Raw genomic sequence first — 1,088,530 nt, forward strand, 5'->3', positions numbered from 1 at the left:
CATTTCTATAAAGCCGGCATTAAATATGTATATACCTGGCTGTGCCAGGCCTTAGCTGCAGTGTTCAATATCCTCAGTTGCACCATTTGGGGATAAGGGGAAATGGATCAATGAAGGAAAATTCTCATATGCTCTAGATAGGAGTGTAAACTGTTCTAGTATAGATATAGTTTTAACTTACATGTAAGTTTATATATAACTTTAGGTACAAAATCTCTTTGTTCTAGGAATTGCATGTCTAGGAATTCACCCTTAGCAAATAATCTTAGTAAATAATCCGACATGTACACCAAGAGGAGTGAATGAGAATTTTATCTCAGAGTTATTTATAACAGAAAAAGATTGGGAACAACCTAAAGGCCCAGCAATAGTTACATAAACTGTGAAACATACATAGCATAGGATGTGGTATACCTTTATGTAATGATACAGACATGTACTTACATCATTACATAAAGAATAGATGACAGAACAATATAATCTTATTTACAGAAGAAAGTATAGGTATTCACTTAAAAGTCTGAGAAGACAGATACCAACCATTATCAAGGACATTTCTGCCAGAACTGTCACTTGCTCTGAATTACAAAATTTTAATATATATAATTTAGCATCAGAAAATCCAAGATGGGGTTGGGGGGAGACAGTGTGGGTATGTGTTGATTTTTTTTTTTTTTTAATAAGACCCTTGGCTGAGGCAAGGAATTCTAAAATTGAAAATTGTAGATTTGCAGAATGTGGCAAAACTGGTTCCATCAGTTCAGAAACCACTCAGTCCCAGGTCTGGGGTTAGCAACTGTGGTGAATTCTGCTTTGCATATAAATGATGGGGATTCTAAGGGACTCTAGAAAAGGAGACAGATGCAAAACTTTCCTTAATAATAATAAACATGAGAGCCTTTTTAAGTGCTTCATACTTTGCATGGCCAATCTATTTGATCCAGAGAGCAGTCCCATGAGACAGGCAGGGCAGGAGTTATCATGAAGAGATGGAGTTCTTGAGTGTGAAGTGGTGCCAGAGTCAGAACAGAGACAAGGGGACTTCCCTGGTGGTCCAGTGGTTAAGAATCTGCCTTCCAATGCAGGGGACATGGGTTTGATCCCTGGTTGGGGAACTAAGATCCGGCAAGCTGTGGGGCAACTAAACCTGTGTGCCACAACTAGAGATGCTGTGCCTTACAATGGAGATCCAGCACAACCACAAAAGAACAGGGACAGGAAGTTGGGGCTGGACTCCTGGCCCTCCCAGTTGCTCAGCTGGAACAGAGTGAAATTTGCACACTCCCAGCCCATGCCCGGCACATAACTGGTCTTTAGGGAAACTGGTACTGCCTCCTCTAATTGGCTCCCTGGTTAGTGGGCTACACTCCATGGGTGCAGATGATCACACCATCTACACGCATCTCATGCCTGTGCTTCTGCAAGTGTTCTTTGCTACAGACAAACTCATTGTTTCCCTTCTTGGTGGCCCTACCCACCTTCATCACATTGTTCCCCCAACTTACAATGTTATCTGCCTCTTCCAACCTTACCACTTCTCTAAACATCCAAATTCTTTCAAGACCTGTATTAAAGGCCACTTGCTATGCAAAACTGCACCAGCTAGCTGGACCCCATTGCTTCCTCCCCAGATCTGTGTGTCTCAGGACACATTCCATCCTGCTTGCATGAGGATTCTCTGCAGGTGTGTTTTGTCGCTGGACCAGACTGGAAGCTCTTTGGGGAAGGGGGCATGTCTCACTGTTTCCTCAGTGCTGGCCCCACGCTGAGGTACCCGACGCACTCTGGTCAATGAATGCGGGGGTGACTGAGTAAAGGAGGGATGCTGGGAGCATGGATGGAGGGAGGACATGGATGGATGGATAGAGGAGGGCTGGGCAGAGATGGATCACCACTCAAACCCTGCAGCAGAGCCATCCCTAGCCTTGCCAATGGCAATGGGATTTCAGCCAGCAAGTCCCCAGGTGAATAACCTCAGGGTTTTTGCTCCTCCACGTCCTGCCCACATCATAAAATTGCAAGCGCTTCCTCTTCAGGGGTGGGAAGGAGAAGTGGGGTGACTTTGGGGCTGAGCCTCAGCATCCAGGAGGGTTTATAAGCTGAGGCACCAGGCCCCTCAGCACCACAGCCCTTCCTTCTCATCCTCTGCTCCTGAGGCTCCAGCTCTTCGGCAGCATGGCCTTCACCGGCAAGTATGAGATTGAGAGCGAGAAGAACTACGATGATTTCATGAAGCGCCTGGGTGAGTGAGCTCCTGAGAGCACCTTCCTGGGGCTGGGCTGTCACAGCCAGCTCTGCACAGGGAACCCAAAATCCATGAGACTCAGAGAAGCTGAGTGACTAGTGTAAGGTCACAAAGCTAGTAATGGGTGAGATGCAGAGTGGATTGGTTTATTCATTCAAACATCAGTTGAATGCTTGCTATATGCACGGGCCAACCTAATGTTACTGATGGAGCATTTCAGCAAGACCTGCCCAAGGTCACACATCAGTGCCAGAGGTCATGAGACACCCCAGGAGCCAAGGATGAGATGACGAGTGATGTCACCACATCCTGCCTGGGGAGAGGTGACAAAGGGGTGGGAACATAGACACCAGGGTTGACAAGCTACTCGTTCACTCCATCGTTCAGCAAACAAGGGCCTCTTACAGTGATAGGCACCGTGGGTGGAGATCAAACACCCCACTCTTCTGACTGCTCGATTTGTAACACTGGTTGAGAGGAACCAGAGACAGTGGACTTGACGATCCTGCAGAAATCTTGGTGTGTTAGCCAAGTGTGAGGCAGTGCAGCTGTCTATATTCAGAGGATCATAGGGGACCAGGGCCCGACCTGGGCCAGGTAGGAAAGGGGCCCCAAGAGTAGGGGCCTGGGGCCATGGGGAGGAAAGAGCCCTTCTGAGTCAAGCACTGGGACTGGCCCTGAAGGAACAGTGACCTAGCTTCACCTACAACAGTCTAGTTGCGGGAATCATATCTGCAAAACAGGAGCATTAGAAGATAGTCTTGCAGGTCTCATTCATTTTAGGACTTTGTGAACTTGGGAAATTTTGAGCATACTATTTTCTACTATACTACTTTCTAGTAGTATAGTAGTAAATTTCTAGTATAGTATAGAAGAGCAGCTATTATTGTCAACTCCATGCCAGGAATTTTACCAGACACAATCACTGTCATTTAATCCCTGTAACAGTCCTGTGAAATGGGCCTTATTATCCCCAGTTTGCAGATGAAAACACTGAGCCTTGGAGAGAGAGTAACTTGCCCAAACCACATGGCCCATCCAGAACTGGGGCTTGTGCTCTTGACTGTCAAACTAACCTGCCCTGGGTGAAGCAAGCGAGTGCCCAAAGCCACAGGTTGTAGGCAGCTCTTACACCGCCTCTCTGCTTGTTCCCGGGCCCAGGGCTCTCCAGCGACACGATTGAAAAGGGCCGCAATTTCAAGGTCGTCTCGGAGATACAGCAGGACGGGCAGAACTTCACCTGGTCCCAGCACTACCCCGGGGGCCACTCCATTTCCAACAGTTTCACCGTTGGCAAGGAGACCGAGATGGAGACCGTGGGAAACAAGAAGTTCAAGGTGAGAGCCTGCTAGCTACCCCTCCCTCCGTCCCCAGGCCTCTGGCTGACTTCTTGGTCCCCACCATGTCCCCTGGGGCTGCTCCCCGAGCTGGGGCTTCTTCTCAAGTCTGTGTTTGTGTGCTAAGTTGCTTCAGTCGCATCCAACTATTTTGTGAGCCCATGGACTATAGCCTGCCAGGCTCCTCTGTCCACGGGAGTCTCCAGGCAAGAACACTGGAGTGGGTTGCAATGCCCTCCTCCAGGGGATCTTCCTGACCCAGGGATCAAATCCAGGTCTCCTGTGTCTCCTACATTGGCAGGTGGGTTCTTTACCACTAGTGCCACGGGGGATGCCCTTCTTCTCAAGTCTAGCCTACAGTGTTAAGAGCTTGAGTTACTTGGCAATTTAGCCACTCTTGGTTTTTAATGATACATCAATGATGGACACAATAATGATAAAAATTGTTTCCATCTGCCGAATCCTTCACACATATATCCCAGACACTAGCTGGATCTGTCACACGTCTTAATGCAGGTTAGCCCATGAGGTCGCTATAACTACCGCCCCACTTTACAGATGGGGGAGTTGGGCTGAGTCATGTGATTAAATAGCTGCCTGGATCCCACAGCAAGGCTGGGCCTGCACACCCAGGCAGTCTGGCTTCTGAGAGCATAACCACATTTTTATGCTGCCTATAGTGTGACCTAGAGATTAATCTTGCCCAGGCCCTAGAACCAGACTCATCTGGGTTTGAAACTGCAATCATGGGTAGCAAAGAAGTGAAAGTTGGCTGTTTATCCCCTTCCTACCCAGAATGGCCCCTCAGGTCTTTCACCCATCCCAGGTCCCCTCTGTAGCCCCCAACCCTGACCAAGAAAGTACTCTGCTCCTCAGATTGCCGGGGGGGTCGAGGGGAGGATAAGCAGTCATAATATTGATATTCTGCCACTTGGGTATTTTAAAAATTTAACAACTTCTCACAGTATCTTTCAGTGTCAGCACATACTGACTTGCCTTATTCTTTTCTTAATGGTGGTATAGTGTCCAACAGTATAGAAATGCTAGTCACCATTCCCTCATTAATAGATATTTAGGTTATTTACCAGCAGATAACGTAAATCGAATATTTAGGTCGTTCACTGTTACAATGCTGCAATCAACACCCTCAGATGACATCAGCATCGCTTAATAACGATGATCACAACAGATTCTGTAGCTAACAAGGAGTGCTCAACGGGGAGCCAGGCACTGCTCTAAGCACACATATCATGTGTGACTGCTCAGTCACGCCTGACTCTTGTAGGGAATCTGCCCTAGAAGGATCGAACCCTCACCTTCTGTATTGGCAGGCAGGTTCTTTGCTTCTTCACTGAACCACCTGGGAAGCCCACATATATGATACTAAATCATTTAAACTTCACAGTAACCCCATGGAGTAGGTACAAGTACTATCCCCATTACAGAGATGAGAAAACACAGCACAGGAAGGTCCAGTGACTTGCACAGATTAGCTGTATCTTTGGATGTATGTAATCATATGTCTCTGTTGTTGTGGTTCAGTTGCTCAGTCGTGTCCAACTCTTTGCGATCCCATGGATGGCAGCATCACGTGTCTATAGGACAAATTAATTCCTAGAGGGGGACTTCTGGGCCTGGAGGCAGGTCCGTTCATCCCCGAGAGCTGGCCTGCATTTGTGGGGGCTCCGCAACTCAGGCTGCCTTTTGCTTCTCTTTCAGGTCTCCGTGAAGATGGAGGGTGGGAAGGTGGTTGTGGACTCCCCCCACTACCACCACACTGCAGAGATTGTGGATGGCAAGCTGGTGGAGGTAAGTGTCCTGCTGGTTCCCACATAATATACAGAATGTTCTGCCCTGAGAGGCGGGCCTCTGGGAAGCAGGTTTTACAGGTATGCCCTGTGGGCTGGGCTCTGTGCTGATCACTGGATGCACACGACTTCATCTGACCTTCACAATCCCCCTGTTAGATAAGGATTTTTATTCCCATCTTGCAGGTGAGGAGACTGAGGTATGAGGAGACAGGGTGACTAAGAGATTGGCCAGAGGGCACAGAGGTTTTTTGACAGAGCAGGAATTTGGTGTTAGGTGCCAGACTCCAGTGCCCGCACTCAGCCACCTCAGGGGCACAAGTCTGGACTTCCCTGAGTATAGATGAAGCAGGGAGTCCTGGAGGGCCCTGCAAGCAGTTGCCACCCCCTCGCTTCCATGAGGGACTTCAGGCCCTTACTGCTGTATCTTCTGGTGTGTCAAGAGAAGCTGAATATTGGCACTTTTAAGTGAAATTTTCAGACTAGCCAATATTGGCAACTAATCAAAAGATTTTTTAAAAATGTTGGTGGGGCCAATTCACCCACCTATGGACCGAGCCATCCCCCAGGCCATTTCCTCCTCCAGGGGATCACCCTGACCCAGGGATTGAACCCTTGTCTCTGCATCTCCTGCATTGGCAGGCGGGTTCTCAGTAAACACAGGTTGGGGGTGTTCCCTCTCCCAGCCAGCTCTTCCCCCGGGGGCTCCAGAGTTTCCCTGGGTGAAGGAAATGGATGTGAGGGGAAGAGAAAAAAGGAAGATGCTTCTACATGTCAGTCATTTCCCCCTCGTGAGCCTACGTCTTGGGCTAGAGTCCCCCCCAAGGAGGGGTCTGGTCTGTCCTCCCCAAGCATCTCCAGGAAGAAGTGTTGAGGGAGGCAGGGTTTGCCACCCTTATTCCTATCTTGCAATCTCTTCCCTGTTTCCTTGTTTCCCTCACCCAAGTCCAGTCTAGAGAAAAGCAGCACATGGCTCAGGAGGCTCAATGCCCTCACATTACTCCCATTTTACAGAGAAGCCATGAAAGCTCAGAGACATAGGCAACTTGCCCAAGGCCACACAGCTAGTCTGTGGGGGAGGCAGATGAAATTGGCTGATTTCTAAACTGCCTGCTCTTCCCAGGCCATGGGTCTTCTTTCCCTCCCTTCATTTTAGTTTAAAAAAAATCTATAGTGTATTAAAATAGGTCTGTGTACATGTATGTATACCCACATATACATACATATATATGGCATAGGCTTCCCCAAAGGCTCAGCAGTAAAGAATCCTCCTGCCAGCGTAGCAGATGAGTGTTAGATCCCTGGGTTGGGAAGATCCCCTGGAGAAGGAAATGGCAAGCCACTCCAGTATTCTTGCCTGGAGAATCCCATGGACAGAGGAGCCTCACGGGCTACAGTCCACGGAGTTGCAAAGAGTCAGACACGACTGAGCCTCTAAGCACAAGCATGAGCATTTTTTTCTGGATGGAAACTGACCTCTTGGAGAATCCGATGAAAGCTGAGGACACTGACTCCCAGAGGCAAAGCACCCCAGCCTGTGAGGGGGGCAGGGAGAACCCAGGGCGGAATGAAGCACATTTGTGCCCGACAGGAGAACTCATCTTCCCAAAAGAAACAAATCTGTTTCCTAATTCCTGGGGGCACCTGACCATGAAGCCTGTACAGTGTGAGCAGTGCCCAGAGTTCATGGCCATTACACGCACACACATGCACACAGGCACAGGAATGCACACACACGTGCATATGCACAGACTAGGTATCAGAGAGAAGCTGTCTTGGTTGCATATTTCCTCCCATCTCTGGAGGCCCAGAATCATTCTAGACATCTTCCTCCTTCTCCACCCACAGGGATGCATTTTTTGAGCATCCCTCTTCCCACTTCCACCCACCACCAGCACCCCTTCTCTCATCACTTCTCCTCTAGACAGAGCCCTGGCCTCCTCCTCCACTCCATCCTCCATCCACCCCATATGCAAATCACACATCACTTTACTGCTGCCCTTAGACAAAACTGCTTCCACAAAATTCCATTTGCCACCTGTCCCCTCCCACAAGAAAGCAGCTCTCCTCTGCTGGGCATCAGGACCAACTGGTAGTACATGTATACCCCATGACAGCATGCCTTGGTCTTGAGCCCAGGGTACTGCACACAGCGGGTCTCTGCTGAACACCATCCTCTTTTCAGCCTCTTCCACAAAACCTTCCACTTCCCAAGGGCAGAGATTGTATCTCCCCATCACTGAGCACAGGGACCCCTTAAATGCTCAATGGTGTAGAGCGTGAACATGGCTTTCCTCCTTAGGGGGGTGACTGACTTCTCTAACCTTTAGTTTTCTCATCTGCACAATGGGGCAAGCTCACTGTTGGGGGAAATGTAACTGGCATGGGTGAAATGAAATGGATAGACGAGTGGAAGGTTATCCCAAGGAAAGTCACATCATGACAACATGTGAGCACTTGGGCCACGTAAAAGTGAACAGAGTGAGCCTTGCAACAAACTAGGAACCAGAGGCCCAGAGAAGCGTTGCCACAGGCTCACTCCCATCAGGGCGGGGACTAGAGGCCAGTCTACCTTCCCTGGGCCCCATGGTCACCTTGGCATCCTTGCACTGACTCCCTCTGTTCCCGCTGTTTCTTCCAGGTCTCCACCTTTGGAGGTGTGATCTATGAGCGCGTGAGCAAGAAGGTGGCCTAAGCTGGCCTGAGCTGGCGGGTAGGGCTCCTTGGGGGCCGTAAAGCCGTATCAATAAAGCTGATGTAACAAGACTATCTGCTCGTTCCAGAACCTCTCTTTGTTCTCTAGTGTCTTGGGGCAGTTCTGGCTGGTGGAGACAGGAAAGCCCTGAGGATGGCTGTGCAGGCCACACCTTGGCCCTGAGGTCCCTGTGGGCCCCATGTCACCACAGAGACTTGGGGTGTGGACAGGTATGGACGTAAGACCCCTGGCCCCAGAGAGAGGGCACAGGCAGTGCTCAAGGGGCCTGGTGGGCAGATCTCCGTGGTCCCTGCCCCTACCTGCCACCCACACTCAGGGTGGAGGGATCATTCTTTCAAGAGACAAATGTCCCCTGGGAGGGGTGACACTGACTCTCAGATGGGCCACAGGAAAGCATATCAGAAGCAGGGGCAGGACTGGTGATTCCCTGGAAGGACTCGCCGCTGCTGGGCGCCGAGGCTGCACAGACACTGGGATGGACGTACCAGCCAGGGGCAGCGCTTCAGCGTGACTGGGGCTCTCTGCCAATTCACTGTGGAGCCCTTCCTTTGGGCCTCAGTTTACCCACTGGTACCAGAGAGGGCCAGGAGGGCCAATGAGGGACTGAGGAGAAATGGGAGTCTATGAGATGACAAAGGGGTTATGGGTGTGCCAGGCAGGAACTGAAATGTCATGGATTACACTAGCAGGGCTTGGATGGGGGGCCGGGGAGAAACTTGGAGAGGCTGCAGTGGGATGGGAAAGGGGATCAGAAAGGTCACTCTGACCCTCGGGTAGGTGTCTGGACCCCTGCATTACGGAAGATTCCAGGGCCGCACCTGGACTGAGCAAATGTCCCTGCCTGATCCCGGTGTCTGTTTGGGGCATGGGAGAGGAGGAGGGAGGTCTGCCTGTTCCCTGGATAGATCATCCCTAACCTTGAATGGGATTTTTTCATTCTCTTCTCTCCTCGGTACCACCCTGAGTTCTTCTCTCTTTTGTTTTTTTTTTCTCTCTCTTTTTTTTTTTTAATTGGCTATGCCACACTGCACACAGGATCTTTAGCTCCAGGGGACAAACACGTGCCCCCTGCAGTGGAAGTGCGGAGTCTTAACCAGTGGACCACCAGAAAAGTGCCCATCCTGACTCCTTTTTACCCCATATTTTTCTCCAGGACAATTAATTTGTTTTTACTCCAAAGGAAACATTGTATCACTTTCATACATGGAAAGCCAACAGCATTTGCCATAAATAGATGAAAACTATTTTAAAAAGTCAAAGCTGAACAATATTGACTTTGAGTTGGATTCTGCCCCCACAGCTCTGAGCCTTAGGCCCCTCTTTGTCAAAAGGGAAAGAGCCATACAACAGCCAATGGCACCAAACACGAAACTCTCCTTCCCTCATCACCTGCAGGACTGCATGACAAGAGAATTCTTTAAAAATTGAATTATCTAGGTGTCCATCAGTGGATGAATGGATAAAGATGTTTAAAACACACACACACACACACACACACACACACACACACAGAGGAATACTATTCAGCCATAAAAAGAATTAAATCCTGCTGTTTGCAACAACATGATGGAGCCTGAAGTGAAGTGAAAGTCTCTCAGTTGTGTCCGACTCTTTGAGACCCCATGGACTATACAGTCCATGGAATTCTCCAAGCCAGAACACTGGAGTGGGTAGCCTTTCCCTTCTCCAGGGGATCCTCCCAATCCAGGTCTCCCGCATTGCAGGCAGATTCTTTACTAGCTGAGCCACAAGGGAAGCCCCAAAGCCTGAAGGTATTATATTAAATAAGTCAGATGGAGAAAGACTTTCCTGGTGGTCCATATGATTTCAAAATAAAACAAACTCATAGATACAGAAGCAGATTAGTGGTTACTAGAGAGTCTGGCATACAATAGGTGCTTAACAAGTGCTATGCTACCTGACCTCAGGTACTTGCAGCCTGTGTAATCTACAGGCTTTCACTCTCAGGAGCCGGCCTCAGCCTGGACAGATGGCACAGCCCGGCTCACTGGCAGCTCAGTCCTTGCCTCCTCCCACATTGTGCCCTGAAACATGTTTCTTTCCAAGAACAGCACTCAGCCTCCCCTACCCACCCACCAAGCCAGGACCCTGTGAATTCCAGCACTTTGCCAAGACTTATTGCTAATTAAGTGAACTAGATAAGCATTAAATTAAACTAGCAGTGTTCCTGTTTTCCATCCAGACTGAATAATTACTCATAATGAACTTGGACAATAAGTCTCTAAATAACAGAGAGTTAAATACAACTAGGTGGAAAGCTAAGAGAGAGAGAAGGGATGAGAGAAAGAGTAGAAAAGAAAGTAAGAGCTGCGAGGAGAGTGTTTTTGCTTTGGAAACCGACTCAAGAACAAATTCAAACACTGCAGCCAGTGTTAGAGTCACAGACTCAGAGAACAGAACCTCAGAGCCCAACTAGTTTAAATTCTGTACTTCAGATATGGAAACCAAGGCTCAGAGAGGTGATGAGATTTATCTAAGGTCACATAGCTGAGCAAGACTCTTGAGAGAAATGTGGGGCTGGGCATCACTGGCTGATGGAGGCTTCAGTTTCTCATTCCAGTTTATGGGAGTAAGTGGAGGAAGGTGAGATGCAGTGAGGTGTCCATTTTACCAGCATCTTGGAAAAGAAGTTTCCTCAACCAGAAGAATGGACAGAGGTTAAGAGCTCTGACTCTGGAGTCACATTGCCAGGGTTCAAATCTCTCTTCTGCCTCCTAGAAGCTGTGTCACCTTGGGGTAAGTTCATCCATTTCTCTGAGCCTCAGATTTCTCACCTATCAGTGGGGATAAAAACAGCACTTACCTAATAAGAGTTGTCATGCTATGAATTAACTAGCCACTGTGACCATGACCACCATCACCTCCACCATCAGCACCATCATTCTCAAGCCAACGTGATGAAAGTGTTAGGAGTGCCTCCTCCACTCACATGTTAAGACATGTGGGCATGCTGCAGTGTTTCTCAGTGTCTTGTCCATGTGTAAAACAGGCTAATAAGGCCTTCCCTTCTTGAGTTGTAGAGGCGTTTCAAGGGTAAAAAACCATGCCGTGGCCTCTGGAAAGTTAGATGTGCATCACCATTCTGCTGCATGGTCCAAGATGCCCCTTTACCCTGACCCTTGGGAATCATCGCTATCCCATTTCCCTCCCACCAAGCTCACTTGGTGTTAACAGGAGCTTCTCAAAGTGCCCTTAAAGACCACCACTAGGTGGCGCTCCACCATGCACCCGTGGTCCCAGGGGCCCCTGGGTGTGCATGTATGCTGGGGGCGGGACAGGTGGTGGACCAGTGAAATCCTGAGTAATTGGGCCTTGGGGTGGGTGTGCATGTGTCCTCTGGGGGGTTGGCGGGCAATTCAGAGGCCACGTGGCTCCTCAGTCCTGCATATCTAAGTGTGAAACAGTTCACCATTGCCCGTGGTGAGAACTTGGGCCTCTCTGAACCTCAGTATCATCTGGAAAATTGTGATAGTAAATAATGCTAGGTCATGGATGTTGAGAGGACAAAAGAGGAGCGGGGGGTAAGAGAGCATGAGGAAAGTGTCATGTACAGGGCCTGGAACACAGTAAATGCTCACTGAACAGGATCCTTATGGGTGGTTTGACTGGTGGAATGGGCATACAGTGGGTCAGAGATTCTAGAGCAAGAAGACCAAACCCAGATAAGCATACACATTTCCTGGGGGCATATTAAAAGGGCAGCCCAGGCCCAAATGCAGACCTACAGAATGGGACACTTCAGGTATGAAGACCAGGGAGTTGTAATTCTTCCAAAGTGCTGTCCAGCTAGGTGTTACCTTGCAGACCATTCCAGTCCCAATACTCCCATTTTGCAGATGAAAAAACTGAGATCCAGAAAAGGGGACTGACCTGCCTATGTCTTCACAGCCAGGGGGGAGCAGAAGGTCTGACTTCTAGTATATGGTGTCTGCTGTGGCTCTGGCAAGGGCAGAACCTGAAACACTTATTGGAGATGGGCTAGCAGAAGGCTGACTACTTAAGTACCTCTCCCTTAAAAATTAAAGCTGGGCTAGAGGGAGATGAAGCTCTGGGGCTCATCTGAGCACCACCCCCTAAAAAGGAGTGGTCCACTTTTTGCGTCCTCAAAGGATGCACTGTTGGATAATGATTCCATATATTCCATGCTTTCTTATCATAAATCTAAAATGCAGCCCAACCTGACAACCTTCCCACCTTTATAGATGAGACAGAAGTTCAGAGGGGAGAGGAAGCTCTTCTCAAGATCACCTAGCTAAAGGCAGGCAAACTCAGATCTTCCACCTCTTAGGTCAATGCTCTTGTCTACACACCAGAAGAATCTCCCTAACCTACAATATGTTTCATTGGTCTTCTATTACATTACAATTTTTTAGGTAGTTTTTAAAATTACAAATAATTAGATTTCCTAGAAAGTGTAGACTTCCAGATTCTCTGAAAATCTGAAGTTGTGGCAACATACAGCTTATATCCCTGAAAGGCTATAGTTAGTCAGCGCTGAACAGAAGCCAACCATATCCCTTACACGGGAACACAGGCTTCATTAGTCTCCACCATCTCACACTGTCTCAGTCATCCAGCTGATCCACTCACTATGTTACCTGTCTGGTCCTGATGGGCCGTTGGATTTGGCACTCCTGCTAAAGGCTGTGGCCTTTCTACTGAAATTTGTCCCAAGGGGCTTCCCTGAGGAACAGAGAATGAGATTAATGAGGTTGCTAAGATTCTTTCGCTGGAACTCAAAAAGAGCCAGATATTGCCAGAGCCAGCCCAGAGGCAGGGTCCCTCCCAGGGGATGCCCCAAGCAGGGTCTCAGATCTTTACCTTCACAGACGAGGCTGGGGGATCCCCTCCCAGGTCAGAGCCTGTTGGAGGCAGGCAGATGGAGCTGTAAATTGTATTAGCCTGCGGCAGTTGTGCAAAACCATTTCTGTCTGCTACTGAGCATGCTCCAAGAACCCCCTGGGACCCTGTTAATCAGAAGCACAAATGCCTGGCAACCCTGTTACAAACCCGTATCCATTACTCTGCCGTGACTTCTCCAGCAGGTGAGCGGGATGGCCAGCGGGAGCCCTGCACTCACCCAAAACCCCTGAGGCACCTCAGGGTGGCAGGGCAGCTCCGGGCTGCCTGAGTTTGAATTATGGCTCCTTCCTTCACCTGACCTTAGGCGAAGAACTCCTCTGTGCCTGTTTTCTGGTCTGTAAGATAACAGCTGATAGTAGTTCCTACTTTGGAGGCTTATTAGGACGATTATAGGAAATAATATGAACGAATTCCTTAGCATAGTGCTTTACACAGCAAATAATAAATGCCAGTTGGGTGATGAGCACTACCATCTACAAGTATCTATATATTCTATTGGCTGGAGGTGGTTTAGGGCACAGCCATCAAACTCAGTAAGCTAATAAGATGATTCCAGATGATTTAACAGCTATGATGAAAATGAAAGGGGTAATGAAAGGGACCTGGGGGACGATGGAGACCTCATCGGAAGGTGTTCTGTGGGCTGAGGTTTTTCAACCATGGCACTGTTGTCATTTTGGGCCAGTCCGTTTTTCACTGTGGGGACTGTCCTGTGCATTGCAGGATGTTTAGCAGCATCCTGGATTCTACCTGCTAAACGCCAACCATGCTCCTCTCCCAATTGTGACCACCAAAAATATCTCCAGACGTTGCCAAAGTCCCCTGGAGGGCAAAAATGAGCCCTGCTGAGAATCACTGTTTAAGGGGTTAATAGAGAGGAGTGTTCAGATGACAGAACAGATGGCTTTGGAGAGATGGATTTTGAACCTAGAGGGCATGAGGAAGTGGAACCTTAGCTCTGATCCTAATGCAGGCATTTGCAATGTTTGGCCAATTCCCTTAGAATAAATCACTCTCACTACATATACAATGGGCTCTGTTTTCCTGGAGCACCCTACCTGATTCGGTGGTGGTGCTGGGCTGACTCTTGCAGCCCAGCCCAGGTCCCAGGTAGGCATAGCTCCAGCTCAGAGGGCAGGAGCTCATCTTGCTGTCACCCACTCCTCCCTGACAACCTTGGGGTACCAGTGTGGATCCCTGGGGCTGACGAGGAAGAGAAAGGGAGGAGTGGCTGAGAGAAGGCCAGGACGAGAACGCAAAGAGGCCACAAGCAGGTGATGTATTTATTGCAGGTCCACTTTTTCTCAGGGATGGGTTGGTTGTGAGGCTCTATTTGGGGGGAGACCCTCACAAATGCCCAGACTCAGAAAAGACAGACACAGTAACTCGGAATCCAAACCAGCTGCACATAAATAGAAGGAGGCTGGCAAGGAAAAAGAGAAAACAAACGAACGTGCACTTTCCTATGCTAGTGTGACAACGTGACCCCTCCGGGCCGGTGTCCCAGCTCTTCTTTCACTCAGCTTCCGTGCTGAGGCTCCCATCAGCTCTGAAAACCACCTTCGGATCTGACTTCTGGCAGTCCCTTTGCCAGTCTCCTAGACTGGCAGCCAAGTCAAGAAAACCAAAATGGGTTCTTCTTTAAGAAACAAACCAAAATACGCTTCCATGGTTCTTTGCACCTCCCAGTCCCAGGGGAGGAACAATTTGACCACTGACCCCAAACCAACCAAGGAATAAAATATGCGAGCACAAGCCGTGAGTCAGAATAAAAACATATTGCACATGGTTCCAAGAGTCTTCCTGAGAGCCCTCTCACTGTAGAGACCCAAATACTGGCTTTTGATCCAAGCCATTGCTGGCTGTCAGTGGTGTCACAGACCCCACACGCCCCCAAATCCAGCTGGCGTCAGGCATACATTCCACATTATGATCCTTTGCTCTGAGCCAAATGCAAGGCCGAGGCTGGATTTAACCTCATGCACTAGAAGCATGCGGTGGAGGGAGGGAGGTGGGGGTTGCTGGTGTTAAATTTTTGTCTACTTTTCAACAGTCCTTTTTCTCTGGGTGGTTATCGACATTCTACATATGAACAGAGCATCCAAGATGTGGAATCTTCTGGAACCGAGAGCCTGGAAAGTGGTTCTCCCCAACCACACACTTTTGCAAAAGGGAGCTCTGTGGTTAACCAGGGGTCCATCCCAAGCTGGGTTAAAACCTACAGCCCACTCATGGGACAGGCAGTGTAGCAGTCACCAACGTTTTTCTCCTAAGGAATTTTCAAGTATCACAAAATCCCTGATATAGCATGTAAACAAGACATCTTAATGAACAGAAAGCTAGGTCACTTGGGGAAGCAGCAACACGTGAAACATGTAAAAGGCTGAAGAAGGTTTTAGGTTCCACAACAAATCAAGACAGCTGTCACTGTGTCTCGGGAGGCAGACGCACAACCAGGCCCCTGTGGATGGAGCCAGACGGCATCTACTGGGGTTCCTGAGAGCACGTCAGGCCACCCCCTTTTCAACTGTGTAGCTGCCATCAGCAAAGAATAAAGGCGTCTTCGATGCTAAAACCTGGAGCTGCTCGTGGACTGCAGGCCTGCATCCAGTCTCCGGCCTCCTGGCCTCTTCCCAAGTCTTCCTGGACCCACTGGGCCCCTCTCCAGAAGGTGGCCACTGAGCCACCCTCCTGGACCCTAGCCACAAGTGGAAGACATTTTTCCAGAGGAATGCTCTCGGGAGAGGTATGTCATTGCCTGTTTTGCTCCGGGTCAGTTTTATTTAAAAAGACCACAGACCCGCTCTGTTCACGGGCCCTGAGGCTCTCTGTGGGGGTGGCCTCTCCCAGGTGCCTCCCTGGGCTGGGCTCCCCTGGTCTGCATCCTCTTCCTCTGCCCGGGTCTCCAAGGCCTCCCTGTGTGGCTAAAGGTGCCCTATCTATCAAAACAGCCTGCGGGGAACGCATGAGCCCCACTGAAGTAGCTGCTCCCATAGGTGGTGGCGAGGCAGTGCCGGGGCTCGGCTGCGATGGCCATCTGCATGCTGAAGGACGCGGGCAGCGGCACAGAACACACGTCCAGGGGCTGGAGGGCGGGGTACAGGGCGTGGAGGGACGGGCTGGTGCCCCCTGAGAGCAAGGTCCCCGAGCGGTGGGCTTGCAGCGAGTCCCGATAGGCCAAGCACAGGTCCTGCACGGGGGTCTGGAATTGGGCCAGCGCCGTCGCTGTCGGCTGGCTGAGGCCCGGGTAGGCAGGTGGCTGGAACAGCACCTGGGTGGGTGAGCCGGGCACCATTGCCAAGGCCTGGCTCTTGACAGCAACGGCATCCTTGAGGACGTTGTCGTAAGCTCTGAAAGGAAAGGACTGGGTGAGATTTGGGAGGCCAGAGGCTGCAGCGCCAGTCACCTGCCTTGCTGACTGGGACGCGAGGAGACCCATGTCCTGCAGGCCTCTCCTGTCTGTGCTCACTGCCTCAGCTGATCTCTGACTAAACCCAGGCTCCAGATCTTAGCTTGGATCTGCTTCCCACAAAAGCCCGGCAACCCTCAAGACTAACCCAGCTGTTCATGTAGACCCTCTGCACTGCCCCCACTTGGCGGTCAACACTGCAGACGATAACTTCTGGGTCACTGCGTGGCCCCGGGTGTGGAGCTGAAGCTTCGAGAGGGAGGGCCCGTCTGCTTTTGCTCATCACCGCATCCCCACACAGGGCACAGGAACTGTCCCCTGCTGCTTAGGTGAGCAGCCCTTCTACCTTCGAGACACTTTTGGTCAGCTTCATCCCTAGCTGGGATGGAGTTATGAGACTTAGCAGATTTCAAACAGGTTGCCCCCAGGGGCCTGTCTCCATCTGAAAAGCAGGATAGAACAGGTTTTTTTCCATCTCAAAAAAAAAAAAAAAAAGCTTCCCATAATAAATTCGTTTTGAGGAAACAATTAGAGGCTTTGGTAAGAAAGAGGCAAGTGAAGCTGTAGCAGGTCTGAGCAAAGGGCTACCCCAGAGCCTTGGGGAAGAGGCAGAGCTCGTGGCTAAGTATCTGGGGCACTTGTCCTCATTCAGGCCAGACCATATTCTCCAGCTTTCAAAAGGGAGAGATTTTAAAATCAGGGCTAGGGAGCATGACTGATTTCAGAGGATTGAGACTAAGGCAGCTGTACCAGGAGGGTGAGAGATGGCTCTTCAGAGCCATGGCCCCGAAGTGAGTGGGACCAGCACGCAGGAGATGCTGTCAGCTGTTGGATGCAAGAGAGAAAAAGTGCAGCCAGGTGAGAGCTTTCTGTCCTCTCTGTCCTCCTCCCTGCAGTCACTACTCTTTGGCCTCCAATATCAGTTTTAGGTGCTGTGTCTTTAAGCATCCTCTCTGAAACCCTGAACATTTCTTCCCCAAGATTCCTAGGCTATGGTCTCTTCAGCAAAGTCACTCTGGGCTGAGCAGGCTAAGAGTTCACTTTGTGACCATGTCTGAGTAAAGCAACTCATAATGAGGGTCTCTCCATGTGATCACCCAGAAGACTGACTGATACACTGGGTCAAAGAGCCCAGACACTCAGAAAAATGTGCAGTGAGACCCTCTTCTCCTGCACTCTTGACCTGACAATTGCAAAGCCAAAGACACCTAAAATAGGAAGGACTAACTCCCCAAATCTGTGTTCTATCAGGAGTCATGGTGGTTCACTTTCTGTGAGCCACCAGGACACCATAAGCTTCAAACTGCAGGAAATCACCTGAGGTGGGCCTTACGAGCAAGTGGAACTTGGCTATTTCAGAAACACGAAAGGATCAGGAGAGGAACTTACACCAGCAGGATTTCGATGCATGTGCTGAGATGTTCCAGGGAGTAGTTTGAGATCCTCTGCAGGTCTCTGGTCCAATAGGGAGAAAGCTGAAGGCAAATCCTAGAGGCCCCAACGCAGGCTGCAGCCACCACGGAAGGCTGGAATTTGTAGAAAATATGATCTGAAAGAGAATCACAGAGAGAGAGTCACCATCAGAAGCCTGGCCTTGAAGCTCTGCCTTGTGCTCCCTGGGAACTGGGAGACAAATGATTAGGTCCAAGGTTGTTCACCATACATGCAGTGCAGAGGGTCTACATGAAAAATTAAAATAGCATGAATTTTCATTCTTAAAACACCTCAGCTCTTGGGCTGGGATTTCTGATGTCAGCCTAGAGCAGCGATTGTCAAAATACATCCCTGGCTTTCAGGGGATGCAATGGACTTGCTGATGCTACAAGGAGAAACACTAAACATCTGTCCTTCCTTTGAAAGACAGTGGTAAACACACACCATTTCAAAGACTTCTGTTTGGGGTGCTGACTGAAGGCTATTTAGTAATGAAGCCTGGCCCAAAGCAGGAAATCACTAAAAATCTGCTGAAGAACGAACAAATAAATGAATGTCTGTAAGTATTTGATATTCAAAAATTTACTGGGTAATCTTCCCCTCACCCACCCCAGATTTATTGACAAACAACTGAAAAATACTATATATTTATGATGTATAGTGTGATGTTTGGGTACAAGTAAACACTGTGAAATAATATAAGAAATCTTCATGTCCTACTAAGGTATCCAGCAACGTGGCAAAGCTGGTACTAATATGTGCAAAGGCAAACTGCTCAAATTCCCACAATTCTCATGAAGAACAGCTGGTTATCCGCACATTACTTTGCTGTCTTAAACTGTTCATGACTTTCAATGATTTCAACATTGGCCCCTTAAAGTATGAATTAGGCAGGGTGGTATGGTTATAAGCACAGTCAGAGTCAGACTCCCCAGGTTCAAATCCTAGCAATGACCTTAGGATAAGTTACTTCGCAACTTGAGTATCAATTAGGGAAACTGATTTGTAAAATGAGGATAGCAGAAATGATCTTCATGTGAAGTTGCTGTAAGGTTCAAATTAAACAATACATGCAGAGCACTAAAATAAGATGCCTCGTGTACAGTAAGTGCTCACTTACTGCTTAATATCACAACTGTTGATATTGTTACTCATAACCATTTTGGCTTGGAGTGGGTTATCAGGTGGTTAAATCAACAGTGTTTCTGACCTAGTGTTGTACCTAATACTTAAATCTTAATACCCAGATCTTAAGACACTTTAAGTAAAAGTCTCCAAATGGTAAGAAGTGTATTGCTAAAGCAGATGGAAACAAAATCCTCTCTCCCATCCTACCTGTACGAAACTCTTTCTACTTTTTCAAGGCAGATACCTACCTTGACTCTGTGCTACTTAGATCATTTGCAGTGTTCCAAGTGAGTTAAAAACTACCAGGTAGGTGATCAGTAAATAGACAGACTACAGGTTGCCTGCATACAAGCTATTCCTCCATTACACATTATTGCTAACTCATTCCATCTCTGCTTACCCCTGCAAATCTGTCTCTGCCTATCCCTGCGAAGTGGGGTGATCTGGTGACGTGGGTGCATTGGCCCCCAACCCTGGCCCCGATGTGGGTGGGGAAGGGTGGGCAGGCCTTGACATTGGCCCCACCTTGCAGGGTGACCTCCAGGAAGTAGTGGGCGTACTCCTTGAGGCACTCTTTGGTCTTGCGGGGGCAGGTGGTGGGCCAGCTGTGGCAGTGATGGTCCTTCTGGCTGACGGAAGCTAAGAGGTAGTAGTCGAGGAAGTGGGCAGGCGTAGGCAGGCAGAGGTTCCAGCCAAAGGCCTCCAGCAGCAGCAGCTCCGTACTCAGCAGCTCCTTCCTGGTGAGGGAGAAGTTTTGGCTGCTCAGGATCCTGGTGCTGTTTATCTGCTCCAGCTTGGGGACGTGGTCTTCCCGATCCTCGAATTTACCTAAGGGAGAAGCAGAGATTACGTGAGACAGCCAGCACTTGCTGTAAAGGCCCTCTTTATGGTACTCAGATGGTGCTGGCAAGAAGAAGAGCAAGCCCAAAGGCACATATTACAGATCTATCACATTTGAGCTCGAATCCCTACACCATCACTTCCAGTTGTGTGATCATGGAAACATATCTCACCCTCTCTGTGCCTCAGTTCTCTCCTATATACAATGGAACTTCTACCTCTTAAAGCTTTTGTTAGATTCAATGAGATAACACACACCAAATGTATAGACCAGCGTGTGGATCACAGAAGATGCTCAACAGCAGTTAGCAATAGCAGCAAGGGCCTGGGCCCTCCTGTCTGGTCTATACTAATTCAACATCAGGACTGGTCAGGGGGCCATAGTCATGGTAACCTTGTAAACCTGGCCTGTCCTTGCAGATGTGGAAGAGCCCTTCAGTGGCTCCCTAGTACCTTCAATACTGAGCTTAAACTCTGTCAAAAGTTTCTGAGTTTGGATTCCCTTAGAAACAGTTTTCTTGGGAGGTGAGCCGAGGGAAGATCTATAAGTAGTAGAGAGGGACGAAAGCCAATGGGGCATTTTATCTTGAAGAGGTATCTGCACCCCATGTTCACTGCAGCATTATTCACAAGAGCCAAGAAAGCCTAAGTGTCCAACTGACAGATGAATGAATAAAGAAGCTAGTTATTTATATACAATGGGTCCCATCATTTCACAGCAAGTAGAAAGGGGAAAAGTGGAAATAGTGACAGACTTTATTTTCTTGGGCTCCAAAATTACTATGGATGGTGCCTGCAGCCATGAATTTAAAAGACACCTGCTCCCTGGAAGGAAAGCTATGAAAAACCTAGACAGCATATTGAAAAGGAGAGACATTACTTTGCCCACAAAGGTCTGTATAGTCACAAGCTATGGTTTTTCCAGCAGTCATGTACGGATGTGAGAGTTGGATCATAAAGATGGCTGAGAGCCTAAGAATTGATGCTTTCAAACTATTGTGCTGAAGACACTTGAGAGTCCCTTGGACTGCAAGGAGATCAAACCAGTCAACTCTAAGAGAAATCAACCCTGAGTACTCACTGGAAGGACTGATGTTGAAGATCAAACTCCAATATTCGGCTGCTTGATGCGAAGAGCCAACTCACTGGAAAAGACCCTGATGCTGAGAAAGATTGAAGGCAGGAGGAGAAGAGAGGGTAACAGAGGATGGTTGGATGGCATCATCAACTCAATGGACATGAATTTGAGCAAGCTCTGGGAGATGGTGATGGACAGGGAGGCCTGGCGTGCTGCAGTCTGTGGGGTCACAAAGAGTCGGATATGACTGAGCACCTGAACAACATATTTGTTGTTGCCATGTCTGACTCTTTGCAACCCCATGGACTGCAGCATGCCAGGCTGCTCTGTCCTTCACTATCTCCTCCTGGAGCTTAATGGGATATTATTCAGCCATAAAAAGAAGAAAATCCTGCCATTTGGGACAACATGGATGGACCTTGAGGACATTAAGTGAGTAATGAGACAGACAGACAACTACTATATGATATTGTTACCAAAGATCACCAAGTCTGTGTGCCCGATACATAGTAAAGCCAAACAATACTAAAACACTGGAATTTGGAACAGAGAAAGTTTTATTATAGGGACATGAAAGGAGATGAGTGATTCATACCTTAAGAACCCCAAAGTTACTGAAAGCTTTCGGCAAAGCCATCTTAAAAGTAAAAAATGAGGGAGGGGCATGGTTACTTGTTGTGTCAGATGTTTTGTTCCTGAGGTCAGGTAACGATGTTCCTGTAAAGCTCCACCAAATGAATGTTATTCCCTGTTCTGACAAGAAAGGGCCAGGTCCCAGGTACAACCTTCACCCTCCAAGGTCCAGGTTCTGGCTGAGAGGAGGCAGCGCTCAGCTGGCAGCTCCCTCAGGGCCACATCCCAATACCCTGTCCAGCTCATCACTGAGGGAGCCAGGCACCCAGGACCCAAGTGGCCCTCACACTCCTCAAGCCACCGGTCCAGCAGGGGCAGGTCCTGAAAAGTGTGAGCCAGGCAGAGAGCCACTGCTGTTAGGTCGCAGACAGGGACTGAGGAGAGGCTCACAGCTGCCTTAGTGCCTGGGCCAAGGTGAGTGAGTGGCCTTGGCAAGGGCTCTGGTGCCCTGCAGGACACAGTCCCCAGATCACCCGCTGGCCCAGGGCTGGGTGAGTTGGGGGGCCTCGGGGAGAAGGCCGCAATCTGCCTCTTAGCTCACTCTGCACCTCACGACCACCACTTTAGTTGTCTGAATCCCCTCACTAACTGTCGTTGCTTGTGGGCGGGGCCCACTGCCGTGCTGTCCAATGGCAGAGAAGGGTCACTAACGGTTCCTCTTTGACAGTTGGTTACCAGTGGGCGGGGCCCGCTGAAGCACCGACCAATGACTGAGCAGGACCCACTGCCTGGTAACAGTGTGCAGAGTAATGATGCACAGCAAAGGCTACTATGCTAAGGGCTGAGCTCCGGGCACTGTGTTACAGTATTTTTTACATGTAGAATCTTAAAAAAATTGAACCCAGATACAGGTAACAGATTGGTGGTTGCCAGAGGTGGGGTGGGGGATGGGATCAGAAGGTACAAACTAGTTATAAATTAGTCCTGGGGATGTAACATAGGGTATAGTGACTAGTTAACCATATTGTATATTTGAAAGTTGCTAAGAGAGTAGATCTTAAAAGTTCTCATCTTAAAAGAAAAAAATTCTATGTGAGATTATGGATGTTAACTAATTGTAATTTCACAATATATGCATACATCAAACCATTATGTTGTACACCTTAAATCAATACATTATGCCAAATGCATCTCAATGAAACTGGAAAACATGGTATCATGTAACTTTCAAGACAATGCTTTAAGAGGCCTTACAACTTTAAAAAAAAATTAATATTTTATTTTGGCTGCGTTGAGTCTTAGTTGTGGCACATGGGATCTTCACTGTACCATGGCAGACCTTTCATTGCTGCACATGGACTCTCTAGTTGTGGCTTGCAGTCTTTGTTGCTCCAAAGTATGTGGGATCTTAGTTCCCCAACCAGGGATTGAACCGGTGTACCCTGCCTTGCAAGGCGGATTCTTAACTACTTGACTATCAGGAATGTCGAGAGAGGCCTTACAGATCCAAACTTGGCCCTACCTGGAGTGTCATTCCCAGACCTCCATGTAAGGAAGCACATTTAGCCTCCCGGAGTCAAAGAAGCCACAAGAATGGGAGCAGACGTGCCCAGGCAACATCCAGCACTGATTCTCACACATGTGAATGAGGCCACTCTGGACCTTCCAGGCCAATGGATCCTCCAGCAACTGTATGAATGAGCTCAAGTGAAACCAGCACAGAACCACCATGCAGTGCACACTGCTGTTGTTTTAAATCACTAAGTGTTGGGGTGATTTGTTTTGCAGGAACAGATAACTGGAATATACTCACATCATTGCACAGTGACAAAAAGATGTGAAATCCCACAGACAGACCTGTCACATAGCCTGGGAAGTACTCAAGAATCAATGACTACACGGACTTCCCTGGTGGTTCAGTGGTTAAGAATCTGCCTGCCAGTACAGAGGACCCGGGTTTGATCCCTGGTCCAGGAACTAAGATGCTCAGAGGCAACTAAGCCCATACACCACAATACTGAAGCCTAACCATCCTAGAGCCCAGGCTTTGCAACAAGAGAAGCCACCACAGTGAGAAGCCCTTGCATCACAACTAGAGAAAGCTCTCATGCAGCAATGAAGATGCAGCACAGTCATAAATAAAGCTAAATAATTAAATTTTTTTTAAAAAAAGAAGTAATAACTGAGTCCAGAGATGAACAGGCTCCAGGTTAGACATTGACAACTGGCGTGGTATTGCATTTCTTGGGGCAGGAAGAAGTAGGCTTCAGATTGGACACTTCTAACCAGTCTACTGCTTGCATTTCCTGAGGTAAGAGATAGGTGGGCTCCAGTTAAGGCATTTACAGTCAGCCTCCTATTTGCCCTCCAATATGGAAGTAACAACAGAAACAGGGTAAACAGCCAGCCTCTGCCTCTCGTAAACACCTTAAGGTAATAGTCATGGCAACAGTCAAGGTAATAGTCATGGCAAGGACAATGAGGGGCAAAACCCTGCTTGAGTAAAGGATAAAGGAATTTCGGCTCCCCACTTTTGGGTAAAGAGACACTACACATGTGCAGAAAGGCTCCTTGGGGGCCCAAAGTCAGAGAATAATGCCAGACCATAATGACTCTTGATCCTCCCAGAAGACTTCACTTGAAATCTATCTTGGTTGAGGGGTGTGCGCACATCCAAGGGAGGGTCCTAGGGTAGGTCAGGTGTGGAAAAAGAAACCAGATAATTGGCTAAAGGTAAACAAAGACCTGTAAGAACTGACCTATATAAATGACTTAACCGCCTCTTTACTGCATTCCTCCTAAGAAGACACCCACAACCTTTCTCTCTGGGTGCGCATCTCTGCCTTGCTTCTGTCTTAACAAACTGCTTCTCTGGGTGCCTTCCCACTTGTTATGCGGTCTCCAATGATAAACTCTGTACCTGCATTTACAGTTCTAGTCTCCATGATAAATGCATTTTTCACTGGGGGCAAAGATCCCCCCAGGGAAAAATAGCTTCTAGCCTGTAACCCTGGTTGATCTGGTGGCTGGGATTCCTGATTTTCATCCAGGCTACCCAGGTTCAATTCCTGATCCCACCTCATGCCACTGCTCACTGCTGCCTCACTGAGATCATGATTACATACTGGAAGATCCTGGAAATAAACTGCATGAAATACATCCAAATGGAGCTAGATACAAACAAAAATAAAACACAAACCTTGGGTTATTCTGCTCAGGATCAAGGGAATGGAGGATTTCCCTGGGCAGTCATCCATGGTGGGAGCCCCACAGGCAGCCTGCGCTGGAGGCTGCTCTATAGGGGAAACTTCTGGGGACTCCGAGCCTTCATGCCAATGCTCAGGGAAACCACTCACACCAATCTGTGGCCTTGGCCACTGAAGTTTTCTGAAGGCACTGTGCCCGCCTTGCTGACGAGCCTTGGTTAGCACAGCCCCTCTGCCCGAAGCACCCTTTCCCATCGTCCTGTCATTCCACAAAGCTCACCCTGTCCTCCACCTCAAAGCCACTCCCCTTTGGAAGCCTTCCCTGACCACAGTCTCCACAAGCTGCCTGACACCCACATCAGACAGTGCACCCCAAAGCCTGACCTCGGTCCCATCATGTTGGCCTCCAAGTCCAACCTCGCTGTGTGCAGAACAGCAGAACACAGCTGCACACAGGTGTCAGAAAAGGCAATGGGCGACCTAGCTGAGCTTGGAGCACACATCTGTCCCGACAGAGGGAACAGCCAACAAAGCATCCACACACCTGTGCACAACTGCCAGCGCCCTGTGACCCAGTTCTCAGCCGACGCTCTCTCTCGCCGAGAGATAAGGAAGTAACCACTTCAGGCAGGCAGCCCTGCAGCAGAGACAACACATTCCTCACCAAGGCCTCAGAAGATGTCACTCAGAAATGAAACACTGACTCCGGGAGGGCTGCATCTTTCTTCTCAGGGAGCCAGGCAACAGCCAGCCCACCGGATGGGCAGAGTCGATGACATGCAGTTCTCATCTTTGCCTTGGAGGAAGGAAGGAGATGATGCTGACCAGTCCCAAAGTGGCTTACTGCAACCCAGACTCATCTCCTTCCCAGGCTGCCAGGCACAGCCCTGCATCCAGAGCACACACCTTCCCTTGTACCAGGAAAACTCAGGCAGGAAAAGGTGAGGACAGCGATGCCCCTTCCTCAGGTGGAAGAGGCCTTTGTAAGATGAAATCCTGGGTGGGGGCGTTGGGGGGGGGGCACTGCCTGCTGACCAGGCCTTGCCGCCTTCCACAGCTTCGGGGTCCCACACCCTCCCCAAACACTGGATTCAACCACACCTGAAACGTGACCGCTCCTTCAGCGGGGTGTGCTCATGCCCTCACCCACCTTATCACATGTCCTCCAGAGCTTTGATCAGAGGCCACTGGGTGTCACCAAGGCACTTCTCACACTCAAGATTTTTAAATTTCAAATATTACTGTCAGTGGTCATCACCTGATCATTAATAGGTCACTAACAAGTATGAGAAGAAAGCTGAGCACCGAAAAATTGCTGCTTTTGAACTATGGTGTTGGAGAAGACTCTTGAGAGTCCCTTGGACTGCAAGGAGATCCAACCAGTCCATCCTAAAGGAGATCAGTGTGGGTGTTCATTGGAAGGACTGATGATGAAGCTGAAACTCCAATACTTTGGCCACCTCAGGTGAAGAGTTGACTCATTGGAAAAGACCCTGACGCTGGGAGGGATTGGGGTCAGGAGGAGAAGGGGATGACAGAGGATGAGATGGCTGGATGGCATCACCGACTCGATGGGCATGAGTTTGACTAAACTCCGGGAGTATGTGATGGACAGGGAGGCCTGGTGTGCTGCAATTCATGGGGTCACAAAGAGTCGGACACGACTGAGTGACTGAACTGAACTGAGCAAGTATGAGAGCTTCCCTGGTGGCTCAGTGGTAAAGAATCCACCTGTCCATGCAGGTGACGTGGGTTCGATCCCTGGGTTGGGAAAATCCCCTGGAGAAGGAAATGGCAGCCCACTCCAGTATTCTTGCCTGGAGAATACCATGGACAGAGAAGCCTGGAAGGCTACAGTCTGTGAGGTCACAAAAGTGTCAGACACAACTTAGCAACCAAACCATCAACAAGTGTGAGCCCCAGAAGAACAGGAACCACGTCCCACACGTTCTCAGCGGTGCCCGAGGTCCCAGCACAGTCCCCGGCACACAGTAGATGTCCCACGTCTATTTGTTGAGAGAATGAAGGGTTCTCTCTGGATAGTTGAACTGTGCATGTTGCTTCAGTCATCCAACTCTGGGACCCTGAGGGCTGTAGCCCACCAGGCTCCTCTGGCCATGGGATTCTCCAGGCAACAATATTTAAGTGGGTTGCCATACCCTCCTCCAGGAGATCTTCCCCACCCCACCCAGGGATCAAACCCACATCTCCTGGGTCTCCGCCTTGCAGGCACATTCTTTACCGTCTGAGCCACCGGTGAAGCCCTAGTTGAATTGCAGGCCGTTTGAAGTGTTCTCTGATGCTCTCTGATTATCTGTACTCCCTAAGTTTTTTCTCCAACAATTCATGTATTCTTTCAGCAACTTAAGAAAAAAAATTTCTTTTGCCGACTTATTAAGGTTCCCCTGAACCTTGGGCTCACTTGAGTCGATGCTGTTCGCAGGCACTCAATAGCTAGGGCTCTTTTCTTCCCAGAAGAGAAGGTGAAGGTGAAGGTCACAGCTCTGGCAGAAGTATGAATCCTGCCGGTAGTGGCACCGAGACCCTTCCACGGCTCTGCTAGCAGACAGCAATCTATCCCAACAGGCAGATGTACTCAATCAGACTAGGTCCTCCCTGCCCTGGGTGCTTTCAAACTTTTCAGAGTTGTGCCTTTCCCACAGCTACCAGGACTCAAAGAATCACCCTGAGATGGAAGGGCCAACGATCACTGAGGGATCTGATTCACTGGCTCCCTCTGCTCCCCACACTGGGGAAGCATCCTGGGGACTCACTGCACTGCAGGCCAGAGCAGGGCAGAGCTGGGTCTGAATCGTCAAGTTGACTCTGGACCTAAAAGCACTGAAATCCACAAGCTGTTCATTTTCTCTCTATGAATATGCCCCATATGGAGAAAGCATGGCTGTGCAGTATGCAAAGTCCTATAAGATATACCCAGCAGAGAAAGGGATGGAGCCCCATGCTGGGCTGGGCACCAGGCTTTGTGCTGGACACACGCTGGATGCCCCCAGGTAGGTTCTGTTCAGAGCCCCAGAGACTCAGAGGAAAAGGTCCAGCCGGCACTCAGGTCCACACCTAGGAGTGACCTCACAGCCCATGCTCTTAGAACAACACACTTCACAGCCAGCAAAGATTTTACGAGTTTCCTGGCACTGCATGTGCCTGGCATCCTTCTTCCCAGCCTGCCAGCACCAAGCAGCGCCACCCAGATGCTTGCTCCTGACTGACAAAGGGCACAGACAACAAATGCCAGGAGTCTTCAGGCAGTTTCCCTGGAGGAGTGGGAGACAGGAGTCTGAGTCTTTCCAAGTCAGGCAAGAGCCGCAATTTGCCTTCAACTTGTTTGATGTACTTTTTATTAGGAAAATTTTCAAATCCACAGGAGAGATGAAAGAACAGAACAATGAACCCAGATGACCCCTCCCCAGAATCACATAATTGCTGGGTGTGTGCATGTGTGTAGTATATAAATATTGGTTTCGCTGGACTATTTTAATTAAGTTGCAGACATGACATGCCACCTCTCGTTACTTCAGCATCCACCCCTGAGGTCATTTTCCTATATTATCATAATGCCGTTAACAATTCCAAGTACATCAACATTGATGCAGTAACATTTTCTAACATTCAATCCATATCTGGCTTTCCCCAAGGGTCCCGAAAATGCCTTTATAACTTTTGCTTTTTGGATCCAGATCCAACAAGGCTACACATGGTGTCTATTACATCTCTTTGGTCCCACTCTTTGTTTTTCATGACACCAACTCTGGATGAACCTGGGCCAGTTGTCTGGTACAACATCGCATATCCTGGACTTCCCTGATTGTTTCCTCATGATCACACAGTTTGGTCAAGAAGATTACAGAGGTGACGCTTTGTTCCTACTGGATCTTCTCAGGAATTATACAAGATCAGTTTGTCCCAGCAACAGCGATGCTACGTTTGATCACTTGGTTAAGGAGCTAAAACCAGATCTCTCTATTTTAAAGGTACCATTCTCCTGCGAAATTAGTAAGTCATCTGTTAGGTGACACCTCAAGATGAAGTGAGTACCCCGTTTCCCAACAACCTTAACGGTTTAGCATCCTTTCCTGAATAAATTGTTATACAGGGGTTGAAAAAAAAAAGAATTTCATCTGCATTTCATCTACATTTCATCTATCATTTCATGTAAATTTTTCTTTTCACATTGTTCCAAATTTGAACAGTGGGAGCACTATCAACATACTAAGGTTAAAAAAAAATCCTAAGCTTCCCTGGTGGCTCAGAGGTAAAGAATCCACCTGCCAACGCAAGAGACATGGGTTCAATTCCTGGTCCAGCAAGATCCCACATGCCGAGGAGCAAATAAGCCCATGTGCCACAACTATTGAGCCTGTGCTCTAGAGCCGGAGAGCTGCAACAACTAAGTCCATGCACCCTACAGCCCCTGCTTCACAACAAGAGAAGGTACCACAATGAGAAGCCCATGTGCCGCAGCTAAAGAGTAGCCCCCTACTTGACAAAACCACAGAAAAGCCCTCAAAACAAGGAAGACCCTGCACAGCCAAAAATAAATAAATAAAATTATAAAAAGAAATCCTAAGACTAGAGATCTCTTCAAGAAAATTAGAGATACCAAGGGAACATTTCATGCAAAGATGGGCTCAATAAAGGACAGAAATGGTAGGGACCTAACAGAAGCAGAAGATATTAAGAAAAGGTGGCAAGAATACACAGAAGAACTGTACAAAAAAGATCTCCACAACCCAGATAATCACAATGGTGTGATCACTCACCTAGAGCCAGACATCCTGGAATGTGAAATAAAGTGGGCCTTAGGAAGCATCACTACGAACAAAGCTAGTAGCAGTGATGGAATTCCAGTTGAGCTATTTCAAATCCTGAGAGATGATGCTGCGAAAGTGCTACACTCAATATGCCAGCAAATTTGGAAAACTCAGCAGTGGCCACAGGACTGGAAAAGGTCAGTTTTCACTCCAATGCCAAAGAAAGGCAATCCCCAAGAATGCTCAAACTACCGCACAATTGTACACACACTAGTAAAGTAATGCTTAAAATTCTCCAAGCCAGGCTTCAGCAATACGTGAACCATGAACTTCCAGATGTTCTCCTGGTTTCAGAAAAGGTAGAGGAACCAGAGATCAAAGTGCCAACATCTGCTAGATCATCGAAAAAGCAAGAGAGTTCCAGAAAAACATCTATTTCTGCTTTATTGACTATGCCAAAGCCTTTGACTGTGTGGATCACAATAAATTGTGGAAAATTCTGAAAGAGATGGAAATACCAGACCATCTGACCTGCCTCTTGAGAAACCTGTGTGCAGGTCAGGAAGCAACAGTTAGAACTGGACATGGAACAACAGAGTGGTTCCAAATAGGAAAAGGAGTATGTCAAGGTTGTATATTGTCACCCTACTTATTTAACTTCTATGCAGAGAACATCATGAGGAATGCTGGGCTGGAGGAAGCACAAGCTGGAATCAAGATTGCTGGGAGAAATATCAATAACCTCAGATATGCAGATGACACCACCCTTATGGCAGAGAGTGAAGAGGAACTAAAAACCCTCTTGATGAAAGTAAAAGAGGAGAGTGAAAAAGCTGGCTTAAAGCTCAACATTCAGAAAACTAAGATCACGGCATCTGGTCCCATCACTTCATGGCAGATAGATAGGGAAACAGCGGAAACAGTGGCTGACTTTATTTTTCTGGGCTCCAAAATCAGTTCAGAAAAATAAGATCATGGCATCTGGTTCCATCACTTCATGGCAGATAGATGGGGAAACAGTGGAAACAGTGGCTGACTTTATTTTTCTGGGCTCCAAAATCACTCCAGGTGGTGATTGTAGCCATGAAATTAAAAGATGCTTACTCCTTGGAAGGAATGTTATGACCAACCTACACAGCATATTGAAAAGCAGAGACATTACTTTGTCAACAAAGGTCCATCTAGTCAAGGTTATGGTTTTTCCAGTGGTCATGTATGGATGTGAGAGTTGGACTATAAAGAAAGCTGGGTGCAGAAGAATTGATGTTTTTGTACTATGGTGTTGGAGAACTCTTGAGAGTCCCTTGGACTCCAAGAAGATCCAACCAGTCCATCCTAAAGGAGATCAGTCCTGGGTGTTCATTGGAAGGACTTATGTTGAAGCTGAAACTCCAATACTTTGGCCACCTGATGCGAAGAGCTGACTCATTGGAAAAGACTCTGATGCTGGAAAAGATTGAGGGCAAGAGGAGAAGAGGATGACAGAAGATGAGATGGCTGGATGGCATCACCGACTCAATGGACATGGGTTTGGGTGGACTCCGGGAGTATGTGATGGACAGGGAGGCCTGGCGTGCTGCAGTTCATGGGGTCACAAAGAGTCGGACATGACTGAGCGACTGAACTGAACTGAAGCCTAACAAAGCACCCACCCTGAATCTGGGAGGCCAGTTGCATGCACATGAGCCCAATGTTAGTGGTGATGGTGAAACATGCAAACAACATCTTTGAGGTTGCTCTGTGCATCAGCTGACCGACTGCTCCCACACTCCCAGGGGCTGGTTCAAAGAGAGCCTGAACCACTCTTGGAAGGTCACAGTTAGTAGATTGATGACATGTGTCCACCAAGTGGCCTAAACCACAGTCTCCACCACAGTTGGCAGACACTGCAAGCCAGCAAGCCTCAGAAGGGATACCCACACAATAGGTTTTCCTTTTTAAAAAAACGGTATTTTTAAAAATTGTAGTAAAATGCACATAACATAAAATGTACCATTTTAACCCTCTTAATTGTATTGATCAGTGACATTAAGCACATTCACACTGTTGTATAATCAATCTCCGGAACTCTTTCCATTTTGCAAAAACTGAAACTCTGTACCCACTTAACAACTCTCTGTTCCCCTCTCCCAACCCCTGATAACCGCCTTTCTACTTTCTATCTCTCAGAACTGACTAAAGATTAGCTCTTTCTTATTCTACCTACTGTCCTGACAATCAAGCCTTAAGGCATATCAAATAGAATACTGACTTTTCTAAAGTAGAACCAAGAGAAGCAATATTTTTAACTGCTTAAAAAACCCCTCAAACTATTAATTTCAGAAAATTTTAAATATACAAAAAAAAAAAACCTACAGAGAAAATGTTATAATGAAACCCCATGAATGCATTATGAAGCTTTAACGACCATCCACATTTACACTGTCTTTAGAAAAAGTCTTGCAACATCCCTGGCGGGTCAATGATAAGACTCTGTGCTTCTACTTCCCTGGTTGGAAAACTAAGATCCTGCATGCCACACAGCCAAAAGAGGGAGAAAAAAAAAGAAAAGAAAAATCCTTAAACAAAAAAGTAAACAAGCAGAGAATGGGAGTTTTTCTTAAAAAAAAAAAAACAACAAACTAGCTTTTTAATAAAAAGTTGCCTGTTTCTCATGCCTGGGCTCAGCGCTGCCCACTCTCTAATAGACAGATTCTAGTTAATTCCTACAAGAATCCTACATCCCTGGCAAGACACATTTAAGAGATTCATTTAGGATTACCTGCTGCTCATTCAGGAGCTAAACCTAGGCTCAGATATGAGGCCAAGGCTTCCTGGCTAAAGAGACCAGGTTTTAATGCAACAGCTACGAAAACAATTCTTCTCTGCTAAAGAAGTGCAATGCCTTTTAGAACAGGCAAAGCTGCTCTTTCTCAAGAAAGGCCACTCTCCTATTTTAAAGTCTCCCCCCACACCCACCACCCCCGCTTTTCATCTGAGAACGAGAAACAAAATGTTCTCGATCAGGGATTGAGACCCCATGGCTACGCCTCCTTCTTCCAGCAGCCCTCTGCCCTACTGTGTGTGCATTCGATGACAAAGGGGCAGGTCGGAGGGTAAAAAGCCACCCTGGTGACTGCCGGGCCCTCCAGGTGAACCTAACCTCTTCTGACATGACTGTAGAAAGTGCTGGGTGGTAGAGGAGGTGAGGACCCAAGAGGAAAGAGAAAGCCCTGATGGAAAGGGCTTTTCCCCAATAGCTGGGAGAGAAAGTACTGGGCCCTTTAGTTCCCAGGTTGGGCCAGGCAGAATGGAGACCTTTCTGATGCGAATTCTTCCTCAGATTCTTCTTTTAAGGGAGGGGAAAGAAGTGGCCTTCAGGAGGAGCAAGAATTCTTTTTTTTGTTTGTTTGTTTTTTGAGCAAGATATTTATTGAGGGCTGAGCATCTGCTACCAGGGGAAGCCCAGATTCTGGGGGAGGGGTCCTTAATGGAAACAGACAAGAAGGCCTCCTCTCGCACCCTCACCCCCACCCCCACCAAGGATTTCAGGTTCAGGCTTAGGTGCTAGTTCTCCATCCTCACTGCTGTTATGATTCGCATGATTCTGGAAACCTACACCCCAAAGGATGGTTGGGAGGGCTCAAGGAGACAGAAGGTAATATGACTGGCAAAGGACCCAGGATAAAGCAAGCGCTCCACAAATGGTAGCAGCTGCTGCTGTTATTTCCTGAACATGGTGTTTATTCTTTGCACCCTGGACCTGGGATCTTCTAAAGTCCCGTTAGTTGTGTAGAGATGAATTAGCATTGGCAGTCAATACTACAAACATTTTCTTAACGGGCTCTGAAAAAGGGGTGAAAGTAAGTCCAACCAAAGGCTCCCTCAGCCCTCTGATCCCACCGGCCAGGCAGTACCAGACCCCCAGAGAGGATGCCAGAGTGCCTCTAGCCTCCCTGCCCTAGACTGTGACCTTGAATTCCACCCTCCTGCTGGTGATTTCAAGGTTCACAGGGCCTGGGAAGTCAAGGGCAGTGTGGGGTCCAAGGCCTTTCCCGGATGGGTCCTCCTCACAGGGGAGGGACTTTCCTAGTCTCCTAGCTGGTTGGCAAGAGGCAGAGAATCCACACACCAGGATGTGAGCCCCAGAGGGCACGGGGCTCACTCTGGGCTCCCCTCTGCCTCCCAGGCCCCAGCACTGCACAGCAGGCATCAGACAATGCAGGCGCCCCCAGGGAGGCGCGCCTCAGGAACTGACAAGCAAACTCAGTTCATTCTGGGAACAACCCCAGAGGTCGGGAGTGTTTTCCACATGGAATTAGAAGCTCTGAAAGGTTAAGTGAGTTGCCCAATCACCCAGTTGTGAAGGGCAAGAGCAAAATGAAAAGCCTGGCCAGCTCCTTATTCCATGAGGGTGGGAACACATCTGTCTTTGTAACATTGTAGATGCCCTTCATTTAGCACAGCAGCCAGCACAAATTTAATACTTAAGTAGTTCTTTTTAAAATGAATATATAAGCGGCTCCAAAGTCCAGAGTTTTCTATTCCACAAGCAAGAAATCTTAGATACAGTCACAAAGATCCTTGCAGTCCCAGAAAGTCTCCATGAGTATATTTATCTGGGCACAGGAATTCCCATGAACATGGGTGTCAGGCCAGCTGCAACCTCCCCATCTACACCCTGTTGTCCACAAATACTCATCTCTGTCAATCCTCCTCTTTACGCCATTAAGTAATTTAATCCCAGAGCCTTTCCACTAAAGAGGTGTATGATCAAAGAGACTTAGTTTTTTCTTCCAAAGCAAACTTTCTGCAATAAAGAATAGCCTCCCCTAGAGGATGTGGAAAAAAGAGAAACCTCCTACACTGTTGGTGGGAATGTTAAGTTGGTGCAGCCACTGTGGAAAAAACAGTGTAGAGATTCCTCAGAAAATTAAAAATAGAATCATCATATGATCCAGCAACCCCATTCCTGGGCATATATCCAGGCAAAACCATAATTCAAAAAGATATATGCACCCTTATATTCACATCGCATTATTCACAGCTAAGACATGGAAACAATCCAAATGTTCATCAACAGATGAACAAGATGTACATGTATACTACGGAATACTACTCAGGCACAAAAAAGATTGAAACAACGCCATTTGCAGCAACGCGGATGAACCTAGAGATTAGCTACTAAGTAAGTCAGAAAGAGAAAAACAAATATCATATGGTATCACTTATATGTGGAATCTAAAGTATGACACAAATGAACCTATCTATGAAACAAACAGCATCAGGGACACAGAGAACAGCCTGGTGATTGCCAAGGAGGAGGGCGATAGGGGAGGGATACAGTGGGAGGTCGAGGTGAACAGATAGAAGCTTTTATATATAAAATGGATAAATAACATCCTACTGTATAGCACAGGGAACTATATTCAACATTCTATGATAAACCATAATGGAAAAGGATATATTAAGAAAAGAATGTGTATATATATATGTGTGTGTGTAGGTATAAGTGAATCACTGCTGTAAAGCTGTAATTAACAAAACATTGTAAGTTAACTATACTTCAGTAAAAAGAAATTTTTTAAAAAGGACAGATTCCTCTCCACCCAAACCAGCTTTTCATTTAAAAAAAAAAAAAAATTTTTTTTTTTTTTTAAGTTATTAAGGCCAGAAGTTTGCTTCCTATTCATCCCCAAACGAGCACTGCTCATATGCAGCAGACAAGTGTCTTTCCAAGGAACCAGGGGAGACAGATTCTGAGCAATCTGATGGAGAAGGCAGAGCCAGCACAGTGCGCAGGGTCACCCAGGTTCTCTGGAGGCTCGGTCAATCACCGGCTGTGTGGCTAGGGGCGAGTCCCAACCTCAGGGCATGAGCAATAGGAGAGACAGAAGGAGACAAAATGCTGGTGAGGATGACACAGGGCTCAGCATGCTCAGAAGGGTGCCCAGAGCTCAACAAACACTGGAATGTGCACTGCTTTATAAATATCTGCTCGCTGCAAAGTCAACCGTGCAGTCAGCCACAGGTGCAGTGACAGCTTCACCTGAGGACGAGATTTGAGATGGGAGAGAGAAAGCCAGGGACAGAGCAAGAAAACCCTCCCGCTGAAAGACAGTACTTTGGGGACTTCCCTGTGGTCCAGTGGCTAAGACTCTGCACTCCCCATGTACGGGGCCTGGGTTTGATCCCTATTCATGTTAGACTCCACATGCCGCAACTAAAGATTCCGCATGCCACAACTAATACCCGGCATGGCCAAATAAATATATATATATTTTTTAATTAGATCTTTAAAGAAAAAAAAGACAGTGCTTCAGTGGCAGTCTTCAGTGACGGGAAGAAGCTATAAAGACCATCTAGGGTGGGAAGTGGGAAGCATTCCACGCCCCCAGTGTGTCCTTGAAGACCTACTCCAGACGCACCGCATCCAAGAACCCCAGCCCCTCCAGGGGTCTGGAGGTTAGGAAATGTCTTACAGAAACAAGCCTGTGATCCCAGCCAAACTGGGGCAGCTGGGAGACCCAGCGGGAAGGTAAAGTGGGATTCTTCCCTGGTTGAGCTCCCTGCCTTCCTCAGGACACAAAGGCCCTTAAGGAATGTCCATGATCCCTGCAATTGAAGACTCCTTTGACACAACACACACCTACTACGTGCTGAGCCTGGGAGATGGTGGGGCCCGAAACAATCAGGTCCCGGGCTCAGCCTGCCTTTCAGAGCCTCCCCGTCTCCCTCCTCACAGCAAGCTGCATCTTCAGGGTCCAGCACAGAGCAGTGTTCAGTAAATAATGAATGAATGACGGAAAGCACATTTCTGACAGGCTGGCTGAATTCCGGAGTTCACTTCTGGGCTGAAGCTGAGGCTGCGGGTAGTTGTTTTCTCCAGGAGGAAATTGTAAAAATGCCTCTGAGTCAGAGGTGGCATGCGGCCAGCTGGGTCACACACCGGCGTCCCTTCTGGCCGTGAGGGCTTCCCTGTCTCAGGATTGAGCAACTGGCGCGACGACCTCACACGCTGACCCCAGCAAAGCCTGGTCTCCTTTGTGCTCCTCTTTAAAAGGGACTCGAATAATCCCACTGAGGGTAAAAGCAGGGGCGTGCAACGTGGCCCCCTCTCGTGTACACGGCCGGTTTCTGGGGCCAGGGTCAAGCAGTGCTTTGTGCGGAGGAAGGGAGTTCTCCCCTGTAACGAAGGTCACTGCTTTGCAGAATGCCCCTGTCAGCTGACCCGGGCAGCCCCGGACCAGGCCTGACTGGGCTGCCGGCTGCAGAAAAGCTGACAACAAGTCCTCTTCTGAGCTGAAGGCACGGATTTCAGGAGTTCTGGATCCTTTGTTATTCCAACTTCTCTGCTTGGAGAAGGGAGGAGGGGGAGGGGGAGGAAGATGAGGAGGAAGAGGAGGAGGTGGCGGGAGGAGGAGCAAGGCAGCAACCTTGACCGCCTCTCTCAAGGTCAGAAGGGGAGCCACTTCCAATCATGAGGCCTGGTCCCTGGGGCTGAAGCTTCCATCCAGGTCAGTTGAAACGCGGCTCAGCAGACTCAGAAAGCAGAGGAGCCAGGCATCTCCCGGCAACCTCTCCGGTTGCTGGTTTGACTCTTCCTGCTACAGCCAAGGAGGAGAGTGACCTGCTGGGTGACAAAGGCTGCTGTTGTGTAGTGGCTGAAAGCAAGGACTCGGGGCCTCCTGGGTCCTCATCCAGGCCTCTGACCCAATGGGCAAGTTACCCAACCACTAGGTCTCTGTCAACCGGAGGAAATAACAGTGCTTACTTCACAGGATGGTTTTGAGGATTAAATGAGCAAATCCACACAAAGAGTTCCAAACACCACCTGGCCTATAAACAATAAATCTTAATCATCCCATGATCATTGAGGACAGGATCTGCCCTCCACCCCCAAATTCTGATTGTAGGGGAAAACGCAGTGGGTTTGCAAGTAGCTTATATTTTATGCTTTCTACTTTTTTCTATTTTCTAATTTTCTACAAGGAACAAATATCATTCTGCCATTGAGGAAAAACAGTTTCAACTTCTCAGAAATCAAGATGCCATTGCTGGGACCCTAGAAGCCAGAACCAGCAAAGTAAGTGCCAGAGAACGTTCCTAAATGTGGATCTGCCCTCATTCAAGACAAGGATGTAGGGAGACGCGAGGCATGCTCCTTGAAGACCATCTTGAAAATCTAGGCAAACACAAATAATACAATCTTATCTTGGGGGAATTTCCTGGCAGTCCACTGACTAGGATTCCAAGTTTTCACTTCTGAGGGCCCAGGTTCAATCCTCGGACTGGGAACTAAGATCTGCCAAAAAAAGAAAAAGATTAATCTCATCTGACCTCTCAGGAAAGGCTAGGCTGGCACATTTCCTTTGGGTCTGAAAGGAGTTTTAAAACAAACCTCCTCTCTCGCCTCGTTTCCAAGATCACCAAGAAGGAACAATGATCCTATAGAAAAAAAGCCATGGTCACGTGCAGCCTGTCCACCACACCAACTATGCCCAATGCATGCCCAAGGATAAGGCCATTAAGAAGTTTGTCATTCAGACTTCCCTCGAGGTCCAGTGGTTAAGAATCCGCCTCCCAATGCAAGTGACATTGGTCCCTGCCACCCCGTGGTCCAGGAAGATCCCACATGCCTCGGGGTAACTAAGCCCACGTGCCACAGCTACTGAAGACCATGCCCTAGAGCCCGGGGTCCGCAACAGGAGAAGCCACCGCAAAGAGGAGCTTGTGCACAACTAGACAGCTGTCCCTACTTGCCACAACTAGAGAAAGCCCATGCGTAGCAACAAAGACTCAGTGCAGCCAAAAATAAACATTTTTTCTTTTTAAAAAAATCTGTCATTCGGAACATCCTAGAGGCCGCAGCCATCAGGGATGACAACTCTGAAGCAAGTGTTTTCGACGCCTCTGTGCTTCCCAAGCTGTATGTGAAACAACAGTATTGTGTGAACGGTACCATTCACAGCAAAGCAGCCAACCAGGCATCATTCTCAGAAAGCGCCGAAGGCCAGAACAGCGCCACCCTGATTTAGACCTGCAGGTGCTGCTCCATGGCCTCCACTGAAGCCCAGGAAAGGAGATGAGTCCTTAAAGACTGAAGAAATACTGTTCTCTGAAAAGACAATAAAACGGCAATCATACTTTTCTTTTTTAAAAATAATCCTATTTTTTTCTTCGGCTGTGCTGGGCCTTTGCTGCCTTGAGGGCCACTCTCCACTTGCAGGGTGCAGGCTTCTCACTGAGGTGCCTCTCGTTGCAGAGCATAGGCCCTAGGGTGCGCGGGGGCTCAGCATCTGCAGGCTGTGGGCTCAGAAGCTGTGTGGCATGGGCTTGGCTGCTCCGTGGCATTTTTCCAGACTAGGGTTCAAACCCGTATCTCCTGCATGGGCAGGTGGATTCTTTACCACTGAGGCACCAGGGAAGCCCAGAAATTATACTGAAGAGAAAAAAAAAGAAAAGAACTGAAAGCTGCCTTGCTGGTCCTACTGTAACCAATGCAGACAACTGGTGGGTGCCTCATGGAGGGCAGAATGCTGCGACCAGAGGTGTGAACACCCCACCACGCAGAGCCCAAGTCTCCTTGGCAAGGCAGGGAGGGGTTCTAACCTGGAGGACAGACTCTGGGTGTGGGGAACTGGTGGTCCGATGATGAAGGACTCTGAACTCTGCCCTCTAAGCCTTCAGCATTAGCAGGAGGATGCTTATAATGCAATCCTGGCTGTGAGAGCGGAGAAAGCACTGTCAGACACCAAGCATTCACTGCTCGGTGGGTTCAAGGTGACTGTAAATAAGAAGATAAAGATGCCGAGATCCCAGCAGCCAAACCGCAAATAGCATGAGGAGCAGAGAGGGAACCCAATGTCAATATCCCAGTCATGGTGTGAGCCGAAATGTTCTCCTAACAGTAAGGACACTTGGATCTTCTCAGCAGGGTGACTGGCTTGTTCTTGGCATGTGCCCAGGACTTGCTGGTCATGCTTGACTTGAAGCCTATTTTCTTAGGATGCGGGCTTGATCTGCTCTGTGCCCTGCGATGTGCCGCTGAGTCTTCCAGGTGAACTCCTGCTGTTCACCCCATCTCCCTGAGGTTGACTGCCGCGTCTGGCATACAGCAAAGATGGAATACAGGTTTTTGTTTTGTTCTTTTCTTTTTACTATTTTACCCATGTGGGGTCAAGGGCTCTTGAACACCGCATGATAAATCAACTCATGCAGCTCAAGATTCCCCCTCCCCTCAAAAAAATCTCTGAGACCAGAACAGGAGGCCTTGACCAAACAAGTCTGGGCACTAGACTTGCTAGGGCAAATGGTGCAGTTTCTCAGTTTCCAGCCCAGTCAGCTGTCTGACAGCCACTTCACACAAAATCCCTCCCCTCAAATAGTTCTAAGCCTGCCAGTCTGCAGAAACAGGAACAGGAAATGGAAAATCACCATGTCCTCGCTCACTGTACAGTAACACTGGAGCTGCTCGGCGTGGCCCGCACATGACTGACCCCTGTTTCTAGCCCGCCTTGTGCTATGTGGCCACCGCTGAAATACTATGGATTAGAATACACACCACTGACACTGCAGCTTTCTGGAGGAAGTAACACATAACGGTCATATCAAGTGCACGCATCAAAGGTAAGACCCATCCTGACTTCTGAAATGTGAAACCATAGCAGGAAGGAAGCACAGGGCCGACCACTCTTGCATGAGAGGCAGGGAGCGCTAAATTATTTCCTGAACAGCCAAGTTTCCTTGCAGATTTGAGCCTAATCCTATAAATAAGTCTCGCACTTTTTTGACGTACACCCCTGAACAAGGCTACCTGGAAAAATTGCCTCCACTTGCATCTGCTGAGACACAGGAGATGCAGGTTCAATCCCTGGGCTGGGAAGATCCCCTGGAGGAAGAAATGGCAACCCACTCCAGTATTCTTGCCTGGAAAACCCCATAGACAGAGAAGTTTTGAGGGCTACAGTCCAAAGGGTTACGAAAGGTTGCTCTGACATGACTGAGCATACAGGCGCATGAACAGCCTGTGACTGGTGCCCCAGTGGGGTCCCAAGCATCCCTAGCTTCAGGGGGAGCTGGGGCGTCTTCCTTCATCCCTGTCCAGGAGGGACATCGGGAGGGATTAGGGCTGCTTTCAAGTTTCCAAAATCTCAAAATCTCAGAGGGAGCGATTCCATCCCCCGACTCCACTGGCAAAGAAGCTGTTTCTCAGCTGATAAGTAATGAAAGCAGGGGAAGGGGAGGGGAAGGACACAGGGGTGAGAGAGATGGAGGGAGACCGTTTACTGAGAAAAAGACAGGCCTCTTCTAGAATCTACGGAGGCCCAGAGGCACTGCTTCTTTTGGTATCTTCACTAAGAGATGAGTCTACTGATGTTGGGCTTAAGAAGCCTTAAAGGCACTTGTTGTGGGAACTCATTTCTTACCTGGGCATCCTGGACAGGACAAGGCAGAAAGGCAGGATGCAAATGCACTCCCCGCTGGGAAGCCCTAGTGGACAGTGATGAGGGGCCAGGATAGGGGAGGGACATGGCTCTCCTGACGGTGGAGAAGCGTGGCTCCAAAGGCTCCCGCCTGCTAAGTTCAACTGAAGAAAAAAAGGATGTCCTCAGCTGCTGGACTCAGTGCAACCTACCAAAATCTTAAATGCACACACCTCTGACCAAAGCCATCCCATCTGTGGGAATTTATTTCACAGACATACTTCAGTGTGCAAAGATGCAAGGGAAAGGACAGTTGTTGTCACATTGTGTAAAGCATTAAAAAAAAAAAGATGACAGTGTAAATATACATTGACAGAGAAATCACTCTATAGCTTTCGGTGTTTATAACACGAACTCTGCACTCAGTATAAAGAGTAAGGTACATCCACAAAGGCTGATGGGAAAGATGTTCCCTAACGTACCACAAAGAAAGCACCTTTGGTGTTAACCCATTTGTGCAGATCTAACTGATTCTGATTATTCACGGTGCACATAGAACCATGCTCCTAGAGGGAAAATACAGGGTTAGGTTCCTGTGAGTCTGATCACAATCAATCAACACATAAGCTTTCTTGGACTTCTCCGGTGGTCCTATAACCACAGAATCAATCCCTGGTCCAAGAAGATTCTACATGCCACAGAGCAGCTATGTCCATGTGCCACAACTACTGAGCCCATGTGCCTGGAGCCCGTGCTCCAAAAGAGAAGCCACGGCAAAGCTAGAGAAAGCCTACGCGAAGCAACAAAGACCCAGCAGAGCAAGAAAACCCCCACGTAACCTTTTCTACGTATTTTTGTTTAATATGTCATTGATTCATGATCACTGAACTCACAGCTAACAGCACGATACCTTTTGCCTAAACAAAGCTGACCTAACACACAAATATTCTCCGAAGGAACACACAGCACAGCCTTCCCAAACGCAACAGAACAGAACACCATAGTTCAACATGATGGTGGGGGCTCAATTCACACAGCAAAGTCTCCAACAAGCAGAAAAATAAGAAAACATAGCACTAAACAGAGCAAAAAAGGCCCCCTGATATTTGTTATTAATATGAGAGCTGAAATGAGAAAGCACAGAGTTGCCCCCCAAAGTTCCAGAAGCATTGGTTTTGGAGTCACAAATAAATCCCAGTGAGCAGGTGAATCTGCAAGTACAGAATCTTGGCTCATGAAAGCTGACTGTATGTTTGTATACACATGGAATATTCCTAGAAAATACATTCAATCAGTTTTGGGCAAAGATATAAGAAACTGTTCCCATAAGTTGTCTCTGGAGAGTAGGATGGGCAACAGATTTTTTATTTTATTCTTTGAATCTCATTACAAGTGAGTGTACCACTGCTAATTTTAAAACTCTACCAGAGGGAGATGGGCCTACTACAGGTAACCACAGAATAGCAGGACTGACTTAGGTCCGGCTAAGGGAGCCTGCCCTGCAGGAGGACCCAAGGACAGAGAGGGGTCCTTTCCTTTAAGAGCCCATGGGATCATCCTCCTGCTTGATGCCTCCCTCTCCTGGGGAGAAGGACGAGGGCTGAGATGAAGGCCAGCACTGGACTCAGGCTCAGCTACAAAAAAATGGAAGTCAGAATTTTATCCCAAGAAACACATGGACTCATCTCCCTGAGCTCCCACAGCTTCTCACAAATCAGAAGTCAGGGGCAGGATGTAGCTCACCGACAATTCAGCACTCAGAAACCTTGTTCTCCTAGGGAGTGGGTGGGGGTCTGAAAGTCACAATGAAAGAAAGCAGAATCTTGCAAAGAGAAAGTATAATGGAATTGGGGTTAGCTGGAAAGAAAGAATGAAAAAAAGAATGATAAAAGGAGGAAGGGAGGGCAATATTGTTTACTGGGCAGTTTATACAGCTGTTAACCTATGAGAAATGAAAATAGGTTTACTTTCTCAATTATGAAAATACATAAGTACATCTAGATCTGGAACGATACACCCCAAACTTTGGGAATGGGACTATGCATTCGGGGAGAAACTAATTTTTTTACACTAGGTGCTTCTGTTCCTTTTGGAATCTTTTAAACAATAAAAATATACAGTAAAAAAACCATAAATATATATATGTATATACATAAAAAAAAAATATATATATATATATATATGTATGTATAAAGCCTCCTACATATGAACCTTCAAGTTTCGAACATTCAAAGATGCAAATGTTTGTTCCGTCAATGTCAGGAGTAAGTGAAACTGCAGCTTGCTCTCTGTCTCCTATTGCTACTGATCCTTCAGCTCTGCCGTCTCCCCTCTCCTCTCCCTCCTGCAGTGAGTAACACTGCTTACCTGTTCAATCGATACCAGCCCCTGTATGCCAGTGTTGTACTGTACTACTGTACTTTTCAAGGTACTGTACTGCAAGATTAAAAATGTTTTATTTTTTGCTTTTGTTTTTATGTGTTGTTTGTATGAAAAGTATTACAAACTTATTATAGTAGAGTACTGCATAGCAGATTGTGTTAGTCAGGTACCCAGGCTAACTTTGTTGGACTTACGAACAAGTTGGACTTATGAATGCACTCTCAAAATGGAACTCATTCATATGTCGGAGACTTACTGCATCTCATACTTTTTATATCATCATTGTAAGATCTTATACTACATTTAAGGCCTTGCCATCCCAGCAAAATGCCACTGGTCATGCCTCCTGCCTTTCTGGTTTTCTTTCCCTCCCTCTCTCCTTTCTCTCCTTCCCTGGTCCATATCCTGGGGATAAGGGCTCAGCACATATTCATCTCTGAATGGCAATAACCAGGCAAAGGCAAAACTCCAAGCTTCCTTCAAAAAGTTCAACACAGAATAACCACATATGGGCAGCAATTCCACTCTGACGTTGATACCCAAAAGAATTGAAAATAAATGTTCAAACAAAATTGGTGCTCAAATGTTCACAGCAGCACTAATCCTAGCAGCCAAAAGGTGCAAACCACCCAAATGTCCATCAATATGTGAATGGATAAACAAATTGTGGTCCATCCATACAAGGCTGTATGTATCCATACAGCCATAACAAGGAATGAGGTACTGAAGTACTGCTACATGCTACAACATGGATGAATCTTAAAAACTTAAAGTAAAAGAAATTAGACATAAAAAGGTCACATAGTGTATGATTCCTTTCCATAGGCAATATCCAGAATAGGCCAACTCTAGACAGACACAAAACGGACTGGTGGTTCCCAGGGGCTGGGGATGGGAAGGAATGGGAACTGACTGCTTCACGGGGTACATGGGCACCTTTCTGGATGATGGACATGTTCTGGAACCAGAGAGAGCTGATGGCTGTGCAACAGCAGTATGTGAACTAAATGCCACAGAACTGGACACTTTACAGCGGTTAAAACGGTAGATTCTATGTTGTGATATGAATTTGACCTCAATTTAAAAAAATAAAGCAAAATTCCAAACTGTGTGACTTTGGGCCTCTCTGAACCTACAGAATGGGCAGATGACAGCATGACTACACGGGCTGGTTGCGAAGCTTCCAAGTGATGTGTGTATGAAGAGGCTGGCATAGGGCTGGGCGTGGAGAAAGGGACCAGTAAACAATGTAGCCACCCCATTAGGACGATGATTATGTGGCACCGTCAAAGCCAACTCACCTGCAGGTGGTGGGGTTTCTGTGTTGTCAATTAAACAACAACAACAACCAAAGGACAGCTGGGGAGGGGTGCTATATAAGATGGAAGACTACAGAAGACAGTGGCTCTATTCAATCTGTGGTACACTTATACCTAGATGATACTTCCAGAAGGAGTCTCTCCAGGCTATCCTGGTGGCTCAGTGGTAAAGAATCTGCCTGCCAAGGCAGGAGACATGAGTTTGATCCCTGCGTCAGGAAGATCCCCTGAAGGAGGAAATGGCATCCCACTCCAGTATGCTTGCCTGGGAAACCCCATGGACAAAGGAGACTGGTGGCCTAGTCTATGGGGTCACAAACGAGTTGGACACGACTTAGCAACTGAACAACAACAGGAGTCTCTCCTCTGTTAAGGAAGGAAGTGAAGTTAACTTGGTCATACAGGGACTTCCCTGGTGGTCCAGTGGTTAAGAATCTACTTAGCAATACAGGGGATGAAAAATAAATAAATAACACTTGATCACAGAGAGGCAAAGGGCGGCTCTGCCACTGGTCCGCCATGGAACAGCCCACAAACTCTTGCTTTTCTTCCTCCTTCCACAGTCTGGAGACATGGCTCCTTGACCAGCTCCTGTTTTATGGGAGCAGAGAAACTGCGTGTGGGTGAGAAGGTTTCATCTATGCAAGACCCTTACCTGGAAGCAGCTGCAAAAACCCAAGAACTGTCACCTTCTTATCTGGGAATTAATTATTTGCTAGCAAATTAGCAGAACTCAGAACCTCCTGAGCAAGGTGACCTCCCTTGTGGCTGACAGTTGGCCTGGGGAGAGGCGAAGGAGGAATGAATAGGATTTCAGGCTGTCATGGAAACTTTTCTTTCCTGGGGCCTCTGAGCATATGGCAGGTGTCCTGAAAAATCCGTTCCTGCCACTCGAGGCTGGCTGCCGCCCTCAGACATGTGGGTGTGGGGGGGGGTCCGCCTCTCTGTCTGAAAGGCCCCCTCCCTCTGCCATGGCAGCCACAGCACAAAGAAGTCCCCAGTGCACACCTCCCACCCCAGCTCCCCAGACAGACGCCGGAGCCTCGGTGGCCCCATGGAAATCCAAGTTCCCCACCCCAGGGGCCTCGAAGCAGCCCACAGATCACAGACAGCAGCAAGCCAGAGGCCACGGCACAGACTCCCCGAGGGTCCCCCGAAATGCGACGCCCTTCCTGCCTTCTGCTAACAGGGACGTCTCGCCAGCCCCACAGCTCCTCCCAAGACCAAAGAGAGCTGCGAGCTGATGTTTGAAGTTAGCAAGCAGGACTTTGATGTTAGCAAGCAGGCCAGTCTCCCAGCAAACCGGGCTCCCCTATATCACAGGGGAAAGCCAGCTGGCCCAAGGTAAAGAAAATTACAAATCAGAAGGCTGTAAAACCAAAGCTGGCAAAGGGATTATAGATAACAGCAGGTGGCAGGTGCCAGGGTGGAAAACAAGGCAGAATGTTAAAAACTCTAATGCCATGTGTTTGGAACTGGGTGATGGTGATGAAGGGTTCATAGCAGTGTGCCAGGGATAGACAAAGCCACTGGAGAAAATGGGCATGATCTTCTTGAAGCATCAGTGGGAAGCAAAAAGATTGGGCAAGGGCCCCCCGTAATAAAATAAGACAATAACATAATGTAGCGACAAAGGCAATATCTGATTAGATATCAAGGAAATGTGACTGCAGCTGGTCACTTTGGGGTATCCACTCCTCTGCATTAAGGGCAACTTGGAGAAGTGCAGACGCCCCACTCTATAGGAACCCTTGGCTCCATTCATTTCCTTTAGCCCACAAATACTATATCCTGAGGCCTCACTATGTGCTCCTTTTCCCTCTGAAACTCACTGCTTAGGGGCAAGTGCTGCTCAGTCACTCAGTCCTGTCCGACTCTTGGACTGTAGCCTGCAGGCTGGACTTCTACCTTATGGACTGTAGGCTGCAGGTCCCTCTGTCCATGGGATTCTCCAGGCAAGAATACTGCAGTAGGTAGCCATTCCCTTCTCCAAGGGACCTTCCCAACCCAGGAACTGAATCAGCATCTCCGGAATCTCCTGCGTCTCCTGCACCGCAGGTGGATTCTTTGCAGTTGAGCCGTCAGGGAAGCCTGCTTAGTGGGGGAGGTGGGTTTTAATTAAAAATCCACGACGCTATGGAACTGTACATCAGAGACACTTTACATATGCCCCACTCACTCTGCAGGCAGTGGTGGAGGCTTTCTTGGGGATGCAAGCGTGGGACCTGAGTGCTGTCTAACCAAGACCAGATGGGCAGGGGAAGAGAATGGGAAGCGCTCTGGGCAAGGGGAACAGCATATGCAAAGCTCTGTGACAGGGAAGCAGGGGAACTGGCTGGAACCCAGGGATGAAAGGGGAGAAGGGCATGAGGTCAGAGAGGCAAGACCCTGATGGCTGGTGCTTTTAAGACTGTCGGTAAACCAGGGGGTGATTTTAAAGTGGCAGCATGGTATGGCAGACTGTGTTTGAACCAGACCAGGAGCATGTTCATTTCCTATCTAGGCAGACAGACAGATGGTCAAAGCCACACTGTGTTTTAGTGAGGCCTCATTGAAAGAGGCCTGTACCCAGGCCTGGCAAATATATGAAGGGTCCTGCTTGGGCCCCACACAAGCAGTCACATTTCTAAACGCGTCTAAGGGCAGTGGTTGCTAGAGTTCCCCACCCACCCACCTAGCACATTCAGAGGCCCTATGTCAGAAAGGAGGTAACATGGGGTTAAGACACCAGATGGGGTTAAGATGCCAGAATCGTGCATTTCTGGGCTCAAATCCTATCTGCTATAGACCCAAGGCAAATTTCTTAACCTCTCTGTGCCTCTGTGTAATGCAGGTACTCAAACATCTGTCTTCTAGAGTCATTATGTGGATTCTTTTAAGATCAAGTTGCTAAAATCCTTATGCCTTATAGCCTGGTACATTTTAAATGCTTCCCTGGTGGCTGAGACAGTAAAGAGTCTGCCTGTAGTGCGGGAGACCCAGGTTTGATTCCTAGGCCAGGAAGATCTCCTGGAGAAGGAAATGGCAACCCACTCCGTATTCTTGCCTGGGAAATCCCATGGATGGAGGAGGGGTCGCAAAGAGCTGGACACGACTGAGCAGCTTCACTTCTTCGCATTCAGCTAAAGATGAATACAGAAGATGCATAAAGACCACGGAAATGTAGAACAATTTGGGAGCACGTGGGCTCATGGAGCGGGAGGGCACCGCACAGGGGAGGAAGCGGGTTCCACGTACTTGCAAGCAGGAGGCAGGAGACCGCCACGGTGTAGAGCTGCTTGGAGGTGGTGATGTCATAGCGATCCAGGAAGTGGTCCAGCAGGTAGACAGCTAGGTGCCGGGCAGCGGGGCAGAGCTGGCAGTGGCTGCTCAACAGGGTCAAGATGTCGACGAAGAACCGGCGGCTCTTCAGGAGCGGGGAGTGGGCTCGGAAGGCGGGCAGCTTCAGCTCCTGGAACAGGTAGGGCAGAAGGGGGGGTCAGGGCTGCCTCCCGGGAGCCTCAGGGCCCACCTGCTGGCTGGTGAGGGAGCATCAGTTCCCTCCATTCCCTCTTCACTTTCCTTCAAGTCCCACATGGCAGTCGCTCTGTTCTAGAAACTCTTGGGCCATCTCCCTCCCATCCTCGCTGAGCACAGGCTCGTGAAGCGTCAAGAACGTGAAGACAGAGGCAAGGGTAATAGCCTGGTCATTCCCAGCAAAAGGTTGACTGCCTGAGATGCACAGGCCATAAAACCCATAGGAGGACTTAAGTTGGGAGTCTCAAATCCAAATTCGGGTTTTTCCACTCAAGCAGGTTATATGACCTTGGTCAGCCCACCTTCACCTTGGCTTCCTTTCCAACAGCTGAGGATAAAATGAAAAATGGATGTAAAGCCCCAAGTACCCAGCAGTCTCTCAGGGTCCTCGGCTTAATTTCCTCTATGGGTGGGATTGTGAGCAACACTGTTTTGAAGAAAATTCAGTGTAAGAAAAATTGTTAATTTTGAGCACAAGGACTTCCCTGGTGGTCCAGTGGTTAAGACTCCACGCTCCCAATGCAGGGGGGCCAGGTTCAATCCCTGGTCAGGGAACTAGATCCCACACGCCACAACTAAGACTTCACACGCCACAACTAAGAGTTCATAGGCCACAACTAAAGATCTCATAGGCCACAACTACAACATCCTGCATGACACAATGAAGATCAGAGACCCTGAGTGCCACAACTCAGACCTGGCCCAGCCTAATAAAATAAAAACCAGAGTACAGAGAACTCCAAATAGCCTTCACCCAGATTCATTAGTTGTTATCTTACCTTTTCTTTCTCTATATACACACTTTTTCTAAAAGTAAGTTCTAGCCGTCATATGTCCCCTGAGGAGGTGACTCTTCCTTCGTGATTTATACACTACTGTGTCATCTGAATTTATCAGTCTAACACAAGTAAATGCAACAAGAGAATTATCTCACTCAAGATTTTGATGAATGAAAAAATTTTCTTATACCTCTACCATACATTTAAGCAAGCAGACCAGACACAGTTTACTCAGGAAACATCTTAGCAACATTTTGTCAAAAGGGGGAACAAAAAAGAAGCAAAAATCCAGGAAAAACAGAAAGAAGAAAACTGCAGAAAAGGAACTGTGAGCACTCACTAAGGGCAGGTTAACTGGGGGATGAGATTAAAACAGACCAGTGACCCTCCCCTGTCTAACACCCTCTTTTAACCCTGGGGCTGTGAATAGCTTTGGGACAAGATATCTGTTCATTCACTCATTTAAGACATACCAATTCATTCATTTCACTCAATAAGTATCAAGTAACTTCTATATATCAGGCATTATTCTAGGCAGAGGGGGTATAATCAGTAATGAGATAGACACAGACATGAATGTAAGATTAAAACTATGAAACTCTTAAAAAAAAACAAACAGGAGCAAATCTTTATGATTAGGTCAGGCAGTGGTTTCTTTGATACGACATACAAAACCGAAGGAACCAAAAAAAAAGAAAAAACTGCATAAGTTAGACTTCAAAATCTAAAACTTTCAAAAGACACCATCAAGAAGATGAAAAGGTAACCCACAGGATGGGAGAAAATATTTGGAAATCATAGATCAGTAAGAGACTCTAATTCAGAATATACAAAGAACTCTTACAACTCATCAATAAAAAGACCAACAACCCAATTTAAAAAAGGGCAAATGATTGAACAGATATTTCTTCAAAGAAGGTATAGAAATTGTCAATAAGCACACAAAAAGATGCTCAACATTACTAATCTTGAGGAAAATGCAAAGCAAAACCACAATCAGATACCACTTTACATCTATCAGAATGGCTATTATAAAAACAAAAATGGAAAATAAACACATGTTGGTGAGAATGTGAACAAACGGGAACCCTCATACACTGCTGATGGGAAAGAAAAATGGTGCAGCCACTGTGGAAAATGATTTGGCAGCTCCTCAAAATGTAAAAGAGTTACCGCATGACCTAGCAATTCCAATCCTTGGTGTATACTCAACAGAAATGGAAACAGATGACCACACAGAAACTGGTACTGGAACGTTCATAGCAGCGTTATTCATAATAGCCCCAAAATGAAAACAACCCAAGTGTCCACCAACTGATGAATGGAAATATATGGTATATCCATCCCATGGAATATTATTATTCAACAAAAAGGAATGAAATACTGATACGTGTTACAACTTGGATGAACCTTGAGAACTTTATGTTAAGTGAAAAAAAATCGAGTCATAAAAGGCCACATATCATAAGACTCCCTTTGTATGGAATGCGCAGCACAGGGAAATATTAGGGAACTGTAGACCAAAACTGTCTGCCCTGGTCAGGCATGGTAATAACCACTTGCATGAGTCGTCTCACAACAGGAAGGTCCCCATAAGGAAGACAGGGCTGCCACTGAAAACTAACCAGGAAAATTTGGGAGGGGCCGAAAGGAGAAAGGAGTCACCAAGCCATAATATGTTCTGCTAACCTCCCAGAAACCCTCCCTTGCAGAGAGATCCTGGCACCACCAGGAAGGACCCTAGTCAGAACAAAAGTGGGCATGAGCAAGATGACTGACCACAGACAACCTGGTAAGCTAATGCCATGACCACAATAACTGAGACTGTGAGCCATGTGGTTGAGGAATCCTCTGCCCAGGAGGACGGAACCCCCTCCTGGGTCCCCTCATCCCACTGTTCTCTGCCTGGGCGCCCCTTCCCAATAAAGTCTCTTGCTTTGTAAGGACATGTGTCTCCTCAGACAATTTGCTCCCAAGTGTTAGACAAGAGCCCACTGTTGGGCCCTGGAAGGGGTCCCCTTTCTGGTAACAAATCTGTACAAACAGAAAGTAGATTAGTGATTGCAGGAAGCTGGGGGCACGTGGGAAGGTTAACGGCAGAGGGAAGCTACTAATGGATATGAGGGTTCTTTTAGGAATAATGAAAATGTTCTTAAATTAGATAGTGTCAATGGTTGCACAACTCTGTGAATACACTAAAAGCAACTGAACATGTACTTCAAAAGGGTGAATGTTATGGTATGTGAATGATATCTCAATAAAGTTGTGATAAAAAAAATTAGATGGGCACATCACCCACTCTAATGGAGTTTATGGCCCTGCTGGAAAGAGATGACCATCAAAGAGTAAGGCAACTGCAGAATTCCAAATATGCAGCACTGCAGAGGAAAGCTGTGGACCCTAGTAAAGCTGCTCGTCTTCCCTGAGGGAGGGGAGGTCTGCCCTCTGAATGCAAACCCTGTAGAGATTTCAAGCTAGGATGTCTTCTCTGATTTATTCCCCCAGAACCTGAGGCCACAGCACCACTCTCTCAGTAGCCCTAAAGCTGTGATCATGGAAGCTGCCCAATGCCTGATCAATTATTTCCTGTCCCTAACATTACACATGAAGAAACTGAATGTGACAAAGTCCTAAAACCCCAGGGCTTAACTAACAAGAAATATTAGATCTGAGACTAGAAGAATTTTAATGTATCCTTTTCCTCAATCTTTTATTATTTTTTAAAATCATGAAGAAAATCTTTTCTAATAAACAATTTTAAATTGAAGTATAGTTGATTCACAATATTTTGTTAATTTCAGGTTACAGCAAAGTAATTCAGCTAACATACATATTTTTTCAGATGCTTTTCCACTATAGGTTATTACAAAATATTGAATACAGTTCCCTGTGCTATATAGTAAATCTTTATTCTTTAAATATTTTATATGCATTTGTTAATCCCATATTCCTAATTTATCCACTGCTCCCTTCCCCTTTTGTAACAAAGTTTGTTTTTCATGTCTGTGAGTCTGTTTCTGTTTTATAAATAAATTCATCTGCATTATTTTTAGATTCCACATATAAGTGATACCACATATTTGTCTTTCTCTACCTTACTTACTTCATTTAGTAAGTCACATGATAATGCTGCTGCAAATGGCATTATTTCATTTTTTTTTTAATGGCTGAATAATAATCTGCTGTATATATGTACCACATCTTCTTTATCCATTCATCTGTTAATGTACATTTAGGTTGCTCCCAAGTCTTGGCTATTGTGCTGCTATGAACACTGGTGTGCATGTATCTTTTAGAGAGAGAACTTTCATCTTTTCTGGATATATGCCCAAGATTGGGGTTGCTGGATGATATGGCAACTCTATTTTTTTAGTTTTTTAGGGAACGTCCATACTGTTTTCCACAGTGGCTGCACCAATTTACATTCCATTCCCTAGTGGTTCAGTGGTCAAGAATCCACCTGCAATGCAGGAGACGTGGGTTCTATCCTTGGGTCAGGAAGATACCCCTGGAGAAGGAAATGTCAACCCACTCCAGTTTTCTTGCCTGGGAACTCCCACGGACAGAGGAGCCTGGTGGGCTACAGTTCACAGAGTCACAAAGACTTAGCGACTAAACAACAAAACAGTGTAGAAGGGTTCCCTTCTCTCCACATCCTCGCCAGCATTTATTATGTGTAGACTTTTAAAATCATGGACAAAATCTTCACTTCTTTAAGGAATGGATTTGACTTCCATCTTCATTGTTTGATGGATTCATGCTACCACCACGGGACTTCGAGCTCCTTGAGGGTGCGAGTCTGGGTCTGCTCTTACTCCTCCTTGTTTTGCCACTGCCCTGGTGTGACAAGAACATGGTCAGATGCCTGGAATTCAATGGCGAAGGAGTGAAGGAAGGGGGGGCGGAGAAGAAGGGAGGGACTGCAGTGGTGAGTACTGACTGCCCAGGGCGCAGAGGACGGTGTGGCCACATGTGTAGAGTAGCAAGTCAGTGGGAACCTCAGACCTGTCTGGTCAAATTCTAGGAGGACGTCTAGGAACTAACCTGCTGAAGATGAAGGGGAAAAGGAAGTTCAGCTGGAGACACAGCACCTGCAAGGCCACACTGGTGTCCCATCTGGGGAAGCTGGGGCCCTTGGACAAGCCAGAGAGCTTGAACAAAGCAGGTTGCGAGGGTGGACAGGGTCTCAGTCTATGTGTCCTGCTAAGATGGTAAAGAACCCACCTGCCAATGCAGGAGACATAAGAGACACAGGTTCAATCCCCAGGTCAGGAAGATCCCTTGGGGAAGGGCACGGCAACCCACTCCAGTATTCTTGCCTAGAAAATCCTATGGATGGAGGAACCTGGCAGGCTACAGTCCATGGGGTTGCAAAACAGTTGGACACGACTGAAGGGACTTAACATGTAAGATATTCCGCCTGTCCTGTGGGCAATGGGAGCCAGCGAAGGGTTTGGAGCAGGGCAATGACAGTGAAGGGTTGAGAGCAGAGTGGCCTTGAGGGGAAGATCTCTCAGTCAGCCTCGCCCTGGCTTATAGCCAGACAGCTGGTAGCAGCAGCCAATTTGCGGCTGCAGCCCTCTTATCACCAGGACCCCCTCCCCACCCTCCGGCATCCCCCACAAGCTTGCAGCCTACTTGGGTATTTCCTTTAAGCAGAGGGTTCTAAGGCTCTTGACAAGAAGCAACAACAATCTCAGATTCTTAGTGTTCCATAGGCAACAGCTGCCGGAAATTAGCGAAGTGACCTTTGGCCCGGGTTGCACTGCCCTCATCCAGGCGGTTCAAAGGCTCCAAACACAAGAAGTCAGATATGCAATGTCCTGACTTCTCTCTGGTTTTAGCTCAGCCCAACAGAGCTTCACTCCCATCCTCTGCACTTTTCCTTGTGTAGGAGAAACTCAAAGCAAGATGCTATATGTCTTTCCTCTGCACACCCTCCCGCAGAAAGAGCCCACTGGCTTGAGCAGATTCTCTGAGGAAGCCATCGGTACATAAAACAGCTATGGACCTTTGGAGCAGGCAATAACAGCTCAGGAAGGAGTCAGCAGGTAGGGCTTCATGGAAAAGGCTGTTCTCAAGGGTGTGCAGGCTTCTAGGAGGGAGAACAGCTGTCCGTGATGCTCCCCAGCTCCCTTTCTGCTCGTCCCTCAGACACAGGTTTAATCATCACTTCCAAACAGAGGCTTTCTCTGACCCCTCATCATTCTAAATCAGGTGCCCCTTGTAAGCATGCAGTTCTTTAAGGCCAGATATTTACTTATTTACGTGTCTCTTCCTGCTAAACTCTAGCTGCAAAGAGCAGGAGTCACATCCACCCTGCCAATACCAACTGCCCAGAGCTTGGCACAGGGGCAGGCGTTAAAAAAAAAAGATCTCTGCCTAAGTTAAAAAAAGGAATGAACATCCATCAGAAGGCAAGGAGGAAATGTACGTGCATGTTACTAAGTGAAAGAAGGCAATCTGAAAAGCTGACATACTATGATTCCAACTATATGACAATCTGGACTAGGAAAAACTACAGAGAAAGTGAAGAAAAAGATCAGTGGTTGCCAGAGGTTGGGTGGGAGAGAGACGAACGGGGAGGACAGAGGACTTTCAGGGCAGTTAAACTACTCAGTACGGTCTATAACGGTGGAGACATGTCACTCCACATTTGCCCAAACTCACAGAACGTACACCACCAAGAGTGAACCCCAGTGTAAACTGTGGTCTTGGGGTGATGCGTTTATGTAGGTTCACTACAGGAGCACTTCCCGAGCTGCCCCTCACTGGCTGCTCTTTTGTTTCTGGAATTCAAGTGACGATTTGTAGGTTCACTGTTAACAAATGGACCCTTCTGGTGGGGGCTGTTGATAGTGGAGGAGGCTGTGGATGCGGAGGGGAGGCGGGGTACAGGGGGCATCTCTGTACCTTCTGTTCAATACGCTGTGAACCTAAAACTGCCTGAGAACACAAAGTCAGTTAAGAAATAAGAATGAACACAAGGATATCCCTCCCTGTTCCAAACACACTCCTCCACATTTAAGGGGACAGCCTGGCACGGATTGTAACATTAGGCAGTTCTGGGGTGGAATCTCACCTCCACTATTTACTAACCCTGGACATGTGAATTCTGAACCCCAGTGTCCTCACCCGAAAAGGAGGTCACACTGTCATAATGTAAAGCGTGTGGCACTTAACAGCACCTAGGCCTGCCTTTCCCTCAAACTGGGAAACCAACCTTCAGATAAGTTGGGCTTATCTGCCTCTGTCGGGCTCTCAAAGGAACCTGATTTGTACTGCTGAAGGAGACGTTCTACCTGAGGGTTTACGCTGGGCTAGAGTGGGGAGACGGGGGTGGTGGTGCAGAGAAAACAGCCTGCCTCCACGTGCTATGCAGAGACCGAGAGCCAAAGGAAATTAGGACTTGAGCCTTCGCTTCTTCTCAGCACCTCAGAGCAGGGTGATTCTTTGAGAAAGGAACAACAAACCAGGATGCCAGCATGCCTACCCTGTTTAGTTGAGAGTCTGGCCAATTATTCCCCTAGCCCAATTGAAAGGTGGGGGGTGCCGGGGGTGGGGGGGAAGGCATCCATTACAAGGGCTTTGCTCTAAGGATCGCATTCCTCCTGGAGCACTCTTGACCTGAGGCAGCTCGAAGCAGCTGGGTGCACGAAGCCAGCCCCTCTGCAGAGCCGCCTGAATTCCAGAAACAAAAGAGCAGCCAGCAAGGGGCGGCTCAGGAAGCGCTCCTGGATTAGGCAGGCACTTGGCAGGCAGGCAGGCAGGCAGGCAGCTGCGGCGAGGGCGGAAAGGGGGCAGGAACCGGCCAGGCAGGGTGACCCTGCTCGTGGTGGGGCCAGGGGCAGCATCAGCGTGGCCGGCACAAAAGCCACATGGAGAAGGGGCGGGGCGGAGGGGCAGGCAGAGGCTTCCTGAAACTCTCCCTCCCTAGACCTTTATCACCTGAGCCAGATGGGGAGAGCTTTCCTCTGCCCTTCCAGAAGGTTGATTGCCCAGTTTGAGCAGGTGGGGCCACAAAGACAGATGGTTGTGATGGGGTTGGGGAGGGCAGGTAGGTGGGAATCCACCTTAAAAAAAACACCAGAAACCTGCTTTTGCTATCTCAATTGTTATTGTTTAGTTGCTAAGTCGCGTCTGATTCCTTTGCGACCACATGGACTGTAGCCCACCAGGCTCCTCTGTCTGTGGGATTTTTGGGCAAGAATAGTGGAGTGGTTGCCATGCCCTCCTCCAGGGGATCTTCCCAAGCCAGGGATTGATCTGGTACAGTTAAGGGCAAATGAACATCTGCTGAATGAGGGAATGAATGTATTGATGAATGAATGGAGTGTTCTGTGATGAACACAGGTACAACCCAAGCAACACCAATTGAGGGAACTTTCCTCCACCTGGCGCCGTCTCTGCCCTTCTCCCCCAGGTCTCCTTTACCTGGTCCTGCACTCTTCTCTGGGGGTGACCAACATAGTTGGGGGACAGTCCTGGGGTGAGAAACCCCAGAGGAGCCATCCTGGAGGAGAGGAAGGTGCTGGGTGTCAAGACAGGCTGGAGTCCTTTAGAAACACTCTCCTGCCTGCCCAAGAGCTCTTCCAGAGGCTTCCAAAGCAGAAAGAGGACTGCCTGACAGGGGCAGGGCCCCGAGAAAGACCAGGGCCAAGTGATTCATGACCAACGTGAAGCCCCAAACCAAGTTACACACAGAGGCGGCAGGGCCGCCCGGAGCCCAGGCATCCAGACCCCACCTCATCCCCGGCACTGAGGCACTCAGAGGTGGCAAACCCTGCCCACCTGTGCTCGGCTCGGATGTGTCTGGGGACAGGAGTGAGGCCGGCTCCAAGGGCAGGCTGACAGACCCAGAGCCCACAGCCAGGAGAGCTGGGCGGGGACCCCCGCCTGTCGCTGCTGCAGGACAGATGGGCAGGAAATTCAGAGCGTGCTCCTCACACTCAGGCTCTGCTCACACTTTGAGGCTAACCTCAGAGGGCTCTGAAGGTCACATGCACTGTGAAAGTTCAGCCAGTCACCCCTGGTTTCTCACGATGGGAGGAAAGGAAATCTTCATTTGACCCCGTGGTGTCTTGCACTGTGTTACTTTCTAATTGCCTATTAACCCACTCTTCCTGCCGATCTCAACTTAAAAGTCACTTCTGAAGAGAGTGTCCCCAGGGCATGCCGCTGCCAGAACTCAGGGGCATCCAGGACTTTCTATCCATTCCTCCATCCATCAACCCACTGTCCTTCTTCACCCGACTGCAGACATCATGAGGGCAGGGACTGGGTTCGTCTTGTTCAGCTCTGGGACACCAATGCCTGACACTAAAGAGATACTCAGTTCTTATAATCTCCAAATTTGGGGAATGGTAAACACTTGAAATGAAAAGGCAGGAAAAAAACGAGTTACTCCTGATCTCATGTTGAATAAAACTATCCATCTAGCAGGGCAATTCGAACTACTCAAAGCCTGATGGTGTGGGGGTAAGGGTGTGGGTGATGCGATCCTAACCACTCAAAGCCTGGCAGTGTAGGGCTAGGGGTTGGGGGTGACGCTGAATTCCAGGGGAAAGAGAAAGCTGTCCTTGCCTTGCGGTGGCCTGTGCCTCAGTCTACCCAGCAGCAACATAGGGTAACCAAGGAGGAAGCAGGTCAGTGTTCACAGAGGACTGGAAGCTTTAAGAATCTAAATCATACCCTCCATACTTGGTCATTCCAAAAACACTGCTTCCTGACATGTGTCCCATGACACCCCAGCCCCTGAAGAAGAGGATTCTGTGGGCCATTAGTTTGGGAAACACTGCATACCACATTGTGTGTGCATGCTCAGTCACTCAGCTGTGTCCAGCTCTTTGTGATCCCACGTACTGTTGCCCACCAGGCTCCTCTTTCTATGGGATTCTTCACGCAAGAATACTGGAGTGGGTTGCCATTTCCTACACCAGGGGATCTTCCTGACCCAGAGAACAAAGTGGCGTCTTCCTGCAGGTCTCCTGCACTGCAGGCAGATTCTTACCTCTGAGCCACCAGAGAAGCCCACTATTACATCGCTCCTTCCTAAAAAGCATCATATATTAGCCCATTAGGGGACCAGAAACATTTGTTCAGACAAAACTCACAGTTCTGAGAAATTCTGGGTTAAATTTATCCACTGACCACTATCACCCCCACCCACCTTTTTCGGTGCTTTATGGTGCTGGCAGCTGGGACCCCAGCCCATCTGCAAGGCAAGACTCGTGAAAATCCCTGGCACACTGCCTAGTAATCTGATAACTCTAAACTTAGAGACTAACTGAAAAGTTTGCTGAGATGGAAACCACAGCCTCCACCTGCAGAATGGCCCCTGGTAATAACCTCCACGTGGCAGTGGTATTAAGGAGCCTAGGAAGGGCACAGGAGGTCAAAGACGCCAGCCGCAGAAGTCCCAGGCAGCCGGGTGCTGGGTGCCCTGCCCTGAGGGGCCTGGGGACTGGGCCCCAGATTAACCCCGCCTGCCCCGTTCCATCTCACGCATGTGCCGTGAATGCGTGCTCAGCCACATCAGTCGTGTCCGACTCTTTGCAACCCTGGGAACCGTAGACTGCCAGGCTCCACTGTCTATGGGCGGGATTCTCCAGGCAAGAATACTGGAGTGGGTTGCCATGCCCTCCTCCAGGGGGTCTTCCCAACCCAGGGATAGAACCCGTGTCTCCAGTAACTCCTTCATTGCAGGCAGATTCTTTACTGCTAAGCCACCAGGGAAGCCCATCTCACACAAATACATATATAACTTTGGCAGCATCCTGTCCTCCATAAACACAGACCTGGGTTCCTCCTTGATAACCTCTGTTGTTACTAGATAGACTGAGGTACATACTACCCCAAGGCAAGGGCAGAGCTTTCTCTTTCTCCTGGATTATACCTCTCCTCTGGTCTTCATAAGAATCTGGATTTGCTCATTATGACGAATAGTTTTATATAACCTCCCATTTCATATATATGTATCATATACATAATTTGAAAGCTTATATGTCATTAGCCAGACACTATGTCTCATGCATTTTGTCCTCTCATCCTTCAACAGGCCCACGAGATGGGGATCATTGGCGTCCTGGTGCTCCAGACCAGGATGGCTCAGAGAAGCTAAGTAACCTGCTGAAGGCCATCCAGTTAATAAAGGACATATCTGAATCTGGGCTTTCTGACTCTGTGCTCTTAACACTATGTTTTGGGGCCTCCATGGGATAATTTAGGCTTGTGTTTTCCTTCCAAAATAATGTTATATGAAACCATCTATAAAATAAAGGCCATGGCAGCCCACTCCAGTACTCTTGCCTGGAAAACCCCAGGGATGGGGGAGCCTGGTGGGCTGCTGTCTATGGGGTCGCACAGCGTCGGACACGACTGAGGCGACTTAGCAGCAGCACCACCACCACTATAGAAATTTTAGAAAATACGATGAGTACTAAGAACATTAAATCACCAGTAATCCCACACTGGGAGATGACTGTGAGTCCATACAAGTCTCGTTACGTGCCCTTCTGACATTGCTTCTCTACACAGAGATGCCCCCCAACAACTGAACCCAGGCAGGGGAACTGCCACTAACACTCGCAGAACCCAGGAGACTGAGGCTCAGAAGTGCAATGGCCCAGGCCACACTGCAGGTCAGTGGCAAATCCTGGCGTGGACATCAGAGGAGCTGGCCAGGCCTGGGGTGGGACACGGCTCTGAGTGTGACAACTGCTGCATAAACAGGCCAAGGTGCAGAGCAGGGAGGAGCTGCCCTCCCACACCAGCCACGGAAAGAAACCCACTCGGGGTCTCCTCCCAGTGCCTCCCACCAAGCTCCTCCTCCCTGCTGCCAACTGCTGCCTCCCTAGGGAGGCTGGGCCTCCAGGCACCGGGCCAGCTGCTTGGGAAACAGCTCTGCCTGAGAACAAAGAGCAGCAAGACGGTGAAGAAACACCGTGGGTAACCAAGGTGACCAGCAGGAAGTGGAGACTTGCAAATGGGAAGGGAGAGAGAAACGGGAGGGGTGGGCTGATTCTTCAGAGGCCTCAGGAGGACAGGCCGGAGACCTGGGAGGCCCTGCAAAGCCGGAGGATCACCCAACCCCTCCCTCCCCCTTGTGAACCGATTGCTTCATAGAGCCCAAGGAGGCATTTTCCGTAAAGAATCAACTTCTCTGCGGGAACATTATTTCAACATCCTCAAGAGGGTGGCCTGCGGTACATGAAGCCAGCAAGGCTGGTCACATCCTCTCCTGCTGATGTCTGGCCTGCAGCTTCCTTCCAGCAGAGAGAGGTCACCCCGAGCCACCCCACCTCTCATGAGGCCCCCCGAAGTCTGCAAATTATAGGAGGGCTAGCTCCAAACACACTTCCTCATTCCCAGGAGACAGAGCCACTGCCCTGCAGGGCACAAAGGCAAGTCTGAGCAACCCCCTCCCCCCACTCCCAGGGTGACACCCTTACACCCCCCCCCATAAAATGCCATCACCCCCCTGAAGTCTTCCTTAACAGCTTCCTGATACGACCCTGTCCCACACCTTCTGAACTGGAGGTGTCCCTCATTCTTCCACACCCTCTGTCACCTAGGGGCAGGGGTCATGGTGTGCCCCCTTCCATGCTGGTTCTTTGCAATAGGTTCAACCCTCACAACTCTTCGCCTTATCCCCTGGGTCACCATTCCAAAGCTGTGGCTTTCATGCCACACTTTCAGCTACCTGCCCTAATTTCCAGATTCCTTTTGATGCATTCTCCTGGGCATCCTGACCCTACTGTGCAGCCAGAAACAGGTCGGTGGTAGTAACCACCACCACTAAGCCCCAGCTGCTCCAGCTGGGATTCCAGTCCCCTGCTGATCTGGGCTCTCGCACCTGTGGCGTTGATCACAGGCGCTGGAATCTCCTGGGGATCTACTGAAACATGGAGGCTGTCCCCGCCACCAACCCCATACTGAGTTGGATAGCATCTCCGCCAGATTCACGTCCACCCAGAACCCTAGAAGTGACCTTATTTGGAAATAGTGTCTTTACAGAGGCAATCAAGATAAAATGAGGTCACACCTGATTAGAGTGGGCCCTAATCCAATGACTGGTGTCCTTATAGGAAGAGAAAACAGAGACACACAGACGCACAGAGGGAAGACCAGGCAAAGACAAACACAGGAAGAGGGCCGGGTGAGGATGGAGGCAGAGAACAGACTGATGAAGCTACACGCCAGGGAATGTCAGGCACGGCCAGCAACCACCATATGCTGGAAGAAGCAAGGAAGGATCCTCCCTGCAAGCCTCTGAAGGGAGCACCATGCTGCAAACACTTTGATTTCAGACTTCTGGCCTCAGAACTACAAGGGAATACACTTCTGCTATTGTAAGTCACCCAGTTTGAGGGAGCCTTAGGAATCTACTATAGTCCCCATTTGCTGTCTTGCTGACCCAGTCCTCCTGCGATGGACCTGGGCATATCTCTGCGCTTTACAAGCACTTCACGTGAGCCTGATGCTTGGCTGTAAGCTCCATGAAGGTGGAGAATTTTGTTTTGCTCACCACTTATATCCCCAGTGGCTAGCAGTGCATGGCACATGATCAGCTGCTAAAAAATGTGCTGAGTGAAAGAATGAAGGTGGAACAGCATGCAAGAACTAACTCCGCCTTGGTCAGGACATTTTAGTTCTGGTTTAGTCCCTCAGTTGTGTCTGACTCTTAGCGACCTCTTGGACTGCAGCACACCAGGCTTCACTATCCATCAACAACTCTCAGAGGTTACTCAAACTCATGTCCATCAAGTCAGTGATGCCATTCAACCATCTCATCCTCTGTTGCCCCCTTCTCCACCTGCCTTCAATCTTTCCCAGCATCAGGGTCTTTTCAAATGATTCAGTTCTTCACATCAGGTGGCCAAAGTGAGTTTCAGCTTCGGCATCAGTCCTTCCAATGAATGAAAGTGAAAGTGAAGTCGCTCAGTCGTGTCCGACTCTTTGCAACCCAGTGGACTGTAGCCAGGCTCCCCTATCCATAGGATTCTCTAGGCAAGAACACTGGAGCGGGTTGCCATTTCCTTCTCCAAGGGATCTTCCCAACCCAGGGATCGAACCAGGGTCTCCCACATTGGAGACAGACACTTTAACCTCTGAGCCACCAGGGAAGCCTTCCAATGAATATTCAGGGTTAATTTCCTTTAGGATTGACTGGTTGGATCTCCTTGCAGTCCAAGGGACTCTCAAGAGTCTTCAACACCACAGTTCAAAAGCATCAATTCTTTGGTGCTCAGCTTTCTTTTAGTCCAACTCTCACATCCATACATGACCACTGGAAAAACCATAGCTTTGACTAGCTAGATGGACCTTTGTTGGCAAAGTAATGTCTCTGCTTTTTAATATGTGTCTAGGCTGGTCATAGCTTTTCTTCCAAGGAGCAAGTGTCTTTTAATTTCATGGCTGCAGTCACCATGTGCAGTGATTTTGGAGCCCCCAAAAGTAAAGTCTGTCACTGTTTCCATTCTTTTCCTATCTATTTGCCATGAAGTGATGGGACTGGATGTCATGATCTTAGTTTTCTGAATGCTGTTTTAAGCCAGCTTTTTCACTCTCTTCTTTCACTTTCATCAAGAGGCTCTTTAGTTCTTCACTTTCTGCCATGAGGGTGGTGTTATCTGCATATCTGAGATTACCGATATTTCTCCAGGCAGTCTTGATTCCAGCTTGTGCTTCATCCAGCCCAGCATTTAGCATGATGTACACTGCCTCGGAGTTAAATAAGCAGGGTGACAATATACAGCCTTGATGTACTCCTTTCCCAAATTAAGCAACTTTAACAATCAAATGAGATAACGTGCACCAAACATTCAACAATGTCTGGCATGTGGTACCCGATAAACGCCTACTCTCTTAATTTAGAGGGCAGTGGGAGCCTTGAAAAATTACACAGAAACTAGCAATTGCTGGAAGGAGTATTCCAACAACAATCTTCACCATGAAAAAAGCCAATCCCTCAGCAATGGAAAATCACTTTCTTCCCAACAAGTAAGAAACATTAAATCTTTCACTCTGTTAACTGGTTCCTATGATCCTATTGCCTAATAGTCTCAAGTCTTCCCACTTCCTGCCCTGGTTTAGAGGCCATCTCTTTGGAACACTGCCAACACCCAGGTCTTCAAGGCCAAGGATATTTTCCAGTAATCCAGTCCCCACTCCTCAGAGTTCTCTATGTCTCAGGATAAGTGTAAACGTCTACTGAGACCCACATCCCAGAGCCGATACTCCTGGTTCACCTGCCCGCTCGCTACTCACCAGACTGCCCTAGGCAGACTACCAATGCATGACCACCATATGCTGCATCCCTGGGCCCTAGTAGATGAAATTCCTCTATGGCTCACCTTCTTTTGGAAGCTTTTCGTATTTTCCCAGGCAATGGGATGTCATCATGGGTTTAATGGTTAAGAGTGTGCACTTTGGAGCCAGTCTGCCTGGGTTCAAATCTTGGCTCTTTCATCTACCTGTTGCATGACCTTGGGTAAGTTATTTAACTCTGTAAACTTTAGCATCTGTCTCATCTGTAAAGTGGGGGTAAAATGAAGATAATTTAGTACCTACTAGAGGACTTAGAGGATTCCCACATGGCACTAGCAGTAAAGAATCTGCCTGCCAATGCAGGAGACTTCAGAGACGCAGGTACTATCCCTGGTTCGGGAAGATCTCCTGGAGGGGGGCATGGCAACCCACTCCAGTATTCTTGCCTGGAGAATCCCATGGACAGAGGAGCCTGGCGGAATACAATCCATGGGGTCACAAGAACTGGACACGACTGAAGCAACTCAGCAGCAACAGCAGCAGAGGATTTAGATAATGAAAGGTAACGTAAGTCAGGCACACAGCAAGCACCCATTAATGGGGCAGAGCTATGCTAACTTTCACTGGCTATTACGACCATTGACAAATACAATGGCCAGGAGTGGTCTGAGATGATTATCCTCAGTTGTACTAAGAATAACCCCCCAGGAGCGAGGCTAGGGGCTGTGATATCTTCTGTACAGCTTCTCGGTGTCTGTGGGTGACACACAAAGTTTTGCAACCCCATGGACTGCAGCACGCCAGGCTTCCCCGTCCATCACCATCTCCCAGAGCTTGCTCAAATTCATGTCCACTGAGTCGGTGATGCCATCCAACCATCTCACCCTCTGTTGTCCCCTTCTCCCTCTGCCTTCAATCTTTCCCAGCATCAGGGTCTTTTCCAGTGAGTCAGTTCTTCACATCAGGCGGCCAAAGTATTGGAGTTTAAGCTTCAGCATCACTCCTTCCAATGAATATTCAGGGTTGATTTCCTTTAGGATTGACTGGTTTGATTTCCTTGCAGTCCAAGGGACTCTCAAGAGTCTTCTCCAACACCACAGTTCAAAAGCATCAATTCCTCAGTGCTCAGCCTTCTTTATGGTCCAAGTCTCACATCCATATATGACTACTGGAAAAACCATAGCACTGCCTGGTAAAGAAGTGGTCGGCCAACAAGGCATGGGACAGTACAAAGAAATGAGCCAGAATTTGCCTTCCCAGACTCAGAGCCAGGCCACCCTTCCTCCTGATCCGACTGCTGTATCCCCTTCACCCAAAACAGACTTCCAGAGAGGATTCCTAGCTGGGAAGGTGCTGCTAGTGATTTGACCAAAATTCCCCCAGAATTATGGCCCATCTTAAAAGAAACCATGTAGGGACTTCCATGGTGGTCCAATGGCTAAGACTCTGAGCTCCTAATGCTGAGAGCCCAGGTTTGATCCCTGATCAGGGAACTAGATCCCACATGCTACAATTAAAGATCCTGCAGGGTGAAATTATGACCCAGTGCAGCCAAATAAATTAGAAAAAAAAAAAAAAAAAGTAACCATGCAAAAGAAACCCTGAAATGTTAAGGGCATTGCATCTGCATCTTGGTCTGCATCTTGATCCAAGAGGGGGAAAAAACGCCTAAAGAAAGAAAAAAGGTGATGATAAGGCAAATGTGTTAAAGTGTTTACAACTGTGTACTGGGCTGGCAACTCTGGTAAGTTTGAAATTATTTCAAACAGAAAGTTAACAACAAGAGACCCATGAGAGATTTCCACTCAGAGCCAACAGCTCTGTACCACTCGCCCCCGCATTCTCACCTCCCTGTGTGGGTGCCCGGGTGTTGCCCCGCCGCCAGGCGAAGTTCCTGTTACACATCACTGCCTTCAAGACTGCGTGCAACTCTGCTTGCTGAAAGGCAGATTCCGGATGGCAGATCGCGAGGTTTTAAGGTCCCAGCTCTCCCACTTAATGGCCAAGTGCTGAAGTCCTTGCAGGCTGTTTCTCTCCCAGCAGATGGAGTTACTGGCAGCCAGGCTACCTACCCCACCAGACAGTGAGGCCCAGGAAGGTGAGGTGCGGACTGTGAGGCACAGACCCCAGACCAGCCGTCCGTGATGAGCACGTACCCATGCGGGGGTGCGCTCATATGCAGCAGCTGTTCTGCTCAGAACTGGGGAGACACAGTCCCAGCCTGTCCTAACAAACCGGCCCTCCAGGGAGATACAAACAGAGTGACTCCACTAATAAGTATACAATTACAAACTGCGCTCAGTGCTGAAGGAATAATCAAGGGTTGCCTAAGAACACAGCAGGGGCCCACACTGACCTTGTGTGGGAGCCAGGGAAGGTTCTTCTGAGGAAGTGATGTTTGACTGACAGCTAGAGAACAAGAAGGTTACAGAATGTTCTAGTCCCACAGAGTAGGGAATTATACAGGTCACACTTAATAGTGAAGTTAAGGACACCATGAGGAAGTAATAGGTCAAATCAAGAATATGGGGTGTCCTTCAGGACATATGACCTGGTTTAGCCAAAATTCAATGGCATGAAAAATAATTTAAGGCAATGGGAGGCAGGGAGACCATTCTAGAATGAAAGACTTAAGAATAATTTTTTAAAACCTACTGAATAGAAGTTATTTGCAATGATATGCCTGATACAATTCAACATCAAAAAACAAACTACTGGATTTTAAAGAGTGTAGAACTAAACAGACTTTTTATTTTTTTTAATTTTTTTAAAATTTATTTTTATTAGTTGGAGGCTAATTACTTTACAGTATTGTAGTGGGTTTTGTCATACATTGACATGAATCAGCCATGGTAAACAGACTTTTTAAAAAAGGAAATGCAGATGGCCAACAGGCACATGAAAAGATGCTCAACATCAATAATCATCAGGGAAATGCAAATGAAAACCACAAGACATCACCTGACATCTATAGAATGGCCATCAACAAAAAGAACTCAAGTAATGGACTTCCCTGGTGGTATAGTGTATAAGAATCCACCTGCCAATGCAGGAGACACAGGTTTGATCCCTGGTCTGGGAAGACTATCCACGTGCCACAGAGCAACTAAGCCAGCGTTCCACAATTACTGAGCCCCTGCTCTAAAGCCCTGGGAACCACAACTAACAAAACCATGTGCTGCAACTACTGAAGCCTGTGAGCCTTAGTACCTGACTGCCCTAAAGCCGGTGCTTCGAAACAAGAGAAGCCACTACAAGAAGCCCATGCATGGCAACAAAGAAGAGCACCCCCATTTGCCGCAACTAGAGAAAGCCCATTCACAGGAACAAAGGCCCAGCAAAAGGAAAAGGGGGAAAAAAACAACCAAAAGAAAAAAAAATACAAATAACAAATGTTGGCGAGGATGTGGAGAAAAAAAGAGATCCCTCCTACACTGCTTGTGGGAATGCAAACTTGTACAGCCCTGTGGAAAACAGTATAAAGATTTTTCAAAATATTAAAACAGAACTACCATATGACCAAGCAATTCCACTCCTGGGCAGATAGCCGAAAAAACCAGAGACACAAATTCAAAAGATACACGTAATCCAACTTTCAAAGCTACATTATTTACAGCTACCAAAGTATGGAAGCAACCTAACTGTCCTTCAACAGCTAAATGGATAAGGAAGATGTGGTGTATACATATATGTAACGGAACACTACTCAGCCCTAAAAAGAAGGAAATTTTGCCACTTGCAGCAACATAGATGGATGCTAAGTGAAATAAGTCAGAGAAAGACAAATATTGTATGGCATCACTTATATATGGAACGTAAAAAATGTAACCAGTGAATATAACCAAAAAGAATCAGACTCACAGATATAAACAACAAATTACTGGTTACCAGTGGGGAGGGGAAAAGAGGAGGGACAATATAGGCGAAGGGGGATTTTTAAAAAGTGTTATTACAGGATTATATTAAATCATGTATGTGAAACTTCTGAAAATTTTATAGCACTATAGAATTTAAAGAACCTGTCATTCAATTAAGAAAATGTAATGCATGGACCTTATCTGGATCATAATTGGAACAAAACAACTATAAAAGCCATTTATGAGACAGCTGGGAGAACGGAACATGAACTGAGCCATAGAAGACTATTAATGAATGATAGTGAGTTTCGTAAGAATGGCATAGGTGTTGTGTTGTTTTAAAACGGCCTTTATCTCTTAGTAGATATTTATGGGTGAAATGACATGCTGTCCGGGGAAGATGAAGCAGGTACTGAAGCTAGGTGGAGAGTACACGGGGATTTACTCCATTATTCTCTCTACTTTTGTGTATCTTTTTAAATTTTTATAATAAAAAATTAAGGACAAGTTCATTCCAAAGAGTCAGAAGTATTAAGTCATTTGACCACTTTTACAATGATCAGAAAAATCAATTGTCATTAATATAAAGTTATATACCTCGTCACATCTAATAATTCCACCTATTTTAGTGAGTGGATGAACCACACTGAAACCAATTCCTCTCCAATGGGCACTGTGGGTTTTCTACTTTTCCTTACAATAATTCTATCAATCCAACTCCTGATGCTTCTTGCTGTTCTTATGATCCTCCTTACCCTTCCCTGTCACCCCAGCCCATCCACTCAAGTCACTAGATGACCATTTTTCGACTCAGTAAGTAAGGAGCTGGTGCTACCAGCAAGGATGTCCCTACCAAGAGAACAACAGGCTCTGGTACCATCTGCTCCAGTGACCTGCAAGGGAGCCAGTGCCTCAGGACAATTCAAATTCAGCCTCAGGATTCAGTTTCCAAGTAACTGCCATGCGAGGATAGAGGGAAGCACACGCTGCAGTGGAGGGGCTCAGGGGGAGCTTGGAGAGTTCTGTGGCCAGAGCCCAAGGTGAGCAGGCCTCCTCCAGCATCACACGAGTCTCAGGATGGTTCTCTGCTGCAGATGGGCCTCCCTGGATCCTGGAAAGTGTTCAGAGTTCTCTATCCCTTCCTTTGCATCTTTTAGTACTTTTCCTATTCCGAGTTCCTGATTCTTTTAAAACACAGACAAGAGACACCATTTTGGCCTATTAAAACGGAACAGACTTTATCTTTTTTAACCATTTATTTTATTTGTCTTAGTTGCAGCATGTGGGATCCTCGTTGCAGTGCATGCACTTTCTAGTTTTGATTCGCAGGCTCAGTAGCTCTGGTGTGTGGGTTTAGTTACTCCAGGTATGTAGGATCTTAATTCCCCAACCAGGGATTGAACCCCCGTCCCCTGCATTGCAAGGCAGATTCTTAACTACTGGACCACCAGGAAAGTCCCTGAACTTTTAGAAAAGGCTAATACCAGGGTTGGCAAAGTTACTGGGAAGCAGACACCCTCCACCACTACTGGTTCGAGTGAAAGCTGGTGCAACTTTTGAGAATTTATTAACTAGGGAAATACAAAGTTCTTAAAATCAAACCCTGTGACAAGCAATTCCATTCTAGGCATTTATTCTCATGAGCACACTCATAAACAGCAGAGTAGGATCACCACTGCAGTGTTGTATAAAATCAAATGGCACAAGAGAAATGACCCAAAAGGCCATCAAGAGGGGGATGGACAAAGTATCTAATATACATACAGTGGAATATTACTCAGCAATAAAAAAGAAATAAACTCCTAATAGATACAACACAGGGGAATCTCAAAAGTGTTTAAAGAACTACGTTTAAAAAGACAGAGAGAAAACAGCATGTACATGTAACTCCATTTCCACTCTGGAAAAGACAAACTAATCCACACAGACAAAAAACAGCTCAGCGATTGCCTGGGGTTGGGAGCAAGATGGGGTGAATGACTGAGAAAAGGTACCTGGGAACTTTCTAGGTTGATGGCAATATTTTATCTCTTGACTATGGTGGTTGCTACATGTATATACATTTGTCAAAACTTGCTGTATACTCAAAACTGCATAACCACTTAAGATCTGTGTGTTGTATCATATATAAATTAACTTCAGCTTAGAAAAATGAAGAAGCAGCTCCATTTAAGTATCCAACAAAGAAATGAGTTAATTCAATCATGCTATATCCATACAATAAAACATTACGCATGATACCTGTAGACCAACAGTTAACTTAGAAAGTTATTTAGTATATACAGTTAACAAAAAATTGTTATGAAGCTATAATATACTGTAATACACTATGACAACATTTATATAAAATAAAATGTATACATTTAGATAAAAAATGGCCAAAAAGAAACATTTCATTCATTCATTCAACACAAATATATTGAGTATCTACACTATACCTTTATTGTTACAGTGAGCAGAAAAGACCAAAAAAATTCCCTTCTGGTCATGGAGCTTCTGTTGGTGGTTTCATAAAAATATATAAATTATTAAAATGTAAACATTTAAAAAATCAAATGGTACAGGGAAGTGTATAAATTCTACTACCACTTGGGTCAGAACACACACACATGGTTTGTTCATACACAGGATAATGCTGGAAAGATTCGGGAGAAATTGGAGTCAGTGGTACCTTTCAGGGAGGGAACTAAAGCCTCTTCACCATCCAGCCTTTCATGTGTGTTTTTTTCCTCTTATCATGTTCTTATATTGTCTATTCTAAATAAACACAATGAATTGTTGCAAATTTTTTGCAATAATCAGGATTGGGAGAAGAAGAATGATATGGAAATGTGAGCATGATATATTATGAAATCAATAGTGTTTTAAGAAAAGATATTTTCTATCTTCACTAAATAAAAGCTCTATAAAAATGTGATCTCACACACACACACACACACACACACACACACACACAAACAGAAGAACCTACACTAAAATGTCAACAGATCACTCCAAGCAGCGGGATCGTGGGGGGAATATTACTTTCTTCTGTTTGCTTGTATTTATTTTCGTAGTTTCCTAGAGAACAAAAAACGTACTTTATGTGTTTAATAACTTTTTTTAAAAAATGAAGGGAAATCCCTGGCCATTCAGTGGTTAGGAGTTGGTGCTTCCACTGCAGGAACATGGGTTCGATCTCTGGTTAGGGAACTAAGCTCCTGCAAGGTGCGTAGCGTGGCCAAAAGAAAAAAGAAAGAAACAGCAGACCAACAATGTCACCTTTTTCTGCCAGGTTCTCTGAGAGAATTGCTGGCTACACTCCCTTTACCCAAGGGGCTGTGTGGTTTAGGAAGACAAAGAACAAGTCAAGGGCAAGGGCACAGAGCCAACCCAAAGTCTTAACTGTCCTCCCTTCACTTAGGGAGCACAGACTTCCCCAGCCAACTAGGATGCCTGCCAAGACCCTTCCCCACTCCACAATCCAGAGGCCCAGGAGATGGAAGGAGGATACCCAGACCCATTTTCTCCCAGGATACCTGGAAGGCAGAGAGCAGGAATCACTCTCCTGGTTTATAGATGAAAGGGAGCCTTCGAGATAATCTGCTTCTTTCACAGATAACGGATAACGTGCAAAGATCTAGTCTCAGCTGAGTGTTGAGGGCACACTGGGGGCTTCCACAATCTAAGGCTGCTAGGACTCGAGAGAAAATGCGTTCTGGTTCAGTTTTGTCCCCAGCTTCCTAGAGAAAACAGGTAAGGCAGAGAAGTCAGGGAGTCTGCAAGCCAGATGCCACTTTGAAGGCCATCTCCTCCTGTCTCTAAGCCCCATTTCTCAATTGACCTTCCATCCTCTCTCTGCACACACCTCCAGGGCAGCCTGCATCAGCTCTGGAGGACGCACGCCAGAAACTTCTGCTTACGCTAAAAGCTTCACCCTTACCTCTGGGCTGGCTGTCTTCCCACTTGAAGGCCATCACCACAAGGCGCCCCGGTCAGTACCCAAGGGCTTGTCCGAGCCAGCATTTGGGTTTGAAAGGCCTGGGTGACACGTTCCTGGAACTCAGCTGGGCAGACACATCCCAGTATGTGCAACATTTTCTCATGGGTGGACCTGGGTGTGCCTCATGGTTTAGGAAGAACTGCTCCCTGGGGATGCAGACACCCAAAAATGAGGGGAAGGGAACAGAAAAACCAAGTAAGAGGTAACCTGGGTCAACACCTTCTACGAGGAGACAGATGTTCAGCTCTGCAGTGGGGACATTCAAGGAATGTAAGGGGAGGAGTGAGTGAGAAGGGGGAATATTGATGTTGGAAAAGAAAAATAAAAGAATGTACGTGCTTTAGGGGTCACTAGAAGACAGTGTGGTTTTAATCCAGGTGCAGGACAGAGCTGGGGTGAGATCCTACCACACGCTGCTGTCAGAGTTCCAGGAAGAGGAAGGTCCCGAGGCATCTCACCCTTTCCCGGGCCAGGAGAAACAGGAGCAGCCCCTCGCCTCCTCGGGTGCACCCCGGGGGCATGCAACAGCGGAGGCCAGATCACTTCAAGGTGAGAAGCACCATGGACAGGTGGGGCACGGGGACCCACCAGGACCAGATAAGGGAGGCCCTGCCCTCTCCGTCAGCAACCCCAACGCCCAGGTTTCTCAGGGTGGTTTAGGGAGAACCCAGCCCTTGGAGAGCCATTGGACCACAAACTGAGATAGAGAGCTTACAGTGTCACAGAGGGCAGAGCCTTGATTGTTCCTGGCGTTGTACTTCCATTCTTGGTTAAAATGGGTGGTTTTCTCCCAAACAAATTTATGTTCAGGCTCTGATACAAGCAGGGATTTGATCTCACGACAGTTACTGACACACTCTGTCTTAGAGTTTCCATCTACAGGGTCAGTCCCAGAACCAGGGCAGATATGAGGTGTAAGTGAGATAATACACTGGGGTGTGCCTGGCATACTGCCTGAAAGATAGGAAGTGCTCAAAAAACAGTAGCCACTAACATTATCATCACTAAACATCATTTCTGTTGGTGTTTCAGAAGTTCTCTGCGTAAATTTAGTCACAGATCAGTAAAAATGTCCTTTAACACTTCACTGGTTCAAAAAACACAGTCTCACACAGTTAAAGGCCTTTAAGTATACAAGAAAGCCAGCTTCAGGAAAACTGGCTGGGAAGAGAAAACTGGATGTTTTAGGGAATATACATTCCCTGGTTGCTTGCCCTGAAGATCTCAAATCTGGGGTGATGGAAAAGACCCCCAAGGTACCATGTGACTCCAATCCTGGGAGAAGGTGGATGCTTGATGGAGGCAGAGGGGGCTGGAGGAGGGGGAGGCCTCTGGCACACTCCTGGAAGAGAAAGCTACCAGCGCCGTCAACGGGGCTTCGGGAGGGGGGGGTACTTCTTTTCCAAGTACTCCCCTCAAATCCCCATATTCAGAAAGTCTTCCACATATCCAAGAAGCCTTAAATCACAGTGATGAGAGCTATTAAACATTCTGTTTTACTAACATAAGCACTTCCTCCTAACTGGAATGATGATTATGTGTAAAATGGACATAAGTCAAAAGGAGACCAGAGCGAGTTCTATCTACTGTACTGCTCGTCCAAAGATAAAATTCAGGAAGGAAAATGAAACCTCCCAGCAGGAGTGTGGGAGGAATGGTTTAGGTTTCTTTTATTTGGGCTAAACCTGTAGTTCTTTTCCTACGATCCCAAGGCAGGACTTTGGTCCAGGTCAGTAGATCTGTCTTTGTGGGGAATTCTTTTCCTAGTCCCTCCTCGTTTCTCTCCCCACCCCCACATTATCCAAGAAGAGAATGAGACTATCTACTAAGTCTATGGGAGGCCAGGAGGCAGCCTTCGCCTGATCCTGTCCGGGACACCAGAGCCAGCACTGCAGACGCCCACATGGACTGCCCCCACCAGGCCAGGGCGGCCTCCTGGGACATGCTCGAGGCCAGCAGAGGGGCCCTGGGGAGCACTCCTGCACCAGCATCTGAGCCTGGTCCTTCTCCCCTGTGCTCCCCCAAGGGCTGTGCCCGCAGTGGGTGAGGCAGTGGACACCCCTTGTCTTCCCTCCACACCACACACCGGTCTGGGAGCGCTGAGATATCACAAAACATACTTCATGCCTGTGAGAGGCTCACAGCCTGGCGAGTAGGACACAGGTAACAGGACCACGAGGGAAGCCGGAGGCTGGGGCCAGGACCCCTGGGGGAGGGGAGAGAGGCTCGGAGGCCCAGGAAGCCGGGCCTCAAGCTGAGAGCCATCCCCTGCCCTAATTCCATCATGCGTATCCAGAACCTGCCCATGCCTCTTTTGGCAAAAAAAAAAAAGAAAGAAAAAAGAAAGTGGGAGTCAGTCTACTCTGGACACTCCTTGGGCCATATGCCTGAAAAACATCACCAACAGCCTCACTGTCACCACCAGCCTGGTGGGGATGATCTGCTCCTCTCTCATGTTCAGTGAAGAAGTTCAAGGGCACAGGAGTGATGGGGAAGAATCCTGACTCCCCTGTACTGGCTGGCACCCCCAGGCCCCACCAGAAAAGTAGTTAAATGAGGAGGAGCTCTAAGTCTGCTTCAACAGAAGCAGTAGGGCCAGGTAGGATGCTCAAAGGAGTACTTTAATATTTGCAAATGAGGTGACCTACAGGGCTCAATTTCCAAAATATACAAACAGCTCATACAACTCAATAACAAAAAAACAAACAACCCAATCAAAAATTGGGCAGAAGACCTAAACAGACATTTCTCCAAAGACAGACAGATGACCATTAGTTACATGAAAAAACGCTCAACATCACTGATTTTTAGAGAAACCAAAGTCAAAACTACAATGAGGTATCACTTCATACTGCTCAGAATGGCCATCATTAAAATGTCTACAAACAATAAAAATACTGGAAAGAGTGTAGAGAAGAGGGAATCCTCCTTAACAGTTAGTGTGAATGTAAATTGGTGCAGCCACTATGGAAAACAGTATGGAAATTCCTCAAAAAGAAAACAAAAATTGAGGTGCCATATGATCCAGCAATCCCACTCCTGGGTTTATACCCAGAGAAAACACAAATTTGAAATGCCATTCACAACCCAATGTTCATAGCAGCACTATTTACAATAGCCAAAACATAGAAACAACCTAAATGTCCATCAACAAATGAATGAAGATGTGATATATATACACAATGGAATACTACTCAGCCATAAAAAGAATCAAATAATGCCATTTGCAGCAACATGGATGAACCTAGAGATTACCACACTAAGTGAAGTTAAGTCAGAAAGAAAAAGACAAATACCATATGATATCACTTACATGTGGAATCCAAAATATGATACAAATGAATTTACTTACAAAACAGAAACAGACTCACAAACATTGAAAACAAAGTTATGGTTACTGAAGGGGGGAGAGGAGAGGGGAGGGATAAACTAAGAGTTTGGGATTAGCAGATGCAAACTATTATATAGAGAATGAATAAACAGTAAGGTTCCACTGTACAGCACAGGGAACTATATTTAATATCTTGTAATGGAAAAGAATATGAAACAATATGTATATATATGCATAGCTGAATCCGTTTGCTGTACACCAGAAACTGACACATTATAAATCACCTATATTTCAACTAATAAGACCAGTTTCAAGTCACAGGTGACTATCAGCATTAACTCAAGTGAGTTTTCAATCACTAACACGTAAGACCTAGACAAACCCATCCTCCCTCAAGGTGGGCAGCCCAACAGTGAACTAATATGACATGGTGAGGAACAATTAATGGGCAACTGCCTGCCCTGCTCCTTTGAGTGGCTGAAGGAGAGATTAGAACATTCTTATTTACACACAAAAGGTCGAGGATTCTCAGGTAACTGAGCTGGTTGAGTTTACACTGCTCTCAGAAATCCTCCCTGCCAGAAAAGAACCAATGAGGTCAAAGCCATTCCCCTAAGCTACAAGCAGAACTGACAACCACTGGCACCTGCAAAGAACAAAGAAGCCGAATTTTTACTGCTGCTGCTGCTAAGTCGCTTCAGTCGTGTCTGACTCTGTGTGACCCCACAGACGGCAGCCCACCAGGCTCCCCCGTCCCTGGGATTCTCCAGGCAAGAGTACTGGAGTGGGTTGCCATTTCCTTCTCCAATGCGTGAAAGTGAAAAGTGAATGTGAAGTCGCTTAGTCGTGTCTGACTCCTAGCGACCCCATGGACTGCAGCCTACCAGGCTCCTCCGTCCATGGGATTTTCCAGCCAAGAGTACTGGAGTGGGGTGCCGTTGCCTTCTCCGAGTTTTTACAGCAGGCCTCACTAATTCATTTAGCCACCACCTTCAGAAAAGGACTAAGACCCTTATTACCTGGTCTACCACTCCTACTCCTTGCATGTTAACTGAACCACCAAGATCTGGATTTCTTTTCCAGATACCTTGATATGCTTGCACCTTGGGCCATACTGTTCTGGGGAGAAAACTAAGGGAAGCAGAGGAAAGCCACAGCCCTGATAAGCAATGCAAAACAGAGATGGACTAGTAGGTACAGGAAAAAAGATAAGATAATTGGACTGGAATACAGCTACCCCCTCATGAGGAAAAAACTGAATAGCTAACGACTTTTTAAGCGGAACTCCACAGACATTGGGTACAAATGCACTCGATGTGAGACCTGTCAGTGCACGGACCCAGGGGCTCCACTAAGGAGACTCCCCTCCCTCTACAGGGTTGGATAGTGTCTCCCCAAAATTCATGTCTACCTAGAACCTCAGAATGGCTTTATTTGGAAATAGGGTCTTTTCTGATGTAATTAGTTAAATTAAGATGAGGTCATGCTGGATTAAAGCAGCCCCCATTCCAACGACTGGTGTCCTTATAAGGCGAGAAAACAGAGGCACAGACAGACATACCGATAGAACACCATCTGCCCACAGAGGCAGAGAGACAGAGTGATGCATCCACCGGCCAAGGAAAGCCAAGGAGTAACATGGCCCTGCTAACACCTTAATTTCGGACTTCCAGCCTCCAGATTGTGAGAGTGCACATTTTTATCATGTCCCCAGGTTTGTGGTACCTTGTCCAACAGCCCTAGGAAACCAATACACACCTTTTATTTCACACCTGTTCCCCAAAACACCCTTCCCAGTTTCAGCCCAGGGGCAAGAGACAAGACACACAGGCCATACTTCTAACCCACCTGGACTCCACCACCTTCCAGAGCCCATCAGCACTTCTCCCCTTAAGGAGAGGGGGAGAGCAGAGATCATATTTCAGCTGTCCCCACCTTCTGCCTGCGGAGGCACACGGGCAGGGGAGTGCTGGCTTTCTCCCCACAGGTTTTTTTTTTTTTTTTTTTTTAGTTGGAGGCTAATTACTTTACAATATTGTATTGGTTGCCATACATTGACATGAAATCAGCCATGGATGTACATGTGTTCCCCATCCTGAACCCCCATCTCATCCCTCTGGGTCGTCCCAGTGCACCAGCCCTTCTCCCCACATTTTCCTAGTGTTGCAGCCTCTCCTTTAGATCAGTGTTTTTAAAATCTTATTCAGTCCCATCCTAGATATATTTGGGGTGTGGCATTACTACATATGCCTTCGTCTAGCATTAACCTAACTGTCCTTTATATCATGTCACTACTTTTACTTAAACAAACTTATATTTAAAGGAACTGCTATATCGTTACAATAAATGGAAAATCAGCACCACTTATTTTACGTAGAGCTTGCTAGATACATGTTTTTAAATTGCACATTAAATACACGATAACTTTTTTTTTTAAGTCCGTTCATGTATCCTTTAAAATAATGTCGGGTGACAATACTATGGGAAATACCACCTTAAGGAGTAGAGTTTAGTTGTCTAAGAACTCCGGGCTCCTATGCAGAGAAATCAATTTAAGCTCCGCAGTCCCGTTTCTCATTCCCCTTCTCCCCGCGACGGTCCCAGAAGGAGGCTAAGAGCAGAAGGAAAGAAAGGCACCGGGAGTTCCTAGTTCCGACGCAGTGCGACCTGAGGATATGGAGTCAAGAGCGAAAGGGACTTTAAATACTCAGTCCTGCGAGTGACAAGGGCGGGGAGGGACTGACCTTCTCGCGCAGGGTGCAGTGGACGTCCGAGGCGACGCGCCCTTCCCACCACGGCTCATCCATCATCTCGTCTGCAGCGCCGCTCTCCGAGGCTACCGGGCTCTGAGGGCGCACCCTGAGTGGACACAGGTAACTTCAGAGCCCGCAGCGCGCCCCCCAGCTCCTACCCCGGCATCCCCATCCTCTCTTGTCCTCGGCCAGGGGCTCTGCCGGGCGCCCCCTTCTGCCCCACTCAGCGGAGGGCGGTCGCCTCCCATCCCAAGAAGGTTGCAGCGTCCCCTCCCCTTTACTCGCGGAACCTGAGGCGACCTGGAGCTCTGCAACAACTTGCAGAATATTTATCTTCCTTTTTGCAAAAGTTGCACAGAAAGTTGCAGACTCCGCTAGCTCTCCAGAGGCCCGGGCTCCGACAGCGGCCACCGGCTGGCCGTCCCCAACTCCTCCCCCGCCGCCCAGCCTTTGTCCTGCTCCCACATCCTGCCCTCCAGCAGGGGCGAAACTCACGCATCCCTCTCCGGAGGTGGGGGGCTGCGGACGTCGGGCCCTTCTCCGGGCCGAGCCGGCTGTGCCCTCGGGTCCCTGCAAGCGAAGGGGCCCCTGGCGCGGGGCTCTCCAAGCTCTCGACGGCCGCCTCCGTAGCCCTGCTCGCCCCTGCTACCGCCGCGCCCCTGTGTGCGCTCGGGTCCCGCCGCGGCTCGCAGCCTCCCGGCCGCCGGGGGCCTCCCTCCTTCGCTGGGGGAATTGGGGGCCGGGCCTCGCGCATGCGCCGCCGGCCCCCGCACCCCGCGGGGCGGGGGGCTGGGAATTGGAGTCTTTCTTTCGCCCGAGCTGGCTGCTTTTCCTGTCCGCACTCCACCCCCGCCCGGGCGGAAAGCTTCCTCTCACCTTCGCGGGGGCTCCCGGTGGTCGCGGGGACTCCCGGTGGTCTCCTGGACACCCGATGTGCTCACGCGGGCAGCGCTGGGACCGCGGCGCCACCTGCGCGCGCCACTCGTGAAAGGCGCGGGCAGGATGCCCCCAGAAAGTTCAGTCTCTCGCGTGCGCTGTTCTAGCCTACCTTTAGTCGGTTCCACCTGTTTTTTCTTTTTAACTAGCTCTGCAATGCGGAGGTGGATGTCTAAAGGTAAAATTCCCACGGAAGCTCCCCAAACCCGCTCTTGATTATCCACGAGTCCCTGTTTCTAAAGGAGGCTCAGTAAATCAACGGATTTTGTTTTTGTGCTCCTGCAAAGTATAGATCTACTCGTTACTTTGGGAGAAAACCAGTGTTTCTGGAGGGTCAGGTGGATGGAAAGCATTGTCTTTTTAACTTAGTTTTACTTTGTTTTCGGAAAGACACTCCCTTGAATCAGCCCCTCTGATGGAACAACATGTTGATTGCTTTTTGTGATACTTTTGGAGATTCACAGACTCGTTTCAAATCCAGCTACCGACTGGATGACTTTGCCATGTTCCTTCGACTGTCTAAGCCTGGGAACCCTCGTGTGAAAATTGGGAATAAAAATTGCACCAATCTGCTGGAGATACTGCATCACTAAATAAGATAATTCGTATAAAGGGATAATCCCCATGACAAGTATAAAACACTCAATAACTAGCTGCTACTAAGGAGGCTTTGGTTTCTGACTAGTTTCCTACAGGCAGGTACCCACCTGGAAAGAAAATTTTAAATCAGCTTTGATAAGCTTCAATAGGTGCTTAAAGAGAAGTTCTGGTGTTAAAAAAAAATAACCACCTTGTAAAAGTGAAAAATATCAAGGAATAAGCATTAATAAATACAGGCTCTTAATAAAGACATTATAAAGGTTGATCAGAATAAGAAAAGTTTGAGGAAATAGAAAAAGGTGAAAATACCAACTGTACACAAATTAACTCTTTTAATAAAATTCTAACGATTGTGTGTAGATGGCGGGTAGGGGAGGGATGACAACACTTCTTTTTCTAACACTTAAAAGGAAGAATATTAATGAGTAAAGCTAAGATTTTTGTCTTTTAAAAATGAGGGATAGAGCTATATATTGCCAAATCTTAAAACATATCGCAGATCTATGATTCAAACAGTATGGTGTTGACACAAGAATGGGTGGATAAGTATCAGTGGAATAATCGAAAATTTAGAAATATATCCCACATACTTAGAAACTAACTATGATAAATGTGGCATTCACTTTTAAGGGGAAAAGGATAAATTCTTCAATAAACTGGCTAGGGGAAATAAGTTAATTTGAGGGAAAAAAAGTAAAATTAGGGATTTATTTAAACCATCATCAAAATAAATGTAAGAACCTGTCAACTAACAAAACTAAAACAATTTAGTGATGGTTTGATGTTATTTATTTAAGGGAAAATAATTCATGGATTGGGAGAGTACAGTGTCTTACAAACAGTGGAACATTCTGCCCAAGTGAATTTTATATGCATAATAATGGAATCTAGAAAGTTAGTACTGATGGTCCTCCTTGCAGGCCAGCAAAGGAGACACAGACATAAAGGACAGACTTTGGACACAGTGGGGAAGGAGAGGACCAGATGGGATAATTTGAGAGAATAGCCTTGAAACATATATATTACCACATGTAAAGTAGATAGCCCATCAGAGTTTGGTGTCTGACTCAAACACCTTGAGGTGATTGGCAGGGAACCCAAAGCTCTCTGCTCTGTGATAACCTAGAGGGGAGGGATGGGGAAGGAGGTGGGAGGGGACTTCAAGAGGGAGGGGACATATGTACAGGCATGGCCGATTCATGTTGACATATACCAAAAACCATCACAATATTGTAAAGTAAGTATCCTCTAACTAGAAATTTTAAAAGAGAGATAGTTTTATAGAGTGTTAGAAGGAGGAGGAAACAGGGCATGATTGACAAGGAGGTCATGTTTTTTAGGGTAGGGTGAGCCAGTTTTAGCTCACTTGGAGGACTCTGATTGCTGTACTTACGTTCCCTAGACAGTGAGATGTTTCCAGTCAGTGTGGGCTGACTTAGGTTTAGATATGTGATGTAGGCCAGACCACTGGAGTGGCCTCTACATAACGAATTAACTTTATCAAACCCAAAGAACTACAAACAAATAACAACCTCCCCCATTTAAAAAAAAAAAACACAAGATAATTAAAAGTAAACATAGGTGAATTATTTCAGATGAGAAGGTCTAGAGGTTAAGGCACAGGAAGAAACAAAAGGCCAGGATGAGTATATATAGATTTGAATAAATAAACCCAGAGAATCCCATGGACAGAGGAGCCTGCGTCCATGGGATCGTATAGCCAGACACAACTGAAGTGACTTAGCACTCAGCACTCAGCCATCAAATATCACCAAAAAGGCAAATGATAAACTGGAGAGAATGTTGTTAACAAATGTGACAATGGTTGATCTTACCATATAGACCTCTTGTAAATCACTATGGAAAACACTAACACTGAAATGCAGGAATGGATGAACAGGCATGCATGAAAGAGGAAATTCAAGGGGACAATTACCATTTTTAAATAAGCTTTTTTTAAATGCTCATTCTCACTAGCCAAGACATCAAACATGTTTTAGAAACAGGATGTATCTCTGACAAGAATTTTTTAAAGCACAATATACAGGATTGACAAATACAGTGTTGGTGGGAATGAAAATAAACACCATCTTCTGATAGACAATATAATTGTATTCAGGCACAGTTCTAAGCTGACTGGGAAGCAGACGACACAGCCTGAGGTTCCTGGGCCCTGCGTGACCCACAAAACTGACCCACATTCTCCCCTGCGCCAGGGCTTCCTCCACTTCATAATGAGCTGAGCGTGCATCTTATTCCTGGAAGGTGCCCGGCCCTCGGTTAGGTGCCTGGCCCTCAATTCTTCATCAGAGACAAAGATCGCTGTTTGCAACACTCAGCTAAAACCATTTACAGCCTTTCTGCACATAGATTATAGTCACTTTTCTCTCCAAAACCTTAGGCTTTTGCGTTTTTGTCTTTTTTTTACTTTCACTGATACACTTGATTATTGTCTTTTATATTGAGATGCTGGAAAAGCAGGAGATAGTTGTGCCTCATCTATTATTCTAAAAATGTAACAATGAACTACCTCAAACTAAAAAAAAAAACCTTAAAAATGTATCACTGGATCAAACTATTCCACTTCTGGAAATTCAGTCTAAAAAATAAGCATATGAGTACAAAGATTTCGTTACAGGGGGTTTCATCACAAAGCTTTTCCATTATAGTGAACAGGGACTGGTTAAATATTAATTTGGCTCAAAGTTTTTTAAGAGAATAGATAATTATTTGAGAAAGTGTTCACAAGATATTAAGTGAAAAAGGAGATTAGATTATGACCCCAATTATACATTATGCTCACATACACACACTCAAAAGAAAAAAAAGTCCATAAAAACATTCAGTCAGTTCAGTTTAGTCTCTCAGTCATGTCCGACTCTTTGTGACCCCATGTACTATAGCACGCCAGGCTTCCCTGTCCATCACCAACTCTAGGAGCTTACTCAAACTCATGTCTATCGAGTCGGTGATGCCATCCAACCATCTCATCCTCTGTTGTCCCCTTCTCCTGCCTTCAATCTTTCCCAACATCAGGGTCTTTTCCAATGAGTCAGTTCTTTACACCAGATGGCAGAAGTATTAGAGTTTCAGCTTCAGTATCAGTCCTTCCAATGAATGTTCAGGGTTGATTTCTTTAGGATTGACAGGTTGGATCTCCTTGCAGTCCAAGGGACTCTCAAGAGTCTTCTCCAACACCACAGTTCAAAAGCATCAATTCTTTGGTGCTCAGCTTTCTTATAGTCCAACTCTCACATCCATACATGACCACTGGAAAAACCATAGCTTGACTAGACTGACCTTTGTTGGCAAAGTAATGTCTCTGCTCTTTAATATGCTGCCTAGGTTGGTCATAGCTTTTCTTCCAAGGAGCAAGCATCTTTTAAAACATGACCCAGTGTAATCAGAGTGGTAGTATTATGGGAAATTTTAATTTGGTTTTTATTCTAGTATATCTGTATTTTCTAAATTTTCTTTAAGAAACATGTATTACTTTCACAACCAGAAAAAAAGAATGAATGCTGTTTTTAAAAAATCGTTTGGTATATTTACAGAGTGGCCTTCCATTGAATAACAATTCACAATGTTGTTTTATTTCTGTTTTGGTTTTATCTTTTTCATAGCAATATTATTTCTTTCTTAGTGTACACCAAAGGAGGTCAGGTCTTTACTGTTCATTGATTTGGAGTTCTCTCTTCCTAACTTCAGGTTCTCAGTTATCCAGAGTCCCAGTAGGTGAGCGAGACGCAGAGACTTTGGTCTTTTCTCCCAGGGCTATTTTAAGAGGATACTAAACATTATTCATATTCTTCAGTCTTTTGTGTATCATTCTCAGGAGTCTCTCATTTTCCCTGTGTCTCTGAAAGATAAAAACATGTTGCACTGATTGTTTTGGTAGTGAGTCCTGTCCACAGGTAGAAATGATGTTGGTGGCCTCAGCAGAAGAGTCTTCCTATGGTAGATGACAGAGGAAAAATACAACGGGAGTTACTCCTCCCACTCATTGCATTATGAGAGGTAAATAAGCCAAGAAGTATTCATTCATTCATTCAAAAACTACAATTTTATCAAATATGAACTATGAACCAATTACTGCCTCCCCACTTCCAATCTCTGAAACTCACAGGATGGGAACCAAAGATTTAGAGCAAGACCATCCTACCTATCTAAAACTTTCCCAGGTATAAAATGAGAAAATAATTTTTTTTCTCTGATCTTTCCAATCTTCCTCAGAGGACAAATCAATCTAATATTGTCAACTGCTCACTTTTTTTTTTTCAATTGGTCACTTTAACCTTCCTTTGTCTTTTTTCCCCTCATAGGATACAAGCTCTCACATTATAAATACATATTTATGGTGAAAAGAATGTGTTCTCATCCTGTTCCCAGGCTTTGATTTCCTCCCCAAGGATAAGCAGCGCCTGATGTTTTCTTCCAGAAGTGATCCACACACTTACCAACGTGAATACCCATGCCTTTCCCCCTTTCCACGAATGGCAGCGTATGGAACACATCCTTCTGCATCTTGTTTATCCCTCTTGGTTGTCCCATGGCAGTGCCCGAAGAGCTGCAAAGTTACCCGTGTGTGTATGTGCTCAGTAGATCAGTCATGTCTGGCTCTTTGTGACCCTTTGTACTGTACCAGGCTCCTCTGTCCATGGAATTCTTCAGGCAAGAATACTGGAGTGGGTTGTCATTTCCTTCTCCAGGGGATCTTTCCAACCCTGGGATCAAACCTCCATCTCTTGCATTGCAGGAGAATTCTTCACCACTGAGCCATCGGGGAAACTCCACAATCACCCCATAGTTGCATAGGATAGACCCATCCATCATGATATATGGACCCAGTCTTCTTTGCTGGACATTTACATTGTCTCCAGTCTTTTGCTGCCATAACCACACTACAGTAAATATCCTGGGTGGCAGGGTGGGTCCATGATACAAATTCTTCAGGCACTCAGCTTTGCAGGTCCTAAGCTGAGGCTAGACTTTGAGTAGTGTTTCCTTAGAGTCTTTGTTTGTTTTAAAATTTTTATTGGAGTATAGTTGATTTACAATGCTGTGTTAGTTTCAGGCATATACCAAAGTGAATTAGTTATACATACACATTCTTTTTTTAGATTCTTTTCTCATATAGGCCATTACAGAGTAGTAGTAGAGTTGCCTGTGCTTTACAGTAAGTTCTTATTAGTTATCTATTTTATACATAGTAATGTGTATATGTAAACCCCAATCTCCAAGTTTATCCCTCTCCCTCCACCCCTTATTTCCTTAGTGTCTTAATGGTTTGCATCGCTCCATTTAGGACCAAAAGCACGAAGCCTGGCTCAGTTTATAGGGACAGAAGGAAGACATCTGGGCTATAAACTTTGAGACATAAGCCTTGTTTACCATTTTGGTCTTTAACCAAAAACCAGTCCAACCCCTTTAAACTCTTTCTAGCTCTGTGCTCTACAGAGTCAAAAGAACATTGACCAAATCCTTTATGATCCTTGATTAGAAATTCTTGACTTATAACTCTACAGATTAGGCCTGAGACCCCAGCAGGACAAATTTTTAAAAGCAGCATTTTGCAAACAAAACTTGAAACCTAGGATATTTATAAAGCAGGCCCATACTACATTTTTTCAATTAAAAAGGTAGTATGGAATCTAGAAGGCACAAAAGAAATAAGAAAAAGTGAATTTCCATCTCACTGGGTCAGTTCCTGGGTGTGTGACTTATGCAGTTGTACAGGCTGAAGCTCAGAAGGGCCTTGTGCTTTTTATGTTCTACTGTTACCGCCTTGAAATTCTTAAAGAGTTTTATCTTTGGACCTGTGTTTTGTAAATGAAGTCCGGACTGAGGAGCGTGTATGTAAACAAAGGAACTTTGTGCCATAGGTGTCTGCTATTCCTTGCTGCCGTGGGAGCACGGAATTCCAGTGGACCTACAAGGCATAGGAGTTCAGTGAAATCCAAAGAAGTAGAAGTTAAGTGTGTTACACCTATAACTGCAGGTCACAGGGCAGGAAGACCTAATAACCCTGAGACACTCTACTTTCCACTTGAAATAGACTTGCTCTGAATGCAAAAAGGTGTGATAGTTTCCCACAGGCTGCTATTAACAAAATACCATAAACCGTGTGGCTTAAAACAACAGACCTGTACTCTCTCACAATTCTGGGGCCTAGAAGTCTCCATGGTGTTGCCAAGAGTCTGACACAACTGAGCAACTGAACAACAGAAGTCTGAAATCAAGGTGTCAGTGGGGCTATGCTCCGTTGGAGGCTCTGGGTAGAATACTTCCTTGCCTCTTCCAGTTTCTGGTGGTGGCTGTCAACCCATGATGACTTGGCTTGCAGCTGCATCTGCCTCATCTGCCTTCATCTTCATAGCATTCTTATAGGACACTAGTCAGTCATCTAAGATTAAGGGCTCACCCCACTACTGTGATCTCATCTTAACTAACTATAACTAGAACAACCCTATGCCCAAATAAAATATTAGCATACCTTGGTGGGGGCACAATTCAGCCCATAACAGAAGGCAGTAGTGCTCTGAGAAATATGAACAACCACGGAAGCCTATCGCAGTCTTTCTTACTGGTGTTGCTTACTTGTATTAAGCAACCACATATTATGACAAAGAAGGAAAGGAAAAGATGGGGCAACCTGTCATTCCTTTTCCTTTCCTCTCTTCACTCCTCATGAGTGAGCCAGAGGTACAGAGTATTGATAAGATGTGCACGTCTCAAGAAGTTCACTGCAGCAGTATTCACAACAACCAAGACATGGAAACACACTAAGTGCCCATTGATGGATGAATGGATAAAGAAGTTGTAGTATATTTACACAATGGAATATTATTCAACCATAAAAATGAAGGGAATTTTGTCATGTTTAACAGTATGGGTGAACCTGGAAGGCATTATGCTAAGTGAAATAAGCCAAACACAGAAAGACAAGTACTGTATCACTTACACGTGGAAGCTAAAAACATTGAATTCATAGAAGCAATAGAACAGTGGTTACCAGGAGTGGGAGCTAAGGAAAATGGGAAGCTATTGTTCAAAGGGTACAAAGTTACAGTTCTGTAATATGGATAAGTTATGAGGATCTAATGTACAGCACAGTTGCTATAGTCAATAAAATTACATTGTAGGAATTTCCCAGGTGGTCCAGTAGATCAGAATCCATCCTTCCAAAGCAGGGGGTATGGGTTCCATCCCTCATCGGGGAACTAGGATCCCACATAAGGCATATCCAAAAACAAACAAACAAACAAAAACCGCATTGTATACTGGAAATTTGCCAAGAGAGGGGATCTCAGGTGCTCTCACCACCAAAACAAACAAAAACAAAACCTTAGGTGCCGGGAGCCAACACATGAGACCCCACCCATGACAAGGTCATGAGGGAGAAAACCTGACGGGCAAGGCAGATCAGGTTTTCAGGGATTCTGAAAAGCTGCCCCCAGCGCTCACCTTAAAGATGATATCTGTCTTTCTGATGCCTGCCTCAATGGACTACTCCCTAATTTCTGTGACACAGGCAGAAGGCCTTCCCCAATCTCTTCCCAAATAAGAATCAATTTAGAACTTTAATCAATAAGTTTCCCAGATGGTATTTTATGAGATTATCCAGGGTGAAAGGAGTGTTTTAATTTAAACTCCTTTGCTGGTAGTTTGTTGGCCAAATGCATTTATGCCCTTGGTACTAATATGCATGATTGCTTATAATATCCTAATCATAAAATAGCATGAAGAACCTGATTATATAAAGACCCTAATAGACATAGAACCCTTTGGGGAGTGAGGAAGCTCTATTAAGAAAACATAAGAAAAATTATTCTAAAAGTGGTTATTGGGTTAACGTTTGCTTGCTGTGTTTTGCTTGCTATGTTTTTGCTTTTAATGTGCTAAGGTTGTGTTATAGAAACCATTGTTAATATAGTTAAAGATCTAGAGAAATAATAACTTAGCCCTAGTGTGGTAACAATGAGATGGTTGCTAATTGTCATCCAGGAGTGCTAGGCAGAGGCTGCCTCACTGAAGCCGCAGAGTCTGTGTGGGGTAAACTTCTTAGAAAAATGCAACTGACAACTTCTGCAGAAGGATTAATTTTTGTGTTAACAAGGTTATTCTTCTACTCTGTACTGTTGCCCTATGAGACTGCTACCTTTCAGTTAAGGTCACCAGAGAAACAGAAAATAGGTTTACATTCACCTGACCTGCATGAAATGTTAATAGGCCCCAAGGCCAGAAGATAATGTACAAGACCCTCATAAACAAAGAAGTATGCAGAAAACACCCTGGTTTTGTGAAGGACAAGCTGACCTAATGTTAAACTATCTTCCCTTTAGAAATGTACTAACTTAGGGTATAAAAGCTATGGTAAAAAATAAAGGATTGCCAGACTCTGCCAGAGTCTGCTGCATCCCCCCGTCTGGTCACTCTCTCTCTCTCTCTCTCTCTCTCTCTCCGACGCCATTCATCCTGAGGGTAACCCCTGGATCCTGCCGAGGCTGGACCCCGGCACTTAGGTAACTATATACCCTGGTGGGGGTGATGGATATGTTAATTAGCTCAGTTGTAGTAATCATTTCACTGTGTATAGGTAAGGCTTCCCTGGTAGCTCAGAGGGTAAGGAATCTGCCTGCAACATATGAGACCTAGGTTCGATGTATATGTGTATCAAAACACATGTTGTACACTTTAAATTATATAGTTTTTATTGAAAAACAGAAACAAAAGTCCCTCACTCACCGATTCCTTACCTCCAGGCAGCCCTGTGTTGGGGTGAGGGTGGTAGGAAACAAAGTGGGTCCAGAGGAGGGGCAGCAGGGGAGGGTGGGCAACCGGGATGGAGCAGAAGGGGAACAAGACTTGACCCCCTGAGACTGGTACTAGATAGAGCTCCTTGGTGTCCACTGGTCCCCGGCTCAGGAGGGGACAAGGCTCTGCCTCCACGAGGGCCCGCCGGCCCTCAGGAGGGGATTCGACATGTGGCCAGCAGCCACAGTCTTGGCCACACAGGTGCCCTCAGGCCCAGGATGTTCCTCCCAGCAGCAACCCTGGAATCATCTGGAGTGGCTCTAGATCCCTCTGCCTTGGGGCTCTCAGCTGGGTCTGGCTGTCTGGAGGGGGCTGCTCAACGAGTTTGAGCTCCCCCAACCCCTGCCCTGCACAGAAGACTAGCGGCTGATGAGCTGGAACTAATATTTATTTTAGGCAAACCTCGTGCCCACTGTCGAAGGTTTGGGTCAGCCTTGCCCGCTACACTCTTGTTGGCCTGCTGGTGGTTCTCTTTGTAGGGGAAGGGCCTGGTGCTGGGTGCTGCCTGTGGCTCCCCGACTTTTGGGGTGGTGGTTGGTAACCCTACTCTGCCTCACACGCTGACCTCACCCTGGCTCTTGCATAAGAGTGAGCGCCCTCAGCTGGCCCCGCACTGCTTCACCTGCCCTCAGAGGCAGGGCATGGAGTGCTCTGAGCTCACTTGTTCCCTTTGTTCCTCCTCTGACTCTGGGTGGCCTGAGTCCCCACCTCCATAAGCTCCCCTAGAGCTGTCTCCTCTCTCTGTCCTTCCCGGGTCACCCCACACGTGCAGACCTGCACCGTTGGAGGGCTGGGTCCGTAAATGCCAGAAAGTGAATCCGAGAACAACTCTGCCCTAAACTGAGGACTACAGGCAGAGGGTTGGGCTCCAAGATGAAGATTAGCCTTCCTCATGTAAGGAACCTGGGTTGACATCCATTTTGCAGCAGATATTTTAATCTCACTGGTGGCCTTCTTGGGCAGAGGACAAAAGCAATTTCTACTCTGTGAAAACGCTGACTAGAGCTGCGGATGGGGGCCACAGGCTTTTCCCGCACACAGGCAGCTCCTGCCCTATTATGACAGAGCTACGTTCACCCTGATAGCTGGGGGCCCGGGAGAAACAGAAAGTCAAATCCATGGAGAAGACAACTTCTCATCCAGAAAGTGGGGACATCTAAGTTGCAGACAAAAATAGCTTTTTATATGCATCAGTAATTTTTGTTCATTAAAACTGGTAGATTATTGAAACAAAAACCAACAAAAAAGAAGTGAAGTAAAAAGTTGGTGTTATGGAGTTGGAAATGGCAACCCACTCCAGTACTGCTGCCTGGAAAAGTCTATGGACAAAGGAGTGTGGCAGACTACAGTCCATGGGGTCTCGAAGAATCGGACACAACTGAGCAACTGAGGACAGACAAGGGCCCACCTTAATCCAGGTTGATCTCATCTCAAAATCCACAATTACATGTACAAAGATTGCTTTTCCAAATAAAGTCATCTTTGCAGGTTCTGGGGGTTACAACTGGGGAGTACCTTTGGGGGCCACTATTAAACCTGTTGCAATCTTGTAAAAAAAAAGCTGGTACAGCATTTCCATGGCTGTTATGTAAACTAAATACAAATGTACATACAAACTGTGAAATGTGAATTGTGTCATTTCAGGGACCCTGCATATGAGTTAAATTCTCATTTTTGCAGTGAAAATTGACAGTGCACAATATAAAGATGAATGATAAAACTCACAGTGATATTTAAATTAAAAAAATTTTTTTTTTCTTTTTAAAAGTTTTGTCTACCAGGTAGTGTTCGGGGATCTTAGTTCCCCAACCTGGGAATGAACCTGGGACTGTGGCTTTGGCAGCCAGAGTGTTGCAGGGAAAAGCCAATTCTGACTCCATGTTGGAACTATTTCTTTGACGTGCTTTTCACTGCTTTTGTTCTTATAATCAAACATAATGGCCTGCCTCAGAGAATACTGCCCCTCTGCCTCACTGTTAAACTGAAGTGCCTTTGTTCAGAACCCTGTCCACCTGTAGATGGCAGGAAGGAAGAATCAACACATACCCTGCCTGAGGCTTGCCATTCTAATGGATTAATGGCCTTTTTACTTTGCTTCCTCACCTCTCTCCATCTCTGAACTATAGAAGAACCTGGCATCCAGACCCTTACATCATTAGCTGGTTATCTTGAGACATGTATCTGCCATCTTCTCAGTCAATCAGCTCTCTGAATAATATTCCTCACCTCAATACCTCATCTCCGATTCACTGGCCTGTCATACTGGACTCATAACAAAAGCTTGGACTCCTAACCACTGGACTGCCAGGGAATTCCCAATTTTTCTTAACTGAGAACATTAAATAGCAAATAAAACCACGACAAGCTGAGAGATGGCAGATGAAGTGGAAAAAACTGTATTTTAATAACTTTAAGAGGACTTTCCCATGTGTTTTGAACAAGGGGCCGTGTGTTTTCATTTTGCCATGAGGCCCTGCAGAGGACCAGAGCTAGCCTAGCTCCCCACTCTGGTCCTCTGACCTCTGCCTAAGGGGAAACCCACTGCAATGGTCTGAATGTTTGTGTCTGCCCCTCCCCCCACCTCCCAAATTCATATGTTGAAACCCTAACATTCCAAGGTGGTGCTGTTAGGAGCTGGGTCCGCCCGGATACAATTAGGCCTTGAGGGTAGTGCCTTATGAAAGAGATCACGGAGAGATCCATGGCCCCTTCATCCATGTGGAAGACAACGAGAGAGCGCTGGCAGTGAACCAGGAGGAGGGCTTTCACCAGATCACGACCATGCTGGCATTCGATCTTTGTGTTCCTAGCCTCCTGAACTTCTGAGAAATAAATTCCTGTTGTTTATTTGCTTGTTCGACTGCACTGGGTCTTAGTTGCTGCACACAGAATCTTTGATCTTTGTTGCGGCATGCAGGATATTTAGTTGCACAGTGTGGGACTAAATTCCCTGACCAGGGATGGAACCCGGGGCCCCTGCAGTGGGAGCGCAGAGTCTCAGCCACTGGACCACCAGGGGAGCCCTCCTGTGGCTTATAAGTGACCCAGTCTGTGGTATTTTGTCATAGTAGCCTGACAGGAGTAAGACACCCATTTACGTTCCTTCCAAAGATAGTCTTATACCTTATAATGCTTAATCTGAACTCACCCATCCCCCTCCATGGGCAACCATTGGGGCAAAAATTTCCCCTTCTCCTCACCCTCAGTATTTACCCTCACACCACTTAGGCTCCTGGAGGAAAATCACAGTGCCTTATGTAAAGGAGGTGGTCAATACAGGTTACCTGAATTAATAGATAAATGAGGGACATGTAGCTAGCAGAGCTAATAGGGTCTGAAGGAATCACCTGGCTCAGACTTTGGCTTGGTGAGGCATTTCCCCCAGTTTTTAAATGAGACTCAGAAAGTTGTGTGACTCCGGACACTTCTGCTCTTTGGTTTTAAAAAGGAGGAACTTTGTTTCCTTAAAAGACTGTTGTGATGATGAAAAGTAGCAGGATGAGGAACTCCCCTGGTGGTCCAATGGCTAAGACTCCACCCTCCCAATTCAGGGGTTCCAGGTTCAATCCCTGGTCAGGGAAATAGTCCTCACATGCAGCAAATAAGAGTTTGGATGCCATAACCAGGAGTTTGAATGCTGCAACTAAAGATCTTGCATGCTGCAACTAAGACCCGGCATAGTCAAAAGAATGAATTTTTAAAGACAATTAAAAAAAAAAAAAGAAAGGTGAGTGGAAGTACAAAGTGCTCTCTAATAGCGTCACTCATAACAAAACATGCCAGAGCCTTCCTAGGACATTGCACTTTAGAGCCTGAAGCAAGCGCTGTGCAAACTCACCATAGGGACTTGACAAGCAGCACTTCTTCCACAGGCCTGTTTCTCCTTCTGTCAAAGGAGGGAATCAAAGGAGAGGATGGGATTAGATCCTGGCAGGGGCTAGGGGGGCATAAACCCAAGGGGATCAGCGTGAGAGGATCTTGCTGGGTGGAAGAAAGCTCTCAGCCCCCCTGTGTAACTCCTCACTCTGAAAGAGACAGAGGGATAGAGACGCATTCTTCTCTGTGAGGAAAACAACAGCCCAAGTCTGATGGTCAACAGCCATGCCACCAAGGTGCTGGGGGCGGGGGGTGGGGGCGGGGGGGGGGCGGGGGGGAGTGACGGGGGGGTGGGCAACGAGGGTGCTGAGGCCTGAGGTGACTCACGGCACATCCAGAGTGAGGCCCCTCTGTGCTCCTCTGATTGCTCCAGCTCCATTATCACCAGTGGTTGGATTTTTCAAAGAAGAAACCAAGACATCTTCTGACTTTTAAAATACTGGCTTTTTTCCTTTCCTTTCCTGTTTTTTAGATTATTAAAGTATGATAACACATTTACAGGGGACTTGGGGAATACAGAACTACATGTAGTTCCACTATAGATTACAATTATTTTTTTAGGTAGATAAATTAAGATTTGTAGTTGGAGTTTCAATATCAAACACTCAAAAATTAATAGAATGAATATACAGAGAAGTAGAAGGATACAGTAGGCCTGAAAAGCACTTTGAATCAATTCAGCATAATTAAGATTTATACAATTTTCACACAACAGTAGGATACAAATTCTATTCAAGTTACCATAGACTATAAACTAGGAGACACTGGAACATATCCAGGGACATAAAACAAGGTGCAAAAATTTCATGGTCTAAAATTATTGAAATCATATAGAGTCCATGCTCTTATCACTGTGGAATTATGTTAGAAATCAATATCAAAAGATATCTAAAAATAACCCAAATATATTTTCAAGTGCAACGTGACATTTACCAAGAGAAATCTTCAACTTAGCCATCGAAATCCTCAATAAAGTTAGATTTAAGAAAAAAAAACACAAGAGGGCGATTGCAGAGAAGAAAGCACTTAAGTGAGAAATTAATATTTAAGACACTTTAAACAAATTCCCATGTATTTTGAACTTAAACATCCATTTTTAAATGATGTGTGTATCTACTTTTTTTTTTCTCTAATGCTTGCAGCCACACTCACAATCAGCCCCAGTTTGTGGACTCTGGACTAGGTGTGTGATAAGGAGCATTCCAGCCTGACTAGGAGTCTGCGGGGAACAATGGAGCAAGAGCCTAAGAACTGCCCAGACTCCAGGAGGAAGTAAAAGCCGTCATTAACTTAAAAGCCCCTGAGCCTGCCAGACACCCCTCCTCTGACAGACAATGAACAGGAAGGAAGCTGAGACTGGACAGTAAAAAGCAACCAGACAAGCCTGCTGGGGCCTGCCCATGCCACCCTCAAGCTGAGAGGGTCCTGACCGCAAGCGGCCGGGCACCACTTTCCTCAAGCCACAGGACGCCACGAGGTCTCCTTCCATGAGGGGCTTCCAAAGCTTGCAAGTGCTCAGAGACCCAGGCTCGAAGAGCCAGGAATTAGGGCAGCAGTTGCTCATCTGGGGACCCTGAGGCCAAGGGTGGGGGAAGGTGCTGGGCAATCTATTTTGACATTTTTAAGTTACACAGGTATCACTCTGCTTGAAGCATTATTAAAGCATGTTTGAAATATGTTTAAGATCCTGAACAACCCCACTGCCCTACTACCACTAGGCAACCATACGGCATCAGTGTGATGGTGTCCTGGGCTGGGAACATAGATGGTGGGGGCAAGAGCGACCAGGTCCGAGGCTCAGGGTGGAGGTGATGGGGGAGGTGAGAAGGAGCCAGAGTCTGAGCGTGTTTGGAAGTTAGAGCTGATAGGATCTGCTGATGGACCAGATGCGGGGTGTGAAAGAGGGGAATGAAGATGAAACCAAGGCTTTAGTTTTGAGTATCTGAAGGTGGAAGTTCTCATTTCCTGAGACCTTAATCCCATCACCCAGGATATTTTTGATGTCTTGCCCTCCCCTACCCTGGCCTCTCTGCCTCCTGCAATCTCCATGGTTCAATCAGAGTCCTGAGACTGCCCAGATGCAATTTTTTAAAAATTAATTATGTTTTAAAATTTTAATTGGAGGATAATTGCTTTACAATGTTGTGTTGGTTTCTGCTGTATAACCATCTGAATCAGCTGTAAATATACATACATATATCCCCTCCCTGTTGAGCCTCCTTCCTACTCCCCCTGCATCCCATCCTCTAAGTCATCGCAGGGCATGGAGCTGAGCTCCCTGTGCTATATAGCAGCTTCCCACTAGCTATTTATTTTACACATGGTAGTGTATATGTTAGTGCTACCGTTCTGACCTTGCTTCTTTCTGGTTGATCTGAGGCATGCTACTTAACCCCAGATTCCTCATTTGTAGAATAGGATAACAAGGAACACCTCCTTTATAGAGTGATATGAAGATCAATTCATGCCTGGTATATAGATGGCACTGTGAGCCAAAATTCGTATATAATCATGAAGTTGTAATCACCTGGATGCAGTTCTGTATCCTGCTGCTTCTAAGCCTCAAATTATCTCATGAGTATTTTTATGAAATATCTTAAAAATATCTTTCAAAATTATTTTCAGGGGCTTCTTTGGTGGCCTAGGGTTTAAGATTTTGAGCTTTCACTGCTGTGGCTCGGGTTCAATCCATTGTTGGGGAACTAAGATTCTGCAAGCTGCCCAGCACAGCCAAAAATAAAATAGTAACAATATTTTTCAATGGCTGCATAATCTAGCATATTGCCAAATGATTTGTTTAATTAGTCTTTTATTTTTGGGTAATTTAAAATATGACTAAGAGTATTGGTAACACAGTGTAGGGGTTGTTTTTTTTCTTGTGTGTGTGTGTGTGTGTGTGCACAATATAAATAAAATCCTAAGACATATTGTCTTTATGCTTCTCCAATTCTATCCTGAAGATTCACTCCTAAAAGTGAGATTGCTGTGATAAAGAGTATGACAGTTTTACGCCTTCTAAAATAGATTATAAATGGGCCTCTAGCAATGTTCTACCAAAACACATTTCTGTCAATACAATGTTAGAAAGGACCTGCTTCCCTGGACCCACCAAGACTAAATTATCATTAAAAAAAATTTTTTTTAAAGAGAAAGTATGTTAAAATTTTCTCCAAACTGATTATGAAATTGAATATATTGTCTCAGTTCACATTTCTTTCCTCTCCAGTGAGACTGGAGTTTTAAAATGTGATTGTGTTTCTTCTACACACTGTTCTTTATCCATCTTTGTGTTGGCATGTTAGAGTTTTGTTAAAGAAGTGCTAGTTATATATTAAAACTAGCAAGACTGTTAAATTTGTGGCGAATGTTTTTCCTGCTGTCTTAAATTTTATGTTAGATTTTTATGTTACGTATAGTTAAACCTCTCATCCCTTCCTGAGAGTATGTGCTTCCAACTACACCTGGAAAGCCAGAGTGCAGGCCCTTCCTGCCCTAACTTGCCGTGCACCTGCAGGCATGTGACATCTCTCAGATCACAGAGTCTCTGCCTGGCAGTGGGGGGCAGATCTGATTAGACCCCGGAGCTTCCTCCCAGCTCTGGCATTCTCTGATTCTAGTTCTAGAACCGGAAATTTGCCTCTGAGCTCACATTTCAAGAAGCTGTCATTGCCAATTACAGTACTCTCTGTCTTACCCCAGGCTGCTATGACAAATTACCATAGCCTGGGTGACTTAGACAACAGACATTTACTTCTCACAGTTTTGGAGTCTGGAAGTCCAGGATCAGGGTGCCAGCATGGTCCAGTTCTTGGGGTGAAGCCTATTTCTTGTTATAGATGGTCAATTTCTTGCTGTATCCTCACATGGCAGGGAGAGAAAGCTCTGGTCCCGTCATGCCCCTACAAGGGCACCAATCCCATCACAGGGGCTCCACCTCTCTGACATTATTCAAACCCCATTACTTTCCAAAGGCCCTACCTACAAACACCATCACATTGGGGATTAGAAATTCAATGTATGAATTGAGGGTAGGGGATACAAACATTCAATCCCATTTGTGACCCCATCACGGTCTGATCTTTTATTCATTCATTTATGACTGTATTGGGTCTTAGCTACGGCATGCGGGCTCTTTCGTTGTGATGGCCTCAGTAGTTGCAGTTCGAGGACTTAGTTGCCCTGTGGCACGTGGTATCTTTGTTCCCCAACCAGGGATTGAACCTACATCCCCTGCATTGCAAAGAGGATTCTTAACCACTGAACCACCAGGGAAGTCCCTTCATGGTGTGGTCTTTAAGTGGCATTGCTATCAACAGGGACCTTCCTAAAGGGAAGCTCTGAACACCCTGCTCAAGGTTCCTTGCCTGACTCCAAGCAAGCCTTTGATCTCCTTTCCTGTTCTCCCAGGCTTATCAACCCCTGCTCTCTGTCAAAATGAGTATTTGTGGTTCCCCAAATATTTCTGTTCATACCATTACCTTTGCCTTTACAGTGCTCCCACACTGTAAATTTTAACGTGGGAAAATATTACCTAATTTGTAACTCCAACTATGTACCGCCTTCTCATAAAGCCTTTTAGTAACTGCTTCCCAGTCCAGAGAGAATTTTCTCTTTGAACGACAGTGTCTTTCACAGGCCACTTGCATTATGGCTATTGATAGTTATGCCTTACTTCCTGAACAGAGAAGTATACTGACCTCTGAGGCAATATGAGAAGCCACTGTATGTGGTGAGTGCAAACTGGCAGTCTATATGATATTTTCAGAACTGGGAAATTTCACATAAAGTCTCAATTTCCATCTTCTGTTGGAAAATCAGAAGATCTGGACTACATTCCTTTAAGGCAGGGGTCAGTAGACTACAGCCCATCACCCATCATCTGTTTTTGTAAAGGATGTTGTTTTATTGGGACACAGCCACACCCATTTGCTTACAAATGCTCAGTGGCTACTTCCATGCTACAAAGCAGAGGTGAGTAGCGGCCACAGAGATTATACGGCTCCCTAAGCCTATTTACTACCAGGCCCTTTGCAAAAAGGTTCACTGACCCCTGCTATTAGACACCAGCTGTGGGCCACCACCGGAGCTTCCTCTAAATGGAGCACGTGCCCTCCAGTTTGCGGCAGATCTTCCCCAGTTGTTCTTATATCAAACCAGGCCAACTCCAAGTATTTATCTTGCTCCAAGGCCTTTGAGTCATTTGCATTTTTTATTCTTATTCATTCTGTAAATCACACCCTAATACCACTTGAAAGCCATTATGCCATAGAAGCAAGACAATCTCTAAAAAGTACCTAAAACCCTTTTACTGCCAAAACTATAATGTGATGACCAAGTCTAATGATCTTTCTCAGTAACTATAGCTGCTGATGAAGGAAGTTCTTGTAGTTCTCAGCTTTGGGGTCTAAAGTCAGAGTGCTTGGCTTGATAATTCCAGCTGCAAGTGCAAGCTAACAAGGCGAGTCTTAATTTTCTCATCAAAACATGAGGATAACAGCAATACACATGGCTGGATTGATGAAGGGATTAAATTCCTCCAACTAGTATTTATTGATACCTGCTATCTGCCAGGCACCATGCTGGACTCTTGGAAAATAGCAGTGAGCAGAAAGAACAGTCTTCTCTCCCTAAAAGTCTGCACTCTGGTGAGGAGACAGGCAGGCAGCAGACACCTGACCTGTAGTGAAGGCTTTCAGCCCTGCTTTGAGTTTAGATAGACCTGTGCTGACTCGTCTCTGGTGGTAGGTGTTAGTTGCTTAGTCATGTCTGACTCGTTGCAACCCTATGGACTGTAGCCCACCAGGCTCCTCTGTCCCTGGGATTCTCTAGGCAAGAATACTGAAGTGGGTTGCCATCCCCTTCATCCAGGGAATCTTCCCGACCCTGGGATCAAACCCAGGTCTCCTACATTGCGGGCAGATTCTTTACCATCTGAGCCACCAGGGAAGCCCAGAGCCTTCTCCAATACAGCTTTGCAGTGGAAACCAGCTTGGCCCAAAGGCAAGCAGAGCCTAGAAGCCAGGGAAGTAAAGCCTCAGAGGCAGCTTTCGGTGAAAGAGCCATCACAACCAGCAGCTGGAGGTGTCGTGTAGTCCATACAAAGAGCAGGACAACCGTGTGAGGCATTCTCTGTGCTTCAAATGGGGCTGAGAAAAGTATCCAACACAGAGGGGTTTTGTGAGCATTAGGTGAGTTAACTTATCTCGGAGGGGGACATGCCTAGCATACAGAAGGCCCTATTTGTCGTTTCCATTCTTTTCTTTCCTTTTTTTTTGGCCACCCTGCTTATGGGACCTTAGTTTCTGACCAGGGGTGGAATTCCCTAGTAGTGAGACTGTAAACATACACAGAACTTGCACCCTCCCTGTCTCACTGTCCCTGCGTTTTCACTGCTGCTTTTTGGCCACATCTTCCAGATAAGCCATCTGCACCCAAATCCTACTCAGTCTCTGTCTCGGGGGGAATGCAGAGTAGAACAGACACAAACAAAGCAGACAGTGTAGTGAGGATCCTCAGAGAACTGAACTTGGCACGAGCGAAATTAGTGAGCAAAGGCCACGTGACCCTGGGGATGTGGAAGGCCTCAGTTAAGACCTCAGGGACAAGAAGAATCTAGCCGTGCACACACTAGGAAAAACAATCACCTGGGCAGAGGACACAGCTGGGCAAAGACCCAACTCAGGAGTGTGCTTGGCATGTTAAGGGAGGGAAAGGTCAGTGATTCTGGGATGTAGTAGGTGAGGAAATGAGGTAGAGAGGAAGACCCGATGGTGAGGGACGTAGTAATCCAGGAATTCATTCTAAATGCCGTGGGGGAGCAGTCAGAGGTAGGTTTCAAGCAGAGGAGTAACACAGATTGATGTGCCGTTTTGAAGTATCACCCTGGCCGCTGTGTGCGAGTGGGTTAGAAACGGGAGTGAAGACAGGACTTCCAGGGCAGTGACGGTATCTTAGACCAGTGTTATCACAACAAGGACGGAGAGAAGGAGGTTTGGGATATGTTTGATGACGAATGGAAAGCACAGGCGAACTCCCTGGCTGTCTAGTGGTTAGGACTCCGTGCTTTCACTGCTGAGGGCCTGGGTTCAATCCCTGGTCAGCAAACTAAGATCCCACAGGCAGTGTTCCCCTGGCCCCCGCCCCTGGCCAAAAAAATAAAAGGAAAGAAAGAAAAGAATGAAAAACACAAATAGGGCCTCCTGTATTCTAGGCAATCTTCTAATCCCCTCCATAATTTAACTCATTTAATGCTCACAAAATCCCTCTGTGTTGGATACTATTATTAGCCCCATTTTACCATTGGGAAAATGGAGGCACAGAGAGATTAATTTCCCAAAAGTCACCCAGAGCAGAGATTTGAACCGAGTTCATCTGACTCCAGAGTCTAGGCTCTGACTGTAGCAGTACCCCCTTATCCATGCAGGATGCATTTCAAGATCCTCAGTGGTGGCCTGAAATCTCGAACAGTGCCAAATCTTATATTTATACCATGTGTTTTCCTATATGTACATACAACTCCAGTATTCTTTTTAAAAAGTATCTATATATTTGGCCTCATTGAGTGGGTCTTAGTTGGAGCCTGCAGGATCTTCAATTTTTGTTGAAGAATGTGGAATCTTTTAGTTGCGGCATGCAGAATCTAGTTCCCTGATCAGGGATTGAATCCAGGCACCCTGCATTGGGAGCACAGAGTCTTAGCCACTGGACCACCAGGGACGTCTCCACTCCTGTATTCTTGTCTGGAGAATTCCATAGACAGAGAAACCTGATGGGCTACAGTCCGTGGGGTCAAAAAGAGTCGGAGGTGACTGAGCAACTGAGTACACACACATGTTTATTCCTACACATACATACCTATGACAAAGTTTAATTTATAAGTTAGGCACAGTGGGAGATTGACAACTAATGATAAAATAGAACAATCATAGCAATATACTGGAATAAAAGTTATATGAATGTAGTCTCCCAAAATTTAATGCCTTGTTACAATTGCAATGCATTTTCCTTCTTAACAAAACACTCATCACACACTGTGGTTGTAATCTTTGCAGTTTGAGGTACAACAGCAAAACTAGCACGAGTATCTTTTTCTTATTCACAAGTTGATGATAGAAAATTCATTCTTACTGCAGATCTTAGCAACCTCAGTGTATGATTTTTTTTCCTTATTAAATCAAGAACTTTCACCTTTCCATTTAAAGGAAGCACTTCCAGTTCCTCTTTGGCAGATCTGAATTACCAGCATCATGGACGGCTCTTGCACCTTGGAGCCATGTGAGTAAAATGAGGGTGACTTGGACACAAGCATGGTGATACCGTGATAGTCCATCTGATGACAGAGACTAGATGATTCAGGGAGCAGGAGGGCAGCGGGTTCCATCACACAACTCAGGACGGCAAGCAATTTAAAACTTATGAATTGCTTATTTCTGGAATTTTCCTTTTAATATTTTCAGACAGAGGGTAACTGAAACTACAGAAAGTGAGCCCTTCCCTTGGATAAGGGGGGGACTCACATTGCTCTGCCTCGCTGGAGTGTGATGTGCTGGGGAATCTGATGGGAAGAAGGCAGCTGGGAGTCAGAGGGAGGCCCAGAGTCCCAGGTGTTCCTTTAGGAAAGGCTTCCCTCAGCCTCCAGGTCCCTGAGTTGGTGAAGTGGGCCACCGCCTTCTCTGTGCTCCAGGCAAGACCCTGACCCTCTGGTTCCCCAACACTCACAGCTTCACCACCACACTATCCACCTCTTCTGCCCAGGTCTCCCAGGCCTCCCATCCCTCCCCCATGCTCACCACCCTCCCTTGTTCTAACCTGTCCCTAAAGTCCACTGTTTTCCCTCTAACCCCACGCCAATCCTGGGCAAAGCCCCCCACATCCTCAAACTCCTCTCTCTGTGTCCGTTTACCTTCTATTGTCATTCCTGGGCTACACATTTAAATCACCTCCAGGACTCAAAAGCACACTGAAGTCCAGGCTCCTCACCAGACTAATTAAATGAAAAGGCCAGATGGTGGGGTCCAGGCACTGACAGAGACCCAGAGTCCCCCTCTGTTGATCGTTTGAGGCTCAGGTGGAGAACCACGGACCCTGGTTCTGCAGGGCGCTCAGCGTCTCAGCCCTCTCTGCAGGTGGAGGTTTGGGCGCTCCTGCGTCTCTGCTCGTGGACCTGGAGGTGGGGGGCTCTCCCTGCTCCCCCTTGTCTCTGCCGGACCTTCCGCCATTGTTGTTCCTGTAAAACCTTCTGGCTTGGAACCACTTGTCACCAGAGTACAGCTCCTGTCACCTTTCCTTATGGCAGTCACCTCCTGACCGCTAGGCCATGACTTCTTTGCTTGAGGATTTTAATGCCTGTCTGGCTCACTGTCACTCTCTCTAACCGACTTCGGTTTTAATTCTTCATATTTTTAATATCCAAGCAGATAGATGTACCTTCCAAGATTCTGGCCTCTTATTCCTTGACTTCCCATCTTCCAATCACCCCATCTTCCTTACCATGGTCTCACCCCTTCCATAAGTTCAATTTCTATCTTTCTCCCTCTAGAACCCAGACCCCAATAATCCTTGAAGTCCTGAATCCTGATACCTCTTCACTGTCTCACCTTGTCCAGATTCAGTTCCAAGGTCAATCAGTTGAGTCACTCTGGTGGGACTAGTGGTAAAAAAAACCCATCTGCCAATGCAGGAGACATAAGAGACCTGGGTTCAATCCCTGGCTTGGGGAGATTCCCTAGAGGGGGGCATGGCAACTATTCCAGTGTTCTTGCCTGGAGAATCCCAAGGACAGAGGAGGCTGGCAGGCTATAGTCCATGGGGTCACAAAGAGTCAGACATGACTGAGCGACTGAGCGTGCATGCACCAAAGATTTCAGCCTGATGATACCGGTGGCTTCCTCTTAGATTTATGTTTCATCTTACAAATTGTCACTGACTTGCTTTCAGTGATGCATTAATGCTGACCCAGAAAGTACCTTTTCATCTGTTACCCATATTTGCCAAGAGGCAAGCTGTGGTTGACTAATTGGAAACACACAAGCAAATGGATTGACTTTATCAGTGTATTCTGTGTACCCAAGGCCATGGCCCATTTCCCATCAAACTTCAATATTATTCAAAGATTTGGCTAAGAAAAACATTGTTTCTGTGTTCATACAGTGTTAATGAGTAGAATGTCACTCACATATATTTTAAAGATTAAAACATATCAGCAAAATTCAGAAGCTGGGCCATGGAGCAAAAAATCAACAGATGGGAATTGTGGTAGGAGGCTCCATCTGCTGAAGTCCTGCTAGTTGAGGATTTAAAAGAATGCTGTGTGTCAGCACTGTGATAGAGGGAACGGCCTGACATGCCTGAGTAAGCATCAAACGTGATGACCTTTATCGCTGCTGTTTAGTTGCTAAGTCGAGGCTGAGTCTTTGTGACCCCACAGACGGAAGCCCGCTGGGCTCCTCTGCCAGCTACTAAATGGGGGACCTCGGAGTAGAACCAAGGGTTATGGGTTCAAGTCTCTGGTTTTACACTTCTAATTGCAGGAGCCTTGATTTCATTTGAAATGGATGACTCCAAATTGCCTCAATTCTGTCATTCACTTTTTCACATTTCTGATACTGACAGCAGGTCTTAAAATTAACCCATTTGAAGGAATAGTGTTTGTTTTTATAAAACAGAAAGTAATTCTATTTCTTGGTGTTGAGTTATAGCAGAGTCCCCTGCTGCAGTACATAAGGCTGTTGAGAGGATTAAGTTAGCAGAAATGAGTTGTTGTAGGTAAGGCATTTAAGGGAGTGCCTGGACCTGGGGGTGGGGAAGAAGGGATGCTGCAGCCCTCTGTGTCGTCCTTCCCAGCCCCGAATGCTGCTAAGATTTCCATGTCGTCTTATCTACACTGTGACCTGGCAGAGCAAGGCAGAAAAAGCAAGAGGAAAACATCCCTACCCTGTTCTGCAGGGTTACTTCTTGTCTATAATTTGTCGTAACGAGGTTAAGGGGCTTGGATTTCTCTGATGCTATTTCCTACCCCACTTCCTTTATTTTGTTGATCACCTTGAATCCTATTTCAGAACCCTGTCAGATCTCACCCACACGTTTAGCACCTCCACAGGGGGACCTGCAGCCTGCATTTACTTCCTGTTTACCTGTGCATCATCTATGCAAAGTCAATGTTCAAACGCTCCAGGGACTCTCCAGGTTCAGTTTAGCCTCTCAGTCTTGTTCGACTCTTTGCTACCTCATGGACTGCAGCATGCCAGGTTTCTCTGTCCATCACCAACTCCCAGAGCTTGCTCAAACTCGTGTCCATTGAGTCAGTGATGCCATCCAACCATCTCATCCTCTGTTGCCCCTCCTCCTCCTGCCTTCAATCTTTCCCAGCATCAGGGTCTTGGAATTTTAGCTTCAGCATCAGTCCTTTCAGTGAATATCTAGGACTGATTTCCTTTAGGATTGACTAGTTTGATCTCCTTGCAGTCCAAGGGACTCTCAAGAGTCTTCTCCAACACCACAATTCAAAAGCATCAATTCTTCAGTGCTCAGCTTTCTTTGTAGTCCAACTCTCACATCCATAAATGACTACTGGAAGACCCATAGTTTGACTAGATGGACCTTTGTTGGCAAAGTAACATCTCTGTTTTTTCTTTTTTTTCTTTCCATTTATTTTTATTAGTTGGAGGCTAATTACTTTACAACATTGCAGTGGTTTTTGTCATACATTGAAATGAATTAGCCATGGATTTACATGTATTCCCCATCCTGGTCCCCCCTCCCATCTCCCTCTCCACCCGATCCCTCTGGGTCTTCCCATTGCACCAGGCCTGAGCACTTGTCTCATGCATCCAACCTGGGCTGGTGATCTGTTTCACCCTAGATAATATACATGTTTCGATGCTGTTCTCTTGAAACATCCCACCCTCGCCTTCTCCCACAGAGTCCACAAGTCTGTTCTATACATCTGAGTCTCTTTTTCTGTTTTGCATATAGGGTTATCATTACCATCTTTCTAAACATCTCTGTTTTTTAATACACTGTTTAGTTTGGACACAGGTTTTTTCCCAAGGAACAAGCATCTTTTAATTTCATGACTGCAGTCTCTCTGTCTGCATGCTAAGCCCATGTCAGGTCAAAGGCCCTTAATGCCATCCCTGATCTCCTGCCATTGGTTCTCTAGCCAAGGTGGCCGGTTGACTGAACACAGGGTGTGAGCTGCCAGTTCAAGCCTTTGAAATGCTCCGCTCCTGTATAGCACCCTCAGATAGTTGCAACTCATCCTTGAAGAGTGAGATGGCTAATGCTCAAGTGCCACCTTTGCAGTAACACCTTGGGTTTCCCTGGTGGTTCAGCTGGTAAAGAATCTGACTGCAATGCAGGAAACCCCACTTCAATTCCTGGGTTGGGAAGATCCCCTGGAGAAGGGATAGGCTACCCACTCCAGTATTCTTGCCTGGAAAATCCCCCTGGACCAAGGAGCCTGGTGGGGTACAGTCCATGGGGTCGCAAAGAGTCAGACAGGACTGAACCACTAAGCACAGCACAGTTCACCTTTTCTGAACACAGTTCACCCTTTCTGTCGTTAAATTCCTTACCCGCGTCTAACAAGATCCCTATGTCCTCTCCTATTTTATTCTCTCTCCATAGTAATTAAGAAGATGCAACATATTATATTACCTTTTTACCTGGTTTATTGCCTCTCTTTACTAGAGTACAAGTTTCATGAAGGCAGGAATCTTCCCCTATTGTGTTTGCTGCTTTATCACCACTGTCCAGAACACAGCTGCACATATAGGTGCGCAGTTAGAACGAGTCTTTAGGTGTCCCAGGTGGCTCAGTGGTAAAGAATCTGCCTGCCAATGCAGGGGACACAGGTTCCATCCCTGGTCCGGGAAGATCCCACATGCCGCAGAGCAAATAAGCTCATACGCTACAACTGCTAAGCCTGTTCTCTCGAGCCTGGAAGGCATACCTACTGAGCCCACTTTGCCCTAGGGCCTGTAGTTCACAATAAGAGAAGCTACTGCAGTGAGAAGCCTGCACACTGCAACTAGAGAGTGGCCCCTGCTCTCTGTAAGGAGAGAAAATCCCACATAGCAATGAAGGCCCGGCACAGTCAAAAATCAATCAGTCAATAAAATTATTTTTAAAAAAAGAAGAACTAGTCTTTATGTGCCTCACATATCCCTTCTTTAAATTGGAACTAAAAGAGGAGGCAAGAGGACTGGGCACAACCTCCAAAATATGATATAATCCTTGAGGATACAACATAAATTGCTTAGACCCAACTAGGTCCAAGACGGGGGAAGATTCAGCTTCCAGGAGATCCTGAAGCTCATTATATGCTCTTTGTAATATATTCACGTGTGCTAAGTCGATTCACTCATGACTGATTCTTTGCGACCCTATGGTCTGTAACCAGCTAGCCTCTGTCCATGGGATTCTTCATGCAAAAATACTGGAGTGGGTTGCCATGTCCTCTTTCAGGGGATCTTCTCGATCCAGGGATCGAACTCAAGTCTCTTACTTTTCCTGCCTTGGCAGGATGGTTCTTTACCACTATTACCACCTGGGAAGCCATTGTAATACATTCAGTTCAGTTCAGTTCAGTCACTCAGTCGTGTCTGACTCTTTGTGACCCCATGAATCACAGCACGCCAAGCCTCCTTGTCCATCACCAACTCCCGGAGTTTACTCAAACTCATATCCATCGAGTCGGTGACACCATCCAGCCATCTCATCCTCTGTCATCCCCTTCTCCTCCTGCCCCCAATCCCTCCCAGCATCAGGGTCTTTTCCAATGAGTCAACTCTTAGCATGAGGTGGCCAAAGTATTGGAGTTTCAGCTTCAGCATCAATCCTTCCAATGCACACCCAGGACTGATCTCCTTTAGGATGGACTGGTTGGATCTCCTTGCAGTCCAAGGGACTCTCAAGAGTCTTCTCCAACGCCATAGCTCAAAAGCATCAGTTCTCTGGTGCTCAGCTTTCTTCACAGTCCAACTCTCACATCCATACATGACCACTGGGAAAACCACAGCCTTGACCAGATGGACCTTTGTTGGCAAAGTAATGTCTCAGCTTTTTAATATGCTATCTAGGTTGGTCATAAATTTCCTTCCAAGGAGTAAGCGTCTTTTAATTTCATGGCTGCAATCACCATCTGCAGTGATTTTGGAGCTCCCAAAAGTAAAGTCTGACACTGTTTCTATTGTTTCCCCATCTATTTCCCATGAAGTGATGGGACCAGATGCCATGATCTTAGTTTTCCGAATGTTGAGATTTAAGCCAACTTCTTCACTCTCCTCTTTCACTTTCATCAAGAGGCTTTTCAGTTCCTCTTCTAAGACATTAGCATAAGCTAAATGATATCCGTGAGTGCCAGGACAGTTCCAAGGCTGACCATAAAAGGCTCAAAAGTGGGCGGTGGCCCAATTCCTTGAAATTTCCACCCCCTCTTCCAAAATAGTGGGATAATCCTCCCACTATTTAGCCTATGAAACTACCCAGCTCATAAAAACTAACCACCCCCATATTTCAGGGTCTCTCACCTGAGATGGCCTCCACTTTGTCTGTGGAATGTGTCTCTCCCAGAGCCCTTCTCGCCTTTTGAGACAGACTACTTGTTGTCTGTGGAATGTGTATCTCTCTAAGTAAACTCACTTCTTACCCATTACTTTTTCTCTCACTGAATTCTTTTTATGGCTTTGCCACATGTGAGATCTTAGTTCCCTGACCAGGGATCAGACAGCTGTTCCTGCAGTCCTGCAGTGGAAGCACAGAGGCCTAACCACTGGGCCACCAGGGAATTTCCCTAAATCTATGATCAATTTTGAGTTACTTTGTGTAATAAAGTGTAAGATTAGGTTGAGATTTTCTTGTTTGTTTGTCTTGTTTTTCCTATGGATGTCTAATTCGGAGCCTGCATTTTAACAGATCTTTGGGAATATCAAGGTCTGAGAAATTTCCGGGAGGGATTGGTAGGATTTAGATGGTGATGTGATGGTAAATGCTTCACAGCCAAATCTTGGTGGGGAAGGATAGCTGATTGCTGATTGCTAGCAACTGATAGGATGCCCCTGAGCACAGAGTTAGGAAGAGATTCATAGGAGCACACCGTTATGTAATACACTCACACTTAACAATAGATGCACATGACCTTAGAAGTATAGAGAATAATAAAAGGTGGTAGGAAGGGATGTGTTTTGAGTATTTATCAACTTTATTTTAAATATAACTTATTCAATTTTAAGTGTATGTCAAAAACTTTGGAGGTTCTAAGATTTGCTGTACTTGTCAACTAACACATTGTCAGTTTCACGGAAGCTGATGGAAGACATGAGATTCCTGGGTCAGAGACAGTGGACTTTATTATTTACAGCAACTGCTGTAACTAAAGTGTCAGCATTGTCTCGTACTGGTTTCCTGAGCCCCAGTTCCCAAATGGTGATGCAGAATGGACCAGCTGGCACTTGCACGTGTAGTGAGTTGTACATAGGAGAGGAATCCTGAGCTTAGGGACCCAAATCTTTTATAATGCTAAATAATCATCTTTTATAATGTTCAGAGCCAGACATTGTCTTTATTATTATGAATGATAAGCAAACCTGCCCTTCTTTTCTTAAGGGAAACGCGATACAAACAAGCTTGAAAAGATAATCCTGAACAAAGACTGTTAGTGCTGCCTCTCACAGGACCGACTGAAACGAGAGAAACTCTTGAAGAATTGGCTCCTAACAGCTTATATAATTTAATTTTTAATAATGGCTGTGTATAACAACCAGCCCACAAATTCCTGAAAATGGAACAATAGGCCCTCGGAAGTCAGTACAAATTGGCTCCAGTATATCAATGTATTTTGAAGGGAAAAAAAAGGAAAGACAAAAAGGAGAGACTTCCTCTGGGTTGATTTCACAAGCTAGGAGCCCAGGAGGCCTCATCCTTAGAGAGAGCTGTTTTAATGGTTTGTTTTCCAGAATGTTTTGTTTTTACTTTTGGCCAGGTCTCCTGGCATATGGGATCTCAGTTCCCTGACTATGGATCGAACCTGTGCCCACTACAGTGGAAGCGCAGAGTCTTAACGACTGGACTGCTAGAAAAGTCCCAGAATGGTTAGTATTACAGTGGAAATTCTACTAAGGGTTATTAAAGTAAAAATAGCAACTGCTCTTTGTTGCCTGTGAGTACAGTGTATTCATTTGGTGGGCTTTTTCTCTTGTTTAATCCTCACAATGATCTATGAACTAAGGAATATTATCATCCTCATTAATAAACGACAAAACCGAGACTACTAAGAGGTCAAGGAAAAAAGCTGAGCTGGGATTGAGTTTGTCAGGCAAACTAATAACATTGGACAGTTGAGAACTCATAGTCTTAAAAGCAAACTTTTCCGTTCACATCAACTGGCATTATGGGGACCCTGCCTGCCTTCTCACTGCCCCTCTCAGAAGCAGAGCTGTGTGGGGTCACACTGGCAAGGGCCAAGGGTGCAGATTTCTGGTCTCTGTTCCCCAGTGAGGTCCATTGTGACTTTGGGCAGATTGTTCATCTCTGTACCTCTATTTCGTCATCTGTCCAGTGGGCTGATGATACTGTTCTGCCAGTCTTGCAGAGTTATCCTGGAAATCAAACGTGAATCGACATCATCTGCAGTTGTAGTTTAGGCCTCATGACCTTGCCTCAGCCATAAAATCTCTGCAACAACCACCCCCCAAAGTTTCTTATTTGCATTATGGGGACAGGTCATATGCAGTCTCCATAAAGCTGTCAGAGTCTGAGTCTATAAGTGAGATAATAGCTCCAGAAGGGTCTGGAAAAGACAGAAAGCAGCCCCCAGATGTGAGGTATTGTTTTTTGCTCTCTGCTGCCCCAACTCTTTCTAAATTCTTGCGGTTGCGTAGTCATGAGTCAGAGAGGATCAAGTAAGCATTTGTGACTTGAGTCTTTGGACTGCAGGAATGATGGGTGTTCGGGGCAGGGTGGGGGCTGGTTTCCCTGGGGGCAGATAAAGACGTATCCCAGATATCAGAGAGGAGGCGGCTGGGAGGGGCAGGAGCCTTGGGTAGAGCCTGCCTCTGGGCCTCTCAACTCAGAGTCCGCTCAGAGCTCTGTCGCAGGCCCACCTGGGCTCCAGACCTGCAGTCGCCAAGTGACGCTGGGGGAAGGCATGCCAAGCCCAGGGACCAGCAATACCAAGGCCTGGAAGGGGGAATGAACTGGGCAGGTCCAAGGGCAGCAGCCCAAGTGGCTGGAGAGGGGAAAAGGAGAGGGTCAAATACCCAGATCCTGTTCCAAGCAGCAGAACCCCCAGGGAGCCAAGCAGGCCCAAGGGGGCAGGTAAGAGCTGCTCCCACTCCTTTCTAATGCTCGCTCCAGAGGCTCTCAGAGGAGCCCATCAGCCTCTGGTAACAGGGCCCACCTGAGGTCAGCTGGCCATTCCTCTCCCTCCTCTCCACTTGTCTGCAGACTGGGTCTGGGCCAAAGGTGAGTGGCTAGCAGGGCTTAGAGATGCAGCCTGGAGGACTTGGCTTTCCCTGCTCAGCCATTAAAGCCAAGCTGATGTCACCAAGATCCCTCAGCTTTCATCTGTCAGTTCCTGAAACCTAGTCACTTTGGGAGAAAGGCTACTGGCAGCAGAACTGGTGAAATCACAGCCAATCTGAGCAGGAAGGGAATTCACAATAGACTCACCTATCTACAAAAGTTCCCAAAGTCCTGGCTGTACTCTGGTTATAATTATATAACCTGGTTATAATTACATCATAACCTCTTCGGGGGAGGATTTGAATATGTACACCCCACTCAGGAGATTCCATTGTGCAACCTGTGTTGAGGACCAAGGCTGTGGCCGCTGGGAGCCTTCAGTGGTTTGGAAGTCAGATGAAATTTGATTTGAACTCCAGCTCTGCAGATTCACCAGTTGAATGAGCTCAACCAATTATCTGAGCCTCTGTGAGCCTTGATCCCCTCATCTGTGAAAAGTGCATCATAGTAATGTAAATACCTTACATGTTGTTTCCAAGGCCAAAGATATTAATCCATGATAAACACATGGCACAGAGGTCTCAAACTTAATAAAACACAATCAGTTCAGTTCAGTCACTCAGTCATGTCTGATTCTTTGCGACCCCATGGACTGCAGCACGCCAGGCTTCCCTGTCCATCACCAACTCCTGGAGCTTAATCAAACTCATGTCCATCAATTTGGGGATGCCATCCGACCATCTCATCCTCTGTTGTCCCCTTCTCCTCCTGCCTTCATTCTCTCCCAGCATCAGGGTCTTTTCTAGTAAGTTAGTTCTTCATATCAGGTGGCCAAAGTATTGGAATTTCAGCTTCAGCATCAGTCCTTCCAATGAATATTCAGGACTGATTTTCTTTAGGATGGCCTGGCTGGATCTCCTTGCAGTCAAAGGGACTCTCAAGAGTCTTCTCCAACACCACAGTTCAACAGCATCAATTCTTCAGTGCTCAGCTTTCTTCACAGTCCAACTCTCGCATCCATACATGACTACTGGAAAAACCATAGCTTTGACGAGATGGACCTTTGTCAGCAAAGTAATGTCTCTGCTTTTCAATATGCTGTCTAGGTTGGTCATAGCTTTTCTTCCAAGGAGTAAGCGTCTTTTAACTTCATGGCTGCAGTCACCCTCTGCAGTGATTTTGGAGCCCCCCCAAAATAAAGTCTCTCACTGTTTTACCATTGTTTCCCCATCTATTTCCCATGAAGTGATGGGACCAGATGCCATGATCTTAGCTTTTCTGAATGTTGAATTTAAGCCTACTTTTTCACTCTCCTCTTTCACTTTCATCAAGAGGCTCTTTAGTTTTTCTTCACTTTCTGCCATAAGGGTGGTGTCATCTGCATATCTGAGGTTATTGATATTTCTCCCGGCAATCTTGATTCTAGTTTGTGCTTCATCCAGCCTGGCATTTCTCATGATGTACTCTGCATATAAGTTAAATAAGCAGGGTGACAATATGCAGCCTTACACACTCCTTTCCCGATTTGGAACCAGTCTGTTGCTCCATGTCTGGTTCTAACTGTTACTTTTTGACCTGCATACAGATTTCTCAGGAGGCAGGTAAGGTGGTCTGGTATTCCCATCTCTTTAAGAATTTTCCACAGTTTGCTGTGATCCACACAGTCAAAGGCTTTGGCATAGTCAATAAAGCAGAAGTAGATGCTTTTCTGGAACTCTCTTGCTTTTTCGATGATCTAGTGGATGTTGGCAATTTGATCTCTGGTTCCTCTGCCTTTTCTAAATCCAGTTTGAACATCTGGAAGTTCATGGTTCATATACTACTGAAGCCTGACTTAGAGAATTTTAAGTATTACTTTGCTAGCATGTGAGATGAGTGCAATTGTGCAGTAGATTGAGCATTCTTTGGCATTGCCTTTCTTTGGGATTGGAATGAACTGACCTTTTCCAATCCCACCACAGGGCCTTTGCATATGATGCTCTCACCCCTCAGATACCTTCCCGCCCTGCTTCAGGACTTCCCTGGTAGCTCAGCTGTAAAGAATCTGCCTGCAATGCAGGAGACCCTGGTTTGACTCCTGGGTCGAGAAATTCCCCTGGAGAAGGGATAGTCTACCCACGTCAGTGTTCTTGGGCTTCCCTGGGGGCTCAGTTGGTAAAGAATCTGCCTACAATGTGGGAGACCTGGGCTCGATCCCCGGGTTGGGAAGATTCCTTGGAGGAGGGCATGGCAACCCACTCTAGTATTCTTGCCTAGAGAATCCCTCTGAACAGAGGAGCCTAGCAGGCTGCAGTCCATGGGGTCGCAAAGAGTTGGACACCACTGAGCGACTAAGCACACACACGCCCTGCTTCTCCAATAATTTACCCTGCAGTTTTCAGCTTGTTCATATCACTCAACCAGTAAAGTTCTCCTACCTTGCCATTCTCATGACCCCATCTGGCAGCTGACATATTACATTTATTACCCTGGTCATTTGTCCAGCCCTTGTTGCCTGTGCTAGACTCAAGGGTGCAGGAAGACAGAGACCATGTTTGCATATTGCTTATCCCAGCATCCCCAGTGCCTAACTCAGGGTTTGGTGCTAAGTTGAGGGTTGTTCAAATATCTGTTGAATAAATGAACTGGCCAAAACTGGTCTCATGATCAAGTCCACCAGTCCAAGTGCAGCTACTCACAGCAGTCAGTGCCCTGGACTCCAGGACTGCCCTACAGGACTGGGCAGGTACCCTGCGGACCCCTCCTCTTCTCTCCATTCCTTACGGAAGGGGGCTCTTCCAGACCTCCGCGTGCTCAGGAGCTTAAGTGTGATTTTATTTTTAATTTTTTTAATTTTTATTTTTTTTTAAGTGTGATTTGTCTGTGCAGGTGAAGGGGCTGCTCAGAAGTGTTTCAGAATTTAATGCCCTCCTTAGCCTTTCACCTCTGAGGCCCTTGTTCTCCATGTAATTAAGCTCATACATTGAATGAGTTTTAGAGAATGGGAAAGCCCCATGTGGAATACCAACTTTTCACACCAGGAGGCCACCTGGGGCAATTGTCAGCCTCAGCTTGAAAAATCACTTGAGGTAGGGATGAAAGTGTGTTGTGAGTTTACAAGGGTGTCGGTGAAAATAAATTCAAGGATGAAGCTGAACTCTTCTTTATTGTTATTTAAAAAAATTTTTTTTTTTCCTATTTCATCTGTGCTCTGTGGCTTGTGGAATCTTAGTTCCCCGAATAGGGATTGAACCCAGGTCCATGGCAGTGAAAGTGCAGAGTCCTAACCACTGACCACCAGGGAAGTTCCTTCCTTCTTATTTTTCATCAGGGTCAATCTGAGGCAAAATGATAAAGCAGGTGATTACTGTCTTTTTTTTTAAAGTGACTTGCCCAGAGCATTTGGGGGTGCATTTTGGGAAATTCTGTTTAGGCTTTCATCTCTGAAGCAGGGAGAGACCCGGAATTTTGCAGGGGTTCTTAGGAGCCAGCAAGTAAGCGCCTGCCCGCCTCATGCCCTTGGCTGCTGCCTGAGGAGCTGGACCTCTCAGGGGAGGTTAGCTTCCATCTCAAGCTCAGAGCGCCGTGGCCAGCGGCCACCAGGGCCTGAGGACGGCTGTGGAAGGGACCCCAGGAAAGGAGAAAATAACGAAAAAGGGACACACGCAGGTTCAGGCCCCATTACAGAGCAGAATCCAAGCCTTTTGTTTGGTAGTTTTCCCCTCAGCCTGGCCCAGGGGTCGGCAAAGTGACTATACTCCACGGTTGGCTTGAGGAGCTTGGTTAACGGGCCAGGCTCCCAAGCCCCGCTGAGGAAGCTGCAGGAGGTGTGGCCGTGTCCACACCCTCCTCTGCCTGGGAGCTTCTGACTCCCCACCTGTCTTAGGGACCGTGGACAAGTCCCCTGGCCTCGCCACACTGAGGCCTTAGGAGGTGTCTGCTGAAAATGAAATCTGTACTCTTTAATAATTTAGACAGAATCCTGTGTTGTGGGAAGGAAGTATTTGGGGCCCAACCCACACCATGCAGGAGTGCTTCTTAATCTGGGCTGTCCTGATTTCTCTGGGCCCACCGAGGGGCCCATTCATGGCCAATAGAATCGCCATTTGGTTCCAGCCTTAGCTATTGGATCTGATCGTGGCGAGGCAGCAGTGAGCGGTGGTGTGAGGTGAGATCTTAATTTCCTACCCAGGAATTAAACCTGGGTGGCTGGATGAAAAGCAGGAATCCTAGCCACCAGACCAACCACGGATATAGGCTAAAGATCCAGGGGAAAAAAGATCCAGGGGCAAATGCCCGTAGTGAAAGATGCATGCAGGTCTAAAGTTTATCACTGGACACATAGCACAACAATTTATTGTGTGCTATGAGAGCAAACAGAGAAATGACTTGTTCAGTTAAGACAGAAGTTAGGTAGAGATGCACACCCAAAGAGAATGGGTGTGAGCGTCCCCCCTAGTGAGGGGGAGAGCAGTGAAGGGGCGGTTAAGTCATTGACATAGGTCGGTTCTTCCAGGCCTTTATTTACCTTTAGCCAATTATCTGGTTTCTTTTTCCACACCTGACCTGCCCTAGGAAACTCCCCTGAGTGTGCATGCACCCCTCAGCCAAGATGGATCTTGAAGTGAAGGCTTCTGGGAGGAACAAGCCTCATGGACTGGTGTTATCCCCTGACTTTTGACCCACAAGGAGACTTTACATATGTGTAGTGTCTTCCTTGTCCCACAGAAAGGTGGTGGTGGTGGGGGCAGCAGTAAGCAGAGATCCCATAATCCTTTACTCAAACAGGGTTTTGTCCTTCTTTGTCCCTGTTGTGACTATTACCTTGACTACTGTCATGACTACTACCTTAAGGTGTTTACAAGAGACAAAGCCTGGCTGTTTACCCTGTTTCTGTTGTTCCTTTCATTTTGGAGGAAAAACAGGAGGCTGACTGTAAAATTGCTCAACTGGAGCCCACCTATCTCTTGTCTCAGGAAGTGCTAAGAGTTGTAAGCATCCAGCCTGAAGCCCACTTCTTTGTGGCCCATGAAAGGCAAATAGGAGGCCAGTTGTAAATGTCTAACCTGGAGACCATCTATCTCCTGCCTCAGATTGACCTTTGGCATTGACCCAAGCTTCTGAGGACTCAACTGTCCCCATCTGTAAAGTGGGAACGGTGGTCATGATAACTGCTCACAGCGGGGTTGAGAACCTGAGAAGAGACGATACACGTAACACCCAGCATGTGGCTAATGTTCACTAGTAGTGAGTTTTCTTGTCTTCCAGCTCAGGAAACCTAATAATAGCAACCGACGATTGTCTTCCGAAGAAGCAGAGGGCCAGATGTGAAAGTTCAGTGCTTTAGAGCATGCTGGCTTGATTCATCCAGCTGCTTTAATTTATGTTTCAGTAATTTCAGGCTCTTTTCTTAGCTCTGCTTTGGAGACTGAAGCACAAATGTTTAGCGCTAAATGGATTCTGAGATCACCTGTTCCATCCTTTGCTTCACAGGTAGTAAAACTGAGGCCATCAGACGTGAAATGGCTTGGCTGAAGCCACACAATGGATGGGAAGACAGAGCTAGGGCTGGAACCCAGATTTCTTGTTTCCTGGACAACTGCTGTATTCCTGCACTCTGCCAGCTGCCTCTGTAATTGTGAATGTGCGCACGGAGAAGCCTGGTGGGTCCACAAGGTCACAGAGCCAGACACGACTGAGTGACTGCACGCACAGTCGCTTTAACTGAAAACGCTAGGAAGATGTGTGGCTCTTGGGTTCTTTTTCTTTTCTCTAGCAGAGGGTCATGGTCGAATAATATCATGGATCAGAATCTTTCTCCCCACCTCCCACTCCCGCCCTTTTATTTCCCTTTGGCTCAGAATCTAGAAACAGCAGAGAGAAGACACCAGGAATGTCTTCCAGCCTCTAAGCAGCGGGACTGGTGAGGTTTGTGTGGTAGACGCTCGCCGCCTCGTGGAAAGAGTGAAGATGACACCCACGGGACTGAAGAGTTTCCACCTCTAGGGCCTGGCTGCCCAGGGAATAGGAGGCATGCTCACATAATGGCCTCCCTTACCTTGCCCGAATGCCGGCACTGTCAGACCCCATCTTTACTTAACATTTTGATATTTTGTTCATCAAAACCTTTTTTTCTATTAATTTTGATTTATTAAAATGTTGCATTAAAATATTATTTCTATTGACTACTTTGGGGGGCACCACTTGAATTCTGTGCCTGAGGTGACTGATTCATTTACCTCCCCTTGATCACAGTCTTAATTCAGAAGGTAGCACTGGAAGACCCTGTGGTACCTGATGTGCTGACCCCCTCGTTGTCAGAGGCACCCTGAGGCCAGGCGAGGGCTGGGCTGGGCTGGCCTGTGAGGGCAGTGTGGGTCTGGGGCTCTCTGCACGTAATAATCAGAGCTGCCGATTCCCCAGGCGTTCTCCAGACGTGAATGGTGACAAAGATGCTTCTCCTTCTCCAGCCAGGCTCCTTCTTTAACTTTACTGGGCCTGTGGATCGTGGCCATAAAGATTTGAACAAACACTAATAAAGCTTTCAACAGCTCAAGGCCACATCCTTCGGATGACCCATCCCCCCACTTAAAGTGTCTGCCTGAAAACACTCAAGGCTGCCAAAAGAATGTACTGATCGTTCCACCCAGCATCTGAAGATAGCACCCTGTTTCCCAGTCTTTGTGGGAGGGTAGGAGCCCCATTTTGATAAAGGCATGTTTTTTTTTTTTGTTCAGTCGCTCAATCGTGTCTGACTCTTTGCGACCCCATGGACTGCAGACACAAGGTTTCCCTGTCCTTCACCATGGGCTTGCTAACAGGCATAAAGGCACATTTGAGATTCACCTGGATCAGCCCCTTCCCCTTCGGTAATTTTCCATTTCCCTGAGTCTACAGAGCTCCTCCCCCCCAGCCCCACCCCCACTCCCTCATCCTTCATTTAAAACACTGCTGCATAAACCAAAGTGAGTCCAGTTCACACTGGACTCTTCCCTACTGCAGTGATACATGACTGATTAAAATCAGCCCTTACCACTTTAACTAGCGATCGATTAGCTTTGTTCCTGTTTGATAACGGCTGCCTTTTGAAGTGTGTCTCATAAGAAAAGACCCTGGGGCCAAGGGAAATTTTATTCCACAAAGATGCACTTAGTTCTTCATGACCCAGATAATCATGATGGGGTGATCACTCACTAGAGCCAGACATCCTGGAATGCGAAGTCAAATGGGCCTTACCAAGCATCACTACAAAGCTAGTGGAGGTGGTGGAATTCCAGTTGAGCTATTTTAAATCCTAAAAGATGATGCTGTGAAAGTGCTGCACTCAATATGCCAGCAAATTTGGAAAACTCAACAGTGGCCAAAGGACTGGAAAGGTCAGTTTTCATTCCAATCTCAAAGAAAGGCAATGCCAAAGAATGCTCAAACTACTGCACAATTGCACTAATCTCACACCCTAGCAAAGTAATGCTTAAAATTCTCCAAGCCAGGCTTCAACATGAACTTCCAGATATTCGAATGGGATTTAGAAAAGGCAAAGGAACCAGAGATCAAATTGCCAACATCCACTGGATCATCGAAAAAGCAAGAGAGTTCCAGAAAAACATCTACTTCTGCTTTATTGACTATGCCAAAGCCTTTGACTGTGTGGATCACAGCAAACTGTGAAAAATTCTTAAAGAGATGGGAATTCCAGACCACCTTACCTGCCTCCTGAGAAATCTGTATGCAGGTAAAGAAGCAACAGTTAGAAGTGGACATGGAACAACAGACTGGTTCCAAATAGGATAAGGAGCATGTCAAGCCTGCATATTGTCACCCTGCTTATTTAACTTATATGCAGAGTACATCATGCGAAATGCCAGGCTGGATGAAGCACAAGCTGGAATCAAGATTGCTAGGAGAAATATCAATAACCTCAGATATGCAGATGACACCACCCTTATGGCAGAAAGTGAAGAGGAACTAAAAAGCCTCTTGATGAAAGTGAAGAAGAGAGTGAAAAAGTAGGCTTAAAACTCAACATTCAGAAAACTAAGAATAGATGGGGAAATAGATGGGGAAACAATGGAAACACTGAGAGACTTTATTTTTGGGGCTTCCAAATCACTGCAGAGGGTGACTTCAGGCATAGAATTAAAAGATGCTTGCTCCTTGGAAGAAAGTTATGAGCAACCTAGACAGCATATTAAAAAGCAGAGGCATTATTTGCCAACAAAGGTCCACCTAGTCAAAACTGTGGTTTTTCTAGTAGTCATGTATGGATGTGAGAGTTGGACAATAAAGAAAGCTGAGCATTGAAGAATTGATGCTGTTGAACTGTGGTGTTGGAGAAGACTCTTGAGAGTCCCTTGGACTGCAAGGAGATCCATCCAGTCCATCCTAAAGGAAATCAGTCCTGAATATTCATTGGAAGGACTGATGCTGAAGCTGAAACTCCAATACTTTGGCCACCTGATGTGAAGAACTAACTCATTGGAAAAGCCCCTGATGCTGGGAAAGATAGAATGCAGGAGGAGAAGGGAATGACAGAGGATGAGATGGTTGGATGGCATCACCAACTCAATGGACATGAGTTTGAGTAAGCTCCAGGAGTTGGTGATGGACAGGGAGGCCTGGCGTGCTGCAATCCATGGGGTCGCAAAGAGTCAGACACGACTGAGTAAGTGAACTTCACTGAGTTCTGGGTCTTCCTCAGTGCCTAAAGCATAAAGGCCTAAAGACAGGTGCTGTTTGCCGAGTCCCACAGGAAGCAGCCAGACTTGGAGGAGGGGCTGGTGCCCCAGGATGTCTGGGAAGGCCACCTCCTTGGAACACCTTCCTCGACTGGGCCTGCATCTTGCATCACCTGCTGGAGGACTCACAGCACCTAGGAGGCAGGCACCCTCAGAAGTGTTAGGGGTACATCAGCCCTCATCCTTGCTATCAGAGACCCCCTCAACTGTGTCACTTGCTTCTGTCCACCTGCCACAAACCCAGCAATCCTATCTCACCCTTTCCAGCAGCCCTGGGCCACATCCAAGGAAGACAAGACCCTGGCCCTTTGGTCCTACAAGGCCTCTGTGTGCCTCTGCCCCACCCCCACAAAGAGCACTGAGTGATCCCCATCATCCCTACCGCCCTTTCTGGGGTTTCCTGGCAGGCTGTTAATGGGACATGGGTTTAGATCAGGCCCAGAAGTGGCAACTATGGGGCCCTGCCCATCTTTATCAGACTGGATTTATTACCCAGGCTTCACACGGTTGCCACCTGCCTTCACATATCTGCAACCCTAGGGGAAGGGAGAGGAAGTGGCTAAAGATGCTCTTTTAAAAAGAGTAAAAGAAAGAAAGAGACAAAACAATTGTTCACAGACAAAGATGCTTCTTGAGCTCAGAAGCTGGCCCTTTCTTTTACAGGGAGCTGGGGAAGGTCCCAACCACATACTAATCTCCTTGGGCCCCAAACCCTCCCCCGCCCCATAGGTTTTATACATCAAAGAAAATGGAATTATTTTAAGCAAATTCCACTTTGTTTATGGATGGGTCCACTTCTTCCAGGACTACTTCAGGCAGTGTTTCCTGTCCCGAGGGTTCCCCTGGTCCCACTTTTCCAGCCATAAGTCAGTCAGACAATCTGCTAGCACTGTGGCTCCATCAGAAAATCCTCTCTAGTAATCGACCTGGGAGGGAAAGGGGCCTTCTCAGCACCAGCCTCTCAGATCCCTGCACACTGGAAATCCCTGGGCCGGGGGCAAGATTCGTCTATAGGCTCCTCACGTCTGCCCGGTGGTTCTCAGGCAGGCTGGCGTACCCCGTGTACCCCACTGAGGGAGAAGTGGGCCTAGGGGTGGTTTGTAACTAATAATGAAGCACTTAAGCGTGATGTTGACTTGACTCATGCCTGAACAGATTCAAGGTCATCCCTATCTGACCATCATGCTTACTCTTGCTTTCTCGAGCAGAATGAACTCTTTGCCATGGCCTGTGAGGTTCTGAATAAACTTCTGGCCTCGCATCGCTTGTCCTCATCTCCTTTCTCACTCACTCATCCCGCTGGCCTTCAGCTGGTTCCTCGGATAGGCCAAGCTCTTTCCCAGATTGGGCTGCTCCTTCTGCCAGGACATCCCTCCCTGCTTTTGTCTTGCTATAGCTCGAGCTTCGGGGCCCAGCTTAAAAATTAACCTCTTTCTGTACTGATGTGGAGGGGACTTCAGATTGCCTTGAGGAGTTGGGGAGCTGGTGATATTCTGTACTTGATCTACACGAAGGTGACAAGGTGGGTGAATACATGAAAATTCACTAGGCTGTCCATTTAAGATTTGTAGACTTCATGTGCATGCTAAGTGGCTTCAGTCATGTCCAACTCTTTGTAACCCCATGGACTGTAGCCCACCAGGCTCCTCTGTCCATGGGATTCTCCAGGCAAGAATACTGGAGTGGGTTGCCATGCTGTCCTCCAGGGGATCTTCCCGACCCAGGGATCGAATCCAGGTACCCTGCTTTGCAGGCAGATTCTTTACTGCCTGAGCCACCAGGGAACCCCAGATTTTATGTAAATAAACCCTAAAAGAAAATATCTAAAAAAAACAATTTCACCTACTTCCCTGTTTCCTGTTCTTCTATGACTCTCCACCATGGCACATGTCTTTCCATCCTGGTACAATAATTACACTATTTGTTGTTTGTAAATTGTTTCTCCCATTAGAATGTAAGGAGAACCTTTCTCTGTCTTGTGCACTGAGGTACCTTCTGGAGTGTAGCACAGTGCCTGTCACATCGTGCCTATTAAGAAAATTAGCAAATGGATAGATGGAAGGATGAATAAAAAAGCTTGGATTTAATGATGGAGGAAAAAGGGGTGGAGGAGGTCAGCCTGAGGTTAGATGCTCCCGACTTCCAGCCCCCAACAGTTTAGGGGTCTTGTGCTGGAAGCCCAAGTCCAGGAGCTGCTGAGAGACCCAGCACTGGCCCGTCTACACCTCACTGGGGCTGTCCTGGTCAGCGTAGATGAGGAAGCCCGTGAAGAGGCTGTCGGTCCAGTATGGGTCGTAGAAGAGCCCGTTCTGCTCAGAGTAGAAGATCTGCAGCCAGACCTCGTCCCCCTGCCTGAGTGCCAGGATGGTGGAGCCTGAGGCCACGTCGTGGTTGCCCGTGTTGGCGTCGAAGGTCCGGATGCGATACTGGCCGTTGTGCACCAGGCCGATGGCCAGGTGCTTGTTGGCCAGCGTGATGTCGTAGGTGAAGTAGTAGATGCCCGGCACGCTGCAGACGAACTTGCCACTGGAAGCATTGTAGTGTCCGCCCTCGTTCATTAGTATCTTGTCGAATTTGATGGGCAGCCGCTCCCGCGGATAGCTCTTGGTCACTGCCACGGAGAAGGCCGACTTGGCGTGGCTGCTGCCGCAGCTGCAGGGCCCTGGGAGGCCCGGCTCCCCCTTCTTGCCCTTCGGCCCCTTCTTGCCAGGCGTGCCGTGCTTGCCCGGGGCACCGCTGACCCCTTTGGGGCCACGCGGGCCGGCCCGCCCGATGGCCCCGGCCTTGCCCTTCGGGCCTGGCTTCCCCCGATTACCTGTCCGGCCAGGTGAACCTGGAAGACAGAACAGCTGGTGTTATGGAGGGGACCTCAGAGAACTAGGCAGAGGGTGGGCTTTGGCTTTCCATCCTTGGAACATAAGGCTTTGGGGAAAGGAAAGAACACAGTCTGTGCACTCACACAGAAATGGATGCAAATCATGATGGTATCACCAGGGGCATTTCTCCCATCTTATCTGGAAAGTGGGAATGGTAATATTCACCTTCCAGCATCATGTGGATTGGGGCAAAGATAACTTGTCACAATTCATGCCCTTCCCTTGTCCTGCCTTTGAAGGAAGAGTCTGGTTTGTCTGCCAGGTCAGCCCTTCCCCAGGCTGTGCTAATAATGGGTTGAGACAATAATTGTAAGAAGCCTCTTGACTTCAAAGCATTGACCTTAGTGAAATCCTTGACCAGTGCCCGAGATCCCTGCCCAGGTGGGAAAGAGTTTTTACAGCAGCATTGCTTACAATAACAAAAACTAGGAACAATTAAATGCCTATCCAAAGGGAGAGGATGAGAAAAATTATGGTCCATCCCTTATATGCAATTCTCTGCAGGAGTTTAAAAAAAAAATGACACAGATTTATACGTACCATATGAAAACTTCTCTAAAATATACTGTTAAGTGGAAAAAGAAGGTGGCAGAAATTCTATTTTGTTCAAAGGAAACCACAGTGCCCATTACTTTGCACATTTGAGTGCCTGGCACCTAGTAAGCATTTGCTAGATATATACATTTGGTGTATCCTACAGAACATTTCCATGGTAATGTGTGCCTGAAGAACACCTTTGGGTTTTTAATTCCCTTGTTCTAATAATGTGCATTTCTCTCAACACAGTATTTTTGGCTGATGATTATATAAAAACATATGTATTTATGTTCCCCAAACTCAATACAACATTTTACATTTTAAACAAAATGTATGGGTAACTGGAGTCATATCCAAACACAATGGTTAATTGAAACAGTTGGCAGGCTGGCAGAGCTCGGGGGGGTGGGCAGATGTTTTGGAAAGCATATTTATGCTTAGTCATGTCCAACTCTTTGTAACCCTTTGGACTATAGCCTGCCAGTTTCCTCTGTCCGTGGGGATTCTCCCGGCAAGAATACTAGAGTGGGTTCCCAGACCCTCCTCCAGGGGATCTTCTGGATCCAGGGGTTGAATCTGGGTCTCCTGTGTCTCCTGCATTGCCAGTATATTACCCGCTGAGCCGCCAGGGAAACATGCTGGATGTCAATTAAGGAGCCTGCCGCTGGAGGTTGCCAGGTGTAAGCAGTGTCTTAGCATCACTGCACACAAAGCAAGTGTCCGTTAACCACCCTATGAACTGGGTGATCAGCAAGTAATGCTGCAGATATTTTATATTCTAACAAGGTGCTTTGCTTCTCATATGTATATATACAGGCCTTTTTTGTGTGTGTGATTTAGAGTTTTGGGTTAATGTGTAATGCATTTAAATTTTTCCTATTTTAAATAATTGGGAAATAAATTCCCAAACAGCATTTTCTCACTGAACATCTAGTTTTCAGGAACAGATTGCTTATGCCAAGTACTTGGCAATGTTTGGTATTAGTATATATATATGTAAATACACAGAAAGAGACCAGAACAGGTATGCATTTAACCAGTTAATAGTGATAACCTTTGGAGGATGACTGGAGGATGCTGAGGTGGAGTGAACAGTTTCCAGTTTGTCTGTTGTCTGCCTGGCACCCCTTCCTTTGGAAAACTTCTGTTCACTACTGAATGTGGTCCTAGTGAGGCTGTCAATCACAGTGATCAACTGCCCTCACCACACACACAACACACACTCACACCCAGGGGTGGGCACTTGACCCAGTCCTGGCGAATGGTGGTACCTCACCTCTATGGTCAAAGTGATTGGTTCAGAATGAATATGTGATCAAGAAGAATCAGTCCTCCTGAGAATTGCTCTGTGGACCAAGTGGGCATTTCATAAATTCCAACCTTTGTGAGAACCAAGCCAGTATACAGAGAAGCAAAGCCTTGACAATATTTGAGCTCCTGGATGCAGTTATTCCTGAAGCTTGACTCTCAGACTTTCTAGTTGTATGAACCAATACATTCCATTTGGGGCAATAAATTGGGTTTCTTTTTAAATTTTTATTTATTTATTTAAATTGGGTTTCTGTCTCTTGCAACCTAGAGAGTTCTGAGTACTATTTCAGGAGACTTGCTTAAGGTCACTGAGCAAATCAACAGTGCAGCTGGGGCAGGAACAGAAAATTTGAGGCTCACTGTTCCTTTCCAGAGAATACACCATTTTTTTTTTTTAATTAAAAAAGTTTTTTTTGGCTGCGCTGTGCAATGTATGGGATCTTAGTTCCCAACCAGGATTGAACTCGTGCCCCCTGAAGTGGAATGTCCTAAATACTGGGCTGTTGGATAATTCCTAGTCTGTTTTTCTTATAAGGAAATAAGATTCATACATATTAGTTTTCATAACTTTGCAAACCCCTTTTGAGTCAGATGTTATCAACAGGCAGAGAAGGCACTGGCAACCCACTCCAGTGTTCTTGCCTGGAGAATCCCATGGACGGAGGAGCCTGGTGGGCTGCCGTCTATGGGGTCGCACAGAATCGGACACGACTGATGCAACATAGCAGCAGCAGCAGCAGTTGTCAACACGTGGGAACAGGAGGGACAGGCCCTGGGCTTCTTACCTTCCTCTCCGCTCTCCCCTCGGTCCCCATCCTGGCCATCCTGGCCATCTTTGCCTGGAAAGCCCATTCTTCCCACCATTCCTGAGGGCCCTGGGGCTCCTGGAGGGCCGGGTGGACCCTGGGGGCCAGGCATGCTGCAGATGAGTTGAGGGGAGCCCTTCTGGAAGTCTCTGCGGGCGAAGGCAGCCAGCAGTGGGTCGGCCGCACAAGGAAGGGCACAGGCCAGCAGCACCCAGGGGATCATGGTGGCCACCTGCGGGAGGGCAGAGAGCTGTGAGTAGGTGTGAGTCTGGCCACGGAGCTGGCTGGAGGTCAGTCGTCCAGAGGAGGAGAGGGCACCTGCTCCTCCCTCTCTCTCACATCACAAGCAAGTAGCCGGACAGTGTTCTCACACCCGGACATCTCTGGATGAGTCGTGTCATGGGCTCAGAATACACTTTAGAGGAGTCCTGGACGGGGGAGGCACTCATCCTCACATCCTCGTGCTCTGGAGTGGCAGGACTGAGCCCAGTGACTGCTGATGGGGACGAACTAGGGATGCAGAGAATTGATCCATGATTTCATTCAAATATGTGGCCTGAGTGGAAAGTTACAAGGGCAGAGATACTTCAGACTGCTGGTGGTGATTTGTAACTATGCTAGAGGATTCGGGGCAGTGCATTAGTGGGTCAGAAGTGAGGCATCAGTTCTGAGTGTCGGTGCCGCAAGCCTGAGCAGCACTGGCAGATGATGGGCACAGCTTTTCTGCCAAGGGCTCCCTGTGTACCAGGCCGGGGCCAGGAGCTTTCCACACGTAACTTAATCTCATAGCATCCTAACCGAATAGATATGAGGAGGAAAGGGAGCTCAGAGACGTTCACAAGGTGACTAAGGCAGGCAATTAGCGTGGCAGGGCTGGGATTTGAATGAGGCCATGAAGAGCCAGAGCACATGTGCTTTGCTCCAGGCTATACTGGGTTTTTTTTTTTTTTTCACTTAAAGAATAATAAAAATAATATACTCACATTGTTATAAAGTCAAATAATAACATAAAGCTTATAATGAAAAACCATGTGTAATCTTCAGCCCCACCCATCTTCAACATCAACCCTCTCCCCTCCCCCAAACTCTTTTGGCTAGTTCTTCAGAAATTTATTGACATTAAAAGATAATATGCTTGCGTAGCTTCTTTTTACCTGTTTTAAAGTTGTTTGTTGTTTTCTTTTCTTTTGTACTGTGCCGTACAACATGCAGGATTCTAGTTCCCTCAACAGGGGTTGAACCTGTGCCCCTTGCAGTGAAAGCTCAGAGTCCCAATCACTGAACCACCAGGCAGGTCCCATCAATTTCAGACATTGCCTTTTGAATTCCTATTATGACAGATGAGGATTCAGCCCTCTTGCACCACTCAAGGACCCTGTTTTCTCCCTCATGCTTTTTAAACATAATTTTTGACTAAACCAAAATTCACTCTTTGAAGTATTATAACTATTATTTACTGCCAAGCTAAGCACCATACTATAATTATACTTCCTTCGTTATATACACGTTTCTTACTGGAGATATTAATAATTTTATTTGCTTAGTTTTCTACATCATTAATTTTTACATTATCAAATATATCAGATATTTTCTCTCTCCCATCTATTTTCCTGAAGACATAAGTCCCAGAGCCTTCCCTCCTCCTGTTCCAACTGTGTACACACTTTACAGCCCAGGATTTTCCTTTATAACCATCATGGTGATTCTCTTTGCTTCTCTCCTGTGTTTTATCTCCTGCTTTACAAACCCATGCCTTCCTTTTATTTTTTTCACTCTCTCATTTTGGTGATACATAGCTTCCTGGATAAGAAGTGTGGGATGTAATTTTGGGGGACACTTTGCAAGTCTCAGTAAGTCTTAATTTCACACCATGTTCTTAAGGCTGGGGCAGTGGCGACATGATCACACTAGAGACCAGAGTGTTACATGACCAGAGATAATCTACCCCAGCCCCTCTCTGGGAAGATGCCAAAGCCAAGGTCCAGAGCAGAAATAAGCCACTTGTTCAAGATCTCTCAACAAACTGACTCAGTCACTTTGCAACCAATAGCCTCTCTCCTAGGAATGAAACCAGGAGGGGGAATATTCTAAGCAAGACTTTCTGCTTCTAGGATTGGCTCTGAAGTAGTAACTGGCTTTGTGAATTTAGGTAAGCCCTTTTTCATCTCTGGGCCTCAGTTTCTACCCCCTGAAACATAAGAGATTGGGGGACCTCCCTGGTGGTTCAGTGGTTAAGAGTCCGCCTGCCAATGCAGGGAACATGGGTTCAATCCTTGGTCTAGGAAGATTGCCATAGGGTAACTAAGCCCATGGGCCACAGCTACTGAGAATGGGCTCTAGAGCTTTCGAGCTGCAACTAGTAAGCCCACGTGCCACAACTACTGAAGCCGGCACGCCCTAGATCCCATGTTCTGAAGCATGATAAGACAGAAAATGCGAAGCCTGTGTACCAAGGAAGTGACCTTCCCAGATACCCTGGGGGACCAGCCCTTCCTCCAAGTCTGGCTGCTTCCTGTGTGACCTGGCAAACAGGCAAACACCGTCTATCTTTAGGCCTTCATGCTTTAGGCACTGAGGAAGACCCAGAACTCAGTGCATCTCTCGGCAATAAAATTGTCCTTGGCCCCAGGGTCTTTTCTCATAACGGACACACTTCAAAAGGCACAACTAGAGAAAGTCCGCACTCAGCAGTGAAGACTCAGCACAGCCAAAAATAAAAATAAAACTTAAAAAAAATCTGCCAAAAATAAGGGGTTGGTTTCCACACTCGAGTGTGCATCAGACTCAATTGGAGGGCTTGTCTAAACCCAGATTTCTGGGCCCAACCCCCAGAGTTTGCAGTTCAGTAGGTCTGCATTGGAGCTGGAGGATTTGAGGTATTTTGAGGAATGCTGAAGCTGGTGGCCCAGGGACCCATTTGTCTGCAACTTGGGTTTCCCAGGTGGCACTAGTGATAAATAACTCACCTGCCAAGGCAGGAGACACCAGAGATGCAGGTTTGATCCCTGGTCAGGACAATTCCCTGGAGGAAGGCATGGCAACCCACTCCAGTATTCCTTCCTGGAGAATCCCTTGGACAGAGGAGTCTGACAGGCTACAGTCCATGGGGGGGTCACAAGAGTTGGACACGACTGCACTTAGCACACACACAGACTAGATGATTTCTAAGGCCCCTTCACCTCTGATGCTGACTGAGACTCTCAGACTCCATTGTGCCCTCTCTTATTAGATGCAAAGCCTTGCTGGCTTCTCTGTTCCCACATAACCTTCGTTCGACCACTTCATCAGAGCCTTCAAGCATGACAGGGCTTCCTGCAGCCGCAGGGCTGGCAGTAAAGCTGAAACACTGCTCAGGTCTCACCCTCCAGGCTCACACTTCCCTCCTGGGCCCTCAGTCTCTCCTCACATCCTGCTTTGCCTGGGGCCTGGGAGCCTGTCCAGACCTCTGCGCTGGCTTTGGAAACAGGTTGACTCTGCCCCCTCCTCCTTGTTCCTCCAAGTCATTAACCCTGGGAACACCTGAGGAGGAGAGACCAGGCCTCCCCTGCCAGGAAGGGGAGTGAGACTTGGGGAGCTGGTCTAGTTCTAACTCCGTGGCTCACCAACCTGGTGACTTTGCACCAGTCACTTTCCTTCTCTGGACCTCAGAGAAGAAATGTCACAGAAGTGTCCCTGGCCAGGAAGAGATGATTTAGTACCAGACACTGCCTTAAATAACATGTAATAACAAAGTTACTATCTTTTCAATTTCTGTAGTCCTAATTAAGGAAAGAAAAAAGGTTCAGTTTGCTGACAGTATATCTTTCATGTCTCCATACCCCTTCCTAATGTCCCTTCTCAATAAAGAACACTGTCGTCTATGGCAGTGCACACCCATTCTTATGAAATTTTGTGCGATTTGGAAACCTTGGAGACCTCCAGACAGGACTACGGTGCCAGACACCCTGGGACAGAGCCTCTGCTGGGGTGCAAGGAAGGTCTGTGGCCCGATGTGAGGAAAGGGACTCAACAAGGGCACAAGTTAGCCCTGGGGATCTAGTCCTTTGGAGAGGATGAAAAGAAAGACCTAGTGGGTGATAGAAAGAGTGTGTTAAAAATCCATATTTTCATCTGGGCACCAGGACATATGAGAGGACATACTGCATGCTCAATCGAGGGGTCAGGCCAAAGTGAAGACCTGACAGAGGAGGACCTTTTTTTCTTGTTTTGTTTTTAAAGTTCTTTTTCTTTCTTTTTATTTATTTACTTATTTTTGGCTGCACTGGGTCTTCACTGCTATGCACAGGCTTACTGCAGTTGCAGCGAGCTGGAACTACTCTCTAGTTGCAGTTCCCAGGCTTCTCACTGTGCTGGCTTCTCTTGTTGCGGAGCAGGCTCAGGAGTTGTGGCTCTAGAGTTCCTGCCCAGTCGCTGCAGTCCAGGAGCTTAGCTGCCCCAGGGCATGAGGGATATCCTGAACCAGGGATCAAACCCATGAACCCTGATTGACAAGCAGATTCTTAACCACTGAACCGCCAGGGAAACCCAAAGGAATGGTTTTGAGAGCTCATTTCATGACTCTGGGCACTCTTGGATTTTAAAAGGCAAACTTTGGGAATTCCCTGGTGGCTAAGATACTGTTCTCCCAATGCAGGGGGCCCAGGTTAGATCTCTGGTCAGGGAACTAGATCTCACATGCTGCAGCTAAGAGTTCACATACTGTAACTAAAGATCCCGCATGCCACCACAAAGACCTGGCTCAACCAAATAAATAAATATATTTAAAAAAAAAATGCCACCCATGAGGCTGGGAGGGGGAGACCTGTGGACATGCATCTGAGGATTGCATGCCAAGTTGGCGGCTAGGAGAGCAGCTGCTTGCCACATGGAAGGAGGAAGAAAGCTCTCTGGGGCACAGGAGGGAGCAGACTGCCTTCTCACCCTCCCTGGTACATGGAAGATACGAGACGTTCTGCAGTAGGAGCCAGCCTGGGCCAGAGGGACCAGGACAGGAAGTGAGGGGCCCAGCAGGGATAATCATGCAGGGTTATCTGAAAATGAGAAGCCTGGATTTGCCTGCAAGATGAAAGTGTGACAGACTGCTTCACCGTTGTTACAGTCAGAGGGCTTAACTTGGGAACACCCAAGGACCCCCACAGAAGGTACCCCCAAGAAAGAGACATCATCGTTTCTGCCGGGTCCAGGGGAGCTTAGCCCTATCTCAGCCATGAAACAGGAACCTCACCCACCCCTGCCATCTGTCCCATTAGTGCTTCTTCTGCTCCTTCCTTCAACCTGGAAAGAGGTGAGCTAAGGTGTACCAGCCAGCATCATGGCTGCACTGCGCGACAGGAGGAAGCCTCACCTTTGAATGATGATTGAAGAGCAGATTACCTGGAAGTAGACTGTCAGGCGGAAGGGGGAGCACCTTTGGAGAGGAAAAGTTAAAATTTTACCTCCTTTGCCTTCTGCCTCTGTAACTCAGCTTGCTCCTTGCAAAGTCTAGATCATGTAAGTCTCAGAAAGTGGGGACTCACAATATTAGGAACTGGAGCTTATCTCACTCACCCTTGTCCTGCTCTTTGCAATTGTCCTAGCCCCTGCAAACCCGAAAACCTGCTTAATCACACCTGTCCATGTATAAAAACTCTGTAACTTTGTTCAGGGCTCAGAGCTTGGAGTGTTAACTCCTCTGGGCCCGCTGGCATAATAGACCTGAGTTCTCCAACTCTCCAAGTGTGGTGCTTGGTTTCTCGAGTACTGGTTTCTGCAACACCTTCACTGGCTAAATTATAAAGGGGCATGTGTGCTGAGTTGCTTCAGTTGTGTCTGACTCTTCGATCCTATGGACTGGAGCCCTTCAGGCTCCTCTCTCCATGGGATTCTCCGGGCAAGAATACTCGAGTGGGATGCCATGCCCTCCTCCAAGGGATATTCCGACCCTGAGATCAAACTCTTATGGCTCCTGGATTGCCAGGCGGGTTCTTTACCACTAGTGCCACCTGGGAAGCCCTATAAAGGAGCGTTATAGTACTCAAGAATACTGGAGTGGGTTGCCATTTCCTTCTCCGGGGGATCTCCCTGACCCAGGGATTAAACCTGGGTGTCCTGCAATGCGGCAGATTCCCTACCATCTGAGCTATAGGGAAATCCCTATTAAAGGAGCAGAGGGAGGCAAAAATTAAGTTGCAGTTTAATTAAGCTGCTGTCTTCTGGTGCCTCCTGTGCTCAACATGGGCCGTGTAGTCAGTGGTAGAGATGGGAGGTAGACTTAGGAAACATGGTGGAAACTTACATGTTTGATATACTTTTGGAAAACTCTGTCCTAGAGTCCCCAGGCTCTAGGAATCTCCATCACCTTCCCTTGTCTGCTTGACAGGAGTCTTGCAAAACTAGTCTTAGTGTTACTTGTGAGCTGGGACACATCTGGGACCCCAGAAGAGAAACCCACTTCTCAAAGCAGATTTGAAATTGGAAAGTTGCAACCTGCAGGTATTTTGGACAAGGGAAGGAGGGAAGGAGGAAGGAAGGAAGGAAGCAAGTGGGAGCAAGTCTTCCAGGCAGATGAGAGAGTCTGCAAGACAGGCAGGAAAGAGAGAAGGTCAGAGGAGAGAGAGAAAGGTGAAAGGGGAACCCTGTGCTTCAGGTTGGCTCCCCTCTTGCTTCTCATCTCTACTCTGGACACACAAGCCCGGCAAGAGGGAGCAGGGTCCGCTCTCCAGCCTCTGCGGACAGCAGGGGATCTGGCTCAGTGAAGCTGGCCCAGGGCAGGCCCCAAGGGCTGGGTGGAGGCATGGGGCTCTGGACGGGAGGAAGGTATTTCTCTGAGCTGGAGCATTTAGGTTCCTGCAGCTCCAGCCAGCAACTGTTTTGGAAATAGAGGCGGGGAGACTAGGTTCTGACTCCAAACCCAGAGGGAGGGAGAGGAGAGTTTCCTTCCCTCTGCGGCTCCTCCAAAACAACCAGCTCCACACAGCCCTGTTCCCAGCCTACTCTCCTCACCACAGTGGTGAAAAAACTAGAAGTGAGTGCGTGGAGAATGGACAAGTGCCTAGGCATCCAGACAAGTGAACTCTTGCTGAGTTTTAAAAATAAAACTTAGGTGCTCGCTTTGGCAGCAAATATACTAAAATTGGAACTATAGAGAGAAGATTAGCATGGCCCCTGCACAAGGATGACATGCAAATCTGTGAAGCGTGCCCTATTTTTAAAAATAGATAGCCAGTGGGAATTTACTATATGACACAGGGAGCTCAAACCAGTGCTCTGTGACAAGCTAGAGGGGAGGGATGGGGTGGGAGTGGGAGGGAGGTTCAAGAGAGAGGGAACATATGTGTACCTATGGCTGATTCATGGTGATGAATGGCAGAAACCAACACAACATTTTAAAGCTATTATCCTCCAATTAAAAATAAATATATTTTAAAAATTTAGAATTAAACTTGAGGAGAGCCTCAGGGGACCATCCAATCCAACCTGATCGGTTACAGAGACGGAGGCAAACTGACTTAACTGGACACCTAAAAAGTTCCTGGCAAAATAAATAAATAAATAAAAAGTTCCTGGCACTGTGCAAAGCTCTTTACTGGAATTATTTTATTTGAAGTTTACAATAAACCCTACAAGGCAGTAAACTTACTGTCTCATTTTTCATTGGAAGAAACAGAGGCTCTGAGAAGTGAAATGATTTACCCCAAATCACACAATTTGAGTTCTGGGGAGACTATTTGAACCCAAGTCTGACGGGCTCTGGACACGACGTGTAATCTACTACACCTTCTTTCCTTCTCTATTCCCCACCCCCCCTCTGATTTATAGAAGAGGAAACTGAACTCAGAGAGGCTAATTTGCTCGTGTTTATACAACTAGTTCGTGGCAGAAGTTATATTTGAATTTGGGTTTGGCTGACCCTAATGCGCAAATGCTTTCCATTATGTCAGCATTTCTTAGATTTTTCTTCCTAAATATCCCAAATCATAGCAGAGACCTTAAAGCATAGGCCAAAGCCACGCACAGCAATAGAGAAGTTTCTTTGATATCTTTTTATTATATCATTTTATACACACAGACACACATGCCAAACATACACACATATATAAAATACATGATTTGGAAAATGTAAAAGTGATGCTTTTTCTCCCTTGGGATATTTGAGATTGACATTTGAGGGAAACTTCTGTCCTCTGAGAGGCCCAAACATGGCTTAGCCAAGGTGATTAGGAGCAGTCTTCTGAGCCCTGACATCCCACCATTGGGATAAGGGCGATGGGGTGTTCCCAGGGGCTGAAACAAAATATGAGGGTGCAGAAAGCACCTCCTCCCAAGCACCATCAGCTCATTCCCTGCTTAGACCTGGCAAGCACCTCCGCCCAGGTCTCTTGCTCCCCTGATGGCCATTGGCCTGCTCAAGCCAGAGGGATTATTTACAAATGCAACTCAGCCACATCACTTTCCGAACAGTCTTACTCCAGTGGCTGCCTGCTGCAAAGAGCAAATATTGGAACCCCTGATGTGGACCTAAAGGAAATGGCCCCTTACCTCCATCCTAACCCAGGCTAGTCCCCTCTCTTCCTGCACTCCCCTCCCCTTCAGGCCAAGCTCTAACCCACCCCTTGGTCTTCAAGCTCCATTCCACCACCTTCTTTTTTACCTCACAGGGCACAGGGCTCCACCCCTCCTCTGGGGAGAGGGCTTGCAGAATATTTTACACATGGCAGGTACTCCATACATATCTGTTCAACTGATAAGAAAAAAAAGTACTGGTCCTTCCTTATATTTTGTTTACTTATTTATTTGGTCACATTGGCTCTTAGTTGCAGCATGCCGGATCTATTTCCCTGATCAGGGATTGAATCCAGGGCCCCTGCAATTTGGAGTGTGGAGCCTTAGCCACTGAACCACCAGGGAAGTCTCGTTCCTCAGCTTTAAAAAAAAAAATCTCTTAGTTCCTAAATTGTCCTTGCTGGTGTGAGTTGAACAGGGAAGGCTGCATGGTAGTTTTCCTGCCGAAGGGAAAACAATATTAGTTGGTTCAACCCCTAAAATGGAATCATGAGGTGCTGAACTTGGATGAAGTTCTTCAGTCTGGTTTTAATTTGCTCAGTCCCTGAGTTCCTAATCTCTCAGTTAAGTAGCTAATGAATCATAAAGCTATATGTTCTAAGAAAACAGGAGGAGCTAAAGGGCCTCGGCCTGAGGTCCACTGTCAGGACCTCCTCCCTGCTCTTGCTCATGGTCCTCAGGGCTTCATTCCCAGGGGCCCTCTATTCACAAAGTGACTGTGAGAAGGACCAGCAGCGGGGACATGGGTCTCTCACTGCCTCCACCTGAATGTGGCTGCCAGTGCAAACTCCAGAGACACTTGTCCGGGCCTTGAGGCTGCTGAGCCGGAGTTTTGCACAATCTTCCTTGGAGACTGGAAGATATAAATTGTGCTCAAATAAATTTGACCTGTTAGCTAGGTTGTGACACGCTGACAGGTAGAGGTGGTGTTTCTCTCAGTGCCAGGAGCTGTAGGAAACACAGTCACTTAGTTTCCTCAACTATCCAACGGGAATAACAGTATACTTGACTCATGGAGTTTGCGCAGGAATAACAGCTAACGTATTCAAAGCTTCTAGTCCCAAGTGTGACCAAGTAAAAGTTCAGCAGCTGAAGAGAACTCTGAACTCTGCCTAACTGCCTTCCCTTGGAAGCCTTCAGAGAGCTGCCTGCCTCATGCTTCAGGTCTCAGGGCTAGTGCCTCCTCAGAGAGGCCCACTCCTGCCTGTTTGCTCAGCCCACCCTGGTCTTCCTTCCAAAGCACTTGGCCCAAGTTGTGATTATATCTTTTTTGTTTCTTGGCTCATTAACTTTCTGCTGTCTTCCCCCTAGAGTGGAAGGTCCAGGAATACAGAGGCCCTGCCTATCTTGCTCTCTGTTATGTCACCAGTGCCCAGAGCTCAGCTCAGCTGTTCAACAGCCTTGAATGAAATGGTCACTAGTATGTAATAAAAGAGCAACAGGAGCAAAAGGATGACAAAGCCACACTTGGCTACTGAGGGAAACCCAAGGAAACCACTGGTCTTGGATTCAGAAGAGGTGGGTCCTGGTCCTAGTTTTGTAACTCATTGGCCATGTGGCTTTGGAAAAGTCATTTCCTCTTAGCTGGGCCTCCACTTCCTCACCTGTAAGATGGAGATCATAACCCTCACCCTGGCTGCCTTACAGGGTTCTTTTGAGAATCTAATAAGATAACCAAAGTTGAAAGCAAAACATTATACAAAAGTCAGAGCCTTGCTTAAAACAATAACTGCCACCAACTGCAGCGGAACCAACAGCCAGCCCTTTCCTGACCTCCCAGCAGAAGCCCCTGGAATGCTTCAGGGGAAGGACACCTGACTCTGAAAATCCCTGTTTGCAGTTTAAAGAAAAGGGCTGGTGGTGGGAATGGGGTGGGGCTTGCTCGTTGAATATTGACTTTGATGGGAGTGAAATTCCATGATGAAAAACATTCCATGCCCTCCCTGAATTCCAGGAAGCAAATTGGAAACAGCTTCTCTGAGAAGCTGAGAGAGGCCCGATGGAAGAGAGGGGCTGGCTGCCGATGCTCCCACAGGCCTCACGGAACCAGTCCCCCCTTTCCTCGTATCAGGAGACGGATGCCCATGTGGAAACACTGCAGCACCGAGTCTAAACACAAAGGATTAAAAGTCATGGGGCCCACTTGCCAGGAGACCTCCGAAAATATCTGATTTGCTGCTTTCTCCTTCTCCCACCCCCTGCCCCTGTTTTTGGCTCAGTCTAGAGAATAAAAAGGGTCCAGCGCCAAAGCTCCTAACCAGGCTTAGGAGCCAGCTCTCGCGAGATTTGCCTCAGCTGGGAACTCGGACGGCACACCGGAAGTCAGCTTGACGGGCACTGCAGTATGCCACCAAGTTTCTGACAGATAGGGCCGATTTCTTACACACCAAAACGCGTGACATGTGGTGGGCGTGCAGCCCGCTCTCTGGGCCCGAGGCTGCTTCACATGGGACCTCAGCTGGGGTCGGAGTCAGGCTCTGAGGCGGCTGAAGCCAAAGCCGCCTTGTTTCAGTGCTGCTGCTGCTAAGTCGCTTCAGTCGTGTCCGACTCGGTGCGACCCCATAGACGCAGCCCACAAGGCTCCCCCGTCCCTGGGGTTCTCCGGGCAAGAACACTGGAATGGGTTGCCATTGCCTTCTCCTGTTTCAGTGCTACCCACAGCTTTCTCTGCCCTGGAGACCAAAGACCCTCGTGAGAGAAGCAGGCAGCTGATGTATAGGGTGTGAGGACCCGCGAGGAGGCCCGAACGTGTTCAGAGCCCTGTGTTCAGCCTTTACTGAGTCCTGCCCTCTAAGTGGCCTTCCAAAGTGCTGCCCAATAGGAGGAGGATATGAGTCACGTGTCTTTTTAATTGGTTTCACCGCCACGTGAGAAAGGTTAAAAGAAGCAGATGAAATTAATTTTCTTGCCATTTAGCCCAATACATCTCAAATTTCATTTCATTTCAACATGTAGTCAGTGTAAGTTGTTGAGACATTTTACATTCTTTAATTAGCACTAAGTCTTTGAAGCCCAGTGTGTATTTCACACTTGCAGTACTGGCCACTAGCTATGGGTCCTTCTACAGGTTACTTATGCTCCCTCCCTCATCCTTATACCCCCTCCAAAATGGGGATGATAATAATGGTACCTAACTCAGAAGGCTTTTGTAAGGATTTAATTTTCCTAGAGTAAGGCCTGGTATAGGGGAAGAGATATAAAAGCATTGCCTATTCTGTCCTTCTGAAAAGCAAACAAGATGATGGATTTTTTTTTTTTTTTTGATGATGGAGTTGAAAGGAAACATGATACAAAAATTCAGACCTTGTTTAAAATTGTCACCGCCAGAAACTGAATCAATGAAAAATTACCCTCACCTCCTCCATAAGTCCTGTGGCATTTCACCTGCAGCCTCTGTATTCTCCTAATAAATTCTCCATTTTCAAGTAAGATAGTTTGTTTTTCTGTCTCTTGCTACCTAAGGAGAGTCCTATGGAGGCTTGGCCTTCACTCCTGCCATTCCATCAAGAGGGAAGAATGGGGGTGTCGGGCTTGGCCCCCTACCCCTGATCCATTTGGCATGTTCAGGCTCCATGGAACAAAGATAGGGGAGTCAGTCAGAGTGTTGATCTCATTAACTGACAGGAGGGCCAAATGGGCTATCATGTATGCAAATACTTGGTACTGTGACTTAGAAAGGATGCCTAATGGTGTGGTTTATTCTTATTGCGTTGGAGCCTAGACATTGGGGATCTGAAGATGAAAAGATGTGGGTGCTGCTCTTATAGGGCACATGATCTGGTTATATTGAGGGTCCCACTGGCATACCTATGCGACCAGGAGAGAAACAAGCCTTGCTCTTCCTTTCTCTTTGATCAAGCATCCAGGACCATTCAGAGGCAGAGGAAGGAAATCTGGGAACTAGATGATCCCTTGGAATGGTATGGAAGGGGCTTTGCTTGAGGATTCAGGAACTAAGGGAGAGGAACAAAGTCTGTACTCTGAGGGGTTGGGGAGAAAAAACTGGTTTCCTTGACTTCCTTGGGCTTGCTGGTTTCCAGGAATTCACTTCCAGTCAGGCCATGATGGGCATTCAGGGTAAGTTTAAAGGTGTGATACGATGCTAGCCTTTGAGAGCACACGGCTGGACTGGTGGTTAAGAAGTGGTTAACAGTCATTTTCTAGCTGTTTGACCTCTGTAATGTTATTTAAGCTCTCAATTTTCTTGTCTGTGAAATAGGAAAAGCCATGTGTATGGTCTTATTTGAAGTATTAAATTGGAAAAAGCATGGTATAAAAGTATTTATTGTTTCACTTTATATGTGAAATTTGTCAAGAACCTTGCAAGGATATTCTAATAGGTAAGCAGAAATTCTAATGGGCAAGCAGAAATACCTGTCATCCTTCAGCAGGTAAGTATTGAGTTACATCAATTTGAATTAATTTGAGGACTTTAGGAATGTCTCCATGAATAATTTGATTGCTCATACCTCATTATAGAGTAATTGTGAATACTAAATAGGATCATTCAGTAAATAGCTCACAGTAAGCCCTCAGTAATATTAATAATGGTATTATTCTAATGATAAAATTTGAAGACAATGAAAGATATAATGGGAGAAGGATAAAGGAGCAGACCTAGGTCTGCTGTGTCCTCATCTGTAAAATGGTGAGAACAGTGACCTTGTGAGAAGTTGAACAGTTGTGAGCTTTGGGATAAACAGCATCGAAGGCAGTTGTAACAGTTGAGGTGATTTTATGGCATGGCATGAATGCAAAGGTGCAGGATTTCTATGGGTATACCCTACTTTAAACAAGGATCTAAAATTGGAATTTAATCATTCAATGATCAGTTTTTTGTTGAGATTGCAATGTGCAAGGACTTCTGGCTGAGAGCTGTGGAAGATGGTCCTGCCACTGATGAAGTTATAATCTAGACAAGAGGTGACCAACTGGTTTATCAATGGCCTTAGGCAAACCACAGACTGCACTGTGCTTTCATTTATTTATTTATTTATTTTTAACTTTGAAATTGTTGCCAATGTAAAATCTGGGAGATTTTATGTTAAAATCAAGATTTCAAAATAAAATACAGAATATAACTAACCAAGGAGGTAAAAGGCTTGTACTTAGAAACTATAAGACTTTGATGAAAGAAATTAAAGATGACAGAAACAGATAGAAAGATATACAGTACTCATGGATGAAATAATTAATATTGTTAAGATGACGATACTACCCAAGGTAATCTACAGGTTCAGTGCAATCTCTATCAAAATACTAATGGCATTTTCCACAGAATTAGAACGAATGATTCTAATATTTGCATGGAAACACAAAAGACCCAAAATAGCCAAAACAATCTTGAAAAAGGAGAACAAAGCTGAAGGTATCATGCTCCCTGATTGCACACAATGCTACAAAGCTACAGTGTGGCTCTGACACAAAAATAGACACTTAGATTAATGGAACAGAATAAAGAGCCCAGAAATAAACCCATACTTGTATGGTCAATTAATCTATGACCAAGGAGGCAAGAACATATAATGAGACAAAGACAGCCTCTTCAAACTTGATGTTGAGAAACTGAACCATTTTCATATACTATATACAAAAATAAACTCAAAATCGATAAAAGACTTAAATGTGGGACTTGCAATCATGACTCCTAGAAGAAAACATAGGTAGTATGCTTTTTGACATCACTCTGAGCAATAATTTTTTTAGTATGTCTCTTCAGCTACAGGCAACAAAAGTAAACAAATGGTACTACATCAAATTAAAAAGCTTCTGCAGAGCAAAGGAAACTATCAACAAAATGAAAAGACAACCAACTGAACAAGAGAAGATATTTGCAAACAATGTATCTGATAAAGGGTTAATATCCACAATATACAAAGAACTCATACAACTCAGCAGCAAAACAAACAAGCAAACAAAAACAAACCTGATGAAAAATGAACAGAGGACCTGAATGGACATTTTACCAACGATGGCCAATAGACACATGAAAAGATGCTCAATGTCACTAATCTTCAAAGAAATGCAAATCTAAACCACAATATCATCTCACAGTTGCTAGAATGGCAGTTATCAAACAGACAACATGTAAATGTTGGACAGAATGGGGAGAAAAGGGAACCCTTGTACATTGTTGGCAGGAATGTAAATTGGTGTGGCCACTGTGGATAACAGTAAGGAAGTTCCTAATAAAATTAAAAGTGGAACTTCCATATGATCCAGAAATTGTACTTCAAGGTATTTATCTGAAGAGAACAAAAACACCACTTTGAAAAGATATGTGTACCCTTATGTTCATTGTAGTACTATTTACAATAGCCAAAATATGGAAGCAACCTAAGTGTCCATTGATAGATAAATGGATAAAGAGGATATAGAATATTATCAGCCATGAAAAAGAATGAAGTCTTGACATTTGTGACAACATAGATAGACCTAGAATGAACACAGAGGATTTTATGTCACAGGAAATAAGCCAGCCAGAGAAGACAAATACCATATGATTTTCACTTACATGTGGAATCTAAAAAATAAAACAAATGAAAAACATAAAAAAACAAACAGAGTCATAGACACAGAGAACAAACAGATGTTTGCCGGGGGGAAGCAGAGGAGACATGGGTGAAATAGGTGAAGGAGAGTAAGAGATAAAAACTTCCAGTTACACAATAAATAAGTCACAAGAAATATAACATGCGGCCTAGGGAATATAGTCAATAACATTGCAATAAACTTGTATAGTAACAGATGATAACTAGACTTATTGTGATTATTTTGTAGTGTGTAAAAATACGGAATCACTGTGTTATACATTTGAAACTAATATCCTAAGTCAGTTGTATTTCAGTTAAAAAAGATTTCCAGGCAACCCTGCAAACAGTGAGCAGCCAGTACGGAGTGTTCAGGCTGTGGTCTGTTCCCTGAGCACCATCTCTGCATTCAACGTGCCCTGCCCACCATGGCCCTGGGGACCCTGCTCTGAATATGGTGTGGAAATTCACAGAAAAACATGAATGGGTAACAACAGAAAATGGTGTTGGAGCAGTGGCAATCAACAGTTTTGTACAGGAAGTTTTGGGAGATGTTTACTGTAATCTGCCTGAATTGGGGACAAAATTGAACAAACCAGGAATTTGGTGCTTTGGAAATTGTGAAAGCTACTAGGGAACTCTTTTCTCCTCTATCAGGAGAAGTAACTGAAATTAATGAAGCTCTAGCAGCAAATCCAGGACTTGTTAACAAAACTTGTTATGAAGATGGTTGGCTGATCAAGATGACACTCCATAACCCTTCAGAAATAGATGAACTAATGAGTGAAGAAGTATATGAGAAATACACAAAATCTATTGAGGACTGAAAATGGAACCCCTAAATAGACTAGTTTGAAACAAAAAAAGATTTCCAGCTGTTTTTCAGGATCTGGAGGACCTGGCAACATTCTGGCAGGGCACCAATTGACTGCCTCTTGGACAAGGTGTTATGGGATGAACTGTGTTTCTCCAAAATTCATGTGTTGAAATCCTAATCCCTGGGACCCCAGAGTGGGACTGTACTTAGAGACAGGATCTTTAAAGAGGTAATTAATGTCAAAGTCATATTGATGAGTCCTAATCCAATATGGCTAATATCTTTATAATAAAAGGAGATTAGGACACAACACCCAGGCCAAGGGATGACCATGTGACGTCACAGTCAAAAGGTAGGCATCTGCCAGCCAAGGAGAGAGGCCTCAGAAGAAATCAAATCTGTGATCACCTTAATCATAGACTTCTAGTTTCCAGAACTGTGAGAAAATACATTTTTGTTGTTTAAGCCCTCCAGTTGTGTTACTTGGCTAAGACAGCCCTAGCAAACTAATACCCAGGACCTATGTTCTTCAGTGTCCAGTCCTCACCACTCCTAAATGCTATGCATCCTGTTCACTTATGTATCATGCATGGTCCCTGTTGGCATATGAGTTTGCAACCCCTGATCTAGAGGAAGAGGGTATTCTCCATATGTGTTCTCCATATAAGTTGTGTGTTTCTGTTTCAGAGCTCTCATGTTCATTTTCTCCTTTCATTTTCCCCAAACTTCTAAGAGGCTGGTTCTGTCATCCCCATCTGGCAGGAGAGAATACAGAGCTTAGAAAAGTGAACTCATTTTTCCCGGGTCAAAGCTGGGACAGAACCCAAGCCTTAACTAACTGGGCAGCTGTGTGTGTGTGTGTGTGTGTGTGTGTGTGTGTGTGTGTGTGTGTGTGTGTGTGTTGTATAAGCCAGTTATAGCAATCCACAAGACCAAAGGAAGATTATTTTCTTGAAAAAATATTTGGCATAGAATTCCCTTCACAAGTGAAACCTAGATTAGAACTTGATGAACAGAAATCTGACTTATGAAGCAGTTTATCTCATGGAGGCAATGCCAGCGTAGCAGGCCTCTGACCTGGAGGAACGAGTAGGGGAAGCTATCAGTAACACAGGGACTGTGCTGCCCATAATGAGCATTTGGGAGTAGAAAGCATCAGCGCCTGGGACTGTGGCAGAGAAGGTCCAGTCATCTATGTCCAGTCTGCAGGTGAAGATGAGAGGAGGAACGGCAAGATGAGAAAGAATGGAGGGATGTGCAGAGAAAGAAGTAACTTCCTGGGGGAACTAGCTGAATATCTCATGGAGGCTGAGTGGCTTTCAAGATGTCCCAGGCTTGTGAAAGAGAATTCGTTTGTGTAATGACGCACTATACACAGGAACAAAGTATATGCAGATACAGAAAGATGAAAAAGCAAGTTGCAGCAGGGAATGTCAAGTATGACTTCTTTGAGTTAAACAAGACAGATACAGATAGAGATGTGTATCTATATTGTGTATATAAAGACAGATTTTATATATATATATGAAATTTCTGCAAGGACACACATCTTGTTAAAGGGGTTACCTCCCAGAATTGGGAAAGGGTGTGTGGGTTTTTACTTTTCACTTTCCACCTTTATATACTGTGTGAATTTCTTAAGGTAAATGTTGTTAGTTTTGTGTCATTTAAAACAAAAGGTAACCCTAAGGCTTGAGGACTGGAAGATAGGCAAGGTTGTGTCCCTGCTAGGGACTGGGGAAAAGTCAGACATCTGGCAGGAAAGGAAGCATGTGGTTGTACTGGATGTATTAGAATGAAGGGCAGTAGTGAGGGTCTGAGAAGTGTGGAGGGGTTGCAGAGGGGCAATTGAAAGTGGGCATAATGGGTATGATTACCAGACAACAGAATGAATCAGAGGAGAGCTGTGTAGGTGGGAGGGCAGAAATGGAGGAACAGAGAGGATTTTGAACAATGCTCACTGAGTATCAGCTTTGGGTTGACAGATACAGGACAGTGTTGTTGCAGTTGCTGCTGGTTCAGTGGGGTCTCTGGGAGATGGCAGGTCTAAGGAGGGGACCCTTGAAGGATTCCACGCAGGAGAGTTTTGCAGTCAAAGAGCAGAGGATTGCACTGCAGTTGTGCAAAGGCCTGACCTGAGCTGCGAGGCTACAGGGGGGCAGTGCAGCTGTTTAGTTGAGAGGAGCAGTCCCAGAAAGGGGCAGTGGCAGTGGGTATGGAGAAATAAGAACAAAGTAAATAAGACAAGGCTTGGAGAGAGGCAGCAGGGAGGGAGAGTGAAGAGCATCGTGAAGAACTGAGTGCAGATCTCAGCTCGCGCAACTGTATGATATATTTAATTAATGTCAAGAGTCAATGAAATAATGCACTTTATAGGTAATTATGATTGTTAGCTCAGGTGTTGGGCTCAGACTTACCAGGGTTCAAATCCTTTTACCACCAAAGTCTAGCTGCGTGACTTGAGCAAGTCATTATTGTCTCTGAACCCGGTGCCCCTTCTGCAGGTGGGGATAACCTGTTGTCATGGAAATGATGCTGGCAGGGCCTGGCACAAAATAAGCGCTCAACAGCCGGTCGAGCTATTACCATTACTATCAAGAAAACCACTGAGCGCAGATCCTGCCACAGGCTCTGTAAGCGCTCAGTAAATGTCAGTTCACGTTGTAATTCATAAGGCAGAGGACGAGAGCCAGGAATCCGCGGGTTGCCCGGCCTGCGATGAGGGGCCGGTGGCGGTTCCCTCCCTCGCTCACTTCCTCCTATCCCCGCAGTCATTGTGTATTATCCCGCTCCCTGCCCGCACTTAATGTCCCTGCCGGAGGGCAGCGGAGGTGCGGGCCGGGAGGACCGCGTGTGGACACTTACCCTCACCGCCGCCGGCCACGTCCAGGGGCGTCTGCAGCCACGAAGCTCTGGGCCGTCCCGCCTCCCGCTGCTGCAGCCCAGCCGGCGCCCGCCCCAGGCATACTTTTCCCATCCCGTCATGGGCGGGAGAGCTTTCCACCCGGTCACGTGGGCTGGCCCGCAGAGCGGCCGCGCACTCTCGGGCTCTGGTTGGAAAAACCTTTCAGCTCCTGTGACAACTTGATTGTGTCGATGGATCGTACTGTGCGTAGAACTTGTCAGTGCATTTGAAGATGTCTGTGCAGGAGAGTGATCCTTATCCAGGCGTTTGCAAGGATGTGGGTATGTGGCATGTGTCTAATGAGGCCTGTGTGTGAGCATGCATCTCGCTGTGAATCTAGGAGTACTGTGGACGTGACAGCTTGTAACAGAGTACCTTTCCATGTGTACTGAATGTAAGGGTGCTCCAGAGAGATCATGAATTATGTGTATGTGTTTAGTTTTATGTGTGTGTGTGCATAAGAGCATGTGTCCAAATATACATCAGAGCTATGTCTGCACATACACATGTATATATCCAAGCTTGCAGCTTGGTGTGCAACAGAAGTGCTCTTCAGTTGCGGTGTGTACACACTAGTGGTTGGATGTCTATGTTGGGTGCACGTTTAAATGTGTGTATGAGCAGGCAATAAATGCTTATCAATGTGTATGTGTATGATACTGTGAGGCACCTGTTTGTGCAGTGTTTATATGTAAATGTACCTTGGTGTGGGTTTTGTCCAGATGTAAATGTGTTCACACACATAATAATGGATGGGGGCCCCTGTGACCTCACCCTCATCTCCCTCCTCCCCAGAGGATGAGGCTTCACTGGCCTCACTAACTCTCTGGCCCAGCCTCAGGTCCTTGAGAGACATGCCCCTGCTGGAGGACCCCGGCCCTCAGATGGGCAGGGTGACCATGTTTAGGTAGCAAGCAGACACCAGAGGAAAGAAAAGTGATTAGAGGCCTGGCTTTTGCTTTTCCCTATTCCTTCCCCTGCTCTCTTTCATTAGCTACCAGCATTTCACTTGGCTGCCAGAGCATCTGATGAACAGATGGTATATGACCCAGGGTTTATTTGAGTGCAGATATGCATTCAAATTCTCATGCTGGTTCCGCCACTGTAGACACATCAGTTACCTCAGGTAATATTTCACTTTCTGAAAAGTAGGGAGAATAATAATTACATTACTTGCTCTGTCTTTCCCCCCGGGGCTGTGACACTCACTCACAGAGAGGTTTGGTAAGCCATCGAGCTATGTAGAGAATTAATATTAAGTAAATATTATTTGAGGATGAAAGTTAGTGGGCTCAGCAAACATTTAGTAAACATCTAGTATGTGTCAGCCCCCATCTAGGTGCTGGGGATCTAGATGCACCTGTACTCAGCTGTATCTGACTCTTTGTGACCCTACAGACTGTAACCTGCCAGGTTCCTCTGTCCATGGTATTCTCCAGGCACGAATGCTAGAGTGGGTAGCCGTTTCCTCCTCCAGGGGATCTTGCTGACCCAGGGATTAAACCCATGTCTCCTGTGTCTCCTGCATTGCAGGCAGATTCTTTACCACTGAGCCACCTGGGGATCTAGAGGTAAACCAAATAGACTTGGTGCCTGGCCTTGAGGAACTTAGAATCTAGTGGGGATGATTCAGGTGGCTTCATGTGAAATGCATTACAGAAGAGGGAGATACTGAATATGAAACTGGGAGGTCAGGGGAAGATCTGGGGCAGCAGCGTTCAGTTGAGCCGGAGGGATGGCGGGGGCTTGTCTAGGTGTAGGGGAGTTGAGAGAGTGAGAGCTCTAAACTCTCATGTGATAACATGTGAAGTGGGAGTTTAGTGTTTCAATTCACAGGTGGTTGGAAAGGGGACCTTGGTCTGCTCCCAGATGTGTCAGGAATAGACAAGGTGAGGGAACCTGGCTAAGGATGCCTGGAGGCCATTCAGAATCTAAAGGGCTTAGGAAAGCCCCTCTCCTAGGGTAGGTAAGACTCTCTCTGTTACCCACGGGGCTCCACTGTGACTCAGGTTGAGATCACGGGTACACCCTTGTTGGCCAGAAAATGGTTAATGAACAGCATAGGGAAAGGCAGCAGTGCCACATTTAGCATCAGGCAAGCATCTAACAAGTGTCTACTGGCCGTGTTAAAGGGAGTGGATGTTTTCCCAATTTTTGGAGGTGCCCTGGAACCCAGGTCCCCTGAAGCCGAGGAGATTCCCGTGGACCTTGTCCTGTGGGTCTTTGCAGTGGTGATGGTTTCACAGAGAAGGAAATCTAAAATATTCATGACATGGCTATTCCCGGAGCTGCTCTAGCTACATGGGGGCTCAGGACTTCTTCTCACTAACTTATTTATGTTTTTTATTCAGTCCACGAACATGTATTACCTCTTATGAACGTGGAGACAGAGAGATGAACTTCTGGTCTATAGGAAAATGAATGTGAGCACAAATTAAGATACAAAATACAATATGTCAGAGGAAAAGTACAATGTGTTATAAAAAATGAGAAGGCTTCCCCTCTGATTCAGTTCAGTTCATTTCACAGTTTCATTCATGTCTGGAGAACATGCTCACCGTTGAATGAGGGAAGATGAATACATTAGGATACTGATGACCACAGAGGGTTTACAGTCTGATAGGGGCAGCCATGTGCCTGCCAGGGTAAATTTGTTTTTCCACATCTGTCCACGCCTCTCATGAGTGTGCCATCCCCTACCGCAGAGGTTCTTGTTGTTCACTCACTCAGTCATGTCTGACTCTTAGCTACCCCATGGACTGCAGCATGCCAGGCTTCCCTGTCCTTCACTATTTCCCTGAGTTTGCTTAAATTCATGTCCATTGAGTTGATGATGCCATGGCTGGAAAACTAAAAACCCATTTGCTAGGCTCCTTGCTGCTGGATTCCTGTTTGAGATTTAGGTTTAGCTAGTCCTGTGTGCTTGTGCAAGACCTGAATTCAAAACTGAGTTAGGAAGAAAAACTGATTGAGTTTGGAGAGGAGGCAATAGCCTGGGAGAAATCCATTTTGCTGGGATCAGCCCAAAAGGCACAGCATGGCTCTGGAGTTCTGGCAGTAGCTCCTGGTCTCCAGATTATACCTAGGATGGTGTGTTCCTGTAGCAAGAGACTAGGCCAGTTCATCCCTGAACTCTAGCTTCCCGATTGGATGTGTGTGTGGGGCAGGGGGGCGTGGGGGTCCAGTACTATGGACGGTGTTCTGGGAATCATTCCTGGATGCCCAGGCAGAACTCACTCTGTACTGATTCTGAACTCACTTGATTTTCTTTGTTAATTCCATGTTTCCTTAAAATAGCTAGAAGGGTTTTATCTCTTCACTTGAACCCTAATTGATATGTCATGCTGTGAAGTACAGGTGCCAGAAAAGTCAGAGAAGGGATATGTGTGCACATAGGAACAAGCAGGGAAGAAATCCAGAGGACTGCAATTCTTTCCTCTTTCAATTTCGCCTCCTACCCTCAGCCCCTCTTCCACCCTATAATCAATCTTCAAATGAATTAATCAATTGAATTGATTGTGTCAAACTACAGTGCACAAGGCACTCTGATGTTGAGTGTCACAGTTGTGAACAGATACACAAGGTCTCCACTTATGCAAAGATGGATGTTCTACCAGGATTCAAATATTTAACACAGAATTCAAAATCATGGTAAGAGTTATGAAGGGAAAGAAGAGAGAACTGTGGGAGAAAATGATCGTGTGGAGTCTGCGAGAGAACTCATTTTGATTGGGAGGTCTGGGAAGATCGTTCAAGTAGGTAACATTTAGGGTGAGCTGCACAGGAATAAAGAAGAGACGACTGTGCCAAGGGCAGCGGAGGTGCAGGAGAGGTGCGGGCAGCAGGAGCAGAGTGTGGAAGACCCAGTGAGCCTTTCTCAACGCCTTCCTGTTGCTCCCTGTGTAATGGCCACAGGACAGTGCCTCAATCCTCAGCCTTTTTGTAGCCTCAGTAACTGAAAGTCCTCTGTGATTTGTCATCCTCCCAGACATTTCTCCTGTTTTTCCCATGTGATGGTGTTCCTCAGTCTTGGCATTAGTGACATCTGGGGCTGGATGAGTCTTCCACTGTGGGGACTCCTGTGCCCTGTTGGATGTTACCGCTGGCCTCTACTCTCTAGGTGATAGTACTTAGGCCTCTGCCCCTAGTTATGACAACCAAAAATAACTCCAGACATTGCCAAACGTCCCGAGAGGGGCAGTGTTGCTTCTCTTTGAAAACTGCCGCCTGCCTGCCTGCTCCCTGCCCCCTTCGCTTTGATCGGGTGGGCTTGCTGGCTCCCAAATGCACCTTTAACCTTGTATGTTTCTGCACCTCCACTTACACAGTTCCCTCTAATTATTACCTGATCTTCTGCCCCTCCACAAAGCCTTACCCATATTTCTACAAGAAATGCATGGCTCTTATCTACCCAGTGCCCCTCTGTCCTTTGGTTGTATTGGATGACTCTCATGTGCTTGAGTGCCTGCCCAGGTGTGTGGACCCGTGACCTTTCCTTCTGTGTCCAGTTAAGAGCCAGAGGCTGGATGTGAACCAGCCAGCCCCCCAAGCTAAGCCAGCCAGGCTTTCCATGGGCTCTCCATGGAAGGACACTCTTCTCTTCTGAACTGTTAATTCTGAGTACAGAGCCCTGGACTGCCACCAGCAGGGAGCCTGCCACTTGGAGAGGGTCTGCTCCAAGCCTGTGACCACATTATTAGAGCCTTTTGTTCAGAGACTTGTGCTAAAGCATTCACATTCTCTGTTCTCTCTCACCCCCCTTAAGCTAGTTGGGATTGTTTCTGTCAGTTATCACAAAAAGTGTCCTAATTCAATTTCCCTCAATGCCTGGTTCAAATCTCTCCCCTTTCATGAAATCCTCTCAACTTAGGACAGTCTGAAGGAAATGTTTGCTTTGAATCCATTGCTGGTGGTTTTCTGGAGCCAGCAGTCAATTCTTTGCCTCTTTTCCCAAGTTTGAGTTTAGACATCAAGCCGCTATTTGAAACCATCATAGAATAATTATACCATGGAAATCAGCAAATACTACAAATTAGGGGTCTCTTTTTCCCACCGCAGCCAGTTTACCAGCATACCATTGTCTAAACCTTCTCAGTTGTACCCCCATTTGAATATTAATCATTCACTACTTTGTGACATCTCTTGCTTTTCTAATATGGTGAAGTTGGGAAGGCAAGTGCCCTCAACACAGGCTGTATCTAAGTCTTCAGAATCTCAAAGGAGGAAAGGTCTTGAGAAATAATTTGGCCCAAGGTCTTCACTTCACACACAAGGACAAAGAGATCCAGAGACCTTCAGTGACTTGGTAGTTAGTTCTGAACTAGTAGTAGTTAGTTGGCAGTTAGTTGGTAGTTAGCCTGAGATCTTTTGACTTACATGCATTATTAAAATACAGGCCTTCTTGGTCTTCCTCTGTGCCTTTTTCAACCTTTCCTTTCTCTGATTTTGGTACAAAAGAGGGTTTTAAAATGATTGTTGAATCACTCCAAATAGCTAATGGCCAAGATCCAAGTTGTCAGTGCTTACATTCAACAAGGGACTTTGAGGTTGTGAAGTCTCCAGAATGAGATCATTCCAGATGGGGTCTTAATAATGAGGCAACACTGGGGAGACAGCTGTTCACAAAGGGGACTTGCTACCTTCCCATGGAAAGATCACAATGCTGGAGTGAAGGTTGGCTGCCCTGGATGTTATAACACTTAGAATGAAACAAGATGATAGTTGAATTGCAAGGAAAGCTTTGCAGATTTCTAAAAATTCAAAATACACTATTTTTTTTAAAAATACAGCTGTTCTATATCCAGTAATTTATCCTGGAAGTATTCATATGGGTATCCATTGCAACCTTGTTTGAACTAATAAAAGACTGGAAACAATCTAAATGTTAAGCAATAGGGGACTAATTAAATAAGGCATTTTATATATATATACACACACAGGCAGAACTCTATGTACTATTATGGAATTTTCTCCAAGACATACTGTTTAGTGATAAAAATAAGGAACAGAATGGTATGTATAGTTTGCTGCCATTCAAATTTAAAAAAGAAGAGGAGAGGCTTCCCTGGTGGCTCAGTGGTACAGAATCTGCCTGCCCATGCAGGAGACATGGGTTCGATCCCTGGTCTGGGAAGATCCCATATGCCACGGAGCTACTGAGCCTGTGCTCTGGAGCCCGAGAACTACAGCTCCCGAAACCTGTGTGCCCTGGAGCCTGTGCTCCACAACAGGAGGAATGCTCGCAGTGAGAAGTCTGTGCACCACAACTAGAAAGTAGCCCCCACCACATCAAGAGGGAAAAAAAAGAGCCCACACGGCAATGAAGATGCAGCACAGCCAAATATAAATAAATAAAAATTTTTTAAAAAGAAGAGGTGAGGAAAACAAGATGCACATGGATGTATGAGCATATTCTATCTCTAGGAGGATATACAAAAACTTGTAACAGCAGAAGTTGTCTCTGAGAGAGGAACTGGGAAATAGCAATAAGAGAGAGTTCTATGTTTTCGCTTATGTCTTTTGGAATAATTTGATTTTTAAAACAATGGAAATCATTACTTAACACTCAGTAAAATAAAAACTAAAGAAATACTGTGTTGTGTTTCTTAGAAATTCTTCTTTTGCTCTGATAGATGAGTTAGATCTGGGGATGTGGCAGAGAGTTTAGGGAGCTAATAATAATACACCACTGACAATTATATACTTACTTTTTGAAAAAAAAAAAAATTCTCAAAGAACAGTCTGTTGCAGTCTTCCACTTTTGGGACAAGTACAGTTGAAGGAACTGGGGTCCAGAAGCAAGGCCATCTTCCCAAGGTCACACAGTGAGAGAGGGGCAACACTGGGATGAGAGCTCAGAACTTGCACAGGCTTAAGTTCCTTCTTATTGGCCATGTTTAGCTGGGCAGAGGGCTACAGCAAGCATAGTTTTCATGGGAAGAAAAAGAAGAACCAGAGAATTCTAAGGGGCTCTTCTGGTCTGAGGTTTCAGGAGAGTTAAAGGCCTGAGCCAGCTACAATGTCCCAGCACAATGTCCCAGCACAATATTAAGTCAGACCAAAATAGACACCACTTATATTCAACGGGAAATGACCCAGAAAAGATCCAACCAGTTTCCAGATGTAATTTGAAAGGCTTCAATTGGAGAGGCTTCATTTTGGAATCTGATGCAAAAACCTCTTGAGATTTAGTTTGTGGATCAAAAAATGAACAGAAGTTTGATTTGAGGGAGATGCTCTGTTAAGAAAGTCTAGAGCCTTCTGGTTTGTAGAATCAAGCTTAGAGAAAGTAGCCTATGAGTATAGGAGGCAAATCTTTGCCATGCTTTGCCAGCGTAATTTTGGGAAGGAATATGTGAAATATAGGGTCTGTTGGCTGAGAGGAAGAGCAGACATCCCAGATTGAGGAAATGAGGCTTGTTGAAACTGCATAAATGAGATTTACCTTGTGGCGAGAAAGAAATGTTTTATTCTGTTAGCCACTGTGATGTGGGAAGAGATTAATTTCTCTAAACCTTGTATTTTAAAAGATTTCTGCAGATTTAAGAAATACTTAGAAGACACTTAATTCTACACATCTCATCCACTTTATTATAGGTATGATAAAAAATTTAAAAAGCACACAGAGTCTGTCTAATGTGCTGCTGATTATGAAGATAAAAGTTTACATGCACACACATTTTTAACCACTCTTTAAAGACATGCAACCTGGTAGCCGTGGCTGCCTCTTGGGAAGAGAACTGTGGGCTGAGATGGGGTGGGAGATACAGTCTCCACTGTACTGTCTCCATTTACCATACGCCTGTTTCACATTTCAAAAATAAAACATGCTCTTAAAAACCTCAAAGGGAAAAACATACCTTTATAATGGAGAGATCTGGTGGCCAATCTGTTAATCGAGTAGGGAAATTCAGCATTACCAAGTGCATGAAACCCAACGTTTACATGATACATCCAGGTTTTAACCTGACTATAATTAAACCTTCACACCTAACCTCTGATTAGCAGAAACCGTAGGGAATAGAGAAACTAGGTGAACACAGGAGAAAACAATCAATTCAGAGAGTGAGGCATTCTTCAAAATGTTAATGTCATATAAATATTAAAAGGAGGTTTAAAAGATTAGGAGTAAAAATTTTGGGGGGCAATTGGAAGAAGTTTGAATATGGTCTGAGTATTAGACAATATTAGGGAATTATTGATAATTTTCTTGTGTGTGAATAGTGGTTTTGTGGTTATATAGGATAAGGTAATTCTTAGTGGATGCATGCTGAAGTATGGAAGCAGGAATCACGATGTTGGGAACTTATTTTTAAATGGTTTAGAAAACACACATGAACACACAGAAACTCACATACACACATGAACAACCCCTCCACTCCACCCCACTCCTGCTACACACGCACACAGAGTTGATTAATATGAAGCTGCAGTCTTAGCTTCAAACTGAGCTATGCGATGCCAGGGCTGGGACTCTGCAAATGACATTTCTCCTCTGCCACTGGACCTTCTGTTAGTCTGCCTGTAGGGGGCTCTAGAAGAGAATTAGTAGTCTAAAGGAGTCGCAAAGAGCTTGCTTGTTTCTGTTTTGCTTCTGTTACTCTCAGCCACACCCAAGCAACAGTCCCTCACCCTGGGAATGACATTTATTTTCTGTAGGAGCAGCTTGTTTAAGTTTACATTTTGTCCACAGTCTCAGAACCAGCCTCATTATGCTTTTTCAGACATACCTGTTGTTGCTGTTCAGTTACCCAGTCGTGGCTGACTCCTTGAGACCCCACAGACTGCAGGATGCCACACTTCCCTGTTCTTCACTATCTCCTGGAATTGCTCAAACTCATGTCCATTGAGTCGGTGATACTATCCAACCATCTCATCCTGTGTCCCTTCTCCTCCTGCCCTCAATCTTTTCCAGCATTAGGGTCTTTTCCAGTGAGTCAGTTCTTCACATCAGGTGGCCAAAGTAATTGGAGCTTCAGCTTCAGCATCAGTCCTTCCAATGAATATTCAGGACTGATTTCCTTAGGGTTGATGGGTTTGAACTCATTGCAGTCCAAGGGACTCTGAAGAGTCTTCTCTAACACCACAGTTCGAAAGCATCAATTCTTCTGTGCTCAGCCTTCTTTATGGTCCAACACTCACATCCACACATTACTATTGGAAAAAACATAGCTTTGACTATACAAACCTTTGTTGGCAAAGTGATGTCTCTGCTTTTGAATATGCTATCAAGGTTTGTCATAGCTTTTCTTCCAAGGCGCAAGCATCTTTTAATTTCATGGCTGCAGTCACCATCTGCAGTGATTTTGCAGGCCAAGAAAATACTTGTATCAGCTGGCTAATGCCTTCTCTGTCCCAGCCCCATGGGGACCCCTAATCCAAGCTTCTAAATTCTATTAATCCTGAGCTCTTCTCCTATTTTCCCAGCCCTAGGGATGGTAGCTGCTTTCTGTGTTTACTACAGTATTCCTTTTACCTTTCCAGTTCTCTAATACCTGGTTGACAGTTCTTTAAATTCTTTCTGCAAAAGTAACTGGTGGCGTTTGTGTCTCCTGACTGAACCTTGACTGATACAGAAATTGGAACAATGGATCTCAGGAAACAGATCCCCTTTTTTTAGGTGTTTGGGTTTGTCTTTAGACTTGAGTGCGATGTTGAACTCCTTGTCATGGAAATGAGATGCTAGTAACTCACGGTATGGAGTGGCCCTGATTAATCAAATTGTTGGCTGTAGATTATTATAATAAGGAACCTCCTGGGAACTTTGCAGGGGGTATAGGTTTAATCCCTTGTTGGGGAACTAAGATCCTGTATGCCACAAGGTGCAGCCAAAAAAAAAAAAAAAGAATCTCCTAAAGCAGGTACTGTAGGAAGTAAGTACAAGAGAGAAAAAGCAGACCCCAAGAAAGGCATGCAAAAGCATTATCAATCTTGCTGACCAGATACGGCAAGACGTATGACTCTTGGATTAAGTCCAGAGGGAACAGAAAAACATCTTGAAAGCAAGATGTGTGCCTGGAGGTGGAAAGCCATCATCAGACTGTTCCATGACCTGGCGTCTCTGAGTCAAATGTTTTTCACATCTGGAGCTTTGTTATTTAGACAGCAACCTAAATCATTAGTTACAAGTAAGTCTCTCTTAGTTAATCCTCATGTCACACTCCTAGCCTATCTTAACAGCCATATGGCTCCATATGCTTCTGAGAGCACGTTCTCCCTTGCATGTACTCCCCTGCCTGAAAACATACAATAAAGCTGACTTGATCAGCTTGGGCACCTTCAGCTTGGAGCGGTGTTGGTCCCCTGACCCTCGATTTCAATTCTCTTGTCTTTCATTCTTTTGCCGTATTGCGCTTTCACGAAACCCTGGCTTGTTAAGCCAGACTTGACAGGTACCTTGGGGGGGGGGGGGACCCAAATGGCTGCTGGGAATAACGATGACTACAAGGACTATGGGGTCAGATGCCTCCTTCTGAGTGCTTTGGAGTGTTTCCAGAAAGAAAACACACTCAGCCCTTTAACATCTCAGCCCAAGTCCCAGTCAGAGAACTAGAGAGAGTCTATGACAGCCCCTAAAGGTATCTCAGATCCATCAGAGTTACTAACTCAGACACAGGATTTCATTGTGAAGGCTGCAGAATTTAATGTAGATTGAGTTCACAGCTGATGTCCCTCAGTGAAAGGATGAGGATTGAGGAAGTGTCCTCAGGACTTGGAATGAGGACGTCCAGGTGCTCAGATGAAACTGAGAATCTTAACTGCTAAGTCACTCTGAGCCTTCCCCTTCTGTGTGTGAGATTAGGCTTCCTTTGCTTGAAGTCCCTGTAATACCTTCACCTGAGACAGGTGACTGAAGGAGATACCTATACTCTTCAAGACCTACCTTACTGCTTTTCGCTGCCATTAGACCCATAACTAGGGTCAGATCCAGCATATTGCAAGGCAACAAGTACAAAGTCTGAACCTGGAGGAAAGGATGTATAATCCAAAAGAACTACAAGATTTTTCTAATTTATATAGGCAGAAACCTGGTGAATAGATGTGGGAATGGGATTCTAGGAGCATTGGACCAAAAATGGCAGGATATAACAGGCCAAATGCACTGATATGGGTATACTTGTCAGGGATTCTGGACTTAATATGTTAGCTTGTATAAGAATTCACTTACTTTGAGAACTTGGACTGAACAGTGACCTACATATAATGAGTTTGAGATCCCAGAACTTCCCTGGCACAAAGTAGAGAAAGGAATTCAGAGACTTGGGGAGACAGAAATGTTGGTAAATTTGTATGTATGACCTTTGAACTTCCCTCACCCACTACCCCCAGTGCTATATGGTTCAAGAGGGCCCAGAGGGCACCCCTTCCCTGAGATACTGAGCAATACATTAGTGAGGAGATCACCGATACCCTCAAAAACCTCTGTGGTGGCTGTTCTCTGTGGGCTGGTAGGATGGTAGAAGGTGCTGCCACTGAGATGAGTTCACGGATTTTGGTGGGGTTGATAGGATCCTGGAGTAGCGAGGGCCACGTGGCAGTGTTCAGTCATGAGGGATAAGGTGGATGCACTTAGAGCACAGCAGAGACAAGATGGAAATCAGAATGTTTTGATCCACAGGGATTGCTGATAGTAGCTGTGGCGGTTAATTTTATGTGTTGACTTGGCTGGGTCACCAGGTGCCCAGATATTTGGTCCAACATTATTTTGGGTGTTTCTGTGAGGATGTTTTTGGATGAGATGAACATTTAGGATGAGGTGGGCTTTCAGTAAAGAAGACTACTGTCCAAAACGTGGGTGGACCTCATCCAGTCAGCTGGAAACCTGAATAGAACAAAAAGACTACCCTCAAGCAAGAGAGTATTCTGTAGACGGCTGTCTTTGGACTGGAACTGCAGCACTGGCTCTCCTGGTCCTGTGGTCTACTGGCTCACCCTGTAGACTTTGGACTTACCAGTCTCCATAACTGTGTGAGACAATTCCTATCATTAATCAGTCAATCCTACTGATTCTGTTTCTCTAGAGAGCCCTGACTAAAACAGCAGCTAAATGGTACGGCACATCTAGGAATGGAATAGATAGACAGTCTACTAAAGGACTGCTTGATCTTTATAACAGAAAAGCACAAGGTCTGGTGCCCAGAAATCTGATTGAAGTCACTACAGAGAGAATCAGAATCTCTCCTCCAGTTTCTAGACCTAAGTCAGTTGTCAGATCCAGAGCCCCTTGATTGAAGGACATGTTGAGTTCCCTTAAGAACTCCACAACAAGGCTTCCCTGGTGGCTCAGTGGTAAAGAATCTGCCAAAGCAGGAGATGCAGGTTTGACACTGATCTGGGAAGATCCCCCATGCTGCAGAACAATTAAGCCTGGAAGCTGCAGCTATTTAAGCTTATGCATCCTAGAGCCTGTGCTTCATAATGAGAAGCCACTCCAGTGAGAAGCCCTCACACTGCAAAAAATAGCCCCCACTCTCAGCAACTAAAGAAAAACCCATGCAGCAATGAAGACCCAGCACAGCCAAAAAAAAAATAAAAAAAAAACAAAAACTCCACAACATTGCCACAAGTATATACTAGAGACTTCCTTCAATACTTCCTCAGAGACCTGTGGTCTTTAATAGGTGACTTAGGATTATGAAAAAAGGAAATCCTCAGGTCTTTTAGGGATTAAACAATAGGCACTGACCCTGAATTAAGGCTAATTCCTGGGGCCAAAATACTACAATGGTCCTCCAGTTCCAGGGAGAACTGGTGGTGGTCAGGTAATGAGTGGAGTATTGGCCCAAGCTAAAATTACAGAGAGCCTAATAGGTCTGTGAACCCAGTGGTTATATCTCTAGTTCATGAATATGTAATTGGAATAGATGTACTCAATTCTGGCAGAATCCCCAGATTCACTCTCTGATCCATGGAGTGAGGGCTATTATGGTAAAAAGGGCCAAGCAGAAGTCCCTGGAAAGTCCCTTCCCTATCAGGGTGTGTGTGTTTAGTCTCTCAGTTGTGTCCGACTCTTTGCCACCCCATGGACTGTAACCTGCCAGGCTCCTCTGTCCATGGGATTCTCCAGGCAAGAATACTGGAGTGGGTTGCCATGCCCTTCTCCAATATATCTTCCTGACCCAGGGATCAAAAAAGAGTCTCCTGCATTGCAGGTGGATTCTTTACCATCTGAGCCACCAGGGAAGCCCCTCCCTACCAGATTAGTAAACCAAAATGTTACCACATTCCTGGAGGGAAGTGCAGAGAATTAATGCTACCATCATAGGCTTAATACGCATTATATCCCCATTTAAATTCAGCTGCTTTTCCTGTGCATAAGGTTGTCGGATCTGGACAATGACTGTGGATTACTGTAAACTGCACAGATGATGACTCCAATTGCACCAACTGTTTCAGATGTGTAACTCTACCAGAGAGAATCAGCATAACCTTTGGCATATACCAGTAGTGATCTGGCAAATGCTTTTGCCCCTCTATATCAACTTAACTCAGATGACCATTATATCTACTACTGTGGGCAAGAATCCCTTAGAAGAAATGGAGTAGCCCTCATAGTCAACAAGAGTCCGAAATGCAGTTGCTGCTGCTAAGTCACTTCAGTCGTGTCCGACTCTGTGCAAACCCATAGATGGCAGCCCATCAGGCTCCGCCATCCCTCGGATTCTCCAGGCAAGAACACTGGAGTGGGTTGTCATTTCCTTCTCCAATGCATGAAAGTGAAAATGAAGTCGCTCAGTCGTGTCCGACTCTTTGTGACCCCATGGACTGCAGCCTACCACGCTCCTCCGTCCATGGGATTTTCCAGGCAAGAGTACTAGAGTGGGGTGCCATTGCCTTCTCCACTGAAATGCAGTACTTGGATGCAATCTCAAAAACGACAGAATGATCTCTGTTCACTCCAAGGCAAACCATTCAATATCACAATAATCCAAGTCTATACACTGACCAGCAATGCTGAAGAAGCTGAAGTTGAATGGTTCTATGAAGACCTACGGACCTTCTAGAACTCACACCCCCAAAAGATGTCCCTTTCATATAGGGGAGTGGAATGCAAAAGTAGGAAGTCAAGCGATACCTGGAGCAACAGGCAAATTTGGCCTTGGAGTATAAAATGAAGCAGGGCAAAGGCTAACAGAGTTTTGCCAGGAGAACGCACTGGTCATAGCAAACACCCTCTTCCAACAACACAAGAGAAGACTCTACACATGGACATCACCAGATGGTCAACACCGAAATCAGATTGCTTATATTCTTTGCAGCTAAAGATGGAGAAGCTCTATACAGTTAGCAGAAACAAGACTGGGAGTTGACTGGGGCTCAGATCATGAACTACTTATGGCCAAATTCAGACTTAAACTGAAGAAAGTTGGGAAAACCACTAGATTATTCAAGTATGACCCAAATCTAATCCCTTACAATTATACAGTGGAAGTGATAAATAGATTCAAAGGATTAGATTTGATAGAGTGCCTGAAGAATATGGATGGAGGTTCGTGACATTGTACAGGAGGCAGCGATCAAGACCATCCCCAAGAAAAAGAAATGCAAAAAGGCAAAATGGTTGTCTGAGGAGCCCTTACAGATAGCTGAGAAAAGAAGAGACGTGAAAGGCAAAGGAGAAAAGGACAGATATACCCATGTGAATGCAGAGTTCCAAAGAATAGCAGGGAGAGATAAGAAAGCCTTCCTCAGTGATCAGTGCAAAGAAATAGAGGAAAACAATAGAATGGGAAAAACTAGAATGGGAAAAAATTCTTGGAAATGCCAAGAAAATTAGAGGTACCAAGGGAACATTTCATGCAAAGAGTGGCACAATAAAGGACAGAAATGGTAGGGACCTAACAGAAGCAGGAGCTATTAAGAAGAAGTGGCAAGAATACACAGAAGAACTATATAAAAAAGATCTTCACAACCCAGATAATCACTATGGTGTGATCACCAACCTAGAGCCAGACATCCTGGAATGCAGAAGTCAAGTGGGCCTTAGGAAGCATCACTATGAACAAAGCTAGTGGAGGTGATGGAATTCCAGTTGAGCTATTTCAAATCCTAAAAAATAATGTGTGAAAGTGATGAACTCAATATGCCAATAAATTTGGAAAACTCAGCAGTGGCCACAGGACTGGAAAAGGTCAGTTTTCATTCCAATCCCAAAGAAAGGCAATGCCAAAGAATTCTCAAACTACTGCACAATTGCACTCATCTTACACGCTAGCAAAATAATGCTCAAGATTCTCCAAGCCAGGATTCAACAGTATGTGAACTGTGAACTTCCAGATGTTCAAGCTGGAATTAGAAAAGGCAGAGGAACCAGAGATCAAATTGCCAATATCCTAAGGATCATTGAAAAAGCAAGAGAGTTCCAAAAAAATATCTACTTCTGATTTATTGACTATGCCAAAGCCTTTTGACTGTGTGGATCACAACACACTATGGAAAATTCTTAAAGAGATGGGATTACCAGACCACCTTACCTGCCTCCTGAGAAATCTGTATGCAGGTCAAGAAGCAACAGTTAGAAGTGGACATGGAACAACAGACTGATTCCGAAGTGGGAAAGGAGTATGTAAAGGCTGTATATTGTCACCCTGCCTATTTAACTTATATGCAGAGTACATCATGCGAAATGCCAGGCTGGATGAAGCACAAGCTGGAATCAAGATTGCCAGGAGAAATATCAATAACCTCAGATATGCAGATGACACCACCCTTATGGCAGAAAGTGAAGAGGAACTAAAGAGCCTTTTGATGAAAGTGAAAGAGGAGAGTGAAAAAGTAGGCTTAAATTCAACGTTCAGAAAACCAAGATCATGGCATCTGGTCCCATCACTTTATAACAAATAGATGAGGAAACAATGGAAACAGTGAGAGACTTTATTTTTGGGGGCTCCAAAAATCACTGCAGATGGTGACTGCAGCCACGAAATTAAAAGATGCTTGCTCCTTGGAAGAAAAGCTATGACCAGTCTAGACAGCATATTAAAAAGCAGCAACATTACTTTGCTGACAAAGGTCCATCTAGTCAAAGCTCTGGTTTTTCCAGTAGTTATGTATGGATGTGAGAGTTGGACTATAAAGAAAGCTGAGCACCGAAGAATCGATGCTTTTGAACTGTGGCATTGGAGAAGACTCTTGAGAGTCCCTTGGACTGCAAGAAGATCCAACCAGTCCATCCTAAAGGAAATCAGTCCTGAATATTCATTGGAAGGACTGATGCTGATGCTGAAACTCCAATACTTTGGTCACCTAATGCAAAGAACTGACTCATTGGAAAAGCCCCTGATGCTGGGAAAGATTGAAGGCAGGAGGAGAAGAGGGCAACAGAGGATGAGATGATTGGATGGTATCACCGACTCAATGGACACGAGTTTGAGCAAGCTCTGGGAGTTGGTGATGGACAGGGAAGCCTGGCGCGATTCAGTTCATGGGCTCGCAAAGAGTCGGACACAACTGAGTGACTGAACTGAAATCAATTTCAATGAATACCACAAGCAAGTTGTTTTCACCTTGCAGAACCAAGAGATCACCTTCACAGTTCTGCCCTAGGGCTACATTGACTTAATGTCTGCGATAAGCTAATCTGCAGAGATTTTGATGATCTTGCCATTTCACAGATCATCAAATTTGTCCCCCTCACTGATGACTGACAGAAGGATCTGATAAGAATGCAGAAGAAACTACTTTAGATGCCTTAGTAAAATGCATATGAGTCAGAGAGTGGGAGATAAACCTCATAAAAATTCAGGGACTCATACACTGTGATGACGTTTCTAATGTGCTAATTAATGGTCTGAAGTATGTGGCAACAGTCTATTCCTTTTTTAAAAAATTATCTTTAAAAAATTAAATAAATAAGCAAAAAGCAAAAAACTGTCTTTTTTAGTTGAAATATATTTTGACATAACATTGTAAATTGGGACTCCCCTGGCAGTCCAGTGGTTAAGACTTTGCCTTCCAATTCGATCAATCCCTGGTGGGGGAGCTAAGATCCAGTATGTCTCCAGGAGGCCAAAAAACCAAAACATGAAACAGAAACAATACTAACAAATTCAATAAAGACTTTTAAAATGTTCTACATTTAAAAAAATCTTAAAAAAAACATTGTAAGTTTAAGGCGTACAACATGTTGATTTGATACATTTAAAAATTATGATTGCCATTGTAGCGATGTTAGCACCGCTGTCCTGTCACATAATTATCATTTCCTTTTGGCGATGGGAATAATTAAAATCGAGTTTCTTAACAAACTGATGACTGTAACACATCGCTGCTGTCTATATTGCACCAGTCCTTTCAAGGTACCTCTCCTGCCACTACAACAGAGGCAGAAGGCTTGATGGGCCTTTCTGGCTTTTGGAGGCACCATACAGCACCTTTAAGCGTCATTCTGACCCGCAACACTGCCAGTGAAGACCAGAGTGCCAAAAGGTTCTGCAGCAAGCCCATGCTGTAGTGCTTGCTACTCTGCCACCTGAGACACAGCAGATCCAGCAACACCTGAACGTGGCAAACATGGATTCTGCGTGGGTTCTTTGGAAAATACCCGTAGGGGAATGGAAGCATAGACCCTTAGGATTCTGGAGCAAGTCCACACCTTCTCTTTTTTTCACACCCTCTTTTGAAGACTGCTATTCTCCTTTTGAGAAATAGCTCTTGGTTTGCTACTAGGCCCTGTCAGAAGTGAACACATGACCATGGGATTGGGTGCTGTGTGGTCCAGCAAGTCAAACTGGAGTGTGCACGGCAGTCATCTCCCGTGAGCTGAAAGTGGTATACGAGGGTTAGAGATCATGCAGGTTGGGAAGGCATAAGCAAGTTGCTTGAAGAGGTAACGCAGCTCCTGTGACAGTTACTCCTCCTGAAAGCCTTCCTTTCCTCTCAGTCTGTAACTCCTGGCTACATGGGGAATTCCTTAGGACTAGCTGACTAGGAGGAAGTAATTTAGGCCTGGTTTACAGTTTTTTTCTGCCCAATATGCTAGAATCAGCTGGTTGCTGAAAAAAATTCTGTAGCATTACCATTCCAATCAGGTATGTCTGTGAAAGATCCTACTGAAGGGAATCTTCTCAGGGAGCAGAATTTTGAACAGTGCATTTGCTTGTCTAAACTGAGCATGATCCAGAAGTATGGATCTAAACTCTAGTATTCAAGGTCAGTTACTCTTTTCTTTTTTTTAAAATATTTATTTATTTGGCTGCACCAGGTCTTAGTTGTGGCACACAGGATCTTTAGTTTTGGCATGTGGAATGTAATTCCCTGACCAGGAATTGACCCCAGGTCCCCTGCATAGGGCTTCCCTGGTGGCTCACAGTAAAGAATCTGCCTGCAATGCAGGAGACCTGGGTTCAATGCCTGAGTCGGGAAGATCCCCTGGAGAAGGAAATGGCAACCCACTCCAGTGTTCTTGCCTGGAAAATCACATGGACAGAGGAGCCTCACAGGCTACAGTCCATGGGATTGCAGAGTTGGACCTGACTGAGTGATGTCACTTCCTTTTTTTTTTTACCCCTGCATTGGAAGCGTGGAGTCTTAGCCACTGGACCACCAGGTAAGTCTCACTCATGGTATGATGGCTGGTGAGGGTCTTGGAAAGAAAAGACTTAAGAAGACAAGTGACAAGAGGGTCTGGGGGTGAGATATATGGAAGGACCTCTCAGTGGGCAGAGTTGAAGGTAATTGTGCTCTGGAAGAATGTTCACCAAAGGACTGTGCAAACATGAGAATGCACTCTGAAGACATACAATTACAGGGAACATGATTAACCAAAGCCCTAGCTGCTGCCCTCTGATGCACACCACTGCACCTGGGCTGGTTCACACTTCCTACAAGCTGTTCCCAGCCAGTGACTGAGAGAGGCAGGGATACTCAGGTCAGTTCAGTTGCTCAGTCGTGTCTGACTCTTTGTGACCCCATGGACTGCAGCACACCAGGCTTCCCTGTCCATCACCAACTCCTGGAGCATACTCAAACTCATGTCCATCACGTCAGTGATGCCATCCAACCATCTCATCCTCTGTCGTCCCCTTCTTCTCCCGCCTTCAATCCTTGCCAGGATTAGGGTCTTTTTTTTTTTTTTTTCCACTTGGTAATGATAACCCTATATGCAGGACAGAAAAAGAGACACAGATGTATAGAACAGACTTTTGGACTCTGTAGGAGAAGGCGAGGGTGGGATGATCTGAGAGAATAGCATTGAAACATGCATATTATGAAGTGTGAAACAGATCACCAGCCCAGGTTGGATTAGGGCCTTTTCCAGTGAGTCGGTTCTTCACATTAGGTGGCCAAAGTATTGGAGTTTCAGCTTCAGCATCAGTCCTTCCAATGAATATTCAGGGTTGATTTCCTTTAGGATGGACTGGTTGGATCTTCTAGCAGTCCAAGGGACTCAAGAGTCTTCTCCAACACCACAGTTCAAAAGTATCAATTCTTCTTCGGTGCTCAGCTTTCTTTGTAGTCCAACTGTCACATCCATACATGACTACTGGAAAAACCAGAGCTTTGACTAGATGGACCTTTGTTGGTAATGTCTCTGCTTTTTAATATGCTGTCTAGTTTGGTCATAGTTTTTCTTCCAAGGAGCAAGCGTCTTTTAATTTCATGGCTGCAGTCACCATGTACAGTGATTTGGGAGCCCCGCAAAATAGTCTCTGTTTCCATTGTTTCCTCATCTATTTGCTATGAAGTGATGGGACTGGATGCCATGATCTTAGTTTTCTGAATGGTGAGTTTTAAGCCAGCTTTTTCACTCTCCTCTTTCACTTTCATCTATGGCAGGCCTGTTCCTGTGACAGTGGCCTTTAGCTTGAGGACTTCCTATTGGCCTTGGTGAACCTACATTAATGAAGAGGAAGCTCTCAATAATCAAGAGGACAAGATGATATACTTGGCAGTGATGAGTCAGCCCTTCTCCGGTCATCCTAATGATTGCCCTGTGGGCCCACATACAGCAATGGCCACATTGGCAAGAACGGCTGCTCAACAACATGCACCTCCCTCCACCAATACTGTCCCACTGAGAGCCTGAGCTGCCAGCCGCAGAGACCAACACTCAGCCCCAGACATGGGCACCTGGTGGTAGATTTATTACATTAGATCCCTTCTATCACGGGAGAAGCAGCTGCTTAGTCTCACTGGAAAAAAGACACACCATCTGGATGCGGCTTCGTCTTCAGGGCCTCTGCCAGCCTTACTGTGTCCTTGTACCCTGCACCACACTGCACCTTGTCAAGCAGCAGCCAAGGAGGGTCTGTTAGTCTGCTTGGGCTGCCAGAAGAAAATGCCACAGACTGAGCGGCTTAACCAACAGAAGCTCCTCAGTTGTGGAGGCCAACAAATCCGAGATCAAGGTGTGGCAAGACAGGTTTCATTCTGACCTCCTTTCTTGGCTTGTAGGAGGCTGCCACCTTTCCGTGTGCTCACATGATCTCTTTGTGCACCAGAGATACAGGGCGAGACTTTCATTAAGGCATTGGGCCATTGGGCCAGGCTTCCACCCTCATGACTTCATCTAAACCTAACTTAACTCCCAAAGGCCACATCTTCAAATATGCATTGGGGTTATGACTCCACCATATGAATTTGGAATTTGGACACAGACATTCATGACAGTGTGGCAACATATTGACAACCTATGGAATTTATTGGTCTTATCATGTACTTGATCACTCTTAAGCACCTAGTCTGTTACAATGACAGAATGACCTACTTGATACTCAGTTACTTGCAATTGGGAAAAACTAATCTAAAAGCTAAAGTTCTTATAGGATGCAATTATGCTTTGTATTGGTCACCAATGAATACACTTTTTTTATCCTCCAAGCCAGAATACATTAATTTGGGAATCAGGGTGGGCACCTAATAATTCACAGAATCTTTGCTTCCCATCACTGAGACTGTGGCTCTATTATGGAAGTCTTGGTTCCCAAGGGGGGAATGCTTTCACCAAGGGACCTAACAGTGTTTTTACTGAATTGGGAGTTGAGACTACTACTGACCATATTTGGCTTGTGCTGTGGGGGTTAATGCCAGTGGGCCTGAAATTGGTCTCTTCAAGGCATGGCACGTCCTGATGGATGGTGTTGTTTTGTAACCATGTATCTGAAGAGTTTTAGGGTGGTTTGTCCCAATTTATTTTAGTGTTTATTTTAACAGTGAGATAGATGATTTATACCTGGAGACTTCTTTTATGCCCACTCAAGCCCACACAAAAAAGTTGGTTGTTGGGGCTAGTTTTTAGGCAACAGAATAAATGGCACTGTTACTAAATGTGAAGAGTTAAGACTTCTGTTTCCTCATTCCGGGGAGAAGGTAAGCATCTTTATTTGTACAGAGGACAGTTACATCTTAAAAGAGCCACAAAGCTATGTTTATTTGTATAGAGATTCAATTATGGATAGAAGGGTGAGTAGCCAAAAAGATGGGCTGTGCTGGTTACTAAGCTATTGTCTTTCGGCTGCAAACCCACCCTCTCTACTTCCTGTCATTCGCTTTGTCATGCTGGGGCTCGGGACCTCACAAAGTACACTTCTTTATCACCCAGCTTTCTGTTAGGCCCTGTAAATAAGGGGTAAACGAGAGACACGGTGGAAATCTAGAGGAAGGACCAGGGATTTGCTCCTTCCTCTTTTGCTTCCGACTGCTGACAATATCATCTGTGCAGCGATTCTTCACCCTGGCAGTGAGAGTTACTTTAGGAGCAGCAGTTGGTTTAGGTTTTCAGTGTTTTCTGGAGCCAGCCTCATTATACATGCTTAGAGACAGCAGCACCAGCAGGCTGGCACCCATTCCCAAGACTTTTGAGCTCATAAGACATTAATACCAGTCAGGGCCTCTTCCTCAGACACCCGAGTCTCATTTCCAAGGGAACCCTCATTCAAGCTTGTGTTAATAATGTCAGCCTCTTGTTTATCTAGCCCTATTGATGCTAGCTGTTTCGTGCATTTATTATCTCTGTGACACCTCAGTATCCCCTTTTGCCTTTCCAGTTCTCTAGTAGCAGGTCAGTGATTATTCATTTGTAGATACTTTTTATTTAAAAGTTTGTACAGTTTCTGTTCATACTGGACCCTGTTGGATACAGGGACACCTATACATTTATATAAACAGATAGCTATAGCAAAATGTTAAGTTTTTGAATTTAGAAAATAACCATATGGGTGCCCACTGTATTATTCATCCAACTTTTTGGTATGTTTGAGACCTTTCATAATACAGCATTAGAGATAAAGGTCTCTTGAGTACTTGGATAAATATCAGTACCAGAATAAAAAAGTAAACATGATAAAGGGTGAAAGTGTCCAAAATTCTAGGTTACGTCTTTTGTTAGTAGAAGGAAATGATACATAGGAACTGTGATTGCTCCAGAAACCAAGCTGAGGCCATTACCAAAAAGAAAAAAAACAACAAAAAGTCTATTTTTCTGTTCATATCTAGGAAAGGGTCTACTATGTCATACCATCAAAATTCAAAACTTAAGCAGATGAAATATGACCTCTGTAGAATAAAATGAAAAGGTTCCCTAGGGAAAACTTGTCCAATTGTTTCATCTTATAGGGGACAAGTAAGAGTTGTCCAAAATTCATAGTAAAATTAATGAAGTCAAAACTTTCCTGTTAGCCATTCATAAAAGACTGGAAACCAAGTATATGAAGTAAGTCTTTCGGTTGCATGTGACTGGAAACTGCAGAAAAGGGAATTAGTTTATAGAACTAAAAAGTTAAAAAAGTATAACGCATTTAGGTGTGGAAGCAATGTCGTAAGGAATCTCTCCTTTTCTTAGCTTTGTCTCTGCTGGCTTCACCCTCTGGCAGGGAAGTTGACAACTGGAAGCTCCAGACTCACCCCCCTTTTCTAAAGATGTTGAAAATCAGATATTTGGGGAAATTGTAATGAGAGTGAGTTTGCTTTTAACCAATCATTCACTAAGAGTGACATCTGCTGGTCTTTATACTTTATACGTCTTGACTTCTTTTTGCAATTATCAATGACCTCATACTGTGAAAATATAAGAAAAGAAATTATTTCTTCCTTGGAAGAAAAAGAAACAACATATAGGACTTAAATCTGCCAATATATACACCACTGTAGATTTTTTAAATTAAAAAAAAAATACAAGTTTTCATTTTAGCGGACACTGCAGTCTCTTTCATTTGATCAGAGGAAAATGAACTGTTCTAGAATTTAAAAAAGAATGAAGAACTTGGTTAGCCATTGCCTTTAAAATGTCCTTTGAATTTTTGTTACAGAGCAGAAATTAATGAATTTAGTCTAAGAGAAAATTCTAGTGGACTAACGGCTGGCTATCACAACTCATTTGCTTTTGGCATTTCATCCTAATTTTGCTATTGTATTGTTAGGTCCCAGGCTTCATTCATGCCTTTGCTCCCATCCCTACTTCTTTTCTATCTCTAGATATGCACACATATTAAACTTCATATAGACTCTTCCAGATTTTTTCCTGTATTAGCTTTGGAAATTTCTCCCACTGCTCTTGATGTTAGATTATACTAGAAAAAATTAGAACTTATATTTTCTAACTAAAATTCTCATAGAAAAGAAGGGGTGTATTTATATTCATTGATAAAGCATTTTGGTGGATAGTGATAAAGTTTAGTTTTGTGCAGGAAATATAAATTTCAATTTGCATACTCAAGTGCCATCTAAATTTGATACACTTCATTCCCCTTCAAGTTAAAAATTTTTTTTTTCAAAAATCCTATGATTACCCACCTTAAAAACTTTGTGGACACCCCTGATTCTTTCCATGTGAGAAATTCCAAGAGGGAAAAAATCCTCAATCAAATGGCTATGAAGAGTCAACAGAGGAAATAAAATTAATACTGCCACGACAAAAAACTGGAAGTAGTAGGAGACGGATGCTTTATAAATTCAGTCCTCACATATTATCTAGAAGAGTCACTTCTGACTATATAAGTCAAAACTGGCATATGTATATTTGGTGTAACATATTACTCAGATATTTTGGGGGGACCATAAATTGTTAAAACAGCAACTGTTAAGGTAACTGGGTAGGAAGGGGACTGTGGCTTTTCACTATATGACTCAATTCTTCTCCAGCCTTGAGCATACAGTACTTGGATAAAACTGTATGATTTTTATTTTTGAAATAAAAATCCTCGTTTCTTCACATTTACAAATAAATCTAGCCAAATTATCATCCAGGAAAGTATATTAACCTAGAGTCCCATGGGGACTTTTTTGGTGGTCCTGAATTACTACGTGACTTCATGTTAATTTCTCTATTATTTATATTTTGATCCATTCAAAAGTTTTGATCTTAGAAAAATACACATAGCATAAGGTATAAAATAAGTGAAGAAACTGGGGCAAAGGAAAACCAAGTGTAGGAAAAATAAGATGAGGTGAGAGGGAAAAGAATCCATTGGAACCATCTGGAAAGCTGGTTGAGAATGAAGCTCCTTGGCCCAGGCCAGTTAAATTAAGAATCTCTTGAACAGAGCTCTGAGTGAGTGGAGCAGCTCAGTCGTGTCCGACTCTTTGTGACCCGGTGGACTGTAGCCTACCAGGCTCCTCCCTCCATGGGATTCTCCAGGCAAGAATACTGGAGTGGGTTGCCAAGATCTCCAGGGGATCTTCCTGACCCAGGGATCGAACCCAGGTCTCCTGCATTGCAGGCAGATGCTTTAACCGCTGAGCCACCAGGGAAGAACAGAGCTCTAGCATCTCCTCTTTAGCTGCCCTGATGACTTGGAGTCTAGATGTAACTTAAAAGAAGACAAGGAGTGACTACCAAGATATCAGGATGTTTATTAGTGTCATAGAATTTAGAGCATAGAACTAGAGGAATGGACATTGAGACTAACTCCAAAGAATACATTTAAAAATAAATCTTATATTAACTAGGATCATCCTTTCTTTCACTATTATATTTCATAATCCTCTTCTGATAACATTACCTCCCTAAAACAACCCTCAAGGACATGGGAGGACTCAGGATGTCATTTCATCCTTTGACTTTTAACGTGAGATGGTATGTTCTGGGATGTCTTCTCCTTTTCTCTTGGCTCTATTCATAGCCTATTATACCAGGTAGCTTGGATATTCCAGGGCTTGGGTGTCTTTTTTATATGTATCACATCAAAAGGCTAAACAGATACCTAGAAGAATCCTATGTATTAATAGCACTTAATCGTTTCCGCTGCTTGTGCTCTTATTCTCAAAACACATTTTCACATCTCACATGAAAATCGAAAGTTAAAAATGCTAAACTTTTAAAACATAGGATTTGGTATATCATAAATTTATAAAAGAGAGAGAATTATAGCTTAATTTTACAATGGACTTGAGAATATGTTAAAAATTATACACAAAAATTTTGTCATTTTACAGTGACTTCTGCTGTAGCTGAAGTTTTTGTTCAATGATATCTGAGAAACGAGGAATTTTTTTTGAAATAGCCACACGGATATCGTCACTCATGTTCAAGCAGCTTCTGGGCTTTGTTTTAAAATGCAAAAGTGATGAAAATGCCAACTCACAAAGGTATGTAGTTGCAAATGGTATAAGGATTTCTAGTGCTGTCTTTGCCAGGCTGGGAAACACTGTGAATTGAGCACACCAGAAATCCTCAAGCTTCATTGTCTCAAATTCCATTAGGATTTGGCCACTAGCTCGTAATTCAGCAAGATCGTTTTTCACTAAATAACCGTCGTCGACAAAGTCCAGGTTAAAAAGAAATGGATCGAGTATCCATTTACGTGCCTCATCAAGATCCCCAACAGAGAAATAGCCGTGGAAGAAGGTGTTCAGCTGTTGCAGGTGCAGTGTTATCTCAGCTGCGATGCATAGAGCTTCGTTATCAGAAACAACAATTTCTTCAAGAAAAGGAAAGTTGGTAAAATTTCTCTTCTCGATCCGCTTTAGCCAAAATGGAAACTTCCTGACAAAGGCAGACAACTTCTCTCTAGCTGATACTGTGTTCATTCCAGTCCTTTGCATAGACGCACTAAGTTCATTTAGGTGTTTGAATAAATCTGCAAGGTATGCGAGGTGAACTTTAAACTCTTTGTTTTCAAAGCCATCAACTAAATTGCTGCTTTGGTGGTGAAGAAACTGATTTATTTCTTCATGCATTTCAAAAATATGAGCAAGTATTTGGCCTCGGGAAAGCCACCTCATTTCAGTATGGAAAAGGAGAACACTATACTCTATTCCAATTTCTTCAAAAAAAGCCTGAAACAGGCGATGGTTTGGCGCTCGCCCTTTGATAAAATTTATTACCCTCACCACAGTAAAAAGAGCATCCCTCAGTTTTGTAGGCAATGTCTTTGTGACAAGTGTATGAGGGTTCAACAAACAATGTGTGATCACGATATGAGGTACCTCTTTTTTCACACAGCAAACAAACTCTGAATTTTCTCCTAGCATAGAAGAGGCACCGTCAGTACAAACAGAGCCGCATACATCGAGTGCTATCTTATGTTTCAAAAAGAAGTCTCTGAACAGGTTAAACACATCTTTTCCCTTCATTGTTAACTGCAGTGGTTCACAGAACAGGAATTCTTCTACAATCTCTCTCTCTCTTATGTACCGCACAAATGCCATCAGCTGACTGCAGTCATCCATGTCTGCTGTCTCCGCAAGCTGAATACCCACTTTAAGAGGACTGGCTTTGATATCTTCTAGAACTTGCTGTAAGATATCCTGGCTCATTTCATCAATTCTAGAATGGATTACATCATCTGATAAGGGTACCTGCTGAAGCTTCTTTTGTGCATCTGGTCCCAAAACTATTTGTGCTATTTCCAGTGCACAAGGTTTCACTAATTTTTCAGCTATTGTATGAGGATTCTTCTCCTTGGCACATAAATATGCAAACTGATATGATGCCTGTAGTAAGGCATCTTCCTGAGATGCAACCCCAAATGTTTTCAGGGTTTCACTCTGATCAGCTGGTGCTGGCACGTGTTTCAGGCTACTGAGATCATGCCCACCTATACCACCATGCTGTCTGTTAAAATGGTCAGACAGTTTTGATGGCCGGAGGTCAGCATTTGAAAACACCGAGTTACACAACACACACTGTGGGCGCTGAGTTCCATCAATCTCTGTCATACAGGTGAACCAGTAACGAACATAGTCATCGTCCCACTTGCGTTTCTTCGACATGGCACCCCAAACTTCTCACGTAGTATTCCACAGATGTTGAAGATTTTTGCTTGGAAGTAAAATATAACCCAGACATTAAAAACCAGTGGCTAACTGAATTAAAACAAAGCCACTTCTCATGCCATCCTGTTACTGTGTACATGTCAAGAAATGTCCTGTAACATGTCAGTTCAAAGTAAGCCATGACAATATGACAACTTAAATTGAGCAAACTCACAGCTAAAGCCCTGGAACAAACACCTTGCCAGCAAGTTATATATGAGAGATTAGGGCTTATGCAAATTGTGAATACCCTGTAAGTTCTCTATTGGTGAGCTGCAGTTATGGCTTACTTTGTTTTCAGTGATGTATATTCCAAACAAATCTGGTACATTTTGTATCCCCAGAAAAGGCATCTCACCTGCCACCCCTTCCTTCCATCCTATGCCAGAGATGCATGCACACCCCCCAGTTATGAACTAGTGAATGGAGAATGAAGTCTTCACTAAATACTCTAAGAAGGGCAGATTTTGACATGGTGGCTAGTTCTTTCTAATATATAAGGATTTAAATCAAATAGTCTATAAAACTCTTTTGATCCTTGAGTGGCTTTGACTCCAACCTAAGCAGAGAATTTCAGACAGGTCTGACTAAGCCACCTTTGACACAGAAGCAGGATACGCACTATCAGTCCATGATTCACACTGTCATATAAAAAAAAGCAAAACAAGAAGCTCAGGAGAAACACAACTATTCTTGTTACTGAAATTTCAGAAAAAGTTCTCTCACAGAAGAAAAGCCTTAATCACTTCTCGGCCTTTTGGCTCAGATCAAGTGTGAAGAAAAGCCTTAATTATAGTAGGAAAGGATGTAGAAGGCAGGCATTCTCTAGTTTAGTAAATAAGTGGAGGAATCAAAAAAAAAAATGGAGGAATCATCTAAGTCTCTTCCTAAAATATATATTCTTGGACCCTACACTCAGATATTCTGATTCCCTAGCTCTGGAGTAGGGGCCACAAGTATGCACTCTAAATAAAGTGTTTTAGATAATTTTTCTGAATAGTACCCAGAACAGGAATTTCCTAATGAGATTGCCTATCACAATCACTTGGAGCACTTCTGAAAGAAAACATGTCCCTGCACCACCTCAGAACTACTACATCATCATTCTCCAGAAGTAGGACAAAACAATCTAAAATAAAGTTGTCCAGGTGATTCTGATACATATCCAAGTACACAGACAGATTTAGAGGAATGAACACATCCCCAGGCCAATTCCTAGCCTTATAGATATTCTAGGTTGCTAAGTAAACACTGAATGCTTTAACACCCATTTACCTTTTCTGAGTTGATGACAACTTCCTATGAAAGCTGAGGGACCTAAAAAGAAAGATATGTTTGTTTGTTTTTTTCCTCTTTCTCCCTCCTGAGCAATGAGTAATGGTATAACCCACATGTAGGCTCAAATATACCTTAGAAAACAATTCTATCTCCCATATAAATGATTCCCAAAGTTCTGTGCCACAGAATGTGGCTGAAATAATATAACAGGGTACACTGAAATCCAAATACCCACTTTAGCCATAAAAAAAATCACAGGAAGCAAGCCCAGAATATTTACTTAAAGCCCTAGCTTGCTAGAGGCTCTGCCAAGAATAACTAGTTGTAAAACATACTTCTATGTAACTAGTAAATTGATTTGCCATATGGTTGCTATCGACCAGTTGAAAATTGAAAGATGTCTGCCAGTCGGTAAAGACAATTTAGAGTTGATCTTAAGCTTTGTCAAGTGAGGAGACCATGGGCAGACTGTTTAGAACCTCTCCTAGCTGATAACAGCATTATGAGATGAACATAGAAAAATGCTTATCTTTCTGTATACTATTATGTATATTTTGGGAGTACAGAGAAAGCGAAGGAGAAAGTTTTATTTCAAATGATTTTCTTTACTTCAGGTTTACTTCTAATGACTTCCAAATGGAAATTATAGAATGAGTTAAGAGTACATTCCTATCCATTCTATGCTACTCACATATATTTTGATTGAAGATTTACCTGTTTGGAACAAGAGAATTTTTAGAAAAATTCTTCTCCCTCCCCCTCAAAAAGGGAGACTAGGTAGCAAGAAGTTTTAAGATCCTCAAAGATGAACTTACCGCCCAAGAGGCTTTCTTGTGTTATAGAATCTCACAATTCTCACTTGTTCCTTTGTGGTATTTAGCAATCACAATACCCTAAAATATGTAAACATTAAAAAAAGCATCAACTTATTAAGGAATTATTATTAACTGAAACAGTGTGATAATGGTATGGTTGTGTTTTTAAAGTCTTCATTATTAGAAACACAGACTTAATTATTTACTGGTGGAATGATGTCTGGGCTCTCTGAAATACTGTACTTCAGCACACACACACAATGGGGGTAGAAATAGAACAGGACTGGCCTTGAGTTGGCTGGGTGATGGGCACACATCATTATACCGCACTCACTCTATGTATGCTGGAAATTTCCCATAATAAACAGTAAAATAAACAAAAAGGCTTACTTACTAAGATAGACATAATTAGTTTTCGAAAGTTTTTTTTTGAGAAATTTTGAAAGCCATCTGAAGATGCAGAATGAAAGAACAGATACAACAGAGCAAAATGTTTTGCAAGTTTATGAAGGGTAAATATCAAACAGAATCACAATTGAGAGAAAAATCAGTCAGTTACAAGTAAACATTAATATAACAGAAATACCCAGGGAAGGCTAAAACATCTATTTCAGCAGTGACAACATGCAAAGTGCAGCAGTAAACTTAAATACCAAACAAAACACAATCAAACTTCTATCTGGCCTCTGCCTATGCCAGTCCATGGTAGGTGCAGGTATCCAGGGAGGCAGAGGGTTGAAAATTCACTATCTTTACGTTATTAAAAGCAAAAGCCAGGAGAGAAGGAAAAGCAATAGCCGAGCAAATGCTCCAGAGGCAAACGCCTGGGATGCTGGCTTTGTCACTTAGAGGCTGGGACCTGTCCAAGCTTCAATCCCTCAACTGGGGATGACAATAGTACCTACCTTATAGGGTTGCTGGGAGGTTTAATTATGAGCGTGCATGTAAACGACATGGGCTCGTAACTGGCAAGGCTTGTTGGTGTATTATAAAGGACGGAGCATTTAGGAGGCTGCCCGGGCGAGCTAAGGACGCCGGTGGCGCGGGAAGAAGACTGCTCGGTCTCCAGCCCAAGGCTCCGAGACATAGGCGCAGGCCCAAGGGATGCTCGGACTTCTTTGGCGCCCGTTTCGGGTTACACTTCCCTCTCCGTTCAGGCTGGGGCTCAGCCTCCGGGCGCTGGAACCAGTCTAGGCGGCGGCTTCTCGGGTGCGACCCCGGAGCAGGAGCCTGCGGGGCTCGGTGTGATAGCTGCGCCCGCAGCGCCCCCGCTCCCGCCGCGCCGGGCTCCATCCGGGTTCTCCTGGAGCCTTCCCGCCCGCAGACAGGGCGAGGCGAATCCCCGCACGCAGGCGCACTGGCAAACGGCTAGGGCCCCCCCACCGCCGCCAGGAGGGAGCACGCGCGCTGGTTCTCTTTTCGGGTTGTGTACGTGGAGCTGGGAATTTTCTGCATGTTGTGTATGCAGAGAAGATGCATCGTAGAATCTCAGGGACGAAAGGCACTGTAAACCCACATAGTTCTACTTTTTAACATTCAGAGCACTAGAAATAAAATTTTATATTGTCAGGCTTTGATCTTGGCGATTATGAAGCTACAATAATTAACCATTTTCTTTGTGGAATCAATGAGGAAGAAGAGAAGGAAGTTCATTCTACTTCAAAATTAAACATCCAGGCAAATGAGACAAGCTGTAAATTCTGTCAAGATAAAACGGGAGAGGATGGTCTTGTGTCCTCTTGCCCATGCTGTTTGCCCTCATCTCCCCATTAATTAGAGCGTGTGGGTGAATTTGCTAAGAATCATCATCCATCTCAGAGAAATGACTTTTAAGATTCTTTTAAACAAGACGTTTAGAGAAATAAACCCATATCAGATTTGAGAGAAAAACTCTAAAGTAGAAACTAGAAAATGTTGAATGAAACAAACCTAAATACAGTCCTCTTTCCTATTTTAAGGGTTTTTAATGAAATCACATTTTATTCATTTTTGTATAGTCAGTCTTGTGAGAAGCATCCTACAAGCCTAGGGGAGAGAGAAGTGTCAAAGAATGTGGGACAGATACCTCATTTTCAGGTATTGAGGGTGAACCTGATAAAAACACCAAGAACCTGCCTATGGTTTCTGTCAATGAGAAATTGCAAAAGACCACCCTTCCTGGTCCAAAATCTGGGCCTTAAATGTTAGAGAAAGGAATAGGCTTTAGAGTCAAAGACTTTGGTTTACATCCTGACCCCAAACTTTTACTGTTAGGACCTGAGCAAGCTACCTGGACTCATTGAGTCCTTATGCTTATTGTGAAATATGGATATCATCCTATTACTCACCCATTTAAGTCTTCTGAGGGGTAACATGTGCAAACTATAGCACACAGTTCCAGCACTCAAGTCATCTATAACTGATATAATAAAATCAAAGCTCATATCTTGAGTAATGTTCTAGATGTTACCGTTTATCCAAAATGAAACAGAAATAAGACATGATTTCAGATATTATAGAATTCTTCTTAAAATCAGCATAAATTAGCTTTCACAAGAGAAAACAGAAGCCCAGAAATGTTAGGTGATACATTTTTTTGAATTAAAGTGTGCTGAAATTTTCTAACTCAAATGTGCAGAAGCTAACTCAGCCTTCCTCCCAGTCCTATAAATTGTTTTTCTGCCAAATATTTGAAATAATGCTGCAAACCACTAACAGTTAAATATTTTCAATTATATATCTTTATTAACAAAAGATAAATAAAATACAAAGTAGACAATAATATCAGATTTTACACTGAACCAGCCTATGTTAAGGTAGGAATATGAAAACATAAATTTTTGACATTCTTAAAGTAGGTAAGAATTAGATTTGTTTGCATCACTGTTTTAATTTCATATTGGTCTGAATTTAGATACAATGTATATCCACAGTACTTGACAGTTTGATTCAGTTAACTTTCCCATCAGCAGTATTTCTGAGATGTTAACTTAATGCAATATTCAAGTGGGATTTGGTAGTTTGGAAAAGCCAGTGAACTGTTAAAAGTCAATGTACTTGTGTCAGGGGTTTTAAACAGATTGTTTTCACCGATCCCACTCTGTCAGTGTTATCTTCCCAATGTTATTAGAAGAAGCTTAAAAATCATGTCATTCTCAGATACTAATAGCCCTACTGGCTCTGCTTGTAATATTCTGAAGAAACCTTCAACCTCAGGTTTCACTTTTTGCAAATTTTATCGAGAGACACCTGCTGGCTATAAAGATTAGGTACAAGAGATACTCTACAATCTTTAAAAAATCTAATATTCTTGACTGTTATATAAAGGCAATCACAATTAAAATAGCAATTAGTATCACAAACCATATCCTCTGTGACAAAGGAGAGGATTTCTGTATCTTAATACTCCTGTCCAGAATGATAAAACACCTAGGACTGATCAGTCAACACTGACTCAGGGTGAAAACCTTTTTTCCCCATTCAAAGGCTAATACATTTAGTTCTGAGTATAAGATACAAGGAAATGTTTTGAAAATCAAAATTTTATAGCCAAGTGGGAAACAGAATTTTTACTACACAGACTTGACATCAGGGATAAAGTTATTCACACGTTCTACAGATTTCCTTCCAGTAACCCAAAGCTCAAGATAGGTTATCAGTTTCAGATCAGAAAAATATGAGAAGGCAAAAAGAAATGATTATTAAATAACTACAGTTATAGTTACTATTAACTAAAAAAAAATGAAGTCCTTGTTTCAAGAAAGAGTAACTAATTGGCCTTCACAATGAGTCCTAACACTAGATAAAGGGCCATAAAAATTGAGGAAATAAAGTTTGAAACTTAATAAATAAATGTTGAGAAGATATTCATGATAGGTGGAGAACTAAGATCTTTTCCCACATCACTAATATAAAATCTGAAATAAAATCTTAATCTGCACTTAATGTACCACTTTATTTCTTCTTCTTTGTTCTTCACTGTGTAAAGGAATGAATTTAATATGAGACTTTTGGATGCTTTATTAGGCAGTCTCCTTGCTTCCTGACTTTAACGAGAATAGATATGGGGTTTTCCATCAATAATCAACAGCAAGAATCTAAAAGAATGCATTAGCAGAGTCTATCTTGGGTCACCGTCAGTGATGAGTTACTACTGTCCGAGGAAGGAGGCCATGGGGTCATCTGGCCTCTGACGTTTCATTCTGTAGGCCTCCATTTCCTCTTCAGTGGGTTCCCGAGTTTCATATATGCTGTTGTAAGGTCGCTTCCTCTCATCGATCTGCATGATCTCCTTGACGTGAAGAAGACGGGCCTCCTCTGCATTCAGTGCCTATAGTGAGAAGAAATACATGAGTACCATGGCTCTGAGTCAGATCCCTTTGGTTCAGAAGTGGCAGAGTACCAAAAGATCCCACTGTCTATGAACTGTTACATCAAAAACCTAGATTGCCTCAGCTTGGGAGTCAGCTCTATTTCTGTCAAGCTACAACTAATCATTATTTGGCTCAAAAATTTTCACAGAGCACAAAACATTCTATGACATTTTCAATGTTAAAGAAATTTTATTTAACAACAAAAACTGAATGAGATTCATTTTACTGACAGAAGCCGGCAACTGACGCTTTTGGTGGGAATACAATTCTGACTTTTCCCAAGACTTGCTGAAACTTATTGCTGAAAATTATAGAGCTAGATGGCAATTCTCTCTGGGGAACAGGTCAATAACTCTAAAATAACAGCTATACCAACCATTTTTCTTCTGTGCATTAGTGATATTCAACAAAAGTTCAAAAGGCAGGCAATACGGAGACATACAAAATCTCCATTTGTATTCTAGACCTGATAGGTGACCCAAGCAAATCACCCAGTCTTAGGGTCTGTTTGCTCATTTTTAAAATGAGCTTGGGAATAAGACAAGATAATTTTCTAAGATTCCTACAAATAAAGACGACTGTGGTCACTTTTACTATTTATTTAGCTTTCACAAAGTACCTTTTTCAACTTCTCGTGTTTCTTTTCCTCCTCATCACTCTCTGAACTGCTCTTCCGATGCTTCCTCTTCTTCTTCTTCTTCTTCTTTTTCTCCTCTTTTAGTTTCTCCTGATGCATCTGAGGATTTACATAGTGTTATTAATGCAAAACCAAAGTTCTAGTGCAAGTTTTAAAGTCTTCCCTTTAAGACTTAAAAACTCAGGACAACTGATCATGGACATACCTCCATGAGGGTTTGAGGTTTTTTCACAGATTCTTCTCCAGTTGCATCATTTATAATACACTCCTCTGAATTCTGTGGAAAAATATATGTAATCTAACTTTAGTGTCTAAGAAAAAGTTAAATTTGAAACATAAAAATATATGTTTCATACAGATTTTTGATCTAAGAGCTTTGGCTGTTTTTACGAACTAGAGGACAATTACTTACAACAATCTCCTTCCCAGCTTCTCCAGTACAATAGGAATACTTGAAAAAAGAGTGACAGCATTTGTATCCCCATCGGCCTTCTTTCCAGTAAGATCCCCAGATATGCTGCAGAGAGAGAGAGAGAGGTTATTTTAAAAGAAGCCTGAAACAGGTTTCTCATATACTGTTTTTCTTTGTAAAAAAATCCTATCTTTAATTAATCATATTATTTTAAAAACCTGAAGTAGAGGTGATTTACCTCTACCTGACTAACACCTGTTAGTTTCAGGTGTACAGCACAGAATATATACATAGATATATTTTATTTTTCCTCTTTCAGATTCTTTTCTCTCATAGATTATTAAAAAATATTGAGTACAGTCCCCTGTGCTATACAGTAGGTCCTTGTTGGGTTAGTCTCACATGCTGGTGATAAAAAGTGAAAATTATGGGGACTCCAGGGTTGGCTTAACAGGCAGAGTGTGTGGTTACAATAACCTTACATTCTATTCTCACTCTCCCCCCGAAAATTAAAAAAATTAGGCTACTTGACTTCTCTTGAAAAATTCAGAAGGACTGGGAAATTCTAGGCACATTCACACTTGTCAGCAACTGCCTGTTGCTGGCCAGTGGATGCTCCTTTTAGACAGGGCTCGTGTTCTCTAGTCTGTAAAATCTGCCTGGCTCATTTCACTCATACGTGATTACTGGCCTGGTTCCTATTTGGTAGCTAGGTTTTTGACTGTTACTTAGAAAGACAAGTGTAGTCTGGGGACTATAAAAGTACAGCAAATTAAATAAGCTTTATCATGTGATACAATATGCAATGTAACATATACTTTGTCATCTATGAAGTGTTTCTGTCAAAATATTTAACTTATATCAAGCCTTTGTATCTGAATTCCTGTTTATAGGAAATACACGGAATAAAGCAACAATATTACAATAAAAATTAATTAAAACACAGATGAATCATAAAGATGTGGTGTACAATGGAATACTACTCAGTCATAAAAAAGAATAAAATTCTACCATTTGCAGCAACATGGATGGAACTGAAGGGGCATTATGCTTAGCGAAATAAGTCAAAGACAAATACTATATGATATCACTTACATGTGGAATCTAAACAAATACAACAAACTAGTGCATACAAAAATAAAACTAGTAAATACAAAAAAAAAGAAGCAGACTCACAGATCAAACTAGTGGTTAACAACGGGGCGGAGCGGAGAGGAGGTACAGGGATTGGAGAGTGGAAGGTACAAACTACTGGGTGTAAGACAGGCTACAAGGATGCACTGTACAATGCAGGGAATATAGCCAATATCTTGTAAAAACTGTAAATGGAATATAACCTTTAAAAATTGTTAAAAATAAGAAAGTTAAAATACAAAAAACCAAAATACAACAATGATTTACTAATGAAAAATATAATGCAGAGCAAAATGCTAACAAGGGCACAATATAATTCTAGTTCAACACATACTGTATGATTGTTGATCTTCACATCTTCTTCATACTTGGAGCAGGCGACAGCCCGCTCCTGTCCTTTGATGACTGTCCCATGTCTGGAGTACTCCACATAGTCTTCAGTCTGAGCTAAAAGCAATTCAGCTGGAGGAGCATCCAAGTGTTCTTGACCACCGTACTAAAAGAACATTGAACATTGTTAAATATATTTTACAAAGATTTGCATTCAAATCTTTACTGAGGGGTTTATTTCCAATCACAAAGATTAGAGGACTAATCTTCACGGGCTTTGTTACATAAAACACAGTGAAAAAAAAAAAGCCATCAAACTTAATAGGCAAATAAAAGATGTCTCAATTGCTATTCATCTGTTGAGTGTGGTGAATTACAAAATGCTCATAAAAAATTCCCCTTATCCTGTGTGCATGCCCACTTGCCACATGATTTTGCTGCTTTATCCCTTGGATCTGGGCCTGGTCATGCTGTTTATTCTGGCCCCTGGAATATTGGCAAATATGATATAAGCAAAGACCTGAAAAACACTTGTGCACCAGGGCACACTTTGTTGCTAATCTCTGGTATCCTGAGATACCAGATGTCATGTAAAGAAGCTGGGCTAGCCTATCAGAGGACAAGAACCCACGCTGGGTAGAGGTGAGGCCTCCATGGGACAGAGGAGGCCTGCTACCTGCTAGAAACCAAAGGGAGGCCATTCTAGATCATCTGGTTTCAGATAGGCAGGCTCAGAACAGGAGACCCAGCTGATGTACAAAACGGTAAGAAATAAGAAATATCTGTTCAAACTATTAGGTTTTGAGGTGGCTTGTTTTGCTATAAAAGCTCACTGATACAGTTATACTGATACTGTATACCAACTGCACCTAATCCCAATGGATTAAAATGGACTGTGTATCGTTTGGTCACAATTACCTTTTCCAGGATGCTTTCTTTCTGCTGTTCTTTGAAGTCTTCTTTCTTGACTTTGAAGGACTTATACAATAACTCTAGTTTTGTAGGATCGGCTTGTAGATGCACTTCAGACCCTTTGTCATAGGCTTCCCAAGCAAACACTAGGGTAATTAAAACCATCGTAATGAGTTGTCAGCTACATTGTTTTCGGGCTTCTTGAAAACAAGCTTTAAAAAAATGCCCCCAAATTTCTTATGAGCTGACATAAAATACCTTGACATAGAGGAAACACTTACATTGTGTCTGGGCCATTGATATGGTATCACCTGTGTATCTAACGAAGTTATCCCCCGCGTAGCTGACTCTATTTAAAAACAACAAAACAAAAACTGTTTCAGAGATTAATTTAAGGAAATTTTTTTCTGACCCAATCACAGATGATACTCATTTTAATTCAGATTGCATTTTATTAATAAAAACTCCCGCCCCTACTCTGAAATCTTTACAGTGAACTTGTTACTTACTCATCTGGATTCTTTCCAGCATTCGCGTAGGGATTCTCTCTCATCGCTCTAGTTTTGGGATCATAGTAAGCAGAATTTGGATCTAAATTCCGCAAATACTAGAAAGAAAAAATGTTTTAAGACTTGTTAATGTTTACTTTCATCAAAGATTTTAGCAGACTAGTAGGAGGAGACAATTAAGTGTGTGTATGTGTGTGCATGTCTGGGGGTACAGCTGAAGAGAAAGAAATCCAGAATGATATACTTTGGAATGACTGAGTATATTACCCATATATTATCCAGATACCATGCAAGTAGACAAAATTTAGGTTGGGAAGACAAATGTTTTCTGAATATGTATGTTAAGTTGGCAAGGCTTACTTTTGCAATATCTTCTCGAATCCTGAGATTCCGGACAGTAATTCGTCTCTTAGAGTCAAAATTCTGTCCAGGCATGTCAATATCATCTGCATATTTATCTTCATCCTCATCTTCACTGTTATGATCTTTTTCCTGAAAGAGGAAGAGAGAAGGGGAAAATTTTTTAAGAAAAAAAAGAGCAGTATTTAGTTCTTATTTTCCCTTTAACCCAACCCTTATTCCTTGTGTTCTTTAAGCCTATTATTATTATCATGAGTTATTACAAACATTAGCCATCAGAAATTTAAACCTTAATGTATACACTGATAGGATCTGTATGTATTACCGTCTGAGAATTCGGTTCCTCTTCTCCCCACTGATGTTTTGGAGAATTCTATGCCACAAAAGAAGAAAATGAAATTGTGATTTTATTATACTGAATCAAATGATTATTTAACGCTTTTAAAAACATAGTTAAAATAATAAATTTAACTGAACAAATTCTCATATTTCTCACCTGTAGTGAGCACATAAGTTTTAAACACAAGTATGTCATTGTGAATAATTTTATCACTGTCTACAAATCCAAAATTTTCAGATGATATAATCTTGATGATTATAATCACAAAAATGTAATAGAAAGATTAAGTTGATCAATATACCTAATAAATATTTATTTCATACATGTGTATCTTCAGACATAACATTTTCATTAAATTTCACTGTTTTTCTATTAAGGCCAAAAAGGAAAGTTCCCAGGATCATGTAATAAATATCTCTAGAGCCAAAACAGCCTTTGTAAAATTTCGGCAATGAAGAAATCTACTCAGGTGACAACATACTGTGATTTAAGGAGGGTGTGAACTCCATGCCTCAAAGATACCCTTTCTTAATTAGCAGTTGGTCAGGATATTCTCTAACCCCGCAAAATGCCTGGAACAAAGTGCTCAGTATTTCATTATGTCCCTTTAAAAGGCTTCACAAGTTAAAAAGAGTATCTTATAGCTCAGTAGGGGGATGTGGAAATATGTATGTATAAATATATATATATATATAGTATATTGGTGGAAGCAAAAATTTAAAGAGTTAAAACGAGTATCTTATAGCTCAGTAGGGGGATGTGGAAATATGTATGTATGTATAAATATATATATATATATATATATATATATATAGTATATTGGTGGAAGCAAAAATTTTAGTATAGCCTTTTAAAATGCTTGCTATAAGTGATAAGTCATCAGATTTTATATATACATATTCAGCGCATCAACAATTGCACTTTTAGGAATTTATTGTAAGGAAATTAGTATGCCTATCATATAAAGACGTATATGTTATGTAAGACGCTAATGTTGTGTACTACTGTACAGATAACTGGGAAAAAAACAAATCAGCAAGAGATGAATGGTTATATAAATTACTGCACTCAATAAACACTGAACAACCATTAAAGTGATCTGTCCAAGGTGCAGAAAAATATTAATATGTATACTTTGGGCTTCCCTAGTGGGTGAGACGGTAAAGAATCTGCCTGTAATGTAGGAGACCCAGGTTCCATAACTGGGTTAGGAAGATCTCCTGGAGAAGGGAATGGCTACCCACTCCAGTATTCTTGTTTGGAGAATTCCATGGACAGAGGAGCCTGGTGGGTTTCAGTCCAATGGGTCACAAACAGTCAGCCACAACTGAGTGACTAACATTTTCACTTTTCTTTTTTACTTTTCATACTTTGCTACCTTTTTTGTTTGGGAAAAAAAAAGAGGGAAAAATGGGAATAAGATTATATATTTGTATTTGTTTGTATTTACACAAGAAACTCTGAAAGGATCTGTAAGAAAAAGAAAAATTATGGGGGGTGAGGTTTAGAGATAGGGTGGACTGAGGCAGGAGTGGGAGACTTTTCAATGCACATCTGTCTTAAATTAATTTTGATTATTGAACCATGTGAATTTATATAAAAATAAATGTTACAGGTCTACATTTAATGATACAAAAAACAAGTCCTCATTGCACTGTATATTATTTAGTTGAAAAAGTAGATGATAAACGAGAATGTAAAGATGAATCCATTTAAAAAACATGTTGTATTATAATCATACACATACATGGATATATGTGAGGGAGTGAACTGGGACACTAAAAGGCCTACTTTAAAATGTAAATGGTTAATATAAGGAATATTTTTCTTCTTTATAATTTTCTATATGTTTTTTCTGAGTATGTGTTACTTTCAAAATTGGAAATTTTTTTAAAGAATTTTTTTGAGTTCTTGCAAGTTGCTAGCTCAACAAAGGATATTTATATTGCTAAATCTTTATAATAGACACAATCCTAATGTATGCAGTTAATCTTCACATCCAAATGGGCAAAACACACCAGTCCCTTACAAACATTTAAATATGCTTACTAGAAAAATAAATTTTCTTTCTCTTCCTTCTTCCAGAGTTGGTAATGATTAACAATCACGACACTAGCTACCAATTACCAAGTGTTTACTGTGTGATATGTATGCTAAGCCTCGTGTGTGTGTGTGTGTATGTGTGTGTGTGTGTGTGTGTGTGTGTGTGTTGGGGTAGGGGTTGGGTAGGTGTCGTTATCTCTGCTTTAGAGATGATGAACTGAGGCTCAGAGAAGCAAATTAATTTTTCCAGGACCATCTTGCTAGCTAGGGGCACAGGTGGATTTTAACATCATCTCTCTGTTAACTTGTGCTTTGAACCTGCCTCTGTGACTGCTCACTTGGTAATTAACTTACCTAGTTCTGTTTGCTTTGTAATTATACTTGCTAAGGGTCCTTTTCTGGAGAAGGAAATGGCAACTCACTCCAGTACTCTTGCCTGGAAAATGCCACGGACAGAGGAGCCTCGTAGGCTACAGTCCATGGGGTTGCAAAGAGTCGGACACGACTGAGAGACTTCACTTATTAAGGGTCCCTTTTAGAAATTTAAACTTGGTAACTCGAAAATGTTTTTTACTTACACCATAAATTTGTTAAAAAGAAACTTTCACAACTCTAATAAGCATAACTTAACTATTAAATTGACTGGGGAAAAAAAATAGGAAAAACATTGCCTGCAATACATCCTTTTTTTTTTTAGTTTGAAAATTCTTTTTGCCTTACATGTTCAAAGTGTAGGAAATGCTAAAATAAGTAAAAAGAAAAATTCACTAATTCTATACTAAATGAGAATTAGTGTTTTAATTTCTATATTAAATGAGAACTAGTGTTCTAGTCGTCTTCCCTGAGGTAATATGATATTTTACATGTGTCATTAAAATATGTGTTATCCGGTGTTGTTACTAAGCTTTGATGAAAGCCATTTTAAGAGCTAAGCAACATTCTCTCATGCAGGGGAAGGATAGCTCACTTCACTAATTCCTTATTAAACTATTTTCAATTTCTTACTGTTGTAAAAAGTGTTGAAGTGAACATTTTTGTGCAGAATGATTTTTCTGAATACTAGAAAATTTTTAGGATGGATGGATCTACTAATTCCAGAAAAGGTATATAAATGTTTTATGGCAATATTCTCTCCAAAATGACTGCATCAATTTATAGTCCCTTGAACCTTTAATGTGTCAGTTTTACTCTTTCCCCTTGATAGCACTTCTCTTCTCTCTCAAATTTCTTCTAACTGGAGAGATATAAAATGAAATTTTGTGTCAATCTTCATTTTTTTGTTTACTAAGAATTTGAAATTTTTTAACGATCATTGTATTACTTACAGCCTGTTCCACTAATTTTCCTGAGGCTAATTCTTCTTGGAGTTTTTGAGCTTTCAGTGTTCGTTTTGCCTAAGGAAAAATAAACATTTGAAATTTACTTTCAATATTCATATGAGCATTTAGTTTTTTTATATATTTATTTTCATTTATTTATTTGGCTGTATTGGGTCTTAGTTGTGGCATGCAAACCCTTAATTGTAGCATGTGGGATCTAGTTCCCTGACCAGGTAATGAACCCCAGCCCCCAGCACTGGGAGTGTGGAGTTCTGGCCAATGGACCACCAGGAAGTCCCATCAAACGAAGATTTAATTTTTATATGAGTTAAATGCGTAAATTTACTGTTTTCAGAAAAGGTCACTGGACAAGGTTGTCTTGTAGCTCTAGACCTCTAGCTCGTGAAGAACACGAGTTATAGGGAATTTCCTTGCAGTAAACTGGTTAGGACTCCGTGCTTTCACTGTCAAGGGCCCAGGTTTGATCCCTGGTTGGGGAACTAAGATTCCACAAGCTACATAGGGCAGCCAAAAAACAAACAAAAAATGCTCTAAACTACTCAACACTATAGTGGCCTAACAAAGGATGTATGTACATATATATGCAACTGATTCACTTAAAGAAGATGTGGTACACATGGAATACTACTTAGCTATAAAAAAGAATGAAATTTTGTCATTTGCAGCAACATGGATGGACTTGGAGGGCATTATACTAAGTGAAATTGGTCAGAAAAAGAAAGTGCTGTGTGGAATCTAAAAACTACAACAAACTACTGAATAAAACAAGAAAGAAACAGATTCATAGATAACAGAGAACAAACTAGTGGCTACCAGTTGGTAGAAGAAAAGGGGAGGGGCAATAGGCAGGCAGGAGATTAATAAAAGGGGGGTTATTATGGGATTATATGAAATCGTGTGTGTGAAACTTTTGAAAATTGTAAAGCACTGTAGAATTTAAAGAATCTTTCATTTAATAAAAAATAAATTAAAAAAAAACCCAAAATGAAAATAAGTCAGATCCAATTGGCCATATTTAAGCAGAAGTTACAAACTCCTGTTTGAGTCAGGCATTAATATAAACTAAGCTAGACAGAACCAGGGATAAACTGCAGACAGTAAGCTGACAAGGAGCCATTTAACTCCAGATGACTGACTCTTCTCAGCTGGCCCAGGATTACTCTTAACACATATTTCATTGTTTGAGAAAAGATAAAATTCAGATTTTATTAAAATGTGAAATCCCATGGTCTTAAATGTTAACTCTACTTAAAAAAAAAGGAACACAAAACTAAAAAACAGCAGTGACTATGTTTTTTAAAAAATGGGAGTGAGTAGGTGAAATCATAACAGAAAAAACTGAGGTTAAATTAAAATAAAATTCAGTTTCCTGAAAGGAGTTATCCTATTCTTCTTTCCCCACCCTCAAATGGTATGTGAGGCAAGGTCCATAGGCAAGATACAGTCTGGGAGCCAAGAGTTTATAACCTCAGGAAGCCAAAAGTTTTGAAGACTAATCTATTCTCATGCTTCCAGTATTTCCTGCAAACTAAATCAGGGAGTAATGGACAATATGAGAATAAAGTAAAAAGAAACTGCTGCCAAATAGGGTTAGTATACTGTTTATTTCACTATTCAATTAGGCTTACTACTACTACAATAAAAATGCGATCATTTTTATACTGCATAAAGACAAAAAACAGAGTTGCGAAGCTAGAGATATACCAAAATATACATTCTTTAAGGACAGCAGGGAAGCAGTGAACTGTGCTCACCAGGTCAACTTTGGCATACTCTTCTACAATTTTCATGTGTTCTTCTGGATTGTAGCCATTCCACCGATCCCTCTTCCCATCGTAGTCAAACATCAGCTGAGGCTGGACATGTTCATCTGGGGCTATATTAGTCCCTGTAAATTTTGCTCCAACTCGCCTAGGTCTCTGGAAAACAGAGTAAGATTAAATTTTTCCCCTAAGTATTTGAAGCCATGGGGAAATTTCATATAACCTTTACAGAGCAGTGTGAACATACCATGGGACTTTATGGTTTATTCAATTATCAGTTAAGTCCTCCTGCAAAAAATTTTGATGTTGCTGAACTAATTTCATTCAAGTTAATGTTTTCATTTAACTTGTACCTAAATATAGGTAATTTAGAAAACAGAATTAAGTTCTCTGACCCAAATAAAGAAAGAGACTCTCTGACAGCAGTTTCCAAAATTCTCAAAGGTTAGCTTACCTCAAAACAGTCTTTCTTTTTGTGTGTCATGGCTCCACAGTTTTCACACGCTCCTTTTCGGTATTTAGTAGTTATGGAATTCTATAAGCGGATATAAAGAAAACCAAAGAAAATTTTTATTTATCTAAATAAGTTAAGAATAACTTTGGCTCTCATTACTGTACTGTCTAATGAAATAACTTGTTAAGAGGAAAACCAGTTATAAATGAGAACGCTTAAAGACTTTAGAAATATCAAATTTATAAAATGTAGAAACTAAAGTAGTAGGTATTGTGAATTTTAATACCAGATAAAAGGTCATGTAATCTGTTTATACTTTATATAGTATTACATTAGATGTTCTTATATTAAGTTCTTAGCAATCTCCATTTCTACACACATATACACAGGCTGCATACCTACCTCTTTTACACCCCTCTTGTACCATTCTCCTGATGAGCTGTACTGCTTTTGTTTCTCTGGCTGTGGTCTCTGGTGCTTTAAAGTAGGCCTTTTTGATGGATCAATATACCATGGCACTGAAGAAATATACTGAGGAATATGAGGATTGATGTCTCTGTAATAAAAAAAATTTTTTTAACAAAGTTGTAGACTGTAAGGATATCTTTACAGAATGTAAGGACAGAGATATTGCAGTGGGAGGGGGAGACAAAATATACTTGTTATCACTATAATAAAAAGAGTTAAAAATAAAGTATATTAGAGTGAAAAAATTTCGAAGAGAAACTAAAAATAGTCATATAACTAAAGATGTAGGAAATGAAGGAAGATAGGGATATATGTTAGTGTGATTAATCTTTTATCAGAAGAAATTAATAATGTTGAGTTGATTATAATAATAGTAGTATAGGTATGTTATTTAGAAATGTGGAGGTATCAACCAGAAAAACTCAAAACAGATTGACAAATTCAGTCCTGCTTGGTATCTGAGAGGGACTGGTTCCAGGACCTGCTTCAGATACCAAAACCTGTGGAAGCTCAGATACCAAAACCTGTGGAGGCTCAAGTTGCACAGTTGGGCCTCTGTATCCATGGTCTGGAACCTGAAGATCCAACCAGTGGCTGATCGTGTGGCACTGCATGTACTTACTGAGAAAAATATGAGTATAAGTGGACCAACACAGTCCAAATCTGTGTTGTTCAATGTCAGCTGTAGTCACTTGTGTACAGTAGGACAGGGAGTGGGAAGAACTAAAAAGGACTATAGTTATCATTACAAGTCCTTTGTTATTATTTATTAAACTTTATACATATGAGTTTGATACAATAAATGAAAACATAAATGATGAAAATGGTAAAGATGGTTTCCGGTCAAAGCAAAGGATGAGAAATAGGTAAACTAAGTAGACATGAATTTGAATTCTGAATGAACAGATCTTGCAAAAAAATTTAAGTACTTACTTTCCTTCTTCATCAACTTCTGCAGGGGCATTACCCAATTTTCGCTGTTCTTCAAGCTCCTTCTTCTTTCTCCAGTCCTCTCTAGTCATCTTCTTTGGTTCCTCCAAACTCATTTCTTTGGACCCCGACAAGGGGGCTGCATTAGCTGCATCCACAGCTGCAGCTGACATGGTTATCTGGCCTCCTGCATGAAAAGGAAGAAATATCTATTAGAATAAACTAGGCCTTCCTGAATTCACCAGAGAAACTATCAAAAGTACACCCTAATAACACATACTGTGGTTTATATAGAATGTATCATATGTTCTTTTTCTTTCATAGCATCTGTAAGGGAAAGGTCTCTTTCTACTCCACTGAAGTCTTTATATACTGTTGCAGTTGTGCTTTCAACTCTATTGGTTAAGTGGAGAGACATGCACATACATTTAAAACTTCATTAGACTCATTCTTTCATGTATAGATTCCTGATTTCCTCTCTACATATGTGTCTCAAACTTTTGTACCACATTAATCCTTAATGAGTACACAGGGTCCTATCTCTGTTCCTCTTAAAAACCGGATGCTTTATGATCACCTATATTCATTATCTCTATTTCCACATTATCTGCTGCCCTTCTCAATCATTCCCCTCCCTGCTTCAAAGATACCTCTAAGTTAGCAATGTGCTAAGTCCTCTGGACATTTTTCAGTTCTGTTCCTCCCCCTTTTCTTTTGATATATTCTTATCCTTTGGCTGATATGACACCATATTGCCCTGGGTTTTTTTGTACCCCTATCACTGCTCCTCCTGTATCCTTTGTAAGTTCTTCCACTTCTGCCCAGTTACTTAATTTTGGATTCCTCAAGGCTCAATTCTAGGCTTCCTTCATCACTCTAAACTCCACCAGAGGACAAGTTCATCTATTTCCAAGGTTTCAATAGCCACGATATACAATTGCTGGCTCTCCAATTTACTTCTCTACTTCAGATCTTTTTTCTGAGCTTCAGATAAACACAGTCCAATTGCTTACTTCAAAGTACCTCCACTTAGATGTCTCAAAGAAATCTGAACTCTAGTCTTAATTCAAAATTCATAATTTTCTCTATGAAATCTAATCTTCTTACACTGTTCCCTCTCTTGATGAAAGATACCACTATCCATTCCTTTTCAGAAGGAAATTCCCATACCAGCTAATTCCCATACCTATTTCATCACGGAAGTACTGTTATTTTCACTTTCTGAATATCACTCGAATTCATCTACTTCTATCAATAACCTGAGTGTATTACTTTTCCCTACTAGTCTCTTCTGATTCCTGCCAATCAGTTCTCCACACTGCAGTGTTATTTTTTTTTCAAACACAGATTTGGTCATATCATGTCCCACTACCCAAGCTGAAAACCCTCAAATGAAACGCTGTCCACGAGAAATATACCACCAGCACTATATGTCATTTTAAATATTCCATAAGCATATTAAAAAAGCAAAAAGAAACAGATAAAATTAGTTTTTTGCAATATTTTGCCTAATTACCAACACATTTTCATTTCAACACAGGAAAAAATAAATCAATTCTTTAAAATCTGATAAGGATTTTACATGTATTCAGACTGGTCAACAATTCAAGTGCTTAAGAACTACAAGCACAGTTCAGCTCCAATAGCACCTTACAATTCTTACTTTAAAAACCACTAAAGACACAGTCCTGGTCTGACTGGGCACAAATACCACTACTGAGGCCTAGGACAGCTGCTTCCTTGGTTCTCGGTCCCCGTTCCCTTCTCAACCTGGCGTTCATCAATCTCGTGAGGATATTCCTAAGACTTAGGAGCCTCTGGCCCTGTTCCCCGAGTTCTCCACTTTCACTCTCCTCCTCGTTCCAAGTTCTCACAAGATTTCCTTACCCGGTCCCAAAGCTGCTGACCCTAGTACAGTTCGACAAGAATGAAGACGATCGCCAATGTTTACTTCCTGACTTCCTCCCTCTCCCGGCAGCCACTGCAGCACTTTCCCGGCGACCCACACATGCGCACTTGGGCCTCAGGGTGGGGGCGGGGGTGCCCAAGCGAAACTGGTCTCGCGAGATCTCGAGCTGTTCCTTTAGCTCTAGGTCAGTAGAATGGGTTAGGTTTGAGGAGGTGCTTTTCTGCTCCGTAGTTTTCAACTCTTAGACTCGACGAGTATTACAACGTAAAATAAAACAAAACAAATTTCATACGGAGAGCAGACAATAGCGTAAGTATCGCTAGAGCGCTACGAGGTGCGTGAAGTTAAAACAGTTAAAATCAGTATTAGTAGCCAGGTAGTGTAACACGCTAGGGACAAGGTAAAAACAAAATTGTCTTCCTCTCCTCGAATTTACATTATATAGAGTGAGAAAGACTGAATTATTTAAGTAATTTACAGTTCTAGAAAGCCGCTATGAAGGGTGTACTAGGTGCTTTGAAGACATAGGGCAATTCAGCAATTGTGACACCTCACCCCTGATGTTGATACTGTATTTTACCATTAGGAAAAAAATACTGTAAAACGATTTCCATTGTGGAAAAACAATGTCATAGATAGCTCAACCTTCCTTTAAAGAAGAATATGAAATAAAATACTGGAAAATAATAATTTTGGAGTACAGTTTCCCTCCTCTCCCCTTTAAATCCTATCTGTTCTAGTAACATTTTATTTTTCAAAACAATATGTGCTCCTTTCAGATGTCAAAATGACATCCTTGCCTCTAAAAGAATCTCATCATACTCTTATTAAGAAATTTTAGTGCATAGAGCATAGGAATGTAAATATTCATTTTGATTTTACAGGGCAAAAGTTGAAGGAATGGCAGTTGTCAGAAAATAGTCTGAAAGTGAGTAGTCTATCAGTCACTCACACTTAATTTTTATCTCTTTAATACAATTCCTGAAATTTGTTTGAAAGTGTTAAGGTTCGTTTAGTTAAAACTACCAGGCACAAGTCAGGGAACACATCTCCCAGTGGAATTATGGAATGTGCTGGACAAGAGGGAAGAACTTTTTGTAAGGTTCAGATTCCCTCCTGCAGTATTCTGAGGAGGGTCTGAGGAAGCAGGGATCAGGCTGTTTGATAAACTGGGATCAATTAGGACCTTGGTGTGGTTGTGAGCTGAGGGTAGTTTAGCAATTGGATATCTCCAGTAACAGTCCACGGCATAGCAAAGTGAGTTTGGGGCATCATTAGTAAGAAAACAGAAGAATTGGTTGTGGCATTTTACAGTTACCTTGGGAAACAGTGCTTCCTGTTGTAGGAGGGGAGACTTAACCTAGGGAGATAGAAACTTTACATCCAAAAACCTCAGGAGGTAAAAAATTCCCACTTGGAAGCTGTAGGTGCTGTTAAAGAGAAAAGCCACAGGCCCAAAATGGCTTCACTTGTGCTAAAGCCCTTGATACAAAATTTATGTTTAATAACTAACCTAATCACAACTTCAAAATACAATCACCAGAAATGTAATCCAATCAACCAGTTGGGAATTTCCTGGTCAGTACTGAAGAAGTAATCTGGCACATGGCCCCTTTTCATTATCTCCTCACCCCCACCCTGCCTTTCAGTGGAAGAAGAGGCAATTAGCTGTGAAAACCTGGCTGTTCCTTCTTTTCTCCCCTCCAAGGAGGTTCTGGCCTATAAATAATCCTTTCTTTTATTTTACTAATAGCTCCCATGCCCCACCCTTTTTCCTCTAAAAACTTCTGTTTGTACAACCCCTTGGAGCACCCTTCTGATTGCTAGGTGGGAGGCTGTCTGATTCTTGAGTCATTTAATAAAACCACTTAGATCTTCAAATTTACTTGACTGAATTTTTTTGACAGTGTTGTCCAGACTTGGTTTCAATATGAATATTTTTGTGTGCTAATGATGTAATTCAGAGCTGAGGCACTTAGAAAGAGATATAGGGAGGAAATAATAGGAGGGTTACAAAGGTCTGTCTAGTCAAAGCTATGGTTTTTCCAGTAGTCATGTATGGATGTGAGAGTTGGACCATAAACAAAGCTGAGTGCTGAAGAACTGATGCTTTTGAACTGTGGTGTTGAGAAACTCTTGAGAGTCCCTTGGACAGCAAGGAGATCAAACCAGTCCATCCTAAAGGAAATCAGTCCTGAATATTCATTGGAAAGACTGATGCTGAAGCTGAAGCTCCAGTATTTGGCCACCTGATTCGAAGAACTGACTCACTGGAAAAGATCCTGATGCTGGGAAAGGTTGAAGGCAGGAGGAGAAGTGTTTGACAGAGATGGTTGGATGGCATCACTGACTCAATGGAGATGAGTCTGAGCAAGCTCTGGGCGTTGGTGATAGACAGGGAAACCTGGCATACTGCAGTCCATGGGGTCGCAAAGGGTTGGACACGACTGAGTGACTGAACTGAACTAATAAACTAGGGATAAAAGACAGAGGATATGGAAAGAGTAAAAAACATATGCACTTTCTCCCCCTCTTTTCTTTTTGATGTCTAGCACAGTGACTAACACTTAATAAATATTTATTGAATGAATGAGTCATTCAATGTTTTGGCCCTGAAATGCCAGGGAAGAAGGGACAATGAACTGGCATATATTTCGAACTATATCTATGCCAGGTAGTGCTAAGGCTTTTGTGAAAGAGTAATGTAGGCTTAACTCCTCCCTCCCAACTTACCTGCTAAGTTAAAAAGTATCTGGTGACCTGTTGGGAGTAGTTTGGATGGCACAGATCATCCTTGGTCTTTTGAATTGATTCCTTTATCTTGTTTAATATATTTCCATTTACCATAGAAGGGCTTCCCTTGTGGCTCAGCTGGTAAAGAGTCCGCCTGCAATGCGGGACACCTGGGCTCAATCCCTGGGTTGGGAAGATCTCCTGGAGAAGGGAAAGGCTACCCACTCCAGTATTCTGGCCTGGAGAATTTCATGGACTATTCATGGAGTTGCAGAGAGTCAGACAGGACTGAAAGACTTTCACTTCACCTCACCATAGAAAGGAAAAGTTCACCAACTTTTTAAAGCAAAATTTCTCCACATGTCTTGGAAATTGGAATTAATTTTGTATGTCTTTATAATTCCTCTGTTGTTTTTCTCTTGTTTACCCTTCTCTCCTTTCCCACCAGCTTTGATGAATATATTGTTGAGATGTTAAAGGTTTAAAGTAAGTATATTGGTACTTGCCTTGCAGTCCAGTGGATAAGACTCTGCTTTTACACTGCAAAGGGCACAGGTTCCATCCCTGGTTGGGGAACTAAGATACTGCATGCTGCGCAGTGCAGCCAAAAACAAAGTCCTTATTAACTGATAGAATTTTAAGTTCAGAATTGTGTACTCATTAGATCGTTTTGTTCCTAGGGTTGCAGAGTCAGACACGACTGAGCAACTGAACAACAGAATCTGTATAATGGAGACAGCATCCTAACCTGAAATACTGATGATAGTCTTGCAATTATGAAAAAATCAGTGCACTTAAAAAAAAATTGAAGTCTAATTGACTTAAAATATTGTATTAGTTTCAGAATCACTCCATTATTAATTACAAGCACAACGGAATGACACAAACTTGCCATTTTATCTATCTGTACTTTCATTTCTTCTTAATTTTCTATTTTGCTCTGCTAATATTCTCTAGATCTGATACGGGTTCTCCAGGCTAGGATACTGGAGTGGGTAGCCTTTCCGTCCTCCAGGGGATCTTCCCAACCCAGGGACGGAACCCAGGTCTCTTGCATTGCAGGCGGATTCTTTACCAGCTGAGCCACAAGGGAAGCCCTTCTATGGTAAATGGAAATATATTAAACAAGATAAAGGAATCAATTCAAAATGAGGGAGATCTTGGTTTCGATCCCTGGTTTGGGAATGTCTCCTGGAGAAGGGAAAGGCTATCCTAGCCTGGAGAATTCCATGGACTGTACTGTCCATGGGGTCGCAAAGAGTCGGACATGACTGAACGACTTTCACTTTGAATTTGGACACACCAAAGTGTCTCAGGAGAAAAAAACCCCAGAAAATTGCAAAAGCCAACTCTGTATCTTGTTATAACATTAATAATAACTTTTTTGGAATTAAAGACCGTATTTATTCTTCTCTATCTCTCTGGTGGGGGGGGGGAAATTAAAAAACAACCATTAATAGACATCCTCGACCAAGTTGTGAGCGGGTTTGATTTTTTTTTCCTCCCGGAGAACAAACGACGAACTTGCGGGGAAAAGTTTTCAGGGCGGAGCCCAGGGAGCGTAGGTTCCTCCCATTGGTTCTTCCGGAGCCTCCGCCCCGCCCCTGTCCCGCCTCCTGGATGGATGAACCAATAGGAACGTAAGTTGTGGTTTAAACGCGGAGTCTGGCGCGGCCGCTGGAGCCGTGTCTTGCGAGAGTTTGGCTGTTACTCCGAACGTGGGTGAACCGAGCGGTACCGAGTGGTTGGGCGGGCACGGTCCAGCGGCGTAGGAAGCGGGAGTAGGCTTTATGTGTGGGGGCTCTGGGGCCTGGGAACCGGGGTCCGGGTGTCTGGGAGCCGGGGCCTGGGGTTTGGGGGCTGGGACTTCCCTGGAACGTCAGACGCGCTCACCCGGCTCGAGCCACGGTCTTGAGCTGCGTGTGCGACCCACGGCAGTTTGGTTTCAATGAGTACCAGGGCCTGTGCTGGTCCCAGACCGCCAGCTTTTCAGGAATTTAGGGCCCCTGACGTAGGCGTCAAGATTTAAGAACTGGATTACATGCTTGTTGGCTCAAGATCCGGCTTCTACCCTTGCTTAGCTCTTGTTTTTGCGTAGACGTCCCCAGGGTAGAAAGTTGGGTCAGTGCTACACTTGAGCTTCTTTCATCTTCCTAACTCCCAAGGTTTAATGAGCGTTTCACACCTCTAGTTGATCCAGAATGGCTACTCTGATCTATGTTGATAAGGAAAATGGAGAACCAGGCATCCATGTGGCTCCTAAGGAAGGGCTGAAGCTGGGGTCTGTACCTTGTAAGTATACAGGCGGCTATCAGGTACACAGGTATTGTGAATCAGTGGTGGGTGTGGCTTGGAGCTGGGGGAGGCCCAAATATACTTTGTGGGCAGTTGGAGTCGTGCGTGTTAAGCCGCTTCAGTCGTCTCCGACTTTTTGCGGCCCTATGGACTATGTAGCCGGCCAGGCTCTTCTGTCCATGGAGTCCTCCAGGCAAGAATACCGGTGTGGGTCGCCATGCCCTTCTCCAGGGAATCTTTATGACCCAGGGATTAAACCGGAGTCTCTTAAATCTCCTGTATTGCCAGGCGGGTTCTTTACCAGGAGCGCCACCTGGGAAGCCCAGTTGGAGTCGAGTTTACCCAATACTCTTACTGCCAAGTACTTATGGGTCTCTTCATGTTCAATATCTTTTTTTTTTTTTAAATTATTTATTTTTGGATGTGCTGGGTCTTTGTTGCTGCCTGGCCTTTTCTCTAGGTGCAATGAGTGGGGGATACTTTCTATTTGTGTTGCCCAGGCTTCTCATTGCCGTAGCTGCATTGTTGCAGAGCATGGGTTCTAGGGGATGCTGACTTCAGCAGTTGAGACACATGGTCTCAGTAGATATGGCTCCAGAGCACAGGCTCAATATTTGTGGCACACGGACTTAGTTGCTTTGTGGCATGTCGGTGTTCCTGGGTCAGGGATCATACCCCTGTCTCCTGTGTTGGCAGGCAGATTCTTTACTACTGAGAAACCAGAGAAGCCCTCATGTTCAGTATCTTAAAGAGATTATTTAAGAGAGTAGTGAACTGAAGTGCTGTTAGGCATAGGACCATGCCACTGTCAAAAATGGGGGTTAAGTTTGGCTGTGAGAATTAGGCCAAGTTTATAGGCACAGTCAGCTTTCAAGTTGCACAGGTGTTTACTGCTGGAATGATCTTACAGTATGACTTTTTCTTTAGCAGTCAAAGCTTTAGATGGGAGATCTCAGGTTTCAACACCACGTGTTGGCAAAATATTTGATGCTCCACCAGCTTTACCAAAAACTGCCAGAAAGGCTTTGGGAACTGTCAACAGAGCTACAGAAAAATCAGTTAAGACAAATGGACCGCTCAAACAGAAACAGACAACTTTCTCGACCAAAAAGGTAAGTGTTGGCTATAATTAAAGACTTCAGCACTTTGACTCTTAAAATGATTACTAGCATCTTACCTGACCTCCTCTGTGAATGGAAGGAAATAGAGACTAGCAAAGTAGATTAACAGAAGAGAATCATCATACAGTCATGGACTTCCTCTGTACCTTGAGATCGCAGGAGCAGCTGTTAATATTTTTGCCTCACCTGTTTTTAACAAGTGTCTTAGACTGAGTACTGTGAGGGACGGTACTTTGCAAGAGGTCTTGATGCTAATATAACAGCTCAGGTGCTGCCATCCTCTTCCCCTCCTTTCAGAGCAAGCACTAGCTTTGTAGGTTATAACTTGGTAGCATGTTGACCTTTGTACATGTGTTTACAAACTCTAGGTCAGTGCATCCCAGACTGAGAGGACTTGGCTGTGAAAGATAACTTTAGCATGTGAATTAGCACTGCCTTTCAGTAATTGTTTGAGTGTGTATTAGGAAAAAAACAACTAGTATATTTGATGTCAAACTGTTACATGTGGTTTTAGGATAAAGGTGTCTTTTTTAAAAAAAAAACTGAGTTGAGTAAGAGAAATGCTAAGTGTAGGTATTGCAAGGATATAGCAAAAATGATGAGAACGTGACAGAACTGAAACGTGGGAAGCCTTGTCCTAGTAATTTCCTCTAGGCATGCACATGTTATGTAATAATAAATCAAGACTCTACAAGCTTCCATCTTGGCCCACCACCATCACGGACTGCCTACCAGTTCCAGACTAGAGAATTATCCACGGCCGACCTCTAAAGTCCTTGACTGTCTTTGACTATCTCTTACTCAGTGTGTGTATTTGAGGAACACAAATTGGTTTTTAATATTAACCCAATAATTTAGGTAACACAGATGGAAAATCACATTTCCAAAAGCCAAAAATGGCTTCCAAGATTAGTTTCTATTCTGGGTGATTTACGCCCTTTTTCTTTTCTATTAGGTTAGTTTGGGCGATTGAGTCAATTAGCTCTGAATTAACTCTACTCTGGGGCTTCCCTGGTGACTCAGTAGTAAAGAATCCGCCTGCAATGCAGGAGACTCAGGTTCGATCTCTGGGTGGAGAAGATCCCTTGGACAAGGAAATGGCAACCCACTCCAGTATTTTTTGCATGGGAAATCTTAACAGACAAAGAAACTTGGTGGGCTACATAGTCCATGGGATTGTAAAAGAGTTGAACACGACTTATCAACTAAAAACAGACTCTGCTCTGCATTTTGATAATTTATGCTAACAGGTGATAATACTTGTATTTCAGCCTTTTGAGCCATGATACTAGAATTGATTGCTGAATTGTATTTGTGTGCGATTTTGAGAACGAGGGATTATGGTTTCTTAGAAATTGAAGACAAATTTAAAATGTGGTGAAGTAATCCCATGTCTTGAAGAATCTCTCCAATCTTTTGTACTAATCAGTTGACAAGGCTTCCACTCTTATTAATGGATGTTTTCTTGGGTTTCTTTTAGATTACTGAGAAGACTGTTAAGGCAAAAAGTTCAGTTCCTGCCTCAGATGACACCTATCCAGAAATAGAAAAATTCTTTCCATTCGATCCATTAGGTAATCTTTTGGTATTGTCCAAATGCTTTAACTTTCAGTTTTTCTTAGTATCCAATTCAACTGTAACTTGATATGGCTCTGAATATGACATGTGATCTAAAACTATAACAAGGCTGTCTGAATCTGGGGTGCTTTGGACAAATAACTTGTGGATTTATTTTTAAGGCATTATCTTAAGTCAGAAGAGGAATCAGAGCAAAGATGGGAGAACATAATTCTTGTCCTCAAAAGCTAAAACCAAGTGGGGGGGATTACTTGTTCAGTGTTAGCAGACAGCCTTCCTAGCATGCCCACTCTTAGAAAGTGAACTTGATGTCAAGTTGAACATTAAAAAACAAGCCTGGAAAATCCACATAGCCAGTGAGAACATGTGCTTTTAGACGTCTTCAACCTCCTACATGTATCTGAAATATTTTCTATTATAGAATCGGCTTTATTCAAGCTTTAATGTACTCACATTGAGGAGAGTAGACTGTATGCCAGGCGCTATTGGCTTAGGATGTAGTGGTTAACAAGGCAGGCCTCACCCTGAGGAAGCCCAAGATTTGGAGGGAAGGTCAGACACTGAACAAATCCTTTCACTTTGAGTGTGAGCCAAGGAGAAAAACAGGGCTTGTTAGTGGGGACTAAACCTAGCCTGGAGGAGCGGGAAGTGTTTCTCAGAAAGTGACACCCAGTGGAGGCTTGAAGGATGTAAGGAGATAGTTGTGTGGAGAAGGGGTAGGGCTGGGCACCCCCACTGTAACAGACAAAAGATGTTGAGGCAGAAAGAAGGACTGGAGAGGTTCTGGAAAACTGAAAAGCAGGGTGAAGGAGGACACTGGTGAAGGGGTTGGTCAAATCACACAGGGTCTTTGAGATTTCTGAGCTGGGCTTTTTGCCTTTTGATCCAAAGAGCATCTACTTATTCCACTAGTATACATCTGGGCTGTTTCTGGCTTTTATATATATTACAAAACAATTCTGCCATTATTGTTGAGAGTGTGTGAGTATACTTAGAGAGTAAATGCCAAGAAGAATTACTGGGTCTCAAAGCTGTGTGATTAAGTTTTGATAAAATGTGGTGCATCTCATCATTACCATTCAGGAAAATGAGGTAGATTTATGCATATTGAGGGCTTCCCAGGTAACTCAAATGGTAAAGAATCTGCCTGCAATGTGGGCAACCTGGGTTCAATCCTGGGTTGGGAAGATTCCCTGGAGAAAGGCATGGAAACCCACTCAGTATTCTTGCCTGAAGAATGCCCGCATGAATGGAGGAACCTGGTAGGCCACAGTCCATGAGGTTGCAAAGAGTTGGACACGACTGAGCGACTAACACTTTCACACTTTAAGCATATTGGCCAGGAAAGAGGACTATGTACAATAGCTGTGTTGGGGGGAAAGAGATATTGCTAAACTACCTTCCAAAATAGCATAAGTTATTGAAACCACTTTCAGTGGATGAGGATGGCTGCTTTCCCCTTGTTCTCTAACTGCAAATGTTTTAAAATTATCAGAACGATAACTGATATTTTATTATTTAAAATTGTGGTATGTGAATGTGCCTGGGCATATTTGACTATTGGTCATTTATAGTTTAAAATTTTCTGTTTGTATCTTTGTTTTCTCTTGATTTTTTGTGACTTTCTTACACTTCGTGTCTGTGTGTGTAAAGAACTCTCTGGATAAAGGTAATTAACCCTGTGTGTTGCAGACTTATTTCCTCTGGGGTCTTTTGCCTTTTTCTTTTTTTTTTTAACAATTCAGTGGTTTAAATTAAGTAGTCACATATACTGTTTCTTAAATTTGTTTTAGGACTTTTACACTCTTAAAAAGTAGTGAAGACCCCAAAGAACTTTTGCGTGTTGTTTATATATCCTATATTTTAAGTTAAAATTGAGAAGTTAAAAAGTGTTAATTTGTTAAAATACAAGAAACCCATTACATTAACGTACATAACAAAATTTAATGAGAAGAGTGGCGTGGTTTTATGTTTTTGAAAATTTGCTTAATCTGGCTTAACATAAAACAGCTAGATTCACATGGGATTGTACATTCCGTCTGTTGGAATCTGTTTTTGGTTGACGTATATGAAGAAAATCTGGCCTTTTGCAGCCATGGTTAGGAAAAGAGAAGCATTTTAAGTCTTTTCAGATAAGTATAGATAGTTTTCTTTGCTATTACACTAAAATTCAACTTGTGGCTGCTTCTGTATGCATAGTTGCAATGTAGAATCTGAAACCATTTCAGTAAGTGTTGTATTATTCTCTGACACTTAAATCCATTGGTCTGTTTTGCACTTTGAATGTATCTTTTATTCTGCATTTATCACCATTGATCATTGAGAAATACTGGTTTGCTGGGAAATGTAGGTCATCCACAAGTTGAAATATTTCTTTATGCATGTCAAAAGCACACTCATTAATGCTCACCACTGACCTCATCAGAAAAGTCTTCAGTACTAGGAAGCTGTCAAGCTAATAATTGCAGATAAATTTTCTGAAATTTTGGGGTTTTTTTTTCCCCTTGAAACTTTGGATTTTATCATTGAAAACAAATACTGCTTCTCTTGAACTGGTAGACTTTCGTTGCTTGGAGAAAATGTGCAACACATATCCAAGTCCGAATTACCAGAGTTTGTTTTTTAGTTCTTTATAGTAAACGGTGTCCAGAAGTAACACCTGTAGTTTAGCTTGCAGATCAAATAATTGCACATATTGTTTTTCTTGGAAAACACCACGGTACTTCAGTATATGATAGAACTGTTGAATGGCATACTTCACAACTTATACAGGATACTAAAAAAAAATGTTTTCAAGGGTTGAGAGCTCATAAAATTAATATTTTTTTATTGCATATGGTAAAGTGATATGTGAAACAGGCATTTTTTTTTAATACCAGTGAAGGGTAGTGAGAAATATACTAAATATAATTTATTGCCACTGCCTTGATTTGTGCTAAGGCACAGAAGTTTTATCCTCCGTTGCTTTTGGACCACCAGATATCAGCACAGTGGGAAAAGGTGTTAGTGTTATTATGAAAACAGTTTGATCTCCTGGGCCCCATGAAAGGGTCTTAGACTGGCAGGGTGCCACTCACCACCCTGAGAACTGCTGCCCTGACAGAGTGCTTTCTGTGGCAGATTTTGAGAGTTTTGACCTGCCTGAGGAGCACCAGATCGCACACCTCCCCTTGACTGGAGTGCCTCTCACGATCCTTGATGAGGAGAGGGAGCTTGAGCAGCTGTTATATGTGGGCCCCCCTTCGCCTCTGAAGATGCCTCCTCCGCTGTGGGAGTCTAGTAAGTGAACAAGTGCCCTTCTAGAAGGGCTGTAAACAATCTGTGTCATAACATTTCCATTACTGTGAGGATAGGGTTGTGCAGAAGGCTAGTAATTTCTATACTTGAGACTGAAGGGATAAGGTTTCAGGATAATGAAAACTATTCTCAACTGGTACTGTTTTTTAGTTGCAAATGCCTAATAAAATTAAGTCATTCTGGAATCTGGACAGTCTTACATACAAGCAAAACAAGGTGAAATTTAGTATATAACTTTTTATATTAAAAATTGATGTAAAATAAACTTGCTTGAAATGAGAGTTCCAAATTAATCCAAAGCTCATGTAGGATAAGACCCACACAATAGCAGGAGGTTTTACGTCTTGGTTCAGACTGGTGGTCAAAAGCCATTATCAGCATGTTTTCTATTATATCTGATGGAATAACTTACACTATTTGCCAGATTACACTAGTGATAATTGTTGGCAGTTACTTGGGTCTCTAAGAATGATAGAATTTGGGGTACTTCTATGATTTATTTCATAATGAAGGTTAATTCTGGGACCATAGCCACATTTCAAGAAATAAGTGAGAAGGTGTATGTGTATGTAGGTGGGGCAGGGGGTAATTCATGAGACAAAGGGAAAAATAAGAGTTCGAGTTCATGATTAAAGTGAAACTAATGTGTGTGTTGATGGACATGTGGATTTGCAGATACTGAATAAGAAATTCCTGTTTTCTAGATCTGTTGCAGTCTCCCTCAAGCATTCTGTCCACTCTGGATGTTGAATTGCCACCTGTTTGCTGTGACTTAGATATTTAAATTTCTTAGCACTTTATAGTTTGGGTATGTATTAGTAGTTTGTATTAATAAAGCGATTCTTTGTTTAACAGACTCTTCCTAATATTGTGGTTGGTATTGTTTAGAATTTGCTTAAAATGTAGCAGGCTACAGGCTGCACGGCCCTTAGCCCGCTGTTGCTGTTGGTGCCTGCTGCCATAGCCTTGCACCCTGTCCAGGCAATGGTGACCATGAGACTTATTAGTGGTCCTGCTCAGCCATTGGTATGTACTGTTGGTGGGCCCCTCCCCCAAGCGACCAACTGTCAGTGAGTGACCGTTAGTGGTCTGCTCAGCCATTGATTGGTGCTGCAGTGGGCCCATCCCCCAGGCAACCAACTGCCAATGAGCGACTGTTAGTGGCAGAAGTGGTGGTTGTCAGGTGGAGAGTGAGGTAAGAGAAAGATCCTGGCCTTTTCTCTGGGGGCCTCCAGCTCACCCACCCTCAGCCCTGTGAGTGAGCCGAGGGGCCCAGGGAACCGGCTAGGAGTTGTCTGTGTCCTGCAGGGCTCCAGAGCCTTCACCAAGGCTGGCCACTGGCCCGGCCCAGACCTTGAGGAGGTGATGAACCTCTCCCCTATCCCTGTCTCTGTGACCGAATGGCAGCGGCCGTCAGTCTGGGTCACAATTTTTGGGACCTATTCCTGCCATACGGGTGGCCTGAGGAGCGTGAGGGCCAGCTGAGTCCTGGGTGCCTGGCTCCCTCAGTGATGACCGGGGGTCTTGGGACCTGGCCCTGAGGGAGCCACAAACTAAGCTCTGCCTCCTCTCAGCCAGAACCCAGACCTCGGAGGGTGAAAGTTGTACCTGGGACCTGGTCCTTTCTTGTCAGAACAGGGAATAACTTTTGTTTAATGTAACATTTACCTGACCATGACCTGACTTCAAGAACAAAGGATCTGACACAAGAAGTTCACAGCAATTAACCATTCTCCTCCCTCAGCTTTCCTAGAAAAGGGCTTTGCTGCAGGCTTTTGGGGAGTTTGGGTGTTTTGAGGCATGAGCCAACCACCTCCTTGCGTGGCCCTCAGTGAACCTTTCTCGGTACCATACTCCAGTGTTTTGGTATTGTTTGGCCCCCCTGGGCGTAGGGCACACCAACTTGTATTTTAGTAATAAAAACTGAAAACTAGTAGACCTGTTTAACAGATAAGAGTCTATAATGTGATGAGAAGTTTAAGCTGAAAAACTTACCCTAAAACCCTCTGATTTAAAAGCTTGCTTTAAAAGCTGCCGCTGTTTTTCCTGAAACACATACCTCTCCATGTACACTTTACTCACTTTTTGTGGCCATTAACTGGTGACAGTTATTAGACCTCTTAATTAGAAGAGCCACTTCCAGCTCATTAAGTGTCTATTGCTAGGAATTCTTTATTGCTGTTTCTATCTAGTTTCTAATGACTTCAATACCCTGTATTCAGTGGTCAAAATTTGAAAGGCTCTAAATCTCCTGAGAATTCTGCCCTTTTGAGCTCTTCAATTGGGTTCTTTGAAGACCATAGCAGATAATTTACTGGTAGTGAGATCCACTCTTTACCTATAGGAAACTATATTTAGTTGATAACTCTGTGTTGGGAATTGTTTTTAAGTCTTTAATAAGCGTTACGTTTCACGTTCATGATCCTGTTTTTCAGATGAGGACATTGAAGTTTAGAAGCTTCATGTATCGAAGCTATGAAGTGCTAGAAAATGATAGAACCTGGTATTTTGATTCCATAACTGATACCGGAATCAAAATATCAGATTGCTAATGGTTGCCTCTGGATTTTTTTTCTTATTGGGTAGAGAGGGCTGATGATGATTTTAAAAAATTGTTGCCACTATTTTAAATTAGGTTTCACATATATTTGGATTTAGAGATTCTCTTTGAAAGACAGACCTGTTAAATAGTAGGCCCTTGTTTCCAGCACTTGGTCGAGTGGTGATAGAGTGCTGGCTGCCTTTTGGGTGGAGTGTGGGTTTTCTGTCCTTTAGACCCTGTGTGAGATGGCTTGAAGGGAGAATTGAAGTATTCCTCTTATTCTGTCTCTTCTGTGACCCAGCCTATTTAACTCACTTAACTTGCCTAGCCAGACAGTCAACTGAATTTGATCCTTGCTTAATACTAACCTATACAGGAAATCTTTCTCCTGAAATGTCTGTAGCATCTATAGTCAAGTTAGAATGTGAGCCCTTTCCCATTATTATTAGAGGAATCTACAAGATACTAGGCATGAAATGATAGGAACACACACAGTCACTGGTCCTGACTTCAAAACTTTGACCCTTTAAATGTTACTGAATCAGTCTGAATTTCTGAAATCAGTAGAAAGATTTTTGAAAGAGAATAAGACAAATTGGCACTTGACTTTAAGAGGATTAGACCTCACATCCTCAGGTATAATCAGGCCAGTTTGAAAAGCTAACCCTAATCTGAGTGGCTTTCATACCCTAGAGTACATTTAGAAACTTTGGAAAGTGGTTTGTTGTGGTGGAGGAAAAACAGATCTGGGAGCAAGGTGACTGGTCAGTTCTTTATCAGGTCCTTGGTCAGACCTGAGCACAAATGATCTTCTCTTCACTGTTTATAAGAACTCAAGTTCTTAATGTTTGTTGACTCTGAGAATTTTAAACAGATGCTTCTTTAACATAGATAATTCTCTTTTTGTGGGTATTATTTCTGTTTGTAGCAGTTTACGTTGTTTGGCTTCATTAAGAGAAAGCTTATGAGAAGGCTTGTTTGGAAATATGATCTGTCCTAAATGTAGAATTAAGGTTTATTTCTTTGAATCATACCGTTGCCCTACATTGCATTTAAGCATGATCTTACTTAAGGAAGGTTCATCCATACCTAACTTATTTTTGCATTGGCATTTTTTCAGGTTTTAAATTCCAATTAACCTTCAATAGGAACGCAGTTAGAAATTTTAAAAAATATATTTTTAGTATTCTCTATTAGACTAATTCTGATCTAACCTGTATAGGAAGGTTAGTCCCTACACCAAGTCCCCAAAGGGTTAGTACTATGATAGAAATCCTAATTTGACTTTGTTCTTTCCAATAATTTAATCATTTATCACTTTAGGCCCAATGTGCTAGGAACTAAGCCTACCGTGGTTAAATAACAATGTTGCCCCTGCACTCAGATGCCTGGCCTCCTTGGGGAGAGAGGTATCAAATGCCATTGTGATACAGGATAATGCACTGGGGTGGGGAGGACCAGAACTTGGGGAACACTCCCCAGCCCAGTCTAGAGAAGGCTTCCTGGGGAAGTACATGTGGATGGAGCCTTGATGGAAGAGAGTTCTGAGCAGAGGAAACAAGCTTTTGCAAATGGCAGGAAGCAAGTGAACACAGCTTGTTAAATGAAAACTGCCTTTGTATTTTTCTGGCTTTAGGTTTGAGCAAACAGAGTGGTTGCAAACAAAGGAGAGTGAAGCAGGGACCATATGGCTATTTGAACTGTGCAAGGGGTTTTGCGTTTGGCATGGGGGTGTTGGGTGCCATGGAAAGTTTTTCTTTTGTTTTTCGGTTATCATTTATTTAATAGTATTTTTCTGCAAAATCATAGCAAACTATTTAAAGCAATGAATATACATATATCTTAGACTGTTATACATATGCCTCAACTGTATATAAAACCAAAAAATATCATTACAGAAAAATTTGAAATTTTGACAAGATATGTAGCAAAATCCACTTACTGAAAAGAGTATATATGGGCTGGTTAGTTGTGCTGCCTCTGTATCAATATACACTTTGAGTATCATCCTTCTGAACTATTGATGCATTTAATTTTTTCTTGTAGCTGCAAATATAAATTTCACTAATGTTTTCCCTTTGAAATGCAGAAACAGTTCTGCAGTATTCCAGGGATCCCATAATGAGAAATGCTCTTTTGTATATACCATCTTGAGTTCTTACAAGTTCTTTTGCTCTCATAGAAACCATGTATAGTATTTCCAAGGTGCACTATAAAATTTTTATTTTATATTGGTGTACAGATGATTAACAATGTTGTTACTTTCAGGTGTATAGCAAAGTGATTCAGTTGTGCATATACATGTATTCTTTTCCAAGTTCTTTTCCCATTTAGGTTATTACAGAGTTCCCTGTACTATACAGTAAGTCCTTGTTATCTGTTTTAAATATATCAGTGTATACATGTCCTAAACTCCCAATCTATTCCTTCTCTTCACTTTCCCCTCTGGTAACCTAAGTTCTCTAAGACTGTGAGTCTTTCTGTTTTATAAATAAGTTTATTTGTATATATATATATTTTAGATTCCATGTATAAGTAAAATCATATATTTCTCTTTCTCTGACATTCTTCACTTAGTATGATAATCTCCAAGTTCATTCTTGCTGCTGCAAATGGCATTATTTCATCTTTTTTAATGGCTGAGTAATATTCCATTGTGTGTATGTATTACATCTTCTTTATCAATTCATTTGTTGATGGGACATTTAGGTTGCTTCTATGTCTTGCCTATTGTAAACAGTGCCGCAGTGAATATTGGAGTGCATGAATCCTTCTGAACCATGTTTTTCTCTGCATATATGCCCAGAGGTGGGATTGATGGATCATATGGTACCTCTATTTTTAGTTTCTTCAGGAAACTTCATTCTGTTCTCTATAGTAGCTGTACCAATTTACTTTCCTACTAACAGTGTTGGAGGGTTCCTTTTTCTCTACACCCTTTTCAGCATTTGTTATTTGTAGACTTTTTGATCATGACCTTACTGACCAGTGTGAGGTGAGGTATGGTAGTTTTGATTTGCATTTCTCTAATAATTAGTGATGTTGGGCATCTTTTCATGTGCTTCTTGTCCATCTGTATTTTTTTTTTTTTTTTTGAGATTTATCTATTTAGGTCTGCCCAGTTTTTGATTGGATTTTTTTTTTTTTAAATATCTGCATGAGCTGTTAGTAAATTTTGGAGATTAATCCTTTGTCCCAGTTTTTGCGAGTATTTTCTGCCATTCTGTAGGTCTTTTTTTTTGTTTATGGTTTGCTTTGCTATGCAAAAGCTTTTGAGCTTAATTACATCCTATTTGTTTATTTTTGTTTTTATTTCCATTACTCTAATAGATGAATCAAAAAAGAAATTGCTGTGATTTATGTCAGGGAGTATTCTGCATATGTTTTTTTCTAAAAGAGTTTTATAGTATCTGGTCTTATATTTAGGTCTTTAATCCATTTTGAGTAATTGTGTATGGTATTAAAGGCTATTTTAATTTCATTTTTTTACTTGTAGTTTTCCAATTTTCCCAGGGCCATTTTCCAATGTATACTCTTACCTTCTTTGTCATAGACTAGGTGACCATAGGAGCGTGGGTTTATTTCTGGGTTTTCTATCCTGTTCTGCTGATCTATAGCTGTTTTTGTGCCGATACCATACTGTTTTGATGACTGTTGTTTTGTAGTATAGTCTGAATTCAGGGAGCCTGATTCTTCCAGTTCTGTTTTCCTTTCTAAAAGTTACTTTGGCTATTAAGTCTTTTGTGTCTTCATAAAAATTCTAAGATTTTTTGGTCTAGTTCTGTGAAAAACACCATCAGTAGTAATTTGATAGGGATTGTATTGAATCCATAGATTGCCTTGAGTACTATTGTCATTTTGACAGTAATGATTCTTCCAATCCAAGAACATTGTATGTCTTTCCATGTCTACATATATCCATGTCTACATATGTAGATTTATTTTATCCTTTTTAATGAACATATTTTCCATTGTATAACTATCATATTTTCTAATTATAAACTATGCAACAGCAAACATCCTTGTAAAAACACCTGAGGACTCTTGTATGAGGGGTTTCCTTGTACATTTTTGACTCTTTCTTGTGCTTTCTTCCTATCATTTTTCATCCTTGCAGTTCCAATTCCTTGATTCCTCCTGAATCCTTAGTCTTGTTTCCACTGTCATCTCAAGATCATTTCTTCATCATCATCATGATCTGCAAGAGAGTCCAAATTGGTCTCCCTACTTCCAGAGCAAGTATGAAAATATCTGTAAAGCTATGTGTTCATCTCTTACTAGGATTATCTTATGTGTGTGTGTGTGCGTGCGCACATTTGGGAGATTAGCATAGTCTAAATTTATGAAAATTTGTGTATTAATAGCATTATACCATTGAAAGAAAGAAAATGCCCTTCTGGAACCTTGAGGGCCTGGAGGTTTGAGAGATTGCCTTCCTATTGTTGATTACCCACTGAGCTCATTGTGGAGTTGGGAGCGTCAGGTTTTAACCTTGCCTTGACCTGCTCTGAAGGTTGTAGGATGTCTGACCACCCAGTTTGTGACTTAAGTTGGAGATTGGGCAGCTGATTCTGGGACAGCCTCAAAAGAGACTAGGGATTGGATGCAGTACTGTGGTATGTTAGTGTCTTTGAGAACTGAGGAGCATTCCTGGAGAAAATCATCTTCTGTAGCCAGTTAGCATCCCTAAGGATTCAGGATCAACTAACTTTGGGAGCTGACCCTATGCAACATGGCCTGACAAGTTTTACACTCATACTTATCCTCCTCCTTTGAGTCAACTGTTTTCATACTTCCTCTCTTTTTTTTTAAAGTGGCAAACAATTTTATTTAAAATTTTATTATTTTATATTGGAGTATAGTTGGTTTACAATATTATGTTAGTTTCAGGTATATAGTAAAGTGATTTATTTATACATCTATCTATTCTTTTCCCATACAGGTTATTGCAGTGTATTGAATAGAGTTCCCTGTACTATATAGTAGGTCCTTGTGGATTATTCGTACCTTCTCTACTCTCTAAACTTTTACCTTTCTCCCAAGCACCCCTGCCTCTCAGGCAGTATACCTCCCTGTAGCAGAGGAAGGCTCCCACCAACAGTCATTTATTCTATAAGCTGCCTGAATCTTGCAAAAGAGGTGCCCTTCCTGCTGTCATAGGCCAGTGTCTCCACGTGTGCTCTGGGTCACCTCCCCTCTTCAGTTATCATCTTCCTCTGCATTTTATTTATTTAATTCTTGCAAATTCTTAAGTCTCAACTGCACCTCTAAAAAATCCTTCCTTTTCTCCATATCTTTCTTAAATGTCATATTGTAAGGGCTCAGTGTTGGCCTCTTTTCTCACTACAAACCTTCTCCTTGTGATCTTATCTACTGCTGCAGTTTGGAATCCCACCTCTGTGCTGTGTTTGTGTCTCTAGCCTACTTCTTTCCCCTGAACTCTGAGACCCCTGTCTATAGTTGCTTACTTGAGATCTCATCTAATATATATAAATTAGAACTCTTGGTTCTCCTCTCCCAAATCTGCCCTTTGCTAGCCTTCTCTACTTCCATAAATGGCATTTACTCACCTCAAACCAAACATGATGGTTCTGCTTCTAGTATACATTTCTAGTTTTAGTTTACTCCCTTCTTTCCCACCCTTCCAATGCAAGCTGTTATCTCTCATGATGATCAAAGTCCTCAAACTGGTCATTCTGCTTCTGTTCATGCCCCTTCCAGTCCATTCAAGCCATCGACCAGAGTGACAGTTGAAAAGGCCAATCTAATTGTCAGTCCACTGCTTAGATTGTAATCTAAGTAGATTCCCATCCTACCTCAGGTAACATCTGAATTTGTCTCCCTGGCCCTGTAAGCTCTGCCTGATCTGGGTCCTACCTGACCTTCCAGTGTCCCCCTTTTCTGTCCTCCCTCTCCCATGAAGCCAGCTGTACCTATCTTTCAGCTTTTGAGCTCACTGTTCCTGCTCCTGGTGTGGCCCCTGCAGGAGGCATCACCTGGTTTCATGGCAGATACCTCCTGAGTTGGGCTTCGCAGGTGGCACTCGTAAAGAACCCACCTACCAATGCAGGAGACATAAGAGATGCTGGCTCAATCCCTGGGTTGGGAAGATCCTCTGTCAGAGGGCACAGCAAGCCAACTCCAGTATTCTTGCCTGTAGAATCCCATGGACAGAGGAGCCTGGCAGACTGAAGTCCACAGTGTCACATGGAGTCAGACACGACTGAAGTGTGCAGGCACACCTCCTGAGGGCTTCCCCTGTGGCTCAGCTGGTAAAGAATCCGCCTGCAATGCAGGAGACCTGGGTTTGATCCCTGGGTCGGGAAGATCCCCTGGAGAAGGAATAGGCTACCCACTCCAGTATCCTGGCCTGGAGAATTCCATGGACTGTATAGTCCATGGGGTTGCAAAGAGTCAGACACAACTGAGTGACTTACATACCTCTTGAATTGCATTTCCATTACCCATTGCTGATTCCATGTAAGGCACAGCTGATGCTCCCTGACCTCACCTCAAGTGGAGAAGCTGCTCACTTCCCATCATCTTACATTTCACATAGTCACCTTCAGCTTCCTTACCTCACACACCTGTGCACTCTACCTCATCGTGCCAATTCCTTCTGTTAAATGTTTCACAAAGGCCTGCTTCTTCCAGTGCTTGTCATTCCTATTCAGACCACCATCTTTTCTCACCTGGGATGTTCTAACAGCTTCTTATTCCTATTTTAATATTATTTTCCCTAAAACCATTCTCCAGGTGGCACCCAGAACAAGTTTTCCCACTCAGCAAATGTTATGGTATCATTTAACTTCAGACACTGTAGTTTTCACCTCTAGAAATTTGATTAGTCTTTTTTTTTATATCTTCTGTGTCTCTAATCAATGTTTTAAAAATACAGAATGCAGTTATAATCTGTTTTAATGTTCTTGTCTGCTCATTCTGACATCAATGTCAACTCTGGGTTGATTTCAATTGATTTTTTTGCTTGTTTTCCCCCTCTTTACAGTTCATGTTTTCCTACTGCTTTGACAATTTTTAATTAGGTATCAGATGTGAATTTTACTTTTTTTTTTTTAAACAGAGTACTTTTACATTTCTAGAAACATTCTTAAACTTTGTTCTAGGATATAAACAAGCTATTAATACTTGGAAACAGTTTGATTCATTTGAATTTTGCTTTTAAGGTGTTTTAGACAGGACTCTGTTCTTCCCTGGTGGCTCAGTGGTTAAAGTGTCTGCCTGCAATGCGGGAGACCTGGGTTCGATCCCTGGGACAGGAAGATCCTCTGGAGAAGGAAATGGCAACCCACTCCAGTATTCTTGCCTGGAGAATCCCATAGAGGGAGGAGCTTGGTAGGCTACAGTCCACGGGGTCGCAAAGAGTTGGACACGCCTGAGCTACTTCACTCACTCACTCAGACAGGACTAGGGTTAATTTCCCCTTAGTACTGAGGTACAACTTTCTTACTATGGTTTTCCCATGTATCTTTATAAAGTGAATCTTTGTATTACAAATGAGGAAATGAGGCTTCTAAAGTTTGTGAAACAGGTGACGGGTTGTTGGAGCCTAGAATCACACTCATATCTGTCTGGCCCCAGTCTGTTTTCCCTTCAGCTTTATTGAAACAACTGACATAAAGCGCTGTGTAAGGTGTGCAGTGTGCTGATTGGAGATACATATATTACAAAACGATGACCACTGTAGTGTTAGCTAATGCCTCCATCACATCACGCTTATCTTTTTTGTGGTGAGAACATTTAAGATCTGTTAGCCAGACATTTCTCCAAAGAAGACATACAGATGGCTAACAAACACATGAAAAGATGCTCAACATCACTCATTATCAGAGAAATGCAAATCAAAACCACAATGAGGTACCATTACATGCCAGTCAGGATGGCTGCTATTCAAAAGTCTACAAGCAATAAATGCTGGAGAGGGTGTGGAGAAAAGGGAACCCTCTTACACTGTTGGTGGGAATGCAAACTAGTACAGCCACTATGGAGAACAGTGTGGAGATTCCTTAAAAAACTGGAAATAGAACTGCCATATGACCCAGCAATCCCACTTCTGGGCATATACACCGAGGAAACCAGATCTGAAAGAGACACGTGCACCCCAATGTTCATCACAGCACTGTTTATAATAGCCAGGACGTGGAAGCAACCTAGATGCCCATCAGCAGACGAATGGATAAGGAAGCTGTTGTACATATACACAATTACTGGAATATTACTCAGCCATTAAAAAGAATTCAGTTCTAATGAGATGAATAAAACTGGAGCCCATTATACAGAGTGAAGTAAGCCAGAAAGATAAAGACCAATATAGTATACTAATGCATATATATGGAATTTAGAAAGATGATAATGATAACCCTATATGCAAGACAGAAGAAGAGACACAGGTGTATAGAACAGGCTTTTGGACTCTCTGGGAGAAGGCAAGGGTGGGATGATCTGAGAGAACAGCATCGAAACATGTATATTATCTAGTGTGAAACAGATCGCCAGTCCATGTTGGATGCATGAGACAAGTGCTTGGGGCTGGTGCACTGGGATGACCCAGAGGGATGGATGGGAACGGAGGTGGGAGGGGGGTTCAAGATGGGGAAAACATGTAAATCCATGGCTGATTCATGTCAATGTATGGCAAAACCCACTACAATACTGTAAAGTAATTAGCCTCCAACTAATAAAAATAATTGGGAAAAAAAATTTAAAAAAGGAAAAAAAAAAGATCTGTTAGCATCTTTCAGTTATATAATACACTATTCTTAGCCATAACACCATGCTATACATTAGATCCTAGGAACTTACTTGTCTTGTAACAAAGTTTGTACCCTTTGAGCAACATGTCACTCTTACTTGTTTCTATAAATTTGACTTTTTTAAAATCCACATATAAGTGACACCATACATATAGTATTAGTCTTTCTCTGGCTTATTTCACTTATCATAATGTCCTCAAGGTGTATTCATGTTGTTGCAAATGACAGGATATCCTTCTTTCTCACTGCTGAATAATATTCTATTGTGTGTGTCTGTATATATGTGTATCACATCTTTTTAATCCATTCATCTGTTGATGGACACTTAGGTTGTTTTTGTATCTGTGAATGATACTGCAATGATCATGCAGCAGAAATCTCTTCAAAATCCTGTTTTCATATTCTCTGGATGTGTACTGGGAGTGCTGAATCATATGGTGGTTCTATTTTTAATTTTCTGAGGAATGTGGTTAAGACTCTTAGTAGTCTATTCACTGTTCCATAAATTAGGTTTTAAGCCTGGCTGTTGGGGAACAGATGCTATTCCCAGCTCTGTCTGAGCTCTGGCATTCTTCCCTCTAATCCAGTTTCTTGCATGCATGTGGTGGACTCTGGAGGGAGACCCCCTGCAGATTTTCAGGGTTCTCTCTTCCTCTCTAGCGCGCCGGCTGCCATGGTCTTCCCTGAGTTTCTGCTCTGTTTCTTCCCCACTTTGTGGCCTTGCAGCCCTCAAAGCAATATGCTGGGACAGTTCTAAAACTCACTTTATTTGTTTCCCATTTCTCAGGGATTGCTGTCTTTTCTTGCCCAATGTCTATTCTCCTGGAAACCATGTTTCTTAGATTTGTCTTGGTTTTAGTTGTTTTTGGCAGGAGGGTAAATTGGTCCTTATTCCATCTTACTTGGTTGAAATGAAAAGTTCCCTTCAGGTACCATCTTTTCTTTTTTTTTTCCAGGTAAAATTACATACATCAAATTCACCATTTAAAAATTTTAACCATTTAATGTGTACAGTTCAGTGACTTTTAGAACATTTGCATTGCTGGGCAGCCACGACCACTACCTAATTTCAGAAAATTTCATCACCCCAAAAAAGAAACCCATGCCCATTAAGCAGTCAGTCCTCATTTCATTTACTTTTTAATGAAGCCTATTTGCCCTTGGGATAAATTCTACATGGCTCCCAAGGTTATGTGGTGGCTCCCAGGGACATGATGATGTGATGAATCACCTGGAAATCTCTTCCTAGTGACTCAACTCACACCCATTCATCCTTTAGCTCTCGACATAGACACTTCTCTTACCAGAAACTTTTTCTAATACCCTAATATTGAGTTAGGTTCCTTTCGTTTGGTTCAATTAGCCCCAGACCCTTAAACTTCTAGTGCTTATCAGACTAAGGTGTATCTGGCTGTCTCTTCTGTTACCCCGGCAGCTGGCTGAGGTCTGTCTTCTCTCTTGCCTGGAGTGTGGTAGGTGTTCCAGTATTTGCTGAAATGAGGGACTGTGTCCAGGGAGATCTGGTGACTGCACTGCGTCCAATGTTAACATGATGCAGCGTCAGGGCTGAGGAGCCGTCCCCCATCAAAGGCTTCCATGGAGCGGTGTAGGCAGAGCACAAACGTGGGGGCTGACCTCCCGTTCCATCCTCCCTCCCGCTGCCCTGGTAGATGATTGTTTGTGTTCTGAGAAGTTCCCAGCCATCGGGGTAGAAATGTGAACCAGTTTTCCCTCTTCAGTAATTACTACCAGTGCTGTTTTGTTGACCTTGCCTTTATGTTGTTCAATCACTCAGTTGTGTCTGATTCTTTATGACCCCGTGGACTACAGCGTGCCAGGCTTCCCTGCCCTTCACTATTTCCTGGAATTTGCTCAAGCTCATGTCTATTGAGTCGATGATGGCATTGAAAGATCTCATCCTCTGTCACCCACTTCTCCTCCTGCCAGCAATCTTTCCCAGCACCAGGGTCTTTTCCAATGAGTCGTCTCTTCACATCTGGTGGCTAAAGTATTGAAGCTTCAGCATCAGTTGTTCCAGTGAATATTCAAGGTTGATTTCCTTTAGGGTGGGTGGTAGGTAATGCTTAACAGAATTTCAAGAGATTCCGTAGCTCTCTGGTTACTTTTGGTTAAAATGAATTTGGAGCTTGGAATAGAAGGCTCAATCCTATTTGTCTAAAAACTCCAGTTGCAAACTCATCGCAAGCCTTCTCCCTGTGGCCCAGCACAAGCTAGAGCTGGGACTGAACCAACACTGCATGTTCTTCTCTTGACCCTCCTCCCCTGCCCTGAAGCTGCCAAGCCCCTCGTGGGTCTTCTGCAGCCTGGTGCTGGGGGGCGGGGGAGGTGGGCAGCTGGAAGAAGAGTCTCCTGTGTGACCGACTGCATGTTGGTTATGGGGCGTGTCCTGGCTTTGCTCTGGGTGTTGGTTTTGTCCAGTACTGGTGGCCACCACTGTGTGGGTATGTGTGTGTGATCACGTGCTCCTCCATGGCTGTGGACCCCGCCCTCCTGAGAATGGCAGCCATGCCTCTTCCCACACTTCTCCCTTGTGGGACTCCTCTTGCTTGGTCCCAGGGCCATCCATGGCCTCTGCTCTTCCATTAATAACCACCAGGGTCTACAATAATAACCATGGGGCCCTTCGAGGGCCACAGAGATTTGGATGGGGTGAAGGTCTTTCAGGCACATCACATCAGAGGCTCTTTAGACCCTGTAGTCCTGGGCTACTCTGGCAGGTGAGCCATCTCTGGGCCAGGAGCAGCACCATTGTTTGCGTTCATGTCCCCACAGGCCAACGATCCCCTCTCCGTCCCCATGATGCAGTGAGAAGGGTACAAAGGACACTCGCCACGTTCTCAGGCACTCAGGATGCTCCTCACCATGCTCAGCTCTATTGGTGGCACCAGGAGGGCCTATAATTTCTGCAGCTCAGCAGGTGTGCATCTGGGGGACACCTTCTTGCAGGTGCCCTTCTTTCTCCTTGCAGGTCCCCCAGTCTTCATATGAGATTTGTTTAGAGCTACTCTTGGCTACAGGAGGGGAGGAACCATGCTCTCCCGCCATGGACATGGGTTTTCCCTTGTTGCTCAGTCATGTCCACCTCTTGTGACCCAATGGACTGTAGCCCACCAGGATCCTCTGTCCATGGAATTTCCCAGGTAAGAATACTGGAGTGAGTTGCCATTTCATTCTCCAGGGAATCTTGTTGGCCCAGGGATCAAACCCAGGTCTCCGACATTGGCAGGTGGATTCTTTACCACTGAGCCACCAAGGAAGCCATGGGTTTTCCCTGCAGACACCCAAAAGCTAACTTTACCAGGCTTTCCTTCCCTGGTGGTTGATGGCTGGTTCTGACATCTCTCAGCAATCCCAGAACAAACTTTAGAACATGCCGCGCTTAGTGGCTTTTGGGGACCTAGGCCCCATGTGCTCAAGCAATGGGAACAATGAAATGGCAGATCTTCCCTTCCTCCCTAGCTCAAGTGATTTTTTTCCAGAGGCGCGGTTTATCTTTGCAGTCTCCAAGTCCACAGCCCTTTTGGGGGTGGACAATCAGTTTGTGGGATTGAGTTACAGCAGGAAGTATGACAAGTGGCTGCTGGGTGTTGTCTGGTCCTAAAAAACACCAGTCATGTTGGATTAGGGTCTACCCTAAGGACCTCATTTTGATTTAATTAGCTTTTTAAAAGCCCCATCTCCAAATGTAGTCACATTCTGAAGTACTGGGGTTAAGAATTCACCATATGAATTTCGGGTGTGGTGAGGAGAGACCCAATTCAGCCCATAACAGATGTGTGTTTCTATTTAAGAGGCAAGGCTAAGTGGTAATGGCATAAACATAACTTAGACCTCACTTTTAAACCTGTTAAAACTTCTTCTTGACAACTTCTGAAAAATTGGTAGATGCTTTGCAGTTTAAAATTTTATGTAGAAAATGACTTAATAACTTTTTAAAAATTGTTTGAAATCTGCATAACCCAATTTCCTTTTTCATGTAGAAAATATCTATTGAGTGCTCAGTAGGTGCCAGACACCATTCTAGGTACTAGGAATATAGTTGAATAAAATGGATACAAATCTCTACCTTCATCCTAGTTAGAGGAAACAGACTATCTGCAAAATAATAGTAAGTTATACCATATGCTATAGTGGTAAGTGGCATGGAAAAAGTAAAGTAGGGAAGAGAGTGTATGTCCTTTGGGTTGGTGGGTTGAAATTTTAAATAGATTATAGATGATCACATTGAGAAGGTACTTATGAATAAAAATTTGAAAGAGGTGAGGAACGAGTCCTGAGGACATCTGCCTTTAGTGGGACTGTCTAGGCAGAGGAGAGAGCAAGTGCAAAGGCCCTGAGCTAGGAATGGACTTGTTTGAGAAAATGCAGAGCGGTCAGAAGGGCTGATGGGTTGTGAATAACAGGGAGAGGACTGGGAGACAATGCCAGAGAGGTAGGCAGGGACTGAATCATGTAGAATCTTGAGCGCCATGAGTTTGAGGAAATGAGTTTGGATCTGAAGTGTTGGTCCCTGGGGGACTAAAGGATTGTTGGGGACAGGGTATCACTTAGCCAGGAAGATGGAGAGTGGGGTGCCTAAGGATCAGATTATAGACAGTTTGAAGTTGTTGGTAGTGATATCATCCAGGAGATGACCACAGTAGTCAGGTAGTGGAAACCAAGCTCATTGGAAGAGAACTATGGGAATTTTGAGAGCAGGGTCTTAGAAGGAATAAACAGAATGAAGGAGTGGTTTTAGAGAGAATGGCAGTGAGCTAGTAGTTAAATTCTTCAAGCAGGGAATGGACTGACCCAGGCGTTTGCAACAAAACAGGCAATGGATGGTATATTCTGATGATGAGAGATTGCGAGCTGGGGTTTCAGGGCAGAGGGAGTGTGTGTGGTCTGGAAGCAGCAGTGAACAGAGGGCCCCTCTTAACTGATGATCATTGGCAGCTTGGAAGAGATGGAAGCAGGGGGCTATGATTCCCTCTAGCTGTGAAAGGCGAGACTTTTAGGATATTGCTGTTGATGACTATTTAATAAAACCTCAATGATTATAACTTCTTAATATTAGGCTTCTTAGTCTAGATGAAATTGAGTGAGGGTTTTTGAGAAGTACTTTTCCTTAAAAATGGAATAGCAGGAATTAATCATTTATGCTCCTTGGTCTTCAGATAGAGGCATCTAGGATTAAGGCAGAGCCTCTCTTTACTGCTTGTAGGGTTCCATCTTGAGGCTCATCATTGCCTTGACAGGCTACATTCAGAGTACAGTGGGAGAAGACGCTGACTTAGTGGAAGACATGAAGTTGCTAGGAGAAGAGCAAGAATGGAGGGGAAAAGAGAAAGAAAAGGTATTCGAAAAGTCAGTAGGAATGTTTCAGGTGGAATGAACTTCTGGGAGAAGGGACTCATTCACCCTATAGATGGGTGGTCACAAAGCAGTGGTTCTCCAAGGGTGTCTGGGTCTCTATTAGGGATGTGTGAGGTTAAGACCATTTCAGTAATCACACCAAGAGGTTATTTGCCCTTTTCATAAGCATATAGTGAAGTTTTGTAGAAGTATGACATCACAACTGATTGACTGCAGTGGCAGATATGAAAACCCAGTTGTCTTCTTGTGAGCCAGATATTAAAGAAATCTGCAAAAATGTGTAACAATGTCAGTCTCACTAAATATTTTTTCAGTTGAGAACATTTTTCATAAAAATATGTTAACATTAAATTATTACAATATTTAAACAAGCTAGTATATATTTCAAATTCCCATTTTGAGTTGTAATGCTGTATATAGTGATAGATATAATCCTTATAAGCAAAACAAAAGCTCTTTATGGTCCTTAATAATTTTTAAGATTGTAAAGGAATCTTGAGATCCAACAGTTTGAGAACTAATAGATAAGAGGCCAGGCTCTGGAGTTAGTATGCTTAGGTGGGAATCCAGGCTTTGTGATCTTAGGCAAGTTTCTCGACCTCTCTGAGACTTTAGAGAGTCTATGTCTATGAACTAGGCCACCTTAGGCAAGTGTTGTGAACCAGTGAAATGTATTAAAGTCACTTTGACAGTGATCATTTGGGTACAGAGTGATCATTTCACAAATGTTGATTATTACTTCATGTAACAACTGACTGAGTGCCTAACTCTTTGCTAAGTGCTGGCAGGATGTAAAATGGCATAAGTCACAGCTCCTACTCTGAAGAGGTTTGCTGCCCAGCAGGGTAGAGATTTCTAGATTTCTAGTTGGCATTGCGAGTTCAATTTCCAGCTCTACCCTTTACTAGTGACATCACCTTGAGTGAGCTACTTCCTGTGGGTAAAGTCAGATAATAAAGGCATTGGGACAGTCCACTGAGGAGACAATAAATTCCTGCTGTATCTTCTAGGCATTGCTGTCCCCAGAACTTAATTTAACACTTGGATTTGTCCTTCTTGAAAATTACGCTACCCTTCTCTGCTTTCCATTTCCAGAACCTGCCTTTCTTCCCGAGATGAGTAACTAAGCCAGTAGAGGGCAACTTCTGCCTTCTTATTCATCCCTTGGCGCCTTTCTCTAATTGGGAAATGCTCTAGCTGCGATGGCTGGCAATTGCCAGTTTTTGTCTTCAGGACACTCACAGCTTTGTGAGTGTGCTAAATTTTGTCTGAAAATCCCGACTATTTTTTTCATCAGTCAATACAGATTTACTGAGACCTCTTTAAATAAAGGGGCTTCCCTCATAGCTCAGTTGGTAAAGAATCCGCCTGCAATGCAGGATACCCCGGTTTGATTCCTGGGTTGGGAAGATCCTGGAGATCTTCAGGAAGATCCCTTCCTGGAGAAGGGATAGGCTACCCACTCCAGTATTCTTGGGTTTCCTTTGTGGTTCAGCTGATAAAGAATCTGCCTGCAATGCAGGAGACCTGTGTTTGATTCCTGGTTTGGGAAGATCCCCTGGAGTAAGGGAAAGGCTACCCACTCCAGTATTCTGGCCTAGAGAATTCCATGGACTCTGTAGACCATGGGGTCGCAAAGACTCGGACACGACTGAGCAACCTTCACTTTTCACTCACTTTAAATAAAACTGAAGGGAAGGTGTTGGTGGAAAGGAGATTGTGGGTGTCGCCACCATCACCTGACATTTCGGATCATGGACTCTATTCCGGGCAGTGTTAAGTGCTTCACTTGCAACGTTTCCTGAATTCTCAGAACACCACCACCGGGGGTAGGTATGGGCACTCATTTTTAATAGCTATAAGCCTGGGCTCTGATTGGTTAGGCAACTTGTGTGAAGTCCACTGTGGTGGAGCTGATTCAAATCCAGAGGAAGTGTGCTGATAGCAGAGGAGGGTGAGATGGCTGTGAGCTGGAAGCGGAGGCAAGATCTGGACAGAAGGAGAAGACCGGAGAGAGTCTTGTCAGGCAGAGAAAATGGTCTCCAGTGGAGCTTGCCCTCAGTGGTGAGCCCTGAAAGCAGGGAGCAGGTTTTAGTGCTCCAAGTTGGTGGTTCTCAATCTTGTCAGGCACAAAACGCCCCTTTCTTTAGAAAGTATTCTGTAACACCCATTTTATTATCCTGAAGTGAAATTCTAAAGTAGCACATATCTGTGTTTACATATATGTTTACACTTAATACAAAAGCAATGTATTACTTCCTATCAGTCGAGTAGCAGGCCTGCTGGTGACAGACCAGAGAACGGAAGGTGCCGGGCTAAATCCCCAAACTGCCCACCAGGGGGCGGTGTATCTCCTCGGCGGCGAACGGCTCCCCAGTCCACGCGCGGTACCTTTGGGCCGCTCCCCTCTCGCGTCGCAGGGGCCTCACGTCACACTCCTCCTGAGGTGGCGTGATGGTCTCCCTGATGGGTCCTCAGTGGCCCGGGGCTGGTGAGGAGTGAAGAGAGGAAGTCGCGGAGCACGGAGCTGACCTCACCAAGTTGGTGTGCTGGATTTCTAGCCACATGAACTTGCCAGGATTAGAGTCATGTTCTTTCGAGTTTTACTTTTGTCGTTGAATCTTTTGCTTAAAAAGTGATCATGAAGCTACATGTTTGTTTTATTTTCATTGAAATTACTTTTTAGGTTACTTTGTATTATGGCAAGCTGTAGAGACCTGGGGCTTCCCTTGTGGCTCAGATAGGAAAGAATCCACCTGCAGTGCGGGAGACCTGGGTCAGATCCCTGGGTTGGGAAGATCCCCTGGAGAAGGGAAAGGCTACCCACTCCAGTATTCTGGTGTGGGGAATTCCACGGACGAGTCCGCGGGGTCGCAAAGAGCCTGACCCGACTGAGCCACTTTCACTTTTCAACTATTCATTTAATATTTTTCTCTAGTGGATTTTTCTTTAACCTAAATACATATATTTAAATAGAAAACTTAAATAAAAGTATACATGTAAAGCTTATATCACTTGGCTTAACTAGTGATAAGTGGGGTTTGGCTTAAACCCCCCCCCCCCCCCAAATAAAGCCAAATTACTACATTCTTATTTATATCTTGGTTTCCCACCAAAGGTTCATTGTCTCTATAAAAAAGGAGCTTAAGAAGTGTTAAAGACATTGCCATACCAAACCAAGACTATCCTTAAAGTAATCAGAGAGCTAAAAGAGCAGTGAAAGGGAATGTTTTTCTCACTATGTAGGAGAATCCACATTATTTAAACTTTTATCTGTGTGCTCTGAAAATCATCTACCATACAACAGTGGATAAAAAGTTTCCCATTCTGGAGACAGGTATAGCAGATGGCTTCCTGAACTTGGAGTCAAGGGACCACTTACTAGCTGTGTGTCCTGAACTTGTCACTTGCCCTCTCTGGGCCTCTCAGGCCTAACCTGTAAAACGAGCTTAGAAGAGATGCTCTCTAAAGTTCTTTTGGATCTAATAGTTGAAGACTCTGAAGCCCTGATTCTCATCCGAAGGAGATCTAGGACTTAAGGTGGGTATCCTTTTATTTTGTGCTTAGAACCTTTGAAGGGGGTTGGGGAAAACCACGGATTCCCAGAAATTCTGACCAGCACTGTCTCTACCTTGGGGTAGTTTAACCTAACATAGCCAAACAGCTGAGTGTTTAGAACCTGGAGTCCAAGATACCTGGATTTAAATTCTTGCTGTGCTCCCTGTAAGTATCATCCTTGCTGTTCTTCTGGCATGTTTGTAACTTTGAGCAAGTTACCCTCTTCGGCCCCCGTTTCTCTAATTTTACAGTGGGGACAGTGATAGTATTTATCCACATTGTGAAGATGAAATTATAATGTTAGGTGCTTACTCCAGTGCCTGGCCCATCTCTCAGCAGTGATTCCTATTTATTATGGTAATTCCTAAGATTTATTTATTTAAAGTGAAACTTGGAAGTAAGCCACTGGGGGAGACTGTTTGGTGGCCCTGTCCCCAGTGTCTTAAAACTGATGAAATGAATGTTTACCAATAAGGGGAAGCCTAGTCTGAGAAAGGTGAATGTGAATGTACAAGGCTGTCTAACTTACACACAGCCTTGGTTCTAATATGAAGGCCAAGTGTATTTGTGTGGGTTTTAGGACTTTTGAAAAAAAATATTTTTTTTTAAAAAGCTTTAGCTGAGCAGCTTGTGGCTTTCCAGCCCACAGGTTTCCTGCATCTCTGCCTGACCCTTTGGTGCAGGTGTCTGCATGTGTGCGTGTGGGACCGAGGAGAGTGTGTGAGATGGGGAATAGCAGAAGAACAGAGTTCCCCTTGAAGGCCCCTGACCTGCTCCGTCACCATGGCAGGCCTGTTCTCGCCCTTGTGGGGCTGGGCAAGGTGGCTGGGGCAGCAGAGCCTGACATTTGAAAGAGCAGTATCACTTGTCCTGGGCACACCTGTCTTTGAGATCTTGCTGCCACTGCTGGGACATTCCTGACCAGGTGGAATTCTCCTGATGACATTTTTTTTGGATGATCATGTGACAACTCCCTGAAGCATAGAAAGTTCTGTTATTAGAGCTGTGGACCTGGATTTTCATTCTGACCACTAATGAGCTCTCTGACCTTTCTGAACACTTTTGTTTCTTCCCTTTATTTGTAAAATAAAGGTTAGATCATACCAGTGGTTTTTAAGTTACAACTTATTTATGTATGTGTGGGGTAGATGCCCAGAGCCCTTGGACAAACTGATGAGAGTTATTTAGACTCTGTCTCCAGAAAAACATAAAGAAAAGAAAGTGAAGTCGCTTAGTCTTGTCTGACTCTTTGCAACCCCATGGACTGAAGCCTACCAGTCTCCTCCATCCATGGGATTTTCCAGGCAAGAGTACTGGAGTGGGTTGCCATTTTCTTCTCCAGGGGATCTTCCCAACCCAGGAATTGAACCCAGGTCTCCTGCATTGCAGGCAGATGCTTTACCATCTGAGCTACCGGGGAAGCCCAGAAAAACATAGGTCCCCACTAATTTTGTATAAAATTTGAGGCTGTTTCAAGACACCCCTGAAAATACTTGTGAAGTCCAGGTGGCAAACCACTGATTGTATGCTTTATTTAGCTTGCAAACTTCCATGAAGCCCATGCCTTCCAAGTTGGCTTTCCTGCTGAACCTAAAGCACATGAAGAACCTGTCCATTTACAAATGTATCTTTAGCATACTCTCGCTCACAGTCCAGCAAAGTGAGTATCAGCCCAGCAGGGGCATGAAGGAGCTGAGCTACCAGGGCCTTTGCGTGTGGCTGTGCAGGTTTTTCCCTGCACAAGGCATCCCAGTTGATGGCCACACCTTTTCCTGTTCACACAAAAGTGGGACCTAGGCCAAATGTAGCCCTTGCAACATATACTTGGATACCAAAATATAAGGTCCAGCAGGAAATTCTCTGCCCACAGACTTGACCTGAGGCTGACTCTCCCTGTTGGGCTCAGTAGACAGTATTAATTAGTGGCTGGAGAAGAGGGGTCATCGAGAGACCAGAAATATGCACTTAAGACTTGGGCAAGACTGAGATCCTTGAATGAGTTAGGATTCTTGTGGAAAGTGAGTGCATTTGTTGGAGTTCTTAGTTTGCAGACAACAGAAACCAATTCAGCTGACTTAAGCAGGAAGGGGATGTATTAAAAGCACGTCAGGTGGTTCACAGAAATGTCAGGAAAGCTACAGAACAGGCAGGAGATACAGAGCAGTGACCATGGAGGTGAGGCCTCACCAGAATAGTGGTCTGCGTGATGATGCAGCCTTGGCCTCGCATGGATGCCACTGCCGTCAAGCAATGCCAGCTTACCTCGCTGCCACTGGTGATGCTGGATGGAAGGTGGAGCTGTTGCCACCAACCACCGAGATGAATCCTCGAGGGCGCCATTTCATTGCATGTAACATCTGATTGCTTGCACATGGATCATGTGCTTGACCATCCCAGTGGCACAGGGTCCTGGGAGAGTGAGTGGCTGACATTTTCAACTTCTCTGTTTCCCACCAAGACTCTTAAGTGGGGGACTTCCCCAAACCATCGCAGGCAGCCCTCCCAAATCAACAGACATTCTGCAGACACAGCAACCAGCTAGAGGTAGCCTGAGTAAAGAGAGCTCTTGAAGGCTGGAGGGCGTTTCCTGAAAGTAAGGACAGGAGGGAAGCCAGACCTTCAGTGGCCTGGAACCAGGAACTTGAACATCAGCAGAACACTTCCTCTAGCTCTCAGCTTTGCTGCTCTGGGCTCCTTCATTTTCTCTCTCTGCTTTCTGACATTTTATGTCCACAGTCCAGGAGGTAGGGTCATGTGGTAAAAATGGGGTGTTTGGAGCCTCCACCTGTGGCTCTAAAGGTACCTATCCAGAAGGAGAGCTTGGCATTCACTATGATGGGTGGCTTCCACCCACCTTTTACCTTCATTCTGGCTGCCCCAGATGGGTCTCTGCTGTTCTACATGGCTCCCCCATTGTGGAGGCCCCTTTAGATAACCTTGACACACCTCATATTTTTTTTTTTTGAGGCTGCGGTTAGCTTTTCCAATATTCCCAGAATGTCAGGTCTTCCTCATTTTACTGATGGAGGGTCTAGGTTCTCAGGAAATAAGTGAATTAAGATTCTGACCATCCCATGAGTGAGCTGGTGCATTCACACAGTGCTTAGAAGAATGCTTAGCATGTGAAGAACTCACAGGTGTTAGTGATATCATTAGGGTTTCTTCTACATTCTCTCCTCTTCTCTCTTTCTCGGCACCCTCGGTCCCTTCTTCATTTGTTCTTTCCAAAAATATGGACTGCATGCCTGTGTGCTGGGTACTACTCTAGGTACCGAGAACTCATCTGTGAATAAGACAGATACGATTTCTGCCCTTCCAAGGCTTTTAATTCAGTAGGAAGCAGTGTCATGATATGATTTAGAGTAAAAGAAAATTATTTTTATCAGAGAGCCGCAGTTTGAGGGAGGCTCTTCACCCGAACCTAACTAAACAACAACAGTAACACCCAACTGACCTGTACTCTTCAAAACATGGCAAGATCAAGCAAGACAAAAAAGGGCTGTATATTGAATTTGCACATTGAGGATATATAACAATTAAATGTAATGTGTCATTGGGATCAAATCCCTGATTGGGAAAAAGCTATTCTAAGGAACATGATTGGGGCAATGATGAAATTTTGAAATGTACTTTTGTTTTTTAAGGTAAGAGTATTGCATCGTTAAATTTCCTGGGTTTGGTAACTTGGCTTGTTCTTGTTCTTAGGAAATAAGAGAATGTCCTTGTTCTTAGGAAATAAATACATGTGAAAGTGTTTATGTGTAACAGGGTATGATGTCTACAACAGAGTGTCAAAAGGTTCAGAAAAAAATATATGTAGAGAGAGTGATAGAGCAAATATGAAATGACTTTAAAAGTTGGTGAATCTGTATGAAGAGTATAGTTAAGTTCTCTATTCTTGCAACTTTTCTGTAGAGGTGATTAAGTTTGTTATCTTGCTGTTAATATTTGTTTTCTAATTATTTCATCTGTTCTTTGATCCTTTTTTCTGTCTTCTTTTGGATTGAGAATTATTTTAAAAAATGGGCTTTTTTGATAACTTTTTAAAGTGGTCACTTTAGAATTTATAGTATACATCTTTAACTTATCACCACTCACTTGCAAGTGATATATCACTTCATATATAATATGAGTCTTGAACAATACATTGCCATTTCTCCTCACCCTCCCTTTGTGCTATTGGTGTCATAACTTTGTACTTTCCAATATATTATGACCCCTATTGTATGTTGTCAATATTTTAGTTAAACAGTCAATTATCTCTTAAAGAGATTTAAATAACAAGAAAACATTATTTTTCTCAGTGCTCTTCCTTTGTGTAGATCCAGATTGTCACCTGGTATCTTTTCCCTTCTGCCTGGAGAACTTTCTTTAACATTTCCTGTAGCCTAGGTCAGCAGATGATGAATGCTTTCAGCTTTTGTACTTCTGAAACAGTCTTTGTTGCCCGATTCTAGGCTGGCAGGTCTGTTCCTTTCAGGGCTTTAAAAGTGCTGCTCCACTGTCTTCTCGTCTTGCTTTTTTTTTTTTCCCAATAAGGAGAAATCTGCTATTTTTCTTATCCTTGTCGCCTTGTGGGTAATGTCTTTTTTTTGCTAGATGCTTCCTCCCTCCCCCCTTATCACTGATTTTGAGTAATTAGATTATGATGTACCTTCCTGTGGTTTTCTTCATGTTTATTGTGCTTGGGGTTTGCTGAGTTTCTTGAATCTCTGTGTTTATACTTTTTGTCAAATTTAGAAAATTTTCATCCATTATTTCTTGAGTTTTTTTCTTCCTGTTCCCACACCCCCCACCCCCTTTGGGGACTTATAACTCACTGATGCTCTTTTCATTCTTTCCCAATGCTTACTTGACACCATTCCTAGACCTCAGCCCTAGAGATGCAAATTCCAGTGTTCTGGGTTGACACTTGGGAGCCAGTACAGTATTTTTTTTTTCCTTTTTAATTCCTTTACTTTAGACCTCATTAGAAGCTGAGCAAACACAATGTTAAAGAACCCTACACAGAGGTAACTGAGTTTGTGCTCCTGGGACTGACATATTGTGTTGAGTTGCAGCCTGTTCTTTTTGTGGTCTCTCCAGTCATCTACCTGATCACAGTCATCAGCAATATGAACATGATTTTGTTAATCAGAAGTGACTCAAAACTTCACACTCCAGTGTACTTCTTCAGCTACCTTTCCTTTATAGATCTCTGTTATGCCGTCAGTGTCACTCCTTAGATGCATATCACTCTCTTATCCAAAAGGAAATCCATTTCCTTCCTTGATTGCTTTATGCAGTTTGACTTTTTCATTTCCTTGGGGCTCACAGATTGCTATATGCTCACAGTGATGGTTTGTGACCGCTATGTGGCCATCTGCAAACCCTTGTTATAAGGCAGTAAAATGTCCCAATGTGTCTGTTTCTCTCTCATTTGTACCCCTTATAATTAGGTAGGTAGGTAGGTTTAGTCACTAAGACCTGTTTGACTCTTGTGACACTATGGGCTGTAGCCTGCCATGCTCCTCTGTCCATGGGATTTCCCAGGCAAGAATACTGGAGTGGGTTGCCATTTCCTTTTCCAGGGGATCTTTCTGACTCAGGTAGTGAACTCAGATCCTCCTGCATTGCAGGCAGATGCTTTACTGACTGAGCCTCCAGGGACGCGCACTCACTCCTTATATTTATGGCTTTGTAAATGGTCTTGCACAGGCCATTCTGATGCTCTGTCTCTCCTTCTGTGGACCCAATGAAATCAACCACTTTTACTGTGAAAACCAACCTCTCTTTGTCCTGTCCTGCTCAGATACTTATGTCAATGAGACTGCCATGTTCGTGGTGGCTGGTTCCAACCTCCTGTATTCTCTCACAATCATCTTCATCTCCTACATTTTCATCTTCCCAGTCATTGTGCGTATTCATGTGGCAGAAGGCGCGAGGCCTTCTCCACCTGTGGATCCCACCTGACAGCTGTCACTGTCTTTATGGGACACTGTTCTGCATGTATTTGAGGCCCCCTTCTGAGGCATCTGCCAGTACAGTATTTTTAAACCAGTCTCTGGGAGATGCATCTGGTCCAGGACCATGTTTTGGGGCTTTTTAAAAATTTATTTTATTTTATAATTTAGAATGTATTTTCAAATGTAAAAGTTGCAAGAATAGTTGGAAAAATTTCCAAGCACTCTTTAACCAGATTTACCAGTTGTCGACATTTTGCCATATTTACCCCAGCCCCCCAACAACAAACACACATGCCTTTTTACCTTGGACTGTTTGAGAGTAATTTACACCAAGCCCCTTTACTCTTAAATCCTTCAGAGTATATTGCCTAAAATGAAGGCTGTTCTCTTACACAACCACAGTAGAGTGATCAAATTCAGGAAATGTAACATTGATACAACAATACTGTCACCTCATCTTAGTCCATATTCTGATCTCTGTGTTTATTCTTTTTTAAAAAAAATTACTTATTTTTAATCGAAGGATAATTGCTTTACAGTGTTGTGTTGGTTTCTGCCTAACATCAACATGAAATAGCCATAGGTATACATAGGTCCCCTCCTCTCCGGTTCTTCTTATAGTTATTCTATATCCAGCCTGGGATCTGCCTGAGGTCATGAATTCCACCTACTTGTCCTATCTCTTTAATGACCCAAGGGTCAAAATGTGACAAACACTACTGTAAAACTGGTTGGTAGTGGAAGGAGAGGGAATACACGTCCTGAAAACAGCTGAAGCTGAGGAATGGCAGGACCGGTGAGGGGTGGGGGGTGGGCAAGAATTTCCTGCTACAGTCTCCGAGGGCCTTCCATGGACCCAGGTCCAGCATGTGGAATGCTCCAGCTCTTCTTGCTGCCCTGCTGTAGGTCTTAAGTTCCCCAATATGAATGGCTTTATTATTTCCCTTGCACTTTCTGCCCTACCCCCACTGCTTAAGGCAAACAACTATGTCTCTATTATGTGCTACTGAGAATAGGAAAGGAAAGAAAAAAATGAATGGTGAGAAGAATGGGAAAGATAAGTAGAAAAATGGAATAAATCAAACTGCTCTGCCTTTAGATCCAGAAATCGCTGGATGACTTTGAGCAAGTTAAAAAATATTTTCCAATATCAGAACCAGCGTCAAATTAAATGGCTCTTACTTTCTGTATTCTGAGACTGAGATAATGTTGTCAGGGCCTTGGAAGTTGTTATTCTCAGATGAAGGATGGGAAATATCTGCAGACAAGGTTATATACTTATGCATATCCCACCTCATCACACCAGGATATCCACCTTCATGTGGATTTTGCCTGAGGTTTGTTTGTTTGTTTTTAAGGGAGTGAAAGGGGGAACTCAGTGCACATGACATTGATGGGGCTGAAAAAAATTCCTATTTAGAAATCTGATACAAAAGCCAAAGTCATCATTCTCAAACCCAAACTTGATTCTAACTCATTGGCCAGACTGGTGCTTCTGCACAGGCTTTGGTAGGTGCTCCCAGAACATGTACCTGGAGGCAGTTCTCCCAGGCGTGCAGACTGGAGCTTTAGGAGCATGGCTTGTGCTCCGTGAAGCTGGTGCTGAGAAATGCCCAGGGAGCGATGCCTTTGCTTGCAAGTATAACGCCTTCTGTCATGATCGGTCCCACTGTGCCTCCTTTCTGTCCACACCCCACGTCCCAGTCTCTGTACAGCCATGCCGCCCCTCTTCAACTCCTCCAGATCCGGTGATCATCGTACTTCCTGTCTACCTGCTTAGAGTATTCTTCCCTGACTCTTTGTCTTCTTAAATGCTGCCTCTCTTTCTTTCAGTTCTCAGCTTTGAAGTCACTTCCTAAGCCTTCACTGCCACCCAAGCTTGGAGTAGGTGCCCCTAAATCCCAATGTGCCATGAATTCTCCTGACCTAGCAAGGTTTTGGGAGAAGGCAATGGCACCCCACTCCAGTACTCTTGCCTGGAAAAGCCCATGGACGGAGGAGCCTGGTAGGCTGCAGTCCATGGGGTCTCGAAGAGTCGGACACGACTAAGCGACTTCACTTTCACTTTTCACTTTCCTTCATCGGAGAAAGAAATGGCAACCCACTCCAGTGTTCTTGCCTGGAGAATCCCAGGGACGGCGGAGCCTGGTGGGCTGCTGTCTGTAGGGTCACAGAGTCGGACACGACTGAAGTGACTTAGCAGCAGCAAGGTTTTGATGGACTGTTACCCGGCCTGCACTCTATGGTAGATGTTAAAGCCTATGAGATCAAGCGCTGTACTTCCTTTACTGTTATATTCCTGGCTTATATCATACTCTTTAATGTACAATAAGTGCTCAGTAAAGATTTATTGAATGAATTAGAGAAGCTGGCTCACATTTGATAGTTTGGAAATTAAAACAAAAAGGGTGAATTGTCTTTGGCAATATTATACAAGCTCACATGTACCCACCCACCTCCCTCTGTTATGGAGCGCTCAGATTTATTGCCTTAACCATAAATCTGGAGTTTATCTTGAGCTTCTTCCTCATCTTCCCTAGCTGAACATCTAAGTGGTCTTCAAGCCTGAGATCTTTCAGGGTCCCTCCTCTCATTTCTATTCTCACTGCCAATACCCTCATCACCTCTGTGTTGGGTCAAGAAACTCCATTGCTCCTCAACTTGCCGTATCTACTTTGTACTGGAATCTCCTCATCACAGCATATGAAATCTTGTCCTGATGGGTCCACTGGGCTCCTGTGATGGAGGTATGCTGGGCTCATGCCATTTCTCAGGCATCTTTATTGCTTTATTCTTTCATCCTTGTTGCTTCCTTTGCAAGGAATCCACCCCACACCCATACCTATTGAATCTGCCTACTTAGTTTGCGAAGCATAGTTCAGATTCTCTTTTAAGTTTCTTAAGACTAAAGATATCCCTTACTCTCTGGATCTGTTTTGTTCCATTTCTGAGTTCATATATCATCTTTGGGCAGGGAGGGACAGTTGATTATCAAGAACTAAGAGGTTCCTGACTTTGAGGGAGTGAGTGGCTGGTGTTCAGATAAAGAAAGACACCTGTCATAACCATGGCCTGTGCTCATCACCATTAACAAGGACCAGGGCTGGGCATCTCACCTGCCTTATCTACTTAAGTCTTCATCACAGCTCTTTGCGGGTGAGTGGGGGAAGTAAGTTCTTTAAGTATCCTGATTTTGCAGATAAAGAAACAGAGGTTCAGAAGGTGACTTGATTTTCCCACAGTTGCCTAGCCAGGAAGTGGTGGATTCTTGGTATACCTGGAATCTGCCCCACCTCCCTCCAGAGCTTGAGCTGGTGCCTAGAAGGACCTGAGTGGGTAGCTGCTCCTAGATATGTCGCTTTGCACATAGTGAATGCTCTAACAATCTTTCAAATGAATGAATGCTTTCCACTTGGTCTTGACATTATAATCTTTCATTGTCTTCTACCATTAGCATTGATAACAATATGGTACGTAAATGTGGGCCTTTTGTTTATTTAAATAGAAGTGCTGCATGTGAGTGATAAAAAAAATTAAGTAGTGCAAGAGCATATAGAATGAAAATGAAGTTTCATTCCCTGTCAGGCTGCCTAGTCTAATCCCCAGAGACAACCACTGGTAACAGTTCTGTGTATCGTTCTGGAAATATTCCATGTATAAATCAGCATCCGTGAATATGGGTTTCTTTAAAAGGAATGCAAGTGGGAGCCTACTATGCATTGCTCTGCGTCTTGTTGTTTTCATTTAGAAATGGGTTCTGGAGGATTCCATTCCTCACATGCAGGTCTGTGGCTATCACTCTAAGAGCACTTTAGTGTTCTGTAGAATGGATGTGCCAGGTTTGGTTTGATGAGCACTTATGTTGATGGGTATTTAGTTTATTTCCCCTATTTTGCTATTACAAACAATGCTGTGATGAATACCCTTGCACAAACTTCTTTGCCCTCATGGTAAGTGATTTGTATCCCCTTACATGCAAATGTGTACATTATGAGATAACTCTGGGTAATTGTTTCCCTTTTAAAAATAGAAGACCAAGACACAGAGGTTTTTATGAATCTTCTCAAATGAAGGGAGGGAAGGAGGGAGAAAGGAAGTCAGAAGCCTCTACATTTTTAGAACAGGGTCAGGTTGGAAGGTTAAAAACATGGAAGGATAATGCTTCTCCCCCGTTAGTAAAAATCGTTACTTAATATAACAAAAATGTTCAGATGTTTTTTCACTGTGATGTTTTTATTGAATTATCTTTTGCTTTCAAGACATTCCTGGACTTCCCTGGTGGTCCAGTGGTAAAGAATCTCCCTGCCAGTGAAAGGACATGGGTTTGACCCCTGGTCTGGAAGATTCCATATGCCTTGGGGCAGCTAAGCCTGTGTGCCACAACTGCTGAGCACCACAACCACAAAACCCATGTGCCCTGGAGCCCGTGCTCCTCAATAAGAGAAGCCACTGCAATGAGAAGCCCGCACACTACAACTAGAGTAGTTCCTGCTCTAAAGGCAGAGGGGAGAAACTAGTTAAGAGAAAAGACGTTCATTTCTTGGTTGCCCTGCTTTTTCTGAGACCCGAAACCTGGGCTTAGTCTGCCTTTGATAGTGGCCAGAATGATGAATGGGGTAGCAGGAAGAACAGGGGTCCCCGGTCTGGGCTTGGCCAGAGTCAGAGCTCAGAGTAGAACAGAGCCTGAATTCACAGCCCTTTTTCCAGCCGCCCACCCTACAGATGAAGAAACTGAGACTCAGAGAGATGCCATGTGACTGTCAGAAACTAATTGATATCATCTTAACGCAGGTCTGCCAACTCTCAGGCTAGTGGCATTTTTAAGTAAGTGAAACCCTAGGCAGCTGCCTGTAAACAAATATAGCCCCAGTGCTTCATTTTTATTTCACAACTGAAGACAGGCAGCATCAGGAGACTTATGAACCTACTCTGGGTCAAGGTTCTGTTGAATGTTGGCCATATCCTGCCCTGAAAGGCTGTGCTGCCCAGATAGAACTATAATTTATGATCTCCTGGTAGATGTGGAGAGCAACAGTCAGTGAGTCTCAGGGGCCTAATGTGTGCTGACACTGCCCATAATTCAGACATTTGGATGGTCCAGAGGATGATGGTCAGTTGTCTCTTAGATAATATTTCAAGGCTGGCCCTGGTATTATCTGTCTCGTGCCCTGTTGACGTAGCTTGGAGAACTCCTAGATACCGCACTGATCTAGGTAAGATCTGAGCTGGCAACATTTCCTGTTGAAAGAACCTTGTAAGTCAGAACTTTCCAGCGAGCATGCCGTGCGACTTTGGTGGTGATGTGAGTCCTTGGGGACAAGGAAACTCCTGGGTGCTTCTTGGTCTTTACATGCACACAACCCTCCTGTTTATTTTTTATTCATTCTGGCCCGAGTGTGGGCAGTGTGGTGTGGTGCTTGGAGAGTAAGCTCAGGAACAAGCAACATCTGCATTCACATCCACTACACAGAGCAGTGGGAGCTTGAGTGAGTTACTTAAATCTCATTGGGCCTTTCACCTGGACAGGTGTGTGATTCTTCCAGTGCACCTGTAAAAATAAAGTTAAGGAATTTGGTGATTTATTAGTGGCTTTCTGGGCTTTCACTTGCTTTACAAAGGCCTCTAGCGTGAGAGGAAATCAAAGCTGAAGCTGGGGAGATAAGAGCATAGCTCTGGACCAAGGCTGCTGTGTTTGGATCCCGCAGTGGATTCTTCCCCCTTCCCACTGTGTGACTGTGGATACCTCACTGTGCTGGTCTTTGCTCAAGTTCCTTCAGCCCTAAAAGGGGTAACAACAGTACTTAAGTCACAGGTTATTATGAGGATTGTCTGAGATATGTCTGTAAAGTGACACATCTCATGAAATTTGTGCTAGGTTATATGCATATTCATATCTTTGACTCCTGCTCCCTCCTCCAAATACAGTGTGCCCTTCCTTTTTCCTACACCTTAATATCCTCTAATTGTTGAAAGTATATGATGCTCACACATAGGTGCAATTCATTCATATTTATTCATTCAACGAACATTCATTAAACTTATCCTGTGTGCCAGTGACTATGTTCAAGGTACTGGGGACACATCAGTGAACAAGATAGACACAAATTCCTGCCCTTGGGGAGCTTACATTTATTTGGAGAAGACAGATGACAATGAAGATAATAAGTTGTGTGTTAGAAGATGATGAATTGTATGGAAAAAATAGTGGGGAGTGGATAAGACAGGAAATACCGAAGTGTGTGGGCTGTTTAACATGTGGGCACCTCCTTGAGAAGGTGAGAGTTGATCAAAGCCTTGAAGTGGGTGAAGGAGTGAGCCGGGGGGACAGTAGAGAGGAGAGTTCTGAGGGACAGCAAGGAGGCCTTTGTCACCCATTGGAAAGGGCAGGGCTGATGGTAGAATATGCAGTCCCAGAACTGAGAGGTGGTGGGTTGGGTGCAGATTTCCCTGGGCTGTGTAGGCCACCAGAGGGATTTTAATTTTGCTTTAAATGAGACCAGGTTCCAGTGGAGATTTTTGAGTAAAGGAGTAGCATGATCGGATGTAGTTTTAAAATAATAATTTAAAGTAGTCTTTTCAGCATTGGTCATTTGAACAAAGACTGTTAACAACCTAGATGCCCATCAGTAAGGAACTAGTTAAACAAACACTGCTGTAGAAAAGAAAGCTTTTTCTGTATGGATATGATACAGTATGCAATGTACTGAATGTTCATGTTCTTCCAAAATTTGTATATTGAAACCTAATCCTCAATGTAGAGCCTTAGGGAGGTAATTGGGTGACAAAGGTTAGTGCCCTTGTAAGTAGAGAGAGGGAGAACTCGCTTTTTTCTCTCTCTGCTCTCCATTACCTGAGTATACTGCAAAAAGATGTCCATCTGCAAACTCAGTAGGAGGGTCCTTATCAAGAACCAGACCTTGCTGGTGCCCTGATCGTCGACTTCCAGCCTCCAGCACCGTGAGAACTAAATGTTTGTTGCTTAAACCACCCAGTCTCCGGTATTCTGTTACAGCTACCTGAGTTGACTGAGACAATAGCATATACAAGTTACAGTGCTGCTGCTGCTGTTGTGTTAGTCGTGTCCGACTCTGTGTGACCCCACAGACAGCAGCCCACCAGGCTCCTCTGTCCCTGGGATTCTCCAGGCAAGAGTACTGGAGTGGATTGCCATTTCCTTCTCCAATGCATGAAAGTGAAAAGTGAAGGTGAAATTGCTCAGTCATGTCCAACTCTTCACGACCCTTATGGACTGGGGCCTACCAGGCTCCCCTGTCCATGGGATTTTCCAGGCAAGAGTACTGGAGTGGGACAAGTTATATTATCAAGTGAAAAATTGCAAAGTGCAGTATCTGTACCATGCATCCATGCAGAGATCTCTGTTTTATGTTAAATATGTCTGAAAATGCATAGAAAACTGATAGCTCATGGGGACTTAGATACTCTGGAGGGTGGCGAGAGGAGGACATCCTTTATTTATATGCTTTTGTCTCTTTTGAATTTTGAGCCATGTGATTATATTACCTATTCAAAAAAACAATGATCAAAAATAAAAAGCATACATGTCTGTACCAAGTCAGATGATTAAAAATTTGAATATAAAGAAAAAGTTAATAATGGTCCCTTCTGTCTTCCATTTCTACCCTTTAAGAAAACCAATGATGTATATCTTTTCTCTATCTTTTGCTGTGTTTAAACATGAGTATATAAAACATAAATCCATCTATGTTTTCTCCTTAAAAGTAAGAAGCCAGCAAGAAATGGGATTATATTCATTCATTCATTAAGTCTGCAAGTTACTTTCCCCCATGCTTCATAAAGCACCGTGGCCATTCTGTAGACCAAGCCAATAAAATTAACATTTATAATTATTCTTAATAGCAAAAGCATTCATCATATGAATGTGGCATAGTTTATTTAACAGCTTACTACTTGGGGGACATTTGTGTTTAGTGTATGTGTGTGTGTGTGCCTGTGTATATGTGTCTTTGTGTGTGCTACTTTGCTATACTGAACATCTTTTTATGTCTTTTAACTGCTTTCAGATCCTCGATCAGCTGTTTTAGGAATCCTGTGGGGTGAGGGCAGACAGTTGATCTTCTTCCTGTTTGTGAAGCACTGCAGTGGGTCATGTGAAGAGCTGGGATTTAGTCCAGCTTGGCCATTGACTGACTGACTGTGTAAACTCTGAGCAAGTCTCTCCCCTTCTCTGGTTTTCAGTCTTTGCATCTGTCAAAGAGGGAACTGGACTCGATGATCCTGAAGGTCCTTCCCCTTCTAGGATCTTCATGGGGTTGTGAATTCCACAAGGAGAGGGACCATGTTTGTTTTGTTTACTGTTTTTTCCTGAGTATTAAGCACACAGTAGACCCTTAATGCAGAGAAGGCAATGGCACCCCACTCCAGTACTCTTCCCTGGAAAATCCCATGGACAGAGGAGCCTGGTGGGCTGCAGTCCATGGGGTCGCTAAGAGTCAGACACAACTGAGCGACTTCACTTTCACTTTTCACTTTCATGCATTGGAGAAGGAAACGGCAACCCACTCCAGTGTTCTTGCCTGGAGAATCCCAGGGACGGGGGAGCCTGGTGGGCTGCCGTCTATGGGGTCGCACAGAGTCGGACACGGCTGAAGTGACTTAGCAGCAGCAGCAGCAGACCCTTAACGAGGGCTTCCCAGGTGGCTCAGTGGTAAAGAATCCACCTGCTATTGCAGGAGTCAGTTCAATCCTGACTGGAAGATCATCCTGTCAGGAAGATCCCCTGGAGGAGTAAATGGCAACTCATTCCTGCCTGGAGAATCCCATGGACAGAGGAGCCTGGTGGAGTACAGTCCATAGGGTCACAAAGAGTCAGACATGACTGAGTGGCTGAGCGTGGCCACAGAGCCTTAATGAGTATTTATTGATCAAACAAATGAATGGACTATCTTGTTTAAGCTCATGAAGTTCCATCATAGCAGAGCTGTGTGCGCGCGTGTTCCTTTTTTCCTCTGCATCATGCTCCCTCTCGCCTCTGAAGTATCTTTGCCCTTAACCTTTAAATCTTGTAACCACATGACCTTTTGTTCTACTGATACTCATGTGATGTGTGTTTCACTGTGATGTGTCTTTTACATATTAGGCTAGGGTTCTAATCTTAGTGCCCTCATTTACTACCTGCATGGCCCCTGGGGCAAATTTTCTGACCTTGTTTCCTCCTCTATAAATAGGAATGGAAGTTCACTACTTACCCATGCACATATGCTCTGAAGTAAATTATTTAAGAAATCATGTGTGAGCTGCCTAGCAAAGCCCCTGGTGAACAGTAGGTACTCAAAAAATGGTTGCAGTTGTGGTTTGAACAGGGTATGGCCTACAGGATGGGCATTTCAATTTGACACATGATGGTTGGGATCTGTTAGGTGGGAGACAATGGCCTGGGTGCCCTGGCGATTCAAAGCTGAGTGATAACGTGCCCTGTCCTTCAAGTAGCTCATCAAAACATCCTGAAAACATCAAACTTTGTGGTAGAATTTTGTCAAAATGGTTAAGAATATTGTCACAATATGCATATTTCTTGTTTCCCTTCTTGGTAATTAACCACGTTAAAAGAAACATACATATACACACAATATAGAATTTTATGCATTTGACTTTAAGTTTTTTTTTTTATGTGAACCATTTTTAAAGTATTTTTGGATTTGTTACAATATTGCTTCTGTTTCATATTTTGGCATTTTGGCCATGAGGCATGTAGGATCTTATCTCCTGGACCAGGGATCGAAAACTGCACCCCATGCATTGGAAGGTAAAGTCTTAATCACTGAAATGCCAGGGAAGTCCCTAACTATTTTCTGTTTTTCTTTTTGCCAATACCTGGGCCATTTTTCAAGTCATGTTGTTGGTTTTGGAGGGTACCTTGGAAATTGGGGTGGGTTGAAATAGTTGAGGTAGGAAAGGATCAAGGAAGCTGAAGGTGTGTTTTCTTTCATTTTCTTCATAGAATGATAGCCTAAGACTCAACTCAATTAAATTTAATTGATGTAAAGAATGCCTGGAACATGGTTCCAGGGAAAGAAATGCAAAGGATTGTTTATCTCAGAAAAGGGAATCGATTAGTCCTTCTTATGTGCAAGCTACAGAAAGCCAAAGCAAACTGGCTTAAGTAATACACAGTTTATTGCTTCACATAATTGAATTGTTTAGTAGTAGGGCTAGCCCAAGGTAAGGACCAATCCAAGGAGTCCAACCATCAAGAGCTTTTTTAATGATGGCTTAATTTTCAGTGCTTACATGAGGCCCTCCAGCAGCTCCAGACTCCCCTTATCGTCACTAAATGTCTACGGCAGTTGCAGACCCATATCCATATATTACATCTTCCAGGTGGGGAGAGAGGGTCTCTTTTAGAGATTCTGGACTGAGTCTCCCCAATGCTGGGAAAAATTGAAGGCAGATGGTTGGATAGCATCACTGACTCAGTGGACATAAACTTGTTCAAACTCCAGGAGATAGCAAGGGACAGGGAGGCCTGGCATGCTGCAGTCCTTGGGGTCGCAAGGAGTTGGACATGACTTAGTGACTGAACAACAACATTGAGCCTCAGAATTGCTTCTCTTTTTTGGCCTGAATAGGGTCATGTGCCGTTTCCTGAACCAATCATCATTGTTCAGAAGAGTGGAAAGGGAGAGTAGGATCAATTCCATTCAAAATAGAAGGGATGAGAACAGGGGAGTAGTGATTTCACAAAGGAGTGTTTGGAAGGGAAATGGATGCTAGACAGCCAGTATATAGTAAGGGCTTAGTAGAATCATCAATTATGTATGTTTGGAGTACCTACTGTATGTTGACTATAGTTGTAGACATTTTATATGCATCAAACTCACTTAGTGCTAATGAAAACCCTATGAGGTTTCTGCTATTTTTTTCTATCCCCAGGATGAGGCAACAGAGACCAACTGAGATGAAGTTGCCTTCTTGAAAAGTGAAAGCACATGAATTCAATGTAGGCAGTCTGGTTCTGGATCCACTTCTTCGACATTACACCATGGTTTTTTGCCAGACCCCGATTGTGATCTCAAATAGTTCTGCTCCACAGAATCACTTCCCTAATATTATTTTCTATAAACTGTATTTTTTCTCAGGATGCTTTTTGAAGAAGATTATATTACAACTTGCTCTGGATCATTCTGCTTAGTTGAAAGCTTTTGGTTATTTTCAGGGTCCCATCATACTTTTAGGAGCACATAGGAAAGACAAAGTACTTTTTTTGCTTAAAATTACTGTTAAATTGCATTTATCTTTGATCTGTAAATGTTTATTCTCTGTTAATGCATGGGATATATGTTCCTGGGCTTTTATCTAGAATCTTTTACTAGCATCAGTAGCAGCACGTCTGGTGTTTTTCCTCAGCAGGGGTTTTGAAGAAAGCAGAGCAGAAAGTAGAGAAGTAGCTTGGTAGGAAGATGTTTATGAACCCCTGCTTGCTGGCCTCCTTTCCTTTTTTCTTTCTCCTTCTCCCTCCCTTTCTTCCTTTCTCTCTCTCTGTCAAACACTTTCCTTCTTTTTGTAAAACCAATACACTTGAATTATTTTTTAAATGTAGAAGCACAGATGAGAGAATTTAAGAAACATCTCACATAGTTACATCTCCGTTTTGTACATTACTTTTCCTGGTGTGTTGCTTTCACTTTTTTTAAAAAATAGTAATTACATGACAACATGTATTTTATAGTGTTATTTCCCTTTAAAAATATCTAGAAGATCTTGAAAGCTACAATGAAGCATTCTTTAGCATCATTTTAAATAGAGTGGATACAACTCTTTGGTAGATACACCATAATTTATTTAGCCAACTCCCTATTTTTAAAAATTTTATTGGAGGATAATTGTCTTACAATGTTGTGTTGTTTCTGCTGCTCAACAACATGAATCAGCTGTAAGTATATATTCATATATAGCCCCTTCCCCTGGAGCCTCCCTCCTATTCCCCCATCCCACCCCTCTAGGTTGTCACAGAACGCTGGGCTGGGCTCCCTGTGTTATATAGCAGCTTCCCCCTAGCCCTGTTTTACACTATTTTTGACAGACTTGCTGCCAGTGCTTTGATGTTAAGACAGCTTTATTCAGTCTTCCACATCCAGAGATGAGGATGCTCTATCACTCTTTCAGGCCCACTATATTGTTCCCACCTTGAAGGTGCATGGCTTTCAGGCTCAGGAGTGGCCTCTCAGAATGCAGGAACATGGCTGGCATCCTTATTATTGTCCTGCCTGTAGTATCATCTCTTCTTTGGCACTGCTTCTCTGGAGGTCCAGCCTAGGGAAAGGCCACTCAAGAAATACAAAGTTATTTAATAGGTGATTTTTTACTCTGTCATTTTCAGGGCCTGCCAAGGATTATGTATATTTGGCACTTAACTGCTTTTTAAAAAAGAAATTTAAGCTTTAACATACCCCTGTGAGATAGGAGTTATTCCCAATTATATTAGAAATCAATAAGCTTAGTTTTTCTCAGCTGGAGTTTAACGTCTGGCCCTTTGTATTACTCCTTGCTGTCTTGAAGGGTGTTAAGTTGGAAAGACCGTTGTGCACAAATGAAAAGTTAAAAGCCTTGGACCAAGCATGCATGCTGGACAGCCCTGTGATATGGCGGAGGGAGGGGACGCCGGGATGTGGCAGAGTGGGGGCCTGCTGCCGCTCATGTGCTCTGTGGGTGGCACCCGAGCAGAAGGGCGCTTGGTGACCTGGGGTTTTCCTTTGGATAGAGGCAGTCCGCCAGGCGCAGCTAATCCTCCCTTGGACCTGCAGACAGGAGGATGAATTGAATCCTCATTCTGGGCTCCAGCTGAACTATAAGCTGTTTGAGGCACCAGCTCTAACCCTCACCCCTACAGAGCCTGTCTTATTTGGGGATTTCCTGGGTTCAAGAACCCCAAACATCTCAGCAACCCAGTGGGCTGGAAACACAAGCATCATCATGACACTTGGGGGTATTTTTCATAGCCACCTAAGTCACAGTTTCCTAGTATCCAATCACAGTGTCTGAGGGCCAAAGAACTTAGGTAGAGATGTCCCCAAAGTAGTCAGGGGCACGTTTGAGGTCATCTTTCCAGTCTGACCTTTTTATACCCCTGAGCCCACACTGTGATATTTAAGGTGGAGAGTGGCAAGGTTCTCAGGCTTCCTGTAAATGTATCGTGAATCATGGAGCAAAGCTATCTCTTAAACGTGGACCCAGGTAACGTATCAGAATCTCTGGACACTACCTATCTGTGCTTTTTCAGGGCTCATGGGGGAAGAACTGACTGGCTCCACAATTCAAAAAGAATCCTACAAAACCAATGTTAATAACTATTAAATGCCTCCTCAACATAACATCAGAATGCTGTATGAATTTATGAACTTTAACCCAACATTAGTTTTAGTTAACACAATATTGTGAAAAATCAAGGGCTGCCTTATATGTAATATTTAGAAAGTGGGGGATGGGTGAATGAATTACTCAAAAGGAAATGTGGCCCTGCTTTGGATTTAAAATAAAACAATGCAGGGATCAAATTTTTTCATATTGTACCCTTTGCCTCCCAAGTAACTGGGTAGAAAATAGCTCCAGCCCAGTAATCCTATTAATTTTTGTGCTTGTGAGCACCTGGAAAGAATAGCACAGCATGTAGTTAGATTGGGGCTCCAAGTCAGGAAAGGCAGTGTTCTTGTCACCCAGGAAGAGTCATACTCAAAAATTCCTCTCCTCCCAGCATCACCTCCCTCAGTCTATAACTCTGGGAAGTGATGAAACCTCTTTGAGTCTCAGTCATCTGTAAATTCTCATCTGTAGGATGGGGATGGTAACATCTATTTTATGTGCATTAAATGAGAATGTAGCTAAAGTGCCTAGAACTTTGCCTGGCATATAAATTCCATAAATGGTATTTAAGGTCACCCCTCCCACAAGATAAAATAAAAATGATATGAATTTTGATTATAAAAGGAGGCTAAATTCTTATATTATCCATAAAAACCTGGCTCAAATTTAGAGTTTGTATGTGAGGTACACACAGCTGGTAGCCTGTTGTTTTAGTCACTAAGTCATGTCAGACTCTGCAACCCTATAGACTGTAGCCAGCCAGACCCTCTGCCCATGGGATTTTCCAGGCAAAAATACTAGAGTGGGTTGCCATTTCCTTCTCTAGGGGATCTTCCTGACTTAGGGATTGATTGAACCTGTGTCTCCCATATTGGCAGGTGGATTCTTTACCACCCAACCACCAGGGAAGACCCAGCTGGTGGCCTGTAGTATTTAAATCCTGGCTCTGTCCATGTACTTCCTGGTTTCTAGAAAACCATACCAACGGAGACTTAAAGAATGCAGACCCAGAAGTCAAGTTAACTGACTGGAACAGGGTAATGAACTTGTTAGCAGAAACTAGCCAGGTCTGGGTTTCTTCTGTTTATCTATTTGCATTAAGCTCCAGTTAATGGGCCTAAATGGTTCTTTAAACAAGATTGTCACTAATTGACATGATGCAGCTCTTAACCTTTTATAAAAGCTTCACAAATAGATCACTTACTCCTTACTTCAATGTGAGATGTGTTAAGAACATCCTTAAGTCTTCTGATCACTTTATCCTTCCTCTCTCTCATCCATCCAGTGTTTAATAAAAATGCCAACTAATGCCTAAAATTCAGCTCAGAGCTGACTCAGATGCCTGCATCAGGCCCCTACTCCCAAGGAACTCCTTTTTCACCAGAGATTCTCACAGAAGTACAGAGTTTTGATGTTGGCTCCCTTAAGTGGCAGTGGAATGCAGCACCTGGGGTTCAGAGCTCTGAGGAGAGCGAACCTCAGTTCAAACCCTGGCTTTGCTCATTTCTGGCTGTGTGACCTTGGGCAAGTTCATAACCTCTCTGAGCCTCAGTTTCCTCATTTATAATCTGGGGATGATAATAGGATCTACTTTTTGGCATGGTTGGGAGAATTGAATAAGAACCTGTATGTAGTACAGTGCCTGGCATGTAATGAGCACTCAATAAATACTTCCTTTTAAAAAAGTTACTTATAATAGAAGTTCAAACAAAGCTTTTGGGAGCCCAGCAAGTAAGCAGTGAACACCTTGGGGAGGTCAGGGAAATGACTAACTCTACTTGGAAGCAAACAGCTTTAAATTGGCTCCTTTCTGTCCATGGGTAAATTTCCAGTGTAGGGAAGGGTAGTTATTTTGTTTGGGAATCTTCATTTGCAATGGCATATTCCAAAGGTTTAGGAAGGCTTTTCCAGCTTGGGAAAAGGATAGGGTACCAAGTTGCCCTAGCCTCCTGGGAGATAAAATTCCCTTATCAGTACGATGGGGTTCATTTTACCGGCTCCCTGCCAGGCTGCTGTGGGATTAGGAGCGACCTTGCCTGTGAAACATTTGAGTAGAATGCCCGTTGCATAGTAAGAATCAATTAAAATGGAGCGATTATTGCTATTAGCTGAGTTAAACAGCTTTTACGTCCACGTTTCAGAAAATAGTACTAGGAAGAACAGTTCTGGGTCTACTGCCTGCTAGATAAGCGCTCACTTCAAGCAGCCAGTTTACATTTCAAAGCATCCATTTGTTCAAACTGATCCAGGCCTTGTATATCTGCAGCAAGGAAAGGAGCTTTCTGCCCGATCCTGACCCCAAAGGCTGCTTCTCTTTGCTTTCTTCTTTCTTTTTAAAACGAATGCCTTGCACATATGTTATTTATTTATTTATTTATGGTTAACGTTAAATTGAGGTTTGGACCGAAACTCAACCTGCACATACTTGAAAAGCCGACAGGCTCGTTGGGCAGCGGATAAATCTCTCGGGATTTCCCCGCGGGGCTGCGGAGAGTACAGACAGGAAGCCCGGGACCGAGCGCCTGACCAGAACTTCCTCGGGGGAGGCTGGAGCAGAGCAAGAGCATCGCGCTCAGAGCTCCCCGGAGCGCGCAGGCCCGGGCCGGCCTCGGCTCGCATCGTGCGCAGGGAGAGGGGCCCAGGCCCCCCGCCCGAGGGTCCAGACCCAGCGGGCAGCGGCAGGCAGGTTGAGGCTACTCCCCGGGGAGAGGCCGACCCTGCCAGGCTGGAACCTTCCATTCCGGCCCTGCCTCTCCCCCCTCTCTGCGCCGAGGAGGGATTCGAGAAGGGACTTTCCAGAGAGCGTTAGCGTGCAGGGTGTGGAAATGGAATAAAAGCATATGCAAATAGGCCCTGCGAGCCTTCTCTACCCCTGCGAGCGAGAGCCTTTCTCCAGAAAGATGCTCTCGCTCCAAGACTCTTGACAGCCCTCCTCCTTCCCTGGACGGCGGCGGCAGAGCCGAGTGGAGTGGTAACACCTGGGCCAGGAGCTGGGCCAAAGGGCGGGTGGGCTGGACGCACAGGAGCGGGTAGCAGAATGAGGAGGGCGAGAACGGCCGCTGAATTGGAAAGATAAAGTAAAATGAAATTTTAGGAGCTCGCTGTGAGTATGAGCTGGGAAAAAGAATCATTGCAAGCTGATTTATTATGTACTTATCTTCTGTCTGAAAGGCAGCTGGCTTTTGAACAGTGGGTTATTTCAGAGTAAATGGCACATTAAAGATATAATCAAGATGTTTAAGGCATATTGAATGACACTATGAGTTAAAGTAGGTGAGACTTCTGTCATGGTCTATAAATACAAAAATGTCAGGGGCTTGGAGAGATTTCCAGTGCTTTAGTTAAGATGTGGCTCCAGTTTCACAAGGAAAATATTTTTAACCTTTTGTTATTTTCAGGGTGAGGTGGGATGGGGCCTGGAAATGCTATAGAATCTATAGGGATGATAAAATAGTATGTTTTAAACCCTGGAATTGTAGACTGTAGCCTCTATTTAGCAAGTTATAAGCTTTTTTGGTAGTGAAAATAGCATGGAAATATTGCACAGTACATATGGTGTAACTTGGGGGCTACACAGTGAGGAATTATGACCATTTTGTCAGTTTTGTACCTATTTTTGATCTCATACAATCTTTTTCTAATTTTTAAAAAACTTTTAATTTATACTGAAGTATGGTTAAGTAACAAAGTCAGGTTAATTTCAGGTGTATGACATAGTGATTCAGTTATACACATACATGTATCCATTCTTTTTCAGATTCTTTGCCCATTTAGGTTGTTACATAATGTTGGATCTCATTCAGTCTTTAAGAGTTTTCTTTTTTGAAAATAATCTTTTTTTTTTTACATGCTGAACCTGACTTTAATGGGGGCAAATAGTGCAGCTTTTCTTTCCTGAAGGCTTAATTACTGTATGATTGCATTTTCTTGTCTTTTGGGACTTTTGCAATCAGTGTCCATTATTTCACTTGCCTGACCAGAATTCCCCTTGGTTTTGCCCCAAACTCTTCTGATTGCCCTGCACTGCTGACATTTGTCCCTGTGTTGTAAACTATGGGTTTTTGAACAGAAGGGATTTCTCTTCCTTTGTTTAATGAAAATCACCTTGCTGTCCTTAGGCATTGCACTTCTCAGAACAGATAAGCACACTCTTCATGGTAGAGTTCGCAGAGGGAGAAGAAAGGAGAAACCTTGACTTTGGGGTCTGTTCAGATAGTTTGGAGTTGCTTGGGTTGGTAGCACGTGGGCCGCGTGGGGTTGGAGTCTTCTTCAGGACCTCACCAGGCCCAGGCATGGGATGGGGTGCAGTGCTGCCTGGGAGGCCTGTGGTGTTTCTCCATCATCCTCTAATCTCTGAATTCCTATCATCCCGCTTTTTCCAAGGACCCTGTAGAAACTTGGTGGACTCTTATCCTCTTTGGGACAAATCTGTAGCCAATGCTTTTTTTTTCTCCCCTGTCAGCGTTTTATAGGCTTGGGTGTGGCTCTTAGGAGCACTTTTAAAAAAAAATTCAGATGGTGATTCCTCCCTCTGGTTGTCCTGAATACAATCTGGCATAAGTTCCTTATTTTGGTCCTGGCCTCAATCTTAATAGTAACAATAACAGTAACAAGACATTCTTTTTATGTTAATGATGACTGAAGGAAGTATTTTTACAATTTACAAAGTATTTTCATGAGTCCTTTCATGTAATTCTCCTTATCTGTAAGATTAGTAAAGACAGTAGAATTGGCACATAATGGGAGTTTATTAAATATTTGTTGAATGAATGAATTATATCCATTTTCCCCATTGAGACACAAAGAGTTCAAACATCCTACCCAGGGCCCCACTGCCCAGGAATGACTCCAACTCAGACCCTCTGATTTTTTCCAGTCTACATTGGCTGTGATATAGAGTTTTGTGTGATATTTGTTGTTATTTCTCTTGGAAAATGTCTTTTGATTCTTTAAAAAAAAAAAGATACGGAGAAAATGCAAACGGATGGTTATACTATCAAAGAGTGGCAGAGAGCTTCCCTATCTCTTTATACAGATTTTTCTTAGGTCCTTTACTCTGCCAGAAATTTGTATCTTTTAAGATCATGACTATTTGGATATATTTCTTATTGGAGATATAGGTCATGCTGAAAAAATGACCATCCTGGATTTGTAGTATTTCTTGGAGCGGTAGGCGTAAAACTGCACAGATCGCAGGGGAAACTAAAACCAGAGTTTGGGGTGTGTAGCTGAAAAGGTGTCTCCGCTTTGTCTCCTGAGGCCCAGGGAGGGGCAGGCAGTGCCACCCTTCTGGCCGGGGCCTCGTGTGCAGGGACCAGAGAGAGGTTGCCTGGCCTCTAATAGTTGTGACCACTGTTCCCACTGCTCGAGGGGCTGTCACCCAGGTCAGCTTGGATGTTAAAATAGCAAGGATGTTCTCTCAAAGCTGAGACTTAGGCTCTGGGGTTGCACCTATGCTTCACTGACACTCCATCTGCTTGCCAGAGACTTCCTCCAGCCCTGAGGCACCAGGAAAGAGAATTTCCCTTCTAAATCTAAAGCTCGTTAGAGAGGAATGCCAGCAGGAGTCCGCCCCGGCCCTTTCGCTTTGACTTCTGTAATCGGAGATTCAGAGCTTTGGCTGTGAAATTTCTCCCAGAGGAAAGCTGTAAAAGCAATTCTGATTTCCTTCTCTACTCAACTGATACTTCTGTCTTCAGCTTGCAAGTGTTTGGCCACCTAGTGTTTGGCTACCTCGGTGGTCTCAAACCTGCCAGTCTTTCCCTTGCTGGTTTAGTTGCCTTAAAAAAACTGTTGATTTATTTATGACTGTGCTGGGTCTTCATTGCTGTGTGTGGGCTCTCTCTAGTTGGGGCGAGCCAGGCTTCTCTTCATTGCAGGCCAGGGGCTTCTCCTTGTGGTAGCCCGCCTTGTAGAGTGGGGCTTCTAGAGTGCAGGCACAGTAGTTGTGGCACGTGGGTTTAGTTGCCCCGCAGCATGTAGTATCTTCCTGGACCAGGGACTGAACCCTTGTCCCTGCACTGCAAGGGAGATTCTTAACCACTGGGCCACGAGGGAAGTCCACATGCCTTGTTTAGAAAGGCCTTCCTCAAGTGAAGGCTATAAAGATTTATTCTTATATTTACTTATGAAACTTTTATAGATTAAATTATTATCACATTGTTTATTTGCAGTTAACTTTTTCATCCAGTTGAAGTGTATTTTCATAAAGCATTAGATCTGATGTTAATATTTTCTTCTATAGATAACCAGTTTTCCCCTCTGCTGTTTTTTGTTTTTTTTGTTTTTTAATAAATTTTTTAACTTTAGGGTAGTTTTGGCTGTATAGACAAGTTGCATAGAGAGTGTAGAGCATTCTGGTAAACCTCTCTCAGCTGCTTTTTGATTTGAAAGGATATTTTAACGTAGCTCTAAATTCCCACATATACACAGATGTCTTTTTAGAATCTTACTTTCATTCTACTGATGCTTTGGCTATTTCTGCCCCAACGGCATATGTTTAATTAATGTTATTTCTAGAGAGTTCCTAGCTCTTGATAGGGAATCTGAAATCTCACAGGCTTTCAAGAGATCACATCCAGACCTCAGGCAAGGATGGCAGCATTAGCCTTGTGTATGGGTGTTGCTGCCGCCGAGGTGACTGGCCAGGAAGGAGCACGTGTACCTCCCTAGTACATAGGGAAGGGGTCACTATTGGAGACCTGCCTCTTGTATAGGAAGCCCTGTTTCCTGAACATAGCCCTCAGACACAGTGACATGGGTGAGGCTCTGGAGTAGGATTTATGCTCCCCCAAACCATCGATATTTTGGGACTGATAAAATTCTTTGCTTTGGGGACTGTCCTGTGCATTGTAGGATGCTTAGCAGCATCCCTGGTCTCTGTCTACCAGATGCCTTTAGCAGCCCAGACTACTCATGACAATCAAAATTATGTTCAAACACTGCATATACTCCTGGAACCCAACATCCATGCCCACTGTCATCCCACCGGTCTGGTTCTACCTGCCTGAGTGTTAACCCTGGCTGCTCCATTCAGTAGCTGTGGGCCTCTATTTCATCCTGTGTAAAATGCGGGCAATAATGGTGTTTGTCTCCTAGGATGGTCCTGAGGCCCAATCAGGCAGGTACACATAAGCACTCAGAACAGACATGGATGGGACAGATCCTAGCTCAGTGTTAGATATTATTGATGCTATTATTAAAAAACCCTTCATATTTTCTCATACTTCAAATGAACACATAGACTTCCCATTTTTCTACTACCTCTATAGCTTCCCCACCATGGAGCAAATGTGTTTAAATCATAACAGTGTTCACTTCAAAGTTACATTTCTGTGTTAGTGAAATGGAATTCTATTTTCAGGGCTCTGTAACTGCTAATTAATCAGCTCCCATGATAAACTTGTCCGAGCTGCCCATGGTTTTTATTTGTAGCCACAGAAGAGCAATTTCAGTTAGGGAACAGGCTTTTAAGTGACAATCTTGCTCTGTAGAGCAGAAGGGCCCAGAAAGGATTTTCTAAGTAAGATGATAAAGCCAGGGGGAAAAGAGAAATCTGGGATGCGGAGAAGACTGAGGATTTGCTTGATTTGTTCACTTTGGTGTCTTTGGGAACCCTGTGTTATTTACTGTTGAAACACACCATCGTCTTGCAGTTCAGAGAGGGCTGGATGGAAGACTTGTCATCCACCCATTCATGTGACTTTGTCACCCAGAGGGCCTTTTTTTCCCTTTTATAAAACCATGTTTGCTATGAAGCTTGTCCAAGACCCCCTCTCATGAGGATGATTATTTCTAGTATCTTAAGAAAATCTGGCTGATGTGGTGGGTGTGAGCTGTTTCTACCCTAGTCCAAAGGGCTCACTTCCTCCAGTGAAACCAGGAGTGGTTTGAAGAGGAGAGGACCAGTCTGGCTCTAGCTGGAGAGGGTGTAGGCCAGGTGGGGCTCTTTAGTTTTCTGGCTTTGGTGAAACTTGGTTAATTCACTTAGCCTAAGCAACTGGGCTGTAGGGGACCTGGGTTCAACAATCAGAATGATTAGGTTGAAATCCCAATTCCTTAACTCACTGACTGTGTGACCTTCGGCAAGTCATTTGAACTTTTTCCCATCTATAAAATGACATGGATGGTAGAAGCTACCTCACAGCTTTGCTGTGAATTTTAAGTGAAATATTTCATTTAGCCCAGTGGCACATAATAAGCACTTAATATATCTTAGATGTTATGGTAATTGTTATAATTGTCATTTATTTGAGTGTCCTCTATGAACCAGTCATTCTGCCAGGGGCAGGGAGTACCCCTAGCAGGTCAAATTCTACATTTTGTGCATCCACAGAGTTTAATGCCCTGGAAATTTGTGTTTCTACAGGTGAGCATGCTAGCCTGGGGAAGTGGGAGAGAGTCAGAGAAATCCCCAGAAACTGGTAGCTTAGTAACCACAAGAGCGTGGACCCTGGATGTGGCAGAGCCCATGCACAGAGGGAGAGAGAGTCAAGGCCATTGGGAACAGGACAGGGATTTAGAACCCCCCTCCTCCCCCACCTCCCCTCCCTAATAGGAAACAATTTCCTTTGAAGTGGGTAAGCTGGACTACCAGAGAGAGAGGTATCGCTGGCTTCTGCTGAGTGAATCCCGCCGTCAGTTTCTGCAGATTTAGGCCTATTACGCAGTAAGCTCTGTCTAATTTCTGGCCGACTGGGCCCCAGAACCTCGAGGTGCCTCCCTGACCTCCTTCCCATACATGGGCCACAGTCAGTTGTTTGGTGAGTTGTGTTTTTTGTTAAGTCTCTTTTCTGTCTGCAAGAACTTGCCACCTGTTTATAAGAGGATTTTGTTTTATACAAAGGGCTAACGAAGTTTAACTCTGGAGGATAACCCTGCAGTTTCTTCCTGGCAAAGATTTTTTGACCCTGTTTCTTTAATATGGCCATGTCTGCTCCAGCTTTCCTTCTAAGGCTGTGTATGGAGACCTAAACAAGACAATTATGCAGACTGTTTAAAAGAAAGTGCTATGTAAGGGACTATTTTTTTAGTGGAGAGCATATAAAGCAATTTGGATGCCTCTCCTTTACAAAACGGACCGCAAGACCAGAATTCAATTAGCTTTGAAAGGATTTTAGGTTTGCAAAGTTATACCAGATTAGTTAGTAGCTCTCCTTGAAGTCTCACATGCTAGACACCCATTCCTATATTCTAACTGTATATAGCCAGAGCAGAGTGCCATGGTGGTAATTTTGGGGGGCAAGATCATATTTATGACAACTTTTGGGTTAGTTTTTATTTTTCCCTCAAAGAGGAGGGAAAATGCATGTTGGAGAAGGGCATGAATTCTTAGAAACAAAAATGAATAGTTCATCTAGCATAACACATCAAGACCAGGTCAGATGTGGGTTTCTTTCCACGGGATAAATTGCATACATTTACCCAACAGAGTTACACAACAGAATTCTGTCTTGTGTACCTGAAGAATTCAGGTTTTTATTGATTTCATACAATTTCAGTTTTTTTCCCTGGGTTCTGTCCTGGGGAAGTGCTAATAATGGGTAGAACAGGAGGCTGATAAATGTAAACAGTCAGTGGTTAAAAGGCCTTCATATTGTTCTTTTGTTTCAGTGTTTTCTGACTACAAATCTCATGAAGTTGATAAACCATCTCAACAGCGCAGAGTATGTCCTGGTAAATGGGAGGCAATTACTTTGCTGAGTTGCTCTGTCCTCTTCTCCATTTTGGCTGAGAAATGGTTCTAGCTGTGCAGTTGAAGTTTACTGTGACCTGCTTCAGCAGCACAGGTGTGAACTCCTGCCTCACTGGTGATGCCGACTCTGAAGAACCAGAGGTTGAAGGGTCTGGGTGACCCCGATGTCCCCTGTCCGGGCAATGCGATGAATGTTCAGAGAGCTTGTGAGGAGGTTATCTGAAAGGTGTGGTGGTCTTCAGAACCAGAATGTAACAGTGGCAGAGGGTGCGGGACAGTTGGGGACAGGAGGGACTCTTTCAGAGGGCAGAGGCAAGGAGTTGTTCGTTATGAGAAAGACATAGAGTTTGTTATCACAGAGTAATTACCCAAGAAATGTTTTCTAATTGTCTATCATGTGCAATAGACACCTGTTTTTGAGAAATTCAGTCTCACAAACATGCACTGATGGAGACAAAAACCCACAGGATCATTGCATGATCAGATGATGGCTAAACAGGACTATTTCATGCCCTTCCCTCACCATTCATCGCATCTGGCCAGAATGTTTTAAAAATGCAGTCAGGATCACATCATTTCTATGCTTCCTCTGTTTTTCCCTAATTCCTAAGAAAGGGTGATACGAACTGGATCTTGGCTGCCTGGGCCTCCCTCACCTCTGGGATGACCTTATCATCCCTGGTCTCGGTACTCTCCCCAGGAGAGGGGTCCCTCTCAGTCCCCACTTGTGTGCCTACTCCTGTCCTATCTCATAGTGTCAGAACATTCTGTTCCCTCTGCCTGGACTCCCGACCACAGCCTATTCATCCTTCCGGATTTCTCCTTAAATGTCACTTTTTCCTCACTACCAGGTACTTGATAGGATCGTGTACTTTTCCACTGGTAGCGCTTCTCACATTTGAACTCACTTGTTTTGTGAGGTTATCAGTAAGACCTCAGTCTCTGCTGTTATTTGGTCATCTCCAGGAAGACCACAGCAGCAGCCCTGCTCGTCTTGTTCCCTGCTGTACCCCTAGCATCGTGCTCCAGATCATGACATAGCATGTGCTCTGTGAATGAGTGATGGACGAATGGATAGCTGGTTGTAGATGGAGAGATTTCACTGTCTTTTCAAAGCACTTTGTCTCTTCTCATATGGGAGCACTTGGTATGTTGTATTATACTAAACTTCTTGCCTACTCTCACATGCCTAAGGCTGCCAGAGGGCAGGAGTTGGATCATCATTGTCTTTTCATCTCCAGAATCTGGCTAACATAGAAACCAGTGAAGGTTTATGGATGAAGAATGTATTGTTCATGAGTTGGGAGTAGGTGACGCTTATCTGGGTTTTAAAGCATGCCTGGGGTTGAGGTGAAGGAATAGTGAATTTAAGCATCCAAAATAATGGTAAGATTTGGGATGCAAAATAAGATAAGGTTTTTTTTTTTTTTTAAAAAAACAGCTGAAAACCTGAATTAGAAAAATACCACATAGTCACCAGACACCTCTTGACAGGATGTGCTCACTTTGCAGATTGGAGGGCTGGGTGGTGAGGTCGCTGGGAATTTCCTGACCTGAACTTGATACCTTGAATAATGTCTGTCTTTCAGCCTGCTGTCCACCTCAGGTGATTTATCTGTTCTACAAATATTTATCAAGCACCTGTTCTCTGCATTCCCAACAGGGGAACTCTCACCCCCCAAAGGCACAAAAATTGGCTTGTTTCATTCCTTTTGTGTGTAAAGCACAGATATACATATAGTACATGAACAGATATGTGACATATCTATGGTATTAAAATTTCATAGTGGAGATGATTAGGAAAAATCCCTAAAAAGGCTCTTTTGAGAGATGATCATGAAAAAAAAGGTAGAGAACTGACCTGCTCCTTGTCAGGCATTATTCTGGTCAAGGCGCCTATCCTCCTGGAACTTCCATTCTTGTGGGGCAGGCAATAAAGAAATAGGTAGCTGTACCTTTCAAATAGTAAGAAATTCTGTGAAGAAAAAAAGAGCAGGCATAGAGCTAGAGTCATTGGGGGTGAGTGTGTGTGTGTGTATGGATTTTTTTTTAGGTGAGGGTAGGTGTTCTGGTGACTCAGACAAGGTGACACTTGAGAAGACTCTGGAAGAAGGGGCAAGAACGTCCCAGGAAAAGGCAGCAGCATGAAGGAACTGGAAACAGCAAGGAGGCCAGGTGGGGAGAAGTGGGTGAGTGAGGGAAGGATGGTGGGAGATGAGGCTGGAGATGGGATGGGACCAGATCACACAGGCCTTATACACAGTGCTAGGGGGTCTGGGTGTTGCTTTGAGAGAATTTGGAAGCTTTATGCAGGGCAGTGGCTGACCTGATTTGCCTTTTGAGTGGCTCTTCCCAGCCACTGTTTGGAGGATGGACAGAAGGGGCAGGAGTGGAATCAGGGACCCAGTGAGGAGATTGTTGCCTGGTCCTCACTGGGAGGTGATGGCGGTGTGTGTGAGAGAGAGAGGTAAGATTCCTGTATGCTCTGAAGGTAGAGCTCACAGACTTTGCAGAGAGGTGGAAGGGAGGGTGAGAAAGAAAGAGGAGTCAGGTAAGCCGAGGTCTAGCCCAGGCACTGGGTTCCATGTATGGAGACAAGGTCGATTGTGAGGGGAGCCTTCCTGGGAACTGTTCCTAGAGTGAGGTATTCTTTCTACCAGCTCAAGGTCCTTCTTCTTGATGCCAGTATTAGCATATAGATTTCTTTTGTTTTTTTGGCTGCTCAACACAGCATGCAGGATCTTAGTTCCCTGACTAGGAATTGAACCTGTGCACCCTGCAGTGGAAGCGTGGAGTCCTAACAACAGAACTGTCAGGGAATTCCTATTTTTAAAAAAAATTTTAATTTTAATTTTTATACATTTTTATAGGCTGTTTTCCATTTGCAGTTATTACAAAATATTAGCCTTATTACCCATGTTGTGCAATATATCCGTGAGCCTATTTTAGCATATATTATATGTTGCCTTCTACAGTTACTTATTTTTTATCTATATACATCACCACCTTACCTAATCTTTACATTGCTTTAGGGAAGGAACCTTTTCCAAAAGGCAGCCAGTGGGGCAGAGTTGTTAAAATTGTTGTTTTGTGTGTGTGTGTACTAGGGTGAGGGTTTTAACAGTTTAGCCTTTATCCTCTTTCCCTTTCCCTTTCTCTTCCTCCTCAAGTTTTTTTTTTTTTTTTTGTAAAGTGGAGAAGGCAGCAGTATCTACTTCCTACCGATTTGCATGTGAAGTGCCTTGTGTGGGTCTGGCAAGCACTTGGTTGGTGCTTGGTGGTTTTCATGTTGTGTGCCTCCCCACCTCCCATTAGATTCCTGTGTTGCTAGCTCTTATATCTCAGAATCATCTAAGTTGGAGCTTTTTGCAGGAAGGGTATCCCCCTTTCCCCTCCCATGTTCTTGGTTTTCCTTCATAAAAAAGGGAGGAAGTGAGATTTACTGCAGCAGTGAATCAGTGGAGCTTCTCAAATCTGGGTATTTGCATTGTACATGACATTGAATTCTAAGTGTGACAGGTTGAGTTGAGGATGGTAGAGAAGTCTTTCCACACCACCCCGGGGGAAGTGAGAGCCAAGTGGATTGTTTACAGTAAGCAGAATTGATGCTGCAGTGTGAGCAATACATGGTGTTTATATAGTAATCACCAAATTGTGTGGATCCAACCAGAATGAAAAATGCCTGGAGCCTTGGCTTAGGGCCATGGATGAACAGAGCATGAAGCCTGGCATGGAACAGGAGTGGAAAGCATGGGTGTAGCACAGTGATAGATATAAACAGATGTACATTTAAGTAGAGATCAAAATATGTGGCTGCCTCTTTCCCCCTTTGCACTCGTGGCAGACTTGGTACATCTGTCACATCACTCATTCCTGATTCTGATATAAAGCCCATATTACTTGAGTATTTACTGCAAGTCAAGCACTGTGTTCTACGCACATCATCTTGCTTACTCCCACAACAACTCAGTGAGGTGGGTCTATTATCCTCCTAGTCAGATGAGGAAACAGTCCCAGAGTGGTCAGTAATGTGCCCAGGGTCTCCAAGCTGGCCTGATGGCAGAGCTGGGGTTAGAACCTGGTCACCAAACACCAGAGCATGCTATCCATTATTGTGCTTTACAGCCCCTAGCTATGCCCAGATGCTACCTCAGAATCCTTCTACCCCATAAAAATTCATCCCCATCTGCTTCGTTAAGGTCGTGGGGTAGAGGTTCCTGCTACATGTGCTCATTCGTTCATTCAGCTGCTCATTCACTAAACAGTGCTTCTGTGCATCTGCCATGTGCCTGCCACAGTATTCAGTACTGAGGATTCCACAGTGAATGAGACCCAGTCCTTGCTCGGGGACTGTACTTAGTAGAAGCATCACTTCTTGTCTGGGACGCTCAGTGAGTAGGAAGACTCAGAATTTGAGTGATTCTGGATAGATACTTCCCTGTGTTGAACCAGAAGATACCCCAGTTGATGATGGGAATCAGCAACACTCTGAAAAATGTATTATAATGCCCCAGCATGCACCTGGACCAGAAATTGGGCCATCTGCCACCTTTTTCTGAATTGACTGATTTAGCTATTTGATCTTGGGCCTCAGGAGTTATAACTCATGTTCAAGCAGTGCTTTCTTATGCATTTGTTCACTTTGTTCCTTCTAGTACCTCATTGGAAGGAGGAGTTCTCTGATGTGCAGAGAGATTATGTGACCTGCTTAGTTCTCACAAGCTGGGACTAGAACCCAGGTCTAACTTCTAGCTCCTTGTTTTTGTTATCTCATTGTGCAGCATCTTAATGTCTCAAGGCTTTCAGTTTCCCCATCTGTGAAACAGGGAAATTAAACCACATGGTCCCTAAAAGTTCCTCCCTTCCTCCTTTTCTTTTCTTTCTCCCAAATCACTGAAGTGCCTACATGAACTATACATTATGCTTTAAGCTGAAAATGATGTTATGGAAAACAGACGCACACTTTAGAAAGAGCCCATAGAGTGGAGAAAATATTCACAAATCATACACATGGGACTTGTATCCAGAACATATGAAGAACTCTTACAACTCAGTAATAAAAAAGAAAAACAGCCAAATTAGGAACTTGGTAAAGGATCTGAAAAGACTTTTCTCCAAAGAAGGCATGCAGATGGCCAGTAAACACATGAAAAGAGGCTCCACATCATTAGTCATCAGGCAAATGCAAATCAAAACCACAATGAGATATCACTTCACACCCAGTAGCATGGCTATAATCAAAAGAAAGATAATGACAAGTCTTGGTGTAGGATGGGAAGAAATTTAAGCCCTCACACACTGTTGGTAGTGTTGTAAAATGGTGTAACAGTCCTGGGAAACAGTCTGGAATAGAGTTACCACATGACCCAGCAATTCTACTCCTAGGGGTATACCCAAGAGAAATGAAAATATAGGTCTACACATATGCTTTTACATAGGTGTTCACAGAAGTATTATTTATAACAGGCAAAAAGTAGAAACAATCCATTTGGATTGTTTGAAGAAAATGTTTTAAAATTGATTATGTTGATAGTTACATAACTCAATGAATATACTAAAAACCAAGTTGTACACTTTAAATAGGAGGGTAGTTTGATATGTGAATTGCATCTCAATAAAACTATTACATATACTTTAAAAACCCCTAGCATGAGCCCTGCCACTGTGGTAAACATAATCTTGTGGGGAGATAAATATTGCTTAAATAACTACAAAAAGTTTTGTAGTTACTCAGTTTTGGTAAATACTATGAAGGGAAAGAGCCAAATCTTATGACAGAGACTAACAGGAGTTATTGGGGGTTAAGGAAAAGGTATTTGGGAAACTGTAACATTCAAGTGTTCCAACAGAGATCCTCAATAGTAGTGGCTTAAGCCAGGTAGAAGGGGCTTCCCAGGTGGTGCTAGTGGCAAAGAACTTGCCTGCCAGTGCAAGAGAGGAAAGAGACACGAGTTCAATCCCTGGGTTGGGAAGAGCCCATGGGGAAGGAAATGGCAACCCACTCTCGAATTCGTGCCTGGAAAATCCCATGGGCAGAGGGGCCTAGTGGGCTACAGTCCATGGGGTTGCAAAGAGTCAGACATGACTGAAGCGACTTAGCAAGCAAGGTAGATGTTGAATTCTCACTCATACAGTAGCACAGGTTTAAGCAGTCTGGGCCTTACATGGAAGCCCACAATTTCAGGGATCTCCTGGTGTGTTGCTCTGTCTTTCCCCGGAGAGGGACGCTGTCCTCATCTGCATGGTCCATGGCGATTCTCCAACCTGTCTATAGTCCAGCACTAAGAGAGGGAGGGGGCACTGGAAAGCTCTTCATTTCTGCTCATATCCAAGGCTCAATCACATGAGGCTGGGGAAAAGGAAGTCATATGCCAGATGTCATGTGCCCTTAGGGTCTCTGTTATAACCTTGGAGATCCTATTACTCAGAAGGAGGGGAGCAGAGATGTAGGGTAAACAGTTAGCAGTTTCTGCCATAGGTGGTCTCTCTGAGGCAGTGACATTGAAGGTGAGAACCTGAGGATGAATTGGTGGAGAGAGGGAAGAGTTTTCCAGGCAGGGGAAGAGTGTGTGGGAGGACCAGAAGGCAGGAAAGCCCAGCTACCGTGTTTAGTGATATATGTATCTGAGAGGTGGGCTTCCTTGGTACTCAGATAGTAAAGAATCTGTCTGCAATACAGGAAACCTGGGTTCAGTCCCTGGGTTGGGAAGATCCCCTGGAGAAGTGAATGGCTACCCACTCCAGTATTCTTGCCTGGAGAATTTCATGGATAGAGGAGCCTGGCAGGCTACAGCCCATGGGGTCACAGAGTCAGACACAACTGAATGACTAATACTATCTGTGAAGCACATCCTCCAGGTGGTTAGGACTCACAAGTGCCAGAATTAGACCTGATCCAAGGAAGTGGCTGCTTTGGGTTCACCTGACTTTTCTCTCTTGTATCTTTCAGGGTTGGGATGGACCCGGACCATGATGGAGGGGTCTTTGTGCCGGACTCTGGAAAGCCCATGTGTATCCTCAGCTTTGAGAACTGAATTCCATGGGTTGTGTCAGTGTCAGACCTGTGAAGTTTAGTTCTTTAGCTGGGATAGCTCTATCATCCTGGTTTCGAGGGACGTTGGAAAGAACAGATCAAGGTCCGCCGGAGAACTTGGAAGACTGGAGACACAAGGGCCAAGTCTCAGGCTCTGAAGGGATAGTGAGGGTGGTTTCACGGGAGGAGCTCTCATTTAATTGTGAGAAGACTTGGATTCTAGCTGAGCAGTGTTCCAACTAGCTAAATGGATGCCTTAGGCAAGTCATTCTTGCTGCTGCTGCTTTTACTAGTTTATATTTATTGATTACTTATGACGTTCCAGGTACTGTGCTAAGTGCTTTCCATGCTGTTATGGGAGACTCTTGGAGAAAATGGCTTTAATAAAGCTTGAAATGCATGATTTTTTCCCCTCTGCATGGCATCAGATGGAATTAGCAGAATGTGACAAGTATTATTTAGCATGGACTGCTGAGCTAATTGATCCCTTTTTAGAATGAGACACATGGATACATCCCTCTGGTGGTCCCCCTCTCCCTTTATTTGAATCTCTATTTCCTTGCCTTCTATAAATACATTAGGGCTACACTGTGTCTTTGTATTACATACTAGGCAAAAGGAGGATGTGATTAGACCTGACTATGGTGCCCAGTTTCTTCCAGGGAAAAGGAACATGAGGGTTTTGAAGGCTCCCTCCCTTTGCCAGGATGGCCAGCTTTATGCTATGGGTGAAGCCGTGTGTCATCCTCCTATGTCCTGGGCCAGCTAGATCTGCTCTGAAGGTCATATTTGCTGCGATGATGGTGATTTCCCCCTTTAGGCAGAGGGCTGCTTTCTGTGTGAGTAACATCTGGGCTTTGTCAGGCTTTAGATTTGATGGGGAACCGGGCATTCCCATCCTTTGGTAACTCATCTTTAAGGGTCTTGGTGTCCTAAAATGTCCATCTCTTAATGTTCGCAGAACGCAGGTTGGTCTGGCCCAGTGAAGGAAGGCAGGCCCAAAGTGGGAGACCCTTTTCAGCAAGCCTGATGCTTACTGAGCGCCTGCTACGTGCTGGCACGGGGCTTGGTGCATTTTGTGCATGATCTCGGTGAATCTCACACCAAGGGTTATCTGGAAACTGAGGACAAATTAACCAAAAGATGCCAAATAAAAAGGTGTAGTGATGTTCTGTGATGCGAAGGAGGGCTTGGGTCTTCTTAATTTCCCCCGGCACGGGTAGTGGGACACGGGGGTGTGCTCTCTGAGCTATACCGATGGTATCAAGGCCCCACCCCTCCTTCTCCCACCCCCACCCCCGCCCTACCAGTCTGCCCACTTCCGCCTTTTGCTTACTAGACCTTTAGCCAGTGACTCATTTTAGAACCAGAACACTGGTGAAACTCAAGTGAGATCAGAGATCAGTGTCTTTAGTCCTAGATGCTAGAGAAAATCCAGAATTTACTCCAGAAACTCCAGATGCTCTGAGTTCCTGACCATCTGTGTTGTGAACAGGGACTTAGACCATGGATTCTGATTTACTGCAAAAGGCTAATCCTTAATGCAGGTGAACTCTTCCTAAGGCAGACCTGGTAAATGAAATATGGAATTCACACACACACACACATACACACTCTAAACAATGCTGAAGTAGATTTATGAGGAGTAGGCAAAAATTTACTATATGAAGAATGTTTCTTTTCATAAGAGGACTTTTTTAAAAGTCAGAGGCGATTCCATTAAGTAATACATTTCCCAAGGATTTTTGAGATTGTGTTTGCTGTATCAAAACTTATTTTCTGTAAGTGGAAAAAGCGGGTTACAAAATAGCATGGATTATAGGATTCAGTTTATGTAAAATTATAAATGCATAAAGGAATATGCGCATTGAAAATATACATCAATTTATCAACAAGGATTACCTCTGGAGTGGTGGGAATTAAGATGTGTTTTCCTCTCTTTTTATTTTCCTCTAGTGTTTGATTTTTACACTGAACATGTTTAATTAAAACAATAAAGTTACTGAAGAAGATTTCACACACAATTGTGATCAATCTAGACAAATGCTTGTGCTATGCATTTAGTAGAAGTTATATGGAGGGAGGTTCCTGATGTGTTCAGTGAAGGAGGTGAGTGTAGAAAAATGTATAGTGTGATTTTTTTTTTTCAAGAAGGAAGTGTACATGTGTGTGGATGTATGTGTCTGTATGGAGTCCAGTGGGTCATGGATGGTGAGGTAGCAGGCGATTTTTCTCTCTTCTTTACTTATACTTTCCTGCCCAAATAAGAAGAAAAAGAACACTCAATGTATAGATGTTACTTTCTAAGAATCCATCCATTGTGTAAACCAGTAGTTTTCAAGTGAATTTCCTGGACAAGTAACATAAATATCACCTGAGAACTTGTTCAAAGTGTAAATTCAGGGTCCACCCTTAACACTTTTAAGCAGTGTTTTTTGTTTTAAGCAGTGTTTTTCTGTTTTTTCAGACTCTTTATTTCCCCTCTACCCTTCCTTGCATTTTTTTCTCTCCTTCTCATCCTCTCCCTTCCTGCTGTGATCAATGGGATCTCAGAGGCAGATTCATCATCCTTCTGGCTCTGTGCTTGGGAGAGGACATGTCAGATGCTCTTGGAGAGGTGCTTTGGGAGTAATAATATTAATACTAATGGAAGTATTGATTTGCCATCCTCAGACAAAAGGGAAAGGCCATGATTTATCAGCTTGCATTGATGGGACACAGTGGGTAGCTGGACACACACTCAGTAGTTACTGTCTATCCATATGACGAGGCTACTGAGACTTGGTGATTTAGGGACACAGTAGTTTCTTGAGTCCTCCCAGCTGTCAAACCTCTGTTAGTTAAGGTGAAGATTCCTATATTAGGGTTCCGCAGAGAAACAGAACCAATAGGATTATATATACATTGAGATTTATTATAGGGAATTGGCTCACGTGATTATGGAGTCCCACTTGGTGGGGTTAATCAGCAAGCTGGAGAGACAGGAGAGGTAATGGTGAAGTTTCAGTCTGAGTTTCAAGACCTGAGAATCAGAGGGACCAGGTGTTGTTCCAGTCCAAAGGCCAACAGGCTTAAGGCTCAGAAAGAGCTGATGTTTCAGTTTGAGTTCAAAGGCAGGGACAAAATAGCCCCAGCTCAGCAATCAGACAGGAGGTATTCCATCTTGCTCCCGGGAGTTCAGCCTTTTTGTCTATGTAGGCCATCAACTGATTGGATAAGACCCACCCACACCAGGGAGGGCAATCTGCTTTACTCAGTCCACCAGTTCCGTTTTTTTTTTTTTTTTAATTTTAATGGCAAGCCATTCCAGTATTTTTGCCTGGGAGATCCCATGAACAGAGGAGCCAAGTGGGCTAAAGTCCATGGAGTCACGAAGAGCTGGACATGACTGAGCAACTGAGCACATAGTTACCTTACAATGTGATATTAGCTTTTGCATGCTGCTGCCGCTAAGTCACTGCATGGGTGCATGCTAAGTCGCTTTAGTTGTGTCTGACTCTTGGTAACCCCATGGACTATAGCGCACCAGGCTCCTCTGTCCATGGGATTCTCCAGGCAAGAATGCTGGAGTGGATTTCCATGCTCTCCCCCAAGGGGTCTTTCCCACTCAGGGATTGAACCCACGTCTCTATGTCTCCTGCATTGGCAGGTGGGTTCTTTACTACTAGCATCACCTGGGAAGCCCTGGTGTTCTACCATACAGCAAAGTGTATCAGTTACACATACACATATATCTACTCTTTTTATTTCCTTCCCATTTAGGTACCACAGAGCCCTGAGTGGAGATCCCTATGCTAATCAGTAGGTTCTCATTAGTTATCTAGTTTATACACAATATCAATAGTGTGGGGTTTCCCCTGTGGCTTAGCAGTAAAGAATCCACCTGCAATGCAGGAGACTCTGGTTCAGTCCCTGGTGAGGAAGATCCCCTGGAGGAGGTCATGGCAATGCACTCCAGTATTCTTGCCGGGAGAATCATACGGACAGAGGAGCCTGGTGGGCTGCAGTCCATGGAGTCACAAAGAGTTGGTCGGCAACTGAAGCAACTAAGTGCCACACTATCAGGTGTATATATGTCAATCCTAATCTCCTAATTCAGTCCATCACCCCCTTCACCAATTCCAATGTTAATCTCATCTAAAATCACCCTCACAGATACACCCAGAACAATGTTTGACCAAGTATCTGGGCACCTTGTAAGCCAGTCAGATTGACACATAACATTAACTTCCACAGTTCCTTTTTCGTATTTCTTCACATCTAGATTATCTTGCCCTCTTTTCTAATAATGTTTCAGAGCTTGGATGTAAAGTGCTCTGGGGTGTGGGAGTGGGAAACCAAGCACCTTGCCCTGTTCCTCTTTGTTCTTCTTTGGCATTAAGGTGCTTTGAGGAACTGCTTTTGAAGGAAGTCCTACCCCTACCTCCTGGGGCAGCCCTTCCAAGTAGAAGAGCTATTTCAGTTATTCCTAGGAGATGGCTACAGTATAATTACAACTTTCCTATATTACATGTTTGCAATGCTCCAGGTGTCATAGATGAAGAAATATGTCTAGATGAGAAAACTGAAGCTCAGGGAGGTTATATACCTTGTTGAAATATCACACACTAGTAAGTGTCACTTACTGTTAATCAGGGCTGCCTAATCTGAGCCTATGTTCTTTTCATTAAAGTTGGTACTGGGCTTTACAGCGTATAATGGAGAAGGCAATGGCAACCCACTCCAGTACTCTTGCCTGGAAAATCCCATGGACAGAGGAGCCTGGTAGGCTGCAGTCCATGGGGTCGCTAAGAGTCAGACGTGACTGAGTGGCTTCTCTTCACTTCACAGTTTATAAAGTACTTTAACACACATTATTTTATTTGCTGGCCATAGCTTTCTCCAGTGAAGTAGATATATCCATAATTTTAGAGATGGGGAATGCAGTTTTCAAAGGCTTTACAGCTTGTCTGTCTCCTGTGTCATGAAGCTAGTAACTAGTGAAGCTGGGCCACAGATATCAAATAAAAAGATAACTTTTATTCTAAAAAAATTCATAGGAAGCGTATAAGCTTCTTAGAAGGAAGGTAAGAAAGAAAGAGCACCCCTGCTTCATTTTCTCTAGTGTAACTGAAAAAAGACTAGTATACATTGAGGTTCACCCTAATTCACCTGCCTATGTCTTTGGTAAGCAGGAGTGAGCCCTTGTACATGATTAATTCCACCCTCCACAGCACAGTTGTACTTTAAAATATATTAAAGTTATGTTGTTGGTAGCTTTTAAGAAACCATAATGTATTTTTTGCCTTGGATCTTGCCATACTACAAACACTAGTCAGATTCTATCTGCCTCTGGGCAACAAGTGTGTTTTCTTGTTTAAAAAAACTAGCATATTTTATTGTATAAGTTTACTGCAAAGGAATTCTGAAAATGGAGAAAAGCGTGAAAGAAAAAATTTAAATTATAAAAAAAATTTATTATGCAACAAAATATTCTTTAAATTGAAAATTTGGAAAATTTAGAAAATCATAAAGCAGAAAACTATCATAAGCTTATAGATGTCTATTTTGGGGGCCAACCCGATGGCTCAGCTGGTAAAGAATCCACCTGAAATGCAGGAGACTCAGGAGATGCTGGTTCAACCCCTGGGTTAGGAAGCTTCCTTGGAGGAGGAAATGGCAACCCACTCCATTACTCTTGACTAGAAAATTTCATGGACAGAGGAGCAAGGTGGGGAGCAAGAGGAGTCCACGGGGTTGCAAGAGTCGGATACAACTGAGTGAAAAGGTATGTGTCTGTGTCTATTTTGGCTTATGCCTTTTCATTTTCACTTAAAAAATACAGTTGGGGTTGTTACTTAAATGTAATATGTCTGTGTGTCAGTTCTGTTTTCCTGTTATTTAACATCTTGTCCTAAGCATTTCCTCATATCCTTATATTTCTTTCCCATGCATTTTAAACTGTAAGAACAGATACTACACTTGATCTTAGCCAAAAGGCCAAGAAGCAATTTTAACGCATTTTAAATGGCTGCATGTGTAGTTTGTAGAGTGGCTGTGCCTTTGCTTGTTTATCTCCCCCTCTTATTGGACATTTAGAACCTGGATCTTCTGAATCCAAATCTGCTGTTCTCCCGCCCACACTTATCTGCTTTATTTCCTTTTAGCCTTTTGATTACATTGATTCAGGCATTATTTGTGATGACCTTAGAATTAAAAAAAAAAAGCCTAGTAGCTTCTTAATCAGTAGAAATGCTAATGTTAAGGCTTTACTGTGTACTGGGTTCTTTCTTCTTTAAACTAGTTTTTATTGGAGTGTTGCGTCTTTACAATGCTGTGTTAGCTTCCGCTGTGTGCCAGGGTGAGTAAACCAGCCATCCACATGCCCCGTTCCATTGGGGCTTCCTTCTCATCCAGGTCACTGCAGTGCATGACGCAGTGTTCCCTGTGCTGCGCAGTATGTTCTCATGCGTGCATGCTAAGTTGCTTCAGCTGTGCCCCACTCTGCAACCGCATGGATTATAGCCCGTCAGGCTTCTCTGTTCATAGGATTCTCCATGAACAGAATACTGGAATGGGTTACTGTGCTCTCCTTCAGCGGATCTTTCTCATCCAGAGATTGAATGCCACATCTCTTGTGTCTCCTGCATTGGCAGGCAGGTTCCTTACCACTAGTGCCACCTGGGAAGCCCATGTTCTCATTAGTTATCTATTTTAAACATGGTATCAATAGTGCATATGTGTAAATCCAAGTTCTGTTTTAAGACTTTGAACAGAATTCATTAAAGTTACCATTTCTGTTGTTCTTGTCGTACAGATGATACCACAGAGGCACAGAGGGTTAAGATAAGTATCAGAAAGCACTCACTGGTATTGAACAACATAGTCAATTTACAGAACCTTATACAAATAGTTATTTATTCAGTCTGCACTGAATTGATACTTTTGAACTGCGGTCTTGGAGAAGACTCTTAAGAGTCCCTTGGACTGCAAGGAGATCAAACCAGTCAGTCCTAAAGGAAATCAGTCCTGAATATTCATTGGAAGGACTGATGCTGAAGCTGAAACTCCAATAGTTTGGCCACTTGATGCAAAGAACTGACTTATTGGAAAAGACCCTGATGCTGGGAAAGACTGAAGGCAGGAGGAGAAGAGGACGACAGAAGATGAGATGGTTGGATGGCATCACCGACTCGATGGACGTGTTTGAGTAAACTCCGGGAGTTGGTGATGGACAGGGAAGCCTTGCGTGCTGCAGTCCTTGGGGTTACAAAGAGTCAGACATGACTGAGTGACTGAACTGAACAGTCTGCACATGAGCAGCTACTGTGGCTGGTTCGGAGGCTCAGTGATGTTGAGACTGCTGTCACTGCAGTCCTCTTTTCCTCCTGGTTTTAAAATGGCTGTGCGATTGCTCTAGACATCATGTCCCAAGTTCAGGGCAGGAAGTTCTGACTTAACACTTCTGCCCCTTTTATCAGGAAAGCACATTTTCTTCCCAGAGCTCCCTTTTTCACTCAGCAGAGTTTCACTCATGAACTGTGTTTTACATGATCATTGCCAACCAGAGAAGAGTCTGGGGAAAAATTTATTAACCTCTGGAGGGGAAGTTGACTGGATGAGAATGATTTGGTAAGGACTGTTGTGTCAGTTAACCTACAGTGACCACCGCAAGATACTTGCCAAGGTCAAGTGTTGGTCTTATGTGATCCAACCAGCCTGTTTCACACAGGGGCTAATACCTATTAGCTGGGAATGCTTTCTCACAACTCTAAAAGTGGCTGGACTAGAAATGGCCTGGAGCCTGCAAACCTCCTCTTTCACTGAGCATAACAGTATCTAATCATGCTAACATTTTCATCAATATTAGTGTCACTGCAAAGTGCTGTTATAATAGAAGTGTTTTTCACACATTATGTATCTGCGGTGTGTCCACCAAGTCATTCATTTGCTGGAGCGCCACCTTCTTGGCATTTGTAACTGGGTAACAAATCTGCAGCTCACTGGGTTCATATCCTCAGGCTGTGGCAGAGGGAGAGGAGGATCTGTGAGCTGTTTGGGCTAAAACAAGTTGCTGTATTACTTTTATCTCAGCCCTGAGCGTATTCATTTGGGGCCTGGCTACAGGTGAACTGAGCTAGAGGCTGCATAGTGGCAATGTTGAAAATTATGGCTGGACCCTACTTCTTGAAAATATGGCTTTATCTAATTAGGAGGGGGCTCAAAAAAGATCCATCATTTACTAGAACCATTAAATTGTGGCTGTTTCTAGAGCATAAGTCTAAAGTAGCAATTAATAGGAATGTTTTTTTGGGGGCTGGGATGAGGTGAGTGAGGTGCTTAGAATATGAAATTTGAGGGGATGTTCACTCCCATGGTCACATATCACTTGCATGGCCCTGGTGTTGTTTTGTCCTCCCTAGTTGTTGTTCATTGTTCAGCCACCCAGTTGTGTCCAACTCTTCGCTGCTTCATGGACTGCAGCACGCCAGGCCTCCCTGCCCCTTCCCTGCCCCTTACCATCTCCTGTAGTTTTCCCAAGTTCATATCCATTGCATTGGTGATGCCATCCAGCCATCTCGTCCTCTGACACCCTCTTCTCTTTCTGCCCTTAGTCTTTCTCAGCATCAGGGACTTTTCCAATGAGTCAGCTGTTTGCATCAGATGACCAAAATACGGGAGTTTCAGCTTCAACACCAGTCCTTCCAATGAGTATTCATGGTTGATTTCCCTAAAGATAGACTGGTTTGATCTCCTTGCTGTCCGAGGAAATCTCAGGACTCTTCTCCAGCACCACAGTTCAAAGTAACTCACTAGTTACTAATGTCTAGAAAGTGGGATAATTATTCACCAAATATTTTTTATCACTTCTGTGTGCCCAGCACTATTCCAAACACTGGGGATACAGTAATGAGTAAAATAGTTGTTATTGTCTTCATGGTACTGATATTCTAGTGAAAGGTGAAATGTCATATAGAAATCTGGATTTTGGCTCAAAGTATCAGAAGAACTGATACTGTGAGCAGGCTTTCCCATAAGACAACTGTCACTCAGATTTGAGGAGTTGCTATCTCCTTTTAGTTGAGGTGTGAGTTCGTCACACTTCCCATCACTCCCTACTGTGATTTTTGATCCTAACGGGATCTTTATGAGTGGATACTACTATTATTATTATTGCCCTTTTGCAGATGAAGAAACTGATGCTCAAAGAGATAAAGTGACTAGCCCAGAGTCTTCTGGCTACAGAAGGTAGAGTGGGTTCTTTGCAACTTTGGAGGCTGAGATTGTTGCCACAGCACAGCGGTGATTTGGGAGTCAGGAACACTGATATATCAGCAAGCAAAAGCATCCAGCCTATACAAGATCAAATTAGAGAGAGGTATCAGCAGGAAACACGTGGCACCTCAAGTTAGGAGAACTCAAGAAGTGTTCATAAAAAATCTATTTACGAAAGCGTGGGCAGAGTGTAGGGAAACCACAAGGCATAGTGCAGAACCCCAGATTAGTAATAGTGGGACTCTATTGCCACTCTGAGACCTCTAAGGGCAGGTGACAGAGTGGGCTAATGGAATTAGAGCGACAGGACTGTGGAGAAGGTTGCATAGTTGAGCTGAGACCTTAGAATGCAGCTGGCCCTTGGGGACCCCACTGGAAGGAAACTTGGAGGATAAATCCCCCAAGTTCTCTCTGCTGCTGCTGCTGCTAAGTCACTTCAGGCGTGTCTAACTCTGTGCGACCCCATAGATGGCAGCCCACCAGGCTCCCCCGTCCCTGGGATTCTCCAGGCAAGAACACTGGAGTGAGTTGCCATTTCCTTCTCCAATGCATGAAAGTGAAAAGTGCAAGTGAAGTCGCCCAGTTGTGTCTGACTCTTAGCGACCCCACGGACTGCAGCCTACCAGGCTCCTCCGTCCATGGGATTTTCCAGGAAGAGTATTGGAGTGGGTTGCCATTGCCTTCTCCAACAAGTTCTCTCTACTCCTTCCCTTTGATCACTTACCAGTGACAGACTCAGCTGGAGGTCAGAGGATGAGGAGTCAATTGATGCATCCTTCCAATCTGGGGGTTCTGGGGGTACAACAGAGCAGGGTGGAGAGCAGTGGGGAGTAGCTCAGAGGGAAAAGCAAAGGCACCTGGCACAGGGCAGGTCAAAGCCAAGGGCATTTTAGGGGGCAGAGCGATGATGGGTAGGGGAAGAATTTAAGATAATTGTGAATTCAGGGTCCAACTTTGTTTTAGTTTTGCCAATATATTTTTTAATTAAAGTATATCTAGTTTGCAATGTGTTGCAAACTGTTGTTTGCAAAATGTTGTACAGCAAAATGATTCAGCTATATGTAACATATATCTTTGTATGTACACATTATATATATATATATATACACATATACTGTTAAAATTATTCTTCTCCATTGTGGCTTATCACAGGATATTGAATATAGTTCTCTGTGTTACACAGTAAGACCTTGATGTTTATCCATTCTATATATAAAAGCTTACATCTGCTAACCCCAACCTCCCACTTCATCCCTACCCTAAACCCATACCCCTTGGCAACCGCCAGTCTGTTCTCTATGTTTGTGATCCTGTTCCTGTTTTGTAGACAGGTTTGTTTGTGTCATATTTTACTTTTTTGTGGGGGGGAGGTTGTGCTACGTGACATGCAGGATCTTAGTTTCCCAACCAGGGGTTGAACCTGTGCCCCTGTAATGGAAACATGGAGTCTTAACCACTGGACCACCAAGGAAGTCCCCATTTGTGTCATGTTTTATATTCCATATACAAGTGGAATCTATATACAGTATTTGTCTTTCTCTTTCTGACTTGTTTCACTTAGTATGGTAATCTCTTGTTGCATCCATGTTGCTGCAAATGGCATTATTTTGCCCTTTTTATGGCTGAATGGTATTCCATGGTATATATGTACTATATCTTCTTTTTATTTTAAATGATTGTTTTGCATGTTTGTTTATTTATTTGCATTTGGCCGTGCCAGGTCTTCATTGCTCTCTGTGGGCTTGCTCTAGCTGTGCCGGGCAGGGGCTACTCTTTGTTGCAGTGTGCGGGGTTCTCACTGCGGAGGCTCCTCTTGTGGAGCACAGGCTTTAGGCGAGCCGTCTGGCAGCACAAGGGCTTGGTGGTTGCGGCTCTCGAGCCATAGAGCTTAGGCTTAGCAACTGTGGGGCATGGGCTTAGTTCCCGAACCAGGGATCGAACCCATGTCCCTGTGTTGACAGGCAGATTCCTATCCACAGCAGCACCAGGGAATTCCTATACCATATCTTCTTGTTCTATTCATCTGTCTATGGACATTCCATATCTTAGCCATTGTGAACAGTGCGTCTGTGAATATAAGGGTGCATGCATCTTTTTGAATTAAAGTTTTGTCTGGATATATATCCAGGAGTAGGATTGCTGGATCATATGGTAGTTCTATTTTTAGTTTTCTGAGGAATCTCTATACTATTTTCCACAGTTAATGCAGCAGCTTACATTCCCACCAACAATATAGGAGGGTTCCCTTTTTTCCATACCCTCTCCAGCATTTGTTATCTGTTGACTTTGAGTCAGAATGATGGCCATTCTGACTAATGTGAGGGAGTGTCTCATTGTAGATTTTTAAAAATTAATTCTTATTGGAATATAGTTTGCATTACAATGTTGTGTTAGTTTCCTGCTATCAGTTCAGTTCAGTCGCTTAGTTGTGTCCGACTCTTTGTGACCCTATGGACTGCAGCAGGCCAGGCCTCCCTGTCCATCACCAACTCCCGGAGTTTACTCAAACTCATGTCCATTGAGTCAGTGATGCCATCCAACCATCTCATCCTCTGTTGTCCCCTTCTCCTCCTTCCTTCAATCTTTCCAAGCATCAGGGTCTTTTCAAGTGAGTCAGTTCTTTGCATCAGGTGGCCAAAGTATTGGAGTTTCAGCTTCCACATCAGTCCTTCCAATGAATTTTCAGGACTGATTTCCATTAAGATTGACTGGTTAGATCACCTTGCAGTCCAAGGGATTCTCAAGAGTCTTCTCCAACACCACAGTTCAAAAGCATCAATTCTTCAGTGCTCAGCTTTCTTTATAATCCAACTCTCACACCCATATATGACTACTGGAAAAACCATAGCTTTGATTAGATGGACATTTGTTGGCAAAGTAATGTCTCTGCTTTTTAATATGCTGTCTAGGTTGGTCATAACTTTTCTTCCCAGGAGTAAGCATCTTTTAATTTCATGGCTGCAGTCACCATCTGCAGTGATTTTGGAGCCCAAGAAAATAAAGTCTGCCACTGTTTCCACTGTTTCCCCACCTATTTGCCATGAAGTGATGGGACTGGATACCATGATCTTAGTTTTCTGAATGTTGAGTTTTAAGCCAACTTTTTCACTCTCCTCTTTCACTTTCGTCAAGAGGCTCTTTAGTTCTTCTTCACTTTCTGCCAGGGTGGCGTCATCTGCATATCAAGGTTATTAATATTTCTCCCAGGAATCTTGATTCCAGCTTGTGCTTCATCCAGCTCAGCATTTCTCATGATGTACTCTGCATATAAGTTGAATAAGCAGGGTGACAATATACAGCCTTGATGTACTGCTTTCTCTGTTTAGAACCAGTCTGTTCCATGTCCAGTTCAAACTGTTGTTTCCTGACCTGCATACAGGTTTCTCAAGAAGCAGATCAGGTGGTCTGGTATTCCCATCTCTTTCAGAATTTTCCAGAGTTTGTTGTGTTCCACACAATCAAAGGCTTTGGCATAGTCAATAAAGCAGAAGTAGATATTTTTTTGAAACTTTCGTGCTTTTTCTATGATCCAGTGGATGTTAGCAATTTGATCTCTGGTTCTTCTGCCTTTTCTAAATCCAGCTTGAACATCTGGAAGCTCACGGTTCACATATTGTTGAAGCCTGGCTTGGAGAATTTTGAGCATTACTTTGCTAGTGTATGAGATGAGTACAATTGTGTGGTCAGTTTGAGCATTCTTTGGCATTGCCTTTCTTTGGGATTGGAATGAAAACTGACTTTTTCCAGTCCTGTGGCCACTGCTGAGTTTTCCAAATTTGCTGGCTTATTGAGTGCAGCACTTTCACAGCATCCTCTTTTAGGATTTGAAATAGCTCAACTGGAATTCCATCACCTCCACTAGCTTTGTTCGTAGTGATGCTTCCTAAGGCCCACTTGACTTCACATTCCAGAATGTCTGGCTCTAGGTTGGTGATCACACCATCATGATTATCTGGGTTGTGAAGATCTTTCTTGTATAGTTCTTCTGTGTATTCTTGCCACCTCTTCTTAATATCTTCTGCTCTGTTAGGTCCATATATGTATACACATATCCACTCTTTTTCAGACTCCTTTCTCATTTGGTTACCACAGAGCATTGCCTAGAGTTTGCTGTGCACACTCTAGGTTCTCATTAGTTACCTATTTATACACAATAGTGTATATATGTCAGTCCCAATCTCCCAATTCATTCCACCCTACCTTCCCTCCTTGGTGACCATCCATATTATAATTTTGATTTGCGTTTCTCTAATAGTTGGCAATGTTGAGCATCTTTTCATGTGGCTATTGGCCATCTGTGGGCTTCCCAGAATCCTCCTGCTGAGCAGGGGACATAAGTTTGAGCCCTGGGTTGGGAAGATCCCCTGGAGGAGGAAATGCAACTCACTCTAGTATTTTTGCCTGGAGAATTCCATGGACAGAGGAGCCTGGCAGGCTACAATCCATGGGGTCACAAAAGAGTTGGACACAACTTAGTGTGTCCACAATTGGCCAACTGTGTGTCTTCTTTGGAGAGATGTTTGCTTAGGTCTTCTCCCATTTTTCAGTTGACTGTTTATTTTGTTGTTGTTGACTTATATGAACTGTTTATGTAGTTTGGAAGTTAAGCCCTTGTTGGTTGGATTGTTTGCAAGGATTTTCTCCCTTTTGGTATAGGCTGTCTTTTCGTTTTGTTTAAGGCTTCCTTTGCTGTGCAAAAGCTTGCAGGTTTGATTAGGTCCCATTTATTTATTTTTCTTTTTAATCTTATTGTGTCAGGAGATGGCAGGTCCAGCTTTGCTGGGGCTGGGAAATCTCTTTCTCCTTCTCTCTCCCTGTCGGCCATACTTAGCTACCTTGCCAACTAGGTTTGTTACTGATTCCATGTCAGAGATTCCGCACGTTTATAACACGGGGCTTGAGACTTTTGTCTTGATGACTTTTCCAAATGGACAAAAGGCTGAACAATGCAGGGAGGTAACTTCTTCTAAGTTTTCAGAAGGGTGGCAGAGCTCATTGAACCCTAGGGTTGTAGAAAGCTATATCTTCAAACATTCAAGACAGATTTGTCTGTTTTTAAATTTCTCCTCTAAAAGCTATTCAGTTTAATACTTCTTGTCAAACACTGTATATCCTGCTCTGTTGAGCCATATATTATCACCACTAAAAATCATTTGCTTGCTTGCTTTCAGAATTCTGTTTCTGAAATCAACTAGACCAAGGTTTTGGATCTTCAGTGGATTTTAATCAGTGTGTTTCAATCATCTTTACAGTGACATTTCTGATAGGTTTATGAGTATCACAGAGGTTTATGAGTATCCCTCTCAGCATAAGTAACAGTAACAAAATCACTAGCACTTTAGCTAATACTATAACAATGCAAATAGTCCTTAAATCTAGTATTTGTGGCTCAGAAACACATATACTTCGGCAAAGACATAACTGCAGGGAGGGACATAGAATGGCTGGGTGAGAATATTCATAAGAGGAGCATGGTATCATAATTAATTTACGAAACAGCTGTGACAGCATTGATTATGTTCTTATGAGCTTTTCTCCCTCTTTTTCCTTGTTAATAGAGCCCCAGTATTGTTCAGAGACTAGGCAAGTCATGGGCCTCTCCAGTCTTAGGGAAAAAATTGTTTGCCCATTCCAGGCTGAGTAACTTTGTCCCCTTTACCAGTGATTGGATTAGCAGGGACTTGGAATGCAGGCCTAATAGGATGTGAGAAGTCTGCTGTGGATAGTTCTTGAATAGGTTCTTCTTACTGCTAAAAAGAGTCACACAGAAAAAAATAGTTGCCTCTTTTTTACTGGACAGTATCACGATGGCAGCTGTTGCACCAGGTGATGATGTGAACGGAGCTCATGCTGAGGGTGGGAGAGTGCAAAGATGCTCTCGGATGTCGTAATTCAGGTAACCACTGGATTCACTGACGCAAGTCCTAGCCTACCTCAGGTCTTATGTGAGACAATGCATTTCTGATTGTTGACACCACAGACACAGGCAGCTCAGATCTGCCTACCCGTGAACAAGTTCTGTTCTGAGAACACAGTCCAATTTGCTTGTAAGTCCAACAAAGTTAGTACCTAGACTAACACACAACTAACACAATTGGCTAAATAGTACTGTACTGTAATAGATTTATAATATTGATGCTTTTCACACAAATAATACATAAAAACAAACACAAAAAATAAGGAAAGCATTTTAAATCTTACAGTGCTGTTGAAAAGTTCAGTAGTACAGTAAAACAGTTGGCATACAGGGGCTGGCCTCAAGTGAACAGGTAAGAAGAGTTACAGACTGGAGGAGGCCGGGGAGGTGGGAGATGGGAGAGCTGAAGCATGGTCAGCAATAGGAGACAGAGGGCAAGCTGCAATGTCACTCATGCCTGATGTTGATGGAACATATGTTCACATCTTTGAAAGTTTGCAACTTGAAGGTTGCAATATGTAGGTTCGTAGGTAGGGGGTTTACTGTACATAGATGTAAAACTTCAATCAAAACAGAAATGTTAAAAATAGAAACTGGAGTGAATCCTGAGTTCTCATCACAAGGGAAAAGTATTCTTTGTTTTGTTTCTATATGAGATGATGGATATTCACTAAACTCATTGTCATCATTTCATGATGTATGTAAGTTGAATCATTATGCTGTATACCTTAAACTTACACAGTGCTATATGCCAGTAAAACTGGAAGGCAAAATAAAAGAAGCTGGAAGCCACCTATAATTCTCTACCTCCTACCTATTATGTTAATTGTTGTCTCTGTTCAGTTGCTTGGTTGTATCTAACTCTTTGCGACCCCATGGACTGCAGGATGCCAGGCTTCACTGTCCTTCAGTATCTCCCGGAGTTTGCTCAAACTCATGTCTACTGAGTGATGTCATCCAACCTTCTCATCCTCTGTCACCCCCTTCTCCTCCTGCCCTCAATCTTTCCCAGCATCAGTGTCTTTTCCAACGAGTCAGTTCCTTGAATCAGGTGGCCAAAGTATTGAAGCTTCAGCATCAGCATCAGTCCTTCCAATGAATATTCAGTGTTGATTTCCTTTAGGATTGACTGGTTTGATCTCTTTGCTGCCCAACAGACTCACAAGGGTCTTTTCCAGCACCACAGTTTGAAGCATCAGTTCAGTGCTTCAGCTCTCTGCCTTCTTTGTGGTCCAACTCTCACATCTGTACATGACTACTGGAAAAACCATAGCTTTGACTATATGGACATCTGTGGGCAAGGTGATGTCTCTGCTTTTTAATATGCTTTGTCATAGCTTTTCTTCTAAGAAGCAAGCGTCATTTAATTTCATGACTGTAGTCACCAACTGCAGTGATTTTGGAGCCCCAAGAAAATAAAGTCTGTATATAAACTATGTTAATATGATGTTTAAAAAAAATAGGATCTTGAATAGACATACTTAACAGGACATCTTAGATTATTTTATAGGAAAAATTTAGATCTACCTCATTCTTTTTAGCAATTGTGTAATATTCTGAAGCATGGCTAGATCATATTTCAAAGACCTGAAAAAGTGGTTCTTTAAAAAAATGTGATCCGCCAGTCAGGATGGCTGCTATCCAAAAGTCTACAAGCAATAAATGCTGGAGAAGGTGTGGAGAAAAGGGAACCCTCTTACACTGTTGGTGGGAATGCAAACTAGTACAGCTTCTATGGAGAACAGTGTGGAGATTTCTTAAAAAACTGGAAATAGAACTGCCATATGACCCAGCAATCCCACTCTGGGCATACACACTGAGGAAACCAGATCTGAAAGAGACACATGCACCCCAGTGTTCATCGCAGCACTGTTTATAATAGCCAGGACATGGAAGCAACCTAGATGCCCATCAGCAGATGAATGGATAAGGAAGCTGTGGTACATATACACCATGGACTATTACTCAGCCATTAAAAAGAATTCATTTGAATCAGTTCTAATGAGATGGATGAAACTGGAGCCCATTATACCGAGTGAAGTAAGCCAGAAAGATAAAGACCAATACAGTATACTAACACATACATATGGAATTTAGAAAGATGGTAACGATAACCCTATATGCAAAACAGAGAAAGAGACACAGATGTACAGAACAGACTTTTGGACTCTGTGGGAGAAGGTGAGGGTGGGATGTTTTGAGAGAACAGCATCAAAACATGTAGATTATCGAGGGTGAAACAGATCACCAGCCCAGTTTGGATGCATGAGACAAGTGCTCGGGCCTGGTGCACTGGGAAGACCCAGAGGGATCCAGTGTAGAGGGAGGTGGGAGGGGGGATCGGGATGGGGATTACATGTAAATCCATGGCTGATTCATGTCAATGTATGACAAAAACCACTACAATATTGTAAAGTAATTAGCCTCCAACTAATGAAAATAAATGGAAAAAAAACGTGATCCATGGGTAGTTATTCTATATTCATCTCTGCCCCCGATCTCTGCCTTCTGTCATTTCCGTAGTTATTTTATATTCATCTCTGCCCCCGATCTCTGCCTTCTGTCATTTCCAGCAAGTGTTGCTGTCTTTCAAAGAGGCACGCACAGGGAGAAGGCATGTGGCATTGTGAAGGGACACAAGATTTGGGGTCAGGCAAATTGGGACTGGGATTCAGCCCTACCATGTCCTAGCTGTGTGATCTTGGAAAGTAATTCAGTGCTTTATATCTCCATTGCCTCACCCTCCTCCAAAGAGATAGTAAAACCTACCTCTTAAAATTGTTGTAAGGGTTAGAAATAATGTATTAGATAACCCTTGACCTAGAACGATACTCAATGAGTGACAGCAATTATTTCATGAAAGGAGCCACTTCCATGAACTAAAGTAAATGTCTTTGTTTATTCCCACCGATCACACAACTGACAAAGATGCAAAGGATTTGTTAGCCCAAAATAATTTCTTGAAATTATTGAGTAACTGTATCCCAGGTGGTAACAAAGTAGGTCCATGGAAACAAAATCTAAATTCATGTTTGTGTCACTCTTGTAAAGGAGTTAATGTAAATAGTTAACCTTCATTTTATGGACAGAGGCCTGCAGATACATACTGTATGAGTGATTTATCAAATAGACCAAGAAAAGAAAAAAACACGGTAAGACAATTTTAGTAGGCTGGAGTGGTAGGCTAAATTGTGCAAGATGAACTTTATTAGGGGAATATGTAAAATTCAACTGTTTGGTTCCTTTTCTTTATTTGCATAATACAGAATGGGAGAAATGAAATTTAATAGCAGGTATGAAAAAGGCTTAAGTTTTATGTGGCTGAAGTTCACTGTGAAGCCATAGTGTGATCCAGCTGTCTAATTAGGCAAATGAAATCTTAGCCCTTCTAAAGTCCTTGTAAACTCAGGATGAGGAAAGTAATGCCTCCACTTATTTTGCCTCCTCAGATCACATGGGCTTCCCTGGTGGCTCAGTCGGTAAAGAATGCCTGCAATGCAGGCAGGAAACCTGGGTTCGATTCCTGAGTCGGGAAGATCCCCTGGAGGAGGAAATGGTTACCCACTCCAGTATTCTTGCCTGGGAAATCCCATGGATAGAGGAGCCTGGCAGGCTACATCCATGGGGTCACAAAGAGTTAGACATGACTGAGTGACTAACACTTTCATTTCTTTCGTATCACATGCTATAATATGAGGATGGTGAGTAATTGGCATGCAGGCTGAGGCTTCGTGTTTGCATGCCTTGGCAGATAACTCTAATTCATCATATTCCACTGCATTTAGAGGTAACCTCTGAATCCTTCTCAACAGTTCTTTAAGGTGGTCAATATTTTTATTATTATTATTTTTAATTTTTGGCTACACTCCATGGCACGCGGGACCCTAGTTCCTGACTAGGGATCCAACCTGCTCCCCTTGCATTGAAAGGCAGAGACTTAACCACTGGACTGCCATGAAAGTCCAGCCAATATATATATGTTTTTAATATTTACTTTTATTTATTTGGCTGCACTGGGTCTTAGCTGTAGCATGTAGGATCTAGCTCCCGGACCAGGGACCAAACCCGGGCCCTCAGCATTGGGAGCGTGGAGTCCCAGCCACTGCCCCACCAGGGAAGTCCCCAGCCAGTACTTTTTGAATGAATGTGGCATGCAAGGAGAAACCTGTTGGTAGTCAATGGACTGCAGGCTTCCTCCCACCGTCTCCTTCCAAGGACAATCGTTATGCTTAAATCATGTAATCCAGCCTTTTACTAGCCATAGCAGATTGGATATGGACTCAAGGTCTGCCAATCCATAGGCTGTTTAAAGAGCTTTATCCAAACCAGAACAAGTTCCCTCACTTTGATTCTTCTGGAAGTCTGAACTGGGGAAAAAAGGATCACGTCAGGAGGTTGGCGGCAGGCCAGGGAGCTATTGTAGAGGCCAAGAGGGGACATAAGGAACATAAGAAAACAGAAGCAAGAACGAGGAAGCAGAAGCTATGAAGTAGAGAAAATCTATAAGAGGAGGGGGATAAGGAATTGGCTGGTGGCAGCAGAAGTGATGGAAGAAGAGGCAGAGCTCTGAAGGTAAATATCACCCTGCTGCTAAGGGATTAGCAAGGTCCCTTGTCCCCTGGCTGGAGATCCAGCTATGTTGCCATTTCTATTCTTCCCAAGAGGTCTCATCAGCCTGGTGTCCAGTCAGGCAGGCAAGAAACTTGAGGCTCTTGTTTCTCTGAGGTCCGCTATAAACACCTCCTCTTGCTTGAGGTGACCTGAGGGAATCTTTGTTCCTTGTAACCCAAAACATCTACTCAAGATTTCATGTCTAGCTCTGGGCACCATACTGGCAAACCAGAGCAGGTCTCAAAGAGAGAGAGACTAGAATGGTAAAGAAGTCTGGGAATCTCACACAGAAGGCATTTTCAAAGGTACAAGGGTGTTCTTTCAGAGCAGTGGTTCTTAAAGTGTGATTCCCAAGCAGCAGCAGTGTCAGCAGCATCCGCATCTTAGAGATGTAAATTTCTGGGCCCACCCCAGACCTACTGAATCAGAAACTCTAAGGGTGGGGCCCAGCACTCTGTGGTTTAGCAAGATCTTTACATCTGATGCATGCTTGAGTTTGAGAACCACTGGTCTAGAGAAGACCATATGGAATATGAGCAGCATCTTTAGTTATTTGAAGGACTGTCAGGGGAGGTGTGCTATGAGACCCCCAATGGCAGCACTATAACTAGAGCTTAGACAAAATGTGGAGACAGACTTCATGGCAACAGAAGGACTTTGCAAGCAGTTAGTGTGGTTTGAGAATGGTTTGTGTCTGCTGGGTCGTGAGCTGCTTGTCCCTGGTGGTGTTCAAGGAGGAAGCTACGTGACTATCCAGTTGATAGATATTGTAAAGGGCTGTGAAGTCCACAGGAGAAGAGGAGACTGAAGGAGGAAGTGTGAATTAGGAAGACTCTGCAAATCAGGAACAGTGACTGAGGACTGGCCTCCTGGGTCCCTTGTTGCCATGGGGACAGTGGGGCTGGGGCGGTAACAGGACAATCGTGTGCATAGGAGTTTCACGTAAGGCTTCTTGCTGTTAGAGGCAGATCCACGATCCTGGTCTCTGTCACAAAACAAATCCTAACGTCTAGGACTGGGAGTCGACTTTGGAATTTGCCTAATATCCCTATCTCTAAATTCTAGCTCTTCTTTAAAGAGTCTTAAGCAAAGGCAGAGACTCTGATATTGGGGCAAACATGTAGAGGCAATCTAATCACTCACTCACCCAAACCTCTCGCTTGGGACAGGCAGCTGAACCTAGAATAGTGAATGCCAATATCAAGCTGCCACATTGCACTTAGTGGCTGCAGATGCTGGCTCTGGAATCAGAAGGCTAGACGTGTAATTTCACGACTTGAGCAAGGCTACTTCTCTCTGCTTTATTTTTATTGTCTTTTATTTGTTTTAATTTTCTTTCAATATTTATTTATTTATTTGCTGGGCCGGGTTTTAGTTGCTGCACATAGGAACTTTAATTGTGATTTGTGGGATCTTAAGTGTCGGCAAGTGGGATCTAGTTTCATGACCAGGGATCGAACCCAGGCCCCCTGCATTGGGAGTGAGAAGTCTTAGCCACTGGACCACCAAGGAAGTCCCTTTCTCTTCTTTTAAATTGAGGCTTATATTAGTTGCCATCTCATAGGATTGTTTCAGGGTTGAGATAATCCATGATGAGCACTCAATATATTTAATTATTATCACTGCTATTACTGTTGGATCTCATCAAACTCCTAAATTACCTATGAGGAGGGTAGGATAGGTTTTATCACCCCCATTTTACAGCCCAAGGAACCACAGTGCAGGATGGTTAAGACCAGGCTGACATCACACTGCTTCAGTACTAGTGGCAGAAAAGAACTAGAAATTAGTTTTCCTGACTTTGGGTAGCCAGGACAAAGAACAGATTCTGTTTTTGTGTTCCAGAAAGGAGAGCAGAATTAGTTTTCTGAAAAGGCAGTATGTGCATGTGAGAAACATTCTACAAAAAGGCATGTGGTCAGAGTAAGTCTTTCCAAGCCACTAATCTCTGGTCTCCTAGTCCCTTTCTGTTGATGGATTCTGGGCATCCTCCAGGACTGGTTCATATGTGGACAAACCAGGGTTATATGGATTCCTGGGCACTATTTCTAAGGCCTGATGCTGTTTCTGTCTCCAGCTCCAGGCATGTGTGTGTGTGTATGGGAGGAGGGCTTATGAGGGCATAGAGGGGTTTGGAATCTAACCTTGCCCTTGGAAAGACAGGCCAGTAGGTTTGTGCCCTTTAATTGTTGTGTTCAACTCTTTTGCAATTCCATGGACTGTAGCCCACCAGGCTCCTCTGTCCATGGGATTTTCCAGGCAAGAATACTGGAGTGGGATGCTATACCCTCCTCCAGGGGATCTTCCCAACCCAGGGATCGCACGTGAGTCTCCTCTGTCTCCTGCGTTGCAGGTGGATTCTTTACCACTGAGCCACCAGCGAAGCCCTGAGTAGGTCTGGGAAGTGCCGAGGGGACCCCGGCTGGGGCTGGGTGACCTCCGCTGGCCTCCCTCAGGGCTGGGGGCCTTTGAGTTCTTCACCCTGCTCTTGAAGGCACAGGAGGGTGGCCTGGGGGTATAAACGTGGGACCACTCCCCCTTGCTCTGAGTCTGCCTTTTATCTCGTTCTTAACATGCTCTCATTTCTTCTGCTCCTTCCAATCTTCTTGGGGAAGAAATCTGAAGGGGACCCCTCGACCCCAAGATGCTGGGTCATCATTCCTGCAGCACAGGACAGGGGTGGGGACTCAGATCATGGATCTACAGGTCACAGGCCCAGGGTTCCCAGCTCCTTGGCTCATCCCGTTTCTCTTGGGACCTCTGCTCAGTCAGCTTCTGGGGGAAAGACCAGACTCACTCAGTTTTAGTAATCCTGCCACTTTCCTAGCTTAGAGGAACAAACTTAGTATTTATTATTACTTAGCTTCTAGAAGCCGTTCTCTGACAAACACCGCATAGCCTTGGTAGTCTGCCAGTTTGGTCAGGAGACAAGGGATGGGGCCAACCAAAAATACAGTCCTTTCTGGGGTCAGCTGGGCAGAGAGGAAGGCTCTCTGCGCTGAGACCATCAGAGCAGATTTCTGGGCTTCCTGGCTGCTCTCCAGGCTTAGCTTCTGGTTTCCCTTTTCCTTGGCCTGGAGTTTAAAAGATTCTGTGTGAAGGCCTTGCTGTGTTGCTTCTCTGAAGCTGCCCTCAGCTGGGTCTTGCCTCTTTGATGCCTGGAACTATTTAAAAACATTGCTGTCAGTTAGCTCCTTGCTGGACTATGCAGGCTTGAGTATGTCCAGGCATGGGGAACTCACCACTTCTGGAATCTCTCCATCTCATTCTTAGATGGTTCTAGAGAGAGAAGAGCAGAACCAGAATTTGTGGCCAGGGCTGTTTTGAATTGGCAGCTACTGGTCTCCTAACCTCAAATTCCTCTTTCACTTAAAAGTCCTATGAGTTATTGATCTCAGGATGTCTCTGAACATTTCTCTTAGGGTCACGTTTCCAGCGGCCCATGTAAAGCTTGGATGGGCTGGGCTGGGCCAGTTGCTCATGGGAAGGAGTATAACTTTAGGAGAAATCCCTGTGTCACAAGAGAGAATCAGGGAGGGGATGGACAGAGTGACTTCTGAGGTCCTGTCCTCAGGCATTTGGGCTCTACATTCTCTTACTCTCTGAAGGAGCCAGAGTCTGCAACCTGGGGGTCTTATCCTTAGTGCAAGGAGAACAAGTTGGAGAAGTTACCATGTCCTGGGATGAGCCCAGGAGCTTTCATCTTTTTCTCACTTTGCTTCTCTTCTTTCCCCCACCGTTTCCTGCCTGGGGTGGGTACAGCCAGCAGCCAGAGCTCCAGAGCCCTGTTATTTAAAAATTCAGCTGTCACCATGGCAACCTGCATCCTGCTCCGTTTCAACCAGAGATACAAAGAAGCAGTGAAAGGGAAAGTTTAATAAGATTTTTTTTTTATTTTATGAATCTCACTGACAGTGTCTATCTTTTCGGGAAATAGAAATGTTCCATTTCGTGTTGTTATCAAAATGCCATTCATTTTCTGCCCCTTGGCTTCTGGAGGGTCACCATTACTTCTTGCTTTCTAGAGGTTGCTAACATCACCCCATCTCTCCCTCCAGAATGGGTGAGGGGTCTTATTTGGCATTTCAGCTTTCTGAAAGAGTCTGAGGCTGGGTTAACTCTAGAGCACGTCCGTGGCTTTATTCTCCCTTCCATTTCCCTGTCATCCAATCAGAGTCATATAAGGTTAGTCAAAGCGTTCAAGATCACTTACTCTGCAGTGCCATTTCTGTTTTTGCATGTCTAGCAACTATTTGCTCACATTCTGAGAGTACTTCCTTCATCACCCCTGGGGTGCCTGGTTTCTGGTTGTGTCAATCCACGTGATTCTGGTGGAGCCCAGAACTTCTCCAGACCACAGCAACTGGCTCATGGGTGCGCATGTGGCCCAAGGGCACCCGTGAGGCAGTCCAGAGAAAGTCCCTCTGTTTTTCTGCTGTGGGGATGAAAGCCTGGAGCTGCTGGAGATCCCTAAATATAAGGAACACTCCAGAAAGGGAAACAACAGGGAACCAACACAGGAGGGCAGGAGGAGACTCAAGACCAGGCTGGGAGGAAGTTGCTTGATACCCTGGACTAGTCAATCCTGAATCCATGACTTTTAGATTTCATGAGTAATATGTATCCGTCTTTTGCCTCCTTAGGACAGTTTAGGCTGGGTTTTCTGACACCTGAGAACCAGTGGCTTTGATGCTGCACACCCCAAAACTTTGGAAATGGGACAACAGAGAGCCTGTGAAGAAAGGCACCATCCAAGGTCACACAGAGAGGCAGCTCTGAAGGTCAGGTCTTCTGATGTTCATGTAGTCACTCAATCTGCTGGTCTTCAGTTCTCGGGCTGATTTCCCCACCATGGCAGGAATGAAAGCTGAGCTGGCGGGGGCTGAATGTTAACAAGTGTAATTACGGTAAAGACACCTGCCCAGCTACCTGCCCCAAGGGTGATGGTGACCATTTAGGGTGGTAGTCAAGAGTGGTCTTTATTCTCAGAAGACTTTTGTGCCTTTTATAGGTTAGGAGGGATCCCAAGACATGTCAAGAAAAGCACTGATCACACAGCCAGAGCTGCATAGCCCTGAAAACCCAAGTAGCTCACTTGCTTTCTCCATTGATGTTTACTTTTTAACTCTGTAAACAGCTATCATTCAGCCATTCAACCAGCGCTTGTGATTTCGCTAATTTTACTGAAAAGCATTAATTGAGGGCCTCCTCTGTGCTACTCACTAGTTTAGGGGCACAGATTCAGACAGATTCAGTAGTCAACGAGACAGCCTCAGTGACTGTCCTCATGGAACTTAAGCTTTAGTGTGGGCGTGAAAATAATCAGAGAAACACAGACCCAGGGACTGTGAAAGTTCTTATGAAGGATACATACCCAGAGCTATGACAGCATATAAAGAGGACCATGTCATCTGCTGAGGCAAGGGAAGTGCTGAGCAGAGATGGGCAAAAGGAGCAGGCATTAGCTAAGCAGAATGGGGACCAGTATTTTGAATATTGGACAGAGCTTGGGTAAAGTTCTGGGGCAAGACTTTGAATTCATTCATGCCAGTGTTATTTTGGGGGTACCATGTGCCAATATTCCTCTCTTTTGCTATTTTAGGTCCTTTTATTCCTGCCCCATCAGATTCTCAGAGCTCACGAGTCCTTGAGTCAGTTATATAATCTATCTTTAACCTAGGATCCTTGGCGCTCTGGCCTCACGTCTCCGCAGATTCAGATCCGCTGCAGGCTAACGTCTAGTTAGTCACGCTTTTGTGTATGAGGTTAAGAAATCCCACCATCATAACCAAGCCTCCTCTCCTAGAGAAGGATACGGATTGCCTCTATCCTCTTCAGAAAAGTCTCAATTTCCCTTTCGTTTGTCTGAAGAATATGACTGCAGTGAAGTTTGCTGCCACTAGGGGGCAGGAGTGCCAAAGCAAAGGACTAAGTTCCGTGAAGAAAACGGAGTCCGCAGGTAACACGCTTAAGAGTCAGACAGGGTTTGCGCTCGAGTGGGACCCGTCAAGCTCCCAAGCCCAAGCTCGGCTGCGTGTCTCGATTCGGACACACCAAGTGTGCTTACAACGATGATTCCCTTTTGCACAGTGCTGATTGCTACAGGTGCTAGTGCCAGCAGAGAAAAATTAAAAGTGAGCTTCTGGTGGGGATGGTTCGTATTGCCTGTAAAACAAAGGAATGGAGTCTTGGATTCGAATTTAAGCTTTAAGAGTCCTTCAAAATATGGGTCTGGAGGGCCCCAGTCTCGGTTCTCAGTGTGCTGTGTGATCTTGTTTAAGAACATAACCTCTCTGGGTCTAAACTGCTCTTTTATAAAAGGATGATACAATGTGAAAAGTTGCTTCTGATTCGAAGAATACAACTGGTGAAGACAGTTAAGAGTGGAGAACTGCCCCCCCCGCCACATGCCTCCTTGTGTAATTTCTAATTTAGGGGGTTTTCCCCCGAGGGAGTTCTGTTTTCCTGACTCACCTCCTTTCATTTTACAGAAGAATATAGTTTACCACAAAGTAACGAAGAGCTAGGGCGGAGTTCTGGCAAGTGATGAGAGAGATACTCTTTTCAGATCACACCAAGACAGTCCTCTTTGCCTTTTGATAGGAAGGAGGCATTTGGCTCTGATACGGGAGACTGGGTGAATACATGCGAGAAGCAAGATTCTCCCTGAAACGCAAACCCTCCATGATTCTGGAATCCAGAGCCTTACTGAAATAGCTCAGGAGGCGACCAACTTGAAAAGAAATCTTGGTGGAAAACAGGACGGCTCTGGGATTGAGGGATGATCTTTAAGGCCCCTTTCTGCCTCCGCATTCTAGAGTTAGAAGTTTATGGCCAGACAAGACTATCTCTGGGAGGCCCCACTAAGAAGTGTGGGCCTAAAGCTGCGAACTTGTTCTAAGAGGGGGGACCCCCTGGAACTGGCCCCCGGAGGACCTGTGGCATCCTTACCCACCCCCTGATGTCTTGGGCTGGGGTGGACCATCCCAGAGATGAAAAACCCAGATAAATCAAAACCAGCAACAACAAAAACCCTATAGAAAAACCCCCTTTCTCTGCCAGAACCAGTTTCTGGGGTTCACAGTACAGGGTGGGAGGGGTCCTAGGAGCCTTGGAGGCCTGGCTTGGATTCTCATTTCCTCCTTGGGTGAAGGTCTCGCCCCTCCCACCGCTGCCTGATTGACGGCAAGCGGCTGCCTCGAGTGGCTGCTGAATTCCCACAGGATGTGATAGATATCTTTACTCTCAGTTAATATAGATTAGCATCGTGATTTGTGTTTCTCTAAAGATTATTTTCATGTTTACGCACATTTTAGGGCAAGGTTTTTTTTTTTTTTTTTGGTTGAGTGACATCAGTACCATAATTTGTAATGATTGCAGAATGTTCTAGTTAAGATTTTTTTAATTTTTCTTTTTGGCCACACCGTGCAGCTTGAGGGGGTCCTAGTTCCCCAAGCAGGGACAAACCTGTGCTCCCTGAGTGGAAGCAGAGTCCTAACCACGAGACCCCCAGGGACTTCCCCTCCCCCACCGTTTCAGCTGGCAGCTCTCCACCCGCCTCAGGCACGCATTGCACATTCCCTGTGTTGCCTCTTCATCTTGAGGGGCTGGTCACGGCATCTAAGGGCTCACCCTCTTTAGCCCTTCCGTTCTGCAGAGTGGAGACTTGGCTTCCAGCTGATGGCCAACCAGGGCTAGAATTCAGGTTTTCTGAGTTGCTACCCCTGTCAGGCTTATTGAAGGTGGCCAGGAAGGGGAGAAGAGGGGACTTCACGCTCCTATGTCTGGCTGTTTACAGATGGTAGGAAAAATGTCCCTTCTTACACAGTTTTACAGTCTATTCCATGTTACTGCAAGTGTCCAAAATCCTGTCCTTGGCTGCCTGCGTTTTGAACAAATTTGGTCTCCTCCTCCTTCCTGTGCCTGCAAGTGGCATTTTAAGTCCTTCCTTCCTCTCTCCCAGATCTGTCCCACCTCTGCTCTCCCCAGGATTGAATTTCCCAAGGGCGACTGCCACACAGCGCTAGCAGTCCAGTCACAAGATGGCTAAATATACACCATACAGACTGCAAATAAACCTCCACGATCGTCTGCTCCTTTGTTTAGCTTATTATCCTCCCAAATCAGACTGGCAAGGAGGCACGCGCCTCGTCCGTGCTGGGCAGGACCCAGTGGGTATTCACGTCCCCCAGGACAAACCGAACAAACACTATTCTGCTGGGTGCAGAGTTCTTGCCTTTTCTGTGGAGCAGGTCCTGCTCTCCAGATAAAGCTGACAGTCCTCAGGCTTTGACTTCCAAAGCAAATAACTGCAGATCACATCAGTATTGGGAACGGATGCAACAGTCTGGCTGAGGGCTGAGTGCAGTCAGGGACAGAGAGATGTGGCATGGCATGTCTCATCTCCATCTCCTCAGGAGAGGACAGGGAGTGGGGATGATGAGGTGGACAGGGGGTCCAGGGTTCAGAGGTGTGCCTCCATCCTGGAACAGGGCATGTAGGCACAGTGACCCCCAGAGACGCACATTTTTCAGTGGGGACTTCTAGTCAATTAGTGATGTCTGATGCAATGCCAAAGAATGTTCAAACTACCACACAATTGCACTCATCTCACACACTAGCAAAGTAATGCTCAAAATTCTCCAAGCTAGGCTTCAACTGTACGTCAATCAAGAACTTTCAGATGTTCAAGCTAGATTTAGGACAGCCACAGGAACCAGAGATCACATTGCGAACATCCGTTGGATCATCGAAAAAGCAAGAGAGTTCCAGAAAAGCATCTACTTCTGCTTTATTGACTACACCAAAGCCTTTGACTATGTGGATCACAACAAACTGGAAGATTCTTAAAGAGACAGGAATACCAGACCATCTGACCTGCCTCCTGAGAAATCTGTATGCAGATCAGGAAGCAACAGTTACAACTGGACATGAAACAACAGACTTGTTCCAGATTGGGAAAGGAGTATGTCAAGGCTGTATATTGTCACCATTTTTATTGAGATATCATGGACATACAGCATAATGACTTGCTGTGTAAATTTAAAGGATACAGCATAATGACACACATATATTACAAAATGATTAGTTTCGTTAACATCCATCTCATATAGTTACAAAACCATTTTTTCCTTGTGACGAGAACTGATAGGATTTCAGCTCAGTAACTTGCATATATATTATATAGCAGTGTTAGCTGTAGTCACCATGTTGTACAGTATATCCCTGGAGCTTATTTATCTTATAATTGGAGGTTTGTGCCTTTTGAACACCTTCATCTATTTCCTCCACACCCCAACAGTGTTTCTAGTAAACACACACCTGTTCTCTTTTTTTGAGTTTGGTTTCACTTTTTTTTGATTCTACATATATATATAAGATCTACCTATATATGTGTATATATATAAAATTTGTCTTTCTCTGCCTGGCTTATTTCACTTAGCATCATATCCTTCAAGAACACCCATCTTGTCACAAATGGCAGAATTTCCTTCTTTTTTTATGGTTAATAATATCCCATGGTGTGTATCTCTCTCTCACATTGTCTTTATCCATTCACCTGCTGTTGGACACAGCCTGATAATTTTACATCATAAGTGTTTTTGAATTTGTCCACTTTTTTCTATCATGACCACCATCCTAGATCAAATTACAACCAACTTCCCTTTCTTACTTGGACTAAGATGGTCCCAAACACCCCAGTTCCTTTCCTTAAATTAATTCCAGGTGTCAAGTGGTCAAAAAAGATCTTTGGCAAAAGGCACCTTGGCTCACCCTCTCTTTCTCCTCCCCATGCTCCTACTCCGATGTCGGCCTTTAGTTCACTGTGATGCTGAGGACTGTTAAAATCCTAGCATTCATACGGTGCTTTCGTTTCAAGGCAACTTTGTTTACATCATCTAATTTTATTCTCAACTAGGCCCATGAGTGCGTCACAATCACCCCATTTTAGGCATCTTATCTGTCTTTCTTGGAAACAGTCTCAGAAACGTGAATTAACTCTTTTTTTATTTTTTATTTACTTATTTTGTGTGTGTGTGAATTAACTCTTCTGAGATTATCAGTGGTTAGCAAGGGGGCCACGTCTGCTGACTCCTCACACTGGCCTCACTATTTTCCCCCGCTACTCACAAGAGGACTTTGGATGAACCAGAGGCCCTTTAAGGCATATCTAGCACCAACAGTCTGTGATTCTGTGGTTTGCAGGGATCAGGAGGAAGTTGCAAAAAAATTTGAAAGAGAACTTTAGAGGCAAGGTTGAGAGAAAAGCTTCAAAGTGAAACTTGCCTTTCTCCAAGAGTGAGTTTCAGATCTAAAGCTGGGAGACAGCAGATCAATTCTCTCCACTTTGTGGCTGTTTTTTTCTCTGTCCTTTCAGTGACCATGACTGGAGGTTGACTTACAGCCTTATACTGACCCAAGAAAGGTCCAGGAGTTTTAATCTTGCTTGGGGAAAAGAATGAATGTGGGAGGAATGAAAACCTCACTGTTTTGTTAAAGAGTGTACTGAGAAGTGAAAATAACTCACTGTGGATGAGGCCTTGTGACAGCTTGAAGTAGAAGCAGGTGAGCCACAGGGATGGAGAACTGGAGGGAGAAAAGGGTCACAGCAGTGAAGAGCTGGTGATTTCGGGTTCCCAATTGCAATCCATAGAGTTTACGTCTGAGAACATACCAGAAGTTTCTATTCATGGTATCGATCGCTGTATCTTCTCTTAGTGTGTGCTAATTAAGGGTTTCTCAAGCTGAAAAGAGGTTGTTAATGGACTGAATGATCAGGAAGGACTCCTTTTGATGAGATGGTCATTCTTCATGAACTTTTCATTACACTGGAAACAAAAATAGAGACATTTCCTTTTCCTGGGTGTGCGTATGACAAATGGCCAGCCTGTGGGCCGTGGAGAGTAGGGATGGTAAGCAAGTGTAATTTCCCATGGTACCCATGATTGTGTACATTGTTGTGGCTGACTTTGTTTATTTTTCAGACATATAAAATGTTCAGAACAGGAAAGACAGAAAGCAGAATGTAAATTAGTGATTGCTTAGCCTTGGGATTGTAGGGGAAGGAAGAATAGGAAGATGACAGGTAAAGGTTACAGGGTTTCTTTCTTTTAAAAACTTTTAATTTTTACCTCCCATTTCTCCCCCAAGTCCCTCACCTCTGGCAACCACCAATTTGTTCTCTGTAAGTTTTTTCTTTAAAAAAAAGAGTCTATATATAAAAGATATCATAACTCTCATTTATCTTTCTCAATCTGACCTATTTCACTTAACGTCACACCCTTGAGATCTATCTATGTTGCTGTAAATGTCAAGGTTTCATCCTATTAATGGCTGAACAATATTCCATTGTAGTTATATAATCCACAGTTTCATTCATCTGTCAACAGACACTTAGGTAGTTCCCAATATCTTGCCTATTGTAAATAATGCTTCATTGAACATGGGGGTGCATGTATATTTGGAGTTAGTATTTTTGTTCTCTTCCGATAAATACCCGGAAGTGGAATTGATGGATCATAGGATAGTTGTATTTTGAGTTCTTAAGGAACCTCCATACTGTTTTCCACAGTGGCTGCACCAATTCACATTCTCACAACAGTACATGAGGGTTCCCTTTTCTCCACATCCTAACCAACACTTGTTATTTCTTGTCTTTTTGGTCATAGCCATTCTAATAGGTTATCTTGAACACTGGGATGAGGAAGATTTTAAAACCAAACATGGGCTACATGGGAAAATGTGTGATGATTGATTAGCAATGTCTGCTGTGGCTGAGGAATGAGGCAGTGGGAGTGCAAGTCCTGACCTGGATCAGTGCTGCTCAAAGTGTGATTTGCAGATGGATGCAGGTCTTCAAATATTTCGTTACCCATAAGGAAATGAGTACAGAAATGGTCAGTAAGCATATAGAAACTTTTACAGAAATTTGACATTGCAGCCTCATCTAAGTATGTAATTCCTATTATCTTTGTAAAATATTGATCTGTGATGGATTGAAAATGAAATTAAAACTTGGCCCTTTACCAGAGATAGTTTGAGAAGCACTGACCTGGAGGACTGTATTTGACCCCATTAGTTCCCATAAAAGACTTTGAAGTGCTCCAGACTTGGAAAGCTTATAAATACAGCCAAAGTCCTATACACGTCAGCATTTACATGGACTTGGTAACTGAGCATGGGTATTTGCCAGCTTTTCTCTCTTGCTTGACAGAAGGATTCAGATAATAGCTACTCAAAGATTGCCAGAAATGCCTTCTTTGCTTTCTCTATACATTTCTACTTTCCATTATTCCATAAAGCCTTCACTAACATTGGCTTCTTCCAGTGGAGAGTCAGTGAGGCCATCAAAGAGGTGATGTCACTGAAGGACCTGAATGGTGATCAGAGAGAGGTGTCCAACATCAGCTGTCGTATTGGCCTTGGTGACCACTGGATCAGACATGAAATCACCCATTCATGCGTTCTCACTCCTTCATTCTGTCATTCAACATCTCAACTATAAGTGTCAAAGCACCAGGTCCTGGAGATATGATAGTAACCAAGGTATATGAGATCTCTGCTTTCATAAAACTGACAGTTTAGGAGGGGAGACAGATATTAAATTGATAATGTGTATGAGTGGTGATGTGAATCCCTCTAGGTGCTCTGCTAGAGAAGAGTTGGTTGCTCTGAGAGAGTTTAGCAGGGGCTTTATCCTAGCGAGGGCATCTTGGAAGGATGTGACAGGTCTTTCAGAGTGACTAGACCGTGATGAATGACTGAAGTGTAAAGGCAGTGACTCCGGACCGTCCTGGGGACGTGGGCAAGGGGCAGATGGTACAAGGCCTTGCAGGCTGCAAAGGAGCTTACTCTTGATCCCAAGAGCAGTAGGAAGCCTAATGGAATTACAGATATGAATAAGATATAGTAAGAGACCCATAAGCACCGTGGGAGAGAAAGATACCCAAACAATTAACTAATATAACGTGATCTGGGCTGTACAGAGGTGTATACATGAAAGGGAAATGGTGGGGTTAGGGGACTGTGATGCTTTAACAGATGAAGTTTTACCCTACCGTTGTCCTGCTTTAAACACTTCTGTGGTTGCCTGCTGTTCTTAGAATATAGTTAAGATCTTTCTATACTACTTCACATGATCTGGTTGTTCCCTCCATGCCCAGACTTTTCTGGGGGCACTCTCTTTCTTGCTTCCTCTACTTCTGACTGGCATCCTGACTGGTCTTTAAGTCCCCAGAAACCACATTATGTCTCCCTACAGAGCAGCATTTTGTTTGGAATGTTTTCCCTACACCCCACCTCACCCCTGTCTGCCTCACTTATTCTTTAATTTTTTATATCTCCGCTTAAATATCCCTACCTCCCCAGAGGGCTTTGCACTTCTCCCTCTAAGTGCTTAGGACAAAAAGAATTCTTCTTTTTTTCTTTTAGTATTTATTTATTTGTCTGCCCTGGATCTTAGTTGCAGCATGTGGAATCTAGTTCCCAGACCAGGCATCAAACCCAGATCCTCTGTATTGGGAACGCCGAGTCCTAGCCGCTTGACCACTAGGAAAGTCCTGAGTAGAATTCTTTGTTTGTATGATTAGTTGTTCAATGTCTGTCTCCCCTGATGCAGTAGGCACTGGATATATAGTGAATGAATGAATGAATAAGAAGACAGCTGGCCTGGCCTGGGAAGATAGCAGTGCTGGTATGAGAGAGCGGACATGGGGCATGAAGTCTGAGTCTAGGGTGGAGGAGGGGCATGACTGGTCTCAGCACAGCCGTTTCTTTGTTGTCTTTTTCTCTGTCTCAGGCAAGAGTGAAATGGGCCACAACATAATGGGATTCTCGGAAAGCCAACTTTCAAGGGATCATCAGTGCCAATCCTTAACTCTTCAGGGAAAGCAAACATTCCAGGTAGATAAACAGTACTTAGTCCTGTCTCTGTGAATTATAAGTAAACCCTGCAGTCTTTAAGTTGCTCAGAACTACAGTGCTTCTGTTGAAGTATGTTATTCAGCGGTAATGAATATGTTGAAAGGCTGGGGGCTGGAGCTGTGGTCCACAACACGGAGCCCTTCCTCTTCATTCCCCTCTGACCTGTGTGAGTCATGCCTTGCTGGCCTTAAGGTTTTGGTTCCAGAACCAAGAGTCCCCGTGTCTACAAGATTTTCTGTATGTGTCACCTATTGCCATGTAAGAGCTTATCTCCAAATTTTGTAGCTTAAAATAATGATTATCATTGAGTTTCTCACATGGTCTCTGTGGGCTTCCCCCATGGCCCAGCAGTAAAGAATCAACCTGCTCTGCAGGAGGCGCAGGAGATGTGGGTTCAGTCCCTGGGTCAGGAAGATCCCCTGGAGGAGGGTGTGGCAATCCACTCCAGTATTCTTGCCTGGAGAATCCCATGACAGAGGAGACTGGCGGGCGGTAGTCTGCACGGTCGCAGAGAGTCAAATACAACGGAGGCCATGGGCATGGCACAGCACAGCATGTGGCCTCCGCGGGTCAGGAGTCCAGAACGCAGGGGGCGTGCTTTGTACCTGATGCACCAGCTCTGGGCTGCAGCTATGGGACAAGCCCGAAGGGTCAAAGGCTGAGTGTTGGAATCATCTAAGGCAGTGGTCTCCAGCCTTTTTTGTCACCAGAGACTGGTTTCCAAGAAGATAGGGGTGGGCGTGTGGTGCGAGCAGTGATGTGAGTGACGGGTAGCAGTGGGGAGTGGCAGATGAAGCTTCACTACCTCGACTTGGTTGCTAACAGGCCATGGACTGGGTACTGATCCACGGCTTGGGGTGGGGGGCCCCTGATTTAAAGTCTCCTTCAAGTATGAGTCTGGCGTTGATGCCGTTGCTGGCGGGGGGCCTAGCTGGGTCTGTTGGCTGAGATATCCATGTGCGGCTTTTCCTTGTGCTTTGGTTTCCTCACAACGTGGAGGCTGGATTCCAAGGGCAAGCATCTCAGAGACAGCTAGGTGGAAGCTGAATCCATTTTAGAACCTAGTTTCAAGTCACACAACCTCACTTATGCTACATTTTGTTAGAAGCACTAAATCCTCCTCATGTTAAAGGGGGAGGGAATTATACTCCAGTTTTTATGGGCATATTTAAAAATTACCACATTCCCTTAAAAGCCCAGAGAGTATCCTGGAATAGCAATATATACTCCAATGTAAAAGAATAACATCGTAGGAGAAATTTCATTTCTGAGATTTTGTAGGACCCTACTCTGGGCAGTGTTTTGGCAGCTTCTCCCAGCTCCCATCTCCCTTTGGGGAAATGCCCTAGTTTCTGAGAAGCTTCTTCACCCCTGGTTAAATAAACATAGAAAAATCTGATTTTACTGTGTGTGTATGTTTGTGAGTGTGTGTGTGTGGGGGGGAGTGAGGACCACCCACAGTTCACCTGAAACTCTGCAGACAGGCTAGTCACTGTCCTGGAACACTGGGCAGATTCTCAATGTTCAGTAGATATCTGTGATATTTTAGAGCTGCCAAAGAGATAATAAAGAAATAAATAAGCCACACTAATAGTGAAGAGTTATATTTAAGGGAAGGTTCTTTGACTGAACTAGTTTAAATGTTAATTTTATTACTCAAGAGAACACTTTGGAACTCCCTGTCATTATCAAACAATTAAACTGTAGTTCCTTATTAATTTTTACTGCTTTCCTAGGGTAATTAGTGGCACATAATGTGAATTACATCCCATTAATGAATAGATTTTTCATTGTGAGTGGGCAGAACCTTTTATTTGGCTATCCAGCAAGACAAGGCCCATGAAAGGAAGAAAGGTGGACCCTTGCCAGAATAGATGGCCTCCGCACACCTCCCTGAGTCTACAGTGAAGCCTGGCATTCCTCTTTATAAAACACATAATCATCCAGTTTGCAGGAAGAACGATGGTCCCAGCACCTTCCTTGAACTCAAAGTTGGCAGTCAGAAGAAAGGATAGTTCTTTTGGAACAAAGATTTGGAAACCAAAACCAAGATATAGAGATTCTTGAAGTCTTAAAGGAAGATTATCAGTTGAGGATTCATTTTTTTTTAAAGCTTAAAAAAATTATTTTTGGCTATGCTGGGGCTTAGTTGCTGTGCACGAGCTTTCTCTAGTTGTGGTGAGCGGGGACTATTTTTCACTGTGGCTTTTGGGCTTCTCGTTATGGTGGCATCTCTTGTGGAGCACGGGCTCTGGGGTGAGTGTGCTTCGGTGGGCTCAGTAGTTGTGGCTCATGGGCTTAGTTGCCTCTCGGCATGTGGAATCTTCCAAGACTAGGGATCAAACCTGTGTCCTTTGCATTGGCAGAGTGGATTTTTAACCACTAGACCACCAGAGAAGTCTGGGTTTCCCTGGTGGCTCAGATGGTAAAGAATGCGGCTGCAATGCAGAAGACCCAGGTTCGATCCCTGGGTCGAGAAGATGCTCTGGAGAAGGGAATGGCAACCCACTCCAGTATTCTTGCCTTGTGAATCCCCATGGACAGAGGAGTCTGGCGGGCTACAGTCCTTGGGGTCGCAAAGAGTCAGACATCACACCAGGGAAGCCCTAAGGAGTTATCTTTTTGGTTTGTTGAGAGTGCAGTTTATGAAGCACCTAGTATGTGCCTGGTTCTTTACCTGGCAACATGAGTATATTATTTAATTCTCAACGCTCTTTCATGAGATCGCTATTATTGTCTCCTTTTTGTAGACAAGGAAAACGCATCTTGGGCTTAAAAACATGAGATCATATAGTAAGTGACAGATCTTGGCATTGGGTCCAAGTCCAGCTGAGTCTCAAGCCCAGATTCTCAACTATTGCATCTTACTGTGTTATGGTTGGGCCATATCTTTGTTCATATCCTCTGTTGCATCACTGATTTATTTTAACTTTTTTCTTGTTTGTGGATTCTGTAACTAACAAAATTGAACACAAATGTTAAAGGACCTTAGAGATGTAATGTGACCTCTTCCTCTTTTTTTTTTCCTCCTTCGTATTATAAATGAGGAAATTGAGGCCCCCCAAAGAGAAGGGACTGTTGACTTAAAACAAATGTACAACCAGAAGTTGAGAATTACCTTTTATTTGGCAGACTTTTTGAGGACTTCAGTCTCAGGACACAACCTCTCAGATAGTTCTGAAGGACTGCTTGGAAGAGGTAAGGAAGGAGACAGGATATTACAGGTTTTTGCAACCAAAACCAGCTTGTTGGAACATTAAAAGATTACCATTAATTAAAGACAACCAGACATCTCAAGTTAATGAGTTTAGTACTTTTCTATGTATGGGAAGATGCAAGAGTCTGGGCCCTCTGAAACCATTCCTTTCTTTGCATCTCAGCTATCTAGAACCAGCATCCTGCTCTTTTCCATCCTGTGTTGCACAGTTGGGGTGACTCCAATGGCCGAGGATTTGGCAGTAGGCAGCCCTTCTGTCTCCACCCTGAGTTCCTCGGGGCTCAGCATCGGGTGGCTGTAGTAGCTTGATGACGGAAACATCCTTTGCTTACTGTTATGGCAGGCAACATTTTTCATCCACAGGACCATCTGACTCAGTGAGAGGGCAGTGAATCTGGTTCCATGTACATCCTAGAGGTGGTCCTGACTGCCAGCATTCCCCTGATTTCTGTTCTGTTTGCAGAATCCTCAGATCCTAACAGAGAGGCCAACCTCTGGTTTCCTGGGTGGGCTTTTCACCAGCAGTGTCACCTGCTCTGAGCGTCTAGGTAAGCCACATTCCCCACGTGGGAAAACTGTAGCCAACTGTGTCTTGCTCACTTGCAACCCAAATGTCACCAGCCTGGAAATACAAATTGTGTGGGCATGAATTCGCACTTTCTTGGCTGACAGCATTCACCTACCCCCTGCCCCTCAGTTGACCTGGGGGGTGGGGGAGTAACTGAGACCCCAGGAAGCAAAACTGCAGATAAGGGGGATTACTGCATAGGAGTGTCTGGATCCTGATGGTTTGGATCCTAAGCTGCCAAACCAACTCTAAGGCTGCCTTCCTCTGGGCTTCTCATTTAAAAACAATCAGTGCAGAATGCTTCAAGACATTCTCATCCTCTTTATCAGCTATTTCCTGCTGAAAGCTATAGTAACAGCAGTATGTTGAGTGACGGGGACACAGTCCTCGCCCCCATGGAGTCTACATGCAATCCATAGAGGGAGAGATGCTGAGGAGGGACCAGAGCTGAGCTGTCGGCACAGGCAGTGCCTGGGTGCCAGCTCAGCTGTCTCTTCTGCTTTTCAAAGGAGAAGAACAGCATTCCTTGCACGTTGCAAATCTGCTCAATATAATTAAATTCCATCTCTATTTGCTTTTACTTTTAACTTCTAATTTCTCAGAGTAAATATGAGCCTGGAAGAGCTGACCAAGGAAGCAGCTGCTCCTAGGAACCTGGCAGGCCAGCAGGCAGCTGAGGTAGATTGTGAGCTCATTCAGAGAATGCTTTTGGATCAATAATGATTTCAGTTCCACCAGAAGCCGAGTGTTTGGAGCCAGTGTCTCTGGGCTGAGTGATGCCTACGTTTGGAGTGCTGGGGCCGTGGGTAGGGGCTCTTTCCTTCTCACTTCCTCTTCATGAGGAGAAGTAATTTCTTTTTTGACTGAAGGGTTGCTAAGTTAGTCCACCCTGGCAATGGTTGATTCACCGTTCAGATTTTCTCCCAGGTGGCACGTTTTGCCAAGGGAGAGGCAGGGGTGGGTCGGTGGTGGAGAGTTCCAGCTCTAAGACTCCTCATTCTACCTCTTTACACGCTGTGTGACCTCAGTCTAGCTGAGCCTGGATTTCTTTATCTGTGCTCTGTCGGTAAGGACAGGAGACCAGGTTTCTGCTGGCCCTCGGCAGACCTTACATAGATCCTCTGAGGAGCAGGGTCACCAAGAACTGGAGTGGGACACAGTGAATTTGTGGAATGCACAGAAATGAAAACATCCCTAGCAGCTGGGGGTGTAACATCAGTCAAGGCACAGAGGTCAAACAAAATAAAATAAAAGCAGAAAACAAACCCCAAAACAGGTGTTGCCAGAGGTTTGGAGATGAACTCTTGTCTCCCTGCCTGACTCTGGTACTGCCAGAGGTCCTGCTCCTTTTAAAAAAGAACTAGAATATGCCCCCAAGCTTGACATCCATAAGCAAGTATTTTTTAATGATATTCAAAGTTTCTATGTTTTTAATGGAAGAAATAGGTGGTTGATATATGTCTTATTATTAAAACATTTTAGTAGGACAATAGTCAGCATGAATCAAGAGTCCTAAAAGTGGTCATATCCTTTCACCTGACAATTCTACTTTCAGGAAATGGTTAAAGGAAAAAGTATGATTGTGCAAAAATTTAGTTAACATGCTTCTGGAACAGTGTTGTAAAAATAGAGAGGAACTGTTCATTAATTTCTTAAATTCTAGTGAATGTGTGAATACCACATTACCATTAAAAAATGTAGGATATTGCTTTTTAAGAAATTTTATTGAAATATAGTTGATTTACAATGTGTTAATTTCTGCTTGACAGCAAAGTGACTCAAACACAAATACATGTATATAATGTATATATTTTTTTCCATTTTGCTTTATCACAGGATATTGAATATAATTCCTTGTACTATGCAGTAGGACCTTGTTGTTTCAGTTCAGTTCAGTCGCTCAGTCATGTCTGACTATTTGCGACCCCATGAACCGCATCATGCCAGGCCTCCCTGTCCATCACCAACTCCCAGAGTCCATCCAAACCCATGTCCATTGTGTCTGTGATGCCATCCAACCATCTCATCTTCTGTCATCCCCTTCTCCTCCTGCCCTCAGTCTTTCCCAGCATCAGGGTCTTTTCAGGTGAGTCAGCTCTTTGCATCAGGTGGCCAAAATATTGGAGTTTCAGCTTCAGCAACCGTCCTTCCAATGAATACCCAGGACTGATCTCCTTTAGGATGGACTGGTTGGGTCTCCTTGCAGTCCAAGGGACTCTCAAGAGTCTTCTCCAACACCACAGTCCAAAAGCATCAATTCTTTGGTGCTCAGCTTTCTTCACAGTCCAACTCTCACATCCATACATGACCACTGGAAAAACCATATCCTTGACCAGATGGACCTTTGTTAGCAAAGTAATGTCTCTACTTTTTAATATGCTGTCTATGTTGGTCATAACTTTCCTTCCAAGGAGTACGCGTCTTTTAATTGGATGGCTGCAGTCACCATCTGCAGTGATTTTGGAGCCCAGAGAAATAAAGTCAGCCACTGTTTCCATTGTTTCCTCATCTATTTGCCATGAAGTGATGGGACCAGATGCCATGATCTTAGTTTTCTGAATGTTGAGCTTTAAGCCAACTTTTTCACTTTCCTCTTTTACTTTGTTTAGCCATCGTATATATAATAGTTTGCATCTGCTAATCCCAAACTCCTAATCTTCTCTCCTCTATATACCCCTTGGTAACCACAAGTCTGTTTGCTTTATCTGTGAGGCTATTTTTATTTCATAGATATGTTCATTTGTGTTATATTTTAATTCCACATGAAAGTGATAGCATATGATCTTTGTCTTTCTCTTTCTGACTTGCTTTACTTAGTATGATAATCTCTAGTTGCATCCATGTCCTGGCGAATGGGGTTATTTCATTCTTTTTAATGGCTGGGTAATAGTCCATTGTGGGCTTCTCTGGTGGTGCTAGTGGTAAAGAACCTGCCTGTCAATGGAGGAGACATAAGAGACAAGGGTTCAATTCCTAGGTTAGGAAGATCGCTTGGAAGAAGGCATGACAATCCACTCTAGTATTCTTGCCTGGAGAATCCCAAGAACAGAGGAGCCTGGTGGGCTACAGTCCATAGGGTTGCAAAGAGCTGGGCACAACTGAAGTGACTTGGTTTGCGTGCATGTGATAGTCCATTGTATCTGTCAAAGGACATTTAGGTCGTTTACATGTCTTGGCTTTTGTAAATAAGGCTGCTATAAACATATGGGTGCATGTATCTTTTTGAATTACTGTTTGTTTTTTTTTTTTTCTGGGCATATGCCTAGGAGTGGGATTGCTGGACCTTACAGCATCTCTAATTTTAGTTTTTTTTTTGAGGAAACTCCATACTATTTTCCATAGTGGCTGAACCAGTTTACATTCTCACCAGCAGTGTAAAAGTGTTCCTTTTCCTCCACACCTCCTCCAGCGTTTATTATTTGTAGACTTTTAAATGATGACCTTTCTGACTGGTGTGAGGTGGTAGCTCATTCTTGTTTTGATTTTCATTTCTCTAATTATTGGCAGTGATGAGCATCTTCTTATGTCCCCCTTGGCCATCTATATGTCTTCTTTGGAGAAATGTCTTTTTAGATCTTCTGCTCATTTTTTGATTAGATTGTTTGTTTTTTGTTACTGAATTATAGTAACTTCTCATATATTTTGGAAATTAAGCCCTTGTCAGTCATTCATATAAAAATGTAGAACATTGTTGAAAGCCCGAGAAAAGGCTCAATGGATCCAAATGTGAAACATGAAGGCTCCAGTCTTCTTTAGTTCTGAGGTTTAAACCTGCTTCTACCACTTACTAGCTGTGTGGCATTGGACAAATTACAATTTCTCTGTGTTTAGGATTTTTCATCTGAAATATGGATTATAAATTATGATTTCTTAATGAGTTTAGTATAAATGAGATAATGCTTGCAAAACTCAGGACAGTGACAAGTACATGGTAAATCCTTCATCTATCATTAAGTGAAACTATGAGGACACGTTTCAAAAAAAGGAAGAAAAGCGTATGTGGTTAAAAAAAAAAGAACTTATTCTTTATTCAATGCATGTTTACTGAATACCTCCCATATGGCAGGTTCTGGGATAAAATAGTGAACAGAAGAAGCCCAAATATCTGTACTGGCAGGGTTTACAGTTCCAAAAGGAAGTCGTTGTAAGAATCGCTGGGGGTACCTTTCAAAATTCAGGTGCTGGGGGGATAAATAGTGAACAGAAGAAGCCCAAATATCTGCACTGGCAGGGTTTACAGTTCCAAAAGGAAGTCATTGTAAGAATCGCTGGGGGTACCTTTCAAAATTCAGGTGTTGGGGACTCATCCATGCTCAGAAATCTGGATTCTGCAGATGTGGGGGGCAGGCCTGGGAGTCTGATTTTGTGTGTGCACAGGGAGACTCTGCTGCAGGCTTTGGGAGATTGTGCCGGTTGATGTCCTGCCAAGAGATGGTTAGAGATGGGTGTGTGTCCAAGGAAACCAGATCTGAAAGAGACATGTGCACCCCAATGTTCATCGCAGCACTGTTTATAATAGCCAGGACATGGAAGCAACCCAGATGCCCATCAGCAGACGAATGGATGAGGAAGCTGTGGTACATATACACCATGGAATATTACTCAGCCATTAAAAAGAATTCATTTGAATCAGTTCTAATGAGATGGATGAAACTGGAGCCCATTATACAGAGCGAAGTAAGCCAGAAAGATAAAGACCATTACAGTATACTAACACATATATATGGACTTTAGAAAGATGGTAACAATAACCCTATATGCAAAACAGAAAAAGAGACTCAGATGTATAGAACAGACTTGTGGACTCTGGGAGAAGGCGAGGGTGGGATGTTTCAAGAGAACAGCATTGAAACATGTATATTATCTAGGGTGAAACAGATCACCAGCCCAGGTTGGGTGCATGAGACAAGTGCTCGGGCCTGGTGCACTGGGAAGACCCAGAGGGATCGGGTGGAGAGGGAGGTGGGAGGGGGGACTGGGATGGGGAATACATGTAAATCCATGGCTAATTCATTTCAATGTATGACAAAAACTACTGTAATGATGTAAAGTAATTAGCCTCCAACTAATAAAAATAAATGGAAAAAAAAAAAAGAAAAAAAAAAAAAGAGATGGGTGTGTGTGCTAAGTTGCTTCGGTTGTGTCTGACTCTGCCACCCTATAGACTGTAGCCTGCCAGATTCCTCTCTCCATGGGATTCTCCAGGCAAGTATACTGGAGTGGGTTGCCATGCCCTCCTCTAAGGGATCTTCCCAACCCAGGGATCGAACTCATGTCTCACATCTCTTGCGTTGGCAGGTGAGTTCTTTACACTAGCGCCACCTGGGAAACCCAGAGAGGGATGAGGAGTGACATTTTTTTCCTTGTATTTTTAAAAGTTTCAACAGTAAGCAAGAAGCATCTTTTATAATTAAAAAGTTAAACATTTTATGTGTTTAAATATTCAGCAGCTCTGCCCCTCCCGGCTGCCTTCCCCAACGCATAGCACAACTCTCACTTCTTCCCCAGTAGCAGAAGCACCTCACATAGACTCCAGATTAGGAACACCTCTGGGAACGGGTGCTGGGGCTGTGATTCTCAGAGAGTTGCAGTATCTCAAAGGGAAGGTGGCAAATTTCTTGTTCAAATCATCTACTTTTGCTCAAATCTGCCTCGGAGCAGACTCTTCTATAAGGGACCTCTTTAAAGAGGCATTTCATTTGCTTTCTTTTTCCCTGCAAATTCTCCTGACCTTGAGATTTTTCCCATGGCTCTAGTAATTGGTGCAGATTCCAGAGTCATTTGTATGGACACTGTGTAATGTGGAGGTTGGGGGAGAGAAATCACTGCAGTCATCCTGTGCTTGTAGCAGGTGAATTTATATTTTACGGGTTTTGGTCAGATTGATTTTTGTGAAACACCATGGGGTATTTGCAAATATGAAAGCCCTTCTAGTGCTGGTCGCTTGTTTGCCTTTACAGGAAGAATTAAAAAAGAAAAAAATTTGCTCTGTCGACAAACCACATTGTCCCTAGGAGCGTGGTAGGGAAGCAGATGAAGGGCTTCCAACAGGACAGAAAATGAGAAACAGGATGATCAGAGATCAGGATGAGAAGCTGCCAGTGAGGACTGATCTGCCCCGGGAGTCACTGGCAGGTGTGGGCTCCGTGGTTTTAAGTACTGGGTAGATTTAACCAAGGGGCTTTCCTGGTGACTCAGTGGTCAAGAATCCACCTGCCAATGCAGGAGATGCAGGAGACACAGTTTCCATCCCTGAGTCAGAAAGATCCCCTGGAAAAGGAAAAGGCAACTCACTCCAGTATCTGTGCCTGGAAAATCCCATGGACAGAGGGGTCTGGAGGTCTAGAGTCTGTGGCATCGCAAAAGAGTCAGACACAATTTCACCACTAAATAACAACAAGTTCTCACTAAAGAAGTAGCTTAAGTAGGCCACAGCTGCTATGATTACAGGTTTTAACATCTCTCATCTCTGATGACTGGGCTTCTGGGTTGAAGTTGTGGTCTTACCTCAACTTCATTCTGTGCAACAGTATCCATTTTGGGCTGGTCTTAATAATTGTGGATACACAAGAATATCCAGAAAAACATCCCGACCTGAAACACCCTCCTTCCTGTCCATCTGAGTCTTGTTATTTAAGGTTTAGCTCATGGTCCATATCTTTATGCCAAAGTCTTTTCTAGATATCAGAAATGATTTCTCTGTAAAGTCCCAGACCATTTACAATTTATTATACTCACTTGGTACCAAACTTCTTCTGCTGAGACATTTATTCCCTTTTAATGTCCACGTATTTGAAATTTTTAGCCTCTGGACAAGATTGAAGGTGGGGAGGAAAAGGGGACGACAGAGGATGAGATGGTTGGATGGCATCACTGACTCAATGGACATGGGTTTGAGTAAACTCTGGGAGTTGGTGACGGACAGGGAGGCCTGGCATGCTGCAGTCCGTGGGGTCACAAAGAGTCGGACATGACTGAACAACTGAACTGACTGAGACAATAAACCTTGTCAGCAGGGTCTGAGCCCTCATGTTCCTTTGTTTTGAGTGTATGTGTTGGGCAAGAATGACTTGTTGGGAGGGAGGGTCCAGAGGGAGGGATTATATGTATACATGTGATTCACTTTGTTGTACCACAGAAACTAACACATCATTGTAAAGCAATTATACTCCAATTAAAAAAAAAAGAATTATCTGTCTGTCCAGGGTTGGTGGGAGGCGGGGATGCTGGTGGAGGGTAAATGAACCTCACTTCATCTACTCTGTTCTCTGGTTGAAGTCCTTCCCTGTTTCCATTTGAGGCCTTTGAAATAGGATTCAAAACATAGGCTAGGATGTCTGTGGGTTTTCACAAGGAACGCTAATGTGGTAATGAGAGAGATTAAAAGGAGGATCTGGAGGGCGCTGAGCATTTTACCACGAACCCCAGGTAGTGGGACAGGGCACTGAAACAAGTTTCACTTCCCTTTCAATGTTCACACCCTAGTAGGAAGTGATACAATATTTGACACCCAAAATCATTTAATCTTTAGTTTCACCATTAGGGAGGGATTGCATTTTATCAAAGCATTTCTTTTCACTGTCACTCTGCCTTGCTCAGAATCAGTTGTCAGGGCAAGTAGATCTTATTTTGTATATTTGATGTATTTCTTAGTAAGTGTTAAAAAGTAAATCTTCTCCCTAAATGTCATATAAATTTCATTGTTTGAAGCACAGAGAAGATAAATAATAGAAATCAGACTTAATGTTCAATTTCTGAGTTTTTATTCTGTGTATTTCCAGATTGCAGAAGGATGTTTTATTCAAAATGATTTTCCTTAATTACAACATCAACATATTTGCATTTTACTTAGAGAATACATTTCTAATAAATCCACAAATTTATAAAAAATATTGAAAGAAAAATTGGTACCAGTCACTGAGCATATAAATGATCATTCTGTTCATGTTAATGAATACTAATGCAGAAGTTATTCAGAACCAAAAGTCCAGTGGAGAACCTGAAATCCAAAGGGCATGGGACCTGGCTAAGGTCCAGGCTTTCTTAATACAACTGGAAGAAAATGACCCCCAATTTTCTACCACATCCTGATATGCATATATCCAGTTTCCATAGCTAGTTGGTAAATTCTTTGATATTGGAGATCCAGCTTCTAGCCCAGGCTGTCTGATTATCTGTGTGATCTTTGACAAGCAACTAGACCAGTAATCCCCGCAGTCCTCATCTGTAAGATGAAGAGGCTGGATGAACTGACTTGCAAACTGTACTCCTCAGTACCTTAGGGTTCCCTAGGGAGGGCAAAAGGGCAGCTCTCTACCAGCTTCTCCCACTATAGCAGCTTTGTTTTTAGTTTTGTTTTTAAGGCCAAGAGACATTTAAACTCATGGTAGTTAGTGATTAGGTTACACACAGTATAAACAAAAAATTGAGACTCGAATATGGATATTTGGGCTTCCATGGTGGCTCAGTGGTAAAGAATCTGACTGCCAATGTAGGAGATGCAGGAGACATGGGTTCCATCCCTGGGTTAGAAAGATCCCCTGGAGAAGGAAATGGCAATCCACTCCAGTATTCTTGCCTGAGAAATACCTTGGACAGAGAAGTCTGGTCAGCTACTGTCCATGGGGTCACAAAGAATCAGACATGACTTAGTGCCCAAACAACAATAACAACATTTGCTTGAAATAACATAGTCAAGTAAAAAATAAGCAATGTTTTACATTATACCATACATACATCAGAATATTTCAAAGGTGAGAAAATATTGGCAAATCATAGAAGCTCTGTTTTTAATTATTATTTTTTTGGGAGGGTGTTACAATTAAGATTCAATTTAGGAAAAATGAATGAGATCTAACTTATTGTTCAGCTTTCAAAAATTATATGTCGTCTCTTCTCCCAAGGTCTAGTTCAGTGAACACCAAAGGGCTTAATACATTTTATTGGCTAAGAAAATAAAAGGAAATAATGAATTTGTGAATAATGGCTGACATTGTTGGGCTATCCAAAAATGTGATAAATGCTTCATAATTATTATTTCACTTATTCCTCACCACAGCCCTGTGAGGTAATTCTGCTGTAATCCTTGTAGAGAGACTGAGATTGCTGAGATTGTTAAGCAACTCATCACATTACTGATGAGTTTTAACTATGCTGATATTTTAAAAGTATTTATGAAGTACTCATATTTGGGTCCCATTCTCAAACTTTTGTGTACCATTGTAGTTTTCTCTTGAGTTCTCTCGTCTCCTCTGTTCAAGAGTTCACACTTCTCCTGAAACAAAGTTTTTAAAGAGTCTCAGGAAAAAAAACAGAAAATCATTTCTCTAGATATGTGTTCTTGAGGCTGCTTTAATCATTCAGGGCATGGAAGGCAGAGGACTAGATGAAATGACCTAGTAAGGTTAATTTCCAAGTTTCTCATTCTATTTTCTCATATAGTGGTGGCCAAGACACCTATTACATCCAAGACCATGTTTCTGAATAGATTTCTGTCTTCAGCATCCAGGGGACATGTGACCTCTAATCAGCCCCACCTAAACCTCCCCAAATAGAAATTACATACCTTCAGTGGTTCAAGATGGGAATTTTGGGGGTAGATGGTGAGACTAGGTTGAGGCTTTATGTTTGAATTTTCCCCCTGTGGTACAACTTTAATGAACTAATATTTCCAACATGTCCCCTGTAAGCAAGAGTCAAAAAGGGAGCATCTGGGGTTTTTAGGAACCTTGGAGAACAACTTTCCCAACTTCGTTTTCTTAGGAATCGATGTGATAATTTCTTGGTGGTGTATACCTGGGCATAAGATTGGTGGGTGGTAGGAATACCAGACCACTTTACCTGCCTCCTGAGAAATCTGTATGCAGGTCAAGAAACAACAGTTAAAACCAGCTTTGGAACAGCGGACAGGTTGCAAATTGGGAAAGGAGTACATCAGGGCCGTATATTGTCATCCTGCTTATTTAACTTATATGCAGGGTACATCATGCGAAATGCCAGGCTGGATGAAGCACAAGCTGGAATCAAGATTGGCAAGAAAAATATCACTAACCTCAGACATGCAGATGACACCACCCTAATGGCAGAAAGCGAAGAGGAACTAAAGAGCCTCTTGATGAAAGTGAAAGAGGACAGTGAAAAAACTGGCTTAAAACTCAACATTCAAAAAATGAAGATCATCCAGTCCTATCACTTCATGGCAAATAGATGGGGAAACAATGGAAACAGTGACAGACTATTTTCTTGGGCTCTAAAATCATTACAGATGGTGTCTACAGCCATGAAATTAAAAGACACTTGCTCCTTGGAAGAAAATCTATGACAAACCTAGACAGCATATTAAAAGCAGAGATGTTACTTTGCCAACAAAGGTCCATCTTGTCAAAGCTATGGTTTTTCCAGTAGTCATGTATGGATGTGAGAGTTGGACCATAAAGAAAGTTGAGCACCCTTGAAGAATTGATGCTTTTGGACTGTGGTGATGGAGAAGACTCTTGAGAGTTCCTTGGACTGCAAGGAGATAAAACCAGGTAATCCTAAAGGAAATCATTCCTGAATATTCATTGGAAGGACTGATTCTGAAACTCAAGCTCCAATATTTTGACCACTTGATGCTAAGAGCTGACTCATTGGAAAAAATCCTGATGCTGGGAAAGACTGAAGGCAGGAGGAGAAGGGGACAACCCTCTGTTGTCCTCATCCTCTATGAGATGGTTGGATGGCATCACTGACTCAATGGACATGAGTTTGAGCAAACTCTGGGAGTTGGTGATGGACAGGGAGGCCTGGCATGCTGCAGTCCATGGAGTCGCAAAGGGTCGGACATGACTGAGCGACTGAATTGAATTGAACTGAGGGAAGGTGTACTGACCCTGGGGTAAGCCTGGATAGGCTACACGGCGAGCTCAGGGCCTTCCATAATGATCTTAGCTTTTTAGTCTCATGAACATCCCGTTCTCCCTTATCCTCACGGAACATCTGATGAGTCTCCCGAGGTTTCTCACTGTTACTGGAAGTTGAGCAAAAGATTATCTTTCTCTTCCATGAAACTGTAAGCTCCCCAGAGGCTGAGGAATAATCACGTGTGTGTATTTGACCCCTGTTACCCAGGAGGATCTTCTTCCTTACATCAGTGCCTGACTCTTCCTTCAGCAGAGGCTTGAGGTGTTCCAAATACAAATTTTTCTTGAAATTTCTTTAAGTGGGAAGCATCTGTGTCTAGCTAGTGTTTGCCAGCACTGCAATCAGGATAATGACAAGTGCATTTTTTTCTGTGAAATCAGAAAATCGGTGAACTTCAAGGACGCAAAGAGGAATGTTCATCTAATGACAGGTTCCACTCAGTAAACTCTGATTTTTAAACTCTTGTTTGCCCTCAGTGTGATATGTCATCTTGTCAGCTTGTATGCTGCTCCCTTAAAATTTTTTTGTTTGTTTATTTGACTGCATTGAGTCTTAGTTCAGCACAAGGATCTTCGTTGTGGCGTGTGGGGATTTTTGTTGCAGCGCGTGGGATTTTCTCCAGTCACTGTGGGCCACGGGCTCCAGGGCACACGGGCTTACCCTTCGTGGCTCACAGGCTTAGTTGCTTTGTGGCATGTGGTATCTTATTTTCTCAACCAGGAGAATGCAATGTATCCCTTGCATTGGAATGCAGATTCTTAATCACTGGACTGGACCCCCTGGGAAGTCTCTGGCCCACTTTTATTTGATCTGTTTGAAATACTTGCCAGCAGCCATCTGAGAAATCTTCTGGTCCATCTTGATCCCATCTCTACACCAGTGGTTTGGAGCACTTTGGGGTCATGCATTCCACTGATACTATGATAATGGATATAAACCCATTCTCTGGAAAATTCATGTATGCACAGAATTTTGCACATAATCTCAGTGGATGTGATGACCTAATGACTTATGTGGCAATCATTTATTTACACACTCATTTATTCATTTACTTGCTCATCACTTTTTCACTTGTTCATTCATTTACTGTTAGCTAATGCTGTAATCTAAGTGCTGTTTTAGGTTTTGGAGACTCAAAAACAATGATCCATACCCTCAAGGATTTTATAGACCAGGCTTACAGACGATAAGTAAACCATCTGTGATGGTAAATTTTATGTGTCAACTTCATGGGGATAAGGGATTCCTGGACAGCTGGTGAAACATTATTTCTGGGTGTCTGTGAGGGTGTTTTTAGAGGAGATTAGCATTTGGTTTTGTAGACTGAATAAAGATCGCCCCCACACCCCAATACTACTGAGTATCATCCATCTATTGAAGGCCTATCTAATACAAAAAGTGGATGGAAAGGCAAGTTTGTTCTTTTACCTTGGCTGGGACATCAGTCTTCTCCTGCCCTTAAAGATCAGCATTCCTCATTCTCAGGCCTTCAGACTAGGACTGCAACTTAACCTTGGGCTGCCCTGGTTCTCAGTCCTTTGGACTGAATTCTATTACTGGCTTTCCTGGTTTTCTAGCTTGCGGTTTTTATGGTGGTAAAATATATACAACATAAAATTCACCATTTTGACCATTTTTAAGTGCACAATTCAGTGACATTAAGTACATTTACAATGTTGTATAACCATGTGCCGTGCTCAGATGCTCAGTCATGTCCTACTCTTTGTGACTCCATGGACTATAGTCCACCAGGTTCCTCTGCCCATGGGATTCTCCTAGCAAGAATACTGGAGTAGGTTTCCATTTCCTCCGATGGGGGATCTTCCTGACCCAGGGATCAAATCTGTATCTCTTACATCTCCTGCATTGGTAGGCGGATTTTTTACCACTAGTGCAACTCCACCATGTCACTATCCATTTCCAGAACTTTTTCATCACCCCAAACAGGAACTCTGTACTTACTAAACAGTAACTGCCTTTTCCCCACTCCCTTCTCCCCAGCTCCTGGTAATCTTTATTCTTCTTCCTGCCTATATGAATTTGCCTATTCTAGATACCTTGTATAAGTGGGATCATACAAAATTTTCCTTTTGTTTTTGGCTTACTTCAGTTGGGAGAGTGTTTGTGAGGTTCATCCAAGTTCTAGCATGTATCAGAATTCATTCCTTTTTAAGGATGAATAATATTCCATTGTTTTTATGTGTGTGTGTATATATATACACACACAATCCATATATATATATATGTGTATATATATATATGGATTGCAGTTCATCTGTTGATGGACACTTGAGTTATTTCTACATTTTGGCTACTGTGAATAATGCTATTGTGAACACTGATAAAGAAATATGTGTTTGAGTCCATGCTTTTGATTCTTTTGGGTATATATCTAGATGTGGAATTGCTGGATCATGTGGTAGTTTTATGTTTAACTTTTTGAGGCTATATGTATTTTTCTCAAAAGAAATTTTTAAAAGATTTTCAAATTGTGCTTCATGAATTGCTTGACTATTATTTATGATTGGTATTTATTGTTTATGATTGGTTACTTTAAATTTTATTCTGTAAGATTATATTACCCTTTTACTTTGGTAACCACCTAGCACAGTTATTCTCATACTTAAGCTTGTACCAGAGTCACTTGAAGGGCTTATGCAAACAGAGAATTGGGCTCCATTTCCAGAGTTTCTGATTTGATAGGTCGGAGGTGAGGACTAGAAGTCTGTATTTCTAGCAAGTTTTCGGACAGGGTTGATGTCATTGTCCTGGGAACCGTGTTTTGTGAACCATTGACCATGCATACTAGGGAATTCTTGAGGTAAAATAAGCTTACCAACTGTTTTCAAATGTAATAATTTTATGAATACTAAACCTAATAATTGCTGAAGTTGGCATGATATAAACATTCATTGTAACATTGTAGTTTTACTTTTGTATTTTGCAATCAACAATTTTTTTCAGGTCTCTAACATTTTTATAGGCCTCCCCCAAACTTAATTATTGTGCCTGAGTCATTGATGGAGAGAATGGTTTTGCCCAACGCCTATATGTGCTCAGTCACTCAAACGTGTCTGACTCTTTTGGACCCTATGGACTGTAGCCTGCCAGGCTCCTCTGTTGATGGGATTTTCCCAGCAAGAATACTGGATCAGGTTGCCATTTCCTACTCCGGGGTATTTTCCTGACCCAAGGATCAAACCATGCATGTCTCCTGTTTCCTGCATTGGCAGGGGGATTCTTTACCACTGAGCCACCTGGGAAGCCCACCCAACGCCTATAGATTTGCCTTATCTTTATTTTTTGAATGACTGGGTTATTAGCCCATTGTGTGAATGGGTCATAATTAATCACATCCAGTTATTAAAATCTAACTTGTTTGTATTGTTTTCCTTCTACAAGCAAAGCTTCAGTGAATACCCCTCTGTCTCAGGTGTTCACACTTCTGAATGCATGTTAGAATCACCTTTCCTATTTTGTTTTCCCCGAATATAAGGGGTTTATTCTCTTCTGTCATCAGGAGTACGAAATACAAAGTCTCCCCGCTCCCGCCGCCCCCCACCAGTTCCTCAGTGTTAATGGTGATGAGATTGTCCAGGCAGTGCTGCCGTCCACTCCCAGCCTCAGGCCTTGAACGTGGCATAGCTGGCGCTCAGCAATTTTTCTAATCAGCTCTTCTACTCCTGTACTTGGATCTCATTACCCAGGGTTCTGATTTTATTGGCCTGAGTGCTGCCCAGGCATGAATAGTTTTAAAAAGGTCTTCAGGTGATTTTAATGTGCAGACTGGGGCTAAGAGTCACGCTTGTACATGCATCTTTGACCACGTGTGCTGTGTCTTGTCTGGGCCAGGAGAGTCCCTAGAGATACGATGCTAACCCAGAAGAAGACTCATCATTATCTTTGTAAAAAATGATGTTGAAATGATTGTCCCACAAGTCAAGACATGCTGTGTCATCACAGCAGTGGCATCAGCAACAAGTGTCCTGCTGGTTCTCCTCTGCTCTAAAACATGCATACCCCCAGCCTTTCCTGGTGTAAATGCTTGTCTTTTAATTACCAGGGAGGAGGGAATGAGCATTAAAAAGACAAGCTTCATTGTAGGAATCAGGACAGCGGCTCATTCCTTATCCTTAATAGAGTCTCTGAATTCAGTTGTTTTCTATTTAAATTTAATTTAAATTTAAATTTAAATCTATTTAATTTAATTTTAATTTAAATTCTAGTATCAGAGAAACCTTCAGTGTAGAAACATTAGGACAGATTAATAAGTGAAAAGAAAAATACATAAGCGTCTATTTTCTATTTAATGAAAAATAATGAGAATCAAGTCTAATCATCTTAACAGCAGTGTTCAAGTGCAAATGTTACATTTTGGGTCAGAGAAGATGGATGACTAGCAACAGATGCAGAAATTTTTGTCACTGTTATACATGCTTAAAGACAGATGTGACTATGCATCAAGCCAAAAAACCGAAGGTGATGTTCAAAATGTAAGACAGCTGGTATAGCGTGGGGCCTGGGGCTAGCCAGGACATAGTTCTGGTCTGTTTTGACCAAAAACTAGCCCTCTAAATACATTTGATATAGTGGTAGTAAGATTCTCCTGCTTTCACAAGCCTACCCCTCTTGTCTGTCACACTGCCTGAGATTCCACCTCTCACTTGAGTAAAAATTTTATTTTCTTGAAAGAGAAATACGGATTATTTTTAAAAGAGGGTATGTGTTTGTATGTGAGAACGTCCCCTCTTAATAGCTTTGTGCCTTGGCTACTGATTACTTTATAGTGTATAATATGAGTAGGTTCCCTGCTGGAAAGGTTTCCTGGTAGACAGGATACAGATTAGTTTAGTGTTGGTGGGGAGAGAGAAAATTCATGACTCTGGGCTTCTGCCTGGGCAGAAAAGGCCTCACGTATGAGGTGATATTAGTAGGGATGGGGGCGGAATGGGAAGAGGACTTGAAGATCAAGGAGGGCTGTTTTTTTTTTTCTTATCATTTTGCCAAGTAATTCACTTTAGCAAAGATGGCTAGATCTAGAAGGAACTGTAGAGATCATCTCTTCCACATGAGCCAATTTATATCTAAGGAAGCTGAGCCCAGAGAGGAAGAGCGACTTGTTCAGTATCACACAGTTGTTTAGTTTGGCAGTGTGGGAAGAACTGTACTGTCAGAACCAGCTTTAGGGTCTGGCTCTGATCTTGATAAGGTGTGGCTCTTCTGCTGTCCTACAATATGGGAAATAAATATCTGAAAATTTAAAACATATGAAGGGATGAAGAAGTCCAGAGTATACCGTTGTTGCATAAAATTTATTTTGGGCTGAAGCATTTGAGATCCTGAAATTGCTTATCTGCCTAAGAGCTCTCAAAAGAGCTCAGTTGTTATAAATCTCCTCCTTGGGAACAACTCTCTAATCTTGGCGATATAAAGCTGGCACTACACCAAAACGGACATTGCTACAAAACTATCCTCCGTATCTAAATGCCCTTTCTTCCCTCTATTTCTAAAAAGTCATTTTTCCCCAGAAGTGCCCTTCTCCTCCTCTTCCTTGATTAAGATAGTATATAAACCCCTTTGAGTTGCATCTTTTTTATGAACTTCCATGATTAAATCTATTTCTTCTCTTACTAATCTGTTCTTTTGAGCTTAATTTGCAGGCCCCCAAGAACAGAATATAAGAGGGTTGGGGAAAAGTTTTTCTCTATGACACATGAATTATACAAAAGACAAAAAACATTTAAAGATTTTATTCAAAGAAGATAGAGTTGATTCCAGAAGAAAATTTAAGAAACATTTATATAGCTTGTTAGTCAAATGGAAGTGGAAATGAATTTGCTAAAAGATATAAAATTGGTTAATGTTCTACAGGGCAATGAAATTGTAACTTTTGGGATAGAAATTTGCAAGTTGACATTATTTTCACAATGTTTGTTCTCTAAACAAGTAGAATGGCAAAATCAAAGAAAGTTCTAATTAATGTTCCTCTGATGAGTCTGTTAAAAACAATGATACTGAAAAGACATATCTTTATCATGGTAGTTTATTTCCAAGTTGGATAAATTCAGCTTAGTATGTGAAAGTGATGAAAAAAAAAAAGTCTGAAGTACTCCTTAGTTGTTACTATCTAGAGGGAATATGGGTTTCTGGAGTGTTCTGGGTCCTTGATTCTTTGAGGGTCCACCCATCTGTATATCTCCTATGTATACACTGCAAGAGGAAGTTATCCTAGGAAAGAGAAGTCTTGTTCCCTAACATCAAACCTCCTGGTATCTACCAGCCGAACTGCTGAGTATTTGAAATCCTAAACCCAGGAGGGACCTACTCTTTGCTAGATGCCAGAGTAAACAGATTTAGTTGTCAGTTTAGCCAAGAATGAGTGGAAATAAGTGAAGATTTAAACTTCCTGAAACAGAAGACCTGTTGAATTGGGAGTGGGCATTGGGCAATGACATCTCTCCCCTTCTGTTTTGGGAGAAGGGAGTGGTGCCTGAAATCATTTCACTTCTTCTCACCTTGGTAACAAAATCCAGCTACATACCTTGGTGATTCTCCAAGTCCAGGACTTGTCCACGAGGTCTGGTCAGGGCTAAATCTGCCCTGGTCAATGTTCTTTTGGGTGTCTACTCAATTTGCCTCTGTTTGAATTTCAAATGCTTCAATTATTTATTTAAAAGCTACTCTGTTCCTTGTTCTTAGGCGGGCAGTGACCCTACTGAAAGAGTTTAGAAATGCTGCATATATTTGTATCTCTCCGCTCCTGTCTCTGGGCTGAATTCTGTGTCCACTCTCTCTCACATAGAGGCATGGCTGTCTTCGGTCATGTTGTGGAATGTTTGGGGAATACATTCCTCCTTGTGCCTTTGGCCCTATTAAGGCATAAAGGGGGATGCCTTTGACACCTCCCACCTCAGTTCTCATATCTCCTACACACCCCAACAGAATGGTGATAAACACATTATTTATTCATACCGAGGGATAAATGACTGACAGCTTTTAATTTGTTAACTATCCCTGAGGTCTCATTTTTTTCAAAAGATGGAAGCATTCTTGATTTACAGAGATCTCATTTTTAAGACATGTATTTTTTTTCTTTTAATAAGAAAAGTCTTGTTCATTTTGAAAGGCTTAGGAAATACAGAAATGTATTAAAAAGAATATTTAAATCACCTAGAATATCACTATCCAGGGATAACAAATGTGGTTAACATTTTGTTATATTTGCTTCCAGATATACACATACTTAAAAAAAAACTGAGATTCAACTGTTTTATTAACTTTTTAATTGTGGTTGAAGCCACTTTCAAGGATGTAATTTCATGAATCAGTTAGGCGATTGTAAACAATTCTTTTTTGGTCTGGGAAGTTGATGGGGTGAGAGGGTACAGTGGGAGTTCATAGATATTCATGAACTAACACTGTAGAGGCATCTCCATCCAAAGAAATGATTTTCTGTCCACATGTTGGGATGTCAGATATGGTCTCTGATATAGAGAAGATTTTTGGAGCTATTTATGTTACTGTGTGTGCCGGGAGTACATGAACCTGAGGCCTTATTTCTCCTGTTTGAGAATGTATGTACTCCAGCCTTCTCCAGCTTTCCACTTGTCACTATTGCCTACCTCGTTGAATATTCAGGCTAGAGCTTGATTCTCACTTTCCTTTTCTGCTTACATTTTGAAGGTTCTCCCTTAAAAATTTTTCTGAATATGATCACTTTTAAAAAAATTTGTTTATTTTTAATTGAAGGGTAATGCTCAAAATTCTCCAAGCCAGGCTTCAACAATACGTGAACCGTGAACTTCCAGATGTTCAAGCTGGTTTTAGAAAAGGCAGAGGAACCAGAGATCAAGTTGCCAATATCTGCTGGATCATCAAAAAAGCAAGAGAGTTCCAGAAAAACATCTATTTCTGCTTTATTGACTATGCCACAGCCTTCGACTGTGTGGATCACAATAAACTGTGGAAAATTCTGAAAGAGATGGGCATACCAGACCATCTGACCTGCCTCTTGAGAAACCAAGCAACAGTTAGAACTGGACATGGAACAACAGACTGGTTCCAAATAGGAAAAGGAGTATATCAAGGCTGTATATTGTCACCCTACTTATTTAACTTATATGCAGAGAACATCATGAGAAACTCTGGGCTGGAAGAAGCACAGCTGGGATCAAGATTTCTGGGAGAAATATCAATAACCTCATATGCAGATGACACCACCCTTATGGCAGAAAGCGAAGAGGAACAAAAAACCTCTTGATGAAAGTGAAAGAGGAGAGTGAAAAAGTTGGCTTAAAGCTTAACATTCAGAAAACTAAGATCATGGCATCTGGTCCCATCACCTCATGGGAAACAGATGGGGAGACAGTGGAAACAGTGTCAGACTTTATTTTTTTTGGCTCCAAAATCACTGTGGATGGTGACTGCACCCATGAAATTAAAAAACGCTTACTCCTTGGAAGGAAAGTTATGACCAACCTAGACAGCATATTAAAAAGCAGAGACATAAAAAGAAAAAATAAAAAGCAGAGACATTACTTTGCCAACAAAGGTCTGTCTAGTCAAGGCTATGGTTTTTCCAGTGGTCATGTATGGATGTGAGAGTTGGACTGTGAAGAAAGCTGAGTGCCGAAAAATTGATGCTTTTAAACTGTGGTATTGGAGAAGACTGTTGAGAGTCCCTTGGACTGCAAGGAGATCCAACCAGTCCATCCTAAATGAGATCAGTCCTGGGTATTCATTGGAAGGACTGATGCTGAAGGTGAAACTCCAATATTTTGGCCACCTCATGCGAAGAGTTGACTCATTGGAAAAGACCCTGAGGCTGGGAGGGATTGGGGGCAGGAGGAGAAGGGGACGACAGAGGATGAGATGGCTGGAAGGCATCACTGACTCAATGGGCATGAGTTTGAGTAAACTCCCGGAGTTGGTGATGGACAGGGAGGCCTGGCATGCTGCGGTTCATGGGGTCGCAGAGAGTCGGACACGACTGAGCGACTGAACTGAACTGAACTGAATTGCTTTACAGTATTGTGTTGGTTCCTACCAAACATCAACATGCATCAGCCATTGGTTTACCTATGTCCCCTCCCACTTGCACCTCCCTCCCACCTCCCTCCCCATCCCACCCCCCTAGGTTGTCACTGAGCCCCTGTGTGAGCTCCCTGAATCACACGGCAAGTCCCCGTTGGCTATCTGTTTTACATATGGTGATATGTGTCTCCTTGTTACTCTCTCCATACATCCCATCCTTCCCTTCCTCCCCAGCCCTGTCCATAAGCCTGTTCTCAATGTTTGTGACTCCATTGTTGCTCTGCAGATAGGTTCATCAGTGCCATCTTTCCAGATTCCATATATATGTGTTAGTATATGTTATTTGGCTTTTTCTTTCTGACTTACTTCACTCTGTATAATAGGCTCTAGGTTCATCCACCTCATTAGGACTCACTCAAATGCATTCCTTTTTATGGCTGAGTAATATTCCATCATATATATGTACCACAGCTTCTTTATCCTTTCATCTGTCAATGGACATCTAGTTTGCTTCCATGTCCTAGCTATTGTAAACAGTCCTGCAATGAACACTCCAGTATATGTGTCTTTTTCAATTTTGGTTTCCTCAGGGTATATGCCCAGTACTGTCTTCACTGTTACACCTTGATCTATGGCTCCATCATTTATAACTTGAATAAGTTCAGTTAATGTTTGTGGAAATAAATACCAACCCAGTGAGAACAGGTGAAGGTTATTTGTACACAGCTTGCTGTAACAAGGGAACCAACCACCATGACTTGGGTTTTGGCTGAGACGCAAAAGCAGGCAGAGAAATGGGAAGATTTTGTAGTGGAGAAAAGAGAAGACTTTAGGTCTGCCCTGATTGGATGCTGTTAGTGTGGGGCCGTTCTCAAGGGGGCCCAGCTGGAGACAGGACATTTTATGTGATTGGTTAAGGGTGCATATTTGGCTTTCTCTGGTTTTCTAAGTTGGAAGCAAGGACAAGTTTTAATGAAGCTGCAAGTTATTAATCAATTCTGCCTGTTTTGGGCTGCGAGTGACAGGAGTTGTTGTTTGGCTTCATGGAATTTTTTTTCTAGAGATAGTGGTCTGACTTTGTACAGGTCTGCCTTGTAAATAATAACTGGGCTGGATTCATGGGCTCCCTAGATAATGAGTTGGTTTCTAGGGCTGGTTGAGGTAGTAGGCTAGAGTTCTATTTTTACATAGGGTTGGGCTGTTGTATGGGTTTCCCGGGTAGCTCAGCTAGTAAAGAATCCACCTGTAATGCTGGAGACTCTGGTTTGATTCCTGGGTTGGGAAGATCCCCTGGAGGAGGGCATGGCAACACACTTCAGTATTCTTGCCTGGAGAATCCCCATGGACAGAGGAGTCTGGCAGGCTACAGTTCATGGGATCGCAAAGAGTCGATACAGCTGAGTGACTAAGCCCAGCACAGGCCATTGTATATTCAGTCTCTTATGCTGCATTTGCGTTCAAAACTTAATGGTGCTCCTTTGATGAACACTTGGGGCCAACTTGATTGGGAAGTAACTACTGTTATTGTCATCTCCGTTTACCTAGAAGAACCTGAGAGTCAGAGAGGTTAAGTAACTTACCCAAGATCACACAGTAAGAAGAGCCTGGCTTTAAACTTTGGCAGCTTTCATTCCAGAAACCACCACCTGAGACTACCTCCCTTAGCCACTTAGAGACTGGAGTCACTCTGTCTTTGCCAGTATGTTAGCCGGTAAGAATTTAAAATGCAACCTCTCCATCAGCAGAATTTACATTTTGACTGCAACTTTTATTTCTGAGTAAGGCAATCCATTCTATATGACCTAACTCATCTTTTATCTTCTCAGTGAAACTTAACTGCATTCATCCCATTTAAAAAAATTGATTTATTTTAAAAAAGTTTTGGCTGTACTGGGTCTTTGTTGCTGCAGGCAGGCTTTTTCTAGTTGTGCCTCACAGGCTTCTCATTGCTGAGGCTTCTCTTTGTTGTGGAGCATGGACTCTAGGTACACAGGCTTCAGTAACTGCAGCGTGTGGGCTCAGTAGTTGTGAATTACTGGCTCTCCAGCCCATGGGCTTCAGTAGTTGTGGTGCATGGGCTTACATTGCCCCAAGGCATGTGGGGTCTTCTTGGACTTTAGAGATCAAGCCCACATCCCCTCCATTGACAGGCAGATTCTTAACCACCGGACAATCAGGGAAGTCCCCCATTTCCCTTTTAAATATCCAGTGTGAAACCATTTACCTCAGATTGGGACTTGAACCCATGTGCTAGGACTCGAACCCAGCCAAAACCCAGTTCAGGACTCAAACCCATGTGGCCAGGACTTGAACCCAGCCAAAACCCATGGTACCTGGTTTCAGGACATGATAAAGCTCAGGTTCTTAATGTCTGCTCACAGAAAGAATTCAGTGAGAGACAAAGTGTCAGGTAAGAAGTGGGTTTATTCAGATTGGGAAAGGAACACACTCCACAGACAGAATGTGGGCCATGGCAGAGGGTGAGTGTGGGGGCCCTGAAATGTGGCCTGGTTAGCTTTTATGGGCTGGGTAATTTCATAGACAGATGAGTGGGAGGATTAGTCCAACTATTTTGGGGAAGGAGTGGAGATTTTTAGGAGTTGGATCCCTGCTCACTTTTTGGTCTTTTGATAGTGCCTTGGAACTGTCATGGCCCCTCTGGGTGTGTCATTTAGCTTGCTGATTGAGGATCAAGGTCTAGTCAAAGTGGACTTGGCCGCCATCTTGGACCCATTTGATTCTAATCGGTTTATGTTGTATCCTTGGGTTATGTCATTCTTTTAAAAGTTGTGCCCTGCCCCCTTCCTTCCTTTTTCCAAATGGACTGTAGAATATAAAGGATTGACTCTCTGAGAGTAAAAGGAAAAGTGTTGTGACACCCCTTGTACACACACCCAGAAGTCAGACTGCCTGGGTTTGGTTCTCAGCTCCCTCACTCAGTAGTTACAGACCTTGGGCTGACCTCTGAATTTATCTAAGCCTCAGTTTCCAAATCTGTAAATGGGGATGATGGTACAATACTACCTGTCCTATGAAGCTTAAAGATTCAAATATCAGACATAAAGCACTTGCAAATGCTAAGGCAGATGGTAAGTTCTCAAGGTCAATTAAAACAGAAATACTCTAAGAAGATTCTCTCCTGTGGCTTTAACTAACGAACCATGGAAGTGGGAATTTAATTGTCCATAGTCTGGGCTGGAAAGGGAGGGGAGAACAATCCTACAGAGTACTCTTTTTCAAAAAATTGTCTGGGGCAAGTGAAGACTTTTCAAAGAAGTTGATAGAAAGTGGCATTCCCACCCATCCACCCTTCCTCTTCCCTCCCCCACACATACTTCCCATTCACTTTTGAGATCCTCTGATGATTACAAGGGAAAAGACTGAATAAGATTTCATTTTTACTGATTGTGTTGAACAATTGGTCTTTGTAAATCCAAGTAAATACACAACACATTAAGGATTTCAAATCTTCAAATCCTATTTTATTTGTCTTCTGTGGGTCACTGTACTTGAAATAAGTAGAAGCCAGATAAATAGGCATCACTGGAGGAACAATACAGGGATACCCAGCCTTTTGTTTGTTGAAATAATTGCACATCAAGGGCTTTATCCTCTACTTTCGTACAAAGCACAAAAGAATAATTTAAATTTCCAATTTAACAAAATAAAAGAGATGTGCACCCCCACCACAGTTTATTCTGTCTTGGTGGCATCTCCCCATCTAGGGAGGATGTGGCACAAGGAGAGAAGAGAATTGGCTCACTCTAGTGGTGCTGCAGCCTCTGGAATCCCTGGGTGGCCAGAGAAAGGTCTCTGGAACCCTGCCCCATGACCTCAGGAGGGTGGTGAGAACGTGGGTGCACCTGAGTGAAATGGGGTGGGAATCTGTGGAAGTTCTTATCTGATTGCCTCTGTTTTCTAATGATTTAGAGAAGCAAAGTCAAGTGCTGAAAATGGGGATGGGGACTTGTGGTTTGCAGGGAGGAGCAGAAGCATGAAAGAATTCTCAGTGTGAGTGGACTAGCCACGGGAGCCACTGACGTTCTCGGTCATGACTTGACAGCGATCAGTCGGCGTGGTTATATTGTTCTCTAGCCCCTTTCAGCTCTTGGTGTGTGGGGACAGAGCAGGCAGAGACTTGGTTTTAGCTGAGAAACGTGTGTTTTAGCCGAGCAGAGTCTGACAAAGTGAGAGGAGGCCAGGGGATTGGGCGAGAGGGAGCAAGGATCACAATGGGCAGGAAACCTAAGCCTCTGTTCTCTGTCCCTCCTCCTCCCCCATGCCACATCCTCACTTGGAAAATGGGATGCTTGAAAGCTGAGATTTTGGAGGGGTTTTAGTGATTGGTAATGACAAGGTCTAGAGTCTGGGGTGAGACCCTGGGAGAGGTTGGTGGAGTGGCATAGAGACCAAGCTCATCAGAGGCGAGGAAATGAAGGAACTGCATGAACAGGATATTGGAAGGGTCAACAATGTAGATACCAGAATCATCAGTAATTAGGACTGATCTGGTATTACAGAGACGGACAGTAAGCCAGGAGCTAAGTATTCAAAGAATAAAAGGGGTGATGCTGGGAGAAGGACTGTGGCGACAAAGGGTGGTGGGTGGTATAGTCTGAGAACACAAGATTCAGAGCTGCAGAGGTTTTACAGAGTAAGAGAGGAGAATGGTCTGGAAGAGAAGATGGATTTTCCCTCTCCAGAGGATGGAGAGAGTATAGTTTTTACTGGGGGGAATCTTTAGGAAAAGTCTCATTCTCAGGGCAATGCCAGGATTCTGTTAAAAAGGTCCCTTTAGAAATTCAGCCAACGGAGTAAAGTGGTAGAGAATGATAGGTAGTAACCCTAGAATAGTCTGTGATACACACGCTGCTGTAACTGCTCAGAGAATGGGCAGGTGGGAGGGTTCTGGGTAGAAGGGGACAGTTGACCTGAGTCTGAGTCTAAGGGATGGGTACGAGTTCTCCAGGCAGATAAGAAGGAAGGAAGGAGAAAAAAAGAGCCCAGACAAAGGCTTGGGGGCACGGTTGGATGTGGGGAACAGAAAATAGGCTGGTGGGAATAGGAGAGGAGGGATGTGGGGCTGGAGAGTCTGAGGCAGGGGTCCCATCGTGAAGGGCCCTGAATGCCGTATTTGGAGGTTGAACTTTTCTTGAAAGTGGTTATGTGCTGTTGAAGGAATATAAACAGGACAATGGCTGGATTTTTAAATATTAATAGTATTGAATTCAGTAAAGCAACCATTCTGTGATTTGCATTTGTTTTTTTTTAATGTGTGTATCTATGAATACAGATATCTATTTATCTATCTATATAATCCCAGATATGAAGCTGATTCCAACTGTTCCAGACCAGATTGTTGGCATCTGGACTCAACCAAATACTAAAGATTTAAGGCAGAGGCCAGAGCATTAAGTGTCTTGGGGAAGGGCCTAAAGACTCCCAGGGATTAGGAGTCTTTGCACAAACACAGACCTGAAGGTTTTCATTGACTTAGGTTTTCAATGACTAGTTTGGTGCCTGGGACATTCTTAGGTTTTCATTGACTAATTTAGGTTTTCAATGACTAGTTTATTGCCTGGGACAAATTACTAACTTCTCTAACTCTCCTTCTTATCAGTAAAATGGGATTAATAGTCCCTACTTGAAGGTTTGTGTGTGGATTAAATGAAGTCGTGCAGTAATGTACTCAGCGGACTGCCTGTCACATGGTAATTGCTCAGCAAATATTAGCTGTTGTTTTAATGATGTGTGAGCTTCAAGTCCACACATGTACCTACATTACTTCATCTTGGGTTTGACTGCACGTTGCAATGACCTAGTTCTACTTTTAAAAAACAGGCAGGGGCTTCCCTGGTGGTTTCAGTGATTGAGAATCTTCCCGCCAATGGAGAGGACACGGGTTTGATCCTCGGTCCAGGAAGATCCCACTTGCCACAGAGTAGCTAAGCCTGAGCACCACAACTAGAGAAGCTTGCACACCTAGAGCCGGGGCTCTGTAACAAGAGAAGCCACCACAATGAGAAGCCCGAGCGCCACAGTGAAAAGTAGCCTCTGCTCGATGCAGCTAGAAAACGCTGCATGCAGCAATGAAGACCCAGGGAGGCCACAAATAAGTACTTAATTAAAAAACAAACAAATAGGTATAACCTGGTTCCACTCCAGGAATTATGATGAATTTGGTCAAGGGTAAGCCCTAGGTATTTTTATAAACTCCCCAAGGTGATTTTAATGTGCAATTAAGTTGAATGCTGTTGCTTCTCAGGGGCAAGACCTTGAACCAGCATCAGTAGCATCACCTGGAAATTAGTTTGAAAGGCAACATTTTTCTGATCTACTGAATTAGAAACTCCTGGGGTGAATCAGCTTGCAGTTTAAATAAGCTCCCCAGGTGATTCTCATCACACTCAAGTTCTCATAAGTCCTAATCCAGGGCTAGTGGTTCAGGGTGGTCATTTCAGCTGTTGACCTCACTTACATTGACCCGACAGGTCTTTCAAATTCTCCCCTTCCATTTCCTAGGCATTCCCTCACCTGCTTTCCTTTTTTTCCTTCCCCTCTTAAGAAGAGGTTAGATTTAGGGTTGAGGTTTCTTTTCTTTTGCTTATTTAATTTTATGTATTTTATTTTTATTCTATCAGGTATTCTTCCATTCTCGCAACAAAATGTTTGTGTTGGGACATTTTCCCAACATTTCCTGGAGCTTAATAAGGAAGACACACAGTTCCTAATCCCATGGAATTTCCAGTTGTCATATTGATTTATAATAAATGTATATTTGGTCTTTGTTCCCACTTCTGGCACAGACCTCCAAAACTGGAATTTCCCTTGGAATTTCCTGTGATGAGAGCATTAAAAGTGTCTTTTGTTGTGTTAATGGTGACTTCTGGGCAACACCTAAGGTAGGTGGTTGGTTGCTAGGAGACCCAATTGTGTGAGTTCCACCCCCTGACCTCAGAGCAGGGCAGAGGGGATGGTCAATGAGTTCGATCTCCATTGGCCAATGATTTAGTCAAGTGGGCCTACATAATCAAGTGGTCTTAAAAGCCCAGGAGGCCTGGGTTCAGAGAACTTCCCGGGGAAGACGGAGGCCTTGGAAGGGTGTTGCTCCTGGAGAGGACAGGGATGCTTCCCCCACCCACCCTCCACCCTTGTCTTTTCTGGCAGTCTGGTAAGTAAAATGTTCTTTTGAGTTTTATGAGCTGCTCGGCATATTAACTGAACCTAAGCAGGGGGTCTTTGAAACCTCCAATTATTGTTGGTCAGTCATAAAACCTGGGCTTTCCATTGGTGTCTGAAGTGGGGAGCAGTCTGTGGGGCTGAGCCCTTAAGTTGTGGGATATGATGCCACCTCTGGGTAAACAGTATCGGATTTGAGTTGAATTGTAGGACATCCAGATGGTGCTGGAGAATTGCTTGGTGTGGGAAAGGACCAACCACACATTGGAAGTGGAGTCAGAAATTTACCCGCATTAAAAATAAAAGTGGCTACCTCGATGGAAGGGAGGTTTGGGGGAGAATGAATATGTGTGCATGAGTTTGAGTAAACTCCGGGAGTTGGTGATGGACAGGGAGGCCTGGCGTGCTGCAGTTCATGGGGTCGCAGAGTCGGACATGGCTGAGCAACTGAACTGAATACATGTATATGTACGGCTGAGTTCCTTAGCTGTTCACCTGAAACTCACAACACTGTTCGTTAATTGGCCATACCCCACTACAAAATAAAAATTTAAACAAAAAAGTGGCTAAGCTCTGCCTGCCTCGGGCAGACTTGTGCAGGGTGATTTCAGGTCCTTAGCTTGCCTGCTTTATATCCTCTTCTTCTGTAATTTTGTACTCTCTGCTCTGCCCATGTGAAAACCTATTCTCAAATTTGGCTCTGACCTCAGTCATTTGTAAATTAGTTTGAGCTACTCTGAGAATAAGCCATGTTTGCTTACCAGACTGCATGCACCTGAGGAAAGGGGCTGTGTCTTGATTTCTTCACATGCTCATACTTCTCCAGTTCAGACTCTTGTAATAACATGCCACTTGTATTTTTCAATTTCTTAATTGAAGTATTGTTACTTTACAATGTTTTAGTTTCTGCTGTATAGCAAGGTGAATCAGCTATTGTAGTTGTTCAGTTGCTAAGTTGTGTCCGACTCTTTCAATCCTGTGGGTCTAGTGCGCCAGGCTTCCCTGTTCTTCACTATCTCCCGGAGCTTGCTCAAATTCATGTCCACTGAGTCGGTGATGCTTTCTAACCATCTTGTCCTCTGCCACCCTCTTCTCCTTTTGCCTTCAATCTTTCCCAGCATCAGGGTCTTTTCCAGTCAGTCGGCTCTTCAGCTCAGGGGCCAAAGTATTGGGGCTTATACACATATCCCCTTCCTCTTGGACCTCCCTCCCACCCCCACCCCACTCCTCTAGACCATCACGGAGCTCAGAGCTGAGTTCCTTGTGCTATGCAGCAGCTTCCTACTAGTTCTCTGGTTTACACATTGCAGTGTATATATGTCAATGCTACGCTCTCATTTTGTTTCACCCACTCCTTCCCCCACCGTGTCTACAAGTCCATGCTCTATGTCTGTGTCTCTATTCCTGCCCTGCAGATAGGTTCATTAGTAGCATTTTTCTAGATTCCCTATATGCGTTAATATGCAGTATTTGTTTTTCTCTTTCTGACTTACTTCACTCTGTGTGGACAGACTCTAGCTCCATCCACATCACAGCAAATAACCCAATTTTGTTCCTTTTTATAGCTGAGTAATATTGCTTTGCTTGTATGCATCACTTCTTTATCCATTCCTCTGTCAGTGGACATTTAGGTTGCTGCCATGTCATGGCTATTGTAAATAGTGCTGCAATGAACACTCAGTAGTGTAAATAATCGGCCTGCCAATGCAGGAGATGAGGGTTTGATCCCTAGGTGGGGAAGATCCTCTGGAGAAGAAAATGGCACCCGTACTCTTGCCTGGAAAATTCCATGGACAGTGGAGCCTGGTGGGCTACAGTCCATGGGTTGCAAAGAGTCAGACATGACTGAGAAGCTGAGCACACACGAGCACTGGGGTACATGACTTTTTGAATGATGTTCTTCTCATTCACTTGCATTTTTAAGTGCTAAGCAGCACTGGCTTTGGCACCACAGAGGAGGGTTTGTCTGCAGCCAGCTAGCTGTGTAACCTTGAACAAGATCATGGAACTTTTTGGCACCTCAGTTTTCTCATCTATAAAATAGGCTTGATGATGATTAACATCATACAGTTATGAAGACTATATAAGATGATGCATGAAAAGTTCTTTGGTCAATACTGAGGGTATTCACTGAGAGCACTCAATGAATGGTATGTATTAATGATAGTTATTTATTAAATTTCACTGCCTGCTATGGAAGGATAGGTTTCATCCAGGGCAATATGGTAAAATGAATGTCAGACTCTAATGAGCTGTTGGGAAGCTTTTGGGCAGAGTGTTTTCCCTGAGGTACAGTTCCTACTCTGACACCCCCCTTTCTAGGCAGCCCAGAACTCACCTCCACCACTGTCTCCAGAAACACCCGTTGCTGAGCCCATCTTGTGCTTTCCTGTGGGTTCACCAGTGCTGATGCTGGAACTGCCTGTCGTGTGTGCCTATGTGCTAAGTCACTTCAGTTGTCCAATTCTTTTGGACCCTATGGACTATAGCCCTCCAGGCTCCGAAGCTGCCTGGAGCAAGTCTTAAATCTTTTCAGGGAGTTTAATGCCTTGCAAAAGCCTCAAGTCTATTTTAATTGAATTATTTCATTCAATGTCAGGCTTAAAGAGCACCCTACAGGGTCTCAGCTCTGAATGAATGCATTAAGAAATCAAATTGTATAGATGATGGCATAATCCTCCAGGCAGATATAAATAGAATCTCCTCTGTTGCCTTTTCATTTCCTTGCATTAGTTAATAAACACACTTTTATAGCATCTGCTTTTCCTTTTCTTCGCCTAATGTTCTTTAGATGCCTTAGTAAAAAAGAGAACAGAATTCATAATAAAAAAGATACTGGGGAAGAATTTACTATCTGGATTTTCAGGGCTGGAAGGGATTTTCTACATTACCTGGTCTAACCTTCTGCATAATTTACCTGGTGTGGGGCAGAGATCTAGAGAAGGAGATGACTTGGCCAAGGTCACAGAGCTTCACCTCCAATGAACTCAGCTTGAAAAAGACACAATCTTTGCTCTAGACGAGTATTGGGAGCCACAGCAAAACTTGGTGTGGAAAAATGAGTAGATCAGGGCAGGGGTTAAGGGAGAGGGGTGCACAATCTGGTCTCAGGTTACCGGGAGGTTGAATCCTAGTCCATCTCATGATGTTTGGGCAAGTGATTTAAAATGACCATTCCTGGGGTGTAACTTTCCTTTCTCCCAAGTAGCGATAATAACACCACCTACCCCAGAGTGCTGTTGAGTCCAGCTACAGTTCACTAAAAAACAGTACCGTACCTCAATACATTTTAGCTGTTATTAACTTTTTTTTTTTTTAAAAGCTCTTATTGGGATGGTAATGGGAAGTTTCTCCATCTTTAGAGCTTTATGGCTCCTTGTAATGAGTCAGTTTCTGGGCCCTAAAAAGAAAGTCCCAGTGGTCCTTATTTAAGGGCTGATTTTCTCTGCTAATGAGAGTAGGTAGAAGAAGGGCAGGTGTGAAGGGTCAGCTCCATCAGAGAGGGCTGAAAACAATGCTATTTGATCCTCTGAGAAGATCAAAGTGAAATTTAAGAGTTTAAGAAACATGGGAGCTCCATGAAAGGAGGTGTTAGTAACAAAAATAAAATTAATGTTACCAAGTACGTTAACATCCATTGTCTCACTTGATTCTCAATTCTATATGATTATATATTCTATAGATTGTATGTAGTAAGCCATTAACTCTCTTGAATAAACAAATGAAGAGTTGGATAGGCATTATTGTCCTATTTGAATGAGGAAATGGAAATATAGTCTTTGCTAGGTAACAGACTTCCCTGAAGTTAGTGGATGAAAGTAACAATGACTCCTTAAAAAAATTTTTTTTATTGATTTACAATGCTGTGTTAATTTCTGGTATACAGCAAGGTGATTCAGATACACACACACACACATATATATATATACATATACACATGTATTTTCCTTTATGGTTTATCACAGGATGTTGAATATAGCTCCCAGTGCTATACAGTAGGATCTTGTTTATCAATCCTATATATACTAGTTGGCATCTACTAACCTCAAATTCCCATTCCATTCCTCAACCCCCCCCACCCACCCTGCGCACTTGACAACCACAAATCTCTTCTCTACAACTGTGAGTCTATTTCTATTTCACAAGGAAGTTTATTTGTAATGACTTCTTCATGATTCTGTAGTGTTTGGCAGGGTGGTCCCTCTGCTGGTTTTGCCCAGGTTCAAGATGCTGGAGGGTCCAAGAGAGCCTTGGTGGTGTTTGTGGCACTTGATGTTAGCTATGGGCTATGCTGCCTTGCTTCTCCCCCACGTGGCTTCCCCTCCTCCATAGACTAGATGAGCTTCCTCACTTGGAGGTCTCAGGAAAGCAGTCCGAGATGGTGAAGACAGAAGCTGCAAGACTGTTGCTCCTACCACATTTTATTTGTCAAAGCAAGTCTCAAGGCCAGCAAAGGTCCTAAGGTTGGAGAAACTCCCTCTGTTGATGAGGAAAGCTGTAAAAGCATAGTTATATTTATTAGGAGATTAGCAAATTCAATCCTTTACTAGCACTTGGTCAAGGTCCCAGAGCTCATATGAGTCAGGGCCATAACTTGAATGAGGCTTCTGTGACTCCAGGGCTTGTGGCCTTTCTCCTACAGCATGATCACATTTGTGGTATGAGTAAACATAACTAAGAGGTGAGGCAAAGGCTTTTTGCCCTTAGACATCTGAGGACATTGGGCACCTGATGTGTCTGAAAAATGTCGTAATCCTGAAACACTGTGGTTTGGACATAACACAGTTCTTTATTTATAAACTGTACAACAATAAAATATTTTTAAGTAGTATAGTTCAGAGTGGGCTCTTTAAAATGAGAACAGAATGGCTGGCCCTTCCAGGAGAACTAATGTACTTTTGTGGCTTAAATTAAGAAACATTCACTCTCTGTTATTCATAGAAATACAGATCTAGGAAAATAAACTCTTTAAAAAATGATGAAGTTTGAAGAAAGGCCATGTGGTTCCTAAGCTGAAGCTTGAGAAGATGAAACAAGGGCGATTGAAGACAAAAAGATCAAATTTCAAGCCAGCAGAGGCTCTTTAAACCCTAAGAAGAGAGCAGTCTGTTGAACAGAAGCCTTGTAGGAGAATCTGCCTAAATAGAGTCCCAAACCATAGTGATCTATTAAGAGTAGAAGAAAGTGATTCACAAAATGATTTGTTACATGTTTGTTTTCTTTTTTGTCCCGATGCTTGTGATGGTGCAAAGTTTAGAACTTTACTGTGACCCCTAAACATACTTAATGGCACTCAAAATGGTTTCTCGGAGGAGAAAAGAGTAACGTACAAATGCTTGATCTCCCATTCCTGGCTGCTGAGGAGGCGGAGATTGGTGCTCAGCTGCCTGCCTCTGCAGTGCTGACTGAGGCGGTGGACAGAACAAGGCGCCAGGAGGTGTGTGACTCTGCAGGAGAAGGGCCCTAGGCCACCAGCGAGAAAGGACCGGGACAGGCCGCAGCCGAGGCTGTGAGGGAGGGGAGGGCAGCAGTGCACTGGACGCCTTTGGGGAGGAGGAGGTGTGGGTCGCCTGGGAAGAGCTTTAGGAAGTGAACTTGTTCTCTTGCTCTTGTTGAACTTGTTGTCTTGTTCTCTATCGGGGAGTGCAATTCCCCTTTTGGGCTCAAGGACACTAAATTCTTTGATCCTTGAGACTCCTGGGGTCCAACTTGTGTTTATTTTGAACATAAGCCCACACAGAGAAGCAGGAATTGGAAGACCTAATTCCATTTGGGTCATGCTCTGTGTCCATCCGGTCTCGTTTGCTCTGTCATGTCCGACTCTTGACTCCATGGACTGTAGCCCACTGGGCTCCTCTGTCCATGGGTTTTTCCAGACAAGAATGCTGAAATGGGTTGCCATTTCCTTCTTCAGGGGATCTTCCCGACCCAGGGATCTAACCCTTGGCTCTTGCATCTCCTGTGTTGGCAGGTGGATTCTTTACCACTGTGCCACTGGAAAGTGCTTGGGTTATGCTAGCTTTCTCTTAATCATGTTTTCCAGGCATTTTCACTTTTCCAGTCATGATTTTTTTTTTTCTAGATGGTGGGGGGATTTACCAATCCTATAGTTGTTGTTGCTTCTTTTTTTTTCTTTCCTGATTTTGTTGTTGGGATGTTTTGCTAGTGGTGAGTTCTGGTCTCTGTATACAAGGCTCTTGATGAAAAGTGCTGCCTGGCCAATAATGAGAGTTCCAAGATATTGCTGATCCAGCAGCAGGCTTGTTCAGGGCCCAGCGCAGGCTGCTATGAACTGCACATCTGAGCACTGGCCTGGTTTCTCTAGCCCAATATTGCAAGTAATTTAGCAACCATGTTACTGCCCCAGAGTCACCCTGGCATTGGAGCCAGCAGGCATTAAAGTCATGGTCATTTGTATTCCTAGGTGTTTCTAGACAAGCTTTGTTACTCATGAGAGTCAATTGTCGTCTTGTTTCATTTCCCACTTCCTGCTCTTTCATGTTCTTTTTGTGGCTATGGAAAGGGCATCTGAGTAGAGGGATATTTGGATTAAGATAAAGAAACAGGAAGCTTCCCTGGAGTAGTATTAAAGCCATAATGATGATAATGAGAGCACATACATATATAGGTTTATAGATTCGTTGACTTTTTTTTCTTTTAAGTTAATTTATTTGTGTGCTTAGTCACTCAGTTGTCTCCGACTTTTTGTGACTGCATGAACTGTAGCCCACCAGGCTCCTCTGTCCATGGGGATTCTCCAGGCAGGAATCCTGGAGTGGGTGGCTGTGCCATCCTCCAGGGGATCTTCCTGACCCAGAGATCGAACTCAGGTCTCCCACATTGTGGGCAGATTCTTTACTGTCTGAGCCACCAGGAAAGCCCAAAAATACAGTCCATGGAATTCTCCAGGCCAGAATGCTGGAGTGGGCAGCCTTCCCTTCATCCAGGAGATCTTCCCAACCCAGGCATCGAACCCAAGTCTCCTGCATTGCAGGCGGATTCTTTGCCACCTGAGCTATCAGGGAAGCCCTTATTTATTTTAATTGGAGGCTAATTACTTTACAATATTGTGATGGGTTTTGCCAGACATTGACATGAATCAGCCATGGGTGTACATGTGTCCCCCCATTCTGAACCTCCCTCCCAACTCCATCCCCACCCCGTCCCTCTGGGTTGTCCCACAGCCCTGACTTTGGGTGCTCCGCTTTATAGATTGAGCTGGCACTGGTGATCTGTTTCACATATGGTAACTTACATGCTTCAGTGCTGTTCTCTCAAATCATCCCACCCTCGCCTTCTCCCACAGAGTCCAAGAGTCTGTTCTTTACATCTGTGTCTCTTTTGCTGTCTTGCATATAGCGTTGTTGTTACTGTCCTTCTAAATTCCATCTATATACATAAATATCCTGTATGGGTGTTTCTCTTTCTGACTTACTTCACTCTGTACAATAAGCTCCAGTTTCATCCACCTCATTAGTACTGATTCAAATGCATTCTTTTTAATAGCTGAGTAATATTCCATTGTGTATACGTACCACAACTTCCTTATCCATTTGTCTGACTATGGACATCTAGGTTGCTTCCATGTCCTAGGTATTGTAAACAGTCCTGCAATGAACATTGGGCGTACACGTGTCTCTTTCAGATCTGGTTTCCTCAGTGTGTATGCCCAGCAGTGGGATTGCTGGGTCGTATGGCAGTTCTATTTCCAGTTTTTTTTAAGGAATCTCCACACTGTTCTCCATAGTGACTGTACTAGTTTGCATTCCCACCAACAGTGCAAGAGGGTTCCGTTTTCTCCACACCCTCTCCAGCATTTATTGTTTGTAGGCTTTTTGATGGCATCCGTTCTGATCAGCGTGAGATGATACCTCATTGTGGTTTTGATATGGATTTCTCTAATAATGAGTGATGTTGAACATCTTTTCACCTGTTTATTAGCCACCTGTATGTCTCTTTGGAGAAGTGTCTGTTTAGTTTTTTGGCCCACTTTTTGATTGGGTTGGTCATTTTTCTGGTATTGAACTGCATGAGCTGCTTGTATATTTTGGAGATTAATTCTTATATATGATATATATTTTAAGACTACTTGGCAAATAATATAAGTTTTAGTGCATATTATTGCCAAATCATTCTAATTTTCAAGTCATTTTTAATTTTTTCCAGTTTTATGGAGATATAATTGACATATAAGTTTAATATACACAACTGACATAACATTATATAAGTTTAAGATATACAATGTGTTGATTTGATACACTTATAACCTGTGAAATAACTACCATAGCATTAGTTAATACCTCCATCACATCACTTAGTGACTTTTTTTGTGGTAAGAACATTTAAGATCTATTCTTTTAGCAATTTTCAAGTATATCATACAGTCGTGTTAATAATGACCATGTGGTACATTAGATTCCAGAACCTTTTTATCTTATAACTAGATATTTGTATTCTTTGACCTTTCCCACAGTTGTTGGTAACCACAGTTCTTATCTGTTTCTATGAATGTAGCTTTTTTGATTCCAAATATAAGTGATATTACAGTATCTGTCTTTCTCCGAATGACTTATTTTACTTCGTGTAATGACTTCAAGGTTCATACATGTTGTCACAATTGAAAGGGTGTCCCTGCTCATGGCTGAGCATATCCCATTGTGTGTGTATATAAAATACATACTACATCTTTATCCACTCATCTGTTGACTACTACTTAGGTTGTTTTGATATTGTGACTACTGTGAATAATACTGTGATGACTATGGGAGTGCAGATATCTCTTCCAGATGCAATTTTCATTTTATCAGATATATACCCAGAAGCAGGATCGCTGGATCATGTGGTCGTGTATTTTTAATTTTTTCTTTCTTTTAAAAAAATTATTTATGGTTGTGCTGCATCTTTGCTTTCTCTAGTTGCTGCCCATGGGGGCTACTCTTTATTGCTGTGGGCAGGTTTCTCATGGCTGTAGCTTCTCTGGCTGCAGAGTGCAGGCTCTAAGGGTGTGTGGGCTTCTGTAGTGGTGGCGCATGGGCCTAGTTGCCCTGCGGTATGTGGAATCTTCCTGTGCCAGGGATTGAACCTGTGTTCCCTGCATTGGCAGGCAGATTCTTAACCACCAGGAAAGTCCCAATAACTTTTTTTTTCCTTTTAGAGTAAAGACCATTTTTCTTTATTCAATCAGTGAAAATTTACTGAGCATGTACTGTGCCTGTATTTTAGAGAAGGAGCATACAAAGATGAGTAAGACAATGTCTCTGTTCCCAAGGAACTTACAGTTTGTGGGAGGGACAGGGCAATTATGAAATAGGATAACAAAGACGCACCAAAAAAGAAGGAGGGTATAAAACCCAAACTGGGACGTAAGGAAAGCTTCCTGGAAATTAGAAAGTTCAAGCTGTGTTTGGAGGGAGAGAAAACATTACATTTATTTTAATTGAAGATCATAAAAGAACTTCAGATCCAGAGTTCTCTAGGTACAACTGCTGGTCACAGAGCCATAGTGAGGCATTAGAAACTGGAAGGTTCAGACCAAATGCATCATTGCCAAGTCGGGATATTTGGTGAAACCAAGACGTTTTTTATTTTCAAAAATTTCTTAACTTTTTTGAGTAGAGTTGATTTACAATGCTGTGTTAGTTTCCAGTATAGAGCAAAGTGAATAAGTTATCTGTATGCATGTAGATTCTATTTCCATACAGATCATTATAGAGTACTGGATGGAGTTCCCTGTGCTATATAGTGGGTGCTATTTAGTTATCTACTTTTTGTATAGTGGTGTGTATACGTCAGTTCCAATCTCCCAATTTTTGCCCCCTTCCCTTTCTACCTCCATAACCATAAGTTTGCCTTCTACATCTGTGACTCTACTTCTGTTTTATAGTAAGTTCATTTGTACCATTTTTTTTTTTTTTTGATTCCACATATAAATGATACTGGGCTTCCCAGGTGTTGCTAGTGGTAAAGAACCTGCCTGCCAATGCAGGGGACATAAGAGATGTGGGAAGATCCCCTGAAGGAAGGCGTGGCAACCCCCTCCAGTATTCTTGCCTGGAGAATCCCTAGGACAGAGGAGCCTGGCAGGCTACAGTCCATAGGTCACAAAAAGTTGGACACAACTGAGTGACTAACAATTTCACTATTACAGGGACAGATCAGACAGGAGTTGGATATCTGCTGGATTACTTAAGTCCTGTGCCTTATAGGACTCTAGATGCCAAGCAGAGAGGGCATCCTGTGAGAGGGCCTTAATGAATCTCTATTGGAGGCTACTGGGGTCAAGAAGAGTCTCATCAGAAGTATACCATCTGGATGAGTCTAGATGGAAAAACTTCCGGGCTGCCCCTGCGTTTTCTTCCTCCATATAGGTGGAGAGGAAGTGCCCGGGCAGGGATGAGCACTCCCTGTCCTGGGGCTTCTTTAGAGGCAGCCTGCTTAGCAGCTTGGTCTGCAAATTGGCTTCCCTTTGTAATGTCAGATGAGCCTCACTGATGCCCTTTGCGATGAACTATGGCTACCTCTGGGGGCTTCACAGGTGGCGCTAGTGGTAAAGAACCCACCTGCCAATGCAGGAGACATAAGAGATGTGAGTTTGTATTTTCCAGCCTTGTTTCCCTCTGCTGTATTACTGTTTCCATCGGTGAACCAAACCTGGTCAGCATCAGCCAAATGTTGATCCGAGAGGTCTAGGTGGGCATTTAAGAAAATTGTCAAGACCTTGGAACAAAAATGGGTAGGAGCTTTTCCCCCTGGTTTGGGCAAGATTGCTAGATTTAGAGTCCTACAAACACCCAAGATATCTGTGGGTTTTAAAAAAAAAAAAGGGGGCGGGATTTGATATCTGAGGATCTTATTGTCTGAAAGTCAGGTTGAAGCCTGGTTATTAAGTAAATGTACATGCTGAGCAGTGAGAACCCAAATGGGTGCTCCCAGGGTGAATTTAAGGGCCTCCTCTCTTAGGAGGGATAGTACCGTGCCCTAAGACAGGGGGCCAGCCCTTCACAGTGGGACCCTACTGTTCGGCGAGTTAGGCTACTGGCTTTGGAATTTCTTGTAGTCTTTGGGTGAGGACCCCTAAGGCAACGCCCCTTTTTTCATGGGTTGAAAGTTAGAATGGCTTGGAAAGTTTGGGTAATCCTGAAGTTGGAGCTCTGATAAAGAGATTGTTTTGCCAAATCTCTGGCAAAGAGATTTTAAAGTTGGAGCTCTGGCAAAGAGGAGGTTTCCATGGCCTCCTGTTGGGATGACCCCCACACAAGGGGTATTTAATCATCTCTGCGTTTTAGGGCTTCATATATGGGCTGCACAATGAAACTGTAGTTGGGTATCTGAATTCTACAATACCTGGTTAGGCCCAGGAATGCCCGCAGCTGCTTACATGTGGTGTGAGTCTGTAGGTCAGATATAGATGGCTTTTATACAGTCTGCCAAAATACTGTGCCTGCCAGTATACCTGTCAGTACTGTTCTGAGCTAGGAAACTTATTGTTGTACTAGCTGAGCCTTAGATTGGGACACCTTATAACCCGACTCGGCCTGGAAATTAAGGACCTGACTGGCATGAATGGCCTAGGGTTGAGAGAGGAAACAAATCAAGAGTTCATCTACATACTGTATGAAAGCTCCCCTCTCAAGTGTTAAATCTTGTAAATCTCAGACTGGAAGTCACTCAGTTGTGTCCAACTCTCTGTGACCCCATGAACTGTAGCCTGCCAGGCTCCTCTGTCCATGGAATTTTCCAGGCAAGAATACTGGAATAGGTTGCCATTTCCTTCTCCAGGGGATCTTCCTGACCTAGGGATCAAACCTAGGTCTCATTGCAAACCTAAAGAATTGCAAGCAGATTCTTTACCATCTGATCCATCAGGGAAGCCCTAATCTCAGGCTAACACCTGTATAAAGAGGTGGGAGCAATCCCTAAAGCCCTGCAGCGGAACGGTCTAGGTCAGTTGCTGCGGTGCTTGTAATGGAGATTCTCATTCGAATGCAAACAAGTATTGTGATTCTGGGGCCAATAGGATGCAGCAGAAAGCATCTTTCAAATCTAGAGCTGAGAACCAGCTACTATCTGGGGGTAACTTTCCCAAAAGTATGTAAGGTTTGGAGACTATTGGGTGTAGGGGAATTATTGCCTCGTTAATGATTCACAAATCATTAACGAGGCAATAATGGACCAGGTGGTAAGTGCCTTTCTTTTTCTTGGCTGCTAATATTGGGGTACTGCAAAGTGATTTTGTGGGAATAAGGAGTCCATGAGACATCATGGATTTGGATATGAAGGGTTGAAGTCCCATGTGGGCTTTGGACCTAAGGGGATATTATGTCTTTTAGGGAAATTTATGTGGGTCCTTTAGAGCTGTCATGACCAGTGTTGCATTTTTAGCTTTTCATTGGATACCTGGGTCCCAGGCCAGTGGGTTGACTTGCAGCTGGTCTGGCCCAGAGGAATTTTTGATATCTTCATTAGTTAGGAGATTTCTTAAAGTTTCCCAGAATTTGCACCCTGGATGGGGTCCATGTGACCCTCCTAGGAAGACAGAATGGTATTCCATTTTTGTAGTATGTCCCTCCCCAGGAGTCATCTTGGACAGTCAGGCATTCGTAAAAAATCGTGGGAGAATCCAGATCCCTCCCAGACAGAGAATAGGGATATAGTAGAAGGCCTGTTGAATGGTTTGCCTGTGGCTCCCATGATGGTGCAGGTCTATGAAGAGAAGGGTCCAGAGAAGGAAGTCAAGACAAATAGGTGGCCCCCCATCTGAGTAAGAAAATGGTTGACTTACCTGCCACATGCATTTGTGCTCTTGACTCCACTCCAGTGATGTGGATCTGTTGTACTGGGGCCAACTGGAGGGGCCCTCCTCAGTCTTGGCAGTCATCTGGGTAGCAGCCTCTGGTCCTTAGTCTCTTTGGATCAAGGGACAAAGGGCTGCCCAGTTTCCCAACTGTTGGCATTTGTAGCAAGCAGTCTTAGGTTTATCCCAGCTGGGGCATTTCTGTGCCCAATGGCCCATCTGGCAACAAATGTGACATTTGTCTTTTTTTGAGCTGTAAATTCAGGTACTGTTGGGGGCAGCTTGACCCTGTAGGGCAGCCATCATTTGGGCATTTGATTCTTTCCTTCTTTCTTTCTCCCAGGCCTTGGCCTCAGTCTCTTGGTCACGGTTATAGAAGACTGAGGCTTTGTTCACTAGTGCATCTAAGGTGACATTTAGGTCTTCAATTAGTTTTTATAATTTGTGTCTAATACCAGGTGCTGATTTAACTTGTCCCTCATATGAGTCCAGATCTAGATTGGTATATTCAATGAATGCTTCCCTCAGCCTAACAGGAAGCTTCAACAGGAAGGCTGTTGAATTTTCCCTGGGCTCCTGGCTGATTGCTGTTACGTGGGAGTAGTTTATGACTTTATGTTAGGGTGCCTTAAGGCCTGCTTTGATACAGATGATAAAATTGTTTCTTTCCCACTGGTGTTCTTTCTGTAGTGTTCTGACTGTAGTCCCATTCTGGATCAATGCTGGGGCTTGCCGTCTTCCCAATGGGGTATTTAGTACCAGAAAGGTGGAGTCCATCAGCAAATCTTTCTGCCTCTCTTTCAACTTGTTCTGTATCAGTATCAGAGAGGGTCTGGTTTAGGATTATTGTGATAGCTTTCCAGGTCATTTCATAAGCCATAACAATATGTTGGAATCCCTGGATACATTTAGTGGGATTGTCTGACAAGCTACCCAATTTTGCCTTGATCTGTTTTAGTTCTACCAATGAGAAAGGCTTATGGACTAGTTGTGGGCCGAATTTGCCTCCTGGTGCTTCCACCAAGGGATAGACTTTAGCTGATGGAGGTAACAGAGGTCCCTCGTAAGGTGGTGGGGCAGAACTAGGTGTGATGTGGCTGGTAGAATTGAGGGATTTTCCTTAAGTAGCAGGGTTGCAAAGGTGGGAAGTTTACAAGTTGTGAGGAAATCCTGGCTGTTCCGTAGGACAAAGGAAAATTGTACATATGGGCTCTCAGACTATCTGCCCTGCCTTTTGCAAAATAGGTTTAACTGGAGAATAGTGTTATAATTAATGGTTCCATTTAGGGGCCAGGATTCCCAGACCCAAAGGTGATATTGGGTCTAGACTGTATTATAAAAGAAAATGAGTCTCCTCTTTTGTAGCATGGCAGGGTCATGGATGAAGGAGTTGCCTCTTGTTCTCAGCTAACTTCCTGCCTGACAGAGAGATGAGTGAAATATGTTAAGGGGGTTGGTTGGTTGGTTTGTTTGTTCAGTCTCTAAGTTGTGTTCAACTCTTTGCGACCCCATGGATTGCAGCATGCCATGCTTCCCTGTCCTTCACTATTTCCCAGAGTTTGCTCAAACTCATGTCCATTGATTTGGCGATGCTATCTAACCATCTCATCCTCTGCCATCCCCTTCTCATTTTGCCTTCAATCTTTCCCATCATCAGGGTCCTTTTCAGCGAGTCAGCTCTTTTCATCAGGTGGCCAAAGTATTGGAGCTTTAGCATCAGTCCTTCCAGTGAATATTCAGACTTGATTTCCTTTGGGATTGACTGGTTTGATCTTCTTGTAGTCCAAGGGACTCTCAAGATTGAGTCTTCTCCAGCAGAAGTATAAATTTCCACTACAAAATAAATGAGTCACAGGGCTGAAATGTACACCAAGTAGAATATAGTCAATGTAATATAATACCTCTGTGTGGTGACAGATGGTAACTAGACTTATTGTGGTGATCGTTTTGTAATATGTAGAAATCTCAGATCATTATGCTGTTCATCAGGCACTAATTAAATTTTGCTTTTTAAATTCCAAACAGCCAGAATGAAAACTTAAAAGAACTTGGCTGCAGCTATTTAACCTGAGGGGTAAAACATGTTTTAGTAGTAGAGAATATCTGCCAGCTGGTATTTTTTTCTTCTTCTCAGAAAGAAATACAAGGAAAAAGACAAAAATTGCAGCTTGAGGGAATGAAGCTAGGAATGAAGAAAAGATCCCTGACAGTATGGTGATGTTCCTTGGACGCTGGAATTGATTACCAAGTATTTGATCAGACTGAAGTTTTGCCTAAAGGTGATCTTATCGATAAACCACCTGAGAGGTGAGAGAGATTATCTTTGACAAGATAATTTCCACAACTCCTTGAAATCTGTGTTTGGCAAAGATAAAAATGACTGGGGTGCTTCAACTGGGGTTTTTCATTTTTAACAAGCTTTCTTTATTAGTCATTATCTAATCAGAGAAATAGCAATGCCTTCCATTTAGTGAAAGGGATCAGTTATTATAAGATTATCTGTTGGGAGGTTACAGAACACCCTAAAACTAGTAGCTTAAAGGAACAACTGCTTGTTATTGCTCCTCAGTCTAGTGGACAACTAACTGGGTTGCTCATCTGATTCTGGCTGGTCTCAATTGTGTGTCTGTGGTAGATGTCAGGTCAGCGAGGTACCTCTGGTCCTGACATCTGATGGATGTTGGCTGGGGCACTTTGCTTCTCCTCTGTGAGGTCTCCTTCTTCAGCAGACCAGCTCAGGCTCATTCATTGGAAGCTTAGTGGGATTCCAGAAGAAACCATGCAAGGTTTTTGGGTCTAAAATCAGAACTGGCAGTGGGTTTGTGGGATATGGTCTTTATTATGTTGAGGTATGTTCCCACTATGCCCACTTTCCAAAGTGTTTTTATCGTAAACAGGTGTTGGATTTTGTCAAAAGCTTTTTCTGTATCTATTGAGATGATCATACAGTTTTTATTCTTTGGTTTGTTAATGTGGTGTTTGACTTGATTGATGCACATATGTTGAAGAATCCTTTCATCCTTGGGATAAATCCCACCTGATCAGATTGTTAGGTTGAAATAAATATATGCAACATAAAAAAAATCAGAACTGGAGTATTGCTTTTGCTACTATTTATTGGCCAAAGCAAGTCATAGGTCTAACCTAGATCCCAGAGGTGGAGAAAGACATTACTTGTTGACAGGAGGAGCTTTATAGTCGTACTGCAAAGGGGAATAGGCAGTCAGAAGGGATTAATCTGAACCATTTTTCATACTGCCTATCATAAAAATAATGGTGTTGGGAGAACCGGAGGAATGAAAGGAACAAGGAATGTGCTAAGGAATAGCACTTTTTAAATATGATTTTAATGGGACTGCTCCATTGTAGGAGGTGGTCTTCCCCATCTCTTGAGTCTGGGTGGGCCTTGCAGCTTGCTTGGCTGACAAATGATATCAAAAGCAATACTGTGTCAACAAGCAGCGCTGGGGTCTTGGAGGGAGGTGTGCCCTGCCGCTGCTAGAATTACTTATGAGATACCACCTCTGCTAGGACCAGGGTGACTTCTCCTTTCCAGGTGCCAATGATTCACATTGACTGAACCTAACCAAAAGCCACTGAAAAGAGAATCTGGAAAACCTAGCATGCTTCCAGGCCTGGCAGTATAGAGTAGGAGATTGAAAGGAGAGTGTGGGACTGTGAGCAGATTGGAAAACAACCACACAGTTCCACAGTTCCCTGTGGAATTCTTATCGCATTACAGGTATGAGATATATTGCTCTAAGATGCTATGATTCCAGGGGGGTAGTTTGTCATCCCAAAGACAAACACTGGCTGCGTCAACTGTGTCTTGGTGATCCTGGGGAATTACTCTTGCTGATTTTGACCTGTAACTAGGCTGGAGCTAGGGGTGTTCACAAGATAACTATGGTGAATGGTCAAGAAAGTCAAATTTTGGTCTCATTCATCATTATCTCAAAGTAGGTTATCTGTATGGAGAAGCAATGTGCATGCTTAGTTGCTAAGTCATGTCCGGCTTTCTGTGACTTTATGGACGCTAGCCCATAAAGGAGTAGCCCACCAGGCTCCTTTGTCCACAGGATTCTCCAGGAAAGAATACTGGAGTGGTTTGCCATATCCTTCTCCAGGTGATCTTCCCCAGGGACTGAACCTGAGTCTCCTGCATTGGCAGGCAGATTCTTTAACCACTGAGCCACCTGGGAAGCCACATGGAGAAGTAATAGATAACAACATTTTGATGTTTGTCTTCTGAGAAGTTGCTTGGCCAGTGGTCCCAGCCATCAGCCCAGAGGATTTGTATGATGCTATGAGTGAATGGGGTATAGAGAGGCAGGCAATCGGCATGAAAAAGTACAAGAATAGTAATCTAGTCAGTCTTGTAAGAAGTTACAATTCTGAATTCTCTAATTAGAAGAGAGAATTTTACATATTATTAGAGAAATCTGGTAGCTTCCACTTGAGAGTCAGATAAGGACTAATTACTGCAGCTGAGGGGACATCTGAAGGATGGGGCAGGGGTCAGGAAGGCACAAGTCAGGGTGCCAAATAGTACAAGAATGACATTGCTACTGGGGAGTTTATAAAAATTCCACACTGAACACTGCAGAAGCTTAATTATGGATTCTGAAGACATCTAAATATGTAATGGACTGATCTGGCACGAATGTGTTTCAAATATGTATTACTTTCCTGTAAGAACTATTTAACAGTGATTATTTATACTGAGGCTTAATCAATTAGTGTTTGAAATTGGCCTGCAAATGTGAAAAAAAAAAAAACTACTTAACCTTGGCTCTTTAAGACATGTTAGAAATCATCTATTCCTCCTCTCATTGTGTCTATAATGAAACTGGGTCCCAGAAAGCTGACATAGCTGGTCTGAGGTCATGCAGCTGATTAAAGATGGAATCAGGACTAGAACTCAACCTGGGTGATTCCCAGTCAGATGGGTTTTTATTCCCTTTACCATAATTTCTACCTTGTATTTTGACAGAGGCGAGGCCTGTATCTAAATGAAGCTTGAAGAAAGTGTTTTCTAGATTCATCAGAATCACCCATGGGTGCTTTTATAGATCTGCCTGGAGCCTAGCCCAGAACTTCAGAGGCAGAATTCTGTGTATTAAAACAACCACCACCACCTGCTTAGGCATTTTTGATGTCCTGCCTCCCTTTTATCTTGCCTAGTTCTGTGTAAGGATATGCTTTTACACGTTGATTAGCAGGAGAGAGAACTCTTTCCAGAGGTTTACATGCTTTCAGTTAGGTAAGGCTTTTGCCTAAAGCCCACCCACCCCCTTTTATAAATATAAATACTTATTTATTGATACTTGGCTGCGCTGGGTCTTAGGAGCAGCACACAGGATCTTCAAGTCTTCATTGTGGCACATGGGATCTTTTTAGCTGTGGCATGAGGGATCTAGTTCCCTGACCAGGAATCAAATGTGGGCCCCACTGGACCACCAGGGAAGTCCCTGAAGCCCTGTCTTTTTTTTTAAATTTGGAGGCTAATTACTTTGCAATATTGTAGTGGTTTTTGCCACACATTGACATGAATCAGCCATGGGTGTACATGTGTTCCCCATCCTGAACCCCCCTCCCATCTCCCTCCCTATCCCACCCCTCTGGGTCATCCCAGTGCACCAGCCCTGAGCACCCTGTCTCATACATCTAACCTGGACTGGCAATCTGTTTTGCATATGATAATATATACATGTTTGAGTGCTATTGTCTCAAATCATCCCACCCTCGGCCTCTCCCACAGAGTCCAAAAGACTGTTCTATACATCTGTGTCTCTTGTGCTGTCTCACATATAGGGTTATCATTACCATCTTTCTAAATTCCATATATATGCATTAGTATACTGTATTGGTGTTTTTCTTTCAGGCTTACTTCACTCTGTATAATCGGCTACAGTTTCACCCACCTCATTAGAACTGATTCAAATGCATTCTTTTTAATGGCCGAGTAATATTCCATTGTGTATATGTATCACAGCTTCCTCATCCATTCTTCTGCAGATGGACATCTAGGTCGTGAAGCCCCGTCTTTACAGAGCAACTTCCTGAGGGGCTCACGAGCTGTAACCCCTCACTCTTTAGAGATTTCCATGGGCCCCTCCTTTGTACTGAGAGTAATCACGCTGAAGGTGCAGTGCTGGCTATTGACAAGTTGGTTCCCCCAAGTAAAATTGTAGGCTGATGTTCAGTTCAGGCCACCTCAGGTGTTGCTCTCCAGGTGCCAGGCTGTTGGTGTGTTTGGCCAATGGTGAGTGTGGGTTCTCAGGGCATGAAGCCAACTCTTGGGATAAGTGAGTCTGTCTTGCCCCTTGTGGCATCTGCAGTTCCTGAAACGGTACCTGACGTATATTAGGTGCTCAGTAAATATTTGCTGACTGACTGAATGAATTGAAGCCTCTTATTGGGTGCCAGCTGTGAAATAGCTGTACTTAATGTATCATGACACTAAGTGTCCTCATTCCAGAAGTGTGGTTGGATTCTGACTGTAGTTGGGATTCATCCTGTAAAGCTCCACAGGGCCTAATGTGTGATGATAAATCATAACCCTCCTAGGTGTTCGGAATCAATTTCACACCTCATCTGTTACCATGAGCAGAATATGTGAGAAAGTACCCTCGTCTTTGTAATACATCAGCTCACAAAAATAAAATGCCTGAAGATCAGAAAAGGGAACACTGTTATAGTGCATGGTGCTTAATCAACTACCCAGACAGTGATGGATTTCAGGGGATATTTACATTTGAATCATGACATCTAAAATGTCTCAAGTACAACCCATAGATTATGGGCAGCATGGAAGCAGTTTAAAAAATCATTTCTCATTATCTGTAGTTAAAAACAAAGTCTCTCTTTGTAGACAGATTCTTTCTACAAAAGTAATAATAAAAAACTGAGGATAAAGTCCTGTCTAGATCAATGATAGGCTTGGAGTCCTCACTGTGTCCCTGACAGACATTACTGATTGATCACGGTACATTTTCCTACTTCGGCCGGTACGGTCTCATTACTTCTCAATCCAAGGCTGTAAGGAAGCCATTGCTGATTGATCTGAGTTGACTGAAACTCATTGACCATTACTGATTTAGAGTTTGTCTTTGTTCTCTGAAAAGCTAACAGTAGTAGATAATAAGAAGATGGAGGGAAAGGCAAAGGAAATGCTATTGGTTTGGAAAGCATCATGGATTAGTCAGCTGATCCACTTCCTTGCTTCTGGACAGGATCATATTCAAAGCCATGGACAGAAAAAGGATTTCCTTTTTGGTGGTGTTTCACCAGTTGAGATTCTGGGGCCAGGTGCATCATGGGTGATATTGTAGGAACTCGTGCGTTGCTTAAGACATGATGGATCAGAACCTCTGGGTTTGAAGTCAAGGAGGCTGCATTGGAACTAGTACTCAGGTGCATCTTAGTCACTCTAACGTTGGTGATGATGCCCTATGGATATCTGGGGGTCTAGTCTCACCTCTTGTTTGCTCGCCATGAGAACCTGGACCTATCCCTTACCACAGCCTCAATTTTCTTATGGAGAAATAGTAACATTGTGCCATCAACTCGTAGGGCGGTCATGAAACTCACTTGAGATGGGACTTCTGAGAATGCTTTCAGGCATAGTGAGTGCTGTAAATATGGAATATATTGTTGTTCATCTGTTAAACTTTGTGAGGAATTGAAGTATGCTTTTGAAAGTTTAACTTTATCAAGAGCCAATGATCTACTAAAAGCCAGAATGACGCTAAAAAATAAAACAACTCTGCTGAAGAGACCAGAGCAGTAGTTCTCAACCATGCTTATAAATTAGAAACATAAGTGAAGTTTAAAAAATTTTTTTATTTTATATTGGAGTATAGCCAATTAAAAATATTGTGATAGTTTCAAGTGGACAGTATAGGGACTCAGCCATATATGTACATGTATCCATTTTTTCTGAAACTGCTGTTTCATATCCAGGCTGCCACATAATATTGAGCAGAGTTTTCTGTGCTATACAGTAGGACCTTGTTGGTTATCCATTTTAAACATAGCAGTGTGTACATGTCAATTTACATCTCTCTAACTATTCCTCCCCCCGCCATCCTCCCCTGCCTGGCAGCCATAAGTTCATTCTGTAAGTCTGTGAGTCTGTTTTGTAACTAAGTTCATTTTTATCATTTCTTTTTAGATTCCACAAACATATGTTTCTCCTTCTCTGACTTACTTCACTCAGTATGACAATCTCTAGGTTCATCTTGTGGGGAAGTTTTAAAAACTGCCTAAGTCAGAGTCCCATCCAGGACAGAGTTACAAGAATTCAGAGAGTGAACTTGAGCTTGGCATCTCTTGTGGTATGTATCTGGTTTCCAACCTTTCTGAAGAATGGCTGACCTCTTGGTCTTTCAATCCTATCAGCATTTCAGTATTTTGCCAACACATTTTGTTTTAAATTACTCAGGCTCACATTTGTTGCTTGCAACCAGAAAACCTGAAGTGATATCTCATTAGTCAGTTAACCTTCAAAGCTAGGGACTGTGACTGTCTCCTTCCCCTCTGGATTTGGAGTGACTCACACAGATCCTGACATACAGATGAAAAACTGGCTTAACAATTTAAGGTAGAATTTTTTAGATTATTGCAAACATTATGGGTGTCTTAAGAGTTATAACATTGTAGTACTAATGTCCAGGTGAGTTCTTTGGGTAATTTTACTTGGGTAAAATTTACTTCGGTAATTCTATCTATATTTGGATAGAAAAATTTACATTTGAGGAAGCAGTTTTGTTCTACAAGTCAGTGATAATGTGGAAAAAAGCACTGGTTTTGAAGGAGTCTTAACTCTCTCTAGTAATATGCCTTAAGGAGAAGCCACATAAAGTCTCATCTAAGTAGTGAACACATCTGATCCTCTGTGGCTTCTGAGATCAAAAGAGACAAGAAGTCTTTGGGCTTGTGAGGTTGGGGTAAGGGTACATAGGGAATCTCTGTACTGTTTTTGTAACTTCTCTGTAAATTAAAATCATTTCCAAATTAAAAAAAAAAGAAAAATTGACTTAAATTGAGAGCTACCCAAGTGCTGATCCTCACTGGGGCAGATTAAATCTTGTTGTTTAGTAGCTCAGTTATGTCCAACTCTTTGTGACCCCCACGGACTACAGCATGCCAGGCTTACCTGTCCTTCTCCATCTCCTGGAACTTGCTCAAACTCATGTCCACTGAGTTGGTGATACCATCCAACCATTTCATTCTCTGTTGCCCCCTTCTCCTTCTGCATTAAATCTTTCCCAGCATCAGGGTTTTCCCCAGTCAGTCAGCTCTTCACATCAGGTGTCTGAAGTATTGGAGCTTCAGCTTCAGCATCAGTCCTTCCATAGAATATTCAGAGCTGATTTCCTTTAGGATTGACTGGTTTGATCTCCTTGCAGTCCAAGGGACTCTCAAGAGTCTTCTCCAACCCCACAGTTCAAAAGCATCATTTAAATCTAGGTTTCCTCAAAGTGAAGAGATAATGCATGTAAAATTCCTGGCATTTATGTGTGCTCAGACGGTAAAGCATTTGCCTACAATGCGGGAGACCGGGGTTCAATTCCTGGGTTGGGAAGATCTCTTGGAGGAGGAAATGGCAACCCACTCCAGTATTCTTGCCTGGAAAATCCCATGGGTGGAGGAACCTGGTAGTCCATGGGATTGCAAAGAGTTGGACACAACTGAGCGATTTCACTTTCTTTCACTTTCACTCAGTGAATAATTGTAGTGGTTGTTTTTGAAGACTGGGGGGCTATAAAGGTGGGGAAGACTTAATGAGTTTGTGGTAAATGAAGTTTTATACTGATAAAGAAAGAATGAAAGTCACATGTCATTGGAACATGGCCACGCTCATTCATTTGTGTTGTCTCGGAGAGAGTTTGTGCGAAGAATGTAGAGTTAAGTAGTAGCAGCAGAGACCATGTGGCCTGCAAAGACTAAAATGTTTATTTTCTGGGTCAGCTTTTCACCCTTCCCACCCTGTTCTGTACCCTAGGAGGCTGGTGTCTAGGCTAGGGTCTGGCGGTTGTTCTCAGTGTCTGGTCCTGGAATTGGCATCACACCAGCATCACTAGTGATCTTGTGGCAGATCCTTGAACCCCACCTATCCTAGACCAATTGAATCAGGAAATCTGGGGAAGAGGCCCTGGAACCTTTGTTGTAACAGTCCTTGGGTGATCCTGATGTATGATTATTGATTTTTGCTTTAACATGTTGTTTCTGCTGTACGACAACCAGATTCAGCCATAATTATAAATGTGTACACTCCCTTCCTCCTGAACCTCCCTCCCCACTTCCATCCCACCCTTCTAGGCCATCATAGAGTGCCGGGCTGAGCTTCCTGTGTTATACAGCAGCTTCTGATGAGGGTTAATGTTGTAGAACCACTGGTCTATGAGTTTCTTTGTCCTTCAGCTTCCTGTTGATTTTGCCAGTGAGGAGCATCAGCAAAAGATGCGTGGAGAGAGGGAGGGAGGAAAAAGAGCGAGGCAAGGTATTTGGTCACCGTCTCTTACCTAGCAGAGCAATTTATGTGTTTGTGTGTGTGTGTATGTGTATGTATGTATGTATGTGTGTATATATATATATATGTATTTAAGCATATATGCATGTATTTATGTATTTTCCCATCTGGGATTTTTTTAAATGAAGTATAGTTAATTTGCAATATTGTTAGTGTCAGGTGTATAGCAAGTTGATTGTTCTACATATACACACATGTATATGTATATATATATATAAATAAATATTTTGGTCAGATTACTGCCATTATAGGTTATTATAACATATTAAAGTTCCCTGTGGTATACAGTAAGTCCTTGTTGCTGATCTATTTTATGCATGATAGTTTGCATTTGTTAATGCCATACTCCTAATTTATCCCTCCCTGACCTCCCTTTCCCCTTCGGTTACTAAAAGTTTGTTTTCTGTATCTGTGAGTCTGTTTCTGTTTTGTATCTGGACTCATTTGTAAAATTTTTTGGATTTCACATGTAAGTGACATATATAGTGTTTGTCTTTCTCTGACTTACTTTGCTTAGTATGATAATCTCTGGGTCCATCCATGTTGCAGGAAAAGGCATTATTTATTCTTTTCTATGGCTGAGCAGTATTCGTGTGTGTGTATCTCACATCTTCTTAAGCCAATCATCTACTGATGGGCATTTGGTTGTTTTCTTGTCTTGGCTATTGTAAATAGTATTTCTTTTTGAATTAGAGTTTTAGTTTTTTTCTATGGAGTTACTTGATTCCTTAGCTGATAGTCACAGTTCCTGTAAGGCACCACTCTCCAGGCAACCTTTTTTGTGTTGGGTCCCATTGGCCACAAGTATTCCCTCTTCTCATCCTTTTTTTTTTGAACTGGGAGTGGTTATGGGGGCCTCTGTTGCCAGACTTGTGGTTCACACTCACATCTGTAGTTTCCCTCTAACCTTTCTATACCTTTGTAAATAGTCCCTTTATTAAACACTCTTCAAATTATTCTAAAGTGAATACACTTCTTGCTGGAACCATGGCCCATAGAACACATAAGCTGTTTTAAGGTGTTATAAAGATGGAATGAATGGTAGTAACCATTTGGGGAGCCCAGAGGACAAAGTCTTTCCAGAAAGTTTTAGGGGCTAAAGTGCACAAAGCTTCAGAGAAGTTGTGACTTCTTAGTTGGTCTCTTAAAGATGGGTAATATTCAGCTAAATATAGGAAAACTTCCAAGAGTTGGATAGTATATATGACTTTTTGGGCAACAGTAAGTTGTTGAGTTTGATGAACATATAATGTTGGGTTGAGAGCCACTGTTGTAGGCAGTAAGGTGTCGTTGAAAGTTTCTAAGCAGGTAAGTGATGTGGAGATGGCTTAAGAGTAAACAATTAAGATTTGGTGGTTAGGTAGATAGACTATGGGCTTAGAGGGACCAAAGTTAAAATCGAGGCCTGTGTCATACTAGTTGTGTGTCCATCAGTAAGTAATATCTCTAAGCCTTAGTTTCCTCTACAAAACAGAAACGGTGAAAACTTTGTTCAGGTGTCATAAAGACAAAGTGAAGAGCGTATGTAGAGCATTAGTACTGTGGCTGGAATATTGTAAATGCTTAAGAAATCCTATCATTATTATGGTTACTCTTATTATCCTTCTCAACCTTAAGAACTTAAAACATTCCCAAGAGTTATAAATATTAGAAAGGAATCTCAGTGGCCTGGGTTCTGACAGCTACAGTTTGCATCATCATTGTGACTTAGTATCATCCTCCAACATGCTTCTCCTTTCTCTGATGGCTTCTGGAGAAGTTGCTGTGGATGCTGTAAGCAAGTTACTTTCCCTACAGCTGTCTTTAAGGACACAGTTCAAAAGGGTTCTCATGTAGGATGTTGGTACCACGAATCCTGGGTCAGGAAGATCCGCTGTAGAAGGATAGGCTACCCACTCCAATGTTCTTGGGCTTCCCTTGTGACTCAGCTGGTAAAGAATCCACCTGCAATGTGGGAGACCTGGGTTTGATCCCTGGGCTGGAAAGATACCCCCAGAGAAGGGAAAGGCTACCCACTCCAGTATTCTGGCCTGGAGAATTCCATGGACTATATAGTCCATGGGGGTCACAAAGAGTTGTACATGACTGAGCAACTTTCATAGAAATAACTAGCACATTCTTAAATTTTAAAATTTTATTTAAGTATAGTTGATGTACAATATATGTTACAGGTGTGAAACACAATGATTCACAATTTTTAAAGATTATATTCCATTTATAGTTATTATGGAACATTATCTATTTCCTATGCTGTACAATATATTCTTGTAGCTTATTTTATATCTAATAGTTTGTACCTCTTACTTTTCTAATCCTATATTGTCCCACCCTCCTTCCCTCTCCCTACTGATAAACACTAGTTTGTTCTGTGAGTCTGCTTATTTTTTGTTATATTCACTAGTTTATCATGTTTTTTTTTTTTTTGTTTTTAGATTTCATATACATGTGATATACAGTATTTGTCTTTTTCTGTCAGACTTATTTCACTTCACATAATACCCTCCAAGTCTAGTCATGTTGCTGCAAAGGGCAAAATTTTATTTTTTTTTTGTGGCTGAGTAGTATTCTATTGTGCATATACATGTCTGCATTTATATCACATTTCTTAATTATTTTGACAAAGTATAGTTGATTTGCAATGTCAATTTCTGTTGTATAGCAATGTGATTCAGCTAAACATATATATATATATCTTTTTAAATATTTTAAATCATGGTTTAGCATAGGATTTTTTAAAAAATTAAACGTATTGGAGTATAGCTGATTAACAATATTGTGGTAGTTTAAGGTGAAAGGAAAAGGGACACAGCCATATATATACATGTATCTATTCTCTAAACACCCCTTCCGTTCAGGCTGGTGCATAACATTAAGCAGAGTTCCATGTGCTGTGCAATAAGTCTTTGTTGGTTATCCACTTTAAATATAGTTATATATAGGGATAGTTAGGGACTTTGGGAAGGTCATAGACACAATGATATATTTATCATAGGATATTGAATATAGTTCCATGTTTTATAAAATAAAATCTTGTTTATCCATCCTATATGTAAGCTATTATATATACATGGAACTATATTCAATATCTTATGATATATATAACTATGTACCTAACCTTCCCAAAGTCCCCTAACTATCCCTATATATAACTATACATATGCTAACCTCAATCTCCCACTCCATCCCTCCTCCTTGGAAATCACAAGTCTAGGCTCTATACCTATGAGTCTGTTTCATAGACATGTTCATTTGTGTCATATTTTAGGTTCTCTATATAAGTGATATCATATGGTACTTGTCTGTCTCTTTATCACTTACTTTACTTGGTTGATTATCTCTGGTTGCATCCATGTTGCTGCAAATGGCATTACTTTTTTTTTTGACTGAGTAGTTTTCTGTTGTGTATGTATACACACTACATCTATGTTCATTCATCTGTCAATGGATATGTAGTTTGCTGCTATGTCTTGGCTATTGCGAATAGTGCTGTATGAATATGGGGGTGCGAGTGTCTTTTTGAATTAGTTCTGTCTGGATATATGCCCAGAAATAGGATTGCTGGATCATATGCCAACTCCAGTTTAAGTTTTTTGAGGAACCTAACATACTGTTTTCCACAATGGCTGCACCAACTTCCATTCCCAACAACAGTTAGAAGGGTTCCCTTCTATCCACACCCTTTCCAGCATTTGTTATTTGTAGACTTTTTGACGATGGCCATTTTGACCAGGTGGCTCAGTGATAAAGAATCGGCCTGCCAAAACAGGAGATGTGAGTTTGGTCCGTGGGTTGGGAAGATCTCCTGGAGAAGGGAATGGCAGTCCACTCCAGTATTCTTCCCTGGAAAATCCCACGAATAGAGGAGACTGGCAAGCTACAGTGCATAAGATCCCAAAGAGTTAGACACAACTGAACACAGCACATGTCTTCCTTGGAGAAATATCGATTTAGACCTTCTGCCCTTCTTTTGGATTTTGTTGTTGTTGTTGAGTAATATAAGTTGTATATTTTGGAAATTAAGCCTTTGTTGGTCATATCATTTGCAGATATTTTCTCCCATTCCATGGGTTGTCTTTCTGTTTTATGGTTTCCTTTGCTGTGCAAAAGCTTGTAAATTTGATTAGGTTCCCCCCTTTAAATTTATTTATTTTAAAATAATTTCTATTGGAGTATAATTGCTTTACAATGTTAGTTTCTGCTACACAGCAAAGTGAATTAGCTATATGTATACATAATATCCCTTCTTTTTAAATTTCCTTCCCATTTGAGCTATCATAGAGCATTGAATAGAATTCCTTATGTGATACAGTGTGTTCTCATTGTTATTGTTCAGTCATTAAGTCGTGTCCGGCTCTTTGTGACCCCACGGATGAGCACACCAGGCTTCCCTGTCCTTCACCATCTCCTGAAGTTTGCTCAAACTCATGTCCATTGAGTCAATGATGCCATCCAACCATCTCATCCTCTGTCGTCCCCTTCTCCTGCCTTCAGTCTTCCCCAGCATCAGGGTCTTTTCCAATGAGTCAGTTCTTTGCATCACTGGCCAAAGTATTGGAGCTTCAGCTTCAGCATCAGTCCCTCTAATGAAAGTTCAGGGTTGATTTCCTTCAGGATTTACTAGTTTGATATTGCTGTCCAGGGAATTCTCAAGTGTCTTCTCCAACACCACAGTTCGAAACCATCAATTCTTTGGCACTCAACCTTCTTTATGGTCCAACTTTCACAACTGTACATGACTATTGGAAAACCATTGATAGCTTTGACTAGATGGACCTTTGTGGGCAAAATGATGACTCTGCTTTTTAATGCTGTCTAGATTGTCATGGCTTTTCTTCCAAGGAGCAAGCAACTTTTGATTTCATGGCTGCAGTCACTGTTCAGTGATTTCGGAGCCCAAGAAAATGACTTCTGTCACTGTTTCCATTTTCCCCCATCTATTTGCTAAGAAGTGATGGGACTGGATGCCATGAACTTCTGTTTTGAATGTTGAGTTTGAAGTCAGCTTTTTCACTCCTCTTTTACCTTTATCAAAAGGCTCTTTAGTTCTTCACTTTCTGCCATTGAGGTGATAACATCTGCATATCTGAGGTCATTGATATTTCTCCTGACAATCTTGATGCCAGCTTGTGAGTCATCCAGCCCAGCATTTCACTTGATGTACTCTGCTTCGAAGTTAAATGGGCAGGGTGATAATATGCAGCCTTGATGTGCTCCTTTCCCAATTTTGAACTAGTCTGTTGTTCTGTGTCTGGTTCTAACTGTTGCTACTTGACCTACATACAGATTTCTTGGGAGGTGAGTAAAGTGGTCTGATTTCCACCTCTTTCAGGATCTTACAGTTTGTTGTGATCCACACAAAGGCTTTAGTGTAGTCAATGAAACAGAAGTAGATGTTTCTTCTGGAATTCCCTCGCTTTTTCTATGATCCAATGAATGTTGGCAATTTGATCTCTGGTTCCTCTGCCTTTCCTAAATCCAGCTTGTACATCTGGAAGTCCTTGGTTCATGTATTGTTGAAGCCTAACTTGAAGGATTTTGGCCACTACTTTGCTAGAATGTGAAATGAGTGCAATTGTGCAGCACTTTGGACATTCTTTGACATTGCCCTTCTTTGGGACTGGAATGAAAACTGACCTTTTCCAGTCCTGTGGCCACGGCTGAGTTTTCCAGATTTGCTGTCACATTGAGTACAGTACTTAAACAGCATCATCTTTTAGGATTTGAAATAGCTTTGATGGAATTCCATCACCTCCCTAGCTTTGTTCTTAGTAATGCTTCCCAAGGCCCACTTGACTTCACACTCTAGGATGTCTGGCCCCAGCTAAGTGACAACACCATTGTAATTATCCAGGTCATTAGTTATCTATTTTATACATAGTAGTATATATATTTTTTGAGAGACCTCCATACTGTTTTCCATAGCGGCTGTATCAATTTACTTTCCCATCAACAGTGTAGGAGGGTTTTTTCTTCTCCACATTCTCTCCAGTATTTATTATTTGTAAGTTTTTTTTTTAACTCATTCTTTTTTTTTTTTTTAAAGAATTAGCTTTTTAAATTGGAGGATAATTGCTTCACAATATTGCGGTGGTTTTTGCCATACATTGACATGAATCAACGATGGGTGCACATGTTCCCGCCCATCCTGAACCCCGCGCCCCTGCCTCCCTCCCCACCCCGCGCCTCTGGGTTGTCTGAGAGCACTGGCTTTGAGTGCCCTGCTTCATGCATCGAACTTGCACTGGTCACCTCTTTTACATATTGTAATATATATGTTTCAATGCTATTCTCTCAAATCATCCCACCCTCACCTTCTTCCACATAGTCCAAAGTCTCTTCTTTACGTCTGTGTCTCTTTTGCTGCCTTACATATAGGATCATCGTTACCGTCTTTCTAAATTCCATATATATGCATAAATAATATACTGTATTGGTGTTCCTATTTCTGAATTACTTCACTTTGTATAATAGGCTCCAGTTTCATTCACCTTATTAGAACTGACTCAAATGCATTCTTTTTTTTTATAGCTGAGTAATATTCCATTGTGTGTATGTACACTGCTTTCTTATCCATTCATCTGCCAATGGACATCTAGGTTGCTTCCATGTCCTAGCTAATGTAAACAATGCTGCAATGAACGTTGGAGTACATGTGTCTCTTAAACTTCTGGTTTCTTCAATGTGTATGCCCAGCAGTGGGATTCCTAGGTCATATGGCAGTTCTATTTCCAGTTTTTTAAGGAATCTCCACACTATTCTCCATAGTGGCTGTACCAGTTTGCATTCCCACCAACAGTGTAAGAGGGTTCCCTCTTCTCTGCACCCTCTCTAGCATTTATTGCTTATAGACTTTTTGATGGTGTCCATTCTGACCAGTGTAAGATGATACCTCATTGTGGTTTTGATTTGGATTTCTCTAATAGTGAATGATATTGAGCATCTTTTCATGTGTTTATTAGCCATCTGTACATCTTCTTTGGAGAAATGTCTGTTTGGTTCTTTGGTTCACTTTTTGATTGGGTTGTTTTTTTTTCTGGTATTGAGCTGTTTGTATATATTTGGAGATTAATTCTTTGTCAGTTGTTTCATTTGCTATTATTTTCTCCCATTCTGAAGACTGCCTTTTCACCTTGCTTATAGTTTCCTTCATTGTGCAAAAGCTTTTAAGTTTAATTAGGTTCCATTTGTTTACTTTTTGTTTTTATTTCCATTACTCTGGGAAGTGTGTCATAGAGGATCTTGATGTGGTTTATGTCAGAGAGTGTTCTGATGTTTTCCTCTAAGAGTTTTATAGTTTCTGGTCTTACATTTAGATTTTTAATCCATTTTGAGTATATTTTTTGTGTATGATATTAGAAAATGTTCTAGTTTCATTCTTTTAAAGGTGGCTGACCAGTTTTCCCAGCACCACTTGTTAGAGATTGTCTTTTCTCCATTGTATTGCCTCCTTTGTCAAAGATAAGGTATCCATAGGTGCATGGATTTATCTTTGAGCTTTCTGTTTTGTTCCATTGATCTATATTTCTGTCTTTGTACCAGTACCATACTGTCTTGACTGTAGCTTTGTAGTATAGTCTGAAATCAAGAAGGTTGATTCCTCCAGTTCCATTCTCCTTTCTCAAGATTGTTCTGGCTATTTGAGGTTTTTTTGTGTGTTTGTTTGTTTCCATACAGATTGTGAAATTATTTGTTCTAGTTCTGTGAAAAATACCGTTGGCAGCTTGATAAAGATTGCAGTGAATCTATAGATTGCTTTGGGTAGGCTACTCAGTTTTCACTATATTGATTGTGCCAATCCACGAACATGGCATATTTCTCCATCTATTTGTGTCATCTTTGATTTGTTCATCAGTGTTTTAAAAGTTGTCACTTTAATTTTTTTAAATTTTACTTATTTTTAATTGCGTTGGATCTTTGTTGATATGTATGGGTTTTGTCTAGTTGCAGGCAGTAGGGGCTACTCTTCATTAAGGTGTGTGGGCTTCCCATTGGATTGCTTCTCTTGTTGGGGCGTACAGGCTCTAGATAGTTGATAATTGTGGTGCATAGGTTATGTAGCTGTGGCTCATGGGCTCTGAGTGCTGGCTCAGTAGTTGTGATACAAGCGGCTTAGTTGGTCTGTGGCATGTGGACTCTTCCTGGACCAGGGATGAAACACATGCCTTTCACAGTATCATACTGTATTGATGACTATAGCTTTGTAGTATAGTCTGAAGTTGGGGAGCCTGGTTCCTCCAACTCCATGTTTCTTCTTCAAGATTTCTTTGGCTATTCCAGGTCTTTGTTTTCATACAAATTGTGAAAGTTTTTGTTATAATTCTGTGAAAAATGCCGTTGGTAATTTGTTAAGATTGCATTGAATCTGTAGATTGCTTTGGGTAGTATAGTTATTTTCACAATATTTATTCTTCCAGTCCAAGAACATGGTATGTCTCTCTCCATCTCTTTGTGTTATATTTGATTTCTTTCATCAGTATCTTACAGTTTTCTGAGTACAGGTTTTTTGTCTAGGTAGGTTTATTCCTTGGTATTTTATTCTTTTTGTTGTGATGGTAAATGGGACTGTTTCCTGAATTTCTGTTTCTGATCTTTTGTTAGTGTATAGGAATGCAAGAGATGTCTGTGTATTAATTTTGTGTCCTGAAACTTTACCAAATTCATTGATAAGCTCTAGCAGTTTCCTGGTGGTCTTTCAAGGATTTTCTATGTACAGTATCATGTCATCTGCAAATAGTGACAGGTTTACTTCTTCTTTTTCAGTTTAGATTCCTTTTATTTATTTTCTTTGACTGCTGTAGCTAGGACTTCAAAAACTATGTTGAACAGTAGTAGTGAGAGTGGACATCCTTGTCTTATTCTTGATCTTAGAGGAAATGCTTTAAGTTTTTCATCATTGAGAAAGATGTTTGCTATTGGTTTGTCACATACTGTCTTTATTATGTGGAGATAGATTCCCTGTATGCTCACTTTCTAGAGAGTTTTTTTAAAATCATAAATGGGTATTGAATTTTATCAAAAGCTTTTTATGCATCTACTGAGATGATCATACAATTCTACTCTTCAGTGTGTTAATATGGTGTATCCCATTAATTGAATTGTGTATATTGAAGAATCCTTGCATCCCTGGGATAAATTCCACTTGATCATGGTATATGATCCTTTTAAAGTGTTGTGGGTTTTGGTTTGCTAATATTTTGTTGAGGACTTTTGGTATGTGTTCATTTGTGCTATTGGCCTGTAATTTTTTTGGTATGATATCTGTGTCTGCTTTTGCTATCAGGGTGATAGTAGGCTCACAGAATGACCTTGGGAGTGTTCCTCCCTCTGCAATACTTTCAAGAGTCTGAGAAGAATCAGTTCAGTTCAGTCGCTCAGTCATGTCCGACTCTTTGTGACCCCATGAATTGCAGCACGCCAGGCTTCCCTGTCCATCACCAACTCCTGGAGTTTACTCAAACTCATGCCCATCGAGTCGGTGATGCCATCCAGCCAGCTCATCCTCGGCCATCCCCTTCTCCTCCTGCCCCCAATCCCTCCCAGCATCAGGGTCTTTTCCAATGAGTCAACTCTTGTCATGAGGTGGCCAAAGTATTGGAGTTTCAGCTTCAACATCAGGCCTTCCAGTGAACACCCAGGACTAATCTTTAGGATGGACTGATTGGATCTCCTTGCAGTCCAAGGGACTCTCAACAGTCTTCTCCAACACCACCGTTCAAAAGCATCAATTTTTCGGCGCTCAGCTTTCCTCACAGTCCAACTCTCACATCCATACATGACCACTGGAAAAACCATAGCCTTGACCAGACAGACCTTTGTTGGCAAAGTAATGTCTCTGCTTTTTAATATGCTGTCTAGGTTGGTCATAACGTTCCTTCCAAGGAGTAAGTGTCTTTTAATTGCATGGGTGCAGTCACCATCCACAGTGATTTTGGAGCCAAAAAAAAAAAAAAAAAAAGTCTGACACTGTTTCCACTGTCTCCCCATCTATTTCCCATGAGGTGATGGGGCCAGATGCCCAGATGCCATGATCTTAGTTTTCTGAATGTTAAGCTTTAAGCCAACTTCTTCACTCTCCTCTTTTACTTTCATCAAGAAGCTTTTCATTTCCTCTTCACTCTCTGCCATATAAGGGTGGTGTCATCTGCATATCTGAAGTTCTTGATATTTCTCCCAGCAATCTTGATTCCAGCTGTGCTTCTTCCAGCCCAGCATTTCTCATGATGTACTCTGCATATAAGTTAAATAAGCAGGGTGATAATATACAGCCTTGATGTACTCCTTTTCCTTTGTCTGTTGTTCCATGTCCAGTTCTAACTGTTGCTTCCTGACCTGCATACAGGTATCTCAAGAGGCAGGTCAGGTGGTCTGGTATTCCCATCTCTTTCAGAACTTTCCACAGTTTATTGTGATCCACACAGTCGAAGGCTCTGGTGTAGTCAATAAAGCAGAAATAGATGTTTTTCTGGAACTCTCTTGCTTTTTCAATGATCCAGCGGATATTGGCAATTTGATCTCTGATTCCTCTGCCTTTTCTAAAACCAGCTTGAACATCTGGAAGTTCTCGGTTCATGTATTGCTGAAGCCTGGCTTGGAGAATTTTGAGCATTACTTTACTAGCGTATGAGATGAGTGCAATTGTGCAGTAGTTTGAGCATTCTTTGGGATTGCCTTTCTTAGGGATTGGAATGAAAACTGACCTTTTCCAGTCCTGTGGCCACTGCTGAGTTTTCCAAATTTGCTGGCATGTTGAGTGCAGCACTTTCACAGCATCATCTTTCAGGATTTGAGATAGCTCAACTGGAATTCCATCACATCAACTAGCTTTGTTTGTAGTGATGCTTTCTAAGGCCCACTTGACTTCACATTGCAGAATGTCTGGCTATAGGTGAGTGATAACACCATTGTGATTATCTGGGTCATGAAGATCTTTTTTGTCCAGTTCTTATGTGTATTCTTGCCACCTCTTCTTAATATCTTCTGCTTCTGTTAGGTCCATACCATTTCTGTCCTTTATCGAACCCATCTTTGCCTGAAATGTTCCCTTGATATCTCTAATTTTCTTGACGCGATCTCTAGTCTTTCCCATTCTGTTGTTTTCCTCTATTTCTTTGCATTGATCGCTGAGGAAGACTTTCTTATCTCTCCTGGTTATTCTTTGGAACTCTGCATCCAGATGGGTATATCTTTCCTTTTATCCTTTGCTTTTCACTTCTCTTCTTTTCACAGCTATTTGTAAGGCCTCCTCAGACAACCATTTTGCCTTTTTGCATTTCTTTTCCATAGGGATGGTCTTGATCCCTGTCTCCTGTACTATGTCATGAACCTCCGTCCATAGTTCATCAGGCTCTCTGTCTATCAGATCTAGTCCCTTAAATCTATTTCTCACTTCCACTATATAGTCATAAGGGATTTGATTTAGGCCATACCTGAATGGTCTAGTGGTTTCCCCTACTTTATTCAGTTTCAGTCTGAATTTGGCAATAAGGAGTTCATGATCTGAGCCACAGTCAGCTCCCAGTCTTGTTTTTGCTGACTGTATAGAGCTTCTCCATCTTTGGCTGCAAAAAATATAATCAATCTGATTTCGGTCTTGACCATCTGGTGATGTCCATGTGTAGAGTCTTCTCTTGGAGTGGGTTGCTATTTCCTTCTCCATTAGTTGCTTGTAGTAGTCTCTTATGATCCTTTGTTTTTCTGTGGTGTCTGTTGCAACTTCTCCTGTTTCATTTCTAATTTTACTATTTTGAGTCTATTTTTTCTTGATAAGTATGACTAAAGGTTTATCAATTTTATTTATCTTTTCAAAAAAGCAGCTTTTAGTTTCATTAATCTTTTCTATTGCTTTCTTCATTCCTATTTCATTTATTTTTGCTTTGATCTTTATGATTTCTTTGCTTATACTCACGTTGGGCTTTGTTTGTTCTTTCTCTAGTTGCTTCAGGTATAAGGTAAGACTGTTTATTTGATATTTTTCTTGTTTCTTGAGGTGGGGTTGTGTTGCTATAAACATCCCAGTTAGAACTGCTTTTGCTGCATTCCCCAGATTTTGAGTCATTGTGTTTTCACTGTCATTTGTCCCTAGGTATTTTTTTTATTTCTTCAGTGATCCATTGGTTATTTAGTAGCACATTGGTTAGCCTTCCTGTGTTTGTGTTTTTTTATAGTTTTTTTCCCCCCCCTGTAATTGATTTCTAGTCTTAGTGCTGCAGTCAGCAAACATGTTCGGTATGATTTCAGTTTTCTTAAATTTACTGAGGCTTGATTTATGAGCTGAAATTGATCTAAATTGGAGAATGCTCTGTGTACACTTGAGAAGAAAGTATATTTTGCTTCTTTTGGATGGAATATCCTATTAAATACCATTTACTGTGTCTAATGTGTCATTTAAAGTTTGTGTTTCCTTATTTTCTGTCTGGATGATTTGTCCATTGGTATAATTGGGATGTTAAAGTCCACCCCTATTACTGTGTTGCTGTAGATTTCCTCTTTTATGGCTATTAGCATTTGCCTTATGTGTTGAAGTGATCCTATGTTGGGCATATAAAATTTACAATTGTTATTTATTCTTCTTGGATTGATCGCTTGATCATTATGCAGTTTACATCCTCATCTCTTGTAACAGTCTTTATTTTAAAGTCTATTTTGTCTGATATAAGTATTGCTACTACAGCTCTTTTTGGATTTCCATTTGTATGGAATATCATTTTCCATCCCCTCACTTTTAGTCTGTTTGTATCACTAGGTTTGAAGTGGGTCTCATACACAGCATATATGTAAGTCTTGTTTTTTATCCATTTAGCCGGTCTGATGTCTTTTGGTTGGGGCATTCAGGTTTCCTTTGTGGCTCAGGCAGCAAAGAATCTGCTTGCAATGTGGGAGACCTGGGTTCAATTCCTGGGTTGGGAAGATCCCCCAGAGGAGGGCATGGCACTCCAGTATTTGAAGTTGGTCTCTTGTAGACAGCATATATATGAGTCTTATTTTTATCCATTCAGAAGGCAGTTATTGATATGTATATTCCTATTGTTATTTTTGTGATTATTTTTGATTTGCTTTTGTAGGTCTTTTTTTTTTTCTTCCTTCCTCTTCTGTTCTCTTCTCTCATGATTTTTTTTTGCCTGTAAGTTCCTTTAATAATTATTGTAAAGCTGGTTTGGTGGTGCTGAACTCTTGGAGCTTCTGCTTGCCATCAAATCTGAATGAGAGCCTGGATGGGTAGAGTATTCTTTGTTATATGTTTTTCTGTTTTATCACTTTAAACTCATCCTGCCACTCCCTTCTTGTCTGCAGAGTTTCTGCTGAGGAGTTAGCTAATAACCTTGTGGGATTTCCCTGGCATGTTGTTTTTTGCTTTTTCCTCATTGCTTTTAATATTTCTCTTTGTCTTTAATTTTTGTCAGTGTGATTAATACTTTTCTCAGTGTGTTCCTCCTCAGGTTTATCCTGTACAAACTCTGTGCCTCCTGGACTTGGGTGACTATTTCTTTTCCCATGTTAGGGAATTTTTTGACCATGATCTCTTCAAGTATTTTCTTAGGCCCTTTCTCCTTTTCTTCTGAGACCCCTATAATTTGAATGTTGGCATTTAATGTTGTCTCAGAGGTATCCAAGACTGCTCTCATTTTTTTTTTTTTCATTCTTTTTTCTTTATTCTGTTCTGCAGCAGAGATTTCCACCATTGTCTTCCTGGTCACTGATCCATTATTCTGCCTCAGTTATTCTGCTATTGATTCCTTCTAATACGTTTTTCATTTCAGTTATTGTCTTACTCATCTCTGTTTGCTTGTTCTTTAATTCTTCTAGGTCAGCTTTTCTTTTATCTTGTGGATCCATGCTGCTTCTGTTTCTGAAATCTTGGATCATCTTTACTATTATTGCTTGAATTCTTTTTCAGATATATTGCTTATTTTCTCTTCATTTAGTTGTCTTTATACGTTATCTTGTGTGTATTTTTTCCTTAATATGTATGTTACTGAATTACAGTTGACTTAGTGTTTCAGGGGCATAGTAAGGTGATTCAGTTATACACATACTTATATTATTTTTCAGATTATTTTACATTATAGGTTATTAGATACTGACTATAGGTCCCTGTGCTATACAGTAAACCTTTGTTGCTTATTGCATATCTACTTTTTAAAATTAGAAATCTAGCATTCTATTTATGCTAAGCCAAATAAGTGGAATCAAAATTTCATTTTTTTTTTGTTAGGCAAATATTCATAAACTTTCTAAAATATTTGTTGTACTTACTCTTTATATATATTTATACAAAAGCTTTTCTATTACACTTGATAAAAGCTTGAGAAAGAACATCAAAAGAAAAAGAGATGGAGAAACTGGAAAACATAAATGAAATGGGAGCACTGAATATGAAACAGATAAAGTGAAACAAACAAGATAAAAGTAAAAGATTTTATAGTCCAGTTGTTTTTAAACATGGCTGCTCATTAGAAGCATATCTGGAGCTTTGGAGAAAAACAGCAATACCTGGGCATTTGTATTTTTCAAAAGCTTCCAGGATAATTCTGATACATATCTGGGTTTTAAAAAGTGATTACAAGTTTTTCTATAAAATGGTAGTTTTGGAGATATAGAATTCTATTATTTTTCTGTTGACCAATCTTGATACAATGGTATTATGTTCAATGATTCAATGGTTACATAATCACAATAGTAAAAGATGTTTATCAGTTTTCACAATCAATAGCCAGATAAAAAATAAAAGATACTTACAATTGCAAGTCATAATAGGAACATGATTAACCTAACAATACAAAATGCATACAATATAGAGGGTCAAGCAGAGTGATGTGGTAAGTGGAAGTGCATACATGCACATGTTTTCATCTACCCAGCCAGTCTTTGTCTTTTGGTTGGAGCATTTAATCCATTTACACTTAACATAGTTATTGATATGTATGATCCTACCATATGGCTTCCCTGGTGGCTCCGTGGTAAAGGATGTGCCTGCAGTGCAGGAGACCCAGGTTTGGGTGGGGAATATCTCCCTGGAGAAGGGAATGGCAACCCACTCCAGTATTCTTGCCTGGAGAATTCCATGGACAGAGGAGCCTGGTGGGCTACAGTCCATGGGGTCACAGTCAGACACCACTGAAGTGACTTAACACACACACATGATCCTATTACCATTTTCTTAATTGTTTTGGTTTTATTTTCTGTAGGTCTTTTCCTTCACTTGAGTTTCCTGCCTAGAGAAGTTCCTTTAGCATTCGTTGTAAAGCTGGTTTGGTGGTGCTGAATTCTCTTACCTTTTACTTGTCTGGAATGCTTTTGATTTTTCCATCAAATCTGAATGAGAGTCTTGCTGGGTAGAGTATTCTTGGTAATAGGTTCTTCCCTTTCACTATTTTAAATATATCATGCCATTCCTTTCTGGCTTGTAGAATTCCTGCTGAGAAATCAGCTGATAGTCTGATGGGCGTTCCCTGGTATGTTACTTGCTTTTCCCCTGTTTTTAATCTTTGTCTTTGATTGTTGTCAGTTTGATTACTATGTGTCTTGGTGTGTTCTTCCTTTAGGTTTATCTTGCCTGGTGCTCTCTGTGCTTTCTGGACTTGGTTGACTATTTCCTTTCCCATATTAGAGAAGTTTTCAGCTATTGTCTCTTCAAATGTTTTCTTGGGTCCTTTCTCTCTTCTTCTGGGACCCCTATAATGTGAATGTTGGTGCATTTAATGTTGTCCCAGAGGTTCCTTAGGCTTCCCCCCCCCATTCTTCTGCCTTAGTTATTTTGATATTGATTCCTTCCAGTGTATCATTCATCTCTACTTGTTTGTTTTTAATTCTTCTAGTTCTTTGGTAAAGATTTCTTACATCTTCTCCATTGTTTTCCCAAGATCCTGGATCACCTTCATTATCATTATTCTGAGTTCTTTTTCTGGGAGGTTGCCTATCTCCACTTCATTTAGTTGTTTTCCTGGGGTTTTATCTTGTCCCTTAGTCTGGGACATAACTTTCTGCCTTTTCATCCTGATTTATTTTATGTAATGTGGTTTTTGTTGTAGCCACTGTGTGATTGTGGTTCTTCTTCTGTCTGCCATCTGATGCAGGAGGCTAAGAGGCTTGTGGAAGCTTCCTGATGGGAGGGACTGGTGGTGGAGAAAACTGAGTCTTGCTCTGGTGGTCAGGGCCTTGCTCAGTAGAGCTTTACTCTAATTACCTGCTGATGGGTTGGGGTTGTGCTCCCTCCCTGGTAGTTGTTTGGCCTGAGATGATCCAGATCTGGAGTCTACAGGCTCCATGGTAGGGTTGATGGAGACTTGAAGAGGGCTTAAAGCAAGGGGGACCTTCCAGGACTGCTGTTGCCAGTGTTCCCATCCCTGTGATGAGCCCCTGCTGACCTACATCTCCACAGGGGACCTTCCAACACTAGCAGGTAGTTTTGGTTCAGTCTTCTGTGGGGTCACTGCTCCTTTCCTCTGGGTCTTGGTTTGTGCAAAATTTTGTTTGTGCCCTCCAAGACTATAGTTTCTGTTTCCCCCAGTCCTGTGGAAGTCCTATAATCAAACTCCACTGGTCTTCAAGGTCAGATTTCCTGGGGATTCCCTGTCCTTTGTTGGATCTGTGGGCTGGGAAGCCTGACATGGGGTTCAGAACCTTCACAACAGTGGGAGAACTTCTTTGGTATTATTGTTCACCAGTTTGTGGATCACCCACCTGGTGGGTATGGGATTTGACTGTATCATGATTGTGCCCCTCCTACCATCTTGCTGTGGGTTCTTCTTTGTCTTTGGACATGGGGTAGGTATCTTTTTTTGGATAGGTTCCAACATTCTTCTGTGATGGTTGTTCAATAGCTAGTTGTTATTTTGGTGCTGTTGCTGGAGGAGATGAGCATATGTCCTTTTACTCTACTGTCTTGAACCAGAAATCCTCTTGTAGGTTTTTATATTGCTCCTTCATCTGCAACATATTTCTTAGTTGTCTAATTTTGTCAGACTTACTGTGTTTGTGGGCTCTTTTGCACACGCTGTAGGATCATAGTTCCTCTTGCTTCTGGTGTCTGAAACCTGGTGGGTGAGATTGATTCAGATGCTTGTGCCATTATCCCATTGATAGTTGTTTGGTTGGTGTTACATGTATCAGAACTGCCCTGAATGTTGAGTAGAGACTTCCTTTTGCTCTGTGGTTGTTGCTGCCTTCTGAGGGGTGGGGTCTGTTCCCTGGTTTTTGGAGTAGAGGCCCCAGGTCTGTTTCTTGGCTGTGATTCTGATCTGCAGTGTGAGGTGGGTGAGATTAGAGCACTTCCCCTGGGAGGTTAGCCACTGAGTTTTCCTCCACTGGAGCTGTTCACCTGTGATTGTGCTCAGTTTTGTCCCATATGGCCTATTGTAAAACCTCATAAAGTATACTGTTGTTGGAAGTGCTCTTGGCCCTGCTTAACTGTGGGTATGCTGGCCATGGGCCCTGGTGGCTCTCAGTTGTTGTTGTCACCCAGCCCCTGATGCAGTCATTAAAGTTAGATCCCAGGATTGCAGTAGTTGTGCATCTGGACCCTCTGAGAGAGATTTGTAGGAGTGCTCAAACTCTGGTCTGGCCCTGTCCTTATGTTACATGCCAACAGAACTCAGTTACTAAAGCCAGACTTGTAAAGGGGATTTGAGTGGTGTTATGGTGACCAGAGCCCTGCCCTGGATATTTAGCGGGACGTCCCCTTTTGCTCTGTAGTTGCCCCTGCCCTTTGGGGCAGAGTCTGCTCCCCAGTTGTTAGAGTGGAGGCCCCCAGATCTGCTTCTTAGCTGTGGTTCTGACCTGCAGCGTGAGGTAGGTGGGATTAGAGCACTCCCGCTGGGAGGGAAACTACTGAGTAGTCCTCCTCTGGAGCTGTTCATCTGTGGGTGTGCTCTGTTGCGTCACCGTTTATCCACTGTGTGAGCTTTCAGATCATGATGATGTTGACACTGCTTTTGGCCACACCTTAATTGTGGGTGTGCCTATAACTAACTTTGATATCACTTTCACTAGGCCACCAAAGTAGATCACTGAAGTCAGGTCCCAAGATTGCAGTAACCGTGGGTATGGACCTGTTGCAGGTGCTATGGAGGTAGATCTGACTTTAGCCTGGCCCAACCCCCATGTGTATGGGCCCACAAAGACTATAGTTGCTAAAGCTAGGTCCATCTTGGCTACAGGAGTTCATATATTTGGTAGGTGCTGAGCTTTTATCAAGTCGGTCTTGGGGGTATTAATTCACGGTTTGTGCAGCTGCAAGGAGAGGTTTCAGTTCTTCCTTAGTTGCATGGCCCCTAGGACTCAGGTGTGCTTTTACTCCCACCTCTGTGAGGGGGCCACTCACAGGGGTCTGCCCTTGAGACTGCCCTGGAGGACTCGGGTCTGCCCCAGTGAGGACAGGGCACAGAGACAGCATGGCTGCTGGAGTCTCGGGAGCCCTGGCAGCCCCAGATGCATGCAAGGAGTCAGCAGCCATGAGAGAGCTGCTCCTGTTGGTGGCGAGGCGTGGGGAAGTGGCTGTGGGCATGAGAGATTTGACCCTAGTGGGAGCCTTTCCTAGCTCCTAACAACCAGCATGTCAGAGCCAGCCCTGGTGGGGGCCTTTTCTATTCTAGCGCCTGGAAGCAGGCATGTGAGTGTCAGCCCCAGTGGGGGCCTTTCCTTTTCCCTGGCATCACGTGTGTAAGGGCCAGCCCTACTGGGGCCTTCTTCCAGTGTTTGGTCGCAGGTATGAGATCTGACCCTGGTGGGGGCCTTTCCTAGCTCCTGACCACCAGTATGAGACGGCCAGCCCTGGCAGGGGCCTTTTCTAATGCCGGGAGCAGGTACCAGAGGGTCAGCTCCAGCAGACACCTTTCCTAGCACCTGGGTGGAGGGCAGGGGCTGGTGCTTGGGGAGAGAGGTTGCAAAGGTGGGTCCAGCCCCTGCACATCGGTCAATAATGGTGCCTTTCTTCTACTGCAGTCCAGGTATCCTCCACAAACATTTCTGGTTGTGGATTTCCTCATTCCAGTCCCCTCAGGCTGCTTCCTCACATCCAGTGGGAGTCCTCTCCCTGGGTTTGCTCTCCAGTCTCCATGTTCCAGCACCCAGTCACTCCCAGTCCCTGTGTGTACCTGCAGACACATGTCCTGGGCTGGGGCGTAGAGGGATGTGGTCCCGACCATCTGTCCTACCTGCCACAGACCAGCTGTTTCACTCTCTAATAGCTCCAGATGTTCTTCTGCCCAACTGGTCTCCCTGTTGGTGAGGGGGTTCCTTTGGATGTGAGAACCTCTCTGTTTCTTTAGGTCCCCTCAGACCCCAAGGGCATGGGTCCCATCTCACTTCCTCTCTTCTCTTTTTCCCCTTTCTTCTTTCTTCCACCCTACATGGTCATCAAAGATCTTTTTTGTACTCTCCAGTGTCCGAGGTCTTCGGCTAATGTTCAGCTGGTGCTCTGTGAGAACTTTACCATCTGTAGATGTATTCTTGATGCATTTATGGAGATAGATGAAACTTGATGTCCTCCTACTCCTCCGCCATCTTTCCTCCTCCTACCTCCAACTTGTTATTTTTTATTTTATTTGTATTGCCTTGGGAGACTGAAAGTGAAGTCTCTCAGTCGTGTCTGACTTCTTGCTGCCCCATGGATTGTAGTCTATGAGGCTCCTCCATCCCTGACCTAAGAAAATATTGGTAGGATTTATGTTAGAGAATGTATTGCCTATGATCTCTCCTAGGAGATTTTTTAAAAAAAATATTTTTTTGGCTAAACTATGCTGCATGTGGGATCCTAGTTCCCAGATTAGGAATCCAATCCTTGTCCCCTGCATTGGAAGCATAGAACCTTAACAACTGGACCAGCAGGGAAGTCCCTCTTCTATGGTGTCATATTTAATTCTTTAAGCCATTTTTCAGTTTATTTTGGTGTATGGTGAGAGGGGTGTGTTGTTGTTCTGTCCCGAATTCTTGTCTGATTCTGCAATCCCATGGACTGTAGCATGCCAGGCCTCCCTGTTCTTCATGATTTCCCGGGGCTTGCTCAAATTTATGTCCATTGAGTCAGTGATGTTATCTAATCATCTTATCCTCTACTGCTCACTTCTTTTGCCTTCCAGCTTTCCCAGCATCAGTTCTTTTCCAATGAGTCAGTTCTTTGCATCAGGTGGTCACAGTATTGGAGCATCAGCATCTTTCCTTCCAGTGAATGTTCAGGGTTGATTTCCTTCAGTATTGACTGGTTTGATCTCCTTGCCAGCCAAGGGACTCTCAAGAGTCTTCTCCATCCCCACAATTTGAAAGCATCAATTCATTGGCCTTCAGCCTTCTTTATGGACCATTTTTCACATTCGTATATGTCTACTGGGAAAACCATAGATTTACTATATGGACCTTAGTTGGCAAAGTGAAGTCTCTGCTTTTTAATTCATTGTCTAAGTTTATCATAGCTTTCCTTCCAAGAAACAAGTGTCTTTTAATTTCATGGTAGCCGTCACTGTGATTTTGGAACCCAAGAAAACAAGATCTGTCACTGTCTCTGCTTTCCTTCTTTTATTTGACATGAAGTTATGGGACTATATGCCATGATATTCATTTTTTGAATTTGGAGTTTCAAATTAGCTTTTTCACTGTCCTCTTTCACCCTCATAAAGAGCCTCTTTAGTTCCTCTTCACTTTTTGCCAGTAGAGTGGTATAATATGCATTTCTGAGGTTGTTGATATTTCTCCTGTCAATCTTGATTCCACTTATTGATTCATCCAGCCCAGCATTTAGCATGATGTACTCGGCATATTTACTTATATGCCGAGTACATCATGAGAAACTGGGCTGGAAGAAGCACAAGCTGGAATCAAGATTGCCGGGAGAAATATCAATAACCTCAGATACGCAGATGACACCACCCTTATGGCAGAAAGTGAAGGAGAACTAAAAAGCCTCATGATGAAAGTGAAAGAGGAGAGTGAAAAAGTTGGCTTAAAGCTCAACATTCAGAAAACTAAGATCATGGCATCTGGTCCTATCACTTCATGGGAAATAGATGGGGAGACGGTGGAAACAGTGTCAGACTTTGTTTTTTTGGGCTACAAAATCACTGCAGATGGTGATTGCAGCCATGAAATTAAAAGATGGTTACTCCTTGGAAGGAAAGTTATGACCAACCTAGACAGCATGTTAAAAAACAAAGACAAAAATAAAATAAAATAAAAAGCAAAGACATTACTTTGCCAACAAAGGTCTGTCTAGTCAAGGCTATGGTTTTTCCAGTGGTCATGTATGGATGTGAGAGTTGGACTGTGAGGAAAGCTGAGCACCAAAAAATTGATGCTTTTGAACTGTGGTGTTGGAGAAGACTCTTGAGAGGCCCTTGGACTGCAAGGGGATCCAACCAGTCCATCCTAAAGGAGATCAGTCTGGGTGTTCATTGGAAGGACTGATGTTGAGGCTGAAACTCCAATATTTTGGCCACCTCATGCAAAGGGTTGACTTGTTGGAAAAGACCCTGATGCTGGGAGGGATTGGGGGCAGGAGGAGAAGGGGACAACAGAGGATGAGCTGGCTGGATGGCATCACCGACTCTCTGGGCATGAGTTTGAGTAAACTCTGGGAGTTGGTGATGGACAGGGAGGCCTTGTGTGCTGCGATTCATGGGGTCGCAAAGAATCGGACATGACTGAGCGACTGAACTGACTGACTGACTCTGCATATAAGTTAAATAAGCAGGGTGATAATATACAGCTTTGACATATTCCTTTCCCAATTTTGAACCAGTCCATTGTTCTCTGTCTGGTTCTAAGTGTTGCTTCTTGACCTGCACATAGGCTTCTCAGGAGACAGGTAACATGGTCTGGAACTTCCATCTCTTCAAGAACTTTTCACAATTGGTCGTGATCCACACAGTCAAAGGCTTTAGATTAATGAAGCAGAAGTAGATGTTTCCTGGAATTCTCTTCCTTTTTCTATGATCCAGCTGATGTTGGCAACTTGATCTCTGGTTTCTCTACCTTTGCTAAATCCAGCTTGTATATCTGGAAGTTCTTGGGTCAAATACTGCTGAAGCCCAGCTTGAAAGATTTTGAGCATAATCTTGCTAGCATGTGAAGTGAGTGCAATTGTATGGTAGTTTGAAATTCTTTGGCATTACCTTTCTTTGGGATTGGAATGAAAGTTGACATTTTACAGTCTTGTGGCCACTGCTGAGTTTCCCAAATTTGCTGGCATATTGGGTGCAGTACTTTAACAGAATCATGTTTTAGGATTTGAACTAGCTCAGCTGGAATTCTATCACCTCCACTAGCTAGGTTTGTAGTAATGCTTCCTAAGGTCCTCTTGACTTCTCAGTCCAGGATGTTTTGCTTAGGTGAGTGAGCACACCATTGTGGTTATCTGAGTTTTAAGACCTTTTTTTTTTTAAACACTTCTATGCATTCTTGCCACCTTTTCTTAATCTATTCTGCTTCTCTTAGGTCCTTATCATTTCTGTCCTTTTTTGTGCCCATTTTTGCAGGAAATGTTCCTTTGGTATCTTGAGTGCATGCTCTTTTGTTCTCTCTCTCTCTCTCTCTTCTTTTCTTTGGCCTAGAGAAGTTCCTTTAACAGTTGTTGTAAAGCTGGTTTGGTGGTGCTGAACTCTGCGCTTTTTGCTTGTCTGTAAAGTGTTTGATTTTTCCATTGAATATGAGTGAGAGCCTTGATGGGTAGAGTACTTTTGCTTTATGGTCTTCCCTTTCATCACTTTAACTATGTCCTGCCACTCCCTTTTTTCCTGCAGACTTTCTGCTGAGAAGTCGGGTGATAATTTTATAGGGTTTCTCTTGTATGTTATTTGTTGCCCTTCCCTGGTTTCTTTCAATATTTTTTAAATTTAGTTTTTGTTAGCTTAATTCATATTTGTCTTGGTGGGTTCCTCCTTTGGTTTATCCTGTATGAAAATTTCTGTGCTTCCTGGACTTTGCTGACTTTTTTCTTTTCCATTTTGGAGATGTTTTTGACTGTGATCTCTTCAAATATTTTCTCAGGCTGTTTCTCTTTTTCCTCTTCCTCTGGGACCTCTATAATTTGAATGTTGGTGCATTTAATGTTGTCTCAGAGTTCTATGACAGTGCTATCATTTCTTTTTATTCTTTTTTCTTTATTCTGTCCAGCAGCAGAGATTTCCACCATTCTGTCTTCCCAGTCACTTATCCTTTATTCTGCCTCAGTTATTCTATTATGGATTACTTCTAGTATATTTTTCATTTCAGTTATTGTCTTGTTCATCTCTGTTTGCTTGTTCTTTAGTTTTTCTAGGTCTTTGCTCAAGTTTTCTTGTATCTTCTGGATCTGTGACTCTTCTGTTTCCAAGATCTTGAATCATCTCTACTATTGTTACTTGAGTTCTTCTTCAGATATATTGCTTATCTCCTCTTCATTTGGTGGTTCTTGTAGGTTTTATCTTGCTTCATCATTTGCAATGTATTTCTTAGTTTCTCATTTTGTTAGACTTATTGTGTTGTGGTCTCTTTTCCACATGCTCTAGGATCATCGTTTCTGTTGCTTCTGGTGTCTGTCCCCTGGTGGATGAGATTTGTCCAGACCCTTGTGGTATTACCCCCTTGAAAGGGGGTTTGATTGCTGTTGTGTTGATCAGAGCTGCCATAGATATTGAGTGGAGGCTTCCCTTTGCTCTGCGGGTGTGTTTGCCTTGTGAGGGGCGTGGTCTGCTCCCTGGTTTTTGGAGTAGAGGCCTCCAGATCTGTTTCTTAGCTGTGATTCTGACCTGTACTGTGATGTAGGAGGGATTGGAGCACTCCGACTGGGAAAGCAACCACTGAGCTTTCCTCCACTGGAGCTGTTCACCTGTGATTGTGCTCAGTAGTGTCTCCTCTCAACTGTTGTGAAGCCTCAAAAACTACACTGCTTTTGGTCCTGCATTAGCTGTGGGTTCCCGGTAACTCAGTGGTAATGAACCTGTCTGCAATGCAGTAGCTACAGGAGACAGGGGTTCGATCTGTGAGTCAGGAAGATCCCCTGGTTAAGAAAATGACAACCCACTACAGTATTCTTGCCTGGGAAACCCCATGGACAGAGCAGCCTGGTGCACTACATCCATAGGGTTACAAAGAGTCGGACGTGACTGACGTGGCTTAGCACACACATGCTGGTAATGGGCCCTGGTGACTCATTTGTTGTTATCAATCAGCCACTGATGCAGGTCTGCTGAGGTTAGGTCTCAGTAATGGAGTAATTGCACATCTGGACCCTTTATGGGAGCTTTGTAGGCAGCTCAAACTCTGGTGTGGCCCTGTCCCCATGTTTTGTGATAACAGAAACCATAGTTATTAAAGCCAGCTCTGTGATGGGGTTTTGAGTGGTATTGTGGTGACCAGAGCCTGCTCTGGGTGTTGAGCAGGACCTTCCCTTTACTCTGACTTTCACTGCCTTGGTAGGGCAGGCTCTGCTCCCTAGTTGTTGGAGTAGAGACCTAGATCTGCTCCTTAGTTGTGGTTCTGACAACAGTATGAGGTAGGTGGGATTGGAGCGCTCCTGCTGGGAGGGAAGCTACTGAGTATTCTTGCTCTGGAGCTGTTCACTGGTGGGAGTGCTCTGTTGTGTCACCTTTCACCCACTGTGTGAGCTTTCAGATCGTGCTGACTTTGGCACTGCTCTTAGCTGTTGGTATGCTTGCTACTTGCCCTGGTATCTGCCAGAGTTTGATTTCACTACGACACCAGAGTAGATCCACTGAAGTCAGGTCCCAAGATTGCAGTAACCATGGATCTGGACCTGTTGTAGGTCTTATAGAGGTGGATGTGACTTTAGCCTGGCCCAACCCCCATGTATATGGCCCCACAACATACACAGCTACCAAGAGTAGATCCACCTTGACTGCTGGAGTACTTTTTCGTTCATATATTTTGGAGGTGCTGAGTTTTTATTAAGCTGATCATGAGTGTATCAATTCATGGTTTGTGCAGCTGCAAGGAGATATTTCAGCTCTTCTTCCTTAGTTACATGGCCTCTAGGGCTCAGGGGTGCTTTTACCTCCACCTCTGTAGGGGGCCACCCACAGGGGTCTGCTCCTGAGGCTTCCATGGATTACCTGGGCCTGCCCTGGTGAGGACAGGGCATAGAGATAGCAAAGCTGCTGGGGTCTTGAGAGCCCTAGTGGCCACTGGTGCACTGGGGAGTCAGCAGCTGCAAGAGAGGTATTCCTGTAGGTGGCAAGACATGGAGGAAAGTGGCTGTGGGTATGAGAGATTTGACCCTTGTGGAAGCCTTTCTTAGCTCCTGGCCACAAGCATTAGAGACCTAGCCCCTGGGGAAAGGGCAGGGTTGGTGCTTGGGAGTGAGGTTAAAATGGTGGCTCCAGCCCTCACAAGTCTGTCAGTAATGATGCCTTGCTTCTATGGCCAGTCAGGTTTCCTCCACTAGCATTTCTGGTTGTGGATTTTCTCACTCCTGTCACCTCAGGCTGCTTCCTCACATCCAGCAGCAGCCCTTTCCCTGGGTTTGTTCTCTAGTCCTCATGTTCCAGCACCCAGCCCCTATGCATACTGGCAGACACGTGTGGGCTGGGGCACACAGATATTGGCATGGACCGTCTCTCCTGCCTGCCACAGACCAGCTGTTTCACCCTCTTCCAACAGCCCCAGATGTTCTCCTTCTGCCCCCAACTGGTCTCCCTGTTGGTGAGGGGGTTCCTTTGGATACGGGAACCTCTCTGCTTCTTCAGGTCCCGTCTACCTCCCAGAGGTGTGAGGACCATCTCACTTCCTCTCCTCTTCTTTTCCCCCTTTTCTTCATTCTGTCCTACCTGGTCACTTGAGTATCTTTTTTGTCCTCTCAGTGTTCAAGGTCTTTGGCTAGTCTTCAGCTGGTGCCCTGTGAGAACTGTTCCATCTGTATATGTATTCTTGATGCATTTATGGAGAGAGATGAACTCGATGTCCTCCTACTCCTCTGCCATCTTGCCTGTCTTCACCCCGAATTTGTTGTTTTTGATTTCATTTCTATTGCCTGGGGAGACTGACATAAGAAAATATTGGTAGGACTTATGTTAGAGAATGTATTGCCTATGAGCTCTTCTAGGAGTTCTATGGTGTCATATCTTACATTTAACCTTTTAACCATTTTGAGTTTATTTTTTTGTATGGTGAGTGGACTGTGTTGTTGCTCTTGTTAACTCACTAAGTTTTGTCTGACTCTGCAGTGCCATGGACTATAGCATGCCATGCTCCCCTGTCCTTCACTACTTTCTGGAGTTTGCTCAAATTCATCTCCTCTGAATCAGTGATGCTGTCTACCCATCTCCTCCTCTGCTGCCCTCTTCTCCTTTTGCTTTTAGTCCTTGCTAGCATTAAGGTTTTTTCAGAAGAATTGACCCTTTGCATCAGGTGGTCACAGTATTGGAGCTTCACTGTCAGCATCTGTCCTTCCAGTGAATGTTCAGAGTTGATTTTCTTTAGGATGACTGGTTTGATGTTGCATTCCAAGGGACTCTCAAGAGTTGTCTCCAGCACCACAATTTGAAAGCATTAATTCTTTGGCACTCAGCCTTCCTAAAGTCCAGCCCTTAGGTCTGTATATGACTACTGGATAAACCACAGGTTTCACTATGTGGACCCTTGTTGACAAAGTGCTGTCTCTGCTTTTTAATATGTTATTTAGATTTATCATAGCTTTCCTTCAAGAAACAAGTGTCTCTTAATTGCATGGCTGCTGGTGCCAAAATTTTGAAACTAAGAAAACAAAATGTCATTTTCACTTTTTCACCTTCCATTTGCCATGAAGTTATGGGACTAGGTGACTTGATCTTAGCTTTTTGAATGTTGAGTTTCAAGACAGCTTTTTCACTCTACTCTTTCACCCTCATCTGGAGGCTCTTTAGTTCCTCTTCACTTTTTGCCATTTGCATTTCACATCTGCATTTCTGAGGTTGTTGATATCTCTCCTATCCTTCCATGAAATGTTCCATTGATATCTCCAATTTTCTTGAAGAGATCTCTAGTCTTTCTCATTCTATTGTTTTCCTGTATTTCTTTGCATTGTTCACTTAAGAAGGTGGTCTTATATGTCCTTACTACTCTCTGGAACTCTGCATTCAGTTGGGTATATCTTTCCCTTTTCTCTCTTTTGTCAGCTATTTTTAAATCCTCCTCAGACAACCCCTTTGCCTTCTTTCATTTCTTTCTCTTTGGGATGGTTTTTGTCACCACATTCTGTACAATGTTATGAACCTCTGTCCATGGTTTTTCAGGCACTATGTCTACCAGATCTTATTGTTCATTCACCCCATCATGTCTGACTCTTTGCAACCCCATGGATTACAGCATGTCAGCCTTCCCTTCCTTTTCAATCTCCTGGAGTTTGCTCAAACTCATGTCCATTGAGTCAATGATGCCATTCAACCACCTCTCCTGTGTTGTCACCTTCTCCGCCTTCTGCCATTAAAGTGGTATCATCTGCATATCTGTGGAAAATCTTCATATTTCTCCTAGCATTCTTGATCCAACTCAGGCTTCATTCAGTCTGGCATTTTGTATGATGTACTCTGCGTATAAGTTAACTAAGCAGGGTGACCATATACAGCCTTGACATACTCTTTTTCCCCAATTTTGAACCAGTCCTTTGTTCCATGTGCAGTTACAGCTGTTGCTTCTTGACTTGTATAGAGGTTTCTCAGGAGACAGGTTAGGTGGTCTGGTATTCCCATCTCTGTAAGAATTTTCCACAGTTTGTTGTCATCCACACAGTCAAAGGCTCTAGCATAGTTGATGAAGCAGAAGTAAATGTTTTTCTGGAACTCTCTTGCTTTTTTTATGATACAACTGATGTTGGCAATTTGATCTCTGGTTCCTCTGACTTTTCTAAATGTAGCTTATACATCTGGAAGTCCTTGGTTCATGTAATGTTGAAGCCTAACTTGGATGATTTTGACCATTACCTTGCTAGCATGTGAAATGAGTGCAGTTGTGCAGTAGTTTGAACATTCTTTGGCATTGCTCTTTTGGAATGAAAACTAACCTTTTCCAGTCATGTGGCCACTGCTGAGTTTCCCAAAGTTGCTGGAATATTGAATGCAACACTTTAGCAGCTTCATCTTTTAGAATTTGAAATAGCTCAGCTGTAATTCTGTCACCTCCACTAGCTTTGTTCATAGTAATTCTTCCTAAGGGCCGCTTGACTTCACACTCCAGGATGTCTGGCTCTAGGTGAATGATCATTTCATCGTGGTTATTCAGGTCATTATAACCTTTTTTGTACAATTCTTCTGTGTATTCTTGTCACCTCCTCTTAATCTCTTCTGCTTCTGTTAGGTCCTTACTGTTACTCTCCTTTATTGTGCCCATCTTTGCAGGAAATATTGCCTTGGTATCACCAATTTTCTTGAAGGTTTATTTAGTCTTTCCCATTCTGTTGTTTTCCTCGATTTCTTTGCACTGATCACTGAGGAAGACTTTATTTCTCCTTGCTACTCTTTGGAACTCTGCATTGAGATGGGTGTATCTTTCCTTTTCTCCTTTGCCTGTCACTTCTCTTCTTTTCTCAGCTATTTGTAAGGCCTCCTAACACAACCATTTTGCCTTGCTGTTTCTTTTTCTTGGGGATGGTTTTGGTTATTGCCCCCTATACAGTGTTACAAAGTTCCATCCCTAGTTCTTCAGGCAATCTGTCTGTGAAATCTATTTATCACTTCCACTGTATAATCATAAGGGGTTTGATTTAGGTCATACCTGAATGGCCTAGTGGTTTTCCCAACTTTCCTCAATTTAAGTGTGAATTTGCAGTAAAGAAATGATTTGAGCACAGTCAGCTCCAGGTCTTGTTTTTGCTGACTGTACAGAGCTTCTCCATCTTTGGCTGCTAAGAATATAATCAATCTGATTTTGGTATTGACCATCTGGTGATTTCCATGGGTAGAGTCGTCTCTGGTGTTGTTGGCAGAGGCGTTTGCTATGACTTGCGCGTTCTCTTGATGAAACTCTGAGCCTTGCCCTGCTTCATTTTGTACTCCAAAGCCAAGCTTGCCTGTTACTCTAGGTATCTTGACTTCCTACTTTTGCATTCTAGTCCCCTATCATGAAAAGACATCTTTTTTTTTTGGTGTGGGTTCTAGAAGTTCTTATAGGTCTTCATAGAACAGCTCACCTTCAGCTTCTTCAGCATTAGTGGTTGGGACAGAGACTTGGATTACTGTGATACTGAATGGTTTGCCTTGGAAACGAACTGAGATCATTCTGTCATTTTTGAGATTGTACCCAAGAACTGCATTTTGGACTCTTCCGTTGACTATGAGGGCTACTCCATTTCTCCTAAGGTATGCTTGCCCACGGTAGTAGACATAATGGCCACCTGATTTAAACTCACCCAGCCAGTCCATCTTAGTTCGCTGATTCCTAAACGTTGATGTCCACTCTTGCCACCTCCTGCTTGACTACGTCCAGTTAGCCTGACTCATGGGGCTAACATTTCAGGCTCCTAGTGCAATGTTGTTCTTTACAGCGTCGGACTTCACCTTCACCACCAGACACATCCACAGTTGGGCATCATTTCCTCTTTGGCTCGGCCTCTTCATTCCTGCTGGGGCTATTTCTCTGCTCCTCCCCAGAAGCAAATCAGACGTCTACCGACCTGGGAAGTTCATCTTTCAGTGTTATTTCTTTTTGCCTTTTCATACAGTTTCTGGGGTTCTGAAGGCAAGAATGCTGAAGTACTTTGCCATTCCCTTCTCCAGTGGAATGCATTTTGTCAGAACCCTCCACCATGACCCATAGTCTTGGGTGGCCTTATATGACATAGCTCATAGTTTCATTAAGTTACACAAAGGTGTGATCCATGTGATCATTTTTTTTTTTTTTTGACTGTGGTTTTCATTTTGTCTGCTATCTGATGGATGAGGATAAGAGGCTTGTGCAAGCTTCCTATGGGAGGGACTGTCTGTGGCAAAACTGGGTCTTGCTCTGGTGGGAAAGGCCATGCTCAGTAAATCTTTAATCCAAATTTCTGCTGATAGGTGAGGCTGTGTTCCCTCAGCTAACTGTGTAGGGCTGCTCCATCTTCAGCTGCAGAGAATATGATCATCTGATTTTGGTATTGACCATCTGGTGATGCCCATGTGTAGAGTCATCTCTTGAGTTGTTGGAAAGGGCTGTTTGCTGTGACCATTGTGTTCTCTTGACAAAACTCTGTAAGCCTTTGCTCTGCTTTATTTTGTACTCCAAGGCCAAACTTGCCTGTTACTCCACACCTGCCAGTGCAGGGGATATAAGAGGCACAGGTCCAATCCCTGGGTCAGGAAGATTCCCTAAAGGAGGGCATGGCAACACACTCCAGTATTCTTGCCTGGAGAGTTCCATGGACAGAAAAGCCTGGCAGGCTACAGTCCATGGGGTTGCAAAGAGTCGGACATAACTGAAGTGACTTAGCATGCATGCACGCACTAGAAGATCTTATAGGTCTTCATAGAACAGTTAAACTTCAGCTTCTTTGCCACTAGTGGTTGGGGCATAGACTTGGTTTATTGTAACGTTGAATGGTTCGCCTTAGAAATGAACTGAAATCATTCTGTCCTTTGTGTGACTGCACCCAAGTACTACATTTCAGATTCTTCTGTTTACTATGAGGGCTATTCCATTTCTTCTAAGGGATCCTTGCCCAAAGTAGTAGATACAATGTCATTTAAATTAAATTCACCCATTCCTGTCCATTTTGGCTCATTGATTCCTAAGATGTTGATGTTCATTCTTCTCGTCTTCTGCTTGACTATGTCCAATTTGCATTGATTCATGGGCCTGACATTTCAGGTTCCTACGCAATATTATTCTTTATAGCATCAGACTTTGCTCTCACCGCCAGACTCCAGGTGTCATTTCTGCTTTGGTCCAGCCTATTCATTCTTTCTGGAGTTACTAGTAATTGCCCTCTGCTCTTCCCCAGTAGCATACTGGACACTTTAAACCTGGGGGCTCATATTCCGGTGTTATTTCTTTTTTCCTTTTCATACTGTCTATGGGGCTCTTGGATCATGTTTTTCAAAGCCCTTCACCATGTCCCATCCATCTTGGGTGGCCCGGCACAGCATGTTCACAGCTTCGTTTCGTTGCCCAAGCCCCTTCACCACGACAACGCTATCTTCCATTGGGGGGGGTGTGTGTGTGTTCTGACTTCATGAATTTACATGCAGCTGCCCAGCTTTTCCAACACCACCTACTGAAGCAACTGTCTTAACCCCACTGTATATTTTTATCTCCTTTGTCAAAGATTAACTGATTCCGGGTGTGCAGGTTTATTTTTGCGCTCTATATTCTGTTTCATAGATCCATATGTCTGTTTTTGTGGCCACACCACACTGTTTTCATTAGTATAGCTTTGTAGTATTGTGTGAAGTCTGGGATGGTTATGCCTTCTGCTTTGTTCTTTTTCTTCAGGTTTACTACATCTTCTTTATTCATTCCCCTGTCAATCAACATTTATGTTGCTTTCTTATCTTGACTATTGTAAATAGTACTGCTATGAACATTGGGGTGCATATATCTTTTCAAATTAATGTTTATTTTTTTGGATATAGATCCTGGAAAGAAATTGTTGGGTCATATGGTAGTGCTGTTCATGGGGATGAGGTGGTTGGATGGCATCACTGACTCAATGGACATGAGTTTGAACAAGCTTCAGGAGTTGGTGATGGACAGGAAATCATGACGTGCTGCAGTCCATGGGGTCACAAAGAGTCAGACACGATTGAGTGAATGAACTGAACTGATGGTAGTGCTAGTTTTAATTTGTTGAGAAATCTCCCTACTGTTTTCCACTGTGGCTGTGCCAATTTTTTTCCCCCATAATTTTACGTATTTATTTTTGGCTGTGCTGGGTCTTTGTTGCTCCATGGGCTTTCTCTAGTTGCAGTGAGTGGGAGCTACTCTCTAGTTTTGGCACTTGGCTTCCCATTACAGTGGCTTCTCTAGTTGCAGAGCATGGGCTCTAGGATGCACGGGCTTCAGTAGTTGCACATGGGGGCTCTGTATTTGTGGCTCCTGGGCTCTAAAGCACAGACCCAGTTGTTGTGGTGCACGAATTATTTGCCCCACAATGTGTGGGATCTTCCTGGACCAGGGATCAAACCCAAGCCTCTGGCATTGACAGGTGGATTCTTTACCACTAAGCCACCAGGGAAGTGCTGGCTCTGCCAATTTACATTCTCACCAGTGAGAGTTCCCATTTCTCCACATCCTCACAAACATTTGTTGCCTGGTCCTGATTTAAAATGCAAGAAAATGGGCAGAATTTTCTCCTCAGAGAATGCCACGAAGAGTTGTCACACTGCATGCAAAGGCACTGGTGTGTCCATGGTGTTTATTGGCAAGTGGTTTCATTTGTGGGAAGGTAGTCATTTTGACCATTTAAATCTATTTATTTACCTATTTGGCTGTGCCAGTTCTTGATTGTTGCATGTAGGATCTTTAGTCTTTGTTGCGACATGTAAGATTTTTAGTTGTGGCATGCAAACTCTCAGTTGTGGCATGTGAGTTCTAGTTCCCTGACCAAGGATCGAATTCAGGTCCCCTGTTTGGAGAGCATGGACTATTGGCCACTGGACCACTGGGGAAGTCCGTGACCATTTTATTTTATTTTTTTATTAGTTGGAGGCTAATTACTTTACATCATTACAGTAGTTTTTGTTATACATTGAAATGAATTAGCCATGGATTTACATGTATTCCCCATCCCAGTCCCCCCTCCCACCTCCCTCTCCACCCGATCCCTCTGGGTCTTCCCAGTGCACCAGGCCCGAGCACTTGTCTCATGCACCCAACCTGGGCTGGTTATCTGTTTCACCCTAGATAATATACATGTTTCAATGCTGTTCTCCTGAAACATCCCACCCTCGCCTTCTCCCAGAGTCCACAAGTCTGATCTATACATCTGAGTCTCTTTTTCTGTTTTGCATATAGAGTTATCATTACCATATTTCTAAAGTCCATATATATGTGTTAGTATACTGTAATGGTCTTTATCTTTCTGGCTTACTTCGCTCTGTATAATGGGCTCCAGTTTCATCCATCTCATTAGAACTGATTCAAATGAATTCTTTTTAATGGCTGAGTAATATTCCATGGTGTATATGTACCACAGCTTCCTCATCCATTCGTCTGCTGATGGGCATCTGGGTTGCTTCCATGTCCTGGCTATTATAAACAGTGCTGCGATGAACATTGGGGTGCACGTGTCTCTTTCAGACCTGGTTTCCTTGGTGTGTATGCCCAGAAGTGGGATTGCTGGGTCATATGGCAGTTCTATTTCCAGCTTTTTAAGAAATCTCCACACTGTTTTCCATAGCGGCTGAACTAGTTTGCGTTCCCACCAACAGTGTAAGAGGGTTCCCTTTTCTCCACACCCTCTCCAGCATTTATTGCTTGTAGACTTTTGGATAGCAGCCATCCTGACTGGCGTATAATGGTACCTCATTGTGGTTTTGATTTGCATTTCTCTGATAATGAGTGATGTTGAGCATCTTTTCATGTGTTTGTTAGCCATCTGTATGTCTTCCTTGGAGAAATGTCTGTTGAGTTCTTTGGCCCATTTTTTGATTGGGTCATTTATTTTTCTGGAGTTGAGCTGGAGGAGTTGCTTGTATATTTTTGAGATTAATCCTTTGTCTGTTGCTTCATTTGCTATTATTTTCTCCCAATCTGAGGGCTGTCTTTTCACCTTGCTTATAGTTTCCTTTGTTGTGCAAAAGCTTTTAAGTTTCATTAGGTCCCATTTGTTTATTTTTGCTTTTATTTCTGAAATTCTGGGATGTGGGTCATAGAGGATCCTGCTGTGATTTATGTCGGAGAGTGTTTTGCCTATGTTCTCCTCTAGGAGTTTGATAGTTTCTGGTCTTACATTTAGATCTTTAATCCATTTTGAGTTTATTTTTGTGTATGGTGTTAGAAAGTGTTCTAGTTTCATTCTTTTACAGGTGGTTGACCAGTTTTCCCAGCACCACTTGTTAAAGAGGTTATCTTTTTTCCATTGTATATCCTTGCCTCCTTTGTCGAAGATAAGTTGACCATAGGTTCGTGGATTTATCTCTGGGCTTTCTATTCTGTTCCATTGATCTATATTTCTGTCTTTGTGCCAGTACCATACTGTCTTGATGACTGTGGCTTTGTAGTAGAGTCTGAAGTCAGGCAGATTGATTCCTCCAGTTCCATTCTTCTTTCTCAGGATTACTTTGGCTATTCGAGGTTTTTTGTATTTCCATACAAATTGTGAAATTATTTGTTCTAGTTCTGTGAAAAATACCGTTGGTAGTTTGATAGGGATTGCATTGAATCTATAGATTGCTTTGGGTAGTATAGCCATTTTGACAATATTGATTCTTCCAATCCATGAACACGGTATATTTCTCCATCTGTTTGTGTCCTCTTTGATTTCTTTCATCAGTGTTTTATAGTTTTCTATGTATAAGTCTTTTGTTTCTTTAGGTAGATATACTCCTAAGTATTTTATTCTTTTTGTTGCAATGGTGAATGGTATTGTTTCCTTAATTTCTCTTTCTGTTTTCTCATTGTTAGTGTATAGGAATGCAAGAGATTTCTGTGTGTTAATTTTATATCCTGCAACTTTACTGTATTCATTGATTAGCTCTAGTAATTTTCTGGTAGAGTCTTTAGGGTTTTCTATGTAGAGGATCATGTCATCTGCAAACAGAGAGAGTTTCACTTCTTCTTTTCCTATCTGGATTCCTTTTACTTCTTTTTCTGCCCTGATTGCTGTGGCCAACACTTCCAAAACTATGTTGAATAGGAGTGGTGAGAGTGGGCACCCTTGTCTTGTTCCTGATTTCAGGGGAAATGCTTTCAATTTTTCACCATTGAGGGTGATGCTTGCTGTGGGTTTCTCATATATAGCTTTTATTATGTTGAGGTATGTTCCTTCTATTCCTGCTTTCTGGAGAGTTTTAATCATAAATGGATGTTGAATTTTGTCAAAGGCTTTTTCTGCATCTATTGAGATAATCATATGGTTTTTATCTTTCAATTTGTTAATGTGGTGTATTACATTGATTGACTTGCGGATATTAAAGAATCCTTGCATTCCTGGGATAAAGCCCACTTGGTCATGATGAATGATTTTTTTAATATGTTGTTGGATTCTGTTTGCTAGAATTTTGTTAAGGATTTTTGCATCTATGTTCTTCAGTGATATTGGCCTGTAGTTTTCTTTTTTTTGTGGCATCTTTGTCTGGTTTTGGAATTAGGGTGATAGTGGCCTCATAGAATGAGTTTGGAAGTTTACCTTCTTCTGCAATTTTCTGGAAGAGTTTGAGTAAGATAGGTGTTAGCTCTTCTCTAAATTTTTGGTAGAATTCAGCTGTGAAGCCATCTGGTCCTGGGCTTTTGTTTGCTGGAAGATTTCTGATTACAGTTTCGATTTCCTTGCTTGTGATCGTTTTGTTAAGATCTTCTATTTCTTCCTGGTTCAGTTTTGGAAAGTTATACTCCTCTAAGAACTTGTCCATTTCTTCCAAGTTGTCCATTTTATTGGCATAGAGCTGCCCGTGACCATTTTAAAAATGAGCAGTTCTCAACTAAGACATGCTGGTGGGATGCAGACAAATAACTGGGTATTCTGGATATGGCAGCCTCTCTTCTTTCCTGATGCCCCTTTGAGGAAGGATGTGGAAGTTTGGTCCATCTCTCAAGTAGATACAGCTCCAGGGAGTGTCCAGGAGAAGTGACGTCTAACTGAAGACTGTCCTTGGCGATTAGAAGAGAGACATACATCTTGTTCTTCTCCCTAGAGTAATTCTTCCTTGCAAAAACCACTTTTTGTATCTCTTTTTCTAAATCACAAATTTCCAATAATGAAAAAAAGACTCTCTTGTTCTGTGCCATTTCACCCTCATCCTTTACTTGTATAGCTACACTCAAGGTGTATTACTGGTTTCCCTCACCCTCCCCTGCCAATGAAATGGGGGTAGACTCAATTAAGGCCTCCATTTACCATATTCCTGGTGGAGTCCAGCTGGTGATGGTGGTGGAATTCCAAATAGAAAGGGGTTGGGTTATGACTCTCTAGGGCAGAGGGAAACAGTGTGTCTTAAACAGAGTGGGCTTTTAAAATGATGACCTGCCTGTCTTTTTTCTTTTTTATTAAACTATTTTATACCATTTTAAAAGTTACTTTCCATTTATAGTTATTATATTCTCTGTGTTGTACCTAGATCCTTGAGCCTATCTTACATACAACAGTTTGTACCTTCTAACCCCCTCTGTTCCCCACCCTGCCCCCACCATTTCTCCCCACTGGTAACCACTAGTTTGTTCTCTATATCTGTGAGTCTGCTGCTTTTTTGCTCTATTCACTAGTTTGTTTTTCAGATTCCACATAGAAGTGATATCACATACTGTTGTCTTCCTCTGACTTACTTCACGAAGTATGCTGTCCAGTCACTCAGTTGTGTCCAGCTCTTTGTGACCCCATGGACTGCAGCTTACCAGATTTCCCTGTTCCTCACTATTTCCTGGAGTTTTCTCAAACTCATGTCCATTGAGTTGGTGATGCCATCCCACTGTCTCATCCCTCTCTCAGCCCCTTCTCCTCCTGCTCTCAGTCTTCCAAGCATCATGGTCTTTTCCAATGAGTCAGCTCTTGGCATCAGGTGGCCAAAGTATTGGACCTTCAGCATCAGCATTAGTCCTTCCAATGACAGGGTTGATTTCCTTCAGGATTGACTGATTTGATCTCCTTGCAGTCCCAGGAACTCTCAAGAGTCTTATCCAGCACCACAGTTTGAAATCATCAGTTCTTTGGTGCTCAGCCTTCAATGTGGTCCAACTCTCTTATCCATACATGACTACTGGAAAAACCATAGCTTTGACTATATGAACCTTTGTTAGTGTAATGCCCTCCAAATCCATCCATATTGCTTCAAATGACAAAATTTTGTTCTTTTTTTTTTTTAAATGGCTGAGTAGTAGTACATTGTGGGTGTGTGTATATGTATGAGGCTTTCCAGGTGGTGCTCGTGATGAAGAATCCACTTGCCAATGCAAGAGACACCAGAGACACAGGTTTGATTCCTGGATCAGGAAGGTCCCTGGGATAGGAAGTGGCAACCCACTCTAGTATTCTTGCCTGGAAAATTCTATGGACAGAGGAACCTGGTAGGCTACAGTCCATGGGGCCACAAAGAATCAGATGTATATATATATCCCCCACATCATCTTTACCCAGTCATCTGTTGATGGACACTTATTTTTCTGCCTGGTTTCTTTCAAGGTAGTACCTGAAGAATCGCTTCTCTTGGACTAATCAGCTTTCCAAAAAGAGAGTTCTCTGATCTCGTGCTTGGCTTTGGAGCTGCCTGTATTCTAAGAGCTAAGAGCCTAAACTTTTGATCAGGGAGGACCTTGCTCTCAGCCTGTTGTCTGCTCGTGTTACCTCTTGCAGAATCTTCATTTCAGCTCCTGCCTGGTTTGGGGAATGGAAGTTCCACGCCTGCACTGCTTGGGGGAGGGGACCTGGCTCAGACTTTGCAACACCTTGTTTTCAGCCCTGCTCTGTGGACCCCTGTTTTCAGAGTTACTTGGTGCTTCTGATTCCCAAGCCTCTGAGGGCTATTGGTAGGTACTGCCTGGATTCATGTTGGTTTCTCACCCTGTGGGTCCTTAGTAGAAAGATGAAAGCTGAAATGTAATCCAGTTACCCTTCCTTTATTTCCTTTCCATTTTCATAAGTTTTGTTGACTGTTCTTTGGCTTTATTACTCTCCCTTTTTATTTGTTCTTGAGGATTTATACCTTCCTACTCTCTTAGCTCATATTCTAGTGGGAATTTAGGAGAAAGTGGAGATAAATATGTATGTCAATCCATCTCATTTAATTGGAAGTTGAGCTGATAGTCTCTTTTTTGTTTCAAAAGTTAAATAACTATCTGTTGTCACTGGTTATGTGGGTCTGTCAGGCTTTCATTAACCAGAATCATTTGCTTTCATCCTGGAGGACCTATATAGATTTCTTTTAGCTTTCAGATTTCATCTTTAGAAGATTTTCAGTCAAGCAGCTGGCACTTTGCCTATTTTCAAAGCTTGCATGTGTGAGCAATGCACCCATTCAAGAGAGAAGTGGTAGAAAGTCTTATTAGTCTGGACCTGTCAGCCTGGACCAGGGGGCCTTCCATCTGCCCAGGAAATCTGCCATAGAATGATGCTGAGCTATCTTAGTTATTAAAGAACGCCTGCACATCACTCAGATCAGTTCTCAGCTCCCCTGTGCTGAGTTCCTGTATCTACAGTCATTAATATAATCTCTGGGTGTTTTCTCTGCTTCCCTGGGACTCCATGTTGATCCTTTTCCTTGGTGCTCATGTCTCTTTCATCACTCAAAGCATACAGCTGCTCTATTCTAGTGTGGCCGTTTCCTTACACCATTTCAGTTCTTCCTACTTCTTAGGCTCCACAGCCATGAAGGATTTTAGGTATCACCTAGTAGCTTCAAATTTGTAGTCTACAGATCAAAAAGAAGAATTTTCTTTCAACACAATCTTGGGGGAGAGCCTGCCACATGAATCAGGTAGAATAATAGCTGCTGTGGGTAATGCAGGCAAGCGAATCTGCCATCCCCATCCTGACCACATCTCCCCAGGGAGATGGACTGACCACTCCTGATCCCATTTAACTCTCCTCTTGAATGTAAGAGGCTGAGACCCCGAGAGGGGGACTAATTTGCAGAAGGTCGTGTAGCTGATTAGTTCAGGACTCGAATCAAGTCCTCCTTATACTTTACCGCTGCCTCTAGATCCACAAATGAGGAAGCCTGGTGGGTGATTGCGGTGACTTTCGAGTGAGTGATCAAACAGTGGCTGCCTTCTAGTAGCCTGACTGCCCCTTTTTTCAAAGCTTCAGAAGCCTCCACTCCATCCATAGTTTTGCATGAAAAAATAATAAATAATAATTCTCACTGAAATGGCCTCCTTCCTGCCCCAGAATTGGTGTCCTGCTGGCTTGTTAATTTTAGTTTGGGAATCAGAGACCTAGTGACAACTGCTCTCATGCAGGGCTCCTTGGCTGTTCAATAAATGCTAATAAACCATAAGCGGGAACCCTATCACTGCCGCCCAAACTGAAATGCAAGGGCAGAGATGACTTTGGTCTGAATTGGATTTGAAAAGGCTGAAAGAACAGGCTTTGAATGCGCAGTGGAAATGCCAGTTGAATATTAATTATAGCGGCAGTGCTGGCCCGAGGAAGGCGCAATGCAGACGAGATGCTTCTGGCTATGGAATCCAAGTGTGGCTTCACACAGAGGCCAGGGAGCCTCTGGTGGTTTTCTGTAGTTCTCGTGGTGTTCAGAGAGGTCTTTCTGGTTGCTCATTTTATTTATTCCTTAGACTCACCAGTATGACTCAGCCAGGAGCTATCTTAGGGGTAGGTTTTAATTAGTGACTTGGGGATTCTGAAAGTGGGATCAATGTAGGTGGGGACTCTATAACCTCTTTGCCCCAATGATTATTTCCCACATTCCAGGAATGGGATGTTTGGGTCCACAATGAACCAGACATGCAATTATTGGGTTGGCCAAAAATTTATTCAAGTTCTTCCATAGGATGTTACAGAAAAACCCAAATGAACTTTTTTCCAACCCAATATAACAGGTCCCTTTAATGCACCAGGTATCTTAGCCTCCCGCCCACCTACCCTTCCCCCAACCCCAACACACACAGCGTTAATGGCTTGGGGGTGTGGGTTGGGTAGGCATAGAGGTTTGCTGACTGAGCCATAGGCAATAGATAATGTCCATATATCTCACCCCATCCCAGTAAACTTTTAAATTATGTATACTGAAGAATTTCCTACAGCTCTAACTGCCCCATAGATTGTGTAGCTAATTGTTTCTTTCCACTTAAACTGGGAGCCTCCTGGTAGGCTGTATGTTTTGGTGCAATTATGCTGCCTGGACCAGGGCTGAGGCCATTTTAGCCACCCAAGGGGTGTGCTAATTGTTCTGAAGTGTGTAGCCTGGGGTGCACCTCATTGCTGTAGTGGTTTTAATGGAACTTCTAATTAAAAATAAGCAGTGATAGGGAGCTGGGTGCATTCCTCCCACATCAGGGGTTCAGGCAGGGCCCCTTTGTTCACAACAGTGTGAACATGCCCATGTGGGAGCCAGCTAGGGCAGAGATTGATGTGCCTCTGATGTGGTTGGTCTACAGGCTTGGTGCAGGCTGTTTGAGCTATAATTAGAGTGGGGCCAGTGTCGGTGTGGCAGCCAGTTCTTCTAGACTCTGTGTCAGTTTTTGGACGGGGTGCCCGTGAAGGAACTGGAAAGGGAGGAGGCTGGAAAGTTTAAGTAGCTGGAGATACAACCCGAGACTCCGAGAGAGTTTGTGAGACAGGAGTGTTCTGGAAAATCCTATGCCCTGCATGTCACATTCCCAGAGACCAGGCTATCTTGGTTACTAATTAAAGTGCACTGGGAATCTGATCTGGGTTTGGAATACTTAGTTCTGTCTCTTGTTAACAGTGCATCTTTGGGGAGATGGCTTAACTTTTCTGAGCCTCAATTTGTTTATCTATAAAATGGGGATAAAAATACAAATTAAGTTGGGTATTTTGGCAAAATGGACATAGAAATCAGGAATGCCTGCATCCCACATGGGCAATCACTTCTACCCTTTGTGGGCCTCCACTTCCCAATTCCCTTACTCTGTTCTCCTAGTCTAGTACCACAAGGAGCATTAGCAGGATGGGAACAAGAATAACTTATTTATAATTGAGCCCTGTGAGTCAAAGTAGGAGAAAGAAAAGGGAACAAATGAGAGGTTGGTTTTCTCCATGAGATGAGCCTCAATTTAGTGTGCTGGCTGACCTCATGGAAGGAGGAAATGCAAGAGACAGACTGTATCTCCTTTAGGACATAGGCCCTCAAGAACCACTGATTTGTCTGGCACTTTGACCTTTGGATCATCCTCTGGTCTTTGTCTATAGGGGAGGCAAGAGTGGGAAGACAAGACAGAGACCTTATGGCATGAGAAAGGCAGAAGAAATACTCCCTCTGTCTCTGCATCCTAGATTTATAGTCAGGATTAGGAGGTAGAACATTCTTATGAGCTAGTCTGCTACTGTCACTGACCCTAGAATGCCCTAAAGTTGAATCTTTCATGACCTGTGACATCAGGCTAGGATATTCTGTCAGGAATGATTGGAAAAAGAAAAAAGAAACAAAACAAAACAAAACCAAAAAACCATGATAACCTAGAAGTGAGTCCCTGTATTGAATTCCGTAAGTGGTATACAAAGAGATTTAAAAGTTCAATGACTAGGGAAATCTTTATGGAAGAAATGGTTGAGAGATCTGAATTTGAAATTTGGGTTTTGAGCACGTGTTCTGGGTAGAGAATGTGGCCTGACCAAAGGCACAGAGGTTGTTTAGGATGGTGAGAAACCTGTTTGCCTCAGTCACAGGCTCTGAGCTTGGTGAGGAAGGTCATGGTCAGGCAATAGGGGCACAGTGAGCACTTGGTTCAGGAACTGGGGCATAAATCGAGCAACGGCTCTTATCTCCTTTGTTGTTCAGTTGCTCAGTTGTGTCTGACTCTTTGTGACCCCATGGACCGCAGCACGCCAGGCCTCCCTGTCCATCACCAACTCCTGGAGTTTACCGAAACTCATGTCCATTGAGTTGGTGATGCCATCCAGCCATCTCATCCTCTGTTGTCCCCTTCTCCTCCTGCCCTCAATCTTTCCCAGCATCAGGGTCTTTTCCAATGAGTTGGCTCTTCGCATCAGGTGGCCAAAGTATTGGAACTTCAGCTTCAGCGTCAGTCCTTCCAATGAATATTCAGGACTGATTTTCTTCAGGATTGACTGGTTTGATCTCCTTACAGTCCAAGGGACTTTCAAGAGTCTTCTTCAACACCACAGTTCAAAAGAATAAATTCTTCAGCTCTCAGTCTTCTTTATGGTCCAACTCTCAAATTCGTACATAACTACTGGAAAAACCATAGCTTTGAATATATGAACCTTTGTTGGCAAAGTAATGTCTCTGCTTTTTCATTTGCTATCTAGATTGGTCATAGCTTTTCTTCCAAGGAGCAAATGTATTTTAATTTCATGGCTGCAGTCACCATCTGCAGTGATTTTGGAGCCCAAGAAAAAAAGTCTGTCACTGTTTCTATTGTTTCCCCATCTATTTGCCATGAAGTGATAAGACTTGATGCCATGATCTTAGTTTTTTGAATGCTGAGTAGTTTTAAGCCAGCTTTTCCACTCTTCTCTTCATCAAGAGGCTCTTTAGTTCTTTATTTTCTGCCATAAGGGTGGTATATCTGTATATCTGAGGTTATGGATATTTCTCCCAGCAATCTTGATTCCAGCTTGTGCTTCATTCAGCCTGGCATTTTGCATGATGTACTCTGCATATAAGTTAAATAATCAGGGTGACAATATACAGCCTTAACATACTCCTTTCCCAGTTTCGAACCAGTCCACTGTTCCATGTCTGGTTCTAGCTGTTGCTTCTTGATGTGAATACAGGTTTCTCAGGAGGAAAGTCAGGTTATCTGGTATTCCCATCTCTTTCAGAGTTTTCCACAGTTTGTTGTGATCCACACAGTCAAAGGCTTTAGTATCTTATCCTTCAGATTGTGTCCCTGCTACCTGCTTACCTTCCCCGTCCCCCCACCCTTCCAACTATGTTTGTGGTTTGCTAATACTTAGCTAGTCAGCAGGTTTTCAATCCCTTTTAAAAAAATAATTTTATTTATTTTTTTTTATTTTTGCCTGTGCTGGGTCTTCACTGCTGTGTGGACTTTTTCTCTAGTTGAGGGGCTCAGTCTTCTCCTTGCCATGGCTTCTTTTATTGTGGAACACTGTCTCTAGTCTTGTGGGCTTCAGTCATTACACTCCCAGATTCCAGAGCACAGGCTAAGTAGTTGTGGCACATGGGCTTAGTTGCTCTGAGGCATGTGGGGTCTTCCTGCACCAGGGATCGAACCCAAGTCCCCTACTTTGGCAGGTGGATTCCTGACCACTGAGCCACAAGGGAAGCCCTTTAATTATCCTTTTGAAGAGCTGATTAGCCTGGTTTCAAACACATCAACTCAAAAAAAGATTTCTTGTTGATAGCTTGAGTGAAAGCTTCAAGGGCATGTAGGAGTCAAATGAGTACATGTTCTTCCAGATGAGAATCACCAATTTGGAAATATGTAAAGATCTGAGAAATCTCCTGGCCAACCTCTTTATTTCATACAGAGAATAAGAGGAAAAAAAGTTTCCCAATAAGAAATGTGTAGTTTTGGGAACCAGATCTCTTGTCTCTAAATTCATTCAGGGTTTTTTCAGTGGGTTGTAGAAGGAATGTAGCCTAGAGGTTAACATTTTGGGCCCTGGAATTGGGCATCTTGGGTTTGAATCTTGGCTCTTGGTCACATAATTGCCTGTTGACTTTGGGAAGAGTCTCAGTTTATCCATCTTTAAAATGGGACAAGAAAGCCAATTTGTTATCTGCAGGGAACAAAAAAAGGTATATATTCCATTTGTTCTATTGTACAAGAGCTGTCTGATGTGTAGGCAAGGGTTGATGTAAGGGTCTTGTAAAGAAAGAGCCTTTTGGCCAAAGGTATTCATCTCCCCCTCTGCCTTACCACCCTGCATGAAGAACCCCTGTGTCCATTGCTTCTTCAGCATGAGCACCCCAAACTGCTGTTAAAATAGATGAATTAACAAAATGGGATCTCACATTAGGTCATGATGTTCATTAATACTGTGGTCTGAATGACATCCTCCAATTTATCCTGAGCCAGCTGATGGATGATGAGGCTAGGAGGGTGATCTGAGGACCTGCTTGGAAGGGCACCATGGCCCCATTTGGTAAATCACTCGAGGGTACATGGGTACCCCAGAGGTTCCATTTTCAATGTGGAACAGATCTAATCACTGTCCTCCAGCCACCAGGGCCAGTGGAGGGTTGCAGAGGTGACTCTCAATCTCTAGCAAGTTCACATTTCTTTCGGCCTTGTATCCCTCTCTGGTTCCTTGCTCTTTAAGAGGAGGATGACTTCGTTAGAAACTTAGCAAGCATTAAGTTCCTTGTACTCTCTTCTTGAAAGCTAAGTTTCCCTGATAGTCTCTTGTAAATATTTATGTGTTTATTTGCTGCGTCAGGTCTTAGTTGTGGTGTGTGGGCTCTTCTGTTGTGGCGCATGGCATGCAGGCTCCAGAGCATAGCTGTGGCTTTGCAGGCTTAGCCATGTAAGCTCAGTCGTTGTGGTGTGCCCCGAGGCATGTGGCATCTTAGTTCCCCCAACCAGGGATCGAACCCGCATCTCCTGCAGTGGAAGGTAGAATCTTAACTACTGGACCATAAGGGAAGTTCTGCTAATCTGTTATAAATGGGGAAAGCAAACGTGTGTTTCTCTTTACACTTTTGTCTTTTGCATTCAGTAAAAGGGACAAATGCTACTTTGTCTATGTGTGTGGGGAGCGGGAGGAGAATGTGAGTTCTCTTAAAGGCAAGATTTGAGACTCAGAAGCAGCAGTTGGTGGGGCTTCAGAATTCTGTTTCTGCTTCTGAGGACCAGAGAACTCAGAGGTGACTTCTCACTGCAAGAGCCCCATCCTTCAGCCCCAGGCTGCCCTTTCGCAAACAGGTTGATACGAAGAGTTCTGGATTGGGTCCACAGTCAAACAGATCTATGCTGGCTCACCTGCTGTGTGGTCTGATACTTTAAAATTTTACCCCTTTGGGTTAATCTCTTTTTTAAACATCCAAGCAGTCCTGGAAAGGACTGCCAGTTAATCTCTTGCTATTGCTTGAAGGGTCCTCCTTGGGGGAGTGTCAGGAAACCCCAATTCCAGTCTCTGTTCCAACTCCAAATTACGAGGTGACCCCGGGGACAGCCACTTATCAATCACCTGAGTTTTGTCATCTGCATCTACAGGAAACTCTCCCAGCTCACTGTGTGGGAACATAGGTGAGCTCGGATAGGAAGGGCCCGTGACATGGAAGAAAAGTCACTTTTCTTCAAAGTTGAGTCAAGTGTCAGGCAGTCTCCCTTTGTTGCACTGGGATCTGAAGAAGGCTCCGAGGTGCCTCCCTGGTGCCTCCCAGGTCAGCATCCCTCACATGCCTGAGATGAACTTTCCCCAAGCCTAACCTGTGAGGAGCTGGCTCCTCTTGCAGCCTGAGAGTCAGGGGAGAGCTGGTGGCTATTTAAATGTGGGCAGAGAAAGGGTATGAGGGCAGTGGTGCGCACGGTACTGGAGCTTGTCTGGGTGTGTATAGTAAGCGGTTGTTGTTATGGAGAAGCATGGAGGCACTGATGGAGGTTACAGGAGAGTGAAGCTCCTCTTTGCCCATCCGTTAACACTTGGAGTGAGCTGACAGTGGTGAGGAGAGGCGTCCTGCCTCGGGCTCCCTCCTGCCAGCTGAAATGGCAGCTGCCCTGCCCCTTCCTTGGGTATTTGCAATTCTTTACTACCTACTTATCTGAGAAAGGCAACCTGGGGCCTCAGTGAGGCTTAGGGTGTCCATTATCTTCCCAAATGGTTGCTGCCCTCCGGCCTTCTACACTCACCCTGAGACCAGTCCCCATCTATAATTTTCCTTAACAGCAAGAGTTACCGTATTGCTGGGCTCTGCCATGTGCCAAGCCCTGGGGTTGCATCAGAGAAGATCACAGACTGGCTCCCTGTGGTATCTTCGTGTGTGTGTGTGTGTGTGTGTGTGTGTGTGGTGAACATGCACAAGACTCAAACAACTTCACCAGTAGAAAATTGATTTACCGGGGGTCCTTCCCCTACTGTAACCAGCCTCCCCAAAATAGTTTTTAGAATCACAGGATGTTGGAGCCAGTCCAGTTCCTGTCCTGAGAATTTGGGGAATCTGAGTGAACCTCACTTTGAGGTTGAAACTTGGGGAAGCTTTGTCCAGAGTCACGGCAGAAACTGTGGGCAGAGCTGGAGTGGTAGGTCTGTCCTCTGACTCCTGGCTCGGCTGCCCCAGGTCCTGTTATTCCTGCTCCGGCTGCAGAAGGGATGCAGCAGTTCCTCCCCCAGTGCTAGATGCTAGGTGGCACCAGCACGCTTTGGAACAGAAAGGCTCCCATCTGGCTTCTATCTGAAAATGTTTGAATCCTCAGTGTGGGCGGCCTGGAGTCCTGGCTGAGCACTCCCCTCTCCTAAGGCCCTCATGAGGCCTGCCTGCCTGGGGGGCCACCCCAGATCACGGTCCCATCTCCTTCATTCAGGGAACCCATCCCAGATGCCTTGGGGATCGGTTTGCTGGCTACCTGGAAGAATTCACTCCTGTGTGATTGGTTTCTTTTGGGGCCTCTTTGTGCAGAATGGAAAGTTCTGCTGGGTGATCTTTTCAACTCCTCTGCTGAGTTCTGAGCCAAGTTCTTTGCGATTTCTGTTCTTTCAGAACATTGTTGCTGTCCAACAAGGCTGGCTGATGCCACTGAGGATGTGAGGCAGTGTGGAAGGAGACCCCAGCCACCCAGCCCAAATTGCCCACTTGCAGCATCGTGAGTATATGAATCATTTTGGGGGTGGTTTGTTATGTTGCAGAAGCTGATTGAAATAGGAGAGAACAGTCTCCCCTTATCCATGATTATCCTGTCCATAGTTTCAGTTTACCTGTGGTCAGTCTTGGTCCAAAAATACTAGAAAATTCTAGAAATAACTTATAAGTTTTAAATTGCATGCTTTTGTGAGTAGTTTGATGAAATCTTATACCTTCCCACTGGGACATGAACCATCTCTTTGTCCAGCATGTCCACATGGCATATGCAACCCTACTGCTCAGCATGCTCTGGCATTGGTTTTCAGATCAGTGGTCCCAGTATCACAGTGCTTGTGACCAAAGTCACCCTTACTTTACTTAATAATGGCTCTGGCACACACCAGTAGTGATGCCAGCAATTTGGATATTCTCTTTAGTACACCTAATTTATAAATTTTATCATAGGTAAGATTATATAGGTAAAAACATTGTATATGTGTGTATGTATAAAGTGAAACTGAAAGTCACTCAGTCGTGTCCAACTCTCTGTGACCCCATGGACTATACAGTCCATGGAATTCTCCAGGCCACAATATTGGAGTGGGTAGCCTGTCCCTTCTCCAGGGGATCTTCCCAACCCAGGATTGAACCTAGGTCTCCTGCATTGCAGGCAGATTCTTTACCAGCTGAGCCACCAGTGTGTGTGTGTGTGTGTATTTATATTTTCTATATGTATTTTATAAATATATATTAATATGTAAATATATAGTTATATTTTGCTGTTGTGGTTTCAGGCATCTACTTCAGGTCTTAGAATATAATCCCCTCGAGTAAGGGGGGACTGCTGTATCTATGTTGAAGGGTTGCAGTGAGGTTTACATGATAATATGAACTTAGATTTGTCCCTAGCACACAATAAGTGAATCCAGTTGTTACCACTAACATCATCATGGGGCACTTCCTCTTGCTTTTTGGGTTCTAGTCCCAAGGACGACCTTTCATTTTTTCCCCCTCCTCCTCTTCTCCCTCTTCCTTCCCCCTCCCTCTTTCTTCTCCTTCTCCTTCCTCCTCCTTTATTATATATCAAACTCTACCTTTTTCATGGCTTTCATACTTAATTCTCTCCATTCAGAATGGGCCTTCCCTGCTACCTTGTTTTCACAGTTAGGGTCTCCTCCTCGAAAAAGCCCTCTGGTCACCCCGGCAACCCCTGCCTCCCATCCTTACCGTTCTTGTTTCATTTAATTGTGTGTCATTATCACATTTATTGATTCCTTGAATATTGTCTGGGTCCCCTTCTAGACTAAATCCCTTGAGGGCAGGAGCTGGCCCTGTATCCTGTATGCTTGCTACCCACCACACTGCTGTGTACAGTGGGAATTCGCTTGGTGTTTGAATGAGTGGGTGAAAAGAGGCACCGAATCAGTATGAGTTTGTGGTTGGTGTCAGGCTCCCAGGAAGAGGAGACTATCCAGGCTGGAGTTTCAGAGAGAGAGAGAGAGGGGACTGTGCATGCTGCTTCTAATTCTTACAGCTGTTTAGGTTTGTGTCAGTCTGTTGGGTCAATTATCTTCTTGATACCCTATGTCCAACAATGATATGGGCTTCTTTAAGAAAGAGGTGGGTTTCTCACAACCCCAAGCACATTGTCAGGCATCTAGGAGGGGCTTAACAGAAGTTTATTGGATCAATAAATGGATGGATGAATGAGTGGATGTCAAGAAAGATGGACGGGCAGTAGTACTCAGACTGTAGGCAATGATGGGAAACCATGTTTATTCTTTTCTTTTAATAAAGGATAATATGTTCCCAGTCAATCTGTAAAAGGTCATGAATGTATAAAAATGTATTAATTACAATCATTAGCATTATGTTACAGAGAAATAGTTGTTATAACCTTTTCCCCTAAGATGGCACTTGGACGGACACACTTGGTTTGCTTCACAGAAAAGGGCAAGAGTAGGTGACCAGTTGGCCTGGTCGGCCCGGGACTGAGGAATTTCCCAGGCTGTGGGGCTTTCAGTGCTAAAACTGGGAAAAGCCCAGGCAAACTGGGATGCTTGGTCATGCAAGAAAGAGAGCAGGATGAGAATGTCAGGTGTGCTTTGGCATTTAGGTACAGGTGATATTTTCTTAACTTTTCTCCACAATTTTGCTTCCTCTTAGCTCTCAAACAAAAATCCCTGGGTGTTACAGCTTTCAAAGGGTTTGAACAACCCCGTGTAATTTTTACTTGATCCTTATGCTGAGTCTGGGATGTAGGGCAGGGGAGGCATGCTACATCAATGCTCCTGGCTCCTAGAGAAGATGGGGCAGAGAAAAGGTCCACATCTCCATCTCCTGAGGCCAGTGATCTTCCCATTACTCTGTTCTTTTCTGAAATGTCCCACCTGTCTTCATCTGGCTTTCAGGAGTGGACAGGAAACATAAAGGAAAAGGAAGGACCCTGAGATCCAAGCTTTGGCTCAGTCCCCTCATTTGGGACAATTTATATTATTACTGCTTTGCCTAATACATTCACCTGCTCCTCCTTGAACCGTCCTCATGGATTCCCCTGAAGCCCCACCAGCTGGCCAGTGCTGGCACCATTATGTGGCAAAGTCAGAGAGAGAGAGATCCAGTGTATTGACTCTAGGATGATGCCCCAAATGGCCCTTCCAGTTAAGGTTTGCCAGCAGGATGTGCAGGAGACCAGCTTACTCTGCCATCTGTCGGCTTGATTGTTGAGCTCTTTTTGGGTGCTTTTGCTGAGAAGTTATTCAAGTGATGTCAATTCGTGGGGTGGCTGTGACTTGCCACAATTGTTTCCACCCTTGTATCAATGCTTGTTGCTCAGTATCTAGGTACCACCTTAAGGCGGGTACTCACCTTAAAAGACTGGTGACAGGCTATCTTTGCCCATTGTACAGCTCGGTTCTCTTGACAATGTATTAGAATCCTATCATCCATTCTTTATTCCAACACTGTTTTCCATACAAGATGTCCATGTAATTCTTTTTCCTGTGAAGTGAGACTTGCTCTGGCTCTCCCCTATTCAGCTGAAGCCTGTGATGTTCTGGATGAATGGGGTTTAACATTGGTTCTACTCTTTCAGATGCTGTTGTTTGGGCTCAGAGTTGCTCTATCATCTGGGTTGTCTATTCTGGGTACAGCTGTGCAAAGGTTTGATCTTGGAGTTTGCCTTTTCTGAGAGCAGAATGAGGATGGGTACAGATTTCCCCTGCAGTCTGAAAATAGATCATTACTATGAAGAATGTCATAAGCTGAAATGGTATAAACAAAGAAGCAGTTACCTTAGGATACATCTTGCTAACAGATGTACAAAATAAATTGAGATAAGGCACAGATGCTCAAATAGAGTTCAAAGCTATGGCGGTTTGATTCTGAGGTGCTGTGCAGTTCCCAGGGAAGGAGGTTGGCAGCGCCACTGAATGCTCGGTTAGAGGTAGCCTGCACCTCTAACCACTACCTCTAATCACTGGCTGCAAAACAAATGCTGAATGCTCTCTTGGCCTTTTGTTTTGGTAAAAGGAAAAATTCTCTTTGGATTTCTTTTGGTTAGCAACAATAGGTACTAATATAGGTTTTTCCTTAAAGGGAAATGGTGCAAGGCAGACTTTGGAGAACTTGGGGATATTTATACTTTTATTTAAAAATAAATGAATATCTTAAAGAAGAATGCTGCCTATGTCCTCTTGGTAGATTCCCCAGACTGTGGGACATGTGGCCAATTAGCTAAAGCATCGGGTTACTGGTGCACCTGTTCACTTTCACATGCTTGTTTTCTTTCTGCTCTTACCCTAGCTGTGGCCCTTCCACCTTTGGAAGTGTCTGTGGCTCTGAGTTCAAATCTGGTTTTAATCTTCAGATGTCCTTTTCTTTGGCTTAGAGCAGACCCAACTCTGAGAATGGAAGAGATGTTAACCCTGACATGACCATTCCTACAATACTCTTGAGATGAGGCATTGTGTGTATGAGACTCTTCTGAAACTTGAACTCTTGGCACTAAGGGATGAGGTGATGGTTTGACAAGCCCAGAAACTTCTAAATCTTGAGATAACAGCTAGGTCAAAACACTTCTTGGCATCTGGGAATCTGATGCAACCCAGTTGTGTTGGGTTGTAGGCTGTCATTATCCAGAGGCTGAGAGAATCTCTCTGGGCTAAAGAATGAAAAAACTCAATGCAATAGAAATATAACCTCATAAAAAACCATTTACAAGATGTGCTGCCTGGTAGCAGGAGAAAACTAGAGGTTGACTGATTTCCAGTTCTTTTTTGTTAAACCCCTGGGGGCCAGCACGTCGTCTAAGGGTGGGGAGAAGAGAGCAAGACTGGCACATTCTTTCCTCTTTGAGGAGGAAGAGTCGGGGTTAATTAAGCCACTGATCGGGTGGCCTCCTCTGAGTGTGTACAGATGTCTGTAGGCCCCTCATATGGTCAGTGAGCTCTGGGATCGACGGTGGCTGCCCCGGCTGAAGGGCCGGTTCAAGTTAGTCTGTCCACTTGAGTAGGCTCCGGATGCCAGCATCCTACTAGGCTCCAAGAGCAGGTGCTCCCCAGATGAGAATTTAGCCCAGGAGTCCCCCGAGTATGGGTCGTCCCTTGTGTGGTCTCTGCTGCATCTCTCTCCAGGCAGTACCCAGTCCTCCTTGTCCCTCTGCTTGGTGGGGCTCGAGTTCTTTGGGGTGCTCTGGTCTGAGGCAGGCGACCCCAGACGGTTGATGGGCTGGGTCTCTCCGGGGATGGTGGCAGGCCTCTGGTGGCTTCTCCAGCTCTGGATTTCCAGCTCTCTCTTGTCCATGGGGAGTTTGTCAATTTTCTGAGCTCTTAGGATTGGAGACTTCCCATATGTCCCTTGTAGAGTCAGGAAAAAGTACCTGGGGGAAAATAACAGAATAAAGATATTTTGTGACTTCTGACTTCTTGAATTTCAGCATTGAAAGGGCCCTTAGAATCCAAGTCCCCACCCAGCAGAAGATCCCCTTTGCTGCTCTGTTAACTGATGGATCGAATCTATGTCCAAGCACTTCTGGTACTGAGGGAGTTCAACAACGAAATGTAACAGCTAACATTTGTTATGTACTATATGCATAACTCAATGTTATTCTCCCCCAAATCCCAAACAGTTGGTACTTTTGTTTCCCACTACGTACACACATGGAACCTGAGGCACTAAGAGACTGAAAGATTTGTCCAGAGTCATACAGTGGTTGAGCTGTGGTCAGGACCCAGTACCCTGGATTCTGATACTTTCCTCTCATCAACTATGCATGTGGCAGTCCATTCTATTTCTGGGCTGTTCTAATTTAGGCAAATTTACTTGCTTTGGAGTGTCCACTCTTTGTGGAACTTAATAATTTTTAAGTAGTTTCCCAATACATATTCTTTTCTTGAATCCATGGGCTATGCCAACTTCCTAGCATCAGTATATTATCACTATTTGCTAGATGAAGATACCATCAAGGTCCCAAATGATGAGCTGGATTTCCTAAGGTCTCCTGAGGAGTTGACAGATCTCCCTGATGGTTAACTAGTGGTTCCTCTCTCCTGCCAAGTTGCCTGTAGTGGACTCTGGAATAGAAGTCTCTATATGTCTCCTATTCCAAGATGAAGTGGGAAAAGGGGGTAAGAAGGTGATTAAACCTATGTGATCTATATCATTAGAAGGACTGATGTTGAAGCTGAAACTCCAGTACTTTGGCCACCTGATGCAAAAAACTGACTCATTTGAAAAGGCCCTGATGCTGGGAAAGATTGATGGCGGGGGGAAAGGGGGACGACAGAGGATGAGATGGTTGGATGGCATCACTGACTCAATGGACATAAGTTTGAGTAGGCTCTGGGAGTTGGTGATGGACAGGGAAGCCTGGCATGCTGCAGTCCATGGGGTCACAAAGAGTTGGACATGACTGAGCTACTGAACTGATCTAAGCATATACAATCTTGTGGTTCTCAGCAATTTATACTCAGTCTTTGGGTGTTGGTTTATCTAAAAAGTAATCCAGTTGGTACTATTTTCCTAGATTCCATATTTGCAGGGAAGGAACAGAGACACAGACATAGAGAACCGACTTGTGGACACAGGGAGGGAAGGAGAGTGTGGGAGAAGTTGAGAGAGTAACACTGACATAGATACACTACCATGTGTTAGATATAGCCGGCGGGAAGCTGCTATATAGCACAGGGAGCTCAGCTCTGTGCTCTGTGATGACCCAGAGGGGTGGGATGGGGGAGTGGCTCAAGGTGAGGGGATCCAGGTACACTTACAGCTCATTCACATTGTTGTAAAGCAGAAACTAATACAACATTGTAATGCAACTATAATTCAACTAAAAAATAAAAAGTAATCCAACGGGTCCAGAGGACATCCAAGGTCTTTTCCAAAAATAATTCTTTTTTTTTTTTTTAAAAACTTTTTTAAGAGCCTTATACACAGAGAGGCTCTTATCCTTCTATTATGTCTAAAAGATTCTGGATGACCTCAATGTGAGCAGGGGTTTCTGAAGACCACAATAGATCCTACGGAATCAGAAACTCTCCCCCACTCTTTCTCATCTCACTCAGGTGGCCATCCCTGCGTGTTTCAGGAAAGACTCAACTTTTGCCTGGAAACTAGAATTTCCACAGTTTAAACATTCCCCCAAGCTATAAATTTCCTTCTCTGTGCATTTAGTGAACAAATAACCATCAAGTTCCTACAATGGGCCAAGCCCCAAGGGATTAAGCTGTGAACCAGACTGACAGGATTCTGGCTGTTAGAAAGCACAGGAACCAGAGTTGGAAGCCACGGGAACAGTGAGCGTGTCACACACATGATCTGATGTTAGAGACCTTCCTCGAGGAGGAAATAATAAAGCTGAGGGCTGAGGGATGCACAGGAGGGAGCCAGGCAAAGAGTGGGTGAGAGCCAGGTCCTGGGCACGGTAGCTGCAGTGTGGAGGTGGAGGGCAGGAGTGGGGTAAGAGGACACAGGCGCTGGCAGGGCCAGAGCAGGCAAGGACCGCGGGGAATGTCTTGGGTTTTGTACGTTATTATGAAGGCCTTGGCGAGCCCTTGGAAAGTTACAAACATGACATGATCACACTTTGACACAATGATAATGGATTAGAGTAAACCCAATAGGAGACTATTGAAATAATTTGGAATGAAAGAATTATAACCTATCTATGGTGGTGGCTGTAGAAATGGAAATAGCAGATGGATTCTATTTAACAAGATAAGACTATCAGGTCCTGGCAATGGGTAAGAGAGGGCCATGTGGTGGTGGGTGGTGTCAAGGATAATTCTCATGGGCTGCCTTGATCCTCAGTGGGTAACAGTGGATGGAAGGAACTTGGGAAGATAGCCATGTTTCTGGGAGGGTGGTGGTGATAGAAGGTAGATCATGAATTAAGTTATGCGTGCCTGCCACTTTCCTCAGATGTGGCATGTCCAGTGCTGGTGGGGCACAGGTAGCTAGAAGGATGTATTTGGGATTCTGGAGAAAGACCTGGGCTGGGAGTTGATATTAGAGATTCATCTGTGAAAAATGACATTTAACTTCACAATAATGATTGCTATGTTTATGGAAAGAAGTTAGAAGACAAAAGAACCTAGGACAAAGGCTTGATGTACACCATGTCATCTTTGAACCAGCAGGTAGGAGAAAAATCAAGATAGTGTTGTGTTACTGAAGCCAAATGAAGTATACAAGGACTGTTGGGTCCTACCTAGTGTAGCTAATTATGCTGCGTTGTGTTTTAAAGTTGGTGTGTTAGTTATTTTACAGATAAAACAAAAGCTTGCTCTCAGTTTAAGAACATCATACAGTTCCTTTATACTGGTTGAATTAGACTAAGATTAGTGAGGTCATGGTTAATGGATAATTATCACAAGCTTGGTGAGTGAAATCAATCTTATTATAAATACAGCTTACATCTTTAAGTGAACAAATACAGTTTTCTACAACAAATGTTCTGCCATGTAGATTTCTGTAACAAAAATTAATCATTCCAAGGTTATAAGTTAACAGTCCTTGGAGCTATTAAAATAATCCTTTCTCTGTCAAAGGAAATCTCTTTGCCTTTCTTAGTAAACAGAATTAAGTAGGAATTCAAGTTTATGATGATCTAGAATAAGCAGAGATTTAACTTGCATGCTATGGTAACTGGCAAGAAAATATTTGCTAACTTTTCCCTAGCTTGCCCCTCATCTGTTTAACAAGATATAATGGTGAGTGAGTGTCTTTTCCAAGAATGTTTGCGCTTTTCAATGATTCTTATCAAGTTGGTAGCCTCTGGCTCCAAGTGTGTCTTCTAACCAAGAATAAGACAAAGAAGCTGGAACTCTTTGTAGATGATGAACTCTTCCTCTACCCCAAAGTAGACCCTGAACAGAGAGGTCAGTCCTTGGTCAGAGGTGATCACAACCATATTTAACCCCAAAAGTGTGGATGAAAGCATTTAACACAGACACCTGATACCCTTTTCCAATGAGGGCAGGACCTTCAAGGCCCTGGATCTGTCTCCAGAGGGGGTGGGGTGGGAAATATGTCCTCTGAGGCTTGTGCTTACTTCCCTCCCAGTCTTCAGTCTCAGGGCCCTTGATTAGTGCTAATCACTCTTACCTGGATTATAGGTTTGAATTGTCCACTGGATGGTAGACTTCTTGAGAGAAAGAACCCTATTTTATTTATGTTTCTGTTTCCTTAGCATCTGTTTTTCTCATTTATCACTCAGGGCAGCCTTTGTGATAAGAACTATGCTAACTGTGGGTTATATAATGATAACAAGGAGGATACTTTTTTCTAGGAGTTCATGACAAACAGACGAAACAGATAATACATGGGATAAAGGTAGTGACGGATACAATCAGGTAACGGGAACACATGATCTGTTTCAGCTTGAGGGTGGTAGGTGAAGTCACAAAAGGGTTCAGGAATTGGTCACACCTGGAATGATGTCAAAGGATGAGGAGGTCTGGTAACAGGAAGGACATTTTGAGTAGAAGGGCCAGCATGAACACAGGAAGAGGAGAGGGCATGCAGACTTCAGGGAAGTCCAAGAAGCCCAAAGTTTGAGGCAGGGACTAGGGAGATAAGGCTGTGGAGACCAGGAGGGGCCAAGCAGGGAGACTGTGTATACTTAGAACCCCCCATCTGTTGAGTTTACAGGAGTGTTTGTCATCTTGATATGTTCAGCCTCTAAACCCTGCATCAGATGTCAAGGTTCTGAGGTGTCTTAGGAAGAAGAAAGGGAGCTCAAACTAGGTTAAGCAAGCTGCCAAACTCATTAAAAGAACCAAAGCGTGCTAGTGACTTTCTGCCTTATTTTGGATTAGAAAAAGTTCTGCACAGTGTTGCGATGGCCTCTGGACTATGGTTTATAATGGTAAAGTAGCTGAATTTCAAAGATTCAGAGTGACAAGATCCTGAGGATGGAGAGGGGCTAGGTCTTGCCTTTGGGTACAGCATCATTAAGTTCACCAAATACTCTTGACTATAGAGTGTGGGCTGGATAACAGAACACTGGCCTCCGAGTTGGGAGAACAGAATCCCCCGTCATTGGTGGTGAGCTGGTGGACACATTCTGGTTCCTCTTGGGACCTCTGCTGTCCCATGAGCAAGTGGGACACACCGACAGCTCTGTCTAATTTCTTAGGTGATTTTGAAAAATCAAAACGATGAACTAGATAGAAAAGTATGTGTCAAGAGTAAACTCCAAGGACATGTGAAGCATTGTTGTTGCTATTTTTTTTTTTGAAAAGGTGACTATAGAGGCTATAGACTGGAAATGTTACAAATAGGCGCTCTGCAGAAGTGATTTATTTGGCTAATATAGGGTGTGTGTATGTGTATGAGTCTGTGTGTGTTTTAACAAATTCGAGTAGTATTTAAAAGTTGGATATTTCCTGCAAAATTTGTGGGAAAAATCTAAAGCTCTGAAATGCTCATCTCGATTTTTCCTTGTGGCAGTGATAGGCTGAAGCTTAGAAGTTCCTTCCCCAAAGCCTGTACTTCACCTGGATTGCTGCCGTCGCTTACCTGTCCCTGAAGGCATTTGAAAGTGAGACTCCTGGGCTGATGAATCAAGGACTACAAGAGCTTTTCAAAATGATTCTTTATACACAATAAGATTTCTATGGCAGGAGGGGAGTAATGAGTACTCTCATTTTACAGGTGTCATAACAGAGGTCATGCCAGATTTGGTGACTTTGCTGCTCTGTGGCTGCTTTCTGTCCTAGCTCCCTCCCTCTGGAACGAGAGCCTCAAGCATCCCAGCTGGGGTCAAACTCCTGACTCTTAGGCTATGAGAATGGCTAATGGAGGAGAGCTCTAGGAAGGAAACAGCACCCCCAGCTCCAACCTTGGGAGAAGCGCCACGGCCGGTGTGAGGAAGCAGACCAGGTAGAAAGTGGGGTCTGAGAGCTGGCCTTCCATCACCCAGTAGGGATTGGTGGGGCTGTTGCAGGTGACGCAGATGGCATTGTACAGCAGGGACACCACAAAGTACATCAGGAAGCTGCCTGCCAGAACAAGCCCGTGGATGAAAGTCTGTGGAAGGAAAGAAGAAAACACTGCTGAGGGGATAGTTTAGATCAGGGGGGAATGTGCTCACGCTACTTTAACTTTGTTTTAAGCTTTTCTTTTTTGGAAATGCAATGTCCATATAAACCATTTTTAAAAGTGTGCCATTTAATGGCTTATTATAAAGTAAATACCTATGTTGCTACTGCCCAGAATTTGAACACAGATACCCCAGACACCCCTAAATCACCTTGACTTTTGTGATAATTTTCATGCTATTCTTTAGTCTTAAAAAAGTTAGTTATATTTTGTGTGACTTTTGTCGTTTTTCCTTAATGTTATGCTTGTGTGATGAATGAGCCTTTTCCACATGTGGCTGTCAGTTATTCATTTCTGAAGCAGCACAGTCTTCTGATCTCATTTTCTCCTGCCTCTTTAATGCTTCTTCGAATTCTTGTCCTCTTGTAAACTTACTGCTGATTTCATATAATTTCATTTCCACCTCTACTAGTTTGAAAGTTATGTATTTTAATTCTTTCAGTGATTACTCAATAAATGACACTAAGCAATCTTAACTTACTGTAATATAAAGTTTATATGTTTCCCTCCTCCTAAATTATGCAAGGGGCTTTAGAATAAATTAACTCTGTTTACCTTCCTCCTGATTTATATCTTATTGCTACTATTTATTTAAATTCTATCATCTTTGTAAATCACACATCATTATTACAGTTAAATATGGTCAATAGTCTTTAAGATTTACTTACATGCTTGACACTTTCTGTGCCTTCATTATCTCTTGCATTTTGGGTTTTCCATCCAAACTGAATTTTCTTATCCTTTTTTAAAAAAGTTTGTATTGAAGTGTAATTGATTAACGATGTTGCATTAGTTTCAGGTGTATAGCAGAGTGATTCAGTTATATATATACAAGTATCTATTCTTTTTCAAATTCTTTTCCCATTTAGGTTACTACAGAATATTGAGCAGAGTTCCCTGTGCTGTATAGTAGGTCCTTGTTGGCTATCTGTTTTAAATATAATACTGTGTACATGTCAGTCCAAAACTTCTAGTCTGTCACCTACCTCTTTTCCCCCTGGTAACCACAAATTTGTTCTCTTAAGTCTGTGTTTCTGTTTTGTAAATAAGTTTGTTTGTATCATTTTAAAAAGATTCTGCCTGTAAGTGATATCACATGATGTTTGTCTTTCTCTGTCTGACTTCACTTAGTGTGATAATCTCCAGGTTCATCCATGTTGTTGCAAATGGCAGTATTTTACTCTTAATGGCTGAGTAACATTCCATTGTATATACGTACCACATCTTTATCCATTCCTCTATTCAGCCATTCATTGGACATGTCTATTCAATCAAGACAACAGCCATGTCTTGGCTACTGTAAATAGCACTGCAGTGAACATTGGGATGGCTTTCCTTGTACTTTTAGTTGATCTTTGAACAACAGGGGTTTGAACTGTGTGGGTCCACTTACATGTGGATTTTTCTCAAAAATACTGCAGTATTGCCTGATCCATGGTTGGTTGAATCCACAGATACAGAGGACTGATTATGGGACTTGAGCATCCATAGAATCTGGTATTTGCATTGGGTCCTGGAACCAGTCCCCAGTGGATACTGAGGATGGCTATACATCCTTTAGAATTTTCCTTTAGTGGAAGTCTGCTGGTGATATATTTTCTGATTCATTATTTCATCCTCATTCTTAAAAAGATATTTTTAATCTTTTTTTGGAAGTTATTTTCTTTTAGTATATTTAATATAGCATTTCACTATTTTCTGGGCTTCCCAGGTGGCTCAGATAGTAAAGAACTTGCCTGCAATGCAGGAGACCTAGTTTCAATCCCTAGGTTGGGAAGATCCCCTGGAGAAGGGAACGGTTCCCACTTCAGTATTCTTGGGGCTTCCCTGGTGGCTTAGATGATAAAGAATATGCCTGCAATGTGAGAGACTTGGGTTTGATCCCTGGATCGGGAAGGTCCCCTAAAAAGGGAATGGCTACCCACTCCAGTTTCCTTACCTGGAGAATTCCATGGACAGACGAGTGTGGCAGGCTACAGTCCATGGGGTCACAAAGAGGCAGACACGACTGAGGGACCAACTTTCACTATTTTCTGGCTTCTATTGTTGCTACTGAGATGTTAGCAAAACTCTGTTGTTCTTTAGAAGGAAACCTTTATCTCAAAATCTGGCTGCTTTATGATCTTTATTTTTGTCGTTAGTGTTCTATAGTTTTCTTATAAGCATGGTGTTTTTAAAAAAAATTATCTTGCTTGAGCTTTGCTAATATTCTACTTTTGTTTTATATTCTCGATAATTTGACCAATTCATTAATTTTATCCTCAGCTCTGCCTAATCTGCAGTTAAGCCAGCCATTGAAATTTAAATTACAGTTACTGGATTTTTTAATTTTTAAAAGTTTTACTTGGTCTTCAAAGAAAATCTTTTAGGTTTCTTTGTATGGCTTACCATACATTCTTGCAGATATTTTAAAGCTTATTCGTCTTTCAACATAGCAAACAAAAACTTTTCTATGAGTTATGTCTGATAATTCAATACCTAAAATATTTGTTACTGATGTATGTGCTTGTGATCCTTATTGATGAGTCCTTGTTTCATTTGAACTTCATTATTTGTGTGTGTGTTTAAAACTAAACTCATTTGAGAGTTATTTAAATTTCTTAATACAATCAGTTGTTATATAGTGCAAATATCTTAATGTCTACTGTTTGTTATTATAATTGAGGTAGAGTTGATTGTACAGCACAGTGATTTAGTTACATATATATGGTCCATTTTCCAGGCTGTGTCCTTTATATTGACTATCTCTGATCTGTTCAGCACAGTGGGGACAATCCCTACAGTCCCTGCTGGGGAGAAGAGTGCAGGTAGGTGTACCCTTACTCTGCAGGTAGAGCTTAATCACCTAATGTGATGTGATCTCTTATTAGACTGTCATTACAGGAGCCTGGGTTTTAATTTCGGCAGACTTCATTGAACATAATGTTCGAAAATTTTCATTTTAGGCAGGGTTGCAAACACTCTCAAGAAAACATAGACTTTGGCATAGCTTGCTTCATTACAATCCCACTTTCCCAGAGGTTTTGGTCTTTAATTATCCTATCAGCCTTTTCATACTTTTAGAGTGTGTATACATATACACACATATACTCTTTGTATATGCTTGTGTACATATATATATACACACACACACATACTCATTGTATATGTTTGTATATGTTTATATATATATATAATATTAAAATGTATATACACACAAATTTATTTGTTTTCAGTGGAAGAGATGTTTTGAAATATCCTAGCCCCTGTTCCTAGAGAAGAAAACAGTTAGCTAACATTTTTCAGTCACTTAGGTGAGGACTGAAAGCTGACACAGCTGTTAAAATTCATGTTCGATTTCGAGACTTCCCTAGCTATCCAGTGGTTAAGACTCTCTGCTCCCAATGCAGAGGGCACAGGTCTGTGGAAATATGATCCTGCACAGTGCAGCCAAAAAAACTTCATGTTTGATTTCTACCCATGGAAGAAAGACGTTCCAAGCACTTGAGATAGGGAAAGACTTTCTTCATAATGATGGTAGTAGCTGACTCCTTTCCCTGGAGCAACAGAAATTACCAGTGACTACCAGGATACCTAGTCTCGAGATGCATTAGGTGGATAATAGTGTTGAATGGTGAGTGAAAGGAACAAGTTCTCTGTTCTAAAAAATGCAGTGCTCTGAGAAAGAAGGCCGAATGACTTCTTAAGTGAATCATTACTCACTTAATATACATTGCGGTCTGATTATTTACAGGGCATTTTTGAAAGGTTAAAAAAATATCCAGTGGTTAAGAAGGTCATGGAGAGAAGAGTTCCTCCTGTGAAATATCTTGTGCTACTGTTTAAAAAAGAATGTAATTACTGTGAAATACTTCAAGCACACAGACAACAAATCTCATGCATGCGATGTCCAGCTTTACCAGTTTTAACCTTATGCCATATATATGGGAGCAGAATCTGTCACTCCAAAATGTGTCTCTGGCGTCAGGATTACCTTGAGCTGGCTGTTTCAGCACATAGAGGAGAAGCTCTGAAAACTGAACAGACGTTTTCTTTTTGTAAGAGACATTTATACTTATAAGGGAAATCTCCATTTGTAAGGGTGTCTCCCTCTCTGTACCAGGAAAAAGAAACATTCTAAATTTCTAGAAAATCTTTATCAACTTCCACATCTGGCCTCCCTTAACCCCAAAACTACTTTTGTCTTTAGTTTGTGATAGTATTTAAGGTGGTGGCTAGGGCCATAGTTTCCTGGTCTCTCTCATGTGTATAGGAAATACTGATTAAACTTTTTGTTTTTCTCCCATTAGTCTGTCATTTGTTACAGGAGTGTCTAAGCTGAGACCTACAAGGGTAGAGAGAAAATTAGTTTTTCTTCCTCTACACACATTTGCCTCAGATTTTATTAAAAGGAGCCTTACAGATACGATTCAACCACCATGTATCCCTTGCAAGTGCCTTTTCTTTCATCTTGAAAATAAATCATGTTCATCATTTTTGTGTGTTGTGTATTTTACATGTTTATGTATCCATGTTAATGGATACTTTTAAAATTTTATCATGTAGATATCCTTCTGAATTCTTTTCACTAGACAGTATGCTTTGGAGATTTGCTGCTAAATGCTGTTCTATTCATTTTAACTGTTCTAGTGTATGATTATGCTACTATTTGTTTTCCTGTTGGTGAACATTTAGGCTGTTTCTGATTTTTTAATTTTGCTTTAAAGAATAATGATGTAATATCTTATATATGTCCATGTATATACGTGTGTAAAAGGATTGTCCAGGTTGCATAGTTAGAAGTGGAATTGTGTCACAGCATGTGAATATTTCTAGCTAACTCTTTTAACATATTCTTTCAGCTACTTTCAAATTGCTTCTCCAGAGTGGTGCTATCAATTTATAGTTTACCAACAGAACATGAAAATTCCTAGGTTAGGCTTTATTATCTTTAATGAAGTGGTATTAACTCACTACTACGGTACTATTATACTACATACTATACTATAGTATATACTATACTATATACTACAGTAGTATTAACCCATACTACTGAGTTAATTTGCCAATATATTATTTATAATTTTTACATTTATGTTCATTGAGGAAACTGTTCTATAATTTTGTTTCCTAGGACTGTCCATGCTCATTCTGGTATCAGAATTTATTCTAGCCATGAAAATTGGATTGCTTAGGTTTCTATTTTTTGAATCCATGAAAAAGTTGGTATGACATAGGAATTCTCTGTCCCTTATAAACTTGGTCAAACTCACCTTTACAATCCATTGCCTTTGTAACTTTAGGGATAAGATTGTTGATTTGGTTTCTAGAATGGTGATTGGTTTATTCAGCTTCGATGAATGATTTTGACTATAGTTGGGTAAATTTTACATTTAAAGGATTTAATTTGGTTTAATATTAAAAATATTGATTCCATTGACCATTGTATACATGAGAGCTGCATCCATGAAAATAGAGGGCTCAACACCATTTTATATAAAGGACTTGACTTGAGGATCTGTGGGTTTTGGTATTTGCATGAGTCTTGGAACCCATCCCTTGCAGCTACTGAGACAACTGTGTATCCAAAATTGCAGTCTTATTCATTTCTAGTACTGCTTTCATGGCCTTCTCTTTCTGTCTTCTTTTGGATCAGTTTCATCAGAGGTGAGTTTTTTTCCCCATTTTTGGCCACACTGCAGAATGTGGGAATCTTCTGTGCCTAGGTATTGAACTCATGCCCTTGACATTAGGAGCATGGAGTCTTAACCACTGGACCCCCAAGGAAGTCCCAAGAGGTGAGTTTTCAGTAGGGTTTGAAGATCTCAGTTGTGGTCTTATTGACCTTTCTTTGATTTTTCTCTCATCTTTTTTTCTTTTCTGTTTCTTTAGGTTTACATGGTATTTTTTTTTTTAAGTTTCTTAAGTTGAAATTTTAACTTAACCTCTTTTTAACCTTTTTAGTAGTAAAAGCTTTAGCTGCATCCTACAAGTTTGCGTATATGTTTTTATGGTCATTCAGCAGCAGTAAGTATAATTTCCATCATGATTTACTTTGACAGTTTAGATGTGCATTTTAAAATTTCCATGCATGTTAGGCTTGTTTGGCTGTGCTTTCATTGTTTGTATTTATTAATCTAAATGCATTATTATCAGATAATAAGTTCTTTATGATACTGATTCTTTCAAGTTCCTTTGTGATTTAGAATTTGGTCTTTAAATTTTTGGTATACGGTCAGGTGTGTTTGAAAGATTCATATTTAGAATTTGTTTAGAGCAAGGTTTTATATGTTAGTGTTAACTACATTAGGTCAAGTGTGGTAATTTATTCAAAGGTTGATCTGTGTCTGTTTTGACAGAGTTCTATAAAAACATCATTCTAGAATTGTAATTTTTTCCATTTCTCTTCATATTCACAGGATGAAAAAGTTCTATCTGATATTTCTGGCCATCATTTTCTTTGTTCTTACCTTTTCCTCTTTCCTACAGCCTGGGGAATTGATAGTTTCCTATATTCCTCTAATTTCTTTCCTCTCTTTTATGTTTAATCTTAAGTTTTTAATAATTGTAAGTATTAAGATACCTTAAGATTTAGGAGGTGCTAAATAAAGTAGACTTTTATGGAACCACTTATGGTTGTGTATTTCTTGTCCTATTCATACAAAGAAGACTTCAGCATAAAAAACCTACTGAATAGCCTTTCCTTACCCTTATGTTGTTTCTTGCAGTTTTAGCTTTTATTTTCTTTCATGTTCTTGCATATTTCTTTCTTCCTTTAGTGAGGGTCTATAGGTGGTAGACCTTACAGAGTTTATCTAAAAATGTCATTCATTTTTTTTACCACAGGCTACTAAGAAGGGACAGAAACATGATATATACAGGTAAGAAGGGGGAGAAAGCAAACATACAGCTGTATTATTTGCCTTTGATTCTTCTGTTTGATAAAAGTAAATAATTTTCTCTTGACTGAATGAATATAGTAATGACCTAGGAGATTTTCGTGGCTTTCTTAGAGAATTAAAATCAGTGTTTCTCCACTGGTTGAGTGGGTGTACTTCCCTTGGGAATCTTTCTATTTATCAGTCCTAAGTGAACTATCACTTAAGTGTAGTGATAGTGCACAAATAGTGTGTAACTGTTTGCTATTTGGCCTTAAGTCTTTGAAGAGAATTGCTCCACTATTTTTTGGTTTCTATTGTTTTATTGCTGCTAATTTTCAGGTAATTTGTCCATAGTCTCTGGCAGATTTTAAGACTGTTTCTATTATTGTACAGTTTTACTACCAGGCACTATATCCAGATTTATTTTGTCATTCTCAATGATGACCTCTTCAGTATCTCTCTAACCATTCTTTCCTTGTTCTTCTATGACTTCTATTATGTGGCTGTTGGAGTCATGAAAATGTAATCAAGAGGAATGATATTTGGAATACATATTTATGTGGCATTCTGTATGAATACACAATACTTTACAATTTTGGTAGTTTACTCTTAGCCAGTCTAGAGTGAATTCCACAAATTGCATTTTTAGTTTCAGTGACAAGCTTTTTGCATTTTCAAGAGTTTTAAATATTTCCTTAGCTTGGTTCAGTTCTTAGTATTAAAAATTATGACTGCCGCCTTCATAGTTTCTGATAAAACTAAATGGTTTCTCTGGTGGTTCTGAAAGAAATTTATTTAAGCTTGACTAGACCTTTTTGTTTTTATCACTTTGTTCTATCTGTCATGGCGTGAATTGGAACTAAGGGGTTTTCAAGATGGGAACTCTGTGACTTGGAAGCCCCCTGGGGTGGCTGTCACCAGGCACTGCTTGGTCTAGCTTGTGACAGTAGGGGGAAGGGAGGGAGTTCCACTGTAGAAGGTTGGGAATACCCTGAACCTACTTAGGGAAGTTTCTAAACATTTAATACAAATGCTCTCAGAAAGATTTGGTCTTTGCCAAGCTGAAATGGTTCTTTCCATAAAGTGGTCTCCCTGCACCCATCAATCTTACCTCGTCACACTATTGGCACAGAGGTTAAAAGGTCAAGAGTCAGCCAGCTAGGGTTTAGGCTTGCTTCTGTCTTGCACTGCTTAGGGAAAGTTTAACCTCTTTATACTCATTTCTGTATCTATAAAATGGGAATTAGAAAAAATACCTAACACATGCATATGTTGCAAAATGATGTCCACAATAAATTTAGTAAACATCCATCACTTTGCAATACAGTTGACTCTTGAACAATACAGGTTTGAACAGCATAAGTTCACTTATACACAAATTTTTTTCCCACTAAATACATATTACACTACTGCATATTACACTGTTGCTTGAATCTGCGGATATGGAACTTCAGATATGGTGGGACAACTGTGAAGTTACACGTGGATTTTCCCGTGTGGAGGATTGGTGCTCCTAAACCCTAAATTGTTCAAGGATCAACTGTGTATGTCAAGTCCATTATGTTGTGCAACTTAAACTTATACAGTGCTCTGTGTCAATCATATCTCAACAAAACAAAACAAAAATTCTATCTAAAGGGCTTTGGGAAGTTAAGTAAGAAAGTACATTAAAATCATACAGATGTGTACCTGGCATGTGATTTTAAGCTCTATGTTTTTTATAATTATTATTGACTAGTCAAATTTAATAAGAAAGTTAGCATTACCATTTTGGATTACTAAAAAGTGATATTTGGACATACTTGAGAAATACTTTTGTGGAGACAGTCTTCTAATCTTTTACCCCCAAATTAAATGGACAGCACACCTCCCTAACATTGCCTCAAGTATGGTCAGATGTTTTCCTTGTCTCTCAAACACCCGTGAATTTTGAAATCGAAAGTACCTGTTTTGGCAATATACTGCCTCATTGTATTATGTGTCTTAGTTTTTTCATCCTGACTAGATGGTGAGCAAGTTGCGCCAGCAATTTTATCTTCTCTACTTCTTTATCCCTATCAAAGTGGACCATAGATATGAGTTCAGCATGTGTGTATTCAGTGGATCAATGATACAGAGAGAAGCAGCTCAAATCTGAATGCAGCTGATGGACAGGAACACAATTTTTAGGCCCAAAGAGTTTGGGGGCACTTACCCAGGTCTTCATTTCCATTGCCTGGTGCAAGAGGATTGTGGCAAGGGAGATGGTGTTGATGGGTGTCCCAAAGGTAAAGACGTCGATATCAGAGTCCTTGTAGGTCTGCAGAGTAGGAACGAACAGGCACTGTCAGCTGTGCCCATGGACTGAAGGCCTTGGTTTGGACAAGTGATTGTAAAGCATCAGTGAAGGCAGGTGTCAAGGAAGGGGAAGGAATGAGGAGAAGCTGTCCAGCTACCGTCATGTGGAACTGACTGCAGGGACAGACAGGAGGAGGAGTGAGTTGATAGGACTAAACTCTTCAAAATGCATTTGCAAAGGAAGCCACGAAGAGTATCCAGAGCTTTTCAGAATGAGTAAACAAGAAATTGAGTACCTACCAGGCACAATGCCAACTGCTAAAGATACTCCTGTGTCCACTTTCAAGGAGTTTAGAGTCTCCTAGGCAGGAGTGGTACAGTTTAAGGGTGTAAATGCTAAAGTGGAAGCAAGTACAAGGCACTTTGGGAGTAGAGATGAGAAATCAGCTGAGCCTGTAGTAAGAGGAACTGTTTTCTTGAAAAGAGAGAGGAAAGGCAGATCAGGCAGAGGCCGGAAGGGAGGGTGAAAAGTCCAAATCATCCTAGATGGGATAGTCCTAAATGCTAAGCCTGTTGATCACATAGTAAGGGCAAAAGAGGCCTGACTAGGAAGGGTATTGTAAACCAGAAAATTCTGAGAAAGCACAAAATGTTTGCAGCCTCATCACCCATCATGTTGCTGTTTACAAAAGAATGTGATCCAGAGACTAGGCAGACACCACAGTTTTCCTGGCACAAATGACTCCACATTTGAGCTCCTAGTCTGGGAAGAATACAGATATCCTATACATTCTCACTCTTTAAACTGGGGAACCGAATTGAGATGGGGCTGGTATCCTGTGCTCCCAGTATTCTTGTTTTATTTCAGATAAGGCAGTAACCTTTATTGTCAGAACTTGGAAGCACAAATGTAAATACAAATCAAGAGGTATAAACTCAAATACCTTCAATGTTCAAGTAAGAAGCAGTAAATGAGTGAGTGAAGATGGCTGGGCATGGTGGGGACTATGACAGACTAGAGAACAGGTGCCCTATCTAAGCAGGGTGGTGAGTCAACTCTGGATTTTTGCCATGACCCAGTGTAATAACCGCTTTTAGTTTCTTGGAAGCTGGCAGAAATTAAGATGTTTTTGGTAAAGTATTCTGACTTTCTGAATATGCTGGGTAAAGTGGAGTCTGCAGGCCTCCCATTTGGAGCCTCTGCTCTGAAGTGTCCAGAAAGATACTATTTGTCTGGAATTTCATATTAACAGGGCCAGTTCTCCCCTGCTGTTTGGATGGTTAGAATGGGACCATACAACTTACCAGGTAGGGGATAAAAAAACAGACGAGGCTCTGGTAGAACGCATCCGCCATGGAGATCCAGAAAGTCAGCAGGTTATAGCACTGCCAGGAAAGAACACATCGACAGTTACCATCATCCGAGCAAGCCTCTATTCCTTGTAAGCACCTTTCTTGTGTGTGGCTGGGCCAGACAACATGGCACTTAAAATGTTTCTTACCCTAGAGGCGATACAATGGATGATCGAGAGCACAGACCTGGGAGTGACAGGACCTCAAGTCAAGTTCCAGGCCTGTGTGACCTTAGTGAAAGTCACTAACTGCTTTGGGAATTGTTTCTTCTTCCATAAGAAGTAGGTAAAAATAGCACCGGCTAGATTTCCTTGAGTTTCAAGAGGTCTAAATATAACTGTGCTTTGGTACCTAGAAGGGGCTCGGCTGTTAATGATCATTAGTACTAGTGCTAATACAAACTTGGTAAGTTTAGAGATTCTGAATAGCATCTGAAACGGAGCTCTCGATCACAGCCCAGGATTACAAGTTCCCAAGAGACAGTTCAGTGGCTTCGGAGATGAGCTTTCTCATTTTGTGTTTCCTCCCCTGGGAACAGTGAAACCATTTACAGTGTGTGTTTCTGCTACATTAACTTCTTTTAATGTTAGATACTCAAGGAATACATTCTGCAGCCAGATCACCTACGGGAAGAGGACAATGAGAAGGGCCCAGGATATTGTGTGTCATCTCCACACCTCCCTCGCCTGAAGTGCTGGGGTTGCTAAGTTGCTCTCTATCTGTCTTTGGGTGAGTATGGGGCTTGGTTCTTCACTGGTTGTCCACAAGGTTTCACCAGCTCTCAAGCACCACATCTGGCTTTACCCTCCTTATCTGAGGTGTAGAGCTACCCTCGTGCATAGCGACATCCCTTTTCCCAGAGCTCCTCCTTTGAGGCCATCAGGTTCCCAGCCTGTCTGTGCTGGTCAGACTGCCTGCTGTGGGACCTTTCCAAATCATTTAGGGCATCATTCTGGCCTCTGTGCCTTCTAAGAAACTATTTTGATGGCTTTTAGCCCCAGGGATTCCTAAACCAAGCCTTGGGCATTCTGTTAAAGGCCTATAAATATCAGGTAAAAGTGATGCAGTCTTTCTGTAAGCCCTCTTCCCCTTTAACTAGCACAGGCCCATATTAATGTGTGGTATAATTAAGAAATAACTAAAAAGAAAAATATCCACTAGTTTGGTCCATCACCTTCAACAGCAAATAAGAAACAGGCCAGGAACAGGGAGCAGACTTCCTGGGTCACATGGGAGGTAAGTGGCAGAGTGGTGACCAGAACACAGGATTTCTGGCCCAGCACTCCTTCTCTGACGCCTCCAGGGAGGAGCTGAAGGCCACCTCCCAGTCCTGCTGCCTGCCCGACCCCCTCACCTCGGAGTTCTGGCCGCTCTTGTACAGTTCCGGCAACGCCAGGAGTGTTTCCATAGAGATGTCTTTATCGAGGACTCCAAAGACAAGAGGAGGCAAGGAAGTGAAGAAGAGGTTGAAGAAGATCAGCTGCCAGTAGTCAATCATGGTGGAGCCGGAGAAACCGCAGAAGAACTGGTACCAGAAGAGCAAGTTGACGTAGCACTGTGGGCAGAGAGCACGGCCGTGTAAGTGAGGGCCCGAGGGCAGCCATCGCCGGACGCTGCTTAGGAGCGCGGACAAATAACTGCTCCGACTCGGAGTTTCCATTCCCTCTCTTGTTACATGCAGGGTTGTCTAAGCATTAGAGGTAATTCCCATCCTTAGATTCCGCTATTACTATTAGTACTAACCTTCTTTAGGACCTGAAGGGAATTCTATCAGCTTGTAAAGTATACTGTGGTGGTTTTTGGAGGCAGGGAGGACGGGCTTTGAATCCTCAGTTCTGTCATGTACTAGCTGTGTAACCTAAGACAAACTGTCTAACCTTTCTGCCTGTCATCTTGCCACCTTTCATATGGGAATAGTAGTATATAGACCATGGCCCGTGAAACCAAAAGGCAGTAAGTAGTTATGATTAGCAGTGCAGTAAGAGGAAAGATTTGACTGTGGGCAGGATGGCTGGTGGGAGGAGGATTTCATGAGGAGGTTGACCTCAAAACCCTTTCCCAATGGTCTCACAACTCAGAGGGGGAAGAATAAAATCTTATGCTGAAGTGTTGCTTTATGCTTTCTAAAGATCTTTTCACTCAAGATCTCCTCACTAGAGAAGGGCTGGGTCACAATTATTGTCTAACATATTGTGATGTGGTTTGGTGACTTGACCAAGGTCACGATACCAGCTGGTCCTGGCATTAGAACTAGAACTCTGCTCCATATGGCTGAGGCACAGAGGGGTAAAGGGATTTTAATGTAAGGAATCATTCAGTAGGTTTGTGTTCAAGCTAGCATTCTCATCTTCTAACTACTGGGCCAGCGTTATTTTTAAGAAGCTCTCTGTTTGTTGTTATACTACTACTAGTAATATTAACATTTATATTATTAATACTACAATTATTATTTGAGCATCTATTTGTGATGGGTGTGTGCTAACAGTATATTAGTATACAGCACATTAGGTGGCACAGTGGTAAAGTATCCACCTGCCAATGCAGGAGACGAAAGAGACGGGTTCAATCCTTGGGTTGGAAAGAGTCCCTGGAGAAGGAAGTGGCAACTCATTTCAGTATTCTTGCTTGGAAAATTCCACGGACTAGTGGGGAGTCTGAAAGAGACTCTGGTGCTCTTAGACACACTGGACCTTGCATTTCTCTCTCTGAGGGCTGGGGTCCCGTCTTCCCACTCTAGTCCCATGATGCTGAAAGGGCTTTTCTGCTATGAGTTTTGATGAAGTTACTTCTCAGAGAAGGAGATTTGGGGAGGAGAGGGCTCAATCTGTTTCCTGGGCAGACTCTGAATTCCCAAAACAACATCAACCACTTATGCCTTGACAGGGTGGCTTTAAGAAAAACCAAAGGGGTAAAGTCTTGATACTAGTGTTTAGCAATCATGAGGCTTTGGCTTTTGTTTTTTGGCCCTTTGAGCACCTTCTCTTGCTTCTCCCTCTCCAGCTGACTGAGAAAGACACCCACTGTTAGTTCCATGTACACCAGGTGGCTTAAATGGCTCAGATGGGGTGACTGACTAAGTCCCTCGGCCAGTTGGGGCTGGAATTGTGACGTGAGGTTGTAGAATCTAGCCAGACTCCCAAGAAAAAAAGGGAGGGCTCAAATCAATAAAATTAGAAATGAAAAAGGATACATGTTACAACAGATACCACAGAAACATAAAGGATCACAGAAAACTATTAATAAAATGGACAAATTCTTAGAAAGGTACAGTTTCCTAAGATGGCTTCACAGGCGAATCCTATCAAATATTTAGAGAAAAGCTAACACTTATCCTTCTGAACCTGTTCCAAACAATTGGAACACTCCCAAACTCATTCTATAAGACCACCATCACTCTGATACCAAAATCAGACAAAGATACCACCCACACAAATTACAGGCCAGTATCACTGATGAACATAGATGCAGAAATCCTCAACAAAAGACTAGCAAACCAAATCCAACAACACATTAAAAGGATTGTGCACCATGATCAATTGGGATTTATTCCAGGAATGCAAGGATTTTTCAAGATCCGCAAATCAGTGCGTTATAGCATATTAACAAACCGAAGAATAAAAACCATATGATCATCTCAATAGATGCAGAAAAGCTTTTGACAAAATTCAACATCCATTTATGATAATTCTCCAGAAAGTGGGTATAGAAGGAACATACCTCAACATAAACCCACACACCTATGGTCAACTTATGACAGAAATCTGCAAGAGCATACAATGGAGAGAAGACAGTCTAATAAGTGGTGCTGGGAAAATTGGACATCCTTTTACATGTAAAAGGATGAAACTAGAACATTCTCTAATACCATATACAAAAATAAACTCAAAATGGTTTAAAGACTTAAATATAAAACATTGCACCATAAAACTCCTAGGAGAGAACATAGGCAAAGCATTTTCTGACATGAATCATACCAATATTTTCTTAGGTCAAGGCACTAGAAATAAAAGCAAAACTAAGCTGGGACCTAATCAAACTATAGGCTTTTGCATGGTAAAGGAAACCATAAAATGAAAAGACAACCTATGAACTGAAAGAAAATATTGCAAATGAAGCAACCAACAGGGGATTAATCTCCAAAATATACAAATACATGAAACTCAATATATATCAAAAACCAAACCACCCAGTCAAAAAATTGGCAAATATAAATAGACATTTCTCCAAAGAAAACATACAGATGGTCAAAAAGCACAGGAAAATATGCTCAACATCACTAGTTATTAAAGAAATGCAAGTCAAAACTATAATAAGGTATCACCTTATAGCAGTGACTGAGCAACTTCACTTTCATTTCATAGCAGTCAGAATGGCCATCATCAAAAAGTCTACAAACAATAAATGCTGGAGAGGGTGTGGAGAAAAGGGAACCTCCAACACCGTTGGTGAGAATGTAAATAAGTACAATTGTTATGGGGAACAGTATGGAGGTTCCTTAAAAAACTAAAAATAGAGCTTACTGTATGATCCAGCAATCCAACTCCTGTGTATACATCCAGAGAAAATAACTTGAAAAGATACATGCACTCAATATTCATTGCAGCACTATTTACAATAGCCAAGACAAGGAAGCAACCTTAATGTCCATCAACAGATGAATGGATATAGAAGATGAGTTTTGTATATACAATGGAATGTTTCCTCAGCCATAAAAACAATGATATAATACCATTTGTGGCAACATGGACCTAGAGATAATCGTACTAAGTAAAGTCAGAGAGAAAGATAAATATCATATAGTAGTATCACTTATATGTGGAACCTAAAAAATGATACAAATGAACTTATTTACAAAAGAGAAATAGACCTATGGATTTTGGAAACAAATGAAAGGTTATCAAGGGGGAAATGTGGGGGTAGTTTGGGATTAACATCTACACCCTATATAAAATCCATAATCAACAAGGACCTACTGTATAGCACAGGGAACTCTGCTCAATAGTCAGTTATATATACTAGAAAATTTGGGAAGGAGTAGATAGGATATGTGCATATGTCTGAATCACTGTTGTACAACAGAAACTAACATGACAAATTTACATTTATAAACATAATTTAAAATTGTAAACATTATAAATCAACTATATTCTAAAATAAAAATTAAAAAGAAATAATCTAATATAAAAAACTGAAGCTGTATTAAGTCTAAAAATAAAAAAAAAATACAAGATTTCTGACCTTTGGTCTTGGACTTTTACCACCACATCATTTTAACTGCTGCACCAGGGATTTTCAATTAGAGACATATGTATAGTACACCCATGTAGCTCGGTGGTAAAGTATCCACCTGCCAATGCAGGAGACATGGGTTCAATCTCTGGTTGGGAAGATCCCTTGGAGTGGGAAATGGCAGCCCACTCCAGTATTCTTGCCTGGGAAATCCCACAGATAGAGGAGCCTGGCAGGCTGCAGTCCTGGGGGTCACAGAGTCCAACACTACTGAGCACACGTGTCCGTCTGCCCAATACACCAGTGCTACTACTGCGCTGTTCATGGACCTGTGTTGCCCAGGAATGTCTGTTACTGGTCCATGATAAAAAATTGAGAGTCAGCTTTTAGAAACTTATATAAGCAATCTGAGAGAGTAGTTCATGCCTGTTGAATGTAATAAACAATTTGAACGTGTTTAAAAAGATAATTGGCATCTTATCCCAGGTTACAGGTGTGACCAAACGCCTCCCTTTATGGTTCCTGATCACACTCTTATACTTCCTTTATAACTTCCTTACTGCCTTGTGTTTTTTACTGAAAGTCACTTACACTTGGTTTTGGAATTAGATATAACATACATTATAAAATGATGAGTAAACTTCCTGAAATATTTCCTGTAAGGACTCAGGTTGTCAAACATCTCCTCCTTGGTCGGGGAATGGAGTAACTCATAGTTGAATCCTGTCTTTCAGGCAATAGCTTAAATGCTATTTTCTTCTGGATTGATTAGGTCAAAGTCTTCTGGCAATATGTTCATGGTACCCTGATCTTCCTCTAGGGGAGATGCACCAAGAAAATGTTTTAAAAGTTTTCATTTCTTTTCCCCTGTCCCAGTGCTTGTCAGGCCTTAAGGCTTGTCAGGCTTGTCTGTGCTTGTCATATGGATCACCCAGGGATCTTTTTGACAATGCAGATTCCAAGGTAGTGGGCCTGGAGTGCAGCCCAAGAATCCCATTTCTAACAAGCATCAATATGATGCTAATGCTGCTGATCCAAGAACCACATTTGAGAAGATTCATTGAAACCATTCTGCACAAGTCCAGCCATAAATAAAGTTTTACTGGGACACAGTCACAGTGGTTCACTTGCATATTGTCTACAGCAGCTAGAGTGGAGCTGAGTTGGTGCGACAAAGCGACAGAGGCTGTACTTCCACAAAGCAGAAAATATTGATGATTAGACCCTTTGTAGAAAAAGTTTGCTAAGCCCTGATTTAGACCATATACCTCATGAGAGCAGGGAACATGTCTGTCTAGATGTCTGCTCCATATCCAATGCCTGATACTGTTCCCGACACAGCAGTTGTTCAATAATTATCTGAATAAACGAATTACATCTTGGTGGTTCTATTGTCCTAACACCCAACCTGGAGTTTGAACATGAAAGTGTTTCCTTCCCCTTAGGTCATGTTAGGACCTTGCTTGGTTCTACCTGCTCTGCCTGGCTGAAATCTCTGCACCTCGAGGGGAGAGCGCCAAACTGTGATGTCAGATGGCATGGCTGAGATTGGGAGCCTGCTTTTCCTCCTCAAAAGCTACAGTGCATAATTAATTCATTGTTCACATTTCAGAGCAGGCAGGGTTTTAATCCCCTCTGAAATTGGTTTTGGATGTGGAAGTCATAGTTCTCCACCCTCTAATTGCAAAGGGGAGATAATACAGCATTGGTATTGAAATTTTGAGCATGGCATCAGGCTGGAAATAAATATCATTTAAGCTTTGAAAGCATGGCTGGCTGGAAACGTTTCCTTTTCTATTTCACAAATTTAATGCAAAGAAGTTGTGCTTATTCAAAAGAATGATTCTTTTGGAGACAAGGAGAAAAAAACATTAAATGGGGGCATTTTAAATTCTAAATAAGCAGTCTTTCAAGTCAGATAGAGACTTGTTTGCATAGACTTGTTGAAATCATGGTGCCATCCAGTTTCTTAAATTTACATTACTAGTTGTCATGCAGCTTATTTACATATACATTGAACTCTGCACAGAAATGCTTATTCCTGAGTCAGGGTAACTATGACGGTGCCTGAAAGCAGGCCTGGGAGAACAGATATATGCCATTTTGTAACTCCTATTGCACTGATATGTTTCCCTTCCATCACTCTGGTCTTAATCCTCCCCTTTTCCTTATGCAAACAGGATTCTATTTGGAGTCTCCTGGGGATTATTTAAAGGTCCCTGAGCTGGATAATGGGAAACACAGGCCCTGTTCCCTCACTTAGTAAGGCAGTGCTCTGGCTTCTTCCTATGCCCATTGTTAATCAAATGATTTGCAAACAACAACCTCTGGGAGCTTTAATACCTCAGTTGGTGTGTGCCTGCTTTGGGCCCTTATCAACAAGACAGAAATACACGTTTTTTAGAGAAACTCATAATGACTATTTATATCGTGCTACATGCTACCTAAAGCTCTGATGATAAAGCCTGTTGATAATGCTCTCTGAGGACAGCGAGAGTCCTAGTCTCCCCGTATTATTGATGAGGGAATCAAGGCTCAGAGAAGTTAAGTAACTCATTCAAGTTCACACCGCATATTAGAGTCAAGCCAGACTAAAGCCCAGATGATCACTGTACTCTAAGTATTTTTGCAAATAGATATTTTTTTAAAAAATTATTTTTGGCTGTACTCTCAGTACATAGGATCTCAGTTCCTTGATCAGGGATTGAACCCATGTTCTCTGCATCGGAAGTGCAGAGTTTTAATCACTGGACCACTAAGAAAAGTACAAGTCCTGGCTGGGAAAGCTGGCAATGCTGAAGTGATATGTAGGATCTTGGGTGGAAGCCCAGGATTCCAGTCCTAAACTTTTCACTCTCTCAAGAGGCAGAATGGGGCTCTTGCATTCGTCTGTCTCTATCTGGGGAGGAAACCTAAGCAACAAGACACACTAGCTGATCTTCAAATCCTTCCTCCTTGCAGTCAGAAAACAAAGCTCAATTATGGAGTCCCTCTGAGAGTTACAACAGCAGTACCAATGATAAAAAAGAATGGCTAATTTTAGAGGGTGATCACTACATGCCAATCACTTTCTACACAAGCTGTCATTTCATCTTCATAGCAAGTATATGAGAAAGCTACTATCACCATCCCTATTTTTCGGACGGGGAAACGAATGTATGAAGCCATTACCGAATACAGGAACCTCTATTTGAATCAAATCTGATCTGACTCCAGAGTCCATGCTTGGAACTACTCACAGTACTGCCTATGTGCCACGTGCTTTCCAGACAGCACTGCTAGTCTTCACAATAACCTCACTGAATAGTACCAGCCCCATTTTATCAAAGAAGAAATTGAGGCCCAGAGAACTGAATTGTCTTGCCAAAGGTTCCCTGGTGGCTCAGATGGGAAAGTGTCTGCCTGCAATGCAGGAGACCTGGGTTCGATCCTTGGGTCGGGAAGATCTCCGGGAGAAGGAAATGGCAAGCCACTCCAGTACTCTTGCCTAGAAAATCCCATGGACGGAGGGGCCTGGTAGTTCTCAGTTCATGGGGTTGCAGAGAGTCGAACACGACTCCCTAAGTACAAGGTCACTGAGCTGGTAAGGGACAGTTGCAGGATTCAAAATCCAGGTCAGCCTGACTCGTTCCCTTATGCTGAGATGCTTTGTCTGGCTGGGCGGGAGGGAGGTTGCAGCGGGGCTCCTTACCACGTTCTTGTAGAAGTAGTATACCACCATCCTAGCCAGGCGCGAGTAACACCAGTGGCCATGCACAAGCAGGAGCTTCTTGAGGTGTCTGAAGCGGGAGACTGCGAAGTCGCTGGACATGACAGCCTGAGAGGCAGAGCAGACATACCAGCTTCCATCCACGGCTGCTAATGGACCAAAGAGGCTCCCCTGAGAGTGCGCTCTGTTCTGAGGTCTGCAGTAGGTAAGGCCTGAAAGACCCTCTGTCACAGACAGCACCCTTGACTGACTTTTTAGACTCTGACACCCCACCCTCTCCTTTGGGAAATCCGGATCTCACTAGAGCCCAAGGAGGGCGGTCGGAAGGGGCAAGGGGTCTGGTCTGGCTCTTCCCCTCCTTCACTTATCCAACAAGCATTTCCTGTGAACCAGTGTGTGTTGAGCACCATGCTAGGCATGTGATGGTTGCCCAGAGATTGGGGGCTTCCATGCAAATTATCCTCAAACCTCTCAATACCCTTGGCCACCTCCCGAGACAGGCCTTCTACACCAGTCTCAGGTGGAGCTGCTGGCTGGATAGCTGTCCCTTTCTGCAGAGCCAAAATGTGTCTTCTGCCCTTGGGATGACTCAGAACCAGGCCCAGTTCATATTACTTTTCAGAGTAGGAGGTTTGGACATGCCTGGTTATAAATCCTGGTCAGAGTCTTGGTCGAGGTGTTTAACCTCTCTCAGCCTCAGTTTCCCCATCAGAAAAAAGTGGAATAACAACCCCTAACACACAAGGTGGTAGTGACTACTGAAACTGGGATAATAAATGTGAAGTGCAAATAGCGTCCTGGCCTATGATAGACACTCAAAAAGTGACAGTGTTCGTTCCTCCTCACCAATAAATTTAGGTAACACCTAATGTCTGCGCTGGTGGTGGGAACACACACAGTTGTTAATGGTTCAGAACTACAAAGTCTTAATGGGGAACTGTCTTAATGGGGTCTGTCTTAATGGGAAACACAGCAGCTCAAGTTAGTATGCTTGTTCCAGGCTGAATTTTAAGTAATATTGGTACAAGCAATGTGTAGGTCCATCTAGCCTTCACAACTAAAATGGCAATTGAAAATGGTTTTCCAGTTGTTCACAAAGGGTGTTGTAACCTTGATGTGGGCGGGGGTTGCAGGAAGGAAACATGGAATCAGGGGGAAACTTAGTTTTTCCTGAATGGCTGGGTACTATTTGGCTTTAGAATACAGGTATAGTTGGCTGTCTGTAAAAAGCCAAGCATCCTTTGATCCCTATTCTGAAAGACTGGCCACTTAGGGATGCGGTGATAGAGGTTATACATAGGCAGGGAAGCCCCCTGCCTCTCAGATGACAATTCTGCAAAGCTCTTTAGGAGTTCCTCCAGCACTGAGGGGGAATTCCTTAATTCACCAATAAGGATAAAGGAGAGTAAGAAAGTAACAAGAAGAGTTGAAGGAAATGATACCTGCATGCCTTCCTGTCCAGATATTCCAATCCCAATATCAGCAGCTTGAATCATGCTTACATCATTTGCTCCATCACCTGAAAGGAGAGTAGTCATGAGATCCTGGTCCAACTGTTGTGAGACAATGAGAAGTTTTATATAGGTGACTCTAGATTGTCTCCATTTTCACATAATTGAATCCTTTTAATGTTTCTTTGAATAGTCCTCTGGAAAACCCATTGCTACAGTCACTGAGCCTAAGAGATGTCTTTTCTTCTTTGGACAAGAAACCCTACTTTTCTTTTATTGTTCAACAAATACATACACACATGCCGCCTTTCATACCAGCATTGTCAAACGGATTTTTGTGTGATAGAAATGTCCTGTTCTTTACTCTCCAATTTGAAAACCATTACCCTCCTATGAACACTGAAATGTGGCTGGTGAATTTCTGTTTAATTTGAAGTGTAATGTTAAATAGCCACATATAGCAGGTGGGAACCATTTTGGACAGCACAGTTCTATAAACAGTGAGATCTTTTTCACAAGCCTGACTTTTTCCAATGCCTTATCCTTCAGACCAAAGCTAAGCAAACTTTTTCTGTAAAGGGTCAAATAATAAATATTTTAGGCCTTGTGGGCCAAGATGCAATATTGAACAACTGTTCTTTCTGAATGACAAATAGATTTTTACACATTTTACCAGTAAAAACATAAAATCCATTCTTAGCATCTCTACAGAAATATGCAGTGGGCTGGATTCAGCCTGAGGGCCACAATTAGTAGACTGAAATGACTTCCTTTCTCTCCTGGCCCCACCTGTTTTTCCAGTAGGTTCTCATAATAATGTGGAAATATATGATTACAAAGAATATGCAATTGGGGGAGAGAATATTCTAATTGTCTGGCAACAAAATTTATTAATCTTAAAAATGTTGTCACTGTAACTAGCTGTTACTCTTCTAATGATTTTTTCCTTGGTAGCATAGCAGCACATAGTTTTCATCTTCCCTGTGGCAGAACAAATCTACCCTTTAACCTCTTCTGTTGGCAAGCCAGGGGAAGTAGAGGTGTGGAATCTTATTTTTCGCCCTGCTGGTTTTGTTTCTGCTTCGGTGGCACTGAAGCCAGCCCTTTACTTCAGGGAGTTGATCCTGGGCTATTGCCTTAAATGTGTCTGCAGCTTTCAAGAGGACAGTTTAGGGAATAAAATTAGGATGCAGTTGGTAAGACTTTGCTCCCTGTATTCTTTCTGCCAATCCCCTCCTTTTTTTTTTTCTCCTGGTTTTGAACTGCTTTTACCTGAAGACCAAGAGGGAAAAAATAAAAAACCAACCCCCTACTCCCGCTAAAAAACAAAAAACCAACAACAATGTAAAGTAGGTCTCTTATTCGAAATGCCAGGAAAGAAAATTTCTTTCCATATCTGTGTAGGAGTAAGAAAACCTGAACCATCTATAAGAATGTCCCTAAATGAAAGCAACGTTTACCATATGCTTGGTATGCGCTGAGTACACGATGGGATTAAGTAAGACTGACATTGTCCCTCCATTCAAGGAACTCCTGGTCTCCTGGGCAGCCCATCACCAAGTCGTAACAGAGCTGTGGAGCCAGCAGAGTGTACAGTAAAGCAACATTGGCCTGACTAGAGGAGGTTTTACAAAAGGAAATGGCTTGAGCAAAGGCCAGGAGGTGAGAGAGAATGGGGATCCTGGAGAATGGTAAGCAGCTTCCTACGGCTGGAACACAGAGCGCTGAATGTTGGCGGGAGGAAGGTGGCTGGAGGGGTAATGGAATCCAGATCAAAAGATTCTTATCCAGGTTTGGATGTTTCTGGAAGGTTTGAAGTAAGGGCACTTTTAATTTCTCTGCTTCAACCACGACTAAAATTTAATCTCCTATAAGGAATTTTTCATCAACCTACAAGCCCCTATTTATTGAGGGTATGCTTTATGTGGAGTCTTGTATTTAGAAATGAGTGTATATACATTCATTTAAATGTGGGGCAGGCTCCACTTGTATTTATTTATTTTTTCATTTATTTTTATTAGTTGGAGGCTAATTACTTTATAAAATCTCCCCACTAGCCATCAACACTCAGCAGAATATCAAGTCCACAGACGCCTGAGGTGCATGGTATTAGGATTGAAGGGGACACGGTCTGCATCCCAGAATTGAGGGAACCTGACTGTATACGGATCTACCTGGGTGTTCTGAACTTGGCTTTGGCCTCCATCCAAGTGCTGACATTTCCTTAGCAGAGAACTCGGGTTCGCTCCCCCACCCTGCTTAGCCTCTGCTTGCTCTGCCGGCTGTCACGTCCTGACTGTCACTTTGACGATGCCTTCAGCCTGGGCTCCCTGACTGTGACCCCTGACCTCCGGGCTCTGGTCCAGGTGGCATGTCAGAGTGGCCTTGCCCAGCCCGCCCGCCCGCACCTCTCCACGCCGGGTACCTATGGAAAGGGTCGTGACTCCCAGCCTGCCCCGCACCAGCTTGACCAACATGCTCTTCTGCAGCGGGGTGGCGCGGCAGCACAGGACAGAGCGGCAATACCGGCTCAGCTCCAGAAACTTCTCCTCCAGCTTCCCCTGGAAAATGGCACTCAGTGTCTTCCCATCGATGACCAGCCCAACATCTGGAGCTGCAGCTCCTGAGGTCGGGGATGGTGTCGCAGAAGGCAGGCAGAACCCACAGAGCTTGCGGTCTGGCTTCAGAGGTCCGTGAAATTGCTTTACCTCTTCCAGTGCCAAGTTGAGGATGGAGTCACAGGTTTCCTATAAAGAGTATAAAGAGCACAATAATCAATTTGGTGTTAGTAAGCAACACTGGAAACAGGTTTAAAGCCTCGCCTCATCCTCTGGTAAAAGACTTATAAAACTACTACCATAGAGATGACCTGGGAATCACTCTGATTTTGACATTTCTCTGGAGTATTTCAAACAGCATCAGAGCAAGAATAATTTGGAACCACATTAATGGCCCAAAGAGAGAGCAAGCTTGGGAATGAGAGTGAAGATAGCTCAGTAAGATGGGGACTGATACAGGGATGATATCGTTTATAAACGATACTGATGAGATGGTAAATGACGACAATGTGTTAGGCTGGTACTGGGCTTTCCATTTCTTACAAGTTGTTTCCCTTCTCCTTTGTTCCTCAGAACATACCTGTGTGGTAGGTAGGGTGGGTATTACTGACTTTAGCTTAGAGATGAGGAAATTGAAACTGAAATCCTTAGTAAGTTGCCTAAAGTCATCCAATTTAGTAGTGGAGGCTGATCATTATGATTCAACTTGTGGCTTTGTAATCGAAAAAATACATTGCGTACTTTATCATTGGTACAAATGTATTGGTCACACTGGTTGAAATTCATTATGAACATGAGTCTTACTGGTTTAAATAAACTTCTTATTTTTTCAGATGTTTATCTTGAAATATGGGGAAGAAGCTATTTCCTCTTATCAATTTTTCTCTATTACTTTTGAATATATCAAAGATAGAGACAGATATGAATCTAAATATATCCTTAATACCTCTTTCACTTATGTAAACATCACTTTTAAATGAAGATAGAGAAAAGTTGTGGAAGTCAGCTGGAATACCAATTTTAATTGCATTGTTTTGTTCACAGGGTCTTAATTTAGCAGTGTTCTCTTATCTGTGGCAAGAGATGATATTTCATTTATTGCACTGCTGAAAAATTCTTCTAAAAAGAAATCTAAAAAATTTCATTCTATTTAAATGAACTTATTAAATAAATAACAGTATAGGTAGTATATGGATTTAGGCAAAAATTGTGAAGTTTGTTCTGAAATGGCAAGTTTGAAGACCATTGATCTAGGAGCTGCTAAGACTATTTGGAATCATTCCTTCTGAAGTGAGTAGAACTGCAGTTCATTATTCTGGAGCCTTCCTTTAGGGGATGCTAAACTGAGACTGCAAGCAATAGGGCATGCATAGGACCCAGAGGGGCCACAAGAAGTAGGTCAGGAGTAGGTGATTACAGCTGAAGCAGTTCTCTGGGAAAGAGAGCAAAGTAGTCCTTGCGGGAAGCTAGGGTTAGCACAATTTATATAGAGGCATACCTTGGCGATATTGTGGGTTTGGTTCTAGACTACTGCAATAAAGTGAGTCACGTGAATTTTTTGGTTTCCCAGGACATATAAAAGTTATGTTTATATGGCAGTTTATTAAGCATACAGTAACATTATGTCTAAAAAAGTGTACAGGTATGTACAGAATGAATGTTGTGTCAGCAGGCATGAAAGCAAAATTAATCTCATTGTACATCTCCATCAGAGCTCTTGGGTGACCAGGTGCATTGTCAATAAGTGGTAATATTTTGAAAGCAATCTTTTTTTTTTTTTCCCCTGAGCAGTAGATCTCAATAGCAGGCTTAAAATAATCAGTAAACCATGTTGTCCACAGATGTGCTATCATCTAGTCTTTGTCATCCCCTTTATGGAGCACAGGTAGGGTAGATCTAATATAATTTTTAAGGATTCTATCACTTTTCGAATGGTAAGTGAGCACTGGCTTCAACTTAAAGTCAGGAGACGCATTAGTCCCCAGTAAGAGAGTCAGCCTGTTCTTTGAAGCCAGGCATTGAGTTCTCTCTAACTAGAGTCCTAGACAGCACATTTTCCCAATATACGGCTGTTTTGTCTACATTGAAAACCGGTTCTTTAGTGTAGCCACGTTCATTAACGATCTTAGCCAGATCATCTGGATAACTTGCTGCAGCTTCTACATCCGCGCTCAGTCCTTCACCTTGTACTTTTACATGATGAAGATGACTTCTTTCCTTAAACCTCATGAACCAACCACTGCTAGCTTCAGATTTTTCTTCTGCAGCTTTTTTACCTCTGTCAGCCTTCATGGAATTGAAGAAAGTTAAAGTCTTGCTCTAGCTTAGGCTTTGGCTTAAGGCAATGTTGTGGCTGGCTTGATCTCTCCAGATCACTAAAACTTTCTCTTTATCAGCGATGAGGTTGTTTCTCTTTCTTATCATTTGTGTGTTCACTGGTGTAGCACTTTTAATTTCCTTCAAGAACTTTTCCTTTGCATTCAGAACTTACCTAACTGTTTGGCACAAGAGGCCTAGTTTTTGGTCTCTCTTGGCTTTCCTCATGCCTTCTTCACTAACCTTAATCATTTTTAGGGTTTGGTTTAAAAGATGTACAACTTTTCCTCTCACTTAAACACTTGGAGGCCACTGGAAGGTTATTAACTGGCCTAATTTCAATACTGTTGTGTCTTAGGGAACAAGGAGGCTTGAAGAGAGGGAGAGAGATGGGGAACAGTTGGATGGTGCAGCACTCAGAACACACGTAACATTTATTGATTAAGTTCACCATCTTATATGGGCATAGTTTGTGGCACCCTAAAACAGCAAGATCACTGATCACAGATCACCATGACAAATACAATAATAATGAAAGAGCTTGAACTACTGTGAGAATTACTAAAATGTGACACAGAGACCCAAAGTGACCAAATGCTTTTGGAAAGAAGGCATTAACAGACTTTCTCAATTCCATGAAACTTCAGTTTGTAAAAAACACGGTATTTGTGAAGTGCAATAAAATGAGGTATGCCTATAAATTCCTCCAAAATATGACTGCAGCAAGTCATTGGAAATAGAAGCTTCAAAATAAAATCTCTGAATGTACTTCCTTCAAATTGTCTATATAATAATCACAATTGTTACCATTCACTTAACATTTAGTACCTATCAGGTATGGTGACAGGCAGCCTCTAAGATGGTTCTCAATGATCCCTATACCTTCTGATAGTCAGGTCCTTCTTTGTGTAATCTCCAACCCTTGATTGTCATTATGACTAATATTTCCTTTCTAATGAAGCAAATTTTGCACAAGTGATGGGATGTCACTTCCCAGGTCAGTCTATCAAAAGACTGTGGCTACACTTTGGCACTCTTTCCCATTCTCTGTCTTTGAATGGCTTACCCTGGGGGAACCAGCTGCCATGTTGTGAAGCATCTCTATGGAGAGGCTCCCATGGAGAGGAACTGAAGCCTACTCGGTCATGTCCATGAACTTGGAAGGAGGAGGACTCCCTGTCCCTAAATGACCCATCCCATTGAGCCTTTTGATGAGCTCACATCCCTGACTGCAACCTCAAGAGAGACCCTGAACCAGAGGTACCCAGGTAAGTGCTCCTAGACTCCTAACCCATAAACACTGTGGGATAATAAGTATCCACTGTTTTTAGCTACTAAGTTTAGGGGTAATTTGTTAACTCACAGAAATCCTGTGTTAATAACTATATTTCTTCTATGATCTTATTTAATCCTCCCAATAGCCTCTGAAATAAAACTTTTTAATTCCCCATCTTACAGATGAGAAGACTGAAGTTTGGTGAAGTATGGTATCTGGACCATAATAAGTCTTCAATATATGTTGTTAGTTATAATAATAATAGTTGCTATTACTAGTTCCTATCTAACCCTATGGGTTCCTCTGGTGGCTCGGTGGTGAAGAATCTGCCTGCCAATGCAGGAGACACAAGTTTGATCCCTGGGTCAAGAAGATCCCCTGGAGAAGGGAATGGCAACCACTCAATTATTCTTGCCTGGAGAATTCCATGGACAGAGGAGCCTGGTGGGCTACAGCCCATGGGGGTCACAAAAGAGTTGGATGCAGCTGAGCGACTAAGCAACAACATCTAATACTATCTAGTCCCTTCTAAAATTCCTTGACAGATCAACACTTTCAGTGGTGGGTTGGTAATTCTCTAATTTTATGGATGAGAACCCTGAAGTTTGCCAACAAAGGTCTGTCTGGTCAAGGCTATAGTTTTTCCAGTGGTCATGTATGGATGTGAGAGTTGGACTGTGAAGAAAGCTGAGTGCCGAAAAATTTATGCTTTTGAACTGTGGTGTTGGAGAAGACTCTTGAGAGTCCCTTGGACTGCAAGGAGATCCAACCAGTCCATCCTAAAGGAGATAAGTCTTGGGTGTTCATTGGAAGGACTGATGCTGAAGCTGAAACTCTAATACTTTGGCCACCTCATGGGAAGAGTTGACTCATTGGAAAAGACCCTGATGCTTGGAGGGATTGGGGGCAGGAGGAGAAGGGGACGACAGAGGATGAGATGGCTGGATGGCATCACCAACTTGATGGGCATGAGTCTGAGTAAACTCCGGGAGTTTGTAATGGACAGGGAGGCCTGGCGTGATGCGATTTGTGGGGTCGCAAAGAGTTGGACACGACTGAGCGACTGAACTGACTGACCCTGAAGTTTAGAAAGGCCTCATAACTTGCTTATAGCTTTAAGATACATAACAAAGAAACAATAGTCCTTAATCAATGTATATAGAATCAAACAGATTAAAACCATTGGAAAAAATACCTACTGAATATGTAAGTACATTAAACTGGGATTTAAATAAGTCAGATTTAGAATGGATTTCCCCCATTTCTGTCTTAACATATCTCTATTGTTGTTGTTCAGTCACAAGTCGTGTCTAACTCTTTGCGACCCCAGGGACTGCAGCATGCCAGGCTTTCCTGTCTTTCGCTATCTCCTGGAGTTTGCTCAAACTCATGTCCTTTGAGTCAGTGATACCGACTCTGTGCTATCTCTGTACCCACTACTTTCTCAACATGATGAGAAAGCCTAATCTTTCAGGTTTAGTGGGCCTAGGGGTGTGGGCAGTGCTCAACATTTAGGTACCATCTTGGAGGGTCATGGACATCTTTAAAATGGTTGATAGTGATTGAGTTCAACTTGGGTGTGACCTGCTGTTTCTTGGGAAATTCGGCTAATGAATCAACAAACATCCTCAGCTTCTTACAGGAAGGCATTGCATTTAACAGAATCCACAGAAAACCACTCCACCCTCCTCAGGAGGACTCATAGGCTTGTTGATGTCCTCCTCCTGGAAGTGAAATGATCATTGCAAATGGAATTGCCATTGCAAGCTGGGCAGGCAGACATCCACACTGTTACAGGGATCAAGCACTCAAGTGAGATGCAAATTACTTTCTTTCTTAAGCATAATATTAATGCCAAGATTTCCCCGAGATTGTTTTCATCTTGAAAATTCACTGGGGTTTCATCTAATCATAGCATAGTCTGCACCTGACAAGAAAGTAAATTATTTTCCTAATTCATCTTTAGTTCACTTTAGGGTCTCTGGCATTTCTTATTAGGATACACCATTTCTTTAAAAAAAAAAAAAAAATACATGGATTCTTCATTGAATGAAAACCAAACTGAAACTTGTAAGCATCTGTTTTGGGTCCAGATCCGCCTCAGGCAAAAGCAAAGGAGTGAGATTCCATCATCCTTCCTGCCTCTCTCTCTGTGCTGTTCTTCCCATCTCTCATCTTCCTCCCTCTCTCCACCCTTCTCCCCCTGGAATGTTCTAGGTCTCCAGTGCCCTCCACCCACCACTCCCACAACCCAGTGTCTTTCTTGTTCCAACTCCACATCTAATCCAATACTGCTCCCTTTGATAGGGGCAACTGACTCAACACCTACTTCCCATATTCATCAGCCAAGGAGCTAGTGTAATTTTACTTTCTCCAGTTTGCATCATGAACATAGGTTTTTTCCCTCCTAAACAGAAAAACCACTGCAACTTTAAATACACTTCTTTAGACTTTATATAGCCCTCTTTCTCCAAACATTGTTCTCAGCCACTCATAACCTATTAAGGCTGAAAATTGCAGTTTTTGAACTTGGCTTATCTCTCTCTCCCATCGCATCAAAGCATACTGGTCTTCTGTACTGCTCTCTTCAGATTTCATCCTGTGGCAACCAGTTTGATACTACAAATTGGAGCTGAAATTTTAAACTCAGAACCATGTCAATTTAGTTGCGGTTTTTCAGTGGATGAGTTAATCCAAAGTATAAGAAACTAACAACTGAGATTCTGTGAGCAGACAGTCTGGAATAATGCAAATAGCACTGGCCTGACCAGAGAAGGGCATTCTAGACTTAGTCTGTCTGTCAGAAACAAGATGGCCCTGAGAAGATGACTCAGCAACTCTGTAGTCCTCAGTTTCTCATATATAAAATGGGGAGGCTGGGCGAAGGGCGGGATTCGAGAGAGCCACACTTTGCTACTGTTTTGTTAGATGTAATATAAATAGACCAGTCAACCATGTGTGGGGATGAAGCAGAGGACCAGGACTGCGTGAGGGCCAAGATTTGGGGTGGTGCTGCCCCTGGGTACCCGTAACCCTGTCTCCTGTTGGCCTAGGTGCCACTCTGCACTTGGACATCTGGGGTCTACTTTGGTCTCACCTGACTTTCTGTGTTAATGGAGTAAACGGTGTCTGTCTGGTCTAAGAGTCTGCAGGCATAGGCGATGTTGACCGCAGTCTCCTGCTTATCTCCAGTCAAGACCCAGAGATGGATCCCAGCCTCCCGCAGAGCAGTGATGGTGTCTGGAACACCTTCCTGCAGCCGGTCTTCAATCCCAGTGGCTCCTGGAGTGAGCAAAGACAGCATAGCTCACATTTATGTTGGAAAAAGGAGCTGCTTAATCTTCCCAAAGCCCTGTCAAGCCAGGCAGTGATTATTGATTATCTCCATGTTCTAGGCTGTGCTAAGCACCCAGGATACAGCAGTAACAGAGACACGGCTGGTCCGCATCCTCTCTGCGCTCAAAGGCCTGTTGAATAAGGATTTATAATCGAATGATGGGAGGAGAGAAGCCCAGCGTGCCAGGCAACCATATACCCGGAGACTTGAACTTCATCTAGAAGGTCAGGGAAGGCCTTGCTCAGGAAGAAAAACAAGTGAAAGTGTCAGTCTTTCTGTTGTGTCTGACTCTTTGCGACCCCATGGACTGCAGCCCACCAGTCTCCTCTGTCCATGGGATTCTCCAGGCAAGAATACTGGAGTGGGTGGCCATTCTGTTCTCCAAAGGATCTTCCTGACCCAGATTCTCCTGCATTGCAGGCAGATTCTTTACTGTCTGAGCCACCAGGAAAGTTGGAAGTGCTGTTCAATCTCAGAGCTGGAAGATAAACCCTAGAGGTGGGGAAGAAGGAGAATTCCAGGCAGAGAGAGCAGCATGAGTGAAGGTCTAGAGGTCAGAGTAGAAGATGACACAGAAAGGGAGGCAGAGCTGGGTGAGAGATGAGGCAGGGAGGGGAGGTGCTGGGTCATGCAGAGCCTGGCAGGGTGTAAAGGGATTTGGCATTTACTTGGTAGCAAATTAAAGGGAGTTAAGTTGGAGAGTGATGGACAGTTTTGAATTTTAAGATCATTCTGGAGACTGGATTGGAGGGTAGAGGAAGCAGGATGAGGTTCAAGGCTAAAAGTCAGAAGAAAGCTGGTGTGGTTGGACTGGCATAGCAGCAAGAGGAGTGGAAGACATGGGGACACTAGTCTTTCCTCTGCAAGTGCTCTCCCTAGAATTAATAGAGCTGGGTTTTTAAAATAATATTCTTAGAGGGAATTAAAGATGTGAATTCCATCATTTTTTGAATGGTCTCAAGCTCTGAGCCAACCTTGATGAATATATACCCAAACATCCAACATCCAATGGTTGCCAAGTGATTAAGCAAAAATAAATCTGCATTTTAATTGAGATTCGTTTCAGACCACAGACTAATGGCTGTCCATTTCACTCTGGGCAGGAGTGAAGCATGCCGTTTCTTTTAATAATCCCGAGTGACAATATGTTGGCAAAGCAGTCACACTGGATGCATATTGAAAAGATCATTTTGTACTGGGAGACCCGGTGTGAATGCAATGCAGCTTCTGAATGGCAAGGCAATTTCTTGGTGGCAGGATGAATTCTCTTCCCGGCCCCAGTCTGCTCTATCCTAAGCCACTGTGAGGGAAGAAAAATAAACCTCTCCATCCTGAAATGGGCCCATTTTGTATTTCAGGCCCAAGTGCACTGGAGAACAGTTCCATGAAAAATGATGCCTGACCCTCATCTTTTCCTCCAAGCATTAACCTGGAAGGTGAGAGACTGAAGCGGATGTGTATTACAGGGAGGAAGAGTGAAGGAGAGAGGAGGAAAAACACATTTAGTGGTGTGTGAGAGAACATGAAACAGGGGTTGAGAGCCTTTCTCAGCCAGGGAAGCTGACAGGTCCTAACAAATGCCGAACCGGCTCAGGGGCGCTTCTCACCAGCGAGGGCCAGAAGGCTCCCCTGGAGCAAGAGGAAAGGTGTGCAGGAGTCAGGGGCCCTAATGGGATGACATTCTGGTGGTGGCCTGGTGTGCTGGATGGAGCTGTCTGCACTAGCTACCCCCTGGTTCCTGTTAGAGTGAGTTCTCCAGGCCAGCTTTCCAGGGAGCCTTGTGAGACAGCAGACAAAGGCCTGTGCAGTCCACACGCAGGAAACAAAAGGCTGAAGGAGGTGGGGTGCAAAACCGCCTCCCCTGGCTCGCCACTCATCCCACTACATCTAGCTGCTACATTTTAAATATAAAGAGATTTTACCATCTTCTTACAATACCACCCTAGGTCTCCCCCTTCACCCCGGCCTGGCTGAGTTAGGCGGAGTGTGATTTATCCAGAGGAGACAGAGGCTCAGAGGTGTGGGGAAGTGTCCCTGGGCACACAGGGCCAAGACGTGGCTTTCATCCCGGGTCAGCACTGCCTCCTAAAGGAGGCTCTGCCACGTGGCCACATGGCCAGCACGTGCATGCTGCGCAGGCATCGCCTTTCCTAGATCTTGTTCCCAAGCTCTGAGGCGACGAATCTGGAAAAGAAAGCCTCCCCCTTCTCCCTTGGCAACGCTTTTCCTTCAACAGAAATCCATTGCTGTCTCTTCACTGGTGCTTTCCATCTTTCCCCCAGGGTAGCCATCTAATTTCTATATAGCAGCAGTCAGAGTGATTTTTATAAAACATAAATCTGTCTGTCCCTGCTTTAACTCCCCTTCTCCAAATCTTTAGCATATGATTTACATGGCCCTTCATAATCTATATCCTCCTGCCCTCTCTTACCTCATGGGTCTCCCTTGCACTCTGTGGTCCAGCCAAGGCAGACCTCTAAGTCTCCGGCTAGCCCAGGCTTTCTCACCTCCAGACCTGCATTCAGGCCCTTCCCTCTTGTGGAACACCTCCCCCTGTGATGAGCTCCCTTTCTCCAATCAGCTCAAGCCCTCCTGTGTCCTCCTTGGCGCCTTTGTGCTTCATCCCACCAGCTACATCTCCCAGCCCCACTCTCATCACACTCTGATGAAATTACTTATTTAATCATCAAGGGCAGGGTCTGTGGCTCTTGTTCCCCATTAAAGCCACAATACCGAGCGTGCTGCTTGGCACATAGTAGGTGATCAATAAACATTTGAATGACTGGAGGAGAAGCAACGAGGCTTCCTCCAGCAGGGAGGGCAGGAATGCTCCTGGGCATCCTCGGGAAGCAGGGTGTGGAGTCTGGTAGGATGTCGGCACAGCTCACTGGCACCAAATGCCTGGAAGGGCGCCCCAGGGAGGCTCCTGATTGAGACACATTTGTAATAGTGTCAGAATCAAGGCCACGAACACCCTTTTTCGCTTGCAGCATTCATTGTAAAAAATGTAACAATAAGCTTATTTTTAGCTACCGAGTAAGATGAGTTGATTCTCCAGATGCTGTGCTGTCTCCATGAGAAGCTCATCTCTGTTGTTGAGGGATGCCTCAGCCTCACGCCGGAAACTGGCCCATCGCCTGAAGTCCTCTTCACTTAAGACCTGTGAGATGGGAAGAGGCTCGTTCACAACTCTGGGTGTCTCCTTCCCCTGCCCACGTGCTGGACCTCCTACAGGCCAACTTAAGCTTCACTATACACTTAGACGGGGATTTCCCCGCAATGATTTTTTTTTTTTTTTTTAGATTCTTGAATTGATGAAGGATTGATCTTCATGTTTCATTATCATCAAACGTCTGTTGACCCCTGTGATGCTCTGGGTATTGTAGATATAGTAGTGATCAAGAAAGACAAGAGCCCTACAGACCTGGGCTGATGTGTTAGTAGAGGGTGAGAGACGTTATTTAAGTGAATAATTTAAAAGAATGGACCATCCCAAGGACTGGGTAGGGGGATAGCTGTGGGAAGAGGGGTTATTTTTGTTTGGATTGCCAGGACCCTTAGACAAGGTGACGTACAGGCTGAAATCCAATGATGAGAAGTGTTCAGTCATGGGGAGAGGCAAGTTCAAAGGCCATGAAACAGCAGTGAACTTGGCTTTCTTTCTGTTCCCTGAACACAGCAGTTGGCTTAAGGATGGACAGCCAGATGGACAGGACCAGCGATACAGCTGGGCTGGAAAAGTAAGTAGTAGACAGGTCTTGTGTAGCCTGGTAGACTATTCCACTAGCTCCTGGAGGTGTCAAATGGCTGAAAAAATCCAACTAGAGGACACAGGGGGCTTCCCTGGAGGCCCAGTTGGTAAAGAATCTGCTTACAGTGCAGGAGACCTGGGTTCGATCCCTGGGTTGGGAAGATCCTTGGAGAAGGAAATGGCACTCACTCTAGTATTCCTGCCTGGAAAATCCAATAGACAGAGGAGCCTGGTGGGCTACAGTTCATGGGGTCGCAAGAGTCAGACATGACTTAGAGGCTAAACCACCACCAGCGGATATAGTTCATCTTCTGGAGTCCATAGCATTTTAGACTCCTCTGTTGGCATTATATGCACACTGTCTCTTACAGTAAAAAGTGATTCTTTTGTCTAAGCATCAAATATTCTTTAATTTCCCACCCATGCATGGCATTGTGGGGAAAACAAAGGGGACACAAGTAGGTCTTTTACTTTTGAGGAAGAACAGTCTTATCAGAGGAGGCAAAATAGAAATAGATAATTTCAATAAAATATAGAAAGTGGTAATGTTTTAATTACAATCTATAGAGTAGAAAGTGCTGGTCACTGTCCCAGCATTACCTGTTACCTTAGTTAATTTCCATGACAACTGTAGGAAGTAGGGAACAGTAGCACCATTTCACACATGAGAACATCCCAAAGCTCAGAGAGGTGGAGAAACTTGCCCAAGGTCACATCGCTGATAAGTGACTGGGACTTGTCCCAGGCCTGGCTTTAAAGTGGGTGCTCTTCGAAGTAAGCCAGACAGATAAAGACCATTACAGTATACTAACACAATTATATGGAATTTAGAAAGATGGTAACGATAACCCTGTATGCAAAACAGAAAAAGAGACTCAGATGTCTAGAACAGACTTGTGGACTCTGGGAGAAGGCGAGAGTGGGATGTTTCAAGAGAACAGCATCGAAACATGTATATTATCTAGGGTGAAACAGATCACCAGCCCAGGTTGGGTGCATGAGACAAGTGCTCGGGCCTGGTGCCCTGGGAAGACCCAGAGGGATCGGGTGGAGAGGGAGGTGGGAGGGGGGACCGGGATGGGGAATACATGTAAATCCATGGCTAATTCATGTCAATGTATGACAAAAACCACTGCAATGATGTAAAGTAATTAGCCTCCAACTAATAAAAATAAATGGAAAAAAAAATAAAGTGGGTGCTCTTAAACTTTATGGTGTGCTAAGCTCCATGAAAGAGATGAAGAGCTCTGGGATTTCTGGAGAAGAAATCACTCCTAATCTTTTTTAGACTCTTTTCCCACGTAGGCCATAACAGAATGCTGAGTAGAGTTCCCTGTCTAGACAGTAGGTCCTTATTAGTCATCTATTTTACATATAGTAGTGTGTACATCAATCCCAATCTCCTAGTTTATCCTTCCCGCGTTACACCCTGATAACCATTAAGTTTGAAAAGAATCTAAAAAAAAAAAGTGGATATATGTATAACTGAATCATTGTACACCTGAAACTAACAACATTATAAATCAATTATACTGCAATTAAAAAAAAAAACCACTTATAACCATCTTGAAATGCATGTCCATTGTAGCTCGCCTATCTGATTTTAGGTACTCCAGCTCTGGGATTCAGAGCTCTTTGCTTGCCTTTCCTGTAGGGGCTGCAAACGGAAAGACCTGCAGGACCCAGGGAAGGTAACCTACTTGAATCTAGCTGGGCCAAGGGCAATGCGATAGAGAGTGGTAGGAACTGTGACCAACCTCAGAACACAGAAGAATATATTCCTCAGCAGGAATCTGCTGCTACCTGGCTATAGTATTTGAAGCTATTCAAGAAAGGTAATCCAGTTTTCCAGATCCTCTACATTTTCAAGAGAAACCAGAAATCTAGATTTGTATGTGATCACATAAAATCTCCCAACTTCTAGATCTTAGCAAATAATGGAAATGGTAAGAGGATATTTAAAGGCAAAATTACAACATTAAAAAATCATGAGTTATAGGTTACCAATTACATAGACAATGAAAAGCAGGGAACCACAAGGCCACACTGATAAGGAACCTTACCACTCAGATTTCTGTCCCAGCAAGATTGTCAAAAGTTGTGGGTCTGTGTGGTCAGGATAGCCAATTTTGAGAATATTAGAAGAACCAATATTGAGGATCTTCTAACAAGAAACAGAAAAGACACAAGCAGGGTTGAAGCCTTTCAGCCACTAAATGCAGAATTTATTCTTACCTTCTTGGCGATACACAGTGTTCGAAGGCCGTCTCGTGCATACAAGTCTAGATGCCTCTGGGTCCGGGCTCGGATTTTCCTCATCTTCTTTTCCACATTAGTGTCAGTCACTGTCAAATAGTCGTTGTTCCCCATGAGGTCATGGACAAAATGCTTAGAGACCCCGTTTCTAACACCCTGGAGTCTTTAGAGGAGGAATTCCCTTATACCACCCCCACCCCCACACACATACCGCTGTCACAAACACGAAGCTGCTCTTCCAGGCTGCCCTGCAAAGTGGTAACTCCATGGGTCCTTAAACTGTCCGCTCTCTATATCTGATCATCAAAAGTCTGGCTGAGAGAAGTACTATTTAGGAAAGTTAGGTGGCTTCAAGTATTGTTCCCAAATGCTTGTTTGTGGAAATTCCCTGACTGTTCAGTGGTTAGGACTCTGTGCTTCCAATACAGGGGCCTGTGTTCCATCCCTGGTTGGGAAACTAAGATACTGTATACTGTGCAGGAAAAAAAAAAAGCATGGAAAACTCAAATACCTGTTTGCATCAGAATCACCTGGGAACTTAAGTAATAGAGACTTGAAGGTCCAGTTGAAGGCCTGCTGAATCAAAGAAGAAGAAGTCCTCCCTGTGACTAGTTTAGCCCTGAATAACCAGCTGTTTACATGTGTGCTAAGTCGCTTCAGTCGTGTACGACTTTTTGGGACCCTGTGAACTATAGCCCATCAGGTTCCTCTGTCCATGGAATTCTCTAGGCAAGGATATTGGAGTGAGTTGCCATTTCCTGCTCCAGGGGACCTTCCTAAATCCAGGGATCAAACTCTAGTCTCCTGCATTGACAAAAGGGTTCTTTACTACTAGCATCACCTGGGAAGCTCCAAACAGCTGTTTGCTAAGTCTTAAAAATGCTATCCATGACCTGCTCTGTAATCTACTTTAGTCCTTATGGCAAGTGGCTTCCAAGATGAAGAGAGACCTAAATCTCATTGCTAAGTTCCTTACCATACTGGGTTTGCTGAGTTAGGCTTCAAAAAAATATTTTCTGGATTCCTATAAATCGAGTGTGAAAAATATTTCATTGTGTAGCTCAGAGTCCCCCTTTTGAAGTCCTATATAATACGTTTCTCTTAGAAGAAATTTATCTTTTTCATTTGAAATTCCAGTACTTTTATCTATCAGATAAAAAAGAATTTTTCAGCCTGGGCTGGCGGTTACGGGACAGGATTGATGCCATCACCACTTCCTTCATCTGAGATATCATAGACATCCCTAATCAGTGGCAGCATTTTGTAAGTCTAAGCTTGAAAAAAGCATCAGAATCCTTCTTAACCAGGGCTGGCTTGAGATCTTTAGTAACCCTAAGCAGTAAACAGTCTTTGTGCCCCTTGTTCATCCCTCCATATAATAGAGAATTAAAACTACAATTCTTTACAGTAAGACAAGTATAAGGAAGTCCAACAAAGCTCTGATCTTTTTTCCCCTGATACTACTCTAAGCCTGCTTTTACACGGTATAAAATCCCTTCAAAGATGAATTCCTTATTTTTCAGATATTACTTGTTTTCAGGTGCCTTAAGCACAATCTTTGTGCCTTGTCTTTTGGAGCACTATCTACGATGTTTTATTTTCAAAGACATCTGCTTCTGAGATTAAAAACACCTTTTGCCTTCTACCTGTGTACTTCTGAGTTTACTTTATTGCTCAGGCTACCAGGAACCTCAGGGTCAAGTTGAATGTTCAAACATTGTACATATACTAAACCTGAGGTTATTTACCCCCTGATTTTGAAATCTTTGCTTCTCAAATCTCATAGAAACATCGTATATGTATCTTTTATTGGAGGAATCTCTCATCCATTTTGGAATCAGGTGAGGAACAAAGAAATATCTCCAGGGCAGTGTGGAAGGCTGTTGTGCGGGAATGGAATGCTGTGGCTCCCCTGACTCTGAAATGCCGAATCCACTTGCCTGCCAGAGTCTGGGGATGAAGACACTTAATTAGCTCCCTTCTCATTCTAAACGCTCATCAATCCCCATGAACCTCTTGGCTCTGATCCATAGCTGACAATGCAGGAGGCACAGGGCTGCCTGGGCAATTCTGAAGCTTGGCTGGAATCTCCTGTCCTGGGAGAATCATAGCCCCGTAACTGTCTTTTCCTTGTTAGCAATCATGAAGCGGCTACACACTAATTCATGCTGCTCCAAAATTTGACACTGATAATGTAGGGACTTTGGAACATTTTTCTGGCTTGGAGCAAGTTAATGAAAATCCATGTTGGGGAGGCTGGGGAAAGGAATGATAAAGAGCATCCCCTGAGGTTTCCCAGAGCAAATCGAGCTCAGTGCAGAATTCTGGTGGCGTGACAAAAGCTCTGAACCAGGATTCAGGACACCCCCACTAGGATTCACAACTAGTTAGCTGAGCATCTTTTTTTATGCCCCTTCCCTCCTTCAGGTTCAGTGGGCTTCTCCCCAAAACTAAGAGTTAGGACCACAGTATTTTCTAGGGTATATTGATGGATGTCCTGGTGAGGGGGGGGATTTGTGTATGGAGCATCCATGTTTAAATGAGTTTGGAAAAGTAAAAACTGAGATAAATAAAGAGGTTCCTCTGTGACAAGGCTGCCCAATGTCTTTAATAAGCTCTGTAATTTTCCAGGTCATGGAGATGTGGAGAGCAGTGTGTGTTAAGGAAGATGCTATGAGGAAAACATCTCGAGGGCTCGTGTTCCACCTGGGACCTGCTGGACTGAGTGACACCATAACTCAAGCCCCCCAGTTACCATTCCATGCCACCAGTTAAACACCAGAACCCTCTCTTCTTGGACCCTGATGAGATGGACTCACCGCAGGCTGGGTCTTCCAGCAGGTCCATGATAACGCAGTCGGCGCCCTTGGTGTAGACGATGATCTCACCGGTCAGCGGGTGCCTCACGACCACAGACATCCTCTTCCTGACAGAGTCAAACTCCAGGGTGCAGAGGACGTCGAAGGTGAGGCAGGTGCCCTGGGGCAAGCGCACGGTCACTTGCTCGGGTGTCCGGGACTCCAGTGTGAAGCTGTAGGCACGGGCAGCATGCACTAGGGCGGCCTCATCAGGGCTCTCAGCCTCATAACAGAGCTCGGGACCAGCCAGACTGAGGGCTGGGGCCTGCAGCACCTCCTCCAGGGAGGCCCCTGGCCCTGCCCCCAGGACGTCGCCCTGCTCCCACGTGCTGCTCTTGTAGCCGCCGTCAGTGGAATAGCCACCGCTGCACACTGACCCGTCGTCTCTCTCTTCCGAGTCCGTGGTGGGGATGTTGGCCCCCAAGCTCTCCCCCAGGTCCATGTCGGAGGGTGCAGTGGATGAGAAGGACTGACTGAGGCTTGAAAGCTTCAACCTGTGGAACAGCTGCTGGATCTTCTCCAGGGATGTCCCCAGAGCCTTGGTCGAGGGTGGCATGGTGACCTTGAGGCAAAAGAGGAAAGGAGAACATGACTCTCCAGGTTGGGAAAACTATCGAGCTCCCTTATGGCAGAATATGAAGCTCATTTTGTAGTCATCCACTTCAATGATGGTGGGCAAGCCTTCTCCCTTCTGTGAGCCTCAGTTTACCCAACTATAACGTGAGAGGGTTAGGCCACTGGTTTCCTTCCAGCCCTGACTTCCTAGGGATTGGTGGTGACATCCCACTTTGACCATGGGCCAAGCAAAGCAAAGGAGACAAAAGCCAGACTCAGGGATGCAGTTCACACTCCCTGAACCCTTATCATCACTTTGCCTGCTTTATTTTTGCACGCAGCATCTCACTTTATCCTCCCAGCAACAGTGCTAGGAAATCCTATCATTATCCCAACTTCTGGATGAGGAAACCAAGGCATAAAGAGATTAAGTGGGCTGTGATCACCCAGCTTGTAGGTGGCAGAGCTGGCTCTCACATCTGGGTCTGTCTGACTCCAGGGGCTTCTGAGCTACCTGCCAGCTGAAGCCTTCCATCAGCTTGAAAACTGAGAATTGGATGGTATACTTCTCTCTTTCTTGAACATAGAACTTCTCGGATAATGCTTCCTGCCTCCCAAAGTTCCCTGCAGACCTCTGATTACTTGCTGAATTTTCAGGGTAGTTTAGAACCTGGGTGTAATAATAGGGGCTCTGGTTTGGTACCTGGATGAACTGTCCTTTTCTTGATTTTTGTGGCCAAGTGTTGTAACACCCATTATTCTTATTCATCACTTAGAAGAGAGCTTGGGCGAGAGTATGTGGATAATCAAAATAAATCTATCTTCAGTACTGAAAAACAACTCCAAGTATAATCTTTTACAAATGGCCATCCAGCTGTGGTATCTCTAACTTAGCAAAACCTCACACACAGTGTTCATTTTGTTTAACCCCCCCTCCCCTTAAAAAGCAGATACCAGTATACCGTGATATTATGATAGAATCATACAGATGGTTCTGCCATGTATTCATCATATGTCCTTCATTAAGTTACTCAAGTTCTCTGAGCCACTGTTTCTTCACTTGCTAAATCCAAAGACATACCCCACAGGATTGCTGAGTCATAAAGATTAAATGATAGTGCAGGTGACATTTGGCATAGAGGCCTGCACATAGCAAGTGCTCAGTAAATATTACCTTTTAATGTCTACCCTGCAAACAGACACAAAATGTGAAACCTACACAGAAAACTCATATGGAACTTCTTATATTGTATTTAAAACATAAGGAGATTGAGGCCCAGAGAGGACAGGAGCTTTGTTCAAGGTCTCACAGTGATGACACGGTGACAGTGTGATCAGGACCCAAGTGTTCTGTGCTCTTGTACAGGGCACCCCTTCACGCCTGTGCTCCTCCCATCCATCCCACCCACACCATCACCGGTCCTTACCCTCTGCCGGGGCTCGGTAGTCGTGGAGACCATGACGGAGTTGCAGATGGTTAAGGCAAGGAAGAAGTCAGCAATGGAGGAGGCAGTGGCAAGGGAAGGCTTGGGGGGTCTGCCATCTGACAGGGTCTCCAGCCACAGAGCTGCGTCTTGCACCTTGGACAGGAGATTTTTATCTGGAGTCACGTCTTTTTCCTGGGAGAGAAAGGCTAGGGTCAGAGTCGTTCCTGAAGGGACTGGGGAGGAAGGCCCACTGCAGCAGATTCTTTCATGCCTGGGAAAGGCTGATACAGTCCTCCCTGCATCCTGCACCCAGCATGTCTCCCCTCCCCTGGGCCTGCTCACTGCAGAGTCTGATTTGGTTCCTTCCCTTCCCTCAAGCCCACGTGTCATCAGTTATATAGGCTCTGGAGGTTCTGCCCCCACAGCATCTTCCCACCACTTACCCCTCATTCCTGATGCTTCCAGTCAGTCTCAGACCCTCTAGCCCTCCAGCCTGGGTTTCCACATGCGTGTATGCACGCATGCTCAGTGGCTTTAGTTGTGTCTGACTCTTGCAACCCCATGGACTGCAGCTCGCCAGGCTCCTCTGTCCATGGGATTTTCCAGGCAAGAATACTGGAGTGGGTTGCCATGCCCTCCTCCAGGGGATCTTTCCAACCCAGGGATAGAATCCACATCTCCTACACTGTAGGCGGATTCTTTATCACAGAGCCCCCCAGGAAGCCCTCTGGATTTCCATTTCAGCCTTTAAAGTGAGGTGACTACGATACACAAAAATAGACTCAAAATGGATTAAAGATCTAAATATAAGACCAGAAACTATAAAATTCCTAGAGGAGAACATAGGCAAAACACTATCCGACATAAATCACAGCAGGATCCTCTATGACCTACCTCCCAGAATATTGGAAATAAAAGCAAAAATAAACAAATGGGACCTAATGAAACTTAAAAGCTTTTGCACAACAAAGGAAACTATAAGCAAGGTGAAAAGACAGCCTTCAGAACGGGAGAAAATAATAGCAAATGAAGAAACAGACAAAGGATTAATCTCAAAAATATACAAGCAACTCCTGAAGCTCAATTCCAGAAAAATAAATGACCCAATCAAAAAATGGGCCAAAGAACTAAACAGACATTTCTCCAAAGAAGACATACAGATGGCTAACAAACACATGAAAAGATGCTCAACATCACCCATTATCAGAGAGATGCAAATCAAAACTTCAATGAGGTACCATTACACGCCAGTCAGGATGGCTGCTATCCAAAAGTCTACAAGCAATAACTGCTGGAGAGGGTGTGGAGAAAAGGGAACCCTCTTACACTGTTGGTAGGAATGCAAACTAGTACAGTCACTATAGAGAACAGTGTGGAGATTCCTTAAAAAACTGGAAATAGAACTGCCATATGACCCAGCAATCCCACTCCTGGGCATACACACTGAGGAAACCAGATCTGAAAGAGACACGGGCACCCCAATGTTCATCGCAGCACTGTTTATAATAGCCAGGACATGGAAGCAACCTAGATGCCCATCAGCAGACGAATGGATAAGGAAGCTGTGGTTCATATACACCATGGAATATTACTCAGCCATTAAAAAGAATGCATTTGAATCAGTTCTAATGAGATGGATGAAACTGGAGCCCATTATATAGAGTGAAGTAAGCCAGAAAGATAAACACCAATACAGTATACTAACGCATATATATGCAATTTAGAAAGACGGTAATGATAACCCTATATGCAAGACAGAAAAAGAGACACAGATGTATAGAACAGACTTTTGGACTCTGTGGGAGAAGGTGAGGGTGGGATGATCTGAGAGAACAGCATCGAAACATGTATATTATCAAGTGTGAAACAGATCGCCAGTCCAGATTAGATGCATGAAACAAGTGCTCGGGGCTGGTGCACTGGGAAGACCCAGAGGGATGGGATAGGGATGGAGGTGGGAGGGGGGTTCAGGATGGGGAACACATGTAAATCCATGGCTGATTCATGTCAATGTATGGCAAAAACCACTGCGATATTGTAAAGTAATTAGCTTCCAACTAATAAAAATATTTGGGGAAAAAAAAAAGTGAGGTGACTGCCTTTCACCTCATTTAGTTTGAACCCTTCATATGTATATCACCCATACATCCTTCTAAGACACCATTTCCCTCAAGGTATTCTTAAGACTAAAAGCTCTTCCGATCTTCACTGTGAACACAACCATTTCAGTCTGTCATCTAAATTATTTCCCAGTTTGCATTTCCCCTATTGATTCCCACCACTCTGCATGTGGTCCTTCAGCTCAGCCAGGTGGTCTGGTGGCCGCCTCTTGGGGGTATACTCCCCTCCTAGGCCTCTGATCACACTCTTTCGGAAGTCCTCTCCTGTCTACCCCAATCCTACCTGGACTTCATAACCATAGAAACTCCACGGGTTCATGAGATCTGACTCAGCCACAGTGAGTAATCAGCCACAGTGAGTGATCTGTCTTTTGAGCCAGAAGCTTCAGCAGCAGCTTCTTGAACTGAGAATATCCACAGGAGTCAGGCAGGTAAGGTGAATGAGGGAAGATGGCTGAGTTACAGATGAAAACACTATGGGCTGGGGGAGTGGGGCTGTGAGACCTGGCAAATCCCACCCCATCTAAAAGGGGGTGACTGTTCTGCTAGTAAATTGATCCAAGGCTGGTGCATTTTGCTAAATCTCTGGGTTTTTCAAGATAAAATAGAGAATGATGTAAGGACTGTTTTTTTGTTTGTTTGAATTTCTTTTTAAAAAACCCTGCAGACTGGATCTGACTCATGGATTTCCAATTTTTTCACATCTTTGTTGAAGCTGCCACTTCTTCCATCCCTCTAGAATTCACTACATACTGCCTGTATTTTAAATTAAGTTGTCTTATGTCCATGTTTAATCTCCCTACAGATAAACCAAGAGACCGAAAGATGGACTGCCTTTTCTATGAAGTTGTATCTTCTGGAACCCCAAAGATTGCCTGATGTGAAGCAGAAGTTCAATAAACACCAGCTCTTCATAGATATGACAAAAGCCATCCTGTAAAGACGTTTTTACGTACAGCCATTTCTATCAATGCTCAGAGCCCACAGGTTAATTCGGGTTTTGAAGAGTCAATGATTGAAAAAGATGCACTGAGGGAATTTTGACTGATACATGCAGGGAGAAGACTGAGGGCCAATGAGCTGGCAAGTTTTACAAACTAGAACCCAAGTTGAAATTAAAAACATCCTGTGGGGCAGACTTAGAAAATGAACTTATGCTTGCCAGAGGGAAGGGACAGTTAGGGAGTTTGGGAAGGTCATGTGCACACTACTATATTCAAAATGGATAATCAACAAGGCCCTACTGTATAGCACATGGAACTCTACTCAATGTTATGTGCCAGGTTGGATGGGAAGGGAGACTGGGGGTGAGTGGATACATGTATGTATGGCTGAGTCCCAGCGCTGTTCATCTGAAACTACTACAACATTGTTAATAGGCTACACGTCAATACAAAATGAAAAATGAAAAAAAAAAAAAAATCCTGTAGGGAAGAGTCCTCAGATTGCATCTTCTTTGACTACCAACTGCAATGACCCCAGAGGTCAGACTCTAAGCTTGCCTGGCACAGGCGAGAGTCACAGGGAGGGAACACAGACAGGCGTGGAGGAGCTGGATGGCTGGAGGGATGAGAGTCTGGACTCCACCTGCACAGTTGATCAGGGGAAGTGGACGGGATGTGGAACACCCACTTTAAAGAGCTATAAACTTCATTTGGAGGACTCTCACAGAGCCAGCATCTAGACTTTCATCTTGTTCATCCCATATTAAGAGGAGAGTTTCCTGCAAAGAACCTGTTTATGAGAAGGAAGAGTGCAACTCAAACTGCATCATCTGCATTTCCTTTCATTGCTCTGTAATGAGTAATGGTGGGCCATCCGTACCATATGGTGTCTGCACTGTCAGAAAGCTTAGGAAGGAGTGAGGACCACCTGTCCGTCTGCCTTTGAGTGCAGTTGTCACAGCAGGAGCTCACTGTGATGGAGCTCATCCTACCTCTCCAACAGGGTCATTTATGCATCTCACTGGGTTCTCACAGCCCCAACCAGAGATGAAACTAATCTCAACTGAAACCCGGAAGGATGGGCTGACTTGACCAAAGCCACTCAATGAGTCAATGTAAAGCCAGAATTGCACATCAGACCCCTTGATTACAAGCCTAGGGTCTTCCTTTCTGTGGTCATAGTATAGTATGCTCCCTTCTTAATGCTCCCATGCTGACTCCTCTAACCTTACTTCAGGGTCCCTCCAGTACCTGTCATCAGTTTACCAACACTGTTCAAAGAACTCTGAGCCAATTTATCCTAACAGTAATGAGAATTCTTACCTGTGGAGTGTTTCTTATGCTCTGTACATCTGTCATCTTACTGCATCCCTGGAGCATGTTATTTATACTCCCAGAGGTTCAAGGCTGGACTTAGAAAAAGCAGAGGAACCAGAGATCAAATTGCCAACATCTGTTGGGTCAGAGAAAAAGCAAGAGAATTCCAGAAAAAACATCTACTTCTGCTTCATTGACTATGCTAAAGCCTTTGACTGCATGGAGCACAACAAACTGTGGAAAATTCTTAAAGAGATGGCAATACCAGACCACCTTACTTGCCTCCTGAGAAACCTGTATGTAGGTCAAGAAGCAACAGTTAGAACCGGACATGGAACAATGTACTGGTTCTAAATTGGGAAGGAGCATGTCAAGGCTGTATATTGTCACCCTGCTTATTTAACTTATATGCAGAGTGCATCATGCAAAATGCTGGGCTGGATGAAGCACAAGCTGGAATCAAGATTACCAGAGAAATATCAATAACCTCAGACATGCAGATGATACCACTCTTAAGGCAGAAAGTGAAGAGGAACTAAAGAGCCTCTTGATGAAAGTGAAAGAGGAGAGTAAAAAATCTGGCTTAAAACTAAACATTCAGAAAACTAAGATCATGGCATCCAGTCCCTTCAGTTCAGTTCAGTTCAGTTGCTCAGATGTTTGTGACCCCATGGACTGCAGCACGCCGGGCCTCCCTGTTCATCACCAACTCCTGGAGTGTACCCAAACTCATGTCCATTGAGTCAGCGATGCCATCCAGACATCTCATCCTCTCTTGTCCCCTTCTCCTCCTGCCCTCAATCTTTCCCAGCATCAGGGTCTTTTCAAATGAGTCAGCTCTTCACATCAGGTGGCCAAAGAATTGGAGTTTCAGCTACAACATCAGTCCTTCCAATGAACACCCAGGACTGATCTCCTTTAGGATGGACTGGTTGGATCTCCTTGTAGTCCTTGGACATTTTTTGCTGACAAAGTTCCATCTAGTCAAAGCTATGATTTTGCAGTAGTCATGTATGGATATGAGAGTTGGACCATAAAGAAGACTGAGCGTTGAAGAGTTGATGCTTTTGAACTCTGGTGTTGGAGAAGACTCTTGAGACTCCCTTGGACTGAAAGGAGATCAAACCAGTCAATCTTAAAGGAAATCAGTCCTGAATATTCATCGGAAGGACTGATGCTAAAGCTGAAGTTCCAACAGTTTGGCCACTTGATGAGAAGAACTGATTCATTAGAAAAGACCCTGATGCTGGGAAAGATTGGAAGCAGGAAGAGAAGGGGACAAGAGAGGATGAGATGGTTGGATGGTGTCATGGATTCAATGGACATGTGTTTGAGCAAACTCTGGGAGGTGATAAAGGACAGTGAAGCCTGGTGTGCTACAGTTCATGGGGTGGAAAAGAGTTGGACATGACTGAGTGACTGAACAACAACTACTATTCTCCCAGTTACCTCTGCATTTCAAATGAAGAAACTGCTGCCCAGGGAGATTAGGCATCTTGCCCAGGTCATACAGTCAGTTGATTCAAGAAAGTTCAACTCCAGAATTCATGCTCTTTAACCCACATGCCAGGCTAGATCCCCATGAGAAAGAAGTAGCCTTTGATTCTTGCTGACGGCTGGCATCTTTAGTGTCTGGCATCTCAGTGAACTTGCATATCTAATCCTTAGGGCTCAGCAGACAGTCCACAAGATTATAAGTAGGACTATGGGGATCTTTTCCAGAAAATATTTTATCCTTTTTTTTTTTTGGTGAGGGTACATGAATGTGATGCTTTTAACCCTTACCACAGATACCCAGACTTGGGAACAAGCTTGGATGTCATCACAGCCAAATCCCCTATTTTCCTGATGATAAACTGAGGGCCAGGGAGGAGGGAAGTGAACTTCTCAAGACTGCACATTGAATCAGGGTCAGAACTAGGACAGATTTCACACCACCTGACTCCAGCCTGACAGCACAGTGCTTTGCTCCAAGCTATGCATTATGTATTTCCAAACGGTGACACAGATAAAATGATTTAATGGTTATTTATTGCATGTCCATTTACTCTCTAGTCTCTAAGTGGCATGAGGGCAGAGACTGCGATGTGTCCCAGTGCCTGGCAGCCTGCAGGCACTCACTCAAACCTTTGTTGCCTGACTCCTATCTAGGGCAAGACACTACCTCACCACTGATGAACTCATAGGGGCTCTTTGTTAAAATTCTTTCTTAGTATTTCCTTCCAATCATACAGCAATGCATTAAAAAGTAGGCGAAGGGCCTACTTGTCTCTGGCACTGGCAGCAGGCCCAGCCTGCAGGTGTCAACGGCAGATGTCAGGGCAGCTTTATCCAGACACGCAGACTTGTTTCTGCAGGGCAAGCTTCTTCGTGGTTCCCTTTGCCCACAGCCCATTGGTTTCCTATCCGGTTCATTAACATTAGGAACTTGGCATGTAGGACACTTAGCGAGAAAGCAGCTCCCCTTACCGACCTCTGGGCCCTTTGGCTAGTCTATTTCTCTGAAGGAAAAGAGATACACATCTGTGGGTCTACTGGTTGTTCAGATTAGGGCTTTGTGGCAACCAGGCACCCAACTGGTTGGATTTCTTTCTATAGCAGAACCCCCAAGGCTTCCTCTTTGAAGAAGGTGTTCTCTGACCTCACACCACACCCTCAAGGATCCTGTTATTATCACAGGATTGTGTCTACTGACAACTTACAGCAAAGTGAATGCTATGCTAAGTGCTCCATGTGTGTGTTAAGTCACTTTAGTTGTGTCTGACTTTTTGCAATCCCATGTAGCTTACCAGCCTCCTCTGTCCATGGGATTCTCCAGGCAAGAATACTGGAGTGGGTTGCCTCCTCTGGGGGATCTTCCCAACTTAGGGATTGAACCTGCGTCTCTTATGTCTCCTGTATTGTCTGGCAGGTTCTTTACCACAATTGTCACCTGGGAAGCCTGGCTTCCATGTATTTTATGTCATTATAACAGCATTAAATAGCTATTATCATTCTCCCATTTTATTAACGAAGTGAATGAGGCTCACTGTAGATAAGTAACTTGTCTAAGGTCTCAAAATCAATAAAAGAGCTCAGTCCTGAACCCAGTTCTGCCGATGCTAGACCCAAACCCTTAAACATGATGCCAGTACTTCCCAAACTCTAACAGGTACATGAATCAGCTAGGCATCCTGTTTAAACCCAGATGATGATTCAGCAAGTCTGGAGTGAGGCCTAAGCATCTGCATTTCTATAAGCTCCCAAGGGGTGCTCCTGCCTGATGTGGGTCTGAGGACCACAGTTTGAGTACAAGGTTCTAGGCTATATGGCTGCCCTATTGCTCCCATATCCTCTCTGGCTGGGAGCATTTGACACTGAAAGCTGTGAGGAGGTGGCCAAGTGCCAATCCATTACTCTCCTCTCACTTTAAATGACAGTTCCTTCACAGTCACGTTGCTGACAATCATTGATTGGGTGCAGCAGATTGCCGCTGTGGGAACCCACAGAGCCAGCGGTGGAAATGAACAGGAGCCCTGGTGTGCAGGCCTGGAACAAACTGTGGCCTAGTTCCTCCCATGCCTCCATCTCCTCTTTCCCTCTATATGACCTGTGCCTCTTATTCCAGCTACTGTTTAGGACCCCAAGTCTCCATTTGCTTGTGTTGAATGTCTCCCCTACAACAACCTGCAATCCCCCCATTAGATGGTTTCTTCTCTTTGCTCTGATTAACCTTTAATTTTATCTCAAATTCAGCTCCAATGCTAACCCTTTCAGGAAGCTCCCCCTGACTCCTAGTTTGATGAAGATGCATTTCTTTTGGGCTTCTAAGCACCTCTGCCTCTTTATATCCCAGCCTGAGAGCAGTGTCCTGTAGTCACTGGGGTTCTTCTTGCCCCTTCATTGGACTGCAAATGCCTGAAATCAGGGATGATGCCCCATTAGACTTTATATCACCAGTGGCTAGAATGGTACTTGCCATAGTGTAGATGCTTGTTTTGTATTTGTTGGCTGACTGACAATAAATGAAAGGCTAGTCTAAGAAACATAGATACTGAGAATATATAGAATTGACAGATGAAGAGGAAGCAGACCCTTCTATTTGCTATTGGTGAGTGTCTGGACTGGTACAACCACTGGGGTAGTATCAATCCAAATTTTAAACATGCACAAGATCTCAATTTAGCAGTTATGCTCTAAGAATCTATAGAAAAACTTACATATGTGTAGAAACAGATGATGGCTCAACCAGTCAACAGATTTTAACAGCCATTTAAAAAGTGACAAGGCAGCTCTCTACTGAATATCTGTCCATTTGTCTACATACATGAAATATTCCTCAAGATTCATTACGTTAAAGAGAAGTTCAGAGTCCAAGACAGTGCATGGTGTGCTTTTGTTTGTGGGAAAGGATGTGCTTATGTGTATATTCCACTTGCACACTTTTATTGGGTTTTCCAAAAAGTTCCTTTAGGTTTTTCCATAAGAGCATATGAAAACCCAAACAAACTTTTTGGCCAACCAAAGATATAGCTACAAGCACCTCTGGGAAGGACATAGGAAAGTTCAAATAATGGTTGTCTTTGAGTGGTGGGGTAAAGAGGAGGGAAGGAGGCTTACTCTCCCATCTGCCCTTTGGTTCCTTATGAATACTTAGCCATGTGGTTGTATCCTATTGTGGACATAAACTTTCTCAGTTGCTGGGGAGTTGAAGGCTGAAGTACTATTTAGGGTAGTGATGTTTCCGCCCTTGCTGAGGTTGTGGCCTTGCTATTGAGTTTGGATGAAGAATAGGGAGAGTCCAGTGTTAGTAATTGCATCCATGAAATTAAAAGATACTTGCTCCTTGGAAGAAAAGCTATGACCAACTTAGACAGCACATTAAAAAGCAGAGACATTACTTTGCTGACAAAGGTCTGTCTAGTCAAAGGTATGGTTTTTCCAGTAGTCATGTATGGATGTGAGAGTTGGACTATATAGAAAGCTGAGCACTGAAGAATTGATGTTTTTGAACTGTGGTGCTGGAGAAGACTCTTGAGAGTCCCTTGGACTGCAAGGAGATCAAACCAGTCAATCCTAAAGGAAATCAGTCCTGAATATTCATTGAAGGACTGATGCTGAAGCTGAAGTTCCAGTACTCTGGCCATCTGATGCGAAGAACTGACTTATTGGAAAAGACCCTGATTCTGGGAAAGATTGAAGGCACGAGGAGAAGGGGACAACAGATGAGATGGTTGGATGGCATCACTGACTTGATGGACATGAGTTTGAGCAAGCTCTGGGAGTTGGTGATGGACAGGAAAGCCTAGTGTGCTATAGTCCATGGGGTTACAAAGAGTTGGACATGACTGAGTGACTGAACTGAACTGAATGTTAGTAAATATTTGCTTAAATAGAAGCACATGGATTGTTAAGGTGAGCTTTTCCCAAATGGGACAGAAACTCCAAGGGAAAAACTCAGTGGACTAGCAAGAAGAGAGCTCCCTACAATATTGATTCATTTTAAAAACCCTTAACAAAGTGGGTATAGAGGGTACATGTCTGAACATAATAAAAACCATCCATGACAAACCCACAGTCAACATAAAAGTCAATGGTGAAAAACTGAAGCCTTCCCAGCTAAGATCTAGCACAAGACAAGGATGCCCACTCTCACCACTTCTACTTAACATAGTATTGGAAGTCCTAGCCACAGACATCAGACAAGAAAAAGGAAAGACATCCAAATTGGAAGGAAACAGATAAAACTGTCATTATATGTTGATAGTACGGTAATATATGTCTAAAACCCTAAAGATTCAACACAAAAACTACTAGAACTGCAAGGTGGCAGGATACAAGATTAACATTCAGAAATTGTTTGTATTTCTTTAAAACAGACAATGAAATATCAGAAAGGAAAAATTTTTAAAAATCCCTTTTAAAATCACATCAAAAAATATTTAGGAATAAACCTGACCAAGGAGGTGAAAGATTTATATTCTGAGAACTATATATAATACATTGATATTGGAAATTGAAGATGATACAAAGAAACAGAAAAAGATTCCATGCTCTTGGATTGTAAGAATTAATGCTGTTAAAATGGCCATATTACCTAAAGCAATCTACAGATTTAAAACAATCTCTATCAAATTACCAGTGACATTTTTCATAGAACTAGAACAAATAATACTAAAATTTATATGGAACCATAAAAGACTAAGACTTGCCAAAACAACTCTGAGGAAAATGAACAAAGCTGAAGGCATAACTCTCCCAGACTTTAGAAAACACTATGAAGTTATAATAATAAAAACAACATAGTATTGTCAACAGAAACAGACATATGGATCAATGGAACAGGACAGAGGTCCCAGAAATAAACCCACACACCTCTGGTCAATTAATCTTCAACAATGGAGGCAAGAATATATGATGGAGAAAAGACAGTCTCTTCAGCAAGTAGTGTTGGGAAAACTGGACAACTGCATGTAAATCAATGAAGTTAGAACACTACCTCACAACACATACAAAAATAAACTCAAAATGGCTTAAAGACTTACATAAAAGACATGACATCATAAAAATCCTAGAAGAGGATATAGGAAAAACATTCTCTGACATAAATCATAACAATATTTTTTTAGGTCAGTCTTCCAAGGCAATAGAAATAAAAGTAAAAATAAACAAATGAGACCTAGTCAAACTTACAAGCTTTTGCACAGCAAAGGAAACCATAATACAAAAAGACACCCTATGGACTGGGAGAAAATATTTGCAAATGATGTGACTGGCAAGGTCTTAATTTCCAAAACCTATGAACAGTTCATACAACTCAACAAAAAAGAAACAATCCAATCAAAAAATGGGCAGAAGACTTAAAAAGACATTTCTCCGAAGACATTCAGATGGCCAATAAGCACATGAAAATATGCTCAATGACACTAATTATTAGAGAAGTGCAAACCAAAACTATACTAAGCTATTATCTCACACCAGTCAGAGTGGTCATCATTAAAAAGTCTACAAGTAACAAATGCTGGAGAGGGTGCAGAGAGAAGAGAACCCTCCTACCTGTGGTGGGAATGCAAGTTGGTGCAGTCAGTACAGGAAACAGTATGGAGGTTCCTTAAAATATTAAAAATACTGTTGCCATATGATCCAGCAATCCCACCCCTAGGCATATATCCAGAGAAAACTCTAATTCAAAAAGATACATGCACCCCAATGTTCATAGCAGCACTGTTTACAATAGCCAAGACATGGAAGCAACATAAATATCCACTGCCAGATGAATGAATAAAGATGTGGTGTATATACATATGCATACACACAATGGAATACTACTCAGTCATTAAAAAGAACAAAAGAATGCCACTTGCGGCAACATGGATAGACCTAGAGATTAGCATATGAAGCAAAGTCAGTCAGAAACAGACAAATACTGTATGTTATCACTTAAAGGTAGAACCTAAAATATGATACACCACACAGTAAAAAAAAGTGATAAAAATGAACTATTTACACAACAGTGTCAGAGTCACAGATACAGAACTCTAATTTATGGTTACCAAAGGGGAAAGGAGGGGTAGGGAGGGATAAATTAAGAGTTTGGGATTAGCACATACAAACTACTATATATGAAATAAACAACAAGGTCTTAACTGTGTAGCAAAGGAACTATATTCATTATTCTGTAATAAACTGTAATGGAAAAAATATGAGAGAGAATATATATGTGTATAAATGAACCACTGCTCTACACTAGAAACTAACACAACATTGTAAATCAACTACAATATAGAGAAAAACATCATATATTAATAAATATATATGGAATCTGGAAAAATGGCACAGATGAACCTATTTGTAGGGCAGGCAGGAATAGAGACACAGATGTAGAGAAAAGACATGTGGGCACATAGAGGGAAAGGGAGGTAGGATGAACTGGAAGAGTAGCACTGACATATGTACGCTACCGCGTGTAACAGAGAGCCAGAGGGAAGTTCCTTTAAAATCACGGGAGCTCAGCTCTGTGCCCTGTGTTGACTCAGACAGGTGGGATGTGGGGGATGGGGTAGGAGGGAGGCCCAAGAGGGCGGGGATATATGTACATATATGGCTGATTCACTTTGTTGTAGAGCTGAAATTAATACAACATTGTAAAGCAACTATAATCCAATAATAAAATTTAAAAATCTATACTTCAATAATATTTTTTATTTTTAAAAGGAAGGGAGTCTCCCAGATCTTGCAAGACCCAGTTCTTTCTTTCTTTTGAAAAGTGAAAATTTAGTTGTGTCCAACTCTTTGCGACCCCATGGACTGTAGCCTACCAGGTTCCTCTGTCCATGGGATTTTCCAGGCAAGAATACTGGAGTGGGTTGCCATTTCCTTATTTATTTTAATTGGCGGCTAATTACTTTACAATATTGTGGTGGTTTTGCCATACATTGACATGAATCAGCCACGGGTGTACATGTGTCCCCCGCGTCCTGAATCCCTCACACCTCTCCCACCTCCCATCCCAACCCATCCCTCTTGGGTTGTCCCAGTGCACCAGCTTTGAGTGCCTTGTTTCATGCTTCGAACTTGGTCTGGTCATTTATTTCACTTATGTTAATATACATGTTTCGATGCTATTCTCTTAAATCATCCCACCCGTGCCTTCTCCCACAGAGTCCAAAAGCCTGTTCTTTATATCTGTGTCTCTTTTGCAGGCAAGACCCAGTTCTTATGAATAGGGCTGTGGGCCCCCATTTGGGACCCTGGGAGCTGAGACAGGCTTCATCCATTTATTGCCCTGTATAGTCATGTCACTTCCTAAAGGATTTTGCACGCTAGGTTAGTTAAATCCAAATTCGTATCTAACCTTGCTGTGGGAGTGTGTGCATGTGGGCTGTCCCAGGGCAGACAACAAGTGTGGCACAAGTATCTGCCCAAGAAGGAAAGGAAGAGCAAGTTTCAAAAAAGAAGGCAGAGGGCCAAAGACAGTCTTCTTTACTTTCCTCCATTGCATTCTTTCCAGACAGATGGGTGAAGCTGTGCCCACAGAAGGGAGAGGTGGTGAAGTATGGAGCCAACCATTTTTCAAGTGGCATGTTTAAACAAAGACTTTGTACTCCAATCTTGGCTGCTCACAGACTGGGGGTGGGGGCGGGGGTGTGGTGGGTGGGGAGGGCATTTCATTTCCCATCTACCAGGACTCTTAAATACTGGCTAAGGGCTTCCCTGGTGGCTCAGACAGTAAAGCGTCTGCCTACAATGCAGGAGACCTGGGTTCAATCCCTGGGTCGGGAAGATCTCCTGGAGAAGGAAATGGCAACCCACTCCAGTACTCTTGCCTGGAAAATTCCATGGACGGAGGAGCCTGGTAGGCTACAGCCCATGGGGTCTCAAAGAGTTGGACATGACTGAGTGACTTCAATGTCATGTCATGTCAAGGACTCTTTACTTTCCTAAGTATTGATATATTACCCCACCCTAAAGTCACAGATATGATGGCAGCCAATTAGACAAGAATTGCCAATGCTACCTTGTTCTTTGTAATAAAAGAAAAAAGTCAGTTTTTGTTGTGGCGGTTGTTATTGTTGATGCACAATTTATTTTTGGCTTATAGCAAAGTGCTGTGGAGGCCAACAATGGGCTTCTTTGAAAGGGGTTGGGTGCTCCGCCATGACCTGGCATCTCTGGGGCTTCAGAGTCTAGTTCTGGCTGAGTTTACAAAGGGAAGGTAAAGCACTGTTGGTGCCAAGAGATTATCCAACCAGATTGGATGCCAGATGGGCAGGTGGAAGGGGAGACAGCACAGAGTTTGCCAAGAGTGGGTGGGGGTGGGAGCCAGGAGCCAGAGCCAGGGCATCCTCCTGGGGCTGCCACAGACGTTCTCCACAGACAAATTCAAGGATCTGATATTCCAGCCACAGAGAGTATACAGGTTAGTATCAGACCCCTTTAAGACAGCTTAAATCACCCCCTTTAGCCAATGCCTCCCAATCTGTAGAAGGTGCCTATTTGAACCAAATGAAGACTATTTCTGAGTGGGGTGATGATGTGCTTAGAGAGGTTCTTAGTGGCTGCTCAGTAGAATCATTAGAAATCAAAATATAAATACTCAGGCCCACCCAAGACCAAATAGTCCGGAATCTCAGGGGAGAGGACTCCACGTAGTTTATGAAGACTCCCGTTTCTTCTCTCTGTCATCACTTATGTGAACATTTGTCCAAGGCAGACAGCTTTCCTTTAAAAGGTCATTTAAAACCTCTATTATTTATCCCTCTGTCTAGAACACAGTATTTTAAGAATTAAATCCTCAAAATCAACTCACAAGGCATAACAGTAATCCTTTTTTGAGATAAGAATATTGAGGTTTCCACTCAGTGAACTGACCAAAGTCACAGAGCTGATACACAGTGGAGCTGAGATGAACACCTGGGGCATTTGACCCCAAACGTGCCTATTTCACAGTTGGAAGCGACCTTGCTGGTCAGCATAAGCGTCATATTCTTTGACTTTGAGAAGAGCCAGTGAAAGTTGTAAGCCAAGCATTTTCAGGTGATGAAACAGGGACAGGAAGAGGTTTAACATGCTGCTTAAGGCCACCCAGCAAACCTCGGCAGAGTTAAAACCAAAACCCACGTTTCCTGACTCTAGGCCCAGTGCCCACCCCACCCCAGACAAATAGCTGGGGTGCTATTGTCTAAGTCCAGGTTTTCAGTCTGAAAATTTAGCAGTTCATAGAAGGAACACATCACCATCTTCCCCTGCCCAGGCAACAAGAATTGGATATTACTGTGTCAATTTCCTTATTGTTCATGAGTGAATTTAGCTAGAACTGGACTTCAAATGTGCCAGCCAGGGCAAATCGATGACATTCAAGATCTGGAAATAGCTCATAGGTGCACGTGCCCCTTTCAGTGACCATCGGCTAAGGGCCCTGAATAAAACTTATACTGAGTCAGGGCCGCAGTTTTTCCTGGGCTCTGAAATTTGTCAGACTGAACAGGGACCAATGAATCTGTGTATCCCAACTGATATCTACACAGGAAAGCTTCCTTTTTCTCCTGGAGGAGACATTCTCAGATACACAGGATGACTGTGGTTTCCAGAACCGAAAGAAACCAAAAGATACCAGCAGTGCAGGATTTAGTCCCCGTGCCCAAAGAGAATTCACTGAATTCATTGTCCAAATATTTAGGTAAGAGCTGGGGGAAGAGCATTCCATTCAGAGGGGACGGAATTAAATCAGAGAAAGACTTGACAATATGCATATCCTATTGTTACTTCTTTGGGGAAAACAAAAAAAGAAAAATAAAAAACAAAACATTCCCAGAGTCATCAATGGATCATTCTTCTTGAAGGTTTATAAGTATCATACGTCTTAACACATTGCTATTTTTTATCCTTGCTATTGTTGTGTTTATGTGCATGATAATAACATAAATGTACAGAATGTACATTATTACATGCAGTATGTAATTACGTAAGTAAGTTAACTTTGTACTTACTTAAATTAGATAAACAACAAACCAGAAGATACAGACTCACAGAATTTCTTGTCACAGTCAGAAAACACAGTCCTGGGTAATAAATACTAAGTAGCAATATAGAAAAGGCTTTTGATATTATGTCAGAATCCAAAAAAACAGCAGCTATAATTTATGTGTATGATGACTGCAAAAAATGTTAACACATGTAGTTTGTGTGTGAGTGTGTGTGTGTGTGTGTGTATAATGAGGGGAATGAAAGACTGGAACGAAATTCACCAAAATGGTCATTATGAAAATCTAATGTTCTAATAGTGGGATGATAGCACTTTCGGTCCCTCTGTGAGTATATGTGTCTTGTTCAAGCTACTGGGGGTCCCTGTAAGTATAGAAGACTCTGAATGATGTGTTCCCTAGAGAAAGAGCTTGATGCAGAGAACAGTGGAAGGGGACAGGAGTCAGAAGCCCTGGCGCTGGCCTTGGCTTCTAGGGCATGCTGCGTTATCTTGGGGAACGAACTCAGTTTCTTCACCTGCTACCTAGATGTTTAATGGTAACTGTCTCAGTGGATCAAATGTGAAGGGACTAAATGCAAAAAACCCCAAATTTGCAAAGTTCAATATCCTAGGGGCCAAGCAGTTAGCCTAAGGGAAGGAGGTGGACTGGGTAAGTTTGACAGAGGTGTCCTCTGCTTCATAACAACTTAAGACTCTCTGATTACCACAGTAAATACATTCTCCCATTTTTCTTGAAACCTGTAAGCCTTATAGGTTCATCTTACATTTTTCCACTTTATAGAAACAAGGACATGTCAGATCTCTCTCTTTCGGATCAACTGTATTTTGGAAAAATGTACATAGTGAACATGCTGCTGGGCCTCAGTGCAGGGATGGGTATAGAGAGAGGGGGTGGGGGACATGATGAGCTGAGGTCGGCACTCCCCGCCTGGGGAGCACGGACTTCTTAATTCAAACCAGTTATCACCACAGGGAAAACACTGGCTTAGTGGGGAGACTTTTTCTAATTCCATTTAGAAACCTCTCAATTTCAAGACATTGAACATTTGAAATTAATAGACTCGTACATGCCCAACAAAACCCATTCAGATTATAAACAAGACTAAGGGCTGCCATTGTGAGAGCAATTCAGGGTTTATACACTGTTCTCTTTCATGCCCTGGAGCCATCCCCTATCTCTCCTCAAGAAAGGTCACTTGCAAATTCAGAGTGAAAGGCAGGCACTTACTATGGAGCTGCTGAAGGCCACGGAAGGCTGTGAGATTTCATAGCGCCCCACAGACCTTTGTCGCGAGTGGCCCTGGATGGGTGCACGGGCGCTCTGGCTCCTCCTCAGAGGCTGGGGCCCTCCTTGGCCCCTCACTGTGACTGGGCCCTGGTCCCTTCGGGCTGGGAAGGACAAACACCGGTATTGGGTCCACTCTTCACTGTCTGAGTCCAGCTCCTTTGGGGTCTCTAGTCGCTTAGCTGCAAGAAAGGAATCTTGTTATTGCATCAGTTGTACCTCAGCTAGATCATGGTTGGGGAGATGCTAGACTTTGGGGGTGAAGCTAAAAGCATGGTGTAAGAACATTATGCTGCTCTAGATAACAGGCAGCTGGTTACCCTGACTGCTGAAAGTGGGGTGCAACTTGGTCACATAGGTTCAAATCCTGGCCCTCCTACTTCCTAGCTATGTGACTTTGAGCTTCGCATAACCCACGCCTCTACTTCCTCAATTAGGGGTTATAAAAACTATCCAACTCATTGTTTTGAAGACTTAATGATATAATGGTATGTATAAAAGACTTAATATGTAACAATATAAAAGTGATAAGCATACTCTAAGTACTGGCAGCTGCAATTATTAAGACTAGAAGTTTCCGTGTACATCGTGACTGCTGTGGCAAAAGGGACTGGGCTGCCTGTGGTACCTTCTCCCTTCTTTCTTCATCCCTCCCACTCAAAAGGATGAAGAATGAAGGAAGTGGGGTGTGTGAGTGTGTGTGTGTGTGTGTGTGTGTGTGCGCGCATGCGTGCTGTGGGGGTAAGGAACCGAGGGGATCAGTCAGCTGTATCAGCCACCTTCAGTCCAGATGACAATCCAGGCATTTTCTAGCCATATCCCCTAAGGCAAAGCTTTGTGTCAGCAAACCCCAAGAGGTCAGTTAGCATGGAGGGCATTTCCTGATTGTATCCCATTCCACCATGTGCTTCCACCTGGGCCTGTCCTGTCAGGTAAGGTAACCTGAAAAATCCCTAAACTTTGGTTGCAGGACTGGAACATAATTTGGACATCTCCCCAGTGCATTCCTGACAGATAAAAATCTTTTGTGTCAATTGCGCCAGGCGCAGATCCAGTGAGGACAAAGATCAACCAGCTGGAGGGCTACCACACAGGAGATTACCCATAGCCTTCAGAAGCAAATAAAGTTTACAAGTGATAAGAACAGCACTTATCTGTGACAAGAAGGCCTCAGGGATACAGGAAGCTACTTCCCACAGAGCCACTCAGCCTTTGCCGAGAGCCAGGAGAATGGGTTTTAGTCACCACGCTCTTAGGAGAGCAGGGGTGATTTCTCTATAAGAAGGGTGGGGCCCCCAGGGGCCCCCTTGTACCATTTTCTTGGTGAGAATACTCGTGGCCCATGATGGTACAACGCCGGAACACCATCTTGTTCTCGGTCAGCGTTCCCGTCTTGTCGGAGAAGATGTACTGGATCTGACCCAGGTCCTCAGTGATGTTGAGGGCTCGACACTGAATGGACAAGTCAGTCTCTTCGTCATACAGGTCAAGGTCGTTGTGCAGGAAGAAGACTTGCCCGAGCTTCACCAGCTCAATGGACACGTACAGGGAGATTGGGATCAGTATCTGTGGGGAGATTGAGTCCCACTGTGTCAGATAAAGAGGCTGGTCTGCCATCTCAGGACCTCCCTGAGTGATAGAGTAGCAAAAACATTTCGTGAAAAGTTTAGGTCAGCTCACGCAGTGGGTTTTCTCTGAGAAATTAAAGCTCAGTGACCTCATGCCTGCCTTGGGATCCTGAGGAGAACCTGAAAAAGACATAGGCCTTCCTGAGCCAGGAATATTTGGCATGGGGTAGACACTCACCACAGCTTGTTTAATAGCTGAGCTGAAAGGGTAAGGAGCTCTAGTTAATTTACAGAGTCGTGTTGGGTTCAGGTGTGCGGCAAAGTGATTTAATTCTCTCTATATAACATTGTATATACTTTTTCATGTTCTTTTGCATCACAGTTTGTTACAAGATATTGATAATACTTTATATGGCAGATTCTTGTTATCTGCTTTATATATGATAGTGTGTATCTGCTAATCCCAGACTCCTAATTTTTTTTTTTTTTCAGACTCCTAATTTATGTCTACCCTTCTCTTTTCCCTTTGGTAATCCTAAATCTGTTTTCTATTCAGATTTATTGTTGATCACTGCCCACTGATATAGCTCAGATGGTAAACAATCTGCCTGCAATGTAGGAGACCTGGGTTCAATCTGTGGGTCAGGAAAATACCCTGGAGAAGGCAACCCACTCCAGTGTTCTTGCCTGGAGAATTCCATGGATAGAGGAGCCTGGTGGGCTATAGTCATGGGGTCGCAAAGAGTTGGACACGACTGAGTGACTAACACACACACAAATACTGAGTGCTGTTCTGGGTCCTTCAAAGGGCAATGAGCAGAAAAAAGCCCTGGCCTTGAAGACCTCCCATTCCAGTAAACAAACAGAGAAATCTATATTGAGTGGTGGCAAGTCTCATGAAAAAAAAAAAAAAAAAAGAATAAAGAAAAGTGAAAAGAGTGAAGGTTGGGAGGGCGTCTTTCAGAAACCACAACCTTTGTGCTGAGACCTGAAGAAACGAGGGTGTGAGCCTGAGGTTATCTGTGGGAGGAGGCATGTTCCAGGCAGGGCACGGGCCGGCGGCTGGGTGTCTGCAGGGCCGGGGCGAGAGTCGGCAGGCGTGTGTGCCAGTGTGTGGGAGACAGCTCGAGATGTGGTCCCCGAGGGAGCGGGGCCCAGATCACTTAGGCCTTGTTGGTCGCTTCAGGACTTTGTATTCCCCTCTGTATTTATTTCACTTTTGGTTATGAAACCAGCAGAGGGTTCAGGGCAGAGGTAGAGCATGACTTCCTCCTCACATTTGAAAAGGGTTACTTTGCCCCATGAATGAATGAACTATTGAAGGAAAAACGTTGCCAGCTGGAGGATCAAGAAACATGCTCAAGGACTGTAAGAACTCATACAGATGGGGTTTTGTCAACACAAAACTACAACTTCCCCTATCTTTTCATAGACTGTAATTCTTATTGGGCCTGAGGGTTTTTTTTTTAAATCTCTCTATACCTCACTGCATGTGTTTACCTATGCTGCTGCTGCTAAGTCGCTTCAGTCGTGTCCAACTCTGTGCGACCCCACAGACGGCAGCCCACCAGGCTCCCCCATCCCTGGGATTCTCCAGGCAAGAACACTGGAGTGGGTTGCCATTTCCTTCTGCAATGCACGAAAGTAAAAAGTGAAAGTGAAGTCGCTCAGTCGTGTCCGACTCTTAGCGACCCCATGGACTGCAGCCTACCAGGCTCCTCCATCCACGGGATTTTCCAGGCAAGAGTACTGGAGTGGGGTGCCATTGCCTTCTCCAGTATTTACTTATAAGTAGGGGCTTTTCTTACCTCTCTCTTACAGATACTCTGTCTTTTGCCCTTTTTCTCCTATATATAGTCCTGGTTCTTCTTCAGTCCAACAAATATGAAAACACTAACCTGTTGTTTCTTTCTCTGAATGCTTGGGGCTCGAAAGTTTTCTGTCATTCTTTGTGCTGTGTTATCTTTGTGGTTCTCAGGTCAGAAGGTTCACCAGTTCTATATCTGGCAGGAGGACAGGCACCCATGGATCTCTGCTGCAATCTTACTTTTAAACACAAGAGTCTGATAAATATTTCCCTCTGTTATTATCTGAGGCCAAGGTCCCCTCCACAAGGCAGGGCTGGTCCTGACATTATACCAGATATGAATACTTTCAAATACTCTTAAGAAGCAATAAATGTTTTCTCATCTCAGTCCAGTTAGTTCTTTCTCAGGGTCAGTACTGAGATTTCTTTTTTTTTTTTTTAAAGTTGTATAGGTGTTGGCTGTAGGTCTTTTGAGCCCCGAGTTGGGGAGGACCTCCTACCTGGAGCAGGATGATCATGGTGAGGAACATGTAAAAGCCCCCAAGGGCAAGGGGAAGGTAGTTGCCCTTGGCGTCTGGCACATCAAAGGGAGGGTGTTCTGTGAAGGTTCCATTCCAGAGGCTGTGACCTGAGAGGAGGCAAAGCAAAGCATGAGGCAAAATCTCCACGTAATCCTAAATCGGTCAATTACATCAGCCCTTCCCTGACCTACTGCCAGAAATCAGTGTGCTTTGGAGGAGCACATCCTTGTTCTATATAACACTGTGTGTGTGTGTGTGTGTGTGTGTGTGTGTGTATCTATTTAGCTCTAAGGTGGTCCTTCAAATACCATACATTTCAATCTCTCCTCCTAGTACAGGAGACTAGCATGGTGATTATTTAGATTTTGTTTAAGTCCTATTACACAAGAGTTGAAAATAGAGAAAGGGACAAGAGTTTGTTTGTTTTCTCCCTCACGCACCCACCCATCCAATCATCTACCCCTCAATCCATCCATCCACCCACCCACCCACCCCTCAACTCTGCTTACTCACTCCTCCCTGCCTCTTTCCTTTCCTCTCTTTATCCAAAATTTATTCATTAAAAAAGGAGTTGGTCCTACTTCTTGTCTTTGAGGAGTTCCCTATCAAGTCATGGAGTCTGATGTAAAGATACAAATCTCACCTGGCATGAGCTAGATCCTGGAACGCTATAAGAGCCCATAGCAACAGCCTCAGATACAGACTGAACCCTCTGTTTCTCTAATTATAAATGGGGATAGCAACACCCATCAAGTGCAGATTGATAAGTGCAACTGGCACTGAGCTCTCTGAATCTCAGCACCCTTATCTATCAATTAGTAACAGTACCTTCCCCATGGGGTTATTGTGAGAACAGGATTGCCCTATGTGTATAATGCTCTTGGCTCCAGGGAAGAAAATATAGAGAATAAAAGGCAAAAAGGATGCCACCCTGCCCCTAAGATACTTCTTTGCCCAAGAGGTTGGGCCAAATACCATCATACACAGTAGAATAAAGGAGGCTTATAGATGTGAGGTTAAGGGCCAAATATATGGTACAGAGTAAGGATCACTGGCTTTCAGAGGAGCCAGAGATCATGAAAGAAATCAGAGCGGGCTGCATAGAGGAGGAGGCCTGGAGGGATTCTGAAGCCCAGGTGGGTACTGGGTGATCAAAAAGGCCTGGGGAGGACACTCTAGACAAATAAAAAAGAAATTCCATCTTCATATATTAAAGTAATGAAGTGAAAGTCGCTCAGTCGTGTCTGACTCTTTGTGACCCCACGGACTATACAGTCTTTGGAATTCTCCAGGCCAGAATGCTGGAGTGGGTAGCTATTCTCTCGCCAGGCTTCTCTGTCCATGGGATTCTCCAGGCAAGAGTACTGGAGTGGTTGCCATTTCCTCCTCCAGGTGATCTTCCCAACCCAGGGATCAAACCCAGGTCTCCCACATTGCAGGCGGATTCCTTACCAGCTGAGCCACCAGGCAAGCCTGGTAAAGTTAATGTGGGATAAACAACCCTGGAATGATGCTCATTTGAGAGCCATCACCTCCGACAGGAGCCATGCTTTAATTAGGTGTCAACAGAGGCCTGTCACTCTGTGAGCTGTTATTCTCAGACAAGAGAATCCTGCCCCTCCCCATTACTTTCTCGAAGTATTTCTTACTTTGGGCAATCTACCAAGCTGCTTCTGGTTTGCCTGAGTCTTGTCTGACTCTGTGACCTTTTAATCATTAACTTCCTTTCTCTAGAGACATAGTGACATGATCCTCAACGTCCTTCCGAGGTTTTACAGTCCCTAAAAAACCTTCCCCAAACAGAGTCAAGAGTTTTGCAGCATCTCTGGGGACACGGATGGACCACAAAACCAATCGGTGGTTTTCTTGTTTGCCGGCTTCTGTTCCCTGCAGGTATTGCCCTTCCAGCTTTGAGCCCCCCTCTCGGAGTGCCGTGAGATATACCTGGGAAGTGCATTCATTCAAAACTCCAGGCCATGCACAAGACTGAACCCCACTGTCTTCACTGTGGTGACACATAAGAACTCTGTGGGCTGAGCAACGTTTTGGGCCTTGGACACTGTCTTTTAAAAACAGTGATGAGGACCTCCCTGGTGGTCCAGTGTCTAAGATTCTGTGCTCCTAATGCAGGGGGCCTGGGTTCGATCCCTGGTCAGGGAACTAGATGCCACATGCAGCAACTAAAACCTGGCACAGTCAAATAAATAAATATAAAGAAATATTAAAAAGAAATAGTTTCTAAAAAATAAAGTATAACAGCAGTGATGGGTGAGATTTCTGATAGAAGCAAGTGAAGATCAAACAAGACAGCTGCTCCCTGGTGCAGAGTTGGCAGGGGGCTCTGGACTTAGCATATGAGTTCTTCAATTTGATCCTCCCTGCTTCTTTTACGGCCTCCTTTAGGGTATCAAGAACCATCCTTAGTGTTAAGCCATTAAAGGGGAGAGTAAGGAGGAGGATTGTACTCACCGCCCGACCTACCCTCCAAGGATCAACTGGAATACCTCCTCCCACAGCGGTCTACACTGGCTGTGGTAGAACCTGACCATAGCCTGCTTCTGTTCAGGGTTCCACCCTTGGCCTTGCTCTTGCCAAACAGCCAAACTCTCCTCTGCAAAAGAATGATCTTCCCTCCTGCCACTGTGCTTTGTCTGTGCTGTCCGTAGGGTAAAGCACCCTCTCTTTCACAGGTGCCGGCCCCATCCTGTCCCTGCCACCTCCCTCTGCTGACGAGAATCAGCTCCAGCAAGACTTCCTTCCCTGATGCTCCCATAACACCACAGCAGGCTGAATAATGTCCCCAAGGTGTCTGTGTGCTCGACCCGGGGCCCTGTGGACATGCAAAAGGGACTCTGCAGACAGGATTGAGTGAAGGGCCCTGAGATGGCAAAGAGGAGCCTGGCTTAGCTGGATGGGTCTGATGAAGTATTACAAGTGTCCTTATAAAAAGGAGGCACAAGGAGATATATCCACAGACAAGGAGAAGGAGATGTGAAGTAAGGCGCTTTGAAAACGAAGGCGTTTATGTGTGTGTGCGCTCATTCGCCTAAGTTGTGTTTGACTTTTTGTGACCCCCTGGACTCTAGCCCTCCAGGCTCCTCTGTCCATGGGATTCTCCAGGCAAGAATACTGCAGTGGGTTGCCATCTCCTTCTCCAGGGGATATTCCTGACCCAGGGATGGAACTCGAGTCTCCTACGACTCCTGCATTGGCAGGCAGATTCTTTACCACCTGGAAGTCCTGAAAATCTCCCAATGCTGCAAATGCAGAAACCCAGGTGGCCAGCAGAAACCAAAAAGAGAAGGGGCCACTTCCCCCACAGGATCTCCAGAAGGAGCCGGTCCTGCAGGCACTCTGGTCTTAATCCAGTGAAACTGACTTTGGACTTCTGAACCCCGGATATGTAACAGAATCAGCTAGTGTTGTTTTAAACCACTCAGTTTGCGTTAACCTTTTACAGCATCACTAGGAAACGGACGCAGTACCTGCTGCCGCCCTCACTGAACGCGCCAGATGCTGTTATTGATTCTGTTCTCAGGCTGGACTCGTTCCTGCTGGACTCTGAGGACAATCCTGTGATTGATTCATCTGTTACCCTCTCTGGGTCAGGGGGTGCCCGGGTTCAGGAACTATTTCCTGAATAGACAGATGACAGATGCTCTTCCTACTATTTAGGGCACATACAACTTTCAGAACAATGTCACCCGCATTTTCAGCTGAATGGGCACCCTGTTAAATACAGAGTAGGCTTGCTTTTTTTTGTCAACTTCTTTTTGCACATAAGGAAACTGAGGCTCTGTGTTGAGGCAACTGGCACAAAAGAAACAGAAGGTGCCTGTGGGGTTGTTCTTTCCAGAACATTCCATACCTACAGCTCCAACGAGGCACATGAGGAAGAGGATGCCGACGCAGGAGAAGATGTCTCTGTTCATGCGCCGCTCGATCTTGCTGCGTTTGTACCGCGGGCCGCTGTTGTTCAGCATGGCTTTCGTCTCATGGCCTTTGAGCGAAAAGTAAGATCGTCAGTCTTTGGCCCCCCCGTTTGCCTCTGGATCTTCCCGCAGGATAGTTACCTCTGTGCAGGGTGGGGACAGAGTGCAGACGGAGAGAACGGATGTGTGGACACAGGAAGGGACTTGGGGGGGGCTGGTGGGATGAAACGGGAGAGTAAGATTGATGTGTATGCACTACCGTGTGTAAACAAGACAGCTGGTGGGAAGCTGCTGCGTAGCACAGGCAGGTCAGCTCAGGGCTCTGTGATGACCCAGAGGGGTGGGTGTGGGGGGTGGGGGGGATATATTATACAATCTATGTGTACACAAACGGCTGGTTCAATTAACACGACACTGGAAAAGCAATTCTACTCCAATTGAAAAACAAACAAACAAATCTAAAAAACTAAAAAAACAAGAGAGGCTTCATCCTCTAACCTGGATGTATCCTGGCATAGGGAAGTTCTGGGAACAGCTGGAGAGACCTCACACAACTGATCAGTGGGTTTTTACGAAACATTCCCTACCTGCCTGACACAGGCTGGGTCAGGGCATAGACCAGACTCCCGTGCACAGGCTGTGTCCTACACAGCTCAAGAGGTAGCCCTCACTGTGTAGCTGTCACAGATTCGTAAGCCTCTTAGGACACATTTCTAGCAAACGAAAGAAGGCTGTCTTGAGGAAGGGCCATCTTCTAATTTGCACAAAGGGGCTGCTATGGGTTAGTGGTAGGATACAGTAGTTAAGCCAGATGATTCACATGCTGGTGAAAATACACAAGCAAACAAGTAAATAAGGTCATCACAGTTGGTGATAAGTCCCATGAAGTAAACAATAAATAAGGGCTAAAAAACAAGAGAGGCTGTTAGAGAGCATGGTCAGGGAAGCCTTCTCAGAGGAGGTAACATTTAAGGGAGACATGAATGGAGAGAGAAAAGTTGGAAGAAAAGGGCTTTGGGCTGGGGAACAGTATATGCCAAGGCCCTGTGGCAGCACTGTACTCGAGGCCAGTCATTTTCATGCTTGCTTCTTTGCTAAGGTGTTTATTGCTTGTGCAAGAGCATAGTGACCAAAGGCCTCCACCCCAGCATTAACTCTGGGCAGCTCCTCTCCTGTCTTGGAGTTCTGCATAAAATTTTGTTCAAAGAAAAAATAATAAAATTTAAAAACTATTGATCTTATCCAGTCGCCTCTCTGCTCCAGCTGGAGAAACCCATGGCGGAAGCATAGAAGGGACTTGATCCAGGTGAAAGGATACATGAATATCAGAGCTGAATGAAGAACCCAGGATGCTGATCCCCACTCTATTTCTCCTTCTACTGTCCCTGGTACCCAAGTCACCCAGCTAAGAGCTGACAGTCTAACTAAGCCTTGTCTTTAAACAGAGCCTTTCCTTTGGGGCTGCTAAATTTTAATTACTGTGCCATACCCCTCAGAAGACAAATTAAAAGACACCAGTCACATGTTTCCTGTGCAAAATGAAAGAGAACCAATATATCAGCTCTAGCAGTGAGTGGTTTAATGCTGTTTAGCTGGTGGCCTTGTGGATTTAAAGTGGCAATGAAACTGCAGGAGTGAGCACGCTCTGGCCTTATGTCAGACTCAGTCGCTGCAGTTGTTCAAGGGCTGCCACAGCTGTGGTCCCTGCCTGCCCTGGGTTCACCCCATACAAGGGGTCCTGGGACCACCCCGTTCACCCATGCCTCACTTCCTAAGGCTCCTCTGCTCCTTTGGCAAGATGTGGTCTCATGGGTGAGGCAGCATGGTGTGGTGGAGAGAACGTGGGCTCCAGTGTCTGACGGAGCTTGGACCTCAGGCACTTGACCCTGGGTTGGAGGGAATTAATCTCAGGAGACATGTGACTTTGGTGGAATTAATCCTTTTGTATCTCAATTTCTCATCTGTAAAATGAGATATGATGGTTGCATGCTCTGGGATAAGGGAGTGAACTGATACACATAAAGTACCTAAACTAGTTTCTGGAACACAGTAGGGCCTCAATAAATGTCTGCAGTGAGGAGCGTACACCTCCACGCAGAATTTCTTCCTTCTGGAAAACTTGAAAGCTTTTTTTGCCTTTGATCCTCAGGTGCTCCTGTTGTGTCCATCTATACCATCTAGGCAGAGAGTACAGCTCCCCGACCAGTCATTCTCCATAGGGCACTTTGTTCCCCAGGGGACATTTGGCAAAGTCTTCAGGATATTTTGGTTATCATCTTTGAGGAGGTGGCACTAATGGCATCTAGTTGGCAGAAGCCAGGGCTGCTGCTAAACATCCTATATGATGCCCCCCTCCCCCGACAAAGAACAATCTGGCACAAAGGTCAACAGTGTTGAGGTTGAGAACCCCTGCTCCAGATGACAACACTTAACACCATTAGTACCATTTTTGCTCACATTTTTTGAGACCCTGATGTGCGCCAGGCTAGTGTTAAGCCCTTTTCACAGATCATCTCATTTGAACCTTACAATCCTATGAGAACAGGTTATCAGTGCCTTTTATGTGGAAAGCTTGACGAGCTTTTCAGGAACTTGCAGCCAAGGGCTGGTTTAGTGTGTGTGAAAGTCGCTCGGTCCTGTCCGACTCTTTGCGACTGCATGGACTACACGGTCCATGGAATTCTCCAGGCCAGAATACTGAAGTGGGTAGCTGGTCCCTTCTCCAGGGGATTTTCCCAACCCAGGGATTGAACCATGTTTCTGCATTGCAGGCAGATTCTTTACCAGTTGATCTAGGGAAGCCCAGGGCTGGTTTAGCCCCAGGCAGTCTGACTCCTAGTAACCATGATTAACTCCCTCTCTGCCTGCCCTCTCACAGGCCACTCCTGTCACCCACTCAGAGCTTTGCTTCTGCTCAGGCAGAGAAGAAAACTCAATGTTTATGAGGGTGTTTTCGTGGGGCAGGGATTATTGAAGGGGTCATGTTTAGTAAGTCTGCCAGACAGCACTGAACCCCACTGTCAAAGACCTTTGAAAACAATGACCTGTGTTGACAAATATAACATCCCTCCCCCAAATTAGGGAAAGCCAGCTAGATTGTGACACTATTCAAAAAAACCCTACTTTTTTCTCACAGTCTGCCAAAGGGAGTCATAGGGTAGATTGGTGTGTTAGTGCTCTTCCATGTCTAACAAAGGTTGGATTCTATGCAGACCCAAACATACCCACTAAAAGTAAACAAAATATTACAAGGTGTCCCAGTGAGTGGAAGATCCAGAGAAGCTTATTCTGGAGAGTTCCAGGGAAGGTAGACACTCCAGGGAGACTGTGTTACCGCTATAGATGTTTGCAGTTGTTCACGTAACAACAGACATGTACTGAGCACCCATGGAGTGCCAGGTGCTAGGTACTGGGGATTCAGCCATCCCAAGACCCCCTCCAAATCCCATTATGAGAAGTGCTGCTGTTGTCTTTATTCAAGGGGAAGCAAAATCTAAGTGCAAAGAAGAGACAAACCACCAAAAACGGAGCCACAAAATGAATAAAGCTAATAATAAAAGCAACTGTGAAAACAACAACCAAGACTCATTGTGCCCTCATGTGCCACACATGGCACTGGCTGCTTTCTATGTCTGGGTCACCGTATTCTCACAAGTGCTTCATGAGGCATATAGAGATGTTATTCCCATTGTACAGATGAGGACACTGAGGCACACATGGTGATGTTGTCAAGTTTAGTGAGGTACTCCTTAAACTCAAGAAGATGCTCTTCATCCCACCTATGGTTAGTGTCACAAAACTGTTAGGGATGCATCAGTCCCCCTCCCCGTGTCATCCAGATGAGTGACAGTGACTCAGAGTTGAACTATGTCTCCTGTGGACCACGTAAGCCACTGTGAATCCAGCCTCAGTTTGCTTTCCCTTAGAAATGGGAAATCACATGACTCTACCCCTTAAAAGTGATGTGAGCTCCCACCAACTAAACATGAATTTGGAGGAAGTTTTGGAGGAAGGAGGAGAAAGGGCAGGGACAGAGGAAAGTGTCCAGGGACAATAACCTGTGTAGATGACAATGCCAACAGCCACTTCAGTGTTTCTGATGGTGCAGCCTCGAAGCAGAAGACTCTCACTGCCAAAGCCAGTCCTGGTCTGATCGGGATGTTCCCTGGAGATAATGAAAGACAGGAACAGTTTGGTGGCCACTCCACACTTTCACGGGTTAGTGTCTCAGAATTAGAAGTGGTGAGTGAACACGATCCCTCTTCTCCCTCTTCTTCAGAAGAGCAATATTAACTTGGAGACTAATTCCCATATTTAAATGCAAGGTTTCATTGGTCCTAGGACATCTAATGGGGACTGGACCATTAGAGGAGAATTACCCATCCCTAAGGATGTGATTTTGCCTAAAAGGCAGAACTCCGATGAGGAAGATTCAAAGCGGTTTTAGGGGCCAAATGTGGGGGAACTGGCTCTGAGCCTGCGAGGATGGGTGCTGTGCTCCCTGAGGCAGGGTTCATACACCCACTGCCACCCAGCTGCTGGCTCTGCACCCACACGAGCTGAACGTCCAAGTCTGCAGAGCACAAAGGACAGTCCCACCTCTCTTGCCACGAGACGATGAGGAAGGGCAGCCCGCAGGTTCCCCTCTTGGCCTCTCGCCTGTGCTATCCTTCTCTTGCTCCATCCTCATAAAATAAACAGACCTCACGGCAGGAGGGCCAGGGGCCTTTGTGCAACATCCTGGGAGGAGGCTTCTCAAAGGGGAGATCCGTAGAGTTCTTCCCTTCTCCTAGACTCAGGAAGCATCACAATTTCTCACTTAACTCTAGACACTTCTGAGTCAACCCACACCAGGGTTGACTCGGTATCTGGTCCTCATGCAGTCCTGATGCCCTCCCCCTCTGAGATTTTTAGGAACTTAAAATATAACTTCCTCACAACATTGGGGAGAACAGAAAAGTGATCATCTGAACTCTAATGGATTTTCTCTCCTCCTAACTTTTTAATACTTCATTTCTCTAGGTCCAGTTATGTTTCCTATGTATTAAATAATGGTCATGACAATCTTAGAAGGTAGGTCATGTCTCATACCCATTTTAAAGATAGGGAAACTGAGGCAATCATAGTACATGGAAGAAAGGGGATTCAAATTCAGGAAGTCTGGCTCCAGAATACTACAATACCACCCAATACACTCAGAATAATTCTTTACTGTGTTTATAAACTATATTACTTACATGATTTTATTTGACTCTTCACAGCTCTGGAAAGTTAGCAGGGTGATTATCCTTGCTTATGAGAAAGTTGAAACTCAGAGAGGGTGAGAGATCTTTCCAAGTACACACTTCCAGGACATAGGACATCCCAGGACTTGGGAACCCAGCTCTCAAACACCAAGCCTCAGGTGATTTTCACCACATTGGAGTTCTTAAAGTAGCACCCCATTAATTTACATTGACTCAGTCATTTCCATTTGCAACTCTTTTGAATTTAACAAGGAAATAGTTTATCTCTGCTAATCCTTTCTAGCACTTATTTATCTAGTTTTTTAACACAGAGGAGGTTTTGGTAATAGTCTGTAGTTGGAGTAAAATAACTGTTTTGATTTCATTTTACTAATTTTACTGTTATAAAATTTATATATGGAAAGCAATACTGCCATAAATCTATGGCAAGCTATATATAGCAGTGATACTAGTTGCCCATAGTGCCAGTAACATAACTTTTTCTCCTGAAATAAATTAAGAGAAAAATAAGCCAATTAAAAATTTGTAACATATAGTGTTTATGAATGTGATACAAATCATAAAGGTGCTCTGAGAATGGCTGAAGTTGAAGACCCACCTGTCCTTATGGAGGGAGCTGCTACAGAGAGAATATTGAACGATTCACTGTTAGTAGCTAGTGGTTTAAAGAGCATTTATGATGCTCTAAGGTGATAACCTATGACACTATCTTCCTTGTCTCCCGGTCATAACATACCTTTTCCAGTACAAAGGGACTGCGATCTCATAGCCCTTCTGTTTAGTGCGCTGTTTACAGGGATGCTTTATTGAACTGACTCACAGCAGTATTTCTCCACCTTGACACTCCTGACTATTTGGGTGGGATCAGTCTTTGTTGTGGGTAGTTCTGTGCCCCACAGGATGCTGAGCAGCATCTCCGACCCCTACCCACCAGATGCCAGGAGCACCTCATCCCAGCTGTGATAATCAACGTGTCAGACACCGTAAAGGTCCTCTGATAGAGAGGAGGGAAAGAGGTTTGAGAACCACTGCCCTGGACTGATCTTACTGCTTAAAAATTGCATCGTTAAATCTGACATCCCTAATCTTCAAAGCATTAAAAACTACTCAGTTTCTAGCCAGCCTGGGTAGCCCCAAGAGAGTTCCCACATTGAGGCGGCCAAAGAAGCTTCTGGACATCTGGAGGCATGAGTCCTGTGGTTTGCTCAGCAAGAGAGCCTAGGTCATCTGTGGGTGGGGGGCCTCGGCAGAGATGTGGGAGCTTGGTGCAGAACTTGCCAGCATCCCATGGGTTGACTGCTAGACTGACCAACTGGACTTTCCAGGCTCACCCAGGAGCCCCGGGCAGGTGGGGGAAAGATGCCTTTAGAGGCAGCGACCAGGAAGAGGGGGTTCTGGGGGTTGAATGGAGCTGGGAAACTTCTGTCTGAGATGAGCCCAGGCTGAAGCTTAGAAAGGCTGGCTGCTGGCATGAACTGTTTGAGGGAGAAAGGATTACAAATAGAAACCCAGCAATGAGGCTGCTCTGCAAGAGGATGGAGAATGACTCAAGGCATGGGAGCCTTGGGATGAACCAAATCCACAAAACCTGTACATGAGGGGAGGACTTCTTGCCCAGGCAGGTGGCAAGCTCCACCTCGCCAGATGCCTGCTATGAATCCTCTTCTCCTCCAGGAACTTGCACCCTTCTCTGTCCATCTCCATCTGCGCTCTCTTAATTTTTAAAAAGTAATTTGCACAGAAAATCTGCTATTTCTTTTGTATTGGTCTTGCTTTTCCCCCTCTTATCTTGCTCCTCAAGACATCTCATATGGCCTGGGAAACATTGGTTGGAGGGAAAACCCTGACACCTGACTCCTGAGAAATCTTTTGAAGTCTCACTGCAGGCCTATTGGTAGAGAAGCTGCTGTAACATGTCTGTGCTCATTGTCTGCATGCAGACAATGCAAAACACACAGGGGTTAGAGTGAAAAGACAGGATGGAAGTCCTGGCCCTGCCTTGTAGCTGCTGTGTGCTTCTGAGGGAATTCTGAAAATTTTTATCATCAGCTCTCTCATCTGAAAACTGGGAATCAGAATTCTCACTTCTCTGGGTTGTTTTGCAGATTAAATGAGAAAGTCCTCTGAAAGTCTTAAAGCCCTGAATAGGTCATTTATTCATGTCTGTTACCACTGTTCTTTTTTTTTTTTTTTTTTTTGTCTTTTACATTAAGACCAGTTGTCAAATGTGGGAGCAAAATTATAGCAAAACTCTCAGGCTGAATCAAAACTGACAAATAATAACAACAGTAATTGCAAGAGCAGCGGCATCATGAACTATCTACTCTGCCTGTTTCCATGCTTTGTATAGGATCAGCTCTCAGACAAGAAAATTCCTGTGGTGTAATCTTTATTTTACAGAAGTGGCAGTGCAGGCCCAGAGAGGTTAATTAATTTATTCAAGGTCATATAGCTTGTAAGCGATAGCGCCTGGTTTTGAACCTAGCTCTGTCAAACTCCGAAGTCCCCATTCTCAGTGCAATCAAGGCTCCTTCAGAAATCTGGTCTCAATTTAATCATACTTGCCTCCCCTGAATCAGAGTGTGGTCTCGATTTTGATGCTGTTTCACAGAGTTCCGAAAAAACTATTAGTGAATTTAAACCTGCGAGATAATTAAACGTCACTCCATCAACAACAAAGACTGGAAAAGTTTTCTCAATTTAGTTAGGTTTCTCTAGCCCCTTCTTAACCTAAAAAGAAATAAACTTTCTTAGGACCCAGATGCTTATCTGTTTGGCCATTTCAAGACAAAACTTTTAGCTACAGAGGCAATATTTATAAGCATCACACGGGTGGCAGATACTTACATATAACCCTTAAATTTGTTGAGGTGGTTGTTGGGCTTCTCACACACGATGGTGTTGTGGAAATGTTCTGGTTGGAACTGTACCCCCTGTGAGAGAGAGAGTGCTGCGAGGTCATTAAGTCAGAGGGATCTCATTTTAATAGGATCACTGGGAGAGCTAATCATAGTTAGAACCATTGAAAATAAGGTAATGCCCGCTTTGTTGCACTGTGATAATTGCAATGTGTGAGAAAAAACAGTAATATCCTCATTAAGGAGGAAGAAGTAGATGCAGAGGAAAACTTGAGTGCTTGGCAAAGGGAGGGCCCTGTCCTGACTTTTTTTTTTTTTGGCCTGGATTTCAGTCTCTAGGCTCAAGTTGCCCTGTAGAACTTACTGCCTTGATGGACATGTTCTATGTCCGCACTGTCTAAAGTGGAAGCCACACATGTGTGGCTGTGGAAATATGGTAGTATGACTGAGGAACTGATTTTTAACTGTTATTTAATTTTAATTAATTTAAATAGCTACCTGGGGTTAGTGGCTACCAAACTGGGCAGTATAGAAATAGATGATCAAAAAGAAGAAATTATAAATCACACTACCTACAGCTAGCCAATATTCTTGTGTGTTTAGAGCTTCCAGGGCTTAAAAAAGTATGTACGTACACCTACACACATTTGTGTATGGACACACACCCACATTTATGCATTTCAAAAATGAGACTTAGTGGTCATATACAGTGAACATTTGTACACATTATTACATTTTTCTACATCTCTTTAAACACCTGGATAGAAACCTATTGTATAAATGCCACTATATTTCACTACTAAACACTGACCTGCTTTCAACTGTTGGCTGTTGCAAAAATGCTGTGAAAATAATAGTTAATAAAACAAAATAAGTAGCATTCATTGGACTCTTACTTCTGTCAGATGCTGTGATGAGAACTTTAGAAATACTATTTTTTCTTCAAGCTTACAATTCTTCTGTGAAGTAAGAACTTGATTATCGCCTCTCTAGAGATGGGAAAACTATGACTCAGAAGGGTTAAGAAGCTGCCTGTGGTCACATCAGGACTAGGATTTGAATCCAAGTCTGACTGCCGACCCTCTGTTCTTTACTTGTACAACATACTGCTCCCCACCCCCTACCACCACAAACATTCTTGTAGCAAAGCATTTAAAACACATTCTTGACTCTTCATTTTTTCTCTTTTGTTAGGTATTTTAGTTTACAATCTCTTAAAGTCCAAGCTGAGGAAAACACAACTAGGGGTGAGAAGATCTTGCTTTTTAATTCGACCCTACATTGACTAAAAGTACATTCAATCCTTGAACCTCAGTTTTCTCATCTATAGAATGGGGCTAATACCATTGTGCCTCAGAAGACAGAATTTGTGTGGGAAAGTTTTGAAAGGTGTAACAGGCCATGCCATAGAAGGAGGTAGTGCTAAGGTGGGATTGGAACTGGTTCCCTGGGTAGAGCTTTTAGCCTGAGTAGTGAATGAATCACTCCAAGCTGCAAGGTACAGCTGTTCAAAGTGGTAAATTGATTAGAAGAAATGACAGCATCTTCTGGCTTCGTGTAAATATACTGTCCATTGGTTCTGTAGGGGTGCCAACATAAATAAACTCTCTGCTCACTTGAAATAAATTACCTATCCAGGAGTTTCTAAAAATACAGCCCTTTCCCCTCCAAGTATTGATTCTTTCAGGGACAAACACTTGCCGAGTTCTGAGATGATGACAAATAACACTGTGATTTGTCAGCTGCCTTCGCGGTCCTGATTAAGCCATGTGCTTCCCTCTGGATCTATACCACTCGGCTCACTGCGGGCTTTTGGAATCCGAACTCATTTCAGATGTCTGCAGCAGCAGGTCTGAGAGCTAATGATCACACTGCAGTGAGCCTGTTACTTGTTTAATCATCCCCAGGGATCCCCGGCTGTCTTGTCCCTCAGCGGGGCTTCCCAGCGACCTTCCTTCTGAAGTGTTCTGCATTCTTTTATTCTTCTGGGCACTTGCCTTGGGTGCTCTGTCTGTCTCCTTCTCCACATGGAGAGGTGATTTTGCCCTTCATAGCTCCCTGTCCCCTGGGCTCCTTCCATTCTTCCCTAGATGGGCTGTGGAGAAGGGCACACAGGCCCCACTTTCGCCAGACAGCCCCTCAGGATTGCTGCCTTCCCTGGATTTGCTGTAACTCACTCCAGGCAGCTGCTAGGAGAACCCAAGGACAGCGATGCTGGGGCACTGTCAAGCCCTACAAATCTGCCAGGGGCCTTATTTACTTTTTTGAGCTTGTAAAATGTATTTATTTATCGGAGTATAATTGCCTTACAAGGTTATGATAGTTTGCTGTACAATGAAGTGGGTCAGCTGTATGTATACACATACCCGCTCCCTCTTGGACCTCCCTCCCTCTCCCCTGACCCCATCCCACCCTCTGAGGTCAGCACAGAGCACTGAACTGAGGTCCCTGAGCTACACAGCAGCTCCCTACCAGAGTTTCCGATCCACTTCCGGCTCACTTAGCTTTTCTTACCTTGGGGAGAAAGCCCACTAACCACCTTTTCTTGCTGACCCAGCCTATTACCAAAGGCACCACCCTTGAGGAAAGTAATAGCCATCAGGGTACAGGAAAAGATAAACCCCTTCCATAGAGGAGAGCATTGTGTGTGGTTCTTCAGATGTGGGACAATTACTATGTTCCAGGCACCTGTCATTAAGTTTTCATAGTAACCTTAAGAGGTGTGGACAGAAGTGCAAATGTAGATCAATAAAGCGATTGTCTTATGGTTGGTAAGCAACAGAACCAGCACTGCAAGCCAAAATGTTGGAATCTAAAGCCAGTCATTATTATCACCATAGTCATTGTTATTACATTTATTCCACTTTCTCTTCCTATGATTATTATTACAGCACTTATTGGATGCTTATTAAGTGCCAAGAACAGCTAAATATTTCACACACGCTCTTCTCTTGAAGTCACACAATAAACTGATCAGATCGGCACTATTATTATCCTATTTTATAATACAGAGGAGGGAACTGAGGCTTAGGGAGAGTCAGTGAATTTTCCCAATGGCACACAGATAGCAGAGCAGAAGACAAGCTTCAACCTCAGAATTTCTGGTGCCATACAGCCCACCCTCCTAAACCACAGTGCTATTTTGATGCACAAAGGAAAGACGATCATTTAAGAACTCCTTTCGGTCCTGTTTCCTTTTCTATGTTCCTTTTCCACTTCCTATGATCAAAGTACCCAATATGATAAATGAGGTCAACATGTAGTTGACCCTTGAACAACATGGATTTGAACTGTGTGGATCCACTCATACAGGTTTTTTTTAATAAACACTATGGTACTACCTGATATGTGGTCAGTTGAAGTGGTAGAGGTGGAACTGTGACTACAGAGGACTGACTATAAATCATAAATAGATTTTCCACTGTGTGGTTGGTTGGCATCCCTGACCTCTGTGTTATTCAGGGGTCAACTGTATGTGGAATCTAAATTTTAATGAAAAGCTATTGCCAGAGTCAGGGAGTGGTGGGTGGGTGAAATGGGTGAAGGAAGTCAAAAGTTAGAAGCTTTAGTTAAAAGATAAATCAGTCAAGAAATATAATGTAAACATGGAAACTATATAAATATTTACTATAGTGCATATTTGAAAGTTGTTAAGGCAGTAGATCTTAAAAGTTCTGATCAAAAGAAAAAAAGTAACTTTGTATGGTGATCAATATTTATTTAGACTTGTGATTATTCCACAATATATACAGATAAAAAATCATTATGCTATACATCTAGAACTTAACATAATATTATATGCCAGTTATATCTTAATAAAAAATATAAGCAAACTCCAATGTTTAGAAATCATCATCATTACCACCATCACTACCACTCTTCTTAACTCGGGTCAAATAAGGAAGAATCAAAAGCTAAAATACATAATATTGTCATGCTGACCTTTGACTTACTGCTATTAAATTTTCTGTATTACTCTGTTTCTAAAAGCTTTATTTTTATGTTTCAAGAAAGGTTTTGCACTCTCATTGTTTTTTCTAGTACCTACACAGATACCTAGTTGGTTGGCAGGTCAAGGTGTTTCTAAGACCAGGCTAGCTCCTCTTGTCACTCTTGACATTTCAGGCCGGATGATTCTTTAATGTTTAGCTGCCAACTTGATGCTAGTGGCACCCTCCCTTTCTCCCCTCAGCTGTGACAGCCAACAATGTTTACAGACATTTCCAAATGTCCCTTGGGGAGCGGAGAGAGAACTAAGAATTGTTCTCAGAGAAGTTCCAAGTTAACATGAGATGAAGTTGCAAGGACTGAAAATATTTTCTATCCTATTCATCCATTAAGAAAGGACACGATCTGAATTTTTCTATTTTATTTCTCATCAATTGAAAAAATATTAGGCTTTATGCCTGGAGGTCATAATGACTTGTAATAAGAGAAATCCGTATATATCACGCTATACTACGAAAACTACTATATAAGCATGGTGGCGGTCTAGGTCATAATGACTTGTAATAAGAGAAATCTATATATGTCATTCTATACTATAAAAGCCACTGTATAAGCATGGTTGGGCCCTTGCAATATGTGCACTATCCTATAGCTAAAAATAAAAGGAGATTGATTAGGGAAAGAAAAATAATTTATTTTTTATATATTGTAGAAAATTTATGGGATTTCCCTGGTAGCTCAGCTAGTAAAGAATCCGCCTGCAATTGAGGAGACCCCGGTTCATTCCTGGGTGGGGAAGATCCCCTAGAAAAGGGACAGGCCACCCATTGCAGTTTTCATGGGCTTCCCTGGTGGCTCAGATGGTAAAGAATCTGCCTGCAGTGCAGGAGACCTGGGTTTGATCCCTCAGTTTGGAAGATCCCCTAGAGGAGGGCATGGCAATCCACTCCTGTATTCTTGCCTGGAGAATCCCCATGGACAAAGGAGCCTGGTGGGCTACAGTCCATAGGGTTGCAAAGAGTCGGACACAATGGAGAAACTAATCACACACACACACACACAGAAAATATATGAAAATTACTACAATTAATAAACAATGCAGTGTGTTACGTCTTCCAAGTATATCTGCAATTTAAAGTAGGGCACTTTCAAAGAGTAGAGGTTAAGACACAAAATTGCCTAGATATAGAACATTCTTTGAGAATTATTAATTTTACACATATATTTTTAACATTTGAGATATTTTAATTTGCTACCTCCTCTACGAAACCTATCCAAATCCCCACAGCTTCGTCTCAGTCAATAAGAACTGTTCTTTTAACATGTTTCCACATAAACTCTCATGCCCCCATTTAACACTGGTGTATCTAGGTCTCTTCTTCCTTGAGTAAACTGTCAGCTTCCTCTAGAGCATCTCCCATGATCCCTTGTGTTAACAAGCATACTATAAAGATTTGGAGCTTCAGCTTCAGCATTGATCCTTCCAAAGAATATTCAGGGTTGAAGGAAATCTGTGAATATTCATTGGAAGGACTGATGCTGAAGCTCCAATACTTTGGCCATCTGATGTGAAGAGCTGACTCGCTGGAAAAGACCCTGATGCTGGGAAAGATTGAAGGAAAAAAGAGAAGGGGAAGGCAGATGATGAGATGATTAGATAGCATCACTGACTCAATGGATATGAATCTAAGCAAACTCCAGGAGATAGTGAAGGACAGGGAAGCCTGGTGTACTGTAGCCCATTGGGTCACAAAGAGTTGGAAATGACTTAGCAACTGAATAACAACAACATAAAGATTTGTAAAGGTAAGGTTAGCTGGAGAGATGAATATTAAGACATTAAATACTGAGAGGTTATGGGTGAGGAGATAACAAAGAAAACCTCTGTAAAGACCTATAAAAGCTCCAGGTACAAATGTTAACTTTGATTCATGGGAATAAGATTGCTCTTGCAAGGAAGTGTGACTCAACTAAGAAAAGAAAATCTAATTCTTTGGCTCAACTAATAAAAAAGAAAAAGGAGTCAAGGTCCTAGATCTCAACATGGGCCTAGATCCCAACAGACTAGTCTCCCATCCATCCACATATTCAAGCATTTATTGAATATTCATAATGTATGATCCATGGAAGAAGAGAGAGGGAATCAGAGAGAAGGAGGAGGTTATTGACACAACTCAATTATTGCAGCCATAAAACAGCTCAAAGTTCCCAGGTTAGTCTGGTGTGTTACTTGTGGTATCTATGAAAGCAAAGGAAAGTGAGCCAAGAGTTAGGGTGTGATGACTCTGGGATTAAGGTACTCTCATTGACCTATGCCCTATATACAATAAGCCTCCTAGGGCCGCCGGGAAAGTCAAGGTGAAGCAAAGAAGTTGAGAGATATTCCTTTATCTAGAAGAGGCTCTTCCCCTTGAATTAGCCTCAACTTTTACTTTCTTAAGCTTATTTTTTCAGTATTCTTCACGTTGATCAATAAACATGATTATATAAATGTATGAATGATCTTTTGAAACTTGTTTTCTATTCACTCACTCTCTGTCCTGTTCTTTTTTTTTTTTTTTTAACAATTCTTAAACTTCCTTTTGGAAAATTACCTTTTCTCCCTGGCTCATAATCTTCATGGGACTATAAATCAAGATGCCCTGCCCACTGGCCTATCTCACTGTGGGACTTTGACTTGACTGATAACTCAAGGAAGGAAAAACAAAGGAGACTATTAAGTAATTGCTGCTACCAATATTCTCCTGCTGTCCTAGTTCTTGTTTTTGTGACTGGGTCTTCATATGAAGTTGAAACTCCAATACTTTGGCCACCTGATGCGAAGAGCTGACTCATTTGAAAAGACCTTGATGCTGGGAAAGATTGAGGGCAGGAGGAGAAGGGGACAACAGAGGATGAGATGGCTGGATGGCATCATCGACTCAATGGACATGAGTTTGGGTACACTCAGGGAGTTGGTGATGGACAGGGAGAACTGGCGTGCTGTGGTTCATGGGGTAGCAAAGAGTTAGACACGACTGAGCGACTGAACTGAACTTCATATTTCCTTAGATTCTATGAATCACACCGTCTACCTCACTCCTTTTATTTCACCTCCCAGCACATTTTCGCAATAATCCTGTCTTGCTTAAGTGAGCCAGAGTCATTTCCGTTCCTTGACAACTAAGAATTCTAGTCAACACAGTGGTCTGCTCAATCTATTGGGTATCTCTGGGCCTTTAAAAAATAACGATGTTTATTTACTTGGTAAAATCACACTTCACAAAATGCTGTCCCTCATTTGCTTAATGTTATTTGATCTTTCCAACTCTCCTATAAAGTGTTCCGGACAGGTTAGTCTCATTTTATAGGAGAGAAAACTGAGTGATGGTAATGCTAAGTAGCTTGCTCAAGGTCACATAGTTCATGAACATCCAGTTCTGTCTCATTCTAAAGTATGTGCTTGTTCTTTTCTGGATGTAAGCATTTAAAGCTGTCTTCTTACACAACAGACCCTCTGGGCCTTTTTCATGCTCTCTTTGCAAGTTTTCCATATTTACAATTCTCTTAAACCTTCATTGCCAAGCTCAAGGGTTTTACCTCTTAAGGACCCATCTATCTACTGCAGATCACAGCAATTTCTCCTTTCTTCGATTCTAGACAAATTTGCAATATCCATACCCCCACTTAGAACTTGAAGTATTTTATACTTTTAATTGTCAAATACAAAGTTATTTCTATAAGCCAACTGGTAGATGAAACATAGCAACTTGTCTATAAATCCCCATGTGTACCAAAATGCTGTCTGTGGACAGAGTGAAAATAACTCTCACACATACATGGTTTTCAATTTTCTGTAGGAATTCCTGAAGTCAATAAAAACAAATTTATTTTTAAAGGTCACCAAATTCATAGTAGATTTTAATTTATTTTCTTAACTTATAGATGCTGAAAAGACAACTACTTTCAGAGAAAAGGGATTGGGGTGTAAAGATTATAAAAAAATTTTTTATTAATTAAAATTTTTTGATTGTCACTGAGGGTCTTTATGTTAAAGAAAAATAGGGACCCATAGTCATAAGCTTTTAAAGGACAGGAAGCATGTCTTAGACCACTTTAAAACCCCTCAAGGGCCATTAGGAAATATTCAAGAAAGATTCTTCTAGCAAGATGCCAGAGTAGGAAGACCTTGAGCTCACCTCCTCCCATGGGCATATCAAATTATAACTATTTACAGAGCAACTATGAATGAGAATGATCTGAAGACTCGAAGAAGAGATTTTTCAAAACTAAGGATATAATGAAGGAACCACAAGTTGTTGAGTAGGAGGTACGGAGATGTAGAGATGTAGTAATAGTCAAGATCCATACCTACAGGTAAGAAACTCACAAATAGGAGAGTCATAATTGCAGAGGTTCTCCCCAGGGAGTAAGGGTCTGAGCCCCACATCAGGCTTCCCAGCCCAGGAGTTCTGCATCAGGAAGACAAGCCTGCAGAATATCTGGTTTTGAAGGCTAGTGGGGCTTGTGTATGGGAGAGCTGAAGGAAACAAAGACTTCATTCGTAAAAGGCACATGCAAAATCTCACACACTGTGAGACCCAGAACAAAGGTTGTCATTTGAAAGGAACCTGGATCAGATCAACTTACTAACCTTGGAGACCCTTCCAGAGTGGCAGCAGGCAACTGGGACTCCCTCTGGGAGAGGCTGGTGGCAGTCATTTTCAGAAGCTCATTCTACCATGAAGAGGCTGGTGTTGGCAACTGCCAGTCTTCTTTCTAGCCTCTTAGAGCTGGGACCTGGGACCTGGCCCCTCATGGCAGAGGACACTGCTCTTAAAACTGCTTTTGTTGTATTCTATAGATTTTGAATCATTGTGTTCAAAAGCAGTTTTAAGAGTAAAGCTATAGAGATGCAAGCTGACTTCAGGAAACAAGAAAATTCTAAAAAAGCCACATAATCTTATACTTAAAGTAACCAGAAAAAGAAGAACAAACAAAATTAAAAGTTAGTAGAAGAAAATAAATAAATATCAGAGTGAAAATAAATGAAAGAGACTTAACAAAAAGAAAGATTGATGAAATTAAGAGCTGGTTCTTTGAAAAGATAAAACTGATAAACCTTTAGCCAGAATCATCAAGAAAAAGAGAGAAAACTCAAATAAAATAAACCAGAAATGAAAGAAGCTACAGCTGACATGAAAGAAATACAAAGGATCAGAAGAGATTACTATGAACAATTTTATGCTAATAAAATGGACAAGACATATAAAATGGATAAACTCCTAGAAACATACAATCTCTCAAGACTGAGTGAGAAAGAAATACAAAATATAAACAGACCAATAACACTAATGAAATTGAGTCAGTAGCCAAAAAAACTACTTAAAAGCCAAAGTCCAGGACCAGATGAATTTACAGGTAAATTCTACCAGACACTTAAAGAAGAATTAACTTCTACACTTCTCAAACTATTCCTAAAAATTGAAAGGAAATTCTTTCAAATTCATTCTATGAGGCCAGCATCACCCTGATTCCAAAATCAAAGACACCAAAAAAAATTATAGACCAATAGCAATGATAAATATAAATGGAAAAGTCCTCAACAAAATATTAGCAAACCAAGTCTAACAATCTATTAAAAGGATCATATACCATGATCAAGTGGGGTTTATTCCAGGGATTCAGGAATCATTCAATATCTTCAAATCAATGTGACATACCACACTAACAAACTGAAGAAGAAAAAATCATATGACCATCTCAATAGATGCAGAAAAATCTTTTGACGAAATTCAACATCTTTTTATGGTAAAAACTCTCAACCAAGTGGGCACAGAAGGAATACACCTAAACATAATAAAGGCCATGTAAGACAAACCTGCAGCCAATGTCATACTCAACAGTGAAAAGCTGAAATCCTCCTCTAAGATCAGGAACTAGACAAGAATGCCCACCATTGCCACTTTTGTTGAAAGTCCTAGCTATAGCAACCAGATATAAGAAAGGAGTAAAGGGCATTGAAATAGGGAAGGAATAAGTAAAAGGTCACTATTTGCAGATGACATAATACTGTCTATAGAAAATCCTAAAGATGTCACCAAAAAAATTACTAGAACCCATCACTGAATTTCATGATACAAATTAATTTATAGGATACAAATTAATACATAAAAACCTGTTGTATTTCTATACACACACAATGAACTATCAGAAAGAGAAATTAAGAAAACAATTTCATTTAACAACTGCATCAAAAAGAATCATACCTAGGAATAAATCTAAGGAGATTAAAGACCTGTTATTTGGGAAACTATAAGACACTGATGAAAGAAATCAAAGACAAAACAAACAAATGGAAAATACACCATTCTCATGAATTGGAAGAAATAATATTGCCAAAATGACCAGTACAATTTATAGATTCAATGTAATCCCTATCAAAATACCAGTGTTAAATTTCATAGGAATAGAACAAATAATTCTAAAATTTGATTGGAAGCACAAATGACACAGAATAGCCAAAATAATGTTGAGAAGGAGAACAAAACTGGGAGTATCATACTCTCTGATTTAAAACTATACTACAGAGCTACAGTCATCAAAACAGTATGGCACTGGCATAAAAACAGATACATAGATCCATGGAACAGAATAGAGAGACCAGAAATAAACTCATGGTTATATGGTTAATTAATCTATGACAAAGGAAGCAAGACTATACAATGGGGAAAGACAGTCTCTTTAATAAATGGTGCTGGGAAAACTAGACAACTGCATGTGAAATAAAGTATACTCTTTTATCACACTACATACAAAAATAAATTCAAAATGGATTAAAGACTTAAATGTAAGACCAGAAGAGATTACTATGAAGAATTATAGGCCAATAAAACAGACAACACAGAAGAAATGGATAAACTCCTAGAAACATACAATCTCTTAAGATTGAGTCATAAAGCTCCTAGAAGAAAACATAGCCAGTATATTTTTTAACATCAGTCTTAGCAGTACTGTTTTGGATCTGGTTCCTCAGGAAAGAGAAATAAAAGCAAACTTCCAGTTACAAAATAAATGAGGTATTGGGATGAAACATATAGTATAGGGAGTAGAGTTATTAATAATGTAATATCTTTGTATGATGCCAGATAGTGTGGTGATCATTTTGTAATATACAGAAATATCAAATCACTATGTTTTACACCAGAACTAACATAGTTTTATTGGTCAATTCTATTTTAATACTAGTTTACCAATCAAACAAACTCATTGAAAAAGAAATCAGATTTATGGTTACCAGAGGTAGGAGGTGGGACAATTGAATGAAGGCAATAAAAGGTACAGATATCTAGTTGTAAGATAAAGAAGTATTAAGCACAGAATGTACAACATGATTAACATCACTGACATGAATTACCATTGCTGTATGTTATATATGAAAGTTGTTAACACAGTAAGGTGTAAGAGTCCTCATCATAAAGAAAAACATGTATTTTAAAAAATTTTCTATCTATATGAGATGATGGATGATCACTAAACTCATTGTGGTAATCATTCCACTTTATGTATCAGTCAAATCATTACACTCTACACATTAAACTGAAAAAAGTGCTGTATGTCAGCTATATCTCAATAAAACTTCAAGAAAAAGAAAATAAAAAAAAAATAAAGACCTAAGTGCATTAAAAAATAAAGATTCTGTTAATTGAAGAAAGAGAAACAGCTAATTTCTTTCCTCCAACCCAGAATGCACTTATATATTGAGCTTTTATCCTAAGCCAGTGATGTATGTGTGGAGAAGGAAATGGCAACCCACTCCAGTGTTCTTGCCTGGAGAATCCCAGGGATGGAGAGTCTGGTGGGCTGCCGTCTATGGGGTCGCACAGAGTTGGACACGACTGAAGTGACTTAGCAGCAGCAGCAGAGATGTATGTGAAAAAGAAGAGTTGAACTAGGGATCACCAAGCTTCTGTGACGCTCTCAGAGTGTGTTTTTAGACAACCCTCGGGTTAGATGACGAGAAGAGCCACTCCCACTCCACACTGGGAGGGAGAATGACAGCAGCATCAGTAATTCATTCGCCTTCTCTGCAAGGACTCACGGGCTCGCAGGGACCCTGCAAGGGCTGGGGGTTACGGGCTATACAAACCACATCAACCTGGGTGGCTACACAAGAGATACACTGCAACCTTAGAAGCGTACTACTTAAAGTGATTAATTTTTTTTTTAAAGCAAACTAGCTTGGATAAATGGTGGAATTAAATGTCCTTTATGGCCCAGCTGCTGAGTCAAGTGATAAAGATTTACCCCCTGGCATGCAAATCAGCCCTGTGACTGCTGAGAATTCTATCTGAAAACTAATGACATTTACCAGTGCTTGATAACCTTCCCGCTTCCTGGTCAGAGTTCTTTTCAAGATAACCTGCAACAGAGTGACTGGCAGATACTTTCGTCTCTAACTCTGGATGAAGATATGCTCTGCACGTACAAGCACCTGGGGCTCCCTGCCCGCCCTGGTGATTTCCACACAGAACGGGCTGGAGGGCTGTGGGAAAAGGACTCTTAAGAATTCTTTATGGTCTATGTTCCCTTTTTTAAAGTGAATAAGTTCTCTGGTTTTTATTCAGGGTTAAGATCAAATTTATTCTTGAAACCTTCCCATGACATTTTTCCATCCCAAAAGGCAAGGGTTTGGCATGTGAACCAAGTCCCGAAAAATTGATGATTTCTTCTGTTATTCCTAAAAGGAATCAATTGTTTGTGGAATTGTTAACAACTGTCTGTTTGATTCCCCCTTAGACCCGTATCTCTCTTATTTACACTTGGACCCTCATATATACAGAGTACACGACAGCCCTTGGCACACAGCAGGCATTCAGTCAATATTTGGTGAATGAAAGCGTGACTGCATGATGCTGGAAACATGGCAGCTGTCACCAGCTGGGCAGTGGTGCCTTAAGGGAGTGTTGCAAAGACACTCTTTTCTGTACACATTTTTCTTGCTGTGGATAACTGAGATGCGAGAAAATGACATGAGATCCAAAATTCTGCACCTCATGTTTTGGGCAAAAGAGGTCACAAAGAAGAGAGTATGAATTCCAGTTTGAGAAAGTCTATATTCAGTTATTCATGGGAGATATGACCATAATGTATCATGTGTTGACTGAGTAAATGAATTTATTAAATGAAGTACAAAGAGGTATGTGCAGTGGTTGAGAGTGAGAAGACTGAAGTCTGTGGGAGCACAAAGAAAGGAGGGATTTGTCCCGGATACTTTGTAGAGAAGGCTGCCTGGCAGAGAAAGGGGAGAGAGGATGCCACTGGGAGCTTCAGGAGAGAGGACACCGGGCCCCTCTCCTTCAGCACAGATGAACTTGGTTACCTAAGTTAGGCTTATCTAGCCCTGATGCAGAATAGATACAGTGAATATTTATTTCTGTGCTGCTCAGTACTCTCCTGCCTCACAGGGCAGTTTCCACCATGAAGATGAATTAGAGGATGCCAAGGACAGAATCCTTCCCCCCTGGCTAGAGTGAATTGGTCGAGGGTTGTGCACACATGATTCCAGCCAGACTAATCACTCCTTCTCCCTGGCATGCTTTTCAAACTGGACAACAGGGAAGGTCCCTAGTCCCTTCTAGGGGGTGGGGCATCAATGTAGGTTTATTGATACCAGTTTTTCTTCCACATGACGGGAACTGGTTTGAGAGACTGAAACCAAATGCAGAGAGAAATGCAAACCAAAGAGATGGGGACTGTAGAGATGAATCAAAATTTCCAGTTCCACCTGAGTCTGAGGCGCATCTCATCCCATATCCTTCCAATAAGATCCCTTTTTGTCCAAGCTACTTCAAATTGGAGTTCTCTCATGTATAACCAGGAGTCTTGACTAATCCATATACTAGATTAGAATGTCTTTCCTTTGAGAAACTAAATACTTCTCACATTGGCCTAAAATACCCACAATTATCCATACTGGTTAAGGCAGAGAAGGCCACTATTACAATATAAATATGTTATCATGGGGTATGGAGAGAGTGGGAGGGAGCAAACCTTTAAGCTTTCATCTGTTAACACCTTGAAAGAGAGTTTCAGTATTGTCCAACTCTTTGTGACACCACGGACTGTAGCCCGCCAGGCTCCTTCTGTCCATAGGATTCTCCAGGCAAGAACACTGGGGTGGGTTGCCATTCCCTTCTTCAGGGGATCTTCCTGACCCAGAGATTGAACCCAGGTCTCCCGTATTGCAGGTGGATTCTTTACCAGCTGAGCTACCAGGGAACACCTAAATGAGGCTATATCTGTCACACACAACCGAGCAGAGCCTCCTCATGAGGCCCCACAGAGATAAAAATGGAAAAAGAATTGCTAATAGAAATGTACAAATAGTGCTAAACATTGGAACGGGGGATCCTATGTCTGTGGTGTATGTGTGTGTGTACTTATGCCCTAGCAGGACTGTGGAGGAGAGGGTCACCAAAAGGAAGTCTGAGGGCTGTAAAAATGAAAGTAACAGTTCTTTTGTAGGGTTGTGTCTGTCATAGTCAAATTAAGTATTATTATAAATAATTATAATTAAGACTTATAAAGCTTCAATATTTTCATACATATAAAAATGATAATCACTTGAGAAATGGAAAATACATATAAAGGAATTTAGAATTTACTTTAGCCATGGGAAAAATAATCAGGTACATCAGAATTGAGCTCCACTTTTGTCTCCACACTGTGTTTATTAGCTGGATTATCTTTGATAAAATTCAATCTCTCTGAAATTAAGTTTCTTCATCTTGAAAATGTTGCCAATTCTACTTCTAATCCAATATTGACTGTCAACTATCAAAAGGGAGCTGTGTAGTACAGTGGTTAAGGACTTTGTTTGTTGTGGTAGAAGGATTTATATGTTTAATACTGCTGAGGTTGAACAAAACTCCCTAGTTCTGAATTTGAAGTATCAGCATTGTTTCTGATGTATTTAATCTTTTTTGTAGTATAATTGCTTTACAATGTTGCATTAGTTTCCACTATGCAATGAAGTGAATCAGGTACATGCATACATACATCCCCCCACTTTTGGATCTTCTTCACCCTTCCAACCCTTCCCTCTAGGTCATCACAGAGCTCTGAGCTGAGCTCCCTGTGATGTACAGCAACTCCCCACTAGCTATTTATTTTACACATGGTAGTATACATATGTCAATCCTAATCTCCCAATTTGTCCCGCCCTCTCCTTCCCCCCATGTCCATATGTTTCTATGTCTGCATCTCAATTCCTGTCCTGCAAAAAGGTTCATCTCTACCATTTTTCTAGATTTCATATATATATATATATATATATATATATATATATTCATTAATATACTATATTTGTTTTTCTCTGACTTGCTTCACTCTGTATGACAGACTCTAAAAAAAAGAAGTCCTAGTTCTGTTTACTTAAATGGCATAGAAACAATGATCAATCTAATAGCAAAAAGTACCTCTAGCATGTACTTACCATGATTTCTAAATGCCATTTTCTATCAAAAAGGACCAGATCCGTCTAGGACTACTGAGGTCATGAGGTCAAAGAACTTGGAAGTTAATTTGAAGAAGTTCACACTGGCTAAAGCTGGGATAATCAATAAAGATAATATAATAACTGCACTGATTTGATATACATCAAATATGCTTAAATCCAAGAGCTCACATTGATACAAAAAAAAAATCTCATTGGTCAACTTTGGAGAATGTTTAGGAATCACCTCATTATTTTAAAACTGGTAAATAAAAGGAAATGATCAAACACTTATCCTGCATTTAAAAAGTGGAAACAGTGGCAAATTTTATTTTCTTGGACTCCAAAATCATTGTAGATGGTGACTGCAGCCATGAAATTAAAAGACACTCCTTAGAAGAAAAACTATGACAAACCTAGACAGTGTATTAAAAAGCAGAGATATCACTTTGCTGACAAAGGTCTGTATTGTCAAAGCTATGGTTTTTTCAGTAGCCAGGTATGGATGGGAGAGTTGAACCATGGAGAAGACTGAGAAATGAAGAACTTATGCTTTCGAACTGTGGTGCTGGGGGGAGACTTTCGAGGATAGCAAGGATATCAAACCAGTCAATCCTAAAGGAAATCAACGCTGAATATGCATTGGAAGGACTTATGTTGAAGCTGAAGCTCCAATACCTTGGCCATCTGATGTGAAGGGCCAACTCATTAGAAAAGACCCTGATGCTGGGAAACATTGAAGGCAGGAAAACGGGATGACAGAAGATGAGATGGTTGGATGGCATCACTGACTCAATGGACATGAATTTGAGCAGGCTCTGGGAGATGGTGAAAGACAGGGAAGTCTGGTGTGCTGCAGTCCATGGGGTTGCAAAGAGTTGGACAGGACTGAGCAACTGAACAAAAACCTGATGTGAAGCACTGACTCACTGAAAAAGACCCTGATGCTGGGAAAGATTGAGGACAGGAAGAGAAGGGGGCGACAGAAGATGAGATGGTTGGATGAATGGCATCACTGACTCAATGGAAATGAATTTGAGCAAACTCTGAGAGACAGTGGAGGACAGAGGAGTCTGGCATACTCCAGTCCATGGGGTTGCAAAGAGTTGGATATGACTGAACAACAGCAACAACCCCACAGTAACCAAATATTTTTTAAATTAATTAATTAATTTTAATTGGAGGCTAACTGCTTTACAATATTGTGGTGGTTTTTGCCATACATTGACAAGAATCAGCCATGGGAGTAACTGAATACTTCATGAGGGGAAATTCCTTTTTATACATGACTTTAGGGTGATACCATTTTGCAAATCCCATTGAGTTCATGGATATAGACAACAATCATCAATGACTACTGATTTAGGCACTAAATTCAACCACCAGTTTATAGAAATATAGTGGACAGAAAAATATTAAATGGAATCACAAGGAGATCAGCAAAACACAGACTATGGGAAATTTTACAGGACAAACATCTTGGTTTATTCAACAGCAAAAACTAAATATGCAAGGGAGAAAAAGGAGAAAGCTGAGTAGAGAAACTATAAAGTAAAAGAGATTTAAGAAAGTAATCTCAGTATTTGACCTCATTTTGATCCTTGTTCAAGCAAACTGAAAATACTGACCATTGACTTAAAAGTTGAGATTAAGGAATTATTGCCACTATTTTGGGCTTCCCAGGTGGCCCAGTGGTAAGGAATCTGCCTGCAGTTCAGGAGACACAAGAGATGTGGGTTTGATCCCTGGGCCAGAAAGATCCCCCAGAGAAGGAAATGGCAACCCACTCCAGTATTCTTGCCTGGGAAATCCCATGGACAGAGGAACCTGGTGGGTTACAGTTCATGGGGTTGCAAAGAGTCAGACATGACTAGAGCATTGACACAGCAGCCACTCTTTTAGGCATGACAAAGATGAAAGTGAAGTGAAAGTCACTCAGTCAGGAATCTTTAACATGGGCAATGAAAAAGATAAGCACAATTATTAATTATGTTAATCAGTGATGCCCTAGGCTACTGCTTTCAAACTTTAATGTGCACATAAATCACATGGAAATTCTTAAACTTTAGATTCTGGTTCAGTTTGGGGTGGGGCCTGAATTTTGCATCTGACAAGCTTTCAGGTGATGCTGAAGAGGCTGGTTCCTGTTTACTTGGTTTTGTAAGTTCTGTGTCACTGGGAAATGATGTCACAGACACTTCAGTAGGACTTTGGTCTTCAGTGGTTTGGATAAAAGATAACTTGGAAATTGTTCTGAAATACTAATTGGAAGAATTCATTTCTGATTCTTTGGCTTTGGTAAATGTTCTATCTGCCCTGACTTGTTTGGTCCAAGTTGCATTCTGAGAAAAGGATTTTGAAACGAACTCTTTGGCAACCTTGAGAATGATGTGCTGTGTCACAAAAGGAAGAACCTTTAGAGAAGCTCTTTCATGTTTCTAATTTCTCTGAACCTAGACAGGAAAGGCAAGGATGAGCTGCCTAAGCTGTGACAATTGTCAGCCTCTGTGTCACTCTTTAGCTGACGTGATCATGTGGTTCCCCACAATGTAAATTAATATTTTTCTCAAGCTTCCATAGGAAGAAGAAAAATTATTGTGCCCCAAATTGTTCTGAGGTTAAATCAGTTTGGAAAGCTCAGAGTTAAAGAAAGATTAATTGACCTCCTCCCTCCAGGTCTTCTCTGAGATCTTAACATGTTTTGGACAATGGAACCTCTAAGAGGGGTTGACAGGACACATGCTGCCCAGTCAGATTTGACCATGGACCTTGTTTTTTAAGAACTATCTCTTGAGATAAGGGTTTGGCAGACTCCACCTTGAGAAGTGCTGATCTAGGGGAGCTGAGACAAAGTTTGTCTTACTGACTTTGAATTAAGCGAACTCAGTGGTGAAAATGGGTGTAGGTATATGACGTAGAGTTGGGAGTTTCTAGAAATCTTTGCAATTAGTAAACACTCCCTTTTGAAAAGATAAAAGTCTCATAGCCAACAGGAATAATAAGCTAACAGAAGACTTTAATTACTTAAATTTCCAAACAAACCACATTTGCAGGTTCAAAGTCTTCTCTGAGATAAGTGATGACATTTGCCTTTTCTGTACCCCCAGGTTTTCATCATCAGATGGAGTAGAAATGGCTACCGCACAGGATGGTCATGAGGACAAAAGAAATTGGGTATAAAAATGCTAGCACGTGTAAGATGTCTATAGGTGATGGCTTTATTTTCATTATTACAATGATTTTTTAAGAAGTAGCACCTTCCTTTTCTTACATAGATTTTTAAGGAAGTGGTTGTAGGTTCATATTATCATTTAGGAGAACATTTAAAAAATATGCATGCCCAGACCTCGTGAATTATAATTTGGTGATGATAAAGGGGAAGGATATATGTACATGTGAAAATGTTCCTCCCTGTGATGCTTATGATACACCTGAAACACCTTCAGAGCATTTAAGGCAAATTTCTAAGCTGTGATCCCACCTCTCCTGCAGTAGTCCTGGTATATGGTCCTTGAAATAAAAGGTTTCTGTGGTTAAATAATTAGAAATGTTACATATTAGAACGTTCCCGACCCTTCCTCCTTAGGGGTTATTAAAGTATCTGAGAAGGTCTGCAATACACACTATTTGAAAAGTTGGAACCTACTGTCATCTGATCTTACTTGACAGGGCAATATGTATTTTTTTCTTGCAACTCTCATGGACATCTTTGTTCAACACATTTGAGACATATTATACATAGAGTTAGAAGAGAATTCTATCCATATTCAGAAATCTTTTTGCATTAAAGACAGGGAGAAGCAAGACAGCAAAGAGCAGCTAAAATTCCTACTCCCCTGGGAGCTGGCTAGGTCTGCTTTTATCCCTCCTGCCACTTGTTACTTAAAAGTGGAAAGAAATATTGAAAAATGATACGTGTGCTTTCAAGTAAGAAATTCTGAGTAAAAGCTGAGTGAGAGTCAAAGGACCAGGGAAACGAGCTACTACACATTTTAAGAGCTGAGACTGGACAAAGCTGGCTTTGGATTGTGGTTCCAATACTTCCCAGCTCGATGACCTTGGACAAGTTACTTCACTTCTCTGTGCCTCATTTGTGTAAAAGGGTTTTAAAAGGGTGCATTAGGAAGCAGAAATATAGACACAGACATAGAGAACAAATGCATAAATACCAAGGGGGGAGGGGGTGTGGAATTAACAATGTATAAAACAGATGACTAATGAGAACCGACTGTATAGCACAGGGAAGTCTACTTCATGCACTGGGCTGACCTGAGTAGAAGAAACTCCAAGAGGGAGGGCATATGTGTATACATAAAGCTGACTCACTTTGCCCTACAGGAGCTACTAACACAACACTGTAAAGCAGCTATACTCCAATAAAGATTAATTTAAGAATGCATTATTATTAGTACTATTATCACTGTTCTTATAGAAATGGAAAAGCACGCTTAAGCAAAGTGAGAGGGAGAATCAGTTACTGAAATAGAATAGAGAATTCTGGAAACTTTCAAGATCAAACAAACTTATGCCCTTCACAAATGAATTTTATTTTTTTGTAAATCATTACATCAAGTACCCTAAGAGAAGTCAGGGTTAGAGTTTGAGAGATGTGATTAAATTGAATTGGCTGGTTTATAGCAGTGGATGACCCTTTCATCCACCTCTTCATTCTGGTCAAATCCCAAACCATCAGACTAATTAATACATAAGAAACAGCTTGTAGCTGCTGCTTGGGGCCAACAACAAACAAAAGAAGTAACTGGGTGAAACAGGGACACCAGATAACTACCCAAGAGAGTGAAAGGACTCAGATTTGTGGGGAGACTGTTGGGGTGGGCAGCCTGAAAAAGGACATTTATAAATGCATACAAGTTTTACTGCTCTGCTCCCAGAATGTAGTTGAAAATTGGAATTTTTCACAGTCAATCAGTCAACACATACTGCCTATGAATGCCACTTATATTTACTGCCAACTATTCACTGGTCTCTTACTACATGCCTAGCTTCATGCTAAGTAATTCATGTACCTATCATTTTATAACTGAGCAGGACTTTATGGGGCCATACTGGGGCCAACCCTTACCCCATATCCTCAGCTTTAGTTCCTTTCTGAAGTACCTAGATAATAGTTTCTGATGTACATTTCCTGAGTTGTGGACATGAAAGCCCCCACCAAATGGAAGACGTGAATTGCTTAATGACCATGAGGACATAGCCCCGAGGTCTACAGCACATAGCCCAGGCGACTGTGGATTGATAACCCTTGTGACACTGCCCTGTTACCTTACCATCAGCCAATCAGAGAATTGTGCATGAGCTGATCACATACCCTGTCCGCCTTCCCTGACTTAGGCTTTAAAAATGCCATTCTGTTCCTTAAAAAACTAAAAAGAGAACTATCACCTGACCCAGCAATCCTATTACTGGGGACATACCCAGAGAAAACTATAATTCAAAAAGACACATGCACCCCAGTGTTCGCTGCAGCACTATTTACAATAGCCAGGACATGGAAGGAACCTAAATGTCTGTCAACAGTGGAATGGATAAAGGAAATGTGTTACATATATACAACGGAATATTACTCAGCCATAAAGAGGAACAAAACTGGGTCATTTGCAGAGATGTGGATGCACCGAGAGACTGTCATACAGAGTGAAGTAAGAGAAAAACAAATACTGTGTATACACACATCTATGTGGAATCTAGAAAAAATGGTATAGATGATCTTATTTGCAAAGCAGAGATAGAGACACAGGCGCAGAGAGCAAACGTATGGAAACCAAGGGGGGAAGGGGTGGGGGGGATGAATTGGGGGACTGGGATTGACAAACACACTACTGATACTATGTATAAAATAGATAACTAATCAGAACCTATTGTATAGCACAGGGAACTTTACTCAGTGGTCTATTGTGACCTAAATGAAAAGGAAATCCAAAAAAGAGGAGATATATGTATGTGTATAACTGACTTACTTTGTGGTACAATAGAATCTAACACAACATTGTAAAGCAACCATACACCAATAAAAATTAACTAAAAAAAAAAATGCTATCCAGAAACCCATCAGGGAATTTGGGCCTTCTGAGCACTAGCTGTCCTGGACTACTTGTATGAAGCCTTAGAATAAATGCTGTGTTTTCCTTCTATGACCCAGCATCAGTAGATTGACTCTATAGCACATGGGCAAGCAGAATCAAGTTTAGTTCAGTAACAATTCAGTCCTCAGAAGCATGCTATAGAGAGGGTATTATTTTTGTGCCCATTTTCCAGATGAGGGAATAAAGGGTGAGACAGTTAATAAATGGTAGGGTTGGGCTTTGAGTTAATCTCTGCCAGACTTTAGAGCCTGGGTTCTTAACCACAAAACAATCATGACTTCTCCATGATGTCCAAGGTATCACACACATAAGCAGGGATTAAATGAAAATGTTGATGATCATTCTCTGTTCTTAAAGAGATTTCAGTACTGTCATGAAGGTAAGATGTACAAAATGGAAAAACAATTCACGATACCTTGCTGCTTTTATGCTGGTGTCGAAGGAGTACTAGAAAAAATTCATAGAGGGAGAAATTACTGGAGCTGATCTGGGCAGGATGAGTAGGGATCAGATAAGCACAGAAAAGTGGGCTGGTCTCAAAAGCAACTGAGCAGATACTAGACTCCTTGGTTTAGAGCAAAGAGCAGTTTCTTCAACTAAACACACAGGTCCCCTTTTAAGGTCTCTGAGGGTTTCAGCAAGTTATTTACTTCCCCAAGCCTCAGTTTCCCCATCTGTGAGAAGGGGATGATATTTATCTCAGAGAGTTGCTGGAAAGATTGTGTGACTGCAGCCTTGAAATTAAAAGACACTTGCTCCTTGGAAGAAAAGCTATAACAAACCTTGACAGAGTACTAGAAAACAGAGACATCACTTTGCCAGCAAAAGTCCATATAGTCAAAGCTATGGTTTTTCCAGTAGTCATGTACAGATGTCAGAGTTGGACCATAAAGAAGGCTGAGTGCCAAAGAGTTGATGCTATCGAACCATGGTGCAGAAGAAGACTCTTGAGAGTCCTGTGGACAGCAAGGAGATTAAACAAGTCAATCCTAAAAGGAAATCAACCCTGCATATTCATTGTAAGGACTGACGCTGAAGCACCAATACTTTGGCCACCTGACGCAAAGCGCTGACTCATTGGAAAAGATCTTGAAGCTGGGAAAGATTGAGGGCAGGAGGAGAAGGGGCTGAGAGAGGATGAGATAGTGGGATGGCATCACCAACTCAATGGACATGAATCTGAGCAAACTCTGGGAGATACAAACCCTGGTGTGGACCCTGGCATGCTATAGACCATGGGGTCAGAAAGAATCGGGCATGAATTAGTAACTGAACAGAAACAACAACAACATGCTTGGGAAAGGAGGCATCTACTACCTTCTCCTCTACCCACCAGATTGAGTGCAGTTACCAAGTAGAGTTGGCTGACATCTTCCCCTGGCCCCCCAGTTAAAGATCTTATCTTAGAAAGAGGCCTACCTGCTGTGAGAAGCCCTTCACAACCCGCCTCTGTTTGAGGTTGGTCTCTCCATCCAAGTTGGCAGTTTCCAGATGGCAGACCCCACTGGGGTCTGAGGAGAAGAGGAGGAGTATGTCGGCTGGGATGATCTCGTTGCACTGCATCTGGATGAAATCCCCCACACGCACATCCTTCCAGCACTTCTGCACATAGCTCTGCTCTTTCCTGGGGTGGGAGAAAGACAGGGGTCAGAGTGTATGGTAAGGTTCTCAGAACATAAATGAGTGAATGGAAAAAGTCCCCCTCCCCGTACCTAATATCCCCCAATCAACCTGTCACAAGACTGCTCTATATTCTACGTGCCCCAAATGACCACTAGCATCATCTCTAGGAAAGCTAAGCATGATCTATAGTATCCCACTAGTAAAGATCTCTCCTGATGACCATGTGGAGTTTTGATTGACTGCTGGCTTTGGACTGGTTGCTGTGCTCAGCCCTTGCATCCTGGCAGGAGAAAAAATTTAAAGAAGGTGACCATATATTCATATTAACAACATATTCTTTATAAACTTCACTTCCTAGAATACCCAGTTATCACTTAAGAAAGCAGGGTCATAAAAGACTGGAGAATAGGACATATTGCTTTTGGTTGTAGGTGGAGAGTACACCCATTGTCTAGGAATATCTGAAGGGTGCTAAAATAGGAAACAGGGAATTAGGGAGACAGCACCAGGAACATTTTCAGGATGGGCCCCACACTGATCAGAGTCAGAGGGCTAAAGAAGTCTGAGAAAATGATGCACTTGTTTTCCCATCCAGTTTATCAGAGCTTACATAATGAAGGGGGCAGCAACAACTGTGAATCTAGCATTTCTACCGTGCCAAGCACTGGTATAAAGTAATACTTCATTTGCTTGCATAATAACCTACTGAAGAAGATAGTATTATACCCATTTCACAAAGAGGGAATGGAGGGTTTAGAAGAAATTTCCCAAAGTTTTACAAAAACAGAGCTGGACCCTGAGTCTGGGTCCACCTTGACCCCCTAAACCCAGTTTTCACTGCTGCACAGGTATCCTACCTCCTCGAAGACATTCCCCTCTTTCTTCTCCAGTGAAATGGCAGCGTCAGCTATTATACCCCCAGCAAAGACTGGCTATTCCCCAAGGCAATGCATTTCATCTCCAAGAGCCCTCATTTTACAGATTCTTCCTTCTGATTAACCAAATATTGAACTCATTCTGTTCTCCCAGGCAATCTGATTTATTCCATCTTCTACCATTTAAGAAACATTTTGAAGTATTCATCAGGCATGTTCTGAAGCCTTTTGGACTTGCCAAGTCAAATTTAACTTTCTAAGTGCTCTCAATTATTATGGGTGGCATAGTTTCCAGGTTTGTCCAGAAGTGAGGGCTCTTTTAAGACTGCTTGGAAATCTTTATAAATGTGAGATTTGGGACCAAACCTATACTCCAGATGTGGCCTTTTGAATTAGGCCCAGCTGGCTTGCAGGTGAACACCTCTGAGCCCAGCCAGGTCTGGAAAGTCAGCTCTCCTTTGTTGTTTTTCTCCACAGATGCTGAGCCCCTCTGGGCATGCTGTTGCTTCTGTTTTTGTGGGAATCTGAGCTGCCCTGAGCACGACCAGACCACTCTTCTGCAGACAGAGAGATGTGACTGGATTGTCACTTTTCTCCTCAGACTGAAGATGAAAGTTTGAGCTTTCTCCTTTCTTTGGGGCCCTCTAGAAAACCCTGAGCAAACCCTCCTAAGACTGCATTTTCCTTGTCATAAAAGATCCATGTGAAGGACACCCCCTACTTTCCTGAAATAGGCGTATATCCTTTGGAAGCCTTGGAAGGCCATCCAAGAGAAGATCTGATCACAGTCTATAAAATAATCAGGTATTGCAATTAGGGAGCAGTCTTACAATTCTCCAGACCCACAGAATTCTTCAGAAGTGTCCACAGTGCAGCAGCCACTGGTTAAACTAATCGGTGGGCAATATCGTCCCAACGGAGACCACTTCTGAGCATTTTGAGGGCAGTGTATCTGCAGCATTTCAATCATTCTTTAATCATTCTTTTAATGGAAAAAGTAGGTTTCTAAGCCCTTTTCATTCCCTCAGCTTGTTTCATGCTCTCCTGCTTCTGATTTTTAAAATTTTTTTTTGCCATGAAGAATAGAGATAGTTTTCCCAGATTCGTTTCTCACTATCATTTCAGAGAAACACTTATATGCTAATTCAGGAAAACTTTTTTTCTTTAGAGGATCCTTGGGAACACCTGTTAAATGTCCAAATATAAGGCTACTTAAAGAAATTGGAATGGCAGATACTCTCCATGGGAAAAGGATTTTACGTGGTGAAGGAGGGAGGCTTTCTCTATTGTTTTTTCTTTTTTTCCTCCTTTGTGAGAGGGCACTTAAAAAAAAAAGATTCTTGAATAGTACAGCAAAATTGCTCCAAAGAACAAAGGATTGCCATTCAACTTGTCTATATTCTTCTCCACTTCCCGCCTTTGACTTCTGTCCTTTGGGAATGGCTCACTCCCAAAGGAGACCTCAGCACTCTGCTTGGTACTTGACATGGGATTTCATGAGAACACTGCTGACTCTGAGTAATATTCTAACTGCCGATACTTTCAGAGAATGATGGTTCAGGAGGTTTGCAAAAGCTAGTTGGGAGTGCCATATACATAGACATACCAAAGGCAGGCCAAAACACCTCCCCTCGTCAATATTGAATCTCATTCTTCTTCCTTCTAATAAAGGACTCCATTGTTTATTATTGGAGGAGGAAATGGAAACCCACTCCAGTGTTCTTGCCTGGAAAACCCCATAGACAGAGGAGCCTGGAGAGCTATAGTCCATAGGGTCGCAGAGAGTTGGACACAACTGAGCATGCATGCATTAGTTACTATGAGTTGTGAGTTATTAAGAGAATGGAAAATGGAGGCTATGCAGATGAATTATGAAACATAAATATCTATATCTATATGGATAATTATGAGGAGTCACTTCTGTGAGTTAGGCTAGAGTGTTGTCTTGTCAATTCCCATGGTGATGATAGGTATTGCAAGATCAATGGAACCACACAAAAAGCTATACATCAGGCTGGTCTCTAACTTCATTCCATCATTCCTTGGATCCCAGGGAGGTCCTGTCCAGTACCGCTGTCCTGGTAACAATCACCTGTCTTTCCTTTAGATGTAATCTTCTCTTCCTTAAGGTGACATGCAGTGCTGAAGAACACTCTTAGTCCCTGTTGTGGGCTTACCCTCCCCCAGAGATTGCCCACCTCCAGGTCATGCTGCTCAAACAGAGGCTTATACACCCGCAGGCATATATCCTGTTGTGTGTCCCGGAGCACAGAAGCTATGGAAGCAACAGATTTGGGGGAGGGTGTTTAAAATTTTTTTTTTGGGGGGGACATAATTTAGTAATTTAGCTGGTATAGAATTTGAATTACATTTATATTGATTGACCCAAACAAAGTAACATAGAAATGGAGTTAGATTTTATAGGAATTTGGGGATGAGAAAAAGTGACTTTGGAGACATTTCCTTCTTGCACTGGGTTATTCTGTGCTGATTTTCTGATCCCCTGGGGGCCCACTCTGTCTCCTCAACTGTTAGAAACATAACTGTGGGAAAGGTAAGGGTGCACAGCCCTGAGATCCAGCCCCAGGACGTGCTGAGTGGCTGAATCCCACTGAGGCAGAAAAGTGCTGTGCTTCTGCACTGAGGGACGCCCAGATGTGGCCAGCAGCTGGCTGGGAGCCACCTGCGGGAGTCATTCCCTGGTTAATCCAGCCCATTTGGAACAGATGCCCCGGGTGGACACGTCCACACGCTCCTGATCATTTCCCACATGCTCAGTGAGTCCACACCTGGGAACTGATTGCTATTTTAGTTTCGTGGCATGTTCACTGCTGTTTAAAAATAAGACAAATCAACATGGCTGGGGACAAAGACTCCATCTGGCAGATTCTGCCTCGGGGAGAAATTAAGTGGTGCAGTGCTAAATGGCTTTCTGAGAGGAGCTAGGGCTTATTAAGAGGTAAATAAACAGCATGAGAGGTTTGTAAACAACCAGATCCTGTGGGGAAGCAGGTGAAAGTTGGGGAATGGAGGGGGAGAGGGTGTTTAAGGTCCCATTTCTCTAGTACAATGTGGGTTTGGGGTTCCCCAGGTGGCACTAGTGGTAAAGAACCCACCTGCCAATGCAGGAGACATAAGAGACGTGGGTTCGATCCCTGGGTCAGGAAGATCCCTTGGAGGAGGGCATGACAACCCACTCCAGTATTCATGCCTGGAGAATCCCATGGACAGAAGAGCCTGGTGGGGTTGCAAAGAGTTGGACATGACTGAAGCAACTTAGCATGCACACACATGAAGGTTTTATGTTTTAAGGAACTAGAGTAGAGGGGATTTATCAGGAAGCTTAGTTGTCTGTAGGATTTCCCACCTGGTATAGGATGAGCTGACCTGGACTGTCCTTCAAGAAGCTGGCATGTCAGGCCCCAAAGGGCCCGTGTCATTACCCCAGGGTGAAAGGGGAAGCCAGTGAGAATGAGTGCAGAATAGTGACTAAGAGTGGGCTTGAATCTCAACTTTACCACTACTACCTGAGTGGCCTTGGGGAAGTAACTTAATCTTTCAGAGACTATCTTCAGTTGAAGGTAATACATGTATTTGCCTTAGAGGGTTTTTAAAGGATTAGTGACATGACCCATGTAAGGCACTGAGAGCTCGTTTTGCACTTAGTAGTGAAGTGAAATCATTCAGTTGTGTCCAACTCTTTGAGACCCCATGGACTGTAGCCTACCAGGCTCCTCTGTCCATGGGGTTCTCCAGGCAAGAATACTGGAGTGGGTTGCCATTTCCTTGCACTTAATAAGGGCTCACTAAATACAAGCTGCTTTTATGATGCTGATGACAATAATTGTTAATGTTATGGGGAGGGCTAACCACCACTGTTGCCCCAGTATTTTCTTCTTCATGCTATTGGGATGCCCACTTTGTCTCTAATTATATTTCATGAATTGGGTTCAGACACATAATGTGCAAACACATTTAAAGAAACTTTAAAAATCCAAACATTTCCCCCAAGCCCAAAAAGAAGGGCCAGATTCAGCCTGTGGAAGACTCAGGACTCTGGATGCTGGTTACTGGGCAAATTCTCAGAAATATATATCCTTAAAATCAGGGCTTCCCACCAAGTTTTTGAGGATGTTGAAAAACTATGAATAGTTCTAAAGTTTATATAAAGAGCCAAAAAAGGCCAACTAGCTTTAAGACTTACAAAAAAGCTACAGTAATCAAGACAGTGCAGTATTGGCCAAAGAACAGACTAATAGATCAATGGAACAGAATAGATAGCCCAGAAATAGATTCATGTAATTATAGTCAACTGACCTTTGACAAAGGAGCAAAGGTGATACAACTGAGCAAAGATACTCTTTTCAACAAATGGTGCTGGAACAGGTGGACATTCAAATGACAAAAAAGAAAAAAATAGAATCCAGACACAGATCTTATACTCTTCACAAAAATCAGCTCAAAATGGATCACAGGCCTAAATATAAAGTGCAGAACTATAAAACTCCAAGAAGAAAACATAACAGAAAACCTAGATGACCTTTGGTATGACCTTGGTATGACGATAATGTTTCAGGTAAATGCCATAGGCACTATTCATGAAAGAAGTAATTGATAAGTGGGATTTCATTAAAATAAAAAATTTCTGTTAAATGAAAGAGGGTGGTAAGAGAACGAGAACACAAGCCACTATCTTGGACAAAATATGTGTTTTGCAAAAGACACATCTAATAAAGCATTGTTATCTGAAACATACGAGACCACTTAAGTGTTAGTCACTCAGTCGTGTCCAACTCTTTGTGACCCCCATGGACTGTAGCCCACCAGACTCTTCTGTCCATGGGATTCTCCAGGCAAGAATATGGAGTGGGTAACCATTCCCTTCTCCAGGGATCAAACCTGGGTCTCCTGCATTGCAGGCAGATTCTTTACCATCTGAGCCACCGGGGAAGCTCTTAAACCTCAACAATAGGAACAAACAACCCAACTAAAAAATGGACAAGAGACCTAAACAGACACCTCAACAAAGAAGATATACAGACGTCAAATAAGCATGCAAAAGCTCCACATCATATGTCATCAGAGAAATGCAAATTAAAATGAGATACCGTACATTCCTATTTGAATAGCCCAAATCCTGAACATTAACAACACAGCATTTTCTTCTTCATGCTACTGGGATGCCCACTTTATGTCTGTGATTATATTTCATGAATTGGGTTCAGACACATAATATGCAAACACATTTAAAGAAACTTTAAAAATCCAAACATTTTTCCCAAGCCCAAAAAGAAGGTTTTTTTTTTTTTTTTTTTTTTTAAACAGGTGAGGAGGCTGGGCAACAGGCACTCTCATATATTGTTTGTAGGAATGGAACAACCGTTCTGAATGGTACAATGGAACAGCCATTCTGAAAGACAATTTGTTGGTTTCCTAAAAAACTAAGGCCTACAGCGCTTAACCTATATTACCATTTAGCTGCCTACTTTTATTGTATTATTACTGCTATCTCTGTTTCATAGATGAGGAAACTTAGGCCCAGAAAGGTTGTCCAACTTGTGTAAGGTCACACAGGTACATCTACCAGGACACAGGAATGATGGCTCCACGTGGTCTCTTGGTTCTGTTGGAAAGTGAACACAAAGCAGATGAAGCCTCAGCATCTGGTGACATAAACTAAACCAAGAACAGGGGTTGAGAATAGGAGCCTCAGCTTTCGGAATTGTGAGCTCCATCATGGCGAGACAGAGGCTATAAACCATTATCCACTCAGATACAAATCATGCCTGTTGACAGGAGTCCAGAGGTTTGGGGACACCAGGATTCTTGTTTTATGATTCTTCTACCCACTGAGTTTGGGGGAGAACCTAACGCATAAACGTGACATGATAAGCTGAATTGCCCAAACAGTTTATGGCCCACTGTGAGTGCAGGGTGAGGCTGCGGGAGTGGGGTGGGCACTTGCAAAGCTGATGCTTCCGAGAGGGCGTCGATTTGGCTAGTGCCAAATGCAGAACAAAGAGCTGCAGGGTGGATGCAGCGGTCTGCTGGTCTGTCAACTCCAGCCAGTGGCACGTTTAATAGTCATGCCTCAAAGGACACTATATTTCTCTGTTATGTGCATTTGTCAGATTCTTCCCCCAGACCTATTTTGCTTTGTTATTAGAGCTTGGATTCAAGCTTTATGATGAAGAGTTTGTCTTCTTCCATGCAGTTCAAATCCCCAGCCAATGGTCTATCTTTCTTACACCCCTGGGCTTCTCTGGTGGCTCAGCTGGTAAAGAATCTGCCTGAAATGTGACAGACCTGGGTTTGATCCCTGGGTTGGGAAGATCCCCTGGAGAAGGGAACAGCTACCTACTCCAGTATTCTGGCCTGCATAATTCTATACCATGGGGTAGCAATGAGTAGGACACGACTGACTGACTGTCACTTCACTTGGATCAAGCTTATGTTGACTCCCAGCTACCGAGGTTATAGAACTATCCTTAGTAATGTCTTAGCCAGCATTTGCTGATGGTACTGAATGCCAGCCACTATACTAAGCATTTTACACGCATTGCTTCATATAACACTTGTAGCAAACCCAGGAAAGTAGCTTTAGGGTTAAGAATTTACGAGTGTATTTTGATGTTAGGATGGCCCTGGTAAAGCCTCAATTCTACCCTGTCCATCATCCCATCACTTTTGGGTTTACCAGAGGGATGGTATATGGAGGAAAATAATAATAGCACAGGGATCAAACAGCTATTAATATTAAGAGCCACACAAATATGATATTCTAATGTAGAATACCATGTGTTAGAAGTTGGGTTGAGATACTTGGCCTGGGCTCTAGGACAGATGAAGCCCCCTAAATCCTTTGTATAATCTAAATCTCAGTCTGCGTGTTCTCAGGAATGCTATGGAAAGGGTTTGGAGGAGAGAGGTCCAGATTCTAGAAGGGTTTCCCAAATTCAGGTTTTAAGTCCTGCCACATTAAAGAGAAATGAGAGAAGAGAACGCAGGTTCTGCTTTTAAAACATGGTTACCCTGCCCAATGGAAAATGTGATTCAGTGAATGCCTGTGACCTATGCCAGTAAAACAGGCAATTCCTCAGTTGTATGGGTGGAGAATGTAGCAAGGAAAATGAAGGTTCAGATTGGACCTGGCTTTGAAAAAAGTAAAGTTGAAGTGACTGGAAATTAAAAAAAATAATAATGTAGTGCTAATTATAGTGCAGACATTGAATTAACAGTTTATGAGGATTATTTCATTCAATCCACATGACCCTGGGAGACAGGTGCTAATACTGGTCCCATCTTACAGAAGATCAGGTATCTTCAGGGATCAGGTAACTACAAATGCCCACACATTTAGGAAGTGGCAGTTCTGAAACAAGCCCAGGTGTGACACTGAAGTCCTTGACTCCAAGCGTCCAGTAAGATGTCATATTTTAAACATCCTTGTTGAGGCCACTTTATGCACTCTCCTCTGGCACTGCACTGTCTAGCTGTTCCTATAGCTTTGTTGCTTTCAAGCTTTTCACAAAATTTACCGTAGAGGGACTATGGTCACTGGAGATGAGGCAAATGGGGCCACATGGAGTTAATAGTGACAGACCCAGGATCAGGATCTCTGGTCTCCTCACTCTCTGGGTTTCCAGGGGGGCTCCGGCATGGAAGGAAACTGACATACAAATAAAGCTGGGTTGCAGGCCAGGCATCTGCCTTCTCCAGCAGAGCTCACTGTGACTGATCCCTCATGACCATAATGTCAGAAGACTGGCCACAATCCTGTAGCATTGGGAATTCTTTTTATGTCATAGCAACCAACTGATAGAAAAGAACATCTCCACGTTTTGGTAAAAAGTCAGAATTTAAAAGTTTCCAGGGAATTCTTTGGCAGTCCAGTGGTTAGGACTCAGAGCTTTCACTGCTCGGGCCCAGGTCTGATCTCTGGTCAGGGAATTAAGATCCTGAAAGCGGCACAGTGTGGTCAGTTCAGCTCAGTCGCTCAGTCGTGTCTGACTCTTTGTGACCCCATGAGCTGCAGCACGCCAGGCTTCCCTGTCCATCACCAACTCATTGAGCTTGCTTGAATGTGACCAATAAAATGAAATAAAACTTTCTAATTGGAACCATTTCTCACCTAAGCTCCTGACATCTCTTGATCCTGGCCTTTTGGTACCAGAATAAGTCACATGTATAACCTTTGGGTGATATGTCAAGCTATGAGCTGACATGTTTTCTCTGCCTGTTTGAAAGTTGCTCATCCTTCAGTGACCTCCTGAAATGTCACCTCTTCAGGGAAGGCTTCCCTTGGCTGACTCTGATGTTTTTGGCAGGAAGATGTGTCACTGCAGCCCATGCATGACTGTGACCCTCTATCCAAGGCAGGGGACACTGTAGTTGTTGACCAGTTCCTCATGATCTGTGGACCGAGAGCCCTTCGAGGGCTCAAAGGTCTTCCGTGTTCACGCACATGCACTTGGTCCCTACTTCAGACCTGCTGAAGAGATGAATAACGTGTGTGCCTGGCTGCTGAAACACTGAAAGGCTTTTACTGCATTACAGTATGGTGACAAAAACCTTCACGGATTTTTTTGCTTCCCACTTCTGCTTCCTTATTGCCTGTTTTCTGAATACCAATAAAAATGTATTAAGCTTGATGGAAAATTACAAATCTCTTGCTGGGTATGGTTTCTAGATTCATTAAATTGAGCCCTGGGAGAAACTAAGCTAATACAATTCTGAAGCTAATCTCTCCTTGAAGTCATTCCATAAATCTGATTAATGGGTCACCTTAAGACCACAAGCACAGTGGCTATATTAAAAGAAAATGCTCTAACAGGATTGTAATTCTGTTAACAAGGATTCTGCTGTTTGCAAAAAGATTTTCTCACAGTATAAATAAGTCTAGGCTGGATGATGCACGGGATTAGGGGGAACAAAATTCAAAAGGTCCTAGTATTCAACTGCACAAAAATGAAGACATTTGACATCAGTTTCTCAAATGTGTGAATCGGAGACAAAATGGATAGAACTAGCACTTGAGATATAAGCTTTTATAGTGCTTCTTAGGAAAAAAAAATGTCCTCTCAGATCTTGTATTCTTTGCCTGAAATTCTGTCATATACCATTGAATGGTAGAAGTGAATGCTCCTCACCATCAGTTATTTATCTAACATTTTCTGGCTTGCTATTCTGGGGCCTTTCATAGAATTAATCCACTTCAGAGTTGGAAGAATTTTAGGGATTTACATTACAGAATGTTCCAAAGTGTTTCTGTTCCTGTTAATATGAGGAAAATAATTCACAAGGACTTGAAGCTCAGAAGTATTTTAAGGTGATGGTACTGAGGACATGGAGGCTGCCTCTCCAATATCTGCTCCTCCTTCTCTTGGAAATAACTCATGTTTTCATGAGGATTTTTCACCTTCCCTGGGAAGCCCATACGCTTTCAGGGAGGTGAATCTTCTTCCTGGGCTCTGTGACTTAGGTATAACCTAATTAGAATAATCGCAGCTCCTGCTCACAAGGATTGGTTGAGGGATGGGCATGTGGCCCACTGGGGTTACTAAGAGGTGAAGAAGATCTGGGGAGTTAACTTCCTGAACCTTCTGAGAATGCCTCCAAAAGTCCTTTTGTTTCTCTCTTTGTGGGTTATTTTATGTAGACGTGAGGGCTGGAGCTGCTGCAGTCATCTCATTACCATGAGGGAAATCTGCTTGAGGGTAAAGATGACATAGAGGGGGACCAAATGAAAAGGACAGCTAAGCGCTGAAGCTAGCACACCACTGATTGGCTGACTGAACTATGCCTGATCACCTGCCCACCTCAGGACATTTGTAGTGACTTAGGAAACAAAATCTCTTCATTGTTTAAAACTGTTTGAGTTGAGGTTTCCACTTCTTGTGTCAGTGAGTATCTCAACTGACACAACAGTTCAATAAAGTCGGATAGCTCCTGACTGCAGGTTCTCCCAGAATCTTTATTATTAATGTTCATTTGTTTGACTCGAGAGATTTATAAAGTAATTACTATTTTCCAGATTTAATTGGCTGTGGGTTCTGTTCTTTCAAAGTTCATCCCATCGGACAAGATCTAGTCTGACTCCCAGGTTTTACGAAAGTAGAAGCTGAGACCCAGAGATTTCAAGGACTTTTCTAAGCTACCACTAGTAGTTACAGTAGATACAGATCTGGGCCTAGAGTATAGGCCTTCTGACGCCAAGGCCTGCGTTCTTGCTTCAAGTTCATATCACCTCTCTACAGAGATGTTCCCTCACTGAAGATAAATATCAAAAGGAGAATCTAATTATTCTTTTGCAGTGATTCCAACTTCCTCTGATATTATAAAGCAAAAGTTACAAAATAGGGGGCTCAAAGGCAAAGTAAGGATTTTAGGTCAAATAAAATAGGTCTGAAGTGTTTGGAAAAAAAATGTATCAGTTGTCAACACTTAAAAGTCAGGTCCCTTCAGGACTTGCCTGGAGGCACAGTGGATAAGAATCTACCTGCCAGTGAAGGGACACAGGTTCAGTCCCTGGTCAGGGAAGCGTCCACGTGCCAAGAAGCAACTAAGTCTGCCTGCCACAGCTACTGACGCTTGTGTGTTCTAGGGCTCACGAGCCACAAACACTGGAGACCGCATGCTCTAGGGCCCAGAGCCACTGCTACTGGGCCTGTGGGCTGCAACTCCCGAGGCCTGTGCCCCTAGAACCTGTGCTTTGCAACAAGAGAAGCCACTACAATGAGAAGCCCGCACACCAAAATGAAGGGTGGCCCCTGCTTGGCACAACTAGAGAAAGCCTATGCAAAGCAACAAAGACTTAGCACAAAGAAACAAAGCCACAGGACAGCCCCCATTCCAAAAAAAAAAAAAAAAAAAAAATCAGGTTATTTCAAATAAAACTATAAACTTCTAGCTCCCCTAATAAAATTCAGACAATCTGGCAGCATTAGGCCTGTTTTCCCACGTGGTAACCAGCTGGAGCTCAGTGGCCAATTCTGTCTCCTAAGATGAATGCATGCCTACGTCTCTCAGCTTGCCACAGTTCCCACCACTCCCTATTGCATACTAGCATTGTTGTCTTGTATCAATTGCCATCAATCAGTACGTCAATAATATTGCTTTCCTTTTTATATCCAGTCTATTCCATTCAGTCACTTGCCTGGTTCTTATAGTCAATTACTTTATAATACTGGAAAAATTAAAATTTCCCAAATTGAGATACTATAAAGTCTTTCCAAGATTTTACAAGTTTGGAACAACACCAAATTAATCAAAGATGAATAGGTTTGTTGTAATCTTTTCTTAGTCTTTCATGAACCATGGGTCTAGGAGGGCCAGTGTACATTTCTCTGTTCATGAATTTTTTTTTTTTCCAGAGACCATCTCTTGTCACTATCATTTCACTGAATACACTTTGGGAAATACTACCACAAAACCACCTTATGTAAACAATAAGAGCCTACTGTATAACAGAGGTAACTATACTCAACATCTTGTAATAATCTATAAATGGAAAAGAACCTGAAAAAGAATATATAGATATGTATAATTGAATCACTTTGCTGTATACTTGAAACTAACACATTGTAAATTAACTACAGTTCATTGAAAAAAATAAGAATTCGTATTTATATTATCAATAACCAAAAAGTCTTCTCCGGTACATATAGCATGATATAAGCATTCCCAAAGTAAATTTTAAGTCCTGACAACTATGATAATCAAGTATTGAAGTAAATTGAACTTAGATTCTAGTTTTCAAATACTCTCTGGGTTAAACTATGATTCACCAAAATAATGAAGAATGATCAAACACATTTATTATTACTAAACATTGATGTGTAACAATTTTGAGAAGATATCTCTGAAATCATAGTATTAAGAAAAAAATAAATAAAATGATATTATATGTTTAAAAAAAAAAAAAAAAGAAAAACTTTTATGTCCCTCTCTACCAGTGGCCTGGGAATAAATGTCTTTTTCTCTGGATTGTTATGACAACAGCCTGGCCTGTATCAGGCTAGCACCCAGCACAGGTCAGTCTGACTGACACTGAAATTACCCCACAACAGGCCCATCTTTATGGGGTGCTCAGAACAGAGCAGGGGGAGCAGGACCAAGCTGACTGAGGTCCACATGTGTCCCTGCTTCACAGGAGCCAGCATCAGAGAGCATCTTCTGTGGAAAAAACAACAAAGGAAACAAAGGAGAAAGACAGGAAAAAACAAAAAGGCACAAAACCAAAGGTAACGGGGGGAGTGGTGGATTGGTGACAAGACAGAAACAATGCTATCTTTAAAAAAACAGTCTCTTTGGGGAAAGTGACAGACTCCAACAGCGATTTTTTCTCTCCTAATAATTTCCTTATTCAAAGCTGAGGAATGACTGAATCTCAACTCTATATTCAGTGTGCTAATCACTTTCAACAGTTGGATTGAGCCGGGGTGGGTGGGGGAACATCAAGGCTTCAGGTTAGTATTTTTAGGTATGCAACTGTGGCCCTGCGGGCACAGAGACCAGAAGCTCATCTTTTGCGGAGGGGAGGGTGTGGAGGTTCTCTTAGCGGTGCCCGAGGCACAGCTGAGTCCCTTGCATTGCATGGCTTCCTGAGAAGCTTCCCCAGGCTCCAACTTTCTGAGTGGAGTCTGGCTCTTAAATCCTCTCATCAGCCAGCTCTAAGTCGCTAAGTTACATGTTTCTCCCCAGGGAAGAGGGCTTCTTAGAAAGCAGCAGCCCCCGGACAGTGGTGAGGCACACCCTGGAGCAAGCTCCTTCCACCCCAAGAAGGAACAGAGCTACAGCAGTAACTTCAGCTAAACAACCGGGATCCATGGAATCAGAGGGAGCAAGTCAGAGCGAAGGTGCTTCTCAAGATAGATGGACTCTTTTCTTACTTGGCAGGAAGTCAAGCCCTCACCTGCTGCAATTGACTGACTCATCTAAGGCGTCTCATTGCCAGACCAGAAAGCACTCTTTGTCACTGAAATCTCACTACAAGCCCAGACTCCATTCCCTTGCTTCTTTCTGGGCTACAGGAATTGTCATAAAGTTGAGACACGCGATAACTCGATTATCTTCCCTTACTGATTGGGAGCATGTCCTTTTCCCAACAACCCAGACTGGTTATTGACTCAATGGAGTATTTCTAAAACAATAGCATATATAAAATTATGTTATATAGCATGGCAAAACAAGTGGTGAGCCACTTTTGCTTGGGTTGGGACACTGGAGAGAGAGCTTAAGGGCAGTCTTGATGAAGCTAATATGAGTTTTACATTCTAAAAATAAAGCCACGACAGCTTGTATACTGACTATCATACAACAGGAGCAGTGCTAAGTACTTTCCAAGGATTATTACACTCAACTCTCACGACCACCTCAGGAAGGGTTCCAATTTTACAGATGACAAAATGAGTCTCAGAGAGGTTAGGTCACTTGCCTAAGGTCACACAGAGTTAATGCCTGATGGAGACAGAGTTCAATGTGGGCAGTGTGTCTGGGGCTGATTCTCTAATACAGTGCCTACTAGTCCCCTGAAAAACAGTGATGCCACTTTTCTCTGAGGGTCTCTAAACATGCTCCAACATGCTCATGGCCACACTCAACCAAAATGAATGTGAATTTAAGCAAAATTCTTTAACATCTAACACATTTGACACAGCAAAGGAAATATCACATAAATAAAGATCTCCAAATTTTAATAAATGATGGACTCAATCTCAATTTCTTTTGCTTTCTGCATTTTCCCATTGTGGAGAATCAAACAGCCTCACTATGATAAAATAATGCTACCCTTTCATGAACAGCTGCTGTGGTGGCAGCAGCCACAGAAAGATCAGAGCTGGGGTCAAGACTTCCCAGGGTGTTTGACTTTACCTGCTATAGATGAGGCACTCTCGGCTATTGATCACTTTATCAGATTTGTACCTCCGGAGGTCTTCCCAAGCATCCTTGATGGCGGTGACTGCCAGGATGATACAGATTGGTATCACGCTCACCTCTGGCTGGAATGCATTGAGCACAGGGATAAAATTCAGAACCACGATGCCCACAAAATAGAAGTTGGCAAACCGGTGCAGCTGCTCGAAGATGTTCTTGGGTATAAAGGACAACACAGTGTACTTGCTGGTCTTGATTTGATTCCCACGATAATGTCTGTTGGGGTTCTCTTTGTGGGCCCATCCTTCAAAGGGCAGGTTGGAAACCACCACTCGTTTCTTGTCTTCTTTCCTTTTCCGCCTTTTCTTGCCTTCCTTTCTCATCTCTGCTCAATCCTGTCTTTAATTCTCATAGCAGGACACTCGAGTTCCCCATAAAAGAGGTTCTTTTCTGATCATTTCCATTATTCAGCTGCCAGCAAGTGATGACATCTTTGACTTGCCTTCTTGGCTGAAAATTTCTCTCTGCTTTCAAAAGGAAAACTAAAAATAAAAAGCCGGTATATAAACACTAAGGGAGAAGGATGACAAGGAAAGAGCTTGCAGAGAACAGGTGTGTATCCACTGGGTCACTTCCTTCTACTTGTTGAGACTCCACCTGTTGGAATGCAGACGTCATTCACAGGTAGCTTCCTTTTCCACCCCTGGCAACCCAGAACAGGTGTGCCAACTCTGGGTCCTAAAACCTACCTGGTTAAGTTCTAAAGGCAAGGATTTACAGCCAAGAGCCACAGATGCTCTAAAAATGGTATGCATTTTCTGGTTTGGGAGACATTGCCCACGAGTCTTCAAAGAGCTGTTCCTGTAGTTGGTCTCCTGAGATGATTCAGTCAGTTTCAGAGTTTAATTCTTAAAGAAAAAAAAAAAATCTATCATTCTGTCTACTATTTGGCTGTGCCAGGTCTTAGTTGGAGCACTCGAGATCCTCATATAACATGTGGGACTTTCAGATGTGGCATGCAAGATCTTCAGTTGCAGAATGTGGGATTTACTTCCCTGATGAGGGATTGAACCTGGGTCCTTTGCACTGGGAGCATGGTGTCTTAGCCTCTGGCCCACAGTGGAAATCCCTAGAGTTTAAGTCCTGAGCTTTCTATCTTCCTCTTAATAATGTAACATCCTAGGTTTAATAATATGGTGTTTATGTGAGTTAAATTAAGGTTTCTAAATCTCAGCACTAGTGATATTTTTGGCAGGATCATAATCTTTGTTGTGGGATGTTTTCCTGTATATTGTAAAATGTTTAGCATCATCCTCGGTTTTACCCACGAGATGCCAGTAGGACCTTCCTTCCCAATATGGCAACCAAAAATGTCTCCAAAACAGTTCAGAAGTTCCTTGCATGGGAAAATTGCCCTGGTTGAGTATCACTGAATTAAGTGAATTGAAAAAAATGAACGTGAGAAGAGAGGCCAACTTTTTGCAGATGCTGATAAGTTTATACAATCTATCTGCCACAGAGAAAACAGGAATACTTGCCCTTACCTTTCATATATCTGGATGTTGGAGCAGTTTATCTGTCTATCAAAGCGGTATCTCCTGAAGTCCTCCACGCCATCCTTGACCATGATGATGAACAGGACAATGGTCAATGGTAACATGGTGATTTCCCTGTGGAAGACTTCCAAGGTGGGCATCCAGTTCAGAATCACCAGGAACAGGAAATAGAGGTTAGCCCATCTGGAGGGCGCAAGAAAGGTGTGAGTGAAAACCATGGAGAAGAAAAATATAGTCGACACACTATTTCTTCCCTCCTACTAGCTCTTACTAACTAATATGACGTTCTCTTCCAGTGTCACCTCCAATGTCACGGTAAGGGCTTTGAAGTCAAATCCATCTAAATGAAGATAGTACTACCTACTTAAAAGGTTTCCTATACATATTACATGGGATGATATTTATTATGTATAAAATACAGGGTTCCAAAGTATAGTAGTTGCTTGATAAATGGTGGGTGCTAATAATTACAAAATTTAGGATAATGTCTGGATGCATACTTTGCTTTATAATTAAAATGTAATTTTGCCTATATTATCTCAAAACAATGACTTGCAAGTTTTAAGCTTTCCAAGGTACATCTTGCTCCCTCTTGCCACAGTGCCTTCAAACATAAAGGTCTGTCTGAAAGAACATTCTTCTGGCTCCCTTTTCTGACTTCTCTCTACCTCTTTCCACCTAGTTAATGCATTCTTTTCTTTCAGGTTAGACTTCCACTGTCCCTTCCTCCTGGAAGTCTTCCTTGACTTTCCTAACTAGGCCTGATTTCTCTTTTATTATTCTAATAGCAACACATACCTCTCCTTGGAAGTACCTATCTGAATTACAGCTTACACCAATTTATATAACTTCTGGGCTTCCCAGGTGGTGCTAGTGGTAAAGAACCTGACTGCCAATACAGGAGACATAAGAGACATAGGTTCAATCCCTGGGTTGGGAAGACCCACCAGGGTAGGAAATGGCAACCCACTCCAGTACTCTTGCCTGGAGAATCCCATGGACAGAGGAGCCTGGCGGGCTACAGTCCACAGGGTCACAAAGAGACATGACTGAAGTGACTTAGCATGCATATAATTCATAAAATTAACATCTGGTTTCCTTCATTAGCCAACATAGTCAGAACAATGCACCTTTTTCTTTCCTCCCTTATATATCTCTAATACAAAACACAAGACCCAACACCGAGTAGAATCGGATAAATATTGAATGAGCAAATGAATGAATGACAAAGCTTCCCAAGGTGCATGCATTTGGATACTAAAGGAAGGGTAGCCCAGAAAGCAGCATTTCTGAGCTCATCCGAGTGGCAAATGCGTGGGTGAAGTGCAGTGTTCAGCCAGGCGGTCGTGTACCTGTGAAACTGCTCCAGGAGATTCTGGGGCAGGAAGGTGAAGAGGGTGTACTTGGTTGTGCAGATTCTGTTGCTGGAGTATCGCCTGGAGAACTTCGCCCAGTCCCGGTGGAACGCGTTATTGTTGGGGAACACGACCCGCTGCTGCGCAAGGTTGCAGCTCGGCGTCTCCCTCTCTGGGAGCAGCAGCGGCGTGGCTTCGGACGGAGACTGGGGGAAGCGGTCTCTGACTCGCCGCTGCCACCGGTGCCAAGAGGAGTCCACTGACAGGGCCATGTCTGGTAGCAAGCTCCGGTCTGGAAAAGGACACAGGAGGTTACCGTGGTCAGGAGAAATGTGTATTGTATCAACTTAAGACACGGCTATGGTTAAGAGAAACAGGTGGGATATTGGCCCATCCATGTGCCCATCCAAAACCATCCAAGGTAGGCTGTGGAACATAAGGTGAGAAAAATAGGTTTAATTCCTATAATTCTTATATGATAGAGTGAGAGACATTAAGCAAACAATCACATAAATAGTGACTTCCCTGGTGGTCCAGTGGTTAAGAAGCTGCCTGTCAATGCAGGGGACACCGGTTTGATCCCTTGTCCAGGAAGATTCCACATGCCGGGGAACAACTAAGCCTATGCCCCAAAACTACTCAGCCTGCACTCTGCAACAAGAAAGCCACTGCAGTGATAAGCCTGCACACCACAACTAGAGAATAGCCCCTGCTTGCTACAACTAGAGAAAGCCTGCGAGCAGTAACAAAGACCCATCACAGCCAAATAAACAAAATAATTTTTAAAAATCACATAAATAAAAGTACTATGAAAGCACTTAAGCTGGTGGGTGGTATGGGGAGGCTGTGGATGACCTCACTGGGACAAAAGTATAGCCGGGAGGACTATGACCCCAGGGATCAGAATTCTAGCTCTGATTCATCCCTGACTCCAAACTGTCCCTTCATCTCTCTCGTGTTCAGTTTCCTCACCAGAATATGAAGAGATCTAGTCTTACTCAACTTTTTTCACAAGCTTTTTGTGAGGAATAATTTGGACAGTAAGTATATGAAGTTAAGGGGAAAGATATTTATTCTTTAGGTTTTCTCTCTCTGTAAAGTTTTTGATACTGATGATATTTCAGAGAAGCTCATCAGTGGTCAGAACCTCACATGAGAGTAATTGGTGAAACAAAGGAGAAAGTTTATTTCTAGGAAATTTGGGCCTGAGGTGAGTGGACTTCACTAACTGTGCTTCTATGAACACGCGGGCTTTTTCTGATTTGGTCGTCAGGGGCGGGGGTTTCTTTCTCTCCTTTCCATTTCGTGGTTTCTAAAATTGAGCGCTTAGTCTGAGATGGAGGAAGCAGGCTGCTTTTTCTAGGGTATTCCAGGTTCTGAGCTCTTCTAACAACTTATTGACTACAGACGTATCAATACATCTTTTTTACCCGAACATTATTGACCAGAGACTTTTCAATATTCACTTACATAACAAATCACTAGCCATAGGTGTTAATTTCTATAAAAATCCCCTAGTCAATAACATGTTAATAGAACCTATAATCAAGCTTCCAAGGTTCCTTTTGGCCATATTTTGCTTAGAGATCCAGAAGAATCTATTCAAATACATAATTTAAAAGGCTAGAAGTTGTACAGAGTTTTCTTCTCACCCAGTAGGCTTGCAGAATGATTTTCTTTTGAATAAATGGATGAGTGAATGTCAGGTATTATTAATCTCACAGTGACCAACCCCATCTGTCTTTGAAAATGGGATTCACTAAAGGAGAAAAAGTTCCATTTCTCGTTTAAATGGTAATATTTTATCTTCCTGATGCTCCTATGATCTGACCCTTATCCTAATTCTCCTCATGACTTTAATCAATCCACATGATTTCCAATTCATAGACCCCAAGGCTGCAAGCAGCTCTTCAGAGACTTAAGTGAGCCCTTGTACTAAGCACGAAAAAGTAAATGCAATTACTGATGCCCATCATGATGTGACCAAAAGCAATATTTTGACAGCTGGTAAGCTTGAAATAATAATATATATCTTTTTCCTCATTATTAAAATAAATGTTCCTTTCATGATTCTTTTTAAAAAAATATTATTGTAAAAGAAAAGGAAATGAAAAGATCATTCATGAATAGAATAGAAAATGAAAATGAGAAATCTTGCCTTGGCTAATGCCATACATATGAGACATCTCTCAGTTTTATGTGATAAGATCTTCATAAAGGAAGATTGGATTGACATGGGAGATGCAGGTATTTTAGGTAAGGTAATTTAGAAAGTCCATTTATCATATCACATTCCTTTTTTTATTAACAATGTTAACTAAGCTTCCATAAAAATAAAGCAGATACAAAATGGATGTCAAATTAGTAGATGAAAGCTTGATGAGGAGCTGAATATCTGCATAGCATCAAAGTCTCTTTCCTTCAAATTATTAATTACAATGGTTTTAAAAGAGAGAATCACTTTGTACTGAAGAAATGTGGCAGACACCACCTTCTCCAAGAGATCAAAGCAAACATCACCTATTTGGGGATAATTTTATATCTTAAGCCCCTTGACACAATATACTGAGGAGGACATCACTTCAGTGGAAGTCACAGGGAAACTATGAAGAATCTCAAACTGGGGGCTCGTCTACAAAATAACTGACTTAGGTTTTTTAAATGTCAAAGGTCAAAGAAAAGCAGAGGAACTGTTTCTGATTAAAGAAGGTTAAAATGTAATGTGTGATCCTGGATTGGCTCCTGGACAGGGGGAGATCAAAGAGGTATAAAAGACATGACTGGACAATGGGGAAAATTTAAACATAAACTGTGGATTAGAAACAGGATTTTAGTAATGTTAAATCTCCTGATGATGATAAATATATGGCGCTTATATAAGAAATTGTTCTTGTTCGTAGGAAATCCATCTTAAAGTAGTTATGGGTAAAGGGGCAAGACATTTCAATGATTTAGAAAACAATATGCTTAACTACTATATTTGAAATGGATAACCAACAAGGACCTACTGTACATCAGGAAACTCTTCTCAATGTTATGTGGCAGCCTGGATGGGCGTGGAGTTTGGGGGAGAATGGATACATGCCTATGTATAGCTGAGACCCTTTGCTGTTCACTTGAAACTATCACAACACTGTTAATCAGCGATACCCTAATACAAAATAAAAAGTTTAAAGTTTGGGGGAAAAGAAAACAACAACAAACATCCTGTGGGGAAGAGTCCTCAGGCTGTCTTCTTTGACTACCAACTGCAATGACCCCAGAGGTCAGCTTCTAAGCTCTCCATGCTGCTGGCACAGGCGAGAGTCACAGGGAGGAAATGCAAAAAGGCGTGGAGGTGCTGGATGGCTGGAGGGATGAGAGTCTTGTCTCCACCAGCGCAGGTCCATCAGGCGAAGCGGGTGGGAGGTGGAGCACATGGTTAATCGGCTACACTCTGATACAAAACAAAGATTTTTTTTTTTTTAAAAGAAAGTGTGTTTGTATGTGTGTGTATACATATATGTGCATGTGTATATAGACACTATTAGCTAGGTAGAAGGTTGTAAGAGGGTGTTCCAGGTAGAAGAACTGCTTCTAGAAACAAAATTCACAGGACTCTCCCAGAGAGGCCATGAGGCAGGAGACCAAGTAGCAAAAGGTGAGGGTGTAGAGATGACAAGGGCCAGGTAGCCTATGAAGGCTATTTATGATGCTGAGAGGAAGCAGCCCTGGAGACTGTCGGGCAGGGACCCAAGGACCAGAGCTGTAGGCCCCAGGCTGTGCTCTGGTGGAAGCGCAAAGGAATGGGCTGGAGGGGCCAAGATGGACAAACCCCTTGACCCATGGCTGCCCTTTGCTTCAGATAAGTTACCTCTTCCCAAAAGTAGAACAGGAACCAAAGGGGGATCGTGTAATCCTTTTATCTGAGGTGTGGTTTTAACTGCTTTCAGAAAGGGAGGGGCATATCTGAAGCAAATCTCCAAGGTCCTTCCAGTTGTAAAGTCATCCTCTCATTCTAATTTTTCAACATGGCACCTCCCACTAACAATAAACTTGGTGATTATTTGATTTTGCTAATTCACACTCAGATCACCTCTGGCTTGTAGCAGTAATCCTCTTGGGTATTAATATCACTTTTCCACTGGGCAGGATTTCCTCTAAATGGGGGTGTGTGGAGGGACGATTCTTCTACGTTGGACCACGGGTCTAAGATACTGGATTAATTACAGTTTGTTAACAAATTCTGTTCTTATTCCCAAATTTACTCCATCCTGCCTGGCTCACATTTTCTAACTCTAACTCTAGTTCTTTTCTTTTACATTTTAATGAACTCAACTAAACCCCATCTTTAGCAAATTCCACTATTATTACTAGGGGTCAATTAAACAGAAGCCTGGCGGGCTACAGTTTGTGGGGTTGCAAAGAGCCGGACATGACTGAGCAATTAACACTTTTACTTTTCAAACAGTTATTCATTGAAACAAACAAACAAAAAAAACATTTATTGAACTTTTTGTTTTGTGCCAGGTGAGTAAAACCTAGACATCTATCCCTTTCCTCTTGGAGCTTGCATTCTAGTGAGGCTGAGAGATTTTATTTTACTATTATTTTTAAAATTTATTTTTAATAATCCATTAATTAGTTTTTATTTCATGGTTTCTGCTTTTTGCATTCTCTTTAAGAAATTGTTCCTATCTCTAACATCATGAACATATTCTTAATTGATTTAGGGGAATTCCTAAACTTTAGCTGAGAGATTTTAAGCACACACTGATAGAAATAGGTACATATTCACCAATCAGGATAAATGCCACAAAAGAAGAGGGTACTGTGTAACTGCAAGACAGAGAAATGCGATTTTGTCCCTGAGCAGGTAGAGTTCATTGAGCTGAGATTAGGGGATTAGAGGTAACTGGAAGAAATAGTGAGCATGTGTTATATGTGTATAAATACATGTGTATGTGTCTGGAAGTAAGTGAGCAACTTAGCAAGAAGTCACACACGCAAGCTTCCTGTGCCTAGAGAAAACATGTTGAATTTAAAAATGGAAAGAAGATCCAAGTGGGACTATAAACAGGAAAAGGTGGTTACTAGAGAATTATTTTCCCTTCATGTACAGTTCTCTACAAAGTGTATCAGTTGATCAGGGGCGGGGGGAATCCTATAAAACTAAATTTAATCTACACTTAGATTCTTGATAAATAGTACACTATCCTGACATTAGAATTAATTAGAAGGTGAGAAAGTTTGGTGGGTTTTTAAAGCACTCCTCTCTGAGGACAAATAGTATAAACTCACAAAACAATTTCCCATCAGACACTGAGTTAAACAATAACCACCATAGGAGAAATAGGCTAGGGTTAATGTGTCTTTAAATCATCTAATTATATCAGTTTTCCCCAAATTGAAAGCATTCTTGAGTCACTGTTCTGATTCTTGCTGTACCCTAATATTATTTGTTTTATTAAATGCAGTATATTTTAAGTCAACTCATTTTTAAAAAGCTTAATCACCTTTGGCTTTGTGCTAAAACACCGATATTAGAAATTGGGCTTGACACACATTATTTTTTTAATTGATACTAATAAGATCTACTTTTATAAAAATGAAAACTTTTTCTTTTTTGGCCTGCTACTACTACATTTGCTCCAGACCGTCTATACCTCTGTTTGCTGTCTGGGAATCAGGTTCAGAAATATCGCCAGTCACTCAGTATCAGTCACTTTCATTATCTGAAGCTTACCAACTACTGCAGGAAAGGCTGATAATATGTTTTGTAAGGTATTTGTTTCCCTACAGAAGTTTCAAAACAACAAAGGCAACAACAAAAGGTTTTTCATCTGCCCTGAATTAAAGAAAAAAGCCACTGACCACATTCCTATCCATTCCCCAAACGTTTTACTAGATCAAGGAAAGATTTTCAATAAACAAGCTTATCAATTTTTTATTCATTTTGCCTTTTCCATTTATTTTGATTGGATTTGCTTGAGGAAATCCTTCACCCTATGTAGTTGTCTACCTACCTTACTCATACCCATTTTACAGATGAAGAAACAAAAATAAAGGGAATAGAATACTTTCTCCATAGAAACTGTCATTTCTTTTTATTCCCTTTCAGGAAAACCTGTAATTACTAGAATCCAAGATGTAAACCCTTCATCCCCTCACACACACACTTTAGTATTTTGAACCCAGGATATGTCATATTTTAAGTTTCTTTTTAATGATGTAGACCATTGTTAAGTCTTTATTGAATTTGTCACAACACAAGTACTTCTGTTTTATGTTTTGGTTTTTGGCTACAAGGCATGCAGGATTTTAGTTTCCCAACCAGGGATTGAACCTGCACCCCCTGTATTAGAAGAGGAAATCTTAACCACTGGACCACAAGGGACTTCTTTATGTCACATTATTGATATGGTTATATACAGTTATGTTTCTTTTTTTTCTTTTTACCCTCACAACATTATTCAGTTGATAGAATTTTTGATTCAAGAAAATATGTGTAGTTGCAGGCCAGAAAACAGAAATTATGGTTTGAAAGCCATTCACTAAGGTTTCTAGCTCTGGGATCCACCCAGGAAAGTTCAGTAAAGCTTCCCATGAAAGGAATGGTCAAAGGGGAAAATGGTTAAAAGGAAGACCTTATCCTGCAGTAGAGTTCAGCTAGGCTAGAAGCCTTGAGGACAGCTCAACTTCAGAGCCTTCACTGGCCGTGAACTCAGCTACAGAAGTCTACATACAGCTGCTGTGTGCTTGCAGTTCCTACAAGCACCAGACGAGCTCTGTCCTCCCCAAAGGGAAGGGCAAGAGCTCTGATTGTGCCTCATTCACAGACTACAAAACGTGTCCTATAATTAGGATGCCAGATGCTGCCTTCCTCCAGAGAGGAAGCAATACTGAATAAGAACTGAGTCTGCAGGACCTTGCATAGAGCGGGGTGGGGATGGCTGCCTTTAGAGGCTGGTGAAAGTGGGGACTAGCATGAGAGGAGTTGGGGAGTGAGAACGAAACAGCAACCACCTTAAATATTAATAAAATTAACCAAAGGATGCAGTTCTGTAGAACAGGGTTCCCCAACCCCCAGGATCTAAAGCCTGATGTAATGGAAGCTGATGTAATAATAATGGAAGTAAAGTGCACAATAAATGTAATGCCCTTGAATCATCTCGAAACCATCCTCCATCTCCCTGGTTCACAGAAAAACTGCCTTCCATGAAACCAGTCCTTGGTGCTGAAAAGGTTGGAGGCTACTGCTGTTGAAGATAATGAAAATACTTGACAAATGAAATCCTTATAGAATGGACCTGTGCAGGAAAGGAATAATCAAAGGTTTTTATAAGACTTAGGTATCATAACATGTCCTGCTCAGAATTCATCATAAGCCTAGTTGATGCTTTTGTCCGTGATTGATTTTCTGTTAGCTTCTAAGTCCATGAAAGCCTTACTCCAACAGACTTTCAAGGACAACTATTTTTTTAAACAGATGAGATTATTTTTGTAGTCTGCTATGTTAAATGTCATTATCTCCCAAGTTCATTAGTGTTTAGGACATCACCAGTTATATAACAAGCTGATTTCCCGTTCAGTGTATTTGGAGCTCAAACCTCATTCATGGGCACTGGATGGGGGTAATCCCATTGCCTACTTGCCATCTCCATTGCTTTGCTGGGTGTCACAACTTTAACATATCTAGAAGTCTTGGATTCTCCCCAAAATTCATTTTGGTTGCAACAGTCATTATTTTCATGAATAGCATCTTCAATTACCCAAAGGATCATTGCTACTCGGTCATGTCTAACTCTTTGCTACTCTATGGACTGCAGGACACCAGGCATCCCTGTCCTTCACCATCTGCTGGAGTTTGCTCAAACTCATGTCCTTTGAGTTGATTATGCCATCCAACCATCTCATCCTCTGTCATCCCCTTCTCCTGTCTTCAATCTTTCCCAGCATCAGGATCTTTTCCAATGAGTCAGCTCTTTGCATCTGGTGGCCAAAGTACTGGAGCTTCAGCTTCAGCATCAGTCCTTCCAATGAATATTCAGGAATGATTCCCTTTAAGATTGACTGGTTGGATCTCCTTGCAGTCCAAGGGACTCTCAAGAGTCTTCTCCAACACCACAGTTCAAAGGCATCAATTCTTTGGCACTCAGCCTTCTTTATGGTCCAACTCTCACATCTGTACATGACTATTGGAAAAACCATAGCTTTGACTAGAGGAACATTTGTCAGTAAAGTCTTGCTTTTTAATTTGCTTTCTAGGTTGGTCATAGATTTTCTTCCAAGGAGCAAGCATCTTTTAATTTCATGGTTGCAGTCACCATCTGCAGTGATTTTGGAGCCCAAGACAATAGTCTGTCACTATATCCATTGTTTCCCTATCTATTTTCCATGAAGTGATGGACCAGATACCATGATCTTAGTTTTTTTGACTGTTGAGTTTTAAGCCAGCTTTTTCACTTTCCTCTTTCACTTTCATCAAGAGGCTCTTTAGCTCCTCTTCACTTTCTGCCATGAGGGTGATATCATCTGCATATCTGAGATATCATTATTGATATTTCCTCCAGCAATCTTGATTCCAGGTTATACTTTATCCAGCCCAGCATTTCATATGATGTACTCTATTTATAAGATAAATAAGCAGGGTGACAATATATAGCCTGGATGTAATCCTTTCCCAATTTGAAACCAATCTATTGTTCCATGTCCGGTTCTAACTGTTGCTTCTTGATCTGCATACAGGTTTCTCAGGAGGCAAGTCAAGTGGTCTGGTATTCTCATCTCTTTAAGAATTTTTCACAGTTTGTTGTGATCCACATCAAAGGCTTTGGTGCAGCCAATGAAGCAGAAGTAGATGTTTTTCTAGAGTTCCCTTGCTTTTTCTATGATCCAATGAATGTTGGAAATTTGATCTTTGGTTCCTCTGCCTTTTCTAAATCCACCTTGAACATCTGAAAATTCTTGGTTCATGTACTATTGAAGCCTAGATTCATAATTTTGAATTATGAAGTTCAGTTTTGAATTTCATAATTTTGAAATTCTCAAGTTTTGAGAATTTTGCGCATTACTTTGCTAGCATGTGAAATGAGTGCAATTGTGCAGTAGTTTGAATATTACTTGGCACTGCCGTTCTTTGGGATTAGAATGAAAACTGACCTTTGTCCTGTGGCCACTGCTGAGTTTTCCAAATTTGCTGGCATACTGAGTGCAGCATTTTAACATCATCATCTTTTAGGATTTGAAATAGTTCAGATGGAATTTCATCATCTCCACTAGCTTTGTTTGCAGTGATGCTTCCTAAGGCCCACTTGAGTTCACATTCCAGGATGTCTGGTTCTGGGCAAGTGATCACACCATTGTGATTATCTGGGTCATGAAGAACTTTTTTGTATAATTCTGTGTATTCTTGCCACCTCTTCTTAATACCTTCTGCTTCTGTTAGATCCATACCGTTTCTGTTCTTCATTGTTTTCATCTTTGCATGAAATCTTCCCTTGGTATCTCTAATTTTCTTGAAGAGATTTCTAGTCTTTTCCATTCTATTGTTTTCCTCTATTTCTTTGCATTGATCAAAGAAGGCTTTCTTATCTTTCCTTGCTTTTCTTTGGAACTCTGCATTCAGATGGGTATATCTTTCCTTTTCTCCTTTGCCTTTAGCATCTCTTCTTTTCTCAGCTATTTGTAAGACCTCCTCAGACAACAATTTTGCCTTTCTTTTTCTTAGGGATGGTTTTGATCACCACCTCTTGTACAATGTTACAAACCTCTGTCCATAGTTTTTCAAGCATTCTATCAGTTCTAATGCTTTGAATCCATTTGTCATTCCCACCATATAATTGTATGAGATTTGATTTAGGTCTTACCTGAATGGCCTAGTGATTTTCCCACCAGAACCTACTCAAAGGATCTAGTCATTACGTCTGATTCCTGCTTTATTTGCTACAGCCAATCTCTTTTTGGTCTATCTATTTTTGTCTGCTAAATAGTCTTCAAATCCATTTGCTTCTTGACATTTCTACTGTTTTCTAATAAAAGGCATTAGCATCTCTTGTCTTGGATGAATTGCAACAAACTTTTAACTGGCTCCTACAGCCTTGCTTGTTCCCTTTCCAATCTAGCCTTCACATGGCAGCCAGAGCTATTTTTCTAAAGTGCAAATTAGATCACGTCAGTTCTCTTCTTATGTTCTTTATGGTTGCTGTTGCACAAAATCTAGATTTCTCACTGTGGCCTACATTTCTTCATATGATGCAGCTCCTGCCTACCTCTTTCCTTCCTGCTCAGTATTCGCAAATACCCAAGCTCTCCTCTCTCTCTCTTATTTCTAGGTGCATGGATCTAGGTATTTAGCAGTTCCTTAAAAGCTCCTTTTTCACTTTATGGATTAGTCAGGCTAACCTATGACAGGGGCTTCCCTTGTGGCTCAGTGGTAAAGAATCCCCTGCAAATGTAGGAGACATGGGTTCAATCCCTGGGTCATCAAGATCCCCTGGAGAAGGAAATGGCAACCCATGCCAGTGTTCTTGCCTGGAAAATCCCATGGACAGAGGAGGCTGATGGGCTTCAGTCCACGGGGGCGGAAAGAGTCAGACATGACTTAGTGACTAAACAACAGCAACAGAAGCTATGCTAGCTTGTGAAGCAAATAAGGCTCCAAAGCTCAGTGGTTTAGCACAACCTACAAAGAGTCTACAGGTCCACGTAACTTGCTCCCATCCAGAGACTTATGGATCCAGACTCCCTCTCCACCTCACGATCTCAACATGTGGCTTTAAATGTAGTCATAACAAGGAACCATAAGTGAATAACATTACTTTGCTCAGAGTCAAATGACCAGAATCAGTCACAGGGCCTCACCCTGACTGCAAAGGAAGCTGGGCTACTTGGAAAGCACAAAGACTATTTGGTGAGTATTAGCCATTCTCTGCAAGGTCCTAGATTAAAAGACATTTAGTCAGAGAGTTGAACAACAGATGAAGCCAGTGAGAGCTACTGGAGTAACGTGGAAGATGACAACATAACATGGTGAGACCTGTCATTACTGCTGTTAGCTGAAGCAAGAGCTTACATTTTCCAAACACCCTGACACCTTCTACTTGGGTGTCATACTTCAAATCTGAGGCCAAGAGAGTAGCCCCTAAACTCTGGTCCTTATACTTTTCCCTGAAGTATGTCACTGACATCAAGAGGTCAGAGTATGCAATGCCCTCCCGGCATAGTCTGTATGGAACACATCATATGCTGCATACATACACGAGCCCCTATTTTAAAGTTTGGCAGTTACTTTAAGATTTTTTTGATGTGGATAATTTTTAAAGTCTTTATTTCATTTGTTACAACATTTCTTCTGTTTTATGTTTTGTTTTTTCTGGCCATGAGGCATAGGGGATCTGAGCTCCCTGACCAGGGATCAAATGAAAATGCCCCACATTGGAAGGCAAAGTCTTAACTACTGGACCACCAAGGAAGTCGTGGCAGTTACTTTTAAGATAGATATACTATAAATTTGTCTAAAGATAATACTGATTTCACAATAGGATTTTGCTACTATGCATTTTCTCAATCCATGATTGCTAAGTGTTTGTCGCTCAGTTGTGCTTGACTCTGTGTGACCCCATGAACTGTAGCCCACCAGGCTCCTCTGTCCATGGAATTCTCTAGGCAAGAATACTGGAGTGGGTTGCCATTCCCTTCTCCAGGGGATCATCTTGACCCAGGGATTGAACCCAGGTCTCCTGCATTGGAGGCAGATTCTTTACTGTCTGTGCCACCAGGGAAGTCACACAAAAACTAAAATGAAAGCAAATTTCAGGTAGAGATTGTAAAGTTCTTTGATGACAAAAGGATCTTTGGGCTCTGAAAGGCTGGAAATACTTGTTTGGTAGTGAGAGCCCAACAGTGCAGACAGGAGCCTTGGCTGAGTGCTGAGTGACTGATCTGTAATGAGAGTTCCTGACCTAACAAAATAGTTATAGAGATGAGATGTACACACAGGACAGGGGAATGCATAGGCTATCAGTGGGGAACTGAATAAGTGCAGACAGCAAGCAGAGGTCGTTGTCACAGATAGAAGAAAAGCTGTTCAAATAGGAAGGACAAGGCAAGCTTCCTGGAGAAGCAGAAGTGGCCAGTTAGTGAAGATGAGGGCTTGGGTGTCCAGAAGCAGGCATGAGTTTAGAATGTGAGAGAACAGGCAAGTAAGAAGCCCCATCTCGTATCCCCACCTCTCAGACCTAATGACTCAGAAGTTCTGGGGCTGGGGTGGGAAACCTGCTCTCTTAAACAGTTCCCAGAATATTCTAGGACAGGGGTTGCCCGAAAGCAGATCTGGAGAAGCCCTGCCCTATTGCACTCCCAGGCATGGGAGCTTCTCTGGTGGTTTAAATGGTAAAGAATCTGCTTGCAGTGCAAGAGACCCAGGTTCGATCCCTAGGTCAAGAATATCCCTTGGAGAAGGGAATGGCAACCCACTCCAGTATTCTTGCCTGGAGTATTCTATGGACAGAGGAGCCTGGCAGGCTTCAGTCTATGGAATCGCAAAGAGTCATACATGACTGAGTGACTAACACTTAACTTATGCACCCCCATACCTGCTCTCCACTGAAAATAACTTTTCCCATTTTCTCCTCTCTATTTCAAGCCTGATTTCTCATGTCTTTTCCTTAATGAAAGACAAAAGGTCTTGGGAAATAAAACGACAATGTGGGCAATCCTGTCTTTGCAAGAGGCAGGTAAAATGAGATGCATAATTTCATTTTTTATATCCCCCCAGGCAGGAATGTGATTTCACTTAAAAGTTGTTTTATAGATTCTTTTGGTTTGTTTTACTGACAAAATAATTAAGTTGGATCTAATTAAAAGTGAATAAATTGCTCACAGAAGCTGAATAAATCAGTGCTGAGCTGAAGGGTGAAGAAAGTTGTTTAAAGTCTGCAGGTCTAAAAGCAATTAGAAGACAATAGTACACATTGATGGGCTCAGTTCACTTCACTTAAGACATATGCATGGTTATGTGAGCTGCATGCTGACTAGCAAGCACAGGAAAGCCTGAGGTGGGGGCAGACAGGGAGCAGGACCCGGGAAATTTGGGAGGAGCTTTCTACAAGGTCAAATGGACTAGTCATCTGGCATATGCAAAGAGTGTAGGACCAGATTTGTTAAGTGGGGTGAGAAAAATGAATATTTTAACAGGTGGTTCCAGAGTTTCCTTAGGGAGGGAACATCTCCTGATTAGCACTTGGGATTAATGGCAAGGGGACAAGAATTAAGTGGAAAAGAGAAAAGGAAGGAGGGAGACTCCGTTGGCAAAAGCATGAAAAATGAGATTAAGATGGTAGCAGGTTGGTTCTGGGTTGTCAAAAAAAGGCAGAGAGGCTATTTTTAAAAATTGAGGTATAATGGACATATAAAAATAACATTATATTAGTTTCAAATGTATAGCATAATGATTCTATAATTGTATACTTTGCAAAATGATCAGCACAAGAAGTCTAGTTAATATCTGTTACCATACATAGTAACAAAATGTTTTTTTTTTTCCCTTGTGATGAGAACTTTTAAGATCTAGTAGTTTCAGTAACTTTGAAATATGCAATACAGTATTATTAACTATAGTCACCATGCTGTATGTTACATTCCCATGACCTAATTTTATAATGTGAAGTTTGTACCTTTTGACCCTCTTCAGAGGGTAACAGAGGATGAGATGGTTGGATGGCATCACCAATTCAATGGACATGAGTTTGAGCAAACTCTGGGACATAATGAAAGACAGGGGAGCCTGGCATGCTGCAGTCCATGGGGTCGCAGAGTCAGACATGACTTAGTGACTAAACAACAACAACACATTTCACCCCCTCACACCCACCTCTAGCAACTACTAATCTTTCTACATTCCACCTGTAAGTGAGAGCATACAGCATTTGTCTCTGTCTGGCTTGTTTCACTTAGCATAATCCATACTTAAGGTACACCCATGTTGTTACAAATGATAAGATTACCTTATTTCTTTATGACTGAATAATATTTCATTGTATAAATGGTATTTTAAATGATATTCACTTACAAATATGTATGATATTATAATATGATACACTACCCATCCATCTTACTTTAAAATTTTTAGTAAAACTTTACAACACAGAGTGGCCTTGACTGATTGGTATCATTTGATTGGGGGTAGAGGTCTAGAAGTCAAGGAGTCGTCGTCCCCATATTTGGCTCAATGACAAGAGGAGAAACTAAAAGAGCCATAAGAAAGAAGAGAGTGGGAAACTTAGCAAATGCTGGAAATGAGAACCAGAGATGCCTGGGAGAAACATCAATCCCACACGAATTCACAGAAGCTGGGGATAGGGGACGTGATGGTGCAGGGTTTTCCAAAGGATATGGGATGGGGGCTCAAGTTGACCTCATGTAGATTTCAAAGAGCTGAGTAAGATGCCAAATTGACATGTGGCTTACACATCCTGCTAACGAGCTGTGTGACAATGGGCAGGTCAGTTACTCTGAATCTTAATTCTTTTCTCTATAAAATGGGGGAATCGCACCAGTAATGGCTATAGCCCATGTATTTCTCTCACACTTTCACTTTATCTTTAATTCACTGTGCATGAGTGACCCTGATGAGGGATCTTGACAGATGGCAGATTATTTCCTCCCCAGATGCCAGCCTATCCATAAAAGGAAGTGATCTCACAGCACATCATTGTTCAGTGGCTGATCTTTTCTCCTTTTAGAAATGGAGCTTTCTTATCTGTTTTGGCTGAGTTACTCTCTCATACATGTGTTGGACTGAGCATTCTCTTATTTCCAAAGACATTCTCTTATTATAACTAATGCTTTCCTTTTATTATTTCTCCTCTATTATTTGATTAATATATTAATGGACAAAGTTCTCAGAAGGCCTCCATATGTTCCAAACTTCTGTTCTCAAAGTAGGGAGAACTTCAGGAAAGATCCATCAGTCTATTGGACATCACTATTTGGACGTCTTTTGAGAATATCAAGCTCAGCTTGCCTCCAAATAAACTCATTATCTTTACTCCTACATCTGCTCTTACCTCCTATTTCCTATCTCCATGGACTGGCAATTCTACAGTTTCATTTCTCAAGTTTTCCATTCTTTTCTCATTCAATGTATCTAACTACCAAGTTCTGTTGGTTCTAACTTCTATACATCTGTCAGTTCTGTCGTGTCTTTTCTGGGCTGATTGCCACCATACCAGTCCAGGCCACTCTCATCTCTTGTCTTGATTACTTATCATAGTTTGTCCTTATGCTTCCAATTTTTCTTCCCTCCAATCTGTTTTTCCACAGTGAGGTCAGAAAGATGTCATCAAACTGTCAATCCATTTATGTCATATCCTTGCTCAAAACCCATTCTGGCTTCAATTTCCCTCAGACAGGGTAAGGAACAAAAGTGTTACATAATTTACAACTCCTTACCTCCATCAACTAGGGATGGCCTCTCTTTGTAGCCTCATCTTTTGCTAATCTCTCATTTGTTCACGCTCTATTCTAGCCAAAGTAAATTATTTTATTTCCTCTTGTGTCTGTCTTTCTCTGTCACACCAGTGCTGTTACCATCAGCACTCCCCAGCTCCCATCCCCCCAAAGCCGAGCTAATACCATTCATATTTTAGGACTTAGATGTCACCTCCCTCAGAAAGCCATGCTTTGTCTTGTTGTATAATTGAGGTGCTACTCATTCACCTCATAGTACTCTGACCTTATCCCATCTTAGCTCTAGTTCTGTATATTAAACTTTTGTACTTGTAGGCATTGAGTACTTCTATAGAGTCATCACCACTTTACCCACCAGTGTGTCCTGGAAGCAAGCAGCACTTTATACCCCCTTTCCCAGTGCAGTGATAAGCACCAAGATATGCTTGATTTTTCTAATGAAAAACTTGTATATCAATATTATTAATAATTTTTAAAAAGTTAGAGAACTTCAACTCTATTACAAGTGTACCTTGGCGATACTGTAGGTTCAGTTCCAGACCACCACAATAAAGTGAATGTTGTTGCAAAATAAAGTGAGTCACAAGAATCTTTTGGTTTTCCAAGGCATTTAAAGTTATGTTTATTAATTGTGCCATTGCAGTATGCCTAGGCTGCTGACTGATCATGGTGGTGCTTGCTAAAGATTGGGGTGGTGGTAGCAATTTAAGAAAACAACAATGAGGTGGGTTTGCTACAAATGATTTTTCTGTAGCATGCAATGCTGCTTAATAGCATTTTATCCACAGTAGAACGCCTTTCAAAGTTGGAGTCAATCCTATCAAACCCTGCCATTGCTTTATCAGCCAAGCTTATGTAATATACTAAATCCTTTGTTGTCATTTCAATAATCAAGTTCAAAGTCTTATATGGGTGTGGTTCATGGCACCTCAAAACAAATACAATAGTAACATCAAAGATCACTGGTCACAGATCACCATAAGAAATATCACAATAATGAAAAAGTTTGAAATCCTGGGAGACTTGCCAAAATGTGACACAGAGAGATGAAGTGAGCAAATGCTATTTGAAAAGTGGCATCTATAGACTTGCTCAAAGCAAGCTTGCCACAAGCTTTCAACTCATAAAAAAATGCAGTATTTGAGAAGTGCAATAAGATGAGGCATGACTGTATTCCATTTTACCTTCAAACAGTCCTTTGAGGTAGGCTAGGTCTGTACCACAGTGGTTTTCCCCAGCTGTAGGTGTTAAGCTCCTCAATATACCCATTCAGGTAAATCTGTGGTTAAGGAACTTTAGAACTCATAGAAGTTCCCTTTCCTTGTGACCAAGTTTGAGAGTGTAATACAAAATATTTTGAACAAAGCGATCAAGGTAGTGTACTACATAATGTCAATATCAAAGACATTTACCTTTTAAAATAACCATAGGTACAGCATACTTCCATTCAGAATCTGCTCCCTACAGCCTTTTAATGCTTGCCTCCCCTAACACGAGAAACTTGAAATTAATTTTGTCACTAACATCTGTTGTGAAGCATGAAAACAAATTGTTCTGATTTATGACTCAGAGCTTTTGATTTCTGGCTCCTCAGATCTCAGAGACTCTAAATGACTGGATTTTTGAGATGTGCAAATTATTGGGGGAAGTGTTGCTGAAACTTCCTTCCCATGACACATTGTTACACGTCCTTAACCTTGCTCAGGAGGAATTCTGATCAAAGTACTTTTAACTAAATGCTCTCACACCTCTCAGCAAAAGCTTTCCCTACAAACCCAGGGTGCATTTCTAAGATTACAAATCACATGCTTTCAATATTCCTTATCCTTCTGTATTATGTCACACCGATCTTTACTTCCAATATACCATCTTCATTCCTAACTCTTCAGTTACTTGTTCTCTTAGAAATGATGTGATAATTGCATATACTGAAATTGAAATTGCCTGGGTTAACTAGAAGATACACAGAAGTAAATCTGCTTCTACTGAATTTTTGCATTTGGTGAAATCATGGCTTGGAGAGTATGACTATGGATAATTCTGAACTTTTCCATATTTTGCAGATCAATCTGATTGCCCTTTTTCTCTGGAATAATAAATAAAATGAGGAGGGGTTAGGTGACTTGCTCAAGGTCACAAAAATTATCAGTGGTAGAGTTCACATCAGTTTCCTAATGTATAGGTGGAGAACTTGGCTTTTGGTTTCTCTAAGTCTCTGTGAGCCATTTATGTTTATTCCTGTAATTTTAGACACCTGTGATTGCCCTGGTTGATTTGTTTAAAAATACACATCTGATTCTGGAATATTCTAGGTTTACAAAAGAGTTGCAAAGGTAGTGCAGAGATCTCCTTCATCTGAGATTCTCCTATCCTTACAAAACTAGAAAACATTTGTCATAATGAGAAATTAGGGTACAATACGATTAACTAAACTATAAACTTTATTTTGGTTTTACCTTGGCATTTTAAAACTTCTCAAATCACAAAGCATCTCAAACTAGAAAAGAGTACAGATTTGAATCCCAGGACCACAATACCTGATCATTGGCAGCAAGAGACTCAATCAGTTAAACACTGGTTTGGGGATTGTTTTCATATTCCTCTACTCCTATCTGAAGTGATGCTAAGTGACTTTCTCATGTGACCCACACTCCTGTCTCACTCACTCAGGAAGAGCCTTGAGCTGGTGTGGGTGGGCAGGGGGCTAGCTCCTCAGGGCAGTAACTCTGGACTCATGCCAGTCACCAATCACTAGGTTCTTGCCTCATTTCAGACTCTGAAGGGTTCTTTGGTTGTTTTATGGCCAACTGAACTGCAGGCAAGCAAATTTCTAGACAGAGACTTCACAATGGCACAAAACAGCATCACACACTCTTCTTCCTTTTTTGTAATATACACAGTTTATCTTCAGGATGGGGGCACACAGATCTACATATGGCTTTTTGGAGAATAACAGACCACAGTTGTTAATGTTCATTTCCCATGGTAAAGAAAAGTTTGCTTATATCGGATGACTGAATGGAGGTCTACAAAACAGTAAAGCAGAGGGACTTCTCTAGCAGTCCAGTGGTTAAGACTCTGTGCTTCCACTGCAGGGGCACAGGTTCAATCCCTGGTCAGGGAACTAAGATCCCACATGATGTGTGGTGAGGCCAAAAGAAAAAAAAAAAAGATTGTAAAGCAGATATGACTGTAGTTTCCTATGGTGAGACCACAACCCCAGAGATGGAAGAGGAGAGAAAAGAGACAAAAAAGAAACAGGAAGAAAGGAGGAAAACAGGCTTCACCATTTAAATATTGTCTGACTTAAATGACAAAGGCCCATGGAGACAGGGGAGCAGCATGTATGCTCAGCCATGTCCGACTCTTCGCGACACCATGGATTGTGGACAGCTTCTCTATTCATGGGATTCCCTGGGGGCTCAAATGGTAGAGTCTGCCTGCAATGCAGGAGACCTGGGTTTGATCCCTGGGTTGAGAAGATCTCCTGGAGAAGGAAATGGCAACCCATTCCACTATTCTTGCCTGGAAAATCCCATGGATGGATGAAGCTGGCAGGCTACAGTCCATGGGGTCACAAAGAGTCGGACACAACTGAGCGACTTCACTTTCTTTATCCATGGGATTTTTCTAGGCAAGAATACTGGAGTGGGTTGCCATTCCCTTCTCCAGGGGATCCTTCCCACCCAGGGATCAAGCCTGTGTCTCCTGCACCGCAGACAGATTCTTTACTGCTGAGCCATTCTGGAAGCAGGGGAGCTGCAGCCCAGTGATAAATCAGTCAGTCGCAGTCAGCCTGAAGGAGAATGGCAGGGTGACGCTTCCTGGCTGGACTGCTTGATGGAGCTTGGGGGCTGCACACGTCTCCACGAAATTTACCCCTTCTGAAGACTTGGTCCCTGAGGCCCAGTTCTCCCCTCTTCATTAAACTTCAATCCTTGGTGAGAGATCCTGGACGTTTAGAGAAAACCACTGGGCCTTGCTTTTTATGCTCTTGTCTGATTGAATTCTGATTGCATTCTGTGGAGGGAGACCCACTGACATTTCCTGGTGCCCAAGGGGGTTGGCAACCATTTCAACATTTCTTAGGGTGTTGCAGGCGCTTTGTTATCTGATTAATAAAGCAAAATCAGCATTCTCTCTGGGGCCCTTTGTTTGGCCTATTATTCTGATATAGAAAATTGAGATAAAAGCAAATTAACACATGTAGGTAGCTATACTCAGCTGCCTTCCCACCTCCTAATCACTTCATTCTGTCCTTTCATGAACAAGCCAAGTTGATAACACCCCATCTGGTGAGTAGATAATCTATTTCTAATTTTCTCAATCTTTTTAGGCTTGTGCATGTGGGGATTTGGTGACTTCTTACATCTCCAATATAATGGTTTCTCTCACAAGTGCTTCATAACTATCCAGGCTATAAATATTGCATCTAGGCAACTTTCCCTTCCTTTGGACCATTAGAAAGATAAAATGGCTTTGTTGTCCAGCAGTGTTGAGTGCAGCATCACGTAGAGCCAACTCTGATGGTGGCAGGATGCATGCATGGGTTTTGCAGTCTGAAACACCACAGGGTATATAGTGAGAAGAGAAGGAAGAGGCAAGTTTGAATTCAATGTATCTCTCCCTTCTGCTGTGTCCCTGTGGCACTGAGACTTGTCCTACATAATGCCGGAAGAGCTGTCTGGACAGGGGAAAACCCATCCTATGATTTGATTTTTCTGCATGATGCCAACAAACCAACCTTCTCACGGACTAAAGACCCTTTAGAGACTGAGACTCAGGCAGTGTATATTGGCACCAGGATAGCAAACAGACAAATGATACACACTAGAGAGCTGGGCAACAGACTCGTGTACATATGGGGACTTAATATGTGACAGATGTGGCCTTACAAATCAGGGTGGACAGACGGACTGCTCAATCAATAGTGTTGAGATCACTGTTAGCTCAGATAGAAACAACATATTTCTACTTTATGCTGCACATAAAAAATATATCCCAGCTGCAGTCAAGACTTCCTTCCTGGGGAGAGAAATTTAAAATGAAATAGAGGAGAAAGTCCCTATGACCTTGAGGTTGAGGGGGAACTCTTTTAAGGCACAGACATCAATAATTAAAGTTTGATAAATTTGACTACATTAAAATCTCTATGCCCCCATAGATGGGAAAAGACAAGTCACAGATTTGGAAGAGATGCTCGTAACATTATTACAGATACAAATTCAAAAATAAACAATCCTGAAGAAAAACAAGAAATGATAGGAACAGGTTGTTCACAGAAGACAAAATCCAAATGGCTCCAAACCATGTAATTATTTCCAGCTTCCCTACTCATCAGGGAAATGCAAATTTAAACAAGAACAAAGTGATACCTTGCTACAACATCAGAATGGCAAAAAACAAGAAGTCGAATCACCTTGGGATTTGGGAAAGATGAGATTCAATGGGGATTTTCTTACACAGATTGCTGTGTTTCACTTTGCAAAGCAAATTAGCTTTATTGAGTCAGGCAGAAAGCACACATGCCCCTAGGCCCAGCATTTCTACTTCTAGGTAGATGCCCTGGAGAAACTCGTATGGGGGTAAACAAGGAGACATGTTCAGAATGTTCAATGCATCATCATTCAGTAAAAGCTAAAAACAAGAAACAAAAATCCATCAAACATAGAGTAAAAAAAAAATTAGAGCATGTTTATAAAATGGAATATTATATGGCAATTAAAATGGAACTATATCATCACAGATAAGCAGTAAAATAATAGTATGTCTCTACAGGTTTACTTATGATATTGCTGTAGGTACAACTGTAAGCACTTTGCATGTGAATATTAACCCAATTCATTCTCTTGCCAATCCTGTGATGGGGGTACTATGATCACCCTCATTTTATAGACAAGCAAGGAAGATAGAGAAGTTAAAGCTGTTATCCAAGGTCTCACATAACTGTCAATGTCAGAGTTGGGCTGTGACCCAGCCAGTCTAATTCTAGAACTGGTGATTTTAGCCCTAACCTGCCTCATGAGATAAACAGAACGCTGAGCAATGAAAATATAATGCTGAAAAGAGATTCATTTTGGAAGATGATACATACAGTATGATTCTTTACTATTTAGGCTTACCTTCAACTGCTTTTAATCATGGGAAGAAAACATGCCTTAACTACAATATTTACTTACAACACAAGACACATCTTGAGGCAGGTAGTGCAAGGCTGGCTGATGCAGAGGCTCTAAGGTCACGAGGGACTCAGGCCTTTCTGCTCCACCTTGCTTACCACTGGCGTCCAACCTCCAGGGGGGTCATGAACTGAAAACCTCTGGAGCTTCATCCACCTCAGTCATATTCCAGGTAGGAGGGGGGAAAAGGGGAAGAAGAACAAGGGTACACCTGGCAAGTGAGTCCCTAAAAAGGATCATCCCAGAAGCCCTGACCAATGACATTCACCTTTGTTTTACTGGCTACCTCTCTAGCAGAAGTGAAGGTGGGAAAAGAAGGCCTTGAGTTGGATGCACTGTTGCCCAGAGCACATTGCATGTTCCGCAAAGAAGAAAATATTGAAGTAGGCTAGCTAATAAACAAATACTGAGTAGGCACCAAAGTTTCTATCATAAAAGCCATTTAGATAAGGCTTAGCAGAATATGATATACAATTTATGGATTTACACATACTTATTATGATATAAAAACATGCGTGGGAATAATATCAAATTTAGAGCAATAATTAGGTTTGGAGAAGGGGGGCTACACAATAAACTTCAACTGTATCTCAACTTAAAAAAAAATCTGAAGCAAAGACGACTTAAATTGTGAGCATTTGGGTGGAGCGTAAGGCCTTGTGTGTCTCTGGGGCGTGTTATGTGTGTTTTCAATGCTCTCCTTCTTTGGTGTGATTTATTTGCTCCTTCTCATTTTCCTCTTATTTTGTAGGGAAGGGTCCCCCAGAGACACCTTCCCTGTTGAAAGCTCAAGCCCTCACTAAACTTAAGGCAGTTCATTTCAAATTGCAACATTTTTGGAGTGCGCCTGCTTCAATGGGAATAAATTGGTTGAGAGCTTATCAAATGTCAAGCGCTAAGCTATGGCCTAGGCAAGCATTAACTTATTTAATCCTCACAAGAGCCCTGGGAGCTAAGAGTAATTATTATTTCCATGTGACAGAAGAGGAAAATAGGGCTCTGAGAGGTTGAATATCTTTCTGAAGATCCCACCGTCCAGATGGGGAACCACATGAGTTTGGTCTCTGGACCTGGGCTCACAACCAGCTCTGCTCTTGTTCTCTTGCTTCTGATGTCCCTGCCCCATCTCCTGCTAGAACTTCTAAGAAGGGCTCCTTGGGATGTATCCAAACAAGATGTCAAGGATAGGTGGGATGCTGGGACAGGCATGGAAAAACAGGTTGTGTTATCCTAGGCTTGATGGGGTCTCAGTTTGGAAGGGCCACAGAGGCCAGACTGAGGCAAAGGAGAAAGCAGTTTTCTCAGAGCGGGGCCTTGGTCTAGACGCTAAAGAAATAAGAAGGGTTTCTTAAGGAGCTTTCACTAGTCTCAGGGTTATCGCTGCGGGGTAGGATGTGCCAGGCGCTCCGGATGGAACTCTGGCCATGAAGAGTGTACAGACACTAACTTCCCTAGCGTCTTTTCTCCTCAAGCTTTAAACAGGCCCAGCACCAGTCACCCATGTCCCCACTGCCTGCTCCCCCTGCTGCCCCCTGAGACCCCCCTGAGGACAGAGACTGTCTGGTGCAAGATTTGACGTGGTGCTGACACGCGCTAGGAATAAAAATGCTTGCTAAATAAACAAATGAACACACAAACAAGTAGAGTCAAGAGGACTGAGTTTCACTGGTGTCCTCTGACTTGGGACTGAGCGCTCAGCACAATCAACACAAATTTAGCTTAAGTTCCTTGAGAGCAATGCATTATTCTTGTTTGCACACCTCGCCCCAGCACCATGCTCACAGCAGTTCTTGCTGAAGAGCTGAGCAGAATTGAGATGAACTATCAAATAAATACAGGGATTTATAACAATGGGCTGGAATTGTATGGGGGTATTCCAAAGATCCACAGATGAAAGAGCCAGGAGGTTGTGAAACCATGGATGAGCCTGTGTGATAGTCCGCTGAAGTAAAACGCAGACTCAAGAGTTAATAGTTGGAAACATGAAGATGTAGAGACAAAGAACAGCTGCAGAACTGGGCAACTGGTGACAATTTAGACTATAAATCTGCCATGTAGTAGAATTGCCAAACTCACTATTCCCTGAAAGATACAGATAAAGGCCTGACACAAACACTACTAAGTTGTTTTAATGGGAAGCAGATCCCCCTCCAGATAAAAACTGCTGACCACAAGTACACAGATTCTACATTGGTTGAAACAAGAAGGTTGGTGATACTTGGAACTTCAACTTGATGCCAACCAGTCTAAGAATTGTTCATGAACTAATCATACCCTGCTCCCTGAACACTGTAAAACTCCTCACTACTCCCTCCAGCGTGGGTCACACCCTGAGGTGTATTAGCCCACCGTGGCCACATTTGTCTGCAAAGCAATAAAAGCTGCTCTTTTCTATTTCACCCAAAACTCTGTCTCCATGTTTCTATTTGGCACCAGTGAACAGAGACTGAGTACCAGTAACAGTTGGTTAAAAATGATCCCATACCTCAAATAAAAACTTCATGAATCTCATCATCAAAAACAAAATAACTATGGACGCTGTTTGTTTGGTCTGGCTCATGTGCCAGGTGTTGTTAAGTAGACTATGCTGCAAGGGAAGTGTTATTCTTGCCATTTCACAATGAAGAGACCCAGTCCCAGAAGGTTAAGTGACCTACTGAAGATCAAATATATCACAAGGAGCTCAGTTAGGATTTAAAGGCGGGTCTCCTGGGCTTCAAAATCTGTGCTTCTGCTAGTGCGGTGGCCAGCCTGCCACTTTCACAGACTGAATTGCAGCTTCAAAGAATGGCAGAAAAGAAGTTACATTTCTCCTTGAGGAAAGATCCTGTAACTCCTCCTGAGGCACTGTGATCTTATGGCCACTCTGAATATACTTAAGGTGCAGCTCCTAACCTAATTGTTTCCTGCTGGCAACTCTAGTTGATTTAATGTGAGCCCTTATTTCCCATGGGAGGGATGCTGTGAACTGGTATTACCCTATGGAAACTTGGTACACCCTAAAATACCAACAACACTAGTCATAAAAATAAATGAGAGACAAAGCAACCTTCAGTTCAGTTCAGTTGCTCAGTCATGTCCGACTCTTTGTGACCCCATGGACTGCAACACACCAGGCTTCCCTGTCCATCATCAACTCCTGGAGATTACTCAAACTCATGTCCATCGCGTCAGTGATACCATCCAACAATCTCATCCTCGGTCGTCCCCTTTTCCTTCCACCTTCAATTTTTCCCAGCATCAGGGTCTTTTTCAATGAGTCAGTTCTTTGCATCCTTCAAATATGTGTTTTGCAAACACTTATTAAGAAGCAAAAATCAAATAGGGAATGTAAAGACTACATTGTATTTTCTTTCTGTTATTGAACAGAATTTACAAAAATCTGAGAGCAATGAAGTCTGAAATGAAAGTGCTGGCTTCTTTTCTGGCAAATACCCCTCTAACAAGCTTCTTAAGCACTCTCTTTTTGCTCTAGAGTCCTCTGAACTAAATTCAAATTAAAGTCAACTCAAACTTTTCCTACGAGTCAATATGCCTAAAAACCTCTGCAATCAGGCTTTATTTATTTATTTATTTATCAGGCTTGTTTTATGACATAAAATCCTCTGCAGTGACTGTCTTCTTTAAGAGTTTCAGCTCTTTTATGCATTTTTAATTCCCTCTGAGTTTCAGTCGGTAAAGAATCTGCCTTCAATGCAGCAGACGTGGGTTTGATTCCTGGGTCGGGAAGATCCCCTGGAGAAAGAAATGGCAACCCACTCCAGCATTCTTGCCTTAAAAATCCCATGGACAGAGGAGCCTGGTAGTCTATGGGGTCGCAAAGTTGGACACGACTTAGCAACTAAACCACCACTGAGTTTATGGCCTTCTTGAACATCTCAAACTATCCTTAAACGCAGGTTGGAAACTTCGGTATTTCATTACATCTGCTGCGAGCTTTTCAGAGATCTTGTCTTGGTAAAAAAATGTAGTTTTGGTGGAGAAGTGTATGATTTGCATGTCTGCACATAAATCCATGTGATCAAAAATTATTCCACCTCATGACTTAGTCCATTATGTCTTTTTTAATATTCTTTTCCATGATGATTTATTACAGTATATTGAATATAGATCTTTATGCTACATAGTAGGACCTCGTTGTTTACCTGTTTTATTTATATAGTTTGTATCTGCTAATCTCCTTTCTTCCTTGATAGTCATAAGTTTGTTTTCTATGTGTGTGAGTCTGTTTCTCTTTTGTAAATAAGTTCATTTATGTTATATTTTTAGATTCCACATGTAAGTGATATCATATAGCATATGTATTTCCCTTTCTGTCTTCACTTAGTATTATAATCTCTAGGTCTATCCATTTTGCTGCAAATGATACTATTTCATTCTTTTTATGGATGAGTAGTATTTCATCATATATATACTATAAAGAAGATATATATCTTCTTTATTCATCTGTCAATAGACACATACGTTGCTTCCATGTGCTGTTATTTTAAACAGCGCCGCTGTGAACACTGCGCTGCTGCTGCTAAGTCGCTTCAGTCGTGTCTGACTCTGTGCGACCCCAGAGATGGCAGCCCACTAGGCTCCCCAGTCCCTGAGATTCTGCAGGCAAGAACACTGGAGTGGGTTGCCATTTCCTTCTCCAATGCATGAAAGTGAAAAGTGAAAGTGAAGTCGCTCAGTCGTGTCTGACTCTTAGCGACCCCGTGGACTGCAGCCTACCAGGCTCCTCCATCCATGGGATTTTCCAGGCAAGAGTACTGGAGTGGGATGCCATTGCCTTCTCCATGTGAACACTGGGGTGCATGTATATTTTTGAATTAGAATTTTCTCTGGATATATGCCTAGGAATGGGACTGCCGGATCACATAGTAAGTCTATTTTTAGTTTTTTAAGGAACCTCCATACTGTTTTCTACAGTGACTGCACCAACTTTCATTCTGACAAACAGTGTAAGAAGGTTCCCTTCTCTCAGGGAGAGAGGACGGAAAAATACCTCTCTTCAGAATTTATTTGTAGACTTTAATGATGGCCATTCTTACCAATGTGAGGCGATACTTCATTGTAGTTTTGATTTGCATTTATCTAATATTGATGTGAGCATTTTTTCAGGTACCTACAGATTATGTCTTCTTTGGAGAAATGTCTATTTAGGTTTTCTGCTCATTTTTTTGATTGGGTTGTTTGTTTTTCTTGAGTTGTATGAGTTATTTGTATATTTTGGAAATTAAGCCCTTGTCAGTTGCATCACTTGCAAATATTTCCTTCTAGTCTGTAGGTTGTCTTCCCTTTTGCTCATGGTTTTCTTTGCTGTGCAAAAGCTTATAATTTTGATTAGGTCCCATTTGTTTACTTTGTTTTTATTTCTATTGATTTGGGAGGCTGACCTAAGAAAACATAGGTGTGATTTATGTCAGAGGGTTTTGGCTATGTTCTCTTCTAGGAATTTCATGGTGTCATGTCTTATATTTAAGTTTTTCAGTCCTTTCGAGTTTACTTTTTGTGTGGTGTTAAGTGTATGTTTTAACTTCATTGAGTTACATGTGGATGTCCAGCTTTCCCAACACCATTTGCTAAAGAGACTATCTTTTTCTGACTGTATATTCTTGCCTCCTTTATCAAAGATAGACTGTAGGTGTGCGGGTTCTTTGCTTTTTCTAATTACTGTTGGTGTCAATTCACTCAGCAGATAACTGGCCTGAATGACTATGTTTGTTGTAGTAAGTAGGCCAACTTTAACACACAAGTTGTGGGTGCTGAGGAGTAAGAGTGTTTGTGTGTGTGACGAAATGGTGTTTGTGTGATAGAAACAGTATAAATGTGAAAAGCTTCCAGGTGGACCTTGTAAGGTGAGGCGGAGCACACAGTTCTCTCATTGAATCACAGGACAGGAATGCATCAGAACACCTAGGGATTCATGAACAATGGTGCTCATTCTTTATGGAATGTGTAGGGGTGGAAAACCCCTTCTTCCTTTCTAGGTTGTTTGGCTGGTCTAATAATTACACTGACATATGACAGATTAAGAGGAGAAAAACAAATTTTATACTTATGAAAGGCCCGTAAAAATGAGACTCACTGAAGTCAGGCAATTGAAGCTTATATACCATTCTGAACTAAGAAGAGGGCAGGGATTTGGGTTTTCGGAAGGGAGGAAGACAATTTACAGGAAGATGAGAACAGTGAATGTTTGGTAAACCATACAAATGAGTCTTTCTGATATAAGAAAGTTATCTCTGGTAATATTGATAGTTCTCTTCCAGGTTGTTGCTGTTTAGTCGCTAAGTCATGATGGACTCTTGTGACCCCATGGACTGTATTCTGCCAGGCTCCTCTGTCCATGGGATTTTGCAGGCTAGCATACTGGAGTGGAATGCCATGCCCTCCTCCAGGGGATCTTCCTGACCCAGGGACTGAACCCACATCTCCTGCTTGGCAGGCAGATTCTTTACACTGAGCCACCAGGTAAGTCCTCACTGCCGGGTACAGGCCTCCTATTGAAATTCTTTCAGGTAGTTAAGGGGGAGGTAAAACACTCTCCCTAAATTTGTGGGTTCCAATTGTCTGCAACTCAAAATAATCCTCATGCACATTCTGGAGGTGGCATATTCTGTTCCCCACCAAATGTTAACGCTTCTGAGTAAGGAGCCTTCATAGGTAATATGTTGATATTGACTTGATTTGCAATATTGATTGAATATTGAAATGAGGTTTCAAGATATAAAACAGATTCTGCTGGACCTTCAACACTATCATCCCTGGGCTAAACTTGACACTTTTGCTCCATCTTGGCCCAAGCCTATTGCCATAAGTATGGCAGGAAGGAAGGAGCATGAACGGAGAGTTCTGAACAGGCTGCTGCAGGGCAACTCAAGATTTCCAATGAAGCTGCTGGAGATTAAACTTTCAAACTCTGTCCATTTAGACTATTCATTAGTGTGTTCAGAGTCACAGATGAGAGGCAAATATGACAGCCAGACAGAAGAAGCTAAGAAGCACATATTGTGTGTTGGTCAGTTATAATGGGCCATGCTCATGCTGATGGATGGGTTCACAGGCCAATGTTGCAGACAAAACACACAGAAAATCTAAGAGACCAGATAGATGGCTGTAGACATTCCTGATGACTTGACCTCCGTTTCTAGTTCCTGTGAGGGTAGCTGCTTTCTTGCCCTCGGAGTCTATGCGATGCTCTGATTTATTTCATTATAACTCCCTTAATAAATCAAAACCAAAAAACACTCCACATCCATGCTTTCTCCTTGTCTTACCATGACACTGTGTATATAGTTAGAGCCAGACTACCAAAATCAAAACACCAGCTCTGCCACTCCCTAACTGTGCATCCTACTTATCTTTTCAGTATCTCAGTAACATTATTTCTGTGGGGATAGTACTAATAACAACATCTCCTTCCTAGGGTTGTGGGGATTACATGAGAAACAATTTCTAAAACATTAGAGCAACTGATGTTATCTGGCAGCGTGGATGGGAGGGGCATTTGGGGGAGAATGGATTCATGTATATGCATGGCTGAGTCTCTTTGCTGTACACTTGAAACTATCACAACATTGTTAATTGGCTCTGCTCCAATGTAAAATAAAAAGCTAAAAAAAATATTAGAGCAACGACTGCCCCATACCAAGTGTTTCCTTTCAAAGCGGTTAACTTATGTGTATATACATATTACATATAAATGTATACATATTTCATACAGTTTATGGATACTTATAAGTCCATTGATCTGATTTTTTTTAAAAAATCCCTGATTTGCATTAAAATTTACATTTATATTCTGGATGGGTTATTATTTACTTGAAGATAATATTCCATGGAATATCATCTATACAAAGACAAAATTTCTTGGACCAACAAAGTAAAGGCTAAATAATAGAACCTAGCTTACTTCTTCTTCTGCCAGCTAAAATCAGAGGAAATAATTTTGAGGCTTCACTCATTTAGTTCTTCATTCATTCATCCATTCATTCATCACCCCAGTTGTTCTATCTCACCCTTCCCATTGGATTGTCTTAGCGCCATGTCAGCTCATCATTGGTACCTTCCCTGAACTTGATTGCTACTTCAGCTGCTCCCAAGGACATGAAATATTCATTCCAGACCAAATAGCCTTTCTGTGGGCAGTGAGCATGTCAAAACACAGAGAAAAAGGCTCAGGGATTAAAAAAGTAAGACTCGAAGAATATGACTTGCCATACCAAATGGAGCAAATCTTATTTACAAATGACCTCTAACCTCTGAGAGCAGCTCAAATAAAGAAACATCTGTCATCTTTGGGAACATCCAAAACTCTTCACCCTGACAGGGGGCCTCCAAAGACCAGATTCCATTTCAGTCTAATTGGCTCCTTGCCCTTTTCCTGCCTTCCTCCAGCCAGGCACAGAGAGCTGAACTGTCTCGGGACGGGCAGCCAACCCAGAGATGTGTGACATCTTGACAGTGGAACCAGGGGTGGAGGCAGGGCAGCAACTCTGCTAATTAAAGAACGGGATGCACTGACTTCAGCCTCAGAAGGAGGAGCATAGATTGTGCTGTCTGGAATCTCAGAGCTCCTGTTGATGGTGGCACTTAGAACTTTTTCCTTCATCAAGGCATAGTACAGAGAGGATTTTCTGAGTGAAATATTTAACCTTTGCATGATGCACCTTTAATTTTTCTTTTATATTCAAAAAAATTTTTTTATATGAACCATTTTTAAAGTCTTGATTGAATTCGTTACAATACTGCTTCTATCTTACTCTTTGGTGTTTTGGCTATGGGGTATGTTTGATCTTAACTCCTTAACCAGGGGTCAAACCTGCACCGCTTGCATTGAAAAGCGACGTCTTAACCACTGGAGCCTCAGGAAAGTCCCTGATCCACCTTTTAGAAAGGCCCTCCTTAATGCCATTTTCTAAAGTCATAAATGGACCAGTATGAACACAAGAAACAGATGCCAAGGAGAGATATATCATGGAAAATGCAGGTTGTCCGAGTGTTTAATCCTTTCATGCTTCTACTCATAAGTATTTATTAAGCATATATTAAAGTTGAAACACTTGTAGAAGATGATGATACAGCATGAACTTGGCAGATGAGATCTTTGCCTCCATTCATGAGGCTTCCATTCTGGTGGGGGGATGGATGACAAAGAAAAATAAACAAGATCCTAGCAGACTGCTTAGTTCTCTGAAGGAAGCAAGCAGAGAAAGGAGGATAACCCTAAGACTGGTAGCTAACACTTGAGTTTTACACACCAGGAATGATTCTAAGCCATGTGCTTATAACAACCTTTCACATTTTAGTTAATTGACCCATTTGGCAGATGAGAAAACAAACCATAATTTGTTCCCAAATTACAACTCTATCCCTCCAGTTGTTGGCCAAATGCTTCTGTCATTCTTATTTCTCTTGTTTTTTTTTTCCTGTCTCTATTATACCATATTATCTAATCATATACAATCAGTTGTGCTTCCTAATATGCCTGCCAATGCAAGAGACACGAGATGAGGTTCAATCCCTGGGTCGGGAAGATCCTCTGGAGAAGGAGATGGAAACCCACTCTAGTATTCTTTCCTGGGAAATGCCATGGACAGAGGAGCCTAGTGGGCTACAGTCCATGGTGTTGCAAAGAGTTAGACACAACTGAGCACGCACGCACACACAATCAATCAGGAAGCCTCTACCTCAATATACAACTGACCTTTGAACAAAGCAGGGGTTAGGGGTACTGTCCCTTCCTGCAGTCAAATAACTGGCCCCTGGGGTATGTGATTCCTATGTATTTGTGGTTCTATATTGGTAGATCCAACCAACTGTGGATGGCGTAGTACTGTATGATTTATTATTTGAAATATTCCATGTATAAGTGGATCTGCACAGTTCAAACCTGTCTCTCTCAAGGGTCAACTGTATTTACAGAATCTGACCACTTCTCTCCATCTCCTCTGACATACCCTGGCCTGAGCCACCATCACCTCTCAACTGACTTATTGCAATAAGCTCCTAAGTTGTTACACTTCTACTCTGGCTCCTTGGAGTCTGTTCTAAAAATAGTAGTTATAGTCATTCTGAAAAATAGAAATCAAATTATTTCACAACTCCACTCAAAACTCTTCAATGAGTTTCCATATAGCCAGAGTCAAAAACAGATTGAGGGCAGGAGGAGAAGAGGGCAACAGAGGATGAGATGGTTGGATGGCCTCACCTACCCAGTGGACATGAGTCTGAGTAAACTCTAGGAGATAGATAGTAAAGGATGGGGAAGCCTGGCATGCTGCAGTCCATGGAGTTACAAGGAGTCGGACGCTGAGCATCTGAACAACAAAGAGTAAAAAAAGTAAACTCCTTTGTGCTTGTATTCTTTAGTCATCTGCCGTCATTTTGAACACACCTTGTGTATTCTGGCCTCTCCTCTCCCCTCTGATCACCTTTCTCAGCCCCCTCCACCTCATGGCTCACTTTGCTCTAGCCACGCTGGCCTCCTAATTGTTCTTAGGCACTCCTGCCATAGGACATCTCAAAGACCAAGACTCTGTCTTGATAGCCCCAGTGGGCTCCCTTGATCACCTCCCCTGGTTTTTACTCAAATGTCATCTTTCCACTGGGACTTGCCTGAACAATCTAATATTTAAAACCACAAGCCCTCTATGCCCCAAATCTATCATTTTCCCTTACATTTTTCCTCCAAACCATTTATCATCAATTGATAGAACACGTTTTTACTAATTTTTATTCACTTACTGCTTGTTCCTCACTACCAAAATATAAACTACATGAAGGCAGGAATTTTTGTCTATTCTGTCCATTTCATTTTTCAGATTACCTAGAAGAGTTCTTTGTAAGAAGCATTTAGTAAATATTGAGTTAATTAATGAAAGAAGAGGACCTATTCCTCTGACTTGATCATGCAAAAGAAATCAAAGATTGAAAAGGACAGTGATGCTTGATCTAGAAGAGGAAGAATAGGAGGAATGATTGCAGACAAGATGAGGAAGGAAGAAATATTTACAGGGGAAGCTGACTTTGACACTAAACAAGAGAGGTCAGGCATAAACATAGCCTGCAGGTACAAAAAGCAAAATGTTTGCTTTCATCTCTGCAGTTCAGTCTTCATGGATTACCCTCATCAGTCTCTCTCTTTGCTCACTAAAAATGCCTGAGAACTCAGGGTAGTGACTTTCTCTCTCTAAACATGGCAGGAAAAATAAGGTCAGTGCAGCAGCATTTATCGTATGCAGCTCTAATCTCTGGGGCTATGTCACAGGCTGATCACAGGATTCTCAGGGAGCAAACTTGCAGGCAGCTTATCACTGACCACTCCCAATGCCACGTTCATGGGAGAGGTGCAGGGAGAGAAACTGGCAAGATCTGTGACTCAGATCTTCAGCAGTCTGAAAACAGAGGCCCTAAATCAGGACTTTCTTCTTCATGATGGTAGCTCTGTAGGAGAAGGCATCTGAGGGGAGCGTGTATGTGGAAGTGCGATCTCAGTCACACAATAGAGGTTTGGGGAAGGGTTTGGCTTTTCCAAAACCACAGAACAATCCCAGGCAGCATCAGGAGAGCTATTGAGAGTCATGCATGCCTAACTCAGATGATGCAAGTTCTGTTCTTGCTAAGACCTTGCTTCATAACTCAGTGTCCGTTTTGGGTGCTTTAACCTCTCTGTCTATGTGGTGGGTGGATGGTGCTAACACTAGTGAGGAGGGCAGGGTTGTTCTTAGGGTAGTCTCCTGGCACGTGAACTCAGTAGAGATGCCCAGGCAGGACTGTTGTGTAACCAGAGGTGAAACAGGCCCAGACATCTGTAGCAGCCTCGATATTTTTAGAAAACACATTTTCATTTTCAGTTTACACCAGATCTGGAATGGAGCTAAGTCATTACAATGTGTTAGGTCCTATTGATTCCAGCCCAGGACAGCTAGCTTTGATCAGCAGATACCAGCAGGGCATACCAAAGCTGCTGCAGGAACCTGGGTCCCTTGAGGTGGCATTTCCTTAGTCACAGCAAGCTGAAGTGACATTCTGCTATCCTGAGAGAAGATGGACGGGTGGCAAAGGAGAGAGCATAAGGGCATAGAGGGAGAAGGAGAGGGATGGAGGGAAGGAATGGGGAGAAAGAGGAAGAGAAAAAAGAGAAAGAGGAGGGGGAGGATAAAAAAAAATTGAAGAACAGGAAAAGGTTACTACATTTGTTGGGTACTTACTACACATCAGAACTATATTAAGTTCCCTAAAAGCATCAGTTCTAATCCTTTCAAACACTGCGAGCCACAGGCATTTTTACCTCCATTTTACAAAAGAAAAAACTGAGGCTTAGAGATCTGAGTGACTGGTGAGGTCATGCAAGGATAAATGGTCAGCCAGCACAGGCCTGTCTGGTTCCAAGTTCATGCATTTCCCAGCATGCTGAAGTGGGGGTAATGACAGTCAGGAAGGGTGTGCAGAATTTAACCTTGCCCCACAGAGGTCCGCTATTTGTCCTCGGCTTCTGGGAAATAATCTCAAAGGTCTCAGAATGTCATGTGTGAGTGTTTCTGTTTGCCTGGGGATGTTGGGTCATGTCAGAGAGACTAACAACATGATCTAGGGTGGACGCTTTGGGTCATGTAGTGTCAGCTCAGTGTTCAGAGGGGCCTAGCTCAGCCATGTGGGCAGACAGCTGTATCTACAGGATGGAGCCCCAGTACAAACTCTGGGCACAAGGTTTGGGGGATCTTCTCTGGCTGGCAATACTCTGTGCACGTTGTCATACGTGGACACTGGGAAAGTAACACTGTCCACAGTTCTGTGGGAAGAGGACAATGGGAACTCTGCATTTGGAACTTCCCTGGAACCTGCCCCATGATTTCTTGGCTGATTTTCACCCGTACCCTTTCCCTGATGTAAACTATGACCATGAATATAACAGCTTTCAGTGAACTCTGAGTCCTGCCAGTGAACGATCAACACTGAAGGTGGTCTTGGGAACCTCCAAACTTGCAGCTGGTATGAGAGGAGCGGGTAGGCTGCTGGATTGTGCTCCGTTTAACTCTGTGGGTTCCCTCACTCCTTGCATTGGCGATATTCTTTTGGATTATATTCCTCTCTTTTCTCAGCAACAAATCCTGGGATAAGCCACTCTCACACTGGGTTGGGCTAGCAAGGGACTGGGGACATGAAGTCAGTGGTCAAGTCCAAGAAAGTGAAAGCCAAGCAAAACCTGGAAATTGCAGGTAGGAGTTGATGAAAGGCTGGTCTGGACATGGCAGTCACAGACACTACCCAAAGTCAGCCCCTCTCCCCCCACCACACACATACCATCATCCTAACTTCAGCTCTACTTCTTGTTTAATGTCTCTGGGGGCTAGAGGTTAAATCTCTCTGAGCCTCAATCTTTTCATCTGTAATATGGAGATACTGTTATTCTTAGGTCCCTTAAGGCTTATGATTTTATGAGATTCTACGGTCTGACAGCATGGAAAAAGTAACAACTCTATGCAGGCTTAGGAGAGGATTTTATTTTTCCATTTCTGGATATTCTTGCAAAGCTAGGCCGTTCAGTTGCTTACAATGCAGGGCTAATACTTATCATGATCACAGATTGAGGTCCACAGAGAGCAGATTGGAGTGCCATTTTTTCTGCCTCCCTGCCTTCTCTCTCTTCTAACAATTCTAGTGTTCCGATTTTATGTCAGTCACTGTGTTAGCCAACAGGGACCACAAAGATGATCATGACACAGTCCTGCCCTAAAGGGAACCTTAATAAGGTGTGGTGTTGGGTCACATGAACAACTTCACAGAAAATCTAAATAAAATAAGGGCTAAATAGTAGACTGACAAGCAAAATTTGAAAGAGTGAACAAATATCTCAGAAAGTAACAGGACTAGTAGCTGTAATAAGGGCCTACTAGGAAGTTTTATTAAAACTAGAAATAAGAACTTCAATGGAGGGTTTCCCTGGTGGTCCAGTGGCTAAGACTCCATGCTCTCAATGCAGGAGGCCTGGTCGGGATCCCTAGTCAGGGAGCTAGATCCCACATGCCACAACTAAGAACTGGCGCAGCCAAATAAATGAGAATAATTCCAATGAGCAGCGACTGGTTAAATGACCTTTCCAAGAGAAGAAAGCGCCAAGCATGAAGGCACAGAGTTTTTAAGTACAGAGCATGTCTAGGGACAGCTCGTAGCCTGTGAGCCTGGGTGATGAAGTATAGCAGGGCAAGTGGCAGGAACAAGCAAGAGAGAGAGAAAGTGCAAGAGATGAAGTTTGAAGGACAGAGATTGGAGAATGAATGGCCTTGTCTGTCAAGTCAAAGCATTTTTACTTTACTTGGTAGCAAGGAAGAGCCTTCTAAAGAAGGAAGGATAAACCCATCCTTTGAAACTATATTTATCTTTATTTCTACTGTGCTTTCTTGAATCAGTGGTGATACTGATGATAGTAGTGGTGACAGTAATAACATAAAAAAAAAATCACAGTGTACACCTGTAGATATTTTGCATTTTTCAAAGCACCATCATTTAAAAACAGTTTTTAAGAAGCACAATGTTAAGCTGTCACACTGTTAGGCCCGATGCAGTGCCTTGCACGACTCATTTCATGTCGCCAAAGCCCAGGATGGGCACACTTGTCTTTGTTTTAGAGACACAGAGCATGCAGGTCCGAGAAAGTGAGCTTGCACAGGGCCTCACAGCTGATGGACAGCAGGGTTAGCCTTGACCTCATCTCGCAGACTCAAGTCTGTCCTGACTCCTGCCCTGCCCCATGATCTTACTTCATTCCTACCCTGTGTGGGGAAATACTACTCTTCCTATCATACAGATGAGGATCCTGAAATGAATAAAGATAAAGTCATAAGCCCAAGGGGTTTCCCAGGTGGCACAGTTGGTAAATAACTTGCCTGCCAATGCAGGAGATGCAAGAGACATAGATTCAATCCCTGGGTCAGGAAGAGAAGTCTAGCAAGGGACTGGGGACATAAAGTCAGTGGACAGAGAAGCCTAGCACTATACAGCCCATGGGTTTGCAAAGAGTCAGATGCCACTGACCACACATAAGCCCAAGACCACACAACAAGAATGGAAGTTATTTGTTGGCTTCCTAATGCACTTGCTCCTCACCTGTCCATAGGTGGAATGACACATGGCACATACAGTGTGCCTAGCTGTTGCATATGTTTAAGTCTGAATGAGCTGCTGGGAGAAGTCAACACTATTTCATTGTTGAATTGGATGAGTGAGTCCTCAAGGCATTTTTCTTCTTCCTGTGTGTGGTGCCCATAAAGTGACTTCTCTGAATTTGCCCTGTACTCTCCCTTAGGCCTTCTAGACACTTTCCAAGGTGTTTTTCCAATTCCTTCCTCTTATGAAAACTATAACCCTCTAACCCCCACCTCAGGTTTCTACTATATGACCCACTGTCTAGTCAATTGGTTGGAACAACTGGTTGGACCTGAGTGCATTCTCAAAATCAGCCAGGCCAATCGAATTCTTTCATGACTTGGCAATGATAGGGAGTCCCTCGAATGGCAGGCAGCACACTGGTGGAGGGGGTCCTGGACCCCCACTGCTGAGGCTGCGGGGCTCCCCGGGCCCTGTCCTCCTTGAGATCTCCATGCAGCCATGCTTTGGATTCTGTGCAAGACCTTATGAACCTTCTCATGAAAGCCTTTTGGACATCTTCTCTAGTTCGAAGGAAGCTAACCAAAGAAATGTAGCCAAAAAAAAAAAAAAAAAAAAAAAGGCAGTAGATTTTGACTACAGAATCTGCAGAGAAGATACAGAAGCTACTTTTTCACGTTACATCAGTCTCTTTCATTTTTATTTTCAGCTCATTTCAAATATAGGTCATAACCTAGGTCACCTACCAAGATGATCCAACCTTGTTTGCAGTTTGTAGGTCTTGGAAAAACATGGGGAGCAGCCATGTGGTCCTGACCCAGCCTTCTGTTACAATGATCATATCTGGGCTGATCCTCTGTGGGTGAATTTGGCTTTGCTCAGGGGTTTCTGTCTGTCAAGTGAGCAGGTAGCTGTTGTTGACACCTTTGCAAGTGTCTTTTAGGGTAATCTTACCCCAAGTCAGAGTCCTTCATTATTATGATGCAATGGTTTTCTGAACCCTGGGCACATAATATCTGGATGTAGAACCTGGTGAAGTGATCAGGAGGTAAGACACAAGATCAAGATGGTGATCTTAGCTCAATATAGATAAAATTCTTTTTGCTACTTTTGAACAAACTCATTCATTCATTCAACACATATTTATCTAGTGCCTGATAATAAACTTATGATTTATTAAGTGCTAACTATACTATAGGTACTGTGATAAGATTTCGGTTTGTATTATTCACCCATTCACCCAATAACAACTATTGAATTCTTGTTTTATGTCAAGCATTGCTTTAGGTGCTAGGGCTATAGCTGTAAAAACAAAGCAAAACAAAATCCTGTTCCCAGTGTGTGTGTGTATATGAAACAACTATGCAATAGTTCAGACAGTGGTAAGTGCTATGAAGCAAAATAAAGTGGGGTAACAGAACTAGGTAATGGGTATATGGTTGCTACTTTATGCATTAAGGTCAGGAAAGCCTCTAGAACAAGGTGACATTTACACAGAGGCTGGAAGTAAATGGGTAAAGCCATGGGGATACCTAACAGAAGAGAATTCCATGAAGGGAAATGCCAGTGTAATGCCCCAAAACAGAAGCACGCTTGCATTTTTAAGAAAAATGAGGCCAGTGTAGCTGGAGTGAAGAATAGAACTAGGAAGTACAGTTTGGAGATTACTGAAATAATACTGCCTCTTGAGAGATTATTGTGGTTTAGATCAGTAAGTGATGGAGATAGCAAATGGTCAGTTCAGTTCAGTTCAGACAGGCAGTTGTGTCCGACTCTTTGCAACCCCATGGCCTGCAGCATACCAGAATTCTCTGTCCATCACTAACTCCCAGAGCTTGCTCAAATGCAAGCTGACAAATGGTCAGATTATAGATATACTCAGAAGAGCCCAAAGGATTTCTTGATGTACTTCATGTGGGGTAAGACAGAGTAAAGTCAAGGACCAGAGGGCAGTATTTGTCACAAGCAATTAAATACAGAGTTCTTAAAGACTGAGAGGAGAAGACTACCGAAGGAACTGGCTTGGAAGATGAAGACAGAAATTCAGTTTTGGTATATAGGTTTGAGGTTTAATTATGTTGGCTTAATTACACATGTAAAAATTATGTAGGTTTAATTATCAAAGTGGAGGTGACCTTTTGAGAACTGAGTATTTGAATCTGGAATCTGGTGGTGAGATCTAGGTTGGAGATATATATTTTCAAGTTATCAATGTGTAGGTAACATTTAAAGCCATGGGATAATATGAGATCACCTAGATAGTGGGTGCCAAGAAGTGTCCTAAGAAATGAATCCTGGGACACTGAAAAAGAGTGTTCAATGAAGTAGGAGGAGAACCAAAGGAGATTAGGGTTCTAAAACCAGTGAAGGAAGTTAAGAATGAAGACTGATGGGATTTGCTATTATGGAGCTCTTAACAAGAAATATTCTTACTGAATGATAGATATAAGAGCCTGATTACACTGATTGAGTAGAAAACGGGTGGTAAGGAAATGAAAGAGTGAGTCCAGACAAGTCTTGAAAATTGTTAATAGGGGGTAGAACATAGAAGGTATATAAGGTTAGGAGAAATTTAAGCAGGGGAGTTGTCATACCATGGTGCATGTTGATGAGGATGATTGAGTAGAGGTGGAAAACTGATATCCTAGGAGAGAGCAAAATACTGCAGAAACAATGTCCTTGAGTAGAAAAGTATACAAGTATAAGACATTAAATACAAAAGTGAAGGTACTACCTTAGGTAGGAGCATTGCCATTTAACAAGAAGAAAAACAGAAAATGGGCACAGATGTAGGTGGGGAGGTAGACTAGTTGGGAAATGTGTGAAAGTTTCCTTCGGATTGCTACTAAGTTCACAGTTTTCTTAGTGAAATAAGAAGCAAAAATTCATTGGCTGAAAATGAAGAAGGGGGAAGGTGTTGGGAGTTTGAGGGAAAAAGAAGTTATAAAACACTCAAAGAAGAATAGGAGAGTGTTTGTGCTAGGGAAATAATTTTATTTACCTTAAAATAGCCCCATAAATCAGGTATTATTAAGTATATTTAAGATATTGGATGCTGAAGTTACAGAGGCAACTTGTCAGAAATATATAGTAAATCTATAGCATCAGTCAATCAGTTTAGTTGCTCAGTCGTGTCCAACTCTTTGTGACCCCATGAATCGCAGCACACCAGGTCTCCCTGTCCATCACCAACTCCTGGAGTCTACTCAAACTCATGCCCATTGAGTCGATGATGCCATCCAGCCATCTCATCCTCTGTCGTCCCTTTCTCCTCCTGCCCCTAATCCCTCCCAGCATCAGGGTCTTTTCCAACGAGTCAACTCTTCACATGAGGTGGCCAAAGTATTGGAGTTTCAGCTTCAGCATCAGTCCTTCCAATGAACACCCAGGACTGATGTCCTTTAGGATGGACTGGTTGGATCTCCTTGCGGTCCAAGGGACTCTCAAGAGTCTTCTCCAACATTACACCATAATCTAGATCTAATCTTGATCTATCTGCCTTTAATTATCATGGAGGGTAAAAACAAATTGCCTAAGACATATTTCTCATGGCCATGGAGTTTAAGACAATTGTGAGGAAAAAACCACCTTTAATTCAAAAAGAATAATAATCTAAGACACTATATGTGATGTATCCACTGGAATTCTAAGAAAACTTTACTTGAAGATGACAATGTTAACTGGGAATAGAATGGATGATGGTTTCATGGTGGAGTCTGAGTTAGGACTTTGATGGTAGGATCTGGATAACAAAGACACACTAAAGAAGGCACCCAGAGTGAGAAGTAGATCAGAAAAAAAGGGACAGGTGTGAGCAATAAAGGAATGGAGTGTTGGCAAATCTAACCTTAGGAGAGCTCAAGACAAACAAAAATTTTTATGTGTCAACAAGTTTCTCTATCAATGGAGACAATTTTAACACTGAAGTGACAAGGTACAGAAGTGGAGTAGCTTTTGTTGGAAGAGATCTGTTCAACTGGTGGGGGTGCTAGTGAGAAAAACTGTTTTTGTGGCATGGGTAAGGACTAAGTCTGGGGAAATCATGCTCACCACAGAAACAGAGAGGAATAATTCCTGAAGGGAAAGAGCCAGAGAGGGGATCCTTAAGTTCCATCTTCCCACATCTCTGGTTCACCCTTGGACTATGCACACATGGAACAGATCCAAGAAGATCAACTAAAAACAACCAAAAAGAGGTGAACTGATGTGGAAGCTGCTTCCCAAGAAGAAAACTTTGTAGTCTAATTCCCAACCAAGTTAAATGTCTTCTAAAAGAAAAGAAGCTACATCTTGTATAAAAACAATAGGATCCAGTGTCTCCATGCTTAACATTCAAAATGTATAGAATATTCAAAATATATGAGCCAGGAAAATGTGACCAATTCTCACAGGAAGAGGCCATCAACTAAGATGAGTCTCAAGATGATTCAGATTTTATAATTAGCAGACATGAAATTTAACAGTTATGATAACCATCTTCAATGATATAAAATAATGTGTGTTTGCAATGAGTAAAAATCTTAGCATAAATATGGGAACAATAAAAATGTGTAAAAATTAACATTCTATAACCAAAATTAAAATATCTGCAATAAAATATTCACTAGACAGATATAACTATAAAATGAAAATGACAGAGGTAAAAATTAGTGAATCTTAGGACAGAGCAATAGAAATTATCCAAAGTGAAGAACAAAGATAAGATGAGCAGCGTCTCAGAGGCTTGCTAATAACATAAAAAATGTCTAAAGTACATGTTATTGAAACACTAGAAGGACAAGAATGAACAAAGAGGGTATATAAAAATATGTAAATAAATAGAGGCCCCAAATTTCCTCAATTTGAAAAAAGAAACAAATTTGCATATTCAAGATGCTCAATAAACCAGAATAAATTTAATCTCAATAAATAAGAATAAATATGAAAAAGACTATTGGCTCATAATATGTCCATGACTATCAGAAGCCAAGGAAGAGAGTAAATCTTGAGAAATCAGAGAAAAATGACACAATACATATATAAGAATTTTGATTTGATTAAAAGCCAGAAAATATTAAAACATCTTTCAAGAGCTTTAAAAATAGAGCTGAATTATACAAGCAGCAAAAATAATTCCTCAAGAATAAAGGCAAAATAGATATTTTCAGATAAGAGAAAACTATGAGAACTTGTTAGTATCAGATAAGCACTACAAGAAAACACTAAAGTAACTTCTGCAGGCTAAAGCAAAATGATGCCAGATGGAAACTCAAATCCCTAGAAAGGAATAAAAAGTACCAGAAGTGGTGAATATTTATGTAAATGTGAAAAACATGATTTTTTTTTTTGCCCTTTTCTTAATTTGTTTGTAATACAAGTGCCTGTATAAAGGAAAAACAGCAGTAGTACCTTCTGAGATTTTTATGTAAGTGGATGTCATAAATATAACAGTAGCATAAAATTGGAAGTAGGAGAATGGAATTACATGATTTCAAAGCTTTTACATTTTACATGAAGTGGTACACATTGACTCTAGGTTACACATTAAAACACAATAAAAGTTAAGAATTTTAAGACTTAGAAGACCCATGAAAAAAAAATTAAGAAGTGTGGGGGAAAAAACCCAAGAGAAATAAATAAAATGGAATTTTCAATATTATTAAAAGAATCCCTAGAAACAGAGGAACAACAAAGCCAAGCCAAAGGGAGCATGTTGAAAATAGCAAAATGCTAGGCTAAAATACAATTGTATAAAAATTATATTATATATTAAGGAAATTAACATTCTAAATGCAGAATTTGTCTGAATGGATAAAAATCAATAAATTAAACATTTTAAAAATCACCAACATATAAAAGGCTCATACACTATGACCAAGTGGGATTTATCCCAGGGATGCAAGGATTCTTAAATATCAATCAATATGATACATGACAAAACAAACTGAAGAACAAAAATCATATGATCATCTCAATAAATACAGAAAAAGCTTTTAACAAAATTCAGTACTCATCTATGATATAAACTCTCTAGAAAGTGGGCTCAGAGGGAACCTACCTCAAAAAAATAAAGGCCATATATGACAAATACACAGCAAACATCATTCTCAATGGTAAATAAAAAAGTGAAACATTTCCTATAAGATCAGAAAAAAGACAAAGATGTCCATCTAGCAACTTTTATTCAACATACCTTTGACAATCAGAGACATGAAATGTTTATGACAATTAGAGAATAAAAAGAAATAAAACAAATCCAAATTGGAAAAGAAGAAGTAAACCTGTCACTGTTTGCAGATGACATGATACTATAAACAGACAATCCTAAAGAAGCTACCAGAAAACTAATAGAACTCACCCATGAATTTGGTAAGGTTGCAGGATACAGAATTAATACACAGAAATCCCTTGCATTTCTATATGCTAACAATGAAAGATCAGAAAGAGAAATTCAACAAACAATCCCATTTACCAATGTATCAAAAAGAATAAATATCTAGGAATAAATCTACCTATGGAGACAAAAGACTTGTTCTTGGAAAACTGTAAGATGCTGATGAAAGAAATCAAAGATGACACAAACAGATGGCGAGATATACCATGTTCTTGGATTGGAGGAATCAATATTGTCAAAATGATTACACTATCCAAAGCAATCCAAAGATTCAATGTAATATATATCAAACTACCAATGGCACTTTTCACAGGACTAGAACAAAAACTTTCTAAATTTCTATGGAAATGCAAAAGACCTTGAACAGCCAAAGCAATTCAGAGAAAGAAAAATGGAACTGGAGGAATTAGGCTCCCTGACTTCAAACTATAGTACAGTCATCTAAACAGTAGGGTACTGGCTCAAAAACAGAAATAGAAATCAAAGGAACAGGATAGAAAGCCAAGAGATAAACTCATGCACCTAAGGTCACCTAACCTCTGACAAGGGAGGCAAGACTATAAAATGGAGGAAGGATAGTCTCTTCAGTAAGTGGTGCTGGAAAAACTGGACAGCTACATGTAAAAGAATGACATTAGAACACTTTCTGACACCATACACAAAATTAAACTCAAAGTGGATTAAAGACAAAATGTACGACCAGATACTATAAAAGTCTCAGAGGAAAACATAGGTAGAACACTCTCTGACATAAATCATAGCAATACCTTTTTGGATTCACCTTCTAGAGTAATAAAAATAAAAACAAAAATAAACAAATGGGACCTAGTTAAACTTGAAAACTTTTGCACAGCGAAAGAAACTATAAACAAAATGAAAAGAAAACTCAACAGAATCAGAGAAAATATTTTCAAAGGAAGTGACTAACAAGGGATTAACCTCAAAAATATACAAACAACTTATGCAGCTCAATATAAAAAAGCAAACAACCCAATCAAAAAATGGGCAGAAGATCTAAATAGACATTTCACCCAGGAAGATACACAGATTGTCAAAAAGTACATGAGAAGATGTTCAACATCACTAAGTACCAGAGAAAAATGAAAATGAAAGTTGTTCAATCACGTCCGACTCTTTGCAACCCCATGGATTATACAGTCCATGGAATTCTCCAGGCCAGAATACTGGAGTGGGTAGCCTTTCCCTTCTTCAGGGGATCTTCCCAACCCAGGGATCAAACCCAGGTCTCCCACATTGCAGGCAGATTCTTTACCAGCTGAGCCACAAGGGAAGCCCAAGTATCAGAGAAATGCAAGTCAAAACTAATAACCGCACTTTGGTCATAATGACCATCATCAAAAAAATCTACGAACAATAAATGCTGGAGAGGGTGTGAAGAAAGGGAATCCTCCTACACTGTTGGTGGGAATGTAAAGAAACAGTATGGAGATTCCTCGAAAACCTTAAAGAAATAGGACTACCAGTCCCATTCATGGGCATATTATATCCAGAAAAAAACATAATTTGAAAAGATACATGCACCCCAATGTTCAATGCAGCATGGTTTACAATAGCTAGGACACAGAAGCAACCTAAATGTCCATCGACAGATGAATGGGTAAAGATGACATAGTACATACATACAATGGATGCTACTCAGACATAAAAGGAATGAAATAATGCCATTTGTAGCAACATGGATGAACCTAGAGATTATTATACTCAGTCAGAAAAATATCATATGATATTGTTTATATGTGGAATCTGAAAAAAGCGTTCAAATGAATTTACAAAACAGAAACAGAGTCTCAGATGTAGAAAATGAACTTACGGTTACCAAGGAGGAGTGTGGGGGAGGGATAAACCGTGAGATCGGGACAGACATACACACTACTGTACATAAAGTAGATAACTAGTTTATCTAGTTGCAGAGCACAGGCGACTCCCCTCAATACTACTCTGTAATGACCTACATGGGAACAGGATCTGAAAAAGAATAGATATATCCAGACGTATAACTGATTCACTTTGCCATACAGCAGAAACTAACACAACATTGTAAATCAACTATGCTCCAATAAAAATGAAAAAAGAAAGCATGCTCCTTCAAATACTTGAAAGCTTATGTTTATAGTGAGAGTCGCTCAGTTATGTCTGACTCTTTGCAACCCCATGGACTATACAATCTATTGAAGTCTCCAGGCCAGAGTACTGGAGTGGGTGGCCTTTCCCTTCCCCAGTGGATCTTCCCAGCCCAGGATCAAACCCAGGTCTCTCACATTGCAGGTGGATTCTTTACCAGCTGAACCACCAGGGAAGCCCAAGAATACTGCAATGGGTAGCCTAACCCTTCTCCATCGACTCTTCCTGACCCAGGAATTGAATGGGAGTCTCCTGCATTGCAGCCAGATTCGTTACCAACTTAGCTATCAGGGAAGACCATATTTATAGTAACATTACTTATAATAGTAAAAAAACTGGGAACCACTGAAATGTCCATCAACAGGTGAATAAAGTTGTCAGGGTGGGGAGGGATAAATTAGGAGGCTGGGGTTAACATATATACACTAATACGTATAAAATAGATAACCGACATACAGGCCTACTGTATAGCACAGGAAATCATGCTCAGTAATTTATAATAACCTATAAGGGAAGAGAATCTGAAGAATACATACATATATGTATGTATGTGTGTGTATATATATACACACACATATATGTATATATGTGTGTGTATAATTGAATGATTGTGTTATACATCTGAAACAAACACACTGTAAGTCAACTATAATAAAAAATCATCCCAGAACTTGTCATATGTTGATACTATGGACTGCCAGTCATAAAAAAGAACTACTGGTAAATTCAACAATGTGATTGCATCTCAAAACATACTGAGTAGAAGTTAGACACAAAAGACTGTCAGGTATCATGTGATTCCATTTATGTGCAATTTATAAAAATGGAAGACTATATACACAGAAATAAGATCAGTGGTTTCCAAGATTAGGAGGCAAAGGATTCAATGCAAAGGGGCCTGGGCACAAGGAAGCTTTATGTGGTGATAGAAATGTTCTATGTCTTGTTGGTGCTGATGGTTACAGAACTGTGAGTCGTCCAGTTGTGTCTGACTGTTCACAACCCCATGAACTGTAGCCCACCAGGCTCCTCTGTCCATGGAATCTCCAGGCAAGGATACTGGAGTGGGGAGCCATTCCCTTCTCCAGGGATCCAACCCAGGGATGGAACCCAGGTCTCCTGCATTGCAGGCAGATTCTTTACCACCTCAGCCACCAAGATAGGTGGGTCAAAATTTCATCTCTGCTCTCATCCTGTGAGATTAATCAGCAGCATATCTAATTTTAAATGGGCACAGTCAACTATATGTGCCATACCTCATGTACCCATAAATATACATTAATTTAAATAATGTGAGTGGTTCCCCCTGCCTGTCCATCCACTCACTGAGCACGAGCACAGAGGAAAGAGGTGAACAGCCACGATTCCTAATCCTCAAGCACCTAACCCCACTAAAAGTGATTCCAGTGTGTAAAGACCCCTTTTCAATAATATGGTTCCTAGAGGCAACTCAGGCTTAACTGTCCAGGGTGAAAAGTAAAATCATATTTATATACAGTTTTTATGGACGATTTAAAGGATACTCAAAAGTAATTTTGACCAGCTATGATTTTGGTTCAGGGCCAATGTCAATGTTGATTTCTACGTATGTTGGGGCTTCCCTGATAGCTCATTTGGCTCCAGTATTCTGGAGAATTCATATATATAGTCCATACAGTCCATAGAGTCTACACAGTCCATGGGGTTGCAAAGAGTCAGACACAAATGAGCGACTTTCAGGGATTCTCAAAAGTAGTTTTCACCAACTATGATTTTGGTTTAGGACCAATTTCAAGGCTGATTTCTACATATGCTGTGACTTTATTGAACTTCAAGAGAACCCTAAGGATACACGGAAGAATACCAGTCTATGCCTGGACACATCAAGTGAGGAACTTGTCAAGTCACAAAGCATTCCACTCCATTCTGGACCACTGAACTGTCAATTTTCCAAATGTGGGCCATCTTGCCATGACCTCCACTTACTGGCCCTGGCTCTATTTTATGGAGCCAGGTTAAAAAATTGTCATCTTTTCCTTTCTTTCAAATACCTGAAAGATATCAGGTTCATCTCTGGTCTTTTATTTATTTATTTATTTTTCTAATACTAAAAACATCTACTTATGCATCATTGACTATGCTAAAGCCTTTGACTGTGTGGGTCACAACAAACTGTGGAAAATTCTAAACGAGATGGGAATACCAGAACACCTTACCTGCCTCTTGAGACATCCGTATGCAGATCAAGAAGCAACAGTTAGAACAAGACGTGGAACAATGGACTGGTTCAAAATTTGGAAAGGAGTCCGTCAAGTCTGTGTATTGTCACTCTACTTATTTAACTTCTATGCAGAGAACATCATGTGAAATGCCAGCTTGAATGAAGTACAAGCTGGAATCAAGATTGTTGAGAGAAATATCACTAACCTCAGATATGCAGATGACACCACCCTAATGGCAGAAAACAAAAAGGAACTAAAAAGCCTCTTGATGAAGGTGAAGGAGGAGAGTAAAAAAGTTGGCTTAAAGTTCAGCGTCAAAAAACTAAGATCATGGCATCCAGTCCTGTCACTTCATGGCAAATAGATGGGGAAACAATGGAAACAGTGACAGATTTTATTTTGGGCGGCTCCAAAATCACTGTAGGCAGTGATTGCAGCCACAAAATTAAAAGATGCTTGCTTCTTGGAAGAAAAGCTATGACAAAAAGCAGAGGCATCACTTTGCTGACAAAGGTCTGTGTAGTCAAAGCTATAGTTTTTCCAGTAGTCATGTATGGATGTGAGAGTTGTACCACAGAGAAGGCTGAGCACAAAAGAATTGATGCTTTTGAACTGCAGTGCTTGAGAAGACTCTTGGAGTCCCTTGGGCAGCAAGGGGATCAAACCAGTCAATCCTAAAGGAAATCAACAGTGAATATTCATTGGAAGGCTGATGCTGAAGCTGAAACTCCAATAATTTGGCCACCTGATGTGAACAGCTGACTCACTGGAAAAGACCCTGATGATGTGAAAGATTGAGGGCAGGAAGAGAAAGGGGTGACAGAGGATGAGATGGTTGGATGGCATCATTGACTCAATGGACATGAGTTTGAACAAATTTCGGGAGACAGCGAAGGACAGCAAAGTCTGGTGTGCTGCAGTCTGTAGGGTCACAAAGAATCAGACATGCCTGAGTTACTGAACAACAACAGCAGCAGCAAAAGAAACAATTCTAGCACTGGATTTTTTGTTCTCTTCTGTAACCAGTACAGCAATGGTCTGTGGCCTCAACCCAAAACATGGCTGAATTAGACAATGACTCCTTGGCACTGCCTGTCTTCAAGTGACTTAACTTTAGCAATTACCAGGTACAGGAAGCCCGAGAATATCAAGAGTTCTTGCACTAGTTACATTTTCCCAGTTGAGTGCTGCAGGAAGGAGTAGCAGTGGTGTTAGTCTCTGGACCTTTGCCTGACCTCCATCCCTGACAAGTTACTGATCTGCTTTGGGAGGTCACCGTCTGTGGCCAGCTCTCTAACCAACTTGGCTCCCACCTCAATGGGTCTTAATAGTCATGGCATGGAAACGACCTCCCCAATCCTCACTTCCCTTGCCCCAGCCTCCAGCAGGGAGCTATTCAATGTCCAGTAATGATCTTTAAGAAGTTGCCTGTTTATTTTGCAGGCAATCTTGGCTGCCTCCATTAGTGGATGGAGCCCTCTCCCAGGCTCTCCTGGAAGCAGCCAGGCTTTATGAACTGTTCCCAGGGTAAGCACATCACCAGCTGTCAACAGTTGAACACTCTTTTACCCTGAAGAGCTAGAAAAGGAAGGAGAGAGAAATAGCTCTGAAGGAACGCTTCTTTAAGTTTAGCAAACAGAAGAGATACACAGAATCATCTAATGCCTCTCATTCTGTGAATGCCACTTGTCAATAATTCTAGCCTCCGTATAAGGTCCAGTCTCTGTAGGACCCTCCCATTCTGTGAAGGAGAAAGACACCAGACCGAAGTCACAGACTTGGGTCCTGATCCTGATTCAGCCTTGAGTTAGCTTGAGCAATGGTTTCTGGCAGTCTCTCCTTGTCTAGGAATGTGCTAGAAGTGCCTATGAGTAGTGAGCCTGTCAAATGCCACCACCAGGATGAAAAGCAACCACAACAACAGCGTGCAAAGAATGAGAAAATTATTAGCAGTTAAATCTGTTTTGCATTTTACATTTTTCATGGTTCCTTCTTCCCTAAAGCTCAGTTGAGTCTGTCACCATCTCTCTAAGCAATTATAGGCAAATAATATTAACTCCATTTTAACCTGATTGGAATCTATGCTTCAGAGGTTGAGATAGCTGTACAAGATAAGATTTAGGAACAAATCTGGGGACTTAGGTCAGGTCTCCTAATTGCTAATGCTGGGCTATACTGCTCTGCACAGACCCCCATTATCTTCATCTAAATAACCATTATTTTCAGAACTATTAATTGAGTAGCTATTAGATGCCAGGCTTTGAGCTCAGTCTGTCACATTGTTTATAAGTTGAATCATTAGAACAACCCTATGCAGAAGAAATACAGAAATGAAAACTGAAGCTCAAACAGGTCAGATAACTTAACAGAGTCATTTTCCAAACCAAGACATATTAATATAAATTGATATTTAATATCAAGCAACTGGAAACCTGCCTCAGACTTTAACAGTATCTCTTCCTGGTCTCCCAAGGCTTAGCCAGCACGGGGACCATCTGTGCTTATGGCGAAGCGAATGCCTTAATATGTGTGAGGTGACAATGTTTTTCTCACAGCTAGTAAACAGCCGATTTGGGATGAAAATCCAGGCATGTGCATTTTCAGACTGAGGGTGTAAACATGATGATATATGTCATACTAAGTACCTAGAAAAAACCATTACCCATTACCCAGACCTCTTGCTGCTGGTCATCTACTCAGAAAAAAGAGGACTTGATGGTAAAGACTTCAATCTTTGTTGATTAAGAAAAAAGGTCAGTAAGTCTACTGAATGCTTAAATCCCAAAGGGATGTTTCCTTAATGCTGGACACTCAGACAATAAGGAGTTAATGCTTGGTGGTGAGAAAGGAGTTACAGCTACTTCAGCTGCATCCTAGATTCACTTCTTTCTTGCAAGTCTTTGCTTTTCACCTGCTGAGCAAATAAATATCACCAAGAAACAAGATATTTTCTTTCCTGTCATTCTGAATTCAAGTGTAGCCACTTCAAATGATGGCAGGAGTGATTTTTAGAAAAGGAAAGGTGAGGGAGTGGGAGGAGGTCCTGTGAAGTTGCCTAAGAAAAAGGGGAGGGTGATTTGGGGGACCTTTGGGTGGGTCTTTAGGCACTTCCTGGTTTCAGGTTCTGTCTGAGTTCATTGTAGATATCCTATGGTCATTTTGGCTGTGGTCTCAGAGCTATAGAAAGATACAATGGGGTAACTTTTAATTGCTTTTTAAAAAATGTTTATTTCTTCAAAAGTTTCTGAAGCAATCTTCTGTCTGCCTGAAGTCATTACCTCCAGATACTTCTAGCGGAGATAGGAGGATAGGGAATGAAGTGATCATTAAAAATAATTATAAGGGTGATGATTATAGTGGGAAGAATGTGTCTAGAATGCTTGCTAATGCACAGCATTTTGCTGAACATGTCACATATGTATTTTATTAAATTCCCACAACAACCGTGTGGAGCTGGCACTATTACTGTCCCCACATTATAGATGATAAAACTGCAGTTAAGAGCTTCAGAAACTTACCCACCATCCTGAAACCGGTGGATGGATGGATGAGCCAGGACTCAAACCTAGGCTATGCTTTGACTATGGGGTTTGAACTTTTAACACCCACACCTACATACAGAGTGTGACTTAAGCCCTTAAATAACTGAGTAGTGATTACTGGAGAAAACTGTTTAGAAAAAGACAATGGAACCTCATCTTTCTAGATTCCTCTTTGCAGGGCAGCAATGGAGACACAGACCCAAAACAGACTTGTGGACACTGGAGGAAGGAGAGGGTAGGATGAACAGGGAGAACAGCATGGAAACATATATTACCATATGTAAAATAGACAGCAAGTGGGAATTTGCTGTGTGATGCTGGGAGCCCAATCCAGTGCTCTGTGACAACCTAGAAGGGTGAGATACAGAGGAAGATAGGAGGGAGGATCCAGAGGGAGGGGACATATGTATCCCTGTAGCTGTTTCCTGTTGATATATGGCAGAAACCAACACAACATTGTAAAGCAAGTATCCTCTATTAGGAAATTTTAAAAAGACAACAGAAAAAGATAAAGTAAAAAATAAATAATGCCCTTTGATATGAGAAAGTCTGTCTGGGATGAGATAGGCTGCCTCAGCCAAGACAACTGACATTTATTTTTGTTTGTCTTCTAGTTTCACATTTGTGGGAAAAGGAGATAGGATGAAAGAAGGGAGTTGAAAGTAACAGGAGGTGATGAGGTTGATCTGTGCAGGATTGTTAAGCAGTATGTTTTTAGTAACTGACTTGTTAACTTTTAGTTAAGAGCAGCTGGTGTGATGGCAAACCACTATGCTGCTGTCCTCAACCTATGAACCAGGACCTCCAGACAAAGGACACGTTTAGCAGTAGGAAAAAATATACTGAGCCAAACTTTTCATTTAAAACTGATCTCAAATATCAAAGGGATCATAGGACTAAATAACTAGATAATGAAATGGCATCTCTGAAATTCCCTAATTCAATGTTCTCACTAGACTTATTTTGCCCTCTAGGGGACATTTGGGCTTCCCTGGTTGGTGGCTCAGACTGTAAAGAATCTGCCTGCAATGTGGGAGACTCAGATTCAATCCTTGGGTTGGAAAGATCCTCTGGAGAAGGAAATGGCAACCCACTCCAATATTCTTGCCTGGAGAATCCCATGGACAGAGGAGACTGGTGGGCTACAGTCCATGGGGTAGAAAAGAGTCGAATATGACTAATGTGAGCAACTAACACTGTCACTTTCACTAGAGGATATTTAGCAATGTGAGGAGGTATTTTTGAGTGTCAACAATGGGTCATGCTAGTGGCCCAGAGAGGGTGGAGGCCAGAATCACTTCTAAAGATATTCCAGTGCCCAGGGCAGCTCCCACTGCAAAGAACCATCCAGCCTTCAGTTCAGTTCAGTTCAGTCATTCAGTCGTGTCTGACTCTTTGTGACCCCTTGAATCACAGCACGCCAGGCCTCCCTGTCCATCACCAACTCCAGGAGTTTACTCAAACTCATGTCCATCGAGTTGGTGATGCCATCCAGCCATCTCATCCTCTGTCATCCCCTTCTCCTCCTGCCCCCAATCCCTCCCAGCATCAGGGTCTTTTCCAATGAGTCAACTCTTCGCATGAGGTGGCCAACGTATTGGAGTTTCAGCTTCAGCATCAGTCCTTCCAATGAACACCCAGGACTGATCTCCTTTAGGATGGCTATCAATAATACTAGGACTGAGGAATCTGTTCTAGTTCAGCTGTCTAGAAATTTAATATTTAAGACGCATATTTTATTTAAAAGTTACATTTTATTAGTAAAGTGTAAAGAAAGCAAAGCTCCAGGGAGGTCTAACATATCACTAATCACACCATCAGCCCCAGCCTAATGATGTAAATTAAATACCTTCTGGGAGGTCCCAGAGAAACCAGAGTTCAGGCAAGTCTGTTTCTTCCTGTCTAACCGCTTTCTGTTCTGTGTTCCCAGAACCCAAGGTTCCCTGAAGAAGCCTCTTGGGCTTCTGGGCCACCCTCTTCCGGCGATCACTGCAGATTTCTTGTATTTCTATAAATCCAGTAGATTGGGGTCTGTTTCTAACCACTCTAGACATATTTTCACCAAGTTTGGAGAGTAAAGGTGTGTATGTGTGTTTGTGGGGGGGGCGGGTATTCTGACTTCTAATTCACTTTTTGAGGCAGACATGACTATCTCTTTGAAAGATCTGTTGGAGCATCTCAAAGACAAATTAGCTTAGACTGAGGTACAAGGACAAGCCTAGTAACTGTCAATGAGGAGAGAGATTTCCCACAGATAAAGACCCTGTAGATAGTAAAATCAAGCTGGGGTTTCAATGACTCACGATCATAAGGGCAAAGGCATGGCTCTACATCACTGTGGCTCCCCTCTGAAATACACATCTTCTTACTTGGATGCATCTGGAATTAACTAGGGTGGAGAGCAGGGCAGTAGGGTGGGAAAGGCTGTGAGCCTTGGAGGCAGTCTGCCTAACTTCCAGGCTGAGCTCTGTGACGTTGAGCAAATTACTGAACATCTCTGGATCTAAGTTCCTCACAGAGATGTTGTAGGGCTTTGATGAGTTACTGTAGCCGGGCTTTTAAAAAAATATTTATTTATTTATTTGGCTGCACCAGATCTTAGTTGAGGCATGTGGGATCCTTGATTGACTTCTTAGCTGTGGCTCATAGCATCTAGTTCCCTGACCAGGGATTGAACCCAGGGCCCCTGCATTGGGAGCTCGGAGTCTTAGCTGTTGGACCACCAAGGAAGCCCCAGGGTCAGGTCTTATAATAAATCGTGCCTGTCACACAACAAATTCTCAGCAAGGATTAGCTGCTGCTATTATTACGTTCATCATCATTATTATGCTGGAGCAGTACATAATGGACACCAGCTGATTCTATTCTATGTGCTGGCATTCTATATAAGGTTTCTTTTCTTTTCTTTTTTTTAAAGGTTTTCTGCTAAAAATAAAACTGAAAAACCAGTGGACAGCTTCATTTTCACATCAAGAGCTTTTAAGACTAAATGACACCCAATATTAACACCAGACTCTTCTTATTCTGAAGCATGAATCAAGAGTGTCACGTGGATGAGGAAAAAAAAGCTCAAGGATGGAATCTCAGGCTAAATGATGTGGCGCTGAGGGGAGTTCTCCTACCTCTTCTTTGCCCTTCACGTTGAAAGAAGTCTATGCAACCCTTCACTTCTTCACTTTCATTCTCACTGTCCATCAGTGGAATATGTTAAAGTATTAGCCAATGCAACTAGGTCATCATCCTTAGAACTGGATCATCACTTAGAACTGGTAGCTCGGTTGGTAGAGGGTCTTAGAAGAGTAATAGGAACACATATTGAAGATTGTTTACATTTACAGTGATTACATTCTGTGATCTTGAACTGCCTGGATTCAGATCCTGAGCTTTGCCCCTTATAAGCTCTGTGGCCTCTGCAAGTTATTGAGCATCAATAACTTGCAGCCATCATCCACAGAAGTTATGTGATTTACCCAAGGTCACACAGAGAATGCCAAAACTAGACCTGGGATCCAAGGCTCTTGACCAAAGATTGCAAAAGACAAAGATTGGACTGTACAAGGTTTTGAAAAATATTTGGCTGGGCTGCCACAATTTAAAGGAACTGGGAGATTTCACCCAAAACTCTGGACTTACTGCTCCTGTTTCCTCGTCAATGAAGTAGAAGTCATTATAACATCTACCTCTGAAGGTTGGCATGAGAACTGCAAATAATCCCAGCAGCTCTGTATACAGGGCCTTACATGTAAAATCTGCACAGCAAGCTCTTATCATCAGCATAAAAGCAGGGATTGAAAGGTTTCTCTCAGTCTCCACTCTAGGACTCTCTTTCCTAGCGACTCAGTTATATCTTCCTCACATTTCTGTATTTGGAATCCATGCATTTAAAACCACTAAAGCAGCCACTAAGTCTGACTCAGAGAGGAGCCCTGAGAGGGGTTATAGCATGAGAAGAGGAATTACTCAGTGTGAGGCTGGGGCAGGCATTTTCCAGTGGATTTAAACTGATCCACTTACATAATCCTCAGAGCAACTCAGGAGGTCACGCAAGTTCCCAATGTCTAAGTCTTGTTCCTCAAACTACTCTGTATGTTTCTGCCATGCACCTGGTACCCCATGCCTTGAAATATTCACTATCACCTATCACCATACCATGTGGGGTGTTGGAGACTGTCTCATGCCCCACTAAAAAGCTGGTACAGAGATGCAAGAGGAATCACAGAAGGTCACATGGTAAGTAATAAGCCTGGGACTTGAACCTAAGGCTCTCTGCCGGTGTGGGCAGACTGGCTGCTCAAGACTGTCCTTAGTTTGCAGATGGGCTTGGTTTGGCCTGCATCACATTTTGGAAAAAAAATATTTTACAAAATAAAAAAAAATTTGCTAAAGTTAAAAAAAAAATTGTGATAGTTCACATAGAAATCTGGATTCTTGGCTACTTGGAGGGTCTGGCCTCCCTGGGCCTCAGTCCACAGAGTGACAGTGGCTGGAGCCAAGGGGCCTTTACCCTTATCTGGGGCAAGGACTTTAGTTCATCCTCATCCCAAGGCTAAGGGACAACCATCAGTGTTCCTATTCTGCAGCCTGTTGCGTAACTAATTTTATTATGCTACTTAAGTATTATGTTACACTGTAATGTGTGACTCTACAATCACAACCAGGGTCTTTCCAGCCTTCCCCAGGGCCTTCTAGAGTACCGGACTAAATGAATCAGATAGAACAGCTTCTAATGGGTAGAACTGTGTCCTCTCCCCCAACCCCCAAAGATACGTTCAAGTCCTAATCCCCAGGGCCTTTGCATGTGACCTTATTTAGAAATAGGATCTCCTTCGAAGATACTATCAAGATAAGATCATCTTTAATTAGGATGGACTCTACTCCAGTGTAGTGTCCTTATTTAAAATGGATAACCAACAAGATCCTACTGTATAGCACATGGAACTCGGCTCAATGTTATGTGGCTGGATGGAAGGAAGTTTGAGGGAGAATAGATTCATGTATATGTATGGCTGAGTCCCTTTGCAGTTCACCTGAAACTATCACAACATTGTTAATTGGCTACACTCCAATATAAAATAAAAAATTTAAAAGGAAAAAAAAATAGAAAGAGGAGCAGAGACATAGGCACAGGCCCAGAGGACAGATGGCCATGTAAAATTGGACACAAACTAAGCAACAAAGGAATATCTAGGGCTACCAGAAGCTGGAAGAAGGAAGGAAGGACTCTGACCTAGAAGGTCTGGAGGGAGAAGAGCTCCACAGATACCTCGACTTTAGACTTCTAGCCTCCAGGAGTGTGAGAGAGTAAAGCGTCTGTGGCTTTAAGTCCCCCAGGTTGTGGAACTGCCGCCCTAAGAAACTAATACACAACCTTGTCACATATCCTGTTCACTTCCGGTTCTCAGAGCCTGCTTTCATCTTTGTCCTCCTTTGTTTCTGCTTCCCTGTCTCTCTCATGCATCCTCCAGGAGGACACCTCTATCCTCCTTCTCCCTGTCTATCTCAGGTCCACTATGGACTCTGAACCTGACTCATGTCTTCTATGATGAAAAGACCCCGGATGCAGTTCTGAATTTGGCAGGCGGGGAGGTGACATGGGAGAGTGACTATCTGTGGGTGTTGATAAGGTTGCTGCTGGGCGGCACTGTTTCCAGGCTGCCAGAAACGGCTGTGGGAGCCTGATATCCCAGCACCGATCACTGCAGTAGCACCTTTGGAAGCTGTGAGAACAGGCTTGCCCGGGACTTTGTGTGAATTGGCCCTGACACCCCTCCCTCTACAGCATCTCAAAATCGACTCTAGTAGCTTCTTAGCATTCAGTGCAGCCCTCGCCCGTGAAGCTTAGACAGGCTGTTTGGTCCCTGCAAAGCAGGCTGCTGACAGCTTTTTCCCTTTTCTCTTCCTCATTATTTAATCCGTCCACTTCCTGATACTAATGGATTTTTAAATGAGCCTAGGACAATTGATAGCATTTCCCAATTAAAATCAAATATCCTTCATCCACCCTTTACACAGTCACTGGGTACGCAGGGGTGTTGGGACCCAGCTAGACATGAGTTTCCAGCTGTCCGGCCTCTGACCATCTCTGACCATCCCATGGTGCCCCTTCTCATGGGACATGGCTCCTGCAGAGGTGCTGGGAGAGGTAGGAGTGACTTCTAGAAGCCAGTGGAGCGGTGCTGGCTGAGATTTCTGAGCAGACATAGGGATAGAGTCAGAGACAGGATTTTTTCCTAATCCTCTCTGATGTCAACTGGTTTCATGATGCACTGAATCTGGATGCTGCCTTCTGACTAGGGAGAAACCCTTATGCAATCATAGCAATTGATAGAAATTTTGAGAAACAGTGGGCTGAGGGTCTGAAGAAGTATATCCTCTTATTTTTTATTATTATAAATGAGTATAAACACAAGAATATAGCTACTGCTTATCGAGTGCCTGCTGTGCTCCACCCTGTGCTTGGAACCTTACAGAAATTACCTCTAATCCTGTAAGAACATTTGAGAAGGATAATCGCTCTTTATTATAGATGAGGAAATGGACATGCACAAAAGTTAACTTAACCAAGATGGGCACAATCAGTAAATGTCAGGACTGAATCAAGGTAGTGTGAATCTGAAGCCATGTTCTTTCTGTTCCTCTAGGAGTGACATTGATGCTTTTGAACTGTGGTGCTGGAGAAATTCTTGAGAGTCCCTTGGATTGCAAGGAGATCCAACCAGTCCATCCTAAAGGACAACAGTCCTGGGTGTTCATTGGAAGGACTGATGCTGAAGCTGAAACTCCAGTACTTTGGCCACCTCATGAGAAGTGTTGACTCATTGGAAAAGACCCTGATGCTGGGAGGGATTGGGGGCAGGAGGAGAAGGGGACGACAGAGGATGAGATGGCTGGATGGCATCACTGACTCGATGGACATGAGTTTGAGTAAGCTCCAGGAGTTGGTGATGGACAGGGAGGCCTGGCGTGCTGCGATTCATGGGGTCACAGAGTCGGACACGACTGAGCGACTGAACTGAACTGAACTGAGGAGTGACATATTGCATTGCCTGGAGGGAGTGCAGAGTACCTAGCTACAGCCTTGGGGACTGTGCTCAAGGCTATGTTAGAGGGCTGACAAATGGTGAAGGTGCGGAGGAGAGTTTATTTACTCACTGTCTTATCCATGAGGGAGAAGAAGTGCCTAGGAGTAGTAGCCCCACCATCTACGTAGAATTCTAACTTCTCAGACCTCAGTGCCCTCTTGCAGAAGACTCAAGGTCACACTGAGAGAATGCCTTCCTCATGGCATGACAGCAGGAAGGAAGTGGCAGGGGGCTCATTCTTTCTCTTTCTACAACCCAGCAGTCCTCTGCCTGCTACAAGAGTCAAACCCCAACTCCTGTTTCGGGTCCACACCTTTCCTGAGCTCTGTCTTACTCATTCCTCACTGCCCCTGCATGGGGTGGGGCCCTCTCTTGTCACTATTATGCCTGCCACATGAAAAGGATACTCTCTGAGAATGAAGAAACTTGCTCAAGATAAACATCTCAGCTAGTTGTGGCACTGGGTCCCAGATCCATACCCTTTGACTTCATGTACTTTCCTGGCAGAAGCCAAGATCCTGCAGACCTGGATGAAGGAAAGAGTTCTGCTTTGGAACAGGGCTATTGAACACTGGAAGAAGAAGAGTTCAGCACTGGGTTTGCTACAAGAGAGAATAGAGCATAAGTGAGCACATGTGAGGGTCACAGATGGCATCCTCTAGCCAGCCAGTTGGCAGACTACTACCAGAGACAACCCAACTTGGCCACATTCTATCTCTTTCCAACATGTCCTGCCTTTGGCACTCTTCAAAGCTGACTGAGGTTGTTGAACTCCACAAAGGCTAAGTTCCTGGGTATCAGTGCAAATAGCAACATGGGAATTAAATTCCTTCTTCCTCCAAGACTCAAGATGAGCTCTGATCTTTTATGTGCTAGTAGCTGGAATGGAGGGTGGAGAAGGAATGTAGGTTGTTATTAAAGAAAGAGCAAGAAGATGCTCTGAATTGCTCTGCTGTGGTTGCTCTTATGCACCTGATGGTGGGGTCTACATAAAATCCCATTCTAGAATCCCTCATCATGTCTTAAGCTAAAAGTAGCATTGTCTCATAGTTTTCCAGGCCTGTTTCCAACTCTGGGCATACCTAACCACCAGTCTCACACAAAAGCTTAACAGTGCCATTCTAAAAGCTTCAGATGACTTAATCAACTTGGCTTCTTTCTAACCAACCAACATGGTGCCAAATCTATGCCTCCATCACTTAGCAAATGGTTCTGCCATTCACTTGGTTGCCCAGCAACTTGGGCTTCATTTTTCATCTCTCTCCCTTTCATGTTCAATAACTTCTCTTGATTCTAATTTACAGAATTCCTAGAACATATCCATGGGCACTCGTCTTGTCTAATCCATTACCCACACTCTTGTCTTCATAGGATGTTTCCTTCATTCCCTCCACCACTACTGTTGGACTCCAGAACCTTCCTGCACTCTGCTTCCAGCTTGATTTTGATTATGTTACAAATTTCCTTGAAGCACAGGGAATGGTATCCAATCACTTGGGATAAATCATAATGGAAAAGAATATTTAAAAAATTGCATATATGTGTATAACTGGGTCACTTGGGTGTATAGCAGAGATCAACACAGCATTGTAAATCATCTGTACTTTAATAAAGCAAAACAAATTAAAAAAAATCCCCAAACCCTCTATCATGGCTTCTCATCAATCTTCCAGATAATGAACATGAGGAAATAGACACTCTCAGAAGTTTAATGACTGAGCCAAGATTGCACACCTAGTAAATATCAGTGCTGACTCCAGGTAGCCTGAATCCAAATCCATGTTCCTTCTGTTCCTCAAGAGTAATTTATGGCACTGGCAGGATGGAGCATAAATTAAGTAAACATATTCAGGTTCTGTGCTCAAGGCTACCTTAGAGGATTGACAAATGGTGAAAGTGCTGGGGAGAGTTTATTTATTCATTGTCTTATCCATGTGGAAGAAAAGTACCTGGGAGTGGTAGCACACAAAGAACCCTATTACTGTCCCTTCTCCCCTCAAAAATACCTGTCAGCACCATCAGCCACCTACTCCCATTGCCTCTGTACTTATGCCCTGGAAAAATCTGCCCCTTATATTTTTAATTGCTTGTTTAGCTGTCTTTTTTTTTCCCAGACAGAGAGCTCTCGGAGGCTGCAGACTGTTCATTATTAAGCACTGCACCAGGCAGGTGGTGGGCACTGAATAAATATTTACTGCTTTTTTTTTTTTTCCTTCCCTCTCAGTTTCACTGGTACTGACCATTTCAGGCAATAGCTAGCTCCTCTCAACACATCCCCAGTGGCCTTCAGACTCTGCATCCTGCCTTTATCTCCCTCTCACATTCTCCTGTCCTTTCCACTCAGAAAAAGTTGTTTCAGGCTCATGCCACTTCAAAACATTTGACAAAAAACAGAGAGAAGCTTAGTGTTGTTTTCTTTTTTTCCTTGAGTCTTCCATAGTGACAGGATGAACTGAGCATGTAATGGATTTGAGTTGCCATGGTAACTGGTAACAGTCTGGTCCTTTCACTTTCTTTGCAGGGGAAAAATATATTTCTTTTTCCATAACTAGCAAAAGATGAGGATTTATCTTACCATCTACTAGATACCTAATAGCCCAGAGGACTTATCCTCAATTACTTGGTGCTTTCATTCCATTCCATTCCATTCCAGAAACTCTTGGCTGCTGATCAGAATGATTCATCAGAACTGATACTGTCACTGGTGCCATCCCCTTGGTTGTCACTCTGAAGCCCCACAAAGGCTTGGCTGGAGGAATTCTGAACTCTTTGACAGAAGGGGTCTGGAGCAAGAGTACATGTGTGTGCATGCCTGTGTGTGTGTGTGTGTTCGGGGAACTGATAGAAGGGAAGATGTGTTTTGCATTTTTGTCCTGGCTGAACTAGGTCATTTCACCTAATAATTTAGGGGCTCTCTAAACATGAAGGCTTAACTGTAAAGATCAGAAGAAGATTCTTGGAGGCCCAGGATCAGTGCACATCCTCTAATTGGCTACATGTGTAGGAGTTAAAGACGATTGCTCAGAGCCAGCTTAGACTCTTAAGTAGGGCAGCCACATTTCCAATCTTACATTAAAAAAAAAAAAAAGATCTTTACATAAAAAGTCATTTGTGCATACAAGAGAATAAAGATACACTTGAGCCAGTTCAAACTCCAGGGGGCAGGTCCCCCTCATTTTTTTGTTCCAGGAAAAAGAGAAAATCTGATTACTTCCACATGGCCTTTAGATTTCCCTGGGTCATTTCACATTTGGGTTGCTGATGCAAAGAGGTGGGTACGGTGGATTACCCTGATGTCTAGAGAGGCTAAATGACCTATTGAAGGTCAAAGAGCAAGCTCGTGACAGGCTCCATGAAAATTCAGGGCTTTAAATTTGAAATTCAATGACCATCTTACCCATCATAAAAGGACACCCTTTCAGGAGAGGGCTGGACCTTCTGACAGTAGCCACCTCCTTCTCTGGCCATAATATACATATTCATAGGAAAAGTCTCTGAGGCAAGACATTTAAGTACAAGAAAGCTAGTGAGTCTTCTAGAAGATTCTCTGTACTATATTGTGAGTCCATATTCATATTGTGAATTGAGTTTGCTCCTGATGCTCTAATCCCATTTACTCTTCACAGCAAGACAGTTTGGTCAGTACTAAAGCAATCCTGTTTTAACAATATATATAGAGAGACTCAAAAAGGTTAAGGACCTTGCCCAAGGTCAAGGAGTTAATAATGTGTAGGACCAAATATGAAGAGAAGAGAAAATGGAAGGTGGAAGGGGAGAAAGGAAAATTCTTATGAGTAAATATTTACCTACTAAGTTCTGGGTCCCGTGCTAGGCACTTTCCCATTCAGAATCTGGTTTAATCACAGAGCATCCCTGTGAGATGGATATTTATCCTCTGCAGGATGAAATTGAGGTTCAATAGGTTGTACTGCATTCTGAAGATCATGCAGCACGTAAATAGCAAAGCAGAACTATCAGCCTCATTAGAGTTGGTCAGGCAAAGCCTCTGCTCTTGGTTTTTATTAGATTTTGTCTCTCATATCTGGTATAAGTGACATCAATTTTGAAAGGCTACAGTGGAACAAACACTGTGAGACAACTGTAGGACTGAAAAAAAAAAAAAAAAAAACTAGGAGAGCTCCCTATGTATGGACTAAAGGGGTAAGAAGACAGGAATTCTCAGAGCTCAACTGTTCTAAGATGTTCAATGTAATGGACCCTGAGTTGTGCTGCTGAAAGGCATAGCTATCCATCACTAATTAGCTGTGTGATATTGGGCAAATTGTCTACCCTCTGGGCTTCTGTTTTTATATGTGAAATCTGGTGCTTGTACTAGATCAGTATTGGCAGAGAAACTTCAAACCACATGCTGATGCTGATTAATTAATATGTAGTGGTTGCCTGGAACCCTGTGTTGTAAAGGATCCTGTGGCTGCACCTATGCCATGATCATCAGGGATCCTTACCTTGGGCATTAGAGGTGAGAGTGGGGGCACACATGTTACAGATTTGCTGTCGCCAGACTGATGAGTAATGAACATTTATAACCTTACCTTAGTTTATTCACTCAGTTTCTTGCAAAGCGATTTCTATTTTTGAGCTATAGTTGCCAAAGCAATAAATTCTACTCTCTGTGGATCTTTATTGTTAAGCTACATGGAATACCCCTACCCCTTGCACCTAAGTGAGGAATTGGCTGAAAAAAATCCTCCTTTTCAGCTCCTCTTTTTCTGTCCATTAATAGACTTCAGTCATTCCAAAGTTTTGCTTGCTTTATCTTTCCATATGGAAGAATTGTGAATCCTTCAGTCTCTCTCCTTTTTCTTAATCATTACAATGGTAAGAAGAATGATGGTAGGATAGAAAGAAGGTTTTTTGTTTTTTGTTTTTTTTTTAATTGAAAAAAATGTAAGGTTTAACATTTTTGGAAAGAAGGCGGCTTCTATCCATTTCAAACCTGACTGAAATGGACAGAAGGATGATCAAGGGAATCAAAGGAATGGTAGGCTTATGAAATACACAAATACAGCGATAAAGTTTTTTCAAAAACTTAATGAAGAAATGTAGTTTAGGATGAAAGGTTCTGAAGTGTGATCTGAGGAATATGGGGTTTCTTGGAAATACTGCAGGGGCAGCTGTACGGGACAGGAGTGTGTGTGGGGTTTGGCTGGGTGACCACTGGTTTCATTTTTCAATCTACACTCCTTAACTCCTCAGTTTTTCTGCTTTATGAATTATGTTTCCACACAAAATTTAGTTGTGAGTAAACACTGTAGGTTTGAAAATCATGCATTTAGGTAAATAAAAGAGAGTACCATTGTACATAACAACCAAGTAAATAACCAGATCCATTTATATGAAGGGGTACTTTAAAGAATAGTTAAGACAAAATCACTGATTCAAAAACTTTGGACCAAATTCTGAAGGAAAAGGTAAAAGAGAGCTGCTAGGGGAGGCTGTGCCCTTATCTAATAATACAGTGAGGAAACATCTTGTCCTTTCCTGGGAAACATACATTAGGTAGAACTGATGACAAGTCTGTATTCCCAGTCTTGAAACTGCTCTCATGTAGATGGCCCCCTGCTTGTTCTGAATACTCTTTCTAGAAGCACCCTTGTTATTGACATAGAAAATAGCACGCTTGCTCCTGAGCTGGTAGGAGGATTGAAGAAGTAGCAAGTACTCAGAATTAATTAACTCTGATTTACAAAGCAGCACTACTGACACACACAATAATTAAAATCTCACATTAGCTATTATTCTATTTGCTTTGCTAAGCAACACATACACACACAGAAAAAGTGTTATTCGTACTGTGATCTGGAGAATGTTAAGGCTTTCTTGGGAGCACTTTAGGAATAGATGTAGGATAGAGGAGTTGTTTTGAAGACTGAAAGAGACAGAGGATTTTAAATGGATGATGCCTACCATTTATCCAACACCTATTATACAGACAGATCATCACAAATAACTGAATAATGCTGATGGCAACTAATAGTTACTGAGTCCTCTTCTTGTGCTAGTACTAGTGTAAACATTTTATATATATGTATCAATTAATTTAACCTACATATCAGCCTTATACATGATCTTATGATACTCATTTTTACAGATGAAGAAATCAAGGCATAAAGTATTACAAAGTAAGTGGCAAGATCAGGCTTGAAATGCAGACTGACTTCAGATTCTGTGATTTGAATGACTGCACTATGGTTTCTTTTGTTTGTTTGTTTTTTAAGAAGTTGAATATTTCGTTATTAAACTGTTTCTTATTTTCCTGAAGGCTATTTGCTTCATTGTATAAAAATAGCACCAGCAAACACAGTATATTGCAAAATTAAGACAGTAGTGTTTTTCACTGGATGCTATACAACTAACAAACTTTTCTCCACTTTCAGTTATTTCCAGTGGGAATATTATTATTTTGACCCAAATCTAGGAATGGCTGTAAGCAAGTTACAATATTATATAAGACTGAAGATACCAATATTATCTTGAATTATAAAATTTTTGTAACTAGTTTTACCATAGATAATTTCAGGAAATTTGAATATTATAACTAGTTCAGTTCAGTTCAGTTTAGTCACTCAGTTGTGTCTGACTCTTTGCGACCCCATGAATCGTAGCACAGCAGGCCTCCCTGTCCATCACCAATTCCCGGAGTTTACTCAAACCCATGTCCATCGAGTCAGTGATGCCATCCAGCCATCTCATCCTCTGTCGTCCCCCTCCCCTCCTGTCCCCAATCCCTCCCAAAATCAGGGTCTTTTCCAGTGAGTCAACTCTTCGAATGAGGTGGCCAAAGTACTGGAGTTTCAGCTTCAGCATCAGTCCTTCCAATGAACACCCAGGACTGATCTTTAGGATGGACTGGTTGGACCTCCTTGCAGTCCAAGGGACTCTCAACTAGAGACTAGCCAAAAAATTACAGGGTGCTGTGAAAAAGATGGTGTTTACCTGAAGTCATTAGGAGGTTAAGGGGTATTTTCTTCCGGAAACATTGTTATAAGTAGATACTTCTGCTACAAGTTGCTTTTTAAACATATATAACTGCTAATTTAAGGTAACTATGCTAGATTAAGTTGTTTCAAATACTATGGCTTAATTTATAAAGTTCTTTAAAGAAAATATCTTACAACAAACCTTTACAACAATCCTCTCACTTTACAGAAGAGAAAACTGAAGTTCACAAAAAGATAAAACACTTGCCATTAAGTCATGTAACTAGAAAATTATACAAATGGACTTTGAGTTCATATTTTATAGCCATTTTCTGTTACATACATACAGACATAGAGGAAACTGATGCTATGGTAACAAAAATCTATCAGAGAGCATCAACATCATCTTTCTGAATGCCATCAATGTCAATTCCTAATTACTGAATGCATGTTTAACAGAGAAGAAAGTTGCTAGGAAATAAATGTTTTGATGAACTGTGGTTTTAATCTGGCTCAGGATTTTATTGCTTCCAGCTTAGGAAAGAGACGATGAAGAGTCAAAACAGATAAGCTTTTAAAGACGTGTAATCGGGGGTACAAATAAAGATGTGAAATGAAACTGCAGGATGATGTGTTGCAAGTGTCTGTGGAAGTGAAAGATGTGTTCAGACACTGTGTTTCAGCAGATTGGGTCTTGTGTGACCTCCAAGCTATGCCTTGACTTTAAAATGATTGGTGTAACTCAATCTGTACTTAGTGACAAAGATTAGGTCACTGATGTGCAAATTCTAAGGAAGTGTGGATTTTCAGTTTTTTGTGGATGGGCTGACCACTGAACGAAGACACCAGCAGAACCGCCCCAGAGATGACAGAGGCCAAAAGTCACTCTTGGCTGTTACTAAAGGAAGCAGGCAGTCTTGCCAGCCTGTTAGCACTACAGGGACAGAAACAGATGCAACCCATTGGGTGGCAGCCTCTCAAATGGGTAAAGAGAACCAAAGTACATAGAATTGATACTCATTTAAATTTATTTAATTTTTCCACAGTTTTATTGGGATTTAATGTACCATAAACTATGTGAATTTAAGGTATACAATGTAACGAGTTTGACATAGTCTATATGCATGAAAGCATCACTGCAACCAAGATAATGACTATGTCCATCATCCCCAAAGCTTCCTTTTGCCCTTTTATAGGTCTCCATTACTTACCATCTGTTTCCCTTAGGAAACCTCTGATTTGTTCTCTGTCTTACAGGTGATTTACAATATTCACAATTTTCTATAAAAGGAACCACACAGTATAGATTTTTGTTTGTGTTTTGATAGTGGTGGGGGTATGTGTCTAGGTTTTACTCAGCATAATTATTTTGAGAATCATATATCTTGCATGTATCAATCATTGGTCCCTTTCTACTACATGGATATGCCACAATTTATTTATTTACTTGTTGATGAACCTTTGGGTTGTTTTAAATTTGGGGCTATTATAAATAAAAGCTGCTCTGAACACTTGTGTACACATGTGGATATATTTCTCTTTTCTCTTGAGTAAATTCTTAGGAGGGAATAGCTCTGTTGAATAGTAGGTGTATGCTTAATTTCTTTTCTTTCTTTTTTTCTTTTGAGAAACTGCTGGAGTGTTTTACAAAGGGATTTTTCCATCTTCGATTACCATCAGCAGTGTATGAGAGTTCTAGTTGCTCCACATTCTGGACAATACTGCTATGATTAGCCTTTAATTTTTAACCATGCTAGTGGGCTGTAGTGGTGTACCATTGCACTTTAAGTAGCAATTCCTTAGTGATGAAAGATTACACAGCTTTTCATGTGCTTTTCACCATCTGTAAACTTTTTTAAGGAGTAAGACATCAGTTCAAATCTTTTCCCTTTTAAAAGCTGGATTGTCTCTTTGTTAGGTCACAGGTGCATGCTTAGTCGATTGGCCATGTCCAACTCATTGTGACCCCGTGGTCGGCAGCCCGCCAGGCTCCTCTGTCCATGGGGTTCTCCAGGCACAAGTACTGGAGTGGCTTGCTGTGCCCTCCTCCAGGGGATCTACCCAACCCAGGGATTGAACCCAGGTCTCCCACACTGCAGGTGGATTCTTTAGAGTCTGAGCCACCAGGGAAGCCCAGGAATACTGGAGTGGGCAGCCTGTCCCTTCTCCAGAGGATGCCCCTGACCCTGGAATTGAACTGGGGTCTCCTGCATTGCAGGGGGATTCTTTACCAGCTGAGCTACCAGGGAAGGTAGGCTACAGGAGTCCTGTACATATTTTAGAGAGAAGGCCTGTGTTGGATACATCTCATGCAAATATCTTCACCCAGTCTACAGACTCCTTTTAAATTTTGTAACAGTGTCTTTTAAAGTACAAAGCTTTAGATTTTGTGAAATCTGTATTCTTGATTTTCTTCTTTTACAGTTCAGGCTTTTGTGTTACATTTAAGAAATATTTGCCAAGCCCAAGGTCACTAAGATCTTCCTCTATTTTTTCTAGAAGTTTTGTAATTTTAGATCTCATATTTAGGTTTATAATCAACTATGATTTTTTGTTTAGGGTGTAAGTAAGGTTGAAAGATTATTTATTTTGCATATGACAAGACAATTTTTTTTTCTAGCATCTATACTATAAAACTACAATCATCAAGACAGTATGGTACTGGCACAAAAACAGAAATAGACATCAAAGGAACAGGATAGAAAGCCAAGAGATAAACCCATGCACTTATGGTCAATTAATCTATGACAGTGGAGGCAAGGCTATACAGTGGAGAAAAAACTGTTTTGTCAATAAGTGGTGCTGGAAAAACTGGACAGCTACATTTAAATAAATGAAAACAGAATACTCCCTAACACCATACACAAAAACAAAATCAAAATGGTTAAAGACCTAAATGTAAGACAAGATACTATAAAGTCTCAGAGGAAAACATAGGCAGAACACTCTCTGACATAAATCACAGAAATATGTTTTTGGAGCCATCTCCCAGAGTAATGAAAATAAAAACAAAAATAAACAAATGGAATCTAAATAAATTTAAAAGCTTTTGCATAGCAAAGGAAACCATAAACAAAATGAAAAGACAACCCACTGAATGGGAGAAAATATTTGCAAATGAAGCAAAGGACAAGGGATTAATCTTCAAAATATGCAAATAGTTTATGTAGCTCAATTTAAAAAAAGCAAACAACTCTATCAATAGGCAGAAAACCTAAATAGACATTTCTCCAAAGAAGACATACAGATGGACAAGACACACATGAAAAGATGCTCAACATCACTAATTATTAGAGAAATGCAAATCAAAACTATGATGAGGTATTACCTCACATCAGTCAGAATGGCCATCATCAAAAAATCCATAAACAAATGCTGGAGAGGGTGTGGAGAAAAGGGAACCCTCTTACACTGTTGGTAGGAATGTAAGTTGATACAGCCACTATGGAAAACATATGGAGGCCACCTAAAAAACTAAAAATAGAGCTATTATATGACCTATTAAATATACTACTGAGTATATATCAAGAGAAAGCCATAATTCCAAAAGACACATGTTCACTGTAGCACTACTGATAATAGACAGAACACGGAATCAACCTAAATATCCATTAAAAGAAGATGTAATATGTATATATATTACATATATATATATATATATATATAAAACATATATACATATAATGGAATATTACTCAGCCATAAAAAGGAAAGAAATTGAGTCACTCTCATACAGAGTAAAGTAATTCAGAAAGAGAAAAAAAATACCATATATTAACACATATATGTGGAATCTAGAAAAATAGTGTAGATAGTCTTATTTGTAAAGTAGAAACAGACACACAGATGTACAGAACAAATTTATGGATACCAAGGGTAGTTCAAACTACCACACAATTGCACTCATTTCACATGCTAGCAAAGTAATGCTCAAAATCCTCCAACCAAGGCTTCAGCAGTATGTGAACTGAGAACTTCCAGATGTTCAAGCTGGATTTAGAAAAGGCAGAGGAACCAGAGAACAAATTGCCAACATCCATTGGATCATAGAAAAAGCAAGACAATTCCAGAAATACATCTACTTCTGCTTCATGACTATGCTAAAACCTTTGACTGTGTGAATCATAACAAACTGTGGAAAATTCTCAGAGATGGGAATACCAGACCATCTTACCTACCTCCTGAGAAACCTGTATGTATGTCAAGAAGTAACAGAACTGGACATGGAACAACCAGACACGGTTCCAAATTTGGAAAGGAGTACGTCAAGGCTGTATATTGTCAGCCTGTTTATTTAACTTATATGCAGAGTACATCATGTGAAATGCTGGGCTGGTTGAAGCACAAGCTGGAATCAAGATTGCCAGGAGAAATATCAATAACCTCAGATATGCAGATGACACCACCCTTACAGCAGAAAGAAAGAGAAACTAAAGAGCCTCTTGATGAAGGTGAAAGAGGAGAGTGAAAAAGCTGGCTTACAACTCAACATCCAAAATACTAAGATCATGGCATCCAGTCCTATCACTTCATGGCAAATAAATGGGGAAACAATGGAAACAGTGTGAGACTTTTCTTTTTCTCTTGGGCTCCAAAATCACTGCAGATGGTGACTGTAGCCATGAAATTATAAGATGCTTGCTCCTTGGAAGAAAAGCTATGACCAACCTAGACAGCATATTAAAAAACAGAGACATTATTTTGCTGACAAAGGTCCGTCAAGTCAAAGCTATGGTTTTTCTAGTAGTCATGTATGGATGTGAGAGTTGGACCAGAAAGAAAGCTGAGCACCTTTCAAAAGAACTGATGCTTTTGAACTGTGATGTTGGAGAAGACTCTTAAGAGTCCCTTGGACTGCAGGGAGATCAAACCAGTCAGTCCTAAAGGAAATCAATCCTGAATATTCATTAGAAGGACTGATGCTGAAATGAAGCTCCAATAATTTGGCCTCCTGATGAGAAGAGCCAACTCATTAGAAAAGATCCTGATGCTGGGAAAGACTGAAGGCAGGAGGAGAACAGGACAACAGAGGATGAGATGGTTGGATGGCATCACTGATTCAATGGACATGAGTTTGAGCAAGTTCTGGAAGATGGTGAAGGAAAAGGAAGATTGGCATGCTGCAGTCCATGGGGTTGCAAAGAGTCAGGCATGACTGAGCGACTGAACTGAACTGAATTATTGATACTCTATACAAAATAGATAACTAATGAGAACATACTGTATAGAACTGGGAATTCTACTCAATGCTCTGTGGTAACCAAAATGGGAAGGAAATAAAAAAAAGAGGGAATGTATGTACGTGTGTAGCTGATTCACTTTGTTGTATTAGTTAGTAGAAACTAACAACATCGTAAAGCAACTATACTCCAGTAAAAATAAATACATAAATAATTTTTTTCTAGCACCATTTGTTGCAAAGATTATCCTTTTTCCCACCGAATTGCCTTGGCACTTTTGTCAAAATCAATTGACTTCATGCATATAAGTCCATTTCTGGGCTCTCTATTCTGTTTTATTGATCTATGTGTATAGACTCACATTTGACTTGAAAGTAGTTATGCTTTCACCAAGGGTCTTGATTGTTAGAATCTTTTTGTTGGTTTTAAAAGAAGACATGACCAAATCAAATGATAACAGGAGATGATTTAAACGTGTAGGAAACACATAGGTCTTCCCTGGTAACTCAGATAGTAAAGAGTCTGCCTACAATGTGGAGGACCTGGGTTCGATCCTTGGGTCAGAAAGCTTCCCTGGAGCAGGGAATGGCTACCCACTCCAGTATTCTTGCCTAGAGAATTCCATGGACACAGGAGCCTGGTGGACTGCAGTCCATGGGGTCACCAAGAGTCAGACACGACTGAGCAACTAACACTTTCAGGGAATATATTAGGCTGATGTTCATTGGTGTATAAGCTTTGTGAGAATGGAGACAATGTATTATTCACTGTACTGAAAGTGAAGTGAAGGTTGCTCTGTTGTGTCCAACTCTTTGCGACCCATGGACTGTACAGTCCATGGAATTCTCCAGGCCAGAATGCTGGAGCAGGTAGCCTTTCCCTTCTCCAGAGAATCTTCCCAACTCAGGGATCGGACCCAGGTCTCCCACATTGCAGGCAGATTCTTTACCAGCTGAGCAACAAGGGAAGTGCAATGCTGGAGTGGGTAGTATTCACTCTATTCCCGGTGAACCTAACTGAAAGATTAGTATATGATGTCATTGGAAGATGGTTGAAAGAGGAATCAGGTCATCTGGGTCTAGTTCTGGCTTTGTCATTCACTAGTATTTGATCCTGGGTAGCTCATTTAGTCTTCTAAACCTCCATTTCTGGATAAAGGGGATTGTTAAAAATAGGTAGGTAACAGAAGACTTGAGGGTCAGTGCAGTAAGATGCTAGTGTGTAAGGGGGTGGCTAGACCTGATGTCACTGCTCTCTTTACAGTCTAACGGCTAACATAGAAAGTAGTTCAGTTTGCTTTATGTGGCAACAGAATCGGACTTCTCAGTCTTGGCACTACTGACATTTTAGGCCTGACAATTCTTTGCTGTGGGGGACCGTCCCATATACAATATTTAGCAAGAACTCTGGCACTCCACATGCAGCACTCCCTTCCCAAGTGTAGCAGCCAGAAATGTGTCCAACATCAACTGTGAGGGCAAAATCAATGTGGTTGAGCACCACTGCTATAAAAGGTGCAAATGGTATTCAGTATAGCTGGCTGCAGGGAGACAGCATTTTCAATAGCAAAGGGACTTCATTATGGTCAGAATTACCCATGGGAGACTCAAGCTGTCTCTGGTGGAGGTGGTGGTGAATGTGAAGTTTCTAAAATATGTCAACACTAGGTGGCTAATCACAGTGGGCATTTAGATAATAAGCAGATACTCAGAGGAGGCAAAGCCTGACCTTTCTAAACCTCGGTTTTCTCCTCTGTAACATGGGTAAAATTATGCCAACACCACAGGGCTCTGTAACGATTAAGTGAGGTGATGTCCATAGGACCCTCAGAATAGCACCCAGCACAGAGTACAAGCTCAATATGTGGTGAGTATTGTTGTTGTTATTATAGAGGCAGAAACACCTGCACTCCAGAAATACTTCCCTACATGGGAAGGCTTGGGCCTCTGTCCTTTCTCTTCCCAGGACCTCTGGGAGGGAAGCGAAGATGCTTACCTGACTGATCAAAGAACTGACAAGTAGCACACGAGTGGTCAAGTCACTGCACCTTGATAAGCTTGAGCCTCTTTCCTGCACTTTTGCTTTTGCCTCTGGTCTCTGCCTGGTAAGCAGATGTAGGCAGTCCTGTCCCCTGGTTTCCAGACTCTCTTCTTATTCTGATTCAATGTCCCCAGACAGGTGAATGAACTTGGACCTCTCCTGGGTCTGGTCACCTCTCTTTTCCTTCCAGCATATTTTGGAACATCAGGTCAAGATTTAGATGGGAAGGAGAGAGAGAAAGATAGACACAGAGACAGAGAAAGCAAGAGATAGGCAGGTAAGAAAAATAAAAGTCCTCAGTAAGCCCTGTGACTCAGCCTATTCCTTTTACTCCCAACGCTATCAATGATGTAGTACTTGGCAATGCTTTTATTGCTAGCCATTGTACACAATTTTCTTGAGAAATCTATAAAGTGGCAGGACAATTAGTAGAGCTGGATTTGGGTCTCTTAGATTTCTGGACCAAAAAATAACCATCAAATCATTAACTCAATCCATAATAATTTAGAGTATCTTTTATCAATAAAAAATTACTTTTATTCAAGAATCTGGGAAAGAATTTTGGACTTGCCTTATAGGGTCCTTTTAAGCTCTAGTTATTTTCTCTGACATGCACGGAGTTCTAGGCATATGTGTGTGTGCTAAGTCACTTCAGTGGTGTCTGACTTTTTGCGACCCTATGGACAGCAGCCCACCAGGCTCCCTGTACACTGCATTCTCCAGGCAAGAATACTAGAGTGGGCTGCCATGCCCTCCTCCAGGGGATCTTCCTGACCCAGGGATTGAACCTGCGGTTCTTACGCTTCCTGCATTGGCAGACAGTTTCTTTACCGCTAGCACCACCTGGGAAGCCTAGGTACCTGGGAACCTTCAAATATTTTGCATCCTTCATGATAAGGAAAACCTTCCCTGGTATTTGTCTGGTAGATCAACCTACAGCTTTTTTTTTTTTTTTTCAAAACCCCTAATGGGATGATAATTCATTTTTGAATAACACCTTAGTCTTAAATTATTTCATGAAAGAAACACAGGTGAGCATTCAAATAGCTTATATAGCTTCAAATAGCTTATTCAAACACTCTAAACATGATAATAAGAGAATAGTTTTGTCACTCATGAATGATGTGTCTAATTATCTTTCACTGAATGTACAACAAGAATATAAATCAGAGTTAGAATCTTTTTTTTTTTTTTAAGATCATGGCTTCTTGTGTTTTACTGAACTCAGTAAAGCATGGGTGAACATTCGAGTTCTTTCTAAATTTAGGCTTTCCAAACATCAGAGTACATGTTTTATAGACACCTCTGGCAATAGGCAGTGTAAGAACAGTCAATATGTCTGCACCCAAAGGAATATCCAGTTGTCTGCTCTTGCCTGAGCCCTCCCCCCATCTCTATCTCTACTCACTGTCTGCATGCAAACATTTCCTTCTGTATCCTCCACCCTCTCCAAAGGCAGACTGTTTTGTCTTTTAGAAGTGATTTCAAAGGAAAAAAAAAAGAAGTGATTTCTCTGGAGTGGAAATCCACATGTTGTACCAATTTCCTCAACTTTGTTTCCGGTGTGAATACAGTCACTCATCCCCAGGCTTGCTCTGACTCTGTCCTAGACTTCGCTTGTCCATTGGAATTCTGGAATTCCAGTGGAATCCGGGCCACTCCCAGAGGCATTCAGACCTAGTCTGCAGCTCTTTCATGAACATTCTCAGAGTGGCATCCTTGGATAACAGAAGACAGTACCAGCAGTTTTAGGATATGATTCCAAAATTTTGACTGCAAAGGGAGAGATGAACTTCCATTCTTATTCTAGGCAAATCGGGCTATCACAGCACCTGCTACCCTCCGCACACAAGCCAATACCTCTACTTACTTACTGCTAACAGTCACTTTGCAAACACTTAGAACAGCAGGGTTGGTGAAAGGAGGTGTGATTGGGTTTTAAGTTGTGTGCTTGCAGCTTCAAATAATCAATAACCGAGCAGGTTAAAATCCTTCTTTCCCAAGGAAGCCTCGCTGCCTATCGAAACCCAAAGACACAGTATCCCCAAATAAAAGGTATTGCGATCACCTCATCTACCCCAGTCAGCCAAATGAGGATTTTCTACTTCTCAGGCTAGTGTGCCCATCCTTTTTGAGTATATGATACAACAATGTTTCTAAAGAAATTCTGAGAGCTGATCTATGATGGTCTTCCCGTGTAGCTCAGTTGGGAAAGCATCTGCCTGCGATGCAGGAGACCTGGGTTCAAGTCCTGGGTTGCAAAGTTCCCCTGGAGAAAGAAATGGCAGCCCACTCCAGTATTCTTGCCTGGAAAATCCCATGGACAGAGGAACCTGGCAGGCTACAGTTCATGGGGTTGCAAGAGTCGGACACGATTTAGCGCTATCTTTCTTCTTTCTATGATGGTCAAGTGTTTACTTTCTCAATGAAATCAAAACCAAAACCCAAGCTACTTTTACACTTACTGTGCTTTTATTCTGTTAAGAAGATTAGGAAGGACATGCTGTTAGAATAAATGATAATCCCTTAGTTAAATAAATTTAACCTGATACAAAATGTATTATGTATTCTTAACTTTTCTCATTTTGCTGAAGACTGATTTGAGAACAACACTGGTGCTGTTTCATACATGCAAACACGTTCACACTGAGCAAGATAAAAGACAGATGGAATTGGACACCTGCCACGCCCACCCCACACCCCCACAGTGGTAACCCAAGAAGTGCGGGGTGCCCCCCAGGATCATCTGGGTCAATGTTGTCACCATCGAGTAGTTTTTCCTCAGGTACAGGGTAAGCTGAGGAGGCACTGCTGTCAGCAATGCGAGAGACCAGTTTTCTCTGATTCCTGAGTCAGCCACTGCGCTGAGCACTTACTTATATTTTAATCTCTAAATAAGAAATGAGAGGTAATTTTTACCCCCTCTTTTTTTTTTTAAAACAAACGAAGGAACTGTGCCTCTGAGAGATTAAGTAACTTGTATGAATTCACAACAGTAATTCTGAGATTTGGACCCATGTCCGACACCAAAATACTTAATTTGGAATTAAATATCTGTAGCTATGAAATGGATGGGCTTCCCTTGTGTCTCAGCTGGTAACAAATCCACCTGCAATGCGGGAGACCTGGGTTTCATATCTGGGTTGGGAAGATCCCCTGGAGAAGGGAACGGCTATCCGCTTCAGTATTCTGGCCTAAAGAACTCCATGGATGTTTCAAGAGAACAGCATCGAAACATGTACATTATCTAGGGTGAAACAGATCACCAGCCCAGGTTGGATGCATGAGACAAGTGCTCCGGCCTGGTGCATTGGGAAGACCCAGAGGGATGGGGTGGAGAGGGAGGTGGGAGGGGGGACCGGGATGGGGAATACATGTAAATCCATGGCTAATTCATTTCAATGTATGACAAAAACCACTGCAATGTTGTAAAGTAATTGGCCTCCAACTAATAAAAATAAATGAAAAAAAAAAAAAAAAGAACTCCATGGACTACACAGTCCCTGGGGTCGCAAAGAGTTGGACATGACTGAGTGACTTTCACTTCACTTCTTACTTCAGTAGCAACAAAACTGGACACTCATCTTTCTAATATGAAGGGTGGGGGGGCTCGTTCTCAGAAAACCTCCAAAATAACAGGTTGCCCTGCCTGCTTCTGAGCCCCAATGATTCAGAACATTGATTATTTCACATAAGCCTTGAAACCCTCACAAAGCAATTTAACCCCAGATATTGCTAAACTGATGTCTATGGAAATGTCCTGACCTCTTTACATATGGTAACTCCATGAGTGCGTCACTGTTCTTCCACCCTGAACAGACAAATGTGAACTTGTTATACTTGGTGATTTGGGGATACCTTCCTATAAACACTTGTGTTTAGCATTTAGTGAACATGAACTTCAGTGGTTTGACAGCGGCTTCCATGCATTCCTTGCAAGTAAACTTGTTCTTTCCTGTCCTGAATGTCTGTTTCTCAGTACTCTGTCCCTCCCCAGTTTCCCAGGTTTCCTTGTATTGGTTCCCCCAAACCCTCTTGATATTGGTCATTCAAATTCCTTCCCAGGTACTTGTCTCCTTCCTAGCTTCCAGTCAGACAAATCTTCTACTTTGAGATCTTAGTTACTGTTGACATCATCATTATGATCTTTCCCTTCCTCTCCATATCCTTGTTATTTATTGGGTTGCTTCTAAGTTCATTTGGACTTCTGGATATTATGGAAAAACTGGAATGAACTTTTTGGTCAACCCAATATTGAGTGTTTTCTATATATCTTGAGTTTTTCTAAATCCTGTATTCATATTGCCTCCTTTAATCCTACTTTTTTTTCTAGTATGTATGTGGCATAGCCATAATTATTCCCATTTTTAAAAAGAGAAGAGTAAAATTTAGACAGATTGTGCTATTTACCCAAATTTAGTTCACTGGCGAATGGTCAAACTGGGAATGTAAGCAACATTTGTCCATAATCCATGCTGTAAACTGCTTTATGTGTCCTTGCCTCTTTATCTATAAAACTTGCCACAGTTTCTCTGAATGCTCACACTCAAGTCCTTTTAGCAAAGTCTGTCTCATTTTTTGGACAAGAATTCTTTCTCCTCTCAAACAGTGAGAGGAATAAAACTAGGAATAAAACCACCATATGACCTGCAATCCCACTATTGGGCATATACTTGGAGGAAACCAAAATTGAAAAAGACACATGTACCCCAATACTCATTGCAGCTCTATTTACAATAGCTAAGACATGGAAGCAACCTAGATGCCCATCAACAGACAAATGGATAAAGAAGTTATGGTACATATATACAGTGAAATATTATTCAGCAATAAAAAGGAATGCATTTGAATCAGTGCTAATGAGGTGGATGAACCTAGGGCCTATTATACAGAGTGAAGTCAGAAAGAGAAAAATAAATGTGTATATAGGAATCTAGAAAGATGGTACTGATGAACCTATTTGCAGAGCAGCAATGCAGACAGACAGAAAACAGACTTATGGACACAGCTGGTCGGGGGGGGGAAAGGAGAGGGTGGGATGTCTGGAGAGAGTAACAGGGAAGCACACATTACCATATGTAAAATAAATAGCCAATGGGGATTTGCTGTAAGGCTAAGGGGACTAAAACCAGGGCTTGGTAACAACCTAGAGGGATGGGGTGGGGAGGGAGGTGGGAGAGATGTTCAAGTAGAAGGGGACATGAGTAATTAAACCTATGGCTGATTCATGTTGATGCTTCGTAGGAAACAAGACAATACTACAAAGCAATTATCCTTGAATTAAAAACAAATAAATTAAAAAAAGAATTCTCTCGACTTCTCCAATACTGAATTAGTACCAATACATTAGGCATCACTCTGTTCTGTATCATTTGTCACTAAGTTACAAGTGCCCTGTCTCCTCTGCTAGACTGTACACCACCTGGGATTCCACAGGGACATAAGGTAATTAGGAAACAGTGTAAGCCAAGCAAGAACATCCCTGATTTTATAGCCAGTGAACATGCTGACAGGTGGAATATTCCTGCAAGTTACCCAGGGTGGGCACAGAGCTTTGAGAACACTGAGAAGGAGACATTCAGAAAGTTGGTGGGTCTCAGTGGTCTGGCAATACCATCTCAGCTGGCTTGTTATTGATTCTTTCCGTAACTGCTTAATGAGCACGTACACTGTGTTGGACTCTGAGACAGGTCTTGGAGATACAGTGGGAAACAAAACACATGTTACAGATGAGGTTGCATAAAACCGAAGCCTCAGGCTTGAGTTGGCACTCCATCGTGGGGAAGTAAGGGATCATCCCCAAAGGCACAGAGACACAAGTGCTCACGAGGCCACCCTGAACATCTGTCACACTTGCCTTTGTCTCAGCACCAGCTGTGCTCCTCCTGCCGCATCTTGCTAGACCGAGGCTTGTTAGCTGAGGCTGGAATGGTACACAACCCATTTGTTTAACAGAGGAGGCATGATGATCATTTAAATCCTTGGCAAATTTCCTTGTCTTTATGAGTCAGATCCCTTCCCTTGAGCCCCATCTCTCTCTCTTCTCCCTCAAAAGGTTTTGAAGATGGCTCGGTTGCTAAGCTCCTCTTCTAACTGACTGTATCGGTTATGGAGATTGACAGAAGAGGTGACATGTGCATTACAGAAGGAACAGCTCATGTACCTGAAATTGAGACCCGGGCCCCATTTTACAAGGGTGGCACGTTCTACAAGGCCCACACAATTGCTCTATTAAATTAAATGACTGCAGTCTCCATCTGCACTAGTAATCTCCAGATAGGCTGGGCTCCTTTCTAGTCAGTAGCCGGCAGGTGTGCAAATAAGCACTCACAGTCCACACCAGATGTCAGGGCCTAATTAAAAGATAGAACAAAAGTGCTCTTCCCTAGGTACTGGGCCGGCAGCGCCGTGGTGCTTCTCAGGACACGAAGTGGCAAAGGCAGAACGCTTAATTCCAGTTGTTGAAGCAAATAGCGGCAAGAATTTCACCTCCAGAGAGCCACTTAGCAAGGAGTGGAAAGTTAAAAAGAAGCACTGAAACCATCTCATTCTCCTGTTCAACAGTGTTTTCAGTTGGTTATAATTAGCGAGGTGATTATTTTAGATCAAGGAGAGAGATTCAGAATTTAGGATCCTAGCCTGACTTTCAGATTCCATAGTCACAGTGTCCTGATTATGAACATGTTTCTACAGGTAACAATTTTGCCTTAGTGGGCAGCCATATTGTGTGGATTCTGAAAGGGATTCTACAGTCTTTAAGAGAAAAGAAAGCTGAAGAGCTGCCAATCACCTAAACAACATACAGAGACAAATGGTAACTCTAATTTAAAAGCCAGAGAAGCCCAAATATGGAGTTACAAGAAAGGTTTATAATCACTTAATAATTTACCAAATCCTTTCCCTCCACTTCCCTAAAGTTCCCTCTTTTTCTGTTTCTGGATACTAATTTGCAAGTCATTCTTTTTCTGCATTTTTATCTTTCTTCTTTTGTGCCCCCTTCTCATCACCTGGCCCCTCCCTTCAGCTCCTTTTCAATGGCTCCATTTCTGGTTGTGATGCAAAAAAAAAGTGAACCTTAGAACTAGATGTGAGTATAAATTCTGGCCCTGGCCTATTTTCATTTTAAGTAAATATACATTTTTTCTATTCCCTAGGCATATTTTAAACATCAGATGAATTCAGTTTCAAGGGACTCTCTCAAAAATCAAAATTAAGTTGTTTAAAATCTGGGTAGCTCCAATTTACTTTCTCAGGGACCTCAGTGGGCACTGTTTTTCCCTGAGAAGGGGCCTTTCACATCTTCACTGCATCACTGGTCAACCTGCAGTGCTTTTATCTCTAGTGATTTCTATCTCTAGTTTTGCTCAGAGCAGTTTTAACAGTTATGCATTTATTTTAACATGATCTTAGGGAAAAATTGAAACAGGCTCATCAAAACCATGACCTCACAGATAAGGAGAAAAAGTTGATTTACAAGAATGTATGGTACGCAGGTAGTACAAATAGGTGTCATGCATTTAGGGCAAAAAATATGAAGATGGTGCTTGAATGAGTGCAGTTTTGGAAGCAAATGGTTATTACCATAGGGTCCATATTTACATGCTTGCCATATATGGAATGGATGCCAAGGCTAGGTCCACATTTGTGTGGTGGGCCATTATCTATCATTTATTATTATCCATGTTCCATCCTTTTTATTACTACTTGAGACCTAAAGTGACTGAGGCGCTGCGTGGTTAAAAATTCACCCAAGCAGGTAGGGCTGGGATTGAATGATGGGTCTGGCCTCAGTTCTGGGGCCACACACCTTCAACTACACCACAATGCCCTGGGAGCATGCCTGGTCAGCTTGCAAGAAATGACAACTGCTCATCAGCATAACCTTTTCTGTAAAACAGATGCTTAAACTCTCATATCAGCCATGCGAGGTAAATGTTCATCTCTTTCTTTGACAGGTGACCAAACAGGCATAAAAAGGTTAAGTGACAGCCAGTGATGAGGAATATTTGAGATTATTCCTAGAGGGTCTAATAATACATTAACACTAGCATCTTTAACCCTCATATCTGCTAAATGTCGGCCAAGGGGCTTGGATGTCCCACATATGGGGTATAATTTTAAAACAATAAGAATTATCTTTAATGAATTATTTTACAAGCTGAACGTTAAAAGGAAATCACTCTCATTATTTTATAGTCCCATCTTATTTGAAGTCACAGTTGATGAGAAATGTATCTGTGGTATGAAGACTTATAAGATGGTACCTAAGATTCCTGGCCCCAGGTCTACACTTGCCTTCTCCCATCTAATCAAATATTATCCTAGGGACTGTGCAGAGAAGGTTCGGCAGTTATAATTCAGGTCCTAAAGCAGTTGACAGATTAAGACAGATTATCCTGGGTGTGTGACAAACAAGGTGAGTCCTTCAAGGGGACTGGGTTCTTCCTGGCAAGAGAAATTCAAAGTGTGAGAAGAATTTGATGGGAAAGAGATTTTCCATTGCTGGCTTTGAAAATGGATAGAAGGGTAAGAAATGCCAGAGACCTCTAAGAGTTCTGATGATTAACAAGGAAATGGGGACTACAGTACTACAACTGTAAGCAACTGGATTTGGCCAATAATATGAATAAGCTTGGAAGGAGAGGCTTTCCCAGAGCCTCTGGAAAGGGACACAGCCAAATGAAGCCTTGATTTCAGCCTTGAAAGATGTTGAGAAGAGAACCCAGCCATGACCTGTTGGACTTCTGACATAGAGAAATTGTGACATGCTAAACACATGCTGCTTTAGGCTAAATTTCTGGGAATGTGTTACACAGAATTTTTTTAAAAAGTGGATAATGCATGTAAAGCCCTATATGGTATCCATATTATATAAATATAATGTTATTATTATGTGTGGACTTTTCTAGTGACTCAGATGGTAAAGAATCTGCATGCAATGTGGGAGACCCAGGTTCTGTCCTAGGTTTGGGTAGATCCCCCGGAGAAGGGAATGGCAACCCACTCCAGTATTCTTGTCTGGATATTACTCTCTATATAAATGCATTCAACATAGTTACCCACTATACTTTCTACTCTTAGATTTCAGTAAATTTTACTGCTTATAAAGACCAAATTCATAGTCTAACAGTAATTACAGCAATACGTAGCATTCATTGAACAATCATGATGTATTCGGTGTGTTAAGTGCTTTTTATGTATTAAGTCATTTAATCTTTACAATCTTAAGAAGTAGGTGCATTATGAATCCATATTTTACAACTGAGGAGACCGGAGCTTAGAGAAATATCAAGGGTAACAAATATTCTATTATTTAAAGGCAAAGTCATTATTAACAGTTATGGCATTAAAAACAAATTTTGCTTGCATTAGTAAAGGTAGGAATCTTCTTTTTTATATGCCTTTACACTCATCTCAGATCTGCGACCCTCAACCTCCAAGCTTACATATCCTCATCCTTACAATGATAATAAATAAATCTTCACTAAAATATTAGCAAATCTTATCTAACAATGTATAAGAGTAATAATACATCATGATGAAGAAAGGTTTATCAGAAGAAGGCAAGTCTGGTTCAGTATCAATACAATTCATTACATTAACAGACTGAAGAAGAAAAATGTTGTGATCATCTCAATAGATGCCAAAAGAAAAAAAAAAAAGCATAACATCTGCTCAAAATAAACACTCTCAATAACTAGGAATATAAGGGAAATCTCTTAACCTTTAAAGGATATCTAAAAAACACATATCTTCTATCACAGTTGATAAAAAAAAACTGAATGCTTTTGCTTTAAAGCAGGAACAAAGCAAGGATGTCTTCTCTCATCACTGTTATTCAACATTACACTGAAAGTCTCAGGCACTGCATTAAGGCAAGGAAAAGGAAGAAAAGGCATATAGATGGAGAGGTGGGAATTACAAGATAAAACTACACACCTATTAGGAAGGCTCAAATTTAAAGATGGTATACAATTTGGGTGAAAATATGGAAGAACTGGAATGCTCCAGGGAGTGTGAGAATATTAACATGATACCAACCCTTTGGAAAACCCTTTTGTTAGTTTCTTTAAAAAGTTAAACTTATACATCTATAATATAACCCAGACATTTCATTGCTAACCATTTTTCTTTAAAAAAGAGGAAAGAAAGAAAATATATACTCTTACAAACATTTATATACAAATGGGCAGGTCTATTTTTAATAACCAAAAGCTAGGCACAATACAATGGGCTTCCCATGTAGCTCAGCTGGTAAAGAATCCACCTGCAAGGCAGGAAATCCCTGTTCGATTCCTCGGTCAGGAAGATCCACTGGAGAAGGGAAAGGTTACCCATTCCAGTACTCTTGGGCTTTCCTGGTGGCTCAGCTGGTAAATAATCTGCCTGCAATGCGGGAGACCTGGGTTCAATTCCTGGGTTGGGAAGATCCCCTGGAGAAGGAAAAGGCTACCTACTTCAGTACTCTTGCCTGGAGAATTCCATGGACTGTATAAGTCCATGGGGTCGCAAAGAGTTAGACACAACTGAATGACTTTCACTTTCATTTTCTTTCAGGCACAATACAAATGTCTACCAATGATAAATAAACTATAAAGGTGTGTACACTCATACAATGGAAAACTACTCAGCAGTAAAAAGAGAAACATTGACACATGTAACAAAATGGATAAAATTAAAATGATCATACTGAATGAAAAAAGTCAGACCAAGAAATAACAGAAGTATAATGGGTTGGGAAGGAACAAGAGAAACTTCCGAAAGCTATAAATATATTTGTTATTTTGATTGTGGTACTGTTTCACTGGTATGCTAAAATTGACCACATGCTGCATTTTAAATAAATTCAGTTTATGGTATATCAATTATACCTTAATAAAACCATATTTAAAAAAATATTTAAATTTAAAACAAACCACAAAAAAGCAAGGATAAATAAGAATAAAGGACAATCAGGAGTATCACCTCCTAAGACTGCTCACTAAGTTATATCAGATACTTGGCACATGGTCAGCACAGGGAAAAGTAGGCTTTCTCAATATTATCCTCAAGCTATATGGGCAATACATGCGGCCCCCTACAGGTTTGCATGCCAAATTTGCTTCTGATTGGCTCATTTCCTGCTGGACACATTGTCTATCATCCAGGAAGTCACCTGGCAGTAGTATCTGTAGATGAAGCTTGGATATCTGGGCTGTGACCTTGTGTCCTAAACAGCCAGCCCTCCTGGGTGCAAGTCAGTGAGGCTTGAGCACTTAGATCCTCAAATAACCCTGGGTCTGTGGCTCTGACAGAAATCCCCAGTGAATCCTCAGCAAGGAATTGGCTGATAGCTCTCAACAGCTGCTAACACAGTGGATACCAGGACCTCGTGGATCACACCTGAGATAATCAGCCACAAAAACCATCTTGTTCTTAATTACATTGTACTGAGTTGGGTGAGAAGTTTATTAGGCCGGAAATCAGGAAAATTGAGGGTGTTTGTTGTTTTTGTTGTTATTATTATCTAGCTAATAGTTCTATGACCTGCAGGTTCCTTAGCCTCTCTAGGGCTTAAATCAACAGTGTCCGACGATCATTTTAAGGACTCATGCTCACCTGATTGCTGAAGAAGCTTTGAAAAACACAGAAGCCTGGTCCCTATTTTCAAATTTTGAAAAGTAGTCTTTGCTCGTGGAAACACTGTACTTTTGTTCTAAACAGACTCTGTCACCGCATATCAAATGAGCAGGGAGGTCTACAAAGTGAGTGAAGTGAAAATCACTCAGTCGTGTCCGACTCTTTGCAACTCCATGGACTGTAGCCTGCCAGGCTCCTCTGTCCATGGCATTCTCCAAAGTTAGAGTGTAAAAGCAGGCTGCATGGGATAGAAATGTTTGGGGTTCAGCCTATTTTTACATTTTTCAAAAGCACCACACTTGATACTGATGCTCAGGCAGATTTAGGAACCTCTGAGGGAGGTCATTTCTGGAGCCATTTCCAGCTCTATTAGAATGGTAGCTCTATAGCTTCTAAGATGGCCCATTTATTCAGCTAAATACTGTATGTGCCATTTGTTAGGTTACATATAAGTTCTACTCTATAGTTGAGAAATTTCAGACTCAGAACAGTTAATATTTTCCCAGTGTCACACAGCTAGAAAGTGGCACATAGCCTCCCATTCCATTCTATCTGACTCTCTGCAACAGTTTATGGTTCATCAGAGCAGTCGCCAGATCTGGGTGGGAGGGTTTCAGGGTACCAGAAACATTTGCCTCTATTTGAGCAAGCAGTCATGTGATTGGCAGTCAGAGAGTCCCATCCCATGTGGCCTGACCTCACAGACTGTTTGATGGTTAATTGCAGAATCCATCTAGGTCACAACATGGTGTTTCCATTAGGAACAATGAAAACTACTTTACAAAAACCCAATATGGTGGCCTGAAGTCTCTTGGGCCATTTGCCATTGTAAAGCCTCCTGTTAGCTTTGTGGATCATCAGAGATACAACTTTTTCTCTTGTTTATTCATATACAGACTCTCGATTCAGTGTTTTCCTCTGTAGGTAGAAAGATATAGCAGGCTTTCTTAATGGCTTTAATTGAGAAGGATGTGTTCTTCTACTGTGGTTCACCGGAAGCTTTGCCAGCCTAACCCCAGGAGGTGGACAAACTAAACGACGTCGGTCTTCATTTTGGCCCCACGGGAAGAGCAACTCAAGGTCCTGGCCACTTAATGACAGCTAATCAGGACTGAGGGCTCCCCAGGCCGCACTGGCTGTGCCAAGCACCCGACCTGCACCCCCACGTCTCCCCTGGAGGTGAAGCTGAGGTCTAAGTGGCATCAGGAGCAGAGAGATCACAGTTCTGGCTCTGTTTCTTCCATCAAGTCACAGTATGATTGCCTGCAGATATTCAGAGCCTGCATGGGCATAAAACAAGTGAAAACATTGTGTCCCCACCTGGAGCCACAAGGCTCAAAGGAGACCCCTGAATAGCAAGGCCTCTGGAACGGATAACACCCTTGGCCAATACCTGGCTTAGTCATCTCCACTGGGCTTCCTTGGCACCCACGGGCCAGTCTTCATATCCCTGAGCTGACTGTCCACCCTGGGAGGCAGGTTGGGGGTTGGTCCATGAAGGACTCACTGCTCTCAGTTCAGTTCAGTTCAGTCCCTCAGTTGTGTCTGACTCTTTGCGACCCCATGGTGTTTTAGGATTCTTAATTCCATATTGGGAACAAGATTACAAATCTAGTCTGTTTTGGCTGGGTGTTCTCTTTTTTAAGAAACAACTCTGAGCTCAGGCTCTATCATTGGTTGTGACTGTTTGTGGAGGGCAAGACCTCTTTGTTTTCTGCAGACAGCCTTGTTTTCACTCCTGTCAACAATCTTAACAGTGCCTTCAGGGTGTGTAGACCCTCCCTCACTGGCTGGGAACTGTGAGTCATGAATAAAGGGAGCCAATGGGGGAAATCACAATGGCAGCGTTTTACTTATTGTTGGCATCACTGGCTCCTGGACCCATGAGGCACCTGCGGAGACTCAGATGGATCTTCCAAACCAGGGAGGCAGAACTGAAGTTGCTTGGTCTTGAACACAGCCCTCTCTGGGATCTGCAGCAGCTCTGCAGAAATCGGCAGGCCGTGGTTTCAGCAAGACTTCGGGCTCTGCCCCTGCACCCGTCTCCTCAGGGTGTCTCCACGCCTGTCTGCATCCCCCCAAGTCAAACTCTATCTGCATGTGCCGAAGGTGGCCAGTATCTACCACTGGCTGAACTAAAGAAGCTTTTCTCTTGATGTACAGTCCTTGAAAATGCAACTAGGTAGCTTAAGAGAGCCAAGTGGGTTTAAGTCCCACTGCCTGATTTTAATGATATTGCACTTGGTATGTTTCATGGCTAATTGTAAAAATAAAATCTAGAATTTTTTTACTACAGGAGCTCAGAGCACAAAAAAGCAGATATATTTTACATGTGATTAGATGTGGGCTGCATCAGTAACATCTAATAACATCAGTAATATTTCAGCCCTAGCTCCCACCCCAGTGTCAAGTCACCTTGCTGTTGTTCAGTAGTTTAGTCATGTCTGACTCTTTGCGACCCCATGGACTGCAGCACACTAGGCTTCCCTGTCCTTCACTGTCTCCTGGAGTTTGCTCAAACTTAAGTCCATTGAGTTGGTAATGCCTCCTTGGAAATAACATGATGAACTGTGCTAGGATGCTGCCTGGGTTCCAATCCCAGTTCCATCATTTTTAAGCTATATGACCTTGACAAGGTATTCTGCTTTTTGCAAGCCGCAGATTGCTAATCTGTAAAATGATGCTAATAATAGTAGCTACCTCCCAGGGCTACTGAGAAGATTAAATGAGCAAAATATCATGAAATAAACACGAGCTATTGCAGTTACTGTCAAGAGGATCATGGGGCAGCTTTGCAAAGGCAGTGAAGGATCTCCATCACATCCTTTTAGACTGTCAGCTCCATGAGGACCAGGACCGTGCCTTGCTTGCTTATTGCTCTATCACCAGTGGTTGGAACATAGCAAACATCCTATAAATATTTGAATAATAATGAGACAGGTGGACCTAAGTTTAAATTCTAGTTCTGCCACTTTTATCTTGGGCATTTTTTTTTTTTTTTACCTTCTCTGCTTCTGAGTTTGCATATTTATGAAATGGGGAGAAACAATCTCGAAGGCAGAAATTGAAAAGGAACTAAAGAGCTTCTTGATGAGGGTAAAAGAGTAGAGTGACAAGGCTGGCTTAAAACTCAACATTCAAAAAAACTAAGATTATGGCATCTGGTGCCATGGCAAAGAAATGGGAAAAATGTGGAAACAGTGGCAGATTTTATTTTCTTGGGCTCCAAAATCACTGAGGACAGTGACTGCAGCCGTGAAATTAAAAGATGCTTGCTCCTTGGAAGAAAAGCTATGACAAACCTAGACAGCATATTAAAATGTGGAGACATCACTTTGCTGATGAAGGTCTGTATGATCAAAGATATGTTTTTTCCAGTAGTCATGCATGGATGTGAGAGTTGGGCCATAAAGAAGGCTTGAGTGCTGAAGAATTGATGCCTTCAAACTCTGGTGCTGGGGAAGACTTTTGAGAGTCCCTTGGACAGCAAGGAGATCAACCCAGTCAATCCTGAAGGAAATCAACCCTGAGTATTCACTGAACTGATGCGAAACTGAAACTCCAATATTTTGGCCACCTGATGCGAAGAGCCCACTCATTGGAGAAGATCCTGATACTAGGAAAGATGGAGGGCAGGAGAAGGGGGCGACAGAAGATGAGATGGTTGGATGGCATCACTGATTCAATGGGTGTGAGTTTGAGCAAACTCAGGGAGATGGTGAAGGCCAGGGAGGCCTGGCATGCTGCAGTCCTTGGGGTCGTAGAGTCAGACACAACCGAGTGACTGAACAACAACAAATCTAGTAGGGGCAGCTAGAAAAAAATAGCTAACTGGTACTGTGTGTTTGTTATGCAAGAAACCGGGCTGAGTACTTTCCGTAGGCTGCCTCATTTGATCCTTACAACATCCCTTGTGAGGTAAGGATGGTTACTGGTGTTTCTCATGTGTGTGTTTTTTTTTTACAGATCATGTACTGAGTGATCAAGAAATGTGCTGAGTGACACAAGCTACTGAGTGATGGAGATGGGAGTCCAGATCAGTTAAGCTGACACCAGGTTCTGAACTGTCCATCCTGATGCTCCGTGTCTCATATAGACTCATAAAATAGGAGCTCAAACCTAGCTGCTACCATTGTTATTATTAAGGATTTTCCCTCCATGACACTTGGTGGAAGGAAATGATACAGTCAGCCTAGTCATCTGTATGCTTATAGCAATTTGTCCACATGTGAAAATCTTGCTCAGTCAGAACTCAGAGGCTGGGATTTCAGTGTGTGAGTCTGTCACACTGGCCAGAATACTGATTTGAAAATCAATGCAAACATGTGTCTTCAAAAGGCATTTCAGTTGGGCAACTGTGAGTCATTCCCATATGCAGCTGGTCAGGAAGGCAAGAGACAGGGGCAGATTTCCATAGCTGGTGAATTCTGAGTGATCTGACAAGACGGGGATCAAACCAAATAAAGGCAGATGTCTGAGCCTGACTTCTCCCGCCACATGTGACAGCAAATCACAAATCTGGGGAAAGTCAGAGATGGATGACCTCAGAGGTCATCTAGTCTTGCTCAGAAAAGAGGACCAGAGAGGCAGAGAGGATCAGAGCTACAGGAGGGATGCTGATGCAGGGTCACTGATGAAGGGTCCGTTTGAACAATCCCTAGGGTTGGCATCTATGGTTTGTGCCTGGCTAGTATCCAATCCTCCATTTTCTGGTGACTATATCTACTGGGGGAGCTTATCAACAAGACGTGAGCACCAGTTTGACTTGTGAGTTGGACACGGGCAGTCAGATGCTCGTCACCCTCACCTCTGCCCCTGGAATGTGTGACTTCTTGCCTTCCTGCTGCCAGAGCTGTCCAAGGACACGCAACCTTGAGATGGTAATGTGCTGTTGAGACCATTTGGACTGTGTACATGACCAACCCAGTTAAGGCCTCCATATAAACTTTTAAGATTTGGCAGATGGGTAAGGAAATTTGTGTTGCAGCCATTCAAGACAAACCTCATAAGTAAGTTTCTTTGCTTATTTAAACAGCCAGTGAGTAACCTGGAGTGGTTTCCATCTTTATTATCTCTCCCTGCCCTCCATGGGGGGCTGGGGGAGGGAGGGTGTGGAGAGGAGGTTTCAGATTACACCCAGGAAGCTCCCCAAGGGCGGCTGTGCCCCCGCACTAAGCATCTTGATTTGGGCAAACCACCTGCACAGTCCAAGTACACTGCCCCGAAAACTGGTGCTCTCCTATCACACCGTCCTGCCACAGCTCAAGGTCACCCATACCTCCCTGGATAAACCCTGTTAGCTAGTCTGGAGAGGAGTTCTTACCCTTGTTTCCTAGGATGGTACTGTGAAATCCAGAGACGGAGAGAGGCACCTTAGTTTCTCAAGTCTTTCAGAAAAGTCACATAGGACTTTTCTCTCTTATCAGCATTGGGGGCTTATTTAGCTAAGGTGCCAAGTATCAGAGCAAGGGGAGCACTGTAATTCAGAGAATTACATTGGAAAAGTCCAGAAGGTGGTTATATGTCACTCTTATGCAGTGTTGTTCCCTCAACCTGGCTCAAACAATGATGATCTGGTTCTTCAGTGGTCAGTAAAAGCTATTAGACACCAACATTAAAAGTCAAATGCTTTCCAAAGCAATTCTCTAAATGATGTATCTATGGCGGCCTTGTTTATAAGAGCAGAAGATCAAAGTCAATCTAAGTATCCACCCATAAGAGACTGATACATAAATTCTGATTCATTCATACTACAAACTGTTTTGTGCCCATTAAGAAGAATGTTGTGTATACTAATTTAACACCATCACCAAGAAAGAATACATGAAAAAACACCAAGGTGCAGATCAGTGTGTATACCATTTGGATTACAAAGAAAAAAATAAGGGGTATTCATATGTATATTTGAATAGAAATTCTCACTGGAAGGATACACACACATACAAAGTGGTTATTTAAGGGAAGGAGAGCAGAAAAGTTGAAGGCAAGCTCTATACAAAGCTTGTGAAAGAAAATGAAAGTGTTAATGTCTCAGTTGTGTCTGACTCTTTGCGACCCCATGGACTGTAGCCTGTAACCCACCAGGTTTCTCTCTCCATGGGAGTTCTCTAGGCAAGAATACTGGAGTGGGCTGCTGTTTGCTTCTCCAGGGGTTCTTCCTGATCCAGAGACTGAAGCCAGGCCTCTCACATTGCAGGCAAATTCTTTACCACCTGAGCCACCAGGGAAGCCCAAAGCTTACTTGTCACTAAATATCCAAGATGCTTTAAACATGTTTTACCATGTGCATGAATTACCTGTCTCAAATAAACACATACATAAGTTTTAGACAATAATAAATAGGTCTTTATAAAATACAGAGCCTAACTTGGAAACTGCATCTCAACTTTTCCCTATCCTTCAAGCTTGATTAGGAGGCTGATTTAAAGGTATCTTTTTTTTCCCTCCCACAATGAAACCTTAGGGCTCCGAGGCTGGGAGAAAGCTGTTCAGATTCTGCAATAGCCTTCCTTAAGTGATTTGATGACACTGAGCAAGAAGAAAGAATTGTCTAAACTCCTCCTCATTCAATATTCCTCCTAACACTCATCAGAGAGGGGAGGAGAAGGCTGACAGCCAATTTCTCCATTTCAGTGGTTGAGTAGCAGAGGCTTTCAGCTGTATCACATCACCCCACTTGATGTTCACTAGAGAGTCATGGATCACAGGATGTCGCAGTTGGAATAGGGTTATCTTGGTAGTCTCCAACATGGGAGAGGCCTCAGGGAGTGCAAAGCAATGCTCTATAGTGTGGATAAAAGTATTTCTAATCACCTTTTCGGTAAAAGAAATTTCTAACCTCTTTTTGCAGTAAACTTAATTCATATTTAATTATACATTAAGAGGCATGTTATAAATACATATGCATATGGTAAAGGTATATTCTGAAAGCTTTTGCTAGTAGGAGTTCATGGTCAAAACATTTTGAAGTTTTGAAGTTTCTACACATAATTCTAGAGATGGCAAAAGGCATAGTGACAATAACATCAGCTTTAAAACTAGATGGACCTTGGTCAAAATCCCAGCTCTGTCCCTATGTCATGTTGAATAAATATGACTGCCTCTCGCCTACTTCCTGACTTTTAAAAATGGGATGATAATAGTACCTATCTTAAGAAGTCAAGGTGAAGATTAAAGAGGATAAAGCGTGTATGGTAGGCTGCTTATAAGAGGGCTCGGAATTAGTCCCACCTCCTAGTATTCATTCCTTGTGTATTCTCTCCGCCCCTTGCGTGGACAAACTGACTGTATTTAATGAATACAATAGGAAAAGGTGATGGGATAACACTTCTAAAACTAGGTGATGAAAGACTGTGACTTCTTTCTTGCTGGCATTTTCTCTCACTCTTCTTGCATCTTTGTCCTATGGAGTGGGCAATCGGGCAAGGAACAGAGGACAGGCTCTGGACAATGGCTGGTGAGGAACTGAGACCCTAGTGCAACAGTGCTGGGAGAACTCAATGCTACCATGTGAACTTGGCAGTGGATCCTTCCCCATGCAATACTTTGAGTAAGACTGTAGCTCTGGCTAAAACCTTTATTGTGTCCCAGTGGGACACCCTGAGACAGAGAACCTAGGAAATCTGCTCAGAGATTCACAATGCACAGAAAATACAAGATAACAAATATTATTCTTTTAAACTATTAAATTGTGGGACAATTAGTTATTTAGCAATAGATAACTAAGACAGCATGCAAGTAGCTTGACAGTACATGCCATACATAGATTTAGTAAATGTTGGTATGGAACATTTTGTGGCCGATGTATGGCTTTATCCCACACCCATAGCAGAAATCTATGTTTGGAGTGATGGAAGTGTTCCATACATTTTAATAGTGATTGTGGCTCAGATGATAAAGAATCCACCTGCAATGCGGGAGACCTGGGTTTGATCCCTGGGTTGGGAAGATCCCCTGGAGAAGTGAAAGGCTACTCACTCCAGTATTCTGGCTTGGAAAATTTCATGGACAGTATAGTCCATGGGGTCACAAAGAGTCAGACAAGACTGAGTGACTTTCACTCACATCACTATAGCAGACATCTGATTGATCATAAAATATTTTTTTTTCTGATGAACCCAAATGTAGCCTCAGAATACTTCTTAACAGATCTCCAGGAAGCTATTAATTGCTCAGATGAAATTTTTGGCAAACTCTGATCTGATTAATATTTATCTCTTCATTCTTCCTCTTGTGCTATAGTCCTTTAAGGGAAAACCAAGTCTTTCATCATGAGAGACTATAAATTATCAGACTGGATCTATGAACATATATAAAATAAAAACAGCTGCCATCTAATGTAAGGAGCTTCCCTGATAGCTCAGTTGGTAAAGAATCCACCTGCAATGCAAGAGACCCTGGTTCAATTCCTGGGTTGGGAAGATACCCTGGAGAAGGGGTAGGCTAACCACTCCAGTAGTCTTGGGCTTCCCTTATGACTCAGCTGGTAAAGAATCTGCCTGCATGCAGGTTTGATCCCTGGATTGGGAAGATCCCCTGAAGAAGGGAAAGGCTGCCCCAAGAATAGCTTTTGCTTGAAGGAATGGTTGAAGAGAAACTGACAGTACTTGGAATCTTAAAAGAACAGGGGAGACAAGCTCAGAAGAAGAGTCTAGGGGCACTGAAGTTCACTTTATCCTGTCTTTCACTTTTGCCATGATTTGGCCTTATTAGAGAGCTGCCATTTTGAAAAAATAAGAGAATGGAGGGGGAATTGCTTTGAAAAATAATGAAATGGACTGCAGAGTAAATATTTGCTTTTAAATAGAGAAAGTATCCTTTAAATTATGAAAGTTTTTAATTTTATGTATTTATTATTAATATTATTATTTTTGCCTATCATGATAAAAGTACGAGGTACAGAAATAATGAGCTATGGAAATCAAGCATTTTTAGAGATTCTCTACTTCATATGTACTTTATTTTGTGGGTTAAAGCAGGGAGAGCTTTTGGAAACAGGAAGATAGCAGGAGGATGTCTCTCAGGAATTGTCCTTTAGGTCTTTATGTGCATACTAAAATACCTATGAGTCTTGAGAAAATGAATATTATTCTCACTAGTTGGAGCCTGGAATTCTGAATTTTTTAGAAGTGACCAGGTGATGTTAATTCTGTTGGTCTCCACACTTCACTTTGAATAGCCAAATAGTAAACTTTCTTCCTAATTGGAGACAGTTGAAGGATTTCTAGACTTGGTTTTCCATGGACAGAATATTATACATGAGGAGTGAAGATAAAAGAAGTATTGATCAGAGTTGGTCAGCAAGTTTCATCTGAGTAAATGACAGTTTCCTGGAGATCTAATTCTGATACCCTAAGCCCAGGAGCCAATGGAGTTGTCAGTTGACAAAGGTTGAGCTGGGTCCTTGTTGATTTCCTATTTTAAATATAGCAGTGTGATATCCAAATTTCTTGGAATTCTTGTTATCCTTCTCAGAGAGGAGAGAGTGGTTTTCCTGTTCCCTAACTCACTTAATATCTGTGTGTCCAGCAAAAGAGCTAGCTAAACAGAGGAGCCCTACACCCATTGCCAACTGACAACCACACCTTGGCTCTTGGGCTTAGAGTGCCAGATTTGTAAAAACCTAAGTAGGAAAAGGGGGTTTCCCTGATAGCTCAGTTGGTAAAGAATCTGCCTGCAATGCAAGAGACCTGGTTTGATTCCTGGGTTGGGAAGATCTGCTGGAGAAGGGATAGGCTACCCACTCCAATATTTTTGGGCTTCCCTTGTAGCTCAGCTGGTAAAGAATCTGCCTGCAATGTGGGAGACTTGGGTTTTATCCCTGGGTTGGGAAGATCCCCTGGAGAAGGGAAAGGCTACTACCCACTCCAGTGTTCTGGCCTGGAGAATTCCATGAACTGTATGGTCCATGTGGTCGCAAAGAGTCAGATGGCTGAACAACTTTCACTTTCAAGTAGGAAAAGAATTTGAAAAAGGATACGTGTATATGCATAACTGCATCACTTTGCTGCACATCTGAAACTAATATAACATTGTTAATCAACTATCTCCAATGTAAAATAAAGATTAAAAAAAAGAAACTCAGGTAAAGCCTTGAATTATATGGCAGGAGACATTTATGAAACTAGAAAAGGCAAATAAATATCATTTATGGAAAGAGAAGAAAATCTTATCTTTCTGATGTGTCTTGGAGCAAATCAAACTGGTACAACATTACAGAACCCATTCATTTTGCAGTGGATAGAATTTTGTATAAAGTTACTTCGCTAAGTCCATCCCTTTGATTTTTCATAACCTCACCGAACTAGATCTTGTTTAGAATGAGAAAGGTAAAAATAAATCAAATGCTGGTCATAAAAATAGATTGACCCCTAAGGTCATTTACTACAATCTGCTCCTGTGAGGCAGAATCGTCTTTTGCTCAACAATACTAGAGGAATACCTGGAGTTGCATAGCTATTGTTTTTGGATATAGATTATAATAAACAAGTGATGGTGAGGGCCGGGTGAGATTAAGAAGAGCATAGATTCTCCAGACACTTCACTTTTAGGGACTTCCTTCTTTCCATTATGAAATATTTCTATGTAATTAGTTCACTCTTACACCCAAAAAATACATTTACCTAGCAATGTACTGCAAATATGTTGGGCTTTCAATATGTATTCATGGACGACAAAAGAAAATCAGACTTCGTTTCTACCCACAGGGAGTTTACAGTCTAGACAGATGACAGACAGACCATTACTCAAACACAAAAATGAATATAATTGCCGGTGATAACAATAATCCCCTAACTGTTCCATAGTAGAACAAGATAAAAATAGGGCATTAGGAAAGTTCACATTTGGTGCACTTTGCCCTCATCTTCTTCCTCTTGTCATTTAACCTCTCCCTTCTGCAGGAACCCAAACCTCGCAGGCATATCCAACGACCCCATGAGGGCCCATGCTCTGCTGACTCACGGCAGTGTTGAAATTCTAGTCCTTTATGACTCCTAAGGCAGCTGTCTGGTCTCTCACTGACCCAATGATCACCCTTCTAGAAACCTGGCTAAACAGAGAACCATATGTGTGGAGAAAGGTCTCCATGCACACGAATGTTTTGTATAGTGTAAAATAGTAAAAATATTAGCAAGTAAGGACTTATATCTTTTAATAGGGGATTGAGTAAAAAATTTAGCTTTTACTCCTGAGATGCATCAATGGTGAACAAAAATGTGGACACACACACAATGCAACGGAAAGATGTCTATAATGTATTGTTGACTTTAAAAAGTAGATTATAGAATGACTGGTAGAAAGGAACTCACTTATGTAACATTGTGTGTGTGTGTGTGTGTGTGTGTGTGTGTGTGTGTTGTGTGTTTAAACATAATATGCATCTCCATTGTGTGTAAGCAGCCACATATGTGTGTGTGTGCGTGTGTGTGTATAAATTTAATTTTTACTATAGATCCAGGAGGACTTTTCTCTGTGTATAAACACATTGGTATCCTGTGTCTCAGTCATCACTGGGGCTAAGGGATATACTTAAATTGAGGTGTATAAGAATAGTTTAATATTCCGTTGTGACCAGGTAGCATATCCGTACTGTAGCTGAGAACTTTGAGATCTAAGTCAGGGATTTTAGGCAGATCAATATGAGAGGGAGTTGGGGGCAGGAAAGTCTTTCTGCACTTCTTCAGTCACTTCTCATAAATATTTAAATTTAAGACCACACACAGCTCACAAGTTACTCAAAAGCAGAAGACATCTGAGGAATGTTATCTTTCTCTGGCTGCACAGAGCAGTTTCCTAAACATGAATGATGGTAGTCAATGTCCAGAATAATGAATTTGAGAATCAATTTAATAGAATGAACTCCTACTTGTAATTTTCAGGCATCAACTCAAATTCTTCAGCTAAAAAAAATTGAGTTTTCGATTTTCTATTGCTGTTGAGTTCTTTTAGGCAGGTGGAAGGTTTTATTAAGCTCTCAGTATCTAGAGTTGTGCATGTCTCTGTGAAATCCCAGACAAATTAAAAAGTCAAATTAGCAATGCATATTTAATACTGCTTTGTAGTGTGTTTTTTTTTTTTTTTTTAAGTTGGCAGCAATGTTTACTCTTTGAGGGGGAGTTTATAATTATGCAAATTGGAGAAACAGTCTGCATATGGTACAATGATAATGCCTTGGCTTTTATATCCAGAGTCAACAGTAGGTCTAAATATTTCTTCAATATTACCCATGACATGGGGGGAGCTGGGCCAAGGCTGGGGGCCTGCTCTTTCTTTAGTGATGAAGTATATGATGCCTTGGAGACTGGGTACCTGTAAAAACTTTCATCGTGGAGGAAGCACCACAGAGGTGTGCACGGTATCACCTTCTAGCCTTAACAATAACCATTCATCTTCCTTTCTCCTTTTTAGCAAGATTTGAATTTTGTTCAGATATTCACTTTCCTCTCTGTGACCATACACTTCAGAGCACGTGGGTCCCCTCCTTAGCTTCCGGGAGAGGTGAATGACTGGTCTAAGCTAATCACTGTGGTCCCATCTGCTGTGCCAGGGACTGATTTAAGCAAGGTTATGTGACACAGTTCTGGCCCATGAATGTGAGTAAAAGCCTGCAGGGGGACTTCTGGAAAGGTTTGTAAAAATATAAATGAAAGAGACATCCCACTGAAGTTGTTAGAACCCTGATCATGAAGACCATTTTGAGCTGCTTAATTAACCAACTATGGACCTATCCTACTCTAGGGTATCTTGCTATGAGAACTAATAATCTTTTTCTCATTATTTAAGGCAACTTGAGTCAGTGTTTTCTGTTACTTGTGGCTGAGAATACATCTTAAGTGATCTTCACCTTGACAGTTCCTATATTTCTCTGGGGAATACATAAATATCCATATATACATATTTTCATAAATATATATATGTATATGTATATATGAAAAGCTAAGCCATATGCTTGGCTTCTGATTTACCAATGAGTTAATGGATATTTATTTAAATTGGTTGGAGGAAGGAGTGGTAATTTAATAAAGCTCATCTTGACACCATAAAGGAATCCATATCCTATAAGCAATAAAAAGGAAAAACTATTCACTATTCACACTCTTGCTTTCACTGAAACAAGTGTCACCAGTCCTAGTCCTACCAAAGCAAGTCTGCAAGATGCGGAAGAGAAAAAAAACAACAAAATATACAATTTTGTTTTGACATCAGGGTGTTACCAAGTATTTTGCCTTTTTCTCTCCATCTGAATGGCTCCAACTTTAAACTCCAGGGAGCAGACTGGACATTTCCCCAGGAAGTTGTTTTAACAGGAGTGGTTTATTCCTATTGAAGAATCAAGTCTACTCCTTTATCTGCAGCTCTCCGGGTGCACATCCTGCTTCCACACACTCTAGCTGAACGCCTAACTGCTCTATGAAATATGTATTGGCTCAGCCACCCAATGCATTTTATCTTCTTTGACACATTGACTGCTTCAGGGATGGGCACAGGATCTGATTCAGGCCAACGTATGTCAGTCCTGAAACTTGTGTTGAAAATATAGGGTAAGAGAAGCTCTCCTTCAACTGCACTTAGGAGGGTGGGGATGCCACCCCTGGAGCTGTTGGCAGCCAACGTGATAAATCAGGACTGCAGTTTTGAGTGAGAGGTACCAAGCCCTGATGGTGTGTGGGTGCTGGCATCTAGCTATGATCGAAATGCCTGGACTCTGCAGTTGCATGAACCAATACGTAATTGTTTTTTGCTTAAGCCAGTTGGGTTGTCTGTCTCTTCCAATCAACAATCCTCACTTAAAACAGAGAGGGGGAGGGCAAGTATCATGATCCTCGCCTTACCAAGTATGAAATGGAGGCTCAGAAAAAGCTCAGGATGGGAGATCTAAGACCTTCGCTCAAGGCCTCTAGCCATTCTCTCTGCTGCCTACTCATTCAGTGATTCATAGCAGTAAAGTGGGAGGAATCAACACACCCACGGCTATCTTTTACTGACTTCAAATATTTCTGCTTTAGAGAAAATGAAGGGGTATTCCACTGGGTTACTAAGGGAGGTTATCCATGTGACCTTAGCAGAGTAAAGATGGTTACATGTGTGAGACACACTCATCCCTACACTACAAAAGGCCATAATAGGTGCCTTAGATTCACACAGAAGATCATTGCCCTGGGATCTGCCCAGGCTGAAGGCTGGCGCTAGCTGAAATCCTCTCTCCCCAGGGGACTGCTGCCCTAAGTCTACAGATTGTCTCTACTGCCTGTCTCATCATCCCGATCCTGCCACCTCCACGCCCTCGTGTCTGCTGGTCTGTTACTGAACTGATCACAAACAAACCTTCCACCCAGTTGCCTGGCCTGCCCAGTGACCCATCCACTAGCAGAGAGTCACTACGCAGAGGCCACAAAGAGGAAGCCCACAGCCCAATCCTACTCCTTTCTATGTTTTGACTCACTTAAAAAAAAAAAAAAGGAGCTACATTTAAAGATTAAAAGTTTTACATAAAAACTTAAGACTTTATGCTTCACTTGAAAAAAAAATCAAAAGGCCTGTCAACACTGTATGTACTCCCACACAGTGACATGGGCTAAATCCAGGTGGTTCCCGAGTCCTTTTTAGACATATTTCCTTTCTTCACTATATCACGTATCTGGCTTTTATTTATTTATTTTTAACTCACTTCTGCCACCTGCCTGGTCGTTATGAGCACACGCACTTTCAACCCTCTGAACTTTCCCGCACCTGTTGGTGCTAACCCAGCTGAGATGCCACCTTGCCCTCCAGTGGCTGTGTTTGGAAATGGCCTGTTTGTAGCCAGATGCCCCACCCAAGACTCCAGTCTCTCCAGAAATAAAATCACAAGGGCATCCAGTGTGATTTTATTTTATGTTTCCTTATCTTTGGATCTGGATCTTCCAAATTCTCTGCTAAAAAAAAGAATCATTTATTTAAATCAGAAAAAAAATTTTTAAATAAATACTCTTGTAAAATGAAGCTGTCCTGTGTCTTGCACGGCATAAGGGTTGGAGGGAGGTGGTGTGGTGTAATCAACCAGGCATGTGATGAGAAGTCAGAATATTCTGTTACCTGTGAATGATTTCCTTCTCTATACTTCAGTTTCCTCATCTGTCAATAAAGGGAGTTAAGCTAGATCAGAAGTTTTAAGCTGGTGGCCCACAACTCATATCCAGCCAATAGATGGCATTGACTTTTTTTTTTACTAATTATATGCTAGAAGCTAAAAAGAAGCATATTTAAAGTAGGAACCCAGATTATTCAGATGACAGACTTCTCAGAACTATCTAGAAATGATCAACAATGGGGCAGTATCTTTCCATGATATGATGGTAAGATGAAGGCTCTGAGTTCACCTCAATCCTCATCCACTTCCTAGTTGCCATACACACACCTTCACCACCTGAGCAGTTCATTTACAGCCCTGCCTCTCCTCATAGGCATTTGCTCTTACTACCCTTGAATGAGACGACCTCCAGGGACACACCAGCCCCTACTTGGCTAGTGGAGACTAGTGATCTAAGGATTAGAGATGATTCGGAGAAAAGAAAAATGTTTTGAGCAGAGACCATGCTTCAGAATTCCAGAAAATCTTAATGGGTCAACACTTCCCACTTGGCCCAGAGTTGAAACAGCAAGACGCCCAAGTCTTTGTGAAGCTCCCACTACACAGTTAATCCTGAAAAGGCAACAGCCGGGCTTTGAAAGCAGCAGAAATATTCTTCCGTTGGGGTTGCTAGCTGATTCTCTAAGTAATTTGCAATTCAAGTGCCTCTTTGTTTTGTATGAAAATTTGCTGCTATTTGGAAAGTGGGGAAGAGCTAAATTGCATCCTGCTGGTTTTACTTTGACTGTATCAAAAAAGAAACTGTTAATCTGGTTCCGTAATTAACTTTCCTGTTCTAAAAAGGCCCTGGGAGAGAGTCCAGAGAGTGCCTGTCAACTCCCTGCTTCCCTTCTCAATAACGCCTTCAACAGGACGCCCTGAAAGAAAAATGAATCCAGGTGGGCACGGTCTTGCTTTTCACCTTTTCCAATTTTTCTTCCCTTTTATCCCCATCCAACCAACATTTAGTGAGCCCTTACTGGAGGTAAGGCACTGGGTTGAGTCAGGTGAGCATAAAGATACATAAATTTCTGTGGAACTGTCAGAGACTATAAGTTAATTTCCCATCCAGCCATCCATCCCAAGTGTATTGGGTTTCTATATTATATATCAGACATTGTGCTGAACAATGGTCTGTCATAAACATGAAAGTGACTTAATCAGCATCCAAGAATTCTAAAGTGAAGAGGTGATTTCTTGACTAGTACCATGATGGTTGGCTTCAAGATAGCATTTCAACTGGTTTTGTCCCCTGTGATATTCGTGTATGTGCATGTATATTGTACACATGCCCATACATGTGTACAACATGCTAATGGGACAGGATAACTGAACCAAGCAAAGAAACGTAGACTGGAAATCAAGCTTGATGACCAAGGGGAGACACTGGCTACAGCCGAGGGCCTAGACTAAAATTAAGAACTAACACTCAGTGACTACTCAGAACAGTGCTAAGAAGGTTTTAACTATGACCGCAATGAGACCTCACAAAGTAGTACTTCTTTGGTTACATGCTTACAGACAGGAACCAGACTCAGGTAAGTTCTCAGGGAACACACTGGTGGGATAAATGGCAGAGGTGGGACCAGGATCCACGTGTGGCTTCAAAGCATAAGCTTTTAGGTACGAGACTGCGCTGCCCTGAGGGAGAATGACTAAAGAAGGACTTGGAATTCCACCAATTACTCAACTGATCTATAATGCATTAATTTGGGACTTCCCTGGTAGTTCAGTGGGTAAGATTTCACCTTCCAATGCAAGCGGTGTGAGTTTGACTCCTGGTCAGGGAGCTAACATCCCACATGTCTCATGGCCAAAAAACCAAAACATAAAACAGAAGCAGTATTATGACAAACTCAATAAGGACTTTAAAAATGGTTCACATCAAAAAAATCTTAAAAAAAATAATGCATTAATTCACCAGCTCATGGAAATACATATTTGTTAGTACTCTGTGCAGAATACTCTGAAACCTGGGACTAAAGAAAGCAGGACAGATAAGGTCCTTGTCCTCCTGGAGCATAATTCTAGTGACCTCACACTGAAGTGTTTCCATTCCCCAAAGGCATGAGGGAGAAAGTACAAAGATCAAGGCATAATGGTTCGCTAAAGAGAACACTGTCAATCAAATGACCTTTCCCCAGCTCCACTTAGATAACTTGGATGGTACTCCATCTTCACATTTTCTTTGCGGGACATTTATTCCTTCTTTTCTTTTTTCTTCTCTCTCTCTCTTCTCATCTTTGGTTTATTACATCTATTTTCAGTCTTATCCTTAAATTTAACCTGAAAGTTTCTGTAAAGAACTTCCTCTTCACAGCCCACTGAACAGACCTAAGTCCTTTTGCAGAACTTCTCAGGGTCTTCCAGGTTCTGGCTTTGAGGAAAGTCAGAGACCTACCTAGTCTTACTCATGGTCCTCACCCCACCCCTACCTAAAAAACTCCTAGCAGTCACCAGCCTTGGCCTGTAACCTTGCTGCACCAACATCTAATAGATGTTTGTATAAAATTCACATATCAAGTTTTTCCAGAGACCAGGCAAAGACCCTGCATTATTTCTGAGAATTAGAGGAGGTCAGGACTCCTGACTGGGTTGAGGCTATAAAGGATCCCAAGCCTCCAGAGAAAATTGCCCCTTGGGTTATTACTGTAATTAGCTGTAAATGAGGGTGACAGCTGAAACAAGATCTCAGATGGACAGGAGAATGAGGGCATTGAGGGAACTTCATATTTCCAAGCTGGGGTAAGAGACAGACCAAGTCTCTCTTAAAGATGTCCACATCTAATCCCTGCAAGCTATGAATATGTAACATTATGCAGCAAAAGGAACTTTGAATTAAGGTTACAGACAGTAGACCTTATCTAAGGATAAGACAGAGAGGTAATCCTGGATCATTTGAGCCCAGGCAATTACATGGGTCTGTAAAAGTGGTAAAGGAAGACAAAAGGGTTGACCAGATATATGCAATTATGGAGGGAGAGGTAGATGAGATTTGAAATGTGGGGACTTGATCCACTGTTGGAACTTCCCAGGTGACACTAGTGGTAAAGAACCTGTCTGTCAATGCAGGAGACATCAGAGATGCAGGTTTGACCCCCTGGGATAGGAAGATCCACTGGAGGAGGGCATAGCAACTCACTCCAATATTCTTGGCTGGAGAATTCCATGAACAAGGAGCCTGGCAGGAGTCCATAGGGTCTCAAAGAGTTGGATACAACTGAAGAGACTTAGCAAGCACGCACAATCTACCTTCGCTGATTTGAAGATGGACTGTGGGGCCATAAGCCAAGGAATGTAGGCAGCCTCTAAAAGCTAGGAATGGTCCTTATCTAAAAGCTAGCAAAGAAAGGGGAATCCTCAGTCCTACAACTGCAAGAACTAAATTTAGCCAACAAGCCAAATGAGAAAGGGCATGGATTTTTTTCTTAAGAGTCTCCAGAGTGAAAACAGCTTTGCTGTCACACTGAATTTATCCTAGCGAAACCCAGGTTGGACTTACAGAACTGCGAGATAAGTAAATAAAGTTCTGTTGCTTTACATCTCTGAGTTTGTGATAATGTGTTATGGTAGTAACAGAAAATTAATAAGCTGACTTTTGGTTGCCATTCATTGTTACATTTAATATAGCACCAGGTGAGGTTTGAAAGCTAGTTAGGACTGGTGTGACTATGGCATACAACAATAGCAATGGTTTAAACACCTAAAGCCTTTTTTTTTTTTGGTTTTTACTTTTAAAATATTTAATATGTATGTGTACCTTTTTGTGCTTTTCCCCCAGGCTTTTAAGATGTCTATATTGAGACTGTTAAATTAGTGAAGTCTTTGTAAAGGGTTTGGATAAGGCAACCTTTCTTGATAATAAGGCAACAATTAGATGGTACTTCAAACTTCTTCCAGCTCTTTGAAGTGAGGTTGAAAAGTAACTAAACATAGCTTAAGGTTTTTTTTTTTTAAATTTTTCTTTAAATGCTATTCTCTCAAATCATCCCACCCTTGCCTTCTCCCACAGAGTCCAAAAAACTGTTCTATACATCTGTGTCTCTTTTGCTATCTCTTGCATATAGGGTTATCATTACCATCTTTCTAAATTCCACATATATGCGTTAGTATACTGTATTGGTGTTTTTCCTTCTGGCTTACTTCATTCTGTATAATAGGCTCCAGTTTCATCCACCTCATTAGAACTGATTCAAATGTATTCTTTTTAATGGCCGAGTAACATTCCATTTTATATATGTACCACAGTTTTCTTATCCATTCATTTGCTGATGGACATCTAGGTTGCTTCCATGTCCTGGCTATTATAAACAGTGCTGCGATGAACATTGGGGTGCACGTGTCTCTTTCAGTTCTGGTTTCCTGGGTGTGTATGCCCAACAGTGGGATTGCTGGGTCATATGGCAGTTCTATTTCCAGTTTTTTAAGAAATCTCCACACTATTCTCCATAGTGGCTGTACTAGTTTGCATTCCCGCCAACAGTGTAAGAGGGTTCCCTTGTCTCCACACCCTAGAGTTCTTTGCATGTATATCAACAACTTCTTCCAACATTTATTATAGTTTACTGAGATCTCTTGAATCTACCTCCCATATCTTTTGTGTTTAATTTTTAACTTGATTTTTGGGCCTTAAAGAAGTTTGAGGGTAGGCAGTCCAGGGCCTCCCACTAAAGTGCTTCTATAGAGACATCAGGAAAGTGGGCAGATTTCAACTTTCTGCTCTGCCCCCACCAGGGTTGGCTGCCCTTCCTCTGACCCAACACAACCTCCAGAGCTCTAACTCTGAATGCCCGGCAGTGGGCTGGAGGGAGTGTGAAGGAAAGCTACTTCCTTGATAACACTTTTCTGCAGTTGCATACAATGTTCCACTCATATATCTTGGGTCAAAACTTGGTCACATGATCACATATAACTCTAAACAAGGGTGAGGCAGACAATATACTCAACCAAAAGTTAGAACTGTCATTAAGGAAACAGGAGAGAAAGGATCTGGAGAGAGAACCAAGAATATCTTTCTTTTTTTTTTTTTGGTGATTAGCAGATGGCTCTCAAAAGCCCCCAGCTATGCAAATGACTGGCTGGCATGCCAGTTCTTCCCTCCACACTGACTACAGTCCTTTCTCTTCTTTTCCTCAGTCCTTCTTCCTTACTTTCATTTGCATGCTGCACTCATTCTATCCAATCTTAAAGGCCCATTTCAAATCTTACCTTCTCTTAAGAATTTTTCCTCAGATTTACTCAGAGGAAAATTAATTCTCCACCTTCTTTAAACTCTCCTAACACTGGGCTTCTCTTTACTCCTTGTCACACTACAAGCAATGTGAGCGCTACTGCTGTATTTGAGTCTCTTGCCTTCTGGAATGCAGGCCATCGTCTTATTCAAAGTGACAGTCTCAAACACAGCACAAACTCAGCACAGACATGACACAGCAGGGACTGCTAGCTTGTCCCCCAGGATCACAGTCCTCTTCTCTTATTAGAAACAGCCACTCTTCCTGGCCCTGTTAGTTGTGTACACTGCCATCTGACTTGATAGTTCAGTACTTTGTCTCCCTTGGGATTATGTGTGACCATATGACTAAGGACCAATGGAATATGAACTGGAGTGATATTTGCAAATTCTGGGTCATCTATATAAAGATAAATCTCCTTGCCAGGACTCTTCCTCCTACCCCTTTCTTGTTGGCTGGAAAACAGTAGAGCAGTTCTCTTGGAATCAGAGATGGAAGCCACATGTGGAGGAGGGATGGAAGTGGCCACCCTGTGGCTCACAGGGACCTCGTGGAGCTGCCTACCTGCCCTAGCCTGCTGGGAGGGATACATAACCTTGCTCTTCTAAGCCACTATATTTGGTCTTCATGAGAGCAGTATATCTGTGCTGTAGCTCATTCCCATGATTAATGGAACTAGGCTCTTTCCCTGTGGATATAGCCTGGCTTCCTTTCCACTTGCCTTTCACCAGGAGTGTGACACGTAGCCTAAAATAATGAGACCTAAAGTACTGAATGTATACACGCCATGCCTTAAAAGTAGCCAAGGGCACTTGATAAGATACGAGCCCAACTTTCTCATTCTGGTCAGCTAGGAGAGCTAACTGAATAGGTTCCAGTCTAGCATTTTATTATTTCTGCTGGAGTTACTCTGGGAAATATTTTAATCAGAAGTATGTCCAGACTCGCTAAATAATGTTTTGCACTGACATTCATTGCTGATTCATTCTTCTCAAACCCATCATTTTGGAAAATTGTCTTTTGCTGCGTAAGTATCACTTGCCATTTGAAACTTTCTTTACAAAGTCCCATTTTTTTCCCATACCCCTTTAAGAGCCTATTCAGACAATTCCACTAAGCATTCATTTTCTAGCTGGCTATTAACAACAAAATGACTTGTATTCGTATGTTGTTTTAATACTTTTCAAAGTTCTTTCACAATGTAATAGCCTTTAATCATCAAGGAAACCTGCTAAGTTATATAGCCTAAGTGGTAGTATTCCTACTCCCTAGGTCAACAGTCCTCAACAATGATGAATATTTAGTAATCCATTGTGAAGTATGTTATAATGGAAATCATGTTTTATCACACAATTATGTGTCATTCTTTTATGTCATCATATAAATGCAACAGACAGTTTTGGAGGAGTCAATGTGTTCTAGGAACAGTCTTCAGCATGGGGAATCTAGTGCTGAGCAAAACAGACCATATCCCTGTTCCCAAGGATCTGATGGACAGGTGATGAATCAAGATGGCTTCTGATTTATTTTTTTCTCCTGCTGCCCAATATCTAGTACATTAACCAAGTCCCACAGGGTTTACCTACAAATGGTACCTTAGATCCATCCTCCTCTTTATATATGCAGTCACTACCCAAGTTCAGATCTACACTATTGAGCTTGCCTGGTGGCTCAGTGCTAAAGAATCCACCTGTCAATGCAGGAAACACAGGTTCGATCCCTGGTAAAGGAAGATCTCACATGCTGGGTAGCAATTGAGCACGGAGCAACTGTGCTCACAACTATTGAGCCTGTGCTCTAGTGCCTGGGAGCTGCAACTACTGAGCCTGCGTGTCCTCAAGCCCATGCTCCTCAACAAGAGAAGCCACCACAAAAAAGAAGCCTGTGCACTACAATGAAGAGTAGTCCCCAGTTGCTGCAACTAGAGGAAAGCCTACACGGTGACAAAGATCCAGTACAGCCAAAAATAAAGAAATAAAATTAAATTTTAATAATTAAATAAATTAATAAATTAAAAAATCTTCACTATCTTCTGCCTAGAATGGTGCTATAGACCCCAAAAAAGTTCTTGCTTCCCTTCACCATCCCATAATCTTTCCTCCATACAGAGATCTTGAAAAATGCAAATTAGATCCTTCCCCCACGCATGCACACACACTTAAATCACTTCATCATACTTTGAATGTCATTCACACCTTTTCCCTGGCCTACAAAGTGAAAAATGCCACCTGCTGTCTCATATCACTCACCTTCCCCATCCAGCTCTAAGTTCTGGTCACAAGTGTTTTCCCAGAACATGCCAAGCTCACTGGCCCCTTAGGGCATTGTGTTTGGGAGGGAATGCCTTCTCTAGTCTCTTTACAGAGAGGGCTTCTCCAAATCTTGCCTCAATTTCACAGAGACCCTCTCTAATTCCTCTAAAGTAGCATCTTCATCAATAGACTTTATCACAGAACTCTATTTCATTCACGGCAATTTTCAAATTTCAAAAGATCACTCCTTTGTTTTATGATTGTCTGTCTCTCCCATACTGTATTGCAGTCCATAAATACAAGGAAAATGTTCATTTTGTTCACTATTGTCTCCCTAGCCCTAAGCACACTGCCTCAATATTTGCTAAATGAATAAACAAATGAGTGTATGAACAGAGGAATGTTTCTCACTGATGGTAACGATGGGGATCTATATTAAACAGAAGTCATCCTCTTTTTGTTTTGACATTGACATGGTATACTGGCCAGTCCATTCCTTTATCTGATTACAAGTGATCCTTTTACATCTTGATTAAAAAATAAGATTTGAGTTGAATCTCAATTTGGCTATCTCAGTAGCAAAACAATCTTCCTTTAAGTTTCTATTACCCAGACAAAAAGATCTTCTAAATATTACAGAAAATACCCATATTACTCATATCTTTGGGTAAAACCACTGAAGACTGGTATGGAGAGAAGATTTGATTCTGGTATCTACCATACTATCTTGGGTAAGTCATTTTCTGTCTCTGTTCCTCAAATTTCTGCATTGGGCTCCTCTCTGTGCTACTGCCAAGATCTTCAGCAAGTCACCTAACCTCTCTCAGCTCCAGGGTACATACAGTGGGCTGGGTAGTGAGCCTCCCAAAGATAGGTCTACATCATGATTCCTGGAACCCACAAGTGTTTCCTTGTTTAGAAAAAGGTCTGTTCAGATGTTATTCACTTAAGGATCTTAAAATGAGGAGATCATACTGGATTATGAAGATGGGCCTTGTATCTAATGACAAGTGTCCTCATAAGAGAAAGGCAGAGGGAGATTTGAGATGGAGAAGGTTATAGGACCACAGTGACAGAGGACGGGGTGAGGTGGCCATCCACTGAGGAATGCCAACAGCCACCAAAGGCTGCAAGAGGTGAATAACTGCTTCTTCCCTCGAGCCCCTAGAGGAACTGTGGCCCTGCAGGATTTTGGATTCCTGACCTCCAGAACTGTGAAGGGACACATTTTTGTCAAGTTCCTAAGTTTATGGTAATGTGTTCTGGCACCCTTAAGGAAATTAACAAACTATTCATCTCTAAGCCCAGTTGTGACTGATGGTCCCTGGGCCTCTCTAGCCCAAAACCAAGTTTCTAATCTCATCACATCTAGTAACCCCACTAGGCCCACTCTAGAAGCTTAAAAATTGACGTATAGTCCAGTGAAAAGAGATATGGGGAACCATCTAATCCACATCACACCACAGTCTCCTTAAATAGTCAACTTTCACATTCTATCTTCCACAGCAGCTGCTTCTCCCTCTTTCCCCGGGGCCTCTCTCCTCCAGCCACCTTCCATCATATGGCATATCCTCTCCTCTCCATCCTCACCCCCTCTCCAACTCCCTTCTGATGACACAGCAGCAAGTGTTTGAGGAGGGGTCAGTCTTCCCTCAGGTGTTATAGAGGTTTCCACTTCCACAAGAGATGTGAAAACATGAATAGTACCAGTAACAACAGGGGTAATAGTAGCTAACACTAACCAGTTGTTTACCATGTGCAACCGAGGTGCTAAGTACTTTTCATGTACTGTCTCTTTCAGCCTCCAAAATCAGGACCTCCTAAATGAATTCCCTAGTAAACATATTCTGAAACTCTGCAACTCCAGAAAAACATCTACTTCTGCTTCATTGACTATGCTAAAGCCTTTGACTGTGTGGATCACAAGAAAGTGGAAAATTCTTAAAGAGATGGGAATACCAGACCACCTTACCTGCCTCCTAAGAAACCTGTATGGAGGTCAAGAAACAATACTTTGAATCAGTCTGTTGTTCCCTGTCTGGTTCAAACTAGGAGTTTGAATTGGAATACATCAAGGCTGTATATTGTCACACTGCTTATTTAACTTAGATGCAGGGTACATCATGTGAAATGCCAGGCTGGATGAAGCACAAGATGGAAACAAGATTGCTGAGAGAAATATCAGTGACCTCAGATATGTAGCTGACACCACTCTAATTACAGAAAGCTAAGAGGAACTAACAAGCCTCTTGATGAAGGTGAAAGAGGAGAGTGAAAAAGCTGGCTTAAAAGTTAACATGGCATCTAGTCCCATCACTTCATTGTAAAGAGATAGGGAAAAAGCAGAAACAAAAAAAGTTTATTTTCTTGGGCTCCAAAATCATTGTGGATGGTTCTGCAGCCATGAAATTAAAAGATACTTGCTCCTTGGAAGAAAAGCTATGACAAACCCAGACAGTGCATTAAAATGTGGAGCCATCACTTTGCCAACAAAGATCTGTATAGTCAAATCTATAGTTTCTCCAGTAGTCATGTACGGTTGTGAGAGTTGGACCATAAAGAAGGTTGAGCACCAAAGAACTGATGCTTTCAGCTGTGGTACACATAAACAATGGAATATTACTCAGTTATTAAAAAGAATGTATTTGAAACAGTTCTAATGAGGTGGATGAAACTGGAGACTATTATACAGAGTGAAGTAAACCAGAAAGAAAAACACCAATACAGCACATTAGTGCACATATATGGAATTTAGAAAGATGGTAACAATGACCCTACATGCGAGACAGTGAAAGAGACGCAGATGTAAAGAACAGACTTTTGGACTCTGTGGGAGAAGGCGAGGGTGGGATGATTTGAGAGAGTGGCATTGAAACATGTATATTATCATATGTGAAACAGATCACCAGTCCAGGTTCGATGCATGAGACAGGGTGCTCAGGGCTGGTGCACTGGGATGACCCAGAGGGATGGGATGGGGAGGGAGGTGGGAGGGGGGTTCAGGATGGGGAACACATGTACACCCATGGCTGAGTCACATCAATGTACAGCAAAAACCACTGCAATATTGTAAAGTAATTAGCCTCCAATTAAAATAAATTAATTAATTAAAAAAGAATTAATGCTTTCAAACTGTGGTGCTTGAGAAGACTCTTGAGAGTCCCTTGGACAGCAAGGAGATCAAACCAGTCAATCCTAAAGGCAATCAATCCTGAATATTAATTGGAAGGACTGACGCTGAAGCTCCAGTACTTTGGCCACCTGATGTGAAGAGCCAACTCACTGGAAAAGACCCTGATGCTGGGAAAGATTGAGGGCATGAGGAGAAGGGGGTGACAGAGGATCAGATGGTTGGATGGCATCGCTGACTCATTGGATATGAGTTTGAGCAAACTCTGTGTGATAGTGAAGGACAGGGAAACCAGGCATGCTGTCATTCATGGGGTCACAAAGAGTCAGATACGACTTAACTGAACAACAGCAAGTAAACATATTTGGACTTTCCTGGTGGCTCAGTCAGTAAAGGATCTGTCTGCAACTCGGGAGACCATATTCGAGGCCCACTATTGCATCCCTGGGTATCTTGAGTTGTCTTGCTTCATGTTTACACGTGTCCTTTGGAATGCTATAATTCCTCCAGAAGGACCTTTGATTCTGACTGGCAGACTGCAGAGGAAAGCACATTTTTATATTTGCTGGACATTAAGGGATCGCCTTGTCCTCTGACAGGTTGTCTGTTGCAGACTCTCAGAGGAAGTGAAGACCGTGAGCATGAACGCTTCAGCCAGGCACCAGCACCTGCAGCTGGGAGACCAGAAGGGCGTCCAGAAGGAGAAGGAGAGAAGGGAGGAAAGGAGCTCTTGCTAAGCCAGCTGTCTAGTGTCTAAAAGTTGAGTACCATTTACTCCAGGAGCATTGGGATTTCATTTCACCCGGGGCTTAAACAAAACATTCTAGGTTGACAACTGGAGGGAGGGAGGGGACAGAAAGAAATCTAAAGAAAACTGTCATGGAGGACCTGCCCCAGCTGCGAGGGGCACCCAAGGGTGGGGAGCAAAACTCACCCTGAGTCTCCAGTGTGTGTCAGAACTCATTAAACACGTGTGGCTTCCGGGCCCCTGGAGGCCCAGGAACCAGGACCCTGGAAGCCAGGGCTGGGAAGGAGTCATATGCCGTGCCTTCTTCTTGACTGCCGTGTCTGCCACAGCAGCTGGGCTCACACATTACTCCACATGGCTCCCTGAGCCAGGCCAGCAGGTGCACCTGATGCCCTGGGGGTTTCCCTTAGGTATGTGCATCCTGAATTACTTTTTGCATCAGTACCAGCTCCCTTTTGCTCTGATAGCAACTTTCTCAGTCTCTCCCCACCTGTGTCCCTCTGTTCCCTTGAGACTGCCAGCTTTGCTAAAATGAGTTTTTCCTATGGCGATTTTTCAGTCCCTCTCTGCTTGAGCTTAATATATCCTATCTTAGAATTTTTGGTATCTATCTCTGATTGCACCTCCAGCCTAGGTTCTTTGAAAGCACAACTTATATTTCACATATTCCATGTCCCCCAAGTCCTCAACACCTGGCCTTGCACAGAATACATACCCAAGTTATTTCTTTAATGATCAGCTCTCCACTTGATATGCGATCTGGTGACAGGGATGTGATTGGTTCTGGGAGAACAAGCTCAGAGGAAACAAGTTAGCTGTGGACAAGCTGACTTTCAGTGAGAAGGCTAAGAAAACACACACATAGAGCACTGGCGTGATGCTAAATAACAGTACAAGAAAAGAAACATATATAGTGACTGAGAATAGTTGATGGGATCCAGGAGCTTAGACAGGAGGGTGAGGGCAGTTTTCTCAGAGGAGGTGATGTTTAAATTGAGATGTGACGGTGTGAAGGAGCCAGTCAGATGAAGAGATGGCAGGCAGGGAGCATTTTGGGCTGAGAGGACTCAGAAGTTCAAAGGGTGGGGAAGAGTTTGACATATTCAGAGAATTGAGGGGTGGCTACTCCGGCTGAGTCTCAGCTGGTAAAGGTGGAGAGTGGGATGAAGTGTGGACTGGGTTGAAGAGTTTCCCTAAAATTCAGGTCCACCCAGCACCCCAGATGTGGTCTTACTTGGAAACAGGGTCTTTGCAGATGTAATTGGTTATGATGAAGTTGCATGAGTACTAGAGAAGACTGTTGAGAGTTCCTTGGAAGCAGGGAGAACAAATCAATCAATCCTAAAGGAAATAAATCCTGAACATGTGTTGGAAGGGTTGATGCTGAAACTCTAATACTTTGGCCACGTGATGCGAAGAGCTGACTCACTGGAAAAGACCCTGATGCTGGAAAGATTGAAGGAAGGGGGAGAAGAGGGCAACAGAGGATGAGATGGTTGGATGGCATCACTGACTCAATGGACATGAATCTGAGCAAATTCCAGGAGATAGTAAAGGACAGGGAAGCCTGGTGTGCTGCAGTTTATGAGGTTGCAAAGAGTCAGACATAACTTTAACAAGTTAACACCACCACCACAAGTAGGATGGACCTTATTCCAGTGGCTGTTATCCTTGAAGAAAAGAAAACAGACAGACTGAGAGACACAGAGAAGGGGTCACGTGAAGACAAAGGCAGAGAGCACAGTCCTGCATCTAGAAGGGAAGGGATGTTTGGGATCACTGGCTATCACTGGCCATCACTGGAAGCTCAAGAAGAAGAAAGGAAGGATCTTTCCTAAGACCTTGACACCTTGATTTTGGGCAACTAGCCTCTAGAACCATGAAAGAATAAGTTTCTATAGGCAAAGGCCACCAAAAAATGGGAATTTGCCATGGTAACCCTAGGAAATTAATACAGGGGGTAAGGGAAAGTCTATATGTTATTATCAGTGAAATGGAGATTCATCAAAGAATGTTAAGCAATAATAAGAACTGTTTTTTTTTCATATTTGTGTTTTATAAAGGTACATCAAATGAATGAGAAAAGTCCTCATGCTCAAAACAATTTCTTTAAAGTTGAGATGCCCATGGCACTGATAATGTAGCTGCCCACTGACCATGCATGATGGGGCACTCTGGGAGATGAGTCATCTGTTTAACCATCTCCACCATCAGCCACTTGAGGTTTCTAAACATTTCCCTTCTATTTTTAAGCAAACTGGGGTCTACTTCTATGTTCTGGATTATCTCATTTTCTCTCTGGACACGTGGTGACAACATGTGCTGTCCTTTCCCCTCCTCCCTGCAACCCCCTTCAGATCTAACAGAAAACACCACACATTCCGAAGTCACTGTTAATTAAAGCTGATGTTTGCTTTGCTGACATTGCTGTAAAACGTGCTTATTTAAGGGATGAAGGGTTCTTCTAATTCTGAACACGTCTTTCAGTATGTGCCTAAAAATCAATGCATGGCTGGATTCAGGTGGCCAATTTCAGTTTGAATTAAGCAATTCATGAATGCTGGCTGTCTGATGCTTGTGGAAAAACACATAAATTGGGGATGAGAATGGTCAAATAGGAAAATAGGGCATAAACCAGAAAGTTCTGGAGTTCACAGCTTCATGAAACCTGATAGGATTTGGAGTTCTTAGTTTCTTGGCACTTGGGAGAAAATAATTTTCTTTTTCCCTTATAACTAATGGTGAAAAGTGAACATGTTAGTTGCTCAGTCGTGTCTTACTCTTTGCAACCCCATGGACTTTAGCCCATCAGGCTCCTCTGTCCATGGAATTCTCCATGGAAAAGAATACTAGAGTGGCTGGCCATTCCCTTCTCCAGGGGATCTTCCTGACTCAGGAATTAGACTCATATCTCCTGCATTGCAGGCTGATTGTTTTCAGGGTTCACCCATAATTCGCCTCCATTCAAGATGCAAAGCTTACTGATTAGGAATTTGAACCTCACTCCTTGCCAGCTGGAATGAAGCCTTTTGAGTTGGAACACTAAATGTGTGCCAGTTATTGAACCAAAGGCTGTATATCCACTATCTCATTTAAGAAGGAAATCATACACCAGTGATAAGGATGAAAATGACAATAACTGTCATTTATCGAGTGTCAAAAATCTTGGTTGGTACTTCATGTACATTATTTCTTATAGTCCTGTCACTGTAGGGTAGTGGTTGGGAGTATGAACTTGGAGTCCAGCACCCTGGATTGAAATACTGACTTGCAACTCAGTAACTTAAGTGAGTTAACTTCTTCATCTTTCTAGGCTTCAGTTTTCTCATTTTGTAAACAAATGGAAACAATAAAACTGTGTATTTTATGAGGACTAAGTGGATTCCTGTAATACAGTCTGGCCTATTACAATAATGGTGATGATTAAAAATTAAAAAGATAATAGTAACAACTGTATAGTATTTGCTATGTGCCAAGCATACTTCTACACATGGATATTATTATTCTTCTTTCATATATGAGAAAATTAAAAAGTAGAGAGATTAATAAACTTGCCCTTTATCACATGGCTAAAACATGGTAGAGCTGGGATTTGATCCATGGTTAGCACTGTGATCTAGAGTTCTCACTACTCTTGGTCTGCACAAAATATATGCCAGATAAATATTTGTAGGTTGATAAATTATAGGCAGTATATTCCTTCCAGAGGAGACTCTTGGACTCCATTTAGGTTTCCCTGGTGGCTCAGAGGGTAAAGAATTTGCCTGAAATACAGGAGACCCACGAGTTGGGAAGCTCCCCTGGAGAAGGGAATGGCTACCCACTCCTGTATTCTTGCCTGGAGAATCCCATGAACAGAGGAGCCGGGTGGGTTACAGTCCATGGGTTCGCAAAGAGTTGGACACGACTGAAATGACAGCACACATTTGATTAGGTTCCTAATACAACTGGCTTCTTTGTTCCCTCCACTGTGTTCTGTAGAGAGAGGCCATTCCCCTTTGAATCTCAGTAGTTCTTCAGTCTGAGCAGAAAAGACTTCCCAGATAATACTTGGGAATGATGACATCAGTTTGAGAAACACTTGTAAAACGTTCGTATTTCCAGGCTCAGGTGAAGCCTTTCCGCTTTCAGGAATCCTCAAACTTCTGCTGCCGTCTGGAGGACCCTCAGCTGCAAGGCCCTCAGAACCCAGGCCTTTCTTTGCCTCTTATTAAATAACTTTCTGATGTAGTTTGCAGATTTGGTTCCACTTTCACTCTGTAAAGCCGTGGTCAGCCCTAGGTCAGAATGTCCTAGAGTAACTTCCAGGAATCCTTGGGGAGTTTTGCGGGAACTTGTGCAATTCTGGCGCCCTCCTCCTTGATTTCTGGGGCCCAGGAATCCACTGGGATGTATTTAACCACCACTCCAACCTCCAGGGTCCTCTTTGTGAGCACATTCCCTGCTCGGGGAACTTCCTAACCACAAACCCTCTGGGAACTAACATGGTGCTGTTTCCTCTACAAAACGCAACTCGCCATCTCCCTATCTCACTGGTCCTGCAGCCACCCCGCTTATACCTCATCTCACAAAGCCCTTCATGTTAACAGATCTTGGAGCCACTGCTTGTAACGCCTTCCCCATCAGTCTCAGACTGTAACCAGGCTCAGACACAGGGGGATACCTGATCTTTTCTATTGGAGTTCTTATTATTAATGGTGAATACACATTATTTTGTGACATTTCTGCCTAATGTCTGTCTTCCCCATTAGATAGTAAACTATGGGAGAAAGAATTGAACAAGCTTTGCTCTCCACCTTACACTCAGTGTATAACAGTCTTGAACATAACTGTGCTCAATAAATATGTATTGAATGAATAAATGACTATTCTGTTCTCCTGAACCCTTGTTTTTCCAAACCAAGGATCCAGACAAAGAAGACAGAAGTTCTAATGCAAATCAATGTCTAGAAAGAACCCACACATTCACTCTGGCCCCTGGAATAGTGCATACCCCAAGTTCACCAGGTGATCAGATAGAATCCAAATCTGGATTCAAACTGCAGGTCTTGAATTTAGAAGATATGTAGCCCATGTGGTCCTTCCAAATAGATAAGAAGCTTTGGATCTGGGGGCAATGCTTCTTTCATCTCAGCACCTTCCACTTTATCTGGCACAATGCCTATATACAAGAACTTGGGCCAAGAAATACCTGTGGGATAGAGCTAAGTATGATTTTCAAGATGAACATCTGCTAGCTTGTTACTGACCTGCTGCTGTCCCCCAGCCCTGTGTGTGGAGGTATGGCAGGGATTTCTGCAACAACTTTTTCCTTCAGTTCACCTCTCTGGACATGCTTCATACCACTGCACATCAGGTGCTGAGAAACTACTTCCTAAAAATATAGGTGGGCCTTAGAAAGCTGAAAATAAGCTGAGGAAGCTAAGTGCCTCATGACTGCTTCCTTCCACATGAGACAAGGGGATGAGCCAAATGCTTCCTGATTTGCCTCAATTTGCAAAGACAGAACAAAAATATCTCTCCCAGTGATGAAGGACTTTTTCTTTAGGTACAGTCAGGCCATGAACTCTTGGCTGTGCCCTTAAATGAAGTCAGGAGTATGCCAAACCCACAGCCATGGTCTGTTTGAAAGTCAGATGTCAAGTCCTGGTTCTCAACTAGGGGCAGTTTTGTGCTAGGAGACATCTGCCAATGTTCAGAGACATCTTTGGTTGTCACGGCTGAAGATTTTAACTGGTATCTAAATAAAAAGATATAAATAAAGTATCTTTTTAGCATTATCCCTGAGATAGTGCTAAACATTTACAATGGATGCAAAGAACAATCACTCATAAGAAAGAATCATTCAGCTCACAAAATCACTAGCGCTGAGGTTGAGAATCCTAGGCATAGATAAGACAAAACAGGGCCAGTGACACACTGGATTCACACAGAGCCCGCTGCATAAGGTACTGGCGTCCTTCCCCTCTCTTTCTGCTTTTCGTCAGCCACTCAGGCAGCATCATCTCTACTCTTCCCAGCTGCAGCCTTCTGGATGTGGCGTTCGCACATTAGGGGGCAGCGTGAGTTCAGACTTTCAGCCTCTGTTGTGGCAGGAGCCATTGTCCCATTAGATGGTAAGCTATGGGAGAATGAATTGAACATGCGTTGCTCACCACCTCACACTCAGGGTAGCACAGTCTTGTGAGAGGGGGACGCCTTTGTCTGGTGTCTCACCTTTTCCCTGCTGAGCTCATGGGGGTGAAATCTGTCTCTTTCCAGTTCCACAATTCTGCACCCTTCACCCCATTCCAGAAAAGGGAAGGAGGGGAAACAAGGGCTCAACATTTTAAAGTGTGCTCTGCACTTGCTCAGAAGGAAGAAACTAGTTTCAGCTGACGTCACGCTTCTGTGCCTGCTCCCTGAGTGGTGTTTTTCTTTGATGATTTCCCAGGGGCACGGTCCTGCTCTAAAGGCTGGTTCACCTGGCTTGCTGGGTTGGGATACTGCTGACCAAGGTTTGACTAGCTGTGTAACTTCAGAACTCTGAACCTCACTTTTTCCTTTTACGCAAAAGGAGAATGCTGTGACTGATCATTTTAGTTGTGCTACATGGATTTAAAAAAATATATATATATACATCATCTGCCATGGACCACTACCTCCATTAACACAGTGATGAAGATTACCATATACCAACACTGTGCTAAGTTATTTACACACTAACATATTTAATTATCACCATAATCTATTTTTGATCTCCTTGCAGTCCAAGGGACTCTCAAAAGTCTTCTCCAACACCACAGTTCAAAAACATCAATTCTTCCTTGCTCAGCTTTCTTTATAGTCCAACTCTCACATTCATACATGACTACTAGAAAAACCACAGCTTTGACTAGACAGACCTTTGTTGGCAAAGTAAAGTCTGCTTTTTTATGTGCTGTCTAGCTTGGTCATAGCTTTTCTTCCAAGGAGATCAAACCAGTCAATCCTAAAGGAAATCAGTTCTGAATATTCGTTGGAAGGGTTGAAGCTGAAACTCCAATACTTTGGCCACCTGATTTGAAGACCTGATTCATTGGAAAAGACCCTGATTCTGGGAAAGACTGAAGGCAGGAGGAGAAGGGGACGACAGAGGATGAGATGGTTGGATGGTATCACAGACTCATTAGACATCAGTTTGAGTGAGCTCTGGGAGTTGGTGGTGGACAGGGAAGCCTGGCGTGCTACAGTCCATGGGGCCACAAAGAGTCGGACATGGACATGACTGAGCGACTGAACTGATCATCTATTTTTAAGTGGAGTAAACTGAGGCGCATAAAGAAAGAGCTTGCTCAAGATCAGGCAGCCTATGGGTGGTGGAATCATTTAAACCTGGTAGTATACACTGAGCTCTGCCTTAGTGATACAGAGAAAGAACTCTGAATAGTGTGAGGTACTCTGAAAATCCCCAAATTTCCCCTCTGCATTTTGTATTTGTTCCTTATACTTTCCACTAATATGTACTGAGCAGCTCTTGTGTGCTACAGACTGTCCCAGAGAAGGTCACACTGAGGTTTCTCCAGCTCTGTCCCTGCAGGATTCACAGGGAGGTAGAGATCAAATTTTTAATGTAGTCCCTGAACCAGCCTACCATTCTCTGATGGCCTTCTGAGTGCCAGTGCTCAGATTCACAGCAGAAAGAACACCCAGTGTCCTACACCCATGACCGTGCATAGAGACAATTAACTCTGTAGGGCTAAATAGCTACTTCTATGAATGATGAAGTTACAAGTGTTCTTCATTTCTGCAGGGAAACCTTTTTTGTCTGGTCAAAGTCCCTGCTGGGAGGGAAGTTTGGGGGAGAGTGGATACATGTGTATGTATGACTGAGTCCTTTGCCTGTCTACATGAAACTATCACAACATTGTTAATCGTCTATACTCCAATATAAAATAAAAGGTTAAAAGAGAAAGTCCCCTTTATATGGTCTCACAGCAGCATGTACCTCCTGGCTCCATAATGTCCAGTCTGCATTATGTGTGTGATAAGAACGTGAACAATGTTGAACAGTCTTTGCTGATAATTTTTGCCCGGTGTTTACCACAGTGTTGTTTATAATATTTCAGAAATAAGTCAAGTGAGTAAACTGGAGTTCATGCTACAGGCTAGGCCTTGAAGGACTATCTTATCATGCATTCTGCCTGTATTATCTTATCATGTGAGATGCATTGGTGCTAACGTTTTGCAGATAAAGAAACAGGCTTAGGAGTTAACCTTCACACAGCTAGTAAGTGTGGAGTCAGGATACTAACCCAGACTCATTTGGATCCAAAGCCCCATGTTCCCTCAGTATTAGACTAGAATATGAAAACTAGATATTTTGCAGTCATGTGGGAGAAGATGTTATAATCAGCAGTAAAGCATGTGGGGTCCAGAGTCAGTCAGCTTGGGTTCAGATCTTAGGTCCATTACCCTTCACATAAAAGGTGTTGGATCTTTAGTTCTATATCCCTTCTGTGCCTGAGTTTATTTATATGTAAAACAGAGATTAAAAAATAGTATCTCATGGTGTTATTGTGAGGGTTAATTGTATTATTTGTAAAGTATTTAGAGCTTGGCATATCATATGTGGCCACATATCTACTTTTATTCTCCTTCTATAAAGAAAGATGGCTTTATCTTCTATGAAGATAAATGGCTTTACAGAACATTTACCACTGCTTCTATATTATATTTAGGATTCTGCACCTAAGTATCCCAATTTGATGAGAAATGTTGAAATTTAAATGCTGCTGACGAAAATCTCTTAACAGTAATTAATACAAATGTGCATTTTCTATATGGCAGCACCTCCACAAATTCATTCAAACAATCACTGGTATTTAGCAGTATCTTATTGATTTGAGCTGTCTTGCTAAGTGTATCTCTAAGAAACCATTTAGATCATCACTGAGGTTTTAAGCTGCCTGCTCACTTTAGAAGTCAAACCAAAGCTGACTGCAATACTGCTGATTTGAGGATTGGCAAGCACACAGGGGTATTTCTGGGTGACTACACTAACTCTACCCAGTTAGTGTAGTCACCCAGAAATACCAACTAACCCACCGAGAAAGGCCACCTGGGACTAACCCATTTTTCAGAGCCAGAAATCTGTCTTGCTGCCCTCAAAGACTCCGGCACAGTCAAGCACAGGGTGCATTTGCGTAGTGCTTGCCATAGCCCCAAGTGCCTCAGATGATTTCTCTGGCTCCTTGGAGCTTGTAGCTGTGTGTGTGAGCAGATGCCCCTAGTTTGAGATGGGAGGGCGGGCAGTGTGGATAGTTGCAAATTCAATGACACTTTCCCGACACAGACCAGAGTCAACTGCCTTTGGTGTCAGTAAGGACTGGATCTGAAGACAAGCTACCAGAGTTTTGAAGGGCAAACTGGCACTGCCATCTTTCCTTAATAACAATGCACATATGCCCACACAGTTATCCCCTAGAGCAGAGATAACATTCAAGAGACAAGAGATGAGAGCTGAGAGCAGAGATTTCCTTTCATTCTGTGTCTTTCTCTCTGAGCATCGTCTCAGAGGTCTTGGGAAGTTGATCTTTATCCTCTAAGGAAGATGGAGATAACAACAGCAATTAGCATTGATTGAATTCTTACCATGTGCTAGACATTTGACAAACATCATTTAATCTACTCAACAACTCTAACTTCTTGAGTGCTATTTTTATTTCCATTTTCCTGTTGAAGAAATTGAGGAGACACAGAGTGTGAGTAATTGGTCCAAGATCGCTGAGCTGGAAGTGGTAGAGTACAGATTTGAAAACAGCCTGCCTTCTTAACCAATATCTATAGTGTCTTCTGGAATTCATCATCACTTCCATAGCTATTTATGGCAGCAGAGTACTGTATCAGCCTTCACATAGTATAGTGAGTCCCCTAAGTACAAAGGAGTTTATTCCAAGGTGTGCTTATAAGTGCAATTTGTTTATAAGTCCAACAAAGTTAGCCCAGGCATGCAACTAACACAACCAGCCATATAGTATTGTACTGTAATAGGTTTATAATACTTTTTCACACAAATAATACAAACAAACACAAAAAACAAAGAAAACATTTTTAGTCTTACAGTGCACTACCTTGAAAAGTAGAAGTATAGAATGACAGCTGGCACACAGGGGCTGGAATTGAGTGAACAGGTAAGAAGAGTTATTGACTGGAGGAGGGACAGGAGGTGGGAGATGGTAGAACTAAAGGATTGTCAGCAATAGGAGATGGAGAGCAAGCTGTAATTTCACTCCTGCCTGACATCGATGGGGTACATGCTGGCATCTTTTAAAGTTCGAAACTTCAAGGTTTGTGTGTAGGGGGCTTACTGCACAGGGAAACTTTCCTTACTTCAAGCGGGAAGTAGAGCGCAAGTGAGATTAGCTCCATTTTCAAGGACTTCAGAGAACAGACAAACGAGGAAAAATATAAAGAGATGAGAGTTCGATTCAGTCAAAGAGAAAATTTAACAACAAATTAGAACCACAGAAGAAAACTATACATACAGCTGTTAAGAAAGAATAGCTCTCTAGTTACCGATATGGAAGCTATGAGAGAAAAAAATACCAGGCAGGAGGGTGTGTATAATTGCTCTAATTATGTTACAAAAATAAAATATTCATGTATGTTTATAAATGCATAGACTTTGCTGGTAGTAGTGATGGCTCCTGTAAGGGAAGCTCTTCTGAAGCGAGCAGGGGAGGAGGGAGATGTAATTTTCACTGTGAACATTTTTTAATCTTTTTAACCTTTGTGCCATGAGTTTGTATTACCTAGTTGAAATGAACTTTTAAGCTAGAGCTAAGAAACAGAATGGACTGTACTTTGAGGTGGTGAGTGGACAAGGAATATTCAAACAGACAGTAAAGATACCAGAGCTGGTGTAAAGATACTTTGGAAGGTAGAATGGGGCTTGGAGGTATTCTAATGACTTTCAGTTATACTATACTCCTGTCCCTGGAAGCGGCACTTTCACCATACTCCCTATGGAGAAAATACCTTGAGGATAGCATGTTATCTCTGTCTGAGGGTGGTCAGGGGATCCTATAGGGTGTCCATGACCTTGGAGACTACCAAACAGATGAGGACAAACTTGACTTTGAGTGTTCTATTTTGGATCATTATTTATCCTTCAAAAGGCCAAGGTCCAAGAACCTATATTCTATCATCAATTCCTGCCACTGCCTCCACAATCTTATTTCCTTTTAATATGCTGTGAATAAGCTTTTCTCTACCTTAGCTGGGTGGGCTACATTGTTCTCTCTCACTGGGATGTCCTGCCTCAAACTCTCAGCAAGCTTGCGTCCTTCTTTTCCTTCCAGTGTCAGTTTAACTAAGACATTCTCAGGAAGATTTTCCTTGACCATTTATCCAGGCAAGATTCTCCACTGTTCTCCAATACATTTCCTCATTTGTTATCTTTAAATAAATGTGTATGTTTGTCACAGCTGCTGTAGCAAAGTACCTGAGTGGCTTAAACAGCAGAAATGCATTGTCTCACAGTTCTAAAGGCTAGAAGTCCAAGATCAAGGTGTTGGCAGGGTTAGTTCCTACTGAGGACTGTGTTCCATGACTCTGTACTAGTTTCTGGTGGTGTGCTGACAGTCTTTGGAGTTCCATGGCTTGTAGAAACATCACCCTCATTTCTGTTTTCATCTTAACATATATTATAATTCTACCACATGCCTCTGTATCCAAGTCTCCCCTTTTTATCAGGACATCAGTCACACTGGATTAAGGCCCACCCTAATAACTTTATCTTAGCTAATTACATATGCAATGATGTTGCTTCTGAATGAGGTCATATTGTGAGGTACTGGGAGTTAGGACTTCAACACATGAATTTGGTTGACACAATTCAGTCCATAATAAAATGTATTCAACGTGATTTATTTGTTTACCTGTTTATTGTTTCTTATTCCTCCACTGGACTGTGAACACTGTGGGGGCAGAGATGACATTTTCTTTCCTTCTGTAAGCTGGGTATTCACCAAAGTGCTTTGCACACAGTACAAATTGGACTTCATTTCTGTTAGCTTGTCTCTTATTGTTGCTAATTTGTACATTTTCATAACAGACTCTAGATAATAATGCTTGGTTGGTTAGATGAAATTCAAATAAATTTTCAAGTCTGTGACTTGTATTTTAATCTTTGAGATATCTTTTCAAAACCGACTGACAGTTTTAATTCAGATTTCCAATCTATGTTCATTTGTGAGATGGCCAGTCATTTTTCTCTCTTCTAGTATTTGTCTGATTTTGACTTCTAGGTTATATTAGCTTTGAATATAAATTGGAAGTGTTCAGTGATGTTATCTGTTCCTTGAACATCCAGTCAAAAGTTAACTGAAAAACTCACTTGGTTTGAATAGAAGGGTTTGGGGATGGGGAAAAGAGATAGTTTTAACTATTAATTCCATTTTTCTTAGTGGTTAAGATCTTTTCTTGTATATTGGGATTTTTTTTTTTTTTTAATTTTTATTTTTTGAAGGATGGTAAGGAACCAAGTTTTTAATCTTGAAAAGCAATAAAGGGAAAGAATCAAAGATTGATCCTGTCTTCCCTATATGGTCTTTTGGTTTCTTTGTGTTTTTTTCCATTTATTTTTATTAGTTGGAGGCTAATTACAATATTGTAGTGGTTTTTGTCATAAAAATATGGAACGCTTCATGAATTTGCGTGTCATCCTTGTTCAGGGGCCATGCTAATCTTCTCTGTATCGTTCCAATTTTAGTATATGTGCTGCCGAAGCGAGCACTATATTGGGATTTTTAATGATCATTCAACTTTTTTGTTTTTCTCTTGAATCAGGTTTGATAAATTATATTTTTAAAGAAATTGATCTTGTAATCAAAAACCTTCACAACTATTGGCCGAAAGCTGTAAGTAATATTTTATATGTCTTTTTAACCCCTATGGTATCTTCTATTTCTTTCCTTGATTAACTTTCCTAGGAGTATGTATGGCTTATTATAAGTCTTTTCAAAGAACCAACTATTGGCTTTTTGTCCCATTTCTTTTCTAGTTTATCAGCTATTTAAAATTTTTTCCTTATTTTCCTCCAATACACTAGCTCTTCTGTTAGCTTATTTTTTATGCCCATTTTTCATAATATGAAAATTTCAGGCATTAGTTTTTCTTGTAAGGTTTACAATTCAACATGTAGCATTTTCACTACTTCATATTTCTAATTATCTAAAAATTTCTATTATTCTTTCTTTGATCTATTTTAAAATTCTGTCTGAATATTAAAATTGTAATGCTATTTTTAATAACTGCTTAATAATCTTTTCTAATTAAATTGCCAAGTATGATATCAATTGTTTAGTGTTTATTAAGATTTATTTTATGTTTAGTGGATGGAAAACTTTTTAAGTAACTGTGTATTCTTAAAAAGGATATCTATTGTCTAATCTAGGTGATGGGTTATCTGTGTGCTCATTTCATCAAGCTTGCTAAATGTATTCTTCAAATCTCTATATGTTCTTATTAATTTTTTATGTGCTTCAGCTTGAAATTAATCAGAAAGCAGCAATAATCTCCCATCAAGATTGTGGTTTTATCTCCTACACTGTTAGTGGGAGTGTAATCTGGTGTAGCTACTATAGAAAACAGTAGGGAGGTTCCTCAAAAACTAGAAACAGCTACCATGTGAGGTCAAGAAGTAACAGAACCAGACAGGGAACAACAGACTAGTTCAAAATTGGGAAAGGAGTACATCAAGGCTTTATATTGTCACCCTGATTATTTAACTTCTATGCAGAGTACATCATACAAAATGCCAGGCTGGATGAAGCACAAGCTGGAATCAAGATTGCTGGGAGAAATATCAGTAACCTCAGAAATGCAGATGATACCACTCTAATGGCAGAAAGCAAAGAAAAACCAAAGACCCTCTTGATTAGGGTGAAAGAGAGTGAAAAAGCTGGCTTGAAATTCAACATTAAAAAAACTTAGATCATGGGAACCAGTCCCATCACTTCATGGCAAAGAGATGAGGAAAAAAATGGAAACAGGGACAGATTTTATTTTCTGGGGCTTCAAAATCATTGTGGATGGTCACTACAGCCATGAAATAAAAAGATGCTTGTTCCTTGGAAGGAAAGTTATGAGTATTACTACACAGAGTATTAAAAAGACTAGACTAGTAATACTAGACAGAGTATTAAAAAGCAGAGACATCACTTTGTCGACAAAGGTCCACAGAGTCAAAGTTATGGTTTGTCCTGTAGTCATGTACAGATATGAGTTGGATTCATGTCAATGTATGATAAAACCCACTACAATATTGTAAAGTAATTAGCATCCAACTAACAAAAATAAATGAAAAAAAAAAAAAAGAGTTGGACCATAAAGAAGCCTGAGTGCCGAAGAATTGATGTTTTCAAACAGTGATGCTGGGGAAGACTCTTGAGAGTCCCTTGGACTGCAAGGAGATCAAACCAGTCAAACCTAAAGAAAATCAACACTGAATATTGACTGGAAGGACTGATGCTGAAGCTCTAATACTTTGGCTGCCTGATGCGAAGAGCCAACTCATTGGAAAAGACCCTGATGCTGGGAAAGACTGAAGGCAGGAGGAGAAGGGGACAACAGAGGGTGAGATAGCTAGATGGCATCACCGACTCAATGGACATGAGTTTGAGCAAACCTGGGGAGATAGTGAAGGACAGGGAAGCCTGATGTGCTGCAGTCCATGGGGTTGCAAAGAGTTGCACATGACTGAGTGACTGAACAGCAACAACAACAACAAACATGATCCAGCAATCCCACTCCTGAGCATGTATCTGGAGAAAACTCTAATTCAAAAAGATACACTTACCCCAATGGTCACAGCAGCACGATTCACAATAGCCAAGACATGGAAACAACCGAAACAACCATTGACAGATAAACGGATTAATATGATGTTGTGCATAGACACAATGGAATGTTTCTCGGCCATAAAAAAGAATGGAATAATGCCATTTGCAGCAATATGGATGGAACTAGAGATTATCACACTAACTAAAGTAAGTCAGAAATAGAAAGACAAATATTATATGATATCACTTATATGTGAAATCTAAAATATGACACAAATGAACCTATCTATGAAACAGACTTATAGACACAGAGAACAGACTTGTAGTTGTCAAGGGGGAGGGGGGCATATGGGAGGGATGGACTGCAGGTTTGGGATTAGTAGATGCAAGCTATTATATACAGAATGGACAAACAACAACAAGGTCCTACTATATAGCAAAGGGAACTATATTCAATGTCCTGTGATAAACTATAATGTAAAAGAATATGAAAAACAATATAAATATATGTATAATGGAATAATTTTACTGTACAACAGAAATTAACAACAGTGCAAATCAACTATACTTGTATAAACCAACGAGTTTGTGGTTTAAAATTATGTAAGCTTGTTTATATCTATTATGAGGCTATGCCCTTAGTTGTATGAAAATTTGAGTTTTCCTGATAAACTGTAATTTTTCCAATGTTGTGAGCCTCTTTATTTCTAATAATTTTGCTTTAATGTCTATTTCATGTGATGTTGATCTTGCTGTGCCAACTTTCTTTTGGTTAGAATCTCTTTATATTCTTCTACTTTCAGTCACTTTATGTCCTTAATTTAAAAATTAAGAGCGTTAATCTATTTGTGCAATTTTAATCCAGTATGTCGTCTATCTTTATAGGCAAATTTAACTTATCTTTTTGTGATTTGACACACTTTTTTATTTTTCCATTTTATTCAGTACTTTCTAGTTAAACATTTGCTCTCCTTATGTCTATTTTCTGTATTCTACTGGCTTGGATGTTGTTCAATGTATTTTTATCTTTTTCAATGATTATTCTTAAAAATCTAACATGTGTACATAAAAAGTTGAAATTAATTATATATTTATGTCCTGTATGGAATTTAGATTTTTTGACTCTGCTCATCTCTGTTCTGCCCCCATCCCATCTGTCTTACCAGTTGTTACCCAGAATTTAGGACTTCCCTGATAGCTCAGTTGGTAAAGAAACTGCCTGCAATGCAGGAGACTTGGGTTTGATCCCTGGGTAGGGAAGATCCCCTGGAGAAGGAAATTGCAACCTACTTTAGTACGCTTGCCTGGGACATTCCATGGACAGAGCAGTCTGGCAGGCTACAGTCCATAGGGTGACAAGAGTCAGACACGACTTTGTGGCTAAATCACCACCACCACCACCCAGAATTTAATTCTACCGTCATTTTTACTACTTCTAAATAAATATTATTGCTTTCTCATATGGTCAGTATTTATTTAAGTTTCTTAAAATGTTTAAACTTTTTTTTTGCTCAGCAGATTTCTTTTATTCCATTTTTTCCCTATTGGGTTAATTTCTCTACTAATTGCTTCAGTGGAGTCTCTTACTAGTTCTTCTAGTCTTTGAAAACATCTTTATTTTGTTCTCACTTTTAAATACTACACTAGCTGTATATATATTGAGGTTAAAAGTTATTTTTCTGTAGCACCATTTGCTTTATAGTCTGTTTATAATGAGAAGTCTTTCTTTGCAAATAATATACATATTTAAATGTTTTCTGAGATTTTTGTCTATTTTCTGTCTAAATATGGCACTTCAATTTCTGAATCTTGCTCTAGTTAATCTGAAATATTAAGACAACAATTTTAGTGATCTCACTCTCATTTTCTCTGTCTCTCCTTCATGTCTAATTTTTTTTCACCCTGTAGTTGCTATCTCATTAACTCACTGTACTGTTTTTGTGGTAATGTCTTTATAACTATATTCTGGTTCACTTCTCCATTCCAGGCATCAATTAATTTAAAAATCACTTTTTTTTAACTTCATTTGGTTCTTTTTATATCTGCCAGGTCATATGTGTGTGTATGAGTGTATATTTCAGTCCCTTCTATTATGTTTTTCAATCATATTATAACATTTGCCTTCTATCATCTGAAGTTCTTGCTGTCTAATTCTGATATTTGTTGTGTTAATAAACTTTATTCTTGACAAATTGTTTTCATATTTTTTAAGCTTTAACATTTCAAACACAGAAGAATGTTTCCTTAGAAAAATTTTCAGATTTATATCTGATGTTAGTTTATCTTATTCAAGTTCATTTTTCAAGTTTCATTATTTTTCTGTATAGATAGACCTATTTTTCTAGAAATATTTGTTGAGAAGACAATTTTTTGTCACTGTTGAATTACCTTGGCTGTCAAAAAACAATTGACCATCTATTCTGTTTTATTGGTCTGTACATTCACATGTATGTCAATACTACACTATCTTGATCACAACAATTTTATAGTAATTCTTGAAATCAGGTTGTACATGTTCTCCAACTTTATTATTCATTGTAAAAGTTTTTTTGCCTATGTTAGATCTTTGTATTTCGATGCAAATTTTGGGGTCATGTTTTAAATTTCTACAATAAAGCCTGATTGGATTTTCATTGAGATTGTTTGGAACACACACACATTTCAATAGAATTGACATCTTAACAACACTGAGTCTTCCAATTAATGACTTTAACATGTCTTTCTATTTATTTAGTTTTAAAAATTTCTCTCAGCAGAGATTTTAGGTAATGTTTTGTTTAATGGGTTTTCCTGATCTTTGTAAACAGTATTTAAAATTTTATTTCTAATCTTTTTTTCCAGTTTTTAAAAATACAAATGAGTTTTCCATATTTTTTCTGTGACATTCCTAAATTTACTTATAGTAGTTCTGTTGAGGAATTTCCAGTACATGAGCCTCTTTTCTTTGATTAATAATTTATCTTTATTCCTTTCTAGGTAATAAGTCTTTTTTCTTCTTCATGCTTTTTAAGATTTTCCTTTATATCATAGGCTCTTTAGTTCAGTTCAGTAGCTCAGTCGTGTCTGACTCTTTGCGACCCCATGAACCGCAGCATGCCAGGCCTCCCTGTCCATCACCAACTCCCAGAGTATACCCAAACCCATGTCCGTCGAGTTGGTGATGCCATCTAACCACCTCATCCTCTGTCGTCCCCTTCTCCTCCTGCCCTCAATCTTTCCCAGCATCAGGGTCTTTTCATATAAGTCAGCTGTTCACATCAGGTGACCAAAGTACTGGAGTTTCAGCTTCAACATCAATCCTTCCAATGAACACCCAGGACTGATCTCCTTTAGGATGGACTGGTTGAATCCCCTTGCAGTCCAAGGGACTCTTCAAGAGTCTTCTCCAACACCACAGTTCAAAAGCATCAATTCTTCGGTGCTCAACTTTCTTTATAGTCCAACTCTCACATCCATACATGACCACTGGAAAAACTTAGAGATTTAATTTTGATGTGCTGTAGTGTGGTTTTCCTTATATATTCTCCATGGAGGTCATCGAGTTAATTGGATTTTTAATTTTATAGTTTTCATCAATTAAAAAAAATCCAAAACATTCCTTTGCAGGTTCCCCCTTCTAGAACTCTAAGTATACATGGTTAGTTGACTTATTACTGTCTCACAGGTCACTGAATCTTTTTTCTTCCACTATTTTCTCTTTGCATTATAGTTTGAATAATTTTACTCTTTTGACTTTAGTTTCATAATCATCTCTTCAGTATAAAATTGGCTGTTACTCCCACCTAGTGCATATTTTATTTAAATATGATGTACTTTCAGTTATAAAATCATGTTTCTTCTTTATATTTTTTATCTCTCTCCTATGTTCAAATTTCCTTTAGATCACCGAGGATATTTATGGCAGCTATTTTAAGGATCTTGACTACTAATTCCATTATCTCTGTCATTTCTGGATCTGTTTCTATAGAATGATTTTTCTCCTGGAAACGGGTCCCATTATCATGCTTAATTCTAACTCTATTAGGGTTGATTGAATGCTCGACATTGTGAATATTATACATTGTTGAATATCTGGATTATTTGTCTCCTTTTAAAGAGTGTTGAACTTTGTTCTAACAGTCAGCTAATTATTTGCAGGTCACATTAATTTTCTGAACTGTATTTTAAAAATTCTTTATAGTCTAAAGCAACTTTTACTCTAGGGCTAAGTTATCCCACCCACTAAAGTGTGTAGGGTGTGGTCTCATGGGGTTGCTACCCAGTACAGTCAGTATCTAATGCTTACTCTTCACCAAGGTTTCAGAACAGATTATTTCCCAGCCTTGTATGAGCTCTGAATGGGCCAGCTTATGATGCCCAAGGTTTTCTTTGGTTGGTCTCATGTAGTTTCATCCTGCACATGTACACTTTGATATTCAGCAACATCAAGGTCGGCTATAGTCCACAGGTTGGCAAAAGAGTCGGATGCTACTGATCACAAATACACACACCTTACAACACAATCAAAGGGGCCCCTATGAAATGTCTGGAACTCCTTCTCTGGAGTTTCCTCTTCTCTGGCGCCCTAGCCCACAAATTCCTTTCACCTTGGCCTTCCTGAACCCTTACTTCAGTCTACTCCAACCATTGAGTCCGTTGAGCCCTGCTTGGGTTTTTTCTCCCTTGTCTGTGGTCCAGGAAATGCCTGAAAGCAGAAGTTGGGGTAATCAAACGTTTACCTCATTTTCTTCCCTTCTATTAGGGACCACAGGCCTACACTACCTTGTGTTCATTATTTGAAAAGAACTGTTTTGTATATTTTGCCCAATTTTCTGAGCTTTCATGGAAAGAGGCAAGTCTATTTTGGCTCCTCCAGAAGCAGAAGATCCCAAGACCATTTGTGTATATGCATTTTACAGCTTTCCAGCTCCTGGACCAAGCAGATGGTATAAAAATTAAACTCCAGGGACTTCCCTGGTGGTCTGGTAGTTAAGAATTTGCCTTGTAATGTAGGGAACACAGGTTTGATCCCTGGTCAGAGAACTAAGCTCCCACATGCTGCAGGGCGACTCAATCCATGCCAACTACTGAGCTTGCACACCACAACTAACACACCCTGTTGAAATCCCACATGCCACAACTAAGATCCCGAATGCCACAACTAAGACCCAAGGCAGCCGAAGAAATAAAGTTCTAAAAAGAATCGAACTCCAAACACAAGTGAAGATGGATTCATTATGAATTTTCAGAGGTTTTTTAAAAATACTTTTCCTTGAGCTTAGGACATCGAATAATACATAAACTTCCAGTGTCCCTTTTTTGATGGGCAGACTTTTCCCCTTCAATTCTAGCCATTCACTGAAGTTAGAGTCTTTTGAAATGATTGGTTTTATAGAGAGAGCTTAATTCAAAATTCCTCACATAGTTGAGACTCAAGATGTTGGTTACTGCACACTAAAAATCAAGTTCTTATGCTATACAGACTACCAGCCGCATCTGCCGTTCCTCAAAACTCACTTCAGGCACTCAGAATAATACCCACGCTTTCTTTTCTTTGGTCATATTTTTGGTTTCGACCCTTTAGGATTTTACTTACTTTCCTTGGTGCTTAGCTAGCACTAAAAGGAAGGGTGTTTGTAATATTTTCATTTCTAGTGTAAGTGAATGTAGCATGTATGTAGAGTATTCAGAGTATGTAGTCACATTGTCTATAAAATTTTTAGCTTATTGGCCATCACGTCAGAAAACAAACCTTATGTTAAACAATTTCCCATGAAACTATATAGCTATTCATTAGTATTTTTAATGGCTGTTAAATGTTCTAAAAGTTTGTCTAATTTACCACCATTTGATATTTAAGATGTTTGCACAGTTTTTACTATTATTATAACTAGTTCTCTTACAAGTTTAATACAATGAATGTTTTCTTTTTCTGAGTAACCACTCCAGATAAACTTTAAGAAGTAGAGTTTTGGGGTTGAAATTCACAAACCTGTTTAATAAGATTCCCATCTAGTTTCTACAACTTTCTTGTCCCTGTATCTTGTAGTCTAATGACTAAAACTGAAAAGGGATTCGGGCTGAATAGCAGCTGGATATTGGTTTTCCAGTTTTCATTATTTTATGAATAATAAGGAGGGTTAAACTAATTCCTGGAAAAGATAGTATCTCTTAATGGCCTAGAGATATATCCACCACAAACAAGAGGTACCTGAACAAACCTCTGAGCAGTGGCAGGGCAGAAATAGAGAGCCGGTTTTTTCATTCCGGTTATGCCAAGAAGGGGAGAGGTTTTCAGTCAACGCCAGAAGTTGCCACTTTGCAGGTTGTTCTAATGTAAAATAGTTTTCAAGAAAGTACCCTCTGTTGCATTTTGTAACTGTTTATTTCAAACTGTTTGCATTTCCCTTTGATTTCAGGCAAGTACTTGGTCGTGCTCACAATGACGGCCCCAACCTAAGATGTGCAGTAGAAAATCAGATACAGCAGCTTCCTGGGTGAGACTTCCACCAGAGGACACATGCCTTCTTTGAATATCTCTAACAAAGGGTGCCTAAGGCACTAGCCTGGGAGTCAAGGACTTTCCTTAGCAACCTACCTTCTCTCTCTGTGCCTGATTTCCTCTTTGATAAGAGAGGGCACTTGGAGAAGGCAATGGCAACCCACTCGAGTATTCTCGCCTGGAGAATCCCAGGGAGGGAGGAGCCTGGTGGGCTGCCGTCTATGGGGTCGCACAGAGTCGGGCATGACTGAAGTGACTTGGCAGCAGCAGCAGCAAGACAGGACACTTACCCGTGATCTCTCCAAGTTTTACTAACATTTCCAAAGACCAATATCAGATGTCAACTAGCTTTTATGCATTTTTACAAAGGTTAATTCTTTAGGACTTTTCTTCACTTTTGTTTGTTTGTTTATACCACTATTACACCTCTTACATGGTTATCTTTTTTTCCCTTTTTATCTTTCTTCCCCACTGAGCAGTAAGCTCTTTGGGGTTGAAAACTGTCCTACACATCCCACACTTTTCCCAAACCCAACACATATATAGCATGTAGGAGTTGCTCAGCAAATATCTGTTGGATCAGTATGAGATTTCTAATGTAAAATTTTATTTTACTGATGCCATTTAAATTACTTACTGCTAATGTTTATTTGCATGTCAAAAGTTAGTAGTACACATTTTTATATTTTCTTTAAGCTTCAATTTTTTAAAAATAATCTTCCCAGAAGTGCACAGTTAGTGCCTTAATTTTTTCCAGTGACTGAGTGTGTGTGTCAGCACTGTGGCAACTGACATGGTGCTTGAAAGTGAAGTGCCCAATACATGTTTGCTGAATAAATATGCTTTGTGCATGTGACAAATGGTAATCATGACACTAGATCAAGTAGGCCTAATATTTTTTGAGCCTTGAAAACCTGTGCTTTGCTTTGTCAAGTGTGATTCCAGCTGAAGATTAAGCTAAGCCTTCTTTTATACTTGCATTGATTGGTTATCCACAGAGAAAACAGTGTTGAATTCAGATAATCCAAATTCATTAGGAATCGAGCCAAATTTCTATGTTTGAAACTCTCTGGACTTTTGTCCCCTCTTAGCTTGGAGATGCTCTGTATTGCCTTCATCTGCAGTGCATATTTCTACCATTGAGTCTACAACTGATGTCAATGGAAGTTCCAGAGGAGAAATGGGACAATGTATGGAATGGGATCCAGACGGGTGGCTCACAGTGGAAATCTTCCCCCTGCTGGTCTGGCCTCCAGTCTCTGATTCTCATTCTGGTGGATCTGATACATTAGGAAAGACACTTTGGCTAGTTTTGCTCTCCTTCTCTGTCTCCATCTTTCCCTCACACCCACACACACTCAGCAGACAGAATGTTACAGTGGTTGAAGACAGTCTTTGAGATTCGGCAAATTTAGATCTTAGTTCTGCCACTTATTTTTCTTTGTGACTTTAAATGAATTGGTGTTTTTTGTTTGTTTTTAGTTTCAGTAGGTGCATGGTTCTTTATGTGTTTAGACAAAAAGTAGTATTTTCTTGGTCTATTGTTGAGTGAAGTCAGTAAGATGATTCAGGGGAACTTCTTAGCATCACGGTTGGGATTAAGCAGTTAATGCTGACTACCTAGCACATAGTCTCACTTGTCTAACTGCACAACTTTCTTCTGATACTTTATTACAAACAAGGTTACTGAATTTTCCTTCTGTTGGATACATGCATTCTGTTTAAGCCTTTAATAATCAAGAGAACAGCCTAGATCAGGAATGCAGGGGATAACCAAGTACATCATGCTTCATTTATGGGAAAATACAGATGACTAACATGAAAGAAGAAAAGAAGAGCTGTGGGAAGGCCAAATAAGTTTGGTAGAGTTCAGGTATTAGAGCTTGCCTTATTGACTCACGGGAGAGCTCATCAGGTCCTCTGACTTTAAAGTTCACTTATTTTTAGTTTATGAACAATTCTAAAAAGTAGGACATGTCCTCATCTCTGAGGGGGAGTAGTCTTTCTGGACTTGGTGACTCAGAGATTAGGAAAAACAGGTAACTTATCATGAAAAGTGCTCAAAGTCTAATCACAAGGAAAGAGATAGAAGAAACAAGAATATTGGATTTATTTTTAAAGGAAACAATTACTTAGAGCAGTATGTCTGATACTGCATTCTTTCTATAGGATGTCAATATATAATAGGCAATGAGAAGTTACTTGATCAATAGGTATGGAAAACACTAGGTTAAATAAAGTTAAAAAGATCATCATTCTTCTTCATGGCTTCACAAAGTCTTTAGTATATTGAAATATACTCTGAATCTCTAAGAAGGGTGTGTAGCTAGTGTATACTGAGTTTCCTAATCTAACTTGATCACAGAACCCCATTTAATGGAATATTCATGTCACTAGTATTCCATAGAACCTACTTTGGGTTATTGTGATCTCTGGCTTTCACGTAAGTATGGGCTGTTGGTCAAACAGTCCAACACTTGTCAACAAGTGAGAAGGGAATCACAGTAGAGGGATATCCCTCACAGTAGAGGGACAGAGTCATAATGACATGACAGAGCCATTTGGAAAAATAATTAATGTCATGCTTTAGAAGTAGGAAACACCTTCAAATTAGTTATTTTAGTTTGAGAAATTCAACTTTAGAAATGCTCATAAAACCCTGCATACCTTGTCAAAGATTGCTCACAAGTACAGTATTTATAATATTAAAATAATGACTAAATGTCCATCAGTAAGAAATTGCTTGGATAAATTATGATTCAGCTTATATGATGGAAAACAAATGTTCAAAAGAACATAGGAATTTCACCTGTATTGGTAGGGAAATATACACATAACATACTATTGGGGAAAAAAGAGAATGTTGTAGAGCATATGCATGGCAGGCTAAACATTTATTTTAAAAGTTAAATACATATGACAGAGAGAAAGAAATGAATGAATAAATGAATAAAAGTGTGTGTGTTTATAGACACACACTTATGGATGCACTGAAAAGACTTGCAGTAGGGAACAAGAAAGACAACTTTCAATTTTTAATGTATGGCTTCTGCTTCCAGTTAGAATTAGACAATGTTTTAAGAGACTGCTGCTCCCACCCTGACTGTAAGATGAAACTACATAGGTCACAAAATCCTGTTTCTAAAAAAGTCATTGGAGAGTTGAGGATGCAAAGAAATCTAAATAAAACAAACAGAAAGGGATGAGCAATTCCTAGGAGAAAAGAATACCACCACTCTTTTCACTTCTGAGGACATGATAGAAAAAGAAAGAAACCTGCCATAGATGGGGGCAAGGAGAAACAAGCTCAATATGTAGCAATCTTTTCACGGTTTGCTATGGAATGGCATGATAGATTAGAATCCTGAGCAAACCCAAATCCAAGCAAGAATCCTCTCACCTGTCAACTCTTTACTATAGCACTTCAACCAAGTGTACAGGGTTAGAGTGCCCAAATCTGTGGTGGATGGGCCAAGAGATCTGATAGAGACTTACTTTAAGGAGCACAGGCCTTCGTCAAGTATAATGCTTCATTTTTTTTTTTTTTTAAGGCATTAGTCTTCCAAATGGCAGGTGGTATCTACTACCAGATGGCAGCCTTGTGGCAGGGTCATATGATGGGGAGATTTCACAAGGCATAAAAACCTAAAAGACTGATGGCTGTGTCATAAAACAGGAGGATCTCCAACAATTTTTAAAGCTGACAGCTTGATGGTAGAATCTAGAGGAAACTCAAGATTCTCACTAATAATGAAATCCTAAGCCCTGATGAAGGCAAAGCTCTGATCCTGCCCTCAAATCTTTGAAGCAAGTGGTGAACTGAATTTAACAAAAGTTCCAACAAATCCCAGATTCAGTTCAATTATAGGTTAGTTGATCCAACTGAATCAACTTTTCACACTAGCAGTCTGAAGACAAAGGTTATGCTCTTTTCAAGGAGTTAATATTTGTTTCATTCTTTTTTTTTTTTTTTACATACAGTGTCCAGTATGAAACCAAGAATTATGTGATGGGCAAAGAAACAGGAGAAGGTGATTTACAATGAAGAGAAAAAATAGTCAGTAGAAGTAGTTCAGATGTTGGAATCAGAAGACGAAGATTTTAACTGTGATAAATATATTATAAAATCTAGTGGAGGAGAGTGAACAATTCACAAAGAGACAGAATTTTAAGCAAAAAATGAACACTAAAAAAGAACCATATTTTTACATTGTATGCATTTGATCCTTTACATTTGGACAGTAATAAGATGTTTAAAAATTTTTTTAAGTGACTTTAAAAACAATTTTATGAATCTTTCCATGTGAAATGGCTCAAGCATAATTGAAACACTTTAGAGGGAAACCTCAACTCTATGGAAAAAAAACCTTCAATGAAGATCTATGCCCCGGGGTTTATTGGCAATAATGGTTCTACTATACCTGGAGGCAAAGAATCAAGGTCTGTAGAGGGACAGCTAGACATTACAATAGTGACCACATCAACAGTATTTCTGAAAGTCTATGTATAGGAGGTAGACTTTCCAATCCCAGCAGTATGATTCCATGATAAACAATATCTTGAGGGGAGAGGGAGAACTGCTTTCTCTGGGAAGAACTTTTTCATCTTTTTAAGAAGTTTAGCAGTAGATTCGTTTGCTGTCATAGGCATAATGCTATTACAGAGTAATGGGCATGCTGTCCAGGATGGTCAAGTTCAGTCTAAGCTGGATGTGGCAGAAGCCAATATATGTTCATTTCTAAAAGATCTGGTTAATCTGTACAAAAGGATATTGTATTGTCAGGGCAACATTCTTTATATAATGCTATTGGTGGAGATAATCACAGATGGAATAGAAAAACAGAAAAACAGGCAGAGAGATTGGTGAACCATGTTTAAAATTGAATTAAATGAAACCTTAATCTGGGGGCTTTAATGATGGTGCATCTTCTCAATTTACAGTATGTATCTGGATTCTCACACAAATTCGCATCAAGCAGAGAAGCTCTTTGGTCATGATCCTTGTGGTATACACTTCAGAGGTTTTTTATACATGCTTCCTAGTCCAAACATAGATTAGTTATTTTGATAAATCTTTCCTTGAGGATTAAGGATCTGTAAAACCTCAGCATTCTCAGTTTTTCTCAGTAAAGGTAATGACCACAACAAGCTTAGTATGTATCTCAGTGCATCCTTGACTAGAATTTGTGATTGCTTCCTTCTCTCACTTCTTATAAGACTGTGTGTGTTCTCTAAAAAAATGAAAAAAATCAAGGTTTTTTCCTTAAAATGAAGTGGCAGCTGAGATACAGATTACTGATGAGGTGAGAAGTTCCTCTGAACACATGTTCAGTGGGAGAATATGCAAAAAAAGAGACAGAATTCCTTAGCAAGAGTTTTTCTTTCTTTCATTCTATGAGAGTCCTGTTTCTAACACCCTGGATTAAGATGTGACCAAAAAAAAAAATTTGTGATTGAGGGAGAGGGAAATAACATCATTGGTTTGACCTGTCACTTCTAACACCAAACACTGGCTCAGAAACAGACTGTGCTTGCTGGAAAACAAGCTGAGCTATATTGTGTGTGGTGGCTTTTTGTTGGAAGGAATGTTAAACTTCTGCTTGTCAGTCACCTGCAGGGGGAAGGGGAGTGGAAAATGACTAGTAGTTGTGGCAAGAAGAGCATATGGTCATCTCTCTCTGTTGCCCAAGGTTTTATGGAATATGCTGTTCTCTGGGACCTCCTACCTGTATCAGGAATAAGCATATGTGCTACACTGGATCTTGACCCACTGGCTTGAATCCAGTTATTCCTCTCCTCAGGGGTTAGGATGAAGGCAAGCCATGGTCATGCTCAGCATTATGAAAATAAAGATTACCATTATATTTCCAACCAGAAAGTCTCTTCCTCTTCCTGGTTTCAAAGTCCTATCTGTCAAGCAGCTATTGTCTATATTATACCTATTTGGATAATGTCTATGAAGCAAGTTGGACATTGGCTTAGGGAGTTTGGCTAAGACAGGGATTTTTTCTTTTCCCCCATGCATTGGAAATATACAACCCTGCCTCAAGAAACACACATATCTTTCATAGGGTTCCTGATTGTCCCCTGTAGTCAGACCCGATATTTTCCATTTCTGGTTTCCTAGATATCCTTTCAATCTCAGTTAAAAAAAAAAAAAAAAGCAAGAGCAATATAGAAATAAAAAGAGAGCCAATTTTGTTTGTTTCATGCAGTTTATAATCTTTTGTTTAACTAATGCTTGAGGTTTGGTCCTTACTACTGATATCCTGGAGAGTGTTTTGATATCCATTTCAAAACACCTGGGCAACTGAACCTTGGATAACCTTAAAAACATTTGAATTCATGACCAATCAATAAAGATTTTAAGTTTCTAGGAAACAATGGTATGTTTCCATTTCTCTATCCCCCAGAAATGCTTATATGTGGTAGCCATTTTGTAACCAATAGATTAATTGTAATTAATAGCTATGGCAAATAGATGGGTAAACAATGGAAACAGTGAGAGACTTTATTTTCTTGGGCTCCAAAATCACTGCAGATGGCGACTGCAGCCATGAAATTAAAAGATGCTTGCTCCTTGGAAGAAAAGCTATGACCAACCTAGACAGCATATTAAAAAGCAGAGACATTACTTTGACAACAAAGGTCTGTCTAGTCAAAGCTATGGTTTTTCCAGTAGTCATGTGTAATAAAGAAAGCTGTGTGCTGAAGAATTGATGCTTTTGAACTGTGGTGTTGGAGAAGACTCTTGAGAGTCCCTTGGACTGCAAGGAGATCCAACCAGTCCATCCTAAAGAAAATCATTCCTGAATAGTCATTGGAAGGACTGATGCTGAAGCTGAAACTCCAATACTTTGGCCACCTGATGTAAAGAACTGACTCCTTGGAAAAGACCCTGATGTTGGAAAAGATTGAAGGCAGGAGGAGAAGGCAATGGCAGAGGATGAGATGGTTGGATGGCATCACCAACTCAATGGACATGAGTTTGAGCAAGCTCCGGGAGCTGGTGATGGACAGGGAAGCCTGGCATGCTGCAGTCCACAGGGTTGCAAACAGTCAGACACAACTGAGCAACTGAATTGAACTGAACTGAACTGAGGCTGTAATGAAAGAAGGCTGAGTGCCCAAGAATTGATGCTTTCAAACTGTGGTGCTGGAGAAGACTATTGATAGTCCCTTGGACAGAAAGGTCAAACCAGTCAATCCTAAAGGCAATCAATATGCATTGGAAGAACTGATGCCGAAGCTGAAGCTCCAATACTTTGGTCACCTTATGTGAAGAGCCAGTTTACTGGAAAAGACCCTGATGCTGGGAAAGATTGAGAGCAGGAGGAGAAGGGGGCAACAGAGGATGAGAGAGTTGGATGACATCTCTGACTCAATGGACATGAGTTTGAGCAAACTCTGGGAGATAGCAAAGGACAGGGAAGCCTGGCGTGCTTCAGTTCATGGGGTCGCAGAGTCAGACACAACTTAGTGACTGAACAACAACATTCTGTAATTCAGTATTGAGTGAATGACATGTTCCTGGAAGGCATACCAGGGCTCAGCAACATGCTAGTTATGGGTGGAGAACAAACTGGGATAGAGTCCTTGTGTTCCCCTCTCTGGTCTAGTTGACTGTCACATGTACTCTATTTGTCCTTTACACTACTCTATCAGAGTTATATTTCTAAAACCCTAATTTTATCACATTATTCTTTACATCCTACATTTCCTTCATTGCTTATTCAGTCAAGTTCAAACGAACACACTCAGTGAACTAGTTGCAAACTTTTTGCTTCCTTAGCTCTTACCAACCCAACAGACAAATTATGCCTCCACACAAGATTTCTAGCAAATTCAGAGATTCATGTTTGCTCACCCTGGGCCCCCTGACTCAATCATTCTTTCCCAAAGACTAGACCCAACTATACTCTTCAAGTTGCAATTAAATACCACCTCCTCCAAGAATCTTTACTTGTACTCCATCCCTGGCCATCTCTTCTGCCTCTTCCTTACATTACATAATGCTATTATTTCTGGTAACTTTTCCCAAAACTATGAGGTCCTGTCAATAGACTCAACTCCCCGAGTTCTCAAATACTCCCTTGCTCAAACTGAAAATGTCTTTAATGTTTCAATTTTCTTTTTCTTAGGAGTTTTGAAGTATAACAACCCTTTGGAGAAATCACTATTTGGCTTCTAGGCATACAGATTCACTGTCTTATCACATATCCAGGCAATCAAACATCTTTCCACCTCATCAGTCAGTCCATCATGTTTTCTCATCACTGCTGATTATATTTGTCTAATACTAAGTTGCTTGGCAGTTCTAAGAGATCATTTTGTAGAGTTTTCTTTTTTCAACTAGAAAAGTCCTTTTGAAGCAGGGATAAAAAGCAGCTACTATAAATGTGGGTGAGGCGGGTCATTTACATATGGTTACTATCTCTTACCGTATACTGCAGACAATTTAGCTATTGGAATATTCTCTGTAAAATTAAAAACACTTTGAGATAAAGGGTTATATTTATTTCTCTTTACACCCCCTTGGTACCTGTAGAGTGTCATGAACCTAGCAAGTGTTTATTAAACATTTGTTGAATTGAATAGTTTCTAAAAGGGAAATCCATGTTAGTGTTTCTCTTCCTAAAATGTCATTACTGTTTTATAGCATGAGAAAGGCCTAACAGAGTTTCTAAAATATGACTAAGGTTTCTTTACTGAGATACATTTATTTTTTCTGTGAAATCACAGCAAAATAACACAGTTTTGATGCTCGCCTTTAAAATATCATTTGGTGGTAGATCTCCCCTCAAGTTAATAGTCCTTAGCAAGAAGCCCTTTTACAGAAAACACAAGCTTTGCCTTCAGAGCAGAAATGTAAATAGCTATAATTTGTTCTCCTGCATTTTTCAAATACAGTGCCATCTGGTTTAATCTCCTAGTCCTGGAGAACCATTTTAAGAATGATTTCCCCATGACCCATTCTCCAGCCTATCCTTGCCCTGAAGATATCCCTCCATCCATGGGATTTTCCAGGCAAGAGTACTGGAGTGGGTTGCTATTTCCTTCTCTAATTATTAGCTCACTGGTATACAATAATCACTACTGTTTAGAAGGGTATTCATTACCTATGGAAGTTTGAGCAAAGTTATCAGAACCAGATTCTGCCATGACAGGATTCTACAATGTAGCCACAGACTGTAGGCAAACCATTTGGGACTGGGCTATCTTTCACCCACAAACTTTTGCCAGAATTACAAGATTAGGCTGGTATTTAGAAGTCCACTCCAATTGCCTTCTCATCTGGCACACATTTTGAAGCCTTGGTTATTGTGTTATACCTCATCAACTCCCCATGTCTCTCTTTTCTGCTTTATGTAGCATGAAGTTGGAAAATTGCATGGGGCAGCTGGTGCTAAGCTTCCATTCTGGAGGGTCTCACACTGTTAGCTTTAGGGTTCAGAATTACCCTTATTCTAGATTCCTGTTGGAATGGTTGAGGGAATGAAAGAAAACAGGCTCACAGGTTCAATAAAAACAAGATGTGGGAAAAACTTCCAATTTGTGATATGGAAACAGCCTAAAGAAAAACATCAACAGTACTCTCATCTGGCTGTTAGGCAGCATCAAGCCATTGCCAAGTGTGTTTCTAGTATTGTTGTCTATTTGAGACTCTCAATATACTTGACCCAGGTTTTTGAGTTTTAGAAATTTAGTTGAGCAGCATTTTAATAATGCCAAGATGCCATGAGAAATATGTTCTTTAGCTGAACGGAACATTCAAATATTTTCAATAAATATTTTGAATATTCAATATTTGAATATTTCAATAAATATTTCAATAATTATTTTCAATAAATATTTTCTTTAGCCTTTAGTATCTATCTGTGACTTTTATTAACAATGGCAAGTTGTGGCATGTGCTTTGAAGAGAAATCATGTTGGACAAGGGTCTAGAGAGCAAAACAGTAGTGATTTTTAAATATAGGGTCAGGGATTCTTTTGATGATGAGATAAAAATATGATTCCAGACTTGAATGAGGTGAGAGAGTAAATAGTATAAAAATTTCGAGGGAGGGTTCAGAAAGAAGTAACCCAACTGCAAAGGCCTTGAGATGAGAACATGTTTGAGACAGATCAAGAAAGTCATGATATTGGAGTCCAGTGAGTGAGCGGAGAGTCAGGAAAAAACCTCAGAGGAATAGTTTAAAAGTAGGTTATGGAAAGCTTTGTGGGTCATAGCAAGGATACTGGATTCTATTCTGAGACTGGGGAACCATTAAATGTTTTGAGATAATAAAGGGTTAAATAAGAAAAAAGGAATCAAAGATATTATAAATACCAGGCTAAACAGTACAAGAGAAACATAAAACTTCATAAATAGCCAAAGGCAAAAAAATAAAAAATAAAAGCAAAGACCATACTGCGAATGAAGAAGGAAAATATAATGCTCACAGAAACTGCAACATAAATGACACAGTTGGCACCAAACATCTCTCTCTCTCTTTAGTTGCTAAGTCATGTCCGACTCTTGTGACCCCATGGACTGTAGCCTGCCAGGCTCCTCCATCCATGGCATTCTCCAGGCAACAATACTGGAGTGGGTTGCCATTTCCTTCTCCAAACATAAGTCATATCAATAAACATGAAAGAGCTTAACTCATCTATCAAAATAATATGATTCTCAAGTTTATCCAATACTGAAAATCTAAATTCAGTGTTGAATGTAAGAGATGCAGCTAAACTGCAGTGATTCAAAGCTAAAAATATATGCATAGATTTACCACAGGCAAATGAAAACAATAAGAATGAAGGAATTGAAATTTTCATACCAAAGTAGAATTTAAGCCCAAAGCATAAAATGAAGCCAATGACATTTTATTATGCTAAAAGCCATATTTCTCAATGAGAAATATAATAAAACTCAATAGCATTCATATACATAAATAATAGTTAGTTGGAAGACAGAATGAATGAGAAAATCTTATTTATAATAGTAATAAAAAAGATAAACTGTTTAGGAACCAACATAATGAGAAATAAAATTTTATATGAAGAAAAGTATAAATACTCCTGAAGGACATAAAAGTAGATATGAACAAGTGGGAAAATAATCCTGTTGCTTAGGATGCCTCAACATATTGCAGTCTCATCTCCACTATGCTAATTTGTAAATTTAATGTAACCAAACAGAAATATTGACACAATTTATTATTAAGCCCGATATATTGAAACTAAAGTTCACATGATGTCAAATTATCACATTGTATACTTTAAACATCTTATAATTTTGTCAATTATGCCTCAATAAAGCTATAAAAGAAAAATAAATATACAAGGATATGTAGATAAAGAGTGAATAGGAAGAGCTATAGAGGGGGGTGGGGTCTAGTTTTCTGGCGGTTAATGCTACTAAGCCTCTATAATTAGAACACTGCAGTATTGGGCTCATGAGGAGACAATGAACAGAAATGGACAGTAATGGAACAGAAATCTAGTATATTATAAAGGTGGTCTCTACACTTATTGGGGAAACAGTGATCTTTTTAATAAATAATCTTGGAATAACTGGATGGCCATTTTTTAAATAAAAAAACTGACTCAGTCTTCATGTCATATACAAGAAAGAACTCTAAATTGAGAAAAGTAAATGAAGGAAATAAAACTTTACCAGTATAAGAAGACAGTATGGGTGAATTAATCTATAATCTGGATGTAGGAAAATGTTTCAAATTGTGACTAAAAAACCCAGGTTATAAATAAACAATTGATAAATTGAAATATATGGCAACAAAACAAAACAACATAAGCAAAGTTAAAGTACAAATGACAGACTAAGTGAAAGTGTTTGCAGTGGATATCACAGAAAAGGGCCAGTGTTGTTAATAAACAAAAACCTTTAACACTCAGAGAAAAATAATTCAGTAGAAAATGGATAAAAGACCTGAAGAGGCAATTTACAAAAATATATAAATATGAACCTTGAACATATGAAAATATATTCAACTTTACTCATACTAAGCTAAATTCAAGTTAATACTCACTGAAATACTGTACCTCTGTTTATCAGACTGGCAAAAACTCAAAAGCTTGGTATTATGCTTTGTTCTTTGGCTGTGGAAAACAGACCTTCTCATACATTGTTGGAAGGAATGCAAAATGGTATGAATGTAAAACCCTTACTGAGAGGAATGTGGCACCAGCTAATAAAATTACTTATGCATCCAACCTTCAATATAGCAATCCCACTTCCAAGAATTTATCCTGAAGATATAGCCCTTGACAGTTAAAAGAAAAAGGCTTCCATGGTGGCTGGACTATAAAGAACCTGCCTTCAACGCAGCAGGCCTGGGTTTGATCCCTCGGTGGGGAATGGCTACCCACTCCAATATTCTTTTCTGGAGAATCCCAAGGACAGAGGAGCCTGGTGGGCTATAGTCTATGGGGTTGCAAAGAGTTGGACATGACTGAGCAACTAACACAAAAATATATATGCACAATGCAACCAACTACAGTATTATTTTTAGGAAATGACCTAAATGTCTAAGCACAGGAAACTGATTGAATATATGAACCATATGTTCAGTATAATATTTCCATCTGTAAACAAAAAATAAGAAAGATCTCTATAAACTGATGTGGAGTAATCTCTGGGAGATACTACTAAATGAAAAAGGCAAACTGAAAAAGCTTACATGCTACCTTGCATAAAAGAAAAAAGAGGTAATAAAGTACAATATACAACTACTTTCATTTAAAAGAACAGAGGAAGAATAAGTTACAAAATGATAGGGTTGGTTACTTAGATGGAGACAGGTAGGAATACAGGAGGAAATGGTACTTTTCTGAGTATTCTTGTTTGCATAGGTTTGATTTTTAGAAGTATATTAATGTTCTTCATATTAAAATAGTAAATTGATAAGGATGTGAAGGAAGAAAACTTCTAAGCAAAAGCAAATTGAAAACAAATGAACCCAATTGCATTTCCAATAAATAATATAAACATGCTAAATGGAAGGGGAGAAAGAACAAATCCAATTAATTTATGAACAAGAATATTTGATCATATACTTTCAATCTTGCACAGAATTCCAAGTGCATGTGGAACATTTTACCAAAATAGACCCCTTGCAGGCCATAAAGCAAGTCTCAACATATTTCAAAGGATTTAAATCATAGAGAGTATATTCTCAGATCACAGTGAATAAAATTAGAAATAAATGAAAGAAGATAACTATAAAAGATTTCCCCAAATCTGAAAGCTAAGCAATACACTACTAAATAACCCATGGGCCAAGAAGAAATTATTACAAAAGTTTAGAAAATATTTTGAACTAAGTAAGGAATATAGCTCCACAAAATCTGTGGGATACAGCTAAAGCTGTGCTTAGAGGGAAATCATGGCCTTGAGTGCACATACTAGAAAAGAGGAGATGCTAAAAATCTTATCAAAGTAGCTTTCTCAAAGAAGTAAGAAAAGAGAAAATGAAACCCAAACACTGCAATTGAAGGCAGTTAACACAATTTTGAACTGTACAATATATAGTAGTATAAATTTTCAAAAGGTGGCTTGGGAAAAAACTAACAAACTTTACTTACCTCTGGAAAGGCTAATCATGGAAAAAAAAGAGAGAGAAAACACAAAAAACTAATAATGTAAAGGAAATTTGTGCATGCTAAATTGCTTGAGTCGTGTCTGACTCTCTGTGACCCTATGGACTGTAGCCTGCCAGGCTCCTCTGTCTATGGGGATTCTCCAGGCAAGAATACTGGAGTGGGTTGCCATGCCCTCCCATAGGGGATCTTCCTGACCCAGGGATCGAACCCACCTCTCTTATGTCTGTTGCATTGATAGGCAGGTTCTTTACTACTAGCACCACCTGGGAAGCCCCAAAGGAAATTAAAGAATATCATTGACAAAAAATCATTGGAAAATATTATGAGCAACTTCATACCAATAAAATTAAGGTGATATGAACATTCTTAAAATAATAAACCTACCAAATGACATGTGAAGAAACAGGAAATCTGAATAAGCCTATGACTATTAAAAAATTGAACTCATCATTTAAAATATTCCCATATGAAAATTGATGGACCATGTGTTTTTCCTGGTGATTTTTTTTTAATTTAAGGAATAAATAACTCTGATTTTATAAAAACTGTTTCTAAAATTAGAAAATAGCAAACACTTTTCAATTTATTTTGGGATCGCAGAGCCTTGATACCAGGGCCAGATGGACATCTTATATAAAATGAAAGACACAAACAGAAGACAATCACTGCAGTTCTGATCCAAGATGGTGACATGGAAACCTTGTGAATGCACCTCCTTCCCCAGACACACCAAATCCACAGGCTTATAATAAAGCAATTTCCTCTGGAAGAAGTCCAGAAACTAGCTGAGTGACTTTTATACATTAAACATAAAAGGAAATACCTGTGTGACCCATATCAAAATGGGTAGAAAAGACTGAGACACACTTTTGCCATAAGCCTGACCCCAGTCACAGTCCCCTACAAGTGGGAGAGAACTCCCACCTCCCAGTTTCTCCCTGAGAAGTGAAGGGTTTGGATCCCACATCTAGCATCCCAGCTTGTAAGACTCCCAACTGAGGGAGGCGCCCCCAAACATCTCCCTCTCAAAGCCAATGGGAGTTGGGCCCACAAGACCAACACAAACAAAGAAACTGTTCAACATAGAAAGTGAAGGTGGAAGTGTTAGTTGCTCACTCATTTCTGACTTTGCAAATCCATGGACTGTAGGCTGCCAGGATCCTCTGTCCATGGGATTCTCCATGCAAGAATACTGGAATGAGTAGCCATTCCCTTCTCCAGGGCATCTTCCCAACCCAGGGATTGAACCCAGGTCTCCTGCATTACAGGCAGACTCTTTACCATTCGAGCCACAGGGAAGTCCCACAAAACTCCTATCTCCCACAGAAATTCTCTGTGAAAGACATCTATTTGCATACTTGAAAGCTGCTGCCTGAAAGTCAGGTTTCTAGGGGCTGACTACAATCTCTCCCTTCCTGGACCAGGGAAACCAGTAAACACCACTTTCAGCTTCTCACCTGAGTCCACTGCAAACTGCCAACATCTCCGTGGAAGCGTACACACGTGTCTGGTCCTCCTGCTGTTGTGCCTGATGCCCAAGGGACAGGCCCCTAGGAATGCCTGACTACAGCAGCCACTGTGGCTTGTATTTGAGTCCATCTGGACTGTAGTGAAAAAAGAAATATCAGTTACCTGGCTCAGCCCTTCCAGGGCTCGGCAGAGAGGGAGCAAATAGAAACATCTATTTCCCAGTCTTTCCCTAAGAGGCCTATTTGCATACTTTAAAAGCTGCTGCCTGAGGGCTTAGCTTTTAATTTAGCACACACCTAGGGCCAGACTTTGACCCATTCTGGGCAACAGGAAAGAATGTGGACACCTCTAAGCTTGCTCCAGTTTGACAGTATCTCCCTGGAGGTACTGGCACACACGTCTGGCGCCTCGACTTTTGTGAAGGCACCCAAGGCATGGGCCCCCCCAAATCACACAGCTTGGAGAGCCAAAGGTGCTTGCATTCAAAAGTCCTACAGGATTGTAGTAAACAGAGAAGGAGTCACTGACAGGCTCAGAAGTAGACTGCACAGATACACATCCAGACCCAGCACATGCCAGAAAAAAAGCAGGTGGAGAAGACCATCTCCCAGTTTCTCCTTAGCAGGGCCCTGACTACAGACTCTCCCACCTGCTGTCTGAGGATCAGCCTGCATCTAGCTATGGCCTATTGTGGACAAAGAACGTGACTTGTTACTTCAGTAAATGACAAATGTTGCCCCATCAAGCCATCAGCCACTGCAGCTGCACCTAACAGTACTCCTTGGGGGGAATTCAGGATGGTTCAAAACAGGATACTGGCCCTAGACAGTTAAGATGTCTATCTAAGGAAAAATTTTAAATGATTCCAAATTCTTGTATGTTCCCATACATAGAAAAGCACTAAAATAATTAACTTGAGATATCTCTTCTTTGTTATTAGCTGTAGTCTTTCTACACTTGACTAGAAGTTTTCCCAGCAAAAAAAATTTACATATATTCTGGCTCCTCCCTTACCTCTTCAGAGCAGCTTCTCAGAGCAATCTGAGAGGCTGTCTCCCAGGCTATGCTGCTGCTAAGTCGTTTCAGTCGTGTCTGACTCTGTGCGACCCCATAGAAGGCAGCCCACCAGGCTCCCCTGTCCCTGGGATTCTCCAGGCAGGAATACTGGAGTGGGTTGCCTTTTCCTCTCCAATGCATGAAAGTGAGAAGTGAAAGTGAAGTTGCTCAGTTGTGCCCAACTCTTAGCGACCCCATGAACTGCAGCCTACCAGGCTCCTCCGTCCAAGGGATTTTCCAGGCAAGGGTACTGGAGTGGGGTACCATTACAGACTACAGACCCCAGTAATCCCTTGAATAAAAGTTAATTCTCAACTTTGGGGTTATGCTTTTTTTTTCCTTCAGTCGACATTATGACCCTCCCTTTTGCAACAAGCACAGGCCTTGGCAAACTACCAGGAGCCACTAAGAACAAAAAATGAGGTTTGGACGATTACAAAGCTTTGAATAATAACCAAAATCTTGAGCTTAGCTGATTAACAATTCATCTCCTAAATTAGAAAACTCTATCAAGATTAGGAGAGGTAGTAGCTATTTTATCTAATGTGCAGAAAACAAAATAGAGACAAAGAAAATGAAGAATATAGAGAAATATGTTCCAAAATAAAGGAGCAAGATAAAACTCCAAAAACAGATCTTAATGAATGAAATGGAAATGTGTGATTTACCTGATAAAGAGTTCAAGATAACAGTCAGAAAGATGCTCACTGAGGTCAAGAAGCATGAACAAAGTGAGAATATCAACAAAGAAACAGAATAAATAAGGAAGTACAAAACAGAAATCGCAGAGCTGAAGAACACGAAGACTGTCAGAAATATAACACATTGCATGTAAGCATCACAATAGTTGCAAAGTAAAAATCTGCAGTAGATACACAAAATATAAACACAAAGAAATCTATGCATGACATCTGAGAAAATTATCAAAGCAAAAAAAAAAAAGGGTAAGAAAAGAAGATGGGGAAAAGGGAATTACAAAGATATCAGAAAACAAAGAAGAAAATGGCAGTAGTAACTTCATTTTTTTTTTTTTTTTTCGTTAGTTACTCAGTTGTGTCTGACTTTTTACAACCCCATGGACTATAGACCAACAGGATTCTCTGTACATGGAATGCTGTAGTGCTAAGCATTCCCTTCTCCAGGGGACCTTCCTGACCCAGGGATTGAAACTGGGTCTCCTGCATTGCAGGCAGATTCTTTAGCCTCTGAGCTATGAGGGAAGTCTAGTAAGTCGATACCTGTCAATAATTCCTTTAAGTGTAAGTAGACTGAAATCTCCAATCAAAAGACAAACATACTGAGTTCCCAGGCTGATAGAGTAGAAAGAACCTAAGCTCATGGGAACACGAAAGCTGCAACCACTTACAGAAAAACTATGGATGAAAAAAATGAGAACCTACCAGAAAAGATATTCTACAGATAAAGATATAGAGAAGGAACCTACATATGAAGGTTCCTATGTAGGAACTTCTGCTACACAGAGATATGTAAGAGGAGTAGAGTTGTAGTATAGTCAAAACCCATACCCCCGGTGGGCGATTTACAAAGAGAACAGGAATGAGGGTTCTCAGCCCAACATCTGGCTCCCCAGCACGAGGGTCCTTTACTGGAAAGATGAGCACTCACGGCATTTGAAGTTGAAGGTCAGTGGGCTTCCTTTCAGAAGGTCCACGTTGTTGGGGAAAATAGAGCCTTCATTTCCAGAAGGTATACACAAAATGCTCTTGGACCCAGGGCAGAAGCAGTAGGTTGATAGGAGCCTGGGTCATACTTACCTGCTGACCATGGGAGTATCTTGAAGAGGTAGGAGCCAACTCACCCTGGGGATATAGACACTGGCAGCAACTATTGTGGGAGCTCCTTCTGTTAGGGGAAGCGTGATGATTGAAACTGCCCACCCTGGCCAGGCACCATAGTAAGTATTTGCAAGAGTTGTTTTACGACAGGAGGTCCTGGAAAGGAACAGGGAACTAATAAGCCTCCACCAACCAGAAGAGTTCGGAAAAGGTCAAAAGGAGACACCACTTGTCTGACCACCTCCCAGAATCCTCCTCTCTGGCATCTGTCTTGGCTGAACAAGGCATGCACCACCAGGAAGGACTCCGAGTCATAATGATTGTTTAAAGACAACCAGAAACTAATCCCATCACCATAAAACCCAAGACTGCAAGCCATGTGACAGAGCAGTTCTCCTGGGTTCCCTTACCCTCCTGCTCTCCACCCAGGTGCCCTTTCCCAATAAAATCTCTTGCTTTGTCAGCACATGTGTCTCCTCGGACAATTCATTTCTGAATGTTAGACAAGAGTCCAGTTTTGGGGCCTGGAAGGGATCTCCCTTCCTGAAACACTTCTACCACATAGACATTTCAGCTGGCAAGCACCACTTGGAATCTTTTTTCTAGCTTATTAGCCCCAAGGTCTAGCTCCAACCAGGCCTAGTAGTCTGTAGGCACTAATGCTGGGACATTTCAGGCCAACCAACTAGCCAGGAAAGGATACAGACCCACCCATTACCAAAAAGGCTGCTTAAGAACCTTTGACCCCAGAGCTGCCCCTGGACAAGGTGCTGCCTACCAGAGGGACCAAGACCCACCCCCATATACCAGTGCACAGACCCTAGACATGGAATCCCCAAGGCCCTCCAGCTAGAGACCCTGGGACACTCTACCTGCCAGTGGGCAGGCACCAGCCCTAGAATCCCCTGGGATGAATGCACAAAAATGTTAAAATTTTTAAACAAAGAGTTAGAAAATAAAAAGAAAAACCAAATGGAGATGAAGAATACAATAGCTGAAATGAAAAATACACTAGAAGTAATCAACAGTTCACTAAATGATACAAAGAAGTGGATCAGCAAACTGGAAGACAGTACCAAAAGTCACTGATGCTGATCAAGAAAAAGAAAGAATGAAATGAAGTGAGACCAGTTTAAGACAATTGGTTCTTAAAGTTGTCTGGGACAACTTCAATCACATTAATATTTGCATATTTATAGGGATCCAAGAAGAATACAGAAGGGGAAAGAACATAATTTTCTAAGACACAGTAAATGAAAACTTTCATAACCTAGGAAAGGACATCCAATCCTTCTGTTAATGGTCTTGGCAATGATTTTTTGATTAGACACCAAAAACAAAGGTAACAAAAGCAAAAACAAAGAGGACAACACCAAATCAAAACCTTTCTGCAAAAGAAACCATCAGCGAAACAAAAGGCATCCCACTGAGTGGGAGGAAATACATGCAAATTATTTCTCTGATTAGGCAGTTAATATTCAAAATGGGTAAAGAAACTCACACACAATTGAATAGCAAAAAGACAACTGTATTTGAAAAACGGACAAAGGAACTGAATAGACATTTGTCAAAAAAGACACACAAATGGCCAACAGGTATATGAAAATGTTCTTAGCATCAATGATTATCAAGGAAATGCAAATCAAAGTCACAGTGAGGTATTACCTCACATCTGTTAGAACAGTTGTAATCAGGAAGAGAAGAAATAAGTCTTGAGGAGGATGTGGAGAAAAGGGAACCCTTGTGCACTGTTGGAGGGAATGCAAATTGGTACAACCACTATGAAAAAAGAATATGGCAGTCAACATTCAGAAAACTCAGATCATGGCATCTGGTCCCCTCACTTCATGGGAAATAGATGGGGAAACAGTGGAAACAGTGTCAGACTTTATTTTCTGGGGCTTCAAAATCACTGCAGATGGTGACTACAGCCATGAAATTAGAAGACGCTTACTCCTTGGAAGGAAAGTTATGACCACCCTAGACAGCATATTAAAAAGCAGAGATATTACTTTGCCAGCCAAGGTCCATCTAGTCAAGGCTATGGTTTTTCCAGTGGTCATGTATGGATGTGAGAGTTGGACTGTGAAGAAAGCTAAGTGCCGAAGAATTGATGCTTTTGAACTGTGGTGTTGGAGAAGACTCTTGAGAGTCCCTTGGACTGCAAGGAGATCCAACCAGTCCATCCTAAAGGAGATCAGTCCTGGGTGTCCATTGGAAGGACTGATGCTGAAGCTGAAACTCCAATACTTTGGCCACCTCATGCGAAGAGTTGACTCGTTGGAAAAGACCCTGATGCTGGGAGGGATTGGAGGCAGGAGGAGAAGGGGACGACAGAGGATGAGATGGCTGGATAGCATCACCGACTCAATGGACATGAGTTTGAGTAAACTCTGGGAGCTGGTGATGACAGGGAGGCCTGGCGTACTGCGATTCATGGGGTCGCAAAGAGTCGGACACGACTGAGCAACTGAACTGAACTGAATTGTTGTGTCCCAGAATTCCCACTTCTGGGTCTATCCAAAGGAAATGAAAACAGAACCTCTAAGATGTATCTGTATTCCCCAACTTACTGCAGCATTATTCACAAAAGCTAAGATATGGAAACTACCTATGTGTCCATTAAGAGATATATGGATAAAGAAAATGTATTGCATATGTATTCAATAGGATATTGTTCAGCATGAGAAAGAAGGACATCCTGCAGTTTGTGACAACACGGATGGACCTTGAAGCCATTATGTTAAATGACTTAAGCCATACAGGAGAAACACAAATACTGCATGTCATCATTTACACGAAAAATCTTGAACAAAGCCCCTCAAACTCAGAAACAGACAATAAAAAAATGGCTGCTGGAGCCTAGGGAGTGGGAGAAACGGGAGGGGTTGGTGAAATAGTACAAACTTTCAGCTATTAGATGAATAAGTTCTGAGGATCTAATGTATAAAAGGTGATTATAGTTGATAACACTGTACTGTATAGTTGAAGTTTGCTAAGAGAGTAGAACTTAAATGCTCTCATTGAGAAATGGAACATTTCCTGCCATATCAGAAAATAAGAAGGTCACAGTCATCAGCGATCGCATCCTTCTCATGTGAACCAGTGAGCCTGAAGGAACTCAGGAAGGGGAGGAAAGCAGGCCATCTAGCAGCCATCAGACTACAGTCACTCTCTACAGAGAGCCCTGAGAAACTCAGGATAAGAAAATAGGGTACTGGCCTCTGATAGCTGAGGTATGTATCAAAGGAATGATTTCAGTGAGTTGAGTCTCTCGCATCTTCCCATACATAGAAAACCACTAAAATTCCTTAACGTGAGATACCTGTTTTTCTTTAATTTACAATCATTTTTCGACATTCAAACTACCTGCCCTTTGCTAAAAAACTTCTGTGTAACCTGGCTCCCTGCCTCACCTCCTCCGGGTAGTTCTCTCAGGGTTACTTGAGATGCTCCCTCCTGGGCTTAAGTCCTAAAAATTTTCAACAAACAAAACATAACACTCAAATTTCAGGTTACGTCTATTTTTGTCAGTCGATATCATCTAAGTAAAATGAATAAGTGAAGTGATGGAGATGTTAGCCAACTAGACGGAGGAATCCTTTCACAATGTATTTATTTGTGAATATATCAAATCATCACAATGTACATTTTAAGTATCTTCTATTTTCATTTGTTAACCGTACCTCAAGAAATTTGGAAAAAGGTAAATACTACTGACTGATCTTTTATGATCACAGAATAATAATCCTAAACCAAACATTCCCTAACAAAACCTAGAGATTTATAAAAAGGAAAACACATCATGATCAGGTTGCACAGGAATGCAAGGGTGGTTTTAAGTTAGAAAAGTAACTGGACTGTTTCAACATGTTGAGGGGCTTGGGGGCAGCAGAAAAGTCATATGATTACTTCAACAGAAGTAGCTATGGTTGTACATGAGATTTGGACAAGTTGAGGGTACCCGTAGTTTGGATTTAGTGATATGTTTTTATATAATTATAATTATATAATTAATATAATTAATAGCTAGCAATGATGGGGTCACAAAGAGTCGGACACGACTGAGCGACTGAACTGAACTGAAACTGAATGATTAATTGCTAGCTGTTTTAGGATATGAATGACTTCCAGGTATACACTATTTCTGCTATGCTGGATTTCGACAGCAATTTAAAACAAGTGGGATGATCTACTAAAGATTCGATACATAATAATTCACCACAACCGGGAAACTGATGACAAAGAAACTAGTAAGTTTCACCAATTTAAGACTAAGACTACCTACTGTACAGCCTGCAACATCCTAAAAACTGCAGTTCATTTTTGAAATAAAACGTGAGAGAGTCCTCAAATTTGACAAATTTTTGAACTTAAATACACTTTTCTAAACTACCTGTATTAAAAGTTTTTGTTAAAGTGTAAGAAAATCTTTCTATTTCCTTTAAAGAGAGTGAAAATGCAAAATTATTATCCTATGAAGGGGTAATTCTAGAAAAGGCAGCTAAAAGCACAGAAATGAAAAATTGTAGGGGATGTGATGGGCAGTGAATTCAAATAATTTTCTCAATTTTTTTGATTTAATGGTATTTGGGGTTATTTCTTGAATTTTAAATCTTAAAATCTGCTGGGATTTATTTTCTTCTAGTCAATAATTATTCATTCTTAATTTGTATTTATAAATTATTTTTTTCCTTAGGTCAGACCTCCCAAATTGAACAAACCTTCAGACAGGACAAAATCTGGATTTGTGCCTACTAGAATTGGCTCGCATGAAAATTACTAAAAATATTAAATGTTAGTAGGATATGGAACAACTTACACTTTCATACCATCCTGGTGGAAGTGTAAACTGGAATGACCACTTTAGAATACTTTTTAGCAGTATCTACTAAAGTTGAAATACCCATACCCTATGACTCAGTAATTCCAGTCTGAAATATATACCTACCAGAAACACACATATGCATACTGAAAGCTATGTTCAAAACAGTGCATAGGAGCACTGTTGACAATAGTTCCAAATTGGAAACAGCACAAATTTCCACTGATAGAATACATAAATAAATTGTGTACTCACAGTAGAAAACCAAACAGAAATGAAAATAAATGACTGCTACCCACAATATAAATGAATGTCATAGACCAGACTTTTACAAACCTCTTCAGGTTACTTATTATCTCAGCAAAAAGTTTAAACTGTCACTACACCAAAAGAAAAATATAACAGTTCTGATTATTAAGTAGTTAGGTCCCCAAAACTTACTATTGATGTACTAATAAAAGTGAAAGTTGCTCATTCGTGCCTGACTCTTTGTGACCCTATAGACTGTAGCCTGCCAGGCTTCTCTGTCCATGGAATTTTCCAGGCAAGAATACTGGAGTGGGTTGCCATGCCCTCCTCCATGGCATCTTCCTGGCCCAGGGATCGAACCCAGGTCTCCCACATTGCTGGCAGATTCTTTACCATCTGAGCCATGTTCCTCACCTTCTTTCCTGGTGGCTCAGCAGAGATCTGCCTGCAATGCGGATCTGGGTTCGATCCCTGGGTCAGGAAGATCCCCTGGAGAAGGAAATGGCAACTCACTCCAGTATTCTTGCCGAAAAAATCCCTTGGACACGGAAGCCTGGTAGGTTACAGTCCAATGGGTTGCAAACGAGTGGGACACAACTTAGTGACTAAACAACAACATGTCCTAATAAATTAGCAGCCATGTTAAAAAATACACATAAATTGAAAGAAAAAAAAAACTAGCACTTTTATTTCATCCTTAAATAACCATGGTATCTTACTAAAGGGATGTGTATACCTGCTAGATATTGCACAGCTTCTCAAATCTTGAAGTCAGATTGGAAACTGCCACCTTCATTTTTTGTTCCACGGTGATTTTTACACATATTTGCTTTTAATTACAATTTGAATGAACTTTTGAATGTCTGTAAAGGTATGAAATCATGCAAAGAAATGTACCACAACCTAATGATGGAACTAAACTATAGTCATGAACTATAACTTTGGTCACTGTCCCCTAGGTGTTGAGTATTCGCATGTTTCTATAAAATGTAAAAATGCCCTGCAGTACTCTGCAATGCTTTGGTACATAGTTTGGGAGTGTAGACATCACACTAAACAAAAAAGCCAAACACAAAGGAATATGTGTGTGATTCCATTTGTACAAGATTTCAAAGACAGGCAAATATGATCCCTGATATTAGAAATTAGGATTATGTTTATATTGGTGGAGAGGAGAGAGATCATGATTGGGAAGGGGCACATCAGAATCTCAGGAAAGTTCCTAAAAACATTCTATTTCTTGACCTAGTGGTGGCTTCTTGATCAAGTGATTATGTGGAAGTGTTCATTTTGTTATAATTCATTAACCTGTATACACAAGATTAATCCACTCTGTGTATGTATAAATTATACATGAGTAAAATGGTATTTTAATACAGAAGCCCTTAATACAGAAAGAAACAATCCAAGCAGCAAAATAAAAGAAATTATCCCTTAAGGGTAAAACCTCTTTTGATTCCCAAGTCAAATCCTTTGTTTTCCTTTAGAGCTTTACATACTAGTCTATAATTATGCAATTATCGATGGCATCAGTAGCTAAACTCTGAGCTCCTGGAGGATGGGGCCAGGTCTCATTTATCTTTAATTTCCTAGTGCTTCAAACATGACAACATGGAAGGTGGATGAGCATTGTGAAATGAAGAACAATTGTTCAAAATAAACATATAAACTCAGGTCTTTTTCTTTACTTGCTGTCTTTTCTCTATCTTACTCAAATGCCCTGAGTGATGTTGTATGTATCACAACACATTTGTGGTTTTTCCTTTTTAAAATTCCCTGTTTTTATAATAATCATTTATCATCTTCAAAGAATACATTTTAAAGGGATAGGTACATACACCAAGGGCTTTCCTGGTGGCTCAGTGATAGAGAACCTATCTGCCAATGCAGGAGATGCAGGTTCGCTGAGTCAGGAAGATCCCCTGGAGAAGGAAATGGCAATTCACTCCAGTATTCTTGCCTTGGAATCCCATAGACAGAGGAGCCTGGCATGCTACAGTCTATGGAGTCACAAAAAGAGTCAGACATGACTTAGCGACTAAACACCACGGCATACTGACACACCCCCATTCTCTTTGAAAGAATTTATATTTTAAAGTTCTAATGCTACTCAGTACAGTCCATTGACCAGTGCTAGTCCATGAACTGTTGATTACTGATTTACAGCAAGTTAAGTACAGAAATTGAGAATGTATGTTCAGAAACAAGTACATCAATATAATCTGGATTATATCAATATAATCTGAAAAATGGAGTATTTCCTGCCATATCAGTAAGCAAAGGATGTCACAGTCATCAGCAAATTGCAGCCCCCAGGGACAGTGAACCCGTGAGCCCTTAGGGGACGCAGGAAGGAGAAGAAAATCTGCCATCCAGCAGCCATCAGACTGCAGCCACTCCCCAAACTGAGTCCTGAGTAAATCAGGATGTGAAAGCAAGATACTGGCACCAATAGCTGACATGCATATCAAAGGAATGATTTCACTGAGCCTAGACTCTTGTATCTTCCCATATATAGAACAGCGCTAAATTCCTTAACTTGAGGTATCTGGTTTTCTTTAATTTACAATCATTTTTTGACATTCAGACTGCCTGCATTTTGTTGCAAAATTTCTATATTACCTGGCTCCCCCCTCCCCTACCTCCTTGGAGCAGGTCTCTCAGGCTTACTTGAGTTGCTGTCTCCCCAACTTTAGTCCTAAAAGCTTCCACTGAATAAAACATAACTCTCAACTTCTAGGTTGCACCTATTTTTCCAGTTGAGAAACCCTACTAAAATGTTGAAATGTGATTAGGAAATTTGTCTCGCATATGACGTGAATTAAGTTCTAGTCATTCATAATAAAACTAGTTATTGTTTGAAGATAGATTGAACAACAACAAAAAACTGGTCATTTTCCATGAATAGTTTTTAAAGCTCTGCCATTGACTATTCGAGCTGGAAAAGACCAACCTCATTATTTTACGAGTGGGGAAACTAAGATGTAGATTTTACCCAGTTCCTGATTGCCAAGTTAGTGGTCTTTATACTACAATGCCATCAACATTCCCAATATTAACGAAAGGATTCAAAGATAAAATCAACATATTATTTCTACTATTATTGGCAGGAGCAACTGTAGCTACTGTTTATCCATATTCAGTGCCTAATAGCCACAACCACATGAAATGGCTATCTGTATATTAAAAAACTGTCATGTCCATAATTTCACATGGCTCAACTCATGTGTTTTTATGCCTTAAAGAAGAGGCATCTAGAGCCAGAGTACATGATGTTTGGCAAGTTCTCCCTGGGGCCTGTCCCCATATCCCTAACCTGAAGTTTATAATAATAACCTCAGATATTAATATTTATTGAGGCTTAAACAATGCTAGCCCTTGGAAGAGCACCTGGCAGGAAGTAAGTGCTTAGTGTATATTACCTGTCCTGACTAATCAAGGAGATGATGCTGGAAATAATCTCAGAACAATCTTGTGAAACAGGAACACTTTATCCTCAGTTTATAGATGAGGATACCAGAGCTTAAGAGAAGATACCAATTTGAAATTTTGTCCATCTGAGTTCAAGCACATGCCCTTACATATGTCTTACATAGCAATTTCAATTAAGTGACAGTTCAATCAAATAACCTCATTGGGGTGTTTCAGCAGAATTGTCAATATTTGAGCAGATCAAGCATCTGAGACTCTTTAATAGTCAGTTATGTGAAAGACAGTGCAAGGTTTTTTGTATTCTATTAAGAGAAACTAATGTCACTATTTTGTTGCTGTTGTTTTTAGGTCTCCTGAAGGACAAGAATGCTGTAAGTAATAGACAAGGTAATGGTTACCACCTCCGATTTCCTAATAATGCAATCTTGTAGTAACACCTTAAGTATTTCTTTCACCTCCCAAAGGGCCCCCAACCCCCAGCAGCACCATCCTCCAGATGCTGAGGAGGGAAAACTCCATGTGGCATTTGCTGCCTGGAACCCAAACTGTTCAACTTGGTCAGAGTTTTGTATAAGACCTAAGAAACACTGTCGTTTCTTCTCAAATAGAATAAGTAGTCGAGAAATTCCCTTGAGAAGCAACAAAATCTGATTGAATTTCTCAGAAACTTCTATTATTCTATCAAGTTCACCTGACAGCAAAGGACAAACTGCCTTTCACATGCTATAAGCAAACGCATCAGCAATTCAGAAGGAAAAACGCGGGTTATTAAGTAGGAACAAGTCTCTCTGAATATATTTACACCAACTCATGGAAACCATTTTCCTTAGAAACCTCTGTGACAATCTATTTTCTAGTCTCAGTGTTGCTTTAAGTTTGACAGATGATAATAAAATACAATGAAATTACGTCTGAGCTCTGAAATGTACATCAGCTTACAAATTCCTCATGACTTGAGTTTTTATTTTACCAACGTGGCTCATCCACTTAATATTATTCTCAAGCATTCAAGGTTTATGTCTGGGCAATGTGCCATGCTTACATAAAGGTAAGGAATGCAAAAGTTATTATATATGTATATATATGCATATATGCACATATAAAATGTTCACATATCTATCTATTAATTAAGAGCTGCAAGCGGCCTTTGAGATCATCAAGTCTCATTTTGTTGTCTTATAAATGAGGACTCTGAAGCCCATAAAGAAATGCTATTTGGAAGGCTATGCAGCAAATTGGCTTCTAAACAAAGCTTGGGGGAATATCTGTGTAGAAAGCACCTATCACATTCTGAGGACTGTAGCAAGCATTCTCTACATAAATTCTCAAACCATTTCTATGATGTTGGTATCATCATTCTCATTTGGTAGATGAAAAAATTGAGATTAAGAAAGTAGTATAACTAATAATGACCATAAATGGAATTAAAGGTTTGCTATACCTGGGTTCCTTTCAGTACACCCTGTGTTTCTCTGAATGCACTCACTGCCATATCCCTGTTTTTTTTTTTTTCCCTCCCATATCCACATATCAAATGGATTACTATTTTCTTAACCTTTTCCTTAAATAGACTAAACATTTATAAAGGAAGATTTTTATCACACTTAAATGTAAAACAAATATCATGTGCTGTAAGCAGAAGATGTTTATAAAAGTAAACATAAACCAACAAAAATATTAATAAACTCCAGTAAGACTCTGCTGCTCCTTACATTGGATTTGCATTCTAGTCTTTGTTGTAAATGGATATTAGCAATGGTTACAGAGATATTAAAGGCCCACCGACACCAAACTGAGATTTAAGGATTGAAAGACAAGCAAGACAGAAAGCTTTCACTATGTGATTCAGCTGTTTGATGCCACACCAGTGTCACCTAAAGTCATCTTCACTCTATCTCAGATCATTTTGAGTACCATCCTGCTACCTTCTCTCTTTGAGAAAAACTGATGTACCTACAGCATCTGGGCAGGTTCTGCAGACCTTGATACTCTAACTCCAGTCAGCAAGCTGGAGGCTTGTTAAAAACACAGATTTGAGTCTTACCAAATTTTTGATTTAGCATGTCTGGGGTAGAACCTGAGAATTTGCATTTTTAACACATTCCTGAGTATTGCTGCATTTTTAACACATCCAAACAGGAACATCTTAAGAACCACTGCTCTGGGCTGTACTTGGCAGGGAGCAGGTAGAGAATACACGATGGCATGTGTGTGAAAAGTTCACCAAAAGTTCGATAGTAATTTCAGGGATCTGGCATTTTTATTGAAATAGGCAGGTGCAGCCAAGAAACAATGCATTCTTGTGTTCCTGTGTGGTTTCTTCAATCCAGTGAGCTCACACTGATACTACGCACATCTGAGCAGTTTGAGATAGTATTAGTTGAGGGATGGCAGTACTTCCCCCAGACCCAATAATTCAAGTCGACTCCAGGCAACTTACTATCCGCAAGGCTCTTTGCGTTAATAGCAACGAGGGATCATTAATCTCCAAAGCAAAAAATGAGACTCTCCTTTCTTCCACACGTTAAGACATTACATAATGTTAATAAATGCTATGACAGCTAATATTCCCTCTCTTTTGGCTGCAGTTAATAGTAATGATGAATAATTCTACAATGCCATTTTTGAATCAGTCATTGCATTGTACTAGGTAATTACACACACACACACACCCTCAGTCACTCACTCACTCATTCACTCTCAAAGCGAGGGTTTAGGAGGCTAAGTATCTTATCTAAGGTCACACAATTACTAAGAAGTATCACAGTGATTTAATGCTAAGTTCAATTTAAATACCTATTTATTTATTTCTGTTTTTTCCCAATATTAAGCCACTCCATGCTATTGTTACTACTCAGTTTCTTTTTCCTTAATTTATTTTTAATTAAAGGATAATGCAATCTTGTGTTGGTTTCTGTCATACATGACAGAAACATACGACAGAAACATCAGTCATAGATATACATATGTCCCCTCTTAATCAATCTTTTAATAAAACTCTATTTTATAGAGAATTAAAAAATAAGAAGGAGAAAGGGCTCCAGATGCTTGAAATTTTTGAAAGAAAATTCTAAAACAATGTCACTGGAAGAGAGAAATCAGTGATATTTAATCAGTAATGGAGGTAGAGTTCCCTAGGTTCAAGGATGGAAGAATGTCTAAGTTTCCTTCTTAGGAGAGTGAATGAGTGGATAGAAGCAGCCTCAGAAATCTAACCTGCCTTAGTGAGCTCGAGTCAAGAAGGAGGGTTTTATCCCCTGCTGATATGTTAAGGGCCATTTTGGAGAACAAGTGTGGTAGAACAACCAAAACTGGATTGAGACCCACGAGCCTTGAATTCTGATTGTTGTTTTGTCTCAGTAACTCTGACTTTATTTCTCTGAGTCCCAGGTTCACTATCTGTAAACCAGGCAGCTGGCCCAAGTTCCCTTCTTAATTCTCCCCTTCAGAACGGCAGACTCCTTCAACTGGATTTATTAGCACATACGCTTCAAAATGATTATGCTCCTCTTTCAGCATAATGGGAATATGGTTTGATTGCAAACTCAGCAGTGGGTTTCAGCCTATCGTCTTTCAAGAGCCTATTAATCTGTCCATATGTGAGGTTGTCCTGCTGCATTCTTTGGGATATAGCACAACTTGGAGGAGAGAATCTGAACCCTCCAAGGTAGAAATAAAATTTAAATCCATATAAATAGAATTTAAGAAGAAGAAATTTAATTATCTGATTAATTTTTAAAGTTATCAATGACAATGAAACGACAAATTCAGTAGGTGTTATTAGGAGTAATTATGGCAATATCTGAAAAGAAAACAACATCTGTGATTTGCCTGATTAATGGCTTAATGTATCAGTGCATCTGTTAATGGAGTAACACTCTTGGCAATCTCGACTGTATGTTTGCAAGATCTGGAAATACAGAAAGGACTGGTGGAGAAGAAAGGAGCAGGGTTCCAGATTGGTTGTTGGTGGTTAAGTTCCTCCTGAGAATTTTGAACTCCCCTCTGGCTACTTTGACCAGAACTGTATAGCTAATTCAGAGGATAAATGAGCTCCACCAGGTACGTGAAGTCCTGCAGGCTAAACAACTAGCTTCTCAGAGTGACTGCAAAAATTTTACTTTGCACCTTGTGATTGGAGATGTGTTACCCCAGCCCTGATGGCATACCACAGTAGGATTTTTACTAAAGGTACGCATCATGGAACTACTTGTATGCGAGAGGCCTTTTTTGCGGGGGGAGCGGGTAGTAGTTAATAATTTAGGGAGTAAATGTATTTTTCTTTAAGCATCAATTTTCTCTTTTGAACTCAAAGGAAAACAAGACGTTGCCACCTATAGTTGAAAACCACTGCAATGTGGCAGCTTCAGGGTGTATCGAGATGAAACTGGGAAATCGTATAACGGTCTCACTCTTTTCTTCAAAGCTGTATTTTCTCACTGCTTTGAGAAACAGACACAAACTACATCTGTTTCCTCGGGCTGCAATGGCTGAGAGAGGGAAGATTATCATAAAACATATTCAGGTCCATTCAAACTGCAAGCTCTATTGCATGAGGAAGTAGCTTATCCTAATGAAATCAATTGCAGAAAAATACAACATTCTGTTACAAAAGAAACGTGGATCTTACACTCAGCAAACCAAATGCAATTTCAAATGTGGTAAAAAGAAAAGCAGCTATGAGCTGGGCATGACTCACAGGTTAGAATTAGTGACCAGAGGAGGCAACGATTCCTCTATTACCCGGAAGGGCCAAGTTGCTTTTACTCACCCCAGCAAAGATGACGTCTCTCCTGAGCAGGCTCCATTAGAGACTATGGAAAACTGGGCTTGAAAGTGGCATATTTCTCTTGTGCTGCTTGGCTAAAATATCACCTCTCTTTCCTGTTGCATTTTTCATTTCTCTGATTATATCTGATGGTGTCAACATGAGGCCTTAAGCTAACACTCCCTTGGAAATTCAGAAAAGGAAGAGGCCTGGAAACAAACAACTCTGACCAATAAAAGAAAGAGACAAATAAGCTGCCTCACTAGAGCCCTGTGAGAAAGAGAAGAATGACCTGACTATGAGTGTGGGGCCCAGTAACAGAACAGTGAAGGCAGTGTTCTCAACTCGGCTGCGCATTCACACAGCACCATCACTGTTAGATGTGGCTCCTGCATAAATTTCTGCTTTCTGTGAATCAGTGAGCCAGCAATATAAAAATTCATGAGTGATTCTATTCTCTATACATGGTACAAAAATGACTTTGTCCATTTACCTTTTGCAATGCACATAATTGTGAGACAATTATAACCTTGTACCTCTCCTTGGGGGTTTGAAATATAATTTAGTCGCTGTGTTTCAAGGGCACTTAAGGAAGAAAAGACTCTCTGCAGTGACTTTTATATGCATGCTGGTGATGAATTTACCCTCAAAGCTTCTGAAGCCCCATTTTGCAATAGTCGTAGTTCTTATTGATTACTGTTTGATTACACAAAATAAGGAAAGTGGGACCAGAATATTGTACTTTGGATTATGTGAATTCTTCAGACATACAGAAAATCAGAATTGTTTATGGGCTTATTGAGAGATTTGAGTCACTCCCTTAAAAGGAGACTTTCATGCATAACATTTTTTAAAAGTGAGTTTTCTGTTTATTGAGCTAATTGGGGTAAATGCTATGACCCAGCTGTCACAGTGATGGACAGTTATTGGTGAGCCCATAGAGAAGAAGGTAAAGCAAGCAACAAGACTTTTTTTATGGTAGCAACAAGGAAATACTAAGAAGCTTGGGGATTAAAGTAGGTGAAAAGAAATCAACATACCAACTTCATGAATGTGTTTCCACATGCTCTTGGTTGGTTGCTATGTTAACTGTGAACTTACATGTACAGTTGGATCCTATTAGAAACTGTTAAGAAGAAACATGGACACAAGCAACGTTTTAGAAGGACTGAAACATCCAAAACATCTAAACTTTAAATAGCTGTAAGGTACAAGCTAGCAACTTTTGAGAACATACAATTTGCCTAACAACTGAGACAATCTAGACATTTTTCAGGAGGCACTTGACATCTCACCGCTGTCCATCTGCTCAAGAGAAGAATGCCCTGCAAGTCCTAGTTTCTTTCTCTCCCTTTTCTCAGAGTCCTGTGGCTTCTTGGCACTATCATGACCTGGATTCACGGATTTGGTACATCAGGGAGTGTTAGCATCAGAACTGGAGGTTGTTTGGGACTGCTTCCTTGTGCTGTGGCTGAGGACACGAAAGCTTAGAGAAGTTAATAAATCTGCTCAAGGTACACAGGAAACAGAAAGGCCACAAACCACATCGCCTCACTTTTAAAACCAGTGCTCTTCCCCTCACCACTTCCCCAATAAACAGAGCGGTGCACACAAAGCTGGGATGAGAAGATCTAGCATATGATCTCTTGATAATCATGGGGACCAATGGCTACAGGGTACTCAAAGCATAAGCTCATTTTCCAAGCTACTTAGAAACTGTAAATATTGACACTAACAGGCATGTGCCAAGGTATTTGCATCATGAAGTTGAAATTAAATATCTCTGTCCAACTAATTAGAACCCTAATGACAAGTAATAGATAGCAGAGACTATGTTCAGTTTTTGCTAGAGAGGCTATATTTCTTTGATCTGGCTGCTAGAATTTCTCAATAAATCAGGCTAAAAGATCCACATGACAGAGTTTTATGTAGTTCCTCTTACCTGCCATCAACTTTTCTATACTTAAGTGAATTAATCATTTTTGTATATATTTGGATTTCTCATTGGCTGCATCATGCTCTTCATGTATAATTTTTAGAGTTTGTCATGGTTTAGCCCTTATATTCTTGCTGCCCCAAATCACCAACTAAGAGGCAATAGTTGGGGCTCCCCAGGGGGCTCAGTGGTCAAGTATCCATCTGTCACAGCAAGAAGCAGTGGTTGACAGAAACTTTTGCCTGTTCATCTCCCACCTACCCATACCACACAACCAGGATAAATTTCATATGCTTAAGGTCCATTATTTACTCCAAGCTGTGCAAATTTTACTGGTGGTAACTGTAACTATTAATGAGTGGTTACTCTGTGCCAAGCACAGGGGGTAGTACTCTATGTAATTAGACTCATTTAATTCCTGAATATCCTTAACAGTTTGACTTAATTATTCCTATTTTAAAAAAGTCATAAAATTCTTCATATGGTAACAGAAGTAGTTGCAGGGAAAAATCTTCTTGTAGTCACTTTGATAAGTCAGTGCTTATTTGTCTTGATTTTAGTCAAGAGAAAGTCAAGGGTCTAGAAAAATCTTCACTGAAAAAGCAGAGTAATGTTTTAAGTGCTTGGAATGGAAAATAACTTGAGGCCTTTTAGCTGGTTAACCAGATGCAACACTGGTTGAGGACTAATGAACAAGGGTTGGAAGAAGTACTGAGTAATAACAGATCATGAAGAAGAGTTAGTTACAGGAGATAATAGCCATGAAACTAGTGCCTTCAGGATTGAGGTATGGGGATGGACAGCAGGACAGTAACCCGGGACAGTTACATCTCTGAAGATGTAACATGATGGAACATGGTTCATTTACCAGCTCTCCCCTTGGGAACAATACATATAAGCAGCCTGAGAAAGAGGTAAGATGCCCTCAAGGGCCAGGCATGGACACTCCTAAATCAGTATTCTCAACAAGGGGCAACTTTGCTCAAAGTCACCCCCCGCCCCCCAGAGGACTTTTGGCGCTATCTGGAGACATCTTTGACCATCATACTGTGATGGGGAAGTCACTGGCATCTGGTGAATAGAGCCCAGAGATTCTGATAAACATCTGACACTGCACAGAACATCCTCTTATGATGAAGAATTACTGGGCCCAAAATGTCAATAGTGCTGAGGTTGAGAAATTCTGTCTTAAATGTTCCCTGAGCAGGGAGCTCAAATCATGTGCTCTGTGACAATCTAGAGGGGTGGGAGTGAGGTTCATGAGAGAGGGGACATATGTATACCTATGCCTGATTCATGTCCATGTGTGGCAGAAAACAGCGCAACGTTGTAAAGCAATTAACCTCCAATTAAAATGAAGTAAGTTTAAATTAAAAAAAAAAAGCTGTCCCCTAAATTCCCAAGGTGTTGGGTTAAGCTAACCACAGAACTGAATCACTGAGTAAATGAGTTTGGTGAGTCTTTTTTACCTTTCCCTAACCTAGGCTCTTTCTCTAGACAGTTATTCAGCAAACTTCTAAAGATGAGCAGTTTGAAGGAGTGTTAAGTCTTAGGCTGAGTCACTAGCAATTAATTTGATTTCTGAAATAATTTTAAAAAGCAGAGACAAAATAATGATGAAAAGCCTTTACAGTAAGAAGTATTGAGGGGGCAAGGGCAGGCTCAGCTGAAAAACACCAGTAACTACAGAAAACCTCAGTGGATGATGACTTTTTGGTCATTTATCATCAAGTAATTTATGTGATATGTAGTGCTCCTAAACCAGAGGCAACAGAGTGCTAATTACCTGCACAAATATTTCATTTGGCATGCACAGACTTAAATTTTAGATTCATTGGCAGTGTTAAACATTGGGATGCTTCTCATAATAATACAGTTTTTTTTTTTTTTTTTGGTGGAACTCAACTAGGCAAAGAACTGACAACTGTGGGTTGTTTCTCATCACTCAAGAGCTGTCCATTGCTGAATGGTGCTGCCTGGACAGGGCCTGAGTAGCCCCATTTCTCAGCTGGACTGCTTCTGGAGGTTATATTACCTGTCTGGTCCTTGTTGCAATCTTAGCTTGCAACTTCTGTCTTAAAAAAATCATACTTACTCTTCTTTTACTTTCCTCTTTAGGGTGACCCTATATAATGATAGTGTCTTTTGCAATGTATGCAGTGTTGCCTAGATTGATTTTCATTCAGTCAGTTTTGCACCATCTTTTGGCTATGTTTGTGTTAATCACAATTATGACTTTTGGATGACTTTGTTTTTTTTTCTTTCATTTTTTATGGTTACTCAAAAGGTGACTAAATAGTAAAAAATGACTCATCTTTAACCCACTGGGATGGAAAGCCACCACAATTCCCCTCCTACCCATTTTGTTAGCTTAATAATTTTTGATATATAAAACATGCATAAAATATTTCACGAATAAATATTTTGACCATCACTTAAAGAAACTTGGTAGGCATAATTTACTGAGATCTATATAAAATTAGTTTTAGAATAAAATACTGCATGCTGAGGTTGAAAGTGAGGAACAAAGTTCAAATAGGTATTTTATACCATCAGATCAAGTCATTAGAAGGTCACAAAAGAAGCTTGTGAATCAGCATTCCTTTATATTCTTAAAAATTATTTAGGGTTTTTTGTTTATGTATGCTATATTCATCTACACTTACGGTATTAGAAACTTAAAATTAGAAAAATCCAAATTATTTATTCATTTATTTGAAATAATTAGTGAGAACTTTTCTAAATCTCATTAGTGTTAGGATTCATAGAAGACAGCTGAATTCTCATATGCATTTATCCATTCATTCTGTTGCATCATGTTGTTTTGCTTGAAATACATGAAGAAAAATCCAGCTTTATACATAGTTATAAAGGGGAGCACTCATGGACCCCCTAAAAGAGCTTTGAGAACTGTGGTTAGCTTTATGTGCTGACTTGGCCATGCTGCAGTGTCTGGTTACTCAGTCAGGCACTAGTCTAGGTGGTGTGGAGGTGTTTTTGTAGGTGTGACTCAAGTCCACAATCAGTCCACCTAAAATAGGGCCTGATTCTGTCAGTTGAAAGGACTTGGAAACACAGCTGTGTCTTCTCAGAAAAAGAAGAAAAAATGCCATCTATAGACAGCAGTTTCAGCTCAAAATTTGAGAATTCCAGCCTGGCCAGCTAAGGGTCTTCCCTATGAATATCATACTTGCACAGCTACCCACCAACAATGTGAGCCAATTCCTTGCAATAAATCAATAAATTCTCTCTCTTTCTCTTTCTCTCTGTATGTGTGTGTGTGTGTGTGTTTGTGTGTGTGTGTGTGTGTGTGTAAAACCTAGTGGTTCTGTTCCTCTGGCTGAACTCTGACACAGGAACCCCCTAGGGGGTCCTCAGACCACACTGTGAGAATCACTGATATAATATTTTATAAATTATTTAATATCAGTTACCTAATTGGCTTAACATAATAATCTATGAAGTAAAAAAAGCAGAAATCATTATTTCTATCCCCAGAGAGGATATTTATCAAATGCCACATACCCATCAGAGGCTCTTAGTCTGGATCCTTAACAACAACAACAATTCCAATGTTCCTATCTTTCAGCACAATAATTGTCAATATAGTTGCAAGTATACACACAGATCCGTATGTAGGTCAAGAAACAGCAGTTAGAACCAGACACAGAACAATGGATTTGGTCAAAATTGGGAAAGGGGTACATCAAGGCTTTATATTGACTTTCTTCTTATTTAATTTCCATGCAGATACATCATGCAAAATATCAGGTTGGATAAATAACAAGCTGGAGTCAAAATTTCCAGGAGAAATATCAACAACCTCCGATATGGAGATGATACCACTAATAGCAGAAAGTGAAGAGGAACTAAAGTGCCTCTTGATGAGGGTGAAAGAAGAGTGTGAAAAAGCTGGTTTGAAACCCAACATTCAAAAACCTAAGATCATGGCATTCAGTTCCATCACTTCATGGCAAATAGGTGGGGAAACAATGGAAACAGTGACAGACTTTATTTTCCTGGGCTTCAAAATCACTGCAGATGGTGACTGCAGCCACAAAATTAAAAGATGCTTGCTCCTTGCAAGAAAAGCTATGAAAACATAGATGGCATATTAAAAAGCAGACATCATTTGCTGACAAAGTTCCCTCTAGTCAAAGCTATGGTTTTTCCAGTAGTCATGTACAGATGTGAGAGTTAGACCACAAAGAAGGGTGAGTGCAGAACTGATGCTTTCAAATTGTGGCGCTGGAGAAGACTCCTGAGTCCCTTGGACAGCAGGGAGAGCAAACCAGTCAATTTTAAAATAAATCAATGCTGAATATTCACTGGAAGGACTGATGCTGAAGCTGAAGCTCCAATACTTTGGCTACCTGATGCGAAGAGCCAACTCACTGGAAAAGACCCCGATGCTGGGAAAGATTGAGGGCAAGAAGAGAAGGGGGTGACTAGAGGATGAGATGATTGGATGGCATCACTGACTCAATGGACATGAGTCTGAGCAAGCTCTGGGAGATAGCCAAGGACAGGGTAGCCTGGTTGCCATAGTCCATGCGGTTGCAAAGAGTTGGACACAACTTTGCAACTGAACAACAACACAGATCTAGACAGTCATATTACTTAATGCACACACACCCACAGAAATTCTTTAGAAAAAGTAGATAGGACTTAAAACCTTTAAGTTGGTTTCCTATGGAAAAGTGATACTAAAGAAACACAGGGCTTTGTTTAATACTCAAGCAGCTTATAATGTGCCTGGTAGATTACTCACTCCTGCAGGTATGAGATTCAATGAGATGATTAGGAATTTGATTCTTTACCAATAATTTTTAAGTGCTAGGCTCTGGAATAGGGCTGCTTTCAGCTACTGCTATTATGGAATGGATCCCCCATGCATATCTGATGCTCCCACTACTCAGTGAATTTATGGAATACAGGAATAGTCACTGACCAGCGGCTGCTTAGTAATAATGACCTGTTCACTGAATGACTGAGGATGCCAAGGATGGGTGCAATACACAGAAGTGAAAAGGAAGAGCAAAAGTGGAAAAGTTTGGAGAAAGAGAAAAACCAAAGAGCTTAAGGAAGGAATGTGACTTTTAAAAAAGAATAAAGAGGAAACTGAGCTGGAGGAAAGAGTGTATTAAAGAGTAATAAAAGAGCTATGTGAGCAAATGAAAGATTTCCATTCTATCAAAGACTGGCCAAGGAGTGAGTCTGTCATTAGGAAGAAGAGGCAGAATAATATCATGACTGAGAGAGTAAACTTTAGTCAGACAGATGTGAGTCTGGGTCTTAGTTACATCACACATTAGCTATGTGTCTTGGGTAAATTACCTAACTTTTTTGGCCCCAGTTTCTACAACCGTGAACTTCAGTTACTGCGAAGATTAAAGAAGTACATATAAAGTACATCACATAGTGTGTAGCATAGAGTAACTTCAGTGAGTGTTGGCTCCCATGATTATTAACGTTACTACTGCAATTATTATTAATTCTAGAGGCAGTAAGCAGCCCATGGGAAGCTTTTAATTGGGATGGTGATAGGGAGACACCTGTCAATTTTGAAAATATATTTGATGCTAGTTAGAATGAATCATTAAAGGGAAATATTGGAGCCAGAACAATCAGGAAATTACTTAATAGTACAAGCACAAAGAAGTGACAGAGGTAATTAATATTCTAGCCCAGTGCTCCTTCCACTGGATCAGCCAATACACCACAGATTGGACTTTTGCATTTCGTTATTCTAAATAGGAGCAAAAGTTCTCTTTTTAAGCATAATTGGGAAAAGAGAAACTGTATAAAATTTTGCAAGCATATTTAATTTCAATACTTCATTGGTCAGATTTAGGGGAGAATGTTAGAAGCTGAAAGTTGCAAATTTTGGATTGTCAAACTTTCTGACATATCTATTACATTTTCAAGTTCTCTCTGCTTACATGGCAAATTAACTAGAGGTTTCCAGGAAATGAACTGCTAAGGAGGTACCAGTCTAGGCTAATAATAAAAAGCAAAACTGCTTACAAGTCACATAAACATCTTTGTATGTGTCTAGGATCTTCTAAGAGAGACACATAGCTGGATATGTGATATCTACAGAGCTTACAAGTGGTGGCTATTCACATTCAGCGAAACCCACATGTTAACATCTGGGTATGCTGGCAGTAAAATCAGCTGATGACAGGTAAGTAGACTAGTAGGTAAGTAGGAGGATTCACTTGCCAATATATGGCACTGGTTACAATATATATACAATATATACAAGCACTGGTCTTGTTAATATAGCACTAGAGAAGGAAATGGCAACCCACTCCAGTGTTCTTGCCTGGAGAATCCCAGGGATGGGGGAGCCTGGTGGGCTGCCGTCTATGGGGTCACAGAGTCAGACACGGCTGAAGTGACTTAGCAGCAGCAGCAGCAGCAGTCTTTTTATGCCTGTATCCAATAAGTAATAATCACATCTTTCAATTTTCAGTCTTAGTATGAGGTTTCATCTTTATTTTTGATGCAAATCAAAACTATAATAAGTTACCACCCCATACGAGTCAGAATGGCCATCATTAAAAAGTCTACAAATAAAAAGTGCTGGAAAGGGTATGGAGAAAAACAAACCTTCCTACACTGTTGGTAGGAATGCAAATTGGTGCAGCCACTATGGAAAAAAATATGGAGGTTCCTTAAGAAAACTAAAAATAGAGTTGCCATATGATTCAGCAAGCCCTTTTCTGGGCATATATCCAGGAACTGTAATTTGAAAAGATATATGCATCCTTATGTTCATAGCAGCACTATTTAGAATAGCCAACACAGAGAAGCAAACTGAATATCCATCAGTAGATATATGGATAAAGAATATGTGGTACATATATGCAATGGAATACTACTCAACCATTAAAAAGAGTGAAATAATGCCATTAGTAGCAATATGATGGACTCAGAAATTATTATACTAAGCAAAGTCAGAGAAAGACAAATACCATGATATCACTTTTATGTAGAAGTTAAATAAGATGCAGATGGATTTATATACAAAACAGAAACAGACTCAACAGACATAGAGAACAGATGTGGTTGCCAAGCAGGTAGGTAGGAGTGGCATGGACTGGAAGTCTGGGGTTAGCAGATGTAAACTATTGAACAGAACATAGAATGGATAAACAAAATAGAGTTAAAGCAATGAACTTGGAATAACAATTTAAGATGACATAGGCCTTAGATTTTAAGTAATCCAATATTAACATATCACAGATAAAGGAGACAAAGACTCAGGGAAGTTAAGTAGAGTCATGAGTCAAGGTTACCACCAGGATTATCTTGTAACTTCTAATCAAATGTACTTTTTCCACTTCACACTGTCTCAGTGTGGTCACCAGAACCACTGTCTTCCTTTCCAACTGTTTTCTACCTAGCTACTTCAGCAAAAAAGAAAAATTTACTGGCTCACAGAACCAGAATGTTCAGAGACCCAAGGGGTCCAATTGCATGTTTTAAGCTGGCTTTTTCCATGTGGTGGCCAGATGGCCTTTGGAAACTCCAGACTCATACTGACTCAACCCAGAAGCCTCATTAGAAAGTCTTTCCTGACACGTTTTATCTTGCCAAAGTCTCAGGAAAACCTCTGATTGGTTCATTCTGGATTGGGTACCCAACTCCACCAGCTCATATAGCAATACATTCTCTGTGCCAACATCTTAAACCACACTGAATATATTATTCACAGAAGAGAGGGTTATCTAATTAAAAAGAAGTCAGGGATTTTAAAAACAGGCACAAGCAACAAATATATATTATAAACATACTTCTAAAATAAAACCATATGGAAGGAAATATCTAAAAACAGAAGCTTACCAAACACAGGAAGTCAACTATGGTGATGGTGTTGCTTTTCTTCTTTTAAATAATTTGTGTCAATTTCTGTAATGACAAAGATAAAGAAACATCTCATTTCAGGAGATGAAAGATTGGTTCACTATGGCTTACATCATAATAATTGCTTTTATACACACTCAACATACAATATTTTATATTCTCTGCACAGTGTCTGGCATTCAATGAATGCTCATGCTCATTCTTTGCACACATACAATAGTTAGCTTGATTTGTGCTAAGGCTACTGTCATCACCTTTCTATCACCACACACTGTCAGTGTCATTCACGTTATGAAGTCTCAGTTAAAAGACAACATGGACTATAAGCTGTCCACATTTTTTATTTTCAATGTTTGAGCTTTTGAATGCCACAATTTCCAGAATGGTTTGCCATTTTCTCTGGGATTTCATAGCACATATTCCCCACCATCCTTATACTTCAGTGGAATTTCTATTATTCAGATTTTCTTTCTTAATTTCATTTGACATGAACTTTGGTTATTATGTCTGAGAATTTCATGAATACAGCTCAGATTTGGTCGTCTAGTAAAATTAGGTTTCTACAATGTCACTCTGGAGAATAACAACAGACTTAAATGAAGCACAAATTGTTAAGAAATTGTCACCTGTCTAATTTCATTGGAGATCAACAAGGTAGAGTATGATCATAGTTAGGAGACAGGGCTATTTAGTTAAACAGTTCTGGGTTCAAATTCTACCATCTTACTGGCCGGTCTTAATCGACTTAATTTACACAGTAAGACTGAATGACCTCATCTATAATGTGGGACAGCACCAATACCTAATTCATAGGTAGTGCATGTAGAGTGTGTGGTACTCTTTGAACTCTAAATACAGATTAACCATTGTTATGACAGCCATAAAAAAGTAGCTTATTTGTGGGCAATAAAATAAAGAGCAGAAATAACATCTGCTGCAGTTTGCAAGCACAAAATGAAAATGCACATATACATTTGTGAATGCTGATTTTAATGATAAGCAATTTTTATGTTTTTCCCAAGAAGCCTTCCCACATTTCTTTGTTTTCATTTGTCCACCTCCTTTTGGATTCCTTTTTTTTTTTCCTTTTGGATTCTTTATAATCACATTTTTTTTTTTTTTTTACAGTTGTGAGGTACAATTGACCTTGTACTTCAAATAAAAATTGTATATATTTAAGGTACACAAAATGATTTGATATACATATACAAATGATAATCATAACCAAGCCAATGAACACACCCATCACTTCACATAGTTACCACAGTTTTGTGTGTGTGATGAGAACACTTAAAAGATCTACTCTCCTGGTGACTTTCAAGTAACTAATAATATATTATTAACTATAGTCACCATGCTGTAAGTTCAATCTTCAGAATTTCTTCATCTTATAAGTAGAAGTTTTTACCATTTGACCAACATCTCTCCATTTGGCCTGATTAATTTGATTGCTTGTTTAATTATTTTTTAGAATAAGACATTAAGACAGATTGCCAGCAGATACAGAATTCTCTGTGACTGCTGCTTGTCTCTAAAGTCTATTCCTTTCTTCCATCTCTCCTGTTTGAGTCCCGGCTACATCTTCTGTTGCCTGCTCCCTGTTGTTCTCACTGCTTCTGAGATCACATCCTGTGGTGGTCGTTGCTCTTGGTCACCAACAGTCATCCCTCCTGTGCATGCGTGCTAAGTCGCTTAAGTTGTGTCTGACTCTCTGCAGCCCTTTGTGCTATAGCCTGCCAGGCTACACTGTCCATGGGCATTCTCCAGGCAAGAATACTGGAGTGGGTTGTCATGCTCCCCTCCAGGGACTCTTCCTGACCCAGGGATCAAACCCATTATCTCTTGTGTCTCCTGCATTGGCAGATGAGCTCTTTAGCACTAGCGCCACCTGGGAAGCCCACCAGTCCTCCCGTACTTTGGGGCATTTATGAAGATCACCCTTTCCCATGCCTTAAAGAAACGCATGGCCATGACAGGGATGTAAGAGTGGAAGTGACCCATGGAGCTTCCAGGGGGAAGCACTTAAGCTCACGTGTGTGGTTTCTCATGTTCAGTCCTTGTTGACATGACCACCAACCTTTCAAATGTAGAGCTGTTGTCAGTCAGAGTTGTGGAGTGAGGATGATGTGGAACAGAGTGACAAATAATACACAAACAAGGAATAAAGCTTGTTTCACAAACACAGTTTAAATACTAGTTACAGACTGCTTGGAACATAAACTGTTGCATAGTATTCTTTTCAACTGAAATTTAAGCAGCTTCTCTGTGGAAATTACATGTTGCTTCTTGCACAGTCTCTGCATCATCACCCTGAGCTTAGTATAAGAAATTAATAAATACTTGTCAATGGACTGACCAGGGAAAGCACCTTCATTTTCTCCTCTTTGAAGTGAAATTTGACTTGTACATTAAGTTAGCAGTGGACTTACATACAGTTACTATAGATACATGGACTGGGACAAAAATTCCTCTTAAAATCTAAAACTCCTCAAACTCTCCTTTTGTATAGATGTGTCTAAGGCCCATAAATCTCATATTATTATTCACTTGTTCACAAGGGCCCAAATAAATCTATGTCTTATTTCTATTACCTTTTAATATTCTTCTATTATCAAAGATATGGAAGGAGAAAGGTAATGGAGGATGGACTTTCTGATAATTTGGCTGTGCTCTTTAGCATCATGGTTTGGCTAAAGGCTGGAATGTTCAAACCACGATTATAAACAGAGGTATATAAACTGTCTCCTGGGACTTTGGTCTAGGAGCAGTTTACATTTTTAATAGATTCAAGCATTCAGTTTGATATTTCCTTGTTGCATTTCCTTAACAGGATGGCAGAGGCAGAAGTATCAGATGTGAGGGTATCTCAGATTGCGCCTTAACAGGAAGAAAAGCCCAGGCACCAAATGTTTGCTAAGGACACTTTTTATACAAATAGCCTTGGGAAAGACTTTCAAAACCTTGTTCAACAACTCCAGGATTTTTCTCCAATCTGCATAATTGATTACACCTTAAACTTCAAGGTTAAAATTACTCCTCATATTTTGTTGTTCAGTAAGTCTTCTCCTACTCTCTATGACCCCATGGACTGTGGCACACCAGGCTTCCCTGTCCTTCACTAGCTCCTGGAGTTGCTTCAACTCGTATGCATTGAGTCAGTGATGCCATCCAACCATCTCATCTTCTGTCACCCCCTTCTCCACTTGCTCTCAATCTTTCCCAGCATTGGGGTATTTTCGAATGAGCTGACTCTCTGCGTCAGGGGCCAATGTATTGGAGCTCACATATCAGATCTAATCCTGTTGCAAACAAATTCAAGGGATTAGATCTGATTTGTGAACTTCTCATATTAGAGGTTCTCAAGTACGCTTTATGGCTTTGGCTTTTTATTTCACTGTATGCATGCCATTTAACAGAGCTGAAGGGTGATAAATTTAAGAACTATGAAAGGCAACCTAATCCTGAGCATCACAGGCTAGAGGAGTGCTGAGCCTGGTTTGCACAGATGTGTCTGGCCTGCCCTCTAAGCTTCCGTACAAAACCAGCAACAACTGCTCCTCATCAGGAGAAGCAGTCAGAACATCCATCTGGGGTGGAATAGCAGCTAATTTTACACAGAAAGAGTGCCTATTTGACTTTTTGCTCAAGTTCTTTTGGCATTCCAATCAATGTAAACATGTTGACTAGATGGTTATTTTCTCAGGGAAAACTGTTTCATCTGATCCCATTTACTCTTTTTCTCATACTTAAATTTACAAGTAAACATTCCAGGGTTCACAATGAGGCTTTACTTAATTTCCCTATCTGCATTCAACATTTTACGTGTTGAAACCACTGCTATGACATTTATAATTTTCTTTAGACAAAAACATGTACACCAAAACCCCACCAAAACACTGCATCTTTTCCAATAACCCCATTTTAAGGCATATAAGCATATGATAACAAATTCATAGCCCAATATGAAAACACACCATCTAAAATCTGCTGTTTTACCTATATGTCTCTCTCTAATCTGAATGTCAGAGATTGAATTATCATGCTTATAAAGAAATCTTTTTCTCCTCAAAAAATCAACTACATGATACTGCCCTAAACTTTGGGAAAGTAAATGACTTTTCCTAAGACGCACAGATTAGTAAGGACTAGCATTTATTGGGATTTAAGCTTTACACATGGATTTAAATTTCCAGGAATTCTTGGTGAGGAGAATCCTAGAGTTCAACATCACAATACCTATACAGATTGAGAGAAACAAGATTTGGTGCCCTGATTAGTTAATGAAGCCAGGGATATATTATTACCCACCCAATCTACAATTATTCAATTGCATTAATTAAGCAGGGAAGCCAAGCGATTCCTGTAAGAGTTAAATATGTGTTAACAACTAGGAGTTGGTGAGACTGAACGTTCATTGAAAATGGTTCACACAGACCAACCTGGTTCTAATTTCACTTCTGCCACCTTTCCGTGGTTGTTTGACCTTGTAAAACTACTTAATCTCTTAGCCTTAAGTTTTTTCTGAAAAATAAGCAAAATAATGGGTATTTTACATGATTATAAATTTCTTCTCTCTCTCTCTATATATATATCCAATGTATGTGTATATACATATTTGGCATAATGAGTATTCAATGGCAGTTTCGTTATCCTGTACTGTACCCAACCCAACTGTAAACTCAAATACTCTAATAGCTCTCATTTCTCCTATCAATATGAGAAACAGACAATGAAATTCATCTCCTAGGATACCATCATTTATCAGTTCACCTTCACTTTCTATTTGCTTAAGAGAAGTTGAGAGGGTAGGATTAACTATAAAAATCATAGAAATGTCTAATTTCAAGGAAACGGGACCTTGCCTCTTTTTTTCAGTTGAAAAAAGAAAAGCCTGAACAAGCCTACTCACAAAACCTTCCATTTAAAATTTTTCCTAGCACCTCCTTCACAAAAACCTCCTGCAAATAACTGGTATAGAACTAGGAAGCAACATCAAGGGAGAACAGAAACTGCTACAAATGCAGTAAACCATAGAACACTAGAATGGGAAAAGCAACTTAAAAAGGATTAGTGAGAGGAAGATATTAAAAGAGACAAACCTCTTACTTGTCCCTGAAATTACACAAAATTGTCATTAACTGATCAGTAAAAATAACAATACCCAAATCAATGGTCTTTAATAGAAAGACCATATTTTCTTCATATTGCCAGAAGACTCTTCCAAGTGTACATTTGTGCATGTGGTATATCGAATAATAGGGGGTGAGGTTTGTTATTTCAGCAAGGAACAGTAGTTTTTAGAAAGTAAAGTGATGCTAAGTTTCCAAGCCTTCACTCCTACAATGAGATTGGAAAAAGAGAGAGTTTTGAGTTTGCTAGGGCTACTATAACAAAGTACCACAAATGGGTGGCTTAAACAATAGAACTTTATAGGCTCACAGTTCTGGAGGCTAAAAGCCCAGATCAGGCTATTAGCAGGATTGGTCCTTTCTGAGGGCTGTGAGAAAAGAATCTGGTTCATGCCCCTTTCATAGCTTCAGTGCTTTGCTGCAAACCTGGATGTGCCTTGGCCTAGAGACCCATCACCTAGATCCCTGCCCTCATGTTCACACGGCATTCTCCTTCTGTGCACATCTCTACACATATACCTCAACTTTGTATAACAACATGTATCGGCTTGGGAGCTCACCTACTTCAGAACGACCTCATCAAAGCTTCATTACATCTGCGTGACTACTCCCAAACGAGGTCACATCCTGAGGTACTAGGCATTAGGACGTCACACATGGATTTGGGGGAGACACAATTAAACCTGTAGCAAGACAGAAGAGAAAGTACTGCTTCTGAAATGGTAGAGCAAACCATCCAACCTGTCAAAGTAGACAAAACCTAGCTAGATACTCATTAAAACAGGTGTCATTGCTGGTATACATGTTGAATGTCACCGGCACTTCTGGCAGTTTTCTTATCTACCAAGTAGATGATTCTGCTTACTGATATTCATCTTTGCAACCCATGGACTGTAGCCCATCAGGCTCCTCTGTTCATGAAATTCTCCAGGTAAGAATACTGGAGTGGGTAGCCATTCCATTCACCAGGAGATCTTCCTGAAGCAGGGATTGAATGCAGATCTCCCACATTGCAAGCATATTCCTCACCTACTGAGCCACTAGGAAAACATGACATGAAAAAAGGCACATGAGTACTTCAGAGTATGAGAGAAAGAAATTAAGATCCAAGTCCAGGCACACTGATACTAGGACATCTAATCAGGAAACGGAAACACCTGATTTCATAAGACTTTCAAATTTCCTAATAGTTCCTTTTTCTTTCTAGAATATTGTTTATAAGCAGCCTTATTATTAAATAAGTGTATTTCACTGTTGCTGAACCTAAGCAAGTCTTCCAAAACCCTAACTCCATCAGAATTGTTAATTCGTCCCAGAGATACACATGCTTTATTCTGGGGCCAACTATATTGCAACAATTCTTTGTTGATAACAAAGGGTGTAGGTGTGGGTAGCTTAAGGTTCTACTTTTATGGAACTTGTTTACTTTTTTTAAAAAAATCAACCTAATATGAACACAAACCAAGAGCTTTCATGTCTTCCAGGACCAGAAAATCTCTCCCACACAAATTGTAGCTTCAGTTAATTGACCAATGTTTTCCATGGTTGGGGGATGATACTCATAAGGGTTTTGAGCAAAGTGAGGATGCTACATGAAAGTGGTAATGTGACATTGATGTTCATATTGAGATTATTCTTTTTTAGTTTCATTTTGAATTGAATAATCAAAAGAATTGGCTATCAATCTGGTGCTAGTGTGATTTTAATCATTAATACATCCTAATCTCCCTCGCAATGCAAAGGAAGATACCATAGTTCTGAGTTTTAGTTTTATTTAGAATGTGATGCTATTTTAAATTATGTTTATTTTAATATTATTATCTAACTATGGTGTTTGATATAAATATTCCCTTTTAAAAAATTTTTTAAATATTTTTAAAAGAAATTTAAAAGTCAATTTTTAAAAAAGAAACTATGAAATAAGTAACAGTCATGAAGCTAGACAAACATTTGAAAGATAGCATGCAAATAACTAAAATTTGGGAACTAAGCATTTCTTTCTTTTAACTGAAGGCATTTGCATAGAGGAACAAAACATTCCACTGGATGCTCGATAAATGCATTCAGTTGCAGGAAAAAGGTGTCCTCCACACCCAATTGGCATGTTTTGGTTGGGCAGAAAGCAAAAAGATGGAAATCCAACAGATCTCTTTTTTGCTGGAATAGATCAAGGACTAAATTCCAACCACCTTAGGAGCTGGTGGCAAGCCCTCCTCCTTCTTTTCTATTTTCATCCCCAGCTTCCCTGGTTTGCATTATGTTTGATCCCAAAAGCCACCTCTGATCCTGTTGGGAATAGGCAGAGTATATAAAAAGGGAGGTGATTAATCAGTATTCGTTGAATAAATGAATACGCAAGTGAATGAATAAATTAACAGAGAAAACAGAGGGACTAAGAGGGAGAATTTGCAAAGCTCTGATTGTTCTTAGCTCTCCTGATTTAATAAGGAGAGTTGATTCAAGGAGTACACTGTGATTCTAACAAGGAAGATAGCACCATGCATGGCCCAGCTGGGAAACATGGGGTCTGAATAGGCAGGAAATTAGAGAAAACGATCCTTAGCGATTGTTTGCCATCTCTCTAGATGCATTGGAGGACTGGCTGATAATCCCAGATGGATCCAGAAATGACTTTTCAGGCTATCAGAGGAGACTGAAGCTGATGGTCACCTTGGCTGTATCTCGGATTAAGCATATTGATCCTAATTTACAGGAATCATGAAAATAAAATTCTGGTTGTTGGTGGAAAGGAAAGTGATAAAAGTCCATCTGAGAGAGAATCCAGCCTGAATTAGTAAGAGAGAGAAAACATGTCATGTCTTTGTTCTCTGCTCAGGAAGTCCATCAGTATGACACTGAAAGCACTTCTGGAGGAACAAGAGAAACTCCCTGGTGTCTGTGTGGAAGTTGTTTTCATCCTAGTTGATGGGAAGATTCATAGGCTGTTGGAGAAAACATCTGTTGCAGAGCAAAGAGAAATATGAGTGAATTAAACCTATTGTTCTTGACTTTCTAGTTTTCAAAACATCTTCTTTTGTAATATGGGGCTTCCCTGATAGCTCAGACAGTAAAGAATACACCTGAAATGTGGGAGACCAGGGTTTGATCCCTGGGTTGGGAAGATCCCCTGGAGAAGGGCATGGCAACCCACTTCAGTATTCTTGCCTGGAGAATGTCATGGACCGAGGAGCCTGGTGGACTATAGTCAATTAGATTGAAAGAATCAGACACGACTGAGTGACTAACACTTTCACTTCACTTTCCTTTGTAATATAGAACTTTACATATGTTCCCTTTCCCCTAAATTGGACTCTGCCCAAAGGTAGGATCTATTTCTTGATTCACTTTTGTTGTCGCATGGTACCCATTATTTGAGACACAATAGGTGCTCAGTAACCTAGACAGCATATTAAAAAGCAGATACATTTCTTTGCTAACAAAGGTCTAGTCAAATCTATGGTTTTTTCCAGTAGTCATGTATGGATGTGAGAGTTGAACTATAAAGAAAGCTGAGGGCCAAAGAATTGATGCTTTTGAACTGCGGTATTGAAGAAGACTCTTGAGAGTCCCTTGGACAGCAAGGAGATCCAACTAGTCCATTCTAAAGGAGATCAGTCCTGAATATTCATTAGAAGGACTGATGCTGAAGCTGAAGCTCCAATACTTTGTCCACCTGATGAGAACTGACTCATTGAAAAAGACCCTGATGCTAGGAAAGATTGAAGGCAGGAGGAGAAGGGGATGACAGAGGATGAGATGTTTGGATGGCATCACTGACTCGATGGACTTGAATTTGAGCAAGCTCGGGGAGTTGGTGATGAACAGGGAAGCCTGGTGTGCTGCAGTCCATGGGGTTGCAAACAGTCGGACATGACTGAGCAATTGAAATGATGAATGAAAATAGACATTTGAAAATTGCTATGGCTGCTGTTTAAATTCTTCTCCGTGAATATTTCAGTGCTTACTATGAACCAGACAACTTTTTCACTGGGAGAAATTTTACAACAACCTCATTTGTAAAGACATTTGTAGACCTGAGGCTGATTTGCCATGAACATTAATAATACTTTTACAACTGAGATCATGAAAAACGAAGAGAGAGGGGGATGTTGTAAAGGGGTGTGGGTGCAGAGAGAAAGAGGAATCAGTTTGGGGATTGCTTAGGGTGGAGATCAGGGAAGGAGCATTTGTTGAAAGCTTTGAAGGATAAAATTCAACAGGTGTAGGTAACTCTGCAGAAGGATGTCCCAAGGGAAGATTACACTCTAGACAAAATCTTGAGATGGGACAGAACACTTTTTTGGGGGGAGGGGGGATGGGTAGGTTAGAGGGGCTATAATAATGTTTACAATGTAGGGATGTGTATGTTTGTGTGTGTGTGCAAGTGTTTGAGAGACAGAGGAGAGAGAAAGAAGGGGAGAAAGGACAAAGAGAACAAGAATCACGGAGTTAAGGCCATCTGGGCACAGATTTCACAGAGCCTTAAAAACTCGGTGAAGCATTTGGAGTTAACTAAACAATGCAGGTCATGAAGCTGGGACATGCAGAATCTCAGCTGCTCTTTAGGATATGGACACAACAATTAGCTCATCTGACCAACAAATTTAGGCAAGAGTTAGTAACGCCCCCTCCTCCAGGGTCATTCTTTTCCTCCCTGATATCACAGGTGCACATCCAAAAGGAGACTCCAAAAGATGACAGCAAACTCAAGGCATGGCTCCTTGCTGGAATTTCATCCCAGTAAGTAAGGACAACATGAGAGGGAAACAGTGTGGGCATCCTTCCAGAGCACAAGCCACATTTGTCTCAATTTGAGAGGCTAATTGTTTTTTCTAAAGCTTCTCTGGAACATATGCCCTTAAAGGGAATGATTTAAGTGTTTACTTTTACTTTTCAGCAGGAAATGTATTTCTGCGCAATCAAATACTTAGAATTGATAAGAAAAGCTATATTTCACAAAGGAATGTTAGCTGATATGCATAGGATGAGTGACAAAATTAGAAAACGTGTCTGCAAGCTCTCATGTAGTTGACTCAGGCAAGAATTTTCAACTGGTGTTAAAATTATTTGGTGAATGGAAATACATTGTAGAAATGTAATGAACAAAAAACACAAGTGAGATTTCATAGCTCCTCTGATCTAAGCTCAGCATTGGCCCCTTTCACTCTAAAACCCAGCTCCTTACAGAGGCCACCAAGGACTCACACCACCTGCCTCCAATCCTTTTCTGAATTCAACTTCACTATGATCCCCTTGTTCCTATAACTTCAGCCACATCGCCTCCTTACTATTTTTTGAGTGGATGTACCAGTCATGCATCCTTTTAAATATCTTTGCCCACTGTCCTATGTCTGGGTTCCTCTTCTTCCAAATATGTGCATGGCTGTCTTTCCTGATACAAATCCCTATTAAGAATCAACTCCCTGGGTTTCCCTGGTGGCTCAGTGGTAAGAATCTGCCTGCTGATGCAAGAGACATGGGTTTGATCCCTGATTTGGGAAGATCCCACATGCTGCAGAGCCTGTGTACCACAACTATTGAGCCTGTCTTGAGCCCAGGAGCCACAACTACTGAAGCCCTCAAGCCCTAGAGCCTATTCTCTGAGCATCTACAGAAGCCACTGCAATGAGAAGCCTGCTCACTCCAACAAGAGAGTAGCCCATGCAGCAATGAAGTCCTAGCACAGCCATAAATAAATAAATAAAATTATACAAGAAAGTTAGCTTCTCAACACCCTGTTTACAAATACACCCCACTCCATTGCCAGGCTCGAACTCTCTTGGCCTCTGTCACTGCACTCTTTGCTTCTCCCTCCTAGGCATCTACTAACTGCTAGCCTGTGATATAATTTACTTGGGTTAGGAGACAGAGATCTTTGTCCTGTGTTTTCTGCAAAACTCCTAGGCATCTAGGATAGTACCTGGAATGCAGCAGTTGCTCAAATATTTGTTTAATGTATTGAATAAAAGCCTGTGGACAAAGGAGCCTTTGGTGAATCACCCTTGATGAGTGGTTCCGCACTGCTCATGCATACAGCGGAGCACAGATCACAAGTGGGGACTGGCCTCTGTGTACAGAAAGAGGCAACCCTTGCTCATGGGCATTTCACTACCATAAATATGTGAGAAGTGGCACCTAATTAGAGGATAAGGTAAACATATTAATGCTGAGAACTTAACGAGCTTGGAGAACAGAAAATCAGTGCTTTTGACAAAGGAATCTGTTAGAAAAACAAACACAGCAGAGGCCGAGGGAGAGGGCAATACCAGTTTCTAGAATTGGGTTTCTCTGCTTCAAAGATCCAGAAGTTTTGTCTCAGATAACCTTCATTAAAAAGCCAACAGAAATCTCCCAACACCCAGGCAGCTTCTTTGAGTTTTCCTCATTTTGTGAGCCATTCTAGAAACCAGCCCAGGATCTGCATGCTGCGGAAAGAATCTTTCATCTGACAAGGGGAATAAGGCAATCTGCTTCTTTAATCTGGGGGACCGTTCTCGAAGGAGGCCAGGGTATTAACTATAATCACCTGTCTAGAATCAGGAAGCAGAGGGGAGGGGTCAGAAGTATGCAGTTCAATCAACCAGGCTGTGAAGTCATTTCATTTTCTTTTCTATAATCAGCTTTGTTTTCCCTCGTTCCTGAGATTATGATCTTTTACGCTTTTTTCATTCCAGCAGCCCCTAACTCATGAAGTCATGGAATTAGTGCCAGGGGTTTGAAAATTCATGAGAACTAAACATTATCATTAGAGTGAATCAACATCAGATTTTTATATGTGTGTGTGTGTATGTACATATACATGTATATACGTGTACACACACACATATACAAACACACACATAAATACACATTATTTTTGAGACATAGCTGTTCCTGGGGACAATGAGATATGAATCCTATTAAAAGTGTTGCTGAATTCATTGAGTGGTTTGTTTTAATACTCCTAACACAGTAACCGTTTGTCACAATGGCTCAAATATATCAGCTGCTATTAGCACATTAGACAAACTCTTCTGTAGGAAAAACTAGGGTAGGGATAAATCATCTAGGTCAAGTTCATTATTTACTTCCCTAACAGGATGGAGAACCAGAGAGATGGAGAGACTTTTAGGTCTTGTGGCGAGATATGCAGAATCCTGGTCCCTGGATGCCAGCATAATGCTCTCAGCAAGTGCGCTAATCTGTCAGCTGACTCCACACTTTCAACATTCCTCATTGAAGGAACATCCCCCTACCCTTTGACCTCTGACCATTTAATCTCTTGCCAGGGTGGTCAGAGGGCTTCCCTAGCGGCTCATTGGTAAAGAACCTGCCTGCCAATACAGGAGATGTGGGTTTAATCTCTGGGTCAGGAAGATCACCTGGAGAAGGAAATGGCAAACAACTCCCGTTTTCTTGCCTGGAAAATCCCATGGACAGACAGAGAAGTCTGGCAGGCTACAGTCCCTGGGGTCGCAAAAGAGTTGGACACGACTTAGCGGCTCAACAACAACAGGGTCCTCAGAATCAAGGGGCCAGAGTGTTCAGCTGATAAGAGAATCTTACTCTTGAAGCTAAGACCTTCTTTCAGTACATGACCTATTTTTCTTTCTAAAAGCCATCAGCCTCCGCAGAGCCTAGGAAACAGGTTGAAATGTGCCCTTGCAGCAAAAAGTTACAAATACGTTTCAACAGAAAATGACATTTCTCTCGGCCCTATTCATTTACCTTGGTAAGCTAGTCTTCAAGTTTTAAAAACTTGGGGAAATTATTTAACTTCTGAGTCAATTTTCTCATTTGTAAAATAGGAACAATACCTGTTTTATTGAGGCAAATGAGAACTATAGGTCAAAAGCTTTGAGCTGTGCCTAGCAGACAGCATGCATCATTATAAAATACTCATTTGTCATTTGTCATTTACTAAGCTGCCATAGTAGAGAATTTCATTATTATAATTATTTAAAATATAATTTTTATAATGATTCCTAATTATTTGTTTTAATCAGAAAGTTGATATTTTCTTCATTTATGAGTTCTTTAGTGAGAAGCCGTGATCTTTAAAGAATTAAATGTGCTCCTGGGCTTCCCTGGTGACTTAGACGGTAAAGAATCTGCCTGTATGATGGGAAACCTGGGTTTGATCCCTGGGTTGGGAAGAACCCCTGGAGAAGGAAATGGCTCTCCACACTGGTATTCTTGCCTGGGAAATCCCATGGACAGAGGAGTCTGGCAGGCTACAGCCCATGGGGATGCAAAAGAGTCAGACACGACTAAGCGACTAACACTTCCTTTCACTTTTCTTTCACTTTCCTCTGAGAACTTCCTATGACTTCTCACTGTGTTGAGAATAAAACCCAAACTTTTTCCAAGGCCTTCTGATCTGGTCCTTACCTTCCCCTCTAGCTGTATTCTCTGACATCTCTCCATTTTCCTCACTCAAACCTAGTGGGCCTCAAGCCTTGCTCTAGCATTGCAGGGTAGCTATTCCCCTGAGGCTCCAACTTCTTTCCTTCTTCGGGTCCTTAGCATCTGCTGTTGACCCAGCCTTAAACTTTATCTCCCAGGCTTCCCCAAGATTTTGGGTAAGAAAGAAACTGTCATCAGCTCCCTTAACTCCCTTTCATTCCTTATATGGGATGTTAAAAATAGAAACAAAATCACAATTTTTTTTTTCACGGTTGCTTTCCATTTTCCTTCAATATTTGTTCACCTAGAGGTGGTCGGTGCCCCTGCTGAGCTGTGAGCTTCCTGAGTCAAGGAGCCTGCTCAGTTTTGCCCTTCCCTTCACACACAAAGCACAGACCGTGGAGCCTCTCCTCTGTTGAATGAATGAAACCACAATTTCTCTTCCACTTTGGAGCCAAAATCATCTCCAGTGAGCCTTATTTCCAATTCCATAAAGAGATCAAAAGTGATAGTAAGGGTCAATATTAAAAATCATTCCCAGTTGCAGTGACGTGTACAGAGAGATGCATCTACTTTCACAGAAGCAGCTTTGACATGAGGGCAGGGTGGCGGGGGATGACATCAGAGTGTTTACAGGGATACTGAGAAAAATACTGTGAGCTCCCACTCCCAAGCAAACAGAACCACAAGGATCTGATAACATCAAATTTTTATAATTACTGGAAATAAGAAGATGGAAAAACACTACAGTCATGTAGAAGGCTTTTAGGGGCAAGGGTGGTGGGAAGAACTACAAAGGGGCACAAGAAAACTGGGGTGATACACGTGCTCATTGAGGTGACTGTGGTAATGGTCTCACAGGTGAGTCCCTGTGTCATAACCCGCATCTAATGTTTCAAATATGTGCAGTTTACTGTATGGCGATTATACCTCAGTAAGGCTACTCAAAAACATTAACAAGATCAGAGAGAAAACAACAATAATGTCCCCAACAAAACAGCATCATGAATTTCCTCAGGCTGATTGGTTTCAGAATCTACATTTCTGAAGATATAGCTAATGCATCCCATTTGTTCTGGGAATGTGGGGATGGCATACTGGTGGGGTCCCTTTTGCAGATGCAAGAGAGATCTTGCAAGATCTTGCAAGATCTTGCAGAGATCTCTCTGCAAGAGAACAGTCTTGTGGGGCAATGGTTGCTGTCCAGGCCTCACTCCATCCTCAAAGAGGCACCTTGGGGGAGTAAGATCAGGACCGTCACAGGTACCAGCATTGAGAGGGAAAGCTTCCAGCCCAGGCAAGAAGCAAGCTGTGCCATTACTATGTTTTGTTTTTGCCTAAAGCAGTGAGGAGTTCAGACGACAGAGCAGCAGCTCCTGGAGAAACCCCTCATTTCCCACACAGCCATCGGCCTCTCCTCTCTCAGGAGGAGCCATCCACCTGCCAGCTCACCCTCAGCTGCTGACTCCTTCCTGTTTGTGGACAAGGAGTCTCTCCCCACCACATCTTTTCTCTTTCCTCCTTTTTACTCTGCTCATGTGTCCTTTCTCTTCTTGTTCTATTCCCTCTTTAAATGTAAAAATAAATTAACACTGGTTGAACACTATGCAGCCAACTTCTTCTCTTCCATTATTCTATTTTATCCTTTAAACCACCCCAGGGAACAATTGCCATCACCATTCCTCTTTCACAGAAGAGGAAAATGATACTGTGACAGGTTTAGGACTCATGGATGCTCTGCCTGCTATAAATGTGGAGCCCCAAATTTCCCTCTTTCTTTCCCCTTTATACAAACACATAGGAATAAAACTCACCAAGGAGGCGAAAGACTTATATGCTGAGAAATATAAAACATTAATATAGGAGGTTGAAGATGATTAAAAGAAGTGGAAAGATATGCAATGCTCTTGGATTGGAAGAATATTGTTGAAATGGCCAAAATACCCAAAGCAATCTACATATTTAAAGCAATTTCTTCAAATTTCCCATGACCTTTGTATATAGCCAGAACAAATAATCCTAAAATTCATATGGAACCATAAATGACCCAGAATTGCCAAAGCAATCCTGAAGAAAAAGAACAAAGTGGGGGGCAAAACAACCCCAGACTTCAGACAATACTACAAAGCTACAGTAATCAAAACAGTGTGGCATTGGCACAAAAGAGTACATATGTATCAATGGACCAGAAAAGAGAGCCCAGAAATAAACCCACACACCACAGTCAATCAATCTTCGACAAAGGAGGCATGATTATACAATAGGAAAAAGACAGTCTCTTCAGCAAGTGGTATTGGGTAAGTTGGACAGCTGCATGTAAACCAATGAAGTTAGAACATGCCCCCTCATCATACACAAAAGTAAACTCAGAATGGTTTAAAGACTTAACCACAAAACTCATATAAAAGAACACAGGCAGAACATTCTCTGACATAAATCATGCCAATGTTTTCTTAGGTCAGTCTTCTCCAAAGACAATAGAAATAAAAACAAAAATAAACAAATTGGACCTAATCAAACTTATAGAGTTTGAAAATCAAAGGAAACCATAAACAAAGCAAAAATACAACATACAGAATGGGATAAAATATTTGCAAACAATGTGACTGACAAGAGCTTAAATTTCAATATATACAAATAGCTCATACAACTTGACAACAATAACAAGAAACCAATAAAAAAATGGGCAGAAGACCTAAAGAGACATTTCTCCAAAGAAGAAATTCAGATAGCCAATATGCATAAGAAAAGATGCTCAACATCACTAGTTATTAGATAAATGAAAATTAAAAGTGCAATGAGGTACCACCTCACACCAATCAGAATGGCCATCATTAAAAAGTCTATAAATAACAAATGCTATAGAAGGTGTGAGGAAAAAGGAGCCACTCCTTTACACTGTTGGTAGGAATATAAGTTGTTGCAGCCACTGTGGAAGAAAGTATGGAAGTTTTGCAAAAAACTATAAATAGAATTACCATATGATCCAGCAATCCCACTCTTGGGCATATATCCAGACAAAGCTATAATTCAAAAAGATACATGAACCTCTATGTTCATAGTAGCCTTATTCACAATAGTCGAGAAATGGAAACAACCTATATGTCCATTGACAGATGAATAGATAAAGAAGATGTGGTTCATATATACAATGGAAAACTACTCAGCCATAAAAATAATTGAAATAACTACATTTGTAGCAATATAAATAGACCTAAAGATCATCATACTAAGTGAAATAAGTCAGAAAGAGAAAGACAAATGCCATATGATATCACATATATGGAATCTAAATACAACACAAATGAACTTATCTATGAAATAGAAACAGGGAGATAGAAAATAAGCATAGACAACATAGGTTGTCAAGGGGGAGGGGTTTGGGAAAGGGATGGAGTGGGACGTTAGGGTTAGCAGACAGAAGATTTTATGTATAGAAAAAAAAAACCAACAAAGTCCCACTGTATAACATAGGGAATTATATATCCAGTATCCTGTGATAAGTCACAATGGAAAAGAACATGAAAAATAATGTATATATATGACCGAGCCACTATACTGTATAGCAGTAATTAACTGCTGAATTACAACATTGTAATTCAACTATAATTCAATAAAAATAATATTAAAAAAGAAAAAAAATGAAGCACATATACCAAAATGTACCAGTGGTCATTTGCATCATGAGATGATGAATGAGATATGCTTTCTTCTTACAGCTTATCTTCATTTTCTTAAATATTCATGATGAACATGTATTACTCATGTCACAGGCAAAAGTACATGAACACTCTCTAAAAAGTAGCAATCTTTTAGAAGGAAGGGATATATTTTCCTTTTTCTCCTTATAATCTTGGTTCTGACTAGGGAGTGGCATTGGGGAGCATGTTATATGGTTGTTCCAAGAGTTTAAGAAAGTCAGAGGTGCAAATAAAAACATTCCTAAAGCAAAACTCAGTAAAGCTCAGAATGGGAGTTTTCCTCCTAAGAGTCACCACAGCTAAACAGACGGACTCTGTCCCAGGACCACTTTGCAAATAATATGGACTTTCACATGCCATTTTCTACCCAAGATTCACCACAACTCTCTCACTCCAACTAACTCTTCCCTTTCTCTTCTGGGCTTGGCACTTCTACTTCTATCTACCTTATAAAATACACCAAATTTGCTCTGAGGTAGAAAATTCATAGTCTTAAGAGAGAGAAAGAGATTTTAATAGTGTAACTAAAAGATCCTTATGCTTCTTCACTTGGTTGTGAATCAGATCAAGGCAAGGCCTATGTCTGTTTTGTTTTTCAGTATATCCCTGGCAGCTAGGATTTATTCATTCATTAGATTAAATATAGAGTGTCTACTTGGTTCCAAACATTGGGCTGCATGTTGAGGATTTAGTAGTAAAAAGACAAACTCTCAGCAAGCCCCAGCTTATGGGGAAGGAGCAGACACTATACACTCAAACCAACAGAACATTGTTATACTGTGAAGGAAATACATGAGGTGATATGATGATGAGTAACTAGGAGTCGACTGTAGATATGGTGAAAGGGAAGGCCTTTCAGTAGAGATGATATCTGAGCTGAGCCCTTCAAGTCCAGGGATAGGAAGCACATGATAGATACATATCAGACCTTTGCTCTGGGAACAAATGAGTCAGCTTATTCTGCATCCCCCAACAGGACCTTATGCACAGCAGGAGACCAATACATTGTTGAACTTCATCCAGACAGGTTATTGAGCTTCAGTTATTAGTTAAGCATTTTGTTTTATAGACTCTGCCTCACTAAATCTTCCCAAAAAACAGATGAGGTAACCCTTTAAATAAAGGACCCACATTCTACTGATGAAAAAAACAATGACTTGCCCAATGCTGATGAGTAACAGAACCCAAATCAAACCTCATATTTACTGGCCAGCTCCAAAATCCACCTGCTTTCATTCATCCTTAAAGGAGTAAATGTATGAAATCATATATAAATGGGTTTAATGAGAGAACTAAAACTGAACACATTATTGTCTACATAGTGGAAATAAAAATCAAATGTTAGTTTTACAAAAGTCCTTTGCCTCTTTCAAATATGAAATCAAATTTTAGGGGGAAAAGCCATTTTTTTTTTAATAGAAAAAAAATTTAATTGTCTCAATAGAACCTCAGATGGATGTTCAGTTCAGTCGCTCAGTCTTGTCTGACTCTTTGTGACCCCATGGACTGCAGCACTCCAGGCTTCCCTGTCCATCACCAACTCCTGGAGCTTGCTCAAACTCCTGTCCACTCCTGCCATCCAACCATCTCATCCGCTGTTGTCCCCTTCTCCTCTTGTCTTCAATCTTTCCCAGCATCAGGGTCTTTTCTAATGGGTCAGTTCTTCACATCAGGTGGTCAAGGTATTGGAGTTTCAGTTTCAGCATCAGTCCTTCCAATGAATATTCAGGACTGATTTCCTTTAGCATTGAAGGTTTGATCTCCTTGTAGTCCAAAAGACTCTCAAGAGTCTTCTTCAACACCACAGTTGAAAAGCATCAATTCTTCAGCCCTCAGCTTTCTTTATGGTTAAAGACATTCAAAAACATTCTTGGGAGCAAGAGAACTGAAGAGCATGGACTGAATGAGCCTGTGTCCTGGACTGGTTTTTTGAGGAATTTGCTGCATAATCTTAAAGAAATAAATCCACAACTCTCTATTTCAGAGTACTTGGTGACACCCTTGCTAGCAAACACACTAATGTGAGGGACTGTGGCAAACATATGGGTGAGAACAAGTGGGTCAAAGTGGGATAAAGAATGGCAGAAGAGAACCTAGTTTTTATATCTGCTCTGTGAGAAAGTAATAGGGCTCATGATGGAGGAAAAAGAAATAACAGGACAAGAACAGAAAGTGACAGACAGAAAAATGAGAACATTTTTTCTTTTCCCAAATAGCCATAGACTTCCTGATGGTAGTGCCTATTTCTTCCTAATTTTTTTTTTCCCTGCTATAAGAGTTGACCATAAAGAAGGCTGAGCACTGAAGAACTGATACTTTTAAACTGTGGTTCTGGAGAAGACTCTTGATAGCCCCTTGGACTGCAAGGAGATCAAACCAGTCAATCCTAAAGAAAATCAACCTTGAATATTCATTGGAAAGACTGATGCTGAAGCTGAAGCTCCAATACTTTGGCCACCTGATGCGAAGAGCTAACTCACTGGAAAAGACCCTGATGCTGGGAAAGACTGAGGGTAAGAGGAGAAGAGGCGATAGGATGAGATGGTTGGATGGCATCACTGACTCGATGGATGTGAGTTTGGGCAGACTCTGGGAGATAGTGAAGGACAGGGCGACTTGGTGTGCTGCAGTTTATGGGGTTGTAAAGAGTCAGATGTGACTTAGTGGCTCAACAACAACAAACAGGACCTGTTCGAGGGCCCTAGAACATATGTGATACATTGACTGGTCAGTAATTTGGAACATTCAGAGATGGGAAAAGATGTTTACTACAAAGACATGTTGACTAATAAATGATTAAAAAGTAAGAAGTAGACAAAGTCAGATAACTATAGAGATCCACTGTGTAGGCCTCAGGAATTTGTCACCAGCAATTAGCATGGACACAGGTCACATGCAGAAGTATACACAGGAGGGCGAGTCTACTTCTCTCTGATGGGTTTGTGTGAGTGCACACCATGAGTGTCCGTGGCAGGCAGTTCAGAATATAAATTGGTCCTATTATACTACCATCCATCTGACATTTATTAATTTATTTACACTTATTCTGTGCCAGGCATTGTTGAACAGTGGAGACAGAATTTTGGACAAAACACATCTGCCTCTTGGAGCCAAGAACCTAGTAGATCAATTACCTTGCCTCAGAAGTTAATAACACGAGTAACTATTTTTTTTCCATTTATTTTTATTAGTTGGAGGCTAATTACTTTACATCATTACAGTAGTTTTTGTCATACATTGAAATGAATTAGCCATGGATTTACATGTATTCCCCAACACGAGTAACTATTAACAAAGACAGTGAATGGCTGAGAGGTTGTGTGACCTTTTAAAAGTGAAGGTGTTTTAGACCATAGAGTCTAAAACTTCTTTTTTTTTTTTTAATTTAAACTTTTTATTTTGTATTGGGAATATAGCTGATTAACAATGTTGTGATAGTTTCAGGTGGATAGCAAAGGGACTCAAGCCTTACACATACATGGATCAATTCCCCCTGAAACTCCCCTCCCATTCGGGTTGCTGCATGACATTGAGCAGAGCTCCTTGTGCTATACAGAAGGACTTTGCTGGTTATCCATTTAAAATACAGCAGTTTGTATACATAAGTCCCAAACCCCTTAACTGTCCCTTCCCTCTGGCAACTGTAAGTTCAATCTCTGATTTTGTGAATCTTTTTTCTATTTTGTAAATAAGTTCACTTATATAATTTCATTTTAGATTCACATGTATGGGATATCATACAATAGTTCTCTTTATCTGTCTGTTTACTTCACTCCGTATGATATTCTCTAGGTCCGTCCATGTTGCTTCAAAGAGCATTATTGAGGTTTCGGAAGGCCAACTTGCACAGCCTGTTGATGTCCGTGCCACAGACCAGAACTTGGTCTGATGACTTGAAGTTTCTACATTGCTAGAGTGGGTCTCAGAGAAGTTTGTTCCTGTTCTCAATGCAGTGATGCTGAGGCCATGGTAGGCATCGGGGCTTGAAGGTGCTTATATGTGGTCCACAGCTCTCCATGCCTTGAACACCGGGGGAGGGGCTTCTAGCAGGCTTTGGCAGACAGGCTCTCAGAGGCCCACTGCATTGTCTGCATGGCAAATTGGCTTCACAGAGCCAGTAAGGGACCAGGGCCTTCCAGCATCTCCTCAGTAAATGGAAAACAAGTAACAACATGAATCTGTTCTTTCCCATTACACAAAACACTAAGTACCCAAGTGCTTGATGGTCTACTGCAAATGAAATATCACAGAAGCTCTGCTATCATTTTAATATCCTTTTTGTCATCCCATTTAGCTGACAATAGGATGATTCCAGTTGTCATTTGAGGCGCCTCTGCCACATGCATGACAAGGTTTATCCTGGCTGTTCCCTGCAGGTTTCCCATATCCGACAACAGTGGAACAGGAACAGAGTGTGGCCCTACCTGCCTGCCTGCTAGCCTCCAATTTTCTTTATTCAGAAATGTGTGCAGGTGTGCTGAATGGTTAGAAGCTGCAACTCTACACTCTCCCCAGGTCAGGGAGGGTGGGACCAGACTTTCTGGACCAGAAAGTCATCCCTGACTAGTGGCCCTGAGGTGAGTGTCTACCTGGTGACCTATGGGAGGTCAGGATATTCATGGGGGAATCTCACCTGATAGTTTCAATCACCAAAGGTTTTAGGTGTGAGGCTCTCAGTTCCCTGCTGAGGACACCACCCCTGAACTCTTCTCCTCAGTACCAGGAGAGATCTCAGGACTTTAATATTCAGGAAGCTGGAAATAGTTTCCTGTGTGTTTTTTTTTTTTAAAGGGGCTTAAATAAAGAAACTAAAGTTCTGAGTGTGGTGGTTGATAGTAACCAAGACTTCGTAGTTACACTGCAGGTGAGGTTTCCCACTTCCTAATGGGGTAAGCTGCTTCATCTCTTTGAGCTTCATGTGTGTATCTGTAAATAAAGATATCCCCAGTACTTTTCCAACAGGGTTATTGTGAGGAGCAGATGAGGCAGCCCATGTGAAGTGCTTCTAGCAACGTCTGAACCTTAGTTGTTATCCAATACATGTTAGCTCTTTTTGTTCTGGGTCTTCACCATCTAGAGAGAGCAGGATGGGCAGACAGTCCTCACCAGGGAATCACATTAGCCTCTCCCACTCAATATTGATGTCTTTTGGCACTCATACTGGCATATATGTGTGTGTATGTGTGTGTATATACATACATACACACATACACACACACATATATATAAATATATATATATATTTTTAGTTAATGTGATAACTTGGTCAAGTCTGCTTGTCCAACTTGCAATAGATAATTTAAGGCAAAATATATATTTTGCCAACAGCAGCAAGAGAGGAGGAAAAGGATGAACAGATTCTTCAATGACGTATGATAATGTATCTAGAATTTTTTGAAGAGCAGTTGGCACGAGGCAAGCACCCCGTGAATAAGAGCTATTATTATCCTGAGACTCTGGGGGCTGCAGGCACTCCTGTGCCAACAGTAAACCATGTGCTTTTTCTTAGGAGAACTCATGCTTTTCTTCAGTTCCTTGTGAGACGGTTTAGCTGCCCTTGGGACCTGAATGAACTGTGAAAAGCATCGAATGACAGACAGAAGGAGACATGGAGAATATTGAGATAATTTCCTCCTATTTCACAAATGAGACCTGGGGAGAGGAGAAAATTCCTCATAGCTAAACAATGAGTTAGATAATGAATGAAATTCCATCAAGGTAGGAAAGAAAAAACAACAGCTATTGAACAATAACCTTGGATTATTATATCAAGTCCTGCCAACAAACCTATAAATTAGTTACTATTATTAATCCCATTTTACAGATGAGTAAGCTGAGGCTTAGAGAGTCGGGGTAATTTAATGAAAGAGAGCTAGTTGGGTTCTAGAGTCCATGTTCTTGACTAATTCACCTTTCTGTGTGAGTAAATCTTGATGGTGCAGTCAGAGGTAGGGACTTAGGGCATTAGTTATGTTTGGTGGTGGTGGTTTTATTGCAAAGTCATGTCTGACTCTTGCAACCTCATGGGCTGTAGCCCACCAGGCTCCTCTTTCCATGATATATCCCAGGCAAGAATACTGGATTGGGTTGCCATTTCCTTCTCCAGGGGATCTTCCTGACCCAGGAATCGAACCTGCATCTCCTTCATTGGCAGGTGGATTCTTTACCACTGAACCACCAGGGAAGCAACCAGATATGTTTAGCCAACAATAAAACACCTTGGGAGATAGCCCAGCTTTGCATTTAAGACAGATGGGCCTAGGTTCAATCCCAGCCCTGTCATTTTATAGCTCTGAAGTTGACTGTGGGCAAGTCACCAACCTCCTTGAGCCCTGGGCTCCTTGGGTGTAAGGTGAGACAACTTGAGTCCCAAGGGCTGCTGAGAAAATTCTACAGCAGCACAGCCTGGTGATTACTAGGGAGGCTCCACTCCCTCTCTTCTGCAGCAGGAGCCAGATTTTACTTTAAAGAACTACTTCTTCCCCAGAGGGTAACTGTCGAAATGTCTAGCCCCGGGTCTGCCAAGGGAATGGCACCAAGTCAGAGATTCAGGGGTTTCCTACCACAAAGTCTCAGTTGCCTGTCTTTTACAAGCTGGTTCTTCAGTCTTCATTTCAACTTTAAAAGTTACCCTAGATCCTTCCACTAAATCATGTATTATCTGAAGTGAGTTAGAACCTGTTTCTGTCACCTGCAGCCCAAGAGCTCTTCTTGATGCTTCCTAAGCTCCACAACAACGTTGGTATTGAACAGTTTCTACCCTGGTGGCTCAGATGGAAGAGAATCTGCATGTGATACAGGAGATGAGGGTTCAATCCCTGGGTTGGGAAGATCTCCTGGAGAAGGGAATGGCAAGCCACTCCAGTAATTCTTGCTTGGAGAATTCCATGGACAGAGAAGTCTGGCTGGCTACAGTCTATGGGGTCACAAAGAATTGGACATGACTGAGTGACTAACACACACACATGCGCGCACACACACACACACACCCACCTCTGGGAAGGACACAAAAAAGTTTGCATAATGGCTCAATTCCTGGGGTGGGAAGATCCCCTGGAGAAGGGAATGGCTACCCACTCCAGTATTCATGCCTGGAGAATTCCATGGACAGAGGAGCCTGGCAGGCTACTGTCCATAGGATTGCAAAGAATTGGACATGACTGAGCAATTAAAACTTTCTATCTACTTCTGGTGAGGTAATGTGCTCAAGTCTTTCCCTGCAGTATCCCATATAATTCTTACAAAGTTCCATAGAGTAGGAACATTTCAGAGTTGGAGAAACTGAGAGTCAAAGAGGTTAAGGGATTTCTCCAATGTCATACAGCAAGGATGTAACTGTGGCAGAGACAGCTAGTACTCACCAAATATCCACATGCTACTCTGGATTACTGAGCCTTCTGGCATGTAGGTGGGGCCCTGGTAAATAACCAGCACTGACCAAATGGAACCTGAGTGGCCATGACATGTGCACTACCAGGGTGAAGCAGGTGAGAGCTGGTGCACCGCCCCTATTCTCACTCCCTGCCTCCGTGGCCTTTGAGGAGAGCTTGACTGCAGGTGTGATGATGGGCTTGCGACCCACACAGGGCTATGACATTAGAGAGAACAGAACTATTGCCCGTTAAGCCGCTGAGAGTTCAAGATGTGTTTTTGTGCACTTCAAGTTAATTGTCCTGCCCAATACAGAGTGACTTGAAATCACTTTTGGTTTACTTCTCTCTGTTTTATATTTTAATGAAAACAATACAGAACTGGAAGAGGAGATAGAAAAGACACCTACTTAAAAATAATCCTATTGGAGCTCTCCGGTCTTAGTCTGGGTCTCTGGGAATATTCCCTTTCTCTTTTCTTGCCTTGAATGCATGCCAGTGGGGTTCCTTCTAGTGCGGTGATGACCATGATCACATACGCAAATAACTAGCTCTACTCTTTGACTGTTCATTTGCCATTGGCCATTGAATTTGTAGGTGGTACACAGGAATTCAAACCCTGGAAGTTCAGATTTCAAAGCCCACATTTAGACTCCACATCTCAGTGCCCTCTAAGTTTGACTGCTCATCTGCTTCTGAAGGACTGGAATCAGCTGACAATGCTTACTTTTTTGCACCCTCCCTCTCTCTCCCCCGCAGAGACCTCATCTCGGAGAGAACCCCGAGGCCAGCTGTGTTGGAGCATCCCTTCTTCTGTCCTCAGCAGGAAGGGAGCAGGGATCTGAAAGGCAGGGAGGCTTCGAGCAGAGAACACCTCTGTTTACCTCCCAGCTCCCAGCATGAGGGGATTCTGGTTATCATCAAGCTAATGATTTTGCTAATTTGATTCCATTTATCCCCACTGCTCTGCTGGGAGGGGAGCAGGCAGTACAGTTTGATGCTTATTATTCTTTTATTCTTCTGGTGAACACTCCTTCTGCTCTCTCATCAAACCCAACCCTCCCTCAGGCTTACTGCTTTGCGAGTTCTGAGCCCAGCTCCCTTATTTCCCACCCACCACCCTTTGTTCTAGGAAAGCTGATCTTAATTTAACACAATATAATATTAATTGAGTATCTACTATATGCCTGAATCTGTGCTGGGGTCTGGGAATTGAATGGTGGACATGAAAGAAATAAGGTACTTGTTCACATCAAATGGTCTGTGGTCTCCTGGGTAGGGGCCGGGGGGTGGGTGTGGGAGGAAGACACAGATAATCCATCACACTACAGTGTGATGAGGGCTCTGATGAGAGAAGCTGAAGAGGCTCTAAATACCTTAGCGGAGGCACTGCACCCAGACTACCAGGAAGGCTTCCTCAGCTTTATAAGGAGTCAACTGATTTGGCCAAGAATTTAAAACATGAACAGAAGAAGTGTTAGGGTGAGAGGTACCAAATGCTGGCTATTCTTCCTGAACTCGATTCCCTAACAGGGCATGTAATGCTGGGGGCTCCTTCACAGAGTGTGGAGAGAGAGGTTTCTGCCACTCAAACTGCCCTTTCAAGTTTTGTTGGGATTTATGCCCGCATTCGGGGAGAAGTAAGATACTCCAGGTGCAGTACCAGTCTTTCCAGGTCCCTCAGCTCTGTAGTGACAAGACCACATTATCGTCACAGGGACAAAGCAGAACTGGTAGCCAAGTGTCCCCCCAAACCTCCTCTGTCTCCAACTCTTTAAAAAGGCCATGTCCTCCGAGGCATCTAATCCAGGTAGGGGCAGGGACTGTCATCTCACCATCCTCTCCCTGGGCCATGCTCACCTTCTGCCTCCCCTGGTCAGAAAGACCATCACTTCACTTCATTTATCCTCATTCTGCCCAGCTCAAGCCTCCTTCTCCACTTATTCTCTTCCATGAAGCCTTCTGGTTGTTGTAATTTGCATCCCTCTCCCCTCTCTTTCTCCCAAGAACACATATTCCAGCATTTGGAAAATTTAAGTATAAAATCCTATGGGATTTCCCTGGTGGTCCACTTGCAAAGACTCTGCACTCTCAATGCAAGGGGCCCAGGTTCTATCCCTGATCAGGGAACTAGATTCCACATGCTACAACTAAGACTAAGGGCAACCAAATATATAAATATTTTTTTTTTAATCCTAAAGAACATTCTATCTGGAAATTTTCCTTATAAGTGTTCAACTCTTTGGGACAGAAACTATGTCTCATTATATCTCCTAAAGACTTCATAATGTTTTGTCCACAGATGGGCATTTAGTAGACACTTCCTAAATATTGATTGAATGGATGTATATGGTACAGTTCAGAGCATCCTGTAGATGCTTATTAAACAGTTTGGGGACCAATATTATTATGCATGAGCCAGTAGTCATGAATGGATGTGGGAGTTGGACCATAAAGAAGACTGAGTACTAAAGAATTGATGCTTTTGAAATAGTGGTGCTGGAGAAGACTCCTGAGAGTCCTTTAGTCTACAAGGAGATCAAACCAATCAATCCTAAAGGAAATCAACCCTGAATATTCATTAGAAGGACTGATGCTGAAGCTGAAGCTCCAACACTTTGGCCACCTGATGCGAAGAGCTGACTCATTGGAAAAGACCCTGATTCTGGGAAAGACTTGAGGGCAGGAGAAGCGAACAACAGAGGACGAGATGGTTGGATGGCATAACCAACTCAACGTACATAAGTTTGAGCAAACTCTGGGAGATAGTGAAGGATAGGGAAGCCTGGCAAGCTGCAGGCCATGGGGTGCAAAGAGTTGGACATGACTGAGCAACTGAACAACAACAGAAAAGGGTAGATTGATCTGGGACACTAAGAGCCTTTAACTCTAAGAGATTCTGTGGGAAGAGAAGGGACACCACGCCAGATACTTTGTTAGGAACTTTTTTCTCTTTGCATACTCTTTGTGTGCAAAATATTTTTTTATATTCATTGCCCAGGTTCATTACAATAACCACCCTCTGGGGCTCCTCTGTCCAAGGAATTCTCCAGGCAAGAATACTGGAATGGGTTGCCATTCCCTTCTCCAGGGTTATCTTCCCAACCCCGGGGTCGAACCTGGGTCTCATGTATTTCAGGCGGATTCTTTACCATCTGAGCCACCAGGGAAGCACTGAATAACATTAACCTGATGAAGAATAGATGAAGAAATATCTATTTATTTAGATATTATAGAAATATTTTAATATTTAAAATATCTAAAATTTATTTAGATATCATTTAGAAATAATAGATGAAGAAAAATAACACAGCACTGGTGAATGATTCAAATTCAAATGTGACATCAGAGCCTTGGTCTTATGACACAACACACTGGTTTCCCTGCTGGGTGTACCTAACATGGGCTGGTCTCTGAGGATACATATCTTAGTTCCAGGTCAGTGTTCTGTTAGAAAAGAGCACAGGAACTTGGCAGAGGACTACAAATAGCATTAGCAGACTCATCTTGAGACAGCCAGTGTCCTGGACCAAGAGGAGGCTCTCAGGCTTCCTTGGTGGTTCAGCGGTCAAGAATCCAGCTGTCAGTGCTGGAGGCCTTGGGTTTAATACCTGACCTGAAAAGATCCCACACACTGAGGAACAATAAGCCCAAGCACCACAAATTTTGAGTCTGAGCTTTAGAGTCCGGGAGCTGCAACTACTGAGCCCACAAGCCTAGAGCCAGTGTTCCACAAGAGAAGCCACTGCAACGAGAAGCACGCGTGTTGCCAACTAGGGAGTAGCTCCCATTCTCTGCAATTAGATAAAAGCCCTGCACAGCACAGTCAAAATTAAATAAATAAATAAAAACTAAAAAAAAAAGACCTTATTAAAAAATAAGAACAGGATCTCATCGGGTGTGTCAGTGTACTATTCCTGGGGGAATGGCCAGAGAGACCACTTAGATGAACTGGTTTGCAGAGTCATCCGCCAGGTTCTTGTCTCCATCTTGACTAATTCAGTATTTGAAAAACTATAAATTAACCTAATGGATTAAGAAATGGCAAACCACTCCAGTAATCTTGCCTGGAAAATTCCCTGGACAGAGGAGACTTTCAGGCCACAGTCCATGGGATCACAAAGACTCAGACAGGATTGAGTACACACACACACACACACACACACACACACCCTAAAGGTTTGGAATCACTTCTATGTTTGTTTTTGCTTATAAAACAGCTAAGTGATAAGAATATATTCATGTCTAATTAGGAGGAAAGTCCTAAATTAGGAAAAATTGGGAAAAATCACAGTAGTGCAGAAGAGTGTCAGGCTCCATCTTGAAGGCCTTAGCTGACCAACAAATGCCACTTTCTGCAAGCAGCTGGATAAAACAGCTGTAAGGAAGCGAGACCTTCTCATTTCCAAAACCACCCAGTGTTTTAGTGGCACTGAACAAGTCACTGCGCTTTAGTTCCCGAGTTAGTTAGAAGCAGGGGCAGGACAAATCAAAGTCCAAACTCATTCTCATAACCCAAGACAGTGGGTATGATCCAGCCTTGGCTCGTTTCTCTGCTTTTCGTTTCCCCTCATGAGGACTTGCACCAAGGCCTTTGTGTTTACTCTTCTGTCTGCAATGTTTTCCCATCCTCGACTTTTCAAGAGGAGACAGATATCTTTTTTGACATTCAGGTTTCAACTCTGACAGGCTTTCCCCGACTCTCTTAGCTAAAATGATCCTCCTCCACAGTACTGTTATATTACCTTGTCTTATTCATAGGATCTACCACTTTCTATAATCTCCCTTGTCTGTGTGTATATTCTCATTATCTTCCTAAGATCAGGAAAGCTTCATAAGAGCAGGGACTTGCAGGCTTTTTCTTCTACTGCTCTAACCTCTTGGGGCTCCCCAGGTGGTACTAGTAGTAAAGAACCCCGCGTGCCAATGCAGGAGACATAAGAGACCTGGGTTCGATCCCTGGGTTGGGAAGAACCCCTGGAGAAGGGAATGGCAATCCACTTCAGCATTCTTGCCTGGAGAGTCTCATGGACAAAGGAGCCTGGCAGGCTACAGTCTATAGGGTCTCAAAGAGTCAGACATGACTGAATCGACTTAGTATACATGCATGCAACCTCTAGACTAAGAACAAATTTTGGTACATGTGCTAAGTGCTAAGTTGCTTCAGTCATGTCCAACTCTTGGCAACCCCTCAGAGTGCAGCCGGCCAGGCTCTTCCATCCATGGGATTCTCCAGGTAAGAATATTGGAATGGGTGGCCATTTCTTTCTCCAGGGGATCTTCCCAACCCAGGGATCAAACAAATCTCTTTTGTCTTCTGCATTGGCAGGTGGGTTCTTTACCACCAGCACCACCTGGGAAGCCCACCCCATTGGTACACAGTGTATGGTCAGTAAATATGTAGAAGCCAACTGAATAATAAGGTTTCAATAGCTTTCAAGTTTAGTCTCATTGAGACTTTACTATTCTTTTAATTAAGAATTATTGTATTTCAATACCAAGATGATTTGTATTTGTATGTCTATGTGTGTGTGATAATATAACTAACCTTATAATTTGGAAGATTTTAAGGGGAAAGGGAAAACCATCCCATTGGATGTGTTTTATAATTTATAATTATGTATTTTTTATTTATATTTACTTATATAGTATATATAGTTATATATATTATATATTTATATTATATATAATTTTATATTTATAATTGATAAGGCTGAATCTGCTTAAGAAACATTGATGACAAAAAAGTGTGTAACTTAGAATTAAGGAAACACCATTATAACTATTTAAAAATAAGGAAGAAACTTTCCCCAAACCTTGAAGGAAGCTAGTGGTAGAAACTGATATTTAAACTTCTGGTGTCTTAGCCCTCAGATTGGGAGAAAATAATAGCAAACGAAGCAACAGACAAAGGATTAATCTCAAAATATACAAGCAACTCCTGCAGCTCAACTCCAGAAAAATAAGTGACCCAATCAAAAAATGGGCCAAAGAACTAAACAGACATTTCTCCAAAGAAGACACACAGATGGCTAACAAACACATGAAAAGATGCTCAACATCACTCATTATCAGAGAAATGCAAATCAAAACCTCAATGAGGTATCATTACATGCCAGTCAGGATGGCTGCTATCCAAAAGTCTACAAGCAATAAATGCTGGAGAGGGTGTGGAGAAAAGGGAACCCTCTTACACTGTTGTTGGGAATGCAAACTAGTATAGCCGCTATGGAGAACAGTGTGGAGATTCCTTAAAAAACTGGAAATAGAACTGCCATATGACCCAGCAATCCCACTTCTGGGCATACACACCGAGGAAACCAGATCTGAAAGAGACACATGCACCCCAATGTTCATCGCAGCACTGTTTATAATAGCCAGGACATGGAAGCAACCTAGATGCCCATCAGCAGACGAATGGATAAGGAAGCTGTGGTACATATACACCATGGAATATTACTCAGCCATTAAAAAGAATTAATTTGAATCAGTTCTAATGAGCTGGATGAAACTGGAGCCCATTATACAGAGTGAAGTAAGCCAGAAAGATAAAGAACATTACAGCATACTAACACATATATACAGAATTTAGAAAGATGGTAATGATAACCCTACATGCAAAACAGAAAAAGAGACACAGATGTACAGAACAGACTTTTGGACTCTGTGGGAGAAGGCAAGGGTGGGATGTTTAGAGAGAACAGCATCGAAACATGTATATTATCTAGGGTGAAACAGATCACCAGCCCAGGCTGGATGCATGAGACAAGTGCTCGGGCCTGGTACACTGGGAAGACCCAGAGGGATGGGGTAGAGAGGGAGGTGGGAGGGAGGATCAGGATGGGGAATACATGTAAATCCATGGCTGATTCATGTCAATGTATGACAAAACCCACTGCAATATTGTAAAGTAATTAGCCTCCAACTAATAAAAATAAATGAAAAAAAACCCAAAACTTTTGGTGTCTTTTGTATTTCAGGTTAAACACCCAGGACCAGCATTATCTGGTCATGGTACCTTTTCAAGGCTCAAAGGACGAAGGAGATACAACTCAAAACTAACTCTTGTGCTGTATCTTGAAAATTCAAAAAAAAATTGAGCTTCAGTTGACCTAGAAGGTGAGAAAAAAGGATGAAATGAATCACAAGGGAAGAAAGCCTCCCTTCTGCAAATGTAGCCAGGGTGCCTAAGTACAGAGTTGGCTGGAAGTGAGAGACTGGACTAGATGCCTTTCAAGTCACTTCTAATTTTTTTTTTTTTTTAATTGAAGTACAGTTGATTTTAAAGGCTCCCCTGGTGGCTCAGTGGTAAAGAATTTACCTGCCAATGCAGGAGACACAGGTTTGTTCCCTAGGTCAGGAAGACCCCTTGGAGAAGGAAATGGCAGCCCATTCTGGTATACTTGCCTGGGAAATCCCATGGACAGAGGAACCTGGCTGGTTACAGTGCATGGGTCACAGAAGAGTCAGACATGACAGAGCAACTAAACAACAACACAGCTGATTTACAATATCATGCAAGTTTCAGGTGTATAGCACCTTAGAGTTTTCCCTTACAGTTCCTACGCTATACAGTTCAGCTCAGTCACTCAGTCATGTCTGACTCTTCGTGACCCCATGAACCGGAGCAAACCAGGCCTCCCTGTCCATCACCAACTGCTGGAGTCTACCCAAACCCATGTCCACTGAGTCAGTGATGCCATCCAAACATCTATACAGTAAGTCCTTGTTAGTTGTCTATTTTATACATAGTAGTAGTGTGTCTATGTTATTCCCAAACTCATCTATCTACACCCACTTTCCACTGTGTAACCACAAGTTTGTTTTCTATGCCTCTTTCTGTTCTGCAACACATGATTTTGGGTGCCAAAGGAGTACACATGCTCAGATACATCAAAACTTAGTAGACTAATTCTGGCGGTGATAATCTCCCACTATATACAAATATCATGTTGTACACCTGAAACTAATATAGTCTATGTCAATTATATTTCAAGTGAATAATGAACCGTACACACACACCCCCCAAAAAATTCCTTTTAATAAGTCTCCAGGCAGATAAACAGGTAAGCGATCTCTTCCTTATCTTTCATGAAACTAGCACCAGAATGGGAATTAAGAGACACATGCTTCCAGTTCCAGTTCCCAATGGCTCAGCAGTAAAGAACCTGCCTGCAATGCAGGAGCCACAGGAGATGCAGGTTTGAACCCTGGATCAGTAAGATCCTCTGGAGGAGGGCATGGCAACTCATTCCAGTATTCTTGCCTGGAGAATCCCATGGACAGAGGAGCCTGGTGGGCTACAGTCCATAGCCTTGCAAAGAGTAGGACATGACTGAAGTGATAGCATATGCATGTTTCCATCCTAGCTCCATGCTTTTTGCAACTTTGGCAGAGCTCTGAACTATGTTGTAAAACTCAGTGGGACTTACTACTCCTCTCTGGTGACCTCCTCTTTCTGAAATCCAAGGAGTCAAGACTGATGGAGGAAATGGATGCTAGGGGATTCCCTTCTGTCTCCTTTTATTTCCTCTCCACCTTCAGAACTTTGTCAGATTCATGGAGGTTGAGTTGGCACCAGAGGTGTTGGTCCTGCAGACTCATAAAACCAGCTCTGGCAAAGTGAAAGCTGCATGTATATACCTAGTGCTTGCATTCACAATTTGGCCTCTTTGAGCTCATTTTCTCTATCTATCCATTACCTGCTTCACCTCAATCCTCTTGGCCTAAATCTCCCATCCTAATTTCCTTATGCAACTCATGTCTTTCATTTCCCCCATCTAAAGGCTTCTAAGACAAAAGTGCCAGCCAAAAAAAAAAAAAAAAAGGGAGAGGGAGACTAGAAAAATGTAAAGAGCCTGCATGTTCTATCTCTTGTATGTATCATTTATGCTGTTGCACCTTTTACAGGGTTGGAAACCTCATATTGATAGCAATGAGTTACTCAGGGCATACAGTGTTACTGGGGCTGAGTATAATGTAAATGGAATTATTTGCCATGGAAATACCCAGTCCAATCTCAGTAAATTGCAATCCCTGAAACTAAATCCCTCTGGAAAGTGCTTAAGTAAATGTATACCTTGTTTGAGAGATTTGCAGCAATTTGAAAGACATATTAGATTCTTTCAAATATCAAAATGAATGGCCTCTCTTCCATGTATCATAAAATTTAATTAGCTATCATCTATCAGAATCTGTTAATTACCTGATTATTTATTGCTTGACAGGTTGAATCACCAAAATACTTCAAAAAATGCAAGCTGTGTGCCATTTCAATATACATGTATGCACATAGGTCAAGAATGTTACATTGTATGAATTTATTTATGAAAAAATTAAGCAAGCTTTTGTGTTTTGCTTGGTTAGACTAAGAAATTTTTTTGAAGATTTAAAAGCAATTTTGTTAGATTAAGTTTTCTTCTATGTTCAAAACTGTACTGGACCCAAAGGCAAAGGGGTTATAGGATGCCGCCTTACTCTCAGGGACACCTTACAAGTTAAACTGGGGACTTAAAACATATAAACGTGAACTAGATGAAAAATGCAAGGCTATAAGCAGCCATGACTACATGTACATGTGTGCTAAGTCAGCTCAGTCATGTACGACTCTCTGCATCTCTGTGGGCTGTAGCCTGCCAGGCTCCTCTGTTCATGGGATTCTTCAGGCAAAAATACTGGAGTGGGTTGCCTTTCCTTCCTCCAGAGGATCTTCTCAACCCAGGGATCAAACCTGAGTCTCCTGAATCTCCTACATTGGCGGGCGGGTTCTTTACGACTAGTACCACCTGGGAAGCCCTGGAGCCATAGCTTTAATAGACGTATGGATCCTCCGATATGTTCAGAACCACTAGTTTAGTAACGTTACGCTATAAAATTGTAAACTACCGATATTTATGAATGCACTGTAATGTTCAGTATTATTCTACACATTTTATATATGTAGCTCATTTAGTCTTCATAACAACTCTGATAGCTACTCCTTCATCGTCCTTTTAAAGATGAGTAAATCACAGCTGAGAGAAGTTAAGTAACTTTCCTAAGGACACACAGTAAGCAGCAGAAGCCAGATTCTGAAGCCAGGCAGTCTGGCTCCAGAGTCCACACTCTTAAACTGCTACACATCTGTTACTTCCCAACAGACATGTGGAACAGGACTGTGCCTCCAAGTATGAGAGCCTGAAGTTCAAAGGACTGAAAGAGCTCAGAGATCATCTGGTTCAGTGGCTTCCTGACTTTTTCATACTCGACTGGAGCCTATTCGTATTACCTACAGCTCCATGTGCCCTGTACACTGGTGCGTGAAACAGATGAGAGCTTCCGAGAAGAAAGAGCAGGAGCGTATGCAGTGGGTACCAGTGTACGTATGAGTGTGCGCGCCTGTGAGAGATGTAGGGGGTCAGTGAAGGTGAAGCGTGAGTGTCTCAGAGTCCTCCTCTTTTGCTCTCCACAGTGCTCCAAGCTATCTCTTCAGGACCCTATGGCTTCAGAGACAGAATGTGAAGCTCATTTGGCTTGTCTGCCCTTCCAGGGGGTAACATGGGGCCCAAGAAGCAGGCAGCTGGGTGTGCCCCCAAATTTTTGATCCCAGCACCTAAATTCTTGATCTCAGTGCACTGTTTTCTGTCTGTTGATCTCCTTTCTTCTTCTTTTTTTTTTTTATCTTTTTTTAAATTTTTTTTTAATCTCCTTTCTGTAACCAGGCTACTGCCCAACTCATGGCCAAAGGGCTATTACTAGTCAACGACAAACACACTCCATTATTCCTTCAAGCCTCTCCCTGCGTTGCCTGGATGTTTGAATGCTTCTAACTTAAAAGCTAGCTGGGAACAATCACCAAAAGGCTTTCAAGGATAGGATGAATGGAAGAAAAGCTTTGGAGTGGCTTGGTAATATCAGGAATGTCAATGACAGGAAAGTGGTCAGCTCCAAGTGGTGGGGTAGGGGCTCACGTAAAAAGCTCATTATATTCAAATCACATCACACTGTCTTCCACTTTGAGTGAGGTAGTCTGTAGAAGGGGAAGAAAACACCTCTCCTCTACCAGCCCACAGACTCTGGTGAGACTCATTCTTCCAGACAGAACATGTCTGGGATGTCAGACCTACTTACAAGACAGCTTTGTGCCCTCCCTGCCACCTGCCTCCCCTTCTGGATTTGCCATCACACCCCTCTGTTGCCTCAGCTGTTGGCAGCTGGACCCCGCTCCGTGTTGCAAGGAACAAGCTTGCAGGAGAGCTGTGGCTTGACTTAAACAGGGAGGGGAGCACTGTGGGCAGGCTGGGACCCAGCCGCCCCAGTGCTTCCCAGCAAGTCCCCGTGATACTGAACGACTGGGCGGAGTTTCTATGTGTAGGCAGTGAAGGCTCACCCTCCAGGAACACCGTGAGAAGGGAGGCCAGGCATCCCCTTCTGATTACTCTCTCTTTTCACACTCGGGTTCTAATAAGGGCTGCAGATCATCAGCTACACATTCCAGAGAGCATTTACAGGATGCTGGGCACGTTGCTAGATAATGGGGGAAACGAAGACAGACAGTCTTCATGATGCCTCAGGTATAAAGGAGGAGGCAAACTTACATAAGATAATAGAGTCTATAATTATAATTGGTAGCAATCCTCATAAAGGAAACATAAGGAGCTCGAACATAAAATTGTGGGTTTGATTGGGGCAGGAAGAAAACTCGCCTGTGGCAGTAATATATCTCAACTGAGGTCCTGCAGGGCAGGTAAAATGACTAGGAAAAAAGGTAAGAAGAATATCCAAATGGAGGGAACATTAAGTACAAAAGCACTGAGGCTATCAGACATTCTTCCTTATTCGGCATGAAATATCAGTGACATATCACATACACATGTATTTACACATACACATCCTATTTACTCATCATCACCTGCTACACTACACAGTTACGTTTTCTCATTTTTTTCTTTCTCAAGATGTTAGAGAGGCAGACACAAATACGAAAGAGTTAAATGAAATCAAAGATTATCCATGTGGCACATGTGTGTGTTTCTGCGTGCTGTGTCTGACTCTTTGTGACCCCATGGACTGTAGCCACCAGGCTCCTTTATCTGTGGGATTTTCCAGGCAAGAATACCGAAGTGAGTTGCCTTGCCCTCCTCCAGGGGATCTTCCTAACCCAGGAATCGAATCCACATCGCCGGCATTGTGGGCGGATTCTTTACCCACTGCACCAGCTGGGAAGTCCTTCTATGTGGCATAATGGGGACATAAAGGAGGGCCGTAATAGCCTAGAAATTTAATGAGACAATGGAAGTTAGAGGGAGGAAAATACTCTTGTCTAAGAGTACAATTTCCTACACAGAGTGAGTGAGGAACACAATGATATCTTAAGCAGGGGGTAAAATTAACCAAAAGATAAAAGGTAGAACACAGCCTGGTACCTATACAGGCAACTTGGAACATTTTAGTGTTACCGAGAAATTCATTGCAAAGCAGAGGGGGGAAGATTAGGCGGGAAGCTTTTGTATGACATCCTTGCATGCATTTATTTTTCAATGAATATTTATTGAGCAACTGTTACAAACTAGACTCTAGGGCTGACACTGTACAAAATCAGACTTAGTCTATAACCTGGGAATCTGGACTCACACAGAGCAAGGACTCAATCAGATGAGAAAGACAACCCAATAAAGAGACCACTGAAAGTTGGGGAGATGACTGGGAGAAGAATCTAGAAGCCAGACTCTGTAGACCCTGTTAAGAGTATTGGTCTTTATTTGCAAAGTTCTTATAGGGCTTTATTTATTTTTGGACAAGATATATCTTTCCTTTCCCTAATCACTAACCGAAATGTAGCATTTCTTTGAGTTTTAAGCATAGTCAAAAAACCACAGTAGTATTAGTGGTACCTGTGCCTTTGTTACAAAAATCACAGATATTTTCATATTATACATTGAAATTACATCTCAAAGGGTTTTAAGCAGCAGTTCTAAACATGTTCCGATTAACATTTGGAGATGATGATTCTAGGTACTGTTGGGGTGGATGCTGTCAGAGGGGGTCAGCTATTCTGATTTGGACGCCTCCCCCACCCCATTTCACACCTGCCTGGCAACAGAAAGGAAGCTTGGAAACCACTCTCCAGCATCATCTGGCCACGCGGAAATCCTAGCAGCTTCTACTAGCTCTTTGCCACTCGCAGTCATATCGGGTTACTAACCATGACGCCTTGCTGAGTGCCTCCAGGCCAACTGCAATGTCTTGGCAACAATTATATTAATATCAGAGCTAGGAATGAGCTGATGGAAAGCTGTTCATCCATGTAATGAGGTTTCAATTGCATTTTAGAAAAGTGTCAGATAATTTGCTAAGAGACAGCAGAGTTTGTACTGTTTGTCAAGGGATGGGGAGGTGGAACTTGAACTTTCTCACATTCAGCTGCAATGTGAGAAATATCATCTGTATGTGAGACGCTTGAGGCAGGAAAAAACAGATGTGAAGGGAGGAGAGACAGTGAAAGGAGCCCAGGGCAAGTGGGGAGGGGAAGGGAAGTGCACATAGCCATCATTACCGCCTAAAAATGATCAAGCACCTATATCATCTTATTGGCAGCTCTATGACACAGGTGGTAAGCCCACTTGGCTAGGGCTCAGAGAAGTAAATTCAGCTCCCTATTTGTCTAACTCTTAAGTCTGATTTTAAAAGACCTGACAGGAACTTCCCTGATGGTCCAGTGGCCAAGACTCTGTGTTCCTAAGGCAGGGGGCCCAGGTTCCTACCCTGGTCAGGGAACTAGAGCCCGTATGCCGCAACTAAGAATTCACACGTGATACTCAAGATCTCGAATGCCACAATGGAGATGGAAGACCCCACGTGCCAAACAAAGACCTGGTGCAGCCAAAGAAATGAATAAATATTAAAACAACTATTAAAGTAAATAAATAAATTAAAAGATGTGACATTATGCTCCATCCATGGATTAAAGAAGGCTTGTCATTGTTATGTGTCTTGATGAAAATGTATAGTCTATTTTATATGAGGAAGAAACATCTTGCCCCTCAAGTTCAGGGGAATCTAACATTAGATGTTCCTGTGTGACGTTCACATGACCTCGATAGTCATCCTGATCTGGTGCTCTGAAGTGTGGGACACATAATGATTTCTAAGGAGCACATGGAACCTGCAATAAGACTGAACCAGGTAGTAAGACTACTGGAAAAAATGAAGGGGTTAATATAGAAACAATTACATTAAATCTGAAGTTGGCAGTATTAACTGTCTCCCTGGGGTGACCTGGGAGCCTTAATGAATTCCCAGGCTCAAACCTCAGCTCAGAGATTCTGATTTAGTTAGCCCTGTGCCTTACTTCTCGCACTTTAATGTCCTGTGAGCCACTGGTGAAAAGTGAAAGTGCAAATGTATTACTCATTTAGCCGTGTCTGACTCTCTGCGATCCTATGAACTGTAGCCAGCCAGGCTCTGTCTGTCCATGAATTTCCCAGCCAAGAATACTGGAGTGGGTTGCCGTTTCCTTCTCTAGGGGATCTTCCTGACCCAGAGATAAAACCTGGGGCTCCTGCATTGCAGGCAGATTCTTTACCACCTAAGTCACCAGGGAAGGCACTGGGAACATTGCTAAATGTAGATTTGGATTCCCTGCATCTGGGTGGGCTTGAGATCCTTTATTTCTAACAAGTGACAAGCTCGCAGGAGATAACGATGCTAGGTCAGGGCACCTGACTTTGAGGAGCTGGAGTCTAGGTGAGGGCAAGGTTGAGAAGTGTTGCTTTAAGGAGATAGTTTCATTTTGGTGCCTAGCTTTTTCAGTGTTTAAAAAAACTAGAATGAGTTATACATGCATGTGGAACACAAATCGAATAGCAATGTCCCTCCCTCTCTTTCTATTTCCCATTCCCTCTACAGAATCCAGATATTCAGTATTGATATCCCTCCAGAGGGATCATCACATATACAAGCCTAGACGCATGTGTATATACATATTCCTTTAAAAACAACTTACAGATGGCAGCATTCAGGTCACACTGTTCAGCACTTTGCATTTTTCACTTAATGCATGTTGAACACTGTTTCTTAACTGTAACATAAAGAGCTGCTGAATTTTTTAAAGGCAAAATATATATAAAATAAAATTTACCATCCAGTGTATTGATGTTGTTGTGTAACCATCATCACCACCCATCTCCAGAGTATCTCAAACTGAAACTCCACACCCATGAAATGGTGCCAGGTAATATTTAACTCTCCTTTGAAACAAAGCAAGAGCTGGTCTCAGGGCCAGAGCTTATAGAAGACAGTGATGTTTGACTAGAGTTTACTCATGCTGCTCTGCATTCAGTGTATTTAACTATCGTTACCTTCTGTGATAAATAGTACTGATTTTTCCTGGTGACTCAGCAGTGTAGAATCTGCCTGCTGAACAGGAGACCTGAGTTCAATCTGTGTGTTGGGAAGAAGATCCCCTGGAGAAGGAAATGGCAACTTGCTCCAGTATCCTTGCCTGGGAAATCACACTGACAGAGGAGTCTGGTGGGCTATAGTCCATGGGATCACAAAGACTCAAACATGACTTAGCAACTATGCAACAAAAACAACTTTCTGTAATGAACAATATTGATTTTTCACTTAAAGTAGTTCCCTTCTAAATAAACCAAAGTTCCATAGAAATAATGAGGTCTAGCGAGCTTTAGTCAAGGCTGCTCCTGGTTGTGCCCCAGATCAGAAAGTTGCAGCTCAAGAAGAACTGAAGAACAAGACACTCCTGCCCCCTTTGAACTGCCACCGATGACCTTTCTCTCCACACACTAACTGGGAAATTGGTCTTCCTTTGGGGCCTCATGTACCCAAAGGCATTTTTTATAGGCAATTTTCTCTAAGTCAGACCACATAGCGGATCCTCCTTCTGCAAGAAAGAGGGAAACTATTCTTTTTCAGTTCAGTTCATTTCAGTCGCTCAGTTATTTCTGACTCTTTGTAACCCCATGGATCACAGCACGCCAGGCCTCCCTGTCCATCACCAACTCCTGGAGTCTACCCAAACTCATGTCCATTGAGTAGGTGATGCCATCCAACCGTCTCATCCTCTGTTGTCCCCTTCTCCTCCCACCTTCAGTCTTTCCCAGCATTAGGGTGTTTTCAAATGAGTCACCTCTTCGCATCAGGTGGCCAAAGTATTGGAGTTTCAGCTTCAGCATCAGTCCTTCCAAAGAATATTCAGGACTGATCTCCTTTAGGATGGACTGGTTGGATCTCCTTGCAGTCCAAGGGACTCTCAAGAGTCTTCTCCAACACTGCAGTTCAAAAGCATCAATTCTTCTGCACTCAGCTCTCCTTATAGTCCAACTCTCACATCCATACATGACTACTGGAAAAACCATAGCCTTGACTAGGTAGACCTTTGTTGGCAAAATAATGTCTCTGCTTTTTAATATTCTCTCTGGGTTGCTCATAACTTTCCTTCCAAGGAGCAAGTGTCTTTTAATTTCATAGCTGTAGTCACCATCTGCAGTAATTTTGGAGCCCCCCAAAATAAAGTCAGCCATTGTTTCCACTGTTTTCCCATCTATTTGGCATGAAGTAATGGGACCAGATGCCATGAATCCAGTTTTCTGAATGTTGAGCTTTAAGCCAACTTTTTCACTCTCCCCTTTCACTTTCATCATGAGGCGCTTTAGTTCTTCACTTTCTGCCATAAGGGTGGTGTCATCTGCATATCTGAGGCTATTGATATTTCTCCCAGCAATTTTGATTTCAGCTTGTGCTTCATCCAGCCATGTTCTTTTTAATGGTTGAGTAATATTCCACTGTGTGTGTATATATATATATATATATGTGTGTGTGTGTGTGTGTGTGTGTGTGTGTATATATATATGTACCACAATTTCTCACAGACTTGCAGAACTAACTCATGGATACTGGGGGGAAGGGTTGGGAGGAGAAATAGGAAGTTTGGAATGTACATGTACACACTGCTATATTTAAAATAGGTAACTAATAAGGACCTACTACATAGCACAGAGAACTCTGCTCAGTAATCTGTAACAACCTAAATGGGAAAAGAATAATAGATATATATGTATAACTGAATCACTTTGTTGTATACCTGAAACACAAAATTGTTAATCAACTATACCCCAATATAACATAGAAAGTTTAAAAAAAGAAACTAACAGGGAACACAGCCCCAGGCTCCTTACACTAAAGCCATAGGAGATTGCCCTACTAGAAAATAGCTCCCTTTAGCGCCATTTTCTCTTCCCAGGTGGCACTAGTGGTAAGGAATCCAGCTGCCAATGCCAGAGACACAGGAGACTCGGGTTCAGTCCCTGGTTTGGGAAGATACCTTGGAGGAGGAGATTGCAACCCACCCCAGTATTCTTGCCTGGATAATTCCATGGACAGAGGAGCCTGGTGGAACACAGTCCATAGGGTCACAAACAGTCAGACGCGACTGAGTGGGCATTCATGCAGTGCCAGTTTCTGGCTTGAGAGAAGTCAGAGAAGGACCAGCATGTTTCACATGGTAGGGGGCCTAACAGACCGTGGCTGAAGGCAGGGCTGGATTCACTGTACAGCCCACGATGGAAAGAGCTCAGACTGGGTGCTCAGAGTCCTGGCACGGAGGCCAGGGCTCACCACCCACAAGCTCTGTGACCTCCAGCAGGCCATCTCACCTTGTCGGTGGCAGGGTTTTGTTCAGTGCAATATGGTGAGGTGGAGGTCTTGTGACAGTGAAATGAGGCAGCATAGGGAGGTGTTTGGGCTCAGCTGGTAAAGAATCCACCCGCAGTGACGGAGATCTGGGTTCGACCCTTGAGTTGGGAAGATACCCTGGAGAAGGGAAAGGCTACCTACTCCAGTATTCTGGCCTGGAGAATTCCATGGACTAAAGTCCGTGGGGTTGCAAAGAGTCAGATATGACTGAATGACTTTCACTTTCACTTTTCAGGGAGGTGTTTAGCACTGAGCCTGGCACATTGTTAGCACTCAATACCTGGAAAGCTTATCATCCTGGACTCTTCCTGAAGAGGAATTAAAGGAGATGTGGGGAAGACTGGGGCCTAGGGACACTCACGTGGTCACCGCTCAGCCAGGCTTCAGTCCCAAACGTCGCCAAGAGTAGGACATGAGTGAGTGACTAAGCACCCATACAAGCAAAACAAACAAGTGTCTGAAAAATCCACAATAAACATGTACTTTTTCCCTGAAGCTAACAGTGATTCAGGGAATAAACACTTGAACCGCTCTTATGTGCCTGGAACTGCACTGGGGAACAGCGACACACAGGATGGAGACCCCTGCCTTGATGGGTACACATCCTGCTGGGTTCACTCCCAGCCCCGACTCCAGGGCCCATTCAACTTGCCCACACACAACTTCCGCTTCTCTCTGAGTGTCTTGGAAAGGCAGTGGAATCTGGGGGGTCCTTCTGCCATGCAGGGAAAGGAAAAATGGATGGCTGTATTCCCAGAGGTAAGCAGAAGCAGTTGTTTGGAAGCTCTCTCAATTGTTAAGAAACTGAAAAGATTTATGTTTATCGATGAGATATTTTTCAGTGGTGGGGAGAGCAGACAGAGCAGCAGGGGTAATGAGTGATGGCTGGGCTTGGGCTGGAGCCACATGGGTCACTGACTGGGAGGTTGGCAGATGAGGAGCAGTGTCATGAGACAGGGTTTGGAAAAAGTCCTTAGCATGAGATGCAAAAGCAGACTGGACTCAAGAGAAAGACCTGGGCATGCTCTCGTGGCAGAAAAGGAAGAATTTAACATCGCACCATCAACCAGTGGCATTATCCTGGTCTGGGGGATGAAAGTGAAAGTGTTAATCACTCAGTCATGTCTGACTCTTTGCAACCCTATGGACTGTAGCCTGCCAGGCTCCTCTGTCCACGGGATTTCCCAGGCAAGGATACTGGAGTGAGTAGTCAAGTCTGGGGGATAGATTCTGATACTAATGGAAACATTTATACTACCATATGTAAAATAGATAGCCACTAGGAATTTGCTGTATTACTGGGGGGGGGGACACTCAAACCAGGGGTCTGTGACAACCTAGAGAGGTGGGATGGGGTGGGAGGGAGGTTCAAGAGGGATGGGACAAATGTGTACCTAAGGCTAATTCATGTTGATGTATGGCAGAAACCAAATCAACATTGTAAAGCAATTATCCTTCCACCAAAAATAAATAAATCTAAATAAGAGAAAGAACTGGTTCAATCCACTCCCCCCCCACCACCACTTTGTTAATAGGTACTTAACCTTAGAAACCTGAGTTTCCTATCTGTAAAGTGATGTTCACACTATTTAACTCATCAGGTTGATGAGTGAGTAAAGGGAAATGGTACACATAAAGGGGTCAGTATAACGCCTGGGACACTAGAAATCTTCTTACTAGATGTAGGCAGAGCTGAGCAAAATGAAAGCAGTGTTATGCTACTGCAGAAAACAACTAATTTGTGCAAGATCACATGGATGGTAAAAGGTCATGATGTCTAAGATTTAACTAGATTTCCCAACTCCTTCCTGCATTTACTCCTTTTAACAGCCCAGCTCTACAAGCACCACTTTTGAGGGATGACACTTTCTTGACAGGCAGCCACCGTGCAGCCCACTGTTTTGTCTGCTTTTGTAAATAACGCAATTCACAGGCCAGTCCTCAGGCTAAGATGCCAATTACTGAGTTACCTTGCAGCACTGAAAATATGCTTTATAATTGATCCAATTCGGCTTGCTTTTAAACCAGGCTGAAAAGTGAGCAAAAAAGGACAGAAAAGTTAGAATAGCTCAGAAGGTTTACTGTTCAAAAGGATAGGTACTGAGGGGGACTGGCAGAGACAGAAACTCGACTCTCATTCTTTTCTACTGTGATATTCCAATGACTACAGAGTTATGAACCCCAGGTGGTACAGTGGAAAAGAACCTGCCTGCCAATGCAGGATATGCAAGAGATATGGGTTTGATCCCTGGGTTGGGAAGATCCTTTGGAATAGGAAATGGTATCCTGCTCCAATATTCTTGCCTGGAAGATTTTGTAGACAGAAGAGCCCAGTGGGCTACAGTCCATGGGATTGTAAAGAGTCAGACGTGACTGAGGGCACGCACTCGCACACACACACACACACACACACACACACACACACACACAGTTATGGGGAGAAAGCCAACCAGAGTAGTTAAGGTGCTCAACTGTGTCTGGAGAAGATGCAGCAAAGAGAGCAGGCTCCTGGCCCAGGGAAACCAGGTGAGGCGGGTTTGTCTACATCCCCCATGGGGTTGGCCCAGCAGGACTGGTTTTGCCATAGCTAATGGGGAATGTGTTACCACAGCATCTCAGAGAGGGTGACTCAGGCAGGAGGAGTCTGGGGCTGACGAGCACAGAGGTGAAGAACACGTGTTCAGTCACACAGGTTTGGGGGCACATCCTGATGGCACCATTCAGTTGGGTGCCCTTGACCGAGGCATTCCCTAGATGTCATCTTCCGCTTCCCTAAAATAGGATAATACTGGAGCCTACTTGAGAATACTGTTAAGATTCCATGAACTCTTACATACTCAATGAAAGGCAGCTGCTAATTATTAATGACAGTCATGACTTGGGAGGCAGCTGGGAGCCAGGCATCCTCAGTGCTGGCAGCGGAAGGAGGAGGACTTCGCAGGATCTCAGGCTCTCGCACTGTATACTGGGACCCTGCAGAAGCAAGTCCTCACCCAGGGAGAACAAACCCATAATAACTCCAATATCCAACTGAGTACCATGGTCAAAAGGGCACAAGGGCTGGCATCTGTCTTTGGCCAGGACAGAACCCTGGACTGTTTCTTCTGGCCACTTATGCCAACACAGATGCTAACTCAAGAGACTGTGTAGCAACAGATTTCAGCCAGCCAGCACAGAACAATGTTATCACAGAGCTAGAAGGAGGCCCCTCACTGGCCAGGTCAGCACTCGGTCTTAGGGAAGAAGAATGTCATTGATTGCTTTTAATGAGCAAACTTATCACCTCAAGGTCAGTGTGGCTGCCTGTCCACAGACCAAATCTTGAAGAGAAGAGAGAAGTCTGGTTGGTTTGATGATGGCCTAGAGGCAGAGCTTAAGACATCTGCAACAAGACACTTCGCTCACCATCCTAAAGATGACATAAGCAGCTACACGTATGGAGAGAATGTGGGTTGTGTTTTGGAGTATGAATTCCTGTCAAACAGTTCCCAGAGGAATGTGAGTTTACTGAGGAAATAGGACATAGCAAAGGGGAGGCTTGGGATGAACACAGTTGGGGGTTCAAATCCTGATTTTAGCCATCTGACCTGACTCTTCATCAGTTCCTACACACAGGATGGGAGCGAGAGGATGTCACTCACAGAAGGGCTGGCGGAAAAGCAGCTACAACAGCAACTTTGAGAAGACATTTCATACCAAGCACCATTTCAGCCTGTTACATGTATTCACTTAAACAACGCCCACAACATCTAGGGGAAAAGTTTAGTAATATCTCCATTTATAGATGGAGAATGTGAAACACAGTGTTTGAGAAACTTACCTAAGGTCACACAGCTAGCAACTGACTGAGCCAGGCTCCTGAAGCCACAAGCCCACATTTTCCCCACTGAGGAATGCACATGCTTTAACAGGAGGCAAATGCTTCCATCTGTGTGGAGTGTGAAGTAGTAGTTAATGAATATTGACTATTCTGATTTTATCATTAACTCGTAGCATAGTACATAGTATTTACAAATTCTCCTCAAGAAGGAATATCCATAGAACATTTTTCTAAATTTTGGTAAATAAGATGTATGAGAAATGGTGAAATAAACCAGCATCATTTCAATTAAACCTTCACTGGCATCACCTCTTTGGATGACACCCTGTGAGGACGGCAGGCCCGGGAAGGTTGCACTGTGTATAAAGGTCCCCAAGTAGTATGGCTGAGTAGACAGCAAGTTACCCGGTACGTAAGTGCCTGTGCTCTTGAGTCAACCAGCATGTGTTCAAATTTGGGTTCCATCACTCCCTTGTACCCTCTGAGTCTCACATTTCCCATTTTCAAAAGTGTGAATAGTCAGCATCACCATGAAATGAGAACATCTGAAGAACCCTTTAAACATTCCCTAAGTTCTCAGTTAAAGTCCACTGCAGTATTGCTATTATCCCCCTGCCTCCATGGTCCAGGAAGTCAGGAGAGAGTCCAAGTCCCAGTCTCTGGATACTTAATGTCATTCTCCTTCCATTACACAGTTTTGCATATGGACATCTTTCTCCTCAGAAGATTCTCAGGACTCTGGCTTCACTCCTAATTCAAGCATCTATTTTCTTTTGAAAAAGTCATATTTTAAAGTCTGGAAATGAAGAATTGCACAAGTGAGTAGAACAAGATAAGGAGTGCATTAAAGAATAGAATCACAGAACAACCTGAGGATCAGAAATAAAATCAGCAGTCCCTTAAATCAAGTGGGGCCAGGGCTGATGCCAGAAAGGCTTACCACACATTTTACAATGAAGAACACAGAAGAGCAAGATGGGACCCATAAAACCACCAGCGTGTGAAATACTGCCAAGGGCTGTGTGCCTGCCAAGGAGGAAGTGTCACCAGGCTGGAGTCTAATGCAACTCGCTGCAAAGCAAATCGTCTGGGTGTTAATTAAAGTGTGTAAGTCGATTCTTGAGGTAGCTGCCTGGGAGAAGGAATCCTGTAGAGAAGTCTCTTCCTCTCACAGATTTCTTTTGGAACTGTGGATTTTATGCAAGCAAAAATCTCCAAAACAAACACACCTCCCCATGTATTCTCTGCTCCTCCTTGCTGGCAGGCCCAGGTACTTGTAAAGCAAGAGATTTATGGCACTGGTTTCTACATCACTGTCCTCCAGAATCCACTACAACCTCATGGGCAGCTATTCCCATGCCATTTTATAGGGGAAAAGCATGAGATGTGGAGGCAGTAAGGGATGTGCCCACAGTGGCAGAGAGCAATACAGACCATAAAAACACTTCAGACGCCATGTTCCTAGGGACGGACCTCTTCCCATCCAGCAAATGAATGGACACTCCAAAATGGCAAAAGGCACGTGAGCAAAGGTTGGTGGTCCATTTGAATGAAAGGCTTGATGAAGCAGGGCGGGAAGCACACACTCTCAGCTTTCTGAAATGTCATTGTCCCTACAAGTACCCCAGGCAGAGCCAAGGTCAATACCCTATGTCTAGAAGACGGCTGGGCTGTCACAGGCAGTGAGTGCTGCTTATCAAGACTGGCCAGCAGAGCCGGCCTTATCATACCTTGCTGTTTCTCAGGGAATGAAACTCACTTGATGCCATTTAGCCTTTCCCCCTTCTTTATTCCAAGAATGCCCCTTGAACACTTGAAAGCTCAGATGCTATTATACTTCACCTTCTAGACCAAGACATTTGCATCCATATGGGAGACTGAGTCGAGGTGTTGGATAAGGAGGTGGCAAAGATATCTCCAGATCCCTTGTATTATTTATTCACTCAACAAACATTACCTCAGGCCCTGTTACTAGGAGACCTAAACCCTGGGGACCCAGTAGTGTCCAGTAGGCAGAAGACACGCAAGGTCCCTACCCTCATGGAGTTCTACTGGGGAGACAGACGACAAACAAAAGAACCAACTTGCAGATTGACATTGGTGTAATGACTGTAATCAGCACGACAAGGGAGTGGACTCGGGGATGGCAGTGGCCAGTCTCCTTGCCATCCTGGTATCTAGGAAGCCCTCTTAAACAGGGCAATCTGAGCTGCAGCCTTACTGAAGGGAAGCTCCCATTACAGGAAGAGCCCAGGGGGACGTGTTCCAAGGAGAGGGAAAAACCACAGGTCCTAAGGAGGGAACGTACAGAGGCAGCCAGTGTTGCTGGCTCACCTCGAACTGAGGGGCCATGTAATAGGTGAGGTTTGGAAATAGGGAATGGTTGGCAACATGAGAGATGTGGTAAATTGTTTGTGGGCGGGGGGTGTTAGGTTTAATTCTAAGTGGCAACAAGGCACTGGCATTCCTATCCTCTGGTGTTTTAAGGACCAGCTCCATTGCTCAGCTGTAGCCTCTGAATCCTTAATTACACTGACCTTCGAGATTATATATTCCTGACAGTAGGCTTTTAACAGTCTCCAAATCCACAAGACGGGGCTATTGAGGCCTGAGAAGTAGAGACTCGGGTCTAAATTGATTCCTGAACATGGCAACAGGAGATGGAGGCTATCCGAGGGAGAAAGCCCATTTGCAGCCTCTTCACAGTTTGGTTGCACCTCATCTCTGTCCACTTTGAATCGGAAAGACCTTCAGCTAAATATGACCTCATGGACAGAAGTCAAGAGCATGTATTCATTCCAGCAAACCCTGGTTTGGCTCAGGTAACCTTCCTGACGCTCAGCCTCCTCACCACCAATTGGAGATAATAATCCACACCTGTTGCACGGACTGCACCAAGATGAAAAGTCTTCACCATCATGCTTTGTAAATCATAAACTCTCAGTAAGCTCTTACCCTTACTATTTTTATTCATCACCATCAAAAACTCAATTCTCTCACTCTCTTCCTCACACAATGTACTTCTTTCAAAAGGCTGCACAATGCTTTGGTAAGCTTTCGGGAAAAGGTCCTGAAATATTACAGGTAATAACCAATGCCAGTATATTATGGACTCTCTGTACAGGCAATTCATTCCAAGCTCTAGACCGCAAAGGCAGAGGTTGTCTGCCCATCAGTGCATGAAAAAAGCCGAGGCTACATCGAACAACCATTATCACCATCTGCAGTTGCCCTCATGACCCAGTCAGCTGCACGTACGGGACCTTCCAGTGTGAGCAAAGAGCTCCCCAAGCAAAGCAATGAGGTTCCACGGGACCCCCAGCTGCAGGTGGTTGGTGGTAGGCAGGGGGGCAAAACCCAGAATACAAAGGATGAAGCCTCTGGAGCAGCCAAAGAGGGTCCCTTGAAAGCAGCATACTAGCTCCAGGCCAGTAAGCGGGAGGGAGTGCTAAGGCAAGCCACCCCCGCCCCCGCAGTCTTTGCATCAGCAGGGTCCTTACCTCCTCTCTCCTTGGTGCAGGTTCCACAGCTATGACAGGGGAGTTGGCATACCTTGGGCCCTTCTTGGGTTCCTCTTCTGCAGGGGGAGACTGGGCTGCAACACCTCCAGTTATCCCCTCAAACAGGCATCACAGCCACTGAAAGAGCTTCCTTCTCCTCCTTGGCTGGGCAGGCTGCCTCAACCCCTTCTGAAGCCTGGCCTTCTGTGGCGCACACCTGAACACGATTCCTCCTCTCCCACATGCTGCAGAGACCTGCTCAGGCCCCGCCCTCCCCAGGCCTCGCTGTTCCTCTTCCAAGCCCTGCATCTCCACCCTGCTCTCCAAGGAGCCCTGGCAGGGCTGGTCTAACCGGCTAGGAGCCCAGAGCAAACCCTGGAGAGGCTGCTAGCTGGGGGCTGGTTGGCCTGGTCCCTACCAGCCCAACTCCCACCCCTCCAATTTATTTTGAGAGAGAACCCCTGGCTTAGTTAGAGTTAGCACTTAGGACTTTGGTCTAGCTGAGGGAAAATGGGAAGTATCCATTTTCTGGTGATTAATTTTTAAACTGTAGGAATATGAAGGTCAAATGTCAAGAGATGGGGCTTCTGTTCTGGCCAAAGAGCTACTTCTCTCTGTCTGAGACTTGGCTAGATCACATCCCTACTTCCGGGACCCAGCTTTTCCCAAATCAGGGGCAGCACCTACCTTTATTCTCAGTAGAAAAGTGAGGGAGAGGACCTGACACCCAGGCTGAAATCTGCCCAAAAGGCCAAAATGATTTCTTCCTCTGTGAAACATTGGGGAGATCAGCAAGGAAAGTTTAACAATGCACCCTATGTCTGTTATTAAAAAGCACTTCGTCATTCTAGTTAACTACTATTCCACTGAATCCACAGGTGGTTTTAACATAAGGCACTAAATGATCCTTGAAAAAAGGCATCATTATTCAGGTCCTAAATCTAAGCATTTGGGATTTTATTTCCCTACCTTGGCAAGTATTTTGTCTTTCCAGATGAGAGGTTTGCAGAGTTTAGGATTCATAGGAATTATCCAGGTGTTAAAAATGCAATTTCTGCATGAAATGTTCAGATTCCAGGAAGACTCGGGAATACATACTTAAAAATTTTATCCTGGTGATTCTGATGCGAGTGGTCTGGCACCTGAACTTGAAGGAATGCAAGTCTAGAAGACGCGTAAGTTCTCCTATCCCAGTCTGGAATTTCTTTTAAATTTTTACATTGTATTGGAGTATAGTCGTTTACCAATTTTGTAGTCGTTTCAGGTGGATTGCAAAGGGATTCAGCTATATACATACATGGATCTATTCTCACCCAAATTCCCCTCCCATGCATCAGCCTGGAATTTCTTGGAGGTTTTAAACTCAGCATTCTCCATTGTTTCTAAATCACTCTTTCATCCCTGCAATGTGGAAGACCTGGGTTCGATCCCTAGGTTGGGAAGATCCCCTGGAGAAGGGAAAGGCTACCCACTCCAGTATTCTGACCTGGGGAATTCCATGGACTATACAGTCCATGGGGTTGCAAAGAGTCGGACATGACTGAGTGACTTTCACTTTCACTCCTGTCCTCAGGAATTTTCCAGCTGACTCCAGGCCAAGGAGCTCCCGGCTAGCAGCACAGATTCTCTGGGGTTAGTATCTGCCTCATTTCACTCATTAATGAGCTTTGTCAAGGGAGTGTTAGCCCCAAGGATTTTGCACCTATGTATGTGTGCATGTTAAGTCGCTTCAGTCATGTCTGACTCTGAGATCCCATGGGCTGTAGCCTGCCAGGCTCCTCTTTCTGTGGGATTTTTTCAGACAACAATACAAGTGTGGGTGGCTATTCCCTTCTCCAGGGGATCTTCCCAACCCAGGGATCCAACATGTGTCTCTTATGTCTCCTGTATTGGCAGGCAGATTCTTTACTAGTGCCACCTGATAGGACCTTTGTACCTATAAGAGGCATTAGAGATGACAATGTTGAAGCCTTTATCACACCAGCAAAGACCAAAGACATTAAGCCCTAGTTTGGTCCTTTCACCCCACCAGAGGCTCAGACCTCACAGTACAACCACCTGTCCCAAAGCAAATCCTCCCATGCCAGCCCCACCCCAGGCACACTGTCCTCATAGCACTTCTGCAGAAGCCAGGTTCATGGGCCCCACAATCAGTTCCTCTCCCCGCCCAATAGCCGGCACAATCTGTCTGTGCTGTGTGCTAAGTTGCTTCAGTCATGTCTGACTCTGTGTGATCCTATGGACTGTAGCCTGCCAGGCTCCTCTGTCCATGGGATTCTCCAGGCAAGAATACTGGAGTGGGTTTCCATGCCCTCCTCTAGGGGATTGTCCCAGCCTAGGGATCGCACCCTTGTCTTCTTGTCTCTCCTGCATTGGCAGATGAGTTCTTTACCACTAGTACCACCTGAGAAGCCCCTTATTTCTTGAATCAAGTTTAGTTTTAGAATGAGATTCTCACATCCCACCTGCTCTCCCAAATGGAGTTTTCATACAGGTAGGTAGATCTCCCAGATGACTGCTTTGTTCATGCCGATCATTTCAACCCTAAAGCAAGAACCACAAGGCTGTTTAATTAAAACACATTGACTAAGCACCTAACGTGGGCAGCGGCCTGCACTCAGCCCAGCAAGGAGTGCAAAGAGGACGAAAATATGTGGATGGGGACTTCCCTGGTGGTCCAGTGGTTAGGAATCTGTCTTCCAATGTAGAGGATGAGGGTTTGATCCCTGATCAGAGAACTAAGGTCTCACAGTAGGCGGTGGGCAGCAAAGCCTGCATGTTGCAACTACTGGGGCTCATGTTCCACAACCAGAGAAGTTTGCGCACTGCAACAAGAAGGCCTTATGCTGCAACAAGAGAAGAAGCCCTGTGCTTCAGCTAGAGAAGCCCCTGAAGACCACAACTAGAGAAAGCCCGGACGCTGCAACTAAGACCCAGCACAGCCAAAATAAAAAAGGAAAACACTCAAAATGTGTTGATGATGGTGTTACAGTTATTGGCATCCATTGTCCTACCAGTGAATTGGGCAGAGAGCACTGAATAGGAATCCATTCATGACAGTGATGTGGGAAGGAGTGTGTGCTTTATTTGTTCAAGCGGAAATGCATTCTTGGGGCTGCCCAGTCCCACCCTAACATTAGCTCAATTGATCTCATGTGATACAATATGAAAACTAAATAGAAATGTTTTTTTTTGCCTTGTCAATGAAGTTCTGTAAGACTTTCTCAGGACTCAGCATATTAAACAGCAGAGACAGTACTTTGCCAACAAAGGTCCATATAATCAAAGCTATGAGTTTTCCAGCAGTCATGTACAAATGTGAGAGTTGGACCAAAAAGAAGGCTGAACACCAAAGAATGAATGCTTTCAAACTGTGGTGCTGGAGAAGACTCTTGAGGGTCCCTTGGACTGCAAGGAGATCAAACCAATCAATCCTAAAGGAAATCAGTCCTGAATATTCATTGGAAGGACTGATGCTGAAGCTTCAATACTTTGGCCACCTGATGTGAAGAGCCAAATCATTGGAAAAGACCCTGATGCTGTAAAAGATTGAGGACGGGAGGAGATGAAGGCAACAGAGGATGAGATGGATGGATGGCATCACTGACTCAATGGAAGTGAGTTTGAGCAAGCTCTGGGAGAGAGCAAGGGACAGAGGAGCCTGGCATGCTGACGTCCGTGGTGTTACAAAGAGTCAGACAAGACTTGGTGACTGAACAACAACAACAAAATCTTCAGACCAAGGGGATGGGATCAGGGTCCAGTGGTTACAAACACAGACTTTGGGTTGGATTCAACCCATTCTTTACCAGCTTCCAGTTACATGTTTGGGCAAAGTGCTGACCTTCCTTCTGGGATAACAGTAGTACTTATATCATAGGGCTATTACCAGGATGATACAAACTAATATCTATAAAGTGCTTTTAACAGCAAAAGTGCTTAAATATCATTATTGTTATTCAGGAGATCCTGAACACTGTTAGTATACATTTATATGCACTATAGTAAGACTCATAATGTTTCCTCACCTAAAGACAAATAATCTTGTCCAAACATTTGCTTCATTTGATTTATACTTCTCAACTCTATGTTCAAGGTTCTTTATTATTTTATCCATGCTTTCCTTCATGTATTCATCTAAATTTTCTTTTCTTTTTTTAAAATTGAGGATATACTATGTGCCAAGAACTCATAGGTCCTGAGGATACAACGGGTGAACAGATAGTCATGATTACTGCTCTGAGGAGTTCACAGCCCATTGGCGTACAGGGTATTGATTGAACAATCACACAAAAATGGTGACATTAATATTGCGTTAATTGTTAAGAGGAAACAGTGCTGAGAGCGCATGTGTGAGAAGGAATTTGACCTGGCCTAAGGGTTAGATTAGAACTGGGATGTGAAGCAAGGATTGGGTTGGCCTCATGGAGTAGGGGTGGCCTGGCAGAATGTTACAGAGAGAGAGACTCCATGTGCCAGCTTTTGTTGCAGTAACAAGTGGCCTCCGTGTCTCTGTGGCTTACTTGCTTATTTTATAGGTAGGTCATGGTTGACTGCAGTTCTGCCTAGGCTATGACGCTGCTTCTCATTTAGACACTCAAACTGCAGAAACAGTCCCTGTGTGAGACATAGTACTCATGTAGCATAATGAAAGGTCAAGAGCACTGGTGGAAACCTGCCTTGACGCTGAGGGCTTCTGAGTGGGTGTGACCTTGTCCTGTGTACATTTCTTCGGCCAAAGTACAAAGCCAGTGGGACCGGAATGATGGTCCTCAACACTGGGGACACAGCAGTTGACAGGAATGTGATCCTCCTATATGAAAGAGATGGCAATGAAAAACTGCAAAAATAATGTAATTTACTATGTTAAGACTCTGTAATAGGAAAAAGTCTGGAGGCCTAGATGGCTAGTAGTGAGAGAGTTGGCTGGAACAGGAGAGATGAGGGTGGAGTGGCAGGCGGGGCCAAGCCATGCAAAGGAATCTGAACTTTATCCTGTGAGCAATAAAAACACTGATCTTTACCCATTCAATCTCTTTCCTTACTTGTGAAAAAATACTTTTCCTGTTTTTCTGCTCTCTGAAGTTATACTGTTTATAGAGAAAGTGTGGACATGGCAGATACATTTTTTAAAATCACCCTTATATTACAACTCAGAGAGAACCGTCATTCATTGATATTTTGTTGAACATATTTCTAGACTTTTAGATGTTATTTTAATATACATAATTTCTACAACAAAAACTGGATCATATTCTTCATCAGTTTTTACAAATATTCTCCAAGTTATTAAATAGTCTCCTTATTGTCTGATCATATGGATGTGCCATAATTTAACCAGTTCTAAACTACTGGACATATAGGCTTCCCCCCCCCCCCCCAATTTTTCTATTTTATAAAAGTCTCTAAATAACTCTTCAATGGACTTCTTTAGATTTAGCAACAACCATATTATTTCATGGATGTGACATTTTTATCTTAAAGGGTATAAGAAATTTAAGACCACTGACACATGTTGTCAATTGTCCTTCCAGAAAAGTCATAGCAAATCACACACATCAGCAGAACAGGATTTGCCAGCTCTGTTGATAATTATTTTATATTGCCAGTTTAATCAGTGGAATTATTTTAATTTTACATCTATTTGATTATTCAGGATGAACCTTATTTTCTATAATTCTCAATGTTTTCATCAGGGAAGGACTTGCCTGATTGAAATGCTGAGCCTTTTAGATCTTCGGCTTAGAATGCACTCTGCTTCTCTTCAGCAAATTACGACTGCTTCTCACCTTATGACTGCAAGATTTTCTTCTGCTTCCTACAAGAAGTCTTTTCTGATTGCCTCAGTCTCTTTACTGTCGAAGCTGCCAGGAAGAATGCAGACAGTTGGTTTTATGCACATGAAAGGATGATATGTTTCCCATACACCTCATCTCCCCAAATGAAGAGCGTGTTTCTGTCGTTAAACGTTGTGCCCTCCTACAGTGACTCACTTTGTCCTCCGCATGCCTTATAGTCCATAAACATTTCTGAATGAATGCCAAGAAAAGTCATAATGGCATAATGGGTGGGTAAATCCTGACCTAATGAATGACTCACTTGTGGAGACTGGCACGTGGCTATATCAATAAAAGATTATGGACCAAAAGTCATTGTGAATGTCACTCAGAATTTCTTTTTAGATTGTAATTAACACCAATTTTTCAATTTTCATAACAGAGCTTAGCAACAACACATTCTGATTTGATAGAAGCCTGATGACTTAAATCTCTCTTGCCTATATACACACTTTTCCTCCTAGCCAGAGACAAAGAATTTTTATCCATTTGATACGTGGCATGATTTCCAGTTAATTTTTAATAGAGATTGGACTTTTCTTTCCTTCCTGTTACAGGCTGTGCTAATGTCTTGTCAAGCTAGTCTGACAATGTAAATTGTACCTCATGCTCTCCTTCTCATGTTACAGAGGGGCCAAGCCTTACAACATGAAAAGGCCATTAGCAGAGCACTGGATTGTGTCCGTGGGGAATGTGGAGAAAAGGGCAACCCTTGCTGACATGGTCCTGCTTGCTGGGGTGGTAGATTAAGTGCCTGCAAGTCTCTTAGAGGCCTCATTGGCCTTATGATGAGTTATCTCTACACTGGTGCCGTTTGCATCCGTTTTGAAGAAGCAGGGACTAAAGCCTGTCAGTTCTTTGTCCTATCATGTCACTTCTACACTCATTCTGTTCCACTGAATCCAGAAGTAAATGTAGGAGTATTCTTTGACATAGCTCTACACAGCCCCCTCATTGACAAGAATGGTTACATGACTGACATCAAATCTACTTGCCTTACCTACCTGCTTCCATATTACCAGATGGTGCTTATAGTATGTGTTATATACTGTATAGAATACTATACACATATTATATAGAACGGTAGTATGTGTGTTACTCAATGAGTCCAACTCTTTGCAACCCCATGGACTGTAGCCCGCCAGGATCCTCTGTCCACGGAATTCTCCAGGCAAGAATACTGGAGTGGGTTGCCATGCCCTCCTCCAGGGGATCCACCCTACCCAAGGATTGAACTCAGGTCTCTTGCATTGCAGGCGGTTTCTTCACCGCTAGCGCCACTTGGGAACTCCTAAATATCGTATACAGTCTACCTATATTCTCCCTATTCTCTCCCATCTTGCAAATATCACCCTATGCCTTCAAACAAATAGATGCCCATCTCCTTCTAGAAATAGTGATTTTGGTTTTTAATCATTGTTTTCCAAATAAAGCCACGGCACTCCCTGAACAGGTGTTCTCTCCATGAGTTACTTAATTAAAAGAGCTCCCTGAAGGCCATTGAAATACCAGAAGAAGAGACTGAAGAACAGAGATTTAATTTTGAATAAATCCTTTATTAAAATGGAAGGAAAGACAATCTGGTCTGTTTCAACTTAGGAGGCTACATTAAAACTCCATCAGCAAAGAACGATGCCTTGTTCCAAAGCAGTGTTTTCAGTGTGGCTTGAAGACCGCCTACATTAGGATGATTTGGGGAACTTGTGAAATATTTGGGTTCTTGGCTTCACCTCAGACCTACTGAACTCACTGAGGGTGGAGCCTGCATCTGCATTTTAACATCCACCACGCTGGATAAGATGGTAAAGAATCCATCTGCAAAGGCGGGTGAACCAGATTTGATCCCTGGGTTGGGAAGAACCCCTGGAGAAGGGAATGGTTACCACTCCAGTATTTTTGCTTAGAGAATTCCATATCAGAGGAGCCTGGGGGGCTATAGTCTGTGGGGTTACAAAGAATCTGACACAACTGAGTGACTAACACTTTCATTCTGGGCTTCCCAAGTGTGAAGAACCTGGGAACCTAGAGGTAAATAACCCACCTGCTAATGCAGGAGACATAAGAGATGTGGGTTTGACCCCTGGGACGGAAAGATCACCTGGAGGAGGGCATGAAAACCCACTCCAGTATTCTTGCCTGGGAAATCCCATGGATAGGAGTAGCCTGGTGGGCTACAGTCCATGGGGTCACAAAGAATGGAACATGACTGAAGTGACTTAGCAGGCACTCATGTTGGATAATTTCTTTGTATACCAAAGTTTGAGAACCAACACAGGGCTTAATGATGTTCTAGAGGAGAAGTCTGAATATGATATTGCCTTCTTAAAATTCTACATGTTAGAGCATTGTTTAATGCCTGCCTCCTCCATTAAGTTGTTAGATCTGTAATGGTAGGGACCAAAGATGTCCTTTTCATTATAGGGGACTGGAATGCAAAAGTAGGAAGTCAAGAAACACCTGGAGTAACAGGCAAATTTGGCCTTGGTGTACAGGATGAAGCAAGGCAAAGGCTAACAGAGTTTTGCCCAGAGAATGTACTGGTCATAGCAAACACCCTCTTCCAACAACACAAGAGAAGACTCTACAAATGAACATCACCAGATGGTCAACACCGAAATCAGATTGATTATATTCTTTGCAGCCAAAGATGGAGAAGCTCTATACAGTCAGCAAAAACAAGACTGGAAGCTGACTGTGGCTCAGATCATGAACTCCTTATTGCCAAACTCAGACTTAAACTGAAGAAAGTAGGGATAACTACTAGACCATTCAGGTATGACCTAAATCAAATCCCTTATGACTATACAGTGGAAGTGAGAAATAGATTTAAGGGACTATATCTGATAGACAGAGAGCCTGATGAACTATGGACGGAGGTTCATGACATTGTACAGGAGACAGGGATCAAGACCATCCCCATGGAAAAGAAATGCAAAAAGGCAAAATGGTTGTCTGAGGAGGCCTTACAGATAGCTGTGAAATGAAGAGAAGCGAAAAGCAAAGGAGAAAAGGAAAGATATTCCCATTTGAATGCAGAATTCCAAAGAATAGCCAGGAGAGATAAGAAAGCCTTCCTCAATGATCAATGCAAAGAAATAGAGGAAAACAATAGAATGGGGAAGACTAGAGATCTCTTCAAGAAAATTAGAGATATGAAGGGAACATTTCATACAAAAATGGGCTCAATAAAGGACAGAAATGGTATGGACCTAACAGAAGCAGAAGATATTAAGAAGTGGTGGCAAGAATACACAGGAGAACTGTACAAAAAAGATCTTCATGACCCAGATAATCACAATGGTGTGATCACTCACCTAGAGCCAGACATCCTGGAATGTGAAGTCAAGTGGGCCTTAGAAAGCATCACTATGAACAAAGCTAGTAGAGATAATGGAATTCCAGTTGAGCTATTTCAAATCCTGAAAGATGATGCTGTGAAAGTGCTGCATGCAACATTCCAGCAAATTTGGAAAACTCATCAGTGGCCACAGGACTGGAAAAGGTCAGTTTTCATTACAATCCCTAAGAAAGGCAATGCCAAAGAATGCTCAAACTACCGCACAGTTGCACTCATCTCACACGCTAGTAAAGTAATGCTCAAAATTCTCCAAGCCAGGCTTTAGCAATACATGAACCGAGAACTTCCAGATGTTCAAGCTGGTTTTAGAAAAGGCAGAGGAACCAGAGATCAAATTGCCAATATCCACTGGATCATCAAAAAAGCAAGAGAGTTCCAGAAAAACATCTATTTCTGCTTTATTGACTACACCAAAGCCTTCGACTGTGTGGATCACAATAAACTATGGAAAATTCTGAAGGAGATGGGAATACCAGACCACCTAACCTGTCTCTTGAGAAACCTGTATGTAGGTCAGGAAGCAACAGTTAGAACTGGACATGGAACAACAGACTGGTTCCAAATAGGAAAAGGAGTACATCAAGGCTGTATATTGTCACCCTGCTTATTTAACTTATAAGAGTAAATCATGAGAGTACATCATGAGAAACATTGGGCTGGAAGAAGCACAAGCTGGAATCAAGATTGCTGGGAGAAATATCAATAACTTCAGATATGCAGATGACACCACCCTTATGGCAGAAAGTGAAGAGGAACTAAAAAGCCTCTTGGTGAAAGTGAAAGAGGAGAGTGAAAAAGTTGGCTTAAAGCTCAACATTCAGAAAACTAAGATCATGGCATGTGGTCCCATTACCTCATGGGAAATAGATGGGGAGACAGTGCAAACAGTGTCAGACTATTTTTTGGGCTCCAAAATCACTGCAGATGGTGACTGCAGCCATGAAATTAAAAGACGCTTACTCCTTGGAAGGAAAGTTATGACCAACCTAGAGAGTATATTAAAAAGCAGAGACATTACTTTGCCCACAAATGTCCGTCTAGTCAAGGCTATGGTTTTTCCAGTGGTCATGTATGGATGTGAGATTTGGACTGTGAAGAAAGCTGAGCACTGAATAATTGATGCTTTTGAACTGTGGTGTTGGAGAAGACTCTTGAGAGTCCCTTGGACTGCAAGGAGATCCAACCAGTCCATCCCAAAGGACATCAGTCCTGGGTGTTCATTGGAAGGACTGATGCTGAAGCTGAAACTCCAGTACTTAGGCCACCTCATGAGAAGAGTTGACTCATTGGAAAAGACCCTGATGCTGGGAGGGATTGGGGGCCAGGAGGAAAAGGGGAAGACAGACAATGAGATGGCTGGATAGCATCACTGACTCAATGGGCGTGAGTTTGAGTAAATTCAGGGAGTTGGTGATGGACAGGGAGGCCTGGCATGCTGCGATTCATGGGGTCACAAAGAGTCGGACACAATTGTGTGACTGAACTGAACTGAATGACTTCACCTCCATATCTCCAGGGCCCAGCCCAATGCCTGGCCCATTTCATACCTACTGGATGAGAAACTTAAGGATTCAGGCCCATCTTTATTTTAACAAGTTCTGTAGTTGAGCCTGATTCCTGCTATAGTTTGAGAAGCCCAAGTAAAAGAGAATCTTTTCAGAACAACCACTGGCTTCATAAGAGTAGCAATCTACTTTCCTTTCCCAGCACTCTCCCCTGGCCATTTCAAATGGGATACTTTTTGGTCTGTATGCTACCATATATCTCTTAAGATCAGGATATATTAGATTATAGGCATAGTTTCAACAAAAGAAAATATTATTTCCACTTGACAAAGAGGAGAGTGAGGCACATTGAATGGAGGTGACTTCTGTGAGGCTGATAATGGACAGACTTGGGGTTTAATTCAAAGTCCCTTAGAAACTTATGCCACATTCTTCCTTATTTTTTTTTTTTTTACTAATTGCCTGTGTGTATGCTCAGTCACTTCAGTTATGTCCAACTCTCTGTGACCCCATGGACTGTAGCCCACCAGGCTCCTCTGTCCATGGGATTTATCAGGCAAGAATACTGGAGTAGGTTGCTACTCCAGGGGACCTTCCTGATCCAGGGATTGAACCTGCATTTCCTGCATTGGTGGGCGATTCTTTGCCAGTGAGTCACCTGGGAAGCCCCGCTAATTGCCTAGGTCCTGGCTTGTGTTTCATTGGTCTGCATGAGGACTCTTCAGTGAGTTTTTTAAGGGAGAAATAACACAGTCTCTTCTCTCATCACTAATAGCATCACCCTGAGGATATATGCCCTGTAGGACCGAGTTCTGAGTAATTTCCTGAAGAGATCATCCAGAAGTGGTCTGGAGGGATCACTGGACTTCCAAGCTGGAGCAGCAGCCTGATTACTGTTAAATTGTCCCCTCTCACATTCACCAAATAGTCCTTAAAAATTATGCATTTAAAAAATTCTGTTGCAGTAACCAAAATAAGTCATGTTTCTACAGACTGGAGGAGATCAGAGTAGACCTAATGGAGGAATATTCATTGTGAATAAATAAACCTCTTGAAGACAGATCTGTGTTTGTTTATTTGTTTTAATTCAGAGTAGCAATAGTGAGTGAGGTAATGCTCGACTGGTCTAGAGAAAAGTAGATCACTAGTGCATATATACTGATTTTGAACTCATGGTTGCATGAATACAAAAAACAATGCCATATCAAATATAGAAAGATAAGTGCCATAAGAAGCAAAGGCAAGATACTGCAGAAACACTTAAGAGGGAAAACTGAAGAGGAGTGGGAGTTAAGGAAGGCTTCCTGGAGGTAGTGAGGTTAGGACCTGAAGATTTTATAGGCACTGCTAGCTGGGGAGTGTGCAGCAAGACAAGTATGGGGGGAGGTAGGTGTTTCTCTACATATAAAGAGCATATTTCAAAGTCAACATATCTAGGTTTTGTAATTATACCCCAACTTGTCTCTGTTCTGTGGGGAATCAAACCAAAACAGAGATGTAAGACAGACTTGCCCAGTCATTCAAAGTCTTGGCATCCTCTTAATCTTATTTATCACCATCATCATTATTATAATACTATTATTAGAGAAAATAGGATGGCAGACTATATTAATATTATTAATATAACTATGGGCTCTAAACAGGGAGAATGGAAAACCCGCTTTCCTTCTCAGATTAGAAACATCTGGGTTTCATGTCTGATGCCCTACTTAAAGGCACCCTGAAAAACTGTAGTGTATTCAGGAGTAGCAAAGGGGGAATATCTCATACGAGAAATATCTAAAGAACTAGAAGGCTATGGAGAGGCAGGAGAGCTATCTTTCAACTCAGAAGTGCTATTATTGAGGGAGAATTTCCCTAAGATGTAACTCTAGGCTATCTCCCATGAAATTGCCATGGCACCCCTTAAATTATACATCTCATTGGAGTAAGGACCAAGATTGTCTTACCACTGCTTCCTCAATGCCTGGCACAGTGCCTGGTAGATAATAGATACTCAGCAGATATTTGTTGGATGAATGAATGACTGGGACAGAAGCAGCCCCAGGCCAACTGAAACATCTAAGCTCTGTATTATTCTCACCAATTCCAAAGATGAGAATTTGGTTGTACTCCTTTTCAACTAGAAATATGGCCCACTTAAAAGATACAAAGCTCATCACATCATTGTGTCTGGTTTCCATGGTGTATCTGCAGACAAATCCTTTAAAACACTTAACCAGTGGGTGAGATGCTGTGTCTAATGGTTCTGCAGTACGGCTTGGAGAGTTTATTTTTCACAATCTGTTCTATGCATCAAAAACCAAAATATACAATTGAAACTGATGCTGAGAAAGTGACACAACTTTTTTTCAGGTCTTGGAATTGACCCCCTCGGCCTAATCAACTGATAAGTGCCCTGAAATTATGTAAGAGGAAAGGGGATAAGTGAAGAGTTTAATCACAGAGCTGATAGGTTCGAAGCACCCCAAGCAGTTTTCTGAGTTCCTTAAGCATCAGAACATCCTTCCAAGGGTCTTTGGAGACCACTTAGTACAACATCTTCATTTTTCATATGGGTCAACTTGGGTTCCAAAAAATAAGAGAGTCTTTTCCCATTAAAGCATCCTAGTAGTGGCACAGCAGGTGTCTTTACTCAAAAACTTACTTTCTCCACCATGTACTGCCGCTTTCCTGCTATTCTTTTTTTTCCATCTGTGGCAAGCTCAGCATTCATCTTCCTCTAAAAATCAAAGATGGGCTAAAACATTAGGCTGACTTTCTTCACTTTCCTCCACCAGGAATCATGTCCTTCTCAGCTCCTCTTTTCATATGCGGCCTATAGCAGATTTCCCCCCCCCTTACCTTCCCTTTGGATTTTCTTTTTCACTAAAGTGGTCTGTTTAACTAGTAATGATCATGCACATCTTGGCCTTCTGGCAGCCTATAGCAAAATAACAGATGAAGGAAAAACAAATGGAGGGGAGCGCTCTAAAGATCTGGACTTTCAAAGAATAAGGAAACACTCTACCGACTTTTTGTTCAGTTTCCTAAGATGAAGACATTTAAATATGTAAAATACAATACTCATCTTAGGCAGCTGCTCATTTATGAGGCTTTTGGCACTAGCCATCCAGATTTGAGTTTTCAAAACTGAATGATTGATGCTTTCTTTAATCTCAGCATTTCATATTCATTGTATGAATGCTTATTCCTAACTAGATCTAGATGGCAGGTTGAATGATTTGAAGACTAGAAAGCTTCTCCATTCAAGATTATATTTTCATTGGCCTATTAAACAATCTAGACTTAGATAGATATTCCTTTTCATGAAGGCATTTGTCTTCAGGGATCTCCTTTAAAACACAGCTGGGACTGGCACAACCAAGATACCAGGAGTCATCAAATATTGAATTCTAGGTGAGGGAAACCCGGGTTTGATGCCTGGGTTGGGAAGATCCCTTGGAGAAGGAAATGGCAACCCTCTCCAATATTCTTGTCCGGAGAATACCATGGACAGAGGAGCCTGGTGGGCTACAGCCCATGGGGTTACAAAGAGTCAAATGTGACTGAACACTAACACTTCACCAGTTTTTACCTTGAAAATCTGAAAATGTAATTCCCCTCATTAATAGGAAGCAAAGCAGGTAAATTTGGTACATGCAAGGTTGGAACATATGTCATATTGACAGTGAAGGAAGCAGGGAACATGGGGATCACAGCACAGGAAACGTGACTAAGGCAAGAAGAGTTATGAGATCCTTTAATAAAACTTACATTTCTCCCTTATTTTGCACAGGGATAGACTAGATAGGAAAACTGCATTTTTGAAAATTTTACATCACTCATCTGTTTGCTTTTTATGATTTTGTTTTAGAATCATTGTCTTTTTAAATTGGAGCATGATTGCTTTGCTATGTCATGTTAATTCCTTCTGTACAATGAAGTGAATCAGCTAGACATTTATTCCCTCCCTCTTGGACCACCCCTGCCCAGCATCCTAGGTCATCACAGAGTACCGAGCTGAGCTTCCTGTGCTATATAGCAGCTTCCTATTAGCTATATATTTTACACATGGTAGCGTATATCTGTTAATCCTAATCTCCCAATTTGTCCCACCCTCCCTTACCCTCGTGATGTCCATATGTCCGTTTTCAATATCTGTGTCTTTATTCCTACCCTGGAACTAGGTTCATCTGTACTCACACCAGGCAGAATGGCCATCATCAAAAAATCTACAAAAAATAAATGCTGGAGAGAAGGAAATTCTTTTGCACTGTTGGTAGGAATGTAAATTGGTACACTCCCTAGGGAGAACAGTATAGAGGTTCCTTAAAAAATTAAAAATAGAACTACCACATGACCCAGCAATCCCACTACTGGGTATATATCTCAGAAAACCGTAAGTTAAAAAGACATAGGTACCTCATCTATTTGCTTTTTTTAACCAAACACTTCATGAACAACTAAAGTTAAGATGTGCTTACTTAGTAGCTCAGTCATGTCTGACCGTGACCCTTTGAACTATAGCCCACCAGGCTTCTCTGTCCATGGGATTTCCCAGGCAAGAATACTGGATTGGGTTGTGATTTTCTCCTGCAGGGGATCTTCTCAATCCAGGGATCAAACCCATGTCTCCTCCATTGCAGGCAGATTCTCTCCCCCACTGAGCCACCCAGGAAGCCCATAAAGTTAAGATATTTGATTCTAGAATTCAAGTTTTTAACTGTTTCATTCTGTTCTCTTCTGAAGAAGCCCCAGATGGAAACATCTGGTCCCAAAAGTCTTCTGCTGGGTTTTTTTTTTTAAATAAAAACCTCTCTTGAAAACAAAACAAAACAAAAAAACCCCTCCACAAACCCTAACCTCAAGCCACTGCTTTAGCTTTATTTGGGCAATTTGATTTTTTAGTCCAATCAAGCAAGTGATGAGGTTGTATTGAGTTGAGAAGTAGCCTTATCTTAGCTTCCTGAAGTCTAATATTAGGATAAAAACTTCTCATCTAGATCAAAGCTTTCCAGCAAAGTATGTCTCTCAGAGAGAACAGTTGCTTATCTTGCGTGAAGACAGTGTGGGGCAGGGTGTAAGTACTGTCTCCATAGGTTAACGCTGATGGAGTAGCTCCTCTTACTTTCTCTCTCAGGTTATCTTTGGTCTTCTCATCTCACTCTTCATTTGGGGTGTTTTCTTGTGTCCAGATATTTATAAGAAATTGACACTGGCTTTCTGGACATTTGGCCTAGGTTTTCTAGAGTTTGGTTTCCTACCTCAGAGGTGATTCCAGAGATGAACACATTGGTGACTGTTGTATTCATTAGTGCAAAATGTGTTTCAGTTGAGCAGAAGAGATCTTTAACTTAGGTGCCTCCAAAGATGATAGGGAAAGGGCTGCCCTAAAAACTGAGAGTGCTGAAAGATGAGATATACAAATAAATCTTTGGCATTGCCATAAAAAAGCTTGTTCCTCATATTTGCTTTGCAATAAGAGCTTGGTTTCAGTTTGAAAGCTATTCAGCCTTGATGTTTGAAATAATAACATTTTATGCTCAAATCTGTTTACAAGTCACAAATCATATTGGTAAATATTCATGGGCCATTTTCTTTTGCTTCTGAGAAAAGTATGGAGAGGAGAAAAACACCTTATGGGGTCAGAGCTTGGAGTGTGGTAGGAGATAAACCAGAATTGAAAGAGACACGTGCACCCCAATGTTCATCGCAGCACTGTTTATCATAGCCAGGACATGGAAGCAACCTAGATGTCCATCAGCAGACGAATGGATGAGGAAGCTGTGGTACACATACACAATGGAATATTACTCAGCCGTTAAAAAGAATACATTTGAATCAGTTCTAATGAGATGGATGAAACTGGAGCCCATTATACAGAGTGAAGTAAGCCAGAAAGATAAAGACCAATACAGTATACTAATGCATATATATGGAATTTAGAAAGATGGTAACGATAACCCTGTATGCGAGACAGCAAGAGAGACACAGATGTATTGAACAGTCTTTTGGACTCTGTGGGAGAGGGCGAGGGCAGGATGATATGGGAGAATGGCATTGAAACACGTAAATTATCATACGTGAAACAAATCGCCAGTCCAGGTTCAATGCATGATACAGGATGCTCGGGGCTGGTGCACTGGGATGACCCAGAGGGATGGGATGGGGAAGGAGGCAGGAGGGGGGTTCAGGATGGGGAACACATGTACACCCATGGAGGATTCAAGTCAATGTATGGCAAAACCAATACAATGTTGTAAAGTAAAAAAAAAAAAAAGATTGAATATCAGCAGAGTTAAGTTGGAAGTAAATTTGGGTTGTCATTTGTGGATCCTGGTTGAAAAAATAACCTCAAGCACTTTTAAAGATGAATGATGCTAGGGAAAGGCAAAGTCTAACTTTACGGCCCTAGTCCAAACATACACAGGCTAGGATGCTAGAAAACTGCCAGCAATGGTGCCACATACAATATCTTCTCTTGCATTGTGTAGAATGATTTACAATTTAACAGTCATGTGCACGTATATTTTGCTACATGATACTATGACATGTGTTATTATCCCCATCTCACAGATGAAAAAACTGATGTTAATTTTAAATGACTTGCACATGTTTACAAGACCAATAACTCAAAAAATACTGGGCCTGGACCCCAGATCCATTGGCTTCTGGTCTAGGACTCGTTCAGGTATGCCTTATTCAGGATTTGGATTAAGATACCTTTTCCTCTGGTAGATTTTCTGTCTACAATCCAAAACCTGGATTGTAAACATCTCTGGGTTCCAAAAAAATACCTTATAACAGCCTAGGTCTCATCACAGTGACTTGTAATGAATTATTACCTTGATTTTATTTTTCACTGGACAATAAACTCCATGAGAAAAGTGACTAGTTTACCATAGTAATTACAACACACTGGCCCTGGTAGGAAAATGTTTCTTAAGTCTCTGTGAAGTGAACTAAATTCCAAAAGTTATTTTGCCAAAACTGGAAGGATAGTAAAGATCTGACTTTTAGACTGACAAGTTCCAAGTCTGTTTTGAATAGGTGTTTTCAAGGAAAGGTGGTGCCCTCTTGAAAATCTCTTTACAGATGTCCAAGAGAGAACTGGAAAATTCTTCCTAACAGAGACCTTAGGAATGGCCTTAGGAATTACCCCATTTTAGTCTCACTTGAAGGGCATTTCTACCCAGTTGTAAATTCCAGATGGCAAAGGAATGAGAAATCCTAAAATTTCTCTGGGTACACAGAACCTTTCCTGTTGTTTTCTCACCAGTGCCCACACACCTGCAGATGAAGATCTGGAAGTCTGACTCTCTAGAGAAGCTGGATGTGTTTTCCAAAGCAGCCATCCTCTGCCAGGCAGATAACCGTGATGATAAGGTTGACAGAGCTACCAAATGATGTCTCATCATTCCAGATGAGAAGGAGCAAACGCTAAGGGAAAATAAACAGTGAAAAGGTCCATTTAAAACCCATAACCTGTGTAATTCAAAATTGGAAGTGGGACTTAGGATCTCACTCTCCTTTGAAAATTCGTAAACCCTGCCCTACTTCTGTGAGATTTTCCAACGTGCTGGCATAGCCAGAGTTGGCTAGACTCCCAGGTGCAATGCAGAGTCCATCTGTTTGGTCACTCTATCTGATGTGGACTTAGAGAGTGAATTGTGTATATGGGACATATTCCAGATAAATCTGAATTTCCTAAATATATTGAAAATGTGGTTGTGAATTCTAAGAGAGATTCCCACTGTACTTGGTCCCCACCACTCAATTTTTGCAGATTATATACAACAGAGGTTTAAAGGAACATGGAATGTACTCTGCTGTAAGGCTGATGAGTCTAGGTTAGCAAAATGCCTGGCTTAGAGGAGGTATTTAATAACCATTTCTTTAATAATAATAATAATATTATGGTTTTACTATTTCTATGTATCAGGTGATATGTTAAGTACTATATTTCCCACCTCTCCTCTCTTTCTCACTCTCCCCAATCCTTCCTTCCCTTCTTTGTAGTTCCATTAATATTCATGGAGTTCCCTACACACATCAGGTATTCTTCAAAGAGCTAGGGCTATGCTAGTGAACAAGTGACATCAGGTACCTTAAATTCTATTTGGAGGGATACTAATTATAATCAAGTGGACAAACACTACAACTTCAGAGAGTGATACAGAACAGAGTAATATGCGATAGTGACCTGGGGATGAAAGATTACTTTCCTTTGCATGTACATGAAAAACTACTCTATGGGAGAGACACTTTAACTGACATTCTTTTGGTGGGTAAGAAAGAATTTTCCATGTAACAATGTGTGGTGGAAGTTTTCTAGGCAGATATTTCTAGAACATTTCAAGACAAATGTCCCAAATGATCCAGTCTTGTTTGTGGGACAGAAAAAAGCCAGCATCTCTGGAGCAAGATGCACAATGGGAGAGAGTCATTTGGACACAGGTTGGAGAGGGAAGCAGATGGCTGTAGAGACGTGGTGTTTGTGCGTGTGTGCTCAGCTGCTCAGAAGTGTCTGAGTCTTTGTGACCCCATGTTCTATAGGCTCCTCTGTCCATGGAATCTTCCAGGAAAGAATACTGAAGTGGGTTGCCATGCCTTCCTCCAGGGGATCAAACCCATGTCTTCTGTGTCTCCTGCATTGGCAGACAGATTCTTAGCAGAGCCAAACAAATCCACCTTAAGTGCTATTTGTATCCCCACTGCACCACCTGGGAAGCCTTGAAGAGATGCTGTAGGCCATGGCAAATAACACTTCAATGCATTATCTTCTTCAACCACCACAATAACCCTACAATGCTGTTTATATCCTCATTTACAGAAGAGAATAATGAGACATAGACAGCTGATGTAGCATGGTCAGGGTCACATCACTGGCAAGTGGCAGAGTCCATATTTGAAACCAGGCAACCTGGCTCCAAAACTCAAAGCACAAGTCCCAACAGAAATCCAGACATATTCATCATCATCTTAGAATTGTCTCCTTCCCCACATCCAACTACTCATCAATCCAAGTTCCGATCAGCATCATAGAACACTCAGTACTGGCATGGATACACAAATCAGAGCCAAACAAACTCAGCTTAAGATCTCAGCTCTGCTTTGATGGGCTATGTGATCTGGGAAAGTCATCTAATTCATTATGGCTTTTGTTTTCTCATCTGTAAAATGAGAGTAATAATAGTAGTTTCCTCCAAGATCCCCTGGAGGAGCGCATGGCAACCCACTCCAGTATTCTTGCCTGGAGAATCCCTTGGACAGGGGAGTCTGGCAGGTGATGGTCCATAGGGTCACAAAGACTCAGACATGATTGATGCAACTTAGTCTGCACACATGCATACACTTCTTAGGGTATTGTGAGATAATAGTGATCATAACTGCACAGTCTAAGTCTTCAATACATTCTTAACCTCAAACTAAACCAAATCCCTACCACATGTATCATTTACCACAATTCATCTGTCCTTTCTCTCTCCTTCCCCACTGTTACCCTGGTCGCAGATCTCTGCTATTACCATTTAGCCCTTCTGATTCAGACTCCTCAGATAGAGTCAGAAAGTTGCATTTTAACACACTCTTCAATTGTTTCTATGCAAGCCAGAGTTTAGGACCATTGAAATAGACCATCAACCAAGATACAAGTGGATCTTAGTAGATTTCAGTGTCAGACTCAGACACTGCAACTGTATTTGCAAATATTCAGTGTTAGTGTTAAATGGGATTTGAGGTCTTTTTTGATGTATTTTGATGACATGACAGTTAGAGTTTTGGTAGTACATGAATACTGCCCTGCTCGCACCCATTTCCCACGTTCTCCTGCTCTTTCAATATTCCCATGTGAATTATATGCAAGGGATAAGAGCCAAATGGTATTTAAAGTACAATATGTAGCATCTCTCAGCACACAATTATGGTAAAGGTTAATCTGATTTGCCTGTTTAAGTTCAACTGCTAACATTTAATTCAAATGTTAACATATTATTTCAAATGTAATATTTAATTTCAAGTTTAACGTATAACCAAAAACTCATTGTTTTTTCCTCTAAATTTGCTCCTTCAATAACCTTTCCTACTTTGGAAGCCAGAAAGATAAAGACCATTACAGTATACTAACACATATATATGGACTTTAGAAAGATGGTAATGATAACCCTATATGCAAAACAGAAAAAGAGACTTGTGGACTCTGGGAGAAGGCAAGGGTGGGATGTTTCAAGAGAACAGCATTGAAACATGTATATTATCTAGGGTGAAACAGATCACCAGCCCAGATTGGGTGCATGAGACAGGTGCTTGGGCCTGGTGCACTGGAAAGACCCAGAGGGATCGGGTGGAGAGGGAGGTGGGAGGGGGGACTGGGATGGGGAATACATGTAAATCCATGGCTGATTCTTCAATGTATGACAAAAACTACTGTAATGATGTAAAGTAATTAGCCTATAAAAAAAAATCGAAAAAAAAAAAATAACCTTTCCTACTTTGGAAAAGTCGTATCTGTCCTTCCAATTTCTCAGATTGAAAACTTGGAGAAGTCAGTTCCTCTTCTATCTTTTTCATGACCCACATCAACAAACTGTGTTGACTTTATCTTCCAAACATGCCCAGGATATGACTTCTCAGTCACTCTGCTCCCATCACCTGAAACTGAACCATCACCATCTTTGGTCTGGGGTACTGCAAGAGCCACCTTACAGGTTTCGTTGTTTCCACCTTTGCAATTCCAGAACTCTCTTTTTAAGAGAGCAGCCAAAGAACCCTTTAGAAACATAAACCAGCAAGGTATCTGTGGTAGAGTGAACAGTGAAAAGAAAAAACAAGTGAAAGTGTTAGTCGCTCCAGTGTGTCTGATTCTTGCAACCCCATGGACTCTAGCCCACCAGACTCCTCTGTTCATGGAATTCTTCAGGCAAGAATACTGGAGGGGGTTGCCATTCCCTTCTCCAAGGGATCTTTCCAACCCGGGGATCAAACTCGTCTCCTGCGTTACAGGCAGATTCTTTACTGTCTGAGCAACCAGGGAAGCCTAGAGAGAACAATGGCTTCCCACGTGTGGCCAGATCCTAACCCCCAGAACCTATGCATTTTATCTTATATGGCAAAAGAGATGCCACAGGTACAATTAAGTTAAAGATTTTGAGATGAGATTATCTCGGGGGAGGAGGTCTGATGTAACTACATGGGTCCTTATAAGTGGATGCTTGAACAGAGTTAAAGGAGAAATAACGTGATGATAAAAGCAGAGATTGCAACAACATGCTTTGAAGATGGAATTAGGGGCCAGAAGTAAAGGAATGCAGGTGACCCCTAGACCCTGAGAAAGGCCAGGAAACAAAGTCTCTTCTCCCAGCCTCTGGAAGGAATCATCCCACTGACACCTTGACCTCAGTCCAGTGAAACTAATTGCAGACTTCTGACTTCCAGAATTACAAGAGAATAAGTTTGGGTTGTTTCAAGCTGTTAAACTCATGGTCATTCATAACAGCAGCAATAGGCACTGAAGACAGCACCCTCTTCATTTCCGCTCATCCTGAGTCAAATCCAAAGCCATCACAAGGACCTACAGGGTCCCACACCATCTGTTCCCCACCATCCACCTTGTGACTCAGACCTCACCTCCTATGAGCCTCCCTTTTGTTCGCTCTTTCCAGCCACTTGGCCTCCTTGCTTCAAACACTCGGACATGCCCTCTGCTCTCTGCCTTTACTTTTACATACCTGGCCTGCTCTTTCCCCAAAATAGTCACATGATTTGATCCTCTCTTCCTTGGGTGTCACTCACCTGTCTCCTCAGTGGGGCTTTCCTGACAACACTACTTGAAATCAGAATGCATCTCCTTTGAACCCTCTATTCCTTATATCACTTGCCTCCTCTATTTTTTCCAAAGAACTTACAACCATCTGATGAAGTCTAGTTTTACTCACTTACTTACTAGAATGAAAGGTCTATTTTTCATTTCTCTGTGGAGCGCTACTAGCCCATGACTTCCATGATGCTCGCACATAGTAGTAGGTATTATTTAGTTAATTGGAAGAAATTTAGTGAATGAGATGCTAATCCAGTGCAATGTCTGGCATGACTTGCATGCATGCGCACATGCTAGCATGCAGGCAAAGTGATGGTAGGGCTCCAAGGGGAATCCCGACTCAGCTGAGGGAGTGTATTCATGAAGTTTGAGAAAAGGAGAGGCAGATGACATGTCCTGCCAAACACAAGTCCTGTTTGACTTACAACCAACCTGTGTGTAGTGGATAGCAACGGAGAGAGGAGCAGGATATGGGTTAAGGTCTTTTAATGCCATGGCCCTATCCATGAATATCCATTAATAATTCTTGATTGCTGACCAACTATGTTAGAAATTCCACCCCCGCCCCACCCTTCCCTTGAAAGGAGACCTGGAAAGACAGTGGATAGAGACAAGAGCTAAAATTCTTTCCCCTATATTGAGTTATTTTTAAGATACATGTACACCCATGGCTGATTCATGTCAATGTATGGCAAAACCACCACAATATTGTAAAGTAATTAGCCTATAATTATAATAAATATATTAATTAAAAAAAGAAAGTCTAAAGAAGTGATTTAATGAGAAAACCATGAATTTCCAAACTTTCTCTGAATGACAGACAATGATCCGTGAGAAAATTTAGCTTCCTTTTCAACATAAGGATGTGTTCTGTGCAAGTTACAATGTCTTCAGCAGTCATCTGTTAGCAATGGCATGATACACTAGACTACGGACACATCACACTGTATAAATGCAAGGGAAACTGACACCACTGGGACCCAAACCATGGACAAAACTCAAAGCAGAAGCCTGGCTAGAGCGACTGCAGGGGTGGCAGATAGTCTAGCTCACAAGCCAGTTCTAAAATAATTGACTGAAGCTCTACATTCTCTTCCAGAGCAATAGGAGAGAGTGCTGTTATGCTGACTTACTGATACTGGCCATGAGCATAGGAAAGTGACACGTGTCACAGTCTTGCTTGCTTTAGATGAGAGAATGTATTTTAGAGTTTAGGATTTGCAAGACAAATTCAAATTCAAATTCAAATTCAAATGGCAACCACTGGGTACCTTCCCTTTCTCATCCTCGGATTGCCACCTCTGCCTATGTCAGGAAGGAAGAAAGCAAGTTAGAAAGAAGTTAAAGGTCTGGTTAAACCTGCACAGTTCATGTATGAAACAGCCTAAAGTCCCAAGGTTTCCAGCAATTCTGGTTATCACTAAGCAATGGCATGTGACGCATGGAGGAATAGGTACTCACAGGACAGAACCGTGAGTGTGTGGAAGCTTCCATGGATGAACAAAAGCCCGTTTTCCTCATCTTGATTGATCATTTCTCACCATACGTGTTATTTATTAGAAAATGGCTCACTAGCCACCAAACAGGTGATCGTTATTGATAAGACAAGATAAGACAAGAAAACAAAACTGGAAGGAAAACAACCAGGCATGCAGAAAAGCAGGCTGCCACTAACCTTCTCATCACCATAGTGGATTGCCCAATCCGTTCTGCTCTCAAAGTTGGCTTTGAGTCAGCCTCCTTTGGAGACCTGCTGATTGTGTTACAAATACGAGTTTGACATGGAGCAGATGAGGATATTTCAAAACACATGTTCAGTGAAGAGGGAGGTCACAGCTTAAGTGAAATCAATGTGGGCTCTTGGCCTGGCTCAGATCAAAAGACCTGGGGAGCAAAATCCCCTGGAAGGCCATGTAAATACACCTGCTAATAACCTTACTTTCCCTCATCAACCTCAGAGGTTTCTGGTTATGTGGGCCCTTCCTCAGGTATTGCCATCATCTTTCAGGGGTTTGGCCTCTGGTAGCATCCTCAAATATTTTTCTATCATCCTACCCATCATCTCTCTGCCCTGACACTGTCTTGTGGATAATCCTGGCAGCTGGCCCCACACAATGCTGCTCTTGGTAGCTGCAGAGCATTTGGAGGTAGAATCTTTTCCTGCAGCTTTTATCCCTGATGGTGGGGAGACTGTATGCCAGGTGACACCAGGTAGAACAGATGGCCTCAATTTTTGCCTGGTTCCAATTTAAAGTTAAGTTCTTTCCCTCTGATGTCATGTATATCAAAAGCCACTCTTCCTAGGCAATGATATTTACTTAGATTAATTATTGCTGAACTCAGGTTTGCATTGAAAGGCAATTTGGATGTCACTAAATTTTTTAAATGAAGTTTTTTCTATAAATTAAAAAGGCATATGGTAAAATATATTCTAAAACAGTCAGAAAGGCACAAAATAAAAGATAAAGTCTCTCTTCTCTCACCTCTCCTAAAGGACACTGATAAACTTTCTTGCATATCCAGTCAGAAATATATTTATACCAATATTTCTATACAGCTATATTTTTAGCTTTCTATTTTTATTAACAATTTATCTTAGAGATAGTGTCATATAAGCAATATGATTTTATATTCTAATATTTTTACTGAAAATATGCTATTTCATCACATAATGTACCAAGATTTATTTTATTAGGATCCCATAGATGGACATCTGGGTTATTTCTGGTAGCTATCGCTACAAAGCTATTACAAAAACTGAGGGGGACTTATTCCTGCACTTGGCCCACTTCTGATTACCTCTAATAGCTTTGTTGACTCCGTACTCTTCTGTGTGTATGGGTGTTTAGTTGCTCACTGTGTTTGACTCTTTGCAACCCCAGGCTCCTCTGCCCATGGGGATTCTCCAGGCATGAATACCAGAGTGGGTTGCTATGCCCTCCCCCAGGGGATCTTCCTTACCCAGGGATCGAACCCAGGTCTCCCGCATTGCAGGTGGGTTCTTTACCATTCGAGCCAGCACAGAAGCCCTCTCCTCTTCCATAGCTCCTAGCAATTCTCCAGTAACTTACACCGCTTTATTTCTTTCTAGAATTTGGTATGTCTAAGATAATCCATCTATTTCTTACATCTTACTTCCTGTCCTCCCAAACTAGACAATTAAGTGCAATAAAAGTAGATATTGATATCTTCTTTACCTTTGTATTACCAGCACCTAGAACAGTGGATGACATATAGTGGGTGCTCAATAAATACTTAAACAAAATGAACCTCAACAAATGTGGTAGAATGAATTTTCCTGAATGGAACCAAAACCTACAATGCAAACTGAAAGAAAGCAAAAAGAAAATTTATCTCATGAACCTGGAAGCCTAGCCATGTGGCAGCTTCTTTTGATCAGTGTCTCAATAATGTCACCAAGGACCCAAATTCTTCTCTTCTTTTTATTCTGTCATCCTCAGCCTGGGCTTCATTTTATGGATGGTTATGTGCCCAAAAATGACTGCTGGATTTACAGGTATCACTGGCAGATATGATAACAGCCAGAGGAAGAAGGTAAACTATTCCTCTCTGTGTTTCATTTATTGGCCAGTTAGGTCACACGCACATTTCAGAGTCACTCATCAAGGGATGTGGAATCTGGCCTGGCTTAGACTAATATTACACCTTGAGTGAGACCTAAATGAAGTCATTCATAAATGTGCACTGCACTTGAGTTCTGGAGTCAGACTGAGACAAGCTGGGGCCTGGGGTCCTTTGCTGCAGTGCTGCAATGCTTGTTTCTGGACATACTTCTCCTCGAGCTACAAAATACGAAGAGGCTACATGGAACTAAAAATAACTGCATGCATGCACAGTCGGGCAAATTCTGGACCAAAAGATCCAAAAAGGCAAAAAACCCAACTATCATTTCAGAAGAGTTGGGAGTAACAAAAAATTGGGTGTCAGGAGCAAAAGCAAGGTACTGCACATGCCCCCTGCACTTAACAGCACAAATCAGTGGGCAATCTACCCATGCCACCCCTCCGGCTGAGCCCTGGACACACCCCTACCTTCACCCCATAAAAGGAAAGAGCAAGGAAACGTGCACCTGGTGCAGGAGCCCCAAGAAAGACTTGCCTGAATTTCTTGTCTGTCCTCTCATCAATTTCTACTGATGGGGGAAGGCCCTGGTCAGTATCAGAACCAACAACCCTGGTATTCCTGGATTCTAAACCTAGCCACTGGCAAGGTAGCAGCTAGTTATACCTGAATGCAGCTGTGAAATTTAAAGGTGGTTGCTCCTTGGAGGAAAATCTATGACAAACTTAGTGCATTAAAAAGCAGAGACATCACTCTGCCAACAAACATCCACCTAGTCAAACCTATGGTTTTTCCAGTAGTCATGTATGGATGTGAGAGTTGGACCATAAAGAAGGATGACAGCTAAAGAACTGATGCTTTCAAACTGTGGTGCTAGAGAAGACTCTTGAGAGTCCCTTGGACAGCAAGGATATCAAAGCTGCCAATCCTAAAGGAAATCAACCCTGAATACACAGCAGAAGGACTGATGCTGAAGCTGAAGCTCCAATACTTTGGCCACCCGATATGAAGGGATGACTCACTGGAAAAGACCCCAATGCAGGGAAAGATTGAGGGGAGGAGGAAAAGGGGGCAACAGAGGAGAGATGGCTGGATGGTATCATTGACTCAATGGGCATGAGTTTGAGCAAACTCAGGGAGATAGTGAAGGACAGGGAAGCCTGGTGTGCTGCAGTCCATGGGATCATGAAGAGTTGGGCATAATGATTGAACACCAACAACAAACAAGTGGAACCACAAGAGGGGGTAGAAGGATAGAACTGGGGGATTGAAGGAACTAAACTGATCCATAATAATAAAACACATTTTCTGTTTTGTAGGCAAAGATATGTATTTTCAGACTATGTTCCTTTGGGGGACAACTTTCCTTTCAAAGTCTGGGTTTACAAATACATGCGACTAAACTCAGTGGCTTGTGTAGGGTGGAGTGCGCATGTTCAGTTGCTCAGGAGCCCTTCAGGAAGGCTGTGTGCACATGGGTTTCACCGCAGCCCGAGGCAGCTCACAGGGCAAACCAAGATCCTGCTGGTTCTAAACACGTCACACAGCTGCACCAGGCTCATCACTTCCACTCCTGCACATTCAGCTGGCGCTCCCTTCTCCTGCCTGGACCACCGCGCTACCTGTGTGGAGGGCTCCTCCCAGGGTCTTGGCCTTCTCTTGTCTCCCATCAGTTCGCTCTCCCCAAAGCAGCCGAGGGAGTTTTTGAAAATTAATCATCATTTCCCTGGCTCAAATGCTCACATAGCTTTTCACCTCACTCAGAATAAAACACATTCCCCTTTTGGCAAAGGATCAATCAGGAGTTTGGGATTAATATATACACATTATACACACTACTATCTATAAAATAGATAACCAATAACAACATGTTGTGTAGCATAGGGAACTTCACTCACTGTTTTGTGATAACCTATAAGGGAAAAGAATCTGAAAAAGAATATATATATGTGTGTATATATATATATACACATATTCCATGACTGAACATATATATATATATACACATATTCCATGACTGAATATATATATATATACACACACACACATGTATATATATATATATATATATATATATGACTGAATCACTTTGCTATACACCTAAAACACATTGCAATCAACTATACTTCAATAAAAAATAAAATTGCAAAAACTGTATCTATAGAAATTTTATCTAAAATATATATCTCCAAAATTTACAAAAAGGCTCATGTGGCTCAGTGTCAAAAAACAACAACAACACAATGCAATGAAAAAATGTGCAGAAAACCTAAACAGACATAAATGCAATTCAAAACTACAATGAGATATCATCTCACACCACTCAGAATGGCTACCATCAAAAAATCTACAAACAATAAGTGATTGAGACGGTGTGGAGAAAACCAAACCCTTCTGTTATTGGGAATGTAAATTGGTTTAGTCACTATGGAGAAAAATATGGAGGTGCCTTACGAAACTAAAAATATAGCTATCATATGATATAGCAATCTTGCTCCTGAGCATATATCCACAGAAAAAAATGGATCAAAAGGATACATGCACCACATGTTCATAGCAGCACTATTTACAATAGCCAAGACATGGAAGCAAACTAAATGTCTGCCTGGCAGAAGATGGCTGCTTTGGAAAATAGATACAGCTTTGCTAGAAAGTCAGACCTTCCTCTTCTGCAGGTTGTGTGGGTGTTGATGAGGAAACAGCAAGAAAGTTTCTGTGTGTCCAGAGAACTTTTAGGACTTCTCATTCCTTCATCATCTTGAATTTGCAACTGGGCAGAAATGTCCTTCAAATGAGACTGAAACAGAGGCAATTCCCAAAGCAGAACCATGGTGTGTTAGAAAGAATTATCAAGCCCTCTCTTAGTCATCTACGATTTTCAAGAGAGCAGCACCAGTAAAATTAGCTCTTCCTTGAAAATAAGATGCAGTACACACACACACACTCACACACTGGAATAAAAAAAGAATGAAATAATACTATTTGTGGCAACTTGGATGGACCTAAACATTGTCATACTGCGTGAAGTAAGTTAGACAAAGAAAGACAAATATCATATGACACCACTTACATATGGAATCTAAAAGATATGATACAAACCAACTTATTTGTAAAACAGAAACAGACTCACAGACTTAGAGAATGAACTTAATGGTTACAGGGGAAGAGTTGGCGGGAGGGCTAAATTTGGAGTTTGGGACTGACATGTACACACTGCTATATTTAAAATAGATAACCAGCAATGATCTACTGTATAGCACAGGGAACATTGTTCAATATTTTGTAATAACCTAAATAGAAAAAGAATCTGAAAAAGAGTAGATGCATGTATATGTATAACTGAATCAGTTTGCTGTACATCCAAGACTAACACAATATTGCAAATCAATGATACTTCAATAAAATTAAAAACTAACATAAATGCACTATCCATTTAATGATAGTTTTGAAAGACTAAAGATAAAAGTTATATTTACTATTTAAAGAACGAAAACAACAAAAAACCACGCTCTCCTTACCTTACACCCGTGACCCCTCCACCATGAGGTGATATGCCAGTGCCCTTGCCCTCATTTGCTTAATTCCAACTCCATGTGAACCCCCTTACCCTTGAACATGCCAGGCTGTCACTTTCTGAAGGTCTGTGCTCTGGACTTCCTGTTGGTTATAAGGATGCCACTTTCAGCTTATTCAGGTCTCACCTCTAATATCACATTCTCCTTAGGCCACCTTGAGCTGCAATGAAAGTGACTCGACCCCATGTCCTAGTAACTCTCTACCTCATGGTTTATTCTTGTTTGCTCAGAATTTTATTACTATGTAATATCTTACATGTTTCTTTGTTTACTAATATCCAGTGTCTCACAGTCAGAAGGTATACTCCTAGATGGCAGAGTTTTGTTTGGCACTTAATCCCCAGTGCCTAGAACAATGACTGGCTTAATTAATATCGGATTGTTTAATACTTGATAACAATGATGGCAATGTTCTCTTAATCAACCCCTTCTATCCATACATAGTATTTTCACATCATATATTGCATATGAAGGCTCAGAAAAGAAATGACCCCCTAACAGGCATGATTTTCTGGAGAATAGAAAAGAGAGTGGGTACGGGCTTAATACTATGTTTTTAAAGCTATGGTTTTCCCAGTAGTTATGGAAGGGCTTCCCCAACAGCTCAGTCGGTAAAGAGTCTGCTTGCAGTGCAGGAGACCTGGGTTTGATCCCTGGATTGGGAAGATCCCCTGGAGAAGGAAATGGCAAACCACTCCAGTATCCTTGCCTAGAGAATCCCATGGATAGGGAAGCCTGGTAGGCTGCAGTCCATGGGATCACAAAGAGTCGGGCATGACTGAGCAACTAACACCACACAGTCTTATAACCCCTGGGTCAAATAGTAAAGCACTGTCTGTCATGTGAAGCAGTGGCTCCAAGGTCAAGCCACTTTGACAGGACCAGAAAATAAGTATTAGGAGATACTAACATAGGCTTAAAAAAACTACAAAAGAGAAGCCCTAAATTGCCATCAATTTTTCCCTCTTATAAAACGAATGATGCCCTCTTGCTGAGAGAGGTGCTGAGTCAGTCTATAAAACACACATCTTGGGGAGAAAGGGCAATGGAAGACAGAAGAAAAGGAAACCTGTAATCGTGGTAATAGAGGAGAAATGCTTCCGGGGTTGGATGGTGATGCAACAGCAGCTGCACATTGAGGGGAAAAGATGGGAGATGAAAGACATTTCTTAGGTCTGGATGGATAATGTGTCTAGCTATGGACACAGTATTTGGGTCACTTTTAATGCTGTTGAGTGGAGAATATAATTCTTTCTCATTACTTTTTTTGCCAGTTTGTGGCATGTGGAATCTCCCAACCAGGGATTCAACCCACATCCCCTGTAGTGGGGCAGAGTCTTAACCACTGGAGCACCAGGGAAGTCCATCTCTCATTGCTTCTGGATATTGAGTATATTCATATTTTTTAACATAAAGTTCCTCTGTGACTGAACCACTTGGGTCCCTGGACTATAATGGTTACATGAAAAATACAACTTTAAAACAGCTGACTGAGAATGGAGAATTTCTTTTCCTTCCATTAGTAGCTTGTCATTTGAAACTTAAGCAGAACCAAAAAACCGTTTGCTGGAGACTAAAGTATAAGTTATTTGCTAAAGTCTGATCCAACTCTCACCAGACCTTGACTCTAGTCTACTGCCGGGGAGAAAGAGCTTTTGGGAGGAGAACAGAAGGGACTTTACATGTTCCTACAGACAGACTCTGGGATGAAAGGTGGCCGGTTTGGGTACAGAAATGGGTACAGCAATAGGACACTGTTTCTGTTTTCCCAGCTAGAATTTCCTGCTGAATGACGTGCAGGGTGAAGAAAACGGAGGTGCAAGGTGACCCTGGAGAGATGAGGAGCATGGGATCAGTTCTGGCCAGGCTTGGATGCGTGACCTCAGGTCAGTCTGTGTGCATGCTATCCTGTCGCCTGTGTTCAGGGGAGTGATACTTTCTGTATGTACAGAAAAGATGATTTGTTTGTGGATTCTAACCTTAGCAAAAATGGTCCCTGGAATGAACTGAGTAGGCAAACAGGTGATGAACCAAATGCAATGAGCAGATGAGAAGGGCACTGGATTGCAGAGGTGCCTTGTGACCTTGTGAGGATCCCTTCCCTCTCTGGACCTCACTATGTTTATATGTGAATGAAGAGGACTAGACAAAACATTCAGGAAGCTCTCCTCCCTTGGATATTCTTCTGGTTAGCAAAACTGCAGGTCAGTATGCTTTTGTTGTTGCATAATCCTCAGAAACTTGAAGCTTAGAATAAAATTGGGATACAGAAATAAGGCAGAAGACAGCATCAAGAGAGAAACAAAAAGAACTGCACAAGAAAGGCACCAATTAGAGTATGGAAAATCATTAATTTGCTCAGAGAAAGAAAGTATTATTTAAAAAAAACTTAGCAGATTTTCTCCTGCTACAAATATTTCTGAGAGGTGAGGAACTGTAGATGAGAAATCTCTTTTCTCCCCCTTTATTTCTTACTCTTCACTGCTGGTCTGAAAATCCGACCTTCTTTAATGACACATGAGGCTCTCCACAATCTGCCCTGTCTTTGCTACTTTCTGTCTCTGTAATCCTTCCCGATCTTCCATTACCATGGCCACTTCAGACTCCCTCACTTTGTACTTTGCTATCTGTATTAGTTTGCTCAGGCTGCTATAGCAAAACATCACAGACTGGGTGGCTTAAACAACAGAAATTTATTCCTCAGGGTTCTAGAGCTGAGGATGCTGGCTGTCCACGATGAAGGTGCTGGCAGGTTTGGCTCCTCCTGAGACCTTTCTCCTTAGCTGGCAGATGGCTGCCCTCTCACTGGTCTCATGTGACCTCTTCTCAGTGCAGAGGAACCCCTGGTGTCTCTCCCTCTTCTTATAAGGACACCACTCATGTCAAATCAGGACCCCTCCTTAGTGGCCTCATGTGACTTGATCATCTCTTTAAAGGCCCTATCACCGATATAGTCACATTGTGAGGTACAGGAGATTAGAGCTCCGGTATATGAATTTCAGGACATGATTCAGCCCCTCTCACCATCTCATAGACTTGGTTCAAGTTTCCCAGAATGTCATATCCCCTTTTCTTTCAAAATCCTATGCATCCCTTAATTCCATCTCAAAACACTTGCCTCTTCCTTTCTTCACTTATCACCCCTTCTCTCTGTAACTAGCTTTTCTTTTAATTGAAGAAGTAACACTTGTATACAGTATGCTAACAAAAACATAAAAGTGCTATCCTATAGATGATAAAACTCTTTCATACCCCAAGTCCCCCATCCAGAGTGCACCTCTGTAAGCAAACGGTTAATACCAGTTTGGAGAGTCTCTTATCCCATCCATGATACCCACATCCTGGCCATTAGACTACACTGCTTAGAGGGAAGAGATAATTCTAAGTGAAGGGTGGACAAGGACATCAGAGACTGCTGAATATCCTCTTATACAAGGTCCTTCCCAATCCCCGATGATTAGATTTGCCCACGAACAGTGGGACTGAGAGCAGCCTGGAGCTTCATGATTCATGCAGACTTGGATTAGAATATAACCACTAGGACTTTCAAGTTGCATACTTTGGACAAGTGTTTGCATCCCTTCAGGCCTCTGTTTACTTGACTATAAAGTAGGGACAGTCATACCTCCTCTACCTGTGGGATGGAAAAAGAGATTGCTTCTGAAATGCCGTGTGAACGGCCAGCAGCAATGCTGCGGAAATGGCCTCCCTTCCCACCGACCTCTGTGCCTCCGCAGGGCTCCATGGCTTCTCCATGGCTTCTGCAGGCCGACTGCTCTTAGCCAGTCCCATGGGCCCGTCGCAAGCAGGGCCCAGGTAGGTGGAGATTTACATCTCTGAAGACCCCACTGATTCTAACTATGTACCTATTTAGGCAATAAATAAACATTCAAATCAATTAAAAACTGAAGCTGTCTGGCACACAAAAGGCAAAGTGTTCTGTTTTGTGGCAGAAAGACGTGGGCGAGTAACCCAGTTCCGTCAGCTAACTGAGCTGTGGCCTCAGGCAAGTCATTTAAGCCGCTTTCATCGGAAGGTTTCTTATCTGTAGAGTGTGGGTGGCCATCTCTACCTCAAGGCGCTTGTGGGAGGGAAACTGAGAGAAGCCCAGAGCTGCTGCAGGACAGTCACATAGAATGAGGAGGACCTTTCTTACCAGTTTTTGCTTTCGCTCCCCCGTGAAATTCCCCCTTTAGGTACACAGCATCCCTGTGTCCCCTATTTGTGTCCCCTCCTTATCCCGAGAGCTCACCGGGCTGGAGGGAAGATAAGAAACTAAAGTGTGCAAATATTGTCAGAGTTACTCTTTCCCTAAGTTCTGACAGTTTGAAACTGCCTTGCTGAAATTTTCTGTTGCATTGTCAGATTGACTTGTGTGAGTCATCTCTAAGATAATCATTAGAGAAAGCCTCACAGGATAATTTATTTAATGATGGAATCCACATTGTTCTGCTGTCCTCCGAATCTACAGTCAGCAACTGAGCAGCAGGACATCAGTCCATCTGATCCTTTTGGGTCCACCCAGCACTTTCTGTGCAGTTTTTAACTATAGCGTCCAGTTCTCTGGCACCTCTTTTGATATTCCAGAAACTCCCATTTGAGGTTTTAACTGAGATCTATTCAGGATATAGGGGCTTCCTAGGTGGTTCAGTGGTAAAGAATCCACCTACCAATGCAGGAGACATGGGTTTGATCCCTGAGTCAGGAAGATCCCCCAGAGAAGGAAATGGCAACCCATTTGAGTATTCTTGCCTGGGAAATTCCATGGATGGTGGAGCCTGGCGGGGAAAGCACCTCAGACAGCAAGGAGATCAAACTAGTCACTCCTAAAGGAAATCAACCCTGAATATTCATAGGAAGGACTGATGTTGAAGCTAAGCTCCAGTACTTTGACCATCTGATGCAAAGAGCTGCATCATTGGAAAAGACCCTGATGCTGGGTAAGATTGAGGACAGGAGGGAAAGGAGGTGACAGAGGATGAGATGGTTGAATGGCATCACCGACTCAATGGACATGAGTTTGAGCAAGCTGTGGGAGACAGTGAAGGACAGGGAAGTCTGGCATGCTACAGTCCATGGGGTTGCAAAGAATCAGATATGACTTAATGACTGAACAACAACAACAAATGGCAAAGCATATCATGCACTTACTCTCTGATCCCATCGCATGTCCCCATCTCCCAGATTATATCCTGAATTATTGTTGTTGTTTAGACACTAAGTCATATCCGACTCTTTACAACTCCAGAGGCTATAGGATGCCAGATTCCTCCATCCATGGAATTTCCCAGGCAAGAATACTCAAATGGGTTGCCATTTCCTTCTCCAGGGGATCTTCTTGACCCAGGGATTGAACCATGTCTCCTTCGCTGGCAGGTGGATTCTGTACCACTGAGCCACCTGGGAAGCCCCTATATCCTGAATAGATTTCAGTTAAAAACAGGGTCAGGCAGGCCACCAGGCAGGCTTGCGGTAAGTGTGTGAGCAGGCAGATAGATTTAAAAGCAGGAGACAAAGTTTTTCCAGGACAGTGGTCCTCAGACATTTTAGTGCCAGGATTTCTTCACATTTGTTAAAAATCATTGCTCATGTGGGTTATATCTAACAATAGTTGTCACATTAGACACTTTATAAAGAAGTTAAATTGTTGTGAGTTTATTTCAAAATAGCAATAATAAGCTGTTAACATTAGCACATTAATAATACACATCATGTGGCCTCTGGAAAACTCCATTTTACATTTAAGAAAGAATAAAAGTGAAAAGTCAGTTAATGCCAGTATTATTATAAAAGGTTGATCTCATGAACTTCCAAAACGGGTCTTGAGGACTTTTGAGAGCCACAGGTCCAGACAAGGACACTGGAGGTTAAAGGGCTGAGAGAGAGGGAAAGAGAGAATGTGTTTCTGTGTTTGTGATATACATGAATCTTTCTCTCTTTTGGTAATAATGATAGCACATTGTTTACTTTGAATTAGATACTAAGCTAATTCACAGTTATTATTTCATTTAATCTCCATAACAACTCATGAGAGGCAATACTATTATTACATGAATTTTAGGGATTAAGAAGTGAGACAGATTTTAGAGAGGTTAAAACTCAAAGAGAGGCCAAATTTCCGTGACGAATATCAGAAAAGGACAAAACAGGTTTCTAAGGCAAACTTCTGTGAGGTTTATGCTAAAGCATGTAGATAGAAAACAAAAAGACTTGAGGAATACTCTCCTACAAAAAATTCCAGGTTAAAGGTTATTTAACCCTGGAGGATGACAAGAACAACTTCCTGGTTAGGTTCTAGGGAGATGCGGGGAGCTGGCTGTTGTGGATGCCGTCATGGGCTGTCCACAGCCTCCTCAGAGCTAAGTCACCCAATATTAACTGCTGACTGCTCTCAGTGAGTTCCTTTCTGGGAATTCTTCTCAAAAAGAGGGCTGTTGACTATGGAAGGTAGCATGGAGATTCCTCAAAAAACCAGGAATAAAACTGCCATGTGACTCCACAATCCCACTACTGGGCATATATTCTGAGGAAACCAAAATTTAAAAAGGTACAAAGGTACCCCAGTGTTCATTGCAGCACTATTTATAATAGCTAGGACATGGAAGTAAACTAGATGCCCACTGACAGATAAATGGATAAAGAAACTGGTACATATAAACAATGGAATGTTAGTCATAAAAAAGGAGCACATCTGAGTCAGTTCTAATGAGGTGGATGAACCTAGAGCCTATTACACAAAGAAAGTGAGTCAGAAAGAGAAAAACAAACATTGTATATTAACACATATGCATATATATATATATATTTATTTCTGTGTGTGTATATATGGAATCTAGAAAGATGGTACTGATGAACCTGTCTGCAGGACAGCAACAGAGACACAGACATAGAGAACCGGCTTATGGACACGGGTCCAGGGAGGAAGGAGAGGGTGAGATGAATGGAGGGAGTAACACGGAAACATACATGCTACCACATATAAAATACACAGCCAATGGGACTTTGCTGTATTACTCAGAGAACTCAAACCAGAGCTCTGCACCATCCTAGAGGGGTGGGAAGGGGTGTGAGTGGGGAGGGACATTTAAGAAGGAGGGGATATATGTATACCTGTGACTGACTCCTGTTGATATATGGCAGAAACCAACACAATACTGTAATTATTCTTCAATTAAAAATAAATAAATTTATATGTATATATATAAAAAGAGGGCTGTTAAGCCAAGGTCACACTGATTCCTCTGGGGCAGTCCAAAGCCAGGGCTAATTAGCAGTTATAGAAAAGCCCTTACTACAAGGCAGGACAATTCTGAAAGGCCATCCAACTGCAGATATCCCCAGGAGATCTGAGGGGGCCTTTCTTGCCTGTGGATTACTGTTCAGTACCTCCCTTGGCCCAGGTCTGCGGCCTTCATTCTCCTGAAGGTGGTCCTGAGGGCACTTCTCAATCAATATCCTGCCACCAAATCTCTTTTTCAGTCTATTAACCAGAGAACTAATCTGAGACAAATTCCCAAGTCTTCCACCATTCAGAATAGTTCACTCCAATTCCTTTTAAGTATTAGGTCTCTGTAGGGTTAATATTAAGCCTCTTTACACTCCACAACCAATAGAACAGTCCTGATTTATGCTTATCCATCCTTCCAGCGACAGTCTTTTCATTTCATGTTGGACACTTTAGATTTCGACAGTTCTTTCTACTAGTGGAAGTCGGCCATGCACTGTTACTAGTTTTCCATGTGGAACTTTTCAGATCCACCCATTCATTCTTGCATGATGGGCTGCACACACACATTACAATCTGGGTGGATATATGAGAGCCTCACCAGTCAGTGAGCTAGATGAGACAGCATTTTAGGTGTTTCCTCATCCCGAGGTTTTCTGATTTTAGGAAAGTTTTTCTGGTAAGCTGTTCATAATAGACAGTCTCCCCCTTCCCAATCTCTACCTTCCATGCAGACTTGGATGCCTCATACCATGGAGAGGTGATAGCTTAACAAGCTTCCTTCTGATTCTTCTGTTTTCTCTTATAGTCCAACAGGGGTTGGAGATTTAAGGCCACTTAGCTCCATGGTTTTCAGTTTGACCTCAGATACTGTCTTTCTTGTGAACCAACTTACTTTTGTGCAGTCTCATCTTCCCTGCTGTGCTCTGGAAGTAGGACAATTTTGAGTGTTATTTTTAATCACGTAGCACTCAGGGAGATAATGATATTGATTAAAATATGAGTCTAAGAAAGGTAATTCTCTTAGAGAAGGTTGCATGGAAGAACTGTGTCTTGACTCCAAAACTCCACTAGATGGCATTTCATTAAAGCAGTATTGCTACTGTGTTTATTAGAGGGAATTGTGCATGATATTATTCTTAAAGGGATACTAGTAAACTCAAAGATCTAAAGGAGGAGTTTAAATCCTTTTAATCATTCCACATTTCCATAGTAGAGTGAGGATTCTAAAACAAAAGCTTGTCTTATTTTTTAAGATAAAGTACCCAGATCCATGCCTGGCAAATCTAGTACAGCCTAAAGAGAGAATGGAGAGATTCTTAAAGATTTTTAACCTGGATTCCAACACTAACTTATTTATGTGACCTTGTGCAAGTTATTTTCCCTCTCTGGGCTGATTTCTTCTTTTATATAAGGGGAGAGAGTAAACTAGACAATCTTCTAAGGTCTTTTTACTTCTACTACTCATAATTCAATTTCATTCATTAATGTGTTTAAAGCTTTTTAATACCTTCATCACCGAATTTTTAATGAAGATAAAACTTGACTGTTGATTTTTTTATAAAATACTTACTATGAAACATTATTGTGATTTTAGGCAATTCTAATTTTTATTGTTGAAGAAGACCTTTTAGAGGCAGTTTTTCCTCACACTGAGCTTCAGAATCTTTTATTTCAAGCCAAACAATTTCAGCGGTCGACAACATTTTTTTCTACCCTTTCAAGCCGTTGTGGAATGAGCATCTTTGAAACTTAGAGAAACTCATCTGGGAGAACAAGAGAGATCTTCACAGATTATTATCAGCATTAGACAGAAGAAGTGCACTCAACAGTCTTGTCCAGTTCTACTGAAGAATCCTCTTTAAAGTTTCCATTTTCCAGATTGTTTTTACTTGAATTACAGCAGATGCCACGGAACAGAGGCTTATAATATAGTACAATGTCATATAATATTTTCTCCTTTTTTCTATCTCTAAGCCTTAATAAAACAGAAGGGATAATGTCTTCAGAACCCAAGCTCCTATGGACCTGTGGATTCTGTCTCAAGGGAAGGCAGTTTTAACTCTTTGAGAGGATTACTGGTCTCCTATGGACATTGAATAATGCTGCATTGATTTCATGGTTTGAAATCCACGTCTCCCTCATTTTCACTGCTCCCTTGCCCCAGAGTCACAGAACTTAGGGCTATTGAGGTCAGAAAGAACTTGGTTGGTTTCCTGGCTCTATGTTTTTCAATGGGTGGTCCATGAAACAAGAGCCACTATGGGAAAAGAAATGGCTCTTTTTTTTTTTTTTTTTTTTTTTGGTCAAATAAGCTTCAGGAAGGTTGCAAAGAATTGTTATAGTATACATCAACACTTTAACTCTCTGGGGTTTTCTACAGTAAAGGGACTTGTTCGTAGAACCCTTTGTTTGGCAAACCTATGAAATGTCTTTTTAGGGCCTCCCAGGTGGTGCTAGTAATGAAGAAGCTGCCTGGCAATGCAGGTTAAACTTAAGAGACTTGGATTTGATCCCTGGGTGGGGAAGATCCTTGGAGAAGGGCACAGCAACCCACTCCATGGACACAGGAGCCTGGCAGGCTGAAGTCCTTAGGATTGCTCAGAGTCGGACACGACTAAAGCGACTTAGCATACAGCATGAAATGCTTTGGAGAGACAGAGCTAATTTAACCATTTTATGTTATAAATAATGAAGAAACAGTTCTGTCAAGAATAAAGTCAAAGAGAAAACTCTAACTTTAAAAGATACATGCACCCCAATGTTAATAGCAACAATATTTACAAAAGTCAAGACATGCAAGCAACCTAAATGTACATTGACAGATGAATGGATGAAGATGTGGTACATATATGCAATCGAATACTACTCAGTCCTAGAAAAAGAATGAAACAATACTATCTGCAGCAACATTGAGATTATCATACTAAGTGAAATAAGTCAGAGAAAGACAAATCTTCTGATATCACTTATATGCGGAATCCAAAAAATGATACAAATGAAGTCATTTACAAAACAGAAATAGACTCACAGGCATAGAAAACAAGCTTATGGTTACCAAAGGGGAAAGGAATAAATTAGAATTTGATATTAACAGATAAGACTACTATATATAAAACAGATAAACAATAAGGACCTATTGTATAGCACAAGGACCTATATTCAATATCTTGTAATAATCTACAATGGAAAAATATCTGAAAAAGAATATATATATATACTAAATCACTTTGCTGTAATGTGAAACACTGTAAATCAACAATATTTCAGTTAAAAAATAAAAAGTAAAAAAGAATAACATGGAAAGTTCCATTACCATATATAAAATAGAAAACCAATGGGAATTAGCTGTATGGCTTGGGAAACAAACCACAGCTCTGTATCCACCTAGAGGGGTGGGATGGGGAGGGAGATGAGAGGCAGGTTCAGAAGGGAGGGGATATATGTATACCTATGGCTGATTCATGCTGAGGCTTGATAGAAAACAGCAAAATTCTGTAAAGAAATTATCCTTCCGTAAATAAATAATAATAATAAAAGAATAAAGTCAATACTTTAGTCACATTAAAAATGTAGGGGAAGCACTGGACTTAGAACACTGGCTTTCAGCTGTGATTTTTCCCCATACATTTCAATTGCAGATCCAAATCTAGAAAATCCTCCACAGTTTTTCAAAATGACATATGAATTGCACACATTTTAAAACAAAAATGGCCTCAGACAGTGTTACTTACTGTTATTTTACCAGGGAGCAAAGAAAGACAGAGAGGTTACGTGAGAGGTTGGGTGACCTTCTCAAGATCATACAACTAAGTACAAGCAGAACTAGAGACAAGAGGTGAATTTGCCTAATGTCTGTCTAGCTATGGTATGCATACTTATGTCTTTTGTCCACATTAACCTGTGCCTTTGAATTAAGAATGAACATTATGTCTGTCATTCTGTACGTGTGTTATTATCAACCACTAAAAAATTCAGTTGAATAAAGCTGCTCCTTTTGCCTTAATGGAAGGTGACTATAGTACAGATACGTTTTGATGGCACTGTTTTGATGGGAAGAACTAATAAAAATAAGTATCAGAATGAAAAATGTCAAACACATAACTTAGAACTCATGTTCTTTAAAGTTTGGCTTGGCTTATACCAACCAAATTAGTGAGAAATTGTGTTCTTAAATTAAAAAAAAAAGAATCTAATTATAGCCCTGAGTAGCAGTGACAAAGGGCCCAAATATTAAAGATAATAATAGTTATAGAAATATAGGCAGATAACATTCACTAGGTATTTGTGCAGTGCCAGACACTATGCTAAGGACTCATATACATCTAACCTTTGCAATAACCCTACAAGGTAGGCATCCCCATTTCATGGATGTTCAAGCTAAAGCTCAGGAAGGTTAACAGATTGGTAAAAGGTCACACAGTAGCAAGTGGGAGAAATAGGATCTGAACCTATGAAGTTAGTTTCTAGAGTCGGTGTCCTTAACCTATTTTGCAATATTAAAATGCCACACTGCAAAGCAAATCTGAAAATATCATACAGAAATGTCTTCCTTCTTTGAGATCCCTTTTGCTCAGCAGGAAATGTGAATCCCCATCCTTCCATCCATTTACGTCAGTGAGTTCATTGCTGGCCAATCCCTAGATAAGCTATACTGCCTTTTGTTTTGAGAACCTCTTAAAGAATGAATATAAGCAGAGACATCACTTTGTCCACAACGACCTGTACAGTCAAAGCTATGATTTTTCCAGTAGTCATGTATGGATGTGAGAGATGGACCATAAAGAAGGTTGAGAGCTGAAGAACTGATGCCTTCCAATTGCGGTGCTGAGGAAGACTCTTAAGATTTCCTTGGACAGCAAGAAGATCAAACCAGTCAACTTTAAAGAAAATCAACCCTGAATATTCACTGGAAGGACTGATGCTGAAGCTGATGCTCCAATACTTTGGCCACTTGATGTGAAGAGCTGAATCATTGGAAAAGACTCTGATCCTGGGAAAGACTGAAGGCAGGAAGAAAAGGGGGCGATAGAGGGTGAAATGGTTGGATGACTCATCACTGACTCAATGGGCATGAGTTTGAGCAAACTCTGGGAGACAGTGAAAGACAAGGAAGCCTGGCATGCTGATAGTTCATGAGGTCACAAAGAGTCAGACACAACCTGGTCAGTGAACAACAAAGCATTTCTAGTTTCATATATAATGGGATTACATGGCTTGGAGAAGGAACTGGGCTGACAGCAAATTTCCCTGCTCTGAGAAGAAAGAGTTTGCCAAAAAAGAAAAACAATGATGTTGATAAAATGACCTTAAGTGTAGTCTGAATAAGAAAACTGGTCTATCAAAAAGTGTCTGATTTCATTTGTACAAGGTACCTAGAATAGTCAAATTCATAGAGTTAGAATGTACACTGGGAGATACCAGTGGGGATGAGGAGTTAGTGTTTAATGTGGACAGAGTTTCAGTTTAGGAAGCTGAAAATTCAGGCGATGGATTACAAGAATTGCACAACAAAGTGAATGCACTGAGGGCCACTGAACTGTATAGTTAAATATAGCTAAAATAGCATGTTTTATATTATGTGACTTTTACTGCAATTAAAAAAAAAGTGGTCTACTGTAAGTTGGCAGTTTTCCAAAATGTGCTCATATCCAGGATGCTGGTTCATCTAAACATCCCCTGTAACAACTTTTGTTTACTTTCTCTTATGACCAAGGTGATGATAGAAGCTCCCTTGTCTTTTTTTTTTTTTTTTTCATTTATTTTTATTAGTTGGAGGCTAATTACTTCACAACATTTCAGTGGGTTTTGTCATACATTGACATGAATCAGCCATGGAGTTACAGCTCCCTTGCCTTTTGGAGAACAACCAGCCCTTGTTTAAATGGCTGGTTCCATGGCTCTGGGAAGGCTGAAGCGTCACCAAAATTTCTAGTTCTCAGGAGCTTGCTTCCTCCTGGTGACTTCTGTCTCAAGGTCTGCAGCCATTGTGGGGTTGGCCTACTCTCCTCTTTCCAGGGAAATAAAGCTACTCCCATTTTGTGAGTTAGATCATCTTACCGAACATTTCGAGGGTCAAAGGGGAGAGCATACACTGTGTCCTGCAAAGCTTTCTGCCACCTCTGCCCTCCCCTGCCCCTACTTCTCCCCTCCTCTCTCCCCACTCTCTCCTCTTTCCCTCTTAGAAACAAATTTCCTTTTCTGCCACTAGCAGGTAGCTCTGCCCTTCTCTGAAAGCTCCCTGTAAGCTGACATGCATTCCCCACAGCCACTCAATGACCCAAAGAGAGCCTCTCATGGCATTCTTCCAAGGTATGTGCTTTGCTCTGTAATAAATTCTGTAGCACACCCCTGAGGACAAATTTTTCTCTACTTGCTGGAGCCATATGTGCTTGAAAATAGAAAAATCATGTCTTTTCTTTTAAATTCTGCACTTTTGACTTCTCACCAATGCACTCAACCTAATCTTCCTGGTTATTTAATGCTAATACTTTGCAAAGAAAATGTTTCTATTTAAAAAAAAATACTATGCTTCTAAGTCATCTCTTATCTCATGTCTCCTTGCCATTCTTATAAAAGGAGAGTGGCATTAGATGTTGCTTAATTTTCTTCAAAGATGAACAAAAAAATGAGACCCAGGGAGGTGAAACAGGTTGTCAGAATTCAACCTGTCACGTATCTGGCACCAGCACCCATGTTCTTTCTGGATGTACTCCTTCACATCTGACGTGCTTTCCCCAAAACATAGCTCAGAGCATCATAGGTTTCAGTGGTGTGTGCACACAGCAGCAAACTCTGCAGTGCAGTTCTGGGGCTGGGGAAATGTTAGTCATTCAGTCGAGTTTGACTCTTTGTGACCCAATGGACTGTAGCTCACCAGGGTCTTCTGTTCATGGGAAAGAATACTGGAGTGGGTTGCCATTTCCTTCTCCAGGGGAATCTTCCTAACCCAGGGATAGAACCTGGGTCTCCTGCTTTGCAGGCAGATGCTGGAGCCCAGCGCAAAGAGAGAGAAAGATTAGACAAAGGAAACAAAGTGACAAAAAAAATTCTCCATCATTACTAGTCCTCCATGGGCTTTGGTTAAGTTATCCGAGCAGCTTTTCTTCATCCTACAGGAGACAAGTGCTTTAAATTTAATCAGATCATGATTCAAGTTGAAATAGCTTCCTTTTGCTCTTGGGTTAAGATTCAAACTTCTGTACATGCCCTGCCTCTTTTTCTTCCTCACCTGAGTTACCTGTTCCCTCTTTTGATGAACTCCAGACAGCTGGCTTCTTTGCATTTCTGCAAAAAAGCCATGCTACCTTCTGTCCCAGGCTCCCTCCACATGCTCTAGTCTCCTAGCCTAAAATTACATCCTCTCATCCCACCTGCCATCTTTCCAGCTGGTCGACTTCTTTTGGTTCTATGATTTCCATTTATTTGTCTTCTCTTTTGAAAAGCTCTTCCCACCAGGCTGTCTTGAAGAGATGCCCCCCCCCGCCCCATTTTGCCCTATTTGTATTGATATTATTTTTTATAGTCTCTTGTTCCCTTGAACCCTTGTTAAGCTCTGAGGGCAGTGCTGAATGTAGTTCTTGGCACATAATAAACTTTCAATAAATAATGCTGTATGAGTGAATGAATGAACAAGCATGGAAGATACGCTTTTCTGCCTGTGCTCAGCTCATATATCTGTTCACCGCACAAATGCCTGGTAGACTCCCCAGTCGTGCATGTATTAAGGGAAACCATGGTTTGAGCTGTCAGAGGCCCTGCCATCTGACACTTAAAATGGAATGCAAAGCTGTCTGGGAGGCAAGTTTGGAGCACCATAACTGAGCACAGACTTTGTCTTTGGCAAACCTTCTTATCTACCACCTTCCAGAATCTCTTTAAGGCTGCCTAACACGTTCTGTGCCCAATACATCATGATGAACCTTTAAGCTGCCAGGTCAGCATTATTAAAACGTGCATGGCTCCTCTATCCCGCTGTGGTCCCAGTGATTGCCAGGCCCTGATTTTGCAATTTCTGAAAGAACTGCAAGGACTCTTAGGATTAATAGCTGAATTTAATCTGTTTGTTTATCACAGATCGAGAAGGCCAGTCTGCCTATTTCCTCCTAAAAGGGAAAACATTTCTTAAATTATACATTAGAATGCTTATTCCAACTCCCCTCAACCTTAAGAGCATACACAATCCTGAAAAATCCCCAAACTTACCCAGTCTTACTGTTAATTCTCTGTAAATAGTTTTTCTGTCTCTCACCTTGTCATGTAATCACACAAATTCACATACTGTCATGTAAACAATGTTGCATTATTATTTAGCTATTTTAGGTGTGTGTGTGTGTGTATGTGTGTGTTTTCTGTCTCTTTATGGTGTTCCTTGAGTATAAGAACATACGCACTTCCTTTAGAAACCCCATAGTGTTTAGCTTGGTCCTAGATGTTCCTTAAGACCTCAAAGAGGTAGGTCTCATAATGATATATCACAGTTTGGGTTCTCCAGAAGCAGACAAAGAGATGAAGTTCGGTTTACAGTTTCGCTTGCTCCTTGGAAGAAAAGTTAAGACAAACCTAGATAGCATATTAAAACGCAGAGACATCACTTTGCTGACAAAGGTCCATCTAGTCAAAGCTATGGTTTTTCCAGTAGTCATGTATGGATGTGAGAGTTGGACTATAAAGAACGCTGAGCACTGAAGAATTGATGCTTTTGAACTGTGGTTTTGGAGAAGACTCTTGAGAGTTCCTTGGACTGCAAGGAGATTCAACCAGTCAATCCTAAAGGAGATCAGTCCTGAATATTCATTGGAAGGACTGATGCTGAAGCTGAAGCTCCAATACTTTGGCCACCTGATGCAAAGAACTGACTCATTGGAGAGGACCCTGATGCTGGGAAAGATTGAAGGCGGGAGGAGAAGGGGACAACAGAGGATGAGATGGATGGATGGCATCACCAACTCAACGGACATGAATTTGGGCAAGCTCTGAGAGTTGGCGATGGACAGGGAAGCCTGGTGTGCTGCAGTCCATGGGGTTGCAAAGAGTCATACATGACTGAGCAACTGAACTGAACTGAAATTGCAGGATATTTGTCAGGGATCAACACATGTGGAAGGAAGGTGGAAGAAGAATTGGGCAGATGGAGAAGTCCAACTGAGTTGCAGACCCTACAAAGCCTCAGTCAACCCAGCCCTACAGAGTTTTTCCCCGAAGTCCCAGCACAACAGGGCCTCTACATCGTCCAGCCACTGCCTTGATCAGTCACGGTCCATGAGGCTCCCTCAGAAGGGCCTGCCTTTGTGTGCCCTCCTGCACTGACATAGGCCCAGAGCAGCTATCAGCCGAGGCGGCCTGCTGACAACTGGGCAACATGTCTTGCCATGAAGGGAAATCTGGGTGGCACTTCACCTTGTCTATAATGAAGCAGATCACCAAAAGCCATATGAGATTAAAGTTTAATAATTACCTGTGGAACTGAATCCTATTGGCCAGATCTCTGACTAAAGTGAAAGACCACCCCACGAACCCAGATACTACCTAATAAGAAAAAAAGAACAATGGCACCTTGGTCTGGAAATGATAAGGGGAAGATAAAGCATACTCCTAAATTTAAAAGGTTCTTGGACATATACGAAAACTTACATTTACAAAACCCACCCAAGATGGTTCCTTTTCACAGACAGTTCTGATTCAATGAGTAGAGAAATGCTCTCCTTCCAACCACACATTCAATTCAAATTATTTCCCCAGCAGGGTCTTAAATCTCTATCCTTTTAATGTGCATGACAACATGACATCATCTGACTCACATAAAAGCCTATGAAATAGCAATAGTTTCTCTTTACTGAAAGCCTGCTGTGTATTCGGCATTTTACACATCTGTTTCTTAACAGTTGTGGGGTTATGAGCCTGATCTTGTGCTAAGCCCTTTTCAGGGATCATCTCATTTAATCATAACAACAACAGTATAATGTAAAATCTCTTATTCCTATTTTAGAGACAGGGAAATTACAATTTACCAAGAGGAAACAACTTGCCCCTACAAGGTAGGAAATCTCAGAACCAGAATTTAATCTAAGCAGTCTGCCCCCAGGGGGATTTTAAAATTTTTCTTTACAACAAGGACACCACTCTCTCATTAAAGACTCTAGCCTATTTTTTGAAATTTGTTTCATAAGTCTTTTAGGGTTTCAGAGCCTCAGGGATTTGATCTCAAGGCTTAAGAGTGTAGAAAACTATTGTGCCTAACAATGTCAAGGTAAAGAACTCAAGTTTCTCTAGAAGGAATGAAAGTGACCAGGTGGACTGGTCCCTCTGTGGACAAAGGGTTGATGAGCATCCTTGCTCTTGTCTTATCTGTGGCAGCTCAGCTGATGCTCTTTAGGAGAGAAAAAAATAAGTAATGAAAAGTGGAAAAAAATCACATATGTAATCAAAACATCCTCCTCAATCTTACAAAAGCTTCAGCAAAATTAATCTTGCTAGTGAAGAAGACACTGTGTGAGTGGATCCTTTAGAGAAGCTGGAGGAGGTGCAAAGATCTGAGTAGCTGCTGGGTGATCACAGAGATAGCCCACTGAAACAAAGGCTCCCCAAAACAAGGGGACAGCTGATAACTGGGTTTCCCTTCCATTTAAAGCAACCTATTGGTTGAGTTGGGCTTCCCTTATAGCTCAGTCGGTAAAGAATCTGCCTGCAATGAAGGAGACCCGGGTTCAATTCTTGGGCTGGAAAGATCCCCTGGAGAAGGGCATGGCAACCCACTCCAGTATTCTTTCCAGGAGAATCCCCATGGACAGAGCAACCTGATGGCTACTGTCCATGGGGTCGCAAGAGTCAGACATGACTTAGTAACTAAAGCACCACATTGGGTGAGTTGATATTTCCACCTTGTGGTTGAAAAAACAGTGACGGTGAGACATAACTTTGCCAAAGGTCACAGAGAGAATGATGACAAACCAGGTTCCATAGCCTGAGCTTATTTTTCTATGACCTTCAACTGTCATCAGAAGAGGTCAGGGGAAACATAAAAACAAACAAAAAACTGTTAATATTTTGATTCCACTCTTAAGTCCTTAATTTTAATCTCTTTGACCTGAGCAGAAGAAGCTAAATGAAAAGTGAAAGCCACAGATAAAACTCCTTCTGAGTGACTGTGCATGTAATATAAGGGGCTCTGATCCCCCATGCTTCCCTCACAAGGACAGTCATCACTGCATAATGAGGTTCCAGCTCTTGCAGGAGATGCAGAGAGCCAAGGGATTTCAGCCTCAGAGAGCTAGAGAGGCTACGCATCACAACCCTTCAAAATCAGGGATCCTGTTCCTATCCATGACATCTCTGCAAAGCAGTCATAAAATTGAAATTCAGGGAGATCCAGGTGTTACTTCAGGATATAGGTACCTAGCCCTCCAAGGAATACCACTGTTTAGATAAAGAGGAACCTGAAGCCAGAGAGTTGGCTATCGGTGTCACATCAAAACCCCAGCCAGAGGACTCTCCTCTGGTTGTTTCATTTGCATTGAAACAGGCGTGACTGCCAGTAGAGATTTGAGCCCCAGATGTCCTCATTTGACCCACACTTGGATGGGTAGAAAGAAGCAGACCATCAGTCAAAGGTTCTCAACTTTGAACATTTAATCTGTACCAGGGTGTTCCTGGTGCAGGTGACTGAATGAATAATAAGAGATGAGATCCTTGCTTCAGGATGCTGATAGTCTCATGGGCAAGATGTATAGGACCATGTGGAATACAAGATAGTAGAGTTAAGGAAGTTCTCACACTCAGACCAGCTTCTTGGTTACTTAAGTTTAGCTGCAAAGGGGCTTTGAGGAGGAGAAATAAGCAAAGACTTACATAGGAGAACCATTTGTGTCTAGGCCTATGATTCATTAGGTAGGACAAGGTGAAGTGTTGGGGTAGAGTCAGGAGTTAGGATGCCCCTGTCTCATTCAACTCTCAGGGCATGAAGACCAACAATGGTCTGGTGTCAGGATGTCTTCTCCCACATTATCCATGGGAACATCCCACAAAACTTCTGTCCCTTTGGCGTCTTCCACCTTTGAAGACTTCTTTTGCAGCAGTCATTGCCCTAAACTACCCAGTGCCTTTGTCCCAGGGTAGATGGGTGCATGCAAGAAGCATTTAGTGTCTTTGTCCACACTGACTTCAGTGTGCTGAGTAGGAGCAACCCTTCACCCCCTGAGAAGCCTGAAGACCCTCCTGTGGAGCATGAGGTGAGGGTGTTCCTGAACGATCCTGTCGGGCTGCACCAACCTCATGCCGATCACAAGGTAGGACTCTCAGTTAAGGAAAACGGAGACATTCCATTCCTTCCAGCCAGTTGGTGGATCCTTTCTCTTCTTCCATCTATTTCTTCTTTTCTCACTCACTGTCCCCACACTTCTTTTCACTCTGTCTCGCTTCCCCCGGCCCGGTATATAATTGCACTGTGGGTGTTCCCACCACTGACGACTGGGAAGTCCCTTGGCCTACAAAGAAGATTTGCAGCCAAGCTCCAGGCAAAGACTAAAAGGGCAAAGCCTTCCTTCCATCCAGGGGGATCTTGTCATGGTCAAGTTCCAAGTTTGCTTCTAGCAACTTCAGGAAAATGTTCCCATCCTTGAATCACATAACAAACGGGCTATCTTATCAACCAGGGAAGGTAGGGAAACTTGACCTAGGTCTGGGGTCCATTTCTGTGTTCCTATTTTTGAATCGGGTTCCTATCCAAGGGATGGATAAAGACCTCAGAGGCCCTAGAATGTGTGAAGAGATGTCCAGGCTGATGAACCTCATGTCCTACATGGAAACTTCCTCTGAAACCTTCCCTATCTCCCCTCTGCTGTTCTCCCATTTGGGGAAAGAAGAACACAGAAAGGACACTGCTTTATGCCACCACCCCATCCCCAGCTCCCCTTAGATCTACTGTATCCAAGAGCCGATAGTCACGGTCACCACAAAGTGGACAGTCATGGTCTACCCACTGAGCCACTTGCAGCCCCTCTGGCCTTGAGACAGGAAGTGAGGCTACACAAATTATAAACATCTTCGTTTGTGCACAAAGGGAAATGAATCCCACTGCAGCCATCCCTACAGCTACACACACACACACACACACACACACACATATATGTATATATACACACACCCCTGGAAATCCAGCTCCCGGAGCATGTGTAAGTGGGGAAGGGGAAGCCACGGCTGCTCTCCGTCTCAGTAAGGCAGAGGGGCAGAGTGTAGTGGCTGGGGAGGGGGGATGCATGTCTCCTAGTCTTCATCAGGAAGGGAAAGGGGTCTGAGTTAAGGGATCGGCTCTTTCCACCAAGAGATTGAGAAACACAGATTTCGCCCAACTCTTCCAGACTCAGGGCCCAGCCTCCCCAGACTGCATTCTCACAGGGTGATATGTGAGTCACTTGTCTCTTACTTTTCATGAACGATTTCTGGCCATAGCAGGCCTGTGTGGCCCTGTCCACCCCACCGCCGTGTAGTGTTCAACAGAGCCAGGGTGTAGGGCAAAGGGCTGCTTGAGCCGGCTTTGGGCTTGGAACTCTAATGCATTTCTCACCCTCACAGGCTCTTAGAGACTTTTACAATATGTTTTTGTTGTGAAACTTTTAAATGATAAATTTAAGAAAAACATATTTTAAGGATAGAGTCTCTCAGTGATGAAAATGAAGAAACGCTGGATGGTAACATACATGCAATTCCACTGTCAGCTTTCCTCTAGAACGGGCTCTTCTGGAGGCAAAGCAGGAGATTTCTAGGAGCTGGTGCTCCCTTTATCAGAGCACAAGCTACTTGGATAGCCTAAACCTTAACTCCAAATGCAGCAGACACAGAGGACATCACTCTCTGATTTGAACAAGCATATTTTTAAAGAACATTTTTGGGGGATAGAAAAAACAGGTTATCCTCTTCAGAGAAGGTTCTACATGGATGGAAGGAGACTTCAGGGCTCAGTGAGGAAGGCATAGCCCATAACACAGAGCAGATGGCAGTGGTGACAACAGCCTGTGGGACCTGGCACCCTTGCCACCTGCTGGTGGGTCCTTATGGGAGACACAGACTCTCTCCAGGAGGGATGGAAGAAGGATGCCTTGGACACTGTCACTGGACAGCTGAGACTGACCTAATTGGTTTCAAGGCAACTTGCTATCTCTTCCCTTTTCTCCTTGGACAAATCCACCCTAACAAACTACTCATCCTTTTTTTGGTTTGAGCATCTTGTTGCTCAATGCAAGAACTGGGGCACTAAGATCTCTGTTGATCCCACATCCTGGGAAAGGTGGGCTATTACCTCTCTGATGAGGGAGGTCCCTCTGCCTGCTCACTGAGTTCCCTAAAGGGAATGTCCCCATCTTTCCCCCAAAGGGGAAAAAACACTTTATAATTCAAAACCAGTAATGTGATAAAAGTAGAAGTCTGGGGAACTTTGGCAAATTATAGGATATTCCAGACACAATAAAGGTAATGGGTGATCTTATTGCTTCCCTAAGGGCTTCCCAGTGGCTCAGTGGTAAAGAATCTGCCTGCAATGCAGGAGATGCAGGAGACAAGGGTTTGATTTCTCAGTCAGGAAGAACCCCTGGAAAAAGAAATGACAACCCACTCCAGTACTCTTGCCAGGAAAATCCCATGGACAGAAGAGCCTGGGGCTAGAGTCCACGGGACTGCAACTAGTTGGACACGACTGAAGCGGCTGAGCACCACAATACGTCATCTCAGATGGGATTCTGTATTGGAGGAAAAACAGTGCAATATAAGACATTTCAGGCTAAAGTGACAAGAAATGCAGTCACTAGATTAGATAGAATTTCTATATTAATGTTCAGTTCACTGAAGCTGAGAACCATGCTGTGGTTGTAGAAAAGAATTTCCATCTTAGGAAATACACACTGAAGTGTTTAGGGATAAAGGGCAATTATGTATGCAATTTACTTTCCAACATTCAGGAAAGAGAGTCATTGTGTGTAGGGACAGAAAGAAGGCAAATGGAACAGAATGATAACATGAAGTGAATCTGGGTAAAGAGTACATTCTTCACTATTCAGGAAACTTCTCTGTAAGCTGGAAATTATTTTCAAGTAAAAAGTTTGCTAAAGTGACCCATGGCTCTATGTTCTAAATGTTATCCCCACTCTGAGACGCTCTAGCTTTTGCCTTCTGCGACTGCCACCATCACACAAAGGCCCCAGAGACGAATCCTTTGTGTCAGACGCTGTCTCAAGCAAACGCCCTGGGGTACACTTATCACAACTGACATTCAAACAGTTCAAGCAGGGTTTTACAAAATACTGGGAAAGCGCAAACAACAAATGGAATAGAAAAACCTGACACACAAACAAAAATACAAAATAAATGCAAAATTCCAAAGAAGGGGATGAGATACCTCTGAGATTTAACCTTTGCTTTAACACACACCTGGGGAACGACATTGCATCTCGTTGTTCTTCAGTTTCCTGACCCAGAATGTGGAGATAAATACACTCACTTAAGTGGTCAAAACAACAACAACAAAACCACAATAAATAAGCCACATGAGAAGGATTCATACAAAGAAGCATATTAAGAGGAAATTAACTCTGTCAGGAAAATGGAACAACCAGCTACTATAGTTGAAGCGGAATGGTACCAATTCAGAGTTGGATAGAAAAATAATGGAAAAGAACACAGTTCAGAAATCAACCTCAACTCCAAAAGAAATTTTGTGTTTGAAACAGAAGGCATTTAAAATTGTTGGGAGAATGTTACAGTCAATATATTTGCTTGAGAAAAACAAGGAGCTGAGGAGAAATGGATTTTTAGGATGTTGAAAAACAGGAAGCTGAGATGCTCAGAAACATCTAGGCACTGCCCTCACTTTTCTATCTTAAATGCTAATATGGAATGTGGGCAAAGAGCTTATACTGGAGAAAACTGAGAACAGCTAGACACTAGATGAGCAGGTCTAGACCTGAGGTAGTTTTTATTCTTGTTTGAATTCACAGAAATGGTCCAATTTTTTGATTGGGGTATACACACACCTCCTCGTATGCACATGCTTTCAGTCTAAAAAAAACAGGGTAGGCATATGCAGCTGAAATCATGCATTAAAGAAAATAGCTGGATCAGGGGTAGGCAAGTTTTTTTGTTTTTTCCTGTGAAGGGCTAGATAGTAAATATTTTAGATTTTGCAGATCAACAGGAAATGCTGAGGATATCATATGTAGGAAGCAGGTAGAATTCTAAGATAGCCCTGCAGATTCCTGCCTCTTGGTTTATGCCAAGGACATACTGCCTTCTCCTCCACTAGGGTGTAGGGCCATAACTGGAATGAGATTTCAACCTTTAATTAGGTTTCATTATGTGACAAAAATACTGGGATGGTCATTTCTGTGGTTATGGTATGTCATATGAGACTTAGTCATTCATAACAGACAGTGATTCTCTTAATGGCTTTGAAGAAGTTGCCAAGTTGTGCTTAGGACCAGGAGGCAGCCTCTAGGATCTGAGAGAGACCTCTAGCCAAACAGTTAACAAGGGTCGACTGAAAAAAGATGTACAGCTTGAGAGTTGTGAGTTAAGTTTTATTTGGGGCAAAATGAGGACTGCAACCTGGGAGGCAGCATCTCAGACAGCTCTGAGAGATGCTCCAAAGCAGCAGTGGGGGAAAGTCAATATATAAGGTTTTGGTGAAGGGGGAGTTCAGTGCCATGAAGCACTCATTTTACAAAAGGGTTTTTGTTAGTCATGAGGGTCTGATGTCACCATGAAGGGATCTAGTGCTTCTCTAGATATGAGGAGATACAAGGTTTGAGATCATGAAATCGACTCCTAAAAACATCCAACTATCTAAAGACCTGTCCCACCAGATTCCCTGGAGCACAGGGTGCCTCACTCCACCCTGAACTCCCTCGGGGATTGTTGAAGGTCAACAGCTATAGCAGCATGGGGTTCAATCTCCATGGAGGCAGATGGCAAATGCCTCTGCTGTTCAGTCATTGGCAAGCTCTGATAAGTGCCAATTTGCAGTTGACACAGGAAAACAAAGACCTCAGTCCTACAACCAAGGAACTGAATTCTGCCAACAATCTGAATGAGACTAGAATAGGAATTCAACTCCAAATGATAATGTAGCCCCTGACACTTAGATTTCAGCCTTGTGAGACTCTAAGCAGAACTAATGATGCCATACTGACACTTCTGATCTGCAGAACTTTGGAACAAGAAAAGAGTGCTGTTTTAAGCTTCTAATTTTGTGGTAGTTTGTTATGCAGAAATAAAAAACTGATACACTAACATAACAAAAAAGAAAACAAATTTCTGCAATGTTTTTGTTAAAATACAAATGTAATATTGGTTAATTCTTTTCTTTTGCAGTACAGATCTACTAATGAAAAGAATGGAATGGAGGGGAACATCTCGTTTAATCAGGGTAAAAATTAGTATTTCCTATTGATAGGGACAAAAATTTGTATTTCCTATTGATAGCTTACAGTGAACCATGTTGGATTCGAGATCTCCAAAGAAAAAGATTTAGCTTCGGGACCAGGGACCAGGCTTGATCACTCAAGAGCTTTTGTGTAACAGAGTTTTATTAAAGTGAAAAAGGGACAGAGAAAGCTCTGACACAGACATCAGAAGGGGGATGGAGAGTGCCCCACTGGCTAGTCTTAGAAAAGGGAGTTATATACTTTTTCAATTGATTATCACAATAAATCAAAAGAATATCTCCAGGTTGTAAAGATCTTACTAGACCCACTCCCACAATTTACATTTTAAGATGACAGGATTAGAACTAACAATAGAAAGATTTTACCAGACCCACTCCCATAATATACATTTTAAGATAACAAGATTAGTCAGAAGGTTTCTTGTTAAGGAGAAACATGCCTTCCAGCAAGATACATTGTTATATGACTAAGACATATAGAGAAAACGTTTGTCCTTTTCTCCTTGAGAGCCTCAGACCCCTTTCTCCTCCTCAGGGACCCTGGACTTATCAACCTGCCTAGGAATTGACTCACTATGATCAAAATTGATTGTAAATACTTATATGGTAATACTGATCTGTGACTAAAGTCTATATACTTCATCTTTGAAAATTTATTTCTGCATAAATAGGTCCTACTAAAAGTACTATCAATTTACGAGCATGCAAATTTTTTAGAATTGAGGTAAAATTCAAATAACATAAAATTAACCCTTTCAACATGGCATTTAGTACATTCACAATGTTTTGCAACCATTATCTCTATCTAGTTCCAAACATTTCATCATTATTAAAGAAAAGTGTACCCATTAAGAACTTGCATTCCATTCCCCCCTTATCTCAGCCCCTGGTAACTACCAGACTACTCTCGGACTGTGTAGACTTTCCTATTCTGAATATTTAAGTGGAGTCACATGATATCTGACCTTCTTTGGCATATTTCACTTAGCATAATGTTTTCCAGGTTCATCCACAATGAGTACTGCTAAGTACTTTGGGGTGTACGTGTATTAGTTGACTCTTTGTGACCCCATGAACTGTAGCTCTCCAGGCTCCTCTGTCCATGGAATTTCCCAGGCAAGAATACTGGAGTGGTTGCCATTTCCTCCTCCAAGGGATCTTCCCGACCCCAGGGATCTTTATAAATGTATATATCATAATTTATCTTTTATGGTATATATCTACAATGTTTCTGATGTACACTTCAGATGTTTCTGCCTTGGGCTATTGTGAATAATGCTGCTATAAATATGTGTATATACATATTTGTTTGAGTACTAGTTTTCACTTGGGCGTGGGATGGTATAAACTTAGGAGTGGAATTGCTGAGTCACATGTTAATTCTATGCCTGTCTTTCTGACAAATTTTGTCACAGTAGTTCTACGATGTCACATTCCCATCAGCAATGCACAAAGGTTCCACTTTCTCCACATTCTCACTAACACTTGCCATCTTCTGGCTTTTGGTCTTTTGATAATAGCTCATTCTATTGGGTGTGAAGCAATTAAGTTATTTTTTCACTGTGATTCTGATGTGCATGTCCCTAATGATGAACAAGTATCATTCCATGTACTATGTTGTTGTTACCGTTTAGTTGCTAAGTTGTGTCCAATTCCCTGTGACCCCATGGACTGTAGCCCTCCAGGCTCCTCTGTTCAGGCTAGAACACTGGAATGGGTTGCCATTTCCTTCTCCAGGGGATCTTTCTGACCCAGGGATCGAAACCACTTCTCCTACTTGGCAGGTGGACTGTTTATCACTGAACCAGCTGGGAAGCCCTCTATACACTTACTGTGTTGGGCTGTGTTGTGTTTAGTTGGTCAGTCATGTCTGACTCTTTATGACCTCCATGGACTGTAGCCCTCCAAGCTCCTCTGTCCATGAGATTCTTCAGGCAAAAATACTGGAGTGGGTTGCCATTTTTTCCTTCAGGGGATCTTCCCAACCCAGGGATCAAACCCAGGTCTCCCACATTGCAGGCAGATTCTGTACCTACTGAGCCACTAAGGAAGTCCATATACTTGCTGGCGATTTATAAATCCTCTCTGGAGAAATGTCTACTCAATTCCTTTGTCCATTTTAAAGTTGTATAGTTTGTTATTCTGTTTTGGGGTTATAAGAGTTCTCCAAAGATTCTGGGTGCTAGACCCTTATCAGATATAGGGTTTACAAATATTTTCTCCCATGCTGTAGATTATATTTTCACTTTGTTTATAGGGTCCTTTGATGGATAGAAGTTTTTGATTTTGATAAAGTTTAATATATGCTTTTCTTTTGTTTTTCATTTTTTTGCTGTCATATCTAAAATTTCTCATCAAATTCAAGGTCATAAAGATTACCTCTATATATTCTGGGAAGAGTTTTATGCTTTTAGTCTTTTCATTTAGTTTGGTTCACATCAAGTTAATTTTTGTATATAAATAAGGTAGGGTTTTACTTTCACTTTTTGCATGTGAACATTCAGCTGTCACAACACTACTTGTTGAAGAAACTATTCTTTATGAGAGGCCTCACAAGTATGTGATTTTAACTGGAAACAGTCATTGCTTAGAAGGCATTTATAGAACTCTATTAGATTATTCTCTTAATATTTTCTTTTTACCATGTCACTACATTGCTTGTTAATCATTTTCATTTGAGGATTAAGTGAAAGTTCCTCAATTGGAGTGACATGGGCTTTGAAATATGAATTTTTTTGCACTTTCATTGAGATTTGAAAAATATCACTATAACTTTAGTTTGAACTCAGAAAAAATACATACTACAAATTAGTGAGAAAATGAAAAACTCAGTATTTGTTTGTACTTTTTATGGTATGGGAAGTGCATAATGTAGTTTGCTATTACTTCTGATTAAAACAATTTAACATCAAAATTATTTAACCACAAGGTATGTCTTATACACACACACACACACACACACACACATATATATATGCTATTTTCTCTTGTGGGTTTAGGTTGAATTTAGTCAGAAATATTATGAAGTATGCAGCAACAGTTACTTTTCAAATCTATTCAGTACTCAATATTTTCTGAGAGCAATTTTTTTTTGTTCAGAAAAATTTCACTCTTGGCCCTCCACTCAAAAAAATTACAATAAAATTTTCCCACTACTAAGTCATTGAACTTCTGGGTAGTAGGGAATTTGTTCTGCTTATATTTCTGACTAAAATTAATGAAACTGATGATGTTTAAGTCCAAAAGGTGAATGAAGTCACTGTTAGCACTACTAATTCAATAATACATGATGGAGCCAAATATTTTCTGCAGACTACGTGACAATGAATAATGGTCTTTGTTTCTTTGTGTCGATTCAAATTACCATTAGTGTCATTTCCTTTTAACCTGAAGGATTCCCCTTGGGACTATTTTTAAGACATTTCTGCCAGGAATGAATATTTCCCATATTTGCTTACCTAGGAAAGTATTTCACATTCACTTTCTTAAAGGACAGTTTTGATGGATATAGAATTATTTGTCAGCTTCTTTTTGCAGCATGTTAAATATGTTGTTCCATTATTTCATGTCTTCTATAGTTTCTGATCAGAAATAAGCTATGAATCTTATTGTGGCTCAAGATAATCTATTTTCAGATTTTAATAGTGTCAACTACAAATTGGCACTTACCAGAGCATTGCCAAAGACTGAACAACAGAGGCATTTGCCATCTGCCTCTATGGAGATTGAACCCCATGCCTGCTATAGCTGTTGACCTTCAACAATCCTTGGGGGAGTTCGGGGTGGAGTGAGGCACTCTGTGCTCCAGGGAATCTGGTGGGACAGGTCTTTAGATATTAGGATGTTTTTAGGAGCCAATTTTATGATCTTAATACTTGTAACTCCTCTTACCTAGAGAAGCACTAGATCCCTTCATGGTGACATCAGACCCTCATGACTAACAAAAACCCTTTGTAAAATGAGTGCTTCGAGGTATTGAACTCCCCCTTCACCAAAATCTTATATATTGACTTTCCCCCACTGCCACTTTGGAGCAGTCTCTCAGAGCTGTCTGAGATGCTGCCTCCTGGGCTGCAGTCCTCATGTTGCCCCAAATAAAACTTAACTCACAACTCTCAAGTTGTACATCTTTTATTTTAGTCGACAATATTTATAGTATAAGTTGTCTAGATTTTGATCTTTTAGTCTTTATCATACTTGGAATTTGGTGTATTTCTGGAATGTACAGATTCATTTTTTCATAACTTTTGGAAGTTTGCAGCTATTATTTCCTTAAATATTTTTTTGTGTTCCTGCCTATCTTTGTTTCCTCTCTCTTCTCTTCTTCTGGAATTTCCATTATGCACATGTTGCCCCTTTTGATATTGTTCCACAGGTCTCTGAGGTACCAATCATTTTTGTTTTTCAATGTTTCATTGTTTTTCAGATTGTATAGTGTTTATTGCTCAGTTCTCAAGTTTGTGGACTCTTCTGCCAGTTCAAAGCATCTATTGCACCTCTCTGCTGTATTATTTAAATTTCAGTTACTGTATTGTACATCTAACTCAGAATTTCAATTTTTTTCTTTTTTTAATGTCTTTACTAGCACTCTATTTGATGATTCATTGTTGTTACATTCTCCTTTAATTCTCTAAACATCATCTCCTTTTTTCATTTGAATAAACTTATTACAGTAGCCGCTTTGTAGTTTTTTGTTTGCTGAACATCTGGATTCCCTCAAAGATAATTTTCACTGATTTTTTTTTTTTCTGTTTATTGACCAAACTCTCCTATTACGTTGCATTTTTCATAGTTTCTTTAACTGAGCATTTTATATAATATATTATAGCTCACTGGATTCTGATTTCATCATTCCCAGGAGATGCCATGGCTTTAACTGTTTATTTGTTGAATGACTTGGTTGGACTAATAATGTAGAATCTATCTACCCTGCATTGTGTGACCACTGATGTCTCCACTAAGGGTTTTTTTTTTTAATTCTTTTTTAAAAACCATTTTTAAACCTGGCTTTCCAGGGTTTGTCTCCATGTGAGCAGACCTTAATGGTCAAGAGATAGCATCAATGACTCAGTGGACATGAATTTGAGCAAACTCTGGGAAATAGTGAAGGACAGGCGAGCCTGGCGTGCTGCAGGCCATGAGGTCACAAAGAGTCCGACAGGACTTAGCAATTGAACAGCAACAACAAGGATACTGGTCAGAAGCTGTGCTTAAACACCTTGGAATGTTAACCTTTTGCTGATAGTTCTGTAAATTGCAGAAGGTCTTCAAAGCACAGGCAGTTATTAAACATGCTCCAGGTTTTACTTTCTGCTTGTGAAGACCTCACATTCAGCCATGAATACATGGCTAAGGTCCCCTCTTGTCTCTCCTGAACAGACACATAGCCTTCTTGACCACCAGAAATGTCTGGGTTATTATCAAAACCTGCCTTATTCCACCCATTTCCCTATCACATTTCTGGCTAATCTGTTTCTTGGCTCAGTTAGTACCATGGCCTTAGGCAGAGGTGTAGTTCCTCTTCCTAGACTGACACTGATCTCTGTCAATTTTTACAAAGCCCATGGGCAAGAAGAGAAGGAAAAAGCAAAGGAGAAAGGGAAAGATATTCCCATTTGAATGCAGAGTTCCAAAGAATAGCCAGGAGAGATAAGAAAGCCTTCCTCAGAGATCAGTGCAAAGAAATAGAGGAAAACAATAGAATGGGAAAGACTAGAGATCTCTTCAAGAAAATTAGAGATACCAAGGGAACATTTCATGCAAAAATGGGCTCAATAAAGGACAGAAATGGTATGGATCTAACAGAAGCAGAAGATATTAAGAAGAGGTGGCAAGAATACACAGGAGAACTGTACAAAAAAGATCTTCATGACACAGATAATCACAATGGTGTGATCACTCACCTAGAGCCAGACATACTGGAATGTGAAGTCAAGAGGACTTTACAAAGCATCACTACGAACAAAGCTAGTGGAGGTGATGGAATTCCAGTTGAGCTCTTTCAAGTCCTAAAAGATGATGCTGTGAAAGTGCTGCATGAAATATTCCAGCAAATTTGGAAAACTCGGCAGTGGCCACAGGACTGGAAAAGGTCAGTTTTCATTCCAATCCCAAAGAAAGGAAATGCCAAAGAATGTTCAAACTACTGCACATTTTCACTCATCTCACACGCTAGTAAAGTAATGCTCAAAATTCTCCAAGCAGGGCTTCAGCAATACATGAACCGAGAACTTCCAGATGTACAAGCTGATTTTAGAAAAGGCAGAGGAACCAGAGATCAAATTGCCAACGTCCACTGGATCATCGAAAAAGCAAGAGAGTTCCAGAAAAACATCTATTTCTGCTTTATTGACTACGCCAAAGCCTTTGACTGTGTGGATCACAATAAACTGTGGGGAATTCTGAAGGAGATGGGAATACCAGACCACCTGACCTGCCTCTTGAGAAACCTATATGCAAGGTCAGGAAGCAACAGTTAGAACTGGACATCAAACAACAGACTGGTTTCAAATAGGAAAAGGAGTACGTCAAGGCTGTATATTGTCACCCTGCTCATTTAACTTATATGCAGAGTACATCATGAGAAACGCTGGGCTGGAAGATGCACAAGCTGGAATCAAGATTGCTGGGAGAAATATCAATAACCTCAGATATGCAGATGACACCACCCTTATGGCAGAAAGTGAAAGAGAAACTAAAAAGCCTCTTGATGAAAGTGGAGGAGAGTGAAAAAGTTGGCTTAAAGCTCAACATTCAGAAAACTAAGATCATGGCATCTGACCCCATCACTTCATGGGAAATAGACGGGTAACAGTGGATACAGTGTCAGACTTTGTGTTTTGGGCTCCAAAATTACTGCAGATGGTGACTGCAGCCGTGAAATTAAAAGATGCTTACTCCTTGGTAGGAGAGTTAGGACCAACCTAGACAGCATATTAAAAAGCAGAGACAATATTTTGCCAACAAATGTCCGTCTGGTCAAGGCTATGGTTTTTCCAGTGGTCATGTATGGATGTGAGAATTGGACTGTGAAGAAAGCTGAGCACTGAAGAATTGATTTTTTTTTCTTTTCCATTTATTTTTATTAGTTGGAGGCTAATTACTTTACAATATTGCAGTGGGTTTTGTCATACATTGACATGAATCAGCCATGGAGTTACATGTATTCCCCATCCCGATCCCTCCTCCCACCTCCCTCTCCACCCAATCCCTCTGGGTCTTCCCAGTGCACCAGGTCCGAGCACTTGTCTCATGCATCCCACCTGGGCTGGTGATCTGTTTCACCCTAGATAATATACATGTTTCGATGCTGTTCTCTCGAAACATTCCACCCTCGCCTTCTCCCACAGAGTCCAAAAGTCTGTTCTCTACATCTGTGTCTCTTTTTCTGTTTTGCATATAGGGTTATTGTTACCATCTTTCTAAAGTCCATATATATGCGTTAGTATACTGTAATGGTCTTTATCTTTCTGGCTTACTTCACTCTGTATAATGAGCTCCAGTTTCATCCATCTCATTAGAACTGATTCAAATGAATTCTTTTTAATGGCTGAGTAATATTCCATGGTGTATATGTACCACAGCTTCCTTATCCTTTCGTCTGCTGATGGGCATCTAGGTTGCTTCCATGTCCTGGCTATCATAAACAGTGCTGCAATGAACATTGGGGTGCACGTGTCTCTTTCAGATCTGGTTTCCTCGGTGTGAATGCCCAGAAGTGGGATTGCTGGGTCCTATGGCAGTTCTAATTCCAGTTTTTTAAGAAATCTCCACACTGTTCTCCATAGTGGCTGTACTAGTTTGCATTCCCACCAACAGTGTAAGAGGGTTCCCTTTTCTCCACACCCTCTCCAGCATTCATTGCTTGTAGACTTTTGGATAGCAGCCATCCTCACTGGCATGTAATGGTACCTCATTGAGGTTTTGATTTGCATTTCTCTGATAATGAGTGATGTTGAGCATCTTTTCATGTGTTTGTTAGCCATCTGTATGTCTTCTTTGGAGAAATGTCTGTTTAGGTTCTTTGGACCATTTTTTGATTGGGTCATTTGTTTTTCTGGAATTGAGCTGCAGGAGTTGCTTGTATATTTTTGAGATTAATCCTTTGTCTGCTGCTTCATTTGCTATTATTTTCTCCCAATCTGAGGGCTGTCTTTTCACCTTGCTTATAGATTCCTTTGTTGTACAAAAGCTTTTAAGTTTAATTAGGTCCCATTTGTTTTGGAAGTTTTGGCCACAGCAAGCGGAGCGGAAAAAGAAGTAAAAGGAATCCAGATAGGAAAAGAAGAAGTGAAACTCTCTCTGTTTGCAGATGACATGATCCTCTACATAGAAAACCCTAAAGACTCTACCAGAAAATTACTAGAGCTAATCAACGAATATAGTAAAGTTGAAGGATATAAAATTAACACAGAGAAATCCTTTGCATTCCTATACACTAACAATGAGAAAACAGAAAGAGAAATTAAGGAAACAATACCATTCACCATTGCAACAAAAAGAATAAAATACTTAGGATTATATTTACCTAGAGAAACAAAAGACCTATACATAGAAAACTATAAAACACTGATGAAAGAAATCAAAGAGGACACAAATAGATGGAGAAATATACCGTGTTCATGGATTGGAAGAATCAATATTGTCAAAATGGCTATATTACCCAAAGCAATCTATAGATTCAATGCAATCCCTATCAAGCTACCAACAGTATTTTTCACAGATCTAGAACAAGTAATTTCACAATTTGTATGGAAATACACAAAACCTCGAATAGCCAAAGTAGTCTTGAGAAAGAAGAATGGATCTGGAGGAATCAACCTGCCTGACTTCAGACTATACTACAAAGCCACAGTCATCAAGACAGTATGGTACTGGCACAAAGACAGAAATATAGATCAATGGAACAGAATAGAAAGCCCAGAGATAAATCCATGAACCTATGGACACCTTATCTTTGACAAGGAGGCAAGAATATACAATGGAAAAAAGACAACCTCTTTAACAAGTGGTGCTGGGAAAACTGGTCAACCACTTGTAAAAGAATGAAACTAGAACACTAACACCATACACAAAAATAAACTCAAAATGGATTAGAGATCTAAATGTAAGACCAGACACTATAAAACTCCTAGAGGAAAACATAGGCAAAACACTCTCTGACATAAATCACAGCAGGATCCTCTATGACCCACCTCCCAGAATATTGGAAATAAAAGCAAAAAGAATTGATGTTTTTTTAACTGTGGTGTTGGAGAAGACTCTTGAGAGTCCCTTGGACTGCAAGGAGATCCAACCAGTCCATCCTAAAGGAGATCAGTCCTGAGTGTTCATTGGAAGGACTGATGCTGAAGCTGAAACTCCAATACTTTGGCCACTTCATGTGAAGAGTTGACTCATTGGAAAAGACCCTGATGCTGGGAGGGATTGAGGGTAGGAGGAGAAGGGGGCGACAGAGGATGAGATGGCTGGATGGCATCACCAAATCGATGGGCATGAGTTTGAGTAAACTTCAGGAGTTGGTGATGGACAGGGAGGCCTGGTGTGCTGTGATTCATGGGGTCACAAAGAGTTGGACCCAACTGAGCAACTGAACTGAACTGAACTGGGCAAGTGGCTTTTCTCCACTCTTCTCCAAATCAAGCCAGCCCTCTATGGCTTGTAGAGTTGTGTGTTCTCACAGTCTGCCTCAGTCATGATACACCTACTATGCCAGGTAGCTGGGAATGGATGCAGCCAAATGTCACAGACTCTCACTGTCCTTATAGATGTTTAGTAATTTTTCTTGAGTAAACACTTCACAATTTATTGTATGCCTTTGATAAATTTAGAGAGCCCTACAATGGCTGTTTTAACAATTCTGATCAGTTTCATAATTTCATTTTGGGTGGGGATTTGCTAAACCTTATCTCTGATATTTTTTGTTTCCTTATCTAAACATATCCATTTCATAAGCAAATACTCTTACATATTTAAATACTACCTATAAATATAATCAAGTTCAAAGGCTGAATCCCAAAACCATCATGAGGTACTGTTCAGCATCTCACAGCAATGCATAACCAAATTTTAATCCTTTCTTACTCACTGAAATTTCATAAAAAGTATACAATTTTAATAATATTAAGATCAAAAGACACAGGGAATATCTTCTTTGATTATAGGTAAGGAGAGAGATGAGGGAAAAGTCTGAAACTCATTCTATTTTCCAAGTAGCATCATTCCTAATGTGAAGAATTTATAACCTAGATGGAATACAATAGTAGAGTTGCTGCAAACCTAAACCTCATTTATTTGACTCCCTCTTTTTATAGATGAGGAAACTGAGTCCCAGGGAGACTAGGTGTGGTAATAAATTTTGACTTGCTACTTTTTGCAAGATTTAGTAATGCATGTGTAGCTATTCTTTTTTAGCAGCAGCAGATGGAGTTGGAAGAGTTGAAAAGCTATATGGAAGACTGATGTTGGCTACTTGGCAGGATAAAAGGACTCCCAGTAACACCTTTTACTTTGTTTCCAAGGGAAAGAATATGCTTTGTTGTGACAGCAAAGGACTCTTTCTACAGAAAAAGAAAAATCAATTTCTACAGATGCCAGCTCAGTATTTTCCAGCTATGTGGTTAGAAATATGAAATTGAAATATTAGGTTGGCAAAAAGTTCATTCAGGTTCTTCTGTTCTATCTTATGGGAAAATCTGAATGAACTTTTTGGCCAACCAAATATAATGGTCAGGGATTTGTATTAGGACCCACCTGGGAAGGTATGCTGGGGAGAGGATGTGATGAACTCACACTGCACTACTTCTACACAGTTTAGGAAAAAAAGACATCTATTTGGGCCACTGATATCATTGCTCAGAGTACCACCATTGTCTATCATCTCTCATAAGATTCTAGGCTGAATTAGACTTTTGCTTCCAGAAATGGACCAGATATGAACAAACAGTCCTCTCTAAGAGGAGCAGAGGTTTCCTGTGTTTTGTCTAAAGTCTTTATAGTCTTCTATACCTAATGGCAGTTAGTTACACTTAACACCTGGCCCATTATATTAGATTCTCTGTTTGAATTTAGACATGCTTGAGTCTTGTTTTGGATCTTCTGTATCAAATATCTTGCACTGGGTGGAGATACACAACCTCTGTAATCATGAAAGTGGCTTATACATCAGACACTAGGAAAAGGGATTTTTTTTAAGTCAAAATAAGAAGTAGCTTTTAAAGAAAGGGAAGGAGAATTAGGGGAGTGATAGTTTGAGGTTTGCAGATCTCAGGATTTGAAATATCTGATGTTATTAAGTAGCATAGGACTGTTGGTTAGAACTGCTTTCTTATAGGGATAAATACTGTTGCCTTGACTTAACACTGACCACAGGCCAGGGACTTAGAAAAGACTGATATCATGAGGAAGAAGAGAGACAGCAGGATGAAGAAAGGAGGAGAGGATAGAAAAAAGGAGGAAAAGAGGGAAGAGAAATAAGGGAACTCAGAGGAGGAGTTAGCAGAAAAGGATAGGAAGAGAAAGGAAGAAAAAGAAAAATGGAAGATGAAGAAGAAAATCATGAAAGATGACAACAAAAACTCTATTACATATTATAAAACATAAGAACTGTTTTTTCTTAGGCTCCTACATAAGAAAAATCTGTTAACCTCTCTGAAAGTGAAAGTCGCTCAGTCATGTCCTACTCTTTGTGACCCCATGGACTATACAGTCCATGGAATTCTACAAGCCAGAATACTGAAGTGGGTAGCCTTTCCCTTCTCCAAGGGATCTTCCCAACCCAGGGACCAAACTCAGGTTTCCCGCATTGCACGTGGATTCTCTACCAGCTGAGCCACCAGGGAAGCCCAAGAATACTGGAGTGGGTATCCTATCCCTTCTCCAGTGGATCTTCCCATCCCAGGAATTGAACCAGGGTCTTCTGCATTGCAGGCAGATTCTTTACCAGCTGACTTTTACCAGTTAGTTGCTTCCCTGGTGGCTCAGACGGTAAAGCGTCTGCCTACATTGCCAGAGATCCAGGTTCAATCCCTGGGTTGGGAAGATCTCCTGGAGAAGTAAATGGCAACCCATTCCAGTATTCTTGCCTGGAAAATCCCATGGGCAGAGGAGCCTGGTAGGCTACAGTCCATGGGGCCACAAAGATTCAGACATGACTAGGTGACTTCACTTTCACTTTTTTTTTTTTTACCAGTTAACTTCTCTAGGATTGTGTCATTCTACCTGTTGAGTGAATGGATTGGACCAAATGACCGATATGGTCCTTGGTGGCTTACTATCTCATGAGAATAAAACTATCCCATCATGGACTAATTGTCAGTGTGCTACTGTCTGGGTGATCTTACTTGCATCTATCACTCCTCACTCACTCACTCTGGTCCAGTCATGTAGAGTTTTCTGCTGTTCCTTCAACATACAGAGTCCATTCCTTATCCTCTGATGGCCTCCTAGGTCTTTTGCATTGTCACCCCCTCTTCCTGAAGCTTCTCCCACCAGCTCTTCACAAGGCACGCTCTTCTGCATTGCGTCCATATCTGCCTAAGTAGCACCTCCTTGGAGAGTTCTTCCCCGACATTCCTACATAATAGGAGATTTCACCTGCACCTTCCCATTCCTCTCTAACACATCATTCAGTTCTACTTACTTACAGGGTAACATAAATGTATGTAATTACATTTTTTTTTTAATCTATGCCTCTCTGAGGCAAGAATTTTGTCTTCTTCTGTGATTCTTAGCACCTTAGTACCTGTCACCTCATAGGCAATCAATAAATATATATAGAATAAACCTCACCTGGCTATGCTGGTAGACCAGTCAGGTTTTAATATCCCCTTTTTATATGTCAGGATACCACAGTGTAAAATAGGGAATAAGCTTAAAATATCCTGTGATTTGGGGTTATTTCTGTCTTATTCCCTTGTCACTCAGCACTTCCCTTGCATTTCTTTTTTTTTTTTTCTCCCTTGCATTTATACTAGACTTCAAGATGGTAGTTCCCTCCCCATCCCCATCCCCACCAAACTCTATAATATCCTGCTCTGATTAATAAATTGCAATCAATTGCAAACCCTTATTATCTCCTTAGGAGGCCTGAAAAGAATGTAATAGATGGAACATACTTACCTCTCAGCATGGGAGGGGAGCTATGGCTGGGTAACCCAGAAAAAATACTTCAAGAAGAAAAAAAATATGTACATGAACAAATGAAAAGCTATTCTAGGTAGAAATAATTGAAATGCATTTGCTACTTCTAAATAGTAAGTTTAACAAAAGTTTCTTGGTTTGATGTTTGGAGGCCTAAAGTAGCTTTTTTCCAAGTGTGGTCACCACCTGATTCAGATACACCCAAGGTGCTTGGTAAGAATGTAAATACCTGGGAAAACTCCAGATTGATAGAATCAGAATCTCTGAAGGTGTGGTTCAGAAATTTGCATTTTTACTAAGTTCTCTGTGAAGTTTTCTGACACACATTAGAGTCTGGACTAAAACTGATTGAATGATTATTCAAGTAAATATTGTAATATTAATATATACATATAGAATCTAGAAAGATGGTACTGATGAACTATCTGCAAGGCAGCAGTGGAGATGCAGACATAGCAAACAGATTTGTGGACATAGAGGGGGAAGGAGAGGATGGGATGAATTGAGACAGTGGTTTTGAAACATATACATTACCGTATGTAAAATTGATAGCCAGTGGAAATTTGCTATATGATGTAGGGAGCTCAAAACTGGTGCTCTGAGATAGGGTAGAAGGTGGGAGGGAGGTTCAAGAGGGAGGGGACATATGTATACTCATGGCTGATTCATGTTGATATATGACAGAAACCAACACAATATTATAAAGCAATTATCCTCCAATTAAAAATAAACTTAAAAATAAAGCTTAATGTAAAAATACAAATAACACAATCAAAAAATGGACAGAAGATATGTCTCTAAAGAAGACATAGAGATGACCAATAAGCATATGAAAAGATATTCAACATCACTAATTATTAGAGAAATGCAAATCAAACTACAGTGGGGTATCATCTCACAGTGGTCAGAATGGCCACCATCAAAAGTCTACAAATAACACATGCTAGAGAGGGTGTCTAAAAAGGGGACCCTCCTAGGAAACATTGGTGGAAATGTAAATTGGTATAGCCATTATGGAGTACAATATGGAGATTCCTCAAAAATATCTAAAAAGAAAGATATCATAGGATCCAGTAATCCCACTCCTGGGCATATATCGAGTATTGATGAAAACTGTAATTCAAAAAGGCACATGTATCCCAATGTTCTTAGTGGCACTGTTTACAATAGCCAAGACACAGGAGCAATCTAAACGCCCATCAACAGATGCATGGATAAAGAAGACGTGGTATATACATACAATGGAATATTACTCAGTCATCAAAGAGAATAAAATAATGCCATTTGCAGCAACATGGATGGACCAAGAGACTATCATACTGAGTGAAGTAAGACAGACCAAGACAAATATCATTTGATGTTACTTATACGTGGAATCTAAAAAGGATGATACAAATGAAGTTATTTACAAAACAGACCTAGATTCACAGACATAGAAAATTAATTTATGTTTGCCAAAGGGGAAAATGGACAGGAGAATAAATTAGGAGTTTGAGATTAAAAGAACACGTCACTGTATGTAAAGTAGATAACCAACACGGACCTACTGAGCAGCACAGGGAAATGTATTCAATATCGCATAATAACCTATAATGAAAAAGAATCTGAAAAGTTTTATGCATATATATACACATACATATGTATATAAATAAACTCAATCACTTTGCTGTACACCTGAAACTAACACAACATTGTAAATCAACTATATTTCAATTTAAAAAAAAGTAAATTACTTGATTTAGGGATTCTTTTCCTTCATTATTACAAATATTTGCTGAGTGCTTACTATGTGTGAGACTCTGTGCCAGGTACTTGGATACAGAAATGAATGAGATGTGAGCTTTGTGGTAAAGGCCTCTGTCTTTTAAAAATCACTAAAGGTCAGAGAGAGAAGTCTGCAGTGCAATGAAAGTATCCCATTCTGTAGTCTGGGTGGGAAGGCTACTGTAAGATTTGAAGGTTTATCATGTGGAAGATATCAGTCCAGTCAGTTCAATTCAGTCGCTTAGTCGTGTCTGACTCTGCGACCCCATGAATCGCAGCACGCCAGGCCTCCCTGTCCATCACAAACTTCTGGAGTTTACTCAAACTCATGTCCATCGAGTTGGTGATGCCATCCATCCATCTCATCCTCTGTTGCCCCCTTCTCCTCCTACCCCCAATAGCTCCCAGCATCAGGGTCTTTTCCAACGAGTCAACTCTTCCCATGAAGTGGCCAAAGTATTGGAGTTTCAGCTTCAGCATCAGTCCTTCCAATGAACACCCAGGACTGATCTCCTTCAGGATGGATTGGTTGGATCTCCTTGCAGTCCAAGGGACTCTCAAGAGTCTTCTCCAACACCACAGTTCAAAAGCATCAATTTTTTGGCACTCAGCTTTCTTCACAGTCCAACTCTCACATCCATACATGGCCACTGGAAAAACCATAGCCTTGACTAGAAGGACCTTTGTTGGCAAAGTAATGTCTCTGCTTTTTTAACATGCTATCTAGTTTGGTCATAACTTTCCTTCCAAGGAGTAAGTGTCTTTAATTTTATGGCTGCAGTCACCATCCACAGTGATTTTGGAGCCCAAAAAATTAAAGTCTGACACTGTTTCCACTGTCTCCCCATCTATTTTCCATGAGGTAATGGGACCAGATGCCATGATCTTAGTTTTCTGAATGTTGAGTTTTAAGCCAACTTTTTCACTCTCCTCTTTCACTTTCATCAAGAGGCTTTTCAGTTCTCTTCACTCTCTGCCATAAGGGTGGTGTCATCTGCATATCTGAGGTTATTGATATTTCTCCCAGCAATCTTAATTCCAGCTTGTGCTTCTTCCAGCCCAGGGTTTCTCATGATGTACTCTGCATATAAGTTAAATAAGCAGGGTGACAATATACAGCCTTGAAGTACTCCTTTTCCTATTTGGAACCAGTCTGTTGTTCGATGTTCAGTTCTAAGTGTTGCTTCCTGACCTGCATACAGGTTTCTCAAGAGGCAGGTCAGGTGGTCTGGTATGCCCATCTCTTTCAGAATTTTCCAAGATAGGGTATTAAAAAGCAGAGACATCACTTGCTGACAAAGGTCCGCATAGTCGAGGCTATGGTGTTTCCTGTGGTCAAGTATGGATGTGAGAGTTGAACCACAAAGAAAGTTGAACACCAAAGAATTAACGCTTTTGAATTGTGGTGTTGAAGATGACACTTGAGAGCCCCTTGGACTGCAAGGAGATCAAACCAGTCAATTATAAAGGAAATCAGTCTCAAATATTCATTGGAAGGACTGATGCTGAAGCTGAAACTCCAATACTTTGGCCACCTAATGAGAAGAGCAAGCTCATTGGAAAAGACCCTGATGCTGGGAAAGATTGAGGGTAGGAGGAGAAGGGGACAACAGAGGATGAGTTGGCTGGATGGCATCACTGACTCAAAGGACATGAGTTTGAGCAAGCTTCGGGAGTTGGTGAAGGACAAGGAAGCCTGGAGTGCTGCAGTCCATAGGGTTGAAAAGAGTTGGACTCGACTTAGTGACTGAATATCAACAACACGTAGAAGGGACAGAAGCCATGTTCTCTGTGATCCAGAGACAGAAGTAAGGCAAAAGTAAGGCAAAGGAGATCTACCTTTGGCTCCACACGGAGAATAATTTTCCTGTGATCAGAGCTGCCTAGCTAGGGCATAAACAGTCACTGGCTTCATCAAAGTGGGTATTGGAAAACCATCTGTGAGGGACTTGGCAAGAGGGATTACCACACTTAAGGGGAGGTGGAGCTCCATTGCTTCTGACTCTAAGATTCACTGATTCACAAAAATACTTATCAATCAATGATTCACAACAATTTATGACAAAAATTATTTTATGTCTAGACTCTGTGAAGGGTATAAAACACACAAAACAGGCTCACCATTCTTATAGAATAAGAAGAAAAGAATAGACACGAAGATTGACAGCTAGCATTTCTTGCAAGCTTACTATGTGTTCGACTTTATGTTAAGCACCTTCTATGTATTACTTTATTTTGTCCTTAGAGCATCTTTGTGGTATAGGTACCATTATCCTCTCCATTTTATAGCTGGACCCAATGATATTTTAGCCCAGTGACCTTCCCAGGAAGAGGAGTACCACTGGAGGATAACTTGTTGGTTTTGCAGATTCTGAAATGTTTAGACAAAGTTCTCATGTGAGACTGCCTGGCTAATGTGCACTCAGATCTCAAATCTTGCTTCAGTATTGCTTCCTGGGGATAATCTGCTCAACTCCCATAGATTAAGCCAGGTCTCTTGACCATCTGCTCCCACAATACCTTGTGTCTTTCTTAGCTACTGCCATGAAGTATTATAAGGGGAAGAAACAGTTTGAAATCTCATTTAACAGAGATTCAATTTATTCAGCTGAAACTATGACTCATCTTATTCTATAACGGCACCATGGTTACTGAATCCTAAATCCTCCTGGGAGGTTGCTCAGCCTGGGAGAGAAATATAAAATTTCAATTTTACCATAGCCTGCATGTGTCACACAAAAACTTAAAGGTTCTTTGGTCCACAGTGAGTGGCTTTAGGTTTGCATATAAAACCCTTCTTTCAAGATCTCTGATCACCACTTTTTGCTGACTTCCTCCTCCACTCTGGCCCACCTTCACCATAAATGCCTAATGAGCCTTGCTGTTTCTTCTCTTCATTATTTTGCTCATACTGCCACCTCAGCCTGCATCCCTGTATCCTGCCTCTCTGCTTGGATAACTTTCAAGACATCGTCTTTCTCATGAGACCACCTCCTGCTTCATTTGAGCCCACACTATATACCCCTCACAGAATTCTATAATAACACCTGCAACACTTGGGTTCACTTAAGCCTCTTTCTACTAGATGAGGGAGAGTAATATTTTTCTGGAAAGACTCAGATAGTAAATATTTTCAGTTTTGTGGCCCACATGGTTTCTATTATCTGCTTATCTCCACTGATGTAGCACAAGGTAGCCAGAGATGATATACAAATGAATGGACGTGGGTGTGTTTCAATAACACTTGCTTTGGCAAAACAGGCTTTGGGCCAAATTTGGCCCAGGTTTGTCGATATCTATTCTAGGGTATCAACTCTTCAGAATACTTAACCATTATCTACTTATCTCTTTCTAGGTGCTATCCTTGGGGCTTCCTCCAAACTCAGTTGGTAAAGAATTTCTACCTGCAATGCGGGAGACCTGAGTTCAATCCCTGGGTTGAGAAGATCCCCTGGAGAAGGAAATGGGAACCCACTCCAGTATTCCTGCTTGGGAAATCCCATGGACAGAGGATTCTGGCAGGCCACAGTCCTTGGGGTTGCAAGAGTAAGACTCGACTTAGCGAATAAACCACCACCACACCACCACAGGTGCTATCCTCATACTTAGCACATGGTAGATGTTCAGAAAGTGTTTGTTGACTGAACACATGATTCCAATCCTATAAAAACTAAGTCATGAGCTGACACAATTTCCTTCCTGACTAGTATTTGAAAATCCTAACACTCTTTCCATTTTGAGCTTCAGTTGATCACCTGCCAAAAGGAGGAGGTGGCAGTTACCTTGCATCACTCACAGGGTTCTGATGAGGAAAAGAGTAATCTTGCACTTGCTAAACTTACATAAAATGGAGTACACACCTGAGAGAATTTTCCATCATGTGCTGCTGGGCCTGTAGCCAGTGAGATCTTCATAAAAGCTGTTAGTGGATGAGGAAATGTGCCAATGGGAGGTCTGACCTGGCAAATGAAACTGACAGAGGAAGACATGCAGAGCAGGTAGGAGAAGCATTTACATCCAGTGGGGCACTGACTCCAGCTCAGCAGGTGTTGGAGCTGTTGTGCGCATCATTACCACCCTGATGTGGTGATCGCCCCAGTGGGAACTGATGTGTCCCCTCAAACAGCAGGGTTGGGTGCTTCTCAGGGGTTGCCTTAAGCTGATCTGAGCCTGGGTTCAGCCTCAGTGAGGAGTTGTGTAAGACAGCAATGGTTGCTCGGGGAACTGTGTCATTGGCGGATGGACATATCATAGATCAAGCTGCCTCGAGGACCTGAGTGTGTCCATGGCAATGCAGAACTAAGGGAAATGTGAAGATCTTAGGCACCTGATGAAAGGCAGATAAGACAATTCAGAAGGCAAGGTGAGCCAGGAAGAGATAGACAATATGAATAGATCGATCACAAGTCATGAGTTTGAAACTGTGATTAAAAATCTTTCAACAAACAAGAGTCTATGACCAGATGATTTCACAGGCAAATTCCATCAAACATTTAGAGCAGAGCTAACACCTATCTTTCTCAAACTCTTCCAAACAACGGAAGAGGGAGGAACACTCCCAAACTCATTCTACAAGGCCACCATCACCTTGATACCAAAACGTCAGACAAAAATATCATAAAAAAAAGAAAATTATAGAAGGTAAGGTGAGAATGTGCCCAAATCAAAACAGAACCACTGTGAAAGAATCAGACCAGGAAAGATGGTACAATCTGTTTTCTGCTTTCTCTCCCTCTTACTGTGAAGAGCCCAAATGCAATCTACATTATTGGTACTTTAGCTTGCCCATTATATGGGTCAGTTATGCCCCAGTGGGCTATTATAGAAATCTGTCTCCATTTAGAACACTGCCTTTATCACTAAGTTAATTCCAAGGTTTTCCCAGTTGATTTATAAACTAGTGGCTTAGTCGGTAAAGAATATGCTTGCAATGCACAAGACTGCCTGCAGTGCAGGAAACTTGGGTTTGATCCCTGGGTCAAGAAGATCCCCTGGAGAAGGAAATGGAAATCCCCTGGAAAAGATCCAGTATTCTTGCCTGGAGAATCCCGTGGACAGAGGAGCCAGGCATGCTACAGGCCATGGGGTCGCAAGAGTTGGACACGACTTAGCAACTAAACCACCAACTATCACCACCAAGTCGGCTTTACCCTATTTGCTATCTGTCTAATTGATGTGTTTTGCCTTCTTTCTTTTTGTGAACACTTTGAATCCAGCTGGCCTGCCTGCTGTCTGCTTTGCTCTAATACCAGCAGTACTAACGAATAACGAGGAGGGCTTTTAAGATGATTTGGTGCCACGGACTCTGTTAGCAGAGGTTCTAAGTTAGTGTGGGTAGGACACAGGCATCAGTAGTTTTTAAAAGCCCTCAGAGGGGATTATAATTTTTTTTCTTTTTTTGTAAGTTTAACAATTTAACGCAGTGGTTAGAGCTCAGGCATCTGGAAGAGACAAGGACGGTTTCACGTCCTCGCTTCCCACTTAGAATTTGACCATGGGAAAGTGATCTAACTGTTACTTAGTTATTTCATCTTGTTTAATGGGGTTAATAGTAGTTCCTTCCCCATATGAAGGACAGATTAAGATAGCATATCAACAGCACTTACAATAGCAAGTAGCACATGGTAGGTTAGTAATAAATAGCAAGTATGATGGCTATTGTAGTTTTTGTTCTTATTGTGGGGGTTATAATTCTTACTGTTGTTATGATTATGATTATGATGGTGATAATCACCAGCAATATACACATTTTATTTGCCTACTTCTGGACCCCAGTGGTTACTGCCAGGAACAACAGAAAGCTAACTTTCTATTTTTGTTTTTCCATTCTATAGCAGGCTATGTAAACAACTATAGAACAGGAGTCTAGAAGTAGAGTCAGAAGGCCTATGTTCTAGAGCTCAGTACTGCCATATGTTAGTTACATGATCTTAGGTAGCCTTCTAGTTTTTTCAGTTACAGAGGGAAACCAATATATATACACATAAAAAGCAATACCATCCCCAGAGAGGGAAGACACTTAAACTTCTGTGTGCATGCCATTCCACAAAGAAGACCTGTAATATCTTTCTTCTTGTAGTGTAATCCTTTTACTCCTCTAACAACAAGTCAAAATTCTACCTTCTTGCTTAAGAACTTATGAAGGACATCAGTTTTACTTTTGTGTTTCCACAGTTTACAACTGGTACTTCCATTTTACTTTGTCTTGTATTATAACTAGTTGTTTATTTCTATTCTCTCTTACTATGAGGTCACTAAAGCCAGAGAGCAATTTTTTTTTCACATGTAGCCAGATATTTTCTAGAAATAAAACTTAGCATGTTAATCAGCCATAGCTGTATAACAAGCAACCTCAAAATCTCAGAGGCTATAAAACAAGCATTGATTTCCTGATCATGCTCTACTGGGTCAGCTGGAGAAGCCCTGCTTTAGGCTGTAGGTCTGTGGGTTGGCCAGGGCTGCTCAGCTTTATGTGTCTCTCATCCTTTATCTGGGACTGGTGGGTTGCTGGAGCATGTTCTTCTCATAATCATTGCAGAAGTACACGGGGACAGGCTCAACCTCACAAGCCCATTTTAAGCCATTGTTCATGTTGTATCTATATTTATCACCAGCCAAAGCAAACCACATGGTCAAGAGCAAAGTCATCTACAATGAGAAGAACTGAAATTTACATGTGTGTAATAAGGTTGAAGGAAATGGCAACCCACTCCAGTACTCTTGCCTGGAGAATCCCAGGGATGGGGGAACCTGGTGGGCTGCTGCCTACGGGGTCGCACAGAGTCGGACACGACTGAAGTGACTTAGCAGCAGCAATAAGGTTGGAAAAGGCAGTAAAAAGCAAATACGCATTTTCAGCTAGTAAAATTCATCATGATGCTGGGAAAATATTTACTAAAATATTCACGATGAAACATTTATTTCAGGAGACATGACTTAATGTTTCATCATAAAGGAGGGAAGGGGTGGGATTCTATGGTAGATTAAGTACAGAAAATACAGAGGTATATTTAAATGATTTTTTGTTTTGCTAACTGAGGCACTTTCAAAGTTTTTTATTTGTTTACTTGTGTCATGAATATGCTAAAAGATGCTATAGTAGGTAGCTTTAGCAAACCTTACAGGAGATGAAACTTTCCTTTTAGGAGCATCTTGCTGAACTAGTATTGTGTGGCCCTATTTCAGGACAGTTATTGGGTATAATGATGGGGACACGGTTTTCTTAATCTTTCATAGAAGGGCTGCTTAAAGAGTTGATGAAGGATCAAGGAAGTAAGGGCAGAATAACCAATGAGAAAGTTGAATGAAGACTCCAATTGATGAGAGAAAGTGGACATAGTGAAGCAACTATTTCAAGAATCTCTTGTGAAACCCAAATAATTAGTCAATATAGAAATTGAGAATTCTAACATACCCTCCATGTTTCAAGTCACTATAATGTCAAAGCAGAACCTGTTTGGTTGATGAATCAGAGTTAAGACTTTGAAATAAAATTACATTTAATTCAACATAAGAGGACAGGAAATGTCCTGTCCTCTGAGGTGCCATGCTACAGAGTGCAAAGCTGGAGCTGACTTTCAGGGTTAGGGGATAAGCTCACAGAAGGGGTGGACTACGGGCTCACTCTGAACTCTCCTGCTCTCTGATTGGGGTCCATCTCCCCTCTCAGTCTGTTGTTCTTTCCTTTTCAACTGCCTCACTGAACTCTAATCTGGAGAACGCAGAGCTGAAACTCCCCTAGCTCTGTTGACAAATAGCTGATGCACTGATTAGATGGATGGGACTGATAGAAGCAAAGCTATTATTGGGAGTGAAATGAGGAATGTAGATAAACGAACAGAGAGAGGGAACCAGGAAAAGGACACAAGACCTAATTTGTGGAGGAATAGGAGAGCCCTTCTGTACCCATGGGGTCAGGCTGCAGGGAAGTGTATGGAGATGGGTTTGTGAATCAGGACTGAATAATAAAACTTAGGTGAAAGATAGAAATGAGAAACACAAAATTTGAAGATGCACAACATATATTAGTTTCTTTCTGACATCTTCAAAAAATAAATGTATTTAATTTCTTTGATTTCCTCATGACTGTAACAAGTGTTTAGAGCAACTTGTTGACTTTCTCTGTCAAGAAATAAAATAGTAAAGACAGATTTTATGGCTGAGGTGATAGATTCAACTGCTTAGAGAGCCTCCGTAGATGATTTCAATGGGTTAAATTGGACAGGGATGGATTTGGGAAGACAAGGATGGGGGAAAAGTATTAGTCTCACAGTTGTGTCTGATTCTTTGCAACCCATGAACTGTAGCCTGCCAGGTTCCTCTGTCCATGGAATTCTCCAGGCAAGAATACTGGAGTGGGTAGCCATTCCTTTCTCCAGGGGATCTTCCTGACCCAGGAATGAAACTCAGATCCCCTGCATTGCAGGAAATTCTTTACTGTCTGAGGCACAAGGAAGGGCCAGACAGTGGTAAATGAACCTAAAAGCACATGCCTCATCTGTTAGGAAAATTCAGTCAGTTCAGTTCAGTCGCTCAGTTGTGTCCGACTCTTTGAGACCCCATGAATCTCAGCATGCCAGGCCTCCCTGTCCGTCACAAACTCGCACAGTTTACTCAAATTCATGTCCATCGAGTCGGTGCTGCCATCCAGCCATCTCATCCTCTGTCGTCCCCTTCTCCTCCTGCTCAGATTCCCTCCCAGCATCAGGGTCTTTTCCAATGAGTCAACTCTTCACATGAGGTGGCCAAAGTATTGGAGTTTCAACTTTAGCATCAGTCCTTCCAATGAACACTCAGGACTGATCTCCTTCAGGATGGACTGGTTGGATCTCCTTGCAGTCCAAGGGACTCTCAAGAATCTTCTCCAACACCACAGTTCAAAAGCATCAATTTTTCGGTGCTCAGCTTACTTCACAGTCCAACTCTCACATCCATACATGACCACTGGAAAAACCATAGCCTTGACTTAGAAGGACCTTTTTTGGTAAAGTAATGTCTCTGCTTTTTAATATGCTATCTAGTTTGGTCATAACTTTCCTTCCAAGGAGTAAGCATCTTTTAATTTCATGGCTGCAGTCACCATCTGCAGTGATTTTGGAGCCCAAAAAATACAGTCTGACACTGTTTGCACTGTCTCCCCATCTATTTCCCATGAGGTAATGGGACCAGATGCCATGATCTTAGTTTTCTGAATGTTGAGCTTTAAGCCAACTTTTTCACTCTCCTCTTTCACTTTCACCAAGAGGCTTTTTAGTTCCTTTTCACTTTCTGCCATAAGGGTGGTGTCATCTGCATATCTGAGGTTATTGATATTACTCCCAGCAATCTTGATTCCAGCTTGTGCATTTTCCAGCCCAGCATTTCTCATGATGTACTCTGCATATAAGTTAAATAAGCAGGGTGACGATATACAGCCTTGACATACTCCTTTTCCTATTTGGAACCAGTCTGTTGTTCCATGTCCAGTTCTAACTGTTGCTTCCTGACCTGCATACAGGTTTCTCAAGAGGCAGGTCAGGTGGTCTGGTATTCCCATCTCCTTCAGAATTTTCCACAGTTTATTGTGATCCACACAGTCAAAGGCTTTGGCGTAGTCAATAAAGCAGAAATAGATGTTTTTCTGGGACTCTCTTGCTTTTTTGATGATCCAGCTTATATTGGCAATTTGATCTCTGGTTCCTCTGCCTTTTCTAAAACCAGCTTGAACATCTGGAAGTTCTCGGTTCATGTATTGCTGAAGCCTGGCTTGGAGAATTTTGAGCATTACTTTACTAGCATGTGAAATGAGTGCAATTGTGTGGTAGTTTGAACATTCTGTGGCATTGCCTTTCTTTGGGATTGGAATGAAAACTGACCTTTTCCAGTCCTGTGGCCACTGCTGAGTTTTCCAAATTTGCTGGCATATTGCATGCAGCACTTTCACAGCATCATCTTTTAGGACTTGAAATAGCTCAACTGGAATTCCATCACATCCACTAGCTTTGTTCATAGTGATGCTTTCTACGGCCCACTTGACTTCACATTCCAGGATGTCTGGCTCTAGGTGAGTGATCACGCCATTGTGATTATCTGGGTCGTGAACATCTCTTTTGTACAGTTCTCCTGTGTATTCTTGCCACCTCTTCTTAATATCTTCTGCTTCTGTTAGGTCCATACCATTTCTGTCCTTTATTGAGCCCATTTTTGCATGAAATGTTCCCTTGGTATCTCTAATTTTCTTGAAGAGATCTCTAGTCTTTCCCATTCTGTTGTTTTCCTCTATTTCTTTGCACTGATCGCTGAGGAAGGCTTTCTTATCTCTCCTTGCTATACTTTGGAACTCTGCATTCAAATGGGAATATCTTTCCTTTCTCTCCTTTGCTTTTCACTTCTCTTCATTTCACGGCTATTTGTAAGGCCTCCTCAGACAACCATTTTGCCTTTTTGCATTTCTTTTCCATGGGGATGGTCTTGATCCCTGTCTCCTGTACAATGTCATGAACCTCCGTCCATAGTTCATCAGGCTCTCTGTCTATCAGATATAGTCCCTTAAATTTATTTCTCAATTCCACTGTATAGTCATAAGCGATTTGATTTAGGTCATACCTGAATGGTCTAGTGGTTATCCCTACTTTCTTCAGTTTAAGTCTGAGTTTGGCAATAAGGAGTTCATGATCTGAGCCACAGTCAGCTCCTGGTCCTGTTTTTGCTTACTGTATAGAGCTTCTCCATCTTTTGCTGCAAAGAATATAATCAATCTGATTTCAGTGTTGACCATCTGGTGATGTTCATGTGTAGAGTCTTCTCTTGTGTTGTTGGAAGAGGGTGTTTGCTATGACCAGTGTGTTCTCTTGGCAAAACTCTATTAGCCTTTGCCCTGCTTCATTCTGTATTCCAAGGCCAAATTTGCCTGTTACTCCAGGTGTTTCTTGACTTCCTACTTTTGCATTCCAGTCCCCTATAATGAAAAGGACATCTTTTTTGGGTATTAGTTTTAAAAGGTCTTGTAGGTCTTCATAGAACCATTCAACTTCAGCTTCTTCAGCATTACTGGTTGGGGCATAGGCTTGGATTACCGTGATATTGAATGGTTTGCCTTGGAAACGAAGAGAGATCATTCTGTCATTTTTGAGATTGCATCCAAGTACTGCCTTTCAGACTCTTTTGTTCACTATGATGGCTACTCCATTTCTTCTAAGGGATTCCTGCCCTCAGTAGTAGGTATAATGGTCATCTGAGTTAAATTCACCCATCCCAGTCCATTTTAGTTTGCTGATTCCTAGAATGTCGACATTCACTCTTGCCATCTCCTATTTGACCACTTCCAATTTGCCTTGATTCATAGACCTAACATTCCAGGTTCCTATGCAATATTGCTCTTTACAGCATTGGACCTTGCTTCTATCACCAGTCCCATCCACAACTGGGTGTTGTTTTTGCTTTGGCTCCGTCCCTTCATTCTTTCTGGAGTTACTTCTCCACTGATCTCCAGTAGCATATTGGCCACCTACTGACCTGGGGAGTTCCTCTTTCAGTATTCTATCATTAGGAAAATTAAATAGTCATATTTAGGCTTCAGAGAAGGGCTTCCCTGGTAGCTCAGATGGTGGGGTGTCTGCTGGCAGTGCAGGAGACCTAGGTTTGATCCCTGGGTCTGGAAGATCCCCTGGAGAAGGAAGTGGCAACCCACTCCAGTATTCTTGCCTGCAAAATCCCAAGGACAAAGGAGCCTGGCAGGCTACAGTCAATGAGGTCATAATGAGTGGGACATGACTGAGCAACTAACACTTTCACTTTCAGACTTCAGAGAGAACGCAGAACAGGCCTCTGACCTTACTTCTAACCTGCCTGGGCACTGCCCTGACTGTGAGTGGCTGCCTTCTGTGAGTGCAAGACTTGTAGCACCATAGATAGAATGGGGTGAACTTGAGATTGTTGAACCTCTGGAGGGGATCTGGCCAACCAAGCTCCAAGCTTAATAACATTCCAAGTTTTACAAGATAAAACAAACAGCATTAACATGAAGCCAGAGCTGCAAGTTGCTCACAGATTGAAGACAATATAAGTTTGCATCCTGAGATTATAAGTGGGAACCACAAACTGTAATTTTTAAAGTCTCAGTCATGGAGCAGAAATGTTGCCTGGGACCTTTTCCCAAGTGGGACTCCAGATGTACTGTGACCTGGGACTTCCCAGCACTGTTTGAGTCTGGATGTTGGTGAAAACCCAATTTGGTGATGCATCCTCTGCTGTTTCTATTTCTCTTTTCTTTTAATGCTAGCATATTGAAAGTAAGCTAGATAATCCTCTAATAAATATTTATTCCTATATAATGAGTGGCTTATTTTGTTAACAAATCCTTTGAACCTGAGACAAAAGTGAAGACTTGGCCAAACACCCATCTAAAGGATCAAAAGCTGGAAACCATCTTCAGGCAACTGTTGCCTTGCTAGAATGGGGATCCAGAGTTGCCAGATGTTCTGATTTATAAAGGAAGGCTACGTATGCACATCCTGTGCATAAATTAACATCCTTTGGGGCATGCTGTGTGGGATAGCCCAATCCACCTCTCAGGAGTTTGTGAACTCTTCATTAGAGGATGCAGTGAGGCGAGATGGGGAAGGCCAGCTTTGGAATATGACACCTGGACTTAGATCCCAATGACCTGGGGGTCACTTAATAACTGACCTGAAATTTCCTTGTCACTAAAGAGTGGGGTGATGATGCCCAACTTATAGACTTAAGTGTCTTAACAGTTGCAGTAAGAATAGCAAAGACATTGGTCCACCAAACTTCTACTGTCCTTCCTAGGACACAGTCATATCCGGGTACTGACTTCCCAGTAGTGATTACACTTCCTAGGTCCTACTTAGAGCCAGATGTGGCCTGGTGAGTAGTTCTCCATAATGGAAACTGAGGGTGGAAGCGACACATATCCTCTCTCTGTCAGCTGAATGCATGCGAAGAGTAGGGGGACTGAGCCATGAGACAAAAGGAAGCTGGGTCTCAGCATCACCATGTGGAGGACAGCCAGCAGCCCACCAGGAGCATCTACTTTTCCTGTTAGATGAGTGACAGACATACTGCTATTTTGTTTGGGCCACTGTACACATTGAAATCAATTTTTCACTGCAGCCTGACCCAGTTCAACAACACAATCCTTGACACGTGGCAGGTGCTATGTAAATGTGAGTTCCGCTCCCTTGAGTCATGCTCATAGTTAGCTCAGTTACCTTCTCTTTCACACCTGTGACATATGAAGCACTCTCCTGGACCCTTAGCATGCATGCTGTCATTCCTCAAAACAGTTCTGCCAGGAATATATTATCACTTACATTTTACAACACAAATGAATCAGTAATTCTGAGAGGTGAAGTTACACAAACCAGGGTGACCCAGCTCATAAGTGCTAGAGCTACATCATGAACTAGTCTGTCCAATTCCATGCCTGGGTCTTTTCTGGTGAGCCACACTGTCTTCCTGTCCTGACACTGGGGGCAGATGAAGTATGATGGAAGAAAGATTCCACACGGCTCTGAATACTCTGCTAGATGCTTTTAGTCCCTTTTCCTTCTTTGTCAACAAATGGAGCATAGACAGCTTCAGGAAACATTTCCGTAATTTAGAAAGATTTGTGTGACTCCCTGCTGGAACCTAAAAGTATTTTTGCCTAACCAGATGGGATAAAGGATGTGATTTTCCAAAGAAACTTCACACTGAATTATTCCATGACAATAGTATCAGACTGGACTTGCTCAGCTGTATTGAAGATAAGTGAAGGGAAAAGACTTCTCAGTGTACCAGAGAATCTAATCTCAGATTTATCTCTGCATCCCTAGGGCTCTGTCATCTCTAAAACATAATGGGCATGAAATTATGGTCTGGAAGGGAGGAAGAAAGGGAGTAAAAATGGAAGGAAAGAATGAAGGAGGAGGTGGGGGAAAGAGGGAGAAAGGGAAAGTGACAAGAGTAAGGGATCAGAAATTAACTATGAAGGGAAAGGGGGAATTCCCTGGTGTTCCTACGGTTAAGAAGTTGCTTCTTCCAATGTATGGGGCATGGGTTCAATCCCTGGTCAGGGAGCTAAGATACATACCACATGGCAAAAAAAAAAAAAAAAAAAAAAAAAGGCAGGAGCTGGGGAGAGAAACGAGGGGAAGGAAAAACAGGAGGAAAACAGGAAGGGAGAGGTATCAGATTACTAATTACAGTCCTGTCTTCTATTTTGGGTTGAAGTCCCAGTGGTTGCAGTAACCAGCTGTATAAACTTTTAACATAAATTTAGAATTGAAAGTCACCTTGGATATCTACTCAGAGCTCTTTTTGGGAAAATAAGGAATTTGAGATTCAGAAGTCAGACAAACCTGGCAACATTTCTCAGCTGGTTAATTGTAGGACCAAGCTGAGCATCTAGTTCTCTTCATTCCCAATTACATCACATTTAAAAATTTCTTGCCATACAATTGCTGCAATAATAGATGCAGCTGAGATGGAAGCATTGAGGCTGCTCGGCAGAGAATTCACCAAAATAAGTACATGTGTGTATATATGTAGCTTCACTATTCTGAGCCAGTGACTTACGATAATGGACCTGGCTAAATTTCACAGGTAAGTTCAGTGAAGACCCAACATACATTTAATTTCATCAAACATAACTGCAGTAGCTCAGCAAAGAAAGGGAGAAGCAAAGAGGGAGGGAAGAGCTTAAATAAGGCAGGTGGCTGGCCTGTCACGCCCCTTACACTCCTCTAAGACCCGAGGCAGCCGGACACAGGCAGACACACCATTCCTCCCTTGTTAGGAAGTTCTCTGGTGCTTCCCGTGGAGACAGCGTTTCACTCTGCTGTTGAGTGTTTGGTGTTTAAAGATACATATTTTTCATACAACATTGCCCCTGAATGCAAGCCAACTCACCACTTCATCTGGTGCTCAACCGAAGAAAGAGCAATCTGTTTCAAAATTGGAGCAAATGCAGTCTGAGTTGGATAGGCTGAGGGAGTATTGGGATCTCCAATGCAGTGCCATTTCAGGGCGGTAGCAAGGAGATTTTTGGCTATTTGTGGTGTTTGCTTTAGAAGCTGACTTGTGATCCCAACCAATCCCCTGCCAGGATGTGAGGTTCCGGTGTTACTGATTTCTACCCTGGACATTCAGTCCTATTTGCTCGCCCCTCTGACTTGAACAGGGTCAAGCATCGCGCGCTTGGTGGCTTCATCGCACTTCCTGGTGGCTCAGATGGTAAAGGATTCACCTGCAATGCAGGAGGCTGGGGTTTGATCCCTGGGTTGAGAAGATCCCTTGGAGAAGGGAATGGCTACCCACTCCAGTATTTCTTGCCTGGAAAATCCCATGGACAGGGGAGCCTGGTGGACTACAGTCTATGGGGTTGCAAAGAGTCAGACACGACTGAGTGACTAATATATATCATTAACTCCAACAGTGTTATCAGGTAAATACATGCCTGGATGATGAGCAATATTTAAGATTCCTATAATACTGGGGACTCATAATAAAAACTTGGCAATTTTTTGATGGCAATATTTAATATTCCTCTAATTATGAGAATCAATAAGAAATATTCTCCAAGGACAGAAATTCTGTAGATTTCAAAGAGTCGTGGTCAAGGTTCTGAGTCTGAATCTTAGTCTTCCACTGATGGATGGATGACCCTGAGCATGCCACTTTCACTATCTGGGATTTGATTTCATCACTTAAACATGCGTGCTAGTAATTATGATCTCAAAAATTGCTTCCAGATTTTACATTGTTTCAGTCTATTAAATATATTCCCCTTACTTGTGTGTGCAGGGAGAAGAGAAAAATAGCTCTTTCGAATCTGCTTGCCCACCTGCCACTTGGTAGATCAGAAAGCAGGGACCGAATTGAGACTATAATTTGGCTCATTCCCAAATTAGAAGTTTGAAGTCGTCTTACTTTCTTCTACAATTTTTTTTTTTTTTTTTTTTTTTGCTGTAGCAGGTGCAGTCACTCGTTGGATTCAGTTTCACTTTTTCTACCCAGCATGCAAAATGTAAGAAACCCCAGTGTGTGTTCTTCATGTCCTCCCACTATAACCTCATTCCAGTGAATCTGGGCGTTGCTGACTGGTCGGTGGGGGGGTGGGGGGGGGGGGTGGTCTCCTGGACTTGGCTTTCAGGCTACTAATGCTTTCTAATTTCATTGCTACTAAAGGCTCACTACCTGAGAGATCCGGCCCACTTCTATCTGGTTCTATGAATCTGTGACCAAGAAGAGTTGATGTGTCTTCAAAGTTGGAGAAAAGAACATTCTATGAAGCTGAACTTATTTTTTCTTCCTACCAACCATGAATATCAATGAAAGCCTCCTGTCTTGGCCAAAACATAGCATAGCCCAGCAACATCTTACCACCTTTTGAGTTAAACAAAGAAAGCATGAACAAGGAAGGAACTAAGGGGGAGAATTCTTAAAAGTTTCAAAAAGTAAAACAGATTCAGATGAATGAAATGACCTCCCTTTTTTTTTTTTTGGAAGTCCTCCAAAGAGATGAGTGTGATCACCAACTGAAAGACACTGAATGCTACGCAGGGGAAAAGAAAAAAAAGTTTCAAAAATAGTGGCTACTGCCCATAGAGTTGCAAAGAGTTGGACACGACTGAAGTGACTTAGCACACATGCAAAATGAAGATATGCTGAGAGGTTCCTGAGCTTTGTCTGTGAGGAGACAACTCCTTCCCCTCAGGGCCCAGACATGGATGTGCCTTCTCATGTCAACATGTCTGTAGGTCTTCTTCACCTAATTGTGTGGACTTCAGGGATCACACCAGACACTTAGTACTTGCTTTCCTGGTGGCTCTGATGGTAAAGAATCTGCCTGCAATGCCTGAGACCCAGACTCAATCCCTGGATCGGAATCATCCCCTGGAGAACGTAATGGCTACCCACTCCAGTATTCTTGCCTGGAGAATCCCGCCGACCAGAGGAGCCGAGAGGGCTACAGTCCATGGAGTCGCAAAGAGTCAGACACAACTGAGCAACTAACACTTCCTGTATTAAATATTCTCTTAGAACATCTCTGCTTCACTGCCTTCATCTGGAAAAATTCCCCATAGTTTTTCTTTTGCAGGCACAGAAACAGGATGGAAGAGAAGGGGAAGTTTAAGGTCCTCTGTTAGGAGTATATTTATCTAACAGTCATTTGTAAGTGGAACACCCAACATAGACAAAGATAATGATTACAGGGGTGGTTGAGGAAACTAAACGGAATGATACAAAGTTGGAATATAAGTATGATCTAAACAATTCCATGGAGCATAATACAAATTCTGAGAAGAGGATTGATGATTGTGGGTTGGAGCCTCATGTGGCATTCATCGGCCAGAGTAATGTTTAGAAGAGACTATCCTACATGATTGTGGCTGGATTTGCAGTGTGGAAGCTGGGAAAGCCGATACGTTTGCACTGCCCTTTCCTCTGAGCCAAAAGAGGACCAAACCACCCTCATCCAGCAGAGGAAGCCATGTTGTCTGAACAGACCATCTCTGCTCTTTGGCCACTGAAGTGTTCTGGCCATTGTGGGAGGGGAGAATATGGAGTCTCTAGAGAATAATGTACTCACTTGCTATACTTAAAAGCTCTGAAGCTCCAAAATAACTAATTTATCAGAAAGAACTTCTATCACTTGTTTTTAAACAATCCAGTGAAAATGATATTCCAAGGATCAAGGTGGGGTATGGTGATAAAAGAACAACAGTGGTAATAAGGAAATAGTTCCCTAAATTTAAAAAGCAAGCCAAAAAATTCTTCTGAAAGACTGACAAGATTCAGATAGTGTGCTATCTTTCAGTTTGTCTGGGTTTAGCCTCTGATGAGAAGACCATGGAGAATTGTGTTAAAGTTTGCTCTGCGTGTATGACACTTTACTAAGCAGTTTTTCATGGCCTGCCTCACTCAACTCTCACAACAATGCTATATACTATGGACTATCATGGACTCATTTTAAAAATGAATAAATGTTCTACAGTGAAGTTCCATAAAACTACCAGTAAGTGCTGGAGCCAACACAAAACTCCAGAGAGTCTGCATTCAGAATCCACATTTTCAGGGGTTGTCTCTCTTACTGTGGCAGATATTATGCTGGATGTTTAAAAACTATCTTATTTACACAGCACTGCCCCCCTCCAAATATACTAAAATGGAGGGACGTTAAGTGACTTGCCTAATACCACGTAGGTAGTAGCTTGATGATTGACAAAAAGTCAAAATGTTAGTCACTCAGTCGTGTGTGACTCTCTGTGAACCCATGGACTGTAGTCCGCCAGGCTCCACTGTCCCTGGAATTCTCCAGCCAAGAAGACTGGAGTCGGTTGCCATTCCCTTCTGCACGGGATCTTCCTGATTCAGGAATCAAAAAACAGCAAAAATGGAACTCCAATTCCAATTCAAAGTATGAGGTTAGCAATTGACTGCTCTGAGCCAGGAGGAAGGGAGGCCAACCTTTCAGCTGCCATGGCCGGAAAGTCTGTCGGGGAGTATGGATGGTTCTGGAATTTGCAGGAAGACTTGTCAGTCCCTTATTTTAATCATCTCCCCATCTATCTGTTTCTTCTCTATGGATCTTGAAATAAACCTTGTCTATTTTCAGCTGAATGATGCCATGGAGACGAGCCTGGTGTCCAGGAAGTAGAGATCCCAGCGGTCTGTCCCGGAGTGCCTTCTGACTCTGGAGCCAGGGCAAGCACAGAGCCGCCACGGCTGTGGGGGCCCAGCCTGGGCGGGGTAGGAGGTGGCTAAGCAGCCACGCTGGTGGCAGAGGAGAGGCTCGGGTGGGGGGTATTACAAATTAGAAATCAAGGCTGCCAATGACTAACATTTCACCTGGGGAGGCTTAGCAATACATGCTTGCAGGGAGATGTATTCAGTGAAGCTGTGTGCAGAAGGACGGGCCAAGGGGATGATCTGACGAGAGAAGAAAAAGACATGTCTATTATATATGCTAAGTTGCTTCAGTTGTGTCTGACTCTTTGCAACCCTATGGACTGACTGTAGCCTGCCAGGCTCCTCTGTCGCTGGGATTCTCCAGGCAAGAATATTGGAGTAGGTTGCCATTTCCTGCTCCACATGTCTTTTATATATTCTCACAAATGTTTTTGACCTTCACAGAGAAAATACTAAGAGCTACTTGTGTGGGCTGTGGGCTATGCCAAGTACTTTGCATACCTGATCTCTACTTACAGGGATTCCTATTTAACAAGGGGTAGCAATGGAGCATTTGATTAGGTTAAAGTAAAACCATACATTTTTGAGCCTAGATTGGCCTGAATCCAAAGTCCATGCTTTGTAGACTATCAAGTATCCTACATGTGCTCAGAGAATCCATGCCTTAGATAAAGCGCATCCCTGCCCTTCCTCTCACATCCGGGAGCAGGTTTGTGTTATGGTTTCTGGATTTGTATGTGAGAAATGAACCATACAAAATGGAAGCTCTGCGCATAGTTAACAGGTTGTTGCAAACACACTGCTGGAGGCTCTTCTGGGGTGGCTGGGGTGAAACTTCTGCTCTCTCTCCCCTGTCTTTGGTCCAGGTTGTGGGTGACACTGCAGTGGAGCCTCCACACAACAGCCCCTGGGGTGACTGGACATTTCTCCTGACTGCCTTTGATGCTGGCTAAACAGCAGCCCAATGTGGCTCCAGAAATCATATCAACTTCTGTTTAGAAGCTGATAGAAGCTATTTAGAAGCTTCTATTTAGAATTATATTCTGTTCTAACTAATCAGAGTGGATTCTGGGGTCTGCAGAAGTCCCTCTGACTTATGTCATCCCATTTGACAAATGGGGAAACTGAGGCTCAGAGGGTGTGAGCTGCTTCCTTCCATTATACTCTTTTGCACAGGAAACATATTTTTTCATTAAAGTCTTCATGGATGAGGTTTATTTGTAAGAAACTTGTGGGAATTTAGTCTGTTCACATGGTTTTACCCTCAGTGATTGTTACGTGGCATCAGCTCAAGAAACATGAGATTTTTTTTTTTTTTTGACCTGACTTTAAAGGAGTAAGAATTCTTAAAAACACCATAAACTGGAGATAATATCTGGTGCACTAAAATGAGGGCTGTGTAGATTACCTGTTGTTTTGGCCAGTTCAGCGGACTTCTCCCTTTTGTGATGTGTCCTGCTTTTCCTTTCAAGAACTGTTATTCCTCCCTCCAAGTGATTCTGATAGGACTGTGGTCCCTGCACAGGACCACACATGACTCAGATTAGCCAGAGAAGCAGAGTAATCCATGGGAGAGCATGGGACCCAGGGATGTCAACCAGAGTCAGATTTAGATGTTTGTTTTGACTTTTGCCAGATAAAGATCTCCATTTCACTCTAGGGTTCTGTAAACATGGAAACTTGAAACTTCAAGGGACCATATGCTCCCAGGTAGAACAAACTGATTGGAGAATTAAATTTGAAAAGAAAGCAGAGCTGCTAACTGAGAAAGAGGAGCGGTGGATGGGGAGAAACAGCTGGAGAGAGGGAGGAGGGCAGGGAAAGAGGCAGGGAAGAGAGAGAGTCAGAGAAAAAGGCAGGAGAAGACAAGAACCGAGAAAGAAGTGTTATGTTAGGCACATCTACACACTCATCACACAGATCCATGCACATAAACACAGACAGGGAGCAACACGTACACACAAACGGAAATAGACACATGTGTAGACACACAGGATATAGGTGAAGAGGACCAAGGGGACTTGTTGCCACTGACACTTGACGGTATTATTTGAATTCCTGCAGTCATCTGTGCATAAAACGGTATCTGTTCATAGGACTTCCTGGTTCTAAGAGCTGACGCTGCTTAAGTCCATTGGGTTTGGTGCATGCTAAGTCACTTTGGTCATGTCCAACTCTTTGCTACCCCATGAACTATAACTGGCCAGGCTTCTCTGTCCATGGGGTTCTTCAGGCAAGGATACAGGAGTGGGTTACCACTCCCTCCTCCAGAGGATCTTCTCAACTCATGGATGTGTGTCTCTTACATCTCTTGCATTGGCAGGCAGGTTTTTTTTTTTTTTTTTTAAACCACTGGTGCCATCTGGACCTGGAGTCCTAAAGGATACAGAATAGGACTCTGTTTCTGGCTCCATTTTGGGCACTCAACCAGCTCTGAAACATTTCTCTCTCTGAGCCTCGATTTTCTCATTTAAAAAAATGCAGCCATGAAACTTGCTTTACCTACAAGTGATTTTACTTTATTTTACCTACAAGCTCTCCAATATTGTGAGAGCAGTATCGATCAAGCTATGGAAGGAATTTAAAAGTAAAAACAAATGCTATACAGATATATGGACATCATCGTGGAACATTTATTCTGAAAAAAATTGCCGTGGTAGGAGCTTGTTGTCTTTTTCCAGTGCTGCAGTTCTCACATTGGGCAAAGCTGGTGGAAAAACTCCTCCACCCAGGCAGTGCTTTTTGAGGTAACAGAAAGCAGCTATTAAAAAGTGTCAAACATTTGGGGAGTCGATGTATCTAATGGGAGAAAATTGCTTTGAACAGAGATGATTGCTCCTTTTAAGGACACCTTGAGAGAATGACCCAGAAAATTAGCATGATCTCCTGCTGCAGAGTGGTTGTCCCATCTCTATTTGAGTTCAGATGGAAAGGAAATGGGGAGAGAACATGTAATCCTTATCTTTCAAATCCATGTTTTACTGATTTTACAGAGTTACATCTTTCGGTAAAAGAAGAACATTTCTCTGACTTTATCCTCATGCCTCTCTGATAGGAGATGTTCTGTTTGTGATGTGTTGGATTCCTTTAGCAGCAATACTTCCGTAACTACTTGGGTAGTCAAAAACCAATAGCTGGTATTTATGATAATTTGTATGTGTGTATGTGCTACATCACTTCAGTCATGTCCTGCTCTTTGCAACCCTATGGACTGCAGCCCATCAGGCTCCTCTGTCCATGGGATTCTCCAGGCAAGAATACTAGAGTGGGTTATCATGCTCTCCTCCAGGGGATCTTCCTGATCCAGGGATCAAACCCACATCTCTTATTTCTCCTGCATTGGCAGGAGGGTTCTTTACCACTAGCACCACTTGGGAAGTTCATTGTGATAATTAGGTTGCCTCTTAAAAGTAAGGTAAAATCTTTTGGAGGAAATCATCTCAAAAGTATTCCTACAAAGAGAATATCCACTACGTAATGAGTGCAGGACAATTAAATAGATGTCTCCTGTCCTCTATCTCCTTGAGATCTCACACATGGGGTAGGTAATTGAACCACATTATCTAGAAGAGGAAGTTGAGTATGCAGAACTTAGGTTAGAGGTTCCCAACGCTGGTTTCGTATCAACATCATCTCAAGTGCTTGTTTAACAAACAGATTCTTTCACTGAAGCCCAAGTGATTCTAATGTGTGAGATCAGGTTCAGGAAAATGTTCAATAACGTGGCCAGGATCATACTGACTGCTAGTTGACCTAGGTCTCAGTTCAGTTCAGTTCAGTTGCCTAGTCGTGTCTGACTCTTTGAGACCCCATGAACCGCAGCATGCCAGGCCTCCCTGTCCATGACCAACTCCCAGAGTCCACCCAAACGCATGTCCATTGAGTTGGTGATGCCATCCAACCATCTCATCCTCTGTCGTCCCCTTCTCCTCCTGCCCTCAATCTTTCCCAGCATCAGGGTCATTTCAAATGAGTCAGCTCTTCGCATCAGGTGGCCAAAGTATTGGAGTTTCAGCTTCAACATCATTCTTTCCAATGAACACCCAGGACTGATCTCCTTTAGGATGGACTGGTTGGATCTCCTTGCAGTCCAAGGGACTCTCAAGAGTCTTCTCCAACACCACAGTTCAAAAGCATCAATTCTTTGGTGCTCAGCTTTCTTTATAGTCCAACTCTCACATCCACACATGACTGTTGGAAAAACCATAGCCTTGACTAGACGGACCTTTGTTGACAAAGTAATGTCTCTGCTTTTTAATATGATGTCTAGGTTGGTCATAACTTTCCTTCCAAGGAGTAAGTGTCTTTTAATTTTATGGCTGCAATCACCATCTGCAGTGATTTTGGAGCCCAGAAAAATAAAGTCAGCCACTGTTTCCACTGTTTCCCCACTTATTTGCAGTGAAGTGATGGGACCGGATGCCATGATCTTAGTTTTCTGAATGTTGAGCTTTAAGCCAACTTTTTTACTCTCTTTCACTTTCATCAAGAAACTCTTTAGTTCTTCTTCACTTTCTGCCGTAAGGGTGGTGTCATCTGCGTATCTGAGGTTATTGATATTTCTCTCAGCTATCTTAATTCCAGCTTGTGTTTCCTCCAGCCCAGCATTTCTTATGATGAACTCTGCATATAATTAAATAAGCTGGGTGACAATATACAGCCTTGACGTACTCCTTTTCCTATTTACCTAGGTCTGCTTGAATCCAAATTCCCCATTCTTTTCCTTTCATTATCGTTGTTGATGATCCTTCAAAGTAACATAAACAAGAAAATAAAAAAAGTGCAACCACCCACATCTTTTGCATTGTTCCCTATACTTAAAATAGTCCATCAAAGATAGGAAACACAAATCCTATTGAGTCTACATTTCCAAAAACACCATTTACCCTCTAATGGTGGTTGTCTATCTAATTAAGGGCTAATTAAATGCTCACTGTCCTAGGCCAGGTTTGGCGAATGACATTGCATTGGTTATCTAGTTGCTGGCAAAATTAAGAGAACAAAACACATTTACTAGAGTGTGGAAGGTCAGCTCTCTTTAATAAAGGGTTTGTGGTGATGTGAAATTGGAAAAGAAATGATGTATTCTGAAGCTATTTTCATCCCATTACCTTCAGTCAAGAAGAATAAAGGGAAATGTACTTGCTAAGATTAGTCTCCAAATCTGATGTGCATCGAAAGGACATTTCTTCTCGCACTTGCACTGACCCTTTCCCCCTCAGCTTGGAAGCTTGTACTAGAACATTCACAGCTTCTAAAGGCATACATATACTTTTCATGTCTTTTGTTTCTGTGACGGGACATACGTTTTCTGAGTTCAGGGCCTGCAAATCTACTGATTCTCAGAGAAAGAATTCTGTTTCCTTCTTAAGGCCAGGCAGCCCTGCCCACCAGCTGTCTTCTTCAGAACATAAACCAAATAAATATGGGGCCCTGGTGCCTTCTACCATTTACTTCAGAGCTAGTGGCAAATTTATTTTAATTCAGTGCAATCAGGTTCCTCCAATTGGTCTGTTTTATGATTTGGAGCTTTTTCTCCTAGCAGTTTTGACTTTTTAACAGTAGTACCAAGATAATGAAGAAAAGAAAAGGGAATTTGAACTAGAGAAAGGATTGTGTTAGTTACTCAGTAGTGTCTGACTCTTTGTGACCCCAGGGACTGAAGCCTGACAGTTTCCTCTGTCTATGGGATTCCCCAGGCAAGAATACTAGAGTGGTTGCCATTCCCTTCTCCAGGCGATCTTTCCAACCCAGGGATCCAACCTGTGTCTCCCACACTGCATGCAGACTCTATCCTCTGAGTCACCAGAATGGTGATAGTTTAAAACCTTCTCAAAAAAGTAGAGACTGTTCCTGGTTTATATAAACCACAGAAATCTTTTTACCCAAAGACACAATCAGAGGAGATGCATTTCCAGAGTGCTTTTCTTTTTCAAAGTAATAAATAAATAAATATTTTATATGCACATAAATTTTCTCATACTCACTGTAAACTGCAATTCAGTATGATTCCAAATATTCTGAATCAAAGATTTCCATTTCACTTTTAAAGACCCCATGTTGTCTAGTTTTTTTTAATATGAGAGGTAAATCTGGGTCCTCATCAGAGCCATGACAAATTTGAGATAAAAATATGAGAGAGATGAATGTGGGTGCCCTCAAAATGCACAGATGGGTTTTTGAATCGTCTGCCTTTAACAATGGAATTCCTAGTGATAAATGGGGCCTGGGGATGGAGGGAGAGTGCTGCATTATATGGTGTGCTGTTTGTCCATGCTCCGTAAAAATGGGAAACTCAGTGGTTATTTTCATGGGGACCCTCTCTTCACTTCTGTGCATTCTTGTAGCTTCTCACTTTGTCTTCATCCACATGGAAATTCTCTCCCATTTCCAACCACCTAAGTTAGGCAGATTTGATTTTCCCAGGTTGTTCCTATTTTCCATACAACCTATACTTGACCTCTGACTTTTCCTACAATAGGCCATTCTGGGAAACCACCTGGTTCATTCTGACCCCAGCCTCTGAGATGCTTCCAGCTGTGTCAGCAGATTTGGTTGGCATCCCTTTGTTCTTGCTGAGGTTTCTGTGGGAGGCATCATTTCATTCTATTTTCTACCAGTTAACCAGATAACCATCTGACTAATTTATGTTGTGGCAAATGTCTGTCAGAAACAAATCTGAAATAAAATAGTGCTAGGTCTTTGATGGTGAGATATGATATCACCAAACACATGACTAGCACATGTCAAGCACAGCCCCTACTAATCTTGACACCCAATCTCCCTCATCCATAAAGAAGTTAGTTCAGGCAATTACTCTTTATTAATATTGGGTTAGCCAAAAATATTAATATAGGTTTTTTGGAACACCTAACAGAAAAACCCATATAAACTTTTTAGGTCAATCTAATACTTTTCAGGGTCTGGTTCCATCTTCTTTATATCATTATATCTGCTAAACGGGCCTAAAACAAGTGTGACCCACTAAAGTATCCTTTACCTAGATTAGTGTCTGACCTTAGTGTTCCCTTCAGGATTATCTATTTCCTGTTGGCCTTCCAAGTTAAGAGAAGATGTCATTTAGATTTCAAGGAGGAGGAGCCAAATCACTTTCACAGAACCAAAAGGGAGAAAGGCCAAGAGAGAATTCCAACCCACTTTTATTTCAATTCGTAATCTATTTATCTCCTCTGTTCCATCCATTTTGTTCTTAAACCTTATCATGGCACCTCCTTTACCCTGATGAGGTGAGGTGTTGTGGAGTGCGTGCATGTGTGTTTGTGTGTGTTAGAAGGCTCTCCCTTGGTGTTTAATGTGCAGCTAACACTGACCTTAAGGGCATTTGATGAAAAAGAGGTGGGAGGGAAGGTGTGTGGAGATTGGGCATTTTCAAACTCTGTTGGCTGGAAGGCAAACTGGTCGAATTTTGCTTGCAGATATTCTGTTCAAATTTACCAATCATCTTAAAAATCTACAGGTTTCCCTGATGGCTCAGATGGTAAAGAATCCACCTGCAATGCAGGAGACCCAGGTTCGATCCCTGGGTTGAGGAGATCTCTTAGAGAAGGGAATGGCTACCCATCTAGTATCCTTGTCTTGGGAATTCCATGGACAGAGGAACTGGTGAGAAAAATGTGTGATGCTGATAATAATGGAAGAGACGTAACCACGTAATCCAACCATCATTGTTCAATACCTATCAGTTCAGTTCAGTCACTCAGTTGTGTCCGACTCTTTGCAACCCCATGGACTGCAGCATGCTGGATATCCCCGTCCATCACCAACTCCTAGAGTTTACCCAAACTCATCTCCATTGAGTCAGTGATGCCATCCCACCATCTTGTTCTCTGTTGTCCCCTTCTCCTCCCACCTTCAATCTTTCCCATCATCAGGGTCTTTTCCAATGAGTCAGTTCTTTGCATCAGGTGGTCAAAGTATTGGAGTTTCAGCATCAGTCCTTCCAATGAATATTCAGGGCTGATTTCCTTTAGGATGGACTGGTTGGATCTCCTTGCTGTCCAAGGGACTCTCAAGAGTGTTCTCCAACACCACAATTCAAAAGCATCAACTCTTCAGTGCCCAGCTTTCTTTATAGTCCAGTTCTCACCATACATGACTACTGGAAAAACCATAACTTAGCTAGATGGATGTTTGTAGGCAAAGTAATGTCTCTGCTTTTTAATATGTTTTCTAGGTTGGTCATAGCTTTTCTTACAAGGAGCTGCTGCTGCTAAGTCACTTCGGTTGTGTCTGACTCTGTGCAACCCCATAGATGGCAGCCCACCAGGCTCCCCTGTCCCTGGGATTCCCCAGGCAAAAACACTGGAGTGGGTTGCCATTTCCTTCTCCAATGCATGAAAGTGAAAAGTGAAAGTGAAGTTGCTCAGTCGTGCCCGACTCTTAGCGACCCCATGGACTGCAGCCTACCAGGCTCCTCTGTCCATGGGATTTTCCAGGCAAGAGTACTGGAGTTGGGTGCCATTGCCTTCTCCGTCGTCCAAGGAGCAAGCATCTTTTAATTTCATGGCTGCAGTCACCATCTGAAGTGATTTTGGAGCCCAGAAAATAAAGTCTGTCACTGTTTCCTGTTGTTTTCCCATCTATTTGCCATGAAGTAATGGGACTGGATGCCATGATCTTAGTTTTCTGAAAGTTGAGATTTAAGCCAACTTTTTCACTCTCCTCTTTTACTTTCATCAAGAGGCTCTTTAGTTCTTCTTTGCTTTCTGCTATAAGGGTGGTATCATCTGCCTATCTGAGGTTACTGATATTTCTCCCGGCAGTCTTGGTTCCAGCTTGTGCTTCATCCAGCCTGGCATTTTGCATGATGTACTCTGCATATAAGTTAAATAAGCAGGGTGACAATATACAACCTTGACATACTCTTTTCCCAATTTGGACCCAGTCTGTTGTTCCATGTCCAGTTCTAACTGTTGCTTCTTGACCTGCATGCAGATTTCTCATGAGGCAGGTAAGGTGGTCTGGTATTCCCAGACCATCAAATCTAAGTAGACATTGGAAAATTCATTATAGTCCATGGGGTTACAAAGAGTCAGATACAACTGAATGAATAACACTTCCACTTTTTCACTTAAAAATTTACGCTCCTTCCTTTAGGAATCTATTTTTAAACAAATAATAAGAAATATAGAAAAAAATTTGTGACCAAAAATCTGAACCTCAGCATTGTTTATATAAATTAAAAACTCAAGGATTTGTCAGGTAAGTTATGAAATATCCACACAATGGGATTCTGTCATTAAAAATATTGTCCCTAAGAATTTTTAGTCATGGGAAAATGATTATGCTAAGTGAAAAGGATAGACATAAAACCATGTGACTAATACCAGTTCTGCCAAAAGTGAAATATTGAAAAAGACTATACAAACATGTCAACTGAATTTTGGGTTGCTTTTTCTTCTTTTTACTTTTTGTGTTTAACACACACACACACACACACACACACACGCACATCCCTCCAAAACCATTAGGGAACAAAAGAAAGAGAAATAAGGCATAGAGGTTCACTAGCCCAAATGCAGGCAAACCTCTGGGAAGTGCCCACTACTTCAAACACAGAAGCTAATCTTGACCCAAATGCAAAAAGCCATTGTTGAAAAGACATGTGGGGCTCACAGAACCAAGGAGAAGCCTGAAGATAAAGCTGGAGAAAGACAGATAGGCTACCCAGAATGTCTGTGGTGCCAGAGCAAGTGTACAAATAGAAGCCTATATACTATGTGTTTAAATATGTATGAGTTATAAATCAAATTAGTTACATGAAATATGTTCTGTTCTTTGCCCTTGGCAAATATGCCTTCAGAACAACAACCAAAAATATGTGCAAAGCTATAGTTACTTCCAAATAACTGTGGCTCGCCTGCACATTTGCCCTGGGGTTCTGCAGACTCAGCAGGAGCCAGGCAGGAATAGAGAGAGAACAGAGAAGGGCTTCCCCTGACCGCTGTGCTCTTCCTTCAGCTTCCTCTTCTGAGAGCTCAGGAGGTCCATAAGCAAAGCTCTGTGTTTTCTCTTTCTTTGAGGTGTCTAAGGGGGCTCTTAATTCTCATACAGCTGATTGCCCAGTAATATCCCCTTTCCCCATAGATCTCTTGTACCTTTCATCATTTAAGGACACAGATAGAAGGTGCTGGCTCAAACCAGGAAGCCACCAGGCCAGTGTCTTATTCTTGGACTTCCCAGCCTCCTGAACTGAGCACAATACATTTCTCTTGCTTGTAAGATAGCCAGGGTACCATGTTTTGTTATAGCAGCTCAAAGACATTAAATAAATTGGAGACAGGAAGACAAATTAGGAACCATCTCAGCCTTGGAGTAAATGTTAATGGTTGCCTCTGATACCAGTGGTCAGCAAAAACAATGACCCTCAGATTGCATCTGTGGGCTTGGACTCCAGGAAATTCTTTCCAACTCTCTGTAGGTTATGGCGTGATTTCCTGCCTAACTGATAAGATTGTAAGTGATGCTGAGTGAAGTAAGTAGCTCTCTGCTTGTTCTCAGGCAAGCATATTTGGGTGCACAAAGGTAGATACGCTGGCTTGTGTCTGGAGATACTACCCCTGGATTAAGGTAATCACACTGAGACCCACTGTGTCTTGGAACACTTGCCTATGAAGGATGAAATGAACCCCTTGGAGAATATTAATCACACACACACACAAACACACACTCACATAGAGAATGTTGAGAGGACCTAGTAACATATAACTGCAATAGATGAATTTATGTGTCAGAATTTATGTGTCCTCTCATAGCAACTGATCTCAGTGCTTGTGTGTGAATAAATTTGGGGAGAGGGCTGTGGGGAAAGCTTTTATTTTATGCCTCGACTTGTGAGTTTAATGCCTAACTTCTGATTAAGTTTCTGAAAAGTACAACAGAAGGTCTCTGGGATTAGGGATTATAAATTTTCCCACATGAGCCAATATTTCAAAATCTCTCACTCAAGTGTGTTAATGCCCATGCTTCTAGGCTGAATGATTCATGGCCTCTAATACATATTTTCTCCTTTGAAGGTTGAAGAGACGATGATGTCTTTTACCGTATTAATTTCTTCTGTCCTCTTATTTTCTCTTTGTCCTTCCATCCAAGGCTTCTCTCTCTTTCCTTCCGAGCTCCCCTCTTGCTCCAAATTAGCCACCTTCTCTGTCTGACATCTCTGTCAATGGGGCACTTGTTGTTTGTCTTTTTCAGAACTGATACCCAGGTGACATCATTTTCCCCTCCACTTTCCTCACATCTCGTCAGTCAAAAGCTCTGACAGCCTTGTCAGTGTGACCGACCCACATGATATCTTTTATGGGCCCATCATCCATTCACTTCATGAGATCCCATTGAGCTACTCCATTATTGCTCATCTTTATATTATGTCCAGAGATCAAATTTTAAAAACAATCTCCATTAAAAAATTTATCTCTCTTCATATTCTCTTAGGAGATTAATACATTGTTACTAAACACTATTTTCAAACTTTCCAAAGAAATTTCCAGATTTCCAGGCAATCTCAAATTTTTTAACTTGGCATTAAAGGGTCTCCCTCCATCGACTATCCACCTTCTTTACATCTTTCCTCCCACAACATTTTCAGCTGGATTTCAGTGTTCTTGAAAATTTAAAGCACATTTTTTAGTGGACTATCTTTGCTCCTACTATTCCATCTGCCTAAAATTATTTCCCTCCATCTCTACCTTTGCCAATTCTAGTGTATTTTTTTAAAGCAGGGGTCCTCAGCCTCAGGGATCAAATGCCTGATGATCTGAAGTGGAACTGATATAACAATAATAGAAATAAAGTGCACAATAAATGTAATGCATTTGAATCATCCTGAAACCATTCTCCCTGTCCCCTGGTCCATGGAAAAATTATCTTGCATGAAACTGGTCGCTGATGCCACAATGTTGGGGACTATTGCTTTAAAATCTGCCTCACACCTGACCTCTGCTTTGGAACATTTTCTGTTTAATATTTTCTTCTTCTCTAATAACCTATAGGAACTTACACTCTCTATCATTCTCTCATTTTAATTTAATGCTAGCTAGCTATAATGTTATTTCTCTGCTAAAAGAAATATCCTGTCTTCCAGCTAACTTGTATATTTCTTGAGTATATAACCTTTCTCTCGTATTGCTTTGACTTGAAACTATTAACAACAACAATTAATGAAAAGATTAATAGCAACATTCATTGGGTACTTACTATGTGCTGGACACTGTGCTAAGAATTTCATGTTTCTGATATTACTTGACCCCTTACCATCAACGAAATAGATAGGCAATGTTACCTGCTGCTTTGCACACAAGGAAGCTGAAGCTTAGAGAAGCAAAGTAACTTGTCTGAGGTCACAAAACTAGAAAGTTGTAAAGTCAGCATGTGAATCTTGGACTTTCTTGTGGCAAAGACTAAACTTATGAACCCATTTTCTACTAAATCTCCAGTTTGTCATTCAGTTTTCACATTTAAAAAGTTCTTGAGGGCCAATCATATACAAAGCATTGTCCTTTAACTTATTCATTGATATGACAACTACGAATAGCTAAAAGTAGTTCAAACTGGCCTACACCAAATGGGCCATTTTCTGTGGAGGCACGCAACATCCTCAGGGAACCCAAGTGCAGCCAACCATCACGCAGAATTAAGGATGGCACAAATTCCTTTGTAATTTTTTGTTGCCAGAGCCGCCCCAGGTCCTTTGCTTAATACACTCCATTTCCCATCTTTAGCAGGAGCGTCCTGTTCAAAACCTACCAACCTCCACCTTTGGCAGAAGTTCATATGAATTTTTAAATTAAAGGGTTCAAGATAAGAAAGGAAGTTACAAACAACAACAAAACCCAGGTAGAACCAGCTGGGGCCAAGATCACTAGGAATCTGACCTCCACCAGACCTGAGTCTCATATAGGCTAATTTTACAACATGAGCATATTACATGATATACCTACCAGTGGCCATGACCAGACATTAAGGACCAGAGAAGATAAAAAGAGGGTGGCACTCCACTATCTAAAAGAAAACCCTGCCCCTTCCCAGGCAGATTAAAGCGTATTTTCCCTGTCATTGACCTCACTCCTCCTCCCTTTGTCTTTACTCTTTAAAAGTAAATTCCTCTCACCAGCTGGGCTAGAAGCTGATCTGTAAACTTAGTTCTGCTACTCTATTATTTGGCCTCTGAATAAAGCTAGTGTTGTATCCATGTCAGCTTCAGTTTTGTTATTTGCCTACTCAAAACTAACGGAAAAAAAGAACCCTCCCTGCCATTCAGAAAGCCTAGGCAGGACTAGGGCCCAAGCAGGGTCTATATGACTTAATTTAATAATATTTTCATTAAGAGGTCAAGTCTAATTCTTCTCCCCCTTAAATCCAAACTGGACTTAGTGAATTGCCTAATAAAATTGGGACAGAAGAGAATGCAATGCCAGTTTCCAGTCTGGGACCTTGAGAGATTATTGGCTTCCACTTCCTCTCTCTTGGAACACTTTCTAGAGGAATCCTGAGATCTCTGAAACAACTCTGAATAATCAGACACTGCCATGCTAAAGCGGTCACAGGAAGACATTTCCAGCTGAGTCCAGGCTTCCCGCCAACCTTACCATGGGACTAAGCGTGTAAGTGGAGATACCATGGGCCCTCTTGACCAGTCTGTCTGCCAGCTGAATATCAGTTAGTAACTTTGGACAATGACAGGAAGTGGGAGACCCATCTAAGCTCTGGCCCAGTTCCTCACCCTTAACATCGTGGGATGTAATGACATGGTTGTTATTTCAGTGAAGTCTTAATCGCTTAGTCGTGTCCAATTCTTTACAACCTCATGGACTGCAGATAGAATAAATTGGTCATAGCACAGCTCCTTAGTTTATGTGTCCTTCTAAGCCAAGAGATGATGGAAACTGAGTAATTTCTTGTTTAATTCTAAATTTCCATGGGATGAATTTTTAAACTGGGCTCAGCCTGAGTTGCTTTTCAACTCCTGCTACAGAGAAAAAAAAAACAGCCAAGGAGAAAGGTTCACATAATACAAATAGGGCTTCCAGCATCCACTACAGTGTATGTGTCATAGGGGGATGAGCAGTTCTAAGAAAAATCCTCAGTAATGCTTTATTTAAAAGCCTGCCTTCCTTATTTCTGGATCCTCAAATGACACTGCTCTCTGCTTCTAGCCTGTGAAGTGTATCAGCCTCCTAAAGTGCTTCACGTGCTCATTAGCACAATACTGATCCCTGCAGCAGCCTCCGTTATTCACTCTCCTCTAGTCCTTCTTTAGGAAGCACAGGAAATTGGCACCCAAGGCAGAGTCAACCTCTATCAGTTAAACATTCTCCCCAGGAGCTGGATTGGGATGCTGGTCCAGAAGCAGAGTAGTGCAGTAGTTAGGAAGGAATCTAATACCTCTGAGATATTGCAAGTTCAGTTCCAGACAGCCTCAATAAAGTGAATATCTGAATATCATCACAATAAAGTCACACAAGTTTTTTGGTTTCCAGTGAATATAAAAGTTATGTTTATACTATACTGTAGTCTGGTAAATATATGGTAGCATTATGTCTAAAACCACAATGTACATACCTTAATTAAAAAATACTTTATTGCTAAAACATGCTAACCATCCTCCGAACCTTTACAAGTCATAATCTTTTTGCAACAGAAACAGTAAAGATTACTGATTACAGATCACCATGACAAATATAAGTAAAAAAGTTTGAAATATTGCAAAAATTGCCAAAAAACATGACATGGAGGCACAAAGTGAGCAAATGTTGGGAAAATGGCACTGATAGACTTGCTTAATGCAGGTTTGCCACAAACCTTCAATTTTAACAAACAAACAAACAAACAAACATATAATATCTATGAAATGCAATAAAGTGAAGTATAATCAAATGAGGTGTGCCTATGTATACATGTTGCATAAAGCAACATTTTTCCAGACATGAGTCATTCATTATAAATTTTTGGATTTGGGACCATTTCCACATACTCTCAATACTAATGTTTACTTTATATTTTTCTTCAAATAAATTTCTTTAAAATATAAATGTGCTTATTTAAAAAAGTAACTCAGGATTTCTGGATTCTGGGTCAGCTTCTGAGGGTCTTAGAAGTCCCCACTCCCTCCTCATAAGTAAAAAGCTGAAGAGACAGAAGTCAGCAACTCTTCTTGGATCCATAAGGTGAGGGCAAAGAACAAACCATTGCCCTCAAGATTAGAGAGAGAGACAGGTGAACATAGGGAGTCACGGTTTATCAGAGCAGAGTCATGACTGGAAATTGCCTTGGCAACCAGTGTCAGGGTAGGAAAACCTGAACTGTAATTGACAAACATCTGAAGGTTCAGTGTGGCCAATTCTAAGAGTTAAAAGTACCAGGTGACCAAATCATGGCTGATGGAGGGGTTGGGGTGTGTTTCCACATTTATGTGGATTTTACCTCCTGGAGCTCCATTAAGTTCTCATAGTAAATATCAGGGGGGAAATCCCCTCATGATTCTAGCAGTGGGAGAAAAAAGAAACCATTTTCAGTTACACCAGAGCACTCTGTTATTCTTAACAAGGGCTACCCTCAGGAGAAACTAGTCAACCAGAACTTAACCTGCTAAAGTATTATCAGAACCTGCCTGACTTAGGGGAATAGAAATACCCAACTCCAGTCAGTTTTAACCTTTCATGTGAGAGAAGGGGAAAACTCAGGTCCTGTCCACTATCACCTTGCGGAAGGAGGGAATACCTAACTCCAGTCCTCTCCTAGTCATCTTGTTCCAACTAAGAGGGGAGGAAAACTAAAACACATGTGATGATCCCAGTCTGGAGGTTCAGACCTACTGAAAGACTGACTACATTAATAAGGCCTATTTACAGCAATTCCTTTTACCCAGTACTTCATGTCTGGCTGTCAGGAAATATTACAAGGCATACTAAAAGGAAAACAACACAATTTGAACAAACAGAGCAAGTATCAGTACCAGATACGGCAGGGATGTTGGAATTACCAGAGTGAAAATTTAAACAACTCTGATTCATGTAAGAGCTTTAATTGACAAAGTAGACAGCATGTAAGAACAGATGGGCAATGTAAGCAGGAAGATGGAAATCCTAAAGAAGAAACAAGCAGAAATGCTAAAGAACAGAAAAACTTTAACAGAAATGAAGACCGCCTTTAGTACACTCATTTATAAACATGTCACAGCTGAGGAAAGACTCTTTTTCAGGATTTGTCAATAGATACCTCCAAAACTGAAAAGCAGAGAGAACAAAAACAGAAAATAACAGAAAAATAATGGAACAGAATATGCAAGGACTGTAAGAAAACTCCAAAATGTGTCACATATGGATAATGGGAATACTGGGGATACCAGAGGAAGAAGAAAGAGAGAAAGGGATGGAAGAAATATTTGAAATGATAATGACTGAGAATTTCATCCAAATTAATGCCCAGTACCAAATCACAGATCAAGGAAGGTCAGAGAACACTGAGAAGAATAAATGTGAAAGTACACCTAGCCATATTATTTTCAAACTACATAAAATCAAATATAAAAACTCTAAAAGAAGCCAGAAGAAAAGAACACCTGACCTATAGAGAAATAAAGATAACAGCTACATCTAACTTCCCAGAAAACATGCAAGCAAGAAGAGAGGGAAGTGAAATATTTAACATGCTAAGAGAAATATTTAATGTGCTGTCTCGCATGAAAAGTCAAAATCAGTTTTCTTAGAGAGAAATAAAATAATTTAGGTCAGAAACCTGGATCTACATAAGAAAAGAAGAGCACTGAAGAAGAAATAAGTGAACATAAATACGTGATTCATGGGGTCACAAAGAGTCGGACATGACTGAGCGACTAAACTGAACTGAAATAAATACTTTTATTTCTCTTACTCTTAACTGCTCAAACAGCATGTTCAAAATGATAATAGCAACAATGTATTTTATTATGTATACACTATACCTTACTGTATTCCTTGCTGTTGTTTTAGTCACTAAGTCATGTCTGACTGTTTTGCAATACCATGGACTGTAGCCTGCCTGTTCCCCAAGTCGGAAGATTCCCTGGAGAAGGGCATGGCAACCCACTCCAGTATTCTTGCCTGGAGAATCCCCATGGACAGAGGAGTCTGGTGGGCCACAGTCCACGGGGTCACAAAGAGTCGGACACGACTGAGTGATTAAGCACAGCACAGCTGTTGTTATAATGTGCCTAAACTACCTTTGAATGGTATAGTATTATTTATTTAAAAGTATACTTGGGTTAGTTTTAAATGGATTTTGCAAACTCTAGGAGAACCACTAAATAAAGTAAAAAAAAAAAAAAAGAACTAATTGATAAAGAGAGAAAATGTAATTATATCAAATGCTCAGTTAAATCCACAAAAGGCAGAAAAAGCAAAGACAAAAATAAGACCAAGGGCAACAAATAGAAAATAGTAGCAAATATGATAGATATTAATCCACCTATGTTAATAATTAATTTGAATGTCAGCAGTTTAAATAAATGAATTAAAAGACAGAGATTGTCAGAGTGGGTCAAAAGACAAGACTGAACCATATATTGTTCACAAGAAACCCACTTTAAATATATAAAGACACCTATAGATTAAAAGTAGATAGAGAAAACTCTATCTATGCTAACACTAATCAAAAGAAGTAAGACTATCTATATTAATTTTAGACAAAACAGACTTCAGGAAAATTATCAGGAATAAAGAAGGTTATTACATAATGGTAAAGCCTGATACCATCAAGCAACTGGATATAATGGATCTATAGAATATTTGATTCAACAACAGCAGGGCAAACATTCATGTCAAGATCACATGAAACATTCAGAAAATATACCACATTCTGGGTCAGAAAATATAACTCAACAAATTAAAAAGAATAGAAATCATACAATATCTGCTTTCAGATTACAATGGAATTAAAGCAGGGATCAGCAACACAGAGATAGCTGGAAAATCCCCAAATATGTGGAGATAAAGCAACATACTTCTAAAGAACACATGGTGAAAGAAGAAATCTTAAGATAAATTGAAAATATTTTGAACTAAAGGATAATAACAACACAACTTATTAAATTTTGTGGGATGCAGATAAAGAATCACTTAGAGGCAAGTATGTAGCATTTACTGCATATACATTAAAAAAAGAAAATGTTAGTCATTAATCTAAGTTCCCACTACCAGAAACTAGAAGAAAAAGAGCAATTTAAATACAAATAAGCAGAAGAAATAAATAATAAGAATTAGCATATAATTCAATAAAGTATAAAATATCAACAGAGAAAATCAATAAAACCAAATCTTGTATTTTGAAAAATCAGTAAAATCAATAAGTATCTAGTCAGGCTAATAAATAGAGAGGAAACAAATTACTAATGTCAGAAATGAAAGAGGAGGTATCACACAAATCCATGACTGTGCAAGAAACCATGCAAGTGGGAGGGAAGTGAAAAATTTAATGTGTTGAGAAAAACAAACAAACAAACAAATTCACCATCCTAAATTCTGTACCTTCAAAAGTGAAGGAGAAATAGACTTTCTCAAACAAATGAATATTGAAGAAATTTGCCAGTATACCTGCCTTGTAAGAAAAGTTAAAATCAGTTTTTTTAGACAGAAATAAAATAATTCAGGTTAGAAACTACCATGAATTACTCTATGCCTACAAATTTGATATCCTCAATGAAATGGACCAATTCTTATAAAGGCACAATTTGCTAAGACCAACACAGAAAGAGACAATCTGAATAAGCATATATTTATTAAAGAAATTCAGTCAATAATTAATAACTTTACAAAACAAAGCACCAGGCCCAGACGACTTCACTGAGTGAACTCTACCAAACATTTAAAGAAGTAATTAATTCCTTGCACTAATTGTAAGGAATACAATTGCAGTTGTACTCCAATTCTACATAATTTCTCATAGAAGATAAAAGCAAAAGGGACTACTTCCTAACTCTTGCTATGAAGCCAGCATTGCTGCTGCTGCTGCTAAGTCGCCTCAGTCGTGTCCGACTCTATGCGACCCCATAGACGGCAGCCCACCAGGCTCCCCCGTCCCTGGGATTCTCCAGGCGAGAACACTGGCATTATCTAGTACCAAACCAGAAAATGACATTACAAAGCAGAGAATTATAGAAATATCTCTGTCATGGAAATATTAGCAAATCAAACCCAACAGCATACAAAAAAAATTTTACAACATACAAGTGTGAAATTTCAGGTATTTAAGGCTGGATCAACATTCTATAATCAATTAATGTAATTCTCATATCAAGAGGCTACAGAAGAAAAATCACATGATCATATCAACAGATGGAGAAAAAACATCTGACAAAATTCAGCACCAACACAAGATAAAATCTCTTAGTAAACTCAGAAAAGAGGAAATTCTTCAACATAATTTTAAAAATCTACAAAAAACTGACAACTAACATCATAGTTAACAGTGAGAAACTAGAATGTTCTAAGACTGGGAATAAGGAGAGGATGTCCCCTCTCATCTTTCATCTACTTATTTTCAGCATCATACTTAAAAGTCCAATCTCAGATAAGAAAAGGAAACAAAAGACATAGATTTAAAAGGAAAAAGATAACTATTTTTGTTTACAGATGACATGACTGTCTATGTAGAAAACATGAAGAAATTGAATTTAAAAAAAATTCAGCTAATAAACAATGATAGCAATGTTTCTGGTTACAGATGAATATAAAAAAGTCAATTGCTTTTTGATATACCAGCAATGAAAAAATGGAGTTTGAAATTAGAAACACAATGCCATTTACATTAGTACCACCTCAAAATGAAATACTTAGGTACAAACCTGACAAAATATGTATAAAATATATATAAGAAAAGCTATGAAACTCTGATAAATGAAATTAAAGACCTAAATAAATGGAGAGATATTCCATATTCCTGGGTAGGAAGACTTAATACTTCAAGAGATCAGTTCTGCACAACTTGATTTATAGCTTCAATGCAATCCCATTCAAAATTCCAGAAGTTATTTTGTAGATAAACTTATTCTATAGTTTGTAGAGAGGCAAGGAATCCAGAAGAGTCAGCATAATGTGGAAAAAGTTGGAGGGCTGACACATACCTGACTTCAGGACTTACTGTAAAGACACAGTAGTCAAGTAGTCATAGTAGACAAGACACTGTAATAATGGTGAAAGACTAGGCAAACAGTTCAGTGGGACAGGACAGAGAGCTCAGATAAGACTCCTATAAATGTAAGCAACTGACCTTTGACAAAGGAGCAAAGGCAATGCAATTGAGCAAAGATGGTCTTTTCAACTAATGGTCCCGAGACAACTGGACATGCATGTGTGAAAAAAACAAAAAATGTGTTTAGACACAGACCTTATACCCTTCACAAAAATTAATCCAACATGGATCACAGACATACATGTAAAGTGCAAAACTATAAAACTCCTAGATAGCAACATTGAGAAAAACCCAGATGACCTTGGGTATTGTAATGGCTTTTTAGATGCAATACCAAAGGCACTAATCCATGAAAGAAGTAACTGATAAGCTAAATTTCACTGAAATTAACTTTTTCTGCAAAAGACAAATTCAAGAGAATGAGAAGGAAAGCAACAGATTGGGAGAACATATGTGTCTTTCAAAAGATACATCCTATAAAATACTGTTATCCAAAATACACAAAGAACACTTAAAATTCCAGTAAGAAAACAATCCAATTAAAAGTGAACTTAAATCCTGAACAATCTCACTAAAAAGCCACACAGATGGCAAAAAAGCACATGAAAAGATGCTTCCCATCATATGTGATTAGGGAAGTGGAAACTAAGACAATGGGATACCACTACACACCAGTTAGAATGGCCAAAATCTGGAAAACTAAGAACAAGTCCTGGTGAGAAAGTAGAGCAACAGGAACTCTCATTAACTGTTGGTGGGAATGCAAAATTGTTCAGTCACCATGGAAGACAGTTTGGCAGTTGCTTGTAAGACTAAACATACTTTTACCACATCAAAGTGAAAGTGAAAGTTAGTCACACAGTCGTGTCCGACTCTTTATGATCCCATGGACTGTAGCCTGCCTGGCTCCTCTGTCCATGGAATTCTCCAGGCAAGAGAACTGGAGTGGGTTGCCACTTTCTTTTCTAGGGGATCTTCCCAACCAGGGGATCAAACCCAGGTCTCTTGGATTGTAGGGAGATTCTTTACCAACTGAGCCACTAGGGAATGAACCATAATATAATATGTTAATAATGTGTCAGTGCAGTTTCATTAATTGTGACGAAGGTGCCCTGCTCATGAAATTGACAATGGGGAAGCTGTCTGATGGAAGTGGACATAGGGAAATCTCTGTACCTTCCTTCCAGTTTTGCTGTGAAGTGCTATTTAAAAAAAGTAGTCTCTGAAAAAAAAGTGACACAAATGAAAAAGCAGTATTAACTGTGATGAACGAATGGAAACTATAAAAATAAGCATAGTGAAAATCAGTAAATATAATTTATTAAGTAAAATATAACAGCCACTATGGAAGACAGTATGGAGATTCCTTAAAAAACTAGGAATAAAACCACCATATGACCCAGCAATCCCACTCCTAGGCATACACCCGGAGGAAACCAAAATTGAAACAGACACATGCATCCCATTGTTCACTGCAGCACTACTTACAACAGCTAGAACACGGAAGCAACCTAGAGGTCCATCAACAGATGAATGGATAAAGAAGTTGTGGCACATATACACAATGAAATATTACTCAGCCAGAAAAAGAAATGCATTTGAGTCTGTTCTAATGAGGTGGATGAACCTAAAACCTATTATACAGAGTGAAGTGAGTCAGAAAGAGGAAGATAAATACCGTATTCTAACACATATAAACGGAATCTGGAAACATGGTACTGAAGAATTTATTTACAGGGCAACAGTGGAGAAACAGACATAGAGAATAAACTTGTGGACATGGGGAGAGGGGAGCAGAGGGTGAGATGTATGGAAAGAGTAACATGGAAACTTACATTACCATATGTAAAATAGATAGCCAATGGGAATTTGCTGTATGGCCCAGGAATCTCAAACAGGGGCTCTGTATCAACCTAGAGGGGTGGGATGGGGAGGGAGATGGGAGGGAGTTTCAAAAGAGAGGGGATATATATATATACCTATGGCTGATTCATGTTGGGGTTTGACAGAAAACATCAAAATTCTGTAAAGCAATTATCATTCAATAAAAAAATAAATAAATTTTTTTAAAAAGCATAGTGAAAACAAATAAATATAATTTATTACATATAATATAAAATATATATTATATCTATAATAATATGATATTATATAATATAAATATAATCTATTGATTTATCATAAACATTAATTTATTATATTACTTTATATAAATACAAATAAATATTTAATTTATTAACTTAAATATAATAAATTATAACTTATTAAATAAAATATAATATAAATAATTAACATAAATTAATATTGCTGGGAACTTTTGTCTGATGAAGGCTCTGAAGATCAGATATATTTCTTTGATAAATATGTCTAGCTATTATTATAGTGGAGTTAGAGACATGCCATCACTAAATTAAGTCTTTCTCATTCAGGGAATGAGAAAGAATGGGAGAGAATACAAAGAGAATAACTATGTTGTTGTTATTTAACCCATGCCTTCATAGATCTAAAATAATCATGTGTAAACTTTACAAGTATATCCTATATTTCCAGAAATATTGAAATAGTGTTCCAGTGAGTCTTTTCTTGAGTTTGATCATTCGGGTTAAAATTCCCACCCTGCCCATTTACTAGGTTGTGTGACCTGGGGAAAATTACTTCTCATATCTGAATCTTGATGCCCTAAAATGGGAAATAATTATAGAATAATAGAATCTAATTCATAAGGTTGTTATTATGATTAAATGAGTTAGCCTGTGTAAACTATTTAGCAGAAGTCTTGAGACTAAACATAGCTCTCAGATTAATAGATATTTCTTTTAATATGCACTATTTATTGCTATATGCTACACCATGGTCATTAGAAGTGAGAAAAGAGAACAAGATGCTTTCCCATTATGAAACATCTCATTATCAATTTTAGACTTCATACTCTTATATAAATGCCAGTTGGTATAATATACCACTAGTTCTCAATTCTGGTTGTGCACAAGAATTACCTGATGAGCTATAGGAGAATATAGATTTTCCAATTCCTCTTAGATCTCATGGACAAAAAATTTTTTGGATGAGCCCCAAGTATGCCTGCTTCTAAGATGCTCACACGTGATTTTGATATTCAACTATATTTGATATCCAACTATGGCCATAGTTCAGTTCAGTTCAGTTCAGCCACCCAGTCGTGTCCAACTCTTTGCAACCCCATGAACCGCAGCACAGCAGGCCTCTGTCCATCACCAGCTCCCGGAGTTTACCCAAACTCGTGTCCATTGAGTCAGTGATGCCATCCAACCATCTCATTCTCTGTCGTCTCCTTCTCTTCCTGCCCTCAATCTTTCCCAACATCAGGGTCTTTTCAAATCAGGTGGCCAAAGTATTGGAGTTTCAGCTTCAGCATCAGTCCTTCCAAAGAACACCCAGGACTGATTTCCTTTAGAATGGACTGGTTGGATCTCCTTGCAGTCCAAGGGACTCTCAAGAGTCTTCTCCAACCACTTCAGTATTCTTGCCTTGAGAACCACATGAACAGTATGAAAAGGATGGCCATAATATCACCACAAATGGAGAAGATTAAAATAATACAAATGTATTCTTTTACAGTCCTGGGTAATAGAAATCCAAAATCAAAGCATCAGCAGGGCCATGCTCTCTCCAACATCTCCAGGGAAGGATCTATCCTTGCTTCTTTCTAGCTTTGACAGTTGCTGATAACCTTTTGTGTTTCTTGAACTGTAGACATATCACTCAAGTTTTTCCTTCAGTAGCATCCTTCCTATGTGTCTCTGTGTTTGAATACCCTTCTTCCAAGGACACTGGACACTGGATTAGGGCTCACTCTAATTCAGTGTTACATCATTTTCTTCTATTGTGGTAAGAGTATTTAACATGAGCCTTACCTTCTTAAATTTCTAAAGTGCACAGAGCAGTATGACTAACTTTAGGCACAATGTTACACTGCAGATCTTTAGAGTTTATTCTTGTATAACTAATATACAAGTATGAAACTTTATACTCATTGAACAGCAGATCTTCTTTATTCCCCCCTCAGACCTTGACAATCACCATTCTTCTCTGTTTCTATGAGTCTGATTATTTTAAATACCCACACTAGTGGAATAATGCAGTATTTGTCCTTCTGTGACCAGCTTATTTCACTTAGAATAATATCTTTCTGGTTCATCTACAGTGTCACCTGTGGCAGGATTTCATTCTTTTTGAAAACTGAATGATATTCTCTTGTATGTATATACCGCTTTTTCTTTATCTGTTCACCTGTCAATGAGCATTTATGCTACTTCCATGTCTTGACTATTATAAATAATTCTGCAATGGACATATGAAAGTTGATCTCTTTGAGATCTTGATTTCAGTTCTTTTCAATAAATATCCAGAGTGGGATCACTAGATCACATAGTAATTCTATTTTTAAGTTTTTGAGAAACTGCCATACTGTTTTCTGTAGTGGCTACACTATTACTATTTTACATCCCCAGCAATATTATAGAGGGGTTCAGTTTCTTCACATCCTCATCAACACTTATCTTTTTTTTTTGGTTGTGCCATGTGGCCTGTGAGATCCTAGCTCCCCAACCAGGAGTCAAACCCAGGCCCTCAGCAGTGAGAGCACAGAATCTTAACCACCAAGGAATTCCCTCATCTTTCGTTTTGCAATAATGATCCTAAAAGGTGTGAGATGATATCTTGTTGCTCTTTTGATATGCCATTATGAACTCAAATTTATTACATATGTAAAGACTCTATTTCCAAATGAGTCAGAGGTCACAGGTACTGGGTTTAGAGCTTCAACATACTTTATGGGGGAATACAATTCAACCAATAAAACCACCTATAATGGATACCAGTGTCTTAAGCTTGAATTGTGCTGGTTTACAACAATAACAATGATAATTATCACTACCATCATCATAATTTATTGAATAATTAGAAAAGTTATCTACTTCACATGATATTGTTTTATTTTTATTCCCATTTTATAGATGAGAAAACTGGTGTATGATGAAGTTTAAAAACTTGCTACTTAGGGCTCAAGCCAAGATCAGAACTCAAGACTCTAGATTTTATTATTCCTCAGGGAAAGTCACAAAGACTATGAAACTTTCAGACATCTGTACTATCTCTATGTTGATGAAGATAAGGCTGGAAATCTAATCTCTACATTTTTCAGCTGATAAAGAAATCAGGTGGAGAGAGCCCTAGACTAGAAGACCAATTTCTTTGTATTTCTGCAGGTAGGTCACTTGCTCCCTGGGGTCCAAGGCAGAATGAGCAGAGATGTATACTGCATGCCACTGGATGTATACTGCGGCTTCAACAAAAGCAGTTCACCTTTTTTTTTTTTTTTTTGAGTTACACCTAAGATTTCATTTAGAAATAGGATTGTACTGCAAAAAATACATTTGTAAATAACTGACTTAGGCAATGGCTAGGCAGAAAGACACACACACACTTTCACTAGCCATTCTATGCCATTTGTCACAGATGTGAACTGATTCTTTTGCACCATCTAGGCTTAGATGTGGTAGTTCAGTCATAGTGAAGCCTTCAGCTCAGATGTGATATTCATATTCAGTCTCTTTCAGAACTGAATTCACTACAAATAGATCAAGGTTCTCTGGGGATTGTTCTTTTCAAAATAAGGGGATTTCTTATCATTGAAAGTGAAAGTGAAAGTCGCTCAGTCATATCCGACTCTTTGCAACCCCATGGACTATACGGTCCATGGAATTCTTCAGGCCAGAATACTGGAGTGGGTAGCCTTTCCCTTTCCCAGGGGATCTTCCCAATCCAGGGATCGAATCCAGATTTCCCGCATTGCAGGCAAATTCTTTACCAGCTGAGTCACAAGGGAAGCCCATTAGGTGTGACCATACAGAAATAATTTCAATTAAACATCCTAACAACATAAATAGACTTTCTGATGTTGCAAAGAGGGACAAACATGTTTTCTACATAAAAATATAGATCATAAGATTGGATTGATGTTTACCAGGCACTTTCTTTATACAAAAAGGAACACTTATTCTTTTAGTTCCAGTAGTGTAGAGATCATCCTTCTTCTCTCCAAAACAGAAACCAGTGATTAAAGGACCACTTCTAGCACATGCACAGAGCAAAGAGTGACTTGTCCAATTGGTAATATATTAGGAAGAGGGTGAGGGGGAAATTTTTATCAGATGTTAGCACTACCCTTTCTGGAGTATGTATGTCTCTCGCATTCTGTACTATTGGCCACTTCACCCGTTTGCTCTCTCTCTCTGCTTCTCCTGAAGCGCACACATGGAGAAAAGCAAAGTTCTCAAGGGTGAGGTTTGCAGGAGTCTAGTCAATGAGGAGCCAGTGGGAAAGTTCAGCTCAATACAGAGCGAGTGGGGAACCCTTTTTAACCTCAGATCAAAGCTTCAAATTCTAATCCAACTTATACCCACAAGGCAAGGGGGGAAAACTGATTTTTAGATCCCTCTATGGGCTTCCCTGATGGCTTAGAGGTTAAAGCGTCTGCCTCCAACACAGGAGACCCAGGTTCGATCCCTGGGTCGGGAAGATCCCCTGGAGAAGGAAATGTCAACCCACTCAAGTATTCTTGCCTGGAGAATCCCATGGACGGAGGAGCCTGGTAGGCTACAGTCCATGGGGTCACAAAGAGTTGGACACGACTGAGAGACTTCACTTTCACTTTCACATGCCTCCTATATCTATTTCTCACTTGGTTCAGAACTTGGAGGGTGAGGGATAGGATTATCATTCAAAAACCCAGTAGAATGTATAATAGTTTGCAGTATAACAAAAGTAATCAAAAGAGCCCTTGCCCATGGGTAGATACTCAAAAATAGGAAAAGATCATTTGCAAATAAATGGTGTTATGAATTGAATCAAAGGGAAGAATTCATAGACTTTATCAATATGATAGCAACTGTAAAACTAGATAAAAACTGACAAAAAACAACCATTTTAGCTCTCTGGGAGCTAAAACAAACAAATTCATATAGCAATCAGAAAAGCACTTATGTTTGAAAACTAGTGAACTTTGGTTAAGAACAGTAGGCATCTGTGGTATTCTTGCTTGAGAAAATTGCCATTTCTTCCATTAACATAGGGCGTCTTCCAGAGCAGGGAAGACTGTAAACCAGAAGCGTGACTGTCACAACTGAAGGAGGATCACTAGATTTGGAAAAGTTGCAAAGTTCACTGATGTTTATAGAGGAAGTGACAGATATCAGGGAATGCATGGCAAATGGAGCTGGAGTTGGCAAATGTGGCTGCAAAAAAACATCTTCTTGGCTGAGGCAGCACACATGTACAGGAAAGACTAGAAAGACTGAGCAGAAAGTAAAAACTGAGGCAGAGTTTAAAACAATCTGAATTTATAATGTACTTTCTCATTCATATAGATATACAGATAAATTGGCAGAGGACAGGAGCCTCGCTGGATAACGGTGTTCAGTAATTGTCTGGCTATTAAGTTAGGCAGACCCAAGAGTAATCCTTGGGAAACCAGGCTTCAAGATGAAAACAAGAATTATTTTCAAGAAATGAAAAAAAGAGAGAGCAAGGAAGAAAGAAGGAAAGAGAGAGAGAGAGAACAAAAATCTCTGAGAACAGAGGCTGTACACTCCAGAAGAGGCAGATTTCACAGATTTAGCTGTAAAGTCACAAAACAATGAAAGAAAATCAGCAAGAGCAAAATCTGGAGGGGGGAGGAGCTATGAAGAATTAGAATCCAAAAGAGATAGAATCTGTTATCTAAAATATCTGGTTTAAAAAAAAGTTATAAGATGTGGAAATAAGAATGTATGATTCATATTCAAGAAAAAATAAAAAGCAGTCAATAAAGTGAACAGAAACTGTTCCCAGATATGGGATTTAACAAGGATTTCAAACCAGCTATTACATATAGAGCCAAAACACTGAAGGAAAACATGTTTTAAAAATTAATGAAATGATACCAAGAATGAATAAAATAGATTTTTCAATAAGGGAAGAGAAATTATAAAAAAGAACCTGGAAAAATGAAAGCCTGAATTTAGAAAGTACAATAACTGAAATGAAAAAGTAACTAGACAGATCAACAAAATATTTAAACTGGCAGGTGAATCAGATGAATTTGAAGATAGATTAACAAAAATCATTAAGTCTAAAACACAGAAAAATAATTTCAAAGAAAAGTGAATAGAATTTCACAGAAAATATCATGAGTATGAACAGACATGCAGAGTGTGTCATAAGAAAGGAAAGAGAGAAAGAAGCAGAAAAGGATTTGAAGAAATCATGGAGAAATGTCCTTAATTTGATGAAAATCATAAATCTACAGACCTGAGATGTTAAATGAATCCCAAGTAGGACAAATACAAAGATATTCACACCTAACACAACAGAGCCAAACTGATTAAAAAAAAAAAATAAAAAAAGCCACAGTCCAAACCTGCACAAAGACATTATCTCTGATCTTTACATCTTTAATAAGGATAAAATTACGTGTCTTATCCATGGAATTTTAATGGAAACAATTGTCTCCTGTTCAGAACCCTTGTGATCACTTGCACAGAGTGTTTTATCAGTGACTGTGGGACAGAGTAATAGTAACTTGAATATAAAATTTAATCATGAAACCTATGTAACTTGGCCATGTTCACAGCAGCAACCATGGCCTAACAGAGTATGTCTAGAATAAATCTTTTGCTTCAAAGGAAGATATTAGCTGCCTCCTGGCATTTTAAGCACATCAGATTCCCCAGAGAAGACAATGAGGATTTTCCAACTTTTCTGAAGATGATGACAGGAATGCTCACATCAGTAGAGGGCACCTATTAAAAGACTTATAATTAGCAAGAGCTCATCAAGACCTGGCTGCTGAGGCCTAGTCTCTTTCTTGCTAAACTTCACAATTGTTTATTCTCTCCCAGCAGTCTGTCAAGTCAGGCTGATTTCTTCATGCAGGAATTCCTAATAACACCTTTGAGAACTGAGTGTTCAGGTGGAAGCACGGAAATATTCAGGTATAATACAACTTCAAATCCACTGCTGTTCATTCTCTGCATCATTCCACTACTTTCTTGGGATAAGAAATCTTTTCTCATTGTGAATCTGCAGCCCAGTTGGCAATCTCTTGAATATTGCAAAGCTTCATGTTAGCTTGTCTGCCAATATCTCAACAGTGAGTCTTGCTCTGACTGAAATACTTTATAAGCTGGGCAGACTGAGACAAAACAAAACAAGAGTTTCCTACTCTAATATTTTTACTCCCTTTATCCTCAAAGGGTATTGCATTAGTGGGATTAAAAGAGGTCTTCCTACAATCAGCAATACTCGGAGGTAGTTAGAAAATAAACAGGAAGCCCAAGGCCAAACTTCCAGCTCATAGGAGAAATTTAAATCATCATGTCCAGCAGTGATACTATAACATCTTTTCTAGATTTATGGCTTACTTAAGGATAGGGATCAGGGCTTATTTGTATCGTTTGACAAGGTATTATACATAGTGCTTGCTCAGTTGCTCAGTTGTGTCCAACTCTTTGCGATCCCTTGGACTTTAGGCTGCCAGGATCCTCTATCCGTGGAATTCTCCAGGCAAGAATACTGGAGTAGGTTGCCATTTTCTCCTTCAGAGGATCTTCCTGACTCAATGATGCATCTCTTTTGTCTCCTGCACTGGCAAGTGGATTCTTTACCACTGTGCCACCTGAGAAGCATTATATATAGTAGATACTCAAGTTTGAAATATTACCTGCAGAATATCTATTTTGGGAGATTATAGTTGGGCATAACCTTTTGTTTTTTTCTGGCCTGCAATTCAAACCAATTCATTGGTGAGAGGCAGTGTTGGTTAGAGCTGTGGAACTTCCTAAATACAGATTTACTTATCCTCACTGGATGCTGAATATTCATTCATGTTTAGAGTCTTTCCAGCTTCTTATATGATTTCCCACCTACTGAAGCATCTACTTGTGGTACACTCAAAATTTCATAGTGCATTAACATATAAAGGTTCATTTCTTTAAAAGTACATTATTTATAAAAAGTATTGCACAAATAGCATGTAAGCATACATATTATTCTTTTCATTGTGCCAAAGTGGAAATAACTTTCATCAGCAGTTAATTCCCTCCTTAATTCCTAATAAAACAAATTTATTAAGATGTTCATTCTTTTGCCTTTTCTGGTTTTCTCTCTCATTGTGATCTTAACTTTTCTAGCCTATTTCTCTCTTAATCCAAGGGGAAGGTGAGGAGATGGGAAGGGAGAAATTGCAACCAAAAAACACTTTTGTACACAAATAAAATTTTCTTGCCAGTTTCTTTGGTAGTGACTGTCTCAGGTGCCAAGATGTTATATTAGTTTTTGCTATCAACTTGAGTTATGAAGGTATTTGCCATTTTTATTTTGCTTTAGTCTTTTAAATACATTTTTTAGCATTTCTATTCCATAAGTCACAGGTGATCCATGGATAGGCAACACCAGCATCACCTGGAAGCTTGTTAAAAATGTAAAATTTCAGGCCCCACCACAGACCTCCTGGATCAGAGTTTGCATTTCAACAAAATCAAACATTCATATGAACAAAAGGTTTGAAAAGTGCTGCTCTAACCCATTAGTTCTCAAATTTGGCTGCACTTTGGAATCATCTGAGGTATTTTTAAAAATATTAATTAAAAAAATTCTTTCTGCCATTAACACACTATATTGATTACTGTAGCTTTATTTATTTATTTATGTTTTGGTCTTTATTTCTTTTTTTTTTTCCATTTGTTTTTATTAGTTGGAGGCTAATTACTTTACAATATTGTAGTGGTTTTTGCCATACATTGACATGAATCAGCCATGGAGTTACATGTATTCCCCATCCCGATCCCCCCTCCCACCTCCCTCCCCATCCCATCCCTCTGGGTCTTCCCAGTGCACCAGCCCTGAGCACTTGTCTCATGCATCCAACCTGGGCTGGCGATCTGTTTCACCCTTGATAGTATACTTGTTTCAATGCTATTCTCTCAGAACATCCCGCCCTCGCCTTCTCCCACAGAGTCTAAAAGTCTGTTCTGTACATCTGTGTCTCTTTTTCTGTTTTGCATATAGGGTTATTGTTACCATCTTTTTAAACTCCATATATATGCATTAGTATAATGTATTGGTCTTTATCTTTCTGGCTTACTTCACTCTGTATAATGGGCTCCAGTTTCATCCATCTCATTAGAACTGATTCAAATGAATTCTTTTTAATGGCTGAGTAATATTCCATAGTGTATATTTACCACAGCTTGCTTATCCATTCATCTGCCGATGGGCATCTAGGTTGCTTCCATGTCCTGGCAATTATAAACAGTGCTATGATGAACATTGGGGTACATGTGTCTCTTTCAGATCTGGTTTCCTCAATGTGTATGATTACTGTAGCTTTAAAATAAGTCTTAAACTTTGGGGTTCAGTTCTCCAACTTTGTCCTCTTTCAACACTGTTTTGGCTATTCTGGGTCAGGTCTCACCCTGTGAATTCTGATGAAAATGATATGGATGATGGCATTTTATTAAAAGTTCATCAGATTATTTTTACTGCAAAGTGAAAACTGCTGCTATTGCATGATTTCACTGACAATATTGATAGATTTCTGCAAATAAACTTTAAGTCTTCTGCCTATGTTCTCTTCTCAGTAAAACTAGGACATCAGTGGATAGGTTATTAATAAGCCGATATTACAAATGGAGACGACAAGATTCAGGACAGCCAAGTCACCTAGGAGGAATAATTATGATGTTTACCCTACAATTTGCTCTCCTGATGCCTTTTCTCTGCTGCCCCTTTGCCTCTTATATTAGTAATACCTAAAGTATGATTTTCAAAAATTAGACTACATATACTACAAACATGCTTTTTCAAACCTATCACCAAAACCCAGTTTTATTAAAACCACTTGATTTTGCCATATATGTTATTTTAGAAAGCAGGGGTTAATAATCAGTTGCCTGTTGCTCTGGCTAAGCCATGAGAAAAACACCATGGGAAAAAAATAAAAGCAAAAAATAGCAATACAGTATAATCTAAACAAAAGTACATCGAGTGATTAGTTGGGGTCGTCATGCCCTGCTGAGCTAAGGAAAAACATAGTGTGGACCTTGGAATGCCAGGTCAGCACAAGTCCAGAATGCTTCTTGTGCACACACCAAGATGTTTTCCAAAAGCATATGCAGGTTTATGGCCTCCAGCTGGGTGATACCCTTTGTACAAGAAAATAACAAAGATAGTCAAAGTAATCAATAAAATCGGAGATGTGACCGGGGACACAGGAGGCTGATTTTATCATAGCACAACAGATACTTTCTGTGTGCCAAGACACTAAATAAAAGTGATGTGGCTCCAAGGAACAGGGCTCTTGATCTTATAGGTCTTGAGTCCCCCAGTTCCATCTTTAAAACTTTAATTCTGTCTCTAGTTTCCTTTTTCCAAACTGTGTGTCGACCATTTTTGATCCCTACCTGCTGCGCTGGCTGCAGCACTAGAAAGTCTGTTAAGTTGGAATAAAAGGAATATCAACATGATCTCATCATTACTTAGCAATTTACTTGGTATCTTTAAAACTAGAGATCAAAGTTATTGAAACCCACTGACTAAAAGCCAACAGGAATACCCAGAAAAATTGCTTGGTTTATTTACCTCACTGCAGAAAAGGAAAATGCCTTCCAGAGAAATCACGGGAATATCTCCGTAAGGGAGAAGGAAGCTAGGAAGGGCTTTTCATAGGACTTAGGCTTGTGCTGGATGATTCTCTGGAGAGATTAAGAAAGCCAGGGCTGGTTGTCTGCTGGAAGCTCTCAAGAAGCAGAGACTGTGTATCTTAATGCATTTTATCTATGAGGTGGGAGGATTATCAGGACTAGAGCTGCCACTGGTAGCATCAGAATCACACAGGTCAGTCAGGAAGCTGTGTTTAATCATTTGTAGTTGCCTCTGTTGTTTTCCAAATATAAGCCTAATGTGGTCTTGTTTGAGTCTAACTTATACTCTGAAATCTTCATAGGCTGTTTAGAAGATGGTTACTAATTTTTACCTTATCAAAGTATGCCTTTAAGTTCCAATAGCTCTTTAGAAAATTTTAAGAGGAAAAAGAAAAGGAAGGAATATAAATTCCTGGGTCCCTATTACTATTGGGCTCTGAAAATGAACACAGCTGGAAGTTTTAGACTCAAAAATATTATTACTGTATATCAGAAAAAATTAATAATTTACAATGCAATGGCTTTTTAAAGGGGGTGGATTTTGGTAGCTTGAAGGGGTTTTACTGTTCTGCTGATTAAATGCTAGGTTAAGTTGTCATGGTAAAATGTTAAGGGTAAAAGAGTAGAAATAAGAGTATATTACTACCAAAAGAGTGCAAGAAGAGAAATATATTTGGAAAGCAATCTTAGTCAATCAAAAAGAAGATTGCTAGCGTAAAAATTATAGAAAAATGAAGGGGAAAAAAGAGCATAAAGTAAATGCTAGAAAACAGTGCAAATATATTAGTAATAATGAGACAAAGAGAAAAGGGAAAAATATACCCATTTGAATGCAGAGTTCCAAAGAGTAGCAAGGAGAGATAAAAAGCCTTCCTCAGTTATCAATGTAAAGAAATAGAGGAAAACAATAGAATGGGAAAGACTAGAGATCTCTTCAAGAAAATTAGAGATACCAAGGGAAAGATGGGCACATATCATGCAAAGATGGGCACAATAAAGGATAGAAATGGTATGGACCTAAAAGAAGCAGAAGATATTAAGAAGAGGTGACAAGGATACACAGAACTATACAAAAAAATATCTTCAAGACCCAGATAATCACAATGGTGTGATCACTCACCTAGAGCCTGACATCCTGGAATGCAAAGTCAAGTGGGCCTTAGGAAGCATCACGATGAACAAAGCTAGTGGAGGTGAGGGAGTTCCAGTTGAGCTATTTCAAATCTTAAAAGATGATGCTGTGAAAGTGCTGCACTCAATATGCCAGCAAATTTGGAAAACTCAGCAATGGCCACAGGACTGGAAAAGGTCAGTTTTCATTCCAATCCCAAAGAAAGGCAATGCCACAGAATGTTCAAACTACTGCACAATTGCACTTATCTCACATGCTAGCAAAGTAATGCTCAAAATTCTTCAAGCCAGGCTTCAATAATATGTGAACCATGAGCTTCCAGATGTTCAAGCTGGAATTAGAAAGGGCAGAGGAACCAGAGATCGAATTGCCAATATCTGTTGGATCATCCAAAAAGCAAGAGATTTCCAGAAAAACATCTACTTCTGCTTTACTGACTATGCCAAAGCCTTTGACTGTGTGGATCACAACAAACTGGAAAATTCTTAAAGAGATGGGAATACCAGACCACCTGACCTGCCTCCTGAGAAATCTATATGCAGGTCAAGAAGCAACAGTTAGAACTGGACATAGAACAACAGAGTGGTTCCAAATGGGGAAAGGAGTACATCAAGACTGTATATTGTCACCCCAATTATTTAACTTATATGCAGAATACATCATGAGAAATGTTGGAGTGGATGAATCACAAGCTGGAATCAAGATTGCTGGGAGAAATATCAAAACCACAGATATGCAGATGACACTACCCTTATGGCAGAAAGCGAAGAAGAACTAAAGAGCCTCTTGATAAAAGTGAAAGAGGAGAGTGAGAAAGTTGGCTTAAAACTCAAGATTCAGAAAACTAAGGTCATGGCATCTGGTCCCATCACTTCATGGGAAATAGATGGGGAAACAATGGAAACAGTGGCTGAGTTTATTTTTGGGGGGCTCCAAAATTACTGCAGATGGTGACTGCAGCCATGAAATTCAAACACACTTGCTCCCTGGAAGAAAAGCTATGACCAACCTAGACAACAGCAGAGACATTACTTTGTTGACAAAGGTTCATCTAGTCAAAGCTACGGTTTTTCCAATTGTCATGTATGGATGTGAGAGTTGGATCATAAAGAAAGCTGAGCCCCGAAGAATTGATGCTATTGAGCTGTGGTGTTGGAAAAGACTCTTGAGAGTCCCTTGAACTGCAAGAAGATCAAACCAGTCCATCCTAAAGGAGATCAGTCCTGAATATTCATTGGAAGGACTGATGCTAAAGCTGAAACTCCAATATTTTGGTCGCCTGATGTGAAGAACTGACTCACTGGAAAAGACCCTGATGCTGGGAAAGATTGAAAGTGGGAGGAGAAGGGGACAACAGAGGATGAGATGGTTGGATGGCATCACTGACTTGATGGACATGAGTTTGAGTAAACTCCAGGAGTTGGTGATGGGCAGGGAAGCCTGGTGTGCTGCAGTCCATGGGGTTGCAAAGAGTTGGACACAACTGAGTGACTAATGGAACTGGAATGTGACAAGAAAGAAGCAGGACACAACCTTTAAAAGAATGACACAGCCTGAGGACACAGCATAAAATGATCAGAACCAAATAAATTCAAGATGGCGGGATAAGTCAACTTCCAGTAGGCCTTGAGCCTCAGTATACACTCATTGTAACACATTAGGAAGCTAAGTGACACACCTACAGGTGCTATGACAGTTTCAAGGCCAATCATAAAGGTCAAAGAGTGGGCAGCAGCCTGGTTCCTGGAAAGTCCATCCTTTCTCCAAAATAGCTGGAATATTCCTCCCACTCATTAGCCTATAAAATTACCCGCTCCTATAAAAACAGACAGCCTCATAGCCTGTGTCTCTCTTGTCTTCCAAGATGGCCCACACTCTGTCTATGGAGTTTCTGCCCTGAATATACCTTCTTTCACTGTACTATGGCTCCCTCCTCATTTAATTCCTGCATGAAGCCAAGAACCCACACTAGGCAACCATTCCAGGGTCTCAGACATGACCTGGGATGTGACCTATCCTCTTGTACCTCACTCTCTTTTCTGCAACAATAACAATTACAATGAACTATGCCTGTTAACTGGGAGACAGAGACTACCAAATTAAATTTTTTAAAATCCAACTCTATGATATTTAAAAGACACATTTAAAATATTAATGAGAAGATTGAAAGAAAAATGATGGAAACAGGCACAGCAGGCAAATACCAAGCAATATATAGCTGGGTAATAAGGCAAACTGTACTCTAAGAAAAAGAGCATGAATAGTGATAAAGTAAATCATTATTAAATGATGATATAACGATAGGTTTAATTATAAGGAAGATATAATAATTCTAAAATTATAGGTATCTAATAAAATGTTATAGCATGAGGAGAAGGGGGCAAAAGAGGATGAGTTGGCTAGACAATATCACCAATTCAAGAGAGATAAGTTTGAGCAAATTCCAGCAGACAGTGAAGGGCAGGGAAGCCTGGTGTGCTGCAGTCCATGGGGTCGCAAAGAGTTGGACATGACTTAGCAACTGAACGACAACAAAGACATACATATAGATATAACCTATGATGGAACTACACGGGCACATTGAAAGATCCATCATTGTGGTGGAAATTTTCAATATATCTTTCTCAATTTTAAGATAAGCAGATGGAAAATTAGTAGGATATAGAAATTTGAATATACAAATAATAAGCATGATATAATAACATAGAGAGAACTCTGCTTTAAACAACTATAGAACACATTTTTTGAAGCACCTATGGAACTTTCACAAAACAAACCTAGTACTAGGCTAGGTCATAGAGCAAACATTGATAAATTTTAGGATATGTACATTATTAGAACATATTATATGATCATAATGCATTTAGAAATAACTTTTGTAAAGGGATAGATTTAAAGAAATAATTAACAGTAAAGGAAACTTAAAAACCTTTAAATTTTTTTTACCTTGAGACTAGAAAAAAATCGTAATGGAAATTAAAGATACAACTGAATAGTAAATAAAATACTGAGGAATACTGTAGAATAGTCATATAATGGTATACTAGAATAATGAAAATTGACAAATTATTGCTTTATGCAATAAAATGGATGAATCTCACAGACACAATATTTAGCAAAGATTAGCAAAGAAGCCAAACACAAGCTTACACATCAACAGTTTCATTTTCATAATAAAGAGGCAAAACTAAAGGATGGTAAAAGATGTCATAATTGTTCTCACTTTCAGGAAGGGATACTGATTGGGGAGGTGCATGAGAGTGTGTTTTGAGGTCCTGGTGATGTTCTGTACATCAACAGGGGTAATAATCCTGTCACCACTGACTATTACTAGTGCTGCCTTTATTATAAACATTCAGCATGCTTCAGACTTATGGTTTGTGTACTTCTCTATGTATATTTCAATTAAAAGTTTTCTTCAACAAAAGCAAGCAAAACAATATAAAATACTTCAGGTGAATACATATGTGTTAAACTTTCTTTCTCAGTAAGCCAGATAATGGCTCACCAAAACTGTGACTAGAAATTACCTTTGAGGAGCAGTGGGAGGTTGACAAGCAATCTGGGAGGACTGTAGGACATCTTTAGAACCAGAGATGTTCTAAGCCAGGCCAGGGGTCAGAAGACTGTCAAAAGACAAATAGTAGATGTTTTCACTTTTGCAGACCATAAAGTTGTTGCAAGACTCATCTGTGCTATTATTGCCTGAAAGGAGCCACAGACAACATATAAATGGATGGACTTGATTGTATCTCAATACAACTTTACTTATAGAAACCAGTGCTGGAGTGGATTTGGCCCACAGGTCATAGGCTTCTGATCCCTGTTCTAATTCTTTACAAAAGGCCTAACAGTCTCATTCACAGTTAGTCTCTGCATTTCTATACCTTCTAATTTTATCTTCCTCACTTACATGGTTTTGTGCATTTCAGAAAACAGTCATCTACCAAACTCATGCGGGGTGATGTAGGGTGGTATAAGGGAATCTAATGTGACAATGCCTTTAAGTTGGACTTGCCATTTTATATTAACTGAACACTGATAAAGTGCAAATACTTCAGTGTCATTACTTAACTAGCAGACCCTGAATGAACTACATAATTGCTGTTTCTTTACCTATAAGTGAAGATAGAAATAATGTTTGTTCTTCACAGTTATTCGTAAAACCTAACTTCAATAGTGCAAATAAAGTGCATAGCATTCTGTCCAGTTCATAGTAAGCATTCATTGCTGCGGCTACACCACTCTGACTGTGGTTATTGCTACTGCTTTCACTACTACTACTGTACTGCTATTATTAATACTAACCTCTAGGGGCCCAGGGTCTTTGGTAGAAAGTGAAAGAGATAAACAAGGTAAACTTAAAAACTACTTCAGCTCAGTGTCATAGAAGAAGAAGGGAGCAACAGAGGATGAGATGTTTGGATGGCGTCATTGATTCAATGGACATGACTTTGAACAAACTCTGGGAGATAGTGAAGGACAGAGAAGCCTGGTGTGCTGCAATCCATGTGGTCATAAATAGGCAGACACAGCTAAGCGACTAAACAACAGCAACAGCATAGAGAGATAGGAAATGAGTTAGGAAGGATAAGTGTTTGCCCAGTTGAGGTGACTTGATTTATTGAGGAAAGAAGAACAATAAAACTAAGTCTATGGTTGCACTTGACCTTTCGCTTCCTGAAGTAGTGTAAATATAGCCAGAACACCACTCATTTATGCTGCATGTGAAGCAAGTGGCTCCTGAGCAATGCATTGGTAGCCTCAACATCAGAATGATTACAAATCCTCAATGAAATAAGACTTCACTGTAGAAAAGATACTGAAAAGAGGTCAGGAAGAGAGGGGAGAAAAAAGCATAGGGATGAATGAGGTCAAGCAGCCAAGAATTCAGTGTAGCTGAAAAGTACAGTTGTTGAGTGTATTGGCTCCTGGTAGACCTGGATTCCATCCTGATTCTGCTCCTTTCTAACTAGGTCACCAAGGCAGTTACTTAAAGCTAGAGCTTAGTTTCTCAGTCTGTAAAAAGTAGGTGATGATGAAAGGTATCACTTAATGTTAAATACATGTCAATCACGTAATTTCAGGCCAGCATGTAGTAAATGTTCAACAAAGGGCCTTGTATCATTTAATACCTAAGTCTGAGCGTTCCTTTTAAACATGGAAGACAGAGGACAAACTTTAAAACCTGCAACACTCCGAAAGAGTCCCCTATACCTCCTGAGGGCTCAAGAATGAAACAGTGTGACCATGCATTTGTCCTTGCTCCATGCCAGAAATCAGTTGGTGGATTTTGTGTACATTATCTCACTTAATCCTCACAAAATTCTACTGAGGTGGACATTACTATCCCTTCTTATAGAAAAATAAGCCCACACAGAGAGAAGATGGATAACTTATTCCAGGTCACAAAATCAGGAGCTTAATCAAGGTTTCTGTGACTCTAAATGCAGAACTTTTTTCTGCTCATCACCTTGTCTTTTTCAACAAGATCCCTTTGGCTACAGCGTTTCAGTGTTTCAAATTATTGGTATGTTATTGAATTTGTGATTTGGTTATTGGTCTCTGACTTACTAGGCTGTCTGTGCCAGGGGTCTGAGATTACCACATTTTTGGCCTAGAAGTTAGTTTTTGAGAAGAAATCTACCCATTTCCAGTTCCCTCGATGTGCAGTCAGCTCCTGGAGGAGAGAATTATCCCTGTGTCTCTTCACAATAGACTCCCAAGGGCAACAGAAAGGTTCTGCCCTGTGTCCAGCAAATTCCAGCCCCTTTCTCCCAAGGGCCATGACAACTACACTTTTATATAAACCCAGCATGGAAACATTTTTCCTTTGACACTTTCCAAGAGCTATAATTACCCACTGCTAACTGAAGAGCAAGTCAAATGACTACATTAAAGAGGAATAAAATACTGAGAAACAGTGGTGTTTGGTCAATTGTGGGACCTTGAGGTCTTGGTACAAAAGCCCTAGTTTGCAAAGTGCAGACACAACAGGCCACCACTTACTTCCAGTAAATGAACGGGGCCTTGGCATGTCCCTTACTTGAGCTCAGCAGATTCAAGGGAAAATTGCACTGCTATACACACACAGAATCAACAGTCTGTGATGATATTTGCTCACCAGCATTCAAGAGCTGTTTCATGACTGTGGGTTGACACCATGTCACTACACCATTTTGCTCACCACTTTTTCTGCTTCTGACTTGTATACATTTGTGTGACTTTAGTCCATAACTGCTAACTATGAAAGTTAGGAGAAGCTAATTGATCTCCAAAGATATAAAACCCATGAATTCCTGAATGATGTTTATGGTCAACAAACTAATTAATATTCTTTTCTCTACGAACATATGAAGTCATATAGTCTATATTTGAGTGCAAAATAATTAAGAAATTAAAATAGGGATGTGTCAACAGAAAGAACCACGCTAATTGAGTGAGTAGTCTGTGGCAGTTGCTGCTCTTGGCATTTTTAATATACTATCTCATTTAGTTCCTCACACAACCCTCAAATCAGTGTTATTATTCCTACAGACAGTTGTAGGACACTGTGTCCTACAGACACAGCCCAGAAGAATATGGACTCACAGATACTGGGTGACTTTTTCAATGTTTTGAAGTCTCAGAGAAAAGATTCCAAAGCACATGTATTTCCATAGTCCCATGCTTCCTTACCCCACTGTAAAGTTTAACATTTTAATCCTTATACAAGCCTTTGAGGAGAGTATATATGATACCACCTGCACATTACAAATGAGGACACCAAGGCTCAGAGCTAAGTCAACTGCCTAAGATGGCAGAGATCGTACATACAAAAACCAAAATTCTCATTCAAGAATATCTGACCTCAACAAATTTTAAATATTAGCAGTGGTACCTGGTTTTTAGCATTTCAGTATTTTCAATAAAGTACTATGTCCAACTGAACCAACTGACCATTGCCTTTCAACTTGCAAATTCAAAGACTGAGACTGAATGGAGCCAGAGTCAGCATGAGATAGAGGACAGAAGAGTCTCAAAGGAATGCTCTGTTTGGCCATTCATCAAATTTCTTTCTATCAGTGTCTAGATCACATCTTCACAGCTTGGATTGGGACCACTGCCCCTTAACTGAGCAGTGGGATTAGATAACTGACAAGGAAAAACATAGCAGAAAGCATTTTTCTTGCTGTTTCGTTGCTGCCTTTCAGAATGCACAGATATGACTGGGATGTGGAGAACATGAAGGGATAAAGAGACCTAATGGTAAATTCTTTGGCTGAAGTGAGATCTGAACCAGGCAAATCCTATTCTGCTATACTACCCACATGCATGTATGTACATGTACCCACATGTACAGATGCAAGAGTTGAACCATAAAGAAGGCTGAGCACCAAAGAACTGATACTTTTGAATCATGGTGCTGAAGAAGACTCTTGAGAGTTCTTTGGACTAAAAGGAGCTCAAACCAGTCAATCCTAAAGGAAATCAATCCTGAATATTCATTGTAAGGACTGATACTGAAGCTCCAATACTTTTGCCACGTTATGCAAAGAGCCAGCTCATTGGAAAAGACTCTGATGCTGGAAAAGATTGAAGGCAAAAGGAGAAGGGGGTGACAGAGGATGAGACTGTTAGATAGCATCACTGACTCAGTGGTGAATTTGAGCATGCTCCAGGAGATAGCAGAAGGACAGGGGAGCCTGGAATGCTGCAGTTCATGAGGTCACAGAGTTGACATTACTTAGTGAGTGAACAGCAACAACAAACCGCCTGCTGGATAACTGGGGGCATGTTATTTAAACTCCTGGGGTGCTGTAAAGATGAAATAAGTTTGTGCAGGTGATGTTTTTGGCATTGTTCCTGGTACATAATAATAACACTCTAATTGTTCAATAGTTTATCATGATAGCCTCAGCCAGGGCAAAGGGATGGGAGTGGGTTCCCACCTCCCTTGGTTAAGTTCAGTTCATTTCAGTCCAGACTCAGGTCTGTCTCAGTCATTCAAGGTTATGTCCTTTTCTCTTCACTTCTCTCTGAAATGCAGAGGGGTGGGTGGGTGAGGGACATAGGAAGGCACACGGGATCCTCTTGAGACGCCGCCTGAAGCTCCTCTGCACAGCCTGCTCTGCAGACCAGGTGCTCCAGGCACCTCATCTTTGCAGGTATTTAGCAAATCAAAGCCAACAGCAGGAGGCTGTCAGCCTGACATATGATAAACACCCTCTGCAATTTAGCACGTAGCACAGAGAGAGTGTGTTAGCAGGATGAGTTAATTGCCAAGCTATCAACCGAGCTGATGTTTCTTGAACATTCTGAAACGCAGCTGAGAACTGCCTAAGAGTCTAGGGTAGTGGGAGGTTTTCAAGCCTGAAGAGAAAATTGGGTGGGGACAGTCAATGAGAAGATTGGCAGGCAGTAACACAAACTGTATTAGCTAACTCTTGAAAATATAATTACCTACAAACAAGAAGAAAATGACTCGGAGCTTTAGAAATAATGTAACAAAAGTCTTTCATTTTTCAGGTAGAATTGAGGCTCTGGATGAGGCACGGAAGGGTTTAGGGGAAAGAAAGACTATAGCCAGTGACAAAGTCAGCACTGCAATGTCCATCTTTTGAGTCTGAATTCATTTTTGTGCAATCATGTTTTTATTATTAAATTTTTTTCTCGAGTTCATAAAGGGCAACATAGCGTAGGCTCTGGTATATCTTGGTTTGACCGATTACTAGTTCTGTCCGCTGCGGCAAATTTTTTTTTTCTGGGCCTTAGTTTCCTTAACCCTAAAAGGATTGATATTAGTATCTGTTCCAAAGGATTTTTATGACAAATGTATGTGTGTGTGTGCATGTGCACGCACTCAGTAGTGTCTGACTCTTTGTGACCCGATAGACTGTAGCCTACCAGGCTCTTCTACCCATGGAATTTTCCAGGCAAGAATACAAGAGTGGGCTGCCATTTCCTCCTCCAGGGGATCTTCCTGATCCAAGGATCCAAGGATCCAACCCACGTCTCTCGAGTCTCCCACATTGGCTGGTAGATTCTTTCGGTTCAGTTCAGTCGCTCAATAGTTTCTGACTCTCTGCGACCCCATGTACTGCAGCATGCCAAGCTTTCCTGTCTATCACCAACCCCCAAAACTTGCTCAAACTCATGTCCATCAAGTCGGTGATGCCATCCAACTGTCTCATCCTCTGGTAGATTTTTTACCATGGGACAAATGAAATGATGTTAAAGGTTTGGAAGGTTGTGAAGGTGTCAATAAAATGCAATTGATATTATTATTATTGGTTCAAGATTACTGGCTTTGATTTACTTGGTGAAGAGTTTGGCTGCTACTTTTGTAGTGATTGTGGACATGGCAGAAACATCTTTCTGAGTCCCGTCTTGTATTTCTTAAACACATACTGAGGGAGGAAATCTACTCACTACAAAAAAAGAGCCTTGGACCAGCATAGGTGACCACCAGTTTATGATGGTTTGACTTGCAATTTTATGACTTTAGGACTTCCTTGTTGGCTCAGAGGTTAAAGCGTCTGCCTACAACACGGGAGACTCAGGTTCGATCCCTGGGTGGGGAAGATCCTCTGGAGAAGGAAATGGCAACCCACTCCAGTACTCTTGCCTGGAAAATCCCATGGATGGAGGAGCGTGGTAGGCTACAGCCCATGGGGTCGCAAAGAGTCAGACACGACTGAGCGACTTCACTCACTTTTATGACTTTACGATAGTGTGAAAGCAATGCACATTCAGCAGAACCATATTTTTAATTCCTATTGTTCATCTTTTCTTGGGCTAGTGATAAATAGCACAATAAACTTCTGTGATGCTGGGCAGCAGTAGTGAACCACAGCCTCCAGACAGCCACAAGATCAAAGTAAACAAATGATACATGTACAACCATTCTGTACCCACACAACCATCCTGGTTTTCACTTTCAGAACAGTATTCAACAAGGTCGTGATACATCCAAAAATTTTTTTATAAAAGAGACTTTGTGTGAGATGATTTTGAACAACTGGAGGCTAATATATTTGTTCTGAGCACATGAAGCTAGGCTAACCTAAGTTATGATGTTTTGTTGGTTAGGTGCATCTTCAAATAACTCTATTTTCAACTTAAATGGATTTATCAGGATGTAACATCCATCATAAGCTGAGGAAGATCTGTATTATAGAATTTGGTTCTGGTCTCAGTTGTGGGTTAGTTACTAGATTAAAAGCAGATAGCCCCCATGACTCCTTTGAACCTTCTTTCCTTTGTCTGTAAAAGGGATAATGCTGATCCCTTGTTTATATCTTTTAATAATAATTGCATTATGGTGATCAAATCATATAATGCATGTGAACTACTTTAGAAAATCTATATAAATAGAATAAAATCTTCCATATTTTTAAAGCCAAACTTTGGATGCCACTTTTCCTCTCATTTCCCTGTTTATTCTACGGCCAAGTCCTGTTGAATCTACCTTTAATATATATTTCAAATGCAATAAATTATTTACCTCCACAGCCACCATCTTAATCCAAGTCATTGTCATCTTTCACATTAACATTTCAGTAGCCTCCTAACCCACTTATATATGTTCAGTTTTCAAGCCCATTTTCCATGGAGCAAATTGGCACTTTGGTGATTAAAACTATTCGATGAATAAAATTTAAGACCTTAACTGATCACGTGGCTTTACATGACCAAGCATCCCTCCTCTAACAGACTCCTTTTCATTCAAGCTTGCATAGTTTCAAAATGTTTAATAAAAGCAGCATCTATGTTAGAAAAACTCAGTTTTTCACCTCCTGCATCTCTCTTACTGTTCACATAGACTGGTTTATTTCTGACACTTTTGGTCACCAAATATGAGTTTTTTCCCTATACACCAGGCAATGCTCCGAGATATCAGCTGAGTGTCCTATAATTTAACTCTATTTTGACACTATTTGGAGACAGCATCAGGTCCTACAAGCATGCCTCCTGCCCCCAGCCCTTCAGAAGCCAGTCACAAGCTCACTGTATCATCTGAGCTTCTGACCAACCAGCCACAGATCGGAGGTTCAAATGACTCCCTCTCTGGGACTGATTAACTTGCTAGCACAGCTCATATTACTCAGAAAAGAAAAAAACATTTTACTTACTAGATTACTAGTTTGTTACAGAAGGATATAACTCAAAAACAGCCAAATGGAAGAGATGTTTAGAGCAAGATATGGAAAAAGGCATGGAGCACCCATGCCTTCTCTGAGCACACCACAAACTTGGAAGTTCTCCAAACCCACTTTATTTGAATTTTATGGAGGCTTCATTACATAGGCATGATTGATTAACTCATTGGCTATTGGTGATTGAACTCAATTGCCAGCCACTTTCCCTTCCCTGGAGGTCAGGAGGCTGGGAGTGAAACTTCCAAACTCTAATCACTAGGCTGGCTCTTCTCTCAGCATCCAAACCCCCTCATTAGGTGTAAAAGACACATTTATTGCTCTATCACCACAGGAAATTTCAAGGGTTTCCTGAGTTCTGTGCCAGAAATGAAAAAAAGACCAAATATATATTTCTTAGTACAAATCACAATATAATATTTTCCAACTTTACACTATTGAATGTAATGTTTAGTCTCCCTGAAATTAACTGGTTTTCATTCTTTTAAAGCCTTCCTGTGTCCCCCATTTCTATCTTGTAAGAAATGGGCTTCATTCCGTCTCTAAGACATTCCCTGAGTTCCAACTGACAGATTGAAAAAATTGCTAATCAGGGAAGACAGGGGATGCTGAGACAAGGGAGGAACAATCAAGAAACAGTAGTGCAGCCTTAGGGCAAGGTCTTGGTTTGCTGTTCCTCTCACCCATCCCCACCCCCTGCAACATCCCCACCAAGGGGTATTAGTTCAGTTCAGTGGCTCAGTCGTGTTTGACTCTTTGTGACTCCATGGACTGCAGCACGCCAGGCTTCCCTGTCCATCACCAACTCCTGGAGCTTACTCAAACTCATGTCCATTGAGTTAGTGATGCCATCCAACCATTTCATCCTCTGTTGACCCCTTCTTCTCCTGCCATCAATTTTTCCCAGCATCAGGGTCTTTTCCAATAAGTCAGTTCTTTACATCAGGGGGCCTAAGTATTGGAGCTTCAGCTTCAGCGTCAGTCCTTCCAATGAATACTCAGGACTGATTTCTTTTAGGATGGACTGCTTTGATCTCCTTGCAGTCCAAGGGACTCTCAAAAATCTTTCCCAACACCACAGTTCAGAAGTATCAATTCTTCAGTGCTCAGCTTTCTTTATAGTTCAACTCTCACATCCATACATGACTAGTGGAAAAACCATAACTTTGACTATATGAATCTTTGTTGGCAAAGTAATGTCTCTGATTTTCAATATGCTGTTGAGGTTGGTCATAGCTTTTCTTCCAAGGAGCAAGTGTCTTTTAATTTCATGGCTGCAGTCACCATCTGCAGTGAATTTAGAGCACCCCCAAAATAAAGTCTGTCACTGTTTCCATTGTTTCTCCATCTATTTGCCATGAAGTGGTGGGACCAGATGCCATGATCTTAGTTTTCTGAATGTTGAGTTTTAAGCTAACTTTTTCACTCTCCTCTTTCACTTTCATCAATAAGCTCTTTAGTTCTTCTTTGCTTTCTGCCATAAGGGTGGTGTCATCTGCATATCTGAGGTTATTGATATTTCTCGCAGCAATCTTGATTCCAGCCTGTGCTTCATCCAGCGAGGCATTTTGCATGATATTCTCTGCATATAAGTTAAATAATTGGGGTGACACTATACAGTCTTGATGCACTCTTTTCCTGATTTGGAACCAGTCTGTTGTTCCATGTCCAGTTCTAACTGTTGCATTTTGACCTGCAAACAGATTTCTCAGGAGGCAGGTCAGGTGGTCTGGTATTCCCATCTCTTTAAGAACTTTTCATAGTCCGTTGTGATCCACACAGTCAAAGGCTTTGGCATAGTCAATAAAGCAGAAGTAGGTGTTTTTCTGGAACTCTCTTGCTTTGTGGATGGTCCAACAGATGTTGGCAATTTGATCTCTGGTTCCTCTGCCCTTTCTAAATCCGGCTTGAATATCTGGAAGTTCACAGTTCACATACTGTTGAAGCTTGGCTTTGAGAATTTTGAGCATTACTTTACTAGTGTGTGAGATGAGTGCAATTGTGCAGTACTTTGAAGATTCTGTGGCATTTCCTTTCTTTGGGATTGGAATGAAAAAGGACCTTTTCCAGTCCTGTGGCCACTGCTGAGTTTTCCAAATTTGCTGGCATATTGAGTGCAGCACTTTCACAGCATCATCTTTTAGGATCTGAAATAGCTCAACTGGAATTCCACCACCTCCATTAGCTTTGTTTATAGTGATGCTTCCTAAGGCCCACTTGACTTTGCATTCCAGGATGTCTGGCTCTAGGTGAGTGAACACACCATCATGGTTGTGAAGATCTTTTTTTGTATAGTTCTTCTGAGTATTCTTGCCACCTCTTCTTAATATTTTCTGCTTCTGTTAGGTGAATACCATTTCTATCCTTTATTGTGCCCATCTTTGCATGATATGTGCCCATCTTTCCCTTGGTATCTCTAATTTTCTTGAAGGGAACTCTAGTCTTTCCCATTCTTTTGTTTTCCTCTATTTCTTTGCATTGTTCACTGAGGAAGGCTTTCTTATCTCTCCTTGCTATTCTTAGGAACTGAGAGAGCAAGAGGCAGGAAGGCTAGAAATCTTCAAAGGGAGGAAATAGGCTGCAAGTGTCAGATATTTTTTATCTCTCTCTTAAGCTGCAAGAGAAAACAGACTACAAAATTTTTTCCTCTTCTCTTTACAAAATTAAAAGGAGGTTTCCTTTATAAATCTGTGTTTCCCTGAGGACACCTGGTTCCACCTGAACTTTTCTCAAACCTTGAGACTACCAATGTGTTTTTCTTATGGAAATGCTTTTTCTTAAGGTATGTTAATGAACTATGTATTTACCCTAGACTCTGTCTTTCTGCAAGTTGGTTCTGCCTAAGACTCAGAACTGACTTGACAAACCCTATACTTAGTCTATGTTAATGAGAGTATGTATTTGCTTGGAAACAGGTCTTTCTTCAAGATTCATGTCAATCATTTTATGACCTGGGACAACTCATCTTGTGCCAATGTTATCTCAAAATGCATGTTGTGGGAGAGGGGCCTAGTGCCAGTCTCTGAGTTTTGAGACATTTCCTTTTTCTAATTAGCAGCCTGCTAGTAGCTATATAACATCTAGCTGAAGACTAGCAGGGGAGCACTCTTTCTGCCCCCTTCTGATGTCTGTGTCAGAAGCTTTCTCTATCTCTTTTGTATTTTAATAAAACTTTATTATTCAAAAGCTCAGAGAGATAAAGCCTCTTCACTGGTTCTGGATTGAATTCCTCTCTTCCAGAGGCCAAAAATCCCAGCATCTCTCATGGCTCAGCAACAACCTTTCAGAACTCTGCATTCAAATAGGTATATCTTTCCTTTTCTCCACAACCACAGAAAACCAAGGGGTATACATAACAATATTCTTGCCGAGTGAATCCCATGAACAGAGGAGCCTGGCGGGCTACAGTCCACGGGGTTGCAAAGAGTCAGACACAACTGAGAACTAACACTTTTTCAAACTCCCACTAGGTAAAAGAAGTTAACTGTATGCTCCCCACAAGCACTAGACATCCAGACCCATTGGAACCAGGAGACTGATGATGCACATCATCAACCAATCAGAAGAATGTCCACAAGCTGATCACACCATCCTCTTTGAACCATTAAGAGAAAACTCCTCACTATCCCCTCCAGGTTGGGGCACACAGTTTTGAGGGCATTAGCCCCTTGTGGCCCCCTTTGTCTGGTAAAGCAATAAAGCTATTCTTTTCTATTTCACCCAAAACTCTCTCCATGATTCAATTTAGAGCCAGTGCACAGAGGCAAGGTTTCAGGAACAAGGCCCCAATTTAATTGTTCCGGTGGTAAAGAATCTTCTTGCAATACAGAAGACCCTGACTTGATTCCTGGGTCAGGAATATCCACTGGAGAAGGGATAAACTACCCACTCCAGTATTCGTAGGCTTCCCTTGTGGCTCAGCTGGTAAAGAATCCTCCTGCAATGCAGGGGACCTGGGTTTGATCCCTGGATTGAGATGATTCCCTGGAGAAGGAAGAAGCTACTCACTCCAGTATTCTGGCCTGGAGAAGTCCATGGACTCTATAGTTCATGGGGTTGCAAAGACTCTGATACAACTGAGTCACTTTCACTTTCACTTCAGAGAGGATGTACCTGATCCTGCAATCTAAATCATTAAACTTTTGGAATCTTTTACTTTATACTGCTCTTTTATAGCACTTAACTTTTTAAATTGTGTGCTCATTTTTTTTTTTTTTTAAGTGGAACTCTCTCACGCATTTGTAAGCTCTATAATGGCAAGGGCCATAGATGTATTGTACATGTTTATATCACCCGAGATTATTGGTAAAATATCTGGTCATATTTACCGAGCACTAAGTGTGTGTGATTTTCAAGATGGAGATGTGGTAAGGGAGGTTATGGAGACATTTCCTACCTTAAATTCAATGTGTAAATTCTATTTCTAAGCAGGATAAAATAAGGGCATGCACTAATATCAAGAAGGTTTTGCTTTTATGCAACAACACATAATAGAATCAATATTTAGAATTATGATTTTTAAAAAGACTTTGAAGTATGGACACAAAGACTAATTAGAATTCCTTAGAGGAAAGAGCCTCTTCTAGGGAAGCTGAGATCAGCGTCCTTTTCATTTTTGCTGGAGGCATTTCCAAGGCTGGGAGAAGGCTGTCAGACTGACTTGTTACTGCCAGAGGGGCACTTCCAGGAGAAAGAGAAACCAGTGGGGTTTCTGATGGTCTTGTTTACTGCTGTAGCATTGTGAAATCTAGAAGACTTCCTTCTGGCTGACTTTGCCATAGGACATGTTTTCCTTAGCTTTATTAAGGTATAATTAAAAAATAACAATTATATGTGTTTCAAGAATACAATATAATATTTTTATGCATATATAACAGTGAAATGATTACCACAATCAAGTTAATTAACATACATATCATCACATCAGAGGTTACATATTTTTGTGGTGAGAATACTTTATTTACTCTTTCAGAAAATTTCAAGTATACTACATGTTATTATTAACTGTAGTCATCATGCTTTAAGTCTGCAGGGCTTATTCTTATTATAATCCTGGAGACCTAATATAATTATTATTGCATTATATAATATTATATAATATATAATAGTATATTAATAAAATAATAATTATATTTATTAGGTTATATATAATAACTATATTATATTAGGTCTCCAAGCTGAGCACTGAAGAATTGATGCTTTTGAACTGTGGTGTTGGAGAAGACTCTTGAGAGTCCCTTGGACTGCAAGGAGATTCAATCAGTCCATCCTAAAGGAGATCAGTCCTGGGTGTTCACTGGAAGGACTAATGTTGAAGCTGAAACTCCAATATTTTGGTCACCTGATGCAAAGAACTGACTCATTTGAAAAGACCCTGATGCTGGGAAAGATTGAGGGCAGGAGGAGAAAGGGACAACAGAAGATGAGATGGTTGGATGGCATCATCGACTCAATGGACATGGGTTTGGGTGGACCCTAGGAGTTGGTGATGGACAGGGAGGCCCAGCATGCTGCAGTCCATGGGGTCGCAAAGAGTCGGACATGACTGAGCAACTGAACTGGACTGAACTGATATAAAATAGATAATCACCAAGGACCTACTGTTGTAGAACAGGGAATACTCAATACTCTATAGTAACCTATATAGGAAAAGAATCTGAAAATCAAATAGATATGTGTATGTGTATGAATTTAGGCTTTCTTGGTGGCTCAGATGATAAAGAATCTGCTTTCAGTTCAGGAGATCTGGGTTGAGCCCTGCATCAGAAGATCCCCTGGAGAAGGGAATGGCTACCCACTCCAGTATTCTGGCCTGGAGAATTCTATGGACAAGGAGCCTGGCAGGCTACAATCCATGGGGTACTGAACAACTAACACTTCTAGTTGATTTAATTTTTGTACAGCAAAAACTAGCATAACATTGTAAATAAACTATTTATAGAAATTAATTTTAAAAAAGAGGAAGATAAAGAATAAAATAAAATAAATAAAAAATTAAAAAATTATTTTAAAAATAAATGCAAAATTAATAGATATTTAAAAGAAAAATTTAAGAGAATTTGTCACCAGGCCATGACACTACAAGAAATACTGAAGGAAATTCTTCAGGATTAAGAAAAACTATCCTAGAGGAAGTACAAAATTGTATAAAAGAATTAAGAAAATTATAAAAAATTAAATTGATATGAATATCAACTATTTAAGCAACAATGATTGTGTTGTTGAGCTCATATACAACACATAGAAGTAAAATACATAAAAACAATAGTTCAGAATGTAGAAAGTGATAAAAATGTTAAACTGTTGTAAAGTCTTTGCAATGTCTGAGAAGTACTAGTAATATAAGGTAGCATATTTAAGTTCAGGATGTATATTCTAAGGTCTAGGGTAACCACTAAAATATTAAGGTAAACCAACAATAACCAAAAACTCTATGGAAGAGATAAAATAATATAAAACATTAAAATAATATGAAATAATAAAAAACAATAAAAAAGTAGGCTAGAAGGAATAGGAACTAAGAACAAATCGAACGGAGAGAAAATGAATGCCAAGATGGTAGACTTAAATCTAATTATGGCAATAATTACATTATATGTAAATGAACTTAGTATTCTAAGTAAAAGACAAAGACTGTCAGACTTGCTAAAAGAAACTATGTATGGCTATATTATCATCAGAAAAATAAAGCTTTAATACTAAAAGTGTTATTAGAAAAGGATATCTCATAGTCCTAGAAAAGCTAATTAAACAGGGAGACATAAATTTTCAAACTTCCTATGCACTTAATGTGCTGTGCTTAGTCGCTCAGTCATGTTGAATTCTTTGCTGCTCCATGGACTGTAGGCTGCCAGGCTCCTCTGTCCATGGGGATACTCCAGGCAAGAATATTGGAGTGGGTTGCCATGCCCTCCTCCAGGAGATCTTCCCAGCCTAGGGATCAAACCTGGTCTCCCACATTGCAGGCAGATTCTTTACCGTCTCAGCCACCAGAGAGGCATACACTTAATAACATAATTTAAAATATGTAAAGTAAAAGCAGACAGAAGTAAGAGGAGAAATAGGTGAATACCGAAATCTCAGTTGGAAATTTTAACATACTTCTATTAGTAAATGATTAAAAAAAAAGATTAAAAATTAAGATATAGAATTCGGTTCAGTTCAGCTGCTCAGTCGTGTCTGACTCTTTGTGACCACACGGACTGCAGCATGCCAGACTTCCCTGTCCATCACCAACTCCTGAAGCTTGCTCAAACTCACGTCCATTGAGTTGGTGATGCCATCCAACCATTTCATCCTCTGTCGTCCCCTTCTCCTCCTGCCTTCAATCTTTCCCAGCATCACAGTCTTTTTCAGTGAGTCAGTTCTTCGCCTCAGGTGGCCAAAGTATTGGAGTTTCAGCTTCAGCTTCAGATATAGAATTAATGCTTGTAAGACATAGCCAACAAGTACAGAATACAAATTCCTTTTTAAAGGATTAGAATATTTACCAAAATAGACCCCTGTCTGGGCCAAAAGCAATACATTGCAAAACACTGATATTATACAGTGTATGTTCTCTCACCACAATAGAGTGAAACTAGAAATCAACAGAAATATTACTAAGCTACTCCCAAATGTTCAGAAAAATAAGCACCGTATTTAATAGGTCACTGGTCAAAGAACAAGTCATAATATAAATTAGAAAATACTTTGAAACTGAAGAGAAACTGAAAACTGACATAAACTTATTTAAAATTACTTTATAAGCAGGGTCCTTATAGTTAAAGATTTTTCAGAAGTACAGGTACAATTGAATATTTCTGTGGTCAGATGGTGTATTCATTTGCTAAGGCTGCCGTAAAAGAGTACCAGAGATGGGGTGACCTATTAAACAAGAGAAATTTATTTGCTCATAATTCTGGAAGCTGCAGGTTCAAGATCAAGGGCCTGGAAGGCTTGATTATGTCTGGGGTCTCTCTCCTTAGCTTGCAGATAGCCCTTTCTGACTGAGTCCTCACATGGCCTTTCCTTTGTGCAGATGCATCTCTGTGCCTCTCCTTTCCATAAAAGGACATCAGTCATGTTGGATTAGGGACCAACCATATGACCTCATTTCACCTTCATTACCTCTTTAGAGGCTCTATCTCTATATACAGTCACATTCTGAGGTACCTAAGGGTGTGTGTTGGGAGGTGTAATTCAGACCATAACAGATGGAAAAGTGTTGGCTTATACTCTCCTCATCATTAAGGGTGGGGCAAAGAGAAAAGTCAACGCTGAAGAGAAAGTTGGAAAAACCAAGGTTTGGGGAAACAAAAAATCCTATAACATAAGCAATTGTCTATAGTTAAAAGGTCACCAAGGCTTCTGACTTAGCTGGTAAAGAATCCGTCTATAATGCAGGAGACCTGGGTTCGATCCCTGGGTTGGGAAGATCCTCTGGAGAAGGGAATGGCTGGCTACCCACTCCAGTATTCTGGTCTGGAGAATTCCATGGGCTGTATAGTCTGTGGGGTCACAAAGAGTCGGACACAGCTGAGCAACTTTCACTTAAAAGGTCACCAAAAGTAGCAATAGTAATATTACTAACTACTAACATTTGTTCTATGCTATTATTTAGATTTTCTTGATGATTAAATAAGATAATCATACAAGGTAAGCAAAATTCAGACCATAAAGCAAATATTCGATAAATGTTACAAATTGTTTTGATATTTGAGCCATGTTTTTGCTTCTTGACGGAGGAAGCAGACAGTGGCTCAGGAGCTAAATTTCATTTAAAATTGTTAAAAACATATGGTGCTATTTTATCGTTTGTTTCAAGAACTATAATGGCAAATGGAGATTAGAAGGAGTCTGCTGAACATGTAAGAGAAAGTATTGGTTGTTATGGTGAATCAAGCCTTGGAAGAAGCAGAACATGTTGCATTTTATTTTGACGCTTATCCCAGTGTCTATGCAAGTCTTCTGTCATTTGGAAAAGAATACAAGTAAGCTATGAAAAATTGATTTCTCACCAACAGGACATTTGGCAAATATGGTGTAAATATATGTAAGCAAGAAGAGGAAAAAAATGCTTTTCAGGTCTGTTCAGTTGAGAGTAAAAGGAGACAGGATGGAATTGTATCAGTGCCACGAATGAGCTTCTTGACAGACCCTCACTGGTCTCTCTTACCTTTTCATTCCAAGGGAACACCTGTAATACAAACAGTCACAAGAAATGTTCTTTGCTGAACACCTACTACATGTCAGGTGCTTCCCAGCTGGTGCTAGTGGTAAAGAACTCGCCTGCTGATGCAGAAGTGGTGAGAGATGTGGGTTCAATCCCTGGGTTGGAAAGATCCCATGGAGCATCAAAGAACCCACTCCCTGGAGAAGCCCATGGACAGAGGATCCCTGGTGGGCTACAGTCCACAGGGTTGCAAAGAGTTGGACATGACTGGATCAACTAAGCACTCACTACTATGTATCATACACAATAAATCTCCTTTCTTTCTCCCCCAAACCCACTAAAATAGGAAAGTGAGTCTCAGAGAGGTTATATGAACACCCCCCCCCACACACACACCCTAAGTTCATATAGCTCAAATGGGTGAGCTGAAATACAAATCCAAATTTGCAGAATTGAAATCTCATCCTCTTTCTGCTAAAGATGTGTTTGTTTATTCAGTGGTTACTGGGGAAAGTAAAGAGGCAGGATAAAGAAGTGATTGAGCACAAACTCAGGCTCACATCCTGTCTTCTCTGAGGAGCTCTCAGAACTGGCACTTGTCTTCTGCAGAAGAAGTCAGCTGGGCAGCCCATCCATGGGAAGCTGGGTACCAGCTGGATAGCTCTCATCCCTGCACCCTCCCTTGACATCCCTGTCTTTCCTTCTCTCCCAGTTTCTACTTCCTTTCACAGGACTTTATTAACAACCTCTTCAGTAATGTCCTTCACTTTCAGTCAGTCCCCGGTCCAAGTTCTCTTCCGTATATGAGGCTTGTCATACTTAGGTTCTCTCAACCGCAGTTAGGAACGTGTTTTGTTGTTCAGTTGCTAAGTCATGTCTGACTCTTTGCGACCTCATGGACTGCAGCACGCCAGGTTCCCCTGCCCTTTACTATCTCCCAGAGTTTGCTCAAATTCATGTCCACTGAGTTGGTGATGCCATCCAACCATCTCATCCTCTGCTGTCCCTTATCCTTGTGCCCTCAATCTTTCCCAGCATCAGGGTCTTTTCCAATGAGTAGGCTGTTCTCATCAGTGGCCAGCTACTGGAGCTTCAGCTTTAACATCGGTCCTTCCAATGAATATTCAGGGTTGATTTCCTTTAGATTTGACTGGTTTCATCCCTTTGCAGTCCAAGGAACACTTAAGAGTCTTCTCCAGCATCACAATCCTAAAGCATTAATTTTTCAGTGCTCAGCCTTCTTTATCGCCCAACTCTCACATCCATACATGACTACTGGAAAAACTACTGGAATGTGTTACTTCTTTCCTAAAACAACAGCTTCAACAAAGTTATTTCCCTGTGTCACATTCAGAACAAACTCTCAGTGAGCGCCAGTCGCCTTTCCTACCTTCTCTTCCACTCTCTGCCACACTTACTGGCATCCAGCCATGCTGAGTTTACTACTGTATGTTATGTCCTCCAATTCCTAACTTCCCCATTGGTTCTTGCTACTCTGTGCATGGTCCTTCCATGCAGTATATCCCCATCTATCAAACTCTCTCTCTATTTCGAGCCCAACATCAATGCAGCCCTGCTATGATATCTTCCTAGACACCCAGAGTTGTATCTCTCACAGAGCAGAGTCTGTCTACTGTTACAGCTGATGTGGCTGCCTAATGGTACCAGAGGATAAGCAGTTTGAAGATAGCCAGTGTGGCCTATGCTTATTTTTTTAAATCTCCACCGCTTGATACATAGTCTCTCCTCAGTAAGTGTTTGCTTTGGTTGAAGAGACAACTCGGTGATACATGCACTTCACAGTCACACTGACTATTTACTTAAAGTGTGGTTATTATAGAATTTGGGCAGAAGGGGAGGCAAAGTAGATTGGTTTCAAAATCCTTTTTGGTCTAGTTCTGTTTAACTTCAGAACTTTGTGTATCATGAGAGTCAGAATTCTTTTTCCTGTTGAAGGAATATCTAAATACTTTAATCAGAAAGATGGTATTGTAAACATCAAAGTGAAAATTACAGACTCCTTTTTTTCTTCTCTAACAGAAAACTAATTAAAAATTATGGCTGAAACAAAAAATGTGGGGAGAGTAGGCAAGTGTGGGAACCACAGAATGTTACAGCTTCCATTTATTTTATACACAGGGAAAATGAAGCATGTGAAATGAATGACCTAGAATCACTCTTTTATCAAATACTTGAATTTTATAGTCTATGTAGAACACAAGGACAAGATTAAATCTTGGCCTGGTACCAAGTCCCCAGCTGTCAACACTTTGACCATAATTTTGTGTGTGTGTGTGTGGTTGAGAGAAGCGGCTCTGAAGTTAGGGAATACATGTTTTCACTATTTACTATTTCACTATTATTTGGATGAATTAATTAATTTGTCTAAGATTCATTTACTTATCTGAAAAAAGAGAAAAAGAACAGTATTTATTCCCTAGAGATGTTGTGAGTATACAGTTGAATAATGCTCATAGAGGGCTCAACTCAGAGCCAGGCACACAATGGAGTACTTGATGAACATCAACTACCACCACCACCACCACCAGTTTTACATTTTAATTGTCAATACCAATGCACCATACTCTTACCATTTCCTTCCGTGGAATCTTGGGCATAGCTCCTCCTCAACAATGAATGAAATCTAGGAAGATGCTGCCATGATCAGCATTACCTTCTATGGTTGTTACTAGGCCATCAGGTCCTCCAACCCTGCCCCCCCCCACCACTGGAAATTCTGGTGCAGTAGATCTGGATTGGGACTAGGGGCTTGTTAACCTAGATGATTGCTTAGAGAGAGGTTTGCTTCTCACAAAGTTATCTCATCACCCTTTTGACAAGTCCATGATCAAACCTGATGGAGAACAAAGAAGGTACTGCTGGGTGTGACCCACTGTGAAATAGTGGGACTAGAATTCGCATATAGGAGAGACATGACAATGTCAGGCACTCTTCAGGACTCTTAGAGTCCCTCCAATAACTCTATGAGGTGAATGTTCTTAACTCATGTAATAGGTGAGAAAACCAAAAAAATTTGGTAAGTTATTTGACTAACAAGTCATACGTCCAGTAAGTTAGCAAATGTCAGAGTTACCATCTGAACTTACATATTTACCATTATGAAAATCTTTCTACCATTCCTTGAGAATCTCTAGAATTAATGGAAATTTGGGAATGAAGAGCTATGAGACGAAATATTTTGTAAAGCGGAGGGTATGTATTACATATGACTAGATCCTCTGTGCTTAATGGTATCTTGCTCATGGTAGGTGTTACATTTAGTGGCTGAATAAACTTGGCTCTTACATACTGAAGCACTGATACACTGTTAGATTTTAAACAATGAATTATAAAATGAATGATATTTACTGTGGATGCTCCCATGTTTTTCTTTTTCCCTTCTTCTGTTCTAAATGCCCAGGGGCCTTGCATTTCTCCTACTCAGATCCTAACTGCCCAAAGAGAGGGGCTCATGTTTTCCAGCTCTTCTGCAAACTGTATTGGTTTGATAAATGCTTTTCACACATAAATTTACTTTTTAAACTAGAAGGTTGTTGGCCAAAACAACAATTTGGGGGGAAAAAAATCAGGGAGGGGATGTTCAATAGGTGAAATACAGGAGGTATTTTTTAGATGGTGACATTATTCTGTATGATATTATAGTCATGGATGCATAACACTATAAATTTAAGTACATAAAAGAGTAAACCTTAATGTATGAAATTTTAAAAATATTACAAGATTGAGGGAAATCTAAAGATGGAACACAGACTATGACAAAATAATTTTACTGTGTTACAAAGGTATGAAACAACCATATTTACTGGGGTGGGGGGAAATGGTCTTGACCGAACTAACTTCGGAGTTGGGTAGGGTCTACAAGGCAAAAGAAACAGCACATTAGCACCATATACTAGGTGATAAGGTTGTTTTCCATGGAAGCATGGTTTCCAATTTTGAAACTACTTTACATGTATACATAAACTGAACAATTAAATAAATAGTAAGGAAGAGAAAAATGATGAACATTACTTTGGTTAGGTGATCGAGATCAGTATCAACAATGATAATGTTGATAGTATGTACTCTGATGTGATATAATAAGCATGGCCCTTCACTTCTGTGATCTCCCACCCTAAATCCCATAATCCCTGTCTATTCATGAGAAAAGGAACATCAGATGAATCCTAATTAAATGACATTCTACAAAATACCTGACCATTATTCCTCAAAATTATCAAGGTCATCAATAAGAAGGAAAATGTCAAAGTCAATAGGAGTCTAAGGCGACAGGATGACTAAATGTAATGTAATATCCTCGATGGAATTTTGCAACAGAAAATTAGGTAAAAACTAAGGAACTATGAATAAGATATTGACCTTAGTTAGTAATAGTGTATCAATACTTATTCATCAATTGTGACAAATATACTGAACTAATATAGGATTTTATAATAGGGGCAACTGGGGGTAGAATATATGGACCCTCTCTGTATAATCTTTGCAATTTTTCTGTAAATCTAAAACTATTGAAAAATAAAAGTTTATTTAAAACATGACAGAAAAAGCATTCCTAACTGACATGAAATTGGTTTATTAATGCTCTTGCTTTAGAAGCATCTGTTGGCATATTTGGATATTTAAATCCAAATGTTTAGATATGCATTTGGTGCCAAGAAAACTCTTTCAAAATAATGGCCCCTGAATTAAAAGTCAACTTTGGTAAAACAGCTTTGTGGTTTGCAGTTTAATGGCTGGGGTCAGCTCATGTAGTTGCTGACTAAACCCCTCTCCTATTTGTTTTGTCAAATCACAGCAATAAAGAACTTGCCAACATTAGGAACTTTTTTGTTAAAAAAAAAAAAAAGGTGGATGTAATAGTACTTTTCTAGGGCTTCCCAGGTGCTTCTGAGTTAAAGAATTCACCTGCAAATGCAGGAGATGCAGGAGACATGGCTTTGATCCCTCCAGTTACGAAGATCCCCTGGAAAAGAAAATGGCAAACTACTCCAGTATATTTTTCTGGAGAATCCCATGGAGAGAGAAGCCTGGTGGGCTACAGTCCTTGGGGTTGCAAAGAGTCGGACACAAATGAGCATGCACACAGCTGTATTTGTCTTAAGGCTTTAAGTTTTTCACTGAGGAGGTGGGGGAAAGCCACTTTGAAATGATGAGTTGTTTTGTGTATTTTTGCACTGAATATATCAGCTTTTCCATATGTTTTTCTCTATTATCAGATTTGTTATTTACAGTAAAAGAAACATGCTTGTGTGCTCACTCGTGTCTGACTCTTTGCAACCCCACGAACTCTAGCCCTCCAGGCTCCTCTATCCATGAAACTTTCCAAGCTACCAAATGTGTATTTAGTGATCTGATTTAGCATCCTTTTCATATGAAGTGCACTGTAAAAGACAGTCCCCATTAATCTTCTGGCTTATGAAGTTTTTTATATATGTAAAAGCACCTATTCTGTTTCTAAAGTTTAACCTTCAAATGATGCTGTTTCTAATAAACACTCGTGTTTAAACACATGTAATACTTCAGAATATTATTGAAAGAATGGGACTTGGAGCTTCAATATAAAAAGTAAACATTTAGTACAGGATTATGGGGAAACTTGTCTTTGAAATTAATATCTTGATTGAGCCTGTTGGTAATTACAAACTATCAGAAAATTAAAATATTAACATTTGCATTTAAACATATAAATTATATGCTCTAAAATAATAAATATTTATTTGGCTTATCAGGATTATTTGAATGATTTAAAAAATTGAGTTTCTGCCCATAAATGTAGACCCTCTACTAGTATTTACACTAACAGGAATTTCAGACACTCTGTTAAAGTATCCTTCTATTTTACTTTAAATGGAGGGGTTAGGTGAGAAAATAAGATGCAAAAATTATAAAATTAATTTACTTGTCAAAATTCTACTCATCCTTAAAGTCTAGCTTGTTAACTCCCTATCCTTGAAAGTCTTATATTTTTCCAGATATATGTAGTGTCTCTCTTTGAAAAACTCTGTTAACTTCTCAGATAAACTGATTATGAAAAAGACTTATGTCTAGCTAGTCTCAAGAAAAAAGATTCCAGAAAAGCTAACTCAAAGATTTCTCTTATTGCCACATGTAGAAAATAATGTAAAGGAATGTCCAGCAAAATATGATTGGGAGACAGTCACAAAGATGAATGTAGGACACTGTTGCATCTTTGCAGGTCTGGCCTGAGGCTGCTAGGCAATACAGAGGGGGTGGATAGCTTCTCTTCCCTTTGTTCAGTCACTCAGGCGTGTCCGACTCTTTGGGATTCCATTGAAGCATGTCAGGCTTCCCTGTCCTTCACTGTCTCCCAGGTTTCCTCAAATTCACGTTCATTGAGTTGATGATGCTATCCAACCATCTCATCCTCTGTCACCCCCTTCTCCTCCTGCCTTCCATCTTGCCCAGCATCAAGGTCTTTTCCAATGAATTAACTCTTCAAATCAGGTGGCCAAAGTATCGGAGCTTCAGCTTCAGCATCACCCTTTCAATGACTATTCAGGGTTGATTTCCTTTAGGATTGACTGGTTTGATCTCTTTGCGGTCCAAGGGACTCTCAAGAGTCTTCTCCAGCACCACAGTTTGAAGGCATCAGTTCTTCAGTGCTCAGCCTTGTTTATGGTCCAACTCTCACTTCCCTTGGTAGCTATTACTCTCATTAAAAGTTATTGGATAATTGTTCAGGTATTCTATCAGGAATCTTAGCTACTATCTAGGAGAGGTTATCAATTACATCATTATAATAGACAAAAATATATTGTCAAATGAGGTTTAAAAGAAAATTTTCTTTCTCTGCACTGAATATCTCATCTCAAACCAGATACTTGGTGGCAGCTTGCATAACACAGGAAGTGGAGGAATAAACCTGAAACGTCTTCCTACACTACACTTTTACTGGAAGAATTTTTAGAGGGGACAAAATCTTTTTCTCTCTTAAAGGGATTTGCCACAGATATGGACAAGTAAATCATCAACATTTCTATCTCCTCCAGTGACCAATATTATGTTTTATAAGTTCCATTCAAGCCCAAGGACTATAACAGTTACTTACATGAGTGCTAGAGGATTTTAAACTTTTGGGCTTTTGAAAACATTGTGCTGTTTGCACTTTGTTAAATTAAAATGAAGGAATGAAGGAGTTCATAATTCCAGTCATAAAACTGCACACCAATATCTCTGACTATTACAGATGAGTAAAGACTGCTGTTTTAGAAATCTTCCTTTGCCAAACAATTGAAACAAATTGAAAAAAAAAAAAAAAAAAAAGAAATCTTCTTTTGCCATCTTAGAAATTTGGGTTGCTTTTTTTTTTTTTTTCCTTCAGTACTAATTACAAATAGGAAAAGCACAGCCTTCCACAAACCAATTCAACTTCCTGTACATATTCAAGTTTTTAATTCACAAACAATTGGCTGTACTGAATTTCAATTTACATGGAACAAAAGAATGCACTTGATTCTGGGTACCGAAAGTTTTATTTTCTTCTTTCTTTGTCTAAAAATGAAGATAATTTCACTTGAGGCAAGAAAAACAAATTATTGAATAAGATAAGATGTTTGAAGCATATACTTACAATTGAAATTATGCAAGACAGGGAGGGAAATTCAGAATAATCTCAAGTAACTACTGCTTTTAATAAAAACAGTATCAGTGCTGAAGATGTCACAATGAACTTAACAGTGAAAAAGGATAGCAATCCCAACTACAATTAGAACTCCATACACTTCACTCCTAGTCACTGGCAGAATAAGTAGACAGAAAGCCAGAAAGGACAATGATGATTTAAGAGAAAAATAATAAGTTTTTGCCAAAAAATTGGATAATTATGTCAAAAAATTGAAAATATGTGTTCTTTTTGAGCAAACACTGAACATCTAAAATGAATGTATACTAGCACATAAATTAACTCTTGATAAATTTCAAATCTGAAAGCATTCAGATCACAATTTTTGAAAAAAATTCAATTTATTAAGAAATCAGGTAATAAAGATAAAACAAGAATAATTCCTTAGGACTGGAAACCAAAAACAAAATACACACTTTCCAATAATGGATGAATCACCTAAGAAACCTTAAAGGAAAATAGATTCATAATTTGACCATAATGAAATTACTACATATTAAAACCTGTAGAATGTAGATTTTTGAATGTTGACTTCTGAAAAGAAGGATAGCCAAATAAGTTAAAAATCTTATAAAAATACTAAAGAATAAAAAGAAAGAAATTTGATATTAACATCAATAACAAAGGTAGCGTAGAATCTAGTGAAATAGAAAGACACATTAGAGAGAATCTACAAAACTAAAGTTTGGTTGTTTGCAAAAATTAGCAAAATTCACAAACTTCTATAGACAAGTTCTAATAATTATCAGAGAAACATATGATCCCAATCTCATATAAGTAACTCCAGATAATGGAAAAGAAGGATGATAATTCCAGTTTCATTATACAAGTCTAGTATAATCTTGATACTCAAAGCTGATAAAGAAAAGAAAGAATACTTATAGTCTGATTTTGCTGAGGAATATCAAAAGTCCTGAACCAAATACTAGTAAATGAAATCTAGCATAGAACAATACCATTATTGGTAAGCAATAGAAGTAGGGGAAAAAGAGAAAGTATAAATGTCACCAAAAGATGACCTGGAGTTGACTGTGGCTCAGATCACCAACTCCTATTGCAAAATTCAGGTTAAAATGAAGAAACTAGGGAAAATCACTAGACCATTTAGGTCTGACCTAAATCAAATCCCTTATGATTATACAGTTGAGGTGATGAATAGATTCAAGGGATTTGATCTGGTAGATAGAGTGCTTGAAAAAATATCGATGGAGGTTCATAACATTGTACAGTAGTAGGCAGTGACTGGAACCACTCCAAAGAAAAAGAAATGCAACAAGGCAAAATGGTTGTCTGAGGAGGCCTTACAAACAGCTGAGAAAAGAGAGAAGCATAAGGCAAAGGAGAAAGGGAAAGATATACCCAACTGAATGCAGAGTTCCAGAGACTAGCAAGGACAGATAAGAAAGCCTTCTTTAGTGAACAATGTACCAACAAATAGAGGAAAACAATAGAATAGGAAAAACTAGAGATTTCTTAAAAAAAAAAATTGGATATACCAATTTCATGCACAGATGTGCACAATAAAGGACAGAAACGGCAAGGACCTAACAGAAGCAGAAGAGATTAAGAATAGATGGCAAGAATACATAGAAGAACTGTAAAAAAAAAAAAAAAAAAAAGGTCTTAATGACCCAGATAACCACTATGGTGTGGTCATTCATCTAGAGCCAGACATCCCTGAGTGTGAAATCAAGTGAGCCTTAGTAAGCATTACTACAAATAAACCCAGTGGAGGTGATGGAATTCCAGCTGAGCTATTTCAAATCCTAAAATATGATGCTGTGAAAGTCCTGCACCCAATATGCCAGCAAATTTGGAAAATTCAGCAGTGGCCACAGGACTGGAAAAGATCAGTTTTCATTCCAGTCCCAAAGAAGGGTAATGCCAAAGAATGTTCAAACTATCATACAATTGTATTCATTTCACATGCTAGCAAAGTAATTCTCAAAATCCTTCAAGTGAAGCTTCAAAAAAACATCTGCTTCTGCTTCACTGACTACTCTAAAGCCTTTGACTGTATGGATCACAACAAATAGTGGAAAATTTTTCAAGAGATGGGAAAACCAGACCACCTTACTGAGAAACCTGTATGCATGTCAAGAAGCAACAGTAAGAGCCAGACATAGAACAACAGACTGGTTCAAAATTAGGAAAGGAGTATGTCAAGGCTCTATATTGTCATCCTGCTTATTTAACTTCTATGCAAAGTACATCATGCAAAATGCCTAATTGGATGAATCACAAGCAGGAATCAAGATTGTCAGGAGAAATATCAATAACCTCAGATATATATAGATGATACCACTCTATGGCAGAAAGCAAAGAGGAACTAAAGAGACTCTTGATTAGGGTGAAAGAGTTGAGTGAAAAAGTGGCTTAAAACTCAGCATTAAAAAAACTAAGATCATGGCATCCAGTCCCATCATTCATGGCAAATAAATGGGGAAAAAGTGGAAACAGGGGCAGATTTTATTCTCTTGGGCTCTAAAGTCCCTCTGGACAGTGACTGCAGCCATGAAATTAAAAGATGCTTGCTTCTTGGAAGAAAAGCTATGACAAACCCAGAGAGCATATTCAACAGCAGAGACATCACTTTGTCATCAAAGGTTCGTATAGTGAAAGCTATGGTTTTTCCAATGGTCATATAAGTCATGTACGAATGTGAGAGTTGGACCATAAAGAAGGCTGAACTCTGAAGAACTGATGCTTTTGAATTGTGGTGCTGGAGAAAACTCTTGAGAGTTTCTTGGACTGCAAAGAGATCAAACCTGTCTATCATAAAGAAAATCAAGCTTGAATATTCACTGGAAGGACTGATGCTGAAGATGAACTTCCAATACGCTGGTCACCTGATGTGAAGAGTTGATTCATAGAAAAGATCCTGATTTGGAGAATGATTGAGGGCAGGAGGAGAAGAGGGTGACAGAGGATGAGATGGCTGAATGGCATCACCAACTCAAGGGACTTGAGTTTGAGGAAACTCTGGAAGATATGAAGGACAGGGGAGCCTGGTGTGCTGCAGTCCATGGTGTCACAAGGAGTTAGACATGACTTGGTGACTAAAGAACAACTGGAATGGAAGAAAACATTCTATCATTACATGTAGATGATAAAATGCCTACATAAAAAAACTCAAAATAATGCACAAGTATACTACTAGAACTAATAAAAGAATTTGACAGTTGCTGAATTAAAAAAAAATGACATATAAATTCCAAAGAAATTTCTTTGTATCTTTAACCAACAAAAAATATAACCTAGAAACATATCAACTACTGGATACTACCTGGGTACAACAAGTTTAAGTTACAAATCTAAAAAAATGAGTAAGTCCACTATGGAGAAAAATTTTAAAACTTCAGATGTTAAACAAGATATAAGTAAATGGAGTTTTATGCCATGTCCATGAATTAGAAGCTAAATATCATATAGACATTAATACTCACTAAATTGATTTTTAGATTCAATGCAATTCTAATCAAAATGCCAACAGCATGTTTTGTGGAACTTGACAAGTTGATTTTGAGATATAAGTGTAAGAACAAAAGGTCAGATGTTGTCTAAGAGATTTCTGAAGAATATGTGGGACAACTATACCAGCAGAAATGAAGATTTGTAATCAAGCTGTAAACATTAATGTATGATCTTGTATCAGAGAATGAGAAATGGACCAAACAAACACAACAAAAGTCCAGAAATAATATTGCGTATAAGAAAATTTGACTATGACTCAAAAAACTATGCTGGAACAATTTGTTATCCTTGAGGGAAAAGCCAAAGCCTCAATCACATCACACAGGAATAAAGCTCTATTTTGAAAGCATGCTTGAAAGCTTATAGGATAAAACACAGAGTATCCATAACCTAGGACTAATTAAGGATAAAATTTTAAAGGATAAACTTAAAAAAATGCAAATTATAAAAGACTGAAAAATATAACCTCATTAAGAATAAAACATATTCATCAAAGTTATGATAAGAAATGTCAAAATACAAACTTAGGCATTGTAAGACTATATTTATAAAGTAGTTTTTTCCTGAATATGTGATGAAACATTAAAAATCAACAACAAAAAATGTGATCCAATCAAAATGGATAAAGAACTTTAACAGACTTTGGAGAAGAAAAAAAACTGCTATAAATTTATTAAAATATATTCAGCATTGTTAGTAATCTTCAAAATACAAGTGACAATGAGTTTCTGTTTTACATCCATTAGATAGACAAAGATCAAAAAGTTTGACAATAACAAGAATTGGCAAGGATGTGGAACAATAGGGTCGCTTATAATCTGATGGCATTATCAGTAATATAAATCTGTGCAACTACTTTAGACATAACTTGGTAATATTTTGTGAAGCTGAAATGCCTATTCTCTTCAAACCAATGATCTTTTGAGAAATCTTGCACATGTTTTCATGAATTATATCCAAGTATGTTCATTGCAAGAGTGGGGGGAAAAAAGTGGAACTGCCTAAACATCCACTGAAAGGAAAATAGAAAAATAACATGGTGTCGATTAAAGGTTTTCTAGACAGAACTGAAAATAAGTGAGCTAAACCTATACCATCATCATGGACAAATCTGAAGAATGTAATATTGGGAGAAAAAAAAAATCAAGTGACGAAAGAATTCCTACAGTTTTATTCTGTATATTAATACGTCAAGTTTAAAAACCTGAAAAATTAAATGATCTAATGCTTGGTGAGGTATTTTTTGCTTATGAAAGCTACTCAGTTATGTCCAACTCTTTGTTACCCCATGGACTATAGTCTGCCAGGCTCTTTTCTCCATGGATTTCTCCAGGCAAGAATACTGGAGTGAGTCACCATTCCCTTCTCCATGGAATCTTCCTAATCTGGGGATTGAACCTGGGTTTCCTGCATTGCAGGCAGACTCTTTAACATCTGAGCCACCAGATGATGTATATAGGGCAAAATTTTAAAACATAAAGCAAGGAAACAGTAGACATGAAATTCTGGACAATGATTAATTCAGGTGGTTGTATGACAGGATGATGAGATAGGGCTTATATGCAACAATGAATGATGGTTTTTAACCTCTAAACTGATGGTGGGTATATGGGAGTTTTAACCCCTAGACAGATGGTTGGTATATGGAGTTTTAATTATTGTCACTGTAAATTATTTGCACTTATTATAAATATATTTGGGGTACATATACCATTTTTACCATAAACAACAACGAAAAAAACTTTTAAAAAATTCATATAGCATTAGATCTTACCAGAGAGATCTCGACTAAAAACAATTCAGCTAGAAGTAACTCCAAATTAGAAAATAAAGATCACCTGAGTCTTCTGTTTGATAATCATTTTGAAATGTGATGTTCACTATATTGGACAAAATTTGACAATGTCTCGTTTGGTAGAAGTTTGGGGTTGAAATGGTAGTAGCCAGTCTTGAAAAGGTGCACTCATCCCAAACAATTAAATAACATGCTTCAGTGTATATAATATCTAACATACTTCATCAGATTCATGGGGAGCTGAAGGTTATGTAATTTTTTTCCTTATTGTTTAAAACAGGAATATGAGTACCATCATGACTTTGTCATTTCATGAAAGTATCTTAAGAGTCCTTGTGGTTATAATGTCTGAAGTTATATGGTACTAGTGGCTAAAAAAAAAAAAAAAACCAAAAAAAAAACCACCTGCCAATGCAGGAGATGTAAGAGATGTGGGTTCAATCCCTGGGTCAGGAAGTTCCCTGGAGGTGAGCATGGAGAATTTCATGGACAAAAGAGTTGGATATGGTTCATAGGGTCGCAAAGAGCTGGACATGACTGAAGCAACTTTGCACATAATTAATTTGCAAAGTGATTCTTGATGAAATATAATAATTGCTGATGACATTTCTAAAATGATAGATAGGCAGTTAAGTGCACATGTGATTGGCCAGGAAAGATGACTGGACACGTGCAAATGAAGCTGGGCTGTAAACAGGCTGCACAAGGAAAGCAGGGAATTTGATTACGGCTTCTAGGCTTTCTGAGTTCACCAATGGACTTTACTGCTCTAATTTCTCTTTTGATTGTTTCAGCATGTACAACATGCTTCTTTAAAATGGATAAAAAATGTATTCTACAAGTCTTTTTAGAATAATTTATAATTGAAGTCCCTACTTTCTACCCCATTTTTTTCTACCTTAGCCAGCAGAAGGAGCCGATCAGTGTAAACAAATTTAGAGATTGAATTTGCTTTTCTTCGTGAGGAGAAAGGAAATGAATCACTATATAAAGAGAAAGGAATTAGACTGAGTAAAATATCTGTTCAGTTTAACAAGCAAGAGAGGCTTACAGAATTGTTTTATGTAACCAATTTTTTTCTCAAGAAAGAGTTTCTCAAAGCTGCACACTTATAATCAACATTTCCAAAGCACAAGCTATACATGTTTTTATTGAGCATGAAAAGATTGCTGCAGTGTGTAGTAAGTTTGAGAAGAAGCAAACTGGCCACAGAGACCACAACTCATTTGAGACTTTTCATTCATTAAGATTCACACCTCAATAGATACATCAGCAAAAAAATGATACATCTTAATTCTCTCTGTCTCTCTGGTTTTCTCTCCCTATCCCTGCCAGCAACCCCTTTCTCTCTCTCCACCTCCCTCTCCTGCCCCTTGTCACACAAGCATGTGCACGCGTGTGCGTACACACACACACACACACACACACACACACACATCCTTTGGTGGCTATTCTGCTGAGAGAGGAAACTACATTGACTGCTTCAGTGTAAGATATGGCATCAAGTTTGGCCTATGAGTAAAGAAGGTGCTGGCGGGAGCTCCCTGAATATTACTGATTCTTTAGCAGCATTCTCATCACATTGGCTGAGCTGAAAGAACAAAAGTACTGTTTTGATTTGTATCCACATTTGTATCTACTAAAATGTTTGCTCAAACCTAACCCTGACACCATCTAGTCTCAAACATTTCTGAGAGTAGAGCTTATAATTTCAGACCAACTTTAACAATGTTCTTTGGAGAATATTAGAAATGAACGAAAATTTTGGAAACAGTTCAACATATCCCTTCCTCCTCCAAATTATATATATGTAGAAGGCTCAGAGAAGTAAAGAGGGGAACTTAAGACAATACACTCACTCCTATTTCTAGTTCAATCCCTGATTTGTTTATCAAATACTTTGAGAGAGAGGGAGGGAGAAAGGGGGAAAGAGAAAGAGAGGGAAAGAGAATGATTTATAAAGCAGATGTAAGATATTAAAGCCATACAAACCCTCAGCATTGTCTGAGACCTGAGTACTTGAACAATGATGAGGGCTTCCCTGGTGGCTCAGATGGTAAAGAATATCCCTGCAATGCAGAAGATACAGGTTTGATTCCTGGGTTGGGAAGATCCCATGGAGAAGGGAATGGCTACCCACTCCAGTATTCTTGCCTGGAGAATCCCATGGGCAGAGGAGCCTGGCGAGCTACAGTCCATGGGGTCGCAGAGTCAGACGTGACTGAGCGACTAATACACACAAAAGGGGAAAGAACCAGATGGGCGCCACTCTGCTTCCTTACCTCTTCCACCTGCCAGTCCTATGTCTGCAAAAGGGAAATTAATTTATGCCGATGATCTGAGGGAGCTCTCTCTAATGTCTGACTCCACCAAATCACTGCCCATTCCTGTGTTTGCAATCCCTTAGGTAGTGTAGATACATTCTTGGTTTAATGAAGAAGGAGAAAGGGAGACTTCTTTGAAGAAAATTTAGAAATTCACTGTGTATATTCAGTTTGCAGAAAAATTCCAATGCCTAGGGTGCAAATCGCTTTACAGTTCAATGTCAAGAATCACAGCCACAACAGCAGGTTCTCTGAAGTTCCTGGAAGTGACTCCCTGGTTCACAACACAGCTTGGGCACAGCTCCGGCACTGACCGCCTGACGCAGGGGCAGGGCTGACACAGCAATCTAACTACAGGATGAAAGTTATAACAAGGCACTCCAGATCACAGTGGCTTCTCAATTGTTGGGAATTTCCTCACGTGGAAACTGCTGCAACTCTTGTGGATATTTTGACTGTAGATTGAATGTGCTAAGAGAACTGGAATCAAAAAGAAATCTGACATAGATACATATGAACTACTTTCAAAAGTTGTATGATTAAGGCTTTTAAAAAACTGTATAATGAATATTTTAAATTTCAAATAAAGTAACAGATTTAAAAAATTCTAACAAATTGAGGATCTTACCTTTTTCAACAGTTACACTATTATCTTTAATACCACTTTATCCATGCATGGATGAGTCACTAATTGCAGTAATTTGGTTTCAAAAGACAGGGGATTTATTTTTTTAAACAAGAGACAACAATGTGGGTTGTAATATATTATGTGATGATCTTTTATCTGGGTACTGAAGAGGAGCCATTTCCTATCTCCATGGTATCCACATTAAAATTCTGTTTCGAGGGTTCATTTTTGACAACAGGCTGTCAAGGTGATGCATGCACATGACCGGTGTTGTTTTCCAACTTTCTAGTTTGTGATAATGAGGTTGTGTGAAGATCCTCACGTTCATCTTGTAGCATTCTCTATATCATCAAACTCCTATAGGAAGCACAGAGCTCAGAAGTCTCCCAATGGTTGTTTTAATTTTTTGGGTGGGGGGAATGAAAACTACTGGATGTGGTATTGAGAGGCTTTAAAGACTGACCAAAGATCACTAAGATATGTCTGATCAAAGATCACTAAGATGTGTCTGAAGCTGAAAATCAAGTTCTTTTTACTTGGGAGGTTACATGTATGGGCTTTCTGATTAGCAGTTATCATAATAATGTTTGTGGATATTTTGTGGTACTTTATATAATTCCTGTGCTGCACATTGTTCTATTAATGTATACTAATTTGTCAAAAAAAAACACACATAAATTTCATTATTCCCTTTATTTACCAAGAGTATGCCCTAAGGGAGCAGGAGCTAAAAGAAGTCTTGCTTTCTGCTCATCTTTCTCTCAGATCCCACACACCTTGGTGTATAGTGAGCACTCAAGCCACTAAACGTGAGCCTGCTAATCAAAGGTGCACATTTTTCATACAATCTGGCTCTTAAGCCAACTTTCTCCATGTGGTTCTTGAGTGAAGAAAACAAGATCTGTTCCAAGACTGAAGGAAAGCCAGCTGTACTGGCCAGAGAAATGACAGCCTTGGCTTTATTATGGTATGTGAGAATGACTAGGAATTAGAGTTGATTGATAAAATACAGGACACCCAATTGAAGCAGAATTTCAGACTAACAAAAATTTACTTTTTTTAGTATAACTGAATTTCATTTAATGTATTAATCTTAGAACCTCAGTTCAGTTCAGTTCAGTTCAGTCGCTTGGTCATGTCTTTGCGACCACATGAATCGCAGCACACCAGGCCTCCCTGTCCATCACAAACTCCTGGAGTTTACTCAAACTCATGCCCATTGAGTCGGTGACGCCATCCAGCCATCTCATCCTCTGTCGTCCCCTTCTCCTCCTGCCCCCAATCCTTCCCAGCATCAGGTTTTTTCCAATGAGTCAACATTTTGCATGAGGTGGCCAAAGTATTGGAGTTTCAGCTTCACCATCAGTCCTTCCAATGGACACCCAGGACTGATCTCCTTCAGGATGGACTGGTTGGATCTCCTTGCAGTCCAAGGGACTCTCAAGAGTCTTCTCCAACACCACAGTTCAAAAGCATCAATTTTTCAGCGCTCAGCTTTCTTCACAGTCCAACTTTCACATCCATACATGACCACTGGAAAAACCATAGCCTTGACTTGCCTTTGTTGGCAAAGTAATGTCTCTGCTTTTTAATATGCTATCTAGGTTGTTCATAACTTTCCTTCCAAGGAGTAAGCGTCTTTTAATTTCATGGCTGCAGTCACCATCTGCAGTGATTTTGGAGCCCCCAAAAATAAAGTCTGACACTGTTTCCACAGGTCATGGTGGAGAGGTCTGACAGAATGTGGTCCACTGGAGAAAGGAATGGCAAACCACTTCAGTATTCTTGCCTTGAGAACCCCATCTTAGAACCTAGCCATCACATAAAAGGTGAGACTGTGCTTCACTTTTATAAAGCTCATCCACAGCTACTGTCTTGCTTAGATCTCCACTGTGACTTTTATTGGGATTTAAAATCTGTCTTATGCATGCCCATTTCCCAGATGGGAATGTTAACATTCAGAATAGTTACATTACTCGAGGACACTTGGAAAGTTCAGAGGTAAAGTCTGAACTTATGTCTGAGTTGTCTCCCTTCTAGCCCTGTGTTCTCTTTTTCACAGACTCACTCCTACATGAGAATTTATTATAATTGACTAACATTATGAATATTCATTGGAAGGACTGATGCTGAAGCTGAAACTCCAATACTTTGGCCACCTGATAAGAAGAACTGACTCATCAGAAAAGACCCTGATGCTGGGAAAGATTGAAGGCAGGAGGAGAAGGGGACGACAGAGGATGGGATGGTTGGATGGCATCACTGGCTCAATGGACATGAGTTTGAGTAAACTCCTGGAGTTGGCGATGGACAGGGAGGCCTGGCATGCTGCAGTCCATGGGGTCACAAAGAGTCAGACACAACTGAGCAACTGAACTGAGCCTTATGAATATATTCTAGCTAGTTCATAGTAATACAATTATATAAGAATACTCCCTCTTTGATAACACTGTGTCTTAACTAAAAAAAATGTTTGCTTTTCTTCAAGATTCTATGGTATAGGTGATTTGGGACAGTACAGCCTTTTCCTGAGAGATTCAACAGGCCTATTTGATTGCCTTACCATTTCACCATATGAAACATTTCATCTACTGAAATTGTTCAGTGGCATAAAAAATAGAAGTACATGCATTTTTCTCTAAGAGTTTTGTAGTACCTGATCTTACGTTTAGGTCTTTAATCTATTTTGAGTTTATTTCTGCATATGGTATTAAAGAATGTTTTAAATTCAGTTTCAACATATAGTTTCCAGTTTTCCCAGTATCATTTACTGAAGAGAGTCTTTTTTCTCCATTTTATAGTCTTCTCACCTTTCTCACAGAGTAATTGGCCATAGGTGCATGGATTTATTTCTGGGCTTCCTATCCTATTCCACTGATATTTCTGCTTTTGTGCTAGTAACATACTGTTTTGATGACTGAAGCTTAGTATATATAGTCTGAAGTCAGAAAGCATGATTTCTCCAGCTATGTTTTCCTTTCTCAAAGTTGCTTTAGCTATTTGGGGTCCTTTGGGTTTCCATACAAATTTTAGGATCTTTTTTTCTGTTCTAGTTCTGTGGGAAAAAAAATGCCACGGGTAATTTGAAAGGGGTTGCATTGAAACTGTAGATTGTCTTCGGTAGTATAGTCATTTTGACAATACTGATTCTTCCAATCCAAGAACATGGTATAACTTTCTATCTGTGTCATATTCAGTTTCTCTCATCAGCATCTTATAGTTTTTGGAGTATAGGTCTTTTGTCTCCTTAGGCAGGTATATTCCTAGGTATTTTACTCTTTTTGGTGTAGTGGTAAATGGGATTTTTCCTTAACTTTTCTTTCTGATCTTTCATTGTTTGTGTATAGATATGTAACAGATCACAGCAATATCTTTTTGAATCCATCTCCCAGAGTAATAGAAATAAAAACAAAAATAAACAAATGGGAACTCATTAAGCTCAAAAGCTTTTGCATAGCAAAAAGAAAGTGAAAAAAAAAAAGCCAACCTACAGAACGGGAGAACGTATTTGCACACAGTGCAATCAACAGGGGATTAATCTCTAAAATTTATAAACAGCTCTTGAAGATCAAAAAAAAAAAAAAAAAGAGAGAGAGAGAATGCAATAAAAAAAATGGGTAGAAGACCTAAATAAACATTTCTCCAAAGAAGACATACAGATAGCCAACAAACACATGAAAAGATGTTCAACATCACTAATTATTAGAGCAACATAAGTCAAAATTATAATGAGATATCATCACACCAGTCACAATGGCCATCATCAAAAAATCTACAAACAATGAATGCTGGAGAGAATGTGGAAAAACAACTACACTGTTGGTGGTAATGTACATTGGTACAGCCATGATAGAAAACAGCAAGGAGGTTCCTTAACGAGCTAGAAATAGAGCTATCATATGATCCAGCAATCCCACTCCTGAGCATATATCTGGAGAAAAATACATCTCATAAAGACAAACGCACCCCAGTGTTCACTATAACACTGTTTACAATAGCCAAGACACAGAAGCAACCTAAATGTCCATCAACAGATGAGTGGATAAAGAAGAAGTGGTACATATATATAATGGAATACTACTCAGCCATTAAAAAAGAATGAAACAATGTCATTTGCAGCAATATGGATGAACCTGGAGATTATCATACTAAGTAAAGTATGTCAGACAGAGAAAGACAGATATCATTAAATGATACTGTTATATGCAGAATCTGAAACAATGATACAAATGAACTTATTTACAAAACAGGAATAGACCCACAGGTTTAGAGAATGAATTTATGGTTATGCAGGGGCAGGGTGCAGGGGAGGGACAGACTGGGAGTCTTGGATTGACATGCACACACTGCTATATTTAAAATAATATACTTCTCCATGAAAAAATTGGATGAATTAATTATGGAAACCAAGAATTTTTTTTAAAGAACAGACCTTGAAATTATTAAAGTCTTTTGAGACATCCCCTCCCCTATGTCTACACACACATACACATTCATGCTCATGCCTTTTGTTGAAGCATACCTCTAAACTTCCTGTCTTGAAATCACTTCCAGATGGCTTATCCTAACGAGTTTTATGCTTTTTATTGTGTTAACCTGCTTCTTTTCCTGGTTTGTTTCAATTTCTGGGACTAGTAGGACTTAACACAGTGATATCACGATGCAATATTCCGTGGTTTATTTACTAAAATGTAGATGGTTAGTAACACACACCAGGGCATGTGGTTACGATTGGAGCAGCGGCAACTTTGCTACTTCTCTGGTGAAATTTCCTCACACTTAGGTTGGCAGAGAATGAAACATGTGCCAACCTAAATGTGGCTCATCTTGCACTGTGGAGTGGGAAAATCAGTAAGGGGTTAATATACATGGGAGCAGGACTGGAATCTCCCTACACCATGCATTTATTAGTGGGTGATTTCACTCTCTGGGTTCTTTCTCTCTCTTAAAAAGTCATTTCACCAGATTCGTTTTCAGCTAAATCCTTGGTGCTTTATGCTGTGAACCAGTTTCTCTTCCTCACAGATGATAGATGGCAATGTACAAGTACAGAGTAACTTTGTAAAGAAATCTAAGGATCCTGGGGATAGACAAACCATTAAGAACCAGAGGACAAGCTAAGCGAGAAAATAGTCTAAGTGGAGGAAAAAGAACTTCTGAGAAAAATATAGAAATTGGGACTTTAAATCCTTTTTGATGGTAGAAAATTATGCCCTTCTTTGCTTGAAGGAAATGGAAAACTTTGTTTCTTGGACATCAAATACCATTTTGATACTTGATACTTCAATGAGGGAGAAACATGCTACTTAAACTTCCTTTGAAATTTACATCTGATCTAAGACTCAAGTCTAAAAATGTTCTTAGCATAATAAATTTATAGGCTCCCAGCTCTGGAAGAACCTGCAAATAGATCAAAACACAACCCCATGGCACCCGTTTCCCCCCTCTCTGCTATTGGTACAGAGAAGATATTTTCATTTTTTATTTCAATAAAGGAGCAGGGTCTAAAACGAGGCACTGAGCAGATTCAGATGAACAGGACTGATGAAGTGGAAATGAATATGCTTGAATTAATCATAATGCTTTAATCAGGGTTTTCTAATGCTAGTTAATTGCATCCACAAAATATAGCACAAAATGAGTTTGGTGAATTGTGAAAGGGAGACTTAGAGACCCCAAATAGGATCCTATTTTGAACAAGGGTGATATGGAAAAAATGGCCAATTGGACATTGAAGCTGTTGTGTTCCCATGTAGCTGAATAAGCTTGGCTATCAGTCAACTCAATTAAATTATAGGCAGAAATTAAACATATCATAGAGCTATCATATTCCATTTCACTTGTTTTCCTGAGTAATTTCATTCCCAAGAGATACTAGACATTTCCATGGACTGAAAATAAATTATATATTTTTTCCCAATGTGGTTTCCATTAATTTAATATACTGCATAATAATTAGAACAGTTGGGTCCCTGTGGCATTGGAATGTCTATATGTTCAATGTGACTGTGCTCCCCAAAAAATTAGAATAGGAGACTCTATGAACTCTACTGTGTTACTCCTGCCTTTTAGAAACACCAGTTTGGTCTCTCTAACAGGACCAAGCATTTTGATCATTAATTCTCCTCTTTGGCTTAGCACATAATTTTTATTTCAACCTGCCTGTATAATTCAGAGGACCATATTTTAAACACTGTTTCTGTTATTGCCAACAAATCATTTTAATAATTGAAACCAGTGTTCTTTTTTCTTCTTTCAGTAGCATATTCACTCAACTCCACAGCAAAGATCCTTTGGTCACAATATGTGTCATTAGCAATTATAAGCTGCTAAAATCTCTCCAACCCCTTCCTCCATCCTGATTGGTCTCAATATCTAAGTTCATGAGGGCTAGTTTGTTCTAAGTAAAGCTGATTCTCATCTAGGACAATGAACTTTTTATCAACAAATGTCCGATCTTTCTGAATCCCTTACAAATGTTAAGCCTTCAGATCTTTGAGGCTGATTCCAGGAGTTTCTATAACCCAAATTTCTAATATATTGCTTTTTTGTGTCTCTGAGTAGAAAACTTTTGCTTACATACTTCTCTAGTTTGGTAAGTTAGGTGGTAGCAGACTCTGAGAGCAAATAGACTGGTAAGGAAGTTAAATTATGGTGGTGGGATGGGGTGAGGAAATGAATAGCAGGTGAAGAGAAAGGACATAATCTAGTGAAGATGAATTTTGTAAAGCAAAGCAAAGCAATCCTTCTCACACCTACATCCCTGTGTTACTGAGGTTTCTAATTCCAAACATACTCCTCTGACTTACTTGAAAATAATCTAAATAGTTTGCTTGTAATTTTGTTTACAATATCTGCTGTTTTTGTGCACTATCCCTTAAAATCCAGGACACTTGCAGACAAGTCTTTGCTGATCACTTGAATTGAACTAGTTACTTTATAAATTTGGCTGGGTTACACTGACTCATTAATTTGTCTGCAAAAGCCTAGGCTCTGTGTTATAGCTGATATCTAGTTTCTTCCCAATCAGTAACCCTTTACGCTAAAAGCAGGGTGGGTTCGAATCAAATCATGAAACGGGCAGACTATTTCCTTAACCACCCATCTGCTTGCTCTCTCTAATCTCTCCAGTACATATTTTGTCATTTCTAAACAACAAAGAATCTTTTAATGTGATGCTTACATATATAGAACAGAATTCTATGAAGGGGAGTTTTCTATTAAGTGAATGGAGAGGTAATACGTTAACCTCTCTCTGTCTTAAGTTTCCTCATCTGTAAACCCATACTTAGTTGATTTACAGAAAATTCATAAGATCAAAAATAAATAAGATGTTTAAAAATAATGCATCAAAAGAACAGACCAAAGAACATCCTCTTTTCCATTTCACCCATTTATAGTTTTTTTTTTTTTTTTTTTTTGGCAGCAACAGATAACTGATATAATTATTGTGGTAAGCAACAGAGAAGATCCTTACTTCCTAGATCTATAGTCTAGTTTCAAAGATTATAAAAATTGTATTATAATTGAGATATATGTATTTTTTCTTTGTGTACATAGAGGGATGGCATGTAGAGGCATGTGTTTAATAATTTGCTACTGGTTATCTGTGGTGCTTAGTAGGAAACATTGTAGTTAATGCTAATTTCTTAACGCTTACTACAAAACAGGCATAGAGACGTTTATATGCATTAAATGTTATTAAACATGCATAATAGCTCTATGTAATATATACTGCTACTATTCCCAGTTAACATAAGAAGAACCTGAGACAAAGAGAAGATAACAGTTTTACCTAAAATCACATAGATAATAAGTACTAGAATTGGAGTTTCTACTCAGGAAGTCTAATTCCAGAGTCTGCACCCAAAGTTTGCACACTGTTGAACTAATTGTAGTTATAGTTAGTAGACAACTGTTGTAGCTACATAGAAATTTTCCCAAAGTCCTTAGGTAATTTGGGGGAGGTTATTTTTTATTATGAGATATGAGATAAAAGGTAAGGCAGATTAGGTCAGTAGATCTTTTAATATGCCCATCGAATTTTCCCAAAGATGAATATAGGGATTTTTAGCTTTTAAAACTAAGGTAATAAATAAAGCAAATTTAAAAAATCAAAATGAGCAACACCAGATATTCAGTTATACTACAGATCAAATCCATTAAATTTTTGTTCTACATAGAGAATAACAGGTAATGCTTTTATTTTGCTAGCTAATAGTAAACCTATAAAACTAACAGTTTATTTACACTGTAATCTGTTGGTACTTTTAATTTGAAAACAAGTACTAATTTCTACTATGAAGTCTGAGTTTTGTTGAAATTTTGTTCCCCTGGTTTTTTCTTCTTTTTTTCCCCCACAAAGCTATTTACTTTCAGCACCACGGAGAGAAATAACCTCTCTTGAGACTGATGATTTGCCTATGTCAACCTGCTAAACATTGGAATTAACCGCACCCTTATCAGGGAAAAAGGAAAAAAAAAATACTGATTCATTACCTTTGTATTGAGGAGTAGGAACATTGAGTAAGTGGGCATAATCCATAAGTAATTCTGATTAGCTATTCTGAACATCTAAACTAGTTTTATCAAAGAATCTTAGAATAATACCTTAACTATACAACCTCTCTGACCCTCTGAGGTTGTGGAGTTGCAGTGGACAGTTATTACTCTTCAATGTAATGATGAACTTAAAAACAAAGGACATTCTCGAGGTTTATATTCAGTGTCCTACTTTTCAGTTCATAGTTCTTGTTTGGTAATCATTTTTTCATGACTTATCCCAATGAAATATCTCTCTATGTTAACCTACTCCTGGATGTATTGTTACAAGATGAGCAATTCATGAACAATTGATATAAACTGAAAATTCATAGAAGAGAATTATAAATGGCCAAATATTTAAAAAAATTAAAAGATGACCAACTTCATAGATTATTAGGTAAATGAAAAATTTAAAAATTGGATATATTTTTCAGTAACCCAATAGGTGTGTAAAAACTTGAGTTTTCTAGTGTTGGCAAGGATGTAATAAAATGGGAATTCTCAAACACTTCTGTGGGTTTAATGAACACTGATATTTTGCTAACCCATACCCATGTTCTGCCACTTTCTCCCTTGTCTACCTTAATGTTAGAGACCAAAAATGTAAACAGTCATTTCTCAGACTTCCCTGCAGCTGTGGAGGTGGTATAACAGAGTTTTATCAATAAATATATGAAAACCTCTAAAGTGGACGTTGCTGATGAGAAAGTAAATTTGTAGGAGATATCTTCTTATCTTAGCTTTATTATGTTTGGAATGTAAACATGATATGATACTTGGAGCAATGGCTGTCCCCTTTTCATCATAAGGGAAAGGCCACGGAAGTCAAAGATGTGCAGCTATAATATAACTGAACAAGTGCCAGTAGCTGTCTGCCTCCACGCTTACTAGTCTGTGAGAAAAAGAAACCTCCATCTATTTGTTACTTTTAATAGGATTTTCTGTTACTTGCATAATTCCTAAAATACACAGTGGAATTCTGGATTGATGAAATGTTTCTGGAAGGCAATTTGGCATAGTTTATCACATTTCTGAAAGAGATGGGAATACCAGACCACCTGACCTGCCTCTTGAGAAACCTGTATGCAGGTCAGGAAGCAACAGTTAGAACTGGACATGGAACAACAGACTGGTTCCAAATAGGAAAAGAAGTACGTCAAGGCTGTATATTGTCACCCTGCTTATTTAACTTATATGCAGAGTACATCATGAGAAACGCTGGGCTGGAAGATGCACAAGCTGGAATCAAGATTGCCGGGAGAAATATCAATAACCTCAGATATGCAGATGACACCACCCTTATGGCAGAGAGTGAAGAGGAACTAAAAACCTCCTGATGAAAGTGAAAGAGGAGAGTGAAAAAGTTGGCTTAAAGCTCGACATTTGGAAAACTATGATCATGGCATCTGGTCCCATCACTTCATGGGAAATAGATGGGGAGACAGTGAAAACAGTGTCAGACTTTATTTTGGGGGGCTCCAAAATCACTGCAGATGGTGACTGCAGCCATGAAATTAAGAGACGCTTACTCCTTGGAAGGAAAGTTATGAACAACCTAGATAGCATATTAAAAAGCAGAGACGTTACTTTGCCAACAAAGTTCCTTCTGGTCAAGGCTATGGTTTTTTCAGTGGTCATGTATGGATGTGAGAGTTGGACTGTGAAGAAAGCTGAGCACAGAAGAATTGATGCTTTTGAACTGTGGTGTTGGAGAAGACTCTTGAGAGTCCCTTGCACTGCAAGGAGATCCAACTAGTCCATCCTGAAGGAGATCAGTCCTGGGTGTTCATTGGAAGGACTGATGCTGAAGCTGAAGCTCCAATACTTTGGCCACCTCATGTGAAGAGTTGACTCACTGGAAAAGACCCTGATGATGGGAGGGATTGGGGGCAGGAGGAGAAGGGGACGACAGAGGATGAGATGGCTGGGTGGCATCACCGACTCGATGGGCACGAGTTTGAGTAAACTCTGGAAGTTGGTGATGGACAGGGAGGCTTGGTGTGCTGCTATTCATGGGGTCGCAAAGAGTCGGACACGACTGAGTGACTGAACTGAACTGATCACATTTTAAATACATTAAGTATTATTATTGTAATTTTATGTCTGGAATATATTAATTTATCCTAAAGCTATATTTAGCAATATACCAAAGACACATATATGTATACAAGAACATTAATTTCATCACTTTTTTTGCAATAACAAATAACTGGCAATAACCTAGATGTTCACTATTAAGAAGAATGGTTACATAAAACATGAGCACCATGCAGCTATTAAAATAGTGGCCCTACACACAAAACCACAGAAAGGTCATCAAAATTTGTTGCTGGCTTAAAAAATACATTTGAAAACAGTAAGTATAATATGCCCCCATTTACATAAAAATATATATGTGTAGATGTAAGCATGTATGTGGAACTTTGACAATTGTTAGTTTTTTGCATAGAATAAGAATGAGAGATTCTGTGTTCTTTCCAGTCCTCAGTACTGTTTGAATCTGTCAATGAGCATGTAATTACACATTAACATGCTAATAAATTAATTCATGTGAAAACATAAACACTTGATAACAGCTTAAATGTTTACCTTCCTCATGAGAATTGGAGTTTCATATAGTAATTGAAGGTATTAACTGAAATTCCAAGTAGACAAGAGAGAAACATAATACGTATAACTTCTGTGGCCTCAAAAGTTATTTGTATAGGTGGCTAATTTTTAGTTATTTCTAAAACTAGCTTTTCCCCAGTGCATAGTTGGGAGTAAATGGGTAGAAGAGCTTCAGAAAAAAAGATTCATAAATAATAAAAACCTTATGTATGAAACTTTAATTTTGAATTAATCTATAAGGATAATTGAGAGATTGTTATAGTAAGGATTACCTTAAATTACTCTTTTATTCCAGGGCTTCTAGACTGTTCAGCTGTTGAGGAGGAGTAATATAACTTTCACTGAGACAAAATTTTGAGAACTGCAAATATTATTTAAGAAAACATCACTTTATTTTGCCTTTCTAATGACTGCTAGTGCCTACCTTATTAAATGTTATGTGCTTTGATTTATTATCAATTCACATCCAAAATAAAAAATGAAAAGCTCTTAAAGCAATCAATTACTTTAATACTTTAGCTCATACTTTGACAGCTGTTTGATAACACTGATGAAGCTAAGTTTATAGACTGGATCTACTGCTTTTCTAATGATTCCAAAAGATGAGTGCTCTTTCTTTCATTATTTTTTTGTTCATAAACAGATAAGTTTAAAAGACATACCAATACTTGTGTAGGAATAACTACATGGGAGTAGAATGAAGCCTGCTGCTGCTGCTAAGTCGCTTCAGTCGTGTCCGACTCTGTGCGACCCCATAGACGGCAGCCCACCTGGCTCCCCCGTCCCTTGGATTCTCCAGGCAAGAACACTGGAGTGGGTTGCCATTTCCTTCTCCAATGCATGAAAGTGAAAAGTGAAAATGAAGTTGCTCAGTCATGTCTGACTCTTCGAGATCCCATGGACTGCAGCCCACCAGGCTCCTCCATCCATGGGATTTTCCAGGCAAGAGTACTGGAGTGGGGTGCCATTGCCTTCTCTGGAAACCCGTTACTAGAGTGAGCTATTACTGAAAAGTTGAGGAGGAATGAATATGGTCTTTACAAGAGACATCATGTTTGTTATAACTCAATATCTTTTATTGAACACTTATTATGTCCCTGGCGTGATGATAACCTCTTTACATGCTTTATTTCATTTAATCTTTAAAGCAAGATATGAAATAGATTCTACTATTTTCTTCATTTTACTGATGAAGTAGCTGCTGCTTAGAGAGACTAAGTATTTTCCCTAAGACCATATAAATAGTATGGGATTTTATCCCAGGTTTGTGTGATCCTGAAATTCAAACTGCTGATTATTATTCTGTACAGGCTTTAAAGGCATTAGACATGAACTTGCATGTCACACACACACACACACACACACACACACACACATACATATATATATATATATATAATGTCCCATGTTGACAGGTACATTTTGTTATTCAATACTATTCAGACTCGACTGAAGTGACTTTGCAGCAGCAGCAGCAGCACCAAGAATAGACACTCAGTATATATTTGTTTAAAAGGTGAATAAATATATACATGAGTAAGAGGCTAATAATCTGCATGGAAATAGAATCAAATCTTTTTTTTTTTTCCTTCATAAAGCTATCTTCCCCTCTCAGGATGCTATTTAGTAATTTCCTTCTCTGGGTATCTGGCTGGGAAGATCTCTAAGACGCCCCCTGTTTAATAATCTTAACAATTTAGGAAATTCCATTCATTACTCCTAGAGAAATAGCTCTAAACTGGAGACTAGCTGAATTTTCCACCCATAGATGGAAAGAGTTCAGGTGGAACAGAGCTTGTAACAACCCCAAACAACATGTCCTTCTTTGCTTCCTCCTCTCACTGGGTCATAAAGAAAATCATGGAGAGGGCTGGCTTTGAAGAGCTCCCAAGATAGCTTTCCAGATGACCTCTTGTTCACAAGGACCTGCTATCAATATTTTGAAAGGCATAAGTACCATGGAGAGCAACCAGAGTGATAACATTTCCTCCCTTGATTGGCTCATTGTTCTGGAAGTGCTGATGCAGTGTTCTTCCTCTGAGGAAGTGAGCCTAAGGTCCTGGCTTTGCCTAATTTACAAATCCAGAGACTAATCAGTGTTTTAGAACTCTATCAAACTTCTCAGATTGAAGGAACTAAGAATAATTTCTACATATGTGATAAGAAAAGTAGCAAAAGAAAGCCTAGGATCTGTGTTAGTCCATATAGAGACCATAGGTAGTACCTGCCTTTCCTTTAATCCAGACCATCCCTTGATACCTTCATATTAATTTTCCCATGCATATTTGGGAGAATATTAAACCATTTCCTTGTTTATGCACCCTGTATCGCTCTTACTGCCTAGATTCCTTAGCACTGAGCCCTCCGCTTAGCTTTGCTGTTACCTTCCACAACTGTCCTAGGTGAATTCTCTGCTCCAGATAGAGTGATTTATTAGCCTCTATTCTAAAATTGAGCTCCCAGTAACAACATTAACATCTAACATTTATCAAGTATGGGCTTTGTGCTAAATATTCTGCTAAATGCTTTATGTAAATTATCTTATTAAATTTCATGACTCTAGAGGTAAATGAGGGCTTCCCTGCTGGCTCAGATGGTAAAGAGTCTGCCTGCAGTGCAGGAGACCCAGGTTCAATCCCTGGTTTGGGAAGATCTCCTGGAGAAGGAAATGGCCACCCACTCCAGTATCCTTGCCTGGAAAATCCCTTGGACGAAGGAGCCTGGCAGGCTACAGTCCATGGGGTCACAAAGAGTTGGACACGACTGAGTGAGTTCACTCATTTTTATGAGGCAAATGCCATTTTATAGATAGAGATACTGAGGTACAAAAAAAAGTTAAGTAATGTATCCAAAGTCATACAACCATTGATAGAAAGCTAGAGTTGGAATATAAGCAGTTTAATTCCACATTGCTTTAACCACTAAATCTCTGTCAAAGAAATAAAATAGTTCAGATCTTTAGTTTCATCCTTCAGCCAAGGTGTAGGGTCACAATACCAAGATGAATAGAATACTCTTTTGCTATCTCAAGAAGCTGGAAGACATGCAGATAACTTGAGCATTTGGTTCATATAGTCATTCAATGGTATTTATTGAGTACTTTCTATGTGTCAACAGTTTCAGGCCCTACAAATACAGTAGTGAAGAAAACAAATGGAAATCATCATCCTCGTGGAACTTATATTCTAGCACATTTTAGTTCCTTCTCCTCTTTTATCAAAAGGGACTCAAGTCAGTCTGGATGATACAAGAAGTGTTTGCAAGGGACATGCAAGCATGTAATTTGCTTTGCTTTCCTCTTGGAGAGTGATCACTCAGCCAAAAGGACATATAGTTTCAAGCTTATCAACCAAGATTAAAATTTCATATTATAGTATTCAGAATTCAGAGCACACCCCTTGTATGTGTGTGTGTGCATGCATGCTAAGTTGCTCCAGTCGGGTCTGACTTTTTGTGACCTCGTGGACTGCAGCCCACCAGGCTCCTCTGTCCATGGGATTCTCTAGGCAAGAATAGTGGAGGGGGTTGCCATTTCCTCTTCCAGGGGATCTTCCAGGTATCAAATCTGCATTTCAAGCCTCCTGCATGACAGGGGGTTCTTTAACACTAGCACCACCTCATGTTATAGTAACCAGCCAGGAAATGTAACAGAAAGTGGGTAATGAGTTGACAATGGTATGTTAAAGCAATGTAGCAAATCTATAAAAGCAGACCCTTCTCAGCTCTCACAGGCTACTCCCAGATTGGAATGTGGCCCAGTTTTGTGAAGCTATCAATACTTCAAGACAAGGCAGAAATCATAGTTTTTGGCAAAATAGTCAATTTGTAAATTTTGGAAAATTAATTCAAAGTAAAAAAACAACAAAATGGAAAGCCCCAAACTTCGTGCCAATTAAAAACTATCTATTTTAAGGCTGAATAATATTTCACAAAAAATGTCTGATTCCACTTCTAAGAAGTATCTAAACTAGTCAAACACACAGAATTAGAGCATAGCATTGTGGTTGCCAGGGGCAAAGTAGAAGGGGAAATGAGGCATTATCATTCGTCATGCATGAAGTTCCCATTATGCAAGAAGACGACGCTCTACAGATCTATTGTATGACACTGTCTCTGTAACCAGCAAATGGTATCATGCTTCTAAAATTGTGTTAAAAGTGTAGATCTCATAGTAAGCGTCCTCATCAAACTTAAAAAGAAAACAGCACCTCTGTTAGAGTATATCCATGTGCTATCAAGTGTATCTTCCCCTGTGCATGTGTGTGCATGTACACTGAGGTGGGACGATTAGAAACACTGAGCAGTTAGCATACTGATTTCACTGGAGGATCATATCACCAGAGACCTCAACTCCAAATCTAGTAGGATATAGAATGAAGGAGATCAGGGACTTTGCAAAGGATCCTGGAGAGGAAAGGAGGAATTAAATCACAAACTGAGGGAGGTGCAAGGGGAGTTTGATAAAAGAATCAGGAGCAATGTCAGCATGTACCTTCCTGCAAAAACATCACAGAAAGTCTATTTCAACCAACTTCGCTTCCCTTCAGGCTCTTGGCAGCTCACTGACTTGCTCTGAGATGGAGAACAGACAGGTCATTTCCTCTTTGTCCTGGAGCGTTGGTAGAAAGAACTTTTCTTTTGAAACTTCAGAGGCAGGGAAGAAAGAAAGACTAGTGTCCCAGAGGACTTTCTTGTGAGGGAGATGAACTTTTACCCCACTCATCTGGTCTTGCAGGGTGGGGGTGTTGCTGTTCTCTGGCAAGATGGATTTGTTTGCTTGCTTCTTTATTGTGGTAAGAACACCTAGCATGCGATCTACTCTCTGGACAAATCTTCAAGTGCATTGTACAGTATTGTTGACTATGGGTACTATGCTGTAAGCAGGTCTCTAGAAAAAATTCATCTTATATAACTGAGGCTTTATTCCAGTTGAACAACTCCCCAGTCCTCTTCCCCTCCACCCGTGGTAACCACCACCCTTAAGTGGAACCAAGAGATTTGTCCTGCTACAGCTCTCTTACCTCTCTTACATCATGTCCTCCAGGTTCATCCATGTCATTACAAATCTCTAGGTGTGTTTCAGCTCAATTTCCACTTACACAGTAATGGATGAATTTGAATTCAAATGTAGCACACTCATGTTCTAGAATTATTAAGTAGAACACCATACTCAATAATAGAAGGAAAATATCATTCACATGACTCTGAAAAACTTTGTGAGTATGGAGGAAAACTGAGAAATCAATTCTGTGGCATTTTTGTTTCTGGTAGAAGGTAGATTCTTATATAACAGAGGAAAGAATAAAAATATTTAGCCAAATGCTTGGTACATGGCAAACATCTAATAAAGGTTAGCAATTTATCATTATTACTCAATTCAATGAATATTTTGTCCTTTATGGTAATTATAGTGAATTTTTGTTCACTAATTTAACTGAAACACTTTTTTAAATTAAAACTTCAAAAATTATCCCAAAGTTTCATGCATATTTGACTGAATAAAGGTCTTGTTTAAAACATAGTTAATTATTTCTTTGGCCTAAAATGCTAATATTCACAAGCAGCAAGACTACTGACAAAGGTCCTACTGAAATATAAGTGGTCATCATGATTACCCAGGGTCTGAAGAGATTCCCTGGCAGTTTGTAAATTTTTATTCTTTCATGTATTACTTTTCTGAATGTATAACTGTAGGTCCATCATTTTTTATAGAAAATAATCAGTTGATTGTATTCACAGGTAGCAAAAGGCATATTTGACATCAGCTCAACTGCTGCTACATCCCCTAGCTGAAACACACTTCTATCCTGGTAGCTATCCTTTGTGTTTATCCTCATATTTAGGGTTGACTGAGTGTTCTCTAGTATATGACCTCATCCAAACCTTATTATAGTCCGGCAAGTATACTGTACCTCCTTGTGATCATCAGGGAATTGATTCTGAGGGGCTAAAGGACTTGCATTGAACCACCTGTGAAGCAGAGCTGGCTCAAGAACACATGACTTCTGACTCTAGATTCAGGACTATCCTCATTGCCACAAGTTGCAGTAAGACATAATTTATCTTTTCATTCTGGGACACTGCCTTTTGCCTGTCATCCATGTGTAAAGCTACAGTACATTGTGCTGTGAAAATCACTTGAAAATGTATTGATGTGCTTTTAAATAGTGTTTATAGGCTCCAATCACTTTTCTATCACCTAGAAGCTAAGTAATGAATTAAATTTAAAAGCCCATAAGCACTTGGTTAAGACTGTAGCATACTTGTTGATTATAATTTAGCTGGGATGTACATTATTCTCCATTGAGCTAATCAATAACAAGTGATTAAAATAACTGATTAAATGATAAACATGTTGCGGTTTTCAACCTTTTTATTGACAGATCTAGGCTGAGCGTTTGGTCCAGTCAGAGTGCAGCAATAAGTAATGCTCACTAAGCTTCTAACAGAAAACGTATGCAATGAGAGATTTGTGTTTGGCCAAGAGGAAATTATAAAAATTTTGGAAACTAACTTTAAGGGAATGTTTAAGAGCAGGAACTTGAGTCAGAGATACCTGGGCTTGAGTCCCAACTAAGCTATGCCATTTACCAGCTGTGTGTCTTTAGGCAAGTTGCTTAACCCCTCTAAACCTCTCTGTTCTCATCCATAAAATACAAACAAGTTCCCCTATCTCAGAAGTCTACTGTGTGAATTAAGTGAATCAATTCAAGTAAAGGGACTGTTGCATTGGCTAGCATATAAAAAAAAAAATCAGGAAGTAAATGTTAACTTCTATTACAGTTATTATTATCTATTTAGTGTCTCTAATTTAAATTCCCTTATTAATTTCTTTAACCACAAAAACTAGTTAAAGAAATCTATTCAGCTCACTGTATTGGTATCCAAGTTAATCGGATAATGTGGAGAAAGCATTTCTCATTCAGTAACATGCACAGCCTAGCGCTCAATAAACATCACGTACTATATTGGATGGGCTGCCCAGGTGGCTTGGTGGTACAGAATCTGCCTGCAATGCAGAAGATGCGGGTTTGATCCCTGGGTAGTAAAGTTCCCCTGGAGAAGGAAATGGCAAACTGCTCCAGTATTCTTGCCTGGAAAATCCCATGGACAGAGGAGCAAAGGGTTGGATATGACTTAGCAACTGAGCATGTACTCATGTGGATACCTCTCATGCCCTGTCTCAGATCCTCTTGGTTGCAAGCCATAGGTAGACAACTCACTTAACATCTGAGCAGTCTAATAGCATCTCACCCACCTCAACACAGCTACACTGTGTTTCTCTCTTTCTGAGCCTGCATTTTCTATGTGGCTGAGTTGAAGAATACATGAGGGAATTATTTTGCATTGGTGCATGTGCAAATTCAGACATTTAAGAGAATTAACACCCCATGGAGGAATTTCCCAATGAAAGACTGAAGCTGGTAAATGAGTGCTCTCTTTTTCCACCCCTCAGGTGAACAGTGCAGTTGCATTCAGAGTTTTTTTGTTTGTTTAAAGGATTAAGCCCCAGTTTCCCATAGCAATGATCAGCTGGATAACACATCCTTTTTCTCATACCTATTTCAATCACTTCAATCCCCCACTGCTATATCTTGAGTTTACTTCCCAAATACACTACCTGCATAAGGTTCTCCTCTCCAATTCTGCTTTCAGGGGGACTCAATGTTACAATATGTGGCTATAAGCCTCCATGAAATAAATATATTTTGTCTTTTAGGTTCTATCTTATAAGAGTTATATTGACACATTTTTTATGGTATTAGAAGAATATTGCTAAAATGCATCTTAAGGTTAATTTATACCAATTCACTGAATACTTCAAGTCTTCCTTTAGTTATTCTAGCCCAGGGGCTGGCAAACTTTTTCTGCCAGTGAACTGACACTAAATATTCTAGGCTTTGCATGCCATCTTGGAGTCCAAGATGGCGGAGTAGAAGGACGTGCACTCATCTTCTCCTACGAGAACTCTAAAATTACAACTCATTGCTGAACAACCATTGACAGGAGAATGTTGGATTCAACCAAAAAAGATACCCCAAGTCCAAGGGCAAAGGAGAAGCCCCAGTAAGAAGGTAGGAGGGGTGAAATCACATTTAGAATCAAACCCCATACCTGCCAGAGACACTTGGAGGGTTCAAACAAACCTTCTGCACACCAGAACCCAGAGACCCCACAGAGTGAGCCAGACCTGTGTGTGGGTGTCTCCTGTGGAGGTAAGGGGTCAGCCATGGACTGCTGTAGGGGCAGGGGCTTTGGGTGCAGTGGACCTGGGTATGGCATAAGCCCCCTTAGAGGGTGTCGCCATTAACCCCACCATAGACATTAACACCACACATTGACATTTTAGGAACTGGCCAACTAAAATGGACTGCAATGGGTGAATTTAACTCAGATGACCATTATATCTACTACTGTGGGCAAGAATCCCTTAGAAGAAATGGAGTAGCCATCATAGTCAACAAGAGTCTGAAACGCAGTACTTGGAGGCAATCTCAAAAATGACAGAATGATCTTTGTTCATTTCCAAGGCAAACCATTTGATATCACAGTAATCCAAGTCTATGCCCTGACTAGTAATGCTGAAGAAGCTGAAGTTGAATGGTTCTATGAAGACCTACAGGAACTTCTAGAACTAACACCCAAAAAAGATGTCCTTTTCATTATAGGGGACTGGATGCAAATGTCGGAAGTCAAGAGGTTGCTAGAGTAACAGGTAAATTTGGCCTTGGAGTACAGAACAAAGCAGGGCAAAGGCTAACCGAGCTTTTCTAAGAGACACGCTGTCATAGCAACACCCTCTTCCAACTACAGAGAAGACTCTACACATGGACATCACCAGATGGCCAACACCAAAATCAGACTGATTATATTCTTTGCAGCCAAAGACGGAGAAGCTCTAGACAGTCAGCAAAAACAAGATCGGGAGCTGACTGTGGCTCAGATCATGAACTCCTTAGCCAAATTCAGACTTAAATTGAAGAGAGTAGGGAAAAACACTAGACCATTCAGGTATGACTTAAATCAAATCCTTTATGATTATACAGTGGCAGTGAGAAATAGATTCAAGGGATTAGATCTGATAGACAGAGTACCTGAAGAACTATGGATGGAGGTTTGTGACATTGTACAGGAGGCAGGGATCAAGAACATCCCCAAGAAAGAGAAAAGCAAAAAGGCAAAATGGTTGTCTGAGGAGGCCTTACAAATAGCTGAGAAAAGAAGAGAAGTGAAAGGAAAAGGAGAAAAGGAAAGATACCTCCATTTGAATGCAGAGTTTCAAAGAATAGCAAGGAGAGACAAGAAAGCCATCCTCAGTGATCAATGCAAAGAAACAGAGGAAAACAATAGAATGGGAAAGACTAGAGATCTCTTCATGAAAATTAGAGATACCAAGGAAATATTTCATGCAAAGATGGACACAATAAAGGACAGAAATGGTATGGACCTAACCGAGGCAAAAGATATAAAGAAGAGGTGGCAAGAATACACAGAACTGTACAAAAAAGATCTTCACGACCCAGATAATAATGATGGGTGATCACTCAACTTGAGCCAGATATCCTGGAATGCAAAATCAAGTGGGCCTTAGGAAACATCACTATGAACAAAGCTAATGGAGGTGATGGAATTCCAGTTGAGCTATTTCAAATCCTAAAAGATGATACTGGGAAAGTGCTGCACTCAGTATGCCAGAAAATTTTGAAAATTCAGCAGTGGCCACAGCACTGGAACAGGTCAGTTTTCATTCCAATCCCAAAGAAAGGCAATGCCAAAGAATGCTCAAACTACTGCACAATTGCACTCATCTCACATGCTAGCAAAATTATACTCAAAATTCTCCAAGCCAAGGTTCACAAGGTGAATTGTGAACTGTCAGATGTTCAAGCCGGATTTAGAAAAGGCAGAGGAACCAGAGATCAAACTGCCAACATCCAATGAATCTTCAAAAAAGCAAGAGAGTTCCAGAAAAACATCTACCTCTGCTTTATTGACTAGGCCAAAGCCTTTGACTGTGTGGATCACAACAAGCTGTGGAAAATTCTTCAAGAGATGGGAATACCAGACCACCTGTCCTGCCTCCTGAGAAATCTGTATTCAGGTCAAGAAGCAACAGTTAGAACTGGACATGGAACAACAGACTAGCTCCAAATTGGGAAAGGAGTACATCAAATCTGTATATTGTCACCCTGCTTATTTAACCTATATGCAGAGCACATCATGAGAAATGCCAGGCTGGATGAAGCACAAGCTGGAATCAAGATTGCCAGGAGAAATATCAATAACCTCATATATGCAGATGATACCACCCTTATGGCAGAAAGTGAAGAAGAACTAAAGAGCCTCTTGATGAAAGTGAAAGGGGAGAGTGAAAATGTTGGCTTAAAACTCAACATTCAGGAAATTAAGATCATGGCATCTGCTCCTATCACTTCATGACAAATAGATGGGAAAACAATGGAAACAGTGAGAGACTTTATTTTGGGGGGCTTCAAAATCACTGCAGATGGTGACACTGCAGCCATGAAATTAAAAGATGCTTGCTCTTTGGAAGAAAATTATGATAAACCTAGACAGTATATTAAAAAGCAGAGACATTACTTTACCAACAAAGGTCCATTTAGTCAAAGTTATGGTTTTGCCAGTAGTCATGTACAGATGTGAGAGTTGTACTATAAAGAAACCTGAGTGCTGAAGAATTGATGCTTTTGAACTGTGGTGTTGGAGAAGACTCTTAAGAGTTCCTTGGGAAAAAAAAAAAAGAGTTCCTTGGACAGCAAGGAGATCCAACCAGCCCATCTTAAAGGAAATCAATCCTGAATATCCATTGGAAGGACAGATGCTGAAGCTCCAATAATTTGGCCACCTGATGCAAAGAACTGACTCATTTGAAAAGACCCTGATGCTGGGAAAGATTGAAGGCGGGAGGAGAAGGGGATGACAGAGGATGAGATGGTTGGATGGCAATGCCAACTCAATAGACATGAATTTGAGGAAGCTCCAGGAATTGGTGATGGACAGGGAAGCCTGGTATGCTGCAGTCCATGGGGTCACAAAGAGTCGGACATGACTGAGCAACTGAACTCAACTGAACTTGCAAGTCAGGTGATCTCTCTGATGCAACTACTTCACTACTGCTGCAGCATGAAAGTGGTCAAAGATAATAAGCAAATGAATGGGTGTGGCTCTGTTTCTAAAAGCATTTACATGTGGCAGGTCTAGTTTGCCGTATAGATGTGATATATAAATCAGACATTTTTCAGGCAGATATGTTAAAAAAATTTATTAGTTCTAGTTTTGTACTCTCAAGATATTTTTTTCTTAAAACATTTACTTTGTAAGAACCAATTATTTCTCCATGTGTTCTTCCTCCACTTTTCATGCAGATGAGCTGTGGTAACTCTAGGAGGGCTCAAGATGACTTTATGAGGATTTATAGGTTAGTCAGCATTCACCAAGTGCCTACACTGTTTCAGGTATGTACTAAGTGCTCTTCTGCATTAGCTCATTTATTTCTGAGAGAAAGTGAGGTTACAGATGCTATATAACCTGCTCATATCAAGTAAGCCATGGGAAAAAAGAAAGAAAGAAAGAAAGAATGAGTAGTCATGAGTCGTCATTCTTTGCGACCCCATGGACTGTAGCCCACCAGGCTCCTCCGTCCATGGGATTTTCCAGGCTGGAGTACTGGAGTGGGTTGCCATTGCCTTCTCCAGGGCATCTTCCTGACCCAGGGATCAAACCCAGGTCTCCCGCATTGCAGGCAGATGCTTTACCATCTGAGCCACCAGTGAAGCCCTGGAAGTGAGCTATGAACCTAATTCATCTCCTTAATTTACCCTCTTAAAACCATACAATGCTCTGTAGTATAGTTGTAACTGACGATTCTCTCCCACAGCATAGCAAGTTATATTTCAATATATGGAGCCTAAACGAGAAGTAGAGAAAAACTAGTGTGATTGTCTAAGGAGGGTGTGTATACCACTCTTTGTCAAAATATTTTAACATGTTTTTGGAGTAAATAACCAATTCCATAGTTTTAGAAATCTCTAAAATCTGCTGATGCTGTCATGTAAAACATGGCATTAGTTATGCTATAGTAATTTTTTAAATCAGATTTTCATAGTTAGTTCATTGGGATTGGTCCATGAAGGAAGTAGAGCATGAAACTTCATATATTGACAATTAGAAAATTAATATCTATATTAAAATATATTTACAGTGATTGACAACTGTCACTGGAACAGCAGCTAATTATAAGGAAAATTAAAAAAAAAAAACAAGAACAAGTCAGAACTCTGCTATATAATTTAAGAGGAATCAGTTTCATATAAAAATGGTAATATACACATTCTTCAAAATGGTATAAATGATGTATTTTCCAGATACAAAACAAAAAAGCTATTTTTGAACACTAAGTAATAGCAAGTTCTAACCATCATCTGACTAAAAGGAAGACAGGGAAAAAGAGAATGGACCACAAATCTAAGCTGACAAGCCATGGTTATTCGATTGCTATTGGACTGTGCTTTCAGTCCATGTGGAACTGATGTCCTGTCAGACCAGATACACAGCTGGGTTGAGAGCCCATAGTTCATTCTAGAAAACATTGAATCTAGCTGTGGGATGGAAAGTCTGAAGGCAAATGAGGAGCAAAGTAGATGATACTTTGACATTTAACCTTTGGTCTTTGAAAGAGAGGAAAGATGAACTAACAGTTAAATGGTATTGAGGTTAGATTTGAACTGAGAGTTTGAAAAAACTCCAAATTTCAGAATAGCAGCAAAATTAGTGCAGGGAAGGATTCAGTCACATTTGTGAACAGAACAGAAAAATAGGGGTTAGATATTTTCTTGAAAATGAAGATACACATGTAGAAGGGAACAGAGAACAGGAGAGGATAAACTGATCTGAAGAAATATAGAAATTTATGGATAATTTTTCTTTGAATGACAAGAAGATATTGATATTACTCTGCCCTCTCAGAAATTATCCAAGAAAGAATCTCTACCATCCTGACACAGCATTTGAAGATTTGGTTCTGGGGTAAGGCATCTAAAATCAATATGAACTCAATTGTTTATTTAGTCAACAAATATAATTTCTATTCAACAAATATAAATCTTTAGCTTGCTGCCCTTCTCCTTGACATAACTTTACAGTTTTTCTTCAGCACACATACCCTCTTTGGTTCACATTCCCAGGGGTTTCCCTGGTGGCTCAATCAGTAAAGAATCTGCCTGCAATGCAGGAGATCCAAGTTCTGTCTGTGGGTTAGGAAGATCCTTTGGAGAAGGAAATGGCAACTTACTCCAGTACTCTTGTCTGGAGAATCCATGGATAGAGAAGCCTGGTGGGATATAGTCCATGGGGTCACAAGAGTTGGACACAACTTAGCAACTAAACCACCAACCACCACCCGAATGGCATGAGTGGGCCCCACCACCATTCCTTGACACTCAGGGGGTCCTGGGTCAGTTTAAGCCAGTCAACATGTCCATCTCCCGTGACTCCAAGGTTGAATCAAGGTTGGGCACATCATAGACCAAGAAGCTACTGAGCTTCCTCCATCTTCCATGGAAGCAACTGAAACAGATTCTCTCTATCTCCTTCTAATGGTGTGATATGAAGATGGTGAGCCTGAAACCACTGCAGCCTTCAAGCTACTAGAAGTCCCCTGGGCCTTGGTGACTGAGTGGGTTTGAATCACTGAATCAAGCCTTTCATGAAGTCAGAACATATTCTGGACTTTTTGGTTTTGTGAGTTAATGAACTCTCTTCATTCCTTAAGTCTGTTTGGTTTGGGCTTCCTTCTATCATTTGTTTTCAAAAGTCTTCATAAAGTAAAGGCACGTTTTGTCAGGTTCTGTGGAACCAAGACAAATAATATGATCTTTTGCTTTCAGGAGACTTTTCTATGTCATGAAAATATAACTCTCAGTTACCAGTTGATAGGTGCCTGGCTGCTTGCAGGCAAGAGACTGGAGCACTAGAAAACTAGAAAAAATTTATTGGATTAGCATTTTTAAAAGGGACTTAAAAAAAAAAAAAGGAAGAAATGAACCAAAAGATTACCTGAAAGTTTGCAAAGTCTGATTTCAATGCCACTCAAACCAGTTTATATGAAAAACATTGAAATATTCTGAAAGATTATTGTGTACAACAGAGGAACTCTGGGGAGATTCACAGCTTTTAAGAGCAAAGAGCATGTTCCTTCCTCCTACAAATAACCAGGAACAAGATGTCTGTCCAGAATTAATCACATTAGTGTCAAGGATGATTTACAAAGTGAGCAACATCTAAGAGATCATCTGTGTTATCTTTGTCCTTAAGAACAGTTTAAGTTGTTAAAAATAGATTGATTGTGTTTTGAGTTCATAGCTATATTCAATTATTTCCTCTGTCACAGGAAAATGGGCTGAGATGTTTTACCTCTCTTTTACAAAGGAATAAAAGCAGCACTCTGGCATGACTAGCAATGGCTCTTTTTACTTAACATAGAATGGAAATTTATTGTGCTGGGTTATATAAAAGAAAAGGGAAAATAAATGCATTTGTCTTCCAGCTATAAAGAATGATCGCCTGTGGATTAGCTTTGGACTTCTACATACAAAATGGGGTTTTGATGTAGAAAAGTTAAGACTCAAACTCTAATGTACATACAAATCACACAGGAATCTTACTGAAATGCAGATTCAGATCCAGATATCCAGGGTGGGCCTTAGAACTGCACTTTTCACATGATCCCCAGTGACAGTGATATTTTCAGGACCGTGAATCAGTCTTTGAGAGGCAAGGATGTAGAGCAAAGAGCTGGGCTGTGCAGGAGTCAAGAAGTCTGTGTCTAATTTCAGCTGTATCATTAAACAATCACAACACCTTTTTAATGTCACTTCCACTTTAAATGTTTCTCATTTATAAAATGATGGGTTGGACTTTTTTGCTGTTGCTGTTTACTTGCTAAGTTGTGTCCAACTCTTTTGTGACCCCATGGACTGTAGTCTGCCAGGATCCTTTGTCCATGGATTTCCCAGGCAAGGATACTGGACTGGGTTGCCATTTCTTCTTCCAGGGGACATTGCCAATCCAGAGATCAAGCTCCCTCTCCTGAACTGGCAAGCAGATTCTTTACCACTAAGCCAGCTGGGAAGCCACTGCGGAAGTCCCAGGTTGAACTCAGTCATCTCAGAAATCCCTGACAAACCCAATCGAACAGGAAAAAGAACCTCTATATGTTTTGCATGGTGCTTTAAGATCTTCCCTATACATTGTTCCTTGTTCCTGTTCTTCATGTCATCTGCCATTCCAGCAACTTGAATATTCTCCTTGTCTCTTCTCTCCTCATCACCTCCCTGTATTCAACGATTCATCAAGTCTCATCCAGTTCCTTCCTAAATAATTCTAGACTCTTCTGTTAGTACGTTTCTACTTCCACTGGTACAAATAAAACTCAAGTAACCATCATCTTCCTCTTGACCATATTATACCAGCCTCTTAAAAAGTTTCCACCCTTCTATTCCTCTTCCCAATCCATTTTTTTTCAATCATTTATTCAGCAAATGGGTGTCTTTGAAAGTCTGCTTAGCCACTTCTCCTGTCCTCTAGGGAGAGTGCTCCCTATCCATTGTAGCACATCTCTCCTCCTGTCCTCTCAGCCCTGTGGTTACATGGGCTGCACCTGCCTTCCTGCTCCAAGACTGAATTGATACCTAACTGTCTCCTGCCCTGTGTGAAATCCTTTAGGGACTTCCCATGTTTAAAGGGTGTGAACTGCGTCTCTGTTACGACATAGGCTTGGTATGATGTCACACTTGTGCACGCTCTTTTTCCCTTCTTGCTCTCAAATTCTAGTCCTACTGGATTCCTTTAAGTTCTGCAAAAACACCATGCTCTTTCTCATCTTAGCTTCCTCACGCCTGTTGTTCCTTCAGCATATTCACTTTCCCCCCTCCCTCCCCAAGTCACTGGTGAAATATTTTGCTGGGCTCAGTTGAAATGTCGCTTCTTAATTCCCACAGTTAATTTAGGACTCTGGGATTAAATGTGCTAGAAGTACTTCTCACTTGATCATCATAATACTCAGTGACACACTTTTAAATATTTCTTCAATATTTGTTTTAGGTAATGGACTATATGTTTGATGAGGACAGGTAACCCAGATGCCTCACACAGGGCTGGATTTGAGAATATTTTCAATCGTTACTAACAGAAGTCAAATGGAAAATTTATAGATAACTTAGCTTTCCTCACTTTTAACGTCTAGGTTTTATAGACCATTGGACAACTCTTGGGTACTGTGGTTTCTCTGCCATTAATTTCTCTTTATGTCAATCTTCCTTCATACTGCTGGCATTTATTTCAAACCAGAGCCCCAATCATCTTACTCCTCTGCTCAAAAATTATTTTATGGCTCCTCGCTGCCTATTGAGTAATAACAAACTCACGAGCTTCATTCAAGTTGTTCTATAATCTGTTCTAAGAAATCTTGGGGACACCACATACTGCCCAGGCAACTATTATAATATCCAGCCAAATGGGATTACAACCTGCTTCCCAAACCTCTGTTGGGCTTCCCTGGTGACTCAGATGGTAAAGAATCTACCTGCAATGCGGAAAAAACCTGGGTTTGATCCCTGGGGTGGGAAGATCCCCAGGAGGAGGGCATGGCAACCCACTCCAGTATTCTTGCCTGGAGAATCCCATGGACAGAGGAGCCTGGCAGGCTACAGTCCATGGGGTCGCAAAGAGTCGGACATGACTGAGCAACAAAGCACGCATGCACACAAACATCTCACATTTCTAAGAGCCATGATTTTGTTGCTATTGTGTCTTTTTCATAGAATATTTCTATAGCTCAATATAAATGTCACTTTGTTATTAGTCATTTTATATGAAAAGTGAAGAAAGTGAAGTCACTCAGTCGTGTCCGACTCTTTGGGACTTCATGGACTCTGCCCTACCAGGCTCCTCTGTCTAAGGATTTTCCAGGCAAGAATACTGGAGTCTGTTGCCATTTCCTTCTCCAGTCATTTTACATATCCTGGATTAAAAATAATCTCTTCTTCCTCTATATTCTCTTAGTTCTTCTGTCCCTTCATGCTGGAGGTTCAAAGGACCCTAATCACCCTTGTCCTCTTGTTTCTGTTCTAGCCATTGAAATAGACACAAGAAGCCAAAAGCAGTAATTAATAAATGAGGCTTAAAACTCACAAATGACAAGTTTTCCTGGACTGTTAAACACGACTTGGACTTAAGGGCTTCCCCATTTCTCTACCCTTCCCAAGTCTACAATCCATGTGGGAAAAGCTGAGTCTATTGAGAAAATATTTATATAGGTAGATAATTACAAAAGTGTAGCTTCCTTCACCAGGGCTTCCCTGGTGGCTCAGTCTGTAAAGAATCCACCTGTAATGCAGGAGACTGGGTTTGACCCCTGGGTTGGGAAGATCCCCTGGAGGTGGGCATGGCAACCCACTCCAGTATTCTTGCCTGGAGAATCACATGGACAGAGGAGCCTGGTGGGCTGCAGTTCATGGGGTCACAAAGAGTCAGACACAACTGAGTGACTAAGCACAGCACAGCTTCCTTCGCAAACTTATACAAAAAATGACTTAGAGCAATATTGTGTAATAGAGACATGATGTGAGACACATACACAGTTTAAAAAACTTTTAATTAGCCACATAAAAAATTTTAAAGTGCAAAATCAATTTAACATTATAACATTAATATATTAATTTAAAATGTATTTATTTAATATTATTCATTTATTATACAATAATTATTCAAAGCATTATCATTCCAACATGAGATGTGTTGCCTTCTTTTTTGGTCATACTATATCTGGTATGTATTTTATACTTAAAAGACATCTCTAGTGTTTAGTAGCCACATGTGATTAGTAGCTATTCTATCAGACAGCAAAGCCTTAGGGTAATACAGAAACTACTATTTCCTTTTAAAAATAAATTTTTATTTTAAACTGATGGCTCAGATGTTAAAGAATCCACCTGCAATACAGGAGACCCAGGTTTGATTTATGGATCAGAAGATCCTTGGGAGAAGGGAATCGCTACCCACTCCAGTATTCTTGCCTGGAGAATCCCATGAACAAAGTAACCTGACAGGCTACAGTCTATGGGGTCACAAAGAGTTGGGCACAACTGAATGACTAAGCATGCACGCAACTACAGATCCAGAAGAAGTTGCAAAGAATGAAGAATAGGGTTCCATGAACCCTTCAGCCTATGTCCCCTAATGTGGATGCTTTTAAAAATTATAGTATAATAACAAAACCAGGGAATTATACTGATCCAATATTACCTTTTAAAAGCAGTGACCTTTCCTCCCTATATAACCAGATTTCTCTGAGATCACCAATGGATGGTTTCTTCTTTTTCCTCTAGGGAGAGATTCATAATTAAATGGAGATACAGGCTAAAGTTTTTCAAACAGATATTTTGTTTTCTTCTAGAGCGTGGATCAGATCTCCTTTCACCTATTAAAGAAAGAACTCTTTCCTACACCCACTTCAGGATATTATATTCTGCCTTATTTTAGAGTTAATTATTTCTAATTCTACTTTTATTGAAGAAGTAATAAGATCCTAGGATATAGGGAAATATTCTTTCCAGTATCTTCCATACACACACTGGTTTGCACAGAGAAGATTCTCAGTGAGTATTTATTGTGATGGTTTCTTGAAATAACCCAATTGTTATATGAAAGGCATTCACCATGCACATAGTCGAGCTACTCAACTGTTGTCTGCCTAAAAGGGATATGACATAACCTTTGATTAGGTCTGATGAATGGCTTTTCTCAGGCAAGAAGGATTTAAGGGAACACAGTAAATTAACCAGTAGGGACTATTCTATCCACCCAGAGATACAAGCCTCTTTTCCTTAATTTAGTTTTAATTGGAATTATGCCTTTGATGAACTGTCATCCATTCTGTGGATAGTTTTTATTAAGCTTACCATCTCTACACTTCAAAAAGAGAAAAACAGATATGTACAGACCTCCCAGGCAAACTGATGTACATGATTATTCAGCTAATAATTGGTACATGGATACAAACCATCATCTTTCCTGTCAATTTTCACAGTCTAGATGTATTGAATCAGCTACAAGAGCTACCGACTTCAAACAGACTCAAACCCAAACAACTCGTATATCATATTTTAGATCCAGTGCAGAGCCAGGAACATGGCAGAGATCAGCACACATATGTTGAATGAATGGGTAAATGAATCGGTGGTATCCTTATTCAGTGTCACTTCTGCCTGGCTGTAGGGTCTAAGAGGAGACTGTCTGAGTTGGAAGGGTATTAGGGAACTCCTAGGGAGCTGTCAAAACTCACCAAGAAATGTCACCAGCTGCTCAGCAACACCTGGCAACAGCTGATCAGTGGCATGTAGCCAGAATCTTGAGCATAACCAGGGCCAATCACTGTCACTTTTCTTCCTGTTATCCAAGAATATCTATATGGTAGAGACTGGAGTTCTGGTCTTTACTGTCTTCTAGGTGATTTCAAAGTCTATGCAATCAATAGCAGCATGTCTTCAGATCTTTGCTTATCATTTGTATCACCAGATGGTCGACACCATATTCAGATTGATTATATTCTTTGCAGCCAAAGATGGAGAAGCTCTATACAGTCAGCAAAAACAAGACCGGGAGCTGACTGTGGCTCAGATCATGAACTCCTTATTGCCAAATTCAGACTTAAACTGAAGAAAGTAGGGAAGACCATTAGACCATTCAGGTATGAGCTAAATTAAATCCCTTATGACTATACAGTGGAAGTGAGAAATAGATTTAAGGGACAAGATCTGATAGACAGAGAGCCTGATGAACTATGGACAAAGGTTTGTGACATTGTACAGGAAACAGGGACCAAGACCATCCCCATTGAAAAGAAATGCAAAAAGGCAAAATGGTTGTCTGAGGAGGCCTTACAAATAGCTGTGAAAAGAAGAGAAGTGAAAAGCAAAAGAGAAAAGGAAAGATATTCCTATTTGAATGCAGAGTTCCAAAGAATAGCCAGGAGAGATTAGAAAGCCTTCCTCAGTGATCAATGCAAAGAAATAGAGGAAAACAATAGAATGGGAAAGACTAGAGATCTCTTCAAGAAAATTAGAGATACCAAGGGAACATTTAATGCAAAGATGGGTTCGATAAAGGACAGAAATGGTATGGACCTAACAGAAGCAGCAAGAATACACAGAAGAACTGTACAAAAAAGATCTTCACAACCCAGATAATCACAATAGAGTGATTACTGACCTAGAGCCAGACATCCTGGAATGTGAAGTCAGGTGGGCCTTAGAAAGCATCACTACAAACAAAGCTAGTGGAGGTGATGGGATTCCAGTTGAGCTATTTCAAATCCTGAAAGATGATGCTATGAAAGTGCTGCACTCAATATGCCAGCAAGTTTGGAAAACTCAGCAGTGGCCACAGGACTGGAAGTCAGTTTTCATTCCAATCCCAAAGAAAGGCAATCCCAAAGAATGCTCAAACTATTGCACAATTGCACTCATCTGACACGCTAGTAAAGTAATGCTCAAAATTCTCCAAGCCAGGCTTCAGCAATATAGGAACTGTGAACTTCCAGACGTTCAAGCTGGTTTTAGAAAAGGCAGAGGAACCAGAGATCAAATTGCCAACATCCAGTGGATCATCAAAAAAGCAAGAGAGTTCCAGAGAAATACCTACTTCTGCTTTATTGACTACGCCAAAGCCTTCGACTATGTGGATCACAATTAACTGTGGAAAACTCTGAAGGAGATGGGAATACCAGACCACCTGACCTGCCTCTTGAGAAACCTGTATGCAGTTCAGGAAACAACAGTTAGAACTGGACATGGAACAACAGACTGGTTCCAAATAGGAAAAGGAGTACGTCAAGGCTGTATATTGTCACCCTGCTTATTTAACTTATATGTAGCGTACATCATGAGAAACGCTGGCCTGGAAGAAGCACAAGCTGGAATCAAGATTGCCGGGAGAAATATCAATAACCTCAGATATGCAGATGACACCACCCTTATGGCAGAGTGACGAGGAAGTAAAAAGCATCTTGATGAAAGTGAAAGAGGAGAGTGAAAAAGTTGGCTTAAAGTTCAACATTCAGAAAACTAAGATCATGGCATCTGGTCCCATCACTTCATGGGAAATAGATGGGGAGACAGTGGAAACAGTGTCAAACTTTATTTTTTTGGACTCCAAAATCACTGCAGATGGTGATTGCAGCCATGAAATTAAAAGACACTTACTCCTTGGAAGCAAAGTTATGACCAACCTAGATAGCATATTAAAAAGCAGAGACATTACTTTGCCAACAAAGATCCGTCTAGTCAAGGCTATGGTTTTTCCAGTGGTCATGTATGGATGTGAGAGTTGGACTGTGAGGAAAGCTGAGTGCTGAAAAATTGATGCTTTTGAACTGTGGTGTTGGAGAAGACTCTTGAGAGTCCCTTGGACTGCAAGGAGATCCAATCAGTCCATCCTAAAGGAGATCAGTCCTGGGTGTTCATTGGAAGGACTGCTGGTGAAGCTGAAACTCCAATACTTTGGCCACCTCATGCAAAGAGTTGACTCATTGGAAAAGACCCTGATGCTGGGAGGGATTGGGGGCAGGAGGAGAAGGGGATGACAGAGGATGAGATGGCTGGCTGGCATCGACTCGATGGGCATGAGTTTGAGTAAACTCCGGGAGTTGGTGATGGACAGAGAGGCCTGGCGTGCTGCGATTCATGGGGTCAGAAAGAGTCGGACCGAACTGAGCGACTGAACTGAACTGAACTTACACCTGCCACCTCCTCTAGTCTTTGATGGAAACCAAAACATTACCCTTAATTTTCTCGTTTCACTTACACCTCCACATTCAATTTAAAACAAAATCCCATTGATGATGATCCTAAAACATCTCTGAAATCTTGCCATTTCTTTGCCATGCAGCCACAAACCATCTCTAATTATGTGGAAAATTGCCACAGGGCCTGGGGTGGGCCCCACATTTCCATTCAAAGGATAGAGATGTGCCCATGTGACTTGCCTGCTTCAAATCTTTCAGTAATTTCTCATTAGTAATGAACTGTGTTTCTAACATGGCTTCAAAGGCCTTTGCTCATCTGGACCCCATCTACTTCTCCAGGTTCATTTCAGCTCCTCTCCTCTCACATACTACTGTAGACTTAAAAAACAGTCACAGCCTAGAAGTTGAGAGTTATGTTTTATTTTGTGGGACTTCAAGCTCAGTAAACCACATCTCAAGTGTCCCTAAGAGAACTGCTCTAAGGAGTTGGGGGGGTGGGGTGGAGAGGGAGTCAGGTTATACAGAAGCTTGTAACAAGGGGTAGGTAGGGTGAACATCAAAAGACTATTGTTAAGGAAGGAAAATCAGATATCTCAAGTTAAGGAATTTACTGCTTTTCTATGTATGTGAAGATGCAAGAGTCTGGGTTTACTGAAATTATTCCTTTCATATGCACCTCATCTATCTGGGGCCAGCATCCTGAGATTTGATTTTTCACATCCTGAGTTCGTAGCTCACTGTGAGGAGTGGCTGATGACCACTGGATCATTGGCATTATTCTTCCTGGGTTCCCTCTGGGTTCAGAAATTCACATTTGGAGGGCCATAATCTAGGATGGCTGTGATACCCTTATTTGTTGATATGGCAGGAAATATTTCATTTCACAGTATGCTTGAGCCACACTGGATGTCCTTTGGATCTCAAGTGACATGGTTTTCCTTCTTTTGTCTTGAAAATGCTGTCCTTCACTCCACTGTCCTACCCTCTTTCAGGAGCTGATTACTACTCATCCTTCAAATTTCATTTTAAAAAGTACTTTGTCAGTAGGCCTTACCTGGCCTCTTTAAATCAGCTTAGAACTCTGGTAAGGGTTCCATTCACACAGTTTCTTCTTTAAGCCATTCACTGTAATTATAATTTCTTGTTTAACATTGTTAATCCTCGTTCTGCTGATATTCCCAAGAGGTCAGGGTCTGTGAGTGCCTTACAAACCATTGCTACATCAAAGTCTAGCATAGTGCCTGACAGCTTTGGAGTGCTCAATAATTATTTATCAAGGAAATGAAGTATATGTTCTCACCGTTTCAATGCCTCTTTATTTCTTTCATAGGTCACACTTTGCATTACCCTATGACTCTTCTATCTATATAAGTTATTCATGATCATCACCTTTATGTGCGGTACAGTGAGAAATGCTGGTTTGCTGGAGGGTTTGCCTGGGGAAACACATTTGTCTCGTGTAACAAAAATGGTACTTAATAGGAAGTTACAACTCCAAGTTTAGCTCCAAGGTCTACCATTAAATAGCTATACAAATTTCAGCTAGTTTCTTTCTCACTTCAGGTCTTAATTTACCTTTGTGTAAACTGTACAGTAGTATAGCTTGAGATGACCACTCAAAACTAATGTTTTCAGTCTTAGGGCCTCCCCAAAGAAACCTGGGATAGCTGACCCTTCAGTTATAAAGTGTAGATGCCACAAAACCTTTAAAAGTAAAGTACAACAAACTTTTAGAGACTCTAAGGAAAAGTATTGAAATTCTTTTCAGAAAAAGTGCTTGTTTGTGTAAGCAGGATCCTGATATTTTGCTTAGAAACTGAGGCTAAGAAGTATTGCTTCAAATTAAATTTACATATTTCTAAGAGCACTTCTCAGATATGCAGATGATACCGCTCTAAAGGCAGAAAATGAAGAGGAACTTAAGAGCCTCTTGATGAGGGTGAAAGAGAAGAGTGAAAAAGCTGGCTTAAAACTCAACAGTCAAAAAACTAAGATCATGGCATCCAGTCCTATCACTTCATGGCAAATAGATGGATAAAAAGTGGAAACAGTGGCATATTTTATTTTCTTGGGCTCCAAATCACTGCAGATGGTGACTGCAGCCTTGAAATTAAAAGATGCTTGCTCCTTGGAAGAAAAGCAATGACAAACCTAGACAGGCTATTAAAGAGCAGAGATATCACTTTGCCAAAGGTCCATATGAAGGAGGAAACAGAACAGGCTCTATCTTGTAAGCAGGACTCCATCTTGGGCTGGACTGTGGACTTTGAGCTATCTGCCCAGTATCTATGGAAATGACATACCAACTGGGAAACCAGGCCCCCGGAAGGAAGAGCCCTGGGGCTCTCCATCACCTAAAAGAATACCCTAATTATCTGTGTAACCGAATAGAACCATACATTCTATTATGCTTATTGGAGAAGGACCACAAGCCTATTGATAAGTGTCCACTGTTAACTACCTAGGTTTAAGGCATATGAATCACAGGTTCACTAAGGTTGTATCTTTCTTTTTCCTTTGTTCAGGCTAGTTTCAGGGAATTTGGGGAGATGGTTTTGGGCACATATGCTTAGGGTATATAAGGTTTTCACAAAAACTGGTTGGGGTCCTTAGCTAAGAGGAAAGACTGCCTTGGGCCCGCTGGTGTAATAAACTGCACTCTACTATCTGCATTGTCCTTCTGAGTGAGTTTGTTCCCCGGGACGAGTGGCTACAACACATACAGTTAAAGCTATGGTTTTTCTAGTAGTCATGTATGGATGTCAGAGCTGGACCATAAAGAAGGCTGAACACTGAAGAATTGATACTTTCGAATTGTGGTGCTTGAGAAGACTCTTTGAAAGTCCCTGGACAGCAAGGAGATCAAACCAGTCAGTCCTAAAGGAAATCGACCCTGAATATTCATTGCAAGGACTGATGCTGAAGCTCCAGTACTTTGGCCACCTAATGCAAAGAGCTGCCTCACTGGAAAAGTCTCTGATACTGGGAAAGATTGAGGGCAAGAGGAGACAAAGGCAACAGAGGATGAGATGGTTGGATGGCATCACTGATTCAATGGACATGAGTTTGAGCAAGCTCTGGGACATGGTGAAGGACACGGAAGCCTGGTGTGCTGCAGTCCATGGGGTCACAAAGAGTCAGACATAACTTAGCGATTGAACAACAAGACCACCTCTAGGTACATTTTTGAGGTAGGTGAAGTCCGATTTTTATTTCTTTTACTCTTCTATTTGCTTTTTCTTTGTTCAATCACTTATCAGCACCTAGGACTACTCTTCAATTAGGTGTAAAATCTCAATCTTTTCAACTGCCATAAGTTAACCAGTTATTCATCAGATAGAGGAATTCCAAAAGAAATCAAAAGGTCTAGTAATTATTTAATAATATTCATGGTAGTTCATTTTTTGCGTGTACCAGAGTTTATCTGCTCACCTGTTGATGGACATTTTGGTTCTTATAAATAAAGCAGATGTAAGCATCTATGCACAGGTCTTTGTGTGGACATGTTTTCAATTCATTTGGTAAATACCAAAGACTGTGACTGGTGGATTATATGGTTAGAATATATTTATTTATTTTTGAAAGAAATTACCAACATGTCTTGAAAAGTGACCATATCACTATGCATTCCCATCAGCAGAGAGTTCCCGTATCTTTACATCCTCATCAACATTTGGTGTCATCAGTGTTTCAGATTTTGGCCATTAAAATAGAAGTATAGTGATATCTCATCATTGTTTTAATTTGCATTTCCCCGATGACATATTATGTGGAACATCTTTTCAAATGCTTACTCATATGCCATGTGTATATCTTTTTAGAGAGATGTCTGTGAAGGTCTTTGGTCCATTTTCTAATCATGTTACTAGTCCCCATAATGTTAACTTTTAAAAATTCTTTGCATATTTTGGATAATAGTACTTTATCAGATGTATATTTTACACATATTTTCTCCAAGTGTGTGTCTTGTCTTCTCAATCTCTTGGCATTATCTTTTACAAAGCAGAAGTTTTCAATTTTTATGAAGTTCAGCTTTTCAATTATTTCTTCCACAAATAATTTCTTTCAATTATTTCTTCTACTGTGTCTTTGGTATTGTATTTTAAAAGTCCTTGACATACTGAAGGTCATCTAGATTTTCTCCTAAGTTATCTTCTAGGAGTTTTATAGTTTGGGGTTTTATCTTTAGGTTTATATATTCTGAGGTAATCTTTGCAAATGGTGTGCTATCTGTGTTGATTCATTTTTATGTGTGTGGACATCCACTTGTTCCAAAATCAAACAGCTAATGAGGACCTACTATATAGCACAGGGGGAAAAATGAAGGTCAGTATGTTTGACGGACATATATTAAATTAACCTTAAAAATGCATTCCAATATACATTAGGTACAGACAAATACTGTTTGATCCCACTTATATGAGCTACCTAAAACAGACAAATGGAGTCAGAAAATACATAGAGTAGATGCCAAGGGCCAGGGACTGGGGTGGTAGGAAGGGGGAATGGGGACTTAGTGTTTAATGGGGACAGAGTTTCAGTTTAGGAAGGTGAAAAATTCAGGAGATGGATGATGGTGAGAAAGTTGAGCAGCAATGTGAATGTACTTAGTGCCCCTGAGCTGTACAATTACTAAATATGGTTAAAATAGTATGTTCAATATTATATGAATTTTATCATAAAAAAACAATATAAAAACATAATGTGTAATAAAAACATAAAACAAAACTATCTTTACTCCATTGTATTGCCTTTGCTCCTTTGCCAAAGATCAGTTGATTCTATTTATGCGAATCGATTTCTGGGTTCTCTGGCCTGTTTCATTGATCTATTTGTCTAGCCTTTTGTCAACACTACACTGTCCTGATTACTGTATATTTATAGTAAATCTTGGAGTCAGAGATTAGTTCCTTTCTGGTTTAATAGATACTTATTATTTACCACGGGAACACAATGATGAACAAAACACAAACACAAAAACCAAATTTATTCTTCATGGGGTGAGGAAAATATTAATCAAATAAACAAATAAAAATTGACAAACTGCAATCAGTGTGGTTTAGGAGGAATTATAGGGATTTATGAAAGAGATGAAATCGGAAATAGCCTGTCTGAGGAAATAAAAGGAGAACCATGTGGTTTATACATGAGAAACAAAAGGTAGAGAAGTGCTTGAGAAGGTTGAGGAGGAAGGCAGAGCCCAGATCCGATGAAGTTTTCTATGTCACATTAAGTTTCTGACTTTTTCTCTAGAGCAATGGGAAATCATGCTGGGGTTCTGAACAGGGTAAGTGGCATGATCAAATTTCTCTTTTTTTGAACACTCAAACTAACTGACATGAGAGAATATATAGAAGCAGGCAGGACAGGGGACTCCCCTGGTGGCGCACTGGATAGGAATCTGCCTGTCCAAGTGCAGAGGACATGGGTTCGATCCCTGGTCTGGGAAGATTTCACATGCCAAGGAGCAACTAAGAGCAATCAAGCCCATGCACCACAATTATTGAGCTCGGGCTCTAGAGCCTGTGAGCCATAGCTACTGAGCCTGCGTGTCTACAGCCTGCGTTCCCCAACAAGAGAAGCCACCACAATGAGAAGTCCACAACGACTGCAGCTAACGAGCAGCTTCTGCCTGCTGCAAGTAGAGAAAGCCTCTACAAAGCAATGAAGTCCTAACAAAGACAAAACTAAATAAATATTTTTGTTAATTGCAACAACATAAATGGACCTAGAGAGTGTCATACTGAGTGAAGTACATCAGACAGAGAAGGAGAAATATTGTACCCCTTATATATGGAATCTAAAAATAAATGATACAAATGAACTTACTTACAAAACAGAAACGGACTCACAGATTTAGAGATCGAGCTTATGGTTGCCAGAGGGAAGGATAAGGGAAAGGGATAGTTAGGGAGTTTGGGATGGGCATGTACACACTGATGTATTTTAAATGGATAACTAACAAGGGCCTAAAGTAGCTGCTCAATGTTACGTGGCATCCTGGATGGGTGGGGAGTTGGGGGAGAATGGATACATGTATATGATGTATATGTATAACTGAATCCCCTCTCTATTCACCTGAAACTATCACAACATTGTTAATTGGCTATATCCCAATAAAAAATTAAAAATTTTAAAATACATTAAACAAACCTTTATTTATAAAAATAAGAAATAAACCCTTTATTTATAAAAAAGAGAGTCTAAAAGAATATCTTGCAATATTTCAAATAAAATTTCATCGTAGACTTGATCATGACTCGGATTGTTGCTCAAAGGGCAACAGATTGCTCAGGTTGTTACTCAACCCTCCTATTTTACAGGTGAGGTAATTAAGGCTCAGAGAAGTGACTAATTGTGCCTAAATTCTACCATTTCTTCAAAGGCTTCCTCCTGTTTTGTCTCTCTCCTTCTCCACTTCTCCTTCTTCTCTTCTTCCTCCTCACCCTCACCTTCCTCTCCCTGTTCCTCCTCCCTGAGGCCTTTTTTGCTATGCACTTAGGGACCAATCCTTCCTCCTAATTACCACTTAAAGTCATGATGGATGTCCCTTGCAAAGGCATTTTGTTCTGTCATTTTAGTGGGCTAACATCCCTGCAAATAGATGACAAGACTTTCATAACCAGAGGCCAAGACCCACACAGGCTTCTTAGCCTGCCCAGCATGTTGGGTTTTAATTTTAAAGGTAATCCTTCCAATTAAATTCTTTTGCAGGATAACACATGAAATGAACAGAAACTTATCAAAAGGTAGACAACTCAGGAATTTACTTCTAGAAGAAATCTGTGAAATGAGAGAAGGTGAGGTATATTCTGGATTCTAATTGCAAAGGCCAACCTTCTGCTATTACACCAAGAGGTGCAAGAACAGGGGCATGGATTCTCATCTCTCCTCTGCCTTTAATGGGCTTGGTCAAGGAACTTTGTCACTGAATCTAGGATGCTCCTTTAGCAGGGACAATCCATCGCCAGAGGGATGGATTTCAGTCTGTTATTTATTTTAGGACATTCAGTTCAGTTCAGTTCAGTTGCTCAGTTGGGTCCGACACTTTGCGACCCCATGAATCACAGCACGTCAGGCCTCCCTGTCCATCACCAACTCCCGGAGTTTACTCAAACTCATGCCCATCGAGTCGGTGATGCCAGCCAGCCATCTCATCCTCTGTCATCCCCTTCTCCTCCTGCCCCCAATCCCTCCCAGCATCAGGGTCTTTTCCAATGAGTCAACTCTTCACATGAGGTGGCCAAAGTATTGGAGTTTCAGCTTCACCATCAGTCCTTCCAATGGACACCCAGGACTGATCTCCTTTAGGATGGACTGATTGGATCTCCTTGCAGTCCAAGGGACTCTCAAGAGTCTTCTTCAACACCACAGTTCAAAAGCATCAATTTTTTGGTGCTCAGCTTTCTTCACAATCCAACTCTCACATCCACACGTGACCACTGGAAAAACCATAGCCTTGACCAGATGGATCTTTGTTGGCAAAGTAATGTCTCTGCTTTTTAATATGCTATCTAGGTTGGTCATAACTTTCCTTCCAAGGAGTAAGCGTCTCTTAATTTCATGGCTGCAATCACCATCTGCAGTGATTTTGGAGTCCAAAAAAATAAAGTCTGACACTGTTTCCACTGTCTCCCCATCTATTTCCCATGAAGATGGGACCAGAAGCCATGATGTTAGTGTTCTGAATGTTAAGCTTTAAGAAGCCTAAAAAAGGCAAGCAAAGCACAATCCAGAACTGACTCATAAGTGACCTTGTGAACTATGCAGGTATTCTTTGTTACTTTCTATCACAAAAGCCTATAAATATCCTGTAAATCATAAACCTCAGTGTGTAACTGTTTTGTTTATTGCTTCCTCTTTCATTGTCTATTATCTCACTGGATTGTAAACTCCTTGAGGCCAAGGACCTTTCATGTGTTATGTTATGCCTCCTGATATAGTACAGGGAATGGTCTCTAGCTCGCACTCTGTTGCCATTTGTTAAATGCATGGGTGAATGAAATGGTTACATTTTTTCAACATACCAATTTCCCTCCAGTCTCAACACATGATCCTAACCATCCAAACCTCATAAGAATGAGGTTAAGCAATGTTGTCAAAGCATTTTCAGAAGGAGTCAGAAATCTTTGCTACTAACAGAAATACTTATCTTTCAGTGTCTCTTTCTAATTTTCCAGTTTGCCCTGATTGTTAGCACATATTGATAAACACAGAAGCATTGGGCTTGTCCAGAAATCTTGATGCCTAGGTTATAGTATGGATCTTTCTTCATGATTAGCTTGAACATGCCATCTAAATACCAAAATTGTATACATTATACATATCAGCCAAGGGTAAATTTGAAAGCATTCTAAAATAATAATGGACTGCAAAGTCTCCCAGATATCTCTGACAAGTCTAATAGATAAGACAAGACAGAGGACTGAAGCATAAATTAGAGCAATGCTTTGGTCCTAAAGAATAAAGATGAGAGAATTTTCATCGAGATAGATTTGTTCCACTTTAAAAGGGAGCCCATATAACACCTCAATTCTGATAGATCCTTATCTTTTTGTTATTTAAACTCTCCAAAAGCTTTCTTTCCCCTGGCCTCTGATTCTAAATTGTGGTGGAACCAGGCATTCTCTGATTCTACTAACATTTCTATGAACTTTTCATCCAAGTCAAAGAGTCAAGATGTCTTGATTGTCCCAACCTCTCCTGCACAGTGTGTTAAAGGAGCCAGTTTACTGTCCCCATCACTAGGCTGTGAGCTCCATAAAGGCAGGCATCAGCCTTTTTTTGTTCTTCAATAATGTATTCCTGCCACCTATTATAGTGACTGACATACAGGAAAAAATCAGTAAATATTTCAACAATTCAATTGTTGAAATATCTGATTGCACAGATCTCTTAGTCCCCATAGCAAGTACACATAAAAATCAATTAATCGAGCCACAGGACATTACCGGTGGAAAGAATTTCTTGGAATTTTCTAGTTGAATTCCCTAACTATATACTACACAGGAAGAAACTGATTTATAGTGAACTAAACATCTAGAACAATTCTCACATCCAGGAAGTGATTGATTTGGCCTGCAGTGCTGGCTTTCTGTTCAAAAACACCAAAACTTAAGAGAACATATTTGACAAAACAATTACAGGAAATATAATAGTATCTTTTCTCAGTAATTCTCCAACCCTGCAAGTTCTTACAGTTTTTCTGGGTCCTTGAGAGTTTGAATAATTCTCATGAAGAAATGTGCCAGTCAACGGAGATCACTGGTTTTTTAGAATGTCACATGATAGGAGGTTTGATTTGTTTCTTTGAGTCAGCAAAAACTGCCTCTGGTGGGAGATGTAGCCAGGCTTTCTGAGTTAACAGATTTAATTACTGCTAATATTTATTTTGCACTAACCTCATGCCAGACACTTTTCAAAGTGTTTTATGTGAATTAACTCATGGACTTCTCGTGGCCACCTTGTAGGGTAGGTTCTATTCTTATCATTTTCGTTTTGTAGGTAAAGAAATTGAGGCACAGAGAAGTTAAGTAACTTTCTCAAGGTCAGACAGTGAGTTAGTGAAAGAGGACATGAAACCAGGAAAAGTGTTTAAAGATGACAGGAAAAACAAGATATTTATTCTCCATGGAGGTTAATCTGGTGTCCCCATTCACTTACAAAAGTGAGTCAACTTTCTCAAGATACACCTTTAAACTGTTGTTACCTTTAAACTATTGAGTTACATAAGCCCATAAATTCTCTACTGTAAGGAAGTCTGTTGGAACTGGGTTTTCTACTACTTATCACCTAACTGTTCCTAGCTGACATAGTTTGCATGTCAAATAAATGAGTCAATGTGTACATACAGCTATGCCTAATACCTGGTACTTATCAAGCGTTCAATAACTTGTATCCAACATTATTCTAATCAGAAGTTTCTCTCTATGGTTTTTCAGCACCTTTTGCCTTCACTCCCATCCCTAAGACTGTTTCTTAGGTTCTTAAAGCCCTCTCAAAATCTTTAAACCCATCTCAAGTTCCTTCTCTCCTCCAAGGACTTTGCCCAGAGCCCTGGTCACCTGTCTCGGCCTGTCCAGGTGAGATGCTTAGGCCCTTGCTGCAACTCTATGCTCACTGAACACCTTCTTCCTCTGTTACTTAACACACGACAAGGTAACTGATCCTCTGTCTCTTGCTCCTTGAGGCAGGGACTAATTCCTACAGCTGTATTCCCTTACAGCCTGACAGATAGTAGGTGCTCAGTAAACGCACTCATGATCAAATGAGGCTTTACTAGGCAAGCTCATCTTAGCGGTTATGTCCCGGGCAAACAGACAGGAAGAATATCAGGAAATCTCCCTGCTGTATCAGAGTCACATAATAATTCATTATCAGAAAACAGAGGAAAAATAAAGCAGAAAAAGCTTTCCTAGCGACATACTCCTAAAAAGCAACAGGCAGTAGTTGCCAGGAACTACTTATCAATGTATAGTTTATTAGAGCTTTGATAATTGTTTGTAAATATCCTTGACTTTTTTTCAGAGAAGTATTTTCTCATCCCTCCATCTTCATGGTCCATATTTAAAACTCATTTCTCAATATTGGCATGCTGAAAAATGAACCAGGGGCTCTAAACTCACCCGTGAAGACTTTCTTCCCTATTTTTTGCCAGCCATCAGGTGGACATTTTAGTTTAAGGATGGGGTAAGGGAAGGGAACTCATTGCCTTGGCTGCGTCAGTGGAGAAAACTTTTAGTCAATTTTTTTTTCCTTTTAAATCCTCAAGTTGAAAGTAATTTCCACATTCTATGAAAGGCCTGGAGATAAGACTGAAGAGAGGTGACTGTGAGGGGGAGTTGCTAGGGAGACTGATTAGGGCTCTTGTCCTATTCAAGAGGAAGAAAGAGAGCAGAGAGATGTTTGATGCAGAACTTGAGCAGAGCCTCCCCGGGATGGAAAATGCTTCCATCTGTCTACTCTGGCTCTTGAGGTCAACTTCAAAACTTTGCTTCTTGACAAACAAGCTTGAGTAAAGGCAACTCTTCTCCCCCGTGTCCTGTGGCAAAGTTGGACAGCCTGGAGCAGCCTTTTTGTTCTTTACTTAAAAATATATTCTCTGCACAGAGCTAGGGTTCAGGAATAAGAAGCAAGGCACTTCACAAATCTCAGGTGCACGAGACAGTCATCAAATAGAAGCATTGCAGTCCCAGCTGATAATCATTTAGGTATGATCCTCTGAGCCAACGCTCTTCACCACTATATGAAATCTCTAGTCTTAGTAAGGCAGCATTTGTTTGTTGTTTGTTTGTCATGGTCCTTTTGTTTTTTAATATTATGCTTTTTCTTGTCTTTTCCAGTGCACAAACATAAGAGTGCCTGCTACAGTGCCAGCCAGGGCAAATGCCCTCCTGTCCTCAAGGAGCAGGGAGACATAGAGCGCAACAATGAGGAGTTTCAACTGCAGTGTCATCATCCAGACTAGGGTTTGGGTGCTGGTTCTGTCTCTTATTAGCTATGTGGCCATGGACAAGTGATTCAGTAATATCTATCCCATAATTTTAATGTGAACATCAAATGATATGTTGGTTTACATATAATACTGTATATAAATTGTACACTTTATGTATGGCAATATACAAAATAAGCAGTCTCTGATGCATTGTTGCTCACAAGTAAATGATGGCCCTAGTGATGACTTCCATCAAAGTTTAGATTGCATTGTTTCTAGAAAAAATTCATTACATTGGTCCTTGGGCACTGTAATATCACCATCCTTTATTTTCCAATTATCTTCTGTTCAATAGTAATTCATACAAAAGGACAGTCTCCTTCCCCTTGTGGAGACAGAAAATTATGTACCTGCATGTGGTAGGGGAGGTGAAGAGTGGTTCTTAGGAGAGGCAACAAATCCTTTAGAAAGAATGTGAAAGAGAAAAAAGTTAAAGGGTGAGCACCAATCTTTTGCTGAGCTCAGCTGCCATGTATATTGGCTACTAATGGTTCACAGTGGTACACTCCTCTGTGACAATTTGCCCGGATCAGTGGAAGCTCCTGAGAAATCTGTATGTGGGTAAAGAAGCTACAGTTAGAACCATACACAGAACAATGGACTGGTTCAAAATTGGGAAAGGAGTATGTCAAGGTTGTATACTGTCACCTTGCTTACTTCTATGCAGAATACATCATGAAAAATGCCAGACTGGAAGAATCACAAGCTGGAATCTAGATTGCTGGGATAAATATCAATCACCTCTTATATGCAGATAATACCACTCTAAGAGCTGAAAGTGAAGAGGAGCTAAAGAGCTTACTGATAAGGGTGAAAGAGGAGAGTGAAAAAGCTGGCTTGAAACATTTAAAAATACTAAGATCATGGCATCTGTTCCCATCATTTCATGGGAAATATAAGGGAGAAAAGTGGAAGCAGTGGCAGATCTTATTTTCTTGGGTTCCAAAATCACTGCAGATGGTGACTGAAGCCATGAAATTAAAAGATGCTTGCTCCTTGGAAGGAAAGCTATGACAAACCTAGACAGCACATTAAAAAGCAGAGATATTACTTTGCTAACAAAGATCCATATAGTCAAAGCTATGTTTTTTCTGGTAGTCATGTACAGATGTCAGAGCTGGATTACAAAGAAGACTGAGAGCTGAAGAATTGATGCTTTTAAATTGTGATGCAGGAGAGGACTCTTGAATGCCCCTTGGACAGCAAGAAGATTGAACCAGTCAGCCCTAAAGGAAATCAACCCTGAATATCCATTGGAAGGACCAAAGCTAAAGCTGAAGCTCCAGTACTTTGGCCACCTGATGCGAAAAGCCGACTCATTGGAAAAGACCCTGATGCTGGGAAAGATTGAAGGCACAAGGAGAAGGGAGCAACAGAGAATGAGATGATTGATGGCATCACTGACACAACTGACATAAATATGAGCAAACTCAGAGATAGTAGTGGTCAGTGGAGCCAGGCATGCTGCAGTCCATGGGGTCACAAAGAGTCGGACATGGCTAAGAGATCAAGCAATAACAAGAGGAAGCCATCCCGCTGAGAGATGCCTGGGAGGATACACCACACCCCATTCCCCAGCCACCCTGCAGCTCTCAGTTAATGACTGATTGATAGGAATGAAAGCCTGCTATCTTGCTCCAGGGTGGGGCATTTTGATTCTACCATTCCTGCTATAGGGCCCCCAGTGGGCTCAGGCTGAGTTTGCATAGGGTCTTCCCTGGTCTGTCTCCTCACTCCCAAACTGATTTCACTTGAGAGCCCTCTCTTAAAATCCCTTTGTGTAAGAACCCCTATCTCAGGCTCTGCTCCCAAGAAATCTAATCTAACAGTCATTTGCAAAAATTTTATGGGGGAATTCCACTCCCATCGTGTCCTGCCTCCTAGCTTAGAGGGGTCCTCCAGAATCAACCATTTTTCTTGGCTTTCAGCTGGCAGATTGGAAAACAAATTATCAGGAACACATACCTGAGCTAAGTGTATGTAGCAGACCTGTGAAGTCTCAAAGCTGTGAGGGTCGGGACACAATGAGGGAGAGAACAAATCATCATTCAGTAGCAGACACTGTATTCAAACCTTATGGATACCTCATCTTATTTAAATTCTAATAAACCTAGCACAATGTCCTCCAGGTTCATTAATGCTGTTTTACGTGACCAGGATTTCCTTGTTTCTCAAGGCTAATAATACCGCATTGTCTGTACATACCACATTCTCTTTATTCATCCATTAGTGGACATGCAAATTGTCCAGTTTAAATTGACATGTAAATTGTCAGAGGATGAGATGGCTGGATGGCATCACTGATGCAACAGACATGAACCTGGGCAATCTCTGAGAGATGGGGAGGGACAGGGAAGCCTGGCGTGCTTCATTCCATGGAGTTATGAAGAATCAGATGCTGACTGAACAACAGCAAATTGTCTGCTTTCCTTGGCTATTGTGATTAATGTTGGATGAATCTGGAGGACCTTATGCTGAGTGGAATAATTGCAGAAGAAAGTGTTATATATTTCTACTTTTGAAAGGTATCTCTCAAATAGTCAGACTCAAAGAAACAGAGAGTAGAATGGTGGTTGCCAAGGGCAGTGGGGAGGGGAAATGGGAGTTGGTATTCAGTGGGTGTAAAGTTTCAGCTTTACTAGATGAATCGGTTCTGGAGATCTACTATGCAGCATGTGCCTGTTAACAGTACCGTATAGAACAATTAAAATTTTGTTAAGAGGATAGATCTTAAATTAAGTGTTTTCTCACTATAATAAAAAATAAACACATTCTAATAAGACTAAATATGTATTAATATTTTTATTCAAGTTATTTGCCCAGGGCAGAAGAGGAAATAAAACTTATTTTATATTTGGTTAACAGTATTCTTTCTAAATATTGATGTAGCTCTTTTCAAAATTATTATTTTTTTAGTGAGCAGAAGATTTTTTTTTTTTTTTACACTGTCCATTATCATTCAAAGCCAAGAACGTAATGGTAAGTTAAGGGAAAAAAAAAAACTGGGACAGTAAACCTAGTTAAGAGTCTCTGCTTATCTGGGACTTTCTTATCTTAAATGCAAGGTTTTCAGCAATGTCATTTCCAAATCCAGCACGCATGGTTTCAAGAAGGCCTCGTGATTTGGAATAATTTTATAATATTACCATAGCAACTCATGTGATTGCGCAGATACTGAGAATAGAAATCCACAACAAAATTGTTAGGAAGGAATTTTTTTAAACACATATACAGTCAGAATTAAATAAAAACCAAAGTGTACTTTTGTGGAGTGATGGTACAGAAATTTTTTTAAATGAATCTTATTTTACCTTTTTAAATATGAGAAACTCAGTAAGGAAAATTCAATGCAATAAGACAGCGGTTAAAAAAAATCCTGAAGAAAGTAGTGCTTGTGTAGCAATGCAGGACAGAGGGCTGCAGGGAGAATCTGCAGGTTACAAAGAGGTTGAAAACGTACTAAGTAGAGATGCAGGCTGTCCGTGTGTTGCGGGGGTGAGGGGAGTGGCTTCTCAGTCCCTCAGTCCTGTTTGATTCTTTGTGGTCCTATGGACAATAGCCCACCAGGCTCCCCTGTTCATGGAATTTCTCAGGCAGGAAGACTGGAGTGGGATGCCATTTATTCCTTTAGGGTATCTTTCCGACCCAGGGATTGAATTCTTATCTCCTGTGTCTCCTGCATTGGCAGGTGGATTCTTTACCACTGAGCCACCTGGGAAGCCCATACCTGGTAAATATTTCAAAGGATTAATGAAAATTATCAATAATATGACTGTGGGATTGTTCTTATTCCCAGCCAAAGGTGCCCAATTTGGCAGTTCCAAAGCTAGGGAATTAAAGATTATTAGAATGAAGTTCTTAGAGGTCATTTATGATGTTTGACTCTCCCCTGCCAATTTTGTACTAAATGATATGCCAATAATATACAGGGGTGGATACTGGCTGTTTTGTCCAGTTGCTATTTCTCTTCCACATGGTAATATATTTTATGATTTTCTTTGGGAAGCCACTCTTCCCCATCACATCATTGCATTTGCTGGGGCTGATTCCAGAGCAACCCAAAGCTCCTTGTAGGGGGAGGGAGGGACACACAGGCCAGCTTTATTCCGAGTACAACATTCTCCCACACATAGCAATGAGATAAAACCTGAGCAAGGCTGAAATCCAACAGGCGGGGACATCTTCATGTTTTTATTGGAACTCCTGGGAAAGAGGCTCTATCTTTCCACTGGACTTGCTAAGGCATTAGATTGAAAACAAAGAGAAGCTGGTATCCATCTTGGCACAAACAAGGTTAAGCCTGCCAGAGAATGAAGGCAAAATCCAGAAATATGACTGTAAGCCTCAAGTGGTCCCTTGGTATTACCTGGCAATTCTAATATATTTTTCTGGTCAACCTACTCTCTCATTCTCTGAGAGGTCCACTTCAAACCTTCCCCTTGCTCTTCAAGCTTCTGGTATGTTCCCCTCACCATCTACTTGCATCTGATGATACCACTTTTTATTTTAATGAGAAAAAGCCATTAGAAGACGACACCCTATGTTTCCACTAGCAAAGCTATCAAACTTCCAGCTTCTTAGTAATACTATAAATATTGCTCTCCCTTTATTACAATGGTCATCCATCTCTGATCTACTATCAACCCTCTCTGATGTGGTAGTATCGCTGTTCAATCACTAAATCTGAACAAGAGTGTTTGACCCTTTGCAACCCCATAGACTGCTGTATGCTAGGCTTCCCTGTCTCACTATCTCCCAGAGTCTGCTCAAATTCATGTCCATTGAGTCAGTGATGCTATCTAACCATCTCATCCTTTGCCATTCTCTTCTTTTGCCTTCAGTCTTACCCAGACCAGTCTTACTGGTCTTTTCCAGTGAGTCAGTTCTTCACATCTGGTGACCAAAGTATTAGAGCTTCAGCTTTAGCATCAGTCCATCCAATGAATATTCAGGGTTGATTTCCTTTAGCACTGACTGCTTTGATCTCCTTGCAGTCCAAGGGACTCTCAAGAGTCTTCTCCAGACCACAGTTTGAAAGTATAAATTCTGCAGTGCTCAGCCTTCTTTATGGTCCAACTCTCAACCCATACATGACTATTGGAAAAACCACTGCTTTGACTACATGGACCTTTGTACACAGATGTGTACATAGCACATAGATGTGTACTGGGTTCCAAATATTAGCACCAGTACTCAAGGAGTTTGCTTTTTCACTTACACCTTGCTCTTTGTCATTATCAAAGTTCTCTTCACTGTGTTATTCCCATCAGTTTATGAACTGTCTGTGACTTTTCCCAACTTAGAAAACTAAAAACATTCCCTCTCTTAATTCACAAATCCTTCTTCAACTTCTGCCTATTTCTCTTATTGTCCTTTGCAGTGAACCTTCTTTAAAGTATCCCTCCATGCTTCTGGTCCCCTCTTTCCCCTCCCATCTCATTTCAGCCCTCAGCAATCAGAATTATGATCCCACTATCCCACTGAAATCACTCTTGTCATGTTTTCACTTTAATCAATGTTTCACTTTTACCTCTTGATGTATTGATTTCAGTTGACTTTGAGAACATTTGTTTTCTCCCTGTTATTTGCTGTTCCTTTCTCATTGTTGTAACTGGATCTTCTGTCTCTTTTAGAATAGAGCTCAATCCCAGGTTCTCTTCTCTCCCCTATTTAGATTTACTATCCATCTTCTCACTCATAGATAGTTCCCATGTGTTTATCTTTACCCCTTTACCCTTGAGATGGTCTATAACAATATGCATCTCAGTGAATCTTTACACACACACATGCATGAATATTTACCTGCTTAGATTCAAAATATCACAGTCAATCCTCACATCTCTATTTCTCTTCCACTCTTACACCACACATCTAGTCCATCATTAAGTCCTGTCAGTCACAAACCTGACCACCTCTCTCGATCTTTGTAGCTTGATCCCAGTTCAAGCCACTTCCATCTATCTCTCACTTGGATTAGAACCATAGCCCTCTAACTTGTTACCTGCTTCTTAGAGTGTCTTGCCCCCATTAGATGACACTTTATTCAGCAGGTAGACAAGTTATTTTAATATAGAAATCAGATCATAGCACATCACTGCTCAAAACCTTCAGTGGTTTTGCATCAGTCTTGCTTGGGTTTCAAGGTCACATATGTCCCGGTCCTTTTCCCTCCCTAACTCCTTTCATACTGTCTTTCCAATCACTCACTTGCCTCCAACCAACCAGAACTTTTTAACACTTTGCAACTTGCAACTCAAATATGAAAGCATGCTTCAATATCAGCACCTGTGAATTTGATGTCATTGTACCTGAAATACTCTCCCCTGGTTATTCACATAGCTTACCGCCCAACTATCATCACCTCCCTGACCAACCAGTCTGTTATAGTCCCTCCTTCAGCCCATCATAGTTCCTTACTCTTTAGGTAGGCTTGTTTTTCTTCATTGCACTTATCAGTCCACACGGTTTTATACAGTCTCTAGACCTAGAACTTCATGAAGGCAGAACTATGTCTATTCTACCACCTGTACCCTCAGCACACAGAACAGTGCCTGACACAGAGTGGGTATTCAATAAGTAGATGGGAAAAGAAAAAAAAGTGAAAGTGTTAGTTGTTCAGTCACGTATGAGTCTGTGAAACCCATGGACTGTAGCCTGCCAGGTTCCTCTGTCCATAGGATTCTCCAGGCAAGAATATTGGAGTAGGTAGCCATTCCCTTCTCCAAGGAATCTTCCTGACCCAGGGATCAAAGCCAAGTCTCCTGCATTGTAGGCAGATTCTTTACCATATGAGCCACCCAGGAATCTAAATAGATGTGAACAAATCAAAAAATAAGTGAATGAATGACAGCAGCAAAATTCCTAACACATTTGAGCCATGAACCCAGCAATGCAGGGTATGGGCTTCTCCTTCAACTTTACAGTACAAGAACCAAAAATCTTATTTCTCTCTCTCTCTCTCTGATATTTCAGTTTGGTTTCCTCAAACTGGTGGCTGAAAGACTTTTGACTACAGGCAGTGCTGTGCTAGAGCTGTCTTACTCAGGCTTATGAGAATGGAATGTGCTCATTTCCTTCCAACTCTGCTTTTAATGGTGTTAGTTTCAAGCCAGGCACACTGGGAGTATTCACACTACGGAAATCAGCAAACTTAACAAGTCAGGGATCTATGTTTTCCTTTTGACCTTCTATGGAGAGTTTTTGTTAACATTTGCCAGCATACCACTGAATGTCTCTTGCCATTGTTTGTAGTTTCAGGGATGGGCCTCTCCCGGATCACTGAAGTGAAGTGAAGTGAAAATCACTCAGTAGTGTCTGATTCTTTGCAACCCCATGAACTATACAGTCCATGGAATTCTCTAGGCTGGAATACTGGAGTGGGCAGCCTTTCCCTTCTCCAGCGGATCTTCCCAACCCAGGAATCAAACTGGGGTCTGCATTGCAGGCGGATTCTTTACCAACTAAGTTATCAAGTTGGGATCACTAAAGCAACCTAATCTGATGTGGGACAGCTGTCACCGTTACAAGTATTTAGTGATTGTGTAGTTTCTAAAACATGTGGCATTTCTCTTTTTAATTCCCATTCTGCTTTCTGTAGCAACACAGAGCTAGTCTAATCATTCTTCTATATAATTAACCCCCAATATTTAAATAAAATTCTTTGTACATCATCCTCCCTCTTACTCTTCATCTCTATGTATTTCCAGGCTAAATACCCTAAAATCTCTCCCTTTCCCTCTTTTACTGGCCAAACCCCTGTTTTAAAGAAAATTGTTATTTTTAATATACAGTGAAATATTTTATACATGGTAGGAACTCAACTGATACTTGATGTGAATTTATCAAGCATAATGAAAGACAAATTATCTTGATTATAAATTTTTTAAAATGTCAGCAGTGATGTATATTCAGAACTTCTATGTATAAACACATTCTGAAGTCAAGATATATTTCTCCCTTATTTAATTTCAGCAAGATTAAGGCAGACATCTTTCATGATAGTTCTTCTCATAGTTTATGTCAAATACTTTCACAGCATACAAAGAAACTGAGTCTGAGCTGTCAGAAGTCTTGACCACTGATATTAGCAAAGATCTTCCAACTCAGATCTCAGCCTTTTTTCCCATTAACTCCTAGATTCGTCTCTTAAGAAATACCATTTTTGTCTTAAAATGATTATTTATTTATGTTAATTAGTATTTACCATCTGTTAGATCTCATTCAGACACTAGATGAATAACTAATCAGTATCTTTACTCTTGGTGTTATTTGCCCCATTGCCAAATCTAGATAGTATTACTCTATCAGCCCAAAGACCAATAATCTTTTGTAAACTTTTTTCTTATTTTTCCTATTAAGACTTATGATGTTTAACAAAAAACATCATCGATTTTTATTTTGTCATTTTCTAGGTGCTCATTTAATCAGCACATCTTTACTGAGGATATTTTATGACACACACTCTTCTGGGCTCTGATGGTACCAAGGTGAACAAGATGAACAAGTCTCTGATCTCACGGAGCTTAATTGCTAATAATATGTAGGGATTAAGCAGACAATGAAGAAGAATTGTGGATAGTGGTAAGCTGTTTATAAAAAGAAAACAGTATTATGTGGTAGGGATGGCTCCATGAGGGAAGTGGTTGTTTGGTCATGGAAAAGGTCTTTAAAGAGGAGACTTTTGAACTGAGGCTTTAGAAATGATAAGGAGACAGGCATGCAGAGCCCTGGAAGGAGAGAACACTCAGAGCAGAGAAACAATGGTGATGAAAGCCCTAGGCAGGAATGAGGTTGAATTTTCTGAGGCAAAGAGAGAAGGTCAATGTGGCCCCAAGGTACAAAATGATGCCACAAATGAAGTTGGGGACAAGATCATAAGCTTTATGAACCACAATAAAACTACTGTGTTCTAAGAGCTATGAGAAGCCCCTGGGTAGTTTTAAGTAGTGGAATAACATGATATAGTTTATATTTAAAACTCTCTCTCTGAATTCCTGATGGAGTGGAGATTGTCAGGATCAAGCATGGAAACAGGGAGACCAATTAGAAATGGTCCAGAAGAGAGACATAGCATGGTGTCATCAGTAGAGATAGCTATATTTTCAAGGGTATATTTTGAAAACCGTGCCAAAAGAATTTGAGGATGAATTGAATGGAAGTACTGGGGAGAACAGAGAAACAAAATATGAGTTTGTGGTTAAAGATGTGTGCAACGAGATATATGCTGATGACATTGACCAAGATGAGAGCAGGGGGTGAAAGTGATTGAAAAAGAACCTGAGTTTCCAGTATCAGATGGGATAGAAAATCATTTAAGATGGTTGTAGTGAAGGCAAAAGAGCAATGCACAACTTTCTAACCCTTGGTCTCTTGTTGATCATATGAGTGGTCCCAAAACATGCCCAAAAAAGTCTTAGATTTTTTCATCCTCTATGTGAGAAGTCTAGATTGTTTCTAAATCCCCCACCACCCCTCCGCTTTTCCCTTCTCTGATGTACAGCAACACTTGCTTCTCCACAGCTGAACACTCCCAGGCCTGTTTTCCCACAAGAAGAGAAGTCCTTGTTTCCAAATTCAGACCTGGGTCTCCTATTTCTGGTCCCCCTCTCTTTAACAAAATTATTTTGCATTTTCTTGCCTTTGCCAGGTAACAGACTAAAAAATAGTTCTTCTGCATTAATTGTCTATCTTTTCAAGCTACTTAAGTTCATCTCTTTAAAACACCAACTTGATATAGTTTTTTTTCACACTGAGTGTCACAGCTGGAGAGTTATGTTAGAAAAACATGTTTATAAATGAGGGAGTCATATGTATTTCTTACTGTAGATCCCTCTCAATTGAAGAGTCTTCTCTTGTGGTCAAATTCACCCAAATGAAAAACATCCCAGCAATGGTGTAAGAAGCTATTTATAAAAAAGGAGGGTGAAAGTAAACAAGTAAGAAAGATTAATGCTCCCACCTTTAGGAATAACGTGCTGCCTGCCTGAAAAAGAAACAAGTACTGTTGTCTCCAATAAGGGTTCCATTAATCAAAGCCTTGCAGCAACTGCATAATGAAGCCAAAATGTTAAGGAGGATTAGAATACCACTGTACTTTCTCCTTTGCTGGCACGAGTGGCAATCTTAGGGTCTGCACTAGTGTCATCTGTTTCTAAATATTACAGATGGGAAAAAGAAATGACAACTAGCAATTCCCAAGGAGGGTTCTGCAGACCACTCCCTAGTATTGAAAACTGCTCCAAAGACAAAACAGTTTCTTGGTTGTTTTGTGGAGAAAACTCTGTGTACTCTACACTTGTCCTGGTGATGTATAAAACATATCCCAAAGCCTTACAGTAAAGAAACCTGTTTCCTTCTGTTGAATTAAAAGTTTCTCAAATTACTTCGCTCATATTATTACCATCTGTAATACTGTCTCTTTTTTATAGAGGCTCTCCTGTTTCAATTACTTAATTACTAGAATTGTCCAACTTGGGCTCCACAAGGCTCTCCAGCATGGCTTTTATGCTGTCTTTATCTGGGCACAGTGCCTGGTACAGAATCCATGCCAAACTGGCCTCAAAAATATTAACTCAATTTGAATCACATTTGGTCTAACATTCTGCCTTGTCAGAGACGTGGACTGTCCATCTCAGTTTCACTAGCTGATCCCCATGTGAAATCTATCTTCCAGAACATGTTCTGAACTTATTTAGAGGCTCAGCTTCGAGAAGATTCTGTATATCCTATTCCATGTATTCTATTCCCAGGTTCTATACATGTTTAAAACCTACTGCTTTTCGGACTCACAGAGAACAAATGCATGGTTATCAGTGGGGACGGAGAAATGGGTACTACAGGGGTTGGTGAGCTGGAGGGACAAACTACTGGATGCAAGATGGGTTCAAGGAAGTACTGTACAGTATGAGGAGTATAGCCAATATTTTATTATAACTGTAAATGGAAAGTGATCTTTAAAAACTATATTAAAAGTAAAAAGAAAAACAACCTACTGCTTTTAAGCTTCATGACTTTCTCTCAGGTCTTGTTATACAATATTTGTTTGGTTTACAAGAAAAGCTCTTATTTCAAAGTTTCTGGCTACTTTCCTTGAAGAAGGCAGATCTTGGAGTAGTTTTCCTAGCCCTGGGGAGAATCTGATGGCTCCTTGGAGGTTAGGGATAGATGGATAGAGAGGGCCATAGTACTTATGAGAAATGTGCAGCAATGAGCTGAATTGGGAAGAAGACTGGTTGACTTCTTTGGCTTCAAATGAGATTTTTGGAAGGAAAACAACCACTTTCCTTTTAGAGAATTAGAAATTCACTAATAAATTAAAATGGTTCTGGAAAAGGTTTTTTACTAAACAAAGGTCATCAAAAGAGAAATCGTCCTGAGGAATGGTAAATGTAATGTGGTAAGGAATAAAACAGTCCTGGTGGGAAAGCTGGCTTGGGCAAAGAATAGGTGGCCCTCAAGACCAGTGTTCTAGTGCTTCTGATGAGATTAGAGACAAAGTCTGAGCTGGTGAGTGTGACTGAGAGGGCTCACCCAGGGGCCAGAAACTGCAGGAACAGAATCTGCACAGCACAGAATCCAGGCATATTTTCCAAAGCCAGACTGTGTGGCAGAAACAGAAGCATCTGTGAGTCAAAATCTCGGATATTTTAAAAGGAAAACAACATTCTCTAATTCTTTCTGTTAGGTAATGAACTGACCCATTTGGCATGGGTAAGCCCCTAGGGAGCTGTAAATGTGAAGCCACTGATTGGGGTGATCAGTGGGCTTTTAACAAGTCACATGATTTTATTTTGCATTCCTCTTTTGTTTCCTGAGTGATCCTTATCCTTATTCAGAGTTTTCAGAATTCTTACTACTTGGCTCTGTACTCATTGTCCCCGCCTTCTTTTCTGAATTATTTAAATACTTAAACATCATATTTCCTATATAAAGAATGACTATCTTTTATTTTCAGTGAGTGGGATACTTGTTGAAAAAATTTAATAGAGCACAAAGAGGAGGATAAAATTTTATTGAAAAGTTTCCTATTGTTAAAAATAAGGGAAATCTTCAAAGTCTTCCCTAGATGATTTAATATAAGAACTTTTATATTTACCAAGGGAATAATCTAACTTTGCCATTTTTCTCCACTATCTAGTGAAAATCTGTGCACATGCTATGTATTAAAAAAACGCCTACTGGTTGATAAGAGGGCAAAATCTTTGGCAGTCACAGGATGAGGTTACAGAGAAAGGAAAGACAGCTAGTCAAACATGGTGGGGAACAGAACGGAGGGGCATACGTCTGCACACGGATCCACTTTGTTCCAGGTGCTATGCTAACTTGTTTTTCCCTGTATCTATTTAAGAATTCACACAATAAAGCTATGGCAAGGTGCTATTCTCCCCATCATGCACACCAGTGAGGCTACCTGGCCCCAAATAACAGAACTGGGAATTTGGACACAGGACTATTTACATTCAGAACTCAAGTTCTTAACAACTTCATATGGTGAATATATGATATTTGTATAATACATCTCTTATAAACAATTGAGATTATCCCTATTTCATAAAGTATCTAAATAAAAAATATTTTAAAATATATTTATATATACAAATATAAAAATATTGTCATATTTTTTAATCAAGTGATCAAATTTATAGGTTCAATAATAAATTGCCCTACCCTACTCTTTTCCTCTCACATGATTCTGGAATGTTATTTTCCTCTTCATTTTTCAACAATGATGGGAAATAATACAGATTTTCTATTTTATTCTCTAAAGAATGAGCAAAAAATAAAAGCATCTAGCACCAAAATTTTGAAGACTTAGGTTAAACATAATATTAATTTATATTTAGTTTATACTTCAGCCAGTTTCTCTGCTATTACCAGATGATGAATTCTAATTGAAGATGCAGTCCTTGGTTATTAGAATGTGTGGATTTCCATTTAACTTCATTATTGTCAAAGAACATGCTTTGTATGATTTTAATTTTTAAAAATTTGCTGAGATTTGCTTTATGGTCCAGAATATAGTCTATGTGCACTTGAAAAGTCTATGTATGACAAAAATAAACTCAAAATGGATTAAAGATCTAAATGTAAGACCAGAAACTATAAAACTCCTAGAGGAGAACATAGGCAAAACACTATCTGACATAAATCACAGCAGGATCCTCTATGACCCACCTCCCAGAATATTGGAAATAAAAGCAAAAATACACAAATGGGACCCAATTAAACTTAAAAGCTTTTGCACAACAAAGGAAACTATAAGTAAGGTGAAAAGACAGCCCTCAGATTGGGAGAAAATAATAGCAAACGAAGCAACAGACAAAGGATTAATCTCAAAAATATACAAGCAACTCCTGCAGCTCAACTCCAGAAAAATAAATGACCCAATCAAAAAATGGGCCAAAGAACTAAACAGACATTTCTCCAAAGAAGACATACAGATGGCTAACAAACACATGAAAAGATGCTCAACATCACTCATTATCAGAGAAATGCAAATCAAAACCACAATGAGGTACCATTACATGCCAGTCAGGATGGCTGCTATCCAAAAGTCTACAAGCAATAACTGCTGGAGAGGGTGTGGAGAAAAGGGAACCCTCTTACACTGTTGGTGGGAATGCAAACTAGTACAGCCACTATGGAGAACAGTGTGGAGATTTCTTAAAAAGCTGGAAATAGAACTGCCATATGACCCAGCAATCCCACTTCTGGGCATACACACTGAGGAAACCAGATCTGAAAGAGACACATGCACCCCAATGTTCATCGCAGCACTGTTTATAATAGCCAGGACATGGAAGCAACCTAGATGCCCATCAGCAGACGAATGGATGAGGAAGCTGTGGTACATACACACCATGGAATATTACTCAGCCATTAAAAAGAATTCATTTGAATCAGTTCTAATGAGATGAATGAAACTGGAGCCCATTATACAGAGTGAAGTAAGCCAGAAAGATAAAGAACATTACAGCATACTAACGCATATATATGGAATTTAGAAAGATGGTAATGATAACCCTATATGCAAAACAGAAAAAGAGACTCAGATGTACAGAACAGACTTTTGGACTCTGTGGGAGAAGGCGAGAGTGGGATGTTTTGAGAGAACAGCATGTATGTTATCTATAGTGGAACAGATCACCAGCCCAGGTTGGATGCATGAGACAAGTGCTCGGGCCTGGTGCACTGGGAAGACAGAGAGGAATCGGGTGGAGAGGGAGGTGGGAGGGGGGATCTGGATGGGGAATACATGTAACTCCATGGCTGATTCACGTCAATGTATGACAAAACCCACTGCAATGTTGTGAAGTAATTAGCCTCCAACTAATAAATAAATGGGAAAAAAAAAAGAAAAAAATGCAATTGTTATAAAAAAAAAAAAAAGAAAGAAAAGTCTGTGTATGAGTATTAGGTAGAATGTTCCATAAATGTCATCACAGTCATATTGGTTCATGGTGTTTTCAGGACTTCTATATCTTCGTTGATTTTTCTACTTAGTCTACCAATTATTGAGAAAGGAGCATTGAAGCCTCCAACTACACTTATGGTTTGCCAATTTCTCTTTTGAGTTTTATCAGTTTTTGTTTCATTGTTTTGAAGCTCTGTTGTTAGGTATATAACATGTCAGATGGTTCTGACTTCTTGATGAATTGACTTCTGTATGTAATTATGTCTTTGCTTCATGCCCTTTCTTTTATGGTATATTTTTGTTTTGAACTCTCCGTTTCTGATATCAAGATAGTCATGTCATGTTTGTTTTGATTAATGTTTTCATGGTATATTTTTCCATCCTTTTATTTTTAATCAGAAGTATCTACAATTCCTGCAAATGGCACATAGTTAGGTATTTTTTTAACCAATTAACAATATTTTTTCAACTACAGTAGTAGAACTGGTAATTATTGATACTATTATATTTAAATCTATCACCTTCCTAGTTGCTTTCTATTTGTTCCTTCTATCTTTTCTGGTGGCTTTTGAATTAAATATTTTTATTATTTTATCTCCACTACTGACTTGTTAGTTATACCACTATTTCTGATATTTTTAGTGGCTGTCTTAGGACTTACAAAATGCATCTTTACATGGTATGCATTCAAGTAGTATTATATAACTTCACGCATAGATTACAGAAGACTACTTCCTGTTTCAATATCCTATCCTTTGTGTTTTCATTTTATTTTTACTTTACAAGTTATAAAATAAAATACATTTTTTATAATTTTGCTTCAGACAGGCAATTATCTTTTAGAGTAATTAAAAATAAGGAAAAAAGTATTTTATATTCACCTTCATTTTTACTATTTCTAGATCTTCTTATTTTTTATGTGTAGATCCAAGTTTCTTTATGGCATTCTGTCCTTTTTCTTGAAGAAATTAAAGACTTCTTGTAATATGCATCTGGACAATGAATTTTCTTAGCTTTCATTTGCTTGAAAACATCTTCACTCCTTTTTAAATTTTTGAATGATATGCTCACAAATTCTGTTTTGTTTCATTATTCTCTTTAGTAATTTAAAGATGTGATTCCATTATCTTTATTCCTCTGAGGTTCATGTACTTTTTTTTTCTATCTGCTTTCAGTGTCTTATATTTGGTTTTCAGCAGATTGAATTATTATGATTCTTCTTTTTTTTTTTTCTTAGAGTTTTCTGTACTTCTTGGATCTGTGGTTTGACATCTTTTAGCATTTTTGGAATATTCTTGGCCATTATCTCTTCAAACATTTCTTCTGCTCTAGTCTCTCATTCTTCTGAAATTCTAGTTTCATGTAGGCTAAATATTTTGATATTGTCACGTGATCCTTAGAGATTTATTCTATTTTTTTTCCATATTTTTTTTTCTCTTCAAGTTTCAGTTTGAGTAATTTCTATTGACTTATCAAACTTTACCATTTCTTTGAATAGGTTGAATGTATTTTTAAGCTTGTTGTATAAATTCCTTACTTCCAATGCCCTGTATATTAGATTTCTATGGCAGCTGAGCAAATTTCTACAAACTTAGTGCCTTAAAACAACACACATTTATTATATTAGAGTCTAGAGCTCAGAATGGTGGTCCAGTTCTAAAATGGGCCACCAGGGCTACATTTCTTCTGGAGGCTCCAAGGAGAATCTATTTCCTTGCTTTTTCCAATACCTAGAAGTTGCCTGCATTCCTTAGCTCATAACTCCCTCTTCCACTTTCAAAGAGAGCAGCATAGCATGTTCAAGTTCCCCCTCTCTCTTTCTGACTTCTGCTTCTGTCGTCACATCTCCTCTGACAGGGACTCACCTGCCTTCCTCCGAGAAGGACCCTTGTAATCACACTGCGCCCACATGGAAAACCTAAGATGATATATCCATCTCAAGATTCTTATCTTAATCACATTTGCAAAGTTCTGTTTGTCATGTAAATTAACATAGTCACATATTTTGGGAGGGGGAAGCCAGAATATGGACATCTTTAGGAGAGACCATTACTTTGCTTATCATACCCTATTTTTTATTTCTAGCATTTTTACTTAATTTTTTTCTATTTCTCTCTCTGCTAAAACTACCATCTCTTCCTGAAAATGTCCATCTGTCCTATTATATCCTTTAACATATCAATCATATTTGTTTTAAAGTCTGTATCTGATAATCTTGACAGTTGGGCCATCTCTGAGTCTTCTTTTGTGTTGCCTTTGGCAATCAGTTGCTTTTGTTTTGCTTTTTTATGTGTCTCACATTTTTTTTGACTGAAAGCCAGGCATCTTGTATGGAACAGATGAGTTAAGTAACTTTTACACTTGGAAATAAACATTTCCTTTCTCAGGCTGTAAGTACGGAATATAGAATCAATCTAATCAGGAGTTAAGTTCATTTGGGGTTTGTTGTAGATACAGTTCCCTTCAGCATACTATAGACTTCTAATTCCCTGAGGATGCCTTGAGATTAGGGTAAGGTTAAGGTCGCCAGAAGACTTTTTCTCAATTTTTTTGCTTCAGCATCAGCTTTCAGCCTTCCCTGCATGCCAGGGCCACCAGAAGAGGCTTTTCCATGCTCTTACCCACCCTTACTGGTGACTTTCCTGGTGGCTCAGATGGTAAAGTTTCTGCCTACAGTGAGGGAGAGCGGGGTTCGATCTCTGGGTCAAGAAGATCCCCTGGAGAAGGAAATGGCAACCCACTCCAGTATTCTTGCCTGGAAAATCCCATTGACGGAGGGGCCTGGTCCCTGCAAACCCATGGGTTTGCAGAGTCAGACACAACTGAGTGACTTCACTTCACTTCACCCACCCTTACTGGTAGAATCTGTTGCTTTATTTGGTTCTTGCCACTATTTTCCGTTTGTTCCCCAGTGATACTGGCTCCGAAGAATTGATGCTTTTGAACTGTGGTGTTGGAGAAGACTCTTGAGAGTCCCTTGGACAGCAAAGAGACCCAACCAGTACATCCAAAAGAAAATCAGTCCTGAATATTCATTGGAAGGACTGAGGCTGAAGCTGAAACTCCAATACTTTGGCCACCTGATCAAAGAACCGACCCATTGGAAAAGACCCTGATGCTGGGAAAGATTGAGGGCAGGAGGAGAAGGGGATGACAGAGAATGAGATGGTTGGATGCCATCACTGACTCAACGGACATGAGTTTGAGTAGGCTCCAGGAATTGGTGCTGGACAGGGAGGCCTGGCATGCTGCAGTCCATGGGGTCACAAAGAGCTGGATATGATTGAGTGACTGAACTGAAGTGAATAGTGGCTCTTTACTTTGATTTGGGAGTTGACAGAATTTGTTGTCCCTCTCCTAGATGCTTAACACTTGAGTGAAGAGCCAGTTAGGGGATCAGGACCAATTTTTTAAAACCACACTTAACTCTCAATGGGAGGCTGTCTATGGCTACCCAACTTGACCCTCGTCTTTCTTGTGAGTGCTTGGTAGAGGTCCACTGAAAAAAGCCCATAAGTGTGTTCAACCTCCTTTTTCATTTGTGGCCATCAGTTCTACATTAGCACATTAGTCCATATTTGAGCTTTAGCAATTTTAAAAAAATTAACTAGTATCTTTCTGCCTATTTTTATGGTGGCCCCACCTTTCTATTGTACTCTGTCGGAAAAGAGTTAATTCATGAATCCCATTTCTCCTAAGGGTGGAGTTGGAATGTTTTCCCTTGAATTTCAGGCTACTTGGTTTTTCTGCCAGTTAACTCTCTGAGATGAAAAAAAAAAAGACAAATGAAGAGTCATGATTTTCTAGTTTATCCAGCTTTTTTTTTTCAATTATTTGGGTGGGAGCAACCTTTATGGCAACCCACTCCAGTACTCTTGCCTGGAAATCCCATGGATGGAGGAGCCTGGTAGGCTGCAGTCCATGGGGTCGCAAAGGGTTGGACACAACTGAGTGACTTCACTTTCACTTTTCACTTTCATGCACCGGAGAAGGAAATGGCAACCCACTCCAGTGTTCTTGCCTGGAGAATCCCAGGGACAGCAGAGTCTGGTGGGCTGCCATCTATGGGGTCGCACAGAGTTGGACACGACTGAAGTGACTTAGCAGCAGCAGCAACCTTTTTCCCAGCCTTCTTCATTCTAGGTAGAAGCAGAACCACTTAGTAAAGTATTTGTTCACAAATATATTGTTGTTATCCTTTTATAAAGAGGAGAAAAGTTTTGGTGAACTATGTAATCTCATTGTTTTCCATTAACACTCCTCCTAAGTAATAATAAAAGTGATGATAATGATAGTGATGAAAATGCTCTTGATGATTATGGCAATTATCTTCTTTAAATGCTTACACTGTTCTAGGCAGTGAGCTAAACATTTTATATTCATGGTTTATTGTTTAGTTTTTTCAAGAAAACATAGGAGGCAGATACTATTATGACAATCTCCAGTCTACAGATTGTAAAAAGTATTTAAAACTTTTCCAAGCTACTGAGTTGAAGACCTGCTACTTAAAACTAGGAAGCCTGATATCAGATCTCATCACCAACTTAACCTATAATGTAGCATTTCCCCCTTCTTTTCTTTGTTTCTAATAGTGGTTTTCTATTGACATGTCTTCTCTTCCTCATGGCCTTTGATAATCCACTGGGACTGATATCTTTTTAAAATTGGGTTCTTGCCCTTTATAAGTGAAGCATTACTTCTTATGTTATAATCATTGCACATTTTACCTTCCTACTATATTCTTGGAAGTCTATCTAACTCATCACTGTAGCCTCCATAGTTCTTAGTGCAGGGCCTTGAAACTAGACTGGCTTTGCACATGAACTTGCCAATTAATCACCTCTAATCATTTTTCAGAAATTTTGAGAGAGGATATTGTATTTTTTATGCTATTTGCCTAAGGAAAATAGAATAGGACATCTGAGAATGTCACACACAGCCTAGTCCCATCTGAACATTTCAATTGCTATAGAATGTGATGGATCCATTGGGCACCCAAAGAAATAATCATCTCCCACTTCCTGACTCTCCAAAGTGTGCTCTTCCTCCAGTGGTTCCTGTCAAAGTAAACGGCATATCAGCCACACTGTTATCAAGACAGTAACCCCAACATAATCTTTGTTTCCTGTGTTCCTCTCCTCCAGTCACCACATTCAATCTAGTGCCATGTCCTGTAGATCCAAGCTTCCTTATAACTCTTGAATTATTCTCTTCATCTCTCGTAATATCACCCAAGTCCAGGTCATTTTTACATATTGCTTCACCGGGGGCAATCTCTTCCCAGCCAGTCTCCCTGCCTCCAGAGTTGACTCTCACTAACTCTCCTCACTTAACAGTGACAGAATGAATATTCCACTATGATAATCTGATCCCATTAGTTAGCTGCTTAAAACTTCAGTGGCTCCCCACTGGCTCAGAAAAAAGGGACAAACTCCTTAAGAAATGTTCTAGTTGCTATTGCTGCAAAACAAACCACACAAGGTTAGAATTTCAGATGCATCACAGTGGAGACAGCTTGTCTCTTCTCTGCTATACTAGGTATGGGAGCTTATTTGGGAATACTAGAAGCTAGGTTCTGGTATCATCTAGAAGAGAATTCACTCACATGTCTGGTGGCTAATGTTACCTGTTGGTTGGACAACCTCCAGCCATTACCCCCAAATACTTTTATGTGGCTTCTCTTTGCGTTCTTTTTTGTGTGGACTAGCTAGGGTGTCCTCAATGCATCATGACTGAGTTTCAAGAGCAAATGTCTTCAGAGAATAAAACAGAAGTAATAGCATTATATAATTTGTCTCAGAGATTAAAATGTCCACCCAGGTCCTAGGGGAGAGAAGAAGGAAGAAATGTTTGAAGGCAGAAATGTGGAAAGTTCACATTTTAGAAGAGCATGTGGAGTCAGAGACACTGTTTTAATTATCTTTTGCAAATAGAATCCACCACAATTTACTTATGGCTTTTTATGATTTGATCTCTACCTACATCTCTATAGCATTGTCCTCACCTCTCTTGAATTCTGCTGTCTAGACATATTAACCTCTTTCCCCTAAATCTACCATATTTACTTGCTTTTGATCTTGTTCACAAGATTATCCCTCTCTCTGAAATACCTTCCCATCACATCCTCCCATCCTCCCCACCATTCCTGGCTAACTTCCTCCTGGATGTTTTTCCTGACTACTGATGTCTCCTCCAAATCTGGGTTGTGCCACTCTTTTATCATTTCCGGATAATACAGTAAGCACATGAGAAGTGGTCAAGAAATATTTGTTGAATAATTGGATGTCTCTCCCAAATTAGGGACTTAGTTCACCTCACTATGGCTTCCCCTAAGATCAGTACAGTGCTGAGCCATAGTAGGTGTTCAGAAATATCTGTTGAAAGAACAGTGTATTTATCTATAGAGGATTTTTTTTTTTTTTTGGAGAATTCACAGGGTTAGGTAAAGCTATTGGAAGAAAGCCTCATGCTGATCCAGTGCTGTATCAACAACTGCTAACAGAACTAAGTCATAAGTCAACTGTGTTAGCATCCCAGAGCTTCTTCCAAGCTAATTCTTTCCACTTCTCACTCAAATCAACAGTCTCTACTCAAAAGAAAGAAGCTCAAATGTTACAGAAATGCTTACTAGAGAGCATCCCAATATTTCTGCCAGAATCTCCAGTGGAGATTGAAAGGAAGAAATTATGTGGGTTTTCCACTATTAAGATGGGTAACAGAGCTATGTGAGCTTCTTATTCTTCCTATAAACATCGCTACGGTAACTGACAGGTAATTAGCTGTTTATCCCACATACACATATGCACACACAATTTCAAGCTGGGGGAAAAAAAAACAATTTCAAGCTGGAAACTGCAATAGCCTGTAAGCATAAGAAAATACAATCCATTGCAGATTATTCTTAAAATTATTTTCAGAAAGCATTCCCACTGTGAGCATTCTGGGGGAATAAAATATTTATGATATAGACAAGCATCACTAAAAATGATCATATTTTCAACTGTCCCCTTTTACATTCTTCTTCTCACTCCTCCCTGAAAAAGAGAATTTAGGCTTAGAGATCCCCATCTTAAATTTTGAGTTGAGAGATTGACAGAAAAGATGGCAAAGCAAAGAAAAAGAGATAATAATAGCACTGGTGGCTCAGATGGTAAAGAATCTGCCTACAATGGGGGAGACTTGAGTTCAATCCCTGGATCAGGAAGATTCCCTGGAGAAGGGAATGGCAACCCACTCTAGTATTCTTGCCTGAAGAAACCCAAGGACAGAGGAGTCTGGCAGGCTATAGTCCATGGGGTCGCAAAGAGTTGGACATAATTGAGTAACTAACACTTTCACTTTCAATAACATCACTAACAGTGAACCCACCTGTTAAGGAAATATGTAAAGAAACCGAATTTCTTTCTAGCTACAGGTCAAAATGACTAATTATTTTCTTTCTATTTTCTAACATGATCCATGGTGCTAATATGAAAAAAGCAATAGAGAAGGTAGATACTAAAAAAAGAGCAAATTGCTTATTTTGACCCTAATTTGTATCATTTTATGATTGGACTACAAAAGCCTATTGTGAATTTTATCCACATAATTTCTGAATATATTTGTATATAATAACCTTCCATCCATATGTAATTACATCCTATTTATGCATAATCAAAAGAGGCAGTTGGAAGAAAAACAAGTTCATCAGAAGATCTGCAATAGAGATTAAGAAGGGCCTAATTAATACTTTTAAGGAGGAATAAATTCTTTCTCAATGCACACTTTATAATTATCTCATTTAAATTTCTTGAATCACAACTTTATTTTGAAAAAAAAACAAACTACTTGGAAGCAATTATCAGAATATCTATTTTGTCTTGCTTAAAGGAGCATGACAACAGATGTTTCTCATACATATAGACAGAACCTCAGCTAGCCCAATATTTATCAAATGATAACACATATCATAGATCAAAAGAGTCTAAAGAGCATATTTAGAAATTGTGCTAATGTGTGTCTCAGCAAGGGGTCTGTGCTCCTTGATCACATCTCTCCAGGAAGCCAAGCCTGGTGTCATACATTAGCAAGGAGTGAGCTTGAAAAGATATGTCAAGGAGACAGAAGCAGGAAAACTGCTTCGTAAATTCTTGCAAGGAATCATGATAATTGTAATTGGAAATCTGAAACAAACTAATGGAAAGAGAAGTGATAGCCCTTCTTTTTCATTTTAACCACCAAGATGATTCTCCTGTGCTGTACTCAGGAGGAGGAAGCCACACTTCCTGCTTGTTTACTGTTAAATAGGCCTCAGGAAAACTATAATAATCAGGATATTGGTTTAGTGAGAGGCATCTTATACTTTGAGATTTCCAATAATGGGTACCTGCAGCAAGTCTCAGGGCTCATCATTTGGTAGGAAGAGGACACACACACACTTGCACATACACACCGGTTGGGCTGACCCTGATACAACCCTCATTATGTAAGAAGATCAGATGTAACATAACTTAACATCACTTCTCTTGGCCCCTGCTGTGGACCGAATTGTGTCCCCTCCAAATTCATAGTCAAAGTCCTAACCCCCCGACCATGTGACTATTTGGAGATAGTACTAATAAGGAGGTAGTTCAGGTAAAGGAAGCAATGAGGGTGGCTCCCTCATCCGATGGGGTTAGTGTCTTTATAAGAAGAAACATCAGAGACTTTACTGTCTTCTCCCTTTTCCCTTCTACCACCTTCCCCCTACCCTGCACCCTCACACTCATGAAAGGTCAGGCCAGGAAGTGGCTTCTCATCAGAAACAATTGGCTAATACCTTGATCTTTGGCTAACCAGCTCCCAGAACTCTAAGACATATATTTCTGTTGTTTAAGCTTCTTAGTCTGTGGTACTTTGTTATAGGAGCCCAAATAGACAAATACCACCCAGAAGGTCTCCAATGGAGACATAGTTGACCTTGACACTGTCCATGCCTAAGAGATCTTGCTGGAGTGGAAAGCTCCAGTCTTGCCACATCACTGAGCTTTTATTCTTAGGATTTCATCAACTAACACTTCTGATTTAAGGCAAATTTACAAATATATAGTACTCCTTGTTCTCCAGCATCATTGCAACACTTGATTGTGGTGAGCCTGGAAGGTATGAGGAGAGAAAACCAGAATACCTGAAGAATATCTCTGCCTCCAGCTTTTTCACCTCCAGGAAAGTCCATTTCTTTGCACCACCTTTTGGTCAGGGTTAGTTCATGACTGTGCACTGTGATGGCTAGAACAAGGATTGTTTCTTATCATTATTGCAATTCTGACAACACCATGTAGGGTTATTAATCTTATTCTTCCAAGTGAGGCATCTGAGAAGCACAGTCATGTGCTCAAGATCATGAATCCAGATTCAGGACTTGAACTCAGGTTTGGTTGACCTCAAGGCTCAAACCAGTGATGCTTAAATAATAAATTCATCTAAAGTGTCCTATGGATCACATGAAACTTTACAGAATATTGAACCAATCTGATAAACAAACCCAGACTCAAAGATTAACTATTTGATTACTAAAGTGCTCTTAACTGGCAATATTATTAAACTTTAGTAAATATCATTTAGATATAGAGATCTTTTCAAATTGGGAAGCAAGTTCTTGGCCTTTTTAGTTATTTGTGTAAGAAAACCCTTCTGTAGGAGAAAAGTATTAAAAGCTCTTTGGTCATGTTTGTGGTTTCTCCAAACCATGAAGAATATCCAGAAGACAAAATTCCACTTTCAAAGGTTAGCACATTAGAATGAAAAATACCAGATGTGGGTTAGAATGTTAGGATTATGATTGTATGTTTCTTAAAAATTTTCATAATTTCTATAGTGTTATTAATTGCCTTCATGATAAAAAATTCATAATAACATTTGTTGAAAACTTACTATTAAGCTTTAAATACTTAACGCATAGATAACTCAGATAATCTTCCTAACACTCTTGTGAGTTAATTACTATCATTTTGCACTGTTATTTTACAGATAAGAAAACTGAATTCCTGCAAGGTTTAAAGCTAGTTAGTATATGGCAAAATCAGGCATTCTTTCTCCAGAGACCATGCACTGAACTCCTCCAACAAGCTGTTTTTTTTTGAATAGCTGAATCTAGTGAAAACCAGAGGTCCAGAGCATTTGAACTGGGAGGTCTAAGACAGGGGAGAGGAAGAAGGAGGTGGGAAAAGGCAGCTAAGAAATTAGACAAAGACCTCAGATTCAGATGAGGGGGCAGAAAGAGCCTTGCTCTGTCACAGTCCTGTTTCTGATGTTAACATATCATGCGAAATTAATTCCCAGTTCTAAAATAAATGAGCAGCTTTATATCCTTATATCCTCAGCCACAATAATCATATTCCATGCTTTGTTTCACACAGTCTCTCATCACAAAATTACAAGGTAAATGCCTTTAATGGGCATGCTTTAGCTTCATAATTAGCAATCTTACATAATAAATTTCTTTTTAGGTAATCCTATCCAAAAAGGGCAACAATTGTATAGTGGTTATGTGGTTTATGAATAATAGAAATAAAATGCATTGCCTAGAAGCCAGGCACTAAATATTCAGGCCAAGCAAAATTACTCCCTGATATTTTGTATTACCCCATTACCACCTCAAAAATAACAACATAAGTAATATTAGTTCTACTCAACGTGTAACAACAATAATACAAATCAGTCTGGAAGAGCAAATATCTACTTACTGCATAATGGTTTCACACGGACAATGAATTTCATCTTATCTGTAGAAAGTTGTTACAGTGACATTGGTTAGGTCAGTATTTAGTTCGTTTACAAGGAAAAGGAAAGCAATTTCCTCCATCTGTACACCCAAACATCTATCCATTATTTCATTCTATCCGTGCATGCACCCACCCATCCATTTATCCATCCATCCATTTACTCATCTATCCATGTATCTTCCCGGTACTGATCTAATGAGTATTTGTTGAGCACCTACACTGAGCGTGTGTCAGTTAAGAAATGCACAGCTGCTGCTGTGGATTCTCTTTGGGTGCTTTCTTTTCTTTTGTTCCTAGTCCACTGTTTTTTACCTAAGTGTAGTCTGTGAATCACTTGCCACAGAATTTCCTGGGCATCTTATTAAAAGCATGCACTCCAGGCACCCATCTATCCTACCTACTTTATTACAATTACTGGCAAGAGTCTTTTTTTATTCTAAAGATAAATTTAATCCATTAGAGATTAAGAAGTACCAATCTGGACCAATTCTGTTTTATAAGAATTCTTCTTAAAAGGGTTCAGAGAACAGAATTAAGTACAGTCATTCATTCAAAGGTATTTATTAGTCTCAAATGCAAAGAGCTGATGATCTAAAGAAGTGTGACTAGAATACTCAAGACCTTGAAGGGACATTTGTAGGAGCTGACTTTCTTTAGTCTGACCTCTGTGGGTAAGAGCCAGGATGGAGAGAGGGTGTGATCAAAGCTCTCTGAGAATTCACAGACCATCATGGCTGTCTATTTATTTATATTTTATTACCTTTTCTGGCCTATGATCATTTAACTTTCACTTCACTAGCCTGCATCCCAGACTGTCTGAATTTGGAAAAAGGATCCCAGGTTACTTGGATGATCACAGATAAATCACCTAACTTCTCTGATCTTTAGATTCTTTAACTGCAAAATGGTAAAGATGATACCATGTAACTCTCAGCATGTTTTGAAACACACTTTTGTTTCTGTAGCTTTCTTACCACTGAATTATGCTGTGGATGATTCTCAGCTATCTCCTACTCCCTAACCAGGCTAGACCTGTGTGTTATATATTCTTTCCATCAAATTCCTCTCCATCTATCTACCCCAAGTAGCTCAAAACTCTCCTTTACATTCAAATTTGTGTTGAATATGGAGAATTGTCTGTTCATGTCTCTGCATGTTAGGAGCTAACAATCCAGTGGTGTCCAAGAAGTTGAATTTTGAAAAATGTAGAACAGGAGTTGTTTCTATAGAGATGTACAAAACAATGAAGTAGCAACCAATGTAAAATTTCTTAATAGATGGCACTTGAAAAATCAATGGGAATTCACACCAAATATGAATGAAATTCCAGAAATGCTTCCTATACAAATTTCATCATCAGAACATCATTCAGAGTCATTCAGTCACTTATTAATTCACTTACCCACTGATTGATTTTCTGTTTCATTATAGCATGTTGGGGGCTGGGGTTTTGGCAATGAATAAGTGAATTATAATGCCTTCTCTCCCAGAGTTTGTAGTCTACTGAGGGAGTAGATCCATGTTATTTTATGCATGTGGACAGAAATACAAAACAAACCCTTCAGAATCAAGATTAGTGATATTCCAGCAAGTCAGTTTCACCTGCAGGTAGAAATTAAACTTGATCACTATGTAGATCTACAGGGGATGGAAAAAGGATTGGTCAGGGAAAAATACTGGAAAGAGAGGCTTACATTTTCATGAGAGTAATAGGGATAATTTTTAGGGCTTTTTCTGTTTCCTAGCTCTAAATTGATCACCTCTTGTAGAATTAGCATGGCACTGCTTATGGTCATATCCAAAATTTCTCCCACTCAGGTAGTTTTGATACATCAATAAAGTGGTGGGTGACCTCTCAGAGGTAAAGGCATTTGGTGCTAATGTATGTGTTGAAATAAAGTGGTCCATGAACCAGGGTTGATCTTTCTTTTCTGAAGCTACAGTGACAAACAGCCCAGAATGAAAGTCAGGGGAACTGGATGAGAAGAAACAGCACCCATAAACTTGCCTTGGTTCTATTTAAGGGCTGATTCCCGCAAGCATTGGGGTACATAAAGCTGGCAAATATCACCTCCAAGATCACCAAGGAGTCATGCTCACAAGAGAGAAGTTGCTTCACCAAAGTCACAAAGGATGTTAGCAAGAGAGTCAAGAGGACAGCACTGGTCTCTCAATTTTTAGTCTAGTGTTCTCTCGACCGACCATATCTCAATACCTCCATGAACTGAAACTTTACATGGCTGCGAGGCCATTCATATCATTCTAGAAGCTACTGACAAAGAACCCATTTTCCACTGAATATGTCCCTGCAGGTGAAAGACCCATCCCAGATGCCCCATGGCCTCAACCAGCACACCAGTCGAGTGTCCTCTTCCATGGCGAGGAGGCCCTGCACAGAGCAAGACCCTCTGAATCGGGGTTGCCGCTCACACCAAGAAAGCCTCCACTCAAAAGCTGTGCCATAAAACTGACACCTATTGTCATCCCCATTGTTGTATTAAAATCATCAGCCTTACCCATACAATTCAGATAAACATGCACCAGACACTTCAAGTGGTAATGGCATATTCATATATTCTTACTTATGCATGATTTCAACTCTAAACTATTCTCCCCATGCCCCAACATTTGTGTAGGTGGAGTGAGAGAGGCAGAAGAAATACACAGAAAAAAGAAATGTTAAGAATACTGGCAATTTTCTTCTCCCATCCCCACATGTCTTTGTCACTTGGCAGAAATAATGGGTAATTCTAACCGTTAGATTCTTCTCTTTAGGTAAAACTTTTGGCAAATTGTATATTACCTGGCATGAGGGGGAAATACTAACATTGGGCAGACTTCCTGCCCATTATTCTGTGAAAAGTTCTTGTACTCATTGTCCCAATTTATCTTTCCACCAACCTTACAAGCCAATTGACACCTTGCATAGCAAGGGTTCTCGAATCAGAACACAGAGAAAAGGTTTATGAAACAATATTAGCTCTTATTTGTACTAAGATTTATGGTTTTCAAAGTATATCCATAGCCATAATCTTATGAACATAATTATTTTACAGATGAAAAAACTAGTAGGCACAGTGGTTGTCTTCCTGGTAAGCATCCTCTCCTTTGTGAGTATCTCCTTTCCCCTCTCGGTGGTCTTAGAAATGTCAATCATGGGCTCAGGAGCAGCTGCTCTACTGTGCCTTCCTGCCAACACACAAATTCGAGCATGCTACCAGCCTGACTTCTCAGATGATCACTTTCCTCTGGTTCCTTGAGTTTTAATGAATGGACCAGGGAGAAATGAAGAAATCCTTCTTCCTTTTGGATAGTGAGTCCAGGCAAAAAGCTTGAGAACAAGTTTAATTAAAAAGGGTTAGAGTTTGGATTAGGTTGAAAGGTTGAAAGAAGAGGGGTTGAGAGAAGATATATTGTTGATAAACACTTGTATCTAGCAAATACTGGTCTTCAATTATGTAAGCCAATGATTTCTTTCTTAAGCTTGTTTTGATCTGTGTTTTTGTAACTTTCAACCTAAGAAGTCATGATTAATACACCTACACAACAGAAACCAGAGCCAGAATTCTAGCTTTTCTGATGTCATTTCCAGTGCTCTTTCTCCTAGACTAAGAGGTCCAAGGAAACCTGGAGCTTGCAAAATCATCCAGAAAAGGTATATCAGTTAGGGTAGCAGAATTGAAAACACTCTGCTTCTAAAAGGAAGAAGAATAAGTGTGAAACTCATGGCTCAAATAGGAAAGGGCAAAATGAAGAGAATTTGTTCTCTGAGGATGTTAGAAGAGAATTAGTTCTTCTTAGGAAGTGAGCACAATGAAGACAAGTACATTTCTTTTCTTATTTTGCCAGTAGCTACCCCTGGAAATTAAACTCAGCTGCCACCACCTCTGACTCCAAGGCAAGATCCTTGTCAAAGAACTCACAGCTTCATTAGAAAAGGGGTGGTTTCACCTTTCTTTCCATTCTCACCACTGTTTTCTACAACTAAGGCCTTGAGACCTGCTTAGAATATGTTAATTTACAGAATGTAGTCTTTTCCCTTATCAGCCCCTCCAGGCAGTTGGCAAGAAGTATTTTCAGCTACAGACCTTGCAATCAGCCACTCAGACCTGCTGGCTTCCTGTGCCCTGACAGATAGAACTAATTAGCACTCAGCAGCTTTAATGCATTATCTCTGGCTCCAGAACATCCCCATAAATGAGGGGCAGGCTTGTCTCCACCCCCAAAGGACAAGAATAAAGTCTCAGATATTTGGAGGTGAAACAACTTTCTAAAAGTTCCTCCCTCTATCTGAATTTCACTTATCCTTTCATGGTCAGCTCATGTCCCATTGTTTCCGAGCAGCCTTAGGAGACTACATTAATCTTTTAAAATATTTTCTTTCTCATGTAAATTTGTATATAATTTTCCTACCATGCTGTCACCACATACAATATGACTGTATGATATTATCCTCATCCATTTATCCAGTCAGCCAGCATTTACTGAATACCTACTCTATGTCAAGGAAGTGGGGATTCAGAGAACCTAGCAGAAAGTGAGCTCAGTTATATACTAGTTGGGAAAGAAGGATAATAGATTAAAAAAAAAATTAGCAAGATAATTATGTATCATGATGAGAACTACTGAGTTAGTAAATCAAATAATGGTATGCAGGGTGAAGGGAGTATTGAGTAGTTATAGAAGGCTTCTCTAAGGAGATGACATGCAAACTCAGATAAGGAAGAGTTAGCCAAGCAAAGATGCAGAAATGGGCATTTTCCAGGAAGAAGAAAGCATTAAGTACAAAGGCCTTCACCTTCATATGGAAATGAGGCCTGTGAATGTGAGAACAGAAGGAAGCTCTGTGTAACTGGAGAGGTCCAGGATTTATCCCTTCTTTGATTTTCTTCTGACCGCAGTGGAAGGTCATTGGAAGGCTTTTATATCATTATGTAACAAAATCTGAATTAAGCTTTGGAAAGATTACTCCTGTTGCTAAGTGGAGAATGAACCTGGGGGTGGGGGGGTGGCACGCAGGAGACAAGTGTGGTAGCATAGAGCTGATTCACTATCACATTTGTAGTATGTGCTTGACTCTCCGCTTACATCCTGAGTGTTCCACTTCTGTTCTTCCTGGATCTGTTTACAGCCCAGAGAGGCATCAGTTATTTTTGTATGAAGAACCAGCTGGGGACTTTCCCAATATCATAATTATTAAGTGGTTGAGCTGATATTGAACATCCAAGTAACTCCAAAGCCTTTGTGTTTAAAAGCTTTATTTATTGCATCGTGCTGTGTCATAAACATTTGACCTTTATAATCAAGGTTTTGATTAATTTTAAGAAATCCCAATGTCCCATGATGTATTAACTTTTATGGAAGCACCCACTTCTGTGCACTATAAGGATGGTGTGTATCAGGGAGGCACTTTTAGAGTGAGTTGTTCTTCAGCCAAGAATATGCAGTAACTCTCATGGAATGCCTCTCTAGAGGTTGAGCATAAGAAACATATGATCCTCCAGGGAACTGTGAATCCAGGAGCAATATTTTCTGATATATTGAAGTAAGAATGTGAAGAGAACACTCACATTTTTCAAATTTTACTGCTTTTTTCAAAGAATTTATATGCTATGGAAATATGTGCAAATTGGGGATTTTTTAAATATCTGTGAATCTACTCTTCCAAATGTCAAGGGTCTGGAGTTTATCTATAAATGAAGATTTAGGAATAGCCATCACAGGCCCTTTCAATCAGGCTGCCAGACTTTGTTCTGTCAATCTCATTTCTTTATAATTGACAGATGAAAACCTAAATTTGATTCCAGAATTCCATAGCCATAAACTCCATGATGAAATTAAATAAGTCATGCAAACTTTTGTAATCACTGTCAAATCTGCAACTGACATCTTGGAACCATCAAAATATTTGGGGGATTTTCTTTTTAAAGGGAAGAATGGCATATTGGGGTGAGGTCTGACTTATAGATAGGCCTCTACCTTGTTGGTAGGCCAACAAGAGTGACCTCACTGGGGTAGAAAAAATTATTTTCTGATTTTTCAAAGGAAAGAGTAGAATACCAGTCTGTAACCATTGTGGGGTTGGAGGTGTTTGGAGGATTCAATGAAACTCATATAGTCTTTCCTAAGGTGGAGAGAGTACCACCCCATTATATACCCTTTGTACCCATCCAAGCCTTTTCTCCTCTTAGAACGTATCTGCAGTAGGTCTTTTCCTTTTTGGAAGCCAAAGACTCCTCTAATTATTTCCTTATACATCTCAGAGTATATATAATCACCCTAGCTAGGGCAATGACACTTTACCAATAATTTTAGAGGGACAAGACACACCCCAACGACCCGATACTAGAACAGATCTGTGGGTAAGAAATGTCTGGATATTCAGGCCCTGTGGTTCCTTAACTATTCTATTTACTCATGGACTTCGGTTATTTTTAAAGAAAATGCCATAGAGATGCCTCAAAGACAAGATAGTGATAGACTGTAGTGTCTAAAAAATGAAAAAGTCATCCAGAAAGTTCTAGGATTGTCAAATAGCCTCTATTTTGCTCCCTATATTTCATTTAGCTAATAAACTTTTATTGAACATCTACTATGTAACAGGCACTGTTCTAGATACTTCAGACTTATCAGTGAACTAAACAGACAAAAATCTATGCCTCTTATTCATAATAGCAAGATGTGAAAACAACCTAAATGTTCATCAGTGGGTAAAAGGATAAACAGAAAGTGGTATACACATAAAAATAAATACTATTAATATATAGCCTTAATATGAAAGAAAAATAACATATGATCCAGCAATCCCACTCCTGGGCTTATAGCTGGAGAATATCACACTTCTAAAACATACATGCATCCCAATATTCATAGCAGCACTATTTCCAACAGCTAAGACGTGGATACAACCTAAATGTCCATCAACACAGGGATGAATAAGGAAGATGTGAGATTTATATATATAGACACACATATATATATGTACACACACACACACACACACACACACACACAATGGAATACTACTCAGCCATAAAAAGAATGAAATAATGCCATTTGCAACAGGTGAACTTAGACATTATCATACTAAGTGAAGTAAGTTAGAGAAAAACAGAAAGTGACAATATATACTAAACATAATGAAATTATATGGTATTGTAGAAGGTATGCACGCAAACAAGATAAGATAGGGAAGGATTTGAAGGTCACTTGCAGAGGGAAGTTCAGGATTAAATAAAAAACATATAAAACCACATTAAAGGTGATATTTGAGCAAAAGCTTGATGCAAGTGATTGGTTAGCTAAACAGAAAACTAGTGGCAGGGGTGGGGAGAAAGGCAAGCATTTCAGGCAGAGGGAACAGGTGGAATAGACCTGATGGTGGGAATATGCCTGCTGCATTAGAGGAACAAGAAGAAAACTAGTAGATTTGCTGTTTCTAGGTATTCACCATGCCCAGGGCCATTCAACAAAGTGAAGGTCTTTATGGGGAAGGTGATTAGGATTTTACTCTAAGGCCCACTGATTTTTTTGTGCATGGTTTAATAATTGTAAAGTTACCAGTATTGTGCAAGGGGCTAAAGATAAAACTGGTAAATAAGACAGGCACGTCCTTGCTGCCAAGAGGGAAGAGAGGAGAGTTAGTCCATAGGCAACGGCAATCACTGCAGTCAGTATCTGATGGGGATGTAGGAGGACTAACTTCAAAGAAGGCCTCCCTGAGGACAGAATAAATATTCTACCAAGATATCAAGAAGTGGAAGTGAGCCAGAAAATGAGCAAGGGGAACAGTGCTCCGGGTGATGGGTGGCACATTGGAAATCCTGGAGGCAAGATGACACAGAGCACATTGGGAACTGAAACACGTTTAGCCTGAATAGCATTTAGGAGAAAAGGTACATAATGAGCATAATGAGGGAGAAAGATGCTGGGAGATTTTATAGGGACCTTAAATGCTGTTTTAAGAATTTTTTTTTTAAGAAAAAAAAAGTTATAAAGTGTTTTACACTGGAAACTGATGTAACTAAATTTTATCTTTTTTTTGGTACAAAATTGGTCACAATAATTTTTGGCTCATTACCCTACTTCCCTCATTGATCCATGTATGGTCCTCTTTTATTGATTATTTAATTACTTCTAATAACTTGGAATAATTTCCAAATTATTTCCACTACCCATTATGAAAGTTAGGAGGTTTTTGACAATAGTCTATCTCTCTCCTCTAAACCCTGTCCCATATCCCTGTCCTTTGCAATTCAAGGTAACCATTACCCTAAATTCTGAGTTTATTCTTCTCCTGTTTTCTTATTCTGTTTGAAGTTTTGCAATCCTATTTGCTTTTTTAACATTATAAATTATGATTAAAAGTTCACATTCATATTTATTCATATTGTTGTGAAATCTGCAGAATTATTTTTATCTTGCAAAATTGAAACTATATACATCTGATATCAACCTTCTGCTTCCTCCTGTCCCTGTCAACCATCATTCTACTTTCTGTTTTTATATTTTGACTGTTTAGATACCTCATATAAGAGGAATCATACAGTATTTGTCTTTTTTATGACTAGTTTATCTCACTTAGCATAATATTGTCAAGGTTTATCCATGATATAGCACATGACAGAATTTTCTTCTTCTTTAAGACTGAATACTATCCTACTGAAAACAAATATGTATATACACATACCATATCACTTAATGTATTTTTAAAAGGTATACTTTATTTTGGCAAGAGCACTCAGGCTGCTACTGGTGGAGTTTGGAGGGAGATGAAATAGTCCATAGGCAGCTATGATGTTCACATTACACTAGTGGAATTAGTTGTATTCCAGGCATTTCCATTTCCACATGCAAAGGCAATTACAAAGCTCTGAAGCTAGGGTATCACATGCCTTGGGCATGAAGTGTGGTGCCTGGGAATTATCCTCTCCTTGGTGAGTCTGCCGTGAGTCATAGAAATCTCATTTCTCACTGTGTGAGATGAGATCATCCACCTTAGCTGAGATCTGCAGTTTCAAAGGCCAGTGGTAGGCATGAAGACCCCTACTATCCTCAAATGACCAATGCATTTTCTCCCATTTTTTCCCCAACAGAAAAAAACCTTAATATAAATGAGGTTCTATGGTATAACACAGGGAATTATATTGAATATCCTGTAATAAACCTTAAGGGAAAAGGAGATTTAAAAAGACTACAGGGACTTCCCTGGTGGTCCAGTGGGAGGTCCATGTTCCCAAAGCAGGGGGCCTTGTTCAATCCCTGGTCAGGGAACTAGATCCCACGTGCCTCAACTAAGAGGTCACATGCTGCAACTAAAGATCCTGAAGTAAAGCTCCCACATGCTGTGACAAATATTGAAGATCCTGCATGCTCAACTAAGACCCGGAGCAGCCAAATAAATAAAAATAAGGAAATATTTTAAAAATAAAAATGTACCTCTCTCTCTATATATACATATGTATAACTGAATCATTTTGCTATACAGCAGAAATTAACAGAAGATTGTAAATCAACTAAGATTGAAAAAGTCCTTAAATTGAGTATCAGACATATAGATGAGAATTTTGAATAGTATCTTCCTTTCTTTTCCATTACTTCACACATGACCTCTTCCTAGAACACTTATGAATAAACAGAAATTTAATGGGGTCGGAAGGGATTAAGATGGAGCTGTCATAGACCAAAATAGTGGGACAAGGGTGGGGGGAAAAGGCAGGAGGGAGAGAGGGAATGATGTGATTCCAGAAAAGGAGTCAGTCAACAAGATGCAGAAGGAAGTATTCCGGGGAGAATGTTTACTGGGGCATAGAGTATTACACAAGCTACCAAAACACGTAGGAGTGGAGGTGGAAGAGGCAGGGAGGGCAGAGAAATAGGGGCGGCCAGAGGTGGGAATCGGCCCAATGAAATGGCGCCAACTCCCAGGGAGATTGCTGAGGGCTTCCAACCTGCAGATCCATCTGCCTCCTCGGATTCTAGGGCAAACCTCATTAGTGTGAGGGACACCCCACGGCTCAGCCCCTACCCCGGGGACCTCGGATCCCCATCTGGCAAGCTAACGGAGCAAGTCTGCCATGGGTTTGCACTCTTTCAAACATTCTTCTTCTGATAAGAAAAATGCATTGTTTTCCACTATTTATTCAGTTTTATTGGTTATGTCATGCTGTTATTCTAGCCTCAGGAGTCACACTCATTTGATTTTAAGCTGACTGTTGAAGAAGAATAATAACTTAACTCTTTGTGTAATTAAACTCTGAAAAGCAAATCCTCTTTTACAGTCATCTTACCTGGCAGGTGGACAAAGACGTCCACCGGACCTCCAAACTGTGGCACCTGGGATGCAGGCCACATGCTTCAGGGCTGGGGTTACTCAGAAGGCCAAAGGGTCACATACTTCATGAGATGTTTTATTTCTTCCTGCAAAGAAATGGGAGAAGTTAAGGGACTACTGCAAATATAGAGATGTACAATGCTAGTGGTGAAAAATACTATCCATGGTGGTAAGTGGTTTAGTCGTTAAGTCATGTCCAATGCTTGTGGCCCCATGGACTGTAGTCCACCAGGTTCCTCTGCTCATGGGATTCTTCAGGCAAGAATACTGGAGTGGGTTGCCATTCCCTTCTCCAGGGGTTCTTCCTGACTCAGGGATTGAACCCAGATAGGTTGATTCTTTACCAATTCAGTCACCAGGGAAGCCCACTGTCCATTGGATGTACAAAGAAAGTGAAATATACCCAGAACTTATTCATGAAACATCAATGCATGTAGCCAGAACTTACTTCAGTTCAGTTCAGTTGCTCAGTCGTGTCTCTTTGTGAAGGATAGTTAAAAATTCTAGTAGATGAGCCTTCCTTTGCCAAAGCTATAAATTCATTTTTTTTTATATAAATTCATTCTTATAAGGTATTGAGGTCTTTGTACTTTCTCCGCATCTAATTAATTCTTTTACTTATTCAATAAATCTGCATCAACTGCTCACTCCATGCCAGCACTGTGGTAATTATTGGGGTTAAACTCAGTTGTGTAAAAGACATATATTTTTCTTGCCCTCATGGAGCTTATAATTGAAGTTGCCTAATGGAAGAGAAACAGTCAAGTACCTTTCCTGACAATATGAATATACTCTTCTTCTTTGTTATAGTGGCAGCCATCACTCCAGAGTTCCCCGTCCTCTATCACTTGAGAATGGAACCAGGGAAAGGAGGGAGGGGGGACACCCAACGCCTGCCTTGTGGTTCCATGTTCTCTAATTGGTTGTGTGACCTTGGGCATGTCACATAACCTTTAGGAGACTCCATTTCCCTCATTTGTCAAATCCAACCTGCCACATTATCTTATCTCACAAAAATTCTGTGAAGTTGGAATAAAGTTAAATATGGGAAGCTCTTTGTAAAGAGCTACACAATGTGTTCTGCTTCGTCCCTTTCCCCTTAAGCTTTGATGACAAGCCATAGGGTGGTAAAAAACCCCTCTGCACACCATCGTCTGGCCTTGGGTGTTTTCATGACATTTTCTGAGGCTTTATTTCCTAATGAGAAAGTGGATCTTATAATTGAACACACATAATTGCAAGGATTAAAGAAAAGCTAATAATGTACATACACCCTTACTCTGGTTCAGCAGCAAATGTGCTGTTGATAAAAGGCTAATTTATTATTTCCCTTCTTTCCTCTGTGCTGCTTTCTTTCTTTTACTCTTTCACTTTGTCTCTGAAGACCACCAAGGAAGCAGGATCTAAGTTATTGTGGGTGGAAGGGAAACTATGGCAGTGTTTTCCCTCTCAATAACAATTCTTATGCACTTAGCATTTTTCTTCTCTGGCAAGGCAGTATTTACTTTAATGTGGGTAACAGTCAATGAGATAATAACAATAGCAGGCAACAATTAGTGCTAACTATGGAATTAGGATCTAAGCACTTCAGAAGAATATCCCATTTAATCCTCTCTCTTTGAATTAGGTACTGTTATTATGAGGAAAATGAGGCACAGAGAGGTTAAACAACTTGACCAACGTCATGGTGCTGGAGCCAGAATTCGAGCCCACTTCATCTGACACTGGCATCTAGATTCTTAACTGCCTGGTGTTCTGGGCTCCCAGTCACCATATTTTATAAGACTTGAGCTACTCAAGGGAAATTGGCACTTTTCAGATTTTCTCATCCAAGTTCTATAACTAAGCTGTTCATTAGGACTTTAAAATAAGTATCGAACAAAAAGGGATGGATGGATCAATCAATGGACAGTCCCTGAAAACTTCAAAGAATATGTGGTTATTCCAGACTCTGACTGATTTTCAGCTTTCTAAGCAAAATCTGTTTTGTTCCTGCATTCCTGCTCTCTTGCTCATTTTTACTTATTCTTTCTTTGCCTTTGCTTTGAAGATGAACTACCACTTCAGTGTCCTTTCTCCTTATAGGAAAATCACTATCTGCTGCCATTACAGCTTCAGGTCATTCAATCCAAATCAGTTTGGTTCAGGTACTACAAATCACTCCTGCTTTCTTGTTCACCTCTGATGTCCTGGTTAGGAATAGCAGAGGGGCCACAGATAATCATTTTGTTAATATAATTGTATATCATTATCATATAGTTGATAATGTAATCATCTGAGAGTATTTTGGAAGCTAGAAATTGTGATAGATTTTTTTACCTTTTTATTTTATCTGCATAATTATCCTGCTTAGGTGTTATTCTGTCCATTTTACAGATGAAAACATCAAGTTCAGAGCCCATGACCACAGTTATCACATAATGTAATCAGGTTACAAGTCTAGGCCTGGGCTTTTTGCTTTATATGAAGCAACTTTCTACTCTCCTCCGAGTTTCAACCTTCTAATCAAGAGAATGTTAAATTGATCATTAACACTTTTTGGAGATCAAGATTATTCTTTTGAATGGATGCAAAATTGCTATTTATCTATTTCTAGTCTCAGAGTTAACCTTCACTTTTTTATTAAAATAGGAACAAAAGCCACTTCTTGATTCCAGTCTTCTCTCTAGACCAGTAACACCTAAGAGCTTTGCTTCATTCTTACCATTTTATTCATATTACTCTTACTCTTGCATAATAGCTGCTTACTTCCCTTAGTTGAAGAATAAAAAAACACCATAAAATTCTCCTCTCTACCTTGAATGATGTGTTGTGACAATAAGTAAATAGCTTAAATTTATTCCATGTACCCCTTTATGTATTTCAGCAAATATTTGTTGTGAATGTTTATCATATTTGTTTGAACACTGATGTGACCTCTCTATGGAGCAGGGAAAGCCAGGATAAAAAAATGTGATCTTTACATTGGCACTTACAGCATGTAGATATTCTTTGTCTCTACACCACTGTTGAACTTCTTGGGGGAGGAGATGGGTATGAGAACATGGCAAAATATTTTTCCTCATAATCTTCATGAAAAAGTGATGCTTTATTCTCTGTCATGCCCCTGCTTCAGAAAATTCAAAGTTTTCTGGAAAGCTATGAAAGAAGGTAGGCATGGCCCCAGCTTTGAAATGGGAGCTGTATTAATTAGGTCCTCAGGGAGTAGATGCTGAGATGTAATTTGAATTACAAGAGGCTTATTACACAAAAGGAGAGAAAACAGTGTTGAAGACAGAAGGTTTACAGGCATGGCATTAGATATAACGAAAGTCTTGGTCAACCCAATGGAGGATCTATGGAACAAACATGTTCCATTAGATGATTCCTATATTGGACAGAAATGTTCAGGACCACATCATGCTGTCTTTGGCTACAGCTGTCCAGGAAGAGCACGACTGCAGTTTGAACCATGAAGCAGGTTCTGAAGATGTTCATAGCTAGAAGCTGTTGGCTTATTTCACTCCTTGCAATACAAAGTCAAATATTTTCTTGAAAGGAGATTTAATTGTACACCTCAGTGATGCTACAGTAGCCCATTAGAGGTATATTAGAGGTCTTCTAATCCCATTCTCACATGTTTCTGATGAGTCCTAAAATTTCCTAAACAATTCTTCAGCATCCTGCAGCCTCTCTGAATAACTTTTTTGTACTTCACTGCATGTTTTTGAAGTTGTTTTAAGGGACTTATTTTTTATGGTCACTTAGAGATAATGTAGGGCCTCTTCACACAGGAGGTAAGAACTCTGCAGTAAAATGCATTGCTAACCCCATAAACAGTATGAAAAGGCAAAAAGATAGGACACTGAAAGATGAACTCCCCAGGTCAGTAGGTGCCCAATATGCTACTGGAGATCAGTGGAGAAATAACTCCAGAAAGAATGAAAGGATAGAGACAAAGCAAAAACAACACCCAATTGTGGATGTGCTGGTGATGGAAGCAAGGTCTGATGCTGTAAAGAGCAATATCACATAGGAACCTGGAATGTTAGGTCCATGGATCAAGGCAAATTGGAAGTGGCCAAACAGGAGATGGCAAGAGTGAATGTCAACATTCTAGGAAACAGCGAACTAAAATGGACTGGAATGGGTAAATTTGACCATTACATATACTACTGGGGGCAGGAATCCCTTAGATGAACGAAGTGGAGTAGCCATCATAATCAACAAAAGAGTCTGAAATGCAGCACTCGGATGTAATCTCAAAAATGACAGGATGATCTCTGTTCATTTCCAAAGCAAACCATTCAATCACGGTAATCCAAGTCTATGCCCCAACCAGTAATGCTGAAGTAGCTGAAGTTGAATGGTTCTATGAAGACCTGCAAAACCTTTTAGAACTAACACCCAAAAAAGATGTCCTTTTCATTATAGGGTACTGGAATGCAAAAGTAGGAAGTCAAGAAACACCTGGAGTAACAGGCAAATTTGGCCTTGGAGTACAAAACAAAGCAAGGAAAAGGCTAATAGAGTTTCGCCAAGAGAACTCACTGGTCAAAGTAAACACCCTCTTCCAACAACACAAGAGAAGACTCTAAACATGGACATGACCAGATAGTCAATACCGAGGTCAGATTGATAATATTCTTTGCAACCAAAGATGGAGAAGCTCTATACAGTCAGCAAAAAACAAGACTGGGAGCTGACTGTGGTTTAGATCATAAACTTCTTATTGCCAAATTCAGACTTAAATTGAAGAAAGTGGGGGAAACCAATAGATTACTCAGGTATGACCTAAATCAAATCTCTTGTGATTATACAGTAGAAGTGAGAAATAGATTGAAGGTACTGGATCTGATAGACAGAGTGCTTGCTGAACTATGGATAGAGGTTCATCACATTGTACAGCAGACAGGGATCAAGACCATCCCCAAGAAAAAGGAATAAAAAAAAAAAGGCTCTCTGAGGAGGCCTTACAAATAGCGGTGAAAAGAAGAGAAGTGAAAAGAAAATGAGAAAAGGAAAGATATACCCATTTGAATGCAGAGTTCCAAAGAAGAGCAAGGAGAGATAAGAAAGCCTTCCTCAATGATCAATGCAAAGAAATAGAGGAAAACAACAGAATGGGAAAGACTAGAGATCTCTTCAAGAAAATTAGAGATACCAGGGGAACATTTCATGCAAAGATGGGCTCAATAAAGGACAGAAATGGTATGGACCTAACAGAAGCAGAAGATATTAAGAAGAGGTGGCAAGAATACACAGAAGAGCTGTACAAAAAAGATTATTACAACCCAGATAATCACAATGGTGTGATCACTCACCTAGAGCCAGACATCCTGGAATGTGAAGTCAAGTGGGCCTTAGGAAGCATCACTATGAACAGAGCTAGTGGAGGTGATGGAATTCTAGCTGAGCTATTTCAAATCATGAAAGATAATGCTGTGAAAGTGTTGCACTCAATATGGAGTAAATTTGAAAAACTCCACAGTGGCCCAAGGACTGGAAAAGGTCAGTATTCGTTCCAATCCCGAAGAAAGGAAATGCCAAAGAATGCTCAAACTTCCGCACAATTGCACTCTTCTCACACTCTAGTAAAATAATGCTCAAAATTCTCCAAGCCAGGCTTCAGCAATATGGGAACTGTGAACTTCCAGATGTTCAAGCTGGTTTTAGAAAAGGTACAGGAAACAGAGATCAAATTGCCAACATCTGCTGGATCATCAAAAAAGCAAGAGAGTTCCAGAAAAATGTCTATTTCTGCTTTATTGACTATGCCAAAGCCTCCGACTGTGTGGATCATGATAAACTGTGGAAAATTCTGAAAGAGATGGGAATACCAAACCACCTGATCCGCCTCTTGAGAAATACGTATGCAGGTCAGGAGGCAACAGTTAGAACTGGGCATGGAACAACACCCTGGCTCCAAATGGGAAAAAGGAGTACGTCAAGGCTGTATATCGTCACCCTGCTTATTTAACTTATATGCAAAGTACATCATGAGAAATGCTGGTCTTGAAGAAGCACAAGCTGGAATCAAGATTGCTGGGAGAAATATCAATGACCTCAGATATGCAGATGACACCACCCTTATGGCAGAAAGTGAAGAAGAACCTAAAGAGTCTATTGATGAAAGTGAAAGAGGAGAGTGAAAAAGTTGGCTTAAAGCTCAACATTCAGAAAACTAATATCATGGCATCCGGTCCCATCACTTCACGGCAAATAGGTGGGGAAACAGTCGAAACAGTGGCTGACTTTATTTTGGGGGGGCTCCAAAATCACTGCAGATGGTAATTGCAGTGATGAAATTAAAAGACAGTTACCCCTTGGATGGAAGGTTATGACCAACCTAGACAGCATATTAAAAAGCAGAGACATTACTTTGCCAACAAAGTTCTGTCTAGTCAAGGCTATGGTTTTTCCAGTGGTCATGTATGGGTGTGAGTGTTGGACTATAAAGAAAGCTGAGCACCAAAGAACTGATGCTTTAGAACTGTGGTGTTGGAGAAGACTCTTGAGAGTCCCTTGGACTGCAAGGAGATGCAGCCAGTCCATCCTAAAGGAGATCAGTCCTGGGTGTTCATTGGAAGGACTAATGTTGAAGCTGAAACTCCAATACTTTGGCCACCTCATGCGAAGAGCTGACTCACTGGAAAAGATACTGATGCTGGGAGGGATTGGGGGCAGGAGGAGAAGGGGACGACAGAGGATGAGATGGCTGGATGGCATCAGTGATTCAATGGACATGAGTTTGGAGTTGGTGTTGGATAGCCAGGCCCGGCGTGCTGCGGTTCATGGGGTCGCAGAGAGTCAGACACACTGAGTGACTGAACTGACCTATACACCTAGCCCTTTATGTTCTTGTTGTTACATTTATTTATCTATATATGTTATAAATCCCACAAGCCAACCCATAAATTTTGCTTTAAACAGTCATATAACTTACACAAAATTGGAGAAAAAAAATAAATAATAGGTTTCTGAATTTGTTCAATATACATCATTTACAGCATGCTTATGTGTTACCTGAGGATCTGAATTTACATCTGATATCATTTTTTTTTAAGTCTGGAGATTTTCCTTAAAGACGTTTATGGTAAGATATCTTTTAGTTTTCCTTAGGTTGAATTGGTCTTTATTCTTGAAGATTATTTTTTTCTTAATTTTCTAATTTAGGATTAAAAAATCTGTAGGATTAAAAAATCTGGCATGAATTTTCTATTTCTTTCAGCACTTTAAAAATGTTGTCTCATTATCCTCTGGCCTCCATGGTTTCTGGTAGGAAATTAGATATTAATTGAATCAATCTTCCCCTGTAGGTAACGTGTCATTTTTCCCTTGCTGCTTTCACAATATGCTTTTCATCTTTCATTTATAATAGACTGACTGTGGCTTATAATAGTTTGACAGTATGAGCTTCTTCATGTTTATTCTGCTTTGTGTTTATTAAGCATCTTGTTTCTGCAGATTTCTTCAATCAAACATGGGGTATTTGAGGCCCTTATTTATTAAATATTTTTACTGCCATAATTTTTTCTTCCTTTCCCTTTTGGAATTTCAATTATCCAATATGTTGAGCCATTTGTTACAACAGGTCTTCAGAGCACTATTTAATTTTATTTTTCTTTCTCTTACTTCCTTACTTTTATTTTTATTTTTCTCTCTTATTCATATTAGATAATTTCCAGGATGTAACTTTCAAATTAACTTGCTTCTGTCATTTCGATTTTTTGTCTTTGGTTAAGCTGTTCTAGTCTGGCCACCAATGTGTGGTTAGGGATCAACCAGAGACATGGGTAGAAAGAATTTGAAGATTCCCTCTTCTGTCTTTCCAAGATCCCTCAATTCATCAATATCTCCATAGCTATAGTCCCCTTGTCAGAAAAAAAGTGCATACAAGGCATTGCAACTGCCTTTAGTCCAAGACTAAAAGCTGTGAAAACAGAACTTTGTCCAGCTCTACTCCTCCTGTGCCCAAAAAGAACACTACCTCCAATATGCTTTCTTCTAGTCCATCTCCAGTGCCTCAGGCAAGCTGTTATTTTTTATTATGTCCAGGTTTTATAACTGTCTTCTTCAGGGGAGTCATCTGATAGCGTCTGCCATTACAAGAAGCTGCTAACCAAAAGTTTTTTAAAAAACATCTCAGCCATAATTAATTACATGTGACTTCTTAATTTTGCTTCCTGAACAACTCTGAAATCTGATTATCTCTCTCCAGGCTGTTGACCACCTCACTGGTTATTATTACTTCTGTCCTGTTCAACTAGTTTCTTTAAATTTACTCTCATATTCTCCACACAATTGTCAGAGATAGCCCAACAGTACAAATCTAAATAGGTCTCTCTATCATTTAAAAGCTTCAAGTGTATCTCTAATACTTTTAATTTTTAGAGTAAAATTCCAAATCCTTAGATAAACAAGATACTGCATAAAATAGCCCTTGCTTATTTATCTAGAAAAAGGGACTAGATTGCTCTTTCTAGGTGAGCTCCAGCCACATGGCCTTTTTTTCTTTATTTTCAGTGATATTGATTTTCATGGTCATTGCCTATATACAGTGGATACTGTTTTTTGGATAGGAAGACTCTTCTACTGTTCTTTGCTCAATAATTTCACTTTGTCCTTGAGTTCTCTCCTCAAACATTAGCTTCCCCAGGGAAGACCCTTTGTCATTCAGATTAGGTTAGGGTGCTTTGTGATAGACCTCATAGCACATGGTTCTTTGAGCCCCATCACTGTATTATCTTCAGCTTTGGGGGGCTTCCCTTGTGGCTCAGCTGGTAAAGAATACTCCCGCAGTGCGGGACACCTGGGTTTGATCCCTGGGTTGGGAAGATCCGATGGAGAAGGGAAAGGCTACTCGCTCCAGTTTTCTGGCCTGGAGAATTCCAGGGACTACATGGGGCCGCAAGGAGTCAGACAGGACTGAGCGACTTTCACTTTTCATTTGAATCACCATCTTCTGATAGTACACTATTTGATATTGTGTTCAGGATTTTGAGCCAAAGTTCTTTCTTAATAGATTCTGGTGACCTTTACAGTTTCAGTAGATTGAGGCTGTCTTTCATGCTGCTGCTGCTGCTAAGTCGCTTCAGTCGTGTCTGACTCTGTGAGACCCCATAGATGGAAGCCTTCCAGGCTCCCCCGTCCCTGGGATTCTCCAGGCAAGAACACTGGAGTGGGTTGCCATTTCCTTCTCTAATCTCTTTCATGGGCTGCAGTCTTACTGAAGCACTGAAGGAATCACACATTATAGTAATCAGAGAATTCAACATTATTTTGGTACTCAGGACATAATAAATGTATTGATTATCAGTGCTGTACTTTTGGAAATTTAGACCCGTTCTTTTGTAATCATTCTTGCTAGCTTTCAACTATGATATCATTTGAGTTTTGATGATTCTGAATGTTTTTATGTGATTCAGATTCAGGGCCAAATTATGTTTATTTTATGTATTTATTTTTGAAAAGAAGTTAAAGCATTTTGGGATTCAGAAAACTTTAGTTTGAAAAGACCTCAGGGTTTCAAAACTGGAGGTGTGGATTCATAAACAAAAAGAATAAAAGCCCTCTGGAAATACAGGCGAGATGAGGGAATTAGATTTGAAACTATGTATCTTTTTCATAGTTAGGAAAAAGAGAGAACTAAAAAAATTAATTAGCTACCCTAAAAATGCCTTTGATTCCAGTTTTCATTTTCACTAGGAGGATTGAAGGAATCTGATTTTTTGGATTTTTTGGTAGATTTAGTTAATACATGAAAATGGGACGTATATTAAAATTAGGCACAATGCATTTTTATTCTCTTTTGTCTGTACTTTTTTTATAGGATATAAAGAAAAAAGAGGAAAGGTGTGATGTAAATATGTCAGCATGAGGATTTAAAACTCTGTACAATATATTAACTTTTTAAAATTGAGGTAAAATTCACATAATGTAAAAGTAACCATTTTAAGGCACATAATTCAGTAAAACTTAGGAGATTTAAGTTATGCAACTATTAACTTCTGAAAACTTTCTATCACCAGAAGAGGAAAACTCACACTCATTAAGCTGTCACTCAATTGTATTTATCTCCCCTTCTCCTCTCAAATCCTGATTGGCTTTCTGTCTCTATGAATTTTGTTGTTTTTAGTTGCTAAGGCTTCCCTGTTGGCTCAGATGGCAAAGAATCTGCCTGTAATACAGGAGAGCCAGGTTTGACCCCTGGGTCAGGAAGATCCCCTGGAGAAGGGAATGGCTATCCACTCCAGTATTCTTGCCTGGTTGATTCAGAGTGTCTATGTCTATGAATATGCCTATTTAGCTTATAGCATATAAGTGACCTTTTGTGTCTGCATTCTTTCACTGTGGCATGCATCAGTATTTTATTCCTTTTATGGCTGAAAAATATTCCAATATATGTATATGTCATAATTTGTTTACCCATTTGTCTGTTTATACTTTGAGATTGTTGTGAACAGTACTATTAGAAGCACTTGTGTACAAATTTTTCAACTATTTTTGGTGTATTCCTAGGAACAGGATTGCTGATCAGATGATAATTCTATGTTTAATATTTTGATGAGATACCAAGCTCTTTTTTACAGTGACTTTACCATTTTACATTCCCAGCAGCAATGTATGAAGGCTCTTTCATCTCCACATCTTCACCAAATTTATTTTCCATTGTATTTTTAAAAACAAAATATAGCCTAGTGGGTACGAAGTGGTATTTCTTCATGATTTTATTTCATTTCCTTAATGACTAATGACATTGAGCAATAGCATTTCATGTGCTTCTTGGCCATTTGTATAAAATGTCTATTCAATTACTTTCCCATTTTAAAAATGGGTTGTTTATTTTACTATTGTTGAGTTGTAAGAGTTATTTGCATATTTGACCTTTATATATATATACATATGGAACTTTTTATAAAGTCCAATTCATCTATTTTTCTTTTGTGCTTGTACTTTTGGTGTCATATCTAAAAATTCTTTGCCAAAATAAAGTACATGAAGACCTACTCTTATTTTTTCTTCTAAGAGTTTAATAGGTTTAGCCCATACATTTCTGAATTTTGATCCATTGTGAGTTAATATTTGTATATAAAGTAAGGTGTGGGCCTAGCTTTGTCGTTTTACTTGTAGATATGCCTTTATTGAAGCAAAATTTGTTAAAAAGAAAATATTCTTACAACATTGACTGGTTTGGGAACATTTGCCAAAAATCAATTGACCATAAATGTAAAAGGTTAATGCATTCTTGTTCAACAATGTTTTCACACTCATAAACATTACTGTGCTCTTAGATAATAGAAACAAGACATATTTCTTTTAATTTGCATACTTTGCTTTTAGAAATCAATACAACCTCTGCATTCTACTTATTAAACATTGACATTCTGTACTATAATTTACTACACTGTTCTTTATTACTCTCATTATACCACTGTGGCTTTCCCACAGAAACCAAGTGATTGATAGGCTTGAGTTCACATTTCTTATTTTGGCTCTTAAATTTTGTCAAATGTTAAAGGAAGTACTTAAGTATCTACCATGAATGTAAGTCTACTATAAAAGTTATTAAGATGGCTCTAGGAAATACCTTTAATATTGAACATTTTGACTACCTTGTATTTTCTTTATTATCAGCTTTTAAATGTTATACTGAAATTTATGTCTTTTGATTATAATTTATATGCTCATTTCTACTCCATTCCAGTATCTTGAAATAAAATGAATAATTTTCAACTTAAAGTCTCACACTAAACACAAATAAATGCCTCTTTTTAATTCTAAACCTTAAAACTGCCTCTCTTTTTAATTCTAAATCTGGTGAATAAATGGCTGTAAATCCATGAGAATTTATAATCTATAGATAGTGTGGGAAAATGTAGGAATATTAAGGATACTGTAAGTATTTCTAAATGTAAGTTTTTCTGTATTTACTTCTATTTTTGTTAACAAAATTGGCCAGATATCTGATTACAGCTTTCTGCTATATGCACACACACACAAACATATACTAGTGAACTCTAACAAAGAAGCAAACATTTATCAGGCAAATATCTAAGTCAGATAGTGGGAAACTTCAGCAGTGAGACAAGTCTGGGCTGTTTCTCTTTTGTAATGCCCCTAAGCTAATAATGTTTTCTATGGTTTTAAATAATTGCAAAAAGAAGTTTCACATGAAAATTAGATGAAACTCAAATTTCAAGCTATAACTAAAGCTTTTATTGAAATACAGCTTTCCCACTCATTGACTTACTGTTCACTGATGCTTTTGCACTAAAATGTCAGGAGTGAGTCATCCTGATGGAGATGCTATGACTGTAAACAGTTCCTAATATACACTATCTAATCCTTAACGAAAAAATGTTTGTTGATCTCCAGTCTAAGTAAAGGTTAAAATCTAATGCAAAAGGCAAAGCACTGTGACTGCTTCTGAAAGGTGTTTTGAAACTGGTGAATTTGAGCTTCAGTTTAGGGTCTTGCTGGCAAGCTGAAAAAAGGAGGTTCTAATAGATTTTCAACTGTCTAAATCTGGCAGACCAAAGGTCAGTATCTTTACTGTAAGCTATGAATCAGAAATAAATGGTTCCTCCAACCCCTAGGAACCACAATGAATGCTACCTTGATGCTAAGGAATAGTACAGGAATCCCTGAACTCTTTAACAATATACCTTCCTTAAAGAGGCTTTGAAACAAAAATTAATGTGACTTGGGTAGTCCACAAAGCTTCTAGTTGTAAATCCAAAAAAAAAAAAGCCCTTAAATACTTTTAGGTTTCTAGCAAAAGTAAGTAAATATATGTATTTTTATTATCATTTTTACTTCCTTTGTTTTAATATGTATATAAAAAGTAGAAATACAGAAAGTTGGCTTGCTCTATTAGTTTTCTGTATTATTTTCCATCTTATTAATTTCTGTCTTTATATTTAAGTTTTCCTTGTTTTTATTTACTTTGAATTGAATTTGTTTCTTCTGATTTCATTAGGTAAAAATTTCAATCATCGATTTTAAAACTTTTTCTTTTCTAATACAAATATTTGAAGCTATAAATTGCTATATGACACAAACATTAAACTGCATTAGATGCATTCTACATTTTTTAAATTTACTTTGAATAATTTTAGAGTTAAGAAAATATTTTTAAAAAGAATGTAGAGTTCATGTGTACCCTTCCCAACTTCTCCTATCATTACCATTTTACATAACTATTGGACAGTTATCAAAACGAGTAAATTAGTGTTGGCACAATGCCATTAATTAAACTACTGACGTTATCTGAATTTCACCAATTTTTCCAATATATTTTTTGTTTTTATGTTATTTCTCCTATTATTCTACAATTTTTGACAGCTCCTCAGTCTTTCCTTGTCTTTTGTGCTTTAACATTTTGAAGAGTACTAGTCAGTTGTGATTGAGAGCATGAGTGCTCAGTCATGTCAGGCTCTTTGCTACCCCATGGACTGTAGCCTGCCAGGCTCCTCTGTCCATGGGATTCTCCAGGCAAGAATACTGGATGAGTTGCCATGCCCTCCTCCACGAGGTCTTCCTGACCCAAGGATCAACCAATGTCTCTTGCATCTCCTACATTGGCAGGCAGATCCTTTAACTGCATCACCTGGGAAGCCCCATTATGGTTGATAATGTTTCTCAAAGTGAGTTTGTTTGATAAATTTTTATAATCAGGTTAAAGTTATACATCTCTTTTTGCAAGAATGCTACAGAAATGATATTTGGTACTTTTTTGTAAAACATATCCTGGGCTTCATATCATTATGTTTTATTTTATTTTAACCTCATTCACTTTATTTGATATACTGTACATTTATACTTTCAGATGGAAATATTTTCTTTCTTTCTTTTTTTTTTCCAGGGCATGCCTTACTTTATTTATTTATTTATTTATTTTTAAAAAATTTTTTCCATTTATTTTTATTAGTTGGAGGCTAATTACTTTACATCATTGCAGTGGTTTTTGTCATACATTGAAATGAATTAGCCACGAATTTACATGTATTCCCCATCCCGGTCCCCCCTCCCACCTCCCTCTCCACCCAATCCCTCTGGGTCTTCCCAGTGCACCAGGCCCGAGCACTTGTCTCATGCACCCAACCTGGGCTGGTGATCTGTTTCACCCTAGATAATATACATGTTTCAATGCTGTTCTCTTGAAACATCCCACCCTTGCCTTCTCCCATAGTCCACAAGTCTGTTCTATACATCTGAGTCTCTTTTTCTGTTTTGCATATAGGGTTATCGTTACCATCTTTCTAAATTCCATATATATGTGTTAGTATACTGTAATGGTCTTTATCTTTCTGGCTTACTTTGCTCTGTATAATGGGCTCCAGTCTCATCCATCTCATTAGAACTGATTCAAATGAATTCTTTTTAATGGCTGAGTAATATTCCATGGTGTATATGTACCACAGCTTCCTCATCCATTCGTCTGCTGATGGGCATCTAGGTTGCTTCCATGTCCTGGCTATTATAAACAGTGCTGCGATGAACATTGGGGTGCACGTGTCTCTTTCAGATCTGGTTTCCTTGGTGTGTATGCCCAGAAGTGGGATTGCTGGGTCATATGGCAGTTCTATTTCCAGCTTTTTAAGAAATCTCCACACTGTTTTCCATAGTGGCTGTACTAATTTGCATTCCCACCAACAGTGTAATAGGGTTCCCTTTTCTCCACACCCTCTCCAGCATTTATTGCTTGTAGACTTTTGGATAGCAGCCATCCTGACTGGCGTGTAATGGTACCTCATTGTGGTTTTGATTTGCATTTCTCTGATAATGAGTGATGTTGAGCATCTTTTCATGTGTTTTTTTGCCATCTGTATGTCTTCCTTGGAGAAATGTCTGTTGAGTTCTTTGGCCCATTTTTTGACTGGGTCATTTATTTTTCTGGAGTTGAGCTGGAGGAGTTGCTTGTATATTTTTGAGATTAATCCTTTGTCTGTTGCTTTGTTTGCTATTATTTTCTCCCAATCTGAGGGCTGTCTTTTCACCTTGCTTATCGTTTCCTTTGTTGTGCAAAAGCTTTTAAGTTTCATTAGGTCCCATTTGTTTATTTTTGCTTTTGTTTCTAAAATTCTGGGATGTGGGTCATAGAGGATCCTGCTGTGATTTATATCGGAGAGTGTTTTGCCTATGTTCTCCTCTAGGAGTTTTATAGTTTCTGGTCTTACATTTAGATCTTTAATCCATTTTGAGTTTATTTTTGTGTATGGTGTTAGAAAGTGTTCTAGTTTCATTCTTTTACAGGTGGTTGACCAGTTTTCCCAGCACCAGTTGTTAAAGAGGTTGTCTTTTTTCCATTGTATATCCTTGCCTCCTTTGTCGAAGATAAGGTGACCATAGGTTCGTGGGTTTATTTCTGGGCTTTCTATTCTGTTCCATTGATCTATATTTCTGTCTTTGTGCCAGTACCATACTGTCTTGATGACTGTGGCTTTGTTGGAAATATTTTCTGATACTCTTTGCCATTTCTTGTTTAACTGATAAAATATTTAAAGTGTGCTTTGTTTTATTTTTAAGTTTGGGGATTTCTGAATATCTTATTTTTTAATTTCTAATTTATTGCATTTTACTCAGAGGAAATGCTTTGTAAGACTTTATTTTGAAATCTATTGAAACATTTTTAGCTTAGCTATGGGTTCAGAAAGTATGTTCATTCTACAGGTTGGGTGAAGTCTGCAAATGTCAATTAGCTGATGGTGTTAAATCTCTAACTATGATTGGGGATTTATCTTTTTTCCTTTAATTATATAAGCTGAGCTTCCCTGGTGGCTCAGATGGTAAAGCGTCTGCCTAAAACGTGGAAGATCCTGGTTCAATCTCTGGCTCGGGAAGATCTCCTGGAGAAGGAAATGGCAACCTACTCCAGTATTCTTGCCTGGAAAAATCCCATGGACAGAGGAACCTGGTAGGCTCTCTATCCATGGGGTTGCAAAGAGTCAGACACAACTGAACGACTTCACTCACTTCCTTCACATATTTAAAACTCTGTTATTAGACCTATAAAGGCATACATCAGAGATATTGTGGGTTTGGTTCCAGACAACAACAATAAAGTGAGTAGTGCAATAATGCAAGTCCCTATATATTTTTTGGTTTCCTAACACATATAAAACTTACATATATACTATGCTGTAGTCTATTAAGTGCACAATAGGATTAAGTCTTAAAAAATGTATCAATACACACCTGAATTTTAAAATACTTTATTGTTAAGAAATGACAACCATCATCTAAGCCTTCAGTGAATCGTAGTCTTTTTATAGTAATAACATCACAGATCACAGATCACCATAACATATATAATAATGAAATAGAAATATAGTGAGAATTAACAAACGTGACACAGAGATTTGAAGTGAGCATGTGCTGTTAGAAAAATGATAGATAGAACTGCTTAACTGCTAAAGGGTTGCCTTTAACCTTCAATTTGTATTAAAAAAGAAAAAAAGCTTACCTGCCTAGAGCAGCAAATTGAAACACAATAAAATGAGACCTGCATGTGCATGTATACATTTATTATTGTCTTATTTTTGGATGAATTAATCTTTTTCTCATTATGAAATGTTCCTCTTTATTTCTGATAATATTTTAAGTTCATTTTTTATGTTAATATATCACTCCACCTTTTTGTACCTACTATTCATATGGTATTTCTTTTTCTATCCTTTTAGTTTTTCCAATGTAATTAAACTTATAACGGGGTTTTGTAGAAAATATATAGTTGGGTCTGATTAAATCCAACAAGACAATCATTGACTTTTAACTGGGAAGTTTAGTCCATTAAAATTTAACTATCAATATGGTTGAATTTGGAGAAGGGATGGCAACCCACTCTGGTATTCTTGCCTCGAGAATCCTCATGGGCAAAAGAGCCTGGCAGCTACGGTCCACAGAGTTGCAAAGAGTCGGACACAACTGAAGCAATTTAGCATGCATGCATGCATGGTTGAAATTAACCACCATTTTGTCATTTGTTTTCTATTTTTCTGTCAGTTTTTGTTCATTTCTTCCTTTCTTCAGTCAGTCAGTGAGTTCAGTCACTCAGTCTGTCTGACTCTTTGCAACCCCATAAATCACAGCACATCAGGCCTCCCTGTCTACCACCACCTCCTGAAATCTATTCAAACTCATGTCCATCGAGTCGGTGATGCCATCAGCTGTCTCATCCTCTGTTGTCCCTTTCTCCTCCTGCCCCCAATCCCTCCCAGCATCGGGGTCTTTTCCAATGAGACAATTCTTCACATCAGGCGGCCAAAGTATTGGAGTTTCAGCTTCGGCATCAGTCCTTCCAATGAATACCCAGGACTGATCTCCTTTAGGATGGACTGGTTGGATCTCCTTGCAGTCCAAGGGACTCTCAAGAGTCTTCTCCAACACCACACTTCAAAAGCATCAATTATTCAGTGCTCAGCTCAGCTTTCTTCACACTCCAACTCTCACATCCATACATGACCACTGGAAAAACCATAGCCTTGACTAGATAGACCTTCGTTGGCAAAGTAATGTCTCTGCTTTTTAATGTGCTATTTAGGTTGGTCACAACCTTCCTTCCAAGGATTAAGTGTCTTTTAATTTCATGACTGCAGTCACCATCTGCAGTGATTTTGAAGCCCAAAAAGATAAAGTCTGACACTGTTTCCACTGTCTCCCCATCTATTTCCCATGAAGTGATGGGACCAGATGCCATGATTTTAGTTCTCTGAATGTTGAGCTTTAAGCCAACTTTTTCACTCTCCTCTTTCACTTTCATCAAGAGGCTTTTTAGTTCCTCTTCACTTTCTGCCATAAGGGTGGTGTCATCTGCATATCTGAGGTTATTGATATTTCTCCCGGCAATCTTGATTCCAGCTTGTGCTTCTTCCAGCCCAGCATTTCTCATGATGTACTCTGCATATAAGTTAAATAAGCAGGGTGACAATATACAGCCTTGACGTACTCCTTTTCCTATTTGGAACCAGTCTGTTGTTCCATGCCCAGTTCTAACTGTTGTTTCCTGACCTGCATACAGGTTTCTCAAGAGGCAGGTCAGGTGGTCTGGTATTCCCATCTCTTTCAGAATTTTCCACAGTTAATTGTGATCCACACAATTAACTAGGCTTTGGCATAGTCAATAAAGCAGAAAGACATTTTTCTGGAACTCTCTTGCTTTTTCGATGATCCAGCAGATGTTGGCAATTTGATCTCTGTTTCCTCTACCTTTTCTAAAACCAGCTTGCACATCTGGAAGTTCCTGGTTCCCGTATTGCTGAAGCCTGGCTTGGAGAATTTCGAGCATTACTTTACTAGCGTGTGAGATGAGTGCAATTGTGCGGTAGTTTGAGTATTCTTTGGCATTGCCATTTTTCAGGATTGGAACGAAAACTGACCTTTTCCAGTCCCGTGTCCACTGTGGAGTTTTCAAGTTTGCTGACATATTGAGTGCAGCACTTTAACAGCATCATCTTTCAGGATTTTTTTTTTTCTTTCTTTCATCTTTCAGGATTTGAAATAGCTCAGCTGGAATTCCATCACCTCCACTAGCTTTGTTCATAGTGATGTTTTCTAAGGACCACTTGACTTCACATTCCAGGATGTCTGGCTCTAGGTGAGTGATCACACCATTGTGATTATCTGGCTCATGAAGATCTTTTTTGTACAGTTCTTCTCTGTATTCTTGCCACCTCTTCTTAATATCTTCTGCTTCTGTTAGGTACATACCATTTCTGTCCTTTACTGAGCCTGTCTTTGCATGAAATATTCCCTTGGTATCTCTCATTTTTTTTGAAGAGATCTCTAGTCTTTCCCATTCTATTGTTTTCCTTTATTTCTTTGCATTGATCACTAAGGAAGGCTTTCTTATCTCTCCTTGCTATTCTTTGGAACTCTGCATTCAAATGGGAATATCTTTCCTTTTCTCGTTTGCTTTTCACTTCTCTTCTTTTCACAGCTATTTGTAAGGCCTCCTCAGACAACCATTTTGCCTTTTTGCATTTCTTTTCCACGGGGATGGTCTTGATCCTTGTTTTCCTGTACAATGTCATGAACCTCCGTCCATAGTTCATCAGGCACTCTATCAGATCTAGTACCCTCAATCTATTTTTCACTTCCACTGTATAGTCATAAGAGATTTGATTAATAATCCTTTTCTAATGTAATATGTTAATGCCTCTATTAACTTTTAGCTAAACCTGTTAGCATTAGTTTAGTGGCTGCTCATAGAGTGACTATATCTATCCTTAACTTACCATAGAATTCTTAGAGTTAATTTGTACTACATATAGCAAAATTTAAGAAGGTTGTGATAGAATAGTTTCAATTACACTCTGGCCTTTGTGCTATTGTTACTTTATATACTATATAGGCATATTATAGCAAATTACATAATGCATGTTATTTTTTTTTCAAACAGTCATATATTGTTTAAAGAAATTAAGAGAAAAAATCATATATTTATTGTATTCAGTGTTCTTTCTTTCTTCTTATAGATACAAATTTTCATACAGTATATTTCTGATGTCACTCTAGCCTAAAGAGTTTTCTTTAGTATTTCTTACAATGAAGGTCAGATGGCAATACATAAATTATTTTTTATTTACTGATTCTTTCATTTGTCAGTCAATCTATTTGCTATCTATACAGCAAATTTTTCATTTCAGATATTTTATTTTATAATTCTAAAATTTCCATTTGGTTTTTATAGTCTCCATTTCTACTCTGGGTTTCACATAACTTCTCTTATTATGGTTCCCTGGTGGCTCAACTGGTAAAAAATCCACCTGCAATGTGGGAGACCTGGGTTTGATCCCTTGGGTTGGGAAGACCCCTTGGAGAAGGGAGCACTACCCACTCAAATATTCTGGCCTGGAGAATTCCATGGATTATCCCATGGGGTTGCAAAGAGTCAGACACCACTGAGTGACTTTCATTTTCACTTTCATTATAAGTGAAATTTATACTTATTTATAATAAACATATAAACTTATTTCTATATTTATATTTGTAAATTTATATTTCATATAAATATGAAATTTATATTTATATTTATTTAAATTTATATTTATTTCACTTTCTCTCATTATTAAGCATATTTTCCTTTGAGTCTTTGGATGTATTTGGAATTGGAATTAAGATCCAAACTCTGCCTTCCCTTTAGTGAGCAGCAACTAAAACTTTCAACATTTTTAGTCTTTCATCTGTTGCTTTACACAGAGAAATTTGGTGCTTCCTTGATTCATGAACAGTTCAGGGATCACCAAGGGATTTGGGCATTATTTTGGAGACCTTTGCTAGCACCTTCCTTTCCAAATTTTCACCTTTATTTTACAGAATCTGACTGCACTGATTTTCATTATCTGACTCATTATGCTAGTAAGATTGAGCTTAGCTGTGACTCTTCAGATTTGGAGTTTTCCATTACATAAAATAATAAATCCTCCATACAGCTCTTTTTGTCTTAACTTAGTTTGATTTGATTTTCCACCTGTTGAAACTGAAGAAAATCTAACTATTATAAAGCCTGTTGGTATTAGTAGAACCTCTGGCAACTATGGAGCTTTTTCAATGGGGAGTCATAGATTCCAACCCCCCCAGTTCATGTGAAATTCAAATAAGGAAGAAATATCTGTACCTTCACTTGGGTAAAGTCAAAACTGTAAACAATGATTTGTTTAATTTATGCACTTTTTGCTAGACAGTGAGATTCTTAATGGCTATCTTATTTTTCTCTGTATTTCCAGGGCATAGCATGGAGTGCTCAACAAATGTTTGTTGAGCAAATGAATTTCGACATTTGAATCTGGCAATTGAATTCCAAGTTACTATCTAACCAAGCAGTTACTAAGTCAGGGATTGATCGATCAACCCATTCTCTACACCAGAGCCAAAATAACCTATTCAAGAATTATAGTAAGGGTTTCCCTCATGGTCCAGGGGTTAAGAATCTGCCTTGCAATGCGGGGGATCCTGGTTCCACCTCTGGTCCAAGAAGATCTCACAGGCCTCGGGGCAACTAAGCCCGCACCACAACTACTGAGCCCGAGATCTTGAGGCGGTGAGCCCCAACTACTGAAGCCCATGTGCCCCAGAGCCTGAGCTCTGCAACAAAGACAAGCCATCGCAATGAGAAGCTCATGCCCCACAACTGAAGAGCAGCCCCCGCTCACCACAACTAGAGAAAAGCTGTCCAGCAATGAAGACGCAGCACAGCAGAAAATTAAAAAAATAAAAGAAAATAAATTAAAGTAAGCAATTTCAGAGACTACTTAGTAGTATCCAACAGTTTCCCAATGCACTCAAGAGAAAGCAAAATTTTGCTTCCAAGCTTTAGAATGGGTACCATGTCCTGGCCCTTTCTCTCTAGTTGTTACTACTCTCTCATTTTTCTCATTATGCTCCAGCTTACTGGTCTTCTGTCTCTAAGAATTTTTTCTCTCTAGGATTATTTCTGACCCAGAGTTTTCTTCACTTGCTGTTCACTCCATCTAGAATGTTTTTTCCACAACTTTTCAGCTGGTTCCTCATCATTCAGATCTCAAAATCTCACCTTTTCAGAGAACTTTTCCCACATCTCCATATGTACATGAGTACCACCTATCAAACACAGTTTGAAAGTAAAAGTGAAAGTTGCTCAGTCATGTCCAACTCTTTTCGATGCCATGGACTATACAGTCCATGGAATTCTCCAGGGCAGAAAGCTGTTCCTTTCTCCAGGGGATCTTCCTAACCCAGTGATCAAACCCAGGTCTCCTACACTGAAGGTGGATTTTTCACCAGCTGAGCCACCAGGGAAGCCCAAACACAGTTTAGTGCATTGCTTTATTTTTTATTATTTAAAGCATTACTACTTTATGAAATCATCTTGATTATTTATTTGTTTTCTGTATGGTCTGTCTCACATCAAAGTGGAATCTCCATGGGGGCAGGAAACTTACCTGCCTTGCTCATTCCTATATCTTCAGTGCCTATAACAGTACTTGCTGGGTGCCTAGAAAGAATTTAATAAATATTTGATAAGCAAAGGAATTTAATCATAACAAACGAACCAAAGGTGACTATAGATAATCTGCTTTATAAATAGTCAATTCACCATAAAAAGAAATCAAACTAGCTAATTGGAATCATGAGGTGAAACTATTGTGGCTTAGGTCATGCATGGCCAGAAATTAGGTTGAAAGCAGATTTATGGCTGTCATGTAAAAAATAAATAAATAAATAACAAAGGGCCAGCCTAAGTTATTTTATTGCTCACTCTCTCTTCTTGAAGTAGAATTTATACATAAAAAATGACCGGGATGGGGAATACATGTAAATCCATGGCTAATTCATTTCAATGTATGACAAAAACCACTGCAATGATGTAAAGTAATTAGCCTCCAACTAATAAAAATAAATGGGAAAAAAAAAAAAAGAACCATTAAAGTTAATGGTGTATCACAGACTGGCCATATAGATTTTTCTCCACAATTGATCTCATTCATTTTGGGTATTTACTATTTGCTAGATATTCATTTAGGAGCAAGGATTGGCCTCTGTATTCTGTGTAATCCTTTTTATAGTTCATTTTTTTAATGCTGTTGCTCCAGACACATACATGAGTACATTTAGTAGTTTTCCCTATAAAAACAGCCAATTTTTCTGATGAAGATCTCTTCTCAGCATATTTATTTGTAAACATGATAGTCAGTGTATTAGCACTGTCTGAACATTTATGCTACTTATCACACAATTGTGTATGGAGATAGCATACATGAGCAAGTCTTCAGCAGTGTTATGGAGGAATCCAGACAGGCATAGTTCACTCTTTCTCCTACCTGCTTTGCAGAGCTTCCAGTTTTGTAGAGATATTCCCCTTCTTATGGATACTACATCCACAGAAGCGATTTATGAACATGTTTGGTCCATTATCACAAAAAAAGCACTGGGTTTACTCCACTCACTCTAGCCTCCTTCTCGGGCAAGTCCTATCTGCATCTTTACATTTTTTGAGCACCACAAGTGTTGCCCTAAGTCCTGCTCTTTACTTCTGAGCAGTACTACATGCTCTGGCTGCCGCCATTGTCAGCAGTGCTACTACTTACCACAGCCCCTAAGGTGACAGGGCCACCATACTTCAGGAAGACAGAAAACAATTTACTCCCATTTTTTTCCGTCTTCCACTTTGTTACATGGCCTCCAAATAAGAGGCTAGTGTTATTTAAAAAAAAAAAAAAAGAGGCTGGTGTTTTCCTGTTTCCTGGTGAGTTAGTTGCTTCTGATTTCAACCATTCTTGAGCCTCAGCTCTATTCGTGTTTTTGCCCAATAGTGGAAAACCCATAGTGGAATCTGGAGAAGGAAATGGCAACCCACTCCAGGATTTGTGCCTGAAGAATCCCACAGCCAGAGGAGTCTGGCAGGCTACAGTCCTTGGGGTTGCAAACAGTCAGACATGATTGAGCAACTGACGCTTCAGTTCAGTCGCTCAGCTGTGTCCGACGCTGTGATCCCGTGAACCGCAGCATGCCAGGCCTCTCTATCTGTCACCAACTCCTGGAGTTTACCCAAACTAATGTGCATTGAGTCGGTGATGCCATCCAACCATCTCATCCTCTGTAGTCCTCTTCTCTTCCTGCCCTCAATCTTTCCCAGCATCAGGGTCTTCAAATGAGTTAGCTATTCACATGAGGTGGCCAAAGTATTGGAGTTTCAGCTTCAACATTAGTCCTTCCAATGAACATCCAGGATTGATCTTCTTTAGGATGGACTGGTTGGATCTCCTTGTAGTCCAAGGGACTCTCAAGAGTCTTCTCCAACACCACACTTCAAAAGCATCAATTTTTCAGCGCTCAGCTTTCTTTATAGTCCAACACTCACATCCATACATGATTACTGGAAACACTATAGCCTTGACTAAACAGACCTTTATTGACAAAGTATTGTTTCTGCTTTTTAATATGCTGTCTAGGTTGGTCATAACTTTCCTTCCAAGGAGTAACCGTCTTTTAATTTCATGACTGCAATCACCATCTGCAGTGATTTTGGAGCCCCCCAAAATAAAGTCAGCCACTGTTTCGACTGTTTCCCCATCTATTTGCCATGAAGTGATGGGACCAGATGCCATGATTTTAGTTTTCTGAATGTTGAGCTTTAAGTCAACTTTTTCACTCCTCTCTTTCACTTTCATCAAGAGGCTTTTTAGTTCTTCTTCACTTTCTTCCATAAGGGTGGTGTCATCTGGATATCTGAGGTTATTGATATTTCTCCCAGCAATCTTGATTCCAGCTTGTGCTTCTTCCAGTCCAGTATTTCTCATGATGTACTCTGCATATAAGTTAAACAAGCAGGGTGACGATATACAGTCTTGACATACTCCTTTTCCTATTTGGAGCCAGGCTGTTGTTCCATGTCGTTCTAGCTGTTGCTTCCTGACCTGCATACAGGTTTCTCAAGAGGCAGGAGCAACAGCTGCTTGGTGCAGGAGCGGACCAGAGGAGATACCCCATGTCCACGGTCAGGAGTGACAGCCGAGAGCAGCTACCCCACATCCAAGGTCAGGAGCAGCGGCCGTGAAGAGATACCCCACGTCCAAAGTAAGAGAAACCCAAGTAAGACGGTAGGCGCTGAGAGAGAGCATCACAGGGTACACAGACTGAAACCACAATCACAGAAAACTAGCCAATCTGATCACATGGACCACAGTCTTGCCTAACTCAATGAAACTAAGGATGCCGTGTGGGGCCACCCAAGAAGGACAGGTCATGGTGGAGAGGTCTGACAGAATGTGGTCCACTGGAGAAGGGAATGGCAAACTACTTCTGTATTCTTACCTTGAGAACCCCATGAACCTAAGACATAGTGGAATCTATATGCAAGTAACAATTTGCTGTTGTTCAGTTGCTAAGTCATGTTGGACTTGTGACCTCATGGACTGCAGCATGCCAGGCTTCCCTGTCCTTCACCATCTCCTGGAGTTTGCTCAGACTCATGTCCATTGAGTCAGTGATGCCATCCAACTATCTCCTCCTTTGTTGCCCCCTTCTCCTCCTGCCCTCAATCTTTCCCAGCATCAGGGTCTTTTCCAATGAGTTCACTCTTTGCATCGGGTGGCAAAAGTACTGGAGCTTCAGCATCAGTCCTTTCAACGAATATTCAGAGTTGATTTTATGTATTAGCTGTGTTCTTCCTCTGATGACTAATTCTTCTTTACTGAACTATGCCTAACTGCCTGACTCAATAACAGTGCTAGTCATGTGCTTGGCATGTGCTTTGAGTCTTAATCTCAGCTAAACCTTATAAGGTAGATTTCTGTTATTATTTCTAGGAAGGCAGAGAAATGTGCCTGTTTTGTTTCCTGCTATATTTTCAACACCTAGAACAGAGTCTGAAACAGAGTAATTGTCCAATAGATATTTGTTAGATGAATAAAACTTCATTTTATTCATGAGAAAGCTGAGGGTTAGCAAGGTAAAACAACTTGCTCAAGGATTTGGCAGGACTAGGATTTGAAAATTAAGCTTATCTGACACTGAAATCCTCACTCAGAATCTCCCAAAGATTCCTTGGTCTCAGGCAGAGACCTTTGTCAGACCCAACTCATCAACCAGATGGACCCATGCCTAAATCTCAGCATGAAGTGTGGACCAGGCTCCAGGGAGGATGGTGTCACACTCATTCTATGAGGGAAACTGAGAAGTTGATATGAAGCCAAATGTTTTGAAAAATTAACTATTCAAACTTATTAGAGAAAACAGATTTAGCAGTTCCAAATCATACTCGTCATCTTTCCAGTCTAAGTTCCTTTAAATTTGGGTGAGGCCTAAAAACTATCATTGCTTCCACTAATCCCTCACCTGGAAGGCTACTTCTTCTCCACCCAAATCCTTCCCATCCTCAATGATCCAACTTAAAAAGGATCATGCCTGTACAAGCTTGATTGCCTTGGTGAGAGGTTAGCTCTCTCTTCCAGCTGAACTTAGCAATTGCTTGGCTAAGGTTATCATAAAGTTGATGAATAAACAGTAGTTATTTATATGAAGTGAGCAAACTGAGTAGCTCAAATTGAGAATTTATTATTCATTTGTTCATTGCCTACTGCCTTGAATTTCATTTTTGCATATGTTTCCTCTCTTTACTCAGATCTCAAGAAGCTTGAGGACAGGGTCTGTGTCCAGTCTGTGTCCTTTCCTGCTTCATACTGCACACAGTGCAGAGACTGTTGTTAGGAACTAACCCTTTGCTGGGGATTAGATTTATTGACCAATATGGTGACTGATTGGCCAATATGGGCAGAGTCTTGACAAAGGGCATAATGTCCTTGGCATTACTGTGCTTAGCTTAAATTCCATTGGTTTGATCCTTATGGACTAGAAAACTCACAGCCAGAGTATGTTTCCCAATTAGAAGGTTTAGATTTAAGAGGTTTTATTCACTTGAGATTTTGATTTCTGATGAACACTTGAGTTTAGTTGTTGGTAGGCTTCCCAGAGTACCTGAGCACTTCATAAGTGACTGGATAGGGTCTTTGATGTAGAGAATATATGTAGGCAGAGATTTTGCCCAGAGAAATGTGGATATAAGTCCCTGGATGGGGACTTGGCCTCGCTTAACTAATCACAACTCAAGAGTCAGGAGAAACTAGAATGTGTCAATATTTCCTTGTATAGAAGTACATGTACAACTAATTTTAAGTTCTTGCTGAATGGTGATATAACTTACCACAAATAGGGTCTTTCTCAAGTCCAGCAGGACCTTACTCTGTAAGAATTACCATAAACATCTAAATCTTCCCCTAGGGGTCCACATGCCCAGTGAAAACTTGATAAAATATGTTGTATCTACATGTGCTGCTGAGTTTTTATAAACTTAATTGGATTAAACATTCTATACACTTTTTCAAGCAATCACAAAACATATCTGAAATGCCCAGGGATGTCACTTGCACATCTAAATCCAAAAAGAAAGGTATTATCTAATGTTTTTTAATTAATTATTTGTTTCATTTAAATCCATGTATTTTCCCTTGGTTGCACGGAGTCAGACATGACTGAAGCTACTTAGCACAGCATGGCATTCTCCCTTGCATATTTTCAAAAGAGTATGGAGTTCTTCAGTTCTGGATTATTCAAGTGCGTGCTTACTCACTCAGTTGTGTCTGATTCTTTGGAACCCCTAGGGCTGTAGCCCACTACAGACTGTCTATGGCATTCTCCAGGCAAGAATACTAGAGTGGGTTGCCATTTCTTTCTCCAGGGGTTCTTCCTGACCCAGGGATTGAACCCATGTCTCCTGTGTTTCCTGCACTGCAGTTGTATTCTTTACCCACTGAGTCATCGGAGAAGCCCAGATTATCCAAGTAATCTCCTATTTTTCTAAATTGTTTTCAGCACAGTCCAAATGAGAAAAAGATATTCCCCCAAATTTTTATAGGATATGACCTTAACTGGACTTTGTATCTATTAAGACATTTTAAAGTTACGATTCTTAGCTGCCAGCACAGACTTTAATCTCAAATTGCATTATTTTAGGACATCCTAAAAAGTTGTCAGTTCAACAGTGACAGCTCTGAAATAACAGACCAACCTGTGTTATCCTAAGCAGATCACCCCAGCCAGGTCCCAGTATAGAAAATACAGATTAAAAAGTAAATGACAAATACAAAAGTACACAACGATGCTAAAGAAAAATAGCACATCTTCGGGACTCAGCAGAAAGACTCCAAACATCCAATTCATGGCCAGCTGGTAGAATAAAGTATATAGAACTTATACCTGTTTTAAACCTCATATATATGCTAAAATGCACTGCAGTTTACAGATATATTTTATATAAGCTATTGAATTTGATCTTCCAACTAGCATGTAAAGCTGGCAGGATTATACCTGTGTCAAGATAAAGAAATTGAAACATGGAAGGCTGAACTTGATGTTGAGAACCTGGTTTAAATTCTGGCTCTGTCAGTGACTTCTTCTAGTTAATAAGTGAGGTCAAGTAAGCTAATTTCAGTGGCAACAGTTTCCTTATCTATTAAATAACACAAGACCTACACACCCAATTGTTGTGAGGAATCAACGTGGCAAGGTATGCAAAGTACTTACTAAAGCATGTTTGCACATAGTACATGACCTGATATTATTGACATTTTCAAGGTCACTAAACTAATAAATCACAGAGCCAGGCCCAAGACATCAATCCTTATTGAGAAGTAAATAGTTTACATAGTGAAACTCAGTATAATATTATCTATTTACCCTTGACAACTTTTTGAAACTGATTTCATTACTTAAACTACTAGGGCAATGCTAGAATTGGAAGCAGGCATTTCCATTAAATTTGACATTTTTATAAATCCTTCCTAGGGATAATTCATTTTTTATTCACAATAATCTTGTCTAATCAAGAGGGACCATATACCAACTTTACAGACAGATCGGGAAATGAAAAACCCAGACCCATCTGTTTCTCCATCAATAGCACTCATCAGCTCAGTAATGGGACCAAATGATACTGGTTGGGCAATGGTGAGTTTTTTCAGTGCCTCTTTGAATGTGAAATTGTGATTGATTGAATGAACCCACTTTCCCTCACTTTTCCATTTTCTGCAGGTAAGTATTTTATACTCAGTGTTTTTGTTTTTTAATTTTAAATCTGTCCCTCTCTCTTCTCCCAGGCCAGAATCAAGGACAAAGCCATGGTTCTTCTGTGGGTTCTTCCAACAACCACCTAAATGGGCTCTTTGTGTATATTTTTGTTCCCCTCTGATTTGTAAAATTTGGCAATTTTCTTTTGACAGTGGAAGAGCTCTGTGATTGAGAACTGATTTCTGGAGAAAGAAAGTATTGAATGGCCTTACCAACTGGCTGCATAATGGAGATTACAGCTGACCACTATCTTTAGGGAAACATTAAGTGTTCTCATGTTTGATAATGGACAACTGGCATATTCCATAGGCTATAGTTCCTGTTATCAATCAGCTGTATGTGTTTAGACTGGGGGCTTAGATTCTCAGTGAGGCCATGCTAAAGATGTGTTCGCTGGGCAAAGTAGGGTATTAAAGAATATGGCTGTTTCCTTCCAGAACGTGTCCAGATCTATAATGGGGACAAGAGTAGTCATCTGTAGGCTTGTTGTCAGGTTCAGATGTGAAGATGCATATAAAGCAATTAAGTACAATGCTCAGCAATTAACTGTTATAGGCCATTGTCATTATTCAAATGGTATTGATTCTCTTATTAAAAAATAATTTGAAGCTAAGATGCCTGTAAAGACACTGTCAGCACACTGAGAAATCCTCTAGTCTCTTCTCCAAACCCAGCACAGTGTTTGATGTTCCCAAATCTTACATGTAAACTATTATCGTATATACACAAATATTTCATGCATTTATTACATGAGTGAATGTTAAGAACAACACTACATTCAGGAATTTTCCTAAATTGTTAGTCAGCTTAGTTCTTGACAGCTTCACCAATTTTTCAGATTCTTATGAAGAAAATACTAGAAATTGTAGAGATATTTTTTTTCTTCCTGTTAGCATTGAAAAATTCTTGTTGATACCTCTTTGATGATATCAAAGATTCCACTGAAGTAAAAAAAGAGAGGAGATAGGAGTTGTTTCACATTTAGGAGAGATAATATAAGCCAAGACAATACAGGCCCATTCTATAATGATACATCATGAGACACCATTACTACTCTGCAGAGTTTGATATCAAATGGAAAACATAAGGGGTAAAGACACAGAGGTATAATTGTTTAACATCATTTAACTACTCTTATTGAATGGACACATATACCAAAAGGCATACATTTAAATGTCCAAACAATAAAAGAGAGCATATTAAACCAATATATCAACAAAGGAGCAACACTTATGGTCCTTCTGTATAATTGCGCATGATGAGAAAGATACAATTAGAATCAGTGTGGAAAATGTTTCTTTAACATTGGACTGTTTAAGTTACATAATGTGTTCTTGGATAACAAATTCACTATGCTGAGTTTTAAACCAGGAGCTGGAGGAATGAGCCTTGTGGGGACCCAATCTTTACTGCCTCACTTCTAAGCAGGAATGCATCTCTCTCACACACCCATCTTTCACTCTTCCCAACTTATCCTCTTTCCTATCTTTTAAATTATCAGACACCTGGTTGTGGGTAGGAGGACACAGTCAGCAGTCTGAAACAGCCTCTAGGCTGTCTGTCCAGCCACAGTGATCCCCTTGACGGGCCCTTCATCCAGGCAGGTTCCCCTGATGGCCATGTTATACAGCGTGCCTCCATCATTCCTAGGTCAGAAGTGGACACTTCACTCAAGTAGGACCAGGAAGAATCTCACTGATCAGAATTTGGGTTGAGGTGAAGTGGGGCTTCCCTAATGGCTTGGCAGGTAAAGAACTCACCTGTAATGCAGGAGATGCAGGTTTGAAGCCCTGGATTAGGAAGTACCCCTGGAAAAGGGCAAGGCAACCCACTCCAGTATTGTGGGGAAAATCCCATGGGCAGAGGAGCCTGGTGGGCTACAGGCCATGGTGTTGCAGGGTCAGACACGACTAAAACAACTGAGCACAGCACCCAAAGTGAAGAGAAGGAGAGAAGGAAGGGAAGGGAGGAGGAAAGGAGAAGCTTCTCTTCATTAGTCAGGTCTCCGCTCATGTGTCCCTTAGGCCTTCCATGACCAACCAAGATGAAGGAGCATCCCTCAGCCACTCTGTATAACATAGCCCTGTTTTACCTCCTTTGTGTTGCTTATTAATACAAGGAATGGTCTTGTTCTTGTTTTTGTGTTTTCCTGCTCTATATTTCCTCTCTGGTTATAATTACAGGCAGGATATCCTATACCCCTGTGTCTTTGGAGCCTAGACCAGTACCTGACATACACAGACACTCAAATGTTGAATGGGTTAATGAAAAGGACCACAGACATGATTTTTCTTCCAGTGTCAGAAGCTACAGGCCAGACTGTCCATTTTGGATAACTCGATTTGATCTCATAGGGAGAATTCAATTAACAATATCAAAAATTAAATTCTTCCAAAGACTTTCTCCCCTACTCCTCCCATAAATTATACTCCCCATTTTTCCTCACTCTCTTACTGAAAGATAATACTCAAGGTTATAAGAAGCACCTTCTGGAATAATTTAAACCAAGTATATAATGACTACATGTATCTCCTTCTGCCCTTTTACTTTTCAAATTTCATAGACAAAAAGAAACATGATGTAATTCTTCAATTCTGGACAAGGAAAAAAGTTCAGAGATGAAAAGGTATCATTTATCTCAATTAAATTAAAGTTTGCAAACACTTGGCCTCTTTTGCCAAGTAACTTTGAAATTTAAAATAAACTCCTATAGGATATGAACTACCTACTTACAGCATAGAGGACTAATTTATTCTTCATTTACGTTAACTTTTTCTTAAGAGCCACCATGTTCAGAAAACTATTTCAAATAGGATATACAAAAAAGAACAAAGACATATTTTTTTCCTTTAGGAGTTGATACTCGAATCATCCATTGTGGATGAGCAAAAAACAGTTACCAAACAATACAAGGTTAACTACGCAACATACACAGAACCTAAAGGGAACTACAGACATTCACAAGTGTTCACTTTGGGTGGTAGGACAGAACCCACGTATTTGTGAAATTATTATTTGCCTTTGACCAATAGTTTTGTACTAGTTCCTGGGCGGATAAGACAGAATTGGTCTCAGGGAGCTAATTATTTAGTGGAGGGGACTAAGAAATAAAGAAATAAGTATTTACAAACCCTGATAAATACCATGGTAATAAGCTAACAGGGTAATAAGAGAAAAATATCTTAGGGGACCTACTTTTAGCAGGAGGCATGGGTGAAGGGATCTTGAGAAGCTTGTCTGAGGAGATGACATTTATGTTTAGACCTAAAGCAAGGGAATGACATCATCAGGAAGGGGACAGCAGGACACAGACAGAGGAAGGGCATGTGTGAACTCCCTAGGGAGATCATCAACTTGGCATGTTAGAGGAATGGAGAAGAGAGACTGGAGTAAACAGTGTTGAATAGCCTGAGATGAGTTTGAAAAGGTAGGCTGATCAGGCAAAGCTTTGCAGGCTGTTGTAGAGTGTGTTTACTTGGGGGAGAGGGAAAATTATCGAGGCATGTCATAGGTTCTTTTTCATTTAGCTCTCAACCAGTTAGTAATTGCTGACTAGGCACAGAGCGAAACACTGCTTCATGGCAAGTTGAATTAAGTAGAGCTCAGAGGAGTGTCCCTGAAATGGACTATTGCAACCTATGGATAAGCAGACCCAGGGCGTGGCTGAGAACACAATGCCTTCACTACTAAGCCCAGTCCTCACCCTTGGTCTCATCATAAGCATTCAGGGATATGAAGAGCCTGATCTATTCTCTGCTCATCATTAGTAAAAGGAAATTACAAGAGGGAAAAATGCCTTCATTAGAAGAAACTTCTTTAATCTAGTTATAACTAGATAATGTTTTACATCTGCTTCTGAGGCATCCCAAAGGGAGGCCTTTTATTATTAGCATTGCCAGAGTTGTGCTAAGTCTGCTGTATGCCAAATGCTTTGGAAAATCCCACTGACAGCCATGGCTGTTGTGATGGTTGGAAATTACAAGCCGTGATAAGATGTCGGGAGTCCCACCTGCTCCAACGAGTTGGAAGAGGCTAAAATAGTACGTGGAGGATGATAAGTGTGAAGAAGAATATGTAGCCTTACTTTGATGCCCTGAGAATGGGAGGGGAAATTCTAAACATTTCTATAGCCAGCCATTTCCTATTTGTCTAGGGTAGTGTATTTTAAATGACTGGGAAGGTACCACATGATTTAGATTTCTCTTAACTCGCTAGAATCTTTCATCTTTTAAAATGTCACTTATTTTATTTTTAAAATTGAGGTATAATTGACATATAATATTATATTAGGTTCAGGTCTACAATGTAATGACTTGATATTTTATATATTGACAGATGATCACTATGATAATTCTAGTTAACTTCCTATCATAGTTACCACATTTTTCTTGTGATGAGAACATTTAAGATTTATTCTTTTTAACAACTTTCAAATATACAATACAGTATTATTAATTATAGTTACAGTTATACATTATATTCTCATAACTTTTTTATTTTATAAATGGAAACTTGTACTTTTGATGCCCTTTACCCATTTTGTCCACCCCTCATACCCTGCCCCCTGCCTTTATGAACTCTTTTTTAAATTTTTTAGATTTCACATATAAATGAGATCGTACAAAATTTGTCTTTCTATGTCTGATTTATTTAACTTAATATAATGCCCTCAAAGTTTATCTATGGTGATGCAAATGTCAGCCTACTAGAATCTTCACAGAACTTTTCCAACTTTAATGTACATGTGACTTATCTGGGGATCTTGTTAAGATGTAGACTTTGCTTTGGGAAGTTACAGGTGGGGCGGACATTCTACATTTCTAACAAGTGCCTGGAGATGCAGGAGGCACTGGTCCATGAGGCAAAATTTGAAAGGAGCTATAACATCTATTTTAAAATTAGAGTGATGCAGAGCTGATGAGAGATACTGGTAAGATGACTTTGTACTAAATCTATTTTCGTACTTAGGAGTCTTGGAACCCTGAATGCCCATGATGACTGGTTTTCTTATGTGTGTTTTTCCCTCTTGCTTTCTCTTTCAAAATGCAAATAATTTATGAGCTGAAATACATCAGAGTTCAACAAATTCTGTTGCATCTACTTCCAAATATCTTTATCGCAGTCTTCTAATGTTCTATGTCCTGTTTTTGTGACTTTATCACTTTTCTGCTGGACTGCTCCAAGAACATCTGAATTAGACATTTTAGACATCTCATTTCTTATCTCCATTATGGCTGTTCATATAGGAGACAGGGCTATTTCTCAAAACTGCAAACCACATGTCATGACCTATCTTAAAATCCCTTAACGGCTTCATATTTCCTTCAGGATAAAATTTAATAGTATCCAGAGAGGGATTTTTCCTAAGATTCTGAAATTATAGCTAGACCCACAGTTGAGGATAAAAGACACTAAGTTTCACACATCCTAAATTCAAATAGCTAAGAGAGCTTAACAAGATACAAACAGATAAAGGGATTTTTAACAGGGAATTGACCGTCAGCAATTGTGGAAGCTGGATAATCAGTCTCTGTGAAGGCTGGTGCCTCTGCGTTTGGCTGGAAGGGAAGATAGATGCAAAGCAGGAGGATCAAGAGCAACCCGGAAACCACAAACTCAACCAGAAACTCCACTGAAGCCCTGTCAATTCTTGTCTCAGACCCTGGTAACAACAGTGCCTTGTAGATGTCAGGGTCCTTCATCACGAAAGGAAACACACCGACCTCACTCCCAAGTCAGAGAATCGAAAACAGATACAGGAAAAGTAGAGCAACTTCGGATCTAGCTCCTGCTTCGTGAAAACAAAGTGTCAGCAGATCAGCAAATATGTACATGAGCTAAATAATAGATGTTGCTTTCCTTTCATCCTCCTGTTCTCCCAAGAATCTTCCCTGTAGCACACCCTAACCAGAAACGTAGCAGAAGTGAGTACTGGAAAATATATTTCAGCCTAGCCAAGTTGACACAGTGCACAGTCACCTCAGAGGGTTTATTTTTTAAAACAGGATCATCAGACTGTATTACTTTTTTTCAGAGTACTTATCTTAGAACTTAACAATATATTTCTCCTTCATTAGGCAATAAGTCTCATTAAAGAAGAGATGTACTTGATTTTGCCTGTCACTATAGTCATAGTGTCCAGCCTAAAACTTCACATTTAATAAACTCTATTTACTGCATAATTAATAAATGACTGCATAGATGAGTAAAAGGCAATAAAACTGTAGGAATAAAACTATATTTGGCTTGTGTCAAGTTTCTGAAATGTGGAGGCCATGGACTCAGAGGACGCTTTAAATAATATCTGAAAGGAATTCTTTTCAGATATAAACTGATTCCAGACAATATGATATAGGAGGAATCATATCTACTCTTCTCTCTGAAACATATAAAAACAGGCACAGAAATATGTGAAACAACAGTGTTTAAGACACTTAAAACAGGCAATGTGGAATCTTGGAGAAACAAGAAACAAATGAGGTAAAACCTATGACTGCCTCAGCCTGTTGCCTTTAAAGAGTTTCTAGACCATGGTGCAGGGGGGTAAAATAGACAGAACCCAAGAGATTCCTTGAGTTCAGGGAACAGAGTTGAGAGTCCAAGGAAACCAAGGAAATTAGAATTCATAGGACAGAGTACCGGAGAGGGAAAAACCTACAAAGAGATACAGAGAGTTGCAGAGGGTCTTCATAAAGTATAGAGCTGAACATGAGAAAATTACCTCACATGAGAGAAAGAATCATGTAGAAGGATTAGAAATTAAAGCATCTGGCACTCACACAAGGCTGACAGTAGTGACACAGAATTGACACAGATTTTTACATTAGCAGACAAGATCACTAGAACAGCAATTATAATGTATACTTTCAAAAAGTTAAGTAGACATATAAAATACACTAATCAATTGAATTGAACATCTAGAAATAAAAACAACTAACTAGGATGAAAAAGTACACCTAACTGATTTCATGTTATATCAAATAGATCAGTATAGGTTATAGAACCTGAAGATTAATCAACAGAACCTATCCATAATAAAACACCGTGATAATTTTTAAAAATATATAAAAGAAACAAAACCAATGTTAGTGAGCAGCAGGAATACTTCAAGCAGCCTAGTGTACCTATAATTAGAGTATCCAAAGGAGAAAAGGCACAGAAAAACTGTATCAAGAAACAACTAAAAGCTTTTCAAATTTGATGGAAACTATAAATCCACGAATCTAAGAAACTAAGAGATCTCAATTACAAGAAGTATGAGGAGAACTATACTGAAGCATGGGCTTCCCTGGAGACTCAGACAGTAAAGAATCGGCTTGCAATGTGGGAGACCAGGGTTCGACCACAGGTCAGGAAGATCTGGAGAAGGGAAGGGTTACCCACTGCAGTATTCTTGCCTGGAGAATCCCATGGACAGAGGAGCCTGGCAAGCTCCAGTGCATGGGGTTGTAAAGAGTCAGACATGACTGACCAACTAACACACATGTACGGAGGCATATGAGAGTCAAATTGCTTCAAACTTAATAACAGGGAAAAGTCTTATGTACAAGGTAGCAAAATTGAAGGTAATAACAGAATTCTCACCAGGAACAATACAGTTGTACAAGTGAAAATATCTTTAAAGTACTGGCAGTAAGAAGTGTCAGCTGATAAATTTATACTCAATGAAACTATCTGTTAAAAATGAAGATGACATAAAAGGTATTATAGGATAATACTAAGAATGACTGAATATCAATAATTTAAGTAACAGAGAGAATGGACAAATTCTTAGAAAGACACAAAGTATTAAAATATAGCAAAGAAAAAATCTGAATAGATGTATAAGGTAAGAGACTGAATTAGTAGTCAGAAAAATTTCCACAGAGCTTATGAACAGATGGCTTCAATGGTAAATTCTGCCAAATATTGAAAAATGAATTAACACTAGTCCTTCACAAACCCATCCAAAAAAATTGAGAAGGAAACCTCCTTCCCACTTTCTTCTATGAAAAAAAAATTATATCTTGATACCAAAAGTAGACAATGACATTACAAGAAAACTACAGACAAATATCCCTCAGAAATAAAAGAAAATATTAACAGAATTCAGCAAATACATAAAAAAAAAGACCATGTGCCACTACCAACTTGGATTTATCCTAAAAACGCAAGACTGGATCAATACATGTAAATCAATCAATGCAATGGAACATATTAATAAGATAAATGACAAAAATGACATGATCATACCCTTTATGCAGAATAAGCATTTGGAAAAATACAATTCCCTTTCCTGATAAAACACTCAACAAACAAAATAGGGATAGGAGTAAATTTCCTCAACCTGATAAAGGGATCCTATTTAAAAACAAAAAAACCAAAAGATTAATAGCATCATGCTTAAAGGAGAAAAATTGAAAGCAAGTGTACAGAATATAAGATTAATACATGGTAATAATAGTGTATCTATGCACTAGCAATAAGCTCTAAAAGTAAAATATGAAATAATATTCCACTTATAATAAAAAATAAAATATTTATGCAAAAATTTAACTAAAGATATCCTGACTTGTGCACTGAAAATTACAAAACATCATTGAAAAATACTAAAGAAAAAGTGAATAAACTGAATAAGCCTATTAGATTGGAAGATCTAATATTATTACAATGGCAAAGCTGCCCAAATTAATCTGCAATATTGCCCCACAAATCCCTATTGAAATCTGTCTTTTTGGCAGAATGTGACAAACTGATCCTAAACTTTGTATGGAAATTCAAGAGACCTAGAATAGCAACCAACTTTGAAAAAGAAGAACAAAGTTGGATGACTCACGCTTTCAAAACTTACTACAGAGTTACAGCAATCAAGACTGTGGAGATACTGGCATAATGCTAGACATACAGGTCAATGGAAGAGAAACCAAAGTACAGAAGTAATCCATCATTTATAGATTTTTGAAAAGAGTTCCAAATCAATTCAAATGGGGAAAAAATATTCTTTTCAACAAATGATGCTGAAACAAATGGATGGTGGCATGACAAAAGGTTATTATGGATCTCTCTACCTCACATTGCATTTTAAAATTACCTCTAAATTAAACAAAGACCTAAAAAGTAGCTGCTTAAACTATGAAGGCCTTTTAAGAAAGCATCATGAAGGTAAATCTTCATGACCTTAGTATAGCTTCTGGTTTCTTAGGTATGATACTCAAAGCACAAGAAATCAAAGAAGAAATAGATAAATATGGACTTCATTAGGATTAAAAAGTGTATGCTTTAGGATGTACTATTAAAATGAAAAGGTAGCCCAAATAATGGGAGAAAATATTTGCAAACCATACATCTATATTTCTGATAAGGATCTAGCATTCAATATTCTTTTATGTTTGTTTTTTACAGTGTTCCAGGAATCTAGTGTGCGGCATGAAATTATCATCCTCTACCTGGGTGGGGACCTTAGCTTCTGAGAACTCAAAGATATATTGTAATATACACTTGCTGAGGAGGAGCCTGCAGCTCTGCTCAGTTTTCAGTTGTGTCCAACTCTCTGCAACCCTAAGGTCTATAGCCCACCAGGCTCCTCTGCCCATGGGATTCTCCAGCAAGAACACTGGAGTGGGTTGCCATGACCTCCTCCAGGGGATCTTCCCAACCCAGGGATTGAACCTGCATCTCATGTCTCTTGCTTTGACAGGCAGGTTCTTTGCCATAGAACTACCTGGGACGCCCTGTGGAGGACCCAGGACCCTGCTTTATCACAGCTCTGTTGTTTCTTGATTGTTCCTCTTTTGTTTCTGCATTCCTACCCTTCTCTAATTAGAAACAATCTACCCTTTTAACTCAGGGGAGGTCTAAGAAGCTGAAGCCTTTTTTTTTCCCTAAGCAAGAAATTGGGGGACACAGAAAGGCTTTTGTACTCAGGAGGGCCCCCAATTCCTTCTTACTTCTAATCCCTCATTTATCTTTGATATTCCTCAATCTTGAGGAGAACAAGTGTTGGACAGAGAGGAAATAACATTTTGGATAGACCGATTAGTCATAAAATCTGCAGAGGAATTTGGTTTTATGGGGATTCAGTTCCAGTCCCCAAAGCAATTTCAACTTTCTCCAAATCTTTCAGGGGACAGGGTAATGTCCACTCCACCTACTTCCTTCTGTAACAGGGTATAGTCCTGCCTCAATTCAGAGAAAGGATGCCAACTTGGAAATATTCCCAAATTCTAAACCTTAGATTGGCATCTTGTATGATTAAGATCTCAATCCCTTAGTCCAACATTGTGGTGCAACAGAACCCAATCAGAAGTAGTTAGAATGAAAGCAGTTCTTTTGCTGCTTTGCTGTTTTCCCATTTCTGTTACCCTCTAATGTTAAAAGAACCTAATGATAGGAATGGGGTCATTGGGCAATTTAACCTAACTCCTGACTTATGTTCTCCTTAATGTACATCATGCCTTGTCTAACTTCTTGATTCCTTTCCTAGATAAAAGGAATGAAGAAGTAAGTAGTTAAAGAATGACTAGCTCTTGATAGTGGTAAAGAACCCACCTGCCAATGCAGGAGACGTAAGAGATGTGGGTTTGATCCCTGGATTGGGAAGATCCCCTGGAGAACGGCATGGCAACCCACTCCAGTATTTTGCCTGGAGAATCCCACGGACAGAGGAGCCTGGTGGGCTACAGTCTATAGGGTAACAATCAGACATGATTGAGGCAACTTACCAAGCACGTATTACCCACAACAGCCCCTTTGCAATCCTGCAGGCAGATTACTCAGGCAAGATAACATCTGAAGAGAGAATCAGCCAGCCTATACACAATGGAGAATGACGAAGAATCCAACCTCCAGCCTCGATGGATCACTGAGATTCTTACTCCTTTACCCCTTTGAAAATTGTCATGGCTCTGGGTCTCCCAGTGCACCAGGCCGGAGCACTTGTCTCATGCATCCAACCTGGGCTGGTGATCTGTTTTCCAGAGGGATTGGGTGGAGAGGGAGGTGGGAGGGGGGATCGGTGTGGGGAATACATGTAAGTCCATAGCTGATTCATGTCAATGTATGACAAAAACCACTACAGTATTGTAAAGTAATTAGCCTCTAACTAATAAAAATAAATGGGGAAAAAAAGAAAAAAGAAAATCGTCATGGCTAAGCAGAATCCTCAGAACTGGTCTCAGGACATGAGACTACCTTGTCCTGAAAGCCAGACAGAAAGCTGCTTTTCTGATTAAAGTATCTTTCCTTTCTACTGATACTTGCCTTGCAATTATTTGCTTTTGAGTGGTAAGCAGCCAAACTTAAATTTTGTGACAAGAGGAATGACTATCTGAACTTCAGTAGACAAAAATAGATCTCATTTCCCGAGGAATTCAGGAGAATAAAGTTGAAAACAGTCTGGACCTGGTACTTTGCAGGAGACTTGCCATAGCTAGTTGTCAAATTTTATCTAAGTAGGTTTTAACCTTTGATAGCATCCAATATTCTTCCATCTCAACAATAAAAATAACCCTTAAAATGGGTGAAAATTTGAGTAGACATTATTCAAAAGAATATATATAAATGATGTATAAGTACATCAAAATACTCAACCTCATTAGCCAGTAGGAAAATGTAAATCCAAATCACAAGACACTACTTTGTATTCACTAGGATGGTTATATATATATATATATATATATATATATATATACAAAAACAAGTGGTAGTAAGGATGTGGAGATATTGGAAATCTTGTATACTGCTGACGGCATTACGTAATGATGAAGCCACTGTGAAAAAAGTCTGACAATTTTTCAAAATAGAGAAAATGTCTATAATGATAAATGCAGTTCCACTCATATATATTCCTTGGAATGACTAAAACTTGGCTATACCAATTATAGGGGAAAATATAGAGGAACTAAAATTCACATACATTGCTGCTGGGATTGTAATATTGTGCACGCCCCTTAGAAAGGAGTTTGTCAGTGTTTTAAAGTGTTAAACACACACCAACTGTATTGTACAACCACTTAACTCTCAGATATGAATCCAAGAGGAAAGAAAAAAATATATGTTCATGCAAAAATTTGTACATGAGTGCTCTAGCATATTTGTTTGCAATGGCCAAAAACTGAACCCAAATCAAATGTGCATCAACAGGGGTACAGATAAACAAATTGTGGTTTTCCATACAACAGAATACTATGCCACAATTAAAAGGAAATAGAGTTATGCATGTCGGATTACTCTCAAAATAATTATTCTGAGTTAAAGAAACCAGATAAAAAATTGCATATAATAGAATTCTATATATAGAACTCAAGAAAATATAAACTAATCCATTTTGATAAAAAGTGTGTGAAGATTTGCTTGGGGAATGAGGAGATAAAGTGGTAAAGAGGATTATCTGGGGAGACGATGAAACTTTTGAGAGTGATGGTTATGGTCAGTATCTTGATTATTGTGATGATTTCCTGCATGTATACATATGTCAAACTTTATTACACTTCACACTTTAAATATATGTAGTTAAGAGTAAATCAATTATTTACTAACTATAAATTTTATGAAGTTTTTTATCTTAATAAAAACAAAATTAAATAGCATAAAATGAGAAACATATAAACAATACACACTGATGTTTTTTCAAAACTAACATTTTGAATGATTTAATGATAATTGATTTTGAGTGTCAATTACTTGAGACAAATCAGTGATTAAAAATCTTTGAATAAATCTGAATAAATACAGTCTTCTGCTTTAATTAAGCAGAAAAATAAATTCACACATGCATGCATATACACATACACTGGGTAGTGAATTTAGAGATCAGTATTTTTGTAAAGAGGAGTAAAAAATGAATAAATTTCTTGACATTTTGCTCTAAGTTCTGAGTGATCATGGGTGACTAATAAATAAATATACTAATATACTAATTACTAGCTCATTTGAATAAGTCCTAGATAAACATAGTACATAAATCAAAAGTTTCAAAAAGGCATCCCGTAAAATTGTCTCCCTTCTAGTCTTGGACCCTGATAGGTAGTACATCTATCTAATAATGATCTATGTTATTGATGAATTTGACAATATACAGAGAAAACCATCCATAGATAACATGAACATTAACATACTATAAACATTCCTCTTCACTTTGCTTTTCTTATTTATTATGAAGGTATATATCAATACATGAAAACTGTTCAGTTCTTTTAACCTCTTGCCTTGTTTTATGTTGTATTGATGTGTGGGTTATATATTTTTGCCATGTGCTTCTTAATGGATATGACTGTTGCATCCAATCTTGTTATCACTAGAATGCTTTGCTAAAAATATTATATATAATATGTCTATGACTAAATTTTGTGGATAAATTTCTAGGAGTTGAATTGCTGATAAAGAGCATGTATGTTTAAATTAGAAAATATTATGGAATTTTCCTGCATGTAGGTTGAACCTGTTTACCATCTCACCAGACAAACAAGAATGTCACTATTGACCCATAGTTTCACTAGTAGTAATTTATTAAACTCTGGTTTTTGTTAATGTGAAAGTGAAGATGGTAGCTTACAGTCTTAATTCCACTTCTTATGTGATGAATACAGGTAAATTTTTAAAAAATATCTAGAAAAATTTTATATTTCTTTCTTGCAAACTGTATTCATGTCATTTACTCATTTTTTACAAACCAGGATCTTATACAAAATTATCTAGAAAACTGAAGAGGAGGGGATACTTTCCAACTCACTCTATGATACCAGTTAACAAAATGAGACAAAGACTTTATGAAAAATAAATCTATGGAGCAGTAGCCTTATAAACATAAATGCAAACATTCTAAACAAAATTTTAGCAAATTACATTCAATATTATTAAAGTTTAATACATTTCAGCCACTTGGGTTTATTCCAGGAAAGCAAAGTGGGTTAAACATAAAAATCAATCAATTTAATTCACTATATTAACTGCAAAAGAAAAATATAATCATCTCAATAGACTGAGTAGGACTTAACAGAATCCAAGATCTATTTTTGAGAGAAAATCTCAGTAAACTAGGAGCACAAGAGAACTTGCTCAACCTGACCAGATGTAGACACAAGAAACTGTTAGCTAACATTTTATGCAATGGCACAGGATGGCATGCTTGTTCCACCACTTTCACTGGACACTCTGCAGCAGGTTGTATCCCCTGCCATTAGGGTAAAAATAAGAAAGGAATAAAAGGCACTTGGATTGGGGGAAAAACAAAGTGTCTTTATTTTCAACTAACGTAAGAGTTTACCTGGAAAATCTGAAGGAAGTTACAGAAACATTATTAGAACTAACATTTGAGTTCAGTAAGTCTGCAGGATAAAAGATCAGCACTCAAAGAGCAACTGAATTTCTACATTTAATCAACAATCAGAAACTGAAATTAAGAAAATATTACTACTTATAATAACAAAAATATCAATTACTTTGGGATTAATTTGAATATGTCAAACCCTTGTTATACTGAAAACTGTAAAACATTTCCAGGATAAATTATAAAAAGATGTCATAAATGAAGACCCTGTTTACAGATCAGAAGACACAACACTGTTCAAATATCAATTCTCTCCAAACTGACCTATAGATTAAGTTCCAATCAAGACAGCAGCAGACTTTCTTCAAGGAACTGACATTCTCATCATCACAATGAAGAAAAAAAGGACCTAGAATAGACAACATAACTGTGAAAAAAAATGTTAGAGAAATCAGTTCACTTCAGTCACTCAGTTGTGTCAGACTCTGTGTGACACCATGGACCACACCATGCCAGGGCTTTCTGTCCATCACCAACTCCCGGAGCCTGCCCAAACTCATGTCCATTGAGTTGGTGTTGCCATCCAACCATCTCATCCTCTGCCGTTCCCTTCTCCTCCTGCCTTCAATCTTGCCCAGCATCAGGGTGTTTCCAGTGAGTCATTTCTTTGTATCAGGTGGCCAAAGTATTGGAGTATCAGCTTCAGCATCAGTCCTTCCAATGAATATTCAGAACGATTTCCTTTAGGATAGACTGGTTTGATTTCCTTACAGTCCAAGGGACTCTCAAGAGTCTCTCCAACATCAGAGTTCAAAAGCATCAATTCTTCGGTTCTCAGACTTCTTTATGGTCCAACTCTCACATCTGTAGATGACTACTAGAAAAATCATAGTTCTGACTAGAGGGACCCTATCAGCAAAGTAATCTCTCTGCTTTTTAATATGCTGTCTAAGTTTGTCATAGCTTTTCTTCCAAGAAGCAAGTGCCTTTTAATTTCATGGCTGCAGTCACCATCTGTAGTGACATTTTGGAGCTAAAAGTCTACCACTGTTTCCATTGTTTCCCCATCTATTTGCCATGAAGTGATGGGACTCGATGCCATGATCTTAGTTTTATGAATGTTGAGTTTTAAGCTAGCTTTTTGATCTCCTCTTTCACTTTCATCAAGAGGCTCTTTAGTTCCTCTTCATTTTCTGCAATAAGGGTGGTATCATTGCATATCTGAGGTTATTGATATTTCACTCAGCAATCCTGATTCCAGCTTGTGAGGCATCCAGCCCACCATTTCATATGATGTATTCTGCATAGAAGTTAAATAAGCAGGGTGACAATATACAGCCTTGACATACTCCTTTTCCTATTTGGAACCAGTCTGTTGTTCCATGTCTGGTTCTAACTGTTGCTTCTTGACCTGAATACAGATTTCTCAGGAGACAGGTAAGGCGGTCTGGTATTGCCATCTCTTGAAGAATTTTCTAGTTTGCTGTGATCTACACAGTCAAAGATTTTGGTGTAGTCAATAAAGCATGAACAAATTTTTTTCAGGAATTCTCTTGCTCTTTTGATGATCCAAAGGATGTTGGTAATTTGATCTCTGGTTCCTCTGCCTTTTCTAAAACCAGCTTGAACATCTGGAAGTTCATGGTTCATGTACTGTTGAAGCCTCACTTGAAGAATTTTAAGCATTACTTTGCTAGTGTGTGAGATGAGTACAAGTGTGCAGTAGTTTGAACATTCTTTGGCATTGCCCTTCTTTGGGATTGGAATTAGAACTTACCTTTTCCAGTCTTGTGGCCAATGCTGAGTTTTCCAAATTTGCTGACATATTGAGTGCAGCACTTTCACAGCATCATCTTTCAGGATTTGAAATAGCTCAACTGGAATTCCATCAACTCCACTAGCTTTGTTTGTAATGATGCTTCCTAAGGACCACTTGACTTTTCATTCCAGGTTGTCTGCCGCTAGTCCAGTGATCCCGCCATTATCATTTTCTGGGTCGTGAAGATCTGTTTCATACAGTTTTTCAGTGTATCTTTGCCATCTCTTCTTAATATCTTCTGCTTCTGTTAGGGCTATACCATTTCTGTCCTTTATTGTGCCCATCTTTGCATGAAATATTCCCTTGGTATCTCTAGTTTTCTTGAAGAGATCTCTAGTCTTTCCCATTCTATTGTTTTCCTCTTTTTCTTTGCATTGATCACTTAGGAAGGCTTTCTTATCTCTTTGCTATTCTTTGGAACTCTGCATTCAAATGGGAATATCTTTCCTCTTTTCCTTTGCCTTTCACTTCTCTTCTTTTCATAGCTGTTCGTAGAGCCTCCTCAGATAACCATTTTGTCTTTTTGCATTTCTTTTTCTTGGGGATGGTCTTGATTCCTGCCTTCTGTACAATGTCATGAACCTCTATCCATAGTTCTTCAGGCACTCTATCAGATCTAAACCCTTAAATCTACTTGTCACTTCCACTGTATAGTCATAAGGGATTTGATTTAGGTCATACCTGAATGGTCTAGTGGTTTTCTCCACTTTCTTCAATTTAAGTCTGATTTTTACAAGAACGAGTTCATGATCTGAGCCACAGTCAGCTCCCGGTCTTGTTTTTGCTGCCTGTATATTGTTTCTCCACTGTTGGCTGCAAAGAATATAATCAATCTGATTTCGGTATTAACCATCTGGTGATGTCCATGTGTAGAGTCATCCCTTCTGTTGTTCAAAGAGGGTGTTTGCTTTGACCCATGTGGTCTCTTGGAAAAACTGTTACCCTTTGCCCTGCTTCATTTCATACTCCAAGTCCAAATTTGCCTGTCACTCCAGGTATCTCTTGACTTCCTACTTTTGCATTCCAGTCCCCTATGATGAAAAGGACATCTTTTTGTGTGTTAGTCTTAGAAGGTCTTATAGGTCTTCATAGAACCATTCATCTTCAGCTTCTTCAGCATTACTGGTCAGGGCATAGACTTGGATTACTGTGATATTGAATGGTTTGCCTTAGAAATGAACAGAGATCATCCTGTCATTTTTGAGCCTAGCACCCAAGTACTGCATTTTGGACACTTTTGTTGACTATGAGGGCTACTACATTTCTTCTAAGTGATTCTTGCCTATAGTAGTAGACATAATGGTCTGAATTATATAATCTGAATTAAATTCACCCATTTCAGTCCATTTTAGTTCACTGATTCCTAAAATGTCGATGTCCACTCTTGCCATCTCCTGCCTGACCACCTCTAATTTATCTTGATCTTGGACCTAAAATACCAGGTTCCTGTGCAATAATGCTCTTTACAGCACTGGACTTGATTTCCATTATCAGTCACATCCACAACTGGGTGTTGTTTTCACTTTGGGCCCATCTCTTCATTCTTTCTGGAGTTATTTCTCCACTGATTTCCAGTAGCATAATGGGCACCTACTGACCTGGAGAGTTCATCTTTCAACGTCCTATCTTTTTGCCTTTTCATACTGTTCATGGTGTTTTCAAGGCAAGAATACTGAAGTGGTTTCCCATTCCTTTCTCCAGTGGACCACGTTTTGTCAGAACTGTCCACCATGACCCATTCGTCTTGTGCAACCCTACAGGGCACGGCCCATAGTTTCACTCAGTTAGACAACGCTGTGGTCAATGTGATCAGTTTGATTAGTTTTCTGTGACTGTGGTTTTCATTCTGTCCACTCGGAAGGATAAGGATAAGAAGCTTATGGAAGCTTCCTGGTGGGAGAGACTAACTGTGTAGGAAACTGGGTCTTGTTCTGATGCTCAGTAAATCTGTATCCAATCTTCTGTTGATGGGCCGGGCTCTGTTCCCTCCCTGTTGTTTGGCCTGAGACCAAACTATGGTGGAGTTAATGAAGATAATGCTGACTGCCTTCAAAAAGTCCTGTGCATGCACTGCCGCACTCAGTATCTCTGACCCTGCAGCAGGCCACCGCCAACCCACACCTCTGCCAGAGACTCCTGGACACTCACAGGCCAGTCTGGGTCAGTCTCTTGTGGGGTCACTGCTCCTTTCTCCTACTTTCTGGTGTCGCACAAGGTTTTGTTTGTGCCCTCCAAGAGTCTGTTTCCCCAGTCCTGTGGAAGTTCTGTAATCAAATCCCACTTGCCTCCAAAGTCAAGTTCTCTGGGGGTTCTCAGTCCCTTTGCCAGTTCCCCAAGTTGGGCAATCTGTTGTGGGTCCTAGAAATAGCACTATCTATTTAGACATTAAAGAAATAGCACTATCTTATTTCAAAGCTTATTATAAAGCAATAGTAATCAAGACAGTGTGGTTTTGGCAAAGATAGATCAAACAAAAATAAAATAAAGATACATAAATAAATATAAATAAATAAATAAAATAAATAAATAAACAGACATAAATAAATAAGGGATTTCTGGCAATGATGCAAAGACAATTCAGGGAAGAAAAGATAGTTTCTTTGACAAATTTTGCTTTAACCACTGGATAGTCACATACAAAAAAGCCAACTTTGATTCATACTTCATACCATATACAGAAATTTATCTCAATGGAGTATAGAAGTAAATATAAAACCAAAAATTATAGTACTTCAGAAGTCAACATGGGAGAAAGTTTTTGTAACCTGGAGTTGGGCAAATAAATTTTTAGGTAATATCAAAAGTATAATCCATTAAAAAAAAAAGAAAATTTTTAGTGAACATCATCAAAGTTAAAAAAAAACAAACCTTTGCTCTTCAAAATAATATGTTAGGAGAATGATAAGAAAAGCCACTGGGAGAAAATACTTGTGAATTATATATATGATAAAGAATTTGTATCTACAATATATGCAGATTTCTAAAGCTCTGTAAAAAAAGAAACACTCAATTTTTTTCAACTGGGCAGAAAATTTGAATCAACCAATCCATAAATACATTCTTAATATCAGTCATTAAGGAAATGAAAATTAAAAGCACAATAGGAAACCACTATTCATCTTTTGGAACAGCTACAATTAAAAAGACTGACCATGTCAAGTACTGAAAAGGATGTAGAAGATCTGGAACTCACACACTCCTCCTGAAGTAGTAATGGTACAATCACTTTGGAAAACTGATTACAGTTTCTTAAAAAGTTAAGCATGCTGCTAACACATGATTTAGCCATTCCACTTCTAGTTATTTATCCAACACAAATGAAATCTGTATGCTGATAAAGGCTTGTACAATGATGTTCATAGGAGCTTAACTTATAGAAGTCAAAAATTGGAAACATTTAAATATCCATTAAGAGCTGACAACAATAGAATATCTATATAATGAACTCTACTCAGCAAAAAAGGGAATAAACTATTAATTCATGCAACATGAATGAATCTCAATTATGCTGAATGAAAGAGAACAGGCAAAAAAATACATGTTGTATGATTCTATGACTGCATTTGGAAATGCAAGCCAGTGTGTCATGACCAAAAAGAGATGAGTGATTGCCTGCGTGAGGAGAAAAGGGAGGCGTAGGCAAAGGCATTGCAAGGGAGAGTGAGACAGTTTCCCAGGGTGATGAAAATATTCATTATCTGATTGAGGTGAAGTTTCCATGGGTACATAGATATGTCAAAAATTATGAAATCATACACTTCAAATATGTGTAGTTTATTGGATACAATTTCAATAGCTCTGTTTCTTTCAAGGATCAATTCATCTTTCCAGATATTACACATTTTGAATGATTCTGTCATTTGTCAATCATAAAATTTCTAAATCAACATTAAGACTGACACTACGAAAACAGAAGACCTCAAAATGTTCATGACATCCCATAAATGCCGCCTACAGAAACCACAAGGCAGCTTCTCTTAGAGGTTTTTCATTCAGTTAAATGTATTTCCCTCAACTGAAATAAGGAGTAAAATCTGCCAAGAATTTCAAGTTGTTAAATGTATTCCTGCAATTCTATTTTCAGTCGTCATGCCTATATGAAGTTCTATCCCAATTTACATTTAAATCCAAAGCTTTCAATATCAAAATTTGCACAATGTCTATTAATTTCTCATATGCTATTATTCGAATGATTGGAGCATTACAAATATCATTAAAATAATGGAAACTGTTATCACAGCATCACTGCACAAGATTTGTATTTATATATATTTCAAATTTGGTCTTCTCATATTACTAAGCTAGTCTCAAACTTTTGAAATTAAAAAATAATAATAATAAAGCAACAACAGCAAACTAAGCCAAAATGATTGTTTTCCACAATGGCACATGTTCAACAAAAAGATGAATTGACTGTTCCCCATACAAATGGCCATGATGGTACCATCAGTCAATATCCCAGACTTTTATTTGATCTATGTTTATTACTTCTATACCTGGTCAAAGTGATTTATTGTACAAGCCCCACTACTTACTATCTTGTCTCATACATTTTTCAATAAGGGAATGATTGTAATTGCTTCAGTTTTGCTAAAAATAAAATATAATGAGACTATTAAAATAGTTTTCTCTGGAGATCATTTAAAGTTCGTAATACCTGGATAACTTGAGTGATTTATGGATAGCAAGTTATGGAGGGAATCCTGAAGGTAAGTCCCCATTTGAAATTTTAGATGTGGGTGAGATTGCCTTGTTATCACAGTATAAAGTCAGCTAATTCACTGGGACTTTGAAACAGGGATTGAAAGTAAGTTTGAAGCACAGCACAGTAAGTCCACTTTGTAGTTGTACCAGTCTTATAATTCAAGGCTTTATCTGCTCTTGGTAGCTTTATATCTTTTCAATAAAAACAAGACAGTAATTTCTTTACTAGTATAATTTTCATGATATACACCACTTAATTCATTTATCAAATATTTGTGAAAACCTACTTTGTCCTAAGTGCCAGAGACACAGCAATGGACAAATCAAGTAAGGTCCCTCTCAAGAAGTCACCAGAGTAAGGCTGCTCAAGTATTTCTGTCCTGGAGAACAATTAAGAGTGTTATACAGTAGTATGAGTTTCAGTATCTATCTATCCATTCTTCCTTCATTCTCTCTTCCTTTCTTTCTCTTCCAGATAACAGGGAGCTCTGTTCAGTTCACATTCCCAGTTGGATGTTATCTTTTTCTTTGATAAATCATGGAAATCAACTTTCCATGTGAGAACCAAAGCATACTCACTAGTTCTTCAGATCTACAGGAAACGCTGCAAGGTTAATCAGGAACCATTCTTGGGTAAGAAGGAATGAAGCCAGGGTTTTGCCCAAAAGATAGTAAAAAACAAACAAAAATAGTTGCTGTGTCCATGATAAAGAACATTACCTAAAGAGATTTTAAGCAATGTCATAAGTGTGTTTAGACAGCATATTAAAAAGCAGAGACATTACTTTGTCAACAAAGGTCCATCTAGTCAAGGCTATGGTTTTTCCAGTGGTCATGTATGGATGTGAGAGTTGGACTATAAAGAAAGCTGAGTGCAGAAGAATTGATGCTTTTGAACCATGGTGTTGGAGAAGACTCTTGAGAGTCCCTTGGACTGCAAGGAGATCCAACCAGTCTATCCTGGGGGAGATCAGTTCTGGATGTTCACTGGAAGGACTGATGTTGAGGCTGAAACTCTAATACTTTGGCTACCTGATATGAAGAACTGACTCATTTGAAAAGACTCATTTGATGCTGGGGAAGGTTGAGGGCAGGAGGAGAAGGGGACAACAGAGGATGAGATGGCTGGATGGCATCACCAACTCAATGGACATGAGTCTAGGTAAACTCCGGGAGTTGGTGATGGACAGGGAGGCCTGGCGTGCTGAAGTTCATGGGGTCACAAAGAGTTGGACATGACTGAGTGACTGAATTGAACTGAATAAGTGTATCAACTTGTAGCAATACAGAATTGCATTCTAGTGCTGTTTGGATCACTGACTTCATCATATTCCCTGAGCTGTATGGTTATGGGCAATTACCTAAACTCTTAAAGCTTTTGCTTCCCTTGTAGAATTTCATAGAATTGTTTTAAGTATAGAATAAAATGACCCATGAAAATGCTTAACACTGTGCCTAATAGTAAGACTCAGCAAATATTTACTGAATAAATGGTATTTGTCAGAACAGTCACACAAAAATGAATAAAACATACAGAATATTTGAATACCAATACATTTGATCCTGACTGTGTGTGTATATATACACACACACATACACACATATACATGTAGATAGATAGATTGATAGATAAATAGATAGATTTAACTGTTTTACTTTCAGGTTAAATGACCCAATAGTATTACAGATTTTGTTTCTTTTCTTCTTCCTTTTGAATATTTTTCTACCTATTTTCATTTATGGTTCATAAATACCATTTAAAAAATACACAACATTTTACTTGCTAACATTCAAAGTAATTTGGGGGGAAGACCATTACTTTGGCCACCTGATGAGAAGAACTGACTCATTTGAAAAGAACCTGATGCTGGGAAATATTGAAGGCAAGAGAAGGGGACAGCAGAAGATGAGATGGTTGGATGGCATCACCGACTCAATGGACATGAGTTTGAGTAAACTCCGGGAGTTGGTGATGGACAGAGAGGCCTGGCGTGCTGCAGTCCATGGGGTCACAAAGAGTTGGAAATGACTGAGCAAATGAACTGAACTGACTGAGTGTCAAGGTTTATAAAAAAGAAACACTGAATTCAAACAAAATACAGATAAGAAATAGAAGCAGTGCTCAAGGAAAAATGGCAAAAAGACTAAAAATAACCAGCAAGGCTCAACTCTCCTATTCAAAGAAAAGAGGATGATTTTTCAAAAAGACAAGAGTAAACACTCAACTAGGAATTCAATAGTAGACTTATATAAGATCAAACAAATTTCTTTCACTCAATAAATATTTATTGATCAATAACTATTTTTGGGGGGACTGATTTAGTCATTGAGAATTTGGCAGTGACCAAACAATACACAGTTAAACACAAACACACATATGCACATGTGTGTGGGTGTATGCATACACACACACACACACACACACACACACACGATATAAAAAATAAGTACGATAAAGAAGAAAGCAGGGTGAAGGGTAGAGAATGAATGTAGAATACTGTTAATTTATAAATGTCAGTGAATGCCTCTCTAATATACCTTGGAAAGCTTTTGTACAACAAAGGGAACTATCAACAAAACAAAAAGGTAGCCTACTAAATGGGAGCAGATATTTGGAAATGATATATATAATAAAAGATTACTTAACATCCAAAACACAGAGGGAACTTATACAATTCAACATCAGAAAAACAAAACAATGAATAGCTTGACTAAAAAATGGGCATAGGACTTAAACAGACATTTTCCAAAGAAGACATACAGATGGTCAACAGACACATGAAAAGATGCTCAGCATCAGTAATAATTAGGGAAATGCAAATCAAAACCATAATGAGATATGGTCAGAGTGGCATCACCAGAAAGACAAGAAATAACAAGTGTTGGTGAGGGTGTAGAGAAAAGGGAATCCTCATGCACTGTTGTTGGGGTTGCATACTGGTGCAGCCACTGTGGAAAACAGTACAGGAGGGTCCTCAAAAAGTTAAAAATAGAACTGCCATATGATCCAGCAATTTCACTTTGAAATGTTTACCCAAACAAAACAAAAACACTAATTCTAAAACATATGTGCACTCCAATGTTCACTGCAGTATAATTTACAATAATCAAGATATGGAAGCATTAACAGATGAATGGATAAAGAATACAACTCAACCATAAAAATGAAGTCTTGCCATTTGTGACAACATGGATGGATCTAGAATATATTATGCTAAGTGAAATAAGTCAGACAAAAAGACAAATATCACACAATCTCACTTATATGTACAATCTAAAAAAGTAAAATCAGCGCAACCAAATGAAAAAAGGTTCATGTGTATAAGAGAATAAATTGGGGTTTGCCAGATAGGAGGGAGTTGGGAAAGGTGAGTGAAATAGCTGAAGGGAGTTACAAGGTTAAATTTTCCAGTTATATAAATAATTAAATAAGTTAAGGGGCTACAATACACAGCATAAAATACAGTCAATAATATTATAATAACTTTGTATGGGGATAGATGTTAAATAGACTTTTGTGATCATTTCATAATGTAGGCAAATATCAAATTATGTAGTATACCTAAAAGTAACATAGTATTGAACACGAACTACATTTCAATAAAAACATACTTTGTTTTCTAAAGGAAAATAAACATCTGTCATTTGAATGGCAGTATCAGTGAAGTAAACATGAGTATCACTTGATTCAATTTGCCATCCCAACAGGTATTTAATGAAAGTCTATTAGGTTCAGAGATCCTTTGGGGATATGAACCTGATCAAAAAATAGTGTTTTCCCAATTTCTCAGTGTTTTACATGGTAGCAATGCAGCCAGGAAATTAAAAGACACTTGCTGCTTGTAAGGAAAGCTATGACAAACCTAGATGGCATATTAAAAAGCAGAGACATCACTTTGCTGACAAAGGTCAGTATAGTCAAACCTATGGTTTTTCCAGTAGTCATGTACTGATGTGAGAATTGGGACCAAAAAGAATGCTGAACGTTTTTGAATTGTGGTGCTGGAGAAAATTCTTGAGAGGCTCTTAGACAGTAAGGAGGTTTAACCAGTCAAACCTAAAGGAAATCAACCCTGAATATTCACTGGAAGGACTGATGCTGAAACTGAATCTCCAATACTTTGGCCACCTGATGCAAAGAGTCAACTCATTGGAAAAGACCCTGGTATTGAGAAAGATTGAAGGCAAAAGGAGAAGAGGGTGGAAGAGGATAAGATGGTTGGATGGCATTCCTGACTCAATAGACATGAATTTGAGCAAACTCTGGGAGATAGTGAAGGACAGGGAAGCCTGGAGTGCTGCAGTCCATGAGGTCAAAAAGATTTAGAAATGACTAATTTACTGAACAACAATTATTAAGGAAGTTTTCCCAGGTGACTCAGTGGTAAAGAATTCACCTGCCAAGCAGGAGACATGGGTTTGATCCTTGGGTCAGGAAGATCTCCTGGAGAAGGAAATGGCAACCCACTCTAGTATTTCTGCCTGAGAAATCCCTTGGACAGTGGAGTCTGGTGGGCTACAGTCCATAAGGTTGCAAAGAGTCAGACAGGACAGCAACTAAACAGCAGCAGCAATAATCATTATTACAGGGATCCCCGACTAGAAATGGGAGAAAACTTATTTTAGACTTTTTCTAGTGTAATAAAATTTGAATCACATTTGAGTCTAAAGATCTGGATTCAATCTCAGTCTCCATCTTCTAACTGACTGTGACTTTGAACAACTGAGGTATCTACTAAGTTTTCTTATTTATAAATTGAGGCTAATGATGACTTCCATGATTAATTCACAAGGACTGGAAACACTGTTTTAGCAGCAGCATAGCATAAGGTAAAATGATTAGAAATTTTAAAGTCTGTCAAGGAGTGAGGAAGTAGAGTAGTGACAACATGGATACTACTACTCTAATATTAATGGAAACAATTCAAGGTGGGCATTGAAAATGCTTGAGTTGAGATCAATTAGCTTTTATACTTACTAACTTGGGCCAAATTCCTTAACTTCTTCAAGCTACAGCTTTGTAAAATGAGGGAATTATGGTACTTAGCTCTCAGTACAGTTGAAAGACCATTTTTGCTGAAGGAGTTGTTTGGGATAGTGCCCATGCAGTGGTTAGCAGAGTGCCTAGCACACTTTAAATGAACTATAATCTTATCATCATAAAGATGATAATGACAATGGTGATTGCACTGCTCATAAGCCACAATTGTAAACAACAGTAACCACTGGTGACTGACTGAAGCTAGAAAGGAATTTACTGAAACTGTACTGTGTCCCATAAAGGTACAAGGTGAATGACTGGAAAATCAGGTTCTGAAAACAGGCAAGAACCACCAGAATCCAGATAACTAACACAATAGGCAAAATCATGCTCCAGAATCAGATGGTGGGGACAGCACTGAATACACAATGTCATGCCTTACCCTGTAGCTACAAAAGAGAGATAATGGCAATTCTGCCACCAGTGCCTGGGGAAACCTGTTATGCTATTGTTTCCTTGTCCCTCTTTGACTCATGAGTTTCTGGATCAGGTTACTGCTTTTGAAAAAAGCCATTTGGCGAAATGGTTGTCTGACGGGATCTTACAAAGAGCTGAGAAAAGAAGAGAAGTTGGAGGCAAAGGAGAAAAGGAAAGATACACAACTGAAGACAGAGTTCCAGAGAACAACAAGGAGAGATAAGAAAGCCTTCTTAAGTGAACAATGCAAAGGAATAGAGGAAAGCAACAGAAATGGGAAAGACTAGAGATCTCGTCAAGAAAACTAGATACCAAGGGAATATTTCATGCAAAGATGGGCACTATACAGGACAGAAATGGTATGGACCTAACAGAAGACGAAGATATTATATGAAGAGGTGGCAAGAATACACAGAAGACCTGTACATAAAAGGTCTTAATGACCCAGATAAACACGATAGTGGATCACTCACCTAGAGCCAGACATCCTGGCGTGTGAAGGCGAATAGGCCTTAGGAAGCATTTCTATGAACAAAGCTAGTAGAGGTGATGGAATTCCAGCTGAGGTATTTCAAATCCTACAAGAAGGTGCTGTGAAAGTGCTGAACTCATTATGTCAGAAAATTTGGAAAACGAAGCAGTGGCCACAGGACTGGAAAAGGTCAGTTCTCATTTCAGTCCCAAAGAAGGGCAATGTCAAAGAATGTTCAACCTACCGCAAAATTGCACTCATTTCACACACTAGCAAGGAATGCTCAAAATCCTTCAAGCTTAGGCTTCAAGAGTACATGAACCAAGAATTTTCAGATGTTCAAGCTGGATTTAGAAAAGGCAGAGGAACCAGAGATTAACTGCCAACATCTGTTGGGTCATAGAAAAAAACAAGAGAATTCCAGAAAAATATCTACTTCTGCTTCATTGACTAGGCTACAGCTTTTGACTATGTGGATCATAACAAACCATGCAAAATTCTTCAAGAGACAGGAATACTGGGTCACCTTACCTGCCTCCTGAGAAATCTGTATGCAAGTCAAGAAGCAACAGTTAGAACCTGACAAGGAACAATGGACTAGTTCAAAATTGAGAAAGGAGTACATCAAGGCTATATATTGTCACCTTGTTTATTCAACTTCTGTGCAGAATACCTTATGTGGCATGCTGGACTGGATGAAGCTCAAGCTGGAATAATAGTGCTGGGAGAAATATCAATAACCTCAGATATGCAGATGACAACACCCTAATGACAGAAATCTAAGAGGAACTTAAGAGCCTCTTGAAGGTGAAAGAGGAGAGTGAAAAAGCTGGCATTCAGAAAACTAAGATCATGGCATCCAGTCCCATTATTTCATGGTAAATAGATGGGGAAGAAGTGGAAACAGTGGCTGACTTTATTTTCTTGGGCTCCAAAATTACCACGGACAGTGACTGCAGCCACGGAATTAAAAGATGCTAGCTCCTTGGAAGAAAAGCTATGACAAACCCAGACAGCATATTAAAAAGTAGAGATATATCTTTGCTGACAAAGATCCATCTAGTCAAAGCTATGGCTTTTCCAATAGTCATGTATGAATATGAGAACTGGAACATAAAGAAGGCTGAATGCCAAAGAATCGATGCTTTTGAACTGTGGTGTTGGAGAAGACTCTTGAGAGTCCGTTGGACAGCAAGGAGATCAAACCAGTCAATCCTAAAAGAAATCAACCCTGAATTTCATTGGAAGGACTGATGCTGAAGCTCCAGTACTTTGGCCACCTGATGCAGAGTCGAATCACTGGAGAAGACCCTGATGCTGGGCAAGATTGAAGGCAGGAGGAGAAGGGGATGACAGAGGATGTGATGGTTGGGTAACATCACTGATTCAATGGACATGAGTTTGAACAAACTCCAGGAGATAGTGAAGGACAGGGAAGCTTGGTGTGCTGCAGTCCACAGGGTCCCAAAGGACTGGACACGGCTGAGCGACTGAAAAACAACCACCACAATTGTTTTTTGACAAAGAAAGCCTAGAACACATTTGTGCCTAAGCTTTAAGGGCCCTGGGAAAGTCCTTACCTACACCTTGATTGTTTCTCTCATAAAGGTGAAAAATTTCCTGCAATACAGGACAGAGTTTCCAATTAGAGACAGCTCCCACACAGAAAATAACCAGTAAGATGTTGAGGACTTGAAAGAGTGAAGATGAGACACGACTGTGACTTCCAGAGGTGGCCCTGAACGACAGCAGAAGTGAACCACTGGTTTGAACCTTGCTAGTTATTGTTTGTGCCACTGCCTGGCTGATGCTTTTTGCTTTGTTTCCCTCAGGACCATATTGCAAATGCTCAGCAGAGAGATTTGTGGATACTGTGTGAACCCTGGACTATTTTCCTGTGATAGCAGATGGCATGGAAGGGGCTTCTCAATATTAATCATAGTTTATGAAGAGTATTGTCACTTAACAGAATTCAGGGGCAGCAGACCAAAGAGAGCAATTTTGTTTCATAGCTAATACTGATAGGAAATGACTTTAAATTAACTATTATAAAAGTTAAAAGAGCATGATTAAACTGATACTGTTTTAGCAAAACCTGTAGCAGTAATTTTTGAAATTCGGGTGAATTATGCTTCCCACGAAAGTCTCCTGTGGATCTTAGCACATCCCTTTTGTGGCTGCCTACAGGCTTCCCTAGCCTTCAATTTCCAGCTCCTGGAAGAGCAATACACAGTGGGTAACTCACCATTACCATTAGAGGAGACCATGGAGACCTCTTGGTTTCTGAATGAGTAAACAGCAAACAAAGTAAGTCACTCATCAAAAAGAAAGAAAGAAAGAAAGAAAAAATACTGATAGTCTACAAACATTTTGTCTGGAAAGAGAAAAACAAACTCAAGCCACACTTATTAAAAACATATCTTAAAAACAAACATACTTTGGATACCCCAAATATATATATTTTAAGTAATTAAAAGCACTTCAAAACTGCTATTTTAACCATATTACACATTTGATACAAATATGTTTCCTCTATTAATCAGTCTAGTGTTTGGACTGTTCTTCCTGTGCTCTTATTTTTAAATTTTGTTTATTTGGCATTTGAAAATAAAGGTTGTTGTTTACTAATTTGTTTTGTTTTTCTGATTCCAAAACTGCCACTGAGATACTTAAAAATGCTTCCCAATCATGTAGGAGAGTCTAGGAGAACAGGGTTTGGATTTCAAGGTCTTCCCAGAATAGATAGCTCTGTTGAACCCCCTCACTTTGAGTAGGGTCTCAAGAAGTTGGCAGAATTACATAGCCTTATAGATATTGCTCAATTATTCTTATATTCTTATAGATATAGTCAGTATTCTTGGGGCTTCTATGATGGCTTAGATGGTAAAGAATCCTCCTGCAATGCAGGAGACTCTGGCTCAATCCCTGGGTTGGGAAGATCCCCTAGAGAAGAGAATGGCTACCTATTTCAGTATTCTTGCCTAGAGAATTCCATGGACAGAGAAGACTGGTGGGCTACAGTTCATGGGGTTGCAAAGAGCTGGGCAAGACTGAGCAACTAACAATTTCACTTTGATATTTGATATTACAGTTCAAAACAGAAAAATCTCAATTCACGAAATTAGATTGAGGTGAGCCTAGGGTGCCAATGTCCCCAGCATCCTGGAGTATTAAGTCTCACAGACCAAATGTGAGTCCTTCCTAGAGGAAGATGATATATTTATAGAACTCAAGACAGGTGTACATATACTTTCTCAAACACAATGCCAAGCACACATTATAAAACAAGGCACACTAATAGACATACAACATTCATGACATTACAGAGAAACAGAGACACACATTCTCCAGGTACAGAAGTCTTGAAATACAGACATTTAAGCAATCATGTTTTCTATTCATAAAGAAAAAAGAAAGGAAGTCAGGGAAAGAAAGGGGGAAAAAAAAGAAAGAGAAAAACAAATGGACAGTTTTTGCAGAGAACTAGAAATTACAAAACAAAAATTCAACTAAAAAATGCAATTATGTGAAACGCAGGATTCAAAGGGGAGCTTAAAATCAGAATTAAGACAACCAAAAAATCAGTAGATATTTTTTTAAAAAGCAGAAGATACGTAAAAATAAAAAATTAAATAACCAGAATGAAACACAGAAATAAGATTAATAAAACTGAAAAGAAGCAAAAGAGGTGCTATGAATGTCCCCAGAGAGAAGAAAACAGGACAAAACAGTATTTCTAAAGATAATGGCTGAAATGGATGGATATTAAGATACAGGATATAGAATCTTAAAAAGTTTTTACCCCAAGTATTAACCCAAGAGAAATAAGGAATATGTCTAGACAAACACTTGTATGCAAACATCCATGGACCTTTGTAAAGCTCCAAACTGAAGAGAAAGAAAACTTTAAAAATCCATAAATTAGGTGAATAAAAAAATTATGGTACATTCTTGCAATGAAATACTATTAAGCAATAAAGAACATCATTTTTAAAATGATTTATTTAGAGTGTATATATTGTCTTTTAATATGGTCTATTTTCCTTTCCATTTTAATAGTTTGAAAAGTTTGCATTTTTATTTCCTTAGCTTCTCTTTAATTTTAATAATTTATTTCCTTTCCTATTGCAAGAAATAATGAAAATAATGAATAACCATTTCTTTCTTTTACTGGCTAAAGATTGGATAACTAGAGCATTAGAAAGAACAGTGGGACTTCCCTGGTGGCACAGTGGATAAAAATCTGCCTGAGAAGATAGGGGACATGGGTTTGATCTCTGGTCTGAAACGATTCCACATGCCTCTGAGCAACTAAGCTTGTGAGCCACAACCACTGAGCCTATGTTCTAGAGCCCACAAACCACAATGACTGAAGCCTGTGTGCTGGACTACTGAAGCCAGAGGGCCTAGAGCCTGTGCTCTGCAACAAGACAACCCACCAAAATGAGAAGCCTGCATACTGCAGTGAAGAGTAGTCCCTGCTCGCAGCAACTAGAGAAAGCCCATGCTAATCAACGAGGACCCAGCACAGCCAAAAATAATAAACAAATAAATAATAAATGAAACTTTTTTAAAAAGAAAGCACGATGGTTGAAATTCTGTTTTGTAATGATTAATAGTTATACAGTGGAAGTGACAAATAGATTTAAGTGTTTAGGCCTGATAGAGTGCCTGAAGAAATATGAACAGAGATTTATAACATTGTACAGGAGGTGGAGACCAAAACCATCCCCCAGGAAAAGAAATGCAACAAGGTAAAATGCTTGCCTGAAGAGGCCTTACAAATAGCTGAGAAAAGAAGAGAAGTGAAAGCAAAGGATAAAAGGAAAGATACACCCATCTGAATGCAGAGTTCTAAAGAATAGCAGAGAGTGAACAATGCAAAAAAAAAAAAAAAAAGAAGAAGAAGAAGAAAAAGAAAAGAATAGAATGTGAAAGATCAGAGATGATAAAAATTAGGGCAGAAATAAATGCAAAAGAAACAAAAGAGACCATAGCAAAAATCAACAAAGCTAAAAGCTGGTTTTTTGAGAAGATAAATAAAAACCATTAGCAAGACTCATCAAGAAACAAAGGGAGAAGAATCAAATCAACAAAATTAGAAATGAAAATGGAGAAATCACAACAGACAACACAGAAATACAAAGGATCATAAGAGACTACTATCAGCAACTATATGCCAATGAAATGGACAACCTGGAAGAAATGGAAAAATTCTTAGAAGAGTATAACTTTTCAAAACTGAACCAGGAAGAAATAGAAACTCTTAATAGACCCATCACAAGCACAGAAATAGAAACTGTAATCAGAAATCTTCCAGCAAACAAAAGCCCAGGACCAGATGGCTTCACAGCTGAATTCTACCAAAAATTCAGAGAAGAGCTAACATCTATCCTACTCAAACTCTTCCAGAAAATTGCAGAGGAAGGTAAACTTCCAAACTCATTCTATGAGGCCACCATCACCCTAATACCAAAACCAGACAGATGCCACAAAAAAAGAAAACTAAAGAAAACTACAGGCCAATATCACTGATGAGCATAGATGCAAAATCCTTAACAAAATCCTAGCAAACAGAATCCAACAATATATTAAAAAGATCATATATCATGACCAAGTAGGCTTTATCCCAGGGATGCAAGGATTCTTTAATATCCACAAGTCAGTCAGTATAATACAACATATTAACAAATTGAAAGATAAAAGTGATATGATTATCTCAATAGATGCAGAGAAAGCCTTTGACAAAATTCAACACCCATTTATGGTAAAAACCCTCCAGAAAGTACGAATAGAAGGAACATACCTCAACATAATAAAAGCTATATATGAAAAACCCACAGCAAACATTATCCTCAATGGTGAAAAATTGAAAGCATTTCCCCTAAAGTCAGGAACAAGACAAGGGTGCCCACTCTCACCACTACTATTCAACATAGTTTTGGAAGTTTTAGCCACAGCAATCAGAGAAGAAAAAGAAATAAAAGCAATCCAGATTGGAAAAGAAGAAGTAAAACTCTCACTGTTTGCAGATGACATGATCCTCTACATAGAAAACCCTAAAGACTCTACCAGAAAATTACTAGAGCTAATCAGTGAATATAGTAAAGTTGCAGGATATAAAATTAACACAGAGAAATCCTTTGCATTCCTACACACTAACATTGAGAAAACAGAAATTGAAACAATCCCATTCACCATTGCAAAGAAAAGAATAAAATACTTAGGCATAAATCTATCTATAGAAATAAAAGACCTATATATAGAAAACTATAAAACACTGATGAAAGAAATCAGAGGACACAAATAGATGGAGAAATATACCATGTTCATGGGTGGGAAGAATCAATATACTTAAAATGAGTATACTACCTAAAGCAATCTATAGATTCAATGCACTCCCTATCAAGCTACCAAGAGTATTTTTCACAGAACTAGAACAAATAATTTCACAATTTGTATGGAAATACAAAAAACCTCAAATAGCCAAAGCAATCTTGAGAAAGAAGAATGGACCTGAAGGAATCAACCTGTCTGACTTCAGACTATATTACAAAGCTGCAGTCATCAAGACAGTATGGTACTGGCACAAAGACAGAAGTATATATCAGTGGAACAAAATAGAAAGCCCAGAGATAAATCCATGCACCTATGGACACCTTATCTTTGACAAAGGAGGCAAGAATATACAATGGAGAAAACACAATCTCTTTAATAAGTGGTGCTGGGAAACCGGTCAGCCACTTGTAAAAGAATCAAACTAGAACACTTTCTAACACCATACACAAAAATAAACTCAAAATGGATTAAAGATCTAAATGTAAGACCAGAAACTATAAAACTCCTAGAGGAAAACATAGGTAAAACACTCTCCGACATAAATCATATCAGAATCCTCTATGACCCACCTCCCAGAGTAATGGAAATAAAAGCAAAAATAAACAAATGGGACCTAATTAAACTTAAAAGCTTTTGCACAACGAAGGAAACTATAAGCAAGGTGAAAAGGATAGCCTTCAGAATGGGAGAAAATAATAGCAAACAAAGCAACTGACAAAGAATTAATCTCAAAAATTTATAAGCAGCTCAATTCCAGAAAAATAAATGACCCAATCAAAAAAATGGGCCAAAGAACTAAACAGACATTTCTCCAAAAAAGACATACAGATGGCTAACAAACATATGAAAAGATGCTCAGCATCACTCATTATCAGAGAAATGCAAACCAAAACCACAGTGAGGTATCTCATGCTGGTAAGAATGGCTGCTATCCAAAAGTGTACAAAAAAATAAATGCTGGAGAGGGTGTGGAGGAAAGGGAACCCTCTTACACTGTTGGTGGGAATGCAAATTAGTACAGTCACTATAGAGAACAGTGTGGAGATTCCTTAAAAAACTGGAACTAGAACTGCCATATGACCCAGCAATCCCACTGCTGGGCATACGCACTGAGGAAACCAGAATTGAAAGAGACAAGTGTACCCCAATGTTCATCTCAGCACTGTTTATAATAGCCAGGACATGGAAGCAACCTAGATGTCCATCGGCAGATGAATGGATAAGAAAGCTGTGGTACATATACACAATGGAATATTACTCAGCCATGAAAAATAATACATTTGAATCAGTTCTGATGAGATGGATGAAACTGGAGCCTATTATACAGAGTGAAGTAAGCCAGAAGGAAAAACACCAATACAGTATACTAACACATATATATGGAATTTAGAAAGATGGTAACGATGACCCTATATGCAAGACAGCAAAAAAGACAAAGATGTATAGAACAGTCTTTTGGCCTCTGTGGGAGAAGGGGAGGGTGGGATGATTTGAGAGAATAGCATTGAAACACGTATATTATATGTGAAACAGATCGCCATCCCAGTTTGGATGCATGAGACAAGGTACTCAGGGCTGGTGCACTGGGATGACCCTGAGAGATGGGTTGAGGAGGGAGGTGGGAGGGGGGTTCAGGATGGGGAACACATGTACACCCATGGCTGATTTATGTCAATGTATGGCAAACCCACTAAAATATTGTAAAGTAATTAGTCACCAATTAAAATAAATAAATTAAAAACAAAAAAGAAAATCAGAGATAGCAAGGGAACATTTCATTTAAATATAGGCACAAGAAAGGACAGAAAGGGTACAGGTCTAATAGAAACAGAGGATATTAAAAAGAGGCAGCAAGAATACACAAAAGAACTTACCAAAAAGGTCTTAATGACCCAGATAGTCATGATGGTATGATCACTCACCTAGAACCAGACATCCTGGAATGTGAAGTCAAATAGACCTTAGGAAGCATTCCTACGAACAAAGCTAGTGGAGGTGATGGAATTCCAGCTGAAGTATTTCAAATCCTAAAAGATGATGTTGTGAAAGTGTTGCACTCAATATGTCAGGAAATTTGGAAAACTCAACAGTGGTCACAGGACTGGAAAAGGTCAGTTTTCAAATCATTTCCAAAGAAGGGCAATGCCAAAGAATTTCAACCCACCACACAAACACAAATTTCACATACTAGCAAGGTAATGCTCAAAATCTTTCAAGCCAGGCTTCAACAGTACATGAACTGAGAACTTCCAGATGTGCAAGCTAGATTTGGAAAAGGCAGAGGAACCAGAGATCAAATTATCAACATGTGTTGGGTCATAGAAAAAGCAAGAAAATTCCAGAAAAACATCTACTTCTGCTTCAATGACTACGCTAAAGCCTTTGACTGTGTGGATCAAACTGGAAAATTCTTCAAGAGATGAAAATATTAAGTCACCTTACCAGCCTCCTGAGATACCTGTATGCAGGTCAAGAAGCAATAGTTGGAACCAGACATGGAACAATGGACTAGTTCAAATTGGGAAAGTAGTATATCAAGGAGTATATTGTCACCCTGCTTTTTTTGTAATGATGGTTTTAATAATTTATTGTGGATATGATTTGACTTTTGAATGTGTCTCTTTTCATCAGAGATACATAGTCAGTATTTACAGATGAAATATACATCAAGATTCTACTTCTAAATAATATGAATTTGGGGTATAGAGTGTGCACCTAGGGTCTTCCCTGATGACTCAGATGTAAAAGAATCTGTCTGCAATGAAGGAGACCTGGGTTTGATTCTTGAGTTGGGAAGGTCCCCTGGAGGAGGGCATGGAAAAACACTCCAGTATTCTTGCCTAGAAAATCCCCATGGACAGAGGAGCCTGGCAGGCTACAGTCCAAGGGGTCACAAAGAGTCAGATTTGACTGATCAACTAGACTGACAGCACACAGAGTGCACCTATAGACATAATGAAAAGATTTGCCATAAACTGCTAATTGTTAAAGTTCAATTATGGATAATTGAATTTATTATTTCCTATTCTCTCAATAATTGTATACAGTTGAAGTTGTCAATATGAAAGTTACAAAAAGATAATGTCTGTAATTCACTAGAGGACATTATATATATTTTAGAATACCATGAGTTCATAAGAAAACATACCTTTCCACCCCCAAAATGGAGTTTATATATACATACACACATATATACACAAGTTATTGGACAGAACTAAAGATGTTAAGATAGTAACCATTACTCTGAACACTGATAATTAAAAAGAAGTAAATATTTATCTTGCTTTTGCCTAATGAATCCTACCTCAGGGATTTCTTTTATAAAGAATTCTAGCTAAGAGATGCAAAAGAGATGACAGAACTAGAAAAACCACCATTTTGCAACCCACAGTAAAAGAGCTGATTCAAGTAATGGTCATCAAATAACGGTAAACTACTAAGTGAAATTCCATGAGGGAATTTGCAATGAAAGAATCTCATTGTTATTATCTATTAATCACTGATCAATATTAGTGTCACTAAAGTGAGACATGTCTTCCCTCATACAGTATAACACAGTGATGAATTTGTGAAAATACAAACTCATCCTGAACTTGATCAGAGTTTTAGGTCCACATTTCAGTTGATAGATAATATAGTCATGATAAACTAGTTCAGTTACACCATGAATGTAGAGCCGCACACCCTACTTGTATTCCTTAACAAACCGCTGACATAAAAAAAGTAGGAGTAGAGAGAGGACACTATCTTAAGAAAGACTTAAATGGACTTCATTATTAACAACCTAAGTATCAATAATTAGCACTTAAGTATTGACAACTTAATACCATGAGTGGATACCAGTTAAATATTAATTTGAACAAACCAAAGGTAAACAAATTCTATTAGAGAGATTTGAATATAAATTTGGTATTAGACCAAAGGAACTGGAGTTTGTCATTTTAAATGTACATGTTTAAATATCTTGATGTTAAATGACATCTGACATTTGCTATAAAATATTCCAGAAAAAAAAACTCAGAATAAGAATGTAAAAATAAAGATGGTTATTAGAGTTGGATAACTGGTACATAGGGTACTTTGTATCTTTTATTTGGGGATATGTTTAGAAATTTCCATAATAAACAGTTTAAAAAATGACTGAAATACAAAATTTGTCTGATGTGATTTACAAACCAACTAAAATAGATGAGACATATAAAAATTAGTCCACAACACTTTGCTAATGAAGCCATTAATCTTTACATCCAATTCCTAAAAGATATACACACATATATAAATCCAGGGCTGTGTCTAATTTTACCAGCTCACCAAAGTTAAGGAGAGTAAATCATCACCGCCCTGTGGCAAAAGATTTAAAATTTGACATTCATGGTAAAGAATAGGCGAAATGTCAAAAAATATGTGCCCTAAAAGAATTCTTTTTACCCTAAATAAACACAATTCATACAAGCAAAAGGAAAACGGAGTTATTCAGTGACCTAAAATACACAAGTGAAAACCAGTGTGTGTATGTATACATGGAATATGTGTGACCCAGGCAACGTCTTTGTAAGGCAAGTATTCCTTTTCACTGGAGTCAAGACAGATCTGAGTAATCAGTTGACAAGATCCTTTTTATTTCTTCTTAGTTTTTAAGTAGTAGAATTCTTTTTTTTTCCCTCTCCACCAAACAGAATTTTGTGACACAGAAGAATGTGAGAGAGAGCTCAGACTATAGAGCCAGAAATCATGAGTTTGTACTCTTCTCTGCCTTTTATGAGTAGACTAAGGCTTAAATGTTTTATCTACAAAGTGGGCATAATAACAAACAATTTATTGTTTTGTAAGGTCTAAATAATAAACCCAGTACCTGATACATCATAAACCTTCAATGACAGAGCGCTCATAAAAGTAACTTCTTTAGCAGGCATCTCTTTATATTTTGCCTGCATGGAACACATTCCTCCTTCCTCTTGTGCCAGCATCCTGAGTTTCCTTTGGAAACTTCCCTTTCTATACTTTTTATTGTTGGATCCTCTTATCCCACTCCAGGGATAGGCATGAGGTCCAGGCTTGATCCATTCATCTTCTATTGTGTAGTAGGGTTTCCCAAATTCAGCACTATTAAATGTGGAACTGAATAATTCTTTACTGTGGGGGACTGACTTGTGCATTGTATGTTTAGCAGCCTTCCTGTCTTCCAACTATGGGATTCCAGCAGCATGCTTGAGCTGTGATAACCAAAACTGTCTTCAGGTATTCCCAAATGTGCAAAACTGAAATCCACTGGACAATATTGATTGACTCAGGAATAGGAAATGTAACTCAGTTTGGTCTAATCAGAGTCAATCATTGGAATACCAAATAGGAGATGAACTCTTTCCCTGGGTTTGCTAAGCTAGGGGGGTTGCCAGATTGGAACTACAATGGCCTTCTGGCCAGGATGTGGCTAAATCTTTCTTGAAATTGAAAAAAGACTGAGTCAAGAAACAGAGAGAAAGGGGAAAAAAAATAGTCTTGGTAATCTTTAAAAGCCTGTATCCAGCCATTTCTGAAGCAAGATGCCTCTGGACTTATTTTTCAATAACAAAAAACCATGAATTCTCTTAGTTCCTAAGTCAGTTTGAACTGGGTTTGAAGAACGTGCAAACTCAAGGCTAGCTGTATTATAACTACAGGGTTGAAGCAGGAACTGAGATTCAGTATTATGTGAGGCAAGTTGAAATGAGAGGGTCTTAACATTTTTGTCCTATGAAATAAACATCCTTTAGAAATAAATATACTTTTATACCCAATTTCAGGAGACTCAGGGACAGCTCCCCAAAGTCCTAAATTTCAGGTGTGAATTAGAGAACTTTATGTTCTAAAAGACTGGCTCTGATGCCAGCATATGGCCTAATAGATTCAGACTTAATTAATTATGTCTCTAACACTTCTTTCGCAAAGATAGAGAACAAGTGTACAAAGCTATCTTCGGATGTCTCCAGAGTCCCCCATTCTCAGTGTCAATGCCTGGAGATGATCAGGACGAGAGAGAGATCATCTATCTCTGTTGTATTAAACAGAAAGAGACAGCCTGGCACTAATAATTATTGCCCGCCACACTATAAACACTTTAGCAATCAGAGGGAGTCTCGCTAAGCATTCTCTGGACCCCTGGCAGGGACCACACCGTATGAACCTGCGCAGCTGCAAACAGCACAGGCAAGTAAATACAGCTGCCTGGGAGCAGTATGTGGTGTGCCCTATTTCAGCTCACCTTGAGCAATGACGAGGCCTCGAGATTTTCTCTTTTCTCTGCTAAAGAATTGGAGCATCAAATAGGAGGCCTCCTCCGCTTCCCACTCTGGGAAGAGCCTGGGGATTTACCAAACAGCTTGAGGTAATCTTCTGCTTCACCTTTAAAATGGGTCCTTTTCCTCATGTCCTGCTGCTTCCAGCGGACACTTGTATGCTGTGGTTTTTTGTGAAAACAATTGTCAGTAGTTTCAAGCACAAGTGACAGACCCCACTTCAGGGCTGGGCTTCTGAGTTCCTCATTGTCACTGCACATATTTCCATTACGTGGCTTATTGTGATATCTTTGTGATCTAAGGTTAAAACACCTTGTTTAAGCACTAGCTCACTCGTAATGTCCTCAGTTTCCCCATCTCTTCGAGGGAAACTGGTTGGACTGGGTAACCTCCACTTACCTGTGTACTGCAGTGCCCAGGGCAGAGCGGCAGGGCAGCCACGGAGCTAACTAACTGTGCCAGCAACTCGGTAAAGTGCTCCCTATGCTTTATCCCATTTGACATTTTTTAGGGTTTTTTTAATTGAAATATGTTTGTCATATAACATTGTATACATTTAAAATGTATATGTTGATTTGATATATTTATATATTGTAGCACAATTGCCATTATAGTGTTAGCTAACACCTCTACACATCACATAACTATCTTACTATTACCATTTGACTCTTATCACAACCCAATGTGGTAGGTAATGATGTTATGCACTTTTTGGAGGAAACTGAGGCACACTGATGGTAAATGACTTGTTTGAAGCTACATAATGAAGAGATAAGGAGCCATGTCCTTAAGCTAGCCTGAGACCACTTTCTCACCCTCTTGAGTGACATCTATGGCATGAAATGAGATCTTGTTCTCCTCTGTCAGTTCTTGTTCCGGAACTGCCTTTAAGCTTTGCCATGAAGATCAGCCTGACTTTAGGCAGCATCTTTAGCTAAACACTCCAAAGGATGGCTCTCTGCAAGGAGTACCTGTAATACTAACATCAGGTATCTGGAGGACCAAAGCCTTTTAGACTGCTGCGAGTAACCTGGATGATAACTGGCTTTTATTTACTTCTGTTTTGTTATAATTAACCTACAATATTATATTAGTTTCAGATATCTAACACAGTGATTTGATATTTTTATACAATGTGGAGTGATCACCACAGTAAGTCCATCACCATACAAAATTGTTATGATATTATTATGATATTATGTACACCTATATTCCCTAGGTGTACATTATATTCCCATCACTTACTGGTTTTGCAGCTTGGATGTGTGCCTCTTAATCCCCTTCACCTATTTTGTCTGTGCTTCCTGCTCCAGGAACCACTAGCTTGCTCTTTGTATCTAAGAGTTTGTTTCTATCATTAGCTTTTAAAATGTGGCTTGAATCCAAAGTATGGTGAGAAACTCATAATCTTCCTCATGGTCACCGGTTTCTTATGAAGATCATATTTCTCCTGGTTGATTCTTATTCAGAATCCTTGCTTTCACTTATTAGCCTTTGTATGTCTCTTTTCTTTAATCTTCATAAAATAAATGTTGAGCATAGCTTTTTCCCTTTAATATCCTTATGTCATCTAAGCACTTTCTATGATAATCTTTATTTTTTAAGATTCAGGATAAAAGGAGAGGAACTTGTAGCATCTTATTAACTTTTGAGTCCCTTTAATTTTAACTGGTAATGATTTGGCAGGAGACAGCAGTTTTCAGAGTAATCCATCCTATAAGACTGACATTGATAACTTGACATACTGTACAATGCTCTGTTAAAACATCAAAACAACACAGTGACAAAGCTAGGCTAAACCACACGTGTCCCATGGAAAGGGAATACAATTCTTCTAATTATCTAAACCATGTCTACCCTCTTCTGTCTTCTGACTAAAAGCTTTGGTGGTATTACCTGGATATAGAAATGAAGCTAAATAAAATGCACAAAAGTTTTTCTCTGATTTTCTCTGAGGCAACACTGCATTCGCAAGTAAGAATGCATTCCAGAAATTCAGCTGGTAAAAACAAAGGCAATCTATACACAGAATTTGTTATCTATTTCTTCAACATCCTAACCTGTGAAAAATATGACAGCTTCTATATCTGTTGCTTTGTCAAATTTTAATCTCATCAGTGCAATAAGTATGACTTTCATTTATTTATATGTTACTCTCAAAGAATGGCATTTGAGTTGTTGGTGGAGGAGGGGTGTATTAGATGGCATTTTGGTCAAGGGATCGTAGAATGCCATAATTCTGCCCCAAATTATAGCTTGTCTTTTTTATGAGGTTCTTAATAGAACTACAAATGGCAAAAAATAAATCCAAATATCCCTCTGAGAAGGTGCTGAAACCCTAGAAGTGGTGGTTTTTGGAGAACTCCCCATAGCACCTGGCTTCTATGAAGGCACAAGGTGACCCCATTCCTTCCTGGTTAATATAAACCAACAAATGGTTTATAATCTGACCAAATTATCCCCCTTTCTTGGTTTTGAAAGGAAGGATGTGAGAAAGGCTTCCCCTGATGTGTAAGAAGAGGAAAACGTTTCTCCTTAGCCCTATAGTCACCTCTGCTATTGCCCTTCCTACAGTCCTTCCCAAAAGAGGAATATGAAACACGCGTGTGACCTAAGATAAATTCATTTTAATTTATTCTCATCATCTCATTTTTCAGTAATTTTTCCTACCAGTGAAGAAGGAATTATGTCGATAAGAACACAGATATTACAAAATATCTCAAGTAGTAAGATGTAAATTTTGAAATATCAGACACAACGGATGAATATGGAGGAATAGTTTCTCATGCTGTATTTTAATACTGAATAATGTATTCTGGGCAGCTGTGAACAAGCCACTCTCTGGGAGGCAATGTTATTTTGAGGTTCCATTGCCAATATTGTATGTGATTAATAAGCACAGAGAAATTCAATTCAAACCAAGTGTTCTGCATATTAAAAGTGAGGCCCACACATATACCATGGAAATGAGTTATAAATGAGACAGTACCACCAACTAAGTTTGTAAATGAGTTATTACCATCAATTTGAAGCTTTTTAAAAGCTTTTATATTCAGATTTTTTTGGTTTTAAAAGGTCTACTAAGGATATAAAAATATGTTCATGCAACATGGCCATGACCAAAAGATGCTATTGAATTTTATTTCTACTTTTTTGCATACTTTCATGGAGATGAAATATGATTAAAAATAAACTGGTCCAGGGAAGAGCAGAGACGTAGAGGAAATTTAGTTTGGTGAGCTCTCAACCTCTTTTTTTTTTTTTTTTTTCCGAACTTTTTACCTTCTCTGTGGCCTTGCGCTATCATCTTTCTTTTTGCTCTCAAGAAAAGCTCTGAAATAAGTCATTTCCAGGAAGTCTAAGTTTTGGTCCCTTCATTTCCTATCCAAGGGGGATTTTTATGTCTTTCAGATTCTGATTTTGTAGCTTATTAAACAACTCCCAGCACCAAAAAGCAGATGGAGAAGTTTTTCTTGGGTAGAAAAATTTTCTTACTAACCAAGATATTTAAATAAAAAGGGCTTTTTACTTCACCCAGTTTTAGTCCTGTTGGTATATTCCAAAAAATTTTCATGTGGCAGCTCAAAACAATACATTACCGCAGAGTGACAAGATATTATCTTGCCATTTTATACCCTTATTTGAGAAACAAGTAGATAAAAGATGAACAGAACAGAGTTGTCAATAGCATTGTAAATACAGCATTTATTCTTGAACACCTCTAGCAAAATTATTTTATTCAGAGTTCAAGGGACTGAGTGGCAGAAAGGAATTAACTGCGATGTTGAAATATATCAGTAAGCCCAACTGCAACACATTTTTTTGATCCTGATAAGATGGATTTCCATAAAAAAAAGTCTTTTGGACCAAAGTTCGAGAATAAATGGTTTTGTGTCATCTAAACAGATGATTAGATGATATTATTTATTATCTAATAATGATTTTTATTATTCTTAGTCATCAAGAATGCACCTCAAAGAGGAATTTATTTTCCTTTTATCTTGCCAAATTCCAATGCACAAGTTCCTAGGTTCCATAGTGCCAGATGACAAATAATAGATTGTGTTTAGTCAGTGAAGCCCAGATAATTTAAGTTTCTTGAATGCAGTTGTTAAAAATGACCTTAATCAAAGAAACCACTAAATGAGTAAGCAAGTTGTCAAAAATAGGCAAGCAGCCATTGTCATTGCACCATTTTGTAATCCATTAGGCGTATTATATTTTCTACAATTCTGAATTCCTAGAGAGGGAAAAAAAAATCACCTCCTGGATGGAATCAGCATTGAGCTTGAGGGTTGGAAAATATATTGCCAAGGGTTCAGATAATTAGTTTCCATATAGTATCCCCATTACAACAGTCCCAGAGGCAACAGATTAGAGACACTGTATTGTCTGACAGCTTAAGAAGTATTTAAGAGCATTCCTTTGGGACAAGGAATACCTTCATTCAAATTTTATTTCCCTCAATTACTATCTGCATGTATTGGTAAGGGTAACACTAGTTGCTGTGATAAACAAACCCTCAAGATCTCAGTGGTTTAATACAAAGAAGTATACTATTCTCTTATTAAAAGACCAAAACTATAATTCCTGATTGGTTAATGGCTATCCTCCAAGCAGTGATTCAAGTTTCCAGGTTCACTCATATCGTGATTTTTGCCATTCTCAAAAATAGCTTCCAGAATTTATCGTAGAAGGAGGAAGAAGCCTGGAGGATTGAGTTAGGATATTAATTACCAGTCCAGCCTAGAAGTGGCACTCTTCATTTTTCTAAAAGTGCATTGGCTAGAACTCAATATCATGGCCACAGCCAAGAATAAAAGCAAGCTGGAAAATCTACACTGATAGTGTTTTCAGAGAAAAAGATGAAATAGTTATGAGGTAGCCAGGCTCTGTCACTCTGAGTGATGTATGTATTATGCAATACTTGATCTCTTTGCATGATTTTCCTCATCCAAAAATGAAGTTAAAAATGCCAGTATACACTAAATTGTTTTAAGATTATCAGTGTTCTGCAAATAGAAGTAGTGGTTATTGTATAAAATAACAACAGTTCACTAAACATTTTCTCTACATTGAGAAAGGTTTCATCATGTTTCATTTTTTGATTATTCAACATCAAACATTTATTCACAATTCAAATATATTACAAGAATTAATGACTCCTCCATTCTTACCCTAGCTAGATTCAAGAAAAGCAAGAAATTTTAAAATGATTCAAATCAATAGCAAAGGGCACAGAATTTATGCATGTTCAAATCAAATGCAGAAGAAGGGGAAAAAATCTTAAGACCAACTAAAGTAGAATACCCTTTCTATCATTCTAAGAATGAAAAAGGCTTGAACAATTTTGCTGGAAATTTCTATCATCTACTTACAATAGGCATTGTGAAGATTCTGTGTAAAGAAAATCATAATGCTTTTGTCAGAATTTCTTCCTCCACTTCTAAATTTCTTCATATCCTTTGGAAAAGACCAAAAAAAAAAAAAAAAATGACATTCCTAGCTGCTGATCTCAGAGAAATTTAAATGCTAGACATTTTTTTTTTTTTCAAAATTACCATCAGGTGAAGACTAGTTAATTGAGCCCCTCATATTATGTCGACACACACAAACCATTTGCATAATTTTGATCAGTTAAAAATAGCTCCACAATATCATATTTTTAATTCAAAGTAAATTTTACAATGGCTACTGGTGAGATTGACTTATAAATCATGAAGGGCTATGACTGCATTTTTCTCCAGTAGGAAAGAATTGTACGCCCTGATGAATATAGACAAGTTACATTTTCTTTAGGGGATAAATTCTTTCAGCTTATATCAGAAAAAAGTTAATCCTTGGCTTGTTTCTATGGATGATTTGCACTGGCCCTTGGGACAGAATCTCTCAGAAAGATTGATAGATCGATGAGTTAGCAATGCTTTATCAATCTAAAGTAAGTATAACACAATAGGGAAGATATAGCTACCAAAATGGATCAAAAATGGAAAACACTGGAAATAAGACTGTGTTGACAGACTTAAGAAGAACAGTTCTTGCTTGGGGAGATGCTAAGACAAACTGTTATTGCTGAGGAAGTTAGATAGTATAACTCTGGGCAAAACATAAGGATGACGTTGAAAATTATACCTGAAACTTAACTACTCAGCTCAAATAATCCACAAGAAGGCTAGGAGGCAGAGACTCAAATGTATAGAGTCATGTCACCGAGCCCATCCTTAAGCCTTGGTAGGTGGACAAGTCACTGAAAGAGTTAATAATTATCTCTTCAGTCTTATCATTTCCCTCTCCTTCCATTCAGCTCTAAACTCCTGTTAAAACTGAAATACTTGCAGCTTCAACAGTTTTCTCTTTTTCAACACTATTGCATTGATATTCTTCTGAGCACAGACCCAGACCTTCCTTCTTCCCTGGTTAACTCTTTTTAAATTTTATTTATTTTTAACTGGAGGATAATTGCTTCAGAGAATGTTGTGTCGGTTTCTGCCATACATCAACATGAATCAGCCACAGGTATACATATACCCGCTCCCTCTTGAATCTCCCTCCCACCACCCACCCCATCCCACCCCTCTAGGTTGTCACAGAGCACCGAGTTTGAGCTCCCTGAACCATATTGCAAATTCCCATGTAAAATAGATACCCCAGTTAACTCAGTCATCCTTCAGAATTTTGTTTAGTTGATGCTTTCTATAAGTGGTTTTCCCTGAGTTTCTAAGAGTGCATTATATGTTCTTTTTCTGTGTTCCCACTTTATCCAGTGATCGTCATAGTAGTTATGAGTTGCCTATATGCATTTGTTAAGTTTTATCCTCCTGGAGTTTAGAGAATACATTATCTTGCTACTATGTTCTCCCAGTATCTTGTAAATTGCTATGTACATAGTAGAGAATAATAACTTTGTTGAATACATAAATGAATGAAGAATGAGGTCTGCCCTCCCATTTGCCTTGGTAGGTATCTCAATTCTAATGTCTTCCTGAGACTTTACTATGCATCAGACCCAATGCCTTGGCTGAAGTCTAGCTTATTTCAAATAAAACGATGTCTTTTGAGATTTCCATAGAGGTGACAGATAAATTAGTCTGAAACACCAAGAACTGTGCAATGGTTTGGTGGTTATTTGACTTGAAAAGTTATTGTCTCCCCTGTCCCTTGCTTAGACAAACACTTATGTCTTTTATATGATAAATTTCTTATTTCTCAAAAGCCTTCTTACCCCAATCATGCAGAGCATAAATAAATAATGCCTACAAAAATATGCTAACATCTAGAGATGAAAACTGCTATGTAAATAGAAAACCCCGCACTGTTATCTTTAGCAAACTTTAAAAGTTTTGCATCTGAAAAAAATCAAATTATGCTTTTAAAAATCAGTTTTAAAATCAAATTAGTCTCCACTTCATATTTTAAACTCATGATTGAAACTATGTTGGACCAGAGGGTTTTCCACTAACACCAAACTTGTACACAAGATGCTACCCTGTGTTGCTGTCTAAATAATCCTTTACAGAGATGAAAGGTTAATTACCAGCTGTTCTAATGATTTGTTGTTATTGATTTAAATGCTCCATTTGTTTCAACCACAGTTTATGATTTTATGCTACAAAAATTTCCATTAACCTGCTAAAGAAATTACAGTCCCCCTTTTGAATAATGTTTCCTAAAGGTCTAAGGCAAAGGCAGAAAAAAAGAAAGTGAAAACAACTGGAAAGCTCCCTTAATAGAAAGTTTCCCATGGTCTGTGAATGATAATCACTCCCTGTGGGGGAAAATATCAACAAGATGAAGCATGTAATGCCATTATCTTGCATTTTCATTCTCCAAACAGGACCGTGCATATTTAAATTTCAACTTTACAACAGAGAAAAATGGGGAAATGGAAGTTAAGTGACTGTCCAGGGATATAATCAAAAGTATGACTAGTTCTCTTGTTCTTGTGTTATTTTCTCATCAAGAATACACACACACACACACACACACACACACACACACACACACGAGGATACTTGCAAGCATTGAGAAAGAGAAACATTTTAAGTATTTTACATATGAAAGTGAAAGTGTTAGTCTCTCAGTCATGTCCGACTCTTTGTGACCACATGGACTGTAGCCCACCAGGCTTCTCCATCCATGGGATTTTTCAGGCAAGAATACTGGAGTGGGTTGTCATTTCCTTCTCCAGGGGATCCCTTCGACTCAGGGATTGAACCTAAGTCTCATGCATTGCAGGCAGACTCTTTACCTTCTTAGCCACCACGGAAGCTTTACATATACATAATATTTTTTGCTTATTGGCAAAGCAGACATTTTTAAATGTAGAAAAGTAATTTGGGGGGAATTATTCATGAGCAAAATTCTTTTTTTTTAATGAAATGTAAAATAAGCTTTGAAGGGCTCTATGAAATACTCAATGGTAGATTTTTTTCAAGAAAGACTTAAGTATTGTACTAGGAGGCCCTGAGAATTCACTAGTTTTTAATAAACATGGGATTTAAAGCTTTGAAATCCTTTTTTTCATACAGTTGCTCTAAGATTTGCCATCAGGATTTGTAACCAAAATCTGTTTAAATGTGTCAGGTGCCACCAAGGTTTATAGCAGCACTATCACAATAGCTAAAACATGGAAACACCCTAAACACTCATCAATAGAAAAATGGATAAAAAAGATAGATATAATCAATAGACACACACACACACACACACACACACACACACACACACACTGGGAATATTATACAGCCATGAAAAAGGATGAAATAATGCCATTTGCAGCAACATGAATAGACCTAGACATTATCACATTAAGTGAAATAAACCAGAGAAAAACAAATATCATATATCACTCATGTGTGAAATCTAAAAAAAAAATGATACAAATGAACTTATGTATAAACCATAAATAGATCCACAGACATAAAAAACAAACTTATAGTTACCAAAGAGGAAAGGGGTAGGGAGGAATAAACTAGGAGTTTGAGATTAACATATATACACCACTATATATGAAATAGGTAACCAAAAAGGATCTTTGCATAGTGCAGAGAACAAAAGGGGTGAAGAATCCTTAAAAGTATACACACACACTCAGTGGGGTACATAAATAAACCCCACCCCTGGTAGCTCAGCTGGTAAAGAATCTGCCTGCCATGCGGGAGACCTGGGTTAGATCCTTGGGTTGGGAAGATCCCCTGGAGAAGGGAATGGCTACCCACTATAGTATTCTGTCCTGGGGAATTCCCTGGGCTGTATAGTTCATGGAGTCATAAAGAGTTGGACACAACTGAGTGACTTTCACTCACTCACTATATAGATATATATATTTCAATCCCTTCTCTGCACACCTGAAACTAATATAACACTGTAAATCAACTAGACTTCAAAAAAAATAAAATAAAAAGGACCAGGTGCCATTTTACTTCTTGGTCTTACTTGTATTTTATATATTGTAATGATTTGTTAAGAATGAAGGCTGGTTTAAATCTACATGTACAACTAAATCACATTTTTAAAAATTTATTTTTATTAGTTGGAGGCGAATTCCTTTACAATATTGTAGTGGTTTTTTACCATACATTGACATGTATCAGCCATGGATTTACATGTGTTCCCCATCCTGATCCCCTCTCCTGCCTGCCTCCCCACCCCATCCCTCTGGGTCTCCCAGTGCACCAGCCCCAAGCACTTGTCTCCTGCATCCAACCTGGGCTGGTGATCTGTTTCACCCTTGATAATATACATGTTTCGATGCTGTTCTCTCAGAACATCCCACCCTCGCCTTCTCCCACGGAGCCCAAAAGTCTGTTCTGTACATCTGTGTCTCTTTTTCTGCTTTGCATACAGGGTTATCATTACCATCTTTCTAAATTCCATATATATGCGTTAGTATACTGTATTGGTCTTTATCTTTCTGGCTTACTTCACTCTGTATAATGGGCTCCAGTTTCATCCATCTCATTAGAACTGATTCACTAAATATATCCTTTCTTCTCTTATTTATGCACTGCTTTCTTAAAAAAAAATTATGTTCCTCATAGGGTTGTTGAGTGTCCTAGATGCACTATTCATGAAGCCCTTTGTACGTGCCTAGCACACAGCCGACTCTCCACAAATGGTAGTTGCTGTCTGTCACTACCAGCATTAACTATTAACAGTTGGGGCTACACAGGTCCTCACAGGAAAATGTCCACATTGCAAGTTGACTATAAAGTACTGCAATTACATTATATCTTCTTTAAAGTTACAGAGTGGATAGATTTCAAGGATAACTCTTCATAAAATAGGGCTTAGTTCTACACTTTTTGTGATGATGCTACTGTTACTCAAAATGTTACAGCACAGAATTGAGTTCAATCTGTCCTGTGCTGTTGTGCATCACTTCAGTTGTTTTTGACCCTTTGAGACTCCATGAACCACAGCCCACCGGGCTCCTCTGTCCACAGGATTCTTCAGGCAAGAGCACCAGAGTGAGCTGCCATGCCCTCTTCCAGGGGATCTTCCCCACCCAGGGACTGAACCCACATCTCCTGAATCTCCTGCACTGCAGGTGGATTCTTTTTCCCTGAACCACTGGAGGAAGCCCCAAGATCAAGCTGTAGAACCAGCTAATAAACCAGTTGAAGGAAGCAGCCTTAATACTTCAGTTATGCTTTTTACATTCACATGATATTAGAGTTTATTTCTGAAGGTACAAGTGTGTTCACATCTCATTTACTGCAAAACATTGTGTCCTCGATTGACTTTGGAGTCTAAAAACAAAAATCCTTTGTGACTCAAAAATAGGAAGGATTAGGTAGGGTAGGCAAACTGTGTTTGGGTCTGGGACACAAGTACTTCTTTCAGTAATCTAACCAATAAAATTAACAGTAATTCGATTTTCTACACAGTTTGGAGCCTTGCTTGCTAGTCACTTGCTGACTTCTCCATGACAATATAGAGAAACAAATACCATGCCAGTCTATAAACTTTGATTCTCTTTCTTGCCTAGAGAAGGATAGAAAATTCCCATAGCAGTTCAACTGAGTCAAAAATCATGACCAGTTTCCACTTCCTTTCATTTTTCTGTAGGTCTCGGTTCCTTAGTTCTATTTGGGTTTTTGTTTACATTTTTTGAAGTCACTTTTCAGTGACTAGATACTCAATATTGCTATAAAATCTGTGCCTTGGTCAGTACTTTTGGCTTCAAGTAAAGAAAATCCACTCAAAGTATATGAAGTCAAGAAAGCAACTTAGAAGGAAGTAAGAGTGTGTCCTATATTGCAAGCAGCACGGGGAGTCCAATCTTAAAAAAGGATGGAAACAAGAAATCATGTCGACACATGTTAAACTTTCCAGTAATTGACCTTAGTTCTACACCAAGGTGCTCTCTCTCAGCCCCATCAATGTAGTTATCTCCACCTCTCTGCAGCCACATCATTTTTCATCCCTGCTGAGAAGTGTCTCTTTCAATCTTTCCTCTTGGCAGACCCGCTTCCTCTTCTTCCCCAGTGCAGGAAGCAAAATGCCTGCTCCGTAGTTTTTCGGTTTATGTCTCCTCAGCTCAAGCAAGAAGAAAGATGACCAGTATTTGGAAATGCTAATACCAAACTTCTAGGAGAGGTGCTGGAATTAACCCACACATGGGTCAAACACGTTCTTGGTCTGCTAGCTTCCATCCAGGAGAAGGAATTTTTAAAACATAAGTAGGAAAACAGCAGCACCCTTCACTTCCCTCTATACTCCATGGACAGAGGGCATATAGGGTGTGGTATGGACTAAGAAGACACCCTGTATGTTGTCTACTATTCTGTTCTCCATTTTGAAAAGATTAATCCCCATCTACATTCTTCCCTAAAATAGCTTTCCCATTTTTATTACCTCAGGGAGAACGTGAAGAGGGTAACTCCTGCCAGGCAATGCCAAAGCTATTCATATTCTCAAAAGCTAATGAAGACACCATAGCTAATCTCTGGGAGGCATCTGGCACAGTGAGGTGAGGTCAAACGAACAACGCAATTCAGTTAGAATAAAGCCATCCAGAGGAGCACCTTACAGACGAGCTGGGCAGCCGCCACCGCCTTTGCATCTTTAAACAGGGGTGCTGATGCCACAGAAAACATCAAGGACACATTCCAGTCAATGTCAGCTTTTTCCTTCAGACACAGACACACAAACACACCCAGAGCCACATACACGAAGGCATCTTTTTTTTAAGAGGCAGAACTCAGGGTGTTTTATTTTAAAACAACTGGCATGCTAGCAAATAACCACTAGACAGCACTGCACTCTGTACTTCAAACATTTGAAGTGATTTTTTGAGGTTCTGCTAAGTGCCAGGCACCCCACTTAGCTCTGATGATACAGAAATGCACAAAGTATGGTCCATTCCCTTAGATCAGAATTTAGCAGAAGGGATGGTTAAGCAAACAGGAAAATGTTAAGAGGCAGGAAATAAGTTTTAACATGGGAGAAGGACAGGTGGCTTTGCAAGAATGTTCTCTGAAATAAGACCTAAAGGATGTTTGGGAGGTTATAGAGAGGAGAGACTAAAGGATGTAAGAGCAGTTAATCGAGTGTATACATTTATTAAACTAGTGATTATATGCCAGACTTTGGGTGATACCCTTGGAATACAGTGGAGACTAGTTTACACAGCCTCTGAGTTTTCAACTGAATGGGCAGGCCAAGAGTAATCAAAACATCAGGGAAAAAACAGTGATGTGGGCCAGGAAGGAAAAGTACAAGGGAAAAATCATCTCTTCAGAAGGTAAGAATAGCGTGCCTTGTTTCTATTTATTTAGCCAAAGGAGCACTAAACCTAGGAAACAGAGAGGAGAGACATTTGAGAGCTTTGTGTGAATGGAGCAGGGAGATCCAGAGTCACAGGGCAAGGGGAAAGGCAGGAAGCAAATCCGACTTGCAGGGCCAGAGGCTCAGTTGAAAGAGTTTGGCTTGAACCCAAAGTGCAGTCGAGTTCCAGTGAGGGTCAGATAGAGCAGGCCTACACTTGCATTTGATTTTTAAAACGATCATGCTGATTACCATGGAGAGCGTATCTGTGGTTGGGGGTGAGAAAGACAAAAGGATGGATCTAGGGAAAGAGAATAATTCAGTCTGACTGGAAGTCAAGAACAGAAGTGAGACAGATAAAGACAAATATCATATAATATTACTCATGTGTGGACTCTAATTTTTAAAAATGACATAAATGAATTTATTTACAAAATAGAATCAGACTTACAGATTTCAAAAACAAATTTATGGTTACCAAAGAGGAAATGTGGGGGGAGGGATAAATTAGGAGATTGGGATTAACATACACACACTACTATATATAAAACAGATAATCAACAAGGACCTACTGTATAGCACAGGAAACTCAATATTCTGTAATAACCTATATGGGAAAAACCTGTATCTGAAAAAAATGAATATATGGCACCAAAGACTTGATGCTTTTGAACTGTAGTGCTGGAGAGAACTCTTGAGAATCCCTTGGACAGCAAGATCAAACCAGTCAATCCTAAAGGAAATCAACCCTGAATATTCCTGGGAAGGACTGATGCTGAAGCGCCAATACTCTGGCCACCTGATGCAGAGACCCGAGCATTGGAAAAGACCCTGGGAAAGGCTGGGAAAGATTGAGGGCAGGAGGAGAAGGGGGCGGCAGACTTAGTGGACATGAGTTTGAGCAAACTCCAGGAGATAGTGAAGAACAGGGAAGCTTGGCATGCTGCAGTCCCTGGGCTGGCAAAGAGTCAGACATGACTTACTGACTGAAAACAACAATATACAAAACTGAATCATGTTGCTATACACCTGAAACTAACACAACATTGTAAGTCAACTACACACCATAAAGTTTTTTTTTTTTTTAATCTATTAATATGATGTGGGAGGGGCAAAAATGTTGTAGACAGAGAATGGGAAGATGTCTGCGGCCAAAGAAGTAAACAGGAGGAGATCTTAGACTATAATGCAATCCTATGAGAAAATATGTAATCTATGATGAACAACGATACCCGGCTTAGGCAGCCGTAACAAGAATATCACAGCCTGCCTGGTTTCAACAACAGAAATTAATCTGTTCATGGCTCATGGTCCTGGGAAGTCCAGGATCAAGGTTTGGCAGCACTCAGTTTCTCCTGAGGGCTTTCTTCCTGGCCTAGAGATGGCTACCTTCTCACTGGGTACTCATGTGGCCTTTCTTCAGTGAGTGTGTGTTTGGGGGGTGGGGGAGTAGGAATGAAACTAAGCATCCTGATAGCTCTTCTTATAAATACACTAATCTCATCAGATCAGAGCTCCACCCTATGACCACATTTAGCCTTAACTATTTTCTAAAGCAGAGAAGGCAATGGCAACCCACTCCGGTCGGTACTCTTGCCTTGAAAATCCCATGGACGGAGGAGCCTGGTGGGCTGCTGTCCATGGGGTCGCTAAGAGTTGGACACGACTGAGCAACTTCGCTTTCACTTTTCACTTTCATGCATTGGAGAAGGAAATGGCAACCCACTCCACTGTTCTTGCCTGGAGAATCCCAGGGACAGGGGAGCCTGGTGGGCTGCCATCTATGGGGTCACACAGAGTTGGACACGATCGAAGTGACTTAGCAGCAGCAGCAGCATTTTCTAAAGGTCCTATTTCCAAACATAGTCACATTGTGGATAAGACTTAAAGTGAATTTTGAGGGGGCTCCATTCAATGTATAACATTCAGGAAATACATTCCTTCTACACTGTCCAAGTACGTTTAGTCATTTGATTTTAGGTAATGCCCTCTTTCCGCCAAACCAATACATTGAAGAAGAGGTGGCTTTTCAATAAAAAAGCTAGAGCCTAAAAAATACTTTTGATTCTAAATCTTATGAAAACACTAACCATAAGTATTTTGCCTAGATCCTATTGGAAAAACAAAAAATTGTCAAGAGACTTTTTGTCCCTTTCTTTTGATGTCAACCTTTGACATTACAATTATGATTCATTTTACAAGGTAAATATATACATAAACTAATATCACATTTGTACTTGCACTAATTATTCTGATTATACATTATATTGAAAACATTCCACTGAAATGTTTGAGACTTTTCCCTTCTTTATATCAGTTTGTTAGGAGTCCAGAGATGGTGCCAAATGAATAACACTGCTCAACTAAAATGAATTATTTAGGCACTCTATTGTCTATGATTTATCATGGCAGTGAGTTGAGCTCAATGCAAGAATTTTCCATAAATGGTGTGTTCCACATTGCTGACCATGTTTAAGCAGAGCCTGGAAGATGACTTGGGGGCATGAAGGTGAAGTAGATGCATTAGAATAATGACCTTAAAAAAATCTCTCCCAACCATTCCTCACTGTGATTTATTGTCAGGCCACTACATCCAAAGATCTATCTCTATTTTAGTTCTTAGGCTTCATAAATCTCAAGAAATTGAAATTTACTTTTCTACTTATAGTTGTTTATCTGCACTTGCAGAATCTTGCATGGCTCTTGTGCTTATCTTATTTATTCTGTTTATCCAAAGATTTTATTTACTGAGAATTAGATGAGGTTTCTTTTGGAACATTATAACGTGTTCTTTGCCAAGGCAGATGTCAAAGGGTTGTGAAGCTTCGGTTTGTCTAAAATTATGCTTCTAGATGGAACCTAAATCTCTTTGTTTTACAGAGGAGGAAATAAGTTTTTTTTGAGTTTTGAATACAGGCAGTAACTGATAAAAATATCGACTTTCTATATCCTTTCATAACCATTCCCCAGCATAGCATGTGTGAACTGTATAGACTTTAGGGACAGATATGAATTTAAATATAAGCCCTGACATACTGTTTAACCTTGGGCAAGTTACTTAACCTCTCTGAGTCTCCACTTCCTCATCACTAAAATGCAGATATCATACTTTACTTGTTGCAAGTATGAGAAATAACTTCTGAACAATGCTTGGCACAGGGTAGGCACTCACTGTGGGAGCCACTCTTAGTATTACTGTGGATCTCTCACCACTGAGATAGCAAAGTGTCACATTTCCACTTCTCTTCCTTTCTCTTTCAACCTCGTATTACCTAGGGTCATCGTCCTCAACTCTGTTTCTGCTCGTCAACTTGTGTCAAGTCCCGCCAGGATGAGAGCCAGAGCCAGAAGAGGAAGTGGTGACAAGAGACAGAAAGGCTCCTCTCTGCTGATTTACTCCTGAAGCCACTCATTCTGCCCGTTTCCTCAGAACTGGGACCGCCTGTGTAATACCTGGGCAGCCTAAGAACCAGTATATTCCTGGTGAATATAGATGAGTACTCGTGTGTTCCTTAGGTATAAAAATTCCCTATTCAGTGGTGATACCTCCAAGAACTAAGAATAAAATAAAAATTAATAAAATATAAAGACAGTGCTAGCAGGAACGGCAGCATATAAACATCCTGGCTTAATTTCCACCCTCTCTCTCTCCAACCCGGCTTCCCAGGTAGCGCTAGTGGTAAAGAACCCGCCTGCCAATGAAGGAGACTTAAGAGACGCCGGTTTGATCCCTGGGTCAGGAAGATCCCCTGGAGGAGGTCACAGCAACCCACTCTAGTCTTCTTGCCTGGAGAATCCCATGGACAGAGGAGCCAGGTGGGTGAGGGTCCATAGGGTCTCAAAGAGTCACACACAACTGAAGAGACTTAACAAGCACTTTCCCAACCAGCCCCTCCCCACATGCACATACATCCCACTTGTACTGGAAAAAAACAAAAAAAAAACCTGTTCATTCAGCTCAGGCAGCAATGTAACTAGGAGCAAACTGAACTATAACCAAGTTTTCTAAGCTCTTTGCCTAAGACTTATTTTTAAAGGAGGCCAAAATGATATTCTCAGGTAGAATTTATGTCAATTCTTGTTTCTAACTTAAACACAGTCAACACCCAATTTCCTGCACTGATGGACAGAATAATTTATAGTTGATGTTAGAATACATTGTATAAGGGGTATTAGTTTTCCAAAGATATACTTTCCTAATTACATTCAGCTGAAGGCAGCTTAGTGGGATGAAATGGGTAGCAGCTTAGGCATCAAGGTGTCTGAGTTAGTACTCTGTATGAACTGTCTACAGCATCTACCATTTGACCTTGAGAGGACAACTGTTCTCTAGGATCCTCAGCATTTTCCCCTTTGAGAGTATTCATGCATACTTAGAGAAATGTGCCACACCAGAAAAAGGGAATGCAATATAAGTTCATGTTGTACATATTAATCTGAGTATCCCTAGCATATACCTGAGCGTCTGACACCCAGTAGATGTGCAGGGAATGCTCAGTGGATGAAAGTATTTCTGCCCAAGAGATTGTACCATTTGAGGCAAGAAACCTCATTTCTGGATCTTAGTTTCTTCTTCTGCTAAATGGAGATTAAAAACCTTCTCTAATTAATAATACAATAATAATAACAGCTAAAATTTCTAGAGCACGTACTTTTACATCAGGCATATGCCTACAAACGACTTTTCTTGCTCTGTCTCCTTGGTTCCCCAGGGCAGTTTACTGTGGTAGGCAGTGTGTCTGCTTCATTTTATGGATGAAGAAATAGATGCCCAAAGGATTTAAATAAACTGCTCCATCTGAAGAACCACTGTATTGGGGAGGAGTTCTGACAACGTCTTTAGATTTCCACATTTTGAATCTATTAATGAGGTTTATTCCTTCTCTGAGCACATCACCACTGATGAGAGATGAAAGGTGGGCAGATGCCTGCTGATGCCACCCAGAAACTCTTTGGAGAGAAAATACTGGGTTGGCCAAATGGTTCTGTAAGGTCATATGGAAAAACTTGAGTGATCCTTTTGGCCAACCCCTTTACCAATCAGCTAAAGTTCAGATGTGCATAAAGTGCTCTGCTTCAGGCACTCAAGGCAGCGATCTAAAAAATTAGAGCCCAGCTGAGATGAGTAAAGCATATGCAAGGGAATTAAGAGAAAGAGGAAGGTAAGAGATCACTGTAGCTGGGGAAGCAGATAGCATGGCAGGAGAAAGAAAGCGTAGAGCACAGGGTTAGCAGTATAGGTTGGCTGTGAGTCTTCATTCTTTAACATATTATTTGGAACAAAGCTTCAGAATCTCTCTAAGCCTTGATTTTCTCATTTAAAAATACAAATAATTATAGCACACCCTCCCTCAGTGGTAGTAGGTGGGACGAGGTGACGTAGTAGGTGAAGCATGGAGCCCAGGGCTGGGTGTTTAGTAAGTGTTCAGTACATATTAGCTAATTGTAGACAGTGGAGCAATGGAGTTGGGACGAAGTGGCTGTGTATGACACAGTGACTGTGCTTAGACATGGAAAGTGAAGGCATATCTCACCATATCCATCTCTGCGTGTGTCCTTTATCTAAGAGTGACATGACTCTTTGGAGTGACATTTTGAATCAGTACCCACTGGTTCTGAATAATGAAGCAGCCCAATACAAAAGTTGTCTTTTAAGACCGCATCACTATCATGTGACCGTTGGTTACAGTGAATTAAATTAGGTGATGCTGATGGCTTGACTCAACTCCAGAGATGCTAAGAGTGTTCAGTGCTGCATAAACCAGCCTCAGCAACAGTTTAACCTACTACTTTCCTTCATCTTCCCATCCTCCATCTCTCTCCTCCTTTACTTTCCTTGTTTTTTTTCCTACTCCTCTGTCTCTCCTTTGGATTTCTCCTTGAGGGAGTCACCTGACTGGACTGTGAATCCACACATGCATAGTGGAAACAGATAGATAAAAATCCTGTTAGAGGTGAGACAGCAGATACACAGAATTATCAAGGCTTCCTTGATACTTCCTTGATTACTCTTCCTAAAGAAGGAAGAGTAATATATCTCCATATATCAGATCTCAAAAGAGTCATATCAGCTAAAGAAACCCACTGCCGTACAAATAAAAAGGACTTAGTGAGTACGATCTAAAAGCCCTCGTGTCTCCAGCATTAAGTACATTTTTCAAGAGTTGACTAACAGTCTGAACCCCATCCTGTGCAGCTGTAGAAAATCTAGCAGGTTTTCTCCCAAGTTCCTTGCAAGCAGTTCTACAAATCCTCTAGGAATGATAGTACATGCTGCTCAAATCCATCCTGTCTCCTGTGACCCATGGCTCTGTGCACTCTTCCCCTGGGAGACTGCCTCTCTCTGCCTGCTGGACCTCCAGCCTCCAAGAGGCTTCATTTCATCCAAGCATCCTTTTCCCATAAGCATGGCTGAAACCAGGATACAGTGATTAATGAAACTTTACTAAAGACTCAGGTATAATATGTAGGAATTTAAATGCAGAAAGGGGAATCTTCAACCTTTCTGATTGGTTATCAAAAAGCACTGATCCTGGGGTCCACTGACCCCAGTCAAAGGGGTACAGAGCTAGACCTCTCTTCTACCTTGACCTGCCACATTTTTCCAGATGTGTACATACTGCCCCCCTTGTTCCTTTGGCCCTGCCCATGGTGGCTGAAAGACAGAAGAAACAAATCTAAAAAATCTAAATAATTTATGTTCCACTCAGTCACCAAAGACAGGCCTTCAGTCCCTCATACACTGACCTCTGCATTCTAGTACAGGCTCTCAGCTTGGCTTTTTTTTTTTTTAAAGATGCTTTCAATGGCATGTTTTTCTCCCCAAACAAGAGAAGTATGACCTTTAACATCAAGGTTGAGACTCCCACAAAGACTTAATACAAGTTGACATTTAATTCCTTTTTTTTTTTTTTTAAAGGCATCTGGGATTTGTTCCCAAGTTGGGCTCAAGGTCCAAGTAACTGGCATCTCCAATGCAAACTCAACCAGTGGGAAGCTTTTCTCAGGTCCACTGTGCTGGCGAGAGGCAGCAGAGATAAGAGAACTGAGTAGATCTTTCTATTGCTTTCAGAACAAAACTCTGGAAATCTCTGATTTATTTTTCCAAAAATATGATGCTACAACCCTACCTTTTCTTCTTGGGAGGGGATAATGCAACCTTAATAAGAAATCAAGAGATTACATTAAGTAGATTTTACTGACTCTTTCCTGATGTTCATTAGTTATTTCACGGGTTTGGGGAAATAAACGAGATTTGAAGAGATTGAGAACCTTCCCACATACACATGCCTCAGCCCTGATGGTCAGGCTATTCAACTTATCTAGGGTTTCTTACACAAAGTACTTCAAATGTTCTACAGTGAGAGACATAAGAAATTAAATGAAGGTGACTGACAAATTGGGAATAGTTTCTGCTGCAAAAAAAAAAAAACAAAAACAAAAACAAAAATGACAAAGCAATTTGTAGAAAGGAAGAGGAAAAAAGAAGACTAAACAAGAGGCCGGTTTGGAATGCTTTCCTGGTATAAGTTTGCTCATAACAGTATTTCGGGGAGATAAAAGGGAAAAAGTCTGAAAATGTCAAGACAAATATCCATGATACCTACATGGCTTGGGTGAGATTGAAAGTGATCAGAATATGACTTCACAAAGTAAAACAAAGATTAGAAGGTGCTTTGAGAAAGGTAATAATGGAGTAGGAACATGAAATATGCACATGAAAGTGACTTTCAAAGAGCTAAGTCAGTAAAAATACCCAGTGAAGAATTTGGACAGGTCAGATTAGAGTCCTGGTTGGTCTTTCAGGACAAAAATTCAACTGGGACAGGGACACACACCAAAGCCAAGCCACGTACAATAAGCCAAAGCAGAAACTGGGAATCTATGTCATTCATCAGCCAGGACTCAGAAAGAAGCATTACTAAGATAAGACCTCTGCTGCTGCTGCTAAGTCGCTTCAGTCGTGTCCGACTCTGTGCGACCCCATAGATGGCAGCCCACCAGGCTCCCCCATCCCTGGGATCCTCCAGGCAAGAACACTGGAGTGGGTTGCCATTTCCTTCTCCAATGCGTGAAAGTGAAAAGTGAAAGGGAAGTCACTCCGTCGTGTCCGACTCTTAGCGACCCCATGGACTGCAGCCTACCAGGCTCCTCCATCCATGGGATTTTCCAAGGCAAGAGTACTGGATTGGGGTGCCATTGCCTTCTCCAGATAAGACTTCTAAGGTAAGATAAATAATTGCTGAGTTTGGGGAGGCATAAAACCAGCTCATTAGGTAGAAAGGCAGACCTTTCCAAAGTCTATAAGCACTTACCTGGTCTTGCTACTGCAAGGCATTTCAGGGTTGAAGAGCAAAAGGCAGATGCTACTGGATACACCTCCCCTTTGCTCCATTTACTGAAAAAGCTGTTCCTCCACTGTAATGCGAGTATACTGGGCAAATTCCAGATACAGCACTGGGCCCTTTTTACTCATCTCTCATCTTCACCGCCGTCTTGCCTGTGTTTTACAGCTGAGGACTGAAACAGAGAGAACAAATGACCACCTGGATCCATCTAGGCTAGTGATTGGTTCAGCTGGGAACAATCAGGAGATTGTTGGAGGCCTTGGTTAACACTTATAGCTAATAAGATACCAGGAATTGCTTTTCTGCAACTGGCATGTGATTATTGAATTTACCTGGGGATAATATGCCATGGAAAATGCAGGAATGTGAAAGAAGACTTCAGTCAAGCTGTGTTTCTGTCATATATAATTTATGCAATTTTGGAGAAGTTATTTAACCTTTCTGAGCTTCCTTTTCCTTATCTGCAAAATGAGTTTTGCTTAGTTAGAATGGCATGAAGGTTAAATTTTGCAGTATCAGTGAAAATCCTTTGACTCGGATTACCAGTTCTGTTTGTAGTTATTCTAAATGGTGTGACTTGATTTGGCCGATAGTAGTACATCTCTGTTCTCCTTTTGTTCTAATGACTCTCTAGTTAACATGTGTCTTAATCAAGATGTAGAGATAAGAGTGTTCAAGCTAACAGCAGTGAGAACTAGAAACTGACTCAAGCTAACTTAATATAGTGAGCTCTATTGTAAGGATCCGATTCTGGGTATCTCAGAAAATTTAAGGTGGGGCTTCCCCTATAGCTCAGCAATAAGGAATTTGCCTGCAATGCAGAAGACACAAGTTCAATCCCTGGGTCAGGAAGATCCCCTGGAGGGGGGCATGGCAACCCACTCCAGTATGCTTGCTTGGAGAATCCCACTGATAGAAGAGCCTGGCAGACTACAGTCCATGGGGCGGCAAAGAGTCGGACACAGCTGGAGTGACTTAGTAGAGACAGACGTGAACACTTCATGAGGACAGCTGTCAAGAACCCAGGAATTTTCTCCCCCTTTTCCCCTTTCCTTCAATATGCATATCTTCCAGACCAAAAAGGTTGGTTTTGGTTCCAGGGACCAAATTTGTGGAAGTCAGTTTTTCCACAGGCTTCAGTAGGGAGGATGGTTTCGGGATGATTCAAGCACATTACAGTTACCATTCACTTTATTTCTATTATCACATCAGCTCCACCTCAGATCATCAGGCATTAGATCTAACAGGAGGTTGGGGATCCCTGTTAGACATCTGCTTAATCCTTTCCTCTAAGAAGACAACTTTTCTGTCCACTCATCCGCATGTACATAGCTGTCCCTGAAGGCACTGCCGAAAACCCTTGCCATCAATGTGACTTTCCATTTTGGCTGTCCTAGAGGAACCACATCCATCCCTGTGTTGCTAATTCCCCTTTCCCAAGAGAAAGCATGTGATGGACTCAGGTTAGTTCAGGGGTGGACCTCAGTGCTCAGTCAGCTGTAGATAGAGGCTGTGAGTCTATCTGACTTTTTTAGGCTGACTTTTTTAGGTTGTGATGATACATTTTTTACAAGAAGTAAGATTGCCATCTCTAGGTGCTCACCATGCCTTTCTTGAAATATATCAATATGATTTTTAATATTTGGTACCTCTGTATAGGCTTTCCTGGTGGCTCGGCTGGTAAAGAATCCGCCTGCAATGTGGGAGACCTGGGTTCAATCCCTGGGTTGGGAAGATCCCCTGGAGAAGGGAAAGGTTACCCACTCCAGTATTCTGGCTATAGTATTCCACTATCCCTCTGTATAGTCAAATATCCTTTGAGAGTCAAGAATAAAGAGTAGGGAAGGGTTAGTGACTTTTCCCAATATTACTCAGACATAATTAGATCTAATTAGGGTTATATCTAATTATATCTAAAAATTAGATCTAATTATATCTAGGGTTAGATGAATTAGGCCCTTGACAAGAGACCTAACATCATTAGAAGACACAAGAAGATTTTAGAATAACAGATGTTATCCTTTTACTGTACATTACAGGTTCCCTCCATGCCTCACAAACATATCCTCTCTCCCCTCAAGTAATTTCCACAGCAATAATCTTCTATTATACTGAAATTTTCTCTTTGAATTTTTGGAGCTTCATAAACGATAGAGCTCAAAAGACAAAAATGTGGTTTGACTATTCTGACACCTGCAGGGAAATCACTGCCCTGGCATTGATTTAATCAACCCAGAGCATTAAACCTTTAACATTTAAAATAGATAAGTGAATGATTCTTTAAGGGTCATAAAATCCCTTTGTCTTCATTGGCAAATCCATTATTTAAAGTAGGACAATCACTACAGTGCTTAAAAGTTGAGTTCTGCTCCAGGACATGGGCTTCTTGCCAGGACTGAGCAAAGTGTAATAACTTAGAAAAGGCTAATAGCTGTGAAATGATATTACATTATTTGGACTTCTCTGAAAGAGACTAATAGCAGTGACTTTTTTTGTGAACTGTCAGGCTACAGAAGTGGATGGAACTGAATTTGTGTCCATCAGTAATTCTGTGAGATAGCAGACCTCAGTCGATGGCCCTGGGATAAGCTTCATCACAATCTGCAGGCTCTTGAAATGTTCCTCTACTCCACCACCGCACCCCCCAAAGAAAACTGCTAACAACTCTTTCCCATCCCACATTTTTTTTTTTGCAGAAGTCCACACTCTTAGGCACTTGAAAGGATTGACATTGATGGGGCTGATTTTTTTAAATTGTTTAGAGAAATAAAGTTTGGGCTACCATTCTGAAGAATAAAGTTGAGAATGAGCTTTTGGGTCAACAACTCAACCCCATTCTCCCTGACAACTGCTTGTCCTGATCCTCTGACCAAATCTGTCTGGGTCAGAAAAGAAAACCTGAGCAAGCTGGGCCACCATGTTCTCTATCTTGAAAGAGTTCGGAATTACTATTCAAAGGTATCATTTAGATTCTTTTAGTATCTGAACTCAGGATATTTAAAATTGGCAGCTATGGGGTAGTCCTTTTAAATTATGTTCACAGAGCAGCAAATAGTGTGAGGTAGAGAGAAAGAAGGAAACAGACATACAGAAACTATTTACATGTGAGTTAGTTTAAATAGGTTTCTATTGCTTCTAACCAAAGTAACTTTGGATAAGATGGTGGAGAGCAAGTGTATAAGCCAGTGAAAATGGAAGTAAATAAAAAAGAGAGTTAGAGAACTTGTTGAAAAGACTCTTTACAAGATTTCAAGATTTTGGTGGTGGTCTAGTCACTAAGTCATGTCCAACTCTTATGACATCATGGACTATATAGCCCACCAGGCTCCTCTGTCAATAGGATTTTCCAGGCAAAATACTGGAGTGGGTTGCTATTTCCTTCTCCAGGGTATCTTCCCGGCCCAGGAATCAAACCCAGTCTCCTACACTGCAGGCAGATTCTTTACTGACTGAGCTACCAGGGTATTTACATTTATTTGTTGTGACGGACAGGGCTTAAAAATTCCCCTTTTAGAAGACAGAAAGTTAAATGAGATAATTCTTTGAGTTTCCTCTTAAAGATACGATCCTAGTCAAGATATTAACTTGGGGGGATAGCATTCTTAAGCTAACTTAAAATTTTCTTTTGAAATCAATACTGTGTAGAGCAGACCTCCTCCTTGGCATCGGCAAATACTGCAAGTTAGAATGAAAGAAACTATCTCAAAACAGAGCCTACACTCTTAACCCAAGCAACCATAACCCCGGGAAGGTATTCAGTTCACATAGTGTGACTGCTTTTACTCAAATGCTTATTTTCCTTAATAAGTATAAGGAGATCTTCTGGCATATCCACTACTTATTAAGAGAATACACAGTATCTTAAGAGTGTGCATTGGGGCAGTCATTAAGATGGAGCCACTGTTCCTAAATCACAAATAGAAGGAACATTAATGGCTATTGTGGTTTCTCATGCAAAATTAGATAGTTCTCAGGTAGAGAGACAAAAAACCAAAAGCTTCTCAATACCAAAATGGAGGAATGGTGTAATGGGGTAGGTTACTGTTTCCAGGGATTTTTTTTTTTTTTTTTTGAAGGAGGAGGAAGTTGATATAAATGTTTTAAAATTAGATAGTGGTGATGGTTGTTGTTCAATTCTGAATTTGCAAAAATCTCTAAGTCGTATACTTCAAAAGTGTGAATTTTAGAGTAATTGAATACAGTAATTCAATACAGCTTTAAAAAATACATGCAATAACTTCACAAAATGGCATAAATTATGGAAAATATCACTGATAATGACACAACAAAGATTTACTAGAATATTAAAATGAGATCATCTTTTTTAGGCTATAGGCAAAACCTTTTATAACAACTCATTCTTAATTTGACCTGGAATTTGCCCCACACTTCTCTAGGCTTCTGAGACAGTTTTTGGAACCCTGAGGGAGATCCCAGCTTAATCCTTCATGAAATAATTTCATGACATCTAGTCTCCCTGCAGTCAACATCCAACATTTGTTATTGGAGTTCAGTTGTTTTGTCATGTCCTACCCTTTGTGACCCCATGGATTACAGCACACCAGGTTTCCCTGTCCTTCAGTGTCTCCTGGATTTTGCTCAGCCTCATGTCCATCGACTTGGTGATGCTATCTAACCATCTCATCCTCTGCAACCCCCTTCTCCTTCGGCCAACATGAAATGAGGTGAATCGGGCACATGAGCAGGGGAGAAATGCCTAATGGATTAAGTAGCATATGGGGAAAAGAAACTTGATTCCTCTATGTCTTCCTATAAAAATATTTCTGAGGTCCTCAGAGAAGACATTAATATGATGATGGTTTAGTTTCTCCAGTGATTATCCAAAAAAAAAAAAAAAAAAATCGGGTTTTTCTGTTTGATAGGGTATTCACAGCTAACTTCTCTACAGCCACTTTTTCCTAAGAATTCTTGAGTGGAGGAAGAACTTTTCTATGTTAATTGAGCTATGTTCTGTGCAAACTAAGACTTTATCTCAGGTGGGACCTGGAGGAATCTCAGAGGGTGTCCTAGGAAACCTAAACTTGTAACTGTCTTATTTAGCTCCTTAAAATCTCACAGAGGGGACAGTACATAAATGTCACAATATTCAACACAGCACATTTTATTACTGAATAGTATGTACATGTAACAAAAAATCCAGGAAATAAATAGAGATGTTATCTACTAATCAACTTAGGCAAAATGCAGACTTAAATAAAAGAAAGGAGGCAAAACCACTAGAGCTTTCTGGTATGGCCTAAATCAAATCCCTTATGATTGTACAACAGAAGTGACAAATAGGTTCAAGGGATTAGATCTGATAGACAGAGTGCCTGAAGAATATGAAGGGAGTTCTGTGACATTGTACAGAAGGCAGTGATCTAGACCATGACCAGGAAAAAGAAATACAAAAAGGCAAAATGGTTGTCTGAGGAGGTCTTACAAATAGCTGAGAAAAGAAGAGAAGCTAAAGGCAAAGGAGCAAAGGTAAGGTATACCCATCTGGATGCAGAGTGCCAAAGAATAGCAAGGAGAGATAAGAAAGCCTTCCTTAGTGATCAATGCAAAGAAATAGAGGAAAACAATAGAATGGGAAAGACCAGAGATCTCTTCAAGAAAATCAGAGATACCAAGGGAGCATTTCAAGCAAAGATGGTCACAATAAAGGACAGAAACGGTATGTACCTAACAGAAGCAGAAGATATTAAGAAGTGGCAAGAATACACAGAAGAATTATACAAAAAAGATCTTCATGACCCAGATAGCCATGATGGTATGATCAATCACCTAGAGCCAGACATCCTGGAATGTGAAGTCAAGCGGGCCTTGGGAAGCATCACTATGAACAAAGCTAGTGGAGGTGATGGAATTCCAGTTAAGCTATTTCAAATCCTAAAAGATGATGCTGTGAAAGTGCTGTACACAACATGCCAGCAAATTTGGAAAACTCAACAGTGGCCACAGGACTGGAAAAGGTCAGTTTTCATTCCAATCCCAAAGAAAGGCAATGCCAAAGAATGCTCAAGCTACTGCACAGTTGCACTCATCTTACATGGTAGCAAGGTAATGTGCAAAATTCTCCAAGCTTAGGCTTCAACAGTATATGAACCGAGAACTTCCAGATGTTCAAACTGGATTTAGAAAAGGCAGAGGAACAAGAGATCAAATTGCCAACATCCGTTGGATCACAGAAAAAGCAAGAGAGTTCCAGAAAAACATCTACTTCTGCTTTATTGACTATGCCAAAGCCTTTGACTGTGTGGATCACAATAAACTGTGGGGAATTCTGAAGGAGATGGGAATACCAGACCACCTGACCTGCCTCTTGAGAAACCTGTATGCAGGTCAGGAAGCAACAGTTAGAACTGGACATGGAACAATTAGGGTTCAGTTTTGCCAGATGAAAAGTGCCCTGGAGATTAGGGGCACAACAATGTGAATGTACTTATTGCTACTGAACTGCACACTTAAAAGACTACATTAGGGATACTTAGTTAACTAAGATATTGTGTGTGGAAAATGAAGAGTCATTTTGCAGAGAAACAATCACTGGCTTAATAATTTTGGATTTCTACACAATTATTTAGTAAAACTTTTATTTTAGGTTTAAAAAAAACAAATCCATTTATTTTAACATGGTATGTTAGATATATATATAACTAGAACTATTATTTCTCTTTAAGAACAGATAAGGGACAATGGACTGGTTCAGAATTGGAATGGAGTACGTTAAGTTTGTATATTGTCACCTTGTTTATTTAACTTATATGCAAAGTACATCATGTGAAATGCTGGACTGAATTAAGCACAAGCTGGAATCAAGATTGCAGGGGGAAATATCAATAACCTCAGATATGCAGATGGCACCATACTTCATGGCAGAAAGTGAAAGAGGAGAATGAAAAAGCTGGCTTAAAACTCAATATTTAAAAAATTAAGATCATGGCATCTGGTCCCATCACTTCATGGCAAATACATGGGGAAACAATGGAAATAGTGACAGACTTTATTTTCTTGGGCTCCAAAATCACCTCAGATGGTTATTGCAGCCATGAAATTAAAAGACACTTGCTCCTTGGAAGAAAAACTATCTCAAATATATACCATATAATAAAAAGCAGAGACATTACTTTGCTGACAAAGGTCCATCTAGTCAAGGCTATGGTTTTTCCAGTAGTCATGTATGGATGTGAGTTGGACCATAAAGAAAGCTGAGCGCCAAAGAATTGATGCTTTTGAACTGTGGTGTTGGAGAAGACTCTTGAGAGTCCCTTGGACTGCAAGGAGATCCAACCAGTCCATCCTAAAGGGAATCAGTTTTGAATATTCATTGGAAGGACTGAAGCTGAATCTGAAGTTCCAATACTTTGGCCACCTTCTGCAAAGAAGTGACTCATTGGAAAGGACCCTGATGCTGGGAAAGATTGAGGGCAGGAGGAGAAGGGGATGATAAAGGAAGAGATGGTTGAATGGTATCACCAACTCAGTGGACATGAGTTTGAGCAAGCTCTGGGAGTTGGTGATGGACAGGGAAGCCTGGCGTGCTTTAGTCCATGGGGTCACACAGTTGGACTCGACTGAGTGACTGAACTGACTGAGCAACTGAACTGACTGACAAATCAACTGAGGAGCTCTAGTAGATAATTTTTTTTAACAATTATTACTTTTTATATGTGGATATTTTACTTAAAAATACTTTTCTCTCTATTTTATTCATAAGTTAATATTCAGAGCTTCTGAAAATGTATCTGTGATCATTAAAACTTTTTCAGCCATATACACATCAAGTAAGTTTTACTGCTAAAGAATTTGTATTACAGCTTTATTATTTGTGGCACAATTCAAGAAGAAATGGATTTAGTGTGTAAGCTTACTATCAACAGACCCCTATGAAACTGGAAGTTTAAAAAGGAATTTGACCTAATGCGTTAGACAAATGGGGGAACCAGCAGAATTTTTTTCTTCCTATATTTATGTTAGTAAAACATATGTTTCTCCAGAGCACTGCTATTTGGTACATATTGTTACATGTTAAAGTTCAATTGAGACTTCTTTCTTTACACAGAAATATCTCTCCAATATCTAGTTTATCTCCTGTAGTACCAATTTTTTCAGTAGTAATGTATCCACTCTATCTAGGTCTGAAATTATTAGTCTCCCTTTAGTATTCCCATGTCCGTCCTGAATAGTCATTGCTTAGCTCCCCTCCATTGCTTCAGTCTGAGTCCAGATCCGTAATGGCTGCTGGACTCCATTTCTGTATGCCTGAACTGTGGTTGTGTGCGTGTGCGTGTTAAGTTGCTTCAGTCGTGTCCTACTCTTCGCAACCCCATGGACCATAGCCCACCACGCTCCTCTGTCCATGGGATTCTTCAGGCAAGAATACTGGAGTGGACTGCCATGCCCTTGTCCAGCGGTTCTTCCTGACCCAAGGATGGAACCTGCATCCTGTATATCTCCTGCACTGGCAGGCGGGTTCTTTACCACAAGTGCCACCTGGGAAGCCCTCCACTATCATTTTAATTTGTCATCATTATGAAGTAGGTGTTAGGTATTTCAGGTTGCAATCTTATCATTTAAGATGTAAGAAAACTGAGACCCAGAGTTGTTAAATGGTAATGACTTATGTAGGGCTTTTAGTCAGGTGGGTCTCCTTCCCAAGAAATCTAAGTAAACCTGACAAACCCCAATTTCTGGCCTCTGAAGATATAGACTCCTTTCTATAATTTCAAGAATTCCTCAAAGACTTATTTCTTCATAGTCCTAACTGTCTGGAACTCTTATCTTGCATATACTCTGTCTACTTTGTCCTGTATCCATTTGGACAAGAAACTCAGTCTTTTCTTTGATCCCTCCTAAATTCCTTTACATTGAGATTTAAAATTTCTCATTAAACCTTTATTGCATTCTGCTAAAAACTGAAAAGTTTTTTAAGAAAACCTTCCATTCATATTCCAGATTAATATATCTTGGAACTCCTTATTCTCCACTGAATTTTAAATTTCAGCACGTCACAAAAACCATAGCTATCACCCATAATCTTTTGTTTTTTTCTTTCCACATGATTCTTCCCCAAACCGCACTCCCTATCTCAACTGAGACAGAGACTGTATTCTCCAATTATTTATTTATTCATTTATTTTGCCATGCTATGTGGCTTGCTGGGTTCCCTGACCAAGGACTGAACTGGGCCCGATCCTACCCACGAGGCCACCAGGGAACTCCCTCCAACTCTATTTTTAATCTCTGAATCAGCTCATTTTTTTTAACACTAGGTTTTAAATTTAATTATCTTTTTACCTATTTCCTACAATAGTACAAATAAGGAGAGTTCTTAGCTGACTTGAAGACAAGATTTATTATTGCTATTTGAACCCACAGATGGAGAAGTGAGAATATCCTGGAAGACTTTCAGGGGCACTAGGAAATATAGAAAATAGATTTAAATAGAAATATTAGAAATACACTATTCTTCTTTTAAGGTGATGGTTTTTCCACCTCTCAGGTGGGGTGGCCAAGTTTTCAGAAGGGCAATGACTTACCCACGATGCACAGTCAGAATAGGGTTTGGAGCACACTAACAGGCTTCCTGGGAAACTGTACGCACTCACCCCAGAAAGGACAAGGCCCTTTGTTGTTGTTGCTGTTCCTCATTAGTACTATGGAAGCATGCCTTCATGCAAATGCACAATCATGAAAAAGATGAAAATATGCTTCATGGACCATAATATGATAGCATCTATAGGCCAGGTTCTCTGCTGCAAGTTATTTATTATTTCCCCTAGTTACAGGCAATAAAACTGAAGCTCAAAGTCCTATCAAAATCCTCCCGCCTAATATGTAAGAGAATTTACCTGGGATAAGTGTCTCATTATTTTCATGTGTGAGTCTTCTTTCCTCAATGAGATTTTAAGATCTCTGAGGGTACTATGGCCTCTTAGACCTTGCCAGTTCTCCCCTTTTAGTCCATCTTGTCCCCAACCATGTTTAGCTACAAACATTTTGGCCTAGTTGCATTTTTTTGATAATTCATTTTGACTGTGCTGCACATAGCATGTGGGATCTTAGTTCCCTGACCAGGGATCAAACCCATGCCCCCCACAATGGAGATGTGGACTCTTAACCACTGAATCCCCAGGGAACTCCTAGGTCTAATTGAAATAATCTTAATTTTCATTTCCACTGCATTTAACAGCACATATTCTCAACCTTGACATAACATATTGTCCCCGTCATTCATTCTTGTACGTGTGTACAGGGGGAAGTGTGTGTTGAGGGGGTGTGTGGGAGGCATCCTGTGAGTGTAAAATGTTTAGCACCATCCCTGGCCTACACCAACTAGATGCAAGTAACACCTTTCTCTCTTCCCCTACCAGTTACAACAACCGAAAACATCCTTGAAATTGTCAAATGTAAACAACCTAATGAAACTAAACAACCTAAAGAAACTAAAAACAGAAGAACAAACTGAGACCAAAGCTAACAGAGGGAAGAAAATAACAATGATCAAAGTGGGAATAAATGGAATAGAGATTTAAAAAATAATAGAAAATATTAACAAAACTACAAACTTGTTGTTTGAAAATGAACAAATAGACAAACCGCTAACTTGACTTACCAAGAAAAAAGAGAGAGGACTCAAATATAAAATTAGAAATGAAAGATGAGATATTATAACTGATACCACAGAAACACAAAGGTTCAGATTATAATTATAAGCCAACAAACTGGAGAGAACCTAGAAGTAATATAATCTATAAGTTTCCAGAAACATGCAATCCACCATGACTTAACCATGAAGAAACAGAAAATCTGAAGAGACTAATTACTAGCAAGGAAACTGAATCAGTAATCAAATCCTCTAAACAAAGAAAAATCTAGGATCAAATCAAATTAAAAACTCCAAGTTTCCTTGTTGAATTCTACCAAATATTTAAAGAATAAATAATACCAATACTTCTTGTATTCTTCCAAAAAACAGAAGAGGAGGAAATCCTTCCAAACTCATTATATAACATCAATATTATCCTGATCCCAAAGTCAGACAAGAACACAACAAGAAAAGAAAATTGTGCCAATATTTAATATTGTGCCAATCCCTGATTAACATACATGCAAAAATCTTCAACAAAATATTAGCAAACTAGTTTCATGATATATTAAAAGGATCATACATCATGATCAAATGGGATATATTCCAGGGATAGAAAGATGGTTCAACAACCTCAAATCAATTTCATATACCACACTAATAAAGAATAAAGATCATATGATCATCTCAACAGATATAAGAAAAACGGACAAAATTCAACATTCTTTTATGATAAGAACTCTCAACAAACTGGGCATAAAGGAGGCATACCTCAATAAAAGCCATATGTGACAAGCCCACAGCTGACATCACACTCAACAGTGAAATAGCTGAAAGCTTTTCCTCTGAGACAAGGATGCCCATGCTCACCACTTTCATTAAACATTATACAGGAAGTTGTAGCCAGAGAAATTAGTCAAGAAAAAGAATAAAATACATCTGAATTAAAAATGAAGAAGTAAAATTGTCTCTTTTTGCATATGACATAATATTTTGTATAGAAAACTAAAGACTCTGCCACAAAATGTTAGAACTAATAGATGATTTCAATAAAGTTGAAGAATATAAACTCAGTTTACAAAAATCAGTTGCATTTCCGTACACCCAACAATGAACTATTAGAATGAGGAATTAAGGAAACAATCTTACTTACATCAAAAAGAATAAAACACAGGAATGAATTAACCAAGGTGAAAGATCTGTACACTGAAATCTATAATACACTGATGAAATAAACTGAAGGAGAGACAAAAATATTTCATGTTTATGGATTGGAAGAATTAATATTATAAAATATCCATACTACCCAAAGTGATCTACAGTTTAAATGTAATTCTAATGTCATTTTTCACAAAAATAGAACAATTTAAAATTTGTAGGGAACTAGAAGACTCCAACTGGCCAAAGCGATTTTGAGAAAGAAGAACAAAAGTGAAGGCATCTCACTTTATGATTTCAACCTATATTATAAAGCTATAGTAACTAAAGCAGTCAAGCAAAGTGGGCATTTTCCTATCCATATTACAGATGAAGAAACTGAGGCCAAGCAGAGAAAATGACTTGATGCCAAGAAACTATTTAAGGTGTTTATTCATTAAATGTCTGTCTATATTTCAAGAAAGCAGAGACTTCTTTTTAGTTCATCCCTGCATCTCTAGTATCTAATACAGTGTCTAGCATATATGCACTCCATAAATGATGAAGTAAGAAAATAGGAAGGGAAGAATGAAAATTAAGGTCGAAAGCCAGGTCTATCTAATTTCAAAAGTTGCTCTTTGTTGCAATCCAAATCCCTCTGAGGAATAATGGCTAGATAACCAGTGACTTACGAGGTCGCTTCTGATTGGAGCAGTTTCAAGAATGAAGGGGGTGGAGGGAAGCAGACTGGAAGCTTGCCTCTTGGCCTGGCAGCCAAAAAAGCTGCACAGTATGTTCAGCGGAGGAGGTCCAACTACAGAGTGAATTATCTTTTGCGTCTAGAATAAGACAAATTTCATCCAGATTTTAGACGGGCTTTACAGCAAATTCCTAAATTCATTCCATTCAATGAATCAGTTGAGGCTTCTTTCTTGAGGATTCCATCCTAAAGGCAGTGGATACATGTAAAAGCTGTGTCTTCTGGACCCACATGATCCCAAACTGTTGCTTGTAAACCCATTTCTCCACCTTGTTTTTTTCTTTTTTGTTTTGGTAGCTTCTCACTGCTGTCGAGGCCAGATGCTCACACAATATGTTTGTAACAGCATTTCCCAGCAGGCTCTTTCTCAGAAAGCCGGTCTTGTTTTTGGCCTTTCCAGTTGACTATGTGCTCTAAGCTCACCCAGGATGCAGAATCAGGAGAATACACATACCTGGAGATAAGCGACTGCCAGGGTCAGGTCAAAATTAATGAGATAAAAAACAGAGTCATGACATTCATTGTTTCATATCAACACGAGAATGACAATAGCAGCCGTAATAACAACATCTCAGAACATTTACTTGAAAGGCTTAAAAACAGCTAACAGTGATGAAGACCGCCTAGGTAGCTGGCAGAATCAAGGTACGTGGGAGGACACAGTCCTTTCCAGGTTTTTCTCACCCAGGCTCTCAGACCCATGAAATTAGACTCTATGTGGGTCAAGTCAAATCAGCTCAATCACAAGAGTCACAATCTTGACTCCTGTAACTGAAAAATCCTGGGTTTTGTAAACAGTCTCAATGGCAAACTCTTCCTCTTCCCCTCCCTCTTTTCTCAGATTGAGGGAAAGAAAAAGCAAAGAGATTTTTCTTCAAGTGTGTATGTTATTGCTCTTCAGTGGCTAAAAGTCATATTTGACTCTTTGCAACCCCATGGACTGCAGCATGCCAGGCTTCCTTGTCCCTCTCCATCTCCTGGAGCTTGTTCTAACTCATATCCATTGAGTTGGTGATGCCATCCAACCATCTCATTGTCTGTCATCCAATTCTCCTGCCCTCAATCTTTTCCAGCATCAGGGTCTTTTCCAATGAGTTGGCCCTTTGAAAGTCCTGGAACTTCAGCTTCAGCATCAGTCCTTCCAATGATATTCAGGATTGATTTCCTTTAGGATTGACTGGTTTGATCTCCTTCCTTTCCAAGGGACTCTCAAGAATCTTCTCCAGCACCACAGTTTGAGATCATCAATTCTTTGGCACTCAGTCCTCTTTATGGTCCAACTCTCACATCAGTACATGACCACTGGAAAAACCATAGCTTTGACTATATGGGCCTCTTTTTAGCAAAGTGATTTCTCTGCTTTTTAAAACATGGTCTAGATTTGTCATAGCTTTCCTTCCAAGGAGGAAGTGTCCTTTAATTTCAAGGCTGCAGCCACAGTCCACAGTGACTTTGGAGCCCAAGAAAATAAAGTCTGCCACTGTTTCCATTTTTTCCCCATCTGTAAGTGCATATGAGTCTCTCCAAGAGGACTTCACAAGGCCTGAGGGTGACATGCCTTCCCCAGTACAAATCACTGAGGTGAGGAGGACGGGCTGACTGCTTCACAAAGCCCAGTCCAGAAGTGGGGAATGTGGATACCTTGATTGATAGTCCCACCTGGACACAAGGAATAGGGCTTCTGATGGGCCTATCCAGTTTCTTCTTCAAATTCAGAAAGACAAGGAGTTGAGTTGGGGTTCACATGAATAGGGTTCATATGACTAGGACAAGCACTGCAGGTCTTCCATCGAAAACCAGGCTTCAATCTTCTTAGAATATTTTCATTTTTCTCTTGTCATGTAAAGCAAGGTTTTCCCCTGCATTCTCCTGTGCTTGTTACAGCAGAAATGGGAGCATATTTCTTATTGGTTCATCTCCTGCAAGGGCCTACTCATTAGAATTAGTGGCTTTCTTTTTTTATTGGATTAACTGATTTATTTATCCCAGGGAAAGGAAGTTTTAGTAACACAAAAAACTAAAACTATTGGAGGCTGAAAGTTTGCTTCTCCTGTTTTTTATCACATTATTTGAGATGAGGAAAAAGAATTGATATCTATTCTTGTTTTTTTAATCTTTCAGGTCAATAAAACCAGAAGCAGAATATTCAGAAAGTCCTATGTTAAATAAAAGTTACCAATTATAAAATCCAGCCACTCCATGTTCTGACACATTCTTTGGCACTGATCATTGTCTGTATTTTTTAATCATTTCCTATCTTGGACCTTATTGACTGTATCTACAAAATACTAGGAACTTTAAAAATATTTACAAATTTATAAAGAAGAATAAGTATTAGCCTGAATGTGTAGATAATGAGACTGAAGATGAGAATATTTAAGTTGTTCAAGCAAGGCTACAAAGCTAATAAGGAGAGGATCTGAGATTCACAGCCAGACCTGTCTGGCTCCAAGCCCATCCACCTGTCTCTCAGGACGTCATATTGTTTATGCATGAGCACCATGTTCTTTATCATTTGTTCAAAGATGTCTTTCAGTTGACTAGCTCTTATTAAAACAGCTAAGTGAAGGCCCTCTTAAATAAGCAATGCTGTTTTTTGGTGAGACTGGGGAATACCATTCATCCAAACCTTCTGGATCATTAATAGTTAATTTGTTTCTACATCCTGACTCTCACATAGTTTTTTCCTTTTTCTAACTCTCCTCAGATTAGTAAGTGAGTTTAAATGATCAGTGCATAAATATCACAACAAAATCTTTAAGAAGGTGAAATAAAATTTGAGTCCCTCCTAATGCCTCCCCCGAAAAGGAAGAGAGGCAATAATTATCATAGGGAAGAGTTTACAATAGCAAAACCTTTGGGAGCTTGTTAAAAAAATGGAACTACTTTAAGTTTCAATCACTGAGCCTATGTTTTGGTAAATCTGGAAAAGGACCAGCCAGATAGAAGCAATTCACTTGCAGGCACACAACTGGGAAAACCTTGGTGCAGCAACTCAAAAACAAACTTGATGCTTGTTACATGTGGTCTCATTCCTCATGCCCCACTGCTAGATCAAAGTCTAGTGATTATGACCTGAGATCGTGAAGGACAGGGAATCCTGTCATGCTGCAGTTCATGGGGTCGCAAGGACTTGGACATGACTTAGCGACTGAACAACAATGATATTGGAAAGGACACATTGTAATGATAGAAGATTGGACTAAATGCCAGGAATCCTGGGTTTGAATCCTCTGTTGGTCTTAGTTTTCTGCTTTGATAAAAATTCAATAAGCACATTTGGAAAAGTTAAAATTAAATTATACAAATGCAGAGGTTTTTTTTTTCCATTTATTTTTATTAGTTGGAGGCTAATTACTTTACAATATTGTAGTGGTTTTTGCCATACATTGACATGAATCAGCCATGGAGTTACATGTGTTCCCCATCCTGATCCCCCCTCCTACCTCCCTCTCCACCTGATCCCTCTGGATCTTCCCAGTGCACCAGGCCCGAGCACTTGTCTCATGCATCCAACCTGGGTTGGCGATCTGTTTCACCCTTGATAATATACATGTTTAGATGCTGGTCTCTCTAAACATCCTACCCTCACCTTCTCCCACAGAGTCCAAAATTCTGTTCTGTACATCTGTGTCTCTTTTTCTGTTTTGCATATAGGGTTATCGTTACCATCGTTCTAAATTCCATATATATGCGTTAGTATACTGTATTGGTCTTTATCTTTCTGGCTTACTTCACTCTGTATAATGGGCTCCAGTTTCATCCATCTCATTAGAACTGATTCAAATGAATTCTTTTTAATGGCTGAGTAATATTCCATGGTGTATATGTACCACAGCTTCCTTATCCATTCGTCTGCTGATGGGCATCTAGGTTGCTTCCATGTCCTGGCTATTATAAACAGTGCTGCGATGAACATTGGGGTGTCTCTTTCAGATCTGGTTTCCTCGGTGTGTATGCCCAGAAGTGGGATTGCTGGGTCATATGGCAGTTCTCTTTCCAGTTTTTTAAGAAATCTCCACATTGTTCTCCATAGCAGCTGTGCTAGTTTGCATTCCCACCAACAGTGTAAGAGGGTTCCCTTTTCTCCACACCCTCTCCAGCATTTATTGCTTGTAGACTTTTGGATAGCAGCCATCATGACTGGCGTGTAATGGTACCTCATTGTGGTTTTGAAGAATTTCAGAGATGCAGCTTCTAGAGTTAACAAACTGACAAAGGGTCTCTGAATATAACTTTTATTCTACATTAAGACAACATTTGTGAATCTTGCAACTTATTTCCCTCAAGGATCAAATAGAGTTCTGAGGTTTATATGAGTTTCTTCTGAAAGAATTTTCAATAGCCTATGTCTATTTCCCCAGCTTCTTCTATTATTCAGAAACCCTAGATGGGAATTTAAGTGTCCTAAATCTATATACCTACGAATGAATGAATGAATGAAGTCACTCAGTCGTGTCCGACTCTTTGTGACCTCGTGGACTGTAGCCTACCAGGCTCCTCCATCCATGGGATTTTCCAGGCAAGAGTACTGGAGTGGGTTGCCATTTCCTTCTCCAGGGGATCTTCCTGACCCAGAGATTGAACCGAGGTCTCCTGCATTGCAGGCAGACGCTTTACCATCTGAGCTACCATGGAATGTACATAATGTTCATTGATAGAAGAACAACAAAGAACACTCCTTGACAAAGATAGGCATACTGCATTCAGGTTATTCACTAGCAAGAGGGGAAAAAAGCAAATAAATGAGATAATTAGAAATAATACAAGTTTTCTTATATTCTTCAGGAAAGGTTATTTGTGAGTCTTGTTTCCACTATAAGCTGCTTGTCATTTCACTGAATTTAATTCTATTTAACCTGATAGCCCAGAATTGTGTCTATTTTCAAACTTGCCATTTCCACTCAGCTCACAAAAGAAGTAAAAATTGCCGATAGACATATGGAAATACTTGATCTCACTAACCACTGAAGAAATGTAAAAGAAAATGTTTTTTTCATGAATAACAAATTGGAAAATACTTTAAGATGAACAAAAATTATAACAATGTTGGGGAAAATTGGGAAAACAGATACTCTCATTCAGCACTGAAACACCATGTGATGAGATGTATGAAATTCTCAAGAGTCCATATAATTTGACTTAGCAATTCCCTTTAGAGTATAACACATAAGAGTAAGCATGAACTTGTCCAAGACTTCCAAAGGCTGTGGCGTCATTAGTTAAGGAGCTCATCACTGCAGAAAACATTATGAAGCCTACAGAAAGGCTTCATGGGAAGTGACCCTGGGGAAGCATTGAAAGAAATCAGTCCTGGGTGACCAAAAGCTACAGCCCAGGCCCTGGATCATGCCACAGCGAGGCAGTGGTGGTGGTTTAGTCACCAAGTCATGTCTGACTCTTGCGACCCCATGGACTGCAGCCCGCCAGGCTCCTCTATCCATGGGATTCTCCAGGCAAGAATACTGGAGTGGGTTGCCATTTCCTTCTCCGGGTGATCTTCCTGACTCAGGAATCGAACCAATGTGTCCTTCATTGCAGGCAGATTCTTTACCGGCTGTTATGAGGGAAGACCACCGGAGGAGGGGCTTCCCAAGTCACAAACATTGATGTGACAAATTCCCTCCTATCAGTTGCTACATTGTTGTTTTTCTTTGGTCCCTAAGTCTATCTGACTCTTTGTGACCCCATGGACTATAGCTTGCCAGGCTCCTCTGTCCATGGGATTTCCCAAGCAAGAATACTGGAGAGGGTTGCCATTTCCTTCTCCAGAGGATCTTCCTGACCCGGGGATTGAACCTGCATTTCCTGCATTGACAGGTGGATTCTTTACTGCTGTGCCACCAGGGAAGCCCAGTTGCCATATTACATAGCTACAAAATATGAAATTCTGAGATTCAGTAGAGAAAGATGATAGAAATATAACTAGTAATGCCCTCCCTCTAGACCACAGTTTCCTCGAGGGCACAGAAAAGGACAGCAGCTGTTCACCTTTCAATTTATGGTTCATGGCAGTTTACTGTCAAAGAATACTGGTGTTGAGACTGATAATGGCATTAGTTAATATTATTTACCTGTGTCAGAAATTCCACACTCACTTTTTGCAGTCAACTCAGATTTTTTAAAAGGCAAAGATGGGATAGTATTTTTTAATTGAGCTCTTTTTTGCTTTCACTTATTTATCAGCATTTGTTTTGGCTTCTGTTGAGTTGGCAAATAACTGGTCAACATCCTCTTAGTAATAAATTACATCTTGTACAAATGTTACTATGAAGTTGAGCCAAAATGTTGCTTCTCCAAACCAATATCAATTCTCTATCATTTATGACATCTTTCACACTGCTTTATCTTTCTCTTTTGGTCTTTTTTAAAAAATCCTTTCCATTGTTTCCACACACTTTGTAACATGCTAAATGCAACTCTTACAAGAATACAGGTCTCATTGTATGAGGAGCAGCCAAGAGACATTGTCGCCACCCAGTAATCTTGCCCATCAGGAAAGCCAGGCCTTTACCGTTTCACAAATTGAGCCAGTATTTTAGCACCTCTGTTTCTCTTAAATAAATGGAAGGCAAACTAAAATCAGGCTGGATACGAGAGAGGCTAAAGGGGGCAAAAGAATCTCTCCTTATTATTTATATAAGCAGATGGAGTCTCCTTCCTGGCTTGAGATAATGTGAGTTGGGTTTCTGTTACTTGCACCTTGAAAGGACTTCAACAGAGATTATGAAAAGCTCTAAAAGAATGATTAAGAAAACAAGCTGTGAAAAGAATGCCTAAGTGTCACAAAGGCTCTGCTAATGAGAAAAAAGATAAAAGGAATGGGATCTAGGCTGGGATATAGCAATAAATAACAATGTTAATCATAGGTAATATTTACTTAATGCCTATTTTATCTGCTGAATATTCTATGGTAATTAAACATGTCATCCTCATAAAGAAAGTCATGAGACTGATAATGTTATTTATCATACCTTGTTCACAAATTAGGATAAGAAAGCAAAGAGTGATTAGGAAACTTGCCCCAAAACTCATTTAACAGGGACAAGGGCTAGGTTTCAGTTCTATGACCTATGATGTTAAGCCTTGACTTTTTAACTATGACATTTATTTCCACTGAAAATAGAACACAATACTATTGATCTAGTATTTCCTCTTGCTTTTCAGCTGCTTATGCCTGCCTTTACCACTGAAGCTGTGGTGATTCCGTAGACCTCACCCATTCCATTTGAGTAGCCACACTTTCTAACCTCTACTTTTAATTTCTTTTAAATGGACACCTTGGATATTTTCACGTATTTTTTGCCTTAAATAACAGGATAAACATGCTCATTGACATGTTTCTCTCCAAAACACTGGCTGGGTTCCAGTATTTTGTGAAGGGCATAACATTAGGTGCCGAGGATGCACAGAGAACAACACTTTTTCATTGTTGCTCTGGTTACTAATACCAAAGTTTTTAGTCTTTGGGATAAATGCCTTTCTAAGAAAGAAAAATAATTGTGAAACTTACAAGAAATAGTCTCATGAGACATGTTGATATACAGCTTCAGGAAAAATTGTTTTCATCCTAGTGTCTGGAAGTGAGAGGTTATGAACCATTAAGTATCTATAATAGGGTGCTGAATCACCGGGTAAAGAGAAAAGAGTATTAGTTGCTCAGCTGTGTCAGACTTTTTGTGACTCCATAGATTGTAGCTCACCAGGCTCCTCTGTCCATGGAATTCTCCAGGAAAGTATACTGGCGTGGGTAGCCATTCCCTTCTCCAGTGTATCTTCCTAAACCAGGAATCAAACTTGGGTTTCCTACACTGCAGGCAGAGTCTTTACCATCTGAACCACTAGGGAAGCAAAAGTTGGCTAACAAATAAATTCTTCTGGGAATGTCAGAGAAAAAGAAGCTGGGGTGGCATAAGCGACTAAAAAGCAAGAGGAAATCCTAGGTCAACGTTATTATTTTCTTCAAATGAGATAATGTGACATAGCAAACTTCCAAATCTCAGTGCCAACCATTTGTTTATTGCTCATGAGTCAATACAAACGAAGACAAGAAATAGGAAGACTGAGATCATGTCTAGATGGCATCATTTTACCACACAGAGAGAGACACCTGTACTCCACTTTCTAGAATCAGAAAGCTCCATGATAGTTTCAGTCTTTGCTTATCTGCTGAGTTCACTCTGCTGGGAAAGGGTGTTGGTACCAGATCTATTTCTTTTGCTTTTCTTTTTTGGGTTCAGCGACTTTAGGAGCACCCCATTCTCATGATAGATGGCAGGCCATGCTCTATCTGAAGGCTTTGGAAGAGGACCCTTCTTTTACTCCTAACTTCTAGTGGTCACAAGGAATTCTTGGCATTCCACAGCTTACAGTATTGTAACTTCAGCTTCTATCCATGTCTTAACACGACCATCTTCCTCTGAGTCTCAATGTATACCCATGACTGACTCATGATGATGTATGGCAGAAATCACAATATTGTAAAGCAATTATCCTCCAGTTAAAAATAAACAAATAATAAGAAAGAGAATAGTAATTGAATTAGGGCCCATCTTTACCCACTATGACATCATCTTGACTTAATTTCATTTTCAAACGTTGTCTTTTTCTACCTCCCAGACTTGACAGTCATTCAGGCCACTCCTTGTGCATGAAGTATACGCTACTTTCTCTGCTAGTCATATCCTACTTTAAGGCCTAACTCAATACACTTGCAACCTCCATTATACCCTAAATTTAGTGTGGACAGATTTGAAGACTTCCCAATCCACATTTTTTAATACTATTTGGTATTGATGGGTACTCAGAACAGTTTGTTGAATTTAATAGAGAAAAAGAAAATTGTTCAGTGATTCCTCTGGTGGAGGATATGCTAAGCTCAACTGCAGGCAAAGAATTTTACTCTGCCATAATGTGCAGGAAACTATGCTCTTCTCTAGGAAAGCAGATTAAAGGGAGATGGCATTGAAATAAAGAGCTCCTGTTTAGAATTCTAATAAATGAGGCTATTCAGTGTGATTTTCTGAGGTATCTCTAATTGGAGGCATGCCTTATTCAGAAGTGATGAAAGGTGTCATTTAGTCAAAAAATCAAACTTCTCTTTTTGATTACATCTGTAATTATCATGCATTAACAGAACAACTGTAAATACAGAAACCTCATGTGCTTTGACATCAAAATGTAGTTGTAAAAATGACTCAGCTGCCACGGAAGCCAAAGTCATGTTAATTACCTTAGATTTTCCATGTCATCAATCCAGTGTCTTAGTGTATTATAGAAAGAGTGCTTTGTATGGCTAGTTGATGTTTTGGAAGGTGATTCAAAGTCCTTCTATTTTCATATATGGACCAGCTTCCAAAATTGCCATCATATGTCAGGGTATATCTGAGCTATGCTTAAACACTTTTGCATCTAAGATAACTTGAATTTATCCAGCAATCATTTCTCCAGCTTTCCCCCTTCTCACTTTGTATGTGGTAAGACTGAGGTAACTTCCTTGACTGGGTGATAACCTGATGCTTAATTTCTGACAGGAAATAACTTTCTACTCATGTGCCTCCCAGTGTAAATCAACCTCCTTCAACAAAGTCTTTTACCTTGGTTGTTGTGTTGTTCTTAGTTGCTCAGTTATGTCTGACTCTTTGCAACTCCATGAACTGTAGCTCGCCAGGCTCCTCTGTCCATGGAGATTCTCCAGGCAAGATTACTGGAGTGGGTTGCCATGCCCTCCTCCAGGGGATCTTCCCAACCCAGGGATCAAACCCATGTCTCTCGCATTGCAGATAGATTCTTCACCATCTGAGCCACCAGGGAACCCCTTTATCTTGGTGATCTGCAACATGTAAGTGGTCAAAACCCAAGTCAAACTAGCATGGGGCTTTCTGATTCTAGAAAGCAGAGGCACAGGTGTCTCTGAGTGACATAATGATGCCATCTAGACATGATCTCAATCTTCCCATTTTTTGTCTTCACTTGTGTTGGCTTAATTCATAGGCAGACTCCTTGTTCTGGCAGGATGGCTGTTAGAAGGTACCACACTTACGTCCTACCCCATCCTCAAATCTTGCTGAAATAAAGAGGATATCCTACCTGCTATATACAATAGTCCATGGTGGCAACACATTGATTGGACTGACGTGGTCATTCATTTGTCTCTCATGAATCACTGTGGACAGGAGGGATAAGTAGAATAATTGTTCAGGTCTTGATCAGGTGTTCACTCTGCTGTCTCCATGACTGTGAGCCCTGGCAGACACAAGGATTGTGTGTGGAAGAGGGAGGAACCCACGGTGGAGGCAGGGCAATGGAAGGGGTCTTCCAACTTTGGAAGAAAAATCAGCTTTGAACATTCAGAGTTGGAGATGTCCATTAGACACTCAGTTATATTATATTAATGTCAAGAAAATGCCTGGAGTTTAGGGGGCTAGTATGTAAGCATCTGCCTACAATGCAGGAGACCCGGGTTCAATCCCTGAGTCAGGAAGATCCCCTGGAGG

The 1,088,530-nt window shown here is 41.4% G+C and overlaps 7 protein-coding genes, 1 long non-coding RNA gene, 3 other non-coding genes and 1 pseudogene across 27 annotated transcripts; 5 read left to right on the forward strand and 7 right to left on the reverse strand.

The window, feature by feature from the left end:
• The first annotated feature begins 2,056 nt into the window (after positions 1–2,056).
• FABP6 (fatty acid binding protein 6) lies at positions 2,057–8,137 on the forward strand. Its single transcript, XM_020903328.2, has 4 exons — positions 2,057–2,242; positions 3,407–3,582; positions 5,302–5,391; positions 8,032–8,137. Exons 1-4 carry the CDS (start codon positions 2,176–2,178, stop codon positions 8,083–8,085), a joined length of 387 nt encoding a protein of 128 aa, XP_020758987.2. The 5' UTR covers positions 2,057–2,175; the 3' UTR covers positions 8,086–8,137.
• Positions 8,138–14,255: 6,118 nt separating this feature from the next.
• CCNJL (cyclin J like) lies at positions 14,256–77,747 on the reverse strand. The gene is made up of 6 exons (XM_020903330.2): positions 77,515–77,747; positions 77,011–77,125; positions 47,771–47,984; positions 19,487–19,789; positions 17,789–17,948; positions 14,256–16,340 (listed from the first exon to the last, which is right to left on the reverse strand). Exons 2-6 carry the CDS (start codon positions 77,074–77,076, stop codon positions 15,926–15,928), a joined length of 1,158 nt encoding a protein of 385 aa, XP_020758989.2. The 5' UTR covers positions 77,077–77,125; positions 77,515–77,747; the 3' UTR covers positions 14,256–15,925.
• A 41,727-nt stretch (positions 77,748–119,474) lies between these two features.
• Positions 119,475–141,845, reverse strand: C1QTNF2 (C1q and TNF related 2). Its single transcript, XM_020903331.2, has 3 exons — positions 141,706–141,845; positions 122,932–123,184; positions 119,475–120,255 (listed from the first exon to the last, which is right to left on the reverse strand). Exons 1-3 carry the CDS (start codon positions 141,823–141,825, stop codon positions 119,642–119,644), a joined length of 987 nt encoding a protein of 328 aa, XP_020758990.2. The 5' UTR covers positions 141,826–141,845; the 3' UTR covers positions 119,475–119,641.
• LOC139034501 (U6 spliceosomal RNA) lies at positions 130,038–130,140 on the forward strand. The gene has a single exon (XR_011487047.1). It is a non-coding gene; the product is annotated as a U6 spliceosomal RNA (small nuclear RNA).
• A 24,665-nt stretch (positions 141,846–166,510) lies between the features above and the next one.
• Positions 166,511–172,361, reverse strand: FAM200C (family with sequence similarity 200 member C). Of its 2 annotated transcripts, XM_020903334.2 has the most exons (4): positions 171,936–172,361; positions 171,031–171,108; positions 170,213–170,254; positions 166,511–168,944 (listed from the first exon to the last, which is right to left on the reverse strand). In XM_020903334.2, exon 4 carries the CDS (start codon positions 168,893–168,895, stop codon positions 167,111–167,113), a length of 1,785 nt encoding a protein of 594 aa, XP_020758993.2. In that variant the 5' UTR covers positions 168,896–168,944; positions 170,213–170,254; positions 171,031–171,108; positions 171,936–172,361; the 3' UTR covers positions 166,511–167,110. The 2 variants fall into 2 exon arrangements, with proteins under 2 accessions (XP_020758993.2, XP_020758995.2); XM_020903336.2 differs by lacking the exon at positions 170,213–170,254.
• Positions 172,362–174,535: 2,174 nt separating this feature from the next.
• Positions 174,536–189,008, reverse strand: SLU7 (SLU7 homolog, splicing factor). The gene is made up of 16 exons (XM_070465733.1): positions 188,902–189,008; positions 187,018–187,201; positions 186,019–186,172; positions 185,617–185,697; positions 185,154–185,318; positions 183,385–183,453; positions 180,002–180,049; positions 179,677–179,808; positions 179,317–179,414; positions 179,089–179,156; positions 178,814–178,953; positions 177,900–178,061; positions 176,432–176,536; positions 176,225–176,296; positions 176,002–176,118; positions 174,536–175,339 (listed from the first exon to the last, which is right to left on the reverse strand). The coding sequence occupies exons 2-16, from the start codon at positions 187,185–187,187 to the stop codon at positions 175,160–175,162; spliced, it is 1,761 nt and encodes a 586-aa protein (XP_070321834.1). The 5' UTR covers positions 187,188–187,201; positions 188,902–189,008; the 3' UTR covers positions 174,536–175,159.
• Positions 189,009–193,285: 4,277 nt separating this feature from the next.
• On the forward strand, positions 193,286–200,801 carry PTTG1 (PTTG1 regulator of sister chromatid separation, securin). 4 transcript variants are annotated; one of them, XM_020903338.2, is made up of 6 exons: positions 193,286–193,374; positions 193,848–193,948; positions 194,879–195,063; positions 196,553–196,646; positions 199,771–199,929; positions 200,652–200,801. In XM_020903338.2, the coding sequence occupies exons 2-6, from the start codon at positions 193,858–193,860 to the stop codon at positions 200,729–200,731; spliced, it is 609 nt and encodes a 202-aa protein (XP_020758997.1). In that variant the 5' UTR covers positions 193,286–193,374; positions 193,848–193,857; the 3' UTR covers positions 200,732–200,801. The 4 variants fall into 4 exon arrangements, with proteins under 4 accessions (XP_020758997.1, XP_020759000.1, XP_020758998.1 ...); XM_020903341.2 differs by having other exon boundaries at positions 194,882–195,063; XM_020903339.2 differs by having other exon boundaries at positions 193,350–193,437.
• Positions 200,802–201,057: 256 nt separating this feature from the next.
• LOC110143670 (uncharacterized) lies at positions 201,058–445,941 on the forward strand. Of its 12 annotated transcripts, none has more exons than XR_011486967.1 (12): positions 320,597–320,801; positions 390,489–390,591; positions 403,897–403,981; positions 405,464–406,951; positions 408,000–408,034; positions 412,255–412,393; positions 412,968–413,364; positions 418,339–423,715; positions 424,111–431,764; positions 432,899–435,280; positions 440,179–440,512; positions 445,313–445,941. It is a non-coding gene; the product is annotated as an uncharacterized lncRNA (long non-coding RNA). The 12 variants fall into 12 exon arrangements; XR_011486964.1 differs by lacking the exon at positions 405,464–406,951 and having other exon boundaries at positions 432,899–432,976; positions 435,220–435,280; XR_011486966.1 differs by lacking the exon at positions 405,464–406,951 and having other exon boundaries at positions 418,339–420,807; positions 423,581–423,715.
• Positions 262,100–262,195, reverse strand: LOC139034584 (U2 spliceosomal RNA; annotated as a pseudogene).
• Positions 392,228–679,335, reverse strand: ATP10B (ATPase phospholipid transporting 10B (putative)). Of its 2 annotated transcripts, XM_020903344.2 has the most exons (23): positions 679,072–679,335; positions 516,259–516,553; positions 514,895–515,089; positions 498,397–498,601; positions 475,439–475,524; positions 471,404–471,510; positions 467,282–467,413; positions 463,393–463,520; positions 460,831–461,083; positions 459,461–459,699; positions 442,388–442,579; positions 440,367–440,967; positions 437,527–437,636; positions 434,574–434,700; positions 431,301–431,485; positions 424,479–424,800; positions 422,045–422,121; positions 420,585–420,710; positions 413,019–413,219; positions 411,617–411,697; positions 410,229–410,333; positions 400,915–401,102; positions 392,228–395,448 (listed from the first exon to the last, which is right to left on the reverse strand). In XM_020903344.2, the coding sequence occupies exons 1-23, from the start codon at positions 679,106–679,108 to the stop codon at positions 395,001–395,003; spliced, it is 4,440 nt and encodes a 1,479-aa protein (XP_020759003.2). In that variant the 5' UTR covers positions 679,109–679,335; the 3' UTR covers positions 392,228–395,000. The 2 variants fall into 2 exon arrangements, with proteins under 2 accessions (XP_020759003.2, XP_070321836.1); XM_070465735.1 differs by lacking the exons at positions 514,895–515,089; positions 516,259–516,553; positions 679,072–679,335 and adding an exon at positions 513,348–513,957.
• Positions 639,230–639,336, reverse strand: LOC139034601 (U6 spliceosomal RNA). Its single transcript, XR_011487124.1, has one exon. It is a non-coding gene; the product is annotated as a U6 spliceosomal RNA (small nuclear RNA).
• Positions 679,336–853,031: 173,696 nt separating the features above from the next.
• TRNAW-CCA (transfer RNA tryptophan (anticodon CCA)) lies at positions 853,032–853,104 on the forward strand. The gene has a single exon. It is a non-coding gene; the product is annotated as a tRNA-Trp (tRNA).
• Positions 853,105–1,088,530: the final 235,426 nt, after the last annotated feature.

The sequence above is a fragment of the Odocoileus virginianus genome, chromosome 3 (assembly GCF_023699985.2).
Source record: "Odocoileus virginianus isolate 20LAN1187 ecotype Illinois chromosome 3, Ovbor_1.2, whole genome shotgun sequence".
In the NCBI taxonomy this organism is placed as follows: domain Eukaryota; kingdom Metazoa; phylum Chordata; class Mammalia; order Artiodactyla; family Cervidae; genus Odocoileus; species Odocoileus virginianus.

Excerpts from the sequence above, each read along its gene's own strand:
- FABP6 (XM_020903328.2), top strand. The coding sequence starts at position 2,176 with ATGGCCTTCACCGGCAAGTATGAGATTGAGAGCGAGAAGAACTACGAT. Across the intron at positions 2,243-3,406 it reads TGATTTCATGAAGCGCCTGG|GGCTCTCCAGCGACACGATT; the intron begins GTGAGTGAGCTC and ends TCCCGGGCCCAG. Across the intron at positions 3,583-5,301 it reads TGGGAAACAAGAAGTTCAAG|GTCTCCGTGAAGATGGAGGG; the intron begins GTGAGAGCCTGC and ends CTTCTCTTTCAG.
- CCNJL (XM_020903330.2), bottom strand. The coding sequence starts at position 77,076 with ATGATGGATGAGCCGTGGTGGGAAGGGCGCGTCGCCTCGGACGTCCAC. Across the intron at positions 19,790-47,770 it reads CTCCTGCCTCCTGCTTGCAA|GTAAATTCGAGGATCGGGAA; the intron begins GTACGTGGAACC and ends CTTCTCCCTTAG. Across the intron at positions 17,949-19,486 it reads CCTGGAGGTCACCCTGCAAG|ATCATATTTTCTACAAATTC; the intron begins GTGGGGCCAATG and ends ATTCTCTTTCAG.
- C1QTNF2 (XM_020903331.2), bottom strand. The coding sequence starts at position 141,825 with ATGACGGGATGGGAAAAGTATGCCTGGGGCGGGCGCCGGCTGGGCTGC. Across the intron at positions 123,185-141,705 it reads CGTGGCCGGCGGCGGTGAGG|GTGGCCACCATGATCCCCTG; the intron begins GTAAGTGTCCAC and ends GCCCTCCCGCAG. Across the intron at positions 120,256-122,931 it reads AGGGGAGAGCGGAGAGGAAG|GTTCACCTGGCCGGACAGGT; the intron begins GTAAGAAGCCCA and ends TCTGTCTTCCAG.
- FAM200C (XM_020903336.2), bottom strand. The coding sequence starts at position 168,895 with ATGTCGAAGAAACGCAAGTGGGACGATGACTATGTTCGTTACTGGTTC.
- SLU7 (XM_070465733.1), bottom strand. The coding sequence starts at position 187,187 with ATGTCAGCTGCAGCTGTGGATGCAGCTAATGCAGCCCCCTTGTCGGGG. Across the intron at positions 180,050-183,384 it reads GAAAATTAGTGGAACAGGCT|AATTCTCCAAAACATCAGTG; the intron begins GTAAGTAATACA and ends TTTGTGGCATAG. Across the intron at positions 176,119-176,224 it reads AACCTCAAACCCTCATGGAG|ATGCATCAGGAGAAACTAAA; the intron begins GTATGTCCATGA and ends GTAAATCCTCAG.
- PTTG1 (XM_020903338.2), top strand. The coding sequence starts at position 193,858 with ATGGCTACTCTGATCTATGTTGATAAGGAAAATGGAGAACCAGGCATC. Across the intron at positions 193,949-194,878 it reads GAAGCTGGGGTCTGTACCTT|CAGTCAAAGCTTTAGATGGG; the intron begins GTAAGTATACAG and ends CTTTTTCTTTAG. Across the intron at positions 196,647-199,770 it reads CTTTCCATTCGATCCATTAG|ATTTTGAGAGTTTTGACCTG; the intron begins GTAATCTTTTGG and ends TTTCTGTGGCAG.
- ATP10B (XM_020903344.2), bottom strand. The coding sequence starts at position 679,108 with ATGGAGCCTGCTCAGGAGAGACGTCATCTTTGCTGGG. Across the intron at positions 463,521-467,281 it reads GTGCCTCGTTGGAGCTGTAG|GTCACAGCCTCTGGAATGGA; the intron begins GTATGGAATGTT and ends GCCTCCTCTCAG. Across the intron at positions 401,103-410,228 it reads CAATGGAAATGAAGACCTGG|ACTTTCATCCACGGGCTTGT; the intron begins GTAAGTGCCCCC and ends TTCCTTCCACAG.